The 992,426-nt window shown below is 36.9% G+C and overlaps 1 protein-coding gene and 3 pseudogenes across 3 annotated transcripts; 3 read left to right on the top strand and 1 right to left on the bottom strand.

Annotated features, from left to right (window-relative positions):
• Positions 1 to 33,959: 33,959 nt before the first annotated feature.
• Positions 33,960 to 536,213, top strand: TAFA2 (TAFA chemokine like family member 2). 3 transcript variants are annotated; one of them, XR_007717694.1, is made up of 6 exons: positions 33,960 to 34,272; positions 368,275 to 368,381; positions 491,133 to 491,285; positions 492,407 to 492,531; positions 523,594 to 523,840; positions 534,061 to 536,213. XR_007717694.1 is itself a non-coding variant. In XM_050748432.1 (5 exons), exons 2-5 carry the CDS (start codon positions 368,276 to 368,278, stop codon positions 534,070 to 534,072), a joined length of 396 nt encoding a protein of 131 aa, XP_050604389.1. In that variant the 5' UTR covers positions 33,960 to 34,272; position 368,275; the 3' UTR covers positions 534,073 to 536,213. The 3 variants fall into 3 exon arrangements, 2 of the variants coding, with proteins under 2 accessions (XP_050604389.1, XP_050604390.1); XM_050748432.1 differs by lacking the exon at positions 523,594 to 523,840; XM_050748433.1 differs by lacking the exons at positions 33,960 to 34,272; positions 523,594 to 523,840 and adding an exon at positions 262,478 to 262,662.
• On the top strand, positions 182,943 to 222,073 carry LOC126931623 (uncharacterized; annotated as a pseudogene).
• Positions 349,799 to 351,220, bottom strand: LOC126930860 (keratin, type II cytoskeletal 8-like; annotated as a pseudogene).
• A 442,589-nt stretch (positions 536,214 to 978,802) lies between the features above and the next one.
• LOC126931622 (piggyBac transposable element-derived protein 3-like) lies at positions 978,803 to 987,175 on the top strand (annotated as a pseudogene).
• Positions 987,176 to 992,426: the final 5,251 nt, after the last annotated feature.

Here is a 992,426-nt window from a genome sequence, read left to right as displayed (position 1 = left end):
TTGCAGTGAGCCAAGATGGCATGACTGCACTCCAGCCCGAGTGACAGAATGAGGCTCTATCTTAAAAAAAAAAAAAAAAGAAAAGAAAAAAAATAAATGCACAAAGTGCTGGGAGGACAAATAGTGGGGACTTGCAATTGGGTAAGGGAGTTAGAAAGGCATTTCTTGGAAGTTGTGGTTTGAAGTCAGATTTAAGGAAAACTAGGAGTTAACAACAGATAAAAAGAAGTGGGGTGGTGATTGGAGAAGAAATAAATCTATCCTTTATCCAGAGATGGGCCTGTGCTAGCCAGTGGCTAAGCCTTTCCTAGTATCATCCAAGGTTGGACAGTGGGTGGATAAGACATGTGGACTCAGCTGGGTGTGGTGGCTCATGCCTGTAATCTCAGCACTTTGGGAGGCTGAGGCAGGTGGATTACCTGAGGTCAGGAGTTCAAGACCAGCCTGGCCAACATGGTGAGACCACATCTCTACTAAAAATACAAAAATTAGCCAGGCATGATGGTAGGTGCCTGTAGTCCCAGCTACTCGGGAAGCTGAGATGGGAGAATTGCTTGAACCTGGGAGACAAAAGTTGCAGTGAGCTGAGATTGTGACATTGCACTCCAGCCTGGGTGACTGAGTGAGACTCCATCTCAAAACAAACAAACAAAGACATGTGAACTCTTTAGTAGATTTTGAATCCTGCTTCTGCCATTTCCTGGCTATAAGTTGTCTTGGGAAATTTACTTGTCACTCTTGCTTCTGATAGTAAAGGGGATGGTGAGATAGATTCGAGATGGACAGGTAAGGCTGAAAGTGTTTTCCTTGGCTGCAATGTGGAGATTAGATTAGAGCGAGGGTGTAAGGGAGAGAAAGGGACATATCAGTATTTCAGGTGAGAGTCAAGGTGGCTTTGGCCAGGGTGTGAGAGTAGAGGTAGGGAGAAGTAAGAAAGTAACAGTTAACTGGATTTTTGGTGGGTGAGGGAGAGGTCAAGGGTGACTTCCAGGTTTCTGGTTTGTGTTATAAGTAACACAGAAGAAGAATGATGAACTTCATTAATTTTCCACTTATTGTGATGTCTATCACACCTGCAAAAAATATTTTGTATATATCCAATTTAATAATAAATGCACTCACATTGGGAAGGTCAAAAAAAAGGAAAAAAGAAAAATAATACAAATACTTATTTACCCCTAAGATCAGGCCTGTAATCTTTGGGATGCCAAGGTGGAGGATAACTTGAGGCCAGGAGTTTGAGACCAGCAAGACCTTGTCTCTATAAAAAAATAAAATTAAAAGAAAAAGAAGGAAAAATAATTTACTAATACATTTAAAGTTTTGAGTTTCCCATCCTTCTCTGCAGAGGTAACCACTATACTGAATTTTGATTAATCTTGCCTTAGCTATTTATTGTTTTTACCACATAATGTATCTGATCTTAAATATAGTGATTGGTTTTGTTTGGTTTTGAACTTACATTTATTCTGTTTGTGATTCATTGAACTTTATCAATCTAAATGTTTATAATCTTAATAAAATTTGGAAAATTTTGTTTAAAAAACAAAAAAAGTAACAAAATGGCAGTAGTAAGTCTTTACCTATCAATAAAAACATTGAATGTAAATGGACTCAATTCTCCAATTAAAAGACAGTGACTGAATGGATAGAAATCAAAACCTAATTATATGCTGCCTACATGAAACTCACTTTACCAAAAAGACGTAGAAAGTGAAGAAATGGAAAAAGATATTTCACACAAATGGAAAACCAAAAAGAGTACAAGTAGCTATATTTATGTCACATAAAATAAACTTCAAGTTAAAGACTGTAAAAAGAGACAATGTCATTATATAATGATAAAGAGGCCAAGAGTATATAATAATCGTGAATATATATGCACCCAACATTGGAGCAAACAATACAAAACAAACATTATAGAATATATAAAGCAAACATATAAATATATAAAGCAAACATATAAAGTAAACATTAATAAATATAAAGGGAGAGATGGACTGCAATACAGTAATAGTAGGGGACTTCAACACCCAACTCTTAGTACTAGATCATCCAGACCAAAAAGAAATAAAGAAACATCAGAGTTAAACTACACTCTAGATCAAATGGACATAAATGACATTTACAGAAAATTTTGTCCAACTGTTGCAGAATACATATTTTTCTCATTGGCATATTAAACATTCTTGGCTGGGTGTGGTAGCTCATGCCTATAATCCTAGCACTTTGGGAGGCCAAGGAAGGAGGATCATTTGAGTCCAGGAGTTTAAGACCAGCCTGTGTAACATAGTGGTACCTCATCTCTATGAAAGATAAAAAATTAGGCAGACATAGTGGTATACATTGTGGTCTCTGTTAGTTGAGAGGCTGAGGCAAGAAGATCATGTGAGCCCTAGAGGTTGAAGTTGCATTAAGTCATGATTGTGTCATTGCACTCCCGCTTGGGTGACACAGTGAGACCCTGTATCAAAAATAAACAAACAAACAAAAACTAAAACCAAAACCAGAACCCAAAAACATTTTCTAGAATAGACCATATGTTAGGCCACAAAACAAGTCTCAACAAATTCAAAAAAGTCTAAATCATATCAAATATCTTTTCTGACCACAATGGAATAAAACTAGAAATTAATAACAAGAAGAACTTTGAAAACTATAGAAACCATGGAAATAAAACAATGTCCTCCTGAATGATCAATGGGTTGATGAAGAAATTAGAGAGAAAATTCAAAAATTTCTTGAAACAAATGAAAATGAAAACACAACACACCCAATTCTATGGGATCTAGCAAAAACAGTACTGAGGGAAGTTTCTAGCAATAAATACATCAAAAACATAGAAAGATTTCAGATAAACAACCTAATGATGCACCACAAGGACCAGAAGAAAAGCGAGAATATGTCAAACTAAAATTAGTAGAATGAAAGAAATAACAAAGATCAGAGTAGAAATAAATACAATTGAGACCAAGAAAAAGATCAATGAAAAAATTAGTTTTTTAAAAAAGATAAACAAAATCAACATAACCTTAGCTAGACTAAGAAAAAAAAGAAGACCCAAATAAATAAAATCAGAAATGAAAAGGGGAACATAACCACATAGCCAAATAAATGCAAAGGATCTTTAAAGACTATTATGAACACCTCTATGCCAACAGATGGAAAACCTGAAGGAATGGAAAAATTTCTGGACACATAAAACCTACTTACATTGAACCATGAAGAAATAGAAAACCAGAACTCACCAGTAATGAATAATGAAATCAAAGCAACAATTTAAAAGTCTCCCAACAACAACAGAAACCCAGGTGATGATGACTTCACTTCTAAATTCTACCAAACATTTAAAAAAGAACTAATACAATTTTACTTAAACTATTCCAAAAAATTGAAGAGGAAAGAATACTTCCAAATTAATTATACAAAGCTTGAATTACCTTGATTTTAAAACTAGACAAAGACACAATATAAAAAAGAAAATACAGGCAAGTGTCCCTGATGGACATAGATACAGAAATCCTGAACAAAATACTAGCAACCAAATACAATAACACATTAAAAAGAAAATCGATAATAATTAGGTGGAATTAATCCCAGGAATACAAAAATGGTTCAACATACGCAAATCAATAAAAATATACATTACATTAACAGAATCAAGAACAAAAACCATATGATCATTTCATTAGGTGATGAAAAAGTGTTTGACAATATTCAACATCGCTTTATGATAAAAACCCTCAACAAACTGATTATAAAAGAAACCTACCTCAAAACCATAAAGGTCACATATGACAAACCCACAGCTAGCATTATAGTAAATGGGGAAAAATTGAAAGCCATTCTTTAAGATCTAGAATAAGACAAACAGGCCTACTTTCACCTCTTTTATTCAACACAGTACTAGTACTGGAAGTCCTAAGGAGCAATTAGGCAAGAGAAAGAAATTAAAGGCATCCAAACGGGAAAGGAAGAAGTCAAATTATCCTTGTTTCTAGATGACATAATAGTATAATTAGAAAAACCTAGACACTACCAAGAATTGTTAGAACTGATAAATGAATTCAGTAAAGTTGCAGGATGCAAAAGCAACATATAAAAACGAGTAGAATTTATATATGCCAACAGCAAACTGAAAAAGAAATAAAAGAGAATAATTGCATTTATAATAGGTATAAAAATATATAATACATAGGAGTAAATGTAACCAGATAAGTGAATGTTCTCTACAAGGAAAATTGTTAAGACACTGATGAAAGAAGTTGATGAGGGCAATAAATATAGAAGATACTTCATGCTCATGAATTAGAAGAGTTAATATCATTACAATGTCATTGCTACCCAAAGCTTTCTACAGATTCAATGCAATTCCTATCAAAATACCAATGACATTCTTCACAGAAAAAATTCTAAAATTTGTATGGTAGCACAAATGATCCTAAATAACCAAAAAAATCCTGAGCTTAAAAATAAAGCAGGAGATATCATATTACCTGAGTTCAAAATATACTATAATCAGAGAGATGCAAATCAAAGCCACAGTGAGATACTATCTTATACTAGCCAGAATGGCTATTATCAAAAGGTCAAAAAATAACAGATGTTGGTGAGGTTGCAGAGAAAAGGGAATGCTTATACACTGTTGGTGGGAATGTAAATTAGTTCAGCCTCTGTGGAAAGGAGTTTGGAGATTTCTCAAAGAACTGGAAATTGAAATATCATTTGATCCAGCAATTCCATTACTAGGTATATACACAAAGGAAAATAAATCATTCTATCAAAAAGACACCTGCACTCATATATTTATCACAGCACTATTCACAACAGCAAAGACATGAAATCAACCCAAGCCAAAGCCAAATACTGCATGTTCTCACTTATAAGTGGGAGCTAAATATTCAGTACGCATGGACACAAAGATGGGAACAATAAACATGAAGAATTCCAAGCGTGGGGAGGGAGGAAAAGAGGGAAAGGGTTGAAAAACTACCTATCAGGTGCTAAGTTTACTACCTGGCCAATGATAACAAAATTAAAAATTAAAAAAATGATTTCAGAGGTAAGTGTGTGTGTATGTACACATGTGTATATATACATGTGTATGTGTATATACAAAATGAATACATACACTACAAAGCCAGAGTAACCAAAACAACATGGCACTCACATAAAAACATATACAAAGACCAATGGAACAGAAGAGAGAATCAAGAAATAAATCCACACATTTACAGCCAACTCATTTTTGGAAAAGGCACCAAGAACGTACATTGGGGAAATGGCAGTCTCCTCAATAAATGATGCTGAGAAAACTACAAACGATAAGCAGAATGAAGCTTGAGCCCTCTCACCATATACACAAATAACATCAAAATGAATTCAATACTTAAGTCTAGGATTGAGACTATGAGAATAAAACTTTGGGGAAACACTTCAGGACATTGGTCTGGGCAAAGACATTTTGGGTAAGACCTCAAAAGCACAGGCAACAAAAGCACAAATAGACAAATGTTATTATATCAAGCTAACAAACTTCTACACAGGAAACGAAATAATACACAAAGAGAAAAGACAACCTACAGAATGGGAGGAAATATTGCTCGGTATCTATCCAACAAGGGAGTAATAATCAGAATGCATAAGAAACTCAATAGCAAGAAAACACATAATTTACTTTAAAAAGGGCAAAAGATCTGCAGAGCTGTTTCTCAAAAGAAGACAAATGCCCATCTGCCAGAGAGTTTGCTGCCCCTACTTGTCCCATCAGTCAGACACTTTAGTGTAGTGCATATGTAACCGTACCCAGTGGGACCGCATACTTACCCTGACCAGGAAGTTCAGAGCAGCCTTTTTGGGGGATATGATTAACAATTTCTGTCTTCAAAGATGGATAAGGCTTAGCCAAGAAGAAATGTAAAGAGTTTCAGAGAGATTAGAGGGAAGAAATAATGTGATCTGAGAAAGAAACTACCAGAAATTCTACACTACCAGAACACAAAGTGCGAGGTATGGAATAATGAGAAATAAAGTGAGGATAAGGAAAGGGGAATGGATTATGAAGACCTTGTGTCATGATACATAGTCTAGGCTTCAGGCTGAAGGAAGTGGGGATTCACTGATGGATTTTAAGCAGGGTGTTCACATATTCAGATCTGGATTTCGGATAGACTACAAAGGCTTTGGTGACCTTGATGAGAGCTAGGCTATACACAGGAGGAGAAGTGGTTTAGCTGTTGCAACATGCCAGGCCAAAAAAGATTAGGGCCTGAACTAAAGCAGCAGTAGCAGGGTTACAGGGGACGAGCCAGATTTGAGAAATGTTTAGGAGGGAAAACTGGCACCATTTGATTGTGAGTGAAAAGTAAAGAAGAATAAATTGCTAAAGATGACTTCCATATTTTTGCCTTGGGTACTTGGTGAATAGTAGAGTCTTTAAGTGATTTTGGAAATATGAGAGGAAGAATGTGTTTGGAGGATGGAAAGTGGGGTAAACTCTCTCTTAGATATTCAAGGTTTGAAGGGCTTGAGTTACACACAGGTTTAAAAGCCTGAAGATAGGTATCAGTATTAAAGATTTGGAGGAGATTAACCTACTGATGGTAGTTAAGGCCCAGAGAATGGAACGAGATTGCTTAAGAAGAGTAATCAAGGCCCGGAGCCGTGGCTCACGTCTGTAATCCCAGCACTTTGGGAGGCCGAGGCGGGCGGATCACGAGGTCAGGAGATCCAGACCATCCTGACTAACACAGTGAAACCCTGTCCATACTAAAAATACAAAAACAAAATTAGCCGGGCGTGGTGGCGGGCTCCTGTAGTCCCAGCTACTCGGAAGGCTGAGGCGGAAGAATGACGTGAACCCGGTAGGCGGAGCTTGCCGTGAGCGACGATCGCACCACTGCACTCCAGCCTGGGCTACACAGAACAGAGCGAGACTCCTTCTCAAAAAAAAAAAAAAAAAAAAAAAAAAAAGTAATCAAGAGAAAGATACAGACCAAGACTGGAGTCCTAGAACACAACAGCATTTGAGCAAAGGTATTTACTGGAGAAAGTAGAGAGAGCACACCACTATGAACATCTTAGAAAGAGCCAACAAACTAAACTTCTTGAAGGTCATGGGTATAACCTGAGGGGCAAAACCTAAACACTTTGAGGATGGAGTGCCTGTTATGTGAGACCATCTGTAGATAATTTTCTAGACGTGGGAGTGCTGCATCAAAATGCACATAGTTTAGAAATTTTTGTAAATATTGCCAAATTGCCCTTCACAGATTTTAAACCCATTTATACACCAATCAGCAATGTATAAAAATGCCTGTTTCTCTATGCTTTTGCCAAGAATGTTATTAAACTTTCTGATCCTTGTCAAACTTACATGTAAAAGTTGATATTTCGGGGTATCTTTATACGTATTTATTTTCTTGTGAGAAAGTTTGTGTGTCTATTCATATGACTAAGAGCCACTTATATGTCCTTTTCTATAAAATGTCTCCTTTGATCTTTCTCTGTTTTCCATTTTTTCTCTTTAATATTGATTTGGAGGAACCTTCACTATATAAGGAAAATAAAGCATTTCTTTGTATGTTGCAATACCTTTCTCCAGTTTTTAACTTTGGTGGTTTTTTTCCATGTATTTAAAAAATTTAATTGTAGTAAAATTAATCAATGCTTTCTTTATTTTCTTTTTTTCTTTTTTTTTCTCTTTTATTATACTTTAAGCTCTAGGGCACATGTGCACAACGTGCAGGTTTCTTACATATGTATACATGTGCCATGTTGGTGTGCTGCATCCATTAACTCGTCATTTAGGTTAGGTATATTTCCTAATGCTATCCCTCCCCTCTCCCCCATCCCACAACAGGCCCCAGTGTGTGATGTTCCCCTTCCTGTGTCCAAGTGTTCTCACTGTTCAATTCTCTCTTATGAGTGAGAACATGTGGTGTTTGATTTTCTGTTCTTGCGACAGTTTGCTGAGAATGATGGTTTCCAGCTGCATCCATGTCCCTACAAAGGACATGAACTCATCGTTTTTATGGCTGCATAGTATTCCATGGTGTATATGTGCCACATTTTCTTAATCCAGTCTGTCATTGATCGACATTTGGGTTGGTTCCTATAAAGACACATGCACACGTATGTTTATTGTGGCACTATTCACAATAGCAAAGACTTGGAATCAATGCTTTCTTTTACGGCTTTTCAGTTTGGAAGCACACTTAGAAAGGCTTTTCTCACTTCAAGATTATAACAATTTTTCTCACATGATTTATTCTAGCTTCTTTATGATTTATTTACATTTGAGTCTGATCATTCTGGAATTTTTATTGTTATAAGGTGGAAAGTGTGTATCCAATTTCATTATTTCCTGGAGGGATAATTATTATCCCAACACCATTTACTAAAGTAGTCATTCTCTACTGACTTGAAGCAACTAAATTCTCATTATATTTGATCAATTTCTGATCATTTTTTCCAGCTATTTGTGTAATATTGTGCTAGCACCACATCGTCTTAATTAAGTAACTGATTAAACTAAGCCTGCCACAACCTCCACCAACGTTTTTTTTTTAAATTATTTTTTTTGAGACGGAGCCTCACTCTGTTGCCCAGGCTGGAGTGCAGTGGTGTGATCTCAGCTCACTGTAACCTCTGCCTCCTGGGTTCAAGCGATTCTCCTGCCTCTGCCTTCCGAGTAGCTGGGATTACAGGCGTGTGAACTAAGCCCCTTTATAATGCTCTTCTTTTTCAGAAATTTATTGACTATTACTTATTTTTTTAATTTTAATTTAAAAAATCTAAAATGTAAATAACATAAAATTTACTGTTTTATCAACGTTTAAGTATACAGTTCAGTGGCATTAAGTACACTCATTATTGTGCAATGACTGTTACCATCAATTCCTGTTACCAGGACTTTGTTCATCTTCCCAAACTGAAAGTCTGTACCCATTAAACAATAACTGCCCACCCCTCCCTTTCCCCAGCCTCTGGCAACCATTTTATTTTTGTGTGTCTATGAATTTTACTACTCCAGTGCTATGGTCTAAATGTTTGTGTCACCCCAGAACTCATATGTTAAGTTTTAATGCTCAATATGATGGTATTAGGGGGTGAGGCATTTGGGAGGTAAAATTACCTCCCAAAGGAGAGTGAAGCCCTCATGAATAAGATTAGTGCCCCCATAAAGAGACCTCAGAGAGCTCCCTGGCCCCTTCCATCATGTAAGGACACAGTGAGAAGACAGCCACCTATGAAGCAGAAAGTGGGCCCTCACCGGACTCAGAATTTACTGGCACCATGATCTTGGATTTCTCAGCCTCCAGAACTGTAAGAAATAAATTTCTATTATTGATAAGCCACCCAGATTATGGTATTTTGCTGTGGCAGCCTAAATACACTGAGACATCTAACATGGTACTTCTTATAGGTGAAATCATAGAAATGCTTACGCTTATGAAGCATTCGTATGGACTTCACATAACGACCTGAAGCCTCCTCCATGTTTTAGCATGTGTCAGAATTTCCTTCCTTTTTAAGGCTGAATAATATTCCATTGTGTGTGTGTGTGTGTGTGTGTGTATGTGTGTGTATGCACATAGAAAACACATTTGGTTTATTCATTCATCCATTGATGGATACCTGAGTTGCTTCCACTATTTGGCTATTGTGAATAATATGATTATAGGTGTAAAAATATCTATTCAAGTCCCTCCTTTCAATGATTTTGGATGTATACTCAGAAGTAGAATTGCTGGATCATATGGTAATTATATGTTTCTTTTATTTTTTTGAGGACCAAGTATACTAATTTCCAAAGCAATTGTACTATCTGAATGTTTCCTTTGCACTATGTTGATAGTGTTTTTTGATGCACAAAATTTAAAAACTTGATAAAGGCCAACTTAACTATTTTTTATTGTGTCATGTGCTTTTGGTGACATATCCAAGAAATCATTGCCAAATCAGATATCATGAAATGTTTCCCTTTTTTTCCACTACAAATTTTGTAGTTTCAGCCCTTACATTTAGGTCTTAATCTATTTTGAGTTGATTTTTGTATGTGGTGTGTAGTAAAGGTCCAACTGATTTTTTTTTGCATATTTATATCCAATTTTTTCGCACAATTTATTGAAAAGATTGTCCTATCTGAATGGAATGGTCTTGGCACTGTCGTCAAAAATCAGTTGATTTGGGAGGCCGAGGTGAGGGAATTGCTTAAGCCCAGAAGTTTTAGGCCAACCTAGACAACGTAGGGAGACCTCATCTCCACACACACAAAATATTAGCCAGCCATGGTGGCTTATGCTTGTGGTCTCAGCTACTTGAGCGGCTGAGGCGGGAGGCTCATTTGAGCCCAAGAAGTAGAGGCTTCAGTGAGCCACCAGCATGCCATTGCACCATTCCAGCCTGGGTGACAAAGTAAGACCCTGTCTCAGAATAAATCAGTTGATCATATATTACTCATTTTTTTATATATCAAACTTAGAATCAGCTTCCTAATTAAAAAGATTCCCCTCTCCTCCCCTTCCCTTCCTTCTTTCTGCTCTTCCTTTGTTCTTTTCTTTCTCTCTAAATAGACTATTTTTTTGAGCAGTTTTAGATTAATAGCAAGGTTGAGTGGAAAGTACAGAGAGATCCCATATGCCACTGCCTACACACACGCATAGTCTCCCCCACTATCAACACCTCCCACTAGAGTGGTACATTTGTTACAATCAATGAACTTACATTGATGCATCATCATCACTCAATGTCCATAGTTATTATTAGGATCCACCCTTGATGTTATATATTTTGTAGGTTTTGACAAATGTATAATGACATGCCTCCACTATTAATTTTGTAAGAAACTGCAACTGTTTTCCAAAATGGGTGCACTATTTAACAATACTACCAGCAGTGAGTGACAGTTCCTATTGCTTTATATCCTCACCAGGATTTGGTGATGTAACATTTTGGGTTTGACCATTCTTACAGGTGTGTAGTGGTATCTCATTATTGTTTTAGACATTTAAAAAAAATCTTTTATGTTTGTTCTTATATTTTATTTCTCATTTTATTAATTTGTAGTTTTTTTCCTTTTTAGTAAGTGGGTTTAATTTTGTAATTTCTTTTCAAAGTAATGATTAGTTTTTAAAATGATTTTTCCTTTGAGTTTATTGTTTCCATTTCTCTTATTTGACTTATACTTTGTTCTAGTTCTAACTTCATTAGGTTTTTTTTCGGTAGCTTGTGTCTGCCTCTAGTAAGGTTTTGCCTTTATTAAATAAAACAATTGCATCTGAGCAGTTGTTTTATTTTTGGTAACATTTCAATAATTTAGTTGTTTAAAAATGCTCCATAACTTTCTTCTAGATTTTTCCACTTCTCAAAATGTACTAGGCGTTTTCAGTTTTCATGTTATATTCTGTTTCATCTGCTGGTCACTGGGTTTAAAAATAATTCAGATCTACAGCTTAGCTTGTTGAGTCTTTTCTGCAAAAGAATGAGATTTTGTGTTGTATTTTAAAGGTAATATGTTAGAATCATTACTTTAACAATCTATTCAAAGAGGAACACTTGCAGATAGAGTTATAACTTAATAGAAGTAGGCACAGTTTTTATGTACTGGGTGAGTGATTTATATTAAAAGCATTTAGGTTATATAGTCAGTGATTTAATTGTAGATTTGGTGAGCAAATTCAACCCCATATGGCAAATAGTGCTTACAACTTTAAGTGAACAAAGCTTTCTTTAGAAAATAAGTTTCTTTTATAACAAACACCCAATTTCAAAGTTTCAAGTCAACAAGACTAGTAATTTTCTATTCAAATTAACTTCTGAATATTATTGAATAACTTCATCCTTGGTTTACAAAAATTCAGGTTTATGTGATTTGGACTAAGAGTAGATTTAATTTAAATTCTGGAGTTGCTGTGTGTAAATATTCTCTAACCTTCTCCTGTATCTGACAACACTTTGCATTCCCAAAAGCCCTTGTGTTAGCAACTTCTTTAAGTTTTCTATTAAAGACTAATAAAATTGTGACCTATGATTTCACTTACAGTTGTAACCGAAGCTAATTTTTTATCTCTACACTTTAAGTAATTTCACAGATGAATTTCTCTTAGTTTTGTCTTTGAATTTTTTTTATGTTAACCTAAGTTTTTTTTTTTCAGAGCTGGAGCATTTTTTGTTCACCAATTTGCAGAGATATATTCTTAATATGAGAAACTTTTAAGTTGTTTTATGTGTTTTCAAAAATGTTTTCCCACTAAATTTTCTTTTGCTATATTCTCCTTGATATATTATTCATTGTTGGTAATTAAAATGCTATTTTGTCCTCATCTTTTCTAATTTTGTGTAAATTACAGTTTTCTTATATTGTCATTTTAATACTGTCATCTCAAATCCAAAATGTCATAATGTCTAGCTACTTTGCAAGTATGATATTATTGAATCTCCTATGTAAATGTGTAACAGCCTGAAAAATGTCCTTCAGAATATCTTTGGTAAATAGAAGACTATTCCAATTTAAATGTCCTTTTGATATCTACTCTGATTATCATTGCTTTATTGACTTTGTGACTTGCAATGAGAAAGCAACAAAAAAAGAGAAAGAAAATAAATGGCTATGTATAATATTATATCCAAGAATATCTGAAACATCTATTTCATTCATAGATTTAAAGCTATAAAGATAGTAAAGATAGTAGTACCATATTATAAAATATAGAGCTGTGCTTGACATATTGTAAGTGCTAAATAAATATTTATTAAATGAGTGAATGAAATTCAGAATTTTCACAGGAGGCAAACACAGTATGGGTTGGGTTAAGATATTTAGCTTTTTCTTTGCTGAATAGCAAATTGTGGTAGTTCTCCAGGCTAACATTATCCCTCGCTTTGGTAACTAGGGACATGAGTCTACCCAACTGATCACATACTAGCATTTCAAGTAATAGGGGATGTGTTCATCAGACATGGGTAGGAGAGACTCTTTTCCTTTCCTTCCCGACCATTTCCTTTCTTCCACTCTTTTTCTTTATAAATTAAAATTCAGGCCAGGTGCAGTTGCTCATTCCTGTAATCCCAGCACTTTGGGAGGCTGAGGAAGGAGGATTGCTTGAGTTTAGGAGTTCAAGACCAGCCTGGACAACATAGTGAGACCTCGTCTCTACTACAAATTTAAAAAGTTAGCCCGGTGTGATGGTGCGTGCCTGTAGTCCCAGCTACTTGGGATACTGAAGTGGGAGGATCTATTGAGCCCAGGAGGCTGAGGCTGCAGTGAGCCATGATTGCATCACTGCAGTCCAGCCAGGGCAACAGAATGAGACCTGTCTCAAAAATAAAAATAATAAAAATAAATAAATAAATAAATAAATTCAACTCAGCATTAGTTTTGAAAAGTTAAACTTTTTTCCCCTAGCTCATTTTCACTTACTCAACTCAATAGCATTTTGGTATGTGCCCATCTCAGGTATGTTTGTTTGGGAAAAAAAGATTCTAAGATGCAAATGTGTCTGAAAAAATTTACTGAAGAATGTCCTTGGGATCAATATCTGTGGGAGAGCAGAGGAAGTAAGAATATTCATGGGAGAGCGGAGCTGTGATGCAGTCGTGATAATGGCTTCAGCCACCTCGAGAGAAGCTTTGGAACAGATGTGACCCTTCAGAGTTGGCCCACTTTGAAGGAAGGGTTGGGCCTTATAACTTTACATCTGGATCAGTCAATGAAAATGGGCTTCCCTCAGCAAAGGGGCTTGATCTTGGGCAAGAGGCTTTCTTCGGCTGACTTAGGCAGATCTGGGAGAACCTACCTCATAATGGATAGTTTTAGTCCACTAATCACTTGATCTTCTATAATTACACTCTTTATCTTTTCTCTCTGTCCACCAGGGCCCAATTGCACTCCGAGCTTTTATTTTTAAAAATGGTGTGTAACTCCTTATTTCAGATGGAGTGGCTTGATCCAGAATCCTAGAGATTTACATTGTAATTTTACTTTAGGGCCTTGCCATAAACTCCATATATTATCTTTTCTGATTACTGATGCTTTTCATACTGAAAGGTCTGCCAGATCATATGGCCCAAGCGCTCCCTGTACCCGCTGCAGGGCTCTCTCCTGCTTTGGACCCCACTCAAAGCTTGTAGCCTTTCATGCTATCTAGTGAGTGGATAAGAGCAGTATTTACTAATATATAATATGTTGAACATATTAGCCAAAGAGGAATACCAGAATACCAGGCATGGTGCTTCCCTTTTTGTGGAGGGATGTATAAGATGCAATAATTTGTTTAGTTTAGAGAGGATGTCATGGCTTGTACCAGATCACTGGACTCCCATATACTACCTACATGGCATTTCTCTGAGCCCTTATAGGGTTTAACTCCCACACTCTGGAATGCATATGCTATACCATAATGTATATGCTAAATTCTTGCTTGTCCAGGCCAATTAGCATGGTATCATCAATATAGTGAATCAATGCTATGTTTTGACAAATGATCATTTCAGGTATCTTTGAAATACATTATGTCAGAGGGCAAAATAATTAACCTAGCTCTGGGTAAGACTGTAAATATATACATCTATCTGTTTCAAGTGAATTCAGACCATTTCTGATCTTTCCAATAAGTTTGGAAAATAAAGTGTTTTTCAGATCAACAATAGTATACTGTATATTAGAGTTTGTGGTAATCTGCTCTAGCAAAGAAGCCACATCTGGCACAACACCTGTAATTGGGACTACTTTTCTGATCGGATTTGCCTTACTTTTCTGTCATTCTCCAAGATATGTCTGTTTTTTGTAGGGTCCTTGCTGGTCAATTGAAAGGGAATATGATGAAAATCAGCAACCAAATATTCTGTAGGTTTTCAAAAGTGTCATTAATCTCTGCCATCACTTCCCCAATACCCTCACTAACAAACAGGTGAAATACGGTTTGTTAAAATTTACTGTCTTGGGGAGGAGCAGTTCCAGAGTTTAAAATTAGCTTTCTCTACTATATGAGTCTTATTCCACAGTCCAAGGTACCAACATGGGGATTCTGCTAATTACCAAGCATGTCCACTATTGTTATTCAATTAGCAATGGCAGTAGTGACTACTGGGTAGGTGTGTGGACCCACAATTGGATAGTACTTGGCCAGACTGCATTTATTACTTTACCCCCATATGCTGGTTCTCTAACAGAGGAACTAATAATGATGCTTTAGTGTCAACTCAGACTCTGTGTCCAAAAGTCCTTGAAACATTTGGGTATTTTCTTAGTTGAGAAAATGGCTTTTGGTAATGTCCCCTTGGGGAAGGATTGAGGAAATTGTTACTTTATTCACTTGTGTCATGGTGATACAGGGTCTCTAGAAAAAACCCATCTTTTGATGGTCTTTACAAATAGCAGTTCTTGTAAAATTTTATTTGATGCTCATCACAACCATTATCATTAGAGTAGCTGCTGTTATATAGCAGCTCTCTGTCCACAAATAAGAAACCAAGATTCAGGGAGTTTAGGTCACACAAAAAGTAACTTGCAAGTGTCATATCTTTTTTTGTGTGTGTGTGTGAAACAAGTTGCTTCTCTTAAGCAAGAGAAACAAGTTCTTCCTCTTAAGCGAGAGAAACAAGTTCTTCCTCTTGGTTTTTTTTTTTTTTTTTTTTTGATAAACAAGTTGTTTCTCTTGCTTAAGAGAAACAAGTTCTTCCTCTTGTTTTTTTTTTTTTTCTTTGATAAACAAGTTGTTTCTCTTAAGCAAGGGAAACAAGTTCTTTCTTTTTTTCCAGGAGAGACTGTGGCTGCAGTAAATTTTCCCTGAGTAAAATTGTATTTATATAATTTTTTGTGTCTGAAAAGCAGAGTTGAATAGCAAGAGCTTGGTGAAAATGTCAGTACTTCCCTAGGCTATGAGATGTTCTGGAAAATTTGTTATTCTTGTATCCTATTACCTCGCCTTTTCCCATTTCAGGTTATTCCCACTGTTGGAGCCACTACTGAGAAGGGAAAACTCAAATGATTTAGAGATAAGACACACAGGGCTGCTTTTGGTGACTGCACATCTGCATTCAATTAGTAAACAATTTGTGAAAAATTGACTTACCAATAACCCAAAATGTGAACAAGTAGACATTGATTTTTGTTCTTCAATTCCAAAACCTGGAAGTATGAGTGTCTTGCAAAGTTTTCGTCTCTTGTGAGGATATACAGAGATAGCTTGTGCAAAAGTAATGATTTCACTTCTTAGTACTCTCTCTTATGTGAAAGTTGCACAACTTCCTTTTCTCTCTAGTCTGGCCCCTTTGAGTCAGTAGAGTGGGTCTCAGCACTGGTGCAGGGATGTAAGCAGAACTGGTTATCAAAATAAATGGAGCCTTTAAAGACACTCTGTCTAGAGTGGTATCCCTTCTTATCACTGCTTTGAGGCATATTATATTAGAAGGTGGGGCTAATGGGTGTGTGTGTTAGTTTGTGAGAGCTGCCTTAACAAAGTACCACAGACTGATGTCTTAAACAACAGAAATTCACTTTTTCACAGTTCTGGAGACTAGATTTCTCAGAGCAAGGTGTCAGCAGGTTCATTTTTTCCAAGGCCTTTTTATTTGGCTATCTTTCCATGGTATTGCTGTGTGTGTGTATGTCTGTCCAAGGGCACAAGGGTACCAGTCATATTAGATTAAGTCCCACCCTAAAGACCTCATTTTAACTTAATTACTTTAAAAAAGATCTTATCTCCAAATACAGTTACATTCTGAAATAGTAGGACTTAGGACATCAACATATAAATTTTTGGGGGTGTATTAATCTGTTTTCATGCTGCTGGTAAAGACATACCCGAGGCTGGGCGCAGTGGCTCAAGCCTGTAATCCCAGCACTTTGGGAGGCCGAGGCGGGCGGATCACGAGGTCAGGAGATCGAGACCATCCTGGCTAACACGGTGAAAGCCCGTCTCTACTAAAAAATACAAAAAACTAGCCGGGCGAGGTGGCGAGCACCTGTAGTCCCAGCTACTCGGGAGGCTGAGGCAGGAGAATGGCATGAACCCGGGAGGCGGAGCTTGCAGTGAGCTGAGATCCAGCCACTGCACTCCAGGCTGAGCAACAGAGCGAGACTCCGTCTCAAAAAAAAAAAAAAAGACATACCCGAGACTGGGAAGAAAAAGTGGTTTAATGGACTTACAGTTCCACATGGCTGGGGAGGCCTCATAATCATGGCAGAAGGAAGGAGGAGCAATTCAGGTCTTACATGGATGGTGGCAGGCAAAGAGAGAGCAAGCTTGCGCAGGGGAACTCCCATTTTGAAAACCATCAGATCTTGTGAGACTCATTCCCTATCATGAAAACAGTGCAGGAAAAAACTGTCCCTGTAATTCAATTACCTCCCACAACACATGGGAATTCAAGATGAGATTTGGGTGGGCATACAGACGAACCATGTTGGTGGTGGGGGCCATAAGTCAGCCTCTTATAAGGGGTATTATTTCTTACATTGGCAGTTAAATTCCTAAATAAACAATGGGCTAAATCAACCCTTCTTAACCTGGTACACCTTAATGGTTTGTGAAATTTTAGAAGTATATGCTTTCATTAGGTTCTTAGTTCCCCAAAAGGCTAAGAGTTCAAGCAGTGTTTACTTACTGGTAGTGATGCAAACTGGGAACTTGATTCAGTATCTCTGTTTAATAGTTTTTTGTTTGCTTGTACACAGGTATAGGAACCTAATTTCCATCTTAATCAGTTTCTATAGGATGGGGACATTCTGAGTTCAAAACAATATATAAAATCTTGAAAGATATCCTATTCACAAGCTGAGGCTACCTACTCTTGGAGTAAAGAAGAATAATTGAGTTTAATGAATTTCAGTGGATGATAAGTATTTATTATGTAGCTTGGATTGTAAATTCTGAAAGACAAGACCGTATATATTAACAAAGCACAGTACCAAACACAGGAGTACCTAATAGCAACTTATCTTTTTTTTTTTTTTTTTTTTTTTGAGACAGAGTCTCGCTCTGTCATCAGGCTGGAGTGCAGTGGCACGATCTCGGCTCACTGCAACCTCCACCTCCCGGGTTCAAGCGATTCTCCTGTCTCAGCCTCCTGAGCAGCGGGGACTACAGGCGTGTGCCACCACGCCCAGCTAATTTTTGTATTTTTAGTAGAGACGGGGTTTCACCATGTTGACCAGGATGGTCTCAATCTCTTGACCTCATGATCCACCCCCCTCAGCCTCCCAAAGTGCTGGGATTATAGGCGTGAGCCACTGTGCCTGGCCGAAACTTATACTTTTAATAATTATTTAGCAAATTGAATTTACCTAAATGGTTCAGGTAATTATCTTGAAAACTAGGCAGCTTATCCATAAACAGAGTACACCTAGGGATTTTGTTTTTACCTGCATTCTGAAGCATGGCTTTAACACTGTTCCATTCATCCTTCTAACTACTTCTCTGACTATGCCCCTTACCCAAGTAAGAAGAGAAGAACGGTGGTGGGGTATATTAGCAGCTGCCTGGTGTAAATCCAGAAGAAAAGACAGGCTTTTATAGTGGCTCCCGGATAAGAATTGATTCAGAGATGAGCCAAAATTTGCGGCCTCTATTTTATATAATTTCATAATTGCACTTTTTTTAGAACTAGCATATGAAGCAAAGACTTCAGATAGCAATCACATATTTAGGCTTATTTTCAGCCATCTTTAAGCACTCTAATATTAAAAGTTTTAATCTGTTAATAATTTTTACCTTAACATTTATATCTCTTGGATCCATGTGGTTAGGTGTATTTTTTGCTCTCTTTAATGCAATCATTAAGAAACCTGTTGTATCAGTACAGTTATAATTTATTTATTTCTCTTGAGAAATGGCTTACACCTTTGATAATTTAGAATGCCAAATGAATTAAAAAGAGGATTCTTCAAATGTTTCACTTTTATTAGTACCTTTTTTTTTCCAGAGCTATGAGAATCTCAACTATTGTAACAGAATTTCAAAGGAAAGCAATTCTATCTGCCAAGAAAAGAGGACACATATTTAGAGAATGGTTATTCAGCAGGCAGAGGAGGAGAGGGACTTTTCCTTCATGGATATCAGAGGACTTTGGTAGGCTCAGCTATCTATAACAGTTTGCAAACTCAAAAAGTGTGTAATGGTGGCAGAAAGGAGTTAGTCCTAGAGGGTATCCCTGGGGAGTATGAATCATGATCATGAAGAGATGAAAATGTGCTTATCCAAACCCCTTAAAGGGCAAAACCTGAAGAAGCAGGCTTATGTGTGAAATACGGGGCTCAATGAAACACCTCCTTATAGTTGGATTCTTGGAGAGGTTGTCGAATTTCCATAGCTGAATATGATTAAAATGACAGGAAGGTTTTGGGTCTGGGATATTTTGAATACAAACTTTTGGAAATAAAGGAAAGCTGAGTACTATTTGAAACTTCCTTTTCAATTCTGTTAGTTAATGGTGAATATGCACCACATTTCTTTCTACCTGCTTTTCCGTGATTTGCTGTATACCTTGAATCACAAAGGATAATTAAATTATGACCTTTAACAATATTTATGGCTTGACTACAGGTTTCATGCTGGTTGATAATTTGTTGTGATGTGGGTCATTAACAATAAAGTTACTATTCACAGAGTATTGACTTCTGAGAAGTATTTACTTTGAAATGTAAAGTAGAATAGTTACTGTAATTGTTTTTTTTACTGACTTACATTAATCATGCCTTTTTCAGGGAAGAGAAATAACTTTCAGGAAAGGAGTCAGGAATTTTGAATAACTCAAGTACATATATGAGAGTGCTTTCTATCCAGTGTATGGAACCTGATAAAAATGTTGAGAGCCACTGGTCTAATCTATATCTATAGTCTTATACATTCATGCTCTGTGCTTGGGCAGACACCCTAAAAAGATAGAATTTCACCATAGAGGTTGACGCAGGGAGCCCAAGCCCAACCCCGATTATGAAAGAAGACATATTAACAATAAAAATCCTTTTCTTATCATATGCAGAGTTCTATGGCCATTTTTCTTTCTTTCTTTCTTTCTTTTTTTTTTTTTTTGAAACGGAGTCTCGCTCTGTAGCCCAGGCTGGAGTGCAGTGGCGCAATCTCGGCTCACTGCAACCTCCACCTCCCGGGTTCAAGCAATTCTCCTGCCTCAGCCTCCTGAGTAGCTGGGATTACAGGCATGCGCCACCGCGCCCAGCTAATTTTTTGTATTTTTAGTAGGGATAGGGTTTCACCATGTTAGCCAAGATGGTCTCCATCTCCTGACCTTGTGATCTACCCGCCTCGGCCTCCCAAAGTGTTGGGATTACAGGCGTGAGCCACCGTGCCTGGCCTATTTTTCTACTTTTTCAATTTTAAATAAGCACATACTCTATACCCATCTCTGAAATTGACTCCTCTTTGTCATACATGTAATTGGATCAATGGGCTAATAACTTCTTTCTTTGGTGGTATTGTCATTTTTATTTTATTAGATTGTGCTCGCCAAGGGGCAAGTGCTATCTCTGTACAATTAGATGTGTAGTAAATCCACTTGGATGACAGTGTTCTAACATTAGTCCTGAAGAACTCTTGCTGATACTGCTCACTTGAATTTGTCATTACAACTTGGTAGAACTTGACTTCTATAGGTTTCCTTTCAGTTTTCCAGCTAGATATTTCTCTGAATAACACAATATTAGCAATTTCACTGGTTTTTTTTGGGGGGGAGGTGTCTCATTACCCTCTCTAATTAACTTCTACATTTAAAAAAAGTGTGAAAAGACAATATACCTTCTCTTAATTTTGGGTGCTTCCTCACATACGATTGTGTTCTATCTCATTTTCTCTATTCTTCTTCTTATTTTTTTACTCCTTTCGATTGTTTCTAGCATTTTGGAATTGGTACATCCTTTTCACTAATGCTACTAAAATCTTTTATTAAAAAATTTGGCTGCTCATTTTTCATGCACTTCTTTCTGTAGTGGGAATATCTTCAATATATACATGCTTTTTACCATTCAAAGACTCCGGAACCTCTGGCATGATTTATTTTTGTTGCTATAAAACCGACAGCATGTACTATGATGCTAGTCTGTAAAAATGTTAGCATCTGCCTGCAGTTGCTCAGTTTTGACGCTGGGTGGCCAAAGCGCATAGGGAATTTAAAGCTCTGCCTTAACTTTTCAAGCAACATTTTGATCATGTTGAATGATGGAAATAATCCTATATCATATTAAAAATGGGCAAAAATTTGTAAAGGAATCTATAGAGAGTTTGGATGGAGGAATTTCAGAGTTTAAACTTAAGCTTCTGGCAATAATTAAATCACAACAATATGTCAAATGAAAATACACTGAACTGGGAACTAGAAAATAAAAATTCTTGTTGATGCTCTTGAGTGAGAATAATCTCTTTGTAATTCTGGATTTTTTTTTTTTTTTTTTTTTTTTTTTTTAGACGGAGTCTCACCCTGTGACCCAGGCTGGAGAGCAGTGGCGCGATCTCGGCTCACTGCAAGCTCCGCCTCCCAGGTTCACACCATTCTCCTGCCTCAGCCTCCTGAGTAGCTGGGACTACAGGCGCCCATCACCACGCCCGGCTGATTTTTTGTATTTTTAGTAAAGACGGGGTTTCAACTGTGTTAGCCAGGATGGTCTCAATCTCCTGACCTCGTAATCACATAAAACATTAACCTTGAATGTAAATGGGCTAAATGCCCCAATTAAAAAACACCGAATAGCAAGCTGGGTAAAGAGTCAAGACGCATTGATGTGTTGTATTGAAGGGACTGATCTCACGGGCAAAGACACACATAGGCTCAAAATAAAGGGGTGGAGGAGAATTTACCAAGCAAATGGAAAGCCGAAAAAAGCAGGGGTTGCAGTCCTAGTTTCTAACAAAACAAACTTTAAACCAGCAGAGATTAAAAAAAAAAAAAAAAAAAAAAAAAAAAAGACAAAGAAGGGCATTACATAATGGTAAAGAGTTAAATTCAACAAGAAGAACCAACTATCCTAAATATATAGGCACCCAATACAGGAACACCTAGATTCATAAAACCAGTTCTTGGAGACTTACATAGAGACTTAGATGCTCACACAATAATAGTGGGAGACTTTAACACCCCACTGTCAATATTAGATGGATGATCGAGACAGAAAATTAACAAGGATATACAGGACTTGAACTCAGCTCTGGATCAGGTGGACCTGATAAATACCTACAGAACTGCCCACCCAAGAACAACAGAATATGCATTAGTTTTGGTGCCACATGTCAATTACCCTAAACTCAACCAATCACATAATTGGAAGTAAAACACTCCTCAGCAAATGCAAAAGAACCAAAATCCTAACAGTCTCTCAGACCACAGCACAATCAGATTAGAGTTCAAGATTTAAGAAACTCACTCAGAGTCACATAACTACATGTAACCCGGGAATGGTGGGTCATGCTTGTAATCCCAGCACTTTGGGAGATTGAGACGGGTGAATCACTTGAGGCCAGGAGTGCAAGACCAGCCTGGCCAACATGATGAAACCCTGTCTACTAAAAATACAAAAATTAGCTAGGCATGTTGGCATGTGCCTGTATTCCCAGCTACTCAGGAGGCTGAGGTATGAGAATTGCTTGAGTGAGGGGATGGAGATTGCAGTGAGCTGAGATCATACCACTGCATTTCAGCCTGGGTGACAGAGCAAGACTCTGTCTGGAAAAAAAAAAAAAAAAAAAGAAAAAGAAAACCACACAGCTACATGTAAGTTGAACAACTTGTTCCTGAATGACTCCTGGGTAAATAATGAAATTAAGGCAGAAATCAAGAAGTTCTTAGAAACCAATCAGAACAAAGAGACAAAGTACCAGGATCTCTGGGATGCAGTTAAAGCAGTATTAAGAGGGAAATTTATAACACTAAATGCCCACATCAAAAAGCTAGAAAGGGCTGGGCACAGTGGCTCATGCCTGGAATCCCAGCACTTTGGGAGGCCAAAGCAGGTGGATCACCTGAGGTCAGAAGTTCGAGACCAGCCTGTCCAACATGCTGAAACTCCACCTCTACTAAAAATGCAAAAATTAGCTGGGCATGGTGGTGGGTGCCCAGCTACTAGGGAGGCAGGAGAAACTCTTGAACTGGGAGGCAGAGGTTGCAGTGAGCCAAGATCATATCATTGCACTCCAGCCTGGGCCACAGAGTGAGACCCTGTCTCAAAAAGAAAAAGAAAAAAAACCTAGAAAGATCTCAAATCTAACACCACAATTAATAGAACTAGAAAACCAAGGGCAAGCAAACTCCAAAGCTAGCAGAAGACAAGAAATAACGAAGATTACAGTAGAATTAAAGTAGATAGAGATATGAAAAACCCTTAAAAATCAGCTAATTAAGGAGCTTGTTTTTTGAAAAAAAATTAATAAAATAGATAGACTGTTAGCTAAACTCATAAAGGAGAAAAGAGAGAAGAATCAAATAAACAAAAAAATCATAAAGGGAATATCATTGATCCCACAGAAATACAAACAGCCATCAGAGAATACTATAAACACATCTATGCAAATAAACCGGAAAATCTAGAAGAAGTAAATAAATTCCTGAACACATACAGCCTCTCAAGACTGAATCTGAAAGAAGTTGAATCCCTGAATAGACTAATAACAGGTTATGAAATTGAGGCAATAATAAATAGCCTGCCAACCAAAAAAAAGCCTAAGACCAGACAGATTTGCAGCTGAATTCAACCAGAGGTATGAAGAGGCACTGGTACCATTTCTTCTGAAACTATTCCAAACAATTGAAAAGGAGGGACCCTTTCCAACTCATCTTTTGAGGCCAGCATCATCCTGATACCAAAACCTTGTAGAGATACAACAACAATGACAAAAAACTTCAGGCCAATATCCCTGATGAACATTGATGCAAAAATCCTCAATAAATACAGGCAAATCAAATGCAGCAGCACATAAAAAAGCTTATCCACCATGATCAAGTCGGCTTCATCCCTGGGATGCAAGGCTGGTTCAATATATGCACATCAACAAACATAATTCATCACATAAACAGAATTAAAAACAATAACCACATGATTATCTCAATAGACATAGGAAAAGGCCTTTGCTAAAATTCAACATCCCTTCATGTTAAAAACTCTCAATAAACTAGGTATTGATGGAACATACCTCAAAATAAAAAGAACCTTTTATGACAAACTGACAGCCAATGTCATACTGAATGGGCAAAAGCTGGAAGCATTCCTTTTAACCAGCACAAGACAAGGATGCCCTCTCTTACCACTCCTATTCAACTTACTATTGGAAGTTCTGGCCAGGGAAGTCAGTCAAGAGAAAGAAATAAAGCGTATTCAAATAGGAAGAGAGGAAGTCAAACTGTCTCTGTTTGTAGAAGACATGATCCTATATTTAGAAAACCCCACCATCTCAGCCCAAAAGCTTCTTAAGCTGATATACAAATTCAGTGGTCTCAGGATACAAAATCAACATACAAAAATCACAAGCATTTCTATACACCAACAATAGACAAGCAGAGAGCCAAATCATGAATGAATTCCCATTACGATTGTTACAAAGAGAATAAAATACCTACGAATACAGCTAACAAGGGATGTGGAGGACCTCTTCAAGGAGAACTACAAACCACTGCTCAGGGAAATAAGAGAGAACACAAACAAATGAACAAACATTCCATGCTCATGGATAGGAAGAATCAATATTGTGAAAATGGCCATACTGCCCAAAGTAATTTATAGATTTAATGCTATTCCCATTAAACTACCATTGACATTCTTCACAGAATTAGAGAAAAGTACTTTAAAATTCATATGGAACCAAAAAAGAGCCCATATAGCCAAGACAATCTTATTAAAGAACAAAACTGGAGGTATCACACTACCTGACTTCAAACTATACAACAAAACTACAGTAACCAAAACAGCATGGAACTGATACAAAAACAGACACATAGGCCAATGGAACAGAATAGAGATCTCAGAAATAAGACTGCGTATCTACAACCATCTGATTTTCGACAAATCTGACAAAAACGAGCAATAGGGAAAGGATTCCGTGATGAATAAACTGTACTGAGAGAACTGGCTAGCCATATGCAGAAAATGAAACTGGACCCTTTCCTTACACCTTGTACAAAAATTAACTTATGATGGATTAAAGACTTAAATGTAAAGCCCAAAAATATAAAAACCCTAGAAGAAAATCTAGGCAATACCATTTAGTACATAGGCACTGGCAAAGGTTTCATGATGGAAACATCAAAAGCAATTGCAACAAAAGGAAAAACTGACAAATGGGATCTAATTAAACCAAAGAGCTTCTACACAGCAAAAGAAACTATCATCAGAGTGAGCAAACGATCTACAGAATGAGATAAAATTTTTGCAATCTATCAATCTGACAAAGTCTAATATCCAGAATCTACAAGGAACTTAAACAAATTTACAAGAAGAAAACAAATAACCCTATTAAAAAGTGGGCAAAGGACTTGAACAGAGACATTTCTTAAGAGAAGACATATATGCAACTAACAAGCATATGAAAAAAAGCTCAACATCACTGATCATTAGAGAAATGCAAATTAACACCACAATGAGATATCATCTCACACCAATCAGAATTGTGATTATTAAAAAGCAAGAAACAACAGATGCTATTGAGGCTGTGGAGAAACAGGAACACTTTTACACTGTTGATGGGAATGTAAATTAGTTCAACCATTGTGGAAGACAACGTGGTGATTCCTCAGAGACCTAGAACCAGAAATACCATTTGACCCAGCAATGCCAGTACTGGATATATACCCAAAGGAACATCAATCATTCTATTATAAAGACACATGCATGCATATGTTCATTGCAATACTATTTACAATAGCAAAGATATAGAATCAACACAAATTCCCACCAATGATAGACTGGATAAAGAAAATTGTATATATATCTACTGTGGAATACTATGCAGCCATAAAAAGGAAGGAGATCATGTCCTTTGCAGGGAAATGGATGGAGCCCGAAGCCATTATCCTCAGAAAACTGATGCAGGAACAGAACACCAAACACCACATGTTCTCACTTATAACTGGGAGCTAAACAATGTGAACACATGAACACAGAGAGGGAAACAACACACACTGGGGCCCGATGTGGTTCGTGGGGTGTGGGGAGGGAGACTATCAGGATAAATAGCTTATGCATGCTAGGTTTAATACCCAGGTAATGGGTTGGTAGGTGCGGCAAACCACAATAGTACATGTTTACCTATGTAACAAACCTAAATGTCTTGCACATGTATCCAGGCACTTAAAATAAAATAAAGTAAAATAAAATAAAAAGGCATATGGCCGACTTATCCCCAGTACTCCAGCTTACAGTCAGCCAATTGTCAGATAATGACTGAGGCAGTACACTGCCGGTTGATTTCGGACACATGAGTAAGCCCAACCGAGTCAAGAAGAATGAGACAAAAACAAATTGCCAATCCACAGAAATGTGAACTAAATAAATGTTTCTTCTTTAAGTCATTAAGTTTTGGGGTGGTTTGTTGTATTTGCCTACTGCATGTAGGACAGTTTTCCTGCCTCAGCTGTTTCTCACATCGCTTTGTGAAATGGTCTTGTTGACTTATCTCCATGGCATGTGTCTATTCGGTTGGCCTGTTTGGTTTCCTGAGTTTTGATCACAAAGTATTTATAGAGTATTTATTGTGTGTTAGGTACCATGCTAGGGGATGGGGATAGTATAAGTTAATAACATGCATGTAACCTTGGGTTGTGTGGAATGAATTCTGTGCTTCCTTCTGTTCACCTAATTGCATGAAAATATTCTGTAAATGTTTTTTAAAAACACTTAAAAGATAAATGAGAGATACATTATTGCCTAAGTTAGAAATAACTTGGTTAGCATCAAATAAAATAAGAGGAGACAAGTAGGGATGAATGGCTTGTAGGTAGCACTCCCACAAGCTATGAACTATGAACTAGGACTCATAAGTTTTAATTTAATTTTTATAATACTGTATCTTGCAGAACACTGAGGGGAGCCAGAGCTAATTTTTCTCCTTACTCTGTTTCTCCTACTAATCTCTTTTCTTTATTGTTACTAATGAACCCAGGTTCTCTGGCTAAAGTCTTTCCCATATCCAGATCCAAATGAGTTTGATCTTCCTGTGATACAGGAGATCACATGTTTTACTAGTGGGGTTGGAGGCAGAAAGAGAGGAGACTGGGAAAACAAAAACAAAAACAAAAACAAGCCAAACAAAAATCAATGACTGACTCTGACTCTAGATAGATCTGGTTTGAATCTCAGCTCCACAGGAAGATTGTCTCATTTTTTTTCCGTGTGTTAAATGGGTTTATATCATCTGCTTTATGAGATGTTGTGGGGATTTGAGGTAAGGAGTTAGGATATCATACAAAGCCTCTGGCAGAAAGCTTGAAGTGCTTCAAAGGCTCTCCACCACGGCTGATGGGAATACAAAATGGCACAGACACTTTAGAAAATACTTCTTGTTTTTAAGTTAAACATACCCTACCCTATGATCCAGTCATTTCATTTCTAAGTAGTAACCCAAGAGCAATGAAAACATAGATTCACCCAAAGCCTTCTTCACAAATGTTCATAGCAGTTTTATTTTTAATATCCCAAAACTAGAAGTAACCCAAATGTTCAGTAAGAAGTGAATGGTTACAGAAATTGTGGTATATCTACAATGTGAAATACTCCTTGGAAGTAAAAAAGAATGACCTATTGCTATTTACTATAACACGGATGATCTGAAAATAATTATGCCAATGGAAAGAAGCCTGACAAAAAAGAACACATAAAATATTATTCAATTTATATAAACTGTGGAAAATGCAAACTATAGTAATGGAAACTAGATCAGTGGATGCTAGAGACAGGACTGGGAGAAGATATGGATTATAAATGGGCATGAGGTAACTTTTAGCGAAATGGAAACATTTGGCATTTTGACTGGTAGTGGTTTCACAGATATGCCCATATGTCAAAACTCATCAAAATGTACCATTTAAATACATGCAGTTAATTGTATGTCAATTGTACTTCACTAAAGTAATTTTCTATAAAAGGCAAAAAAGAAAAAGCCTGACGTGTACCAAAGTGATATTTTAGCGAACAGAACACGGAAAACTATGACAGAGTTACAATCCAGTTAAGTTCAGAATTTAAATAAATTATTTTTTACTGCTTAGACTTGAGGAGGATGGCAATTTAAACAAATATGGCTATTCCTCAACTTGTGCCTCACTTTATTGCAGCAGTCCCCAACCTTTTTGGCACCAGGGACTGGTTTCATGGAGGACAATTGTTTTCAATGGACAGTTGGTGGGGGATGATTTTGGGATGAAACTATCCCACCTCAGATCATCAGGCATTAGATTCTCGTAAGGAGTGCACAACCTGGATCCCTTGCATGTGCGGTTTGCAATAGGGTTTGGGCTCCTATGAGAATCTAATGCCGCAGCTGATCTGACAGGAGATGGAGCTCAAGTGGTAATGCTCATTTGCCCACAGTTCACCCCTGCTGTGAGGTTGGGTTACTAACAGGGAGGGAACCAGTCCCTGGGGGTTAGAGACCCCTCCTTTACTGCACTTTGCAAGTACTGTTTTTATTTATTATTGTTTTATTTTATTTTTACAAATTTAAGGTTTGTGGTAACCCTGTGTTGAACAAGTCCCTCAGTGCCATTTTTTCAGCAGCACGTGCTCATTTCATGTCTCTGTGTTAGATTTTGGTAATTCTCACAGTATTTCAGACTTTTTCATTATTCTTGTATCTGTTATGGCGGTCTGTGATCACTGGTCTTTGATGTTACTATTATAATTGTCTTAAGATGCAATGAACTGTGCCCATGTAAGATGGCAAACTTAATTAATAAATGTTGGGTGGTTCTGATTGTTTCGCCAACTAACTGTTCCCCCAACTCTCTCTCTGTCCTGTGGTCTCCCTATTCCCTAACCTAATATTGAAATTAGGCCCATTAATAACCCTACAGTGGTCTGTAAGTGTTCAGATGAAAGGAAGAGTCTCATGTCTCTCACTTTAAATCAAAAGCTAGAAATGATTAAGCTTAGTGACGAAGGCATGTCAAAAGCTGAGAACTAGGCCTCTTGAGCCAAACTGATAGCCAACTTGTGAATGCAAAGGGAAAGTTCAAGAAGGAAATGAAAAGTGCTACTCCGGTGAACACACAAATGATAAGAAAGCAAAACAGTCTTACTGCTGACATAGAGAAAGCTTTGGTGGTCTATACAGAAGATCAAACAAGTCGCAACATTCCTTTTAGCCAGGGTCTAATCCAGAGCAAAGCCTTAACTCTCTTCAGTTCTATAAAGGCTGAGAGAAAGGTAAAAAATCTTCAGAAGAAAAATTTGAAACTAGCAGAGTTTGGTTCATGAGATTTAAAGAAAGAAGCTGTCTCCATAATATACGAGTACAAGGTGAAGCAGCAAGTCCTTAGGTAGAAGCTGCAGCAAGTTATCCAGAAGATCTAGCTAAGATCATTGATGAAGGTAGATTCACTAAACAACAGATTTTCAATGTAAATAAACATCCTTATATTGGAAGAGGATGACATCTGGGACTTTCCTTGCTAGAAAGAAGTCAGTGCCTGGCTTCAAAGCTTCAAAGGACAGGGTGACTCTCTTGTTACAGGATAATGCAGCTGGTGACTTTAACTTGGAACCAATGCTCATTTGCTATTCTGAAAATCATATGGCCCTTAAGAATTATAATAAATCTACTCTGCTTGTGTGTTATAAATGGAAAAAGAAAGCCTGATATCAGCACATTTGTTTACAGCATATTTTATTAAATATTTTAAGCCTACTGTTGAGAGCTACTGGCTCCACAAAAAGATTCCTTTCAAAATACTACTGCTTATTGACAATACGTTTGGTCATCCAACAGCTCTGATGAAGATGTCCAAGAAGGTAATGTTGTTTTCATGCATGCTAACACAACATCTGTTCTGCAGCCCACAGGTCAAGGAGTAATTTTGGCTCTCAAGTCTTCTTATTTAAGAAATGCATTTTGCTAGGCTACATCTGTCCTAGATAATGATTCCTCTGATGGATCTGGGCAAAGTAAATTGAAAAGCTTCTGGAAAGCATTCACCATTCTAGATGCCAGAAGAGTTGCTTCTGTGGATGAGCAAATAAAGTAGGTTTTTTGAGATGGAATCTACTCATGGTGAAGATGCTGTGAATATTGTTGAAATGACAACAAAGGATTTAGAATATTTCATAAACCAGACTGATAAAGCAGTGGCAGAGTTGAGAGGACTAACTCCAATTCTGAAAGTTCTATTGTGGATAAAGTGCTATCAAGCAGCATTGTATGGTACAGATAAATCTTTTGTGAAAGGAAGAGTCAATGGACACAGCAAACCTCATTATTGTCTTATTTTAAGAAATCGCCACAGCAATTCCAACCTTCAACAATCACTACCCTGATCCAAAAGCAGCCATCAGCACTGAAACAAGACTCTCCACCAGCAAAAAGATTAGGAATCGCTGAAGGCTCAGATGATTAAACACTTTTTTTTTTTTTTTTAAAAAGCATTAAACCATTTTCAAGGTAAGATATGTACATTTTTAAGACAAAATGCTATTGCATACCTAATAGACTGCAGTATGGTGTAAAGATAACTTTCACATGCGTTGAGAAACCAAAAAAATTGTGTGACTCACTTTATTGCAATATTTATGGAGGTTTGGAACCAACCTGCCACATTTTTGAGGCATGTCTGTAGAAGGTAGGAAGTATCAACAAAAAATTTCTGTTAAATTAGGAGAATATTTGCTATTTTGTTTCCTTTGAAGAGAATCCAAAAGATTTTGTTTTGTCTAGGGGATGCTGGAAATAGGAATATCTTGATCTAAAAATTATTGGGAATTATTTACAAAAAGCACAGAGGTTATTATAGAATTTCAGCATCATATGACATTGGATAAGAAATTTTGTGATATTTTGTAATTAATTTATATATCTGTTCTCTTTACTTTTTCATATGTTTGTGAAAACATAGTGGGTTTAATTAGAAAAATAAGGCTGAAAATGTCCAACACTTAAACAATACAAGTAAAGTTTTAACCATATGACAAAACTATAGATTCCTCTACAACCACAAAAAGTTAATGAATTAGAAGCTAGAAAGATTATAATGTATGCTTTATGTTTTTGTGTCTGTGCGTGTGTGTGTGTGAAAATAAAGCCAATGTTCTAAAGTGATTTTGTAAGTGACTTCTTTCTAGTACAGAGTTCAAGTTTCCAGTGTCATTCCTGCTTGAATTTCATCACTCTATTTAACACAGCAGACAGAAAATTACTGTAAGATTTGCAGTGAAATAGTGCCAGGTGTTTTAAAATGTAAACGTTGCTTTCCTGGATATAAGTTACTATGTAAGTGGAATGAAATATTTAATCAGATGGCATAAATCTTTTGAAAGAGACTATCTGAGAGTTCCTTGGAAACAAATGATTGCTGTATACTACCAGACGAAGTCAAATCTGCCATAGAACAATTAGTTACGGTAAAACTTGCTTTATTTAGTTTTGGCGCTTTGTTTTAAATGATTTCAACTAGTCTCAGTTATTTAAAAAATACATTCTTTTCTTTCTTTATGACTATGCTAGTTTAGATTATCAAGTTAAAATAGAACTGCTCCAAAAATTCAGAGTGAATGGAAGGGTGTTTAATAATAACTTTAACACATATTTCACAATTTTTGAACATACAGAAACATTTGAAAGCAAATCCCCAGCTCAAATAGTAAGTTCACAAACATCTAAATGTTAAGGTTACAGATGGGACCGAGCTTGACTCGGACTGATTTAACAAAACTTTATAAAATTGGTGGAGCTATTTTTTATAAAAATGACCATCTCAACATAATTAAATTACTTGATGCATTTTAGATACAAAATATGGTTGATTTACTAAGCATGTTACGATAAAATAGCTAAGTGAAGCATATATTCTATATTTCTTTGTATATATGGTAGGTAGTATTACTCCTATTTTATAGCTGGTGAAGAGAGCTGGTGATACCTAATTTGTCAATGGTTTCAGTGAATCACAGCTATATAAAAGCACAGACCTTTAGAACTGGAAGGAATTTAGCTATCTTGACCATTATCAGTCTAGTTGAAAAAGAGGTATGAAAACTGGCTCCAAAACCAGATTTTTGAGTTATCCTTCCTTGTAAAGGACTTGTAAGATTTCCTGGGTGAGCATTCCCTTTCTTTTTTCAGATTTTCTTTTTCTGAATTTATTCTTACTATTTATTCATTTTTGAATAGTCTTCTAATCACTAGATAAAGGTTTTGTTCATCTCCAAACATGATCAAAGTGAGACTGAGAAGACCCTTCATTTGAACTCATATGCACAGCGCTTAAACCAACACTCAATTTGACCAAACATATAAGGACACGACCTTCCAGCGTCATGAATATCACGACGTTCCTTTAACAAGGGCTTTGCTTAATAGGGCTGCAGTGAAAATCCTCCCTCTAAATTCTTGAGAAGTTTTAATTTGTAAAAATACAAATTCTCTGAAACCACATACTGTTTTCTTTTTTTTTACGGAGAGAAACTGGTCTGTTACATCTAGTAAAGCGTTCTAATCCGGATGACCCTCTAGAGGGAGACATAGTCCAGCTTTTATACCAGTTGCCTCCTCATCTTTTACTGTCTCCTTTCGTTCTTTTTCTGCAGGACCGTTGTTTGCTCTCAACGGCAGTTGCTGGGGCTAACAGAACCGGCTTTTGGGAGAGAGAGGCGAGGCAACGCCGCCTGGCCCTGCTATTCCATTTTACTGCTTAACTCAACCTGGAGTGTCAGAGCCTGTTCTCCTCCTGCATTCTCGCCGCACTATATGGGGGAGCCAAGTCACTCTGTACTCACTGGACAGCCAGGCTGGGTGGAAGAGGGTTCTAGAGTGGAGCAGGGGGCTCTGCCCTTTATGGCGACTTTCTAAAAGATTAACATCAGTGTCTTTTGACAGTACAGCATCTGGGTTGGGACGCGGAGAGGAGGCTTTGCTTGCTAAACGGCTTCTTTCTCCGCTGGTGATCTGGATTTGTTTCCTCGGCCCCCTCCCCCAAGCTCCTTTCTTTCTCCCCTCCCGCCTTTAGCGAAGTGACACAGGCGACACCTGCTCGCTTGTGTTCGATGTTGGAACTCGCACCTTCTCGGTGGTGACGGTGCCAGGGTACTGCTGCCAGGGGGACATCGGCGGGTTTCCCTTCCTTCCGGCCCACGATGCCTAGAAGGGCAGCGGGTGGGCTGCATGGAGCTCTGCCCACAGCACTTCGAGGCGGGATTGAGGGGCTGAAGCTGGCCAGGAGTTGCTGCTAAGTGGACTCGAGTGGAAGGCGCAGAGTCTCCGCGAGGGCACCAGCGGGGACCTATCTGCGAGCAGTGGGAACAGGGGCACCTGGACCGAGGGACGCGGGCGTCTGGCGGGGGGACATCGGCTGAGCTCAGAGCCTCTCCTCCTTCCTGTCCCGAGCCTCCCAGCAACTCCACCACGTTGGAGACCCGGTACCTGCGAGAGCCAGGGAACTCGAGAAGTGCGTGGCCGAGGCTGCTTTCCTGAAGGTGAATCTTTCCATCCAATTGCCTTTCCCCAGAGAACAAGAGGGAGGGCGGGAGAGAGGGAACGGAGGATGTGTGAGTGTGTGTGTGTGTGAGAGGGAGAGACGACGTGAGGCGAGAGGAAAAGTCTTTACTCGGCCTTAAAAGCAAACAAATCAGAGATGGAATAAGAGCGGTAATTGCTGCAAGACCGCCTTGATTCTTGCAGTCCAGAGAGCTGAGCGCACCGCGCGCATCCGGCGAGGACAGCAGGCGACCGCGGGCGCTGCCAAGGGCTTCGGGACTTTGGCTTTTCTTCAGTAAACACATCTTTTGATTACTTTGACATTGTGGAATAAAGAAGCGGGGAGAAGGATCAGGCTCACCTTCACCCGCTTTAGGGGGATTCCAGTTTGGATGTCAAGAGATTCCTGAACCCTCTTTGCCATCGGAGGAGGAAACACAGCCACACACGCGCGCGCACACTCGCACGCTCAGGGCCACACTCACACGCCGCCCTCCACGAGCACACAGCACCAGACTTCGGTTCCCTATGCCCCTGGATGGTGACGGCGGATTGGCATCTCGGAAGCGATGCGAGAGCGATAAGGCTGGCGCCTGCCCGCAAAAACTGCAGGAGCATCGCTAGGTGTTGCCGCCACCGGGAAGCCGGGCTGCAGGTAGGTGCGAGCCGCGCCTCGGGTCGCCGGCCAGTGCTGGGGACCGGAGCGGCAACTGTAGGACCGCGGACCCGGAAGCCCCCGTGTGCACACGTCTCACCTCCCCTTTCTCGGGGATCCGGGGCTGTAGGGAGATCGCCCGGGGAAGGCGAGAGGTGAGGGCAGATGCGGGTCCAGCGGCCGGCGTCTCTCCCTCGCGGGCGGTCAGGGTAGGGGCGGAGTAGAGGGGCGCAGAGAGGGGATCAGAGCATGAGAAAGAAGTCTCCATGAGCAATGCCCTCCCTCTCTGCCCCATTTCTCCTAATACAAACGACCAGGTTGAAGATTGAAGTGGGTTTTAATTCGATTCCTTACCCAGACCCATCCTGGCTGGTAACCATTTTGGACTCTTAATAAGGAGTTGGGGGTCGCGTTCCAGGGAAGATCAATGGGATGTGTCAGGTCATCTTTCTGAAATCCCTACTTTTTGTCCGCTTCTGATTAGTTAATTCTCAGGCCTGCTTGCAGAAGGTGGGTGTTTCAGTGAGACTGTTGATTTCTCCACCTCTAACTATTTTCATAAAGAATCAAACTGATAAATTCCAGAGCCTCATCTATGTAAGGTTTATTTAGATTTGGGATGGGGCGCTTTCTTACTGAATGAAAAAAAGCTTTTGTAAAGGCTACTACGAGAGAGCTTTAGTAAATGATCCTCTTAACGAACAGCTTTCAGAATAAGAATGGCTTCGGAAAACTAATGGTTTTTAATTTCTTTCCGGGTAGATGTCTCCCAGATTTTGCTACTAATACACGGGTTTTCTGCCGACTGCTTTGCCATCCCTTCCCCCTTCAATTCTAAAAGGCCAGGTGCCTACCAAGAAGTGTTTTCTTTAGGCTACTGATCTTCACTTATCAATGGGGGAACGTGTTATTTTCAGAAACTGGCTTTGCAAAGGAAAGTTTGAGATCCGTCGCCCTCTTTCTCTAAGAACTGCAGGTCGAGTTATCCTGTCTGAAAAGGAAGAAACATAGACGCTCGCAGAGCCTTCGGGTGGACGCGAGGCTTCTCTATTGAGTATTCCACGTCTTGACCGAGTGTTAAACAATTGCCTGAAGCGTTTGGAATCAAATGTGTAGTAATGTTACTACAGCGGCTAGTCTCTCTTCACCTTTGCTGCGTGAGTTTGGCTTATTATTAGAATAATAGAGAGAGAGGGAAAAAAATCCTCCTTTCGTGAGTGTGAAATCCCCTCTTGGATTTTACAAAATGATTCGTGGAGAAAAAAAAATCTTAAAAACCACACACAAAAAAGCAAACTCCTAAGCGACCTTTACTCTGAAGTGTCCCCAAAGTACTTGGTAGTGTAGGAGGATCCTTCACACAGGACAGGATGAATTTCAATTACTATTGACTGAATGATAATTGTCTGATTCTTGTCTTCTCAACTAGATTATTTTAAACATGAACATTCAGAGTTATCAATTAACACTCTCAAACTGCTTTATTAGGCATATAAGTTAAGACAAATGAGCAATTAATTTAAGATTTTTTGTGTAAAGTGCTAAACCAAAATAACTAGGAAAGGAGATTAAAAACACTTCTAAAGCTTTAAAAATCAGAGGATTAAGATTAATTGTACTTACCTCAGCCTTTCCATGTTTGCATTTGTACTCTCAGACTGACTAATCATTTGCATTATCACAATTGGCACCTAATATCCTATATTTCAAATAAAAGATCAGACATGTTTGTCTCTTTCCTTACTTTATTTTGTTCCGGATCTCATCCTGAGTCAATTGTTTGAGTTGACCTTTCTTTTTGGAATCTTAATTTTTAAAACCACCAGTAGCCACTTAAAGGCCATCAGTTACCACACTGAAGCTTATAAATATGTTCATTTTCCTAATTTTCAATAAAAAAGTTAGATTGTATTATTTATAGATAGCAAAAGTCCGTGAGGTCAATGTCACTGCCAACTGAATACTTAGGCACAGGGAATATTTTAAGAGGCAAATGGCTTTAGTGTGTTGTTTTATTCAGATCAGGCATTTTTTTTTTATGTTAAAATCTTGATTCTTTTCTTGCCTTTAAAAAATTTAGTACTTTAGGATGCCTGATTTCATATTTATGTAGAGTGCTATGATATGTGTCTCTTAAAGATGAACCCAGAATTTTTGACATTAAAGCAAATGCCTATATAATGCTACAGGTTCTGCTAGAGGGGAATTAAGGCTTCTAAGTATATGTGATATCTCATGAGAAAAATATTAGCTATTTTAACAATGACAAATTGGAGAATGAAGATTCATTGAGATGCCTATGGATTTATGTCAAAATAGATTACATATTGCTTAGAGATGGCAATATGGTATTTACTAACCACCAAGTTATAAAATGTGATGACATGGCTGTAAAAAGATCTGTTTTTAGATATGGCCAGTTTTCCTATATAAAAATTTATAAAATGATAAAATTTAGGGGGCGGTAGAAAAAATTTAAAAATTATTTTATATTTTATCAGAAAATGTTAGTAGCCCTGGATCCAGTGTCTTCAATACAGTATTTTGATGATCATTTTAAAATGTATTTTTGTGTTAAAATATGCATTTAAGATTGATTTATCACTAATTGCAAGTTATGGATTACCTTATACAGGAAGGGTAAGATGTGTATCTTCGGGATTTCTCAGTCATTTCTTATCTTGGCCTCTAAGAAAAGGTACGGTCAGATTGCACCCAAGTTCAGCAATCACTGCAAACTGATGAACATTTGCTGACGAACTCTCTAATGCATGTCCCAAACAAGGAATGTTCCAAAGTGTCATCAGTTATTTCTAATATATTTGAAAAGATGAAACAACCCGAGTGCAAACAGTTCAGTGCCCCTGCTTTTACTTCTGCAGTATTTTATTAGGGATGCCTCATTAAGTCACATTTTTCTGCAGCTGTTTTGTTCATTGAAGATTCAAGTAAAAATACGGAACTTTACTGTGCAATGCAGTTTTGTTTTCTTGGTGAAAAATCACAACTTGGGGTAAAATAATCATCCAAGCTGTCATCCCCTTTGATCTATGCCTGACATTTGCAAATGCAATTCATCAACCTGTTATTAGTAGGGCTTCATCAAAACAAGGAGAAGAATTGCATTAACACAGCCTGCTGCTAGATATGAAGGCCAAACCAGCTGCATCAACTTCATATCTGGCCACATGCTTGCACAAAATTTCACATGAAATAGCTTGCTTTTGGACCACTGATTTTATAATGCCATGTGATATGATGAATTTGCCATTTTGTTTGAAAATTCTTTGGTTAACTTTATTTGGAACTACTTTGAGCATATTGAACTACTTAATTATTCCGTTGAAAGAGAATAAATAATCTCACATTGAGTTACCATTAGTCTTTAGAAAGCAGTTTTACTTTAGGTTCAGAGCACAGTCTGAAACAGGAGATTGACAGGTGAGCCTAGCAAACAGAGACATAGAAGTTAGTTTCTGTTTTTTAATTGTTATTGGCCACTGACTTATTGGGTAATTTTTAGAAGGTCTGATTTTGTTCATTCAATGCAGTGATTCATTCAGTGCAGTGTCGTTGTCAATGAAATAAAACAAACAATTCTTGTCTTCTACTTAATCTTACAGAAATTTTAAGAGGATGTTAAACTTATTGGAATGTGAAAGTATTTAAATATATTTCTCTGTAGTATCTATCAATATAGTCTCTGTATCTATAAATATATGCACATGCATATGTACATACATACATATGCCTTAAATGACACCCATGTAAAATATTGGTTTTATGTAACAGGGTGATCAGAACAACTTTGTGGAATGTCTACCTTTTTAGGTGCATAGTTTTTCCACTATTTTCCATGATTTGACCTGCAGTACAACTATATCCATAGTATGACAAGGTCATTTATAACTTAGTTTTACTATTTGAGCCATTGTTAATGCATTCTATTTTTCTCATGGATTTTTCTTTTGGAGGTACTTTTATTTACTAGGCTACAAATGCAAAAAAAATCATTTTTACCCTCAATGTGGAGACACTTTGTGATGTTTTTATTGACACTACAACTGGGAATTTTGACACATTTTAAACTCTGAATGTTATCTGTGTGCTGTCTTTATTGAATATAAACCTCCATAGTCAATGCACAAACTATGTATTACATTGGAGTGTACTATTCTCATTTAAAATGGTATCTACAAAATTGCCAGAAATATATTGATATTATACTCCAAATTTATGTTAGCTTTCCAAAATCCACCTGTTTCTAGTGTGTATACCACATGGATATGTTGGATTTTATCCTGTGCTGTAATATTAGGCAAGCTAGTCAGTGGAAGACTTACGCAATTGATTGGTATTGCCATTGGAAAACATAAGGTTTCTAGTTTACTTGGAAATCAGATGAGAAGTAAATATTTAGGCTACAAGAAGAATACTCTATTTTGTTCAGTGGTTCATGCGGAGTGTGAGATGTATAACTAAGGAATCAGAGCTTGTGTGTTTATATTAGATAAAGTCCTTTTAATCACTTCCTTCAATCTCCTAAGTTACTTCATAGTAGCTGTAATTGTTTTATGATTTTCCCTGAATGGCTAGTTAGCAAAGTTACATCTCCCTTTCCTCAGCAATAGTACAAACATAGTCATTCAATTAAATTTATATTTATATTGCTTCTTTTATATGGTAGCTTTATGCAGTAGATTTTGGAAACTCTTTACAGAGAGATTCAATAATGTGATAATGTTGCATTCTAGCAATTACGGTGATAGGCTGAATTTAGTAATTTGACAAAATGAAGACAACCAGCTGAACAAGTCTCCTGTACTATGTAAAGCTAACTCTCTAGATGAAGCCTGGAAAGTTCAAAGTAGTTTTTGATGAATGCAAGGTTTGTTTCACTAAATATAAATAAATATATATATATTTGCTGCTATGAACTAGTCACTGTATAATTGCATGCATGTGAATGGGCAACTGTGTTGCCCTTTAAAGGTCATGCAAAGATTCTACACCTTTCCATTTTCAGTGTTAATTGCCTATGGCCTCCTGTAGCTGCACATGGAATTTTCTGTTGAGTTTAATAATACAGAAAAACACTTCGGCTTTCTTTGGGTGGATTATGCAGCTCCTTATAAACAAGTCTATGAAAATAAATTATAGTGGGTACTAGAACAGAAGATTTTTGTAAAGGTTCATTTGTGCTTTGGAATTAAAGTTTTCAAACCAGAATGTCCTGGGCTAGGAGGAGACAGATTCTTTCTGGTGCAAAAAACTGATCATTCAAAATTATTGTCTATATCTGAAAACTTTGCCATGGTTTTAAAAGGGTTATGTGGTTATAGGAATTTTAATAGCAAACTTCTACCTAGTGATAGAACAAAGAGACTTTGTTAAAATATATTCTTTGAGAGGGCAGGCCTTCCAGGACCCTATAAACAGTAGGGCATTATGTATTGATGGAATGAATTTGTAACTTCTCAGATCAGGCAAGAATTTAGAAATGACCCTTCATATTACTTGAGAAAAACAACATTTACACTTACATTTTTATCTTTATTAGCTTACAGACAGTTCTAACTTCACAGAGGCACTCTCCAGTACTATTTTATTTAAAGTAGGAAACCTGGTTACTGTTACCATTTCTTTCTTAGTTTGGTTTTACCTTGTTATAGTTGTATGGTAAATGGCATACTCAAATTTGTTGGTGCTAGAGTGTTTAGAAAATTTCTCAGAAATGGCTATCAGACAAGTCAGTAGCTGTGACCTGGTCTTGCTTGCTGTTTGGGTTCTCCAGCTTTGTTTGTATTTTCTTTGGAAAGCTGAGTAAAATTGAGTGAAATAGCTCTAACTTTAGTTCTTTTTTACAGTGTAGAAAGAGAAAGGAGGTAGACAATCCACATTTCAGTGAAGCAATTCAAAGGCCAAGGGGAGAATGAGAGGGCATTGAAATGGCATCCTCCACAAAACAGAGGCCCCATTTTGGAAAACTTTAAGGAAAAAATTTAACCTAATTTTTAAAAGTTTAGTTCTTGGACTAAACCTAATGACTGTTATATGACAGTTTTTTTTCCTGCTAAGATATGTATGTATTTAAACATTATTGCAAATCCCTATTAGATTGATAATTGGCATGCTTATAAATACACATTCAGAATTGGGTCAGAATTTATACTTTTCTAGTTGAAGATATATTTGCTCCTTCCATCATTTGTTGAGTGGTTAAAATTCATTAGCTTGCTATTCGGGTTAGCAGATAAATTTTGAAATTTACTATTATAAAACCAGTGTGGTACAGTGGCAAGAGTTATGGAGATGCTTTTGTAGCTCTAACGATAAATAACCATGTGTCCACAAAAACCACTTTATTTCTCTGTGCCTCAGTTTCTCAGCAACATATTTCTTCAGTGGAATTTTTAAGACAATAAAAAAGGTGTTTTTTTCAGCCAGGTGTGGTGGCTTATGCCTGTAATCCCAGTACTTTGAGAAGCTGAGGTGAGAGGATCACTTGAGTCTAGGAGTTCAAGACCATCTGGGCAACACGATAAAACCCTGCCTTTACCAAAAAAAAAAAAAAAAAAAAAAAAAAAAAAAAATTGCCAGGCGTGGGGTGTGTGTGGCTGTAGTCCCAGTTACTTGACAGGCTGAGAGGTGGGAGGATCACTTGAGCCTGGGAGGTCACAGCTGCATTAGGCTGTGATCACGCCATGCACTCCAGCCTGGGCGACAGAGTGAGACTGTGCCTCGAAAAAAAAAAGTATTATTTTTCCATGTGTTCAGACCCACTAAGTATCATGGCATGGAAGTGCGACAATATAGCGTGACATATTTAACCTTAAGGAGATTCCCTTTTAGTTAGGAAGTCAAGGAATATCTAGCAGATAGTTCCTGGCATTTAAATGCCGCATATATGTTTTCCAATAGATAAGTAATCTGTTATATGACAGTTGTTTCCTGCTAAGATACGTATACATTTAAGCATTATTGCAAACCCCTTTTAGACTGATAATTGGTGTGCTTATAAATATACATTCAGAATTGGGTCAAAATTTATACTTCTCTAGTTGAAGATATATTTGCTCCTTCCATCATTTGTTGAGTGGTTAAAATTCATTAGCTTGCTATTTGGGTTCTTCAGCTTTGTAAGATCGAGATGGAGATGATGATGATGATGATGATAATGATGATGATGATGATTACGGTGATGACTAAAGGCTATAGACCTTGGGACATAACACTGAATCAGATTTAATCTTATAATTTAGTAATGTTGCTTTATCTGCATGATGCTGCTTTGTTGCAAAACAAGTTGTGATAGGTCACGGGTCTCAGGTTTTTTAGGGTTACATGTCTTTTCTCTACTGATGGCTTTCATAGTCATTGAAATAAAATTAGTTCGATAGACTAAGCTAGCAAATAAATAATCTTCATATATTATATGATAATTAAACACATTCATTCAACATCTATGTATGAATTTTGAGAATTTATAATCCTTTGAAAAGTCTGTTCATTTATTCATTAAGTATTTGTTGGGAACTGTCATAATCAGTTTGAGCTGCTATGATAAAAATACCATAGATTGACCAGGTGCAGTGGCTCGCGCCTGTAATCCCAACATTTTGGGAGGCCGAAGTAGGTGGATCACTTGAGCCCAAAAGTTTGCGACCAGCCTGGGTAATATGATGAAACCTCATCTCTGCAAGAAAATACAAAAATCAGCCGGGCATGGTGGCAAGTGCCTATAGTCCCAGCTACTGGGGAGGCTGAGGTGGGAGGTTTGCTTGAGTCCAGGAGGTTGAGGCTGCAGTGGGCTGTGATGGTGCCACTGCACTCCAGCCTGACAGAGCAAAACCCTGTATCAAAACAACCACCACCACAACAAAAACAAAACCACAGACTGAGCGATAAACAACAAGCAGTAATTTCTCACAATTCTGGAGGCTGGGAAGTTCAAGATCAAGGCACCAGCAGATTTGTCTGGTGAAGGCCATCTTCCTGGCTTGTAGACACCCACCTTGTTACTAGATCCTCACATGGTGGTGGTAGGGTAAGGGGACAGGTATCATCTCTCTCATGTCTCTCCTTAGACAATAATCCTACTCATGAGGGCTCCATTGTCATGATCTAATTACTTCTCAAAGGTCCCACCTACAAATACCATCACATTGGAGATTTAGGCTTTAATATATGAATTTTGGGAAGACACAAACATTCAGTCCATAGAAAGCACTATGTAGGTGTTTGGGCTATCTTAGTATACAAAAATGGCAGACATCTACCCTCATGATATTTACCATTTTAGTACATTACTTGAACTTTTGAAATTAATCTGAAGGAATGGTTCAACAATGTATTGTGCTGTGTTTGTTTTTCTTAGTCATTCTTATTTATAACTGTGAAGTATAGGTCTGAAAAGAAATAATTAAAATAGTTAAATATTTGAGTTGAAATGGATTGTGAAGAAAAATATTGTAGTGTATATTTGAGGTGAGGTATGTAATGCAGTGGATTGATTCCAGCTTACAAGGTCTGTCCTCAAATGGAGGGTGACGCAAACGGTAGCTCTTTTTCCTGAATTTCACATATGGAGTGACTTTAGATCAGTGACACGATGCGCCCTACAGTCTCTCAATCCCAGCACTTTGGAATCACCTGAGGTTAGGAGTTTGAGACTAGCCTGGACAACATGGTGAAACCCCATCTGTACTAAAGAAATACAAACATTAGCCAGGTGTGATGGCAGGTGCCTGTAATCCCAGCTACTCGGGAGGCTGAGGCAGGAGAATTGCTTGAACCTGGGAGGTGGAGGTTACAGTGAGCCAAGATAGCACCACTGCATTCAGCCTGGCAACAGAGCAAGAATCTGTCAAATAAATAAATAAATAAAGGTTCACAAATTAAATGCCTATAGGGGTCATGTTGGAAATGTGAATGAATAAAGCAGCCCAAGTGGAAGATGACAAATAGCAATTGACACTCGGCCTCAGCCATGGTGTTGGGGATACTACAGGGAGTGGTGGAGATTATGGCTGACATCTAAGTGAGACAGCTGAGCCTTGGCTCCAACATGCTATTACCATGCTAGATCTAATATGGGTCTGGTGTGGCAGATTTTCTGATTTGCAGAAGAGAACTTGGATGTGCAGATTTTTAAATGTGAAAGTTCCAAAATTATATATGATGGCAATGAATTAAATTTGAAATACTATGTGGGGCAACAGACATATCTGCAGGCCATACACAAGCTAAGGACTATGAGTGTGTCATGGTTGACAGAGGAGTATGTGAGGAGAGCTAGTTATGGAGATGCGTATACTGGCCCCTCTGTCATCTCTAAGCACAATCCTCCAACTCCATTTGCATCTGGAATCAGGATAGTTGATAGTAGAGGGCTCATCTGGAGGTGATAATGATAATGATAATGATGAGTGGCTCAATTTGACCCCTGTAGTTTTATTTCTTCTTAATGACTCATTGTATAGCAGATGCTGAACTCATCTTGAAGTTGATGGTATCTTGGAGGCTTTAAGAGATGTACTGTAGATGCAGAAGTTTAAATTTATGCCAAATATTTGGAACAGGTGCTGTAGTCCTAGAATGAGAATGTCTTATTCCTTATATCAGTGCCTTTTAAATTTCTATGTGCGCACAAATTACCAGGGGAATTTTGCTAAAATGAAGGTTCTGGAAGAGGGCCTGAGATTCTGCATTTTTAACAAGCTTCCAGTTGAATACTGTTGGCCCATGGACTATAGTTTGACTTACATGGCTTTAGGAAGCATTTTTATCACTAAATTTTATTCCATACATTCAAAAGGGTGGGAAACCTTCAACTCTTAACCCTTTGACAGGTTTCTCCCTGTGGCGAGCAGCCCAAACCTGGCCACTGACTCCAAACATTTTTCTCATAGGCTCTTTCATCTGAGCACAGAATTTGTAAGTGTTTTGCTTAGTTTTTTAGCCTTCTATTTAGATAACATGTTTTTCCTTCAAAATGTAAATTAGAAATTGTTTTTCACATATTAATGCAAGTTTGGTTTACATTCTACAGTTAGAAGAGATGTTTATTTCATAACAAAGACATTATATTATATATCAATATATTCTAGTATACAAAGTCAATTTTAGTTCTCCAAATTATTTTTGGAATTTCAATAGTGACTTATTCCTTTCAGGGCTTAGATGTCAAAATTTTGGCCATAATCTCTAGATTTTTGTCCTACTTGAGTAGCTACTATGTGTAGCGGGGAGGATGGACTTGAAAAAAGACGAAGCTTTCCTTGTATATTTACTGGGCTTACAGTTTTAAAATGAATCTCTCTTCTTTTTTGTAATTTTTGCCCTGCTAATCTTAAATAACTTTCCATAAATGATTCCTTTAGGATTGAAGACATAATACTTTATGATTTAGGAAGTTTGAACTTCTTATCTTCATATATTAGTAGCATTTTCTCCCCCTAAGCCAGTTTTGCTAATGTCAGAAGGTGTCATAGCTAAGGTATGTGACTCTGTTCTACTGCTGTCTAGGACCGCATGTCACAAGCTCAGTTCACTGGGTACAATATCTTGTCATCAGTTTTATCAATGCTCTGGAAGTTCTTATGTTTCCTTATGCCAGTGTATTAATTATAAACTGAGATTAGATTTAGACATGTCAGTCTGAGGGAGTGAAGCAATTTGTTTTCTTTCTAGTTGTATGATTAATATAGTTTGTAATAGTCATGCTATTAAATCTTACTCAGTTTTTTCCTTCCAAGTGCTTTCAAGTTTCTACTATATAGAATAGCTTTGCTTATAGCTGAGGAATGGTATCAGTTCATTCTACTGAATCTGTTAGAATGTAAGCTCTGTGAGGCAGACCCATGTATATCTCATTTCTATTGATTCCCAGTGTTTAGCATAGTGTCTGGCATCTAATAGGTACTTAATAAACTTAATGGGAAGATGATCAGTTACAAATTGATAGAGTGTATTTTTTATATGTTTCTTCAATGCCCAAGGAAGCATTCTGTGAAGAAGTGTCATTTCTAATTTGTGTGTGTGTGTGTGTGTGTGTGTGTGTGTGTGCATGTATTTGAGAGAGAGACGGCAGGGGGTGGGGAGACACCAGTTATTCTGAACTACACCCGAATTAACAAATATATTCTAGGCAAAAGGTCAAGGACAAAAATAAAGTAAGCATACTGACTGAAATTCCCATTCTTTCCACAATTTATTGTAACCTGGAGACTTAGAGACTATATACACTTGTGATTCTACTGTTGTATAAATTAAATAATATTTGTCAATGTCAAATTTAAGTGTTGTTAATCACATATGGAATATGTTTTGACTATTCTTGTCAGTAACTTGACTCATTCATTAGGGAATTTAAAGCCATTTATTCTTATTTACATAATTACCATTTTTGTAATTTATCATGAACTGGGATTTGCTTTTTTTTTTTTTTTGTTAACTTCAGAAACACTATTGACCGTGATACCATTGTTCTTGGCTTCAACGATACTAAACGTTTTTTTGCTATTCTAATTCTAAATGCTATTTAGTGTAGAGAATATGTTCAGATATTTATTGATTTCATTTTCATCCTTCTGAGTTAAGTAAAGCTTCTAAATGCTTGCCACCATAGAAGATTCCTCAAAATTAAAACTCTTTGACTATATTTGATTATTAAAAAACCCATATGTTTAATAAAACTTGAAAAAGGTCAGTTTATTAAATCATAAAAAGTTGAATATTTTTTCTTTGCATGTATTTTAAAAGATTATAATGTAACTATATATATTAACATTGCTATACACTTAGAGACTTTCTCAAAATCCTTGAATATGATGTCTTTAGTCTTTGAAGTATATAATTTTTTTGGATTCTCTGATGATTCTCAAGAAAGGCTTTAAATGGAATGAACCTGATTTTTCCTTGTATAGTTCCCAAACACTCTGACTTTTATAATTAAGCTCTAAGCTCAGTCTAATTATTGAGCTATGGCTATGGTGGTACTTACTGAAAAAGATGTATCTATTCTTCTTCCCCAATGCAATCCCAAATATGAAATTAGTAAAAAATTCAGGTCCTGTAGAGTACTGAAAAAAATTCAAAATCAATACATGGAATTGAAATCAAGCTTACTGCACATTGGTGAATTTTACCTTGGGGCAGAGTCCATGTTAACACTATTAGGAAAACTGGGTGAATTATGATTTTCCTTGCTTACTGTCTTTTCCTAGCAGCTGATTACATCTAGTCTTTAAGGTGAACTTCAGGGTTTGTAGCTAATATTTTACTTTGCATTTTATGAAATCTGCATCAAGTTCACTGGGCAGATGGTATAGCAGACCGGAGTGAACTGAGAGAAAAAAGCAGACTGAATAACTCGCAGTCAGGAATTGAGAAGGTGGCAGGGTTAGCATTTTGTGGGATATAACGAGGAAGAATTATCAGGTAGGGAGCCAGATGGAGTAAAAGTTAAGGGAGAAAAGAAGGTCAAAAGGGAAGTTTGTTCTAGATTTCTCTCTAAAAAAAGAGGAAATCCTTGACCTTTGAGAAAAGTAAGAAGTTAGAAAAGAATAAATCCATTGAAATTCTTGGGGAACAAAGAGGTAAAATGGCAATGCACTGAAGTAAGACTGTAGAGGACAGAAAAATGCGTGGAGCCAAACAGAATATCCTGCCTCAGTCTTGTAAAACCTCTATTCAGGAATAAGAAATTTCTGTCAAGGTTGTTTATTAAACTAAAAGTAAAAAATAATGAGTTCCAGTTCTGACACTGCCACAAGTAGCTATCAGCCTTTAGAAAAAAATTACTGATCATTTTCGTCACCAGTTTTCTCTATGGCAAATGAGAGCGTTGGATTTAATGATTACTTAGATTCTTCCAAGTTCTATAAAGATTCCTCCAAGTTCTATAGAAGCATATAGTGCTTCTATTCTGTCACTTGAACACAACTTGTCACTGTCCTTTCTGTCAGCTTCCTCCCTAGAATGTGAAATTCTTGAGGTTGAGAAATGTGTCATAATTCTTCACCTTGTACCACCCAAATCTAACCTTTAATAAGGCATTTAATAAGTGTTTTATTAATTGTATAATTTAAAAATTCCAAATAATTTTTCTCTTTCATTTCCATAAGAAACAACAAAATACATTCCAGAATCATAAATAATAACTATACTTAAATAGTGCTTTTTGTTTACAAAGCACTTGTATGCAAGTGATTTCTTTTGATATTGTAAACCGGCTGTGAGTTAGAAATGAGTGTGATCCTCAATTTCAGGTAAGGAAACTCTGATAGAGAAAGGTAAAAATCATACAGATAGTGAATACCAGAGGCAGGTTTGAATTCAAAGACTATTTCTCCACAAGTCTCTCAGAACACTAACTACTCTTCTGTTCCAAAATATCTTTTCAAGGATGTTTAACAAGTGACTAGTCTTGGAAAAGTATCTCTGTCTCTGGATTACAGGGCAGATTTACTTACTGTCCAACATAATAAAAATAATCTCTCCCTTCAGGGAAAAAGGCAGATCTTCTTGTAGCCCATTATAAAAGATATGGGTTCCATAAGTGCTAGAGATGCCACATGCAGCATCTGCCTGGGATCCTTTATGTCATATCTGTGGGTCTTGGGGAGAAAGAGAATCGATTTAAACAAGATGTTCATGCTGCTTGCTGTATGATGAATACTAAACTCATCTGTCTGTAATCTGCAAGTCTTGTGTCTTTTGCCAGGATCTATGAAATACGGTAGACTTAACTTGTGAGTTTGCGAATAGGGTAAGCTCTCAGACCCTTCAGAGTTCTTGATAGTATCTCTGTCACACCAAAGTAAACTTTTGTTTCCTAATTTATGTCTGCTATAGTAGCTACTCTAAGAAAAATTATAACATAAACAGTGACCTTTTACACTCCTGACAGAATTTTAGTACTGCCCCACTGAGGTCTCTGTCTTTATTCATATTTTATTTTATTTTTTAGAGGCTCTGTCACTCAGGCTGGAGTGCAGCGGTACAATCAGAGCTGACTGCAGCCTCGACCTCTTGGGCTCAAGTGATCTTCCTGCCTCAGCCTTCCAAGAAGTTAGGACTACAGACTTGCACCACCATGCCTGGCTAATTTTTCAATTTTTTGTAGAGATGGGGTCTTGTTATGTTGCCCAGGCTGGTTTTGAACTCCTGACCTCAAGTGATCCTCTTGTCTCAGCCTTCCAAAGTGCTGTGATTACAGGTGTGAGCTGCCATGCCTATCTGTGGTCTCTTTTGAAGCTTACCCTCCTCTGATATTTAGAAAGATGCTTTGGTGAGAATATAGGGGATAGACTCCATGGAGGGGAGAGTAGAAAGCCAGTAACACCAGCTACAGAGCTATTCAGTCATTCTGGTGAGAACTGGCAAAAGTCTGAAGAAAAGAGGTGGAAGAAAGGAGGAAAAGAAGGAATAGTTTAGAGGTAGGAGATGAAACCAACCGGTCTTAGAGACTGAATATGTGGTAGTGGGAGAGAAAAGAGTCAGTAATGGGTCCTGGCTTAGGTGACTGCTGGGAGTTATAGAATGAGATCCCCAGAGCAACTGTAGCCCACCTAGATGAAGATAATTGGTTTAATTTTAAGCAATTTGAGTTTGAGTACCTTTGTGATACCCAACAGGAAATGTGAGTAATGGTAAATTTGGATTTGAAGTTCAGAACAGAATTACGGCTTAAAGATACGGGTTTGGAAGTCATTAGTGTACCGGTAGCAGCTGAAATCCTCTGAATGGTTGAGATCTCCCAGGAAGTGTCTTAACACCAAAGAGAGAGCTTTGGGGAACAATAATGTGTATAAAAGAACCTCAGCTTTTAAAAATGTCAGCAGAAAGTCACCTTTCTCTCTATTGTTATCTTCCTGAATTTTTGCCCAGCTTGTAGCAACTTGGCCTCATAGACCATGAAGTCCACTTTTCCAGAGGCATTCTGCTGCCTAGACAGCTGGCAGTGGCAGGAAGAAAGAGTCATGGATGAAAGTGAGGAGCATGTCCAGAGTTCTCTATTTCCATTTTGCTTTCTGTTACCACTTGAGTGTCATTGTGCACTGAGGTTGTACTGCTGCATAGTTGTCATGGACAGGAACACTCTGAGGGGATGAAGGTTTCCCCCCTGCGGTCTTTGCTTTCTATGGAGATCTGTAAACATTAAAAAAATTTAAAACCTGACCAACATGTCTGGCACTGTGCTAAGTACTTCACATGAGTGATCTTTTTAAACTCACACAGCAATTCCAGTGTAAGGGACTAGTGTCCTTCCTATTTTATAAGTAAGTGGCTTGATCAAGGCCACACAGCTTGTAGGAAGCAAACATGAGTCTTGAATCAGATGTTCTGCCTTCAGAGCTGAGTTTTTAAACATACAGTATTGCATCTCAATCGTACTCGTTAGAACATCCAATTCATTCTGCTTAACAGAATGCTGGTTAGAGAATTGTTTTGGTTCAAATTATTTGTATCTGGAAACACTAAGTAGGACCCCCTTTTTCAATTTTAGAATTGTTCAATTAAAATTATACCATAACATCCATAGCATTCTTTGAATATGTCTCAGATTTCCCATAAATGCATTTCTATGATTCTCCAATTTCATTTGATGAAAAGCCTTGTTATGTATTAAGATAAGGAACTAACATCTAAGAAAATTTGAAAAATTCATGTTATATACTCAAATATTTATTCATTTGAATTGAAAATAAAAAGCTCTAACTCTTAAACAAATGTGAGCCAAAGTGTGTCTTTTTCTGGAATTTAAACTCAGGCCAAAATGTACTATTACATTTACCTTCTGAAAACCTCTCCTGGACTCTTTGCTGTGTAAGAAATGGGTTTCTTGGGGGTAGGGTGGGAATAGTCTATGCAGCAGCTCTGGTGCAGAACTCAGTTGCATTTATAGAACATCAATATAAGACTAATTAGATGCTAAATGCTGGGTGAGTATTGAACAATGCAATCTTTTAATTTTCTGATTAATGACAAAGCCTTATGAAAACATTAGTTACATGGGAAGAATTCAGACAACCCCTTTCCGAGTAAATCTATTTTAAATTAATTTTATTTGTAACAAATGGCAGAATAAAACCAAAAATATATCTGTAAATAGATGTTTTCTAATAATATGAAAATGCAGGCAGCAGATATTTTATGGTAATATGGTGTAATATGATGTTATGGTAATAGTAGATTTCTATTCTTGAAGGTTGTGGATGTCTTTAATATGACAACATCAAAGAAGGAGCAGTGTATTATACCTATGTTGTATTTTCTTTTGAATGTCTTAGAAATATTGCTGAAAAAGGTGGGAACAGATTGAATTCTGTCTTTTTTTTTTTTTTTTTTTTTTTTGAGATGGAGTCTGGCTCTGTCGCCCAGGCTGGAGTGCAGTGGCCGGATCTCAGCTCACTGCAAGCTCCGCCTCCCGGGTTTACGCCATTCTCCTGCCTCAGCCTCCCGAGTAGCTGGGACTACAGGCGCCCGCCACCTCGCCCGGCTAGTTTTTTGTGTTTTTTAGTAGAGACGGGGTTTCACCATATTCGCCAGGATGGTCTCGATCTCCTGACCTCGTGATCCGCCCGTCTCGGCCTCCCAAAGTGCTGGGATTACAGGCTTGAGCCACCGCGCCCGGCCGAATTCTTTTTTTTTTTTTGAATAGATGAGAAGTATCATGCAAATTTTCTTCTAATTTATGTGTGTGTATATATATAATATGTTCTTTGTATACTTTCTTGGTCTGAATTAGAATTGTTTCTTATATAATGGAATAGTAGTTGTTGATAATTTGCCTTAATTATCAATAAGTATTGCTATAGATTGGGCTTTAAAATTATAACTAGCATTAACACTTTCTAGCTGAGGCTAAGAGAAAGGCCCCTTGTGAAAGAATAGATTCAGTGTCATAGAAAACAACAATGTAATTCAATTTGAAGAACTACTTTGTTAGAGATGATAGGGCAGTTGTATTTCAGATGATTGAAGATGTGGCAAAGTGAAAATATGGTATAAAAGGAGCTTATTATAGCTATACAATAGCTTCCAAAAAAAGAGAAATGCGAAGTTTGAAGAAATGATAATATAATCAGAACAATGACTAGGCATTTCAGGTATCTTCCTTTACAGAATATATTATAATATTTACATGTTTTTTATAGTCTTATATATTAAAATAGAAAAAGACCTTGGAGTGTGTAGATACAAAAGTTTCACTTTATAAATGTGGTCCCAAGGCCCAGAGAAGTAGCTAGGCTTATTGAAGAGAACGGAAATAGTGACAGACCTGGGTCTGGGACCCAGGTTTCCTAATTTTCCAATGAGATGTTCCCACTGCATGTAATCTTTGTCAGCTTTTCATAGAATCAACGTTCTGGAAGGAAGTTTGAGAGGACACCCAATCTATCTTGCTTTCTTACATTGACTTAAAAGTTACATAAACATTGATCCAATTAAGAAAAAAATCCACAGAGAAAGGAATGCTAAAATTTCATTCAATAATTAATTCTAAAATCTAAATCCCTGCCCGTCAATACACTCATTAATTCAATCATTGTATGTGGAGCATCTTCTAGGTTTCAGGCACTGTGCTTGCTGTGTGCTGTGGATACTTAGTTAAACAGGGAGCATCATTACTCTCTTGGAGTTTATAATCGAGAATGTATCTGTATATATTGACATATACACAAATAGATCTGCAAATTATGATAAGTGCTATATTAGAAAAGTTATCTTCAAATATTTGAAAACAGTATTGTATCAGTGGATAGTTATATAAGGAGAAATATTTGTATTCAAAATGAGGAAGATTTTGATAATATTTAAAGCTGTGTGAAGATTAAGGGTTTCATTAAGTGGTAAACTTTTAACACTGGGAGTGTTCATAAAAGTGTAACTGGACAGTTCTCAAGACAGGATTATTTTGAGGGCATTCAAATTTTAGATGGATGCTTTATTAAATTATTTTTCTTTGAACTGCCTTATAGGTAGATTAAATTCTTTAGTGGATTTTATTTATCCTTAATTTTATTTGATATCCCTCACATTTGATGTAGGTGACTACTCCCTTTCTTTCCAACACAATTTCCCTGCACTCCTAGGCTTATGAAACAGTATCTGTGGTTCTCTCCTTATTTCTGTGATAATTTCTTTAAAGCCTCCTTGCTGGCTCCTCTTCCTCAGCCTTCCCTTGAAATATTGGTGTTCCCCAGCACTCTGTTCTCGGTATGTCTCTCCTATCAACATTTCCTCCTCCTCCTCCTTCTCTTCCTCTCCTCCTCCTCCTCCTCTTCCTCCTCCTCCTTGCTCCTTCTTTTTTTTTTTTGAGATGGGGTCTCACTCTGTCACCCAGCTGGAGTACAGTGGTACAATCCCACCTCACTACAACTTCCACTTCCCAGGTTCAAGTGATTCTCCTGCCTCAGCCTCCCGAGTAGCTGGGACTACAGGTGTGCTGGCATCCCAAAGTGCTGGGATTACAGGCGTGAGCCACCACGCCTGGCCAACATTTTCTTATTGATCTCATCTATTCTCATCGCTTAACTACTGCATATGTGTTGACAATTTCCAAATCTAAGATTCCTAGTAAGACCTTTTTGGTCTGATTTTCTACCTATACACTATGTCTCTCCTCCTGGATATCTCAGATTAATCTCAAACTCAGCAATCTCAGATTGAACTCATTTTCTATTCTCTCTGAACTCTTCTCCGTTTTCCTGCACCAGTAAATACTACTGAAATCTGTTCAAAGACTAAGAATTGTTAAAGAAAATGATGAATTTCCAACACTAGAGGTTGTTGGATACTTAGCATTCTTTGGTTCTTATAGATCAGAAACTTGGGCACAGGTTTAAATGACACTTGTCTGGAAAATAATCCATGGCATGTGCGAGATACTTAATAAATGTTAAGTAAACGAATTGATGAGGTTTATGCTGGATACTGAGGCCACTTTCTTTTGTGCTGCTTCCTAGAAAGATGAAACCATTTGATGGGGAAAATTGTAGAATGACTTCTATGTACTTTCAGTTTAGAATGTCTTAAAGGGAAATTGACAAGGAAACCTTTTAAGGTTTTTTGCACTTTTTTTTTTTTTTTTTTTTTTTTTTGAGATAGAGTCTTGCTCTGTCACCCAGGCTGGAGTGCAGTGGTGTGATCTCGGTTTACCACAACCTCTGCCTCCTGGGTTCAAGTGATTCTCCTGCCTCAGCCTCCGAGTAGCTGGGCTTACAGGTGCGTACCATGCTCAGTTAATTTTTGTTGGTATTTTTAGTAGAGACAGGGTTTTACCATGTTGGCCAGGCTGGTCTGGAACTCCTGACCTCAGGTGATCCTCCCCCTTGGCCTCCCAAAGTGCTGGGATTACAGGCGTGAGCCACCACATCCAGCCTTTTACACTTTTTGGAAATCTTTTTTCCATGTATATAATAAGGACATGAGGCTAACATTTATTGTGTACCCTCCATTGGGCCATGCCTTGAGTTAGGAACCTTCATATATTTCATTTATTCCTCAGAATGACCCAAGCCTAAGGGATCAGTATCAATATCCTCATTTTATGGTTAGATAGTTGAGAGTCAAAGAAGCTAAACACCCAGCTGAAGGCCACTGAACTCATTAAGTGACTAAATTAGAATTGAACACAGGTTGTTTGAATTTAAAGGCAAAGTTTTGCTTCAGTCTTCATTTATTTTCTCTTGATATTTTCAATTTATCAAGGCTACTAGCATTTAAATTTTATCTTAGTATGTGAAAATATTTTGCATGTTCCTCTAGCTTTCAATGTGCAATTAGTATGTATTAGACACCTACTTTGTGTTTATATTGAGCATTTTACCTGTTAAAAAGAGGCAGAAGTCAGCCCCTACCTTGAAATACCTTTTGACATAGTTGGCTACAGGGTTACTGAGCATTTTATTCAGTCCATCATGAATGTCACGGAGAAACTGCTCTGAATAAAAAAGATTAGTGCCTGTGGTACTTCATTTCTTCTAATCAACTGTTGCAGTTACCTGCTCTTAGAAATTTTTTTGGCATATTGCTGACTAAATCATTCAAGTAACATCAAGAGAGACTTCCTTCTGTGTGGAGCTTTTGAGGCCCTCTTTTGGACACGTACACAACTTCGATGTACATCAAAGACACCTTATTGTAATGAAATTGCTTATTTGTTTGCTTTAGTCATTAGGTTATATTATCCTTGGGGCAGGGACTGTTCTTTGCACATTTCCTGGCACATTTTTGTCTCTTAATAAAGAGGAGGACGAAGGAAGGGAGGAAGGGAGGGAGAAAGGCATCCTTGTTTTCTATATCCTAAACCTATAATTTTGTCAAAGAAGAATATTAAATTTGTCTGAAATGTTTTCTTTTTAAAAAGAATCATTTTGTACTCATGATCTATACTGTTTTTCTTTTTGACACAGATTTTGTGATAATTTGCTTCGGTAGGTTTCTAGTTATACTAAAAATACATTTATGAGAAACAGTACAGAAACACTCTGACCATTCTCCTAATCCTCCATGAATTTTTAAAAGTGATATATGTGGGCTTGTGGCCAGTTTCTTAGTATTATAATAGATAAATATATTTATTCTTGCTTGATCGCAGAATTATCAGCATGCAATGCATCAAAAAGGAAGGAAATAAATTCTTTAAAGTACTCTGAAATTTTTGACTGTTGGTAGGGGGTATACATTTTCTAGATGATTTATTATTGTCTTAGTTTATTTAGACTGTTATAATAAAATAACATAAACTGGTAGCTTATAAACAATAGCAATTTATTTCTTGAAGCTGTGGAGGCTGGGAAGTTCAAGATCAAGGCACTGGCAGATCTGGTGTCTGGTGAGGGATGGTTCCTTGTAGAAGGCACCCCTTGCTGTGTCCTCATATGGTGAAAAGGGCAAGCAAGCTCCCTTAGGCTTCTTTTATAAGGACACTAATCCCATGTGCCCTCATGATCTAATCATATCCCAAAGGCTCCATCTCCTAACATGATTTTGAGGGCAAGGACCCCAACACATACATTTTGGAAGACACATTTAGACCATAGCAATTACCATAGGAAATGCCATATAGCAGAAGTTCTTGTTATTGTTGCAACTTTGCTCTAGTCACAGCTGGCATTTTCTTTAAATACTGTTAACATACAGGACCTAAGTTACAGGATCTGGAATTGTTCTGCAATTAAAATTTTAGTAGAGTGGAACACAAAAATGGTGCATAGAGGATTTGCTTATGTTCTTTCTTTTACCCTTTCACTTCAAATACTACAGGTTGTCCATATGAGTTACTTATTAGTTGAGAGGTGATAATGAAGAATAAAATATTAATAATAATAATAACAGGGATTATACTAAATAATAATAACAACAAGGGTATAATTGTGTCACATTTAAGGTGTCACATTAGGGTGTCACAATTATATTAAATGTCATGAGTCATAATAAAGTGAATAATATATTGATGCTAGATTGTAAACTACGTATTTGTCCTAAGCTATGGATCAATTAAGAAATGCTACAGGAGTGTAAGCATAAAATTAAGAGTAAACCTAGTTTTAAAAATTGTGACTACAAAATGTTCTTGGTTAGAGACATAATAATAAGCCAACGGACAAGGTAGTCTGCTACCTGATGAATCCCATATTGTAATGTGGACACGTGAACACAGAGTGTAGAATAATAGACACTGGAGACTAGAAAGGATGGAGGGTGGGAAGGAGGTGAGGGATTTGAGAGATGAGAAGTTACTTAATGGGTGCAATGTACATTATTCAGGTGATGGTTACAATAGAGGCACAGACTTTGCCACTCTGCATTATATCCATGTAACAAAACTGCATGTGTACCCCTTAAATTGATACAAATAGAAAAACCCCATATAGTATTTGAGGTTTATAGATCTAGATGGTCCCTCTTTAGTGAGTGAATCCTACAGAGAAGTAATAAACACACACATAACTCTGGCACAGTAAACAAGCAAACATGAAAATGGAAAAACATCAAAACAGAGTGATCTATCTCAAGATCCTGACTGACTTGATGTACAAGTTGGACAAGTTTCAAAACTGGTATTTCTTTCATGTCTTGGCAACATTTCAGAAGAAGGTGCACCTTGATGCTAGCCATATCAGCAGAAGATTTCTTTCCTCAAAGAGACCGCCTCAAGTCCTCACCCAATGTGATGCTAATGACCTAACATCAGGTTCACCTGACTTAAGCATATTTTTACTTATTATTGTTATTATTATAACACTGGACCTCAACATATAGTTTCCTTTGTTCCACATTTTAAAGAGGGATATCAATTATTTTACTCATCAAGGGTACTATTAAGTCTTGCCCTAGGGTCCTTGAGACTGCAGTTTTCACTTCTGGCTTCCATAAATCACTGGCACAACAAGATAAACAAGAGAACACTTATGTTGTTTGTAAATAACTTGGAAAGCAATATAATATATGAACTACCTTAGGATCTTAACTTGGGGCCGGGCGCGGTGGCTCAGGCCTGTAATCCCAGCACTTTGGGAGGCCGAGGTGGGCGGATCACGAAGTCAGGAGATCGAGACCATCCTGGCGAACACGGTGAAACCCCGTCTCTACTAAAAATACAAAAAAATTAGCCCGGCATGGTGGCAGGTGCCTGTAGTCCCAGCTTCCAGGGAGGCTGAGGCAGGAGAATGGCGCGAACCCGGGAGGCGGCCGAGCTTGCAGTGAGCGGAGATCGCGCCACTGCACTCCAGCCTGGGCGACAGAGCGAGACTCCGTCTCAAAAAAAAAAAAAAGATTCTTAACTTGGTTTTTTGATATGTGCTTGTATTGTAAGCTCATTTCTATTATATACCTTAGGCTCATTTGTATTACACAGCTACTATCCGTTTTGAGTAGAACAAATTAACACAAGCATTTATTAAAGAAGACCAGCTATTTATTTTAAAACATCTATTTCTTATGATGCTTTTCTAAGTCTAATGTATCACCTTTTCTAGGTGGCTTTACTAATTATAGTAACTAATGAACTAACTTATAGTAACTAATGAACTAGGTGACTAATAAACACTCACAAAATTTTTATTAAATACATATTTAAGGCACAGAAAACCCTGCAGAGCCAGGTAATACAGCGATTCATCAGTTTACAAGCGGCTGTGTGCCAGGTGTCTGTGGGGGTGCTTTTGAGAGGCATCTCAGGTGTATTGAAGATAACATAGAATTTTGAATCAGACAACTAGTATTGGAGTTCTAACTCCATTGCTTACTAGATGTGTGATATTGGCCAAATCACCTAACTTTTACAGGGCCAACATATGGCTAGATTGTTTCATTTAGAACTAGGCATAGTCCTCTACCCATCCATTATTTCGTAGAAGGTTCAAGGTATCTATCATTTATTTTGTAAATATTTCAGTATCTCTCTAAAAGATAATGACTCTTCCAGAAAATATTTCACCACAATGATGTCATCACACCTAAAAAGTTAACATTAATTCCCAAACATTATCAAATAGCTAGTCAGTGTTGAAATTTCCCCAAATTTTTCATATATACATATATGGGGTTTTAAAAATGTGTGTGTGTGTGTGTGTGTGTGTGTGTTAGAGACAGTGAGTGAGAGTGAGACAGAGAGAGAGCGTGAGTGCTTGTTTCAATTAGGGTCCAAAAGAGGTCCATACAGTCATTGGTTGATATGTCCGGTTTTTTTTGTTTGTTTGTTTGTTTTTTTGTTTTTTGTTTTTTTGAGATAGAGTCTCGCTCTGTTGCCCAGGGTGGAGTGCAGTGGCTGGATCTCAGCTCACTGCAAGCTCCACCTCCCGGGTTCAGGCCATTCTCCTGCCTCAGCCTCCCGAGTAGCTGGGACAACAGGTGCCCGCCATCACGCCTGCCTAATTTTTTTGTATTTTTAGTAGAGACGGAGTTTCACTGTGTTAGCCAGGATGGTCTCAACCTCCTGACCTCGTGATCCACCCGCCTTGGCCTCCCAAAGTGCTGGGATTACAGGCATGAGCCACCACGCCCGGCCCCCCCCCTTTCTTTTTTTTGACAAGGTCTTGCTCTGTTGTCCAGGCTGGAGTGCAGTGGTGTGATCACAACTCACTGCAGCCTCAACCTCCTGTGCTCAAGTGATCCTCCCACCTCAGCCTCCAGAGTACTTGGGACCACAGGTGCACACCTCCATGCTCAGCTAATTTTAAAATGTTCTATTTAGAGACTGGGTCTCACCATATTGCCCAGGCTGGTCTCAAACACCTGGGCTTAAGAGATCCTTCTGCCTCAGCCTCCCAAAGTTCTGGGATTGTAAGCATGAGTCACGACACCTGGCCTTACATAACTGTTGGCCTATATTTCCCTTTCATATCTTTTTTCTTTTTCTTTGCAGTTTATCAGAATAATTTAGGTTGTTTATTCGGTAGAATTTCTCAGTCTGGATTTTGCTGATTGAATCCTTGCCATGTTTTTAACCTGTTTATTTGTTCTCTGTTTTGGTTAATTGGTAGTTCAAATAAGAAGCTTGATCATATTCAATTTAGATTTTTTGGGGCAAGAATATTTCATAGGTGGTGGTGTATAGTTGTTTAGCTTTATTGATGCTAGTAGCCACTAATGCGCAGTGCCTAAATCTATTAATTAATGATGGGTTAAAAAGTCGTGATATAAGAATTCTATGATTCCTTTTTTATTTATTGGTGAGACTATTTCTATAGAGATAAATTTCTGCTTGTCTATCACCCAGAGGTACAGTACAGGAAAGGCAGGATGGACACACACTCAGGCACACACAGACACACACACGTGTTTATGTGTTTTTAAGTATTAGTAGAATCTTTGCATCTTTCAAAGATTGCTAATGGGTTTTTTAAAGAAAGTATGATTATGGATTTATAGAATTTAGCCATATTTCCTGTATTTCAGTCCATTGCAGGTATTATTTTCATTGATGCTCAAATTGCCCTATCTTTGGTCAGTAAGCATCTTTTCAAGTTGGGTTGTGAGTCTTTTTGAACAACCTGATTTTTAATGTGACACAATGGTTCAAGTGTATCTTATACTTTTCCTTCTCCAAATCTGTAATAAACGATTTTCCCAAGAAGCCATGGCTCCTTTTAGTAGAAATGACTGGAAATTTAGAACTACAATCTGGGAGCTAGGGATGCCTGTTGTTTTTAGGTTGAATGTTATTTCAAAGCCTTTCCAGTGTACAGTATTAGGATATGTGAACTTTTAAAGACAAAATGTATTATAAAATCATAATATTACCTCCAGTTCAAGTTTAGGGCCAAAAGGTTTTAACTTAATTTCTTTGATTTATGTCTGTATCTTCTTCCATGCTTGAAATCCTGGATATCAATGACACCAATACAATTGTTCATTTGTTTTATCCCACAATGTACATACAACAGTCCGGGATGGCAATACTAACACTACTACCAAAAATGATTATTAAAAGCATGTAACATTAGTTAACAGTTTCTCTCTGGTTATACTGCTGGCTTGTTACAGAGATTCATTGGTTCATGTTTCTTTTAGTTTTTAAAGTTGCTTTTTAAAATTTAATTTTTTATTATGTAAGGTATTTATGTTGAAAACAAGACATATTCAGAGAAGTTTAGCTCCCATCCCTGTCTTCTTCATCTTCCTTTCTTTCTTCCTCTATAAGTAACTTTAGAAATTTTGGTTTATAATTTAAGAAAAATATATACATAAATAGATATGTATATTCATGTCCAATACCTTAGATAAATGATAACATACTCCACACAACTTTTTCTCCATTGATTTTTTTTTCACTTAGTGTTTTCAGAGATCATTCCATTGTGGTGTATGTAAACATTGCTAAGTCATTTTTTTACAGCGGCATGGCACTTCATTTGTGGATGTAACATAGTTTATTTAGTCAGTCCTTATTGACATACATTTGGGTTTGTCAAAGAAAATAATAGTTGAAATTATTTGAATAGAGATTAAAGGTTTTATTTCACTGGCATATATCAGGGAGCACATGAAGACCAGATAATTCTTCAAGCTGTGTCACGATTGGGATTTTATGGTCAAGAAGAAGATGGGGGTATGTGTTCTTGTGGTATTGGTCATATTGCTCAACTTCCAACTATGTGGAACTTGTGACTGGAACAGGTGGAGATGGTTTTCATTCTTTATGCTCCTTGTTTGGGATCACCGGAACAATCCCCTTCTGGCAATTGCCAGAGTAGTTCTTTGAAGAGCTATTTTGCAATCCTTGCAGTTTGTCAAGCTTCAGGGGAGGTGGAGGTAGCAAACAAAGGGGAAAGGGAAAAAGAGATGAGAACAAAAGGGAAAGGAAGCAAAAGTTGAAGCAAGGGAAACTGGGGTTTGCTTTAATCCATTTGTAAATATTACCATTCCTTTACTGTTATTAAATAGTGCAACAAAAATGAGCTCTTGTATTTTTGGCAGTATTATTTTGTGATGGATTCCCGGAAGTGATGTTGTTGGATCAAAGGCTAAAACTACATGTAATTTTGCCAAATGTCTCTCCATAGGGGTTACTATTTCGTGTTAACACCAGCAGTGTATAAACTGCCGATTGTTCTACCAAATTGCCAAAAGAATATGTTGTCAAATTTTCAATTTATGCCAATCTTATAGGTAAGAACTCATGTTTCAGTATAGTTTAAATTTGCATTAGAGAGTCTTTTTAAAGAATAAGAAATACATAAAAGAAAAATAGATAAAATATAAGAAAAGATGAGAAAATTGAAGAACCACTCTTGTGGATGTGTTTCTTCACAGAGGGATTTAGCCAATAGCTTTCCTGGGGGAACATTCATGATACCAGTCTCTAGACAGCCTGAGGAGTCAGAATTCAGATCATTTTTGCAAATTCTGTAATGTTTGCCTCTGTGTATGTGTGTGTGTGTATGAGAGAGAGAGAGAGGGAGAGAGAGAGAGAGAGAAGAGAGAGAGAGACACTGTATTAAGACTGTATTAAGTTTAAACAACCATCAATTAAAAATAAAACTTATCCCAACTGGCAACATGTTAAATTCTATGTCACTAAGCTAGGTCCCCTAACTTGGGGAATTTGTAAGATTGTGAGGACTAAAGACAGAGCCATCGGTTAAGAAGCTCTTGGAGTAGTTCTGGCCTTGGTGGTGAGAAACTGAACTAATGTGATGTCAGTGGAAATGAGAAGGAAGAAAAAAGAAAGGATATGATGGAATTTGTGGCAGATTACTTATGAGGGGTGAAGAAACACATATCTCTATGGTTTCAAGACTGGAGGAATTATGGGACTGTTACACCATGAAAGTAACGATTTTGAGCTACTTTTGAGGGAAATGATGACTGATTCTGGACATGGTAATTTTGAGATAACATCACATCTAGGTAGTAACATTCAATAGGAAACTGGAAATTTGTGGCTAGATTTCATGAAAGACCAGGGCTCAAGATAAATGTTTTGAAGTTATCTTCATACAGAGATTATTTGGGAATATATGTGATCTCTCAAGGACAAGTACAGAGATTCAAGAGTGGAGCTTTGGAAATTCCATGCCTTGAGTACATGAGGAAGGAGGAAGAAAGTAAATACAGAGGGAAGTAAGTAGACAGAGAGGTAGAAATTGGGTTAGCGTGGTGTTGCTCAGGTTAAAGGGCAGTGTAGACAATGGTTGCTAAATGCAGCAGAGAGGTTAAAAGAAGAGAGGTCTGGGAGAAAGGCCATCAGATTCTGAAATTGCAAATTAATCAGAATAGCCACTGAGAAGGTTTGCTATCTGAAAATATGTGAAGTCTCGCCCTCTGTATATTTTATATGACAGACCAATTCAGTATAATTGAAAAAATGATTTTCCCCAAGGTATTGGGGACAGTATTAGAGTAGTTAAGGATCTTCCATTTCAGTTTCAGCTCTGCCACTAACAAGTCTTGTAGCCTTGGGAAAATCATTTAATTTCTCTGGGTTTCATCTGTAAATTGGACTGTTGAAGAGGATGTAGGCTACTGTTGCCACTATTGCACTACTAAATTAGGAACTATTATTCGTTTAGCCCTCTGTGCCAGGCCTTGTACTAATTATTTTACACCTATTCTTTCATTTATGTGATCCTCAGTGTCCTTTCTATTTAAAGTTTCATGGTCATTCTGGAAGCTAACAGAAGCACTAACAATTAGAAACTACTCTGAATTAACCAAGATTATGTCCGAAAATGTTTCCACTTTGGTTAATTGCTGGGTGGACTTTTAAAAATACGATAATTATCTTGTTTTGAAACTTCTGTTTTTAGGTTCACAGGTCCACGTACAGGTTTGTTACATGGGTAAACTCATGTCACGAGGGTTTGTTGTACAGATTATTTCGTCTATGTTAAATCTTGAGTGAATCATGTGTGTGTTAAGGCCTGGGCCCTAGCTAGATTTAAAACATGGAAATGCCCATGGGAAGTAGCACTTGTAATTGTAGGCATATTTCTTCTAAAAACTGATAATTTATTAAGAACCTAAATGAAATAATTCTTTAAAAACAACTCAGTGTCTCAGTAAGGCTGCCTGGCTTTTGTCTGCAAGTTCCAGCACTATGATGTCCAGAGTATAAAAATGGATCTTAAGTTCTTGAGGAACAAGATAGATGTTCTCATGTTCAAGAGAGAGAGTTGTTGAGAGGCTAAGTGAAACTTTGGCTGCCCTTCAAAAACCTCAAGTTTACCAAATCGCAGATCAATGGACTCAGCTATTACTAAAACTTCTAAGGAAGAGCCCTATGCAGAAGGATTCATAGCATAAACGCAGATGTTCTTTGAATCGTACTTGTGAAAACAAATCAAATACAAGATTTCTTGTTCCAGTCTCTTTGATTGCCTGAAACAAGACTATTCATAACATTTTCATTCTCTCTGTTTTCCAAAAATAAATTATATCTCAGCTATGATTATAGAAGTATCTGTTGAAGTGAAAATCCTTTTAATAAAGTCCTAAGAAAAAGTTAAAATGCAACTTTTTTTCTTACCTCTCCCATCTCCCAATCTCTGTGTGTTTAATGTACCCTTCAAAAGAAATACTACATGTTAATACAAATGGTTATTGCTGATGGCTATTTTTTTACTTTGTCCAGCTTTTTGAAGATTCTTTGCAGTTAGGATAAACCAATGAGGGATTTACATTAGTTTGAAGACAAACTGATATATTTGCCATATTTAAATAACAGCCTCTCTAAAAGCATCTCTCTTAGAATACAGATTTTACAAACGAAAGAGGACATTCTGTGGGCACTTACATTTCCGTGACTGCTCATTTGGTTTCAACAAATCATCTTTAAATAGGTAAGACACCTCCCTGAATATGAGAAGGAAGGTCAGAGAAAAACTAAAGCCACTTGCTTTAGCCACTGTGGGAGACAGCATAAGAAAAGTGAGAGCAATGGTTGTTTCTGACCCAAAAGTTAAGGACTTGAGGACAAAAAAATGGACCTTTTAAACAGCCACGCCATCTTAGTACAATACCCCAAACAGCTATTAGCTGTTATGGAGATAAAGCAGATAATTGCCGTCAGGTAAAAACAAAAACAAAAACCAAAACCCAGCTCCTAAGAGCAATGGAAACTTGTGATTCGTGTTTTCTTTCAGTGTTTGGAGATTTTGTCTGGAACTGAGGCTCATTTTTGCAGAATTGTAAAGGGAGCCTAGTACTGAACATACCTCATCATATTTCTGGGGCAAGATTCTTGTAAAGTCATATGTTACTCCTTTCAGAGACAAGCAGAGTTCTATTTTAGTAGTCAAGCAGAAAGTCTTTATCCTGGCATTCAGTTCTCTGTCTGTTGTCCTGACTTCCATTACTGGTTTTGTCTTCCAGCTCCTATGCACACTCAACATTTTAATATGATTAGACTACTCAGCATTTACAAAAATCATTTATTTTTCATCCTTTGTGCTTTGTTCATGCTGTGTCTTCTATTTGCAGTGCTGCCTTTTTTGATTTATGCCTTTGGATAAATCTCCCCCATTCTTCAGACCTTAAGTAGCATTTCTTCCATGAGCTCTGGAAGTTCTCAAGCAAAAGCTGACCACTTTTTTCTTCTTTTGGGGGAAAATTCCACATACAGGTATTCATATAGTAATACAGAGTTCTTTTAGTTGATCTAAATTTCTCTTTGTTGATCTAAATTCCTTTCAAATCATAAGATTTTATTATTCCATGACATCAGAAATCAATGAGGAATCCCAGTCAAATGGACAAGCAGACTAGCTGGGGCCAGAGAAAGCCTGCAGTGGACCAGACATTTCAGCGTCCAGAATTCACCTGCGATACTGGAGGAGAAATGTAATTAAAGACAAGAACTCCTTCATCCCAGAAAACCTCTTTACAAATGTAGAAGAGAAGGAAAACAGTTTTATTATTGAATAAACATTAAACCAGTAGGTGATGTGCATCACGGGTAATCTGCTAAGGGATTGCAAAGACAGAGGAAATCTCAGCCTTTTATATGGCTAAGCAGGTAAACCCCACTATATACACAGTTTCAAGATAAACAGGAACTAATTCTCCAGTAAGAGGACTTGACAGCAGCATTTGTTGCACATAGCTCATCCTAAGTGTACCTGGTAAGTAGAGCGACCATCAATGTTAGCTAAGAAGTTTTATGTAAAGGAAAAATAAATTTCTCACATCTTTATGATGAGAGATAGTTCTACAATGTAGAGCAAGATGCTTGCTGAAGCTGGACTCCTATCTTCCCAGAGAAACTGAGAGATAGAGCTCTATCGTCCCTAAAGTTTACATTTCCAAGAGATGGCTCCCAGGTCCTTGAGAAAGACATTCCTAAGTCTTAAAGCCAGTAAAAGTCTTATTTAGCATTTAAAAAGATTTACATATATTTCAAAGAGACAGAGAAAGAACTTAACACATTTCAGCAAGTCTTCACTTAATAGCATTTATAGGTTCTTAGAAACTGTGACTTAAGTGAAATGATGTATAACGAAATCAATTTCACCATAGGCTAATTGATTTAGACAAGAGTTAACTCCTCTGACATATTTCTGGTCACAAAAACATCATCAAACTTCTAAATAAAGACCCTAAATACTTCTAATATTAAACATTGAAATACATGTGTGCTATACAGACATTTAAGAAAGATTAATAAAAACACACAAGATAATTATTTACCCAATTTTAAAATAAAGAATAAAAGAGTGTTTACATTTGTCTTTTTTTTTACCCTTTTAGAAATTTGTATAAATGTATGGGGTACAAGTGCAATTTTGTTACAAGTGTAGATTGTGTAGTGGTCAAGTCAGGGCTTTCAGGGCATCCATCACCTGAATAACATACACTGCACCCACTAAGTCGTCTCTCAGCATCACTCCCTCCTGCCCTCTCACCACTCTGAGTCTCTGTCCTCTATCATTCCCTCTGTATGTCCATGTGTACGCATTGTTTAGCTCCCACTTATGAGTGAGAACATGTGATATTTGACTTTCTGTGTCTGGCTTGTTTCAGTCAAGATAATGATCTCTAGTTCCATCCATGTTGCTGAAAAGACATGACTTTGTTCTTTTTATGGCTGAATAGTATTCCATTATGTATAGACACCACATTTTCTTTATGCAGTTATCCACTGATGGACACTTAGGTTGATTCCATATTTTTGCGATTGTGAATATTGATGTGATAAACATGAGTGCAAGTATCTTTTTGACATATTGATTTCTTTTTCTTTGGTATTTACCTGAGTTTTGATGAATCAGTGAGTGATGGTGTTTGTAGTGGTGGTGAATTTAATCAAGAAATAGACGTTTGTAAAGTGAAAGTTGTAAGGAGTACCTCCTACCACCAGGTAGTTCCAAACCAAATAATAACAAATAGAGTAGGCTCACTGAGTACTTTTGTACTGTATCTTTAATTGTCATGCATTCATATGATTCTTGTAGACTTGACAGATTTTTATTTTACAATAATTTGCATTCAATCATTCATTTATTTTCCAGTTCACTTATTCCACTTTGGAGTCTTGGGTGGCTAGAGTCTCTCCCAGCAGCTCAGGGTGCAAGGGGGCACCAGCACTGGACTGGACACCAGACCATCGCAGGGCACACTCACACACACGCCCACCTACACTCACTTAGACTGGGACCATTTAGACATGACGATTTACCTAATGGGTATAGAATGTGGGAGGAAATCAGAGTACCTGGAGAAAACTCATGCAGACATGGGGAGAACATGTAAACTCTACACAGATAATGGCCCCCAATTGCAGGTGACCCTATTGAGGAAGTCAGAAGCATCTGTCATATGCTGAAGTTATGACATGACTTTGCATGACTTGGAGCCCTGGATGGCAGGCAAAACACAATTTTTAACTCCTTCACATTTAGCAACATTTATTTAATACTCACTGTGATGCAGGCACCCTGCTAAGGGTTAGGGGTGCAAAGACAAACGTGGAGGTCACAGTTTACTAGGAGAAACCAAGGAAGCAACTGGCCAAGGCCTTTAATAGAAATATGAACGAAATGATCTGAGAGCTCAAAGAAGCAAGTGAGTGATTACCTGAAGGATTCTGGAAAGCCTTCCTTAGGAGGTGACATTGGACCTTTGTAAAAATCTTGCCTATGAGCTGCCTTAATGCATACTCACAGACACATTGGCTTTTTATTGTACCTAATCATTTTTTGGGATTATGGATCTGTTATGGAGAGAAGAAAGCCCAACAGGGATATCTCTAGTGGGAGGAAAGGGCAGCTGCATGGCTGGGTTCCCAGGAGATTTGACAAAAAGAGCTTAAGATATTTTCTCAACACCCACTAGTTTGCCTCTTTGAGCTCTCTAAAACTATGGGACTGTATGCGAACTGGCACACAGATGATGTTCATTACTTATTTCTTGAACTGAATGACTTGAGTATGGATAAAGAGCTAGAGGAGAAGCTAAAATACATAGAGTAGCAGGGGCAGGATGCCCAAGAAGTGCAGAAACAGGCATACCATGGGGAGTCTAAAAACATCCAATACAGTCTTCTCCTACTATTTTATCTTATAATAATAATTATTATTATTTTATTTTTTCCATAAGTTATTGGGGTACAGGTGGTGTTTGGTTACATGAGTAAGTTCTTTAGTGGTGATTTGTGAGATTTTGGTGCACCCAACACCCGAACAGTATACACTGTGGTCTTTAATCCCTCATCCCCTCTCACTCTTATCCCCAAGTCCCCAGAGTCCATTGTGTCATTCTTTTTTTTTTTGAGACGGAGTCTCTCATTCTGTCGCCCAGGCTGGAGTGCAGTGGCGCGATCTTGGCTCACTGCAAGCTTCGGTTCACTGCAAGCTCCGCCTCCCGGGTTCACGCCATTCTCCTACCTCAGCCTCCTGAGTAGCTGCGAGTATAGGCGCCTGCCACCACGCCCGGCTAAGTTTTTTTTTTTTTGTATTTTTTAGTACAGACGTCGTTTCACCGTGTTAGCCAGGATGGTCTCGATCTGCTGACCTCGTGATACGCCCGCCTTGGTCTCACAGAGTGCTGGGATTACAGACCTGAGCCACTGCGCCTGGCCTATTGTGTCATTCTTATGCCTTTGCACTCCTCATAGTTTAGCTCCTTAACTCAGTCTAATCAAGACAAAATAGAAAAAAAATTTCCCTACTATTTTATCTTGATTGGACTAAGTTTAGTTTAAAAGCTGAGACTTGTTGGAAAATGCAAGCATTTATTTAGATTCTGCTGTAAAAATATTTATTGTGGCTTTCCATGAAAACAACTTGGATTTCTGACACTCAAAGGAACAGTCTGTTCCTTTTAGAATATTTCTTCCTGAGTTGTGATTCCTAAATGGGGGAAATGCGTCTTACAAGATACTTAAGAATTTTATGATACTCAGTAATTCACCATAGTCTACTCAGTTTATGGTGGCAGTTCTGCTGGTAATGATAGCACAAATATTTTTATTAATGGCCATTACATTGAATGTTAGTTTCTTCAGAATTATTAGAATCCTTTGGCTACTTACTTGTGTTTGTTTTATTCTCTCCTGCAGCCACCTTTTGGCAAGTGACTGACTATAGCTCTGCATGAGGCAATGCTTTAAGGAAACAACTTGAACATTAAAAACATGTCTTTTAGCCACATCTAACACATTTACCGAAACAGAAGAGTTCTTCAGTGCCATGCTAAATTATACCATGGGACAGGAAGAAATTATGTTTCCTCTGTAATGAGCCTTTCAACAGCCTGAACTCTAATGATTTTTTTAGAACTCTATATTTAATTAAAGATTTTGTTATCATACCCGCATAATCTGTAAAGTTACAACTTTTTCCTTCTAAACTGGAGTATTTCAAATAAAGATGAACATTTCCTTTTTCCTTGCTTCAAATGAGTTGAAGGTATTGAGTGCCTCTTCTGATGCCTTTTCCTTATCATTTGCGCTGTGTCTTTAGACTTGGTAAGCACATGAACTTTGTTTAAGTGATGGAGACAATTCAGGAGATTAACATTCTGTTTTGCTTTTAAGTAGATATCGTACCTTTCCCATCCTGTCTTGGAAACTAAAGAAGGGAGAATGGACATTTGCTTTTAAAAAAGAAACTTGTTCAAATTAAGATCAGTTACATTTTTACACCTGTTTCCCAATCACTGGGCTGGGTAGGAAGGAGCTTAGAACAGAACAGAGACCTAAGTTTACAATGCAGATTTAAGGTGATACAGCAATATAAGGGTCGTTAGTCTAAGAAAATGAACTCATGGGCTTGAGAGGACTCACTTTACACTGTTTCCATTGAGAATTGACAGCATCTGGAAAAATAGCTTCTTACATGCTAATACATTGTGAAGAACTCACCAGGAGAAGGCCTGGGCCAGCTGTTTAGCTGTTTTCTTGAGGTGTTTAGACTCTCTCCCTCTTAGACTAGTACCAAAAGATTATGTTTCAAGAAAATATTGTTTGAGGAAGAATTACATTTATGATCTGAGATACTGCCTACTATACACCTATATACAGCAGCTTATTCCTTTGCAAATATTCTCTTTTTACTTTGTCATATTTGAATATTAAATGGAAACAAACTTTGAATTACTGCAATTCAGCAAATAATTATTGAGATCTACTATGTGCCAGGCTCTATCTCTTTAGATTATACAAAGTACAGACTGTCGATTGTGGTTTAAAGAATGTATTTGGGATAAACCATGAATGTATTGACTTTTTTTCCAGAAGAGTTTATAGGGAATATGATTTAACCTATGACCATCAGAGTCACATAAGAATGAGACATGTCATATATGTGTTATTTATATATAAGACATATAGATATGTAAATTTTCACCTGATAAGTATTTTTGGTGCACTTTGTGATGAACCCAGTCCTATGTATTGGAGACAGAGCTCTAAACAAGACAGACAGCACCCCTGCTTTTGTGGAGGTTATATTCTAATCAGCAGGAAGACACATAAGAGACACAAATAAACCTAGTAAGGTATGACAGATAATGGTAAATTGTATGAAGAGATAAAAGCAGGGGGATGGAAGGTGACTCATTTAGGGAAGGAAGGGCTGGAGGATGTTAGCTACTTTAGTCAGGATGGTCACAGAGGTGAGGAGGTGACATTTGAGCCAGCCCTGGAATACCAAGGAGACAACCATGTGGAAAACTGAGGAGCGGACAGCAAGTGCAAAAGCCCTGAGCTGGGAATGACCTGGTGTGACTCAGTGAGGGAGAGGTGGAGCCAGGGAGAGCAGGCTGGACCGCAGAGGGATTCGTCAGCCATGGTGAGCTGTAGGTGAAGGTAAGGTGTTTTCAGATGCTTTCCAAACAATCTACTCCTTAAGATTCCTGACTACTCTGACACCGTGCATGTTCAAATTGCATTTTAATGTTCATGTATGCTTTGGTATTCAATAAAAATCAGATTACTGTGCCAACTTCTTTCTTCTTAGGGCACTGTAATTATATTGTCAAGGAGACAGAATATTTTCCTAGTTTCTTTCCTACATTGACTTTTTTAAATTAAAAAAAAAATCCTCTTCCTAAATCATTTTTTGATATATGAAAAAATTCTAGACTTCTTTAAAGAAAAAAATACAATAAGTCTATTATATATTGTTGGATATTGAAGATAATTTAAAAAATTGTACTTAACATTTTTTATTATTGTCCTTCATTTTTTGAAGAGCATTGTGTTTCAGGCATTTTAATTCACAAACTGCATAATTACAGTTTAATTTTATTACTTGCAAGTGAGGTCTAAGGGCATATATAACCAATTTTAGACAAAATTTAGTCAGCCAAGGCAAATAATGTACTTAAAGAAATAAAGCAAATAGTAAAAAAATCCCTATTATACTCTGCCTTAAATTATAGACCATACTGAATCACATTTTTAAAAAAATTTTTTCCCTTAAGTTATTGGGGTACAGGCGGTATTTGGTTACATAAGTTCTTTATTGGTAATTTGTGAGATTTTTGTGCACCCAACACCCAAGCAGTGTACACTGCACCATATTTGTAGTCTTTTAACCCTCGTCCCCCTCCTATTCTTCCCCCCAAGTCCCCAAAGTCCATCGTATCATTCTTATGCCTTTGCATCTTCGTAACTTAGCTCCCACATATCAGTGAGAACATATGATGTTTGGTTTTCCATTCCTAGTTATTTCACTCAGAACAGTAGTCTCTAATCTCATCCAGGTCACTGCAAATGCTGTTAATTCATTCCTTTTTGTGAATAAGTAGTATTTCATCATATATATGTATATATATCACATCATATATGATATATATATATATATCACAGTTTCTTTATCCTCTTGTTGATCGATAGGCATTTGGGTTGGTTCCACGATTTTGAAATTGTGAATTGTGCTGCTATAAATCTGCGTGTGCAAGTATCTTTTCCATATAATAATCTTTTTTTCCCTCTGGGTAGATACCTAATAGTGGGATTGCTGGATCAAATGGTAGTTCTACTTCTAGTTCTTTAAGGAATCTCCACACTGTTTTCCATAGTGGCTGTACTAGTTTACATTCCCACCAGCAGTGTGGAAGTGTTCACTGATCTCCGCATCCATGCCAACATCTACTGTTTTTTGATTTTTTGATTATGGCCATTCTTGCAGGAGTAAGGTGGTATTGCATTGTGTTTTGATTTTGATTTCCCTGATCATTAGTGATGTTGAGCATTTTTTCACATGTTTGTTGGCCATTTGTATATCTTCTTTTGAGAATTGTCTATTCATGTCCTTAGCCCACTTTTTGATGGGATTTTTTGTTTCTTTCTTACTGATTTGTTTGAGTTTGTTGTAGATTTTGGGTATTAGTCCTGTGTTGGATGTATAGACTGTGAAGATTTTCTCCCACTCTGTGGGTTGTCTGTTTACTCTACAGACTGTTCTTTTTGCCATGTAAAAGCTCTTCAGTTTAATTAAGTCCCAATTATTTATCTTTGTTTTTATTGCATTTGCTTTTGGGTTCTTGATCATGAAATCCTTGCCTTGATCATGAAATCCTAGGTCAATGTCTAGAAGGGTTTTTCCAATGTTATCTTCTAGGAATTTTATAGTTTCAGGTCTTAGTTTTAAATCCTTAATCCCTCCTGAGTTGATTTTTGTATAAGGTGAGAGATGAGGATCCAGTTTCATTCTCCTACATGTGGCTAGCCAGTTATCCCAGCACCATTTGTTGAAGAGGGTGTCCTTTCCCTACTTCATGTTTTTGTTTGCTTTGTCGAAGATCAGTTGGCTGTAAGTATTTGAGTTTATTTCTGGGTTCTCTATTCTGTTCCATTGGTCTATGTGCCTATTTTTATACCAGTACCATGCTGTTTTGGTGATATGGCCTTATAGTATAGTTTGAAGTCAGGTAGTGTGATGCCTCCAGGTTTGTTCATTTTGCTTAATCTTGCTTTTGCTATGTGGGCTCTCTTTTGGTTCCACATGAATTTTAGGATTGTTTTTTCTAATTCTGTGAAGAATGATGGTATTTTGATGGCAATTGCATTGAATTTGTAGATTGCTTTTGTCAGTTTGGCCATTTTCACAATATTGATTCTACCCATCCATGAGCATGGGATGTGCTTCTGTTTGTTTGTGTCATCTATGATTTCTTTCAGTAGTGTTTTGTAGTTTTACCCATAGAGGTCTTTCAACTCCTTGGTTAGGTATATTCCTAAGCATTATATATATATTTTTGCAGCTATTATAAAAGAGGTTGAGTTCTTGATTTGATTCTCCACTTGGTTGCTGTTGGTGTATAGAAGAGCTACTGATTTGTGTACATTAGTCTTGTATCTGGAAACTCTGCTGAATTCTTTGATCAGTTCTAGGAGCTTTCTGGGGGAGTCTTTAGAGTTTTCAAGGTAAGTAATCATATCATCAGCAGACAGGGACAGTTTGATGTCCTCTATACCGACTGGATGCCCTTCATTTCTTTCTCTTGTCTGATTGCTCTGGCTAGGACTTCCAGTACTATGTTGAACAGGAGTGGTGAGAGTGGGCATCTTTGTCTTGTTTCACCTGTCATAGGGAATGCTGTGAATCACATATGTTTTTAATTTTTATTGTCTAAAATATACAGGGAAAAGAAAGTCCTCCTGTTTGAGTCAGGGATGTGTAGGTTTTTGTGTGTGTATGTGTGTGACCTAACATATATTCGGTAATGTTTATACATTAGAAAAATTATAATATATGTTTTATTTAAAGGTCTTTTTCCATGATAGTGGCTGCACGTGAAAATAGTAGAACATTTAGTGCATTCAAAAAAAATTGACTTCCTTAACTTTATGTTTAACAAAACACTTTCAAATATATTATCTCTTGTAATTCTTAACACCAACTCTGTAAATATTGACACAGACACTATTAGTGGCCTATTCATTCCCATCCTTTTCTGTACTAACATAACCCTAATTTTAACTGGGCTAGAAATGTGTCTAGCTTTAAGAGCTACATTTTCTAACTTCCCCTGTTATCAGGGGTAGCATGTGACACAAATCTAGCCAATGAGCTCTTAGTGGAAGCCTGATTCCGATCTGGAAAGCTTTGTCTCTTCCGAAAAAGCTTCTCCCCTATTCTCCTGCTTCCCCTATCCTTCCTTCTTATATCACAGACACAACAGTTAGAGCTGTTATAGATTTCTTGGGACCAGAGAGAAAGATCAAGAGAACTGTAGTGACTATGACCTTGGCAGCCTTAAATCATTAAACCAACTCCAGCAACTCTTTACTCCTGTACTTCTTGTATGAAAACAAATAACCATCACATTTGTTTAACCGCATGCATTCCTTTAATAATAAAATATATTATTTAGCCAGGTGTGGTGGCAGGTGCCTGTAGGTTCAGCTACTCAGGAGGTTGAGGCAAAGGATAATTTGAGTCCAGGAGTTTGAGGCTCTAGTACATAACATAACATAACATAACATAACATAACATAACATAACATAACGTAACATGATTTTGTTACGTTCATGCCTGTGTATAGACACTGTGCTCACTCCAACCTGGGCGATATAATGAGACTTCCATCTCTAAATATATATGTGTAAAATTTATATCTTGTGTTAGAGTTTCAGTGATTTGACTAAGAGCACACAGCACCTAAGTGTCAGTCTTTGGGACTTAAAGATGTCTTTTTATTCTGCATCCTATACTCTTTTCCACTATACTACATTGCTTTATTTATAGCACACAATTGATGTTGCATTTTTTTTTTTTTTTTTGAGACAAGGTCTTACTGTGTCACCCGGCTGGAGTGCAGGGGTTCAATCATAGCTCGCTGTGGCCTCAAACTACTGGGGTTAAGCGGTTCTCCTGCCTCAGCCTCCAAAGTAGCTAGGAAGACAGTTATGCGTTATCACACCTGGCTAATTTTTATTTATTTATTTATTTTTTGTAGAAATGGGGTCTTACTCTATTGCCCAGACTGGTCTCAAACTCCTAGCATCAAGTGATCCTCCCACCATTGTCCCCCAAAGTGCTGGGATTACAGGTGTGAGCCATCACAGCTGACCATTGATATTGGCACTTTGATTGTATATTCCTGTTATTGTTCTTCTCAGAATCTTGTCTAATTAGATTGGAACATTTTCCAGAGCAAGGAATAATGTTCTACTTCTTGTATGTCTTATCATTTAATATAATAATGGGATGTGATAGTTCAAGTGTGACAAATACATGCATGGGTAGCAGATCAATCCATTTTTGTTGTAGTCACCACCTTACTTTCGACAGACACCACCAGCCACTCTCAAGCATCATAGCTGGACCTTCTGCTTTCAACTCGCAAATTTCTAATTTCAACTGTGGGAATTAGAGGTTGTATTCATTCATTAAAAAACTATCGAATGCCTTTTTTTATGCCAAAAGCTGGGTGAGGTGATGGTGCTGGCATTATTAATAGATCTTTCCATCATGGCAACTTAAAGTCTGGTAGTATATGCAGTTACAACACCCTTTCTCTGTTTGTCATGCTAGACATCAACGTATCACAATACTTTGGCGGCTTTTTGTCCTATAGCAAGGGCTCAACACATTCTTGGAGATTGGTTAAAATTAAAACATGAATATTTTCTAGAGAACTGGCTCTATTGTTGTAATATAATTTGGCACTTCAATGGCTTTTAAATATATGTCTTTTAGAGCCACAATTATGCTGGTGATTTGGGCAAAAGCAATTACCCATGCAAGTAGCTGCAGCTGTGTACAACTAGCCTAAAATTATTCACTGCCCCCACCAGAGCTCTATGCCTCACTTCTATGGGAGAGTGACCCTGAATTTTGGAATAGCACAACACAGATCTTGAAGCAGGAGATACATTTTCATGCGAAAGAGAACATTGTTAAAATATTCTTGTCTATCCTTCAAATCTAGACTAAACAATTTTGGATTACAAGTCTCCAGAGAACTTGGGACCCCTTTATGTCACAGGCAATCAATCTATGGATAAGTAAAATCTCTAAGGAGTGAATGATTCATCACATTTTCATGGTGTCATTTGGGTCTAGTGAATTTCTGAATTTTGGGAATGTCAGGGTGTCTTATCTTCCTGGGGGTTTTCTTATGCTTGTGCTGTTTTATCTGTGTAAGAAACTGACATCGGTTCACATTTCTTCCAGTGGTTTGCAGGAAATCATATTCATTTTAAATTCTTTCTCTACATTGTTCACTGTGCATACAAAACAGTATCTGAGAATGTGAATGTAATTAAAAAATGCTCTCTAATGAGTGTGGCAGGAAAAAGCTTCTAGAGATCATCTTTTTTTTCCCCCTCTAGATACAGTTGACTGCAGTGTAAGGATGCTTACACTTCCCAAAGCAATAGCATTTTGTTGTGTACTTTACATATAGGCCTGCCGTTCCAGAGGTATACACTAAATCAAAAATGTCCACTTTATTGAAAATATTTTGCACTATAGTTTTCCATTCTTTTCCCTATTCCTCCCTAGAACCATAAATATCTAAAGGCTAACATTATTTTGTTTCAGTAGTTCACTAGGTAGCCGTATGTGATAGCTAAATGAAACATAACTGAAGAATTTATTTCTTGAGTCTTCTTAGTGTTCTTAACCCCATAAATAGACTTCTTTAAATAATAGAGTCTATTCTAATGTATGGCTTAGAAGCCCTGTTGGACTAAAGCGTGATTAGAAATAGAGATTCCTATTTTATGCACAAGATACACAAGTCTGGGGAAGAAAGAAATTAGTTTACTAACACTTTTCTGGCAAGAACAGTGGAAAAATTACAGTTGAAATCAGAATAAATAGCAAAAGGATTTTTGTCTCTATGCCACTATATTTTGCATGACTAAATTGGCACTAAAGTCTCATCATGAAGTATCAAGTCTTTTCTCTATGACACTAAATAACTACACAAACATCAACTACGCAAATGAACCATATATATTGTCATTCTGGGCAATCTTCTGCATTGAAAGTAGAGAAGACCTTCCTTTTTATAGAGAACACATTTTAAGTTTCTCTGCAAGTGACAACATCTAGGAACACTAGCTTCCTCTGTGGAGAAACACTTTCAACTAAGGACTAACCTGCAAGAGAAATGCTTTGATGGACAGTGGGCAGTCACTGTGGGTGACTTTCAGCATGGGCTGCATTCTGTTTCTTAGAGGCACATCAGGAGGAGGCAAGCAAGACAGGTATTGATTAGCCAGGTTTGCTCCAGTTGTTGCGTTTGTAAAGGACAAAAAGAATACCTTTTCTGTCTAAAAGAAGATGATGGTGGTGATGTGAATGTGAAAAAAACTGAGAAATAATGTTAACAACTTATGTGGTTGATATGTAAGATCCCAAATAGCTAAAGAAATTGGTGTCTTAGAAGAAAGTACGTGTGGATTTGCTGTGACTCTCTTTTATTGACAAGGCCTTTGGCACTTGGATGTGCCTATTTCAGTCTAGGAATGGGTAACCAGCCCCATTCATTGATAAGTGCTTATAAGGGATGAAGCTTTTTTTATTTTTTGAGACAGGGTCTCACTCTGTTGCCCAGGCTGAAGTGTAGTGGTGCAATCTTGGCTCACTGCAACCTCCGTCTCCTGGGTTCAAGTGAGTCTCGTGCCTCAGTCTCCCAAGTGTCTGGGACTATAGGAACACACCACCATGCCTGGCGAAGTTTTTGTATTTTTTTGGTAGAGACGGGGCTTCATAATGTTGGCTAAGCTGATCTCGAACTCCTGACCTCAAGTGATCCAGCCACCTCGGCCTCCCAAAGTGCTGGGATTACAGGTGTGAGCCACCATGCCCAGCCAGGTTTACTACTGTTTTGTGACTTTATTTTGAGTACAACGTGTGTGATACTGACAGTAGTATTTTTGAGTACAGGATGAATGTCATGATTAGAATAGGCTTGTTAGAATATTAATCTGATGATTCTGTGTAGGATGGGTTGGAAGAGAGGCTCAGTATTTGAGATGATTTAGGAGGCTAAGAGAGAAGAATATAGTATTAGTTATCTACCTCTCTAGATGAACTTAAGTCAATGCCTTCTCTTTCTAGAATATGCTAATTTATTTTATTTACTTATATATAATACCATATCTGTTTTCAAAAATAGGTATGAGACAGACTACAAAGAAAGGTCCATATGCAGAAAGATCATGAAAATAAAATGAAAGAACAAGAGCTGTTCAACCAAGATTTCTTTTAGGGAAAGCACATTGTTTTAATAATCTTTGTGCCCTTGGTGCCTATCACAGTGCTTAGCACCTAAATACTCAATTCATGTTGGCTGAATTAGAGAAGACCTGGGTGGTAATTGGGTCAAAAAACACAGCATCTGAATATACCCCTACCCATCCCCTGCTGCTTAAACACTGAATTTAACTTTCAGTTTACTGGAGGCTAAAGGCAAACCTAAGGGATTACAGGTTTCTTGGAATCTCAAAAATAGGAAAGAGAAGAGTTTTCTATCCCTTTGCTTTAAGGAGAGTAATTGCGTGGATCTTTATAAAAGGGAGATGGATGATATCTTCAACAGCAATTTCACAAATAAGGCAGAAATGTTTGTCATACTGCAGTTCCTTGTATCAACCTCTGATAAAGGCCAAGGCATAATATTAAATTATAGTCTGTGAAAGCATTTTTGTGGCCAAGTGAGAGTTGGAGGAAAGTATTTAGTACAGCTGAATATTGAAGAATGAACCTTAAAAATGATGCTTGCATTTTGTCATAGTTATTAATATGCTGTTTTTTATGATAGTAATTTGTAAAATTAAGTTCAGCTTCTCCTTAAGGCAGATTTTATTCTCATTTGATAAGTCAAGAGTATATATATATATGTGTGTGTGTGTGTGTGTGTGTGTGTGTGTATATATATTTTCTATTTAAGGAAATTCATAAAGCAAATGTTTATTTTTTGGAAGCAAAACTGTATTTTCATACAAAATCTTAGTTAGAAACCTGATATATAAAGCATGTAAAATCACACCCTTTCGGTTGAGAATGTGAGAGAGAGAGCAAGGAGAGCCTCGCTTCTGAATTTCCCCCTCTGTGAAGGCTTCTATGATACCTCTGAGGAACCCTAGGCTCTGCAGGGCACAGGTTTTAAAACTCTTTTTAAGGGTTTTAGCATTGCCTGGATCTATGTCTTATCCTTTGTTCTACACCATTGAACAGGACCTGGATTTTAATTCTTGAGAGCCAATTCCTATCCATATTGATTCTTAGGTAATTACAAGAAAGAAACTTAAGGAATATTACTAGAGTTCATATCAAGAATACATAGTGGGTCCATGAATCTTTTTGTCTTGGAACTGAAAGCAACTGATACATTAATAAATGCTGTAAGTCTGTGCTAAGGCCTAGCTCTGGATCAGGCTGAGAGTGTGGTCCATTCCAGCTGAGGTGTACTGGTTAGGCAAGGCCTAGGAAAGAATTCCAGGTGAACTTAAGATTATAATGCTAGGTAATGGGATCAAAGAAAAACTTGAAAGGCAATTAGATTGGAATGTCTCAAGAATCCATGAATACCTCCGCAAGGGGAGACCTGCATATACATTAAGGCATAAGTATTATTTTTTAATTGGAGACAGGGTCATATTGGCATTAGAAGGACTGAATTCTAATTGAGTATATCAGTTATTCAGAAAAATCTCCTTAAGGTTACTCAAGATTGGTGAGACACAACCCTTGTCTCTACATGTCTTAGTGGTCATATTTTATTTATTTAATTAATTAATTTTAGATCTAGAGGGTACATGTGCAGGTATACGTGTATATTGAGTGATGCTAGGGTTTGAGAGTCTAATGATCCTGTTGCCCAGGTAGTGAACATAGTACCCAATAGGTATTTTTTCAACTCTTGCCCTCTTTCCTTCCTCCCCTCTTTTGGAATTTATTCCAAAAGCATTTATTGTTCCCAACTTTATGTCTGTGTGTACTGAATGTTTAGCTCCCACTTATAGTGAGAGCATGTGGTATTTGGTTTTCTGTTTCTGTATTAATTCGCTTAAGATTGTGGTCTCCAGCTCTATTCATGTTGCTACAAAAAACTTGATGTTACCCTTTTTATGGCTGCATAGTATTCCATGTTGTATATATGCCACATTTTCTTTATCCAACCCACCACTGATGGGCACCTGGTTTAATTCTATGTCTTTGCCATTGTGAAGTGCTGTTATATATTTATGAGTGCAAGTGTATTTTTAGTAGACTGATTTATTTTCCTTTGGGATTGCTAGATTGAATGGTAATTTTATTTTTAGTTTTTTGAGAAATCTCTAACTGGTTTCCACAAAGGCTTTAATAATTTGCATTCCCACCAACAGTGTATAAGTGTACACTTTTCTCTGCAAGCTCGCCAACATCTGTTATTTTTTTGACTTGTTAATAATAGCCATTCTGACTGGTGTTAGATGGTATCTTATTGTGATCTTGATTTGCGTTTCTCAACGATTAGTGATGTTGAACATTTTTTTTCATATGTTTGTTGATCACTTGTATGCCTTCTTTTGAGAAGTTTCTGCTCATGTCCTTTGCCCACTTCTTATCGAGGCTATTTTTTTCTTGTTGATGTTTTTAAGTTCGTTATTAATTCTGGATATTAGTCCCTTGTCAGATGCATAATTTGCAAATATTTTTTCACATTCTATAGGTTGTCTGTTTATTCCGTTGATAGCTTCTTTTGCTATGCAGAAGCTCTTTGGTTAAATTAGGTCCCAAGTGTCAATTTTTGTTTTTGTTGCATTTGCTTTTGACGACTTAGTCATATATATATTTTTATATATGTGTGTATATATATATAAAGATACTTTATATATATACTTTATATATATACACATATACATATATATACACGCATACATATATACACATATACATATATATGTATTTGGTTTTCTTCTGGAACTTTTATAGCTTGAGGACTTACATTTAACCTTTAATCCATCTTGAGTTAATATTTGTATATAGTGAGAGGTATGGATCTAGTTTCAATCTTCTGTGCCTGGTTAACCAGTTTTCCTGACACTTTATTGAATAGGGTATCCTTTCCTCGTGGTTCATTTTTGCTGACTTTGTCAAAGATCAGTTGGTTGTAGGTATGCACCTTTATTTCAGAGGTCTCTATTCTGTTCCACTGGTCTGTGTGTCTATTTTTATACCAGTTTTAGTGGTCATATTTTAATAAAGGACCCAAACTTTACCAAGAGGGAGTAACTCTCTTGGATCTCAGTCTCTATATAAACAAATAGTTTTAAAACTCCCATAAGAAGATTATCGGGTTACAGTGTATATTTTACATATCTTGAGATTTTTAATTTTTATCAGATATATTCCAGAGAACTCTCAGAGTCATGGAAAAGGAAGCTCTTTGCCTCTAAAAGCCCTGGATTGTGTTTCCATTTGTAACAGGATGTTGCACGGCACTTTTCATATTGCCTGGGATACAGGGACTAGACATCAAAGTTAGGGACAGAGAGGTTAAGTACCTCCGATTCTTAAGAGAGCCGTCGTAATAGGGAGCCATACACTCCATTCAGGGTTAAGAACCAGAAGCTTTCCTACCTCCAGTTATTTCCCAAGACCACTCCCTATTTCTAGCCGATTAAAAGAGAAGTGGCAGCCTAGGCAACATGATGAAACACTGTCTGTACAAAAAAAAAAAAAAAAAAAAAAAAACCACCACCACCAACAAAAAAACATTAGCTGGTTGTGGTGGCATGCCTGTAGTCCCAGCTACTTGAAAGGCTGAGGTAGGAGGATCACTTGAGCCTCAGAGGTTGAGGCTGCAGGGAGCCAAGATTGTGCTACTGAACTCCAGCCTGGGCAACAGAGCCAGATCCTATCAAAAAAAAAAAAAAAAACAAAAAAAGCAGAGGAGAGGAAGCTTTGAAGGCACAGCAACCTTAGGAGGGCAGTGGTACGGCATATAGATTGGAGAATTACGGTGCTTCCTCTTCTCAAGGTGAGATGAGGAGGCCTCCAAGAAACCTCTTCTCAGAAACTTGAGGGCTCTTTCATGAAGAAGAAACTGTTACTCCAGGATAGATGTTAGATTTGGCAAAGGACTGTGGTTATGCCAGCAGGGAAATGGAGAACTGGAGTGAAAGAGTAGGGCGAAGAGGAGGCAGAGTAATCAACATTCCCATCATTTGGCATGGCAAGGAAGGAAGCATGAATTTTTCATTGGTTATGTAGATACCAAAGAGTAATTGTGCTTAAGCTGCCTTCCCAGTATTCTACCTAAGGGGGTATCACCAACAGCAAAATGTTGTGGGGTGTACACGTGGAATAGGAGTTGAGAGCACACTAGCAAAGGTTAAGTCACAACTAAATTCCATTATGTCAAGCGAGGATGCCTTGCTGAATCAGCTAGAGAATTCATGTGCATACCTCACCAAGAGAGTAAGGAGTTGGATATTTCCTCCTGATTGGGCACCCGCAGCCAGCTAGTGGTAGATAGTAGTGCCATTCAAGTATTAATAAAAGACCCTTCTCTCTTTCTCCTGAATAGGCAGAGTCTCAGAACAGGGAGGAGAATGTCCCAGAGGGAGGCTACTGCTTTTCATTGCAAGGTGAAGGAGGAGGATGAGTTCATGAATATATTTTCTTCTACTTCTTTAGGTCCCTTATATCAGCGGTCCCCAACATTTTTGGCAACAGGCTCTGGTTTCGTGGAAGACAGTTTTTCCACGGACGGGGGTGCGGAGGATGGTTTTGGGATAAAACTGTTCTACCTCAGATCATCAGGCATTAGTTAGATTTTCATAAGGAGCATGCACAGTTCACAATAGGGTTCTGGCTCCTAGGAGAATGTGAGGCCACCACCGACTGGCAGGAGGCGGAGCTCAGGTGGTACTGCTCTCTGGACTACCCTCACCTCCTGTTGTGCGGCCTCTTTCCTAACAGTCTAGGGACAAGTACCAGTCTGTTGGCCTGGGGGATGGGGACCCTTGCAATCACAAACTTATCACAAACTAAGCAGTGATGGGGGAAGGACAAGCTTTGAATTTGATAGGAAACTGGAACATTAGATTGGACAAACTATTACTAACAAAAGCTGAATAAGAAGTTATGGTGTCTACCTAAGGTGTTAAATGACCATCACCTTTGATCATTGTTGAAATGATCATCACCTTTGATCAATGATCATCACCTTTGATCAATGATCATCACCTTTGATCCACTTAGGAGGCTTTGGAGAAAAGGGAAATCCATTTTATACATATACCTCACCAAGTACAAGCTTTGACATTAACTGGTTACAAGTAGTTGACGATTGATCAATATTGCTAGACTGGACATCAAGGCAAGTTCATTTGGTTGAGGCATAACTACCAGACCGATTTCTTATGAAATGGGAATATAAGGCTTTCTCAACCAGTCCATCCTGGGAGGGCAGTGGTTTAATAAAAAACTGCCAGCCTTGGGATGGTGGCATCCTATGGCATAGGGCATAGGTCGGGTTCTACTTAAGGGCCTGGGATATTGCTTTAAATGTATGCCAAATATTAAGGGTGGCTTCTTTTAGAGAATCTGAATGTTTGCATTTTAATGTTTTTATTAAGAAGGAAAAGAAAATAGAACAATTCCCCAAGAGGTAAATCAGCAGAGTTGCTCTGCGGCTGCTTCTGTATCCACAATTTGTGTACTACCACAATGGTGTCAGCTCTGTGCTGGTTCTTTAAAAAAGTTTTTTCCACAAATATACAACTAGATTTGGATCTTTCTGTTTTTGGTAGGGGGAGGGATAGAATCATTCCTTCATGGGGCTTAGGTGACCGTACCTCTTTTTTGAGCTCTCCTGAGACAGAAGTAACTGGCAGGAACGATATCCAGTCATGACTGCATGCCTCTATAGTGTTGGTTCCTGAGGCATGCCACATTCTGCTTTTCAATAGCGATATTCAACACTAAGCTAGCATCATTTTGGACAGAGATGTTCCTTACAGGAAGTTGCCTGACATCTCATTCTCTATACTGTATTGAAATATATCTTCTAGAGAAAGACACACAGATCTTACTTAAGAACAAGAGACAATAGTCACAATTTGCCAGTTTCATTTGTTTCCTGCAGCGAAGGAAAACTATCAACTCTGTGATCATCATATGAGAACCTTTTTTTAAAATTTAAAAAAATTTTTTTAAGACAGGGTCTTGCTCTGTCACCCAGGCTGGAGGGCAGTGGCATGATCTCAGCTCACTGCAGCCTCAACCTCCTTGGCTCAAGCGATCCTCCCACCTCAGCCTCCTGAGTAGCTGGGACCACAGGCACGTGCCACCATGCTTGGCTAATTTTTTTTGTGTGTGTATTTTTTTGTAGAGATAGGTTTTTGTTATTTTGCCCAGGCTGGTCTTGAACTCTTGAGCTCAAGCCATCCACCTGCCTTGGCATCCCAAAGTGCTGGAATTACAGACAGGAGTCACCTCCCCTGCCGAGTTTTAAGACTCTAAAGGATAATTTGACTGAGGTTTTATAGGAAAGATGCCATCAAGAGGAGATTTGGTTAATAAGGTTGTGGGCGGTGGGCAGAGGCTGCCATTAGAAGTGTCAGGGCTACTGCTGAAAGCTACTCAGGTTGTGGGCTGTAGTGGTCTAGACAGCTACCTTCACATAGGTCACATGAATGGCACATGCTGGAGTCAAGCTGTGTGGTGTCCCTAGGGATGTTACTCTGGACAGGTTTTACAGATGAAACAAAGTTCTTAGTTAGATAGTCCTTGGGCTGGTCAGATTCTTTGAAGATTTCAGCAGGGGAAAAAATTCCCTTTTAGAATTCGTTTTAAGACCTAAGCTCTGTATACTGATTACTTCTCTTTGTAGATCAGGCAGGGCCTTAATGATACCTGGTTCTTTCCCAAGTCAATTTGCAAATGCAATTAGGAGACTTTCTCCAATTGACTACTCATCTATGGGGGATTCTTCTGCTGAAGGGGGTTAGCATTTTTAGGGAGATAAAGAGGGCTGTTAGTCTTGCAAGGATTCTCATCTGGCCGTGGCTGGTACAAGAGGAGGCTGGGAGGTAACCCTGCATGTTGCAGCCATCTCTGTGTTGAAAAACCTTGTTAGGCACAATTTTAAACTTAGCCAGTGCTTAGGTTTCTTTAAAAACAAAGAAGTTTGGAAAGGCAGGTAAGGAGGGGTTGTGTAGCATAGTGATATCCATAGAACCCTGGATTTGAACTTTGGGTAAGCCCTTATTCACAGTATAGCTTTGCGTGCATTCCTTGACCTCTCTGTGCTTCACTTTTTCCTCTGGAAAATGAAAACAATGTAGTATTTATATAATAGCGTTCTCAGAAGGATTAAAGATGTTAATCTGCACCAGGTGGTTAAAACGTTGCCTGGCAAATAGTTACAGTCAGTAAATATTAAACATTAAAAAAATTATCTGTGACGCACTGCTTTGATAAAAGGTGGATTTTTTTAATTGGAGTTTTTCAAGAATCCACCAAGATTTAAAGAGGATTCTCATAATTTAATTAAAGACTGTTATATCCTCCTCCAGCAAATACCATGGGAAACTTTGCTTGAGATAAAGCTGAGGTGTTTAATAGAAAGATCTGACTTGGGTAGAACTTTTCTCCTACTTTCTCCTCTAACTGTGGTGTGGTTGCTCTGCGATATTGGCCAATATTGGGTAGTCATGCATGGAAGACACTATGAATTGTTGCTGTGGTATGTCTGTAGTTAGGCTCCAATTTTTTTCTGAAAACATTACGGTGCCATGATCTGAAACATGTTGTCATGGAGTGAAAGGAACATAGGCATTTGTAACTACTTACCACTATGTAATGACGATAACATAGCCACCATTTGCCACACACTGTCCAGTCAATTTTTTACAGTATTTATAGTTCTCATCCTATTCAATTCTTCTGACTTTCATTTATTCAGCAAATGTTCATTGAAGGCCTACTGTGGGCCAGGCAGGGCATTAGGGATGTGGGCACGACACCAGGCTCAGGTAGTTATTATTTTTCTCATTTTATATATGAGAGAACTGGCTCAGACAGGTTAAATAGCTTCCCTAAGATCACAGGCTTATAAGGTGGCAAGTTACTTAACCTTTCTGGGCCCCAGTTTCTTCACTTATAAGAAACGAACATAATCCTACTGGTAACTAGCACATATGAACATAGATGTGCCTCTCTGTTGGGTGGTGAGGAGATCATGTGAAGCCTGGCATTAGTGGGCACTCAGTGCGTGGTTGTTAATACTTACAGAAACAATGATAGCTTAGTGTGAGGGGCAGCTTCAATGCATTTCCGTAGGAAGATTTGCCTTGTGGTTTTCCCAAATGGCCGAGATCAGTGATGAGCATGGCTCTGGCTCTGTCAATTTTTCTTAGTTGACTGAATTTAGTGTTTACTGGGGCTTGCCTAGGAGTCTTCCTTAGGAATAAAGAAAGGCCCTGTGCAGAACTAACTATATAAAATAGTCATTCAGCTCCCCCTGTTTGGGGCGTGACTCTCGTCATAATTGTTTGGCTTGCATATCTCTTATTGTTTACAGTTTAGGAAAGTTTTAGAAAGCAGAAGTAATGATATAATAATATAAAGCTAAATCAAAAGATTACTCACTAAAAAAGACAAAACCATTGAACTGCAATGTATAGCAACATTTAAACACTGAAATAGCAGTCAAAATGTCAGGCAAAATTCTTTGTATGGCACAAATAGCAACTCTGAGGTTTATCCTCAAAGAAGGGAACAGAGACATAGAAGATGGCAGGTGAAGCTTCTGCAGGTTAAAGCTGCATGCACCTCTTTGGAGAGCCTGACCATCGGTGCTAGGAACTGGAACCTTCGAGGCAGGCAGAAACAACTGGAACCACTTTAGAGAAAAGCATACCTGTTCACTGCAGTAAGCCCCATTCTTGCAGTGCTATAGGTCAATTACACGATCAGCCTACACAGACAGAACACGCAGGCTCCAGGAACCCAGTCATTGTTCTCTCTGAACTTTCCTCCTCAGAGATGTTTAGGGGCTTTAAGCCCGCCTTCTCTGTGTAAAATGAATCACTTTGTTCATTGTTCAAGGTATTTCAGGCATCTATGATCCAAGTGGTGACCTTGGACAATTTACTTAACTTCTCTGAGACTATTTTTAAAACTATAAAATGAAGGTAAAGAAATCTACCTTAGAACAGAAGGTGGTTGTGAGGATGTAAAGGGACAACATATGTAAAGCACTCAGCGCAGCGCCTGCCCCTGAGAAGCTGATCACGATAAAATATGAACAGTGGGTCCTTCCCTGGTGTCTAGAGACCAGGGGCTCATCTGGTCTCTCTACCGTCAAAGCTGTTTTCATTTGACCCTATGTGCTAACTTTTTGATCTGAAGCAAGCAAGGCCTATAGTCTTTGATCAGCTAGTCTCTTACATTTCCCTGTTCCTATAGGACATAAAACCTACTTCTGACGGTCCTGGCAGCCCTGGGGAAGCTGGTTATAGTATGAACTGGGCACCACCCTAGGCTGGCTGAAAACTTGTGGTTAGAGTGTCTGCCTGAGAAATCAAGCAGACATTTGTTGCAGGTTGGATTGAGTGGAAGCAGACAGTGAGGCAGAGTTCTGCCTGTGAGACATTTATTAGGGATTAACCTTTGTGAAGGTGAAGAGGAGGAAGCAGATTGGGTGGAGGCAGAATTTGAACTGTGATGTGGGTCTGAAAAAGCCTTGATCCCTGACAGGGAGCTCTGAAGTGATTACTGTTCATCAGAGCTGCTCTGCATTGGTCAAACTGTCTAAGCCTTTCTACTCCTCCTGTCTTGCTTGGTTACCAGATATGGATAGCACTAGAAGGCCTTGACCTGCAGCAGAGCAGTTATCTGAAGCTGGTGGGAAGCTGAAGAAGCTGAGAGCTGATTTCTTGCAGACAGGAGAAGTTCTTCTTTGAATGTCTACCAAAACATTCTTTAAAGAAGAAAGCCATAATCCTTCTTGCCAGCACTCCCGCACAAAACCACTTATAACTGGCAGACATCAGTCTGGGGCAGCTGGGATAAAAATTTAATCCCACAACTAAATAATAGGAAACTGTTAAAATATTTACAGTAAAATCTGCCAAGTTCCCAGGACAAATCTCTTCATAAAACACATTTACCCAAGAGCACATCATGCTCTGGGGAAATAAAATACACATTGCCGCTTTGGTATTGTCTTTCTAAAGTCCTTATATTAAAAAATACAAATAAACAATAATAAATGACAATGTCCTTTCTCTCTGTCTTTCCTCTTGTGCTTAAAAGAAAGAGAAACCAATGTTTATTGAGTACCTACATGGTAGTTAAAAGATAATTGAATTGGGAGTTAGGAGACGTGATTTTTGTCTCGGCTAAGTCACTGTGTGACCTTGGGCAAGTCACTTCTTAAATCCAAACCACCGTTGTCTTGTCTGTATAGTGAGGAAATTGGTCTAGATCCCTTGCAGCTCTAATGTGTTATGCCTTTTGAATAATAAGAAAGCCTTTCCCCAAAGTGTTGGCTTTAGTCTTTTATTCTTTTTATCACATGCTGTGGTTCAAGTAATGCTTGTTACTAAGATGCATGCTACTGCTTACACAGCCTCCTAAATGGAGAAAGTGTTTCTCTGGGGACAGATATTGGCTAAAGTATCCTTTCTTCCATCCCAAACCAGGAGAAGAGGTATCAATTAATTCTTTGAATTGCTATGTTTGATTTTATATTAGATTAATGTATAAACTATAAGGTGGTAGGCATAATTCTCACATTCTATTATAAAATTTTGTATTTTGATTTTCCATTAAGAACAACCTGAGTTGACACTCTGGGGTGTAATGTTTCTTTTTATTTCACTTTGTCGATGACAATCCGTAAATGGGGAAAATGAATTCTACAAAATACTTAAGTATTTTATAACATTCAGTAATTCAGTAAGGCGTACTCATTTTGCACTGCTGGTGCCTTGTTTGTGACAGCACAAGTAATTATAATACCGACTATCTTGCTGACTATTAGTTTTTTCAGGAGTATTAAAACACATTTGCTTATTTGTCTTTATATTATTTCCCCCAAACACACCTTTTAACAGAGATTGACAAGACCTTTTCCTAGGTTGGTAAAGGTAACAGCTTTGGGAGGATTCTTCTCATCCTCTCCCCCATCCCCAAGCATTTAACCACATCTAACAATTTCATAAAACCATAGATGTCCTCATTTATATATCTAATTGCTCCACAGAAAAGGAAGGAAACTGTTTTTTTCACCCTATTTCTGATCTCTGGGTGGCATGAAATCTATTAATTCTCGTGGCACTCATTATTTAACTAAGGATAAAGTTGGCAAACTTGCTTAAAATGTAAAGCTCACACCTCTTCTGCAAAGGCTATTTTAAATTAAAATGAACGTTTCTGTTTCCATTGATTTAGATGTCTTAAGTGGTGCACTGGACTGAAAAGATGACATGCAGGAGCCCTTTGGTTGTACCAGGGGAGGCCCAACTTTGCTGGGGACTGCACACACACTCACAGGCTGCATTTAATTGACGTGCAATGGAGTGTTGAGAGGCAGCCCTTCTATTACAGCAGCTATACAAGTAGGCTCTAGAAGACTGCACAGTTCAACGTGTTCTGTTGGTCTGTCAATTAAGATTTGGAGTGCCAGTGACCATTTATTTACTTATTCATTCATCAAACATTAATTGTGCACATACTGTGTGCCTGGCATTGTTTCAGGAACTAAAACTACAGCAGTAAACTATCAGGCAACAGTTTCTGCTCTTATGAAACCTACATTCCACAGGAGGCAGGAAGGAGAACATAAGCATGTGAGTGCTATTAAAGGTATATCAAATGACAATACATGCCATGGAAAAAATAAAGAAGGGTAGGAGAATAAGGAATATTGGGGTATTAGTTGGTGAGCAATTTTATTTTATTTTATTTTTTAGAGACAGGGTCCCACTGTGTTGCCTAGGCTGCAGTCCAGTGGTATTTTCATAGCTCACTGTAACTTTGAACTCCTGGGCTCAAACCATCCTCCTGCCTCATCCTTTCAAGTAGCTTTGGATTACAGGCAGGTGCCACCACACCTGGACGATGTGCAATTTTAAATAGCATGATTGGGGAAGCCCTTTTAAAGGAGGCGGCATTTGAGGCAAAGACATAAGATTTAAGGGAGTTTGTGACAGAGATATGGGGGAAGAGCATTCCAGACAGAGGGGATAAGCAATACAAAATTGAAGAGTGCATCAAGCAGGCTAGTGAGGCTAGACAGGAGGGATTTTGAAGATCCAAGGTGCGGTCAGAGAGGCAGGTCTGAGACCTGATGAAATTGGACTTTGTAGGCCTTCATAAGGCATACAGTTTTTATTCTGAGCATGTTGGAGAGCCATTGCAGGATTTGAATAGACGAGCGATGCTGTGATCTAACTTTTGTTCTTAAAGAATCACTTTGGCTGCTATGTTGAGAATGGGCTGCATGAGGGCCAGGGAGGAAGCTGAAGGACTAGTGAGGAGGCCATTACAATAATCCAGGGGAGATGATGATGCTTTGTATCAGGTTGGTTGGAGTGGAGGTGGTGGGGAGGGTTGGGATTCTTTTGAGTGGATTAGGTATGTGCTCCATGAGAAAGGCCCTAAGCTCTAATGTGTTTTCCAAGAACAGTGGATGACCATGCCATAAACTTAGCCGTGAAGAAATAGAAGGTAAAGGAAAGAAGATGAGCTTTGGAATGAGATAATTCTGAGTTAGAACCTAAATTGCATCTTCAACCAGCAGTGTGACCTTGCTCAGGTTAGTTAACCTCTTGGAACCATTGTTTCTATTTATTCTTGAGTAAGAATAATAATAACTAGCTCCCAGGGTTCTTGTGAAGATTTAATGTGGTAATATGTATTAAAGCAGCTCATAGAGGGCTTAGCATACTTAAGTACTTCATAAATATTACTTTCCTTCAATTCTTCATTAACTTGTGTATGATCATTTACAATGTAAGTTTATTTGCCCATGAACTGTGAATATGTTCCCTTGACTCTTTAGAAAGAATCTGTGCAGAACATTTCCCTACATATCTGTCCTTGAGGTAGCAGGGGTAAGAAACAGGAGCTTTTCTGCTAAATAGCTGCGATTATATTGAAGACAAATTCCTACCAGTATAGTACTTTTTTCTCCCTGTAAGCTTCAGTGCCATGTTTAAGGTGAGGGTTCTCTCCAAAGTAGAGACTTCTGCTGGGGATGGGGGTGGAGGATGGAGGAAAGTTCTAAGGACGGACTTGAGAGCCTCAGGGAATCTCCTCAAATTTTATGAAAAATTTCGTGCGTATGCATATATTTTCCAGGAATAAGAAATGGTAGATTATGACATTTTTTTAAAGGGGTGCATGTCCCCCAAAACGTTACCAATCACTGTTCTATAAAGCTTTGCTTAACCAGTGACTGTACTCTAAATACCGCTCTCTGCATGCAACAGAAATTGTTGCCTACTCTTGCTGAGACTCTTAACAAATATTTCACCACACAACACTTTGTGGTTAGAAGATGTTATCCTGGTTTCTCATATTTCTCAGTTGTCAATATCTTCCGTCTTTGGTTCCCTCAACCATTGCTAATTATAAACTTCTCTGCATAAATAGTGTTTACAGAAAAAGCTTAGGATGTCTTTACACCCTATACTTAACTGCTATTGTGAATTACAGGGATAGCTTACTTTTTTTTTGTGCAGTGATTCCCCAAAACCTTGGGGGAAATTACATTCTGAAAAGTTTTGTCCTCTGTTATTTGTAGTTTTTGAATATTGGAATGAGATAGTTTCATAGAGGGAAAAAGCGGATCTCTTTTCCTCTGAAATTATTAGGGTTGACAGAAGAATCACAAAGAAGACAAAAATTGCCACGTGTGATTCTAGATTTGTATCTATTTAGCTCATCTGTATCTACATAGACATGAAATGATTCATAACAATTGTGGGTCACTGTATTAAAGAAAATAACTTTGAAGATTATTGCATCTTTTAATTGATTCTTGGATCAACTTAATCTAAATTGATGAAAGTAAATATACTTTTTTCCTAAGAAAATCTCTATAATTTAAAAACAAAAACATGTTCACCTGCTAACTAGGAATTGCACCCCAAATACTGCTGTGTGTGCAAGCCAATGAATTGATGAAGAAGTTGAAAGATTGCATGCAAAATAACTATCTAGGCAGTGATGAGTCAAATATTGTCTCATCAGCATTCATCATGATGCGTCTGGCATAAAAAAGAGCGTTCTTCTCCCGAGACACATGGAGAGCAGGGAAAAGTCAATCAGGGTGAAGAAGCCATGCATTTCTTTTATACATGTATAATTTCTCCTGAGATTTATGTTGTTTATCAGTTCACATCACAGAATAAGAAAATCCTCACTCTTTAACTGTCTACTGACCAGCCAAAAGATAAGCTTTCCTAATAACATTTTGCATAATATGATTTTTTAACTTTATTGCGCAATGCAAGCTTTGTTACTAACTTAATTGAGCTGATGATATTCATAAATTGAATAATTCAGTGATGGTAAATCAGTCTCCAAGTTTGCTTTCTAAAAAGATAGCCTATTTCCTTGTTTAATTTTGTTGTTTTACCGTGATATGTAAAATCTATTTTTTATCACCTGTTTTTTCCTAATGTTTAATTTTATTTTCAAATAACCCTTTATTTTATTTCCATAGTGAATTTTCTAAATCTTTTCAACCTTGTAATAGTAACACTCTGCGGGCTCTATAACCTTGTGATGAAGAGATTTTTTACTTGAGTAGTTGAGTTTTCAAATCATAAATCTGATGGCAATCTTGCGATGCCTGTCACTGGAGTTCTGAGCAATTTATTGATCTAGTCTTTTAGAACTGGCATTTTGCTTGATATCAAGTTAGAGGAGTCAGATTTTGTTAAGAATGTGGCTTTGCTTGAATAGACTTTGGACTTTGGGAATAGTCCAAAAGTCTCTCTTTTGCAATAAGCTGTTGTTGACAACTTCAGATTTAGGTACCAATCTTATCAAAAGAGGGAAGGGAATAGGTTTTATTGAGCACCTACCATGTGTTTCAGCTGTGACTAAGACACAGTCCTTGTCTCCATAGAGCTTACAGTTTACCATGGAAAAGAGGTAATTTAGTAATTATTACAGTACTTGTGATTAGTATTATGACATGAAATTATTTCAGTGAATAGTAAGGGGTTTTAACTTAGTATTTGGGGCCAGAGAAGGCCTTCTGGAAAAGAGCAATGCTAAACTAAGATCTGATAGAAGAGTAGAAATTAGACAGGTAAAGGAGATGAGATCAGGAAGAAAGTAGGTAATGTTACAGTGCTGGGATGAAGGAAGGCTTCAGGCAGGGGGAATGGAATGTGCAATAGCAGCTTGAGGAATTAAAATAAGGCCTATATAGCTAGAGAATATAGAGGTTGAGGAGTATGAAGTTAACTGGAGAAGTAGTAGGAACCATTCATGCGATATTAGGTATTGACAATTATATACTAGGTGTTGGTGATGGATTAACTAGATGGACATGCTGCCTGCCTTCATGGATTTTCCTTTCTAGTGAAAGACACACTAGATGAACAGGGAAACAAATCATAGCCACAAAGTGTAGATTGTGACAAGTGCTATTGATACCTCTCAGCCGTCTTACTCAGCTTGGGCTAGCAAACTACTGTAGACTGAGTGGCTTAAACAACCTTTCTTTCTTGCAGCTCTGGAGGCTGGAAGGTCCAAGTTCAAAGTGCTGGTGGATTCAGTATCTGCTGATGGCCATCTTCTTGGTTTTCAGATGGCTGTCTTCATGCTGTGTCCTCACATGGTGTGGAGAGAGAGAGGGAAAGAGAGAGGAAGAGAGCATGTGCAAATGCTCTGGTCTCTTTTTATAAGGGCATTAATCTCATTATGTGCTCCATGCTTAGAACCTCATTTAACCCTAATTCCCTCCCAAAGGCCCCACCTCTACTGCCATCATATTGAGTATTAGGGCTCCACAAATAATCAGTTTGTGTCAACGGTATTGTGATAGCAATCTGGAAAAGGCTGTAGGATTGTCAGGGATGACTTGGTGGCGGAAGCAACACTTTAAATTGAATCTTGAATGACCAGAAAAATCCAAGCATAAGAAGGGGAAGAGAAAGAGTGTCCTAAGCAGATGAAATACTCTTTGCAGAGGCCATGCCTCAGAAAAGAGAGTGAGGTGTTTGAGGCTCTTGCAAAGAGGTTAGTGTTGCTGGAGTGTAATAATCTAGGAGTAAAGTATCACGAGATGAAGTTGGAGAGGTGAGCAGGTAGAACTCTGCCTCCAGTTTTATAGGTAAGAAAACTGAGAAGCTATTTGCCTAGGGTTATCCCAGGTAGTAAATGGCGGTGCCATGAAGGTAGCCCAAGCCTATATGCTCCGTGATTATTTGTCCAAGCCTATGTTTGTTTGTTCATTCATTCAACTACCTAATATTTACTGGCACCCATATACCATGCTACAGTCCAAGGACACACAATTAAACCAGGTATTCAAGGTCCTTGCCTTCATGGGGCTCTATCTTGCTTGCTCTTTTCCCTGAGTCAAGTATCCTTGGAGGGCAAGGGGAAGATAAGAGAACTTTCATTTGTAAGCAGTGGAAAAACAAAACTCAACATGGCTTATGTATTAAATGCAATTGTTTGCTCACATAATGGAAATAAGGTTTCTGGGATGATTGAGGAAATCTCCCTCTCTATTTTTTTTCTACCCTTCTTTTAGTTCTTTCCTCTTGTTTGACTTAGTTTTGCCCAGTTTCAGACTTTGTATCTACAGTATCCAAAAGGAAAGAGGGTTCTAGAATTTTCATTATAAGTCCTGAGCTTTGTGCTGAGTTGGCCTTCAGGGAGCTGGGAAAATACACAGACATGCTTAGTCCTGGGTTCCATATTTATTACTGAAACAACCATTGTGGCAAGGATATTCCCAGTTATTTAGAATATCCAATGTGGAAAGTTATACCAGTTTTTCGGAGTGTGTCAACGGGGAGTTATACCAAAGTTTGGGAATGTGTATGCATGGAAAATTGTGGAAGACGCACATGGAACTTTGTGGGAAATGTCAGGTTGTGACAATGCTGGGGGTGCATGTGTGTCAAAATTGACATGTAGTGGATGGGGGTCAAGGATGCTATAGAGGTCTTACAATGTACAGGATGGGCCTGTACCACAAATAATTATTCCACATTCTGCATTCCCTTGGAATGAGCCTCTGGACAATATTGTATTAACAATACAATATTGGTGAAAAATTGTGTATAATTTTATATAATCTGAATCTAGACTTCTGCAAAATATATTTTGGGGGCACTATTGTAATATACACTGAATTTTCCAGAAATGTAGCTGTGGGATGTATTGTAATAATATTATACTTTGTTCAGAACTTTTGTGAGATTTGTTTGCTCATTTGAAAAATCATATCACAGATGGAATGGTGCTCTGGTATCTGAATTATCTGTGTAACATGCCTTATCACCTGTCTTTTAGGTGTCTCACTTCATGGTAATTCCGTATAAAGGTGCACGCGTCTGACTACAATATCGTGCCTGATGATTTACATATTAAATACATTTTAAAGTAAATTACTTTTGTTTATTTCTACTTTATGTTTTATTTTGAGCAATGTATTGATTTAAAAAATCATGTGTGGAGATAATCGTATTTTTGTTTTTTTTGAGGCGGAGTCTTGCTCTGTCGCCCAGGCTGGAGTGCAGTGGCCGGATCTCAGCTCACTGCAAGCTCCGCCTCCCGGGTTTACGCCATTCTCCTGCCTCAGCCTCCCGAGTAGCTGGGACTACAGGCGCCCGCCACCTCGCCAGGCTAGTTTTTTGTATTTTTTAGTAGAGACGGGGTTTCACCGTGTTAGCCAGGATGGTCTTGATCTCCTGACCCCATGATCGGCCGTCTTGGCCTCCCAAAGTGCTGGAATTACAGGCGTGAGCCACCGCGCCCGGCCGATAATCGTATTTAAAAAAAATTTTTACTTTAGTATAAGAGAGACCATTACAAAATATTTATTGTATAAATGGACTGTTGCGTTTAGTAGGGTTGAAAACACTGGTTTAGACACATCAGAGTCCATTCTTGGAGCTGGGGATAGGGTCGATACCTGTACTGCCTGGTTCCTGTAAGCCACAGGAGAGAGGAAACAGATACTGGGGAGATGCCCTCAGTGTCTCCTGGAAACTCATTTTTTTTTTCCTGCTAATTGTGGGTCTTTCTCAATATAGAAGTGATTAGAGTTTAATATTTTCATGTTAAATGCTTTCTGAGGGAAAATCCAGATTAAGGTAACTTTTGTGAATGCAGGCTCAAATTGTTTATTTTAAAAAGGAAGTTAATTTGGGGAGAAATGTGATATAAATTTTATTTCATGTTGAAAATTTTATCAATGTAGATTTTAAATTCTTTTTCTTTTTTTGGACTTAATTCAGTTTTGTGTAGGCGTCTCTCATTTGTTCATTGCTTTAACATATCATTTCCTATTTGCGTGTTGTGAACTAAATGCATGCTTTGAACATAAGGATTTTCAAACACAAAAGCTGACCTGGCCATGAAGCTGTGAATAGGAATGACAGAAATACTAAATTTCTAGTGAAACAGTCATCCTAGAAACGATGAAAGGATAGAAATGGAAGGCAGCAAATAAAACATGGGGAATGGTGGTTTGGCTTATTTAATAGGTTGAACAGTAATATAATAACTCAGGCTGAAGTTATACAAACATATCTGACTGCTTTAAAATAGAGGTTAAAAAAGAACGTTTCAAGTGAACACTTTATCTGTTTCTTTGAATTAATTTTTTTAAATGGTGCTTCTATTGCTTTGTTATAATGTATTTGGTGCAGTACACACAGGGCCACTCTTCGAAAGTGGCCCTGGAAATGGCTTAGGAAACCCATCTGGAATGTTCCAGGAGCACAATTGAGAATTGTGCACAATTGAGAATTTAAATTTTTCAAAGATAATTAGTGGGACGCTACTCAGGTAACATGCCCGAAGCTCTTTAATTCCAGGACCTTCTAAATGCTTTAACAAAATAATTGATCATACATAGCAACCCACCACCCCTGCACCCAGCCCTTAATAGGGAGGAGCTAACTATTTGCTGTTGGGTAAGCTTAAGTGCATAGAGAAATTGCAAATGTTACTTCTTTTTTCTTCCTGTGTGTGTGGATGCCACCCAGAGTCCCTACAATTTAAGGGGTTGTAGGTGATCTATTTATTTTATAATTACTTAGCAGAGGATGGGCTCTGACATTTTGCTTTTGTGCCCTCAATTTCTAGCTACTCCAGTGAACTGCCGTGTATGTTTTTACATTGCTTCGTATGTGCCATTCCCCATCCCCAACAAAAGCCAATGAGCTATAGAGCATTGTCCCTTTTCATTAGTGCAGTTTTCAGTTTTAACATGTTATTTTATGTCAGCTGGCTTTTTCCGTTCTGCATCAACATTGTAATCAGTAGCTAACATTTTGTTAAGCAATTTGTTGATGCTTATCACTTGTCAAGTTTTCAGTTTGCTAGCCACTGACATGATTTTCACTTTCTTGTTCAGAAAGGGATTTTCACAGTTTAATAAAATGTTACTCAACGTGCCATTTTCTCTCCTGTCTCTTCTCCCTTTCTTGACCCTTGTCCAAAAATAGGCATGTCCCTCTCAAACATATTGTGTTTGAAAATCAGAACACTTAAAACAGATCAAATATGGGTCAGTGAATTTCAAGTATCACTTAGAGAAGACCATTATGTGGAATATATAATACAGATCTATGTGTGGAAATACTGTCAACTGCTGTGAATGTCCCCAGCATGGTGCCTGCCACGTAGTAGGTACTCAGGAAATGTCCAGTGAAACAAAAAGAGGAACATATGTGAATAATCACTAAGTTTAAATAATAGGGAACTCTAATTTTCATTCATTTCCCTACTCCCCATACACCCTGGGGAGCGGGTTAGCCAGCAAAAAAGTCACAACTGCTCTTTCTTTATTTGCAATATTAATTTATATTAATACAATATATCCACTTATTACTTACCCCCTTGAATTATGTATTTCATTTTCATTACTTTAATTTTGAGCTAAAATATAAAGTTTTTCCTTCTCTGCAAAATTTTTTCCTTCATGTGAGTTTCTGCAACAGCAGGAGAAACTCTAAAGGCTTCCTGATAGCAGCTGAAAAGATGTGAATTACTTTGTTTATGGAGAGTAAAGGAAAATGCTAAGGGGGACATTATGTGCTAGGTTGCAACTATGGTTGTACAGTCCCTCAGGCCTCCAGTCACTTGGGAAGATGAAAGCAATTTACCAGAGGAACTCTCCCCTGTCTTATAATTTACTGTTAAAAATAGCTGCTAAAAGATAAGAAAGTTAAGTTCCTGAATAGAGCAAGTACTTTGGATTTATGTTTATCATTGTTTTAACTGGGAAGTGGGATTTATGGGTTAATCTAATATGCTGGGTAATGGAGTGCTACTAAAACATAACATGAAAACTTATTATTTATCCAGAAAGGTTGAGAAATGGTACATTTTAGAATTCTGGATCTTCAAGAGTTGCCACACGTTATAACGTGTACAGCAGTGATTCTCAACACAGATAGTTATTTTGCCCTATATGGGGACATTTAGTAATGCCTGGAGACATTTTTGACTGTCAGGGGGATGAAAGGAAGACGTGCTAGAAGCATTTCGTGGATAACGTCCAGGGATGCTGCTAAGTATCCTACTATGCACTAACGGTCCTCACAGCAAATAATTATCTGGTCCAAAATGTCAGTAGTTCTGAGTTTGAGAGACCCTACCCTGCACTTAGCATTTTTTAAAATTAAATTAGGATTTAGTAAAATTACAAGATGACAGTGAGCATTTTTGGTGATTTAGATAACAATTTAGCATCTTACAGGGCTTCAGTGTCTTTGTCAACACTCATTACCACTGTATCGGTGGACTGCAGAAATGTTGGTTTGTGGAGATTCCTGGTTGCCAGATGGATAGAGACGTTATGCTGTGGTATAGTTATCTGAAAAGGCTCAATTGATTCTTATGTCATAATAGTTATTTAAGTTAGAATTGTTACTTCTTATAGACAAAATTATTTACTTTTCACATTACAACAGAATGGAAATACAACTGGATCTTTCTTAAGGAGTTTTTAATCTCCTTTAAAATTAACAGACGGTGTGGTATTGAAAGAGTGCTTCTCTCAGCACTGCTGTTATTACAGTGTACTATGCTTTTACTTTTAGGTTATTTTTATTTTTAGGAGAACCTGAAAAAGAAGAAAAACATATTTTCTACCATTTAAAGTTTGCGTATACAATCCAAGAAAATGAAAAAGAAAAATACCCACTTCTGGGTAGAAAACCAAAGGAATCTGTTTATTTATTGGTCAGTGACTTACATATTTACCGAGGACTGTCTTATTCACATTCAGGCTAGAGCAGTAAATAAGATGGCACTTTTTATGATGTTGTTTACTGATCTATTTGAAAAATAATAAAAGTTTAAAGCATGAGACTGAAATTAATTTTATATGTCTGCAGTAACCTCTTTCACACATGGATTCAGATTTAATGCATGGTATTTACAACTATAGAGACTTACATAATAGAAACGGCCTGATATGTGGCCCTGATCTTATCCACTGAACTACTTTTTCAATTATGAAGTGATTAAGGAGCTTATCATCAGGAAGTGGGTTTATGCAATCAATGATTCCTTTTTTACTAAGCACATATTAAACACCTAATATGTGCCATGCTATTCGGGGAACAAGGGGCATAAACGTAAATTATGAATAGTCCTTGCCATCCTGCACAGCTGTGGGAAGAGATGTCAGGGACGGGGAAGGGAGAGCGGGGAGAGGGCAGTACTGAGAATGGTGAGTGGAACAGGAGTGGTGGGGAGATATACGTGGTAAAAGGCTAAATAAGCATGAGAACAATTTACACTTGTGCTGGCCTCTTGTTCTTTACCTGGGTTTGTTTTCAGCCCTTTCTGTTAGAAACTCTTAAGTCTCAGCTATGTTGAATAATTAGCCTTGGGAAAGGCAGGGTAAACACAAGCTTAATTTATGTTTGTTTCACAACCTCGGAGTTTCCAAGGAAATGAATTATCTGAGTATAAAACCAGTGCATTGATTTTGTCACAGTTAACAATAACAAGCGTGTGGCTTCTAGGGCCATTTCCCTGAATAGATTAACATTGAATAGACAATGAAAATTCTTGAACCTATATGATTTCTCAGTTTCTATTTCAAGCCATAATCCTAATTGGACTTAATCTTTTTTGTCCTAGAAGGCAGTGATAAAATTGACCTGAACAAACTGCTGAGATAGAAGAAAAAGACTTTTACTCAGGCACCTTAATTGCAACATGTCCAAAATAAAACACATTATTTTCCACCATATGCTTGCTTCTTATTCTCTATTCATTTTTTTCTTGCCTTGATTGTGCCTCCCATGAATTTCTTTCCCGATGGTCTTGATACCCTCAATTGTGTTCCCCACTGTGCTGTCAGAGTGAATTACAGACATACAAATGTGAAGAAAATAATAATATTAGCAGATAACATTTAATAGAGTACTTACTATGTATTTGGTATTTTTCTAAATTTTTCCATTTTTTACAGCAGTATATTAGAACTATCATTACCTTTATTTCACAGACAAGAAATCCAGACAAGAAAGACAAGGCACAAGAAGAAACTTGCTCTAGGTAACATACCTAATATGTGGCAGAGACACGTTTTAACCCCAGGCATTTTGATTTGGGATCACTGGCTCATAACTTGCTCAAGCCCTTCTGTTTAAGACCTTCATAGTCTCCTCAAAGCCTGCCATGAAGTTCAAAGTGCATCCATTCCCCATTAATGACTTTAATTCATTTCTGAAAAACGTATTGCTAAATGAAAAACTAAAGGTAAAAAATTTTATTAATTTTAATAAGAAAAATTATAATGGATTTTGTCACAACTTAAGATGAACCAGTTTTCACAGAAAAAAGATAGCAATTCAATACTGAAAATGAGTTTATATAAATCAACAATAATAGTGCAAAAATAAATAGATCCAATTTCTATATAAAATAAAGGTTTATTATACCTGCCAATGGAGAAAGGAAGGACTTAGGAGTGGGCAGGAAATGATGGAGGTGGGGTGCAATTGAATCATTCTTTGAAAGCTGCAATCTTCCTTCTGTCCCATTTCCTAAATCAATCCTTCAACAGCCTTTTGGGCTTCTGATAACCTCGAGCTCACACTTTACTTTGTAACTGATAGCATACCTTTAGGGCAAAATAAAGGCCTGACTTGAGACCACATGTAATAATACATAAACCCATGATGAAACTAGCACATGCATATATATATAATAGACTGATACTTTCTTTTCAACTCACTTAAAAAATGTATGGGTTCATCCAAATGTGATGTTTAATTCAAATGCGTCCTATAAGATATTCTGTGACTAGAATCTGTCTAGTCAAGTACATGGGTGACTGTGTTTCCCTGAAACTTTAATATTACTATATCATGTCTTATGTGTATTTCTTTAGTGGATCTTGGGGGAAAAATGTCTCTACTGAAAAAGAAAGATGTGTTCAAAAACTGGCATAACTTTTCAAAAGCTATAATGGTAAAATTGTTAGCTAAATGATTATTGTGAAGTAAGTTTATACCTGGGCTATAAAGTCCTCCAAAGTTCTGTCCCTCTATGGTTCTCTAGCTTCATCTCTTCCCTTTCTCATCTCATCTCTAACTTGTCAGCATTACTGCATCATTTATACTTATGCATTCGGACTACGCTGTTTCATACCTTCATCCTCTCAGCATGGAATATCTACTTTCCCCTTCTATGCACATAGAGGGGATTTGTGGCACAATGGAAGAATCTCAAACTTTGGAAACTCCGTTTTTTTCAAAAGGGATGCCAGCAAACCTGCTCAGATTTTACCCTGGAAAGATAAATATCTTTATTATCCCAGTGAGAAAACAAACCTTTCCTCTGCCCTAGAAAGAGACATTATTTCTTCCTTCCAAGGCAGTTTGACATACAAACATTCCTGAACAGCTAATCTGGAACAAAATATATGTTAATGCCTTTGCTCAGAAAGTGCAGAAATGGGAGCCACCCATGGAGAATTGTCTCCCAACAGCTGATGCACTTAGCACATTGTATTAAAATTATCCACTTAAGTGTCTGGTTGGTGAGCTCATTTAGGGCAGAAAGGGAATCTTTTTCATCTTTTCATCCCTACTATTCAGCATAATGCTTGTCAGCAAGTAGAGAATCAATGTATGTTTATAAAATAAATGAATAAATGAAGACCTTTAAAAAATGAAGAATATGGGGATCTGTATTTCAAATTATTTTATATAGAATAATCCATTAAACCACACTAAGCACAACAGGTTTTCAAATGCCAAGTGGCCCATAGACAACCAGTTGGTTTTCTGTGATCTGGATTCTAATACATGTGAAAAAAAATTATTATATGATGATAATATCAAATTCACTTATTGTATGCCAAACACTGAGTTAAACTCTTTATAAATAATGCCTCAATATATCCCAATAAGCAACCATATGAGTAGTACTATTATTATCTGCTAGTGGTAACAGAGACTCAGAAAGCTTAAAGGGAGACTCAAACAGAAAGTTTAAGTAACTTGTTCAGTCATATGGATGGTCAGTGGTGGAGATGGAATTTGAACCCAGGCAGTTTGAGGCTGAAGACTGTGTTTTAACCACTTAAGTTGTACACCTCCTCACAGGAAACAAAAGAAAACAAAAACATCTGTGGGAGTTATCTTAGGTTCTGTCAACACGTGCTCTGCCTCTCAAACCAAACTTGGAGAGACAGAACACAAATATGCCCTATTAACAGGTTCAATGAGTATTTGGGAAACGAAACTGAACCGTGCTTTAGTAAAGAAGTCTCTCTGAAAGGAAATTCTTCAGGATGGTAAGATGAATCAGTACCTTCGTCTGTGAATGTCGGAGTTGGGGACGCATGAAGATATGTTATTGCTAACCGTCAACTAAACTAGGGCAGAGCAGGGCCAGCTTCATGGGCATGTGATCTGTGTAGTCACACGGAACCTCATACTTAGCAGAGCTGTGCTTAGAAGAGTTTGCTTGGTTGGGCTCCTGCTTCATTTTCAATCAATCAGTCCCTGGATGTTTCTAAGGGTGAGGACTCCAGAGGGGAAGGGTGAATTCCCATCAATCATATTCCTGTAATGATGATTTAAAAAAAATAAAAAGGTATACAATTCTGCAGTGGAAATGAACGTCTGTTTTACAACTCAGGTGCTCATAGAAAGAATCCTTTTTGGCTTTTTCCTCGCCCTCTTTCTATGTACATGACAGTTCACTGTCACCCATCTTAAAAGAGCTATGCTTGGAAGAGTTTGCTTGGGTGGGTTCCTGCTCTGTTTTCACTGTTTTGAAATTCTTGGTACTTTTTTTGAACAAGGAGCCCTACATTTTCATTTTGCACTGCCTATCTCAAATTATGTAGCTAGTCATGAGCTGGAATCTTGACTGACCCTTTACCACAGTGCATTATTTGACAACAGAGAAAGGATATGAACTGGTTACACCAGTAACTAGAGGTTCTGCCGGTATCTGTACTGGAATTTCTATGCTGTGGAATATCCAATTCCCTGCGTATTTGATGATTCTACAGGATCATGCTGGGATTGATTTAAGATGTATTTATTGTAGAATACTAGTGTATCTTAAGGAAAATGGTATTACAGACAGTTATATATAATTTCCTGAGTTTTAAAGGTCTTAGATCTATTTTCATTCTTTATTTCTGGTCTGATGGCTTGTTTTAGGCCAATTTAACCATTCTCGTCTTATAATAAGCACCAAATCAATTCAATGAGAGATAACATTTCCTTTTAACAGCAATCAATATTTACTATTTCCCTTTTGATGTATAAGTTACATTTCTGTTATCCTTAGTAAATGTGGAATGCACTTTGTGATTCCATTTTCTTTTGTTTCTTGGTGTGTGTGACTGTGTAGGCTCAATATACTCTCTACTGCTGGGTTGGCTAATATATTTCAGTGATGTTATCAACAGTTTTGATTTGTATTCTTTTAGTAATACTTCTTAGCTACTTTTTTTTTTTTTTTTTAAAAACTTCCTCAGAAATCTTACTTAGAGACATTATATGACCTTTGGTCATACTCATCTGCATTTATTTCTGACAAATACATATGTAATCCAGATCTTATCTCTAGAAGCTGTTTTTTTCTGTACAGTTTTATATCATTATCTTTGCAGTCTTTGCGAATCTCTGATGAATTCTACCATTCTACTACAAATGGAAATAAGCAGGGGCAAAAATACTGATTCCCAGTGTCTTAAAAACCACTTGTCTTGAGTTATTGTTACTAATTTATCCAACTCCTAAATCTTTTCTGTTTCCAAATTGTTGCATCTTGTAGGCTATTCAGCTTAAATTCGAGTTTAAACAGGAGAATATTTTGTGACTAAGTTCTGTAACCTCCAACTCTACAGACTTGTCTGTTGTACTGCTGCAGACCCAGCAGAGGGAGCCCAAGTTCATGAACCAATCTCAGGAGCGATTTTGATGATTTAGGACTAGTTCTCCCTCAAAAGGTGGTGTGTGTGTGTGTGTGTGTGTGTGTGTGTGTGTGGTGGGGGAGATTTGAGATATGTGGGATAGGTAGGGTTGTGTGTTGTGGGAGGGTTCAGAATTTGTGTGTGTGTGTGGGGGAGAAAGAGTAGAATGAAGAAGTATAATGTGTTAACCATTTGAATTTTAATATATACTTCAAATGTGGGGGATATATTACATCTTCTGAAGAAAAATGATAGAAATGATGGGGAGAAGCATTTGATTTTCAGATCCTGAGAAGATACTTTAATGCTGAATGCATAAAACCACTTTTTTTTTTTTCTTACTTTTCCAGTTAGCCTGTTCTCCCTTTAAAAGTTTTCAGATTGAATTCTTATACATTTCCATTTCTTGTGATTTTTATATTTAGGGCAATTTCCCAGTGAAAACTTTTTTTTAATTCCCTTCTTCAGTCCATTACCTTACAGGCCCACACATTGTGTGTGCACTTACACCTGAGATAGAAACTCTTGGAGATTATTTAAGTTTAGGTGACTGTTTATTCAATAGATTAATCAATTAGTCCACCAACTATCCAAACAACCTTATTGAACTTTTAGTGCTATATGAGGTGTGGAGTGTGGGCATAGGGAGAGAGTATGCAGTTGAGAGAGGGAATAAAAGCTGTTTTCTGTCCTCAATAAACTTAAATGTGGCGGAGTAAATAAATGTGTTTGGGAAAATACAAAATGTTATGTATCTAAATGCTAAGCAGTAGTTCAAAATGTCCATAAAGTGAATATGAACTAGGTGTTCAGAGAAGAAATATGTAGATGCCTGTAGCTGGAAGAGCCTAGAAAAGCTTCAAGGGTGATAGGAGCTAGATGATGACTGTTTTTATGCATGTTGAGATGAGAGAAGAGAGTTTTCCGTGGTAGAAAAGCAAGCAACATAAGAAAGGCCATGGAAAAGAATGTATGGTTTATGATGGGGCTACAGGTCACAGTGTGGGATTATGCTGTTTATATGCTGCATATCCCTAGGCGGTGCAGTTCACACCAAGCCTGTGTGAGTGATGTTTCTCAATGTACCCAGTGCCCTAGAATGAATTCTGGACTGACTGGGGTTATATGGAACAGTGAGTGGTTCCTAGCCCTTTGTATGTTATCAGTCACTCATTGAGAGGAATCTATAAAGAGGCAGTTCAGTACGGTGGGTATATGTGGACTGTGTACTACATTGGAATCTTGGGTTCATCAGAAAATAGCTGTGTGTCCTAGCTACGTTACTAACCTCTTTATGCCTTATTTCCCCCTCATTTATAAAATGGCATGATAATGATAGTACCTACTATATGAAGTTGTAATGGCTAAATGAGATAAAAAATCAATGCTTAAAGGAGTACTTAGAGACAGAGTGTTAGCTGTTATTCTCAAAGAGCTGAAGTGTTGCTCTAATAGAAGGAAATATCCTACTTTTTCAAGTGTAGAAATATTCCATTAGGCTTTTCGTTATGAACATCCTGGGTTTCATCTAGATTACTTTGTCTTTTGCTCTTTGAAAATGATGGAGCAGATCGTATGCTGATCTCACAGGTGGATTCATTGAGGTAAATCAGATAGCATGGGCTTTAAAAAAAACTGATAAGTTCAGGAATACAAGTGCAGGGTTGTTACATAGGTAAACTTGTGTCATGGGGATTTGTTGTACAGGTTATTTCATCACCCAGGTATTAAACCTAGTACCGATTAGTTATTTCCTGATCCTCTCCGTCCTTCCACCCTTCACCCCCCAAAGGCCCCAGTGTGTGTTGTTCCCTTCTGTGTGTCCATGTATTCTCATCATTTAGCTTCCACTTCTAATTGAGAATGTGTGATAGTTGGTTTTCTGTTTCTGTGTTAATTTGCTAAGCTCCATCTATGTCCTTTCTTGTCTCAGTAAAATGCAAAGGTGACACTGATTTCAGGAAGAGTGATGTTCACCTGGGAACTCAATGGTCATGCTGGTGCTCGGAGCTTTCCCACATTTTCTGGTTGTTTTGAACCATGGACAGAATATAAACTCCATGAGGACAGGGGTTATGTAAATCTTGGTCACTGTCCTATCTCCTGAGCCTTACATTTGCTTTTACCCTCAAAAAAATGGGTCAGTGATTGAATGGAGGCATGATTTAGATAATTATCCCTGTCTTTTCCCACAAATTTGTTGGCTGTCCTATCCCTAGGATAGTTGAAACAGGTTATTACTACAGAATATCTTGAGAGATACCAAATTTAATATCTTTCCTAGTGGTTGAATAATTGCCATAAGATGAAAATCACTTATATTTAAGATCACGTTGTAGTTTAAAAATGCTCTGTCATACATCATGTAATTTCTGACAGCATGCGTGTGAATTCATTATTTCTCCTAGCTAAGATTTAGTCACTGAGTCTCAGTAAAGTTAAATCACTGGCTCAATGTTACACACAAATCATTGTGGACTTTGGACTTAATCTGAGGTCTCTGACTACAAGCGCAAATTTTTGTGGCACTATACTTTTTAAATATCTGACTTGAAAGCCTTATGATGATACTCAATCCCCTGGCAGCAATGAAGTCTTTCTAACTTCCTCATATTGGTGTATATATGTTTATGAGATTAGGTAGGGGTTATCATGCAAGACCCCAAGAGGCTCATAGTGAATGTGATACTGAGCAGAACATTGAGGTGAGGAGAGATTGAACTTACCTAGGGTAGTTCATAGAAATCATGATGCAGCCAGATCACCAGAGGTCGGGAGTTCGAGACCAGCCTGATCAACATGGAGAAGCCCCGTCACTACTAAAAATACAAAATTAGCCGGTCTGGTGGCACGCGTCTGTAATCCCAGCTATTTGGGAGGCTGAGGCAGGAGAACCGCTTGAACCTGGGAGGCAGAGGTTGCAGTGAGCCGAGATCGTGCCATTGCACTTCAGTCTGGGCAACAAGAGCAAAACTCTGTCTCAAAAAATAATAATAATAATAGTAATAAATAAAACAAAAAATAATAATGAAAAAAGAAACCATGATGCAGTCATTGGAATGGAAGGCCTAGATGGGATACTCCACTAGAGACTCTGGAGTAAAGGCAGGAGGAGTGCATAAAGAGACAGGACACGAAAGACTGGAAAATAGAGAGCCTAGAGTGGGCATTAGAGATTTTCATCCCTTCATGTGGAACTGGTCGCGCTGTTGGGACAGCTGGAAACCTAAAGCCAAGTAACTGAGTAGGCTGGAGTTGTGTTTGACTGTACATACCACACGAAGGAAGAGTTTGGAAAGACTATTCCTTAGTTTCTCTTCTTCTCTAGTTTTGGAGAAAAGTCTTCATCAAATATGTTAGTAATATTCATCATTTTCTATGCCAGTGTTTACAGTATAGTCTGAAGCATGTCTGAAAATGGATGTTGTTTAAAAATGTTACCGCTATTGACTGCTTCTATTTTAAATTTCCTACATAATGAAATTACTAAATGGAATCTTTAAAAAGAAATACAAATGCCTATTTAATGAGACCATTGAAATGTACAATGCCATATCCTCTTAGGTGCTTAGTAATTACAGACATAGTTGAAGTCAGTCAGCATTTGTGGGTATATCAGTTATGGAACAACATAGATGGGCCTACTTGAGATTTATTTATGGCTCCCTGATTATATTATGGAGCAAATTTTTGTTCCTTACAGTATCTAGCAGAGCACTTTCTCATAGTAGATGTTTAATAGCTGTTTGTTAAACGGTTTAGAAATTAAACACTTTTACTTTTTTTTTTTTTTTTTGAGACGGAGTTTCACTCTTGTTGCCCGGACTGGAGTGCAATGGTGCAATCTCGGCTCACCACAACCTCCATCTCCTGGGTACAAGCGATTCTCCTGCCTCAGCCTCCCGAGTAGCTAGGATTACAGACATGGACCACCACACCCGGCTGATTTTTTTTTTGTATTTTTAGTAGAGATTTTGTGACCTACTTATCTGTAAGGTAGAGGTTAACTCAGTTTCATTTAAAGCAGCATTCAAAAGAGCTAACACAAAAATGATGGCAAAACAAATTATGTCATAGTAGGAATGCAAAAATGAGAATAGAAGTGGATATGTGGAACATTGATTATGCTTGCCTTTCCCATATTGCTGTTACTTTTGTGTATGGTGTGTGTGTATATGTGTGTGTGTGAATTTGTGTGTGTTCCACTTAGTCAAAACAGATTTTTAAATATACCTTGTTGAGATGATTGGGAATGCTTAGGGGAAATCATCTTCTTGTTTCTCTTCTTTTTATAATCATCCTGATTGTATTTGATAGTATTAGTAACCTCAACTCCTAGTATGTAATTTTTTTTTCATTTAGGAAAACATTATATAACTAATAGAATTTTATGTGAGTAGTAAAATTTGGGAGTGTTTTTATTAAGAATAATGTAATAATAATTTCCAGTAACTAGAGATCAATGCCTGAAGAGTAAATAATTCATTAAATGTCTACGAAAATATGACACTAGATCCTTCCCTCACACTATATGAAAAAACAACTCCATATAGATTAAGGATTTAAGTATCAAAAGCAAATCTTTAAACACTTAATAGGCAATCCAGATGAATGGTTTTAGGCCTAGGATGTAGAAAGATATTTCTTAAATAAGGCATAAAACATGTTGACTATCAAAGAAAAGATATACATTTTTCTATATTAAAATTAAGAGCTTTAGTTCATTAAAGAGATCTCTTAAAGGGAGAAGTACTGTCACAAACTAGTTGACAATCTGCGTAACTGACAAAGGATTTGTGTTAAGAGCACAAAAAGTTATCTACAAATCAGTAAGAAAAGTAGCAAAAGTTATAAATAGACACAGAAGAGAAAACTCATGTGACTAACAAACATATGAAGAGATGTTTATTACACCTATCACATCCGTTAGTGATCATGAAAATACAAAGAAACATAATAATATAATGTCATTTTACACTCTTCTTTTGGAAGAAAATTTAAAAGCCTGATAGTGTCAATTATTGGAGAGGAAATAGGTCCACTGAATGTTCTTCTCTGATTGGAGGGCAAATTGGTACAATCATTTTAAAAAACATTAAACAACTTCGAAAAATTGAACATTCATATATCGTATGACTTCAAAATTATACTCCTAGATATCCAATAAAACTCATTTACATATACAACAAAAATATGTGTAAGGATGTTAACATCATTGCCACTTGGAATGGAATAGCCTGGAAACAATCTAAATAGACATCAGTAGGAGAGTGGATGAATAAATTGTGGTTTATTCACATTAAAATATGACACAGTAGTAAAATGAATGAAGTACAGCATTTACAAATATGAATAAATTTTAGCAATATAATACTGCACAAAAATAGCAAGTTCTAAAAAATTAATGATACCATTTTATAGAGTTAAAAACTAAAACATCCCTTTAAATACACATATGTGTAATTATTCTTTCTGTACAACAGCAAGGGAATAAAGGGAATGATGAGTATGGGATGAAATTTGGTTATTGTCTCAAAACTGAAGATTGAGAGGGATGTCATATAAGGTGACTGCATAGTTGAATGTGGGTTGTAATCAGAGCCCCAGTATTTGCTTCGGGAAAATTAGTGTGTACTTACTACGTTATTAAAAATGACCAAATAGATAAAAGTAGGTCATACAATTACCAATGCTGAGAGTATGTTATAAGCCACGGATTATTATTAATCCAATTCTGTGCACCTGAAGTACAAAGAGGAAAAAAAGATGAACTAGTTCCTAAAATAGATGAATATTAAGGAAATTCAGTTTTTAACTATATTTTAAGAGTTGGCATGGCATGCTCTATTTTGCTGCTATTTTTGTATTATTTATCAATGCATGTTTAGATAATATGTTATAAGAAAAACAGCTTTAAGAACTCATTCACAGGTTATCTGTGTCTATCACATAATAAAGGAAACATAGGACTCATTCTGTTACATTTTCTTGGTGCTCACTTAAATTACATTTTATCTATTTTCTAAAGAAAAAATTAAGACAATACTGAAACCAATTTTAATACAGAGAAGATACTTGGAACATTTGAAGTGTTGAGCATTTAAATAATCAGCCTAAACACATCTGTCTGAAATATGTGGGGTCCCAGGCTGAATACTGTGAGTCAATCTGTGGAATTTCAGATCTAAATATCTAATTTCCTAAAACATAGTTCCTAAAATGCACCACTTATTATTTTTTTATATTTAGAAAACAAAATTGGAAGCATTCTAGAATAGCAAAATTAAAACTATTATGAATTATTGCAAATATAATACAATGCCAATACAATGAGGGCATATGCAAGATCCAAACAAACACAAGAACTAACCAATAAAACGAGTAGGAATTTCAGCTGACAAAAGCAACTGGCAGTCTTTAGAATTTCTAAATACTATTTTGTAATGAATCCCAGATATTTATTCACATGTGTTTGTTAGGGTTGCCATAACAAAATACTATAGACTGAGTGATATTAAAGAACAGAAATTTATTTTCTCAAAGTTCCTGAAAGATGGAATTCCAAGATCAAGGAGTTGGCAGATCTGATTTCTCTTGAGGCCTCTGTCTTTGGCTTGCAGTTGGCATTTTCTCCCTGGATCCTCACCCAGTCTTTCCTCTGTGTATGCATCCCTGGTGTCTCCTCTTCTTTTAAGGATACTGGTCATGTTGGATTAGGGTCCTACCCCAACAGCCTCATTTTAACTTATTTAAATAATGGCCAAGTAGATAAAAGTGACCAAATAGATAACCTCATTTATCTCCAAATCAGGTTACATTTTGAGGAACCAGATGCTGGGACTTCAGCATCTGAGTTTAGGAGGAACACAGATCAGCCCAGAACAACCTCCATTTCTGTGACTGTGATTCCCATGATTTAACTCCATTGTTAGTGCCTGCTGTTTTCCGGGTTCCATTCTAGGTTCTGCTGGGACACAACAGTAAAGCTTGCAGTCTATACATCACAAATGTACATGAGAAAGCAGCAAGGACCCAAAATTAGAGGAAAAATTTACATTTGCAAATGTTATTATCCCTAAATCCCTGTCATTTTTTAGTGAGGACTAAAGGCTTCCTTCTTAATTGTTTGAAAAAATTAACCACTGTGAAATAAATAAATCCCTGCTGCTACATACTCCAGAGCCTACAAGATACTTTATGGAGGTGTGCACATGAGAGCAGCTTAAAGGCAATGGAACACCTGTAATTAGAAGCATCTGTCATTGTGATAATGATTGTGGGCTCATATTTAGAACCACTACGTTTTCTCTGTCCACAGGGTCTTACTCTGTTTTCTCCCTGGCTCTCACACAGGCTTTCCTCTGTGCATGCATGCCTCAGGTATGTCTCCTCCAATTCTAGCCACATGGGCTTTGTGCATCTCCGTGTAGGCTGTTGTGGAAGATAGCTAACTGTCTCATTTGAGATACTTCTCAGGTCCCTTCAAAGTGGAATTTGGGTAAGCCACACTCTATGAATTTGAAGTCAAAGAGTTCCAAGCAAACCCTCCAAATTTTGTGAAAATCTGGTGCCAGTTATTTTCATTTTTTTTTTCAGTAACAGACTAAAGAACTAATATTCAATTTTATTTAAAATGTTACTTTCCTAGATTAGTTAATGATTCCTTCTTCTCTCCATATGACTTTTTGTCATTCCCTTGACTGTCCTTTATCTGGGAGGCTAGACCACACGGAAGGATGCAGAGAACAACAGGGTCAAAAGATTTTACTGAAGTTGAGCCAGCTAGACATAATGGGGCTAATGTGGCTGGTCCTGAGGAACACTGTGTAATCACCTGCTTGGACCAGTGACCAAGGACAAGAAAGGAAGCTGGATGTCAGAGTGGATACCATTGCAGATAAATGGAGTTTGTGAATCAGATTCATTTTCTCCTCCCTGTGCAGTAAAATAAGCTCCCTCCATCTGGTACAAACCAGACACAACCGTGGGAAACAGGACTGTGGGAGGTGAGAGTGGGTGTGAGGGTTGGGAGGGGATACATCTTTAAATGTACTGAGATGACATTTTCATCACACAGTTATAAAAACATAAATATACAAAAAGTGGTATTTCTTGCCCACCTGAGCTTACAGACTACGATTTGGGCATGACACTCTATATTCCATGTATTTTAGTTTAGACGTGATGTGCACTGCTAACAAAGACTGAAAAAGATTGAGCTGCGGCATGGCTTGATCCAAGGCTAGAGGCTCATGAACTTTAAAAATCTTCCCATAGCTCTTGTCATAAATAGAAAAAAATCAGTGCAGTGTGAATTACTGGCCTCTTGCTGCAGCATGGAGTTGATCTGATATATGCACTTGGAAAGTGGGGGCTTGGGGAAGGAAACATAACACAATTTTGGTGCAAAGGGGTGGTAACTCTTCATTGTTTTCAGTTTGATAACTGACCTGTTCTGGTCAGGATGATCTTAGTAGTTTCTTTTCTAGGCTTAGAATTAAAATTAAAACAGAAAATAGACAAATTACGGGAAGAAATTACCCAAAGGAGCTCAATGTTTTGAGAAAATATGTAAAAATGAAGATATTGCATTGGTTTTAGAATTTAACGTTGGCATACATGACCAAAGTCACACTGCATGAGATCAGTCAATTTTTAATTAAATAAGCCCCTTGAATTAGAATATGGCCCGTGTAAGAGCTATGACAAAAATTACTAATAAAAATTGAGTTATTGGAAGAATCTTTGGGGACCCTTAGTGCTGTGAATTATACCACGAAAAGCAACCTGTACAGATATAGTAGTGAGACTTTGTATAAATGTGCCTGGTAATATTAAGGAATGGTTAAAAGTATGGACTTTGGATTCAGGAGCACTCTGATTCAAAGGCTGGCCCTATAGTTTACTAGCTTTGTGAACCTGGGCCATGTACTTTGCCTTTCTGTAAAATGGGAATATGGACACGCTCCACAGTATTGGGATATTAAATCTGTTTACATAATTAATATGCCTGGCAATGGTAATTGGAGTCTTTTAGCAACCTGACCAATGACATAAACATTGTTCTTAGTTACTTTAATAAAATATCATCAATTATTGAGACATTATAATTTTTGCATTTTTAAACAATTTAATTTTGTTACACATTAGAAATCACTGATATATGACAAAAGTTTTATGAGGGGACCTGGGCAAGATAGCCATATAGGAACAGCTCCAATCTGCAGCTCCCAGCGAGATCAATGCAGAAGGCAGATGATTTCTGCATGTCTAACTGAGGTGCCCAGCTCATCTCATTGGGACTGGTTAGACAGTGGATGCAGCCCACAGAGGGTGAGCCAAAGCAGGGTTGGGCATCACCTTACCTGGGAAGCACAAGGGGGTCGGGGAACTCCCTCCCCTAGCCAAAAGAAGCCATGAGGGCCTGTGTCTTGAGGAATGGTATATTCTGACCCAGATACTACGCTTTTCCCGTGGTCTTCACAACCTGCAGACCAGGAGATTCCCTTTGGTACCTACACTACCACGGCCCTGGGTTTCAAGCAAAAAATTGGGTGACCATTTGGTCAGACACTGAGCTGCCGCAGTTTTTTTTTTTTTCATACCCTAGTGGCACCTGGAATGCCAGCAAGACAAAATCATTCACTCCCCTGGAAAGGGGCATAAGCCAGGGAGCCAAATGTTCTAGCTCAGTGGATTCCACCCCATGGAGCCCCGCAAGCTAAGATCCACTGGTTTGAAATTCTTACCACCAGTAAAGCAGTCTGAAGTCGACCTGGGATGCTCAAGCTTGGTGAGGGGAGGGGCAGCCAGCATTACTGAGGCCTGAGGAGGTGGTTTTTCCCTCACATTGTAAACAAAGTTGCCAGGAAGTTTAAACTGGGGAGTGCCTATTGCAGCTCCACAAAGCTGTTGTAGCCAGACTGCCTCTTCATTTTCCTCCTCTCTGGGCAGGGCATCTCTGAAAGAAAGGCAGCAGTCCCAGTCAGGGGCTTATAGATAAGACTCCCATCTCCCTGGGACAGAGCACCTGGGGGAAGGGGCAGCTTCAGCAGACTTAAATGTATCTGCCTGCTGGCTCTGAAGAGAGCGTGAGATCTCCCAGCACAAAGATGAAGCTCTGCTACGGGACAGACTGCCTCCTCAAGTGGGTCCCTGACCCCCGTGCCTCCTGACTCGGGGGACACCTCCCAGCAGGAGTTGACAGGCAATTTACACAGGAGAGCTCTGACTGGCATCTGGCGGGTGCCTCTCTGGGATGAAGCTTCCAGAGGAAGGAACAGGCAGCAATCCTTGCTGTTTTGCAGCCTCTGCTGGTGATACTCAGGCAAATAGGGTCTGGAGTGGAACTCCAGCAAAATCCAGTAGACCTGCAGCTGAGCGGCCTGACCATTAGAAAGAAAACTAACAAACAGAAAGGAATAGCATCAACATCAACAAAAAGGACGTCCACACAAAAACCCCATACGAAGGTCACTGACATCAAAGAACGAAGGTAGATAAATTCATGAGGATGAGGAAAAACCAGCGCAAAAAGCCTGAAAATTCCAAAACCAGAATACCTCTTCTCTTTCAAAGGATCACAACTCCTTGCCAGCAAGGGAACAAAACTGGACCGAGAGTGAGTTTGACAAACTGACAGAGATAGGCTTCAGAAGATGGGTAATAACAAACTCCTCTGAGCTAAAGGAGCATGTTCTAACCCAATGCAAGGAAGCTAAGAACCTTGATAAAAGGTTAGAGAAACTGCTAACTAGAATAACTAGTTTAGAGAAGAACATAAATGACCTAGTGGAGCTGAAAAACACAGTATGAGAACTTTGTGAAGCATACACAAATATCAATAGCCAAATTGATCAAGTGGAAGAAAAGATATGAGACTGAAGATCAACTTAATGACATAAAGCATGAAGACGAGATTAGAGAAAAAGAATGAAAAAGGATGAAGAAAGCCTCCAAGAAATATGGGACTATGTGAAAAGACCAAACCTACGTTTGGTTGGTGTACCTGGAAGTGACTGGGAGAAGGGAACCAAGTTGGAAATTCTTCAGGATGTTATCCAGGAGAACTTCCTCAGCCTAGCAAGAAATGCCAACGTTCAAATTCAGAAATACAGAGAACACCACAAAGATACTCCTTGAGAAGAGCAACCCCAAGACATATAATCGTCAGATTCACCAAGGTCGAAATGAAGGAAAAAATGTTAAGGGCAGGTGAGAGAAAGGTCAGGTTACCCACAAAAGGAAGCCCATCAGACTAACAGCAGGTCTCTCTGCAGAAACTCTACAAGCCAGAAGAGAGTGGGGCCAATATTCAACATTCTTAAAGAAAATAGTTTTCAACCCAGAATTTCATATCTAGCCAAACTAAGCTTCATAAGTGAAGGAGAAATAAAATCCTTTACAGACAAGCAAATGCTGAGAGATTTGTCACCACCAGACCTGCCTTACAAGAGCTCCTGAAGGAAGCACTAAATATGGAAAGGAGAGACTGGTACCAGCCACTGCAAAAATGTACCAAATTGTAAAGACCATCGACACTATGAAGAAACTGCATCAACCAATGGGCAAAATAACCAGCTACCATCATAATGACAGGATCAAATTCACACATAACAATATTAGCCTTAAATGTAAATGAGCTAAATGCTCCAATTAAGAAACACATACTGGCAAATTGGATAAAGAGTCAAGACCCATCGGTGCTGTATTCAAGAGACCCTTCTCACGTGCGAAGACACACATATGCTCAAAATAAACGGATGGAGGAATATTTACGAAGCGAATGGAAAGCAAAAAAAAGCAGGGGTTGTAATCCTAGTCCCTGATAAAACAGACTTTAAATCAACAAAGATAAAAAAAGACAAAGAAGGGAATTACACAATGGTAAAGGGATCAATTCAACAAGAACAGCTAACTATCCTAAATATAAATGCACCCAATACAGTAGCACCCAGATTCATAAAGCAAGTTCTTAGAGACCCACAAAGAGACTTACACTACCACAAAATAATAGTGGGAGATTTTAATACCACACTGTCAATATTAGACAGATCAACAAGACAGAAAATTAACAAGGATATTCAGGATTTGAATTCAGCTCTGGACCTAGCAGACCTAATAGACATCTACAGAAATCTCCGCCCCAAATCAACAGAAAGAATTCTTCTTAGCACCACAACGTACTTATTCTAAAATTGACTACATATTTGGAAGTAAAACACTCGTCAGCAAATGCAAAGGAATGGAAATCATAGCAAACAATCTCTCAGACCACAGTGCAGTCAAATTAGAATTTAGGATTAAGAAACTCAGTCAAAACAGCACAACTACATGGAAACTGAACAACCTGGTCCTGAATGACTACTGGGTAAATAATGAATTTAAGGCAGAAATAAGGAAGTTCTTTGAAACCAATGAGAACAAAGGCACAATATACCAGAATCTCTGGGACACAACTAAAGCAGTGTTTAGAGGGAAATTTATGGCACTAAATGCCCACAGGAGAAAGTGGGAAAGATCTAAAATCAACACCCTAACATCACAATTGAAAGAACTAGAGAAGCAAGAGCAAACAAATACAAAAGCTAGCAGAAGACAATAAATAAGATCAGAGCAGAACTGAAGGAGAATACAGACACAAAAAACCCTTCAAAAAATCAATGAATCCAGGAGCTGAGTTTTTGAAAAGATTAACAAAATAGTAGACCACTAGCCAGACTAACAAAGAATAAAAGAGAGAAGAATCAAATAGACACAATAAAAGATGATAAAGGGGATATTACCACTGATCCCACAGCAATATAAACTACCACCAGAGAATACTATAAACACCTCTACGCAAATAAACTAGAAAATCTAGAAGAAATGGATAAATACCTGGACACATACACCCTCCCAAGACTAAACCAGGAAGAAGTTGAATCCCTGAATAGACCAACAACAAGTTCTGAAATTGAGGCAGTAATTAATAGCCTACCAACCAAAAAAAAAGCCCAGGACCAGATGGATTCACGGCTGAATTCTACCAGAGGTGCAAAGAGAAGCTGTTACCATTCCTTATGAAACTATTCCAAACAACAGAAAAAGAGGGACTCCTCCCTAACTCGTTTTATGAGGCCAGCATCATCCTGTTACCAAAACCTCGCAGAGACACAACAAAAAAACAAAATTCCAGGCCAATATCCCTGATGAACATGAATGTGAAAATCCTCAATAAAATACTTGCAAACTGAATCCAGCACCACATCAAAAAGCTTATCCAGCACTAACTTCACCTCTGGGATGCTAGGCTGGTTCAACACACACAAATCAATAAAGGGAATCCATCATATAAACAGAACCAATGACAAAAACCACACGATTATCTCAATAGATGCAGAAAAGGCCGTCGATAAATTTCCACACCCCTTCATGCTAAAAATTCTCGATAAACTATGTATAGATGGAACATATCTCAAAATAATAAGAGCTATTATGACTAATCCACAGCCAATATCATACGGAGTGGATAAAAGCTGGAAGCATTCCCTTTGAAAACTAAAACATGACAAGGAAGCCCTCTCTCACCACTCCTATTCAACATAGTATTGGAAATTCTGGCCAGGGCAATCAGGCAATAGAAAGAAAGAAAGGGTATTCAAATAGGAAGAGAGGAAGTCACATTGTCTCTGTTTGCAGATGACATGATTGTATATTTAGAAAACCCCATCATCTCAGCCCCAAATCTCCTTAAGCTGATAAGCAACTTCAGCAAAGTCTCAGGATACAAAATCAATATGCAAAAATCACAAGCATTCCCATACATCATTAACAGGCAAACACAGAACCAAATCATGAGTGGACTCCCATTCACAATTACTACAAAGAGAATAAAATACCTAGGAGTCCAACTTACAAGAGATGTGAAGGAGCTCTTCAAGGAGAACTACAAACCACCGCTCAAGGAAATAAGAGAGGACACAAACAAATGGGAAAACATTCCATGCTCATGGATAGGAAGAATCACTATTGTGAAAATGGCCATACTGCCCAAAGTAATTTACAGATTCAATGTTATCCCCATCAAACTACCAATGACTGTCTTCACAGAATTAGAAAAAACTACTTTAAATTTCATGTGGAACCAAAAAAGAGCCTATATCTCCAAGACAATCCTAAGCAAAAAGAACAAAGCTGGAGGCATCACACTACCTGACTTCAAACTATACTACAAGGTTACAGTAACCAAAAGAGCATGGTACTGGTACCAAAACAGATATATAGACCAATGGAACAGAACAGAGGCCTCAGAAATAATGCCACACATCTACAACAATCTGATCTTTGACGAAAACAAAAATGGGGAAAGGATTCCCTATTTAATAAATGGTGTTTGAAGAACTGGCTAGCCAAATGCAGAAAACTGAAACTGGACCCCTTCCTTACACCTTATATGAAAATTAACTCAAGATGAATTAAAGACTTAAACATAAAACCTAAAACCATAAAAATCCTAGAAGAAACCCTAGGCAATACCATTCAGGACATAGGCATGAACAAAGACTTCCTGACTAAAACTCCAAAAGCAATGGCAACAAAAGCCAAAATTGACAAATGGGATCTAATTAAACTAAAGAGCTTCTGCACAGCAAAAGAAGCTATTATCAAAATGAACCAGCAAGTACAGAATGGGAGAAAAATTTTGCAATCTCTCCATCTGACAAAGGGTTAATATCCAGAATCTACAAGGAACTTAAATAAATTTTGAAGAAAAAAACAACTCCTTCAAAAAGTGGGTGAAGGATATGAACAGACACTTCTCAAAAGAAGACATTTGTGTGGCCCACAAACATATGTAAAAAAAAACTCACCATCACTGGTCATTAGAGAAATGCAAATCAAAACAGCAGTGAGACACCATCTCATGCCAGTTAGAATTGTGGTCATTAAAAAGTCAGGAAACAACAGATACTGGAGAGGATGTGGAGAAATAGGAATGCTTTTACAATGTTGGTGGGAGTGTAAATTAGTTAAACCATTGTGGAAGACAGTGTGGCGATTCCTCAAGGATCTAGAACCGGAAATACCATTTGACCCAGCAATCCCCTTGTTGGGTATGTACCCAAAGGATTATAAATCATTCTACTATAAAGACACATGCACATGTATGTTTAACGCAACACTGTTCACAATAGCAAAGACTTGGGACGAACCCAAATGCTCATCAATGATAAACTGGATAAAGAAAATGTGGCACATACACACCGTGGAATTCTATGCAGCCAAAAAAGGGATGAGTTCATGTCCTTTACAGGGACATGGATGAAGCTAGAAACCATCATTCTCAGCAAACTAACACAGGAACAGAAAACCAAACATCGCATGTTCTCACTCATAAGTGGGAGTTGAACCGTGAGAACACATGGATATAGGGAGGGGAACATCACACACTGGGGCCTGTTGGGGGGTCGGGGACTAGGGGAGGGATAGCATTAGGAGAAATACCTAATGTAGATGACAGGTTGATGGGTGCAGCAAACCACCATGGCACATGTGTTTCTACATAAGAAACCTCCACGTTCTGCACATGTATCCCAGAAGTATATATATATATATATATATATATATATATATATATATATAAGTTTTTATATGGAAGTGTATTAAAAGTGTAGTAAAAAAGCCATGAAAAGGTAAGAAATGAAATAATAAATTCTTTAGACAATACTCTTTACAGCATATTAAGCAAAATAGGAAAAAGAGAAGATAATTTTTATGGCCTCTTGTAGATACTAATAATGGTATTAAAGTAACAAATACTACAGTAATTTGCACTTTATTTAGCAGTATTCTTATTTCAGTCATCCAGAAGATTTTAAACTAAAAGTAAATGGTAAGGTTTTATATGCTAAGTAAGGAAAGAGGAGGTTGTTATGAATTTGCCCTGAAAAATATATGAACACAGAAGAGTTAAGTCCAGCAATAGCATCCTAATTAAATAATTATTCTTCCGGATCTTCTATTTCAGTTTCCTTTCTGAATGCAAACCTTACTTAAGAAAATAATCTTAGCTCATTTTGGTAAGTCAGAATTCTGAAAAATACCTATGGAAAAGTTAAACTTTTGAGGTCCCTAGGCTAAAATTGACAAGACCAAAATTAAGGACATATGGCTTAAAAAATGTTTTTGAGTTCACTACTTTATTTTTATTTTGGGGATAGAATTTTGTTTATTTGGAAAAATAAAGTACAAGCCAAACTTAAGACTCTGGTAGAATTTATTTGCTCTTCCCTTTGGTAGTTTTTCCTTTTGTCTCTTCTGGCATTTTGAGGAAATGATGTATATAGTTCTTCCAGTAGCTTTATTAACTCTGATTGGCCTCCATTCTGATCCCTTTTTTAAAAAGTGTATGTGTGCGTGTGGGGGAGGGTGGGGAGGCGGGTGGGTGGAGAAATACCAGAGATATTTTACACTTTTGTCTGAAGTAGAGAATGACCTACATTTTTGTTGTACTTTTAATTTTTATTAATTACTTTCACTACTGGGAGGTAGATAGAGGTGAATCCTCACAATGTAAGAAAATGAAATCAAAACTCAAGGCGTGAGGAACATCAAGAAAGCAGAACCCTTCTCGTTCTGCTTTTGGAATTTTGTCTGGACCTATGTCAACAGGGGGAGCAGCAGAGAGGGTGATAGTAGAGGATGGGTGTCATTTCTTGGAAGACTCTGCTGAAATTAAAGAAAAAAAAAAGGTAGCAGTGATCCTTTGGAAAATGGAACGCTCTGTTGCAGTAAAATGAGCTCTTTTACCAGTCTCTCAATTGCTGCTGCTACTCCTGACAGTGAAGCTATTTTAACTTTTAATTTGCTGAAAGGCAAATAAGGCAGCTGTCTTCACAGTGGGATGCTAGGGGCGAGTGTTGGAGAAACAGCTTCTCTTTTCATGTAAATTAAAGGGGAATATACTAAAGAAAAGTTTACTGTTACTCTACAGATTCTCATCAAGCAGACCACAGTGTCATCTATAGCGATTTCCCTACGCTTTCTTTTAATTTGCCAAACACATCAGATTGGAGGACAGATTTTAGAACTGACAGAATTAAAATTCAAGTCAGGAATTCGTAGCATCCCTTCCCTTCTACCTCTCCCTTCATTTTCCCAGAAACCCCAAACTAGTGAACTTTTTGGATAATGTCTGAATTTGGGATTCTCCTTAGTGTTCACATTAAACCTTTATAGTTTTTTTTTTTTTTTAGATGGAATCTCACTCTGTCACGCAGGCTGGAGTGCAGTGGCATGATCGCAGCTCACTGCAACCTCCGCCTCCCAGGTTCAAGCGATTCTCCTGCCTCAGCTTCCCGAGTAGCTGGGATTACAGGTGCCCGCCACCACACCCGGCTAATTTTTTTTTTTTTTTCCAGCAGAGACGGGGTTTCACCGTGTTGGCCAGGCTGGTCTTGAACTCATGACCTCAGGTGATCCGCCAGCCTTGGCCTCCCAAAATGCTGGGATTACAGGCCTGAGCCACCGCACCCGGCCTATACTTTTCTTTATGACATTTCTTTTTACCGTAGCACTTTCCAAGATGAATTGAAACACAGTTAGCAAGAGCTAAGAATGCACCTGTTTTTCATTAAATAAGAACTCTGTTAGCAACTTGGTAGCGGTTGCATGTGATCTGCTAATGGCAGCAGACCCTGGATGATTCCTTTTGATGTTGCCCTCTAAAGAAAGGTCTCATCAGAAAGCATTACTCTCTGCATTATCCCCTTCTGACTTCTGGTGGTTTTGTTTTATTTGGCTATTGATTGGTATTACACATCCCTCTTAATGCTAACATTAGATGGTGCTTTATCAGAGCACTTAGTGGAGAATTACTGTATATAGGGAGAAAGTTCATTAAATAGTTTGAACTACGTATCTGGGATGCGTCATCAGCCAAATATATCAGCTAAATAAGTTCTAACATGAGCGCTGATTTGAAATTTTGGTAAATTGACTCATTTAACTCATCTCTGTTATACATTTTGTATTTTGTAGAGCAATATGCATTATTTAGATGAATGCAAAACTCCCCTTTGTACTCAATCTAATACATTTTTAATGGCTAATGATAGTATAGATAATCTCATACAGGGGAGCAAATCATTTCCCTTTGGTTATCATTATAAATTTACTTCTGAACAAATTAAAAATGAAATCATCGTCCCTGTTAGAAATAGGCAGGAAAACAAAGGCTTATTAAGAATTTGCTTTTTCCCCCTGGTGAAATACATTATCAATAATCATTGCAGTCTATAATGCATGTGTTTTGGCATGACATATTAATTTGTGCTGATTTAATGGTTTAGAAACCATTGTCATTTTGTTCTTTTTGTTTTTGATTTTCTCTTCTGGGGACTCGGAGCAGTCACATATCTTCTGTAAATGAGTTTGCATTATGGTAATCACACTAAACCTGTATGGTGTAAAGACAAATAAAAGTTGAAAATAAGAGGCTTAATTCTCCCTGTTGAAAATAAAAAAAAAAAAAAAGGTGAGACCTTTCCCCCTTCCTTTTCTTAGAGCATTTACTTTAGGAAACTTGTAATTATAAATACTCTCTCCTTTCTTTGAAATGTATATAAATCCTTTTGAAGACTAAATAGATTTTCTTGTCAGTTTACCCCCTCAAGGACTTGGCAGCCAATGTTTTGAAATGTAAACATCCAGGGAGATAGCAACTCAATCTCAGTTTCTGTGAGATGGTAGGAGCCAAACTTGAGCCTCAAAATCACCTTGGCATAAAGAGATGAGAAGTTTGCTGTCCCCTAGAGAAAGCCAGTTAGCTTACACCTATGGTCACCCCAATTACCAGGTAAATTTAGGATGAAGCGTGCATGACAAATTGTACCATCAAGTCCTCTTAGTTGAGGACTAGTTACTGCTTATCTTGAAAATATGTATGTAATGATTTGTATCTGTGTGACTGTATACAAGAGTGAGATTTCTTTCATTCTCTGGAATCTCTGAGCAGATTACCTGTGATGCACATTCCATTCTGGTTTAATGCTTATTCAATGGTAAAAAATGTTTTCTTTCTTGCTACTTTTATGGATAAGATTTCTGGGTTGGGAACAGATTTTGTTTTCAATTCTCCTTAACAAAAGGCATGGGCTAATATAAAAAGTAACACTTTGACCAGCTTGTAACTTTAGTTGTACTATGCCTTTCCTTCTTTAATCAGATGTGCAATTCAGAGCAAACCCTGGTGGCTAAAATCACTGAGGATTGATCAATATTATGTATAAAGAAAAAGACCATTACATTAGCTTTTTTTTGCTTCAGAAGAACAGCATTCCAAATTCAACTGTGAAAGCTATTGTGAAGATAGGATTAGCTAAATGGCACGTTTGTCACTTTTCCTTTTAATTATTACTCAATAAATTATCTCAAACAAGCTATATTTAGGCTAATTTTATTCTATTAAAATTATCTATTCATTTTAAATATCACTTGCTTTCAATTATATTGTTGTAGGATTCTGCAAAATGTTAAACTTGGCATTGCCAACTCAAAGGTGACTTGTGGTACAGGAATGATTTATGCCTGTGAAATTGCAGAAGTCTAAAAACAGGGCTTGATGTTACATTAATATGTACTGCGGTACACAGGCACAATAGGGTTAGAGGAGGATGGAGTTTCATCTCTAACTCTCAGTTGTGCTGCTTTTGTCTCTGAGTCTGAGGAATGCCTGAATAATTAGACATTGCTCATTTGTCATTTGTATCATTTCCTATCAGTAACATACCATCCTGCCCCTCCAGTTCCCAGGTTTTTATGAGGAAGCACGTAGTCTTTTTTTTTTTTTTTTTTTTTTTGAGACAGAGTTTCGTGCTTGTTGCCCAGGCTGGAGTTCAATGGTACAATCTCAGCTCACTGCAACCTCTGCCTCCCGGGTTCAAGCGGTTCTCCTGCCTCAGGCTCCCGAGTAGCTGGGATTACAGGCATGTACCACCGCACCTGGCTAATTTTATATTTTTAGTAGAGATGGGGTTTCTCCATGTTGCTCAGGCTGGTCTCAAACTTCCGACCTCAGGTGATCCGCCCGCCTCAGCCTCCCGAAGTGCTGGGATTACAGAGGTGAGCCGCAACGCCCGGCCAGAAGCATGTAGTCTTTAATAAGCCATTCTGCACAACTCTAGTTGCTGTTTGAAGATACCCTTCATATATTGGACTGGATAATAACAGACCATTGCTGCTAGGTTCTGATGGGGTAAGTGTGTGATTTTGACCTTAGGATGAGATTGGAAATGAAAACATCCAGCTAGACTTACAGCAAATATTACAGATTCGAAGGGGTCAGTGTTAGCAAAGTGAATGCCAGAAGTTCTGGGGAAGCAACATTTCTGAATGAACAGCAAACAGGATTTTGGTTAATGTTTCCTCTAGTGTGATGCTTCTGATTTCAGCTGTAATGAGTGTAAGATGACAGTGTTGAAAGATGCTTGTCTTCAACCTTTCTGAGTGTGAACTCTGATCAGATGAATGGAAGTCATGAAATTGAGTTCACACATCTATTGTCAGTGGGGCTAGAGGTTGCATGAGTACAAGGATATACTGTAGAAAGAGAAATGGAGGCTAGTACCACCCAGAATATATGTGGGAAACAAGTTTCTCTCCTCTGTGGAGAGACTGTAGTAGACTGCTGATAAGACAGATAAAAAGGCGATGAACCAACTGTGCTCAGGACAGCCCTAGAGTTTTCTTAAGTGAAGTCTATCAGTATTAAATGTGTTAGATATATGATTTGCCTAAATATGTGCTAGCTTATTTTTCCTATACCATAGTACATCTTAGTAATTGTCTCTTTCTATAAGCTGATGAAGAAATTGGGTCCAGAGTACATTATTGTATTATAATAAAGGAAGTGTTCAGATTTAGGAGGTAGCTCTGGAGTTCTCTATAAAGCCATGTAGTTTAGAACACTTCTGATACTGCTGTTGAGTAAGTAGTTCAGCTCATGGGGTTTACTGGAAAAGATCTCAGGAATCACCATCTCAGCAATCATTTTACATTCTGTAAAGATTTCTATGTTGCTGTGGTGGAACACGTTACCCTAGTCACCAGCTGTCAATTTAAATACACACTGGGGGGAGTACTCTAATTTTGAGAGAGTATTAACTTGATCTTAATAAATGTTTGTGTTTAATTTAATTGTGACCTTCAAGTTTACACTTTTCTGAAGAAAAATATCTCATGTTTTCACACATGAACTGTTGAAACCTCATGAGATTGCAGCTGATTTTTTAATGGACTCAAAAAAATATTTAAAAAATAGCAATAGTTTCTACCTGAACCCAGCCCATTCCACTTGAATGCAAGTAACAGTCTAGTGAATCTCTCCTGATTGCTTACTTTAAACTCAAAGAAAATATAATCAAGGGAGGACAAAGCACAAGTATAATGAAAGCAGGAAGAACTGCTTTCCCCTTATGCTCATGCAGTTAATTATATAGCAAGAAACAGCTTTCTCCCACCTGCTCTCCACCTCAGCTTCTTAACTAGGCAAACTCCTACTTGTCCTCCAAGACCCATTAGTACTGCCGCTTTTTTTTTCTATGACTCTTTCTCCAACCTCCTGTCTCACCCACAGGCACAGCTAATTGCTCTTTCACCATTTTGTCAGCACTACTATGTGTTTTAGGATTTATCTATTTTTATATCTTCCTCCTTTCTTTTCTCGTGGGTTCTTTGAGGACAGGGACTATTCCTTTTCATTTCAATGTGCCATTGGCTAATGCTACACTTAGTATTAGACTTAGAGTAGGTACTCAGTAAACATTTAGTAAAACTTGAAATAAATGAAAGGGCTCTCAGACAGACTCCAGAAATGGTCCATTCTTACTGTGCCAAAGTAGAAATTACTGTGTAGGGTGGTAATGGTACATGCCATCTGATGGATTGCTCTTATAGAAGCTGCACCAGAGGTTCTGTGGCTCATCAGCTGCAGAGCTGCCTTGGAATCTGCTTGAACTCTACAGTGTTTACCTTTCTGAATAAGAGTTATGTTTGGGCTTATGGAAGAACTAACAATCTGGGGAAATTTGGTTACCAAGTATTGCATGATGAGTGTGCATCTCCAGGTAAAAGCAAAATGTATAGAGTGTATATTTCCAGCTAAGTCCGAATTCATACTAGGCATGGTTATGGATCAGAGATGTATCAGTTCTTAGCACCTATAGGCTCATTTAGGAATTAGTTTGATAATTTGATGTCAGCCATGGCACTGTATTGGTCAAATCCATTAGTCAGGTATGTATTGGCTCTTAGGGATCTCAGGTGGGCGTGGGTTATTGGTTCCAGAACCTAGTCTATGGAGTTGTTCTTATATTTGAGGGGTCTCTTAGGATCCTTAGGACTCTTCTGGGTTCTGGTTTATTCTGGGGCACTCTTGAGAAACAGATAGTTGTTGTTGGGTAATCTCCTAGTAACCTAGGCCATTTCTGCAGTCTGAGTGCTTATGTATAGATATATCTGAAGTGTCTGCAAGAATGGGTATGTTTTAAAGTATCACAACTCAACATTATTCTGTAGGAAAATATAGGGTGCAGTATAACACAGTAATTAAGACCTCTTTTCCTGACATACCTCTACCACTTAAACTTTTAAGCCTCAGTTTCCTCAGTTTCTGTGCCGTGGGAATCCAATAGAACCTACCTTTATGCCACTGTGTAGGTTGGGCACTGTACATTTGCAAGGAGTACCACTCACCTTGTAGTCTATATAACTGGCACTCATAAGTTTTGAAGAGCACAACGTGCACACCACAATGGGCATAACTGTTTGCTTATGAGATTAGTGAGTCACTGCACACAGAGTGCCTAGTGCAGTGCTTGACATTCAAGAGGTACACATGTGATGATCTTTATTGTTATAGAAAGGTCTACATTGTTCTTTTAGGATGACTGGATGGGATGAGAGGTATGATATGGGCTCTAACAAGTAAGATTTTCCAGTGATCTAACAGGTAGGTAAGGGATTGCAAATATAATTTAGTCCATAAATCATTGCTGGAGTCTATATTTAGAAGTTAGCTAGTATAACAGAAATCCCAGACCAAACTGTTCAAGGGTATAAATACAGCCACTTTTCATGTATTTGGAAGCAATTTTCTATCTCCAATCTTCATTTCTGAAATTTCAGTCCTTTGGGATATACATGTTCCTAGGAGTAAGAAATAAACCAAGGAGGCCTCTGACATAGTGGTTTCAAAAGACTTTGGTAACATGGAATTGACTTTTTCGGTTCTTCCAGAATTTTAATGGCTCTCAATGAACATATAATACTTAAGCAACATGGTGTTCTTGTTTCCCACCCAGAGAAGACCGAAATAACAAACTTGAAGGGGCGTGTGTGTATGTGTGTGTGTGTGTGTATGTGTGTGTGTGTGTGTGTGTGTGTGTGTGTAGAGGGAATTGCTATTATGAAGAGGCAATGTTTGTGGAAGACATAATGACAGCAGGTGGAATAATCAAAAGCTTGACCTTGAGGGATAACAAGAAAAATAAAAAAATTCATATTGATAGTTATCTTTGAGACTTTGAGAAAATACATTCAGTATTTTCTACTTTAAAAGAATATTTACATCTACAATTTGTTCTCATTTTATAAGCATTTATTGAATAAAACATGATCTAAATGAAAAAATTTTTCTGACTCAGAGTTAGACTGTATTTGCATCCAGATCCATCTCTTAGGCTGAAGTGATGTGGGCAAGTTACTTATGCTCTGAGCTTTGGTTTACTGATCTGTAAAGTGAAGGGGATACTTCCCACCACGCATGGGTGCCACGGGGCTGGGATGACATCATATATGTGAAGTGCAGCCAGCAAGGGCCTGGCATATTGCTAGCTCTCAGTGTATTATTTGCCTCCTCATATACTTGGCAAAATTTATTTATCTAAAACGCCCCATTCTCAATGAGATTTTACTGCATTGCTATTTCTCCGACTGGAAGTTAAATTTATAATGCACATCCTATGCATAAATGGTCATTTGAACTCAGTAATTAGAAACTTTGAATGTTCTAGATATTGCCAAAAGCCTGCAGGTGTGAGTCTGTAGTTAAGTGCTAGGGTGGTCTGAGATTCTCAAAACTATTTGTTTTCTAGTTTTGTGAGGTTTCTGGAGCGTTATAACTCTCTATTTTGAAGAGGGAAAGATAAATTTTATTTATTGTCAGTGCTACTGAAGTTAAGAAGACTGATCACATTTTTGTGTTAAATGCACTTTTAATATAGTACAGAAAATGGTGCCGGGCTGGGAGACAATTCACTTTTTTTTTCATTTACTCTTACGTGCTTCTTGTCATTATTATATATCATATTGATTTGGAGGATGTTCTAGAGACTTACACTATTGATTAGGCAGAGTGTTTCTATACTTTGTGATTTACCAGTTTTTGCTCCTTATGTCATCATTACCACCAGAATGAAATTACAAGTCTCTTTCTGTCATGGCATTTTAAGTCTTTTATGACATGTACTGGATTAAATAATTTTATGTGAGCTACCTAATTCCCTTAAATTTATCTGAAATATGCCATCTACTTTGTAACCTCAAGTGGTCTTATGGTTTAGTAGATTGTTAAGCAAACATTTAAGGTGTAAATATAATTTAATAAGCTTCCCACAGGTGTCTAATTAGGCTTTAATTTCTGCTGCTGGAAGTAAATCTGGTAAAATATCTGTAGGTAGTCATAGTAATATCTCTGAAAGTGGTCAAATATGAATTCATATTTTTATTCAATTTCAATTTTAATATCTTTAAGTCTCTGATGGATTTCGATATCAGATCATTACACTGAAGAGATCATTCTTAAGTATGTGAGTGTTATTTTATAAGCCATCTCTTGCAAGAGGCATAGACTTCCAACTCAAGCTAGCTTAACAAAAAGAGAATTAATCAGCTCAAGTAGCTTGGAAGGATACTGGGGTAGATTGCAGAACTGGAGGAACAGAGGCAAGAATTAGAGCCTTAATTTAATGACGGCAGAGATCCGTCTGTCTCTGCGTGTTTTGTTGGTTTGTTTTTAACCTAAATGTCTATTTTTTTAATACTTTTGTCCTATTTTGGAAGGATTTTTCCACATGGCAGGGAACATAGCCACTGCAGCCCAAGCTTAGGAATTCCAGCGAAAACCTAGCTTTTTTCTCTTCATATCCATTTATCAGTGTCAGGGAAGATTCTGATTGGCCAGCCTTGGTCGTGTGCCCATGGAGATGATGAGAAAGCTTGCTAGCCATGGATAGGTAAACCTCAGCCACTCACTCTTGAATCCTGCCGAAACTCTGAGGAGTGTCACAGACCTTTGCAGAAAAGTCTTCAAGCACGAATGCATCTAAGTGTTTGCATACTCTTTCAGGGAGTTAATGGTCTTTCCTTAGTGTTTATAGATGTCAATTTAAGGACCCGGCTGATAAAATGTTAAGGCAACACCATTTATCACTGAAGTCAAATTTTGGCAGATGTGTTTTCACTTCCAAAATGGGAAATTCTTGCTGATAAGTATATATTAAAGTTACATATATAGTCACATAGAATCCATGGAACTATCTCTTTTTAATGTAGTGGAATGTAAAGACTTTAGTTTTCCAGGGTTGAACTTCACAAGCTTAAGACAACTTTAAACTTTCGTGACAAAGCAGCTTCTGAGAATCATGAACACAGCTGAGAAAAGCTGGAACTTTTCTCATGCTGATTGTTCGATTTACCACATGGAAGAAAAGAGAAAACTATTGAGGGATACCAGTGTCTCTAAGTCAAACTTTTCCATGAAAAATCAGAGTGGGTCCTAAGTGACTGGAGGAGACAGAAGAAACTCACTGAGAAGAGATGGAGTCCACGTGCATTACTGCAATGTCCCTGTAATTGACTTTCTAACTTCCACTCTTGCCTTCTTCTTAGCTCTTTCCTGTAGGACAGACAAGACAGCCATTTAAAATAGAATCAAGCAGATCATGTCAATACTGTTTACTGGCCAACCCTTGTGTTAAAAATAGTTAACATGACCTGCAAGCCATGATCTGGCTCCTACTTCTTTTGCTACTTCCTTGCATGCCAGTTTCACTCTTCCTGTTGACCAACCTATTTTCCATTTCCCACATGTGCCACGCTCTCATTGGTTTCAGGCCTTTGCCTGTGTTGCACCTTATGCCTTCAGTGTCTTCTCTTCACTCTTTCTCTGGCTTTCTCTTATTTATCTGTTAGGCCTTAGTTTAATTATTATCTCCTCAGAAATGCCTTCTGGAACCAGAGTCCAAATAAGCTCCTTTCTGTCCTTCCCCCTCATAGTATTATATTACTGCAAGTTCTAATGCTATATTTGTTTGTTTAACATCTGTCTACTCTGCATTTTAAGCTCCTTGCAATTAGAGGTCATGTCTTTTTGGTTCAGTTGGTGCCTAACACAGTGCTTGGGACATAATTCTTAATAAGTTCTTTTTGAATAATCAGTGAAGAAACAGAAGCAGAATTATGGAATTAGACACAGCTGCAACAGCTGACTACAGAGATTAGAAATAGCAAGGGGGTGATAAACAGGAGACATCCTGATGGGGAATCAAAGAGAGAGATACATATACAAAATGTCCATAGAACAGTATTGCAACTTGGGGTGTGGAGCTGTGTGATTTCAGGCATGTCCCCCATGAGGACATGCACAGGCATATGTACCTGCTGCTCAACAGCCCCTGAGAGAAATTGTGTGACATTCCAGAGGCCTGGCAATCAGTAGAGTTTGGCAGCTGGGGGAAGGGTTTGCAAACTGCATGAGAGTGACAAGCTAAGCCATTTGTGCCTATGTTTCAGCATGGGCTCCCCCACTAGATTTGGCTTCATTTGTGACACTGAATTATCATTATTTTTTAAAATTTTGGAAATTGCATTATATGCTTTGGAAGTTTTTTCATTAACATAGCTTTAAGGCAAAATGTGGTCATTTATCTTATTCTGGGAATACTTAGAAAAGGGGAGACTCAAATAGTAATTGGGATTTATAATCCTGGATACCCAATTTAGTAAAGCCGTTTTTAAGAAACCAGGCCTTGGTCTGGTTCATTTATTCCTCTGCTTTAAAAAAAACAAACATTCTGCATTTTCTTGTCTATGAATAGGATCTTGTTGTGACATCTTATGTGTCTTTGTATCTCAGATTTTTTTTTTACAGTTTCCTTTTGACTCAGATATAGTTAAAGCAGAGGTCCTTCACCTTTCCTGCTTTCTCTACAGTACTAATGTGACTTTAGTGTTTTTATTATCAGTGATGTGTGGATGCTTGGCTTTTGAAAGAGTACCTCACAATCTAAGCAACATCTCTGGCACCAAGACAGGAATCCCAGATCCATCAGGGGAGTTGGACTGTGCTTGAAGATTAAAGAGTCCAAACGCAGACAAGACCTCCAAATAAGAGAACCAGCAGTTACCCCTTTGCTTCCCTTGATAATGGCTTCCACGTCTTATTATGGGATGCTGGCTTTATGACAATGGGAAATGGTAATGTTAAAAGGGACTAGTAAAGATGTGCCAGTGTAGAGAGATGTTTTGCTAATACCAGTCTTTGTAAAAGTTTACTTTTTGAACCAGACCTGTAGTGTTCTTTTTCCTGAAGTTCTGCAAAACTGGCTCCTTCTCATCCTTTAGATTTCAGTTTCAATATTAAATGTCACAGAGGCTTTCTGAGGAAAGACAGTTCACAAAGACTGGTTCAAACCTGAGGATGGGCAAAGAGGATTCTTTACCTCTGAGCAATATTAGTTTTCCTTTGTAGGACTGAAGCCAGAAAATAAGCAATGCAAGCCTACACATGAGACTAACAATATAAGGTTGAATGCAGATTCCTGGAACCACCTGTTTTTCAGAGGCTGACCCAAAATTTAGTAAAATCAGGTGAGTGACCCTTTAGGTAACCAGGGCCTTTTGCTTTTTAACCATTTATAGGGTAGTATGGGAACTGGACATAACAACTCATGGAGTCTGCCTTAGTGAAGGAAATTTATTTGAGCTGTGTCACTCAGATATGGATACTAATTTCTTGTTATGCAATTTCTAAATGTTATTCATTGCTATGCCATCTGGCCCTACAGGGTTTCAGTGTATTGGGCCTGACCACGTTCTTTTAGACCTTCCCTAACCACCCACTTTATTCTCTACCACAATGTCATGTTTATTTTCCTCATGATAAGAATAACGCTCATAATTATATATTTTATTTGTTTAATTGTTAATTGACTGTCTATCCCTTAAGACGTTAACTCCAGCAGGGTGGCAATTATATCACTTCTCTCATTTGCAGCCTGAGTGCCTAGCATGGTGCCTGACCCTCAAAGACCTTGCATTTCCTACTCCTATCATAGCATTCCTATGATGCTCTTATAGTTGTATGTATCGTGTGGTAGGACAGTTTTCTAAGATTGTATAATAATAAGTAAGTGTCCTCCCAAGGACACTTTTACTGCATCACTCAGATTCCCTAGCAAGGACTTATCTAAGTGGCTTGGTGCCTGGGGTTAGATAAACAGGAATAATCATACAATTACAAATATTCTTAGCGTTTAAAAAACTGAACAATTTAGAAGAATTTGTTAATGGCTAATGCTTTACTGTTGTTTTTATCCTCGTTTCTGCATATCTTATTACCTTTGAAATATGTATTTTGCTAATATGTCTCGATAATTTGGCGAATATTCTCAGAATGTAGTGCTGTAGTTCAAAGAACAGCTCTGGATTGAATTACCTGTGTTCCTGTTCTGGCTCTAGCCCTTTTTTGCCCTATGTGATTTTTGGTAGTCTCTTCATTTCTCTGACTTCAGTTTTTTTTACATGTAAAATGAAGCTAATAATAGAATGTATCTTACAAGTTTCTTATAAAGATGGAATGAATGAATATGTTTAATGTGTTTAGAAGTATCTGAAGTAGAGTAAGTATTCAATGTTAGCCAAAATAAATAAACCAATATGTAAATTAAGGAATTTTGGGATAATATTAAGGTTTACATTTTTTCTGTTATATATCCATTTTAAATTTTAAAAGATAAACTGATTTCTTTCTAGAATTATTTCTTTTTATAAAAATTTTATTTTTATTTCAAATGTTTTGGGGTACAGGTGGCTTTTGGTTACATGCATAAGTTCTTCAGTGGTGATTTCTGAGAATTTATTGCACATGTCATCTGAGCAGTGTACAGTGTACCCAATGTGTAGTCTTTTATCCTTCAACCCCTCTTCCCAAGCTCCCCACCTGAGTCCCCAAAGTCCATGACATCATTCTTATGCCTTTTCATCCTCATAGCTTAGCTCCCACTTATAAGTGAGAACACACGATATTTGGTTTTCCATTCCGCAGTGAGGCTAAAATTATTTCTTAATAAAAAGCTAAGAGCTACCTTAGTCAATGGTACAGATATTTTTAAAGCTGAGAAGCAGAACCCTGAGAAGAATGGGGAACATTAGCTTCCAGTGTCTTAGATACCTAAGTTACAAAATATCCACCAAAAAGAAGTTTTAAAACAAAATTTTCTGAATTTAAAACCAAAGTGATTGATACCCTTCACAGTAGCCACCCTGGAGGCTGCATTCATTTTAACCTTGCTTCAATTGCTCAATACATACTTAAATCTCCTCCTCTTTGGGACTTGCCTTCAGAGCAGATTTACAATCTTTTACAAGGACATCTGCCTTTTTATTTTGTAGTTAAATCTCGTTTTGGATTCATGATGGTATTACTCAATTTTATCATTATCTGATTTGTTGGTCTTGACACTGAATAATTTTGTTTCGTCTTGTTTTTTGAAAGAATCCACCCTCGAAGTATGAACACATGGCCCTCTGAGGGCAATAAAGAGTGCGATGTAGGCTTTGGTGATGTTTTTGAAGATGGAGTTCCAAAAATGCTCTGAGCATATGACACCGACACTGGAATGTGGGCAGCTTTGCAAGGTTATCACTGTGAGGGGAACAATACCTGTTTGGATGTATAAATTCTAGTGGTTATTATTTTTATAGCTAAAATTTACAGACTTCCCCAGGGGGTCTTGCGGATTCTTTGTTTTTAAGATATGTAACCGGTTTGAAGTGAAAATTCATTTGAATGTGTGAATTCCATTTGTTAAAAAGTCACTTCTAGCAATGCCAATATACAATAGATTTTGTCAGTGCTGCACCTTGCTATTAAGCGTTTATCATTTTAATTACATATATTTGAAATCTTCATTTCCGTCATTAATATTACCTTGATAAACCCACAGAATGTACACAGAGTCACTTATAATAAAAGCTTGTAAATGGCTTTCCATCACAATGCATTCCTGAAAATGATTCTATATGTCAAATTAATATTTTCCTAAAAGAATAATATTGTTGCAACTTTGTGCTCCTAACCAATGACTCAAAAGCAAACAAATCAGAGATTCAGCAATAAAGCATTATAAAAGAAAATTTATAACAGCCAAGTTCTCTGTAATAGTCTAAAATAATAAAGTTATATACCAAATCCTATAAAAATCCATAAATAGACTGATGTATTGATTATAAAGAAGATATGAATGGACTATAAAGCAAATTTCATATAGCAAATAAAACCTTCACTGATATGTAAATTTGATTCTGACCATGATAATGCCAAGTATTCACTTAATTATATGGTTTAAAAATTATATGGGATTTGGGAGAAGGTAATTTGCAGGGCCCATATCTCTGAAACCATCTAGAGAAGTTTAAACATTATGCCCTTCTTTCATTGATAGAGCATTTCCTTTGCAGATGGATATGTTAAAAAAATCATACCATTAACCTCAGGGCCAGCTTCTAATCTACTATAGTAGGTGTTTTTTAATGAGGTTGATTTATTCATTCACTTATTCACAAAATACATATTGGACATATACCATGTTTCAAATCCTTTTCTAGACATTGGGGTTATTAGAAGTTGAGAGAAGAGCAGGAACCAGTAAAGGAGGCTGAGAAGGAGTAGAAAGGAAACCAGATGAGTTTGGTATTCTGGAAGTCAAATGAGGAAGATATTTCAAAGAATTTGGATTCTTCGTGTCAAGGAATATGAAGGCTAAGAACAGACTGTGGGATTTATCAAACTGGAGGGTAATTTGTGACCCTGATAGGAATGTTTTGGCAGGAGCAAAGCCCTGATTGGAGAGAATAAAAGCCTAGAAATCGGAAATAAGAATTTAAATAACTCCTTTAAGAAGGTTTGGTAGAAATAGTTGAAGAGAAATGGGATAATAGAAGATGAAGTTACAGGGGCAGTGGGGTGAATAAACTCATTTTTACTTAAGAGAAATTACAGCATATTTATGTGCTTATATAGTGGTTTAATAGGACACTCTGTTCCTGTAAGAGCAAGTGGAGAAGAGCTGGATCCCATGCTCCTGAGTAGGTGCATGGGGATGGAATCAAGTGCACAAATGGTGGGTTAATCTTAACTAGGAGCACAGACTGGCTATCTGTATTATCAAGAACAAAGATAGAATTTTGGACACTGATGCCAACAGGTTGGTAGATTTAACAGTGGGTACTAGTTATTCTTTTAAAAATAATTTTAAATGTTCAAATGGTTCAGTATTATTGCTCAGTGTCACACCAAAGAAGGACTAGCTGAAAAGAATATGTCACTCAACTTGATACTCTGTCGACAGCAATTAGAATGCTTTACACTTCTTTGGAAGCTTATTAAAAACACTTAATAGCAAATCTTCAAAAAGTGTTTCAAAATATCTTTCCTAGAGCAGATATGAGACAGTTATGAAACAGTATTGTGTGTGAGCTTGCACTTTACCTTGAGTTTGACAAGTCACTGAATGACTATCTTGGATCTGGGATCACCTAAGGGGTGTGGCAGTTAATTAGGACCTTCAAATGATTGCATTGGAGGTATGGGTAATGACAAAAATGGCAAATTGCTGTGTGAGACTGAAATCACTGGCTCGGAGTACCAACTGACCTGTCAGTTATGATGTTCTGGCTGCTACCACCTCAGCTTCATGGGTAATTTGGCTACCTTCCTCTTCTCCACCCACCTAGTGATAAGGAGATTGTAAAGGCATGGTATAAAAATGTAAGCGCTCTACCTAGAGATATGTTACATAATGAGTTCCGTGTATTTAAGTATAGACATTATCTTAAAGAGGGAAGCAAATGTTCATTTTTAATACTTAATATTAACAGTATTTAATACAGTAGATAACTATCTACTATATACAAAGCATGTGCCAAGCTTTGCAATGATGTTATTTAACATCATTAATTCCATCAAGTGGAATTCACTGCCTTGAATTAAAATAAGAAATGCAGAAATAAATGCTATAGTTGCTTAGAGAAAGAAAAAATCCACTGTGGACTGGAATGCCTGCAGACAACTTCTTAGATGAAAAGTTGGAAGTTGGACTGGGACTTCAAACACTTTTTTTGTCTTGGCACCTGAGATAAGAAAAGGAGGTACCTGTTTCTAGCAAAATGCTTGCTACATATGAAGCACTCAACAAATACCTGTTGATTAATTTTGATACATAATGTGTCTGGATATTCAAATCTTTTGTTCAAATTCTCTGAAAGTAGCAAAACAGTAGAAAATAGGCATAAGTATCTGCATAGATGAGGTAAAAACTCAGCTTTGCCAGCATCATTCTATCTTAATTATTGAAAATATAATTTTGGCCCAAACTGGTTATCCTTGGATTTATGAAGTGTTTTGACAGAAGTGGCAGATTTCTGGAAAGGACTGAACAACCAAGAAGAGATACTTTGATTCATTCTTTTTGCTCTGACAGAATATTTTCCATGGAAAATGAATGCTGTAATAGGGTTTATATATTCTTTAGAAAAAATATTTGTCATGTTCAGCAAGAACAAAAAGGGAATAATCACACGATTGTGGGAAAGTGCTAGAGAACAGATTAGTTCTTCAGTTGACCTTGAGGCTCTAGTGCTAAGATTGGTAGTGACTCTATTTCTGTCCCCAACGATTTCTTGATTGCCGAAGGAAAATGGCTTATTCACAGTCTTGGGGCACTCTTTCTCTTTCCAAATCAGCAGACTACTCAAAGTGATGCCAACTATTCTGTTTAGGAACATCACTATTCTTCATACAGTCAAAAATGCTCCTATTTTTCCAAAGTAGAAACATATTTTCTTTAATTTTACAGTATAATTTAGATATGTAGTACAGTTTGAAAGTTATCTATTAGATTATGGATGTGTAAATGACTGCCAAGAGATTTTGTTCAGAGTCAGATTTCCTATATAGCTCATCACTTATTTGTAGGAAAAGCTTTTCAATTCAGTCCATTAATTGAAATTCTTGAAGAAAGTCCCCAAGAGTTTAACTCTACTGGACTAGAGGCTGGACACTATTTTAAAATCATGTTGAAATTTTATTCACTGGAAAAGCCAAGATCTGAACATGAATTAAAACCAAGGGAGACTAATGTTGGGTAAAATGAGCAATCACTGCATTGACCTGGAGGTAGCTATGTGTGGCTCACAATATTCAGGCAGTCTTATGAGAATTGATAATATTTGGGTAGCACATAACACATAAAAGATAACATCTCAGTGTTATTCAGCTTAATTTAGAGTCCAGGATACAATAATGAGTGAGATTTGATGGATCTGTGGAAATAGTTATGATTAAAGAACTCTGTTAAGGGAATAAAGCAAATGACGGTGGCAAGATGAATGATATTTGCATAAGCAAAAGCGGAATCAAGTATGTTGGGGGCAGCTGTTGATCATGAAAACTTGAAGAAATAGTGGGCTTCACCTAGCCTTCTAATCCAATGACTCCTTAGCAATTACTTGTTTCAGCTCCGTAGTTTTAAAAAGATCATTCAGATGCTTCCGTGAATCATATGCATTTAAAAGACTGGAGCAGGTTACCATAAATATAGATTTGGCTGGCCTAAAAGGATTATCTCTGTATCTCTCTGTCTCCCCCATCCTTTCTCTCTCTCACTTGCTCCCTTTCTCTCGCTCTTTCTCTATGTTAGAGCTGAATTTGGACTTTAGTTAAGTCCTGGTGCTCTTCATATCCGAGGGCTATCAGCTGACAAAAACAATTACTGAAATTAAAAAAAAAATCAGCTTTGAGTCCCTGGGCACTACTAGAGTTCTTCTATTTAGGGTAATATTAGAAATCATAGTATGTAGATGGTCACAAAACCAAGGCTTAAAATAGCCTGAAAATTATGGGTAGCAGGTGAAATACCGTAATTCTCTTTGAAACATAACTAATCTTTCTGTTTTCTTTTTTACCCAGATCACATTCACTGATAGTCCCCAGTCAATTATCCATCACTTTAAAAATGTATATCAGTTCATTGTGTAATAAAAGGTATAAATTTTGACGAATTTGCCTTCCAATATTAATAAACATGGATAGTTCTAGTACTAACCTTTGGTGTTAATTTCGTTTAACAGTTATTTCAGGGGTGGCCTGAAGTTCTATTTTGGCCTTATGGATATCTGTTGAACTTCAGAATCATGAAAGCAAACTTCAGAGGATTTTTTTTCATTGCTGCTACTTCTTTGGATAAAGGAAGAAAGCAATAATGTATTATAAGAACTGTGTGTTCTTGTTTCAGCACACACACACACACACAGAGAGAGAAAGAAAAAATATGTAGCAGGTAGTTTTTCAGGCCACATCAGCCTGTGTTTTTTTCAGAATGCAAAATAATAATAAATTTGACAATCCTTGAGAGTTATCTCAGGAAATAACAGCTTCCAGATAGTCAAACATATTTCTTGGTTTTAGATGCTAGATATTCCTGTGCCACAATCCTCCTTCTAGGGAAGAATTCTCATATAGCCTTCTTCATTTCTGATGCTTTTTTCTAACTAATTTCCAGTGTCTTTTTTTTTTTATGTGGTCCAGGCCCTCTACAGGGCTATGTTTCCCTGAGAGTCTTCTTTTCTATCTCTTTGTGGCATAAAACCCTCCCAGGTCCAGGATCCAGGATAAAGCTCCTTCTACCACAGTCTTAGCAGACCAAAGACCCGGTTCCATGTTCTTTGTCTCTGAGCAGAAGGACCAGGGCAGCCTAACAGCTAGTCCTGTACGTGCTGCTCTTTCCTGGGAACTGCTGCTTTTCTCTTGTATTATTTGACCAGTTCCTTGAACTACCTTTTAGTTGGCTAATTCAATTTGCCTTATTTTTTTCTTCTTCTGAAGTTTTAGTACATACACATAGCTACCGAATTGGGATGGAAAGAGGAACGTGAGATTGTTAAGTGACTATGGACAAAAAGGACTCATGAATAAAACAAATGTGGAGTTCTGTTGTTTATCCTTCATTGACAATACTGTTAATAGTGCATCTTTGAAACATCAATACTACAAATTTGGCTCAAGCTGAGGAGTTACCCTTGATTCTTCTTTTTCCTTTGTTCATCATAGCTAGGGCGACCATATGATTTATTGTTCAAACTGGGATACTGTTGAGAATAAAAGAGATACTAACAACACAGGGCACTGGGACGACAGGCAGAAATCAGTTCTGCCCCAGGGAAACAGAGAATGTATGATTACCCTATTTATAATGAAAACAGCAAGATTTGTTCACTTTACCTTCAAGAAGTATGTTGAATGCATCAATTTGTCTCTGTCATGACTGCTATCATCTATTCCAAGCCACCACCATCCCTACTGTTAGAACAACTCCTAATGGATCTGTTTCAACTCTTGCCCTCCTATGATTCATTTCCTACACAGTGGCCAAAATAATCTTTTACAAACAAATTAGATCACTTAATCTCTTGCTCAAAAATCCTCCAAGGTTTTACATTGTCCTTAGAAGAAAATCTAGTCTCCTTCCCTGGTCCGCGACACCTTACCTGTCCCTTGTAGGTCATCCCTTATCTACATTCCCAGGATCCACTCTAGTGGGCCTTTTTTCTATTTCTTCAACTTGCAAAACCCATCCCTGCTTCAGGGACTTTGCATTTGCTCTACTCTCTGCTTCAAATGCTTGTCCCCCAAGTCTCACCTTTCTGATTCTTTCTTGTCAATCAGACCTCAGTCAAATGTCATTTCCACTGAGTATTCTCATTCTAATGTAGTTTTCAGGCTTCTTCCAGTCACTTCCAGTGATACAATGTTTCTTTGTAGCACTTCTTACTGCCTGAAATTATCTTTGTATACTTTGTTTTTACTGTAGTAATGTGTACATAATCTGAAATTTGCCATTGTAACCATATTAAGTGTACAGTTCAGTGGTATTAAGTACATTCGCATTGTTGTATAACCATCATGACCATCTATCTCCATGACTTTTTCATCTTCCCAGTCCCATAACTCTGTACTCACTCAGCACTAACTTCTCATGCCTCTCTTTCTCCCAGCCTCTGCTTTCTGTCTCTGTGAACAGACTTGACTACTCTAAGTACCTCTTATAAATGGAATCATACAGTATTTATCATTTTGTAACTGGCTTATTTCACTTAGCCTAAAATCCTCTAGGTTAATCCATACTGTAGCATGTGTCAGAATTGTTTCCTTTTGTATGTCTCAATATTATTCCATCTTATGCATATACCACATTTTATTTATCCATTTATCTGTCAGTGGACACTTAGGTAGATTTTACATTTTGGCTATTGTGAATAGTGTTGCTATGAATATAGGTATACAGATATCTCTTTGAGTCCTTGCTCTCAACTCTCTTGGGTATATAACCAGAAGTGAAATTGCTATATCACATAGTGATTCTACATTTAATACTGTTTTCCATAGTAGCAATACCATTTTGCATTCCCACCAGCAATGAGCAAGATTTCAATTTCTTTATATCCTCACTAACACTCATTCCCCACCCCCTACCCTTTTTTGGGTAATAGCCATCCTTTATATGTATGAAGTGGTATCTTATTGTGGTTTTGATTTGCATTTCTCTAATGATTAGTGATGTTGAGCATCTTTTTATATTCTTATCGCCCATTTGTATACATTCTTTGAAGAAATCTCTATTCAAGTCTTTTGTCCATTTTTAAATTGGATGGTTGGTTTGTTGTTATTCAGTTGTAGGAGTTCTTTATATATGCTGGATATTATTCCCTTATCAGGTATATGATTGGCAAATATTTTGTCTCATTTTATGGGTTGTCTTTTCACTCTGTTGATACTGTCATTTGGCATACAAAGTTTTTAACTTTGAGGAAATCCAAATTACCTATCTCTTTCTTCTGTTGCCTCTGCTTTGGATGTCATATCCAAACAATCTCGCCAAATCCAATGTCATAAAGCTTTTTCCTTGTTTTTTTTTGGCTTTTTTTTGTTTTGTTTTGTTTTTGTTTTTTTGAGACTGTGTTAGTCCATTCTCATACTGCTATGAAGAACCACCTGAGACTGGGTAATTTGTAAAAAAAAGAGTTTTAACTGGTGCATGGTTCTGCAGGCTGTATAGGCTTCTGCCTCTGGGGAGACCTCAGGAAACTTACAATCATTGCAGAAGGAGAAGGGAAAGCAAGCACCTACTTCACATGGTGGTAGGAGATAAAGAGAAAGAAAAAGTGAGCAGGGAAGTGCCACACTCTTTTAAACCATTGGATCTCATGAGAACTCACCCACTATCATGAGAACAGCATGAGAAAAATCTTCCCCCATGATCCAGTCAACTCCACCAGTTCCCTCCCTGTTACTGGAAATTACAATTCAAGATGAGTTTAGGATGGGGACACAGAAACAAACCATATCAGAGTCTTATAGTTTTAGCTCTTACATTTAGGCCTTTGATCCATTTTGATTTAATTTTTGTATTAGGTATATGGTACCTATTCTACTTTTTGATTTCTATAAGTCCAATGAAATATTTGCTCAGTGAGATCATGGATCATACCTGTCTTACACTACATTCCATCTCCAATCCTTAAATCAGGGTTGGCACGTAGCAAAATGTGGAATGAATGACTAAAAGAAGGCATTTAAATGGGATATTTAAGGCAAATACATGTTTACTTCTCAGAATCATAGAATCTTGTGCCAGCATGAGAATTAATTAATTAAATTTATATTGGTTATCTCTAGGGCAATTTTCTTCTGCTACTTTTGCTTCTTTTGTAAACATGTGGTCTACAAGTTATACTCCTAGAAGCGTTATTAATTAGATTTATCTCAATCTGCTAAGCTTGGGATAAAACATAACAAAACATAAATATAACATTTGAAACAGTTCTTTCATCTGAAGAAGAAATAAGGACAATGAGCTTCAGAGTAGATGCACTTTTCATTTTCTTTAAGTTTTATGTCAGATGTCTTTTCCCTGCGACTTTGGCTAGTTTCTATATTTAACCTGAAGAAATCCAGTCCTTTTTATGATTCTTAACATATGAAGCAACAAAGTAAAAATAATTGCTGGATGATGGGGATGCTACTGCGGCAGGATAATCAATTTCTCACTTTTCTAGGGAGGCTCGAGAATAGATGATGGAAGGCACTGGGTTGTCAACACTTGTTGATGGTTTAGCAGGAATAGTGTTCTTCAGGAAGATATCAAGTTTGGCTGCACAGTGTATTTTTTCTTTTCATTATGATCCAAAAATGCTGTTGTTTACCTCTGCATGGCTGACTGAGTGCTGCAGCTTGTTGATGCTGTCCAACATTGGGAGAAAGAGTATCCTACCACATACCGTTAGCCTGAAAAAAGATCAAAATTCAAAATCTGAAGTATAGTTCTACTGAATGCATATCACTCTCAAAACATTTTAGGGTTTAAAAATTGGAAGTCTCACTATTGTAAGTTCGGGACCTGTATTTGTCTGATAACTCTAGTACTTCTTTGTCCAGTCTTTACCTCTAAGCCTGAGTGTTTTTGATTGTCCAAGCATAAGTCCTGCTAATTAGAAAGGAAAAAATCAGCAGACGTGAATGAGCCCCTGGAGGAAATTTGCTTTTGAGTATTATTCTCTTTTTCTCTCCTTTTGGGGAGCAAAATTCCCTTTCTCATAGAAATGATTGCGGACTCACCTCCAAACACTGCTTTGGCAAACATTTTTGACTCTGCATTAGTAAATACACCAAGAGACCCGTCCCTCCTTCTTGTGAATAAATGACTTTGCATTGCTCTGCTCAGCGTCGTTTGTGATACCTCTCTACCTTTGTACTGTAAAATTAAAATTAGAGAAGAGCAAATGGAGAAATGCTAATGATTGTCATAATTGGGCTCCTCATTTAAACAGGTATTAGATAAGTTGTTCGGTATTTAAATATTAAGCATATAATTGGGAAGTGGTTTTGTGCTCTCAAAAAGCTTTCCTGTAAACTTGGATTTGAAAATTGTAGGAGGAAAAAGAATGTAAAATAGTGAGGGGGAAATGTTAGAAAAATGCAGTGCTATTGCCAGATGATTTTGTCTCTCTTTGCATACCTATTACAGATTTTGGTGAAAGGTTGACTTTTTTGAAAATGTACTGTGTACTCATACTTAAACCACAAACCTCTTGAATTTGGAGTTCAGTTTAAAAACACCCTGAGAATACTGATGTATCTTTTCTTGTATGTGTCTTTTGAAACACACACACTCTAGCACATACACAATGAGAATAAAGCATTCTCCAAATAACAGTCAGCAGTGTGAGAAGAATTCAAATTAGATGATAAAAAATAAAAAAGTTACATAAATGCTAAGACTACTAACACAATGTAATGTTGTAGATATGTTAATGATGAAGATAATCTATTAAGATTCCAATACACTAAAGATACTTCTACACTGGTTTCTCTGCTATTTAGCTTGCCATTGCTACACACACACACACACACACAAAATATTTAAAAAGTACAAGACGCATTTCTCTGTCTTATGTTAAAACTTTGGAAGATGAAACAAAGTTCTTAATGGCAGAATAAAATTTTATTTTAAATGATGTTCATGTCTTTGTAGTCAAATGTGGTTTGGGTTTGTAACTCTAAAAGTATTGTTTAGGCTCAAATAGATAAGAACCCACCCTTATATTGTTTTACTTTGATGGTGGAGAGGAGAGAGGTTTTACTGAAGGATAGAGGCATTTCCAAAGATAAAACCTGGTATATATGGCATATGCCCCAGAAAAATATTTACCTGAATTTTAACTAGGGAGTGTCGAGTAAGTATTTTTCTTCTTTTTGGAAACTCCTTTACTCTCTTCTGAGAAGACACTCTTCTAATAGCAGGTAGGTATAGAAAGAAGTTGTTGTCATTACCATTCAGAAACTTATAGAAACTCTAGTAGTGCATTTTCCACCCAAAGAAATGATTTGGATAAGATCATATTCAAATCAGTTCATACCAGATTCATATCAGATCAGATTGCTGCTTCAGTTCATAATCCTATTAATAAAACAAAAACAGCTCTTCAATCTGCAGTGCCTGGAATTTAGAAGATGCTCAGCAAATGTTTATTGGGTTACAGAGTCTACTGGTTAAAAGCCTGGATTCCAGAATGAGATACTGGGGATTTAGATCTTGGCTCTTACTGGCTGTGTGGACTTGGGCAAATTTCTATTTTTGCCTTAGTTTCCTCATCTGTAAAAGGAGGTTAATGATAGCACCTATTCTCAAAGGGATGTTGCAAGGATTAAATGGAAAAAAAATCACTGCAAAAAAAATCACTCTAGAGTATTACAGATTCATAGTATATGTCGTGTTACATGTTAAGTTTTCTTTTCTGTGAATGACTAAATGACATAAATTATTCTTAGAGGCTACATTTTAAATTTATATTGAATATTCTTCAGAATTCAATTGAAGTGTTCCACTGTGATCAGTTGGTGACTGGTTATTATTTCAATACATGATGTAATTACTGTCTCTTTTGCTTGACTTCATATCCTACATCAAAAGATTCTATGTGTTCAGATGTTCAGGTGCTCCCTGGAGACTTAGTCAGAAATCATGCTCCTTAGAAGAAATGTCTGAACTTGAGAAGCTTCATGAAAGCAGGGCTGTGGTCATGTGTGTCACATAGCCCCAGTGCCTCACTGCCTGGAACCATATCTGGCACTTAGCTCAATGTTGGTTGCATCAACAAACGTTGACTGTGCTATGCCCCTTGGAAAGCAAGATAAACAAGATGTGATATTTGTACACCTTAAAAAATGACTGCTTACTACTAAAGATGAAAGGAGCATTAGTGGAATAGGAAGTGCCTCAGGCCACATTGGAAAAAACCTAGAGGCAGAAATACCATTTGACCCAGCAATCTCATTACTGGTATATACCCAAAGGAATATAATTTATTCTATTATAAAGATACATGCACACATATGTTCACTGTAGCACTACTCACAATAGCAAAGACACAGAATCAACCTAAATGTCCATCAGTGATAGTCTGGATAAAGAAAATTATCCAGAATTTTCAAATACAAATACATCATAGAATACCAAGCAGCCATAAAAAGGAATGAGATCATGTCCTTTGCAGGGATATGGATGGAGTTGGAAGCCATTATCCTCAGCAAACTAATGCTGGAACAGAAAACCAAACACTGTATATTCTCACTTTTAAGTTGGAGCTGAATGATGAGAACACATGGACACACGGGGGTAACAACAGTACACTGGGGCCTGTCAGGTGTGGGGAGGACCGGAGGGAGAGCATCAGGAAGACTAGCTAATAGATGCTGGGCCTAATACCTAGGTGATGGGATGATCTGCGTAGCAAACCACCATGGCACATGTTTACCTATGTAATCAACCTGCACATCCTGCACATGTACTCCTGAACTTAAAATACAAGTTGAAGAGGTCGGGCGCGGTGGTTCACGCCTGTAATCACAGTGCTTTGGGAGGCCGAGGCAGGCGGATCATTTGAGGTCAGCAGTTCAAGACAAGCCTGGCCAAAAAAGTGAAACCCCGTCTCTGCTAAAAACACAAAAATTAGCCGGGTGTGGTGGCAGGCAAAAACAAAAACAAAAACAAAAAAAGTTGAAGAAAAAAAATTGGAATCTGCTCTTGGTTCTTTACCTAACTTGCTGTGGAAAAATTATTTATTCTTTCTTAGACTCAAGGTTTTTTCCACTTGTGAGATGAAAACAGTAATTCATGCTTTACCTATTTTATACAGTTTTTTAAAATAACAAAATTAATGTGACAATAATTATGAAAGTAACTTGAAAAATTAAAATGATTAAATAATAGCAAATATTTTCTTAAAATTCTGTAAATAGAAATAATATTTAGGGGAATTTTTTTTTTTTTTTTTTTTTTTTTTTTTTTTTTTTTTTTTTTTTGAGACTGAGTCTGGCTCTGTTGCCCAGGCTGGAGTGCAGTGGCGCGATCTCGGCTCACTGCAAGCTCTGCCTGGCAGGTTCACGCCATTCTCCTGCCTCAGTCTCTCAAGTAACTGGGACTACAGGCACCCGCCACTACGCCTGCCTAATTTTTTGTGTTTTTTCGTAGAGATGGGGCTTCACCGTGTCAGCCAGAATGGTCTCGATCTCCTGACCTTGTGATCCGCCCGCCTTGGCCTCCCAAAGTGGTGGGATTACAGGCGTGAGCCACCGCGCCTAGCCAGGGGAATGTTTTAATGAAGATCAAATAGACCATTTATCAAAGGCTTAGGAGGCTACTTTTTAATGAACTGGTTGTAGAGATTACTTTTCATGGACATTAACAGAAAGATAAGTTGAGACCATTTTTTTTTTCATTTCCGTCACCTTGTAAATTTTAGAATATAGATATGTTATTTATGACTGTATAGTCATACAAAGTGGCAATCATGGTTTTATAAATTATGAAACTGAAGACCAAAGAAATTCAGGGATTTAATAGATGCAAACTACATTATGTATAGGTTTTAGAATTTTGTAAAGTTCACATATGTGTCAAATCAGAGAAGCCATACCAGTAGCACACATTCATTCCTATGTCTATGATTCACTTTTACTTTTTTGTCTTTTCTTTCTATCCAGGGGATAATTCAATTTAGTGCATGATGGTAGAAAGAAACTATGACCAGCAGGAAGGGTAATGTGGTAGGCAGAATTTTAAAATGACCCCCAAGATTTTCACCCCCTGTACATACTTGTATAATCCTCTGCCTTCAAGAGTGGGCCAGAACTGTGAATAAAAGGGACTTTAAGACAAGAAAAGCATCCTTGGGAAGCCTGACTGAATCAGGTAAGCTTTTAAAAGAGACTGGGCTTTTCCTGGAGAAAGAGATTCTAAGTGAGTAGGATATGCATATCCCTTTGACATACAGGAGAATCTTTGTTGCTTGCTTTGAGCATGAGGGGGGCCCTATGGCCAGAATTATAGCTGGCCCCTCAGAGCTGAGCTGCCTCTGCTGACAGACAGTGATGAATTGGGGACCACAGTTCTACAACTGCAAGGAACTGAATTCTGCTACCATTACATGGTCTTGGAAGAGCACCTGAGCTACAGATGAGAATGCAGCCTGGCTGACCGCTTGATTTTAGCCTATAAGACCCAAGCAGAGAAACCAGTCTCTTTGTGCCTGAAATTCTGACCTGTAGAACTATGAACTAATAAGTTGGTATTGTTTTAAGCTGCCAAGTTTGTGGTAATTTGCCATGTGGCAGTAGAAAATTAATAAACAGAGAAGATATTGACTTTGCCATTAGTGTGCTGCTTAATGCCCTTTTTTTGGGTGAGAAGCTTTGTGTGATAAAAATGGATAGATTGGGTCAGATTAACCTGAATATCCTAGAATTACTTTGAGACGGGCATGTTGACTTTTGATCACAGATTTAGTAACAACACGCTGGTAAACCTTTTTTTTTTGTTGTTGAGATTGAGTCTCGTTCTGTTGCCCAGGCTGAAGTATAGTGGCACGATCTCAGCTCACTGCAACCTCCACCTCCCTGGTTCAAGCAGTTCCCCTGCCTCAGCCTCCCGAGTAACTGGGATTACAGGCACATGCCACCATGTCTGGCTAATTATTATTATTATTTTTTGTATTTTTAATAGAGACGGGGTTTCATCATGTTGGCCAGACTGGTCTCGAACCCCTGACCTCAGGCAATCCGCCCTCCTCAGCCTCCCAAAGTGCTGGGATTACAGGCATGAGCCACTGCGCCCGGCCGCTGTTAAACTTTTATCAAGCCACAGTGTTGTCTACAGTCCCACAGTCCTATCAGGAATATCAACTAATTTGTAATTAATTGATAAAATATATATTGGATAGGGAGCCATGTATGTGTGATCCAGTTGTAGCTGGGTGTGTGAGACCAACAATTTCCCTAGGCTTCTGTGTTCATGGGTAGACTTGTTTAGAGGAAAGTGTCTTGAAAGGGAGATGTTAGTGTGTGGTTCCTGAAGAGCTGAGGTTGGAGAGACGGGCAGTTGCAGATGATGACATGGCATCGTAAATTCAGTGTGACTTCACTGACAACACTTGAGTCCTTTAGAAAGAAAGCCTATAGTTGGAAGCTAAATAATTGTTTTTAAGAAAAATTTGTGAAGCATGTCCACAGGCTGAGCTACATGGATCTCCAGGGGACAAAATGAACCAGGGTGGAGCATTTTAGTGTTCTCTCTCTTCCTCCTGTGGCACATGGCATTGCTCTGGTGATATGAAGGCCATAGCTCATGATGGAGGTACCCAGAGTGTCACTGTAGTTCAGATAACTATTGGCTCTTGCATAAATACAAATTAACATCATGCCAAAAATAAATTTTTCTCAGGCAAGGTTTAATAGGCTTGCAGTTCGAGCAAGACAAGGGAGAAGCATAAGGGAAAGAGATCCCAGTGCCAGCTCCCCCAAAGGCTAAGCTCTTGTCATTTTGAGGAAGCTGAGGCAAAAAAAGGAGTCACATGTATGCAACGTAGAGGTGGGGAATTTTAAGCATCTGCACAGTCTGATAACACGCTTCTTTATGTGTCGTATGTCTCATTGGCCAGTTAAATCTATACCCCTGGGTGTGATTTTAGTATTATAATGAGATTATGAAGAGGAAAAAAGTCAGTGAAAGGTCAGTGCTGGAGTCCATCTTGACTTTAGCTGGCTGGATCTGATCTGATTCTTAGGGGGAACGCCAGACTCTTCCTTTTGTAACCTTGGAAGATGGTCAGTTTCTTATCAGGAATGCTACAGTCCCACTTTAGCAACCTTGGGAGACATTGTTCAAGGAGGTAGACGTTAGGCTCTGCCTTTTATGGTTAGGAATTCAGCTTGGCTGGGTAAGTTAGGCGGGGGCAGCTTTCTGCTACGTGACTTGGGTCAGCTTGTTAGGGGAGGAAAGAGGGTAGGGGAGGAAATATGCCCGGACATGTGAGGCCCATGGAGATTCTGAGCTCTGTGTCTCTTGTCTGCCAGGACCTATGCTGTCTCAAGAGGAACACTGACAAAGCCCTGAAGGAGAAGACTGAAACCACTCATTTAAAGGAGAATGTAGGAGGGCTAACACATTATTTGAAAGTGTGATAGGGAGTAGATATAGCAAATTAGGGACATGTTGATTTTGAGATTCCTATAATAATTTAGAAGTAGAGATGTTCAGTGTTTTTAGGTCCTTGTGGTATAGAAGTAGTATACAAATATGACTTGAGAGCTTAGAATGGGGTTTGTGTTGAAGATGTGGATTTTGGTAATCAACATATTGGTGCCAGTGCAATTCATGGATGTGGATGAGGTACTCCTGTGAGAGTACATGGGGTAATAAGAAAGGAGCTCTGGGGGCAGGCAGGCAATACTGGAAAATACTCGTCAGTCTTTAGAGAGTCCAGAAGAGAATTGGGACAAAGTGGTATACTGGCAGCCAAGGGTGAAAAGAGGTTTGATATCTTTATAAAATTTATTGCATGCTTTATAATACCTGCTGCACAGCCTTAGAGGGATTTAACAATCCAGTCATTAAAGGAAATTTCTTCTCAGAAATCGGCCACACTTGATGCTGATCCTCGTTCTGTCACCAACAATATTACTTTCCTTTTAGCAATTTAAAAAGGAGTAGCCAAGCATTTCCTCTTTTCTAATTAAACAATCATTACTTGCTAATTTAAGAAATAATTTTAATTTTTAATTTACTCTTATGTGAAAGATAGCTTATGCAATACTTTGAGCCAAAATATCAGTGAATATTTCTTTGTCAATTAATGGGAACAGAACACAGAATAAAAACATCCTCATTAAACCATGTTCATATGTTTTTCAGCTTCTGAAATCACTAGTGTCAAATTAATTGAAAGAAGTGTCTCTACACTGTTGGTTTTAAGGAGAGACCTAATCAAGTCAGCCAACAATAATTCTCTATGTTGGTAATTAATGACTTTAATAATTTATCTAGTGTTGAATAATTCCTTTTATGCTTAATGGATCCATAAATAATTATCTAGGATTAGAAGAATTTGCAATATTTTCATTTATATTAAACATATCAGAAAGTTAATCACCTAAACCTAGACTAATATAATGAGGAATCTAAAACTCATCGAGGCTTCATTTCTTTTAGACTTCCACTCATGAGCTCTTTTCTCCTTCTCTGAGGTTCCAGTTTTAGATTATTTTTTTCCCCAAAGTCTTTGATGCTGCTCTAAGCAGCTCTGCACATCTCCAGGGCCTTCAAAGAAGCTGCCTCATCTGAATATGAACCCATGAAGATATTTGTGTGATAAGAAATAAATTATATCTTTCTTTCTTGTGCTTTGTGTGCATAACAATAGAACTGTTGGGTAATTCTGTGGAAGAAAGTATTTAGGGGAAGCTATTGTTTTATTCCCTTCTGTTTGGGGGTAGGAGAAGTATTGTTTAAATACAACATGAGACAGGGTGAAGAATGCTCCTGGAAGGTTCTTGGCCACCATACACAGACTTATGTGTGGTGTCGAACCTTAGCAGAACAGGAATTTGGAAGAGTAGTGAGGAGAACATTAGATTTAATGGAGCAGATGAATTGAAAACCCTAAAGAAAACCTTAGGAAGCAGAAAAAATATAATTATCTCACAGTGACACTGTGCTGAAGTGTAGGGCAGAAAAGTGATTTTCAAAAAAGCTTTTGCACTGGAAATATTTATTTATTTATTTATTTATTTTAAATCAACTTCTATTTCTAATGCCTTAAATCTCACTGAGTTACTCTGTTAACAAAACTGAAGATAACCTGGAGGATTTTTCTCAAAAAAACTTCAAATAATTTTTTTTTCATATTTCTCCACATATGTCTGTTTGATCTTTCAGCATACTATAGATTATACCAGACATGCTCAAATATAAAGAAGTAGGAAAGACTGATCCTAGCTAACTTTTAATACAACACCACCAGGCAAAAATTCACCTCCCTTTTGAAATGTACAATTTAAATCAGTTTCATTTGCCAAGTCAAAGGTTAAAGATGTTATCACAAAGAGGAAGTATGAATTTAAAGAGTGTGGATTTTGGCTCAGTTCAGTCTATACCAACTGATAACTGAGTAATATTTGCCAAGTTACTTAACCACTCTGAATTTTAGTTTAGGGTCTGCAAAATAAAGAGCGTAAGGAAGACAAAGTAAGAATATTTTTGGAAAAGCTTTGTAAACAATAAAATTCAAATTCAAAACCATATAATTGAAGTTAGCTATCACTAGCAATATAATAATCAGAAAACAATAGTTTTATGTATAGCTCATGTGGAGATTCTTCGTGTTTTGGTCAGCAAATATTCTTAAATAACTTAGTGGATTAAGAAGTCTGCAAAAGTAAAAACAAAAACCCTTATTGGTAATTGACCATAAAACAATATATATGTATGTATATGTATATGTATATGTATATGTATATGTATATGTATATGTATATGTATGTGTATGTGCCTGTGTGATCTATTAGTTTGGGTAGGGTAAGCTGCTGAAATAAATGGACATGAAATGATTAAGTAATTGTCTCAAGTTTAATCTTTTTATCTGAGTGGCAGCTTTGCTCCTTATAGTTGTCTAGGAACAGGTCTGATATGGCCAGTCTAGCTGTGAGAAGAGGGAGAGAGCCTAATCTGGGTCCAGTGATTTCCATTCAAGCAAGAGAGGTGGAATTTGCACATATTGCCTCCTTCCATATTCCATTGTCAAGAGCTTGGACACGTGGCCATGCCTAGCTGCAAAAGAGCCTGGGGATGCCGTCTAGCTTAGCGTCTGTATCCTACCTACACATTAATTACTATCAGAAGAACAGCTGATTTTAGTGGATAGTATGTCCACCATGATGGACACTGCTTTTTCCTTATTTCCCTCTTAATGAAATACACAGTATATTAAATTATTTACATATTAAATAATATATAAATAGTGCCTGGCATATAGTAAGTACTCAAGTGATAGCTGTTATTATTATACAAATACTTCACTTCATAACAATGAAGAAGAATGTTGTGTTAGTGGTTCAGTGGTTGGCATCTGAAAATGTAATAACATTTATGTCCATATTTCATTTGTGATGAGTTTCTTGTAGTCGTTAAATCTTTAAAATTCAAGATCCTCAAGTGTGGTGGCTCATGCCTGTAATCCCAGCACTTTGGGAGGCTGAGACAGGCAGACCACTTGAGGTCAGGAGTTTGAAACCAGCCTAGGCAACGTGGCAAAACCCCATCTCTACTAAAAATACAAAAATTAGCTGGACGTGGTGGTGTGCACCTGTAGTCCCAGCTACTCAGGAGGCTGAGGCAGGAGAATTGCTTGAACCCAGGAAATGGAAGTTGCAGTGACCTGAGATCACACCACTACACTCCAGCCTGTGCAACACAGTGAGACTCTGTCTCAAAAAAAAGAAAAAGAAATTCATGTAGATAGAAGGATTTGGATGTGCTAGATGTGAATATTGCATTTATAAGCTGGCTTTTTGCTGCCTGTATGAAAACAAATTGATGATTGAAGAACATGGCTTCGAAAGCAAGAGAAAAAAGGCTTTCTTAATTTTATGGCATTTTATAGCTATGGATTCGTTAGCTATGAAAAAATGAAAATATATAACGTTTTCCTGCAAAAGTTCCAAAATTAATAAATTTATCACCACTTAATAATTTTAATAAATTATTAATTAGCTCATAAGACATGTCACTCTCCAAACAATTAAATTACATTAGAGATTAAAATTTGAGGGGTTTTTATAAAATGTTCCTTTTAAATGAACCCTTTAATTTCAAGATTAAGCAAAATTAAGTATTGAAATTTTTGCGATGCAAAAATAAAATACTTAATGATATTTGCTGGAAAAACTCTGTTCCTGTGCAATCATGCTGCTGGAATGCCGTGGTACCTGGTGATTTATATATTGTCTGAGCACAGAAATCTAAAATTAATCTTGACTTTGCCATACATTATCTTTCGTGTGTGTGTGTGTGTTTTAACTTTGGGAAGAGGAAGGATAATAACACACTTTAAACTTAAATGCCTGTGCTGCATAAGTTAATTATTGTACATTCAATGAGAAATAGTTAAGTTCCTATTTAATGCTATGCTAAGCAAGTCAATAAACTGGAAGCAAGTTTGTACTCACCACCCTTGAATTCAGCACCCATAGACTCAAGACATTTGTATTGTATACTATGGCATAGTCAAGATAGAAAGACACCTAATTTGCTTTAGCAGCATGCCATGTGTGAGGGCTATTTAATCTCATTGGAGACAATCTCTATTCTTGCCATTCTACAAAATGATTCATTTTCATCTGTATAGTCATGGCATAGGAAGACCTCAGTACCATCTGGGTCCGCTTGGTTCATGACCTGTCGTTTTATGATTGCAGATAACTAAAACTATTTTAAATATCTACCATATAATCAAAAATGTATCCAGCCTATAATAAAAATAAGGGGATACTAACATGAATTTTGAAGTTAAACAGACCTAAAGTCAAATTGTGGCTCTACCACTTACTAACTGTGCAATGCTATTCAAGTATTTCTGAACATGAAATTTCTGAACATGAGTTTTCTTATCTATAACATATAGATAAGATAATAACACCTACCTGTAGTATAACACCTACCTCAAAGGTGTTTTCTTTTCTATAATATATAGATAAGATAATAGCACCTATCTATAGTATAATAACACCTACCTCAAAGGCTTAATGCGAAGATGAAATGGAGGAATACAAGATAAGTAAAATGTGTAGTACACAGAAGGGAACAATACCAAAGTAGTAGTGAAATCTTCAGGTGAGCATTTAGGATATCCGTAGGATGTTTTTCAGATTCCAGTCTCTATTCTTTGTCTTACTCTGTCCCCTGATCTGTATTGCCTGCTTTTGTTTTCCATGATACTATACACTGGATATGGCACTTCCTGCCATCAGAAGCAGTATCTTGGATTAGTTTGTTTTAGCTCTTGCTCTGTCCTCTGTGCTGCTCAGTAGGAAGAGATTTTAAAGGTTTCACTGACTTTAGATGGGAACAAGAACATTTTTTTAGGTTGATGGGCTTCCCTTATCATTTAAGAGCTAACCAAACAGTTCTCATTGCAAAAGAATAAGTCGCCCTAGGATGAAAGTAAACTTTGTCCATTGATCAAGGTATCAGTTTTCTTTCTTTACTTTGCTCCATCTTATTTGGATCATTCGGTATTTTGATCTTTGGAATGGATTATTATTTATTTATTTTGAGACAAGGTCTCACTCCATCACCCAGGCTGAAGTGCAGTGGTGTGATCACAGCTTACTGCAGTTTCAACTTCCCAGGTTCAGATGATTCTCCTACCTCAGCCTCCCAAGTAGTTGGCTGGGACTACAGGTGCACATCACCACACCCTGCTAATTTTTTGTATTTTTTGCAGAGATGGGATTTTTCCATGTTGCCCAGGTTGGTCTTGAACTCCTGGGCTTAAGTGATCTGCTCCCTTCAGCCTCCCAAAGTACTGGGATTACAGGCATGAGACATCATGCCTGGCCTGGAATGGATTATTTTAACACAGAAGGTGCAAGATTGTTGCTCAAGGATGTTGATCCTCATGCGCATTTTACATTTTACTTTACCTGTCTTTCTCTGGATATGCAACTTTGTCTAAACCAGGATGCTTGAAGAAAAATGAGTGTGAAAAAATAGTACCTGAAATGTAATGTAAGAAGTTTAGTTGCCCTGTTTATGAATATGCTATTAAATTTTTATAAATATTAGTGCAGTGAAGTGTATTGCATAATAAAACATCAAGAACTAATGTTCTAGGCATCTCAAAAAGAACACAGCCAAAACACAACTGTATTACCCCTATCCTCACAAGTTTGCCTTTTCTAATCTTCTTCATTTCAGGATGACACTATCATCCACCCAGTTGTTCAAGCCAAGTATCTAGAAGTTAGCCTTATTCTCCACATTTATTCTATCAGCCAGGTATGATTAAACTAATATCCAAAAGCTATCGCTCAGGTCTATAACTCTCTTTAGAATCCTCCCATGGATTTCTATGTCCCAACAGTACATCCTCCATGGAGAAGTTGAAGTAATTTAAAAAATTTTTTATTTTGTAAAGACAGAGTCACACTATGTTGCCCAGGCTAGTGTCCAACTCCTGGCCTCAAATGATCCTCCTGTCTCGGTCCCCCAAAGTGCTTGGAGTAATGTTTAAAAGTGTGAATGAGAAAATGTTGCTCTCCTGCTTGAACTCCCTCAAAGCTTCCCATCTCGCCTAGAAGAAAAACCACTCCCCTTACTCAGGCTTACAAAGTCCTACATGATCATTCACCTGTCTCCTCTTTGGGCTTATTTTGTGATCCTTTTCTCACCCTCGCTCCCTGTGCTCTAGTCACATGCTGACCTTCCCTGGTCCTGGAGAGTTGTTCCTTCTTTTTTTTTTTTTAAAAAAAAATTTATTTATTTATTTATTTATTTATTTATTATTATTATTATTATACTTTAAGTTCTAGGGTACATGTGTATAACGTGCAGGTTTGTTACATATGTATACTTGTGCCATGTTGGTGTGCTGCACCCATCAACTCGTCAGCACCCATCAACTCGTCATTTACATCAGGTATAACTCCCAATACAATCCCTCCCCCCTCCTCCCTCCCCATGATAGGCCCCGGTGTGTGATGTTTCCCTTCCTGAGTCCAAGTGTTCTCATTGTTCAGTTCCCACCTATGAGTGAGAACATGCGGTGTTTGGTTTTCTGTTCTTGTGATAGTTTGCTAAGAATGATGGTTTCCAGCTGCATCCATGTCCCTACGAAGGACACAAACTCCTCCTTTTTGATGGCTGCATAGTATTCCATGGTGTATATGTGCCACATTTTCTTAATCCAGTCTGTCACTGATGGACATTTGGGTTGATTCCAAGTCTTTGCTATTGTGAATAGTGCCACAATAAACATACATGTGCATGTGTCTTTATAGCAGCATGATTTGTAATCCTTTGGGTATATATAGTAATGGGATGGCTGGGTCATATGGTACTTCTAGTTCTAGATCCTTGAGGAATCGCCATACTGTTTTCCATATGGTTGAACTAGTTTACAATCCCACCAACAGTGTAAAAGTGTTCCTATTTCTCCACATCCTCTCCAGCACCTGTTGTTTCCTGACTTTTTAATGATCGCCATTCTAACTGGTGTGCGATGGTATCTCATTGTGGTTTTGATTTGCATTTCTCTGATGGCCAGTGATGATGAGCATTTTTTCATGTGTCTGTTGGCTGTATGAATGTCTTCTTTTGAGAAATGTCTGTTCATATCCTTTGCCCACTTTTTGATGGGGTTGTTTGTTTTTTTCTTGTAAATTTGTTTGAGTTCTTTGTAGGTTCTGGATATTAGCCCTTTGTCAGATGAGTAGATTGCAAAAATTTTCTCCCATTCTGTAGGTTGCCTGTTCACTCTGATGGTAGTTTCTTTTGCTGTGCAGAAGCTCTTTAGTTTAATGAGATCCCATTTGTCAATTTTGGCTTTTGCTGCCGTTGCTTTTGGTGTTTTAGACATGAAGTCCTTGCCCATGCCTATGTCTTGAATGGTATTACCTAGGTTTTCTTCGAGGGTTTTTATGGTATTAGGTCTAACATTTAAGTCTCTAATCCATCTTGAATTACTTTTTGTATAAGGAGTAAGGAAAGGATCCAGTTTCAGCTTTCTACTTATGGCTAGCCAATTTTCCCAGCACCATTTATTAAATAGGGAATCCTTTCCCCATTTCTTGTTTCTCTCAGGTTTGTCAAAGATCAGATGGCTGTAGATGTGTGGTATTATTTCTGAGGACTCTGTTCTGTTCCATTGGTCTATATGTCTGTTTTGGTACCAGTACCATGCTATTTTGGCAAGCTTCAGTAACCGACTCGATCAACTGGAAGAAAGAGTTGTTCCTTCTTAGCATTCCGATTTCAGCCTAAATGCTACCTTTCTAGAGAGGCCTTTTCTATTGCTTTCCATCACATTATTGCGTTTAGTCTTTTTGTAGCACTTATACCCTCTGATCACTAGGCTCTCAGCTTCGTGAGAGGAACTCCACAGGTTCTCTTCATCACTGTATCCACAGTACTCAGAACTGTGTCTGTCTGCAAGAGGTTTAATACATATTTGTTGAAAGACTTCTTTTGCTTTTTATTTAAGTAGCATTCTTTGCAGTTTGCATCTTCAACAGGACTTAACTTCACATTAATAATGTAAGGGTATTAAATGATGGTGGGTTGTGCCAATTTATTTCATGCATTCAGATTTGATAATTCTATCTGAAATTTGGTGTAGCCGAAACATTCATGTTTTATAACCAAAAGCTGAACAATAAGAATATAATAAACCAGACACTATCCCCTGCAACGATGAACATGAAAAACAGAAAAGAGAAAAAATAAATAAGAGAGAGTGTAGTGACAGCTTATAATATACTAAAATGATATTCATGATTATTTAACCTTTACATAAGACATTCAGAGTCCAAGGCAGTTAGGAGGCTTTTCCGTGGAAAGCTGGGATGGTATTTTTTTTTGAAGTGCAAATGATTTCTGAATTTGTCATCAGATCACTCTTAACTCACTGGATAATTACAATTAATTTTTCTTTTACTCTAGGTGTAGCCGTAACTACAAGCAGAGGCAAAAGAATAGAGCTATGCCACTTCCTCCATCAGTAAGGGAGCACTCAATGTAAACTCCCCAGGCAAAGAACTGCTAACAAAAGTCTTTGTGTTTCAATTAAACCAAGGAAAGTGAAGTATCAGGTTGTTGACTATAATTGCTTTTATGGTTATTGCTCTTAGCTGGTATATTTTAATGCCATTTTTCACTATGTGTTTGGTGAGCTTTGTAGCATATTCTCTCTCACATATATACACACACAGACTTTTCTTGTCTGTATAGAATAAACAGTATTACTTGAGGTTTGGTTAAAAATGTTGCCAATTGTGTCAGTATTAGAAAGAGATTAAGATATCGCTGCAGTCCATTGCTATTATTACACCTCATTCAAGACATTTTTAAACCTCAAATTCCCCAATAATGTTCTAAAAATAAAGCAGCACAAGAAACAAATATCTTAAAGAGGAAACTGCTTTCTGTGTCTTTGGAATTTCCTCTAGTTCCTTGCTGAGAGCTGGTCTCAGACAGCTCTGGGAAGAATGAATGAATGAATGAATTAATATTACTCCCAAAACTAGCATGCAAGTATATAAATGTCTTCAGGAAATAAAGACACCTTGCAACATTATAAATTTTAGGAAGAACTTGACATATATACGTTGGCTATAACAAGCATTGTATTTAATCTAAATAAAAGTGTTCTTATTTTAAAATGGGTTAGCAAATCTTTGCAGTGTTAATGATGCATGCCATGATCATGCACATTGAAGTGAAGCAGTGTGCCTGGTTACTATTGTGTTGTTCTTGTCATGTGAAAGAACAAAAATTCAACCAACCAAAGGGGACAGTTGAGTCCTGAGTAACAATATATTATGTGTTTTCTTTTTTCAAGTATAAAAAATGAGCACTTGGATTCTATGTATGTAAGGAACTATGTGTTTTCTTGTTCTTATGAACTGCTCAACCCTTGTTAGCTAGTGTCATTATAAGGTTTAAGGCATTTCTTGTCTATTGTTCACGTACCATTGGGAGTTGTTCATGATATTAAAATCGAGTTTGACTGTACTCTTGGTGTACAAGGCATCTGAAAGTGGCTATCTATCCAGGAAGTAGCTTAATCCCTGGAAAGCTGTAGTTCAGCATGCTCTTGATTTTGGTAATGCATTATGTGGTGTGTATAGGGCAGAGGATTAGATGCCAGCCCTGTCCTCTTGGACTCATACTAAGAGCATCAGATTAGTGATTTCCAGAAAATAAACAAAACACACCTTTAAAGAAATCTCTGTTTTGATTCTTTCCTGCCCCTATGCCATTAGGGATTTGCTGTTAGGGTCACAGATAAACTAAAAAGGTTAATAGGCTGTCGTGGAGCAGTAAGAAAGGAGTCAGCCTGGAGAACAACAGACTAGTGCAGAGCCCAGAAGCCATTTAACGATGGCTTCCATAGATCACATAAATAAATCCTCTCTGTGGAAATTGCAACACAAAAATTGCTTTGCTTTTGTGATTCAGGTTTTCAAGCTGGCTTTCTTTGCTTCTAGAGAGGATATGCTTTATGATGTCCCCACACAGGAAACTTAAAAACATGGAGAAAATTTGTGACATTCAGATCTCATAGTTTAGGAGTCACATCTTTGTATTTGTGTTGGCAGTGATGTTGGTAACACTAATGCATTCAGTTAGTACGAATTCATAGTTTCTACTTCCAAATTATTGTCTATGATTATAAATATTTCTGATGAATGTAGTCATGTAGACTGTTCTTATTTCCTAGGGGTTCTTGACAACGGCCAGGTAGTACAAGACATCTGAATCCTTTATGTGAAGTCAGAAATAATTTTAGGCTTGGTAAAGAAGAAATCCTCTGAATTGGTTTTTTGAATTACATTTTGTAAATTTTGAATAATATTCTGTAAATTTTCCATTTTCATGTTCTAACAGAAAGTGAGCCCCTCTGATGATTCGATGGGCATGATAGACGGGCCCCTTGCTTAACTATTGTAAGACCTATTTCAATTAGATAATTGTTCTTTGGGTACCAGCAGAAAAAATAGCTTAACTTTTCCAATTTTTAGCATTTCAAAAGAGAGCAGAGGTGAGTTATAAAGAGAAAATGAATCTTATCTCATCTTGTTCTCTTAACACTCTATCCTCAAGACACCAATGTGGCCGATTTGCCTAGGTAACTGAGGGTGTGCCATAGGAACTGAACAGAGGTTCACAGAGAGTGAAAGTCACCTTATTTTGGTGTATTTGTAGTTTAAAATTTCTTGAAGATTAACTTTGTATAGCTAATTCTTGCCTTTCATATCTCTGAGAACATTCATCACAATGTTTCCTGTGTTTAAAAAAATAGAGATCTGTTCTGATTTGGGTTAGAGTGTATTTTCAAAGTGAGGAAGGTAAATAAGCCTTATTTTTTATTTTTATTTTTTGTAAAAGGAATTGTAGACCATTGACTATAGAATTGCATTATTGTGGAATTGTGGAATGCAGTTTGTGGATGTGAAGATCTGACCCTAAGAATTTTCCTTTTTTTAGAAGAATCTGGAAAAAAAAAACCCAAAAAGTAAAAACAAAAATTATTAAAAGGAAAGAAAAGGAAAGTAATAGACACATACTCAAATTGAAATAAATGCAGTAAACAAATAATACACAAATGCAAATCTAATTGTGAAGCCTGATGTTTTATTAGTTTTTTCAGTGATATCTGGATATTTAAAAGTCACCTGAATATTTCTTGAAAGTTCATTTTGATATTTGAAATTCTATCTGATACTTTACCATTAAAAATTCAAGCTACTATGCTACAGAACTATAGTAACTAAAATGGCATGGTACTGGCATAAAAACAGACATAGATCAGTGGAACAGAAAAGATAACCCGGAGATAAATCCATACATCTACAGTGAACTCATTTTTTGACAGAGGTGCCAAGAATATACATTGGAGAAAGAACCTTCTCTTCGATAAGTGGTGCTGGGGAAACTGGATATTCATATGCAGAAGAATGAAACTTACCTCTATCTCTCTTCATACACAAAAACCAAATAAAAGTGGATTAAAGACTTAAATCTAAGACCTTAAACATTGAAACTACTAAAAGAAAACATAGGACAAACTCTCCAGGACATGGGACTGGACAGACATTTCTTGAGTAATACCCCACAGGCACAGGCAACCAGAGCGAAAATGGACAAATGGGATCACATCAAGTTAAAAAGCTTCTGCACAAGAAAGGAAACAATCAACAAAGTGAAGATACAACCCAAAGAATGGGAGAAAATATTTGCAAACTACACCTCTGACAAGGGATTAATAACCAGAATACATAAAGAGCTCAAACAACTCTATAGGAAAAATAACCCAATTAAAAAGTGAGCAAAGGATTTGAATAGACATTTTTCAAAGGAAGACATACAAATGGCAAACAGGCATATGAAAAGGTGCTCAACATCATTGATGTTCAGATAAATGCTACAGATAAATCAAAACTACAATGTAATATTATCTCATCCCAGTTAAAATGGCTTTTATCCAAAAGACAGGCAAAAACAAATGCTGGTGAGGATGTGGAGAAAAGGGAACCCTCTACACTGTTGGAAGGAATGTAAATTAGTACAACCACTATAGAGAACAGTTTGGAGGTTCCTTAAGAAACTGAAAATAGAGCTAACATATAAGCCAGCAATCCCACTGTTGAATATATGTTCAAAGGAAAGGAAATCAGTACTTTGAAAATATATCTGCATTCCCATGTTTATTACAGCACTATTCAACATAGCCATGATTTGAAAGCAACCTGTGTTCATCAATAGATGAATGGATAAAGAAAATGTGATACACATACACAATGAAGTAGTATTCAGCCACAAAAAGAATGAGATCCATTATTTGCAACAACATGGATGGAACTGGAGGTCATTATATTAAGTGAAATAAGCCAGATACAGAAAAAAACAAACATTGCGTTTTCTGTCACTTATTTGTGGAAAGTAAAAATGAAAATAATTGAGTTCATTGAGTAGAAGGATGGTTACCAGAAGCTGGGAAGAGTAATGAGGGTGGTGGGAGGAAGTGGGGGAAGTGAGGATGGTTAATGGGTACAAAAAATTGCTAGAAAGAATGAATAAGACCTAGTGTTTGTTAACACAACAGAGTGGATGGTAAAAAATAATTTAATTGGACACTTAAAAGGACACTTAAAAATAACTAAAAGAGTATAACTGGATTGTTTGTAATACAAAGGATAAATGCTTGAGGTGATGGATACTCTATTTATCTGAATGTGATTATCATGCATTGCATGCTGGTATCAAAATATCTCATATATCCCATAAATATATATACCCTACAATGTACACACACACACACACACACACACACAGCTGTTTCAGCAACAGAAGTGTTATCCAGCCTTTTATTTGAATGGGGAATTCTGTTTTTTACTTTTCAGTTACTAATTCTCAGTTACTAATTCTTTCACTTTGAAAAAATTACTGTTCCTAATCACACAGAAACGCCAGGGTTTATCTACAGCTTTTCCTACATGCACTGGTGCTTTCCAGATTACACTGACATTAATACTTGTAACCAGCCTTTTTATAAAGTGGTATGGCTCTGGAGGCTGTTGGTGTGTTCTGCAACTGATATGTAAGAAAAAAACACTTTTCTTTTATTATTTTGTGGAGGATAAGGCTAAGTGCAGGTGTAAATATTACTTTTGAGTGAAATATCATATGTACAGAACTCAGAGTTTTCGTTCTACCCCTACTAATCACACACACACACACACACACACACACACACAGAATTTTTATCAGCATACACAGTGCTTCTTGGCCAAACCGTATGATTTTAAAAATTGACCACACTTGATGCTTTTTATGATACGAACACATGCTAAGAATAGATATAAAGAAGCTTATAATATAATGGGCTCTGGGCCTGTGCCCAGATACTATCACACATATTTTAGTTTCAATACTGATTTTGCAAGGCTAGGTATGATTTGGAGTTTCCAAGTGCACATTTTTTCAACATTGTTTCGGTATTTTCATTGGTAAGACAAGGCAGAAAAATGAGAGCCAAGAGGCTCTCTGTTATAATCAGTCATTGTTTATTCACGGAATCCTAGTCTGCAATAGGTTGCTGAATATTTGATTTTTGTAATTTGGAAATTCCTTTTCCTGTTTACTCCTCATATTAATATTGTTGATGTTTGGACTGCTGTTTTGTGCTCAGTTTTTTTCCTGGAAGTGAGGTGTATCACCTTAATGAGGTCTTTCTTAGTAAAACACGTAAGTTGTGTAATACATTCTGATTTCATGCAAAGCTTGTACTCATTATGAAAATAGCTTGCAGAAAATGCTTGTACTATGACTGGTTTTTGGAACTAAATTCCTTGGAGGAAAAACAAGGCTGCATGATTTTAATCTTGAGGGAGCATAGTGTTAAAATACAGCAACAACAGCTATCGAAAGTAATATTATAGGAAGCATTCAATAATATATGCACAATACTTCATATTGTCAGTCAAAATATTAAAATTAATATTGATGACTTAGAGAAATATAGACAACAGAAACTGAACCTCTAGTTTATAAAATGGTACAAATTCAATAGAAGACTTACTGTGAGGATTGTTAGTGGTATTCCTACAGTAATAGGTATCAGTAGTTCTGAGGATTATATGAAAACCATGCTCATTTGGAAGCTATTACTGACCACAATTTGTGACAGGTTTGCAGATGGATTAATACATAGAGAACCAAAGTGTACCTTAATGGCACTTATGAGGGAATGCAATTCAGTCATATAAATTACTTAAAAATTACATATGAAGAAAATGAAACATTTAATGATATTGAACAGAAACTTTTTTTTGTTTTGTTTTGTCCTCTTTATTTTTATTTTTATTATTAAAGTTCTGGGTTACATGTGCATAACATGCAGGTTTGTTACATATGTACACTCGTGCCATGTTGGTATGCTGCACCCATCAACTCGTCAGCACCCATCAACTCGTCATTTACATCAGGTATAACTCCCAATGCAATCCTTCCCCCCTTCCCCCTCCCCATAATAGGCCCCGGTGTGAGATGTTCCCCTTCCCGAGTCCAAGTGATCTCATTGTTCAGTTCCCACCTATGAGTGAGAACATGTGGCGTTTGGTTTTCTGTTCTTATGATAGTTTGCTGAGAATGATGGCTTCCAGCTGCATCCATGTCCCTACAAAGGACACAAACTCATCCTTTTTTATGGCTGCATAGTATTCCATGGTGTATATGTGCCACATTTTCTTAATCCAGTCTGTCACTGATGGACATTTGGGTTGATTCCAAGTCTTTGCTATTGTGAATAGTGCCGCAATGAACATACGTGTGCATGTGTCTTTATAGCAGCATGATTTATAATCCTTTGGGTATATATAGTAATGGGATGGCTGGGTCATATGGTACTTCTAGTTCTAGATCCTTGAGGAATCGCCATACTGTTTTCCATATGGTTGAACTAGTTTACAATCCCACCAACAGTGTAAAAGTGTTTCTATTTCTCCACATCCTCTCCAGCACCTGTTGTTTCCTGACTTTTTAATGATTGCCATTCTAACTGGTGTGAGATGGTATCTCATTGTGGTTTTGATTTGCATTTCTCTGATGGCCAGTGATGACGAGCATTTTTTCATGTGTCTGTTGGCTGTGTGAATGCCTTCTTTTGAGAAATGTCTGTTCATATCCTTTGCCCACTTTTTGATGGGGTTGTTTGTTTTTTTCTTGTAAATTTGTTTGAGTTCTTTGTAGATTCTGGATATCAGCCCTTTGTCAGATGAGTAGATTGCAAAAATTTTCTCCCATTCTGTAGGTTGCCTGTTCACTCTGATGGTAGTTTTTTTTGCTGAGCATTCCCTTTGAAAACTGGCACAGGACAGGGATGCCCTCTCTCACCACTCCTATTCAACATAGTGTTGGAAGTTCTGGCTAGGACAATCAGGCAAGAGAAAGAAATAAAGGGTATTCAAGTTAGGGAAAGAAGAAGTAAAATTGTCTCTGTTTGCAGATGACATGATTGTATATTTAGAAAACCCCATCATCTCAGCCCCAAATCTCCTTAAGCTGATAAGCAACTTCAGCAAAGTCTCAGGATACAAAATTAATGTACAATAATCACAAGCATTCTTATACACCAGCAACAGACAAACAGAGAGCCAAATCATGAATGAACTTCCATTCACAATTGCTTCAAAGAGAATAAAATACCTAGGAATCCAACTTACAAGGGATGTAAAGGACCTCTTCAAGGAGAACTACAAACCACTGCTCAGTGAAATAAAAGAGGACACAAACAAATGGAAGAACATACCATGCTCATGGATAGGAAGAATCAATATCATGAAAATGGCCATACTGCCCAAGGTAATTTATAGATTCAATGCCATCCCCATCAAGCTACCAATGAGTTTCTTCACAGAATTGGAAAAAACTGCTTTAAAGTTCATATGGAACCAAAAAAGAGCCCGCATCGCCAAGACAATCGTAAGTCAAAAGAACAAAGCTGGAGGCATCACGCTACCTGACTTCAAACTATACTACAAGGCTACAGTAACCCAAACAGCATGGTACTGGTACCAAAACAGAGATATAGACCAATGGAACAGAACAGAGTCCTCAGAAATAATACCACACATCTACAGCCATCTGATCTTTGACAAACCTGAGAGAAACAAGAAATGGGGAAAGGATTCCCTATTTAATAAATGGTGCTGGGAAAATTGGCTAGCCATAAGTAGAAAGCTGAAACTGGATCCTTTCCTTACTCCTTATACAAAAAGTAATTTAAGATGGATTAGAGACTTAAATGTTAGACCTAATACCATAAAAACCCTAGAAGAAAACCTAGGTAATACCATTCAAGACATAGGCATGGGCAAGGACTTCATGTCTGAAACACCAAAAACAATGTCAACAAAAGCCAAAATTGACAAATGGGATCTAATTAAACAGAAACATTTTTATTTGGATAACTGTCTTAAGATTTTGCATTCTTTCTGTTGAATCCACCAAGTGGTATGGTTCTGGAGCAAATCTGAAAACCAAAGTCCAACAGATTTGGGTGGCATATATTTTTTCTTTTATTCTCTTTTCATTGTTCTTGGCTCACAAGTTGCCTCTGGGTTTCCTTTTAATGTTATACTGGCAATACAGTAATATGAAAACATAGGTCAGTTGTTTATTGGCACAACTGTGTTTTTGTTTTTGTTTTTTTAGTTATTCGAAACCAAGTGGGTTTGTGGAATGGCAACTACAGGTTTTAAATAGACACAAACTTTTTTGTGTATATGTACAGTGATACAATATGGCAAAGTAGCTCTGTCTGTGTGTTCCAAAATTCCACAAAATATAAATATATTTGTCTTCATCATGTAAAAAATAATAGTGTTTACAATTGTTAGGTAAAGTTTTTAGTACGTTTAAAAAATGAACTAAGATTCAGATTTAAAATTCCAGCCCTGTCATTTGTTAGCTACTTGAACTTAAATCAGCTTAGAAAATACCCTCTAAGCCTCAGTTTTCTCATCTCTAAAATGATCATGACACATAAATTACACAGCTCTTGTAAACAATCGATTAATATATATTAAGCACCTACCATTGTCTAAGGAACAACGTAAGCGAACAACAAATAATAGCTCTCAATGTTTTTCTACGAGTTGCTTTCCTTTTCTTAATCTTAAATATTAGGATTATCCAATCTGTGTGTGTGTATGTGTGTGTGTGTGCGTGCGCGCGCGTGTGCGCATGTGCGCATGCGCATGTGTGTCCAGCCACCCTTTTATATCAAAAATCATTGGCTTTCTTTATATTTTGAATCATTTTTAGAAATATCTATATCATGAACAATGATGAAGCTTTGTTCTTAAAGGTTTTTGATTATAGGAAATTTGTGTGTTGTATGTCTCTATTTACCATAACTATTGATACATCAAACCACCTGGTGTTCATTTGGATAACAAAGAATTTTCTATGAGAAAGCATTCATTGTGCAAATAGAAAGACAGCAAAATATAATTTGGTTAACCATTAAGAGGAACACTTCAGTGTCTCTGTATCTGCCTTTCTATCAAAGGTGCCTTTTCTAAGGCTGCATACTAAATGGATTCCAGTGTTATAGAAAGTTCCCAGGGGTGTTGAATAAAGGTTAACCCCAACTATATATAGAATACGTATTTCTGTTTCTTCAGATAAACTTTAACAGACAAATGAATACGAATTTGATGGTAGGAAATGGCTCCTGGATTTATTCATAACTCTGAGTAGATACATATATAGCCCAATTATTATGGTTATTAGTTTAGATTAGCATCAGGAATTAGAGTACTATTTCATGTTAAGATTTTAAGGAAATATTTAATGTAAGAGATTATAACCAATTTTACCTTCTGCAGATAGTCAGGACAACATTCATGCTGAAAGACCAATGCAGAGCCAAGTCACTAGGGCTGTGTGTCAGGCAGAATAATGATCCCCCCAAATATGTCCATGTCCTAATATTCAGAACTTGTGAATATATTACCTTATATGACACAGGTCGTGATCAAGAGTAGGAGTATTGAGATGGGAGATCTTCCTAGATTATCCAGGTAGACCTTCTAATCATGAGTCCATCAAAGCAGTAAACCTTTCCCTGGTTGGGTCAGAGAGACAAGACAGAAAGAGAAGGAAGAAAAATGTGAAGCATGACAGGGACTCCATCCACTGTTGTTTGCTTTGAAGGCAGAAGAAACAGGCCATGAGCCAAGGAATGTGATGGCCGTTAAAAGCTGGGAAAGGCCTTTACCTTAGGGTAGGAGGAAAATGGGAACCTCCACTCTTCAACCATAAGGACCTTAATTTCGTCAACAATATAAATGAGCAAGAAATGGGTTCACCTCTAGAGCCTCCAGAAAGGAACGCAGCCTGCTGACAGCTTGATTTTAGTTTGTTGAGATAAACTAAACAATAGTTTATTGTACTTGAGAGACAGAAGATAATAAGTTTGTGTTGTTTTAAGTGACTAAGTTTGTGTTGATTTGTTATGGCAACAACAGGAAATGGATACAGGTGTGTTAACGTCTCCATACCATTCCAAGCAAGTCAAGACAAGGAGGTAGTGGGATTGGACCTTATGAGATATAACCTCAGAGTGGAAAGAGGCCAAGTTGGCTTGGCACCTGTACTGCTGACTCAGTGAGCAGTCCCCTACCACCACTGCAGCATCAGGAAGGAAGCCTTTCACTTCTTGTCAAGTCACAATGAAACCACATCTCCTATTCCAGTACTATTCTCAGTCTTACGCCCCATTAGTGTTCCCCTCCCAGATGCAAGAAGTGTGAGTTCCCCCAAGAGGATCCAGTGTATTGTTAACAGATTTAGCAAATATATTAAGACAGTAGGCTTGATCTTGAAAATGAGGGGTAACATTCAACTCTAAGTAAAGTGGCCAGTTAAGGGAGTGTTATGTTTTGCATCTCTTTTTTTTTTATTGAGAGAATCTTGCTCTGTCATACAGGCTGGAGTGCAGTGGTACCATCTCAGCTCACTGCAACCTCTGTCTCTCAGGCTCAAGTAATTCTCATGCCTCAGCCTCTGGAGTAGCTGGTTCTACAGGTGTGCACCATTGCACCTGGCTAATTTTTGTATTTTTAGTAGACATGGAGTTTTGCCATGTTGGCCAGGTTGGCATCTCTTTTCTTTTTCCTGAGCCTCCCCTGGGCCTCTTGGTGCTATGTCTTCCCCATTCTTACAATAAATAGCTCAGTACTCTTATGCTTACTAGAATGTAGGTTTCCAGTAGGCAAGGATTTTTGTCACCTTTATCCACTAATATGTCTTCAAAAGTTAAAAAATGGTCTGATCTGATACCTTGTAGATGTTCAATAAATACTGAATGAATGAATAAATGATGTTTTCTTAGTTTTCCTTAGGCATCGTATGGTTTAACTTACTCATGTGGTGCCTCTACTTTCCAAAATTAATTCTTGCACCTCATAAAATGAGTAACCTACTAGTGACAATCTCATTAAATTATGTTAGGAGATTATAATAAAAATGTAGCATATTTTTCTCCCTCACATCTTGTGACTCCTCTTTCATTACCCGAGGTAGCATATACGATCTTATGTCTCTTAATGATGGAGATATGTTCTGAAAAAATACGCTGTTAGGCGATTTTGTCATGAGACATCACAGAATGTAATTTCACAAACTGAGATAGTAAAGCCGATTACACACCGAGGCTACATGGTACAGTCTGTTGCTCCAAGGATACACACATGTACATCATGTTACCGTACTGAATGCTGTAGGCAATTGTAACATAATGGTAAGTACATGTGTATTTAAAATATTAAAACATGGAAAAGGTAGAGTTAAAATACTGTATAAAAGACAAAACATGGCACACCTGTACAGAGCACCTCACCATGAATGGAGATTGCAGGATTGGAAGTTGTTTTGGGTGAGTCAGTTAGTGAGTAATGAGTGAAGGTGAAGATTTAGGACATTATTATACACCACCGTATATTTTATAAACCCTGTACACTTAGGCTACACTAAATTTATTAAAAATATTTTTTCTCCAATAATAAATTAAGCCTAGCTTACTAAAACTTTTTTACTTCATAAACTTTTTTTTTTAAAAACTTTTGACTCTTTGGTAATAGCACTTCGCTTGCAATACAAATGCATTTTACAGCTATACAAAAATATTTTCTTTCCCTTTAAACATTTAAAATTTAAAATTTTTATGCATACATAGTAGGTATTTATGGGGTACATGTGATGTTCTTTATATTATTATTCGATAAGCTTTTTTCTATTTTTAAAGTTTTAAACAAATTTTTTACTTTTAAAGTTTTTGTTAAAAACCATGACACAAACATACACATTAGCCTAGGCCTACATGGAGTCAGGCTCATCAGTATCACTGTCTACAACCTCCATATCTTGTCCCACTGGAAGGTCTTCAGGGGCAGCAACACGCATGGAGCTACCATCTCCTATAATATCAATGTCTTCTTCTGGAATACCTCCTGAAGGACCTGCCTGAGGCTGTTCTACAGTTAAATTTTTTTTTAAGCAGAAGGAGTACACACTAAAACAGTGATAAATATGGTATAGTAGATACATAAACCAATAACATTGTCATTTATTATCATTATTAAGTATTATGCATTGTACATTGTTGTATGTGCTATGCTTTTATAAGACTGGCAACACAGTAAGTTTGTTTACACCAGCATCACTACAAACACATGAGTAATGCATTGATCTAGGACATTATAACAGTTATCACAAGGTGAAAAAATTTTCAGCTCCATTATAATTTTATGGGACCTCCATTGTTTATGTGGCCCATCGTTGACCAAAATGTCATTGTGTGATGCATGATTATGTTTATTATTTGCAACATTCATGGATCCATCTGCTTATAGAAGCTTGTATTTCTTGGCTGCTGAGGGCAGAGGACATGAGACAAAGTCTAAAGCTCACCCAAAGTGGGTCATTTTAGAGACCAAAGGGCTGTATCCCCAGTGAAGGAGTAAAATAGTAAAAATCCATTGTGCAAGAAAGCAAGCGAAGACTCCTGACCCCCAGAAACTGTGAAACTATAAATGTGTGTAGTTTTAAGTGACTAAGTTTGTAGTAATATTGTTCTGAAACAATGATAACTGATAACTAATACAGATCCTCAAAAACTTGGAATTATCAGACATAAAATTATAAAAATATTTTAATATAGTAGGAAGAAATAAAAGATCAAATTAAAATATAAATGAGGAACAAGTGACCTTGAAACTGAGTATATGGAATTGAAAAACGAAGAGGACATCTAATGAAAAATATAAAAATTGATATTAAAACTTAATGAACAGCCTGAACAATAGACATAACTGAAAATGGAATTTGTGGCCTATTAAGAAGCACTGAAAATTATTCAAGATGAACTTACTGTGACTCCTGCTGTTTACTCCGCCTGGAATACTTTGCTTCAGGTGGCCACATGGCTTGCTCCTTTATTTCTTTCAGATTTCTGCTCAAATAATACCTTATTCTGAAGCCCTTTCCTGACCATGTATTATAAAACAGCAACCCCCGCACTGCTAAACTTCTGCTATCTTGTACCACGCTTTGCTTTTCTTCACAGTATTTGTTACCTGGTGACATTCTATTTATTAACATAGTTGTTTGTTGCTTGTCTCCCCACTCCTACCCAATAGACTATTCTTCATGCTTAGTGCAGCAGCCCCAGGGCCTAAAATAATGCTTGTCCCATAGTAGCAGTTCAACAATGACTTTCATCTTTTTATTTTTATTTTTTAGAGACTAGGTATCCTTCTGTTGCCCAGGATGGAATGCAGTGGTGCAATCATAGGCTGCCAGAGCCTGAAATTCCTGGGCTCAAGGGATCTTCCCGCTTCAGCCTTCTGATAGCTGGGACTACAGGCTCATGCCAGAACACTCAGATATATTTTTAAAAATTTCTGTAGAGACAGGGTCTCACTGTGTTGCTTAGGCTGGTCTCAAACTCTTGGGCTCAAGTGATCCTGCCACCTTCGCTTCCCAAAATGACGAGTTTACAAGCGTGAGCTGCCATGCCCGGTTGAACAATTACTTCTTGAATGAAAGAATGCATGAAAGGGACACAGAAAAAAAAAAAAGACGTGAGAAAACATGAAAAGGAGGGCAGGATATGAAACACAGCACTGTCAGACATACTATAGCTGTACTAACTGCCTTGTCTCATTCAAGTGTAAAACCTCTGAGGGAAGAACTTAGACTGAATTATTCACTGCTGTGTCTGTAAATCAGTGCCCAGCACATAGTGAGCACTCTATAAATACGGCTAAATAAAACAATAAGTGAAAAGTGGCTGGGCGCGCTGGCTCATGCCTGTAATCCCAGAACTTTGGGAGGCCGAAGTGGGCAGATCATGAGGTCAAGAGTTCGAGACCAGCCTGACCAACATAGTGAAACCCCATCTCTACTAAAAATACAAAAATTAGCTGGGAGTAGTGGCCCGTGCCTATAATGGGAGGCACGGGGCAGGAGAATCGCTTGAACCTGGGAGGCGGAGGTTGCAGTGAGCCAAGATCGCACCACTGCATTCCAGCCTGGGCGAGAGGGCGAGACTCCGTCTCAAAAAAAAAAAAAAAAAAAAAAGTCTAATATCTATCTAATCAGAATCGTGGGAGGAGAGAGAGAATGAGGGAGAAGCAAATTTAGAAGAGTGGGAATTTCCAAAATTGATGAAATATTCTACTCCTTAGGTTAGGAAAACCCAAGAAATCCCAAGTGAACAAAAGGAAATCTCACTAAAGGCCCATCATCGTGGGAGTGAGATGATCTTATAATCAGCTCCACAGTAAAGACAGACTTCTTACAAAGGAATGACAGGCATAGTTGACTTCTCAATAGCAAGAATGGAAGCCAGGAGACAGTGGAATAATATCTTAAATTATTAAAAGAAAACAATTGTCTAGCTTCAATGTTATATTCAGCAAATCAGTTTTATTTATTTATTTATTTATTTGAATGAGAGCAAAATGAAGATATTTTCAGACAATTAAAGAGAGAGCTTGCCATTGGCTGATCCTTCATTAAAGGAAATTATAAATAATGATCTCAAAAGTGATTCCTTAAGTGAGATCTGAATGCCAGAGGGAATGGTGAGCGAAGAAAATCAGAAACCGGTGGTTACAGCTGAACTGATACCCACCACATGAACCAATAACAACAATGTCTAATTAGTGTGGTTAAAGTGACAGAACTTAAATATATGACAATCACATATAATTGAGTGTGAAGTATTAAGGAGTTAAAGTGGCCTAAATTCCTATGTTTTTTGAAAGGAAGGTAATGATACTGATTAATTTTAGACTTTACCTTCTTAAGTATGCATAGTAAAATTTCACAGAAAAGGAACTCAAGGAAAAGAGACAGAGTATATAATTTACAAACTGAGTAAATTGAATGACAAAGTAATTTAATAATTTGAAATAAAGCAAAAAATAAGAAAAACAAGCAGTATAGAAAATAAGAGAAAAATAGAAAGCACAACATAATATAGTAGGCATAAACCCTCATATGATCATAATTAAAAAGAAAACACAGGAGATGGATCATCAAAATCAAAATTTGGTTTCTTTAGAAGACTAACATAACATCTTGCAAGATGGATCAGAAGAAGAAGAGAAAAAAAACAAGCAAGAAAAAATACTAAGAATTAAAAGAAGGGACAAAACTGAGATATTAACAAGATCAGAAACATACGGTGAATAATTTCATGGTAATAAATTTGAGAACTTAAACAAAAGGGGAAATTTTTTGAAAATCACCTCCAACCAAAATTCAAGAAGAAATAGAAAACTTGAAACATTTTATGAGCATTGAAGAAATTAAATCAGTTAATAAAAATCTTCCCACAAATTAAACACTAGCCTCAGATGGTGTTATGGGTAAGTTCATCCCAACCTTCAAGGAACAAATAATTTCAGTATTCCACCAAAAACATTTCCAGGGAATAGCAATGAGAGGTACGTACACTCTTGACACCAAACTTAGAAAAGGACAGCGTAAGAGACCTAAATCTACAGGCCTTTCTCTCTCAAGAGCATAGATAGAAAAACTTTAAACAAAATACCAGCTAACTTTATCCAAACGACAGATTAGAAGCACCCGTGGGCCCCCATCTTTTTGTTTTTTTGTTGTTGTTGTTATGCTTGATGTAGGCAGCAACCATTTCTCCTCTTAGTGAATGCAGTGGTTGGTGTGTCTGAAGCGGTTTTTGATTTTCATTTTTGTGGTCAAAACGTAGGTTATCTCCCTGTTTTTGGGATATCTTTGAGGAAGGACTTGCTCATTCCTAGGTGTTAAGATTGAGTCAGAGCAGACCCAAGTGTCCAGGGGTTGCCTTAACTCTGCAAAATGCAGACACCAGAAGAGTGGGCATGTTGTGTGGGAAGTGGGGTTGGTGGGGGAGCCCATGGACCTCAGGCCTCCAGGTGCCTGCAAGTTCTAGAACAATTTCTTCCACCAATACACTATCACTGACTGGTTAGACCATGTGCAAACACTACTACTACTAATTTAAATTTAATTATTATTATATGCCACACTGGTGGTTGTCAAGATGAGTTGAAATTTTCTATGCTAAATATTGTGGTTAGTTGTTTTTATGTAACAATATTCCATTCATACTTTCAAAAATTAGAGGAAATATTGGTTACTATAATAGCATTTTGCTGAATTGAAGAAGGGAGTGTTTTAAATGTCTGGTGATGTAGCAAGCGATTGTGTGGGTTGCTTTGTCCTACTGAATTTCAAATATTCACCACCCCCTTCATAATAAAAGCATTATAGGAGATAGAGCAATAAAAAAAGAAAAGTATAATTTCCATTTTCCAAAAACATGAGTCATAATATCAGGAATGAATTTGGCCTTTAATGCAGAAAACAATTTTTCTATATTTGTTAGAACTTTAGATATTATGGGAATATATTGAAATCCTGATTTTGAGTGGGAAGTGAACTACACAGAAGTGAGAGTTAAGAATTTCACATTTTAGTTTTGTACTTACATTTATGTATGATAGCTCTCTATTGACTTTCAAAGGTTTTTGACAGTAACCTATAATAAGAAATGGATTTTAATTGTAATCCAACATACACACACACTCATGTAACTAAAAATATGCTTTATGAAAAGATACTTTTATTATAGATATGATGTGTTCTAGTATCTCTATTCTTTTGTATTTTTTTCTAGTCTGTCATTTTGGTAAAAAATTGCAAGTTGTGAACCCCCCCCCCCCCCCCCCCCCCCCCCCCCCCCCCCCCCCCCCCCCCCCCCCCCCCCCCCCCCCCCCCCCCCCCCCCCCCCCCCCCCCCCCCCCCCCCCCCCCCCCCCCCCCCCCCCCCCCCCCCCCCCCCCCCCCCCCCCCCCCCCCCCCCCCCCCCCCCCCCCCCCCCCCCCCCCCCCCCCCCCCCCCCCCCCCCCCCCCCCCCCCCCCCCCCCCCCCCCCCCCCCCCCCCCCCCCCCCCCCCCCCCCCCCCCCCCCCCCCCCCCCCCCCCCCCCCCCCCCCCCCCCCCCCCCCCCCCCCCCCCCCCCCCCCCCCCCCCCCCCCCCCCCCCCCCCCCCCCCCCCCCCCCCCCCCCCCCCCCCCCCCCCCCCCCCCCCCCCCCCCCCCCCCCCCCCCCCCCCCCCCCCCCCCCCCCCCCCCCCCCCCCCCCCCCCCCCCCCCCCCCCCCCCCCCCCCCCCCCCCCCCCCCCCCCCCCCCCCCCCCCCCCCCCCCCCCCCCCCCCCCCCCCCCCCCCCCCCCCCCCCCCCCCCCCCCCCCCCCCCCCCCCCCCCCCCCCCCCCCCCCCCCCCCCCCCCCCCCCCCCCCCCCCCCCCCCCCCCCCCCCCCCCCCCCCCCCCCCCCCCCCCCCCCCCCCCCCCCCCCCCCCCCCCCCCCCCCCCCCCCCCCCCCCCCCCCCCCCCCCCCCCCCCCCCCCCCCCCCCCCCCCCCCCCCCCCCCCCCCCCCCCCCCCCCCCCCCCCCCCCCCCCCCCCCCCCCCCCCCCCCCCCCCCCCCCCCCCCCCCCCCCCCCCCCCCCCCCCCCCCCCCCCCCCCCCCCCCCCCCCCCCCCCCCCCCCCCCCCCCCCCCCCCCCCCCCCCCCCCCCCCCCCCCCCCCCCCCCCCCCCCCCCCCCCCCCCCCCCCCCCCCCCCCCCCCCCCCCCCCCCCCCCCCCCCCCCCCCCCCCCCCCCCCCCCCCCCCCCCCCCCCCCCCCCCCCCCCCCCCCCCCCCCCCCCCCCCCCCCCCCCCCCCCCCCCCCCCCCCCCCCCCCCCCCCCCCCCCCCCCCCCCCCCCCCCCCCCCCCCCCCCCCCCCCCCCCCCCCCCCCCCCCCCCCCCCCCCCCCCCCCCCCCCCCCCCCCCCCCCCCCCCCCCCCCCCCCCCCCCCCCCCCCCCCCCCCCCCCCCCCCCCCCCCCCCCCCCCCCCCCCCCCCCCCCCCCCCCCCCCCCCCCCCCCCCCCCCCCCCCCCCCCCCCCCCCCCCCCCCCCCCCCCCCCCCCCCCCCCCCCCCCCCCCCCCCCCCCCCCCCCCCCCCCCCCCCCCCCCCCCCCCCCCCCCCCCCCCCCCCCCCCCCCCCCCCCCCCCCCCCCCCCCCCCCCCCCCCCCCCCCCCCCCCCCCCCCCCCCCCCCCCCCCCCCCCCCCCCCCCCCCCCCCCCCCCCCCCCCCCCCCCCCCCCCCCCCCCCCCCCCCCCCCCCCCCCCCCCCCCCCCCCCCCCCCCCCCCCCCCCCCCCCCCCCCCCCCCCCCCCCCCCCCCCCCCCCCCCCCCCCCCCCCCCCCCCCCCCCCCCCCCCCCCCCCCCCCCCCCCCCCCCCCCCCCCCCCCCCCCCCCCCCCCCCCCCCCCCCCCCCCCCCCCCCCCCCCCCCCCCCCCCCCCCCCCCCCCCCCCCCCCCCCCCCCCCCCCCCCCCCCCCCCCCCCCCCCCCCCCCCCCCCCCCCCCCCCCCCCCCCCCCCCCCCCCCCCCCCCCCCCCCCCCCCCCCCCCCCCCCCCCCCCCCCCCCCCCCCCCCCCCCCCCCCCCCCCCCCCCCCCCCCCCCCCCCCCCCCCCCCCCCCCCCCCCCCCCCCCCCCCCCCCCCCCCCCCCCCCCCCCCCCCCCCCCCCCCCCCCCCCCCCCCCCCCCCCCCCCCCCCCCCCCCCCCCCCCCCCCCCCCCCCCCCCCCCCCCCCCCCCCCCCCCCCCCCCCCCCCCCCCCCCCCCCCCCCCCCCCCCCCCCCCCCCCCCCCCCCCCCCCCCCCCCCCCCCCCCCCCCCCCCCCCCCCCCCCCCCCCCCCCCCCCCCCCCCCCCCCCCCCCCCCCCCCCCCCCCCCCCCCCCCCCCCCCCCCCCCCCCCCCCCCCCCCCCCCCCCCCCCCCCCCCCCCCCCCCCCCCCCCCCCCCCCCCCCCCCCCCCCCCCCCCCCCCCCCCCCCCCCCCCCCCCCCCCCCCCCCCCCCCCCCCCCCCCCCCCCCCCCCCCCCCCCCCCCCCCCCCCCCCCCCCCCCCCCCCCCCCCCCCCCCCCCCCCCCCCCCCCCCCCCCCCCCCCCCCCCCCCCCCCCCCCCCCCCCCCCCCCCCCCCCCCCCCCCCCCCCCCCCCCCCCCCCCCCCCCCCCCCCCCCCCCCCCCCCCCCCCACCCCCCCCCCCCCCCCCCCCCCCCCCCCCCCCCCCCCCCCCCCCCCCCCCCCCCCCCCCCCCCCCCCCCCCCCCCCCCCCCCCCCCCCCCCCCCCCCCCCCCCCCCCCCCCCCCCCCCCCCCCCCCCCCCCCCCCCCCCCCCCCCCCCCCCCCCCCCCCCCCCCCCCCCCCCCCCCCCCCCCCCCCCCCCCCCCCCCCCCCCCCCCCCCCCCCCCCCCCCCCCCCCCCCCCCCCCCCCCCCCCCCCCCCCCCCCCCCCCCCCCCCCCCCCCCCCCCCCCCCCCCCCCCCCCCCCCCCCCCCCCCCCCCCCCCCCCCCCCCCCCCCCCCCCCCCCCCCCCCCCCCCCCCCCCCCCCCCCCCCCCCCCCCCCCCCCCCCCCCCCCCCCCCCCCCCCCCCCCCCCCCCCCCCCCCCCCCCCCCCCCCCCCCCCCCCCCCCCCCCCCCCCCCCCCCCCCCCCCCCCCCCCCCCCCCCCCCCCCCCCCCCCCCCCCCCCCCCCCCCCCCCCCCCCCCCCCCCCCCCCCCCCCCCCCCCCCCCCCCCCCCCCCCCCCCCCCCCCCCCCCCCCCCCCCCCCCCCCCCCCCCCCCCCCCCCCCCCCCCCCCCCCCCCCCCCCCCCCCCCCCCCCCCCCCCCCCCCCCCCCCCCCCCCCCCCCCCCCCCCCCCCCCCCCCCCCCCCCCCCCCCCCCCCCCCCCCCCCCCCCCCCCCCCCCCCCCCCCCCCCCCCCCCCCCCCCCCCCCCCCCCCCCCCCCCCCCCCCCCCCCCCCCCCCCCCCCCCCCCCCCCCCCCCCCCCCCCCCCCCCCCCCCCCCCCCCCCCCCCCCCCCCCCCCCCCCCCCCCCCCCCCCCCCCCCCCCCCCCCCCCCCCCCCCCCCCCCCCCCCCCCCCCCCCCCCCCCCCCCCCCCCCCCCCCCCCCCCCCCCCCCCCCCCCCCCCCCCCCCCCCCCCCCCCCCCCCCCCCCCCCCCCCCCCCCCCCCCCCCCCCCCCCCCCCCCCCCCCCCCCCCCCCCCCCCCCCCCCCCCCCCCCCCCCCCCCCCCCCCCCCCCCCCCCCCCCCCCCCCCCCCCCCCCCCCCCCCCCCCCCCCCCCCCCCCCCCCCCCCCCCCCCCCCCCCCCCCCCCCCCCCCCCCCCCCCCCCCCCCCCCCCCCCCCCCCCCCCCCCCCCCCCCCCCCCCCCCCCCCCCCCCCCCCCCCCCCCCCCCCCCCCCCCCCCCCCCCCCCCCCCCCCCCCCCCCCCCCCCCCCCCCCCCCCCCCCCCCCCCCCCCCCCCCCCCCCCCCCCCCCCCCCCCCCCCCCCCCCCCCCCCCCCCCCCCCCCCCCCCCCCCCCCCCCCCCCCCCCCCCCCCCCCCCCCCCCCCCCCCCCCCCCCCCCCCCCCCCCCCCCCCCCCCCCCCCCCCCCCCCCCCCCCCCCCCCCCCCCCCCCCCCCCCCCCCCCCCCCCCCCCCCCCCCCCCCCCCCCCCCCCCCCCCCCCCCCCCCCCCCCCCCCCCCCCCCCCCCCCCCCCCCCCCCCCCCCCCCCCCCCCCCCCCCCCCCCCCCCCCCCCCCCCCCCCCCCCCCCCCCCCCCCCCCCCCCCCCCCCCCCCCCCCCCCCCCCCCCCCCCCCCCCCCCCCCCCCCCCCCCCCCCCCCCCCCCCCCCCCCCCCCCCCCCCCCCCCCCCCCCCCCCCCCCCCCCCCCCCCCCCCCCCCCCCCCCCCCCCCCCCCCCCCCCCCCCCCCCCCCCCCCCCCCCCCCCCCCCCCCCCCCCCCCCCCCCCCCCCCCCCCCCCCCCCCCCCCCCCCCCCCCCCCCCCCCCCCCCCCCCCCCCCCCCCCCCCCCCCCCCCCCCCCCCCCCCCCCCCCCCCCCCCCCCCCCCCCCCCCCCCCCCCCCCCCCCCCCCCCCCCCCCCCCCCCCCCCCCCCCCCCCCCCCCCCCCCCCCCCCCCCCCCCCCCCCCCCCCCCCCCCCCCCCCCCCCCCCCCCCCCCCCCCCCCCCCCCCCCCCCCCCCCCCCCCCCCCCCCCCCCCCCCCCCCCCCCCCCCCCCCCCCCCCCCCCCCCCCCCCCCCCCCCCCCCCCCCCCCCCCCCCCCCCCCCCCCCCCCCCCCCCCCCCCCCCCCCCCCCCCCCCCCCCCCCCCCCCCCCCCCCCCCCCCCCCCCCCCCCCCCCCCCCCCCCCCCCCCCCCCCCCCCCCCCCCCCCCCCCCCCCCCCCCCCCCCCCCCCCCCCCCCCCCCCCCCCCCCCCCCCCCCCCCCCCCCCCCCCCCCCCCCCCCCCCCCCCCCCCCCCCCCCCCCCCCCCCCCCCCCCCCCCCCCCCCCCCCCCCCCCCCCCCCCCCCCCCCCCCCCCCCCCCCCCCCCCCCCCCCCCCCCCCCCCCCCCCCCCCCCCCCCCCCCCCCCCCCCCCCCCCCCCCCCCCCCCCCCCCCCCCCCCCCCCCCCCCCCCCCCCCCCCCCCCCCCCCCCCCCCCCCCCCCCCCCCCCCCCCCCCCCCCCCCCCCCCCCCCCCCCCCCCCCCCCCCCCCCCCCCCCCCCCCCCCCCCCCCCCCCCCCCCCCCCCCCCCCCCCCCCCCCCCCCCCCCCCCCCCCCCCCCCCCCCCCCCCCCCCCCCCCCCCCCCCCCCCCCCCCCCCCCCCCCCCCCCCCCCCCCCCCCCCCCCCCCCCCCCCCCCCCCCCCCCCCCCCCCCCCCCCCCCCCCCCCCCCCCCCCCCCCCCCCCCCCCCCCCCCCCCCCCCCCCCCCCCCCCCCCCCCCCCCCCCCCCCCCCCCCCCCCCCCCCCCCCCCCCCCCCCCCCCCCCCCCCCCCCCCCCCCCCCCCCCCCCCCCCCCCCCCCCCCCCCCCCCCCCCCCCCCCCCCCCCCCCCCCCCCCCCCCCCCCCCCCCCCCCCCCCCCCCCCCCCCCCCCCCCCCCCCCCCCCCCCCCCCCCCCCCCCCCCCCCCCCCCCCCCCCCCCCCCCCCCCCCCCCCCCCCCCCCCCCCCCCCCCCCCCCCCCCCCCCCCCCCCCCCCCCCCCCCCCCCCCCCCCCCCCCCCCCCCCCCCCCCCCCCCCCCCCCCCCCCCCCCCCCCCCCCCCCCCCCCCCCCCCCCCCCCCCCCCCCCCCCCCCCCCCCCCCCCCCCCCCCCCCCCCCCCCCCCCCCCCCCCCCCCCCCCCCCCCCCCCCCCCCCCCCCCCCCCCCCCCCCCCCCCCCCCCCCCCCCCCCCCCCCCCCCCCCCCCCCCCCCCCCCCCCCCCCCCCCCCCCCCCCCCCCCCCCCCCCCCCCCCCCCCCCCCCCCCCCCCCCCCCCCCCCCCCCCCCCCCCCCCCCCCCCCCCCCCCCCCCCCCCCCCCCCCCCCCCCCCCCCCCCCCCCCCCCCCCCCCCCCCCCCCCCCCCCCCCCCCCCCCCCCCCCCCCCCCCCCCCCCCCCCCCCCCCCCCCCCCCCCCCCCCCCCCCCCCCCCCCCCCCCCCCCCCCCCCCCCCCCCCCCCCCCCCCCCCCCCCCCCCCCCCCCCCCCCCCCCCCCCCCCCCCCCCCCCCCCCCCCCCCCCCCCCCCCCCCCCCCCCCCCCCCCCCCCCCCCCCCCCCCCCCCCCCCCCCCCCCCCCCCCCCCCCCCCCCCCCCCCCCCCCCCCCCCCCCCCCCCCCCCCCCCCCCCCCCCCCCCCCCCCCCCCCCCCCCCCCCCCCCTATGTTGATTCTGGGGATTTATTAATAGGTTATAACCTGAACTTTGAAAAATGCCATCTAAAATATAACCAGATATCTAATATATCTTTAGTTGACTGTTGATTTTTATTATTAAAAATTATTTAGGTACAGTCATCTAAAATCATTTCTGTTTTTTTCAATCTTTCTAGTTTGTCATCGAAATGGTGGCACAATAGTAATTGTGACCTGCATAACACATAATCATGATTGATCAAAGTTTAATTCTGCTGCTGAAGGTCAAAATTAATACCAGTGGAGACAATGTAGAAATATTTATACTTATCCTTGTAATAAGTTGACTAAATGGTATGTGAAAATATCACATGGAGAGGTTCTTTTCTACTTCAGAGATTTATTTTTTATTATTCTGAAATATATGGGCTAAATATTGACTGCTATAGTTATCTTTGTTTGGGCTTTTATAACAAAATACAAATAACCGTGTGGTTTATAAAGGACAGAAATTTATTTCTCACAGTTCTGAAGGCTGAGAAGTCCAAGATCAAGGTGCTGGCAGGTTCAGTATATTGTGGGGGACTGCTTCCTGGAGTCTCACACGGTGGAAGTGGGGAGGGAGTTCTCTGAGGCCTCTTTTATAAGGGCATTGATACCATCCATGAGGACTCCACTCTCATGACTTAATCACCCCCAAAGGCCCCACCTCCTAATACTATCACATTGACCATTAGAATTTAACACATGAATTTTTGGAGAGATACAAACATTGTCTATAGCAATAGTGATCTAGAAAAACCTACTAAAGGTATGAGACTAATTTCTGTTCTTTAATCTTATTTAGAAGATAAATAAAATACTGTTTTAAAAATAAGATTCTGTGACGAAATCATAATGTTCACATACTTTAAATTGTGACACTGTTTTATAATTCTCTATCCCTGAAATCACCAATACATGCAAGTCCAGAAAACAATGCATTTTAAAATGCCATGAAATGTACCCAAGCGTTATATATTTAGAACACAGCTTTATAGAAGAGCATATTGTTTTATGTAAAGTAGCAGCTTTACCATTTCAAGTATCTGGAAGAGCTTTATGGAACAAAGCATTAAGTATGAACTGATCCATTTTTATTCAAAGTTTATGAGGTTCTAGAAGTACCATTATATTGCTTTTGCTTTAAAATGTAATTCACATTAAAATATACCTTCCCCTTCTTTTTAAAAATAAGTTACAGTTCACTAAAGCTTAAAGTATCATGTACTTTTTATCCATTTTCTTCAGGCTGAAGATATTGAGGTGAACTCTGAGATTGTGTATGATGTTAGACTTAGACTTCAGTGTCCTGGAACCTTAATTTTGAAATGTTGCTTTGCAGAAATACAATGGGCAAGTCTTTCCATTGCATCTAAGGCATTAACGGTGAAAAGGGCTGAAAAGACTAAGTAAAAACTTTTCAGCATCATGTCCATGTTTGAATTTGTACACACATAGACAGGCTTTCTGTATTTAAGTTACAGTTGCTAACCATAGAATCTGTTACTGTATATAATTTTTCTGATTTCTGATCTGCTTAATGCTGCTGACACAAAACATTGCTTTGGTATCTTGCCTGCAGCAGCATCCACTGTTAGTCACTGGAAGTACATAGCTGTATCATGTATGCTGAGTTGAGCTCTAGGGTGTTTCTCCTGTCTGAACTACTTGACCCCAATTCTCCTTTCTCTGTAGCTATAGCCTCTAGTCTTTGTTTGTCATTTCTGAGGACAAATTGTAGTAAATAAAATCACATTTAATGAAGAAAAATGAACATATTACTAATGGCTGACATTTATTCAACATTTTCTATGTATTAAGCTCTGTTTATAGTGGATTACAAATATTATCTCATGTAAGTGGCACTTCAAGCCTGTGAGATAGGTTCTAATACTATTTCCATTTCATGAAACTCAGAGCCAGGTTAAATAACTTGCCCAGACATTCAGCTGCTAAGCAATAGAACGAGGTTTGAAATAGGGAATTTCATTCCACTATGTTGTGCAGCTCCTCAAATTGTAAAGGCGTGAAAAGGGGTAGAGAGTCCTCCTCAACATTTTTCTGATGAATTGGGTTATTAAAACACATTTTGTTGGCATTCTAGAAGCTTTGTGTTATTTTTGGCTAAAATAAGTTTTTAGTAAACAATACATATTTCAAATAGAATTACATTAAATGGCTTAAGTTATAAAATTTTCAATTTATTAATGGTTGATTTTATTTCAAAGTTAATAAAACAGCATTTATTATATTCATATAACAATTTTACATACTCTCTTTGTTAGTTTCTGTATTTAGGGTCTTTTCATTTTTCATATGTATATAGGTACTGTTTCAAAGTCACAATGAAAGGAAATAAGACTGTTTTAAAAAACATACCAGAATATTAAATATATGTATTTAGAGCAGCATCTTATGCTAACCAAACAAGTAAAAATATACTACTGAGAAAATATTACTCTGGGTTGTAGTAATATACATGAAACTTGGAGAAAGGAAAATTATTACTTGGAGAAAATGTACTGATTGCTTTTTTATATACTTTTACAATTTTGGTTTGGATGACAATGAATTAAATTAACTCTCATTTTGGAAGTCTTTGTGGTACCATTAAAAATTGGCTTGCCTGTCCCAGGAAATTAAATTTTGAATCTTTGCAATATTTTGGCTGAATGCTCAATTCAGAAATTTCTGTGCAATAAAAATGACAACAACCCACTAACCTTTTCACCTTTTCTTCCCATCACCTTTTAGCCAGTGCTAGTTTAATTTAATTTATGAAAAGGTCAGAATTAACTGACTTCTCAGTAAAGGTTCAAATAAATAACTAACTAACTTTTAAAAAAATGACCTACTGATTTTTAAACTTGTACTCTTTATTTAGCAAACAATAAATATCAGTACTTGGATACAGTCTTCATTTGTGGCTAATATCTCCACAAATCTAAGAATCTCTCAGATTCTACTTTTGCATTTATGCTCTGGCTCAGACCCCAAAGTTCTAGAATAATTAGAATTTAGGTAGAGCAGCTTTCATCATTTTAATGGAATCAGTGGTATAAATTGCCAATACTGAGGACCTACTTGCTTCTTCTTGACGGCCAGGTGCTAGGAAAACAGAGCGAAGGTGAGCAAGCAGAGGATTGTTTCAAAATAAAATACTAATATATAGAAGCGTCTAATTACCAATTGCTTAGAGCACAAAGGATAAGGTAGTCTTCTCAGAAAGAGAAGAGGGTTGGCTGAGTGCAGTGCAGTGGCTCATGCTTGTAATTCCAGCACTTTGGGAGGCCAAGGCAGGCAGATCACCTGAGGTCCCAGGAGTTCGAGACCAGCCTGGGGAACATAGTGAGACTCCATCTGTACAACAAAAAAATTAGCTGGGCATGGTGGTGTGCACCTGTAGTCCTAGCTGCTTGGGAGGCTGAGGCTGGAGGATCACTTGAGCCTGAGGGATTGAGACTGCAGTGAGCTGTGATCATGCCACTGCATTCCAGCCCCTGGGAAACGGAGTAAGAGTCTCTCTCTCTCTCTCTCTCTCTCTCTCTCTCTCTCTCTCTCTCTCTCTCACACACACACACACACACACACACAAGGAGGAGAAGGTAAAATGAGAAGAGACATTGGTAGATGTCAGAGGTATCCATGAAAATGTTTGAGTCATCTCAATTTTTATAATTAAAGTTGGAGTGGAAAACTATGGCTATGGGTCACTTATAGCCTACTGCCTGCTTTTGCAATTAAAGTTTTATGGAAATATAGCATGTTTACTAGTTTATGTATTGTCTATGAGTGCTTTCATACTACAAAGGCAGAGTTAGTAGTTGCAACAGAGACCATCTGGACTACAAAGCATAAAATATTTACTATCTGGCCCTTTTTAGAAAACATTTGCTGACTCCTGGTGTAAATTATTTATAAACTTATTTGCAAGTTTCTTTAAGTTCAATGTACAATTTTCCTTACATGGATACTTCAATTCAATGTAATCCATTTACTTAGTGCCCCCAGTGAATCAGGCACTATGCATACCTGTCGCCTCTCTCCTCATGGACAGGTGACAGTTATGCATAGTGCCTGTCGCCTCTTTCCTCATGGACAGGTGACAGGTGTCCATAGTGCCTATTGCCTCTCTCCTCATGGACAGGTGACAGTTATGCATAGTGCCTGTCGCCTCTCTCCTCATGGACAGGTGACAGGTGTCCATAGTGCTTATCGCCTGTCTCCTCATGGACAGGTGACAGGTGTGCATAGTGCTTATCGCCTGTCTCCTCATGGACAGGTGACAGGTGTCCATAGTGCTTATCGCCTGTCTCCTCATGGACAGGTGACAGGTGTCCATAGTGCCTATCGCCTCTCTCCTCATGGACAGGTGACAGGTGTGCATAGTGCCTATCGCTTCTCTCCTCATGGACTGGTGACAGGTGTGTGTAGTTACTGTCGCCTCTCTCCTCATGGACAGGTGACAGGTGTCCATAGTGCCTATCGCCTCTCTCCTCATGGACAGGTGACCATTATGCATAGTGCCTATCGCCTTTCTCCTCATGGACAGGTGACAGGTGTGCATAGTTACTGTCGCCTCTCTCCTCATGGACAGGTGACAGGTGTGCATAGTTACTGTCGCCTCTCTCCTCATGGACAGGTGACAGGTGTGCATAGTTACTGTCGCCTCTCTCCTCATGGACAGGTGACAGGTGTGCATAGTTACTGTCGCCTCTCTCCTCATGGACAGGTGACAGGTGTCCATAGTGCCTATCGCCTCTCTCCTCATGGACAGGTGACAGGTGTCCATAGTGCCTATCGCCTCTCTCCTCATGGACTGGTGACAGGTGTGCATAGTGCCTATCGCCTCTCTCCTCATGGACTGGTGACAGGTGTGTGTAGTTACTGTCGCCTCTCTCTTCATGGACTGGTGACAGCTGTGCATAGTTCCTGTCACCTCTCTCCTCATGGACAGGTGACAGGTGTGCATAATGCCCATCGCCTCTCTCCTCATGGACAGGTGACAGTTGTGCATAATGCCCATCGCCTCTCTCCTCATGGACAGGTGACCATTATGCATAGTGCCTGTCACCTTTACTCCTCATGGACAGGTGACAGGTATGCATAGTTCCTGTTGCCTCTCTCCTCATGGACAGACGACAGGTGTGCCTAGTGCCTAACTCACTGTTGGCACTAAGTAAATGAATTATATTGAATTGAAGTATTTGTGTAATGAAAAATTGTACATTTTTGAATTTCTCCTGGAATCCCAATTCTTGCTGCTCCTATTCTTACTGGAAGCTTACCTAAAATGGTGTAGAAAAGCGGTTGCTTAAATGTCTGTTTCCCACACCTGACCTTGTATCCCCTCATAAGCAGGAAGTGTGTTTGATTCGTCTTTCTATTGTCAGTACCTACCATAGAGCATGGACTGTAGACTTGTGAAGCAAGGTTATTAGCTATAAGATTGGCATTCTTTATGAAAAACATGGGAATTTGTTTCTGGATCTGAATGAAGTCCTTTTGTATGAAGCAGGCAGGAGGAGGAGGAGTAAGGACCAATCTGTATGCCTCACTGGGTTGAAGATAGTCAAAGATTGCTGAATGGATGAATGGGAGAGTGGTAATTAGACTCCTAGCTGTCAGGAAGCACAGAGCTAAAATATTACTGCAACACCAAAAGCTGATTTAGCAAAAAAGAATTTTTTTTCCTCTGGTATAATTTAGCAACACTAAGGATGCTGTTAAGGTCTGTTACCTTGGAGAGAGTAAACTTTCAGAGTGGGAAATGTTGGCATTTTGGAAATCCTGGAGAACTCTTCAAGACTGAGTGACTGGAAGGGATTCAATTCTGCTTTTTTTTTTTTTTTTTTTTTTTTTTGAGACGGTGTCTCCCTGTTACCCAGATTGAAGTGCAGTGGCGCGATCTCAGCTCACTGCAAGCTCCGCCTCCCGGGTTCACGCCATTCTCCTGCCTCAGCCTCCCGAGTAGCTGGGACTACAGGCGCCCGCCACCACTCCTGGCTAATTTTTTTTTTTTTTTTTTTGTATTTTTTAGTAGAGACAGGGTTTCACCGTGTTAGCCAGGATGGTCTTGATCTCCTGACCTCGTGATCCACCTGCCTCAGCCTCCCAAAGTGCTGGGATTACAGGCGTGAGCCACCGCGCCCGGCTGTAATAAACTTTTAATTCTTTTTTATGTTTGACATCTTGGTGAGAGAGGCAATTACAATTTTCAGAATCTGTGACCCTTGGAAGGTCGGAGGGCATGGTCTCAGGCCTTTACTTTGCCCTTTAGTAGTGGTAACAATAAAAGCATCTCAAAATTCTCTTTTCAAAAGAATGGGCTATCTTGCAGGTACAGGGGGATAGATAACTTCGGGAATTTTACTCTACACCCAAATGAGCCAGCACAGGGCAATTGCTCTAGTCAACATTAGTCTGGATTTACGCTTGTGAATCTATACATTTTCATGTTTAGCTGAGTTATCATTTTGGATATTCAAGTGGCAGTTTGCAAATTTTTCAAAGCCACTTTCTTTTATAGACAATTGGTAGCAACACTTCCCTGCGGTACCATGTCAATTCTGCTGATGTGCTCAGGTCAGAGAGTCGGCCTTTGTTCTGCAATTCCTTGGTAAGATTCTTACATATTCTCTTGTTTCTAATATGTCTCTTAATGGACTTAATAATATATGTACATAATATAATACATTATATGTAAGTTGACTTCATATTGAAAACTCGGTTTTTGTAGCCTTCTGTTTTTCCTGTATATGTTGACTTTGTGGCAAGATTGTTTATGACATTTAAGATAATTTAAAACATCCCTTTATTGTCAATCTTTATGAAAAAAGGGCTTTTAATATTCTCCTGCTTCATCCTGAACTCAGTGTAGTTTGGATTCTTTGCTCATTATTCAACTGAAAATGTTTTAATTGCTCTCCCCAATATGTGCTTGTTTCTTTTACAACCTCATCCAAACTCATGGATTCATCTGCTTTCTTTCTGTTCCCACTGACGATAGTTGAATTCAGGTGCTAGGTACTTCTTGCCTGAGTAATTCCAATTGTCTGTTAATGTTTCTCTGTGAGTTTAGGTGTCTCCCTTCCAAGCCACAGTGCTGCCAGAATGCATCATCTCATATGAAAATAGGATCATGTTAGGCGATGTCTGGCTGTCCTGGTAGGATCATGGTGCCTCTTTGAGAAAATTCTCATTATTTCTTTATTCAATGTCCATTTAGAGGAGTGCTATGGAGGGTGGAGAGAGTGGAGGAGAGGTTCTGGGGCAGCTTGCCAGGACGTATAGCTCATTCGATAAATCCATACTCACCTCCCTAGAAGACATATTACCTTTGTGACTTTGACATATCCACTGGAGGTTGTACTTCAATTCACCTAATGAGACTTATCAAAGTATTCTTTCATATGTCTCCTCCTTAAGAGGACATTGTTTAATATAATTTTCTCCATCTTAGTATTTCTACTGATAGCTTCTTAGCAATATGAGCGGCTACATGGGTTGTCTGCCTCTTAATGTGGCTCTGTCTACAGACATTTTGTCTAAATTGTTTAATCTTTGGATGACATATTCCTCTCCTTTGGTCTGTCTGTGTCCAATATATATGCAGTACTAAGCTGAAATCCACACTGCTGGTCATGCTGTTGTTTGCTATGCAAAACTCAATTGTAATAGCAAAGTGTAGGCCTTGGGTTATGCAGAATCATTTGTTTCTCCATTTTATTAATCTATTAACAATTTTCACATTAAGCTTACTTATCATAAGGCTTATGTGTAATAATACAATGACACTAGCAGGGCAAAGTAGTAATGAATTTGATATAATAACATTATGATAAAAGGTTGAACAGTAAATAGAGTAAGTGCTGACAAATGAAGATTTGAAAATTGGGGAAATATAATCAGGAAAAAAATGAGCTGCTAAGTGAGGATTTTAATTTCCAGTATTCCATGAGTATTGATATGGTTAGGCTTTGTGTTCCCACTCAAATCTCATCTTGAATTAAAATCCCCAGGATCCCAATAATCCCCACATGTCAAAGGAGAGACCAGGTGGAGGTAATTGAATCATGGGGGCAGTTTTCTCCATGCTGTTCTAGTAGTAGTGAGTTCTCACGAGATCTGATAGTTTTATAGGAGGCTCTTCCCACTTTGCTTGGTACATCTCCTCCCTGATGCCTTGTGAGGAAGGTGCCTTGCTTCCTCTTCACCTTCCGCCATGATTGTAAGTTTCCTGAGGCCTCCCCAGCCATGCTGAACTGTAAGTCAATTAAACCTCCTTCCTTCATAAATCACTCAGTCTCGGGCATTTCTTTATAGTAGTGTGAAAACAGACTAATACAAATATTACTGTCTTGTGTCTGCTCTTACCAAAACTATTCAACTCAGATATCTGAAAGATTAATTCCGGATTAGAAGCAATCTCTAATCATTTTAGGATGATCACAAAAAATTATTTGAAAAGATTTGCTTCAGAGATCACTTTATCATAACACTTTTTTTTCCTTTAAAGCAGGAATTTATGTGGTTATGTTTTTTGTTTCTCTTGTGATATTTTGGAGACCTACGCATCTAGAACTTGTGAAGAGGTTCTATTTAGGAACTTTCAGCATGCATATTCTCCTTTTTAACCTCCATTTGGCTGCATTCTGGCATTTCAGGGAATCTGGAACTATATTATTCTTGAAGGCAGGTAGACTGAGGTAGGCACAAAATGTTATGCTTAATATTTAAAAAATCTCTCTTAGGTAGTAAAATGACAGTTCTTTTATATCTTTGGCTATGTATACCTCAAGGAAAGAAAATGATTTATTAATTACATGGTTAGGTTTTTGGTTTAATAGGTATTTTAAAAAATGCAAACTAACACTTTGGATAAATAAGTTTGAAAAGCTACATTGGAAATTAAATTAGTAAACCTTAACAGTACTCTGTGATCAAATAAACCTGGCATGTAACCAAATTTATTCTTCATTATTTCTGAGGTTGTTTCCTCTGTTCATCTAAATATTAGCAGAAGTAATAAATTTGTATTATATAGAGCTTTATCATTTGTAAAACAATATTACCTACACCATCTAATTGAATCATTATGATGATCCTGGGACATAAGTTGAGCTCATATATTAAGAGAAAACTGAGGTTTATAGAGGTTGTCACTTGCCAAATATCATACAGTTTATCAATGAGGGCCTAAACTCCAGGCTTTCTGTGACTTAACCTTCCTTTGTTTGCTCTTCCTTCCTCCCTTTCTACCTTATTTCTGTCTCACAGATCTTGCTATCAGTTAGGTGCTGAATAGACATCAAAATCTCTTGATGAGAGAATGTTCATTACTTATTAATACATCAGTACACTTGTTGATGCTTCAGTTCCTGACCTAATTATTATTATTACTATTTTACTTTCCTTGTTTTAAGATGATATTCGTTTTCCTATGCACATTTTCTATGGGTGTTAACTTAATGAATAAAAAATAAAGGTATACTTTAATCTGTACAACAAACCCCATGACACAGGTTTACCTATGTAACAACTTGCACATGTACCCTCCAACTTAAAATAAAAGATAAAAAATAATAATAAAAAATAAAGGTAGACTTTAAACTTTTGCAAATAATGTTTTAAAAGGTTTTACAAATAGTATGTTGAAATAGTAACACCCCCTAATGAACAGAGAAGTAATCTGTCAAATAACCATTAGACTAAGACAAATCCTTCCATCACATAGTGTTAGTTATTCATCTACGGACCCTGAACAATGTGTTTGCTGATTCAGTAAGGCATAGGGAGTTAGAAAGAAGTATGCCAAATAACTATTATAGCAACCATATTTACTGAAATCTGTAGAGTATTTTATATTCGTATAAATATTTATTAAGTGTGGTTTTATATTAGATATATTCTGTGTAGACAGCAAAAATCAGGGCATTTAAAGCTTCATTTAAAAATATTTTTATCGGTGACATAATAATACGCCCAAATCCAGAAGAAACATGTTTAAATGTTAACATCTGGTTTTTTTTTTCTTTAGCACTTGCAGTGATTTATAACTCATACTAAATTAGGTACTGCATATCTTTTTGTGTAGTCAGTTGAGATAGAAGATTGCAGAAGTTTTAGCTTTTATAGTGTCTTTTTTTCCTTTAATCTTTGTTTCTGATCAGTGAGCCAAGAGCTTCCTAATTGGATGGCAATAAATCAGTGCAAGAACTGACTTATCTTGACTCATTTTTCTAGCTCTGATATACAGCAAACACGGGAGCAGGTTGAATTTTGGGGTCAAATAGTATCAGAAACATACTTTAATCTTTTGGATCCAGTCCTAGTTTTTAAAGAGCAAATTATAGCATTATTGCTTTCTGAATCCATCGTTATGGCCATGGGCTACTTCGACCTTTGTATCGCTGTCTGTCTGGGGCCTCTTATTTCTCTAGGTAATTTTCCTCCTTTCCGATTTCACCATTCATTTTATTTTCTCTCAGAATTTCTTTTGGATCACAGTTCTCATTCTTAAGTTCTCCGTTAGCTCTCAGATCTCTTGCTCTGTTCTTTCTTACAGCAGGCAGTTTGTATTCTTTCCTGTCTTTTGTTGACACTCTGCATGCAATACTGGTTAGGGGAGCCTCCTTGCTGTTTGTTATATATATGTTGTGAATGATAAGGCTTCTCTCATACTGTTCTGGGTAGCCATTGTAATTTGATTGATTTTGGTAAGGAGAGAGGAAAAAAAAAAAACATTAGATTCTCTACATATAGCATTTCTCAATTTTTTAAAACAGGAACTTTTAAAATAGCTTCAGGTTAGTATCTGACACTTTAGCATTAGGCTACTGTTTTTTAATAGAAGACATAGCAAAAGTTCGTGGAGCATAATTTTGAATGCGTAACATCTTTAATCATAAATGTTTTTGTTGTTTGTGAATATTTTATTTTTGGCTTCAAATTTCAGAATCCACAGCACTTTGCTGTAACAGAAAGCAGCTTCATTTTACTGGTAACATCTCCCCCCACGGAGGTCACTATGTGCATTGTGTGATGAAATCTGAATTTTCATCTTATAAGTTATTCCTAGGAGAGCATGAAACTTAAAAAAAAAAATTCTTGGTCAGGTTCCAACCAAAAGCATATAGTATTTGATGAATAACTAATACAGATAATTAACAGATTAAGAGAATGTGTGAGCCCAGTCATGAACAGAGAACTTGGGAGGGAAGTTATCAGCATAAAAAAACGTTGGAAATGAACCGGGCAATTGGAGCATGAATGAAATCAATTTAATTTGTAGGGATTTATATTTCTTTGGAAGTACATTCTTATTTATTTCTCTGTATGACCTAGACTGTGTCTACATTAAGTAAAGAGTATCTGTGCCTCAGATGTCTGTCAGATAAGCTAGTTAGATTTCTCCCTAAAGAAAGCTATTGCTATATCTAATCGATGATTCAGTCTGTTCTTCCCTGCAAAGGGAATGTTGTCTCTGATATCCAGGGCCTTAAAATGTCAGGCACAGTGATTTTCCAAGGGCCCAAGGAACACAGATGGAGATGCTTCTCTGCCAAATTTTATGGGAAGCAGAAATCAGCCTGATCATCCTGAGTCTTATTCTGTTCTCACATGGTTTAGAAGCTTGCAGGAGATTGATTGATTGCCTTCTCTTTCCATTGTATCTGGGAGAGATTTTAAGTTCAGCCGTTCAACCAGCATTTGGATAGCAGTAGCTAAAAAGGCAGAAAGATAAAGATGGAGTCTAGTTCTCATGAACTTTTCCAAAACCGGTTGGCCTCCAAGTTGTTTGGTACGTGACTAAGTCTGCCTAGGACTGTTGATTTAACAGCAAGTAGGAAGCAAACCGTGGAGCCGGATAAAAAGAGAAGGAGCCTGAGTTGAAAATCACTTGCCATCCTCATGTTTATTAGTTCTGGTTCTCTTGGTCTGTGCCACGCTGACGCCTGTCTGGTGTAAGCCAGAACTCAGGTTACGCAGGTTTTCCTTACTTGTGGGAAACGTCCACACTTGGTCTTGTTTTATCCCCAGAATCTTGCCCTTTGCTCCCTTTTGATAGCCCCTTTTCCCAGACTCAGATTCTTAGCATCCTTGTGATCCCTTTCTTCTCACCGCTTTATTTGTAATTATAGACTTTTTGTTACTCTGAGTAGTATAACTATGATAGAAGTTTCAAATGTTAAAACACTTAGATTATTGCCGATTTTACTAGTATTAAGAACTTGAACTAAAAAGCTTTGGGCAATTCAAACAACAGGAAATACATGAGGAATAGAGGAGATTTTGGAATTGGAGTTTTCCTGGTATCTTAAAAAATACTTTTTTTTTTTAAACATCCACTGCCCAATAATACCTTAGGATCATACCGTTAGTGGGTTCTCAAATACCTCTCTGTCTGAAAGTATGCACTGCAAAGATGGAAAAAGGTTTGCAAACTGTGTAGAACACTTGCAAGCCTTGAGAGTAATTAATAGTTTTGTGAATTGAAGGGGATTATATTTGCTTTAGAGTGTTAGAACAAGTGCCACTTGTAACTTTTCTGTGCTTTCCCTTGTTTGTTTTATTTTTCCAAAGTAGTTATCATAATTGTTAATACAGCCTTCAATCTAATGCCAGCAAAGCTTTTACAAATCTCCATAAAATGCCCAAGCATGTAGTTTTAATCAATGTGTAGGGATTTATGGATTTGATATAGGATGAAACTGTCATGTATTATATGCAAGATATAATTCTTTCCTTTGAAGATCTTAGATTCCTTGCAAGATGCTTAATATATGATATATTCCAAAATTACTTGAAGCAAACAGAATACCAAGTAAAATTTAAAGATATATGTAATTAATACTTGAGATTCAGTTACCATAATAATTCTAATTAAATGAAAATATTATTCTTAAATACAGCAGGGTTTAATACATATATTAAAATATTGTTAATTAAAATGACATATTTTACATTTCTGTTTTAGGAATGAAAAATAACTACTTATAAATGTTACTTTTGTCCTTGTTATCTGTGGCTGACATCTCTATCCCCTTTTTTTGAAGATATAATTTTTATTTTATAAAACTATTGAGATCTTTAGAAATTATGAAATTCTGATGATGAGAACCCCACAGAAGGGGAGCAAAGACAAGGTGCTGACAGTCCTGCATTAGGGCAGATCTAAGAAGTGTTCACCATATAGGTTGTGTTCAAGATTGGCCTGGATGTAGCACAATTAACCTTGGCTGGATAGATTATGCTTAAAGGCTACTCCACTGGAATGAGACAGGCATTGAGATGATATGTGTGGTTCAATACAGTTAATGATATGGAGGGCACATTATAAAGATGTATAGTAACAGACAAAATATAGGCTCATCATGGAGTTATAAGTGTTTTGATAGGCAAGGTAAAGTATTATCATGCAAGTACTTAGGATTCCAGGTAGATATGTAGACTGGTAAGAGCAGAGAAACCATTCAACTAATAGTAAGATTTCAGCTACTAGAACCGAATTCAGGGTAAGGCTCTATTCCAGCAGGGACACTGGCCAGATGAAGGCAAGGTCTCAGTTTTTGAGACATACTTGCATTACGCATGTTACACACACACAAAAAGACTTGAATGCAGAACCTAGGACTAAATCTAGGTGGTCAGAATTGGGATGCAAGCACTTGAACTGGATTAGCAGCCAAGAAGACTTATGCTGATTCTGTCTGACCCTAATTTTGGCCTAGAACTGTTTACAATGTTCCTCCACGAGATCAGGATTGAGCTAGACACTGGGCAGAGTTGCATATTTAGGTGCTTTTTGTTGTAGGGATAAGAGAGCTTGGGAGTGGGTAGACTCCCCTTGAAGGGATGTCTTCTGCCTTGAGGATTCCCTTCAGATATGAAGGAGATGCCACAATGGATGCAGCCCTCTTAGAGACGTTCCATCCTGATTATTATTAAAAATACATTAATATACAGTATTAAGACCACATGGATAAATTAAATGCCTCTCGGAGATCCTTTGTAGCTCTGGGTTTCTGAAAATAAACATTTAATAATAAAAAGAATGTTACATCATTTGCTATTCAGTATTTTTGTATTTTAAGTAATATTGAAATCTTCTTTCATAATTTACATCTGAATGAAAATTTGCCTTAAAATGAAGTAGGATAATGTTTGAAAAAAATCTTCTAGGGTTGTGAGAAATCTTTATTAAAGCATAAAGCTTTATTTAATCTTGAGCATAGCATGAAAGCATGATGTTAATAAAAGCACTTAGATTCTATATTGTAATGTACTTACGATTTATGTCTTTATAATTTTTTACTCTTTATTGAGGAGAGGAATAACTAGGTATACATGCAATTCAGATAGTTACTTCAAATTCTGCCTTTAACTAGATGACCAGTTAAAGTTGTTCACCTGACCAGAAAAGCCATATTTGTGGGAAAATATTTTATTTCGTCAGCAATAAACTCTGATTACCTTTATGTGAATGGTTTCTTCAGCCACCTTATGCACAATGCCCTAGATAAGAGAAATGTCTTTTGACTATTTCTATAAAGTGACAAAGCTATAGTTTCATAAATCCACTTTCAGTACCTTCCTCACTTTAATAATTTTTTTTTTTCACGGAGTTCACCAGTCCATAAGGGGGCCAGTTATAGTGCCATGCAAAGAATATGAGTTTTGGAGGCAACAGATGTGACTTTGAAACTTTTTCTTTTTTTCAAAGCTCTCTGATCTTGAGCAATTTACATAACATTTCTGTTTTCTGACCTATGAAAGGTGGATAAGACACCTTCCTCAGAGGGTTGTAGATATTACATAAGAAAACAGTTAAATCAATAACATAATGCCTGCAGGCTTAATAATTTCACACAAAGATTAGTTTTTTCTCAACTTTAGTTTCTGATATGAACAATGTAGATACTGCCTACCTTATCAGATTGTTTTGAGGATAAATGATAAAAACGTTCTAAATAATAGGGTCTTGTTAGACATATAAGTGTTTATTATTAGTCCTTCTTGCTCACAGCTCAAGTACTCAAAAATATTTTGAGATTTCCTTATCACATGGCCTGTTGAAGTTGTTCGTTTGATCGGAAAGGTCATTTTAGAAAGACAATAATTGTGTAGGAAGTTTCTGTGAAATTTTTACATGTCTCTCTTTAAATTTAGTTTGACCTCTTCTCTCTTTGGTCCTATGGTATAGCACTTCTCTTCCTTTAAAGATGGCCTCTTAGTGTCCTTCGTAGGTACCTTGTTTTGTTCCTGTAAATATTATTTATTTATTTTTATTATTATACTTTAAGTTCTAGGGTACATGTGCATAATGTACAGGTTTGTTACATATGTATACTTGTGCCATGTTGGTGTGCTGCACCCATCAACTCGTCAGCACCCATCAACCAGTCATTTATATCAGGTATAACTCCCAATGCAATCCCTCCCCCCTCCCCCCCTCCCCTCCCCATAATAGGACCCGGTGTGTGATGTGTTCCTGTAAATATTAATGTTAGCCTTCTAGGGCTGCTGTCATGAAGTACCAGATGTGGGGTAACTGAAATAACAGAAATGCGTTGTCACACAGTTCTGGAGGCCAGAAGTTCAAAATCAAGGTGTTGCACAGCTATGCTCTCCCTGAAGGCTCTGAAGGAGAATGCTTCCTTGGCTCTTTTAGCTCTAGCAATACTTGAGGTTTCTGGGATTCTAGTTGCATGTCTTCTTCCCGTGTGTCTTCTGGTTTGCATGTGTCTGTCTTTATGTCCAAATTTCCTCTTTCTATGAGGAAATAAGTCATATTGGATTAGAGCTCATACTAATAATCTCATTTTACCTTGATCACCTCTGTCCATATTCTGTTTCCAAATAAGGTCAGATTCTGAGGTATTGGGATTTAGAACTTCAATATATTCTTTTTTGGGAGATGGGACAAAATTCCACCCATAACAATTGGTATTCCCAAAGGTTCTGAGCTCAGCCCCTTTTGGGTCCTCTCTTTCTCCCCAAGTAATCTTATCTAGTTGTTGACTTTAATAACAACTGTAGTGTAATGAAAAGAACATGGTGTTTGGAGTCAGACTGTCTTACGTTGGACCCTGGCTATTTCACTTTTTGGAGAGTTTAGCAATCTAAACATCATAGATGTTTATTTATGCAGGGCTCAGAGTGGTATAGTATATGTCAAATCCCCCAGTGTGTTCTCCCACAGCATTCTTAATTAAAATGCACATCTAGAAGCAAACCTGAGTTGTAAAAGGAATCAGAAAAATCGACCGGAGGAATGCCACTCAAAATGTGGTCCACAGATTTGCAGCATCTGCATCACCTAGGAAATTTTTGGATATGCAAAGGCTTGGGCCTCACCTCAAGCTACTGAATCAGAATCTCTGGGGGTAGTGCTCATGTGTCTGTTCTCCAGGTGAATCGTATGCATGCTGCAGGTTGAGAAGTACTGAATTTGATCGGGTATCTGCTTTGGTGACAATGGTGGAGCTTGTAAGTTGATTGTGCAAGTGTATATGCATCTCAGGATTGTTCATGCAACAGTTAGAAGAGCCATCTCTCTTCTTTACCCTGAGTTCTTAGCAGTATTCTCAGGCATATTTATGACAAAGGCAGCATTGATATTGAGGTGATGTAACATTAATTTCATCCAAGTTATCTTTAAAAGTCCTATTCTAAGCTCCATTTGGCAACTGATCTCTCTCAACATTGCTTAATGCTCTGCTCTCAACCATCAAGTTTCTGTTTTACAATTCTTGTCCAGAGCAAGTAAGAACCCAGTGAAAATTTTTTTTGAGGAAATATGTTACGCACATCAGCCTCTTATTATCCTCTCCAATGGGACAAGTGCAACATAAATTATAATGATTTATTAGGAATGAAGAACTTATTTTACTGCCCTTACTCAGTGGTTTTCATGGAGTGCTCCATGAATAGGAAAACATTTGTTATTTTTGGACAGATTCAGAATAAATAAAATAGGGAACTAGTGTAAGGTGCATAGAATTTACCACACCAAATGTTATATTTATGGAACTTGGATATTATTACAAACCAGTGGATGAATGCTTTTGTACTTGCACCTTGGTAATTCTGGGTCTGCATTTCTTATTTTGCATTTTCCCTGAAGTGACGTCTAAAATCCAGTGAGGGGGTCTAGAATTTTTTAGTGGGTCACTTGTTGCAAGGGCAGAAACTGTTACCCTGTTTTGGAAAATATGCAGACATCATCTGGGGCAGATGTTGCAAAGGAGCAAGGCAGTGATGAGCTGTCAGGTCAGCAAATGGGGAGTATGAGGGAGAAGGCTATGTGAGGAGTTTGGGGGTCATCTAATTTTTTTTTTCCTGAGAATTTTATGACTATCATGTATAACATGGCCTATTTTCATTTCTTTTAAAAACTAAGACTTAAAATGTACTCTTGGCTGAAAAAGTGGGTGAGAGGAACATGCATTTCTTTCCTGGGAACATTGTATTGTTGTACCTTTTTGCATAGCATTTTTAAGTAATTAAATGAAGTGAAAGTCTTGGTATTTTGTTTTTTCCCATCCTTTTTGTGTGTCTAGGGACTTTTTTAAAAAACATTTTATTGCATACAGTCGTCTCTTGGTATCTGTGGGGCACTGACTCCAGGACTCCCCTTGCTTACCAAAGTATGTGGATGCTTAAGTTCCTTATGTAAAACTGTGTATAATTTGCATGTAATCTATGCACATCCTCTTGTAAAATTTAAATGATCACTAGATTACTTATAATATCTAATACAACGTAAATGCTATGTACATAGTTGTTATATTTCATTGTTTTATGGTTTGTATTTTTTATTGTAATGCTTTTTTTTCTGAATATTTTCAGTCTGCAGTTGGTTGAGTTTGTGGATGCAGAGCCTGTAGACAAAGAGGGAAGATAATATATTTAAGGTTTACATGGTATCTTAATATACATATGGATAGTGAAATAGTTATTATAGTCAAGAAAATTAGCATATCATTCCACATAGTTACCTTTTTTGTGTTAAGAGGATCTAAAATAGATTCTTTTAGCAAAAATCTTGAATACAATACAATATTATTAACTATAATTCTCTGTTGTACATTAAATCTCAAGACTTGTTTACCCTATACATCTGCTACTTCGTGTGTTTTGACCTACATCTCCCCATTTCCTCTCCACCCTGCCGCTGGTAACCACAGTATTACTTTCTCTCTGTGTATTTGATTTTTATTTTTAGATTTCACATGCAAGTGAGATCATACAGTACAGAAGTCTTGTTACACACAAATGAAGTGATAAAACTGATTAAAGTAGATATTCATGTGGATATGGATGTTTTTACTTATTTTTCTAAAATTTATTGAGTACCTGCTATACAACTGGTTTGGGCATAAAGGTAACTAAGATTTGTTGTTTCCACCAAAGAGATTTTGATTTATTAGAGGAGACTGTTAAATCATCTGTTTGGGGGGTAAAATAATTTGTTGTGACTTATATTTATCTATCCCTGACCAATTAATAATTGTTGTATGCCATTACTCATTATTGCTGTAGTCTATAAAGTAGTTATTCTTAAGTTTTGGTGTGCATTGGAATTTGGTATGCAAGTTTTATTGGAGATTTCATTAAAAGTACAGATGGTCTGCCCCTATCTCCGATGAGTTTTATTCCGTAAGTCTGTAGTGGATCGTGGGCATAAGTATTTGTAAAGGGTAATGCAGGTAATTCTGATGCCTACCAAAGTTCAGGGACCTCTGCTGCATGTGATTAGAAGCAGGCATTCTATTTACTTGTGGCATGAGTGGATTAAGGATTGTATGATTTTTTTTTTTTTTAAATCAGGAATTTGCCTGAAATTTTGAGCCAGAACTCAAGTGAGAGCAATTGAATGACAGTGTTGGCTGTTAAAGACTTAACCCTGTTCATGGGTCAGAAGGATTCCTTTGGTATTATTCTTTCATTCTAGCATGCTTAAGGATATTGGATCTTGCTTCTTGGTTATTGGTTTGAATGAAACCCATCCTGCACAGATGGGCAATAGTTTTCAAGCACAGATGGAGAAGGAACAGTAAGTTCATGGGCAGAGCCCACACATGGGAACAAGTAAGAGAAAAAGATGAAGGCTGGAGGTAGAGGCACTAAGCAAAATAAACCTTTACCTGGTCATTATAGAAAATGTTCTTTTTTCATTATTTTAAATAAGCAGGTACATAGCAAATCTTTTGGGAGGTCATCCAGATTTACTTTATTTATTGCTATTAAATTACATAATAAATACCTTCCAAACACTCATTAAAATAAAAATAACAATGCAGCAGAATCGGGATAAAAAGAGACCTCAGTGAGAAATTACGTGTTTTTCCTAAAAAGCAGAAGGAACTGAGTTAACAAGGATGGAAACAGTTGACTGATTTTTCATTTTAGCCAATAAAGATCTCAAGTTAGTAGAGCCAGGAGACTTCTACTAAAAACAGAATTACTGCTTCTTGGTGGCATACAACTTCTCTTTCAGTATTTGATATCTGCTTTAGTTTTGCTATGTGATTTCCTAGTTTTGTGTTATGTCCTCAAAGGAGCATAATATATAATCATTGCTACATATTTGACATTTTAATAATTTTCATCTACAATTTATTCTCACCCTCTCCCTAATAAGCATATTAGAATTCTGACAATTAATCAGCAAAGGTTTTATTTAGTAATTGCTATGTAGAGTACTACTGCCAGACCGAATGGTGAACACAGATGCACAAGAAGCCCTGAAGTCTAACTTCAGATAAATGAATGGACAGTGGGGGAAGGACATAACTAGTGGCCCTGTTCCCACTTCCCTTGAGGTAATTCGGAACATTTTGGGAATGGCTGACCTACCAACCTGCTTTCTCTTCTGTAGGCTTAGAGAGCATTTATTTATCTGGCAACTGCAGCATTTTGCTCTTTTAATTAACCTCCTCTTGTCCTACCCAGATAGTTTTAAAAATCAATCACTTTCTTAAAATATTCAATGTTTTCTTATTGTTGGCAGAATAAAGGTCAAATTTATTAATACCATCTGTAAGACTCTATAGTAGTGGTTCTTAATCAGGTATGATTTTGTCCTTACGGGGACTTTTGGCAAAGCCTGGAGGCATGTTTGGTTCTCACGACTAGGTATGGGAAAGGGGTGCTATTGGCACCTAGTGGGTAGAGGTCAAGGATGCTGCTTAGCATGCTACAGTATTCAGGACAGGTCACCAAAACGAATCACTGACCCCTAGCATCAATAGCACTGGAGTTCAGAAACCTTGGCCTAGAGGATCTGGCCCTTGCCTGCTTCATCAGCCTTATCTTTGACTGTTTTCCCATTGCACTCTCTACTCCAGGCACACCAGCTTCCTTTCAGTTCTTTGAATAGCCTGTGTGTGTGGTTTTTTTTTTTTTTTTTTTTTTTTTTTTTTTCAATTTTTTTATTTTAGGGCTTTTGTATTTGTGGCTCTCCCTATATCAACCCTCTTCCCACTTCTTTCATTTGCTGAGTGGGAACTTCAGAACTCAGCAAATGGCACTCCTCAAAGCAGCCTTCCGTACTTCTTCCACTGGGTTAGATTGCTTTCCCCTTAGAGCACTGTGTATTCCTGCCCTTGGACATTATTAACAATTCTAACTAATTAATTCACTGTGTAACTGGTTGTTCATATCTTATCTTTCCCATTGGAATACAGTTTTCAGGAGGGCAGGGCCTATTCACTGTGGTTCCCTCATTGGCCAGCATAGTGCTTTGTGCTTGGTCATCACGCAATAAATATCTCTTCAATGAATGAGTCATCAAGTAAGATAATGTATATTACAGTGATTTACAAAGAATTAGACCCATCAACTATTTTTGACATGTAGAGGGGTGACCTCCCTCCTTTACATTGATAAGGCATTTCTTTGTAAACCAATATTTGGTATTAGTCATATATAGTTATATGCAGTAGTTGTAGGCCCAACAGTATATGTCATGGCTTTTTGGATGTGGTGATTTTGATACAACAATGTAATGTCAGTCTGTTTTCAAATCACCATCTCTTGCTCTCTCTTTCACCCTTTTCACCTCAATTACATGTAACTTTCAATTTCTACTGTAGTTTTGCATTGTTTGATTTTAAAAATTTAATGAGCATTGCTTCTATATTAAGAAAGATGACTAAAATTTGAAAATTATATTGATGCTGAACTGGGTTCTAAGGTTGTATCATTGAATTTCCCAAACTATAATTTTACAGGAGTTTAATAGTATTAATATAATATATACATATTATTGACTATGGAGAAATCTGTGAGAAATTAAATTGAAGATTAATGGTGTAATTTGGAGTTGAGAATAAGGGTTCATTTTGTGATCCAAACATCCTGCTTGACTCTCTGTCTAATATATACTCAGTCAAATATAGTTAGCATAATTAGGCAGCCAACACAAAGCAGAGGTGTTTGTCCTCTGGATTTTTCAAATAGAAAATAGACTGAATATCCTTATTAAATTGATGAATCTATTTATTACCCAAAACAAATTAGAATGAACATTACAACTAAAAAAAGTAATAGGAAAATTTAAATTACAGGACATTATGTATGAGTCCTTTTATAGAGAATGGCTGACTCATTGACCCTTTCCAAGGTAGGTAAAGTCTAATAAACATTTGACTCCTATTCATATGGTTTATCTGCCAGGTGGTACCTGACCTTCATCCTGTCCCTTAGAGTATGGGTTTGGCAAAGGGGGCTGGGCTCAAGGTGACAATATCTGCTGACATTGCTTGGTAATATAAAACACACGTGGTCTGTGTTTAGTTGTCCTGGAGTCAAAATGCATCAAATTGCTGCTCATCATGTCATGTACCCATTATATCCATTTATGTGTTAACTGGATGTGATGATCTCTAAATACATGCATTATTTCTTCCACTCTTTTTCCCCCAACCTCTTTCACTCTTGTGCATATTATTCAGTTAATGCTTTTTGAATAGATTAGGTTGAACCACATGAAATTGCTGATATTCAGCCATTTTTGACATATAAAAATTGCATTTTCATATGGTTCAGCTTAAAATAAATACAAACGTATTCACTTTTTTCATAAAAGAAATATTCTAATTAATAGTGAAACAAAGTTGAAATAGTTCTATGTGTACTTGGAGTAGGTACATAATGGTTCAAATAGATTTTTATAGGCTAACCAGAGAACATAGCTATAATTTAAGCCAGTGATTCTGTAGGGAAAGGCATCTCAGGCTAAAAACACTCATATATGAGTGTTTGGTATATAACATATTTACAGGTTGGTGACATACATCATGACACCTTGAAGAATTTTCTTCATATTGTGATAGAATAAATAACAGAAATTGATTTTCTAGTCATTTGATATTGTACTAGTAATTAGGGATGGATAGAGAATTAGGTGACAATGTCAGCGTTGTTGGAAACTCTGCTCTCTTCTTGAGGCATTAACTCTCACTGATGAACGAAAACCTTTGTCCAGGGAGCAGAGTCTTTGGGATCTGATCAAATGTGGGAAAAATGTACAGAATTACAAAAAGCAAACCTCCTTCCTAAGGGCTGATGTAGTCTGTATCAGTGGTCTGCATTGAATGAACGTCATTTTTAGTCATTATCTATTTCCTAATCTTAGGGTTTTGGGAATTCCTTAGTTCATGGACATTTGACCCTCAGGAATATATGTATGTTCATGAAAAAGCCCCATAATGTGAGTGGGCATATGGTGATGTTTCATAAGGTGACACAGGAAGGGTAGTATTTCTGCCAAAGGGTGATGTAACCCACAATAATTCCAGCCTTTGAAAAGCAAGAGTAACAGCTTGAGTGTCGTTCTGCTCCCTGGACAGGGTGGAATAACTTTCCAGGTGCCAGTCTGACATGGCTGTGTGAGTAGGCTGGCAGTTCACGTACGCGTTTCCTTGCAGGGCAGATCCTTAGCTGGGGGAGAGGAAGAGATTGCGGTTTGGATCATAAATTTTTATTTACTCTCGGAATTCTCTGAGGATGGAATAATAATAAGAAATCCATGAAAAAATGTGAATCATTGCTGAGGGGGGAGGATATTCTTAGGTGAGAATGCTGCTTCCTTTTCTGATTTTAGCTTTTTAAGATAAGTTGAAAAATATGGGAAGCTTCACATACTCTTCCGTTTCTGTTTGATTCATATAGAGTAAGAGAAGCTAACAACACTCTTGATGCTCATAAATATGAGTAGCTTTAAGCAGGTCTGCTGTTTTTGCCTTATTTAAAAAGGAGCCACAGATTTTTTTAAATTAATGCATCAAGAAGTCTTATATGAGGGTTGTTTCTGGAAAAAATACATTCCTATGGAACTTAAAGAAATCAGACAGATAATGACATGATTACCAACACTTTTCATGCCAGGGGTCTTGAAGCTGTAAACACTTCATATTCGTCTGGGTAGGAATAATACCAACATTATTATAGATACAATTATTAGTACAAACATGATGTTTTTTCTTCCTTATAACATTTCACATATATTTGATTTGCAAAACAGTCCTCAGAACTCTTGTCAGAGATATTGGCAAGGTTTGATTACGTCCTAATGTGCATGCCAGTCAATTACAAGATGTATTACCGGATTGCAGCAGAGAAATTTTGGTTTGAATGCAATTGAGAAAGGTGGTATTACTTAAATGAAGTCCTTTCCTGTACCCTCTCTCAGGTGTGTTTTTCCTCCTCATAGCTATATCCTCCTGTTTCATATTTTAAACATTATGTTATTGTTAAAATTGCCAACAGAGATGTTTGCAATTCATCATTCACCACTGATCTCTTGGACTTACATGTGCCATACTTTTCCAGGTTGGTATTGTGCCATCAATAACGGCTTTTCAAGTGCACTTTTCAGCCAAATTTTTAATGTTATTTAAGTTATAAACCATGTTTCCCCAGTCTGATAATAGAAGGCAAGCAGGGCCTTGTTAAAATCTTTGCTAATGTTAAGAAGAATTAACTTTTTATAATATTTCTCATAATATACTAGCTAAGTTTTCTTATCAGATAAGAAACTAAATTGGTCTGGAAAAGTCCTCCTGAAACTATTAGACCACTCTAAAACATAATTAAGACTAAAAATAAAGTAGGCCACCATAAATATTCAAATTATGCTTCAAATGTTACAACATATATATCAACAGAGGTGGCACCGTTCTGGAACATGGAGATCATAGGGTTTTTGTTGAAAGGGAGAAATTCACAGTGTAGTTGACTAACATACTTGTGATCCCCAAGTTCTCAAAGTGTATATGTATAGGTAAATGTGCATTCTTCATACTTTTCTGTGACTTTGTCTGCCTTCAAGAGCCTCCTTGGCCCTACACTCTAAAACAGACAACTCAGTTCTTACTGTATTAGTCAGGGTTCTCTAGAGGGACAGAACTAATAGGATATATGTGTGTGTGTGTGTGTGTATATATATATATGTATATATATGTGTGTGTGTATATATATAGGTGAGTTTATTAAGTGTTAACTCACACGATCACAGGGTCCCACAATAGGCTGTCTGCAGGCTGAGGAGCAAAGAGAGCCAGTCTGAGTCCCAAAACTGAAGAACTTGGAGTCTGATGTTCCAGGGTGGGAAGCGTCCAGCACGGGGGAGACATAGGCTGGGAGGCTAGGACAGTTTCTCTCTTCACATTTTTCTACCCGCTTTATATTCTGTCTGCACTAGCAGTTGGTTAGATGGTGACCACCCAGATTAAGGGTGGGTCTGCCTTTCCCAGCCCACTGACTCAAATGTTAATCTCCTTTGGGAACACCCTCACAGACATACCCAGGATCAATACTTTGCATCCTTCAATCCAATCAAATTAACACTCAGTATTAAACATCACACAGTCCATGACTCATTTACCATGGAGCTTTAAGTACAGTCTGGAGTCATCGTGGTCATTCCCTCTTTAATAAGTAAAAATGGAAATAATAATAGTACCTACCACATAAAGGTTGTAGTGAGGAGCTGATGTGCCCTGAGATTAAGGCCACACCTCCTCTATAATTTCTGCCTGCATCATTAAGGGTTAAGAGGAAGCTCCACAAACCCATTACTCCTACTTCTGAAACCTAAAGCCTTACCTTTACCATTTGCTTTGAATTTATTGGGACAAATTTCATTGTGTCCTTAACCTCAAGTCAGTAACAACAACAACAACAACAACAACAACAACAACAACAGCAACAACCCTCTGTTTCCCAAATCCCACCCCATCATGTTCCATTCTCTAATTATTTCAGCCTCTGTACATTCTCTCTATACTTTTTAGAGTCCATGGACCATTTTCGGCAAAATATTCTATAGTTTCAGATTTTTCTCGAAATATTCCTTTCACCTTCTTTCTGTGACAACTGGCTCTCCCTAAGGTTGCTGCTTTCACTGCAAGCCTGACAAGAGGTGGCTGTTTTTTCCTCTTATAACCATACTTCATACCACTAGGCTTGGGAGTAGAATAGATGTCTTCCTTGTTTGTCATTGTGGTTTTCAGATCATGTTCTTGCCTTTCTCTTAAACTCCCTTACACTACTTTTGTTTCTCTTGTCTATCCAACCCTTGGGTCCTCTCTCCTCTTTACCCAGCAATCTTCTCTTGTGGCTTATTCTGTTTCTCCCATATTAACATGATCTCAATTCAGGGCCACTTAAATATTACATAGACGATCCTTCCTACACACTCCCAGTTCCTGGGATTCCACTTCTCCATGATCTTATCTTCCAACCTCAGTTAATTGCTTCCTCACTCATACCCAGACGTTATCATTGCCAGTAATGGCAACCTCGCCTTCATCTCAGTTTCAGGCATTCTACTCTGACCACTATCTTCGGGTCCCCAAGGATGCCAGTGTGTCTTTGATCCTTTCTGAGCTTTTCCTCCTCAGCAGTGGCTGATAATAGGTTAGATTCTGTGCCTTTACGTTTCTAAAATACAGTTGGGTGACTTTGTGGAAGAGGTAGTTGTGATTATTCCTTATTTACATGAGGAGCCAGATGAGACCTCAATGGGAGGTAAATGTAGCTCTGAAAGCAGTGCTCTGTGTTAATTCTAAGATCATTTTTCTTTTAGACATTGCTGTGGTAATGTTGCTATTCTTATCTTGACTCTCTAGAAACTTCTCTAGAGTCCTGCATGGTGTGTGTGTGTGTGTGTGTGTGTGTGTGTGTGTGTGTGTGTGTCTGCGTGTGAGGGGGGGGGAGAGAGAGAGAGAGAGAGAGAGACAGACAGACAGAGACAGACATTTAATGTGGTTCTTCCACGTGGGCATGATCATGAGGGCTGGAGTCAACTCTCCTCACCTGGGTTCATTGTTATGCTAGGGAGACCCTGACCTGTGCTTAACTAATGAGGTGATGGTGATATAGAAGTACAGGGTGATTACACTTTCCTTTGCCTTTATAATCCAAGTAATCCATGTTTTGGCTTTTTAAAAAAATTAATTGTATATAATGTCATTATGGGATGTTCTGCCATATTTTCTGATACTTGGCCATCTTATCACATGAGTTTAAGTTCCTCAGGCATGGGACATGGAAACTATATACTGTGCTGTTTACTGGGGTTGGCAGTTCTGCAAGCAGACGACCTGCTAATTATTAGCTATGGGACCTTAGATGAGTTTGTTAACTTTTCAGAAACATAATTTTCTTATCAATAAAATGGTTCTGATAATACCTCCCTAACAAACATAATATTAGTGTTAAAAAGATAACATGTAGGTAAACCTGTGCACATCAGACACATACTAGGTCTTTCACAATTAATGGTTTTCTTCTCTCCATCAAGAAAAACCCTGCTTCCAGTAGGAGCTTCCCTTACAGATTTTAAATCCTAACTGAATGCTTTGAGATAGCTTGCATGATTTCATTTAGAATCAAAACAAAAGGATTATTTAAAACCAGTTAGTGAAAGTTAAAATGTCACCTAATTAATTTTTAATTAAAAAATTAAATACGGTGAGAACATTTTCCATTTTCAGTATTTAGCATATTATTCAGTTAAAAATCTCTTCAAAAATTTTCGAATGCATATCTATTAGTTACCTATTAAATCCATGTGTTTTAGCCTATACTTTAAAAAGTGAAAATAATGATGCTGTGGTAGCATACAGGTAATAAATGGCAGAGATTCCTATATTAGATGTGAAGGAGGGTTGAAGAGAAGCAAACAGGAACTGGGAGGTAGTTTGGACTATAGTTTGTCCTTTGGGGTGGTTGTACTGGCTGTTATGGCAGATGTCTCTTTTTCTGACTAATAAAGTTGATTTTACTCACATTTATTCTTGGCTTCTACCTCGCAACAGGTGGCCAGTCAGACTGCATTCGACTCTGCAACTGCTGGCTGTCAGAAGCTTTGAGAGCCTTCTGCTATGATTAAAGCAATGGTTTAGAGGAAACTTAGGAAAGTTATTCGAGTTTGTACAATTTATGTGAACTTACTTATAAGCTAAGACGGCTTCTGGTGACTCTCACAATTCTTTTCTTTTATGCTGTGTTGATATGTTTGACCATGCACAACTCTAGAATCAGCCATGTAGTAAGCATTCAATAGGTGAGAGCTGAGAATTATTTCATACATTTCTCTGCTTTGAGCCTTAGAGAAAAGAGTTCTTTCTCCAAGGCTTACTGGCTTCCCTCTCCTGCAGACAGAGAGAAGTGCAAAGGATAAAGATGAGAGGAGGAAGTGGGGACTCACTGTGAAGGAGCCAAGAACTGTCTTTCTGTCACGGGTGTAGCTAGTTCTTGATTCTAGGTACTAGTCTAGATAGACCAGGTCATTGATCCTAGCTCAGCTTACCACAAGAGAGGGCCAGACTAAATCCATAGAAAACAAGTTTTCACACTTGCCTTTGGATAGATTCTTTGAGAACTTGATATAGTACTAGGTTATTAGAGAGCTATTTTGAGAATTTTCTCTTATAACAAGAACACAAGAGACATTGTCTTCCTCTAACCATAATATGACCCCATGAAAATTGAACTCAACCAGTCTGACACTGGAGCCTACCTCTATAGCAGATGAGTTAGGAAGCCAAGACCTAGACTGGAGATTCAAAGTCCTTCAACATAGAAAACGAAGGCTGAATTGGATAACATGGGACCAGGGGATTAGCCGACTGCATCTTAGAAATCTGGAGCTAATCTTGTGGTTCCCTGAGGGATTTGGTAGAGCTGAAGTAGCAAAACATGGCAATTAAACTGGTGAATTTTACAGGCGGATACCAGGATAAAGTCTCTGCTTTACAATTTTCCACCCATGAAAAACTGGGCAAATTAATGAATCCCTGTGTACTTTAGTTTCTCATCTCTAAAAGGGAAATATAATCTACTGGCACTGAAGATTTAGAATAAAAAAATACACTTTGAACAGAGGCTGGCATATGGCAAAATGCCACATACGGGGTTCTGCTGAAGGAAGGGGGTACGACTTACTCTGTGTATAGTAGGACAACATTGATGTTCTGTGCAAGAAAAAAATCATTAGACTTTTGGGATTCTAATGTGAAGGGTGTTACACAAATATAAATATTATCAATCACAACATTAGCACACAAAAAACTAGGAATGGTTTTTGCTTTGTTTGTTGCAACAAATTTCACCTTCTTAGAAATTTTTAAATTTTATGATTTCTTTTAAGAATAATTTAATCTTCTTTAGTAGCTTTTCTTACCACAACTCCACTTTCCCATGATCAACACTCCAGTTTATTAATTTGTTTGATTGTGAATATTATGTTCTTAGTTCCTTTCCTTTTTCCAGGGCTATGCCAAAGGGCTCTATGCTGCACGTTAATTCTTTATCTTGCAATCACACAAGTGCAGTTCAAAATAGTAACTTCTATGCAAATCCTTGGTCCAGCCTAGAATGTTTTCATTTACATATTTTGAATTAGTTTGCTTTCAGTTCAATGACTTTGTCTGATTTTATACTTATAAATACGTGGCCAATGTTATTTAGCTAAATTTAAAAATTAGCAATAATTATTGTAGAAACAGTGCTTTTATATATGCCATTCTGTGAACCATAGGATAATCATTATTCAAAAAGAGAAGAGAATTCCCTGGGAAAAAAATACATCTTCGAACTATTGATTTTTAAAGGAAAGACCCTAAAATTATTATGGAATCAAATAAGTTAGACCTATAATTTCAAGCTGTGTTCTGATTTATCTCATGCTGTTTGATATTGCCACATAAATGATATCAGCATGGTCAAATGTTTAAATGCAAATTTATAATTCTAAATGTTTTCCTTTGTCGAAGTCATTTTGTTTAAGCTCCAAATCCCCAAAATATTTATCATAATTTTGAGTATTTTTAGAAATGGAAACCTTTGCTAAAAATAGAAGATTACAGAGAATAAACCAAATAATAGCATTATTCAGCAAATTCAAAACATAGACTGTCTCCGAGGCTCTGCAAACCAAAACAAAGCTGGACAGAATGAGCACTGTCTGCCAGCAGATAGAAGAATCAGAGCTGTTTGTGAGACAAACAAGGAAGTGTACATCATGAAAGGTCAAGTTGAGCTGGAGCTGGAAAGAGAATCAGACCAAGAAGCAGATCTTGTTCTAGTGACAAGGGATGTTTCCAGGCTTTGCCAAGAACCTGAAAGTTTAGAAGTTTGTATCTGCAAGAAGGAAGCAAATCCATCCTAGGTTTGCCCTGTTACATCTTGTGGGGAAGCCAGGCAGGACGCTTTAAGGACAAACCTCAAAGGAACTTATGTTTTTCTCTCTGTCTTCTTTATGTGACTTCTTTGACTGGATATCTATTCAGGTAAACCTCTGAAACAAGCGAGGAGTGGAAACCACACCAGTGGAACACCTTAGCAACCGTTCCAGTTCAACATTAGTGTATCAGAGGGTTAGAGAAAGACAATAAACTCATTTTAATTAATCCTTTTCATGGTTAATGTTTATGTTCATCTAAACAGGATGATGTGAAAGCTCTTCCAATTATATTTTTAGTAGGCTTCTTTTAACCCTTGGAATTTAAATTATTAATGATCCTCATTGATTGGGTTCCTGCACGTACTGAAATATATATGGTATAAAAAATGAACAGGGTTGATTGTTTGCCATGTTAATGTGTATTACCAGTTAATTTAGTCTTGACTACTTCTTTATTTTGGATTCCTCTGTAGTACATATGGTAGATGCTCAATATTTTTATTAAATATATTTTTTCCTTAGGTAAAAACTCTAGTATGCATTGTAATTAAGATGGAGCAAGCAATTTGCAAAAATCAGTGCTAGAATACAAAAAAATTGTTCTAATTTTTCTTATAAAACATCTTTTTCATTATTAGGTGCCTTTAAAATGCAAGGCTTATTCTCTACTAAGTGTTATACAAAGCAAGTTAAAACAGATTTTATTATTTTTACAATAGCAATTGTAAAACAATAGCCATCCAATGTTCTGGCTAAATTTTACCCACTCTGCTTAAATGTGAATGATAGATTTCATGCAGAAACTGTTTCATTTAAGTACAAACAGTCCATAATATTTTAAAAATCTATTTAATACTGAGAGAAGGCTGTCAAAGATTAGCTTTTTATTAGAAATCAGATTTTTTTCTCTTAAAAAGTGTTTCATTTATTTATTTGCTTACTTTTATTTTTATTTTTTTTTGAGACGGAGTCTTGCTCTGTCGCCCAGGCTGGGGTACAGTGGCCGGATCTCAGCTCACTGCAAGCTCCGCCTCCCGGGTTTACGCCATTCTCCTGCCTCAGCCTCCCGAGTAGCTGGGACTACAGGCGCCCGCCACCTCGCCTGGCTAGTTTTTTGTATTTTTTAGTAGAGACAGGGTTTCACTTATTTTTTGATTTTTAAAATTTCAACATTTATTTTTGATTTGGGGGTACACGTACAGTTTTGTTACCTGGGTAGATTGCATAATGCTGTTTGGGGTATGATTGATCCCATCACCCAGATCTTCTTGTTCTAGTGACAAGAGATGAGTACAAGATCAAACTACAAGATCAGTAGTTTGATTTCTCAAAGAACTTCAAGCAGAACTACCATTCAACCCAGCAATCCTATTTCTCTGTATATATCCAAAAGAAAATAAATAATTCCACCAAAAAGACGTATATACTCATATGTTCATCACAGCCCTATTCACAGTAGCAAAGACATGTTGCCTACCAATGGTGGATTGACTAAGGAAACTGTAGTACATATACACCATGGAATACTATTCAGCCATTAAAAAATGAAATCATGTCCTTTGCAGCAACATGGGTGCAGCTGTAGGCCAATATCCTAAGCAAATTAACACAGGAACAGAAAACCAAATAATGCATGTTTTCACTTATAAGTGGGAGCTAAAACCCAGAATAAAGAAGTAGTCAAGACTCTAAATTAACTGGTAATACACATTAACATGGCAAACAACCAACCCTGTTCATTTTTTATACCATATATATTTCAGCACATGCCAGAACCCAATCAATGAGGATCATTAATAATTTAAGTTCCAAGGGCAAAAAGAAGCCTACTAAAAATATAACTATTGGGTACTGAGCGTAGTACCCAATAGTTAGTTTTTCAACCCTTGTTTCCCTCTCTCCCTCCCTCCTCTAGTAGTACATAGTTTCTATTGTTGCCGTCTTTATGTCCATGAATACCCAATGTTTAGCTTCCACTTTAAGTGAAAACATGCATTATTTAGTTTTCTGTTCCTGTGTTAATTTGCTTAGAATATTGGCCTACAGCTGCACCCATGGCACCCATGTTGCTGCAAAGGACATGATTTCATTTTTTAATGGCTGCATAGTATTCCACGGTGTATATGTACTACAGTTTCCTTGGTCAATCCACCATTGATAGGCAACATGTCTTTGCTATTGTGAATAGTGCTGTGATGAACATATGAGTATATGTGTCTTTTTGGTGGAATGATTTATTTTCTTTTGGATGTATACAGAGAAATAGGATTGCTGGGTTGAATGGTAGTTCTGTTTTAAGTTCTTTGAGAAATCAAACTACTTTCCACAATGGCTGAATTAATTTACATACCCACCAGTAGGGTATGAGTGTTCCCTTAGTTCTCTGCAGCCTTGCCAGCATTCTTTTGCTTGACTTTCTAATAGTCATTCTGACTGGTGTGAGATGGTGTCTCACTGTGGTTTTGATTTACATTTCTCTGATGATTAGTGATGTTGAGCATTTTTCATATGTTTGTTGTTGCTTGAATGTCTTTTGAGAAGTGTCTGTCCATGTCTTTTGCTCATTTTTTTTAAATGGGGTTATTTGGTTTTTGCTAGTTCAATTGTTTGAGTTTCTTATAGATTCTGGATATTAGATCTTTGTTAGATGTATAGTTTGCATATATTTTCTCCCATTATGAAGGTTATTTACTCTGTTAATGGTTTCTTATACTGTGCAGAAGCTCTTTAGTTTAATTAGCACCGACTTGTCAATTTTTTTTTTTTTTTTGCTTCATTTGTTTTTGAAGACTTAGTCATAAATTCTTTCCCAAGGCCAATGTCCAAATCAGTGTTTTCGAAGTTTCATTCTAGGATTCTCAGTAGTTTGAGATCCAAAATGGTTTCTCATATGGGACATTAACTTTGTCTAGCTGCAATGCAAAACCAATCTGCAGAGATTGTGCTCTAACTAACCAACAGGCATTTTGGACATTATCACTAAATCATTTTAGAAGAAGGTATGCACAATGGGACCTATATCTCTATCCAGGCAACTATTCATCTAACTTTGCATGAGAGTTCATTTTTTATTAATATGCTACAGTCAGGTTACTTATGCTATGGATTTTGGGGAACTCTATTTCCAATAGCATATATCAAGAATGCACAGAAAATGAAAGAGAATGAATGCTGAGATCATGGAGCTGTTTACTGACTTTCCTGGTAGCGACAAAGATGATTATACCAGACTTTGTTGGGATGAGAGGGGAAAGGGATCTGTATGAAGTAGAAAATGTCTCCAAATGGGAAGCATGCAAGAGAAATAGGAACAAAGAGTGTTTTCAAGCAGTAACACCGATTCCAATATTGAAAAACTTGCAATTAAATCAGACACAAAAAGAATCTTTCAAAGTTATCTAAACTTTTGACGTTTCACAATCTTAACAAATGCCTGTTTAACTCTCCTATGTCTTCTAATAACATAACTGAGGATAAAGATAATGTGCAGAAGAAAAACATTTAATGAGAGAAAATTATATGTGGAAAGTTTTTTGGGAGATTTGTGTTTTTTTCTGTACCTAATTTTTCTCCTTCCATTTGGCAGCAGGTCCAGTTCAGACTGTAAAGAGTAGATGTAGTAGTGAAGCTATTCATCTCAGGTGAATTGAAAGAGTACAGAACTACAAAATGCCATCATTCTCTCTCTGTGTTGATTTCTGGTGAAGCTCAGAGGTATGTAGCTGCTGTTGGAAATTCAGAGGAAATTCCAGATACACTTCAGCATCTTTTTAGTTACAAAATCTTGATTTTAAGCTCATGGTTCATAAGTCTTTGTTTGACTTATGGCAAATTCTTTGTTTCATCTGATTTTATCTAATTTTCCAACAAAGTTATTCAGCCTGTAAAGCATAGTATATCCTCTATCCTAGAGATATATATATGATTATTAAATTCAGATCTGAACTCAAAAGAAAGGTTATCTAACACAAAAAATATTTAGATGTATAAAAAATTTCCTGCATCTTTTATAGCATAAATCAAGGCAAATGCCATATATCACAGAGGGAGGTCCCTCTCTTGTCCAAACATTTGCTGTTCACCCTCCCCTCACTAAGCCCCTTTCCCTCCACTTCCAACCTAGTTACTCCGGGTAACAATCCATTGTTATTTCATTCATTTTGCTATTGGAAAACAGGCCGAAATACCAATCCTTGGCTCTCTAGGAACTAGTGATTTCTGTCTTTCTTGACTTCATTTTCATCACTGATGCTCATTGATTCTCTTTGTCTCTCACTGTCTTTTTCTCTCTCTTACCAGAACATCAACTTGCAAGACTGCTTCGAAGGTAGATATTTTAATAAGAATTTCAAATATTAGATGTATCCAACAGTATAATCCTGGGCGGAGGGGGATAAACAATGACTATGGTTCAGGTCTGAGATTGGTGGTGTGGTTCCTCCCCTCATTCAGCCACAGGAACCCCTGGGAATGAGAACTACTTGCTGGTATACACTCATATCTTCCCAGCACAGTTACTGGCACATGACAGACACTCAGCCAGTAATTGGAGTGGATAAACGAGTGATTACATAACTACCTGTCTTGCTTGATGAAGGGAGCTAAAGTTTATGCTTCAACTGTTCAGTACATTTGCCTAAGAGCAGATAAGAATATGTGATTTGAGCACTATAAATGTTTTCATCCAGAAAAGGGTGAAATCTAATTACATTATTTTATGTACCCAGTTTGACAGGAGTTACTTGCTCAGATTATATGAGTGAGGATTGAACGAATTAATACACTGAAGCACTTAGCAAGTGCCTGGCACATGGTAACACTCAAAAAGTACTAGCTATTATTGTTGTTGTTATTATTTTGTTAAGAGAGAAAAAGTGAGTAAGAATGATTGCCTGATCGGAATGTTCATTAATTCTTCTTAGAGGAAATAATCCTGACATCCCAGTGTTGTGTTTGCTATGGAAGAAAATGGCATTAAGTATAATTATATAAATTTCTTCTAGGATCACCATTTTAGAATATAAAACTGATCATGTCATAAACCTTCTTGAAACCTATCAAAGGCTGGCCATTGCCTTCAGTATGGAATTGGAAGTCTTTAGCAGGACATGTAAGGCTCTTCATCACTTGGTCTCTAAATTTTATCTAATCCAGTTTTAGAAGCCTTTCCTTTACACTAACCAGGACAGAAATGTTTATCTTAGCCACTAGAACACAGAATATTCTTGGTGAGAAGGGCCGGTGGATTCGGGAACTCACTGCTGTAGTTCAGAAGACGTTTGGCTTTCCAGAGGGCAGTGTAGAGCTTTATGCTGACAAGGTGGCCACTAGGGGTCGTGACATTGCCCAGGCAGAGTCTCTGCGTTACAAGTTCCTAGGAGGGCTTGCTGTGAGGAGGGCCTGGCTATGGTGTGTTGCAGTTCATCATGGAGAGTGGGGCTAAAGGCTGCGAGGTGGTGGTGTCTGGGAAACTCCGAGGACAGAGGACTAAATCCATGAAGTTTGTGGGTGGCCTGATGATCCACAGCGGAGACCCTGTTAATTACTACATTGATACTGCCGTGCGCCATGTGTTGCTCAGATAGGGTGTGCTGGGCATCAAGGTGAAGATCAAGCTGTCCTGGGACCCAACTGGTAAGATTGGCCCTAAGAAGCCCCTGCCTGACCACATGAGCATCATGGAACCCAAAGATGAGATACTGCCCACCACCCCATCTCAGAACAGAAGGGTGGGAAGCCAGAGCCACCTGCCATGCCGCAGCCAGTCCCCACAGCATAACAGGGTCTCCTTGGCAGCTGTATTCTGGAGTCTCAATGTTGCTCTGTAAAGACCTTTAATAAAATATTGCAGAAAGACAGAAAAAAAAAAAAAAAGAATGATACAGTGGACTTTGGGGACTTGAGGGAAAGGGTGGGAGGGGGTGAGGGATAAAAGACTACAAATTGGGTACAGTATATACTGCTCGGATGATGGGTGCACCAAAATCTCACAAATCACCACTAAACAACTTACTCATGTAACCAAACACCATCTGTTCCCCCAAAACCTATGGAAATAATAAATAATAATAATAATAAAAATAAAACAAAAGAAGCCTTTCCTTATTCAGAGTCCTTTCCCACCATTTGGGCTATGTGTCCCAAGCATCTGTTAATCTAATATTATGAGATTATTTGTACCACAGTACTTATCATATTGAATTGTATTGATCTGCTTCTCGGTTCATCTCCATAATTAGACCTTTTGTTTTCCCAGTATCTAGCACAGAAATCAGCAACCTTTTCCTGTTTTAGTAAGTGTTTTAGGATTTGCAGGCCATACTGTCTCTATTGCAACTACTTATCTCTGCTACCATATCACAAAAGCAGGCATGGACAATATGCAAAGGAGTGAATATAACTGTGTTCAAATAAAACTTTATTTAGGGGCACTAAAATTTAAATTTTGTATAAACACATGTCATGAAATATTATTCTTACTTTGATTGTCTTTATTCATTTAAAAATGTAAAAACTATTTTCAGTTTGTGGGCCATATAAAACCAGGCTGCAGAAAAATTTTGGCGATTGTGATATTTGCCAATCCTGGCAGAGAAATGGTGCTCAATCAGTACATTTCAGTGAATGAGAAGTGAGTTAAGGGTTGTTTTCACGGTTGCCAATCCTGGCAGAGAAATGGTGCTCAATCAGTACATTTCAGTGAATGAGAAGTGAGTTAAGGGTTGTTTTCACGGAAATCATTTTCAAACACAAAGAAAATTTAAATAAGCAGCTCTTGCCTGTAGTATAAACTCCTTAGCATGAAATAGAATAGTCTTTACAGTTTGGTTTGTAGGTAGTTAATTTTCACCTTCACCCTTTTCATCTGACTCCCTGTCCATATCCCAGTGTTATCTGTGCTGCAATTCATTGACACAACTAATTGACATTCTCCGAAAACACCATGCCCATTTCTACGTTTGGGCTTTGTGTCTTACATTTTTCTTTACTTGGAATGTTCTTTCATTCTTTTTAAGTTTTCTTAGTGAGCTATTATTTGTCCCCTAATATTAAGCTTAAAACTACCTCCTTTGGAAATGTAGGTTCTCCTTTCTTCCAGGTAGAAATGAAAGGAAGGGGGCTGTAATGAGGGTATATTCCCTCTGTGTTTCTGTGGGTCTTTGGTATAATAATACTAGTATGGCACTTTTCATGTTGTATTTTAATTCTTGTCTTTCTTGTGTTTCTCTTTCTTACTATGTTCTGAAGTCATTTTTATATGTCTAGTGCCGGTATAGAACTTGGCATTTGTAGTCATTTAGTATCAAAAAAATGAAACATTTTCGGTTCAAGGTAAGTTCTCAATATCCTGTTGAGATGATTTGGAATCAGTTTAATCTACAATGATGAGATTGTCTTTCAATATTTATAGTGAGGTAGTCTGAACGTTGAGCATTAAAATGAATAAAACTAAAATTGAATACAAATATATTAAGAAATTGAAAATAATTAAATTGGAAACTTAAGAACCAGAAGCATCATTTGTGGTGTAAAACATGAATTTTTTAAAAAACTTAACTTTAAGCTTAGTTGAATGGACACTTCTAATGTATGAAATACTGTCTTTAAGCCTTTGCTTGATTTTGTGTGAATAAATGGTGATATCTCTTAATCATATACATGGATTGCTATTCTTTCCCGGAAGGATGAAAGAGAATGATAATACTGGGGATTTCACAATGAAATGTAATGGGTTTTGACTAATGATTGTTACTCCAGTATGTTAACTGCTTTTAAAACTATAGTTTGATGGAGTTTACCTGGAGGGATGGGAAACATTTTATAATGCACGCTAATTACAGTATCTATGTTATCAATTCTGTCAAACATTTTATAAATGCTCAGTACTTGTTTACTGCAGGGATGCGCAGTACCTTATATCATATCTTTCCCCATTTCCATGGGGAAATTCCCTGCATTCTCCCAAACTATAAGATCTTCAATTGAGATCAATGTTCTGGGAAGATTTCTCCATAAATATCTTGGGAAATCTCACTAGGAATTGAAAGCACATTGCCATGGGAGATGAATAAGAAGCTTTCCTATTATTGATCATTTATTTCCATTCATTCTGATAATTATAACAGACAGCAGTGGGCTTGAATGGCAGTTTAGGTTGTCGTTATAAACAGAATGCTTGAATATTGGCTGCTTGCTTTCTTTTATTGAAGGAATTTCATGCTGATGATTGAAAATCAGCAAGTGCTCAGTTGATACAAGTGTTTATAAAATATATATGCTATATTAATGTGAAAAACAAGAGGAACCATACTTTAATGAAATAACCTGGTATTTAACTTGTAGAAAGTTATATTTTTCAGGGAAAAAGTCATCTTGCAGTTATGGTTTAAAGCAGTGATGGAGAATATAACAAAATACACTCCAGAATAAAAATATTTCACCATGTGCCCAACTCTTAGGCCTTGGTTAGTTGAGTTAATTTTAAGATAGAATGTATTCTGTTATTAATTTCCTGGATTACTAACTCCTTAATGACCAAAATTGTGTCATATATTGGCGTGCATATTGCAGTAACTGGCGCAGTATCTTGTATATAGCAAGAATACATATACTTGCTGAATTAAATTGAATTTACAAATAGTTCAGACTATTTATAACAAAATACTGATATCTAAAATGCTTTCTTAGAGTAATTTTTCTAAATATGTGCATTTTATAGACATTTAATGAAATACTGGTATCAGTATTCTTATAATGAGAGTCTATAGTATCTTAAGCTATTTTCTTTACGCATTAGCTCATGTAACTTTCAAAACAATGATAAAAAGTTGGTATTAATCCTCCATCCCCTCAAGGAAACTGAGGCTCAGGGAAATTAAATAGCTTGAGTTTATGTATGAAACAATAATAGTATTTACTTTATAGGGTTTGTGAAGATTAGCTGGGATGGATTATGGACCAAACTTCGTGGTGTGTGGTAAGCCCTCAGTAATTTAGCTATGTATTATCATTAAGGTCATACAGCTAAAAAGTTATAGAGTTGGTATTAGATCACTGGTCTGTCTCACTCCAGAGCTCATGGTCTTTTCTTCATTGCATTCCAACTCCCCTGCCCTACATGTATGGCAGAAATAATTATTCTTCCTATTATGAGCTCCTGAAGGGCAAAGGATGAGACTTTTTCTTTTGTATCACTTACTGGTACCCTGTACACACAATAATAAATGTTGTTGACAGTTTGACTGGCTTGGCGGTGACACTGTTCTGGTTTTGCTATCCGTATGAATGATTGGTAGGATGGTCGATTATGAGAAGGGCCCAGAGGGGTGTTGTTGCAGTATGCCTTACATTTTATATTAGGAATGGAGGTTTTCTCCTCAGTCATATGCCACCTGCATCTTGATTTTAAATATGATTTCCCTGGCGCCTGTGGGAAGAAGGGTCTGAAGGCAGTTGGAGTGTTAAGACAGAGTTAACATTTTCCAGTTAGCTTTCCCAGTATTTCCCGACTTCATCCTTGAGTCATTTCTGGTAGTTTTGTCCCTAGGATTTTTGCAAAGTTAAGCTTTTTCACTTGAGGGGTAAAGATTTCTTTGTGTTTTGGAGGTGAGAGAATTAAAAAATAATCACCGAGTCTCACAGTCCTAGAGAGCTTTCCTGAAAGGGAATTTAAGTAAAAAATGAACTGTCGGCATCCTTGAGGTTTCTCACTGGTCACATAATGATACATTATTTGTCAAATGTGGTCGTCTTCCTTCACTTAAGTTCCTGCTGTTGGTAGTGTTTCTCCTTATTTGTGCACGTGGAACTCAAAAACAAACTCAGGACCCCGAGTTCTGTGCATATGCATGGTAAATGACTACTACATTGTTTGAAATATAACTGCCATGTGTGACACAGTTCTTTTTGTAGTTTTCTTTGTGGTGTTAAAATTTACACAATATAAAATTTACCATTGTAACTGTTTTAAAGTGTACAATTTGGTGGCATTACATCTATTAATGTTGTGCAACCATTACCACCATCCATCTCCAAAACTTTTTTCGTCTTCCCAAAATAGAATTCTATACCCATTAAATACAAATTCCCATTCTCCTATCCCTTCAACCCCTGGCAACCACCGTTCTACTTTCTGCATTTATGAATTGGACCACTCATGTCTCAGCTTTATGATTCCATGATTTACTTGTTTAAATTGAGGCCTGCCATCTTCTCTTTTTCCTTGCTGTGGTTATTATCTGATTACAAGATAGTTAATTGATGTCTCACTGCCGGATCTATGTGAGGATGTGAACTTAATGCAATTCTCTTGCAATAAATAGTGTACTTTGCTTCTCTATATAGTAACCTCTTAAATTTCATTATCACATCATGAGGGCAAGAACTATATCTACTCTGCTCACCACTATATCATCAGTGTCTGGTACATTGTTTGCACTTTGTAGAAAATCAATATATGTATTTATAGAATAAATAAATGCTGCTCATCTTTATCGTTAAAAAATCTACTTTAAAACCATTTACTGAGATTTCCTACTATGTAGGAGATCAGCTAATTGAGGAACTCTTTTTCTCTCCCCTGTGACTCTATCTCTAAAAATGAGTGTGGTGATATAAACCAAAGATTATGAGCCTATGCATCAAAATAATTTATTCCTTAATTTATTCATCAAATATTTATTGAGTACCTGTTACGTTTTAGATACTGGCTGTGCAATGGTTCACAAAATGGACATGATCCTCGGACTCAGCCCTTGTTTAGCAGAGAACGCAAGCTATAAAAAGTGAACAAACAAATGATATATCAGTTGTAAATTATAAGAAGGAAAAAGACGGAATGCTACCAGAAAGATCAAGGATGGAGCAGACAAGTTTAAATTGCAGCAAGTTGGAGACATGGTAACTTTTCATGTATGTGAATAGCTGTCTTCTTGTATAGGAGAGAAGAGGGCTCATTTGTAATACTAGAAGAGGTGCTAGGACAGACCTTTTTAGAAAACAGATTTTGGTTAATTATAGCAGAATTTGCTAATAGAGCTCTTCACGATGAAATGGATGGACTTTGTATTTTTAGGAGGTTGTCTGTCCTATCATTGAAGCTATTGGGCATAGCATTGTGGAGATGTGGCCCACCATTGGCAGGGTGGTTTCCAAATTTGGTTGATCATGAGAATTATCAATTTATGTGGAAAAGTCTAGCACAATACTTGATATTTAATAGTTCTGTTTAATAAATGATAGTGGAATCTGACTTTAAGTTGCTTTATGGCCTATTTATGGCAGCCAAGATGAAAAGTACTGACAACTGAACATGATTTTATTTTATTTTTAGTTTTTATTTTGTTGAGACAGAGTCTGGCCCTGTCACCCAGGCTGGAGTGCAGTGGCGCCATCTCTGCTCACCGCAGCCTCTGCCTTCCAGGTTTAAGCAATTCTCCTGCCTCAGCCTCCTGACTAACTGGAACTACAGGCATGCACCAATATGCCCAGCTAATTTTGTATTTTTTTTTGTAGAGATGGGGTTTAGCCATGTTGCCCAGGCTGATCTTGAATTTCTGGTCTCAAGTGATCCACCCACCTTGGCCTCCCAAAATGTGGGATTACAGGCATGAGCCACTGCGCCCAAATGAACATCATTTTGAATTGTTTTCAGCTCACAAACACAAAATAAATTACGCAGCAACACTGGTTAATATACTGTCTTGGTGCTGACAAGTTGATGGGTGCAGCACACCAACATGGCACAAATATACGTATGTAACAAACCTGCACGTTATGCACATGTACCCTAGAACTTAAAGTATAATAATAATAATAATAATAATAATAAATACTATCTTATTGGGTTGTAAATGTTGGTATCTTGCTGTCAAAGTTGGTCCACTAGTGTGTTAAATTTACCCTGTATTCTTGAGAATGTAGCTTTATAATCTTTGTATTTTATTGCCTGAATTATAAAATTAAGGTTTTTGCTGTCAGTAGGATGTTTTGATGTGTGTTTATATAGCCCAGTGGAATAATATATATTTTAAAGATTTTTGTTAAATGCATTGCACAGTAGTTCACTAAGATATCAGTCAACAGTCAGATATGAAGTATTTAAGAAGCATCTAGCATGGCCCTGGCACTATTCCTGCAAAGTGGGTCCAAGATAGTTCATTTCCCTTCTGCATATATTGGTGAGGCCTATTACGTAGACTTTGTAAGATAGAACCTGTTGCCATTATACCAATTGTTGTAAAAGTGAAATAGTATTTTGGCTTTTGATTGTGCTATATTTGAAGGTGAACTTAAATTATCGACTAACTTACAACTAATTTGTTATATTTACACAGTGAATCTCCCGTTGTCTAATATTAGATGGTCAAGATTTGAAGCCTGAGTAGTTGAGTGAATAAGATAAGTTATTAAACAGACCAAAAGGAAATTTCATATTATTGCAGTTCATTAAATGATTCTATACAACTTACAGTGCAGTTCATTACTCACACTGTGGTATTAGACTAGTAATAAGGTTGATTTTTCTAATGGAGTAACTCCAGCAGAGCTACCATGCTGTGTGATGATGATGTGTGTAGTATTTAATATCTGGGTGCAGTATTTGCCTGAAGGATTAGCTATTGGAATTTTAGACTCACTATTAACTTAAGTCTCAAATGGCACCCATTAGCAGTAGGAAGTCTTCTTTCCTTTTTCTTGTTGTATGTTTATGAACACACCTACTTTTATAATATGTTAACCAGGAAAATTGTGTTCGACTTGATCCCGCATTAGTTCAAACCTGTTACGTGCTATGATTAGAGATTTATGAGTGGGTAGTGGCAGGCATTGATTTCTATTGTGCTGCCCTTGCAGTAAATACCACAAATTTGTAAGCTACAAAGCTTAAATTTATCTCACTGATTTCCATGTAGTAAAATTCTATCTCATTTATAGTCTGATAGTCTAATCCTTCTTAAGCAGCCTATCCTGCTGAACTTACTGATTTACTATTCTTTTGTCCATAAACTGCAAATGTTCAATAATAATAGGCTAAATTCACGTGTTGGCATCTGTAGATAATCTAACTGTTCCCCTTGTAATCTTTGTGCTTTAAACATGGGACTATGAATTCCTCTTGGGCAAGAAATTAATTTCTAGCATTTTAATAAGGAGAATATGTAAGTATGCATTGAGGCTCTGAACTGGGCAAATTTCAGGGCAATTTTGTCTGCAGCGTGACTGTGCTTCCATAATTTTCTGCAAACTACATTTCCCTCCAGTATTTAGATTTAAGTGATTTTTTTAAGCCCTGCAATAATCAGGAATATAGAATTTTATTTTTTCTCTTCTGAGTGTGTTATTTGTGGAATATTTAGTACTATCATAGTACCAAAATACCGATTTTCTTTTTTATTGATAAGGTTAAATTTTGGGTACTGTGTTTTAGATTGGATTATTTCCCATTACGTTTTCAAATATTTGCTTCTGTAGAGTACTTTTAGGAATAAGACAAAGTCTGAGATGGAATAGTTTGGATACAGTTTTATTCCTGTAGAGACTTTTTTACTTTTGTGCTTTGAGAAAATTCAATACGAATGTAAGCAATGGAAGTTTGAAGGTGCTTATAAAAATAGGAAATGTCTCATCCTGACCGTACATACCTTTGTTCCTTCACAAAGCCTCTGTGGAGGTTAAAATAAATCAACAGTCTTTTTTTTTTTTTTTTTTGAAAAATGCTGAAATATGAGAAAGATGATGTACGTGTCTCCCATTGCCTTCAATAGGGCACATCACCTAAAGGCAAATAGAAGTGATAAAAATAAGAGTTTGTTACAGACAAAATGTTTTATTTTTTTGTATTTGCTTTATGAGAAGAACAGACTTATCAAAGTTTTAATAATGTGACAGTCAGATAATTAACATTTATTGATGTTTCTCAATGCACCAGTGTGTATGAGGTGAGTTGGAGTTCTTCTTATCACCACTAAATCACTTTTATTTAATCTCCACTGAAAGTGACCAAAAATATTAAGCCTTAGAAATTACAGATTTCTACAGATTCTAGCGGTAATGTTCAGCATGCGCTATGAAATGATTTAAGAACACTTGAAAATCAAGTACAAACAATTGTCAGTAGAGTGTAAGCACTATTAGGGAGCCATTCTCATAGAATCCCTGTTAGTGCTTATGATTTACTTAGCATTTGTGTGCTGAGAGGTCAGGCAAGTATTTTACAAATGTGAAGTCAGCTTTAGCTCTGTATTACAGATGAGGCAAACTGAGGTTTACAGAAGAGCTCAGTGCAGTTGCAGGGAATTTAACTCTGGTCTATTTTATACAAGCCACTGGCTACCTTATACTACAGTTTCAAATTAATGTTTTTATATAGGTATTTTGAATGTTGCAAAAGTAAACAAAAAACAAAAATGTAAAAGCTAACGGAGAATGGTGTGTTTCTTAGGCATATTTAATTATGTTATGAGACTACCTCAGCTGGCCAGTCTCCTTTATTCTTTTTTTGGCACTGGAGTAGCTATTTGGGGGCAGTTTTCAAAGAATGTTGAATTATTTAAACACACAGTACTTTGTCACTAAGGCATTCCTATCAGTGTCTGAAGACAGAAAGGGAAGATGAGTTTATTCTATATGGTTGGATAATTATTCTCATGGGAAAAAACATGGACTAGGAGCTAGTGGACCTCAGTTCATATCTAAGAACTGCTCATTTTTTGACTTTGTATGTGTCACAAATTTTCAGAATATTGGTTTCCTCATCTGCAAAACAAAGAATAGAATTATCTGATTACCTTCTGTGAGTAATAAATGGATGGAATGACGTAATGTGTCACTTTGGATGGCTTAGTCACTTGAAATAATATTAGACTTTCACATAATTATCTATTTTTTATATCTGATAAAGCCAAATGAGTGTTTCTGAATTGCTCATATCTAAATGCCTAGTGTCCTTTTGACTTTCTTTGAGAGCGTTTCATAGTGGTAATGTGAAACACAAATCAGAATCATCCATGTTATATCTTCTATCAGCTCTAAAGAGATTGGGATTATGTATAATATTCAAATTCCCAGCAGCTATTGGTTCCTGGTACATAGTAGACACTTAAGAAATGCTTTTTAAATGAATAAATGAATACATCTAAGAAAGTGGAGCTTTCTCAGCTGTTGCTTGATACCAATGTAAGAAGGATGAGTAAAAGAGAACATGATGATTTTATAAATAAGGGGACCTGCATCATCTTTTGGCCTTATGATGCCCCCCAAATTCACTTAATTGACTTTCAGATAATTTAAGCAATGTGTTTTGCAAAATGCTATGAAGACCTGAAATTATGTGTTTAATATGATTGTTCTATGTGTGACCAGATACTGAAGTTCTCATTGCTCTGCTTTTCTTCTGAAAAATGACTACATGGGCTAAAAGATTCTCCCTTGTGTTATGTTTGTACATTTGTAATAGGAGATTTTCACTGATAAACATGATTAAGTTACAAAAATTTACTAGTTAGAAAAGTTGGTCATCTGAGACGATCCAAATATGATTGCAACAACAGTCCTCTTTCTATCAATTTCTGTCATTTGATTTTTCTCTATTCGACCCAACAATTTTCTTTCAAAGGTCAGTTCTCTCATCATGTGCAATAAGGGGCCTAAAATGTTGGCAATAAAATGGATAGTGTCAGGCATTTGTCAAAACGCCAAATAACTGCAATCATCTTTCTTGTGTGTAATCCTGATGCATCTAGACAGACAGCAATGCCAGAAAGCCAGGTAGGAATATTTGGACATGTTATAAATTTCATTATTTTGCTTATTCCTTAGGGATTACAAGCATACCTAAAATGTGTTCTTCTCAAAGATGGGTGTTATAGTAGTAATATTTTAAATAGAACATCATATTTCTTTATGATAAATTTTAGGTATGTCATTTTTGAATTAGACTTAGAAGATGTTATGTTGTGTGATGATACTTTTAATAGAGTTTGGCAGTATCATAATAAAAAAATAGTAAGCACTAGCATATACTCACAGATTTAAATTTTGTTTTCTTCCTGTTACTGCTTTACCTTTTCAGTTCTTGAAAACATTATTCTATTATAATGTTAATTTTAGAAAGCATAGGAACTATGTGAAATATTTGATATTTAACCACTTAATCAACTCCAGTAATGTGATATTTTTATAGATTATTTATAGTTGCTGTATTTTATTTGTCTTAAAATACATGATCAAAAGGAAATGACAGTAACAAAGAAGAAAAAATATCTTACACGGTAGTGCAATGAATTATTTAAACATCCAATCAAACTTTTTTCATGGTGTTCCCAAATTCATTTAGTTGATTTGCGTATACTTTATTTCTTTGTAAAGAGTTATGAGGACCTTATGTTAGGTGAAATAAGCTAGACACAGAAAGAGACATACCACGTGATCTCACTCATATGTGGAATTTTAAAAGGCTGATGTCATAGAAGTAGAGAGTAGGATAGTGGTTATCAGAGACTGGGAAGGGTAGAGGAATGGGGAAATGTTGGCAAATGGGTACAAAATTCCAATTAGGAGGAATAAGTTCTGGTGTTCTTTTGGACAGTAGGGTTGACTATATTTAACGATAAAGTATTGTATATTTTAAAATAACTAGAAGAGAGAATTTTGAATGTTCTCACCACAAAGAAACAATAAATGTTTGAGGTGATGGATTTGCTAATTACCTTGATTTGATCATTATACAGTGTATACATGTATGTAAATATCACATTGTACCCCGTATTGTTATGTATCAATTTGAAAAAAAGTAAAACTTTAAAAAAAGTTGCAAGGACTTCTGAAAGTGTACGACTAGCAATCAAAAGAAAGAAGATGGGGTCTGTTTTTTCAAGATGATCTATCCTTATAAAATTACAGGATGGTGCCCTGGAAGTCGTTAGATCACTCTCCCATTCAAAGCAGAAATTATCTCCGTAGTGTTCCTGATAAGTTCATTTACTTATCCATTCATCAAGTATTTATGACCTACTATGAACTAGGTTCTCTTCCAGTTACTGTGAACAGAACAGTGAACCACATAAGTTAAATCTCCTCTTCACAAAGCTTGCTTCCTCCTGGGAAGATATGGATTATAAATTAAACAAAATCACTGTGATAATAACAAGTAATAAGTATTGTGAAGATCGGGGTAAAGGGATGTGGTGATTTCATATAGGGTAATAAAGGAAGGTCTTTTTGATGTTGGGACATTTATGCCGAGCCCTCAATGAGCTGTAAGAAGAGGCTGTGAGTCTGTGTGTGTAAAGAATGCTACAATCATAGGGGTCGGGTCAGCAAATGCAAAAGCCGCTGGGAGAGGATGTGCTCAGCATGCTCCAGGAATAGGAAGCGGTCAGTGGGGCTGGAGCAGAAGGAGCACGGGGGCCGGGAAGAATGGTAGAGAGGTGGCCAGGTGACAAATCACACAGGACGCATCTTCATCACCCTTCCCAGAGTTTCCTTCAAACATGCTTCACAGGCAAGATTCATTTCTTAACACCTTATAAAAAGAAATATATAGTCCATTTAGTCTTATGAGATAAGAAATATTAAAAGTTTATAGTTGTTAGTTTAAGTAACTTGCAGATGTCTGAAGCACACACTTGTAATGAACATTTGTGATGAGTTAGGGATCTGTCTCCCTTTTTGCCTTGCAAGGGGATATTAAAAGGGTTAATGGGGACTTATTGATGAATTGTGATAGAAAATGTTTTGGGGAGAAGATATAGTGGTCACTGAATTTGGTGACTTCCATTTGAATGACAATGTCAGTGCTTGCAATTGATATTTTGAAGTTGATAAACTATTGACAGTTTCCTCGGTAAAATATGGAAAACCAGTGGGTGGCTCCATCCATCTGAGGATGATTTCCTTTTCTCTTCCCAATTGTAGCCTCTCTTAGACATTAGTTAGTAGTAAAGCAAACATAAAATGCTGGAACAAGTATAAGTATTACTATTCAATGTCTTGTAAATCTATTTTCTCTCCAATTTTAAGTGAATATTATATATAATTATGTTACTATAGCATGATAGTTATTTTTAAATCAATCATTTGTAGGCTACTATATTTCGGATCTTCAGATACATCTGCTATCCACATGAAATTCATAGGATCACTTTGGTTTGAAGTATGACCGTTTTCCTCTTCTTACCAGCAGAGGGCACGCTTCACAACCCTGTTTGCCTTTGCCAACAAAAAGCAGTGATGAAATAGGAAGGTTTAAAGAGAAAAACAAACCAAACCCCCCCCCCAAAAAAAACCCAAAAAACCAAAAACGAAAAAACCAAAAAACACCGAAAAACTTTCAAATCTCATGTGCTTGGTTTACAAAACAAAAGTATCATCAAAATGGAAAGCAATTTAGGATCTAGTCAGCACTACCATCACCAGGCTAGGTTTTATACTCTTCAAATCATCTAAGAGAGACTGAAATAGTTTTAATAAATCGAGAGAAGAAAAAAATACAATAAAGCTGTGCTGTGAGTCTTCATAGTATAAAAATGAAAATGTTTGCTTATTTTGCTTAATAGAGCTTGATAGGAAAATGATGAATTGTACATTTTAATAAATAGATGATTTGAGGGTAGATTATCTAAGGCTTATTTTTGGATTTTGCAGTTCGTTCTTTCTTAGACATGTTTTTTCATTGGCAGGTATATGAATCAGAAAGGACATCGAACTTGAGTTGCATCACTTACTATTTGTGCAACTTAGGGCAAATGAACTGTCTACACCTCACTTTGCTTATCTGTAAAATACATACAGTATTTTTGTGGATTAATGGAAAGAAAGCAGGATGACAGAGAGGGAACCTGCTTTCTAGTTTATCCCTATAACCTTAGAGAAGACATTGATCCTCTCTGGTCCTAATTTTCCTGCTCTCAGAATGAGTAGTTTGAACTAGATTATCTATAATATATATGGTGTATAGTCCCTGAAAGCACTTTCATGCTAAAATTTCATATTAAAGTTGCTAGTAAGCTAGAAAATGCTATATGCATATAACTGAATTAAACATGCATTTCCTATATTTTTAAATTAAATTACATTCTATATGAATTTCCAGAAACATATCTGTATTCTGAAGTCACAAATAATCTATATTTAAGATCTCATTGGAAATGGAAGGAAGGAAGAAGCAAGGGTAAAGTGGAGACGACAGCAATAAAATTAGAACCTTCCTTCCATTCATTCATTTATTCATTTATATTGTATATGTGTGGTATATTGCATGATGTTTAGATACACACATACATAGTAAAGAAATGATTACTACAATCAAGCAAATAAACATTGCCATCACCTCACCTAGTTAGCTTTTTTTGGTGGTAACACCTAAATTCTACTCTTTTAGTAAATTTCTAGTATACAATACAATATTACTAACTATAGTCTTTATCTTACACATTAGCTTTCTATATTTAATCATCCTACATAACTGCAACTTTGAACTCTTTGACCTACGTCTCTCCATGTAATTTACCCCCCTCACCCCATCCCTGGTAACCACTGTTCTATTTGTTTTTACGTATTTGACTTTAAAAAAAAAATCCACAAATAAGTGAGATCATACATTATGTCGCTTTGTGTTTCTGGCTTATTTAATGTAGCATAATGTTCTCTGGGTTCATCCATGTTGTTGCAAATGATATAATTTTCTTCATTTTTAAGGCTTTCTACTATCTACTGTGTGTCTGTACCACATTTTCTTTACCCATTCACCCATCGATAGACACTTAGGTTGTTTTCATATCTCGACTATTACGAATAATGCTGCAGTGGATATGGGAGCACTGATATCTCTATGTGGTACTCATTTCATTTCCTTTAGGTATATATCCAACAGAGGAATTTCTGGGTCATACAGTAGTTGCCCATCCCGCTTATCTTAAAGACAATTTATACCCTATCACATTCCCCACCAAACTTGGAGACACTCATTTTTTTCCCTCTCTTTACTCATATCTGAGCAGAGACTAGAAGCTCATTCCTATTTTACAATACAGCTATTTTCAGTTCAAGTAACTTTTCTTCTTTTTAACACCTTTTTGCTTCATCTCTCTTCCAGCTGTTGCCTAGTAATATCAGAAACACCTTTCCAGCTCTCTCTTTATTTCATTTAAATGAGTTGAAAAGAATCTAACCATATCAGAGCAGTGCTGGTGATCCACTTGTAATAGGGATAAAGAAAGCCATACTCTGAAGTGAAAATAGACATAACAAAGACCTCATTTCTTAAAACTTTAGAAGAGGCTTGAAGTTTCCTGCAGAATTAGCATAAAAGTTTTCATCTTCTCACTTTCTTTAATTATGTATGGCTGCTCTTAAGTGTTGGTATTTAAGATAAAATAATACCTTTATAACTTATTTATTTTGTATTTTTGCTTAATTTATATCATAATGATTTTGGTAACTGCTATTCATTTATAATATATAATATTTCAGATAACTATAAACCAAAAGTGATTTTATAGATATACTGTGGATCTACAATTAAGAATGTTTTTTCTGTATGGGAAGCAAATGTAGAGATTAACTTTTAGACTGTAACATATGGGTCAATTAGAAACGTTCTCCTTTTTTTGCATGCTCTTCTTGTAGAAAAATTGGAAATGAGAAATGTGAAAGTCTTTACTCAAGTCTGGTTCTGCTTCTATTGAAATCCAGCAAGTCACACATAGAAATGTATTTATGTTTAAATTATGTAAACATGTTTATTGTACATCTGTATACTAGCCCTTGCTCTCATGGTACTTGGAATATATAAGAGAACAAGACAGATTAAGATCTTTGTGCCTCATGGAGTCTAAATCCTACTGATGGTAGACAAGGGAGAAGCAATGAACACAATAAATAAACAAATTGTGTAGTAGAGTATTTAAAAGCACAGTGGTAAAAAGAAAAATAGAGCAGGATATGAAGGATAGGAAGTCCTAGGCTGAGGTGGATGGGTTGCAGTTTTAAATTGTATTTAAGAGTAAGCCACATTCAGAAGCTGAGATTTAAGCAAAATTCAAAGGCAGAGGAGGAAGTCATGAGAGTATATCTAGGGTAAGAATATTCTAGGCAGTGGAAAGAGTCAGTGCAAAGGCTCTGAGGTAGAAGCATGTCTGGTGGGATAGAGGAACAGTGAGGGGCCCAGTGTAGCTTCCTGGACTGAGTTAGCAGATGAGAATAGGAGGGGAAATCAGACATAATGGGTGCAGTTCATGGCTGGCTTTGTAAGTCATTGCTTGGACTTTGGTTTTTCTCTGAGATGGAAGCCACATTATTGAATAGGTGAATGACAGGTCCATATTTACATTTAAAAGGATCCTTTTACTACCGTGTTGACAACAGGCTGTAGATGGAGAAAGACGGAAGCTGGGGAACCTGTTAGGAGACTAATGCAGTAATCCAGGTGAGAGATGATGACGGTGAGAGATGATGACGGTGAGAGATGATGGTGGTGAGAGATGATGGTGGTGAGAGATGATGGTGGTGAGAGATGATGGTGGTGAGAGATGATGGTGGTGAGAGATGATGGTGGTGAGAGATGATGGTGGTGAGAGATGATGGTGGTGAGAGATGATGGTGATGAGAGGGGAAAGGAGTCAAGGATGTATGCAAGAGAGTAATTCCAACGATTGGCAATAGAATTTAATCTGAGTAAGAAGGGTAGAGAGGATGTCAGATGGGTGAAGGACGTAAAAAATTAGTAGAATTAATGCTTTGCAAGAACTTGTGGGATTTAAGCATTTTTAGAGTGAATTGATGTACTGGAAGGAATAAGGTAGAAAGATAGAAAGATGCATGCCAGGAGATAGATGCATAAAATTTAGATTTTAAGAGGTTATAGGTAACAACAAAGTGAAGAATATGACTTGGGAATGAGAACCTAGAATAGGGAGTATGATATGACTATTGGAGGAGAGAAATTCAGGAAAGGGTCAGGGTGTTGGTAGGACTATCTATATGAATTGAAATAGCCAAAAATTAAGATAGGGGTTGTGTTTTAGAAAGTCATAGTAAACCAGGAGCTAAAATTGTCCGGCAATAATTGGAAATGACTCAGGTATCAGTAGACTACATCAACAATGAGGGTTTGCAAGTGATGTAATCTGATAAGATGAGATTCTAAGCTAGAAAATTTTATGGAAGAGAAGGGGAGAATAATCAGGAAGCTATCATGAGAAGCAAAGAGTGCACCTCACTTGTAGCTAGGCCCTTTGTGCAAAAGTGAGAGAAAGCCAATACTTGAGATGCAAAGGAGGCAGGGTGCTCAGGGAGGAGCCAAGATTTCAGTTAGAGAAAGAACACTGAGGTTACATGAGGTCTATTTGTAAGGAAAGGAGAAACTAAAAAAGGTCTTTTATGATTCAAGTGTGTGTCTTACAGAAATTTTCCCTTTTTATTATCCCAAATAAATAAATCTAGAACTATCTATGGAATAAATGTAATATACAGAGTACTATGTCCTAGGCTATATGAAAACGCAGTGAAACATAAGCCACTACAAGACCTAATTGCAGTGACCTTCCCCACCATATTATCACCAGTCTCTGAAGGGTTTTCTCATTGGTTGGACAAAGGGGACAAGTGATGTGGTTCCACAGAAGAGAGAGGCATTGGAGGGTTAGGGTCCTCCAGGTTGGGGATCAAACCATCTTGCTTTTGGTTTTTGGTAACACTGTTTTGTTCTTGTTATCATGGGATCTTTTGATTCCAAGTTTTATTTGTATTAAAACCTTTCTACAACATCATCACTTAACAGCAGCTAATTATAGCTTTCCATAATATCTTATTTTCATCTGTATGTTTACATAGTTTTTAATTAGCTGTAATTACACTTTTTTGATTTACTTTTGATATACAATGTGAATCATTATATATTAGGAGTCCCCAACCCCTGGGTCACAGATGAGTATCTGTCTGTGGCCTGTTAGGAGCTGGGCAACACAGCAGGGAGTGAGCAGCGGGAGGGCAAGCGAAGCTTCATCTGTATTTTCAGCCACCTCCCATTGCCTGCATTACCGCCTGAGCTCCACCGCCTGTCAGATCAGTGGCAGCATTAGATTCTCATAGGAGCACAAACCCTACTGTGATCTGTGCATGTGAGGGATCTAGGTTGTACACTCCTTATGAGAATCTAATGCCTGATGATCTGTCACTGTCTCCCATCACACCGAGATGGGACCATCTAATTGCAAGAAAGCAAGCTCAGGGCTCCCACTGATTCTACATTATGATGAGTTGTGTAATTAGTTCATTATATATTAATTACAATGTAATAATAATAGAAATAAAGTACACAATAAATGTAATGTGCTTGAGTCATCTGAAACAACTCTCCACTGCCTCAGTGCATGGAAAAATTGTGTTCCATGAAACCAGTCCCTGATGCCAAAAAGGTTGGGGACTTCTGCTATATATTGTGTTGTTGAATGGATAAAAGAGATCAGTTCAATACATTTATTTTAGAGATGAGAAGGAACAAAATATTTTAGCAACTTAAGTAACCTTGTAGCTAGTTGGAAGCAGCAATAGAACCTCAAAGAAGTTCCAGGGTTTTTGCTACAATGTTCTTTCCCCGCCTTTTGTTATTTCTATAGAATGTTTATAAATTACATTGATTCAATAGGCAGGGGGAAGAGAGCAGTGGAATGCAATGATATTGGTCCCGTGGCTTTTTACTTCTATAAATATTTTTATTGCTAGTACTCCAGAAGTTACTCTTATGTCCCTCTCCCACAGGCGATTACTCTTCTGCATCATATCACTATAGATCCATCCTACCTGCTTTTGACCTTTGCATGAATGGAATCTTAGAGTATAAACTTATTTGAACCTTATTTCTTTTGCTTAGCATGTTGGTGAGAGTGATATGAAAGGCAATACCTTATTTTCATTGCTGCATAGTATTCTATCATATGAATATACCACAATTCATTTATTATACCTTGGAAGAATATTTCTATTGTTCCAGTTTGAGGATATTCCACATAATACTGCTTTAAATACCTTTGTACATTTTCTGTGTGTGTGCACATATTTATGCATGTTTAAATACATAGATGCATCACTGTAGTATTGCTGTAGAATTGCCACATAAACACATACCAGTAGTGAAATTGTTAGGTCATAGGGTATGTATATGTACAGTTTTTGAAAATACTGTCAGACACTCTTCCAGTATTGGTGTAAAAATCTTGACTCCCTCCTGCAATGCATGAGAGGTCCACGTACTCCACATCCTTGCCAACATTTGGTATGGAATCCATGATACACCATGGCTGTATCAAGGTATTTGCCACCTACTATATGCTGGAAAGTATGGCAGGGAATTAAGAAAAACATATGATGTAGTTGCTTTCCTTGAGCTCCTCTTAATGTAGCTGGGATAATGTAAACCTCTGAAGAAACTAAAGGACTACACAGGCAATATGCGTTAGAATGCTAATATACAGGGTTAAACTAATAACAGCCACATTTATTAACTTTTTCCTGTGATTTAGTTTTAGTTTCTGTATTTGGTTTTCTTTTAAAAAAGTATAAGCAATGGAAAATGACATTGATCTTAATGGAAAAATAAATGAGTAGTTAATCCAAGCATCTGATTTATTTTGGTGTGTCTCTGAAAATCATATTAATTTTTCATTTGTTTGTATTATCTTTGGAAATGTATGAAAATTTCTGAGAAAGCTCCCCTATATCAACGAGTAGAGAGGAAAAGAACCTATATGAGCCAAGATGCTACCTCTTTCCCACAGTCTCATAGGTTTGGAACAGGCTTTATCCATTATTTCTGATAAATGTTATACAGCCTGTCTGTCTGCCTTTCTGGTGAGAGGAGTTCAATCATTATTAGACAGCTCTAATTGCAGGATTTAAAAAATATGATAATAATTTGTGCCAGACACTGTGCTAAATGCTGATATGCAATGCCTCCTTTAATTTTCTCAGCAATTCTGGGATATAGTACTAGTATTTGCTTCAGCACATGGATAGAGAAACAGGCACAGGTGGATTAAGTACTTGCTTGGGAGTTTCAAATTGTTCTCTACAGAAGTCTATTGATTAGCATGGAGCTGGGCACATGACAGGCTTTCAGTCACCAGTTGATTTGCCAATTCATCAACAATGAATGAACGAATGGCCTAATCTTCAATTTTAGGAAGCCATATCCACATATTTTCTCCATACTTCCCCTAGTTATATAATCTTATGCAAGACTTTAAAGCTCCCTGTCCTTTTGCTTTCTTATTTAGCAAATGTAGATATTAGTACCTGACAAACCTTCTTGGTTGGATTTGTGTGAGGTTAAGTTTGGATACTAGTGAATGAAAGCCATTGTTTATATCAAAGTCAGCTCATTGTATTCTTGTGCTGAGGCTATTGCATGAAGTGTATGGGTCATGAGGTCATTTCTGAAGAAGGGGCATGCTTTAGTTGAATGATATTTTGAATTTGTCATTCAGTTAGGTTGGGAACTACCCCCTAGAATTAAATAGAATGATTTCCTCTCATATTAAGATCATTTTATGGCCAGTAGATTTTTCAGTCTCAAATGAAATCTCTAGAATAAGTAGTAAGGAAGTCTTGTATTTGAAACTAGATCTCATTCATGCAGCTGAATAAAAACCCAGCTTCCTTGGCAGGATGCCCTATATTGTTACAGAGCAGGTTAGCACTCGACTGCTACTACTAGAAGAAAATCCTCAGGATATGAGCTGCTGCCTGCAATATGGGAGGTAAATCACAATTCTAGGTGAGATGTTTGGCAGGATCAGAAGATGTTGCTTATACCTTCCCTGCAGTTGGTAGAATTAGCTGATGAGGAGAGATGTGTATTCCCAGCCCCTCCCTTGTTCTTCTTCAATTACATCCTCCAGGTGTTGCTTCTATTTTTGCGTTTTCTTCTGAACCAAGCAACCGTCTGTAGAGTACATTACAAGGTGATATTTACAGTGGTTGAGAGTATGGAGCCAGACTTCATGGGTTTACATTCTGGCTTCCAGCTGTGAGACCTTGGTCAAGACATTTAACTCCTTGGAGCTTCAGTTTCCCCATCTGTAAAATGGGAAAAATAATAGTATACACTTAATTAAATGCTTTTATATATGCATATTGGTTAGAAATGTTGGCCTTTAATATCTGAAATTTTGGTTAAAGAGGGGAAAGATACTTACCTGTGGCATAAAAAAGTACTGTTTGCATTTTTACGTCTAGGTTCAATCTTCATGAGAGCACTATCTTTTCAAGATGAGGGTAAGGGGAGGAGTTAACATAAATGAACATGCAAAAGGTGTTTTTAAAAATAAAGTTTTCTGGAAATATTTTAAAAATATAATGCTATATTGCACTTATTTAAGAAATCTGTGAAGATGTAATCTTGTAGCTTCACTTGAAACCTGTTATTTCCCCTCATATTTATGTCCTGAATGACAGGAATGGGCAACTGCATTTTTAAAGGAAAATTTCCATTCTCCTTTTACTTGCTCTGACTTATTCCTCAAATTCTTTCCTTATATTTGTTCTCATCAAATTCCTTTTGATTTTTTAATCTTTAGAACAGTGTGTCTAGGATTTTCTTTTCCCTCCTGACTGCATAATTTACATCTGACCCGTGATTTCTTGCAGATTGGAACTGAGGGGGATCGATCTAAGTTATTTTCTTAAAATAGGTGCTTAGAAATTAGTCTCCACTTTTCTTTGTAAGTTGTAGGAATACTATGTCATATCTCAGAACAGTTGTATACTGTGTTGTTTTAAAAAACATTTAAAATTAACTTTGTTCAAATGTGAACAGCTTTTTGTCAAAATGTTTATTTGAAAAAAAAAATCCAAAAACCAGTGCTTAAGTGGAACTAATATGTCCCTCCGCTTTTTTTAAAAAGTGAAGTCATTGGAATGGTTTCTTCCTCCCTTCATCTTTCTCTACTGTCATATCTCTCCTGGGTCGCTGTTTCATGTTTCTCACTGATCTCCTTGGTTCCTCTCTTGTCCTCCCACCGTGAATTTGTCATATAACAGCTAGAATCATCTTACAGAAATGTAAATCCAATTTTGTCACCCCCGCTTTTCTTAACTCCCCAGATACTTCCTTTTACTTTTGGAATGAAATCTAACTTTTTTGTATCTCGGGCTGTAAGAGCCACTGGGCCTCTCTTTCCACTGTTGCCCCTGCTCATTTGACACTAGCTGTACTGCCTTCTTGCTCTTCCTTGACCATACCAAGCTCATTACTAACTGCAGCCTTTACCCTGCAGTTCTCTTTGCCTGGGATTATTTCCCCCAGATATTCTCATGAATCACTTTATTCAGATCCTTGCTCAAATATCACTTTTCTATAGACCCCTTCTCTGATCATAATCTGTTGCCATCACTCATTATTTTACCTTTTTTTTTTTTTTTTTTTTTTTTGAGACGCAGTCTCGCTCTGTCGCCCAGGCTGGAGTGCAGTGGCACGATCTCGGCTCACTGCAAGCTCCGCCTCTCGGGTTCACGCCATTCTCCTGCCTCAGCCTCCCGAGTAGCTGGGGCTACAGGTGCCCGCCACCGCGCCCGGCTAATTTTTTTTGTATTTTAGTAGAGACGGGGTTTCACCGTGTTAGCCAGGATGGTCTTGATCTCCTGACCTTGTGATCCTCCTGTCTCGGCCTCCCAAAGTGCTGGGATTACAGACGTGAGCCACCGCGCCCGGCCTATTTTACTTTTTTAAATTGCACTTACCACCACTTACACTTTAATATGTATCTACACACACACACACACACACCCACACCCCTACCTATATACACTTTAGTATATTTGTTTATTATTGTTTGTTTCTTCCTGCTGGAATACAACCTCCAGAGAGGGTGGATTTTATGTCCACTGCTATATTTCCAGAATCCAGAAGAGAGCCTGGCTAATAGTGGATGATCAATATTTAATAAAGGAATGGATGAATTGTTGAATGAAATAGCTTGGCAAATGTGCAGACTAAGTAGGATTTACGGTCATCTTATCTGACTGGCAGTATGCTATGCTTTGGATTCAGAAATTTTGGTTTTTCTTGGTAAGGTTATAAAAATAGAGAAACAGACTCTGGAAATTGCTGGAGACTTAGATCCCTCCCACCCCAAAGTGAAACTTGAGACAACGGCTTTCATACAAGTAGCTTATTTGGGGAAGTGATGCCAGGGTACATAAGTGGAGTGCTTGGAAGAGAGAAAGAGAAGAGTGAAAGCCTATTTGAGGTGCATTTTGATCTGCTTACAACTGTGGGCAGCTGTGACTCAGTCCCACTGATCAAACTTTGAGAATTGGTGTACAGTACATCGGAGAATTGTGCACCTGAGACACAGAAGACTGGGGTATTTATGCATCAGCTCCCATGTAGGCAAGAGTTGCAACATTTGTTAACTCCCACCTCCTCCAACTTTGCACACACATTGAAATGGCTGAGCGGTTCTGCAGTGTCCTATTTGGCTGAGTGGAAGCCCCTGGTAGAAAGCTGAGGTGAAGGACTGCACCTGCTCACAGCTTGTTACTGAAGCATTGGTTGGAGTAAAAAGGGTTGTGGGAGGATGGGAGATGGGTCACAGGAGGTTTCTGATACAGTGGTCTTCACTCTTTCCTCTTAATCATCTTAATCTGAATTAAATTGGTTCTTTAAACTCTTTAATGGCAGTGTGGAAGCATTTTTCTTTTTGATTAGCTCCAATACTTTGCATTGTATGTAGCAAGTGTTGAAAAAATACTTCTTTATTATTTGACTGCTTTATTAGCATTATCCTATAGTCATTTATTTTTTATAGTACCCTTAAGGACTATAAAAACAAATAAAATGTGTTATTAAATATTTCTTATCAATACAATGTCAAAAGAAATAAAAATAAACTAATGGATTAGTCAAATGTCTTTATGTTGGGGAGGAGGGGGACAGCGGGGACAGCATTATTGGGACATGATTTACATACCATACAATTCACCCCAAATGTACAATTGAATGATTTTTGTATATTTATAGAGTTGCTTATTTATTGATCACCACAATCAGTTTTAGAACATGTTTTATCAACCCCCAAAGAAACTTTATATTCTTTAGCAGTCACTGTCCATTTCTCTCATCCACCCTAAGTCCTAGCAACTGCTCATCTACTTTTCGTCTCTATTGATGTGCCTATTCTGAATATTTCATATAAATGGAATCACATACTATGTAATCAAATGTATCCTTAAATCTTGTACATAATTATCAATTCATTCAGCATGTGTTTCCTGAGTACCCCATGAACCAGGCACAATGTTAGCCATGGAAAGACACAACATTGAAAAAGGCTGACTTGGTCCCAGGCTGTATTCTAATAGAGAAGACAGATGAAACAAATAAAAAATAAAAACCCAAAACAAACAAAAATAATTACTGAGAGAAGTGCTGTGATAAAACACAGTATACAATTAGAGAAAATGGAGTGAAGAAGACATTTGAAATGAATTGTGAGATCAGGGGACTGCCTTGAGAATAGGAGGTTCCTGATCCAATCAGTTGGTGACCTATGAGCAAAAACTGAGATTTCCCAGAGAGGAAATTCTGTCTCAAGACTGCAGCATCAGTTCCTGCCTGAGCTTCTATCCTACTGACCATATCAGTTTCAGACTTGCCAGGCCCCACAATCAAATGAGCCAATTCCTTAAAATAAATCTCTTTGATTATTAAAAATAATCTCTAAGGAGGTGATGTTGATGACTTTGAAGGAACTAGCCATGTGGAGATGGGAGAAGTGCATTCTTTGAAGAGGGTGTAGGAAGCATAAAGGCTCTGATATGGGAAACAGGTTATTTGGGAAACTAAAGATAGATTATTGTGTCTGAAGAATAATGAGCTAAGGAGTGATAGTGGCTCAAGATGACTGAAGTCTCATAGGAGAAAGGGGGAGATTATGTGAAACCTTGGAGATCATTATAAGGAAGTTGGGTTTTATTCTGTGGATATGAGAAGCCTCTGAGAGTATGACACAGTAGACAGAAGTGGACTAATTTATGTTAATAGGATCGCTCTTGTTGAGTGGCTAATTGGAGAAATATGAGACAGGGAGACAAATTAGGGGGCAGTTGCAGTGAACTAGGCTAGTAAAAAGGATGGTCTAGAATGGAATTATGTCAGTGGAGATGCAGACAAGTGAACATGTCCAGGATGTATTTTAGAGCTTAGAGAGAAGACCTGGCCTGGGTTCAAACCCAAAATAAAAATTCAGAGTTCAGATAGCAGAGAAAGAACCAGAAAAGAGGCTAAGAAAAAGTATCCAGGCAAATAAGAAGAAAGCTGTGAATACACAGATATGGAAACGAAGGGAGATTGAGTGGACAACTGTGTCAAAAGCTACTAGAATATAACAAAAATGAGGAAGGGAGAGTCCATTAAACTTAGAAAGATGGAGGTCATTGGTGACTTTGACCAGAACAATTTTGAGGGAAAAATGGTTAGAAATATGATTAGAATGGACTGAATAATGGCATTAAAAAATGCAGGCACTTTGTGTAGAAACTCTTGAGAATTTAGCTGTGAGGAAGAACAGAGTAGGAACTGGAGGGGTGAATTAAATGACATCTTCCTCCCCACCTGAAGGTGGGATATTTTGGAGCATATTTGAATGTTGATGAGAATTACTTAGGAGAAGGTGAGAGACTAGAGTTTCAGGAGAGAGGTCTTGCGAGAAGTCTTGAAAGGGCAACAGAGGGAAGGAGGTATCCAGAACACGGCTGGAAACATTGATTGTTAATAAGATAGTGATATTTTCTCAGTGTGTCAAGAGAGAAGAAGGAAAAGCATGCTTGAACAGATGGGTTTGTCTGAATGAAGCTGTGACGGTGACAGAGCTCCACTTTGGTGGCTTCCCTTTTCTCAGTGGAGATATGGACTCTGAAGGATGGTGACAATGTTGATGTTAAAGTGAAGAGTGGAAAGGGTTGAATGGGTCAAGTGAACCTATCTGTGCAAGGGGACAAAGGATAGAGTAAATGTATCATGTGCAGATAATATCTAATTGTATTCCTTAAAAGCAGGCAAGAGTGTTAGTTACAAATTTGTGGACCATTAGTACGTAGAGAGCAGAATCTGGTTGTGAGAGGTTTTTAGTGTCAGGCTGAGAAGTCTAGATTTCAGCTATAGGTAGTAGTAGAGAGCTGTGCAGGGTGTTATGGGAGAGGGAGCACTATGAGGGAAGAAGTGCTTAAGGAACATGAATCTTTCATCTGGCTTTTGGAGGGGAACCGAGAGGCAGCACTTGAGGCAAATATACATCCCACGAACATGCACACTTTAGTCTCTGTTTTAGAAAATTAAAGATTATTTTCATGTCTGTACTTAACAATGACCATTTGTGAAGAGTCCGCAATTTACACCATGAGGAAAATTAGGGATTAGCATGAACAGAAAGGAAAATCCTGATCTATGAGAATTTCATTAGTCTGAGCAAATGGGCATCTACTCTTTGTGCTCTTATGGTCAATGACAGAAATTTCTGAATGGAAACACTAAAGTTTGTAGCTTTTGACATCTAGGTCAAAAGAACCTTGTGTTCTTTTACATATTTGTGTGTCTTCAAGGTAATACATCATTTAACCCTTGCTATGAACATTCTCAATCGCCACTAGATGAGACAGACATTTTAATGAAATAGGTTCTATAGTAAAGCCCCCAATTGTGTTTGGGCAGACCAACATACACATATACATTAGAAAATTATGGAAAAACGTGTACACTTGAGATTATTTTCATTCTTTATAAACTTTAAGAGCATTAGTTCTGACAATGGAGACATTGATAAAAATTGGAATGGCTTATATGAATGAGTGGGATGTCAATAAAGGAAATTAATGAGAAGCATTGATTTGTAGTTGACATCTGAGATTTAGAGTTAGAAGGAGGGCATTCTAGGCATGGTAAGAACATCAGTCCAGTTTAGGGAACAGTAGTGAGTGCAGAATGTTTACTGAGCAGAGAGGCTTAATGTAAAGAGGACAGTCTCTGGTTAAAAACTCAGTGTGGACACTTTCTAGCTGTGTGATTTTAGACATGAAATGTAATCTTCCTGGGCTTCATTTTACTCATCTACATAGTAATAATAATGCTTGTATTCAGAGTTTTCATGAAGGTTTGACATGGTGCAGGCATTGGGCATGACAGTCGATGTGTAGGAGCGATTATTTATGCACAATACAAACAGAGATTAATCATTCAGTCTATTTTTTCAATAAATATAGGAAATCACAAGGCATTTTTCTTGGTTTATGGGATATAGCAGTTTATTAAATACCAAAAATCTACTCTCATGGAGCTTGTCTTCTTGCATAGGGATGTTTTACAAGAAAAGGAAGAGTGGTATAGTTGGAGCAGAAAAAGGGGGTTGGAGGAGATGGTGAGTAGTGATGAATGAGGTTAGAGAGGAAGTAGCAGCCAGTTCAGTAGTGCCTTAGGTATATGGTGAAGATGTTGGGTTTGACTCTGAGTGAAGTGGGAAACCATTTAGACATTTTGAGGGGAGCAGTGACACAGTTTGACTTATATTAAAGGCTCACTCTGGCTGCTATGAAGGAACAAACTGTAGGGAAAGCAGGGCAGAAGCAGGGATATTCCTGCAATAAGTCCAAGTGAGAGGCAGAGGGTTAGGGAGTGGTGGAAGCTGTGAAAATTGGTTAGATGTATTTTCAACAAGGATCTTATAGACTTTACTCTAAGCCTATGGATTGAAGCCTATGGAGTGTGAAAGAAAGAGGGGAATCAGTAAAGATTCTTCTGAATGGAGTTTCCATTTGCTGAAATTAGGGAGATGGTGGTAGTAGCAGGTTTGGGAGGAATTATCAAACATTCTATAGGACATATTAGCTTTGAGGTCTTTATGGACTTCTAAATGGAACCAAACACTAGTAGCAGGTTATGTTTCTGGATTTCAGAAGGTAGGAATGACCTGAAAATACAAATTTGAGAGAAGGCTGCCCTTAGATAATTTTTAAGACTGTATGACTAGAGGAGATGAGCTAGGGGGTTTAGTAGAAAGAGACTAGAGGTGTGAGGATCAAGTCTTGAGTTATACCAGTATTTAGAGGGCAGGAAGATGAGAAAGAGCCAGGAAAGAAGACTAAAAGTGATATGGGAGAAGAATTGAAAACTGTTCTACAGGCCAACATGAAGGAACTGTTTCAAAAGCAGGAAGTCATCAGTAATGTCAAATTCTGCTGAATAGATGAGTACGAGGAGCCCTGAGAAATGACAGTTGGACTTGGCAATGTTAAAATCATTGGTGACCTTGACAGGAGCTGTTTTAGCGAGACTAGCAGGGAGTGAAACCCAATTAGAGTAAGTTCAAGAGAGAATAAAACAGGAAGTTCAGACAGCAAGCACAGAAACTCTTTTAAGGAGTTTTGCTGTGAAAGTGAACAAAAAATAAGGAAGATCAAAAAGTTTTTTTAAAAAGACGGGAGATTTAGTGTGTATTTACGCTAATGGAAAAGAACCAACAGAGGGATAAATTGACTTAACTGAAATGTAGCATTCATATTAGAAGTTGTGAGATATGTTTGGATAGTGTATGAAAATATAGTGATTTAAATGACTTTAGACAGTTTATGGTAGATAAAATGAAGCCTTTGTGGATTTCTGAATAAGGAATGACATAAAAACCTACATATGTGCTTATAGTAACATTCACTGAATTGATTTATGATTTAATAATTTTAAGCATCATTATTTCTAATAACCCCCTTAAGTGTAAAAGAAAAGTATCTGCATGTTAAATAGCTCATCTTTAGGTAGACTTACAATGCACTATATAACACTTACTTTATATGTGTTAGCTTATTTAATCTTCCCAACAATTCCAGAGAGTGAATACTATAATTGAGCACATTCTGATGGTGAGGAAACTGAGGCACAGATATTGAGCAACTTTTCCTAGGCAACAGCTATAAGTGGTAGAGCAAGTAATTAAACTCAGACAACCTGGTTCCAGAGTAGAGCATAAAGTACCTTTTTCTATTGCTTCTCTCAGTTTATTGTCTTCTAAATTGTAACTTACTTTTAGCCCTATGCACAGTTAATTTATGGGGATCTACAAAGGTCACTATTTTCCTCACCTAAATATTCTGCTTCTCCATTTCTATTCATTCTCCAAATTATATTTCATTTGTTATAGCTGACATGTCTTATAATACTTTTCTCACTGTGCATAATTTACATGTCATGTACCCACAAATTCCATTTATACACATATACACTCCTCCACGTGGTGATCAGATGCAGATTCAAGCAGTTGGAATGTTTTTGATAATAGTTGCTTCATAATTGCACAGTGCTTTTTTGCTTGCTAAGCGCTACCACATAAGTAATTTTGTTTAATTCTTATGACAACCCTGTGTGTTGGTCAGAATAGACATAAATATTGCCTTTTAACAAAAATTGGCACAGTGTTTAGCTCAGAGTAGACACTTCATAAATAGTCTAATAAAAGAATAAATTAACGAAAGGTCCATAGTTATAGTCACGGAGTTTGGAAGAACAGAACAGTCATAGAAAGCTGAGACTCCTGACTGCTAATCCAGGGCTTTTTTTTTTCATTATACTGCAGCTGTCTTGAGTTTTTTTCCTTATTTTTTAAATAAAATTCATTGGCTTCCAAGTACTAGCAGTTAAAATATAATCAAAGTGGTGAGATGGAATTCTTTCCTTGCTGTATCTCAAATTTAGAGCTGGTTTTCGATTGGGGAGTAGTGATGCCACAGGTAGCAGACATTTCTTTGGGTCAATATTCAATTAATGTCTCAGCAGATTGTTAATAGAGACTGAGTTGTAGGGAGTGCTGTTCTGGAGGTGAAATGGATGAAGAAAAGATGATTCTCCATTACTGAACTCATTAAAATACTGAGGGTGATTATTTACACATTTAAGATGTGTTAGTTCTGACTTGGGCAGGCTCCAGCATGGGTAATTGGTATCATTTCCTCCACGTATACCTCTCTCTATTTATTTTAGCAGGCTATAAGGGCAATATGCTTTCTGACATCCTATTTTGGAGCACTTCTACACATTTTCTTCAAATGATTGGACGCTTGCCAGATACACCTTTGAAACCCCATCTATTCCGGGAGTCGGGGAAGAAGTGGCAGCTTCTCATGTGCACCTTCTAAAACAAGCTGTGAGCTGGCCCTGGCTTCTCCCCTCTGAAGAGGGCAGTAACCATTCTTTCTGAATGGGGAAGGCAGTGGCAAGGATGGTGCTGAGAGGTTTGATAAGGAGTTAGAGAATGGGGAGCACATATATTATATTCCTTGTCAGCCAGGAGTGACTTCACATAGCCAAAACACTTAGAATGTGATGGGCATTTGTCAACGTTTTGCTGTTTTAGGGTTGGGGGAGTAAATGGGAGGACCAGCTTTTCAATATGTCTTAGGCATAAACCTTTTTTGGGGAACGAGGGATAACAGTTCATTTTTGTATAGGGTAGATGTTATTATTGTCCTTCTCTTCTATGGATCACTAGGCATTTTTCTACATCTTGGTGAGAGGACACATGAAACTCTGTTTTAGAATTCCATGCTGCTGCACAAAATTGGGATCACCACCTTCAGGACCCATTTACAGCTAACTCATCTTGGTCAGGAGCATCAAGATGTGGTGCTCCTTTAAATTTATCATGTAAAAGAGGTGTGATCAATACAGCACACTATTAACGCATATCTGCCTTAAAATGTTTTTCTGATCGAAGGCACTTACATCATGTACAATGTAAGAACAGCTGAAAATATATTTTCATTTTTGGGAAAACAAAATTGGTCTTGCTCACAAGAACTCCCGTAGTCTGTCTATATATGGAGGTTGGATTGTTTCCATGAAACAAAGATGAAAGTTGTGTCCCTAAGTGTCAAAAGATAATCTTTATTCTGCTTGTTTGACATCAGATAAAAACTTAGGCTCCCACATCCTGTAGCACTCATCACAGAGCCCAAGCTTGCACAGACAGCCTCCTGCTGAAGTATGTTTGCAATGATACTTGAGAGTACAAGAGACACGTCTCTATTGTTGGGCCAAGTTGCATCACTAAACCTTAGTTTTCTGGTAGAATGTGTTCGTGGAATGATAATTTAATTATATGTCCCTTTGATCAGAAGTCAAGCTAAAAAATAAAATATTTCTTAAGCAAAATTGTAGTGTACATAGTAGGTGCTTTCAATAAACAGTTGTTGAATAAATGAGTGATTGAAGACATTATGTGCTCTGTTTCTTAAGGTCTTCCAAAGGAAGTATCACTTGAAAATCTCCTCCAACATTTTATTACCAGCAGAGTTTGTCTTTCTATATGAATTCACATACTGGTTTTGATTTCATTGCTTCCTAAATGGCTTCTGATCCATTTTAGTTATTAACTATTTTATGTATTTTAATATTATATAATATTTTCTAGATTCCAAATCTTGGGGCATTTTACAATACATTTAATCTGTTTCACTGTCTACTGCTTGAAATGTTTTAAGTTCCGTTGGGAAGTGAAAAGGGCATATGTTACATGTGAAAAGGAAACCAACAATATAATAATTTCCCCTAAACACCTCCCTCACGAGAAAGGCATCCTCCCATTGACACCCATGAAGTAGGGTGCTAAGTTCTGTCTGGAGCTCAGATTGGGACATGATAGCATTCCTGTGATAACTCTCAAAGTGTGGGTATTGTCAGGAGAACCCTCCTCCTGGCTGTTATCCACTGTATCCACCAGCAGCACATAGTTGTCTTCTGTGGAAGAATATTAATTGAAGAATAATACATTGTGGTGATAATTTATAATCTTCAATTTATTTTATGTGATTTAAGCTTCCAAGAAATTTATTGATTTTAATTTGCTTCAACAAACATTTGCTGAGAGCTTGAATTTAAGTTGGGCAATTTACAAGAACAGTAGATTTTCTCCTGGAGCTTTTTGAGGACACTCTGTTATGGGGCAACATCCCGTAACATCCGTTCACTTCCTTCCACAAAAGAGGACTTTTGTTAAGATGTTACCTTATTGAATTTACCAATTCTGCCAATTTGCTTTAGGTGAAAGAGCAGCCTGAATAATTTAAGTGCTTTTAGACTAGCTTATTTTTGGCTTAGATATTATTTGTGTTCTCGGAAGTACAATTTTTAACCTGTCAACCATTGTTTAGGAAGGGTGCAGACTTTTCTGGACTCAAGGTAGTTTGGCATCTTGCAGGGAATAATATTTCGTTGGTAGTTTCTAACAAAGGCAATCATTAGTTTAAATAAGGCACAACACAAATTGTGCATGTTACTCTGGCTGTGGAATAATGGTACCCAGACCCAGAGAGAAGTACATTAACACCTTCGTTCAGTGATGAGTTGACCAGAACCATTTATTTCTTTGTCTTGAGACTTGATGGATTACTGGTTTGAAAAGCAGGCAGAGATGTATAGACATAGCACTCATTCTAACAGAAACCAGAGATACTTTTGTTCATCCCTTATTGCTTTTTAAATTCAGCTACATGTAAAGAGGATGCTGCAAGGAAGCACATTATGATTTATGAGTTGTGGAGTGTGCTGCACTAACAAGAATCTTAAGATTGTACTGCAAACTTGTTTTCTATAAATTTAGAAAAGAAAAAATAGGTATTTTCTGTCCGTACAACACTTGATGCTTAAAACTAGAGAACATTTTTTATTTTAGTGACCTTTTTATATTTGGAGGAGCGAATCAACTACATAAGATGAAAAGAAATAATTTATATGGTCTATTTAAAACAATTACCCAAGATGTGAGCCAGCTGAAGTCCATTTACTTGACCAAGAGAATAACTAGCAGATGGCAGCATCAGCACTGAAGAACGTGAGCCTTGGACATAGACGGTCTGCTTATCTTCTCCCCAGTTTGCTTCTGTCAAGGCCTATTTATATAATGCTATGTTCTTATGTAATTATTGCAAATTTGAATTATTTTAGTTTTCAAGCATATAAAACAAAATATGTACACACACACACACACACTCTTTTAAAATTCCATATAGTACCTTTTGTTGCAACTTGATGCAATTAATCCTGTTAGAAGGGCAGGGTGAGTTTGATTATTGAACAGTTTCAGTGATTTTTTTTTTTTTTTTTAACCAAGTCTCATGGCCAGTAAATGATAGACTTTTTCTTAGAACTTAGATTGTTTGGGCTGGATGTGGTGGCTTATGCCTGTAATCCCAGCACTTTGGGAGGCCAAGATGAGTGGATTACTTGAGGCCAGGAGTTTGAGACCAGCCTGGTCAACATAGCGAAATCCCATCTCTACTAAAAATATAAAAATTATTTGGGTGTGGTGGTGCATGCCTGTAATACTGGCACTTTGGGAGGCTGAGGCAGGCAGACCACTTGAGGTCAGGAGTTTGAGACCAGCCTGGCCAGCATGGCAAAACCCTGTCTCTACTAAAAATACAAAAATTAGCTGGGTGTGGTGGTGCATGCCTGTAATCCCAGCGACTCAGGAGGCTGAGGCAGGAGAATCGCTTGAACCTGGGAGGCAGAGGCTGCAGTGAGCCGAGATCATGCCATTGAACTCCAGCCTGGGTGAGTGAGTGAGTGAATGAGACCAAAAAAAAAAAAAAAAAAAGAACTTAGATTGTTTGTCTAGATTCTGTCACTCTTTCTACTTAGCAAATACACTGAACGTAATACAAACAATAGTGGGGCACAGAGTTACTTAGCATGTACTGTTTATTTCAAGGTCACCAAAGGAAGCTATTGTATACTATGAGCACCACGGTATCCAAGGGCGATGGTTGTGGACTGAGGCAGCTGTGGAGCCTGGTGAATATCTGAGTAGTCCAGAGCTATGATTACCAATGCATGCCCCATTAAAAAATGAAGCATAACCAGGTGACATGTAGATCTGTATTTCACATCTAAATATAGTAATCAGAAAATCATTTTACATAACATAACACGATTTCTTAATCTTCAAAAGAAAAAGCAATCTCATTTGGTTGTGCTGAAAATCATAATTCACTGGAAAAAATGTAATTTGATCCTTTGCCCTCATTCCAAAACAGGAGCAACAAAGAGAAAGAGAAAGATGTTATCAGCAAGTTAGAGAAATTGGGAGAACTTCTGAAGTACAGGGAGCTGCTGACTTATTTCTTTTATTTTTAAATGAATTTTTGTGCTTTCAATCTAATATGTTAATATCGAACAGGGGAGACTTGTGACTCACAAGTAAATATCAGAAACTTGAGAATTTGACTTCTCACTAGAGATAATTTCCACTGAGACTTGAAAAATTACTCCCTAATAACTATATAGCATTCCTGTAATGATTCAATATTATTACATAATAATAGACTGTATGTTATAAACCAATCTTTATTGCCTTTCTCTCCTGAAATGGTTAAGATGAGAAGACTCTGCTGTTTAATCGTTTGTCCTTTATGGCTCCCATGAGTGAAAGTATAAACAGGACAAAATATACTTCCAGTGAAGATTATTCACAACATATTTTTGTGTTCCTTTTTTCAAAAATCTTTAGGCCATATTAAGTAACTCAGAATAAGTCCAACGTTTCCTTTAATCTTGGTGTATGAGTCCCTAAGCTCTCAGTGCAGGAATTAGTTCTTTGGACTTCTCTTATGTCAGATATCATAGTCTGTCAATAGAAATGGAATGTGGCTTCTACAAAGTAAATTGTATTATCAGCTCAACTTCACATTCAAAGCAACTTTTACCCTCTCCCTCTCTCTCAATTAAATTCTAGGACAGTATTTAAAACTGTAGTTCCTTTCACTTTCTTCAAGTTTAGTCAAAGAGAGTCTGGTATACAATAAAAATAGGATGTTTATTTCTATTCGAAAGCATAGGAACAGAAGCTTTATTTTCTAACTTGTTTGCAAATAGAACACTATCACAATTCTAACAAGACTTGGTAGATATTACTTGCATTGTTGGGAAATAAGCATCATGACTTACTAAGGACAAGTTACATAACCACTGAAACATTTCCAGCTGTCCATTCTTGTACCCACTGTTAAACTGTACATGAGGGTATGTTCATGTGGAAATTTATGCACATTGATTACATTACTACTGTGATGATTTTTTAAAAAATCTAAATAATATCCCATGTACAAAAAACATAATGGAAAATGTTCTTTAGAATAATACAAGTCTTTAAAGAGTCCTCATGGCTACCTCTTCTTTTGCAGTTTCTAATCTGAATGGGTCTCTGGAAAAAGACTACAAAGGATTTCAAGATATGTGATGGAAAAAGGCAACTTACTCAGCCTTTGTAGTCCTCTGTTCACTAATGTGTTCCCTTAGCTGTTAATAAATAATCAAGCCCTATCTTTTGCACAGTGTTCAGCATGGCAGGGTGGAAAGAGCTACATGAATGAGAAGACCGGAGTTCTCCTGCACATTCTACAGCTTAATCATCTGTATCCCCACATGAATGTAAGCCCCATGGGGGCAGGGACTGGGCTCTCTTGTTATTGGATCTTCAGCGTCTATCACAATCTAAATTTTTTTGTTCTACAAATATTTGAATGCCTTCTTTGTGTTAGGCACTATTCTACATACTGCTCAATGAATACAATAACAAAATCCTTGCTTTTAGTGTGTTTACACTTTAGTGGGAAGATATACGTGGTGTTATGAAGGATAATATAGCAGTGTTAGAGGATACAGATTGTTGGTAAAATGAGTGCATGTTTATATCAATGTGTCAGGCACAGCATTACAGAGGGTGGTAGGAGAGGGCTATCTGTTACATTGATATTTGAGCAAGGCCAGGGATGAGGTGAGAGAATGAGCAATGTGATCTATGGTGATAGTTCAGGGAAGACCGACTAGCAGGAGACTCTGGGATGCTTGGTGTAGTCACAGAACAGTAATTATAATAAGTACAAAGGACAATGAGTAAACCTGAAGTCATAGAGGTGTTAGTATTAGGACTTGAGACCATTAGCTTTATCTGTCTAATAGTGGCTATTAAGCTCATTTTCAGCTCTGAGAAGGAAATTGTACCAACTTCTCTGATTCTTAAAGTGCTGGAGTTCCAGAATGATTTATAGAGCACTGATTAATAATCCCAGGGACTTTGGGAGGGCAAGGTGGGTGGATCACGAGTTCAAGAGATTGAGACCATCCTGGCCAACATAGTGAAACCCCATCTCTACTAAAAATACAAAAAACTAGCTGGGCGTGGTAGCACGTGCCTTTAGTCCCAGCTACTTGGGAGGCTGAGGCAGGAGAATTGCTAGAACCAGGGAGGCAGACGTTGCAGTGAGCTGAGATTGCACTACGGCACTCCAGCCTGGTGACAGATTGAGACTGTGTCCCAAAACAAAACAAAACAAACAAACAAACAAAATCCCAGGGACCTGGGACCTAGAATTCTACCCCTTCCTGGTTTATATTGTTTGGTGATAATAGCAGAAAATATTTCATTCTGAGAGTCACTGGTACTCTAAACGGTACTGCTGTTTTTGCCCAAGGATATGATTTTGAATCCTATGGGTATAAAATTGGAGAGTGGATTTATGGAGATGTGGGGTATTGTAAAGGAAAATAGGATGTTCCATAGAAAATATGTCATATTCCAGCACTGTATAGCTTTTTAGCTTCCAAATAGTCTATTTCATTGCTGAATCTTTTTAAGCCATAGCATGTTTTATTTCCTACTATGCCCAAATTACATAGCAGCTGTTGACCTTGTGCTTTCTGAAATAAGCCCTTTAAAAAATAAAACAAAAAACTAAATTTGAATAGAGTGTGGGTCCATGGGATGAAGAAGGAAATTAAAGAACTCTTAAATATATGAAAAGCATTTGGGTCAGAAGTTTTTAAAAAAAATAACTTTTTTTTTTTTTTTTTTTTTTTTTTTTTGCCTTCCCCTTGCTGGTAGGAATACAGTCATTCTGGAAGGCAATCTGGTAGCGCTTAGTGAAATGAAGTTAACATATGTTTCATGACTACTCATCTCAAGCATAGGTATACCCTACAGAAAATTCTCACAAAGGTAAATGAATATGTTTGAGGATGATCTTTCTCTCTTATCCATATATTTTGTTGTTGCTGGGAGTGGTACTTGAGAACTAAAGGATATATATATCTCAATACTGAGGGGACTGAAGAATTAAAATGTGAAAGATCCGTGTTTAACATGGGGCACCTAAAAGCAACAAGCTGGATATGAACAGAGCAACATGGATACACATTAAGAACCTGGATAGGTATTAGGAACATGGTATGAGTTAAAAAAATTAAAAAGAAACAGGATGCATCATCTAATACTACTTCTATAAATTACATTTATACATTTGTATGAACTTACTATTTTTATAAATATATGGGCATTTTATAATGCACATAACAAGCAAGTTAGAAAAGGGGGCCTGAGGGATGAGAGGACATTAGGAATAAATTGGAAATTAAACTAAAACAAAGGGGGGACTTTACAACGATTACAATTCATTATGAACAAAGGAATGTGGTTAACTCACCTCCTTGTACCTGGAGTTTCAAAAGACAAAAGAAAGTCATGCACAGATCTATTATTTAGAAATCAAATAACCTTTTTTGATTTCCTTATATTGTAATTCCAGGATACAATTTTTTTTCCTTCCTTCCTTCCTTCCGTCCGTCCGTCCGTCCTTCCTTCCTTCCTTCCTTCCCTCCCTCCCTCCCTTCACTCTCTTCCCTCTCTCCCTCCCTCCCTTCCCTCTCTTTCCTCTCTTCCCTCTCTTCCCTCCCTCCCTCCCTCACTTCCTTCGTTTCTCGCTTTCTCACTCTCTCACCCAGGCTGGAGTGCAATGTTGTGGCCTCGGCTCACTATAGCCTACACCTCTAGGGTTCCAGCAATTCTCCTGCCTCAGTCCCCCAGGTAGCTGGGATTATAAGCATGCACCACCACGCCCAGCTAATTTTTGTATTTTTAGTAGAGATGGGGTTTCACCATGTTGGCCAGGCTCATCTCGAACTCCTGACCTCAGGTGATCCAGCCACCTTGGCCTCCCAAAGTGTTAGGATTACAGACATGAGCCACTGCAGCTGGCCAGGGATACATTTCTTTTCTTATTCTTCTTTTTTAAAATTATACTTTAAGTTCTAGGGTACCTGTGCACAACGTGCAGGTTTGATACATAGGCATACATGTGCCATGTTGGTTTGCTGCACCCATCAACTCATCGTTTACATTAGGTATTTCTCCTAATGCTATCCCTCCCCCAGCCCCCCACCCCATGACAGGCTCTGGTGTGTGATGTTCCCCACCCTGTATCCAAGTGATTCAATTCCCACCTATGAGTGAGAACATTGTTCAATTCCCACCTATGAGTGAGAACATGCGGTCTTTGGTTTTCTGTCCTGTGATAATTTGCTGAGAATGATGGTTTCCAGCTTCGTCCATGTCACTGCAAAGGACATGAACTCATCCTTTTTATGGCTGCATAGTATTCCATGGTGTATATGTGCCACATTTTCTTAATCTGGTCTATCATTGATGGACATTTGTGTTGGTTCCAAGTCTTTGCTATTGTGAATAGTGCCACAATAAACATATGTGTGCATGTGTCTTTATACTAGCATGATTTATAATCCTTTGGGTATATACCAGTAATGGGATTGCTGGGTCATATGGTAATTCTAGTTCTAGATCCTTGAGGAATTGCCACATCTCTTCCACAATGGTTGAACTAATTTACACTCCCACCAACAGTGTAAAAGCGTTCCTATTTCTCCACATCCTCTCCAGCATCTGTTGTTTCCTGACTTTTAATGATTGCCATTCTAACTGGTGTGAGATGGTATCTCATTGTGGTTTTGATTTGCATTTCTCTGATGGCCAGTGATGAGCATTTTTTTCATGTGTCTCTTGGCTGCATAAATGTCTTCTTTTGAGAAGTGTCTGTTTATATCTTTTGCCCACTTTTTGATGGGATTGTTTTTACTTGTAAATTTGTTTGAGATCTTTGTAGATTCTAGATATTAGCTCTTTCTCAGATGGGTAGATGGCAAAAATTTTCTCCCATTCTGTAGGTTGCCTGTTCACTCTGATGGTAGGTTTTTTTTTTTTTTTTTTTTTTTTTTTTTTTTTTTTTTTTTTACCATGCAGAAGCTCTTTAGTTTAAGTAGATCCCATTTGTCTATTTTGGCTTTTGTTGCCATTGCTTTTGGTTTTAGTCATGAAGTCCTTGCCCATGCCTAGGTTTTCTTCTAGGGTTCTTATGGTTTTAGGTCTATCATTTAAGTCTTTAATCCATCTTGAATTAATTTTTGTATAAGGTACAAGGAAGGGATGCAGTTTTAGCTTTATACATATGGCTAGCCAGCTTTCCCAGCACCATTTATTAAATAGGGAATCCTTTCCCCATTTCTTGTTTTTGTCAAGTTTGTCAAAGACCAGATGATTTTAGATGTGTGGTGTTATTTCTGAGGCCTCTGTTCTGTTCCATTGTTCTATATCTCTGTTTTGGTACCAATAACATGCTGTTTTGGTTACTGTAGCCTTGTAGTGTAGTTTGAAGTCAGGTAGTGTGATGCCCCCAGCTTTGTTCTTTTTGGTTAGGATTGTCTTGGCAATGCAGGCTTCTTTTTGTTTCCACATGAACTTTAAAGCAGTTTTTTCCAATTCTGTGAAGAAAATCATTGGTAGCTTGATGGGGATGGCATTGAATCTATAAATTACCTTGGGCAGTATGGCCATTTTCACAATATTGATTCTTGCTATCCATGAGCATGGGATATTATTCCATTTGTTTGTGTCCTCTTTTGTTTCATTGAGCAGTGGTTTGTAGTTCTCCTTGAAGAGGTCCTTCACATCCCTTGTAAGTTGGATTCCTAGGTATTTTATTCTCTTTGAAGCAATTGTGAATGGGAGTTCACTCATGATTTGGCTCTCTGTTTGTTAATGGTGTATAGGAATGCTTGTGATTTTTGCACATTGGTTTCATACCCTGAGACTTTGTTGAAGTTGCTTGTCAGCTTAAGATTTTGGGCTGAGACGATGGGTTTTTCTAAATATACAATCATGTCATCTGCAAACAGGGACAATTTGACTTCTTCATTTCCTAATTGAATACCCTTTATTTCTTTCTCTTGCCTAATTGTCCTGGCCAGAACTTCCAATACTATGTTGTATAGGAGTGGTGAGAGAGAGCATCCTTGTCTTGTGCTGGTTTTCAAGGGGTATACTTCCAGTTTTTGCCTATTCAGTGTGATATTGGCTGTGGGTTAGTCATAAATAGCTCTTATTATTTTGAGATACGTTCCATCAATACCTAGTTTATTGAGAGTTTTTAGGATGAAGGGCTGTTGCATCTATTGAGATAATCATGTGGTTTTTGTCGTTGGTTCTGTTTATGTGATGGGTTTTGTTTATTGATTTGTGTATGTGGAACCAGGCTTGCATGGCAAGGGATACATTTCTATGGGGGCAAAGTATCTGGAGTTATTCTAAACAGTTCATAAACATAAAATATATTTTAAAGGTAATTTATGTAAAAGAAAATAATTTTCTGAATAAGCATTAGCAATAATGTTTCTAGTCAGTGTGACATTTAAAGTATATTTTAAAGTATACTTTTATGAGACACAGCGTTGGTAAAGCTTGCCTATGAGATATGGGGTGGGAGATGGGCAAAGAGGGTGATTAATTTTTCTTATTTATTTCCATGAAACTTCTTTTGTAGAGTCTTCCTTTCCAGTCTCGTTTGCCATATCTGCATCTTTCATTAACTGGTCTCTTTCTAGGCATCTTTACTGTGGTGATTGAGCTGCCATGGGGGAGGGGGTGGTGCCATGCTCCTACTTTGTGGCAGCAGTGTTGTTTCTCTTTAAGATTGGTTTTTCTTTTCTTATTTATTTCCTCTTATTTTCTCTGTTCCTTTCTTTTCTTAATTTCCTACTTACTCACCTTCCTTTTTCAAGTCTGATGATTCTTTGTCCAATTTAGGACATTTTCTAGGCAGTACTTCAGTGGATTGCTAGAATATACTTTACCTCACTCCTTTCTCACTCTTCCTATACCCTGGAAAAGGATGAACTTATGCTGCCAGCTTTAATTTCTGAAATGATGTTGCAGTAGATGAACTGCCATTTCACTAACCTTTTTCTATTTGTTCCATTTTTATTCATGTGATATAATATAAAACACATAGCCTTTGAGATGTGCTTCAGTGGCCTGATTTTAAAACCTTCATTGAAGATGTTTTTCCATACTTACCCAGTAAGGCAGTGATTCACTTTACCATTCCCCAATTCCACTGAGTTATTGGCTCCTCAAAGGATAATTACTATTTATCTAATTATGTGGAAAGTGCTATGCAGTGGCAGGGTAATTAGACAATGTAGTGCACAATCACAAAGTGACTCTAGTATTTGGGGGAGTTTGTTTGACCAGAATTTATTTTAATGGCTATTATTGGATAGCAAAAGAGAATAACATGACATTATCTGCAGAAAAATGGCAAATGTCATTTAGTTTCCCATTATAACCTATTATAGTTTAGCACTGAAGAAGCCATGCATATTATTCCGTGAAAATGAATTTCACACAGTTTCCTGGTTACTGGAGAACTAGGCTCTTGGGTTTTCTGATTGGGAGACAGTCACAAGTGTTAATTAAAGACAGATTGATCACTCCATGTATGTCTACTTTGAAAAACAATGCAAACGTAGGCAACATTGGCAAGAACTGGCCATCATAGCTACTGCTCAATTGGGACTTCAATTCTTACAGTTTCTTGAAGTATGGTACATGAGCTACTGGCATCACTGGTGGGACTTTGAGCCTGGGAGGGGCTTCTTGTCAAATGTCAATTTCTTGCCTCCTGCTTCTCCAGGGGTTCTAATTCAGTAGGTCTTTGTTGAGGCCCTGAAATCTGCATTTTATCCAGACAGACTCAAATGCTTTCAGGTGAATCCAAGTTATCTTCAATGCTGAGCACCACTGAGAACCAAGAGGAAATCCATTTCTAATGTGTGTGGGCATGTGTGGAGACTTTGGGGCTGTTTCTTCTTCATCCCCCATGGTACTTCTGTCTGATGTAGGTGTATGTCAATCTTCCTTTCTTTCTCATGTAGGAACTGTTCTTCTCTTTAAACTTTAAAATACATTTTCATTTTGAAAATTATTATTAGAATATTTGTTATAAAATATTATAACATTAATTTGTCATATTTTGAAATATAGGGTCTGAGATATATGGTGAAGTTTTATAAGAATATCAAATTCACCAAATTTATTTTAGAAGATATTTATATAGGATGTTAGGCCTTTTGGAAATTTCATTAAATTCTGCTTTTAAAGTAAGAATTGATTTTTTTGAGCAATTACTCAGGTGGATTTAGTGTTTTGTATACATTATCTCTTTTTAATCCACACAGTCTCCTATTGAGAGGGGCAATATTATTTTACATGGAAAAATGTGGCACAGAGAAGTTAAGTAACTTGCACAGAGTCATGTAGCTCATTAAATATTCATTGCTAAGCGAAACCTGGGCAATGCTACTTCTGAGCATCTTCATCATGGTCACTATTGTAGGAATGTTTTCATTATTTTTATAAAAGGAATTCTTAATCTAAAAGAAGGCAAAACCCTAATCTACTGAAATCAGTGGAATGATTTTCTTTCTTTCCTCTTTATTTCCTATTACCTCCCCTTCACAATCAAACGATATCTGAAAACTGATTAGAAGATGAGGGCACCACTGTGCTTGCATTGTGAGAGCCTGGCTGAAAGAAAGACTGATGTTCACAAAAGTGGCTGTTTTGCATTGATTTATCTTATGGTTGAGAAAGACAAAGTGAGAGAATGGTTTCATACTGTAGGAAGCTACAAAGACTTGTAGAATTAAACGAAAGCAAACAAGAGAAAGCTAGGCTTTTAAAAAGAGTAGCAATTTTACTTCGCTTGTCTACCAACTATAAGACATACAAATACAATTTTATTCTTTATAGAGACCAGGTATAGGGTTACAGAATGAATTTCACAAAAGAAGAGGTTTCAGTCAAATGGGCTTTCTGACAGTAGCACATTCATTGTCTGGATTTAGCAATGGAAGCCATGACATTCAGTGTATACTTGGCAAACAAGGTCAAATAGGAAAGTCAAACAATAAGGTATCTTTGTTTCATATTTTGCTGGAGCACTTTATAATATTTCTAGTGTGGATGTGAAAAGCATAGACTATCAGGAAAGGAGATAATTAATTTTAAAAGTGCTTATTTAATACTAGCAAATTGGAACCATTTTAAAATTTGGAGACAATATATTTTATCCAAAGATCTTGCTAAGAGGAAAATTGAAAGGCTGATCACATCTACCATTTAATGAGGCTTAGGTCGAAAAGCATACTTGAGTCTTTCATTTGGGATTAAAGTATATGTAGTTTGTAATGCAAATTCATATGAAATGCTGCAAAATGTTTTGTGCATTGAAAGGTTTTTAAATGACCCCATCTTCAAGGATCTAGAACTAGAAATACCATTTGACCCAGCTAGCCCATTACTGGGTATATACCCAAAGGATTATAAATCATGCTGCTATAAAGACACATGCACATGTATGTTTATTGCGGCACTATTCACAATAGCAAAGACTTGGAACCAACACAAATGTCCATCAATGATAGACTGGATTAAGAAAATGTGGCACATATACACCATGGAATACTATGCAGCCATAAAAAGGATGAGTTCATGTCCTTTGCAGTGACATGGACGAAGCTGGAAACCATCATTCTCAGCAAACTATCACAAGGACAGAAAACCAGACACTGCATGTTCTCACTCACAGGTGGGAATTGAACAATGAGAACACTTGGACACAGGGTAGGGAACATCACACACCGGGGCCTGTTGTGGGGTGCAGGGAGGGATAGCATTAGGAGATATACCTAATGTAAATGAGTTAACGGGTGCAGCACACCAACATGGCACAGGTATACATATGAAACAAACCTGCACGTTGTGCACATGTACCCCAGAACTTAAAGTATAATAAATGAAAAAGAAAATTTGGATTATAATAAACATTTGCTGATCGGATTCAAAGTAAATGCCTATTTAGATGATTTGTGTGTGTTTGCTTTTATTTGTTAGGAGAGTTCTTTATAAAATTGTATTTTATGATTTTTATTTTTCCAGTCATGTATGAATTGTGAAATCCAGAAATATCAAAATACATTGTTTAACAACTAATAATAGATACATTTAATGAAAGGAGAACAAAACCTTAGACTGCATTGGTGGCAGGTTCTATCATGTTGGTAGGAGTGTCTTATGACAACTAAGTATATTGCCTTTTGATTGGGTAATTAATGAGTCCAATAGAGGCTCAGTGAAGAAAATGAAAAGGCAAAACATATCATTTTTGATTTTTCATCTATTAGTGATTCTTTCCAGCTGATGAAGGAAGAAAAGTGATTTTGTTAAAGGTTTGCCTAAGATTTAGGTTAGTTACGCAATTATACCATTTAGTAAAGTGGATTCCCTTTATTTTTTCATTCCAGCTTTATTGAGGTATGATGGACAAATAAAAATTGTATGTATTTAAGGTGTACCATGTGATGTTTTGATATATGTATACGTTGTGAAATGATTACCACAATCAAGCTAATTAATGTATCAATCACCTCACCTAGGGTCCCTCCTCCTCTCTGCTTTTTTGTGGTTATGAGAACACTTGAGATCTACTCTGTTGCTAAATTTCAAGTGTATAATACATTATTATTAACTGTAGTCACCATGCTGTACATTAGGTTTCCAGAACTTATTTGTCTTTTAACTACAAGTTTGTACCCTTAACCAACAACCTCAAAGGGAGTAATCATCAATTGGGTCCCCGTTGATGTTTTGGGTAAGTTTACAATAGCTAGAATTGCACCTACCTCTGCATTAAAAGCTGTGGGGATAATTTAGAAATGTTAATTGCAGCATTATTCACAATAGCCAAGCTATGGAAACAACCTAAGTGTCTGTCAACAGATGAGTAAAGAAAGAAATTGGGATACACACACACACACACTCACACACACACACACACACACGTATTATTGAGCCTTAGAAAGGATATCCTGTTATTTGTGACAAAATGGGTGACCCTGAAAGACAGGTTACTGAAATAAGCCAGATACAGAACACAGAAAGTAAAATACTGCATGATTTCATGTATATATGGAATCTAAAAAAAGTAGAATACATACAGAGAGTAGAATGGTAGTTACCAGAGGTTGGGTGGAGGTGAGGGAAGAAGTGGAATGGAGAAAGGTAGGTCAAAGGGTACAAAGTTGCAGTTATATCTTATATCAGATGAGTATGTCTAGATATCAAATGTATAGCATGAAGACTACATATTAGTTAATAATATTGTATTGTATACTTGAAATTTGCTAAGAGTAGACTTAATGTGCTATTAACACAAAAAGTAACTATGTAAGATGATTATATGTTAATTAGCTGGACTGTAGCAATCATTTCACTATGTATATGTGTATGGAAACATCACTTTGTGCACCTTAGATATACACAGTGTAAAAAAAATCTGTTGGTTCATCTGGCTTCTACCCAGAGATTTCCAGTTGTAACAACTACTAAATCCTCCCAAAGTAATTGGCTAAATGGATGTTTCCCACTAGCTTTGTCATATACTGTCAATTGGCAGGGCATGCCTAGCTGATACTTCGATGAACTCACCCTAGGAGATTGAGATGTAAGAGGCTTTTTACCAGGCAGTCAATTAACAAAAGTTGAAAAAGACCTTATTCTTCCCCCTCCTTTGTGTAGCACACAGGTTTTTCTACCAAAGGAAACTGCATTGATTAATAATTTAAATAGTAGTATCCCTACGAGTCTATAATCACGTGTGCTGCGGAGACTGGATTACATTATGCCTTGAGCATTGTACAAAAGCTCAGCTGCTCCTGGTGGCACTGCTGCTGCAACAGTGTGAATTGCACTTTTAATTTGTCTTCCCATCTGACAGACATCTAATTATACTTTATAAAATCTGTTTTAAATGATACTTAAACCTTCCACTGAAATATATTTACATGAAAGTGAACATTTAATAAACACTTAAAAGTTATAGCATCAAATCATCTTAATTCAACCACCCCTTCTGTTGCATTTGAAACATAATATACACTTTATTCATGCTGAGCTAATTTTCAACAGGACCGAAGAATGGCCAGAAACTACTGATTAGAATTGGAATTAGGGATAAGAGATGACCTTTTCTTGCTTCAAAATTATTCCATCATTTAATCTACATACTTTGAGTATTTGGAAAACCTTTTCTATCAGTAAAATTCTTTCTCTTTAAATTTTCTTAAACTTATACATTCGGCAAAAGTGATGAATAGAACAGGAATATATTATATAGAGATTGAAAGATTCAATTATACCTCTCTAAATGACAACAGGTTATATTTCTTCTTTTTGTCTTGCTTAGGCTTGTTCTGTCTCTGTCCTAATTTTCAATATTGTAGTTAACACAATAGCTGGTCTGCTTAACATAATACACATACATAATACACACTTTACATAACATAATACACATTCTTGTTCCTTCTTTGTTTGGAGAGTTTTAATAAGAATTTTTATTGCATCAATGAAGTTATTTTTCCAGACATCTAATGGTTTTAATAAGTATTACAAACCATTTTCTGGCTTAAAGCACTGGTTCTCAAACTTGGCTGCATTTTGGAACTTTAAAGAACAACAGTGGTTGGCTCCCTTCTCACTTCCCCAAGGATTACAATTTGGGTGTAGCCAAGGTCTGGGGATTTTTAGAACTTCCCAGGCGGTTCTGATACGTAGCTAAGTCAGACCTGCTGCTCTCAAAGGCTAATCAGGTTTCCTTTAAGGAATCCTATCTTAACACAGTGGTTTCCAGCTTATATGGATGTTGGACTCACCTGGGGAGCTTCAAAAAAATAACAAGGTCTTTGCCTCACCCTAGGAGATTAAGATGTAATTGTTCTGGGTGATATCTTGGGATTTGAAATTCTTAAAAGATCCCACTTGATTCTACTAATAATGTGAAGACAAATTTGGGAACTACTGTGTTAATCTATAATTAAAAAATAATCTAAATAATATTTTCCAAGGAAATCAGAACTTACATATGTTTGCAACATGTATCCTTGGGGGATACGTACTTGATTAAAATATGATATGAAATGCTTTTTTCAGCAGGACTGTTCACATTGCATAAATGAGAGGATTAAGGGCACTTGGAGCTCTTATCTTACAACATTTGTACAGTGCACTTTTAATTTGCATTCACAGGTATACTCCTGGGTAGAAGAAATAGACCCAAATGACCTTTACTGAGAGTGCCTATAATCTATTTTTGACAGGTATATAAAAACATGCATTTACTTTAATGGGAGTTATGTGTTTGAAAAGGAAAAACATACTGTTCTTTTGTATAATTCACAGGAATATCTTTTTCTCGGGTGCTAATATAGTAAGTGTTCTATTTTTCTGGTACTAGCATTTGGATAGGGTATGTAGGTAGGTGGGAAAATCATTTCTGAAGTATGAGTTACTCAATTTAGATCACCAGTTTTTGTGGTGCAAAATGAGTGTTCTGCTTTCTAATCATCGGTTCGAACTATCCGTAATCCGCTTGACCCCAGTTTGATGTTACCTCTCACTTTTCCTGAGATATCTTTTGTATGCTTCTTTTCCCTTAGTGGATCATCCCATTGCCCCGTCTCTTTCCCCCAGATGACTTACTGTTGCCAATAATCATCATTTCCAATGGCCAGTTTGTCCATAGGTACAAGTTATTTGATCTTTTAAAAAAGTCATGCTACTTGTGGTTCTCTTTCCAGTATAGATTCTTCATTCTGCCCAGTTATTTACTCAGTCATTTCCCCATTTCTAGCCTTCTTAAGTTACCCAGTCCTAATTCCTCTATACCATGTATATCATCAGTCAGGGTTTGGCCAAGAAAACAGAACTCACTTTGTGAATTCCAGATGTGAAGATTTTAATGCAAGGGCTTAGGGCTCATACAACTTTGGAAAGGTCGAGAGAGTGAAGTTATCACCACTTGGTTGTATCTCCTAAGGAAACTAATTTGGGATCTTCCCTTCTCAACTTTTCCTTTTCTATAGGTAGTACTGATGCCTAGCCCGGCTACCTGGATCATTATTGAATATAACTTCTGTTTCTCTATTAAGTTCTCTTACCATAAGAGCAATAACAAGACTTTGTGTGGATTCAAGAGTATTGTATAATTTACCACTTTCTCTCTGCCTGTCTTATTTCTATTATTCAAGACCCAGATAGCATTTCCATTTTCTTTCCAAGAAGTCTTCCTTCGTCACCGTTTCTTGTGTGATTTTCAAATGAGCATTCTATATCCATTGTCTCTGTGTCTTTGATTTCCACTCACTTCTTATTCTTCCCTGCTTTCCATACCCTCCCAGCTTCCTTCCATTTCTTCTAAGTTCAATAATGATCTTTTGCTCTATCTCATAACTTTTTTCTCAGTCTTCATTGTTTAGAACTAATGAGTCATAAGACATTATGGATTACCCTCTCCTGTTTTAAATTCATGAAATACAGATAGTCCAGAAGAAGTATTCTTTAGCCTTCTAGGTTCTTTTTCTGTATAGAATTAATCTTTGAGGATCAGTTTTTTTTTTTCATTTCTTAAAATGCTTTTCAAATTTTTCTTTACCACTGTCTATGTGACCATTCTAGTCTAGGTGTCCATGATGATTCTTGCACTAGCTTTTAAACTGGTGACTCTTGTTTCTATAATTACTTCTCGGTGATTATTTCTTGGTCTTTAATGCATGTTTGTTAACTAGTCAATTATCTAAAAATGGTTCTTCTGTTATGTCATTTTCTGGCAGAAGAACATAGTTTATGTTATTACCAAACTCCTTTGACTGTTGTAAAAACCTTCCAAATTGGGGTTTGATGTGCCATTTAATTCTTAACATTATAACTTCTGAAGAAAAAAATTCTTTTGGCCAAAATGATTCATTTCTTATATCCCAGATGTGTTATCTCTGCTTTGTTTATTTAAATCTTATTTATCCTTTACAGCCAGTTTTATTCTTAACATATTTAACAATTATAACTTCCAACATGGTATTTTTTCTTTTGTGGCCATTATTTCTAACAAGTCCAATATTTGGGGAACCAAAAAAAATCAGATATGAATTTTACTAAGAAAATTAGATCTTTGTTAACAAATTTTACCCTGTGCAATTTTAGCCATTATCTGTTGTATTCTGATTTGATAATGTCTACCAGTAATCTCCATTATCAATTAGCTAATTATTTTTTTGATTTCTTAGTTATTTTTTATGCTTAGTGTCAGGAATAAATAACAAGAATATTTTATTCAATTTATATATTTTAAAGAATGAAGACATGAATTTGGTATACAACTGGGTCAAAGTGGCAGGGTAAAAATATTCTCAGAGTTGAAATGGCAGGGTCCAAACTTCTGCTTTGAGTCTAGGCCTCTTATACCATATTTCCTTTCTCATCCTTTCTCTGACTATGTAGCTTAATTTGCCTTTTGCTTTAGCCACATTAGATCTCTTGACATTCTCCAAAAATGTTGCAACTTTCTTTTTTGCATATCTCTGCCTTTATTCTTACAGTTTCCTCTGTGTGGAATATTCTTTTGTCGTCATCTTTGCCTTGTGAATTTGTACTCTTCTACAAGGCCGAGTTCAAATGTGTATTGAGTTCTATGATCCTTCAATCTTAGTGAATATCTCTTTCCTTTGTATTATTATATCATTATTTTCGTACTTTAAAAAATGTATTTATCACATGTGTCACACATGTTTTCTCTATTAGACTATAGTTCACTGGAGATCAGATATATGTTGTCATTTATTTTTTACTCAGTACTAGTAGGTCTTTCATTAGAGATATTTAATGGATGCGTACCTCTTATGCATTGCCCTCTTACACAATGAGGCAAATAAGATTTAGGTACTCAGACGAAGTCCTGTATTTTTATTTTTTCAGGCCCTATATTTTAAAAATAGTCTAATATTTTAAAATAGTTTAATGGTCAGAAGCTGAGTCAGGATTCTTTTTAGTTATTTAATATGTCTCCAGACTTAGCCTGTGTTCAAGTGTTGCTTTTTCGTCTTCTTTACAGAGTCTCACTAATGAATAATAGTCTTCAAGGATAGGAGAAAAAAACTTTAAAGTAGATTATTAAAACAATTTTTTAACCTTAAAATTAGCTAGAAAATGAATACATTTGTTTCTTAATCATAATAAATGTTTATTGTTCAGTCATAAAGCATTTATTGATTACTTATGGTGGCGTTATTGTGCTAGTAACATTAGAGTGCTCCAATGTCATAACAATATTTCTGACTTGAAGAACTTACAATGTATTTGAAAGGGAAAAATGGAACACTTGGTCAGTGTTTCCTGTGTGATAATCATTTATTTTGTATTTCATATACATTATTGCATTTAATAATCACAATCATTATTTTATTGGTGAAGAAGTGTGACTCAAAGTGATCAGCAAATGCCTTCAGCATAACCCAGCTTATGAGAGGCCGAGAAAGAATGTGAAATCAGTCCGTTTTACATGTTTGTAAAGCCAACACTCTGATTCTACCTTTATTAGAGACGATATCGTCTGTGGCAAAGTAAGAGTTCATAGAGTCATGAACTCTGGGACAACTTTCTACTTATCTTCTCTATTAGTTTCCTAATGTGATTGATTGGAATAATAATCCTCATATCAACTCAACTGAATAGCATTGTTTCAATGATTGACTAAGATCATGTGTGAAAAATGATTAGCACAGTGACTAGAACAGAGTAAGCTGTCAAGAAATGGAAACTATTGTTATTGTTATTACTTAATCATAATACCCCTGAAAATATAGACAAGCAAAGCAGACCTGAATGTGTTCAAACAAACACAACAAGCCCAAAATGCTGAATGTGGGGCTTGAAACAATGTTGCTGAGATTGAGGCTTATGTGTATGTCTCATGTTTTTGTATAATACTTTGAAATGATTAAGCATATTTAATGTGCATTCTTAAGTACAATGTAGGGACCTGAAGCCTGGGCTTATTATACTATAATTCATATGTAGAGTACTAGTGGAACTCCAAGAAAATGCTGTTCAGCTTTTCTCAGCTTGGAGAATGATTGAGAATACTGACAGGGTTTCAATGGAAGTGCTTATAGAGTGGTATGGAAGATACGCTATGTAGGTAAAATAGCATGACAAAAGGCCCAGAAATAGGAATAACCAGGTTGTATACAGAAAAAGAAAATAAGGTCAGACCAGCAGAAATGAAGTTTTTGAAATTTCATTTTCTAACTATCTCACCATTTCTACTGCCATCTAGAAGAGCATCTAATATCAGAAGGGATCAGGGAACATATTTTCAACCAGTTTTTAAATGATAGTAAAATGTGGTGATGTGTGTTAAATAATGAATACCCATTGAACCAACAAGAAGAACTCATTAGGAAAGGTTGACCACCATAACATTACCAGGCCTGGGCCAAGATTACAGAATGTGGGACTGCAAACCTGCTTATGTGCTTCCTCGCTTGTGTGTCTGTCCTATCTGGACTAACTCTAATCTTTATTGGAGCATGGATGATAATGGTGAATAGATCAACTTTATAATTTTTCCCCATTCATTTTATGCAAAAGCAGGAATTTCACAAATTTCAACTTATCAGTCTGTTTTCTTCTGATTTCCTGTATCAGTCCTCCTGCCACTATACTTGGTTGATTTTCAAATTCAGAACGGAAATATTTGGTATTCTAAAAATGGATGCTTCTTTGAACGTTATTTTGTATGGTTCAAGGAGTCAGTTCAACTTTCACTTCAATTTCCAGCACCTTGCATTATTATAGATTGAATGAACAGTGCCAGCCTGCCAGTGCATTTTGATATAATACACGTGTTATGTGGATGTGTTTTATTCAAATGGACAAATGGATAGGACAAACAATGGGAGTGTAACATGTTCTTTAGAATCAAATCATTTCACTAGATGCATGATGAATGGCTATGAGATTCTCTTTAACTTACCCATTACATTTATATTCTTGCATGTAAGGACTTTGACCTTGCTCTGCTGTAGAATCTCTATGGAACCAGGATGATTCCCAGCCTCTGTCATTTTTTGGGAGCAAGCCAAGTCTTTAGGTTCCTCTCTGCAACCCCACCGAGCCTAGCATAGTGCTTACATTTAGCAGGTGATTAATCAGTATCTCTTGGTTGAATTAATTTTTGCCTGGTTACAGAAAAGTACAAGTCAAAGAATACGCACATGGAAAAAGATGCACTCAAATGTCACCTCTGCGCTGAAGCCTGACCCACAAGCAAAGATCAGAACCCCCTGTGATACAGTCTCTCTGCATTTCTTACCTTTAATTTAGAGCAATTAAAAATTTGTTTGTAATATACATGTATTTTGCCCCAGGTCAACATGGATATTATTCTACACATCTACTGCTCTTATATAAACTTACTTAACACAATAGCGTATACACATAGAAAAAGATACACATAGAAAAGTGACCATTTCATTGACTGGCAAAACACAAGGAATTTCACAATTATTCATGAAATCTCCCACAGTGTTGTAAATGTGTCCATAGTTTGAAATACCTCAAAATAAGAAAGAAAGAAGAGAGAATTTGTATTAGCATAGCTGCAAGCGAGAGCAAAACACTCAATCTCCTTGAGATGGAATTACATCATGTAATGCACATCTGCTTTTTTCAGATGCTGCTGAGCTTAGCTCTTTTTCAATTTAATTGCATAAGTATTTATTGAACATTACTATTTGCCCAGCCACAGACTTGATGACATGGATGATTTAAAAGATGATTAATAACACCTCATACCCATGAGAATAAAAACAACAATAACAGAATATAATGAGTGTTGGTGAACGGTGTGGTTTGAATATGTCCTCTTCAAAATACAGATGTTTAAACTTAATGCTCAATGTGGTGATATTAAGAGATGGGGTCTTTAAGCCATGATTAGGCCATAAAGGCCCTCCCTGATGAATGGAATCAGAGCCCTTATAAAAGAAGTCCCCCGAAGCCTCAGCCCTCTTGCTTTTCCACCAGTGTTCCTTTCTCTGGGACGTGCAGCAGCAGGGTGCCATCTTCGAAGTGGAGAGCAGCCCTTACCAAACAACCAAACTTGCCAATGCCTTGATCTTAGACTTTTTAGCCTCCAGAACTGTGAGAAATAAATGTCTGTTCTTTATAAACTATCCAGTCTCAGCTATATTTTTTTATAGCAGCACAAAACGCCGAGGACAGTGAGGATAAGGAGACATTGGAACACTTGTACCCTGTAGATGGGAAAGTAAACGGTACAGCCACTGTGGAAAATAGTATGGCAGTTCCTCAAAAAATTGGAAGAAGGGTCTTGAAGACATATTTATACCTCCACATTCACAGCAATTTGTTTAAAATACCCTAAAGGTGGAAACAACTCAAATGTCCATCAATGGAATGCAGGGTTCAATTTTTTTTTCAGAAATTTCTAGGTACATTATAGATTTTTTTTAGCCTTTAACCCAAAGACAGATGTTTACTAAATGCAATTGAGTGTATTTCTGATTAGGAGATTCAGAGGCTGCACAATGCCATGCCATTCTCAGCTTCCCAGAGTTGGGACCACTGATTTGTTTGCAACCTCAGTCTTGTTCCTGGTTTACAAGTGTCATTTATGACTAGTCAAGTAGCAGTAATTATGTGATATTGTCAAAGTACTGTTGGAACTAGTCCACTCCTGCTAATTAGACTTCTTACTTGTTACTGCTGAAATTCAGTCCCCTCCCAGAGTCTAGTGTTTAAAATGAACTTGCTGGCTTGCTTTTTGATTGAGTCCTTGCTTGGTTCTTCACCTACCACATCACTTTTCTTTCAGGACAGGGACCCAATCTTGCCAGTTCCCATCTCCCAAGTGACTGCATATTTGCACAGATTCTTAAGTATGATATTTCCCCAAATATTTCGTGCTCTGCTAATCTCTTAGCCTATGAGGTTGCTATAACAAAATATCATGGCTGGGTAGCTTATAAACAGTAGAAGTTTATTTTTCACAGTCATGGAGGCTGAGAAGTCCAAGATTGAGACACTGGCAGGTTTGGTTGTCTGGTGAGCACTCACATTCTGGTTCATAGATGAGGCTTTTAGCTGTGTCCTCACATAGTGAAAAGGGCAAACAAGTTCCTCTGGGCCTTTTTTATAAGGGCACTAATCCCCTCCATGAGGACTCTACCCTTGTGATCTAATCACCTCTCAAAGGCCCCCCCTTTCTAATATCATTACCTTGGGGGTTAGGATATAAATTTCTAAGGACTCACAAACATACATTTCATAGAAGCTAACCTTTTGGAATTGGGGGATACATTGATAATTGACCTTTGAACGTCTATTCTAACTTCTTGATGGGATCCTAAAAAATATGTAAATCATGTGGTAACTGGTAAAGGAGGCATAGATTACTTTCCAATACAAACCAAATTGCAATGAATATCATGATAGCAGTGTGTAAATAAATAATTATTTAGTTACATTAAAAAAAGTTATTGGGGGATAGTGGGAAGAAATTAGAAAAGGCTTCACATAGCAAGTTCACATGTCTTTTGGACTGGGTCCTGAAGGATGAATAGAATTTTAACATGTGGAGAAAAGAGGTGGTAGAGGAAGAAAAATATGGCAGAAAGAACAAAATTAATAATACCTCACACTGTGCCCTATAGTCAGAGCTCTTTAAGTATTTATTTAATGAATGGATGGATGAATGAAGAAAAGTATGGGGTGAGGAAAAGGGAGGAATCAAAGATGATTTAATGTTGCCTGCTTGGCTGAGTATGTCGTAATGTCAAATTGAGGGAGCCTGCGGCAGGGGCAACTTGAGCAGGGTAGGGGAAGGGAGGGTCATTTGGCATATGGTGAATTTGAAGTGCTTGGAACATTAAGTATAGGTCAGAACATTCTGACAGCCTTACTCAGATAGCAGGTCATGGAGGGGAGATTTCTCACAGAGTAAAGACAGAAGAAGGGAGATAATTCAGGAGACTTTTATAAAAATCTAGGTTAAAACAATAGTCTAAATTAAGATATTGGGAATATATCATGAAGAAGGAGTGATATCATTTTCTAATAAAGAATTTCCTGTTCACTCTGATGATAGTTTCTTTTGCTGTGTAGAAACTCTTTAGTTTAATTGGATCCCCTTTGTCAATTTTGGCTTTTGCTGACATTTCTTTTTGTGTTTTAGTCGTGAAGTCTTTGCCCATGCCTATGTCCTGAATGGTATTGCCTAGGTTTTCTTCTAGGGGTTTTATGGTTGTAGGTCTTACGTTTAAGTCTTTAAACCATCTTGAGTTAATTTTTGTATAAGGTGTCAGGAAGGGGTCCAGTTTTAGTTTTCTGCATATGGCTAGCCAGTTTTCCCAACACCATTGATTAAATAGGGAATCCTTTCCCCATTGCTTTTTTTTTTTTTTTTTGTCAGGTTTGTCAAAGGTCAGATGGTTGTAGATGTGTGGCATTATTTCTGAAGCCTCTGTTCTGTTCCATTAATCTGGATCTCTGTTTTGGTACCAGTACCATGTTGTTTTGGTTACTGTAGCCTTGTAGTATAGTTTGGAGTCAGGTAGCATGATGCCTCCAGCTTTGCTCTTTTTGGTTAGGATTGTCTTGGCTATATGGGCTCTTTTTTGGTTCCATATGAAATTTAAAGTAGTTTTTTCTAATTATGTGAAGAAAGTCAATGGTAGCTTGATGGGGAGAGCATTGAATCTATAAATTACTTTGGGCAGTATGGCAACCTACAGAATGGGAGAAAACTTTTGCAATCCATCTGACAAAGGGCTAATATCCAGAATGTATGAAGAACTTAAACAAATTTACAAAAAAACCCCCAAACAACCCCATTAAAAAGTGGGTGAAGGATATGAACAGACACGTCTCAAAAGAAGACATTTATGCAGCCAACAAACATGAAAAAAAGTTCATCATCTCTGGCCATTAGAGAAATGCAAATCAAAATCACAATGAGATACCATCTAATGCTAGTTAGAATGGTGATCATTAAAAAGTCAGGAAACAACAGCTGCTGGAGAGGATGTGGCGAGATAGGAATGCTTTTCAACCATTGTGGAAGGCAGTGTGGCAATTCCTCCAGGATCTAGAACCAGAAATAACAGTTGACCCAGCAATCCTATTACTGGGTATATACTCAAAGGATTATAAATCATTCTACTATAAAGTACACATATGTTTACTGCAGCACTGTTCACAATAGCAAAGTCTTGGAACCAATCCAAATGCTCATCAATGATAGACTAGATAAAGAAAATGTGGCACACATACACCACAGAATACTATGCAGCCATAAGAAAGGATGAGTTCATGTCCTTTGCAGAGACGTGGATGAAGCTGGAAACCATCATTCTCGGCAAACTAAGACAGGAACAGAAAAGCAAACACTGCATGTTCTCACTCATAAGTGAGAGTTGGCCAATGAGAACACATCGACACAGGGAGGAGAATATCATACACTGGGGCCTGTTGGGCGGTGGGAGGCTAGGGGAGGGATAGCATTAGGAGAAATACCTAATGTAGATGATGGGTTGATAGGTGCAGCAAACCACCATGGCATGCGTATATCTATGTAACAAGTCTGTGCATTCTGCACATGTACCCCAGAACTTAAAGTATAATAATAAAAAAAAACTTAATACAGATGAGATCAGGAACATATGTATATAATTACATAAGTCATGCATGTTTTACATGAGCATAGAAAGAAATGTAAAAAGATCTGCACAAAATTGATGTTTCATATACTCTGTTTCTTGGCTTTGAAAAAATGATGTTCTCATTTTCAAATTTGAAAAGAAAACTTCAATAAAATGTGTATATGTTTTAAAAAAAGAATTTCCATGAGGATATAATCTAAAAACAATGAAACCTGAATATAGACTGCAGGTATTAATGACAAAAACTTAAGCGAAAACCAAATAAGCAACAAGAAACATCCATGATTCTGGTCCTCATCCACTATGATTCTATTTTTCAGAATTATAAGGTTGGTTATTTAGTTACATGCTTTTGAGCACCATGGAGAGTAGATAGAGTATAACTGGAAGGAAAAGATGATGAGAACCAGCCTTTAATGTATAAAATAAAAAGTATTTAAAGAAGACAACTTGTTTTACTTGAGTTCTGCTTTGAACTGAAGCTGAGAAGCTGACACTTAAATAAATTACTTTTCAGGGATTTAGGTTAAAATATGAGAATAAACAGGAATTCCTAGAAGTACTATATTAAATACAAGGCACATAATCTTTAACAATGAGCAATGAATGAATAAATAAATATGGTGTTTGGTTGGCCTTAATGTAAACCAATACACATAGTGAAAGTATTGTTGTAAATCAAGTATTTACTATAAGCGAAGTTCAAATTATTCAATTCTAGTGAAAGGAAAAACCAAGTTTTCTGATGATTAGAGGAAATAAGTACATGTTCTGAAATAAAAATGAAGTTAAATGCTATATCCTGTTTGTGGAGAAAGTATTAGATCTGCCTATCTCAAGTAGACAACAAGAAAGAACCAAATGAATTTTGGGAATCTTGCTAAACAAACCATTTGATGATATAGGAGATTGAAACAAATGTGGAAAGGATGTTATCCTCCAGAAAAACAAACAAACAAAATTTAATAAAGATGGGATCGGGAACATATGTATATAATTACATAAGTCATGCAGGTTTTACAAACAAACACAACAACCAATTACATGGAGAACTTGAAATATTATTGCCCTACTACCTAGAGAAGGAGTAAAAGGAACAGCTTCAGGACTGGAGTTATAGGATCTGTTGTGAATTCCTGTTTGGCTATTTGGTTTTTCTGTGACCTTGGATGAGGTACTTATCTTCTTTAAGGTATACCTTCTTAACCTTAGAATAAGGGGAGAAAGGTGCTGCCTTATAGACGTTAAATTTATATAAAAATACTATAGAATGTGAGGCATTATTTCAAGAAAGAAACTCCCAGATAACAAAAGTGAAGGTTTAACTCTAGAATACATTCTTGATTAGAAACCACATAATTTAAACTTCAAAAATGACCACTGTTATGGAATTTTAAGACTTGGGTATATAGTACCTATCCACGTAAAAATTATAGACTTAAGTTGATAGTTGATATAGTTTAGGTTTGTGTCCCCTCCCAAATCTCATGTCCAAATTGTAATCCCCATTGTTGAAGGAGGGGTTGGGTAGGGGGTGATTGGATCATGGGGGTGGATTTCCCCCTTGGTATTCTTCTGATAGTGAGTGAGTTCTCAGAGATCTGATGATTTACAAGTGTGTAGCACCTCCCCTCTTCTCTCTCTTTCCTCCTTCTCTGGCCATGTAAGATGTGCCTACTTTCCCTTCACCTTCTGCCATGACTGTATGTTTCCTGAGGCCTCACCAGCAAACTTACAATCCTGGCGGAAGGCGATGGGGAAGTAGGCACGTATTCATGTACAGCTTGCAGAACTGAGTCAATTAAGCCTCTTTTCTTTATAAATTACCCAGGCTCGGGTATTTCTTTATAGCAATGCAAGAACAGACTCCTACAATAGCAAATACAGCAAGAAAAAAAAGCTCTATTTTTTTTCTATTTTTCATCAGGTTGTATATGCTTAGGAGATGTTGTAAATGTTTAGTTTATGGCTGAAGCAAAGCAAGTTTGAGAATAGAAGTTTGTTTGTTTGTTTGTTTGTTTTTGGTGAAATAGGACAAAGTGGCCAAACTTTTAAAAAACAGACACAAGGATGATAAAAATGGTAACGTGATTTATTGAATCATACAATTGATTAAATAGCCAAACATGGACTTATAATTGAAGGATGCAATGTATGGTGATGTGGGTAACAGCAATGATTATATGGGATGGGAAACCAAAGGACTAAATTTTAGTTGAATAATCACTCTCTGAGTTACTCATAGTCTGTTTCTTCATTGAGAAATTAGGACAATGGCAAAGCATTTCTCACAGGATAATTTTGAAGACAAAATGAGTCAATATAAACTTAGTAAATAGTTAAACTCTGTGTAGCAAACATATTTAGCACGAAAAATATGTCCAGCAGTGTTAGATATTGGGCACACAATGATAATTAGACATAGTTTGTGTTTTTAAATAACATACAATGTAATGGGTTATTGTGATATCTTGATGCCATTTAATATAGATGTGTGCAGAGTGAACTTGGAGCACAGAAGGACCACTGAACCCAGTGATATTTTCTAGAGAAAGACTTTAAGATAAAAATCATAATATAAAACAGCATATAGATTTTAGTTATTAAGATTTACACCCATAAAATGGTGAATGACAAGAAATTATCAAGATATTTAAATATAAAGTTTAAAATGTGAAATCACAAATAAAAAATCTTAAAAATTAAACTTTAGCACACACACCAGCCATGTTATTCTTTGATAAAAATGTACTGCAAGCCAAGTCCGGTGGTATGCACCTATAGTCCAAGCTACTCAGGACACTGAGGTGGAAGGACTGCTTTGAGCCCAGGTGTTCAAGACTGTAGTATGCTATGATCACGTCTGTGAATAGCCACTGTGCTCCAGCCTGGGCAACACGGTGACACCCATCTCTAAAAAAAATTAAAAAGATCACCTGGACTCGGGAAGGGGAACATCACACACCGGGGCCTATCATGGGGAGGGGGGAGGGGGGATGTCCGGAGCTGCACGCCCGGGCCATAGCGAATAATAATTAACGATTAAAACGCCTGAGCTCTATTCATTTCCACCTTCTACCTCCTCCCTATCTTTGCCTTTTTTCCCCTGTACTAATACCTCGTTAAAGATGGCGCTCTTCCTGCTTCTTCTTCACTCACTTTTCCCGCGCCGGGGAAAATTGTTACTTAATAGCGCAAGCGCAACATGACCTCCGACTGGAGAAACCGAAACTAACCTGGCCACGCCTTCAGCAATGAGATCATTTCCGCCTTAGCCCAACCCCTTCCCTTCCAAGTGTATATAAGGCAGTGCATTACCGCCATTAAACGAGACTTGATCAGAGCACTGTCTTGTCTCCATTTCTCATGTCTCTTGTTCCCCAAATTCCCACCCCCTCCTCCAGGGCCTGCTCTGACTATCCCGCGGGCCGGGATAGGGGGAGGGGGGAGGGATTGCATTGGGAGTTATACCTGATGTAAATGATGAGTTGATGGGTGCTGACGAGTTGATGGGTGCAGCACAGCAACATGGCGCAAGTATACATAGGTAACAAACCTGCACGTTATGCACATGTACCCTAGAACTTAAAGTATAATTAAAAAAAAATTTATAACAAAAAAAAAGTGATGCAGTGGGACTTTTGATAAACTGCTAATATATGCAATCACTGCAAATGTTTAAAAGATAAAGAGATGTTTATTTCAGTCTGTAAAAAATGTGGAAACAGAAATAATATGTAAAATCAGCTAAATTAATCCACATATTTGATATCTCAGAGTAGATGTTCTCACCTCCCCCCTCCAAACAAAAGCATAATGGTTAATGTTAATATTCTGGACATACTTTATGGTCAATTCCAGTGACCATGTTGTTGCTCTGCATCTTTGCTCCTACTCAATAAAGCATATATCTAAGACATTAATAATTGAATAAAAAGAGCTAATAGAATTAATGAGAAAATTTGGTGAGTTGGCCAGATATGAACTACATAAACAAAGGAATCAATAGATTTTCTTTACTCTAGCAAGAAATGTCTACAAACAGTACCTTTATAATAGTGATAAAACTGTAAAATACTTAGAACTAAATTTAAAAAGAAGAGTAGCAGACCTGTACAAAGACCATATGACATCTAATTAAAATATTCAAACAAAATTTGAATAAAGGATTAGGCATAGCATGCTCTTGGGTGAGGGAGGCAATATTATGAAAATATCAACTTTCCCCAAATTAACATATATATTTAATGCCATTTTATTTAGAAAGCCAAGAAATTTTTTAATTGGATGAAGTTATCTGATATTTTACATGGAAAAAAATGTATGAGAACAGTCAATAAAAATGCAAGAAGGATGAATTACAAGGAGGCTTTTAAAAAATATCAGGGCATATAATAAAGCCCCTCTAATCAAGTCATTACAAGAAAAGATGATTAGTAGAAGAGAATATGAAATAAAGACTATGATAAATATAATGAATTCATATTGCTAAATATAGTGGCTGCAATTTATTCTGGAAAAGAATAAAAATGGACCCCATCTTATACCACGTTCAGAAATAAATTTCAGGCAGACTGAAATGTACAAAGAAAAATAAAAATGTGTAAATGACTCAAAAATATGGTGGTTAGAAAATCTCCTTATACTAATAATCCGTTATCTATACAGAAAAAATAATGGGTTTTACTTAATCACTTACCAATTGAAAACCTATGTATGAAAATCCATACCCAAAACAGAGTTGGTAAACACACAGAATATCTAGAAAACACATGTAATAGTGATGGTTAATGTCTATATAAACAAGAAAGTTGGCAAGCACAGGCAAAGAGAAAAATAGACAGATGTTATGAATATGTGACTCACAGAAGAGGAAATACAAATGACCAACAAACAAAGAGATACTTAAATATACATACAGGAAATGCAAATAAAAGTAAAAATGAGATATAACTTTATAAATACTAGAATAGCAGAAATTAAAGACTGGTAGCACAAATTATTGGTAGGAATACAGTGAAAAAGTTACTTATCTATTGTTGATATAAATGGATGCTTTCAAAAAGTCTCTAGAAAAATTTAGAAATGCTGTGTTGTAAATTTATACCATAGAATAAAAAAGCATATACGTATAAGAAAACATTTATTATGGCATTTTTGTTCTGTCAAAAATCAGAAAAGAAAGTATTCATCATTAGGGTATATCCATACTTTGGAATACTAGGCAGCTGTTAAAAAGCAAATGTTAGAGCAATACTGGATATCTTGGAGGGATTGTTATGAGGTATTATTGTGTGAGAAAAATGGAAGATTAATAATTTGGCTCAGTTTTAATAAAACAATGAAAATAAATTCTGTATACATATCTGTACACAATATTTCTGTTCACATTTAGGTCTTTGTATGAGTATAAGAGAAAATATGAGAGGAAACACACCAGGTTGCTAATGTAGGTTAACTGAGGAGTTGGGGTGAGATGCTATTGTAGATGGAGGTTGGAGGAGACAAGCAAAGAATAAGGGTTGTGTCAATGGCTCCACATTTTCATCAGTGTCCTAAGCTCTTTCTATTTGTTCATCATCTTTAGCATGTGGTTTTAATCCCAATGATCACCATAGGGATGCATTGTGTCCAGGAAAGGAATAAGGGAAAGAGGTAGTGCCTGCATCAGAAAGGTGAAAACTTTCTCCAACCTTTCCAGCAGACGTTCTCTTACATGTTTTTGTTCAAAACCATGCAATATGCCTCACTCACCTGCAAGGGAGATAAGGACTTTTAGCTGAGTACAGAGCGGCTGAGTACAGAGCGGCAGACTCTCTCCTTAACCAACTTTCATCAGGCTCCTCTGAACCTCTTCTCTAATGGGCCTTGACCTTGTCCCCAATCCTGTCTTTGGCCTGCTCAGTCCAATCTTAGCAAAAATTCCTGCTAAGTCAGTTCAGCGAGAATTCTCCCACTTTTGATACTTGATTAACCTTGATATCTGATCAAGTTCCTCATCCCCCACCTTTAATTTATGTCCTTGGCCTGACTTCAGAAAGAATCCCTTTACCATTGATGACTCCTCTTGGTGACTTTTCATAGACTGAACCCTTACTCTGAAACTGGGCTACAATCCCCAGCTGTCTTCGCTGTATTCAGAGTTGAGCCCAATCTCTGTCCTATATTGCAATAGTCATGAATAAAGTCTTCTCTACTGTTTTAACAAGTATCAGAAATAATACATCTCATTTACTTCCATGTTCAGGCATAGCATAGTTTTTCTTTGTCTATGGCTATTCTGGACAGAATTAGGGTTCTATTAGCTGAGAAGGAAAAAACGGATGGTTAACGGAGAAGTAACTGTGTCCGTGACACCGAAAATCTCCTTATTCTAAAAGCTAGTCATTGCCATTTGAGAAGCAAATGCTGACACAGGGCATAAATCCTTGTGAGCTCAGAACTTACATTTAACTGCCATCTCTGACAGCAATATACCTGGGAACTCAGTGAAACAAAGCTTGTAAAACTTTCTACCTACATATTTTGTAGGAGTATTGTGAAGTTTTAATTAGCCAATGGTTACAAAGTCATTCGAAGAAATTCACTGCAAGCAGATAGTACTTTGGTAGATAATGTGTGAGTAATTTTACAAAACTTGGATAACTGTCAAGTAATTAAAGGCAAATGCACTGTAGATGCAGTGATGTGAATTCTCTTAGTGTTCATCAGACGTTGACACACCCATTGAAGAAAGAGCAGATCTCATGCTGTTCTGAAATGGTTCTTGAAAAATTCTTATTCCTCTTTTAAAATCACTTTCACCATCTGCTGGTAAAAGAATTGAGAAGGCTGTCTGTGAACTTAGCAATTAAATGTGCTAATACAGTAGCAGGAGAAAATGATTGTCACACCTGTTTTTTTTTTTTTTTTGAACAAAACAAAATTCTGCTACCACCCTCAAACCAAAAAACACCATCTGTTTTTCTGTGAAAACAAAACTTCAGATTTTTAAAAGAAAAACAAACTCAACTACATTTTCAGATATTATTATGTGTAATGAAAATGTAGTCATTTTATAACTCTCTTAATTGTCAGGAAAATTAGGGTCTCTAGGCAAAGAATTATCGAATCAATATTATTGTTCATTTTCTCTCCTATTTTTTGATTTCAAGAAGATGGAGGAGGGGGAGGAACATGGAAGTAAATGAGATGTTTTATTTTACTTCATCAGTGAAATTCTTTATCCACCAACAAAATATAAGGATTATGTATTTTTCTCAAGATGTATTAGCATGTGAAAATCAGCATGTATAAAGCCAATAAAGGAATACATTGCTAAAGAATTCTTTACAAAGAATCCACTAAAATAGAATGCAATAAAATGGAGCTTTTTGACTCTGCTATAGGATACTTGAAAATGTTTAGCAAATATAGAACAAAAATGTTTTTTAAAAATGTAGCTAGTATGCATAAATTGGTGGGAAACTGGCATCTAGCTTTCTGATCACTGTTATTCATGTGTTATTGACTGTCACTTAAATCTCATGCTTTTATCTTACAGCGGAATTATAATTGAGCCTAAATTTTAAAATTTGTACATATGATTGAGATATTAAAGTTTTAAAATCACTAAGATTATATTATAACACTTGAGACATTATGAGAGCTTCCTGGCCTCCCAAAAATTGTTACAAATAAAATCACCCTATGTACTTAACTTGTGGTTGAGTCATATCTTTCACTGTTATGTTCATTGTGAAAACCATGTACATTAAATTAAGAAATTTGTGAGATTCATGGAGTTCTAGTTTTGCAGTGTTTTTTTGTTTTTTTAAAAAACATACCCCTCCTTGTGACTGGGGTTCTTACTCAGACTTAATTTTTAAAATTAATATACTTTTTTTTTTTTTTTTTTTTTTTTGATACAGAGTCTTGCTCTGTCACCAGGTTGGAGTGTAGTGGTGCGATCTTGGCTCACTACAACCTCCACCTCTGGGGTTCAAGTGATTTTCCTGTCAGCCTCCCGAGTAGCTGGGTCTACAGGTACACGCCATCATGCCTAGCTAATTTTCGTATTTTTAATAGAGACGGGGTTTCACTATGTTGGCCAGGATGGTCTCAATCTCTTGACCTCGTGATCCGCCCTCCTCAGCCTCCCAAAGTGCTGGGATTACAGGCATGAGCCACCGTGCCCGGCCTACAATGTTTTAATTAAATATTTTTTCTAGCACCTATTCTATGAAGGTAAACAGGATAACGTGGTGCTTTAGGTTTTCTTCTATATTGTATAGTTAACATTATATGTCGCCCAAAGTTATGTTAACACTTGCTCTAAATTAAGCAATAATAGCAGCTAGTAAGTTTTTAATCCAGATACTATTTTATTACTCTAACAATATGTAAAATTTAAGACTCAACATTTTTAGTAAAACTAATATTATTTCCAGATAATATAGTCTACCATATCAAGACTTTCAATATATTCTTTCTTGAGATGGTGATATATAAGAGTATTCAGGAAGGGTTATATTATCTTAGTACCTGGTAAGCTTCTGACAGTTATAAAATAAATGAAACTTCAGGTTAATAAATCTTTTCTGTGGTTTAATGATTTTGTGTAGGTCAATGAACCCTGAAATAGGGCTTCCTATGAGAAAAAGTTCCTGAAGTTGAAGTATCTGTGTTAATGTAATAGCTAGAGATTTTTTTGTCTGCTCTGGTTTCAAATACTGAGGTAGCTTAGTATCATTCACGTACATGAGTTTCTCTTTTTGCACCAAATTGAGATTGAATTTAACGTTGTAATAAGTAGCTCACAAAAATAAAATTAAGTATCTCTTGGACAAAGTTACATGAAGGATTCTGATTACCTGCTGTGCCCATCTTACCCACGGTAGTATATTGTCTTGTCAGCTCAAGTCCACCTCATCAATATATCTCTAAGCAATAATACAAAATTGCGTGTGTGTGTGTTTTGTGTTTTAATTAGTAACTACACAGATAAGAAAAATATTAAGAATAACCAAATCTATACTATGAATTAGATGACTCTTGTTTTTCGAGCAATTAACTTTAACTTATGTTTTTATATTACAAATTCCAAATGCTACATAATAGTGTTCTACCCTCCCCTGAAAATAAATTAGTGTTTTCCCTAAAAATCTTGAGTGGATTAAAAAACACTGTGCTTTTATTAGTTCCTATTACTAGCTCTGTAGTTGCCTTAAGGTCATACTTTAACTTCAGCATCTATTTCTAGAATTTTATTTCTATATAAATCCAAGTCAAATACTACATGTTCTTACTTGTAAGTGGGAGCTAAATAATCTGTACACACAGTTGTAGAGTGTGAAATGATAGACATTGGAGACTTGGAAGGGTGAGAGGTGGGGAGGAAGGTGGGGGATGAGAAATTACTTAATGGTTTCAATGCATGCTATTTGGGTGATGGCTACACTAAAAGTCCAGACTTCACCGCTATGCAATATATCCATGTAACAAAACTGCACTTGTACCTCTTTAATTTATACAAATAAGAAAAATAAAAAACAAATGTAAACATGAAAAAAATTCTAGGTAATGATAGAATTTCAAAGTATGTCCTTTCTTAATATGCTTTTCAAAAATGCCTGTGTAGTACGGTGAATACACCACACTATTAGTGAAATGTCCTATATCTGTGCCTGATCTTGTCACACTTAGCTCAGTTCTCTGTGTTAGTGTGACACGTGACATGTGGTGCTGGGTTTCTCCAACCATGTCCTGGTGTTTTGGTGGATGAGGTACTTTCAGATTGGGGAAGATGCTGAGGCAGACTCCTCTAATTGTACAAAAATCATAAAACTCTTTGTCATGTCCTATGTGTTACTATAAAGTGTCTTCTTTGCTGAGGCCACTGGTTAATAAGGATAAACATTTTTTTTTGTATAGGTTAAAATCCCACAAAACGTAGCAAATAAATGGTATTGCAAACTTTAAGAAATGTGAACTTCCCAGTGAGTGATTGACAGTAATTATCAGTCTCAAAGAAAAGCTGAATTATAGTGTGTTTTATTTTCATTTTTCCTACAATGTAACTTCACTGCAATTACCCCATTTTTTGAGTTACTCAATTATCTTCTTGACTTGGAAGCTGGTGTTTACTTCACCTATTTTGCAATGGATTAGTATCTTTTGTATTTAACTTTTTTGTTACAGAGACCTATAATCCAAACAAAATAACCACCTTAAAAACACAGACTAGGTGGATGATAGTACTACAAAATTATGTTTTTGGTTTTTTTTTAGGGCAGTGTCAGTTTTTTCTTTGGAAAGTGTATAGTGCTCTCCCATGGCAATAGGTTCTTAGAACACTGAACTGGCTCAATCACTATTTATTTATCTCTTCACTTCAAGAAGAACCTATTGCTTCATGGAGGAAATGATAAATATAAGGAGGAGATGCAATGAAGACATACTTTTATAGTCTTGCCTTGGATATTGTTTTCTGCCTTTTTATTGACTACTAAATTAAGTAGAAATCTAGCCAGACTTTGGTCTTGGTTCTCTGGGCTATTTTAACATAACATGCATTTTTATTTTTATAAAATATAAAAGAGGAGAAATGATCTAAAAAACTTCATCTTGGGTGCAAAAACAGGTGCTTGGTTCTTTATATGACCATATATATAATTATACACATAATCATGTATTTAATCTGGGAGAATGCCTGATTCTGAGACATGTAAATGATACCTCTTAAATTCTTATTTATATAATGCAATTTTCTGTAGCTTTAGTTATGCAATTTTGAAGGCAATAGAAAGAATCTTAAACATTAACCAATTGGAAAACTATGGTATAGATACATGAAGTTTATAAATAAAGAGATAAAGATGTTAGTTGCTTTTTTCTTTTCTGTTAATAGTAGAGTGCAAGTACTGTGTTTCTGAAAGTCTTTTTGTTTCTGATGGGCTTATCTGTGTTAGTTCTTGAAGTTTATCATGTTGATCTGAGCAAGAAAAAATATTTAATTACTGGAAATTGAGGAAAGAATAAGTTAACGAGTTAATATCAAAAGTTGACCACAAGAACAGGGAATAAAAATATAAAAACTCTGAAAGTGGCATGCAAAGTGAATTGAAGATGAAAAAGTTTGATATAAACCTTAGGTATTTAACATTTTACATTTTATTAATCCTTTTATCATTGAAAGTCTCATAGCTTCTTTATCATTACCTAATAGAGAAAAAATAATTAATGAAAACACTGAAATATTAATTGGTTGGACATTTTTACATCAGAGAGTCTGGGGTGTAAAATAGGCTGTGTAGATATCTGTCTTGGCTCCATCTGTCTACCTTCCTGTCAGTCATCACCTAAACAGATGACAGCATTTGCAGAGACCTGGGACTACATATGTGTGCACACACATAAAAAAAGAAGGGTGGGGAAATGTAGCAGTATAGATGAGAATTATTTTCTTTGGCAATTAGTTTTCCTCACCACTTAGCCATCAGTAACACTAGGAAGAAGTCAAGTTGCTACTCTGGGCTTGGCCATCTTTGGTAATTACATTGTTTAAAATGCTTCATGTGTTTTCTCAAGTGTATATTAGTTAATATTTATTTAGCTTTTTTTAAAAAAATTAGGTGAATATTGCTCCTTACAGACAGCTCAGACTAAAGCCATAAACATTAAGATCAATCAGTTTACAAAATAGGTGTGCCCAGTGATTAGTTTGGTAGGGGTACCAATGAAATTATGGCACATTGTTAGCTTTGTGTACTGGTTTCCTGGTTTATTTTGGAATTTGTAGTATATGCCTTAGTGTCATCAGGAGAAAGAAAAAATGATAAACTATGTTTCCTTCAAACACCATCTTTACTTTTCCTTTTTCTTCTATGCCCTTCATGTCCTTTCCTTCTATAGCTTTTGTTTTCCAGACAAAGTTGCCAAGGCTTTCCTGTGTGATTCTGACTTTTCCCTGTCTTTACCATGACATTAATTTTCATCTTACATCCAATTACTGTTGCCTAATTTGAGCCATGACATTTACGCATATAGGTGCACATTTATTACAGGCATGTATGTTACTCTTTGTTATTTTCAGGACTTGATTTTTGGGTAAGAAAACAGTTCATGTTGGTGAAGTTTCTTCTTTTTAAAACATCAGGCTTCTTTTATTGTACCCATTTTGTTTTACAAAATCTTTCCAAAACATATTTGCCTGTAAAAAGCACAGAATTTAATCTCTTCTTGGGAAGATCATTTGTGTAAGCATCACTCTTCCAGTGTTCCATGAAGCCATTGGGGAAAAATCTACGTGTGTGACTGCTTTATCCTGCATCACATATCCTCAGTTTGTATTGAAATTGGTGATTCTTCTGACTTTCTTTTTATTAGATCTCACTTCTCAGTTAGTCTTTTTCTGAGATCTTTTTTTTCATCCCTAGAACTATCAGCATCTAATTTGCAGCATTGGTCATTTAGGGCAAAAGAAGAGTCTACCTTTCCTATAAAGCATATGTGTGTCGTAAAGAAGGTTGATGGTAGAGAACTGGCTCGAAGCCTGCATCCATTTAATAGCTGTATGGCATTTATTTATTTTTCGCTTTTCGATCCCCATTGACTGGCCATCTGCTGTCTACTGGTTATTATAATAGGTGCTGCGTGTAGAACAGAGAAGAAACAGACTTGGACTTCATGGAGCTACCAAACTAGTATGAGAAGAACATCCAGAAAAAATAAAGTTATTATTTTAAAAACCAGAACAAATTATATAACTGATAAGGGTTTAATATCCAAAATACCCAGAGAATTCTTATAACTCAACAACAAAAAAATCAAATAACTCAATTAAAAAATGGGCAAAGAAACTGAATAGGCATTTATCTAAAAATGATATACAAATGGCCAATGAGCATATGAAAAAAATGCTTAACATCACTAATCATCATAGAAATGAAAATCAAAACCATGAGATATTACCTCATATGCATTAGAATGGCCACCATCAAAACAAACAAACAAAATAAATGTTGGCAAGAATGTGGAGAATTTCAAACACTTGTGCACTGTTGGTAGGGCTATAAAATGGTGCAGCAGCTGTGGAAAATAGTATGGAGGTTCCTTGAAAAATTAAAAATAGAACTACCATATTATCCAGCAATTTTGTTTCTGGGTATGGACCTAAAATGATGGAAAGCAGAGACTTGAAGAGATATTTGCACGCCCTTTTTCATAGCAATGTTACATAAAACAGCCAAGAAGTGAAAACAACCCAAATGTCCATTCATGGATGAATGGATAAATAAAATGTGGTATATATATGCAATGAAATATTATTCAGCCTTAAAAAGGAAGTAATTCCTGTCACATGTGACAACATGGATGAAAGTTGAGGACATTATGCTAAGTGAAATAAGCCAGTCATAATAAGACAAATGCTGTATGATTCCACTTATATGAAGTATCCAAAGTTGTTAAATTAATGGGACAGAAAGTAGAGGGTGATTACCATGGACTAGAGAAAGAGGGGAAAAGGTGTTGTTGATTACTAGGTATGGAGTTTCAATTTTGCAAGATGAAAAAGTTTTGAAGATCTATGTTACAACAATGCGAATGTACTTAACAACTGAATTGTACACTTAAAAATGGCTAAGATAGTAAATTTTATGTGTTTTCCTAGCATAAAAGTACATAAAACAAAACCAAAAACATATTATAAAAATAATTACCAGGAGTCTTAAGGTCTTTAGTGTTGTATTAGTCAGGGTTCTTTAGAAAAACAGAACCAGTGGGATACATATATATATATGATTTATTATAAGAAATGATTATGGAGGCTGAGACATCCCAAGGTATAGAAAGAATGTGTGACTTGTAAGGAGGCTTGATGGTAGAGAGCTAGTTGGATCAAAGCCTGTGTCTGCCTACTTGACCAGCTCTATGGCATTTATTTATTTCTTGCTTTTTAATCCCCATTGACTGGCTGTCTGTTATCTACTGGTCATTATAATAGGTGCTGGGTCTAGAGCAGCTCTCCTTCTGCAGTTGGCAGGCTGGAGACCTGGGAGAGTTGATGATGTGACTCCTGTCTAAGTCCAAAGGCCTGGAAACCAGGAGAGCCAATGGTATTAAGTTCATTCTGAAAGCCAGCAAACTTGAAACCCAAGAAGATCTGATGTTTCCATTGGAGTCTGAAAGCAGGAAAAGATTGATATTCCAGCTCGGACAGTCAGGCAGAATGTGTTCCCTCTTACTCATGGGAGGGTCAGCCTTTTCGTTCTATTCAGGCCTACAACTGATTGAATGAGACCCATCCACAGTAGGGAGGGCAATCTGCTTTACTGAGTCTGCGGATTCAGATGTTAATTTCATTCAAAAACACTCTCACAACCTACACCCAGAATAATGCCTTACCAGATATCTGGCCACCCCATGACCCTGTCAAGTTGACATGTAAAATTAACCATCACAAGTGCTAAGCAGTAAATGATGGTAAACAGATTGGGAGGACCTACTGAAATGCGAGATTTAGAGATGATATTTAAGGTAGATCAGGAGTGATGAGTAGTACTCAGCCATGGGGACAGACAATCACCTGACTTCTGCTTAGCTCACCCTATGGGTGTAATGGAGCATGGGCTCTAGAGCTAAGATGCTGAGGTGTCACTGTTGTTGTTATCACATAAAACATGTATATCATTTAAGGATTACAATGCAAACAACCAAATATCAACCACTCAAGTCAATAAATAGATCATTTACAATACTCTGGAAGCTCCCATGACTACAATACATTCTCTCTTCTTTAAGGGAAATCAGTATCCTGACATTTGTGTCATTTGCTTGCTTTTTTATATTTTTATAATCTATGTATATGTTGCTAAATGTACTTTGTTCTGCCAGTTTTGTGTGCTATATGCATGGAATCATTCTGAATATATTAGTCAATCTTTAAAGTGGCCTTCTATATCTCTAATTGTCTTATTTGCCTTATTTCCAAGGTCTCCTGGAGTGTCTCATTATTGCTCTCATATACTTCTATGAACAACATTTACCTCTAGTTGATTTCTCTTGGCTTACAGATTTGTAAATGTTTGTATTAGAATCCCTTTGCATTAAGGTCATGCTTACTTCAGATCTCAAATATTAGGGACTGCCTGAATTTTCATGTTGGCTTTGACACTTGTTACCTGTGTAATCTTGTGAAAGTTACTTAACCTCTTTGCTCTGAGGAATGGCAATAATAGTAGAACCCATGCTTGGAGTTTGTGAAGATGAAAGAAATTTAAAAAATCTTTAAAGTGCTTACCACAGTGCCTGGTAAATAACAGTGCTCAATAATTATTAAGTTATTATAACAGCAAAGAGAACAGCAAAGGTTCTCGTGTAGATTAAATGAAAGAAACTTTTCAGAGTGCCTGTAAGGCACACAGTAGGTACTCAGTCATTCTTAGTATTATTTATTTATTTTCCCCTTACTGTCAGATTATGTTGCTGCTTTCCAGATGTTTGTGGTTTCTATAAGTCTGATAGCTGGATAAATGGGAGTTTCTATAAGGTATGCTTGTATATATCCTTATGTATCTGTACTCCCATCTCACCTCTTTACTCTACAAGTCATTTTGAGGCTTACTGTTTCAGGATTTGTGCTTAGCTCTTAAGATCCAAAAGCAAATTGCACGCCCTTGCTTCGATATAGGAAAGTCTTGTAGGGTACACAGACATATGAAGCATGATGTATTACAGTTATCATTTATATATCGAGGAGATGAGAGCAACTTAATTTTCAGGGGCCAGAGAATTGACCTTCTTAGAGCATGTATTGTTGGAGCAGAACTTTGAAAGGATGGGTAGAAAATGGCCCAGTGAATCAGAGTGGGCTTTTCAACAAACTGACCAAATGAAAAGTGTATATGCTAATTTCCAAAGCGGAAACATCAGAGCACATTTTTCAGGTTTTGTGAGAAGCTTGAGATGAAAAGAATGACAAATTTCTTAATTTTGGCAAGATCTTGTTTTGCCTACCCTATTAATTCATTAGACCAGTACTTTCCAATAAAACTATAATGTGAGCCAATGTATAATTTTAAGTTTTCTAGTAGCTACATTAGACAATTAAAGAGTGCAGATTAATTTTAATGATAGATTTTATGTATCCAACATATTGAAAATACTATTTTACCATGTAGTGTATATAAAAATTATTAATAAGTTTTTGTTTTGGTAGTGTTTTCAAAATTTGGTGTGCTGTTTATGGTAATAACATACCTAGTTCAGAGTCTAGATTTTCATCACAAATATGTGATCTGTATTTAAATTTTATAAAATTACAGTTAGAAAATAGATTTACATACCCGCATTGTTTAAAACATATATAAAATTTTGAAATAACGGAATCAGATATGTTTTAAAATTAAAATTAATAATTAACTTTCTCATTCACACATGCTCTATTTCAAGTATTCAGTAGCCACATATAGCTAGTGGCTCCTATCTTGGATAATCTAATATTAAATTATTTTCCCCTTAAATAAATTACTACCATTTTCCTCAATGCATCCAAATGAAAAGCTCATAACCATAATATTCTAGTGGCATTCACGGTTCCCTTTGCCTAACTGCTTCTTCCTCCATTCTGGACAACTTACTTTCTCACCTCTTCAGAACTTTACTTGAGTGTCATCCCACAGAGGGGCCTTTTCTGACCAGCATGCCCATTGCTAGCATCACTTGCACCTCTGTGTAGATGAGAAAAGGATACCCGCTCTGGGGGTATCGCTCTGCAGTTCACAGCTGGACAAGCAGGCAGGCCTTGGGTTGACTGCCTCTAAAGATACCTGACACATATTGTAATCTATGTGATTGTTACCTCTAAAGCCAGGTGCTTGGAGAATTACCTGGAGTCAGATTTGTGCAGAGTAAGGCCTCTCCCTCTAGGCAGTTTTCAGCCCCCACTGTCTCCCCAACCTGGGCATCTTTGTGTGGTGCCAAAATGTGTAATGTCACGTTGAAGCCCTGATGGCCACTCCTCCTACCTCCCCACACACATTTCCTAATCCCTTTGCACTTTATTTTCTCCATACCACCATCTACCACCATCCAGGAGCTGAAAATGTGGGTCCCCTTGTTCACAAAGTATTAAGAATTTTCAGATGGCAACAGCAGGGCATCAAACCAAGCACAGGGTGTCTGGGCTTGGGACCTTATGCAATTACACAGGTTACATGTCTATGAAGCTGACACTCCCACTATCTGTTTTACTTATTCTGTTTATTGTCTATCTTCCCATACTATAAGGTAACCTCAGTGGGGCCTGGGGCTTTTCTATTCTGTTCTCTGTTATATTTTGCAGCAGCCAGAACAGATTATTTGTTGAATGAATGAATATAGTAAGCACCAGGCTATTGACTTTAAATACATTATCCACGAAGCCAATTTTACATATGAGGAAGCTGAGTAAGACAACACTGTTAAATCTATTGTCATGTTTCTGTGTAGGTGGGAGCAGGTAAGCTGTTCTATTATAAAGAAGACAAAACTAAGGCTCAGTGAAATTGAGTAACTGCTCCAAGAGTAGCGATTTCATTGCCAGGGTATTGCTCTTTTTATCCGGATCTTACTTTAGGCAATAACTTATTTTTGGTACTTGTGCTTTGAGTGGGTGAAGAGAAAAGTCATGTGAAGAGAGGCAGCCATCAAATGTATTGTGCTGTTTTCTTTCATTTGAAAATGCTGTTATGATAACATTACATATTTAATGTCTACCATAAATTATCTCATTTGCTCCACAAAATAAGCATATGGAGTAGACAGTGTACTTTTTCCTACTTTATAGATGTGGAATTTGAAACCCAAATCAGGTAAGATCATGCAACTAGTGAAGGGTAGAACTGCCAGAACTCAGGGTTCTTTTATTTTTTTATTTTTAATGTTGAATAACTGTATTAGAAAGTTTGACTAATTCCACACAGAGAAAAATGGATAGTATTTTTTGCCAATTAAACCAAAGATACACATTGTATTCAAATACCAGAGGAAAAAAATTGAATAGCAAGATTTTGGGCTGAATAATGTCATTAATTTCATAAGAGTAGAAATCCAACTAGTCATATTTTCTAGGCAGCTAAAATGACAATATAAATTAAGAGTAATATTGTAATCAACAAGTAACGTCTAGCCACACACAAATCTCATTAATGTCTTTTTAAATTTATTTATGGATTAAATGGTAAATTCAAATTACTTTCCAGATACCATTGAAAAACTTAAATGTGTCTGCTAGTCTTTGGCAGTTTAACTTCTAGTAGGGTGTGCCTGGAAGCACAATGCTCAGTAACATTAGGTATCCTTTTTTAAAAAAGAATTCAGTTGCTTTTGGGGGACAAGTTGTTTTTGATTACATGGATGAATTGTATAGTGGTGAAGTCTAAGATTTTGGAGCACCCACCACCCAAATAGTGTACATTGTACCCTATATGTAGTTTTTTTAATCCCTCACCCACCTCCCACCCTCCTCCTTCTGAGTCTCCCAAATCCACTGTACCACTCTGCATGCCTTTGCATACCAAAAGCCGAGCTCCCACTTGTAAGTGTAAGCATAAAGTATTTGGTTTTGCCTTCCTGAGTTACTTCACCTAGAATAATGGCCTTTAGCTCTATCCAAGTTGCTGCAAAAGACATTATTTCATTCTTTTTCATGGCTGAGTAGTATTTTATGATGTGTCTGTGTGTACATATATATGTAAACACACTTTCTTTATTCACTCATTGGTTAGTGGGCACTTAGGTTGGTTCCATATCTTTGCAATTGTGAATTGTGATGCAATAAACATATGCATGCAGGTGTCTTATTGATATAATGACTTCTTTTTCTTTGGATAGATACCCAGGAGTGGGATTGCTGGATCAAATATAGATTTACTTATAGTTCTTTAGAAATCTCTGATCTTCTCCCTCCTCTTATCCTCCACTCTCAAATAGGCCCTAGTGTCTGTTGTTTCCCTCTCTGTGTACCTGAGTGACAAAATAATCTGTAAACCAAACCCCCGTGACATGCAGTTTACCTGCATAACAAATCTGCATATGTACCCCAGAATCTAAAATAAAGGTTTTCAAAAAAGAAATCTCCATATTGTTTTCTAAGGTGATTTTACTAATTTACGTTCCCACCATCAATGTATAAGCTTTCTCTCTCTCTCTCTTTTTTTTTTTTTTTTTACCACATCTATTGTGGTACAAGTTGTTTTTGATTACATGGATGAATTGTATAGTGGTGAAGTCTTTTTGCCAACATCTATTGTTTTTTGTCTTTGTAATAATGGCCAGTTCTTACAGGGTAAGGTGGTATCTCACTGTGGTTTTTATTTGCATTTCCCTGATGATTAGTGATGTTGAGCATTTTTTCATATATTTGTTGGCCACTTGTATATTTTCTTTTGAGAGATTCTATTCATGCCATTTGCCCACTTTTTCATGGGATTATTTGTTTTTTTTTTCCTTGCTGATTTGTTTGAGTTCCTTGTAGATTCTGGATATCAATCTTTGTCAGAGGCATAGTTTGCTAATATTTTCTCCCATTTTGTGGGTTGTTTACTTTGATGATTATTTCTTTTGCTGTACAAAAGCTTTTTAGTTTAAGTCCCAATTATTTAGTTTAGTTTTTGTTACATTTGCTTTTGTGGTCTTAGTCATAAACTATTTGCTTAGACCAACGTCCAGAAGAATGTTTTCTAAGTTTTCTTTTAGAATATTTATGGTTTTGGGTCTTAGATTTAAGTCTTTGATCCATCTTCAGTTGATTTTTGTATAAGGTGAAAGATAGGGATCCGGGTTCGTTCTTCTACACGTGGCTATCCATTTTCCCAGCATCATTTATTAAATAGGATGTGTCCTTTTGCCGATTTATGTTTTTGTACACTTTGTCGAAGATCAGTTGTCTGTAGGTATTTGGCTTTATTTCTGGGTTCTTTATTCTGTTCCACTAGTCTATGTGTCCACTTTTACACCAGTGTTATACTGTTTTGGTAACTATAGCCTTGTAGTATAATTTCAAGTCAGGTAATGTGATGCCTCCAGATTTGTTCTTTAGCTTAGGATTGCTTTGGCTATTTGGGCTCTTTTTTAGTTCCATATGAATTTTAATATGCTTTCTCTAATTTTGTGAAAAATGATGTTGATATTTTGATAGGAGTTGCATTGGAATCTGTGGGTTGCTTTGAAAAGTGTGGTCATTTTCATGATATTTATTCTTCCAGTTCATGAACCTGGGATGCATTTCCATTTGTTCGTGTTATATGATTTCTTTCAGCAGTGTTTTTTAGTTCTCCCTGTAGAGATCTTTCACCTTCTTGTTTAAGTATATTACAAGGTATTTTATTTTTTATTTTTTGCAGCTATGGTAAAAAGGATTGAGTTCTTGACTTGCTTCTCAGCTTGGTTATTGTTGGTGATAGCAGTGCTACTGATTTGTGTACTTTGATTTGTAACCTGAGACATTGTTGAATTTGTTTATTAAATCTAGAGGTCATTTGGAGGAGTCTTTAGGGTGTCCTAGGTATATGGTTATATCATTGGTGAACAGTGATCGTTTGATTTCCTGTTTTCCAATTTGGATGCCCTTCATTTCTCTCTTGCATGGTTGCTCTGGCTAGGACTTCTAGTACTATGTTGAATAGAAGTGGTGAAAGCATCCTTGTCTTGTACCAGTTCTCAGGGGAAATACTTTCAACTTTTCTCTATTCCATGTATTGGCTGTGGGTTTTCGTGTATGGCTTTTATAATTTTCAGGTGTTTTCCATCTCTGTCTAGTTTGTTGAGGGTTTTTATTATAAAGGGATGCTGGATTTATTTATTGATTTTTATATATTTTTATGTGTTTTTGAGATGGCGTCTCATTCTGTCACCCAGGTTGGAGTGCAGTGGCATGATCTCGACTCATTGCAACCTTCACCCCTCGGGTTTAAGTGATTCTCCTGCTTCAGCCTCCCGAGTAGCTGGGACTACAAGTGTCCGCTACCACACCTGGCTAAGTTTTGTATTTTTAGTTACAGACAGTTTACCATGTTGGTGAGGCTGGTCTCAAACTCCTGACCTCAGGTGATACACCTACCTCAGTCTCCCAAAGTATTGGGATTACAGGCATTAGCCACCATGCCCGACCAATGGGTGCTGGATTTTATTGAATGCTTTTTCTGCATCTATTGAGATGATCATATGATTTTTGTTTTTAATTCTGTTTGTGTGATGTATTGCGTTTATTAACTTGCATATGTTAAGCCATCCCTGTATTCCTGAAATGAAACCCATTATGTCATGGTGCATTATCTTTTTTATGTGCTATTGGTTTAGGTTGGCTAGTATTTTGTTGGGGATTTTTACATCTATGTTTCTCATAGATATTGGACTGTGGTTTTCTTTTTTCATTATGTCCTTTCCTGGTTTTGGTATCAGGGTGATGCTGGCTTCATAGAATGACTTAAGGAGGATTCCCTCTTTATTAATCTTTTGGAATAGTTTCAGTAGGATTGATATCAGTTCTTTTTTGTATAGTTTCAGTAGGATTGATATCAGTTCTTTTTTGTATGTCTGGAAGAATTCAGCTGTTAATTGATCTGGTCCAGAGACTTTTTCGTTTGCTAAGTGGTCTTTTTTTTTTCTTTTTTTTACTGATTTAGTTTCAGAACTTAACTATTGGCCTGTTCAGGTTTTCACTTTCTTCCTGGTTCAATCTTGGGGGCTTGTGTGTTTCCAGAAATTTTTCTATTTCCTTTAGATTTTCTAATTTGTGTGTGTAGAGGTCAGAATTCAGATGTTTAAAATCTCTGTTTCTCTTTGTGTTTTGCTCAAAAGTTGATCTTTCAAAAAATGAGAAATGTTTACCATTTTTTCTATTCTATATAATAAACATACTGAAGAATTTCACATTTTTTTCTTAAAACTGTGATTCTTGTTAAGCTTGTATAAATCCCATAATGAAAGTAAGTATGTACTATTCCAAGAATTAGAGTTGATGATATGTTGTATGGACTTTGAAATTGCTGTGGTGTAGCACATCAAGTACTTGGTAAGATGTTAATAAGCGTATAGCTATATGAATTGTTTCCTTAGTTCAAGGATTAAATGGCAGTTTGGTCTAGTGGCTTTTGATGAATTACTGCACAGTAAAATTTTCTAAAGAACTATGATATAGACAGTGGCTTATGATGAATTTCTATCAATTGAGAAACAGATTGTATTTCTGGGAAAGGTAGCTTGAAATATTTATTATCATTTTGGTGCTTGGGTTTCTTGCCATTTACTATTGAATATTTATTTTTGGAAAATGTAGTCAGAACCAGACATTCTAAAAATAAAATATGCCATCACAGAATTAACATTCTTAGTGTAAGGATATATTAGTAAAGCCTAGCACTTTGCATATAGCACTTCACAGTTCTTTTTTTCATCCTGATTCAGTTGTTGGTACTGTACAGTCAATAATTAGCAATTTCATGTACTCACGCCAGGCTTGGTAAATGCTTATAAACTCAGTCAAGTGAACCTACTTTTTAATAAATCATATCTGATCTGAGATATATATGTGTTCTTCACTTTATACATTAAAAATATTTCTCAAAAAGTACTAACCGTGGAGTCATATATACTTTCAAGAAGTACAGAATATTGCAAAATCAATCAATTTTATATATTTACACTTTGGTCTATTTACTTATTCTTTTCCTGAGTTAGCCATTGGATTCACTATGTGATAAATGTAGAGCGAGACAGTGGGAAAGGTCCTCTCTAGGGAAACTCACTCTGCTCAGTGTTTGAAACTTAGCTTCTGAGATGCAAAAGAGCATCTCTTTCAAGTGTCATAGACAGCATGGAGAAACATCTGCAGAAGCTGAAGTCATTTTATCTTCTGCGTTTAAGCAGGGTTTTCCCAGGCAAACAATAATCTTGGTATGTGTTTGATGGTCCCAGAGTTTTTAAATATCAGAGTTCAGTTTAGTATAATAAAGATTTACAGGAAGGATCTTATCTTGATTTCAGTTGATATCTGGACTCAACATTAATTCATGATGAGTTAGTTGTTGGCTTTCCCCCAGTACTTAACTTTAATTAGTGTCATTACTGGTGGTGAGGATTAGGCTTTATTTCCCAGTTTTGAATTTCTGAGTTCTTCTGGAGTTTTGTGATCCTGGGTCACCGTTAGCCCAGCTCCTGGGGATTTTGTGGGCAGACTAGGGGTGCTAGTATTCTCTTCTTTCTGATAAGTATTACCTAAGGCCACAACCCTGGTTTCTGGTTAGGGAAGTTTTGGAAAACAGTGTTTATCTGACTGTCTTGTGCTGTGCAGCAACAGGATTCAGGATAGTGAGTTTGTATGGATTTACTTGGGTATCAAATATCTGTTTTTTTTTTTAGGTTTTGAGATATGTTGCATAAACTAGGAAAACAATTACACTTAAGATATACAATGAAAATGAGGCATCAGGCTGTGTGACTTTGGGGAAGTCACTTAACCTTTCTGAAATAAAATTCGATGCTAATTTATTTGTCAGAACGGCAACTCAAAGCAAGTGATGGAATTTCATCTACCTGTCCAGTTTTCTCCTTGCTGCTTTTACCACTTAACAGGGATACTTTTCTGTTAAATAACATCTATGTTGTGGAGTTTTAAAATGAGATTTAGAAATACTATGTCTATGTGCTTAGCACAATGCCTAGCTTATACAGCATTCAACAAAAGGTCAATATTGTTCTTACTGTATCGATTACTATTACAACAGCTGCTCCTTAGATAGATATATAAAGAGACAGGATCTATCTCTGTCGCCCAGGCTGGAGTGCAGTGGTGTGACAATGGCTCACTGCAGCCTCAAACTCCAGGGCTCAAAAGATCCTTAGTCTTCTGTCGGCCTCAGCCTCCCATTAACTGGGACTACAGGTATGCACCATCACTCCTGGCTAATTTTTGAATTTTTTTTGTAGAGATGGGGTCTTGCTGTAATTGCCCAGGCTGGTTTCAAACTCGTGGTCTCAAGCAGTCTTCCTGCCTTTGCCTCCCAAAGTGCTGGGATTACAGGTGTAAGAGACCGTACCCATCCAGGAAACATATCTGTTAGACCCTGGGTTAGAGTTCTGCACAAGTAACTTTATTACGTTATCTTATTTAATTCTCATGACAAGCAAATGAGGTAGGTGTTTCCTATCCATTACATAAAGGTGGTAACTATAGCTCATAGCTGTTAAATATGTTTTTAAAGAATCTTTAACAGATCGAACTAGGATTTGAGCTCAATCTGTTTGATCCCAAATTCTGTGTTCCTTCCTTGATACTATGAAGGTTCAGAAATAAATCTAGAAATGAGACAAATTCAGGTTTTCAGACAAAGTTTCCCTCCTGATTTAGTACAAGAACCTCCCTTACCCTGAACTCCATTGCTCTTTTTTCACTATGTAGATGTAGCTTGGGGGAAAACTGAATAATAGCCTCAGCTGGGTAAATTCAACTTTCTGTTAGCTTTCATGTTGCCTTTAACCCTGCTTGAATTTCTTAGTTCCTTAGTTCTAGGAGACAGCAGTCTGTGGCTGGATAAGCCTGCTAGGATCTAACACTTGACTTGCTGGCTCTATAATACAGCAGAGTCTACCACACAGGATAATTTCCAATGGACCTTCCTAACATATTAAGGAAAAATCTCTCTGCCAGGAAGAAGGCAGCTCTGGAAAGGTTAAGGGAGCTGTTTAGGTGCAGAAAGCCGGAGACTTGTTGAATAGCAAAGAAGTACTTTGGGGGCCTGTTCTGGGCCATTAAAAGAGTTATGGGGCCAGGCGCGGTGGCTCACGCCTGTAATCTCAGCACTTTGGGAGGCCAAGGAGGGTGGATCACGAGGTCAAGAGTTCAAGACCAGCCTGGCAACATGGTGGAACCTTGTCTTAACTAAAAATACAAAAATTAGCTGGGCGTGGTGGCAGGCACCTGTAATCCTACCTATGCAGGAGGCTGAGGCAGGAGAATCACTTGAAAGAGGAAGGTGGAGGTTGCCGTGAGCCAAGATCGTGCCACTGCACTGCAGCCTGGATGAAAGAGCAAAACTCTGCACAGAGTAATGGGTGTGGATGATATCATGCCTCTCCTTGCTGTTTCATCTTCCACTTTTCACTTTTCACCTCTCGAGTGATTTCTTTTCTCAGTCTTGGGAGGCATCTATTTATCACTGTCACTGAAGGGTTACTACTTTAAAGTTTCTTTGCAAAATCTGAACACAAGCAGAAAAGGAATGTGCCTCAGATCACCTTATCTTTTTGCCATCAGTGGTGCTAGTCAGCTGGAATCAATGGGCCGCATTTGTGGTGACATTTTGGAGACTATTCTCCAAACAGGAAAATCTAAAATCCAGTTTTCTCCCTTTAAAATACCATTTGGCTGCTTTTCATTTATGAATACTAGTAATATACATTATTTTAGTAATTGGAGGAGGAAATTAATTTTCTGGTACAAAATTTAATTTGAAATTATTCAATGATTTGTAATGTTATTTGATGTGGTTCAGGTGAAAAAGGTATGAGGCAAAGGGGGAAATTTATACTTAGGTATAAAATTTGTAAGTTATAAAAACATTGGTGAAGCAGAATCATCTTCAAATACATTTTTGTAGGCAGGCAAGAGCCTTGTATATAGAATTTTGATTATCTTTAGAAATGTCCTGGCACATAGCTGATGCAAAAATTGGTCTGCTGTATATTACTTTTTGTGGTCCAGAAGATTTCCCAAAGAAGATAATTCATCTGATAAAGTTGCTATATAAGCCCACAGCACATTTTAAAACAGAAGCCTTTGTAACATTACAAAATGGCAATGACCACCAGGGATGCATGGAGCTAGAGTTAAACTGTACCTTCCAAACTAGAGATTAAAGTAGCTTATTGCCCTTCAGTTTTTGAAACTACTGGGAGAAGCAGAACAGATACAAGTTTTTTTGCATTATATAGAGTTTCACAAAAGACCACAGGCAAGCTGCAATAAAAATTCCATGATAGGTGTGTGGTTTTCTCATTCACTGTTTCCGTAGAATATGCTTATTACAGAAAGACATTAAAAGGTATCCAATTTCACAGCAGCTGGCCAGTGCTAAGTGCTCACACAGCATAAGATCAGACACTGTGCCTTTTTTATCTATTTGAATTGGAATATTACAATATTTTCATCTGAAATTAAAGTATTTTCATGTATCATATGAACCAAGGTACCTGAGATTTCCAATCTAATATAAGCATACAGCATGAGGTTTCATTTTGGGGTGCTCATAGCAGAGATTAATTATGAGTGCTGAAAGATAACACATGAAATAGATTAGAGTTTCCAATAATCCTAAAATTGAAAAAAGCAGGTAATACACTTTAATCACAGAATACCTTATGAAAAACTATAATTATTTATGATTACAGTTCAACTGATGGTGGCATGAGAAGCAAGAACTTGAACAGTGCAATTTCTTTAGCTATTTTGGCATGTCATGTAAGGAAATAAATGGTCTCTCATCTGTCTGTCTAGTCATTTATTTTATGAAACCAACTATCACCAGGCTTCAATGGGAGACAACTTCTGACTGTATTTACAGAGATGTTGGCACCAAATTACTTCTGCCATGGATCCTCTTAGGATTTAACATCAAGGCTATCAAAGGAAGTACTGATCCCATGTGTACCATTGTGCCTCATGGCACCTGACAAATTGGATTACAGACATTGCTATTCATGGGAATTATTTATTCTCTTCCTCATGCACAGTGATATAAGAGGAAGCCAAAACATTCTGAAAATATGTTCCAAGGCCTTGAGGAACATGAATCTGGTATGGAAGTAAGTCTGTTGAGATATTCTATATCTCTGTTTTGGTACCAGTACCATGCTGTTTTGGTTACTGTAGCCTTGTAGTATAGTTTGAAGTCAGGTAGCATGATGCCTCCACCTTTGTTCTTTTGACTTATGATTGTTTTGGCATCATTGTGGTTTTCATTTGCATTTCTCTAAGGACCAGTGATGGTGAGCTTTTTATCATATGTTTTTTGGCCACCTAAATGTCTTCTTTTGAGAAGTGTCTGCTCGTATACTTTGAACAGTTTTTGATTTTTTTTTTCTTGTAAATTTTTTAAGTTCCTTGTAGATTCTGGATATCAGCCCCTTGTCAGATGGATAGATTGCAAAAGTTTTCTCCCATTCTGTAGGTTGCCTGTTCATTCTGATGATATTTTCTTTTGCTGTGCAGAAGCTCTTCAGTTTAATTAGATCCCATTCGTCAATTTTGGCTTTTGTTGCCATTGATTTTGATGTTTTAGTTATAAAGTCTTTGGCCATGCCCGTGTCCTGAAAGGTATTGCCTAGGTTTTCATCTAGGGTTTTTTATGGATTTAGGTTTTATATTTAAGTCTTTAATTCATCTTGAGTTAATTTTTGTGTAAGGTGTAAGGAAGGGGTCCAGTTTTAGTTTTGTGTGTATGGCTAGCCAGTTTTTCCAACACCATTTATTAAATAGGGAATCCTTTCCCCAATTCTTGTTTTTGTCAGGTTTGCCAAAGGTCAGATGGTTGTAGATGTGTGGTGTTACTTATGAGGACTCTGTTCTGTTCCACTGGTCTATATATCTGTTTTGGTACCAGTGCTCTGCTGTTTTGGGTCACTGTAGCCTTGTAGAATAGTTTGGAGTCAAGTGGCGTGATGCTTCCAGCTTTGTTCTTTTTGGTTAGGATTGTCTTGGCTATACGGACTCTTTTTTGATTGCATATGAAATTTAAAGCAGTTCTTCTAATTATGTGAAGGAAGTCAATGGTAGCTTGATGGGGATAACATTGAATCTGTAAATTACTTTGGGTAGTAGGGCCATTTCATGATATTGATTCTTCCTATCCATGAGCATGGAATGTTTTTCCATTTGTTTGTGTCCTTTCTTATTTCCTTGACCAGTAGTTCCTAGTTCTCCTTGAAGAGGTCCTTCACATCCCTTGTAAGTTATATTCCTAGGTATTTTATTCCATTAGTAACAATTGTGAATAGAAGTTCTCTCATGATTTGGCTCCCTGTTTGTCTGTTATTGGTATATAGAAATGCTTGTGATTTTTGCACTTTGATTTTGTGTCCTGAGACTTTGCTGAATTTGCTTATCAGCTTAAGGAGATTTTGGGCTGAGATGATGGGGTTTTCTAAATATACAATCATGTCATCTGCAAACAGACTATTTGACTTACTATCTTCCTATTTGAATACGCTTTATTTATTTCTCTTGCCTGATTGCCCTGCTCAGAATTTCCAATACTATGTTGAACAGAGGTGTTGGAAAGAGGGCATCCTTGTCTTGTGCCCGAGTTTTTTTTTTTTTTAAGACTGAGTCTTACTCTTTCGCCAGAGTGGAGTACAGTGGTGCAATCTTGGCTCACTGCAACCTCTGCCTCCCAGGTTCAAACAATTCTCCTGTCTCAGCCTCCCAAGTAGCTGGGACTACAGCTGTGTGCCAGCATGCCCAGCTATTTTTTATACTTTTTCAGTAGAGACAGGGTTTTACCCTATTGGCCAGGATGGTCTTGATCTCTTGACCTCATAATCCATCTGCCTCAGCCTCCCAAAGTGCTGGGATTACAGGTGTAAACCACTGCACCCGGCCTCTTGTGCCCATTTTTAAAGAGAATTCTTCCAGCTTTTGCTCATTCAGTATGATATTGGCTGTGGTTTTGTCATAAATAGCTCTTATTATTTTCAGATACGTTCCATCAATACCTAATTTATTGAGAGTTTTTAGCAGGAAGGGGTGTTGGATTTTATCAAAGATCTTTTCTGCATCTATTGATATAATCATGTGGTTTTTGTAATTGGTTCCGTTTATGTGATGGATTCCATTTATTGATTTGCATATGTTGGACCAGCCTTGCATTCCAGGGATGAAGCTGAGTTGATAATAGTGGATAAGCTTTTTGATGTGCTACTGGATTTGGTCTGCCAGTATTTTACTGAGGAATTTTTGTATTGATGTTCATCAGGGATACTGGCCTGAAATTTTCTTTTTTGTTGTTGTGTCTCTGCCAGGTTTTGGTATCAGGATGATCCTGGTCTCATAAAATGAGTTAGGGAGGAGTCCTTCTTTTTCTATTGTTTGGAATAGTTTCAGAAGGAATGGTATAAGCTCCTCTTTGTACCTCTGGTAGATTTTGGCTGTGAATCCATCTGGTCCTGGGCTTTTTTTGGTTGGTAGGTTATTAATTACTGCCTCAATTTCAGAACTTGTTATTGGTCTATTCAGGGTTTTGACTTCCTCCTGGTTTAGTTTTGGAAGGGTGTTTGTGACCAGGAATGTATCAATTTCTTCTAGATTTTCTAGTTTATTTGCGTAGAGGTGTTTATAGTATTCTCTGATGGTAGTTTTATTTCTGTGGGATCAGTGGTGGTATCCACTGTATCATTTTTTATTGTGTCTATTCGATTCTTCTCTCTTTTCTTCTTTATTTGTCTAGCTAGTGGTCTATCTATTTTGTTGATCTTTTCAAAAAAACTAGCTCCTGGATTCATTGATTTTTTGAAGGGTTTTTCGTGTCTCTATCTCCTTCAGTTCTGCTCTGATCTTAGTTATTTCTTGTCTTCTGCTACTTTTGAATTTGTTTGCTCTTCTTCTCTAGTTCTTTTAATTGTGATGTTAGGGTGTTAGTTTTTAGATCTTTCCTGCTTTCTTTTGTGGGCATTTGGTGTTATAAATTTCCCTCTAAACACTGCTTCAGCTGTGTCCCAGAGATTCTGGTGTTGATTTCAGATCTTCCCTGCTTTCTCCAGTGGGAACTTAGTGCTATAAATTTCCTTCTAAACACTGCTTTATGTGTGTTTCAGAGATTCTGGTATGTTGTGTCTTTGTTCTCATTGGTTTCAAAGAACTTATTTATTTCTGCCTTAATTTCATTATTTACCCAGTAGTCATTCAGGAGCAGGTTGTTCAGTTTCCATGTAGTTGTGCAGTTTTGAATGAGTTTTTAAATCCTGAGTTGTAATTTGATTACACTGTGATCTGAGAGACTGTTTGTTATGATTTCCATTATTTTACATTTGCTGAGGAGTGTTTTACTGCCAATCATGTGGTCAATTTTATAATAAGTGCTATATGGTGCTGAGAAGAATGTATATTCTGTTGATTTGGGGTGGAGAGTTCTGTAGATGTATATTTAATCTGCTTGGTCCAGAGCTGAGTTCAAGTCCTGAATATTCTTGTTAATTTCACGTCTCATTGGTCTGTCTAATATTGACAGTGGGGTGTTAAAGTCTCCCACTATTATTGTGTGGGAGTATAAGTGTCTTTGTATTTCTGTAAAAAGATGCTTTTTGAATCTGGGTGCTCCTGTATTGGGTGCTCCTGTATTGGGTGCATATATATTTAGGATAGTTACGTCTTCTTGTTGCATTGATCCCTTTACCATTAGATAATGCCCTTTGTCTTTTGTGACCTTTCTTAATTTAAAATCTGTTTCATCATAGACTAGGACTGCACCACCTGAGGTTTTTGCTTTCCATTTGTTTAGTAAATACTCCTCCATCCCGTTATTTTGAGCCTATATGTATCTTTGCATGTGAGATGGGTCTCCTGAATACAGCACACTGATGGATCTTGACTCTTTATTGAATTTGACAGTCTGTGTCTTTTAATTGGGACATTTAGCCTATTTACTTTTGAGATTAATATTGTTATGTGTGAATTTGATCCTGTCATTATGATGCTAGCTGGTTATTTTGCCTGTTAGTTGATGCAGTTTCTTAATAGTGTAGATGGTCTTTACATTTTGATATGTTTTTGCAGTGGCTGGTACTGGTTTTTCCTTTCCATATTTAGTGCTTCCTTCAGGAGCTCTGGTAAGGCAGGCCTGGTGGTGACAAAATCTCTCAGCATTTGCTTGCCTGTAAAGCATTTTATTTCTCCTTTGCTTATGAAGCTTAGTTTGGCTGGACATGAAATTGTGTGTTGAAAATTCTTTTCTTTAAGAATGTTGAATATTGGCCCCCACCCTCTTCTGGCTTGTAGGGTTTCTGCAGAGAGATCTGCTGTAGTCTGATGGGCTTCCCTTTGTGGGTAACCTGACCTTTCTCTCTGGCTCCCCTCAAATTTTTTCCTTCATTTCAACTTTGGAGAATCTGACAATTATGTGTCTTGGAGTTGCTCTCCTTAAGGAGTATCTTTGTGGTGTTCTCTGTATTTCCTGAATTTGAGTGTTGGCCTGTCTTGCTAGGTTGTGGGAATTCTCCTGGACAATATCTTGAAGTGTGCTTTTCAACTTGGTTCCATTCTCCCTGTCACTTTCAGGTACATCAATGAAACGTAGGTTTGGTCTTTTTGCATAGTCCCATATTTCTTGGAGGCTTTATTTGTTCCTTTTTTCCCCCTCTAATCTTGTCTTCGTGTTTTATTTCATTATGTTGCTCTTTAATCTCTGATATCCTTTATTCTGCTAGATCGATTTGGCTATTGATACTTGTGTATGCTTCGTGAAGTTCTTGTGCTGTGTTTTTGAGCTCCATCAGGTCATCTATGTTCTCTAAACTGCATATTCTAGTTAGCAGTTTCTGTAACCTTTTATCAAGGTTCTTAGCTTCCTTGTGTTGGGTTAGAACTTGCTCCTTTAGCTTGGAGGAGTTCGTTATTACCCACCTTCTGAAGCCTACTTCTGTCAATTCATCAAACTTATTCTCCATCCAGTTTTGTTCCCTTCCGGTGAAGAGTTGTGATCCTTTGGAGGAGAACAGGCATTCTGGGTTTTGGAATTCTCAGTCTTTTTATGCTGACTTTTCCTCATCTTTGTAGATTTATCTACCTTTGTTCTTTGATGTTGGTGACCTTTAGATGGGGTTTTTGTGTGGGCATCCTTTTTGTTGATGCTGATACTATTGCTTTTTGTTTGTTAGTTTTCCTTCTAACAGTCAGGCCCCTCAGCTGCAGGTCTGCTGGAGTTTGCTGAAGGTCCACTCCAGAGCCCGTTTGCCTGGGTATCACCAGCAGAGGCTGCAGAACAGCAAAGATTTCTGCCTGTTCCTTCCTCTGAAGGCTTCATCCCAGAGGGGGACCTGCCATATGCCAGCCAGGGCTCTCCTCTATGAGGTATTGGTTGACCCCTGCTGGGAGGTGTCTCCCCGTCAGGAAGCACAGGGGTCAGGGAACCACTTGAGGAGGCAGTCTGTTGCTTAGCAGAGCTTCATCTTTGTGCTGGGAGATCTACTGCTCTCTTTAGAGCTGGCAGGCAGGAATAGCTGCTGAAGCTGCACCTACAGCTGCCCCTTCCCCCAGGTGCTCTATCCCAGGGAGATGAGAGTTTTATCTATATGCCCCTGACTGGGGCTGCTGCCTTTCTTTCAGAGATGCCCTGCCCAGAGAGGAAGAATCTAAAGAAGCAGTGTGGCTACAGTGGCTTTGCTGTACGGTGGGTTTTGCACCCTGTTTGAACTTCCTGGTGACTTTGTTTACACTGTCAGGGGAAGATCCCCTACTCAAGCCTCAGGAATGATAGAAGCCCCTGTCCCCACCAAGCTCGAGCATCCAAGGTCGACTTCAGATTACTATGGAGGCAGTGAGAATTTCAAGCCAGTGGATCTTAGCTTGTTGGGCTCCGTGGGGGTGGGATCTGCTGAGCTAGACCACTCAGCTCCCTGGCTTCATCTCCCTTTCCAGGGGAGTGAATGGTTCTGTCTCTCTAGTGTTCCAGGTGCCACTGGGGTACGAAAATAAACTCCTGCAGCTAGCTCGGTGTCTGCCCAAACGGCCGCCCAGTTTTGTGCTTGAAACCCAGGGCCCTGGTGGTGTTGGCACCCTAGGGAATCTCCTGATCTGTGGGTTGCAAAGACCATGGGAAAAGTGTAGTTTCTGGTCCGGATAGTACCATCCCTCACAGCACAGTCCCTCACAGCTTCCCCTGGCTAGGGAAGGGGGTTCCCTGACCCTTTGTGCTTTTCGGGTGAGGTGACACCCCACCCTGCTCCTGCTCACCCTCCATGGGCTGCACCCACTTTCTAACCAGTCCTAATGAGAAGAACTCGGTACCTCCCTTGGAAATGCAGAAATCACCCACCTTCTGCGCTGGTCTCTGGGAGCTGCAGACCAGAACTGTTCCTATTCAGCCATCTTGCCCAGCATCAGATCCTATTTCCTTTCACCCCAAGGAGATAACTTCAGTGACTCTTCCTTTTCCTTTCATCTTCAGTTATTGACTTTTTAGTGGATCATTTTCAGCAGCATACAAACATGCATTGTTTCTTCAAGTTTTTTAAAGTTATTTTGACTGCACCTTCCAACCAGCTGCATTATTTTGTAGCACTTGCTCTCCTTCTGTTCTCCCACACAAAATCTAATCTGGTCTTTGTGGTACTTCTCTAAACTTGCTATTGTCAAGACAACTGAAATTTCTGCATAGCTAAATTGAACATTCAGTTCTTAGTCCTCATTTTGCTTGATCTATTAACAGCATTTGAAATAGTTAATCACATATTTCTTTTTGATAAATTTTCTTTATTTGGCTTGAAGGACACCACATTCTCAATTTTCCTACCACCTCATTTTTTTCTCATTGTCATTTACTGGTTCCTCCTCTTTTCCCTCACCTCTAAATGTTAGTGAGACCCTGGGTTCATTATTTATTGCGGTTATCTTTTCTGTATACATTGATGCATAGTCATACCGTGTAGTTATATGCTTTTAAATAACATCAATATGCAAATTAGTGTTTGTATTCAGATTATTTTCAATTCCTCATTTATGTATCCAGTTACTTTATTGAACAATTCTACTTGCAGAATTAATAGACAGCTCACACCTGATGTGTACAAAATGGAAATCTTGATCCCACTGCACAAAAAGACCCATGCCAAATCACATCCCACCACACCACACCACACCCCACCACACCACATGAAACAAAAAGTCTAATGTTTCAGCCATAGCCTTTTCCATTTCACATAGGGGCAATTCTATTCTTCCATTGCACAAACCCCCAAATTTTAAGGTCCTCCTTGAGTCTTCTATTTCTTAAAAACAGAATTCAATCTATCAGGGAATCTTCTTGCTCTATGTTCACCTTACATCTTGTAGCTGGCCACTTCTCACCACTTCCACTGCTACCACTCTGGCCTAAGCCAGTAATATCTCTTAGTCTCCTAAGTGGCTCACTTGCTCTCTTCTCTACCCCACAGAATATCTCAATATACCTTGCAGGGTGATTAATTAAAACCTAAGTCTTATCTTGTCATGCTTCTGCTTTAACACATCTGTGGTTCTCTTTGCCACTCAGAGTCAAAGCCAATTCTTCATAATGGCCGATCATTCCCATTATGTCTTGGCCTACCATGTTACTTCTGATGTTGGTTCCTACTGCTTTCCTCTTCTGTTCTGCTCCAGTTACACTGGCCTCTGAACCCACCAGTCACACTCTAAGTTCTTGGCATTTTCACTGGTTCATCCAGGGAGAATTTTTTCCCAAATATTCACTTGAGTACTCACTCATCTTTAAGTCTGAATGTCTTCCATACAGGTTTCTCTGACAACTCTCTACTTGTTCCTTTTTTTTTTCCCAGAGCATCTTAGCATTACCACATGATATTCTATATCATTTATTTATTATTATATAGATATTTTTATTATACTTTAAGGTCTAGAGTACATGTGCACAACATGCATGTTTGTTACATATGTATACATGTGCCATTTGGTGTGCTGTACCCATTAAGTCATCATTTACATTAGGTGCATCTCCTAGTGCTATCCCTCTCCCCTCCCCCCACCCCATAACAGGCCCCAGTGTGTGTTGTTCCCCTTCCTGTGTCCAAGTGATCTCATTGTTCAATTCCCACCTATGAGTGAGAACATGCAGTGTTTGGCTTTCTGTTCTTGCAACAGTTTGCTGAGCGTGATGGGTTCCAGCTGCATCCATGTCCCTACAAAGGACATGAACTCATCCTTTTTTATGGCTGCATAGTATTCCATGGTGTATATGTGCCACATTTTCTTAATTCAGTCTGTCATTGATAGACATTTGGGTTGGTTCCAAGTCTTTGCTATTGTGAGTAGTGCCACAATAAACATATGTGTGCATGTGTCTTTATAGTAGCATAATTTATAATCCTTTGGGTATATACCCAGTAATAGGATGGCTGGGTCAAATAGTATTTCTAGTTCTAGATCTTTGAGGAATTGCCACACTGTTTTCCACAATGGTTGAACTAGTTTACAGTCCCACCAACAGTGTAAAAGTCTTCCTATTTCACCACATCCTCTCTAGCACATGTTGTTTCCTATTTTTAATGATTGCCATTCTAACTGGTGTGAGATGGTATCTCATTGTGGTTTTGATTTGTGTTTCTCTGATGGTGAGTGATGATGAGCATTTTTTCATGTGTCTGTTGGCTGTATGAATGTTTTCTTTTGAGAAGTGTCTGTTCATATCCTTTGCCCACTTTTTGATGGGGTTGTTTGCTTTTTTCCTGTAAATTTGTTTGAGTTCTTTGTAGGTTCTGGATATTAGCCCTTTGTCAGATGAGTAGATTGCAAAAATTTTCTCCCATTCTGTAGGTTGCCTGTTCACTCTGATGGTAGTTTCTTTTGCTGTGCAGAAGCTCTTTAGTTTAATGAGATCCCATTTGTCAATTTTGGCTTTTGTTGCCATTGCTTTTGGTGTTTTAGACATGAAGTCCTTGCCCATGCCTATGTCCTGAATGGCATTACCTAGGTTTTCTTCTAAGGTTTTTATGGTTTTAGTTCTAACATTTAAGTCTCTAATCCATCTTGAATTAATTTTTGTATAAGGAGTAAGGAAAGGATCCAGTTTCAGCTTTCTACTTATGGCTAGCCAATTTTCTCAGCACCATTTATTAAATAGGGAAAACTTTCCCCATTTCTTGTTTTTCTCAGGTTTGTCAAAGATCAGATGGCTGTAGATGTGTGGTATTATTTCTGAGGGCTCTTTTCTGTTCCATTGGTCTATATCTCTGTTTTGGTACCAGTACCGTGCTGTTTTGGTTACTGTAGACTTGCAGTATAGTTTGAAGTCAGGTAGCATGATGCCTCCAGCTTTGTTCTTTCACCTGAGGATTGTCTTGGCAATGTGGGGTCTTTTTTGGTTCCATATGAACTTTCAGGCAGTTTTTTCCAATTTTGTGAAGAAAATCATTGGTAGCTTGATGGGGATGGCATTGAATCTATAAATTACCTTGGGCAGTATGGCCATTTTCACAATATTGATTCTTCCTATCCATGAACATGGTATGTCGTTCCATTTGTTTGTGTCTTCTTTTATTTCACTGAGCAGTGGTTTGTAGTTCTCCTTGAAGAGATCCTTTACATCCCTTGTAAGTTGGATTCCTAAGTATTTTATTCTCTTTGAAGCTATTGGGAATGGGAGTTTACTCATGATTTGGTTCTCTGTCTGTTATTGGTGTATAAGAATGCTTGTGATTTTTGCACATTGATTTTGTATCCTGAGACTTTGCTGAATTTGCTCATCAGCTTAAGGGGATTTGGGGCTGAGACAATGGGGTTTTCTAAATACACAATCATGTCATCTGCAAACAGGGATAATTTGACTTCTTCTTTTCCTAACGGAATACCCTTTATTTCTTTCTCTTGCCTGATTGCCCTGGCCAGAAATTCCAACACTATGTTGAATAGGAGTGGTGAGAGAGGACATCCTTGTCTTGTGCCAGTTTTTAAGGGGAATGCTTCCAGTTTTTGTCCTTCAATATGACATTAGCTGTGGGTTTGTCATAAATAGCTTTTATTATTTTGAGATACGTTCCATCAATACCTAATTTATTGAGAGTTTTTAGCATGAAGGGCTGTTGAATTTTGTTAAAGGTATTTCCTGCATCTCCTGAGATAATCATGTGGTTTTTGTCTTTGGTTCTGTTTATATGCTGAATTACATTTGTTGATTTGCATATGTTGAACCAGCTTTGCATCCCAGGTATGAAGCCCACTTGATAATGGGGGATAAGTTTTTTGATGTGCTGCTGGATTTGGTATGCCAGTATTTTATTGAGGATTTTTGCATCAATGTTCATCACAGATATAGGTCTAAAATTCTCTTTTTTTGTTGTGTTCTGCCAGGCTTTGGTATCAGGATGATGTTGGCCCCATAAAATGAGTTAGGGAGGATTCCCTATTTTTCTATCGATTGGAATAGTTTCAGAAGGAATGGTACCAGCTCCTCCTTGTACCTCTGGCAGAATTTGGCTGCAAATCCATCTGGTCCTGGACTTTTTTTGATTGGTAGGTTATCAATTATTGCCTCAATTTTACAGCCTGTTATTTATTCATCTATTCAGGGATTCAACTTCTTCCTGATTTAGTCTTGGGAGAGTGTATGTGTCCAGGAATTTATCCATTTCTTCTAGATTTTCTAGTTTATTTGCGTAGAGGTGTTTATAGTATTCTCTGATGGTGGTTTTTATTTCTGTGAGGTCGGTGGTGATATCGCCTTTATCATTTTTTTTTATTGCATCTGTTTGATTCTTCTTTCTTCTTCTTTATTAATCTTGCTAGCGGTCTATCAATTTTGTTGATCTTTTCAAGAAACCAGCTCCTGGATTCATTGATGTTTTGAAGGGTTTTTAGTGTCTCTGTCTCCTTCAGTTCCGCTCTGATCTTAGCTATTTCTTGCCTTCTGCTAGCTTTTGAATGTGCTCTTGCTTCTCTAGTTCTTTTAATTGTGATGTTAGGGTGCCAATTTTAGATCTTTCCTAATTTCTCTTGTGGGCATTTAGTTTTATAAATTTCCTTCTCCACACTGCTTTAAATGTGTCCCAGAGATTCTGGTATGTTGTATCTTTGTTCTCATTGGTTTCAAAGAACATCTTTATTTCTACCTTCATTTCGTTATGTACCCAGTAGTCATTCAGGAGAAGATTGTTCAGTTTCCATATAGTTTATCAGTTTTGATTTAGTTTCTCAGTCCTGAGTTCTAGCTTGATTGCACTGTGGTCTGAGAGACAGTTTGTTATAATTTCTGTTCTTGTACATTTGCTGAGGAGTGCTTTACTTCCAACTATGTGGTCAATTTTGGAATAAGTGTGATGTAGTGCTGAGAAGAACATATATTCTGTTGATTTGGGGGTGGAGTGTTCTGTAAATGTCTATTAAGTCCACTTCGTGGAGAGTTGAGTTCAATTCCTGGATATCCTTGTTAACTTTCTGTCTCGTTGATCTGTGAATGTTGACAGTGGGGTATTAAAGTCTCTCATTATTATTGTGTGAGAATCTAAGTCTCTTTGTAAGTCTCTAAGGACTTGCTTTATGAATCTGGGTGCTCCCTGTGTTGGGTGCATGTATATTTAGTATAGTTAGTTCTTCTTGTTGAATTGATCCCTTTACCATTAGGTAATGGCCTTCTTTGTCTCTTTTGATCTTTGTTGGTTTAAAGTCTGTTTTATCAGAGACTAGAATTTCAACCCCTACCTTTTTGTGTTTTCCATTTGCTTGGTAGATCTTCCTCCATTCCTTTATTTTGAGTCTATGTGTTTGTTTGCATGTGAGATCGGTCTCCTGAATACAGCAAACTGATGGGTCTTGACTCTTTATCCAACTTGCCAGTCTGTGTGTTTTAATTGGACCATTTAGCCCATTAACCCTTAAGGTCAATATTGTTTTTTTTTTAATTTTTTTTCTTTTATTATTATTATACTTTAAGCTCTAGGGTACATGTGCATAACGTGCAGGTTTGTTACATATGTATACTTGTGCCATGTTGGTGTGCTGCACCTATCAACTTGTCAGCACCCATCAACTCATCATTTACATCAGGTGTAACTCCCAATGCAATCCCTCCCCCACTCCCCTCCCCCGATAGGCCCCAGTGTGTGATGTTCCCCTTCCCGAGTCCAAGTGATCTCATTGTTCAGTTCCTACCTATGAGTGAGAACATGTGGTGTTTGGTTTTCTGTTCTTGCAATAGTTTGCTGAGAATGATGGTTTCCAGCTGCATCCATGTCTCGTCAAAGGACACAAACTCATCCTTTTTTATGGCTGCATAGTATTCCATGGTGTACGTGTGCCACATTTTCTTAATCCAGTCTGTCACTGATGGACATTTGGGTTTATTCCAAGTCTTTGCTATTGTGAATAGTGCTGCAATAAACATACGTGTGCATATGTCTTTATAGCAGCATGATTTATAATCCTTTGTGTATATACCCAGTAATGGGATGGCTTGGCCCTATGGTACTTCTAGTTCTATATCCTTGAGGAATTGCCATACTGTTTTCCATAATGATGGAACTAGTTTACAATCCCACCAACAGTGTAAAAGTGTTCCTATTTCTCCACATCCTCTCCAGCACCTGTTGTTTCCTGAGTTTTTAATGATTGCCATTCTAACTGGTGTGAGATGGTATCTCATTGTGGTTTTGATTTGCATTTCTCTGATGGCCAGTGATGATGAGCATTTTTTCATGTGTCTGTTGGCTGTATGAATGTCTTCTTTTGAGAAATGTCTGTTCATATCCTTTGCCCACTTTTTGATGGGGTCGTTTGCTTTTTTCTTGTAAATTTGTTTGAGTTCTTTGTAGGTTCTGGATATTAGCCCTTTGTCAGATGAGTAGATTGCAAAAATTTTCTCCCATTCTGTAGGTTGCCTGTTCACTCTGATGGTAGTTTCTTTTGCTGTGCAGAAGCTCTTTAGTTTAATTAGATCCCATTAGTCAATTTTGGGTTTTGTTGCCGTTGCTTTTGATGTTTTAGAAATGAAAACCTTGCCCATGCTTATGTCCTGAATGGTATTACCTAGGTTTTCTTCTAGGGTTTTTAATGGTATTAGGTCTAACATTTAAGTCTCTAATCCATTTTGAATTAATTTTCGTATAAGGAGTAAGGAAAGGATCCAGTTTCAGCTTTCTACTTATGGCTAGCCAATTTTCCCAGGTTAATATTGTTATGTGTGAACTTGATCCTGTCATTATGATGTTAGCTGGTTATTTACCTCTTTAGTTTATGCAGTTTCTTCCTACCATCGATGGTCTTTACATTTTGGCATGTTTTTGCAATGGCTGGTACCGGTTGTTCCTTTCCATGTTTAGTGCTTCCTTCAGGATCTCTTGTAGGGCAGGCCTGGTCATGACAAAATCTCTAAGCATTTGCTTGTCTGTAAAGGATTTTATTTCTCCTTCACTTATGGAACTTAGTTTGGCTGGATATGAAATTCTGGGTTGAAAATTCTTTTTAAGAATGTTGAATATTGGTCCCCAGTCTCTTCTGGGTTGTAGAGTTTCTGCTGAAAGATTTGCTGTTAGTCTGATGGGCTTTCCTTTGTGGGTAGCCCGACTTTTCTCTCTGGCTGCCCTTAACATTTTTTTCCTTCATTTCAACTTTGGTGAATCTGACAGTTATGTGTCTTGGAGTTGCTCTTCTCGAGGAGTATCTTTGTGGCATTCTTTGTATTTACTGAATTTGAATGTTGGCCTGCCTTGCTACGTTGGGGAAGTTCTCCTGGATAATATCCTGCAGAGTGTTTTCCAACTTGGTTCCATTCTCCCTCTCACTTTCAGGTACACCAATCAGATGTAGATTTGGTCTTTTCACATAATCCCATATTTCTTGGAGGCTTTCTTCATTTCTTTTTACTCTTTTTTCTCTAAACTTCTCTTCTTGCTTCATTTTATTCATTTGATCTTCAATCACCGATGCTCTTTCTTCTAGTTGTTCGAGTTGGTTACTGAAGCTTGTGCATTTGTCACATAGTTCTCATGTCATGATTTTCATCTCTATCGGGTCGTTTATGGACTTCTCTGCATTGGTTATTCTTGTTATCCATTTGTCAAATCTTTTTTCAAGGTTTTTAGTTTCTTTGCTCTGGGTTCGTAGTTCCTCCTTTAGCTCTAAGAAATTTGATTGACTGAAGGCTTATTCCCTCAACTTGTCAAAGTCATTCTCCATCCAGCTTTGTTCTGTTGCTGGCGAGGAGATGCGTTCCTTTGGAGGGGGAGAGGTGCTCTGAGTTTTTTAATTTTCAGCCTTTCTACACTGCTTTCCCCCCGTCTTTGTGGTTTTATCTACCTTTGGTCTTTAATGATGGTGACGTACAGATGAGGTTTTGGTGTAGATGTCTTTTCTGTTTGTTAGTTTTCCTTCTAACAGTCAGCGCCCTCAGAGGCAGGTCTGTTGGAGTTTGTTGGAGGTTCCCTCCAGACCCTGTTTGCCTGGGTATCAGCAGTGGTGGCTGCAGAAGAGAGAATATTGCTGAACAGCAAGTGTTGCTGTCTGAATGTTCCTCTGGAAGCTTCGTCTCTTAGTTGTACCTGGCCGTGTGAGGTGTGAGGTGTCAGTCTGCCCCTAGTGGGGGATGTCTCCCAGTTAGGCTACTTGGAGGTCAGGGACTCACTTGAGCAGGCAGTCTGTCCATTCTCAGATCTCAACCTCTGTCCTGGGAGAATCACCACTCTCTTCAGAGCCCTCAGACAGGGACGTTTACATCTGCAGAGGTTTCTGCTGCTTTTTGTTTAGCTATGCCCTGTCCCCAGAGGTGCAGTCTACAGAAGCAGGCAGGCCTCCTTGAGCTTTTGTGGACTCCACCCAGGTCTAGCTTCTGGGCCTCTTCATTTACCTACTTAAGCCTCAGCATTGTGGGCGCCCCTCCCCAGCCTCGCTGCTGCCTTGCAGTTAGATCTCAGACTGCTGTGCTAGCAATGAGGGAGGCCTCCAAGCCAGGCGCAGGGTATAATCTCCTGGTGGACTGTTTGCTAAGACCCTTGGAAAAGCACAGTATTAGGGTGGGAGTGACCTGATTTTCCAGGTGTTGTGTGTCATGGTTTCCCTTGGCTAGGAAAAGGAATTCCCTTCCCCCTTGAGCTTCCTGGGTGAGGTGATGCCTTGCCCTGCATTGGCTCTCGCTCATTGGGCTGCACCCACTGTCCTGCACTGACTGTCTGACATGACCCAGTGAGATGAACCTGATACCTCAGTTGGAAATGCAGAAATCACCTGTCTTCTGTGTTGCTCACACTGGGAGCTGGAGGCTAGAGCTGTTCCTATTCGGCATTCTTGGCGCTGGGATCAGGTTCCTTCTTATTATTATATTATTTGAAAATTGTTCCTCGTATATGGCATAGGGGAGGAATATTTTTTCCCCATTACCCTTGTAGGTTCTTTGGCTAGGGCTCTTGAAATTAAACTGACAAAAGGAAGATTAACAAGGAAAAAACAGAGTTTATGAACATGAACTGCACACATAGATGTGTGAGAAACAGTGAAGAGTTACTCAAATAACTGGCTAGAACTTGTGTTTACATATCATTGTAACAAGGAACAATACATTTGTAGAAAAGTGACAAGACAAAAGAAAAGAGTTTTAGGCTTTTAGAAGCAGCAAACTGTGGGAAGGTAAATATATGGGGCAAACTAATGGAAGATAAGGTTTATTTTAGTAAGGTTTGTTTGCTGATCCATTTGGTACCAACTTTCCATCTTTTTCACGGCCTTTAAACTTCCCTGGGAGAGGAGATTTGTGGCAGTCCTCATTTCTCAGAAGTTTCAAGTTTCTGCTTTTAGTGAGATAAAGGATGCTCCAAGAAGGCTTCTTTCTGCATCTGTTAATTCTCATTTGCCTCTTTATGCCAAAGTAGAATATTTTGGGGTGGCATAAGCTGATCTCTTACAATAGTACACTTATTTATGATTTATTTAATTGTCAATTGAAGAAATGAATATTCTTTCACAGTCGCTGTCTCATTTACCATCTAAGTTAGTGCTGATTTGTTACATCAGTTATATTTATATTGACACTATAAATATTTTATTTGCAGTGTTTGATGTTTCAAGTACTTCAAAAATTGCCATTATAGTCATTACTTTATTTTTAAAATTTGCATATAATAATTGCGTATTGGTAATGAGACTGAGAAATTTTAGCTTCACATCAAGAATGTGAAGTGAAAAATTTAAGATATTATACTGACGAGGCAAAAATGCATTTGCCTGAATTAGGCAACTGAATCAGAACTTACTGTTTTTGGTTGAGTGATTAACTATGATTCATTGCACCATTTTCTGCTTCCTTCTTACTCTTATTAGAAATTTAGCTTCAGTGATAAATGAGATAAATGTAGAAATTGACAATTATACAATTAAACTAAAAATACAATGATACAATATAATAGATGATGAAATAAAATATAAGTGTAAAATAAAAATATATAATACATAATAAAATATAAAAACAATAAAATACAATGATCAGGAAGGTTGTATTGATTATTGATATGAGTGTTTCACCCTAAGTTACCTTGGATCAGCTAGATAGGTAGTAGCTTACAGGGCTCTGGATATAGACGTGGAACTTAGGAGCCATGAACTTGAGTGTATGTATTTGACCATTAAATTGACTCATTTCCCAATCCTCATACCTTAAACTTCCACAAAATCACTGAAGCTTCCATCTGTGAAACAGATATTCAGAAAGACAATTTGAGGGGTTTTCTAGGCAAAAAGAGTAACATATGAGAGGGACTGAGCAAGAGAAATGACAGTGAGAATGCAGGGGGTAATGGCCAGGGGATGGGAAGTTAGAACTGGAAAGGGTTGGATATGAAAGACATAATGAACACTAAATTAGCAAGTCTTTTGGTTGATTCCTCTATGCTCTATTTCCAAAAGACATATGATGAGTTTTAAACAAAATCAGAAATAGGGGAAGGCCAAGAAGGAAAAGTTGTCATTAATGTAAATAATTCCTTGGGGGAAAGTTGAAATCAGTACATTGTAATAATGAAAAACAAAAATAATTGCTACAGTTACTTAACAGGCCACTGTTGGCAGTATGCTATATGCTTTACTTACACACATTTTCTTATTTAATCCTTGCAACAACCCAAAGAGATTGGAACTATGGTTCTCATCTCCATTTTACTAAAGAAGAAACATGGCTAGCACAGGCAAAGGCCAGGTATTAACTCAGGTCTTTCTGACTCCAGAGCTTTTAATTATGGTACCAGTATTTCCTAAAGAACCTCAGAATCACCTGTTGCCCTTGCTAAATATAAAGACTCCTGGGCTCTGTACCAGAAGCACTGAATTAGAATCTCCAAGGATGGAAGCCAATAGCATGCATTTTAAATAAGCATGATTCTTAATTTTGGAGGTTCCTCAAAAAAAAAAAAAAAAAAAAACAAAAACTAAAAATAGAGCTACCATATGATCCAGCAATCCCATTCCTAGGTATATACCCCAAATAAAGGCAGTCAATATATCAAAGAGACATCTGTACTGCCATGTTTATGGCAGCACTATTCAGAATAGCCACAATTTGGAAACAACCTAAGTGTCCATCAACAGATGAATGGATAAAGAAAATGTACACATACACAATGGAGTACCATTCAGTCATAAGAAATAATGAGATCCTGTCATTTGCAACAATGTAGATGGAACTGGAGGTCATTATGTTAAAAGAAATAAGCTAGGCGCAGAAAGACAAACTTCATATTTTCTCACTTATTTGTGGTATCTAAAAATTAAAACAATTGAACTCATGGAAATAGAAGAACGGTTACCTGAGGCTGGGAAAGGTAGTTGGGGTGTGGGGGTGGGGAAAAGGGGGATGGTTAGTGGGTACATAAAGTGGTTAAAAACAATAAATAAGACCTAGTATTTGTTAGGGGGGACTATAGTAAATGATAATTTAATTGCTCATTTTAAGGTAACTAAAAGAGTATGATTTGATTGTTTGAAATACAAAGAATAAATGCCTCAGGTGATGGATGTCCTGTTTACCTTGATGTTATTATTACATGTTACATGCCTGTATCAAAATATCTCACGTAACCCATGGACATATACATCCACGATGTACCCAGACAAATTAAAAATAAATAAGAAGCATGGTTCTTATGCCCAACATATGAACATGTAACTTGAGAATCCCTAGCTATCCACTACTGCCTCTTGGAACTTTATACATTCACAAGATTCACAGTGCTCCTGAATCAAGTCTCATTCTTTGTTTCCAGAACTTAATTACTGATTCTCTTTCATGAAGTTAAGCTCTGCCAGCCTGTTGTCCAAAGTACTTTTTTCACTATGTGGCTTCTTGGGCCATAAGATCCATGGCTGATGTGGGAGTTGTGTGACTTTGGTAAACCTTTATCCAGGTAACATACATTCTCATACTTTCTGCTTTCCTCCTAGTAGGAATAAGTGACCACCCTTCTTTAATAGGCAACATGAAAAAGTGCACTGCCCTGAAATAGGCAGCAACTCCTTCCCTTCAATATCCGCTTGCCAAGCTTCCTGATATGTCACTTGAGAGAGCACAGGCTCATTATTGGGTGGGCACAGGAGGGGAAGTTATGAAGGGTGCAGAGTTCAATCAAATAAATGAAAGAAATGTGTAACCAAAAGAGATCTAATCAATGGAATGTGTTGCCTTGTGAGGTGGTAAGTCTCTCATCAGTGATCACAATCAAGCAGAGCCTGGATGCATAGTTATTAGGAACACTACACAAAGAACCAGATATAACTGTGACCTTATTATTAAAGGGACCTAAATATTTAATTTCTGACAGGTAAAAATTATGGAAAATGATTTTGTGTATATCTTTCAAAATGCTATCTAGAGTTGGATCCATAGGGACCATTTTGTACGTTTTCTTACTATTTTATTATTTCGCAAATGCTTTCCTTCAAAAAACAAAAAAAATTTCCCTGCTCAACAACTTCAGATCTGTGCTGTCAAGGCAGTCCTGCCAGGCTCTCCTGACAGTTGCCCATCTTGATCTTGAACACTCATTTTCATTTCCCTCTCCTATCCTTGTATATTCAAATGGCAGGATTGGGGGCTGGGAGTTCTCACATGACTCACTCTCCTTGCCGTGTGTAAGTTCTTACTACTCCCAGTTGGGCATTTAGTTTAATTAGACATGAATGACAATGATGTGAGTGAACTTATCATAGTTAATGTAGCTATTAAGAATATATTTCCATGCAGCATCTGTACATAATTTGGATAAGGAAGCATAAAACCTGAAATATATCCTTCCTTAATTATTTTTCAAGAAAAAAATGGAGAGCATGTTAGATTAATTTGATATTTTCACTGTGATTCTATCAGATGGGAATAAGATATTTATCTTGAATCCTCACTCCACATTAACTGTGACTCATGGCTCAAGTATTTCTACTCAGAATTTTTTCTCTAAATAAAAGTGGGATGAAAGCAAAAGCCAAAGGTAGGTGAGTTACTAAGCCAAGAAATCAAACGGGAATAAGCAGAAGCATGGAATTGCAACGAAAAGGTGAAAAATGGTAATAGGCAATAGAGGGTCTGCAAATAAATTTTAAACAACTTCAAAGATTACTTAACAGTGATGTGTTAGTTTGGGGTAGTCAGATTAAGGATGGAGAGTAAAAACATTAACAGTAGAACAATAATGACCATTTATTAACCCTTTTCTATGTGTTGGTTCCTGTACCAAGTACTATACATGCTCTGTCACATTTAATCCTCACAGTCAACCTTCGAGGAGTGTTATGAAACCTTCTGATCTCTACTCTGTGGAAGTTTAGTTGAGGAAACATAGACTCAGAGGTTAAACTTGCAGAAAGTCAGCTGCAGTTTTAGAGCTGAGGTAGTCACACAGATCTATCAGACCCCAAGAATTATTTCTTAGCTCTTATTACATATATTATCTTCTTAATTATGTTTAGTCTTGGATCTCAAATTTCAAGAGGTATACAGACAACTGGAACCTGTTGAAGAAAAGAATGACCTCAATGACAAAGGGCTCCATGACATTTCTTGTGAAGAAAGACTGAAGATCCTAGGCTTGGCTTAGATCAGTCAGGGACAAAGTGACCTAGGTCCTCTAGTATTTGAAAATATCTTTTATAGATGGAAACTCTGGCTTGATTTACATGGTGTGATGGTTGATTTTATGTGTCACACTGAGCTAGTTGGTAAAACATTGTTTCTGGGTATGCCTGCAAGGCTGTTTCTGGAAGAGATTAGCATTGGGATCAGTAGACTGAGTAAAGCAGACCCATGCTCACCAATGTGGATGGCATCATCCAATCCATTGAGGACCCGGATAGAACAAAAACGTGGAGGAAGGGCAGATGTGCTCTCTCTTCTTTAGCTGGGACATCCATCTCCTCAGACATCAGAGCCACAGGCTCTCAGGCTTTCAGAGTCTGGGACTTAAAATTCCCCTCTCACAGTTCTCAGGCTTTGGCCTTGGACTGAGAGTTACACCATTGGCTCTCCTGCTTCTCAGGCCTTTGGACTCAGAGACTGAATTATGACACTGGTTCCTAGTTCTCCAGCTTTCAGATGACATATTGTGAGACCTCTTGGCCTCTATGACTGAGTAAGCCCAATACTCATAATAAATCTGCCTTTTAAAATATCTCTCTATTTTGCTTATTGGTTCAGTTTCTCTTGAGAACTTTGGCTAATACACATGACTCAGAACCAGGATCTACTGGGAAAAACAGTTTGTACCAATAAATTGGAGAAAGCATGTTCCTTGTCTTCAAAGGATTTCTGGAATATATGGGATGGCCACTTGGTGGGGACCTTGTAGAGAGGATTGGATGAATATATGGACTACATATCTTTATGGATCCTTCCAAACCTTAAACTCTATTAATCTAGGAAGGAGAATTGTAAAGAAAGTCGCAACTCATGTCTAGACTATGCCATACCACTTTCTTTCTTTTTTTAAATTTTTATTTCGAGATGGAGTCTTGCTCTGTTGCCCAGGCTGGAGTGCAGTGGCGCGATCTTGACTCACTGCAGCCTCCACCTCCTAGGTTCAAGAAATTCTCCTATCTCAGCCTCCTGGGTAGCTAGGATTACCAAGCCCAGCTAATTTTTGTATTTTTAGTAGATGGAATTGCACCATGTTGGCCAGGCTGGTCTCGAACTTCTGACCTCAGGTGATCTGCCTGCCTCAGCTTCCCAAAGAGCTGAGATTACAGGCAGGAGCCACTGTGCCCGGCCAACACATCATTCTCTTATACTACATATATAAAATAACTCTTTGGGTTTTTCTTAAGCCTATATTTCCAATTAGAAAGCAAACTATTTAGAGAATAAAAATCCTATCTGTCTAATTTTTTGTCAACGCCAGATCCCTTGCTTGGCACACAACACAGCTGAAATGAGTGTGAAATGAATGAATAAATAATATGTAATAATTTTAGGATACAATTTTGAGGACATAATGTCAGGTACTACCATCTAGCAATGAGAGTGACTTGTGAAAATCTCTTCTGAAGGAAGGTCTCCATGTCTAACATTTGCTGTTAGGTAGTTTTTGTTCAAAGATGGGCCAATAGAGACTTTAACTGGAATAACAGCAGTCATTTTCATTAGGTTTACAGTAATTCTTAGTTTAAAACATCCAGGCTTTCTACAGAATGCATTTCCAACCTTATAGGCATTCAGGGTGATTGCCTGAACTTCCATACCATTTGATTTCTAAGCAAGCCACAGTGGGTGCAGTGTGATGGGTGCAACCCATATTTTGGGTCTCCTTTTCCTGGTGTGAGGCTAGCTTTAGACCTAAGCAGAAATTCATGATTAGATCCTGAGAGAAGGATGTTTCATGACAAAATTACGACGTAAGTGAAGTCTGACTATGATGCTTTCCCAGTTGAAGTTTTAGCACTGTCCTCTCCTTATACTGACTGAAATTCTACCCACGAATCTTCATCCTTAGGGCATCACCTGTGAGTGTGGGGAGATAATATAGTGATTAGGGTGGATTTCCTGGTGTCCACAAATCTAGTTTAACTCCAGCAAAGTTAAGCACCCTGGGTTAGGTCAATTGGGGTGGTGTTGGTATGGCACTATAGCTGGGGTTTTCCTCTTTCAGCCCTGTGTTTATGTTACTTTATCACAAAACCATTTCCAAAAATTCATATTCAAATGATTGTTTCTTTTGTTACCTTTATTCTGAATATAGCTAAACTGTAACCCTTGAAACTCAAGCATTGTGATCTGTTGAAGGATTATGAATATATCACACCCAGTGTCTCCTGTCTTCTGACTGTCCTGGAATCTTCTTCAGGCTGGGAATATTGCCTTTGAGGCATATGTTCTTCTTGGACCAGGTTGTGGGTTTCCTGCATGAAGGACATTAGCTCTCATTATTGCTGACCCTGTTCATTTTCTCAGGAATTAAATTACCGAGAAAGCAAACTTGCATAACAAATATTAATTAGGAATGTTAGAGATACTCGGAAGTCAGGAGTCATGATCCCTATCCACTTGTTTCCTGTGATTCACACCCTCCTGGCTTCTAGCCTATAAAATAGAAAGGAACATGACCCATAGACTGAGGCCAGAATCATAGTCAGGCTGTCAAAGTGCCATTGTAAATAACACAACTTTGAGTAAATTTCTTCTCCAATATCAATTACAGTTTCCTTCTGTGTTATTAAAAGCTGTTGAATTTAAGTTACCTTCAGGAATTATTGTGTATGATAATCAACACATATCCATAAAATATTTTGACAAATGTTAGAGGCTTTATGTTATACATGTCAAGTGAAGATACAGATTCCTTGAGTCCTGTAGGAAGGGCACTATGTATAGTAATCAGGGCCATTTTATGCTCAATTTTCTTTCTAACACCTTCTGTCCCTGTGTATTCTTTTTTCTTAACACCTTCTTTCCCTATGTATTTATTTTCTGTTCTTTCTTAAGTTGCCTTTCATTTTAGTGAATTGAAAACCTATAGCATCAAAACTGAGGGGGAAGATTTTTCTTGGTTACCCCTTGGCAATTATTGCAGAGTATTTTTAAAAATTTCAAGTGTGATGTCTTTAGATAGATAAATAGGTAAATCATCTATTTACCACACTCATTACTACTCCTTATGGTTTTCACCAGACCTTCTTCTGTCATTTATATACCCGGTGTGGATTCCATACATTTTTAACTCTATGACCCAGACCTAGAGGGCTGCTGTTTTTCTGAGATAAGATGAAACTTACAAGCTCCTATACAAGCTAACAAAGATCAGAATTGAAACCCCTGGCTTGTAATGAGGTCTATTTTAATGTTTTGTGAATTTTCTTCAATTCACCTGTGTTTTATCATGGTGGTTCACAAAATCTTTTTGCAGAGGCAAACAATTTTTTAGCTTTACCAGGGGGAAGGGAAGAGGAGCGGGTTTCCACTCTTGGATGCTGACACGGTGGTAGCAGTGGTAAGCAAAGGGATTCCACTGAGAAAAGAGAAACAGGGAGCAATGTCTGGGCATTTGGTCGGCTTTCTTTTCTCCCATGAATATTGTTTTTCTACTACTAAAACTTTGGAGGTTCTCTCTCTCTCTCTCTCTCTCTCTCTCTCTCTCTATATATATATATATATATATATATATAAAATTACTTTTTTAAAATTTTTTATTTTTTTGAGACGGAGTCTCATTCTGTCTCCCAGGCTGGAGCACAGTGGTGTGATCCTGGCTCACTGCAAGCTCCGCCTCCCGGGTTCACTCCATTCTCCTGCCTCAGCCTCCTGAGTAGCTGGTAATACAGGTGCCTGCCACCATGCCCAGCTAATTTTTTGTATTTTTAGTAGAGACGGGGTTTCACTGTGTTAGCCAGGATGGTCTAGATCTCCTGACCTCGTGATCCACCCACCTCGGCCTCCCAAAGTGCTGGGATTACAGGCGTGAGCCACCACGCCCAGTGTGGAGGTTCTATATTTTTTAAAAAACGATTCATTGTGACTTAACTTCTATTCTAGAATAGTTCTGACTGATGAAAAATATAAGATGAGCCACATATATTTGTATTTTCTAATAGCCATGTTTTAAAAAATAAAATAGATGAAACTAATTTTCACAATATATTTTATTTCACTTGATATATCTCCAATATTGTAATTTCAATATGTTTCTCTAGTCAGAACTCAAGTGTCAATATCCACATATAGCTAAAGGTAACCATATTGAACAGCACAGAAACAGAATGAGAACTGTATGTATTTTTCTATATGTAAACTTCAGCATAAATAACATGTTATAGATAAATGAGCACTTTGAATCCCCACTCTGGCTCTTATTATAAGCTGGGTCACATCAAGAATGTTACTTAACCTTGCTGAACCTTAGAATTCTCATGCATAAAATAGGGAATTAATAAATACACTACGGAATTGTTCTGAAGTTTGAGTGACATAAAATATGTAAAGTGCTTAGCACACAGGCACTTGATAAATTGTTAACTATCAGTATCATTAGGTTCCACTGGGAGTTTGGGTAAAAATTTTACATTCTTCCTCAATAAGGGATGGGTGAGAACTGTTAGCTTAGGAAGATGAGGCATCAGCTTCAGTTTGGTGTTTGTTTGGTTCTTGTTCTTCTTCATCTTCTTCATTGTTGTTCTTGTTCTCTACATCTTTTTGTTTGTTTGTTTGTTTCTGTTTTACTTGTGTTTTGATTGCTCACTTCCTTCATCTGACCCTTGATTCTTGTTTCCTGGCTGTTATTGTGATGTTTCACCTTCTGAAGCTTCTGGTGTCTCTCATTCAGATTCTCTGTAATCAATCCCGATTTCACCCTCAATTCTATCTGTGACTCTCTGTCCAGACCTGATGCTTCCTTTCCGCTTCTCTGGTACCAAACCTGGTTTTGTTCTTGCCCTGCCCCAGACAGCAAACTAGGACAGAAAACTCTGTTCATTAAATGCGTGAGAAGTATGAATTTTTCTAAACATTTCAGGTGATCTTCAGTACCTGTACCTCATTCTGACAATGAATTCCTTACGGAATTTAGTTTTGTAGCCTGGCAAAACTAATTTAAAGTTTCGTGTGAGTTCAAAATGTCATAGTTTAACTTAGACGTGGAAAGAGTTAAACACAATTTAGCTTCATGTTCCATGGAAGTTGCTTGACATGGGAATAGTGAGTGTAAGATAAATGACAGGTTTGTTGACTGGAATTTTCAAAGGATTGGGCCAATCACAATTCTTATTTGTTTGAAATGTTGCCCAGACTCTGAAACTAGAGGGGTGAAGGGAAGGTAGGAGTACAGAGTAAAGAATCAGGGAACGGATCCTCTTGCTGCTGAGTGAGTGCTAATTATGGTAAATTGCTATTTTTTGGGAGTAAAATGTAAAATCTAAATCCCAAAATACTTTTCAATCTGATCTTAAATAATTGGCCTAGAAAGTGTAAGCTAAAGTGCATATGGCTATTTTCTTCTGAAAATTGTGAGGACAAAATACCAATTAACACAACCTTCGTGAACATCTGTACATGATGTAACTCTTCAGCCATGCAGGGAACGAGCAGGCAAATTACTTCTTATTTTTGCCAGTCCTAAAGACAAAGAAACAGTCAAACATCTGATCTTTGAAATGAATGCCTCCTAAAATAGAGTTGTCCAAATCATTGGCAGTGTTAGAGCTTTGAAGAAACACAGATGGTTCGGAGTTGCACAGGGTGAGTTTATCAGCAGTGATGGCAAAAGGGATACTAATTAGAATAGGACTGGCTATTTATTGCTCTGCTGCAAGGAGTTTTGACCTTTAAGTAGTCTCAAGACCCAGCACAATTCTTGCCACTTTCATAGTTATGCATGACCTGGGGCTAGCTCCTCCTTAGTTATTTTGACCAGCCTACAAATAACTAAGTTCTTATTCACTTAAGGTTTCTCATGGTTATGTTCTACTTACCAATTAAAATGGGAGCTCCTTGAAGGCAGGGGCTATTTTTATACCACTTTAACTCCAGCCCTGACCAGCAGGTGCTTGTTGATTATGTTTATCTTGGAGTCAACCTCTGGGGAGAGTGTTGCCCACTGAATTGAGAGGCTGGTAGAGAGTCACAGCTGTGCAGTCACCCAGCTTCTTCTATTATTGGTTATGCTCAGCTAGCTGAACTCTGTGGAAGTCAGGAGGGAGTCTCATTTCAGCAGTTTTTAGTTATTTCTTATAATTTTGTTATACTTTATAATTCACATTAACAACATACGAATTATGTTCTTAACATTGAAATTGTACGATCAATGCATAACATGGGAGAGCATCTCCTTCTACACTGTGGATTGTACCCCTAAAATCCATGAATTGTCTAGTTAGTTCATGCCTGTGTCCTGAGTGGCTGAAAGAGGGAGGTTAGATGGATTAGCATAACCTGCAGCCCCCAAAACACACACACACACACACACACACACACACACACACACACACACAGATGCATGCATGCACCATCTTACTACTCTCTTTTGGGGCCTTGTGTTTTGCATTGCATTGAAAGTTACATGTACAGTTGAATTTTTTGTGGTCAGGGATTTGTCTTAATGTATTTTTGTCCTTTCACATAGCTGCCTTTAATAATTATTAGTTAAATGAATGCCCCATCTGTGTACATTTAAAAGGTAGTATGCTATTTGTTCCTTTTAGTAGCCTAGAAAATTTTTCCTTAAGCAGATTCTTCTCAGGGAATATTCCAAACTTAGATCACTCTCTTTAAAACCCTACTCAAACCTTCCACTTTAATTTTTCACAGATTTATGGTGCCTCTTAATTTGTGGAAAAACCAGAGGCCTTTAGATGTGACCACTCTCAGTTCCCAGTTTGCCCATTCTAGAAACATTTAGTGAGTAGTTTCCTATCCCTTTAGGGCTCTTTACTACATCTGCCACTGCCAGTTAGTTCCTTCCCACATGACTATCCCTGCTGGCTGCCTTATCCATACACTGTCCTAGCACATCTCACGACTCAGTCTTTGGTAGGCATCTTTTCCTTTGGTTCTCCTTAAATACTGGCATCTCTACAGACATAGATTTTCTTTCACAGCTCTGCTAACACCACACTCTTTCCTGGCTGATAGCATCAGGATTCAGTCTTGACTTTTTCCCATAAGATGATAAGTTCTAAATGTGTATTTCCTAACCTAGATGTCTTCCCCTAGGTCTAGAACCTTATATGCAATGTCCTGCTCACCATCTTTGCCCCGAGAAGAGTCTGTACCTTATTTATCTTTGCACCCCTATGTACTATTAGGATGCTCTAAAATTTAATGGCTTTCCTCATACTTTTGTTACTCACTGCCATTTTCACACAAAATAATAGAACCTTGAAAATGCTGTGACTTCAAGGTCAAAGTGCTTGTTATAGTTTATGAATTTGTGACTGACTACTCATCCTGCGCAGGGCCCTGGATGCCTTTCTCTCTAGATTTTCTGATATATGAACATCCTTCACTGGGTCCATGGGATTACAAACTGTCATCTCTTGTAACAGTCTGACAGTGAAGTGCAGGCTCCTTCACGCAAAACTTTCTTCCTGAAATTGCACTATTGGATCACTCTAGGATTAAAAATTACACTTTAGGCCAGAGAATAAACTGACTTAGGGGAAAAGCTGATATCATTTTGGTTTAGGTTTGCTGAGAATACAACATTCTGATCACACAGTTAAATATTGGAATGGGAAAGACTGTGGGATATTATATAGTTCATCCGCTCATTCTTAGATACACGCAAACCATGTTTAATGTTGCTCCATAAAGAGGTTTGCCTCAATTTACTCTGAATAGGTTCATGTTATTTATTATTATATTTAGTGGACCATAATTTGGTATTATATTTTGGGTGTCTGGTTCTTGGCAGACTCAAAGTTCTGAGACATCTTACCACTGCATGTCACTAGGTTAGAAACTTTAAAAATCTATATTCTTTGTGTTTTTTGGAGCCTACCTGGAATCCATATCTTAGTGTATTAGTCTGTTCTCATGCTGCTAATAAAGACATACCCGAGAGATGGGGTAACTTATAAAGGAAAGCAGATTAATAGACTCACAGTTACACATGGCTGGGGAGGCCTCATAATCATGGCGGAAGGTGAAGGAGGAGCAAAGCCATATCTTACATGGCAACAGGCAAGACAGTGTGTACAGGGGAGCTCCCTTTTATAAAACCATAAGATTTTATGGCACTTATTCACCATCATGAGAAAAGCACTGGGAAGATCTGTCCCCATCATTCAATTACCTCCCACTAGGTCCCTCCCATGACACATGAGAATTATGAAAGCTATAATTCAAGATGAGATTTGGGTGGGGACACAAACCATATCATTTCACCCTGGCCCCTTCCAAATCTAATTTCCTCACATTTCAAAACCAATTATGCCTTCCCAACAGTCCCCCAAAGTCTCAATTCATTCCAGCATTAGCTGAAAAGTCCACAGTCCAAAGTCTCATCTGAGACAAAGCAAGTCCTTTCTGCCTATGAGCCCGTAAAATCAAAAGCCAAGTTAGTTACTTCCCAGATACAGTGGGGTACAGGCTTTGGGTAAATACACTCATTCCAAATAGCAGACATGGCCAAAACAAAGGGCCTATAGGCCCCATGCAAGTCCAAAATTCAATAGGGCAGTCATTAAACCTTAAAGTTCCAAAATGATCTCCTTTGAGTCCATGTCTCACATCCAGGGCACACTAATGCAAAAGGTGGGCTCCCATAGCCTTGGGCAGCTCCACCCTTGTGGCTTTTCAGGGTACAGCCCCCACTCCTGCCTGCCTCCGTGGGTGTTGAGTGTCTGCAGCTTTTCCAGGTGAATACTACAACTGTTGGTGGATCTACCATTATGGGATCTGGAAGATGGTGGCTCTCTTCTCACAGATCCATAAGGCAGTGTCTCAGTGGGCACTCTGGGTGAGGGTTCTAATGCCACATTTCTCTTCTACACTGCTCTAGCTGAGGTTCTTTGTGAGGGCCTTGCCCCCGCAGCAAACTTCTGCCTGGCCAGGCATTTCGATACATCTTCTGAAATCTAGGAAGAGGTTCCCAAACCTCATTCTTGACTTCTGTGCACCCACAGACCCAACACCATGTGTAAGCTGCCAAGGCTTGGGACTTGCACCCTCTGAAGCAATGACCTGAGCTGTACATTGACCCCATTTAGCCATGGCTGAAGCTGAAGCAGCTGGGATGCAGGACACCATGTCCTGAGGCTGCACAGAGCAGTGGTGCCCTGGGCCCAGCCCACAAAATTATCTTTTTCTTCCAGGTCTTCAGTCCTGTGATGGGAGAGCCTGTGCAGAATGTCTCTGACATGTCCCAGAGACATTTTGCCCATTATCTTGGTGATTAACACTCGGCTCTTCAAAGCTTATCCAAATTTGTGCAGCCAGCTAGAATTTCTCCACAGAAAATGGGGTTTTCTTTCCTATCACATCATCAGGCTGTAAATTTTCCAAACTTCTATGCTCTGCTTCCCGTTTAAATATAAGTGCCAATTCCAAACCATATCTTTGTGAATACATAAAACAGAATGCTTTTAACGCACCCAAGTCACATCTTGAATGCTTTGATGATTAGAAATTTCCTCTACTAGATATCCTAATCATCTCTCTGCAGTTGAAAGTTTCATAGATCTCTAGGGCAGGGGCAAAATTCTGCCAGTCTCTTTGCTAAAGCATAGCAAGCATGACCTTAACTCCAGTTCCCAACAATTTCCTCATCTCCATCTGATGTCACCTCAGCCTAGACTGCATTGTCTATATTGCTGTCAGCATTTTGGTCAAAACCATTCAACCAGTTTCCAGGAAGTTCCAAACTTTCCCATATCTTCCTGACTTCTGGGCCCTTCAAACTGTTCCAACCTCTGCCTGTTGCCCAGTTCCAAAGTCACTTCCACATTTTTGGGTATCTTTACAGTAGCACCCCACTACCCAATACCTATTTACAGTATTAGTCTGTTCTCATGCTGTTTATAAAGACATACCCAAGACTGAGTAATTTATAAAGGAAAGGAGGTTTAAAGGACTCACAGTTTCACCTGGCTAGAGAGGCCTCACAATCATGTCAGAAGGCAAAGGAGGAGCAAAGTCACATCTTACATGGCAGCAGGCAAGAGAGCATATGCAGAGGAACTGCCCTTTATAAAACCATCAGATCTCGTGAGACTTATTCACTATCATGAGAATTGCACAGGAAAAATCCACCCCCATGATTCAGTTACCTCCCACTGGGTCCCTCCCATGACATATGGGGATTATGGGAGCTACAATTCAACATGAGATTTGGGTGGGGACACAGCCAAACCATATCACTTTGTAATAGAGTTTATGACATCATCCTCGTAACTTACCAAGTGTGATATTCTGCAATGTGGTGGACTACATGTGGCTCTTTTGTATTTGCAAATGAAGATTCAATATTTGGAACAGGCATACTTTTTCTTGACAACCCATTAAGGACCAATTTCATGTCTCTGAAGTTACTCTGAATTAGTATACTCTCTTTGTTAAAAGAGAGATTAAAGTAGTAAAGATGTATGTTAACAACATGATTACTGAGTTCAGACTTTCTCCATGTATACTCAGATGAACCGTTAAAGTATTGAAAAGCAGAGAGCTCTAGGGCCTGTGTGTGAGTGTGTCTGTGTGCCTGGTGGCAATCAAGAGTTGTCAAAGGCATTTTGTTAAGAGACTTAATAAAATGAGTATTTGCCTTTTCAATAATTTTCAGTTATTTTCCCCTGTGTATGAAAAAGAAATTCTGCATTATGCTTTGCTTTCATATGTGAGGAGGACAAGAGCTTTCCCTTGATTGAAATCTCATTTCAAACTAATTGGATATGAGGATATTTTTTCTGGTGACCCCCACTGTCTTTGATATATGTAACAATAATCTATCTGGTGATATTGAGATTATCTGGTTGTGCAAATTGTATACATTTATTTAGCACTTTGTAGTTTACATAAAATATTAAACCTAATCCTCAATGCTAATGAAATAATATCAAGACCATTTTAACTTCTGAGGGGGTAAACTAATGATTTATTTTATTTAATTTGGATCCTCATTGTTATTTATAACTCTCTAAATTAGAATCTTGATGTTAGGGTAATAGTAACATTGGGTTATTAAACTATAGTTTCAAAAGAACTGACAATTTATTTTTCTTTCTTTTGTGGTATTTATGTTATTTCAAATAATTAGCACAATTAGAGGGCTGGGTAATGGCCTAGACTTTTGAACAGTAATCTCTTATGCTGTGAGAAGATAAGAAACTATCTTCTTAAGATAGTCATAAAATAGCTTTTTTACAACATAGGAGTATAATGTACTGCTGAATTTGGCATAGTAATTCTCTACAAAATAGAATAATACTGTTTGGTCATATTCCTAGACATAACCAATTAATTATTATAAAGTAGAGATCCAGAAATTAAAAGGAACAAAACCTTTTGAATGTCCAGTAGGTACTGAAGATACACTTTCCTCCGACTGCTTTTTAGTATCTATTTTTTAATGGCAACCTGTTGAAGATACTATGTTTAAAAACATCTTCATTGGTAAAATTAACACAGTAGATATTTGTAACTTTTTTTGAATCAAAGAGTTGACGACAATGAAACATTTATTAACTAAACCTCAAGGCACACTGAAAATTTGCAAATAAACTGTTTTTTAGTGTCATTCATTTTATGCCCAAATTGATAATAAGAGTGTGATTTTTTTTTCCCAGTGGGATTGAATGAGGGAAAGGGAATGAGTCTAAATTTTTGTCTCTTATGTATACTGTAAGTTGCTAGGGGGAATCCCATATAGACCATTAGTTGAGTATTATAAAAACAGGTTATTTACTGAGTCTTCTTTTTGCTGAGTATGTTGCCTTCTCTTTTACTTGGTTGATCATCAATGGGATTAGTAGTAGTTTTCCCATTTTATCTAGGAGAAAACTAAAGCTATAAACTATTTGAAATCAAAGACCAAATCTTACTTTATTTTTAGAGCCCTAGCACCTACCACATCACCTGGGAGAATGGTTGCTCCGAGAATATTTCATGAAGGAAACATGTAATATACTCGAGTACAAACTAGTAAAAGGCAGAGCCGCATTTTTGAATTTACATCTAAAATCTTTACCTTCTCACTTTTCTACTCTGCCTCTTAAATACATGAATTTTGGGGGAGTTTGTACCACTAGGGAAAAACTATAGTGTTTTTTGATCCAAATATCCAGGTTCCATACTGGAGATTGTTTATATTCAACCTGGTCTGGTGGCTGCACAGTCTGAGGACCCATTGCGTGTGTTATATTTTTTAGAGCACCACCACTAGCTGCTGGTGTGTATTGACTCTAATACACATATTTTATGTTTATCAAATTAGTAATGTAGTTGATACAGAAGGATCCTTTGAAGTTTCTACTTTTAACTTCTATAATATTGTGTCAGTTTCTTAGTGTCTGAAAAGAATAACTTTGAAGATACAGAAATCCTCAGTAATTTCAGATGATAGATCTTGAGAAGAATAGCAGGACTTGCCAAAACCCAGGCATTTTTCTCAAACTACTTAGACTATTACTATTCCATTGTCAGGAAAGGCAGATAACTTAATGAGTGTAAATTACTATTGACTTTGTAAAGCAGAGGCTTTTGCTCTCGAGTTTCTCTCAGAAGGAAAAATGAAAGTGAACTTTTTGACTTTGTGAGTACAATTGCATTTTTGACTCATATATAATAGTTGACATACAAAAAAAACTGTAGAATTTTTAAATGACTACTTCTTAAAATTAAAGAATAGCACACAAATCAAGCAATTTATCCAAGATTTTAAAATTTGACATGAAAATAAAAAAAAATGGCTTGGCCTTGTTTTTTGGTGGTGATTTGGTATTAAGCAGAGGGGCTTTAAAAATTTATTTATCTAATAAATATTTCTTGAGCCAGTCAGTGTTCTAGATTCAGTACATTGGGAACACAGTGGTGAAGAAGACAGAAAAGATTTCTCTTATGGAACTTAGATACTGGAGTCAGAAAATATACCAAATTATTTATAAATAAATTATTGATAGCAATGTTCATTTTGGTAAAAATGAATTGAGTGCCGAGAAGGATAGGTAGTCAAATGGGAGAGGCAGAATGAGGCCAGATGCCTAATAGTCTATTAGGTTATGGTAAGGAGGTTGGGATTTTATTGTAAATCATAGTACATTGGTACTACACTGTAATTTTTCAAGTGGGGCAGTGGTGAGATCTACACATGAAGAAGAAAATGGTGGCTTTGTATGTTATTAGTAGAAAGAATTGTGAAGAGTAGAAGCAGAGAGATCAGATAGGAGTTCATTGTTGAAGTGAAGGTCAGCGTTGGGCAAGAATAGACGTGTAAAAAAGTGGATGGATTTAATGAATATTTAAAATGTTGGGATTACAGGGTGAAAATGGGAATGAGGGAAAGGGAGAAATCACAGGTGTCATACATTTTTGGCTAGGTTGGACGGTGGTGCAATGAAGAATGGGAGACGGATCGTGGATAGGGTAGACAGATGAAAATACATCACTCTACTCAGGATATGTTAGGTTTGAGATGCCTATCAGCTACCTAACTGGTGTTGCCAAATTCTCAATTGAATGTGCAGGGTTGGCACAGATAGGATATCAAGGCTGAAGAAAAAATTTGTGAATGAACAGTGAAGAGGTTGTATTAAAGCCATGAGATCATCTGGGTTGAAATTGTAAACAGAGGTGAAGGCTCAATAACAGGGCCTGAGGTGCTGCAATAACCATCAGAGGTCAGCTGGAAGAGCAAATGCCAGCAAAACACTCTGACAGTGAGAGGCCAGTAAGGCAATAGGAGAGCCAAGATTGTGAGAGTGTTCAATGCTTCACTCCCAGAAGAGAGGAAAGTGTTAAAAAATAAGGGTATGCTCAACTGTGTTTATGTTACAGAGAGACCAAGAAGAGGAGGACAGCAAAGTTAACTCTAGCACAGGAGATAGTTTCTATGATATTTTAAAATCTGAGCATTGATTGTATGCCATCTACAGCCTTGAACTGAATGGAAATATAGAAAGAAGTCACGTATGGACATCTTATTTTAAAGGTAGTGACAGTTGGTCATCTTTTAGATGTAGAGCTGTTACAGAGATAATATATATTTCCTGGGTTTTATAGTTTGGCTAGAATTCTTCAACTACATCATTTTGTAGACAGCTTCTGTTTAACAGGTTACCAAGAGGCTGGATTCCTATAGTACCATACCAGAAAGATACAGGTTTTTTTTTTGTTTTTGTTTTTTGTTTGTTTGTTTGTTTTTTTAACATTCCTGCACCATGATTACATCAATAGATTTTAATAAAATATCAATAGATTTTAATAAAAACTGGCAGAGGTTCAGAGCTGGAAGCTCTGAGGTTGGAGTCCCTACACAGGGTCCCCACTGGGGCACTGCCTAATGGAGCTGTGAGAAGAGGGCCACTGTCCTCCAGACCCCAGAATTGTAGATCCACTGACAACCCACACAATGCATCTAGAAAAGATGCAGACACTCAACACCAGCTGTGAAAGCAGTTGGGTGGTTGTGGTGGTGGTGGTGGGGCTGTACCCTGCAAAGCCACAGGGTCAGAACTGCCTAAGGCTGTGGGAGCCTACCTCTTTCATCAGTGTGACTTGGATGTGAGACATGGAGTCAAAGGAGATTGTTTTGGAGCTTTAAGATGTAATGATTGTCCTGCTGGATTTTGGACTTGCACGGGGCCTGTAGTCCCTTGCTTTTGGGCAATTTCTCCCATTTGGAATGAGAGTATTTATACAATGCCTGTACCCACATCGTATCTTGGAAGTAACTAACTTGCTTTTGATTTTACAGGCTCCTAGGAGGAAGGGACTTGCCTTACCTCAGATGAGACTTTTGACTTGGAGTTTTGGGTTAATGCTGAAATGAGTTAAGACTCTGGGAAACTGTTGGGAAGGCGTGATTGGTTTTGAAATTAAAAATTATGTGAGACTTGGGAGGGGCCAGGGGCAGTATGATAAGGTTTGGCTCTGTGTCCCTACCCAAATTTCATCTCAAATTGTAATCCCCATATTCCCCATGTGTCAAGGGAGGGACCAGGTGGGAGGTGATTGGATCATGGGGACAGTTTACCCTATGCTGTTGTTGTGATAGTGAGTGAGTTCTCATGAGATCTGATGATTTTATAAGTGTTGGACAGTTCCTCCTTCACACTCATTCCTCTCTCTCTCTCATCTGCTGCTGTGTAAGACATGCCTGCTTCCCCTTCTGCTATGATAGTAAGTTTCCTGAGGCTTCCCGAACCATGTTGCACTGTGAGTCAATTAAACCTCTTTTCTTTATAGATTACTCAGTCTTGGGCAGTTCTTTATAGCAGTGTGAAAATGGACGAATGTATCATGTTTGCGGAACCTACAGTTATGTCCCGTATAATGTTGAGTGAAAAAAGCAAGTTTCAGGAAATTGCACATAGTATAATGTCATATTTATGAAGCTCAAACCAAACAAATTGAAATAATACATTAGTTAAGGATGTACAGTCAGCATCATTTTGTCTCAAGGACTTGCACATCCACTCTACATGGGTCCTAAAATGAATCCCCTGCAGATAGCAAGGGGTTTGTCTTTCAAGACCAATGGTAATGTTGTTATTAAATTGGCGATGGGTTTGGTAGGTAGTGGTTCATATTTATCTTATTATTTTATTTTCTAAATATACCTATGTTACCTATTTTATCTGTATAAAATAATATGGAAAAGTAATACTGCATGAAATCAGTAATTTTTGAGATCATCTGGACCCTCAGTAGAGATAAGATACTATCTAGGTTATCATGTTATCAGATAACATTTATATCCCCCATTTGCTATTTGTATCACGGATAGCTTGATGGCAGGCAAAAGAAAGAAAACATCATAGATAATACAAACAGTTACATCTTTCTTTAAAACTTTAGGTTCCAGGGTCTCTTAGAAATCAGAATATATATTTAGCATTTTGGTTGACAATGTGACATGTTGTTCAGTGCCTGCTGAGCCCTCTTCTTTTTTCCTTTATTCAATTTTAGAAGTGTTGGCAAGGTAAGAATAAAGAAAATCAAATAAATCATCTGCCAAAAGGCTCACATGTAAGGTATAGGCAAATAGTGCAGAACTACTGATTAAAACAAGCAGATTGAAATCCTTATAACCTAAACCTCTCTAAGCACAGAGAATGGCAAGGGAAGAGCTTCAAGCACTTGAAGTGGCCTAGTAATATCAGGAACAATGATGTGAACATGAATCCAAGTGCTTGCCAAGTGCTGTGTATTTAACTGAAGAGATAATTGTGTGCAAGTCTATGGAATCCCTGGATAGATGAAAAGTTTGGAGTTTGGTGGATTATTAAATATTTCATAATGTTTTTTACATTCATGAAAGTGTAATATAATTAGATCTTGGCTTAGTTTGTGCTTTTGACTGCCATTGTTAATTTTTTTCATTCCAGAATTTTATTAACTCTCAACCCCAGAGTCATTACTTTTCTTGTGAACCTCATACTTATCTTTGGCTAAGTTTAAGGCTTTAAATAAAATAAAGAAATGAAACAAAAATAAAGAACTGTCTTTCCATTGCCTCATCGATGAGCATATATTTTAGGTACCATCCTGCTGACCCACCACACATTAATAGTTGTATTCCTTTTCTTCCCTCCCTTTATGTCCTTTCCTCCTCCCTTCTCTCTCATTTCTCTCTCTCATTCTCCTCTGTCTTCTCTCTCACTAATTGCTGTGTGGATTTGTAGTTTCATGAAATCCTTATTTACAGGGCAATCTGTTTTTGGGGAGTGCTAACTTCTGTATATAACCAAATATTTGAAGAGTTTATATAATCTGTTCTCTGACACATATGGTTAGGATACTAGATTACTGGTTGTGTTTTACTTCTTACTAGGGTACCTAGGCATGGATGCCTTCATTTTTTCATTAACTCATTCATGCAATAAACACATATATTGGGTACCTACTATCTAGCTGTGCAGCATGGACTCCTGTGATACAAAGATGAGAATGACATATTTCCAGCCTCTAAAACGTTCACTCTCTGAAGAGATTGCCCCAGTTTATGATTTATAGGTGTGAATTGCCAAACATCTGAACTGTTAAGGTCGTCTAAAGTAAGCATGGACGTTATTCTTGGGAACATGGGCGTTTGTGAACTGTTCTCTCCAACTGTTTACCACACTGTATTTGTGTTTGCTTTGGAAACTTTGAGTAAATCTCAGGTATCAGTCTTTAAATCTAGCCATAAGAGCCTGGAGTATCATTGAGTTAATACTTGTGAGGACTGTCTCACCTTTTTGGTGTGTGAGTGGGTAGATTACTGTATGCTTTAACAGATGGTGAAAAGATGTAGAATAAATAGGTTTTTCTTTAAGAAAAACTATGGAATTGAGACATTTGTCACCTACTTGTAGTTTTCGGAAGGACAGCAGATTGTTTAAAATCTTGACTATGTCTCATTTTTCTCAACTGATATAAAACATATATTTATGATTATATTTTTATTGCCTGACTAAATTTCCTAGCTTACTCTCCTCATAGTCCTTCTGGACATCCATGCATCTATCTGTGCTTCTATCCATGCATGTTTATTGGCTGACTGCTAGGTACCACACCCTGAAAGTACATAATGCCCTTGGCTTATGTAAAAATAGAATGGAACTTCAATTTTGCTGTGTGTTCCTTGGGTTCATATAGGGAAACTAAGATAAATACTATTCAAAAACAGTGAAGGTAGAAAATATAAATGGTAGTAAACATGCTGAGAAAGAGGCCTGTTTAGCCTGGATAGTGTAAATCGATACATAACCACATGATAGTTTAACAATCAGGAGTTTTTCTGCATCCATATTTTATCAGTTCTAAAAGCAGTATCAGTTTGACTTCAAATGCAGGATATGGCTAAGAGACAAATTCCTTTAAATATTCAAAAGAATTTAAGATTGCTTTAGCTGTGAGCCTTGAGTTGAAAATTACAAGAACCATGTGGGCAATAATTACCCTTTAATAAACCAGGGAATTCTGTTTACCAGAATATCACTCTTCTGTTAACAAGAACATTAAGTATTATGGGATAATTGCGTTCATGTACAAATATCACCAGGACTTCAGGTAAGTGACAGATGACTGCATGATACTGAGAGAAATGTTTTAAGGATATTATATCTATTTTAAAAAAATTGTCTTTACTGTTTGTCTTTGTGCTCCCCAAAGGCAGCACTGTCTCTTTGCTGCTGAACTGCATTTATAACTGTATTAGTGAATACCTGATTTATATTTTGGAGTAGATCCAATGCAAATATCCACATTAATGCAACACATGCAAAAGTCAAGAGGTCCAAAGGTTGGTTCCCACAGCAACTGACCTTTGTTTCTCTGGAGTTTGGCAGTATTTACTTTCACTTTGTATTAGCAAAACTTTTATATTTAATGATGTACGTTATGGCACAGTTATGAGAAATGTTATTTAGGAATGTCTAATTTGTATTTAGAAAAACCTCAACTTTTGAGGTGTTGTAACTATTTTATACTTCCCATATTCATGAAAAATAAAGGGAACTAGGAACGTAAAAGAGAACGTGAATAATTTGTTCCTAAATGATTATCTAACAATCATTCATTTAGCTATCAAAATGTCTTGAAACAACTAATTTTGAATATGTCTATATTTGTTTATGTATGTATGTAATAGCGGGGTAATTTTGCACAAACTAAAACATAGAAAAAATATTTGATTATAAGTGGAATATTTTTATGTACGTGTAGTTTTGGAGTTGTTTATTAAATTTGAAACCAACAGACACCACACTCATATTCACTATGTTCTTTCTGTTAAAATGGAAGAGTTGTCTCCACTGCTATTCAAAGCGAACCCATCCATCATGGTCTGGATCTTATTCCTTCTCATGAACTTTCGTCTTGCCATTCTTGCCTCTCACTCCTGAATCTTCCACTTCTCCCTCTCTACCAGATCATTCCCATTACACACACACATTGTCCTGTATCTCCCCAGCCCTAGGTGTTCCCATAGCTGCTACCCAGTTTTTGTTCTCCCTTTCATAGCAAAGCTTATTGGAAGAGGTTTGTATATTCATTGTATTCACTTCTTTATCTCTTTATCTCACTCTAGAGGGTCTTCTGTTCCTCCCACTTTCCTCCCACTTCACTGTAGTTGCTGTTTTCAAGGTCACCAAGGCTTGCTTGCATGCTGCCAAGTGTAATGGTTACTTGTTTAAGCTCATCCTATTCAACCTCTAAGCCGTAGTCAAAACTTTGAACTCAGTTGAGCATTTCCTTCTTGGGATACCTTCTTTCTGTTAGTCTCTGTGAAACCATATTCTTCTGACTGGCACCTCCTTCTCAGTCTCGTCTGCTACCTCTTTTTTCCTCTGTTCCACCTTTAAAGTTAGGAGTGTTTTAGACCTTGGGTCTTCTCTATTTATAATCTCACTCAGAGTTATGATTGCCTAGATTGTTGGGAAACAAACATATAGCATTCTAAGTCAAATTTGAATTTCAGATTTTGTAACTGCAAACATGTTCATATTTTATATATATACACATTTATTTATTTACTTATTCATTCTATAAGCTATCAGGACATACTTTATTATTTATCAAGATAGAGTCTCACTCTGTCACCTAGGCTGGAGTGCAATGGCACAATCTCGTCTCACTGCAACCTCTGCTGCTTGGGTTCAAGCGATTCTCATGCCTCAACCTCCCAAGTAGCTGGGACTACAGGTGCATGCCACCATGCCTGGCTAATACTTTTGTATTTTTAGTAGAGATGGGGTTTTGCCATGTGGGCCAGGCTGGTCTCAAACTCCTGACCTCAAGTGGTATGTCAACCTCAGCCTCCCAAAGTGCTGGGATTACAGGCATGAGCCACCATGCCCGGCCAGGATATACTTTAGTATAGGTATGTCCTATGCAATGTTTTGGACATACTTATATTAAATAATTGTTCATTGCTTTGGAAATTCAAATTTGACTGGATGTCTTATATTTTAGCTGGCACCCCTGCCCTGAGTGAACTCATTCACATACATGGTGTTAAATACAATCTGTGTGCTCTAGAAGGTACTTCTCCCTAAGCTTCGGGTTTGTGTTCCCAACTTCTTATGTAACATCTTGGACATCTGTCTTCTCAAACTTAATATGTCCCAAAGACAATTAACTCATTTCCACTTTTTCTCCCTCGTAGTAATGACACCAATATTCTTCTAGTTTTTTAAACCAAATATCTTGACTATGTCCTAGGTTCCTGTCCTCTTTGCTACCCTCTCATCAAATCTCTGACCAAGTTCTAAGGTCTGTATATCCAAAGTATATCACACGTATGTCTACTTTTCTTCATCTCTACTGATAGCTTTGTAGGTCAGGCCATCATCATAACTTGCTTGGACTGTGGCCCGAGCATCCTAGATGTTCCCCCTACTTCTACTACATTTACCCCCTACAACTCTATGCAGCAGCACATTTTAATGTGTTCTTTAAAAAACATAGATCATTTCAATTGCCTGGTTGTTTCAAAGCCCTCTCCACTTTCACTTTCCAGTGGCTTCCTACTGCACTTTCTTTCCCAGTTCTTTCTCATGGCCAACAGGCTTCTGTGGACTGACTCCTGCCAGGATCACTCTACTGACTCATACATACTGCCCCTCCCACACTGCCTTCTCTCTATTTCACTATTTGTATTCCTTTATTTTGCCCATAATATGCTTATATGCTCCCCTACCTTCCTCCTCCTTCTCCTCCTCCTACTCCACCTTCTTTTTCTTTCCTTTTTTTCTTTTTCTTTTTTTTTTTTTTTTTGTTTGGAGTTTTTCTCTTGTTGCCCAGGCTGGAGTGCAATGGCATGATCTCAGCTCATTGCAACCTCCACCTCCTGGGTTCAAGCGATTCTCCTGCCTCAGCCTCCTGAGTAGCTGGGATTACAGGCATGTGCCTCCACGCCCAGCTAATTTTTTGTATTTTTAATAGAGGCGGGATTTCTCCATGTTGGTCAGGCTGGTCTTGAACTCCTGACTTCAAAGGATCCGCCCACCTCAGCCTCCCAAATTGTTGGGATTACAGGCATGAGCCACTGCGCCCAGCCCTTCTTTTTCTTCTGATTTTGATTCTTCTTTTGATTCTGCTGCTTCTGCTTTTGTTTCTTCTGCTCCTGCTGCTGCTGCTTCTGCTGCTTCTGCTTCTCCTGCTTCTGCTGCTTCTTTTCTTCTTCCTCACAGCTGGTTTATTTGGCTAAATCTTTCTCACCCTCAATCTAATGTTTTAGACCCCCCAAGCACTGATCAATACTTAAAATTGTCACATTGGTTTATTTAGGTATTCATTTATTTTCTACTTTCTGGAACATAAATTCCATGACAGAGGGACTATGTTACTTCTGTTAATTACTTTATTTACAGCTCTAGAAATAGAGCACAGTAGGTACTCAATACATATTTCTTGACATTCGAATTAGTGATTTTCTAAAACAGATCTGTGCTACTATATAGCAAGAAAATTCCAGGATATAACCCCTTTTTGGATCAGAAAATAGATACAAAATGAAAATATTTCCACTGCTTTTTTCCTCCCACTGGCACTTATGCTATAATGTTGAGGGGAATACATTGGTGAAAAAACAGCAATCAGCACCAAGGAAAACACTGAAAATGGTTTCATCTGCTGGAGGGAGTTGACTCTGTCCCTGGGGAGAAGTCTGGCATATTATAGCCAGTCAGGATCCTGCAATGGATTGTCTTTCAAAGTCAAAATTTAACCTGTCAAGAGGTAGAGAAAATGATTTGTAGCCTAAAGAGATGGCAGATTAATATTTCTGAAAAACTGTGCACTAAACCCCCTATGGCTACTTATTTGTTCTACTATTAAGACCTGCCTCCCTCTGGTATAGGAAATGCTTTACACAAAACAGCACATTTGCTTTTTATATAGACGTTTCCCTTGCCCCAAGACGGGGTTTCCCAGTGAGGTGTAACATTCATTAGCCCCTTTGGACAATCCAGCCTGCTGAAACAGACCTGTGTCTTTATCTCACAGCTGCATTCAGAGTCAGAATGCACTGGGTGACTGGGGGAAGCTGTGATGTATGAAGCAGAAAGAAGATTGATTTTTCACAAGGTACCTTGTACCTGGAGTAATGAGAGTGGCAAATTACTTGTTCACTGAGCAGACATGACAGGAATGTCGTAGAGTAAATTTATATTTATGCAAACACAGTGGGGTCACACGAGTGGGAATCCACAAAGTGACCTTATCTCTGGAAGATATCTCTTTAAATCGCCAGTTCGCACTGGGAAGCCCACACTCAGCAAAGGCAGCAAAGGCTGCCTAAAACCCAAATCTTCTAATGAATAATGTAATGCTCATGGTACAGTAAGAAATAGGATAAATTGTGGTGCCATTTTAAAATGAGAGTCTTCAACTCACAGGCTATTTTTGGTGTTCATCTTGGATTTTGTGGCAGTGGAACATAAAATATCTACTTTAATAGAGTAAAAGAAATGGAGTGATTTATCCTAGTCATTGTGGGCCTTTAGAACCTCTCATTTGGTAATAGAAAAAGTCAGTGGTTGATGGGGAAGTGGATAATTTTTCTATGTGTAGGCAGTCCAATGCATAGAGAACACACGAGTGTCTCAGAATATTTGGGGCAGACAAAACAATTTAAAAAGCCTCTAAATGACAGAAGGATATGGCAGTAGTATTCGGCAAAAAACATTTCAACATTCCCAACGTAACGGCTGACACAATTCACTTTCAAAAGCACTGCTGATGCTTTTAGCTGTAAACTATTAAAAGAATATTAAAATAATAATTTTGTTCTATTAATGAACTTAAAAGTTTGCTGATTTTAGCAAGTAGTCTTGGATTTAGAACAATTCTTTCCTGCTTGACATCCATTTGTTGATTATTCATCACTCATTTTTTGAGAACCCAGTTTGTGTCTGGAACTATGTTAAATGCAAGGTAGAGAGCCAAGAAACCAGCCAGCTTCTGAGGGAGGTCATTCCTAGTAAGCCAGATTGTAAGGTAAAATACATCTAGAGAAAATAAACCCTGTTAAATCTAGTGGTGCAGACTGAGCCATGGGGAACAAGGAAGAACACATTTTAAGAGAGGTGTTATTTGCCCATGTTTGCCCTTTCGATCTTCTCCTTCAGAATCTTGACCGCAGTACTCAATAGGGTCAGCTTAGTCTAGATATCCATAAAAAACAATGGTGACACTCTTTAACTTGCTACCTTATGAGACAACAGAAAGTGTATAATGCTTTATGTGTGTCATGGACCTTCCTAAGTGCATCATGTGTGTTAGCTAAATCAATAATCGTGTTACTTCTATTGGGTAGAGTCCAGCATTATGTCCACTCTGTAGATGGGAGATGAATGAAGGGGGAGTTGTGGTAACTTTCCTAAGGTCACTCAGATAGTTAGCAATCAAGGCCAGCCCATTGCTGCTGGAAACACAGTCTCCAACCACCCCAGGGGAGTTTAGCCTCCAATGGAGAGGGGTAGGGTTAGAAAAGCTTTTGTTGAAAATAACTGAGTCAACCTTTTGGAATAAGAAATGGGCTCTGAAATTCACCATGAAATAAACTAATATATGTTTATAATAGACCAGAACTCAGGTATTCATTTCTGGGACCTATTCACTAACAATCTGGCAATGACCACATGCAGTCTACTCTGAAATTCTCTTCCTTTAGATTGTTTTGATCCTCCTTTGTGTTCACAACTTTTGGCCTCCTACCTGTATGTGTTGGATTGTTGCATCCTTGCTTGAGGACACTAATTTTTATTCAAAAAGTATTTTTATCTACTTGATCTTTTAAGTGCACCCTCTCACTGAATTTTTCAGAGTACATGCTTTAAAAGCTTTGCAAAATGTGAGTTGTTATCCTTGGAAACTTGTTATCCTTGTTTTGCCCACTTTCTCTGTAGGAGAATGTGGCTATGATTGCTTCCTTCTGGTTTGAGTGTTTTGTGGGTTTTTTTTTTTTTTTGCCATGTGGTATGTTCTTTAAGGTACAGTTAAGATTTGAATTTACTTTCAGTGGGATGGGTCCTCAGTATTACTGGAGCTAATGAGCTTCTCCCTTTGCCAGAAACATGGATCCTCCAGGCTCTAATCACTTAGGGACATTCTGGTTTCATCATAGCATCTTCATGACCATTGTGTAGGCTACACTCATAATAGAAATTAGCTCATACTTGTGTTTTCTGTATGTCAGGCATTATTCTAAGTGCTTTATCTGTCTTAACTAATTTTGTAATAAGGCTAACCCTACTAGGTAGGAAGCATTATTTTCTACATTTAACAGATAAAAAACATCCATGTAGGTAATAAGCTGTCAAGGTAGACCTAGTACTCCAGACTTCCCTGCCAAACAGTTACTGATGTATTGGAATCAAATTCAGCTTGTCCTGGGGAAAGACAGATAAGTCTTCTTGAAAGAATTAATAGTGAATTTCAATATGGGACTGATTTCCCTACTTGGTCTTCTCTGTGACTCTTATTATTTTTTAGATATGTCAGCCCACCGAGTTAATATACATCTACTAGTTGAGCATTTATTATGAGCAGGTCCTGCTGTAAGCACTTTATATGTTTTAACACATTTCATCCTCAAAGCCCTTTGAAAAAGCATTATGATTTTCCTCATTTCATAGTTGAATAAATTGAGGCACTTGTTAATTTTGCCCAATGGCCCAAAGTTGGTAAATGTCAAAGCTGGGTTTGAGTCCAGGAAGTTGGATTCCCAAGTTTCCCATTATTCAGTACTATCATTACATCATCAATTATAAGTTGGTTATAATTATAGCTGAATTATGCCAATAGCCCACCAATTCATGAACCATACTATCCTTAAGATGTATTGTTAGCTCTTACAGGAGCTAACAATATAAGACAACAAAAGTCAAAAACCAATCCTTTTGTTAATGTACATCTCTTTCAATTAGACTATAAGCCCTTAGAGATCAACTCCAGCAAGTGGACACAGATGTGGACCACTGGGACCCACACGAGGACTTGTCACTGTGAGGGCCCAGTGCTGGAATCAGGCCTAACTTGTGTTCTGAGGATCCATTCTGGTAGGCAAAGCATGGTGTTTAGGGATAAGGCAAAAGCAATATAGCCCACAGCATTCTTATGGAGGGCAGGAGGGATACAAGTGGGAAATCAGTGTGAATAAACATTGTCCAGAGGTAGCAAAGAGCAGGACTAAGTTTCAGGAACAGCATTCCATGGGGGAGTGGCGGTGGGGGCGGCAGGGGGGTGGTGTAGCAAGAACAAAGTGAGATCTTTTACGGGTACCCAAGAAAAGGAGTCAGGTCTGGGAAAATGGTAGAAGCTCAATTTTTAGAACTGGTGCAACACATTAGAGCCAGACTGACAAATGTGATATAACTCCCATGGTAATGGGTCAGGTGTCCTTAAAGTTTTTATTCTGAATTCTAGGTTTGCATCTAATGACAAGAGGGAGGTCTGAGCCTAAAAGAGGAGAAGACAACCTCTGGCTTTGGTAAAAATGCTTTCTTTTGTACAAAGGGAGGCCTTACCCAAAGCATAGCCTGTTAACCAATTATTTGACATAACTATGGGGGTTATTTCTAGAGTTGAGTGCGTGCCATTGACTGTACACTCTATTTTCCTTTCTGATTAGTTCTTGTGATGGAGTGAAGATAGTACCCTTAGACATGCTGTCTAATGTGCACAGGAATAAAAAATCTGAAAGGAGAAGAGAATCATTTTTCTCCTATTCCATCTTTCTTGGAGGATCTATCATAGTATTCTCTTTAATCAGAAAGTGGAATGAAGTCTGTTCAGACATGATGGAATACCCACACTCACGTCACTGGCGTGAATGGAGGAAAAGAGCTATGCTATGCTTTTAAGTTCTAATAGCAGAGAACTTCAAATTATTTCTGTTTATCATTGGGGACCATTATGCAGTTTTCCAGCAGACCGTTGCCTTCTGAATTATATTTTAATGCAGTCATCAGTTTTCATTCTTCACACCTTCACACAGAAAGAGTTAGTCCAGAATCAGGCAAACAGCAAAGGTGAACTGAGGTGGAGGACACGTGCTCCCCAGATGGCCCACAAATTGGATAGTATCCCAAAGTAGATTAAAACTTAATTGTATTATCATCTACATTTGATGTTTGTACAGTATGGTGTCAGCAGATGGTGTCAAGGGTTCTGTGAACTTGATTATTTTTATACAATTCTCAGTATGGAAGGTGTAGGACTATGTTAGATAAATGAAAAAGGAACGAAGCTGCTGTGCACCCTGGCACTATGTCATTCTTCTCCCTTTGTGCAAAAGAGCAACTATTGTGAATGCCAAGATCTCTTTCTCTATTCTTTATCTGACACATAGCATGCCCACTAGTATTGATGTAGGATGATATGCTAGAAGGAACAAGAGATTTGTAATCAGAGGACCTGGATATGGGTCTTAAAGTTGTCCCTTTTGGGTGTGTTCTGACTGGGCAAGTCACTTCACCCCTCTAAGCCTCAGTTTTCTTATTTTTATAATATGGGTAAAAACATCTTATTCACCATATTGAATTATGACTGTGAAAATATTTCTTCCATTTGAAAGAGGTTTGTAAAAATAAGAAACTATAAATTTAGATGCTTCCTACAGTAGAAACAAAGAAGTTTATTTAGCAAGTATTGTCTTACTTCAGTTCAGAAATTTGGCTGAATTTTAGTAATGGAATGGAGTGAAAAACTCATAAAAGAAGGCAGGGTTCCACATTTGAAATGCTTTTGTTTTTCTTTTTTATTTAGCTTAGATATTAATTATCTTTTAACTTCTTTTTTCTTTTTCTGTCCTTCAAATTATTCTTCATTCTCTTATTATAACCCTCTTCATCATAGTACAAACATATTGTATAGTAGTTTTAAGTCACTGCATATTAGTAGCAGAGAGAACACATTTTTGTCATGCTTTCTTTTGTATTTATATGGAATACCATAGTCATTCATAAATGGTATAGTGAAGTCTTTCTGAAACAAGTTATAAACTCTGTACTTTATTGATACAAATCTTTCCATTTAGCATCTCAAGTTTTTAAGATAGCTTGATTAAAGATAAATTCTGGGAAATGCAATGCATCTAATTTTGAGAGAGGCATTCATCAGTGTCCTACTAAAAGAAAGCGACTACAAATGTTTGAAACTGAAATCTTCAGAGTTTTCTTTTCCATTTATGTTAACTGGAAATGGTAGTGGTGTCATATGAGCTACTATCAAATATATTACCCAAAGAGCTTGTTGACTGGCTTTCTTTGGAGGCGTTTGATCATCAAATGATGAAAAGTGTTTGTATAGATTTTACATGTTTAGGCTGATGTCTTTTGCAGTCCCCCAGTACCTCGCTGATACCTACTACATTAAGGGAAAACACTTCTATGTGGCTGTCAGCATCCTAAATATTCTGGGTCAGCTCCATCGTTTTAAGTTTACCTCTTATTCCTCCACTTAATTCACTTTAGCGTGGAGCCAAATGAGATTACTTGCCATTCATACTCTTTGTATGTTCCACATTCCATGTCTTTCCCCAGTGTGCTCTTTTGGCTTACCATTGCTTTCTTCATATCTCTGTATATTAAAATCTTACCAATATGTTAAGGTTTAGTTCAACTATTTCCTACTTCAGATCAAGGTTCAGCATTTATTGAGGACATACTTAGTATAAGAAATAGAGAATAGAGTACTTCGCATATGTTATCTAATGCAACCACCAAAACTGTGGAGTAACTGGTGTTCAGAAAAATCTGTTCATTCAATCGTGAGTTTTTCCAACTCAAGGATTTGAGAAGGTCAGAATATTGGTAGTTTTCTGTTTTTTTTTTTTTTATTTCATAGATAGAAAGACTGAGTTAAAGTAATTTGCTTCATTTCATAGAACCAGATTTACATCATTAGACTCAAACTTGGAGTTTTGACTGCTGGCCTAGTGCTTTGCCTTATTGGTCAAAATTTCATGAGGGCACCTTTTTATTCCTTAAATTTGGTATCTCTTTCTAAGCAACTCTAATCCCTTCTTCAATATTCATACATCATTCTCTTACTTACATGAGCTCACAAATCTTTTATTCTTCTATTACAAGTCCTTTGAAGGAAGCAAGAAACTGGAGCTTGCTGACCTATCCCTTACAGGGTCCACTGTGGGGCCTTGCATAAAATAAGAACTTAGTAATAGCTATTTTGGATGAATATATCGTATTTCCACAAATCAAACTTTGAGTGAGCAGCTGCATTTTCCTTATGTTTGCATGCTAGCAAGTGTGTCTGTGGTGACTAATAATTACTATATTTCAATGACACATGTATAGTAAATAATGCCTTTACTCTGTGGTTTCAGGCTAAGTGCCTTTTTGAATTTAATTAAGATAATGCCATTATATTCTTTTCTTTATGAAAATTAATGAAAAACAATACATTATCACAAACTCGTAATCTACTTATTAGCTGAAAGATGATTTTTTTTTGTTTACTATGTTATCATGAAGCCCCAAATTAAAAATTTACAGCTGTAATCAGATTATGGGCTCCATGTGTGCAGGAAACGACCTTGTCATTTTCACAGCTATATTGCCAGTGTTTAAAGTAACAGTAGATGTTTAATAATATTTGTTAAATGATCAGTTAGGTTGTCATTTCATTGGAGGATGAACCTTTGGGGGTAGATATTTTTAAGATTAAAACTTGAGAGATACTTTTATATAGGTTATTTCTTTTAATCATTGCAACAACCTTGTGAGGTAGTTAAGGCAAGCCATATTACCTTTATTGTACAAAATGATCAACTGAGGCTCAGAGGAATTAAATGATTCTAGAAATCATCTACCTAAACAGGTGACCAAGTCTTGAATCCAAGTATTCTTACTCCAAATCCTGCATTCTTTCTGTGTTACCATGTAGTAAGTAGAAGATATAAATATAGCATAGAGTATTTGCAAGGAAATAAAGTGAGGCAGTTTTTAAGGTGTTTTCTGGAAAGTTATATGTAATAAATTGGAGTGAATTTGACATTTGAAAGACGATACCAAAAAAGAAGCAATGGTACTGATCTTGGTGAAAGACTCTGAATTTGAGCCAGTTCTGAATTGTCTTTTAAGCCTTACACTAAGAGAAAAACTAAGCACAGCCATTTTATTCTCCTTTTACTCCCTTTGCCTCCATTTCTCAGCTTATCTGAACCATAAGCTATTTAAGGCTTCAGAATTTTACCAAAGTCTTCTAAATATCCTTTTGTCCTCTTCCCACCCGCCCCCCTGACAATCAACTGGAAAAAAAAACAGCTGACTTATTTGGTATTTTTTACCTTGTGCTTTATTGTTTTCTTCCAGTGTTTTTCTCCCGACGCCAAAGTGCAGATGCTGTGATTGCTACTTCTAGCTCAAGACATCTGTTTTTCAGTAGGTCCTTTTCTTTCTTTCATTCCCAATTATAATCTTTTATGTGCCACTGCTAAAGTATAGAGTAGAAACATCAGATCCTGTCCTTACAAGAATAAATACTCTGTTTTTAGCCTCTGTTTTAGCTTCTGGATTCTCCCATGGAAGGCGAACTTAGTTTTTAAGTTGGATTGGTACATTAAACATCTTCAAATCTAAGGACTTGAAAGCACTCTTATGAGCACAGTTATTTCATATAATGGCACTCATTTGAAGTCCATAAGTCTAGGCAAAATTTTCAATGTGGGTAAATAAGAAGTACAGGGAAGATAACCGAGATTTTTTTTTTTTTTTGTCTTCATATGCTCTCTTCTTGCTTTTTTTTTTTTTTTTTTTTTTTTCTGATTCAAGTCAGAGTTGACACAGTCCATGAGTAGAAAGTGGTACCTACTCAGAAATAAGATAGCTTAGAACTGAAGCCACGCCCTGGTTGCCCACAGGCTGTATTTGACATGCAGAATGTTCTTTAAAATGAGATTAATTGATAACATTTAAAAATGATGAATTTCAGATATGATTCTGGATTTCTGGCTCCTGAAGGAAAATGGGAGGGTGGGGGTGGTATGAGGCTCTCCTTCCCATGTGTCTTCAATTGGCTGAAGCTGAAAGTGTCCTGGAGGTGAACTGGACAGTGAGATGATTGAGCCCTTACTTCACTGACTGGCCTGTATGGCTCCTACTGGACCCATCATATATTTGTAGTCAATTTTTTCTGTACAGTCATAAGCCACATACAATGTTTTGGCCACTGATGAACTGTACATACAGTGGTGGTCCCATAAGATTTAATATGCTATTTTTACTGTACCTTTTCTATGTAATTAGATATGCTCAGATACACAAATACCATTGTGTTACAGTTGCCTACAAGTTTGTGGCCTAGGAGCAATAGATTATCCCACACAGCCTAGGTGTGTAGCAGGTTACACAAACCGTATGGGTTTGTGTCAGTGCACTCTATGAGGTTCACATGTTAAAATTGCCCAGTGATGCATTTCTCAGAAAGTATCCTGATTATTGAGAAATGGATAACTGTATATACAATATTATATTGTCAAATAATCAGCTAAATTTATTTCTAGCCATGTATAATTCCTCTCTTGTTTAGCATTTAAAGGCATCTTTTTTCATAGGCCGAGAAAAAAAAATTAGTAGGAATTATTTTAACATATTCTATTTTGTATTATGGAAATAAGACATTAGAATCGTTTTCATTATCAAACTTTTTTTTTTTTTTTATTTTTGACAGTTGGCAGAGCTCGCTGAGGGTTTATGTTGGGAAAAAAGTGAATTGTTTTGTAGCTGGAGGTATGGGGAAGGGGGGGTCCCCCTGGCAGTAAACTCCCCCCGCAGGTGGGCTGAGGGCTAGCGCTGAGCCTCACGTGGGTCTCTTGTTGCCTGTGCTCTCCTGCACAGCAACCTCTCTCACTGGCTCTGGGGCAGCTGCAGTGGGGGTAGGGTGGGAGGGGCTACCGTGGCCGTTCACTCCGGCAGGACTTCAGAGGATTCAGACACTAGCTTCTCATCGCGGTTCTCGATCTTCACAACCACAGCCCTGGTGGAGCTGGTGCCGCTGAAGTAGCTGGAGCCCCCTACAGAGCCAAAGCTGGAGCTCCGGCATAGCTAAGGAGAGGGCTTGTGAGGCCCCCATAGGCCGAGCTGAGCCCTCCTGCGTAGTCACTGGTGGTCTTCGAGTAGATACTCATGTTCTGCATCCTAGACTCTAGCCAGCTCTCTTCGCCCTCCAGCAGCTTCTTGTAGGTGGCAATCTTGATATCCAGGGTCAGCTTGACATTCATCAGCTCCTGGTATACACGCAGCTGCTACGCCATGGCCTGCTTCGCCCGCTGCAGGGTGGCCTCCAGCTCGGACAGCTTGGTGTTGGCATCCTTATGGCCAGCTCCCCGAGCTGCTCAACATCTGTGATGGCGGCTTCCAGGGAAGCCCTCTGGCCTTTGAGGCCCTCGGAGCCAGCTGACGTTCTGGTTCATCTCGGAGATCTCAGTGTTTGTACGCGGCAGGTTATCCCTGTGCGTCCCGGCCAGCGTCTGCAGCTCCTCATACTTGATCTCAGCCTCAGTCCATTTGCAGTTGGCGATCTCCTCCTACTGGGCCTTGACCTCAGCGATGATGTTGTCCATGTCCAGGGAGCGGCTGCTGTCCACAGACAGCACCATAAACGTGTCGGAGATCAGGGAAGGAAGCTCCCTGATCTCCTCTTCATACAGCTGCCTGAGGAAGTTGATCTCACCAGTCAGCCCTTCCAGGCAAGACTCCAGCTCTACCTTGTTCATGTAAACTTCATCGCATCCTTCTCTATGAGGACAAATTCATTCTCCATCTCTGTATGCTTATTGATCTCATCATGGTACTTGTTCCTTAAGTCCGCCACCAGCTCCTGTGTGTTGCCAAGCTCCACCTCCAGCCACAGCTTCTCCTGGCCCAGTCTCCAGCTGCAGCCTCAGCTTGTTGAAGTAGCTCTGGAACATTGTCCATGTTGCTCTGAGCCAACTTCTGCTGCTGCAGGAGGCTCCGCTTGACCTCCAGTATCTTGTTTTGCTGCTCTAGGAACCGTACCTTGTTGATGAAGGAGGCAAACTTGTTTTGAAGGTCTTGATCTGCTTCTCCTCCTGGGTGTGCAGGGCCTGGCTTGGATGTTGGGGTCCACCTCCAGGTTAAGGGGGCTCAGCAGGCTCTGGTTGACCATGACAGCAGTGATCCCTCCCATACTGCTGGCCCCACCAAAGCCTCTGCCCAGGCCACCCTGGAAGCTGCTGCTGCCCACTTGGGAAAAGCTTGAGTAGGTGATGGGGGCACCAGGCCACTCATGTAGGAGTGGCTGCTGAAGGCCCAGGGGTCAGAGGTGGACACCTTATGGGACTTCTAGGTCACATTGATGGACATAGTGGAGGCAGGAGTGGAAGTAGGTGGGCCCCAAACAGGCGGAGATTTGAGAAGGAGTGGAGAAGCTGCTGCTTCTTCATTATCAGACTCTTAATGAAAAGAACTTTGGACCTGAAGCTGGAAGAACTTTTTAAACATTTTTTTTGAGACAGGGTCTTGCTATGTTGCCCAGGCTGGAGTGCAGTGGTGCCATCACATTTCCCTGCAGACTCCAACTTCTGTCTCAAGTGATCCTCATGCTTCAGCCTCCCAAAGCATTGAGCCACAGCATGAACCACTGTGCCTGGTGGATAACTGGTTTTGAGTTCTGGCTGTGCTACTTACTAACTTTGACTTTGAACAAGTCACTTACCTTCTCTCAGCCTGCTCCCTCATCTCTGCAAGAGGGATGATTCCATCTGCCAGCCTCATGATCATGTGAACCAACGATGATCACAGATGTAAAAGTTCTTAGTATACCATATGGCATTATGCAAAAGTAAGATACTTTGTGGGGAAATAGAGCTATAGTGTATGGTTTGTCAAGGAGCTTAGCTTCTATTTACAGATACAAGACTTACATGTAATATAAACAACAATTGAAAGTATTCTACTGCCTACAAGAGGTAGAGACATTAAATGTTATTGGACATAAGAAAATGCATATGATCATGCAGAGTAACCAAACTCAAAATTAAAAGGACATATGTAGTGTTTCTTCCATCTATTTATTTATTCAACACATATTTATTCTGCACACACTCTGTGATAAGAAACATCATAAATGCTGGAAGTAAAGTAGTGAAATAGAAGGCATAGGTTTGTGCTCTTATAGTCAATTGTATTCTACTAGGGGGAGAGAGAGACAATAAACAAGTAAGCAAATAGGTTAATACTATTTCAAATACTGTTCAGTGCCACGAAGAAAATAAATGTAGGTTATATGGTAGAGCCAATGAGCAGAACTGTTCCCGTTATGACTCTTGCCATTTTATGTGTTTTTCTTCATTTTTATTGTTGTAAAATAGACATAACATAAAGTTTACCATTGTAGCCATTTTTTGTACAATTCAGCCGCATTAAGTACGTTCACAATGTTGTATATTACTGCTATGTATTCCAGAACTCTTTTAAAAATCATCCTGTACAAAAACTCTATATTCATTAAATAGTAACTCTCCATTTCCCCCTCCCTTCAGCTCCTAGTAATCTCTATTCTACTTTCTGTCACAATGAATTTGACTATTCTAGGTACCTTTCATGTACGTAGAATCACACAGTATTTGTACTTTTGTGTCTGGCTTATTTCACTTAACGTGTTTCCAAGTTCATCTATGTTGTAATTTCTTTTTAAGGCTGAATAATATTCCATTGTGTGTGTATATATATGTATATGTGTGTGTGTGTATATATATATCTATATCACAATTTGTTTATCCATTCACCCTATTACCTAATTTAGTATGATTTTGTAATAAGTCTAATTTGTAGACTACTATACAGTTTACAAAGTACTCTCATGTCCATTGTACATTACAAGAAGAGTGTTAACTCAGGGATTACTGGTTAAATTGTTGCTAAACTGTAGCGATATCTGGCACTTGTTTTGTGTAGTATTCTACCTGATGTGTCCTGAATCCTTGTTCCTAGCAATTGAAGTAATGGGATATAAATCGAGAAGAAATTAGGTCGGTAGGTTTTCAGCCAATTTGAAATGACGATGGCTGTAGTTTGGACTAGTTCTTCATATCCCTGTAATATAGGGCTTTCCTCAGGGTGTTCTTTGGAGAATTTTTTGAAACTAGACCCAGGTAATAGGCTTCCACCACCACCTTGGGGCATAATTTCACAATAGAATACATCTTACCATTGGGAAAATTTCTCAAGATTGCACACTTAACCACTTGACTGCTGCTTTGCCATATGATTGCATACTGTAGGAAAATACCTGCATCATGACTGAGGAAGCCAAATTCATCCATAAGGAAAATGTTAGGAGTGGAACAAAGCAGTTGATGGCAAATAGAAGTTAGAGTAGTGTATATTATGTGATTGATTTTATTCATGAAAGGAAAGAGTAAAGAAGTGAGATTCTAAAAGGCACTGAAATCTTATTGCAAAAAGAACAAGTCAGAAAGCGATATGTTATAGAGGCTTACTGTCGACTGAGGTTTGTAGCACAGAGTGGTTGCTTCTTTGATTCCTAATCAGTTGAGTTCTCAGTTGCTTAAGCTGTTAGCTGAAAGCTGAGGATGGTACTTTGTTATATTAAAATCTGATAATGTTCTACCTTTCCCTCAAAGACAGCTCATTGAAATATATGAAGTAATGTACAACTATCAAACACATATAAGGAGTGTGAATAGAATGTGGTGATAAAAGTGTGTGGGTCCTAGCATCACTGTCTCTTCCATTGTGCTTTGTGACGTTGCTGTGCTCGGGGATTTAATGCTAGTGCACATAATTGTCCAAAAATGTTGCTTCAACTATTATTCTCAGAGAGCAGTGTGAATTCAAGTGAACTTGATTAAACATTCTATTCTTGGACTCTTTCCTTTTGGTTTCTTTTGAGAACACAGAATAGCATTCTTTTTGACACGTAACTGCTATCATTTTTTTTTTAACGCTTTGTTTTTATAATTTTTGATGGTATGGTTGAAATATGTTGATGTTGGTGCTTTAGAAGGGATGGTTATATGAGCAGAGGCCTTCAGATATGAAACTTTAGCTCTTCAGTTCACTTACCTTTGAGAACAATCTGTGTTGAGGGGGAGTTTCCATGTTGCAATGGTTTGCTGGTAAAGCTGTTTTTCTCTCTGAATGTGTGCTGTTAACTAGCTAGTGCTTGCTGGCATATTGACCATACTGGATGGTTAAATGCATAAAATGGAGAGTCCTTCATATATGTAGGTGTTACCATGGTGAGAATAAATGTTCTTGGACCACAAACTTTATGCTAACAAAGAACTCTTAAAGATGGTTGTCGTTGTTCTCACTCATTCTTTCACTCGTTTGCCAGCATGCAGGAGAAAGAGCTGAGGTGATGTGGATTTCTTCCGTGCCTCATTTCCCAAGAGAACAGGTACACCAGAACAAAAGGAGTAAAAGTCTTAACTAGTCCCAATGATAATAGAGTGAAGAAATATTCAGAACTGGTTCCATTACCATAGCTTATTTGCATTGATAAAAGTCTTATTATTTGCATTATAAAAGTCTTATTAAAAAAGAAAGAAAATATTTTATTATGAATATTATATACAGAACTTAGATGCGATGTGCAGAGTTATCTCTTTTTACCATATATAATCACAAAATTAAATATAAGGCTAGTGATTTAGCCATCCATAAGAGGCTACATATAATTGGAAGTTTTCTTTCTTATTCCATATAATGGTGCTCCACCTAACATTTGTGAAATGTAGTCATCTCCAGATCATGCAGGAGTGGAAGCTTTGTGGGTTGTTTACAGATCTACAAATCATCTGCTTGTCTCCTACCACTTGCTTTAATTCATGTTGTGACATAGTGTCATTGTATTAAGAGGGTAGGAGAAGGTAATCCAAATTTTTCTAATTGTTAGTACTTTTGTCTGAAGTTTTTGTAGAAGAGGGCAAATATAAAACAAGGTTTTGTGTTGTCTAGATTCAGTTATCCAGCCCTCTCCTTTACAAACATCATCATGATTTTGTGGACACATGCATTTCATATTAAATTGCAAAAATTAGATTTATTTTCAATTTAGTAGCTTTAATACATTTTACATTTTAGCTTGATTAGACTCAAATTTTTGATGGCTTGTTTTTTGATATATGCATATCTTGTTACAGTGGTTCAGTATGAAATCTCACTTTTGGTCATACTATATAATCGCACCGTATTTTCCTTAATTTTTTTCTTTGGGAAAAACAGATTTGGACCCTGGAGGAGATAGATAATAATATAAAACAATAAGCAATTGATAAGGAGAGGAGTACTGAATACAAAACAGAAATGCGGAGAAAGAATGTAGTTTAGGATTATGACTGAAATGGAAAGAGATATGAAATTTAAATATGATGGATGCACCTTCCTCAAACTATCTACAGCCACTGAGAGGAGTAAAATGCCTCAACAGGGCGTGTGAGAATGAAAGACATACAGTTAGCTTTATCTCTTTTGTGCTCATTCTTTACAACATATGTAGTAATATTTATACATTCATTACATACATACATTACAATATTATATGTAATATTATTTATACGTTCTCTGTGTGTGCATTGAGACTCGATGTTAAGTAAAGATGACATATTTATTTGACTATTATTTGTTGGAATCCAGGATCACGTTTGGTTTTTCTGACTTATAAGCCCATGCTCTGGGAGAAGGACCTTTGAAGAAACAGTAACACCTCTGATTTTTCACATCTTTAAGTTCAAACTCTCCCATGATTTCTTGTTTATTCTAATGACATTTCTGTTTGAAAAAAATAGACGACATTCCCATTTTATAGATAGAAAGGAGGGCAAGTGATTCACTTGTAATAATAGATGCAAGGTGATGTAGCTTAGCCTTGATCATTTCAGGTGTCTTTCTAGGGCTCTGAAGAATCTTAAATGATTGCTTTATCTTTGCCTTACAGCATTGTTTTCTGTTTTGGATGTTAGAGCTTGGCGCCTTGGAATATTGTGTTTCTAGAGAAATCATTTAAATGATAATACATTTCTCTTCTATATCATTTCAATCTGTGGGTGGTAAAGGTATTTGCACAAATCCAACAATTTGGCTATACACGGCTAGGCATAAAGCAATAGTGCTCCTGAGTTTTTGTACCCACCAAAATTGCAGTATTGTGGGTAAATGAATGAAAGTATAAAATCTGGGTGAAGGAAGCAGATACTTGTGGTTCTTAAATGAGGCTTGTGTTTGCTGCCAGGAAATCCTTAGAAACCAATGCAGCTTTCTTAGCTAAATCTCCAGGGTTGACTTCTTTAGTGAATAGAATTAAGAGCTGGATTCATTACAAAACACGGATATATCAAACGTAATGAACATTTTAAAACAAGTGTTTCAATTCAGACAAAGTTTAGAAACTGATTTAGGTTCCAAAGTCTGTGTTTTGAAGTTGTTTAAGAAAATATGACCTAATTCGGCAAATCATATGACTAGCTTGTGAAAATATAACTCCATAAACTTTTGATAATAATTTACAATATAGAAAATGTAAATACTAGTTCTTCAATAGGAATGTTCTGACTCACATAATGTGCCTAGTGAATGTGGCTTAAAATACCATCATGTGGTGATACTTGATATATGATGTGAAGTGAAAAGAAAAACTGCAGTAATTGAAATGATTAAAATCAACCACCTTGGTTTCTGGATGATTTAACACACAACATACATGATTACATGTATGAGTTAATCTCCTAATTTGTTACTATATACCCTTTATATATACAACTTACATATGAGTCTCTTGTGCTTTAATATTTAATCTCTGTCAATATCGATGGCACCATCCACCTAAAGACAATTGCTATTTCAGTAACTACTTGAATATTCTATATACAGGCAGAGTATTATACAATTCTACTCAGGTTAGACATGATTTTGGATAAAAACAGCAATGTAGTCAAACTTGTAGCTCTCGATGTCCTATTTAGTAGAATATTAGTATTAATCTGTTTGTAAGAACAAAGAAGGGTTTAGTTTTGAAGGATACATTTCATTTCTATAAAAATAAGGAAACTAAAGGAATAATAGCAATAATAAATTATACCTGTAGAATGCTTTACATTGACAAAACTGTCACGTATTTTTTGACTTCATTTGAAAATTAAGTTTCATAATCTACGCTCACTTTGGTATCTTTAACTACTCCCTTTCTTTTGGCTCTGTTATCTTGTTTAAATCTCTCTAGCCACCACTCCATCTTTACTTCCCTTCTCTGTGTGTTTCTTGAAAGAGTAATCTAGTCTTTGTTTCCATTTCCTCATCTCCCACTCATTCTTCTCACTTCTTCTATCACTCCACCAATATGTACCGTTCTTCACATCTCCATTTCTAGTTGTTGAATATAAGGAAAGTATGTTTTTTAAATTAAAAGAAGTAATAAAACTTCTCTATTAAAAAAGTCATCTCTTTTGTTCTGATTATAAAATATACCTATTTCTTCATTCTACATCTCTTGATGTTCCATGATCCAGGTGATGTTCTATGTGCTAGAGCAGTGACTTGTAGGCAGGATCTTTGCTCTCATGCAAATTACGTTTTAATGGGAAAAGGGAGAAAATAGACACTTATAGAATTGTATAAAGTAGTGAATAGAATAATTTTAGATTAGAATAAATAGAGAAAATGCTGTAGGCTATTTGGGGAGAGAGAGAGAGAGAGAGAGAGAGAGAGAGAAACTGCAGGGTGGGTCTCTCTGAACTCTGGAGGGCAGGATGGTCATAATAACCTCTGTGGAGGTGATTATGAAAAGCAGACCACTACAGAGACAGGTAAGAGAACCTTCATGGCAGAATTAACATTTAGTGTAAGGTCTAGAATCAGCTTAGTAGGGGGGATAGTGGGAGGGCCAGTGTGCCTGAAGCATAGGGAACCTGGGGTAGAGGGATGTGAAATGAAGTCAGAGTGGTTGAGAGGGAAGATGATGTTGTTTCTTTTTTCTCCAGTAAGAGATATATATTTTATTCTCATTTCAATGAGTAGGTAAATTCCGGGATTTTAAGCAAGGCATAGGGCCAGTGGGGTAATGTCATTTGATTTATATTTTATAATGATCATTCTGGTTCCTATGAGGAGAAAGGGTGCGTGACTAATCTACTGAGCATTCTGCCCTAAGGGTGAATTTTGTTTCGAGATTTGTCTGTTAAGGTCCATGCCATTGTAACTAGTTAACACTAGGTTTGTCCGATATTTAGATTAATGCAAAGAATTTTCCTAAAAAGACAAAAAATATATTCCCTTATGTGATCTCTGTTTCCACAGAAGTGTCTTAGGCTCAAGGAGAGGCCAGGTGGTTGGATTCTAACCTCCACTTCTATCTTTTTAATACATCTCCTTTATACTATCTCCTTTATTCCTCCCTTTTTTCCTTCCAGGTTTTTGTTTATATACCAGTTAAACTTACTTTCTGTTTTCATGGGGAAATGATTTTTCTCACAGCATAACAGTTTTTATTTCTTGCTTTTTAACAATTAAATGATTTTTTTTTTGAGATGGGGTCTTGCTCTGTTGCCCAGGCTGGAGTGCAATGGCAAGATCTAGGCTCACTGCAAGCTCCGCCTCCTAGGTTCAGACCATTCTCTTGCCTCAGTCTCCCGAGTAGCTGGCACTGCAGGCACCTGCCACCATGCCTGGCTAAGTTTTTGCATTTTTATTGGAGATGGGGTTTCACCGTGCTAGCCAGGATGGTCTCGATCTCCTGACCTTGTGATCTGCCTGCCTCAGCGTCCTGAAGTGCTGGGATTACAGGCGTGAGCCACTGCACCCGGCCAGTTAAATGTACTTTTAACATTAGTGGGATGAGAAGCGTTTCAAATAATCCAAAAGTCTAAACTTCAGTGTACATAAGTGAAATATGTAACAGAAGAGAAGAGTGGGAGAAAGTCCAGGAGATTTAATTGTCAGTCCTCCACTTTGACAACTTCTCACTTCAACATCCTTCACTGCCAAGGTTACCATTTCTCAATTTCCTCGTTTCCCTTGTGCTCCTTGCAAGCTGCTGCTGCTGCCAGGGAGGGATTTCAAGGTTTCCTCTTCTATGTGTATTTTTCTTCAGTTTCCAGTTTCTTTTCACTGTTTTTGCTGTTGCAAAATTCACTTAAAATTTGCCATTTTCACAAATGAATGTGACAGTTCTAAACGGTGTTGGAGCCCAGGACCACATTCAGTATTTCTGTAGTGGTAAATTTTATACTGAGACCTGGTTGTTAGCAAATAGAGAAAGAAGGCAATGTCCCTTCTTTTGTGCTGTCATGCAAGGTAAAGAAGAAATGTACATTCAGCTTTTTTCCTTTAGGTGTTTTTCTCTGGTATTGTACCTTTGTCAGAAATCCTTGATCACTCTATTGTGCTTCACTTTGTTCAAACTTGATTGTTATTTAAAAATCAGAATAAAACACATTCAAGATTGGGTTTCATTTTTCTCTTTTCCTCCTCAGTTTGCTCTGTCTTGCTGCACACTGCCCCCTCATTCTTTTTCACTTCCTGTTTGTCATCTAGAGAGCTGGCACATACTTCATTCCTCCTCATTGTTAACCACCATGCAACATATTTGGCTGTAAGGCACCACCAACATTCAATAAGTACTTATTTAGCAGCTATTAACCTGGACTTTGGATGAGCCCTACAGATTCACAAATGTATGGGACACAGTTGCTGTCTTTAGGAATCTTATATGAGAATAATGGTTGAATATAAGTAGGTGGATTATAATATGCTATGGCAAGTGACTGTTGTGCAGAAAGAAGGGAACTCAGCATGGTCTTGGATAAATCCTATAGGAGGAATTCTAACCTGCCCCATGACTAGTGAGTAGAAGTTACCCATTTTGAAGAGTGGGTGGGAATGGAGGGAATAGCTAACATATTTCAAGTGGCATGGGGGTTAAGATTTAGCTGGAAGTCATTGGAGAAATTTTCTAGGGTTAAAAATAGACTATGAGTGTGTGTGGAGAGAAAGATGGGACAAAATGGCATAAAATGAGATTAGAGACATAAAGAAAGAATCAAAGCTTAAAAAGAATTCTGCTGCAGGATTTTTATACTCTACTAAGAATGATGGTCTTCTGTTCTGAGCAGAGAAGGGAATCATGCTAAGATTTTAAGCAAGTATGTTTCACGCTCATAGAGACATATTTGGCTATAGCATAGAGAATGCGTTACATTCAGTCAACAATATTTATCAGGCACTTACTAAATACTGCAAATATAATTGTGAAAAAGACAGACATAGGAGGGCAATTTGGTGGCAAATGTCCAGTTAGGATGCTGCGGCCAGTGAGAAAGTTTGGTGGTCTGAATTGCGGTGTTGCAGTAGTAATACATATACGAATATACATTTAAGAGATATTCTGGAGATAGTATTGACAGAACACAGTAATTAACTGGACAGGAGTGAGGGTGTTATGAAAAGGAGAAAATACCAGTCCTTACAGCCTTCCAAATGTTGACATGCATTCTCCTTTCTTTCCTTACTTTGACAGGCTGTGACTTTGTGGGTGTTTCTGTTTCCATATGTCTAGTTATCAGTTTGACCAGCTGTCAGTTCTGTCATACCATTGGGTGGGTGCACAATGGTATGGAAAAATGATGGGTCATTGCCCTTGTAGCAGAGGCCATGTGCTAAGGAGAAGCTATTATCAAGAATTATGCTAAGCAGCTCTTCCTGTCAGATGAGTTTTGCTGTTCATTCTGTTATGTGATATACAGTACAATAAGGTTGCAGGGATTAGACGCAGAGGGGAGTCAGGACAGTTGAAAAAATGTAGAAAAAAAGAGAAGATTCTTAAAACAAATAGCAAGAGTGCTGAGAGAGGAAACAAAGGCAATAGAATGGAAGATTTAAAAAGACATTTGGTTTACTAAGTTCCAAACCAGGTGATTGTTATAGCTCAATATTTCTCTGAGAGGCTTCCCGGGGACACTAGTGTGCTCTGTTACACTGTGGAGGAGGTTCCTGGAAAATGTTTCTAAAAAGGCATATTTGGCAATATGCCTCTTGTTAAAAACATCTAGTTAAATTGGTTGAACTCAGAATGTTACAAATGTATTTCCCCCCTTTATTTTTCACTAATACTTTAATAACAATCTGTGGAACTGGTGCCTCACAGAATGAATTTAGGAAAACGCTAGTCTGACTGAGTAATGATTATAGTAATGGTTAGCATTTATTGAGCATTTATTATTTGCTATGCATAGTGTTAAACATTTTACACAGACTATCTCATTTAATCTTCATACCAACAACACTGTTAGGTAGATATTATTATCTTCATCTTACTGACAATGAGAATAATCTGAATTATTAAGTAATTTGTTCAAAGTCACATAGTCAGCAGGAAGCCTAGTTTTAAACCCAAACAGTCTGATTTAAAAGCTCAAATACCTATCTTCTTGTGCATTATCGTTGCCATGTCATGAGGCTAAGGTCCACGGAGAGTTTACAGCTGTTGGTGCTACTGAAACTCCCTTCAATCATCTCATGAATGGACTGGCCTCCCAAACACTCAAGGATCAAACATACACATATGACTCATTATTCTCTAATATCATAGCCATCGAATCCGTAGTACGTGCTTGTCAGTGGGCCAAGAATTTCACATACATTATCCCATGCTACAGTAGAAGAAACTGAAGCAGGAGATCCAGAAATTTGCAGGAGAAATTGAAGCAGGAGATCCAAAAAAAGTAAAGTTGGGTAAAGGCCACATCATTAGAAGCCATTCAAGTTTGGACTCAAACCCCGGCATTCTGACTTAGAAGTTCATGTTTTTATTCTTACAATATTGCTATCTAAACATTTGAACTAATCCCTACAACCTCCCCAAGCTAAGAAATGTTAGCATATATCTATATTAAAATACATAATATATAATTTATTTTTTCATGCATTTAGTCATCCATGAAAAAATGTCAAGGACTCCTCTTTGAAACTATATAGCCGCCCGTTCTACCTTTGAGTCACATTTTTGGAGATAGAATGTTTTGGAGGTAAAAATGTACAAAAAAGGGTAACCTAGACTGTACAAGAGGAAAAGGAATCAGGCTACATCAGGAAGTGACCCCCGGAAATTGCTTTAAAAGCAGGGCATGCAAGTATCTACAGGTCAAGCACAGTAGAGTTCAGTATAGGTTCTGAATCGGAAAGGCACAGGGTGACAGGCATATATTTAATCTCCCTCATAAATAAATGGAGATGGACTTGATTTCATATCAGTTTTGCTTATCACTTGGTGATTTATTATTATTATTATTATACTCTAAGTTCTAGGGTACAAGTGCACAACGTGCAGGTTTGTCACATATGTATACATGTGCCATGTTGGTGTGCTGCACCCATTAACTCGTCATTTACATTAGGTATATCTCCTAGTGCTATCCCTCCCCCATCCCCCCTCCCCACAATAGGCCCCCGTGTGTGATGTTCACCTTCCTGTGTCCAGGTGATCTCATTGTTCAATTCCCACCTATGAGTGAGGACATGCGGTGTTTGGTTTTCTGTTCTTGCAATAGTTTGCTGAGAATGATGGTTTCCAGCTGCATCCATGTCCCTACAAAGGACACAAACTCATCCTTTTTTATGGCTGCATAGTATTCCATGGTGTATATGTGCCACATTTTCTTAATCCAGTCTGTCACTGATGGACATTTGGGTTGACTCCAAGTCTTTCCTATTGTGAACAGTGCTGCAATAAACATTTGTGTGCATGTGTCTTTATAGAAGCATGATTTATAATCCTTTGGGTATGTCTCCAGTAATAGGATGGCTGGGTCAAATGGTATTTCTAGTTCTAGATCCTTGAGGAATCGCCACACTGTTTTCCACAATGGTGGAACTAGTTTACAGTCCCACCAACAGTGTAAAAGTGTTCCTATTTCTCCACATCCTCTCCAGCACATGTTGTTTCCTGATTTTTTTAATGATTGCCATTCTAACTGGTGTGAGATGGTATCTCATTGTGGTTTTGATTTGCATTTCTCTGATGGTGAGTGATGATGAGTATTTTTTCATGTGTCTGTTGGCTGCATAAATGTCTTCTTTTGAGAAGTGTCTGTTCATATCCTTTGCTCACTTTTTGATGGGGTCGTTTGCTTTTTTCTTGTAAATTTGTTTGAGTTCTTTGTTGGTTCTGGATATTAGCCCTTTGTCAGATGAGTAGATTGCAAAAATTTTCTCCCATTCTGTAGGTTGCCTGTTTACTCTGATGGTAGTTTCTTTTGCTGTGCAGAAGCTCTTTAGTTTAATTGGACCCCATTTGTCAATTTTGGGTTTTGTTGCCATTGCTTTTGGTGTTTTAGACATGAAGTCCTTGCCCGTGCCTATGTCCTGAATGGTATTACCTAGGTTTTCTTCTAGGATTTTTGTGGTTTTAGGTCTAACATTTAAATCTCTAATCCATCTTGAATTAATTTTCGTATAAGGAGTAAGGAAAGGATCCAGTTTCAGCTTTCTACTTATGGCTAGCCAATTTTCCCAGCACCATTTATTATATGGGGAAAACTTTCCCCATTTCTTGTTTCTCTCAGGTTTATCAAAGATCAGATGGCTGTAGATGTGTGGCATTATTTCTGAGGGCTCTGTTCTGTTCCATTGGTCTATATCTCTGTTTTGGTACCAGTACCGTGCTGTTTTGGTTACTGTAGCCTTGCAGTGTAGTTTGAAGTCAGGTAGCATGATGCCTCCAGCTTTGTTCTTTTGGCTTAGGATTGTCTTGGCAATGTGGGGTCTTTTTTGGTTCCATATGAACTTTAAAGCAGTTTTTTCCAATTCTGGGAAAGAAATCATTGGTAGCTTAATAGGGATGACATTGAATCTATAAATTACTTCGGGGAGTATGGCCATTTTCACAGTATTGATTCTCCCTATCCATGAGCATGGTATGTTCTTCCATTTGTTTGTGTCCTGTTTTATTTCACTGAGGAGTGGTTTGTAGTTCTCCTTGAAGAGGTCCTTTACATCCCTTGTAAGCTGGATTCCTAGGTATTTTATTCTCTTTGAAAGTATTGCAAATGGGAGTTCATTCATGATTTGGCTCTCTGTTTGTCTGTTACTGGTGTATAAGAATGCTTATGATTTTTTGCACATTGATTTTGTATCCTGAGACTTTGCTGAAGTTCATTATCAGCTTAAGGAGATTTTGGACTGAGACAATGGGGTTTTCTAAATATACAATCATGTCATCTGCAAACAGGGACAATTTGACTTCTTCTTTTCCTAACTGAATACCCTTGATTTCTTTCTCTTGCCTGATTGCCCTAGCCAGAACTTCCAACACTATGTTGAATAGGAGTGGTGAGAGAGGGCATCCCTGTCTTGTGCCAGTTTTCAAAGGGAATGCTTCCAGTTTTTGCCCATTCAGTATGATATTGGCTGTGGGTTTGTCAGAAATAGCTCTTATTATTTTGAGATACGTTCCATCAATACCGAATTTATTGAGAGTTTTTAGCATGAAAGGCTGTTGAATTTTTTCAAAGACATTTTCTGCATCTATTGAGATAATCATGTGGTTCTTGTCTTTGGTTCTGTTTATATGCTGGATTACATTTATTGATTTGCATATGTTGAACCAGCCTTGCCTCCCAGGGATGAAGCCCACTTGATCATGGTGGATAAGTTTTTGATATGCTGCTGCATTCGGTTTGCCAGTATTTTATTGAGAGTTTTTGCATCGATGTTCATCAGGGATATTGGGCTAAAATTCTCTTTTTGTTGTGTCTCTGCCAGGTTTTGGTATCAGGATGATGTTGGCCTCATAAAATGAGTTAGGGAGGATTCCCTCTTTTTTTTATTGATTGGAATAGTTTCAGAAGGAATGGTACCAGCTCCTCCTTGTATCTCTGGTAGAATTCGGCTGTGAATCCATCTTGTCCTGGACTTTTTTGGTTGGTAGGCTATTAATTCTTGCCTCAATTTCTGAGCCTGCTATTGGTCTTTTCAGGGATTCAACTTCTTCCTGGTTTAGTCTTGGGAGAGTGTAAGTGTCCAGGAAATTATCCATTTCTTCTAGGTTTTCTAGTTTATTTGAATAGAGGTATTTATAGTATTATCTGATGGTAGTTTGTATTTCTGTGGGATTGGTGTTGATATACCCTTTATCATTTTTTATTGCATCTATTTGATTCTTCTCTCTTTTCTTCTTTCTTAGTCTTGTTAGCAGTCTATCATTTTTGTTGATCTTTTCCAAAAACCAGCTCCTGGATCCATTAATTTTTTGGAGGGATTTTGTGTCTCTCCTTCAGTTCTTCTCTGATCTTAGTTATTCCTTGCCTTCTGCTAGCTTTTGAATGTGTTTGCTCTTGCTTCTCTAGTTCTTTTAATTGTGAAATTAGGGTGTCAATTTTAGATCTTTCCTGCTTTGCCTTGCGGGCATTTAGTGTTATAAATTTCCTGCTACACACTGCTTTAAATGTGTCCCAGAGATTCTGGTATGTTGTATCTTTGTTCCCATTGGTTTCAAAGAACATCTTTATTTCTGCCTTCATTTTGTTATGTACCCAGTAGTCATTCAGGAGCAGGTTGTTCAGCCTCCATGTAGTTGAGCAGTTTTGATTGAATCTCTTAGTCCTGAGTTCTAGTTTAATTTCACTGTGGTCTGAGAGACAGTTTGTTATAATTTCTGTTCTTGTACATTTGCTCAGGAGTGCTTTACTTCCAACTATGTGGTCAATTTTGGGATAAGTGCGATGTGGTGCTGAGAAGAACGTATATTCTGTTTATTTAGAGTAGAGAGTTCTGTAGATGTCTATTAGGTTCACTTGGTGCAGAGTTGAGTTCAATCCTGGATATCCTTGTTAACTTTCTGTGTCATTGATCTGTGTAATGTTGACAGCAGGGTGTTAAAGTCTCCCATTATTATTGTATGGGAGGCTAAGTCTCTTTGTAAGTCTCTAAGGACTTGCTTGATGAATCTGGGTGCTCCTGTATTGGGTGCATATATATTTAGGATAGTTAGCTCTTCCTGATGAATTGATCCCTTTACCATTATGTAATGCCCTTCTTTGTCTCTTTTGATCTTTGATGGTTTAAAGTCTGTTTTATCAGAGACTAGGATTGCAACCCCTGCTTTTTTTTGTTCTCCATTTGCTTGGTAGATCTTCCTCCATCCCTTTATTTTGAGCCTATGTGTGTCTAGGCATGTGAGATGGGTCTTCTGAATACAGCAAACTGATGGGTCTTGACTCTTTATCCAATATGCCATGTGTGTCTTTTAAATGGACCATTTAGTCCATTAACATCTAAGGTTAAGATTGTTATGTGTGAACTTGATCCTGTCATTATGATATTAGCTGGTTATTTTGCTCATTAGTTGATGCAGTTTCTTCCTAGCATCGATGGTCTTTACATTTTGGCATGTTTTTGCAATGGCTGGTACTGGTTGTTCCTTTCCATGTTTAGTCCTTCCTTCAGGGTCTCTTGTAGGGCATGCCTGGTGGTGACAAAATCTCTAAGCATTTGCTTGTCTGTAAAGGATTTTTATTTCTCCTTCACTTATGAAACTTAGTTTGGCTGGATATGAAATTCTGGGTTGAAAATTCTTTTCTTTAAGAATGTTGAATTTTGGCCCATGTTCTCTTCTGGCTTGTAGAGTTTCTGCTGAGAGATCTGTTGTTAGTTTGATGGACTTCCCTTTGTGGGTAACCCAACCTTTCTCTCTGGCTGCCCTTAACATATTTTCCTCATCTCAACTTTGGTGAATCTGACAATTATGTGTTTTGGAGTTGCCCTTCTCGAGGAGTATCTTTGTGGTGTTCTCTATATTTCCTGAATTTGAATATGGCCTGCCTGACTAGGTTGGGGAAGTTCTCCTAGATGATATCCTGCAGATTGTTTTCCAACTTGGTTACATTTTCCCCATCACTTTCAGGCACACCAGTCAGACATAGATTTGGTCTTTTCACATAATCCCATATTTCTTGGCGGCTTTGTTCATTTCTTTTTACTCTTTTTTCTCTACACTCTCTTCTCGCTTCATTTCATTCATTTGATCTTCAATCACCGATACTCTTTCTTCCAGTTGATCGAGTTGGTTACTGAAACTTGTGCATTTGTCATGTAGTTCTCGTGTTATGGTTTTCATGTCTATCAGTTCTTTTATGGTCTTCTTTGCATTGATTATTCTAGTTCTCCATTCAGCCATTCTTTTTTCAAGGTTTTTAGTTTCTTTGCGCGGGTACGTAGTTCCTCCTTTAGCTTGAGTAGTTTGATCAACTGAAGCTTTCTTCTCTCAACTTGTCAAAGTCATTGCCCGTCCAGCTTTGTTCTGTTGCTTCAGCTCTTGCTAGTCGGACAGCACCCACTCACCAGCACCGACTGTCCGACATGCCCCACTGAGATGAACCCAGTACCTCAGTTGAAAATGCAGAAATCACCCATCTTCTGTGTTTGCTCAGGCTGGGAGCTGGAGGTTGGAGCTGTTCCTATTTGGCCATCTTGGGCGCCCTCCCCCCATCCTTTAGTTATTAATGCAAGAATTTTAGAATTAGACAATTCTGGGATTATATTTTTATTGTCATTAAATGTGGTCCGGGCAAATTTCCAAATTTCCTCATCTACAAAATGGCGATGGACATACCTACAGGCCAAATTTATTCTTCAGAACTAATGAAAGAATGTTGTAGAAAGTGAGTTCTGAACTTTTATTATAGGCAGCTATTATTTTGTTATAACATTTTTTCTTTTCTTTAGTTTTATGAGTTCAACATGAAAATGTTGATTTGGTGTTTTTCATTCTACTTTTTCATTTTTCTCCTACCTCTGGGAATGCACATCAAGGTGGAATCCAACAATATTGTGTCGCCTGTATTGGAGTTGTGTACATTAGGAGCATCATGTTACTTTGCAGTAAGAAATGTATATAACCAGATGATTTTAAAAAAGCACATTAGGAATAATAGATTTGAAGTGAGCATATTCTGTGCAGGAATTCATCTAAGCAGTTATAGCTAAACTGTTACACTGTCCATTTGACTTGACAATTCTTAGGAAAAAAGTAAAATAATAAGGCATTTATTTAAAGATTTTCCAAATGACTGTGCCTTGGATTTTGTTAATAAATTAAATCTATGTTTATATGGAGAGAAATGTGATAATATTTCCAAACTGATTTAGGCTATGGTTAAGTGGATGAAGACTGACTGAGGCAGGACTTTGCTCATCTCTTGCATCATATCAAGGTACTTTGGAAAACCTTTATTTTCTCTAATCATCATTTATATACAGTGAACAGCATTTTAAATACAAGAAATACAGTTTTCAGGAGTTGAAGGGGTTAAAGTATAGTGGAAGTCTTTAAATGTAGCACAATTATTATGGAAAAGCTATGAATTTACATCCTTATGATTTTTGTTATTATTTTTTATTTGTAGGATGAGTAAGAGATACTTACAGAAAGCAACAAAAGGAAAACTGCTAATAATAATATTTATTGTAACCTTGTGGGGAAAAGTCGTATCCAGTGCAAACCATCATAAAGGTAAGCTTTTCAGTTTTTTTTCTCTACTGTTTGTGGATGATGACTACCCTTAACACAGGCTGTTATGTTTTGCCTCCACTGGTCTGTTAAATTTTACTAGGTATAGATTCTCCCCCTGGCAGTTTTCTTTAAGTAATAATGCAGAGTTATCTCTAAGATGGCTTTGATTGGGAAAGATGATATTTTCAGAATTAATGCCATTTCTGCAAATAGTGTTCAAAGAATATGGAAATATAACTATACCTTTCCTTCCCTTTTTAGATAGTGATATTAAAAAATTGAGTTGGCATATAATAAAGTTTCAGATTGCACTCATCCTGGTAAAGAAAGTATCTGTAATGATATGTATCTTAATAATACGTCTATATGTAAATTTTCTTTCAATGCTTTTTGTGGGTCATGTTTCTTTATGTCAGAGGACCACTTTGACCACCCTTTGGACACTGCCCCTGGTATGATATTCAGCAGACTCAATTCTGCCACTGAACAGAGTGAGAATATTTGCTCTATACATATGTGTTAAGCTTGACCGCTCACAATTACATTCTTTCTGCCCTCTTTCTTGGCTATGAGACTCAGTATAATGAATAACTACTTTTTCCATGAGGCTATTTCTGAACTGTCCCTATCATAATCAAGTATTCATAACCTGAGAAATCAATGTAGATTTTTCTGTAAAATATGATTTTATAATTTAATTCTCTGCCCACTATAAAGTCTAGAGACTAACAACTTAGTTTCTCATTCTATTTTTGGGTGAAGGGGGAATTAAGACTGCTTTGAATTCTGTAACACTTAAATTAGTTACACATGTCCATTTAATTAGCATTACATGGAACATTAACACCAGGGAGAGAAAAGACGTGGTGTGTGGGACTGACGCTTACAAGACTAATCTCTTCCCCCACTATTTAAAATCAAAAAGGGACATCTTGCAAAATAAAATTTTATGAAGAGTTTTTTCATATTTCATTATCCTGTTTTCTACCCACAATATGTTTTCATGTGTGTGAATATATATTCATATATTTTTTATTCTCCTTTTCTTTAATACAGCACACTGATCCACAGATAAGACTTTAAATTCTCTTTAATAATTTTTATCAGTGTAAAATTATGAAGATGTTGAAGATGACATTCCCTGTGGTCTCAAATTGGCAACAACAAACCAGACCAAAGAACGAAGCAGTATTAAATACTCATCTTTTAAAAGAGCTGCCATCCAATAGGGCCAAGCCCTGCCTTGGACTTAACAAGAAAACACACCCCATCCTCATTATTCTGATGGTCACCTTAGTGCCCCTTCCCAGTTTTTGAAAGAAGAACTGGGAGGAGTGGGGGATCATAGGAATTGTGGGCATCAGGCTAGCACAGCAAGTGTTCATGATAAAGATACTTCCTCATGTCCAAAGCCAAATGATGGGGTATCTTAAAGAATCACTCATAAAGACTGCTCACAGTGTATATTGCATGCTATTGTCAAAGCTACTTTAAGACATTTAAATTGTGTTATGTTCTATGCTCTCTGAAACTAAGAGCTTTTTTTCTTGCCAAGAAACTAGTCCTTGAACATAAGAAATTACACATCGTGTCAGAAAACTTAAATTGTCAAACCTGGTACATTACAGAGGATAGCGTTTTCTGTTTTGCTTTTCCCTTTCCACACTGCCACTGATACTTTGGATGAAGATTTTATGAAAGTTTTCTCCCATCCTCCATCTTTCTTTCTTTTGTTCTTTTTTCTTTCTTTTCTTTATATTTTCTGTACAAAATATCCTTTTTGTTTTGAGCTATTTTACATATAAAATAATAAGTGTTGTGTATATGTAAGTTGTAGACCATGCTCATAAAATGATTACTCATGCGCTCACCATCCAAGAAAGGCTGGGCTGCTATCTCCCTACGTGCAAAGCCCAGACTTTGGAGACTCCTTTGGGGTATCTGACCTGTGGAAGGATACAGTTACATTCTAAATGGTTAAGTAAGAACCTAGGATCCTTTCCACCTCATTTCAAAGGAGCAGAAGATTTTTCTCTCCTTTCAGGAGTGGGAGGGGAATGGCTGTCTCTCTCCTGTACATAAATGAAAATAATCCATTGTTTGCTGTCAGTCATCTATGGAATGTTCGGCTATCAATGTAGGACATTTGGCTTGGCTTTCATCATGGTTAAGGCTTAGGGCGAGGCAGGCCAGTTCACTTTCTATTTATTGTGAGTTAATTAGTAAGAAATCAGTTTCTGATCCAGAACACCTTGGTGAGCATTCAAGATAAAAGTAATAAAGATGAATATTAGAAACTCGACAGACTAAAGAGCATTACAGATGCCAACTCATTTAATCTCATAACCATCTATGTGGTAGATACTATTTTTAAAACTATTTTTAGAGATCAGAAACTATGGCAAAGACAAGTTAAGTAATTTGTCCCAAGTTGCCCAGTTAGGAGCTATTGGAGGCAGGGTTCAAATCTAGGCAGTCTTGCTCCATATAACCATGAAATATATGTACTAGTGAATTTCTTTTTACTTACACAATTTGGGATTTATTCAATTTCCAGAGTATCTAAATTGGTGTCTCTCATGAACTCTGAAAAATTATAGGCACCATCTCCTGAAATGTAGTTTCTCCACCCACCACTGTCTCTACTAAACTAGAATGCTGGCTAGGTATTAGGTATATGTCAGATTTTTCACTCTTTTCTTTATGTATTTCAACCTTTATTTTATATGTATATTTTACCTTCAAGTCTCTGTGCTTTATTCTGGGCTATTTATTCACAAATTTATTCTACCACACTAATTCTATATTCCCTTGGGTCTAATCTACTCTTTAATTCACACATTAAATTTTAATTTTATTTATTATATTGTACCAAAATTTTGTCTTTTTTCTTGCTAATCTGCAAGCTTTTGATAGCTTTTTGTTTTCACTCATGTTTTCAGGTTTCTCTTTTTATGTATCACTACATATACAGTAATAGAAATATATGGTGTATATATATAAATAGAAATATATACCATATATGTCTATATATTACTAGCTGATGATCCTATTTTATGCAATTTTGTGTTTTCCTCCTAGTGACTTTCACTCATGGTAATTTATTTATTTTAGGACTTCTGAGTTTTAAGAAAAATTTTGTGAGCTAATGCTCATCAGAATTGTATTTGTAAGAATCTTAAAGGCCTGTCATTATAATGTATTATTTCAGAGGCAATTTGCATATGACATGAGTCTTAGGCAGGGTTTTTTGGAAGCAGAGCCAAGTCAGGAATTCTTGTTTACGTGATTTATTGAAAGAGTGCTCTCAGGAGAATGAGAGCAAGTGAAGCAGGCTAGAGCGGGAGGTAAAAACTAAGCACAAATAGAGTCTCAGCTGGAGAATCGCCCAGTCTGCTCCTATGGGGAATCTCTGAGACATGAATTGTTCCACAGAGATGGTCCCTCCTTGAGGCGGGTTAGATGGCCTCGTCTACCCTTGTGTCCATGGGCCATTAGCTACTGGCCTGTTCCCCATGGTAAGGAGTAGCCTCTCTGGGGAAGTGGCTCATCTTTAGGAGAAAGTAAGTCTCTAAAGAAGGGGACACTTGTGAACTGTGATCAGAGAACATTCACAGCAAGTGGAGGAAAGGTGCACAGCCCTAAAAGATTTTGGTAGTGTATCAGCAGCTACATTCCAGTGCAGTCTACTCACAGCCCTCAGATCCACCTGCTTCTCACTGAAAGTCACTCCATCCAGGCAAAGCTTATTCAAGATTTTGGTTGGTCACAATTTTCAAGAAGACTTACTAGAAGAGGAATAGTAAGAGTCCCGCTAATGCAGTTGGTGCTCATGGCCTGTCCACCCTACGCCCAGCCATTCTAGATTTTCCTCTCTGTTTGCTAGCACTTCTACTCATGTAGGAGGCTTTCCTAGTGTTCTAAGAGTTCTGAGCCCTGGGTTACCATTCTCTTGCTGCTGTACTTATACATTGGTAGTTGTAACTGGGCACGGGAATGCCACAAGATGCCCCAGTGCATCATCTGAGTACCTAATATATTCCTTTCTGCCTCTAGTGCACAGCAGCTGTCGTCTTCCTCATGGTCATCAGGGACCTTTACATTTACCCCGTCAATATTAAACTCCTTTTCTCTCTCTCTCTGGTCTATCAGTATAAGGAGCACAGACTGATTGGTGATCAGGCAACAGCTGTAGCTTTGTGTTTAGTGGCACTATTACTGTTTCCACTGGTAAACTTATCTGCTTTCTGGAAACAAGTTCTCCTAGACCCCTATAATAGTATATTGGTCATTTCAGTTGGATATTTCTCATGGAAAAGTTGTTTTTTACTTAATGATTTTTGAGTACCTACATTAAGGCCTGAGAATATAGCAGGTACAGAAAAGAGACAAAAATCTTTGTCTTCATGGGATATTTATTCTAGAAGTGGAAAAACAGGTAATAAGAAAAATAAATAAAATGGGATGTTTTATGATATACATGCTCTGGAAAATATATGAAGGAAGAAAGCATATAGGATGTATTCAGGAAGGAATATAATTTTAAATAGGCCTTTGGGTAAGATCTAAAGTTTCCAGTGGAGTCAGCTAGTGGGAGTATTCAGGGAAAGGATGCTCCAGGCAAAGCAGCAATAGGTATGAATGCTTTCAATCATGCCCATAGACAATTAGAAATAGCAAGGAGGATGGCGTGCATAGAATATTTAAGGGAGAGAGTGGTAGATAGGTCATTATGGAGCAAGTAAATGTAGAATATGAAAGAACCAAATAAATAAATACCTCTACCAAAATACAAATACAATAATATCCTGCTCTCAAGAGCCACCAATGGACAATTTTATTACTCCGTTTTCTGAACATGACATAGGAACACTATAGACATCCAGAACATTTGAATTTGAAAAAATGGGTATCTAAAAATCAGAAATTGTTGTCATCTTCTTAATAAAACCTTCTGTGCTTTGAGAACTAACAGTTCCTTACATACAAACAGATAAGTTTACTGCTCAAACTGCCACAGAAAGATTCTGCCTCGAATTCTTACAATTATATTGAGCTGGGCATTTCGGAAGGGATTAAGTCAGAGTATTGTGACAGCCAGTCAGAAAGAATGAGCAGTGTTTTCCCCTTGGAAGCAATTACATTAGGTGCAGCTTCTGATATTGGGGATCAGAGAGCAAACATTTTAGTTTAAGACTCCAAGTTCCCAACAGAAAAATATAGTCATTAATCTTAGAAGGCTAATATGTTTTCTTGTCTTTTCTTTCCTTACCCATCACATCTAAACTAAATCTCCGGAGAATGAGTCATCATTGGGTTTGGGGGTTGGAAAAGAATTTTTATTTTGTTTGAAAGAGATACACACAGGTGAGTTATATCCAGGAACAAAAAGGAGCCTAAAAAAGTTAGTTTGATTAGCCAAGGTTGAATATATATTATCCTCATTGTAATACAAGCTAATTACAGGTATGAGTGAGAACTTTTGATTGAATGGATCTTTCTCAAAGAAAAACAAGCATTTTAAAATTTTATTTTACTTGTAATTGATATGTGATAATTGTACTTATTTACAGAGTACAGTGTGATGTTTCATTACGTGTATACAGTATGGTGATAACCAAATTTTAAAATAAAGATGTTTTTCAGTTCAAAGCCTGAGAGACACAGCCATAAATTTTTTTTGGTGGATCTTCATTTGTTTGTTGATTCATTTGATAGTTTATTCATTTATCCAACCAACTATCCATGAAATATATGGTGAGTGTCTGTTAAGTGTTGGGCTTTAAGCCAAACTCTGGAGATACAAAAGTGAGCAGGCTGGGCACAATGGCTTATTCCTATAATCCCAGCACTTTGGGAAGCAGAGATGAAAGGATCGCTTGAAGCCAGGAGTTTGAGACCAGCCTGGGCAACAAAGTGAGAACCCATTTCTAAGAAAAATGATTAAAAAAATTATCCAGGTGTGGTGGCCTGTGCCTGTAGTCCCAGCTACTTGGGAGGCTGAGGTGGGAGCATTGCTTTCAAGATTGCATTGAGCTAGGATCATGCCATTGCACTCCAGCCTGAGTGGCAGAACCAGACCCTGTCTCTTCAAAAAAAAAAAAAAAAAAAAAAAAAAACAGGCGAGACCACACACGGTGACCCATGCCTGTAATCCCAGCACTTAGGGAGGCGGAACCCGGTGGATCACTTGAGGTCAGGATTTCGAGACCAGCCTGGCCAACATGGCGAAACCGCATCTCTACTAAAAAATACAAAAATTAGCCAGGTGTGGTGGCATGTGCCGCTAATCCCAGTTACTCCAGAGGCTGAGGTGGGAGAATCGCTTGAACCCAGGAGGCGGAGGTTGCAGTGAGACAAGATTGCACCACTGCACTCCAGCCTGAGCGATGGAGGGAGACTCTGTCAAAGAAAACGAAACAGAAGTGAGCAAAACAGACATGACTCGTGTCCTAGTGATGCAGTATATTGAAGGAGAAAAACATTAATCAGATAATAACACAAATAGTTAATTACAAATGGTATTAAAGTTCTGTGAAGATAAAATTTCAGGATAAGAGTATATAAACGGTAAAATGGATAGGGTACAGTTTCAGGGAAGACTTTTCTAGGGAGGAGACATTGGAGCTGAGATCTGAATGAAGACAGAGGAAGGGTTAGACATCCAGGCAAGAGCAGCAGCCTATGCCAAGCTACTGAGACATGAAGGAAAGAATTCACTGGAGCTGAAATAAGACTGCTGTGACTGGAGAGCAGAGAGCAAAGAGGATAGTGATGCACAGTTAGCCTGGGGAGGTGGCTGGGATAGATCCTTTGGGGGAAATATTCAGAATGCTGATTTTCTTACAGTTTAAATTGTTTGATCCAGTTTAGCCTAGGATATTAGTAGGATCTCTTAGGCTGGCTTACAGCTATTAGGATGTACACCAAAGTTTAAGAGCACTGATTTATAATTCATGGTGTTTTTCTTGTTGATAAAAACAATTGGATTAATGTCCTAAGAGAAAGAAAAATAGCTAGAACATAAACTGACTGTATTCTAGACTTATGACACATTTTTATTATGTATTTTATTGAATTTTCAAAGTAATATATATTTATTTGAGAAACTTTGGAAAGAAAGAAAAATACCAAGAAGATAAATCAAGTTACTCATAATTTTTCCATGCAGAAATTATTAAACAACATTTGGACTTCTTTTCATCTGGTTTAATTCATAAACGTGTTATACATACTGGAGAGCATGGTGTTCATTATTTTATGTATTCATACATTTATTGACAAAGACTAATTGTAAGAGATTATGTTGCCCTGTTAGTGATTCTGTTTTAAACCATGCAGGCAGAGTTGCTAGTTTCTAAGAGTTATGCTTTCATAATCTGATTCTTTTCTCCTCTTTTTTATGCTAAAATATTCCATGTTTATATAATAGTAAATAAAACACCTGCATATTATGAAAAATAAATATAAAGCAAATTACTGTGCAATTATCAGCCAGGACAATAAATAGAATGCTGTCAGCCCCTTGGAGTCGCTGAATACAACCCCTCCTCCCACAGAGGTATCCCTTTCCCAACTTCTTGTTTTTGAACAACAGAATATTGCTTTGTCTGAGCGGGGCATGGTGGCTCACGCCTGTAATCTCAGCACTTTGGGAGGCTGAGGCAGGCAGATCACGAGTTCAGGAGTTTGAGACCAGCCTGGCCAATATGGCGAAACCCTGTCTCTACTAAAAATACAAAAAATTAGCTGGGCATGGTGGCGCATGCCTATGGTCCCAGCTACTCCGGTGGTTGAGGCAGAAGAATCACTTGAACCCAGGAGGCGGAAGTTGCAGTGAGCCGAGATCACGCCACTGCACTCCAGCCTGGGTGACAGAGCGAGACTCTGTCTCAAAAACAAAAACAAAAACAAAAACAGAATATTGCTTTGTCTGGTGATATGGTTTGGCTCTGTGTCCCCACTCAAACATTACCTTGAATTGGGTGGGGATAATCCCCACGTGTCAATGGTGGGAGCAGATGGAATTAATTGGATCATGGGGTGGTTTCCCGCATGCTTTTCTGGTGGTAATGAGTGAATCTCACGAGATCTGATGGTGTTATAAGCGTCTGGAATTTCTCCTGCTGTCACTCACTCCGTCCTGATGCCCTGTGATGAAGGTGCATTGCTTCTCCTTTGCCTTGGGCCATGATTGTAAGTTTCCTGAGGCCTTCCTAGCCATGCTTAACTGTGAGTCAATTAAATCTCTTACTTTTATAAATTACCCAGTCTTGGGCAGTTCTTTATAGCAGTGTGAAAATGTACTAATATATCTGGTTTTCAATGTTGTAAAAATGTAATTCTACTACAGGCATTTACAAAATGTGATTTGCTTCTTACTGTCAATGTTTTTCTCTTGGGATTCATCCGTGTTGTGATACAGGATTTCATTGTATTAATATACTGAAATGTATTTATCTCTTTTACTGTTGACGTATGTTTGGGTCGCTCTGGTTGTTGGTTGTTATTTACAATGCTGCTGTGGACGTTACTATACGTTTGTTTTGGTTCACACTTACAACATTCCTCCAGGATATAATTTTAGAAGTAGAATTTCATGGATCATATGATAAACACGTATTCAATTTTACAGCTTTTTCCCCCCACTTAGCAGTAAATAATGAGTATTTACATGTGTCTAAAAATATCCATAAACATATATTGTATTGGGGCATGGAAAAAATATAAATGCACCCTAAATTTCTTAACAAAATTCCCATTTTTAGATTTCTTGGAGACTTTTTGTTAATACTAATATAAAAACCTTTGTGTAATAATTTTTGTTCACACGTAATAATTTTTTCAATATTTAGTACAAATGAGAATTTTGGATGTCAAAAAGAATGAAATGATTAGGTGTGTATCATTCAACATCTAGTCAGGAAAATTGCCATCATGGTAGGGCAGTTTGAAACAGGAAATTGGCGACAAACGTGTTGAATGGGCTGGAAAGGAAATAAGGAAGCGTGATAGTATCACCAGACACTTGTAGCTTCAGAAAGCTGTTCCTGCCCCTACAGGTGGAAGAGCAAGGAGCAACACAGTGTTACATAGGACTCGTGACTGTGCACACTGCAGGGTCTGCCAAAGCCCTGCTGTGATTTAGGAATCACTTCCATGGCCACTGAGCAGGAAGCCAGGAGCCAGTTCTTTCACGATACTACAAGAACTGCCTGAGAGGCTGACTGCTCCCAACGCTGCTAGACTCTCTGCTAATGCTGTTAAAGCCTATGGGCATTCATAGTACCCTACGTCACCACTTCTGAAGCCAAAGCAGGAAAAAAATAGATGGCTTCTTCCTTCCCTGGGTGTTTCTTATGAAAGTGCTATCTTCCAAGAAGCAGACTCCAAGAAAGAATTCAACACACCAGAAATTTATGGGTAGAAACACCTTTGAAGTATAAAGAGAGGAGGTGCAGGAGAAGGAGGGGGTGAACCTTCAGACTATGAGGGTCTGACTCCCATGAAAGAAGAGACGGAAGGAAGGAGGATTGAGTAGGAAGAGCCTAGAACTTCAGCATAGCTTTGAAAAAGTCTTGGTCAGGCCAATTGGGAATCCCTGAGAAAAGGTTGCCATTAGAATCTAACCAGAAGCCAGCTGGCAAAGCAGCCTGGGAAATATTATCTAAGCTTCCAGCTGCCTTCAATACAGAGAAGGATATAGAAAGGTAAATGTTTTAGAAGAAAATGACAAATATTTGCCACAAGAATATTTCTACATATTGTCTAATTACTTTTTATTTCCTTGTAGAAGTATATAAAGCTTCCCCTCTTACCACTCTGAAAATACTGGCTGGCTACTAATTTAAAAAAATTAAATTGAATATCTTTATTATATGAAAAGGTCTAGACATAGTCTCTTATTTATATATATATATATTTTAATTTATTTATTATTATTATACTTTAAGTTGTAGGGTACATGTGCATAACGTGCAGGTTTGTTACATATGTATACTTGTGCCATGTTGCTGTGCTGCACCCATCAACTCGTCATTTACATCAGGTATAACTCCCAATGCAATCCTTCCCCCCTCCCCCCTCTCCCCCCATGATAGGCCCCGGTGTGTGATGTTCCCCTTCCTGAGTCCGAGTGATCTCATTGTTCAGTTCCCACCTATGAGTGAGAACATGCGGTGTTTGGTTTTCTGTTCTTGTGATAGTTTGCTAAGAATGATGGATTCCAGCTGCATCCAAGTCCCTACAAAGGACTCAAACTCATCCTTTTTTATGGCTGCATAGTATTCCATGGTGTATATGTGCCACATTTTCTTAATCCAATCTGTCACTGATGGACATTTGGGTTGATTCCAAGTCTTTGCTATTGTGAATAGTGCTGCAATAAACATACGTGTGCATGTGTCTTTATAGCAGCATAATTTATAATCCTTTGGGTATATACCCAGTAATGGGATGGCTGGTCATATGGTACATCTAGTTCTAGATCCTTGAGGAATCGCCATACTGTTTTCCATAATGGTTGAACTAGTTTACAATCCCACCAACCGTGTAAAAGTGTTCCTATTTCTCCACATCCTCTCCAGCACCTGTTGTTTCCTGACTTTTTAATGATTGCCATTCTAACTGGTGTGAGATGGTATCTCATTGTGGTTTTGATTTGCATTTCTCTGATGGCCAGTGATGATGAGCATTTTTTCATGTGTCTGTTGGCTGTATGAATGTCTTCTTTTGAGAAATGTCTGTTCATATCCTTTGCCCACTTTTTGATGGGGTTGTTTGTTTTTTTCTTGTAAATTTGTTTGAGTTCTTTGTAGGTTCTGGATATTAGCTCTTTGTCAGATGAGTAGATTGCAAAAATGTTCTCCCATTCTGTAGGTTGCCTGTTCACTCTGATGGTAGTTTCTTTTGCTGTGCAGAAGCTCTTTAGTTTAATGAGATCCCATTTGTCAATTTTGGCTTTCGCTGCCGTTGCTTTTGGTGTTTTAGACATGAAGTCTTTGCCCATGCCTATGTCCTGAATGGTACTACCTAGGTTTTCCTCTAGGATTTTTATGGTATTAGGTCTAACATTTAAGTCTCTAATCCATCTTGAATTAATTTTCGTATAAGGAGTAAGGAAAGGATCCAGTTTCAGCTTTCTACTTATGGCTAGCCAATTTTCCCAGCACCATTTATTAAATAGGGAGTCCTTTCCCCATTTCTTGTTTCTCTCAGGTTTGTCAAAGATCAAATGGCTGTAGATGTGTGGTATTATTTCTGAGGACTCTGTTCTGTTCCATTGGTCTATATCTCTGTTTTGGTACCAGTACCATGCTGTTTTGGTTACTGTAGCCTTGTAGTATAGTTTGAAGTCAGGTAGCGTGATGCCTCCAGCTTTGTTCTTTTGACTTAGGATTGTCTTGGAGATGCGGGCTCTTTTTTGGTTCCATATGAACTTTAAAGCAGTTTTTTCCAATTCTGTGAAGAAACTCATTGGTAGCTTGATGGGGATGGCATTGAATCTATAAATTACCTTGGGCAGTATGGCCATTTTCACGATATTGATTCTTCCTATCCATGAGCATGGTATGTTCTTCCATTTGTTTGTGTCCTCTTTTATTTCACTGAGCAGTGGTTTGTAGTTCTCCTTGAAGAGGTCCTTTACATCCCTTGTAAGTTGGATTCCTAGGTATTTTATTCTCTTTGAAGCAATTGTGAATGGAAGTTCATTCCTGATTTGGCTCTCTGTTTGTCTGTTACTGGTGTATAAGAATGCTTGTGATTTTTGCACATTAATTTTGTATCCTGAGACTTTGCTGAAGTTGCTTATCAGCTTAAGGAGATTTTGGGCTGAGACAATGGGGTTTTCTAAATATACAATCATGTCATCTGCAAACAGGGACAATTTGACTTCTTCTTTTCCTAACTGAATACCCTTGATTTCTTTCTCTTGCCTGATTGCCCTAGCCAGAACTTCCAACACTATGTTGAATAGGAGTGGTGAGAGAGGGCATCCCTGTCTTGTGCCAGTTTTCAAAGGGAATTTTTCCAGTTTTTGCCCATTCAGTATGATATTGGCTGTGGGTTTGTCATAAATAGCTCTTATTATTTTGAGGTACGTTCCATCAATACCGAATTTATTGAGTGTTTTTAGCATGAAGGGCTGTTGAATTTTGTCAAAAGCCTTTTCTGCATCAATTGAGATAATCATGTGGTTCTTGTCTTTGGTTCTGTTTATATGCTGGATTATGTTTATTGATTTGCGAATGTTGAACCAGCCTTGCATCCCAGGGATGAAGCCCACTTGATCATGGTGGATAAGCTTTTTGATGTGTTGCTGAATCCGGTTTGCCAGTATTTTATTGAGGATTTTTGCATCGATGTTCATCAGGGATATTGGTCTAAAATTCTCTTTTTTTGTTGTGTCTCTGCCAGGCTTTGGTATCAGGATGATGTTGGCCTCATAAAATGAGTTAGGGAGGATTCCCTCTTTTTCTATTGGTTGGAATAGTCTCAGAAGGAATGGTACCAACTCCTCCTTGTACCTGTGGTAGAATTCAGCTGTGAATCCATCTGGTCCTGGACTTTTTTTGGTTGGTAGGCTATTAATTGTTGCCTCAATTTCAGAGCCTACTATTGGTCTATTCAGAGATTCAACTTCTTCCTGGTTTAGTCTTGGAAGAGTGTAAGTGTCCAGGAAATTATCCATTTCTTCTAGATTTTCCAGTTTATTTGCGTAGAGGTGTTTATAGTATTCTCTGATGGTAGTTTGTATTTCTGTGGGGTCGGTGGTGATATCCCCTTTATCATTTTTAATTGCGTCGATTTGATTCTTCTCTCTTTTCTTCTTTATTAGTCTGGCTAGTGGTCTGTCAATTTTGTTGATCTTTTCAAAAAACCACCTCCTGGATTCATTGATTTTTTGGAGGGTTTTTTGTGTCTCTATCTCCTTCAGTTCTGCTCTGATCTTAGTTATTTCTTGCCTTCTGCTAGCTTTCGAATGTGTTTGCTCTTGCTTCTCTAGTTCTTTTAATTGCGATGTTAGAGTGTCAATTTTACATCTTTCCTGCTTTCTCTTGTGGGCATTTAGTGCTATAAATTTCCCTCTACACACTGCTTTAAATGTGTCCCAGAGATTCTGGTATGTTGTATCTTTGTTCTCATTGGTTTCAAAGAACATCTTTATTTCTGCCTTCATTTCGTTATGTACCCAGTAGTCATTCAGGAGCAGGTTGTTCAGTTTCCATGTAGTTGAGCGGTTTTGATTGAGTTTCTTAGTCCTGAGTTCTAGTTTGATTGCACTGTGGTCTGAGAGACAGTTTGTTATAATTTCTGTTCTTGTACATTTGCTGAGGAGTGCTTTACTTCCAATTACGTGGTCAATTTTGGAGTAAGTATGATGTGGTGCTGAGAAGAATGTATATTCTGTTGATTTGGGGTGGAGAGTTCTATAGAGTCTATTAGGTCTGCTTGCTGCAGAGATGAGTTCAATTCCTGGATATCCTTGTTAACTTTCTGTCTCGTTGATCTGTCTAATGTTGACAGTGGAGTGTTGAAGTCTCCCATTATTATTTTATGGGAGTCTAAGTCTCTTTGTAAGTCTCTAAGGAATGGCTTGATGAATCTGGGTGCTCCTGTATTGGGTGCATATATATTTAGGATAGTTAGCTCTTCCTGTTGAATTGATCCCTTTACCATTATGTAATGGCCTTCTTTGTCTCTTTTGATCTTTGATGGTTTAAAGTCTGTTTTATCAGAGACTAGTATTGCAACCCCCACTTTTTTTTGTTCTCCATTTGCTTGGTAAATCTTCCTCCATCCCTTTATTTTGAGCCTATGTATGTCTCTGCGTGTGAGATGGGTCTCCTGAATACAGCAGACTGATGGGTCTTGACTCTTTATCCAGTTTGCCAGTCTGTGTCTTTTAATTGGAGCATTTAGTCCATTTACATTTAAGGTTAATATTGTTATGTGTGAACTTGATCCTGCCATTATGATATTAACTGGTTATTTTGCTCGTTAGTTGATGCAGTTTCTTCCTAGCCTCAATGGTCTTTACATTTTGGCATATTTTTGCAATGGCTGGTACCGGTTGTTCCTTTCCATGTTTAGTGCTTCCTTCAAGGTCTCTTGTAAAGCAGGCCTGGTGGTGACAAAATCTCTAAGCATTTGCTTATCTGTAAAGGATTTTATTTCTCCTTCACTTATGAAACTTAGTTTGGCTGGATATGAAATTCTGGGTTGAAAATTCTTTTCTTTAAGAATGTTGAATATTGGCCCCCACTCTCTTCTGGCTTGTAGAGTTTCTGCTGAGAGATCTGCTGTTAGTCTGATGGGCTTCCCTTTGTGGGTAACATGACCTTTCTCTCTGGCTGCCCTTAAGATTTTTTCCTTCATTTCAACTTTGGTGAATCTGGCAATTATGTGTCTTGGAGTTGCTCTTCTCGAGGAGTATCTTTGTGGCGTTCTCTGTATTTCCTGGATTTGAATGTTGGCCTGCCCTACTAGGTTGGGGAAGTTCTCCTGGATGATATCCTGAAGAGTGTTTTCCAACTTGGTTCCATTTTCCCCCTCACTTTCAGGCACCCCAATCAGACGTAGATTTGGTCTTTTTACATAATCCCATACTTCATGCAGGCTTTGTTCATTTCTTTTTCTTCTTTTTTTTTCTTTTGGTTTCTCTTCTCGCTTCATTTCATTCATTTGATCCTCAATCGCTGATACTCTTTCTTCCAGTTGATCGAGTCGGTTACTGAAGCTTGTGCATTTGTCACGTATTTCTCGTGTCATGGTTTTCATCTCTTTCATTTCGTTTAGGACCTTCTCTGCATTAATTACTCTAGCCATCAATTCTTCCACTTTTTTTTCAAGATTTTTAGTTTCTTTGCGCTGGGTACGTAATTCCTCCTTTAGCTCTGAGAAATTTGATGGACTGAAGCCTTCTTCTCTCATCTCGTCAAAGTCATTCTCCATCCAGCTTTGATCCGTTGCTGGCGATGAGCTACGCTCCTTTGCCGGGGGAGATGCGCTCTTATTTTTTGAATTTCCAGCTTTTCTGCCCTGCTTTTTCCCCATCTTTGTGGTTTTATCTGCCTCTGGTCTTTGATGATGGTGATGTACTGATGGGGTTTTGGTGTAGGTGTCCTTCCTGTTTGATAGTTTTCCTTCTAACAGTCAGGACCCTCAGCTGTAGGTCTGTTGGAGATTGCTTGAGGTCCACTCCAGACCCTGTTTGCCTGGGTATCAGCAGCAGAGGCTGCAGAAGATAGAATATTTCTAAACAGCGAGTGTACCTGTCTGATTCTTGCTTTGGAAGCTTCCTCTCAGGGGTGTACTCCTCCCTGTGAGTTGTGGGGTGTCAGACTGTCCCTAGTGGGGGATGTCTCCCAGTTAGTCTACTCAGGGGTCAGGGACCCACTTGAGCAGGGAGTCTGTCCCTTCTCAGATCTCAACCTCCGTGTTAGGAGATCCACTGCTCTCTTCAAAGCTGTCAGACAGAGTCGTTTGCGTCTGCAGAGGTGTCTGCTGCGTTTGTTTAGTTTACTGTGCCCTGTCCCCAGAGGTGGAGTCTACAGAGACAGGCAGGTTTCCTTGAGCTGCTGTGAGCTCCACCCAGTTCGAGCTTCCCAGCAGCTTTGTTTACCTACTTAAGCCTCAGCAATGGCGGGCGCCCCTCCCCCAGCCTCGCTGCTGCCTTGCCGGTAGATCACAGACTGCTGTGCTAGCAATGAGGGAGGCTCCGTGGGTGTGGGACCCTCCCGACCAGGTGTGGGATATGATCTCCTGGTGTGCCTGTTAGCTTAAAGCGCAGTATTGGGGTGGGAGTTACCCAATTTTCCAGGTGTTGTGTGTCTCAGTTCCCCTGGCTAGGAAAAGGGACTCCCTTCCCCCTTGCGCTTCCCAGGTGAGGCAATGCCTCGCCCTGCTTCAGCTCTCGCTGGTCGGGCTGCAGCAGCTGACCATCACCGATCGTCCGGCACTCCCCAGTGAGATGAACCCAGTACCTCAGTTGAAAATGCAGAAATCACTGGTCTTCTGTGTCGCTCGCGCTGGGAGTTGGAGACTGGAGCTGCTCCTATTCGGCCATCTTGCTCCGCCCCCTCTTATTTATATTTTAATTTATATTTTTGAATACTAATAAATGGATAAAGTTAATTTTGAACTATTTTCATTTCTATTATTTGGATAATTTATCAATTTCTTTGCCAACTCAAGTTTCTATTATTAGTTTGAGACTCTTATATAACTCTTAAAGCTTGATTGCACTTGTATATTTTCAGTTATATAATTTTCAAATATAATGTTTAAAGTAATGTTTTTGTATTTTAGAATATACAGTATCATAAACTTTTGTTGGAGAAAATTGAAAAATACATAAAAATATAAAGTAAAAACTTTCAAATGCCTGTAATTCCACTACACATACACCATTATTAACTCTCAAATACTGTTCATATTAAGATTATACTGTATTTATAGATTTGTATCTTAGTTTCTCACTTTTTGTGAGCGTTTCTTTACATTTCCTCTGAAAATTATTTAACCATACCATATTATTAAGTGTTTGAGCTGTTCCCTTTCGTTTTTAGTAAAAATAATGCTGCAATAAACTTCATATGTATAACTGTTTTTCCCCATATCTGTTTATTTACTTAGGCTAGATTTGTAGTACAGGAATTACTAGGTCAAATGACTCAAATTCGAAAATGTTACTGTTTTGACAATGACACTTTTAATTATAAAAATGATTTGTACTCATATTAGGATATTTAGAAAGCATAAAAGAGCACTAACAAAAATGATCTAGACTACATTCATAGAATGTTTATTTATTAACATGTATACATGTTAAAATGTATGCATTTTGATATATGTTATCAAATTGTAAACCTCTCAATTTATGTTCTCATCAGCAGAGAATGAATGCCTGTATTTGTAAGCCCTTATCAACACTGAGGTTTATTGTTCTATTTAATCTTTGCCAATTTCATCCTCTTTTAAGTTGTGATTTTTAATTACTAAAGGTGATAAGTAAAACTTTTATTGGTTTGTTGACCATTAATATTTTTTAATCACCTTTTCATATATTTTATTCATTGTATTAGTAGATGCTGTTTTTATTATGGCCTTATAAGAGCTCTTTATAAATAAGTAAGTCAGTAGTTTAAATTTTACATTCAGTCTATTAGCATATAGTATATTAGCACAGTTTCAGAGACCCAGACAATTTGAATTTTAATCCAAGTTTATCTCTTTACTAGCTGTAGGTAATTTTTTTTTTGAGGAGAGGAGGATGGTAATATTGATACTTTTAAGATAGTGTCTTTACCTTTGAATTTAAAAAACATGCATATCTATCTATCAATAGATAGATCAATATTAAACTGCATATAACCCATATCTAGATAGATACCTAGATAGATACGGGTTTTGTGTCTTTGTGTCTTTTAACATTGAGTGAAACCTTTCAAACTTAGGTTTCCACTTTCTAATAAAATCTTAATTTTATTTTGTCTTTGATGCTTTTATCTTTTTGGTATTATTTCTTCCCAGGAACATTTAGTATCTAAGTTGGATCATTATTTTCTGTTCTCTGTATCTAGCAATCTCTTTCTCAGTTTTGACAGTGCTTTTTCATGCTTCCTTTCTCATATATTGACTCTCTCCTCAATGATTAGCCATTTCTGTAATTTGATTCTAACCTTTATTTCTACTAATGTGATTTTTTAAATAATTCTGAGGCATCCAGTAGAGTGCACAATACAGAAATTTAAAAATATATATTTAATTATACTTCAAGACTCTTTTGCCTATAGTAATAATAAAGAAAAAATAGATAAATGATAATATACTATTAGATGAAATATAAATATACATGTTAAATAAAGAACATATTTTAAATGCATTTCATAGAAAGCTAACTATCTCCTTTCTCTCACTCCTGTTGTTCTGGATCAAAATTTGAATTCAGCTTCCTTAATAGTTTAAGATTCTTCTGGAGAGGTTAATAGATAATCCCATGTATGAAACAGGGTGGCTACAGTCATGACATGTAAAAGTAGTAGCCTAGTTCAAGTTGTAGATGTCCCACAGGAACGTGGCTATGGAGAATAAAATACTTGGTGTTTTATATTTCTAAACTCATTAAGACATACTTCCAGCTCTTAAGAGTAGGTGAATGCAACATACTTTTCTATGACTGAAGTGAGTGTTCTCAGCAAAGCCAGGCAGAATACCTTACAGGAAAATAGAAGGAGAGAAAGCAAAAATGTCATCAGCTTATAGCCAAGACAAACTGAGACAAGAATCTGAGCCAGATTCACCTAAGCATCTCTTTTAGGCTAAAAAGACAGTACATGACGGCAGGCATTTTTTAAAGAACAGCCCTCAATGTGTCTGCCCTGTGAGTCACTGCTGTGGTCAGGACTGGTTTTCCTCTGTGTCTGGTGTGCATACTTCATCCTGGGATCTCTCTTCACTGTCATCCTGACAATTACCTTTTCCCATCTCTTACATATGATGATACATTTCCGAGGTCTCATATATCTTCATTGTTTTTTAGTTTACTGTTTCATTTTGGTGAAACATATTGTTTAGTTGTTTCTTGAGGAAAAACATAAATAAAAAATTTATTTTTTAAAACCTTGCTTGTCTAAATATATCTTTATTATACCCTCATATTTAAATGATAGTTTGGCTGGGTATAGAATTCTTTGGAGGGAATAATTACCTGTAGTATATTGAAGATATTTCTCCATTATTTTCTCACTGTAATGTTGCTGCTATAAAAGTGTAAGATGATTCTTATAATCTTTATCCTTTGAATGTGACCTTTTTCCCTCTTCCCTGTCTCTTCTGCTTGAGTCTGTTCTGTAATTTTAAAATGATGTATATCTTGGTGAAGATCCATTATGAATTTCTGAGCTGTGCATTTTTGAACCCTTTTATCTGGCAATTCATATCCTCCAGTTGTGAAAATATTTATTGAATTGTTTGAGGATTTTCCCCCTCTCCATTTCTGGATGTCCTATTGTTAGGCTGTTTGATCTCCTAAACTTTTCTTCTAGTAGTGCTGTTTCCTCTCCTGCCTTCATCTATATCTTTTTGCTATAATTTTTTGGTGGGAGATTTCTTTATTGACCAAACCTGTGTGAAATTTTGTATCTTCTTGTTGTACTTTTAATTTCTAAGTGCTCTTTATTTTTGTTTTTTGAATATTCTCATGTCATCCATGTTAAATTATTTTTTATTGCATAGTCTCTCCTAAGATTTTGTGCTGACTTTACTATTTTAGCTTCCGTCTTCTATACTAGAAGCTTTCCTCAAATAATTGATAATTCCAAACTGACTACTCTGAAATCTCTTGTAAAAATTGAGACTCAATGTAGAATGATGCAGTAGGACTCTCGTTGGAGAACCACTAGTGTTAATACGTTTAGGTTTTCTCTTTTGGACTGTTCAGATTCTTTACGTAACAAGCTTACTTCTTGGCTTAAGTTGTTGGAGAGCAGAGAGGTGAAACCAGTTAGGGTGGGAGTATGTTAGAAATTCAGCATTCTGTAGCTTATTCAGTTCTCTTGTTTTCTGTATGGTACCTACATACCCTCTACTCTGTCTTGTGTTTCCCAGTTCAGAGGATAACTCTGTGTCTCTTAAAAAACAAAACAGAAAAACCCTCCAATCAAACAAAAAACTTCCAACCTGCTACCAGATTGGTGGAAGGGCAGTCACACACTGATGTGGAATGATGGAGAGTAACTAGAGATGTAATTGCCTCTCAGACAGCTTTCAGAATGCTCCCACTTATAGCCCTCACTCCTTCCAGGATGGACGTGATGCTTCCAGTTTCCCCATCCTTTTGACAATTCTGTGTCTAGAGATTCTGCTTTCTTCAGTCCAGTAAGTTAGTTCCAAGGTTTTGTTGCCATTTCCTCCTACTTAAATCCATTTTTTAATCCACCATCATAAATTAAAACACTAATAGTGTTTTTAATTTAGCTGTTTCTAAATTTTTTTTATACTTTTCCTTATCTTATCACTCTCTGTCTTATTTCCACATATCTCTTTTCCAACTTCATATTTTTACTTCACACTCTGTTGTAGCTCATTCCTAAACATTGAATTGACCAGGTCCATGTTTCCTGAACTCTGAAAGTACAAAGCATATAGGCTTTGTAAACTTTTTTTTGACTCGTCGTATTTTTAATTATTTCCAGATTTCTTAATATATGATTGACAAATAAAAATTGCATATATTTAGGGCATACAATGTAATGTTTTGATATATGTATACATTATGAAATGATTACTACAATCAAGCTGATTAACATATTTATTACCTCACATGGTTACCATTTTTGTGTATGGAAAGCACACTTGAGAGCTAGCTACTCTCTTAACAAATTTCAAGTATACAATACATTATTAACTATAGTTGCTATCCTGTATGTTAGATCTGCAGTACTTATTCTTCCTACAGCTAAAGGTTTGTACCCTTTGACCAGTATTTCTTTTTTCTCACACTCCTGTAGTATACTTTTAAGCAATGTTATGCTATTGCTTTTAGAATACTGTATCTTCCTCTCATTTAACAATCTCTCTCTACAAGCCTTCATTTTGATTTTTCTTCCTATTTTTCTCATCCTTTTCTATTATTTGTCCCAAACTGGATGGATGGGACTTGAATTTTCCCTCCCCATGTATATCCTGTTGGAATCCTGCTCTCAGAATATAAATTGTACATTCTAAAGCTGTAGCTAGTTTCACTAGGAAACTACTACTCTGATTGATTTCTTCTTAGTATTTATGGGAGTTGCTTTGACAGGCACGAAACATGTGCATTTAATTTTGGACTTGGTAGAGCTTTCTTTCCAGGTACTCAGGACATTCCTACCCCTGGATCTTGCTGCTGTGAAGTCAAAGAATAATGGCATTATCCTTCTGGCTTTCTGTTTGGCCTCTCAGAGCAGCTGCTATCTAATTTCAAAGATTCAGAAAGCATTCTCAGCCACATGTTTTCCTACCCACAGCTCATTGGCTCTGTTCCCTGTTGTGCAAGCCAGTCTTTGGAATCACCTCTGACACCTTTCTTGCCATCCAGTCAATTGTGAAATCCAGTTCCTTTTAATTCCTAGTTATCACTCACATTTGACCATCATCCTTCATCTCTGTGGCCTTTCTTTATTTTCTCTGACCGTTGCAACTTTTTTTTTTTTTTTTTTTTTTTTGAGACGAAGTTTCGCTCTTGTTGTCCAGGCTGCAGTGCAATGGCGCGATCTCGGCTCACCGCAACCTCCGCTCCCAGGTTCAAGCGATTCTCCTGCCTCAGCCTCCTGAGGAGCTGGGATTACAGACACCTGCCACCACAACTGGCTAGGTTTGTATTTTTAGTGGAGACGGGGGTTTCTCCATGTTGGTCTGGCTGGTCTCGAACTCCCGACCTCAGGTGATCTGCCCGCCTCGGCCTACCAAAGTGCTGGGACTACAGGTGTGAACCACTGCGCCCGGCGCAACTCTTTTCCTATCCAAAATGTCCTGACTCTTATCCATTGTCCACACAGGTGCTAAAGTGAACTTTTAAAAATAAACGTTTGATAATTTTATTTCTCTACTTAGAATTCTCCCTTTTGTTTTTGTTTTTGTTTTTGAGATGGAGTCTCGCTCTGTCACCCAGGCTGGAGTACATTGGCACAATCTCGGCTCACTGCAAGCTCCGCCTCCCGGGTTCACGCCATTCTCCTGCCTCGGCCTCCGGAGTAGCTACAGGCACCCGGCACCATGCCTGGCTATTTTTTTGTATTTTTAGAAGAGACGGGTTTCACTGTGTTAGCCAGGATGGTCTCGATCTCCAGACCTCGTGATCTGCCTGCCTCGGCCTCCCAAAGTGCTAGGATTGCAGGTGTAAGCCACTGAGCCCGGCCAGAACTCTTAAATTTAAAACTTGTCACATGGGTGACAAAGCCCTGCATGATTTGAGCCTGTTCCCTCCTTTGGACACCTTCTTCTTTACTCAGAATGATCCAGAGCTGCTTTTTCTTTTGCAATTTATTGAAGGCACTATGCCCCTTTATGCCACATTTCCCTCTGTGTGCTTTTTGCATTTTATTGCTTTATTTGTCTAACTAACTTCAGGCCATTATTCATGATTATTATTTCCCCTAGAAATCCCTCATTATCCTTCTAGGTTAGTTTCTCTGTTACATGGTACCATGGCACCTTGCACTCTTTACATTTCTTATCACAATTGTAACTAATTAAATATTTGTATAATTATTTGTTAATGCTTATTTTTCTCACTTAACTGTAAGTTCTCTGAGGTTAGATTCATGTCTTTCATTTTTCAACATCTCCTGTTCCTAACAGTATCTGGAATAAATATAATTATGATATGGTGTTTTCCTTTAAATATGCTGAAGTGAAGATTTCATATTTTAAAATGTTGAATAGAAGTTACAGAATAATTTAAGAAATCAATCATGATAGCAGATATCCTTGTTTTTTCTGTTTTAAGTTGATAGTGTTGCTGTTCCAGCTTAAGAATAATGTTGACTTTTATTTTTGGAGAGGGGGATGGAGTCTCGCTCTGTTGCCCAGGCTGGAGTGAAGTTGTGCCATCTCAGCTCCCTGCAAGCTCTGCCTGCTGGGTTCACACCATTCTCCTGCCTCAGCCTCCCGAGTAGCTGGGACTACAGGCGCCCGCCACCACGCCTGGCTAATTTTTTGTATTTTTTAAGTAGAGACAGTGTTTCACCATGTTACCAGGATGGTTTCGATCTCCTGACCTCGTGATCAGCCGGCCTTGGCCTCCCAAAGTGCTGGGATTACAGGCGTGAGCCATTGCGCCCGGCCTAATGTTGACTTTTTAAAAGTCTCTACCATTATATTTAAGAAATCTCTTCTCTGTATATTTTTATTTAAAGGTTTAGATTTTCTTTTTAGTTTATAATATATTTGGGGGTAAAGTATTGCATACTTTAAAATTTGGTCTATGAAATGAATAATCTTTCACTGTAATTCCTCTCTCATGTTTGTTTATACTAGATGATTCAAAAATTTTTTAAAATAAAATCTCAAAGCAGAATCAGTCTACCATGAGGAGAATACATCTTACTATTTCAGAAAATAAAAGATTTCCTGGTGTTGGTGGGTTTATAGTCACGGAATGAAGTTATACCATTATTACATAGTTGTATGCCTTATAAAAGAGCTGAAAACAATAAAGCATTTATTCTTTTTTGATCATGCACAATTCATATATGAAAAGTATTTGTTTCCAGGTATTTAGTGGATACTGTACAGATAACTACCATTCCATAATATAATATATAATGGATAATAATATATTAGATAATATATTTAGATAAGATAATATATTTAACATATTGCAATGACTGATCATCCCCTTAGAGGAAGTAAAAAAATTATTGAATTATTTAAGTTAGAGTAGTTTGCTAATACATACTTAGAGAAGTGCTTGTCAATCTTTTTTTTTTTTTTTTTTCATTTTTTGCCCTCTAAGCAGCTTCTTTAGACTTTGTTTTCCTAACTGATCCCTCTCCCTTAAAATTTTAATACCACAGGTATACTATATATTGGTTTATGTGCTGTGTGTATATCTGTGATTTATACAGAGTAAGATTTTTTTCACCTTTTATGAACCAATTCTCACCCTTTTGGGGGATGATATCACCCCTGTTGAAAATGCATGACGTAGAGTTAGTTCTTGTTATTATGACAGTGATTTCATAGTACATTTTTTTGCCATTAATGATAATTTATAAAAGTCCTAATAGCATATAGATTTAACAGATCTTAAGGACTTGGAGGAACTAATATAATTATTAGATCAACAATTTGTGTTTTGAAGAATTCACATAGCAAAATATTTGAGGGAAAAGTTATTTTGTATATCTTAAAATTTCTTTTATCCATATGTTTTTCACAAGCATCATGTAAAAAAGAAAGATGATGACCATCTAAAGAACCTAAATGTTTTTTCAGTCACACTAGGCTTCTAGTCTTGGCTCTGTGAATGCCTTCCTTATCAAGTCACTAAAACATACTGTTTGACAATTCTCATGATAATATGACCACTGGAAAATAATTTAAATATCTCCTATAGTTTCTAGTTTTTCACATTTAGTTTCTTTTCTATATCACTATTATCTCGAGTACCTGTGTAATAGAAAGTTATGTACTTAGTAATTTAAGTCTAGCCATGATATTTGGATATTATGAAAATAAATAAGCAGGACACTAGGCTGGGAATTAAATTTACCAAGCAAAATGAGTGCTTAGATGATCGCTCATAATGAACATGTCTACTTTCCTAAATAAATAGTTTGTAAGTTCATTGTGAGTACAGAAGACTGCATTTGTAGAGTAAACAGATTCAAAGACTGGAAGAAAATTTGAAGTCGGAAGTGTTTAGGGTTTGAGCTGAATGCACTTGGGTGAAACATATTACCTCTGAACATTGTAGTTTATCTGTAAAATAGGAATAATAGGTGCTCTTTTTTTCTGCACTGGATTGGTATAAAGACCTAAAATGATAATGCATGTGAAAATTCTTTGAAAGCACCTATCATGGCTGTGCACAGTGACTCGTGTCTGTCATCCCAGCACTCTGAGAGGCAGAGGCGGGTGGATCACCTGAGGTCAGGAGTTTGTGACCAGCCTGGCCAACATGGTGAAACTCCGTCTCTACTAAAAAATACAAAAAATTAGCCAGGTGTCTTGGCGGGCGCCTGTAATCCCAGCTACTCGGGAGGCTGAGGCAGGGGAATCACTTGAACCCTCTAGGTGGAGGTTGCAGTGAGCCGAGATTGTGCCACTGCACTCCAGCCTGGGTGACAGAGCAAGACTCCATTAAAAAAACAAAATGAAACAAAAAAGCAAAAAAGTACCTACCATAAATCGTAAGAAATTATCGTTTCTGCTATATACAAATTTTTAATTTTACTGATAATACTATTATAAATATTGAAACTTTTTTTTTTTTGGCTGGCCATGTTTTATTTGTCCTTTTTCTTCAAATAAGATAACCAAAGAGACAGACAGTATTCAATAAAATAGATGAACCATATTCTAAGAGATTGTGATGCCACACCCTACGTTTAACCTAATTTTATTCATGATTGCCTTGGGATGGGGAATAGATCATTCAGTAAAAACATATAGTAAAAGCAAAATGTCTTATGTACAACTTTTAAACTACGATAATGATGTGCCTTAATTACTAACATTTGTTTTTTATTTTTAAATAAGCACAATTAAGACTTTTAGCATTTTATAATAAGGTAATTCTTAATTAATCTTTCTTTGTAGATAGATCAAGTACTTCCAAAATACAAATTCCTATACACAGTGAACATATTATTTAAAATGAACACTTAATGAAACTTTTAAAGATATTTCTTGGGAAATAAAATTAAAGTGTGAGTCATATTGGGGCCTTGTTTTGCTCTTTTGAAATGTGATATCATACATATAATAACCAGCTCCTAATTCTTTGCCCATACATGCAATTCATCTGTGTTTGCAAATGTGTATCTGTAGGAGTATTTTGAGGAATCTCAGTGTCACCTGTTAATAGAAAAAAATTAAGTTATTTTATAGTGTGTTTTCAAGTTATAACTAGCTCACTGGAAGGTTAATATTGAGAAAATCAATCAATTGAATTAATTGTTCCTGATTTGAAACAAATTGGATTGGAGTTATATAGAGAAATGAAAATCAACTGTAGATAAAACTGACAAACCCACTAATAGAGAATTCAGGAAGAAAACATGTTGGCATGCCATTTTAATAAGTTATTGGGTTATTTGTATAGTACTTATAGCCTATGTATTATTTTCTAACTCTGCAAATGTCATATCTCAAAACAGATGTTACTTAAATAAAAACACCTTTACTGTTGGTCTTTTTTCCTGACAAAGACATGCAGCTCTAACACTGTTATGAAACACTGTGGCAAACACTGCTCATGCTCTGCAGACTTTTGGGTCAAAGACAGGTAATGCACTATGCTTTAAATTTTTTTTTCCTTTACTAAAATTTTTGTTAGACACACTTTTGTAAGAAAGTTCATTTTAATTGAGGAAAATTCACTCCTTTTAGGTCAATCATGTTGACATACAAATAATTATATCAATGTAATTCTCTTATGCATTTTTCATGTAATGGGTTTCTCAAAGTAATGTATACATATCCAACATTGAGGACAGTTAAATTTCAGATGTAATATCAAATTCTTATGGGGTTCTTTTCTTCCAAACATTTTGTTTCCCAGTAATGTATTTATCATTCATTCATTCAACAAATACGTATTGAGCATTTATTTGTACCAGATACTACTTAAGTACCAAGAGGCTATCAAAACGAATAGATTATTATGCTCTCAAGGAACTCCTCAATTAAGAAAAACCACTTTAGTTTAATAAAATTGTGAACCCAATGAGTATTTAATAAATTCTTACCCATTCACAGAGAGGGACAAAACGTGTGCACGTATATAATCACAACAGCAGAAAAGATAATACAGAAAAGTCCTTCTTAATGTTGAACAAAAGTAAAATTACTAGGAAGTGCATAAATATGTGTCAGCCTGAGTGGGTCGATGAAAGTAAGAGATGGTTGCTGTGTAGCAGATAAGTAAAAGACTTGTGTGGGAAGGAAAGTAGTTAGAAGGCAGCTAAGAGAAGAATGAGAAATCTGTGTGGGAAGTAAGGAGGAAAGGAAGACTGTAAGTTATGATCACAAAGTCACTTGTTTGATGAAATAGTCCTGGGAGATGAACTCAAGTTTTCACTTTCTTTGGAGGAATAGCATGGGTTTTGAAACTGCAGACCTTTTACCACACTAATGTCACAGTAATTGCAATTGCTTTGTATTTTTTGGTAGAGGAAATTAAATACCTCTACCAAAATCTAACTATTATTTTCACAGCTATCATTGGGTAGACAGTTGTTTGTGGATGCAATTAGAGTTTTAATTTAATCACGAATCAAGTTTTTATTTTAACTGAAATAATGTTTAAGTTATATAAGCAAAGACAATAGTTCTAATCAAGTTAACTTTTATATTATGGAAGCATTTAAAAATGGTAAAGGTTTTCATACTTGAATCTATCTCGGGATTGTGGTCTTATTTTATCAGAGTAGAAGTTTCCTAAATAAATCATAAACTTTTCCCTTTTCCTAAATAAGTCATAAACAAGAAATTGTCTTGTTAGTGAGAATGCTATATCACTTTGGTAGAAGTACTAGAATGATTATCCCTCATCTTACGCAGATATTTTTGCATTCTAAATCTAATCATTTAGAAAATCCTGTTGACTATTTGCTCAGAAAAAAAAAATAGCCCAACATCTTAATACCTGGAAAAAAGCGTGCTGAGGAATATGGGCTGTTCAGTCACAACAACAATATTTTTGATGCATTAATAAGTATAGAAAAAAGTCTATCCATCTGGTATACCAGACATACAGTGATGGCACCTATGAAGATGCTCTAGGATATTGCTATTGATCAATTCTAGAATCCCCATTTTGCAAGATCAACTTTTGTTGCTCTTTAGCTAAAGTTTCATATTTCAAAATGGGTCTGGATTCCCAATCTTGGCTCAAAATATAGTATTTTTATTTCAAAACATAGACCAATAGGACTTTCAATACCATTGTGCAAAGCTGAATATAAGCTTATTTTATAAAATGAATTCTGTGACTAAACACAACTATTCCCTTGTATTGTTAGTGAAGGAATTATGGTCTTATAAAATGGGATTAGGAAACTATTTTTATATTCTATCAGTAGGAATATTTTGGACTCTTTCCATATAGTATGTTTGGACACTTTATATTCTTGTAGAACCTTATTTTGTGGATCATTTATATGAGTCCTAGTAACAAAACGCTTTAGACTTTGGAGTTATCAAATAATTGCTTATGCCTCTAGACACATTGGGGAACATTAAAATATGTGGCTGTAAATTCAAATGCTGAGATAGTCTGTTTGGAAAACGAATAATAACCCCAGAAGAATACTAAACTACCATGCATACCTCTAGGGGGTTAAAAAAAATGTCTCAAATCTGAACTTCTCTCAAAGACCTAATGCCATCTCTTCATAGGGGAAGTTTCTGTGTTAAAGATCTTGTTCTTGTTAAGAAACCAAAGTTTGATCCTGAAGCCATACTAGTCCATGATGCAATGTTTCAACGTAACTGTGTCACTTGTCCTGGTGCCAGAAGACTTGGCTTGGTGTGTTGGAGACCAGAACTTGGGGGTGACCAACAACTTGAGTATATTTGGAGTGTCTGTATGCTTCTCCTTTTTTTTAAGAGACTGTGTCTCTGATTGAGTAAATTAAAACAAGGGAAACTCATTAAAACTATTAAGAATAATTTAAAGTTCAATATTCTCGTTGGATGGCCTGTGTCATAATAAAGAAAAGCCTATATTTTTGCCAGTACTGCAACTGCTATGGGCATGATTAGTCTAGAGCCTTCTCAAGCACCAGAGATTTATAACGCCAACTCAACTAATTGCCTTGGAAACTTCTTGGAGTTTTTCATTTGACTTTATTATCTTTATAAAATACCTTTGTTGTTCGTTCTCTGCTACTTTTTTTCCCAGGAACCCACAGTTACCAGTTCAAGCATACCATTTCATCACGTTAAATCTCTTGTGACCTAGGCATCACTCTGTAGCTGGTCCTGAACTCCACATGATGGTAAATTTCTTTGAATTTTGGATAGTTAATTTGCATTATATTCATATATATGTATATACACACAGTGTCTGTATACTTTAAGTTCTGTGATACTGCCAGATGAGTGTTTTCAAGAGAGACAACAATATACCATCTATGGATGAGAAAATAGCTAGTGATCCCTCACAAACAAAGATGATTTTCTACAAACTAATAATGAATCCTCACATGGCTGATAATTGTTCATGAGCCATGCATCTTAGCCTATTTATTGCTTCTCCTATAACTGTGCTGTGATATTTTATTGAAGCACAGTGACTTCCTATTTTAGCAGAACACAATTGTTATTTCTGTTTACTTTCATTTCAAATTAGATCATAATGGAAATCTTTGAGTGTAATGAGCTTTAAAACCTAATTCCTATAACAATGATCCATTTTAGCCTAAATAACGAAGACTTTAATCTTGGCAATATTAATTTCTGTATCTCAAATAAATAATAATCATTTGAAAATATGTAGAAAAGGTTTTCTTTTGTACTGTTGCAATAATAATAAAACAAACTTTTTCTTCTATTTTGACAAATGACTCCATATACATGATTCAGTTCTGAGTATGGAAATATTGGATTTATACTTGAACAGATTTCAGTCTTGCTGACAGTACCTGGAAATGGTTTTCAGAAAGCCTCTTAGAAATATAGCACTCTTATTCAAAGTGGAGATATTTGCCACTTAATGTCGAAGTCTTAAGCTCAAGGCTGAAATATGTCTTTATTGGCTAAAATGTTGAACTAGTTTAACGTGGAATTCTCATTGGGTCTCATTTGTCTGTTCCAGGGCAGAAATTATTAAATGAATAATGCAAAAGTGCAAGTTTATAAAACCATCATCTTTTAAAATACCACCTGCCTCAGTAATCTACATTTGTACACAAATTATTAACATTTTTATAATTACCTCTTATAAGCCAGGTGTGCATAATTTTCATAATACTGTACATTTTCTCTTTCCAAGTAATCATATTGACTCAGTTTCAGGACTGAACAAACACTTGGAAGCTATGTACTCTAACGCCTAATAAATGCATGACTCCCCTTTACAATGCTCCTGACCAGGCTTCAGCTGAATGTGTTAACACAGCTTGCTACTTCACAAGTTCACCTACCTTTTTTGAGAGATCAAATTGTTTGAACTTGTTGGAAAGTTCTGTTTCATATCTTTATATATTTGTAAATTGTTTACATACTTATGTGTGTATATATGAATCTACTTCCAAACTTGAAGGTAACATCTGGCACATAATTTCAATCAATTGAAAATGGAGAGCAAGGCTTATATGGCTATTTCTTCTATGTAATGGACCTTTAAATATTTGCAGACTCTCATCTTCTCTTCTTTTAGATGTCTTTTTTCAAGGATTCACATCCCCAACTCTTTCAATTAATCATCAAAAACAGACTTTTCCCTTTATGACCCTTTGAAAACTTACTCTGTGCATTACAGATTACTATCCTAAGTATGGACTATCCAAAGCAGAGTAAAATGGTAAATAGCGTTCCGAATTTTTCCTGTTGTTTTTTCTGTGGTTGTTTGATCAGCCTCATTTTCTGTTTCCCTTAAATGCAGTTTTTTCCAATATCTGGAGTCCCACTGCTTCCCTAGCAGTACACCAACTTTGTTTTAAGAACAGAGTGTGGCAGAGCCATTCAGCAAACTCGGAAATAATTTCTTTATCTGGCTCAGGGGTCTCAGATTTCTTGTTTTATACAGAAAGGACCATCTGAAATAACCTTTCATGATCGCCCTCTTTTTCCCCATATGCTTTTAGGGAGGTAAATTTGTTCTAAAGTTTGTCTCAATCCTCCTGCCTAAAGGCCTACTGAATATTTTCTGAGACCCAAGGTAGCTATTCCCTTATTCTCTCTCTCCACATGGTGATTCATCTCAGCTTCCCCCGCTGCATGTCAGGTTTCTTCTTCCCTGTGTGGGCCAGCTTTGTGTCTCCATGAGAATGCCCACCCATCTTCTCTTAAGTATATACAGTGATCTGTTGCAGTCATACACTAAATCTGAGATGTGAATTTCAATATTATGTGAAGATTTCTCAGAGGATTTAATTGCCCTACTAAATAACTGTGGTTTAATTTTACATGTGACATGTACAGAGAATTTCAAAGAGAAAGATGTCTACTTAATGTTAAATAGCTCTTAGTTTTGTCCCAGTGTTTCAGTCTGTGGTTACTCTTTTGTATTTTTCATTTTTTATCAAATTAAAATGTCATCAGATATTTAGGGCTTTTCATAACTTTGAGATTTTTAAAAGAGTAAGTATCATTGGATTTGTTCTAATCTAGAATGTATGCTTTTGTTTTATTTCTAGGAAGTATTTTAATGAGTTCGTTGGACTTTGACATGAGAATCTTTTAAATGGGATCATCATAAAAACTCACAAACTTGAATAAACTCAGGTTGTTAATTTTGCTTCTTATTCTCCATACAGATTTAGGCAATCCATTGTTTGGAATTTGAAAATGTCAGACATTTCAGAGGATTTGTACCTGACATTTTCAAGGACAACAGAGTTCAACTTGAAAAAAAAAAAAATCGAAAACATGCTGATCTGAACTAGCATCTGCCTTTAGAATAAGGGCACTTAGTTGCACTTGATATTAGCCATTTGACCTTCCTAATCTAAAGGGCAAGTTCTGTCATGTGGGGGAAGCTGTTTAATTGAGCAAACTTTACCATATTTTTGTTTTCTTCTTTCCTCTCCTATTTTTTCCCTGTGTGCATAATAAACCTATTTATGTGGCTGAGAAGACTCATGATCTAGTGTTAAATGTGGCTATTCTCTATACCTCTTTGAATCTTGAGCAAAAAAAGAAAAAAAAAAAAGTCCTTATGGAGACAGTGCCATTAGAATCCCCTTTTATTTTTCTTGCATAGTAATATTTATCTGACACTGACTAGTCTTTAAGTGGAGTGGAAAGGAATTCAAATCATGATGGTTTGTCTGGGCTCTATTTGACCTTCCATCTTTCTCCATCTTCTTTCTTGACCAATTTGAATACACCATTTATCAGACAGTTGACTTTTTAACTTTGTTTTATGGACACATTATAAGTGTACATATTTATGTGATACAATGTGATGTTTTGATACACTATGTAAAAATCAAATCAGGGTTTTCAGGATATTCATCACCTCATACATTTGTCTTTGTTGTGATGAGAACATTAAAAATTCCCTCTCCTAGCTATTTTGAAATATATAATATGATGCAATTCCTATCAAAATACCAATGATATTCTTCACAGAAATTAAAAAAAAATCCTGAAATTTGTATGAAAACGCAAAAGTCTCAAAATATTCCAAGAAATTCCAAGCAAAAAGAACAAACCTGGAGGCATTGCACTATCTGATTTCAAAATATACTGTAAAGCTATAGTAACCAAAACAGTATGGTATTGGCATAAAAACAGATATGTAGACCAATAGAACAGAATAGAGATCCCAGGAATTAATGCACACATTTACAGCCTATTGATTTTTAACAGAAGTGTCAAGAACACAATAGAGAAAGGCCAGTCTCTTCAATAAATGGTACTTGGTTAACTTTGTATCCTTCAATTTTTTTTGAATTGGCCTTATGTGAAATGTACTGGTTTGAGACAGGTTATTCCCAAATACCTTTTTTTTTTGAGGTAGGGGTGAGGAGAAGTCCCATTTTCATTGTTATTCAAGTTTTGAACAAAGGGAGAAAGACATTGACATAATATAATACAGCTGTCTTGCCAGGGTCTGTGCTCATTGTGATTGCACATTGTCAATGGTGTATATAGTGCTCATGGATCTCATTTATACTGAGATTCACCTACTGGTACAAACAGACTATTGCCCGGCCTCTTGCTAGTATTGCCTCCTGCTTCAGCAGGAAACATGGATGAACATAGTGTCCTGTGTGAAGTAAAGACTCCATGTTTTTGATGAATTCATTTGAATAGGCTTTGTGCCAGTATTAGGTTTCTTTTATAACTGGGATCTTGACTCTTTTATGTTGATGGTTGACCTTGCTTTACCTTGATTTCAGGTACTGCTATAATTTTTGGCATCTAACTGTTGGTCTTGACCTTACTTAAATGCTAAATTTCCCTTGTGACCCTGTTATTAGTCTCCCAAATATTTACCTGTCTACCACCATCCTCATTTTCCCACTGTGCAAAAGAGAAATTGAATTCAACCCCTCTAGAAAAGCAGCAGACCATTGTTTTCCTTTGCTCCTTTAATAGGCTGGTCATGAAAACAATAAACTCTTGATTTAACTGGAGGTGTTTAATATCCAGAGAGTGAAAGGGCTATATCTGAGATTTTGGGGCTGGCTCATTTATTCTATCATCTCTCAAGCAGTTCCCTGGTTGAGATTATATTCCTAGAATCTGTGTGGCATATTGTCTACTCTCTGGTTAAAGAGTATATCATTGAAAATTAACACATATATAAAATTAAAAGAAGGTTTGTCAAGAAACAATGGGCTGGACACGGTGGCTCACGCCTGTAATCCCAGCACTCTGGGAGGTTGAGGTGGGCGGATCACGAGGTCAGGAGGTCGAGACCACCCTGGCTAACACGGTGAAACCCCGTCTCTACTAAAAATACAAAAAATTAGCTGGGCGTGGTGGCGGGCGCCTGTAGTCCCAGCTACTCGGGAGGCTTGAGGCAGGAGAATGGCGTGAACCCAGGAGGTGGAGCTTGCAGTGAGCCGAGATTGCGCCACTGCACTCCAGTCTGGGTGACAGAGCGAGACTCCGTACCCCCGCCCCCAAACAAAAACAAAAACAAAAAAGAAACAATGGAGGTGGATGTTTAATATATAAGCAGCCTTATAACAAAAGTGAGTTTAAGAAGTTTTAGAATATACTAGTTTGCTTCCTTGTGTCAGTCAAACTGACTGGTTGTGAAACATGTCAAATAACATTATCACTGATTTATCACACTGTCGATATAAATATCTGGGCACAGTGAAATACAGAACTGAGGCACGTCAGGCACATAATATAAAAATAGACTTGAAGCATATTAAGTCAGAATTAACCTAAAAATGCCACTGCTTCCCACTTCATAATACGCCAAGTCACAACTCTGTCCTCTATTAACTTGACTCCTGAAGCACTGGAATAAGTTTTGAGTAACTGCCCCTCTAAAGACAGCAAGGACTTACTGCTCCAACAGTATCTCTAGCCTTGCTCTTTTCTGGGTTCTCTGCTCCAGACATCCTGAGAGCCTGAGCTCCATGAACATTCCATACACTCTCGTGACTCCAGATGTTTGCATATGAGGCTCCTTCTGTCTGAAATCTTTTCCTCATGTCTATGTCAACTTTGCCTAGCTAATTTTTTCTCAGTATTCTTATATTGACTCTGATCCTTCTCTTACACCTTATTTTTTAATTTAAACTTTTATGTAAGATTCAGGGGGTACATGTAGAGATTTTTTTACATGGGTATATTGCATGATGCTGAGGTTTGGGCTTCTAATGATCCCTTTGCCCAAGTAGTGAACACAGTACCTGATAGCTAGTTTTAAACTCTTTCCTTTTTCCCTCCAATGTTACTGTTCTTTGTGTCTGTGTGTACCAAATGTTTAGCTCCCATTTGTAAGTGAGAACATGCCATGTTTGGTTTTCTGTTTCTGCATTAATATGCCTAGAACAATGACTTCTAGTTGCATTCATGTTCCTGCAAAGGACCTGATTTCATTCTTTTTAGGATGCATAGTATTCCATGGTGTATACGTAGCACATTTTCTTTATCTAATCCACTGTTGATGGGCACCTAGATTGATTCCATGTCTTTGCTATCATGAGTAGTGTTATGATAAACATGCAAGGGCATGTGTGTTTTTTCAGTAGAACAATATATTATCCTTTGAGTATATGCCCAGCAATGGAATTGCTGGATCCATATGGTAGTTCTATTTTTAGTTCTTTGAGAAATCTCAAATTGCTTTCTTCCTTCTTACATAGCAACTAAGACATTTCTCCACTAGAGAGTGTTCCTAATAGCCTGAGACTGGGTTGGATATTCCTTCTTTGTCTGCCCACTGAAAAACAGGCTCATCCTCATCTTTGCATCTCAGCGCTTAGAGCATTACTCTGTTTACATCTTTCTTGCCCATCTTCCTCACCAGACTGTAAGTTCCTGGAGAACAAAACATTGTCCTGCTTTAGTGTCCCAGAGGCATAGTCAAGTTTTAACACCTGGGAGAGCACGTCTGAGGAAATACTCCACCCTTTGCTCACTTTCTATTCGTGTCTAGTAGTCCTACATTATTTTTTTCCCCCTAAGGCAGAGTTTCTCAGCCTTGACACTATTGATATTTGGGGCCAGATAACTTTTTGTTGAAGGGAAATTTTGGTAGCATCCCTGGTTTCAACCAATTAGATGCCAGCAGCCCCCTACCCTATTTGTGAAAAACAAAAATTATTTGAAAATTATTGAAAAATATGCCTTTTAATAATGTTTTCTGGAAAGTCAAGTGCTTATTCTTTCTTCTGCTGCCCCTCCCTCCACTCCACTTCTGTAGGACCTGGCATACAATAAGTGCTCAAAAATATTTGCCAAACTATTAATAAATGCCGGGAAAGAGCACATTTTTCAATCACTGAGTTGCCTTTGTTTGTTTGTTTGCTTCTCTTTGTGCTTCAGTAGGATGAATGTGAAAATCGCTCCTAGGCTAAATCCCAAATCCCATACTTGCGCAAAAGGCCCCACATGATCCGAGCTCTCCCTGCCTGACTACTCTCATCTTGGATGATTTTTCTTTCCATCCCGAAGGATTCTTTCAGTGTCTTCTGTCTGCTTTGAGTTTTGACATATGTTGTCTTCTCTGTCTGGAATGTGATTCTTCCCTTTTGCCTGCTTATGGAATTAGCATGCTTTGGGTTGAGAGTTACAGAAACTCATATTCAATTAGCTTTGGAAAAAGGGAGATTTATTGGAAGCAAACTCCAGTATCTCACATAACTGTATTAAGGGCAGGACTGATCCAGGCCTTGGGGGCAACTGGAACAAGAACTGAAATGCTGCCTAGATTCCCTTTCTGTCTATGCCTTTATCTCCATGCCTCTCTGATATCAATTTTATTTTCTCATCCTGCAACTTCCTTTCTCACATTCAGAGAACAGAGCCATAAGAATGTGCAGAGTCTACTTCCTACATTGACTGTTCTACCACCAGAGAGGCATTGATTCTCATTTCTTAGATTTAGTTCCCTAAAATGTCTCACCTTGGATCAAATGCCCATGCCCACGTTAATCAGCTCTGTCCAGGAGCTGAGCTCACATAAAACAGATGTGGCAGCATAGGATTTTCAATGAGTTCTGTGAGCCACACAGCCAACTCAAATGTCTTTTCTATTGGCTAATTATTTCCCATCCTTCAGTGCTCAGCTCTAATATAATTTTCTTAAAGAACCCTAATTACAAGCTTTTGTAGCACTTTGCACTTATTCATAATGTTTATTAAAATTATAATCATTTTTCATTGGTAACATTTGTTTGCCATCTCTCCCCCCGTACTCCCACCCCACCCTCCACTAGAATGTAAGTTTCGGAATGCAGCAGCTATATTTCTCTTGTTCTGTGTGATTTTCAGCATTGAACACCAAGTCTCAGTAAGAGTGGATATCTGATTAGTATTTGTTGAAGAAGGCCTGAATGTATGGACCCAGTCACAAAATTTCAAACAACAGTTCAGATATTTAAGTGATATATTTGAGATGAAGTTCAAAGATTCAAATTTATTTAAGGGAATATTAATAGATTTTATATAATACACATGCTGTCTACACCAAGGGCATGTCTCTCATATTTAAATACTGCCAATAAGACAGTTATATATTAGAAATGCTTTTTACCTGTAGATTTATAGCTTATGATGTCACTAAAGAACAACATTCATTTTTATTCTTGTAAGGAGAGATGTTAAAGAGTAGAGAAGGAATCGCATATGGAAATAACAAGTGTGCACCACGTAAATTTGCTTTTTACAAACTTGGAGAAAGAGCATAAAAGAAAATAAAAACAAATGAATGTGGCTTTCTTATAGAATCTTTGATTCTATTGCCATCAATAAATTGCAATCCCCATCAAATTTGTTGGTTGTTATATCATTCACAAGACTTAGACAAGTTTAGGAAAGAAAGGTGTGGAGTAGTGGATCTGATTATATAAAAATAAAAATTAAAAAGTTTCTGAAGTTTTAATGTGAAAATTAAAAAAAAAACTTTCTAAATTTTAATGTAAACATTAAAAATTTTGGTCTGTTAAAAAACATTATAAATAAAACTAAATCACGGGGAGGGGGGAGGGGGGGGAGGGATTGCATTGGGAGTTATACTTGATGTAAATGACGAGTTGATGGGTGCAGCACGCCAGCATGGCACAGGTATACATATGTAACAAACCTGCATGTTATCCACATGTACCCTAGAACTTAAAGTATAATAAAAAACAAAAAATTTGATTAAAAAATAAATAAAAAATAAAATTAAAATGGTAGAAATAGACTTCAAAAATATTTATGACAGATAATAAAATAATAGCCTTCATATGTTAAAAATCTTTTTCAAATCAATAAGAAAAAAGGTCAGCAGGGAATTCACAAAGAAATACAAATTCTCAATAAACATGTAAACATTGGTTCAATTTCACTGTTAATTTCCTAAAAGTATATTATAACAATGATATGTATATATATGTGTGTGTATATATATATCTCAAATTGGCAACAATTCTAAATACTAAGTGCTAACTATTTTATGGCAAAAAGAGATATATAATGCTTTCAAATAAGCTTTTTAGAACTGCTTTCAAAGAAGCAGTTTGGAACTATTTTATAAGAGCTTTGATTTTGTTAAGGAATAATTCATTCAGCATCATTGAGACCAGCAGTGATTAGTTAGTCCAACAGGTGGCCTTAAGGAGGAAATTATAAAATTTAAAACCCACACAAAATATATGAATTCGCCTAACTCTTATGGAAGGCTAAGGCCTTTTGTCTGAGATGGGCCCTTTGAATAGAGTTTATAATGTATCCTTTAAATTTCCAAGTTGGGATTCAAGAATCTAACACGCTTGCGGAATAATCTGAATGCAGATTCTTTACACTCACCGTTTTAAAAATCTTTCATATTTTTCACTCACATCTAACTCTTCAGAAATCTGTTTTTAGTTACTTGTCTTTGTTGACTTTTACTCAAGCATTTCACATTCAAATAGCATCAATTTTTATATAGTTAATTATGGGATCACAGTAACATGTGCAACTGATATAAATAGGTTTGTGGGCACATGAAACTTTTTCTTGGTAGCTACACAATTTAACCAGTAGGAGCAAGTAGTTAACCAACCAAGAGTATGTGGTGTTGGCGGAATCCGTTAGTCTAAGGCTAGGACTGGAGGACATTAGATATTCCAGAATTGTATAAATGTAAGTTGATTAAGGGAACTTTTACTGTATTTACCATTATTTCCATACTTAAGATGGTAAGTGCAATTGCATAATTACTATATTCTCTGCTGAACTGAAGGCTCCTTAAGTATGAGTGCTGTCTCTTATCCATGGCTGTCTTTCCAGAGTTTAAAATAGGGCCTAACACAAAATAGGTATGAAACAAGTATTTATTGAATGAAGGAAGGAGCAAAATGTTTGAGCCATTTTATTCAGTAATATTTTACTTCTAGAAATCTACATGGGGAAAAATTCAACCTATGTATATCCAAGATCTATGTTTAAGGATATTTATTCAAAGTTCTTTATTACAGCTTAAAAATAGCAATACGATTGTTCATTGAAGCAAAAATAGCAATTGATTTGTAATAGTAAAACTCATTTCAACAATACAAAAAATTAATCATGGTCGTGTGTGGAAAAGTATTATAAAGTCATTAAAAACCCTAGTTTTCCCAAATGTTAAAATTATCTTTTTCAAACTACCTATTGGGTACTACTATGTTCACTATCTGAGTGATGGTATCAGTGGAAACCCAAACCTCAGCATCAGTTAATATACTCATATAGCAACCCTGCATATGAACCCCTTGAATCTAAAATTAAAAAATAAGCCAGGCCTCCCCAAATATCTTTTTCAAAGAACATAGAAAGTGCTCAAAATTTGGTATTGATTTTTGTAAGTACAGTAAAAATTATCTATAGTATTACCCCAAATTTTAAAGTGAATATAATTATTTGTATCTACATATATCAAAGGCTGGAAAGAATAGCATTACTCTTAGCAGTAATCCTCTGGGTTGTGTGTGATTTCTATTTTCTTGTCTCCAAATTTTATGTATTATTTTATAGTCAGAAGAAGAAAAGAAAGTTTAAAATTGAACTGTTTTTTTTCCCTCAGGCAATGAGTGGAAATGGATTAGCATTTAGTTAGAAGAGCAGAAAGCAGTCAAGACAGAGCAGCTGAGACAACAAAAGCAATTCTGGAGTATCATAGTCACAGAGGAAGAAAAATTAAGAAAATGACAGAAAAAAGATCATGTTCCAAGAATTAAGTTTGAAGTGACAAGAACCATGAAAGATATAAATTATATGATGTAAGGGAAAGAATAATTGGTGTGGCTTCAATAAGTTATGCAATATTATCAATTTTATTGAATAAGAAATGATATTAAAGAGAAATGGTTGTCATTTAATCTAGAAAAATAAGAATCCAGTCAAATAATAAAATCAACTGTAGATAGGATTCTAGCTAGATATGTCTTACAGTTTTTTTCCCACTTATTTTTATCTGCTAGGTTGTCACTGTTTGAAGTTATCTAATTAGGATAGTCCCCCATGAGTTGACATCTTTCCCAGGAAGGGACCTGGGAAAGCATTTGTTGACCTCTTAGCAAAACATTGTACACAGCTTCATACACTAGGTCAGCACTCTGCTGTATGGAGACTTATAACCTGCAGGTGTTCTCTATTGGAAATGGAGCTGCAGACTGGCCTGAAGGAACTGTCAGGATGCCAGATTTCCCTCGGTAGAAGCCAAAGTCACTGGGTCAGGCTAAGGTCAACATTGTGAATCAGTGGAGTTATTCATAGCTGAAATAAGAGCTGATATGCAGGTAAGGAATCCAACAGCAAGGGGCAACAGCAGTCAGCCCAATGCTATTGATCTTTCTGACTTCCTGCTCATGCTGCCAGATTTTTATTTCTCCTGAGTGGGAAGAAGTAGGAGATCCCTTTAAGCTGAATGCATGTCCACAGCTGGGCCCAAGAGCAAAACAGTAGAGATTGGGGCAGAAGCTATGTCTGAACTTTGTTGATTCATGGTGCTTGTGAGGATTAAGTGACCTAGTATATATAAAAGCATTTAGATAAGTCCCTGGTATATGGAATAAACACAATGTAAGCAATAGTTGTTACTACTGTGGTCATGGATCTTGAAGGAAAAGTAGAATTTTGATGGGATCAGGAGGTATAGTGATTTATATCCTTTGTTTAGAGACAAACCCTGACTTGAACCATGCAGGAAATTTACTAATAATAGATCATCTCCAGGCTCTATACCAGCTCTTGGAGTTGGGCTTGATTGTGTGTGTTTTAAAACTCCCTAAATTATTCTGATGCAGTCAGGTTTGAGATCATTGAAGCTGGGGCTGTAGATGGAGTACAACAGCATAATGAAATGAAGAGAATGAGAACGTTTATGGCATCTTTGAATAGGGAATCACCTTTGTTTATCTGGGTGGGTAAGAGAGTTCTTATAGACAACAAAAGCAATTACTGAGGATTATAGTCACAGAGGAAGAAAAATTAAGAAAATGACAGAAAAACGATCATGTTCCAAGAATTAAACTTGAACCAACTAGAACCGTGATAGAAGTTACATGATTTAAGTTAAAGAATAATTAGTGTGGCTTCAATAAGTTATGTGGTATTATCAATTTTATTGAATAGGGAATGATAACAAAGAGAGATAGCTGTCATTTAATTAAGAAAAAATAAGAATCCAGTCAAATGATAAAATCAACTGAGAGAACAACAACTGAGAGTTCTTACACCATAGATGGAGATAAGTTCATAAAGGTAGTTTGGGGGTTATTCTATAAAGGATCTTGGGGCTTTGTTAGTTGATGCTACTGACTAGGCCATAGAAATTCGTTGAAGATTGAGCAGGGACAAAGAGTGATATGTTTGGACTCGAGAATCAGGAATATAAATTTGAATGTTTCTAGGGGAAGGAGGTGGGGAAAATAATGATGCTTTGACTCACTTTAAATTCATGGTTCTGGTTCATGACCTGTTATTTCCATTCATATTTCTTTGGCCATATCTAGTGAAATGGTTTTTACCAAACTGAGAAGTTTATTTCTTATGGCCTAAAAGGAGAGGAGAACTGGAGAATAATATGTATACATATATAAATGTATACATATATATTTATATGTATATATATTTATTTATAAATTATATATTTATATAGTCCTATATTTATATTTATATATTTATATATTTATATATTTATATATTATATAATGTCTCCCACATCATTTTGCTCAGAAAAAAATTAAAAGCCTTAATGATAGCCAAAGGACGATATGAACTCTACACCTAGCTGCATCTCCTATTATCCTGTTTCCTCACTCTACTCCAGCCATCTCTGCTTCCTTTCTGTTTTAGGGTACTCTGTCACATACCTTTTCCTGCAGTGATCTCTCTACATATGTAGAACTAGATCCTTTAGGTCTCTGATCAAATATACCTTATCAAAGATGTCTTCTACCTTATATAAAATAATACCTAATAGTACCTTTCTATCATCAGTTTATATCCCTTTCACCCTGCTTTGTATTCTTCATGGCGCCTGTTTCTACTTGGCCTATTAAATTACCATATGCTTATTTGTTTATATTTTTGTCTGTTCTTACTAGACCGTATCTACCATTAGAGGAAGAATGCTGTATGTTTGGTGAGCAGCTATATATCTATCCAGTCCCTAGAACAATGACACATTGTAGATGCTCAACAATGTATTGAGTGAATTGATGAATAAGTCAAGTGATAATTTAAATCCAAATAGTAGATGAGCTGGTCAAGAGAGAATGGCAGGGAAGAGTAGCTGAGGAAATGATCTCTACAAACGCCTTCTTTTAAGAGTTTGCTAGAGGAAATGAGGAATCCAATAAGGATTTTTACTTTAAAAAGATTGAGATACAAAGAGAATCATCAGTGCTATGTCATGAATGTAATGGTTAGGCAGAGTTTTAAAGAGTGCTTGCAAGGTTGAAGAGGATGAAACATGAGTCAGGGACAGTGGATATGGTCAGCAATAGGGCTATTAATGTTCTGGTGTAACATTCCTGCGTTACAAACCACCTTAAGGTTAGCGGCAAAAGCACAACCATTTTATTATGTTAATGAATTATTTCTATCAGGAATTTGGACAAAGCCTAGTGGGGGTGGCTTTTTTGGGGTCTCAGCTGGGAACACTTTATTGGCTTGGAGTGACCTGAATGACTGGCTGGAATCATTTGTAGATTGTTCACATGTCTAGTGCCTGGTCTGACATAACTTGAAGTCTGGGTTCAGTTGGGATTATTGACCAGGGTATCTACAAGTGACTTCCTTCTGGCTTGGGTTTGCCACAACGTGGTGGCAGTGTTGTTTCTTAGAGAAAGTGTCCAGCGCGAACATCTGGCGGGTGAGCTTTCCAAGGCAAGCAGGGAAAAGTTGCATGGCCTTTCCCGATTTAGTCTAGGAAATCATACAGTGCCATTCTGTGGCTTTATGGTGTTGGGTACGAGTGAGTTACTAAGGGCAGCACTGATCTAAAAAAGGGTAACTGGGCTTAAGGGGAGGAAAATTGGTGTCTGTCTCTTGATTGAGTGGCAAGATCACATTGCAGAAGAGCAAGCGGGAAGGAAGATTTCATTGCTGCCATCTTTGAAATTACAAGTTGCCACAATTTGTAAATTTTGATTAAAATATTTGTATATTTTTCTTCAAGAAATTTGATGACAAAAGAAAGAAAATAGATGGAATGAATTAGATTTAGAATGGAATATTTCAGACTCCTCATTTCCAAATAGAAAACTGAAGTAGTTAACCAAAGAGGCACAAAATTTGGGGAAAAGCCAGTCTTTCAGAAAAAGAGTATTTTTAATGCTTCACAGTTTCTGTTGTTTCATTACAAAAAGCTGAAATTCCATAGGAGTGAGGTGATCTAGAACCCACCGTGCTTAGGGTAAAGAAGAAAATCGGTGGATTCAGGGCCCTTTGTCTCTGCTTCAACCAAAGCAGCTTTGATTTGATCAGTTTTACATATTGGGGTTGGATATAGGATTTTATTTTAAGAAAGAATTTGACTACTCAAAAAGTTGAAAATCATAGAGTAAGTGTTCTCAGAGTTTCCATCTCTTTCCAACTTTCTGTGTTTCTATTATTTTAATTTCCTGTATGATCCATAAACTGTTAATGAGAGCAATTTCAAAGATTGAAGGTGTAGGCACCAGGGAAGAAGAAACTGAAAATTACTAATTTTTGCAAATCTTTACATACCAAGCACTGAGCTAAGGTCCTTATATATGTGATCCAGTTAAATCCTTACACTACTGCAAAGTACGTGTTACTATCCATGACCTACAGAAACTGAAGGCTCAAATAATTTAAATCACTTATCTAGGGTGACTCACTAATTCAAAACTAAATTGTTAGTCTGCAAAGACAATGTTCTGACAAAATGGAGTTCAAGAACTTTTAAAAGTAAAATGTAGAAAAATATGTATTTATTGGAATTGGCATGAATAAAATGCTTGTTTAGTTGTAAAAACTCTGATATATTTGGTAAAGTTTCACTAAATACATATTTGATCCGCTGTTAAAAAAGATATTCAGCTGAAACCCAGGCCAAAGTGAAATATCTTCATCGTAGAATTAAATTCTGAGGTATGAGAATGGATCTAAAATTTGATAAAATTTTTAGTTAATATTAAATTGTATTATTATAATGTCAAATACTCATTTTATTTTATTTTATTGGTATAAATTTAAGGGGCAAGAAGCCCACAAGTCTGGGCTTTTAGTGCAACCATCACTTGAATAGTATAAGTTGTACTCATATTAAGTAATTTCTCATCTCCCATTCCCCCATCTCATTCCGATTTTTCTGAGTCTCCCATGACTATTTCCCTCTCTATGCTTTTAGCTCCCACTTATAAGTCAGAACATGTGGTATGGTGTTTCTGTGTGAGTTGTTTCACTTAAGATAATGGCCTCCAATTCTATCCTTATTGCTGCAAAAGACATGATTTTATTCTTTTTATGGCAGACTAGTATTCCATTGTGTGTGTATTACACATATATGTATATATGTATGTATAGGTGTTTCTATATGATATAAAAGATATGGAATTAATCTGTGTTGATCAATGGATGACTAGATATATAAAATGTTATATATACATATATAATATATACATATACATACCATATACATATATATAACATTTATCCAATCATTCATTGGATCCATTGGATCATAACATTTATCCAATAATTGAATCATCCATTGATAGATACAGGTGGATTCCATATCTTTGCTATTGTGAATAGTGCTGTGATAAATATACCAGTACAAGTATTTTTTTATACCAAGTTTAAATTGTTGACATTATAGCATAGGAATGATAACTTCTCTGCATTCTTATTGTCTACAATATTCCTGAAGACATGTTATTGCATTATTTGTGATACAAAATAATTGCTTACTGTCCACTAAATTGATGGAGGAGCGAGATATTTTGAGGTAGGACATTTTTCTCTTAAGGCTTCTTTTTGTACTTTGTGTTCTTTATATTTAGGCTAAAGATGATTTGAAATAAAGGTTTTTACATCTTATCAATGCTTATAAAGTAAATAATCCTACATATTATTATGACATTACTTCTATTATTCTCTCTTAATTACTATTTATATTTTATAAATATTTTTGGCTCAAAAGATAGATATTTTTAAAATTTATCTAGCTAATATGTTTTCCTTGATATTTATTAAATTTGTGTGCTTTCATATTTAACTTTTTGGCTGTTTTAAATCATTTTCTGGTGTGAAATTAACACCTTTCACTATTAAATAAAAATTACTGTGGCATTTTACTCTTAGAAAAGTAAATTTGCACTAGTGAAAAATAATTGTTCAATATATAAAGTATATAAGATTTTCTCCAAGTTACATATTCACATATTAACAATCAATGCAAGTGATTTGCTGTTTTTATTTTACTTTTGTTCATATTTTGGTAAGAAATGATGGTAATCTGTCCGTTACATGATCATTAATCATATACAAGTTCAATAATGCCTGATATGGCATAGAAATAGGATTTTAAGTGTTTGAACTTCTCAAGGCCATGACTAAAACTCAAATGTAAAAGCATGTTTAGGCTTAATAACAAGGTTGGAGCCAAACTTCAGTGCAGCACTATAAAATATCTACCTTCTTATATTCTAATAACTGTCCAACAGACAGCTCAGGAACCAAATGTGTCCTGAGACTTTTGTAGTTTTAAATATAATTACTTAATGCCCCCAAATATCTTACTAATGTGACATTTAAATAAATTTGATTTGAAATTATAATTGGGAAAATAAACTAGAACATTATTAATTTATTCAAGAATATATTGGTATTCAGATCATACTGTCTGTGTGGAGTCATCAGATGGCTATTCAAAAGTTTACATATTGCTCAGAGCTCAGTGGAATTACTACTAATTCTCTAAAGTTTTAAAATTTAATGCTGAAAGCTACTGTTGACGAGGTCCAAGAGATTTGATTAAAATCAATTTGATTAGTTAAATTTATTGAATGCAGCTTAAAAAAATTCTTGAACTATATATTTGGTGACTTCATGAAAAGATAGTAAATAATCTGATTGAAAGCAACTTGGTAACAAACGTATTGGTCAAGATAACAATTTGATTAAAAAATTGGCCAAAAATAATGTAAGTACCTATTTTTCAAATATTGGTAATCTTGGTAAAGCCATTTTTCATTTTGTAGTCCATCAGTTACTAATGCCAAGTGTACTGTGTACGCTTAGAAAGTTGACCCTACTATACATTCTACCATTTTCGTAGGTTCACCTTATTTTTAAAATTCAAATAGACCACACTTTATTACCATGACTAATGAGTGTTTAATGTGGCCTACACACATGTGCATTTATGACCATGTATTGAGGCAACAATTATTGGTCAGGAAATTGAATCTGAAGAAAGACTAAATGGGCATTTTAATTATAGAATTCTTTTGTTTTATGATTCTTGAATTTGTAACAAAACAGCAAGTAACAAAATGGTCATTTTGGTCATCAGAAAATAAATGACTTTATTTCAGTGATATTTGCTGTGTTATCAGATTATTGAGTTAAACAAAAATTTACTCAATTTCCTCCTTCCTCTCTCACATGTAGAATACATGATACACTAAAAAGGATTGATCAAATGCTGTTGAAGGGAAATTGAAATGTTAGGTAGGCTGAGTACATGGGTTGTTTAAAATGAGATCATTGAACTTTCAGTTGCCATTATTAACCTGGTAAATAAAACTTAATGCATTGTGGCAAATGTTACTGAGGTCTAAAACCTTCTCACATTTAATAGAAATAATTAATATTCATCTTAATTAATGTCTTTAATTTTAAAAGTGAGAAGTAGATGAAATGGATCATCTTTTGAAGTAGTGACTTTTCTGTTATTGGAACGCATTCAAGCAAGGATTAAAGAGCCATTTTTTGAACACATGGAGGATTTATGCACTATCTAGAAATTCAAACTTCCCCAAAGAATGTTCTACAGAACAGTAGTTACAAAGTGTGTTAATCTATATTGTTTTAAAAATGTTTCTATGGTCTATTGATAGGAAAATAATATGTTAAGTATTTCCCTCTATTTTAGGACTATTCGTATTTTTATATGCTAATATGCATTGTGACCTTTCAAGAAGAGAACAAATTTTAGCTGTTTTCTAAACATATTTTACTTTATTGCTATTTATTTATATCTCCTTTATTCATGACTACTGATGACTACTGCTTATTCAGTTAAATACGCATCAGGGAACACCAGACTAAACGCTACAAAAAACCCTTTTCTGGCTCTGAGATTATTTGAGTATAATCATCTTTTCAAAGTAGAACTTAAAATTTGAAAGGAAGATAAAATTAAAATGATATCTAGGAACAAGTAATGGTAGAGAACCTCCTATTTCCTCAGTAATATACACTAGCTTTCTGGAATCACGTTGCTATAAGTTCAGCAACATGTCTTAAGATCCAAAGTAATACTTCTTTAAACAAGACAGAAGGTTATTGCTTTCTCATAAAATTGTAGAATGATACTAGTGTTCTGCTGCAAGAATTCAAGTATAAAGAATTCTCTCATGTTGCTCAAGCCCCCTAGTGTGATCTCCTCATCTCCATCATCCCAGTTGGCAAAAAAGCAGGGGAAGGAGAGGGTAAACTGCTTCCTTTTAAGGGCACAACCCACATGAGACTTCTATTGGAATCACTTTGACCAAAACTGAATCATGTATCTACCTGCAATTGCAAAGGAATGGGCTTGGCATATTGTAAGTGGTTATATGCCCAGCTAAAGATTAGTAAGTTCTATTATTATAGAAGGAGGGCATGCATATTAGAGAACAACCTGCAGTCTTTGCTGTATAGATCGTTTTGTCAGTGCAGTTTTTTTCTGATGTTTGCAATAAAATATTGCCTCTAGAAATTAAAGCAGTATTTCTTTACTGATCTTCGTCATTGTCTTACATATATATCATAAAACCCAAGAATATCTAGCAAAGTACAAAATGTTAATAATAGCTCTAAATGAGAGAAAGTGTGAGAGAGAGACAGAGTTCAGAGAGTATGAATAAATGAGAGGAACACATGCTGGACCACGCATAATGCATCTTGCTGTGAGTCAAATCTGAGGGTTACGCTTTGCATTTAAGGTGAGATACTCTGGTCACTGGGAAATTAGTATCTATTGAGCCAAAAAGCCCATATGACACATTGGCATTCAAATATTCATAAATTATTTGCTTTGTGGTGGTGTTAACACTATATTTTTAAATGACGTAGATTCTAAGCTGATAACTGTTTCCCAACTTTCTTTTATTTCAACGCTTTGTGTCATTCTGTATTTCTCAGATTTGTATTAAGCAATCACTTTGCCAGCTATTTTACATCAATTTTCTCGCATACAGAATTTCAAATTTACAAATACACACACACACACACACACACACACTCTCACTCACACACATACACAGATTAACTAATTAGAAGTTTTGAACATCCTCTCTGCATAGAACTTTGTTAAATGCTCTAGAGAATTTTTTTTAAAGGGTAGTACTGCCAGGTTGTGTGCTACACGTACTCTGAAAATGGAAACTTCAGAAAACAAGAAAATTTTCTGAAACAAAATGCAAATTATAGGACTAGTGGGCATGGTGTTATGTGCTTGTCTGCAGCTCACACTCATCGTCAGAAATAACTTACTCTTCATAACTGAAAACATAGGTGTTATAATCCTGCGTCTAGTTGTCATTGCTTCAACTCAGGGTACTGTGTTAAGAAATGGAAAGCATATCAGAAAATAGCTCAAATAATATATATAAAATAACTTTCGAGTTTTTTGAACTTTCATCGGTTGTTTCATTCATCACAGTTTTGGATATGTTCCATTTTTACAGATCCAATGATTTAAATAGGGATAGGAGGTCTTTTTTATTCCACTAATTTTCCCTAAGAGAAAAGAGATGTGCTATATTCAAAGGGGCATGTGTGCCAAAAATAGTGAAATTATATTTAAAATTTTTGCTTTATCTTTTTCTATGGTGTCTTTCAAAAAACATTTCTTTTCATATTTGAAAATACTTAGACTAGAGCTCCTCTTTAGACTTGTAGTAAGACAGTGCTGCACCCTGAAAAGCATTAGGAACATCCATCTCCCTTTAATTTTTCTTATGTTGGCATTCAAGATCCTTGTTGCTTTGTCATTTGACTCGATTTTTTCTACTAACCCACTTTTTTACCCAAAACTGAAAGTGCAGTTTTAGTGGTTTCTTCATTGCCAATTATTCTTGATCTTATTCTCCTTACCTTTCTCCCCCTCGAATATCCTGTGTCACTAGCCCTTTAAATTCAATGTGTATCAAACCCAGCTATTTTCTCCCGACAAACAGATACTGCCTCTTAACCCTCCTAATGTTGTTAATGATGATTCTATTCCCTTTTATCCAGGTTTTAAACTTCAAAGTCATTTCTGTTTCTCTCTATCAACTGTCTCACACAATCAGTTGCTGTGCTTATTCTAGGGTCCACATCCACAGTGTCTTTGTTTTCTGTTTGGATCCTCCTTTCCATTCCAGCCTAGTTCAGACCTTCATTATTTTTTAATTGACTCTATGTCCTGTGCTTTTGTTTTTTCCAATAAACCATGATGGTTTTCAAGCCCAAATCACTTGTTCTCTGAATATGCCCATCATTCTTACCTTTAAGTTTCTCCAATAAAATATTCTCCTCCATATATCTGGTTATTGAGATATTACCCATCTATAAGAGTCCATTTTATTCCCATGATAATTTATCTGAAATCACTTAATAAAAATGTTATAGATGGGCTCATATAGGCAATTTCTCTTTGATACATTGCATTTATTTTCCTCGTTCTGAAACTGTGATCCTTTAAGACACACAGTATTACAAACAATTTAAACTCTTGTGTTGACAACACATTCACAAAACTTAGTGTGACAAAGTTATAATTTTTCCTGAGGCAGTAACCATGTCTTATTTATCTCTGAATCCCCCAGAGCATTTTTTGCAGTTTTTATGAAACAGGAGTACATCAAATATATAGTGAATAAATAAATGAATTTAAGACTTTTTACTATAAATATTGGTAAACCCTAGATGCAAGGAATGGCCAAAAAACCAACCAGTTTCTTTTAGCATAAATTCTTCATTCATTATCTAAGGTGTGCTTTATAGACAATAAAACATTATGACTTTTTTGGAAATAAAATAGATATATCTACAGTTGTTTTGCTAGAGGAGATAAAATGGGTCAGTATGCTTTTTACTACCTAAGTGTATGGAACTAATGAACACTGTATACAAAATGTGGGAATGAAGAGACCAACGTTGCCTTCACAGCTATACTAGTTATCTATTGCCATATAACAACTTACCACAATTTTGGCAGCTTAAACAACACACATTTATTATCTCATGGTTTCTGTGGGTCAGGAGTACAGGCACGGCATTGCTGGATTCAATGCTCCGGGGTCTTGCCAGTCTGCAGATCACGTGTTGGCTGGGTCTACAGTCTCATCAGAGGCTCAACTGGGTAATAATTTGTTTCTAAGTTCATTCATGTTATTGGCAGAATTTATTTCCTTGAAGTGGTAGGACTGATATTTCTCTCAGCTCCTGGAGGTTACTATCAGTTCCTGTAGTGTCCATTGCCACTTGCTTCATCACAGTTTGCTTTGTCACAGCTGACAAGAGAGAATCTAAAGCTAGTTTATTAGCAAGACAGTATTATATAACATAGCATGAATTGTGAGGTGACATCCTGTCACTTTTGCTGTTTTCTACTGACTATTATCAAATCACAGGTCTCACACTCACACTCAAAAAGAGGGCATTCTATAAGAATATAAATAAACACCAAATGTTAGGTATCTTAGGGGCTAATCTAAAGTCTTCCCACAATGACTTTTGGTATGTGGTTCCTATTTGTTCATGCCTGAGTCTTATCTCAGATCCTGTTGTAAGTATTATTCTATGGGAACTCTCCTCCCATTTTCCTTAAACATTCATGTCTGAATTCTCACTGATAGGATACAGACATCAAAGAACATAGTGGGTTTGGAGGGGGAAGGGAGGCTACATTTATTTGCTGGTTGTATCAAGGTCTGAAACTACAGTAGAGTTCATACAAAGATTCCTAATGAGGAATTACACCAATGCAGAATGCTATGAGCAGGACAGAACCTGGCCTGCTAGGTGGTACAACTACTTATTTTTTACTGATTTGCAAACAGAAATGCCAAGACGGAGTAACTTGCCCAGGATTGAAGGTGTATTTGTGGCCTACCTGGAGACCCTGAACTCTTAGCAAAGTTAGTGGGTGCCTGTAATTTATTCAGCTAAATATACTATACTGACATTGGCCTTGATCCAAAGGAGCAGGTTTTGGAATGTTTTTATACAACATTTAAAATTGGTATCACAGAGTAAACATTAGGGCTGGGTGCGGTGGCTCATGTTTGTAATTCCAGCTTTTTTGGGAAGCCAAGGTTGGAGGATTGCCTGAGGCCGGGAGTTTCAGGCTGCAGTGAGCTATGATCATGCCACTGCACTCCAGCCTGGACAACAGAGTGAGACCCTATTTCAAACAAAAGAAAACAGAAACAGAGTATATTATAAAGATATTATACTTATTTTGGTATAGGAAGAATAAAATTAAAATATTCTTTCGAAAATTTTCTAAATGAGGTTTTTTAATGCATATGCTTGCCATTATTTATAGAGAATAAAAAATAACCAAAAAAGTATTTGCTATGTTTGATAAAACTCTATAGAGAACACATATAGAATGAATGAGCAGTCAAAATGATCAATCATGAAGATATGAAACATTTTTGAAAATAAACCTTGGCTAAAGGCTTGACTCTTTTTTCTTTCCTGTTGAGGTCTACTTCTTAAAGAATAAACTAGTATTTCTTTCAACATGAATCATTCATTCATTTACTTATTTACATATTGATACATGTGATATTATGTATGTACTATATATTAGACAGTATGCTGGCACTAAAAATACAAAAGTCAAGGCTTAGTTTTAAGTATTTCCTAGTCTCTGGGAAGCAGGAAGCATAAACAAAACCATCATATTATGTTCTAGGAGTATGGTTATATGAACTAACTCTGGAACAAATCCATGGGAAAAATAGTTCCTGTGTCTGAAGAGATGGGGACACCTTCAGAGGAAGTGACATTTAACACAAGGAAGATGCACAGTGAATGAATAGTTTTCTCTACTTACTGGTTTCTTAGTTTTGTAGCAATTTTACTTTCTATGCATTTTGATACTTCACAGTTGCATTTCTATTCTGATAGAATATTTAGGTGATTTTGAACTTTTAGTAGATTGGAATAGGAGCAGGAATGAAAGCAACATCATTTGTTTCCTTTACTACTTGATACTGCTCCAAATTTTATGCTATTTAAAATGTCATAGAAAATGGACATATGCATTGATAAGTGTCAAAATAGATGATTTATCTTGAACCTGCAGTGCTCAAGTTACAAGATTTAGGGGATGAGAGAACTACTTCTCAATATTTTGAATGCATGTTCTTTCATCTTCAGTGAAGAGAAAAATGAGTATTTTTTTAACCTATAGTAGCCACAGATCAAATTATTACATAAATTAATTTTATCTTTTAATGTAAATGAACCCATCAAAATCAAGGAGAAAAATAGCATTTGCAAAATATATTCAAAAAGAGACTTTTCATGATGCCTATCATAACATTTCTTGCATTTCTGGCTTTGTATTATAATTGGTTTTCTGTCTTAGCTCATATTTAAATTACTTTATTCAATACTTAAACTGTAATTATCTAAAAAGTGGGGCTAATAATTTCAGTTTACACTAGAAGTAGATTGGAAAACTCAAAGGTGATAATGCCTAGGGAAATGACTTATAAACTAAAAACTCTACAGGAATAAAAGGCATTTAAAATTTGGCAAAGTGACTTAAGCACTCTCATTTCTTAAGTTTTTGAGACAAGTTTTGAGGCACAGCAGAAATTAAAAAAAAATTTCTCTAAACTTAAATTCCATAAAGTCAATTATACATTGTTGCAATTAATGTTCTCTTGAAGAGGTGCTGGATAGAGGATAAATATGTTTTTATTAGAGTTCTTACTTGCAAATTCATGTTAATATGAGTCATAGTCCAAATGATGCAGAGGCAGTTTCCTAGGACAGCTCTGAAATAGCTCTTGTTTCTAAGGGTCTCTCTGTCTCTTTACCACTTCCTCCCTCTCTTCCTTCCTTGCTTATTTTCTTTTTCTCTTTTTTCCTTGCAATCCAGTTTATTAAAAGATAAAACTCAGTAGGCTATCTAAAGATGAAAACTCCTACTTAGGTTCTGGAAGATAACTTTTATTTAATTGTAGATGTGTCTTGGTTTTCTAACCTCTTCCTAGATTAGCTGTGCAAAGGAACCAATAAAAATGTGAGAATTTTCAAATTATTAACCTATATTACAAATACTTAATCATCATTATGAAGTATTTTACCTTTTAACTAGAACAAGTAAGTTATGTACAGCAATTAGTGTAGGTGGTAATAAGATGTTTCAGCACCCTCCAAATAATTGTGTGTGTGTGTGTGTGTGTGTGTGTGTGTGTGAACCCCTGTCAAATGAAGTGTCAACACTATAGGTAGGTAGTTTTCAGAAAAGAGAAAAAAGGAGCTAATTATTGAATGAATGCCTAATGTGTGCAAACAAGAAAGAAAGCTTCCACTCCCACCAACAATTAGGGAAGGTACAGACATCCTCTCAAAGTTTGGTGAATAAATACATCTGTCCATTGATTGTGGATACACCTGTCCAATGTAATCAAATATTTTCAAAACAAAGAACAAGAATCTCGATACACTTATTTCTTTGTTAAAACAATTGTATGGAACATTAGTGTTAGAATTGCAGTTTATCTACTCATACTTCTTCATTTAGCATATGAAATCCTGAGAGGTCAGGTGAGTTTTACAGTATTCCAGCTGGGGAAAAACACTTGTACTGAAATTCGTTTCCTGTTTCCAGTAGAGTTCTTTTCACTTTGTTTTTTCATTTATTTTTCCAGTCGTCAAATACTCAATGAGTGCCTTGGTAAGGCTGAAACAAAAGGTAGTATAATTAAGATTGAATTATCTTTCTTTTCTTTGATTTCTTTTTTTCCTCTTTCTTCCTTTTTTCCTTCCTTTCTTTCTCCTCCTCTTCTTCTTTTTATATGCCTTACTCTGACAGATATTATTCTGAATATTGGGATTTCCTAAAAAGAGAGTGAGGTAGGTAGATAGTTACATACATACCACACTATTACTGCTTATTAGAGTTAAGTAAAAATAAGAGAGGAAATGAATGTAGACATGATAGTTAACATCAGCTTATATTTACCACATTATTTTGGATATGTTGAGACAGATTTAGGGTTGGAACACAATATAATATTAATTATTGTTTTCCCGTTATTTCAACTACCTCTCCCTTCCATCCCCACACCTCATTTTATAAACTTTTCTTGTTAATGTAAAGGAAATAGATTCACCATTACTACATCACCATTGATCTACAATGTGATGAAATCTTTGATGTACTGAAGAGCATTGGTAACCGTTGGGTTGGGAGAAACTTATGTAAATACAGTTTTCTTTAAGAATTCACAATGACTATAAAGACTTGTGGAAACATTTTAAAAACTGTTTCTGGATAGGGTAGAGTGGCTCCTTTCAAGATCAGCTAAACTTTTAACAACATTTAGAGACTAAAATTCTGTTATTATTCTACAAACTTATCCATGGAGTTTGAAAAGAAAAATCACAATGACTTTGGAACTTAAAACTTTTGAGGGGAGAGTTTTTCTCCCCAGATGTTGGTAAATTTGTGAAATTTAATAAAATTACATGGGAACGGGCACTGAAAAATGCCTTCCAAGACATTTGTCAGATTCTCAGTATCAATTCATGAGATGGAAACAAGAAGTTGTTTCTGTAGTCATTATGTAATAGATAGTAAACATGTGTTTTTGGCAAATGAAGAGTTAGCAAATTAGGCATCTGGATGAAGTGGAATTTTTTATCCTTAAGTGCATAATTCACCCTTGAACATCTGCCAGACGAAAAAAGAGCAAAGATAACATAGAATCTGAGGAAAAATATAAGCTGATAAACAGGGAATGATAATGCAGTATCTAACAAGTTTTGAATTCACATCCTAGCCTGTTTTCCACAATTAATACTATCTCTGTAATTATCCAGAGATATTTAGATTTGCATAAGAGGTATTCTAAGGATATGGAATTCAGCTGATTATAAGAGATTACATTTGCTTATCTTCACATTTTATCATTGGAAAGATTTTTTTAAAGTGAGAAATTCAATGCATGCTATGAACTGTTTTGGATATGATTGCAGGAATTAAAAATATATTCTTTGAAGTAATGCTCTTTCTGGGTAATCACGATTTTTATAGTACATTTAGAAGTAAGTATCAGGTTTTGAAAACGTTTAACTTCATCAATTCATTAATGCTATCTTCTCTGTTTCTCTCTAAGTCAAATTATTATTTCTTAGTGCTCTACACAAACCTACTCCATCCTATTGTTCCAATAGACAATTGGAACTAGACAAGTAAATATAAACATCAACAATAGGTCATATATGCTATTGGCTGGATGGGGACTAGGTTAGGAAGTCATGATCAGGTCTATAGGTAATATGCAACAATGGGAGAAGCAGGTATTTGAATCGCCTTACAGCCTCTTACAAAATTGTACATTCAAGTTTTACTCTCTGAGTCTCAGTCTTTTCATTGGTAGCCATAAGCATAATAGCATTATTGTAGGGAATTAAATGAGATACTGGTTATGGGCATTTCAATAAAATAAAAGTTGACATACAACAGTATTATAGCTTCCTTGCCACTCAGTCTCTCCCACTATACAAGCATTTTGAATAGAGTCTTTGGATATTAAAGTTAGAATGGAGCTTATTAAGACTATCATGTGTTCCTTTGGGTTTTGTGAGTTGGAAATATCTCAGGGACCCCAATAAGGAAGAGTGATGCTGTATCATGTGGGAGAGCTCCAGAGTTCCATTCCCACCTGCCTTAGAGTGGTGCTCCATCGGAGGGCTTTGCTCTATACATGGGTATACAATAGCACTTGAAGAAAGGATCCTAGTGTGTGTGTGTGTGTGTATTTTTTTGTTTTTTTTTTGAGACAGGGTCTCGGTCTGTCACTTAGGCTACAGGGAATTTCAGTATTTAACAAAAGTTTAAAATCCACTAATTGCGGTCCATTTCATCCCAGTTTTACTGATAAGAAGATTGAGGACCTGAGAAGTTATGTTACTTATCTCAAGCAAATAATTATTGTGGCACATTTACCTATTCAGTGTAGGTTTAAAAATATATAAGCACTGAACTGAACAATTTTTATAGAATGGGGTTTGACAGATTCTATTTGATAAAGAAAAAAACAGATGTGACAGTATAGAACAGACAGAATGAGTTGAAGATTTAATGAAGAGTAAGAAGGATAAAGAGAAAGTTGAGCCTTTAGAAAAATGATACAGGTTGATCGACTGAAAATCCCAATGGAGGGAGATGTGGATTCTATTCTCCCAGTGAGGATGGCAGACATCCTGCTGCCGAATTATGAGGAGGAATGATACAGCTGATGCTGGACACCGGGGAGAGTCTGCTTTGGCTAGTTGACAGCCTTGAGTGTTGCTGGAGGATGATGGAAGCAAGGAGTCAAGGTAACTGAATAGCAGAGGCTCCCTAGAGCCATCCCTGTGATTTAAGTTTCTGAGAATGAGGTTTGGAGAACTTGGGGGAAAAAATGCCTGAAGGAAGGTAGAGGTTGGTTGAGGAGACCACTGAATTGTGTCAATATGTCATTTTGAAGTAACTGATTTATGTTTATTTTGGCCATTTTTATATATCACTGTTATTGCTTTTTGCTAAAATTCACTCATTGTGGCCTTTTTATGGCTGCTCTGTGCAGCACTAATCTGCATCAGAACTGGAAAGAGTTATGGCATCTGTCTTTAAGACCCAGGGCATACCTAGTTGCCACTTAACACAAAAAGAACCTCTTTAAAGCACTAACTTTAAGATAACCTTTGGAGTAGAAAAAATAAAAAGCTCTCTCTTGGGAGAAAAAATTCTTGTCTAGGAACTGATCATTGCATGTTTAAGATTTCCAGTAAGTCAAAGCCATATAATATAAGTTTCTTATCATATAGTCTGTATCTCAATGACATATTTTGACACTTAAATATTATCCTAATAATAATTAGGATGTATTATTTTAATATGTATTAGTTTCACTAGAATAATAATATCTACAATTATTATTCTTTTTGCTTTGTGACAGACTAGGCCTTGTCACATGAAGGTAAGTTAGGAAAATATGTTTATTTTTATTTACAGATTAGGAAATAAATACATAGAAGTTAAGTTACTTATGAAGATTCCCCATCTGATTATACACAAGGGTAGGTTTAACAATCTTGTCTTCTTAATATAAGCCTACTTTCCATTCACTATATCAGGATGTCCTCATGTAGCATATAAGACAGCAGTACATGTCATGCTGCTTCATGTATTGACATCTCAATTACTGTGCTTATGTATAATCTCTTCAAATAGACTGTGGGCTATGGAAGTAGCAACAAAATTCTTTTATTTCTTTTGGTCTTCCAACCTGGTATTCAGTAAATATTGATTTACTCACAACTTTTCAAAGGCATACTATTACAATATATATAATAATCTGGTTGTCTTAGTGCCAGACCCTGTGCATACAAAAAAAATTAGGCAATATCTTTGTCCTACAAGTTTTCAGTCAGATACGAGAAGGACAATAAATTCAACAATAAGTATGGCTGCCTCCTTGTCATTCAAGTCTCAGCTTAAGTACCTCCTCAATAAAGATTTCTCTGACTCCCAATCTAAGGATGCTTCTTTACCCTAAACTCTAATACATCTTGTCAATTTCTGAGAAAGAACTTTTCCCAATGCTCTACTTAAACTAGCCCTAGGAATGCTTAAATACTGTTGGTGGGAGTGTAAAGTAGTTCAACCATTGTTGAAAGCAGTATGGTGATGCCTCAAAGAGCTGAAAGCAGAACTACCATTTGACCCAGCAATTCCATTACAGGGTATATACTGAGGGGAATATAAATCATTCTGCAATAAAAACACATGCATGCAAATGTTCATTGCAGCAGTATTCAAAACAACAAAGACATGGAATCAACCTAAATGCCCATCAATGACAGCAAGATAAAGAAAATGTGGAACATATACACCATGGAGTACTATGCAGCCATAAAAAAGAAAAAGATCATGTCTTTGGCAGGAACATGGATGAAGCTGGAGGTTATTACCCTTAGCAAACTAGCACAGGAACAGAAAACCAAATACTGCATGTTCCCACTTACAAGTGGGAGCTAACGACGAGAACTCATGAATACAAAGAAGAGAGCAACAGACACTGGGGTCTACTTGATGGTGGAGGGTGAGAGGAGGGAGAGGAACAGGATAAAACGACCATTGGGAACTAGGTTTTATACCTTAGTATAAAATAATCTGTACAACAAACCCCCATGACGTGAGTTTACCTATTTATCAGACGTTCACATGCACCCTCAAACCTAAAAGTTTAAAAATAAAATTAATAAAATGGCTCTGAGGCCCACACCATCTTTTTTTATTTTCCCGATAATGCTTCTCCCTTCCTATATTTTTATTTATCCCCTTGGTTTATTATCTATCTCCTTCCACTAGAATAGAAGCTCCATGAGAACAGGGACAATTTTGTCTTGTTCACCATTGTATGCCCAGCTTTTAGAAAAGCAGATGCACAATAAACATTTAGTGCATAGAGAAAAAATTTTATCTAACCTCTGGCTGTAAATGCCATCTAACTACTGATGACTCTCAAATTCTGTCTCTCAAATTCATAGCTCCAACTCTTACTTTTGTATTGAGCCCCCAATAAATAGATTCAATTGCCTACTTTTATTTCCTTTTGAATGTCTAATAGGCATCGGAAACTTAACACTTTCAAAACATAATTCTTGATTTTCTTTTTTCCTCCCATGCCAAACTTGTTTGCTCTACAATCTACCCAGTTTAATAAATGTTTTCATTATCTACCTACATGTTCAAGTTAAAATTTATAAATCCAATTCAATGCCTATCCTATCATATCTTCCTAGAAAATATATAGCAGGTATATGTCCACCTCTCTACTATTTCTGCTACGACTACACTACTCCATGAAATACTAACATATTTCATCTGAATTACTTAATGCAAAACTCTTATGTATTTTCTGTTGCTGCTGTAACAAATTACCACACACTAGGTGACTTAGAACAACACAAATTAATTACCTTACAATTCTGAAGGTCAGAGATTCAAAATGAGTTGGGCTACAATCAAGATGTTAGCAGGGCTTTGTTCCTTCCAGAGGTTCTAGGGAAAAATCTATTTATTTGTCCTTTTTAGCTTTTAGAAGCCACTGACATTACTTGGCTTGTGGCTTCACCCTTCATCTTCAAAGCTTACAGCATAGCATCTTTCAATCTCTTTCTCTGCTTCCACTGTCATATTGCCTTTTCGGACTCTGACCCTCCTATTTTGCCCTTATAAGGGTCCTTGTGATTACATTGGACCCACTGAGATAATCCAGAATAATCTTCCATCTCAAGAACCTATGTTGAAAAATATCTGCAAAGTCCCTTTTGGCATGTGAGGTAACATATTCACAGGTCCTTGGAATCACATTGAGGAAATCTTTGCAGGTGAGGGGTACTACTCTGTGTACCCCACCTTCTAAATGTGTTTCTTTCTCCTACTCTTGCCCTTTTCTAAACTGTTCTTCCTCAAGCAGCCCATATAACCTTTTAAAAACCTGGATCAGATCTTGACCAGGTTGAGAGAGAGTTTAACCACACTGTTTTCTGGTTAAGATCCTTCATTGTCTTCCCATTTAACTTAGAATAAATCTGAACTCCTTAGGTGGTTCACAAGGCCCTGGATCATGGGGCTCCTGCTACCTCCACAGCTTTGTCTTGCCCCATTCTCTAGCTTGCTCACTACAGCACTCTAGTTAGGTTTCTTCACATTGATTAATATGCCAATACCTTCCCTCACCTTGAGGCCTCGCACTTTTTACTCCCTCTGGCACGAATACTCTTCTTCAAATTTCTCAACTGGCTGCCTCTTTCCCTATTTCTCTTGGTGAAGCTCTTTTGCTTTCTACTGCAAAAGAGATATTATTACTGCATTTATTTCCCTTATTGAAACAGTCACAATCTGCAATTATTCTGCTTATTGTTTGCATATAGTATGTGCCTCTTCTTGAATGTAAACTTCTGTAGGGCAGATTGCTTAACTGTTAGTATACTGATGTGCTCCAATATTTAGCATAAGGCCTGGATTTGTTGGTGTATTGTAAATGAATGTCTTAATAATAATAAAAGTAACCCCTATTGAGAGCGTATCATATGCTTTATGTGATTTAATTTGTCTAAACTTCACAACAGTAAGAGATAGGTACACTTCTTACCCCTACCTTGTAGATGAAAAGACTGAGACACCAAAAAGTAAAATAATTTTCTCAGAGTCACAGCTAGTAAGTAAAACCAGAATTTAACTCACGAAGTATGACCGTAGAGTCCATATTTTTAATTTCTATATTACATTAGTAGTTTCAGCCAGTAAAGTTGGTGTTGGTGGAAATAAACACAAAGAATATATAGTTTTAGCTTGGAGGAGGAATGTTAAAAATGCAAATCAATAATTAAAATACTGGTACAAATTGCAGGCTAATATTTACCATACTCTTGTTATTGGGAAAATCTTTTAGAGTGGAAAAATCCTGAAAGAGAGAATTGGTAGATTTGGTTATCTGAATATTGAGAGATTTTGTATGACAGAAACGCCAAAAATTAATTTAGAGGCAAATGGGAAACTAAGATATGTTTTGCAGTATATATGACAGAAAAAAGTTAATATTCTTACTATATAGATTGTCTTCAAAAAATAAGTAAGAAAAAGATACATAATTTTATAAGCAGCAAATACATGAGTAGGCAATTCACTAGGAAGACATACTATGAAAAGTATGGAAACAGCTCAACTTACTAGTAATAATCAAAGGAGTGCAAATTAAAGCAATGAGATTATTTTTGAACATGAAATTGTCAAAGTTTAAAAATGGGCTATTTATCATATAATGATAGTAAATATAAGTACAATCTAATTTTCTAGTAATTGAGCATTTTTAGATATATAATGATCTAGCCAATTGATGGAATGCTACAGAACCATTATGATGATACAGTTTAAACAGTGGGTTACACAACATTAAGTATTGTTTGAAACTATTTTTGCAAAGCATTTTTTTTGTTTATATTTTCAAGGGAAAATTAGGGAAGGAGATAATAGCAAATGAGAGGATATTTTTTATTTTATATTCACCTGTATTTTCTGAACTGTCTTCAGTAAACATTTATTGAAAGGAAAGGTTGGCTGGGCGTGGTGTCTCATGCCTGTAATCCCAGCACTTTAAGAGGCCGAGGTGGATGGATCACCTGAGGTCAGGAGTTTGAGACCAGCCTGACCAACATGGTGAAACCCTGTCCCTACTAAAAATATAAAAATTATATGGGTGTGGTGGCGGGCATCTGTAATCCCAGCTACTCATGAGGCTGAGGTAGGAGAATCATTGAACCTGGGAGTCAGAGGTGGTAGTGAGCTGAGATTGTGCCACTGCACTCCAGCCTGGGTTACGGAGTGAGACTCTGTGTCCAAAAAAAAAAAAAAAAAAAAAAAAACAAAAGAATGGGAAAAAACATAATTTTATTGTTCGTGTTTGGGGGATGTTGTGTTTGGTGGTCTTGAGTTGTCCTCGGTCACTAGCTTCCTCAGGAGTGAGTTCTCCTGTTTAGTCCAATTCATGTCAAAGATGAATCTCAGACACCATCTGACCCTGAAGCAGTTTATTCTGGGAGAACTTTTACAAGGCAGATGTTGGGAGCAGGCCAATGGCATGCGCCAGATACAATCAGGACATCAGATGGCCATCTGACTGGGAAGGTCTTGACTTGGAGACACCATTCCTAGAGTTCAAGGGATCCTTCCCACTTTCTTATTCTATCTTCAGTCCAGGTCAGTTACGAGGAGTTTTGTTATTCTTGTAAGAGTAAGCTTTGTTTTAAGGTTTCTAGGAATTGCATCTGTGCTGAGGTTGTCTTGTCTCCTGGAAATTCCCAGGCCAGGTTACATCATGTTGCTAAGTGTCACATAGTTTCGGCCCCATGAGATTTTTGAGTAGGCCTTCTCACTCTCATTAATCACATAGCCATGATACATCTCTTACAGTATACCACATAGGAGAAAGAGGATGGGGCTTTTCAGTCTCATTATAAACCAGTTCAATCTATACTTGATAATTAGATATATCTACCTAGTGTATAACTCTGCTAATGGCTTCTGTTATCTGCTTCATAAAGTCAAAACTTTAGCTTGATATTCAAGATCCACACTCAACTGATCCCAAATTGTCTTTCTACCTCTTTGTTAATCAATTTTCTGTTCTTGATTATAGATATTTGTGTGTCCACTTGAAAGGGCTTTTGATTGCTTCTCCCCATTGAGTTGCCTGCCATTCAGGCAGGGCCAATATTAATTGTAATTTTCTGCAAAAAGTATGCTCTGATTCCCTGCTAAAAGTGACCCTTTTCACCTAAAGTCTCACAATATTCTGCAATATTATAGGACATTTACTATATACAGATGTATATTATAGTTATTTTTGTATATGGCTCATGTTCCCCACTAGATTTTAATATGCTTGTGTCATTCATAGTCCATGTCCTTTACATATTTCTATTTCCCACAGTCCTTGAATGTCATCATGCCCTGCAAATAAAAACTTCCTAATTTAATGAACAATGAACTTATAAGTTTGCCATTTTCTTGCTGGTTTCTTAATAGTCTCTTTAATTCACTAATCACACAATAATCTTCCAATATATGGAGTATTTTAAATCCCTTCTCTGCCAACTAATACTATATAATCTTGGGCAAGTAACTTAATATCTCTGTGCTTTATATTCTTCAACTGTAGGGCTTTTCTGAATTAAATGTGATAATACAGGAAGAATTGAACATTGTAAGCACTCAATAAATGTTAGCCAAATTATAAAAATAATGTTCATATGCATTATTACTACTAATAACTAATATTTGTGTGCTATTCTGTTAACATTGCCATTTTAAAACTTCCCTTTTTAAGGAATGCTTGTTTTTATTTAGATGTAAGTTATATAACATAATATAGTTTTTATTTACTGTGTAGTGATTTGTCTACGTGTATTAACTAAGATTACTCTAGCTTCTGTAAAAAATAAATAATCAATTCTCAATAGGGTAACCCAATATAAACAGTTTATTCCCACCGACTTAGCAGTGGCAGGAATGGTTGTAGGTTGGTCTCAGTTCCACCTGATCTTCAAAAACACAGATTGACTGAACTCTTTTTTCTTCCACACATGATTTACAAGGTCACCTTGGGCAAGTACTTCCAACTGCCAAAATGGGAGGAAGAAAGAGATCACTGAGGATCGTACAGCAGATTCTTATGACCCAAGCCTGGAAGTGAAACACTTCATTTTACCTTTATTCCACTGGCCAGAAATTAATCACATGACCCCACCAAGACACAAGGGAAGCTGGGAAATGTAGTCTCTATCTGGGCAGCTGCTTTCTAGCAACAATTCTGAAACATGGAAAAGACTGTAAATCTTTGTGAGATAGCTAGCTATTTCTGCCACATTATTTAAACTTTATTAATGCTTAGATGTTATTACAGCAGTCACTTTTAAGTAACAGAAATCATTGTGTAAGACAGTAAGTCTGATCTGCCCTCAATTGCCAGCACTGCTTTTCCTCATTATGTCTTATTTATTTAAGGCTACATTTAATCTCTTTAAGTGTACTTAATAAGTGGAAATATCTGTATTTAAAAACACAAGAGTCATGATTTAAAGTTACAGATATTCCTAAAAAAGAAAAAAAAACCCCAAAGTAATGGCTAAGCCTCCTTCAAAACAATTTTTCCCCCATTAGAGAAAGGGTAGAACTCATTTTAGAAAGTTGGGTTTAAGTTTGATATATCAAAAATCACAGAGGCAGAATTTCTTAAAATGTTGGGCATGGTTTATTTTGAAGAAAAATGTTATGGTATGCATTTATCAATATTTTGGGAAACTGTAAATTATACCAGAATAGTAACAGGAAATTTGTATTTGTTTTTACACAAGGGAAGTCTTCATTCAGATGGCAAAGATCATGAGAGAAGGAAATGTGGTTCCCAAAAGGACTTTTACAACTCCTATGATTCCCTGGCAGATGTGGAGGGGTGGTCAGCTATGTCTTCAGAAAACATTGTGGGATTAGGAAGTCGCCTAATTAGAATTTAGAATTCACCACCTGGAAATGTTGGCACATTGATGGTCTCAAACACATCACTGTGCGTGGAGGTCTTGAGGTTCCCCTTTCTATGGCAGAGGTGGCTGTAAAGGTGAGAAGGGCTTGATTCTTCATATTGAAGACAAGAGGGTGAAGTAGGTTCACAAGGAAACTGCACAATAAGTTTTTCTATACTTAACCATAAGTAAAAATTGGTTTTCCCTTATAATAAAAAAAACTAAGACATAAAGTTAGGAAGAAAACCCAGTAGTATTGTTAGTCAAAATGTAGGGGTAATGCTTTTTTTTTTTTTTTAAATTAAAAGTGCTCTAAATAATGATTCTTTAGAATCATGGATTAGTTAATAATCAGTGCCTGTTCCATTCTTTCAGTAAAGAGCTATATATGGCATATTTTTATTATGACAAATGCCCTAAGACTTGGTGAACTACTTCTGAACCACATCTGGTGGAAAGAACAATCTCAGCAGGAAGGTAACTTAGTGAAAAAGAAATTTTAAAAACTCAATAATAACTAACATTTTTTGATACTCACTATTTGTAAAACAGTTTAAGTACTTATTTTCCCAATTAAACTTATAAGATAAGTACTGTTTTAATGTCATTCTAAATATAAGGAAGATGCTTTATTACTATTTTAAATATGAGAAAACTGAGCCTCATAATGGCTCAGTAATTTTGCCTGAGGTTAGCTAATCTGTAAGTATTAAGGCTTTGATATGATACAGGAAGCCTGACTTTAGAGATTGCACATTGAAACCTATGCTTTCTGCTCATTTATAGGTATAGTTTTATGCACACACGTGCACACACATACACACACACTTTCAAGCTATGTGCTTTCACATACTTCAAACTTGGGTGTTAGTTCTAGACTTAGAAATGGTGGTTATGGACAATAGATGAGTCACATTAGCTTAGATGTTATTACAGCAGTCACCTTTAAGTAATAGTTGTCATAGATAGTACATTTAGTAATATAATTTAGTTAATTCATTTTTGCCTGCATTTAATAAACATTTACTGATTCCATATGTGCCGTAGGCACTGTGCAAAGATATAAGGCTACTGTGACAACATTGATCTCATTAATTCCAGTCTTTCCCTTCTGTAACCCGTCTTATATGACTACTCTCAGATCAAGTCCTTCAATGTTATTTTCATCCTGAAAAGCTAAGCTTTTCTGTCTAAACTTAAAGGCTTTTAAAAACATAGACCCAGCCTCAACTTCCTGCTAAACTATATGAGTTTTTTCTCATTTCTACCCCCATTTTCCTCACACCTTGTTTTGCTCATCAGTTTATCTAAATCCTAATCATCTTTTAAGGCTGGTTTTCCCATGGAGTTACTACAGGTATTTTCTATGAGGTGGGGGATGTACCACATACACACATGTACAATTATGTACTGTATTAGTCCGTTTTCATGCTGCTGATAAAGACATACCCGAGACTGGGAAAATTACAAAGAAAAGAGGTTTATTGGAGTTACAGTTCCACGTGGCTGCAGAGGCCTCATAATAATGGCAGAAGGTGAAAGGCATGTCTCACAGGGTGGCAGACAAGAGAAGGGAGCTTGTGCAGGGAAACTCACCCTTATAATATCATCAGTTCTCATGAGACTCATTCACTGTCACAAGAACAGCATGGGAAAGACCTGCCCCCATGATTCAATTACCTTTCACTGGTCCCTCCCATGTGTGGGAATTCCAGATGAGATTTCAGTGGGGACACAGACAAACCATATCATTCTGCCCCTGGCCCCTTCCAAGTCTCACATCCTTTTTACACTTTCAAAACCAGTCTTGCCTTCCCAATAGTCCTCTAAAGTCTTAACTAATTTCAGCATTAACTCGCATATCCATAGTCCAAGGTCTCATCTGACACAAGGCAAGTCCCTTCTGCCTATGAGCCTGTAAAATCAAAAGCAAGTTAGTTACTCCCTAGATACAATGGGGATGCAGGCATTGGGTAAATACAGCCATTCCAAATGTGAGAAATTGGCCAAAACAAAGGGGCTACAGACCCCATGCAAGTTCAAAATCCAGTGGGGTGGTCAAATATTAAAGCTCCAAAATGATCTCCTTTGACTCCATGTCTCACATCCAGGTCACGCCCATGCAAGAGGTGGGTCCCCATGGTCTTGGGCAGTTCCACCCCTGTGGCTTTGCAGGGTACAGCCTCCCTCCTGGCTTCTTTCATGGGCTAGTATTGAGTGTCTGTAACTTTTCCAGGCACACGGTGCAAGTTGTCAGTGGATCTACCATTCTGGGGTCTGGAGGATGGTGGCCCTTGTCTCACAGCTCCACTAGGTGGTGCCCCAGTAGGGACTCTGTGTGGGGGTTCTGACCTAATGTTTCCCTCCCACACTGCCCTAGCAGAGGTTCTCCTAAGAGCCCCGGCCCTGCAGCAAACTTTTGCCTGGACATCCAGGCATTTCCATACATCTGAAATCTAGGCAGAGGTTCCCAAACTTCAATTCTTGACTTCTGTGCATTCTCAGGCTCAACAACACATGGAAGTTGCCAAGGCTTGAGGCTTGTACCCTCTGAAACCATGTCCTGAGCTCTACATTGGCCCCTCTCAGCCATGACTGGAGCAGCCGGGACATAGTACACCAAGTCCCTAGGCTGCACACAGCATGAGGAACCTGGGCCTGGCCCACAAAACCACTTTTTCCTCCTAGACCTCCTGTCCTGTGTTGGGAGGTCCTGCCGTGAAGACGTCTGACATACCCTGGAGATATTTTCCCCATTGTTTTGGGGATTAACATTTGGCTCCTTGTTACTTATGGAAATTTCTGCAGTTGGCTTGAATTTCTCCTCAGAAAATGGGATTTTCTTTTCTATCACATTATCAGGCTAAAAATTTTGAAAACTTTTATGCTCTGCTTCCCTTATAAAACTGAATGCCTTTAACAGCACCCAAGTCACCTCTTGAATGCTTTGCTGTTCAGCATTTTCTTCCACCAGTTACCCTAAATCATCTCTGTCAAGTTCAATGTTCCACAAATCTCTAGGGCAGGGGCAAAATGCCACCAGTCCCTTTGCTAAAACATAACAAGCATCACCTTTGCTCCAGTTCCCAACAAGTTTCTCATCTCCATCTGAGACCACCTCAGCGTGGACTTAATTATCCATATCACTCTCAGCATTTTGGTCAAAGCCATTCAACAAGTCTCTAGGAAGTTCCAAACTTTCCCACATTTTCCTGTCTTCTTCTGAGCCCTCCAAACTGTTGCAGCCCCTGCTGTTATGCAGTTCCAAAGTCACTTCCACATTTTTGGGTATCTGTTCAGCAGTGCCCCACTCTACTGGTATCAATTTATGGTATTAGTCTATTTTCACACTGCTGATAAAGACATACCCAAGACTGGGACATTTACAAAAGAAAGAGGTTTATTGGACTTACAGTTCCATGTGGTTGGAGAGCCCTCACAATCATGGAAGAAGGTGAAAGGCACATATTACATGGAGGCAGACAAGAGAAGAGAACTTGTGCAGGGAAACTCCCCCTTAAAATACCATCAGATCTTGTGAGACTCTTTCATTATCATGAGAACAGTATGGGAAAGACCTGCCCCCATGATTCAGTTACCTTTCACTGGGTATCTCCCACAACACGTGGGAATTCAAGATGAGATTTCAGTGGGGACACAGCCAAACCATATCATATACCATTTTTCTAACTGGTATACATTTATATAAGAGTATAAAATACAAAAGTAAAAATCATACATGTCCCCTGCAAAGACACAACACAATGTGGGGAAGACTAGTTCTTTATCCTCTCCATCCCTCACATTCAAGTAACAAATCTTAACAGTTTGTTATTACCTTCCATCATTTTCTCTCTGTGTTTTGATTGTAGGGACTAAGCTGAGATATGTTTGTAGTTAGTGCTATATGTTTCTGAGTCACATAATAAACAATTTAATATATTAGTTTAATTTATTAATTTTGTCAAGATGAAACCATCAGAAATTTAGGGTGAAATCTTACCATCTCAGCTCAGAACTCTAGTAATAGAATATCATCATATTAAGATGTATTAGTGAGTTCCATTTATTGATATCTCTATATTTTTAGAAGTTACAATTAAATAAGTTGCCATTTCCACATTAACCTACTAAATATAGGTCCTATTTCTGCAAGTATATATTCATTCTAGAAATTCAAAAGAGGATAGTTTAGGGCATCTTGAGGAACATACCCTGCACAAAGGAATTACTTAACACAGTCATGGTGTTACTATGATCATATCTGCCACTATATCAAATATTAATTAGCGTTACCAGAGTTTAACATTTGGGCAATGGACAATGAATCTTTTGAAAACATTTACTTGGCAAAAAATCAAAATGTACTTTAAGTGCATTTTTGTTTACAACAAGAAATAATAAATATGTTTTTGTAAGATAGTATGGCATGATGTTAATATTTATTGAAATTCGGGGTTTTGAATTTAAAAAATTGGATCATGAATGAGGTAATGTACAGAATCTCACTGGTATGTGGCACAGGTCTTAGTTGCTGTAAGGTACCAGTTTGTAGAAGTGCCAACTGCTAATATATTTTGAAAAATAACAATTTAGGGAGTAAATATTGTGGCCATGTATTAGAAAGCATTTCTTCAGATGTCATTTATTTTAAACATAATTATTAAATAATCCTAAAAAATCTGATCATAATATATGCTATATTTATTACTTGTAAATACAAGACACATACCCTTTTCTAGACAGATTAAATAGAATTGTTAACTTTGGGCTAGGAATACTGTTAACATTCATGCTATATACTAATTATGTTTTTAGGTTTGTTGCTTATTATAAATATGTATAGTAAAGCTTGCTTTGATGTTTTAGAATATGTTTGATCATTTTTATGTAGAAATATAAATACTATAGAAATGGTATAGGTGACTTTCTAAATACCATTGGAATTCTGAAATTTTCTGATTTTGGGTCATGATTCTCTGGAGTATGAGCTGTGTTTAGTAATTACCTACCTTCTATGTGCCTTTCCTCATTTGAAAAGTAGTAATAATAAGAGGCATAACTGTAAAGGGTTAATGTCAGGCTTAAATGAGATAATGGATATGAAGTGCTTAAAATAATGGGAGCTAGAAAGTGCTTCAAAGGTGTTAGAATTTATTCCAGGTAATAATTCCACAGAGTACTGTAGAAACTTGTTTCATAGAAACTTAACTGGACTCAACAATCTTGATAAACTGTATACACGTCACCCAGAATCATTGTAATACAAAATGAAGTTCCTGACTCAATTGTCTGCTTTGAATTTTACCTAATCCATTTCCTGGGTGCATTATTAGCACATACTTGTCTGTCAGTAGGAGCTAGTTGAAGTACTCTTATTTTGTCTTTCTCTTGAAGATGATCAAGGAGAGAGTGCTTGCTGAGCTAATTCAAGTCTCCTTGAATTTGAATTGCTGAGAAAGCAGCATAAACTAGAATGTCTTCGTTTATGGCAAGTTCTTGACATATATGTTTATAATGAGTGACATATATTTAAAGATAGACGTAATAATATTAACAGTAATAGTGAAATGGACACTAATGTCAATTGCTTGTTAAATTTTGAAGACTTATAAAAGAGAAATGTGAGTCATAAAGTTCTTAATTTAAAGTATAGGAAGGCATTATATTATTGTCTTGACTTGAATGAGAACCATGAACTGATACTCCAGGTCTCACAAGAATCTAAATTGTCTGTTGAAGATAAGAATTTTGACTAGGAATCTTTGAACAAATGCCCTGAATTAAGTACTATTTCTCTCCTCAGTTTGCTGAGTAATAATAATGGGATTAATAATACTTTTCTTGTAGGCTTACTATGAATGTTAAAGGCATTAATATATATATAAGATGAGTAAACACACTCGGCACATATGAAGTGATATATAAATTAGAGCTATTGTTATTTTTAAATTCTGAAATATGTAATATATTTTTGTTATTTCAGTGGTGTATAATAGCAAAGTTCTCAAGAACTCATTTAACTAGCCACAGAAGTTATTATGCTTCTGATTTTAGAAAATAATAAAAATATTAATTTAAATAAATAAATGAACTATAGTTATCTAATAGCACATTGAATACAATTTTAGAGAAAAAATTATATTTATGTTCAAGTATTATGTCAGCATAAATCCCCCCTATATGCTTAAGGGGGATTTAGACTATTTTTTAATCCATAAGATGTACAATTATTGTTGTAGTATATTGCTCTTAATCATAGAAACTTCTTGTTTAGTGTATATAGAAGGAATAGAACATCAGTGCTTAAAGCTGAGAACAAAGGTGATTGCAGAGTCTGGATAAAATCTGTCTACCCTAAATGAAACCAGACGTTGTTTTGTGTAACTAGAGAGTTAATTTTATAACATTGCCATCAATGATTTCTCTTTTACATTTTCTATTCTGTTGCATGGTACACTTAGAATTCCAAGGCAGCTTTTCCCTAGTCAGAGAGTTTGAACTAATAGTACTTTGGCTTTCGAGCAGAAACAGGAGGCATGCTCACTAGTAAGTATTGCCGGTCATTGAATATATCTTTTATTTTTATAAATTTGTCTTATTTATCTTTTGTATTCCTTGGATGAAGTATTGGTCAGATCTATGCTCCACAGGAACAAAATATTAAACACTTATTTTGTTTATGCTATTCATTCTTTAAAAACAAAACAGTTTTTTTTCCATTGTCCAGAAACTGTTATTAAGAGACAGCTAGGAATTTTAAGTTATATTGCTTGCAGTATTGAACAATACACCCATGGAGCTCTCTGATACTAAAAATAACCAACCCAGTGAATTCCTCTGAGGATTCCTTTTTTTCTAAGTATTTTTTCTTTTTGTTACCATATAATAATTGCACATATTTATGGAATACAGAGTGATATTTCAGTACATATATACAATGTGTAATGATCAAATAAAAGTAATTATTATATTCATTTCCTCAAATATTTATCCTATCTTTCTGTGGGGAGCATTCAAAAATCCTCTCTTCTAGCTATTTGAAAATGTACAGTAGCTTATTGTTAACTAAAGTCACCCTACCATTTTGTTGATCTAGCTGTAGTAATTTTGTATCTGTTAACTAACCTCTTCCTATCATCACTTCCCCTCTACCCTTCCCAGTCTTTGATAACCACAGATAACTCTCCACTTCTATGCCCTCAACAGTTTTTGCTCCCGCATATGAGTGAGAACATGCAGTATTTATCCTTCTGTGCCTGACTTACTTCACTTAACATGTCTTCCAGGCTCATCCATGTGCCTGTGAATGACAGAATTTCATTCTTTGTGTGGCTGTATAATATTCCATTGCATATATGGACCACATTTTCTTTATCCATTCACCCATTGATGGACATTTATGTTGATTCTATATCTTGACTTTTGTGCATAGTGCTGCAATAAACATGGAGGTGCATATATCTCTTTGATATATTGATTTTCTTTCCTTTGGATGAATACCCAAGAGAGGGACTGCTGGATCATATGGTAGCTCTATTTTCAGTTTCTTGGGGAACCTTCATACTGTTTTTAATAGTGGCTATACTTTTTACATTCCCACCAGTGATGTGTAAGAGTTCCCTTTATCTACATTGTCCCCAGCAATTCGTTTTTGTTTTCTTGATAATACCCATTATAACCAGGGTGACACGAAATCTCACTGTGGTTTTGACTTGCATTTCCCTGATGATTAGTGATATTGAGCTTTTAAAAATATACTTGTTGGCTATTTGTATGTCTTCTTTTGAGAAAGATCCATTCAGATCCCTTGCCCATTTTTAAGTTGGTTTATTTGTTTTTTGTTGTTGTAGAGTTGTTTGAGGTCCTTGCATATTCTGGATATTAGGACCTTGTTGGATGAAAAGTTTGCAAATATTTTCTCCCAATCTGTAGGTTATCTCATCGTTCTATTGATTGTTTCTTTTGCTGTGTAGAAGCATTTTAGTTTGATATAGTACCATTTGTCTATTTTTGCTTATGTTGCCTGTGGTTTTGAAGTCTTACCCATAAAATCTTTGGCTCAACCAATGTCCTTAAGCATTACCCTGATGCTTTCTTCTAGTAGTTTTAAAGCTTCATGGCTTACATTTAAGCCTTTAATCCATACTGAGTAGTTTTTTGTATGTGGTGAGAGATAGGGATTTGGTTTCATTTTTCTGCATATAAGACACTTAATTTTCTCAGATCCATTTATTGAAGAGAGTGTTCTTTCTCCATTTATGTTCTTGGTGCTTTTGTCAAAAATAAACTAGCTGTAAATATGTGAATTATTTCTGGGTTCTCTGTTCAATTGGTCTTTGTGTCTGTTTTTATACCAGTACGATGCTGTTTTGGTTACTATATAGCTTTACAGTATATTTTGAAGTCAGATAATGTGATGCCTTCAGCTTGGTTCTTTTTGCTCAGGACTGTTTTAGATACTTGGTCTCTTTTGTGGTTCCATACAAATTTTAGAATAATTTTCTTTTATTTCTACAAATAATGACATTAATATTTTGATAAGGATTTCATTGAATCTGTAGATTGCTATGGGTAGTATTGACATTTTAACAATATTAATTCTTCCAATCCACGAACATGAGATATCTTTCTATTTATTTGTGTCATCTTCCATTTCTTTTATAGTTTTTTGTAGTGTTCATTGCAGAGATCTTCCACCTCCTTGGTTAAATTTATTCCTAGGTAGTTTTTTGTAGCTATTGTAAAATGAGATTGCTCTTAGACATTCTTTACAATTGACATGTAATACAGTGATCTTTGAAGTGTTTGCAGTATCTTACTCCAGAAGAACGATAAATGGCATCTCATTATCTTTTATGTCTTTGCCCCATGTGGAGACTATTTATCAAAAATGTCATAAATAAATATTCTCTTGAAGGTCAGCAAAGAACTTTTCTCCATATAGGTCCTCCTTAGCTTTCTGAAGCATTTGACATAGTTGTCTACCTTCTATGTTCTCCTTAGCTTTCTGAAACATTTGACATAGTTGTCTACCTTCTATCTTCTCCTTAGCTTTCTGAAGCATTTGACATAGTTGCCTACCTATCTCCTTCTACAAGGTATCTCCCATTTATTTCTGTACCTGGTATTATCCTGCTTCTCTTCTATCTAAACATTACTTTTTTTTGTTGCTCTTGCTCCTTTTTTGGCTAAAATTCTGAGCTCTATTATTGCTAATGACCTCCATACTTTTGAAACATCATAGATTTCACTGTTGTGGCAAATCACTTCCTGATTCTTTTCACAGGCTAATTTCCTGAGAATTTGCCCGATATTTTCAGGTGTTGCTCCCTCAATATCGGGCTTTTAACACTAATTCAGTTGTTCAAATAAAGTTCTTTCTTATTTTTCTGATTTCCATTATTGAATCAAGTTTTCTTACCTGCAGTTTCCCCTTAATAAATATAAATTGCATCCAGCTGTCAAATTTATTTTCTGAAAGCAAGGTCCTAAATATAAATTCTTTCTTCGGGAACTTTTAAACTTGAAAACAGAGTTCTCAGCCAAGAATATTACCAACTTCATAAGGTTGTGGTGAAGATTAAAAGTGGTATTGTACATAAAAGTGATTAACATTATATCTGGCACATAGATAGTGGATATATTATTCATTATTATGACTATATTATCTCTTGATCACTAAGTTTATTACTTCAAATATTTTTGTCTTTTAAGTGTTATTTCAATTAATTATATAATATCTTGTTAGTTATTAGTCATATAAAATGTCCATTATTCATTTACCATTCCAAATGACAGTGTTTGTGGACAATGTGATTTACTTGATTTTATGCAAAGGAATGGGAAGATTAATACTCTCCCAGAAGGAGAAAGAACTTGACCAGAACACCAATGACTTCTATGTTTTCCCAAATTCCACCACTTGGATAATGAATTTACCTTCTGGATCCTTAGTTTGTCACTATTATATTATATTATATTATATTATATTTTGAGATGGAGTCTAGCTCTATCGCCCAGGCTGGAGTACAGTGGCATGATCTCGGCTCACTGCAATCTCCGCCGACGGGTTCATGCCATTCTGCCTCAGCCTCCTGAGTAGCGGGGACTGCAGGCACCTGCCACCACGCCTGGCTAATTTTTTGTATTTTTAGTACAGACGGGGTTTCACCGTGTTAACCAGCATGGTCTCAATTTCCTGACTTCGTGATCCGCCTGCCTTGGCCTGCTAAAGTGCTGGGGTTACAGGCATGAGCCACTGTGCCCGCCCAGTTTGTCACCTTTAAATGGATATATGAATGTATTTTATGATTGCTTATAGGGTTATGGTGAGACTTGGATAGTAGTCTTATCTTAAGAGGGGATTTGTTCTTTGCCCTTTTGGAAGGGCTCTAACCTTCATCTTAGCACTCTCCCCCTCATCATATTTATCAAACATGATCTCAGGATAGAATCAAGATGCTTAAGAACAAAGTCTAAATGGTTAATAACACTTATAGTGTGACTTCTTCTCAAAAGTGGAAAAAATACACTGCTAAGAAGTGACCTATAAACAGCACATGATTATTTTTGTGAGAAGAAAAAGAGAACCAAACATATGCTATGAGTAATATAAACAGACTCTGTGATACTGTTCTTCATCCACATGGTATTATTATCTGTCCTATGCGTTTAAAAGTAAAAACTACATTTTAATCACAAAAGTTGATAATAAAGCATATATGCATATTTGATACTAGTCATGAGAAGCCCAGTAGAGCTGAGGATAAAGGAAGCTATATTTTCTATCTGCTTCTGTTTCTTTGCTAAATGCTATTCTAAGATGTACTGCTTCTTGCTGAGTTCAAACTACTGGCACTTGGCCCAGTGAAGGAAAAATGGAGAATTAAAATTGTTGGCATTCAGTGTTTCCTCTGAAAGATTATATAATCAATTATCTCAGATAACATTCTATAGAATATTTTAAATATCTCCTGTAGCTTAGTAGATTTCTTTATCACTGGTCTTTAATATGTTTCTACAAGATGTTTGACAATGTAATATGTAAGTATGAGCGAACTTTGCATTTTGATAGTTGTACTGTTGTACTCTCATTACTTGTCCAGCTTCACCTCTCCTTCGCTTCACACATGTTTTTGTTGTCTTATTTCTTAGAAACATTATGCATTAAAAATGAACCACAGAAACCAACAAAAAGTACAATGGGGGTTGCCAGGGACTGGAGGAAGAGGGAAATGGGGAGTTATTGTTTAGCAGGTATGGAGTTTTAGTTAGGGAAAATGAAGCAGTACTGGAGATGGATGGTGATGATGGCTGTACAACAGTGTGAATGCATGTAATGCCACTGAAGTGTAACACTAAAAATGGTAAATTTTATGTATAACTTACGTGTATACCTATGTAACAAACCTGAATGTTCTGCACATGTATTCCAGAACTTAAAATATAATAAATGAAAAATAAATAAAATAAAGTCCAGGTGGCCCTGGAATCAGCAGAGCCTCACAAAAAAAGACCAAATTGTTAAGAGAAATGATTTTGTAATTATAGGTCATGATGCATTAGCTGATCATGAAGGCAATTTAATAGGTCATGATCAGCATGTAAACAAAAAAAAAAGAAAGAATGAGACATAATAAAACATATGGATGCATTGTTCATAATATGAATGGTACTAAAACTTCTGTTTCATTATAATTGAGCCAATCAGCATCTATATGGTGGTTATATAGTTGTATGTGGCTGATGCCTTGTTCTTTTTGGTTAATGCCCTATTCTAATAGATTCATGCCCATTACACAGTGGTTATTAAATATTTTGAAAATCATTTCTGTATGTGTAGACACTGTATGCGATGTAAAATGTATTTCTTACTGTGTTTGAAATTTTAAAAATTTAAAGACAAAAATTTCATACAGGAGAAAATCTAACATAGACTGACAGCAAACTCTTGCATGACAAATCCAAGGAATCAGTGTCTAGCTTGTGCCTACAGTTTTAACTGCAGCATTAGCAACAAAGTTCTGTCTGTCCCCATGGCCATGGAAAGGGTCTTGCCTTTGTGGGAGATAAGATCGACAATTCAGAGAAAGGTGTTCTCACCAGTACCGAAGCACTGACTGAATAAAATGAGTCTGTAAACCCAGGAGGCTGAAGTCAGATGGCTGAAAATTGGCCAGGTCTTAGAGTTTCTACATGGAGGACTCCATCTGTGGCTTTATATATATTTTTTTCAGACTTTTGTGCCCAGCTGATCTAGGCCAATTTGCTGTATAATTCTTCTAAACCTTTTCCTCACTCAGCAGCTATAAATCCATCCAACTGTCCATTGCAGCTCATGGGCAGTATCCCGGGACTGTTTGGGGCTTAGTTTCACTGGGTCGTTAGTGCAAAGCTCCCTAGAGAATGCTTACATTTTACTTTTTCTGGATTTTTTTTTTTTTTCTCCAAAGGAGCAAAAGTCTTCCTTCACAGATGGCTGTTGCTGGTAGCTGGCAGTGAGCTGATGGATTATTTTATTTTTTTTTTTTTCTTTTGGCACTGTGAGGTAGAGCATGCCCGGCATTGTTACTGTGGTAAACTATTCATTAGCCTCACTTTTGAAGGCTGCTAGGGATGCTATTGGTGTGTGATGCTATGTAAATTCCGTTAACCATTCTACAACCAGTTGGACTAAATAGGTTAATTGCTTGGTGAAATCAGCTCTTCCAATGTAGCTAGTCTGACATCTGTGTAGTAAACACTTACCAAGATTTACTTTTGTGAATTTGCAACTGTTCTCTCTGTAACTAATAGTCTGATTGAGAGAGTTTTGTAACAGCTGTTTGAGAGAGGCATAATGAGGTATGACCTCTTCACCTGTACTTCTTGCTAGTTGTTAGATGTTTTTCAGCATTTATATTTATGTTAAACTATACAGTCAGTAAATTTCAGGTTAACCATGACTCCATGCCATTTCTTATAATCTAGGAATGAAACGATGCTTCTCAAAGTTGATCAGCACTAAATTTAAGATATATTGAAGGAAGGCGCTATTTTCTCATCTGTTAATCACAAAGACAAATAACTGGACTTAAAACTGCTAAACACTCATGACTTTTCAAATCAAAGCACAATTTTAATAGTAATTTTCAAATTTCATTTCTGCTTTATTTTTCTCCATATAAGAAATTTTTTTCTTAGATCATGAGAATTAATGTTATAACTTTTTCTCCTTGTTTTCTTCTTTTTCAAAAATTTATCCTCCCTACTCTTCCCAATCACTCTAGTTCCCAATTCACAGGCAACCATTGATGTGTTATTATACATCGATCAGTTATTATAGATTAGGTTGCATTTTTCTTTTTTTTTTTTTTTTTTTTTTTTTTTTTTTTTTTTTTTTTTTTTTGAGACGGAGTCTCGCTCTGTCGCCCAGGCTGGAGTGCAGTGGCCGGATCTCAGCTCACTGCAAGCTCCGCCTCCCGGGTTCACGCCATTCTCCTGCCTCAGCCTCCCGAGTAGCTGGGACTACAGATGCCCGCCACTGTGCCCGGCTAGATTTTTTGTATTTTTCAGTAGAGACGGGATTTCACCGTGTTAGCCAGGATGGTCTCGATCTCCTGACCTCGTGATCCACCCGTCTCGGCCTCCCAAAGTGCTGGGATTACAGGCTTGAGCCACCGCGCCCGGCAGGTTGCATTTTTCAAAAGAATTTTATGCAAATGGAAAAATACAATGTATACTCTTTAAATCTGTCTTGCTTCACTTAGAATAATTGAGAAGCATCCATGTTGTTGCTAATATAAATAGTTCATTTTCATTTCTCAGTAGTATTATATCATATAGTTATGCCAAAATTTGTTTATTTACCTGTGGTTGACCATTTGGGTTATTTCCAGTTTTGAGTTAATATGTGTATGCGCTTGTATATCAATCTGTCTATCATCTATCTAGCAATCATCTATCTAATCTGGCATAAACATGAGTCTTTGTCTAGAAATATGTTTTCATTTCTTTTGAGAAAATTGCTATGAGGAGAATGACTGTGTCATATGGTAGGTTTATGCTTAGTGCTTTAAGACACTGCCAAACAGCTTTTCAAAGTGGTTGTTCTATTTCATATTCTCACTAGCAGAGTATGAGACTTCTAGTTCTTCTTTTTCCTTCATAGTATCACTGTCACTAACACTTGGTGTAGTGTTTTTAATTTTGACATTTCTAATAGGTATGTTGAAAGTCAATTGTCCATATATGTGTAGATCTATTTATGAATTCCTTATTTGTTCCACTTATATATTTATCTGTCTTCATGTCAGTACTGTAAGTCTTAATTATTCTAGCTCTATAATAAATCTTGTTATTTTATTTTTCAAAGTTTTTTTGGGCATTTTATGTCCTTTGCATTTCTGTAGGAATTTTGGTGGCTGCTTATAAAATTCTACATTGTTGCTGGGCTTTTGGTGTCAGTTAGGATTACAGTGGACCTAAAGATAAGTACATAGTGAATTGAAATCTTAATATTAAGTGTTCTAACCCTTGAACAAAATATATCTGTTCATTGATTTAGATCTCCTTAATTTCTTTTATCAATGTTTTATAATTTTCAGTGTGAAGATCTTACACATCTTTTCTCAGGTTTAATCCTAAAGTATTTCATATTTCTTGATGCTACTATAAATTATACATTTTTAACATTTCAATTTGTAAACATTGCTTTCTCATATATAGATATACAAATGACTTTTATATTAATAGTAAAATCACTTAATTCTAATATCTTCTTGTAGATTGCTTATGGTTTTCTACATAGGTGATCATGCTGTCTGCAAATATTTCTTCCTTTCCAATCTGGATACTTTTAATTTCTTTATCTTGCCTGATTCAACAATTAGAACTACCAGTAAAATATTGAATACAGGTGGTGAGAGTGGACATCTTTGTCTTGTTCCTGATTTTAGAAAAAAAAAGTTCAGTCTCTCAGGATTATGTATGATAGTTGTAGATTTTCCATAGATATGCTTCATCAAGTTTAGGAAGTTGTCTTCTATACCTAGTTTGCTGAGAGTTTATTTTTTAAAGTCATGGATAGACATTATATTTTGTCAAAAGTTTGTGCCGAATTTATTCAGCTCATTACATATGCTTTTCAGTTATTACTTTGGTTATTTTTCAAATATTAAACTAGTAAACCACAACCTGGTCACTCTGTGTTATCATTTTTATGTATTGTTGGATTTGTTTTGCTAATAAAACTTCTCATGTCTATGTTTATGTGGGATATTTTCCCATAGTTTCTTTTCTTACAATGTGTTTTGTTTTTATTATCAGGATAATGCTAGCTTCACAGACTGAGTTGAGAAATAGTCAGCGCTCTTCAGTTTTTTTAAAGGGTTTTGATAGAACTGGTATAATTTCTTCCTTAAATGCTTGGTAGAATTAACAAATAAAGCCACCTGGGCCTAGAGTTCTCATAGTGGGAAAGTTGTTAACTAAAAATGCAAATTGTTTGATAGATATGAGCTATTTGAGTTATCCAGTTCTTCTTGAGTGAGGTTTAGTAGTTTATGTTTTTAAAAGAATTTACCAATTTTACCTAAATTGCTCAAATTATTGGCACAACATTTTTAATTTTTATTTTTTCCCTGTTATTATCTATAAAATCTGTAGTGCTGTCACTTTTAAAATTTTTCTTATGGAGATTTTTTTTCTTCTAACACTTGTTCTTGATCACTTTGAGTAGAGGTTTATGAATTTTATTGAATTTTTCAAAGAATCATGTTTTGGTTTTATTGATTTTCTCTATTGTTTTTCTATTTTGTAGTTCACTGACTTTAACTCTAAACTTTATTATTGCCTCTTTTTCCTTATTTTAGGTATAATTTTCCCTTTTTTATAGTTTCCTAAGATGAAAGCTGAGGTCATTTTTTTGAGATCTTTATTCTTTTATAATATAGATACTTTGTGCTATAAGGTGCCTACCATCCCTCAAATTTTGATTAGTTTTATTTTTCTTTTCATTTAAAAATTTAGTTAAAAACAAGTTTTAATTTCCCTTTTTTATAATGTATTTCACTCATGAGTCTTTTAGAACTGGCCCAGAATATAGTATACTTTGGTAAATGTTCTATGAACTAAACAAATGTATATTTGACTGGTAATTTTCTCTGAATTTCAATTCGGTCAAGCTTGTTGATAATGTGCAAATTTTCTATATTCCTACTATTTTTTTTCTACTTTTAAAGCCAATTATGGAAAGATAGAGGTGTTTAATCTCTGAATATAATAGTGATTTTATCTTTCATTGTAGTTCTGTTTTTTTTTCCTCTTAAAGTTCTGTTATTATGCATAATGCTTAAGACTTATTCTCGCTTCATGAGCTGACCACTTTGTCCCCACTAGTATTTTAAATTTTCATCTCTGTTAATATTATTTGCACTGAAATAAACATTGTATGAAAATAATATACTCACATCAGTTTTCTATGTTTAGTGTTTGTATGGTATGTTTTTTTCTATCATTTTAACCTGTTTGTGTCTTCATATTTATAGTTCATTTCTGTTAAAAAATTTTAATGACACAAAATAATTGTACCTATGGGGCACAATGATATGTTTCAATGTATATATACATTGTGTAATGATCAAATCATGGTAATTAGCATATCTGTCACCTCAAACATTTATCATCTCTTTGGTGGCCACATTCAAAATTATCTTTTCTAGCTATTTTGAGATATACAGTACCTTACTGTTAACTATAGTCAATCTACTGTGCAATAAAACACTAGGGCTTATTCTTCCTTTCTAATTGTAACTTTGTGTCCTTTGACTTACCTCTCTCCATCTCATCCTTTTCCCTATCCTTTCCAGTCTAGAGTAATCATGGTTCACTATTCACTACTTCTGTAAGGTCAACTTCTTAAGGTTCCATATATGAGTGAGATTATGTGGTGTTTTTCCTTCTGTATCTAACTTGTTTCACTTAACACAGTTGTCTTCAGTATTATCCATGTTGTTGCAAATGAAAAAAAATTATTTTTATCTGGCCAAGCAGTATTTCATTGTTTTTATGTATACTATATTTTCTTTATTTATCCATTACTGGATACTTAGGTTGATTTCATATCTTGGATATTGTGCATAGTGCTGCAGTAAGCATTGTGGTGCAGAAATCTCTTCAACATACTAATTTCATTTTCTATGGATGTGTACCCAGTAGTTGGATTACTGGATCATATAGTAGTTCTATTCTTAATTTTTTGAGGAACCTCCAAAATGTTTTCCACAATGACTATACTAATTTACATACCCACAAACAGTATATGTTTTCCCTTTTCTCCACATTCTTACCAACATTTCTTATCTTTTGTCTTTTTGATAACAGCCATTTAACTGAAGTGAGTTGATATCTCAACATGGTTTTAATTTTCATTTTCCTGTTGATTAGTGATGCTGAGCATTTTTCATGTACCTTTTGGTCATTTGTATGTTTTAATTTTTTAAAGAAATGTCTATTCATGTCTTTTGCCCATTTTTATTGGATTATTTTTGTTGTTATTGGGTTGAGTGTCTTATATATTCTAGATATTTACCCTTTGTCAGATGTATAGTCGCAAGTGTTTTCTCCCTTTCTGTACAGTTTCTCTTCACTCTTTTGATTGTTTCTATTGCTGTGCTGAAGCTTTTTAGTTTGATGTAATCCCATTTCTTTATTTTTGCTTTTGTTGCCTGTGCTTTTTAGGTCTTATAAAAAAATTCTTGCCCAGTCCGATGTCAAAAAGCATTTTCTCTATGTTTTCTTCTAGCAATTTTATAGTTTCAGATCTTATATTTAAGTCTTTAATCCATTTTCAGTTGAGTTTTGTATATGCCAAAAGATACACATCCAGTTTCATTCTCCTACAACTGGGTATACAAATTACCCAGCACCATCTATTGAGGAGACAGTCTTTTCCCTAATAGTTGTTCTTGGGATTGTTGTTGAAAATCAGTGCTGATGTGTGTATTCATTTCTGGGCTTGCTCTTCTGTTCTATTGGTCTATGTGTCTGTTTTCATGTCAGTACCATCCTGTTTTGGCTACTGTAGTGTTGTTGTATATTTTGAAGTCAGGTAATATGATGCCTCTAGGTTCCCCCCCACTGCCCTTAGTATTGGTGTGGCTATTCAGGGTCTTTTGTGGTTTTATTCAAATTTTAGTATTTTTTTCTTATTTCTGTAAATAACACCATTAGTATTTTATATAGAGATTGCACTAAATCTATAGATTGCTTTGGGTAGTATGAGCATTTTAGAAATATTAATTCTTCCAATTCATGAACAAGAAATGTCTATCAGAGTATTCGTGTACTCCTCAGTTGCTTTCATCAGCATTTTATAGTTTTCAGTGTAGAGATCTTTCACCTCCTTGGTTAAATTTACTCCTAGATATCTTGCCTTTGGTAGTTATTGTAAATGTGATTGTTTTCTTCATTTTTTTTTTTTCCGGATAATTCACTGCTAATGCATAAAAATACTACTGATTTTTAGCTGTTAAGTTTGTATGCTGCTGTTTTACTAAATTTGTTTATTAGTTCTAAGAGTTTTTCTGATGTAGTCTTTAGGATTTTCTAGAGTTTTAAGACTATCCTCTGCAAACAGAAACACTTTGACTTTCTCCTTTTTGATTTGGGTAACTTTTATTGATTTCTCTTGCCTCATTACTCTGGTTAGGACTTCCAGTACGGTTGAATAGAGTTGTTTAAATGGGCATACTTGTCTTGTTCCAGATGTTAAAGGAAAAGTGTTCAGATTTTCCCCATTTTCCCCATTTAGTATGATGTTAGCTGTGGGTTTGCCATATATGGCTTTTATTGTGTTGCAGTAGTAACTTTGTTGTCCCCAATTTTTGGGCACTTTTTGTTTTTTTTTTTTAATCATGAAGGGGTGTTGAATTTTGTCAAATACTTTTCCTATACCTATGGAAATTGCAATATTGTGTCATCCTCCTTTCTGTTAATTTGAGGTACCACATTTACTGGATTTTTGTATGTTAAACAATTCTTGATTCACTGGAATGAATCATATTTGGTCATGGTCAATGATCTTTATCATGTGCTATTGAATTCAGTTTGCTAGTATCTTGTTGAGAATTTTTTGCATCTATATTCACTCAGGGATAGTGGCCTGTAGTTTTCCTTTTTGTTGCATCCTTGTATAGTTTTGATATCAGGGCAATACTGGCCTTGCAGAATGGGTTTGGAAATATTCCCTCTTCTTTCATTTTTGGAATAGTTTAAGACGAGTTGGTATTGCTTCCTTAAATGTTTGGTAGAATTTAGCAGTGAAACCACCAAGTCTTTGGCTTTCTTTTTTAATGCTATTATATCCCTGTAATCGATGCTATAATTATTTTTATTTTTTTATTATACTTTAAGTTCTGGGATACATGTGCAGAACGTGCAGGTTTGTTACATATGTATACATGTGCCAGGGTGGTTTGCTGCACCCATCAACCCATCAAGTACATTAGGTATTTCTCCTAATGCTATCCCTCCCCTAGCCCCCAACCTCCTGACAGGCCCCAGTGTGTGATGTTCCCCTCCCTGTGTTCATGTGTTCTCATTGTTCAACTCTCACTTATGAGTGAGAACATGTGGTTTTTGGTTTTCTGTTTATGTGTTAATTTGACAAAAACAAGCAATGGGGAAAGGATTCCGTATTTAATAAGTGGTGTTGGGAAAAATGGCTAGCCATGTGCAGAAAACTGAAACTGGATCCCTTCATTATGCCTTAAACAAAAATAACTCAAGAAGAATTAAAGACTTAAATGTAAGACTTAAAAACATAAAAACCCTAGAAGAAAACCTAGGCAATACCATTCAGGACATAGGCATGGGCAAAGACTTCATGACTAAAACACCAAAGCAATGGCAACAAAAGTCAAAATTGACAAATGGGATCTAACTAAAGAGCTTCTGTACAGGAAAAGAAACTATCATCAGATTGAATAGGCAACCTACAGATTGGGAGAAAATTTTTGCAATCTCTCCATCTGACAAAGGGCTAATATTCAGAATCTACAAAGAACTTAAATAAGTTTACAAGAAAAAAACAACCCGATCAAAATGTGGGCGAAGATAGACACTTCTCAAAAGAAGACATTTATGTGGCCAGTAAACATATGGCTTTTTTTTTAATAGAAAAAAACTTTTAGTACTAATAGATTCAGTTATTTTACTTGTTATTGGTTTGTTCAGATTTTATATTTTTTCTTGTTTCAATCTTGATAGTTTTGTGTGTCCAGGAATGTATTCGTTTCTTCTAGGTTATTAGTTTGTTGGCATGTAATTGTTCATAATAGTCTCTTATGATCCTTTGTATTTCTGTTGTGTCAGTTTTATCATTTTCCATCTCTGAATTAATTTTACTCTTCTGTTTTTCTTAGTCTAGATAAAGATTTATCAAAATTTTGTTTATCTTTTTAAAAACCCAATTCTTTATTCCACTCATGTTTCGTATGTTTTTTCTAGGCTCTATATCATTTGGTTTTGCTCTAATCTTTATTATTTCCTTTTCTAGTTTTATACTATTGTGGTCAGAAAAGATACTTGATATCATCTCTGTCTTCTTAAATTTGTTAAGATTTATTTTGTGGCCTAACATATGATATATTCTAGAGAATGTGCCATTTACAATTGAGAAAAATGTGTGTTCTGCAGCTGTTGAATGAAATGTTCTGTAAGTGTCTATTAGGTTCATTTGATCTTGAATTCAGTTTAAATTCAGTGTTTCTTTGTTGATTTTTTTGGTCTGCATAATCCATTCATTGCTGAAAATGGAGTGTTGACATAACCTATTATTATTGTATTGCTGTCTATCTCTCCATTTAGATTTAATGATATATCCTCTCTATATTTGGGTGGTCCAGCATTGGATGCATATGTATTTACAATTGTTATATTCTCTTGCTGAATAGATATTTCTATCATTATATAATGACTCTTTTTGTCTCTTTTTATAGTTTTTGACTTGAAGTTTATTTTATTTGCTGCAACTATAGTTACTCCTGCTTGCTTTTGAGTTCATTTGCATTATCTTTTTCCATACCTTCACTCTCAGTCTTTTTGCATTCTTATATGTGAAGTGAGTCTTTAATAAGCAGCACACAGTTGAGTCTTGTTATTTCATCCATTTGGCCACTCTATATCTTTTAATTGGATAATTTAACTGTTTAGATTCAAGTTATTTTTGCTAGGTAAGAACTTACTCCAGAAATTTTGTTAATTATTTTCTGGTGGTTTGTAGCTCCTATATTCTTTTATTCCTCTCTTGTCATTTGCCTTTGTAGTTTGGTGATTTTCTGTTATGCTAAGCTTTGATTCTTTCCTTTTCTCTTGTGCGTCTGTTGATATGTTTATTTTTGTGGTTACCATGTAACTAAGATTTAAAAATTGTGGTTATAACAGACTATTTTAAGCTTATAACAGTGTAACTTTGGTCACATAAAAGTACTCTAGACTTTTGTTCTCCTCTTCACAATTTATATTTTTGTTGCTTTAATTTACATCCATATATATTTTGTGTTCCTTAACAACTAATTGTAGCTGCAATTATTTTTAACCACTTTGATAGTTAACCATTATGCTAGTGGTGTGAAAGATTTACATAGCACTTTTAGAGTGTGGAGTATTCTGTATTTGAATATAAATTTGCCTCTACGAGTGAGTTTTATGCTTTCACATGTTTTTATGATAGTAATTATTGTTCTTGGCTTTGAGTTGCAGCATTTCCTTAAGCATTTCTTGTAAGATCAGTCTGGTGGTGAAGAAGACCAGTTTTTCTGGTCGTGTAAGGGCGTTATTCTCTTTCATTTCTGAAGGATCGCTTTGCTGAGTATAATATTCTTGGCTGACAGGGTTTTTTTTTCTTTCTGTACTTTAAATGTGTAATCCCATTCTTTCCCGACCTGCAAGGTTTATAGTTGATTTCTTAAAGAGTAAACAGTTGGGTTGTGATGTTTCATCTAGTCTTTTCATCTCTTTTAATGGCAGTATTTAGACTTTCATTTAATGTGATTACTTACGTGGTTAAGTTTAAATCACTAATCTTGCAATTTGTTGTCTATTAGTCCCATTTGTTCTTTATTCCTTTCCCCTCTTTTTTCTGATTTCTTTTGGATTAATTGAGTAAGTTTTATAATTTCATTGTATCATCTTATTTGGCTTGTTGGCTATAACTTTTTTTTATTATAGTGGATGATTGAGTATATACTGTACATCTGCAACTTTCAAGTAAATAATTACCTTCTGGTGATATTATACTCTTTCATGTATAGTATTAAAACCTTATAATAGTGTACTTCCTTTTCTCCAATAAATTGGAGAATACAATACATTGATCTTATCTAGTATATTGTTTCATTACATACATTGTAGTTTTCATCCCTAGGTGTTCAACTTGGGTTGTTTTTATATTTTTTATTTTTCTGTTTAACATGTTCAATTTTTCTTTCCTAACACCTTTTACATTCTTGGGCTATGGGCACAATAGCTGATTTAATTTCTTTGTTTACTAAATCTAATGTGTGTGAATTCTGGATCAATTTCAATTTATTTATTTTTTCTTGATTTTAGGACTTTTTTGTGCCTCTGTGCATGGCTGGTAATTTTTGAGTGGATGACAGACTTCGTAGATTTTATCTTTTTTGAGTGCTTGGTATTTTTGAATTTTAAATGTTGTCAAACTTTGTTCTGGGACACAGTTAGGTTAGTTGGAAACAGTTTTAGTTTTTCTAAGTCTTGCTTTTCAGGTAGGTAAGGCAGGACCATAGCAGAATTCAGTCAAGAACTAATTATCCCCTACTACTGAGGTAAGACCTTTCTGTGTACAGTACAATTCCTTATGCACGGTAAGGTTTCCTAGTCTGGCTTTTGAAACTAGACACTTTTCCAAGTCCCATGTGATCTGTGGTTTCTGTTTCTTTTAATCCTTGTGGATGTTTCTTTCCCTTTGATTGGATAGTTTCCACATAAGCAAATGCTGATTAGTACTCTGCTGAATACTCATGATCTCTCTCTATGCAGCTTCTCCTCTCGAGTAATCTCTGTGAACTCTAGCTGATTTTGTCTCCCAAGACTCACAGCTGTATCTCCTCAACTCAGAGTCAGCTAGGCTCCATATGGTTCCCCCTCCCAATTTTTTTTTTAAGTTTCATACTTTGTTTGTGAATCTCAAATGGGCTTAAACTCTACCTAGATTGGGAATTACAGTCATGAATCACTTAACAATGAAGATACATTTTGAGAAATGTATCATTAGCTGATTTTGTCATGTGAACATCATAGAACGTGCTTATGGTCATATATATAAGACATTAATTTTTTTGCCTGTCTCAGATTCAACATGTAGGAGTCAATAAGTAATATGTTTGTTCACATATTGAAGTGCAGAGAGATACTCCAAATTCTTCCAGAAAGTTCAAGGCAGGATAGGTATTTGCAGAGTTCATAAAGGCATAAGAAGTACACCTTCAATATTTACAGTTATTATTGCATTGCCAGCAAGTAGAAATAGTCTGGCCATTGCTTCCATGGAAAAACTACCCTCCAGTACAATGTGATATCATGTTCAATTGCTGTGATTCCTTATGAGTCAGAAAACAAAGTGACCCTTAGATTAAGATATGGAATCAACTTAGGTGTCTAACAATGGATGAATGAATAAAGAAAATGTCACACACACACACACACACACACACACACACACACACAAAAGAATACTATTCAGTCATAAAAAAATAAACTTCTGTCATTTGTGGCAACATGTGTGGAACTGGAGGACATTAAGTTATGTGATATCAGCCAGGGACAGAAAGTTAAACACTGAATGTTGTTACTCATGTGGAAGGTAAAAAAAAGTTGATCTCATAGAAGTAAAATGTAGAATAGAGAATACTAGAGTCTGGGAAGGGCACAAGGGGAGGAAGGAATAGGGAGAGATTTGTTAAAGGATACACAATTATAGATAGATAGGAGGAATAAATTCTAATGTTCTGTAACACTGAAGGATGACTACAGTTAACAATAATATACTATATAGTTTCAAATAGCTAGAAGGAGGATATTGAATGTTCCCAACACTCAAAAGAGATAAATGTCCAGGATGATGGATACACTAATAACTCTGATCTGACCACAGTACATTGTACGTATGGAAACATCACTATGTGTTCCATAAATATATACAATTATTATATGTCAATTAAAAAAGAAAAGAAAATGAAGAGGAAGAGAGAGAGAAAAGGAAATAATTAAAAATTAGAGAATTTAAAAAGACTAAATATGTAAAACTTCCCTTTAATGTAAATTTGAAATAAACTTTTTTTTTGAAAAATGGGAGGGAGATATCATAAGATACATCAAAACTCCTACTTAGTTTAATGAGAATGAGTGACAAATTTCTAACTTTGTTGTTTTTAAATAAAAAGTCTTGAACCCTCCAAAATTCTCTCTAAAATATTTTATTATCTTTTACTGGACTGTGAGAAATTTTCTTCCCAAATTCTCTTTCTGAAACTGTGGATCAGTACCATTAAAAGAGAATGAAGAAACCCAACCCTTTGAACTGGAAGCAGAAGAGGACTGTGCTCACTTCTGATCTGAGCCACTCTGAGGACCAGAGATGGGTTATGCCTCACACCTTCTTGAGGGGTCATCTTTTACATCACCTCTCTTCATGTGGTTGTCAGTACTGTGCTCCCAGATACTGAACCATGCTTCTAACAATAAAACAACTTCTCAGACCCTACTCAGTCACCCTAACTTCAAATAATTTAAAGTGGGAGGCAGTCTCCTGGGTCTCTCACTCAACCGTCTCTCCTTATTTAGCTCCCTATCTTTTTGTAAAGAGAGGTCTTATTTCTAACTACCGGAATAATTAGATTATGTCCTCTCTTCCTCCACTATTTCCCCTCCATTTTCCAGAGATGGCTTCAGTCTCACAGGAGAAAACATAGCTCCCCAAACCTGGGGGACCAAATATAGGTTATGCTATTTTCATAAAGTAGCCATGCTGTTTTTATGCCTCCGATTTCTATTTAATCTTCCACTTATATATCATCTGATGTTGATTGTGCTGAGTTTATTAAGTAAAAATGTATCAATGTATTTATCTTTTCTGACTAAATAAACTATTAGTAAAAGCCTTGAAATGGAAGGTTAAGCTTCATAAATATTTGAAGGACACGCTGCTTTTCCTTCTTAGTAGAATTAAATTTTCTCAACGAATATCAACATAGGGCACCGACTTCTATAGTTTGCAGTAGAGTTGTTGACTTTTTCTTAGGATGTAAGAATCTCAATGAGTTAAATTTAAAATAATTTTAAATACTAACTGCCTGTTGCCTCAACTGTTTAAAGTGCAGGTTTTCTTGCTCACTTTGCTTTTCTGAAGTACTTTTCTATTAATAAAGTAAGTAACATTGTGTCTGGGATAAGAAATAAGAATACTTTGCTAGCTTCCTATCTGCCATATCTGTAGTGTTCATTAATTTCAATTCGATAAACACGTGTTGAACACCTACTCTGTGCCAAATTCAAGAAATTCCTGTCCTAGTAGAGGAAGCCAATTCTTACAATACAGTTTGATAACTGCCTAAGTACATGAGTGGCAAGGAAGAGAAATTGTCATAAGCTCTTAATTTTATTAACAGAAATAAAGTTGATTCTGTCATGTATAATTAGACATGTGAAGTCAAAGTCTATTCATATGAAGTTTTCTTAACCAAAACAAGGAAGCATTATTCAACAATTCTATGTAAAATAAATACTAATTTTTATAGTCCTTGCAATATTCCTTTATAGCTTTGTTTTTTTCTATTTCTGATTGATCTTCTGTGGGCTCCAAGCACTTAAAACTTCCTTGCCTGGGGCTGTCCATCAGGTAGTTAATTATCTGTTAGCAGTATTTTATGTAGCTAGTTTTCAAACAACGTATTGACCCTTTGATGTAAAAGTGTGTTGAAAACTAAATATGTAAAGTATGTTAGCATAATTTTCCAAGAATAAATGTTTTCCTCAAGCTTTAAGATTAAATTTTGGAACCTTCTGGAAAAAAATGATAAATGTCAGTTGTGCTCTTTATGATTAGGAAATTAATGTGCTTTTTGGAATTTTCCTAGGGGAAACAGCTTTAAAGTCTTTACTAAATATTTTAACAAAACAGAAAATAATTATATCTGCTTTACCTTAGCTTATAAATACTGCATTACCTATAATGTCAACTTTAGTTAAAACTTCTCCTAAATAGTGCCTGAATTAGAAAGGAACTTGAAACCTGGTAAACTAACAAAAGGTTTGAAAAAATCCCTGTAAATTTATTTTTTGAGGCCTACGATTTAACCTTTGTCAATGAAAAGAGTCAAACTCTGTAAAATATTTGAAGAGATTTATTCTGAAACAATTATGAGTGAACAATGGCTCATGACATGGCCCTTAAGATCCTGAGAACATAAGTCCACAGTGGACAGGATGCAGCTTGGTTTTGTATAACATGTGTAAAAAACGTTTTGGGGAGACAAAAGACATCAATCAATACATGTAAGATGAACTTTGGTTCAGTCCAGAAAGGAGGCACAACTGGAAGTCATAGGCAGATTCAAAGATTTTCTGATTGGCATTGGTTGAAATAATTAAAGAAAGGGATGCCTGGGTTACAATAAGGGGTCGTGGGACCAAGATTTTATCACGTAGGAAGCCTCCAAGTAGCAGGTTTCAGAGAGAATAGATTGTAAATGTTTCTTATGAAACATAGTCTCTATCAGTAATTCCAAAGAGAGGTGGGTATAATGAGCCATGTTTGGCTCCCCCCTTCTTATCATGGCCTGAACTCATTTTTGAGGTTAATTTTGGAATGCTCAGCTGTGAGGAGGGGCCCATTTAGATGGTTGGGGGACATTAGAATTTCGTTTATACTTTATACCTTTGAGATCAAATAGTTTCATGGTAATATATACATCTTTAGTAGCCATGTATTCCACCATTCCTCCTAATCCCACATCCCACTGTTTTCTAATGGAGACTCTGAGATCAGAAGTCACAAGAAAAAAATTCAAACATGTAAAAGAGTTTTGTGAATTTTACGCATTGGTGAATGACATGAAATCTCATACATTTCAATTTTTACTTTTTCTCGCTTGTAAACATCCCTAAACAAAAGTAAAAATTACTGCTTTTTTGATTCTTAACTGTAATTGTTGTTATTTTGACTTATTTTGTTGGTTATGTGTTATTTAGTAAAATCTCTTGATTTTTTAGTACCAGTTTATAATTGCATTATAATCTTTTTTCTATAAGATTCATTAAAAACTTTAAGACATATTTTTATTGTGTATTTCTAACATTCTTATCACTGTGGGCTTTGTTTTTCATGAGGGATTGTTAGTCTTTTGCTTTGCCTGAGGCCATGGTACACACACATACACACACAAACACACGTGCACACACTAATTTTATGCATATTATAGAAAGGAAAATGGAATGCATATTATAGAAAGCAAAATGGAAAAGCAATGTCAGATTTCAAGTATGGTGATATGCTAAAGTCTAAGCTGCTTTACAAGAAGTAAAACGTGTTAAATAAAACAAACCTTGAACATCTTCATTAATCAAGCCAAGTATGCTTCCTGTGTTTGCAGCTGCATGTCAAACGTACCTCAGATTGAACTTCTTTTTATCTTAGCCCAGTTGGAGGTAGATGAGGCAGAATTTAGGCAAAGTGGTAAATCCTGTGAAATTCATCTATACCCTCATTCGCCTGCCTTTTATCCTCCTCCACCTTCCCCCTCCTGGCCCTTCTATCCTTCTCAGGCTTCCTGCTCCCCAATCCAAATAGGAAGGGATCTTATAATGACTCATTTATACCTACTGATTGACTGATTATGCCGTCACTGAGATGCCTTCACACTGAAGCTTTACCTCAACCAGCCTTTTATCTCTGATTGTGGGAGAGGCTTTTTCCTTTTTAGAAAAACTTTATTTCCTCTGCAAGCTAGTGAGAGATTGTTTTTGGATAGTTAGATGGGAGGAAGCTCTAGGAGCTTCTGAAATTACAGTTGTGTGACTCAAGCAAATTTGATTTAGACTTTATGATGTTTTGAGCTGTCCAAGCGGTTGATCTACAACCAGTCCCTATAAAGAAAAATTGCACTGGACACTTGCTAAAAATGGCAAGGAAGACTTTATTTAAGACTGTTGCAATATAAGTGAAGACTATTGCTACAGGGGAGAGAGACTGAACTCAACTCTAGTGACATAAAGAAGAGGAGAATTTTTAAACACCGGAAGGAGCAAGTGAGAAGCACTGAAGGACTTTAGCAGGGAGATGGTGAATGTGATTGGGCCATCTGTATTTGCTAATCAGTGTTTATAAAACTTAGGCTCCTACCCTCCTACAGAGAAAGAAACAGGGCCCTGTCTTTCTTGATGATTAAATTTCAAAAGGATGGCTTCAGGGCCCTTGAGAAAGATATGCATGACTTGTAAAACTGGCAAGAGACTGGGAGAAGATTTATATTAATATGAAGGGGCAAATAAGAATTTACAAGTTTTCTAAAGTGAATGCTCTAAGAAAGGAGATGTCAGTGGTTTAGAGTCAGAAAAACTCTGTACAAAGTTAAGCCAGGCAGAGGGGAATGTTAAGGTCTTCTTGGTCACCTGCCTTCCACACTTCTCTTCTTTCTATTTGTACCTCCATGCTCTCTACTCTGCTAAAGAACCTTAAGGTTTCTGGTTCTTACTGATTTGATTGAAGTTGACTTGGTGTCCTTGCACCATTAGTTTCTTCCACATATGATATGTGTCCTGTCGTAGCACATGTACGCCTGTTGGCATTTATCCTGCTTCACTACCTGTGTGCTCTCGCTTCTGATTTTATTCTGCTTCCTGCGCTCTCTCCCATATGTCATGTGGCTTGGAATCACATATATTATCTTCTGGGATATTTGACATCGTTTTCATTTGCATTTAATGATTTTCATGTTTACTATTATAGCTCTTGTTATCTGATGTCCTCAAACACACCTCTAAGCCCAATATGACTTACACTTCTGGTTAGAAAATTTTGCCTAAAATCACTATGGCATCTGGCTGCAGTCTCTTCATTAATAGAGATATTATTTTGGGGATTAATATTTATAGTCATAAAAAGGGAAAAGAGCAGATCCAGTTAAAAGACACTATAGATTCAGCAATTTTGTTTCCTGAGAGTGAGGGCAAGTGGCCACCTGCAGCATACCTGGGCAACTCTCAAGCCCTGCCCAGCATATACTATTGCAGCTTTTCAGAGAAAGAGAATGTCACCGATTATTCATAGTAGAAAATCTTTATTCCCACATAGGAAAATCTGTTCCCTACCAATTGATTTTAGCCTTTTCTATGATTTATTCCCACTAGGAGAGTTCATAGAACATAATAATTTATAGCAGCGCATTTTCAAAAACCTGGGTATTTGGCCTAGAATAAGATCATAGTTAGCAAAGGTAGGCTTTAGCAGAACACTTCAGGGTGAGCAGAGGCTGTGGTGATTGTATAATATGTTACAGTTTGGACTCAGGTAGCTCCAGTTAACACCTGTTTTTCCAGAATAATTATTAATAGCATGCCCTTTTTCTCTCAAATTGGTTTTGATGTGGATGATCAATTGTAGGGTCACTTTAGCTTTGCCACTCTAAGTTCTGATTCTTTCTGAGGGGTTTCTACCAGTGCATAGTGCAGGTATACCTCCTCATTCTAATTAGCTTTCAGAGGTGCAATTATTGGATTAAACTCTCTTTGGATTTTCTGTCTCTCTCACACACACATATCACTACCTCTAAAGAAAAAATGTAGTTCTCAGACTATCTTTTAAGCATAATTTAAGAAGAAAAACATTTCTTTAAATACAACATAATATGCAAAAATACATGCCCACAGTGAACACAGAGCTTTACATTATGATGATAAATGTGGCTTGTTTTCCAGCGGGGCTCATTGCCTTATGTTTTCAGAAACAGAGATTTAGTGGTGACTTTTTATTTACAGAAAGATTGACCAAAGCTTTGAAAACATAACTTGTTTTTACTTTGCCTTTTCAACAGGGCACATTTTAAGCAAGGCATCCTTTCCCACTAGTCTCTGTAAGCAAAGGGTAACTGGTAAAGTAATTCATTTTTCTTTCTTGTTCTAGAGCACATTCCCAGAAGCAGATGGGGGCTACATGGTGACGGAGGGCAGGTATTTTCAAGTTAAAAGTGAACACTGGTATTCACATTTACCAAAAGAAGAAATCAAAGTTTACAGGAATTACATAATTTATTCAAGAGCACAGCTAATAAGTGAGAGAGCTGGAGCTCTCACCAGGTCGACATATCTCCATAGCCTGTTTCCTGAATCAGTCTCCTGTATAGCTCTGTCATGATTTGTTCAGTGTTTGTCTTTTCCCTGAGGGCAGGACATTCGTCTTTCCTTTGTGTAGCCTACCATGGGCATCTAATCAATAGTAAATGAGTGATGAGTAAAGTCATGCATGAGAGGGAGAGGGAATGAGAATGAGAGCTAGGGTGAGAGGGAGGTGTGGTATGGAATCTGAAAGGCAGCATCATGACTGGCGGCAAGCCTTTGTCAGCAGTAGATGTTCACAGGGAGTCACTAGAACTCTCACTGAGTCCCAGGTGAGAAGCCAGATGGATATAATGAAGTAATAAGCTCAAGAGTTGGGGGGGTGGGTGGTAGCAGAACAGTTTGAAAGTTTTTCATAGCAGATTCGTCGCGCCTGAAGCTCGAGAGATAGTGCAGGACAGTAGTCAAGGAATGAGCTTTGAATCCAGTTAATCCTTAGGGTGAGCTCTTGCAACAATCCCCAAAAGTAAACAGGGAACCACTTTACATTCAGGATCTCATTTCATCCTTAGAACACTTTTGCGAAGTAGATACTGCTATTCTCTTTTTATGACTGAGTCACCTGAGACTTTGTAGTGAAATAACTTGAGCAAGGTCATGCACAATAGGAAAGACTTCCTGTTCTGGTCTATCTGACTCTAAAGAATGAGCTCCCAGTTATCCCTTTTCCTCAGGAGGTATTTATGAGAACGCTGCTACTACCAAGGTAAGAAGTTACCACCAACCTCACCCTTTCTCTGTCATGGGGTCATTGATGACACTACTTCCTCCCTCTTCACAGGGGTTAAAAGTTATTTCTATCAAGAGCAAACATTTACAGAGTACTTACTGAACCCAGATACAGTGGCAGGCGCTTTATATGTATTAATTAAATTCTTACAACAAGGTTATGAGATATTGTTCTCTGATTTTTCTCATTTTACAAATGAGAAAATTAAGGCATCGAGAGGTTAAGTAACCTTGGCAAAGGTTACCCAGCAAGTAAGTGGTAGAGCTAAAATTTGAGTGCAAGTAGTCTGACTCCAGCATCTATGTTCTCAATTACCATGCCCCTATTTATATGTTCTATTGACTCTTAGATTAAAAAAAGGTAACTTGCTGAGGACTAGATCCATAAGCTAATTTTACTTAAAACCATTGACATCTATTGTACCTATTATCCTGAAGATTGCTCTCACAAGGATAATTGGAGTCTCCCTGAATTTGTAATAATGATAAAATAACAATAGCCAGTAATCACTGAGTACTGTCAACATGCCAGAAACTGTGTTAAGAGCTTTCCCTACCTTATCTTGTTTAATCCTCCCAATAATACTGCAAAGCAGGATTATTATTCTTGATTTGCAGATGAGGAAACTGAAGCTTACATGTAAGTACCTTGCTCAAAGCCACACAGCTGGTATCTGTCTGATTTCCTGTTGTAACCACTAGTTGCTCTGCTGCTTCCCCCCAGAAGACTGCCTTAGTCTTTGATTCATTAATTGGTTTTGCTGGATGTTGGCCATTTTACCTGGCCCAGGAGGGCATGTTACTCTGTATGTTCACTTTCAGGAGAAAAAGGCAAATTACCAAAAGAACAAACGAACACCAGGGATCTCTTCAAGAAAATTAATTCCTGGAATACCACTTGCACAGTATTCACTTACTAACTACATTTCATACTATGTCTTATGTTTTTTCCCCTGCATAAAGCTACACTTCCAACACACTCCAGGACCGAATGCTTATAATTATGGCCCAGATTAACACTGAGAAGTTACAGAATATTTAAGAGATATTACTTATTCTTTGGAAAAATTTATATTAGAGATATTTCAATGTAGGGTTTTAGATAGTATACATACTATGGTTAAATATATCCACATGTAAACAAAACAGAAATATATAAATATCTTTCTTTATGTTTGTTAAAAATGAATATAGAAATATAGAAATATAGAACCAGAAGGGAGCTTAGATATCATCTAGTTTAGATCAGAAAACTAAATGAGGCCACTTTCGCTGATATGACTTGACTCGCTTTCAGGCATCTCACAAAAATTAGATTAAGCATCATTATGAATTCTTTCCTAATCCCCATTCTCATGCCTGTCTGTCACTGAGGAGACCTGACCCCTCCTTCTTTCTTTATCTTAGTATAGTCTGTGGCTATGACTATTTTCATCATGGCTTCTTAATCACTTTATGTTCGTTGATTTTTATGCAGCCCAGAGGTCTTTTTTTTTTTTTTTAACACCTATTATGCATGAATTCATAGGAAGGGTTTCAGCAGCTCAGGCTTTCCGTTGGTTCTCACAAAGTGTGTTTCTGCAGATGGAGCAGGATGATGCTTCAACTGTACCTAGGTACCTTTCTTTCTCTTTGGTTTCCTTCTTTTTCTAGTCATTTTCCTTCACATGTTTCAGGAAGCTATTTCAGCTCTTAAGTTGCTTAATATTCTCAATACACACATTAATTCTTTTGGCAAGAATCTTGCCCTTAAATTGTCTGTTTACAATAATGCCAACAGCATGCTAGGTAACATTGTAGACTCTTCCAGTTTTGCCATAGTAGCATTAGTGGGGCATTTCTTTTTGAACAGTACCCATTCCCTTATGTCTACAATGTCACCTTTCTTATAGATTCGCATGCACATGGTCAAAGGAACAACTCCATATTTTCTAAAAGGCCTAGGAAACATATATCAGGTGTCTCTCCTCTTTCCATTGATGTTTGTCATTTTGGCATATTACTGGAATATGGAAGTTCCTGCCAAAGGGAGACTTCATTTTTTTTAAGAGTAGTTTTAGTCTCACAACAAAACTGAAAGGAAGGTACAAAGATTTTCTGCTTACTTCCACATTCACAAATCATCACACCAATTTAATAGCTTACATTAGGATTAGCTGTTGGTTTTATACATTCTATGGATTTAGGCAAATGTACAATGATATGTATCTGCTATTATAGTGTTGCATAGACTATTTTCACTGCCCTAAAAATCCTTTGTTCTGCTTATTCATCCCTCCCCTTCCCCTACCCCCTGACAATCACTGATCTTCATAGTTTCTCCTTTTCCAGAAAAGCATATGGTTGGAATCACACAATATGTAACCTTTTCAGATTGGGCTTCTTTCACTTAGTAACATACATTTAAGTTTTCTCCATGTCCTTTCATGGCTTGATAGCTCATTTATTTAGCTTGAATAGTACTGCAATAAACATACGTGTTCATGTGTCTTTATAGCAGCATGATTTATAATCCTTTGGGTATATACCCAGTAATGGGATGGCTGGGTCAAATGATATTTCTAGTTCTAGATCCTTGAGGAATCACCACACCGTCTTCCACAATGGTTGAACTAGTTTACAGTCCCACAAACAGTGTAAAAGTGTTTCTATTTCTCCACATCCTCTCCAGCACCTGTTGTTTCCTGACTTTTTAATGATTGCCATTCTAACTGGTGTGAGATGGTATCTCATTGTGGTTTTGATTTTCATTTCTCTGATTTAAGTTGTGTTCTTATTGTTGAATTTTAAGAGTTCTTTGTATATTTTTGATAACAATCCTTTTTCAGATATATCTTTTACAAAATTTTCACCCAGTCTATGGTTATCATTTGATTCTCTTAATAATGTATTTATTTTCAAAGAACAATTTTAATTTAATTTAATTTATTTAATTTTTTTTTATTTCAATAGGTTTATGCAGAACAGAAGGTGTTTGGTTACATGGATAGGATCTTTAGTGGTGATTTCGGTGCATCCATCACCTGAGGAGTGTACACTGTACCCAATATATAATCATTTATCCCTTATCACCCTCCCACTCTTCCCCCAAATCCCCAAAGTCCATTTTATCATTCTTATGCCCTTGTGTTCTCATAACTTAGCTTCCACTTATAAGTGAGAACATACAATATTGGGTTTTCCATTCCTGAGTTACTTCACTTTAAATAATAGTCTCCAATTCCATCCAGATTGCTGTGAATGTCATCATTTCATTCATTTTTATGGCTGAGTAGTATTCCATGGTATATATATTTTCTTTATCCATTTATTGATTGATGGGCATTTGTGCTGTTTCCATATTTTTGCAACTAAAAATTGTGCTGCTATAAACATGCACGTGCATGTATCTTTTTTGTATAATGACTTCTTTTCATCTGGATAGATACCAGGAGTGGGATTGCTAGATCAAATGGTAGATCTCATTTTAATTCTTTAAGGAATCTCCACACTGTTTTCTATAGTGGTTATACTAGTTCACATTTCCACTAGCAGTGTAACAGTGGTCACTTTTCACCACATTCAGGCCAACATATATTACTTTTTGATTTTTGGATTATGTTCATTCTACTATGGTTTTGATTTGCATTTTCCTGATAATTAGTGATATTGAGTATTTTTTCATATTTTTATTGGTCATTTGTATATCTTGTTTTGTGAATTGTCTATTCATGCCCCAGCCCACTTTTTGATGGGATTGTTTGTTTCTTGCTGATTTGTTTGAGTTCCTTGTAGACTCTGGATATTAGTTCTTTGTGAGATGCATAGTTTGTGAGTATTTTCTCCCACTCTGTGGGTTGTCTGTCAGCTCTGCAGATTATTACATTTGCTGTACAGAAGCTTTTTAGTTTAATTAAGTCCCATCCATTTATCTTTCTTTTGTTGCATTTGATTTTGGGTTCTTGGTCATGAACACTTTGCCTAAGCCAATGTCTAGAAGGGTTTTTCCAATGTTTTCTTCTAGAATTTTTATGGTTTCAGGTCTTAGATTTAAGTCTTTGACCCATCTTGAGTTGATTTTTGTGTAAGGTGAGAGATGAGGATCCAGTTTCATTCTACATGTGGCTTGCCAATTATCCCAGCACCATTTGTTGAAAAGGGTGTCCTCTTTTCACTTTATGTTTTCATCTGCTTTGTCAAAGATCACTTGGCTCTAAGTATTTGGGTTTATTTCTGGGTTGTCTACTATGTTCCATTGGTCTATGTGCCTATTTTTAGACCAGTACCATTATGTTTTGGTGACTATAGCCTTATAGTATAGTTTGAAGTTGGGTAATGTGATGGCTCCAGATTTGTTCCTTTTGCTTAGTCTTGCTTTGGCTGTGTGGGTCCTTTTTTGGTTCTACATGAATTTTAGGATTGTTTTTTCTAGTTCTGTGAAGAATGCTGGTGGTATTTTGATGGGAATTGCATTGAATTTGTGAATTGCTTTTGGCAATATGATTAGTTTTACAATATTGATTCTACGCATTCATGAGCATGGGATGTGTTCTCATTTGTTTATATCATTTATGATTTCTTTCAGCAGTGTTTCATAGCTTTCCTCATAGAGGTCTTTCACATCCTTGGTTAGGTATATTCCTAAGCATTTTATTTTTTCTTCAGCTATCATAAAAGTAGTTGAGTTCTTGATTTGATGCTCAGCTTGGTCACTGTTGGTGTATAGCAGTGCTACTGATTTGTGTACATTAATTCTGTACCCTGAAACTTTATTGAATTTATTTATCAGTTATAGGAGCTTTCTGGGTGAGTCTTTAGGATTTTCTAGGTATACCATTATATCAGCAGCAAACAGAGACAGTTTGACTTCCTTTTTACCTATTTGAATCCCCTTTATTCTTTTCTCTTGTCTGATTGATTTGGCTATGACTTCTAGTATTATGTTGAATAGAAGTGGTGAAAATGCGCATCCTTGTCTTGTTCCGGTCTCAGGGGGAGTGCTTTCAACTTTTCCCCCATTCAGTATAATATTGACTATGGGTTTGTCATAGATGGCTTTTATTACCTTAATGTATGTCCCTCCTATGCTGATTTTGCTGAGGGTTTTAATCATAAAGTTATGCTAGATTTTGTCAAATGCTTTTTCTGAGTCTATCGAGATGATTATGTTATTTTTGTTTTTAATTATCTTTATGTGGTGTAACACATTTATTGACTTGCATATATTAAACCATCCCTGCATCCCTGGTATGAAACCCACTTGATCATGGTAGATTATGTTTTTGATACGCTATTGGATTCAATTAGATTTTTGCATCTGTGTTCATCAAGGACACTGGTCTGTAGTTTTCTTTTTTAGTTATGTCCTTTCCCGGTTTTGGCTTTAGGGTGATACTGGCTTCCGGGGATGATTTAGGGAGAATTGTCTCTTTTTCTATGCTTGGAATAGTGTTAATAGGATTGGTACTAGTTCTTTGAATGTCTGATAGAATTCAACTGTGAATTTATCTGATCCTGGACTTGTTTTTTCTTGGCAATTTTTAAAATTACCATTTCAATATAACTGCTTGTTATTGCTCTGTTTAGACTTTCTATTTCTTTCTGGTTTAATCTAGAGGGTTGTATATTTTCAGAAATTTATCCATCTCCTCTAGATTTTCTAGTATGTGAACATGAAGGTGTTCATAGTATCCTTAAATGATCTTTTGTATTTCTGCGGTATCAGCTGTAATTTCTCTCTTTTTGTTTCTAATTGAGCTTATTTGGATCTTCTCCCTTCTTTTCCTGTTTAATCTTGTTAATAATCTATCAATTTTGTTTATCTTTTCAAAGAAACATATTTTTGTTTCATTTATCTGTTATATTTTTTTTGTTTCAATTTCATTTAGTTCTGGTCTAACCTTTGTTAATTTTTTTTCTTCTGTTGGGTTTGGTTTTGGTTTGTTCTTTTTTCTCTAGTTCCTTGAGGTGTGACCTTAGATTGCTTATTTGTGCTCTTTCAGACTTTTTGATGTAGGCATTCAATGCTACAAACTTTTTTATAGAACTGCTTGTGCTGTATCCCAGAGGTTTTGCTAGGTTGTGTCACTATTATTGTTCAGTTGTAATAATTTTTAAAATTTCCATTTTGGTTTCATTGTTGACTCAACAATCATTCAGGGCAAATTATTTAATTTCCATGTATTTGCATAATTTCGAGGGTTTTGTTGGAGGTGATTTCCAGTTTTATTTCACTGTGTTCAGAGACAGTACTTGATATAATTCCGATTTTCTTAAGTTTATTGAGACTGGTTTTGTGGACTATCGTATTGTCTGTGTTGGATAGTGTTTCGTGTGCTGATAAACAATGTATATTCTGCAGTTGTTGGGTAGAGTGTTCTGTAAATATCTGTGAAGTCCATTTGTTCTAGGGTATAGTTTAAGTCCATTGTTTCTTTCTTTCTTTTTTTTTTTAAGTCCATTATTTCTTTGTTGACTTTCTGTCTTGATGAACTGTCTAGTGCTGTCAGTGGAGTATTGAAGTCCCCCACTATTATCATGCTTATGCCTAGTAGTAATTGTTTTATAATTTTGGGATCTCCAGTGTTAGGTGCATATATATTTAGGATTATGATAGTTTCCTATTGGACTAGTCTTTTTTGTCATTATATGATGTGCTTCTTTGTCTTTTTAAACAGTTGTTGATTTAGAGTTGGTTTTGTCTGACATAAGAGTAATGACTCCTGTTCACTTTTGGTGTCCATTTGCGCGGAATATCTTTTTCCACTCCTTTACCTTAAGTTTATGTGTGTCCTTATGTGTTAGGTGAGCCTCTTGATGACAACAGATACTTGATTGGTGAATTTTTATCCATTCTGCCATTCTGTATCCTTTAAGTGGAACATTTAGGCCATTAATATTCAACATTAGTATTGAAAAGTGAGGTATTCTTCTATTCATTGTACTAGTTATTGCCTTGATACCTTGGGTTTCTTTTTTCCATTTTGTTATTGTTTTGTAGGTCCTGTGAAATTTATGCTTTAAGGAGGTTCTATTTTGGTGTATTTTGAGGATACATTTGAAGATTTCTAATTTATTTTAGCAGTTCTTGTAATGTTGACTTGGTAGTGGCAAATTCTCTTAGCATTTGTTTGTCTGAAAAAGACGATACTTTTTTTCATTTATGAAGCTTAGTTTCACTGTATACAAAATTCTTGGCTGATTAGTTCTGTTGTTTAAGGAGGCTAAAGATAGAACCCCAATCCCTTCTAGCTTGTATAGCTTCTGTTGAGAAATCTGCTGTTAATCTGATAGGTTTTCCTTTATAGGTTACCTGATGCTTTTCCCTCACAACTCTTATGATTCTTTCCTTTGTCTTGGCTTTGGATAACCTGATGACTATGTGACTAGGTGATGATCTTTTTGCAGTGAATTTCCCAGGTGTACTTTGAGCTTCTTGTATTTGGATGTCTAGATCTCTAACAAGGCCAGGGAAGTTTTCTTGTATTATTTTCTCAAATATGTTTTCCAAACTTTGAAATTTATTTTCTTCCTTGGGTACACCAATTATTCTTAAGTTTGATTAACATAATTCCAAACTTCTTGGAGGTCTTATTAATTTTTTTATTCTTTTTTTCTTTGTTTTTGTCTGATTAGGTTGATTTGAAAACCTTGTCTTTGAGCTCTGAAATTCTTTCTTCTACTACTTCAATTCTGTTGCTGAGACTTTCCAGGGTATTTTGCATTTTCTCTAATTGTGTCCTTCCTTTCGAGAAGTTGTGATTGTTTTTTGTTTATGCTATCTATTTCTCTGGAGGTTTTCTTGTTCATATTCTGTATAATTTTTTTGATTTTTTAAAGTTGATACTCACCTTTCTGTGGTGCCTCCTTGAGTAGCTTAATAATTGAGCTTTTGACTTCTTTTTCTGGCAATCCAGATGTTTCATCTTGGTTTGAATTCATTGTTGGTGAGCTACTGTGATCTTTTGGGGGTGCTAATGAACCTTGTTTTGTCATATTTTCAGAATTGTTTTCCTGATTTCTTCTCATTTGGATGGACTGTCAGATGGCAGATCTGGGGCTAAAGGGCTGCTGATCAGATTTTTTGGTCCCATGTGGTGCTCCCTTGATATGCTGCTCTCCCCCTTCTCCTAGGGATGGGGCTTCCTGAGAGTCGAACTGCAGTGATTGTTATTTCTCTTCCTGGTCTAGCCACCCAGTGGAGCTACTGGGCTCCGGGCAGGTACTGGGGGGTGTCTTCAAAGAGTCCTGTGATGTGATCTGTCTTCAGGTCTCTCATCTCTGAACATCAGCACCTGCTGTAGTGGAAGTAGCAGGGGAGTAAAGTGGACTCTGTGAGTGTCCTTGGTTGTAGTTTTTTTTTTACTGCAATGGTTTTGTGTTGGTTGGCCTCCAGCCAAGAGGTGGTGGCTTTCTTTTTTTTTTTTTTTTTGAGACGGAGTCTTGCTCTGTCACCCAGGCTGGAGTGCAGTGGCCGGATCTCAGCTCACTGCAAGCTCCGCCTCCCGGGTTTACGCCATTCTCCTGCCTCAGCCTCCCGAGTAGCTGGGACTACAGGCGCCCGCCACCTTGCCCGGCTATTTTTTTGTATTTTTTAGTAGAGACGGGGTTTCACCGTGTTAGCCGGGATCGTCTCTCGATCTCCTGACTTCGTGATCCGCCCGTCTCGGCCTCCCAAAGTGCTGGGATTACAGGCTTGAGCCACCGCGCCCGACCGGTGGTGGCTTTCAAGAGAGCATCAGCTGTGGTAGTGTAGGGAGGATACAGGCTTGCACTAGTGTTGCCTGGATAAGTATTCAGATTTCTCAGGTGGTAAGAAGAGCTTTGGAGCTCCCCGGTAATTCCGTCCACTGTCTTTGGCTACCGGGGTGGGTAGAGAAAGACCATCAGGTGGAGGTAGGGTTCGGTATGTTTGAGCTCAGACCCTCCTATGGTGTGTCTTACTGCAACTGCTGTGGGGGATAGGGGGATAGTTCTCAGGCTGATGGAGTTATGTTCCCAGGGGAATTATGGCTGCCTCTGCTGCTTCATACCAGGGAAGGAGGGAAGTGGAGGAAAGCTGGCAGTGACCAGCCTCAGCCAGCTTCCATGCAGCCTGAAGAACAATTTCACTCCCACCATGCCCCACCAACAGCAGAGTTCATTTCAAGGCAGCCAGTGAGCAGGGGTAAGAAGGTGCCCCAGGATACAAGCCTTCCTACTGAGAAAGCAAGCAGGGTTTTCAGGTTTCACATCTCCCCATCTGCTGCAGTTTCTCTGCTTATATGTGCACTCCCTGTTTGCCCCCTCCCCCAGATTCTGTCTAGGAAACTTCATGTTCAGTCAAAATTGTTACAAAGTTCAGCTGGAAGTTTCCTTCTCCTTGTGGTCTTTCCCCAATTCCGCTGCAGACCTCCCCAAGGACCTCTGTGAGACAAAATCAGGAATGCCTTCCCTGGGGACGGAGAGTGCCCACAGCCCTCTTCTAGCGCTTCCTCTACTCTTATATTTCACTTTGCTCTCTAAATTCACCTCAGCTCCAGGTAAGGTCAAATCCTTCTCCCGTGATCTGGACCTTCAGATTCACCAGTGAGGATGTTTGTTTGGAGGTGGACCCTCCCCGCCACACTTTGGTTACTCACAGTTTTTTGGCCGTCTCATGAAACCTGCAGCGGCAAGCCACTTTCTTCAGAGGGTCTGTGGATTCTCTCAGCTTTCCTGGAATGTCCCTGCGGTAGTTCTTGGAGCAAAAGTTCACAGTGTGAGTCCACAAGCTGCTCTGTCCATCCGAGTGGGAGCTGCCTAGTCCTACCTACTCTTCACCATTTTTTTAATTGACAGTGTCTTTTGCAGAGCAGAAATTTTCAATTTTACTATTAATGAAGTTCAGCTTATCTATTCTTTCTTTCATGGACAATTTATTTTAGTTTTTGTGTGCCTGGTTCTCTCCCTCTACTGCTTTTTAGATTTTTTAAAAGTAGAGATGGTTTGGATTTCCAGGAGATAGCACAATGCCTGTTGAGAGAATCTTCAATGTGTGAATGACTAGGCAGTGATCTCATGGTTAGTAGTGAAATACAAATGAAAGCACAGGTTTCTTGACTTGCTGACAAGTGATTCTCCTAATACATTTTACTGCTTCTCTATTTTAATTTGAATTTCACATCATAAGTGAATTTTAAAGTCATTTTTAAGAGGACATTTTCAGAAGATGTCAACAAAAACAAAAAGCTTAGTTGAGATGACAGTGTAAAATTGCTAGTGAATGGGTAGGTAGTTCAGAATATAAGTTTTCAAGGAGTTATTAGCATTTTTTTCTAAAAACTAAAAAAGGCTTCATCCTAGTGCTCTTTAATAATTTGACTAAGGATTTATATCCTTTTAATCTAGAGTGACACTCAGAACCTGGATGTTCCTTACTGAAATTGCTGAAGTGTAGAGAAAAGATAACCTAAATTTGCTTTTCATGTCAATCACTGGGAACAAAGAAAACCTTCCATGTGTGAGAAAAGATTTTGTTGGATTGTAGTTGGAAGGCAAAGATTTTGTTCATTCTTAAATAATACTGATTTCCTCTGTTTGTAGGGCTCTTGCTGGCTTCAAAGAATATCACATATGTGAAAAAAAACCTCTTAGCATACAGAAGGGTATGGAATTATACATCTGCAAAATTAGATACAGGAAACAGTAAAAGTTCATCCTCACAGGGAATAGTCACTTCTTAACATTAACTGACTTAATTCCTCTCTTCATCTAAATTTTTTTAGATATCACACTGGACAACACATTTTTGGAGTTGGAAAAAAATCTGGAGAATCTTCTAATTTTATAGTTGAGGAAACTAAAGTCCAAATAAGTGAAGTGCTTTCTGAAATAGTATTCCTGACCAGTTAGGACCAAAATCAAGATATCCTGGGTCAGAGTCCAATGCCACATTGCTTCTCTGATGAGCAGGCTTTCCTTGATTATGCTGGAAGTTTCTTCTATAGTATAACAATATAAACATGCTTTTAGCTGATGTCACTTTTTTCTTTACTATGATATTAAATGCCATACCATCATATATGACCAACTTTATCCCACAGATGATAAATTGGGACTTAGTGGGATTAACTGATTTGTCAAAGATGAAACCACCAGTTTGTGTCAGTGCAAGTTCTAGAAGCCAGAGCATCTGGCCTCCCCATCCAAGGTTTAGCTCTCCTAAAACCGTACTTGGCTCTCCATTAGGAAAAATGTTAAGCGCACATACACACATATTCACAAAGAGACAATGTCAAATGTTTTTACAATTTCCAATAAGTTTATCTAAGCCTGGGCTGGAAAAAAAATGTTAAATTTACAGTTTTTATTTCTTTCTTTTGAGAACCCTTGTAGTAAACCTTTTATTTATTCATTCTTCAATTATTTTAATTTTCTATTATGGCTCTCAAACTGTGCCTCAAGCTGGGTATTCATAGATTAAAAGTCATGGATTTGGTCCTCAAAATGAAGTAGGGAAAACAGATATAAAAAGTAAATATTAAAGACTATTACAGGTGTTACAGAGATAAGTAAGAAATTGTTAATCAGAGCAGGGAATGGTTCAGTCTGCCTAACAGGTTAATTAACAGCTTCATAGAGTAGAGGATGCTCTAAATCTTAAAAGATTAAAAGAGGGCAAGGATTCAAGAAACAAGGAGATGGACTGGGCAAAGACAAAGAGATGTGAAGGTATGCTTTGTATAAGACCCTGATAGTAGTTTATGTGATTTCAGTGTAGGATGCAACACGTGCACAGGAAAGTGAGGCTGGAGAAGACAGATGTAGGCTGATGGAAGGATGCTTTTGCAATGCCTGGAGTTTGAATTATTGTATAAAAAATGAAGAGCCACAAATGATTCTATATTGCACAATTACTTTTAGAAGGATCTTCCATGGTAGTATGTGTGTGTTTTTGTGTGTATAGGGAAGTAAGCTAGAAGTAGGGAAAGAAGTCACGGGCTCTTGTGGTTTTGCAAGAAAGAAATGTTAAGGATGCCTAAGCTACATCAGTAGAAGTGAAGTTGTAGGGAAGAGAGGAAAATCAAAAGGGTATACAAAAGGCAGATTTACAGGGATTTGGTGATCAAAGAAATGAGGGGTGGAGGAGGTAATGGAAGTGACATTGAACTAACTAGAAATTAAGAGAAGTGAGTTCTAGTTAGCTATCTTCTCTCTAGCTCTGTGATGTAGAATTAGGATCATGTTTTCTCATCACCAGTTCCCTTTTTACAAAATGGTAAATTTGGACTTTATTTTTCAGTCTCAAAAATAAAAACTATGATTCTCTCTTAGATATCTGTGTTACATAAATATATTCAAGGGTCTGATTTAGATGTTATTACTCTCCATAATAATTATAGCGAACACTAAGTTTAACCGTCTTTATGAAGGTTAGCTCAATTAACCCTCATTACAGCACTTAATGGTAGGTAATATCATAATTCCTATTTTACCTGTGAGTAGCTGATGCTTAGAAAGATAAAATAATTTTCTCAAATTATATATTTCTGTTCTCTGCTCTTTCTACTTCCTATGTCATTTCCCTTATGAAGCACTTGAGCTGCACCCAACTCCTTCCTAGGTCCATTACTGGGAATATCATTACATATTAGTTAAGTTAAGGCTTACTACTATAACAGGTATACATCAAAATCATTGGCTTAACCTAGCCTATGATTACATTAGGCTTAACAAAGCCTAAACTTATTTCTTGCTTATGTGAAATCCAGTTGGTAGTAGGAGGTGGGTCCTTTCTCTACATGGTCATTCAGAGACTCAGGTTTATGGTAGCTCTGTCATCTTCTGCACATGCTTTCCAAAGTCACTCCTGGCAGTAACCTCTACCTGAAAGGAGAAGAGAGAGAGTGGATGGTGGAGTGGGAGGTTTTTATAAGCCTGGACTTGAAAAAGCATAACTTACTTCTGCCCACATTCTTTGTGTCACTGCCTATACCTAACTGCAAGGAAGACTGGAAAACAGCCTAGCTGTGAAGTCAGGAGGAAAGGAAAAGGTTTGATGCATAGGAAAGCACTTGCTTCTAAAGCTGGGACTGGCACCTAGACCATCTGACTTCAGAATCCTCAGCTAATCTACTGCCCTATATTACTATTTGAACTTGATCTCTCTCGTGGAATTGACCATTATCAAGCTGTTTTGTATGCAAAGAAATGTGGGTTCCAATTGACTTTATAGTGAATATTATACTGTGCAGTTAAGACTTGTAACCTCATACAGATAAGAAATATATCTAAACTACAAATGTCATAAACTCCTTAGTTTCCTACTAAGTTTAGGGACTAAATGAAGTTAATTTGTTTTAGTTTGAAGGAATTAAAAAATCTGTAATATTTAGATTTTCATTTTCTGAAAGTTTTAAAAGATTGTCTTCATTTTAATGAAATATGATCATTTCACAAATTCATTAAACTTTTGGATTGGGAAAACCTCTAAGTCAAAGTAACTCCAAAACTAGTCTGATTTCTTCATTTTGCAGATAAGGAAAGAGATCCAGAGACCTAAATGCCTTACTCCAAGTCACACTCTTCAGGGACGAATAACTACACACGAGAGCCCCAATCTTCAATCTGTCTTTTCAACACTCTTTCTCCCCATTGTGTCATTCCCTCAGAAAGCACTTGGTCTGCACTACACTCCTTCCTAGGAATGCTTATAGGAATATTATTAATCATAAAAGAACAATGTGATTCCTATAATGCTTGGGAATTGGGGATATTCTATTTCTTTATAGTTTTGTATAATTTAAGATTAATCAGAAAATTTTCTTTTCAAATGTTGCCATTAAAAAAATCTATTATCTATCTATCTATCTATCTATCTATCTATCTATCTATCTATCAATCATCTAATCTAAAATGGACCATTTCTCCTTTATTGTAATTGTAAATGGACTTAGGGTCATCATTTGAAGTATCAGTTTTTAGTATGAGGTAAATGTAGGAAGTGTGACTGTTAGATTATGTTATCCTACTTAGAAGGTAGGAATTTGTCTTTTTCCTCTTAAAAATGAAAGTGGAGAATACTTCTGGCTGATAATGAGCTTTTGTTAATGATAACTTTAATTTAAACAAAGAAATCATTTAGTCAGCACAGTTTTGGACCAAGGAACAGAGTCATCATCAAGTTACCTCAGGTAGAAAAAGGGGACCAGTTGAAACCTACTCTGGAAAATGTTTTCGGGAATTCACAAAAAAAAAAAAATTCAGGAAAATCTGCAGAAGGGCATACACCAAGGCAGCTCATGGACCACCTACTCTCTTCTCTCTGACCTCTCTTTGCTGCTGTGCTTGGTTCCCTTTCCTGATTGCTTCCTCCGAGTGCTACCCCTCTTCACCGTGAGGCATGCACGAAGCTTTCCATGGGTTACTTGACTCCAGATACCAGATATACTTTTGACTCGTGTCAATTTCCATCTGTCTATTCTGCAGCTTTTACTTTAAATTTCTGAAGAGATGGATTTGAGTGGTCCAGTACCTCTTTTCCAGAACAAGCCGTACACGCAGAAGTTGCTGGACAGTTTATAAATGGACCACTTACTCCTTTAGATTCACCTTTCTTAACATCAACTGTCATTTAAAATGTGGGTGGGAAGATACTCATGATTGAGGTGAGGGGCAAATAATCTAAGCATTATCCCATGAGTTAATCTTCCTTTGTTTTGTTGCTTTCTCTTAAAGGAGACTGGGGGACATTCTCTGGTTGAGAATTTGCTTTTGTTAATGGAGACCGTACTGTTAAATTGAAATTTTATGGTTATTATCCTTTCCTTAGTGGCAATCTTTTTCCACCCGAAAATTTCATTTTCTTTTTTACATATAAAAGTGGAACAGTTTTAAAAAACAGAATTTGTAAACATGTCATAGGCACTTGGTTGTTTCCTCCCTGATCGTCCTGACTTCATAAATTATGAGAACTTTTGAAATTTCATTGAGCTATTTAAATTACTATTTCTTCTAATTAGATTGCTTCAGCATGAAAGTCTAAAAAATATGAGCTATTTTCCCATCCTAATGAATTAAAGTGAGAAATTAGCTGTCTCAGAAAGTTTTTGTTTCAGCACATTTTTTTCAATTCATAGTGATTTACAGCAACCTAAATCCACTAACTAGCTTGCATTTCAGTTGCCTATTGGTGCATGTAGGTGATGCTTTATTTCTGCTTAGAAGGTATAATATAGATTCTCCAGGGAGCTAGTCAGGCTGGGTAAACTATTAAATAGGAGTATATAGAGACAAGCAAAATTTCAGAATCAATGAGACAAATCAGAATGCAAATAAGAACTGAAATCTAGTGGAGAGGAAACCAAGTAGGAACAAATTCACAACTTGATGCTAAATTTGCCAGCTTTTGTAGATTTGGTGTCAGATTGATTTTTTTACAGGCATCTTATATCAACATGACTATATATATATATGCGTGTGTGTGTGTGTGTGTGTGTGTATATATATATAATTAGAATGTCTATAGAATGTAGATAACTTCCCCTAACAGCCACTTCTTTGCAGCTTATATGCATATTGCATTACTTTGATATTCATTAATTACACTAATAGTAAAAATAAAGATAATTAACATTTAAATAATATATAATTTCAAAGCAGCTTCGCACACATTATCTCATTTGGTCTTCATAAAGACTCTAGAGAGCCATTTTAGAGGTGAACAAACCAATTCTTTGGAAAATGAATAAATTTGCTTTAGAGTTTACTCAAGTGTAGTATAGGTCAAGCTAGGTTATCAAGCACTATGTGTAAGGACAGTGATATACTTACTGCATTCCTCCACATAATCTGGAATTGGAGTCTGGTGCATGTGTTTAGAACTTCAGGAAGGCATGGAAAGGTCTTTCTTGCATAGACGGGTCTGTTCTCACACTGCTAGAAAGAAATACCTCAGACTGGATAATTTATAAAGAAAAGAGGTTTAATTGGCTCACGGTTCTATAGGATGTACAGCAAGCATGATGCTGGCCACGTGCTAGGCTTCTGGGGAGGCTATAGGAAACTTACAATCAATCATGGTAGAAGGCAAAGGGGGAGTGAGACATCTCACATGCTCAGAGCAGGAGGAAGAGAGAGCAAGAGGGGAGGCGCTACACACTTCTAAATAGCCAGATCTCTTTCACAAGAACAGGACTGGGGGATGGTGCTAAACCATTAGGAACTGCTCCATGATCCAGTCACCTCCCACCAGGCCCCATCTTCAGCATTGGGGATTACATTTCAGCATGAGATTTGAGTGGGGACACAGATCTAAACCATATCAGGCATTATAAGATAATGGTCAAGATCATGATTTCTGGAAGTAAATTATCTGGATTCTTATCCCTAATTTTGTTTCTTACCTTGGGCAACTAATGTTTGTGTGTCTCTTAACATTTCTGTGTCCCTTGTAAATTGGGGGTAACTATAGTTTTCTTGTTAGTGGTTATTGCATTGATAAAATGAAACAGTGCTCATCACACAATAAATATTCAGTCAATGTCAGCAATTACCATTATTTCATAAATGGTTTATGGAGTATATAAATTATTTCCACATATAGAATGTAATATACATAAGTTTGTGCTCATATTAAGCTATGGCCAGCAACTACTATTTAAGGTGAATAATTTGTATAAATATTATTCTACTGTGAATGCATATTTCATACCCATGTATTTATGGTTGGCTCACAAGTGGTCAATCAACTGTGACCATATTATGTATATATAATGCAATGAATATTATTATATATAATTTAGAAAAATCTATGCCTATATAAATCAAATGTCATTTAATTTGATTTTCTTTTCTATGAATAAGTTTGTTTCACTACATAAAAATAGCAGCTTGAAGCAAAGGTTTTGGTAAAATGCCTATGGGACTTTGTTCCAAAATATACCAGTCATAATAGCTTCAGAAAATATTTAGAAATCTGAGATATGATTTAAGAGGCAGTATCTTAAGGCCGTGTTTCTGGGGCACCCTAGAGCCAAAGGTCCTATTGTTGAAATGAAACATAAGGGCCATAACCTTGGAAGACAGCACTTAGAGCTGGGTAAGACTTTGTATCCCCATTTCACGAGAATTTAATGAAATCTATATGTCTTTGCTGTCATTTCACAAAAAAGTAGGAGGAAATACTTTGTGTTTATGCATCACATCCACGGAGGAAAAATATCAGATTTTTTGTGTGTGTGTGACTTGGGAATTGTGACATGAAGAAAATTGTTTGTTTGTTCTTTTTCATTTAAATCTTCTCCAGGGGGTCTTACATCATTTTAATATGATGCTAACTGATCTTCTGTGAAGCCTATTTTGTTAATTTGGAAAGCACTAATATTCGATTAGGTTAGTTTATCACAAGCTCTGTCTGAATCTGTGTAGAGAATTCTAGTAACTGCTTGAATTTCCTACCATCTCATTAACCTTTTAAAGAAAAACCACAGGAATTAGTTTTATCTTCTTAAATTGCTTGTTTACCATTTGTTAAACACATACCACATACTGAGCAGTTTACATGAAAAATTAGTCTTTGTCTACAAGAAGTTGGTTGTCATAGCAAGACTTTAAGATATACAGCAGACACATAAGAAAACTAAACTTATGCATGCATATTTCATGTTCAAATCCTGCTAGGCTAATTTGCCTCTTTGAAGTATCTCACCTCACTTGACATATTTACTGGCATATATATATGTATATATTTATATATTTATTTATTTATTTATTTGATATTTTTCCTACCAATGCCTTCAAAGTTTTTGAGCACAAGATTATCTATCTATCTTCTGTTTTATTTATATATTTAGCTATCTGTATCTATCACCTATTCTATTTTTAAAAGGTTACCTCTCTTCTCTTCCCCACAAAAAGTTTTACACCTTCAGTTTTAATAAAAAGGACAAAGGCTGAGAGAGGTTTTTACAAAGTTCGTTTCTCACCAGGAAAGTCAACCCGCATGCTTGTACATTTTATTCATAGGCAGTGAAAAAAAAAAAAAAAAGCACAAGGCAGGAAAGCCCTGCATCTATCAGGCTACCATTTGTCCCTTCCTAGTCAACTTTACTATTAATCTCCTAACATCTAGCATCATGCTCTCTGAAGGAGGGCATACCTCTCTTTCCCTTCTCTCCATTGTGCACTGTGATCATCATTTCACCTCCTTTCTCTTCCAAGAAGAAAGAGTCACATTTTCTTCACCACAGCTCTGGCATGCCAAACTTAACCATGTCATTATCCCATTGTAGAATAATTTCTCAGAACCCCTCACATTATATAAATATTTAAATATTTTCTTTTTCATTTTGACTCTGCATTGGCTCAAATAAGCTAGGATGATTCGGGCTTTGAGATATCATGCTTCACTGACTTATTCTCCAACTAATGCATTTGGAAAGTGTACCCTCCTGAACAATCTGAGAAGCAGTGAAAGTACTACCTTGTAGTTATAGTAGGCTGAGTTGGTCGCAGTAACAAACAACATCCTAATTTTAGAGGCTTGTAACAACATGGCTTTGTTTCTCACTCGTATGCCCATCATGATCTGTGGTGAGTCTGTTCCATGTCTCTTCAGTTAGGGATTCAGATTGCCGTGGCCTCCACTATCAAGAACATAATTGATTGCTCTGGCTGGTGGGGAGAAACATGCTGAATTACACAGTAGCTCTTAGAGCTTCCGTGTAGAATTGATATTAGTAGTTTCTCCTTATAAGTGGCCCATGTTACTTTACGTTTCATTTCATTGGACAAAGCAAGTCATGCCCTTACATCTAAATTAAATGGAGTGAACAAGTACAGTACAACCTTTGTCCAGAAGGGAGAGAACCAGACATACTTGGTCAACAGGACTAATGACTGCCACAGTTACTTTGTCCTCTTATTTATTTAGTCAGGCAAAGTAGAAACAAATTTTGATTATGCATGGAAATGGAAAACAGATGAGTTTTCACTTCTTTCTTTTTCAACATACAATAAAATCTCCTTGAAATAAAGAAGGAAACTAGCCTTGGTGCCAGAAAGGTGCCTCTTTTCTCAGAGGAGAGGTCAGGGGAAACTTACCATGTGCTCCTGGCTGTTATAGGACTGTGGAAGAGAACAGAACCCCAGCCACCATAACGTTCTCCCAGAAGCTATCTCAGCTTAGTGATCTGCCTACTAATGTCACTATCTGAAGAAGCCCTTATCATCTTTCCCTGGCTTCCATTCAGAGATTTCGAGGAGTAATCTCATCATGACTCACATCCCTGTCTCCCTAAATCACTCTCAAAGTCCAAGCATCCCCAGAAATCTATCATCACAGAGATGTTTATCTCTACTCTGCTCTGCAATCTCATTCCATCTTCCATTCTGCTGTGTTCTCTGCAATTTACAGTGTGCATCGGCTAACTCCCTGTTGGGTATTCCTACCACTCTTTCCTGGTAAATTCACTTTTCCTCTTTCTTAGGTATCTATTTCAGACCCTCTTTTTTTTCTTCTCCAAGGGCTGTCATATTTCATAGGAAAAGTAGATGAAATCAGATAAGAAACTACCTTATCCTCTCACCGCCGAATCCACTCACATCCACCTGACTCTGTACCTACATATCCCACTTTCCTCTTGTTAAAATGGATTGTGTCCTCACACAAATCTAATGCCAACCCCCCAGGTGCCCTGGATCACAATTTACTTTTCTTTCTTAAGAAAATTCTTGTTAATGATCTATTTTCTCCCTTGTGTTGTCATTTTCCCTCTCTACTAGATCACTCCATCAAAAAAGCATGCTTTTAAAGCATCCATTTAAAAAAATTCCCTTGACCCCATGCTTCATTCCAGTTCTTGCTTCATTTCCTTTCTCCCTTCCCAGAAAAACTCCTTGAAAGACTTTTTATAACTATAACAACCTTAAATTTCCTTCTCTGCTAAACTTACTTCAATAATGTTTTTATTTTTTTTTTCATGCCACTAACATGATTTTTAACAACATCAAATGTTAACAGCAGTATAAACAACTAACACTTACAGAAGTGCCTGCTACAGGGAGGCAGTGTCCTAAACACTTGATACATGATTCATTTAATCCTCAGTTAATTCTATGAAGATTGTGCTATTAATATCCCTCTTTTAGACATGAAAAAAACTCAGCTGCCCATGCATAATAGATAACACACCAAGATCAAATAGTTATTAGGAGGAACTTAGATTTTAACTTGGTACTCGGATTTTGGAGTCTATACTCTTGGACACTACACTGTATTACTTTTTAAATGGACAATTATTTCTCTTCTTTCAATTGGACCTTTCAACAGCATTTTACAGAGCTGATCAATGTCTCCTTTTTGAAGCCTTTTATTCTTTTGTCTTCTATTTCTTCATTCCTTCACAGACACATTTCTTTATCCTTTTACCTTTTGTGCAGCTCCTTATCAGTTTTCTTGCTGTCTCCCCATTTCAGACCTAGATTTTAGACTGACTGTTCTTTTTTCTTCTTTTTCTGGTTGGTAGAAACCTTTTCCAGTAATCTTGTTCAGTCCATGGCTTTACATACCATCTGTAGGCTTAGATCACTTAAGACTATCTCTGTAGCCCAAATATCTCCCCTAAGCTTTATTTTATAAATGTTGTTGCTTGATTTACATCTCTGCATTGGTATCTTTTAAGGTTAACATGGCCCCAACAGAAGTACAGATATACTAACCTCATCCATCTTCCGACAAATTTCTCTTTCCTAGGCCTTCTCTATCTATCAGAACCATCAACTTATCATTGCTCAGTCCAAGCTTAGGGGTAATTTTTGATTCTTCTTTCCCTCATGCCCCACATTCTACCCACTGGTAAATCAAATCAACTCTACATTGAAATATATCCAAGCTGCTACTTCTCCCCGTCTCTGCTGTTGTTATCTAGTCTAAGTCTCATCCTTGATCACAGAGACTCCTACACCTCTTCATAACTGGTCTCCACTCTTGCTTTCTTCATCCCAATCTCTAAAGAGCAGCATGAGTAAACTTCCAATAGATAGATGAGGTAATACTATTTCTACCCAAAGATTTCCCATGCAGGAAGAATAAAATCCAATCTCCTTACTCTCGCATACCAGCCCTTCCATGAGTTGCTTATGTTTCTGATACATTTCCCTCAAACTTTCAATTGTTTAGCCACACTCCAGCCACCCTGGCCATCATTGCTGCCCTGGGGACATACCACGCTTCCCTGTACTTCATGGCCTTGTTATTTGCTGCTCTTATATTTGTTCTTCCTTTCTTATATCTTCATATTAGAGACTTCCTTCTCATTATTCAGCTCATGATTTGGATTATCTCCTCAAAGAGAGATGTTTCCTGTGACACTTGAAAAAATATGCATTCCCATCCTACAAAATTACTGTGAATCACATTACTCTACTCTACTCTACTCTACTCTACTCTACTCTACTGTATTTTCTTCAAGGAGCTTCAAAATCTAACATTGCCTTAATTATTGCCATGGGTGCTTTTTATTTGTTTTCTCCTCAGAAACATAAGCTCGTTGAGGGCAGGAACAGATTGTGTCCCTTATTCATTGCTGTGTTTCCAGTACTCAAGACCACGGTTGATGTATGGTATTCACTTACTTAAAATGTGACCTAATAAAGAAATGTAGAGAAAGCAGAATATTAACTTGTATAATGTAATATAAAACATTCAGCAAATTAAAACAAACTGACTCATTCTTAGCTAAGAAAATATTCCCCCAGAGTATGAGAGGATAGGCACAGAAGTCTGCCTCTTATTTTTTAGCTTTCATAGAGCTAGATTTGTGTTTGAATCAAACACAGAAAACATCCCAATTTGTTTCTATAGTGGCAGAAATGGTATCTGCCTCTTGAAGGTCCTATTGAGGATTATATGTCTAAACTGTATGTTACACTTGAGTTTCTTGGTCTCACATAGAAGGATAAGAGGTAGGCAATATGTGTGATTTGCTCTCTCTCAGAAAAATCTGAGCAAGCTCCATATAAACGTTAAAGTAGCTTTACCAATTTTGTGAAGAAAGTCATTGGTAGCTTGATGGGGATGGCATTGAATCTATAAATTACCTTGGGCAGTATGGCCATTTTCACAATATTGATTCTTCCTATCCATGAGCATGGAATGTTCTTCCATTTGTTTGTGTCCTCTTTTATTTCATTGAGCAGTGGTTTGTAGTTCTCCTTGAAGAGATCCTTCACATCCCTTGTAAGTTGGATTCCTAGGTATTTTATTCTCTTTGAAGCAATTGTGAATGGGAGTTCACTCATGATTTGACTCTCTGTTTGTCTGTTATTGGTGTATAAGAATGCTCATGATTTTTGCACATTGATTTTCTATCCTGAGACTTTGCTGAAGTTGCTTATCAGCTTAAGGAGACTTTGGGCTCAGACGATGGGGTTTTCTAAATATACAATCGTGTCATCTGCAAACAGGGACAATTTGACTTCCTCTTTTCCTAATTGAATACCCTTTATTTCTTTCTCCTGCCTGATTGCCCTGGCCAGACCTTCCAACACTATGTTGAATAGGCGTGGTGAGAGAAGGCACCCCTGTCTTGTGCCAGTTTTTAAAGAGAATGCTTCCAGTTTTTGCCCATTCAGTATGATATTGGCTGTGGGTTTGTCATAAATAGCTCTTATTATTTTCAGATATGTTCCATCAATACCGAATTTATTGAGAGTTTTTAGCATTAAGGGCTGTTGACTTTTGTCAAAGACATTTTCTGCATTTATTGAGGTAATCATGTGGTTTTTGTCTTTGGTTCTGTTTATATGCTGGATAACGTTTATTGATTTGCATATGTTGAACTAGCCTTGCATCCCAGGGATGAAGCCCACTTGATCACGGTGGATAAGCTTTTTGATGTGCTGCTGGATTTGGTTTGCCAGTATTTTATTGAGGATTTTTGCATCGATGTTCATCAGGGATATTGGTCTAAAATTCTCTTTTTTGGTTGTGACTCTGCCAGGCTTTGGTAACAGGATGATGTTGGCCTCATAAAATGAGTTAGGGAGGATTCCCTCTTTTTCTATTGATTGGAATAGTTTCAGAAGCAATGGTACCAGCTCCTCCTTGTACCTCTGGTAGAATTCGGTTGTGAATCCGTCTGGTCCTGGACTTTTTATGGTTTGTAGGCTGTTAATTATTGCCTCAGTTTTACAGCCTGTTACTCATTGGTTTATTCAGGGATTCAACTTCTTCCTGGTTTAGTCTTGGGAGGGTATATGTGTCCAGGAATTTATCCATTTCTTCTAGATATCATTTTTTATTGCATCTATTTGATTCTTCTCTCTCTTCTTTTTTATTAGTCTTGCTAATGGTCTATCAATTTTGTTGATCTTTTCAAAAAACCAGCTCCTGGATTCATTGATTGTTTTGAAGGATTTTTTGTATCTCTATTTCCTTCTGTTCTGCTCTGATCTTAGTTATTTCTTGCATTCTGCTAACTTTTGGATGTGTTTGCTCTTGCTTCTCTAGTTCTTTTAATTATGATGTTAGGGTGTCAATTTTAGATCTGTCCTGCTTTCTCTTGTGGGCATTTAGTGTTATAAATTTCCCTCTACACACTGCTTTAAATGTGTCCTAGAGATTCTGGTATGTTGTATCTTTGTTCTCATTGGTTTCAAAGAACATCTTTATTTCTGCCTTCATTTCGTTATGTACCCAGTAGTCATTCAGGAGCAGGTTGTTCAGTTTCCATGTAGTTGAGCAATTCTGAGTGAGTTTCTTAATCCTGAGTTCTAGTTTGATTGCACTGTGGTCTGAGAGACAGTTTGTTATAATTTCTGTTCTTGTACATTTGCTGAGGAGTGCTTTACTTCCAACTATGTGGTCAATTTTGGGATAAGTGAGATATGGTGCTGAGAAGAATGTATATTCTGTTGATTTGCGGTAGGGAGTTCTGTAGATGTCTATTAGGTCTGCTTGGTGCAGAGCTGAGTTCAATTCCTGGATATCCTTGCTAGCTTTCTGTCTTGTTGTTCTGTCTAACGTTAACAGTGGGGTTTTAAAGTCTCCTATTATTATTGTGTGGGAGTCTAAGTCTCTTTGTAGGTCTCTAAAGACTTGCTTTATGAATCTGGGTGCTCCAGTATTGGGTGCATATATATTTAGGATAGTTAGCTCTTCTTGTTGAATTGATCCCTTTACCATTATGTAATGGTCTTGTTTGTCTCTTTTGATCTTTGTTGGTTTAAAGTCTGTTTTATCAGAGACTAGGATTGCAACCCCGGCCTTTTTTTGTTTTCCATTTGCTTGGTAGATCTTCCTCCATCCCTTTATTTTGAGCCTATGTGTGTCTCTGTACGTGAGATGGGTCTCTGCATGTGAGAATACAGCACACTGATGGGTCTTGACTCTTTATCCAACTTGCCTGTCTGTGTCTTTTAATTGGACCATTTAGCCCTTTTCCATTTAAGGATAATATTGTTATGTGTGAATTTGATCCTGTCATTATGATGTTAGCTGGTTATTTTGCTCATTAGTTGATGCAGTTTCTTCCTAGCATTGATGGTCTTTACAATTTGGCATGTTTTTGCCATGGCTGGTACCGGTTGTTCCTTTCCATGTTTAGTGTTTCCTTCAGGATCTCTTGTAGGGCATGCCTGGTGGTGACAAAATCTCTCATTTTATTGTCTGTAAAGGATTTTATTTCTCCTTCACTTATGAAACCTAGTTTGGCTGGATATGAAATTCGGGGTTCAAAATTCTTTTCTTTAAAAATGTTGAATATTGGCCCCCACTGTCTTCTGGCTTGTAGAGTTTCTCCCGAGAGATCTGCTGTTGGTCTGATGGATTTCCTTTTCTGGGTAACCTGACCTTTCTCTCTGGCTGCCCTTAACATTTTTTCCTTCATTTCAACCTTGGTGAATCTGACAATTATGTGTCTTGGAGTTGCTCTTCTCAAGGAGTATCTTTGTGGCATTCTATCATTGCCAAGACAATCCTAAGTCAGAAGAACAAAGCTGGAGGCATAACATTACCTGACTTCAAACTATACTACAAGGCTGTAGTAACCAAAACAGCATTGTACTGGTACCAAAACAGAGATATAGACCAATGGAACAGAACAGAGCCCTCAGAAATAATATCACACATCTACAGCCATCTGATCTTTGACAAACCTGACAAAAACAAGTAATAGGGAAAGGATTCCCTATTTAATAAACAGTGCTGGGAAAACTGGCTAGCCATATTTAGAAAGCTGAAAGTGGATCACTTCCTTACACCTTATACAAAAACTAATTCAAGATGGATTAAAGATTTAAATGTTAGATCTAAAACCACAAAAACCCTAGAAGAAAACCTAGGCAATACCATTCAGGACATAGGCATGGTCAAGGACTTCATGCCTAAACACCAAAAGCAATGGCAACAAAAGCCAAAATTGACAAATGGGATCTAATTAAACTAAAGAGCTTCTGCACAGCAAAAGAAACTACGATCAGAGTGAACAGGCAACCTAGAGAATGGGAGAAAACTTTTGTAATCTTCTCATCTGACAAAGGGCTAATATCCAGAGTCTACAAAGAACTCAAACAAATTTACAAGAAAAAAACAAGCAACCCCATCAAAAAGTGGGCAAAGGATATGAACAGACACTTCTCAAAAGAAGACATTTATGCAGCCAACAGACACATGAAAAAATGCTCATCATCACTGGCCATCAGAAAAATGTAAATGATACCATCTCACACCGGTTAGAATGGCGATCATTAAAAAGGCAGGAAACAACAGGTGCTGGAGAAGATGTGGAGAAATTAGGAATACTTTTACACTGTTGGGACTGTAAACTAGTTCAACCATTGTGCAAGACAGTGTGGCGATTCCTCAAGGATCTAGAACTAGAAATACCATTTGACCCAGCCATCCCATTACAGGGTATATACCCAAAGGATTTTAACTCATGCTGCTGTAAAGACACACGCACACGTATGTTTATTGAGGCACTATTCACAATAGCAAAGACTTGGAACCAACCCAAATGTCCATCAATGATAGGCTGAATTAAGAAAATGTGGCACATATACACCTTGGAATACTATGTAGCCATAAAAAAGGATGAGTTCATGTCCTTTGTAGGGACATGGATGAAGCGGGAAACCATCATTCTGAGCAAACTGTCGCAAGGACAAAAAACCAAATACCGCATGTTCTGACTCGTAGGTGGGAATTGAACAATGATAACACTTGGACACAGGAAGTGGAACATCACACACCAGGGCCTGTTGTGGGGTGGGGGGAGGGATAGCATTGGGAGATATACCTAATGTAAATGAGTTAATGGGTGCAGCACACCAACACGGCACGTGTCCATATGTAATAAACCTGCACATTGTGCACATGTACCCTAGAACTTAAAGTATAATAAAAAAAATCATGCATATAAAAAAAGAACAATTTGGAGAGTATAGTTTGTATTATCACCAAAAAAAAAAAAAAAAAAAAAAAAAAAAAATCTGAGCAAGCTACTTAGCCTGTTACTGCACATTGATTTCACTCATCTTCAATGGGAAGATTAATATAAATGCATGATGTTCTGATCTCATTTGCAATGGGTCTCCATATGTTTATGCCATGAAACAGCTTAAGATCTCCTGCTTTTCCATTGTAATTTCTGTTTTTATAAGAGTTACACTTTTAAAATTACTGAAAGCATAATCTTTTAACAAATGTTTGATTTTAAGCTATTTTTAATTTTAGCAGGCAAAAGTTTTGTTTTATCCTTTCACAGTTGGATTACTATTTGAAGAAGAAATGCTGAAAAAAAAATAATGAAGACAAACTAGAATCTTATCATAATATAGTGAGTGAGGTCCAAAATTTTCATTAACCCAACACACTCAGTGGCCTTGTTCAAGGTTGACAAAATGAGTACGGAAGCCTGACAGCTTATTGGGCTGGGTTTGCAGGCCATTGGCTGCCAGATATGAATTATCCAAGTTCATGGTACCATTTGGTGGCAGTTGCCCACTCAGGTGAAATTGAAAGGAATGACTCTGGGTTCTGGGACTGGCTGGATCTTCCAGAAAGATGGTGGCAATTTCAAGAATACTGCAGTTGTTCATTTTTAGGGAAATTGAGCAGAAGAATACTGAGGATGTGGATGTCCATCGTCTGCCTCTACTTCCTGCCTAGTCCTCATACTGTCCCCTAGAATAACACAAGCTTTATCAGCAATCACCCACTTTGAGAATGGGGCTGGCTTCAGTCCCATTGCAGGGTACCTCGGCCAGAGGTTTATTTTACTTTAACACATTCAACAAAAAGGCTTTAAAAAGTCATATGCAAATAAATATGTTTTTGATGACGGCACATATTGCCTCTATATCAGACTTTTAACAGCTTATTCTAATCTAGTCACTAATTGTTCGTGCTTTACCAAGCATTCACTGACAGAAATGTTCCTACCACATTTAGAAAAGAAATCAGATCTGCATTATGGAGTTAGCATCATTGTATTTCTCGTTTCATGCATGGTGGACGCCTTATAGAGCTATATTTAATGTACTGCTAATTAAAAAGAAGGGTGGGGGGAAGTGTCCAAAGCTTTCTCAATGTTGTCTTATCTTTTGCTTTTGTTTGTGCAGCTCACCATGTTAAAACGGGAACTTGTGAGGTGGTGGCACTCCACAGATGCTGTAATAAGAACAAGATAGAAGAACGGTCACAAACAGTCAAGTGCTCCTGCTTCCCCGGGCAGGTGGCAGGCACCACGCGAGCTGCTCCATCATGTGTGGATGGTGCGACTTCTTTCATTCCTTATTGTGACAGCACAGCCAAGGATGGCTTAGAACTGGAACCCCACTATAACGCTCTCAATGGGGGATCAGTCCTGGGTGAACATACTACAAATAGCATAATAAGTTGAAAATGGAATATTTGGGTGGCATTTTGAAATCTAAAATCCTGTGGAAGAAGGTCTAAAATATTATGCAGTTCTGTTACAAAAGGCATTATAATGAGGTTCCATTAAATTTATGTGCATCTGATATTGATACCATGAAATGTTGATTTCTTGGTGGATGGTGGGAGGTTGAGTATGTGTAAATTAATTGGAAAAGGAACGATGAAAATGGATGAATTAATATTATGGGTTCTTAAACCCATGGATGTTCTTAAGAATTAAAAAAAATAGCAACATGTATATGAACAAATATTTAGTTGTGGATAGAATTCACACAAAATATCAACTTTTATGATGATGCAATAACATATTAGTTTTTTTCCTTGAGAGTTCACCGAATTATAGTAGAACATAAATCTTTATATGCTTTTATTTAATTGATGTTACCATAAATAGTAATTTGTTAAGTGCTCATATTACTATAATATATTGCTTGTGATGAGGTTATAGCACACAGTTAAAAAAATCATGATAACTGTGATAAACACCCTCCTAATAATCATCTTATTCATGGGAATATTATATTGATTATAAAATGTTGACTCTAAACTGGTCACAGGTCCATTTTCTTATATGTTAATATAAATTGATGCATATACACATTTGCATAGTTTATTTTCACTATGTTAGCTTTCATGAAGTCTATTTTCACATGAAAAATGCTGTCATATTGTATCTATAATTAACTATACTGCATTCTACACTTAAAATTTTTTTAAGTGGATAGATCTCATGTTAAGTGTTCCCATTACAATAACATAAAAAATTTTTAAATTATTTTAGTTAGAAAATCTTGAAAGGTTTTGTGTTTTTGAACAAAAAGAGAGGCATACCTCAAATACCAGTATTCCCACTGGTAGGAAAAATCGGTGGCTTTTGTTTCTCTTTAAAGATGCACAAGAGAAATAACAGCCCCAAGAAGAAAACATTGAGTCAAAGTTTTTTTCTCTCTTATAGCTTCAATAGTGGAACAGAAATGGTGGTGCCATATGCAGCCATGTCTAGAGGGAGAAGAATGTAAAGTTCTTCCAGATCGGAAAGGATGGAGCTGTTCCTCTGGGAATAAAGTCAAAACAACTAGGGTAAGTGGACAGCCAGCTTGGGAAAACAGAAGGTCTCTGAATTAATAGAGAACAGAGCATGTGCAGTAACCAGTTTAAGTGACAACTGTAGAATGGAAGAGTATAGCTCTGCAAAGTATGTTTTCCCTATTTTTTTCTTAGTTCATTTTTTTCATAAAACATTTTTATTTCACTCAGAACAACATCTTCCATAGATTACCATCAACCGTCATATTATCTGATCAATAAACACTGTCTGTGCCTTCATAAAATACTGAGGGTAATGTGAACCTCCTTTCCCTGCTGAGGATGCATGTTAAATTCTGGGAAGGTGACCCCAATCCTTTATTTTTCTAATGTATAGTAATCTAAATAAATTCTGAAAACATTATTTTTTGTATTACTTTTAATAGTTTTTAACTGAGATTCTTTTAGTTTTATGAAAGTAATTATTTTGATCTCCCTGATTTCTGAATCGTTAAATAGTTTTCTAACGGTTAAGGTTTACAATTATTGTAATGGGCTACTAGGAAGAATTTCAGATTCTCAAGATCGATACAGAAAGAATATTCTTAAGACACTGATATATTTCAGCTTCGTAATTACTGACTTCTGGGTGATGGTAGAGAACTGAAAAATAGCTTTGTTCTTTGATTTCCTAACTCACCACACGGGTATTCCAGACTGGCAAAATATAAATTTGTTTCATTATAGAATTAGTAAAGGAAGGTTTTGTTTTGTTTTGCTTTTAGGAAAAGCATACTAAAAATTCAAGTTGAATATTTGAAGAATAGAACAGAAAAATGGTATAAATTGATGTTTTATAAAAAGTAACATAAAAGTAGAGACTGGCTAATTTATAATAGTATTTGATAGAGCAGACTTTTAAACCTTGTCTGGACATCTGGGCTTATTTTATAATCTCATCTAGATATGTAGTTTAGTCTGCCAAATAATATATTTAATACATTGACTGATCAGACATACACAGAAGTGACTAAGTTTCAAATGGCATGAATAAAAACATATTTCATGAAATTATTCTTGATTCTAACCTGTTAGCTAAGGGTCACACGTTTCCAAAACCCATCGGATGCATGATCAATTAGTTAGGATAATTATATTATTCAGTGAGCTAGCACGTAATATAATCCGTATTAATTTGTTAAAAACATTCTGGCAATGTAAATTTTCCTTATAAGCTATTTATACCATGAAAATATTTTCCCTAGCACTATTAATTCTCAGTCCAAAAACAGGACTTAAGGAAATTCATTAACGTTTTGAGATTCTGAAGCGAATTTTTAAAATTATGAGCTCTTGACAACCAAATTCTTTGTTTTTATTACTTCAGTGAACAAGGGGAAGCTATTATTTATTGTATGCTTAAAACATATGCCATACACTGAACAAAATGCTTTACATGAATTAGCTCACTTAGTCTTTCTAATAGCCCAGTGAAGAAGATAATATTATTATCTCATTTTACAGATGAGTAAGAAAAATTTCCAAAGGTTGGGTAACTTCCCAAGACGTATAGCTAATTAATTAGGAAGCCAGGTTTCAAAATACATAGTTCCATCCCAAAACCCAATCTTTTAACCTGTACTTTGTACTAATAATTTAACTTATTCTTAAGCAATAGTGATAAAAGTATCCTATAGTTCTTTTCTTATGAGGTCGACCTTTAAAAATATCTCTAACTTTCTGGATCATTGAAATGAAAAGGTCAAGACCATGCAGTCTAAATTCTTATAGAAAAAAAAAATTTGGGGCTGGGCGCGGTGGCTCACGCCTGTAATCCCAGCACTTTGGGAGGCTGAGGCGGGCGGATCACGAGGTCAAGAGATCAAGACCATCCTGGCTAACACAGTGAAACCCTGTCTCTACTAAAAATGCAAAAAAAAAAAAAAAAAAAAAAAAAGAGCCGGGTGTGGCAGCAGGCGCCTGTAGTCCCAGCTACTTGGGAGGCTGAGGCAGGAGAATGGCGTGAATCTGGGAGGCAGAGCTTGCAGTGAGCCGAGATCGTGCCACTGCACTCCAGCCTGGGCAACTGAGCGAGACTCCGTCTCAAAAAAAAAAAAAAAAAAAAAAGAAAAAAAATTGGAAGTGCTGTTTCACTCCCTTTTGGCCTGTTGACCATATTCTCAATGACTCAAATTTAAAATGGAGTGCCTGCTTCACAAATTCTTCCAAATGCAATGAAACAAGGTGAATGAGAGACTGAGAACTCATGAGTAGGGAAAATCACATCTATATCCTATAATTTGTTTTAGTTGTAAGACATTATCCTCTATATAGAGGATTGCACTTTCTATTTTTCTTTCATCTCTTTTGCCCCAAAGAATAGCTGGTAATGGAGGACCTTATTTAAGACATTATAGAGGGTATTCATGCAATAGTAGGTGTTTAGATTTAGTTTCTTTTAAGATCCCTTCCATTTCTAAGAGTCTGTGACTCCAATTTTGAAAAGAAAAATCATCACATGTAAGAGGAGAGAGAAAGACTTGAAAGAAAAAGCTTCTTGAGTACAACCAAAGTAAATTCTTATCCTTTTTTTCCTTCACAAGAAAAATGTTACTTGTGAAAATGGAACTACTTAGACATTTTCAACCAAAGGAACACTATGGCATTCCAAATAGAAAGGCAAAAATGGGCAATTAAGTTTGGCCCACAAAACAGTTTGGACAAATTTCCCTGATGCTACAAATGAAGCAAAAAATGTTCAAGGTCATCAGGCTATTACTGCTTGGCCATCTCCACTGAAATAGTACAAAAAGTGTAGGAGATAAGAAAAATTCTTAAAATAGCTCTAGGCATGTGTTACTTTGCCCACAGTGGAAGTCTTGGATAGAGGCAGATAGCAGAAGTGTTTCCACCATGCATAAATAGCACTATTTTTTAAAACAAATTTGAGTCATTATTTTAATCATTGATATTACTGTCCATACGCCTGTTTTCAATAAAGTAGTTGTGATCACCATGAGCCAAAAATCCATTGAACTCCTGATTTGGCAGGTCCCAGCCACAACTGGAAAGGCCAGAAGTTATGTAGGAATAGGTTACAAAGTAACTGAAGAGCTGTCTTAGCCAAAAGCTATTTGCTTTGCTTACGCAAGCTATGTTGGTCTTATGGGATTATCACTGCAAGCAAAATGGCTTGAGAAATAATTAAAATTTGCAATAATGTACATTCTCCCTTATAATGGCCCACAGCCAATCTGGAGTGCTTGGGTAAGCCTGTTAAATAAATAGCAGTCAGCCAGAAACAGTAATAAGGCTTGCATGGCCACAGCAAAGATGAGTGGCACCTTCCCGAATTGACTACAAATCAGGGTCTGAGTGATTTTTCCACTTAAGACTAATTTTGAGCCTACATTTTGCTTGCTACAAATGTGAATTACAGTCTTCTTCTGTTTTTGTATTGGACTCTGGAAGCTTTTTGGTTCTGACCCATGTCCTATTGGTGCTAACAGGGGGAAAAGGTAAAGAATAGGGAGTCGTTTTTGGAACTTGAGTGTTTTGTTGCATACCTGTTCTTCACATACCCAAGCATTTAATTTGGAAAGAGTGGAAGATGCAACAGTTGTTTCCCAAACCCCATCTCTCATTCTAAAGGTGGAAAACTTATGACTTTCTGTGACATCTATAACCATCACTTTTATTACTTTTAAGATCTCCTAAGTTAAACAGACGGAAAGGAAAAGTCATACAAGCCTTTTGATTTCAAACTCACTTTCAAATATAAATAATAAAGAACTTTTCAAAGGGTCATTAATAAAATAATCATCTTTCCAGTGTGAAAGAGTGCATAATTATATGCTAATTATACAACACAAAAGTAACAGGGGGGAAAGGTGCTGCAGAGCTTGTAAAATATAAGAAAAGATAATCTTTAATATGGTTGAAATCATCAGAAAAAAACAGACTGTGATTATTTTTTTTTGTGTGTGTGGGTGTTTTGATATTCTTTCTTTGTGGAAAGTCTAAAGGAAATAATATTCTGTTTTTAGGATTTACAGTCCTTGCCTAATGGTATGGACACCAAGCTACAAAATACAGTAGTCACTGTAGTTTTCAATGTTGATTCTTACCTAAGGATCAGGTTAGAGAAACTTGGTCTCTTACCTAACTTCATATTACATAAAACTTTACATTGTTTTTAGAAAGATTGCCTTTATGAATCAGATATCCCAGGTCTATTGACTTTTCTTATACCTAAGAAGAAATTTTCTGGCTAATTTTTAACTAATTGAAATCTTTCACTTTATGCACTTATTTAAAGTGGCTTAAGCAGATAAGATCTCTGTAATTTTTTAATGTTTCTTCAAATATAAATTGATTTTAAATGTATGCATTATGATATTTTATTGTATAATGCAATGAAAATCAAAATATATTAAGAATTTTCTATGCCACGCATTCTATACTAATAGTACTCATATTACAATCAAAACAACAAAAGCAAATATAGAAGCATTTGCTTAGCTCTTACTGTGTTCTGGGCACTCTGCTGAGTACATTGCAGGTATTATCTTACTCAATTTAGCCAACCATAGTAGATATTAAAGAGAATGTAGAGATGCATGGCTTGATTCCAGCCCACAAGGAGTATGCCATTGAATGGAGGAATGAGTATGTACAGTTGCATTATTCTTTTCTTTTTTCTCCTTTTTTTTGAGACAGTCTTACTCTGTTGCTCAGGCTGGAGTGCAGTGGCACAGTCTTAGCTCACTGCAACCTCTTGGGTTCAAGCGATTCTCATGCCTTAGCCTCCCAAGTAGATAGGATTACTGGCATCCCCACCACACCCAGTTTTTTTTTTTTTTTTTTTTTTTTTTTTTTTTTTTTTTTTTTTTTTTTTTTTTGTATTTTTAGTAGCGACGGGGTTTTGCTAGGCTGGTCAGGCTGGTCTCTAACTCCTGGCCTCAAGTGATCCGCCCACCTCAGACTCCCAAAGTGCTGAGATTACAGGTGTGAGCCACCACACCCAGCCACGTTATTCTTTCCTTTACCTGTATGCAGTCTATTGACAACAAACATTGGAATCAATGGTAAATATAAGTTAAGAGTAATATTGTAACAATAATAGAATAGCATAAGAATGAGGATGTTGTGCTAGATTCAATTTCAAGTTTCTCTAACCAAGGTTTATTCTTGGGTTCCATGTGACAAGAAAATTTCTAACTTCCTTTCCAGGTACATTTAAATGACAGTAATAACTGAAAATCTCAGAAGATAGATAAGTATTAGGCTTTTAATCCTTTCACTGTAAGGGAGGAAAAGAAGTAGCATCTTGTGATGTTTTCCTGATTAAAGCATCAGGTTTTACTCTTCCACATGCTACTGGATTTCATACCAAAGCTCAGTGACTCTGCTCTGCTGGTGGATCTAAACAGTGTCCAGGGGTGCTAGTTCAGACCCACGGAAAATGATGTACACAGCAAGAGAAAAAAAGTTCATTTCCTTACCTTAAGGTGGTGCAATTTGTGTAAATTCTTCAATCGTAATGCTCTCTCTTGCCTTGCAAGTTTAAGTACAGGTTTAGAATAGTGTGGTTCTTTCTTGATCAGCTCTTTCATAACAGACACATCCCCATTCGTTTGTCTTCATCTCACTTCCAGTCAGGCCCTAAATTACCTTCTGGTCCACAGCACAGACTGTAATGACCTTTAGGGTTTTTCTAATTATTTTAATGGACCTCACAGTAAGAAATACATCTTACATAGTGATCTACCACACACAAAACATGCATACACACACTCATACATGCTACATTAAAATTAAAGTTGCATTGTAATGTTTTGATTTTATTTTCTTCCGTCCCTCCCTCCTTTCCTCTTTTCCTTCCTTCCCATGATCTCAACCTCATAAATTGCTTTTATCACCTGCTTATGTGTTGCCACCTGTAATTGAAAAACACTGCTTTAGGAAGTGGCATTTGACTGTTTCATGTGTCTAATTCACAGAACTGATAGCCACTGCTAACTTGAAGAGAAACAAACTACTGAATGAAGAGCTTTCAAAACAACTTACCTTTCACATTTTAATTTTAAATATTTTTATGCAACATTTTTGGGCTAAAAATTTCAAAAGACTTTGTGAGATACAGATTTTGTGGGAAAGAATATGTATGCTATATTCAAAAAGTCTTTATTGCCTCCTATTGTCAGATTCTATTCTAAATTCTGGTCAGAGCACTGAAAACAAAACAAAACAAACTGGATGAGAATCCCTGCCTTCATCAGGCCTGTATTCTAATAGGGTATATTCATTTTTTTATTGCTGCCATAGCAAATTACCACAAATTTAGTGACTTAATACACTATCCAGTAATTATCTTTAGGTCAGATGTCCGGGCACAGTGTAGCTCAGGTGGATCTCTGCTCTGGGTTTCATAAGACTGAAATTAAGGGATGTGTTTCACCTTTTCACAGCAAGGCTTTGTTTCTTTCCAGAGGCTTTGGGGAGAATCCACTTTCAAGCTCATTCAGTTAATTGTTAGAATTCCTTTCTTTGCAAATGTAGGACTGAGGTGACTGTTTCCTTGTGTATTAGTTCATTCTCACACTGCTATGAAGAAATACCAGAGGCTGGGTAATTTATAAAGGAGGAGGTTTAATTGACTCATAGTTCCACATTGCTGGGGAGGCCTCAGGAAACTTACAATCATGGCATAAGGCAAAGGAAAAGCAGGTACCTTCTTCACAGGGCGGCAAGATGGAGTGAGTGCAAGCAAGGAAAATGTCAGATGCTTGTTAAACCATCAGATCTCATGAGACTCACTCACTATCATAAGAACAGCATGGGGGAAACTACCCTCATGATCCAATTACCTCAACCTGGCCCCACCCTTGACAAGTGGGGATTATGGGGATTACAATTCAAGGTGAGATTTTGGGTGGGGACACAAACCACATTTCCAAGGTAGCCATCATCAGGAGGACCTCTGGCCTTCTTCAGGATGCCTGTCATTCTAATCATATTTCCTCCTTCACCTCAAACTAGCAATGGCATGTTGAGTCTGTCTCATGCTCTGAAGCTCTTTGACTTCCCCTTCCCCCATCTGTCGCCTTTCTTCCTCTTCCACTGCATTTCTCTGGTGGGCTCTTTTGGCTTTCTCTGCCTTTTGGGGGCTCAGATGATTACATTGGGTCCACCTAAATAGTCCAGGGTAGTCTCCCTCCTTTAACATCAGCTGATTAGCAACCATAATTACATCTGCAGAATCTCTTTATAGCAGTGCTTAGATTAGTGTTTGTTTGAATAATCAAGGGATGAAAATCTTGGGAGTATATATTCGGAATTCTGCATACCACATGGGAGGATACAAAAAAAAAAAAAAAAAACCCCAAATAAGTAAATATATAGTATGTTGGATGTTGATAGATGCCATGGGAAGAAAATTAAGCAGGGAAGGGAAGTTGGGATTGTTGCTGAGCGAGGGAGTTTGCATTGTTGATTGAAGGCTTTGGAGGTGAGGGGATGAGCTACATGGCTAAATGGAGGACAAGCTATCCAGGCAGAGGGAAGAAGTAAAAGTATCTGAGATGAGAGCTTTGCTGGGCAAATCATATTAAAGGGGTAGAAATGATGCTTGTGGCTGGAGTGGAGTGAACTAGGGCAATTGGTAGAATTATGGTTAGAAAGGCAACATGAGTAATATCACAACTGACTTAAACTTTTGTCCTAAACAAATAGAATGAGGGATTTGCCATTATGTGAAATGGAGAGAACTGTGGGAAGAGCATGTTTTATGTTTTACATTAATATCCACTAAATTTCGGTCATTTAACTTAATGAAAAACTAAATATGGTATAACACCTTAAATTTGATATTTCTTAAGAAGAGTAGGTACACTTTTTTTCTATAGTAATGAGAAATTCAGAAATTGAATAAGTGATATTTATATTAAATAATCTTTAAACTTTCAAATGATATGGAGATGTGAAAACACTTAAGGAAGCATGTAGTCACTATAATAATGTTAAGTTTTAAAGAGATTTGGACAGAAATGGATTAATATATTAAGGTAATCTTTTTCTTTAATGAGATATTCAGTTCAAGGTAGATAGGACACTAAACTAGGTGTTCATGAAGTAGCATTAGTAAAAGTAACATTTTTAGGCTAGGTGCAGTGACTCATGCCTGTCTTTACAGCACTTTGGGAAGATTGCTTGAGGCCAGGAGTTAAAGACCAACATGGGCGACATAGTGAGACCCAGTCTATATAAAAAAATAATTAGGCAGATGTGGTGGAATTCACTTGTACCACCAGCTACTTGGAGGGCTGAGGCAGGAGAATTGCTTAAGCCCAGGAGGTTGAGGCTGCAGTAAGCCATGATCGTGCCACTGAACTCTAGCCTAGACAATAGAATGAGACTGTCTCAAAAAAAAGTAGTATTTTAAACCTGATATTTTAAATTTAAGAACTGATTACTTAATTAAATATAATTTAATAGGGCCAAGAGTGTCTACCTTGGTATTTGCTTAAAGAGTTATTGAAAAATAATGTAAAAAATATATCATCAGGCTCTATTTCCAAAACTTGGTCTGTATTTTTGTAATTAAAATGAGAAATGGGGGATATATGAGTGCTTTTAAGTTCCTCTAAGATGTAGATGCTTCTGCAATATTTGAACCAGGTGTTTATCTGTAGATGTTACTCTGAATATTGTGCTTATAATCTTACAGTTAATTGTGAATGTTCACACATTGTAATAGGACCAGTTTGAACACCATAGAATTTCATTTGTGACTGCAAGGTACATCGTTAGGTGACTGCTTCTGTTTTGTGAACTAAGTGGTGAAAGCAATATTTCTGTCTCTTACTTGAGGGCTGATAAATAAAATTCTGTCAGGACTTTATATCTAATGTTTAAGACCTTGATATTTGTTTAAAGGTAAGCATTCCTGGGAGAGGCAACACTTTTACCTGGCTTTGGTTGCTAAAATGCCTTAATAAAAGAAAAATGGCACCTCATAGGACTTGGGGAATAGAAAGGTATCCTCAAGGAGCCATACTTAGTGGTGCTTTTTCATCTATTGTGAGTGGCAAACCTCCTATTAAAAAATATGGATAATCTTTCCTATGTATATTCTCCCATGGTTCTTTCCCTCCTCTGTCCATCACACGTTTTCTGTGGAATTTAAGTCTCTTAATCAATGACTTCAGATCCAATTTTATTTTCTTACTCTGGAGAGTGGGGTGAAGATGCAGCTGAGAAATAACACATAATTTTCCCACAAGTGCAGGATTTCTAGCTCCCTGCCGGCTGTTCAGGACTTGTCAATTCACCTGTGAGTAGTGGAGAGTTGTTTGTGAAGTGCACCTAATATAAAGGCTGGCATTGAGCTTTACTTTAGAGTGATCAAACCTCATCTGGATGTGCTCAAGAAAGTCCTGGATACCAGCTTTTAATGGGGTAGAAGAAAAGAGGCAAATGTAAAGGATTTTGTGGAGATTTACCTCAGGGAATTAAAGCACTAGGAGCAATATGCTTTAAACCATTTGACGAGATAGCATGTGAAAGAAAAAAATGTAGATTTGTTCTGTGTGACTACAAGGAATACAACTAAGGTTATAGTAATAACTTCCTAAGTGTCAACTCTAGATGACATTGAATGGGCTGCCTTAAGAAACGGTAAATTCCTTATTTTAGGATGGCATATATTTGTGACTTTTAAGGGATGAAGAGAAATTTGCAGAGTTGTCTAGATCAGTCTACTGAAACAAAAAACAGCCTATATGAAGGCGTGACGGAGTAGAAGATCACGTCTTATTCATGGAATTGAAACCATTTCATGGGGTAACAATGTGTGTGAGGGGAAGTATGTAATGAGGAATCCCTGTGAGGGGAATCATGGCAGACTGAGTTTGTATCATGATGGGCTTTTAAATACCATGTTAAAAGATTTGGATTTTATTGTCTGTGCAGTGGTGAATCATTGAAGAACCTTAAGTAGGAGAGGAGAAGCATCTGATTTATACTTCAAAATGTCTATCTGGCTGCAATGGGTCAATAGAATTGAGGGAGGTATGAGGTAAATGGGCCTGAAGTAAGATAGGGAGGTGATGGTAGTGTGGGTGCAGAGGGCAGGGAATTGATAAGGCTTGGTAATTAATTGAATATGAAAAGTGAATGAAAGGAAAATTACAGACTCACATGTTTCTTACATATTTCTGGCTTGACTTATTTTTGTAACAATAATTGCTAAGGAGACTATGAGGTAGAGATATCTGGAGGATAATTTGATATATAGGCCTTGAGGTCAAGATAGAAATCTGGAAATTATTATTCCCTAGGTGGTATTGAAATAATTAATCGAGAAAGCTCTCTCAAAAGAAATGCATAGAAAAAGAAGAGCATCAAAGACATTTTAACAACTAATGTGGAAGAAAGTGCCTTTAAGGAACAAGAAGTGTGGAAAGAGATATAGACAGAAAACCAAGGAAGACCAGAGTCTGGGAGAATGCAGAAGTAGAGTTCCGGGGATCCAGGGCTTTCAATTGATATGAGGATATGGAACTTATAGACAGGTTATATGGCTTTAAGTCTCTTTCTGAATATGGGATTTGCAAGAAATACCGAGTTCTTGTCCATTAGATGAACATTACTTGTTTTATTATAATCCTAAAACTTGCCTGCTAGTTGGATGATGTCATTGGTAACACATTGCAAACACTGCAGAATATACATCCATTTAAAACAGAACGCACTGTTTAAAGTACTTTAAAAATAAGAACAAATATGGGCCGGACACAGTGGCTCATGCCTGTAATCTCAGCACTTTGGGAGGCAGAAGCAGATGTATCTCTTGAGGCCAGATGTTCGAGACCAGCCAGACCTACACAGTGAAACCCAATCTCTACTAAAAATACAAAAATTAGCCAGGTGTGGTGGCACACACATGAAGTCCCAGCCTCAGGAGGCTGAGACATGAGAATTGCTTGAACCCAGAAGGTGGAGGCTGCAGTGAGCTGAGATTGCACCACAGCACTCCAACCTGGCTGACAGAGTGAGACTCTGTCTAAAAGAATAAATTTGAATCTCCTTGGCAGAATTAACAAACTCTGTTTAAAGGAAGCTTGTCCATTCATTCACTCACTCTGTGAAGATAAATTGAATGTATACTATGTGGGTATGTGCCAGACATTGTGCTAGATTTTGGGGATTCAGTTTTTTTTTTTTTAAATTATGACTCTTTGCTGTCCAAGAGTTCACAAGTTCACAGTCAATTGGACAGAAAGTCAGTAAATTATTGTCATGTACAGAAGTGGTAGGACAGAAGTTTGTATAAGTGCCACGAAAGCACATTGGCAGTTTAATATTGCATGACCCATAACTCTTCTAACACTCAAGAATACCAGATTGTGATGCCATTCAAGGGCAATTTACCTATAATTTGTCTCCTTAGTATATAGCAACTAAACACAATCTGGCAGAATCTAAATATTGTGTTCCATGATGTCAAGATTGAACTGAGTTTTTTTTCCTGCCTTTATATCTGTATGATACTATCATAATAGAACAAAAATCCAATAAAATGCTTTCTCAACTAGACTGTCTTCATATACATATATATATGTGTGTGTCTATGTGTGTAAATGTATACATATACACACACATGCAAGAGAGAGATGGAGGCACATACACACACACACACACACACACACACACACTCTGAGCGGAGAGAGAGGAGAGACGGGGAAGGGAGATAATTTGCATATAAAAAGCTGGGGCTACAGTAATAACTCTAATTAAATTGAAAATAATTTAAGATTCCCACAAGCAAATAAGAATATTGGAACCTTATACCATTGTACATATTTTTAATGTTTTAAGCTTATATAACACTTTAAAAATTTTGAAGTAATGTATATTAGTTATAGCAAAATCAGCCATTCAGTTGAAATGTGATCTAAGATATAAAACTCAAATTGCCAAATTAAAACCAAAAAAATACATATAGCTTATACTAAGCCATAGAATTCCATTTATTATAATGTTTAATATTGAACTTGTTTAACATGAGTTATTTAGCTGTTAAATATATGCTTTGCTCTCATGTTTCAGTATTATGGCATTTTTTTTTCCTGTTAAGTAGCAATGTTGGCTTCCCATCATTTATAGTAGGATTAGCCTAAAGTCAATAAAGGATTCTTTTGTTGAGATTCTGTTTACCATTGGCTATTTCACCTTTATCTTTTATTGCTTATTCTCTTCTGGTGACAAACTTTTTTTTTTACATCTAAAAAGTTTGCTTGTTTGTATAAATTTAAGGGCTACAAGTGAGTTTTATTACATGGGTATTTTGAATAATGAAGTCTGGGCTTTTAATGTAACCATTTTCTGAATAATGTACATTGTACCTATTAAGCCACTTTTCATCCTTCACTCCCCTCCCACCTTCCCATCCTTCTGAGTCTCCAGTGTCTATTTTTTAATTTGTTTTAGACTTGTTTTTTCAGACTTTAAGTTCTGGGATACATGTGCAGAACGTGCAGGTTTGTACACAAGTATACACGTGCCATGGTGGTTTGCTGTACACATTAACCCATCATCTACATTAGGTATTTCTCCTAATGCTCTCCCACCCCTTGCCCCCCAACTCTGACAGGCCCTGGTGTGTGATATTCCCCCCCAGCCCCTGTGTCCATGTGTTCTCATTGTTCAACTCCCACTTGTGAGTGAGAACATGCGGTGTTTTTGTTTTCTGTTCCTGTGTTTGCTGAGAATGATGGGACAAACATATTTTACACTTACATTGCATTTTCTGTTCTCTTCTTGGTCCTGTTAAAAGAAAACCGGTGAGGCAGGGAGAAGGATGATACAGAGAGAGAGAGAGAGAGAGAGAAAGAGAAACTGGGTAATATCAGGTAGTATAAATTTATTTTCAAAGAATGCTTGCAAATTGAATGCAATCTGTGCTTTGTGACTTTAAAATACTCTATATTTGCAAAGGCTGAGTAATTGTGAGGAGAGTTGATTTGGTCAGCCTGTTTCTAGGATTCATATACTGAGATACATTTATTCTATCTTGAAAGAAATCAAATTGAATATTCTCAGACACATTGGCTGACAGTCAGGATAATCTAAACAAGTATCATAATTGGAAATCTCAACCCCTAACTTCAATTACAACATATGATCGATTTATGAGATTACTGAAGGCAAATGTCTGGCCAGACAGTCCAACTATTGTTTGAGATTAAATTTCACAAATGTAATCAACTTGTTGAGAGCACTCTTGCATATATAATATAGTTGTGAACCATCTGCCTCCAGATTATAGCTTTGAGGATTTCTTAGATGGGTTTTAAGTGAATTCTCTTATGAGTAAAGTTCATGATAAAAGCTGTTAATGGTAAATTAAAAATAATTCACGTTGTACCTACATAATGGTCTAAAGAGATCCTATTCAGTAAAACTGTTTCACATCACTATGTGATACTGAAGGCAAAGATAAATATTCATAACATGAAACAGAATTGTTGGTATAAGTTGACTAAAAATGTCTATAGATCATAATAGAATTATTTTCAGTAGTACTGGTGATGTCTCACTAAGGTTTAGCCTTTCTGAGGTTATTGAAATTAGTGACAGATGGAGACATTGTCAAGGTGTATCAGGTAATTTTTGATTCTCCATTTCACCCACCATGACCATTTGAGGTAACTGTGCTATGTTAAGTCTACCCAACTTGTCGAGGCCTTATAAACCAAATATCATCCTCCCATTTCTTATGCACTGTGGTTTTCTCAGTCTAGTCCCTACAGATGTGCAACAAATCTATCTCATAATTGGTGCTTAGGTAATATGCTTGGCTCTTCCAGAGCACTGCTGGTAAAATTTGCTAAGAGGCAGCTGGGATATTATTGTTGCTGTGCCAGCTACCTCTTTATAGGTTTCACAGAAGAAATGGTCACAGCAAGACAGTGTCTTTTTCAAACTCCACTAGAAAGAAGTTCAAGAATTATTGTAGTTATTGCTCAGTCATCAAATGATTTTGTTTATTCACCCGGAATGAAGTATTCAGGAAATCAGAAAGCCAAGTATGATGGTTAATTTTATATATCAACTTGGCCGGGCCACAGTGTCCAGATATTTGATCAAACATTATTCTATATGTTTCTGTGAGGCCATTTCTGGATGAGATATATGTTTAAGTTGGCATACTTTGAGTGAAGCAGAATACTCTCAATAATGTGGATGGGCCTCAATTATTCAAGGCCTGGGAAGAACAAAGGGATGGCCTCCCTTGAACAAGAGGGAATTCTCCAGCAGACCTCTTTTGGTTGATAACTATAACTCCTTCCTGAATCTTCAGGCTGCTGGCCTTCTCCCAGCACATTTTGGACTCACTAAGCCTCCACTATTGCATGAGCAAATTTCTTACCATGAATCAATCTCCTCTCTTTCTCTTCTCTCTCTCTCTCTCTCTCTCGCACACACACACAAAATACATTATATATGTGTATTATATATATTATATAATATATGTGTGTGTATATATGTAGTGTACACATATAGTCTCTCTATATGTGTGTGTGTGTGTGTGCATATGACTACATATATTTATCCAGTCACAGGCTTTATGCTGAACGAAAATGCCCAGATTACATATTTTCTTGACTTCTGTATAATGGAAGTTTTTTAAAAGACAGCTTTTAGTGTAGTATCTTAGTCTGTTTGTGCTGCTGTAACAAAACACCACAAAGTGGATAATTTATAAAGAAGAGAAATTTATTTCTCTCAGTTCTAGAGTATGGGAAGTCAAAGGTCATGGTGATGGCAGGTTATTGTCTGGTGAGGGCTGCTGTGTGCTTCCACCATGGTCCCTTTGGAGGGGAGGAACACTGTGTCATCACATGGCAGAAGGTGGAAGGGCAAGGGAGCAAAATGTGGTATGAAGCCTCTTTATAAGGTACTTAATCCTGTTTATGTGGGAGGAGCCCTGATGACCTGATCGCTCCTTAAAGGCCCCACCTCTTAATGCTATCACATTGGCAACACCTGAATTTTAGAGGGGACACATCTAAACCACAGCAAGCAGTTTTAGGTTAAAAGCAAAACAGATAGTACGTCATAATTTCCCATATGACCCCTACCTCCACACATGCACAATCTCTCTGTTATCAATACTCCCACTAGAGTAGTTCATTTGTTACAAAATTGACCATTATTATCATCCAAAGTCAATAGTTTACATTAGGGTTCACTCTTGGTTTTGTACATTCCATGGGTTTAGACAAATGTATATGTCTAACAAATGTATATATGTAAATATAACATGTACATTCTATGGGTTTAGACAAGTGTATATGTCTACAAATGTATATATGTTAATATATATAACATGTACATTCTATGGGTTTAGACAAGTGTATATGTCTACAAATGTATACATGTTAATATATATAACATGTATCCACTATTATAGTATCATACAGACTATTTTCACTGCCCTAAAAATCATCTGTGCTCTACTTCTTTCTCTCTCCCTTCTAACCCCTGGCAACCACTGATCTTTTTACTTCTCTAGAGTTTTGCCTTTTTTGATATTAAATAGTTGCAATCATGCTGTATGTAGCCTTTTCAGATCGATCTTTTTCCCCTTGTATTTACATCTCCTCTGTGTCTTTTCATGGCTTGATAGCTCACATATTTTTAGCTTGAATAATATTTTATCACCTGGATCTACCACAGTTTATCCATTCATTTACTGAAATTACATGTTGGTGGCTTCCACGTTTTGACAATTATGAATAAAAATCCATATACAGATTATTGTGAAGACATACATTTTCAATTCCTTTGCATAAATGCCAAGGAGCATGATTGCTGAATGTATGCAAGAGTATGTTTAATTTTTCAGAAACTGCCAAACTGCCTTCCAGAGGGGCTGTACCGTTTCGCATTCCCACCAGCAATAAATGAGAGTTCCTGTTGCTCCACGTCCTTGTCAGCATTAGTATTAGTATTCTGGGCTCTGGCCATTCTAATAGATGTGTACAGTGGAAGTTTTGATATATTTTTGGACCTACCTCTTCAGGCTACATATCTCTTATTGTATCTATGAGATACCAAATTGGTTTGGGAAGGGCAGTCTTTGAGAAGATATATAAGACAAGCAGGTCATTTAAAACATTGCCATCCTAAATTATCTAAGCCTAACGGAATGCATATTTATGAGAAAAAAATGTTACTACACCAAAGGAAAAATCTCATTTTTCTCATACCACATAACAGAGCTAAGAATTGTAGTTATAAAGGCATTCTGAAGCTCCATGCCTAGCTATTTGCCTAATGTGTAAGCAAAGAAGTCTTATTCCTTGAGAGTGGAGTAATATTCTATGTCGATTTACGAGGACTCTTGCATGAAAAAAACAGTCCTTCTAAATTACTCCAGAATGGCTCTAAGAATTCTATTGGCTTTGCTTTACTCATTCACAATGGATACAGTGCCAGGAGCTACTATCATCTATCGATATATCTATCTATGTATCTATGTATGTGTGTGTGTGTGTGTGTGTGTGTGTGTGTGTGTGTGTGTGTCTATCCATCCATCCATCTACCTCAGTGAGAAATGGCTAGTATGATCTGCTGAGAATGCCTTCAAAGATGGCATAATGATCAAGAAGCCAGTCTCTGGAATCGTATTACTTGAGTTCATATCCCAACTGCAATGTATTAGCTGGTGGTCTTGGGAAAGTTACTTTACATCAGTACTCCTCAGTTTCCACATCTGGGAGATGATGACAATAATATGTCTGCCACATAGATTTCTCACATGGATTAAATTAGTTAATATATGTAACACACTTAAAACAGTTTCTGGCCAAGTATAAGTGCTATATGTGCTTGTTAAGTAAAACACATAAATCAAGCAAGTTGTTAATAGGCTAATAAAATGGACCAATTTTCTCATAACTCAAATATTAACATTATTATTCCATAGCAGTCAGTCTTGTTAAAGAAACACTAATGTGGAAATAACTCAAAACTTCCTTTACTATCTCTATTCATACTTAAACTAGGGCTTTGAAGAGAAAGTGCAGATTCACTGGAGGTTGGTCTGTTTCTTTTAGAATAGCCACAACATTTCATCCTAGAAAGAAACCATAGAACTGTACTAAATGGATTTCAGTGCTTGAGAACAGTGTCCACCTGGCCTCAGACATGGGGCTATTCCAGTTATTTACCATAGGTGGGACAGGTGGGGACTGTTGGACTACACAATTGTAAAGGTGCTCTTCCCAGGATATGCTGAAGAGCAGAAATGTTTTTCCTCATTTATAGCCATCAGACATTGGGTTTTCAGCAACATCTCTTGTGGACTTATCAGGGCTACCAAGTGAAGGAGGCAATTCTTTTTCTGACAATCACAATTATTGACATGTATTCAACTAGTATTTCTATGTCCACTGGTATAATTCAAAGATAGCCTCATACGCATGCACAAATCTTTTATGGTTAAAAATGCTTTGCTAACTGGAGAGGGAGGAGTGTTAGTCTGGATCTGTGAGCTAGGTTTTTGGGTTTTTGTGGTTTTTTTTTTTTTTTTTTTTTTTTTTTTTTCATTTTCGTTTTAAGTTTTTGTAGTTGTTTGCCTGTAGCAATTTTGGATGAGATTAGCCTGGAGTGGTTGTTGCATCAGGAAAGGCTTGTTTATTGAATGCTGAGTCACCCTTGCCATTTTGCTATTACTGATGTAACATTAATGTTCTTAACTAAATCACAAAACACCAAGTAGAAACTGATGCAGAAAGTGTTTATAGATATTCAGCAATTAGTAGAGACCAATAATTCCTATTAATGGAATAACCAATAAAACCTAAGTGATTTTTGAAACTCAGTACATTTTAACCACAATATGTTGAAATATGGAAGTTTTTGCTCTTAGGAGATGTTATGTACACAGTATACATTCTTTATAATTTATCCTGACTCCAGTATAATCTCAAAAATAGAGCAAGCTTTGTTCTGTTCTTTGTAGAGAAAATGCATAGCTTTGTGAAGGATAATCATAGTATCAAAGAGCTAGAAATACATTCATGCTTACTGCCTTATTTATTAAATAATCAGATTTCATATTTTGTAGCAGGAATAGAATAATGATAATTTTAAACAAATAAATTTATTTTAAAAATACTGATTTCAAAATACATTTTGAAAATGTTTAAAAGTTGCTGTTTATTATATTCTTGCTGGAGGCATAATTGCACTTAACCTTCATAGCAGTGTAATAAGATATGGATTGTCTTCATTTATAGGTAAGGAAACTAAGTTTTTTTAGTGAAATAACAGGGCCACACAATTAATAAATATCTAAGTGAGTATAATCCCAAGACTAGATGATGTTCTTAACCCCATGTTTTTAACCACTATGTTGTATGTATTACCCATCTGATTCTCTGAAAATCTATATTCATCATTGTTTTCATCATCATTATTACTATTAGATAAACATTCAGTATGTGTAGGACATATTCCATTTAAGCCAACTTTTAATTATTCATGGTAAAGAAATGAAAAAAAAGTTAGGAGAAATTGAAAAATATATGCAATTTTCATGTTTCAATTTTAGGCAAAATTAGAAAATTATATATATAATATACAATAATTATATATATAATAATTATATATAAAAATATATAATAATTATTATAAATAGAATGTTTCTTTAAAATATAATAGAAAAAAACTTTAAGAATCTAGTTGGTAAACTGAAGAGAATACTAGGTAATATAAAATCCCAATATTAGAGTGTTTTAAAATAGACCTAGATTTTTGTAAGAAGCCTATTTGACCTCCTTGTTATAACAACCCTTTTATCTCAAAGGTAATAGTGTGTACCATCACTTTAATGTGATTCTCAGAGTTCAGGACCCTAGACTACAATACTAACTGATGATATTATAGTCAGTCTTTCACATTACTGTCTCTATGTCTCATCTTTATGATGGGAAAGTTGAAGAAATTAGTGCAATGCTATATCTAGAAACCCCTCTTCAATGCCAGACTTTAACATTTATTAGCAACCTGATGTGATTTAGTGGATTTCAGAAATGTCTTATGCTTCAAGGAATGCTCTTTTTTGCCTATCACAATGGCTGAAATTCTTGCATTAGAGAGTCGTTCATTCACAGCCTGAAGACTTTACATCTAGAAGTTATTTATTAAAATTTAGATTTCCATTATAAGAATAATTACTCTATGTGGGCGATGATATAATTTATTGTCCATAGTAGGACGTATTTCCAGGATAAACCCAACAGGAAGTCAGGACAACAGGGGTAAATCAGAGCTATCCGAAGCAAAATGGAAAATGTAATCGTTCCAGTTGTAAGCAACTATTAGCTAATGTCCATTTTAAGTATTGGATGAAAACAAGTTTAGAAAGAAGACTCAATCTGAGCATGATTGTAATGCAGAAGTACTATGCAGGTGGAAGAATACCAGTAATAAATTTCAATTATTAATTTTATGGGTGACTCATCAGTACCAAATTCATCAGTAAAATTGAACCCACATAACTTGACTTTCAGTTTTGCTAACAGATCAGGTGATATCGTTAAGTTTCTCCTCCCCTCATTCCATAAAAGAAAACTGAAGAACTTAACAAAATATAAGATGATATGTTTGGAGGCATTGGAAAGCCAACAAGAAAGCAAAGAGTTACTTGTTGAGAATTTAGGAAAGGATGAAGATTAACAGAGATTAGTCTGCTCTTGTAAATCACTTAACCCATGGAGGCAATTATCAACATTAGAGAAGTGACTCAGTGGATGAAAGTACATTGACGACCTTGCAGAACCCAGGAGACTGCCATAGTAGGCCAGGGATTGCTGAGAAGGGGAGCCCTGGTGAATCTCTCTTATTTCTTATTGTGAACCCAAAGTGCTACACCCCAGGAGGAAGAGGGAATTAAAAGTAGAACAGCCCTCACAGGGCTCAGTCTGAATCACTTTAATACCTGAAATTAGATTGAGGTGAGCAGATATTTTTAAGCTATGCTTGGCAAAAGCAAATGTAATTCTTCTCTGGAAAGATTGTAGCCCCAGTCTCACAATCACTCCACAAATAATTTTGCAAATACATTCAGCATACAATGAAAAATAACCAGGCAAACATGAAGACAAGGCAATGTAAACAAAAACAAACAAAATAATATACAATAGTGAATTATTAAACTGTAGAACTGCTGCACGAAGACAAACATTAAAAAATTTGTAAAAGAATGTTTAACTTCCAAGTCAACTAAAAAAAATGGACTAATAAAAAATACAAAAGAAGGCAAAAGAGGAGAGAAAATAAATCTAGAACAGGTGGAATAAATAGAAATTACTCAATAATGGTAGCTGTAACTCAGATATATGAGTGATTATATCAAATGCTAATGGGATAAATAATTAAAAAGCAAATAAATAAATGTTTAGAATGATGAATATGCTAATCACCCTGAGTTGATCTTTATGTAATGTATATATGCATTGAAACATCACACTGTATCACATAAATATGTACAATTATTATGTATCCATTATGAATAAAATAAACTTTTTAAGAAAGGCAAATACAAAGATTGTCAATCTGGATCAAAAGATCAAAACACGAGTATATGCTGTTTAACAGATGTACATCCAAACTATAAGAATTAAGAAAAATGGAATATAAGACAATAATGGGAAAGATACACTATGCAAATATCAATACCAAAGAATTTGCAGCAAATACTATTGCTAAAGAAGGATATTTTCTAATTATAAAAGGCCTAATTCCTCAGGAGGAAACGACATGACTTTCTGCTTGTATTAGTGCCTGCCTACCACTTCTATTTTCGTAAGAATTAGTTAACTCTAATTAAGTTCTCATTAAAACTTATTAAGTTCTCACTACAGCCAAGCACAACTCCAAGAACTTTATACATACTAGCTCATTTAATTCTTACAACCACCCCATAAGAAAGACTTGATTATTGCCATCCTTTTACAGTTGAGGAGATTGAGGCATAACGACGTTGTCAACTCCTAAAAATAGTGAGTATATTGGTAGTTGGCAGAGGGAAAGAGGGGGTGATGAAGGGGAAAATAATGTAAAGGTAGTCATTACCACTGACACTTACAAATGGTAAAGATGGTAAATTCTTTACGTATATTTTTACCTCAATAAAAAAAATAAATAAAAAGAGGTTGCCCAAGTTACATTGTGAGTAAGCAGTGGAGCTGAGATCAAATCCAGGCTATATAGCCTATAAGTCATGAAAATAAATATTTGAGTAGGAAGAGCCTAACTGATCCAAATAATTTTTGGCTTTGTCTCTGCTGCACATTTCAAATCAGTTTGCCATAATTGCGATAGGGCCTAATATATTCCTTTCTCCGTGCTTCAAATATTAGTTTAGATTTTTATCTATATCTTTCAGAACTCCCAAAAGCCAAGATATGGCATGTTTTCTCATGACTGAACTCGATTTCTCTTGGATTTCATTAACCCAAGAACTGCTGAATAGATTAAGTATATAAGAGATGGGTTATACCATCAAAGACTTCCTCATGGATAGATTTCTTGTTCTAGATTGGTTTTCTATACTAAGGAATATCTCAATATAGCTAAAATTTAAATGAATATAAACCATGCATTCAGGAATTTTCTCCCATCAGTCAGCTGAAAACATTTAGCAGAAAAATCTTCTGTTGCTTAACGCATACACACACACACACACACTCACACCCACACGATCACTAGCTCACTCCACCTTGTCCCTCCCCAAAACATTGCAAACCATCGCCATGTGAACCTCCTTGTCTCTCCCCAAAGCATTGCAAACCATCACCATCTGAATGGAAGGAACAGAACACTGGCCTCCAGGACTTATAAATGGAAGTCTACATGGTCTCTCATGCCCATCCAACCTCTATCTAGTTTCAATTTCCAAGCATGAGGCTTTCTAAGGGAGGAAGTTACAAAGTCATGTGTGTTACTGGAAACTTCATTGCATTTCTTTTTAGTGTGACTCTATGAGAGCAAGGACCATGTCTGCTTTTGCCTATAGTTTAGCCTTAGTAAGTAATGTGGTAGCACAGTAAGATTCATTGAATAATGCATTGAGTTATTCATCGAATAAACAAGGAAGTAAACAGACAAATGAACAAACCTGTGATCTCATCTCCTACTACTTTCTTCCTTGCTTATTTCACTGACACCACACCACCCTTTTGTACTTTTCTCATCTCAGGTATTTTGCAGATGCTGTTACCTCTGCCTAAAATGCTCTTTTCCCAGCTAGCAACTTGATTGGCTCTCTTATCTCCACATGCTCTTACTGAAACCTCACTTTCTCAGCAAGTCTTCCTCATCTACATCAACTAAAATTGTACATCCCTGTCTCAAAAATCCCTCTCTTTCTCTTGACTTAATTCTTCTCTTGGCAGGGCCTAAAATTCATTAAAATTTTATGTATTATGTCTGTTGTTTGCCTGCCTCTGTAGATAGTCAGTTCCACAGAGGAGTGATTTTTGTCTTTTTCTTCACACCTAGAACAGTGCCTCCCACTTAGTACGTGCTCAATAAATATTAGCTAAATGAAGGAATAGAAGAACCTAGAACACATAACCTGTTTCACTGGTTTTGAAGCCCAGAACTAAGAATCCCTTCCCCAGACTATCTCTTCCTGCTTCCCTGCATCTTTGGGAAGTTTCACTTAATTTTTCTGAGGTTCAGTGTCCTCAACTATAAACTGGGGATATTGGTAATTAGTAACAAAGACTAATAATAGTAATGGCAGTAAATCATAAATGGGGACTGTCTCACAGAATAGTTCTGGGGGTTTTACAAAAGAATATGGAAATTTACTAAGTTGTCTATTGATGCCAACAATTATGATCTGAAAGGTGGAAGTAAAAGAATAATGAGCAGGGTTTCAGGATTCCTCGAGTAACAGAATGAGCAGCAGTTTTAACTGAAACCCAATTTTTTGGTCCTAGTCTAAGCCAAAAAATTTGTAGCACTTCTGCTAAGCAAAAATTAACTACTGGAAAATGGAAGATAGGAGGTAGGGCTAACTTGCAGCTCCCACTTAGACAGACAGAACAGCGTGTGGAGACTAACATTGTAAACTTTTGCTTCAAGAACCACCACAGGGACATACCAGAAAAACTAAAAGAATTCACAACACGTCGCTTGTTGCCGTAAACTTCACAAGACAGACAAAAAACTCAGTATCCAAGTTTGGAGGGGTAAAGTCCATCTTCTTTACTGGGGAAACTGAAAAACCAGATGTTGGGAGAAGGATTTAACCTCACCTCGATCTCAAACAAATTTAGAGAACAGAGCAAGGTATGAAAGTAGAAGAAGTAGTGGGAAGAACACTGTAGGTACTGCCTTTCCCCAGGGAAGCCATTTCTGACTTTATCTCACAGGGGTCCTTGGGGAAGGCAGTCAGTAGAATTGGGGAAGGGCCACAAGGAGAAGGAGACTTCCAGTTGAACTTTATAATAATTTCGACCGAGTGCAAATTTTCCTGGGCAGAATCCTGTGGTAGGAGTGCAAGTGGGAAGTGTAGATATGAGCACAGAAGCCACAACAGACAGGGAGGGGCAAAGCCTGAAATCCCTGCCTGCTTTCTCAGAGGGAAGACTGGTAGCCTGGGGCAAGATCTCAGCCCTGCACACTGAAGGCCTGGATATAAATTTGGCTCTGTTGACTATTGGGGGAGCATGGTGGGAATGAGACTGGCCTGTTGACTGTGAAGGTGTTGGGTGATGCTTGTCACTGCCAGCTCTCTTCACTTAACCTGGTGACCTGTATGGAGCAGCAGAGGCAGCCATAATCCCCCTGTAACATAAATCCATTGGCCTGAGGACCACACCCCCATACCATACAGTGGCTGCAGCCAGCCCTGCCCATGGAGAGTCTGAGATCAGACACACCTAACCCTGCACCCACCTGATGGTCTTTCTCTACCTACCCTGGTAGGCAAAGATAAAAGACATAAACTTATAGGAGCTCTACTGCCCCACCCATTGCCCGAGAAACCCACTACTTATTCAGGTGGCCTGAGGGCAAGCTTCTGTCTCCCCTGTACTACTGCAGCTGATATTCTCTTGAAACCACCACCTCCTTGCTGGAGGCCAACTAACTCAAGATATTATACCAACTTAGAACAACCCTGCTCTGAGGAAGGAAAATACACCAGCTAATTCCACTGCCTATAATATCCTGACTAACCAGAGGTCATAAGTCTGTCCATGTGACAGCTTTACTGCTAGCATAATCAGTGTTCAGAAAAATCAGTGCACTAAAGAAAACTGCAGTAAAGGACCCCATAGAATTTAATTCACTTCCTTGCTACATCCACCACAGCAGGTGCTGGTATCCATGACTGGGAGACCTGAAGACAGATCACATCACAGGACTCTTTGCAGACACTATCCAGTACCAGTCCAGAGCCCAGTAGCTCTGCTGGATGGCTAGATCCAGAAGAGCAATAATGGTCACTGCAGTCTTTCTCTCAGGAAGTCCCATCCCTAGGAGAAGGGGGACAGTACCATATCAAGGGATCACCCCATGGGATAAAAAATTGAAACAGCAGCCCTTGAGTCCCAGATCTTTCCTCTGACATAGTCTACCCAAATGAGAAGAAATAAGAAAAAATAATTCTGGTAATATGACAAAATAAGGTTCCATAACACCCTCAAAATATCACACCATCTCAACAGCAATGGATCCAAATCAAGAAGAAATCTCTGAATTGCCAGAAAAAGAATTTAGAAGGTCAATTTTTAAGCTAATCTAGGAGACACCAGAGAAAGGTGAAAACAAACTTAAAGAAATTTAAAAAATAATACAGAATATGAATGAAAAATCACCAGAGAAATAGATATCATAAATAAAAAACAATCACAACTTTTGGAAATGAAATACACACTTAGAGAAAGGCAAAATACACTGGAAAGTGTCAACAATAGAACAAATAGAAGAAAGAAATTCAGGGCTCGAAGACAAGGCTTTCAAATTAACTCAATCTGACAAAGAAAGAAAAAAATTTTAAAAATTAATAGAGCCTCCAAGAAGTTTGAGATTATGTTAAATGACCAAACCTAAGAATAATTGGTATTCCCAAAGAAGAAATCTAAAACTTTGGAAAACTTACTTGAAAAAATAATTGAGGAAAATTTTCATGTTCTTGCTAGAGCTCTAGATATCCAAATACAAGAACCTCAAAAAACAAGTGGGAAATTCATTGCAAAAAGATTATTGCCTAGTCACATAGTCATCAGGTTATCTAAAATCAAAATGAAAGAAAGAATCCTAAGATCTGTGAAGCAAAAGTATCAGGTAACTTATCAGATTAACAGCAGATTTTTCAGCAGAAACTATACACACTAGAAGGGATTAGGGTGCGGTTTTTAGCCTCCTTAAACAAAAAAAAAATCAGCCAAGAATTTTGTATCTTCCATTTTCCAGTAGTTATACCTAACCAAGGAGGTGAAAGTCCTCTACAAGGAAAACTACAAAACACTGCTGAAAGAAATCATAGACGACGCTAACAAATAGAAACTCATCTCATGCTCATGGATGAGTAGAATCAATATTGTGAAAATAAGCATACTGCCGAAAGCAATCTACAAATTCAATGCACTTCCCATCTAAATACCACCATCATTCTTCATGTAACTAGAAGAAAAAAATCCTAAAATTCATATGGAACCAAGAATGAGCCCACCGATTAGAGATAAAACATATAGAAAAAAGTTATTCTACTCTTAAAATATTCAATGCATATATATCAAATTAAAAAAAAAAGAGTCCCTGAAAACATTTCTGTTTTTGAACAATGTAAAGAAAATGGATGATTAGAAATGTGTAAATGATGTATTTCTCCACGTGCAACTTGCTTTTTCTAAAAAAAAAAAAAAAAACTCTTCTGAGATTTTTGTGCACCCATCACCCAAAGAGTGTACACTATACCCAATGTGTAGTCTTTTATACCTCACCCCTCTCCAGCCCTTCTCACCGAGTCCCCAAAGTTTATTGTATCATTCTTATGCCTTTGTGTCTGCATAGCTTAGTTTTCACTGAAAAGTGAGAACATACGATGTTTGGTTTTCCATTCCTGAGATACTTCACTTAGAATAATGGCCTCCAACTTCATCCAGGTTACTTGCTTTGCCAAAGCAGGACTAAGCAAAAGGAACAAATTTGGAGGCATCACATTTTCTGACTTCAAACTATACTTCAAGGCTATAGTCACCAAAACAGCATGGTACTGGTATAAAAATAGGCATGAAGACCAATGGAACAGAATACAGAACCCAGAAATAAAGTAAAATATTTACAGTGAAATGATCTTTGACAAAACAAACAAAAGCATAAAGTGGGGAAAGGACAACCTATTCAACAAATGGTGCTGGGATAATTGTCAAGTCACACATAGAAGAATGAAACTGGATCCTCATATCTCACCTTATACAAAAATCAACCCAAGATGGATCAAAGGCTTAAATATAAGACCTGAAACCATAAAAATTCTACAAGACAACCTCAGAAAAACTCTTATAGACACTGGCTTATGCAAAGAGTTCACAACAAAGAACCCAAAAGCAAATGTGGCAAAAATGAAGATAAATAGATGGGACTTAATTAAACTAAAAAGCTTCTACACAGCAAAAGTAATAATCAGCAGAGTAAACAGACAACTCAGAGTGGAAGACAATACTTGCAAACTATGCATCCAACAAAAAACTAATATCCAGAATCTACAAAGGAACTCAAATCGGCAAGAAACAATCCCATCAAAAAGTGGGCTATGGACATGAACAGATAAAATATATATTTTATATATATATATGTATATATTTACAAATATATATATATACACACACACACACACAAATGGCCAACAAACATTAAAAAATGCTCAACTTCACTAATTATCAGGAAAATGCAAATCAAAACCTCAATGGAATGGCCATAATTTAAAAGATCAAAAAATAATAGACATTGGTATGGATGTGTTGAAAATGGAACACTTACACTGCTGGGGGGAATGTAAACTAGTACAACTACTGTGCAAAACAGTGTGGAGATTTCCTAAAGAACTAAAAGTAAATGTACCATTTGATCTAGCAATCTCACTACTATGTATCTACCCAGAGGATAAGAAGTCATTATATGAAAAAGACACTTGCCCATGCATGTTTATAGCAGCACAATTTGCAATTGCAAAAATATGGAACCAGCCCAAATGCCCATCAATCAATGAATGGATAAAGAAAATGGAATGGAATGCTACTCAGCCATAAAAAGAAATGAAATAATGCATTTCACAGCGACCTGGATGGAGGCCATTATTCTATGTGAAGTAACTCAGGAATGGAAAACCAAACATTGTATGTTCTCATTTATAAGTGAAAGCTAAGCTGTGCAGACACAAAGGCATAAGAATGATACAATAAGGTTTGGGGACTCAGGGAGAAGGACTGGAGAGGAGTGAGGTATAAAAGACTACACATTGGGTGTAGTGTACACTCTTTGGGTGATGAGTGTACAAAAATCTCAGAAATCACCACTAAAGCACTTATCCACATAACCAAAAACCACGTGTTCCCCCAAAAGTATTGAAATTAGAGAGAAAGAAAAGAAAGAGAAAGAAAGAGAAAACAAAATAAAAAATATGTAAAATGTGTCTTCCCTTTGTTCATGCAGTTCCACATTCAGAAACTATTATGAGGGGGAAACCCTGAAGCAAAGTATCAACAATAAAAAATAAAAATCATATCCACTTACACCAAAAAATTAGCTTCTATTTGGCTTTAAAAATACCAGTCTCCAGATTTGATAGGGGAAAAAAAAAGCAGGAGAGAGGTCAGGCATCCTGAACTGTAATATATAGAGTACATAATTCTGTTTGTGTGTGTGCACATCAGTGATTGCATGCATAATATTATTTGGGGGCAATGGTGAACCAATCATTGTGCTATTTGTTTACTGTGTTCCATTATAGGAAATTTGATGCTATTTCATTTGCACCACCATATCTGATGTCAAGTGAGCATGTAATTCCTTGGTGTAGGGTAATTGTCTCATGAAATATTTCGGGAGAAAAATTTCCTGACAGTGTTAAGCAGCTGTATAGAAATTACTCAGGAGATAGGTATATTTTTTTTTTAATGGGATAGCTTCTAACTGAAATATTAACTGTAATGAATATGCCAGCATCAACCTTGATGCATTCATTTGGACATTTTCCACATCCCAAGTGATTAGTCTAATACCAATTAGAGCATCACAGATTGCTATTATCTTCTTGCATTATTATTTTCATGAATTAATTTTGTTTTTAAAATCAGACCTTTTCCAAATGAGAATAAATTTAAATATCTGAGGTGAAAATGTGAAGCTGAATGTCAGGACCCATGCATATCTATAATTTCAAATTCTGAAACTGCAGAATTATAGGGATAATCCTAGAAAAATTAAAAATTGAGGAACTGACCCTTTGGGTCACCTAATCACCCCCCTTACTATTTACAGAGAATCCAAATATTGATTCTAGCTTTTCTTCTTCTGAAATTACTTATCACCTTTTTCCTTCTATTAATTCATTCATGTGTTCATTTATTTATTCATCTCTCCATGCATCCATTGTTTCAATCTTTCATTTAATAAATATTAAGCATCATGTATGTGCCTGATATGCTGCTTAGCACTGAGGAAACAAAATGTATGCTAATATTATTTTTCTCCAATACCTCATATTTTAGTGAGAGAAACAGATTAATAATCATAATGTGATGAGATATGTCTTATAATAGAACTATGACAAAGAGCTGATTGGATAAATCATGAAGTGGCTACATTTCTTCTGGGGTTTGAAACAAGTATATTTTAGGCAAAGCTAAAACAAACACAAAGATAAGGGGACATGAATGGGCACATCAAGTCCTAGGATTAAATAGACGTGACTAGAGTAGAGCAGGCATGTTTTGTGGAGGCATTGGGAAGAAGGGGAGATGAAGCTGTGCATTTGGGGCCTAATCATGAAGGATCTTATATATCATAAATAAGTTTATGTTTCTTCCTGTAATAGGAGAGTATTGTAGATTTTTCTTTTCAGAATGATAGTGGCAAAGAGGAGGAGGAACATCAAGGAACAAGACAACTCAGGGCATTATTGCAATTATACACACCAAGTGGAATAAAGAGTGTAGCAGTGGGACCGAGAGTAGGAAATAGATTAGAAAGATGATTAGAAACTGATTAGAGATAAGACATATAGGAAAAAGTTATTCTACTCTTAAAGTATTAAATGGGTATATATGAAATTTTAAAAAGTCCCTGAAAACATTTCTATGTTTTTGAACAACATAAAGAAAATGGAGGATTGGAAGTGTGTAGATGATGTATTTCTCCAAATGCGACTTGCTTTTTCTTAAAAACAAAAACAAAAACAAAAAAAACTGAAACTCTTCTAAATTTTCTCAGTCTTTATGATTTATCTTCAGCTGCATGTGTCCACCGCAAGTCATAACACTGACCCACTTCACAACTGCGTTGGCTTTGATATATCTAAATAAAGGCCTCTAGATTCGACTCTGTGGCCAGAATACAAAAGTTCCACTCTTCCTCAAATCATCATTTAAATCTTACATTTTCTGGTTTAGGAGGGAGAGGCCAGGATTAGCAGGGATAAGAAAACAGGGGTCTGTTCTAATTGCTCAATAACACAAATATTTTCAAAATTGGAAAATATATTTTTCTACTAATTACATGATTAGTCTTTTTTGTTGCTATTAGTTTTAACTATTCCAACCTCTCAAATTTATGTAGAAAGTGCTTTACTTTACTTTTAACTTATACAACCAAAACCCCTCTATTGTCAGAGTCTAAATTACTATTAATAGCCAATTTGCATATGATTTATTATTTATTGTTATACTTTTCTGTCAACTACTGAATTATTCAAATATTTGAAATTCAAATAGTATGTTTTGATATCGCTGGAGTACTTTGGAAAAGAGAGTATAAATAAAACTACTTTTTTTTTTTTTTTTGAGATAGAGTCTCACTCTTGTCACCCAGGCTGGAGTGCAACGGCGTGATCTCAGCTCACTGCAACCTCCGCCTCCCAGGTTCAAGCGATTCTTCTGCCCCAGCCTCCAGAGTAGCTGGGATTACAGGCAACTGACACCACACCCAGCTAATTTTTTTTTATTTTTAGTAGAGATGGGGTTGGTCAGACTGGTTTCGAACTCCTGACCTCAGGTGATCCACCCGCCTTGGCCTCCCAAAGTGTTGGGATTACAGGCATGAGCCACCACACCTGGCCAATAACACTTTTAAACATCTATCTCTATCTATAAAATGTCATAAGTTACAACTGAAAAATGTCATGAATCTCATTCTGTCTGTTAATGAGGATTACATAATTAATAATGATTAGAGAGCAACAAAGTTGACTTGAAAAATGAATGCCACCCAAGGGTGACTAGACCTATATGTTGGTTAAATGGCTTGGTTCCATTTATCACCCTTAAAGTGTGTATGGTTTAAATTCCTGCCTCAGCAAATTACAAATTACTCTAGACATGGATGATAAGGCAAGGCTGTGAATGGTTAAGATCACAAATATTTTATCTTTGAATTATAATTGATTATTACTACCTAATATTGTTTCTACAATTGTTTTATACTTTTATACTTAAATGACTATCTCTTGATTTCTGTGTACTTTCTTCCTTGCTTTTAATGAACTTTTTTCTTAGGTTTGTGCAGAATGCTCCCCAAATATTCACAAGAAATGCTTACTGTCCTTTTTTTTAAAATTTCTTGTAAAAACTTTATTTTAGTCCCATTTAAAGGTGTGTCTCTTTGAAATTAAAAAATGATGTACTAAGATTATATAATCTTCTAAGAGAGATACAAACCTATCCCCATTGTGAGCTTTTTTGGAGGTAAAGGACATTATTGTCTTGTTGTCCCTTTATGCTTGTTGTAATGTCCCCTTTCTCCCAGGTTTGCTTTCTGTAATAATCTGTTAAACAGTGGAGTGCCTGACATGTGTTTGTTCCTTAGGCAAACGTGTAAAACTCTTCAAGTTCGAATGGAGAAGTAGAAAGAGAAGGTTTCTGCTGTGCCTGATGACAATTTTTGATTTCTCCACACTCAAAACAGTTTTGGCTCCATGTTGGAGCACTAGTTGTGGCGAATCCTAGTGTTGGTCGGATTCTAAGGAAGGGACAGAAGTTTCATTGAGAAGTAAAGATTCAAAACAACTCCAGAAATGAGCTCCCGTCTTGGTTTACTGCTCACAAAGCAGCAGGTGTGTACATGGTGCTAACAGGATTAACTATGACCTACTCTTTCTTGTGGTTACCATTAGCATTTAAGTGCCCCTGATTTCAGAGGGAGATAATGAACTTGGTACAGCTTTAGGGAGTCAGAGGGCAAAGACTGCCTCAGTGGTCAGTAAAGAAAGGCATTGGATTATTGTTATTAAAAAGTAGAGAGAGGCATCATTCTTTAAACTGATGTGAAGCTCATACACTGAACAAATAATTGGCCACAAAGAGCCTTTATGTATGTCACCTACAATGGCTCTGCAGTATTGTTTTCCCCAAAATAGGAAATGGATACTACAAAAATCTGGGTGTATTCTTGGACTTCTGTTAGTGTTCAAAGCACTATTATTTGGAAATAAGCATGAAAAGTACTGAGCCATCAGACTTTCACTTAATCTCCATAAACCAATTAAGGCTGCATTCTTACCTAATGGTCCATTCTTTATATATTTAAATTGCCCCATAATTGAATATTATTTCATACCTGCATCTAAGCATTACAAATAATTAGATTGAAGGATTTATATTTTGGTAAACTTTGGAAATTCAAGGTTACTAAACTATGATGGTTGTTATCAGAAAAGTCCAGAAAGAATTACATCTAGGAAACCGAAAAAAAGAAAAAAAAAAGCAAAAGCACCCAACAGGTTAAACATCACCATCTATGTTGCCCTACCCTTCAGAAAATTGATTTTAGTTTGAAATTTATAGAAGGGAATTTTTTAATACAAGATTTACCACATGTAGAATGATTGTCTCTTAATTTTATGGAAGAGGATAGGAATGGAGAGGAGAGAATGCTCCATCTCCATGTGCTGCTTCTGACATATTCTCAAAAACTGCTGATACTACTTTTGTCTTTCCACAAGTTACGTCAAGTCCTTTTAAGTGACAGCAACATATTCTTAATTCAGACAGGTGTGTAACTGTCCGAAGGGTTCTTCCTGCCTGCTGCACAAACAAAATCAATTCATAGAGACCATGGCATTGCAATAAAACATTTAATTGATGAGAGGCCAGCCACGTCACACAGGAGATGAAGTTATTACTCAAATCAAACTCCGTGATAATCTAGGGGCTAGGGTTTTTCAAAGATAGTTTGGGGGAAGGGGTGAGAGTGGCTAGGGAATGGTTGCTTGCTGCTGTTGGTTGGGGATGCAGTCATACAGGTGTGGGAAATGGTACTCCTCTAGGCTGAATTGCTTCTGGGTGTGGCCACAGGAGCAGTTGGTGGGTCCATTGGTGTCAGGCATGCAAAAACCCTGAAAAGATATCTCAAAAGACCCCATTAGGTTCTACAACAGTGATGTTATCTAACGGAGAAATTGGAGAATTTGTATCCATTGTGACCTCCAGAACAATGGCTGGCAATTGTTTATGTCTATGCCTTAGCAGAATTCAGGCTCCTCTATCCTCCTAGTCTGGTGATCTTTCCTTAGCTTTACAAAGGTGATTGAGTTTTGGTGAAAGCCTATTATTACTTAAACTATAAACTGAATGTCTTCCAAAGGTAGCTTGGCTTAAACCCAGAAATAATTAAGATCAGGTTGGATACCAAAGGCAAGATAGGGTTTAGCTAGATTAGATCTCCTCAACTGCCATAATTTTCTCCCTGATACAGTTTTTGCAAAGGTGGTTTCAGTATCTCAAGGAAAGGTTGTCCCTAAGAGCCATTTGTATTTGTAACACAAACCAACAAAGAAGTTAAGAGAAAATGCTCTCTACGCTACTAAAAGGAATTTCTTCCAAGTTTCAGCTCTTCTTCACCCCTAACTCCAACTATCTTAAACTCATTTTTTAAAGTACAATTTTTAAAGCTTCTGTAGTAAGACTGGAATTCTTGAGGAGAATGATTCTTGACCAGATTGAAACTTATCAAGTAAAGCTTTCTGGCAGAAAGTGGATAAAAACTATCAATTCAAATTACTCTTTTACAAATGAGAGGCTAGTCTAAAAAAATGAACTTAATATCAAATTTAGCAGGTAAAGTACCTTTGAATTGAGTTCAGAATCTCAACTGTCTGTAAAATGTATGAACTATGCTGGCATATAGAATTAATATCTTTAAAAGTCTGCTCAGATTTCCTTGAGGCATTTAAAATAATTGTTTTTCTGACTTAAGGATTTTTTGGGTGTCTCCAAGAGATTTCTCCTTATTCCATATGTTGTTGACTTTCACCATTATCTTAATTTTGTGTGTGTTGATTCTGCACCTGAAACAAACACAGTGTGTGTGTGTTGGGGTACCAAGGGAAGGGGAAGCAAAGTCTTGTCCTAACAAATGTTTTGTAAAGTTTCAAAGGAATTTATTAGTTACTTAAAAATCAGGAAATGCTTTGTTTTGCTAGCGTTGAATGTCATCCAGAGAGAAACGGCTGATCTGCTTCTGAGTGAATGAATGCGCATAAATGGCAACGCAAACAGTCATCTACTTCCGTGAGTCACGTAGAAGAGTTCATGGCAGGCACACTGTACAGCTTTCAAAGTTCCAAGAAACAGCGTAGGTCCATCTGTTCAAAAGATTCATTTCCAGTCGAGATCTTCATTTACACAGCATAGGAAGCTGAAAGCCATTGACAGATGTTGTGTATGTGGTAGGAGCTCACTAGTTCTGCATTCTAATATAATGATTAGGCCTTTTAGAAAATGAAGTCTTCAAAGTGATTATACCACTGAAGAATTTAGGTGATCAGAACAAAGTTTTATTCCATTTAGAAGTAGTGTTTCTTAAGAAAGGTCATAGTAGTTGGAGGCAAGAAGTGAGTTAGAACCTCACTGACTCTAACCAATATGCTTGGTAGATAAAAACTCGAGTTTCAGAGATTTTTTAAAGTGACTTATCCAAAGTTCTACAACTAGCATATAGTAACGCTGGTATAAAACCTTGGTCTCCTGACTAGCAGAATAAGGCTGTCCCCTTCAGGCATATCTGGTATTCTATTTCTTTCCGGAAATCTAGAAAGATTATATGTCAAGTCTGAAAAATCTTTTCTTTTTTTGCTTCCTACACTGATACTCACACTGATTTATACCAAAATATAATCAGTTAGCTACAGTAATGCTGTTGTTTCAGATTACGCTTTCCACTCATCCAAGGCTGTTAAATTTTTCAAGAATTTATAAAATAGATAACTGAGAATAGTTCAAGGTCCTTTAGTGGAAATGTTGATCTTAGCTGAAGTATTAAACATATCTCAAAGTGTTAAAATAAATGTTCAGGCCAATCTAGTGAAAGCAGTTCTTTGGGGGTAAAACTAAGCTGTGGTATGAAAATACAATGGTTTTCACGTTTCTAGGGGTCACTTCCATCATGAAAGTAAAATATAGGCTTAATTTTCACATAAATGAGTAGATTTATAAAAGTGATTCATATGTCACTGTCTTATAGTGCCTTACCTTACCTGAAAGCTGTCTGGTCAGCTTGCTCATGCATGAATATCCTAGACCAATAGGTGTCTTTCATTTCGTAATACCTCATTGCATGAAGTACTTTAAGATATGACAAGTGCATTCACATATAGTTACAACCAATGTAATGGCAGCTTTTCTCAAGCTTAAATGAGAAAGCCTGCTACTGCAGAGTAATGATGTTTTAATTGCACATTTAGTACACAAAAAGTGAAGCAAGAGCTTATTTCATGTACTTGTGAGAGCTACATTAAAAAAATACATTTGCAGCGAAGCAGCGATTATATTCCAAGAAAGGAGGAGTTCATCAAATCCGCACTTAGGATGATGAAGGTATTCTATTCTCCCTTTTACCTTTATCTAATAAGTTAAATGTATTGTAAAGTTAGTTTGAAATCATGAAATTGTGCCTATTTGTGATGTTATTAAGCAGCCATCTTAAAAGGATTGACCATGCACTGCATTTAATCCTGCCTCCTCTTAGAAGTATTACCGCATTTCCTTGTCTTTCAGTTGTTGAACTAAAGAGTGCTCATAAGTCCAAAAATAAATGTTTATGTAATAACATGGATATTTTAGTGAAATTTTAACTCTTTTTAAAATGAAATTGACTGCAACGTTCATAATGCATTTTCACTTCTACTGTTCATAATGCATTTTCACTTCTATTATATAAATATTGTTTAATAGTTCCTCATAACAAGATTTTAATGAACATATTGGAGAAGACAATTTTTTAAATTAAGCTAATATCATATAAGATTTATATTGATGCTGTGGAGGTTTGACAGTGATTTCACAAATACATTGTAGACTGGCAAATGGAACAACTGAGATTTTTAAAAATCTGGGATATGGGGTAGAACTCAAAGAAAAATAATATCAGAGGAACCATCAATAAAGAATAGGGAAATTTGCAAATCTGCATTTTCTTTTGGCATAGTAATATCCCATTTATTTTTTAAGCATAGATAAAATGCAGTGCCAACTTCCTAAATATGTATCCTTTATGCAAAGTCTGATGGCACCTTGTTTATTAGAAAGACAAAGAGTTAGAAAAAAATGGAATTATGTTATCAGAGAAGACTAGTAACATATGTGCAGAAACAATCAGAGGCAAAACCTGGGAATTTAATACATTTGGATGCCTAAAAATTTACACATATCTGAATAATAATAGTTCATACTTCTTTAGCACTCTTTAGGTTCCTCGAACTGTTCTAAGCATGTAACCTATTAACTCGTTTACTTCTCAGCTCATACAGTCCTATGATGCAGATGCTAATAGTATTTCTGTTTTACCTGGTAAATCATTAGCAGAACTGAGCATTGAAAACAGGCAGCCTACCTTCAGGGAACATCAAAGTGGTGCTTCATTTTTTTCTTAATTTTTATTTTTACAGGTTATTTATTTATTTTTTTTTTCCCCCAAACAGTCTCACTGTGTCATCCAGGCTGAAGTGAATCAGAGAGATCATAGCTCACTACAGGCATGACCTCCTGGGCTCGGGCAATCCTCCCTGTAGCCTCCTGAGTAGCTGAGACTAGAGGTGTGCACTATCATGACTAGCTAATTTTTATTATTATTATTTTTTTTGTAGAGTCTGGGGGGTCTTGCCATATTACCCAGCCTGGTCTCAAAATCCTGGCCTCAAGCAATCCAACTGCCTCAGCCTTTTAAAGCAGTGGGATTGGCCGGGTGCGGTGGTTCATGTCTGTAATCCCAGCACTTTGGGAGGCCGACGGGGGCGGATCACGAGGTCAGGAGACTGAGACCACCCTGGTTAAGACGGTGAAACCCTGTCTCTACTAAAAAAAAATACAAAAATATTAGCCGGGCGTTGTGGTGGGTGCCTATAGTCCCCAGCTACTTGGGAGGCTGAGGCAGGAGAATGGCATGAACCCAGGAGGCGGAGCTTGCAGTGAGCCGAGATCGCGCCCCTGCACTCCAGCCTGGTCGACAGAGCGAGACTCCGTCTCAAATACATACATACATACATACATACATACATACATACAGCAAGCACTGGGATTACAGGCCTGATCCACCACGCCTGGCCAGTGCTTCATTTTTAATATCTGACTTTTATTATTAACAAAACAAGATCAAGAAAAGAAATAATTGCAAGATGATTCACTGTAAGCAACAGAAAATTAAGTCAATATATTTTAGAGAAACAAGAAATAATACCTCCCTCCAATAGGTATCTTATGTATCACCTTTTGTATCTTGTTTGAAAGTTTCTACTTCTACCATCTACTAATATTGAAAAGGCATTTACTGGGGCAAGCACTTTGTCTGGATTATCTGATTTAATCACAATAGCATATTACACACAGGGAGGCCAAGGGTCAGCGAGTTTAAATAATTTATTCAACCCCATAGTGTTAGTGATAAGGCAAGGATTTGAACCTGGGCAGTCTGCCGAACAAAGCCTGAGCTATTTGTAATTATGCCTCTGACCATAATATATTATCTCCTGTGGATAACCTAGTCAGCAGGACTTGAACAGGGGGAAGAAGGAATTTTAGATTTCAATATAATGATTGTAAGAATTTTAAGAATTTTGTAAAAGGACAGAATAGATTCTTGAATTTCCTTCCAACTTTGTAATTTACTTTAACTTGAAGATTGGCAGAGGAAATTTCACAATACTCAAACAATAAAATGGAAACAGTATAAATAATTGAGTTCACCTAATTTCAAATTTCACTTAAATCATATACGTTATTAACCAGGTTTTATTTTCTCAATTTAAATTGTTGAACAGACTTAAAGACATGATTTTAGCATGAGTTGTTTAGAAATCTAATCAGGGCCCTATAATTGTTTTGTTGGCCCGTGATAAGTGGGTGCCCTGAATCTTAAATAATTACTACTTTTTGCTTAATGTTACCAGATTAGCATCTTCATCCTGGTTGACCGCTACTAGGGTAGCTTCCTGCTTGTGACAGAAAAGCTATTATTATAATTTCTGCATTTTATATGTGTCCAGCAGCCCAGTAGTTTCACTTACCAAACTGGCTGGTACGCGGCACACACAAATAAGATTTGCGTAAAAAAGAACAGCTGTGTAAAATATTGCCTTTGGAAAGGCAAATTTACTGAGATAGTGATTATAGCTCATGAAGCTCAAGGCATAACCATAACAATCGTAGGGCCATTTCTCTCCCTCATGCAGTATTTTATATCTATTGCCCTCAGAACAAGAAGATAGTGTGCAATCATGGTAGCAAATGCTATTTCCCATCCTGTAAAACTGATTTTATTGCAACCTCCTGCTTTTAGTTACTGAAAACATGCCAAAAATCTTCCTTAGAAGGTAAAACTTAGAGCTTGGCCTCTTCCAAAAAATACGGTTTGAATGAAAGAATGTTATTTAAGTTCTAAAAATATGGCAATGCTTAATTTGGTATATTAACGATTACTTTTACTTTATAAAATGTTGGATTGTATAAATATTGCTTAAGCAAATCTTGCATATCAAGATGTTCCAGTTTAGAGTCTATAAAAGGTAAAATGACGTTTAAAATATGTTTCCCCCACTAGCAAGCCAGAATTTAAACTCGGGTCACTCAGATTTATTTAAAATAAGCATACAAATTATAAAAGGTTGATATTTTTGTTTAATTTTAGGTAACAATTTTATTTGCAAATAGTATTTGGACCTTGCATAGTAAGCTTTTTTACTTGGTGATCATGTACCTATATTTAGAATCATTTTCCTATACATTTTTAAACCTACGGTTTTCCCATCTTGTTTAGTGGAAACCTTGAGATTGTCAGGGAGGGTGCTGGTAGATATTTATGCATGTTCATCTTTATTTTGTGTTGAAAAGGATGAGTCATTAGTTAGGCTTTAATTCCTTCAATGTAGTTCTCTAAACCTGCATGAATGTCTGTTAGTGTTTAAAGAAAAACTTTAGCCAAATTAAATTGAGCAAAGAACAATTTGTGAATCAGGCAGTCTCCCAAGAGTAGGCTCAGAGACTCCGGCACAGACACGTGGTAGAAGATTCATAGACAGAAAAAGGAAAGTAACATACAGAAAACAGAAGTGAGGTATAGAAACAGCCAGATTGGTTACAGCTCAGCATCTGCCTTATTTGAACACAGTTTGAGCAGTTTGGCTACCTTTGATTGGCCAAAACTTGGTGATTGGCATAAGAGTAGGCTACAGTGTGTTTATACCTCTATTTAGGTTACAGTTTATGATGTACAGAGATAGCTTTAGGTCAAACTTAAAATAAGTAAGGAGGAAGCTTTAGGCTGAACTTTATTTAACAGTGTGATTCTTTCATTCTACTTTCAGTGGCTCTTTTGTTAAAGATTTATACATTCAAAAGCAAAAAAAAAAAAAAAAAATTCCTCCTAAAATCCAGACCTTTTATTTTTATAGTTGTTCAGTGTTGACAAAACTAGGTGTTAAATAACATTATAATACTTGATCTTCATGGCAGTACTGCCATTCTGGCCTAAATACAGAGCTCTTGATGCCGAACCACCATGTGTCCTCTTATCAAAATCAAATAATTAAAAAAAAATCAAGTATTAGATTGTACACTTTCATCTAATATTAGAAATGATTTATATCATATTATTCATCTCATAATATTTGCTAGGATATTTTTAAAATTAGTAATCCAGGAATATTGTGTAAAAGTTAGGTGTGAGAATAGGTTGCTTTAATTATGCTGTGATCCATGTGTATTTAGACAATTACTTCTTTTAGTCATGTTTAAATTTTGTTTCTCTGGCAATTATGTTAGCTGATAGAAAGATATCATCATAAAAATGTATGTTTATGATGTTTTTGAGGATATGGGTAACCTCCTTATTTATATGTGTTTATATGTTTATATGTGTGTATATATATATTTTTCTCTACAAAAATGGAGAAAGATTTGTTTTAGTTTCATAAGCCTTTTGTACTATACTTTTAATTTAGATATTTATTTTCAAAATTATATGAGTAAAGTTTTAATATATAAATAGTTGAGAGGAACATTTCTCTACTTTATATAAACCAGTAGAGTCAAATATTTATTTAGCTTGAAATGAAGATATAGGAATGCATCTATTACACTCACTAATAGATTACTTAGAACCTGAGCTTGAAGTGGATCAAGAGGACATGTGTCTTGCTATCATGGAGTCATGGCACCATGTTCATCCAGTTCATTTCCGCCATGTTTCTCCATTTGGCTACACGGAGCCGCAGCAGAGGCTAAACCATTGATTCTCTCTCAATTTCCTCTCTCCGTCTTTTACACACACACATATATCTTCCTCTCTCGTTTCTTGTCTTTGCAGCATTAGTTTTGAAAATATGGTCCACGTTCATACTCAATTTGGAAGTCCTTCACAGAAATTGTATATGATGACTCCTGAATGGCAGGCAGATTGATAATTGATAATTGATAATGAGAACACTGCTACGCCTGAGATATCTCCTGCTCCCAGAGTCTCAGAGATTCAGTAGGCTCTTCATGTGTTTCCAACCCTCCATCCTCGGTTCAACTTCTTCCATGGTTGGGGAGTAAGATACTTCAGATACATAGGCAAAGAACTCCTTCCTCGGCAGTGCTAGCAGACCACTGAGACAGAAATAAGATGACTGCCTCCATACATGAAAACACACTTTTGCCTTCTGTGGCATCTCCCTTTGGTAATGTAATTTGAGACTAGCCATAGCAAAGTCTAGAACTAGCTTATTATTTTGTTTAATGTATTCATTTTTTTTTATAATTGATCAGAAAACAGTGAAACCAAAGACTTTTGTAATGTTTTTCAAAGGACAAGTAACAATGTCACTTAATAGAATAAAATCAAGGTTTCAACAATAATTTTTTAAAATCGCTTTTTGTTTTAGCCATTCCTAGAAAAGACCTGTTAGGTAACTCTCTAAATACCCTGCCTGATATGAGAGTAGAATTAGAAATTTATTGACACAGCAGAAATCTCTTGATTTCTCCTCTCCCTCTCTCCTTCTCCCTCTCTCTGTGTGTTTTCCTCTGTATCTATGCATATATAGATATGTATGTATATATGTATCAGTTATTCTATCTGTTTATTCTTTTCTCCTGTATACAAATGGTCTTTGGACTTTGGTAGGTGTGAAGTTAGTATGAATGTTTCTGAGTGATACTTAAAATAGCATTAATAGTATGTTCTTATCAATTTTATGAAAAATTTGGGGCACCTTTAACATTTGGTACAACATTTTTCTATTCCTTATTGTTTCTCTCCCCACATATTTTTGTCCCCCATAAACAGATTTTTTTTTCAAAATATAATTGACTCAAATAAGCCCTCAATTTTTAAACTATTTCAAAAATGAACTTTATGGAGCCAATCCCCAAGGGCTTTTTGAGAATACGATGTGGCTATTTTGCTGGGAACAGAGGTCTTTCTTCACTGAGGCCTAGTATGATGTGTTTATGATATTTAGGCTATGGCCACCAAGCCTATGCAACAAAACAAGGATTCCAGAATCACTCTCTGGGTCTAAGAGGGATATTGTTATCACCAGTTGGGATAATTCTAGCCACAGTTGTATTCATTTGGATAATTGTGCAAGTGACTCTAAAAATATTGTGAGATGATAATGAGAAAAAAAGTATATTTTTATATAGTGGAAATACCTGCATCTGGTAGTCCTTTAAAATTAAGCAATGTATTTGAATAGCAAACACCAGCATTTTGAGTTACCAATTAATTTTTAATTGTGTTTAGTTTTAAGATTACTGTTATGTTATGAAATGTTGACTGTATTTTCTTCTTCCTTTGTAGGTAACCCATTAACCCAGGAGAAATCAAGTGATCCTCAAGGCTGATGACATTGAACATACGCATAGAAACTTAACTCCTGGGGTGATCTTGAAGATTTTTATACCACTTGAAAGAGGCGCTCAAGAGTCTATTTCCAAGGGATTTCATGGCCTCTTCTTGAAATCAAGACTTTTTAAAAGTCAGACATGAACTTCTATGTCATGAAGATTTCAGCAGATTTGAACTGTGTTCCACTTGTAAATTGTTAAAAGAATTTGAAGTCGCTGTCTGCGGAGCTGGTGAAGAGTTGTTTTTTCAGGGTGATGTCAGAGACAGTCACCTTTTGAGTTATTGGCTCCAGATGTGACTACTTTTCTTGTTTCTGCAAGCTGTATCCCAAGTGCACTGTCCTTCTGTCCTGGATGTGTTCATTTGCTAGTGGGACTACACATGGCTTTAATGACATTTCCTTTGAGAACTTTTCCTCTGGCATGGTGTAGACTGAGACAATTTTATTTATATCCTAACCTTGGAGCTCGGAAAGCCTACATGTTTTAACATCTTAAAGTTGCTTTTGTTAAAGGAATGGAAATATATATCCATTGGTAATAACATTGGCAAGTAATAGTTATCTGAATAAATCAATCATATAAGGATGTATAGACAAGCTGACATATTTCCCTAAGGCTAACAACACCCTCCTGAAGCTCTTTGTCAAATATGTAGTACTTAGAACTGGATTACCATTTTCATTATATAATACTTTGTACCTCTAGAGCACTCTCCCTTTCTGTTTTTTTTTTTTTTTAAGTGAACTTTTCTTTAATTTTTTATGTTTACTTATTCCCTTCACAGAAATCAGCAGTGAGCAGTCAAATTACTGGGTAGCCTTCAGTTCCAACAAAATTGACAGGGATGCATGTGAGTTTCTGATTTCTTAGCTTGAGCATTATTCACTTAGATTTCTTCTAGTATTTTTTTTTAAAAACTGTCCTATCTCATTTTAAAAGACTTTCTTTTGCTTGATCCCAATGACTGTTTGAATGCTTATATATTTGTTCAATCTGTTGATAGAAGAAATTGTTCCTTTTCCTCAGTCTCAAATTAATAAATATTTGCTTACAGTTTTCCTATTCAAACAATTTGTTAGGCCAATATTTTGTGACATTTTTGTAGCCATTTTAACATTTATGGTTTTGGTTCTACAGGAAAGTCATAAATATTTAAAGGCCTTAAACATGTATGTACTTTTTTTTTCCTAAGTTATAGAATGTATAATTTTATACTACATTTGTTTTATTTCTTTTGTGATATGAAGGGAGAGAAGAAAGAAAATTGTGTAGCCATTCTATAACAATATTGTGTAAACCTATAGTTTGAAGGAATGCAAAGAGAGGGATTTCTGTGTTTTACTCATTTTAGACTACTCAGAAGATGCTTCATAAATTGTCCTTTTAGAATTTCCATCATGGAAGGTGGTATGGAAGAAGGTATGGAAATATCTTGTATTCTAAAAACTCACTGGTATGGTCAGTTAGACATACGTTGGTTTCCAAGATGGAGGCCCATATATCCTGGGGAACTTTGGTCTATTAGTTTGTGACAATATTCAAAGACCAATACACTACTCAGACACTTTCCTAGGAAGAGCAACTAAAAATGTAAAATTGGTTAAAAATAAAATCTGAAAAGTATACATCTCCCACTGAACTAAAATCCACTGTCTCATAAGTTCATGGAATGAAATGACTTTCTGCCTCCATTTTAATCATGCATAAAATGAATTAGATGGCTTTGAGTGGATTTTCACAATGGCTCAAGACTATATAAAATTATATATATAAAAAAACGGTTGTCCTGGAATTTCTGCATCAATTAGAATATCATTAATTTCTTTGTAACCAAGTGAAAAGCTATACTTTTTGGAAATTATGAATTTGTCCTAGGTTTGTTTGAGATTTGAGATTATAGATCATGCTTCTCATTTTTAAACTATGTTCTTTAAATCAACACTGGAAACTCTGTATTATATACAAGTGTAATACATGCATATAATAGAAAAAAATATGTGGAATTTCAAATATACTAACTAGATTATCCCCAGTAGATTAATGTTGTGACTATTCAGAAAAGGTGAATAAAATTGGGATATAAAATGAACTGTCTTTCATAAATTACATTTATAGATCTGTTTTCTGTGTTTTATTTTAAAAGCATTTCAGTTATTATCCAGGGAAAACTCTGAATTCCTGGGGAAGATGACATAAGTTCTTCAATCTTTTTTTTAATAAAGATCCATGGCGAATCTTGCCATTTACACAAGGTTCCAATATACGAATGCTTCTTTGCTAGGATACAATTGAAATAGATATGCTTAACACTTGTGCTACTTGCCCATTTTAACTGTGAGTACAACTGGCATAATTTGCTAGCAATATGTAAAATGTATTTTATGAAAATTGTTAAAGATAATGACCTAATTATCTTTCAAAATATGTATTAAGATATTAAAATCACAAATATGACTATAATTTAACCTTTAAAAAACTTTTTAAACTTTTTATTTTTAAGTAGATTAAGACTCACAGGAAGCTACAAGAAAGAGCACAGAGGGTTTCTTTGAAAACTTTCCCCATCTTACCCAGTGACAACATTTGACAAAATCATATAACATCGTCAAAACCAGGAAATTGACATTGATTAATACTATTAACTCAATACAGACCTAATTCAGATCTCACCAGTTGTCACATGAGAGTGTGTGTGTGTGTGTGTGTGTGATCCTTATCTTGGTATCCATCCGTTGTAATATCCTGGAACATGGATGAGATTACAGTGTGAGAGTATGGTCCAATGAGTGACTGATTTGTGGTAATTCTTTTGAAGTCCTCTATTTTCGGAATAATATCCTATAGCTTTATTTTACTTTATTTTTTATATACTCTTGTTGCCTTAACACAATACAAACTTCCAGTTTTAACATCAGCGTGTACTATAAGTGATTTCAAATATGCTATTGTTATTAATGGGTAGGAGGATATCTGAGAATTTGCATCTATGATTAAAATAAAGAGAAATTTTAATTTTCTTATTTCCCTCAACAATACTTGCACTATTTACAACCAATGCTATATTATTCAACTGTGACTTTCGATAATAATTGCTAATAGCATAGTAATTAATAGAGTGATTGAGACTTGATCTTTTCAAAGTTTTTATCATTTTCTCCATTCATAGATAATGCATCCATATGAAAGGGCAATATATGCAAAGAAACAAAGAAATCAAATTGATTTGTTCATTATCCAGCCCTTTCTCACTTTGACTCACTAATGTGATGGGCAGAATTAGGATGATACCAGACACAATGCTTAGAGAAAGTGAAAAGTTGGGAGAGGCATATACTGAGTATCTTCTGTCCCTGCTACCCAAATAGAGCTCTCATGGTAGAAGGTTACTGTTTCTATCAAAGTAAGGGTCTTTCTTTTTTCCTTCCTACCTTTCCTTCCCTCCTTCCCTCCTTCCCTCACTCCCTCCCTTCCTTTCTGTCCTTGTTTTGTATATATAATGCTTTGGGAAGAAAACATTGAAATAAATATATTTAGATTTCTTGCAGATTTCTTTCTCATTGCTTTGATATGCACTGTGTGAGTTTGGGAAAAGTAGTACAATTATATGACAATTAACTGACAATTATTGAATTCCTACTAGGCACAAGCATGTTTATCTAGATTGAATTTTGGGGTTAACTGAAGCTTAGTCTTAAAAATGGTCTTTCAAATTATTTCAAAATATATTTTCTCCATGCCCTCTGTTTTTATGGCACTATGCTAACCAATGGGAAAGTGGGTATATAGAAGATTTATGAGAATTTTGTATTTATTTTGATTTTTTGTATTTGTTTTTCTCCAATATATTGCAAGTTGCTAAATGGTCTGCACTATACATTAAGCATTTTCCTGGATGAGCTTATTTGTTATGCAAAGCAATTAAATTTTATTCTAGAAGTTATGTGAACATGGCAGGGCAATGCATGTTCCGTAAAGCTGTGTTTTACAGATTTTAGCAAAAATGTGTTTGAAAATCTCAAAGAAGAGAGGTTGTGGGCATGCAAAGAAATTAGAAAGGATTAAAATAATCTAGGAGAGAGCTGTTGAGAGTCTGAGTTTGGACTATATGACTGACGAAAATGTGAAACATGACTCTCAATCCTGGTTGCAATTTCAATTACTTGAGAAGTCTTAAAAAATGTCTATGCCCAACTAACTCTCTGAGATTCTCTAAATTGGTCTGGGATTAGGGTCTGTGTGTAGGTATTTCTAAAATAGTTCCCTGGGTGATTCTAGCATGCATCCAGAATTAAGAGCCTCTAATGCAGGTTTTTGCCAAGGTTGAAATGAGATAGGTGAAATGATTGGTGAATGAAATGAAGATGAGGAAGAAAACTACAGGAGGTCCTGAGCCTACTAAAATGGAATAATAGAAATTAAGCTAAACATGAGAGAAAAACTTGGAACTAAAGCAGGGTGAGAGGCAGGTGGCGAAAACAATGAGTTCATTTTTTAAGTCTATTGAGTTTAAAGTGCCAATGAAACATTTAGACAGATCATGTTAGATAAGAACTGAACAGGTTTTATTGGATTTTTAATTAGAGATTATTGTTGGCCTTGGAAAGAGCAGTTTCAATAGAATGCTTGTAGAATTGAGATTCAGTGGGTTGGGGAGTGAATGGGAAATTTGCAAGTGGAACTAGCACATATAGACTTCTTTTTCAATGGGAAGTGAAAAAGAAAAGTAAGGTAGTGGCTATACCAATGAAGCAGAATTTAAAAAGAATGTAACTTTCTTAATATGAGAGAAATAACAGTATGTGTGTCTATTCTGCAAAAGAGGAGGCAGGGAAAAACAGATAAAAAGTGTAGGAGTAAAATACAGTAATCCATGAAGGAAGGGTATCCATATTTAGATGGAAAGCAATACGTAATATATGCAGAATAAGGAAGAAGTTCCATAGGAAATCTTACGGGGTTAGAACAGGGAAGAAGCACTTTGAGTTAGGCCTTTGGTGACCTTCAACAGAGCAGTGTTCATAGTATGATAGCTCATGAGTCAAAGAGCAATCATCAGAGTAATGATTAGCACATAGGTGATTAAGTTTGTGCCTGAGCTACTGAGCTTTAGTTAAGTTGTAGCTCCAAGATCATAAACAGATAAATGAAAAAAAATTAAGTTCAGCATACTTATTTATTTGTAAAATGGAAATGCTTTCATTGTCTACCTTATAGGATTGTTGTGAAGATTCAATGAGTTAATATATTCAAGGAGCTTAGCGCAGAATCTAATGGTAACTATTTATTAAATGGTGGTTCTTTCATTGCAAAAGATATGACAGTTCTGTTTGCTCTTCCATTGCATAAAAATCATGTTGATGGAAAATAATATATTCATATCATATATGACATAAAAGGGTTTGGGGCCAGCTGGTACATGTGCTAAATAAGAGAGAAAGGTGTGCAGGTGTTATATTTAAATCACCTATTTTTGAGAATTTTGTAGCTGAAAGGAAAGCAAACGAGTAATCTTAGTGGCAGACTAAGTGAAAATATTTTTCTGGCAGGAGAGGCCAGAAGAGTTTATTGGCCAAGGGCAAACAGTCAGTGGAGAAAGAGAAATTGATTTAAAAAGGGGATAGATCAACATCCTGGAGGAAGAAGAAATAGATGATGATGGGAATATTAAATGGAAGTGTTAGTGTGAGAAGGAATATATACTTCTGTTCAATGAGATAAATGAACAAGGATGAGAGAAACTAGAGAGAAATTCAAAAGTGGGGCCAAGGGAAATAATGCTTAAGGGCCTGTGGGCTGAGAGAATGACATACACAGGTCTTCAGAAGATAAGATTTATCTGTTGAGCTTAGAAGGGATAGACCTGGGTTTTCTGCTCTTCCCAATGAGAGCAGAAAATATCAGAAACAAACTTTGGTAATTCTAGATATTGAGAGCTCAAAAGATAGTAAAGGCACAATATAGAGCATTTAATGGGTAGAGATGTGTCACTGTCCATCAGTGTTGCAATCTGGACAGAGTAAGGGTGAAAATGAATAGCTGGCATCATCTTTGTAAGAAGATAGGCAAGATTTAAAAAATGGCTAGCCTCTTTTGAGTACTTAACTCTGTCACAAGTTCTTTCTATGTATTTTACATATATTATTTAATTTACTCTTACTCGAGACAGGCAGTATTTTTATTACCATTATGTAATAAGAAAATTGGGGCATAGAAAGGATAGGTAGTTTCCCTAGTGTCACATATAGTCAGTAGCAGAGCCAGGATTTTCACATCTATAGTGGTAAAAGGTAGAGAGTTAGTATACATGCTATAGCATGCTATAGTATACTATATAGGGTTTAGCATGACTCAGAGGGCAAGTAAAATAGATTAATGTTTATGAATCTAGGGAGGGGTAAAGAGACTAGAAATAGTTTTGAAAGTGGAGAGCAGTTTTAATAGGGAAGAGTAATAAGGGAGAAAGATACATTAATTCATTAACAAATATTTTTGTGTTTCTACTCTGCACCAAAAACTGTTTTAGATGCTGTGAATAAAATATAAGTGGTAAGGTTTACCTTTCTTTCAAATGATAACACTTCTGGCAGGGGTAATAAACTGAATTTTTAGCAACTTAGCTTAAGAATCTTCAGAAAAATTCCATGAAGCACTGGAACTGCATGGCAGCACTGGAGAGAGAATTGGCTGAAAGTGAAATGGAGAGATTGTGAAGAATAGGGAGGAATATGCTCCAAAAAGAAGCTTACTGTTTTGATAAGGGTAGATCATATTAATAATTAGGAACCTCAGTATTGCCTGAGTATTTTTCAGAAGAAAGATGCCAATTGGTTTGTATTCTAAGAGTTTATGTTTGATTTTCATTTGGAAGTACAATTTTCTATCTTTGTGTTTACTCATAATGGATCACGGAAGATTTGTTAAGGTGGTATAGCAGTTACCTACTGCTAAGAAACATGCCTCCCCAAAACATGATGGCATAAAACAATAAGCATCTATGATTGCTCCCCAGTTTGTGGGTCAGCTAGGAGGGTCTGCTAGTCTTGGCTGGACTCACTCCTGTATGTATTCGAATCTGTGGTTGTGCAGGCAGTTCTGCTGAGTTTGTCTAGATTTTCTCAAATGTATTGAGAGTATCTGGCCGAAAACTGGTCTAGGATGGTCTTAGCTGGAACAACTTGGGTGAGAACCAAGTGGCGTCTGATCCTCCAGCAAGCTAGTATGGCATGTTCTCATAGCAAAAGCAGGGTTCTGACAAAATGAATACCAGGAGGTTCAGGTTCAGAACTGGCACACCATTACTTTGGCCACATTCTATCTTTTAAAGCAGGGCCAGCTTATATTCCTGAAGTGGAGAGACTCCACTTCTTAATGGAAGTTGCTGCAAAGTCACACTGCAAGCTTAGATATTGAAAAAGATGAAGAATTGGATTTTTTTTTCCAATTACTTACCAGTAGTGATTTTATGTTAGTTTCATTCCCTTTAAATACATAATTTGCTTTTTTATCTGAAAAATGTTCTCAGGCCTAATGTGATTTTTATATACATCAATTTAAAATTCTTTCGTGGCTCCCCATTGTCCTTATATGAAACCTATACTCTGTATCAAACGTAAATGGCATTCCATTATCTTGCCCCTGTCCACTTCTTCCTATACATTGTGCCTGTGCTACTAACCCATCACACCTAAGTCCTTTTATATCGTTCTTTAAATGCACTGTTCTCCTACAAACCTCTCATTTGTCTCTGAGGTTGGACTTTATCCCTTCTTCCCCTGGCCTTTCTCTATTCATATAATTAAATTTAAATTATCAAAATCTCTTGAGTAATTAATATTTTCATCATAACATTAAGTGAATGAACATTGAGATGTTATTACAAGATTACTGTTGGTGAGATTGTTTTGAAGGAAAGTTTTCCCAAAGCCGAACTCCCCAAAGGGACTTAAATCAGGGTTCAACAAAGAGTAAGTGGTATTAAATATTTAATCTCAATATATATTCATATATGTGTGTGTGTGTGTGTGTGTGTGTGTATGAGAGACCGACATTTAATAGTTTGAATTGAAAATATTTTACATAGATTTAAAGTTGCCAATGAGGTGATTATCTGGAATCCATTTCCAAATCCTCTTTTTTTGGTGAAATGATTTGAGACAGAGAAAAATATGCCATGGCTTTCTTTCACAGTGCCTGCCTCTGCCAAGTCTCTCCTGACGCCCATAGACAGACTTAGCTGCCACACTCCTGTTGCTTTCCTTTGTAATTGCTTATTTGTTAGATGTCTTTCTAACTTCTGCAAGCGTAATCTCTTCCTCTCAGTTATCTTGTTGTGTAATAGTGCCTGGAATGCAGCAAGCAACCAAGACATTGCTTATTAGAGGAATCATTGCAGGATTTAATATACACTACATAGACACACTTGGTAGTACCTGAGTTTGCTGATTGACTAACTTATCCTTACTCAGAGATGCTGAATAGCAGCTGTTAGAGAAGAGTCTGGCAAATGGAGCATGATGGTGATTGTGATTTGCTGTGCAAATGTCGCGTTAATCTTTTTGTTTTCTGGCTGATAGTTAAATCTCTTGTACTGTACATCAAAAGTGTCACAGCTAAACAATCTGAGGGATTAAATGACTCCTCATAATTTCTGCGTTGTTAAATGGAAGAAGGATATTATCTAATCACTGTTGTCAGTGTATGTTGGTGAACTGTTATGGAAAACATTTTCTTTTCTACTTTGAAAGCATTAGGAAACACACTCAAATTACATTTTAAAATGTTTTCTTCTGGAGTACACAAACAATCTATTTCAGTGCTATTTCACTGTCAGTCATTTCAAGTATTTTACTATAAATGCCCCCAGCAGTGGTCACCTTTTATATTCAATGCTTTTGTGTGTGTGTGAATTGCTTCTGTGATAACTCTTACAAAATTAATTTTTTAAATTATTTTCTGTTTTGTCGTGACAGCTACATATGTATGTTGTCATTATGTCTAAACACTAATAGATGCTTAAAGATTTTGTTGGCTTAATTATTTCTGATAGCATTTCTAATGACACTATGTGAAACTCATTTAACCCTCTACATTTTACCTCTGGCTAAACATTAGGCCCCCTTTTCTTGTCTCGTGATTCCCATTAAGTTTTCAAAAGCTAAAAAGGCCCATTTTCTATTTTAAATGACTCATTATTGGAACTAGTTTCAAAGAGAACTGTGTGGCAGTTAAGAAACGAAAGGTATGAGATATCTCTTTCCATCTCTTACAGGTTTACTCAGAAAGAATACTTGAAAATAGATTACATATAATTACTTCACAAGGAGCTTTTAAAAAAATCCAATGACAAGATTTCTAATTTAAGTAAAAAAAATGGGAAAAAGTAAGCTCCAGTCTCACTTAAATCCATTGTGCTATTTTGCAGAATATCAAGTCCATCTTGGGAGTTTAACTGTGGGAGGACTTTGTAATAGCACTGTCTCCCTATAACAGGATTCCACAGATAGCATTATGATGAGTCTCCTGTATGTGTTCATTTAATTTCAGGGGTTGCTGCACTAAACAATAAACCAAATTTGAGAGCCTGAATCCGGATGTATCTTGTCAGTTTCTTTCCCAGTCAGTTCAATCAAATGTCATTCTATTCAATTTCATATACACAGGGTGAATTTCAAGTAAGAGAAAATTTAACCTGAGTGACAGATTTTCTCTAAAAGTTACTTTTGTTTGATTTCCTCTTTTTTTCCTTTCTTTACTGTGAAACCACACAATGAAATGGAAATCAGGATGTCAATTCTGTTGCTGCTGCTGCTTCCTGCTTCTGACTTAGGCATTTGGATGAGTAAAAGTAGTTGCTTCATATATTGCTCATGTGGATGTGCAGGATGTGCCCTATACAAAAACCCAGAAAGCACTGTTTACGGAGGCCATTATGTGCATGACACTAACTAGAGTTGTATGGTGCCCAACTTGCATGACTGTAAACAGAAGACCTCTGAGCTTCCTCATTTTGAAAGAGGTATTTGCTTCCTGCTTTCTTTCAAAGGAATGCAGAGAATGAGAATGACAGAAGTTTTGACTCGTGATTTAGGCACTATCTGAAGGCACTTTAGGAGATGTGAGCCCTGAACTGATACATTGTGACTCTAGGCACACAAATTACTTAAATTCTTTGGGCCTTAGTTTTCTGATCTGTGAATTATAAATAATAATATCTGTTCTATCGATATAGGATTTTTGCTCCTTAGTTCAGCTAAATCTGGGTTCTTGTCTCACAATGAGGAAAAAATAGGCACATGGACACACTGAAAGGTAAGGAGGGCAGAATTTATAAGCAAAAGGAAAGCTCCCAACAAAGAGAGGGGTGCTGCATGTAAGTTTTCACCTCACAAATTGAATACCAGGCTACTACACATAAGTTGAAGAGGCCAGGCTCCTCCCCTGCATAAGGAATGATGGTGGCTCCACCTCATTCTTCCAGTGGGCATGTGAGCCGTTAGTCTGAATCACTGCACATTGACTGATTTCCCTTACTGCACATGTGTTAAGGGATGGAATTTTTCACTGTGGGCATATTTAGGCAAGCCCCTGTTCACAATGACATCAGTGGATTGGAGGTTCTCCGGGGACCCTTCCCTATTTGTTTAGGCATTTGGCTATCTCCTACCTCTATCATTCCCTCCTCTAAAGAAGTACATTTAACTACCATTAGAATAAAGATAAGGAAAAGGAGGAGGACTGATCCTGACCACTTGCTACTGACAAGGGACACTGTTTTGAGAAAATGGCAGTCAGATATCCATCAGAGGCCTATCTAAGGATCCCTGGTAAAAAAAAAAAGGGGCCATCATTTGTAGCTGTGGTTACATGACCATTTGGAGTTCGATGGCCTGAAGGCAAGAAGAGACAAACTAAATTATTAGAAGACATGGATCAAAACTAATCAAGGAGCGGGTAAGGACAGCTAAAAAATCTGGAGGATGCCTACACGACCAGATAACTGGTGGCTATAGTTATGCCTACTAAGATTTCGGTGCATGGAGCTTGACTTTGGCTAGTTCCCTTGGTCCTATTTTCCCAAACAAATAAACCTCTGGATTATGGGCACCCTATTTATTCCTATCACCTGGGAGGATTTGCAAGATAATTGCCCAGAACTAGAATATTGATTCAGATTTTTATATTACCCATCCCTTTTGGTTTCTTCTGAGCTGCAGATGGAGATAGCTAGTTGGTTCATGGGAATAAGCAGGGTTAGTATAAAATGTAGGTGAAAAACTTAAAAACAACTAATGAGTCTAGAATTTAATGACAAATGTATGACAAGTTTTGAAACATAATTTCTCTCTCTAGTCCTCGTTTTTGTTAAAAACAAATCATAATAGGACTGCGTTGTTTGCAAAATAAACTTTATTCTTATACTTGGCCTGATTATTTGCATGAAGTGCATCAAGAATAATTATTTTTATATAGGCTTTTAAAATTCACTTTGATAAAACTGTTCCACAAGGAATCTCATGTAGGACTTTTTAAAGCCAAGCCCAACCATGGGTTTGTACCCTCAAATACTATGAGTTGGGCGAATTCCTCTCTTTTTGAAGTTCCAAGAACGTGGGATTCCTGGTCCTGTTAGAAAGTGGCATTCTTTATTCATCACAGGTTAGAAACTCTGCACAGGTACTGTGTAGACAAGGTATGAGGTCCGTTTTCCCAAAGGGCTTTTATCAGCTCTGCAAGTCGAAATTGATTCCTTAAAATGAAGCATACCCTTCCAGTCAAAGCCTTGGTAAAGCAACCAGTTTCTCCAATTGCATCCTGTTGAAAAAGAAAATAGACTCTTATTACACTTATACAAATAATCATATTGCTATAAGTGAAGAATACTCAAAGATAGTCTACAGATTCTAGAAGAATCAGGCAGAGAGACAAACTTGCTCCAAATTTTGTTCACAGAGTTTACTTTACTCAATTATTAAAGACTGTAAGTAGCTCAACATAAAAATTTCCTTCACTCCAAAAAACAAAACGAGGATCAGCAATGTTTTAAGCAAAAGTTAAAAAAAGATTACTTCAGTTGTTTATTAATTCCATCCATTTCATTATTATTCTGCTTGATATTCAGGAACATTTCAGCTCTTCATGAGTCCTCTACGTTTTTTTCTTTATTCCAAAGCCACAATCTCCAAAGTTATCAGAAAGCTGCACTTGAGAGCACCTGTCAAAGTTCTATAGATGATTATAAACCATCTTTTGAAGAGAATTAAAACAAGACAACAATTATCTGCGAATAACAAAATGTCCAGGGTAGTTACAGTTAGAAACACAATTGACAAAGAAATTTGGTTATGTGGTTTACAACAACTTAACAACCTTAATTATGATTGATAGCATATATTCAGACATGAGAGTTTTAGAAATCCCATATAATTTTGAAACATAACATTATTCACTAAAATGTAATCTGAAGAAGATTAAAAATGATTTTGGCAATCCCATGTACCTAAACATCTCAGATAATCCTGTTTACTTCTCTTCTGGATGCTCTAGGGGCCCTCTATAGCATTCAAAAGCTAGGGCTCAGGAAAGACAAACTTGAAACTGAAGTTTGATTTTTGGAAGCCCGTTAAATATGTCTGAGGTATAAAACACTTGATATTATGAAATATAATTCCAGATTACCATGTTATTTATTTTGCCAAAATGATGACTCAGAAATTTTAAAACAAGGCCAAAAACCTTTACTCATTATGAGGGAAGACAGCTTTTCCAACAATTTGTCTCCTGTCTTCTTTTTGTTTTCCTTGGCAGTCTATCTGCCAGGCAAGTGAAATATTTTCATTATCCTTTACTATTACATGAAAATCTTGTACAATGGAGAGAAAGTCAAATTTCACCCTTGCATTAGTTTATTATTAATGTCAACTCCAACTTTTTTATGAAACCTTATAGAAAATTCTATTTAATCTTAACCCATTTGACCATGAGATGATATTCTTATAAACCTTTTCTAACCCTTTATAAATTTTTGTGAAAGAGCAGATCAGTTCTCTAAGAAAAACCAGCTGTGCTTTTATTCCAATGTTCAGTTCACAGAAAAATAATATCCTTTTTAACTTTAGCCAATGTCCACACAGAATTTCTTTTTACAAGATTAAATTTTTAGAAACCTTCCACAACTTGTTTAAACTTTTTGTTTTATCTTACATAATTCAAAACAAACTTTTAACCCTAGGCAAAAATTTACATTTCCATGCCTTTATATAATCTTTTACTAAAAAACACATTTTAATTTTCTTACACACCTGGCATGTAAATCTATTTTCAGTGGTCTGAATTACATGTTATAATAGTACCTCATAAAAATTTTTAATTTTAATGTAAAATCTAGTAAGTTGTTTTAATTATACACTATGCATTAGTAAAGTTTGACTCCTACAACCATAGTTAAGGGTGTGGTTAATTCCATATGTCCTCAAGCCTTACCAAGTTGTAAGGTAGGCAAGTCAAACAGTTTTCAAAGACCAAAGAAGCAGTTTACAATCTTAAAACATTTAGCAAACCTAGTATCTAACTTGCATAATTTAGACTACCTATTTACATTTTAATGACATCTGTGTTTTACCAACAATCTTTAAGACTTTTTATTTCTCAAAGATTAAAGTCACATGAACTGAAAGGCATTACAGCTTTTACTTTTCCTTCAAAAAAATATTTTTCTTTAAGCCAGTTAATTAGAACTCATTTTTTATAGACATCACACACAACACATATATAACTACACAAATAGAAGAAGATCCAGTAGTTATAATATTTTTAGTTTGCCAGTCTTCTAATTAGTTTATTGGCCTCTGGGTGTTGCCCTTTAAGAGCAGGGCTAGGAAAACATGTAGTTTCTAGGGCCTAATAAACAGGTATAGCTGGAAGATAAAAACAGATTTTGAGAGGGACTTATTCACCTCTAACTCCTGGAGTTCAATAAGGAAAATAGATGTTTCTCCCAAAATGGAATCTGTGGTACCTTTTCTGTTTTTCCCAAGGAGTGTCAGGCCATCAGAAATTACTTTAGGGCCTCTCATGGGTGCATTAAGAGTGGCAAGACAAGGTGGAGAAAAGTAATTCAGTTGACTGAGAAAAAAAAAAAAAAAAAAACCACTTTTCCAGCAAAACAAAGTCCAAGAAGAGAATAAACATAAAGATCTTTAAAATATACCTATAATTTGGATATCCACTTTTAATTAAGCTGAGCACTCTTTTACAAAATCCCTTTAAATCCCTTATTACCTGACTTTAGCCATCCCAAGTGGCCAATATTTTTGGCTTTTGAGCTTCATCAAAAGCAACCTCAACAAATGACACCAACAAGCCTCAATTAAGACATGCAATGCACACCAGATTGGCTACAGCTTAAGACCAACCAGTTTAAGGTTTGGGAAGTTAACTTTTCTCAGTGTGAAGAATGCATCCAAGGGGAGTGTCCTGTAATACAGGGACACAATTACCCATCTGTAAAGAGAGGACAGAGGAGGAAAAAGGAAAAAAGAAGGTGTTTGTTTTCAAAGAAGTCCCAGATTTCAGGATGCATTTGAAAGGGGTAAAGACTGAAGATTAATGGCCCCTCATCTAGAAAGAGGGGAGCAAGGTGTCCCTGGTTTCTTTCTCTTCCTAGAAAATACCACAGTTTATGAGGGAAAGAAGGAAAAAACCCTCTTTTCTTCTTCTGTCCTTATATCCCCAGGTCCCAGAGATCTTGACAGGGTGCCACCCACGGGTGCCAATGCAGCTTTCACCCGTGCTAACGGGGCCTGGTGGGTAGGATTATCCATTCTGACTCATGCATTGACTTTGTCCCTGCTGTCAGTAGCCTTTGAGTTCCCTGCACTTCATTTAAGCCATGGTTACTAACATGACCTCTATCCATGAAACAGGAGGCTTGGCTTAATTGGCAAGAATTCGTCATGCTCACCTGCACTGTGCCTTTTAACCTTCATTGTCATCTGCCTCTGGATCCCTCAGATCCAGTTTTCTTTCCTAGGGCTTTGACCCAAATCTTGGAATTGAGTTTGGGAATAAAGAACTGCCCCAGGGGGTGCATGGACTCAAGTCCCAGGTGTCCCTCACCAGACTGGCTGTTGACTCCTTATCAATAAGCCAAGTGCTAAGGTGAAGCTGTGGGATTGGGTCCTTCTCAAATAAGGAAGAGAAAAATGGTGTCCTGTGAATTGGGGTACTGGTCTAAATAAGACACTTTTCAAGAGAAATTCTCTAGCATAAAAGTTAACTCCTGACAGGGTGGAGAAATAAAAACAATGTAAGTGCTGGTAGAGAAGATGCCTGGGGGAAAAAACCTCTTATTCCTATGCAAATGGATTTTTCCAACAGGGAGAGAAACTTTTAATTGCTATCCAACGAAATTGGATGCCTCAGCTGGGGGATAGTGAATGAGAAGACTCCGTGAATGCATGGTGGGGAACATGGGCCAGCTGGCTGCATGGAGCCCATCCCAAGGCCATCCTGGGGCCTGGACAGTGGCTGGGGCTCAGTCCTGCCCTGTGTGGCCATTGGGTGCCACATGCACATTTGGCAGACATGGCTATGTTCCCCTGTTGGGAAGGAGGGTGGGGCAGGGAGCTGCCATTCACCCATCTGTCATGTGAGCATGCCTGTGGCCATTGTCTCACAACCAAGGAAAACTAGGTACAAGGACACATTGAAAGGTGAAGAAGGCAGGATTTATTAAGTGAAAGAAAGCTCTCAACAAAGAGAGGGGTCCTGCATGTAGGTTTCCACCTCACAAATTGAATACCAGGCCACCATACACAGGTTGAAGAGGCCAGGCTCCTCCCCTGCATAGGGAGTGAATTCCCAGTGGCTCCACCCCATTCTTTCAGTGCATATGTGGGTCCTTAGTCTGAGCCACTCCACACTGATTTATTTTCCTTACTGCACATATGTTAAGGGATGGAATTTTGCACCATAGGCATGTTTAGGCTAGTCCCCTGTACATAATGACCTGGGTGGGTCAGAGGTTCTCTGGGGACCCTTCCCTATTTGCCTAAGCATTTGGTTGTCTCCTGCTTCATCACTATCGACCACCAAGGACCATTATAAAGATTAAGTGAAAGATTGGTTGGTTTCTGCAAAGTTATAATGCTAGACAAATGTGTTCTAACATTATTACCATTATTACAATGTGACAGAGAAGATACATGGCTGTTGATACTCTTTGTGAAATCTACAACACATTTTCTATCAGTGAGAGAGAATTATTAAGCTCTAACATTACATTATTAATTAAAACAAGGTCACACTATACTGTGGCTCTTACAAGTTTTTAATATTATAATTATGGACACATTTTCTTTTAAACATTCATAGATATGAGTAAATAGTATATGTCTATGACACTTTTATGCTATTCTAATCATTGAATAGATTATATTTGATCTTTCATTCCCAATTATAAATGAAACTGGCTTTCTTCAAAAGTCCAGCTCTAAGTCAGTTAACAGTCTTATTTTAATTAAATATTTATTTCACAAGCATTTATTTGGAGGTGTAATGTATGGTTTTAAATTGTCTACAAATTTTAACTCATTTAATCCTCATAGAACTTCACGAAGTAGGTACTCTTATTGTCTGCATTTTACTGATGGGGAAATTGAGGCAATCAGCAGTTAAGCAGTTTGCATAGGTCACACAGCTAGTAAGTGATGAAGGAAGATTCAAATCCCTAACATCTGGCTAGAGTCTTTCTCATGAGTAGTAACGTCATATCAATCATGGAGTTTCCTACAGCCCTGTATAGGAAAATGCTGTAAATCCTGTGAGCAATATGCAATGATGCCTGTTATTTCCTAGGTCAATTGATTTGAGTGCTGTACAAATAAGGCCAAGGTTAAAGGCCAGATTCTTAGGAAGAACTTTATATGTAGATCAATGCAGTTTATTTATCTAGATCATGTCTCCTATGGACTAGAAAAAAAATAAAAGAAGAAATGAGCAACATCCAACACAACAAGTGGATAATCATGTGCTCCCTAATGCTGACTGGAAGTCATCTATGCATATTTGCACAATGATGATAACACACAGGATGCTTTCACAAGCCCAGGTTCTTTCACATCTAGCTCATTATTCCTAAATAAATGTTCCCACCTACTATTATTAGTAGATGAAATCTTCATAGAATTTGAACAGACTACCATATGGAGGTTTACATGTCTTTTGTTTAAAGTATGTGGCTTAGCCTTGCACTGTAGATGTGTTAACACCATGGTCAAAGAAATTCTATTTCTCAGAATTATTGTGTAACCCAGACATAGATACACCAACTCTTTGTATCATGATCCAACCCTAATTATTCTTTCAATCTTTGGAAATGGGACCTACCTTTATTATCCCCGATCTACATTAACCATGATTCCTCAATGATTATCATTCAAGTGCTAATTATCATTTGGTGCTGTCATCTATGAGTTCTTTCATTAATTCTGAGAGATAATTTATGTGAAATGGAGATATAAATTCATTAAATAGTCTCCTTTCTTATACATATGCATCTGATAACTAATTTTTTCTCTGAATTATACTTCTTTTGTAAAGAGGTAATACTTTTTGAGCGAGCAGATAGAAGTAAAACAGAAATTTTAAAAGGGTATTGTATTTTAAGACACACCTACTATAATACCAGACACTTAATTTATTTAATTTCATTTTATACTTTCTAAATTCATATGGAAATATGCATAATCATTGTGAATTTACAGGGAAAATTGATTCAGGCATGTAAGTAACTATCTCAGGGCTACAAAACGTATACAAAAAAAGCTGAATGTCAAATCTAAGGCTTCTCAAACTCCAAAGTATGTGTACAGTACTTTCTATTATGTTTTGTAATTTTCCTTCAACCACCTAACAGCATAGTTTTACAGCATCTAGCCCAAACAGAGGGATTTTGGTTTGCTTTTAAAAGAAAGTAAAGAGATTAGTTTTACTAGCATTTTGCATGTCTCAGTTTATGACTCTCAGTTAATATTTAAACAAGCCTATACTCTACAAATCTACATTTAAAATTCTATGGTCTTTTGTACATTTTTTGCAATAGTTGGTGCTCATTATAGAGCTCTCTGTGTAGTCACATCAATATGTTTAAGTAAACTTTTCTTCAGTTTCAATTGCTTAGTCATTCTTGAACCAACTTTCTGTTAGTCTATAGGAATCCACCGGTATCTTTGACTAAGGATTCCCAGAAATAAGCCTTGATCCACTCCAAAACAGAATTGAATCTTTTGCTATATCCAGAACTAATCCACTCAGGATTTTTTTGGAATGGAGAAAATGTGAGAGTTTACTAGAATTTTGAGGGTTGCTTTCACTTAGAATCCTAGTTATTGAGGTAAAAGAAACTTATAGTGTTTGGCCAGTGGTAATTTGTTTCAATATATTTTGCTTATTTCATGGAGGCTATCCTTGAAAGACAAACTATTATTGATGACAAGCTGAGGCCTTTTATTTCCCTGGATTCTTTTATTATAGGTGCAATGAGGCACAAGGTTCTAACCTGAGTTCTGTTATCATTTCAGTTAGCTCCTTAATAATATTTTAAATAGTAAATGTATGCAGTAAAATATATTAACATGTTCTAATCACAGATTCATATCAAGTATAAACAATTAAAGTTAGATTTGCAGTTAACTTGTTCACTTTTAGGAAATCTATACATATATAAATATTTCTTGATCCAAAATAATAATTGCAGATTTTCTCTTCTCTATTTAGACTTCCTCTCTAAGTAATGTCATCCATGCTGATGACTCCCCAAATGTGTATCTTCAGCCTGATCTTACCCTTGAATGCCAGTCACATTACTCCAGCAACCTACTTGACATCTCCACTCAGATGTCTAACAGAATATGGACAAAACAGAACTTTTGATTCTGTCTCAACCTCCAAGCCTTCTTTCAGTTTCCACTAATTTTGTAAATATAATCACCATATGCTCAGGTTTTCATGTTAAAAACTCAGAATCATCATTGATTCTGTTCTTCTTTTCTTACATGCACATCGAATTCATCAGCAAGTATTATTAACTCTATAGCTCCAAATACTCTGCATTTAGTTTTCCCTCTTTCCTCTCCTATCACCTCAGTCCTATTCACCATAATCTCTTACCTATAAAAATGAAAAAGTTTCTTAACTAATCAGCCTATTCCTATTCCTACACTCTATTCTCCACACAGTAGCCAGAATGGATTTTTCAAAATATAAATCAACCTTTCAACAAATGGTCTTGGGGCATTTGAATATTCATACGCAAAACAGACAAACAGAAAATCTTAACCTAAACTTTCCACTTATACAAAAGCTAACTCAAAACAGATTAGGGACCTAAATGTAAGATGTAAACCTATAAAGATTTTAGAAAACTATGGAAGAAAATATTTGGGATATAAATGCAGGCACATACTTTTTTGGCTTGAGACTAAAACATGATTCATAAAAGGAAAAAATGCTAACTTGGACCTCATCAAAATTAAAAACTTTTTCTTTGTGAAAAACTATATGAAAAGGTTGAAAAGACAGGCCACAGACTTGGAGAAAATATTTTTGAACCACGTGTCCAATAAAGAACTAATGTCTAGAATATATAAAGAACTCTCAAAAATCAACAGTTAAAAACCAAGCAATTCAAGTAGAAAATGGACAGAAGACACGTGAATAAATATTTCACTGAGTAGAATATAAATATGGTAAATAAGTGGATGAAAACGTGTTCAAAATCATTAGCCACTAGGGAAATGCAAATCAAAAAACAGTGAGATATTACTACACAACAATTAATATAGCCAAAATGAAAAGTAGTTGCCTAATTTACATTCCCACCAACAGTGTAACCATGTTTCTATTTCTCCGCAAGCTTACCAGCGTTTGTTATTTCTTGACTTCTTAATAATCACCATTCTGCATGGGGTGAAATGTATCTCATTGTAATTTTGATTTGCATTTCTCTAATGATCAGTGATGTTGAGCTTTTTTTCATATGTTTGTTGGCTGCATGAATGTCTTCTTTTGAGAGGTGTCTGTTCATGTCCTTTGCCCACTTTTTAGTGTTTTTTTTCCTTATAAATTTGCTTAAGTTCCTCGCAGAGTCTGAATATTAGACTTTGGTCAGATGGATAGATTGCAAAAGTTTTCTCCCATTCTGTGGGTTGTCTGTTCATTCTGATGATAGCTTCTTTTGCTGTGGATAAGCTCTTTAGTTTAATTAGATCCCATTTGTCAATTTTCACTTTCATTGCAATTGCTTTTGGAGATTTCATCATAAAATCTTTGCCCTTACCTATGTCCTGAATACTTGAATGGTATTGCCTAGATTTTTTTTAGGGTTTTTATAGTTTTGGATTTTACATTAAAGTCTTTAATTCATCTTGAGTTAATTTTTGTGTGAAGTGTAAGGAAAAGATCCAGTTTCACTTTTCGGCATAGGACTAGCCAGTTCTCCCAGCACCATTTATTAAACAGGTAATCCTTTCCCCATTTTTTTGGTCAGGTTTGTCGAAGATCAGATGATTGTAGGTGTGCTGTATCATTTCTGAGTTCTGTATTCTGTTCCATTTTTCCATGTGTCTATTTTTGTAAAAATACCATGTTGTTTTGGTTACTGTAGCCTAGTAATGTAGTTTAAAGTCAGGTAGTATGATGCCTCCAGCTTTGTTCTTTTTGCTTAAGATTGTCTTGGCTCTACAGGCTGCTTTTTGGTTCCACATGAATTTTAAAATAGTTTCTTCTAATTCTGTGAAGAATGTCAATGGTACTTTACTGGGAATAGCACTGAATCTATAAATTACTTTGGGCAGTATGGTCATTTTCATGGTATTGATACTTCCTCTCCATGAGCATGGACTGTTTTTCCATTTGTTTGTGTCCTCTCTTATTTCCTTGAGCAGTGGTTTGTAGTTCTCCTTGAAGAGGTCCTTTACTTCCTTTTTTAGCTGTATTCTTAGGTATTTTATTCTTTTTGTAGCAATTGTGAATGGGAGTTCATTCATTGTGGAAGACAATGTAATGGTTCCTCAAAGGTTTAGAACTGAATATACCATTTTACCTAGCAGTCCCATTATTAGGTACATACCCAAAGGAATATAAATCATTCTATTATAAAGATATGTGCATGTTCATTGCAGCAATATTCATAGTAGCACAGACATGGAATCAACTCAAATTCAGTCATTAATGGTAGACTGGATTAAAAAAATCTACATAGACACCATGGAATACTATGTAGCCATAAAAAGGAACAATATCATATCCTTTGCAGGGACATGGATGAAGCGGGAAGCCATTATACTCAGCAAACTAATGCAGGAACAGAAAAACAAACACCTCATGTTCTCACTTGTAAGAGGAAGATGAATAATGAGAACACATGGACACATGGAGGGGAACAACACACACTGAGGCTGATTGCAGGAGGGTGTGGGTGTGGGAGAGCATCAGGAAAAATAGCTAATGCATTCTGGGTTTAATACCTAGGTGATAGGTTGATAGGTGCAGCAAACCACCATGGCACATGTTTACCTATGTAACAAACCTGCACATCCTACACATGTACCCCAGAACTTAAAATAAAAAAAAAAATACAGAAAAGTAGTGGCAATAACAAATGAAGACTGTATCAATTCTATTACTGTCATAAATGCCTTAAGTCCAAACTGGGGACTGGAATGTAGTCAAATAAGTAAATGTATATACTAGTAGACAGCACTAAACAAATGTATGGTGGAAGGAATTATTGAGTTGTTCTGTCTAGGAGTGTCCTCAATATATTTGTGAACGGGTACATTGATGAATGGATACATGTCTATAGGTGGAATACAGAATAAATTGCAGTTGCACAATCATTACATTAAGGATCGAAGGATAAAGGGGATGGAGAGTCACATCTCACTATATTACATCTCTCTACTACCTTGTCTCAAAAGTGTTAGTGTGTCCTTCATTGAATGGAGAAGAAGCAGAACTCTGGATTGGGAACCGTCTTATTGAAAAAAGCTTATCTGGCAAAACCTCACAAGAATTCAGAGGAGCACACAACACTCAGAAACATAAGAGGGTTTCATAAATGATGGAAAGCTAAATGCACTAGACGCAAAAGTCCTAATGACTCCTTTCATAGACTTGTGGAATTAAGCTTAGGGGCAGAGGAATATTCACTGTAGAATGAACAATAGAGTGTATGTATCAAATTCTGACAGAAAAATTTCCTTGTTTATCATTATCACTGTCAACTCAAAGCCTGACATTTGTGCGAGATAACTCAGTCGAAGTTACAGTCAGGGATGATGATTTTTCTAGCCTCGGCTGCCAGGTATTCCTGCTGTTTTGCCTAGAAATCATGGCAAAGGGACTAGAAAACAATGTTTCCATATGCTGCAGTTGCTTGAATTATTCCTCAGATTCTCTTGTCATTTTTCATATGTAGGAACTCATTAGACACCTAGCGGAAGAACATATGGAGGGGAACAATGATGCTATTGGTAGAAAATGCTATATAATAGACACAGTATTTATATTCTAAAAGTTCTTGCTGTAAACAGCTTACTAGAAACACCAAAGTCTCCTTTTCCATGCATTAGGGAGTGACATAATTATCACTATTTTAGACACAAACACAACATACTCTCTATTGAAACAATATATTTACTTGACTCCTGGACAGAAGGGTTGTCTTCCCTGATGATTTTTTTTTTCCAGTAATGAGAGTTTAGTTAGTGAGTTTCATAATTCAGAAATCATAATTCTGCAGAAGAGAGGATGCTGCTGAATTTCCTGTAGCTATGACCTCCCTCAGTGGAAGAACACTTGCTTTAAAAAGACAAGTGTCTGGCTTAGCGGTTTAGAGCTTGGAACCTACAATCAGAAAGACCTGGGTTCCAGTTCAGATCCACTGCTTGGTACAAGTTATTAATGGTCTCTAAGTACGAATTTCTTCATCTTTAAAATGAGGCCAATAGTATCGAATTCAACAGTTGTGAGAATTTAGCAAAATAATTAAAGTCAGGTGGGTTCTGGCAGGTAAGTTGTTATCATCCTCATTATTGGGCAGTTTCATAACCAATACGTTTATTTTAAAAGTACTTTTATTCTACTAGGCTAAAAGGTAAAAAAAGGGGACATTCAGATAATGGAAACTTTTATTTCTTCACCACTAGTTTTGAGTTCTATTATTTAAAGTCCTTGGCTTTTTTTCTGTCACCAATGTTAATGGAAAGTTTTCTGTAAGAACAATAAATTCATTTGAGATATGATGACAGGGAAAGAATCCAGATTCAAAAACCAAGCATTCGTGTAATTTTTTTTTTTTTTTTAAAGATAGAGTGTTACTCTGTTGCCAGACTGGAGTACAGTGGCATGATCCCAGCTCACTGCAACCTCCACCTCCTGGGTTCAAATAACTCTCCTGCCTCAGCCTCCTGAGTAGCTGAGACTACAGGCATGTGCCACCACTCCCAGCTAATTTTTGTATTTTTACTAGAGACGGGTTTAACCATGTTGGCCAGGCTGGTCTCGAACTCTTGACCTCGTGATTCGCCTGCCTCAGCCTCCTAAAGTGGTAGGATTACAGGTGCCCAGCCAACTTTTTATAATATTTAATAGATCTTCAAATACCAAAATTGCAAGGGCAAAGTGTACCTTGAACTCACACTGGGCTTCTTCTAGAGTACCAGCAGACTGGATAATAAGTTTTCTTCTCTTTTTTTAGAATCTGTCTTCAAGAAGCTGAGAAAAGCAGAAACCTGGGAATCAATGGATTCAGTGTTGTAAATGTAAGTCTGGATAAGAAAGGATGTGAAAAATAATTTTTTGTGATTGTATGCTTCGATCAGTTCATCCGGGCATTTACCACCTTTCCATTTTTGTAAAGCTTTGTAGGGATAAGCCATAAGCAATTATGCCAGAAGACAAAGCTCACTTTGTTTCCTTTCCTGTGGAACAGGTTGAAAGGATAATTGCTTCTAGTGTCTTACCATGTAGATGAGTCTTGATAATATGAGGAAATCAGATTTTTCTATCTGTCAATCTAGTCTATGGAAAAATATGAACACTACAATAGACCTAAACATTAACCTGGAGTTTTAAATCAATCCAATAGTAAACTGATAATCGTGATATTTATTATGTAGAGACAAGGCAATCAAAAGTGATACAGGGGCTACTTCATCAGGGACCGTAAGTCCAGAGAAAGAACATCATCTAAAGAAAGATAGTTGAACAGTCATCAATGGCTTTATTTACACAAGTCAAGTAAAACAGAGAATTTAATTAATTATTCAAATAGTTGAAGCTAAGAAGAAGCTTATTGTATCTTTTGCTTTTCTGGTATAAATTGGCTTGATAGAGACAATGAAATAATTGTGTAGAATATGAGAAACTGCACATTGCTTGGCTGACAATAAAGGAATTTATAATTTGGTAATATTGAGGTCAAACAATGCTGAAGGCTGATTTTTATGTTAAATAACTTTTTTCTATAAAAGAGTGGTTGTACTTAAAATTTATAGCATTGCTTATGGAACCAAAAAAGATAGTACAGAGGGGAAAATGTCAGGATATCCATTGGCTCTATTATAGTATAGCAGCTTATAGCCGTTTTATGGATTTATTGTAATAGTTTTAAAAGGTCATTGAAATATGAAGACAATTGTCAGGCTTGGCTCTTTAAGAATTTGCTTTCAGCAAAGTTATCAATGCTTATGTTGATGGAACTTCCAGGATCAACCTTAGGCTGATGGTTAGATCCATATTAATCCAATATTTTTACTCTTTTACTCTGATCTGGTTTGGGATAAAACCCCAGTTCAGTCTGGGACTGGCCCTGCCAGTATCCTGCTCAGCCATATAGCCCCTCCACAAGGCACCATGAGGCCCAGGAAACAATATACCTCGTTTTCCAAAAGAAATTCTGGTTTCATTTTTGTTATGTCATTTCCTGGCTTTGTTATCAGGGTGATAATGGCTTCATAGTCAGTTGGAGAGGACTCTCTCTTATCTCTTGGAGTGGTTTTAGTTTAATTGATAGCAATTCTTCTTTGAATATCTGGTGGGATTTAGGTGTGAATACATCTGGCCATGGGCTTTTGTTTTTCTTGGCCATTTTTTTACTACTTATTTTATCTCACTGTTTGTTATTGACGTTTTCAGGATTTCTGTGTCTTCCTGATTCAAGCAAAGGGGCTTTCCAGAAATGTATCAATTTCTTCTATATTTCCTAGTTTGTGTGTATAGAGGTGTTCACAGTAGTCTCGAATGATCTTTTGTATTTCTGTGGTGTCAGTTGTAATGTCACCATTTTCATTTCTATTTAAGTTTATTTGAATCTTCCCTCTTCTTTAGTTTAATCTATTAATAGGTAGCATTCTATTAGTTTCGTTTATATTTTCAAAGAACCAACTTTTGTTGCATTGATCTTTTATATTTTTTTACTTCTCTTTCATTTCATTCTACTCTGATCTTTGTTATTTCTTTTTTTCTGCTAGCTTTGGGTTTTGTTTGTCCTTGTTTCTCTAGTTCTTTGAGGTGTGATGTTCCTTGATTTGTGATCTTTAAGACTTTTTGATGTAGGCATTTAGTGCTATAATCTTTCGTTTTAGTGCTGCTTTTGCTGTATCTCAGAGGTTTTCATTATTTGTGTCACAATTATCATTCATTTTGAATAATTTTTAAATTTCTATCTTTATTTTAATGTTAAAAGTCATTCAGGAGCAGACTGTTTAACTTCCATATATTTGTAAAGTTTTGGGGGTTCATTTCAGAGTTTATTTCTAGTTTCATTCCACAGTACTCTAAGAAGATACTTGATGTGATTTTGATTTTTAAAAATTCATTGGGACTTGTCTTGTGGCATATCATATAATCTATCTTTGAGAATGTTCCATGTGTTAATGAGAAGAATGCATATTCTGCAGTTCTTGAGTAGAATGCTCTGTAATTATCTGTTAGGTCCATGTATTCTACAGTGAAGCTTAAGTCCAGTGTTTTTTAGTTTATTGACTTTCTACCTTGATGATCTGTCTAGTGCTTTCTGAGCAATGTTGAAGTCCCACATTATTATTGTGTTGCTACATATCACTTTTCATAGGTTAAGTAGCAACTGTTTTATGAATCTGGGAGCTCCAGGGATAGCTGCAAATATATTTAGAATTATAATATCTTCTTGTTGGATAGATCCTTTTATCATTACATAACGACCTTCTTTGTCATTGTTTCTGCTGTCACTTTAAAGTCTGTGTTATCAGATATAGAATAGCTACTCCTGCTCACTTTTTGGTTCCATTTGCATAAAATATATTTTTCCACCCTTTTGCCTTGAGTCTAAAAGAATCCTTATGTGTTAGGTGAGTCTCTTGAAGACAGCAAATACTTAGTTTGTGATTTTTTTAAATTCATTTTGCTAAAGACTTAAATATATGACCTGAATACATAAAAATTCTAAAAGAAAAACTTTTCTGGACATTGACTTAGGCAAATAATTTATGACTAAGATCCCAAATGCAAATGCAACAAAAACAAAACTAAATAAATGGGACTTGATTAAACTAAAAAGCTTCTGTAAGTAAAAGAAATAATTACCAGAGTAAACGGACAACCCACAGAATGGGGAAAAATATTTGCAAAGTATTTATGCAATGAAGGACTAATATTCAGAATCCAGAAGGAACTCAAACGAATCAGCAAGAAAAAAGCAAATAATTCCATTAAAAAGTGGGCAGATGACATGATGAGTCATTTCTCAAAAGATCTACAAATGGCCAAAAATCATGAAAAAGTGCTCAATATCACTAATCATCAGGGAAATGCAAATTAAAACCTCAACGAGATACCGTCTTACCCCAGCCAGATTGGTCAGTATCAGAAATTCAAAAGTAATAGGTGTCGGTGTGGATGTGGTGAAAAGAAAACACTTATACATCGCTGGTGGGAATGTAAATTCACACAACTTCTATGGAAAACAGTATGGAGATTTCTCAAAGCACTAAAAGTAGATCTACAAATTTAATCCAGCAATCCTACTATTGGATATCTACCCAAAAGAGAAAAAGTCATTCTATCAAAAAGACACTTGCACATATATGCTTATCAAAGCACAATTCACAATTGCAAAGATATGGAACTAACCTAAGTGTCCATTAACTGACAAGTGGTTAAGAAAATGTGGTATATATGCACTATCCTATGCAGCCACAAAAATAATGAAATTATGTCTTTTGCAGGAACTTGGATGGAGCTAAAGGCCATTATTCTAAGTGAAATAACTCAGAAATAGAAACCCAAATACCATATGTTCTCATTTTTAAGTGGGAGTTAAGCTATGGGTATGCAAAGGCATATAGAGGGGTATAATGGACACTGGAGAGTCAAAAGGGGCAGACTTGGAAGGGGTGAGGAATAATATTGGGTATGATGTACACTGTTCAGGTGAAGGATGCACCAAATTCTGTGGCCTAATCACTATACAATTCATCCATGTAGCCAAAAACCACTTGTAACCTAACAGCTAATGAAATTGCAAAAAAAGAAATCCTCATTTCAAAAAAGTTCTCTTATATTTTCTTCATAAGTATGCTTGTATGTGTCACACTATGCTGCATTATTTTTAATTTGGTAAATAAAATCGCCACTGATATATACCGGTAAATAAATATTTAAACTTCAGAAACCACAAATATATATAAATAGAACACAGACACATTTAAAAATTTCATCTCTTGATGTTCCATCAGGTGGTTCTGGATTTTTCAGTGCTATGGCAAGAGGCTTATGACATTAATTTTGTTTTTATTGTGTTTTATGTGAAGGAAAAGAGTAGTAAGTCTAAATGGCAAGATGTTAAAAAAAATTCCTATTAACCAAACATGTGAGGATCTGTGAATGTGTGTGTTTCTAAAATTAGAGAGAAACTATAAGCATCCTATGCATAGGCAATAAACGATTGGGAAGAACTGTTTTGGACAGGGATTCCTAGCTGAAAGATCAGGTGTTACTGGAAATTCCAATGAGAGGTGAGCAGTGCTGTGTAAGTCTGTTTTCATGCTGCTAATAAAGATGTACCCGAGACTGGGTAATTTATAAAGGAAAGAGGTTTAATGGACTCACATTTCCACATGGTTTGGGAGGCCTCATGATCATGGTGGAAGGCAAAAGAGAAGCAAAGACATGTCTTACATGCCGGCAGACAAGCGGGCTTGTGCAGGGGAACTGCCGTTTATGAAACCATTGGCTTTCCTGAGACTTATTCACTATCCTGAGAACAGCACAGGAATGAACCACCCCCATGATTCAATTACTTCCCATTGGGTCCCTCCCACTACATGTAGGAATTATGGGAGCTACAATTCAAGAAGAGATTTGGGTGGGGACACAGCCAAATCATATCAATTCCCCTCTGTGTCACCTGTCACAAAGATGCCTTAGCGTGTATCTAGAGTCCATGCGTGGGCTCTTATTTTTTTTTTTATTTCCTACTTACCTGGCACCTGAATTTACTAAAAGGGTCTCTATTGCATCCATCAAAACAAGTTACTCTGTTACTATTCCATGAAGCAACTCTGTGTGCCTATTGTGGTGTCACAAGGCATATTCCTAAGCACTTCACCTCAGCACCTTTTTTCATATTTCTTTCACTTCCAGAAAAATTGTATACAACTAAATAGCTCTTGAACTTCAACTTTGAGGAACGCCGAAGTTAAATTTAATTCTAAAGCAATAATCACCACATCATTGAAAGTATGATGCGAAATGTTAATGCATCAAAGCAGGAACACATTACATTTCATTAACTTTAGGAAAAATCTGTTTGATAGGCAATAAACATTAAGACTGAGAGTTCTAATTTTTTACAAAAAGCGCTCTAATTTTCTTTATTGGGTCATGCAGTATTTCTCACATGGGATTTAAATGTCAATAACATTGAGGTGGCAGTTTAATTTCTGTTCAAATCATTAAAATGAAGTCTTTGTCCCAGGTAAAAATTATAAAATATTCTGTATTTTCATGACTCAAGGTGATCTAAAAATTAGCTTCATTTTATATAAAGTGAAGTGCTGTCATTTCCTGGAGTGGGCAAAAAATAATAAGGACAATGTTTAAAAATGCAATAGTTATGCCAAATTGCATTTTAATAAAATTATGTGTTTAATTCAGGAAAAAAAATCCTGCCCCAGTAATCTGTATATTATAGTGGCATCATTATTTTCTAAGTTTCTTGGCCTTTATTTATTTTTATCTAATGTGCATTTTGGATAGCACAACTTCAAATATACCACATTGCCTAATTAAATGGTTTTCTAATACCTATTATGAGATATTAAACAGTAACAACAACAAAGCAAAACCTAAACCCTTAAGAATTCCTAGAATTTATACTAAGGGTCAAGAGCAAACACTTCACCTATTTTTTTTTTTTTTATTTTAGCCACATTCTTTTGTAAAAGTGACATCAATAATCCGCATAATGTGGAGAAACTATGATTTCTTTTTTCATTATTTTCAGAAATATGTATGTTTTATTGCAATAGACAGAGTATTAAAATCTCCAAGAAGAGTTTCTTTGATTTGTCTCAAAGCTGGAATATTATTTTAATATATTTTGTTTGGTGAATATATATAACCTCATTCAACTAATTCACAGTCAAAGATCTGGTGCCTTAAGCTGCTTTTCCCAGTTACAGGACTGTCAAGGTGACTTCTCTTTCTGTTTCAATTGCTCAGCTTTGCCATCGTTTAACTATTACAGTGATGGAAGGCTTGCACTACACTTATTTATGTAGGGTGACATTTCAGGAGAGAGAAACCTCCCCCACTGAGTGTGAAAGGAAATGTTAAGTTAATGGATACAAAAAAGATACCATAAAATAATGAAATGAACAGATTACATTTTGAAAGAAGATTTGGAAATCACGAAATGTCAATTATTCCTAATAAGTGGTGAATCATTACCAGTGACTGTTCTGTGCCTAGCTTGCTTTCCGCCATTTTGTCTGAGGCACTAGATAGAGACTCTAGTTTTTACTTTGTAAACTGGTGACGTTTTGCCTCATGCCCTTGAAAATAAGCAAGTAATGGAGCCTTTTAGATCTGTGTTTGCATGGCGTTTAACTTGAAATACAATAGAGCTAGAGATGACATTTGGAATGGGCTAATATATTTTGTTAAATGGCACTTTCAATAAGCTCTATAAGCTTCATTACCAGTTTCCCAGGCATAGGGAGTCTCGGATGTTTTGGCCATCAGTCACCGCTGAAACATATAGGAAAACATAATCTTGAAATGCTTTGGAAGTGTACATATTTACTATCAATTTAAATACTAATGAAAGACATTCAGATTGTAGACCTGTGAAGAGACTGCAGCAATATTTTACAGTGATTTATAATAATGGCCAAGATTGTTCTTAAACCCAGGGTCAATCAGAGTGTAAACAACAGTAAATAACTGTCAAATGCTTTTTGGCTGCTTACCATGTGCCAGGTACTGTGCTAAGTGCTTTCTGCATGTCCTCTCATTTAATCCTCAAATCATACCATAAAATATGCACAATATCCCTTTTACGGCTGAGAAAACTGAGCCCTAAACGTTTTAACAACTTGGCTGGATTCAAAACTAGCAAGTAGTGGGTACACACTGGCCTGTCTGCAAAGCCTGTATGTTTAACCAGAATATAAGGTGTTTGCTATGCTCTTTTCCTTACTGTGTTCTACTTAACATAAGAAATACTGATATACAAATAAAACTGTGCTAGAAGACATTTATTTTTATAGGTGTAAAGGAGCAGTTTCTTGCCAGTGAAATGAACTTAAAATCCTAAGAAATACTGATAGAAGTGTCTTTTAAAATGGTGCAGTCCTGTTTCTATGCAGCATTCCAAAGATGCTGCCACTGCTTGCAGGTCAGAAGAGGCAGAGTCATTCTATTTTTTTTTTTTTTTTTTTTTTTTTTTAGAATAACCTATTCTCCTTATTTGTATGTTACTGAGATCAATGCGATGGGAAACTAAAAGAGTAGTACTTGGATTCTTATGACTTTCAAATGATCTAGTTCAAAAGATTCATGTTAAATATGCTCTTTGAACTCTGCTTTTGGATATATTGCCATAAAATTAATAGTATATTCCGTCTTTTCCCAAATCAGGAAATCCTGACAGTTGTCATGAAACCTTCTGCCATGTTTCCAATATTTTATTAGTAGGGAAATGATGAAAATGAATGGATCAGACGGACAAAAGCAGTTGAGAGTATGGTCTGTAAGTATATGTTCATGAAAAAACATCGGTTACCAGTCTTTGCACAAACTAGATCAAATGAATTACACAGTATTTATAAAACTATTAATAAATGACAATCATCCCTCCAAACATTCTCCAACCATCTATTTCTCTCAAACCAAAAATAAAATGTAGTTTTATTTATATGTAGCCCTCCTATTAAATTCAATTATGCTATCTATATACCAAATTCTGTTCTCTACTTCTTCCAGTGGAATGTTAGCATAAATGAAAAGTCCTTTGGACTGAGCTTTAACACAGTATTTTTCATGCCCTCTTTCTCTTTTTCACTGGTATTCCTGGCTGGAAACTCACTTGTGCAATGTACAAGTGAGTAGAGCTGTTATTCTAGCCTGAACCTTAGATAGCGTGAAGGAATGGAGCCTGCACACCAGTCTTTTAAGAAGTAAACTTCTATCTTATTTGAAACATTGCTTTCTGGATATCTTTGCAATAGCAATTTGGTATGCCTTCCTAATTTGAAAATTAGAGCCATATTTAATTTAGATTACATATGTTAAATGCCTCTATCCTCATTTTTGCATGTACAATATGGAGTTTGGTTGTTTTTTTAATCCTGCTTTCTGTTGCAAACAAGCCTGGTAACCACACTGATGTGATCATTTACTTGTGTCAGCCTTGTTATCCAAGGTACTGATAATTTTATGCTGTCTGTCTATAATTGTCTATACAATTCAGATATTAAAGATGTGGAGTTTTTGTCAGCTATATTTATATAGCACTAGCCTATATTTTCCTGTTTGCTACTGCACAGATTCATGTGATCCTTGAATCAAAGTAGCTTCATTTTCTTCAAATGTTCATTTAGTCTCCTGCAGTGAAATGCCACTTGTCATTTCTCGCTAGGTTTTGGTGGGATTGACATGTGAAGATAATAGGATCTTGTATTATTGGCTACTCTGGCATGGAGGTGTAGTGAGCCAATAACTTCGACTGAGTCTTATGAAAAATGCTATCCTCCCATTACTCATACTTCATATTGTTTTTACTTTTTGCTGCACTATTATATTTTCTAATTATTAGGTTTATGGTACATATTTGATTTTAGATATTTTGGTTCTCTTTTTCCTTTAAATCTTTTCCAAAAGATGTAATTTATCCATACCCAACAAAAAATAAACCTATATGACACAAATTAATAAGGTTTTGCATATTTTTATTTAGTGTGTAATTATTTTGCCAAAATAATGATGAAATCAGAATAGTTTTTGTAACGTTTCTGATCATAAATGTAGAAAAATTAAAATAAAGTTTATAATATCCAAATTAGTACAGCCTTTTGTTTATTTTAAGATGCAGTAATTTTCTTTACACCTTTCCAATTTCATGTCCTTTAAAATTAGAAAGAAAAAAATCCACTGAACATCATGCAATTAGAAGTGCCATTAGGCAAAGGCTCAATGGATTGGCTGGAGACATCTGGGAGCTTGAAATGACTCTCTACAAGTTGATCAAGAACGTAGCACCTGAATGAACGGAGGAGCAGGAGAAAAGGTGGTGACGGTAAGCAAGGAGGTGAGTCAATGCTTTAAGAATGTCAGGCTATTCAATATGAAAATCATGACTTTGAGGCATCAGCTGAAAGAGGGCAAGGGGAGCAGGATGGTCTCAGAAGAGAGGAAAATAAACTCATGGAGATCAGTATTCAGTTTGAGGGATGTTCACTTCCTCTGCAGGAAGGTTGTTTGGGACAATTCTGGTGTACTAAGCCCTATTCAACTAGCTCACAGACACTTTGCAGGAAAAGTAGGGCAACTGAAAAAACGACACTTCTTTATACATGTACCACTGAGTGGACGTTTTAATTTAGTATAATTCTAAGTACAACTCTAGAGTGCCATTAGTTTTATTTGTTAGTTTGTTTTTATTCCAGATAATCTCCAGAGTTCCTGCAGCTTGGATTATGGAGACAAAAAGTTTAGATATACCAGTCAGTCAACTCAGTATCAGACAAGGCCATGTTTACATTTTCCTCCCGGTCTCATTGCTCTAAGCCCCCACCTATTACATAGTAAAAAAAAAAATCACCCTTTTCCTTGGTTTATTCCTCCGATTTTTTATGCAAACCTTAAAGATACTCATCAACCTAGGAGTGTGCTCATCAACCTAGGAATGTGCTTTTCACCTGGAGGTCTGTGACCCATTTGGGATAAAACTCTCCGACATCTTAGTGGCCAGAGGCAGTGCTGCCGCAATCAAGGGAATTCACTTGCCTGAGGAGTCACTGTGTCTGTGGGGAAGACAGGGCTCTGATGCTAGAAGAAAAACCAGAAGTCTGTGGCTTCTGCTGCAAGTTACATGCCCAGGTTTAGTGAGGTAAAAAAGAGGATGATCCTGATTTCATTCAGCCAAGGGATGTACTGCCACACCCCTTGGGGCCAACAGTGGTGTTACATCCCTTAGGGGTTTTGCCCTTGGTGTTTCCACAAAATTTGCAGATGGTGTCCGGGAGACTAGACCAGCATGGATTCCACTGTCAGTGCAAGTCCTGTTGGAGTCTAATTGTATCCTCCAAACACACTTTGGTCTTGGAATTGCAGCTACATCCCAGGCTATTTTACGGTGTTCCCTCTCAGGAGCACTGGTGTTTATTTTGAAGTTAAGTTTCAATGGGATTGTTGTAGTGCATCAGAAACATTTTTATGTTACTACACCTCAGAGAATGTCCTTTTATATCACAAACCTGTTCAACTTCCCAGGAAGTATATATGAGTACTTGCAAATGGGAACTTTCAAAGATGAGGATTACTCAACTCCATGTATGATCATCCAAGATCCTAATTTACATTTTCCAGAGATGGATGTTGAGAATGTTTAAAAAAATAGCATTTTGGCCCAGAAAATAAATGGGAAATTATAATGTTCTGTTATTCTAAATAACTTAGGAATTTGAGAGAGAATACACAAAAATGGGCTTAATAAAACCTGGCAATTTGGGCTTCTTTTTCTGGTAATAGCCATCCTATCTGTGTCATCAATAGGCATATATGAAATGCCCTTTGAGTTGGACATTGTGCTGAGTGCAATGTAGAGTGAGATAAGGATCCACCTAAAGCATTCAAAACTTTGCTAAAAAAATATTTCCAGGGATAACATTTGCTGAAATCTATATTTCTTATCTTCCCTCTTCTTATCTTTATATTTCATTCCATAGTCTTGTTATTACTTAAAGTGTTAATTTTTAATCTCCTTAGAGACTTTTCTATGACTTTGCTGGGACTAGGTATAGAACAACTAAAAAGGAACACATTAAATTCAGCCATTAATTAAGAGTGCTATAGGACACAATTTAGAATTATGGGCAGTTTACAATCTTGTGTGTGAATTAGCACTACCATACTGTATTTCAAAAAGTTACAGACAAAGTTAAGTTGTTATTCCCAGGGAAATCTAGATATGTGTACTTAAGATGAAAAAAAGGAGAAGATAGAGTTTATGCTTTCAAAGAAAAAATAAGGTAACTGAAGGCAAATATCAATGACATTTGAAACGAGATTGAGAAGACTGCGGCTATAATTTCTATGGCTCATGCAATGGCAGTTTTGAAATAATGCATTCAAAACTTTGCTAAATGAGATTGCTCATTTCCATATTGAATAGACAAAAGATAATATCTGGTATAAAATGAGATGTAGCCCATTTTACCAAGACCTCTTGGAAAGTAGCCTGTCTCACTGTTCACTACTCCTTCAGGATGGCAGTGTCATTATAGAGAGATTTCTAGTAGCCAAAATGTTGTTCTTTCCTTTGTAGAGTGTTAGGGATTATAAAACGTTAGAATTGCATACTGTTCATCGGGGAATCTTTGAGGAAGAAATACCAAATATTTAGAATAGTGGAGGCTTTTTTCCTCTCAATAGTTTTAAAAAATGAGAATGTATATATAGTGTCTATAGTTAACTTGAATAAATTAGTGAGCTGGGAAGTAACATATATGAAAACATGAGCTCCTTTGAAAAAAAATGACTTTCACATCAAAGAAACTAAGCAAAATATTTTGGCCAATAATATATTATTCATAGGTTTTATAAAAAATAAAATGACGAAAACCCTTTGTGTTCAAACTAGAGCTAACTTAACTGAATTGTGTTATTTGTGAGTAAAATTTATCACTGGTGTTTGATTCTACCTGTGTCTTCTTTCTCTGAGGTCTAATGCTCTCGCTCATGCCATCAATTACCCACATCTGCCCTTCCAAAATAGTATTTTATGCTCTATTTATCCTTTTAATTTTGCCTTCCTCCTTCAACCTTCCATTCAAGTCTACTCTTAGTTATCAGAGTGGAATAGAGTGGAGATAAATTTGTTACATATCTATGCCTACACTATGGTATGACTGACATGTAGCTTTAAATGTTCTTCAGAAGTATTTGTATAACCTACAAAAATAATCTCTAGTATGGAAAAAGACATCATCTTAGAGCATTTGAACTGCTATAACCTTTGCCTTCAACTGGGTAATTCACAAACAACATAAATTTATTGGTCATAGTTCTGAAGGCTGGAAAGTCCAAGATCACAGTGCCAGCAGATTTGGTGTCTAGTGAGGACTCTCTGCTTCCTAGACAGCATCTTGTTGTTGTGTCCTCCAAGGGTGAAATGGGGTGATATGGTTTGGCTATATCCCCACTGAAATCTCTTCTTGAATTGCAGTTCCTATAATCCCTATGTGTCTGGGAGAGAGCTGGTTGGAGATAATTGAATCATGGGGGCAATTTCCCCAATGCTATTCGTGTGATGGTGAGTAAGTTCTCATGAGATCTTATTCTTATATAAGGGGTGAGATCTCATGCTTATATAAAGGCCTTCACCCTTTGCTTTGTTCTCACACTTCTCCTTCCTGCCGTCATGTGAAAAAGGACATGTTTGCTCCCCCTTCCACCATGATTGTAAGTTTCCTGAGGCCTTCTCAGCCATGCATAACTGTCAGTCAATTAAATCACTTTCCTTTATAAATTATCCATTGATCAGTTCTTTAAAGCAGCGTGATATGGTTTGGCTGTGTCCCCACCTAAATCTCATCTTGAATTGTTGTTCCTATAAACCACCCCATATCATGGGAGAGAACCAGTGGGAGGTAATTGAGTCATGGGAGTGGTGACTCTCATGCTGTTCTCATGATAATGAGTGAGTTCTCACAAGATCTGATGGTTTTATAAGGGACTTCACTCCTCCTTTGCTTGGCACTTCTCCTTCCTGCTACCATGGGTAGAAGGATGTGTTTGAATCCCCCTTCTGCTATGATTATGAGTTTCCTGAGGCCTCCCCAGCCATGCTGAACTGTGAATCCATTAAACCTCTTTCCTTTATACATTACCCAGTCTCAGGTATGTCTTTATTAGTAGCATTAGAACAGACTAATGCAGTAAATTGGTAATGCAGATAGTGGTGTGCTGCTATAAAGATATTAAAAAATGTGGAAGTGACTTTGGAATGGGGTAATAGGCAGAGGTTAAAACAGTTTGGAGGGGTCAGAAGAAGACAAGAAAATGTGGGAAAGTTTGAACTTCTTAGAAACTTAGGGCACTCAGAAGACAGAAATACGTGGAAAAATTTGGAATTTCCTAGAGACTTGTTGAATGGCTTTTACCAAAATGCTGATAGAGATATGGACAATGAAATTGAGGCTGAGGTGTTCTCAGACGGGGATACAGAACTTGTTTGGAACTGGAGTAAAGGTCACTCTTGCTATGCAAAGAGACTGGCAACATTTTGCCCTTGCCCCAGAGATCTGTGGGAGTTTGAACTTGAGAGAGATGATTTAGGGTATCTGGCAGAAGAAATTCCAAATGGCAAAGCATTCAAGAGGAAGCAGACCATAAAAATTTGGAAAATTTGCAGCCTGACTATGTAAAAAATAAATAAATAAAAACCTATTTTCTGGGGAGCAATTCAAGTTGGCTGCAGAAATTTGCATAGGTAATGAGGAACTGAATGTGAATTACCAAAACAATGGGGAAAATGTCTTGAGGGCATGTCAGAGACCTTCACAACATCCCCTCTCATCAGAGGCTCAGAGGCCTAGGAGGGAAAAATGGTTTTGTGGGCTGGGCCCAGTACTCCCCTGCTCTGTGCAGCCTCAAAACATGGAGCCCTGACTTCCATCTGCTCCAGCTCTAGCTGTGGCTAAAGGGGTCAAGGTACAGCTCAGGCCATTGCATCAGAGGGTGCAAGCCTTAAACCTTGGAGGCTTACATGTGGTGTTGGGCCTGTGGGTGTACAAAAGTCATTAACTGATGTTGAGGAACCTCTGCCTAGATTTCAGAGGATGTATGGAAACACCTGGATGTCCAGGCAGAAGTCTGCTGCAGGGATGGAGCCCTCATGGAGAACCTCTGCTAGGGCAGTGTGGAAGGGAAAGGTGGGATTGGAGCCCCCACAGAGTCCCCACTGGGGCACTGCCTAGTGGAACTGTGAGAAGAGGCCCACTGTCCTCCAGGTCCCAGAATGGTATATCCACCAACAGTTTGCACCATGTGCCTGAAAAAGCCACAGACACTCAACAACAGCCATGAAAGCAGCCAGGGGGGAGGGGGGCTGTACCCTGCAAAGCCACAGAAGCAGAGCTGCCCAAGGCCATAAGAGTCCACCTCTTTCATCAGCGTGACCTGAATGTAAGAAATGGAGTCAAAGGAGATCATTTTGGAACTTTATGGTTTAATGACTGTCCTATTGGATTTCGGATTTGCATGGGGGCTGTAGCCCCTTGGTTTTGGTCAGTTTCTCCCATTTGTAATGGGTGTATTTACCCAATTTACCCTTTGTATCTAGGAAGTAACTAACTTGCTTTTGATTTTACAGGCTCATAGGTTGAAGGCACTTGCCTTGTCTCAGATAAGACTTTGAACTTGTACTTTTGAGTTAATTTGGGGGACTGTTGGAAAGGCATGATTGTGTTTTAAAATGGGAGTACATGAGATTTAGGAGTTGCCAAGGGTTGAATGATATGGTTTGGCTGTGTCCCCACCCAAATCTCATCTTGAATTTTAGTTCTTATAATCCCCACATGTCATAGGAGGGACCAGGTGGGGATAGTTGAATCATGGGGGAAGTTACCCTCATGCTATTCTCATGATAGTGAATGAGTTCTCATGAAATCTGGTGGTTTTATAAAGGGCTCTCTCACCCTTAACTTGGCACTTCTCCTTCCTGCCACCATGTAAAGAAGGACGTGTTTGCTTCCGCTTCAGCCATGATTATAAGTTTCCTGAGGCTTCCCCAGCCATGCTGAACTGTGAGTCAATTAAATCTCCTTCCTTATTAATTATCCAGTCTCAGGTATGTCTTTATTAGTCCATGAGAACAGACTAATACATAGCATGAGAATGGACTAATACAGCGGGTCAGCAAAGGAGCAAACAAGCCTCTCCAGGACTTCTTTATAATGGCACTAATTTTACTCACAGGACTCTGCCCTTGTGATCTTGAAGGAAATAATAATATTTTATTCCAAAATACACTACTTTGACATATTTCAAAATGGCTGTTCAGAGGGCATGCAAACAGCAGTAACCTTGCTAAACTGCCTTTTGAGGGGGAGATTTGCATCTGTAGAGAATCTGCATTGATGCAGCCAGTCTTTCTCTGAAAGCCTCCCTCATCTGGATCAAGGGAAGTTTAACTGAGAGTCTGACACCTTTAAAAGTCTGAAGGAAACATTTAACATCTAGTTTCTCTCAGGGCTGCTACCTGTGAGACTTCATTCACCTATCAAAACAACTTTTGCCAGCCAGACACACAAGACCACCTTTGCTAGTCAGGCCTCCTCTTCTTCTCTTTTTATAACCTTCTTTGTCACTATAACCTGTTTTGCAAGATCCAAGTCCCTATTCTTTCTGTAATCTCAAGATGGTATATGAGCTTCTGAACCTCAAGTGGCGAGGGTGTGGGGTGAGGAAAGTGAGTTAATCATTCTATGATTCTTTCTCATGTGCATGTTAATAAATGTGTATGCCATGTTACCCATTCATTTCCTTTTGTGAATTGACTTTTCAGCAAACCTTCAGAGGGCTAAGTGGAAGCTTCCCTTCACCCCTACAGTTTTGGCACTGTGAACAGGATCTCATCAGAGCTGCTCTACTTTTCAGGAGGCCACAGTGAAAGAAACCCAGGACCTGACAAGCCAACAGAAGGGTAAGAATTTTTACCAGCCAGGCTCCTGGTCTCTCTTTCTGTGGAATTTGGCTGAGCTGACAGTAAAAACCCACTATTTGTCTCTTTTTTTTTTTTCTCTGCAAAGTTTTGATTAATAGGAGAAAAAAATTTGTGTGAGTAGTCTTGGGTATAGCAATGATGGTGTACTTTATGATATAAATATTCATGTTGTTTGATTCCTATCCTACCCAAAACAGACTGTGATGGTTAATATTGAGTGTCAATTTGATTGGATTGAAGGATGAAAAGGATTCTTCCTGAGCGTATCTGTGAGGGTATTGCCAAAAGAGATTAACATTTGAGTCACTGAACTGGGAAATGAGGAACCACCCTCAATCTGGATGGGCACAATCTAATCAGCTGCCAGTGCAGCTAGAATAAGAGCAGGCAAAGATATTTAGAGAGACTAGACTGGCTTAGTCTTTTGGCCTACATCTTTCTCCCATGCTGGATGCTTCCTGCCCTCAAAAATTGAACTCCAAATTCTTCAGCTTTTTGGCTCCTGAACCTTCAACCACAGACTGAAGACTGCACTGTCAGCTTCCCTACTTTTGAGATTTTGGGACTCAGACTGTATTCCTTGCTACTGATCTTGCCGAGGACGTATTGTGGGTCCTCAGCTTGTGATTGTATGAGTCAATGCTCCTTAATAAACTCCCCTTTATATATACATCTATCCTATTAGTTCTGTCACTCTAGAGAACCTTGACTAATACGCAATATTTTCCTTTGTTTTTCTGTGTTGTTCTGTCATAAAAAGGGGTATTATAGGGTAGAACACTGGCCTAAAACCACTATAATCCTATTGTTCGAGATGGCCTTGCAGACCAGTCAGTTTTGCCATTCTAATCAGAATGGTGTATAACATTTGCTGTGGATCCCCAAAATAAAAACTGGATGAGTTTCCCCTCTTGTCTTGTTTTAGGTCCATGAGGGCTTGACTTGTGACACAGTGGGAGCACTCTGGGGAGAGGGGAATGATTTTTGGGTCACATCTGGTGGCCAATCTGAAAAGATTAGGAATCCAAGACACATAAGATTCTATGCGACACAGTCTTTGTTCTGAATGTTTAAAGCTCTCAGGGGAGCTTGTCTTAAGACATTCTATTCCCATGAACTTGTGTCATCTCAACCCTTGTAACCTTGTTAGTCCAGGAAATGTTTAATCCCAGGAGGGCCTAGTTGGTGGCATGGATTGACAGATCTATGATTAGCAGCTCCCACAAACTCGTGGGTAACCAGAGGTCTTACACACATAAACACCATCCTTAACCATCAGTGGCAACAAGAGAGCTTTGCTATCTTAACCTATTCTTTGAAGCAAAAGTTCTGGAGAGAGATCTTTGGGATTGCTTCTCCTATGCCTTCTCCAAAAAACATCACTTTAATCTTATTCTAAACCTATGAAATTACACCCTGGGCATTCCATGAAGTTGCTACTGGGTTGAGTCACCATTGGAATAAGTACACTATTGGAAATTCTAATCATTAGTGGATCATTTACATTAGACAGACTACTAAATTTAAAAAAAGTTTTTAGAGATCTCTCATTCTAAAAAATTGTTTCATTTATTGGTATTTATGGAGACATCAAATTAATGGAAAAACATATAGTGTCATGATATAAAATCTTTCGACTAAATTAAAATGCTAAAATCTACCTGACCTAAAACAAAGTTAAAATTCTTTATATGCTCAAACTGCCTGCTTTAGACCCCACACAGAACTGACAATGAAGGCTGCTCTACCTTGTAATCTAGTAGATAAAATTCTATTCCATCATTATGGCCTGGATTCAAATCCCAGGTAAAGAGCCAGACCCCTTTCATTTAATATTTTGTGACTTTTGCCTTTTGGGGGCACCCATTTGTTGTTGGGAAGAGGAACATTGGTAAAAATAATAAAGTTCAAAAGCCAGTAATATCAGGGATATCAGCTATTTATCCTGGCTAAAAGCTGATACTTAGAGATTTTTAAAAAGGTTTTTTTTAAAGTGCTCCATTGTCAGAAGTCATAGTAATTAGAAGCTGATATTCAAGGTCTTTCTGTTTTTCCCTTTTGAATCTGTTTTTGAATTTTTTTTCAGTTGTCTGAACCCCTTTTTAAGATTATGTAATTTGTCCCTCTGATTTTGTTTTTTAATTTTTCTCCCGTTTATTTCTACTCCTTGCCTCTCCTTCCTCTTTGCCATCTTTGATACCACATGAGGAAATCTAGAAGAGACTTCTAGAAACCCTGAAATACCTTGAAGAAAATAGAGAAAAGCACCACACACACTGATTCTGGAGTCATCTCTCTTCTTCCTAGTGGATCCTGAAGATCCACTTTCCTCTGGTTTACAGCTTTACTCTCTTTTGCATTGAATCACCTGATCTCTTAGGCTTTGGGGAGTACCAGGAGTTACTTTGTAGTACAAAAGAAAACCTTGTATGTGCAATGGCTGGTGGGTTATTGGCTATAGTTTTAGAGGTGGCTAACGGTGGTTACAATAAATAGTTATTACTGAAAGGGAATATGCGTTTCTTGGCACCTTAGATAAGAAATGAATGCGTTGAACACTTGAAATATATGAGAGTGTTCACCACCGAGGAATAAAACTCCCATGGGCAATGAGCTAATCATAGTGGGTTGACTGGCATTGGGTCATGTACCAACTTTGTAGAGGATCTCTTTGTAGTGAGGTATACTGTGGGAACATTGCACAGCCTAATCTCATGTACGGTGTTTTCCTCTTTGTGGGGACCTAGAATCCAATGTAAAAATAAGATCTTTAATTTATGTGAATCTGGGTATTCTACCTTCCAGTTGTGCCTGCTTTTTCTATATTAAATATTAGACCCTAGAAACTACAAATGCTTGCTTGACCGTATTCAGTAATGGACTCTGCTTTGAGCTCATGTATGCAGTTAGAAAACAGACTAAATTAAAAATCATCTATCTAACTAGATTGCTCTCCAAAATATGACTTTCTGGTATTCAGCTGGTTATTTTGAAAAGGTTTTAAAATTTTCTGTAGACTCATTTGTCTGTTTTTGTGTAAAATCCTGCGATTAATTTCTATGAGTTTATGTTACCTTGGTATCCATTTTTAATCTACCTCTAACAAATCCAAACTCTTTCTTAAAAAATTTTTATTTTTTTCTGTGCCTTGAGATATAAATTTGCTGCTATTTTTTCCTCTAAACCTTGGTGAGTGCTTGAACCATATGGGACAGATAAACTTTAACCTTTTCTATTTACAAACTCAAAATCTAAATCCAACTGTCATTTTAAATGAGTAAGTTTTGCCTGCCTCCTGGATAAAATTTTAAAATAAAATTTATAAGTTTTTTTGTGTTTCTCTGCATTTTTATGTATACATGTGCATACATATCATACACATCTGTTTGTATATTATCTACATATCAAATAAACTTGTAAGTATATGAGTACTCATAAATTAAGTAAATAATCTCAAATTCTTTTAAAGTTCATGTGACTTTAGTAATCTTTGGTATATAAAGCCAGTTTTTAAATTACTGGTAAAATATAATACAAATGTTTTCAAAATTTAATTTAGAGACTTTTGCCTGGATATATTTGTTTGATGGGTTTAGAATGTTTCTGATGAATATTTTAAGGTTCTAAAACCATTGCTTCAGTGATATTTTTGCCTGGATATATTTGTTTGATGAGTTTAGAATGTTTCTGATATTTTAAGGTCTAAAACCATCGCGTCAGTGATACTTTTGATACTGACTTACTTTGTAAGCTTATGTCTTGGTTTTGAGCTTTTAGATTCTGAGATCTAGACAAGCGGCCATAGTGAGTGTTGGGAATAGCCACCCAAAGTTCTTCCTGGCCCAGCTGTGCCTCTTGGCAATGCTAGTAAGGGTTAATTCCTCCAGACATTGTCTTCACAACTCTGTTTTTTGTCCTGAGCTCTGCATCTGTTACATAATTAAAACTGCTTATTTCCTAAGTTTTCCACCAAAATTAAGGGTTACTAAGAGTTAACATTGTAATTAATATATGCAATTAAAACTACTAGATATGAGAAACAATTCAATATGAAAAATTTATAAGAAAGGTGGAATATGTGTTAATAAGGAAGATTATTTTTAAAAGGCATCAAATGTGGCTTTTGTTAAAGGAAAAATAATTTTGTCTTATTTAGAAGTTATTTAAAGACGTTTTAAATTAAAAAAATTCTAAAAAATTGTTAAAACTAAATGGATATTAAAAAGTTTATATTTGCCCATTTTTGTATTTCTATAAAGACATACCACGGGCAGGCCAAGATGGTCGATTAGAGGCAGCTGAGGTCCACAGTTCTAACAGAGAAGAACAAAAGCAGCGAGTTAATTCTACACCTTCAACTGAGGTACCGAGGTTCTCACAATGGGACTGACTAGGTGATCGGCATGACCCTTGAACAGTGAGAAAAAGCAGGGTGGGGTGATGGCCCACCCAGGAGGCGCATGGAGCCAGAGGAGCCACTGCTCCCTGCCAAAGGAGGCAGTGAGCGATTGTGTGACCCTACCCAGGAAACCACACTTTTCCTACAGATCATTGAAACCTGCAGATCAGGATTCCCTTGTGAGCCCACACTACCAGAGCCTTGGGTCTGAAGCGGAGAGCTATGCAGACTCTCAGCAGCCACTCGGGCAAGCATGGAGACTCAGGAATTTTTGCATACTCCAGCTCTGGTAACTTCAGTGAAGGAGGAAATCTGTCCATTCCCCTAGGAAGGGGGCTGAAGCCACAGAGGCAAGTAGTGTCATTCAGCAAGCCCCATTCCTGTGGCAGCTCACAAGTTAATACCTCCTGACTCTGAATTCCAGCAATCCAAGGCCAGCAGGCTGGAGACTGTGTGGGACAACCAAGTTCCTAGGGAGGGTTTGGGGAGGGGTATCCACAATCTCTGTGACTGAAGTCAGCTGTTTTGGCCTGCCAGCTCCAGGGAGTCTGTGCAGTCCAGACAGAGAGAAATTCCCCACAGTGCAGCACAGCTATTGTTACAGATTGTGGTCAGACTGATTCTTTAAGTGAGACCCCAATCCATCCTTCCTCACTGGGCCAGGCCACCCTGCATGAGTTTTGGCATCTTGAGCCAGGGTTTTATGAAACTCTGATCTCCCTGGAATGGAGGTTTGGGGGGAAGGGCGGCTGTGGTCTCTGCAGTTCAGCTGACTTAGTTTTTTCTGCCTGCTGTCTCTGAAAAGTCTGGGCAATCTAGAACAGGGTGTTCTTCCCAGAACAGTGCACCTGCTCTGGCAAGGGGCAGCAAGACTGCTTTTTTAAGTGGTCCCTGATCCTATACCTCCTGACTGGGTAAGACCTCACAGCAGGGGTCTCCAGACACTTCCTGCAGGAGTATTCAGGCTGGCATCAGGTCAGTGCTCCTCTGAGACAGACCTCCCAGGGAAGGAGCAGGAAGGTCATCTTTGCTGTTTTGCAGCCTTCATTGATGACACCTCCAGATGTGAGAGGGATTCAGGTAATAGAGTCTGGAATGGGCCCCCAGAAAAATGCAGCAGCCTTAGGGAACAGGGGACTAATTTTTAAAGGAAGAATAAACAAACAGAAAGCAACAACAACAACATCGACATAAAACACCCCACAAAAACCCCATTCAAAGGTCAGTAACCTCCAAGATTCAAAGGTAGATAAGTCTACACAGATGAGAAAGAAAAAACACAAAAGCACTGAAAACTCAAAAAGCCAGAATGCCTCTTCTCCAAATGCTCACACCTCTCCAGCAAGGGCACAGAACTGGGCTGAGGCTGAGACGGCTGAATTGACAGAAGTAGGCTTCAGAAGGTGGTTAATAATGAACTTTGCTGAGCTAACGGAGCATGTTCTAATTGAATGCAAAGAAGCTAAGGATAATGATAAAACATTATGGGAGCTGATAACCAGAATAGCCAGTTTAGAGAGGAACATAAATGACCTGATGGAACTGAAAACACAACATGGGAACTTCACAATGCAATTATAAGTATCAATAGTGAAATAGGCCAAATGGAGGATAGAATCTCAGAGCATAAAGATTATCTTTCTGAAATAAGACAGGCAGAAAAGCTTAGAGAAAAAAGAATGGAAAGGAATGAAAAAAAGCTTCAAGAAATATGAGATTACGTAAAAAGACTGAACCTACGACTGATTGGGGTATCTGAAAGAGATGGGGAGAATGGAACCAAGTTGGAAAACATACTTTTGAATATCATCCAGGGGAATTCCCCCAATATAGCAAGGCAAGCCAACATTCAAATTCAGGAAATCCAGAGAACCCCAGTAAGATATTCCATGAGAAGATCAACCTCAAGATATATAACCATCAGAGTATCCAAGGTCAAAATGAAAGACAAAATCTTAAGGGAAGCAAAAGAGAAAGTCCAGGTAACCTACAAAGGGAAGCAGACCTTTCAGTAGAAACCTTACAAGCCAAAGGAGATTGGAGGCCAATATTCAACATTCTTAAAGAAAGAATTTCCAACCCAGAATTTCATATCCAGCCAAACTAAGTTTCATAAGTAAAGGAGAAATAATATTGTTTTCAGATAAACAATTACTGAAGAAACTCATCACCACCAGGCCTGCCTTGCAAGAGTTTTTTAAGGAAGCACTATGGAAAGGAAAGACCATTACCAGCACTACAAACACACACTGGAGTACACAGACCAGTGACACTATGAAGCAAATACATAAACAAGTGTGAAAAATAACCAGTTAGCATCATGATGACAGGATCAAATTCATGCATAACAATATTAACCTTAAATGTAAATGGGCTAAATGCCCCAATTAAAAGACACAACATGTCTTGCTGGATTAAAAGTTAAGGCCCATTGGTGTGCTGTATTCAAGAGACCCAGCTCACATGCAATAATACATATAGACTCAAAATAAAGGGATGGAGGAAAATTTACCAAGCAAATGGAAAACAGAAAAGAGCAGATGTTGCAATCCTCATGTCTGACAAAACGTATTTTAAACCAGAAGAGATAAAAAAAGACAAAGAAGGGCATTACATAATGGTAAAGGGTTCAATTCAACAAGAAGAACTAACTATCCTGAATATGTATGCACCCAATGCAGGAGCATGTAGATTCATAAAGCAAGTTCCTAGAGACTTACAAAGAGACTTAGACTCCCAAACAATAATAGTAGGAGACTTTAACACCCCACTGTTAATATTAGACAGATCATTGAGATAAGAAAATTAACAAAGATATTCAGGACCTGAACTCAGCTCTGGATCAAGTGGACCTGACAGATATCTACAGAGCTCTTCACCCCGAAACAATGGAATATACATTCTCATCACATCACACTTACTCTAAAATTGATCACATAATTAGAAGAAAAACACACCTCAGCAAAGATAAAAGAACTTAAATTACAACAAACAGTCTCTCAGACCATAGCACAATCAAATTAGAGCTCAAGATTAAGAAACTCACTCAAAACCACACAACTACATGGAAATTGAACAACGTGCTACTGAATAACTACTGGATAAATAGTAAAATTAAGGCAGAAATCAAGAAGTTCTTTGAAACTAATGAGAACAAAGAAGCAATGTATCAGAATCTCTGGGATGCAGCTACAGCAGTGTTAAGAGGGAAATTTATAGCACGAAATGCCCCACATCAAAAAGCTAGAAAGGCATCAAATTGACAACCTAACACCACAACTAAAAGAACTAGAGAACCAAGAGCATACAAATCCCAAAGCTAGCAGAAGACAAGAAATAACCAAGATCAGAGCAGAACTTAAGGAGATAGAGACACAAAAAAACCTGCAAAAAATCAATGAATCCAGGAGCTAGTGTTTAAAAAAAATAATATAATGGATATACTGCTAGCTACACTAGTAAAGAAGAAATGAGAGAAGAATCAAATAAACACACCAGAAATAATAAGGAGGGTATTGCCACTGACCCAACAGAAATACAAACAACCATCAGAGAATACTATAAACACCTCTATGCACATGAACTAGAAAATCTAGAAAAGAATGAACAAATTCCTGGACACATATACCCTCCCAAGACTGGACCAGGAATAAGTTGAATCCCTGAATAAACCAATAGTGAGTTTTGAAATTAAAGTAGTAATAAATAGCCTACCAACCAAAAAAGCCCAGGACCAGATGAATTTACAGCTGAATTCTATCAGAGATACAAAGAGGAGCTGGTACAATTACTTCTGAAACACTGCCAAAAAATTTAAAGGAAAGGCTCCTCCCCAACTCATTTTATGAGGCCAACATCATCCTGATACCAAAACCTGATAGAGATACAACAAAAGGAACACTTCAGGCCAATATCCCTGATGAATATTATTGCAAAAATCCTCATTAAATGCTGGCAAACCAAATCCAGCAGCACATCAAAAAGCTTATTCACCATGATCAAGTTGGCTTCATCCCCAGAATGCAAGACTGGTTCAACATATGCAAATCAATAAATGAAATTCATTGCAAAAACAGAACTAAAGACAAAAGCCACATTATTATCTCAATAGACACAGAAAAGGCCATCAATAAACTCAACATCTTTTCAGGTTAAAAAGTCTCCATAAACTAGGTTTTTTTTTTTTTTTTTTTTTTTTTTTTTTTTTTTTGAGATAGAGTCTTGCTCTGTCACCCAGGCTGGAGTGCAGTGGTGTGATCTTGGCTCACTGTCACCTCTGCCTCCCAGGTTCAAGTGATTTTCCTGCCTCAGCCTCCCAAGTAGCTGTGATTAAAGGCACCCACTGCCACACCCAGCTGATTTTTGTATTTTTAGTAGAGACAGAGTTTCACCATGTTGGCCAGGCTGGTCTTGAACTTTTGGCCTCAAGTGATCCACCTGCCTTGGCATCCCAAAGTGCTGAGATTACAGGCATGAGCCACTGCACCCAGCCAATAAACTAGGTATTGATGGAATGTACCTCAAAATAATAAGAGCCATTTAGGATGAACATAGAGCCAATATCATGCTGAATGGGCAAAAGCTGGAACATTCTCCTTGGAAACTGGCATAAGACAAGGATGCCCTCTCTCACCACTCCTATTCAAGGTAGTATTGGAAATTCTCACCAGGGACATCAGGCAAGAGAAAAAAAAATAAAGCAAATTCAAATAGGAAGAGAGAAAGACAAATTATCTTTGTTTGCAGATGACATGAACCTATATCTAGAAAACTCCATCATCTCAGTGCAAAAACTTCTTAAGATGATAAGCAATTTTGACAATGTATCAGGATACAAATCAATATGCAAAAAATCGCTAGCATTTCTATATGCCAGCAACAAATAAGCAGAGAGTGAAATCATGAATGAACTCCCATTAACAATTGCTACAAAGAGACTAGGAATACAGCTAACGAGGCAAATGAAGGACCTCTTCAAGGAGAACTACAAACCACTGATCAAGGAAATCAGAGAGGACAAAAGCAAATGTAAAAGCATTCCATGTTAATAGATAGGAAGAATAAGTATCATTAAAATAGCCATACTACCCAAAGCAATTTATAGATTTAATGCTATCATCATTAAACTACCACTGACATTCTTCACAAAATTAGAATAAACTGCTTTAAAATTCATACGGAACCAAAAAAAAAGAGCCCATATAGCCAAGACAAATCCTAAGCAAAAGGAACAAAGCAGGAGAGATCATGCTACCTGACTTCAAACTATACTACAAGGCTACTATAACCAAAACAGCATGGTGTTAGTACAAAAACAGACACACAGACCTATGAAACGGAATAGAGAACTCAGTAATAATACAGCATGCATATATATGACGTTCAACAAACTTGACAAAAACAAGCAATGATAAAAGTATTCCCTATTGAATAAATGGTACTGAGAGGACTGGCTAGCCATATGCAGAAAATTGAAATTGGACTCCTTCTTTACACCTTGTGCAAAAATTGACTCAAGATGGATTAAAGACTTTAATGTAAAACCACATACTTTAAAAACTCTAGAAGAAAATCTAGGCAATACCATTCAGGACAAAGATTTAATGACAAAAGTGCCAAAAGCAATGTCAACAATCGCAAAAATTGACAAATGGGATCTAATTAAACTAAAGAGCTTCTGCCCAACAAAAGAAGCTATTATGAGAACGAACAGACTACCCACAGAATAGAAGAAAATTCTTGCAATCTATCCATCTGACAAAGGTCTAATTTCTAGTCTATGATAATCCTAAACAAATTTATAAGAAAAAATAAACAACTCTATTAAAAAGTGGACAAAGGACATGAGCAGACACTTCTTAAAAGAGGACATTCATTTGGCCAACAAACATGAAAGAAAAAAAAAGCTGAAAAAAAAAGGTGAATATCATTAGAGAAATGCAAATCAAAGCCACAATGAGATACCATCTTATGCCAGTCAGAATGGCAATTATTAGAAAATCAAGAAACAACAGAAATTGGTGAAGTTTTGGAGAAAAAGGAATGCTTTTATGCTGTTGGTGGAAGTGTAAATTAATTGAACCATTGTGGAAGACAGTGTGGGGATTGCTCAAAGATCTGGAAGAAGAAATATCATTTGACCCAGCATTTCCATTACTGCAATGCTTTATATAAATGCTTTATATATGTATATAAATTCCTTTATATACATACAGGAATATAAATCATTCTATTTAAAGATATAATAAATGAATGCATATGTTCATTGCCGCACTATTCACAATAGCAAAGACATGGAATCAACGAAAATGCCCATCAACAATAGACTAGATAAAGAAAATGTGATACATATACATCATGGAATACTATGCAGCCATAGAAAGCAACAAAATCATGTCCTTTGCAGGGACATGGGTGGAGCTGGAAACCATTATCCTCAGCAAACTAATGCATAAACAGAAAATCAAACACTACATGTTCTCACTTTTAAGTGGGAGCTGAATGATGAGGACACTTGGCAGGGAAAAACACACACTGGGGCCTTTTGGGGTAGGGTCCGGGCAGGGAGAGCATAAGGAAGAATAGTTAATTGTTGCTGGCCTTAATATCTAGGTGATGAGTTGATCTGTGCAGCAAACCACCATTTACCTATGTCATAAACCTGTACATCCTACACATGTACACCAGAACTTAAAGAAACATGTTGAAGTAAAAAATAACTCAGACTGGGTAATTTATAAAATAAAGAAATTTAACTGGCTCACTGTTTTGCAGGTCATACAGGAAGTGTGGCAGCATTTGCTTCTGGGGAGGCCTTGGGAAATTTTTACTTATGGCAGAAGTCAATGCAGGAACAAGCGTCTTACATGGCAGGGGCAGGATCAAGAGCGAATAGGGAAGTGTTACACACTTTAAACAACCAGATCTTGTGAGAACTCACTCACTATATAATACCAAGGGGGATAATGCTAAATCATTCATGAAAACTCTGCCCCATGATCCAGTCATCTCCCACCAGGCCCCATCTCCAACACGGGATTACAATTGAACATGAGATGTGGGTGGGGACACAGATCCAAACTATATCAAAGTTGGTGAAAAAAGAGAATGGAAAAAATGCAAGAGGTTATAAAAGGTCTATAGAAATATTATCTTGTGTGGTCAAAGCTGATTAGATTAGATAGACTTGTTTATAATGTTTCCTTATAATTAGCTTTAACAATAAAAATGCACTGATATAAAAGGTAAAATTTGATAATTTTTTTGAACAAGATTTTCATGTAGTATTAATGAGAGATAGTAAAATATTTTTATTTATATTTTTAGTAAATTGCAAAATAAATATAATAAATAAATAAAGAGGGGAGAAAGGAGATACAGAATCAGTATACTTTATGCTGTCTTTTTTAGGACTTCTGATTGTTTGGGAAACTAAGTCTCCTCTCTATCAGATTTCACTTCTTGACATCTTTGAATTATCACTTTGAATAAAGAGATGACTATTACTTTAGAATAGCTATGATTCTAATTTGATCAAGTGTTTAAAATTTTTCATATTTTAATATCAAGTATTGTAAAAGTTGCTGTCTCATAACTTCCTAAATTTAAATTTCACATTCCAAAAATAATCCTTAGAAGTTCAAAGGAGACATACTAGGCTTATTTGGTATGTTAAAATCATGTGGGAAGCATTGTGAAATAAGAAATTATGTTTAACTTTCTTTGAGTTATATTTGTATAAATGTGTTATTAATGTGTGTTTCAAAATTATATGAAATTCCTAAAATTCTGATATGTTTTGGTACATGTTGTCAGTAATTATTATAATTATTATGGTGTATGGTATATGCCACAAAAATAACCCAATTTTTTTGTCAATTGTGTCTTTAACCATAGCTATTCTAAATATTTTGTCATCCATGGGCAATTATTGTTTTACTTTAATTCTTCCTAAAAGGCAATTTATATGAACTACTGTCAAAAATGTGCTTTCTCTTCAAGGAAATTCATAAAGGGACCCTGACAAGTACACTTAAATACAGATTTCTGATAACTTCAGAGATCATACCATTGGACTAGGTAAAAAAACTTTGAGGACTAATTAAAATGCTGATGCATTCATGAGGTTAATTAACCCAACATAAAGCAGAATGAAGTTAATTATATAGTAGTGAACTGACAGACAACTAAAATAATTTTTATTACTTTTTTGTTTGAAACATTGCTGACTCTTTTTGTTTTGTTTTCAGAGTCAAGAAAAATTTTTTGAGCTATTTGTAACTTACAATAATTGATTAAAGTATACTTTTTGTGAGCAAAATTGAAAGATTTCCCTTTCTCTCTACTTGATTTCTTCAGAATTTGGAAACTATTTGTGAATGCTCTTGATTTATGATGATATAGTTATTTGCATCAATTCAATAAGAATCTGTTTTCTTTTGTGACAGGATAAAATTTGAGACACTAGTTATTTCACCAAGACTTTGGCTGGACTAGCATATTTTCAGGTATGACTAGGCTGCTTTGAGGACTTGAACTTGACTTTATAGAGCCTATTAAAAGCCCCCAAGAAAGACTGGCATGGTACTTTGTCTATATGGTTCTCTTACAAGGCTCCTGACCTTGAAGTAAGTAAAGGAAGTCACTTTTTGACAGGTTTAGAAACCTCAGGATATTTTGGGGACCTTGAGAAGAGAGGAGTGCATCCAATTTGTACAGATACTGCAGGCACAATCCAATGGCAAATCCTTGGCTTGACTTCCTAGCCTTCAGAGTCCCTATAAAGTCTAATCTGAAATTCGTTATAAAAATTACCAGTGAAGCCAACTTAAAAAGAGCCTGTGTGGCCAATCATTACTCTTGCTGTACTTTATGCCAATAATAAGCCTAATTATATAATAAGACCAAAACTCATTTTAAAAATAAAAATGGTCCTATTATGATTAATCTTTGTTAAAAATTGGAGACTAGAGAGAAAAAATTATGTTTCATTAGGAAACTGTGGCACAGCTGTTATTAGATTCTAGCCCTGCTCATTGTTTTTGGCTTTTTATTATTTGCATACAATTTGGACTGTATCCTGAATTCCTTTCCAGCTAAAAGTCTCCAAACTAATATTTTCAAAATTTTCTCCCATTTTTCATAGTTGGAATCACTAGACATTAAAACTGTGCTTTTCTTGAAGTCCTGCTAACTGAAACTAGACAACTTGATATAAATGTTGGGGGAAATCACCACAGCAACTTATATGTAAACAGCTTTTGTGCCAGCTGATGTGAAGACTACTCAGAAAGATTGCTTGAATATCTGATTCAAACTCTAATCTAGGAAAATTTGTCAGATTGCTACTGCAATCTAAAGATGCTCCAGAGATTCAAAAAAACTACTCTATAGATTACTCCAGACATTAACCTCTGTTTTTCTTCTATTTCCATAGAAATGTCTCTCATGGCACTTCTTATAGTTTTCTGTGAGACTGTGAGACTTCAATTACATAACAAGTCCCCTTTTGCCAGCCAGGCCTCCTTTTCCTGTTCCCATAACCTGTTTTGGGGCAATCCAAGTCCTTATTTTTTTCTGTAAAGTGCCTCTATGGCTAAGAACATAAACTGTTGATATGGTTTGGGTATTTGTGGCCTCCAGATCTCGTACTGAAATGTGATTCCTAATGTTGGAGATGGGGCTTGGTGGGAAGTGTTTGTATCATGGGATGGATTCCTCATGATTGGCTTGGTGCCTTCACAGTTCTATTTGTCTGTTTCATATATAGAGGCCTAACTCATCTGCAGTGTCACCTTCTGGAATGGAACACAGCTGTTTAACTGACCTTCTCCATATTCAGGACTGAGACTGATTCAAGAAGATACGAGATGATATATTTAAATTTGTTCTTTTCTGCTTATCCAAATTTGTCTTTTCCTTCCTTTGCCTATCTCTTATCTAACAATCTCTAACCCAAATCTCTTCAAAGACATTAACTTGGCTTTTAATATGTAAAGATTTAGTTCAAAACGGAGAGTGAAGGAAATATTTTTCCCCAAAATATACTACTGTAACATGTTTTGAGATGGCTGTTCAGAGGGCATGTAACAGAAGTAGCTGAGCTGTCTTTCATTGTGGAGACTTGCATCTGTAGAGAAAATTTGCATTGGTGCAGCCAGGTTTTCTCTGAGACCTTCCCTTTCTAGATCTAAGGAAGAAAAACCAAGAGTCTGACACCTTTAAAGGTCTGAAAGAAACATTTATTATACTATCTGTTCTTTCTGAGGGCTGCTACCTGTGAGACTTAATTTACAGAATAAGACCCTCTTTGCCAGCCAGGTCTCCTCTTCTCCCGTTACCACAATCTTTTTCGCACAATCCAAGTCCCCATTCTGTAACCTCTAGATGGTGTATAAGCTTTTGAACCCTACTTGGGGATTCGAGTAATCACTTTAAGATTCTCCTTTACATGCATGTTTATAAATTTGTATTACTTTTCACCAGCTAATCTCCTTTTGTGTGTTGATTTTTGAGCAAACATTCAGAGAGTGAAGGGGAAGATCTTCCTTGGCCCCTACAACCTAATTACCTCCCAAGGCCCTTAATACCAAAACATTGAGGATTAGATTTTAATACATGAGTTTTGGAGAATAGAAACATTCAGATCATAGCAGACATCTACAGTAGACCTGTAAGAGATATTTTAGGAATATTTATGTACTTTCGCTCACAGATTGACTCTGCAAAGGATATGAAGGAATGGTGTGACCCATGTTTGTAATATGTATTTTTTAGTTTACAAAGATTTTTTTTTTTTTTTTTTTTTTTTTTTTTTTTTTTTTTTTTTTTTTGCTATGCAGGGCCTTGGTCTTCAAATGAGCTTTCAATTAAATATTGTTAGATCCATTTTATCGATGATGACCCTAAGAACAGCGAGGTGAATAGATTTATTTATAGTCAGCAGGGGCTGGATTTAAATCCAGGTATTTAAGTTTCAGAGTTTATGTTCTTTCCCCTATGACTAAGAACATAAGCTGTTGATGCAGTTTGGATATTGGTCCCCTCCAAATCTCCTATTGAAATGTGATCCCCAGTGTTGGTGGTGAGGCCTAGGAGGAGGTGTTTGGGTCATGGGGACAGATTCCTAATGATTGACTTGATGCCTTCTCCATGGTATTGAGTGAGTTCTCACTGTTAGTTCGCATGAGAGCTGGTCGCTGGAAGGAGCCTGGCATGTCCTCCCATCCTCCCCTGTCTCTCGCTCCCTCTGTCATCATGGGACATGCCTGTTCCCCTTCCACCTTTCACCATGAGTTAAAGCTTCCTGAGGCCTCATCAGAAGCTGAGCAGATGCTGGTGCCGTGTTTGTACAGAATGAAGAACCATGAGCCAAATAAATCTCTTTTTTTAAATAAATTACCCAGCCTCAGGTATTCCTTTACAGCAATGCAGATACAGCTGTCTTAATACCACTCCTGCTACTATTGCCACTATTTGTATTAAAACAATAAGAAAAATGTTGACAACTCTGACTATTTTTATTACCAGTGCCTGGCATGTTTCTGACACTTTCCTAAATGTTTTGCATAGATTCGTTCATCTGACACTCACAAAAACTCCAATTGTTTAGTGAGAGCACTGACGGCAGAGGGCAATCTATTTGCACATGGTCATGCAGCTAATAAGTGGGAGAACCGGAACTTTAATATGACAATAAGGCCTGGTGCAGTGGCTCATGCCTGTAATCCCAGCACTTTGGGAGGCCGAGGCGCGTGGGTCATCTGAGGTCAGGAGTTTGAGACCAGCCTAGCCAACATGGTGAAACCCCGTCTCTACTAAAAACACAAAAATTAAGCCGGGCATGGTGGCACATGCCTGTAATCCCAGTTACTCAGGAGGTTGAGGCAGGAGGATTGCTTGAACCCAGGAAGCAGAGGTTGCAGTAAGCCGAGATCACGCCACTGCACTCCAGCTTGGGTGACAGTGAGACTCCAACTCCAAAAAAAAAAAAAAAAAAAAAAAAAATTACACACACACACACACACACACATATATATATAGAGAGAGAGAGAGAGCGAGAGAGAGAGACAATAAGGTGTCTTCCCACACCTACGTACAGCCTTCCTAACCATCGTCTCTGGCCCTGCTCTGTCAACCCTCAATTTCTTATCCCTTAACCCCCAATTTAAAGCACTCTGTTACATATTTTCAATGGATCAAAGACTCAGTTGTGTCTGGCAAAATCAAACAAAATAATACAAAAATAATATAATACTATAACACCAAATAAAATCATAGAAAATAATAATATCAAAAAACAAAATAATACCAAATATGCTAATGCCTTGGACCAGCCTCCTTGAGATTGTCTTATTCTTTCCCTAACATATTTTTGAGCTACATTATATTTGGATTACAGTTGTTAAAGGTATCTGTTGATTTATGCTAACTTGACTTTTCCAGGCAATACAAGACAAATAGGAAAGAGCTTAGTCTTTATTTTACCATCAAAGTTCAATCACTATCTGAACATTTCCATTGTTAAGCTAACTCTTGAATAAGCTCCAAACACTGGGACTCTACAGGACTTTGCACTGAATTGTATAAGAATGTATAATTAGTAACCGTAAATGCAACTGGGGTTTGCAAGAGACACATCCAGATATATTTTTGTAAAATTGTTCAGTTAGAACTTTCCAGCTGGTCTGTTTCTCTGCTATAATTATGCTCAAAATGTAGGCATTCATATATGCTCAGGAGTGCTTGCACATGAGCTGAGTGTAATTACAGGTAATACAAAGAAAGCAATGGTGGAGTATTGTGGCTATTTTGGCATTTTGTTATTGTTATTAGAAGTTGTATTTGAGTCCCAGATTAGCAAGTTATTGACCATATAAACTATAAACTTTGAAAAATGACTTAAATCTGAAATCCCCTTCTATATATCTCTAAAGCAGGAGACATTGTTTCTGTGGAAATAAAATGTTTTAAATTACATAAAGCATTTTTGAAAAATAATGATAAAATAGAATTTAAATATATTAGATAATTTTTTTCTCATCAGGTCTCAAGATGCCAAATAGTGTCTCCCATGCCAATACTATTCTCATAACAAATGCTGCTAATTAATTATAGCAGCATTTTCAGAGTGTGTGTGTGTGTTTATACACTCATTTATTTATTTAGATTTTTCTATTTATAATTATATTTATATCAGAGTTCTTCTCAACACATCTTCCCAGCTGGTCACTATCAGTTGTCCGGAGATACATGCTAGATAAAACTTATTTCCTCATCCTGGGCCTAATTTAGTAAATAGTATTTGTATTCAGAGAAATTATGATTTATTCATTGGGTCAGCAAACATTATTAAGTCAAGAAAGGTACTTAATGCTGATGACAGAAATATAAATGGAGTACGCTTCTGATCCTCTGAGATCTCCCAGTCTGGTATGAGAGCTGGTAAAAGAGTCGGTCATGATTATAAAAGGGTAATTAGAATTACAGTGGAGGATGCAGAGGAGGAAATGATTACTTAACCCCTTGAGATTAAAAATTTGATTAAAACTGCTCTCTGAGCAGGGTATGGCATTTTCTAGGGCCATATAAGCATCTTTCCTGATAGGTGGATGGTAATGGTGAGAGTGTCCAATACCATGAGGTTATGTATACTAAGAATGAGAAAGCCATATCTTTAAATTCTGTTTTCTTGAGACCTACTTTTACTAGGAATTGGATTATGTAAAGGAAAAATTGCTGAAGAAATTCAAAGCAATCACAACTGAGACAGAAAGTTATCTTACTCCTTTGCAAGTGTTTGTTCCAGTCATTTCTCTTTCTCTCTCTCTCTCTCTTTTTGAGATGGGGTTGCCCTCTGTCACCCAGGCTGGAGTGCAGTGGTGCCATCTCTGCTCACTGCAGTCTTAACCTCCAGGGTTCAAGTGATCCTTCTGCCTCAGTTCCCCAAGTAGCTGGAACTACAGGCACACACCACCATACCCAGCTAAGTTTTGTATTTTTTGTAGAGACTGGTTTTCACCATGTTGCCCAGACTGGTCTTGAACTCCTGGGCTCAAGCGATCTGTTCACCTCAGCCTCCCAAAGTGCTAGGATTACAGGCATGAGGGTCACCAAACCTGGCCTCCAGTTATTTCTTTAACTTTTGTATTCTGTAAACAACATTCACAATCCCTTGTGAGGAGGCTATTTTTAAAAACCAAAAACTCATTCACATAATCTGCTAAGTACAAGTATAGTAGGGGAGACAACGGAGCAAAAGGTTTTAATTGAGACAGTTTTGTAATATCTGGAGTTTATATTGTGCTAAATAGTGAATTTTGAGTTTTCATTCAGGCTCTTCAGGGGATGGGGCTCTTTTATAAAGAGGGAAGATAAAGTAGAGAAGTATAAGAAACAGTCCAAGCAATCTATTGGTTGGTGTCATGGAATGGAAACATCATCCTTGACACAAGGGCAAGTCTTGCACACCAGTAGCTATTCTACTAATTTGCCAGTTTTGTGTATCAACTTCTCTGCTTCTATCATGATCTACTCTCTTGTTGCCACTGTATCAATTCAATCTTTCCCTCGCCTTTTCTAGTCATCGCGTCTCCTTTCCTAAGTTTTTAAAGCAAAATTCAGCAATGTTCTTTCATTTTCAAAATTCCACTTCTCTAGTTGTAAATTATATTTGAGCCATTCATTTTCCAATCTCTATATATGTGATTTAGACTATATATACTTCCTGCTTTTCTGTAATTGTGAGATTCCATAGCTAATTATTTGTGTTTGTCTTCGAGAAAGCATTCACTCTACATTCATCTCCCATATGCTTGACTTTTTTTTAAGCAAAGGGAGTTAGTTATATATTCACCAACTTCATGTTTCAGAGCTGTAAATCCCAGAACGTAACCTTGAAAAGGAATTTTCAAACTTACAGAGCCACATCTAGCAAGAATAAAAGAAGAGAAATTTTTATGGGATTCCTCACAGTATTGCATTTATGCAATGGCAAACACATAGAAAACAGTATTTTCTTCCAAGCGGATCTACAATATAAGTAAGATGCAGGCACTGATTATGCTAATAGCAAATTAACTAAGATAAATTGAGTTGAGATTATTATTTAGTTAACCATGTCCTTTGATTTCTTTAACTCTCTGAACTCTCTGTGTTTTTTTTTTTTTTTTTTTTTTTTTTTTTTTTTTTTTTGAGACAGAGTCTTGTTCTGTCGCCCAGGCTGGGGTGCAGTGGCCGGATCTCAGCTCACTGCAAGCTCCGCCTCCCGGGTTTAGACCATTCTCCTGCCTCAGCCTCCCGAATAGCTGGGACTACAGGCGCCCGCCACCTCGCCCGGCTAGTTTTTTGTATTTTTTAGTAGAGACGGGGTTTCACCATGTTAGCCAGGATGGTCTCGATCTCCTGACCTCGTGATCCGCCCGTCTCGGCCTCCCAAAGTGCTGGGATTACAGGCTTGAGCCACCGCGCCCGGCCAACTCTCTGTGTTCTTTCTTTTACCATCTTAGTCCTTTAGGGAGAACCCTACATAATAATCTATTATTGGAAAAACTATGGAACATGTGCACAATGAAGAAATGTTTGATAATGAAAAGGTGTTAGGATGGTGAGCAGAGAGAATATTGAAATAGAGATTAAAAATCAAACCAAACCGAAGTACCAACTAACTAAACAAAACTACCACAGGGAAAAAGCTAAATTGCTAAAGCAAATTGAAATTGATGATTTCAGGTGATTATAGATTCTTGTGAGCCCAGTTACTCTTTTTAACAAAGGATCCGAGAAATAAGTTCATGAAATACATAAAAGTTCGCTTGTTTGTTTGTTTATTTATTTATTTAGAAACAAGATCTTACTGTGTCACCCAGGTTGGAATGCAGTGGTGCGATCTCAGCTCACTGCAACCTCTGCCTCCTGTGCTAAAGTGATCTTCCCACCTCAGTCTCCTGAATAAATGGGACTAAAGGTTCAAGCCACCACGCCCGGCTAATTTTTGCATTTTTTGTAGAGATGGGGTTTCTGCCATGTTGTCCAGACTGGTCTCCAACTCCTGAGCTCAAGCGATCTGCCTGCCTTGGTCTTGACCTCCCAAAGTGTTGATATTACAGGCGTGACCCACTGCGCCTGTCCTAAAAGTTCATTTTCATCTGTAAGACCTCAGCTTTTATCATTTATTTATTTATTTATTTTTCAAGACCGGGATTTGCTCTGTTACTCAGGCTGGAGAGCAGTGGTGTGATTTAGCCTCAATCTTCCTGAGCTCAGGTGATCCTCCCACCTCAGCCTCCTGAGTAGCTAGACCTACAGAAATGTGCCACTACGGTCAGCTATGATTTTTTTAGATTTTCGTAGAGACAGGATCTCACTATGTTGCCCAGGCTGTGACCTCAGATTTTTACCAGCGTATTGTAAAATATCTAGCTCTGTTTTAAAACTAATTTGTGGTTGAGGCCTAAGACTGGGCAAAGTTTGTCAGTTATTAATTTCAGTATCTATTAGATGGTAGAAAATCCTAGATACTGAGGATTCAACTATGAATTATACAATCCCTTTGATGTCAGTGTGTTTGTGAGAGAGAGAGAATTCAAATCAATAAATAATTATGTTGGCTAATTTCTGTAACCCAGCATAAGGCATTGAAGAAATGAGAATTCTCCACTGTGGTCCTCACATGTCTTTGCATCCCTCCTCCCTCCCACAGCCGTTCTTCTCCGCCATCTTTTGCAGAAGATCTTAGTTCCTAACTGTGTAACAATCCTTCCTTCCTTCTCTCTCAATAAAATCCAAATTTTCCAGTGGCAGCAAATTGCCTAATGCCTGCTAATACACAAGAAAAATTCCTTCTTTTTGAGAGAACCATTTTTTGACCAACTGTTGTTAGAAAAATGTAAGTAAAAACAAAAAGAAATTATTCTCCCAACCCAGAAAACTTCTCCACAAATGTAGCAGAAAATGAAAACAGTTTTATTATTGAATAAATATTAAACAGAGATATGATATTGCAGGCAATCCGCTAAGAGCTTGCAAAGACAGAAAGAAATCTCACCATTTTGTGTAGCTAGGCAGTAACAAATCATTACATTCATGTTCTCAAGATAAACAATAACTAGTACTCAAGCAAAAATGCTGATGGCACCATTTATTATACATAGTTCATCCTAAATTCATTGTGTAATTAGGATGACCATCTATATTAGAAACTTGATTTTATATAAAAGAAAAACGTACATCTTTACAACAGGAGGTAGCTTTGCAACTTGGAGCCAGGCCCTGGCTAAAGTTAGGCTCCTAACCTCCCACAGAGACTGAGAGGCAAGGGTGCTATCTTCCTTGGTGTTTACACTTCAAAGATATGGAGCCTAGGTCTTGAGAAAGACATCCCTGGATCACAAAGCTGGCAAGATGCTTTTTTAGCTTCCGGAAAAATTTACATACATTTCAAAAAGAAAAAAAAAAAACCAGAAAAAGAACTTTTATAAGCTTTCTAAAGTAAATGCTCCAAGAAAAAGAGTGACAGAATGCTCTTCCTTTATTTTCAACAGAAGAATTAAACCTCTTATTTCAAATTTGTTTTTGTCCTTACACTGTTCTTAAAATTATCTGATAATGATGCAACCTCCCTTGCTAAAATTCAATAAAAATTATCCCCCTTATTTCCCTCTTCTTTTATTTTCAACAGAATAATTAAGCCTCTTATTTCAAATTTGTTTTGTCCTTACACTATTCTTAAAATTATCTGAAAATGATGCAACCTCTCTTGCTAAAATCCAATAAAAATTATCCCCCTTATTTCCCAAATTAGAACAATCATTGAGAGCCTTCTCCTGCTAAGCATTTTCAAACAGTCTTATGTTAATGGTGCTATAATTGATTTTCTTCTATAGTAGCTATCAGATGGAGTCACACTGTCCTCAAAGTACAGCTTAAATTGACTTAACTTATTTTCCATAGATTGTGGCCAGTGCCTAGCACCATATTCTTGGAAAGTTAAGGAGTTTCTACCTTCTCATGGTTTCACCTTACTCTAAGCTCCCACTTCCACAATTAGCTTAGTTTAGAGATCCTCTTATATCATCCTCAGTGTCCTTAATATAAATCTAGACATCACGGAGGTTGAATTCTGTTCCTTGATGCAGGGTATTTACTCCGTGTCTGGAATATGAGAAGGTTTGTATTTTATTAATAAAACCAGCTTAATATTAATCTTAAAATCATTCCATTCCTAAATTCCTCTGTGTTAGTCAAAACTCAAACTAAAACCCTCTACTATACTGCCTTCTGCCTTCCTCTCTGCTTTCTCTCTTTCTTACCAGGAATTCCTCTTCTTTGTTGTTGTAGAGCAATCTGATGATCTCTTTTGTTGTCTTGAAGCCTGCCAATGCATTCCCTACAGGCTTACCTTTTCTCCCTGGCTTAAATACATGCTTCCTAATAAAGACAATTTTCTCTAAAAGAATTCTAATGCCAGCTTTTAAATTAATACAGCTATATTTATTTATTTAAAAAGGTAGTGATATAATCCAACAAGATGAAAAACCAATTAACTGAAGAAATAGGGTTATTAGGAAAAAAAAGTTTAGGCTGAAATGTGTAAGTTTACTGTACAAAATGCACATTCTAAGGTCCTTTATGTTTCTTGGAGCAGGATCAAACATTCCTGTTCTTTTGAAATTTTTTGTGCTCTGAGAAAGAGGTCTGAACAAGGTAGCATAAGACTGAGCAGTAGACTAGGACCATAGGAGCAAATAAGGCAGGGATGCAGATGACTCTCATTGTGGGGGAAAAATGAGCTTTTCAGATGTAGGAACCTGGGAAAGGCATTTCTAGGCAAAGACATGAATTAACAGTAGTCATGGTTTGTAGATTCAAGAAGCATCAGACAGATATGAATGAATCTAAAGGCATAATGAGGAGTGAGAGACAAGAAATAAGCTTAGGTCTAATTATAAAGGGCCTTGGATGCCTAACAAAGGGTTTAGTATTTATCTGGAAGTTGGAGGGGTAAGGAAGGGAGTTGGAATTGTTAAACACTTTTTAAACGGAAGAGAGACCTAAACAGATTTACATTTGAAAAAGCTTTCTGTTAATAGTCCACAAATTATGAGTCATAATTTAAAAGCCATTTTCAAATTTTTTTTCTCAATTCATAAACATAGTTCTCTACTTAGAAGAAACTGGGAGAAGGAATTTGTGTGTTCGTGTGTGTGTGTGTGTGTGTGTGTGTGTGTGTAGCTGTAGGCAGGAGTTGCAGTTAGAAACATGGTTTATAGTTTAAAATTTACTTTTGGGTTAGAGCTAAATTTTGTTAGCTACCAAAAAAAGGTCGATCACAAAGATTTTTTTCAGCTTAATTTCTATGTAAAAAAGAAGTGTGGGTACAAATATCAGATTTTTTTTTGAAAGAGTGGGTACCTGAGCTTATAATATTTGAATTGTTGGGGCTAGGTTTTGGACAATTCATTCACAGGTGACAGGCTGCTGATTTTCTGGAATTCCATAAGCATGTGACTTCTCTTACCAGGAGACTCAATTATTAAATTACTAAATATTGTTAACACAGCAGCTTAAAGCTTCTAGTTATTAAAAAACTACTAAACATATTCTAATATGAGATATCATATTTGAAAATTGTACCATCTCTCGCAATCACAATTCAACAAAAATTCATCAATAGGCTAGAATATTTAATATATTCTGGTTAATCTTTTCAGCATCTTTGATGAAGTGAATTGATAGGATCTTATTCATGATAATAGAAAATACTACAAGAAGATGTTAACAATTATCACATTCAAGTAAGAAATAGAATGCATGTGATTATTTGATCTGTTCACATTTCATATAAATTCTAGATGAGCTAGAGAAAAAGATTAGCCAAGAGGAAACTGAAATTATTTAATTCAAAAAGGTTTAAAACTTATTTATAATGGTGTGATGGGGACTGGGAAGTGTTATTTGAAGAAAGCAAAAGCCAATGGGGGAGAAATAAGCTGAAAAGTGACTGAAGCACAGAAAGAAATTTACTCATATTGACATGTTATTATGTCTGAGATTCATATTTCTGTTTCCTGACACATTACACTAAATTTGAGCTAATATATCATCACAAATATTGTTTTTGTTTGCTAAAGTGAATTATAATAGCAGGCAAAGAGGGATTAATGGTGCACTAGAAAAGAACATGATTATATCATAATTCATTTTTTCTTACTGATTTCTGTTGATGAAGAGAGCAAACATATTGAATGAAACATCCTTGCCATTTGTGCTCTCTTAGGAGGCAACTTTTTTTTAAATCCATCCCCAGTAGTATTTTGAATAGTGTTTGAATTAATAGTCCTATAATGTTTAAAAGATTAGTAAACATCAAAATATGTTTGTATAACTAGGGCATCTGATGTGGGTGATATTCATTTTCAGTTTGGTTATAAAATTTTACATATAACATGCTCTTATTGATATAATATTAATAGTTTTGTCTACCACATTTTAGTGAACAATGGAGAAAACTGAGAAGTCTCAGAAAGCCTACATGTGAGACTAACTAGATCATCTCAATCAGTGTCTACAATGCACCAGTGTGGGATACAGGTGTTCCAAATTATTGATCCTTGCAGCTCTTGTGACCAGTGAAGGTTTGGAATAGGTAAATCTCCAGGATGATGAGCAAATAACACCTTTCTTTGCCCAAAGTGACTGAGGAAATATGATCACTGTCTATGTGTGTCACCTTGTTCCAATGTTTGAGAGACACTGGAGAAACACTTATGGTGCACATGAGGAAAGCTCAGGTAAGAATGGCTTTTTTAGTAAAGTTAATGAAAAGAATTGGAAAGATCTGGGTTTGAGCCTCTGCTTACTTAATTTATGGAACCTCAGTTTTCTCATAGGCATACTGGTGTACACAATTTTATTTACTTCAAAGTTCGTTTGGAGGATAAGAACGTGTCAAAGATATTTTATAAAACTGTATCAAGCTGCACACATGTGAATACATCCAGCCTGATCCTCTCTGTGTTGAGTCACACCTGAGAGCAATAGAGCAGTTGTACGAGTTGTCACCAATGGCTTGGAGGAATGAAATGCTGTCATATGCATATCTGTTATTAGAGTTAAAATGATACCATGGAAAGTAAAATGAAACACCTTTTGCAGTGAAACAGACTTGGATTTAATCGTGGCTCTGTGAGCTATCAGGCAAGGTATCAGAAGTTTGATCTGTTATAGTATTTTCTGAACACTGGAAAATTCAGTTAATTAAAATATGCTGGCTGAGTGCAATGGCTCACGACTGTAATCCTAGCACTTTGGGAGGCCGAGGTGGGTGGATCACCTGAGGTCAGGAGTTTGAGACTAGCCTGGCCAACATGGTGAAACCTCGTCTCTACTAAAAATACAAAAATCAGCCAGGTGTGGTGGCAGGTGCCTGTCATCCCAGCTACTTGGGAGGCTGAGGCAGGAGAATTGTTTGAACCCGGGAGGCGGAGGTTGCAGTGAGCTGAGATTGTGCCTCTTCACTCCAGCCTGGGCAAAACAGCGAGACTGTCAAAAAAACAAAAACAAAAACAAAACAAAACAAAACAAAAAAAAGCTAATATACTTTTAGGGTTATTTGTAATATTTTAAATTTATCTATCTATCCACCCTTCCCATACAATGCCTTTATGTGTAACATGGGGGTAATAATACTTACATGACAGAGTTGTTTTGATAATAAAAATTAGAAATAATATATGTTAAGTACTTAGTATTTTGACTTGCATAATATAAGTACCCGTGTCACCTATGTTTTTCTTCTTTTTTAATCTGGTCATTGTTGGCCATGGTTTTTCAACCCCAACACATTGATATCTGGGGATGAATAATTATTTGTTGTAGAGGGCTGTCCTGCTCATTGTAGCATGTAAAATGTTTCCTGTGATACAAAATTGCCTTCTGTTGAAACTACAGTTCTAGGCTTCCCCAGGACAAGAAACCATTACAAAATAGTTAACAGCCACTTTGTACCAGCCTTAAGGGATTGCAAGTGATCAAGGTCTCAAAAGAGGATCCAAAGTATTTGTTCCAAAAAGATGCTATCCCTTCTATTCCAGAAAAAGGGAAAGAGCCCATGGTGCAAAGAAGCAGGACTTTTAATTGTTTTCCCTATTACCCCAAAAGCTACCCCTGAGATCATTGCAAGATGGAATCCTTATACTTTACCTACCTCTATCAGTGCTTCTCTTTAAGGGAGGGAGTAATCAGGGATACTTGAACTCTCTATGCTGGCTGCTGTGCAACTAATATTGACCTGTATTATTATTGTTGCAATCTTATAATTATCATCTTAGTTACATTGTATAAATTGAATTAATGTTTTCATTGATTAATTTATCTGAAATTAACTGCATTAGGAATACCATTTGAATGAAACTGGGGATAAATTACAATCACCATAGATCAGATTGAGCAGAAGTCAGAGATAACATTGTGACATATTTCGCCATTTTGAAATAGAGTAGGCCTATCTCCTATGAAGTGGGTTCAGTTCTTCTTGCTATATGCTTCTAGTTTTGTGATGCAGATTATGTAGCATCAAGAAAATTGGCAATCAATCCCTTGTGATTCAGTTTTGGTATCTAAAGCAGAATCAGAAACATCCTTTCTCTAGGACCCATTTGTACATTCTACATGCTTTGGGGCCCTCATCTACTAGGAAGAGTTGAAGATGGTGCACATTAGGATATGGCATTCTGCTAGATATAATTTTTTGTTAATTATATTAACAAATTATATATATTTATATATAAATATTTATATACATAAATATATATAATTCCAGCAGTATAGATGGAAGTGGAGGATGAAACATGTGTGTGTGTGTACATGCCTGAAAGCATGGTCTTTCATATAATTAGCCTACATAAGAAAGAAATGCATGCCGTGCTGTACTGAAACAGTTTATTTCTGTTTCTGATAGAGAATCAAGGAGTGAGGGCAGAGATATGCCTTTGTTCCACAAAGGTGAACCAGATTAATTCCTATGGATCCATGTAAATGGATTATTCATTGCTTTCTGTATCTGTTTACACTAAGCAGACAAGTAGTCTTTTTATAAAAGCCTAATACACAGTGAGTGAATGAAAGGTAATATTTATTCTCTTTTTACTGATATTCCTAAGCCAAGTTACTATTTCTTTATTGAAAATAAACAACAAAAACAATTAAATCAACATGAAGTTGTGGGAAGAAAATTGCCACACAAAATGGAATATTACAATGAAGACTCCAAGGAACTACTTAGATCTGAAAATTATGATAGAAATCATAATTAAGAAAACAACTGTTTGATAAGTATTCCATAAATAGGTGTTGGATGAATGAATGGTTGGTTAGGATGTACAGATATTTGGCTTCTAAAAACATGACCAGAAAATCTTAAGAAAAATTATCTGAAATTAAAATGTAACAGAATAATTTCTGCTTTTGATAGAATATAGTAGGTAATGGGAGGTCAGTAGTTTCACTGCAAAAACTGGAAAAGACTGGACAAGTAATATGGAATAAAACCTTATGTTTTAAAAGATATTAGTAATCTGTAGAAGTAACAAGAACTAGGTGGGTTAAAATTCCTAAGAAGAGTCCTTATTTTCAACAATTATTTATTTTCCCTTGTGGGCATTGTCCTATGTTAGATTTAGGATAAGGAGCAGGCTGGGTATAGACAGAAGATCTCTTCTGGGTGAAGAGAAAACAACAAAGATTTCAGTGGTTGCCCAGGACCTGTGGGACATTGGAAACACAAGGAGCCTAAAATGCACGGTTAGATTTTTTCATGAGAAATTTGCTAAATGTTGACCTGAATAAGAGGTTCAAGAAGTAGGTTAACTGGGAGGTGGAGGTTGCAATGAGCCGAGATCTTGCCATTGTACTCCAGCCTGGGCAACAGGAGCGAAACTCCATCTCAAAAAATAAATAAATAAAAATAAATAAATAATTTTAAAAATAAAAAAATGTGGGTTAAAGGATACTAAAGAGAAAAATAAAATCTCTTTCAATTTTTTTGGTGTTTCAGAAATACGAAACAAAGACCTGATAGGAGAAAAAGACCTATTTTAACTCATGGCTGGTGTTTTCTTCAAAATAGTTTAATTTAGAAGCCAGGGATGGAGGATAAAAAGCTAAACTGAAGAGCTCTAAAATCATAACTGAATCTTCCTCAGTTCTTTAAGGCTGAAAAGATGAAGACTCACTAGACTGTAAATCAGGAAGTATAGAAAGGCCATACAGAAAATATACCCTTATACTATCTACCTAACAGAGGAAAGGACAGGACAATATACCCTTACACTATCTACCTAACACAGGAATCACCTCTAATGAAGCATATTATTTCCTGGGACTTCTATAGTTCGTTTATAAACAAGTATAACATGATATAAAAATTTATTAGACATGAAAAGAGGCAAGACAATTTTAAAAACAAAAGAGTTTGTTAAACAAAAGATGGGTTGATAGAAAATATCAAAAATACAGCACAAACAAACTAGAAGAATAAAACACAAACCAAATAGAAATATTAGAGATAAGCTTGAAAAATCTAAAATATATATAATTGTAGTTGCAGAAAAAGAGAAATAAGTAGAAACAGTATTTGAAAGGTAATAGATGAAAAGTTTCTAAAACCAGTAGAAAATACCAATCAACAAATTCAAAATACTTAACAAATCCCAAGTAGGATAAATAAATTTTAAAAACTCATGTAGCATATCATAGTAAAACTTGTTAAAACTAAAGATAAAGAAGAAATGGTCTAGTTAGCCACAGGAAAAAAGATACATTACCTCAAGGGGGTATCAATAAGATTGATAATTTATTTCTCTGGAGAGAATAAAAACCATAAAACAATACAATGACAAACTTAAAATGCTGGAAACAAACAAACTACAAGAATCATAAGCTGGAATTTTGTGCTTATTGAAAATATCTTTCAAAATAAAATTGTAACAGAATTATTTCAAGCAAAAAGTAGAAACATTCTTTTAGGCCACCCTGCAATTAAAGAAATACTAAAGAGAATTTTGGTAGAAGAATATTGGATGCAAAAATTCAAGAAGGAATATAAAACTCAAGAAAAAAATCTAGATACATATAAGAGAATACTGAATTAAAAAAAGCGTAGTGACGTTTACAGTTTAAATTATGTGTACAACTAAGTGCATGACAAAAATCTCACAAAAGATGAGTGGAGTTAAGTGGAGTTAAAGATTATAAGATTCTACTATTATTTGATCCAACAATTCCATTACTGGTTTTACTCAAATGGAAAAAAAAAAGCACATCAGAAAGATACCTGCACTCATATGTTTATCACAGCACTATTCACAATAGCAAAAATATGGAATCAACTTAAGTGTCCATCAATGGAGAACTTGGTAATAAAAATTTGATATAGATAGATAGATACCATGAAACACTACTCAGCCATTAAAAATAATGAAATCATGTCTTTTGCAGCAACATGGGTGGTACTGGAGGCCATTTCCTAAGTTATCTCCTAAGTGAAATAACTTCAGAAACAGAAAGTCAAATACTGCAGGTTCTCATTTATAAGTGGAAACTAAACAGTGGGTATGCATGGACACACAGGAATAATGAACAATGGAGACTACAAAGGGTGGGTGGGTGGGGGGTAGTAGGGGTTGAAAAATTACGTATGGGTACAATGTTCTCTATTCAGGCCATCAGTACATTAAAACTCCAGACTTCACCTCTTCCCACAACATATGCAAATAAGAAACCTACACTTGTACTCTGCAAATGTGTAAAAATAAAAAAAAAGAAACAAAAAGGATTATAGGATTTGAATAATATAGAGAAAATAATAAATAAATTTGTATTTTACTGTAATACATGAACATATATTTGTTTGAACACATATGAACTTTTTTGTGTGATAGCACATGTTAGTAAAAATGTTTAAAACAAGTAAAAAGAACTATATGTTATATGTCTGCAGAGAGAAGTGGAAAACATCTAAATATTTTTACCAAAAAAATGAAATTTGAAACTGATGAAACCTCAGGAGCTAACTACAAATTTACAGGAACTACAGGGCATAAACGAACTTGTTCAACTGTGCATGAATATACAATCAGCAAAATCCAGACTATAAAAGCTTTTTGGAATAAGGAGCATGATGATATCAATAAACAAACAAGATTAAAAGAGATGAAGAGAGAACCTATAGATGAAAATAAACAATGACATATCAATGAGTTGCAAGGAATAGATTTCATTTGGATGCATATATCAAACAAATGAAGTATAAAAGAAAAAGATAACAATGACAGGATATTTATGGTGTTAGGTACGATTATGAAGTTTCAGGTATAAAATAATATTGTGGTTATGTTTCAAAAAGACTGCTTATAATTCATAATTATATCTGAAATATTTATAAAGGAATGATAAAATGTCTGGGTTACTTCAGAATAATCTGGATTGTAACTCAGTACATATGGGTATTGTAAATAATATTGGCCATGACTTAATTTTTTAAAAACCTATGTTAAGGGCACAGCATGGTTCATTATACTATGTTACCATCATCTGTATATTATGAATTTTTTTTACATTTTTACTTGTTTTCTATGACTTCTATAACAAATATCACAATCTTTGTGGTTTAGAAGAACATACATATATTATAGCTCTGTAGGTGAAAAGCCTGACGAATTTTCCTGGCCTAAAAATCAAGGTATCGGTAGGGTTGCTTTCATTGCTGGAGGTTGTGGGGGGAATTTTCTAGCTATCTTTTCCAGCTTTTAAAGGCTGCCTGCATTTTTTGGCTCATGGCTCCCTTCCTCCATCTTCAAATACAACAACAACAAGTTAAGTAAGTCTCAGATTGCATTACTCTGACCTTTTCTTCTACCTTTCTCTTCTACTTTTAAGGACTCCTGTGAGTCCTTAACTGGGCTCACCAAGAGGATCTAGGACACTCTTCCTATTTTAAAGTCAGCAGATTAGTGACCTTAATTCCACATATAGGCTTAATTCCCCTTTGCTATGTAGCATACTATATTCAGATATTCTAGGCATTAGGACATTGACATCTTTGAGGGGCTACTATTCTGCCTACCTCAATATTCAATTGTTTAAAATTACATAGTAAAATAAAAACTGGAAAGAGATATGTATAATGATTAAAACTGATATATTAAGAACTTTTACAACTCAATAAGGACAAATTATATGATCTAATTGGAACTGGTCAAATGAGAAGCAAGATATAGAAGAGACACCGAATAGCTAAAACAAACAAACAAACAAAAAAAACCCAAAACAAATAAACAAAAAAGACCCTAAGAAAACAAGGTTAATTTCATTTGTGACTAAATATAATTAAAGGCTCAGTTGGATATATTTCTCACGTATAAAATGACAACATTTAAATATTATTCCAAAATGATGTACCATTAGGGTGTAGAGAAACAGTACTTCTTGCTCATTGTCAGTGATAATCTACATAGAAATTTTACTACATAGAGCACATTTGACAATGCTTAGTAAAGTTTAAAATACTCAGACATTGTTGTCACCAGTAGAGGGTCGTGACTGCAAGTTGTCTAGGTTCTTGGCATCTTGAACAAAGAATTGGACAAAACGCCCAGCAAGGCAAAGAAAGAATAAAGCAACAAAAGAATGAAAGCAGGGATTTACTGAACACAAAAGTACACTCCACAGTATGGGAACAGACCAAGCAGTGGCTCAAGGGCCTGGATACAGAATCTTCTTGGGTCCAAATACCCCCTAGAAGTTTCCCATTGGCTACATCATGCTCACCTCATGTAAATAAAGTGGTAGCCTGCAATCAGTCTGATTGGTTGCAGAAAGCAGTCAACCAGAACCTGAAGTGAAGTTACAAAGGTCACATTCTTCTGCAAACATATGATTGGTTGCTAAAAGCAACCAATCAGAGGCTAGGGTGAAGTTACAAAGTTATGCTTCTATGCAAACAAAGACTCAGCCTGCAATCAGTCTGATTTGTTGCAGACATCCAATTTCCCATCTGCTACACAGAAAAGGTGGAGGGTTTGCAAAGGGTGTATCCTCTGCTTCTTTTGTTACTTAGGTGTGGAAAGTTAGGGTTTTCCTTTCAATTTAGTTCTAGGAAGTCAGCATGAAACAGTCTTAGGTTCCCTGTCTCCAGATCCTCATTGTGATTATCCATGCATAAGGGTCTAAGTTAAAAAACATTACTTTATAATGAATCCAGGCATTGACCATCTATAGCTGCTGACATCCTAAAAAGAGAGACAATGAGGCATTTTGTGATGCTTAACAGAACACAAAACCATGGAAGAAATATAATAGTGTAGTCAAAAAGAATTTTAAACAAAATTATATCAAGTTTCTAGATCCAAATGTCAATTTATAGGAGATGCCAAGGACAGAGAAGTATGCTAAACTAGTCCACTAGGATGCAATCAACAAAGTACAAAAGGAGAAAATTCTACAGGTCTGGAGACTAAGTTACTTTAACAAAATGTTATAAAGAAAGATAAATTTGACTTATGGTAATAATATCCAACAACTCTTCTCACATGAACTCTTCTGCAGATAACAATTATAAAGTCTGACAAAATAGAAAAAAAAATATGAAGTCATCATAACGTGAACCAAAAGAGGCAGATATTGGAGGGAGCTTGACTTGAAAGAAGGAAATATTATTCGGTAAAGTTTCTACTATTTAAAAAGTTTTATCCCCAGGACAGACTCCAATCAGCATCATGCAGGGCTGATGAAACTCAAATAAACAACTTCAGTATTACTGGATGGAAGAACCAGAAGACAAAGTTCAAGGCACCTACAGAAGTTAGAAAGTGAAAGGGGAAAGTTCAGAAAAGAGAGAGTCAGACAGGGGTACACCAAGATCTTCTCTGTAACTTCTTTCCTTACCTGTAGCTGATCCTAGAACTATATGCATGGGGGCAGACTCTATCCCAATAACTCAACTGAGACTAAAATATCTAACGTGGTACTTCAGAGTTTGAGATTTGAATTCATCCAAGATAATGCCTCCTAAAATCTTTATTAATATTTTTCAGAAGAAATGAATCTATTGTTTCAGTAATGTATCATTCACAATGCTAATAATAAATCCAAAATTCATATGTATATACTAATAAATATTAGTATATTTCTATTATGAACAGAACATATATTCTATTATGAACAGAAAGTGCAGTCAATAGAGACTGTAAGGTGAATTAGATGGTGAAATTAGCACACATACATTTTTAAAGCAGCTGTTATAACTGCTCGATAGCAAAGTAAAATATGCTTGTAATATGAGAGAATATAGAAAAGCAATCACTGAAAAAGAAGAAAAAAATAACTTAGTGAAATAGATAAGTGAAAATGATCAAACCTGAATAACAGAAATAAAAAATCTTGAAATAAAAATTGACTGGGGCTGAGAGACCTGTGGAACAATATCTACATGTGTAATTGCACGTGTATATAACTGAGCTTCAGAGAGACAGAAAACATGTAAATAGATAGAAAAAAATGTTTGATGAAATAATGGCACAAATCTTCTGACTCTCACCACTGCTATTGTACATTTTTCCAGAGGTCCTGACCAACACAATAAAGCAAGAAAAGTAAACAAAAGAATGAAGAAACATTAGAATGAAGAAATAAAGTGTTCTCTTTAAAGATGTCATGATTTTTTATCTAGAATATACTAATCTTTCACAAAGCTACTAGAATAAGTCAATTTAGCAAGTTCAGTATAAAGATCAATTGTATTTTTAGATACTAGCCACAAAAGTTTGGAAAATGAAATAGAAAAATAATTATCTCACAATAGCAGTAACAAAGTACTTAGAAATAAATTTCAGTGCAAATAAATTTTTATGCAGGGCATCCACGCTGAGAACTATAAAATATTTGTGGGATACATTTTAAAAGTCATAAATACATGGAGAATAAATGTTGTTCATGAATTGGAAGACAATATTGTTAAGGTGTCACTTCTCCCAAATCAATCTTTTGATTCATCAAAATGTATAGTAATTAACAGCGTGTGATGTTGGCCTAGGGATCAATAAACAGATCAAAAGAAGGAGAGTAAAAAAAAAAAAAAAAAAGAAAAATAGATTCACACATTTGTGATGTTTTGATTTCAGCAAAGGTGTCAAAGCATGTAATGTTGAAAGGAAAGTCTTTTCAACATATACTGAAAAAGATGGGATATCTACTGGAAAAATATCGACCTTGACTCTTGCCTTACAAAATACACAAATATTGACTCAAACTGGACTGTACACCTAAACTGAAAAGCTAAAAATATATAGCTGGTAGAATAAAACAGGGGAGAATATCTTTGTATTTGGGCAGTAGGTTTCTGAAGATAGTAAAGCCATAATTATAAATAAAAGTAATAAATCAGTCTTTTTCAAAGTTAGAAAATCCCACTCATCCACAGACATTTAAAAACTGAATAGGAAAATCAAAGAATGGGAGAAAATATTCTCAAAAGATATAGCTGACAAGGGGGCTAATGTTATTCATTCATATATACAGCCTAATAATAAAAAAATCCAATAAAAGTGAGCTAAAGACTTGAGTAGGCAGTGCATAAAATAAGATATATGGGTGAGATGAAAGTGCTCAATATCATTGTCCTCAGAAAAAAATGTAAAGTACGTATCTGCTAGAATGACTTAAAAAGACTTACAATCATTTACCTTGGCAAGGATGTGGAGTAAACTGACTCCCATATATTGTTGGTTGGGCTGTAAAATAGTAAAACCACTTCGCAAAAGATCTTTCAGTTTCTTAGGGAACTACACATAGACCCATCCTATTATCCAATAATCTCACTCCAAAATGTTTACCTAAGAGAATGATAACATATGTCCACAAAAGACTTCTACAGTAATGTTCTTAGCATTAATAATAATAAAAAAAATAGCCCTAAACTGGAAATAGCCTAGATGTCCCTCAGTAGGAGCCTGGATAAGCAAACTATGTTATATTCATACAATGAAATACTACTCAACAATAAAAAGAGAAAGTTCTATTTTATGCAACAATAAGCAGAGCCCCCACAATTTTATTGAATGAAAAGGGTCAGACTTAAGAGTGCACACTCGCTGATACTTACATGAATTGGGGACAGAAGCAGGGACTGACTTGAAAGGGGGAACCTGTGAACTTTGTGGGCTTATGGTAACATCCCATTTCTTGGTTAGGACTTTGGTTTCACAGGTTCATGCATTTGTCGAAACTCAGCAAATAACAAATATGCATTTATGATTTCTGCATGTCATGTCGTTACATATAAACAATACACCAGAGAAAACTAAAAAGAAATGTTAAGCTCTAGTGAAAGCTTGGCTTCTGGTGAGGCATTCTGGTGTTTACTTGGAAACTTATCAGAAAAAGGTAAGATGGATGGTGGGTTAACAGAGAAATGAATAATTGGAGAGATATGTGATAAAATATAAAATGTTAATTGTAGATATAGGTCCTGGGAATTGAGTGTGTTTACTGTATACTTCTTAGATGTTCATAATCAAATGTTGAGGGAAAACAAACAAACAAACAAAAAAAACAGTAGTAAGTGGGAAGAAATGAATAGAGGGTAATCAGGTAGGTTTATAACACTTAGGTGAGCAATTGAGATGCAGGCTTAGTACAACTGCGGATCTGATAGAGACGCAGAAAGACCAGTAAGAAGTTAAAACACATTATTAATGAAAAATAGAAAATAACTTTCTCTGAATATAATTTTAGAGCCCCCTTCATACAATTTAGACAAAGGTACTTTATCTGGGCTGATGAATTAGGAAAAACGTTCTCCTATAAATGACAGAATAAGACCAAGTTTCAGCTCTCAGTGGCTTCAGCTTCTCTCAGGGGACACTGTTTGGCAAATGGAGTGTAGGCTAAAATTTAGTCCCAATAGCACTACTGTGTGCAATTCTGTGCAGAGGAGACTTGAGACATCCTTAAAATACAGAAGAGAAAGTGAAATAAATTACAAAGCTGTGAAAAAATATGATACTGATACATGGCTTAGAAAGTCAATATAAAATAAATTGAGAAAATAAGAAAATAAAACAAATTAAATACACAGAAATCAGTGATAAAAAATAGAAGAAATATTTCCAGAACTAACAAAAAGATTTGAGCCTTTGCAAAGATTAATATAATTTACCATGTTCCAGAGGAAATTAAATAAAACAGACATTCTGAAAAAAATTTGACATGTTAGAAAGGAATAATCTAAGCACTAGTCAGGAAAAACAATGCTAATAAAAAGCAATCATTCTGGGGTCAGATGTTTCCTCTACAACAGTTTATGTTTGAAAATAAGGGAGCAATATATACACATTTTTCAAGAGATGAAATAGCAATATAAACTTGTGGATGCAGTTAAGTTGGCATCAACAGAAATATATTGACAATTATTATAGGACACATGGAATGCATCACTCAAGGACCTTTTTTACACATGTTTTATAAGAAGAGTGAGAAAAAAATGAAGGCCTTAGGAAATGAAAATAATAGTTAAGAGAGCCTGTAATCCCAGCTATGAGGGAGGCTGAGAGGCTGAGGCAGGAGAATCACTTGAACCTGGGAGGTGAAGGTTGCAGTGAGCCAAGATCGCTCCACTGAACTCCAGTCTGGGCAACAGAGCAAGACTCTGTCTCAAAAAAAAAAAAAAGGTATGAGAGTAGAAATTTGTTCGAGTTTTTGTATTTTACTTCTACAACCCAGTATGATGTGACAAATAATGTAACCTTGAGAATTACTGTGGCTTAAAAGGATAAACAAATGAATGACTGGCTTTGAACAACAAAACCAATGATCTAAATTATTGCTATTAATTTCTTAATAAAATTTTTGCAATGTACAAATTATCTCTAAAAGTGACGAGAGACTACTAAAAATAACTGAGTGGCAAATTTCATAACTGAGTAGAAAATGTCATATTAAAACTGAGTAGCAAATTCCATATTATATTAACAAAGACTGGCAGTGAATATGCGAATACTGGCATGAGACTCCTCAAAATTTACGAAGAGAGGAAAGCTTGAGGGACTATGCTTTATAAAAATTATAACTTTGAAATTCATTATTTAAGTCAGGTATCAAACACACAAATTTTTCTTATGTATCAAGCACATTTATGTTTGAGATAGAAGATTTAGGAGAACATGATTCCTGCTTTCAAGGAGTTTATAGTCTAGAGCAACATTGTAAAGAATAGTCATATGTGACTGTGGAACATTTGTGATGTGCTCTAAGGATAAGATCTACACTGGATTTCAAAGACATAATACAAAAGTAACTAAAAAATTTTTATTGATAATGTTTCTATTGTTTACATGTTGAAATTGAGGACTAAGCTCTGATTTTTAAAATCTTGCCCAAATTCCTATCTAAGGGGTCTAGGGAGTCTAGCCCTACAAACCATAAATTCTCATCAGATGGGTTTTATATAACCCTATATATTTTGACTTACTTTCCAGCCTTACTCTGATATAACTTTACAAGACAGGAAGAAAATAAAAATATTTTACCCCAAAACATGTTTCTTTGCCATATCTTGAAATGGCCCTGCAAAGCTGTCCTTTTTGGGGAAAAATTTGTATGTGGGGAAAAATTTGTATCTGTAAAGAATCTCTATTAACATGGCTAGATCATTTTCTTCCAGGCTCTCTCAATACTAAAGAGATTAACTAAAAGTCTAGCACCCTTTTTGTTTGTTTGTTTTTGAGATGGAGTCTCGCTCTGTCACCCAGGATGGAGTGCAGTGGCGCAGTTTCCTCTCACTGCAACCTCTGCCTCCCGAGTTTAAGGGATTATCCTGCTTCAGCTTCCTGAGTAGCTGGGATTACACCACACCTGGCTAATTTTTGTATATTTAGTAGAGACGCAGTTTCTCCATGTTGGTCAGACTGGTCTCAAACTCCTGACCTTGTGATCCACCTACCTCGGCCTCCCAAAGTGCTGGGATTACACGTGGGAGCCACCGCACCTGTCAAGTCTAGCACCTTTTAAATATCTGGATGAGAAACATTTGTCATCTATTGTCTCTAAGGTGAGCCACTATAAGACTTCAAAGGAACCTTGGTCTCCACAATCTTTCAATCTTTTATTTTAACCTGAGCATTTCCTTTCTGTGGATCTTAGGTCTTTAGACAAGCTCAACCAATTGTCAAGAAGAAAATGTTTAAATTTACCTATAGCCTGGAAGCTCTCACTTTGAGTTGTCCTGCCTTTCTGGACCAACCCAATGTATTTCTTATATGTATTTGATTGATGTCTCATGCCTCCCTAAAATGTGTAAAACCAAGCTGCACCCCGACCGCCTTGGGCAAATGTTCTCAGAACCTCCTGAGGGCTGTGTCATGGGCCATGGTCACTCATATATGGCTCAGAATAAATCTCTTAAAATATTTTGTGGAGCTTGACACTTTTCGTTGACAAAATGATAATGTTTTAGATATATTGGGTTATACTATTAAGTTAATTTTAGCTGTTTCTTTTTATTTTTTAAGGTGATTAGAAAATTTAAAATTACATGTGTCTTGTATTATATTTCTATGAGAAAATGCTGGTCTATAACACTTCTGAAACTACTGTTGTGGGTGTACTGCTATAAGGACGATAGTTTATGTGTGAGTAAAAGACTTTTTCAGATTAAATAATTTGGTTAGCCATTATACAAGTTATTTCTTTAATATGTTCAATAACATTGTAATTTTTTCAAGAAGTATCTAAAAGATAGACTCCACCAATTCCTTTCTTTCCTGCATGAGAATGCTGTTCTTCCCAACAAGAGTTGATGATTATTTTCCCTCCACTTGAATATGGGCTGGCCTTCATAACTTTTCTGACCAATTGAACACATGAGAAGCCATTTTATGGGACTTCTGAGGCTAGATAAAAAGTCTTACAGCTTCTGCTTATGGTTCTCGAAACACTTTGGGATAGTCTCTTTTAAAATCCAGCCCACCATGTTGTCAGAAGCAAACTTCACATGTTAATCCCAGCTCAGTCTTAGCCATCAGCTAGCACCAGCTACCAGAGGTGAGAGACAGTCATCTTACACACAAATTGAGTTTGAATGACTGGAACACTTGTCACCTGACTGAAACTAATAGAGACCCTGAGTTGAGCCCAGTCAACTTGGAGAACAGTGAGAGAAAATGCTAATTTCTTGTAAGCCATTAACATTTGGAGAGGTTTGTTATATTTCTAGCTTTTCTGATCCTTAGGACTGTGTATTACGATCCCCTAAGCTAATGTTTACCAGAATGTAGTTTATGATACAGTACTATAGAGAACTATAACATTTTGCATTTTTCTTTGAAGTAATCACTCATAGAATCAAACATACAATATATACTTAAAAAATATAGATCAAAGAAGAGAAAATAAAGATCATACAATAAAACACAGAAACCTAAAACAAACAGCAGTCAAATTAAAAATGAAATTACTGAAATGTCTTTGTAACATTTCAGTTACAATAAAATTGAGTAAAGTAAAATTTATAAAATAGACTTTCTATAAATGTAACTATTTTTTAATTAGAATGATAAAATATAAAATCATGGGCAAATATACATTAAGTAAAAGCCACTAAAACCAAAGCAGGGTATTCATACTAAGAGAAGACAAAAAAGTGTTTAAGGAAAAAAAAAATCACTAAAACATAACAAAGGAAATCTTTTCATATTCCTAGAAGTTAAATTCTACATGAAATTATAATAGCCAGAAAATTTATGTGAATCAAAATATGGAGTAAATTTTAGGAATTCAAGGAGAAATGGGCAGAAAATTATAGTTGGGACAGTTAATGTCACTACCACTCTTTATTATAAGAAGTTGTCAAAAATTAAATGAGGACATGTCAGTTTTGAGTAATAAAATTAATGAAGTTGGATCGGTAGAAATATATTAAGCTCTGTACCCAGAAGCAGAAAATATATGTTCTTTTAAAATGTCCTTGCGTGGTTTACAAAATATGTTTGCTATACTAGGCAAAACTAAAATCATTTTTGTTCCACAAAGAAGAAATTGAAGAGGTTATATTTTCAGTTTAGAATAGAGTTAGTAGATAAAAATAATAACTGTGACAATATCTACCACACTGTAAATTAACAACAGTAAAATAAAGGCCCCTCTGTGAAAAGCACAATACTTGTATAGAGAATTAATGTGTCAGCATCAAACAGTAGAAAATAGCAAATGAAAAGTACTACATATAAACGAAATTGTGAAATATTATCAAAGCTGGTCTTATAGGTAAATTTATAGCCCTAAATATCTTCATAATTAAAAGAAAGTTATGAAAAAAAAGGTAGAATAGATATAATAAGTGAAAGGATTAAATATGCTGTAAAAATAGAAATGCTAATTAAAGTTTTCTTTAACAAGTGTCTACTTTCTGATAAAATATCTCAACAAAAACACACAGAATATTTGAAATGAGAACTGTTGCATATAGAAAGATTTGTTATATGTTTTCATTTTGAAACATTTTAAAATTGATACATAATAAAAGTATACATTTTGAGGGTACATGTGAAAAAATTTTAAAAACCAGTCATATAATTTGTAAAGATCAAATCACTATGATTGGGCTATCAATCACCTTAAGTATTTTTGTTTTCTTATTTTTCAATGATAAAATAATACTATCTACAGCTCTATGTTAAAATATTAAAATATTGTAGCAAATTAATTTTATATAAACATACACATAACCAAATCAACATAATTGTGTTTCAGTTTATATTTTAAATAAAACATGAGGAAATGGGATATAAATTTATATATGAAAATTTTCAGCCGGGCACGGTGGCTCAAGCCTGTAATCCCAGCACTTTGGGAGGCCAAGACGGGCAGATCACGAGGTCAGGAGATGGAGACCATCCTGGCTAACACGGTGAAACCCCGTCTTTACTAAAAAATACAAAAAACTAGCCTAGCGATGTGGCGGGCGCCTGTACTCCCAGCTACTCGGGAGACTGAGGCAGGAAAATGGCGTAAACCCGGTAGGCGGAGCTTGCAGTGAGCTGAGATCCGGCCACTGCACTCCAGCCTGGGTGGCAGAGCGAGACTCCGTCTCAAAAAAAAAAAAAAAAAAAAAAAAAGAAAATTTTCATTCGTCACTTTTTATATAGTAAAATCCTGAAAATAATCTAAACATTTGAACAGTTTGGAAAGCTTTTGACTATAAAAACAGAAAACCTGTCTACCAGTTTATTAAATGGTAAGTACATTTATTGTTTATTTGATAATGGTATCAGGCTTAGTCTTGCATGCAACAATATGATTGAGTTTCCAGGCTCATTTTGTGTTTCTGCTCTTACATCCTTAGTATATTAGCACTTTTGAATTTTTGCAAATTTATAGAGTACGTGAGGTTTTGTTTTACATTTAAATGATGTGTAGTGATCAAGTTCAGGTATTTAGTACATTTCTCAAAAATATGGTCATCTTACTCTGCTATCAAACTTTGAATTTAATCTTTTTTTTTTTTGAAGAGGGAATCTTGCTCTGTCACCCAGACTGAAGTGCTGTGATCTCAGCTCACTGCAACCTCCAACTCCTGGGTTCAAGCGATCCTCTTGCCTCAGCCTCCCAAGTAGCTGGGATTACAAGCATGTGCCACCATGCCCAGCTAATTTTTGTATTTTTAGTAGACAGGGTTTCACCATGTTGGGCAAGCTGACCTTGAACTCCTGACCTCAAGTGATCTGCCCAACTCAGCCTCCCAAAGTGCTAGGATTACAGGCGTGAGGCCCCACAGCTGGCCACAGATACTCTATGTTTGTATCCATTAACACTCTTCTCTTCATCCTCCCATGCCTCTTAATCACCCTTCCCAGGCTGTTATCTATTTTTCCATTCTCTACCTCCCTGTGTTCAAATTTTATAGCTCTTTCACTTATGTGATAACATGCAATAGTTTTTTTTGTGTGCCTATCTTATTTCATTTAGGATAATGACTTCCAGTTCCATCCATGTTGCTGCAAATGAGATGATTTCTTTCTTTTGTATAGAAGAAAATATCCTATTTTTTTTTTGTGTGTGTGTGTATATATATATATATCACATTTTCTTTATCCATTTATCTGTTGATGGATATTTAGGTTGATTCTGTATCTTTGATATTGTGAAGTGCTATAATAGTGAAGTGCTGTGAAGTGCTATAAGTGCATGTAAAGGTAGTTATCTTTTGGATGTGTTAATTTCTTTTCCTTTGGGTAGATACTCAGTAGTGGGATTGCTGGATTGAATGGTAATTTTATTTATAGTTTTTTGAGAAATCTCCATACTGTTTTCCATAGTGCCTATACCAGTTTGCATTCCCAACAGTGTATGAGTTTTCGTTTTTCTGCATTTTTGCCACCATCTATTATAATTTGTCTTTTAGATAATAGCCATTTTGACTGGTTAAGATAATATATCTTACTGCGATTTTGATTTGCATTTCTCTGATGATGAGTGATGCTGAACATATTTTCATATAGCTGTTAGTCATTTGTATGTCTTCTTTTAAGAAATCCTACTTATGTCTTTGGCTCACTGTTAATTAGGATTATTTGTTTTCTTCCTCTTGAGTTGATTGAGTTCCTTGTTTATTCTGGGTATTAGTTCCCTGTTGGAGGAATAGCTTGCAAATATTTTCCCCCATTCAACAGGTTGTCTCTTTACTCTGTTATGTGTGTGTGTGTGGGTGTACAAAAGCTTTTTACTTTAATGAAGTCCCATTTGTTCATATTTGATATTGTTCCCTGTGCTTTTGGTGTCTTAGTCATAAATTCTTTGCCTAGATCAATGTCCAGGAGAGTTTTCCTTAGGTGTTCTTCTAGTATTTTTGCAGTTTTGGATAGTATATTTAAGTCTTTAATCCATTTTGAGTTGATTTTTGTATATGACAAGAGATAGGGATCCAGTTTTATTCTTCTGCATGTGGCTATCCAATTTTTCCAATACCATTTATTAAAGAGGATGTCCTTTCTCCAATGTAAGTTCTTACTGGATTTTTTGAAGACTAGTTGTCTGAAAATATGTGGCTTTATTGCTGAGCTCTCCATTCTGTTTCATTGGTCTATGTTTCTATTTTTATACCAATACTATGTTGTTTTGGTTACTGTTGCCTTGTAATATATTTTGAAGTCAGGTACTTTATGCCTCCAGCTTTATTCTTTTTGTTTAAGATTGTGTTTTTTCATTTGAACTCCTGCCGGGTCTGTCCCACAGACCCTGGCTGACCCATAAAATGAGTACTCAGACACAGGTATGCAGTGTAAGAGCAGCTAGGTGACTGCCTGGCTCTAGTGGCCAGAGAGCAGCCCTGAGAAGCTGGAGCTGCTTGCTTTTATTCAGTGCAGGCACAATGCGGAAAACCTGGAGCCAACACAACCTGCAGGTAATGAACATTTATTGCTCCCCTTTTAGGGGATGTCACACGTGTGGATGATCAAAGGTCAGTTCCTGGTCAACATAATTAAACAGGCCTGTTTAAGATAAATTCCCCTACACTCCCTTGTACCTACTCCTTGCCCTCTGCCTTGGTTTATACAGCAACTGTCTTCAGCTATTCTCCCCCAGGTTTCTGCAGAACCTTCCGACCTTTCAGAAGGTTTGTGTCTTTTCCCTAATGGTTTTCCCTACCACTCTGACCAACAGGTTCCTTTTTGGTTCCATATGAAATTTAGGATTGTGTTTTCTATTACTGTAAAGAATGATGTTGGTATTCTTAAATTGCTTTGGCCAATATGACCATTTTAGTGATATTAATTCTTTCTAATCTGTGAGCCTAATTTGTTTGTTATCTTCAATAACAAGATAAATTGTTATCTTCAATTTCTTTCACCAGAATTTTGTAGGTTTTTTGGTAGAGATCTTTCATCTCCTTGGTTACATTGATTATTTGGTATTTTACTTTTTTTGTAGCTATTGTAAGTAGGATTACCTTCTTGACTTCCTTCTCAGCTAGATCATTATTTGTTTACAGAAATGCTACTGGGTTCTGTACATTGATTTTATATCCTGCAACTGTACCGAATTCATCAAATCTGAGAGATTTTTGATGGAGTCTTTAGGTTTTTCTAGATACAAAATAATCAGCAAAAAAGACAACTAGACTTCCTCATTTGCAATTTGAATGCCTTTTATTTCTCTCTTTGCTTAATTGCTCTGGCTAGGACTTCCAATACTATGTTGAATAGAAGTGGTGAGAGTGAACATCTTCTTTTTTCCAGTTCTTAGAGGAAGCACTGTAAAGATTTCCCCAATCAGTATGATGTTAGTTATGGGTTTGTCATATATGGCCTTTGTTATTTTGAGGTATGTTCCTTCTATGCCTAATATATTGCATGTTTTTTCTATCATAATTGAATGTTAAATTTTATCAAATGCTTTTTCTGCATCTATTGAGATGATCATATAGTTTTTGTTTTTCATTATGTTGATACAATATATCACTTTTTTTGATTTGTGTATGTTGAACCATCCTTGCATCCCTGCTATAAATCCCACTTGATCATGGTATGTTATCTTTTTGATGTGCTGTTGAATTCAGTGTTTGAGTGTTTTGTTGAGGGGATTTTTGCATCTATGTTCATCAGGGATATTGGCCTATAGTTGTCTTTTTTGTTGTGTCCTTGTCTGGTTTTGGCATCAGGGTGATGTTAGTCTCATAGAAAGAGTTAGGGGGAATTCTCTTCTCTTTCATTTTTTTGAAATAGTTTCACATGGATTGGCATTATTTCTTCTTCATGTTTGGTAGATAGCTATGAATCCATCAAGTCTTGGGCTTTTCTTTCTTGAGAACTTTCTTTATTACTAATTCGATTTTACTCACACTATTGTTCTATTCTGATTTTCTATTTCTTCCTGAGTGAGTCATGGTCGCTCTTATGTTCCCAGAAATTTATCCATTTCTTCTAGGTTTTCTAGTTTGTCAGCATATAGTTGTTTATAATAGTCTCGAATGATTGCTTGTGTTTCTGTGGTGTCAGTTGTAATGTCTCCTTTTTCATTTTTAATTTTATTTGGGTCTTCTACCTTCTTGGTTAATCTAGCTAGCAGTTAATCACTTTCATTTACCATTTGTGTTGTTTTTAAAAATTCTCTGTTTCATTTAGTTCTGCTCTGATTTTATTATTTCTTCTGTTAATTTTGGATGTGGCTTTGGCTTGCTTTTCTAGTTCTTTGAAGTACATTCTTAGATTATTAATTTGTAATCTTTCTGCTTTTTTGATGTAGGCATTTATCACTATATACTTGTCTTTTGTGTACTGCTTTTGCTGTATCTAAGAGTTCTAGTATGTTGTATATCCATTTCATTTGTTAAAAAAACATTTTTTATTTCCATCTTAATTACTTCATTGATCCAATGACCATTCAGGAGCATGTTGCTTAATTTCAACTATGTGTATAGTTTCCAGAGTCCCTCTTGGTGTTAATTTCTAGTTTTATTCCACTGTGGTCTGAGGAAATACTTGATGTGATTTTGACTTTTGGAAATTTATTGAGACTTGTTTAATGGCCTAACATAAAGTATATCTTGGAGAATGTTCCATGAGCTGATGAAAAGAGAATGTATATTCTACAGTTGTTGAATAGAATTTTCTGTAAATGTATGTTAGGTCCATTTGCTCTAAAGTCCAGTTTAAGTTCATTTTCTTTTGTTGATTTTCTGTCTAGAAGATCTCTCTGATGTTGATAGTGGACTGCTGAAGTCACTCACTATTACTGTATTGCAGTCTAGCTTTCTTTTTAGATCTAGTAATATTTACTTTTTGAATCTAGGTGCACCAGTGTTGGGTGAATATATATTTAGAAATATTATATCCTCTTGCTGAAATGATTCTTTTATCATTATATAATGACCATATTGTCTTTTTTAAATACTGTTTTTGACTTTAAGTCTGTTTTATCTGATATGAGTGTAGCCATTCCTGCTTACTTTTGGTTTCCATTTGCATGGACTGTCTTTTCCTATCCCTTTAACTTTACCTTTCAGTCTATATATGTCTTTTCTGTCATGGTGAGTTTCTTTTAAGTGGCTTATAACTTATTATTTTTAAAATCTATGCAACCATTCTTTATATTTTAAATGGAGACTTTAGTTCATTTGCATTCAAGGTTATTATTGATATATGAGACTTGTCCCTGTCATATTGTTAATTGTTTTCTGGTTGTTTTATATATTCATATGTATATGCATATATGTATTTATTTTCTCTTATTGTTTTTCATAGTTTAGTGGAATTCTGTAATGGGACCATTGAAGTCTTTTCTTCCTTTGTGTGATTGTTTTACCAGTGAGTTTTATACTTTTTTGTGTGTTTTATAATGGTGAATGTCATCCTTTTGCTTCAGGTTTAGGCTTCCCTTGAGCATTATTGTAGCATCAGTCTAGTGGTAACAGATTCCCTCAGCATTTGCTTGTCTAAGAAACGCTTAATTTATTCTTCATTTATGAAGGTTGATTTTGCTGGTTGTAGTATGCTTGGATAATAGGTTTTATTCTTTCAGCACTTTGAATATATAATTCCGTTCTCCTCTGGCCTGTAAGGTTTCTGCTGAGAATTCCACAGTTAGTTTGATGGGTTTTCCTGTATAGGTGACTGGGTAGATTTCTCTTGCAAAAGGATTTACTTTTTGTCTTTGACTTTAGACAGTCTGATTATAATGTGTTTTTTTTGTATCTTATATACCTGGGGTTCATTGAGCCCCCTCTGTCTAAGTATGTAAATCTCTCACTAGCTGTGGAAAGCTTTCATTTATTATTTTGTTAAATAGATTTTCTAATCATTTTATTTTATCTTCACACTTGGGGATACCAGTAATTCATATATTTGGTTCCTTAGTGTTGTCTTAAATTTATGAATGCTTTGCTCATTCTTTTTTATTTTTTATTGATTTTCATATTAATGGTTTATTTCAAAAGGCCTGTTTTTAAGTTCTGAGATTTTTTATTCTGCTTGATCTAGTCTATTATGGAAGCTTTCAAATGTATCCTTGAAGTATCTCCTTCAATGAATACTTCAGTTCCAAAATTTCTATTTGGTTCTTTTAAAAAATGTCTACCTCTTTGGTAACTTTCTTATTCCTATCCTGAATTGTTTGTCTGATTTACTTGTATTGCTTTTCAGAATTTTCTCGCATTTCGCTGAGCTTCTTTAAAATCAGTATTTTAAATTATTTATCTGGGATTATAAAAATTTCTTTTTGATTAAGATCTATTGCTGGAACATTATTGTGTTCCTTTGAAAGTGTCGTATTTCCTTGTTTCATGTTTCCTATGCCCTTACGTTGATATCTGTGCATCTGGTGTAACAATTGCTTCTTTCTGTTTTTGCATTTACTTTCATAGGGGAGGACTTTGTCCTAAAGCTAAATCTATGGTGTTGTATGGGGAGGACACTTTGGTTTTGATTCTGGGTGTACACAGTAGTGTAGCCTCTGTATGATTTATTCGGCTGTAAACACCATTCATGGTACCTGATTTCCATGGTGGTTTAGGGTATGGTTATTAGTAGAGGCTGTGGTGAAGTCGTGCTGGGGACTAGGATGCCAGGTGGGTTAGTTTTCAGGCCCCATTGTTGGCAGTGTTGTGTTCAAAATGCTTATTTTTGTGTTCCAGAGTAGTGTATGCTGGCACCTGTGCCTCCAGATGACTTGCTTGGATGCTGGTAGTTAGTAGTGACCTGAGTGGACAGGCAGAGTTTCAGCCTCCTTGTCAGTCAGTGTGCCATGGGCAAAGAGCGTAGAAATGACAGGAGGTTTCTCAGGGCCCCGAGTGGTGTGTTGATGTTGGAAGTGGCTGCAATGGGCTGAATGGGCCAGTCTTCAAGCCCACAGGTGTCACTCAGCAGGTATCACCAGCTGAGGTGGTAGTTGTCAGGAGCTTTTGCCCAACATCAGGTCCCTGGGAGAAGTGCTTAGGTGCCCAAGGTGGTGGATTGTGTTGGGCAATCCCCAGGACCCTGGGGCTATGTGCTATTTTGTAGAAGTGGGCAGCCACGCTGGGCTGGGCAGGCTTATGCTCAGGCCCCCTAATGGTGAGAGTAGGTACAAAACATGCAGCACAGAGGCAGATTAATCCTCAGGCTCTAAGCAGAGTGCTTGAATGAGGAGCTTAGCAGCTGTGCTGAAACCCCACCACTGGAGAGGTCAGGGTCTCCCTCAGTGGTCACTGCCTTGACTAGAGGGGAAGGAACACATGCCTCTTCATGCCCTAGTCCTGGTGGAGCTTATTCCTCACCCTGGCTGCAGGATCTCACACCCAGGTTGCAACCAAGTCCCAGTGGCAAATCATGGTCTGCTTGCCTCACTACCTCAAATCTTGGCAGTGTAATGCTCACTTCCTACCCCTGGGTGCAAGAGTGCTCCTCACTCTCTCCCCTGTCCTAGGAGTGACATCCTACCTTTTTTTTCTTTTTCTCTTTCTTTTTTTAAATTTTTTTTTTTTTTTTTTTTTTTTTTTTTTTTTTTTTTTTTTTTTTTTTTTTGAGATGGAGTCTCGCACTGTCACTGGGGCTAGAGTACAATAGTACAATCTCAGCTCACTGCAACCTCCACTTCCTGGGTTCAAGTGATTATGCTGCCTCAGCCTCCCAAGTAGCTGAGATTAGAGGCCCCGCCACCATGCCCAGCTAATTTTTTGTGTTTTTAGTAGAGACGAGGTTTCACTATGTTGGCCAGGCTGATGTTGAACTCTTGACCTCATGATCCGCCCACCTTGGCCTCCCAAAGTGCTGGGATTACAGGCATGAGCCACCGCACCCCGCCTGACAGCCTGAATTTCTACGATGCCTCATTCCTGGTGCTGCTGGGTTGCCAGAGGCTAGATTTGAAAATGGCACCTTGCTCTAGCTGCTTAGGTCTCAAATAAGGTATGGGACCCAGTGTGACTTCTTTCCTGGCCCAGCTCTGTCCCACGGTCTCCTAGTAGCTTTCTGTGTTACTTTCAGTGATTAGAAGGGATGACCTATTCTTCCATGGCTATCAGAAGTCTCTTACCCATTCCCATGTTGGAAAGTCATTCCTGGCTCCCAGCTGATTCCATCCAGGTAAGCTGTCTCTCCTCCTTCTTCCCTATTTTTGGTGTCCCCTGTCACTTCTCTGTTGAATTTCACTGTTCTGTTATGGATAATGACTGACTATAAATTACTTTGGTTCTCTTAAGTGGAGGAGGCAGGCATAAAATGCTTCTAGTCAACCATCATGAACACCTCTCATATGCTGATATTTTATCTTCACTCTTGTTACTACATAGCTGCAAAATGGCTGCCCTACTGGAGACGTCACTTTTATGTTCAGGGATATAGGAGAAATGGGAGGCAGATGCATCTCTCCATCTTTATTTGCCTAGTTATGCTTTTTTTGGAAGTATTTATTTTTACAGTTTCATTGTGGTATGATTGAAAAGTAAGAAATTATATATATTTGAGATGTACAATGTTATTTTGATATACATATAGATTGTAAAATGATTACCACAATCTAGCTAACATATACATCACCTCACCTAGTTATCTCTTTTTCTGTGGTAAGAATACTGGAAGATCTACTTTCTGGGAAAATGTAAAGTATATAATACACCATTATTAACTATATTCAACATGCTATACATTAGGTCTTCAGAACTTATTTATCTTATAAGTATAAGTTTTTACCCTTTGACCAACATCTCCTATTTTCTTCCACTCCTCGGGCCTGGCAACCACCATTATACTCTCTGTTACTATGAGTTAATATATATATTTTTTGAGATGCCACACATAAGACAGCTCATACAGTATTTGTCTTTCTGTGTCTGGCTTATTTCACTTACCATAATGTTCTCCAATTTCATCCAACTTGGCACAAGTGTCAAGATTTCCTTTTTGTTTAAGGCTGAATAATATTCCATATATATATATGAATGAAATGTTTATATATATAATACACGCATACATTGCTAAATTATATGGTAGCTCTATTTTTCAGTTTTTGAGAAACCTTTTTTTTGATGAAAACATAAGAACTATTTTTAATGAGAAGATAAGGTGTTAGATGACAATTACTAGGGAATGGGGTGCATAAGGTATTTAATGTATAATTGTCTTTTGAAGGGAACAGCATAGAGAAACTAAATAATTTACACATTGGTTAAGTATGTTAATAATTTAATGGAGTACTCTGCTAGATGCTTTCTAATTTCAATTTTTAATTTTTTTTCTATTCTGCTATGTGTTTGAATCAGAAGAAGGGCAATGTCATCTTGACAACTTAGATATTATAAGTTACAGATCCTCCAGTATCTTTCTATTTTTTTTATGATTATACTTTAAGTTATACGGTACATGTGCACAACGTGCAGGTTTGTTACATAAGTATACATGTGCCATGTTGGTGTGCTGCACCCATTAACTCGTCATTTACATTAGGTATATCTCCTAATGCTATCCCTCCCCCTCCCCTACAATAGGACCCAGTGTGTGATGTTCCCCTTCCTGTGTCCAAGTGATCTCATTGTTCAATTCCCACATATGAGTGAGAACATGAGGTATTTGGTTTTCTGTTCTTGTGATAGTTTGCTGAGAATGATGGTTTCCAGCTGCATCCATGTCCCTACAAAGGACACAAACTCATCCTTTTTTATGGCTGCATAGTATTCCACGGTGTATATGTGCCACATTTTCTTAATCCAGTCTGTCACTGATGGACATTTGGGTTGATTCCAAGTCTTTGCTATTGTGAATAGTGCCGCAATAAGCATATGTGTGCATGTGTCTTTATAGTAGCATGACTTATAATCCTTTGGGTATATCCCCAGTAATGGGATGGCTGGGTCAAATGGTATTTCTAGTTCTAGATCCTTGAGGAATTGCCACACTGTTTTCCACAATGGTTGAACTAGTTTACCTTCATACAGCTGTCTGTAGTGGCTGTACCAATTTACATTCCAACCAACTGCACAAGAGTTTCCTTTTCTCTATGTCCTTGACAATACTTGTGATCTTTTGACTTTGATGATAGCCATTTATGCAGGTGTGGGGTGATATCTCATTGTGTTCTGATTTGCATTTCCCTAATGATTAGTGGTGTTGAATAGCTCTTCATATACTTTTTGGTCATTTGTATATGCTTTTTGGGAAAATGTCTATTCAGGTCCTTTGCCCACTTAGTAATTGGGTTATTTGTTTTTTTACTATTGAATTGTCTGTGTTCCATGTATGTTTTGGATACTAACTTCTTATAGGATTCAGTATTTTCTCTTAGTTCCAAGACTGTCTTTTCATTCTGTTGATTGTTTTCTTTTCTGTGCAGAGGTTTTTAGCTTGATACAGTCTCACTTGTTTATTTTTTGCTTTTTTGGCCTGTGCTTTTGCAAATCCAAAAAATTATTACTCAGATCAATGTCTTGGAGTTGTTTTCCTGGGTTTTCTTCGATTAGTTTTATAATTTATGTTTTTACATTTAAAATTTCTATCCATTTCATGTTGATTTTTGTATGTGGTATAAAATAAAGATTCCATTTTATTTTTGTAAATGTGAATATATAGTTTTGTGGCACTATTTATTGAATAAATCTCCTTTCCTTTCATTTTATATTCTTGGCAACATTTTTGCAAATCAGTTGGCCATATATGCTTGGGTTTATCTCTGGCTCTGTGTTCTGTTCCATTGTTCTATGTGTCTGTTTTTATGCTAGCACCATACTGTTTTCATTACTACAGCTTTGTAATATAATTTGAAATCAGGACGTGTATACTTCTAGCTTTGTTCTTGCTCAAGACTGCTTTAGCTCTTTGAGGTCTTTTATGGGTCCATAAGAATATAGGATCGTTTCTAGTTCTGCAAAAAATGTCACTTGAATTTTGATTAGAATTACATTGAATCTGTAGATCGCTTTGGATAGTTTGGACATTTTCACAATCCTAATTCTTTCTTGAACACAAGATAGCTTTTCATTTATTCATGTCATCTTTAAATACTCTCATCAATAACACATTACAATGTTCATACATCATTATCAAGTGGGATTTATCTCTGAGATGCAAAGATTCAACGTACACAAATCAATAAATGTGATATACCTTATTAAAATATTTAATAATAAAATTATATAATCAATACATGCAGAAAAAGCATTTAACAATATTTAACATCCTTTCATGATAAATACTCTCAACAAATTGGGTATAGAAGTAATGTGCCACAATATAATAAAGGTCATATAATACAAACCCACATTAACATCATATTCTATATTAAAAAGCTGAAAGCTTTTCCTCTAAGATTGGGGACCAGTCAAGAGTGCTCACTCTCACCATTTGTATTTAACATAGTCCTGGAAATCCTAGCTGAAACAATTACACAAGAAAAAGAAAAAAAAAAAAGCAGCAAAATTGAAAATGAAGAAATAAAATTATTTCTGTTTTGCAGATGGCATGATTTTATACATAGAAAACCCTAAAGATGCCACCCAATAACTATTAAAATTAATATACAGGCTGAGTGCACTGGCTCAAGCCTGTAATCCTAGCACTTTGGGAGGCCGAGACGGGCGGATCGTGAGGTCAGGAGATCGAGACCATCCTGGCTAACACGGTGAAACACCGTCTCTACTAAAAAATACAAAAAAAACTAGCCGGGCGAGGTGGCGGGCACCTGTAGTCCCAGCTACTCGGGAGGCTGAGGCAGGAGAATGGCGTAAACCCGGGAGGCGGAGCTTGCAGTGAGCCGAGATCCGGCCACTGCACTCCAGCCTGGGCGACAGAGCGAGACTCTGTCTAAAAAAAAAAAAAAAAAAAAAAATTAATATACAAATTCAGTAAAATTTAAGAATTCAAAATGAACATATAAAAGTCAGTGGCACTTCTATACACTGATAAGAAACTATCTGAAAAATTTTTTAAAAAACAGTCTCATTTAGAATAGCATCAACAAGAATAAAATACTTCAAAATAAATTTAACCAAGATGATGAAAGATCTGTTCACTGAAAAGTATAACTCCCACGTAGTTTTTTTTAATTACATATTTTATTGGTAAAAATTTAGATATAATTGTTGAGTACAATTTTCTGTAATAGGGTTTTCTTTTTTGTAAGTTTTATTTTAAGTTTAGGGGTACCTGTGCAGTTTGGACACATAAAGGGGAACAGCACACACTGGTGCCTATCAGAGTGTGGAGGATGGAAGAAGGGAGAGGATCAGGAAAAATAACTAGTGGGTACTAGGATTCATACCTGAATGATGAAATAATCTGTACAACAAAACCCTATGACTCAAGTTTACCATGTAACATACCATCTATTCTTTTTATAAGGAGAGCAAATGCTTTTGAATTAATTCTAGTGAAAGATCATTTTCTCTTATAATGAGAGATTGGTTCTTTGCTGACCCTAGCTATAAGGACCGTGGAAAATGAAGTGAATAGTTTTGTCCAGCTTTTAGTATGAGGTGTAGGCAAAAGAGAAGGAGATTGGGAATGACCATTTGGGTAGCCATCAAAAGTGTGAGCTACAGTGTTCCACATTACAAATATATATATTATAAGGTAATCATTAGAATTATTGCTCTGAAGAGATTTTAGTTATACAATAAGTAATGATATATTAATCAAAAATACAGACTCTAAAAAGTAAAATATTTTATTAGCCATAATATAATATATAATACACAGATGAACACATTTATGAATTCATATAACACAGGAGAAACATGTTCTAAAATATTAGCTATGGTTCTATCCAAGTGGTGACATGATGGCCAGGTACATTGTTTCTTTTTTCCTTTTTTTTTTTTTTTTGAGATGGAGTTTCACTCTTGTTGCCCAGGATGAGGTGCAATGGTGCGATTTCAGCTCACTGCAACCTTTGTCTGCCTCCCGGGGTGAAGCGATTCTCCTGCCTCAGCCTCCAGAGTAGCTCAGATTACAGGCACCGGCCACCATGCCTGGCTAATTTTTTGTATTTTTAGTACAGACGAAGTTTCACCATGTTGGCCAGGCTGGTCTTGAACTCCTAACCTCGGGTGATCTGCCTACCTCAGCCTCCCAAAGTGCTGGGATTACAGGCATGAGCCACCACGCCCGACCACATTTTTTCTTTTATGTCCTATGAGTTTCTCATATTTGAAAAAATAATCATGTGTGATATTTAAAATTACAATTTCTTTTTTTAGAAAATGCACATTAATGAATTATAATTCGAATGACATTTGCTTTTTGCTTTGCATATGATTCATGATACTCAGGAAATCATGGCCACATTTGGACTTCTTTGGTATAAAATAATTTTAGAGAAGCATCAAAGGTGAAGGTCCACCCACAGCAGCTGGGTGAATGTTCTTGCCCGGTGTAATGACATTTGCTTTGAATGTGTTTGTGTTGTGCTGCCTACTTAAGAAATTGAAATGCTGAGCTGCCACTTTGGTGATCTTGGCTTTAAAAAGAGGACTGTAAACATAGAGAAATTGTATGGGGAGAAGGAAAACTAAACAAACAAAAGCACCCTCATCACCCGGTGGAGTGATCTGAATCCAGAATATGGAAAGGAGGTGCTGGTGAGGACCTCTTCTCTATTATTGCCGCTCCCCTGTCCCTAAACGCTAAATACGATAGTTCTTTGTAGTAAGAGTTAACCCGAAACTGAAATTCACTACTACTTTTATACGGATTTCCTTAGTGTTTTTTTTTTTCTTTTCTTTTTTTTATGGAGTTGCTTATGATGAGTTTATGTACCCATATATTCACCACATTGTGACTCAGATTTGGGTTTCATATTAACTCCATAAATTTATGTAGTCAGATTCGCACAGCAGTTCAATAGTCTGAGGTCTGGCTTTTCTGCATTTTTGAACTTTTGTTCATTTGAATGCAAAGAGTTATTTCAGCTCGAGGGATAGATAACGTGTGGGTGGCAAGATGCTGCCTCAGGAGAAATCAAATTGAATTCCTTCTTAGGATCAACTGAAGGTTCTATTTATCACCTCCCAAAAGATAACCTTGAAGTTTGAGGGTAAAGGGAAGAAATTTTTTTGCAGGGGCATATACACAGACTTACATATGAACTATGGGGATAGGACTTAGGATTATGAATAGCTTGAAGACTTATTCTCACTTTATCATTCACCTAGTCCGTGCAGCTGATCTTGTAACAGTGCTGCCTTCCAGAGTCAAGGTAAACTCCTAAGAGGATTTCATCTCCAACCTTACAGTTTATACATATATAGACACACACACACACACACACACACACACACACACACACACACACACACGCATCTGGGGAATACTGTCTTTCTTCTTTTACTCCTTGTTTACTTAGGAAATTTAATTTTGTTTCTTTATTAGTTATGTTTTTCTTGCCATAAATACTTGAAATGTCTGATATATTAATGTGTTATGATTATTGTTACTCTTCTTCTCTCCTCTGGTATTTCTCAATGTGTTTCAGTTTTGACTATTATCCCACCTTCCCTTTTAAATGAAATGGATCATTCTACTCATTGAACAATACGGAATACTATAATAACGTTAAATGCTTAATATAAGCATTGTTTTGGATTTTAGTATTTATGGGAAGTCATGTAGATAAGTTAAATTTTGATTTGAAAGTCAGAGTATCTGACTTTTAGTATTAATGTATCTTTATGAAATAAATTAACTAAGTTGATGCTATTATTTATTCCTATTTCAAAATGTTTATAAAAGTTAAAAAAAAACCTAAATAATCATATTAGTTTTTGAACCTTAGTGAAGTTGACTGTTTTTTAGTTGCCAATTAAATTTGAGGAATATACAGGCCTTATTTTATTTTGTTTGCATTTTATAAGCTGATAATAGTAAAAGCTGTAAAGGGCATAAGAAATGAAAGCATTTTCTTATATGATAAAGCTATCACCTAAACAACTTATAATCATACAGGCTAACAAAAACATCATAAATACTTTCAATTACACCAGGAGATTGTGTGTGTGTGTGTGTGTGTGTGTGCGCGCGCGCGTGCGTGCGCACGTCTGTGTGCATAATGTTAAAATGAATATGCAAGCACACACACGTGTGTGTGTGTTTTTAAAACATTCAACAGTAATATACACATAGCGCCTCATCACAGAGCCCTAAAATAAAGATCTAAGTCAAAAGTTTTCTTTATAAAAATGTATATTTTCTGGGGAATTTGTGAATAAACAGTTTATGATCTCCGAGACCAAGTTTTAATTATACATTTGGAAAGATTTGATGTCAATGTAGAAATAAATAGGCCAGTACCAACGATTTCTTGAAAACTATACCCAGTAGTTTTAAAATTTGTTATTTAAAAAATTTCTTGTAATATTTTGATGTTTCATATAGTATCTAGAGTAAGGAAGTCCTGTCATTGAAATAACTGTGATTTTCAAGATTCTACCATCTGTCTCCTGCACACCCACTCACCTTATTATTGATTTCCCAAAGATTTTACTTCTCTCATTGTTTTCTAGAGAGTAAGTGATGAATATACTCTCACAGTCACTTCTCTTGAAATAAGGGCAAGCATATAAACTTGCCCTGGTGTTTTTTTCCATTGTGAGTAGGTGGGTATACCCAGAAATAATTTCCATGAGTTAGAAATGTGATTGAGATGTTGGCAACAGTATAAGAAGAAAGGAGATTTGAGTCAGAACTGAAAACAACAGGTTTAATGAAGATATTTCTGCTAGGATTGATCGAAGCCTTTTCACAATCAGTCTGACACATTTCCATGATTCTTATATGAATAGTAAAAGTAAGATATTAGGGCAGCCGTTTCTCTTGCCAGTAGAAATAGTACCCTAGCATCCTGGTCACAGAACTATTTGTAGAAATAACTTAACAAATGTTCATTGAGGGACTGCTATGTGCCAGGCATGGTGCTTGACAATGAAAATCATGGTAATTAGAATATAGTTCCTGTGCTAAAAAATGTACACACTTGCCAGGAAAAAGACAGGTAAATACATGATAACATACACAGTATTTGTTATGACCCATGTGACATAGAATGTGAGTATTTTAAATATTATACCACTTAGCTACTTCAAACCAGTACTGATGTTAAGCAGAAATGTGCTTTCTTCTCAGATAACCATCATGAGAGTGCAATTCTTGGAAAAAAAGAAACAGAATATGCCTTCCATATGAATCCCTCTCAACAGGTTTGATTAGACATGAAGCTCCTCTGGGGCAGGGGATGAGCCTTCTTTATTCACAACTAGAGCCAAGCCCAGTGCCTTGCACAAATAGATGCTTAATAAATGTTTTTTGAATAGTAATTTATATGAATAAAAGTTTGAGGACTCATTCCCAATGTAAGAAACTTCTCTTTTACCTCTCACAATATTTTATAGTGACTCTATTTCTGGGTCAGCAATTCTGTGACAGTGGTGAATGTAAGAATAGATAACTTTTGTGAGAAGATGGAATAAGAGAGTTACTTATCCTTGACAGAATACATGTTAACTTGTATAGACTTCCTACCATAATAGAGATGGGTGTTAATAAAGCTGTAAAGCATGTCTTAAACTCTAAGCATTGAGATAGGGCCCAGAAGAAAAATATCTGCCATACAAAGTAAAAGCCACCTGAGAGGCCAGGTGCCCCAGAGAACAGAGGAGGTGGGCGCATCTCTCCATGGGTAGATGGAGGGGATAGAAACGTATGGTAGTCCCCCTTATTCCTGGTTTTGCTTTCTGCAGTTTCACTTACCCACAGTCAACCATGATTCAAAATATTACATGGAAAGTTCCAAAAATAAAGCATTTATAATTTTAAAGTACACGTCATCTTAAATAGCCTGATGAAATCTCACATCATCTTACTCTGTCCTGCCCAGGATGTGATTCATCCTTTTGCTAGTATATCCATACTGTCTATGCTACCTGTCTTGTAGTCACGTAGTATCTTCCTCATCATCAGTATGACTGTTGCACTATCACAGTGCTTATGTTCGAGTAACTTTATTTTACTTAAGAGTGGGCCTAAAGTGCAAAAGTAGTGGGCATGCCAAAAGAGAAAACATAAAGTTCTTCCTTTAAGTAAGAAAATGAAAGTTGCCAATTTAATAAGGAAAAAATTATATGCTGTGGTTAGTAAGACCTGTGGTAAGAACAAATATTCTGTCCATGAAATTGTGAAGAAAAAGAAATTTATGCTAGTTTTGTGTCTCACATAAGACTGCAAAAGGTATGATCATAGTGCATGATAAGTGCTTAGTTAGAATGGAAAGGCACTAAATTTGTAGGTGGAAGACGTGAAAGAAACGTCTGATTGATGGCAATTGGATTTGGTACTATCTGTGGCTTCAGGCATTCACTGAGAGTCTTGGAATGTATCCCCATGGATAAGGAGTGGGGAGTTGCTACTGTACATGGTGGGGTATCTGAGAGCTGAGATATGTTTCCAGCCACCACCTTCTATGTTATGACCATGCCTATCTAAGTGGACAGTTTTCTTGTGAGCTACTGTGTGACAGAGCAGTTTCCCAGGCCACTTTCCAAACTGGAATTTGATTTTGAGGATCTATTTTGTTCCCTACCTGTTGACACAGTCAGAGATGCTCTAGTCCAGTCTTATCACGACTAAAAAGGATTGTTTTCCTTCACTGATGCAAAGTGAGCCTCTTTGAGAAGTTGTATGCTTTTTTATTTCCTGTTTTCTATCTCTTTTATGTCATAGCAATAACGATAGGAAGATAAGAAACACATAAATCATCTTTGTTCTTGGATTATAACTAGAGTTAGGGTAAACGGTTTGCTATTAAGGAAAATAGTAATGGAAAATTAATTAAGTCTTTGAAATTCAGCCCATGACATAAATGAATAAAATTCCTAGCAGATGAGTGACAAAGCACAGAACACAACTCAAAAAGGCACTGAGCAGAAATATAACACCTTGTCCATTTCTGGGTCTAAATAATACCGTGTGCTATTAAGATAATACTAGCTGTGGGGTGACATCAGCAACATGGTGATAGGAGACTCTTGATTATTCATTTTCCTACAGACAACACTGAATGTATATCTACACACATATCAGTCTTTCCAAGAGAAAACCGGAATCCTACCACAGGATGACTACCAAAGATTCCTACCACTGGATGACTGAGAAAATATCCACATAAAAATGAGTAGGAGACACAGAGATACATTGTGTACTAAGCTTACCCTGAGCACAGAACCTTACACTGGGAAGGAAATCCCAACTCCCAAATTCTTCGTGAGAGGTGAGTAGTATTTATCACACATAAAGCACCCAACTTTTACAGTACCTGCTGTACAGCATGGCTTTTAAATCACCTTGTTTGAGAGGCAGCAGGAAGAGGGCATTGGAGGATTTCTTTGAAGCACTAATAACAAACTGGAGTTTTAACCTCGCGAGCACTTCTAGCAGCTGTAATCCCTAGAATCAGCCTAGCTTCCAACTTCCCCTTTGGAAAGGGTCTGCTGAATACTTTTCTGGAAGCTTCCTCTTATTCTAGCCTCTATCAAGTCATTATCTGGGAGCCTATGTAGAAAATAAAGAATAAACTTCTGGAGCCTAAGTGGGAGAAGTGACACTTCCTGTGCCTTCTTCTCCAGCTTGCTCCAGTGATAATTTTAGCCTGCAATTTATTTGCGGAAAGAGGTTACAGGTCTCTGCCAGCAAGTACTGGAGGGATGACACTCCCTGAGCCATCTTTCTCTGTTGCTGTAGAGATAAAATCCTGAAATTTCTTATTGGAAGGAGACTGGGGAACTGCTCCATGCTTGAAAGAGAAAGTGGGTACTCTCTGTACCTTCTTCCCTGGCTGGCTTCAGTTATAACTCCAGATCAGAAATCTCTCACTGCAAGGAGGTTATGAAACTTCCATTGCCCATACAGGGGAGTGAGCACTCCCTGTTACTTCTTCCAAGGATTCTCCAGCAGTAAATCCAAATCTGCAAGCTCTCCTTGCAGGTAGTTTCTGCATGCCTTGGGTGCATCAAGTTTTATAGCAATTGACCCAAAGGACTGGCTCTTAAATTACCTAGCTCTAGAAGTTGACAGTGCTCTGCACTCCTAAGTCTCTTAGATCACAGAGAACAAAAAGGTGATTTTTAAACTCGTAAACATGCAGCATCTATTTCTCCAGGTTCTAAGTAATCAGTCTAAAAAAAGGCATGAGCATCTGCTGCAGATTTTCTCCTTGGCATAGGACAGAACAAGTGAGAGATAAACTCTGGCTCTCAGCTTCTCCACAAGGAAAGAAGGAACTGGGACACATAACTAACACACCAACTTCTTCAGCTGCATCTCAAGGGTCTGGCTTCTGTCCTACTTCGCTCTCAAGGTAATAGCACAACTTGACACTTTCTAATCTCTTAGGGGTCACAAAAAAACAAAGACAATAAGTTGGATGAGCACAAATAATTTAGTCACCTGGAATCTCTGGCTGGGCTGATTAGGGAGGAAAATCTTATTTACAACACCAGTCTAACAAAGTGAAGTGTCTTATCTAATGAACAGAAACCAACAAAGAGAGCCACAGAAAATAAAGACAGGAATAAATATATTTCAAATAAAGGAACAAGATAAATTTCCAGAAGCCAACATGAATGAAATAGACACATGTAATTCAAAAGAACAGCCATATAGGGGTTCACTGAGGTAAGAAGAGCAATACATGAGCAAACTGAGAATTTCAACAAAAAGAGAATATTAAAAAGGACCAAAAAGAAATGATGAAGCTGAAGAACATAATAACAGAACTCAAAAATTTAATAAAGATGTTCAACAGCAGACTAAATCACGCAGAAGACAAAACTGCCAACAGTATACTATCCCTAACAATCCTGTCTTTCAAAAATGAAGGAACGATAAAAACTTCTTCAGACACACAACAGCTGAGGAAATTTATCACCACTAGATCTAACTTAAAAGAAATGCTAAAGTGAGTCTTTAAAGCTGAAGGAAAGTGTAACTAAGTAGCAATATAAAAATACACGAAAATATAAAGTTTACTGGTAAAAGTAAATATATAATAAAAGTTAGAAAATTAATACTGTGACCAGGGGCAGTGGCTTAATGCCTGTAATCTCATCACTTTGGGAGGCTGAGGCAAGTGGATCACCTGAAGTCAGGAGTTCGAGACCAGCCTGACCAACATGGTGAAACCCCATCTCTACTAAAAATAAAAAAAAAATTAGCTGGACATACAGTGGCTGCCTGTAATTCCAGCTACTCAGGAGGCTGAGGGGGGAGAATCACTTGAACCCAGGAGGCGGAGGTTGCAGTGAGCCGAGATCACACCATTGCACTCCAGCCTGGGTGACAGAGTGAGACTCTGTCTCAAAAAACAAAGAAACAAAAAACAAACAAACAAAAAACTAATATTGTAATGAAGGTGAGAAAATCAATTATATCTCTGGTATAGAGACAAAACTACCAAAAACAACCATAGCTACAACAATTTGTCAAGGGATTAAAACTATAAAAGATGTAAAATGTCACATCAGAAACATCATTTGGGGAGGGGAATAAATGTGTAGAGTTTGTGCAAGTGATAAAAATTAACTTATCCATTTAAAATAGCCTGTTATAACTATAAGATGTTTTATGTAAGCCTCATGGCAACCATAAAGACCATTCATAGATACACAAAAGATAAAAAGAAAGGATTCAAAGCATACTACGATAGAAAATTATCAAACCACAAAGTAAGAGAGCTAGAGAGAAAGAGAATGAGGGATCTACCAAGTAGTCAGAAAACAATGTAAAAAATGGCAGTAATATTCCTTACCTAACTTCCCTTCTTTGTTAATTGAAGAATTCACTTACATTCAGTTGAATGAATTCGATTTCTTTCAAGTGAATTAAATTCTTTAATTATAAACATTGAGTGGCCGAATGGATTGAAAAATAAGACCTAACTCTATGTTGCCTATAAGAGATTCACTTCATCTTTAGAAATACAAAGAAACTGGAAGTGAAGGAATGGACAAAATTATTCTACACAAATGAAAACCAAAAGAGAGTGGGGGTAGCTATACTTATAGCAGACATAATAGACTCTAACTAAAAAACAGTTAAAAGAAACAAATAAAGTCATTATATAATGATAAAGGGGTCAATTCATCAAGAAAATGTAGCAATTTTAAATACATATGTACCTCACATTGGAGTAATTAAATATATAAAGGAAATATTAGTAGATCTAAAGTGAGAGAGAGACTACAGTACTATAATATCAGGAGGCTTCAGTACCTCACATTCAACACTGAACAGCTCATCTAGACAGAAAATCAATTAGAAAACATAGCTCTTGAACTATGCTTTAGATCAAATAGACCTACAAAATATTTACAGACCTTTCCATCTAACAGCAACAGGATACACGTTCTTCTCAAGAGCACACAAAACATTCTCCACAAAACTAGTCTTAACTAATTTAAGGAGCTTGAAATAATGTTGATTATCTTTTCTGACTGCAATAACATGGAACTAGAAATAAATAGCAGAAGAAATTCTGATAAACACACAAATTTGTGGGAATTAAACAATGTGCTTCTGAACAACCAATTGGTCAAAGAAGAAGTTAAAGTAAAAATGTAAAAACATCTTGACACAAACAAAAATAAAAACATAACATGCCAAAACTTATGGGATGCAGCAAAAAGAGTTCTGAGAGGGAAGTTATAGCAATAAATGCTTACATTAAAAAGAAGAAAAATCTCAAACATACACCTAATGTTATTCCTTAAGTAACTAGAAAAAAAAAAAAATAAAGTAAGCCCAAACTTAGCAGAAAAAGGGAAATGACAGAGATAAGAGTAGAAATAGGTAAAACAGAGACTAGAAAAACGGTACAAAAGATCTAAACAAAAAATTGCTTTTTAAAAAGATAAATGTGATAAACCATTTGCTAGACTAACACAGAAAAGAACAGAGGAGACTCAAACAAAATCATAAATGAAAGAGGAGACATTATAATGGCAAACACAGAAATACAAAAGATCATAGAAAACTACTATGAGCAATTGTAAACCAAAAAATTGGACACCGTAGAAAAAAATCAAATTCCTGGAAACATAAAATATTCCATGACTGAATCAGGATGAAATAGAAAATCTGAACAGATCAGTAATGACTAAGGGGATTGGACCAGTAATAAGAATTAAGTATCCCATGAAAGAAAACCCAAAACCTAATTCTTCATTGCTGAATTCTACAAAATATTTAAATAACTAATACCAATCCTTCTCAAACTCTTCCAAAAAACTGAAGAGGAAAGAATACTTTCAAACTCATTGTATGAGGCCCACATTACACTGAAACCAAAGCCAGAAGAGACAAAGACACTATAAGAAAAGAAAACTTCAGACCAATATCTAATGAACATAGATGCAATAATTCTCAACAAAATACTAGCAAACCAAATTAATCAAAATATTAAAAAGGTCATTTGCCATAATCAAATGGAATTTAACTCGGAGACATTAGGATGGTTCAACATACATAAATTAATCAATGTGATACACCATATAAAAATGCACAAAAATCACATGATCATCTCAATAGATACAGAAGGGCATTTGACAATATTCAACATTAATTTATAATAAAAACTCAAGAAAATAAGAATAGAAGGAATGTAGTTTGTGTTAATCCATTTTTCATTGCTATAAAGTAATACCTGAGATCAGGTAATTTATACAGAAAAGAGATTTATTGTTGCTTATGATTCTGCAAACTGTACAGAAGCATGGTGCTGGCACCTGCTTCTGGTGAGGCCTCAGGAAACTTACAATCATGGTGAAAGAAGAAGGATAGGTATGTCACATGGCAAGAGGGACTGAGCAAGAAGAGAGAGAGGAAAGATACCAGGCTCTTTTAAACAACTAGCTCTCATATGAACTAAGAGGGAGAACTCACTCATCAACAAGGGGGTGTCATCAAGTTATTCATGACCAAATCCATCCCCATGACCAAAACAACTTCCACTAGGCCCCACCTCCATCATTTGTGATCACATTTCAACATGAAAATTGGAAGGAACAATCCTCTGAAACATATTATACCTCAACACAATAAAGTCCATGCATGACAAGCCCAGAGGTAACATCATGCTCAATGGCAAAGATGCTCTAATATCAGCAACAAGGCAAGGATGCCTACTTTTGCGACTTCTATTTAATATAGTACTGGAATTCCTAACCTGAGCAATTAGGCAAAAAAAAAGAAACAAAAAACCTCTAATTAGGAACGAGAGAATTGTTTTCTAATTGTTTCCTCTGTTTGTTAACAACACAATTTTATATATAGAAAACCCCAAAGCCTCTTCAAAAAACCAACCAAACTGTTACAAATGACAAATCCAATAAAGTTGTAGGTTACAGCATCAACATACAAACATCAGTAGTATTTCTTCTTCCTATTTTTTTGTTTAGAGTCTCACTCTGTTGCCCAGGCTGGGGTACAGTGGCACAATCTCAGCTCACTGAAAACTCTGGTTGCTGAGTTCAAGTGATTCTTGTGCCTCAGCCTCCAGAGTAGCTGGGACTACAGGCGTGCATCACCATGCCCAGCTAATTTTTTTTTTTTTTTTTTGTATTTTTAGTAGAGATGGAGTTTCGTCATATTGGCCAAGCTTTTCTTGAACTGTTGCCCTCAACTGATCTGCCCACCTTGGCCTCCCAAAGTGCTGAGATTATAGGCATTAGCCACCACAGCCAGCTGAAAATCAGTAGTATTTCTGTACACTAATGATGAACTATTCAAAAGAGAAAATAAAGAAATAATTCCATATATGAGAGCATCAAGAAAGGAGTAAATATAACCAAGGGGGTGATGATTTGCACACTGAAAAATACAAAGCGTTGATGAAAGATTTGAAGAATCACAAATAAATGGAAAGATATCCTGTTTTCATGGATTGGAATAATTAATATTCTTAAAATGTTTGTACTATCCAATGTGATTTACAGATTCAATAAAATCCCTACTAAAATTCTAATTGGATAGAACAAGAAAAGACATTGAATAGCCAAAGCAATCTTGAGGAAAAGAAGGAAGCTGGAGGTATCACACTTCCTGATTTCTAAATATATTATAAAGCTATTATAACCAAAACAGTATAGTATTGGCATAAAGACAAACATGTCAACTAATGGAACAGGCTAGAAAGCTCCGATGTAAACCCAAGTACTTACAATCAAATGATTTTCCACCAAGATGCCAATAAAACACAATGGGAGAAGGACTGTGTCTTCAATAAATGGTGTTATGGAAATTGGGTATCCACACGCAGAAGAATGAACTTGGGCTTTTACCTTACATCACATACAAGAATCAACTCAAAATTGACTGCAGACTTAAACATAAGACCCAAAACTATGAAAATCATAAAGGAATACTTAGTGGAAAAACTTCATTTTGTTGGTCTAGACAATGATTTATTGGATTAGACTCTAAAAGCATGCACAACAAAAGTAAAAATAGACAAATGGGATAGCATCAAACTAAAATACTTCTGTATAGTAAAGAAAGCAATGAACATAGTGGAGAGACAACCTTCAGATTGGGAAAAATATTTGCAAACCATACATCCAATAAGGGGGAAACATAAAAAATATAAAATATTCAAACAACTCAACTGAAAAAAATAACCTATTTAAAGAATTGGGCAAACGACTTGTGTAGATATTTCTCAAAAGAATACCTAAAAATGGCCATTAGATATATGAAAAAATGCTAAACATCACTAATCATCAGGGAAATGCAAGGTAAAATCACAATGAGGTATCTCTTCACACTTGGTAGAATGGTTATTATGAAAAAGATGAATGGTAACAAGTATTGGTGAGGAGGTGGAGAAAAGGGAACTCTGGTGCACTGTTGGTAAGACTGTAAGTTAGTACAGCTATTTTGGAAAATAGTATGAAACCTCTTCAAAAACAAAAATAAAATTACTATAAGACCCAGCATTCCTACTTCTGAGTATATATTCAAAGGATCTGAAATCAAAATATGGAAGAGATGTCTGCACTCCCATGTTCATTTCAGCTTTCTCACAATGACCATGATATAGACACAAGCTAAGTTTCTATCAATGGATTAATGAATAAAGAAAATGTGGTATATATATACAATTGAATGCCATACAGCCTTAAAATAGAAGGGAATTCATCTTTTGTGGCAATATAGATAGACCCTCAGGATATTATGCTAAGTGAAATAAGCCAGGCACAGAAAGACAAATGGTGTATGATCTTATTTACATATGGGATCAAAAAGACAATCTCAGTTTCAGTTAGGTTGGAGGTGTAAGTCTTAGTAATTTATTGCACTGCATGGTGACCAGGGCTAATAATAATGTATTGCCTATTTCAAAATTACTTAAAGGATATATTATTTTTTAAAGAGATGGGATATTGCTACGATGCCCAGGCTGAAGTGCAGTGGCTATTCACAGGCATAATCTTAATGGTCTGCAGCCTCAAACCCCTGGCCTCAAGTGATCCTGTCATGCTAGCCTCCCAAGTAGCTGGGATTACAGGTGTGCCACCTTGCCTGGCAAGAATAGATATTTTAATGTTCCCCCCACACACAGAAATGATAAGTTGGTAAGTGATGGATATGTTAATTATCTAGATTTAACCTTTCTGCAAGGTATATATAGATAAACATATCACATTATACCCCATGAATATACATTATTACTTGTCAATTACAAATAAATAATGTATCCCAAAAGTCTGATATTGGCCAAATGTAATGTATATACCAAATATATTTGTATGTATATCTACATCCTAATCTATCTCTATACATATATAGAGTGTATATCTCTCTGTATATATCCATTCCAACAAGTTGTCTCCTCCTGTTATGTTATTTGTCTTCTATTATGACCCTCTATTCTTATCTGTGTATTTACAAATGTGACTACAGCTCCTGTTGAGAGAGGGCAAGTATTTTTTTCATTGATGGAAATGGTGGGATATGCCTTCTGAATAAGAGTTCTGGAGATGGTGGCCTCAAGCAAAAGAAGTCTTTAGCCAAGGACAAGGGAAGTCAGGTTGAAGAGATGGCTGTTTGTTGCTCAGGGAAGAAAAGACTCTAGTAGCATAGAGACCTTAAGATTTTTTTGTAATGGAACTTCCAAAGGCCATACATGGTGCAGAGAGCTGGGTTTCAGGTGGATTTGGACCTCCTGTGTGCTCCCAGGAGGCCCTGGCTACTGATTAAATAGTGCCCGCTCCTCTCAAAAGCAAGTTAAGAGGCAAAATATCCACAATGGAGCTTGGAGGGTCTGATTGCCCGCATGCTGTCCCATGGGATTTGGAGCATAGGCTAGAGTCCAGGTTGAGGTTCAGAGGTTTTTCTCTGCAATGACATCCCCACTCAAAGGGAAGGACCTTGGGGAGCTAGCAAGAGGTTAACATTGCTCTCCAACCCCCAGTCCCTGAGAACTGGGGATCAAAAGTCTTCGAGATCAAGTCACAAAAGTAGTAGGCTGCTTCTGATTTGGGAGGCGTCCATCCCCAGGTGCCATCTAGCTACCTCTTTCAGAGTGGGGAAGAAATCATGGGTACAAGAAGTGGCCATTTTCCCTCTGGATTCAAAATCAGGACTTAGCTCCTGGCCAACTATTGTGTATTTATTCTTTAATGGAATTTTCCACAGTTAGTGCCTGGCCTCCAACAAAGTCCTTGTAACCTCCATGGAGTCCCTCCACCGACATACGTGCTGTGTTGGCTGGCTACCCTCAGAGAAGTCCCAATTAAAATCCAAGGTGGGAGAGCAACCTGCTAACTGGGTAGGATCCTAGCATTCCACAGAACATTGTTTTCATTTTAACTCATAATGCTTCCTTTAGTTTAAGCCAGCAGCTATTCTGATACTTAATTGCAAACATGCAGCATCCCACCCCTCCCGCAACCTCCCCCCCAACCCCCGCCGCCCCACGCACACAATGTTTTAATCTGTTTGAGCACATTTAGTCCCAGGATTCTATGGCTTGAATTTTAGTTTATTTCCCCCTTTGAATCTCATGTTGAAATTTGATTGCCAGTGGAGCCATGCTGGGATGTGGGGCCTAGTGGGAGATGTTTATGCCATGGGGGCATATCCCTGATGAACAGACTAATGCTGTCTTGCAGGAGCAAGTTCTCACTCTTGCAGCACTGGAATATTTACTGTGAGGGCAACTTGTTTTAAAGCCAAGTTGCCTCCATGTTTGGTCTCTCTTTGCATATGCCCACTTGCCTTTCTGCTTCTGTGCCATGTTGTGACATAACACATGACCCTCACCAAGAGCAAAGCAGAAGCTGGTGTCATGCTCTTAGATTTTTCATCACCAGAGTCATGAACCAAGTTAATATATTGTCTTCATAAATTACCCAACCTTGGCTATTCTGTTACAACCCTAAATGGACTAAGACTCAGCGGTAATCAATCGCACCCCAATTCAGTTTGACTAGTTTTTATTGTCCTCACTGTAGTTCATGGAACTTGGGTTTCTCAGATGTCTGTGGCAAAGTACACATCATGTTATTTTAAAACGTTTTCTGGAGCCTTATAGCTAATTGGAATGATTTGCAGGTGGTGGTTTTTATTTAATCATTGCTAAAAGCACAGATGCCACATCTATAACCCAAGTAGGAGTTTGCTATGTCTTTTTTCTATTTTAAAACACAGTGAGTCTTCAGGTTTCTTTCTTTGTTTCATTTTCTTCACTTTTGGAGAAAGAAATTTCTGGCTGGGGCACAGTGGCTTGTGCCTGTAATCCCAACACTTTGGGAGGCCAAGGCAGAAGGATTGCCTGAGCCTAGGAGTTTAAGGCTGGCCTGGGCAACATGGTGAGACCCTGTCTGTACAAAAATGAAATGAAATGAAATGAAATAGCCTAGAGTGGTGGTGCATGCCTGTGATGCCAGCTAGTTGAGAGGCTAAGGTGGGGAATTTCTTGAGCCCAGAAGTAAGAATCTGCTGTGAGCTATGATCATGACACTGTACTCCAGTTTGGGTGACAGAACAGGATCCTGTCTCAAAATAAAAAAAAAAAAAAAGAGAAATTTCAGTGTTTCAATGAAGTAGAACTTCCATTTTTTCTTTATATATTCTATTCATCCTCTTCTTCTCTCTAACCCCATCTTTTTAAGCAGCACAGTCCTTTTCTGAGTTCATGCATTTGTTGACTTAACTTTGTCATGGCATTCAAGAACAGGTGAGCCTAACCAATTATAGTCTACAAGTTTTTTTCCTTCGCAGCATAAAAGTGAATATCCCATTCTCTGCATTTTGTCATCTGATATAGCCTTGCTATATTTTGTAGTTGCATTAGATTGGTTGCCTTATGTATAAGATGCAGTGCTATTTGGAATCATCTATGATTTGACCCTGATAACAATTTACCAATATAATTTGCTCTATCATGTCATTCCACTGACATAAAACAATTGATCTGATGACGAAGTAAAAAGTGTTCCATGAAAAGCAGAGAAAAGTATGCAAACTACACATATGGGGAGAGGCATTCTGTCTTTTTAATAATGTGGTCGTCCATAATAATGAAGAAACAAGAGGGCTGGAATATAACAGAGACAAAAATATTTGGATATGTCAAAACTAGGGAATCTGGAATAAAAGCTATATTTGGAAAAATATTATGCGAGATGTAATATTATCTGGTAGCACCTGTAGTTGCCTTAAAATTTAACTTTTGATGGCTTCTTTAATTCCATCAATGTCTTGAATATTTAAGAAGGGATAAGCTGGAAAGGTATTTAAGAGATAAGTGGGAAATGCTGGTCTTGGTAAGTCCTGGGCTTCTGGGAGCTGCTCAAGTGGTCAGCAGTCTCTGTGGAATCCAGGTGACTCTTCCGACTGGATTTGACCAGCACTTCACATGGCTGTCTCTCAAAAGAATCGCTGTGAAAGAGGATTGTTTTGAACCTGAGAAAAACCACTACCCTAGGATAACTACCAGAGAACAACTGGCCAAAGATATTGGCATTCCAGAGTCTAAAATACAGATTAAGTTTCAAAAGCAAAGAACATATCACCTCAGAAAGAGTTGACTGGGGTCTGGATGCTCTTCAGGAGAAGAACAACTCTGGTGATAGCAGCTGCCTCAGCCTTGGACTTGAGAACATTGCCAAGAAGCCAAACAAAAGCAAACACCTATCAGTAAGTCACAAACCAGTATCTTTCAAACCTTTAAGAATAATTGATTTCCTCAAATTGCTACTACAGAAGAATTGGACTACAGAGGAATTTCAGAATCCAGAATTCAGATATGGTTTCAGAATCAAAAAGCTAGGCATGCAGGGAAGAGCAAGAGTAGGCCCATGAATTCCTTGGTAAAACACCCAAGTTGAAGGCCCCACTTGACTTGACTGTCCAGGTGGACCAAGCAACTTGTACATTACCCCAAGCAGCTCTCATCACTTTCTTCCCTCCAATTCTTTTGGCAGCGACCAACCAGTCATTTGTACCAGCTCTTCCTCCACTCCACAGGTCCTTTGGTTGTTGGCATTCCTCTGTGGGCTGTGTAAGCCAGGTATCAAGCCTGGTAATGATGATCCAGCCAACCCAGGCTGTGCAAGGAGGAGAGATTTCTCACCTTCTTCTGATACTTCTGAGTTGTATGTTAACAGTATCAAATTCTAAGAGGAAGACTTTCACATATTTAGACTCCTTTCTAAGCCCCATACCAAGGAAAATTCCAGGTAAAAAGAACAGTGAGCACTCTAGCCTGGCAGTACTGCCCTTTAAGGACTCTGCTCAGCCACAACATGATAATTCTTAGCAATAATTTCACGGTCTTAGGTTAGCAAGACATATTAAACATTATGGAGTGGTAGAGTGAGCAGCCATAATAGGGTTTCATGATCAAATGGGAACATCAGGAAGAGCCACTTTCAGCAGCCAGCACATGTTGACACACATATGGCAGCAGCAGGCACTATCGACTGAGGAACAATCTTACTTGCTTGAGTAACCACACCAGCACTCTACAGAAACATGAAGTCTTTTAGATCAATACTTGTTAACCAGAGTTTCAGGAAAATGTATAATCTTTTCTGAATTGGGATACATAGGAGGAAGATCTTCTAACACCTTGAGTTGGCCCTCAGCAAAGAATTTCAGGCTCTGTCTGTCATGCTGCAAAGCTCACTCAGGCATCAGATTTAGGGGGAGGAAAGCATGATTCTCACCTCCTAAATCCAGGCCTCTTTCCTTAGATGCAGAATCAGTGTGATACAAAGGAGAATGAGCAATAAACACATTGTATTTGGGAGCAAGACTAATGCAAGATTATGCAGCAACCATTTGGAAACCCAAAGGCAACATTTTGACTTGGTCCTGTGGACAGCACTTATCTTCTGACCTCACTTCATGACCTAAATGATTGCTTCAAAGCTTCATACTGCCCTGGAGGCACCATGAGCACTGGGCCAAGGAAGCCGCCTTCAAATTCTGATGAACCAAAGCATTTTCATGACGAGCATGACATCCTCCCTGCAATTATCACTTCCTGAGCAGTCTGGACAATACACAAGCTGGAACTGAACCAAGGTGAGAAGAATAGGTCTAAGAGAGACACATTCACAGTTCTTTCCTTTCTGGAAAGTTTGGAAGTGCAACCTAATGGCAGATCAATGTGTAGAAAATTAAGGGATGCTGTATTGCCTTGTTGTGTGAGTTCATGACACGATGTTTTTAATCCTAACTCTGAGAATTGGAAATGGTAACTGGAAGTTACTTCACATCAGTCTATCAGTGATTGATTACACAAGCTTATATTCATTATACTGAGTAGCCTTAATGTATGATTTTCATTTTGATGATGTAAACCTAGAGAATATGACAGAGAAAGTTAGCAAAGAAACTCTGAAATCAATGAATGTGTATGAATGTTAATCTTCCCACATTGGAGCATTTTGTATATATTTACATGCATATCTATATATAAAGCTGCCCTTGGTATTGTAAATAAAGTATATTTCAAGTTTAAGAACATACTTACTGTTAAAATAGATATACCTCCAAATTTCAGTGGATTATTCTACAAGTTTACTTTTCTATCTCATGATGCCCAAGCAAATGTTCCAGATGGGCAGGTAGCTCTCCTCTAACAATGATGTAGAAACCTAGGCTCTTTTTCCTTGTGACTCCATCATATTTAGCCCATAGATCATAAGGTGGTCCTTAGGATTATATTTCTTCCAGGAAGTTAAGGGGAGCATGGATAAGAAGGTTTTTATAGGTGTGGCTACTACTTGCATTCCACTGGAAATATAAGCAAGTAGAAAGACAACATGGGTTTGGTGAATAGGCAACTTGTCTCTGCCCCAGATTAGGTATTTATGATTAAAATTCAGTAATTTTCAAAGAGAACTTTGAGGATAAGGACCCTGTGATTAAAAAAAAAGAACATCTGTGAACAGAGTTTCAGAAGGTGAGAACTGTGTGGGATCCACAGAAGAAGACCAGTGTTTACTTTGATGGCAACAACAAAAAAGCAGGTATTCCAGCTGGATTGGAGCCATATTACACTAAAGGCTTTCACCACTCCTTAATGAGGATTAGCAGGATTACTCTCATAGCCTGGCTGCATGTAGAGCTTTAAAAAAAATAATGATTTTACATAATTATACTATGTTTTATGTATATAATATATACAATTACATACATGTGTACATATATATTACAAATATTATATATAAAAGAATTCTCATTCCATAGAATGGATTGTCACCCTTAACTAAGTATTTTGCTGTCCTCAAAAGGTTTACAGCTAAACCATCTTTTTAGTTGGTCAGGTATTCTCTTAGGTTGATATTTAGATAGGTAGGACCATCTAGACAATTTTATTTAACATTGCAGTGCCCAGAATGGGAAGATTTGGGTAAGAAGCCCTTCTATAATCATGTATTTTTCAAGCTTCCACAGAGGCAGGAATAATTTACTCTGCCAAAAAAACAAAAGGGAAGGTGGCAGGCAACAAATTGGGCCAGAGCTTGAGCACAGAAAAGAAGTTTGCATTTATCATGTGAACGAAGATGGAATAGGTAGGTGAGTAGGAATCAATATCGGGGCTGGAAACCAAGTGGGAGGTGGAAGAACATATGAAACACTATGGAGCTGTGAGACTGCATCCCAGCAAGTTCATGGAGGAAGCTGCAAAAAGTATATGTTATAGGGTACTACACATTTGTTTAATTTCCTTAGACAGTTTCCCATTTGGGTCTTATATCTGTGTCTATTGATTAGGTAAATATCCCTGTCATAAATGACTTGGGCAGACCCAGCCACAATGCATACTAGAACCTTGGCAACAAGAGCCAATGAGAAGCTGAGGCATTGCATTAGAAGCAAGAAGTAGTCCAGATTTGACAGGTGAATAATAGACTTGGCTATAGGTTTTATTCCTATACACGATGTTGCAAGAAATTCATTGTAGAGTTGTTAGAAGGACTAGGCTTGAATCAGGCAGATAAAAGTAATTGAAGGCCAACATGGAATGTATTAGATGCTCAGTAAGTATTTGCTGAAGGACATAATGACTGACTCTGATGAATAAATAATAGTAAGAGGAAGCCAGCTGACATAATATACTTGAAGTAAATTTACAGCCAGCCGAGGCCAGGATATGTATAAACTTATGTCCAAGGGAAAGGATCTAACATAACCTAAATTTACAGTCAAAATGCTAGAGTTCAGAGCATGAAGGCTAAGCAAAGAAACTGAAGCAAAAACCCAGCTACTGCACAAGGAAGAGAGGTAAGGTTAGATTCTAATTTATTAGGTTTTCACGTTACTGAGGCTTACATTAGACACTGGATCTTCAAAGAAAAGTGAATCTCTTCCTTGTTAAAATTCCAATTGTTCTGGCCAGAATTAATTCAGGAAACAGATATAAACGATTTTGGAGTTAACACATCTCGTTAATAGCATCTGGAAAGAATTATGAACCTGTATTTTAATTTGTAGACTGTAAACACTTTGTGAACACATGCAGAATCCTTGATTGTCTATTTTGCATTTCATAACTTTTACAATAATGCTAGATATCCAATAAATAATTCACTTAGATTTTCTAAATAAAAAGTTGATCCCATCTATGTAATTGAGACTTTTTAACAGACTGTAATATCAGAAAGACAGAATTCCAAGATTAAAAAATGGTAGGCCTAATATGGTCTGTACTTCCTGAGAATATGATCACTTAAGACAACGATTTTTTTTTTTTTCCATCCAGAAAGTTGAGGTCTGGATCAAATTATCTGGATAATAAGGTACCTAGTTCATCCAAAATCTGTGTGATTCCAGTACTGGAATTTGGTTAGATCTCAAATTTCAGGTTTTGGCCATTGTTTCCAACTTTATATCCAACGTAAGGGATTACATTGCTTTTCCTTTTCCATCTATTACTTGTGCCACCATCCATTTTCCTTGTCTCTCGGTTTTATTCATCTGTAGGCTTTGTCCATTGTATACCTAACTGTTCATCAAGTTTTAGACAATATTACACTAGAATGTCTCTGGGTCTTTTCCTTGTCCTGCATTCTGTGTACCATTGTTCTAGTCAGGCTTCAATCACTTCCTGACTAGATTCCTATAGCTATCTCCTAGCTCAGTCTCCATGGATCTGGTCTCTCAATCACCATCGCCTGCTGATTACTTCTTGGTTATGCATCTTAACGCCACTTTTATAAAGTCATTTCACGTATTAAAGATATATACATGCACTCCACTTTCTACTTCATCAAATCCAAACTACTGTGACTTTGAGAACTTTCAGTATGACCCTACCCTTGCCATCCTTTGTCATTCCCTTCTATACTTGAACCTACATCTTCCATATATTGAAAAACATCTTGTGTTTGTGTATCATCTTAGAGTCTGAGGAAGCTTCAGAAATCTTATTCTTCTCACAACAATTAAATAAAGTAAGCATAATTATGTCTATTTTTCTGTACATGTATCCCAGAAGTTAAAGTAAAAAAAAAAAAAAAAATGTCTATTTTACAGAGACCTCAAAAGGCAATGCAATTTTATCAAGGTCACACAAACTAGCAAATAGCAGAGCTCATTAATCTATACCACAATATAGCATCTAAGATTTGCCTTTCATAGATTATGCTTCTTATTTATTCTTTAAAATTTTACCTCTTTTTCTATGCAGATATATAAAGCTATTTTAGCCCACATTCATACTTTTGGTAAATTAGTATCTATTTTATGTATTTTAATTTTAAGGTCAGAATGTTTTATAAGCAGGAAGTCTCTCTTGTTTTTTTGAAAATTATTGATCTGTCTTTTATAGTATTGAACCATATGCTCTTGCCAGTAATTTTGGTTAGGTTTTACTGAGTCAAGCACCTACAGTGTGCATGGCTGCATGATGAACTCAACAACTGATGAAAATGTGGTTCCTACCCTGGAAGAAACTGTAGCCTATTGTGGGTAAGGCAAATAAAATAATTATATAAATAATTGTAAATTATAGAGAGCAAGAAAGGCTCTAAAACAGAAATATAATTCAAGTGTTATAGGTATTCTAAAGGGGAAGAGATTATAACAGAGGCATTAACAAAGCCTTCATGGTTGAAGTTGCATTAGAAATGGTCTTTGAAAAACAATTAGCAAGATAAAGTTAGCTGGTAGATTTGAAATTTAAATACATGCAAACATAAAATATTAAACACATAATAAAATTTAGAAATGAAGAATTCAAGTCATTTGAAAAGAAAATGGAAACGTTTAGTGTTCAATTACAGGTAAGCACTGACAGCATAATAAAGTGTCAGTGAGGGATGATCTGTTCACATCTATAATCCTAGCACTTTGGGAGCCTGAGGCGGGTGGATTGCCTGAGCTCAGGAGTTTGAGGCCAGCCTGGGCAAACATGGTGAAACTCCATCTCTATTAAAATACAAAAAATTAGCTGGCTGTGGTGGCATGCACCTGTAGTCCCAGCTACTTGGGAGGCTGAGGCAGGAGAATCACTTGAACCTGTGAGGCGGAGGTTGCAGTAAGCTGATATTGCATCACTGCACTCCAGCCTGGGCACACACACATACATACGCATGCGCGCACACACACACACACACACACACACACACACACACACACACAGAGTGATGGTCCCCTCAGACCATAATGGAGCTGAAAAATTTTTATCCACCTAATGATGTCTTGATTGTGACCCTGTGTAAGCCTGGGCTAACAGGTGTGTTTTCGTCTTAGTTTATATATACATACACACACACACACACACACACACTTAAGTTCTGGGGTACATGTGCAGAATGTGCAGGTTTGTTGCGTAGGTATATACGTGCCATGGTGGTTTGCTGCACCCAGCAACCCGTTATCTCCATTAGGTATTTCTCCTAATGCTATCCCTCCCCTAGCCCCCCACCCCCCTATAGGCCTCGGTGTTCTCCTCCCTGTGTTCCCCTCCCTGTGTGCCCTCCCTGTGTCCATATGTTCTCATTGTTCAACTCCCCACTTATGAGTGAGAACATGCGGTGTTTGGTTTTCTGTTCCTGTGTATGTTTGCTGAGAATGATGGTTTCCAGCTTCATCCATGTCCCTGCAAAGGACATGAACTCATCATTTTTTTATGGCTGCATAGTATTCTATGGTGTATATATGCCACATTTTCTTTATCCAGTCTGTCTTTGATGGGCATTTGGGTTCGTTCCAAGCCCTTGCTATTGTGAAGAGTGCCACAATAAATATACATGTGCATGAATCTTCGTAGTAGAATGATTTATAACCCTTTGGGTATATACCCAGTAATTGGATTGCTGGGTCAAATGGTATTTCTAGTTCTAGATCCTTGAGGAATTGCCACACTGTCTTCCACAATGGTTGAACTAATTTACACTGCCACCAACAGTGTAAAAGTGTTATTTCTCCACATTCTCTCCAGCATCTGTTGTTTCTTGACTTTTTAATGATCGTCATTCTAACCAGCTTGAGATGGTATTTCAATGTGGCTTTGATTTGCATTTTTCTAATGACCAGTGATAATGAGCTTTTTTTCATATGCTTGTTGGCTGCCTAAATGTCTTATTTGGAGAAGTGTCTGTTCATATCTTTGTCCACTTTTTGATGGAATTGTTTGTTTTTTCATAAAACAGTTTTAAAAGTAAAAAAGCAAGAAAATAGAAAATTTTATAAATATAAAAAAGCTTATAGAATAAGAATATAAAGAAAAAATATTTCTATACATCTGTACAATGTTTCTATTTTAAGTTAAGTGTTATTACAAAAGAGTCAAAAAGCTTAAAAATTTAAAGTTTATAAAGTATAAAAGTTACAGTAAGCTAAGGTTAATTAATTATTGAAGAAAAAATTTCTTAAAATAAATTTTGTGTAGCTGAACTGTACAGTGTTTATAAAGTCGACAGTAGTGTAGAATAATGGCTTAGGACTTCACATTGTCACACCACTTACTCACTGACTCACCAGAGCAATTTCCAGTCCTGAAAGCTCCATTCATGGTAAGTGCCCTATATAGGTGTACCATTTTTTAAGTCTTTTGTTTACAACACCTTTTCCACATTTAGATATGTTTGGATACACAAATACTTATCATTGTGTTACAGTTGCCTACAGTCTACAGTATTTTATACACTTGCTATTGAACCCTCACATTTAGTTTTGTGTACCTGAGGTGCAGTAAGCCAAACACTGACAAATCAGTGCTTAAAAGAAGAGAATTGTTTATTTGATTTGGTCAAAGTGAGAGGGCAGGAGAGATAGTTCTTCAAATCTGACCTGCCATTGAACATAACTGAGGGCTTTTACAAGTAAGGTAGGTTTCATGCGCATCCATGCGAAGAGACCACCAAACAGGCTTTGTGTGAGCAATAAAGCTATCTAATCACCTAGGTGCGGGTGGGCTGAGTCCGAAAAGAGAGTCAGCAAAGGAAGATAGGGGTGGGGCTGTTTTTATAGGATTTGGGTAGGTAGTGGAAAATGACAGTCAAAGGGGGTTGTTCTCTGGCTGGCAGGGGTGGGGGTCACAAGGTGCTCAGTGGGGGAGCTTTTGAGCCAGGATGAGCCAGGAGGAGGAGTTTCACAAGGTAATGTCATCAGTTAAGGCAGGAACCAGCCATTTTCACTTTTTTGTCATTCTTCAGTTACTTCCGGCCATCTGGATGTTTACGTGCAGGCTTGGGCCCAGAGGCCTGACATTCCTGTCTTCTTATATTAATAAGAAAAATAAAACAAAATAGTGGGAAAGTGTTGGGGTGGTTAAAATTTTTTGGGGTGGTATGGAGAGCCAGTGGGTTATGTTTCTCAGGACTGCGTTCAGCAGGATTAGGGGTGGCATGGGAACCCAGAGTGGGAGAGATTAAGCTGAAGGAAGATTTTGTGGTAAAAGGCGATAGTGTGGGGTTGTTAAAAGGAGCATTTGTCATATAGAATGATTGGTGATGGCCTGGATGCAGTTTTGTATGAATTGAGAAACTAAACAGAAGACACAGGGTCTGAATAAGAGAAGGAGAAAAACAGGTATTAAAGGACTGAGAATTGGGAGGACCCAGGACATCCAAATAGAGAGTGCCCAAGGGAGTTCAGCATAATAACTAGCTTGGTTGATGAGTTTTTAGGCTCTATCTAAGTTTTTGGGGTGCAGTTCAAGTTCGGCTGGTGTCTGGAAGGAGACTGGGGCCTAATTAAAAGGAGTGTCCATACAGGAGCTCAAATGGGCTGTAACCTGTAGCATCCTGGGGACAGGTCCAAAGTCTGAGAAGGGCAAGTGGTAAAAATGTTGTCCAGTCCTTTTTAAGTTGGAGGCCGAGCTTGGTGAGATGTGTTTTCAAAAGACCATTAGTCTGTTTTACCTTTCCTGAAGATTGAGGATGGTAAGGGGTATGAAGTTCCACTGAATACCAAGAGCCTGAGAAACTGCTTGGTTGATTCGACTAGTAAAGGCCAGTCCATTTGCGGACTGTATAGAGGTGGGAAGGTCAAACTGAGGAATTATATCTGACAGAAAGGAGGAAATGACATGGTGGCCTTCTCAGATCCTGTGGGAAAGGCCTCTACCCATCCAGTGAAAGTCTACCCAGACCAAGAGGTATTTTAGTTTCCTGACTCAGGGCATGTGAGTAAAGTCAATTTGCCAGTCCTGGGCATGGGCAAATCCCCAAGCTTGATGTGTAGGGAAGGGAGGGGGCCTGAACAATCCCTGAGCAATAGTAGAATAGCAGATGGAACACTGAGAAATGATTTCCTTGAGGATAGATTTCCACGATGGAAAGGAAATGAGAGGTTCTAAGAGATGGGCTAGCAGCTTGTAACCTACATGGAAGAGGTTATAAAATGATGACAGAATAGAATGGGCCTTTGAGGCTGGAAGAAGATATTTTCCTCAGTCTAAGAACCATTTGCCTTGTGTGGCAAGAGATTGATAGGTGAAGTTTCAGTGGGGAGTAGGTGGGAGTGACTGAGGAGAAGGAGAAAAACTGGCCGTGAGGGACAGAAGTTGGAATGCTAGCTGCTTCTTTAGCTACCTTATCAGCATAAGCGTTGTCTAGAGCAATGGGATCTGACGCCTTTTGGTGGACCTTGCAGTGAATGACTCCAGCTTCCTTTGGAAGTAAAGCGGCTTGAGAAGCATTTTTATTAAAGAGGCATTAATGATGGAGACCCTTGCATAGTGAGGAAACTCTTTCTGCCATATAACAGCATGGTGGTGCAGGATATGGAAGGCGTATTTAAAGTCAATATAAATATTGACGCATAGTCCCTTTGCAAGAGTGAGAGCCTGAGTTAAGGCAATGAGTTTGGCTTGCTGAAAGGTAGTGGAGGGGGGCAGAGTGGTAGCCTAAATGATAGATGTGGAAGATACTATAGCATAGCCTGCCTTTGCTGGTGAGTAGTGATTAGGTCTGGTGGAGCTGCCATCAATAAATGAAATGTGATCAGTGTGAGGAACAGGAAAGAAGGAAATATGGGGAAATGGGGTGAATGTCAGGTGGATCAGAGACATACGGTCTTGGGGGTCAGGTGTGGTATCCAGAATAATGTGGAAGGCCAGATTGAAGTCCAGGCCAAGAACAATGGTAATTGTGGGAGACTCAACAAAGAGTGAGTATAGCTGAAGGAGCCAGGGAACAGAAAGTATATGTGTCAGGTGTGAGGAAGAAAATAGATTTTGGAAGTTATGAGAGCTGTAGAGAGTGAGTTGAGCATAGTTTGTGATTTTGAGGGCTTCTAAAAGTGTTAGGACAGCGGCAGCCACTGCACAGAGACATGATGGCCAGCCTAAAACAGTAAGGTCAAGTCGTTTGGACAAAAAGGTTACAGGGAACAGTCCTGGTCCTTGTGTAAGAATTCCAACTGCACAGCCCTGCACTTTAGCTATGTGTAATGAAAAGGGTTGGAATGAGTCAGGGACAGCTAGTGTGGGAGCAGTCTCTAAAACTGTCTTCTAGGAATGGAAAGAGGAGTGGGGAAAGGATTTAGGATCTATGGGGTCAACTGGGTTTCCTTTTGTGAGTTTACATAATGATTTTTGTTAGTATGGCAAAACCAGGTCTCCAAAGATGAAAGTATACAACCATGCCTAGGAAGGAAACGAGTTGTTTCGTAGAAGGTGTTGGGGTTTGAGAGATCAGTTGGACATGATTGGCAGGGAGAGCACATGTGTTTTTACGAAGAATTATGCTGAGGTCGGTAACGGATGCAGAAGAAATTTGAGCTTTGGAGAGGGATACCCGATATCCTTTGGAGAATAAATGTTGAAGGAGCAGGAGGGTGTCTTGTTGGGAAGATTCAAAGGAGGGGCTACAAAGTAGAAGATCATCAATATATTGAATAAGGTGAGAAGTGGAGGGGTGGAAAGAAAGTAAATAATGAGAAAGAGCTTGGTTGAAGTAATGAGGGCTGTCCTTGAAGCCTTGCGGCAGCATGGGCCAGGTAAATTGCTGGGACTGATGGGTGTCAGGGTCAGTCTAGGTAAAAGCAAAGAGAGGCTGGGATGAGGGGTGCAGGGGAATAGTGAAAAATGCATCTTTAAGATCAAGAATGGAATAGTGAGTTGTGGAGGAAGGTATTGAGGACAAGAGTGTACGGGTTGGGCACTACAGGGTGGTTAGGCAGAACAATTTGGTTGATAAGGTGCAGATCCTGAAGTAACCTGTAAGACTTGTCCAGTTTTTGGTCAGGTAAAAAGGGGGAATTTTAAGGAGAGTTTATAGGTTTTAGAAGTCCATGCTGTAGCAGGAGAGTGATAACAGGCTTTAATCCTTTTAAAGCATGCTGTGGGATGGGGTGTTGGCATTGAGTGGGGTAAGGGTGATTAGGTTTTAATGGGATAGTAATGGGCAGGTGATTGGTTGCCAGGGAGGGAGTAGAGGTGTCCCACACTTGTGGGTTAAGGTGGGGGGATACGAGAGGAAGACCCAAAGGAGGCTTTGGTTTGGGAAGAAGGGTGGCAATGAGATGTGGCTGTAGTCCAGGAATAGTCAGGGAAGCAGATAATTTGGTTAAAATGTCTCAGTCTAATAAGGGAACAGGGCAGGTGGGGATAACTAAAAAAGAGTGCATAAAAGAGTGTTGTCCAACTTGGCACCAGAGTGGGGGAGTTTTAAGGGGTTTTGAAGCTTGACCATCAATGCCCATAACAGTTATGGGGGCAAGGGAAACTGGCCCTTGAAAAGAAGGTAATATGGAGTGGGTAGCCCCCGTATCGATTAAGCAGGGGATGGACTTACCCTCCCCTGTGACAGTTACCTGAAGCTCAGAGTCCATGATGGCCCAGGGGTCTTCCAAGGTGAACAGGCAGGATCAGTCTTCAGCTGTTCAGCCAAGCAGATCTGGGGAGTCAGTGAGAGAGCTTTGGGCTAGAGCTTTAGGGGCTCTAGGAGTGGCTGCTCGGTGAGCTGGGCAGCCTGATTTCCAGTGGGTCCCTGCACAGATGGGACACGGCTTGGGAGGAATCCTGGGCCGTGGGCATTGCTTGGCACAGTGGCCAGATTTCTGGCACTTTAAGCAAGATCCTGATGAAGGAAGTCTTGTAGGAATGTTTGACTGCTGCGGCTTAGGTGTGTGCAGCTTAGGCATTTTGAAGTTCTTGTGTGCTGGAGGTGTGGCTGAGTTTCGTCTCATAGCAGAGGCAAGTAATGGTAACTCAGAAATGTGTTGCTGTCTGGCTGCCTCCTCTCTATTATTGTACACCTTGAAGGCGAGGTTGATTAATTCCTTTTGTCGGGTTTGAGGGCCGGATTCTAATTTTTGAAGTTTTTTTCTAATGTCAGGAGCTGACTGGGTGATAAAATGCATATTTAGAATGAGACAGCCTTCTGACCCTTCAGGGTCTAGGGCTGTAAAGTGTCTCAGGGTTGCTGCCAAATGAGCCATGAACTGGGCTGGGTTTTCGTCTTTACCTTGGGTAGTTTCTTTAAGCTTGTCATAATTAACAGCTTTGTAAGCTGCCTTTTTAAGCCCTTCAATTAGGTAGGAAATCATGTAATCTCTCCTAGCTATACCTGGGGAATTTTCCTGATAGTTCCATTGGGGATCCTCTCGGGGAACTGCTCTAATGCCTTCCTGGAGGTCTGGCTCATGGAGCCGCAGTTGTCAGCGTGAGATTGGGCCAGAGAAAAAACTTTCCTGTTCATCTGGGGAGAGGGTAGAAGTTAGGGTGACATTTAAGTCACTCCATATTAAATTGTAGGACAGAGTTAGATATTGCAATTCCTGTATATATTTAGTGGGGTCTGATGAGAAAGAGCCTAAACACTAACTGATCTGAGAGAGATCTGATAGAGAAAGAGGCACAGGTACCCTGACTATGCCTTCAGCTCCAGCCACCTTTCTAAGAGGAAATTGTTGGGCAGGTGGAGGAGAGCTAGTCACGGAACTAAACCGTAAGCCGGACCGGGTGTGAGGAAGGGAGGTGATAGAAGGATTATAGGGTGGAGGAGCGGAGGCTGAGGAAGAGTTGGCACCTGGCTCAGCCTGGAGAGGAGCAGCCTGGGGAGGAGGGGAGAGGTCAGATGGGTCTGTAGAAAAGGAAGATTGGAAAGACTCAGCGATGCTTGGGGTTGGGACACAAGGGACAAGCGGGAGAGAAAGAAGGAGGATTTGGGAGGAATCACATTGGGAACAGAGACTAGGGAGGGAATGAAGTGTGAAAAATGCCTAGATGTAAGGCACCTCAGACCATTTGCCCATTTTTCGACAAAAATTATCTAGGTCTTGTAGGAGGGAGAAATCGAAAGTGCCATTTTCTGGCCATTTAGAGTCATTATCAAGTTTGTATTGGGGCCAAGTGGAGTTGCAGAAGAGAATAAGGCTTTTAGGTTTTAGGTCAGGTGTGAGTTGAAGAGGTTTTAAGTTTTTGAGAACACAGGATAAGGGAGAAGAGGGAGGAATGGAGGGTGGAAGGCTGCCCATAGTGAAGGAGGCAAGCCCAGAGAAAAGAGAGGGCAGAGACCTGGAGACAAGGGGTAGGGGGGGTGCTTGCCCACCAGGAAAGTGGAGAAGCAGTGAGAGGTGCTTGTCCTCCAGGAAAGTGGAAAAGAGGTAGAGACACGGAGAGAAGGGGTAGGGGGGTGCTTGCCCCCCAGAAAAGTGGTGCTTGCCGCTAAGGGTGAAGGATCAAGGCAGTTGTCCCCGTGGTGATCAGACACCTCTGAAAGGTGGGTGAATAATCAAGCAGGTGTCCCTGCAGTGATTAAACACCAAGGGAAGACTGTCCTCCCAAGTCTGTGACCAGCGCTAGAGTTTTGGGTTCACGGATAAAATGCGTCTCTTCTGTCTCTACCAGAAAAGGAAAGAAATTGAAATTAAGAGAAGGGAGAGATTGAAGGACGGCACCAAGATTGAAAGGCGAAAGAGGTTGAGGGATAGTGAAAGAGGTTGGAGAAGAGAGTAAAAAGAGGTCACTTACCCGATTTAAAATCGGTGAGATGTTCCTTGGGCTGCTTGGTCTGAGGACCCGAGGTCGTAGGTGGATCTTTCTCGCGGAGCAAAAAGCAGGAGGACAGGGGATTGATCTCCCAAGGGAGGTACCCCAATCCGAGTCATGGCACCAAATGTCACACGCGTCTGTGTGAAGAGACCACCAAACAGGCTTTGTGTGAACAATAAAGCTTTTTAATCACCTGGGTGCAGGCAGGCTGAGTCTGAAAACAGAGTCAGTGAAGGGAGATAGGGGTGGGGCCATTTTATAGGATTTGGGTTTTATAGGATTTATAGATAGTGGAAAATTACGGTCAAAGGGAGTTATTCTCTGCTGGCAGGGGTGGGTGTCACGAGGTGTTTGGTGGGGGGGCTTTTGAGCCAGGATGAGCCAGGAGAAGGAATTTTACAAAGTAATGTCATCAGTTAAGGCAGGAACCAGCCATTTTCACTTCTTTTGTCATTCTTCAGTTATTTCAGGCCATCTGGATGTATACGTGCAGGCTTGGGCCCAGAGGTCTGAAAGTAGGTGTCTGGGAGGTCGGTTCACCCAATGATCAAAGCTATTTGAGTCCCTCAGCCTAATCAAACTTTAGGGGCCATCAAGAAGTTCTGTATGACCTAAGAATCATTGTTCTTTAAAAGAAAAACAAGTTGATTAATCTTGTGGCCAGACCCTGGGGATGAGGATAACAAATTCATCAATTACTAGGGACTATTCTCTACCAAAACGACAAGTAAACATGTATGGAGGCAGGAAAAGACAAGAGAAAAAGAAAATAAGTAAAACCAACATCGTATGATCTTTATAATAAAGGCTCAGTTGCACAATATCGTTCTGTACAGGTTTGCAGCCTAAGAGAAATAGGCTCTACCATATAGCCTAGATGTATAGTACATCATGTCATCTACGTTTGTGTAAATGAATTGTGTAATCTTTACACAATGATGAAATCACGTAATGGTGCATTTCTCAAAATGTCTTCCTGTCATGAAGCCACACATGACTCTAATTAATTCACCTATTCTTTCACTTATTTATTAAAATAGCATTTATTAAAACAATAAATATGATCCTTACCTACAAGGAACTCAGAATCAGTAGATGAAAAAATTCATCCAAAGAAATAACAACAGGCCGGGCGCAGTGGCTCAAGCCTGTAATCCCAGCACTTTGAGAGGCTGAGATGGGCGGATCACGAGGTCAGGAGATTGAGACCATCCTGGCTAACACGGTGAAACCCCATCTCTACTAAAAAATACAAAAAACTAGCCAGGTGAGGTGGCAGGCGCCTGTAGTCCCAGCTACTCGAGAGGCTGAGGCAGGAGAATGGCGTGAACCTGGGAGGCGGAGCTTGCAGTGAGCTGAGATCCGGCCACTGCACTCCAGCCTGGGCGACAGAGCGAGACTCCATCTCAAAAATAAATAAATAAATAAATAAATAAATAAATAAATAAATAAATAAAAAATAACTACAATACATTGAAGAAAAGACTGGCAAAGCAGTGTGGACAAAGCATTATAGGAGCACTGTGGTGAAAGCCACTATCTCTGTGTTCCAATCACTTAAAACTAACTCTATGGTGAAAACTAGATGGAATTGGTCATGTAGCCATATTGGTTCATTTGCATTTCCACTCTCTTTATTGGCAGCTTAAGTTAATTTATTCTGAACAAGTTGAGTTCTCTAGGCAGACAGTTTGATGTATTGCATTTCATTATTTGCTAACATCGCATGTTCTCTCTCAAAGTGGGGCAGGAATTGAGTTCCATAGCTTGGCTGAGCTGTTATCTTAGGCTTGTTAACTTCTCAAATGTAGCCCATGAACATTTATGTTCATGTGAGAGAGGTTATGAAAATATTTGTAAGTGAATTAAATCAGTGGAGGTTTTCTCTGAAACAGGAATTTACTAAAAAGTCTTCCATGAAAACCACTGTTTGTAAAATCTGACTGATTTTATTTGAGAGCATAAGCAGTGGGTATAATAAAATAATTTAATTACTGAACAATTTTGTCATCTTGTGTTAATTTGACTGGAATAATGGCATTCAAATTAAGCTCTGTGTTCTGGCAAGTATGCAATATGTGTTTTACATAAATATATAGTAAATTCAGTAAGAGAGTCTACTAAATTCTTTTTGGTTCTACTGTTAACTGACTATTTTCTTATTGAGTATATAAACAATTTTAGACATATTTATTTCCTATCTGTAAACAGTTTATTAAATGGTTGAGACTAATGCAAACACCTTTCATCCCAACTTACCCCCCGCCCCAAATAATCATATGCACTCACAAGGACCACTAGGAGTAGAAAAATCCTGTTTTATAGTTAGTAACTGTGTTAGCAATCATTGTTCTCTGAGGATTTCTGCAGTCACACCATCCTTGATGCTATTTTGCCAGGTGACAGCAACTTGTTCTTTTGTGTGTTGTTAGGAGTAGATATGGGCTAGAACAAGTTATGTTAATGTGGAACTGTGCCTTGACACAAGTTTCATGGTTCAACAGTTGGCCTTGTAATGCTTCTCATTTAGCCAGCCAACAGTACCGACAAGGCTTTGAAATGACCCAAGAGAGGAATGGGAAGATTAAAGCAATATCTAAAAGGAAACTTTAGAAATACCACCAAAATATTAATTATCCTTTGTGGAAGCAACTCTCTGAGATGTTTTCTCCCTACATTCTACCTCGTGGTATTGTGGAGGGAGTGCATCAAGATCATTACAGAACAAGGGCTTAGACTTTGGTTTCCACACTGCTGGCTTGTTAAAAGAAAGGGCTTTAGCTTGTGTTCTTTCACAGTGTTTAATGAGCTGATATGTCCACAACTGGTGGAGAGAAAGGTACAAAATGTACTTGTAAAGTTATATTAGCAAGTTATTAGCCATTTGAGATAAGTGTAAGGAGCACATTGAGGTAAGATCAATGGGATGACATAGATAGTGCACGGCTTTTATATAAAAAGCAATTCTAAAACATAATAGCTAATAAAATATCTATTACTATTGTAAAATACACTAATAGGTTCATTCTAAGAAGTAGTAAGTAGGTGATAATTAGGAAATTGGTGATTCAAATGGTATTGAGAACCCCAGCAATCTTCCCAGCCTACTCTGTAGGATGCCTGTGTTACATGTGCTTGGTGATAGATTTCAAATAAAAATATATTTCAGAGGAAATTTAAATCAACTTTGTTTTTTTTTTATATGTATTCCATACAGTATAATTTCAGAACCTCTAGTCCAGTGGCCAGCAAAGCAGTCTATTAGTAACAGACAGATAAGGACAGTATATAAGACAGGGCACACATGTGTGCACGCACGTGTGTGTGTGTGTCTATGTGGAGGGCTGACTGTGGGCCCTCATATAGGGTACGTGTGTCGGGGTTAAAGGGAAGGAGCGTCTTTGCAGCAGCATGTTGTCTCTCACATCTCATACTGCTTGTTTTTAGATTGTTTTTGTATCTGGTTCCTTTGAAAACACTGCAGGAGACTTCTCAGTTTGCCTCATGGCTTGGCAAGCCTAGTATAGTGTCAGAATTCTAGGAACATAATTTTAACCTCACAACTTCTCAACAGGTTCTACCTTTTTATTTCTCTCATCTTCTACCCTGTGGAGTAAAGCTCTGGCTAAAAAAGAAGAAAGAAAAGAAAGGAAGCAAAAAACAAAATAAAAGGAAAGCCTAAAGTGAAAATCATGATAAAATGATACATTGTACTAACCTAAAGCACTTGAGGGTTTGATAAATACAAATATTAAATTAAAAACATTTGCTAACTGAAAATTAAAAATGCTCCTTTAAGCACTTTCTCCCCTGACTTCTTTCCTTTCCTTTCTGATGTCTCCGATCTGTCAATTTTTTCTCTAGTCTCTGTCCCTGGAATATATCATGTATTACCACAGCCAAAGATCTGAAGATTAAGGAAACTCTCCTTAGTACTGTTTCATAAACCTCCTGTTGGAGTTACTGTCACTCACATCTCACCACTCTTATCTACCATAGTGATGATTAAATATATTTCTGAATAGGATGACTATTTTTTTTCAGAGACAATTGGAAACATTGTAAATATAAATAATATTTGTGCATATGCTTCTTTGTATAATTTAATCAATATGGCAACTATGGGATGTATCTATGACACCATTTTTCATAGGAGAAAGCAGACTAAGAAAGCGTAGGTAACTTGCTACGGTCAGCTAGCAGTAAGCAGCAGAGTTAGGGTTTCAACTTGTTTTATTTAACTTCCTGATTCAATGAATTAGCTTTGTGATTTTAGAGACGTTACTTTACTGCTCATTGCCTTGTTTCCTCACACACACACGCGCGCGCGCGCACACACACACACACACAGTTGGTGATAACATAAATTTCTTAGCTATAGTGAACATGTCAGAGGTATGTGAACAAGCGCAACTCCACTTTAAATAGCAGCTGGGTAAAATGAGGCTGAAGCCGACTGGGCTGCATTCACAGATGGTTAAGGCATTCTAAGTCACAGGATAAGATAGGAGGTCACCACAAAATACAGGTCATGAAGACCATGCTGATAAAACAGTTTACACTAAAGGAGACGGCCAAAATCCACCAAAACCAAAATGGTGAAGAGACTGTCCTCTGGTCATCCTCACTGCTACACTCCCACCAAAGCCATGGCAGTTTACAAATGCCATGGCAATGTCAGGAAGTTACCCTATCAGGTCTAATAAAAGGAGGCATGCACCATCCACCTCTTGTTTAGCATATTGTCAAGAAATAACTATAAAAATGGGCAACCAGTAGCCCTCGGGGCTGCTCTGTCTATGGAGTAGCCATTCTTTTATTCCTTTACTTTCTTAATAAACTTGCTTTCAGAACTTTGTACTGCGGATTTGCCGTGGATTCTTTCTTGTGCAAGATCCAAGAGCCCTCTCTTGGGGTCTGGATCGGGACCCCTTTCCTGTAACAAACACGATGCTGAATTGCCATTATTACTAGTCTGGCTCCAGAGCTTGCTGTAAGCCAAGGCTTCTCAAACTTTAGTGAGCATTGGAATCACCTGGGATCCTTATTACACCGCACGTCAGCTCTGGTAGGTCTAGATGGCACTTGACATTCTGCATCCTGAAAGCTCCTAGGTGATGCCAGTGCTGCTGGTCTACAGGCTGCCTACCACTTTGTCTCACGTTCCAGGAGAGTTCCATTTGAATTATTCGTAGAAAAATAATGGAGGCCAAAATCTCATTTCTCTCTGGGGTGAATAATTTGACCATGCTATTTTAGCAGTATATTTGGTTGAGATATCAGGTTTTTGAAGTTGTATTTTCTGTGTCTCCTATTGTGTTTCCACCTTTCTCCCTTTGAAGAATGTAGCCTGATCATTTACTTTCCATGCCTCATGGGCTCTTTTGGGAAAGGAGGAAGAACAATGTTGTTCATATTAGAATGAAAGAGACCTTATTCTATCACCTCTGAAAGCCTCGGCTCATTCAAAATATTTAGGTCCTAAGTGTCTTTTAGGGAGCGAAGAGAAAAATTGTCACTTAAGAAAGGGAGCTGGCAAGAGAGAGATAGGGGAAGAAAAAGAAGGAGGAGGAAAAGGAAGAAAGAAGGAGAAAAAGGAAGAAGAAAAGAAAGAGCAAGATGGTATCTCAGTCTGGGAGAGGGTAGAGTTTGATGACTGCCCGAATAAAGGGGTCTTGTGCCCCATTCCCTGGCAGAGGTGAAGCAAATGGCAGAACCTACAAAGGCACCTGTCAAGGAAGGATCAGACACAGCAGGATTCTAAGTGTAAATCCCTTTTTCTTTTCTTTGTGTAGGAGCAGCAATGTGTTAAAGAAATAAATCACATTAGACAGAAAGGGCAAAAAGAAGTTGACTGTATTCTGACAACTATTGCCAGCAACAGGGGAATGAGCACACCAAGACTGAGTATGCAGCTATGCTGGAATGAAGGGCCAGAGAGATTTTAAGAACCATGATGGTGGTGGTGGTGGATCTTAGGCCACCTGTGTTTTCTAGTTGGCCTTACCCACAGGAGGTAGTTTTACATCTTGGAGCAAGACAACTACAAAAGTTAGCAACCTACTCTCCTAGACCTACTGGGAGATGGGAGCACTGTCTTCTTTGATGATTACATTTCAAAAAGATGGCGCGCTGGTTTTTGAGAGAAACCTTCTTGGGTTTTAAAATTTGTTTGGAAGCTTTTAAACAAATTTACAACTCAAAGGGGTAGAGAAAGAATTGGTAAGATTTCTGAGGTAAATACTTTAAGAAAAGGGAGGTCAGGGGCCTAGAATCAGAAAGAAGCCTGTCTTCAGTTTCATCAAACTGAGAGAATGTTAAAGACCTCTTGCTCAAAGGTTGTTGTATTTGATGAGATCCCTTTATTTCCTGTCTGAAAAGTTTTAACTAAGGCTTCATCACCTCTTTTCTCCCTCGAAGTCCTGATATCTTTAAATGTTTCATCATATATGACCTAATTCACCAGATCCAATGCACTCACCAAATATTTTCTTGGCATTGTTCTAGACTGTTTGAAGGATTCTAAGAAGTATGCGTTGAAGTTTCCATGAAGACAAATATGCCTGCCAAGGGACTTTTCCTTTAAGAAAGCAAGGCTGTATATATTTGAGTGTCAAGCACTGTGGGACAGCAGGCCAGAGAAGAAGGTGTTAGTGAGCTTCCTGAAGGAGGCAGCAGTAGAGTTTGATCTTCTCCTAGGACCGTCTCAGTGCCCACGCCTCTTCTGCAGTCTTTCTTATTTTTTTTAAACCACTTTATTACATAACTGAAAATTACCTCACTCTAACTGGGCCACACCACTGACTTCCAGAATTCCTTTTCTTTTCATTGCTTAACCTCTTTGTTCTGATTTCTCATCATCTTATTTTAAAAAGAGAAAATAATAACTCCTGAAAGAGAAAATAATAACTCCTTTGGCTGCCTTTTTAAAAATGAGTCTCTTTGCTTTCCTCTAGGTTGTTTAAGATAAATTTTCTCCAAATAGAACAATATTGTGAATACAAAGCAAAGGTCTGCTCTAGGATAAGGAAGGAGAAAACTCAATATATTATGCTTAAATTGCTTTATTTAAAATAATGTCTTTTACCTGAAGATTTCAAATTATTTATAAAGTTCCATGAACACCGCAAAGGAAAGTACATAGTCCATACACATAAAATGATCCAGTAGCAATAATAATAATAATAGCTGCTTTGCATTTTTGGCTATATTTGGAGCTAATAAAGCAGGTTTTCTCAAATATTAGATAATATGTAGATTCAGATCTTAAAGCTCTAATTAACGGCTCTTTCTATTGCAAGGATTTATAGGGATTTCCAGGAGGCAGGAGTTCATGGCCAGCAGGGCCTATGCCCCCTTTTCTTAAATTCTGCTCAGATATTTAACCATCATCTCCTTAGCAATCCTTCCAATACCATGTTAATTAAAGCAAAACTTTTCAAAGGCAGAAATAATGTCTTGCTAGATATGGTATCATTAGAATTAATTTGTTAATGTAACTAACATTTATTTAACTCCTACTTAGTTCTAGGCAATTTTGGGTGCCATACTCAATGTGAAGAGGGCTAAGACAATAAAATAGCATCAGTGCTAAAAGAAGCACAAACCAGTCACTTATAAACGGAGCCCTGTATGGCAGAGGGGCCAGTTAGAAATGGCCAGGGGACTAGTCTGAGGAAAGCGGATAATACAATGATTTGAAAATGTATTGTCTGCACTGCAGGGTGGAATTACTTAGTGGTATCTGAGATAACTTGCATTTCAAAATGTTTTATTGTGTGGCAAATGCAAAATATCCCAGTAAGGTCAGCTAGGTTTAAATGTACTTGAGGGTGAAACTCAGCTTGCTGATAAGGAGAATGATTTAGAATAAATATTAATGGAAAAGCTTAGACTACAACTTTGTAGAATGGGTATAACTCACAACGCATAGGATTTTCCTAAGCTTGCAGTGCTTCAGGATTTGATTTTGTGTTCTTCAGTGGCATAGTGGTTTGCCTGCTAGTTCTGTAGAGTTTGTCCAATTGCACTGCCATGCATCTTATGATATTCTGAGCTAATCCTAGACATGAATGGAAGGCAAGTAGGTTTGGTTTTAGCCCTACTGCTCCCCAGAATTTTGGACACTCTTTTGTTTTCTTTTCAGGTGTAAGGGTAAGATCTCTTATTCCTATAGCTGTTGTTTTTTCCTATAGTATACTGATAAAAGATCAAACCCTATACTTAATGAAGTTATTTCTATTAAAATGGTGGGAGAGATGTTAGAAAGCAAACTCTGATAAGCTGTAATATTGGGAATTGGATCAGGGGCTGACGTGCAAAGAATGATTTTACCATGTTTTCTTTTAGGACCAATTCTGGTGCTATTTTATAGCTATAAAAACTGCTGTTTGATGTTAATATAATCAATACCTGTGACTTACAAACTGTTATGCAACCAAACCCCAGCAATCAAAGCCATATATTATATGAGAAGGGATACCCTTTCTTCCCATTTTCCCATTAGATTGAAAATAGAAAATGAGAAATACTAAAAGCCATGGAGAGATAATGGCTCTGAGCTGGAGAATTTTAAATAGGCTTCCAATTTGTCAAAGCTGACTTTAACCATCCCTAATAGATAGGCAGCTTTGTGACCCAGAATGAAGAGGAAATGCTCTGTCGTAAGTATTCACTAAAAAAAATTGTGCCCTGAAAGGCTTTTTTTTTTTTCTTTAAAAATTTAAAACTTCTGAGTAATAAATTGCTCTGGAAAGACACATTAGTAGCATCTAACAGCATGCTGGCCCTTTGTCCACCCCATGGAAGATCATTATCTTCTAGGACTGCCATCACTTTCCATGTGATCAAGACATTAGATTGTGGCACCTTCTTTTTCAGGGTCGATAGTAAGACAGGAATATGCAGACCTACTGTGCTTACTTGTCTGCGGGCTTCAAGTGACTGACATATTAGTACACCATTAAAGCAATTCTCCAGGGAAGCGTAATATCATGATAATATAATGACGATTCAATGTAAAGTCTGCCAGTGATGTGAGGATATTTCCTAGTCTGTGCCAACAGAACTATTCAATTATAAAGTCAGGTGATTGCACTTTAAACAAACTTTAATTTCAATCAAATACAATTGCTACATTTAAAGTATCATTTGAGACTTTTGTCTTTACGTTTCACTTAACCTCTTGCTTTCTTGCTTTTACTTTCTATTTTTGTACTGAATAAGAGCATCTCTAACATTTTCTTAGATTCTCTCTCATTTTCTCCATTCCCACCAAATCTCTCTCTCTCTCTCTCTCTCTCTCTCTCTTTTTTTGGCTTTTTATTCGTTTTTATTTGAGACAGAGTCTTGCTATGTTGTCCCAACTGGACTGGAACTACTGGGCTCAAGCTATCCTCCTGCTTCAGACTCCTAAGTAGCTGAAACTACAGGTGCCTACAGAAGAAAGCCACCTACCACTGTAGGCACCTGACTATTCCTCTCTGAATTGTCCCCAGTTTAGTAAATGGCATGACCACTTACCCAGTTGCCTAGATGCCACACTTTGGCGTCATCATAAACTCTGTTTATTTTCTGACTTTATGCTCTATTTCCATTAGCAGATTCTGTCAGTGCTTTTCCAAAATACATTCCAAATTTAGTCACTTTTGACGACCTTCTTTACCCTCATTTATCCAAGGCAAATCTCTTACTTAGATTATTCCTAATGGCCCTTTAACAACTTCTCCAGTTTCTATCATCATGCCCTTCAGTTTTTCCCAACACAAAAGTGAGATCCTTTTAAAACATATGTCAGATCTTGTTATTCTTCTGCTCAAAACCTCCAGCTGGTTTTCACTGTATTTAGAATAAAATTCAAAGGCTTTACTAATTTGTCCTATATGATTACTACTCTGTCTTCTCATTCCACTTCTGTTTGCTCACAGGCCCAATGTTCTCTTTAATATTTCTCAAACATATCAGGTTCCCACCTTGGGGCATTTACATTCACTGTTCCTTCTGCCTGGAAGCTCTCTCTTTCCCTCCCACAACAAGATTCTCATACGGCTCATTCCCAATTTCCTTCAGGTCCTTCTTCAAATGTCACCTCCTCAGACATCCTTACCCCGCTATCTAAAATATCCATGCCACCTCCCACCCCCTTCACCCCTTCCTGTACCTGTTCCACCTTTTCTCATGGCACACATATCCACCTGTCATTGTATTATATAATAATTTGTTCTCTTCTTATCTGTCTCTCTCACTTTAATGCAAAGTAGAGAAATTTTCTTTTTGGTTCCCATCTTACTACTGAGACCTTGAAGTAGTGCCTGGCACATAGATACTCAAAGAAAAAGTATTAAACAAATGAATAAGTATTACTTTTCTACAATTCTTTTATGTTTTTAGAATTGATCTTTCTTGATTAAATGATAAATTACATCTTTCAGAATTCCTCCTTCAAAATCAAATTTACCAAAAGAAAAAGCATGATACCTGCTTGAAATGTACATGGAATGAAATGCTACATTCAAAACGTCCAAAAACAAAACTAAAAAAATGATTTTAAAGTCTAACACAACCCAATTAGGTTAAATGAAATTTCATACATGCATATATGGTTTGAATAAGTTCATTGAGCAGCTACATATGTTTATAGTTTCACTCAGATAACACACTAGATTGTATCTAAAATTCAATTTTTCATTTAATTTAAAAATATTAATTTCAGGCCACGTGTGGTGGCTCACGCCTGTGATCCCAGCACTTTCGGAGGCTGAGGTGAGTGGATCACAAGGTCAGGAGATAGAGACCATCCTGGCCAACATGGTGAAACCCCATCTCTCCTAAAATGCAAAAATTAGCTGGGCATGGTGGCGTGTGACTGTAGTCCCAGCTGCTTGGGAGGCTGAGCCAGGAGAATCACTTGAATCTGGGGGCGGAGGTTGCAGTGAGCCAAGATCATGCTACTGCACTCTGCCTGGGTGACAGAGTGAGACTCTGTCTCAAAAAAGAAACAACAACAACAACAAAAACACATTCATTTCAGTATCTTAGCCACTCCTTTTCACTTCCTCTTCACCACTCCAGAATCTTACTTCACAGCCTCCAAATATTTTCCACTTCGATCAAGTTCATTTGTTTGCCATTTCTCTTGGGGGCTTGCTAATTTGAGCTTTTGATTGTACTCCGTTTTGAATTCAGAATTCAATGTTCTCTCCTTTATATTCAACCAGTTTGAAGTTTGATAATGGCCAATACAGTATCAGTCTTGGTTACCACTATATTCCCAGTGACTACAGTTGTCTCGACACAGAGGAGGTGCTCACTGAAGGAGTTAGCACAATGGCTTTTACTAATATATTTATCTGTTGTGGATTGTTTCTTTCCTCTGTCTGTTACCTCTCTACGGGAAATATTTAAGGTATCATTCTTTCTGAAGCTACATAGAAGAAGCTATAAGAAACTGCATAAGAAAACGATCCATATATCTCTTATACAAGAAAGTGGCCTTAAAAACAAATGCAATGTTAATCTCCTGTGCCATTCCAATAATGATGAGATAGCTTAGTTACAACTGACACAAATCTTGTAAGTATTAATGCTAATAGACAATTTCAAAATAAATTGAACATGTTGAGAAGGGACCAATTCGATTTTTTTTCTCTTATGAAGAGGACACAACTTTTATTCATTTACTGACATTTCCTAACAGGGTAAAAATAAATACCAAAAAAATGTAGGAACCTATCAAACTCATTCTGTTGAAAACAAAATTGATAAACTTTTTTTTTCAATCATTTAAAAACAAAAAAATACATTTTCAAGATAACTAAATTTAATTCTATTTTCATAAATATCATATTATTACCAGAGAGAATAAAAGTGTGAGTTGTAGTGTTTATCTAATATTTCATGAGTATACAGCAGTCTTAATTAGTGAGAACTTTTTCAAATAGATACAAATTGATCTGTTTTAGCACGTTTCTGTCAGATGTAATCAGGTGTTAACAAATGCCCATGAGATCTGTGGAGGAAGGAAAAAGGAGAAAACTTTATTTTCTGAGTGACAATTAGTAGATTGGGGAAATGAAGCTTCTGAGGAAATCGAAAACACATGCTTTGTAGAAAGGAAAAATACATGGGCATTTAAGCCTTCAATGGTCTGTCTCCATACCTAGCCATGCGTATGCATCAGATTTGGGAACGTCTGTGAATATCTATAAAAAAAAGTTAAGTGCATGTGCAGTGAGTTAACATCTATCTAACATACATCCCATGTTCACTTTCTGACAGGGTTTTAACGTTAAAATTAGATGGACTTCGGCTTTTTATGTCAAAAGGTGAGCTGTAGGGCACAAATACATTTTGTGTGCAGTCTCTGTAAGCTGGCTGTAACTGGCTCAGGGTCTGTAGCTGCTTATCAGGAGGGATGTTTGTAAGGTTGGTCACCTATCCAGTGGGCATGGCTGGCAGGACCCCAAGATGGGAATCTACCAATTAGGTGGCATAAGGCCGTCCACTGGAGCCCGCTGGGCAATGTTTCCCTGGAACAGGTTTCTGCCTCACTGCAGGAAGAAAACCTTATGGCAATGAACACATCTTCTAGTAATTAACAACGTAGGAGGATGTGGTCAAACACTTTTCCCTATTATGACCACTTAATTTTCTTTCCAGGGTCTCATCTTAGCCACAGAGTTCACCTCGTCTGTCAGCCAGGGGTACAATGTGAATATAGAATGAAGAGATTCAGTATTTTAAAAATCCCACTTTTGTTTTGCTGCCTATTTTTATTCATTTTTTGAGAACTCCTTAGAAAAGAAAAATTTTAAACTATTTTAGAAAAAAATGTTTTAATTGTCTTTGTCTGTTTGTGCTCCTATGGCAAAATACTTGAGACTGGGTAAGTTATGATTAATAGAAACTTATTTCTCACAGTTTTGAAGGCTAGGAAGTCCAGGGTCAAGACACCAGCGAGTTCAGTGTCTGGGGAGGGCGTCTCTCTCTGCTTCAAGATGGTGTCATGTTGTCATATACTCACATGGAGGATGTGGAAGGGCAAAAGACACAGAAATCTCTTTCACACTTCTTTTGTAAGGTCATTAATCCCATTCATGAGGGAAGATTCCTGATGACCTAACCATCTCCCCAAAACATCCACATCTTAATACTGTTGCATTGGGGATTAAGTTTCAACATGAATTTTGGAGGGGGAGCAAACATTCAAACAATGGCCATAGCTATCTTTAAAATTTGTTGTACCTTTTCTAGTGGGAATGAGGAATAAATTTGAGCTGATTAAGTTTGAGCTTTAGCTTTCTTTTCCTAAGACATAACAGGTTTTAGGTAAAATCATTTTATTTCAGTAGTCTTGATAAAGAATACATAAGGAGAAATGGAGCCAGAAACTACCCACAATACTTCAGGTGCAGGACACCATGGGATGCATTTGTATCAAGATTTCAAGCCCAGTAATTTAGAACAGGTGGCAAGAATGTTGCTAGAAGTCATTTCTTCACCAAGGCAGTTAGCAATAGCTGTATATAGACATGACTACAAACTGCATTCATAAATACCACTAAATCCAAGCAAAATCTAAGTGTATCACCATCTCATTTTTCTTTGTGCCAGATTCAAATATACCCATGGCTACTTCAATGATACTTGACGGGTGAAGCATTGTAAAAGAGAAAAAGTCCTCAAAAAAGTCCTCTAAATTCAATTGCAGTTAAATTTTTTTTTTTTTTTTTTTTTTTTTTTTTTTTTTTTTTTTTTTTTTTTGCAAATTATACCAAAGCAGAAGACCAGAAGAACATTGCCAGAGTCTCTCTTAGGGGCTTGAAACCAGCCTCTTCAGATGAGGAGCTCTGAAGCTTAAGTTTTGCTGGCTTCCAAAAATACCCAGCTCCAAAGGAAATGTGTAACAACAACAACAACAACAACAAATGGTTTTAACTATAACACATAAGAGACCAGGCTAGGGGGCACTTCAAAAAAATAATGTGTGAGGTCCTATTCTGAGCAGCTTCAGCTTCCAACCTCAGTGAATAAAGTAGAGGAGGTTTTTCTCTGTGTATTTTGTAAATGTGATGAAGATAGAGATGTTCTGATACTGCCCAAAGTCCAAGGTCCCCACCTCCTCTGTCCCCATTTATATTTGAAATTATTTGCAAAGGGATTATTTGCAAATACAAATAGATCTCAACACTCCTATGTTAGTCTAATTCATGTGAAACACATTATTTACTATCTTTCCAAACAGGCCAGTTAATACACACAGAGAATGAGAAAGAGCATGTTATTGCTGTTAAAGACCCCACAGTAGAAAAAATTATAATGGCACTAAAGAAAGTATTTAAGAATTCATTAAGATGTAATCAAGTTCTTGCAAACTCATCTGTTATTTGCAATTATAATATAGTTACTGTAACTTGCCTGTTACTGTGAAACAAATCACTTTTATGTTAGCTTTTTTTTTTTTTTTTTGGCTGAATTTTGCTTGTTGATAATGTGTTGAAATCACCCAGCTGTTTCTACTCCTTTTAGCAGAAACTTAAATCCTCTTATTTTGTTATATGTATGAATACCTGTCCTTAAATGTAAGCAGTGCTTATAACTGTGTCCTGTGCCAGTCCCATATTACAATATTTACCACTGGAACTAGACTATGGCTTATGAGTACCTCTCAAAACAAATTATAGAAGTAAACAAAAAAGAAATAGCACAGTTGGGGGATGATCTTTGGGAAACCCATTGTGGTCACTATCTTCTCAAAGCTTCAAGGTACAGATACTTTCAGTTCCAACCTGAGAACACTTGCATAGGTCTCAGTGTGACAGCTATTATGCCTTCTTGTTATATTTAAAGTCAGGGCTAATTAATTTAACGTTTGTCTTTATACTTCTTGCATTTTTGCTTGTGTTGCATGATTTACCATTTTCTTGCCTCTACGCTGACACTGTTTTCTCAGAAAAGGACACGTTAAAAAAAATAGTTTCTGGTACACTTTTTAGAATCCAGCACAGTATTGAAAACAGTAGGTGATAACGATAACAATAATAATTAGCTAAATGAATAAATGAGTGGGAAGTGTAAGACAAAGTGTGTCATATTTAGTAGCCCATGAGAAAGATAATTGTTTTAGGACTTTGATTAGTATCTTTTTTCTATCAGTCTTGTTTTTTTCCTCTGGCGAATAAGGTAAATATACTAATACAACTTTCAGACTTGTTTTATTTGTATAGGGGATCATTCAAGGCCCGATCTCACACTTGTAGCTCATGAGGCTTAAGATTAAGAACTACCTGTTGGGTATTATGTCACTATTTGGCTGATGGGTTCAACTGAAGCCCAAACCTCAGCATGACACAAAATATCCATGTAACAAACCTGCACATGTACCCACTGAATCTGTAAATATATATATACATTTATATGGTAATGAATAAAAAAATTCTGTCACCAGATAAATGTTTTTTTCTTTTTCTTTTTTTTTTCTTCCCAAGATGTAGTCTTGCTCTTTTTGACTAGGCTGGAGTGCAGTGGTGCAATCTGCAACCTCTGCTTCCCGGATTCAAGCAATTCTCCTGCTTCAGCCTCTGGAGTAGCTGGGATTACAGGTGCCCGCCACCACACCTGACTAATTTTTGTATTTTTAGTAGAGATGAGGTTTCACCATGTTGGTCAGGCTGGTCTTGAACTCCTGACCTCGTGATCTGCCCTTCTTGGCCTCCCAAAGTGCTGGGATTATAGGCGTGAGTCACCACACCCGACCCAGATATATATTTTCTAGGGTTAGCTCCATAGCGCAAATATTCTAGGCCTCTGTTCTTGTTTTCTGGGTTTGCCAACGAAAGCTTAAAAAAAAGAGTTGGTAGAATAATGTCTCATTCCAGTTGCAGGGAAAGAATGAGCTAAACTTTGATTGATTTGAAAGTGTACATTTTATGTCCAGGAACAGATTTGCTTTTTCTTCTTTTCATTCACTTATTCATTTATTCATTCAACAGAAAGGTAGTGAGGCCCTATTACATGTATACACTAGGGTAGGCTCTTGTCACCAAAGTGAACGTGATACATCTCTGCTTAAAATGTTTGCTGTCTTTTAAGAAAAAAAAATCATAATAAGCAGATGATTATAGCTTAAACTTTATAATATACATTCTTTGGATTGAGCTTCTAAGGGAAAGAGTTCTGGATTTAGAGAGAGAAAAAACTAGATTTGGAAACTGGTGGCAGTGATTAAGTGCTATGTAAACTTTCTGATCTCCTGTGTTCTGACTGATTAACTTTCTAGAATGGCGTGAAAATTAAATGAGGTTAAGTTTGTAAATCACTAGGCATATAGAAGATGAGTAACAATTTTAGCCTTGCTGAGCCCCTCTTTTTCACCCCTTCCTGGGTCTAGCTGGGAGAGAGAATGGAGGAAGAGGTTTAGAAAAGATAAGGAAAGGAAAGGAAAAAAAATGTGGCTCTCCTTGGAAACACACACTACACTTATCAATATTATCTGCATTTTTTATGCAGTTAATGGCCATTTAAAGTTAAAATTTCCATGGATCTGCAGACAAATTTTTGAGCATTCAAGAGTTCTATTGAGTATTGTTATATTACACTGCCTACATTTACATTTGTATTTAAGATGGTATTTGCCCCAGATAAAAGCCAAATACATTGTAAAAGAAGTTATTAATGTAGCCCAGAGAATATCAATGAGAGAATTGTGTGATTATGAGACATAAAATAGTATAGGCTCACCAACCACGAAGTACCTGTGCTGAAATTATACCACATATAAATGTTATAATCAATGGTATCATACTAAATCTCTCTGTGTATGTCAATTTATAATATTTCATTAGCAAGAACTGTGGTAGTAAATATGAAATGAATAATTCTTATTTTCCCAATTCCAGTAATTATTGAATTAAACTCAGTTTAATGTTAATTTGAGTAAGAGAGTTTTCAGAGTTATCAAGTGACTATTAAAATTGGCATTTTAGAGTACGTCTGATGAACTTGATTCATAAAGGGTGCTTGTCTGAGTTTTCTGTATTAGTGGACAAAAAATTTGAGTTATTAATGTGTTCTTAGCAATCATATTCGTGTAAATATCTATTTTATGAATCAATACTATTAAGTTAAAACAGACTTGAGGCTTTATCTTTTAATCATAAATCTCTAACTTTGGCAATTTAATTCTAGCAACACAACTTCCTCCTTTGCAGTAAATAAAATTATAGCTTTATTGGTTTTATAGGAATTTTTAGTGATATTTCAGTTTATTTCTGTTTTAGAGTAGTTGAGATCTATAAACAAAAGGATTTACAGCTGAATATATGTTTGTATCAATTTTAAGTAACTTTACAAAAAATTAATTTATCACCAATAATTAAGATATTTTGTTCTTTGAAAGCAGTTTGTATATTACTTTACATTTTAGAAACATTGGCAAAGATCAATAAAAATCAATAGCTAAGAGAATATAATAACCTCCTTACTTTATAAAAATAGGAGGGAGGCATTTGCAGTGACGTGAATTTGCTAAGGCTACCTACATTACTTTATTTGAAGATCTCCAAAAAAAACAGCAAGTGTCACTTAGACTATCATGGAAGAGGCGGCAGAATTAAAAATTCTGGCTGAACCTGCAAATGTATGGAATAAGAAACACAAGGATTAACTTCTTAGCATAGGAATCCAGTACTTTTAAAGATAAACCCTAGAAGCTTGGCTTAATCAAATGTCACTTTGACAACAGCAGTGATAATCTGGTTGCCCAGATGTCTTACCAAGCTTCATCTGTAAGAGGAAAAGATAGAGAGGATCAATGAAATGAAGTGTGAAAAGGGGAAATTACCTCTTTCTTTTTAATTCCTGAGCACCTTCACTTTTATTAATACATTCTTTTTGGAGAATAGGGGCTGTGGGAATTTGAACACTGTCAGTCAAGATGATCAATATCTGTGTCTCAGATATATGATGCTTTAGATTTTTTTTTAAGCTCGGACTTATCATAAAACCACTAGCAAGTGACCAAGAGATATTGACAGTAAATTAAAAACTGTCTTTATTTAGTACAAGGAAGACAATTGTTTTAAAATCATGTGCTTTAACTCACCTGTGGTATTACAGAGATTAATGTCATGTTACAGCTGCTTTTGTATCCAAAAGGAATGTTTCTATTTAGACAACTGGGGGCAGCAGTATTTTGTGTGTGCGTGTGTGTGTGTGAGATTAAAACTGATTAATAGAATATGAAAGTTAGATATTACTCATTAGGGGAGCAAACTCAATTATATTTTTCAGGCTTTTAGTTATAGGTAAAATGTCCATTTACATTATTAAGTTATTAAGCAATTAACCAGATGTGACCATTTGTGATATAATCAAGTGCTAATTTCTCTACTGATGTATTTCTTTTAGTTAGCCAATAGAAAACATTGCGTATTCTGCATAGATATAGCTATTTTAATTATTTCTTAAGGTGCCTTGTAAAAGTCATTATTTGAAAGTTTAACTACTTAAATTCCTTTTTTCCTTTATTCAGTTACAGAAATATTGAATAATTATTTTAAGTTTAAATTTTTCAAAATTTCTCTCTTTGAAGAGGGTGAATGTTTTTTGCTATGACATTTTGGACCCTTAGCTGTCTTTCAGTACCAAGTCTTCCTTTACTTCTCCAGATTCAGCTATTTGATATTTATTTATCATCTACCTGTGCCAGGTGTGGTTATAGGCTTTGGAGATACAGGAGTGCATAAGAAGATAAAGGTTCCCCTAGCTATGGATTTACATTTCAGTAGGGTTTGACACGAAAAATAAAAAGACAACAGAAATGATCAATAAAATATCAGGCACTGAGTGGAGTCTTAAAGAAAATAACAGTGGTTCCTATAAGAGTAATGGGGGAAGGGCTTACTTTAGGCAGGATGATCAGGTGACATTTGAGATGAGTCTCTTTGTAAGAAGGAGCCAAGCATACAGAAATCTCCCCTGAAGACAGGACCTTTTCTCTTGCTGGCAAAGAGCAGAGCTGCAGGCCAAGTTCTCTGTGTGTCCATCGATCACAAAGTGAGGGATGAGCGCAAGGGGCTAATCCATATGTGTGGCCAGTTCCTCTCCCAACTCACTGATCCAGCAATTAAATACCTCTCTGGGGAGGATTTAAAAATGGAACAAAAACGTAAGAGTATTTAGCAAAGAATCCTTTGTGAAACCAGAGAAGTCAGGCAGAAATGTTCTCCTCCCCTCAAACAATTAGTGTGAATTTTATTCTGAGGGCAATGGAAAGTCATCACAAGAGTTTAGCCAAGAGAGTAACATAATTTGCATTGTGAAGGATCATTTGGGCTACCATCGAAGAAGGATGAAAAGTGGTAGCAGGAAGACTGGGTAGGAAGCTGTTGGAATGAGCCAGATGAAAGATGTGGTGGTCAGGCCAGGGTGGTTGTGGTGGGGGTAGTGAGAAGTGACTGAATGCTATTGTGATCCCAAAAGTGTCTGGGTCAGGACTCAGCCAATTCAGAAACTTTATTTTGTCAAGGTTAAGGATGAGCCTGTGGCACAGCCTTAGGAAGTTGTAACGACATGTACCCAAGGAGGTTGGGGTACAGCTTGCTTTTATATATTTTAGGGACACATAGTACATCAATCAATACACGTAAGATTTACAGTGGTTCGATCTGGAAGGGCAGGACAACTCAAAGATGCAGGGCTTCCAGGTCGTATATAAATTTAATATTTTTCTGATTGGCAATTGGTTGAAAGAGTTATGATTGATAGGAAGGAACGTATGGGTTACAATAAGTTATTACAGAGACAAAGGGTGTATCATGCAGAGGAAGCCTCCAAGTAGCAGGCCTCTGAGAGAATAGATTATAAATGCTTCTTATCATACCTAAGGTCTGGGTTGATGTTAATGCTGATTGGATTTTCCTGAATTTCAAAAGAGAGGAGGTTTTAATGAGGAATGTTGGACCCCTCCTTCCATCATGACCTGAACTAGGTTTTTCAGTTTAACTTTGGAGTACCCTTGGCTGAGAGGGGAGGTCTATTCAGATAGTTAGGGGGCCCTAGAATTTAATTTGGGTTTACATTATGATTAGCCAAAATAAATAAATAAATAAAAAGACGAAAGAAATGTTAACCGTTTTACTAGTGTTATGAACTTTCTCAAATAGAAATGACTCAGTTCTGAGCCCCTGAAATGTAAACCTTAAAATATATTCTGTTTTTTTCGAAGTTGTCTGCAGTAGGGTAGAGATGGAGAGAAGTGGACAGACTTAAGTTTTTGTTTTAGAAGATGAACTGAAAGCATTTACTAACCGATGTGTTGCGTGGTGAGGGATGAAGAGTGTCAATGGCTCCACACACACTTTTTGAACCAGTCACACTCTGAACTATTGATCGTCTCATTTTATGCTGTGCCTTTTCATGTTTCTAGGCTTGTGCTTGTGGCTCCCGTTCCTGTTCCCAAGATTCACTACTCTCTAACTCTGCCTAGTTGATACCTACTGACGCTTCAAGTTGTAATTCAAATGTCACTCACTAAAACCTCCCCAATCTAAATTACATACTCCTCTTTGATCTAAAGACTCTGTGCTTGTACTCCTCTGAACTCAATTACCATACTGAATTACAATTGTTGATTTACATGGCAGATTCCCCTAAGAGTCTAGTGTGCCACAGTGAGCAGAGTGTGCCTTTCAGCTCTGTACCACCATTTTCTTCCATTTTACCTGGAATATGGTATAAAATTAAGACATGTTTGTTGTGAGACTTAATAAACTAATTTCTTGTTGCCTTCCTCCAATCCAGAAGGCTCATGTTTTTGTTGTGGTTGTGGTTGCAGTGGTAGCACTAGTTAGAAAATTGCCCCCCTCACTACTCTTTTTAGTTGTGTACGTGTTAGTGAACATGGCTACATTTGTAGCCATGTAATAATAAATTACATAATTGAATGTTTGCCTATGTCAAAGCAAAAATTGCAGTAGATAAAGTTAAATAGACAAGGAAGGCTTTATTCAAGATTATTACAAAAGGGCAGAGAGGCTGGAATTCACGCTGAATTCAACTCCACTGAAACAAATGGTAGGAGAGTTCTTAATTGCTGAGATAGAAAGATTCTTAGGCCACTGTTTTTGCTAGTTGGCCTTACTCAAAAGAAAAGTAATCTTTCTCCTGTCTTCATGGCAGGAGATAGTTTTACAACTTGAAGCAAGGCACCCACAGAAATTAGGCACTTATCCTCCTACAGAGATTGGAAAATGAGAGTACTATCTTCTTTGATGATTACATTTCAAAGAAATGGCACCAAGATCCATGAGAAAGACATCCCTAAGGTTTAAAACTGGTAAGAGGCTTAAAAAATATATACTCAAAGTGGGAGAGAAAGAATCTATAATTGAAAGTTTTCTAAGGTAGATGCTTTAAGAAAAGGGAGGTCAGGGGCTAGAGTCAAGAAATCTGCCTGAAGTTTTAGTCAAACAAGTTTAGTCAGGAGAAATATTCAGGCCATACCAGTCATCTATCCAGTTGAAGATTGCATTTACTTTGTTATGCTATGAGAACACAAACATTGCCAGATTACCACTTTAAGATGTAATTGCTAGTTACACAGGCTTTATATCTATGTATCAGATATCAGGAGACACAATGGTCTTTCACTCTTTCAGTAGATGTAACAGATTTCTAGGTGCCAGCAAAAGCGGTTTGATGATGGCTTCACTATGAAATGAGCAGCTAGTCTGAATTACAATTCTCAAAACTGTGTGTTCTTGGTAGGTTTGTTTACAGTGTTTTTAAAACCAAGGTGGTAATAAATTAATTGAGACAAGATAGTCTTTGTGACTGCTGGGAACAGTGACAAATTCTATTTGAATTTTATTCATTTCAAGATGACCAGGAAAAAGATAACCACTGGGTTCAAAAATTTTATTTCTTCTGTTGATAAGGCCTTTGGTGAAGATTTTGTTTAAACGAGGTTTCAGGCTCAGTCTCACTAAATTTTCAACAAGGGAGATCTCCAGAAATTCAGAGCACAACTTCTGTGATGTTAAGAAATAGATTTATTATCTATTATGGTGCGGTACCCCTCCTTTTTATTTTTATCGAGTTTGCAAAACAGAGTGTATGTTTGTTGCAAGTGTAAAAAATGTGGCATATGAAAGAATATCTGATGATGAATTCCCTTATGTCTCATTCTCATATTTATCTGTTGGAGACTCAGCACTCATTCTAAAAACATTTTCGTCTCATTAACAAAACACTTCTGTCTCATCATTTTGATATTGGAGGGCCAGATTGTGTGACCATTGGGTGGTCAAGGACTGCAGCACCCAGGCTGTCAGTCACCATCTCTCATCTCATTTCACAAGAAAGAGTGTGTTTGAATGACAGATTCAGATTAGATCCTAGGTCTTCTAGTGAATTTTGAAAAACTCTTTCTGATTTGACTACACAGGTGGTCTAGAAGAGAAACCAGAGAGCCCCCAAAGACCAAAGATTCAAAGATTGGTACAAGGAGAAAAATTAAAAAAAAAAAAAAAAAAAAAAAAAAACCCTTGCACTTCTTTGGCTAGACCTGTGTGCTTTTCAGCATTTATCTTCCCCTAATAAAGAGAGGAAATTGGTATTTTTTAAAATGTTAACGAAGTTGTCGTTGAAGGGAGAAATGCCTAAACGCTGGCTGGAAGTTATCCACTGTAGCCGTGTTATATAAAGTGTGGTCTTTGTATCTGTAACACTGTTGTTACCTGGGAGTTCATTTATTAGAAATGTTGAGTCTTGGGCCTCACCCCAGGCCCAAGTTCTGATTTCGTAAAAACAGAACTCCAGGACACTTATATTGCATTAAAGTTTGAGAAGCACTGCACTATGGAATAAATTTCTTTGCTTGTTAGCAATATAAAACATGTAGTACTTAAAATAACAGCAAAATAATAGTGCATTAGGATTTCCCTTAGCTTTGAGCAACACAAAAGCTGGCAAGCAGATGTTTAAACAAACATGAGGTTGTGAAAATCAGTGAAGACCACTCAAATGAGAACAAAAAGAAGCTATTTATTGTGAGCTTTCTAAGTAAGGGAGTCAGGCACCATCTTTTGCTTTTGGCAGAGATTCAAAGACAATTAGAAAAGTTGGAAAGCAAGGTAGTGGAAAAATATAAGGTTTTTTCCTTATTGCTCTGATTGTAGGTTGTTGGCATGGGAAAGATGGAGGTGGCAGAATTAGATTTAGGGCATTTTATGTGATTGGTTTGGGGAGAAAAATTGGCTTTCTCTGTTTGGTTCTAAATTAGAAATAGAAGAGGGAGCCAAAAAAGGGAAGTTGTCCATCACCCTTGACAAAGCCCTGATAATTCTAGGCCAATTGCTGCAGCTTGTGGTTTGGCTATTAGGACTTTGAATGTAGATCAGAGTTCTGTTTCCATATATGATTTGACTATTGTCTGTATATTCAGTCTTTCAAGGTCAATGTTGCTCATATAAGAAGAAACCCAGTGTGGACATTCAGGGATGCATAGCCATACAAGGAGAGCCTTTCCATTCCCTTGGCCTACCATTCTTAAGCATGTGGCTTTGGATCTCATGGGGGCAGAAAATGGCTGCTGCACTTCTAGGCGTCATAACTGAATTCTGAATAATGAAATTCAGCCAAGGGTGAAGAAGTAAACATACCAATTAAGCCCTCTCCTCCCAAGGATTTGTCTTTTGATATGGGGAGGAAAACCCTTGCAGGGATTTCTGCACCCTTCTCATTAGCCAGAACTTGGTTACCTGTTACCATTTCTGGCTACTAGAAAGCTTGGAATTTTAGTATTCTGCACCTAGGGAGTACTTTCGTCAAGGTAAGAAAGAAAAATATGATTTGTGTATTTGTGCCATCTATGGTATTTTCCACACAGGTATATAGATCCTTTTAAAAGAAACATATACTTTAACTAAATATGCAAGAGTGCAGCAAATAGTCTGCAATTATAAAATGAAATAAGTCTGTTATGACCCAGCCTTCATAATACCTAAAATTATAACCATGTTACTCATAGAACTGACAAGTGTCTTTCTGTTCACATATAATTGTTTCAAGTCTGAATTATGTGCCATGACACATAGCAAGCAATACACATGTTCTACATTTAGACATTTGTATATTTAGTCCATATTCCCAAAATTACTCCATCAGATATCAACTATAATTATTCCATTTTACAGAGGAGGGACCTGGGGATAGTTATGCATTTTGTCTCAAGATACAATGGGAAGTAGCTGAGTCTGAATTTAAACCCAGCTGGTCTGGTTCCAGAGCTTGTGCTCTTAATCACCTGCTATGAGGCCTTTCATTAAATATACAATTGCATAAATGAGAAATTCAATTTGATTGGGCATAGTGGCTCACACCTGTAATCCCAGCACTTTGGGAGGCAGAGGTGGGCAGATTACTTGAGCCCAGGAGTTTGAGACCAGCCTGGACAACATGTGAAATGCCATCTCTACCATAAATAAAAAAATTAGCTGCATATGGTGATGCTGCTGTGCTTCTAACTACTCAGGAGGCTGAAGTGAGAGGATTACTTGAGCTGGGAAGTTTGAGGCTGCAGTGAGTCATGATATTGTACCACTGCGCTCTCTAGCCTGGACAACAGAGTAACAGCTTGTCTCAAAATGAATGAAAGAAAGAAGGAAGGAAGGAAAGAAGGAAGGAAGGAAAGAGAGAGAAAGAGAAAAAGAAGAAAGAAAGAGAAAGGAAAGAAAAGGAAAGAAAGAAAGGGAAGGAAGGAAGGAAGGAAAGAAATTTAATGGAAATAAATAAGTGCTATGACAGAAATGTACAAAAAGCCATAAAAGTATATGATAGAACTATAATTTGTGGTAAATTCAGGAAAGCTTCTCTCAGAAGCTATGTTTAGCTAACAATTGAAGAATGATTTGGAACAAGGTAGGTAAATAATTGGAAGAGGGTTTTTTTTAAAGATAGAGAGAAAAATGTCATTAAAAGCCAAGAGAATGAAAGTACTGGGCATGAAAAGACATGTGTATGACCAGTGCGAGGGCTGCCCAATAGGCTGCATAGAATGTGAAATGTACAGCTTCAGTGCACCATCTTGTTAGTGCAGGATAGGACACACTCTGTGACCTTGGCTTGAGCACAAAGCTTGATAAGGGTATGATGTGGGCTAGTGTTTTATGGATTTTACATTTAAATCTCATCACACAGGGAAATCACAGAGAAGTTTGAAACACTGTAGTGATGTATTTATGTTTTAAAAATTATACTAGCTGATGTGTGGAGAATTGTTTAGAGATGGGCAAGGACTGGTAAAATGGATGAATTAGTAGCGTACTGCAGTGGTCCAGGTGAGCTATAATTATAAGTTGGCTTAGGAAGGGAGAAATGAAGCACATAAAGTAGGTAACATTGAGAAATATTCAGGAGGTAATTTTGAAACAAACAAACAAAAAGATTTCTTTGGCTTTCTTCCAGCTACTGTTTCATTTCTTTCTCCTTGTGTATAGTAAAACTCCCCCAAAACACTCTCTATATTTACTGTCTCTACCTTCTTACCTTTCATTCTCACTTGGGTTTACTCAAATAGGCTCTTGTTCATACTATTCTGGTTCAAACAGCACTTTTGAGTCATTACTAACTTTATCTGTCCAATTACATACTCAGGCTTTAGTCTTCCCCCGATTGCACGCCTCAGGAGCATTGGGTTCAGCTGATCACTCCTTCTTTCTTAAAACTCTTTTCTTGTATTTTTCTGGATGTTGGTTTATCTGCTGTGACAGAGCCCCAGCATAACTATGACTTTAAGACAACATAATCTAATTTTTTTGGTTACATACCAATTAAAACTGGCATGATCGCTGCAAAATCACCTAGAATAGACACCTTCAATTTTCTTGCTTCCTAGATTGTTACCCTTAACTTATCTGCACATCCAATGTGCTCACCTTAAGTCCACATTCTAGTCAAAGAGAAACTCTTTTCTTTTAAAGGTATAACGCAGAATATCCACATAGTCTACAGTATCTGATAGATCAAAATATAAATACATAGCTCTCTTCTGTATAAGTTTTCTAGGGCTGCCATAGTCACCACAAACTGGGTGGCTTAAAACAACAGAATTTGGCCGGGCGCGGTGGCTCAAGCCTGTAATCCCAGCACTTTGGGAGGCCGAGGCGGGTGGATCACGAGGTCAGGAGATCGAGACCATCCTGGCTAACACGGTGAAACCCCGTCTCTACTAAAAATACAAAAAACTAGCCGGGCGTGGTGGCGGGCGCCTGTAGTCCCAGCTACTTGGGAGGCTGAGGCGGGAGAATGGCGTGAACCCGGGAGGCGGAGCTTGCAGTGAGCCGAGATCGCGCCACTGCACTCCAGCCTGGGAGACACAGCGAGACTCCGTCTCAAAAAAAAAAAAAAAAAAAAAAAAAAACAGAATTTTATTCTCTCACAGTTATGGGGGTTAGAAGTCAGAAATCAAGGTGTCAGCAGGGCCATGCTCCCACTGTAGGCTCTAGGGAAGAATTCTTCTTCTTCCAACTTATGTGGCTCCAGGCCTTCCATTGCTCATGGTGGAATAACCCCAATCTCTGCCTCTATCTTTACATGGCATTCTTTTCTATGCATATTTTTGTGTTTCTCTGAGCTCTCTGCTCTTATAAGGAGAACAGTCATTGGACTTAGGCCTTATCCCCTCAATTCAGAATGACTTCATCTTGAGATGCTTAATTATATTTGCCAAGATGCTCTTTCAACTAAGGTCACATTCAAGTGGACATAAATTTGAGGGCACACTATTCAACTCACTGCACACCCTTGTTAGGGAAGATAAAAAATATGGCATTTATTCTGAGCAGCCAGGGTCTTAGGGAAAATTGAGAGTTTTATTTTTCTGGGAAACAAAACTAAACTTGTCTGGAGAGAATAAGCTTTTTCCTTCACTATACTAGCTTGATTTTATTTTCACCTCACCGGCTTTTCCTTTTCAGTCTTCTCTATTGGTTTTTGTTTCGTTTCTCAAACTCTAAATGTTGAAGAGCCTTAGACCTCAGTTCTTGAATTTCTCCCCTCTAACTATACTCATTCATTAGGTGATCTAGGCATGCTTTTCAGCATGTTACTTTTTCACTCAAAATATATCTGAAATTATTTCACCTTTTTATGCCCTAATCTTTTCTGTTGTTTCCTAGTGTTCTATTTCATAAACTTCTCAAATTTGCATTTTCTTAATCAACTCTAATTAATGGACATTTCGATTGTTTTCAACTTTTCTTATTAAAAGTGTAGTTGGAGTTTGTGTAGGAATAACCATAGACTAAATTCTTAGCAGGAGAATTGCTGGGTCAAAGTGTCTGTGGATTTTTCATGTTGGCAATTAACAAATGGGCTCTCCATATGTGTTGTGACAATTTAGACTTTAGTAAAAACACATGGGAACACCTGTATCTTTACATCATTTTAATATACTTTTATCATTATTATATGTATTATTATACATTGATAACATTTGTACATTGATATGTCTTTGATCTGTGTCCATTGGATAGGAGAAATAAGTGATGTTGAATATACTACATTTGAGTGATTTTCATTTCTCTGTAATGAGAGCTGTTTGTTTTTCTCATTTTCTACTGGAGTTTTAGTTTTTTTCTTACTGATATACAGGAGTTATTTTTTTCTTTAGGGCAATTAGCCATTATCTATAATATGTGTAATAAGTATTTCTTTCTAATTTTTTAACTTCATAATTTTGCAATGCATACTTTTAAAACATTTTATCTATTCTTATTTTGAAAATTGGTAATTAAAACAGAAGAATTAAACATTTTTCTTGACTTGTCAGTAGAAATCTTGGCAGAATAACAAATAGACCTAGTTGATAGAAGACAGGAGGGAGGGAAGGAAGGAAGAGGAAGGAAGAAATGAAGAAGAAAGAAAAGAAAGAAGAAAGGAATAAAGAAAGAAAAAAGTTCATATTTACCACCTATCAAGTGTTCTTCCCAAAATATCTAACCTGATTCTAATGAAGACTTTAAACAAAACTGACAATTTACAGAAAATATAATGGAGAGAGGGTCAAGTGTTATTAGACCATGAGCATATAATCGGATAAGCCTGGAAAACAATCTAAGAAATTCTAGAGGACAACTTGACCTTATTCCCCTTTCAAAAAAAAATAGCATCATTAAAAAACAAGTATGAAGTGTTTTAGATTAAAAGATGATTTAAGAGACATAATGATCAAAACTGTAATCTTTCATTAGATGTAGTTCCAATTTTTTAAAAAAGTCTCCAGATATTTAGAGCTCACTGACAAAAGCATATATAAGCAAATTCAAAATTCTGTTATGCTCAAATTGTTCCCTAACATATTAATTGTATTGAAACAAATTCACATTTTCAGAACAAGCATTATAACAGAGCTAATTATATCCATGAATTATCCATAATGCTTTGACTTAATGATCATTTAGATGGCTCGAGTATTGGATGAGTGGTCTGGAGGAGAAGTAAAGTGCTACAGGTGTACTGAGATATTAACAGAGAGAGAGAGAGGGTTTGTGATAGACCAAGATCCCTGTGGATTATTGTGTCAGCAGAAATTAGTTACTTCTATATAACAATGCGTATCTTAGTAAGCATAGACCATTTCTGGTAATGACAGCCTTCAACTCAAACAAATGTGGTGGGAGAAAAACAGCTTTCCTAAGAGAGAGCACACCAAGTCGGTGGCATATTTAGCTAGATCTAGTCTGAGATTCAGTTAGGTCAAAGAATCACCAAGACCACTTTCTCTTACCAAGCTGGAGAGTTATATCATTTACATATTAACTACTATATGTTCAAACTGCCACTTCCTCTGAACCTAATCTTAAGCTTTGAAATATAATGGATACCTAAACCTCATTTATAGCCCCCAAATTATCCTACCCCAATGCTTACAAACAATTTAGGAACTTTCCGTATAGCCTTGGGTTTTCCAACCCACAGGACTGACTGTGGTCTTTTTCAGGATAAAATACTTTATCCAAAGACATGCTTCACTTTGTTTTACTTGTGGTTGGCCCTAGAACAGGGGTTTAGAAAATGTGTTTGCGTTATTGGGTTTAAAAATGTGTTGATTCGGAGTCCAGGATTTGGACAACATATAGTGTTTAGGAAGCTCAGAGATTCCTAAGCTGAAGTAAGAAAAATTAAAAGGTTTGGGGAGGAGAGATGCAAACAGTTTTGATTGAATATGGAATAGTGAGAGTGAGACAAATTTAGAACAGAAGAAAAATTACTGATGCACATGTGCTTCATAGGACATAATAGCATATTCAGAAAAAAATAACACTACATTGTAGAACAGCTGTGGCATTTAGGCCAGTTCATGATATGCTTTTCTTAGCTTGTCAGGCCTTTGTATTTGTTTGTAATATAAAAGGATTAAAATATGTTATCAGGCTGCTTACCCCAATAAAGTTCACAAAATTCTCCCGGTTTCCCCCTTTTGTTTTTTTCTTATCATTTCCCTCCTTCCTTCTGTAATGTTTCTTTTATTCCTCATCCTCATATCACTTTATTCTTTTTTTCTTTAGTTTTTGATGAAATTGAAAAACATAAAAATTTCATATATGCTTTAGAACCACATCGTAAGGAGAAACAATACCTCCATCAGTGAATTTAAACAATTGTCATATAGTAAAGAAACCATTTCCCTTTTGAGAAACAGACTGCACTTATTCTATTAAAATGTCATTGGATTTTGTATTTTAGTGTATTCGAATGCTTAACAGGAATTCAAAATGTGGGTCTTCGACCACTTGTGTATTAGATTTCTGCTGTGGCTGTAACAAATTACCACAAATCTTAGTGGCATAAAACAACACAAACTTATTACCTAAATAATTCTGTGGGTTAGAAGTCCAACATAGGTCTCACTGGGCTAAAATCAATGTGTCAGCAAGGCTGTATTCCTTTCTTGGGGCTCTAGGGAAAAATCTGTTTCCTTGCTTTTTCCAGCTTCTACAGGCCACTGAAATTCCTTGTTTTATAGGCTCCTTCATCCATCTCCAAAGCCAGCAAGGTTGTATATCTCTGACCATTCTTCTGTAGTAATGCCTCCCTCTGAGCTGCCCTGGACAAAGTTTCCTACTTTTAAAGATTCATGTGGTTCCATTGGACTCATTTGTATAATCCAAGATACTCTTCTGTATCTCAAGATCCTTTACCATAATTACATCTGGAAAATTACTTTTTCTATGTAAGTTCCCATGTTCACAGGTTCCAGAAATTAGGACATGGACTTTTTAGGGAAGCGGAGGAGTCATTTTTCTGCCTGCCACAACCTCTATAAGAGTCATATAGGTTTCTTGTAATTTAAAAAAAAAAGATTTCTACATTATTTTTGCTACATTTACAAGATGGAACTCTAGGAATTTGTGTGAATTTGTACTTTTAAGAGTTTCTCTAACAATAGCAAAGACACGGAATTGACCTAAATTCCCAACAATGACAGATTGGATAAAGAAAATGTGGTATATATATATACCATGGAATACTACGTAGTCATAAAAAAGAACAAGATCATATCTTTTGTGGAAACATGAATGGAGCTGGAGTCTATTATCCTTAGCAAACTAATGTAGGAACAGAAAACCAAATAACACCTGTTTTCACTTATAAGTAGGAGCTAAATGATGAGAACTCATGAACACAAGGAAGGGAACAGCAGACACTGGGGCCTAATTGAGGGTGGAGGGTGGGAGGAAGATAAGCAGAAAACAAATTTTGGGTACTGGGTTTAATACCTGGGTGATGAATAATTTGTACAATAACCCTTCGTGACATGAATTTACCTATGTAAAAGCTGTCACACATACCCCTGAACATAAAATAAAGTTTAAAAAAGAGCTTCCCAGACATTTTTTATGCAGACTAAAATTTGAACCACCCTAATCAGCATCACACCTACACATATTCTTCCCTTTACTCTCTTTCCTTCACTTCTTTATAAGAAATAAATTTGAAAAACTCAATATACCCCTTTCTGATCCTTTTCCTCATTTTATGTACTATTCTTTCTTTCTGACCAAGTCTAAATTGAGTAGCTTTGGGAACATTGAACAAATGGTTCCCAAGGAACCTGCTTACTGGTGGGCTAGGTGGTCATGAAACCGTGTCTCAGTTATTTCCAGTTCCTGAGCATAACTGTGATATCTTTAAATGAATTCTACAATTTTTCCAGCTTTTTAGTTTAGGATAAAAATGTACCATGTTTAAATGAAATAACATCTACCAGATGCTTTAGCACAGTTTTCAAGCAGTCTACATTGTTTTAAATGCAGAATTTTACAGACATTGAGCACTTTCATACTCTTTGGCTATTTAATTTAAAGTCTGGAATTCACCCAGTAGACCATAGTGGCTATAAAGTGAATTGACTAAATGGTAAGTAACTCACAATATGGAATGAAAAGTAATCCCTGTGCTTTAATGGCTGGACAGAGTGTGGCATATTAAGGACTGAATTTCTTTAGTAAATTGGAATGTCTTATAGTAATAGGTGCCATTTAAGTCATTATTGTCACTTTTAATTAATGTAGTTATTATTAATTAAAAGCTTAATATTATTAATGACATGTGAACACATTAGTGTTCCTAAATTAGTGTCTACTAAAAGTTTGAAAGATAGTTGTATTTTTGGTGAACTTGTAACCTGAAGTTTTCAATGATGTTAAATTTACAATCTCCTTTTAGACTTAGAAGATCAAATTTAATTGTAGTATTAAAATAAAAATAGAATCCTGATACACACTATATAGTTTTGTAATATTTAATAAGATAAAAAGAAGAAAACCATGGCACAGTGGAATAATAGAGCAAATAACTATTGGAACAAATACAAGAATCGCTCACCAAGGCTGCTCCTATTTTTGGATGAAATAGGTGATGCTTAGTAGCATCATTTGAACTGCTGAGGAGGAGTGTCTCCTAAAACTCTTCTTTTCATTGAGGTATGTACTTAATAATACTTTATTTAATGAAACATTTATTTCATTTCTAGGCTAAATTTTGAACTCTCAATGAGATTTCCTCTGAAAATGCAGACGTTCTTTGGTGAGGTATCACATTGAGATTAACACTGAATAGTTTATTTAGCTAATTTCCTCCAGGTTAGGAAAGCCTGGGAGGAAACATATAATTATTACAAGAATGAGAGGGATACAGAAAAGTGTAGGTAAGAATATTCCTAAAACCTGCTTCATAGCCCAGAACAAGATTATGTACACAGGCTAGAAGTCCAATGGGAGGTACCATCTCTCAATTCTACCCTTTGCCAAAGTAATGGCCATTTCCTAAATATTTGCTGGTAATAACAGTTTCTCTTAGAAACAATAAACTTTTCAGCCTCCTTTCTATCTTTATCTGGCCTTGTGACTATGCTCTTTGATGCAAGAGAACATGATATGTGCAAATTCTGGATTGTGTCCTCAAAAACAGACAAGTCTTTGCATGCAGAAATGTTAGAGCTGGATCAGTCATTTTGGCTCCAGGATAGACTCCTCCTTTTAAGAATGAGAAAGCAAAAGACAGAGGGAGCCTGTGTTTCTGATGGTCATGGATGTACACCACTAGCTCTGAACTGCCTCATTTCCATGGAATGAGAGCTAATCTTTTTTCTCAATTAAGCCAGTATTGTTTTGAATTTTCTGACGCCATTAGCTAAGCTGAATGCTAACTAGAACAGAAATCGTAATGGCTAATAATTCCTTTCACTGCTGATTTAGGACCAAACGGTATTTGAAAGAGGAATCAGTAGCAGGTGAATGAGTCAGCAGTGGGTAAGCATACCAAATGGAAACAAATAATATTTCATTTGTCTTACTTGTTTTTCATTTCCTAGACACTCATTATACTGGCATCTCCCTTCTATTTTCTTCTGATTCATTGACTCTTACAAACATTATATACCTGTTACATTTAGGCATTCATTTGCTTATTCAACATTTCTTGAAGATCTACTGGATTTCCCAGCACTGGGTGATATGAAAGGTATACAGGTTTCACAATGAGACATAAATGCTCTTCAGGTAGCCTTTGATTTCTTCAAAATATAGGGCTGACATTGATCTTAGAAATCAAGAGGTCCCATACCTTAATTACACATGTGAGGAAACTGAGACTCAAAGACACTCTATGTTGCACAGCTAGTTAGTGGCAGAATGGTGAACTGAAGTCGGAGGCTCTCACATTTGTGATCAGTGCTTTTTGTATTTTTTTATTTCAGAGTTTCCATGGAAAGGGGGCTTCATCAAATTTTGAGGTGACATTTAATTTTGTAATTTAATTAAGGATAAAAGATTGTGTTCTAAAATTTTGCCTTTAGCCAAATACATTTGAGAACTTCACACAACTGCTCCAGAAATTATATACTGCTTCCTAATAATAGCAAATGTGCATGCAGTGGCGGCAACTTTGGAACTCTGGATTTCAATTTGATTTTGAGAAATATTGAAATACTTTCCTATCCAACTAGTAGTAATTTTAGTTGTAGTTGTGCAGTGGTACAGAAGACATAATTGTATCAGTGTAGATTGGTTAGGAATTGAGTAGTTGCTAAACTGAAACTTAGTTCCAAATTTTCCTGCCCATAGAGACTGTAGAGCCAAGGAGAATTTTTCAAAGTGGTAGAAATACCCTCGATTAATTGGGAGGTTTGAGTATAGAAAACAGAGCAGAAGCAACTATTTTTCATATCCTAGGGTTGTGATATCCCTGTCCACCTTCCTTCAGCAGTGAAGTTTTAATGAATTGCTATAAAGGGTGAGGTGGTTTGAATCTCAGGAAAGATAAAATCATTGGGCTCCAAAAAACGAAAACAGATGGCATGCCTTAACAAAGTTTTTGCTTCATATTTCAGTTGTTCAAAAATATCTTCTGCAAAGCTGATGTCTATTTTGTAAAGGGCATTTACACAGTGAGGAAGGAGCTAAATGAGTTGGGAAAAGCAGGTTAGACTGCTTAAGGCATTTTATTTTTATTACAACAGAAAAAAATTTTAATTAGTTATTTACAGTGTTTCAGGCTTGGAACTGTTTGTGTGCCAGAACACACCCCTCCTTCCTTAGTAAATATGGGCAGATTTCTATCCTGTTTTGCTATTTTGAATGCTATTTTAAACATTTAATTAAATTCTAGATTTCTATCATATTTTTAGAGTGGTGAGCTTTATTCACAACGTTCAGTATAGTTTATAGTCTACTAAATGTCTATAGCTGGTCCGAAAGCATTTATAAGCATCTCTTCATTTTGTACAGTGTTCTGTGCTATGTCTGAGAATAAAGGTGAAGAGACAGGTTTCATGACCTCAGGAAGATCCCTTACGGGAGCCCCATAAGGAAGATATGGATTACTGGAGGAGAAAGGGTAAGGAGCTAACTCTTTCTGATGTAACAGAAAAGCCTTTATACAAGAGCCCCTACCTGAGGCAAGAGCTGAAGGATGAGTAAAAGTTTACAGGGTAAATAAGGTGGGATTGGGGATAGCCCCCTAGGCAGAGGAAAAAGCAAGGATAAAGTCATGGAATGTGAGCAGGCACATGGCATATTAAGTTATGTTGAATATTTTAGGATGATTTGAGGACTGAATATTGTGTTAGAAAATAAGCCAGATATGTTGCCAAGTGAAAGACTTCCATTCTTCCTAGAAATGATTTCACGCCTTTACCATGCTCCTCGGTCTCCTGGGCTTTCACACCATGCTGCACCACCTCTCAACTTGCAGCTCATAATCTTGCTTCACGTTGCAATGAGGGAATAGACATCATCAAAAGGACGCTTCTTCATCTTCCATCACCAAATTAATAAATATGCCTCAACCCATATCCATTATTTCCTTTTAGGACAGCGATTCAGCAGAGAAAATACCTGTAGTCATTCCTCCTCTGTTTTGGATCCCATTCCCTTTATCTTCTCATGAAATTTGTCTTCTGAGATTTCTTTCTTTGATGCTTCTACAACTCTGTATCTGATGTTTCTATCAGATAACAAATGTGCTCTAGTATTTCCCATCTTAAAAACAGACAAATAAAATACAACACCCAACAAATAAAAACATTTTTTGACCCCACATCCTGCTTGAGTTTTTCTGATAAAAGCAGTACATATGCATCAAATGTTCCAAGTGTGCTCCTAAGATTCCTAACTTCCCTGGACCATGAGTCTGGTTCTGGTCCATGGATTGTGGATGAAAGCAATGTGTAACACTAACAGTGTGCGTCACTCTTCCATAAATCCTTTTGCAGTCCTGGTGAACATACAGGGCACCTGTTCCAGATGGCAGAACCACAGGATGGGGTTGGGGAGGGTCATCATTAAACACTGCATGAACAAAACAAACATTAACTGTGTAAAGCCCTTGGGTTTGTCTGTAGAGGCAGTTTGCTTAAATCATCCTGATTAATAGAGTTACCACTTTCCTCCTCTGCCCTTTTCCACAACCAAGATTTGTAGAGTTTTTGTACAGACATTTTCATCTTCTTTGCATGCTCCCTCCGTTTCACTGGTCTCTTGCTAAGGTTTAACAATGGCTGCCATAATACTAAAAGAAATTGAAAGTTTTAAAATGTATGTTACAAGACTTAGTAGAATATAACATTGTTGACCACACCTCTTCAGAATAGTCTCTTTTCTTGCCTTCAAATGTTCTTCCTATTCCTCTGGCTCTTTCTCTTTGTCTCCCTTGGTGACTTCTGCTCCTCTTCCCAATTTCCCAGTAACAGAGTTGTGAAGAGTTGGCCTAAGATGCTTTTAAATTCCTATTCTGTAATCTTTTGCTTGGTTAGTTCACTACAGCTTATAATGCAATTTCTGCGGTGAGAACTCCCAGATTTCTTCAACTCAGACAAATGTTCTGACTTCTCACTCCTATAGCCAGATATTTGCCATTTTTGCCAGCATTTCCTACAGGCATCTCCAACTTGATATGAACCAAAAAACTAATGACATACCTTAGTTTCCATCTCCAAGATTGTTATTTTTATCTTTCTGTTTAACATAATTCTATCACTATTGACCCAATTTTTGACTTTTGGAATGTCAGACTTACTCTTGACAAGTTTCTGTCAACCTACACCTCCAGATGATTAAGCGTTCATGATCTGTTCAATTCAAATAAATTTAAAATCTACTCCACTTCTTCTGTTTCTGCCCAAACCCTGAAATGTTATGGTCTTTGGACTGCTTTTTCTGCTCTCAGCCTCATCTCCTGATTCATTTTTTATTCAGCAGCTAGACCAATCTTTTAAAGTATCTAAGAGATTTAGACCTATTTGAGGAAATGTTGCAAATACAAATACTGTTAATAAGAAGGATCATTTTAAATAAACCAATACAATGTGAAGGAAATATATAGAGAGCAACTATACAACTAAGATGATCAGAAAAATCACTTTAAGTCTTTAGGCATAAACATTTATTTAAAGCCTCATCACTATGCTATATTCTCAATAAAGAGGCAAGAAATTATTGTTTTTGCATAGACTATTGCTTTTTTATGCAAGTGGCATAAATTACATAGTATGTCATTCAGCCAACAATTTTCCATCTATAATACACAAATTTCAAGAATAAAAAGATCAATTGATTTGATGATGGTACACCTATTTTTGCATGCTCCAGATATTGTATTGTTCAATGCAATTGGTGAATGACACGTTATTCAACATGCTATCTTACAGCATTGAGTACAAATTTCCACATAAATAACTTAATAGTCACTATTAGTATTGAACCCAACAAAAACAAGAGTTTATACATATCCTAGATCATAATTCAACTGGTTTCGGTAGAGTTTAACTTTTTAGCAATATATCTAAACAGCAGTTTTCAACATTTGAAGGTCAGTGTTCTCCAAACCTATTCCCCAGAAAAGTGAGCATACTTACAAACACATATTCTTAAGATTTTTGTTGCAATTAAAAAAAATTACCATAGTTGTAATAGTTAATTTTATACAGTGGGTAGTTTTTTTTTGTTGTTGTTGTTGTTGTTGGTTTTTTTTTTTTTTTTTTTTTTTTTTTTTTTGAGACGGAGTCTCACTCTGTTGCCCAGGCTGGAGTGCAGTGGTGCAATCTCAGTTCACCACAACCTCTGCCTCCCGGGGGCAAGCAATTCTCTTGCCTCAGTCTCCCAAGTAGCTGGGATTACAGGTGCCTGCCACCACGCCTGGCTAATATTTTTTGTATTTTTAGTAGTGACAGGGCTTCACTATATTGGTGAGGCTGGTCTCAAACTCCTGACCTCAGGTAATCCAACCACCTCAGCCTCCCAAAGCACTGGGATTACAGGCATGAACCATCATGCCCTGCCTGCAGTGAGTAGTTTTTAAAAGGGGAGGTGTGTGTGTGTGTGTGTGTGTGTGTGTGTGTGTGTGTGGTATCTTTGACTATTTAATGAACATGTACCACGCTGTTTACTAGAATGACATCTGTGAATCTCATTTTTACTTATCTCTTAAGAAATGTTATTTTCAGTGGTTTAAAGAACTTAAATCTCTTGCACAAGAGCAGAAAAAGAGAACTCCAAAATGTAGAAATCCAGATGCTTCTTCAAAGAAAGAAGACATTAATACAGGTTGCTTATGTGAATATTTGTTTTTCTAGTCTTGAAACCCAGGCACAAATACTGTGGTGTCTTTTTGGTAGTGCAAGAACGGATCTTTAAAATATAATAAAGGATAAAATATAAAAGCTGCACTGAGAAAGTCTATCAAATTTTAGGGTCACAAAGCTGTCATCACATCTCCCTTCCCCTGGCCAGATTATATTTGTTGTTTTAGTTTTAGGAATACAAATGCTGTAACAGACTTTCTCACTGTGAATGTCTTGGACTGATTAAAGTTGTGAGTAACTTACAATTACTGTCAAATATTTTAGTTTACTGGAACTTTTTCTTTTAAAAAAAAGCTTGATTTTGAATTTTTCTACATTGTTTTCCCTAAAATCCCTACCTCTACAATGGTTCTGAGATAGAATTGTGAGGTAATGGAGCAGATATAAATTAAATTCATCCACCATGACTAAGAGACAGCTGGGTGGTAGTGATAGAAGCACTGAACTTGTTGCCAGAATACCTAGATATATTATGGCTTTGTCATTTATAATCAACGAGAGCATATTTTTTTCTACACTCTCTGAGATTCTGGATTTTTAAAATATGTAAAATAGAAAGAATACTATCTACTGCATTGGATTGTTGGGAGGATAAAATGTCTAATTTTTGGTAAAATATTTAGCACAGTATCTTTTGTACTCAGTGGGTTTTCAAAATACATTTATGAAATCTGGAATGAAACTCACATAATTGATAGTAATAACCATTAAAATTTGCACTTAGGGGTTAGAAAGCACCTTAAATAATTTTTACCAATCCACTTAATTCTCAGGAAATAAAAACCAGGTGAATCGACCTGCCTAGAATTACACAGCTAATGGCAGTTCTGTGGCTAAAACTCTGGTTTCCCAAAGCAACCCTGTGGACTTTTCACCAGTTGACTCTACTGCAAGAAAAGTGACATGGGTCACTGTGTATGACCAAATATCACATGTCACAGAACCAACTTCTGTTAAGAGAAGTAGAACATTTAGCAATTATATAGCTGTGGCGTATGGAGAATTGGGTTCAAATAGGGCTCCTCTGTTTGCTAACAATGATTTCTGGCAAGTCACAGTTTTCCTCTGAGCAATGGTCTCCATAATACCCCTTTTGGATAATTGTTACTTCAATTAGATTAGAAAAAAATTAGTGAATAAACTTAGCACAGTGTTTTAAACATAGAGTATTCAGTAAATATTTGAAATTTGGATCCATTTTGTGAATTAATTTAATGTATCCTGCCAACCTAGCTAATTTAGATTACAAAACAAAGTATACCTCAGATGATCTTTTCCCTAAATTGTCTAAACATCCTTTTGACTCTCTGGTTCTTGAGACTTCTGGAAGCTTAGCCATAATGAATTAGGATAGTTAACTTTCTTCACATTTCTGTAACAAAAATTGAATGGCAGTGCCAAGTAATTGACACAAGTTTCCCTACATAATCTCTTACTTGTGATTATGGAACTTTACAGAATTCATTTCACCCTAGTTACTCATTCCACTGCCAGCCACAGAAGGCTAAGAGTTGTTTTATTGTCGTGTTTTTACTATTATTTTTTTCCCCTGACCTTAGCCATAAGATAGGCAGATCTGCTTGTCTGTCTTATTTTAAGGCCAAAGTGACCTACAAAAGGGGATTGCTTTTAATTGGATCTATTTATATTCTCTTTCATTTCTGCTAGGGCACTGACCCATGCCAGGAGCTCTTCTGCTCAGTGGCCTGCCCCAAATTGATACAGTACTTGACCTGTTACAGTTCATTTCTTGAGCCTTAGTCCTGATAGAGTCTATTTTCATAACCCTTAGAACCCTGACATGACTGGGATGACAGTCTTTTTCTTTAACAATTGTCTTCCCCCAAACTAGCTTTCAATATGACTACTTCGCTATTAGCAATATATTTTTTGCAAGCTATAAAATGCAGATAGGGGACGGTAGAGTATTTCCTTACGGAGTTTCTTTAAATTCAGGCTGTCGTTTCACCCTTAAACTTGTGCAGTGGTGAGTGACACCAGCTGGAGATTTTCTTTTCTTCCTCAATTGTTAGGTGTTATACTTGTATCCTCCCCTGCTCCATGGTCCATGATAACTTTGCCATTAACAGAAAGATTAATAGAAATGCAGTGAAATCATAAGACTCAGTTTACATCATAGTCAACATGAATTTAAGAATGCCTGCTGCTTTAAAAGTAGATTTTGATGCTTTGAATCAGAACATGATGGATCTGTATGCCTTGGAAAGATGTCCAGCACATCTTGATATATTGTTAAATAAAAAAGAAACGGTAGAAGAACATTATTGGCATAAATGCATATTTGAAATGTATATGGATGTGTATAAATATAGATGAAAATATTTTCATGACATACAATTAAGAACAATATTCCATTTCTATTTTACGTATTTCAGAATAGTTTGAATATTTGCTATAACTTAGCATTTTAATAACTTTTAAAAATTAGAATAAAATGAGTTTTAAACATCAGGAATAACAAGAAACAAGAAAGTTTGAGCAGATGTATACTGTTCAAAGAGAACGCTTTGCTTTTTTGAGTGACACTGTGGAGAAGAATAAAGGTTATGTTGACATTTCTTATTAGAGCTTCTTAATACTTACATTTAATTTTTAAATTAAGTTTACCTATTATAAGCCCCCTCATCTTTCTACTATATAAAATAATCATTTTGAAGATATTTATGCAATTAAAAATATTTAAGCTTGTTTAATTGGGTATATTAAAAGGTGGATTTTTAATTCTCTTCCAACATTAAAAATTTATCTACATATACAAGAGGAATAGTGATAGTGAAATATACAAGTTAATATAATGGCTAAATATACAACATAGAAAGTTACATAAAATAGTCTTCTCTTCTCTGATGGTTCATGATATATTTGATTTAGTTCCACAATGTAGTATTGTTGCTTTGTTTTCTGCCCAAAATATGTTAAACATGATCACTTTATCTTTTCTTTAGGATAGGTGTGAGTGAAAACTTTCTGCAAGTTAGGGCCTGTAAAAGAAAATGTTTGCACTGGATACTTGTTAAAAATGACAAGACAGATATTATTTGAATACTGCAGTAAGGGAGAGAGACTTCAGTTTAGAAATGAACTCAACTCCAAACACAGTAAGGACAGCTGATTATTTATAACCAGTAAGCAGAATAAGGGGATCAGTAGATGAAATTTCAAACACGAACTTGATTAGATGTTAAGGTTAGGGAGATTTTTGCTAAATGGACTTAGCAGGATTCATGCTAATGCTGGGCTAGGTAGCCAAAAATTGAGGCCATGTCCAGAAGAGGGCTCAAAGGAGCCTGACTAAAGTTTGGTCAAGGAGGAAGTCTTGTCAGATCTCATAATGATACATATCAGGACATGATCTATTTTTTTTTAAATTTATTTATTATTATTATACTTTAAGTTCTAGGGTACATGTGCATAACGTGCAGGTTTGTTACATATGTATACTTGTGCCATGTTGGTGTGCTGCACCCATCAACTCGTCAGCACCCATCAACTCGTCATTTACATCAGGTATAACTCCCAATGCAATCCCTCCCCCCTCCCCCCTCCCCATGATATAGGCCCCGGTGTGTGATGTTCCCCTTCCCAAGTCCAAGTGATCTCATTGTTCAGTTCCCACCTATGAGTGAGAACATGCGGTGTTTGGTTTTCTGTTCTTGTGATAGTTTGCTAAGAATGATGGATTCCAGCTGCATCCATGTCCCTACAAAGGACACAAACTCATCCTTTTTTATGGCTGCATAGTATTCCATGGTGTATATGTGCCACATTTTCTTAATCCAAAGGACATGATCTATTATGACTGATCTACAAACAGGTTTCCTTAGTAAGAGGTGCACCGAGGTAAGCGGAAGAGATCCAATGTTTCCTAAAGAAGATTTCTAGAGTTCCCTGCACAGTATCTTTCTATATCACTGTACATGCTTATGGGAGTAAAATGACATATGAGGTTGCTTGACACACAAGCAAAGGGCAAAACATTGATGTATTGAAGTGCCCTAAGCAAGGTCATCATTACTTATGTGCATTAGAACATGCTTTGGGGTTTTGACTCTGCAGTCTAATTGCCTGGACCTCTAAATATCTCAGTTCTAACTCCTTCTTGCTTTGTGACCTTGGGCAAGGTTCTTACTCTTTCTAGGTTTCTATGGCTGAAACTGCCTTCTCAAAAATTATAGCTGAAGAAATTGTGACAGTGAAAGAGAGCTGATCTAATCAACTCCTTCTTGCTTCTAACCTCCAAACTGTCGTTGCTCATTACTGGACATAGGGCAAACTAACTTTGGGAGGCACTTAGTTTATAGTTTAACCTTCAAACAAAGATGATAACAACCCCTTTCCAAAACAGACCCCCATCTTGCCTAGGTACTAGACTGTTTTTCCATACTAATACATTAGCCACAAAATTAGAAATTATGGCTTAGGACTTACTCTCGTAAAATCTGAGATTAGTGCTTGAGATATTTTGCACATCTTGTGTTCCAATGCACCAGCTGACACCACCCAGATCCATAAACTGGCTCATCTGGTCTTGTGGTCCTCATTCGGGAACTGAGAGTGCAAGAGGAGAGCTTCAACTCCCTATGATTTCATCTCTTCCCCAACCAGTCAGCAGAAAGTACCCATTGCATGGCCATCCCTTCTCCCAGACTGCCTTTGAAAAACCCCTAACCTACCAGTCTGAGGGAAGATTGATTTGAGTAATAACTCTGATATGGTTTCGCTCTGTGTCCTCACCCAAATCTCAGGTTGAATTGTTACCCCAGTGTTGAAGGAGGGGCGTGGTGGGAGGTGATTGGACCATGACGGCGGATTTCCCCCTGGCTGTTCTCATGATGTCAGTGAGTTCTCACTAGATCTGGTTGTTTAAAAGTATGTAGAACCTCCCCCTTCTCTCTCGGCCTCCTGCTCCAGCCACGTAGGACGTGCCTCCTTCCTCATCACCTTCTGCCATGATTGTAAGTTTCCTGAGGTCTCCCCAGACATGCTTCCTGTATAGCTTGTGGAACTGTGAGTCAATTAAATCTCTTTTCTTTATAAATTACTCAGTCTCAGGTAGTTCTTTATAGCAGTGTGAGAATGGACTAATACAAACTCTGTGTGGTGTAGCCAGCCTTGCATCAACTAAACTCTTTCTTCACTGCAATGCCATGGTAAGTATCACATTATTATGAAGGTTAAATGAGTTTAACTATGTAAAGCATCTATGGCCATAGTAAATTATTGTGAGAATAAGATATATTTACATATACAGGTGCTTTTAATATAATCTTGCCCATAATAATTGTTCAAAAAGTGTTTTGTTTTTGAGTTTGTAACGTTATTTTTTTTTCCCTAGGCATCTTTTAAGAATCTATTTGGCCTTCTCTAAACCCCTTTTTAGAAACATCTCTATTTTCTTTAACAAGTCTGAGATTATTCCATTTACTATTGCAGAAATAGCTCTTATTTCTCCTGTAGTTGGGAGCATCTAACACATTTTTACAGTGGTTAAAGTATTTTTTCTTTAGCAAAGGATTTGGGAGAACTAAGATAGCTTTTTAATAGTGGGTATATTGGGTTCTCATAATACATTTATTTGATAATTTCATTTTACTATTTATATATGTAAATTAGATCATATCATTCTAATGCTTTAAACACTCTGATGTATCTTATTGTATTTAAAATTAAACTCTTTTCCATAGTCTATAATGTTCTGTAGTATATGAGTTTTATCAATTTGGCACATTAAACCCTTTGCATTAAACACCTGTCACGCTAGGACATTTATTTTTTTTTGTAAGTCATTAAATTTGCAAATGTCTCTTGGCCTTAGAGCCTTTGCATGAGCTGTTCCCTCTTCCCAGAATACTTTTTCTCCCATTCTTTGTATGGAAGTCTCCTTCTTATCATTTTTATTTACATTAAAATATTACCTCCTCCAAGAGAATGACCCTAACCACCCTCCATCATCTCTTCATCAGTCCCTCCTTTGGTTCTTACATAAGACTTATAATTTAAAATTCTTTTTATTAGTATAATTGTTTTTCTTGGTATCCATCAATAGAATGTAATTTGCATGGTTCAAATTACACATTTGCAAATGATCATTGATGAACTTTCTCATTTTATGTCTTACTATTTTTGTCAGTACAATGTTTTAGTTTCCTCTTGCAAATGAACTGTATAAACCTTAATATTGATGGGAAAGTTATCATTAAATTAATTTTTAAAACCCATGGAAATTGTTTTTATTGGATCAACAAATTCCCTGGCTTATGAACTCATTAAAAATCTATGCTGTGATCAAGAAGCGAAACAAACTGCTTAAAAAATTACAATGAATCTGCCTATTTTCATCTTCTAGTTTGAGATAAAAGAGGGGAAGATGTTAAATCAAAGTAAACAGAATGGTTACTTTGCTTTCAGTTTCAATAAGTAAATGTATTATCACAGTTAGGGAGTTTTACTGATATATACCTTTCTCTCATGTTTTTTCATTATTTCAAAAACCGTCCTTTTTCCTTTTCGCAAACTTCCTTACATCTCTCTCATCTGTTTTAAATAAATAAACGAAGTAATTTGTTTTTGCACAATGAACTGCATTTTTCAATATCTTATACTTCATTCATGTATATTTGGATTCCTTTAGAAATTTTATTTGGCCCTGATTATAATGGTCACAATGGAAAACAAATTATCTATTTTCATAGTGTCATATATATTATGCTTGCTTAAAATTTCAGAAATAATTTTGCAAATATTTTCTGAGCATCTATTATGGCCAGAACACCATGCTGGGTACAGGATACATGTTGCTGTATTAAAGATATTCAAATTACCAACAAATTCAAACTAGTATTCTTTTAACTTAAAGTCACACATCAGCACTTCCATACTATGTATAACGTCTATGGAATTTTTCAGGTGTTCCAGGTATAACTTGTTTTGCTTCTGCCTAGTCACTGAACATGATGAGGAGATACAAGAGCTATTGCTATGACTTTTCTGTAACGTAGCGGTTATCAGTATTTTCACCCACTCAGCCTTCCTTTTACTGATACAATATAACTCAGTGTTATTATTACTTTTAGTTCATGTAGTTTGGTTGAGACTGATGCTGCCTCCTAGAATGGGCCCATTATTCAGGCCTGGCCAAAAGGAGGTGGATAATGCAAAGACTCAGTTTTAAGGTTTAAAGCAGACATCTGAGCAAGCCAGGGAGTCAATGTCAATCTGTGAAGTTTGCTAGAACTGAACTGGAAAATGAGTGCCCTCTTGCTATGCTGGTAGAATGTAAGGAGGAGTTGCTGTCAAGAAGGAAGCCAGAACAGAGGCAAGTATACCTTACAGTTCCCCCAACTTTATTGCTAGCAGCTGTGTTTGGAATCAAGCTTGAAGAAAGATTTTCCCTGAACTTCACTTATTTGAGCCAATTTAAACTGTTTTAAATTTAATCCAGTTAAAAAATAATCTTAAATCATAACTGCCTAGAAAAATATACATAGCGACCATTGAATTTATTGTGAGACTATTATCATCTCTGGAGGAAAACAAACAAATTGGGAAAATGCTCAGTGAAGATACAACTAGTTCTTATTTTGACAGCTTGTAAGAACCGAGTGGGTCAAGAAGATGGAGAGGGAGCTGACAAGGAAATAGCTGGAGTATATAGCCTTGGAAGTCCTAGAGAACATCATAATTGCAGTTCCTCATTTCTGCAGAGGTATAGAATCAGAAAGAGAGCGTCACATTGACAATTAGAAGGCAAAACTTGCATGAAGCATAACTGTTATTCCACTTCTAATTGTTAATAAAGAGACATCTTAACAGATGCATAATAATGTCCAGTGGGCTAGTTCTACTGAAGAGGAACCAGACTTGTTCTATATGTCTCAGATAGGACCACTGGGATCAATGAGTTTTAACCACCGAAAAGAGACTTCAGCTCCAGATGATGAAGAATTTTTTTTTTTTTTTTTTTTTTTTTTTTTTTTTTTTTTTTTTTTTTTTTTTTGAGAAGGAGTCTGGCTCTGTCGCCCAGGCTGGAGTGCAGTGGCCGGATCTCAGCTCACTGCAAGCTCCGCCTCCCGGGTTCCCACCATTCTCCTGCCTCAGCGTCCCGAGTAACTGGGACTACAGGCGCCCGCCACCTCGCCCGGCTAGTTTTTTTTTTTTTTTTTTTTGTATTTTAGTAGAGACGGGGTTTCACCGTGTTAGCCAGGATGGTCTTGATCTCCTGACCTCGTGATCCGCCCGTCTCGGCCTCCCAAAGTGCTGGGATTACAGGCTTGAGCCACTGCGCCCGGCCGATGAAGAATTTTTAAACAAGTTTTCTGAAGCGTACATGGACTGTTTTGAGAAGTGGGTATCTCATCACCAGAGCTTTTCACTTATACACCAGATAACCAACAGGTGTGAATGTCAACAGGCAACTTAAGTCCATAAAGGTAGGCTGGACATGAATGTCTTTCCTGTCCTGTGCAATCCTGAAATGTGGAGGTTCAATAAACATGGTAACCCAGCCTGCTTTGGCAGTTATTCTACCTAGGTCATTTAAAGACTTCATTCTTTCAGGAAGGAGACATCTAACTAAATATATTTTGTATCTCTATTAATTATTATGAAAATATGCTAACATAGACCTCTAAGAAATATTATCATAATATAATTTTTAAAAAATATTGAAATGACTAGTATTTTTACTGAATTTATTTTTCAGTCAAACAAAGTGAAAAGCAACCCTTAAAATCTCTTGCTGGGTTTCAAAAGGGAGCGAGAATTTGGCAACTTTCCAACTATTTTGGTCAATAGAAACTGCCAAACTGTAAGATCTAAGTAGTTAAGTGATTTGGATTTTTAGATCAATACAATTACTTATGTAATTAGCAAATCCTCATACTTTATCATGTGGATCATTGTTTTTCAATTGCTATGAAGTTTTTTTTTAATGCGTGAAAGTATTTTATAATTAAAATTCTATTCTTAGTTATTAAAAGTAGTAAGGATATGCTCTTTTAGGTGTATAATATTTGACTTAAATACATCCTTATTCTTTGTGGAGAGAACACCAGGAGGCAGTATGACATTGCAGTTCAGAGAATAGGCTTGGGAGTGAGCGAGCCTTGGGTTCTAGTCTTTGAAGAATTGCTTTATAGGTAAGTGACCCTGGACAGGTTATTAATTTTCTTCAGCCTCAGTTTCTTCATCTGTGAAATAGAGATAATATGCTTACCGCATCTATCTAAAATCCAGTTTTTAATCTCAATTCATATTAACTCTTTAGATATCTTAGTTTTATGCCTTTTATTTTTTCTCTTACCTGTTGTTTTCTTTAAAAGTCCTGCTCATTTTTTGGGGAGATTAACCTAAAGATTTCCTGACCCTGAATAACACCTCTTGATCCCTGTCATATTTATCATACCATCTCTTCAATTGCTCCTTTCCAGTAATTATTTTAGTTGTAATTTTGTTTCTTCTTATGTTTTTATGATTTTAATTTCTCTTTTCCTTGTCTACCTTAAACCTTTTCAAAATGTTATTTTCTCACATCATGCCTGGAACAAGTGCTCAATGAATATTTGCAAAAGAATAAATAAAGGACTTTTGATAAAAATTCAGTGAGCTAATGAATTAGCTCAATGAATTAGAAACACTTAGAAAACAGTTTCAGAATTGTAAGAAACTGCTATTAACAGAAGCTTTATTCCTTTCTCTCCTTCACTCACCAGAATCTTATCATAGCAACCTTCAAAATATAAATAGTAACAGTTAGAAATTCATTTCAATAGATATCTAGGAAAATTCCTTCATAGAACTTAACCAAACTACAACATAGATCTACTTAATTTTCCTGCCTCTCTTTGCCACTGGACTGTAAACTCTTTGAAGACACGGGCTATGTCTATTTTGTTTCTTGCTGTACTCCCAGTTCATCTTATAGTGCCATATTATGACATTTGTGATTTATCCTAAGGACAATGAAATTCCCAAAGTTTTTCAAGCAGGGCAGTGACAGTATCAGATTTGATAACTTAGAAAATCATTCTAGCTGCTGGATGGAGGCTAGATTAATGTGGGAACAGAGTGTATGTGGACAGAGCAGCTGAAAAGCTATGATAGTTTTCCATGAAGGAAATCAAGATGGCTCAGACTAGGGTAGATGGAAAAAGACATCCACACACATAGATGAATTCAGGGTATATTATGGAGGTAGAATCAACAGAGGTTGGTGATTGATTAGGTGATGGTGGATAAACAGGGAGATAAATCTGTATTATTATCATTATTATTAAAAATTATTAGTATTTATATTTATTTACATTATTGATAGCATATATAGGTTGGGAAGAAAGGGGTTATCAAGGTAAAATGATAAAATACTTCTCCCTAGAGATATCAGAAATGTGAATAGAATCAGCAGATGGCTTGTAAGTTAGAACATTGGCAATTTTTGAAACAACTTTATTGAAGTATAATTGATACACATAAAAAAACCTGCACATGCTTAATGTAATCAATTTAATGACTTTGGACATATGCATACACCCATAATATGATCACCACAATCCAGGTATTAAGCATTCCATTCCCTCTAAAAGTTTTCTTATGTCTTTTTTATTTTTTGCTTTTATGTAGTAAATCACTCAACATGCGATCTACCTCTTAATAGATTTTGAAGTGTGCAATACCATATTATTAGCAACATAAGCACTATCTTGCACAGCAGATCTCTAGAACTTTTCTTGCATAACTGAAACTTTATACTTGTTGAGCAACAATGCTCCATTTCCCTCTTTCCCTAGATTGTGGCAATTATCTAGATTTTTAGCAATTGTTATCTAATATGGGTGAGTAGAAAAAAACTTAAAACTGAGAGAACAGGACATACCTTAAGAGCAAAGTTAACACTTTGTTGTCTGTGGAACAGGGAAAGGATTGTGGAATTGGTCAGTAAATAGTTGTTTCTAATCCAAATTACTGGCAGGTCTCTCTCTTTCATTCATTTTGTATGGATAATTGAGACTGAGGACAGATCAGGGCCTCGTACAGGCAAAATGACTGACATGCCCAGAGTGAGAAAATATGAGGCCACTGACATTCCAGAGACAAACAGCACATGTACAAAGAAAATATAACTGGGAACAAAGGAAAGGGTAAAGAAAACAAGTAGCCAAGTCTTGCATGATTGTGAGCCCAATTCATTGGGCAAGTGGTCTTAGTAAAATGATATGAACAAGATATGAAGAAATGCAAGAGCAATGCAATTTGAGTTCAGTGTAGGAGAAGTTGGGAGAGGGCGGGTATGAAGCTCCTGTTCTATGACAGGTGGTGGGCTAGGTGTTTACTTATGCTGTCATGTTTGGTTCTTGTTATAACCCTATTAGCTGAGTTTCATTTCTATTTCCATTTCCCAGAGAAAGAAACACACTTGGGCTAGTTTTCGTCACTTGCTTATGTTCACACATTAGTCAGTGCCAGTGGCTGGACTAGTTCCCAGGTTTGTCTAATTCCAAGGTTTTTAAAAATTTTAAACATTATGCCACAGTTCTCAACTCAAAATCCTTCTGGGGCCAGGAAGGTTATATAAATGAGCAAAACTGGCTGGGGTGTGAGGCCTTGGGGGGCGGAAGGCACTTTGTAGCCAGAGAGCGTATCCTTCATTTAAAGGGGGCAGTGGCTTTCTCTCCGGGAAGATACTACCACATGGGGATGTGGGCTCAGTGTTGTCAGATCTTCCAACTTCATAAGACAAACTGAGAATTTGTGTTTTTATGTGAAATCTCTTAATTTGTAGATGCTGCTAATTAATTCAGTATTTCAGAAAGCTTTTGACTGATTTAAAAAAAAAAAAAAACCCAAACTGCTTTGCAGGCTGAATCCAGCCTGGTGACTACTGTGTGATGATCTCTTGATCTCTTTGTTACACCTACTGCTCGGGGCTCACTTGGCAGTTGGCACATTAAAACCCTGTGACACAGTGGCTGGAGAGTTTGTAAATACATCGGCAGTCGGAAGACTCTAGTCACACAAAACAGGTAAAAAATGGAAAAGCAAGAACAAGACAAACAATACTCTGCTCCCATCACTTGAGGGATTTTAGTTAGGACTGGATGAATGCAGGAAGTCCATCTACACTGCTGGTGTGTGGAGTTAGCTCACAATAGCTCGCAAGAGCCAAATGTTAAATGCTGAAGAATTTTGTCAGCCATTGTTAAACCATTGGTAGCTTGACATCAGTGATGGTGGAAGAATCTATACCACAGAAATCTGCAAACACTGAAAATTAGAGCTTTTCTTACCCAGAATGTCAGCACATCACTCCCTGTAACTGTAACTTATACAAATGTTTGTTTATTAAGTAAATCCATTTCAAATTTGTTTGTAATATCATTTGGTTAACCCCTAGTAATCTATCTGTCTCTAAAGTACCAGTGTAATAAATCTGTTCAGGACTTGATGTTTAGCTGAGTTCAGCTTATCATTTCATTTCCATTGGTGGGCCTATGCTGATGACTCCATGACTGAAATTCTAGAAGCAACTATAACAAAACTGTATCCAGAAGAGGGAATTATTCATTCCATTATTAGTTCTGAATGATATTAGCTAATACTTAGCACTTCTACTTGCCAAGGTATTATTCTGAGATTTACAAAGCTCAAACTTGTAATTTTCACAACAGACCTATGAAGTAGATGTTTTAATGTTATCATCATTTTAATGATAAGGAAATTCAAGTACAGAGAAGGTCATGCAAATAGTAAGTAGTACTGGTGGTAATTGAATCGGGTACTCTCACTTTGCAGTATGTCAACGTGTATACTACATGGCTAAAAAAAGAATGGCCTTGAAGCTACTATTTTTAATTGAATCAGCCTGTACACTGGTTTGTCAACAAGATAGTAGAAGAAATAATAAGGGTTAAGTAACACACATAATTCCTGGATCATAGTGGGTTATTACTGTAAAATAATCTTTCCTGTCTCCTACTGAAGGCTAAACATATTGCACAGAATTGTCACATTACACCTTCACAGACCTGATATATCTTAATAAGAAATGCAAATGAGGCAAATTATTCAACTTTACATATTAGCAAACATTCAGGTATTGGAAAGCAATAAGAAAATTGAATTTAATTCTTAGTTAAATGAAATATTTTCCTATAAATGTATAAATGGTTTGAAAGACCCAACTCCACACTCTTAAATAACTTTTTTCCTGAGCTCTCCACTTTCTTTTCAAAACATGCTACCATGTCCCCAAAAGTAAATTATGTAAGTTATTTTGCTGCACAAATTAGTATAGTATGCCATATGGGATCAGGTATCATAAGCCTTAATATATTTTTATGCTGTTATTGAGGCAGTTATGTGTTAGACATTAAGATTAGAAAACATATTCAATTGTTTCAGAAATTCTGAGAAGTAGTTTCATTTACGTGTGCATGAGTATTGCAAACATTTACTCATAAGCTTTTCTGTCACATTTCAATAGATTTTTAATTTTCCAATGTCCTTGAATATAAACTTCTTTTATCTTGGCCGTATAAAAATTGCTATAAATTTATAGTGTTGGCATTGTTTTAGAACTCATCAAAATTATTTTGGGCCTTAGGAAAGAAAAAATTATTTCCCTAATTTGTCCAGAAGCCAAAGGCCTAATTTTATTTCTTTTTAATTCTTTAATCTTATACTAAATAAGATATGAGGAATTTTATTTCAATATATTTATAATCAAGGTTCCCAGATTTACCCATTTTTAGGGAATTAATCAGTTCCTTCAGGAGATGTTATGGATACAATGTAAATATCAATATTTATTGAATGCTATGAAAGGAAAACATCAGGTTGTTCAACAGTTTTCAGGAGGCTTGGAAGATAAGACGGGCAAAATAATTGAAAAGCAATGTAGGAGACGATTTACAAATCCTGAATGTGGTAGAGAATGTAAATCAAAGAGTTGTAGAGATAAGACAGGGCTGACTTCAGGTCAGGCAGTAGGCATGGCCATGGCTCCAGTCCTTGAGTGAAAAGATGTGTCAGGACCAGATTTATTGGGAAGACTGTAAGAAGGAAGTGAGATTTCAACTGGATCTTGAAGATGGGTAGGGAGGGGCTGGATGTGCAGAGAAGAGGAGGAAGGGCTCTCTAGATTGCAAAAACCAAGGTACCATGTTAAAGATTGGCCTTTAATGTATGCAGGTCAATGGTAAGTCTGGCTGGCTGGAAAGAACTCTTACTGGGTGAAGGATACATAAGGCTCTACCACTTGGACAGACCAGGCAAGCTATGTTTTCTTTTCCCAGATATGAATTTTACCGGAATTATAATCACATACTGTCTTAGCAGAATTATTTATTGGTTCTTAAAGTTGTATTCTTGGCCGGGCATGGTGGCTCACACCTGTAATCCCAGCACTTTGGGAGGCTGAATCGGATAGATCACTTGAGGCCAGTAGTTCAAGACCAGCCTGGCCAACACAGTGAAATCCTGTCTCTACTAAAAATACAAAAAATTAGCTGGGCATGATGGCACATACCTGTAATCCCAGCTACTCGGGAGGCTGAGACATGAAAATCTCTTGAACCCATGTAGTGGAGGGTTCAGTGAGTTGAGATCATGCCAATGCATTCCAGCCTGGGCAACAGAGTGAGACTGTCAAAAAAAAAAAAAAAGCTTAATTTTTAAATTTCATTATTTTATTTTTTTATTGCTTATGAAGAAAAATTAATGTTGGATTATTAAATAAAGGCAAAAACCAGAGCTACAATCTAATGATCGATTCATTTAGACACATATTAAGCGTCTTTTATGTCCCAAGAATCCTTCTATGCACTTGAGACACAAAACAAAGCAAACGGTATTGCTTGTCTTCAAAGAGTTTACAATCAGTAAAAAATGAGATAGGTAAATAATAGGAATAACTTTGACACATGTATTATGGGTTTTGTACAAAGGATCTTGGGAGTACGGAGGGAGAAGAGACTTATTTTGAACAGGATAGACAGGAATGTCTTCAAAAAGTAGCTGATATTTGATCTTGACAAAAATTGTTGCCCAGAGAGAGAAGAAAGTGCCAAAGAATATGTGTAAGGCAGAAAGACTGTTTGTTGTTAGGAGCACACTGTTGAGCCTGGATGGGGCAGGGGGTGCAAAACTCTGCATAGCTCTTGTCTCTTTGTGTGTGTGTGTGCGTAAGTGTGTTACAAACATTTGTGTTGGACTAACTGCAGAGGAGTGGTTGTAGAGAGAAAGGCCTGTGCTGTCATATGATAACACACTTGACCCTGAAGGATAGGGTTAGGAGAGAGCTGAGCTCATTGTTGGAAGTGAATTGGAGATTGGATACTTCTGTTACATGTCTCCAATCATAAAAGCAATTTATTTGTCTCATATTGAAAAGTGATACTGTCAGTCGTGTTATTTCCTTCATTGATCTTAAGATCGACTTTATGCTTTTCAGTTACAAGCACCATAAACTCTCCTGTGACCTTGTGCTCTAGTCGCATGCAAACCTACTTGGCTGCAGTCTGGATATTATTGACAATACATAATGCATTGCTAAGTCATTGAAAATCTGCCACAAGGCTTCATTCCAAAGAAATGTATTACATTGCTCTATAGATGACTTTTCATTGCTCAGACCCCATTAGAAGACTTGAGCTGCCCTATTCTTCCCCCGTACCCAGAGGGGAAGTGGTTCTCAGAACATATGGAGCACCTTTATGGGCCTTTGGAGAAAGCAAATAAATACGCAAAATTTCTGCTATAGACCATCAATGCTATGTAGAAACTCAAGGCTATGCCACATGTGACACTGACCTGTTCATTCACTTGTTTATTTTTTTTAAATAAGCATTTATCAAAAGTCCACTGTGCCAGGTTCTTTGCTCAGTATTAGGAAACCAAAGTCAAATAGACCACAATGCCTGCCCTCAGGGCCTTGGTGTCAAATAGGAAAATACATAATATAGTGAGATATTTGCCATAATGGAGCTGCACAAAAGGCTCATGATCCCAGGAATCCTTCTCTGTACTATGATAGAAGTGGGAGCACTTAACTAAGTTGACCTTGGAGAATCGGGGAAGACTTCCACAAGGAAGTGATATTTGAGTTGATGTAACAGTCAGCTGGGTTTGGGGAACTGGGGCTGGGATTGGGACTGGGAGGAATTGCAGATATCAGATCATGAAGGTCCTTATATGGTCCAGAGATTAAATTTTACATTTAAGACAACCATAACCTAGAAGGATTTAAATAGCGAATAGAGTCTCCTTGGAATATTGGAAAAAGCATTCTAGAAACAGCATAGAGTCTAGGATAGATAGATTGGAGCGTTCAGACTGCAGTAATCTAGGCAGGACTGACAGAGTCCTAAAAATGCCAGTACAAGTGGTCAGGAAAAGGGAGAGGGGTAAGCCAATAGAAGTGAAAAATAATTAAGTGTTAAAATTAACATGACTTGACTAATTAGTAATGAAGAACAGCAAAGGGGGAAAAAGTTTTTAGATACTTATGTAACACTGAACTGATTCCCATTGGCCATAAATGTTGAGGCTTTTTTTCCCAACTCTTATTTTAGATTGAGAGGGTCCATCCGCAGGTTTGTTACCTAGGAATATTTTGTGATAGTGAGGTTCGGGGCACAAGTCCCATTACTCAGACAGTGAATATCGCACCCAATAGGTAGCTTTTGGCACTTGACCCCCACCTCCTTTCCTTCCCCCTCTGGGAGTCCTCCGTGTCTACTGTTCTCATATTTATATCCATGTGTATCCAATATGAGCTCCCACTTATGTGAAAACATGAGGTATTTGGTTTTCTGTTCCTGAATTAATTCACTTAGGACAATGGCTTCCAGCTGCATTCACATTGCTGCAAAGAATGTGATTTAATTCTTATTTTTAAGTCTGTCTGTCTTTTGGTCAGTTATTTGAAAGCTCTGAAGATAAACAGTTGTGTAAACCAGTAAGAAGGTGAAAGATGAAACCATAGGATGTAACAGAGATAAATGAGGTGGTGTTTTACAATGAGGAAGATGAGACAATCAAAAATAAAAACCTGGGGAATGCTAACTTTTAAAAGGTAGTATTCCATAGTGTATATGTGCCGCGTTTTCTTTATACAATCCACTGTTGATGGGTGCCTAGGTTTAGTCAATGTCTTTGCTTGAATGGTCAGACAATTCATGTACCCATTCTTAATTGGTACATTAGGATGAAATGTTTTTGCTTGGCTCCTCTGTCTCTCCTCACCTGTTTAGGGATGTAACTTTGGCAGTAGTGAAAAGTCATGTTTAGTTGTTGAGTGGAGAGAGAGGGAAAGAAAAGGGAGAGCAAAGGGATTTTTCTAGTGCTGAGGCTTCTATGGTTGGTAAAGTCATTTACTGGGAAATAACAAGTTAAATGTTAGTATAGGGAAGATGGGAATGATGAATAATTAGATTTGGAGTGAGGTTAATTTAAGTTACGAGACGCAGCCCACTGGCTGTCTTTGGGCCAGTTATTTGGAAGCTCAGAAGACGAACAGACGTGTCACCAGTAAGAAGATGAAAGATGAAGCCATAGGATGTTGGAGAGAGAAATGTAGTCGTGTTTTACTATGATGAAGATGAGTGATATGATTTAGCTGTGTCCCCACCCAAAGCTCTCACACCTTGAATTGTAATAACCCCCACATGTCAAGGGCAGGGCCAGGTGGAGATAATTTAATCATGGGGGCAGTTTCCCCCATACTGTTCTCATGGTAGTGAATAAGTCTCATGAGAGCTGAGGGTTTCATAAATGGGAGTTCCCTTGCACAAGCTCTCTTTCCTGCTGCCATATAAGATGTGACTTTGCTCCTCATTTGCCTTCTGCCATGATTGTGAGGACTCCCCTGCCATGTGGAACTGTGAGTCAATTAAACCTCTTTTATAAATATATACGTTACCCAGTTTGGTGTATGCCTGTTTCCCGTTTGTTTGTTTGTTTGTTTTATTATTATTATTATTATACTTTAAGTTCTAGGGTACATGTGCACAATGTGCAGGTTTGTTACATATGTATACTTGTGCCATGTTGGTGTGCTGTACCCATCAACACGTCAGCACCCATCAATCTATTTCTCCCTTTTAGAATGGGTGTCTTTACCCAATGCCTGTACCCCCATTGTATCTAAGAAGTAACTAACTTTTGATTTTACGGGATCATAGGCAGAAGGGATTTGCCTTGCCTCAGATGAGACTTTGGACTGTGGATTTTGAGTTAATGCTGAAATAAGTTAATACTGTGGGGGACTGTTGAGAAGGCATGATTGGTTTTGAAATGTGAGGACGTGAGATTTTGGAGGGGCCAGGGGTGGACTGATACAGTTTGTCTGTATCCCCACCCAAATCTCACCTTGAATTGTAATAATCCCTACAGTTCAAGGGAGGGTTCAGGTGGAGATAATAGAATCACAGGGGTGGTTTTCCCCATACTGTTCTCATGGTAGTGAATAAGTCTCATGAGATCTGATGGTTTTATAAAGGGGAGTTCCCCTGCACAGGCTCTTTTGCCTGTTGCCGTGTAGGATGTGACTTTGCTCCTCATTTGCCTTCCACCATGATTGTGCGGCCTCCCCACCCATGTGGAACTGTAAGTCAATTAAACCTTTTTCCCTTATAAATTACCCAGTTTGGGTATGTCTTTATTAGCAGCATGAGAACAGACTAATGCAATGAGACAATCAAATATAAAAGCCTGGAGAATGCTACTTTTAAAAAGTAGAGTAGAAAAATAGGAAGTTGTGGTTAAAGAATGGTACAGAAAAAGAGATATGGACCTGTTTAGAGAGTGAGGAAGATTACAAATACAGTAACTCATGATTTCTGACTTTGAGAAAGGTATATTTTAGAAAGCCTATCATAATTGGCAATGGTTAAGAAAAATAATAGTCTCCAGAATTGTGCAAATAGAGCATATTCTTTAAAAATAAGCATATACCTACTTTGTTTATTATAGTCTCTGTAAAAGCCTCTTTAGATATAAGTGGGAGAAAACCTGGCTCAAATTGGTTTATGGAAATAAAAAGATTTACTAGCTCACATTAGCAAAAGTGTTCAGAATTAGTCCAAACTAAAGGTACTATTTTAGGTTAATTTTTCCTAGAGTAAGATCTAGAAGCATACCTAGAAATAGACAAAGATTTGAGTACAATTTCTTTCTTTCCCATCCTCTGAAGCACCATTATTGGAAACGGAAATAAGGTAGGCAAGAGGAAAAGGCCAGTATAGGATGCATATATGAGCATGTTATCATTGTGAGCAACCTAGACTCTGGGTCCTCTGGAACACAGTTTCAACTATGCCTAAGAGTTTTTCTAAGAGGTAAAGAAGTTAGGTTATTGATGTCCAATCTATTCTATCATTGGTTAAAGGGCTGCTCATAGGCATACTGACTCTCTGGCACTTCTGCTTGCCACAAGTACAGGCTTAACATACTTTTATGGACAGAGAAAACCTGCATACAAAATCAGTTGTTTGCAGTTGGCAGCTGTAAGCATCCACGGAGATATTGATTGCAAAAGACATATGGGCATGGGGGAGCATTAACACCCTACCTACGGTCCACTCTTGTACTACTTACTTTTCCCCACATTGTCATATATAAATATATTTTTTATATATATATATATATATATATATATATATATGATATCAGAAGGTAAGTAAAACTAGTAGCAGTCATCCAGTCAAAGCAATATTCCCAAGTGTGAATAGACTGTCTCCAAATTCAAAAGGCCTACCAAATATGAAGATATGAAGCCTCTTTATTTTATATATATTTTTTTAACTTTATTTTTTGAGATGGAGTCTCATTCTGTGACCCAGGCTAGAGTGCAGTGGCATGATCTCGGCTCACTGCAACCTCCACCTCCCGGGTTCAAGGGATTCTCCTGCATCAGCCTCCCAAGCAGCTAGGACTACAGGTACGGGCCACCATGCCCAACAATTTTTGATATGGGGTTTCATCATATTGGTCAGGGTGGTCTTGAACTCCTGACCCTGTGATCCACCTGCCTTGGACTCCCAAAGTGCTGGGATTACAGGTGTGAGCCACTGCACTTGGCTATTTTTTATTTTTTTAATTAGATACTGTGTCTCTTTCTGTTGTCCATGCTAGAGTGCAGTGGTGTGATCATAGCTCACTGCAGCCTTAAACTCTTGGGCTTAAGCCATCCTCCTGCCTAGTCTCCTGAATAGCTAGAACCACAGGGCTGCTCCATCACACTGGACTGAGCCTCTTTCTTAATGGTAGAAAGTAGGAGGCACAGGGTTCAACAACTTGTTTTTTAACTTGAGTAAGGGTGGTGCCAGTGTGGTCTAGAACTCTGTACTCTAAAAACTTCACTGATGCATCAGGACTCTTAATCTTTGCAGGGTTTGTTACCTACTCTGTGTTTTTCCTGTGTCTTACAAGAGCATCCAGACTATTTGCTATTTTCTATCCAGGAGTCTTACTAACTTGATGCGATTACTAAACAACCAGTGTGTTGACTTTTGGAATATCATATCATCTATGTCTAAGATGATCAACCTCTCTTTGAACTATATCGTGACAGAGTGGGAAGTTAACATAGCCCCAAAGTAAGACTATGAATGTATATGTTCCAAGTGAATGAGATCTTTTGAGGTTTGAAAAGACTTCAACTGCCAGATGTAGTTTTTCAGGGTTGTAGTGAATTATGGGATATGATGGGGACCACAAACTACACTTTCATCATTTAAGTTTTTGAGATTGAGCTGAGATTTATTGCTTCTGAATCACATTTAAGTTTTTGGGATTGAACTGGGATTTGGTATTGCTTCTGAATCACACCTTCTTGGGGCTTCCATTTGGACTTTACTGCCATAATTGCTCTGAATCCATAGGTCCAGAACCTGGTGATGGTTCTACCGGGTAGAAAAATATCTGTCTTTTCTCAAGATCACATAGTAAGTGGATGGACAGTGAGCTCCACCTACTGTGAGACAGACTTGGTCCAGGACTTCATCAAACATCTGGACTTCATACATTCCCACTTTAAATAAAGTCTATAATGGTATTTTGGCATTTATAACAGCTACTACCAATTATATAACAACTTTCAAAAGATTTAGGTATTCATCTGTCCTCTGTGGCAGATACTCTAAGTGGTTTTTGGTCACTTTGGGGAAAAAAAATAGGGGGAATCACTATTGTATATACTTTCTATGAAATTGCAGGGCCCTTCAAGAAAACTGGCCTGCTCTTCAATTGAATGTTTTTGTGTTTAAGAACTAGCTCAAATCCCTTTCCTTCTCTGTTAAGTTTCTGACTGTAGCATAGGAGGCTTGCCAAGGCTATGAATTCAGCTTTTTCTGTAGTGCCATCTTTACAATCAAATTTTGAGTCTGATTTTCAGCACAGTCTTCCATCCAACTGCAGGAAAGAAGATCTTTTTTGAGAGTTGGCTCTTTCTTTCTTTATTCAGGGAACTTTTGGCTAATAAGACCAGCCTACCAACTCCAAAGTTATTGTAATTACTAATACTCTCATGTCTTTCAAAGGCTAGAATATTGCATAATCATGCCCATTGCCATCCATTTTATTTCATCCCAATCTGTCACAGGTAAGGTTCTTAATAATCTTCATCTTATGAGAAGAATTTTACTGCACAAATCAGCAGTGGAGGCCTTGTTGTCAGTTGACTAGTAAGTGATCTGATTCTAAAATTTTACCTTGAGGGTCTGCTTCCTAGGGCTACTTAGGCACCAACTGTCTTAGATTGGGTTCTCCCGGAAGCAAACTCCAAAACAAAGTTTAGCATACCCATGTACTTTATCTTGGAGAGGATCTCAAGAAGCACTGGTAAAGGAATAGGAAAGTAAAGGAAGAAAAGAAAATAGCCAAGTAAAGGTATGTTGACAGTTTGCTACTGTGGGTAACTGAGGCTCAGTCGACCTTCGAAAGCTGGAAGATCATCTCAGAGTTTTCCTACCTGAGGAGCAATAAAGCAGGGGTATTTATCCTTCAATTCCAATAATTCATTTATCCCTGTACATAGCTTCCAGGTATTCTGGCCTCCTCTGTGCTCAGCCTGAGCATACTCCTGCACTCAGAGACAGACTTCAGGTAGAGACTTGTAGGTACTGATAGTAGGAAGTTGTGGGTGTGCATGGAAACCATAGGTGTTGAGAAGCTATGGGCAAGGTAACAACATCTGCCACATGTGCTTTTATTTCAAGACGTAAACAATAGCACAGGAAAACATATTTCATTCTACTTTCTCTGGAATGATCTCTTGTTGTATTTTATTTTATTTTATTTTATTTTATTTTATTTTATTTTATTTTATTTTTTTTTGAGATGGAGTCTCGCTCTGTCGCCCAGGCTAGAGTGCAGTGGCCGGATCTCAGCTCACTGCAAGCTCCGCCTCCCGGGTTCACACCTTTCTCCTGCCTCAGCCTCCCGAGTAGCTGGGACTACAGGCGCCTGCCACCACCCCCTCCTGGCTATTTTTTATTTTTATTTTTAGTAGAGATGTAGTTTCACCGTGTTAGCCAGGATGGTCTCCATCTCCTGACCTTGTGATCCGCCCGCCTCTGCCTCCCAAAGTGCTGGGATTACAGGTGTGAGCCGCCATGCCTGGCCTGGAATGGTTTCTTTTCAAGGCTCTTACATGGAGGCCACTCGTAGATTTAGGCTTAGAGTTTTAGCATTTTCATTAAGCAGGAGAGTAACCTTTTGCCTGAGAGCTTAAAACTGGTTCTCTAAGTCCCATTTCCTGTCTCTGAAACATCATATGTGAACACATGGGTTGAAAGTGACCTAGGCTGTTTGATTTAGTTTAGGCTAAATATATGCTCTATCCTTGTAGCCCAGGGAAGGTATTCACTACACTTTGGGTGCACAAGGTGAGAATGGGGCAAGGTTGGTTGCGACAAAGCAAAGTTTCCACAGAAGAGTAGATAGGAATCAGGTACCAAAAACAATTGTCTACTACACCTTGTTTAATAATCTTGTTTAATCTCTTAACAAAACTTTCAGAGTCTATTTGCTTTTTTCTGGGCTCACTGAGGTAAAGTTGTTAGTTAGCTACTTATGTCTCAGCTGCTTCAAAATTTCTCTTCTATGCTGCATTTGAGATGCCCTATTACTACTAATTATGTCACTTATCTTGGTATAGACCATTTTTCAGTAAAAATGTTTTCTATTATCAGTGAAGAGTAACATACTTAACATGGATTAGGTGAACAGATGAACTAGTCAGAGCAAGAGGCCATGGTTTGAAACATCTGGGTAATTGAAAGGAAATTAACATTTATCAAGCACCTGCTATGTTTCAGACTGTCTGCCAAAAACTTTACATATACCATCTCTTTAATCTTCAAAACAACCATGTGAGGGAAATGCACTGATAGCCATTGCATGAGATGAGAAAATGAAGATTCACGGTGGCTGAGTAACTTTGCAAAGTTCCTTTAGGAGTACAAGACAGAGCTTGAAGTCTGATTCTAATGCTGTGGGCTCCCTACGCTGGGCATGTTGTGATATGGACAGAGGTTGGCAGTTGTCTGACACATCCCATGAAGCATAAATATGGTAGGCGTGTGATGACTAATAACATTTCATTTTGCATGGAGTGGTTTGTCTTTAGAGGAAACCCTAATATGACCATGTTCATGGGAATGAACGCAAAAACTTCAAAATTAAGAAGAAGCAAATTTCGGGTTATTTTTTGGCTGCTAGAAGAATGTATGTTTAGTGTTCTCCAGTCCCATGTTAGGAAGGAAGCTCGATATTTCCTTTTAAGAAAAGAAGTTATAAACTTTTCCTCCCAAATAGCTTCTGATGATTTAACAAATGCCTTCCCCAAATACTCTTAGCAAGTATGCATTCATGCACCTTGAAGCATGTAATGCATGTTCTCTGATAACAATACCTGAATCATTATTTGCATCACTGGCCTCCATGCTACTTTGGAAGATAATGTAGGAGGATATGGAACATATTTTTACAGTTCTGCTGCATCTTTCATAGTTTCAGTGCACATTTGATGAAAAAATTGTTAGCTCTTATGTTGCCTTTGGGGTTATTTATTTATTTATTGTTCATTTTTACTGTTACAATTTTTATTCCCTCTTTATCTTTTCACCTACAATATTTTTGGGTGAGATCACTGAGAGAGGACATCAGAAGAACTGGGTTCTCAATCTGTTTAATGCAAATAGCAATAACATTAAAACAATAGTGACAAAAAAATGACAAAAATAAAAATGCCATGTATTTTTAAGCTCTACTATGTACAACATGTTTTCACTTTTAATTGAACAAATATTTATTAAGTACTCATTATGTAACAAGTATCCAAACAGGCTTCTCTCCACTGGGGAGATGGCAGGGGAAAAAAAGCAAGATAAAAATCAAAATGGTGTGTGTGTGTGATGTGTGTGATATGTGTGATGTGTGTGTGTGTTAGGAAAGGGGTGAGAAGACACACAATAAACAAAATAGGTAAAACATGGAGTATATCAGATAGTGAAAGAATTATGGAGGAAAATAAAACAGGCAGGAGCTTGGGGAGCCATGGAGGGTTACAATTTAAAACTGGGCAGCTAAGCAAGCCACAGAAGTGATGCCGGAGCAGAGATCTGAAAGAAGCAAATACCTGGGGGAGGGGCTGTCCGGGTACAGAGAACAGTGCAAGGGCCTTGAAGTAGCTGCATACTTGGTGTACTCTGTGATCAGCAAGGAGGCCACTGCGGTAGGGGGAGATAAGTGAGGGGAAAACAGTTTCAGACATCGTAAGAGATGTAATAAAGACCAGATTAAATAGAGCTTTAGAGGACACTGTCAGGACTTTGGTTTTTACTCTGAATGCGATGGGGAGTCATTGAAGAATTTGATCTGCAGAATGACATCTATATTTTAAAAGTGTCACTTGAACTATATGTGAAAATGAAGAAGAAGCTGTAGGGGAACCAAGTAGGAGCCTATTGGAAGAATCTAGATGAGAGATATTCATGGCTTGGCCAGGTGTGATGTGGAGAAAGTGAAAAGCATAATTTTCTGCTGAACATTTTATAGAGAGTACCTGACTTAAGTAGCTTTATGAATTTTCTGAAATAATTTCACTAGTCTGAGTGTCAGTTTTATCATCTCTAAGATGGGAACGTAAAGTGGTTCTGTTTCTGAATATCTGCTGAAGGATGTACACTGACAGCTCCAAAGAGAAGCTCTGTAATCAAGTTGTACCCGCTGACCAAACGGGGATGTGGTGGGTTAGAAGTCTTGGGAAAAAGACAAGTTTTTTTGGAAAAAGTCAGAGCTAATAGGTGGAGATCTGTAACAGTCTGTGGTCCCTTGTGAAACTGAACTCCCATGCCAAATAAAAGAGAAACAGTTTCGAAAATCGATTCCAAAATGAAGCATAGGAAATGAAAACTATCGGGCTGGGCCTGATGGCTCATGCTGTAGTCTCAGCATTTTGGGGACTGAAGTGAAAGAATTGCTTGAGGTCAGGAGTCTAACACCAACCTGGGCAACATAGTGGGACCTCATCTCTACAAAATAAGATAAAAATTAAAAAATTAGGCCAGGCATGGTGGCTCACACCTGTAATCCCAGCAGTTTGAGAGGCCAAGGTGGGCAGATCACCTGAGGTCAGGAGTTCGAGACCAGCCTGGCCAACATGGAGAAACCCCCGTCTCTACTAAAAATATTAAAACGAGCTGGTTGTGGTGGTACATGCCTGTATCCCAGCTACTCAGGAGGCTGAGGCAGGAGAATCACTTGAACCCAGGAGATGGAGATTACAGTGAGCTGAGATAGCACCACAGCACTCCAGCCAGGGTGACACTGCAAGACTCTGTCTCAAAAAGAAAAAAAAAAATAGCCAGGTATGGTGATGTGCACCTGTAGTTCTAGCTGGGAGGCTGAGGTGGGAGGATCACTTGAGACCAGGAGTTGAAGGCAGTGGCTGTACCCCTGCACTCCAGCCTGGGCAACACGGTAAAATGTTGTCTCAAAAGAAAAAAAAAAGAAAAAAAAGAATTATCAGAATGACAGAATTGCTAAAATTTGTAATCTGATTGGTAGTCCTGAAGAAGCGTTTTTCACCCCTTTGGGATCACAGCTACAGGAAAAGAAAACAAAAGGCTCAATACATATATCCCTAGAATGAGACTACTTGCAGAAGAAGTGGAAGTCGGTTGTTGGAACAAATCAGTATAGTTTATTCTGCAATAACAATGGTAGAGTAATGTTGGCACCAGGTACCCATGTTTTTTCTGAAAATTTTGTACTACTTCACTGGTGAGGAAAATTAAGAATCCCTACAAGGACAGAAACAGTTTCTGGGATATCATGGAGTTCTCAATCTCTACTGAACTTCCACTCCATCTTCATCCTTCATACAGGAATAGGGGCTTTCAATCATGAGTTGGGGGAATCTAGCTGGTGGGCTCTCCTATGGAATAAAGGATATATACCAAATTAGACCCTGCCTGTACTCCTAGATATCTGTAACTTGAGAAGATTGATAATACTGAATGAGTGGTTTAAAAATACAAACATTTTATACATGGATAGCATGATAATTAAATATATCATCAGGACCAACATCAGGAAAAATTGTGAAGACACAGGAAGACCAGTGTCCTGCCCTTCATCCTGCCTCCTTGTGATGTGCCATCATTTGACCTCCCTGCTGCCCAGAACCCTCACTAAATGCCTCTACATTAGCATAATCACAGCTGTGCTGAATCTCTTAGTCTTTCAACATATATCTTGTCTAGTATCTATTTTGAAGTATTGGTCCTTACCAGATCTTAGCACAAGCAAATCCTGTGCTATTTCCTTTACACACTCCTGCTTTTCTGTTTTGTTTTTTGTTTTTTTTTTAATGATATGGTTGTGGTATATTACCTTTTATTTTGTTACTTACATATTCAGCTTGAAATGAATATAAGAAAGCTACAAGGAGATGTTAAAGAGTTAGTTGAATACATGGGTCAGTAGTTCCCAGGCTTAGTCTGAACTGGAGAAGTACATCTAAGAGTCATGAGAGAATGGATGGTGAATAGAACCACAGGAGTGAAATGAATCACAAAGAAAGTAGCCTTGAAAGAGAAATGTGCCTCATAGAGATCCTGGGGAAGCCCATCATTTAAAGTTCAGGTAGAGGAAACTCAGTTGGCAGAGGAGACTGAACGGCATAGCTTTGGATGTAGTAGACAAGTTAGGATAAAGAAATGTGACAGGAGGCAAAGACTGAAAATATAATAAGAAGTCACAGTATGCCCATCTAGCCAATACTGGTAAGAGGTCAACTGAAGAGTGTGAATAGGGTTTAATGGCATTGAAGTCTTAGAAGACATTATTTGTGTACTTTTCATGGAACTGGTATAGGGGTAGAAGCTAGCTGAGAGAGATGTGAGGATTGAGGGGCTGGTAATGAAATGGAGACGTAGGGTATAAATTCTTGAAGTTTATTCGTGAAGGGGAGGATGCTGACAGAACAATAGCTAAGGGGAAATGTGTCATTAGAAGAGGTGCAAATTTAGGAGCATATGTAAATACTGACAAAGTTTTTGAGGGAAGGTAAATTTTTCATCCATGCTTAACTCAACTTCTAACAGAAAACCAGATAAGAATAAAGGATTAAGAAAGGTATACTTTCACAATGGTAATCATGAGAATACAATTTTGGAAGCAGACAGAGAAATGGTAAGCAATTTATGGAGCACATACATTTAGAAACTAGGTTATTGCAGAGGGAAATACCAATATGGTTGAAATTGTAGTACCCCAAAATGACTCAAGATCATCGGTAGAGCTTCATATTTTAGAGACACCACATACCATGAAAAATAAACCGCAGACATAAGAAGAAAAGGAGAGGGATTTTGAAGATCTGTGCGTGGAGCACCTGGCGTTGCTGACCCACTGCTCCGGTCAGCACAGGCAAGTGAACTACCCTCCCACACAGCAATCCAGTAGACTTTTCAATCTGAAGAAATTAGGCCACCTGACACAATAGGAGGGGTGTGTGTGTGTGTGTGTGTGTGTGTGTGTTGTGAAGTACAGGACTAAAAACGGGAACTGAGGGTTTCCATACGAACAGTGGGCATCCCAGCAGGTATTCTCCACCCTGCTTCTAAAAGAGAGAAGCCAGGAACAGTGTCCTGGAGGGCATTCAGAAGTGGAACATTAATTTGCTAGGGCAGCCATAACAAAGTAACACAAATCGAGTGGCTTAAACAAAAGAAATTCATTGTCTCACAGTTGTGGAGGCTAGATTTTGAGATCAAGAAATTGAGATCAAGAAATCAAAGTGGCTGGGCTCACACCTGTGATCCCAGCACTTTGGGAGGCCAAGGTGGGAGGACTACTTGAGCTCAGGAGTTTGAGACCAACCTGAGCAACATGGCAAAACCCCGTCTCTACAAAAAAAAAAAAAAAAAAAAAAAAAAAAAAAATAGCCAGGTCTGGTTGCGTGAGTGCCTGTGGTCACGGTTACTCAGGAGGCTGAGGTGGGAGGATTGCTTGAGCCCAGAAGGTTGAGCCTGCAGTGATCCATGTTCCCACCACTGGACTTCAACCTGGGCAACAGAGAGAGAGACTCTGTCTAAAAATAAAAATATATATGTCATATATATGTCATTAGGGTTGGTTCCTCCTGAGGGCAGTGGGGGCGGGGGGGGCTGATCTATGCCTTCCCCAGCTTCTGGTGGCCTGCCTGCAATCTTTGGTATTTTTGGCTTGTAGAAGCATCATCCTGGTCTCTGCCATATTTTTCATAAGGTGTTCTCCTTGTGTCTAGTCATATTGGACTAGGGACCCACCCTACTCTGTTAGGAACTTGTGACAGCTGCAATAACTCTATTTCCAAATCAGTTCACATCCCGTGGTACTGGGGGTTAGGACTTCCACATATGAATGTTGGCAGGAAATACAATTCAATCCATAATTAGGAGTTAAATAAACTCTGATGTCCAATGGAGTCCTTAAACAGAAAGTTCAGATCACCCTTTACTGGAAAAGCTCTTTCTGCAAACACAGATCTTTCCACTGGCTTTTCAGTGCTTTCAGGATGAACTCACTGCCAAAGAGAAAATAAAACACTTTAGGAATCTTAGTCATGAAAGACAGATCAAAACAAATGAAGAGATGAAAGGATCATGGATGATACAGAAGTAATAAAGAAAACAAATCTTCAAAATATTATAATTAATGCCTTTTGAGAGAAAAGAGATGTTTTTATGAGCCTTAAACAACAACAAAAAAGTGACACCAATAAAGAGATATCAGTATGAGGAAATATCTGTTACTTGTTAAAAATATAATAGCAACCCCCAAATTAGAATGTTAGAGTTTAGACACAGAAGACAGAGGGTATAATACCTAGAGTAAGATTTTGGAGATGGAGGAGAAATGGAAATTTGGAGATAGGTAAGAAGATTGTTCTAATTGGGGGATGGAGGAGAGGAGGAAATGATGGGGCACACACCTTGCATATGGATAGATTTGTTGATGGGATATTGAGAGAATTCCTATAAAATGGTGTAAAATGGTGTTTATATGTTTTTATGTGAGGCAGGATGAAATTAGAGCAGATTCTTTAGAGTCGGACTGCCTGAATTTGAATCCTGGCTCTGCCTTTTACTAGTTGGTACTTCTTCTTCTTCTTTTTTTTGAGACGAAGTTTCACTCTTGTCGCCCAGGCTGGAGTGCAATGGTGACATCTTGGCTCACTGCAACCTCCACCTCATGAGTTCAAGCTATTCTGCCTTAGCCTCCTGAGTAGCTGAGATTACAGGCACCTGCCACCATGCCCAGCTAATTTTTTTGTGTCTTTAGTAGAGATGGGGTTTTGCCACGTTGGCCAGGCTGATCTTGAACTCCTGACCTCAGGTGATCTGCCCGTCTTGGCCTCCCAAAGTGCTAGGATTACAGGTGTGAGCCACCACGTCTAGCCAGATGCTGCTACTTCTTTTGTGCCTCAGTTTATTTATCTGTAAGATGTAATTAATAATGGTACTTAGCTCATATAGTAAATGGGTCATTGTAGGCAAAACAGTTGGAAAAGTGCCTAACATGGAAGCTCTATAAAATGTAAACTATTGTTAATATTAATGTTATTATTATATAAAAATAATGCCAAGACTGAGGGAGTTGAAGGAATATGATACAATGTTTGGTCAAAGAGGTTTGTGATAGTTATCGTGAAGTGAGAGACTTCAAATTGATAGGAGAAATACAGCAGGAAAAGGTCAGTGACCATGAATTTCTAGGAGATATTTCTCTCCCAGTGCTTCCCTTTCCAAGTGTAGGTGTGGAAGAGGCATGGTAACTGGATTAATCCAAATTGTTGCTATGGTTGTTTCTGATGATGATTGGTTTTCAGATGCTCCTAGAGCAGGTCAAAGTGGCAAGGATGTTAAGTGTATTGACAAGTGGAGGGTGTAAAGGATAAGATTATAAATTAAGGAGGAGGTAAATGAATACACATGGCATGCTTTTGGATAGGGAGAAGGTTGAGGTGACAATAAACTAGAGAATTAGTTGAGCCTGAACAATAGATAGTGATATTAGTTGAAAAGCTAAGTTGGAAAAATTTAAGTGTGTGGTCAGAAAAGGGATGTTGGCTTTAGTGATGTTGGAGGTAGAGCTATTTGGGATGCTTCCAAGGATTATGCCACTAAAGAAGAGTGTCAGAGAGGTACCTGGAGATGAATAATTATCTTAGTTAAAACTCTCCAAGTAGCTCAAGCAAAACAACAAAGAAAATGTATCAGAGATATACATACATACATATACATACACACACACATATATATATATATGCTTTTTTTTTTTTTTTTTTGGAACCAACCCAAGGGCAGTCTGGCACTAAGCCATCATACTATAAAAGTAAATGTAGAACCATAATAATTCAAGTGATATTCTGTATTTTTCTTGCTTCTGCTTCTGTGTCTATATATCTGCTTCATATTCTTTCTCAGCACTGGATTTCACTACTTGGCATACACAGAAACAAAAGAGGCCACTTCACAGCTCTGGAGTTTAAAGATTTCTCAGTTCAATTGACCAGCTCAGTTCTAAACCTTGGGAGACAGAATGTGACTGGTATGGCTTGGGTCTAATCAACTGTCCAAGGAATGTTACATACTGTTAACATGATTTCCAGGGGTGATATTCCTGCACACCAAAGTCAGTTCTCAGAGAAAGAGGATGAAGATACATATAGGGAACATCTGTAGAGATGTCTGTTGGAGGACTTCAGGGAACTGAGACACCAGGATATTGGATGGGATATTCAATTTAATGCAGAATCATAGCAGCTTTTAAGGAGAGAGAGACTGTGAGCCAGATACCCAATTTATCATGAAGAGAGTGGCTCTGTCAAGGATAGTACTAGGGAGGTTAATATAACATGGCCCCATGCAGTCACTCAATCACTAATTTTTTTGTTATTTTCTTTTTTAGAGATGGGGGTCTTGCTATGTTGCCCAGGCTTGAGGGCAGTGTCTAGTCACTGGTGCAATCACAGCACACTACATCTTGATACTCAATGAATCCTGTCACCTCAAACTCTGACTAGCTGGGATTATAGGCATGTGCCACCGTGCCCTGTGAGCATTCATTATTTTTAAATCAGTAAATATTTATTCAGTCTCTAATAAGGCACAAATATGATGAAAACGATTGAAGACAGAAAACTAATATTGCAACTGGTGAAGACTGAGAGTTATGGGAGCAGTAATTTCTGTTCTGCAATTTACTAGATATGTGGCATTGAGCAAATTTTTTGAGATTGCTTTCCCTTTTGACAAATAGAAAAAATAATTCCTATCTCTGATTTTTAAGAATTAGATGCTACATTAGAGGTACTTACCTTTGAGCAGATATAGAAAGAGCTCCTAAAATGGCAAGATGCTAATAAATCAATGAGCCAAACTGCTGAAGGGTGACAAACTAGGGAAGGAACAGTGAAAAGTTACTCCAGGGCTGTGCACAGCAGATCTTTGGGGCATGGAGGTGAGACAGACTTGGGGTAGGAGGGGTCTGGGAAAACTTCCAGCAGATGCTATGCCTGAGTTAATTTGTGAAGGATGTCCTGAAGTTAGCCTCATAAACAGAAATAAAGTACATTCTAAAGTCCAGAGGTATGAAACCATATGCCTCCGTAATGGAACTCTAGACACAGAACTCTAAGTGGTAGAGTATGATGATGGAACAGACATATTTGTTTATGGTGAAGGGGCAGGAGAGGAGGCTGGGGGTTACAGATTGTTGGTAGCTTTTGGTTTAAACTGGTGTTTAATGTTATGAAAAGTTAAAACAATGTGGGGGCCTTTGACTTAGAAACAGCTGTAGCCCAGTTATTATACATGGGACCAAAACGATGAGAAGGAACTAGGGAAGGCAGGCATAAAACGACTTGGCTTTGTTACCATATCTGGCACACACAGTCAGGATGGGCTAGATAGCAAAATGCTTGCTGCTGAACCTCGAGAGTTGGGCTTGTGAAAGCTCAAACTTTTAGACATAGGACAAACATTTTCTTAGGGCTGGTGGCGAAATACACTCACAGTGTGCATCAGTGGGCTCTAAAATCCTAGTGGTGGTCGGAGACCACTTAGACCTGTGATATGCAGAAATGAATTGTAACATGTACCTTCCACCTGCAACTATTCCTTTCAAAAACGGAGGGTGTGTCCAGAGCTTCCGGGTGGAAGCACCTTGCAGACAAGACTTCCTCAGCAATAGGGAGCTGTATATGTCTATGGTGTCAGTTGTCTCCATAAGGAATCAGCCCTGAACTATAAAAGCAGAGAGCCGGGAGCAGAGTTTCTACTACTCCATGAATTCTTGTTGGATGAATATTGTATTTCATTTTAAAAAATTCAGGAATATTTCAAGGGGAAATAAGTGAAAAACTTTCCAGAAGCGTCTTCTCTCCTGTATCAAAAGGGTTTCTCCATGAGTAAAATTTGAAAACAATAAAGACTTTATTATGGAAGCAGGAAGACAGGTGAATCTTATTGTAAGTAATAAACATGACTGGGGAAAGATGCACAGAAATATACTTTAGCACAGAGTACACTACGTAAGAACTAATTATTTACAGGAAACCTTAGTGGATTCCTTCACTGATACTTTTCTTAAGCCATTCCACATATAAGTGAGATAATACAGTATATTACATTATACTCCATAAATATATTAATATATATTATTTGTCAATAAAATTTGAAAAGTAAAAAATAATAGAAATAAACCATTCCTTAACTTATTTGTCTTTTTAGCTTGAGGCAACATTTTGCAGCCACAAAAACTGTAGATATGATAAAATAGATTGTGTATTAAAAGCTTTGAGATGTATAGATTGATGGTTTTCTGTCTCCTCTTTTCTATGGTCCTGCTTTCCCCCTGTACCTCTGAAATTTGGTCGTGACTCAGAATCAGGTCTATCGTTTGTGTTCTTTACTGATTGCACTCAGGTCACAGCATAAAGCTTCACAGAAAAGAAAGTTTCATTTTCTGATTGTCTGGGGGCACTTGGAACTTAATCTTTAAAGTACTGATTACTAGTCCCTTGATTTCTATCTGAGGCCCTAAAAAGACCTAAATATAGAGAAATGTTTGGAGTTGTTGCTGGTTTTTTTTTTTAGCCTTTGAACGTTTACTCAAATTTGAAAGTGATGATTAGTAGTTTTGAAACTTTAAAGTGATGATTAGTAGTTTTCAAACTACTTATCTTTGAAGTCCTAAATTCTTATTTACAAAGCCCAGTTTAGTTTTGCTCCCAAAGGACTGTGACTTGGAGGAAATATTTTCTCATTATTTTATATGCCAAAGCTATTTTAAAGGAAGGGGCTTAAAGTTATTCTTTCCTTTTTTTTTTTTTTTTTTTTTTTTTGGTTCATTTTTGATTCATGCTGCATAGTCACATCTTCCTCCTCCCCTTTTCTCCCATTTATGGCCTGTGGCTCCCCCCAAATCATATCTGGAACAAGATTATTACATCAAGTGATCTCCTCTTATGAGGTTTTCTTGTCAGCGGCTTCAGTGGAAGTCGGGCGTGCAGAGTTGTGATTTACCACCACTCAACACTGAGCGATTTAATGTATTCACACATTTTGAAGAGCAAGATGAATGAAAAAATGCCTGGGAATGAGAATGGTCGGTTCACTCACTAACCACTGCTGGAGTGGGAAGTTGGCTGCTGAGATAAATGAATGGAGCTTGTTTAGTGAGATGAACAGTTTTTAGAATTCAGGTAGGATGTCATTGTACTTGTTGCTGGGTTTGAATACTGTATAAAATGCCTTATCTTGTACAGAAAGGATTGACTCATCATTCTTAATATGAGCTCTGTGTATAGAATTGAACAAAGAAAATGTTAAGTGAGGAGGGAATGAGAAAAACTGTATGAGACAGCAAATCAGGGTTAAAAAAAAAAAACTAGGACATGGGTAATTTGGATAGAAAAAATACATCCTCATTCTCAAATATTTGATTTATTTATTTTTTCTGGAAGTTTACTTATTGCATTTAAAGAAGAGATAATCTTTTCTTAATCAAAAATTTTTGGTCATAGGACAATCACCTATGGTTTTGTCTTAAACCTGAAGTGACTTCATAGAACATAGTCTCCAATGTCAGTGACATTTAGCTCTCTAAGGAAAATTCGATACCTGGCCCTAGATAATGAACTTTCCTGTTGAAATTTCCTTTCCTGTTGAGGTTCTGGATCACTCTGGAAACATTTAGTCCTTTTTTTTTTTAATAGTGTATTTTGAACCCAACTTGAATGCCTTTTTTTTTTTTTTTTTTTTTTTTTTTTGTAGTGGTTCCAGGATTGCCCCCTTTGTGTTCTAAAATAATTGCCTCAGTTTTCTTATAAGACACTCAACACGTAGTCAGTTTATGTATCAACTGCATCAGTCACTGGGGGTGCTTTGGGATGTATATTTCTGAGTAGTGCTCTAGACCTATAACTTATTACTGAGAAGTGGAGCCTAGGAACCTGCATTATTACAAGCAGCTTAGGTGATTTTGTTTTGATTTGTTTTGCTTTGTTTTGTGGCAGGGTCTCGTTCTGTCATCAGGCTGGATCATGGCTCACTGTAGACTTGAGCTTCCGGGCTCTAGCGATCTTCCTGCCTTAGCCTCCCGAGTAGCTGGAACTACAGGTGCGTGCACTACACCCAGCTAATTTTTAAGATTTTTGTAGAGACGAGGTTTTGCTATTTTGTCCAGGCTGGTCTCAAAGTCATGGGCTCAAGCAATTCTCCAGTCTGGGCTTCCCAAAGTGCTGAGATTACAGGTGTGAATTACCATGGCCAGTCCCAGGGGATTTTTGTGTACACTAAAGTCTCAAATCATTTATAAAAAGATGAAGAAAAAAAGCACACACTTATGAGCATCATACTAATTCTTATCACTTTTCCATGTGCTTTTTGAATATTGCTTATTTCATCCTCATATCTTGTTATACATCAGTGATTATTATTATTTTGCAAGTGACAATGTGGTTCAGCACTTTCTCTCAAGATCATGAAACCAGGAAATGCATTAGATGAAAAATCAGGTTTATATAGTTTAACTTCAAAGTCTGTGTTCTTTGTCTTATGGCACATTGATCTCTTCAACCTTGAGGGTGAGCTGTGCTCCTGAATGTTTCCCAAGCTGCACTGCCATCTAGGTCTCTGTGGTGAAGATAAAGAGACACTCATCTTGGCCTTATCTATTCGGAAATCGCAGCATCTTCTTTAGCGGCATTGCCTGGTGTCTCTTCTAGCTCATTCTTGAGGAGTTCAAACTAAAAACACACTCAGGATGATTCTACAATAGTGATTCATACGTATGTTGCTCTGCCAATCCATCCGTGTGATTGCTTAGTGCCATTACAGCAAATAGTGCAACACTACATTGACCTGTTGACTCCCAATGTGTTTCAGTTCATAAGATTTGATTCTTAAGCTTAAGGTCTCAGATGGTTAAGCCCTATGATGACCAGTGTTACACTCTCAATTCAATCTGGTTTACAGACTCAGGCAACGTGTCTTGACAAGATGGTTTTTATTCACATAGTGCACTCATACGTAGTTATAGTTGACTGAATTCTGGCTTTTAAACATTGAACCTCTTGATCAGAACACAATCCTTTATGAAAATATTTGGGAAATTAGACTTGAATTGTATTATTTTAGCTTATAGTGTTGTGTTGAGGACAGTATCACTCTGAACTTTAGTAAGAAGGTGGAAGGATTGAGAGAAGCAAACATTAGGCTGCTGAATTGTAAAGTTCATTAAGTGTATCAACTAAGTTATGTTGCCAGTTATGTACCTCATACCCATTCTTTGAATCCCTTTCTGCTTCTCTATGTCTTTCCCTTATTGATGTTGCTGAATCCTAGGAGTCACCAAAAACTAGATTTAAAAAAAAGATTCTAACTTCCGAACACTGATTAAACCTACCCTCTCCTCTCTAGCCCCTCAGTCTTAGTGCAGACTGTCATAAATTTTTTGGATACTCTTGTCATAGCCTTTGAACTGGTTTTACTTTGAGATTGCCAATTTCAATTTATCATACATCTTTGTCCAATGAAACCTTTGCCTTCTTCTGCTTAAAACTTTAATAATTTCCACTGCCTATACACCACCTTCCTTTCCTTTTACCACCATTGTCTTTAACTACTGTTACAGTCTCCTAACTGGTGAATATCAACTCTGCCTCATCCCAGAGCTTTTGTCATACTGAATCTAGTGTGATATTTTGAAATCGGATCATGTCAATGTCTGCTTAACACTTAGAAGTGCTCATACAATCAACCCAACCCTTCTTAGTTTAGCCTCGGGTCCAACATGGTCCGGCAGCTGCCCCAGTATCCACATTTATCTCATGGAATGTAGCTTTTTGCTTTTCAACAACACTAGCCTTCTTTCAATGTCTTCCCCACCATGCTCTGTCACATCACATGGCCTTTGCACATACTATCTCCGTTGTCTGAAAATATTTTCTGTTCCTACTAATCAAATTAACTCTTAGTCCTCCTGAAAATCTCTTATTATCACTAGCTGATCAAGAATTCCTGTCTGTGAGATTGTCCTGGGCTTATAGCCTCTGACTGGCAGTTGAATCTTTGCAACGCTCTCACAGTAGCAGTCAGTCATGTGTTCGTAGTCTCATGAACACAGAACTTCCCTGAAACTTCTGGATTTTGAGTTAGCCCTAAGATTCTGGGCTTGGCCAAGAAGCTTGCATTGAGTGTCCCATTTATAACTGCCTCTTTAGGTCCTGAGGATACTCATTTTGATCTCATTTACTCTCATTAATTTTTGAGAAACGCCATGGATACATATAATATGTAAACTTGTGAATTGATTCTATAACTATACAATTATATATATAATTACATTTGTGTGAAACAGTGATTATATCTGCATATATATTGAATAATTGTGAAATAGCGAATACACACACATGCAGTATTCTATTCCAGCGAGGCTAAGGAGTCTTCCCTCTGTGCCAGTAAAACAGACATCTTAAAAGAAAATACAGTAATTCTTTACTGATACCCATTCTTCTCCTGCTGCTGCTGCTGCTTCTAATTACCCATATGTGCCAAGGACCATGTTAAATAATTCACATACATTGTTTTGATAACAACACTCTGATTACCCCTGCTTTACAGATGACATTGGGCATAGAAAGGGTTAAATAACTCACCTAAGGTCACATGTCTGTTAGCTTGCAGGCCCAGATAGAAGTCCAGGTTATTTAACTCAAGAGGCATTTATTTTATTTTATTTATTTATTTGTTTTATTTATTTATTTATTTTTGGCAATCACTTTTGGGAACTTAGAGGGACCTAATTAAAGTGAAGACTGTCTGCAAAGCAAAAGAAATTATCAGCAGAGTAAACAGACAACACATAGAATGGAAAAAAATATTTGCAAACTATGAATCCAACAAAGGTCTAATATCTAGAGTCTATATGCAACTTTAAAAATTCAAAGCAAACACAAATAACCCCATTAAAAAGTGGCCAAAAGACATGAATGAACACTTCTCAATAGAAGATATACAAGTGGCCAAAAAAAATATGAAGAAATGCTCAACATCACTAATCATCAGAGAAATGCAAATCAAAACCACAATGAGATACCATTATTAAAAAGTTGGAAAACAACAGATGCTGGCAAGGTCACAGAGACAAGGGAATGCTCATACACTGTTGATGGGAATGTAAATTAGTTCAGCCACTGTGGAAAGCAGTTTGAAGATATCTTGAAGACCTTAAAACAGAACATCATTTGACTCAGCAATGCCATTACTGGGTATATATTCCAAGAAAATAAATAATTCTACCAAAAATATATCATGTTTACTGAAGCGCTATTCACAATAGCAAAGACATGGAATCAACAGAGGTACCTATCAATGGTGGGCTGAATGAAGAAAATGTGGTGCACATACACCACGGAATACTATGCAACCATCAAACATAATGAAATCATGTCCTTTGAAGCAACATGGATGGAACTGGAGGCCATTATCCTAAGCCAGTTAATTCAGGAACAGAAAACCAAATATGTTGTCACCTATAAGTGGCAGCTAAACATTGGGTACTAATGGACATAAAGAATAGTAGAATAGGTACTGAGGATTACTAGAAGGGGAGGATCAGAGATGGAGAAGGATTGAAAACCTAACTATTGGGTACTACGCTCACTACCTGGGGGATGGAATCAATCATACCCCAAACCTCGGCATCATATAATATACTCACGTAATAAACCTGCACGTGTAACTGCTGAATCTAAAATAATAGTTGAGATTTATCTATATATCGAAAATCCCACTTCTTTAACCACCAGGCTCTTCAAAGTGTGGTGTCTGGACTAGCAACAACAGCAGCAACTGGGAGTTTGTTAGCAATGTTGTCTCAGTTTTACTCCCAGTGTCTTGAAATGGAATCTCAAAATTCACAAGATCCCAATGTAATTCAAATGCACTTAAAAGTCTGAGAAGTACTGCAATACACTATGTACATTTTTAATTGTATAGGAAGGTCAACTTTCTATTTTCACTTTCATCTCCAAAATATATTGTCTCGCATTGATAGTACCTATTTGTTTCTTTTCATTCGTATTTATAAAATGTAGGGAAAATAGACCTATTATGTACTCTTTGGGCAATTTGAAGTTTATATTTTTAGTTATTTTTTCTATCAATTTAAATGTCTGAGAGATCATTATTCAATGTACCTGAAATCACTTAATCTGTGAACACATAACATCCTAGGTTATAAATATTTGTGGTGTGCTTTGGCAGTGAGAATATGAGGAAATCAATGACTAAATTGTTTTTCAACTAAAGTGTTTTATATAAAAACAAGACAAAGCTACAAGAATCTTCATATTTGCCTGAAGTTATTTTTTAACTGAAATAAAACGTTATTTTTGTTCAGTGTTATATTTGGGTCTGAAAGGCATTTTAATAAAGAAAAATTAAATAGGAGGCTAAAGGCATAGAATTGCTGAGTACAAGGGGTACAGGAAGCACTGGGATGCTCCAGGAAACTGATAATATCTTCAAGCAAAGAAATATTTGCTTGGCAGCTTGGCATGAGCATGGCATTAAAAGGAAAGGGCATTCTTTATAGTTTGAAGTGCTTTCTGGATAGTCAAACTTGACTTTATCCCTTTGGAGTTTAGGTTGTATCATCAAGGGCCTCTATTTGCTTTTATTTGTGTTTGCACTTGTCCTAAACTAGGTGCCTCTACAATGGCAACAATTCACTCAGAGCCTAAATGTGGATAATGTGTGCTGTGGTTTTAGGCTATGACCAATCTTAAGGCATAGGAAGATTGAGAAGGGATTGAATTTTTCCATGTACTTCTGTGTCACCTTAGGCTATTCAGTTAAATTCTCTGAACCTCTTTTTCCACATAGAAAAATAGGAATAACAATGACTATCTTACAACGTTGTCATGAGGATGGAATGAGGATATACATGAAGAGCTTAGCACAATGTCTGTCATATAGTTAGTATGGGAAAGACATCTCTAATCCAAAAATCCAGAATCCAAATGCTGCAAAACCTGAAACTCTTTGAGAGCTGACATGATGCCACAAGTGGAAAATTCCAAACTTGACCTCATGTCACAGTCACAGCACAAACTTTTTTTCTTGCACAAAATTATTAAGAACATTATATAAAAATATCTTCAGGCTACATGTAAGTATATATGAAACACAAATGAATTTTATGTTTAGAACGGGATCCTATCTCCAAAATGTCTCATTATGTATATGCAAGTATTCCAAATTAGAAAAAAATTAAAAATCTGAAGCATACTGGTACCAGGTGTTTGGAATATGGTACACTCAACCTGTACTCCAACATCAAATTACTTTACCACAAGAAATTTGTCTCCTATTTTACTAGCCACGACTGGAAAAAGTTTTAATATAGTTCACTACACACTTACATACATATACATCCATACCATACGGTATATATACATATACGTGTGTGTGTGTATATCTGTATACATACTGAAAACCTACAGGTGTGGTTTATTGCACCAGAGACCTCTCACTGTGGTACAACTCTCTTTGTAAGAGAACTGTGTTCTCTACAGACTCTTTCTTCTGGAGAGGAGGCAGAATGAGTCCATACAAAAGGATGGATTTTCAGGTGGATGGAGCAGCTCCTTAATTTGGAAACTCATAAAGTTATGGACAGTGTAATTCTTGGCAAGTGAAAGGAAAGTATTAATTCTTTCACTGTTTTATCAAGGAGACAGAGGTGTTCTTTGAAAATGTTGCTTGGTGGCATAAAAGTCTGAATTAGAAACATTAGAAAATTCACCCCCCTCTGATAGTAGCAGCATCAGTATCAGAAAATAAGGGTGAGAAAAGTAGGCAGAGAGTACAAGAAAGTAATTTCTAGAAATGGGGGTCTAAGTGAATGTGAACTCAGTATTTGCTGAGCCATAAACCCACACAGGCAGGGCTGTAGTTTACATCACAGTGGCTAGCGACTTGGAGGGCAGTTTCCTTGTACACAAATGACAGGATTAAGGATTCCTCTGGGAAAAGAAATCCTGCACTGAATGATTACACATTTCCCTAAACCATACGATTCAGGACTTTGTGAATTTAAGGTTTAACAAGACAAATTTTATTTATTTTTATTAATTTATTTTTTTTGAGATGGAGTTTCACTCTTGTTGCCCAGCTGGAGTGCAATGGCGTGATCTCGGCTCACCACAACCTTCGACTCCCAGGCTCAAGCAATTCTCCTGCCTCAGACTCCCAACAAATGTTTTTGCATACAATTTCTGTTCACTCCCACTATATCTTCCTCCTGAAGGCCATATGACAAAACTGAGTTAAGTTAGGGAAGGCTTTGACTTGTATCTTGTGTTGATTGCTGTACCCACCAACCACATCTCTGCCTACCCTCTCGTCAGACATGACTTAGCCACACACTTCCGCTTTTGAGTAATTCAAGTTGTCCTACTCTCTACCTGCTTCGAGAAAAGAAAATGGGAAGAATCTAAAAACTTCCAAACATCTCACTGATAGACCAGTGATACTTTAATGTAAATTAGTTTACCAGTGTTAACTTACACATCTTTTGTAAAGTTTAAGCCTTTAGTCTTTGGTTGTGGGCTAAAATGTCTTCAAAAGCAAGGTTTACGAAGCAGACATTTTTTTTTTTTTCCAGAATTTAGATAGGGTGTCCTAAATGATATGGAATATTCTATGTTGGAATAACATGGCCAATGAACTTCTTAATCCACCCAAGTGACTCCTTCCTCTCAGGAAGCCAGGATGAATTTACCTGGCCTTGGGGCTCTGTACAGGATGACGCTGTACCGTGCAGGGGTACTGCAAGGCTGGGTTCTTCTCCCTGCTTTGCTTCCCCATGTTTTGCCTCTTCCCTTGACTGCCTCTCTCCTTCTTTCTTTCTCTTAGCATTTCTTTTATTTGCCATTGTTTGAAATCAAGTTTATATTTCATTTTAAATATTTGATACGCTTTTAGCTCACTTTAACATGATGCTCCCTTATTTGTGAAATATCACAAAGTGTGCTGTATATTGAAAAGCTGTATTTCTTACTATTACTATGTGTGGGAAACTATGCACTTTACATGTCTTTCTCTGTTTAACTCAAAGTTTCATTTATCCAATTTTAGTTGAGGAAACTGAAGTACGCTTAGGTTAACAAACTCACTAGGCAAATGGGATCCAACAATAAAAAGGCAAGTTTACCTTGCTTCTAGCCTTGATTAACAATTTAATGGGATAAACAGGGAACTTAACAAGAATCTTCAATGTAGCACAATCAGGTCTTTACTAGAGAATCACCTACAAAAAAGTAGCGTCTATCTAAGACTTGGGAGAGACTGAGCAGATGCTTTTCTGAGTATGTATCGTCTAAGCTGGAATCTGGAATCAATAGTAGTTAGCCAGCAAGGGCAAAGAGTAGGTTAGGATGGAGGTCACAGAGAGTATTGCTTTGTAGGAAGCGCAAGAAGTTCAATATGGCTGGTGTATAAGCTTCAAGGGCAAAACAATTACGAAGGATCCTATGGGCCATTGAAAAGCTGCATTATATACCAAGGATAATAAAGAAGCATTGCAAAGCTTTAACCATAGAAAATGCTGTGATTAAATTTGTCTTCTTGAAGGATCAATCTGATGGTAGAGGAAGAAGATTAGAGATAGGTCTAGTTAGGAGGTTGTTTTAGGAATCCAGGTGAGAGAGGATGGTGGCTGAACTTCATTAATATTAATGGTGGAGAGAAATGGAGAGATTGAAGATACTTTTGTTGTTGTTTGTTTGTTTAGGTAGAAATACAGGACTAGAGTTCTAATGTAAGGGACAATGTGGTCTGGTTGTTAAGTGTGTGTTCTGGGGACTGATTATTCAGGGTCAAAATCTACCTCCACCATTTGTCTTCCATGTGGCTTTGACGGAGTTATTTATTATATGCATACATTTCCTTACCTGTAAAACACTGTGTAGCAAAGGTTACCTAAGCTAACCCATATAAAGCACTTAGAAGAGTGCCTAAAAACAGCAAGCCCTTAAAACACATCAGCTATAACTTTTTCTACCACTATCTAGTTCCTGACATAGAAAGCTCATTCATTCAGCAAGCTTGTATTCAGTGCCTACTATGCCCCATTGGTTCATTCACTCTTTGGGCTTCAATTTTCTCATCTGCAGAATGATTGCCTTGGAGAAGTTCTCTGGGTTGCTTCCAACTGAAATTTGGTTGGACTAATATTCATTAGCATTGGGACTACCATGCTGATTAAGTTGCAGTTAAGGGAAAAGTGACTCATTTCACTAACCAGGCCTCTGTGTGTCTTTTGTCGATCCTTTTGTATAGTGGGAAACAGGGAGCAGGAACATAATTGATTGCACTGCTCTGAGTGACTCCCTGTTAAACTGCAGAGCAGGAGGATTTACTCCAGAGCATTTAATGACTTAGCAAGAATGTGCCACAAGGATAACAGAGTTTACCCGGGCTAATGTTAAGTTTACTTTCCAATATGTTGTTAAGGTACTTTAAGCAAAGTCATGTAGGAGAAGGATGGAAAGTGAGAAACATAACCAGTCACTGCACTGGGGTTCAGAGCCTCACAGGAGAAATCAAAGGCAGGTCTCCCACTGCTGGGGATCATTAGTGCAGGCAGACAGGTAGGGCTGGAAAATTTTAAGAGTTAAAGGTGTTTAAATGGAGTCCCTGCTGAGTGGAGTAATGCCAGCCACAGCTGCCTCTTGCTCTCTAGAGGTTGAGAAAAGGATGATTAAAGAGTAAAACATTTACGACAAGGAATATAATTTTAGCTCTCATTTGTTGAGCACCTACTCTGTCCCATATTTTAGTGCTTCACGTTTTGGTTTATTTACAGCCTTTTTATCAACCCTGCAAGGTAAAAGTATGATACCTAATTTTCAGGTGAGTAATCCATAGTTCACGGAATTTATGTAATTTACCAACCCCACAAAGCTAGTTTGTGGTGGAACCTAGGATTAATGCTCAAGATGATCCACATTCAATGAACTCAGTGATTCCACTACTGTGTACTTTGTTTGAATCAATTATTTTAATTAACTATGTTATTTTTACTGAAAATGAGAGTGAGGCATGATTATTTTAGGAAAAAACAAAAAAATTGAAAAACATATCACTGATATTCCAACACTTTGACTTAACTACTAATATTTTCAGGCACTTCTTTTGTAAACCAAAAAGTATCTGAGACAGGTCTTAATCAATGTAGAGGTTTATTTTGCCAAGGTTGAAGACTATAGCTAATGACGCAGCCTCAGGAAGTGCTGAGAATATGTGCCCAAGGTGGTTGGGTTACAGTTTAGTTTTATACATTTTAGGGAGACGGAAGTTACAGGCAAAGACATAAAATCAATACATGTAAGATATACATTGGTTCAGCTTGGAAGGGTTGAACATCTCAAAATGGGGGCTTCTAGTTCATAGGTGGATTCAAAGATTTCCTTACTGGCAATTGGTTGAAAGAATTAAGCTCTGCTTGAAAATTTGAAGTCAGCTTGAGTTAAGGTAAGGGTGGCAGAGGATTGTGGAAACCAAGATTCTTGTCATGTAGATGAAGCCTTCCAGGTAGCCGGCCTCAGAAATAATAGATGTGAATGTCTCTTATGGCAGCAGTCCCCAACCATTTTGTCATCAGGGACCAGTTTCATAGAAGACAATTTTTCCACGTACAATGTGGGGATGGTTTTGGGATGAAACTGTTCCACCTCAGATCATCAGGAATTAGAGTCTCATAAGGAGTGTGCAACCTAGATCCCTTGCATGTGCAGTTCACAGTAGGATTCGTGCTCCCATGAGAATCTAATGCCATCGCTGATCAGACAGGAGGTGGAACTCAGGTGGTAATGCTTACTTGCCTGCTGCTCACCCCGCTGTGCGGCCCAGTTCCTAACTGGCCACAGACCAGTCCCTGGGGGTTGGGGACCCCTACATTATAGGACCTTAAAAGGTATCATACTCTCTGGAAAAGACCAAGTAAGGGAAGGAGATTTTCTAAAGAATGTAAATGTCCCCCACAAGAGACACCTTTGGAAGGCAATTTCAAAATATGTCAAATATATATTGGAGGGTAAAATACTTTGAAATCCCCCGGGGACCGCTATCTGTAATGTAATGTTTTGCCAGTCATGTTGGAACTTAGTGTCTTATTGCTACAAAGAGTCTGCTTTGTCAGTCTTAAGATCTCTGTTTTCATGTTAATGCTTGTCAGCAATGCCTGAACTCCAAAGGAAGGAGGGTATAATGAGGCATGTCTGACCCCTTCCTTCCTGTCATGGCCTGAACCAGTCTTTCAGGATTGTTTTTGGGATTCCCTTGGCTGAGAGGGGAGTCCATTCTGTTGGTTGGGGGGCTTAGAATTGTATTTTTGGTTTATACTTTCTAGGTCATATTCTCTCTTTCCAACATACACTTCCCACATATGCACTTTTTAAAGAGAATTATATATGGGAGAGAAAATAAGTAATGAGGTGAGAATGAAGTAGAAAATGAATACAAATGCATGCTGTTTCACTTTTTTATGATCACAATGACCAAAATACACAAACTAGTTCAAAGGGCTCTCATTACATACATCCTGGAGCAATCTATTAAGAAAAAAGAAAAGATTATACTTAAAATTTGGAGTTTGAATTTCAACTTCTGTGTATGTGAGGGAGGTAAGCGAGAGAAGAGATGAGACACAGGAGGTGAGATAGTAATGGATTCCTGGGGAAGAATTAGAGCAGCTCAGCCAGAAGTGAGCTGTTACCTCTGCTCAAGATAATTTTTTTCCTAACTGATTTCTATTTATATTTTTTACAAAGCTATAAATCATATTATGTTTATTACACATAAATATTAAATATTTGTTAATATTTGATATGATTATTTGTTAAAACTTAATATTAAATATTTTAAATATTTAATATGATTAAATATATTTAATATGATTAAATATTTTAAATATTTAATCTAAATATTAACTCATATTACATTTACAAGTTTGTGTTTTTCAATGGACCTTATAACATACTCATTACCCATGGTTACATAAATTTTCATAAATCCAATTTTTAATAGATGCATAATAGTCCAGGTAGAGCTATAACAAATAATTTTGGAACCAGTTTGGGTCTAGAAAAATAAAATAATCGTATGAATAAACTGTATTTTTCAAAGTCATGTTTCTTTTGGTAGTGTAAACCGAAAAGTATCTTGACAGGTCCATGACACAGCCTCAGGAGGTCCTGACATATGTCCAAGGTGGTCGAGCTACAACTTTATTTTATACATTTTAGGAAGTCATAAGACCTCAATCAATCTATGTAAGATGTACGTTGGTTTTGTCCAGAAAGACAGGAGAACTGGATGCAGGGGTTTTCTGATTGGCAATTGGTTATTATCTGAAGACCTGGAATCAACAGAAAGGAATGTGTAGGTTCTGGAGACAAAGGTTTTATCATGCAGATAAAGCTGTCAGGTAGCAGGCTGCAGAGAGAATAGACTGTAAGTGTTATTTATCAGACTTAAAGAGTCTGTTCTATCAGTCTTAAGATCTGTGTTGATGTTAATCATAATGAAGCATGTTCAGCTCCCACTTCTCATCACGGGCAGGACTAGTTTTTCAGGTTAACTTTGGAATACCCTTGGCAAAGAGGAGGTACATTCAGATGGTTGGGGGACTTAGAATTTTATTTTTGGCTTACAGTAGATATTTAAGTTATCTTCAGTTTTTCCTCATTATAAATAATGTGAATATGTTCATGTATTAAAAAAATGCCATTGGTATGATGGTTCAGTTAGACAAGCAACTCAGACATTGAATCTGATCTCCAAAACCCACCAGTTACAGTATCCTGGATAACCCTCCAACTTCTCTCTGAAAAATTCTTTAAAAATGAGAGTGACAATATCTGTTATTTTCCTTCTAACACTTCCTTTGTAACCATGTGATAAATAGAGGACCTAACCAAATGGATGGCTAATAAATAGCAGTTTTTATTGCAGTATTTTTTGTTTTTAGTATTTTAGACTGATTTTAAGAATAGATTTTATAAAATAAAATTACTGGGCATAATTTCAATTAAGACTCTTGATATATGTTACCAGGCCCCTTTCCAAAAATCTTTGTCAATTTACTTCCATTAATAAAATATAATAACATTTTAATTAATATTTATTAATTAATTTAAAAATTATTAATTAAAATATTAAATATTTTATTAATAATTACAAAATATTTAGTAAAAGTGGTATCTCATTTTAATTAGCATTTTTTCATATTGATGTTAAACATTTCAAACGTTCATTAGCTATTTCAGCTTTCATTTTATAAACTTTGTTTTTGTGAAGAGCCTTACTAATTTTAAAATGGTAATTATCACATTTGTTGCAGACATTTTTGTCTGCATTACATATTATTTTTGTTTGCTTTATATACTATATATACGTAATTCTTTATGTAAAGCTACTTTTAAATGTTATGTTTTTGACTTCGTCCATTATGATTAAAGTCAGAAATTCTCTCTTATAAAGAGGATAAGTATATCTATTTTCTGCCATATTTTTCTCTAGTTATACCCTGAATTACTTTTTATTATTTAATATTTATTATGATTATTTGAGACGGAATCTTGCTTTGTCACCCAGGGTGGAATGCAGTGGTGCAATCTCAGCTCGCTGCAATCTCTACCTCCTGGGCTCAAGCAATTCTTGTGCCTCTGCCTCCCAAGTAGCTGGGATTACAGGTGCACACCACCAGCCTGGGCTAATCATTTGCATTTTTAGTAGAGACATGCTTTTGCCATGTTGCCCAGTCTGATCTCAAACTCCTGAGCCCTGGTGATCCACATGCCTTGGCCTTCCAAGTGTTGGAATTACAGGCGTGAGTCACAGCACCCAGCCTGAAATACTCTTTTTTAAATGAGGGATTAGAAAAGATCAGAATGATTTGTATGGGAGATACTTTTCTTAACAGAAGTACGCTTCAAAGCTATCTTTTTTGCTTCAAACATTGGAGAATATGATAGTCTGAAATACAATAGTCTGAAATACAATAGGGTACCTGGCAGGAATCTGAGTCAAGAGCGACTGGTAAGGTGTGGATAATAATGACAGGGAAGTGCTGATGATGGGGAAAATTGCAGCTATCTGAAGAACCCAGGAGAAGACAGAACAAGCAGGCTTGCTGTAACCAGGGCAGAATACCATCTCCCCACTTTCAGCGATGTCCCTGGAATGTAACCAGGGCATCACTGTCACCCCTTGGGGAATTGGTAAATCTAAGATTGTACTTAAAGAAAATGTAGTCCTGGGAAACAGCACAAGAAGTACATAAGGATTGATAGAGAAGAGAGAAAGGGAATATTTTGCAAAGGAAGGCAGACTGATAAAAAAAAAGGCAACTTGTTTTCTTGATTAGACACTAAAACATGTCTTTGTCTCTTCAATGCTAATGTAGAGGCCAAAAATAGGCAGAAGTTAGGATGAATGGCAATAGAATGTTAACAGGGCTTTAAGCAAAAATCTCCATTTATTAAAATCAAGGATTTATAAGGACCACCATGGTCAGCATTGCTTCGGGGATTATTTTTATCAGCAACAAACATAATCAGTTCATATTAGGCAGTTGGGCTTCAGGATCAGGTAAACAAGAAATATGGATTAAAAATGTAACTTAGTTGCTGGTGAAAATGTAAAATGATGTAGCCACTTTGGAAAACTGTATGGTGATTCCTCAAATAATTGAACAGAATTATCATATGATTAAGCATTTCACTTCTAGATATATGCCCCAAAAAAGTGAAAAGAGGTAATCAACCAGATATTTGAATGCCAATGTGCATAGCAGCATTTTTCACAATAGACAAAAGGTGGAAGCAACCAGTTGTTCATCGATGATGAATTAATCGACAAAATGTAATATGTACCTACCATGTAATATTATTCAATCTTAAAAAGAAAGGAAATTCTGGCACACCATACGCCATGAATGAACCATGAGGACATTTTGCTGAATAAAATAATCCAGTCACCAAAGGACAAAATTGTATCATTCCAATAATATAAGGTAACTAGTCAAATTCATAGAGTCAGGGAGCAGAGTGGTGGTTGCCAGGGGCTGCATGGAGTAAAAAATGGGGGAGTTGGTGTTTACACAGAGCTTGAATTTGGGAAGAGGAAAAAGTTCTCAAAATGGATGGTGGTGACGGTTACATAACAATGTGAACGTATTTAATGCCACAGAACTGTACATTTTAAAAATGGCTAGCCGTTTGCAGTGGCTCATGCCTGTAATCCCAGAACTTTGGGAGGCTGAGATGGGCGGACCACCTGAGGTCAGGAGTTCGAGACCAGCCTGGCCAACATGGTGAAACCCCATCTCTACTTAAAATATGAAAATTAGCTGGGCGTGGTGGCAGATGCCTGTAATCCCAGCTACTTGAGAGGCTGAGGCAGGAGAATTGCTTGAATCCGGGAGGTGGAGGTTGCAGTGAGCCGAGATCTCGCCATTGCACTCCAGCCTGGGGGACAAGAGAGAGACTTCGTCTGGAAAAAAAAAAAAATGGCTGAAATGGTAAATTTATGTTATATTTATTATCCTGCACTAAAAAAAAATAGTTTATATCGATTATAAATTTAGAATCTTCACTGTAACAATGTGTGTCCTACATACGCTGAAAATAATTGCTTAGTAAAGTAACACCAACAGCTAAATTAATTATGTAAAATGTATTATTGGTTTTATAGTTTGGTTAGTATGTAATTTATAATTTTATTTAGGTTTTATACATTTAGAATTTATATATGAAGTTTATAACTAGTTATAGGTTCATATTTTAACATTAAAAATATAGGATGGCATTGTAAAATAAAGATTGGAAACTCAGGGATTGGTTAAACCGGAATCACTATTATTTCTGTACGTATACTAGTTGATAATATATGTATCTTTGCTAACAACTTACTGTTTTGTTAAGTTATATGTAGCTCATCAGTTTTGATGTTTGGGGATATTTAATTATGTCCTTTGTCTCCAAATTATACCCAGGAGTTTAGTTGAAATGCCTGATATTTGGGATATAATAGTTCTCTGATTATGGTATGTTTGCCAGGGAAGGTACTACCCTTAACTGTATCAGCCAGCTCCCCATTGATGCTGACCAGACACTAGTTACCCTAATGGTTCCTCATCAAAAATGGCCCCACTTGCTGTGAACCCATCTTGTGAAATGTTCCCTGCATAGTGCTTATGACTGATTTGGCTACAGCAAATTGGTTGTTACAAAAGTCTCCTGGAGGTTGCACCTAGAATTCTGATTGAGGTAAAGTATATTTGCCCCCCTAATTCTTTTCATTCTAGCAATCTAACCACAAAGTATAAAAAGGTAAACTTATCCAAGTGTGTGGGTCGCTGTGAGAACCAAAATCTATTGGGAAAACCCTGCTGCTAGCCAATCAGAAGTGATTGAGGCAGTTATTTAGAAGTAGTTTTTAGATAACGTTTGTTGAAAATGAAAATGTTGAAAATGTTGCACTTTTCTTTAATGGCTTTAGTTTTGCTGATGACATTGAGTAACCCCTGCAGTACAGGAATTACTCCAAGATACAGTAAAAGAATGTAAGTCTACACACTTATTTGCCACTGATTTCGAATCAAGATTTTGTAGGTGACAACTTTATACGCAATAGGAAAACTAAGTGTTGGCTATCACATAGTAGATAACATTAATTCAAATGTGTGCTGTTCTTCACCTTAATAATTACTAATTTTATCTAGGTTCAAGTCAACCTGTGTTTTGGGAGAGTTTAGCTTTTATGCTATAATCAATAGCTATAACCATTTAGTTTCAAAACCAAATAGATATTGACCCTCTACTTTTCAAGGATTAGATTATAAAATCAGGTTTCTCACAAATCCATTTAGGTGATGAGTAAGTTTAACACTGCTGATTCAAGATAAAAAGAAATTTAAATCCTTAATATGTCTCTGTGTATCTAAAGTCAAATGTACATTTGATTCTAATTACTTCTTTATCTGTATATAACTAGTTTTCTGTATTTTGTTTCTTCAGCACAGTGTGTGTTTTAAAATATTGTGCAGAAGGTCATAGATTAAACAATATATATACTATATATAGAGATTATACAATATATATACTATATATATATTCCAATTTTTTTAAATTTAATAATATGAAGTATCTTAAGAGTATTTTTCTATTCCTGTCCACTTTAGTAGTATGGCCGTGTTAGTGGTATCTCATAGCTGAAGGCATAGAAAACCCTCATCAGATACATATTACTCCATCGTGCAGTAGGAAAACAGCAATTTGTTTCCTCGGAGCTGAATTCTCCCAGCTATGGGCTGAGTATTGTTTATTTTAAATACTTGACTTTACCAATGTTTATGAAAATGACTACTGTTATGAAGTCTTGAGTGTGTTATCTACTGACAGAAGAGGGATAAGGAAATAGGAAAGTTTTCAGTTAGATGAATCACACTTCAGAAATAGAGAAGTGGATTCACACCTTGTTACCTACCATAACCTTAACTTTATTCAACTGAAAAAATCCAGAATGATAAGTGATCCATTTGTAATTTAATGTATTCCTTCCCTCTCTCTCTCTGTTCATCTTTCCTTCCTTCTCTCCTTTCTTGTTCTCTTTTATTCTTTCTAATAGAGAAGATTTATTTTAAAAAAAACTATATTGTTGCATTGACAAAGACACTAGTATCTGTATTAACACTACACGTTGCACAAATTGGAACCCTTGACAGTTCATAGAAGGTAACCTGAAACAGCAGAATGGAATTGAATGCAAAGCATCTGCTTGGCTCTTAAAGAATATGAACTTCTGCCACTATATATCAGCAAGACCTTCATAATGTCACCTACTCTTTCTGAGACCCAATTTTATAATCTATAAAATACTAATATTTGTCAGTGTTAATAGAAGCACTTATAAGAATTTCAAAAGTTATAGGAAATGCAGCTATTTAATAAATATTTATGTTCAGGGTAGTTTGAATACATTAGCTCATTTAAATTTTACAACATTCCATTTAAGTTTCTGGAAAGGAGTAAAACAGAGGTTTTCTAAAATCTCATCTCTAATATGATATATTCTTAGGGTTGCTAGATAGAATACAGAAAGCCTAATTTAATTTTAACTTTAAATAAACAAATGTGGCTCATATACACCATCGAATACTATGCAGCCATAAAAGAGGATGAGTTCATGTCCTTTGTAGGAACATGAATGAAGCTGGAAACCATCATTATCAGCAAACTAACATAGGAACGGAAAACCAAACACTGCATGTTCTCACTCATAAATGGGACTTAAACAATGAGAACACATGGACACGGGCAGGGGAACATCACACACCGGGGCCTGTTGGGGGTGGGGGACTAGGGGAGGGAATTAGGTATTTCTCCTAGCGTTAAGAGAAATACCTAATGTAGATGATGGGTTGATGGGTGCAGCGAACCACCATGGCACATGAATACCTATGTAACAAACCTGCACGTTCTGCACATGTATCCCAGAACTTAAAGTATAATAATAAAAAAAGTAGGAAAAAAGAGAAATAACATCAAACAGAAAATTTAAAAATTAATAAACAATTAATATTGCATATGATATACTAAAAAATGTACTAAAATATATTCATTGTTTATCTGAAACTAAAATGTAACTGGATGTCCTGTATTTTTATGTGCTGAATCTGGCAACCCCATATATGGTGATTAAACATTTTATAGACAATCTGGATTGGAAGAAGGACATTTAGTCTCAAACACTAACTTCAACTTATTAAGTTGGGATTGAGGTTAGAAATCTCATGATGAGAGACAAGTTGCTAGAGAATATGAGGACATTGCCAAGAGGGAATGGGATAGGGAAAAGGGCAGAGGCACCATTCTAAAGCTCTTAAATTCTAAATCATCACCAGTATTTTGAGGTGATTTTTTTTCCCTTTTTTTTTGTTTTTAAAATTTTTGTTGTTACATAGTAGGTGTATATATTTATAGGGTACACAAGATGGTTTTGATACAGACATGCAATGTGAAATAAGCACAGCATGGAGAATGGGGTATCCATCCCCTCAAGCATTTATCTTTTTTTCCCCCCTGTTTTGCAGTTGAGGAAAACAAGAAAAATAATTTGTTCATGTGGCTAATGAGTAGAAAATCAAAAAACAAAACTTTGGAATTGAATTCAGGTCTCTCTTTGACTCTTAAACCTGAGGGTTTTTTTTTGTTTTGTTTTTGTTTTTGAGACAGAATCTCGCCCTGTCACCCAGGTTGGAGTGCAATGGCGCAATCTTGGCTCACTGTAACCTCCGCCTCTGGGGTTCAACCAATTCTCGTGCTTCAGCATCCCGAGTATCTGGGATTACAGGCACCCACCATTATGCCCAGCTAATTTTTGTAGTTTTAGTAGAAAGGGGGTTTCACCATTTGGCCAAGCCAGCCTCGAACTCCTGACCTCAGGTGATCCACCCACCTCGGCCTCCCAAAGTGCTGGGATTACAGGCGTGAGCCATCGCAGTTGGCCTATTTTTTAAAATTGCCATAAAATTTTTCATCTTTTAAAGATAGATGGAGAAGAAGGGTGATTCCTCCTTCTCTGATAGAAGAAGGATAAAGATGATTGAAGATGTTGGGGAAACTTGAGATGAAGTTGCAGCAAGATGAGGTAGCTCATATCAGAAGAACTATAATTAAATTATAAAGTAGTATCATTACAGAAAGTGAAAATGGTAGGGCTGGGATTCAGAACTTAGGGAAAATAGAATATTTAGAAATAGCACTGTGGATGCTATGTAGAAGTCAATTGAGATATTTCATGATCAATTGGTTTCGAGAAACAACTAGTTGGAAGGCAATTATTAACTTTCCAGTCAGGGTGAATAGCGATTTATGATTCTGTTAGGGTGCTATAAAGCTCTGAAGAGGAGTAGTTTGGGACTAAGAAGGGGAGAAGTAAGATGGATTTTAGACAGCAATGAGGATATCTAGGTGGAGATGTCAAGCAGGCAGTTTGGAATTATATAGGAAAGAGCAGAATTAGAGAAAGATAGCTATAAAGGGATTAAAAAAATAGTGGAATAATAAAGTGACTATGTATTGAAAGTATACTATATGTAGATATTTTCTCTACCTTGTCTGTGATTCTTCAACAACCCTATAATGTGGGTGTTACGGTTATTTGGGGAATGCCATCATGCTAAAATATCTGACCAATGTCATACAATTACTGATTGTTAGAGACAAGATTGAAATGTGGGTGCCTATGTATATGGAGGAGGAACAGATGATACAATAGAGGAAAAGAAGTTTGTATTTAAAGGATCAATAGAAGAAGAAACCCAGAAAATAAATAAAAAGTAGGAGAATTAAGAGAGACCGGTAACTCAAAGATGTAGAGGAGAGATTTTCAAGAAAAAATTGATCGGTGAAGTCTACTGATGTGTCTGTGCATGCATATATAAAAAATGAGAAGTAGCTACATGACTTCTCCACTAAGAAGTCCTTTGATGGCCTCTTCTGGATCAGTTTCAGAGGTCTGGGGTTAGAAGTCATGTTACACAAATTGTAAATTAAAAGTGGGGAGGGTGATGTGCTAAGTTTAGATTTTTCTTTCAAGATAACAGACAAGTGTGTGTTGGTTGGGGTGCTGGAACAGGCATGAGTCTGTTACTTTAAGAAGAAGCAGGATTACACTGGCCAGTCTGTGTATTAGTTTGCTATTCTGTTTTAAGCTTCGTGGCTTAAAACCAGACAAATCTATTATACTAGAGTTCTGGAGAACACGAGCCCAAAATGGGTTTCTCTAGGCTAAAATTAAGGTGCCAGCAGGCACTGTTTTTCCTAGAGGTTCAGAGAGAATTGGTTTTCTTGCCTTTTCTAGTTTCTGCAGACTGTCTGTCTTTCTTAGCTCATGGTCCCTTGTTCCATCTTCAAAGCCAGAAGCATAGCTTCTTTAAATGTCTGAGTCTGATCCTCCTCCCTCCTTTATTTTATAAGGATGCTGTGATTATATGGGATGTACCCAGGAAATCCAATATAACTTCCCATTTCAAGATCCTTAACATAATTACACCTGCAAAGCCCTTTCCCTTTTACCATAAAAGGTAGCATGTTCACTAGTTTCAGGAAGTAGGATGTGCACACCTTTGAGGGTTATTATTCAGTCTGTGATGCCTGACTTGCATGTTTGATAATGACTCTTCTGGGAAAAGCTTTGTTTTTTTTTTTTTGTTTTTGTTTTTGTTTTTTCCTGGAAATAACTCTTCAGTCCATTTATGTGAGCACTAAGGGAACTGCTATATTCTTATACAAATTTACTCTCCTGATTACAGTTAATTGATATATGTTGGGCATCCAATCCAGGTCCAGGCTGCTGTCAATCTCTTGGAACCTCAAGAGAAAGTTCACTGAATATAAATCTTGAGGGTTACTGGAAGCCATATATCTATATATCATGGCATGATCTTGGCTCACTACAACCTCTACCTTGCTCAAGCGATCTTTCCACCTCAGTCTCCTGAGTAGCTGGGACCAAAGGTGCATACCACCATGCCCAGCTAATATTTTGTATTTTTGGTAGAGACAGGGTTTCGCCATGTTGCCCAGGATGGTCTCGAACTCCTGAGCTCAAGAGCTCTCGAACGCCAGCCTCGGCCTCCCAAATTGCTAGGATTACAGGTGTAAGCCACTGTGTCTGGCCTCCAGAAGCCATATATATATATATATGCGCTGTGCACAGTTTTTAAGTTCATAATGAGAGAAGAATGAAACTGATGCATAAAAGAAGCAGGAATGAGACATGAGTCCTACAGATGTTTGAGTTCTTGCTCCTCTGGTTTCTGAGGCCAGCCTGCATTTTTGCCCTCCTAGTGATTCAGTTGTTCAACTATTTCATGGTATATCAAGGTTTACATTCAATTACTTTTTGTTTAAATTAAGAGACAAGGTCTCACTATGCTGCCTAAGCTAAACCCAGACTCCTGCTCAAGCGACCATCCTGCCTCAGGCCCCTGAGTAGCTGGGACCTGTGTGACCAACTCATATCTCCTTTTTTGTTTGATCAATTTTGAGCTGGGTTTCTTCGTAACCAAAATCATCCTCATCAATTCAAGACTGGAATATGAAAGATCTATTAGAATGGGAGGGCATGCTTGTAAGATGATGATTAGGAGCTACTGTGGGCAAAAAGAATCTTTTCTAGTCATATTGATCAGGTGTCTGTGTTGATTATCTCAAACCACATTTCTGATTTCCTTTTACTAACAGTGAAAATAAGAGACTTTGTCGTTGGACCCCATCCTTATGTTTCTTAGAACTTCCCTTCTGTTCTTCTAAATACAAACTGGGCAAAATTTCCTTCAATGCTTCACAGAAGGTCAGTTTTTCATTTTGTCAGTAAAATTTGATGGTATATGTCATATAGTGCATCAATTAGCTTTCCGTCTTTTATAATCTAATTATGAATTTACATCATCTCTTCTTTCCCCAGGATATCTTTATTATAGGTGTCCTTTCCCAAAGATTTCTTCTGAAAGATTTCTGAAGCTCAGAGATTTTATAGTTTCTATTATAAGAAATAACAGAGTTTCTCTATCCTGACTGAAAAGGAATTACATTCTTTAAGAAGTATTTACAAAGTTATATATTTAATTATTTACCTTTATGTAATGACATCCCAGATGGTCAAGGCTCCCACAGTGTTTGTTAAACACAGTGAAATATACTAGGAATGATCAGATAGCCCTACGTTTTCAGTAAATGCTTTTGTGGATATATCAGTTAATGGCAGAATTTTATTAAACATTTGTCCCCCTTCCCCACATCATTTATTTGTAGAAAGAGAAAGATACTGGACTTTCCAGGATTCCTGGCTCTGGTCAGTTCTACGCATTTTAAAATTCTCATCACATTTGCTCATTTAGTCATTTAAAAAAATGTTTGCTAAGAATATACTATGGGCTGAGGATGTTGTGATGAGTAATCTATGGTTCCTCTTGCTGTGGAATCTGTGGTTGAGTTGGACAGCCAAACAAGAAAATGAGTGCTAGAGAGAGGTAGATACAGGTCCCCTCCAAGATGTGAAAACATTAGAACATTTTAGAAACAAGGAAATCATGGGTTTGTTATTACCATACCGAGGGTCAGTGATTGAAGAGAGTCCTGGAAAAGCAGATACAATGCAAAATTTCATCTGATCTTTGTGGAGAGTCAACATTCCAATGGTTATATGTGCGAGGACCAGGAAAGATCACTTCCATGGACTTAGAACCCTAGGGTCCTTCTGGTTCTTAGATACATGCTCCGTGTTTTTTACTTCATCTGATTTTGTTATCAGGAGTGATTAGTGTGGGGACTTAATACAGACAAGCTGGAGCAAGTTGTATGACCAATTTTCGACTGACAACAGGGTAAGCTGTATAGGGAAATATTACATGCAAGATTTTAGGAAATTTACTAAATCTTTCTGTTCCAATTCTCCTCTCTTGTGAGATAATTAGATGCATCTGTTTTTATCCAGGGACATTACAGCTTCAAGAGGACCTATATTTAGATTTTGGCAGTGTTTCCTACAGTGTCATCTGCGCAAAACCCATCTCAAAAGTTGGGCCTTAAAAAAAGAAGGTTGTGAAATTGCACATGAAATAAGTATTTGTCTCCTTCTCCCATTGCATTTCATGTTGGAGAATTGCAAGACGTAGTGTAAAAAAAAAAAAAAAAAAATTGTTTGGAATCACCTAGTGTTTCCCAAATTTATTTCAACATTTTGAATAACACTTATCAAAATTATGAGGAATTGGCTTTCCATAGATCTCAATTTGGAGTCTCTCCAGCAAGGAAAGAGCAAACATAAATTGAATACCTATTATGTAGCAGTTCTCTGTATGAAGTTGGAAACACTAAAATGAAAGTAGTGACTCCTGTCCTCATTAGATTTACAATTTACCAGGAGAAAATCGGCATGATAAATTACAAAAACACATTTTAAATAATAATTGTGCTTAAACTCCAGTGCGATGAGCTTTCTCTTACTATACATGTGTGGAAACATAGATGTGTAGGAATCATTGTATGTATGTATTTATATACAATGTGATTTAATCCTCATGGTATCATTAGGAGGTGGATATTATAATACCTCTCTACTGCTCATCAGGAGATATTCTTAGACTCAACTAAACATTCAGACTTCTAAGACTATCATAGGTCACATTTGATACTAAAATCCTTTGAAGACTATGTATAATAGGGACACAAAATGCTAGCAGGGAAGCATCATACATTTTTCTTCTCTGGGAGTCCATGCAGCAATCCAGCAGACAGTGCAGAGATTAGGAAATGAGACATCAAGAAGATGCAAAATAGCCTGATTTTGAAGCCTCATGTTCTACAGATGTCAACAGCTCTTGTAGCAACTCCACAACCATAGTTTTTGGAAGGCTGATGCTAGTTATAAGAGCCTTTGCATTTATGAAAGTCTTTACCTATGGTATCATAAAATATTTATTGTACATTTCTAATTCCTACCTGTCCAGATGCAATTTACCATGCAAAAGTCATTTGGCTAGAGTTAACCAATGGCTAAATTTTCATTCTGTAGGGAAAACAGTTTTATAGACCCTTTCCTACTTGTAGTGGTTGAGTAACTTGGCTAAGGTCACAGTTCTAGGAATTAGGGAGCAAGGAGCTATCAAGGTTGGAACCAGGTCTGTCTAATCCTGAAAGTCAATCTCTTTCTACTCATATAACATCTTTCACTAGAGAAGTACTTCTCTGAGAGGCAGCAAGAGATAAAATAACAGAGAAACAGTAGACGTGGAAAATACTAGGGATAATTTCTTCTCTGAAACAGGAGGGAAGGAGGAGAAGAAAGATTAATTTTTAGATAATTAAGAATTGACAATGTTATTTTCAAGATTTATGAGTTTTACAGTGGCAGGCATCAAAACATCCTAGGATCAGTTATATTGACGAGCAGAATAATCTTTCAATATAATACATTAATGTCTAATTAACTTTAGTGAAAGTTAGTTTCCCAAACAGAGGAATAAGTGACATTAATTTAAAATTAGAAAGTATCAACTGCTTATATAAACAATAGTTGAACAGTTTCAATTGTCTAGTTTGTTTCCTATGTGAACGAATGCCACAATTCCTTCACTTTACCAGTTGTAAATATTTAGTAATAACCTGCCGCACAATACGCATTCTTTAGAAAGTCCAATACGATTCACAAGGTCCCTGGACAAAGTAAAATATTTAAACTCAATAAATTCATTTGGTTTAGAGCCAAGGGGAAAATAAGTATATGACAATAAAATTTTGTTTTTAAAAATGGTTATATTAGCAGTCATCTTGAGGTAGTATTGTGGAGTCTGCTCGTTTAGGAAAGTAAGAATCATTTTGACAAATTTAGTACTTTTCTGGGCACTGAGATGGAACACGCTCCACGCGTACTTATTACATTTGTCAGTGATTGCGCAAAGTGCTCATACTTTTTTCTGTATATTGTTATCTCAGTGGAGTTTCAATTGAGGAATTAAATGTATGTAGTGGTTTAATGGGAAACAGAGGTGTTTAAAAATGCTGAAATGTGTGTATTCGAAAGTGGCTTGGTTTAAAATGAAACTGCAGTATTTTTCAAAACGGGATTCTTACTCTATTAAAATGCAAATAAACAATGTCTTTTTTCCTCCTTTATTTCTGCCTTTTCCCCATACATTCTAGTCTAGTTATAAAATAACTTTCAAATTATGTTAGGTCTTGTCGTTGTTGAGACTTTGTGTGTGTGTGTGTGTGTGTGTATCCTGAAATTAATAAATTTTGAAAATATCTTTTATTTGTAGGAGACTGGTCAAATAAAGTTCAAAACTGAATTTTTAAAATTACAAATAAATAGAGGAAATCCCTGGAAGAAATATAAACTACTGATGAAGGGGACATAAGCAAAGCCTCCAAAATCTAAAACAGTGACTTTCTCTGAGAACTGACAGCACTCACTCTACTGGATTGGAAGTTTAGGTGATTTCTTTGTATATTTTACTGTTTCTCAACTCACCAAAATTAAGTAAAGAAATTGAAACCACTCTTTACTGATTGTATAACAGCATATATGTAAGCAACTAAATTTAATTTCCATTCCTACACTAATTTTTTTTAACTCAAGATATCCTGTTTGTATCTATATAGCCCAGTTTAGTTAATTGCAGGCATTTTATTCTTGTTTCCAGATGGCTTGAAGCACTGAACTAGGTGTTAGAAAACTGCACTTGAGGATGTGTAATTTCTGAGTCTAGGTTTCACTCTACTTTTCTCTATCACGCCCGCTGCTGTGTTGAGTGCTAAGTTGCTGAAGGAATATACCCCCTGCTGTCAGTTGTGACTCCTCTGATTGATTCCTTGTGAGCCTCCAACTCATGTCAACATCTTCACATTGCTCTTCCATCATACTTCAATATCTTTGCTAACAGTTCTTAAAACCATGATTTATTGAAACTGTTTCCAAAAATGTGTTAGGTGAAACTTCCAAAATATAACCTCCCAAATGGTGCCATAACTATTGCCAGAAGGAATCAGAAGTAGATGAGTCCAGAACAGGGTGCAAAAATTTCCTGGACTCATGTATTGGTGCAAATGGCATCCACCTCAGAGGGGTGTCTTGGAGTCTCTTGTCTCCTTATTCCTCTCTCTCTTTCTCTGTGTTTCTCTTTCAATTTTTCTACCACCATGCTCTGCTTCCAAGGATTCAGACAGCATTCTTTAAGATATAGGCAAGGTTCTTCTGTTTCTCTGTGATATTACAGCAGAAGAGGCAATAGATTATTCCTCTTCTTTTGAAAAGGTGTTTATTTTTAATTGTGTAGGTACATAATAGGTGTATATATTAATGGGGTACATGACATTTTGATACAGGCATACAGTGTATAATAATGACATCATGGCAAATGTGGTATCTCATTTTGGTTCTTACAATATCTGAGTGTGATGGAAAAATTTAGATCCTTCATACTTTCCAGAGGGAAATAACCATAAAACAACAACAACAAAAAATCCTTATTATGCTGCTTTTTACTGCCTCTTTTAGTTACCCTTTTATTCATTGTAAAGCAAGCCAAAGCTCCTTCTTTCCTATTTGTCTCACCAAAGCGTCATTCCTAAAAAGGAGTAGGGGATTGAAAACCCTGGCCTGACATATGCAAAAACCTTAAAAAATTTTTCTAGTGCTTTTTATTGTTACTTATTTATTTCATAACTTTCATTTTAAGTTCAGGGGAATGAATACAGGTTTATTACATAGGTAAACTTGTGTCATGAGGGTTTGTTGTACAGATTATTTCATCACCCAGGTATTAAGCCTAGTATCCATTAGTTATCTTTGCTGCTTCTCTCCCTCCTCCCACCCTTCACCCTCTGAAAGGCCCCAGTGTGTATTGTTCCTCTGTATGTGTTCATGTATTATCATCATTTAGCTCCCACTTATAAGTGAGAACAGTATTTGGTTTCCTGTTCCTGTGTTAGTTTGCTAAGAATAACGATCTCCAGCTCCATCCATGTCCCTGCAGAGGATGTGATCTTGCTCTTTTTTTATGGCTGCGTAGTATTCCATGGTGTGTATGTATCACATATTCTTTATGCAGTCTGTCATTGATGAGCATTTAGGTTGATTCCATGTCTTTGCTATTGTGAATAGTGTTGCAATGAATATATGCATGCATGTATCTTTATAATAGTATGATTTACATTTGTTTGGGTGTGTACCCAGTAATGGGATTGCTGGGTCAAATGATATTTTTGTCTTTAGGTCTCTGAGGAATCACCACAGTGTCTTCCACAGTAATTGACCTAATTCACACTCCCATCAACAGTGTATAAGTGTTCCCTTTTTTTTCTACAACATTGCCAGCATCTGTTATTTCTTGACTTTTTAATAGTAGCCAATCTGACTGGTGTTAGGTGGTATCTCATTATGGTTTTGATTTGCATTTCTCTAATGATCAGTGATGTTGAGCTTTTCTTTTATAAGATTGTTGGCTGTGGTGGCGCCTGTATTCCCAGCTACTCGGGAGGCTGAGGCAGGAGAATGGCGTGAACCCGGGAGGCGGAGCTTGCAGTGAGTTGAGATCCGGCCAATGCACTCCAGCCCGGGCGACAGAGCGAGACTCCGTCTCAAAAAAAAAAAAAAAAAAAAAAAAAGATTGTTGGCTGGATGTATGTCTTCTTTTGAAAAGTGTCTGTTCATGTCTTTTGCCCACTTTTTAATGGGGTTTGTGTTTTTCTTGTAAATTTGTTTAAGTTCCTTATAGATGCCAAATATTATATTTTTGTCAGATGCACAGTTTGCAAAAGCTTTCTCCCATACTTCAGGTTGTTTGTTTACTCTATTAGTTTCTTTTGCTGTGCAGAAGCTCTTTAATTAAGTTCTATTTGTCAATTTTTGGTATTGTTGCCCTTGCTTTTGATGTCTTTCTTATAAAATCTTTGCCTATGCCTATGTCCTAAATGGTATTGCCTAGGCTGTATTCCAGGGTTTTTATAGTTTTGGACTTTATGTTTAAGTTGTTAATCAATATTGAGTTAATTTTTCTATATTGTGTAAGGAAGGGGTGCAGGTTCAATCTTCTGCCTATGGCTAGCCAGTTATACCAAAACCATTTATTGATTAGGGAATCCTTTTCCCATTGCTTGTTTTTGTCTGGTTTGTTGAAGATCAGATAGTTGTAGGTGTGTAGCCATATTTCTATGTTCTCGATTCTGTTCCATTGGTCTATGTATCTGTTTTTGTACCAGTACCATGCTGTTTTGGTTACTCTACTCTCACAGTATAGTTTGAAGTCAGGTAGCATGTTGCCTCCAGCTTTGTTCTCTTTGATTAGGGTTGCCTTGGCTATTCAAGCTCTTTTTTGGTTTTGTATGAATTTTAAAATAGTTTTTTCCTAGTTCTGTGAAAAATGTCAATGGTAGTTTAATGGAAATATAATTGAATCTATGAATTGCTTTGAGTAGTATGGCCATTTTAATGATACTCATTTTTCCTATCCACGAACATGGAATGTTTTTCCATTTGTTTGTGTCGTCTCTGATTTCTTTGAGCAGTGGTTCATAGATCTTTTTGTAGGGATCTTTCTCTTTGCTTTTAGCTGTATTACTAGGTATTTAATACTTTTTTTGGCAATTGTGAATGGGGATTTGTTTGGGATTTGGCTTTTGGCTTGACTGTTGTTGTTATGTAGGAATGCTAGCAATTTTTGCACATTGACTTTGTATCTTGAGACTTTGTTGAAGATGCTTATCAGTTTTTGAAGCCTTTGGGCTAGAAGATGGGGTTTTCTAGATATAAGATTGTGTCATCTGCAAACAAAGGTAGTTTGACTTCCTCTCTCACTATTTGAATTCCTTTTATTTCTTTCTCTTGCCTGATTGCCCTGGCCAGAACTTCCAGTACTATATTTAATAGTAGTTGTGAGAGAGCACATTTTTGTCTTGTGCAAGTTTTCAAGGGGAATGCTTCCAGCTTTTGCCCATTCAGTATGATGCTGGCTGTGGTTCTGTCATATATGGCTCTTATTATTTCGAGGTATGTTCCTTCAATACCTAGTTTATTGAGAGTTTTTAACATGAAGGGATGTTGAATTTGATTGAAAGTCTTTTTGTATCTATTAAGTCAATCATGTGGTTGTTGCCTTTAGTTCTGATTATGTGATGAATCACATTTATTGATTTGCATGTGTTGAACCAAACTTTCATTCCAGGGATAAAGCCTACTTGATCTTTGTGGATAAGTTATTGATGTGCTGCTAGAGTCAGTTTGCCAGTGTTTTGTTTTAGATTTTTGCACTGATGTTCCTTAAGGATATTGGCCTGAAATTTTCTTTTTTGTGGTATCTCTGCAAGGCTTTTGTATCACCATGATACTTGCCTCATAGAATGAGTTAGAAAATAGTTTCTTCTTTTCAATTTTTTGGAATAGTTTCAGTAGAAATAGTACCAGCTCTTCTTTCTACATCTTGTAGAATTCAACTGTGAACCCATCTGGTCTTGGGCTTTTTTGTTTGTTTGTTTTGGGTTGTAGGCTATTTATTACTGCCTCAATTTCAGAACTCATTATTGGTCTGTTTGGGGATTGAATTTCTTCCTGGTTCCCTCTTGGGAGGGTGTGTGTGTCCAGGAATTTATCCATTTATTCTAGGTTTTGTAGGTTATGTGCATAGAGGTGTTTATAATATTCTCTGATGGTTGTTTGCATTTATGTGGGGTCAGTGGTGATATCCTCCTTAGTTGCTGATTGTGTTTATTTGAATCTTCTCTCTTGTCTTCTGTTAGCTTTGGGATTTGCTTGCCCTTGGTTCTCTAGTTCTTTAAGGTGTGATGCTAGTTTGTTAACTTGAGATCTTTGTAACTTTTTGATGTGGACATTTAGTGCTATATATTTCCCACTTAACAATGCCTTAGCTGTGTCCCAGAGATTCTGATATGTTGTATATTTGTTCTCATTAGTTTCAAAGAATGTCTTGATTTCTGCCTAAAGTCATTATTTACCCAAAAGTCATTCAGGGGCAGGTTATTCATTTCTATGGAATCATATGGTTTTGAATGAATTTCTTAGTCTTGGTTTCAAATTTGATTGCACTGTGGTTTGATAGACTGTTATGTTATGATTTCAGTTATTCTGCATTTGCTGAGGAGTGTTTTACTTCTGATTATATGATTGATTTTAGAGTAAGTGGGTGGCAATAAAAGAAAGTATATTCTGTTGTTTTGGGGTGCAGGGTTCTGTAGATATCTCTCAGATCCATTTGGTCCAGTGCTGAGTTCAGGTCCTGAATATCTTTGTTAATTTTCTGCCTCAGTGATTCATCTAATATTTTCAGTGGAGTGTTAAAGTCTCCCATGATTATTGTGTGGGATTCTAAAACTCTTTGAAAGTCTCTAGGAACTTACTTTATGAATCTGGTTGCTCCTGTGTTGGGTGCATATATATATATATAGGATCATTAGCTCTTCTTGTTGAATTAAATATTTTATCATTATGTAATGCCCTTTCTTGTCTTTTCTGATCTTTTTTGGTTTAAAGACTGTTTTGTCAGAAACTAAGATTGCAACCCCTCCTTTTTTCTGTTTTCCATTTGCTTGGTAGATTTTTCTATATCCCTTTATTTTAAGCCTATGTGTGTCATTGCATGTGAGATGGGTCTCTTGAAGATAGCATAGCAATGGGTCTTGTTTCCTTATCCAGCTTGCCACTCTGTGTCTTTTTATTGGGACATTTAGGTCATTTACATTTAACGTCAGTATTGATATGTATGGATTTGATCCTGTCATCATGATGTTAGCAGATTATTTTGCAGATTTGTTTATGTGATTGCTTTATAGTGTCACTAGTCTGTGTACTTTGGTGTGTTTTTGTAGTGGCTGCTAATGCTGTTATTCTCTCTCTCTCTCTTTCTCTCTTCTGTCTCTCTCTCTTGTTCCCTCTCTCTCTTTCTCTCTCTCTCTCTCTCTCTCTTTCTCCCTTTCTTCTTTTCTTCCTTTATGAAGGATTCTCACTCTGTTGCCCAGGCTGGAGTGCAGTGGTATGATTGCAGCTCACTGCAACCTCCACCTTTTTGGTTCAAGTGATTCCTCTGCCTCAGTCTCCCAAGTAGCTGGGATTACAGGCATCTGTTACCACACCCAACTAATTTTTGTATTTTTAGTAGAGATAAGGTTTCACCATGGTTAGTCAGGCTGGTCTCAAACTCCTGACCTCAAGTGATCTGCCTGCCTCGGCCTCCCAAAGTGCTGGGATTATAGGTATGAGCCACTGCACCTGGCTGCTAATGTTCTTTCATTTCCACATTTAGTGCTTTCTTCAGGAGCTCTTATAAAGCAGGACTGGTGGTAATGAATTCCCTCAGCATTTGCTTGTCTGAAAAGGATTTTATTTCTTCACTTATGAAGCTTAGTTTGGCTAGATATAAAATTCTGGCTTGGAATTTCTTTTATTGAAGAATATTGAATATTTTACCCCAATCTCCTCTGGCTTGTAGGATTTCTGCTAAGAGGTTTATGGTTAGTCTGATGGGCTTCCCTTTGTAGGTGACTTGGCCTTTCTCTCTAGCTGTCCTAACTTTTTTTTTCTTTGATTTTGACATTGGAGAATCTGATTATATGCCTTGGAGATGATCTTCTCGTGGAATATCTGACTGGGGTTCTCTGAATTTCTGGAATTTGAAGTTGACCTGTCTAGCTAGGTTGGGGAAGTTCTCATGGATGATATCCTGAAATATGTTTTTCAAATTAGTTCTATTCTCTCCATTTCTTTCAGGTACACCAATCAGTTGTAGATTCAGTCTCTTTACATAATCCCGTATTTTTAAATTTTTAATTCCTTTTCATTCATTTTTTCCTCTATTCTTGTCTATCTGGCTTGTTTCAGAAAGACCGTCTTCATGCCCTGAGAGTCTTTCTTTCACTTGGTCTATTTTGCTATTCATACTTGTGATTGCATTATGAAATTCTTGTATTGTGTTTTTCAACTCTATCAGGTTGGTTCCATTCTTCTGTATACTGGCACTCTTCAGTAGGGCTGCTGCCGTTTGTTGGGGGTCCACTCCAGTCCCTAGTCATCTCAGATTTTCCAGTACCTGGAGGTATCACGTGTGAAGGCTGTGAAACAGCAAATATGATAGCCTACCCCTTCATCTGGGAGTGCCATCCCAGGGAGGTAGGGACCTGTTGTTGACCTGAATGCACCTGTGGGAAGTGGTTGAAGACCCTGGTTTGGAGGTCTCACTCAGTCAGGAGAAATGGAATTAGGGACCCTCTTAAAGAAGATGTCTGGACATCCTTTTGTCAAGCAACCATGTTTGCTGGGGTACTACTTCTGTTCCCGGTTGCCTTGGGCTCTTGAAAGGCTGGAGGCTGGAATGACTAAGTTTTCCAAAGAGCAAAGATGGCAGCCTACCTCTCTCTTTGGGCGCTCCATCCCAGGAAATTTCCAAATCTCTGTTGGCTAGAGAACACTGGTGGGGATGGCTGGAGGCCCTGGTTGGGAGGTCATGCTCAGTGATGAGAAATGGATCAAGGACCTGCTTAAAGAAGCAGTCTGGCCACATTTTGGGAGAGGAGCTGTGCTGTGGTGGCGAATCCCTTCAGCCCTTGGTTGGTTTGGACTCTCCAAAGCCCACAGGCTGGAACAGCTGAGTCATCCAAACAGCAAAGATGGCAGCCTATTCCTTCCCCCAGGAACTTTGTCCCAGGTAAGAACAACACTGTTTCTAGTGGCTGGCTGGAATTTTAAGCCAGTAAGTCTTATCCTGTGATATGCCATGGAAGTAGGGCCTGCAGACCATCGCTGTTTGGCCCCCCAGATTTAACCTCTTTCCTAGGGATGTGTACAAAGGTCTAACCTCCTGCTATGCTGGAGTTGCAGTTACTTTTGCTGGGAAGCCTGGAGCCGGAGTTTGTAATGCTTCTGGGTCTCCACACATGCCTGAGTGGCTGCTCTGCTTGAGACTCCACATTGCGCTGTGTGTCAGACTGAAGGCCCTGGTGGAGTGGGTTCATGAGGGGATCTCCTGACCGAAGGGTTGCAAAGGTCTCTGGGAGAACCGTGGTTTCCCCAGGTCACACATTCACTCACGGCTTCCCTGGGTGAGGAGGTTTCCTTGGCTCCGGGTCAGTCCTGGATGGGCCATTGTTTTGCTTTGCTTTTCTCTGTTCTCCATGGGTTGAGTTGTTTTTATGATTAGTCCCAATGCATGTATCTGGATGTTTCAACTGAAGGTCTTATGTTTACTCGCCCCCTTTCATTTCTCTCCATAAAAGCCACATCGTTGCTGTTTCTAGTCAGCCATCCCAACGTTAAAATCATCCATTTTATCTGTCATCTCTTACTGATGTAACAAATTACCCAAGAGTTTATAGCACAAAACAACTACTGTTTTCTTATGCTCATGGGTTCTGTGAGTCAGAAATTCAGAAAGCTGATAGAAAGGATAGTTTGTATCTACCCTACAATGTTTGGGCAACAACTGGGAAGACCCAGATTCTGCAGTGACTTGAATGACCGAAGGCTGGATTTATCTGGAGGCTTCTTCACTAACATGTCTGAATGATTCTCCTGGTGGTTTGGGCTTCTTCATAGCATGGAGGATTCAAGATATGCAGACGTGGAGCTCAAGACTCCAAGTGCTTCAATAAAGCAATACAAAATCTGCATGATTTTATGCAAACTTTCCTCAAAAGTCAAATAGTATTACATCCACTGTACTCTTTTGGTTGAAGCCGTCACAACCCCACCCAGATTCACGGAGAAGTGACATAGAACTCATCTCTTGATAGACAGAGTGTTAAAAAAAATTCATAGCCATATTTTAAAGCCACTACTCTCTCCTTTCAAAGAGCGTATTTATTTTTGTTGGTTTGCTCTTTTTCTCTTCCTAGCAACCAGGCAAAGTATAGACATGTGGAGAAATACCTCCACTAAATTCTGTTCGGAATTGTCTATTTCTTCAACATTCATTTCATTTTCTTTAGTCTAACTTTGAGTATCTTTAATGTATTGCACTCTAAATTTCCAGTGATAGCAAAGGGGAAGACATCATTAAGCAGCTTGGGGAAATTTTTTTTCTGAAAAGTTGATTGTTTGATTGTCTTTTCCAATATTTCAGTCACAATCTCTCTTCTAAGGACCAGACAGACATGGCTAAATTGACAAGACCTCATCATTTAGGTCTTGCTTTAGCACCTTTGACTCTTTTAAATGGGAACCTCATAGAGTTTATCTTAATAAAATGTAAAAAATAAATGCAAAATTACTTTGTAAACTGTAACAGATATTGCAAACTTAAATTATTGTGAATATTTACATGTTTTTGCATACTCCATTCCTGATATTTACTTTGTGAAGACATGGCTTATCTCAGTTGTGGGAAAAACTCTTTGTCCACTGAACAATAATTGATGTTGTACTTATTGTGACTAATGTTGATTTATTTCACAGTAATTTGGTGACTACAAAGAGGAGGAAAATTTGACAAATATTGTTTCATTTTCTTTTATTGTTCATGCTAAGTTTTGGACTAATTAGAAAAAAGGACAAAATATATACTTATAAATTTTGGAAATGTATTTATATATGTATATCATTATGTTGATAAAGTATAAATTATATTTAGTAAAGCAGCAAGAGGAAATTTTTATTAGAACACAACACATAATTATTATGAATCAAAGAATATTACCAACATATGACTAATATTTTCAAACTTAGAATGCATGTACTGACAAGAAAATATAATATTTAACACTGGAATTGAGCTGGAAAATGTGAGTTGTATCATCCACATAACTATGCAGAAGCATCACATAATTGTTTAAATATATCTTCAAGAAAATTCAGGCTAAGCTAAATTTAATGTGCAGCTATATTGATTTGGAGCACAGCTATGATTAATAGTAATACTCAGTTATATTCACTAGCTTCCTTATGAGAGTTCAAAATTATTTCAGCACAATCCTATTCATTTTCATTATCTCGGGAGGTAAGTGTCAAGAATGACTGCACTTGACTATGAAAAGTCTACATCTAGAGATGTGTTATAATATATTTTGTAAACATAGGTGAAAAAATCGGAGCAAAAACATATGCCAAGTTGTTTTGTTTTTTTCAATTCAAATCTAGAATCTTGCACTTTCCTTTAAAATACTGGTCTAGCAAATATTTTTAGTTCCCTGTTATATCATTCCAAGGAGAATACTATAGCTTTACTCTAGGATGTTCTCTAGGACTATGCAGGATCTTGTTTGTGAGCAGAAATAATGCAACTATTAATTTTGTTTTTTCTGCCATCAATAAACAGAATGCATTACTGTATTTTTATGTTCCCATCTATTAAAAATATCGATAAAAATTAAGTAGGATATAATAGAATTATTGAATATATTATCTCTTGAATTTAATGGTTTTAACTCGATTTATCTTTGACAACTGACCTGATTGCCAACTGGATTGATTGTTAAGTTGACCATTCACCTTGTGCTGGGTCGGAGTCCATTTATTTTGTCGTATATAGATATGGAGTAAGAAAGATTAGCATTTATTTCATAAGGTTTTTGATTTCTTGCATAGGCTCAAATTGGCATTAGGAAAAGTTTTCTGTGGGTCAAGAAAAAGAAGAAAATGCCTAAAGCACTCTACTGTAAGTAGGATAATTTTCCCTGTATTCCTTTCATTTCCAAAATTTGTGCATTGCAGAACCAGATACACTTAATGTGGTATTCTCATGAGGGCAGAAGTGTGATCATTGGAGACTTAGTCACCACTTTATGTGTTGTGTCCCAGAGGAAAACAAAGAGGGAAGTTGTTGCATATAAAGTAAGCCATTTCTTGAATTAGGATTTGTAATTATTTTTGCATACACCTGAGGAGAGACTATGTGTGGATTTTTTTTCACTTCCATGTACTAGGAATTGAATTGAATTGAAAGTGTGTGTGTGTTTGCACATGTGTGTGTGTGTATGTGTGTGTGTAAGTTGCCTTTATGTGAAGAATACAATACCTAGTAAATAGGAATAGAGAATAAATTCAATATGAAAACCAGCATTTTTCTAAGATTTAAAAAATCATTTTACAATTTTATATGTCATAAAGATTGTCTGACGTACAAGAGTTTGATAGAAACAGGTTATACAAAGCATTTTACATATCCACTAAGATAAACTATATTTTTAAATTATTATCAAAATTAGTATTATATTGATTAAAAACATAATTATGCATACATTTGTCTATTTTTCAATCATAATTTTTTGCCTGAATTAATTGACTAATTCCGGTTGATGTGTTTTAATTATATTTATCCCCAACCCTTTAGTACCTGCTTCTATTGTAAGATTAATCCCATTTAAGATGCTAAAATAAACTGAGAGTTTTACAAATTAATTTTTTTTTATAAGTACGTATTACTGTAATGGTAATAGTGGTATGTGATTCTGATATGTCCATGGAAAAAAGAAACAAGATGTGAAAAGAGTAATATGAAAATATGAATCAGTTGTAAGAAAAGGTGTTTATTAAGCAGCCACCCTGAGGACCTAGAACAAGGATATTTGATAAATTGTCACCATCTTTTTTTATATCTTTAATCAATACTCTATTAACTAGTGCTACTTTTTATATATTAAATTTAAGTCAATCAACTTTATTTTACATTTCATTTTCACCCTCGCTAGCCAGAAAATAATGCTGTTTACTTTGTATAGATGAAGTTTTTTATGTACAGTCCACATAAAATCCTCATTAATTATAAAATTCAATTTATATTATAAAAACTTATTAAATAATAAATAGAATAATTGAGTCTTTTCAATTTTCCCTTTCAATTCAGCAGGATGGGCCAAAGAGCCCAGAGCACTGTGCTCTGCATTTTTCATTTGTGTCAAGTAATAGCCTCTACAGAAGAGCTTTAGAGCCTGCTTTCCATTAACATTCTCCACCATTTCAATCTTAATCAGAGAGTGCATATTTGAATAGGCACAGCATGTGACGTATGCTCTTATCATTCAGCTAGACAACAAGGGCATGTTCCCGTCTTACAGCTTGTATGTAATTTAAGAAAGAAAATAATGGGAAATCAATGATTTAAGTTTCTGATCTTTTATAATAAACATTGTTGGCTATCTAAGATGATTTAAATTCATTTTTCCATAATGATGACATAATCTTAAGATTCCAAACTTCTCTTCAAATCAAGGCCTAATGTACAGGTCAGAAGTGTAAGTTGTCTTGAATAGTGGAGACACACGCTTTTTGTAGAATTGGTAAATTTATACAGGCAGTCTCACCAGATCAACTATTTTACTCAAAAAAAATTTATACATAGCATATATATTTGCCTTAATAGTTTAATTAAAATAAATTAAAATTATAATGAGCAATCAGTATCCAATTTTAATGTGTGTCAATCAATATGAATTTTAGGAATAAAGATAGATTGTTTCACACATCAAATTTTTTTCAGCAGAGCTACCCCAAATTGGAATGCCTAATGGAACATCATGGGGCCATGTACATTTAAGAACTGAATATGGGTTTTTTTATTTAGTAAGAGAAATTTTAATTGTTCTGTTAAGTCCAGAGAAATTTGCAGAGCAAGTATGTTGTAACAAATATTGATGGCTGGGCACAGTGACTCAGGCCTGTAATCCCAGCACTTTGGGAGGTCGAGACAGGAGAATCTCTTAAAGTCAGGAGTTCAACACCAGCCTGAGCAACAATGTGATACCCCATGTCCACAAAAACTAAATTATAATAAAATAATTAACTGTGCATAGTGGCATGCAGCTGTAGTCTTAGCTATTTGGGAGACTGAGGTGGGAGTATCCCTTGAGTCCAGAAGTTTGAGGTTGCAGTGAGCTGTGATCAGGCCACTGTATGCCAGCCTGGATGACAGGGCAAGACCCTGTCTCAAAAATCCAACCAACAAACAAAAAATGATCTATTGATAATTCTAGAATCTAACCTTACAGAAAAGAATAACTCGGGAGGCTGAGGCAGGAGAATGGCGTAAACCCAGGAGGCGGAGCTTGCAGTGAGCTGAGATCCGGCCACTGAACTCCAGCCTGGGTGACAGAGCAAGACTCCATCTCAAAAAAAAAAAAAAAAAAAAAAAAAAAGAATAAAAATAGGCAGGAGGGGAAATATTTCACTCATTAGCATTCCTGATAGGCTTAAATCCTTCATTGCATTCCTTTGATATTAACACTGTTTGAGACATTGGGATCTGCCATCCCATATCATAGACAGAGTTTCAACAGAGGTTAAGCTCAGTTGACTCAGTGTTGAGATGTTCTGTTCCAGAAGCTGTCATACCTTGTATGTTTAGTAAGTCTGATGGTCTGATACCCAAGTGTTTACAGATTTCCACTAGATCTTTGCTGTAGTAGAGATTATGCTTCCACTGTGGTACGCAATGAAGTAAGGTTTTAGTAATGTTTTACATGGTTTAAAACCCCGTAGTGTGATAATCAAGAAGAGAGGAAATAAAATGTCTTTCTTCTCAAATATGTATTTTTTAAAAAATTAACAATAGAATAAATGAACAGTTAAACTTGCTGAATTAATTAACATTGCTGAAACCATATTTTACAAAGAAATACATCTACTCTTTAGTTAACGCCTTTATTTTCCCCAAAATGGGATGTGAGGCAAAAAAAAAAAAAGAAAAAAAAAAAGAGACATTTCTTGAAGTGACCGTTATCATAATGAACATTTTGTATAAAAGCAGAGCGTTGCTTGTAGCAAATACAAGCCTGACAGCAAGCCTTCTCTCCATATGATATGTGACAAAAACGGATGCTCTGGCCGCTGCTCTTTCCAACTTTCTCATGCTCTTCTGCTGAGATTTTCCAAATCATTTCCAAAGATGATGCTTCTCTGTGTTCTATTAGATCACCCTTCTTAAAAATCATTTTGGGGGCTCCGTTACATGAATGATGGCAAAAATATTTTGATAAAAAGCGCCTCATAAATGTCAACCTCATTTAAGTTTACACACTTGAATACAAGTGAAGAAGGCAATGCTTGGTGGTGGATGCTATAACTTGCACTACTGGGAATTTTTCTGCATTGGGAAAACTGCAGGATAAGCAGAGGGATAAACATTGTGCTATAGATTCAGAGCTTAAGATTTTGTTTCTACTTTCTTATTGAGAAATTTTAAGTGGGTACAGTTATTCAGAAGTACTATTCCCAAAATATCAATGCTTGTTAAGAAAAGCAAATTTATAGAGCTCAATGTCTATTTATAAGTAGACTTTGTTCTCCCTAATAATTGCTTTTTTATTGTCTTAAATAGTCATTTCAGCTCTAGTTAAAGACGGTAAATTTAACACTCACATTTACTGTTAGTTTCTGTAAAATCCCATTTTAAAAATAGCAAAGGCATTTATAACAAGATGTAAAAGCACATCTGTTAAAAACATTGGAAAGTGGAAAGTTGTGGTCAAGTGGTTACTAACCTAACAGATCAGAGAATATGGTTCTCAAGCCAGTGATAGGGAAAGCTGATACATTATCTAAATTAGAAAATTTATTTAAGAGGCAAAGTTAGACACCAAAATTCAATCTAATTTAACTAATTCCCACCAGACTGAACAGTATGGAGTTTATTCACCAAAAAACTTAAAGCAGAGTGGTAGATGGAAATACCACATAGAAAACGTTAAGTATAATTTTACACCAAAGATTGAAATCCTTAGCCATCTTACCTGAAGATAGATGTGCAGTCTTCAGGCAGGTAATCTGACAAACTCAAGATATGAAGGTATTGACAGCCAGGCTTCCCCAACGCAAAGGCCTATAGTGAAGCCTTCAAATAGTAAGACCCTTGCCATACAGTTTCTGGTCATCTTATCAGCGCTCTAGATCAGAGCATACAGTTGCAGATCGCAAGACATTTAAATAAATGATCTTTGAATGGCATATTCTAAAACTGACAAGTACAATAACAAATGATAAACTTCTCTTTTAGCACAATACGTATAGGGTTTACCTTATCCCACACATTGTTTTAAGTACTTTACATGTGTTAGTCATTTAATATTCAGAACAACCCTATCATTTGTAGTATTTATACATAATGGAATTGAGACACTGAAAGGTTAATTTTCACAAGGTCACGTAACTAATGAGTAGTGGAGTCAGGACTTGAATGCAAATGCTTAGTTACTGGACTCTATGTCAATAACTGTATTACATTGCCTTTCAGTTTAGAGTAAATCAGGAATTTTAAGTGTGAAGAACATATTTAAAATATTACTATTTTCAGAGGGATAATAAAAGATACCATATTCATAAAATAAGAAAAAATATTCTATAAAAGGATTCACATTAAAAAGAAATAATTAAATTAAAATTAAATAATTTCAACTTAGAAATTAAAAATATTATGGAAATCAAAAACTCAAAAAGGGGTAGGAGAGGAAGAATGAGGAAATCTTCAGAAAATGAGGCAAAGATAAAAAATATGAACATCAAGAAAGAAAAGATTAAAAAATCAAAGAACCAGTCCAGAACGTCCAACATCAGAATAGTAGGAGTACCAGAAGAGAGAAAATAGTAAGCAGAGAATAGAAAATCAAAGAAATAATTTTAAAAAAATAAGTAGAAATGAACATCAGTTCCAAGATTGAAATTTCCCCGACCAAATAAACAGCACATTGTATGAAAGTGGAACCACTGGGATGCTCATGGTTGTAAAATTTGTGAACAGAACGAACAAAATTTCAACACTCAGAATGGCATTAGCTAGCTCAGTAGCCACATTGGAAATTAGAAACGGAGCAATGGTTTGATAATTCTGATAAAAAAATAATTCTTATCTAGAATTTCTATTTATAACCAGGGGACTATATGACATGCAAAATACAGAACTCCAATGCAGAAGAGGACAAAAAAAGTGCCCAAAATATCAGTGAGAGAAGTTCCTAAGAAAATTCAATCAGGCTTAGAGGACAACCATTCAAATGTGAGTCAAGTTGTTCCGGAAGATATTTCTTTTAAAAATGAAAGTAAAGCAGTAACTGATTGTTTCAGAGTATCGAGGAGAAGTTTACACATTTTGGCAAGACTAAAGGGGTTAAATCAGTGGTAAGTACTTAGAAAGCTAAGCAAATTAGACCAAAAATAGGAAAAACAAAATATTGTACAGGAAAGCAAAAGTAATCATGGAAGAGAACACAGTTTAGCTGTGACTATCATGAATATAGTAAAGTAAAACTCACAGAAAATTTATCTTAACTAAATTCAGAGGTTGGGGGTTGGCAAATGTGTGTGTGAGGGGTGACTGGAGGACATTATTTACTCACGTTGTGCCTAAAACTGGAAGTAAAATTTTAAAATCTCACTATGAGCAATTATTTAGAGATAAGGAGGTTAAATATAAAAAGATCTAGCTAAAAATAAGTCCTCTGGTAAGAGAAAATGAGGACAAAAAGAGTACTCTTTTTAAAGATCATCCTTGTAGAATTTTTTGACTTTTTAATTTACAGGTATACTTGTACCAAAAAAAGCTAAATTAATTTTTAAAATTTTACTCATGTTGTTATGCCTAAAAGGTGAGACACGTTTGAACATTTTTATCATTGGTGCATAAGAATAAGAAACCCCTAGGCATATCTACAGTTCAGTGACTTGTTTATTTTTCTCAGAATTAATGTAGTTATTCCTTGCAATTTATTGTCAAAATCCTTCTCAGTCTATAGAGGTGTCTCTGGAGCTTTAGTTCAGTGCAGTATCGGAAGTTTTTGCAGTTCCTTGTAGCTGGGCTCATAAGTACTTTAGCTCAGAGAACAACTTGTGACTCTGTTCATTGACTTTCGGATGCTCTAATAATTTCACACATGTTTCAGCTCATAACAGGTTGGGTTTTCCTTCAATTGGGAATCTCACAAAGGTGAAGTGACATTTTCTAGTTTTCTCCAAGATTTTCCCCTCTGTTATAGGAACATTTAACAGGGTTTAGCATGCACTAAAATTTGAATTATTTCCTTAGCAGAAAAACACAAAATTTTCTTATGACAGTGCTGAGAATGACAAGAGATTTACCTTTCCAGAAATCTGTGAAAAAAAAGTAGATTCTTTTCTCTGTAAATCTTAAGAGCAATTAATATTGTTAAAATGTTAGAAAAAGATTGTTCATAATTCCAGTATCCTAACATGATATTTACTTTTATAACTTAACTGCTAATCTTTTTGAACATTGCATGCTATATAATTGCGTAGTAAAATTTTCTTCATTTATTTTTATTTTTTCCATTAACCTTATGCCATCAACTTTTATTTTTCTACATAGTATTCAAAATTATAATGTTAATGTCTACACATTTCTTTTACAGTCTATTCTATACGTTACTCAAATAAGGTAGTATATATGTGTGTTTTAAATTTATTTATTTTTATTTCAATAGCTTTTGAGGTACAAGTGGATTTTGGTTACATGAATGAATTTCATAGTGGTGAATTCTGAGATTTTAGTGCACTCCTCACCCAAGTAGTGTATGTTGTGTCCAATATGTAGTGTTTAAATCCAACACTGTCTCCCATACCACTGTTCTGAGTCTCCAAACTCCATTATATCACTCCTGTATGTGTACTAATAACTTAGAACACACGGTGTTTGTTTTTCCATTCTTGAGTTACTTCACTTAGAATAATGGCCTCCGGCTCCATCAAAGTTTCTGCAAAAGACATTATTTCATTCCTTTTTATGGCTGAGTAGCATTCTGTGGTGTATATATATGACATTTTCTTCATCTGCTCAATGGTCGATGGGCACTTAGGTTGGTTTCATATCTTTGCCATTGTGAATTGGGATGCAATAAACATGTGTGTACATGTTCTTTTCATATATTGACTTCTTTTAATTTGGGTGGATACGCAGTAGTGGGATTGCTAGATCGAATGGAAGATCTGCTTTTAGTTCTTTAAGGAATCTCCATACTGTTTTCATAGAGGTTGTGATAATTTATATTCCCACCAGCAGTGTATAAGTGTTCTCTTCTCACCACATCCATGCCAATATCTATTGTTTCTTGACTTTTTAATAATTGCCTTCCTTGCAGGAGTAAGGTGGTATCTCATTGTGGTTTTAATTTTCTTTTCCTTGAAGATTAGTGAGGCTGAGCATTTATTTTGTATGTTTTGTGGCTATTTGTATATCTTTTGAGAAATGTCTATTCACGTCATTTGCCCACCTTTTGAAGTGATTTTTGCTTTTTCTTGCTGATTTGTTTGAGTTTCTTGTAGATTCTGGATATTAGTTCTTTTTGGGTGCATAGTTTGCAAGTATTTTCTCTCATTCTGTGGGTTGTATGTTTACTTTGATGTTCTTTTGCTGTGCAGAAGCTTTTTTAAATTAAGAAGGTCCCATTTATTTATTTTTTGCTTTGTTGCATTTGCTTGTGGGGTTTTAGTCATGCATTTGTTGTCTAGGCCAATGACCAGAAGAGTTTTTCCAAGGCTATCTTCTAGAATTCTCATGGTTTCAGGGTCTTAGATTTAAGTCTTTGATCCATCTTGCGTTGATTTTTGTATAAGATGAGATAGGGACCTGTTTCATTCTTCTACATGTGACTAGCCAGTTTTCCCAGCGCCACTTATTAAATAGGGTGTTCTTTTCCCAGTTTATGTTTTTGCATGCTTTATTGAAGATCAATTGGTTGTAAGTATTTGGCTTTATTTCTGGGTTCTGTATGCTATTCCATTGGTCTATGTACCTACTCTTATACCAGTACCATACTGTTTTGGTAACTATATTCTTTAGCGTAACTTGAGGTCCAGTAATATAAGGTCTTCAGATTTCTTCTTTCTGTTTAGGATTTCTTGGGTGATTTTAGCTCTTTTTTGATTCCATATGAATATTAGGATTGTATTTTCTAATTTTGTGAAAATTAGAAAATGTTGGTATTTGATGGGAATTGCTTTGAATCTGTAGATATTTTGGATAGTATGGTCATTTTCACACTATTATTTCTTCCAATCTGTGAACATGGGCTATGTTTCCATTTGCCTGTGTCATCTACGGTTTCCTTCAGCAGTATTTTGTAGTACCCTTGTAGAGAACATTTACTTCCTTGGTTAAGTTTACTCCTAAGTACTTTATTTTTATTTATATCTTTTGCAGCTGTTGTAAAATGGATTGAATTCTTGATGTGATGTTCACCTTCATTGTTTTTGGTGTATGGGAGTGTTATTGATTTGTGTACATTGATTTTTGTAACCTGAGACTTTACTGAATATATTTACAAATCCAGGAGTCTTTTGGAGGAGTCTTTAGGGCTTTCTAGGTATACAATCATATCATTGGCAGACAGTGATAGTTTAACTTACTCTCTTCCAATTTGGTTGCCCATTATTTTTCTTTCTCTTGCCTGATTGTTGTGGTTAAAACTTCCAGTACTATGTAGAATAGAAGTAGTGAAAGTGGGCATTCTTGCCTTGTTCTAATTATCAGGGGGAATGCTTTCAACTTTTCCCCATTCAGTATGATGTTGTCTGTGAGTTTGTCATCGATGGCTTTTATTAATTTGAGATAAGTGCCTTCTATGCCTAGTTTCTGAAGAGGTTTCATTGTAAAGGGATACTGGATTTTACTGAATGCTTTTTCTGCATCTGTTGAGATGATCATATGATTTTTGTTTTTCATTCTGTTTGTATGATGTATCACATTTATTGATTTGTGTATGATGAACCATCCTCACATCCCTGGGATAAAACTCACTTAATCATGGTGTGTTATCTTTTTGATGTGTTGTTGGATTCAATTAGCTAGCATTTCATTAACAATTTTTGTATCTGTGTTAATCAGGTATATTGGGCTGTAGTTTTCTATTTTTTGTTAATGTCCTTTCCTGGTTTTACTATTAGGTGATACTGGCTTCATAGAATGATTCATGGAGAATTCTCTTTTTCTCAATCTTTAGGAATAGTTTCAGTAGGATTCATACCAGTTCATCTTTGAATGTTGTGACGGTTAATATCGAGTGTCCACTTGATTGGATTGAAGGATGCAAAGTATTGTTCCTGGGTACGTTCCTGGGTATGTTGCCAAAGAGACTTACATTTGAGTCATTGGACTGGGAAAGGCAGACCCACCCTCAATCCAGATGGGCACAATCTAATCAGCTGCCACCATGGCCAGAATAAAAGCAGGCAGAAGAACGTAGAAAGACTAGACTGGCTAAGTATTCTGGCCTCCATCTTTCTCCCATGCTGGATACTTCCTGCCCTCGAACTTCAGGCTCCAAGTTCTTTAGATTTTGGACTCAGACCTACAGCAGTGATTAGTCAGTGGCTTTTAGGCCTTCACCCATAGACTGAAGGCTGCACTATCAGCTTCCCTACCTTTGAGGTTTTGGGACTCAGAATGGGTTCCTGGCTCCTCAGCTTGCAGACAGCCTATTGTGGGACTTCACCTTGTGATTGTGTGAGTCAATTCTCCTAATAAACTCACAAATACATCTATCCTATTAATTCTGTCCCTCTAGAGAACCCTGACTAATACAAATGTCCAGTAGAATTCAGCTGTGAATCCATCTGGCCCTAAGCTTTTTTGTTGTTTTTGGCAACTTTTTTATTACTGATTTAATCTTGTTGCTTGTTATTGGTATGTTCAGCATTTCTATTTCTTCCTGATTGAATCTTGGAGAATTATATGTTTCCAGAAATGTATCCATTTCCTCTAGGTTTTCTAGTTTGTGTGCATAGGTGTTAATGGTAGTCTAAAACGATCATTTGTATTTATGGTGTCAGTTGTAATGTCTCCAGTTTTACTTCTAATTGAGCTTATTTGAAACTTTTCTCTCTTTTCTTGGTTAATCTAGCTAATGGTCTATTAATTTTTTTTTATCTTTTCAAAGAATCAGATTTTTGTTTCATTAATCTTTTGTATTTCCTTTGTTTCTATTTCATTTGGTTCTATTCTGGTCTTTGTTATTTCTTTTCTTCTTCTACCTTTGGGTTCAGTTTGTTCTTGTTTCTCTAGTTCCTAGAGGTGTGACTTAGGTTGTTAATTTGTGTTCTTTCAGACTTTTTGATGTAGGCATTTAGTACTATAAACTTTCATCTTAGCACTGTTTTTGCTGTATCCCAGAGGTTTTAATAATTGTGCCACTATTATCCATTTCAAAGAATTTTAAAATTTCCATTGTTGATTCAAAAATCATTCAGGAGCAGACTGTTTAATTTTCATGTATCCTTATAGTTTTGGAGGGTTCTTTTATAGTTGATTTCTACTTTTATTCCACTGGGTTTGAGAAGAGACATGATATGATTTTGATTTTTAAAAAAAATTATTGGGTATTATTTGGTGGCATATCATATGGTCCATCTGGAGAACATTCCATACGCTGATGAGAAGAATGTATATGCTACAGTTCTTACGTAGAAAGTTCTGTAAATATCTGTTAGGTCCATTTTTTCAATAGTGCAGTTTAAATCCATTGTTTCTATGTTGACTTTCTGTCTCAATGACCTGTCTAGTGCTGTCAGTGGAATATCGAAGTCCCCTATGTGTTGCTATCTCATTTCTTAAGTCAAGTAGCAATTGTTTTATGAATCTGGGATCTCTAGTGTTAGGTGCATATAAATTTAGGATTGTAATATATTCTTTTTGGATTGATCCTTTTATCGTTATATAATGACATTATTTGTCTTTTTTTTTTTTTTTACAGTTATTAGAGACTGTTTTATCTGATATAAGAATAGCTACTCCTGTCCACTTTTGGTTTCCATTTGTGTGGAATATCTTTTTTTACCTCTTTACTTTCAGTTTATATGAATCCTCATGTGTGAGGTGGGTCTCTTGAAGACAGCAGATATTTGTTTTATGATTTTTAAATTCATTTTGCCAATCTGTATCTTTTTAGTGGGGGCATTTAGGCCATTTACATTCAATGTTAACATTGAGATGTGAGGTACTGTTCCATGAATCATGTTAATTGTCACCTAGATACTTTGCTTTTCTGTTGCTTTTGTGTTATAAAACAAATAGTTTGTGTTGTTTTGTGTGTTTTTGTGTTATAAAACAAATAGTTTTATAGGCCGTGTGAGTTTTATACTTTTAAAAGTTTCAATTTTGGTGCACATATCAAGCTTTTGTTTCAAGGTTTAGAACTCCTTTAACATTCAGAACTCCCAAATGCATTTATTGTAGGGATGGTCTAGTAGTAACAAATTCCCTAAGTATTTATTTGTCTGAAAATAACTGTTTCATCTTCATTTATGAATCTTAGTTTTGCTGGATACAAAATTCTTGACTGAGTTCTTCTGCTTAAGGAGGCTAAATATAGGACCCCAATCTGGCTTGTAAGGTTTCTGCTGAGAAGTCTGCTGTTAGTGTGATAGGTTTTCCTTTATAGGGTACCTGATGCGTTTGTCTCATTTCTCTTAGAGATTTTTTCCTTCGTGTTGACTTTAGATAGCCTGATGACTCGATGCTTTGGTGATGACCTTTTTGCAGTCTATCTTCCAGAAATATAAGAAGTTCTTTGAGCTTCTTATATTTGGATATCTAAATCTCTAGCAAGGCCTGAGAAGTTTTCTTCAATCATTCCCTCAATTAAATTTTCCAAATTTTTGCTTTCTCTTTTTCCTTAGGAATATCATTTATTCTTATGTTTGGCCATTTTACATATCTCATATTTTTTGGAGACTTTGCTCATTTCTTTTGATTCTTTTTTCTTAATTTTTGTCTGATTGAGTTAATTCAAAAGCATTTTCTTTGGACTCTGAAATTATTTCTTCTATTTGTTCTACTCTATTGTTGAAACTTTCCACTACATTTTGTAATTCCCTAATTGTGCCTTTCATTTCCAGAAGTTCTGAGTGGTTTTTATTTAAGACATCTATCTCTTGACAAAATTTTTCACTGATACCCTGAATTGTTTTGCAATTTCTTTATGTTGGTTTTCACCTTTCTCTGGTATCTCTTTGAGTAGCTTAATAATCAACCTTTGAATTCTTTATCTGATATTTTAAAGATTTCATCTTGGCTTGGATCCATTGCTGGAGGGTTAGTGTGATCTTTGAGGGTGTTACAGAACCCTGTTTTATCATATTACCGGAATTACTTTTCTGATTCCTTGTATTTCAGGTAGATTACTTATTCTACTTATTCTTGAATTTAGTTTTTATTTGATTTTTTAAAGTTTCTTTTTCCGCCTTAAGCATGTGGTTTTAATGTTTCTTTGGCACAATGTTTGTCCTGTCAGTAGAGAGTACTGGAGAAACAGTGTAGGAGGAAGGGTCTTCTTTTCCTCTTCTGGTTTCCCTCTTGGTAATAATGGCATGGCTGTCTGATTCACAGCTGCCAGGTTTCTCTAATTATGATGTGTGGGGCACATACTCCAGACTTTCACTGGCACCTAGGCTAGCTGTTTTCTGCCCTCCAGTCCCAGTGGCAGCACCTCAGCAGTCTTCTCTGCCATCCAGTGAATCACAGCCCCATCTCCATCAGAGTTGAGATCTCAGCCTGGTGCAGTGAGGCTTCTACAGATGTCTTTCTTCCTTGTGATGTCTCCCTGAAGCTAGAGTTAGTGGTTCTAACTCTAGTGGTCCCTTCCTCTTTTGCTATCCCTGTGTTCTTTAGAGTTCTCTGAACCTCTAATTAGTTAAGGTCCTGCTCCGACTTAACAATATTTCATGTTAAAGTTGCTTCTTTAAATGTTTCTGTCTCCTTACTGGACCCTGACTGATAAATATGTTACTTCATTTTTCTTTCATTCTTTTCTGAAATATGTATGAAATGTGCTTGAGGACAAGTAGGACTATATAGTTCACATTTTCTGTCAGAGAAGTAAGAAATTAAAATACACACACACACACACACAGCTCAGCTCACAAACACAATGTAGCTAAAGTATAAGTACCAATTATAAGCTCAGCTAAAGGTTATTTCAACTTTGTATGTCTCCATTTGTCTACTTGTAGGTAAAAAAATGACAATTTTATAGCACTATTTTGAAAATTAAATGGAAAAATGCATGTAAAACCCTTGGTGCAGTTTCTTATTACATGCTCAGTAAACTTTAGTTCTTGTTGTTCTTATGATTAGTATTAATAGTCATAAGTACCTCAAGAATGCTTTCAATTAAGAACTTTAGAGTCATCAATTCATTCTTGTCCCATTTTCTTTCTTCCTTCATTCCTAGAAAATGAAGTGTGTTAGGAATAGTTTTGACAAATTATAAGCGGTTTTCACATTCTTCTTCTTCTCTCTCCTTTGCCCTCTTAATTTATTTACCATGAAATCATATTGCCATTTGCTAAGGAAGTTTTCATGATTGCTTTCAGTGACCATAAAACTCATCTACTTCTCTGGCAATAGATTCCTTGACTAGTATACAAGACCACTGGAAGAATTTGCTCCTAAATTTAACGTCTCAGTTTTTCATGAGCTTCTTTATGTGCCAGGTCTTGGACATTTAAAGGCACTATCCCTGTTGCTGTTAGAGTGAAGGGGAGCATCGTATTTTGCTGGTGCCCACCTTAATTTCCTTGTTTGCATCATACTTCCTCTATTAGCTAGTGAATGGCTTCCACAGATCTTCAGGGATCACAGCTGAGATAAGAAATTTACACACTGTGATTTCAAATTATTTTCACTTTTCTATGAAGTGTTTTTTCCCTTTTTCCCTGTTGTGATATGACTGTGAATTTAAATGCCATTAATTCTTTGATACATAGACCATGCCCTAAAAATTTATGATTAAAAAATATATATGTGTGTATGTATGTTTATATATATATATATATTTGTGTGTATACACACACATGTATATGTATCTTTATAGTAATACATGGCAACAGTTTTCCTCTTTACCATCTTGATGGGATATCAACCCCAGATTATTTTATCAAAGAAATATATATAAAAAAAAGTTGAATTGATTGAATCTTTTTGAGCTTTAAGGTGCCACAAATATATCAGAGAAAATGCCTTTGAAATATGATAGCTTACCAAGGTGGTTAATTAATTAGCTGTGGTACTTCAAGGAGAGGAATGGTCGACAAAGATTTGTAGAAACCTGCCTATTCAATGGAAACAATCAGCGGTAACCAGATGTGATGTCTGGAAGAACTTTGAAGTAGTACTGCCAAATCTACCCACATTTTGTTTTATTGACATCTTTTCCTATTGCACAGTTAGTGCTTCCTTGTTTATTTCCTTTCTATTTTTATAATTTATTTTAGGTTTGTTCATTTTATGCCTTCCTTATTTTTCATTGAGAATTGTGTATCTTGTCATAGTGGTTTTACTCCTTTTATGCTGCATTTTACATTTAAGCGCTATCCTGTGTGCAATATAAAAGAGTGTGTCTCAAGTGGAGATAAATTCATTATTAATAATACACAGAGAAAATACATATTTAGGATGGTTTTATAAACGTGAGAGGATCAATTTTCCTTTAGATATCAGCATCATAGTCCCAGACCTATGAATGTTAAACCAGTTTGCCATTTAATAAACAGAAAAGGCATAAGTATTTCAAAATACTTGAACTATTTAAAATTTAAAATTGAAATAACTTACCAAAATTAAATGACCTGGCTCATTTGTGAAGGGACTTTTATTCTTTTTTTCTCATTTTCTTTACCTCTGTTCTCCTGTCTTTCTCTGTTCTTCCAATTCCTATACCCTTGTCTTACTTTGTTTCCATATGCGTGAATAATATATGAAAAAATGACTGTAAAAGTCATTAATTGATGTCTAGGTGGATATTGCCATAAAGCTGATATTTCCTTTGTATGAATAGGAAATAACTGGTATTATTACCAGTTATTAGTAAAAAAAAAAATATTGTAACTACATTGTCTTCCATTCTTTCTTTTAGCTGAGTCCTAGCTTTAATATTAGCTTTGTAGAATGACATTAGAGAGGGATAGAGTAAAAATAACCAAGGTCTATTCACATATTAGGGCTAATGCACAGATAATCTGTACATGGGGGTACATGTCTGTCCTTATTCTAAACTTCAATAATATTTTGGTTATATACCTTTGGAGATTTGATTGTTTATTGCATAATTCACCCTGATTTTAAATATTGCTTTTTCATTAGTTTTTACCTTGTTTATTATTTTCTTATTTGGTTCCTTTGCCTCATTGTTCCATGTTTTGGGCTCTTGTCTCCTTTTCCCTTTTTCACATAAACATATACACACTTTCTTGCATTTCTCTCCTCTTGTTTTTATTCTCTTTCCCCTTGGGGTTTTTCAGTGGATAGGTATGCATCATGGTCCTGTAATATTTAACTGCAAATTTAAGCATGTCTGTCTCTGAGGTATGAGCCAAAAAACAGAAATCTTGACAGACTTTTTCATAAGGGATTGCTCTCAATGTAGTATTTCCATATCAGATCTTTTTTAATTAAAAGAATCAATAGCTTCTGATTTTGGTGTGGCAAGTGAAGATGTAGTGATGGGAATTCTGCTTTTAATCAGATCTCCCTCATCTCTGCTTTAAATGATAGACATTCTTTGTTTGAGTTCAAGGTTATTTTCTCTTTGACTGAAATAATTGTGAGACTACTTTGCCTTTCCTAATGTTTCTGGGATAGATTTAAAGAAAAAAGAGAAGAGTAAGAAAAGAATAGAAAAGGCTACACTTGGTTTCCTTTTGGGAGAAAATGTGATATATAGGGTGATAAAACTATAGGGTTAATTTTCATAATACATAGAAAATTATACATCTTCTGAAAACAAGAGGAATAAAGCTATTTTGTCCCCCTTTCTGTATACTTACATTTAATTTACTTCTTTTTGATTTAGATCAGAAAAACATGACTGTCATTCATTCCACCCCTCCTTTTCTGAAGACAAGTGTTATCAGCTATCATATTTCCAGTTCCTGAAAGTCTTTAAGAGTTCAACATAGGATGTAGGTTCAAGGACTTTTATAAGGCATCCTGACAAAAGAATGTAGTCTGGACAAATGCAATTAGACCAATGTTAACAAAAATACTCCTAATTTCTGTGCTTGCTTTTTTACTAACACTTGCAAACTTTGTTCTCTTTTTGTTCCTATTTGGGTATCATGTTAGTCCTTCATCAGACATGCTGCTATATTTAAATCTGATCTCAATGGGGACAGGCAAATCCTAGACGTCAGCATACCAGCTCTATTAACTATGCTATCTGAGATATATCAGACCCTGTTTTTTTCTTTTCTATTCCAGTGTGGGCTCAGAAAATAGTGAGATATCCTAATCAAAGACCTGGTATAAAACGGGATGGAATATGTTGTCCAATACAGATAAAAAATTCCCTTTTTTATGAACCTATGAGAAATGTGGTTTATATAGGACTGTTTGGCTGTCCAAAGATGATACATTTTTAATAATGTGGTTCTTAGTAAGAAATCACCCTGTTTTTTATTATGGCATTTGATTTTATTTATTAAATATTTAATAAGTTTCTAGTAAATGCCATGCACTGTGCAAAATGATACATACACAGTGGTGAACCAAACAGGTAACATTTTGCTTTTCCTTTTTGTGAGTTCTCTTCCTTCTAAACTAATCAATGTTAGTTGGAGAATTACTGGATGGATAGAGCTTTGTTCTTTATAGCATTGGCCACAATTGTAGTTAAATAATTCATTGTTTAATTAGTAGTTTTACATCTCTCTTTCCTAGTAATATGTTGTTTATGTAGATAAGTCAACATCAATCTTTATTTCTACTGAATTCTCACTTTTTAGCTCATTGCTTTGCAGACAGTAGAATTCAAAAATCCATGTTGAATAAATGGATAGATGAATTACTCAGCCCATAATGAATAAGGCTTAAACTTGCTGTCAGCATAAAATTTGCTAAAACAAATGCTTCTATCTATCTATCTACTATACAGAAATGATACTTGAATTTTCTGAATAACCATATCTAGTCAGGATCAGCTTTTATCTGATGACCAACCAGTAAAATCTTAACCAATTCTCCATCATTAAAATTGCTTAATTAAGTTCCAAAGATAGCACTGAAAGTAGGTTATTTTGCTTTCAGCCCAGCAGGCCTTATCACACACAACACAGATTCAACAGATGTACCTCCTGGGAAGGGTACAATTCCCAGCCCAGGGGAAAGGAAAGGTTTACAGTCCTCACCATATCATTCAAGGTGCCACATTTTCTGAAGGCAGAGAAGGTGTTAAATCTTGTTTTCAGTCTCTGCGGAGTCCCAAAAACTGACCTTTTCTTGTCTGATCAGAGAGGTCAGACATTTTATTAGCACCATGGTAGAATAATGGTAGATAACAGTCTTCCATTATTAGTACTGTGGTGGAATAATAGTACCCCAAAGACATCCAATAGTACCCCAAAGAATAATAGTACCCCAAAGACCCCTGTCAACATGTTAGGTCAGGGTTCCCCAACCCCCAGGCTATGGACCAGTACCAGGCTGTGACCTGTTAGGAACCAGACTGCACAGCAGGAGGAGAGTGATGGGTGAGCAAACATTACTGTGTGAGCACCACCCCTGTCAAATCAGCAGTAGCATTAGATTCTCATAGGAGCGTGAACCCTGTTGTGAACCGCACATGGGAGAGATCTAGGTTGCTCACTTCTTATGAGAATCGAATACATGATGATCTGAGGTGGTACCATTTCATCCTAAAACCATACTCCCCTACCCCCACATCAGTCTGTGGAAACATTGTCTTCCATGAAACCAGTCCCTGGTGCCAGAAAGGCTGGGGACTGCCGTGTAAGGTTACATGGCTAAGGAGAATTAAGGGAAAACATGTTATTAAGGTTGACCTTGAAATAGGGAGACTATCTTGGATTATCCAAGTAGGATCAGTGTAATCACCTGGGTTCTTATTAGTGGAAGAGGGAGACATAAGACAGAGAACACAGAGATGTATTAGTCCATTTTCACGCTGCTGATACAGACATACCTGATACTGGGTAATTTATAAAGAAAAAGAGGTTTGATGGACTCCCAGTTCCAAGTGGCTGCAGAGGATTCACAATCATGGCAGAAGGTGAAAGGCACTTCTTACATGGTGGCAAATGAAAGAAAATGAGAACCAAGAGAAATGGGAACTGCCTTATAAAAACATCAGCTCTCCTGAGACTTATTTATTACCACAAGAACAGTATGGGAGAAACCACTGCCATGATTCAATTATCTTCCATTGGGTCCCTTGCATAACTCATGGGATTTATGGGAGCTATAATTTAAGATGAGATTTTGGTGGGGACATAGCTAACTATATCATTCTGCCTCTGGCCTCTTAAAAATCTCATGTCCTCACATTTCAAAACCAATCATGCCTTCCTACTGTCCCCCAAAGCCTTAACTCATTTCAGCATTAACTCAAAAGTCCACAGTCCAGTCTCATTTGAGACAAGGAAAGTCCCTTCCACCTATGAGCCTGTAAAATCAAAAGCAAATTAGTTACTTCCTAGATACAATGAGGGTACAGGTATTCAGTAAATATAGCCATACCAAATGGGAGAAACTGACCAAAACAAAGGGTCTATCGGCCCCATGCAAGTTTGAAATCCAGCAGGGCAGTCAAATCTTAAAGTTCCAAGATGATCTCCTTTGACTCCACGTGTCACACTCAGGTCACACTGATGCAAGAGGTGGGTTCCCATGGTCTTGGGCAGCTCTGCCCCTGTGGCTTTGCGGGATACAGCCCCGCTCCTGGCTGCTTTCACAGGCTGGAGTTGAGTGTCTGTGGCTTTTCCAGACACACATTACAAGCTGTCGGTGGATCAACCATTCTGGGGTGTCTGGAGCATGGTGGCCCTCTTCTCACAGCTCCACTAGGCTGTGCACCACTGGGGACTCTGTGTGCACTTTCAGTCGTAATTGTTTCCATATCTAACTCCATGAGAAGACTGTGAGCTACTTGCGAGAAGGCAGTATGCCTTCTTTATTATTATTTCCCCAACACCTAGCATAGTGCCTGGCACAAGATAGGCACTATTCAATCACAGTTTGATGAATGATGGCAAAATGCATAGTATTGACAATATGGTACTGGTACTTCAGAGAGTGGGAAGATTGATATCGGTTAGAATGCTCACAGAAAGCCTCATGAAAAAGAACCTGAGGAGACTCTTGAAATAAGTGGGACAGCACAGCAATTACAGAATCTATATAAACAGAGGAAAGGAGGCAGGATGGGCTTGGCTAATTGCAGGGAAAACAAAAAGGATAAAGTATAATGAGAATAGAGAGTTCATGTTGAGAATATAAGGTTTGCTACAGAGAGAGAAAATGTATTGAATATTATTGATACCACATGAATTACTTAGTATTTCTTCTGCCAAAAAGGCAATTTTGCTTGCCTTTTCTGACCCTTTTGAAGTCTGGGCTTTTTACTTTTCTGCAAGGTCTGCATATTAAATATTTTAGTACGTTTGCAAATTATAAGTATATTCATTCTTTTTCAACTTGTTTTATCTGGAAGAAAATATTCCCTATTGAAATTTAGCTTTGTTATTAACTTGGGCCATATCCATTGAGTCTTTTTTAGGTTAATTCTTGAAAAATTGGGTAAAAATATAATACTGTTTTGACATCTTTAAATACTTTAACGGTTTAAAGATGATCAAATGGAGGAAATTATAAACTAAAGATGTTTTGAGATTCATATAATAGCAGTTATGACTTTTGGTATGCTAAGAATCTGTAGATAGAGCTGTATTCATTCTGTGGATAGGTGTTTTGTTAACAAATACTGAGCTCTGACTTTTTTAACATTTGCCATTATTATGTATCCAGTAGGAATACTTTTTAAAAACCACTTCCAGGCTTAAATGTCTGAACCCCCCACACTCGCTCACACTGAAGTATCTGCCTGGAATCTTTATTATTGGCCCCTCTTCCACATGCTAATTTTTATCCCTCCTTTGTTTCTCCTATTAGACATCACTTCCTCTCAGAAGCCTGCCCTGAAACACCACACTCCCCATCTTACCAGAAACTGGAACAAACAACAAACCCATTGTGCACCCTGGGCTTGTGACTAAAGCAGCAATGATCACACCCTGTGTTTTACTTGCTTGCTTACTTGTAGGTATAGTGTACTAGTATTTATTATTATGTACTCAAAATGTAATACATTGTCTAGAACATTCAAAGCATTCAAAACTATTATTGAATGAATGTTTAAATGAATGTTGAGTAAATTTTGCTATACTGCAAAAAAAAAAAGAAAGAAAATTCAACATAATTTATTGGTTTGTGATCTAGCATAAATCATACCATACTTGTTTCTTTAATGTTAAATATTTTTATGTTATAGATATTTATCTCAGAAGTTATCTCAAATATAAACAAATACATTAAAATATTTTTATATGTAACACTATAACTCAAGATATACATGCAGAAATATACTATATTTTATCTAGAAATTTCCTGAGAGAGTTAAGAAATATTGTGATTGACTTCAGTTGCATGTTCTTTTGTCTCTTATGTTGAAATATTATTATGAGGTACATTAGATAAAGAATAAGAACAAAGAACAAAGAAGTTAGACTAAAGTATCATTTATTTATACATTTTAGGGATATGAAATGCCTTTTAGATCAAGAACCATCTATTTATAGCCACTGAAATGTTTTTAGTAATTTTCTGAATTATTGGGGCTCAGACTTAAATAGTGTAGTTTTGTTCAACTAAGGCTGAATCAGATAGCTTGTTATATAGCTTCATAACCCATCCTCAAAAAGTGTGCAGGAATGATAAGAAAATAAAAACTTTTCTAAAGTTCTGAAAGAATGCTTGAATAAATAAAATGCATATCTGGAGGAGAAATAACTATTAAATGTATAAAATATTGATTTTATCTAAATAAAATTATAATGTAAATGTAATTTGAATCGTATATCTGCCAGAAATTTTTTGGAATTTTGCAAAATGATACTTGAGTTTCTATGAAAATTCACATGTCATAATATCTAAGAAAATTATGATGAAGTTTAATAAGGATAGAGTTTTTCAGTTACATGATAGATTATTGTATAAAGCTACAGAAGTTAATGCAGTGTGGTAGCAATACAGAATGTGGTCAATCAATATAAAAGAACAGAAACCCAGAAATAGATGCCAGTATATATGAGGATTTCATAGATGATACAGATAACATTTCAAACTGCGGGTGAAAAGATGGGGCATTCAATAAATGGTTTTCAGACAACTAACTCATCTTTGGAAAACTAAATTAAGATTTGATTACAACCTCACTTCTTACACAAAAATAAATACCAGATAGAAAAGAGCTGTGTTTATTTTTATTAAATGTCTATATTGAAGTTTTTACTTTATTAAATTCTTTTCCCAAATTGCAAATGAAACCTTTGTCTGTAATTATCAGTTTTAATAACCTGATATATGCACTATTTTACTCATGCTTATGTAAATATACACAAACATATAAACCCATCTAAATGATGTTATTGCTGTAATTGTTTTATTAAAATTAGATCATTCAGAGCACGTTATTTTGTAAACTCCTTTTCCTATGAGCAATATATCCTGCGTATTCTTTCATCTGAATGCCTATTTATTAAATCCATACTTTAAAATAACTTTAATATTCCATGGAGTGAAAGCACCACCATTTATTCAATCATTTACCTACTATTGTCTCTTTAGATTGTTTTCTTTATTAATTTTTTCTATGAGTAATGCTGCAATATATATACATGTCTACGTGTGTGTGTGTGTGTGTGTGTGTGTGTGTGTGTCTGTGTCTGTGTGTATGTGTGTATGCATTCTTACATACTAATCTTTTATTTCTATTGGGAAACCAATTTACAATTTGATTGTTAATAAATTAGGATTTACATGTTTCCATATTCTTGCTAACACTGGATGTTGCATCTTAAAATTTTTGCCAATCTGCTTAATTAAAAGTTGTACCTTATTATTCATTTTATTTGCATTTCCCAGGCTATTAATGAGTTGGGAAATCTATTCACAGATTAATTGGCTATTTGAATTCTAACAAAGAAGTTAGAATAAAGCATCACTTATTTTTAAATTATAGAATGCATTTTGGATTAAGAGCCATCTGACTATTTCTGGCCACTGAAGTGTGTTTAGTAAGTTTCCTGAATTAATAGCATTCAAATTTAACTAGTGTATTTCCTAAAGTTTGTTATACTTCTGTGAAATTCTCATTCATATCATTTGATGACTTTACATTTTTTCTTTTATTTCCCTCAATTTATAGACATTGGTTGATGTTAAAATTATTGACTCTGTATCTGTCCCATATTTTGCTAGTAGTTTTCCTAACCAATCATGTCTTTGAACTTTGTTTGTAATATATTTTACCATACCCTGTTGTATGTAGTCAATATGTCTTTTTTTTCCTACACATTTTGAATGTATTAACTTAGTAGGAGGCTTTTCTTCATTTCAAATTTATACTAATCATCTCCTAAATTTCCTTATAGTGTAGAAACACTCACTGAAACGAATAATTGCCTGAACATCTGAGTTCCTCACTCATCAATTAATAAGAGCCCTACAAACCAACTAGTCAATTAAATTCTGCCACACAGGCTGCTGGAGTGCAGTGGCACGATCATAGCTCACTGTGGCTTTGAACTCCTGGGCTCAATTGATCCTCCTCCCTTAGCTCCCAAGTAAACGGGGTTACAGGCATGAGCCACTACACCCAGCATCAAGTTTTTTGTCTTAATTTGATTTTAATATATTAGTATATTGTAACATGCTTTTATTAATGATATTATGTATTTGAACAAAATAATTTATGGTGAAATTTCATAACAATTCCTAAAAATTAAATAGCATATTACTCTTTAAGCTTATTAGATATATTTTCAGTTATTTCAAACACTCTACTGTTTTATTAATTGCTAAATTCCCCAAATTCCAAATTCTAATGCACAAATATCTATAATTAATTTATAAGGTGATAAAGAGGTGCAAAAAAATTACAAAAAGCTTGTGAGACATTTAAGACACCAAGCTTTTAATTCCTGACACCAACTGCTCTCTGTGTGCATATATGGATATATAAATTCTTTAATTTTATACATGGATATTTATTTAAAAATAGTTTCTCTGAAGATCTGCCATTCAGGACTTTCACAGGATTCACTTAAAATTGAGAGCAGCACTGTTATAGCTTTTCTGATCTAGGCCACAGCTGTTCATTCAGCTCCAGTTTGGCACTCTTTCTATACTTTTCATGTTGTGCTTCTCTTGGTTCTTGAAACATTATCTGCTTTAAACTGACATATTTCATTTTCAGCATAAAGTACTTAATAAATAGCTTCTACTCCACTTCTTAAGACTATGGAGAATATTATTTTCTGCATCATTAAAAAAATTAGCATGGCTGAAGATGTTCAGCTCTTACTGATAGGTGGTTAACATAGCAGGGAATTAGTGGCAGTAGGGTCTGTTTATATGGATAAGATATTCACTTTGGGTTTGCTGAGGCAGAGACTGGCATATCAGGAAATGACAATGGACTGAGAACTAGAAGTTTAGAACTGAGTAGGCAATGCTGAGTATATTCAGTGAGGTTCAGAGTCATAAGAGAGGGATCAACCAGCATCAGAACATCCACATAAATGTTATAAAACCATCACATTTTTAAATCCCCCAAACACTGGAAAACCTTGTAAGATAATAATATGTGCATAAAGTCAGAGTAGAAATCCAGTCTAATTAGCAGAATGCTAAACACAAACTCAAACAAATAATATAATAGCAACAATCTTGTGATCCAGAGAAACACTATGATAGCAAAGGTTATAAATATGTCCACCAAGCAGGATAAAAGGCAAAGATTTAGAATAATATTTGCCCAAAGGTAGATAAATTCTCTTCTATGTTTACAGGGGTTGGAGGGTGGGAAGTAGGGGAGCAAGAGTGAAATGACCTTGTTTAATGGTAATCAACCTATTTGCTTCAACTTAGGAGGTAGAGGTAGTAATGAGTATTTTACATTATTCCTGGTGGAGCAGAATCTAGTTTATAAATGTGGCCTACCCAGAACCAGAGGTAAGGAGGCACCAATATTTCAGTGGTGGGGAAAATAAATAGTTGCAGAACAGCTAGCTGTTAATCTATAAATTATGACAATAATTTCTTATAAAGTTTTTCTACCCACAGTAAAAATTCATCCAATGGGTTCTGTTTTAATGAAAACATATTTTCAGAGAATATATGATTTAAAGATAATGTGGTAAAATTGACATTCATTATTTACCTTCCTGAACATTACTCAAAAGCAACAAGAAATATCCAACACAGAAGAAATCTATTTTCATGAAACTAGGAGACAGCTGAAACCACAAAATACAAAATAGAAGGGTTAACAAACCCTGGGAGGACTGAGCGGGGAGGCAAGTGGAAGGATGGAAGAAAGGATACCACCTCTGCAGGGCTCCAGAAGACCTGGTGTGTGGTCCTGGAAGCTAGGGGTACTCCCCGAGGGAGGGGCAAAACCTACTGTGGTTACAACAGCACAAGCAGGATGCTACCTTAACCCAGTTAAACTTCTAAAAGTACATGAGAAGGGACTTCCTGAAAACTCACACAGCCATATCTGTGGGATTCTCTCTCTCTCTCTGGGAACAGCAGGGAAGGCTTGGCTCTGTAATCGAGGCTACATGAACACACACACAAATTGTGGGTCATGAGGAAAATACTAGCCAGCCAGAAACATAACCTTAGCCCATCTTCAAATATTTATTTGGAGCCTCTTACGTGCTTTGTATTTACAGGGAGAACCCCAAATGGATTTTGCAATAATCTTATAGACTCAGTCATAATTGTGAGCAAGTCAAATGCCAAAACATCTAAAATTATTAATTATTCTTTAATATAGTGTTTTTCAAAATATAGACACAGATAAGGGTAATGATTGCATTATATTTAGGGGAAAGTCAATGTGTGTGCAATATTATTGATGATGGCCTTTATCATAATAAAGAAAATTTTCTGTTTGTGTGTGTGTGTATGTGGACACAGAGACACATTTTTTATAACACCTATAATTTTAAAATTCAGATAAATGATTCCTTACAGAGTATCTGTTATTTATGGAAGAGAAATATAAATTGAATGAAAAAAAGAGAAAGTCTTCCTTTTGTAGCTCAAGTCTCAATGATCATGTCTCCATTCATCCATAAATATACCCTAAGTGCCTATTCTCCACATCTTTGAAGACATAGAAGAAAAAAAAAAATACTGTCCTTGGCTTCAAGGAGCTCACTACTTGAAAAATTAAAGTGCTTGCATACACGCGCATTATTAATAAGCACAATGCTTAAATATCAATATAAGATCTCTTACACAAGGATATAAGAACACTTGTCGAAGAATCAAGATCTCATATCTTTAACACAGTGCTCTTCATTCCAGGCAACTTAGTCTCCTAATTCTCCTAAATAATGCTATTTAAGTAAAGGGATTTAGAACTCCCATATTTCATTGAGGCTAAGATGTCTATTTGTTATAAGAGGCACCACAATGTGAGAAATGCTAAAATGTAAAAAATGCATTTTTAAAATACAGCAGGAAGGCTCTTGGGTACCTGAGGAATTCCCCAATGTTGGCATAGTGCCCAGTTCTAGTGGGTTTTCTGGGCATTTTTTGACTGAATCTGATCATCTGCTTTCTAATTTGATCCTATCCACACTTAACCACCCTCCCTTCAGATGTACCAAGTCTTATTATAAACATTTTACATGAGTCACTCAGCTTGTGGTCAGACTAGAAAACTGAATAAAACCTATGATTTTCTTGATACAGTGCTTAAATAGAGGACAGATTAAAAAAAATTATCGTACATAGTTTCTCCCTTAATTAAACATGTACATTTGCTGAGTATCTTTAAGAAACTGAACAAGAAAACAGCCAAACCATTGTTTCCTAACTAAAATTTTGATAGTCTATGAAGTTTCTGTGACTTCTTATTGTCTTGAAGTATCACATAATTTAAACGCCTTTTGTCAAGTATGAGTTTCAGGGAGATACAAATTTTATTTATCACTAGGAACTAATGCAAAAGGAAAAAAACTATATGACTTATTTTTAAAATGTCAAAGGAGAAAAAACTAGTTGTAAAACATTTTGTACATTTATTTAAAACTCCTAATAGAAAAATTTCCATTTATTTTTCTTGAAGCTCAAATTGTTCAATAGCACTACTTATTTACTTTGACATTCTGGTAATACGTCCCTGAAATGGCTTAAAACTCTAGATAATGAATAATGCATTGTAGTCAAGTTGCTTTCCATAACTATATGGAGCTCATTACTATGAAAATAGTTAACTATTTTTTTAAATGTTATGGCTTGAACTTTGATACTGAAAAGAGTTTCTCCATGTGATTATTCATAGAGTTGTATTTCTATCCCGAATCTAAAGTGGCTAGTTTCTAACAAAGAGAGGGGTCAACCAGCATCGGAACATGGTTTCTAATGGTTTGCTTGAGTACACCATAAGAACCACAGAATTGTGATTGAATTCAATTATCACTTGTTTCCTTTCACTTCGTGGTGAGTGTGTGAGTGTTTCAACAATAATGCCAATTGTTAGTACTAATATGCCTTTAGTGTATGATGTTTGGGTATTTATATTTTAACTAAAATTCTGTAGCATGACTAAACAGGACAAGTAAGAAAAACAAATACATTCTTAAGATAAAAAAAAACAAAAAAATTATATTAGTGGTGCTTTTATTTAAATATTTGTAACAAATAAGTAAGGTCAATTGCTATAATAGTGCCTTGAGAAGAATCAACTTCTTATAGCTTCTACTGATTGCTCTGTCACATAAAGTATTAAAGATAAATAAATTTAAGCAACCTGATCATCACTCTTGGTAACTGAAAAAGTTACAAAGGCAAAGTTCTTTAGAAGACGCTGATGTATGAGAAGTGATACACATGATAAATCATATTTCCGCAGCATATACCATCAGTTTTGACCCAAATAGTCCTGAGAATTAATTTGGAAGGGTAGAACTTAATATCCTATTGCTAGAAAAATGGATCAAGAGGAGTTCTCATTATAATAAGGCCAAGTATACAGCATTATTTTTTAGACTAAACCCAGAACACTTACCTTAATTATTTAAATACATATTCTGTCACAATGGATAGAGTCTAAGCAATAATATCTGAATATCTGATTCCTTGAATCTTGTTTTGAAATTTATTGTCATGTCAGAGTCCTAAGAAATAAACAGAAGGTAATTTTAATGCCAGTGAACCCCAAAATTGGGCTCAGCCCAGGAGGGTTCTTGGTTTCATGCAGGAAAGAATTCAAGAGTGAGCCAATAGAGTAAAATGAAGTGAAATAAGTTTATTAGAGCAACAGAGTACAGAAAAATGGCCACTCCATAGACAGAGGAGGGCTAACCCATAGGCAGTATGGCACTCATGTATTGCTGGCTAGCTATATTTATAGCTACTCCTTAATTATATGCTAAATAAGGGGTGGGTTATTTACAAATTTTTAGAAACGAGGTGAGGAGTTCCCAAACTGACTGAAGGCACCTGCTCTTTTAAACCATATAAGGTAACTTCTAGGCATTGCCATAGCATTTGTAAAGCGTCATGGTGCTGAGGGGAGTGTCTTTCAGCATGCTAATACACTATAATTAGCATATAATGAGCCGTGATGGCAACTAGAAGTTGCTCTTGTCACTATCATGGTTTTAGCTGGTTTTGGCCAAGTTTCTTAACTACATCCTGTTTTGATCAAATCCTGTTTCGTTTTTTGGTTTTCTGTTTCTGAGACAGTCTCGCTCTGTCACCCAGGCTGGAGTGCAGTGGTGTAATCTCAGCTCACTGCAGCCTCTGCCTCCTGGGTTCAAGCAGTTCTTTGCCTCAGCCTCCTGAGTAGCTGAGATTTACAGGTGCCTACCACCATGCCTGGCTAATTTTTTATATTTTTAACAGAGACGGGGTTCCACAATCTTGGCCAGGCTGGTCTTGAACTCCTGACCTTGTGATCCACCCACTTGGCCTCCCAAAGTACTGGGATTACAGGCAAGAGCCACTACGCCCGGCCCCAAATCCTGTTTTATCAGCAGGGTTGTGACTGGTGCTTGGGAAAAAAAAGTCCTGCTGATCTCTTACCTCAAGTTGAGGGAATTCAGGAGGCGAAATATGGTTCATATTTGTTTTCTGCTTCCACATTTAGAAGCAAATGAGAGGCCGGGCATGATGGTTCACATCTGTAATCCCAGCATTTTGGGAGGCCGAGGCGGGAGGATCACCTGAGGTCAGGAGTTCAAGACCAGCCTGGTCAGCATAGTTAAATCTCGTCTAAAAATACAAAAATTAGCCAGTTGTGGTGACACACGCCTGTAGTCTCAGCTACTCATTTGAACCCAGGAGGCAGAGGAGGAACTGAGATTGTCCCACTACACTCCAGCCTGGTCGACAGAACAAGACTCCATCTCAAAAAAAAAAAAAAAAAAAAAAAAAAAAAGCAAATGAAAGCCATGTGCAGCAGGCAGAGAGATGGACATCAAAATGTCACTTTTATAACTGATATGTTAAACTTGGCTCCATCTTCAAAATGCATCCAAAATCCATCTGCTTCTCACTACCTCTTCTGTGACCACTGCAGTCCAACCCAGCAGTATTTCTTGCTTGTGTTATTGCTAATAGACTCCTAACTGGTTTCTCTGCTTTTCTTTCCCGACCTTGCTGAACATAACAGTCAGAGTAAGGCTTTTACAGTGTCAGTGGCTTCCTTTCTTGTTTAGCATAGAAGTACAACATCATTATAATGCCCTGTCACCTTTCTACTCCTTACTTATTCACTCTGTTCCAGCCATCCCGGCCTCGGAGTTTCTGGTCCATGCCTGAAGCATGCTTCTGCTTTGGATATTTGCTACCAAAGAAGAAGCTTTTTGGGTATTCCATTTGCTGGAATGGAATACCCTTGCCTGGTTATGCATATGACTGATCTCTCTCTCTCACCTCTTGGATTCTTACACAACTGTCACCTTCTCAGTAAGACCTTCCTCGTTATTCTATATAACATTGCAGCCCTGCTTGCTACTATTTCCTTGCCTTATCTTCTCCATAGCATTTACCACTATTTAACCTTGCTCTCTATTTTGCTAATTTATTTTGCTCATTGTATGTTTCATACTTGACTGAGATTTTTTGAAGGCAGAGAGAGTTTTGTCTGTTCTGTTTAATGTTGTATCTCCAGAGTTCAGAACAGTGCCTGCCACACAGGAGCTGTTCAATAAGGATAGATTCTTAATGTGAATCTATAAAAGTTCTATGAAATCAAAGGTGGTATGTGGGAAGAATGAGATGGAAGCTGCAGAATAATTGGGTGTTCTAACCTGATATGTTAGAATAATGACTACCAGCTCCCCAAGTTCATTCAGCAAAATTCTTGAACTTAAAAGGTCCTCCGATCTCAGCTTCCCAAAGTGCTGGAATTACAGGCTCAGGCATGGTGTGTGGCCCAACAAAATGTTCAATGCCATATGATGCATTTTGTAGTCAGCCAAATTTTCCAAATCCACATCTCACTAGCTAATGCTTCACTGTGCAACTCACTTTTTAAAATGTCACTTGGCTACTGCTTCCATTTATTTTCTAAGGGAAATAATGCCTTCTAATATGAATTGAGCATTTACCATGTAATGTTTTAATCGTTTGAGTATATTATTTCATTTAACATTATATCACACACTTTTACAATTAAGGGAAGAGACTGGAAGAGCATAAGTAACTATCCCAAACAACGTGACTAGGATTTGACCCACATCATCTTTCCTTAGAGCCATGGCTCATAACAATGCTTTTATTCTGCCTTCTAATAGAAGCCATTTGGCGTGAACTCCAAAGTGTCCCTCTGCAATCTTTCCTGTCTTTCTTTCCTACCTTCTTAACTGAAAAGTTGTTACTTCTTCTATCTCAGGCTAATAATCTCATTCATATTTTAGAAGCCCACTCCTCTAATTATGTCTTATATTATCTTGAATCATTAACCTCTTCCTGTACACTGAATCCTTTTAAGCAAAATACAGATCTTAGTGCCTCCCCTCTAAAAATAAAATAAGACAAAAGAAAACAAAAGTAGACAGCTTTTGATTCATCCTGCAGCTGTGAATTCTGCTTCTCCCTGTGGTTACAGATCCTATTCTCTACTTCCTTTGGTATCAAGTCTGAACTCCAGGTATAGTTCGTAGCTGAACTATATATCTTCACTTGCCACTGGCATTTCCACATCAATTCACTCTCATGTAGTCCAGCTTATTTTGTGCCAAACATTCTGCTGAAATTATTCACACTTCTTAAGTATAAATGAATGTTCTTTGAGATATATTTTCTGCATCATTTGGTGCTGGAATCTCCCCTTTTCAAACTCTTATCATCCCTTATATCCTGTGATCTCAATGTCTTCTAATATACTTTCTTCTGTTTGACAGTTTGTTCTCCAGACGACTATTCCACTACTTACTCTATTCACATAAGGGTGACCAGGGTTCAGTGCTCAGCTTGCAACTGCTCTCATTCCATCTCTACTCTCTTTGGCATTCTCTTTGCTACCCCCGTAGTTCAAATTTTATGACTCCTATTTATGACTTCCAATTTTATGACTCATATTTATGTCTCCAATATCCCTCACTCAGACCTCTCCCCTCAGGTCCACATCTATATTTCTCATTGCCTATTGGACATCATAAACTAGATGGTGACAGCCATCTCAAGATCAACATGTCCAAAAATAAACACATGCTCAATCCTGTCATCCTTCCGCCAGTTAAAAATATCCACTCTTCTTCTGTTTGTCCTGTCTCCAACAATGTCTACTTTTCCCAGTCACTTGAATAACTCAGAAATATGATTCCCTAGGCCTCTTCCTTTAATTCACCACCCATAGTAAGTTGATCCCAAAGCACAATCCTACCTCTCAAATATTTCTTTATTCTATTACCTACTCTTCAGGCTTATTGGCAATGTGTAATTAAAGCACGGGTTATTTCTTGATTGGATTATTGTAACACCAAGCTCTCCTTACTGATTGGCTTAATGTTATTCGAGTCTCTTCCCAATCCATTTATCCTTCATTCAGATGTCACAGTAAATTTTCCAGAAATAACCTCTGCTCTTTTATACTGGCTCTTGTTATCCATCATGTCTAGGATAAAGTTCAAATTATCTTGTTGACAACTGTGTGAGACCTTGATTCTTGTCTTCCTAGTTTAAAAGAATTTTAACAAGAGACACACAGCAAAGGAGACGCAGCATAGAGTAATTTATTGTAAAGGAGAAAGAATACTTGAAAATTAAGTGCAGAATAGACAGTACACCCTGAGAGAGAGAGAAGGAGTTCAGGGTGAGCTACCCGTAAGAATGAAACAGCAAAAGACTGGCACTAGGGAGACTCACATTATGGGAGTCTTACATGATAGAGATGTTACTAGCAAGCATGTTCTGGGTGATCCTCTGAGTGCACGTGCACAGTAGCTGTACATGCTTGTTCGTACATCACATGTCTCATTAGCTCATCAATGTCCACCCAAATGTGTGTCTTTTACTGTTATAATGAGCAAAGCATAACTTTGAGGATGGGGGATATCAACATGCTCAATGCTCTCTACAGGGGAAATTCTCTACTGATGATAACTTTGCTTGAATGAGCTCAATTACAATATGAAGACTGAGGCTTACTGTGTTGATTGTGTGGTCATGACCGTTGCTGCATCCTGAGAATATGGTCACTTCCTTGACTACCTATCCTGCCTTACTCAAATTGCCCATATAAACTCTAATTGCCCAGTTTAGTAGATCTCTTCCCTACCACTTTCCTGGCTTCATGTTTTACCCCTTCCCTAGTTTCACCCAATGCACATAGCAGACTCCACATAAGAGCATGTGTGCACACACAAAAACACATTTCATATGCCAGCCATACTGAAATAAAATATAATTATCTGATGCATCAGATTCTGTTTCTATGCTGCATATATTGTACCTTATGGTCACCATAATATTTCTATTAGGACTGTTCCAAATTCTAAACATATAAATAAGTGTGCACAATTCAAAGATAGAAATATGCTATTATAAGTTTCTGGGCTGCTATACCACTCTGCTGTTTGTCCTAGAAAGAAGAAGCATTCCTATTTTTGATAGCCTGATTTTCAATCCAACTTGATGTTGAGATGTGGCTCACAAATGATAATGATGTAGTATTGTCTCTATAACCCCCTTGCTTTCTGATAGTCTTAACAGGTAGTTTTTCTTCCTCTGCCTTAGACTGTCAACTAATTTTGCAATAGAACTGCAATTCCAGACTTTTCTGCTATCATAAACTCTGTCAGTAATTACATTTACCACCCCATTCTTACTTATCAGTAGTAACTGAATTTACCACTCCATTCTTTCTTATCAGCAATAGGAGGAGAAAAAAATGACTTATTATTGAGTAAGTGAAGCAAGAACATTTTGAGTGACTGTTCTCCACTTCTGTAGAAACCATGTTGCTAATTCAAATAGAAGATACCAGGATCAAAAATAGTAGACAACTCAAGTATTACTTCACAGCAAATTCACCAACTTTTGATTTATCTTTCTTGTCTAAGGTCCAGAAGGACCAGAGATGAGACCTTAAATAGTTTGTAGCACTGTCAAGGACAAAGCAAAGACCCAACTGTCTGCTATGCTCCCCAAACTGGAGAGAGCATTTTTTTTCTTCTTTTTTTTAAATTTGTGATCTTCTTTTTCAACAAGTGTCTTATTAAATGAAACAAAGCTCTTACAGACAGTAAGAGTTGTGTTTGCTTCTACCAAATTCAAGAAATGGACCGTTTCACTCACATGATGGTTAGAGTTTATGCTAAACCAAATACAGATTCCCTGCCATGGGTCATAGGCAGACACACCCTTGCTCTCCAGATCTACTTGGGTAGGCTCCTTTCCTTAAAAGCTCAGGTTCCATATAGTCACTGCTTCTAGAGATCCTCCTCTGACTCTTATCTGAATTAGAAGACATCTTTCTGTGATCCCATTGTACCTATCATAACATTTAATATATGGTACCATAACTTAACTTTCTACTCTACTAGGACATGAAGAAAGGAATGGGTTGTGTTCAACTCTGGGCTCCCAGAGTCAAGCATTGTACCTGGAACACAGTATATAATTGTTAATAGATTGAAATATAGAGAATAAAGCAAGGAAGTGGAGGATAAAAAGAGGGAAGAGTGGGGATAGAAACAAAAGGAGGGAAAAGGGAAGTTAGGAAAATGGGTTTAATTACTTATCGGTACTGGACATCTCACACGTAAGCTTCCAGCCCATGCTGACAGGTAAATTCATTCCGAACCTGACCTCTTGGTGTTACAATGTTGAACATTACTCCACAGAGGAAGGGGGAGCTGTTATCTTTGCCCTCCAGTGGAGTATTATTTGAACAATTGGTGCTAGTGATGACTTACGTTTCCAAGACAGTACAATGAATTAATAATCTTAGTTTTAAAAAAGTCTTTAAATATTACATGACATATCATAACTCTACCAAAGCAACTGTTATGGTCAATTAGGTGAATAATTATTACTTTAAAAAGTCATTAAATGGTTTTAATGATGGACACTAATAGCTCCTTTGGAGCAGTAAGTTGGATCAATAATTCATATTTTAAAAACAGTCTAAATACATATTTTTACATTAGATTTTTAGAGATTTCTCAGTCAATATCTTCTGAAGAAATAGATTTAGATAGTTAGCAGTAGCAATTTTGTGAGTAATTCAATATACTTCTATGCCAATCAAATACACCATTATAATTAAAATTAAACAACTGTCTCCCGCTAAGCCTCTCTGATTGATTATGAAATAACTGTGTAGAAATGGAAGAAGTAGAAATTTCTATTACGTTTAAATTTTTTTTAAATTTAAATATATTTAAACAATTATAATAATTTATCACATTACTCATTTTTTTTAGTCAATTATTTCTTGAAAGAAATTTTAGAACATCTAAGGTGAAAAACTAATCACTAAATAAAGAAAATTTTATACTTATTTAATAGAAGCTTCCAAATATGCTTTAAGTTATATAATATTTCATGTAGAAATTTAAGATATGCTTTTTGTAAATAAGAGATTGAGTCAAATTAGAGGCAAGTAATTTGGACAATTTCCATTTTATACAGCTGCATAATCCCTTTGCCTTCTTACGTAATTTCCATTGTTTATATATTTTATTAGTGGTGGTTGTTATTCCCACATTTCTATGGATAATGGTCTTTTTAGATTCAGCAGGCACTTATTGATTGTTTACTATGTGAATAACAGTATACAAATCTTTTTTCTTTTCTTCAAGCATTATTTACTTAGCCATCCCAGTAACTCAAAATGTTTAATAGTATTAGTTTTTAAAATTTCTCAGTAAAGAAATTTTGGCTCAGAGAACTTTTAAATGACTTACTACACTCAGAAAGTGATAACAGAATTTGAATTTAGTCTTCTGAGCCTATGTTGAGTGTTTTCTCACTGGTCCAGAGCTACTCATATTTACCATTTCAATATGACAGAAACTTTGACAAAACACTGGGAATTACTGCCAAACAGATAAAAGACTCCAGATTTGGTTTTACCCCAAATTCCCTCCTCTTCATTTGAACAATGGAAATAGTATGTAGGAGACCAGAATGCCCCTTTAGCTTAAGAATTATTTTAAGCTAAAGGCAATTGAGAAGGAGCAGATATAAGAAGTGCTCTCTGCCCTCCTTCTATTTGCTTAAAAGCAGGACATAAACTCACAGAGGCAAAGTGTCCCTTCTCCCCTCTCTATCAGGAAAGGCAAAAGTTGATCATAGGAGGTAACTATAGGCCATTGTCAGCCTGAAGACCACACCAGAAAAATCTACATAAAAACTGCACTGCCGGGCGCGGTGGCTCAAGCCTGTAATCCCAGCACTTTGGGAGGCCGAGACGGGCGGATCACGAGGTCAGGAGATCGAGACCATCCTGGCTAACACAGTGAAACCCCGTCTCTACTAAAAATACAAAAACTTAGCCGGGCGAGGTGGCAGGCGCCTGTAGTCCCAGCTACTCGGGAGGCTGAGGCAGGAGAATGGCGTGAACCCGGGAGGCGGAGCTTGCAGTGAGCTGAGATCCGGCCACTGCACTCCAGCCTGGGCGACAGAGCGAGACTCCGTCTCAAAAAAAAAAAAAACAAAACAAACAAACAAAAAAACTGCACTAAGTTTATGTTATCTACCATTTATTTGCCTTCTCACAATTGGGTGCCCCGCAGACTCAAAGTTCTTTTTCTTTGCCCTGTCAGTTCTCTAAAAATTTACTGTTCTTTTTGTTGAATATGCCACATAAGCCTGAATTCAAAGCCACCTCTTTGAAAATTATTCATTCCCTGGGAATCTCTCATGTTATATGAAATGAACATGTTAATAAGCTTCTGTTTGTTTTTCTCCTGTTAATCTGTCCTTGTTACAGGAGTCCTTCCCAGCTAAGAACTCAGAGGGTAGAGAGAAAATTATCTTTCCTCCCCTACTAGTTGAAAAGGTAGACATTACTGAAGATTTTTCAGACGTCTGCACTTCACATCTTAACACAGACCATTGTAAAGCTCCTGTTTATTTGCTTTTTCAAATGTCCAACCCTAGTTTTGCTTTTTAATACCTTTCTCTTTCCTTGTATTTGCCATTCTTGCCTTAATCTGAGCATGCTCCCTTTGTCTCTCTCACTCTCCTTTCCTTCTCCTCTCCCCTTCTCTCTTTCTCCTTTTTACCCTTTTTGTTTTTGCTGAGGTATGTAGTCTTTCTCCTTTGATTTTTGCCCCTTCTTCCTACTTTTCTCTTCTACTGTTCAGCTCTCATTCTCTTTTGGAGGAGTTTATAATTTCTCATTTCTTCTTACGTAATGAACACAGTTTTTTTCTGTTATTTTCAAATGTCACCAGTCACATTAATCAAGGTCATTAAAGACATTGAAAGGGACCCTCCATTGGAAAGAATACTTAAGAAAGCAGTTTAGTGGCCCTCTCCTATTACCGAAAGTAATCCTGAGTGGCTTAGTACTAAGTAAATGGAAAGAGAGAGAGACAGACAAAGAGAGAACAAGAGAGAGATAGATGGGGAGAAGAGAGGGAGAGGGAGAGAGAGAGAGATTTTCCCAAGAGGGATATTGCTGAAAGAAATTCTTTCATTTTTGTTATGTAATGTTGATGAAGGTATGAAGAAATGTTAACGGCAATGCAAAATGTTATAATATTTCCTGATGTAAATGTTTGTACAGGTATTTAAGACTTTAAAAATTATATTTCCTTTACCCTGAAATTTCATTTCATTGCTATACTTTAAGAAGATGATTAGACAGATCACACAAGTGCATTATCTAGGAAATCCATTAGAGCAGTATTTACAGGTGAAATTGGAAATAGCTTAATTATCAGTAGACAACTAATTAAATAAATTATAGTATAGCCTAATCAAATATGCTGCATTATTAAAGTAAAAAGTAGATTTATAGTTTTTCAATATATGTTTCATGACTTTTTTGTTTTTTTAAAGAAATTATGTTTCAAAAGAGTAACTATAGCACAGTTCATTTTCTTTTTGATAAAATGTGTTTGTGTTTGTATATGTGTATGTACTATGCTTAGAATACATAGAAAAAGCCTAAAAGAAAGGTTAACTGGAGTTATCTTGGTAATGATATTATATATACACTCTATTTTCTTTTTTATGTGTCTCTCAATTTTATAAATATATGTAAAACGATTTTATGTGATTCTTTATAATCAGCAGAAAGGCATAAGTGCTAAAATACCATTAAAATTAATTAGCAGCAAAGTATAAACCTAAGAGACCTTTTTAAAAGCAAACAAGTGAAAGAAGGTTTACTCTACACAGAGATAACACATCCATGTGTTAGATTGAATTCCCTAATGCCAAAGCCTGAGATAATAACTTACTTGCCTGTAGTTTATTTGCAAAGTGATACCAGGGAGTGTGTGTGAGGGACAGGGGGACTGAATAGAAAAGGAGAGACAACACAAGGATGCTTTATTGAGTTGTGTACCATGATGTGTAACTGGTGCTCAATCTCTTTGCACCTTCTGCAGAGCCATAGAAAGTATGTCTTAGAACTGTCTGCTGTGAGAATAAAAAGAAGAGGAATCATTCATCTGTCCCAAATTCTATAGTCAAGAGAGGCTCTGCAGGCACTGACCCTTTTTACGCTTATGGACTGTATGAGTGCTGGTGAGATGACCCTGAGTATTCCATGTTAGGACATCAGAGAAGACCTGGAATATGTCTGGAGTACAACCCTGAGGCCAAGCATTGAAACCTACACAAAACTGGTCAAATCACTGTTTTTCAGTAAGAGGTGAACCTGATAGGACCTGAAGTGTGCTTGTGTTCTTTACTAAATCCTGAATATCATGGAGCCCCCTTTATCTTGGTGGCTAACCATACACTCTGTGAGGACTTACAAGAAGTTTACTGGAAGAATAGATCCCATTGCTGCAGTTGATTCATAAGTGGTGAATAATATAATTCATCTTTCTTCTCCATTAGTCATTTTAGATTTTCCTCTCCAATGACTGACACATTGTGTGCTTTAAGTATTTGCTTAGTGGGATAACCCCAAGGAAATGTTTTGTGGAATACTGCACCAATATATCAGGCATTCTCTGAGTTCTGATGCTGCTGGCAGAAGAACCATGGGTAGGGAAAGTAAATACATATCCATAGTAGGTGTCTGTTTTGATAAATATATATCAGTGTCTCCTCCAGGGTTGAAGCCGTTCATGTAGTAGACTTGGCTCTCAAGAGGTTGACTAGTCTCCTTGAGAAATAATAGCATGTTGATGGTTCGTTGCTAACCTTTGCAGCAGGAAATGTGGGCTTTAATTAGTGACATCGGTTAGATCAGCTTGATGAGAAGGAACCAATGCTGCTGATCTCATGCAAGCCTCCTTCTCTGCCACCAATGCCATTCATGGGCCCATTGCACCAGCATTAGAGTGACTGAAGAAAGAGGATGGCTGAATCATTCTGCCTACAGGATTTTGCAGTGCCTCCTCTGTGTTGCTTGCTCTGGGGGTATTGACTTGACATACAAAGATCCTTACACTTTGGGCCTTGCTCTTATATCTTACTACATGCCTTTTCCCCAGATTTCTTTATTTTAGATCTTCCAATTTTGTTCTTTTAGGTCTTTTAGCTACCAGTCAATGCTTTTGCTACTATCCAGGCCACTTCTTTGCAACAAATTCAGTAATCAACTGAGGTTCTCACAGCTCTGCCCACTACAGGGACTTCTCTTCACCATTGTCTTTTAGGTCCACTTCGGATGGGGTTCTAGTATGGCAGAACTACATTTATAGCAATGACTACATATTGTGCTGATCCATCTGGGAATGAGGCTAACATTGGTTTTTGAAAAATTAATTAACTAATTATTTTTTTATCCTCTATTAGATGGATATAGGAAATCCCCCATAAGACCAAATGACTGAGTTTAAAAAAAGTGTCACGGTGTCAGGGATGGGTAATATGGATTCCAGGAGTGGAAATATGGATTACTTGTTCATGTGATTGATTTGTAATTTCTAAAGTTCTTGGGCTCAATTCTAAGGGTATTATATCTACTGTACAATGAATTGTTGCCTGGCCTACCTGTTGTGGTGACTTGGTGTGATATGGTATGATAATATCCAGCTCCTGTTGTTTTTTGCTGATCACATAATCGCTTGTTGTCTAGTTACCAGTTTTTTTTTTTTTTTTTTTTAGAGATTGATATCATAACAGAAACTGTTTAAACTGTTTTTTAAACAGTGAGTGATTCTCTGGGAGAAAAGGAATGACCTTTCTCCAAAATCCTAGGAGTATGTCATGAAATTTTTCTATTCATTCTTGTCAGAAACTCCACAACGTCCTCATCTACTGTGACTCCCATTCGACTATCAAATCTGCGGGCCATATTGCCCAAATAGCAGGGCAGCAGGCAGCACAGACTGAACCTGCTGAAAAGCCTTCTTATTCTCTAGGCCCCATTCAAAATTGGCAGGCCTCTAGGTCACCAAAGTGTGGTGTGTAGTGACTCCAAAATTCAAGGAGACTACCAAGTGCTTTTATCTTAAAGGCAGTTTGTATAAACTGCCATATTTTGTCTTTTTCCTTGGAGAAAATATCTTCATATGCTTCACATTATTGAAGCTCTGAGTATATCACCAATATGGTAATACCTATATATAGATATATGGTGTATAGGTATTATATAGATATAAATAATATATGTGTCTGCATACACACACACATACCCTTGCATATATTTGAGATTTATCTCTTACTTATTGACATACATATATTTTATTAACATGCCTAGAGTGATTCCATATCCACTCACCATATCCCTGTTAACATAATGTCATCCATTTGCAAACAGCATGATATTCAGTGTAATATCAAGACAATTAAGGAATATATTGTGACAGAGCAAGAGAATGAATATGATCATGGGACAAAACAGTAAATATGCTTTCCTATGCAGTTACGAACTGTATTTGATCCTTGTATTTATAAAGATTTAGAAGAGTATATTTACCAGATCGATTGTTGCATACCTGTTACAAAATGCCTCATTGTTCTGTTCCAGTGAAGTTTTCTCATTTGGCATGGTAGCTGTGACTGGGGCTACTACTGAGAAAAACTCACGGAGCTCAATATCATCTGCCATTATGTATTTCATTTTTTGGGGACCCTGAGAGTCTATGATTGAAGCTATGATGGGCATCACCACCCCTGAATCTTTTACAGCTTTGATGGTGACATTAATCCCCAGAGTTCCTTTGGGAGATACTATTGCTTCTGAATTACTATCTTAATGGGTGAAGGGAGTTTCAGAGACTTCCTAACAGGGGCTTCATACTGTTTTCAGGTCAGAGTTGCTGCATTAACATTTACAATGGAACAATAAAATATTGAGAAGCACCCAAGTGGATCACTTTTATTCTCATATTTCTTCCTGCCTCTACTGTATAAAAACAGTACTATGTACTCTTAGTAATTAGGGTAAACTGCCCCTTCTAAAGAAGCTAATTCCTCTTCTTTCATGTTGATTTCTGTATGCAACGAGTACAAAGTGTCTTTGTAGCCACTATGACTTAATGAGACCCTTTCTGTGTCCTTTGGTAAGATTGTACCCACTATGGAAACCAGGCTTTCCAACCTTACATAGCCCAGAGCTGTAGGAATGGTAAGCCTGGAGTCCTTTAATGGATCATTCAGGATAAGAACCAATCCTAATTCTATACCTTTGTTCCTGGACCCATGGTTTCTTCTTATTGAGGGAATGATGTTGAAAATAGGTATAGTAGTCACCTCTCCCATTGCTATAAAGAAATTCCTGAGACTGATTAGTTTATTTAAAAAAAAATAGAGAGGTTTAATTGGCTCACATTTCTTCAGTCTGTGCAGGGGGCATAATGCTGGCATCTGCTCAGTTTCTAGGGAGGTCTCAGGCAACTTAACATCATGGGAGAAGGCGAAGGGGATGCAGGCCCATCTTACATGGTTGGAGCAAGAAGTGGGGGTAGATGCTACACACTTTTAAACAACCATATCTTATGAGAACACTATGATGATAACATCACCAAAGGGGGAAATCCACCCCCATGATCCAATCATCTCCTACCAGGCCCCACTTTCAACACTGGTGATTACAATTCAACATGAGATTTGTGCAGCACACAAATCCAAACTATATCAATGGGTCTCTGATTTAATGTATATTCCATATACTGAAGAAGAGCATTCATGATTTCAGAATGTACCTCTGAACTAGCTGTGGATTTGGAAAGGCATTCCAGTGCTCTTATGAGGGCAGCTTTTTGTGGATGATATGGTATGTGACATAATCACTTGTTACTATTAATGAAATCTAGGAAAGGAGCCTGGGGAGAGGAGAGCAGCATGTGGATGAGAAGAGTACATGCTGGGGAGAAAAAAATAGAAATGAACTTCATTAACATTAGGATGATTTTGTTAGATTTATCTGTCTTTAATTGTAGCCACCTTTTTAATGCATTATGTGTTGTTTGTGTAACTGAGGCTGATATGGAGATATAATAAAATTGATATGCAAATTTTTGAAAAAGTTCAAATCTCAATCAAATTTTTTATCCAGGAAGAATTTTTAAAATATAATGTAACAACTGAAGAGAGATGAATGAGGCTTCCAGGCAGGACCTAATTAATTCATAAACTAAGCCCTGAGTAGCCAAGAGTGGCTTGCATTTCCACTTTATTCAGATGGTCATATAATCAGTGTGAGAATGTCAGAGTTTTCAGAAAGTTTGAGGTGATTGGTCTTGACAATGACTTCCAGAGTTCCCACATTGTAAATATGATCAGGTAAGTGAAGTGACAGTTTTCACTGAGTTTGGAGAGAGTCTTTCCATCATTTAGCTCTGCCTTGGGATGTCATAATTCTCATATCATTTAGGTCACACCGCTTCACAGAAATTCAGTTAATTAATTGTGATTGGTTGGGATTTGAGCATTCACTAGAATTTGCATTTTTTTTTTTTTTTTTTGGCATCTAGAAGACAGTATCTGTAATAACAAAGGAGTATCTTGGGCTTTGTAAATGGAGAAGAAATATCTCAGGAGGGCCAGAATTCCAACCCCATGTTCACCTATACTGGTTCTACATTTATATCCTTTACCAAATAAACTTCCTAGTAGAAGTACTATTAGAGATTTTTATATAGTGTGTTTGATAGAAAATAGTTCTCAGTGAATATGTTAGCAAATATTTCTCTGAGACAAGCACACATGCATCAGTGGTCCCCTAAGACAGGTGGACAGATTCAGAAGTTGTTATGCCATTCCCTCATTGTATGTGCAGCTTACAGAAGTTTGGCACACCCACTGAAAAAAATATATAAATGGCCTGACCTCATGTTTAATGGGTATAGCTTCACATTGTGCACAGTATAGGAATTGCATTGAGCCAGATCACAGACAACTGAGGCAGTTTCTTTCTGATGGCTGGTATCATATAGAAGCATGTTGCTTCACGGGGTCTCTAAGCATAGGGGATCTGTCCTTTCTCCTTTCCCCTGCTTGTTTGGTCTCTTAGAGTTTGTAACATTAGTGGGAAGCTGAATTCCATGGTTACCCAAATTATAGTACATATGAGAAAGCTTCTTTGAATGTACTTTACATTTTGTGAAGGAATATTCTGTAAATATCCAAGATTCTATTTGCAGTATATTCAAGCACTCATTATTTTTCCAGTTTGTTCACATACCGCATAGAGCCAAGCAACATGAAAGAATAGTGAGCATAAACAATCTATATGTTTTACAATACTTTATGTACATGTTTATGTTAGACCTTCTCTATAAATAAGATAGAGTACAGTACTTTGGGCCATTATAGATTCCATTATCCCCTCAAATACTGAGCAAGGAAATAATTCTCTTTTATCAAATGGGCCAGTTGTAAAACAAATGGTGTCAGGAGTTTCATTTGTTCCAATGTGCTTGATGAGTAATAAGGAGGTGTTAAATTGAGTTTAATGGAAAGATTACTAGGAAGGTTGTCTCTTTATTGTGACCTGCAGGTTGTTTGCTTTCAGTCCTCTGGTTCTGGCAGAGTTGTGGTAAAGGTCTATATTTCTGCATAGCTAGCTATTTAGACTTAAGTAGTGTCAGAGGCTTCTAGAAAGCATTTCTCTTCAGGCATTCAATACTTCAAATAAACAGCATTTGCATCAAAAATTTATAACAAAAATATTAGGGAAAAAAGCAGATGTTTTTTCTTTAAACATTATTTGATTCAGTTTTTTTTTTTTTTTTTTTTTTTTTTTAAGAGCATGAAACTCTTCTACTACTTTAAGGATACTTCTCCAAATATTCTGGATGGGTGAAAAGATGGTTTTTTTTTTAAAAAAGAGTTTTATGTTTAACTGCACATACGTTTTATTACAATGAAAGTGAATTAGTTTGTTACAAACCAGTTTTATAGAAGTAACTTTGGTGGTTGAGAAATAACTTATTAGTGTTATTAAATTTACTCCTTAATAATGTATTGATATTTCTAATGGAAGTACTCAATATATACTAAGTTTTAGCTTTAAAGTATCCAAGAAATATTAACCATGAACAGATCATAGCCACTGTTGTTTTTGGAAGGCTACTGATGTTCTTGCATTTTAATTTACTAGAAACTGATCTTGAAAGAGAAATAAGTTATTAGATATCGTTCATTTTGTAACAAACATCAAAATTAGTCATGATCTTGACCAATTCACAATAACAGAGTAATCAGTTCTTCAAAAAGAGAACTCCAAACTATTAACAGTTTGATGTGAACAGTATTTAAAATTGGGAATGTGCTAGTTATCAACTTTTTTGCCTTTCAGCTCTAAATTTACTTTTTGTTGCCCTGCTTGTGATATTTCTTCCTTGCCTGTTACTTCAGTGTTAGGTTTTGCAGTAGAAGATGCAGGAAGGATGCTGCAGGAGGGAGGGATTCCTCTTCCCTTTGTGCTGTGCTCCTCGTCCTACTGGCTCCTGTGGTGCAGATGGGTATGCAAAGGACCCGGTGGAAACAGCATCTCTGAGGCAGTTTCACTGCAAGTACCTTGGGGCGGTATCTGGTTGTCTCACTAGCATCCCACTTAGGCATCATTTCTGTGAGTTTCTTAGCACCCCACCCCCCAACCCAAGGTGACTTCCAGGCGAGCATTTCATAGGTGCCCCACACAGCATTCTGATGGGTTCAGCAGCATCTTCTCATTCCATTCCCCTCCCACCCCACCCCCAGCAGCTTCCAGTGAGTTCCCTTGGAGTCCAACCAACTTTCTAGTGAGTTCAATAATAGCACTCTGCCATGGGCAGCTTCTCAGGGAATTTCACTGACACGATCATATAGTTCCCCACCCACCAGCCTCAGCTCACCGACAGTGGACTAGCTCTGGCGCAGGACAGTGCAGTGAGTACCCCTTACCTCCAGTGTGCTTCACCCTCACCTTGTCCAACAAAGTCTACACCGCAGCCTTGGGAAGGGGTCCCTTTCCAAGTTTGTGATGTTTTTCCCTTAGTACTTTCTTCAGCTCTAGCATATTCTTTAGAATTTTCTTTCATCTCCTGGAGTAGCTAATGTCCTATCAATAGTTTACATTTATTCATATTAATGCCTCTGTGTTTATGTTACTCTATAGCTTCTGTCTCCTGTGTGGACCCTGACTAATATGGGGATTGAATAGAATGTGGTGGTAATTACAGTAGTTTACCAAAAGCTTCATTTAATCATTTACTAGAAGAAATCTGTAATTTCTTCATGTAAAGGCACTATTTAAAAACATGACTACTTTTTAAAATGCTTTTGAAAACTAGGGGGAGCTAGATACATTTAAAGTAATAAATTTGTTTATTTTATTTTGGTTGAAATCTTATTTTCACATTTAGTTTTCTTATTTTCATACTGTTCATTATTATATATTCCTGTTTTTACTTTTCTAATGTTTAATGTAAATCTTGTTTATATTCTATGATTACTTTGTATATTTGTGTTTTGCTTGCCTTAAAACACAATACAATATTCTCAAATTAATGTTTTTGTTTTCCCTTCTAGGAGGACATTGTTCCATTTCCAAAAGTACATTCTTGGTATTTTGATAAACTATTCCCAAATATATATATATATATGTATATTTTGAAAATGCAAGCTTTTCTATGTAAATATATGAAAAATAATTCCTAATTTGCAGTCAATTGTCTACTTAATTTTAAAATTATTCTGACATAATATAAGCAACTCATTTCTTAACTCATTAGAGTGAGACTTTGTTTGCAATGTTCAAAGATCTACACTGATTCTAAATGATAAAGAATAAAGGGGCTAAAATAGTCTCCCTGGTGGAAAAAAAAAATTAGTTCCAAACATACATGGCAATATGTAGACAAAATAATTAGATTTATTTTTTCCATTTTGTTTAGTTTTTATCCTTTCACTGCTGTGTTTTGGTTTCAAATCTATCTAAATTTGCTGAGTAAAATGTGGTGATAATAGTAAGCTACCTCTGCACACAAATAAAGCTGCAGATATGAAGCTTGTCCACATCATAGCAGTCGGGGAATCTTTGTACCTTCGGTGTCTCATCTTCCTTTTCAAACCTACGTGCTAATATTATGGGCTACCTCTTTACTATCTTGTTTTAGCATCTTAAGCCTGATTTTGTCTTCTCAGCCCAGCCTCAACTTGAAATTTGTTTTCAACTATTTGATTGCTTTTTGATCACAAGGTCATCTCAGAAACTTTCTTGCACACTCTACAACCTGCAGTCTAGACCTGATGCTACCCCTCTATCTGGCACTTGATGTTAGAGTTACACTTGTAAAAGAAGAGGCTATTGGTCAAGAGTTTATTTCCTGCAATACTTAAAATTAAGGACCTTGGCTGGGCACGGTGTCTCATGCTTGTAATCCCAGCACTTTGGGAGGCTGAGGCAGGTGGCTCACCTGAGGTCAGGAATTTGAAATCAGCCTGGCCAACACAGCAAAAACCCATCTCTACTAAAAATACAAAATTTAGCTGGGCGTGATGGCACGTGCCTGTAATCCCAGCTACTCTGGAAGCTGAGGCAGGAGAATAACTTGAACCCAGGCGGCAGAGATCGAAGTGAGCCAAGATCGCACCATTGCACTCCAGCCTGGGCAACAAGAGTAAAACTCCATCTCAGCAGGGGTAAAAAAAAAAAAAAAAAAAAAAAAAAAAAAAAAAAAAAAAAAAAGAAATAAGGATCCTAAACCATAGTAATCCAATAAATCTCTTGACACTCGGAAAAACTATTAAATTATCCAACTGTGAGTCTTTCTGAACAAGCCCCAAAGCATGTTTTAAATGCTTCGGTCATGTACACATTATGTCTTCCTCACCCCAAACACATACTCGCAGACAGACACTCATATAACACACATCCACACACACACTCACAGACATGAGCTGCTAATGTAAATGACTAGAATCATAAGTCTGCCCTGCTCTTTGCTTAGGAGAACAGATTTTTGAAGCCAGGAAAGTGGCCATAATTTTTGACCCATGAAGATATTGAAGAGATGCCTCAGCAAAAGGCAAAGAATAGGGGTGAATTGTTCTCCTTCAGTGGTTCCCATTCATTGCCAGGCTTTAAGATCATCTTCGGAACTTTAAAAATTAATATCTTGGCCCAACTCCAGACCAATTATTTTAGATTTTCTGGTGGTGGGCCTGGATATTAGCAGTGTTTTACTTAAAAACTTTCCAGGTAGTCCTGATTTGCAACCAGAGGTGAGGGCAACTCTCAATTCTTCTGTAATTTTAACTCCATGGCCTCCAATTTTAACCTGAGCTAGACTTGCAGTGGCAGCAACCATACTAGACTTTCCTTGCTGACCACCGTTTAGCTAATTTTGCCACGGTATTCTTGCTTGCTAACAATTGGTCCACTAATATTTGTTGAGATCTGCTCTCTCAATAAATATTTCTTGAGACTATTTTGGGTTCTGAAAATAAAGAGGTGATGGAAACACAGTCCCTGCCTTGTTGAATAGCAGGAGAAAGAAGATGATTAAAAACAATAACAAATATCTATATCATATGTCAAGTGTTAATAAAACATGCTATAATGGAAAATCAAGCAAGGTAAAGCACTAGAGAGTGCTGGAGAGCAGAGATTGTTAAACTATGTTAGATATAATGTCCTGGAAGGTGCCTTTTTAAGATGATATTCCACAGGAATATCAAAAAAGTGAATGAATCATGTTGAGATTTTGGGAAATATGCTTTTAGGCAAAGATAAATAACAAATTTAAACTCTCTGAGGACAGAAGCTATTTTTAAGCAGTGCTCAGTGAAAAAAAATGTTTAAGTGGTATGTCTAATAAATATGTAGGTGGTCTTTGTAGAAAATCTTGCAAATTGCATTTTCCTTTTTAAAAATCAACTTTGTGGAGATATAGTTAGCATTTATAAAATGAATGCATGTTATGTGCGTAGTTTGAAGTTTGGAAAATGTATATATCCATTTAATTATTTCCAAAATCAAGATACAGAAAGTTCCCTTGAGCTCCTTTGCCCTCACACTCTCCACTCTATAGACTACCAATGATCTAAATTCTATACTATAGACTCATTTTGTCTACTTTAGAGCTTCATTGAAAGGGGATCATACTGTTTTTTTTTTTTTTTTTTAATTTATTTATTATTATTATACTTTAAGTTGTAGGGTACATGTGCATAACGTGCAGGTTTGTTACATATGTATACTTGTGCCATGTTGCTGTGCTGCACCCATCAACTCGTCATTTACATCAGGTATAACTCCCAATGCAATCCCTCCCCCCTCCCCCCTCCCCATGATAGGCCCCGGTGTGTGATGTTCCCCTTCCTGAGTCCGAGTGATCTCATTGTTCAGTTCCCACCTATGAGTGAGAACATGCGGTGTTTGGTTTTCTGTTCTTGTGATAGTTTGCTAAGAATGATGGATTCCAGCTGCATCCAAGTCCCTACAAAGGACTCAAACTCATCCTTTTTTATGGCTGCATAGTATTCCATGGTGTATATGTGCCACATTTTCTTAATCCAATCTGTCACTGATGGACATTTGGGTTGATTCCAAGTCTTTGCTATTGTGAATAGTGCTGCAATAAACATACGTGTGCATGTGTCTTTATAGCAGCATAATTTATAATCCTTTGGGTATATACCCAGTAATGGGATGGCTGGGTCATATGGTACATCTAGTTCTAGATCCTTGAGGAATCGCCATACTGTTTTCCATAATGGTTGAACTAGTTTACAATCCCACCAACAGTGTAAAAGTGTTCCTATTTCTCCACATCCTCTCCAGCACCTGTTGTTTCCTGACTTTTTAATGATTGCCATTCTAACTGGTGTGAGATGGTATCTCATTGTGGTTTTGATTTGCATTTCTCTGATGGCCAGTGATGATGAGCATTTTTTCATGTGTCTGTTGGCTGTATGAATGTCTTCTTTTGAGAAATGTCTGTTCATGTCCTTTGCCCACTTTTTGATGGGGTTGTTTGTTTTTTTCTTGTAAATTTGTTTGAGTTCTTTGTAGGTTCTGGATATTAGCCCTTTGTCTTGAGACGGAGTCTCGCTTTGTCGCCCAGGTTGGAGTGCCCTGGCCTGATCTCGGCTCGCTGCAAGCTCCGCCTCCCGGGTTCACGCCATTCTCCTGCCTCAGCCTCCCAGTAGCTGGGACTACAGGCGCCCGCCACCACGCCCGGCTGATTTTTTTTTGTATTTTTAGTAGAGACGGGGTTTCACCGTGTTAGCCAGGATGGTCTCGATCTCCTGACCTCGTGATCTGCCAGCCTCAGCCTCCCAAACTGCTGGGATTACAGGCGTGAGCCACCGCGCCTGGCCAAAAGGGGATCATACTGTTATGGAAAGAATTGTATCCCCCCTCCACCAGATTCATATGTTGAAATCCTTATACCCAGTGTGACTGCATGCAGTGAAAGGGTCTTTAAGGAGATAATTAAGGTTAAATGAAATCCTAAGTTGGGGCCCTAAGCCAATATGACTGGTATCCTTATAAGAAGAAAGAGAGACACCAGGAATATATGTACACAGAAAAGGACCTGTGAGGACACAGCAATAAGGTGGCCACCTGCAAGCCAGAGAGAGGCTTCAAGAGAAACCAAACTTACTGACATCTTGATCTTGGACTTGTAGCCTCCACAACTGTGAGAAAATAAATTTCTACTGTTTAAGCCACTCAGTTGGCGATTTTGTTATGGCAGCCCAAGCAGGCTATGACATGTATCATATGCATGCGTTTGGGGGTCTTGTTTCTTTAAGCATATTCAATTTGAAATTTATCCTTGTTAATGCATGTATAAGTATTTTTTTCTTTATTGCGGAATAGGATTACATTGCATAAGTATATCACAAATTGTTCACATGTGGATAGACGTTTGAGATCTTTTTAGGGATATTATAAATAAAATGGCTATGAACACTTTCATACAATTTGTTTTTATACATAAATTTTTCTTTATTTCAGATTAATACCTAGGGGTGGAATTGCTGGTTTACATGGTAAATGTAAATGTACCTTGATAAATAATTGACAAGCTTCCTTGCAAAATATTTGTATTAAATTACATTTCCACTAGCAGGGCATGAGTGTTCCAGTTGCTTCCCATCTTCATCAATAATTGGTGTTGTCAGCTTTTAGTCATTGTAACAAGTTGGAAGTAGTATATCATTGCGAACATTTCTAGACTTCCAGAATGCTTTGGGGCCTTAAATTTAGATTGGTGGCAGAAAAAGTTACTCATAAGTGCCATAGTGCTATAGTGGCCTCATTTACACTATCTTTTTATTGCTTTAAGAATAAAATTATTTCTGATTGTAATTGTTAAAACAGTAGAGTGTCTCCATAATGAGAATTAGTAACAGTCAAAGCATTTTTGAGTGTTCAAGAACAGGTGAAGTCACATTTAGGCTCTGCTACTTACTGGTTGTTAAGTTATAAGCAAGTCACTTAATGTTTCTGGGATTCATTGTTCCAGATCTGCAAAATAAATTTAATAAATAGTTACCTCAAAGATTTGTTGTTAGAATTACTTATAACATATATGGGTCATAGTTACTGAACAGTTTTTTTGTGTCAGGCATTTAAAATACATTATTATGCAAAACATTTAAAATACATTATTCTATTCTCTAAACAACTCTTTGGAGTATGGTACGTGATTATTTTTGTCTTCAGATGGTGTATTAGGGTTCTCCAGAGAAGCAGAACCAATAGAGCATGTGTATGTATGTATCGTGTATGTGTGCGTGTGTATATAGCATGTGTGTGTGTCTATATATATATCATATATATACATATATATCGTATATATCTCATATATATGAGAGAGAGGGATTTTAAGGAATTGGCTCATGTCACTTGCAAGGCTGGCAAGTCTGAAATGTTCAGGGCAGGCTAGTAGGCTGGAAACCCAGGAAGGAGTTGCAGTCTCTGATGCAATGGTAGCCTTCTTTCTCAGGAGACCTCATTCTTTTTCTCTTAGGCTGATAAATTATTGGCTGATAAATGATTGGATGAGGCCCACCCACATTATGGAAGGTAATCTGTTTTACTGGAAGTCTACTGGTTTAAATGTTAATCACAACAAAAAAAATACCTCCACAGAAACATGCAGACTGGTATTTGACCAAACATCTGGTTACCATAACCAAGTTGACACATAAAATTAACTACCATAGATGGTAAAACTGATTCACTAGAAAGTAGCCTGTTAAAAGTCGTTTAAGGTGTAAGTGGTAGAAGAGGTTAGAGTTGAAAACAGACAATCTGATTCTATACCTTGGGTACTTAACCATTACATTTATTGTTTTAACATCTGGCACAATCATTTTACTTTGGTAGGAAACTGCCTTTGTTGAGAAAAGTGAGGTCTAGAGAGCCTGAGTGGAAGGTTGAGAAACAAAATCTACAAAAAAAAACAAAAACAAAAACAAAAAAAAAATCATCATGCAAAATAATTAGGAGATAACTATTTTTATTCTTTCACAGAGATAGAAGGGAAAGAATCAGATGAGAGAAGAAAAGACCGGGAGCATGGAGTGATTAAATCAGGACATTTTTTGGACTACACGGGAAAAGGTCAACACAATTCCACTGAACAAGATGGCTGAAAGGCATGTTGTAAGCCATGATGCCTACTGTCCCAGCTGAATGTGATTGCATTGCCCACACCCACATGCACATATCCACACTTACTTTGTGCCATGTAGCACACTGAGGGCTCGCTAAGATTCAGAGAAAAGTGTCTTTATTAATAATAGATTACATGACTTTTGTTGCTGGCCAAGATGGAGGACAGTGATCAGATTTACCCTTCCACCTGAAACAAAATTGGGAAAAATAGATGAAACAGCCTTTGTATATTGGCAATCTCCCTGGGTCGAGACTGAGCTGAGAGCCCAGGAAGGCCAAGGCAGTTAGAATTCACACGGGTGAATACAGTGTTTTAGGTAGAGAGGGAGGGAAAGATACAAAACATCTTCACTTCACAGATCTTCTAAGGTCTTCCTAGACTCCTAATTGCAGCTCTGATTAGCCTTGTATGTGAGGATATTACACAAGACCAGAGACAGAACCACCTGAAAGGAGGGAGGGAACAATAGCTGTATCTCCCATAAGGCCAGGAATGGTTTGTGTTAACACTAGCAAGAGTATAAAATGTTGAAATTCAAGGTGAATCATATAGAGTACTCACAATGGTATTGCCTGTATAGTGGAGTAAAAGTAACACTAGATCAAAGGCTTTTCTAGTTTAAGAAAAGTTAAAAAAAGGACAAGCCTGGAAAGGATGAAACTGTTTCTACATAACATGGCTGTGTCCTAGGAAATACCTTAAGAATATTTATAGTAATACAAAAATTCCAGATTCAAGATATGCAAATTCAATCAAATATTACCAGGCATGAAAAGAAGCAGGAAAACGCAACCCATCATGAGAAGAAAAAATCAATCGTTGAAAAAGACTCAGAAGTGACACTGATTATAATGTTGATAAATACAGAAATTAACACAATTTAATATTCCATATAGTCAAGAAGTTGGAGGAAAGATTTACTATATTAACGAAGATATAACAGAAACCAATATCAAACTTCTAGAGGTGAAAACTGTATCTGAAATTTAAAAATGCACGAGCAGTGATTAGCAGCAATTAGACTTCGAAGAATAAAAGATTAGTAAATTTAGAGATACAGCAACGGAAACTATCCAAAATGAAATAAAGATTGAAAACAAGAGAAAAACTCTATGTTGCAGATACGATTTTGTGTACTTTACATATATTACTTTATTTAATATTCACAAATTCTAAGATACTATTATTATCGTAATTTTACACATGAACAAACTGAAGCACAAAGAAATTCATAAATTCATTAACAAAGTCACGCATTAAATGCCTGAGCCTGTGTCATATTGCAGTCAGTTGGTCCAGAGTTCTGTAATCTTATATCCTACTAAAAATGGAATCAAAGCAAGGGAAGCATTAATCTTAAAACAGAAATTGTAGCTCTGAACACTGCATTTAAATTCTAAAGCTACTGAGTGATTTATAAACTCAGTGTAAGATGATATTGTGGTTTTGGTATGAGTTTTATCTGAACTGTGCTATCGGTGGGTTCCTAAGTATTATATTCCCATTTACAAATTCTCTTTGTACAACTGTGGAGTACTAATTCTTTTGTACACTCATAGCATTTTTTTTTTTAAATATGATTTTCATTGATTCTTATCCATATCAGACTTGTTTATCCTTTTCTTTTTAAAACTAAATTATTAAAAAGAATACTTATGTAAGAAATAAAATAACAATAACAAAAGCAATAGATAACACTTAAATACTCATGTCTAACCACCATTCCATTGAATATCCTTCACTTTGGAAGGCCAAGGCATGTATTGGGCAATATGGATTATTGCCACTATAACTGTGTACGTGCATGAGTTTTTTCAGGGTATATGCCTAAAGCAGAATTGCTGGGCATATGTATGTGAATTTTCAACTTTCTTCACAGGCAGTACAAATTGTTTTTCAAGGTTGTTTTCTCTATTTAGACTTCCCCAGGGCGGTCTGTATTGATGCACAACTCCACAAAACTTCATATTTTTTTTTTCCTTTCAGATTTTCCCCCTTTTGGGTGTGAAATGGTGTCTTATTGTTTTTTTTTTTTTTTTTTTTTTTTCTTTTTTTTTTTTGCAATTGCCTCCTCTCACCTTTGTATCTCCAGATCCTGGAAGAGTTACTTCAAGATTCTGTTGGCAACACTGGGTAATTTATTCATTGAATGGGTAAATAAAGTTCAGGATTTAGTACTGGTTGATTAAAAGAATGATGCTATTAATAGAAATAAAGAAAAAGAGAAATTTGGGAGAAATCTGATGGGATTGTTTCTGTGTAGGGCAGGGAACTCTTAAAAAAGCTGAAATAGACTGAATACCTATTTTGTCCCTTAAAACACGTAATGGCCGAGTCAATATTAAAAATTCATATATCACCATGATCTCTTTGTATTATTGGCTCCCAAAATTCAGTCCAGTATGTAAGGATAATTCTATTTGCAGCATCTTATTTTCTTAAAACTAATTATTCTCTTCATAGCAGACAAAGAAAGAAAATCATCTTGTCTTGATTTAATATTTTAAAAGTTGGCAAGAAGTATATGCAAGTTGTGTGTATGTGTGTGTGTGTCTTTTAGCCATCACTAATATTAAGTTCATTGAATTTTTTTTTATGATTAAGACTGCATGCTGAGCTAAATGAGTCAATTGTAAAAAACCTGTCCTGATGATGAATCACCCATTGTTTTTAAAAGAAGATGTAAGCAGTGCTAATGCATACTTGAATGTAAGAACTATTTCACTATTAAAAATGTAAGTGCCCTTAGAAGTAGAGAAAAACATTAAGACAAAAAAAGCTGAAGCCATAGTAAACTGACCTAGTCTTATGGCTTACAAAGCAAAACACAGTTTTAGGATTACCAGTGGATTAATAAATGCCTGTGTAACGGAAAGTTTTAATTCAAGGAATATATTTAACCTGGCTATGCAATGAGCTCTATGTTTAATGAATAATTGTGCAGAACCTCACTTTAATTTGGTTATGCCTGCCTGGGCACTCCAGCATTTCAGCATATCATTAGATTGTCATTTCCACACACTTACAACTATTTTCTTTTGAAGAAAATAATGGTATAAGAGTACTTTGATGCTGTCCTTTTTAATGCTGGGGAAAAAATTTCAAACATATTGTGTTTGTTTTGGGATAATCTTTATGCAAAATCACAATCCTTTCAATATCTAGGTAAGAACTATCATTCTACATAGAGTGAAGTTCATGACTGGTACAAAAAGTGATTGGTATTTATTTCACTTAAAGATGTAGTAAATTTGAGAAATAAAAATCAGTGTTACAAGATCCTGAAATACCTATATGTGTTCATTTGTGTATTAGCAGAGTTATCTTATTAGATTCATTAGTATTGGCAAAGTGAATCTGCTCTTCAGAGGATAAGCCATAACATTGGCAAATTTCAATAGAAAGAGTAAGTGGGTAAAGGGAAAACTAGCAGCATTCGTATTTTCATTCATTTATTCACCTGTTTTCTCATCAGTTTTTAATCTCTAATGAATTTACTGAGTTTGTGTTATATGTGAATTTCCATGGTAGTTGTTGTTATGGATTGAATTGTATCCCTGCAAATTTATTTGTTGAAATTCTAACCCCCAGCACCTCAGAATGTGACCGGATTCAGAAACAGGGTCCTTGTAGATATAAGAAGTGAAATTAAGGTCAGATCTTACTGAGGTAGTGGGTTCTCTGAATCCGATATAATTGGTGTCTTGAATTAGGGACCCACTTTATATGATTGGTGTCTCTATGAAAAGGGAAAATTTGGACATTTGGACATAAACCCACACACAGGGAGAATGCCCATGTGCATATTGCTGCCAGAAATTTAGGAAGTACTGGAGACTAAGAGACAGGTCTGGAAATTATCCTTCCTTGGCACCTTCAGAAGTAACATGGCATGGGCCTCCTGATACCTTGATTTTAAATTTCTTTTCTTTTCCTTTCTTTTTTCTTTCTTTTTTTTTTTTTTTTCTGAGACGGAGTCTTGCCTTGTTGCCCAGACTGGAGAGCAGTGGTATAACCTCAGCTCAATGTAATCTCTGTCTCCCGGGTTCAAGAGATTCTCCTACCTCAGCTCTCCTAGTAGTTGGGATTATAGATGTCCGCCACCAGGCCCAGTTAAGTTTTGTATATTTAGTAAAGATGGGATTTCACCATATTGGCCAGGCTGGTCTCGAACTCCTGACCTCAAGTGACCTGCCTGCCTCAGCCTTCCAAAGTGCTGGGATTACAGGAGTGAGCCACCACACCCTGCCGATTTTAAATATTTGATCTCCAGAACTATGAGACAATAAATTTTTATTGTTTCAAGTGACTCAATTTATGGTGCTTTGTTATGTAGCCCTAGCAAACTAACACAGGTGGGGGTTGCATTACAATGGGCTCTTCATGTCTTTTAGGGAGCTACAAATGCACAGTATAATTAACATAAATAATTAGCATGAAGCAAGAGCTTAAGAGAATGGTGCAGAAGAGGTCCTATGGAATTTCAGAGGAAGAAATGCACACAAAGTTACTTTTACCTCCAGAGACACAAGATAGACAGGCAGGGTGATACTGGCAGTATAATTGTTTTGGTATAGGGAATAGTTTTGCTTCTTTTTAAAAAGTAACTTGCTTTTATTTTCTAGATTTTTGTTTCATCTTTATTTTTTAGAGCCAAATTTGTGGTCTATCTACACCGTGTTCATTGGCCTTTATGATGTTTATTTTTGTACTTCCCAACTTTTTAAATGTTCCCACCCTGTCATTTGGTCCATTTTTTCTCAACAGCTTCAAATTTGTGTTACCTTGATGATTTTTATGTGTCCTTAAATGCCACCCTTAAGTTCACCCCAAAATAGGTGGTCAGATTTGGAAACATACATGAAAACCAGGAATGAAATGAAAGTGGAGTGGGATAAAGGTGGATACAAAAAGTTGCAGAACAGGATGGGCAAGACGCGTGTGCTGCTACCACAGGGGAACTTGACACCTGGCTTGCAGGGGAACCATGAAGTGTTCAGGTAAAGGACAGCAAAAGTGTAGCACTGAGATCACATTTCTCTTTTCATGTTCATGACAGGTGACTAATCATATTTTCTCTCTTAGCTCACTGGAAGCTTTAGAATTCTTTTTGAACGTAGAAATACAGTCAACCAGTGCCAACACACACAAGATGAAACTTCATTTTCATCTATGCTGAAATGAAAGAAGGAAGGGCAGAATATGGAGTATTTATAGGGTTAGGTAAGGAAAAACCAGTTCACCTGATAAATTCTGGCAGTTAATTTACAGGGAAAAATGTAAACTGAAGAATTAGTATTATACAAGTACATTTTTCAATCTTTTGATGTAAAACTAAGACATTTTTCTTTTTCACTGATTGAAATTCAGCATCGTCCTTTTGACATAAGCCCCACCCTTAAAGCAACACCTAAGATCCCCACTTTGAAGATATTTAAAATAGAACAAGGCCTTAAATATACGTAGAAAACATACTGAGTGAATAATTCTGCATATTTATGACTCTTCAGTCTTTGAAAGTTGACATCCAATAGCAATGTCTTTAAATGAAAATCCCATTTATCAAATTTTTCTATAGTATTTAAATCAGTTTTAATAGGAACACCATCTTTTTTCTTTCACACTTGTATTATATTGATTTCCATAATAATAAATTACTTTATGTAATGAGATTGAAAAGTCCAACTGGTAGAAACAGGTTGGGAACTGATGTTATTGATTTACTTGTAAAAAGCCAAAGTAAATAAGAACGGTAGCAAATAGTCTACCCGCTGTGAGATTTCAGTATTTTCTGGACAACAGGCTTTACAGATAAAATGAAAGATATTGGTTAATCTGAAAAGTTTAATTGATAACAATTTATTTAAATATTTTCTACCAGCATTTTAAAAGGTCAGAGTTGTAAGGGAAAAGGAAATTGATGAGCAGAAGTGTAGAACAAAATCTATAGTCAATTCAAAAGTATAAATTAAGTGCATACTGTGTTCTACACATTGAAGTTACATAAGGGCATAAGGGAAGGAAGTACACAAAATCTGTATTCTTAAGGAGCTTATATTTGTAATAAATATATAATTAATCAAAAGAAACTAGAACAAGAATAGAGAAAATAAGTGTTATTTTAGGTAAGGTTGTTTATGAGGACCTCTCTGATCAGATGAGATTTACTCTGAGTAGAGACATGTACAAAGTGATGGGGAATCCATGAGACTATCTGGAGCACCCTCTTTCCAGGAAGAGATAAGAATTACTTGGCATAATCAAGGACAAATAAAAAGACCATTGAGTGGAGGAAAAGTAATCAAAGTTGAGGAGGGACAGAAGATAGAAGTAATGATTTCAGAGATTAGAAATGAGGGTAGAGGATGAAAATCATGTGAGGTCTTATAGGAAGATGGGGATTCCTTGGAGGAATTTTTAGCAGAGCAGCAAAATAATCCATTTCTACTTAAAAGACCTGGGAATAAAAGCTAACAACAATACAATCTGTATTTAGAAACTAGGCTCTATTAAGCCCAGATAATACCAGTTTTGTCTTTATTTAGCTCATAGTCATCTTTAAACCTCTTTACCTCTTTTCTAGAATTCTTTAAACCTGCTTTAATTCTGGTGAATCCTGTGTCACTATGTGGCTTGTGGCTTTCTCAAACCCCTAGTTGTTGAGAACATCAATCTAAAATGAATTCCTGACTTATCCCTATCTTATGTTGCCCAAATTCATTCAGTCGCTAAGTCCTGTTTTTTGTTTGTTTGTTTGTTTGTTTGTTTTTAATGTTCATTTCCACTGTTTCCATCAAAGCACATAAGTTGACCCTTCTGGACTGCAAGCTCCGTAAAGGCAACTGTGCTTCCCTTGTGTTCCTAGAATTTGTTAATGTCTGGCATGGAACAGTGTTTAGTAAAACGGGAACAAATGAAATAGTTGTCCCTTACATACTAAATCACCAGGATTATTTTTTTTTTTTTTTTTTTTTTTTTTTTTTTTTTTTTTTTAGTAGAGACGGCGTTTCACTGTGTTAGCCAGGATGGTCTCGATCTCCTGACCTCGTGATCCGCCCGCCTCGGCCTCCCAAAGTGCTGGGATTACAGGCGTGAGCCACCGCGCCCGGCCGATCACCAGGATTATTAATAATCTTTTATCCGTTCTATGACTGAGGACATCCATGATACTGCTGGGTAGCCGCAATTTATGAGAAGATCAGAATTCATGTAGCTCTATTCAATATAAAATTGGATCCTGAATGCAAGATTAGAATAGATTGAATGAAGTAATAAAAGTATGATAATAATTATGCAATGAATTTTCCTCCTCCTCATGAGGACACCGGAAAAGAAAGGGAAAAGGTAGTCTATTTATTTAGTGCTTTCTAAAATGGAACCTTCCAGTGGTCTTTCTCTACATGGTATTTAAAATCGCTGCTTGGTAAATCCCCCTTCCTACCACTTTCAATATCTTTTCTCCGATTTGCTTTGTTTCATTGTATTTACCACCATATGACATAAATATAGTTATATGTGGTGCATATATGTGCCTATGTGTACATGTGTATGTGTGCATGTATCTCCATGCCATCACTAGGAACTCCACTGGTGGTGCAAATCTGTATTTATTTTGATTTCTGAAGTATCTCTAAAATCAGAATGATTCCTGGAATACAGGGGTTGTTCAATTAATATTTGTTGAATAAATTAGTGCCTCTCAGTGATCTGCGATTCTGTTTGGTTATTATATTCTAAACAGTTCTAAATGTTTTTCTAATAGTCATTTTATTCATTTACATGGAATTTCTAATATGCCCTGGACTCTAACTTACACCATTTCTGTTTCTCTTAAGTACTTCTTTTTTTAAAAAAAAAAAAAAAAAAAAAAAGAGAGAGAGAAGGAAAGAAAAAGATTGAGTTTCGTTCTTGTCGCCCAGGCTGGAGTGCAGTGGTGCAATCTTGGCTCACTGCAGCCTCCGCCTCCCAGGTTCAACCTATTCTCCTGCCTCTGCCTCCTGAGTAACTGGGATTACAGGCACATGCCACCACACCTGACTAATTTTTGTATTTTTAGTAGAGATGGAGTTTTACCATGTTGGCCAGGCTGGTCTCGAACTCCTGACCTCAGGTGATCCACCCGCCTCAGCCTCTCAAAGTGCTGGGATTACAGGCGTGAGCCACGGTGCCCAACCTCTCTTATGTACTTCTTAACCCTGTTATTCTTCTTTTTTTCTTGATCAGCCCTCTCTACAGATCCCAGGATAGAGGTGGATCTTAGTGCTTTATGTTGGATTTTGTTTCATGATTGATCTCTAACTGTTGATGATAGGTCAGGGTGAGCAAGGTATTACTGCCTTCACATCCTTGTGTGTTTTCTGGTTTCTGACTAGCTCCCTTCTCCTAGGCTTAATCCTGTTCATTCATGATGAGCACACTGATGCTGGGTGCTTTGTGCACCAGGTGACTGGTGAGGGCTAAATCCTGATAGATACAGATTCTATGGTGCCTTTTTTAAGGCATTCCAGTTGCACTTGTATGTTCAGGCTCAAATCCAATGATGTGTATAACTCACTGGATTTGTTGTGTGGTCTACACTGTAAGGCTAAAAAGGGTTTGTAGGGGTCCATTATATGATATTCACTGGGATATGTTATGATGTAAATTGTGGACATGCCTGTTTGTGGAAGGTGAAAATCTGTTACTTAGGCAGAAGCAGATGAGGAGAGTTACTAGGGAGATACTGCTAGAATGAATGGACTCTTTAGGCTCGTATACTTTTGTTGGACCAGATCTGTATTATTTTATCATATCTTAAAAGCATTATTAATTAGTCATTCCATCTTAAAGTGATCTCTTCTTTGTCTAAGCAGTATATTACTGATTGAGCTCTTCTAATATTTGTTATTAAAGCTCTCATGGAATTACATCTTGCCTCTTCAATTGTAAATTTTTTAGGAGGTGAGTGTACCTCCAGCAACACAGTACATTGCCTTTTATAGTGATCAATAAATAAATTGGCTCAGTACTCTTCTGGGACAATAGTGACTAGAGTGAACATGTTGGGGAGTGGTTGGGGAGCATCTAAAAAGGATCTCAAAGATTGAAGACTGAAACTGAACACTACTACAGCTGTTTATTGTCATATTCATATATATTCTACTTGCCTGCTCAGAAAGGCTATTCAGGACATGTCACAAGATCACTTAGAAACCAGTTCAGGACTGGTTGGGAGATAAAATGACTTAATCATTTTAAAGAGGCAGAGTTTGATGAGTTCAGTGGTTTCTTTAAGCACAATTTATTTTATGATTTTTTTTAACTCTGCAAGCAGAAAATGATAAAAGCAGCAAAGTTCCATTTTATTGCCATGCCTCTCATCATTTCAGCAAAAATCTAGGCCAAATCTAAATTTAGGATAATATGTAAGTGATTCTAACTTGTCCCACAGTAAATCTGTGACCTCTATGTCAGCCAGGCTAAGAAATATGGAACACAGGATGTTCCATTGGAAATGAAAGAAGACTTGTCTCATTGAAAGGTTGCAAAGAGGCATTCTGTTGAGTGCACAGGTTTTTAAATGAGAGTTTACCACACATCCTTCTTGCTTTTTTATCCTCTCATTGATTTCCTTTTTAATACCAGAAACGCTTTCAAACTTCTGCCAGAAAATGAGTTTCTCTAAAGAACCACAAAGCTCCTTTGAGTAGTACATATAAGGCATTCAACCAAGATGGTATCAGTGGCCACAGAAGCATCTTTTTAATTGGATATAGGTGCATTTGCTCTTTAACATTCTCACCCAGATGTAATGTTTCCATGCTTCTAAGTAACCTTTTTAAGATTTAAAATAACACTAGATGAGACTTCATTGCAAAGTGAGCTATTGCCTTACAGGATACTTGAATTTTTAACCTAAAAAATAAGTGCAAATTGGCATACAAGCGTGATAGGTCCCACTTTAACAAAAACCTTGATTTGTCCTCTCTCCTGGAGCAACATTACCCCACATCCTTGGGTAATAGCTTCTATCACTGTCCTGTTGCTGTTTTCTCTATACTCTTTTCTTTAGGGACCTCTTTTACTTCCAAAGCTTTGATTCTGCATCTGTACATATGGCTTCAAAACCTTCATCAACGTCAGCTTCCTTCAGTGTTCCAGACACATAGCTCTATTTGCCTAGTGGACATTTCTTATAATAAACCTACTCATTACTTCAATTTGAAATGTCAAGAACCAACATAAATGTTATCTTTACCAGTCTTTTACTCTCTTCTTAATTTCCTAAGTATTATTGATAATAATATTGAGGTGTGCTGTGGATAACGATGGTGACAATGAGAGAGAAGGTATACTGGAGTTAGTACAATGGAATCAATCTGGAGTGCAGTGCACAATGGAAGTTCTAAGAGATGTTCAACTTGGATATCGATCTGTGTAAGGAACACATCCATTCTCTTCATTTGACCAGGCAGTTAATAATATGCTTCCCTAATGGCATCACTTCTATTTGCCTCTCCTTTTATCTGCTCCCACATGTCGTTTGTGGTTTCAATCATCACTTCTTTTATCTTCTAAAAGATGACATTTTCAGTAAGGAAGGTCAGCAACTTATCAGATAATGTTTTTAGCTGAATAAAACTTCTGATAAGGGTCTAAAGAATTGAAATTCTCCATTACTCCTATGAAATGCTTCAGAACCAGAATTCACTATCCTCTGGATGCGTTTTTTACTCTACATAAAACTATATCCAGCATTTCTTCATGGAACTAGACTTTTCAATAGAGAATATTCTTCTAAAGATGTATTCCAATTCTATCCCTTCAAGATCAATAAAGGAAAACGAAGTATGTTCACCATATTTTATTATGGTTTCAAATTCAAATCATAATAACCAATTTTCTGAATTTGAAGGTACCTGTTGGTATCCACAAGATGTAGTGGCAAAACCATGGTTGTTGTACTCAGCAGGCCTAGCTTAAAAATCCAGAAATTTCTCCACCAGAAATCCTGGGTTTACTACTTACTTGCAGAATTAACTCAGACAAGTCATTTAAACCTCTGAATCAAATACTGTTAAATTTTTTGTAATGAAGGTAATAATACCTGTCTTGTATGTTCATTTTAAAGATTAGAGGTAATTTCTATAAAGTTGCAAAAAAATAAGTAAGTGTAGCTAAGATTTTTGGGGGGCCATTTATATTATTTCCAACTGAGCATAGATATGTGCCAGGAACTATGCTAGACAATGGATAGAATAGACCAAAATTCCCCTCTTAAAAGAGCTCCAAGTCTAAATAGAGAGATAAGTAAAACGAACATTTACCAAAAAAATGATGAGTACTTTAATTGAGATATCTGCAGGGTTACTCTGCCCATTTACAATGAAAGACTTCCCAGGGCTATTTGAGTCTTTTCTTCCTTCTGATAATTCAGACCTTCTATCAAAGTCCTTATTTCCAGGCTTAATGAGATACTTTCCATCCTTTACCATTATCCTTCTCTTCCGAGTTCTTAAGTAATAGCTGAGAAATATTAATTTTGTTTTGTTTTTTAAAATTAGTTTTACGACTCATACAGAGACAAGGCCTAAGAATGAAGATCACCCATCATCCAACAAACCGTTGGAAGCTATGTTCAAACTGAAAGAATCACCTGAGGTATTATTTTTCAAAGCATTTCTATTGAGATATAATTTACATGCAATAAGCTGTACAGTTAATGTATACAATTTGATAATTAAAAATGTTTGTAACTACAAATCCCTTATAACAATCATTATAATAAACATATTCATCATCTTATATGTTTACTTCTGCCATTTCATAATCCATCCCACCTGCTCCTCCCCACCTGCTTTTATCCCCGGGCAATCACTTATCTGCTATCATTTATAGATTAATTTGTATTTTGTAGAATTCTTTAATGGGATTAATAGTGTGTGCTTTTTTGATCTGGCTTTTTTACTCAGCATGATTACTTTGAGATTCGTCGTTGATCATACATCAACACATGTACTTTCATGTGTTATAATTTACTTCTTTTAATTAATAATATTACATTATAACACAGTTTGATTATTCCTTTTCCAGTTTTTGGTGATTATAAATAAAATTGCTATATATGTTTGTGTATATAGGTTTGTATGAACATAAGCTTTTATTCCTTCTGAATAGATACCTAGGTAGGACTGCAATAAGTCAATAATTAACAATTTCATGTTTATTTTTTTAGATGCTGATAAACTATTTTCAAAAGTGCTTGAATCATTTTACATTTCCACCAGTAGTGTAGAAGTGCTCCAGTCATTCCATATCCTCACGGTCACTTGATATGGTCAGTCTTTAATTTTAGCTATTCTAATGGGTATGCAGTGGTATCTTACGTGGTTTTAAATTTATTGAACATCTTTTCAAATGATCATATGTCATGTGTTTCTTTAAAGTGTCTTTTAAAATCTTTTTTACTTTTCTTTTTTGGTTGTACGCTTTTTAAAATTATTGTGTTTCAAATACTCTTTCTGTGTTCTGGGTACAAGTTCTTTATCAGACATGTGACTTACAACTTTTTTATCTGAACCTGTAGCTTGGATGTGTGCTTTTAGAAAAGGAAACATTCTTAATTTTGAATAAGTTCAATTTGCCATTCTTTTTCTTTAAAGATCATGCCTTTGATGTTGTATGTGAGAGACTGTTGCCTAACCTAAGGTCACAAATATTTTCTCTTGTATTTTTTAGAAGTTTTTTACCTTTAAAATTTACCTTTAGGTCTGTAGTCCATTTTGATTTAATTTTTGTGTGTGATGTGCAATATAATAGGCAGAATTCCTAATGCTGTGTTCTAGCCACTATGTACTACAATAGGATGAACAAAACTGACAAAAATGAGAAATTGGAGAGGTAAGAAAAATATATAGTAATCATGACAGAAAAAATTACAGTTTGCTTGATTGATTACTTAAGTGTTGAATTCAATGAATTAAGTTCTTAAATTCAGCTTGAGTAAGGCATACCAGAGACAAGTATAAAGAAACAAATTAGTGATTTTAGTATTCTTTAAAAAATAGTAATAAACCATTTTATCTAATAGAAGTGTTTTCAACATTATTCTATTTAGAGTTAATCTTCATGAACTTTAAAATTTAATTCATCGCTCATCGATTCAACAGTGTTTACTCTAGCATGTCATATTTTTTTCTTCAAACTCTGTACATTGAAATATATGGACTGATATTATTCTCTTTTAAGTCAGAAATTCCTAATCATCTAGGTTGAAATCTTACTCCATTGTGGAGACTTCTGTTATCACAGAAGTCATTCTTCTCTAGGCAGAGTGTGTTGGTACTTCTCTCTAAAACCTTGGATACCTGCATTGCATCCCTGGATGTACCTAAGTGGTTAACTTCCCTACACAACAGTTAATTATGACCACTCTCCAAGAAAAGAGGTCATATCTTGAGTTCCACTCTTTCAAAGAGGATGACAAACCAAAGCTCACTAAAGGAAGAAGAACAAGGATAGTGAAATTAAAAAATCTCAGTTTACAAATAATTTAACGGGCTGAGGGCCTTTGTAGAAGGCGGGTAGTGGTTAGGTTACATCGATGACTTTATATATGGAAATGGGGTCAGATTGCATAGATTCAGAGACTAGTATCAAGAGTATTAGATAATATATGAAATTTTCAGGTCACTATGACGAGGAGCTTGCTTTTTAATAGTTAAAGTTGCCTGGAAGTAGAAAGATCTATTTTAAGAGCCTATTCCTGTTAGCAGTTTGTTCAAAATATATTCTGTAACTACTTGGCAAGAATGTTACAAATGAAATCAAAACATTTGGCGAGTCTAGATGAAAGTCCATCTATAAAAATCCGTGATTATTTAAATTTGGAAACCTGAACTCTTTATTCACACATTGTCCAAGACGTATTTTTTTAATTTTTTTTTTTTTTTACAAATGTCTCTGCTTTCCTTTCCTTTCTCTCCCCTTCCCTTCCCTCCACTCTCCTCCTTTTCTTTTTCCTTCCCTCCCCTTCCCTTACTTTCCTATTATTTTCTCTCTCATTGCCATTACCAGGCCCTAAAGGAAACAGAATTCTAACAATGCAGTTTAGTTCTTAATTGACATTGTTACATCCAATTCATATATTTTATAATTTATTATTTACACTAGAGAGATATCTTGAAGACTGCTATCTCAACCTAATATCTGCTCAAAACCTTTCAATGACATGGTTGAAAACTGCAAGTTACTGAGTATGTACTAATGAGCTTGCACCATGTACCATCTCATTCTTCTCATTTCATCTTCTTAATGATCTTATGAGGTTAACTAGGAAGTGGTAAAAATGGGAATCAACCCTGATCTGATTCAAAAATCAAATCGTTAAACAAGACACTTTACATTCTCTCCAAACACTTTATTCTGGCTCTCAGAAATTTAATTTTGTTCAAACTGTTTGTCCACCCTTGTATTCGCCATTGCTCACTGTTCTATATAAATTTATTTCAGATGAATCAATCTATTCACTGCTCCCCAAATATTTCTCATATATTCTTTGTATACTAGGGCAACTTTCTTAGCTTTTTTGAAATTTAGGGTTTTTTTTTTGTTTTTTGTTTTTTTCCCAGTAAAATGAGTAAAATAATACTGTGTACTGCATAGGGCTATTGTGAGGATTAAATGAAAAAACTTGTATAAAGTCCTTATAAAGTCTAAGAATATATTAAGGTTTCAGTAAACATTAATTATCATTCTTATGATCGTTGATCTTATACACGCCCACAGGTTCAAATTGGGATTGTGTAAATATATTTTAGAACTATGTAACTGAAAACATGCCATGCAAATTCACATTGGAATTTAGGGGAGGTATTCAAGAATATACTGTAACCCCCCCCCCACACTGTCAGGGGGATGCCTAAATGCAGATTCACTGAGTTATCACTAGACTTTTTTGCATAGGTACCTTCTAAGAAAATTTTTTAGTGGCATTTATTAAAATTAGTTTACATTTAAATATCACCCTATTGTGTTTATTGATTAATGTAATATTACCTAAACTTGCAGTAGATTTACCATGTTATGCATTGGATTTTAACTAAAAACTTAGTTTCAGGATAATTTAGCATGTTTGCCCATTTAGTTTTAAGGTATATAAAATAAAATTGGTGAGTCATAATATTACAAAAGTAAATGATAAAACTATCTGGAAAAAGGAGGAAAAGGTTTAATAAACACATTCTTAAATATGTGTTTAAATAAAGGATATAAAAAAGTTACCTTCTTTATTTTAAAAACTATTTTATTTAAAAAAAAAATAGCCTTTGGGGTAATAGAGGAAAATAGTAACTTTTAGTAGAAGCTTTATGTTCTTGGACTTTTAAATTTCTGTATTTTCTCTATTATGAAGCTTAAAACATGAAACATTAACTTACAAATAGCAGGAAACATAAAGATATATCAAGTAGTTACAAAATGCAATGGAGCAAGATGTTGAGATAAAATTGGCTGGAGATTGAAGTCAGAAAGATCAAAAGCAGAAAGATTCAGGCCTTAGAAAGTGCAATCAGAAGACTGTCAAATTTCACTGATATCTGAATGCAGCTTGTAGATTGATGGATGCTGCTAATAATATATCAATGGAAATGTCTATGGCAATGCTGTATATGTTTTTATCACTGTGAGAGAGGATGTCTGTAAAGATTGATATGAATATTTTACAGTCTCCCCTCATTGTTCATAAGAGCTTTTTATCATCAATTACAGATCCTATGCTTTATTTCTTTTGTGACTTTTACTTGAAAATGGTATATGTGTATGATTCACCTGTTCTTTTTCACTCTATTTTTGATGCCTTATTGTTTCAGGTTGTGTTATAGGTAGTGTGTAAGTGTGTATACACATGAACATATGTTCACATACATGTTTGACACACATATATGTATGTATATGTGTTCTTTTCCTGTTCTTACTGGAGTCATCTGCAAGTTTTTGTCTTCATCCAGTGACTGAAGAGCCTTTGGTCAGATATCTGCAAATATACATTATTAGCAAAAACAGATTATTAGGTCACTTATATGCTGCATGGTAGAAAAGTACATCTATAATACTATGTATTATACAATATTGATAGAGTTTAGATATTTGTCCCTGCCCAAGTCTCATGTTAAATTGTAATCCCCAGTGCTGGAGATAGAGCTTGGTGGGAAGTATTTGGGTCATGAAGGGGGATCCCTCATGAATGGTGCTGTCTTCATGATAGTGAGTTCTTGTGAGACCTGGTCATTTAAAAGTTTGTGACACTGCCTGTCCCATTCTTGCTCTCTTTCCTGCTCTTGCTTTCACTATATGACACACCTGTTCCCTCTTCCCCTCCGCCATGATTGTAAGCTCCCCGAGGCTTCACTAGAAGCTGAACAGATGTCAACACCATGCTTCCTATAAAGCCTGTAAACTGTGAGCCAATTGAACCTCTTTTCTTCATAAATTACCCAGTCTCAGGTATTTCTTCATAGCAATGCAAGAGAGGCCTGACACAAATAACAAAAATACAATATGCTTACCTGAACACTTAACTGGAAAGGAAAATAATAAAACATTGTCTTTCTTTCAAGTTCCTTTTTTTATAAAGTCAGACTCATAACGTTTTGTGAATTGGAGAAAATCTTTATTTAAAGAAATAGCTGATATTGTTAAAATGTTTCAGCAATCTGAGTATATAAGCATGGGATTTCATGAATTTATAAATCTACCTTTGGTGGACAGACTCCACTCTAAGAAACATTTATCATGTTAAGCTATTTCCATTTGGGCTGACAGTAAAATCTTCCTAAGAGAACTGTTTGGATGAATTCAATGAGCTATTTTTTCATTCTTTATAGCTAAGTGATGTGCACATGACACAACATATTTTAGATAAAAAATGTTCTTGAGTTTGATGAATGAAAATATAGTAAATAGATTTCTATTCAACCTGATTTCCTAATAAAACAGTATATTTTCCTCCTTCTTAGAATGAGCTGTGTAGTTCTGTTGCAACTGTAATTTTCATGTATATAAATATATATACATATAAATATATATATACACACACACATACACACACACACACACACACATATATATATATATATATATAAGATTTTACTGTCAGCCCAAATGGAAATAGCTTAACATGATAAATGTTTCTTAGAGTGGAGTCTGTCCACCAAAGGTAGATTTATAAATTCATGAAATCCCATGCTTATATACTCAGATTGCTGAAACATTTTAACATATACATATATATGTGTGTGTATGTGTATATATATATATAATTCAGGAAAATATAGTTTGTTTAAAACAAATCCTGGTTAAAAGAATAGATAAATATTGTGGCATAGTCAATAAATTAGCTTATACATTATATAAAAAGTTAAAAATATGAAGGATTAATTACATTTTAAAATAATTCAAATTTGTTCAATTAATCTGCAAAGTTTTAATTAATTCTCTAGTGGATTGAGTAAGGCACGATAGAAAATTCTGAAGACGTACTTCAAATGAAATTAAAATTAGTTTAATCAAACATTAGTTTATACCACCAAATAACTGGTTTAATTTCAGTTTTACCAAACTAAATAAAAAGCATTAAATATAAAAAAAGAAGAATATAGTAAAACTGTTCTACATGATGAAATAATGCATGAATTACAGGAATTGAACCAAATTTCAAAGTCAAGCTCCTCAATAAAAAATGCTGAATAGTCTGAAACAAAATAATTTGAAAAATTTGAGGGATATTAATTCATTTTTAACCACAAACGTCTGGTCTAGACTGTTTATACTATGGTTACTAAGCTGCAACCTGCTCATTGACTGAGACATAAAAGAAATAGGAAGTTTCAAAATAAAATATTAGTCATATTTATAAGGCAGTAATGCCATGTCAAATCTTTACCTGCTCAAAGTAAGCACAGGAAGTAAAATTTAACAAACCATTAATTCCTGTGTGGATATATCATTTTCCTTTTAATAAAATCACAATTTTTGTAGTTCAGTTTTGCTGGTGACATATTTACTCAGCTTTTGCTTTTTCAGAAAAAAAAATATTATTTTGTCTTAATTTGTGAAAGATATTTTTGCCAGGTAAAAATTCTAGGTTGACAATTATTTTTTTTCTTTTAGCACATAGATAATATTTTTCCAAAGTTTTTGGCTGGCCTGGTTCCTCATAGGATGTTTGTGATCATTATTGTAGTTGTTCCATGGAACACAATGTAACTTCTTCCCTGACTCCTTTGCAAATTTTCTCTTTACCACTGGTTTTCAGTAATTTGGGTATGACATGCTTTACTGTGTCGTTGGTTGTGTTTTGTGGATCCATAGATTTATAGTTTTCATCAAATAAAGAAATTTTTAGCATATCTCTCTCTATATTTTTTTCTGAATCCCTTCCTATTTCCCAATTATGAGACCATGTGGGTTAGAATATTTTATATTTTCATGTAGGTCACTAATACTTTTTAAATTTTTTCAGCCATTTTACTCTCTAGGATTCATTTTGGATAGTTTCTATTGCTACATCTTCAAGTTCACTGATCTTTTTCTTCAGTAGCAAATCTGCTGGTAACACTTTGTAGCAAAACATTAATTTCAGATAATGAAATTTCTCATCTCTAAAATTTCTGTTTTGTTAAATTTTTATTTTTGTTTTTCTTTTTATTGTATCCATATTTTTCTTATAAATTCATGTATTTGCAACAAAGATTTTAAAGTTCTTGTCTGTAAATTCCATCATCTCTTCCACTTCATTTCCGGTTCAATTTCTGTATACTATACGTCCTATGATAGGTCATATTTTTTCAGCTTCTTCACATATCTTGTCAGTTTTTTTACTGGATTCTGAGTACTATCAATTTTATGTTAAGCACCAGATGTTGTCATTCCTAAAGATTGTTGGACTTTATTTTCTTATTTTCTTTTTTGTTCTCAGACGTTAAGTTACTTGAAGATAAAATTAATTATTTTAAGGCTCATTGTAAAGCTTTGTTAGGACAGGTTTAGAGTAACCATTTTCTCAGAGTAGCCTCTAGGGCACACGCACCCCCAGAAAATATTTTTATGTGATCCCTGTTTATATGAGAAAATTGATTCAAATATGTGTTACAAAATTCATGGACTCAGGTTAAATGTAGTATTTATGAATGAATATTTGAATAGAGGTGATAGAAGAAGGCCCCCACATATTTCATTTTTATAATCAGGGCAGGTAAAGATCCTTCATGTGTACAGGGACCATCACTTTCATTTCAGGTCCAAGAACCATTTCTTCACTTTCATTATTTTCTACTGTGCCACTCCTGATCATATCCTCCCTCCCATCATGAGTAAAAGGTAATGCTGGTGTTATGCATAATATCACAGCTCTTTGGAATCTGCTTATACTGAAGTAATATAAATCTATTTGCCTCTCCAGTTTTCTTACAATATTTATTTAATACAAAATTATTTAATATATGCCAAATTATAAATCATGAGTCGTTTCGTCATTTGATGTGTCACCTATGAATCTAATTTTCCAGCACTTTCTTAAGAGTTTTTACTCTTCTTTATTAATGATGACTAAAAATTTAAGTCTTATCCAGAGTATGCAGAAAAATGCAAAAAACAATTTATTTTCTGGTTATGTTAACTTTAACATTCAGAATTTTATAGCATAAAGGTAGAACAGCACCACTTTTAATTATTTCTTCTTCTAAACTCTTTAGGTTGAAATCACTGGATTCCTAAAACGTAATCTTTTTCAGTGTTGAGAGCACTCTTGACTTTTATTTATTGCCACTAGTGGTTGAAGGATGGTTGGAAGGGCTGTGGATAGAGTGATAATAGGAAAGCAATGTGCTCAATGATTGACTGTTCTTTGTTGGTACAACATAAGGCCAACCCAGCAAAACACATCACCATATAGATTGAAAGCAAGAGAGGACATTGATCACAGAGTCCATTGGTGTTTCAGAGCAATGGTGTGAGAACTCCTGGAAGACATGAGCATGGCCACTCCTCAAGTGGCTGCCTGACACATGATCCTATGGAAGTGTTGAAGTGACGACCTTGGGTGTCTGAGGTGATGGTAGAATGAATAGGAAGGGTAAAAGGTTTCCACACTCACTACCCTCAGACATGGAAGACTACAGGAGGTGGCACATTGTCAAAAGAACTAAAGCAACAGCCTATATGAGTTTCTCAAACTCTAGTTTAGAGGTGGAGTTTCATCACCCTAGAGACTATTGAATTCATCCTTTATCCAACATGTATGAGAGACACAATAAATCAGTTTGTATGTAACATATTGGACACATAATCTCACATAAAATTGTGAAATATACTATGCCAGTTATCAAAAATAATAAGCTAGCCAAGTGTCCTACATAGGAACATGCAGCCTTTAGACAATTCTACAAAAATGAGTCCCAGAAATCTTTGAGACATCTAGTGGACACCCTGCATGGGAAAGTTCTGAGAGCCCTGAAGGAAAAAATGGGGACTGGGGCCCACGTAAATTGTGATCAGGGCCCAAGGACACTTCACTCATATGTCACTGTCAGGCTCAGATGTTTCCAGGCAATGGAAGGAGACTTCCCTTGAGTAGGCAAAATGTGGAGGTCTCCTGAGGCATCGGTCAGGGTCAGGGCTGCACTGCCCATGCATATCTAAAGATAGCATTGTATTTCCTCTAGTACAGGGTTTCTAACCTCGGCACTATTGATATTTTTAGCGGAATAATTTTTTGCTGAGGAGACTGACTTGTGTTTTGCAGAATAGTTAATAGCATCCCTGGACTCTATACTCAGTAGATGCTAATAATACCCCTCCTCTCACCCTCCAAATGTGGAGATGAAAATGTCTCCAGACATCACCAGAAGTCTTTGGGGAAAGTAAAACCATCCCTGGCTGGACTGAGAATCACCGTTTCACTGTTTGTTTAGTCCTTCTAGTAATGTATGACCCTTCCACTGTTTCTACTTAATCCTCTGGGTATTAAAAGAGTTCTCTCCTTTTTACTATCCAGATTTTACTGTCTTCCAGCTTTATATGAGCTCTGGAAATTGCTTTTCTTAATGTTCCCTGGAACATTTTTTCAGTTAACCTTGCAAAGTTTCTGCCTATACATTTGTGACTTAATATTTAGCAGCAGATTTAAGGAAGGTCCTGTACAGATTTCTTGAGCTCTTTCCTCCTGTAGTTTTCTTTTCTCTGTTCATTGATCTTGCAAATTTTACCACCATCCCTCTCCAAATGCTCATCTCTGTCTCTTCCTTTTTGCCACAATTCCAAGAATGTCTTATGATATATCTTCCTGTGATGGTCCAGAAGGGATCTCTTGGCAGAAAATCAGGACAAATGAAGGACACGTATCACTCTCTCCTAGGTCACAGTAAGACCCTGCCTGCTGATTGACACTTGAAAATAGTTGTTCTATATGTTTTGTTAAGTATTCTAGTTGTTATGTCAGAAAGGTAAGTCTAGCTCCAGTTACTTTATAATAGCTGAAAGAGGAAGGACCACTTCCCACTACCTTCTTAGCAAGATAAAACTCTGGACCAAGTTATAAATCTTTTCGTTCTGTACTTTCTCACTTCCCATTCCCACTTCAAGTCACTCTAATCCTCTAATCTGTTTTTCACTTTTTTTTTTTTTTTTTGAGACGGAGTCTCGCTCTGTCATCCAGGCTGGGGTGCAGTGGCACAATCTCGGCTCACTGCAACCTCTGCCTCCTGGGTTCAAGCAATTCTCTGCCTCAGCCTCCTGAGTAACTGGGATTACAGGCACCCGCCACCATGCCCAGCTAATTTTTTTTGTATATTTTTAGTAGAGACAGGGTTTCATCATCTTAGCCAGGCTGGTTGTTTTTCACTTTCATCACTCTACTGAATGGTTTTGTCTAACTATATGGAACGGTGGCTGTATCTCTAACATCACATGGCATTTGTTTTCACTTTTTAAGTTATCTGACCTCTGAGCATGGTCAGCCTTTCTTTTTTTTCTTTTCTTTTTTCTTTCTTTTTTTTTTTAATTACCATCTCCCGCCTTGGGAAAAAAAACAGAAACATAAACACAATTGAAAAACAATCAAATTTTGCTTTCCTTTATTTTTATGACACCTAGCATCCTGGATTTCCTACTTCTTTACTGACCACATCTTTGCACTTTTACTCTTTCTTTCCAGCTATTAGAAATCCCACAGCTTGGACCTAGGCCCTTCTACTGCTTCTACTGAGCTCTATACTTCTACAATCATTTGGTAACTTGATAATTCCACTAAGAAATCCCAAAGGAACACCAAATATGATCTCAAAGACAAACTACTTGAGCCTACTGGCTCTGAAACATAATTTCTTCCTGAGTTCTTTATCCATCTATCTGTGCCAAAAAAGATACCATTGACAACTTCCTTACCTTTGCTCCTATGCCATTCATCACTAAGTCCTGTCAGTCAACTGAACCTCCTAAATATCTTATAAAGCTACCAACTCCTCCCCTTTCTTACCCTTGATTAAATCAACTTCATATTTTCAAGTCTATTGTAACACTTTACTAAGTGATCTTTCTTTATTTGTGCTGGTTACTATATAAACTCTTCTCTACCTTGCAGCCAGAGTAATCTCAAAATGCATTCTAGTGGGTTGGGTGTTACCCAATAGCATTTAGAATAAAATTGAAAATCTTTAATATGTTTTACAGAAAACTGCTGGTTTTCCCTGCCTATTTCTGTAACCTAATCATACTTATCTTTTTTCAGTACCTTGAGTCAGGTACTTAAATATATCCCTTTCTTTCTTACATTCCCATGTACTTGTATAAAAGGCTCCTCTTTTTAGAACATATCACAGCTTGTCACAGTCCTCCTCCACCAACAAGCATACACAAATGCATTTATTGCTTTCTCATTTGCAGATCTTAGGTCAGGTGCTATTTCATAAAATAATGTTTTCCCTGACCAGGTCAATTTCTTTTATTTTAGGCTCTTATTGAAACTTTATATATCCTATCTCTCCATTTTTGATCATTTACTTTGTATTTGTCTCTGCAACTATACAATGAACTCTGTGACACCAGCATCTCTATCCTATTTTAGATAGATTTCTGGTATAGTGCTTTGAACATGGTACATACTTAATTTGTTGGATGGATGGATGGATGGATGGACTGATGGATGGATCGATGGGAGGATGAATGATGGAATTATCTTAACTGGCAAACATGAAATTCAGAACTATACAAATGTGCAGAATTACCTAGACATTTATTTAAAAGAAGTAACTCTTGTACTTAAGACATATATTTAAAATTAACTTCAGTGTATTCTATAGAAGAAATTGGTTCCAATTTCCTCTGCACATTATTTGTGTGCTTCTGATCCATAATTTGATCTGACATGACCCAAGGCCCTCAATTCCTCAGCCTCATCTAACTTACTTTTTTTTTTTTTTTTTTTTTTTTTTGAGATGGAGTCTCGCTCTATCCCCCAGGCTGGAGTGCAGTGGCGCGATCTCCGGCTCACTGCAAGCTCTGCCTTCCGGGTTCACGCCATTCTCCTGCCTCAGCCTCCTGAGTAGCTGGGACTACGGGCGCCCGCCACCGCGCCCGGCTAATTTTTTTTTTTTTTTTTTTTTTTTTTTGTATTTTTAGTAGAGACGGGGTTTCACTGTGGTCTCGATCTCCTGACCTCATGATCCGCGCGCCTCGGCCTCCCAAAGTGCTGGGATTACAGGCGTGAGCCACCGCGCTGGGTTCTAACTTACTTTTAAAGAGCCAACTCTTATTTTTCCTTTGGCTGCTTCTACTTCTTTACTGCTGCTGACCCAGTTTTCTGCCTGATTTTGTTCCTGTGCTATTCTGCCTCTCTTAGTCTACAACTTTGTCCTTCCTTCTTTTGTTTCTATAACTAGCAATGGTTAAGCACTTTCATGATTAATTTTTTAATAAATGTATAATAAATTATAAATCTTTAAAGTCACGTTGTGACAGAATTTCCAGCATTTTTGCTGTATGAAGACCTAGTCTTAGTGCTCATGCTATTGTTCCTTTCTCTATCCTCCATTCCCTGGCAAGTAAATCCAGCTAGAATTCATAAAATCATTACAATATGTTTATTTTAATATGTCCTTACTAGTATTCAAATAGCACTATTATTTATGTCATGTCACTCTTGTTTGTATTCTCTGTGACAACTCTTGCAAGCTTATTCTATATGATTAAACTGCATACATACTTTAATCTCAATTTTTTCAATCTTTTATTGTAGGAGATAGAATCACCTCTATTCCACTATTAACCCCCTTTACCCTCAGAAAAGATTAAATTGATCTTATTTTTATCCCTGTTTTCAAATAATTTCTCTGGTTTTCTAGTTTCTCAATCTTATTTTCTCTCTCTGCCTGCCTGCCTGCCTGCCTGCCTTCCTTCCTTCCTTCCTTCCTTCCTTCCTTCCTTCCTTCCTTCCTTCCTTCCTTCCTTCCTTCCTTCCTTCCTTCCTTCCCTCCCTCCCTCCTTTCTCTCTTTCCCTTCCCTCCCTCCCTCCCTCCCTCCCTCCCTCCCTCCCTCCCTCCCTCCCTCCCTTCCTTCCTTCCTTCCTTCCTTCCTTCCTTCCTTCCTTCCTTCCTTTCCTTCCTTCCTTCCTTCCTTCCTTCCTTCCTTCCTTCCTTCCTTCCTTCTTTGTCTATCTTTCTTTCTCTCGCTCTGTCACCCAGGCTGGAATCTGGAGTGCAGTGGCATGGTCTCTGCTCAATGCAAACTCCGCTTCCCAGGTTCAAGTGATTTTCCTGCCTCAACCACCTGAGTAGCTGGGATTACAGGTGCCTGCCACCATACACACACGTGGCTAATTGCTGTGTTTTTAGTAGAGATCAGGTTTCACCATGTTGGCCAGGCTGGTCTCTAACTACTGACCTTAAGTGATCCACCTACCTCGGCCTCCCAAAGTAATGAGATTACAGGCATGAGCCACCGTGCTCGGCCTCAATCTTAATTTTCACCAGAGAATAGGCTTCATCCCTCCCAAGGCTTACCACTCTCCAGTTAAAATGTGGAACCTAACCTTTTCCTTGTCTGTTATGAATCTTTGTTGTTCATGGCATTCCATCTTACTTACCTCATATGTATGTGTCATAGGTGTGTTTGTATGTGGCGAATGAACTTAACTTAAATTGAAGCCAATTTAATCCCACAGAATGAGGTCCAGCTGCTTGTTCTTGTGGTCCAATAAGAAGATGGAGACTGGGAAGGAAGGACAGTTTATTTCTGCAACTGATTATAAGGAGAAGGTCAGAGTAACTCACCAGACAAACTCAAAGTTACAAGTTGTGTTTTTCAGTGCTTACATACATTCTAAGCTCTATGCCTACATGTGGGAGTGCACCTACTAGCGGAGTGCTTCATTCAATATATATCTAATTTTTAGGGTCTAGGGTCTGGAAAGCTTTCTCTATAGTCCTGGAAAGTTTGTTAATCTTAAGTGGGCCCTAGAATGAGGTGTATGTGTCAGATGCTATTATATTATTTGATCAGACTGTAGTATCTGAAAAAACCCAGGCGGGGTCTTAATGAGTTTGTTTTCACATTCCAGCCTTGGTACTCAGGCACCAGTTTCTCTAGTTTTTTAATGTTTAACTTATGCATTCATTAGAATTATAGTAAAGGGTTAGTGGAAACTGACTGTTCTGGTTGCTAATGGAAAACTGGTCTGCCACAATAGTAGAAATCAAAGTCATGCAAAGCACAGGATTATCCAGATATTTGTGTGTATATTTATGTACTTCTTTTTTAGACATGGGGTCTTGCTATGTTGACCAGAATGGTCTCAAACTTATGAGCTCAAGTGATCCTCTTGCCTTGGCCTCCCATAATCCTTGGATTACAAGTATGAATCATTGTGCCCTGCCTATTTATGTATATTTAATGTTATTATTTCATTGCCACTTACTGCAATATTAAGCTATTGTTATCTGACTTTTACTTTCACATCCTACTAAAATTGCCCTTAAGAGTTCCCCCAAAATTCCAGGTTGTCGTATTCTTTTCTCAGGTTTCACTCTTCTGAAATTCCCTCTGGCATTTGATAGTGATAGTCAGCCTGTCCTTTACGAAAATATCTATCCTTTGTTTTTGTGAATCTGTAATCACTTAATAATATGGTTTGACTGTATCCCCACCCAACTCTCATCTTGAATTGTAGCTCCCATAATCCCCATGTGTGATGGGAGAAACCCAGTGGGAGGTAATTGAATCATGGAGCAGTTGCCCACATGCTATTCTTGTGATAGTAAGCTTTCATGAGATCTGAAGGTTTTATAATGGGCTTCCTCTTTCACTAGGCTCTCATTCTTCTCCCTGCCACCATGTGAAGAAGGACATGTTTGCTTCCCCTTCCACCATGATTGTAAGTTTCCTGAGGCCTCTCCAGCCCTACAGAACTGTGAGTCAATTAAACCTCTTGTTTTTTACCCACATTTGGCGGTTCTTTATTGCAGTGTGAGAATGGACTAATAAGTAAATTGGTACTGGTAGAGTAGGGTGCTGCTATAAAAATACTCAAAAATATGGAAGCAACTTTGGAACTGTGTGACAGGCAAAGGTTGGAACAGTTTGGAGGGCTTAGAAGAAGACTGAAAAATGTGGGGAAGTTTGGAACTTTCTAGAGACCTGGAGGGCTAGGAAGATAGGAAGATGTGGGAAAGTTTGGAACTTCCTAGAGACTTGTTGAACGGCTTTGACCAAAATGCTGATAATGATATGGACAATGAAGTCCAGGCTGAGGTGGTCTTAGATGGAGATGAGGAACTTGTTAGGAACTGGAGTAACAGTCACTTTTGCTCTACAAAGAGGCTGGAGGCATTTTGCCCTTGCCCTTGAGATCTGTAGAAATTTGAACTTGGGAGAGATGATTTAGAGTTTCTGGTGGAAGAAATTTCTAAGCAACAAAATGTTCAAGAGGAATCAGAGCATAAAAATTTAAAAATTGCACAGCATGATGATGCAATAGAAAAGAAAACTCTATTTTCTGGAGAGAAATTCAAGCTGACTGCAAAAATTTTCGTAAGTAATGAGGATCCAAACGTTAATCACCAAGGCAATGGAGAAAATGTCTCCAGGGCATATCAGAGTTCTTCATGGCAGCCCCCCAACCCGTCCCCCATCACAGGCCTGGAGGCCTAGGAGAGAAAAATGGTTTCTTGGGCTGGGCCCCAGGGCCCACGACCTGAATGTGAGACATGGAGCCTATGGGGATTATTTTGGAGCTTTAAGATTTAATTACTGCCTCATTGGATTTCAGTAGGCATGGGGCCTGTAGCCCCTTTGTTTTGGCCAATTTCTTTCATTTGAAATGTGTGTATTTACCCAATTCCTGTACCACCATTCCCCATTGTTTCTAGGAAGTAACTAACTTGCCTTTGATTTTACAGACTCATAGGTAGAAGGGACTTGCCTTGTCCCAGATGAAACTTTGGACTGTGGACTTTTGGGTTAATGCTGGAATAAACTAAGACTTTGGAGGACTATTGGAAAGGTACAATTGTGCTTTGAAATGTGAAGACACAAGATTTTGGAGGGTCTGATGGCAGAATTATATGGTTTGGCTATGTCCTCACCCTAGTCTCATCTTGAATTGTAGTTCCCGTAATCCTCATGTGTGGTGGGAGGAACCTGGTGGAAAGTAATTGAATCATGGGGGCAGTTTCCCCCATGCCATTCTCATGATAGTAAGTTCTCATGAGATCTGATGGTTTTATAAGGTGCTTTCCCCTACAGTAGGTTCTCCTTGTTCTCCTTCCTGCTGCCAAGTGAAGAAGGATGTATTTTCTTCCCCCTTTCGTCATGATTGTAAGTTTCCTGAGGCCTTTAATTGTGAGTCAATTAAGACTCTTTCCTTTATAATTTACCCAGTCTCAGGCACTTCTTTATAGCAGTGTGAGAACAAACTAATACACCTGACGTTGCCCTTCTTTCTTTACACCAAATATCATTCCTCTCTATTGGCTCTCATTCCCATTTTCTCCCCACCAAACTGAGCATTCTTCATAAGTAAGTAATATTATTTGGATATTTGTCCCCCAAAAATCTCATGTTGAACTGTAATGCCCAAAACTTGAGGTGGGGCCTGGCAGGAAATATTCAGGTTTGGGGGACAGATCTCTCATGGCTTAGTGCTGTCCTTGCAACAGTGTGTAAGTGCTTGTGAGATCTGGTTGTTTAAAAATGTGTGGCACCTCCCCATTACCTTTCTCTTCTGCTCCTGCTATGGCCCTGTGATTGACAGTTCTCCCTCTGACTCTACCATGACTGTAAGATTCCTGAGGCCTCATTAGAAGCCAAGCAGCTGCCTGGCACTGTGCTTCCTCTACAGCCCATGGAACCGTGAGCCAATTAAACCTCTTTTCTTTTTAAATTACCCAGTCTCAGCTATTTCTTTATAGCAATGCAAGAGCTGTCTAACATAGTGAGGATTTCTTCTATTTTTTTTTCTCTTAATGTTGGCATCTTTAACTCATCCATTTGGATCAGTTTTTGAGAGCTTTTAAGAATCTTATATTACTCCCGTATCTTCCTTTTCTAACTGTAACATATATTTGAATGTGTTGTTCAAGCCTCAAACACATTGTATCTAAAATTTAAATATCTTACAATTCCAAGTCCTGCCACTTCTGAACTATTTTATTTCTGAAAGGACTGAATTACTTTTTAAGGCGTTAGAATTGAATATTTGGGGATGTCTTCAACTTCTCCTTTCTCCCTTACAGGCAACCAATGAGTCCTGGTAATTATAGGTTTGCAATTTCCTCTATATATGCCACTCACATTCCCATTTACACTGTTTAAAACAGTTTTCATTATTTCTTATATACATGGATACTCTGTAAACAAGCAGCTCTGCAATTGATTCTCTTTATTTCATTCTTTTCTCATTTTAATCCATCCTAGATTGCAAATCAGATAAATCTTTCTAAAATGTACCTTTAATATGCCAGCTCCACTGCTTAGGAAAAAAAAAAATTCGTTAATGATTTTTCCTTGCCAATGAAGAAAATACAGACAGTCTTCAGCCTGGTTAATAAAGCACCAAGCTAATGTTCTTTTGTTATTTACCATCATCCCATTATACCTGCCTTTTGCTTCCAATTACACTTCTCCCAGGTCTATGGACACACTGTGCCTCATATGCCATCCTCATCAATCTTAGACTTTAAAGTCTATCTTAAGAAGTGTCAGTAAATCCATTTTATCACAGAACTGTAAAACCTGCATAACAAAATTAATAACTTCCCCCTTTGCTATTCTAGGCCCTTTCTCTGTAGAAGGACTTGTAATACTGTATTGAGTTATTGTATAATTATCTGTTTTCCCAATTACACTGTAAAGCTTTGAAGGCTGAAACTAATATTTACTCAGCTTTGTATTTCAATTACTATCCAGCTCAATGGCTATTACAAAGAAGGCATTTAAATAAATATTTTAAAAATGAATTTAGTTAGTTAGAATTGGGTTAGTTAGTATTTCAGTTTACTGAAGTCTAGTCTTTTGTGCCTAGTATAAATCTTACAAATGGATTAGCTAAAAACTGAAAGATATTTTTTGCTGGTATACACCTAAAGAAGATATTGCTAAAAGATTTGATGAGTCTTATACCTATCAATTCTTCTTAAAATGAAAATGTTAATTATTATAGCTAATATGTGTAAAGCCCTTACTGTTCTTAGTGCTTTAAGCATATTAATTCATTTAATTCTAACAATAACCTGATGAGTAAAGCATTATTGTCATCATCCATTAGAAACCTGAGATATGAAGACATTTTGAGACTTATCCATTGCTATGATTTGAGTGTATGCGTTCCTACAAAATTCATGTGTTAGAACTAATGCTCAAGATGATGATATTAAGAGGTGGGGCCCTTGGGAGGTGCTTAAGCCATGGGGAATCTGTCCTCATGGATTCAAGCCTTATAACAGGGGTTGAGGGAGAGAAGTGGTTTTTTTTTACTATTCATTGCCCTTCTGCCATGTGAGGACCCAGCATTTGACCCTTTGTCATGTGAAGACATAGCAACTAGGTGCCATCTTGGAAGCAGAATGAATCCCCTTACCACACTGTGATTCTACTGGTGCCTTGATCTTGGATTGTCTTTCCTTTAGAACTGTGATAAATAAACTTGTATTATTTATAAGTTATCCGGTTTGTGATATTTTGTTATAGTAGCAAGAACAGACTGAGACATCCATAGTCACAGGGTTAAGTAAGTAATGAATTTAGAATTCAAACTAGGATTTAAATTTATATGACTTCTCTCAAAATATCAATTGCCTAGAATGAATATTTTTCATTTGTAAGATAGGTCCACGGACAAAATTATTTTCTTACCATTGAAATCTTGCCATTAGATTGAGTAATGCCTAAAAATAGTTGGCCAGAGCATTTGTGTCAATGGCTTCAGTGGACTAACGGCCTCTCTTCCTTGTATTCTTGTGTGCTAATTAATTTATAAAATTAATGCCACATGAACTAACATATTTTAAAAGTACCAGTTATATAACAAACACAGTATTCTTTTCTTATACTTTGGTAACTTGATACTGGTTATTCAATGTCTTTAGTATAATATGTACTTTTTCTTTTAATATTTTAGCTTATTCACATAAAGATTAATTTACAAACATTCATGTTGTTTGCTTTAAATCCTCTTGACTATTTGAGATACACACTTATTTATTGTACATTCTATTGTTGATTACCTATTCTCCATTACGATATTCTTTTCCTTGACTCACTTGCAAACTAATAAGACAGTAAAATCAGGATTGATATAAAACCAGTAGCAGCATCTGTTTCACTTTAATAATATATTTAAGTATAAAGCAAAAATGAATATCTACGTACTATATGAACTTAACTCGTTAAAAACACTCATAATGAAATGTTGCACACTTCTGATCTTATGTGACTCCATGAAGACTAATAGTTTCTGATTAATGACTATAAGAACAATTTTCTAATGGGAGCTTGGTATCATCTTGAAGCACCTGGCTCTACTTTTATGGATAATCGTAGAATCTCTGCTGTACATGGTTTATGACCTTATTCTCACATTTCAAGAGATAGAATGCTGGCACTTAAAATACTATATTTTGATTCTTCACATTTGTGATATTCTCTTTTGTAATCCTAAACTAAGCATGACGTTCTGATATGTGTTTCCAAGTTCTAGCTCTTCATGTTGAACATCCAGGTAATAGGCATATATTATAGACAGGTCTTGTACATTTCCGTGGTAACTGAGATCAATGTGAAATCATACGTCTTATATGCCCTCCCAAAAAAAGACATGTCCGTATCTTAATCCCTGAAACTTATGAAAAGTAGCTTTTTTTTTTTTGGTAAAAGGGTCTTTGCAAACTTAAGTTAAGCATCTCCAGATCAGGAGATCATCCTGGATTATCCAACAGGGCCCTAAATACTATGGTAAATGTCCTTATGAGAGAGGCTGAAGGAAATCTGAAACAAAAAGAATAAGGAAAGACACAGAGAAGAGGAGGTGGCAATGGATCATGGAGGCAAAACCTGGAGAGATATGGCTGCAAGATAAGGAATGCAGAGAGCCACCAGGAGTTGGAGGAGGTCAAACAACACATGGAGACTCCAGAGAGAGTGCAGCCCTGTGAACAGCTTGACTGTGAACATCTGGCCTCAAGAATTATGAGAGGATGAATTTGTATGGTTTAAGCTACCAAGATTGTGATAATTTGTGATGGAAACCACAGGAAACTAATATAACAAAGATTGTCTGTATCTTTAATTATGGTATGCCATCTTTTACTCTTTCAATCTAGGCCTCTATGTGATGTCCACATACTGTTTCATATAATATAGAATTTGTAATACTTATTTAAATATTCTCAGTCTATGTGGAAGAAATTCCATAATTCACTAAAATAGATATTTTGATATTGAGAAGATCCTTTAAAATTTCTTTTCAGGCAGGCATTATACATTTTGTTTGCTAGTTTCCCTGTTTAGGTGGAAGATAGAGGGAGAACTAGCCTAATATGTGATTTCTAAATCATGTCTCATTGCCAGCTTCTTGCCTCTAGGCTGAATGTTCCCAATTACCTTAAGCTTTTCTAATTGGCAATATTTTAAAATATTTATTTGTTATTTTGCTGTTTTGATCAATTGATTGGCTCTTTTCAGAAATCATTCTGAAATTCATATTCATAGAATGTCAAGCATTTCAGAATCCACTCTAAGTACTAACTTTGGTATGCCCTCCGCTAATCTTAGTTTTTGGTAGTATACAAATATACTATACCTCATCTAAAATATATTGATCACTGGTCATGTGGATTGACCACATTTGCTTCTCTTCTACTTTTCCCAATGCTTGCTACAATATAACTACGAAAAAGATGACAACCAAAGACAAAAATGGGAGAGATATCTGTTGACAAAAGACTTTATACACTTTTGTACAAATAAATGTAGCTAGCGGGAGGAGGAAGATACAGAATAAAGTGTACTCACATTGATGTGAATAGGAAGAAAGTTTATTAGACTCACCAAATCCCAGAGATGTTCCTGTCACAAAGATGCTGCTTAAAACAGAGAACAGGGGCAAGTTAAATGATTGAACATGGGGGTTGTTGAAAGTCCATATTTGGAGGAGCTTATGTTTTTCTCTTCTATTGCTCTGCTCACAGAAAAATAGCACCTAAATGTCTACATCCCTTCTTTAATTAAAAATAAAGGAGGGTCTCAAATAGAGATGCCAAGTAAGGACTGAAGGAAGAATTTGCGGTGGAGAGATAAAAATAGAGAATAAAGTGGTAGTTTAATACCCGAGAGTTAACTTCTAAGACCCACACTGTCAATTCCCAAACAAAATGCTAGCAGCCCGCTCTCTACCCTTTACAGAGTTTCTGAGCAAACAGAAATCTGAAGAATTCCCCCAGATAAACAGCACACATTTTTTGCCAGTCATTTTTGATATAAACCTTCCTTCCTTCTCCAGAATTTCCAATCAGTTTTTACTGTTTCTTTATTACATACAATTGTTGAGCCAATGATTATGAGACACATTTGAAAAAATCCTTGAACATGAGCAATGGAGATAACAAAGCAAACAAACAGAAAAATGTAAAACTAAAAGAAACGCTACTTTATAGGACAAAAGAAAATTTCCATCCTTGCTAACTCAAAACATTTAAGAAAATCCAATTCTCATATATCTCAGAGTATATGAGAAAATTGTATACATTGAAAATAATACAATGCTATTTAAAATAACAAGAGTGAGTTACTGAAAGTTCAAAAATATAATGGTTAATTTTTTAAAATCCATCAAAAAGTTTGATAAAAAATAAAAGAAATCTCTCAGAAAATAGAACAGAAAGGCAGTAACAGCAAGTAGGAGAGGAAACTTTAAAAAAAAAAAACTAAGAAAGTTGCAATTAAATGTGAGTCAATATTAAAAGAATGGAACAGAGAAAAATAAATGAAGGTAATTGGCACAATACTATAGAAATTTCCCCAGAATTGAAGTATATCAGTCACATGAATGAATGGACCCACTGAGAGGTCAGTGAAATCAACTAAATACACTCATCTTAAACACATTATGTGAAGTTTCTAATGTCTAGTAAAAAATGAAGATAGCTAAAACTTTCTGGGGCGAGGATGGGGCCCCAGGCAGGAAGAGAGAGAAGCAGCATTGGACTATCCTTTCAAAAGCAACCTTGGGTGCTGCAAACAGACGAATAATCATTTGACATTCTTACTGAAAGATATTTGCAATAAAGAATTCAATGCACAGGCCAGGCATCATGGCTCATTCTTGTAATCCCAGTAATTTGGGAGGTTGAGGTGGGTGGATTACTTGAGGCCAGGAGTTGGAGACCAGCCTGGTCAACATGGTAAAACAGTTTCTATAAAAAATATGAATGGCTGGGCCTGGTGGCACACACCTGTAATCCCAACTACACAGGAGGTTGAGGTGTGAGGATTGCTTGAGCCTGGTAGGTCAAGGCTGCAGTGAGCTGTGATCGCATAATTGAACTCCAGCCTAGGGGGTGACAGAATGAGACCTAGTCTCAAAAAGAAAAGAAAAGACATTTTAAGATATTAAGATCTTATGAATTTACTTCCAGTATACATTTTCTTAGCTACAGAAAGAAGTGTTCCCATCAAATGAATGAGTACTCTACAGGTACAACTAAAACAATAGGTAACATTCATTGTGTACTAGGTGTTGTTCCAAAAGTCTTACGTTTACTAAATCTTGTAATCCTTAGAAAAGTCTTATAAAGTAGGTACTATTAGTCTCATTTACAAGTAAAAAAAAAAAAAAACTGAGACACAAAGGAGTTAAGTACCTTTTAAAGGTTATACTCAGATATTAAGTGGCCGGGCTAGAAATGGAGTCTGAGCAGCCTGGTTCTAGAGTTCATGCTCCTCGCTACTGTCAGTTCCTCCTGTGAGCCACAGTGACTGCTCTCGATTCCTCCAGAGAGTTACATAGAGGGAGGGTGAAAAAAAAAACAGAAACCCCAGGATAACAACTCTTCATTAGGCCTAGGGATAATAGATTATGACTCCACAAGGAAGAGAACAGAGATTTGTCTTCAAATACACCCAGTATTTTGCTTTTCAGCGAAAATGATAGATGATTAAATGCAGAAGACACAATCACTGGAAGCATAGAAATCTTTGAAGCTATGATAAAGCAAAATATGGAAAAAATAGGAAATGGAAATTCTGGGATAAAAATCTGCATAAAAGATCCAGGCATAGATCATTATTTTGCTCTTAATTATGTAAAGGCTAAAATATCACTTCTTCACTTCACAGAGAAAAACTGAGAATCAAATGTATCAAATACTGCATTCAAAGTTACAACAAATACAGAGTGATATAGTGACAAGGGAAACAAGGCAGTCTTCCTCCAACGTCTGAACTTTTACAACTATAATAGCAAATGACTCATATTCCAAGAATAGTAGAGAATATTTTCCTTATGAGTGTATAGACTTCCATTTTTCATTCTAGAAAGCAAAAATGTGTTTGCTGACTGGGTGGTGAGTCCTACATGGCAAATCCAGAGTTTCCTGTTCTTCTAGAAGGTCTTGTGTCCTACCCAAAAGGGGATAGGAAATATCATAAGAAACACCAAATCTTCCAACCCCTAACCATTCTTTTGATACGTGATGGTTCAACACTAACAACCAAAAACTGAAGAATTTGAGGATGAAAGTAGTGTTTTCATCTTCTTCTAGTTGAAGTTCAGAACTTTCAACAGAAGTCTGCTCACAAGGTAAAGAACTGGCTGTAAATAGTTAAAAAATTAGAAAACTAATGTTTAAGGTACAGTTACTATGATTAAAAGACTTTTTACTTATTCTTATCTACTAACTTTTGTGGTAACATTATCATCTTCATTTTACATGATAATCTGCAAATTCTCAAAGTGTAAATGATTTGCTAAAAATAAATGGTAAAATTTGACCTTAGGCCTTTAAGTTTGAAGCTGATGTTCTGAACCACTGCTCTTTTTATGCCAAGAGCTTTCACTTTATTAGACTGCAGTGAAAACTAATTTTGGTAATTTATTGCTAGAACATAAAAGAATGTCCAATAATAGTATGGTTGAAAATGAAGACTAGAAAGCCAAATTATCAGCTTCTGCATGCTTTTATTCTTTGAAATAGTGCGCTATTTATTTTTATCTCAGAAGAATGGTATCTATAACCCACAGAAAATTAGACAATCAAATGTAAGCATCTCTGTTCCACTTATGCAACAGAAATACAATGTGGCAAGTATGGCTAAACCAAGGAATCCTCCTCCCATAGCAGGAAAACTATTAGGAGTGTTCATATAGGTTAGGGGAACATAGTAAGTCTCATGGGTAGAAAACAAGAGCTGCATTTGGATTTCATGGTTTGTGAAAAATGATGGGAAAATGTCTATGTAACTATCAGTGGGACTACAGCTCATTTAAATTTTCCCACCTAGGGAATGTGAAGAAGCAGACTAGCTCAATGTTCAACATCTGGGCCAAACCATGACTAGCTCTATGAGTGGAGGAGCAAGATAGAGAAAACCACAGAACTGCTAGACAACGATGGGAGAGTGCTGGGGAGAAAACCAAACCAATAAGTTTTCACCCCAAATCAGTCTATAACATTAGATTCTGATATTTATCAAGAAAACTAATGCCAAGAATAATCACCAACATCAAACTTCAGGAGATGGATTTATTCCAGATAAATGAAAAATAAAATAGAGTAATCTAGAATTGACTTAAAAAATAAGTCTGTCCACAAGGGTTCGAGAAATAAAGAAAAAATGACATCCACAAAATTCATATTATGAAATGAGAAAATTTTGGAAATAGAATAAGAAGAGATGATGAAGAAACAATTACAATTTCTAGAGTTGAAAATTTCTTCAAAGAAAGGGACAAAATTTGAGTGCATAGAAGACACAGTTTACATCTGTCTTCATTGCAGTGAAAAAAGGAATTCCCATATTTTTGTATGTTTTGGTTCATTAGCATTATAAATAGCATGAGGGAAGGCATTATGTTAATAAACCAAAATAAGAAGGAACAATAAGTACCTTAATTCATGCAGAATAAAGATAACTAAAATTTCAAATCATGACTTTTTACATCTTTTCAGGTTTTTATTAAATGAAAAGTAGTTTAAAGACAGAATAGTGGTACATGTGACTTTTTATAGTTATCTGACTGAGTGCCTAAACCCTAGCAAGAGTGTAAGCATATTTCCTGGAACACTTGAAATTGTTGATTTAATCTATCCCTGAATCAAGTGTTTTTTTCTATTTGCAATGTAAACATTGTAATTATAATACAAATTATATGATACAACCATGTAGCAGTAAACAAAGAACTAATTTAAGTTCTTTCTACACTTATCATTTGTTGATTAATTAGTTTCTTTATGAGACACCAAGTAACTCTTATAAATACAAATCTCCTGAGGATATGAAGGTTAATTTTAAAGTGATTACAAATATTGGAGTAACATTATAATTAATAGTTACATTTGTAATGCAGAAGCCTCCTCAAATACCAATAAATAACCTCTCTAAATTAGTACTGATAGTAGGCATCCTTTAGGATGCCTTTGCATGATTCCTTTCAGTCATTCAGTTGAGTTTTGGCATGAAACAGAATCAAATATTAAAACCGTAATTATTCTGAAACCATGTCTTTTGTGGATGTGTGTGTGTGTGTGTGAATGCACACATATGAGACAGCAACATACACACACACACATTGTGTCTGTGCATGCTGCTAACTCAGACTCTCAGTCTGAGCCTAAACTATGCAAACTGCTGAGACTGGAAATATTTTAGAATAATTCATTAAGTCATGGTGAAGAAGTCTACTTGTATGAGGGACACAGGAGCCTGAGCCTCAGAAGAGAGAATTTTACCTACAGGCTGAGAGGTTACCTTTTCACAAAACATGAATGAATGAATGAATCTGAGAAAACCTAGGTATTTATCATTCAACTACGTTTCTGACTTCACCTTAAATGGATTTATAGATACATATTTGGAAGAAAAGGGTCTGTTCTGTTAAAACTGGAGTTTTTTTTGTCTTCCACTAAAATTTCTGAAATGCCTTGCCATTCTAAAGTAACACTGACTGTAATTCATTTTATTGTTTCAGTTCTTAATTTGTAGTAATTGTTAAACCTATTACATGGTATCTTTTACTCTAATAACAGGTAAATTACTGGAGTTTGGTACTGATTTAGATCTTGTGTAGAAATTAACTGTTTTAAGATATTTTAACAATCATCTAACTTTACATATCAATATACTTTATTGAGTGATAACAAGAAATAATTCAACAATTATAATCAGAAACTTGGCATAATCCACTGCCTATTTTATCAGTACCATAGCCCATATTGTTTGTAATTAATAGAGGCAATGTTTATATTGATTGCTGGACTTTCAAGTTGTTATTCTAGGGCTACTTATCTTTTAAGTTTTATTAATGTGTAAATTGTTAATCAGAAAGGAAACAAAAATTGTTTATAGGCATATGATTTAATTAAATATCTACTGAGATGTCCGACTGGTATGTCAAACCTAGTAAGTCCAAGCTACATTTATGATTATCTCCATTAAAATTCCTTCTGAAATTTTTCCTCATTTTAGTTGTTAGTAACTCCATCCTTCTACATTTCCAAGTCAAAAACCTGAGATAGAGTTCTTTCTTTATTTCAATTTATAAATCTATCTTCATATATTATTACATCGTAAGCATTTTTGAGTCTAACATCTAATGTGTCATCTAATTCTTTCAGCTCTAACTTAAAAATATATTCCAGAATCCAAGCACTTCTCACCACTTCCATGACTACACCCCTTGATCAAGCTGTCATTACTTTCACTTAGATTGTAGCAAAAACCTAATAATACTCCCTTTGCCCTTCTCCTATCTGCACTCAATCTAGCATCTACAGTGACATTTTCAAATGTATGTCGATTTCTTCTTTGTTCAAAATTCTCACATCTTCAAGTGTATTTATGAGTGAAAGTCCTTCACTTTGACCGAAAAGGCCCTACAAGATCTTGCCCTTCATTGCTTCTTTGAACTCATCTCCACTTCTCTCTCCTTTTCCCTCATCTGCTCCAAACACACTAGTCTTCTTATCATTTTATGTAAAAACCTGCACATTGTGCACATGTACCCTAGAACTTAAAGTATAATTAAAAAAAGAATTATTACATTCTAACTGAAAAAAAAAAAATTAAAACCACCCAAGCAAGGTCCTGTCTAAAAGTTAATGTTTTCAAATGACCACTTTATTTAAAATTGCATCCTGTCCCTCTTTCAAACCAATTATTCATATTTACTTTCTGAGCTTTATCATTTCCTCCTTGGCACTTATATTAGATATATTATACATTTTATTGTCTGGGTTCCCTCTCTTTCCTAAAAACATACAATCAAGGAAGGCAGGACATTTTGTTTCTTTTATTTCTAGTAGAGATTGCCTAGCACTCAGTAAATGTTCAAAAATGTTTTTGAATAAAAAACAGTGTCTTACATATTTTCTTGAACTTATTTTCTTAAGTAAATAAATGATGTTTACATTGAATAAATGAAAACTATCAAATGAATGGTACAAGTGAACACAGCAATGGTCCTGTTTATTAGATTTAAAAATCAATGAACTATAGTTATTTTTATCATAGTATATATTTTAATTTTTTTCAATTCTGTATACCTAGTCACCTTATTGATGTTATCTGTAGAATCTAGAAAATATTAAGCTTTAATAAAATAAATTTTAATATATGATATTAGCTACACTTATTTTAATTTACAGAATACAAATTTTTGATCTCTCTGAATTTTTCATTTAATTATTTCCCTCTTAGTAAAACTACTTTTATAAGTAAAGACAAAGTAGCTAGCTTTTTTATTATTTCCCCACAAAAGAGTATATTTTTTTTTTGTTTAATCAATATGTGAAGATGTCTATGACAGCATGTCATGTATTTGAATATGGTAAGGTATTTCATGATACATTCTCCTCCTACCACCACCACCATAATTTGGAAGAAGAAAATTATGCCATTACCATCTCAAGTATTGAGGATGAATAGGCAGTATTCTGCTCTGCAAATCCCAGTCATCTTGACCTCTGAACTCCAAACTTTGTCTCCTCAACTCAGGGATATCATGGGGTTCTGTTTGGGCTCTCCCTCCTGATTTCCAGAAAATTAAGTGATGTAATTATAGCCTTTACTTTGATTGTTTCCCTTTTCTCAGGGACCATGATGATGCACTGCTGTTGTTCAATACCAGAAAACTGTTGTTCCTTACAGATCTTCTTATTATTCATGATGAGAGGCTAAATTGGGTCCCTGTTACACTTTCTTGGCTGGGGATGGAAGTTGTTGATCATTAAGTTAATAAAGTGCAGGTGGCTGTCATTTAAATATAAGCACACTAGATCTGTGACAAAATGAAAGCTGGATTTATAAGAAATCCAAGGGCTAATAAGATAAGTTTAGCACCAGAAAAATACAATTTTTTTTTCAAAGTGACAGGTTCAGAAATTGTGTATAGGTTTTCTGAGCATCCATGTTTGTGCCCTTCTTATTGTCTTACACATCTCTTGGTTTCCCTGTCTTTTCTCTTTTTTATAGTAGGAATAAATGTTAGGCTATGCCATACATGAAGTTAAGATTGAACACCACTTTGATACTGTCTATGTAATGTGAAAGTAACTTGCCTTTTCTTGGTTTCACCTTTCTTATAGGTACAATGTAGTACTACTTTTCTCTTTCTCTTTTATTCTTAGATTGGGCAAAGTTGTCCATTTCTGGAAATATTGGAACTTTAGTGTTTCTTCCAAACAAAGTGACCAGAGAAAGCAATTCTTGCATTAGGAAAAAATATTCTTATATGTTTTAGGCAATCCAAACTTTTATTTCAAAGTATCCTCTTAATTCTTTTTGCTCACCTATAAAGCAATTTCAGCTTGTCAGAATCCTATGTGGTTCTGCTGGTCTTTGTAAGGGAAAGGATTATCTAGTGATTGCCTGGCTTTAGAATCCCATCACAAGAAAGCAGACAGTCAGCAGGCATGTCCATAGCTTCAGAATGCTGATAACTTCAATATTTAATTTTGTTCATAAAAATACTGTGTTTCCTGTGTTTGGTGTCATAATTTTGCTAATGCCACAACTCTCATCTTAGACATTTTGTGAGTTTGTTTTCAGAAGAGAGAATGATTAAAGGAAGAATGAAAATGTTTTGTTTTATGAGAATAGAGTTATACTTTCTCTTGCTACTTACAGGACAGTTGGAAGTAGTGATTATCTTCATTATGTGACATAACGGCTCAGAAGTTAAACTAATCTTAAGTGCAAGCGGGCATGAGACAGTTTAACACAAAGTCTGATGAGGCTGAAAGTGAAAATATCAAAGCTACTGTCTGATGGATATTAAATAAATAATTCTCTGTAAGAAAAGGGTACTTTCATTGTAGTTCTCAGCCTCTCAGTTGTTTTCTTTTATTTACAATACAGGGAATTCTAAAAAAAACTCCACTGGCTACAATATCTCAGAGAAGTAGGTTTGAGCATAGCATGTCCACTCTAGAGGAGATCAAAACTTTAATATTTCAATATTTTCCGGTCTTGGTTGTTTGTTTGCTAATGTGTGTATCTTTGCTTTGGAGGTTACTTAGAGCACATATCACTAAACCACATAAATCATATTAACATACTCTATAATTTAATGCCTAAAAATTGAACCATTATGAGTAGCTAGCTTATATGTAAAAAGGAGGCCAAATTCATATTAAAAGCTACAATGTGTTATAACTTCTAAAACTTGGGTTTTGGAATTACTCATGTGACTTCTCCCTCAACCCCCAAGCAAATGCTGAGAGATTTTGTCACCAACAGGCCTGCCCTACAAAAGCTCCTGAAGGAAGCACTAAACATGTAAATGAACAACTGGTACCAGCTGCTGCAAAAACATGCCAAATTGTAAAGACCATCAATGCTAGGAAGAAAGTGCATCAGCTAACGAGCAAAATAACCAGCTAACATCATAATGACAGGATCAAATTCATACATAGCAATATTAACCTTAAATGTAAATGGGCTAAATGCTCCAATTAAAAGATACAGACTGGCAAATTGGATAAAGAGTCAAGACCCATCAGTGTGCTTCATTCAGGAGACCCATCTCACATGCAGAGATACACATAGGCTCAAAATAAAGGGATGGAGGAAGATCTACCAACCAAACGGAAAACAAAAAAATCTAGTTGGTTTTTTTTTTTTTTAAAGACAGAGTCTCACTCTGTCACTCAGGCTGGAGTGCAGTAGTATGATCTCGCTCACTGCAACTTCTGCCTCGTGGGTTCACGCAATTCTCCTGCCTCAGCCTCCCAAGTAGTAGCTGGGACTACAGGTGCATGCTGCCATGCCCAGCTAATTTTTTGTATTTTAGTAGAGATAGAGTTTCACTGTGTTGCCCAGGCTGGTCGCAAACTCCTGAGATCAGGTGATCTGCCCAGCTTGGCCTCCCAAAGTACTGGGATTACAGGTGTGAGCCACCGCACCCAGCCAAGTTGGTAGTTTCTATCGTGATCTGGAAAGTGGACATGCATTACATGACTATGCAATATCCCTGAAAGCAATCAGGCTGTTTGAAACCAGATAGGATCTTAAATTCAGTGCTGTAAGTGGTTGCATCAGATGCCAAACTCTGATGGGATGTGTCTATGAGACGTCTCTGTTCTCTCATACATAAAATAAATGGAAGCTACTGAAATATTAAATACCATTTGATTTTGAATTGAGAACGTGGATCAACAAGAGGCTAGGTGACTATTCTTATTTCAAATATCACTGTCAGAGATAGACAGCATATCTCTGTTCTGAGCTCTATACAAGAGAGAAAATTAAATAAGGTGTCTTATTTGATAAATTGAAATTCGGCAACTTCTGAAAAAAAAAACTTTGAATCTCCTAAGTAACATAATCAAAGCTCATGTGGTAAATAAGAAGTATAAGCGAGAGAGATGAAGGAGTGGAGCCAAGGGAAAGCCTTGACATGAGGCCCAGAGAGATGTGATGCAAGTTGATGAAAAGAGCAGGGACACAGATCCATGGAGACTGTAGCTTAGGGTGTCTCATCCTCAGCACAGGTGACATTTGGGGCTCCATAATTCTTAGTTGTAGGGTGCTATTCTGTGCATTGAGTATGCTGGCCTCTACCCACCAGATACCAATGGAATCTTCTATGCCATGTTATGGCAACTATAAATATCTCCAGACATTGCCAAATGTTTCTGGTGGGGAGGGGGTGCAAAATCACCATGACTGTGAGTTGTATAATGTAATAAAGTATATAGAAATCAATGTTGTGGAAAAATGACTTTTGAATAATTTACTTCATGATTAGTTACTTTTGGACATGTTAATTTATTCCTTCACCAAACAAATATTTGTTGAATGCCTTTATGTGCTAGAAACTGTTCTAGGTGGTTAGGACTCATCAGTCAATGAAATAGACCACTGTTTCTGTTTTCACTGCACTTGATTTCTAGTGTGAGGAGGCAAGAAATAAATAACGAACATGATAATTAAATATATCTTATACTATATTATAAATTGAGGCCAGGCACGGAGGCTTATGCCTGTAATCCCAGCACTTTGGGAGGCTGAGGTGGGAGGATCGCTTGAGCCCATGAGTTTGAGACCAGTTTGGGAAACATTGTGTGACTCCATCTCTGAAAAAAAAAAAAAAAAAAAAAAGACAAATTGGCCTGGCATGGCTTCTTGAGCCTGTAGTCCCAGCTACTCAGGAGGCTGACGTGGGGGAATCACTTGAGTCCAGGAAGTCAAGGTTGCAGTGAGCTGTGAGTGTGTCACTGCCCTCCATTCTGGGTGACAGAATGAAATCCTCTATATCTCTCAAAAATAAAAATAAATAAATTGAGGTTCTAAGGAAAAATAGGGTAAGGAGTAAGAAGGATTAGGAGTACTGAACTGACAGGGGAGGGAGTTTGTAGTTTTAAATATGGAGACAATTGGACTATAAGACTATAGCACTACAATTTAAAACCTGGTGGAAAGAGCATACTCTGTGTCCTTCAAAGAGCTAATAGAGTGGATGGCACATAGTAGGGACTTAATATACTTACATTTTCATGAAGCAAATATTTATTGAATAACAGGTAATTATCCAGCCACTAAGCTAAATGCTAAGGACACAGTGATGAACAAAATAGACATATTCTCTGTCCTCATGGTATTTCCAGTTATGACAAAGTTGTATGGTTAAATAGTTAAAAAATCAGATCTTGCATAACTCCGTAAGGGAAAAGCACATGGAGTTATGAGACACAAATTGACTGGGCCTGACCTAGTCTATGAGTGTATGTATAAGTAAAGGCTTCCACAACAAAGTGCCATTTAAGTTGAATTAGTTTTGCAAAGTAGAAAGTGATGCATATGAAAACTGTACCAGAGAGAACAGCATATACAAATAATAAGTTGTAGCTATAGCTTATAGAATATAAAGGATATCACAGAATACTATAAAGAATGATTAAACACCAGCTATAGTGTGCAGAACATGTTATAAATTTACTACTTTTTATTAAGAGCAATAAAATCGGAATGAAAGGTTTTAAGAGGGGATGAGGAGAAAATGATGTGATTAGATTTACCTATTGAGAAGATAACTTAGCTGCAGGGAAAGAACTAGCTTGTGGGAGAAAAGGTGAGATGAAATATGAGCCAAAGAGGCTATTGAGGCAGCATAAAGAACAAAGACTATTTGGATTAGTGAGTTAGCAGTCATGCTGGAGAGAAATAGATGGATTCTTGAGATGTGTGGAAGGCAAAATTGATATAACTTGATGATAAGCTGAATGTGAGACCAAGTAGAAAAACTGCTCATTAAACACAAACAACTCGTATTTTAGCGATTTCATGTGAAAGAACCGAATTTGGAAAAGTGTGTAAGTTGAGTTTTAGACCTATTGATTTTAAAGTGTTTTTGAGACATCTAAAATAAATGTTTGGAAACTCTTATTGTCAATTGTCAATATCTTAGCCCATTTTGTGCTGCTATAGCAGTATACCTGAAACTGAGTATTTCTGGATACAGGGAAGTCTAAGGTCAGGGCACCACTAGGTTCAATGTCTGGTGAGGTCATTCTCTTTTTCCAAGATGTTGATTTGCATGCTGTGTCCTCCAGAATCAAGGAACCCTTGATCCTCATGTGGCAGAAGATGGATGGACAAAGAAACAACTAGGGTTGAAGTTACCCTTTCATAATGGCATTAATCTCACCCACAAGGGCAGGGTCATTATGGCTCCAGCACCCCGCAAAGGTCCCATCCTCCAGTACTGCCATGTTGGTAATCACATTTCAACACAGATTTTGGAGGGGACAAACCTTAAAACCATAGCAGTTACCTTTTTAAATATAGAACTCAAAGACATGATACAGCTTGAAGATACTTATTTCTGAAATCCACTTCAAAAATTGACTGATAAAATATGTGACAAAAAAGTAATTAATATTCCTTCCAATATTCTCATTTAAGGGAAGTAAAATAGTCCTTGTAAGAGAATGGCCAAAGGACACATCTCACTTCACTGGGGAAAATGTTTGTCTAAGTCACAAACCAGTCCCCCCAGGTCTGTGGCAGTGTCATTGCTAACAGCTTTAGACTCACACATGTGGTCCGTAGTAGGAGCCAAACAGCTGCAGTCTGAGCTCAAAGCCAGTTTTTGTTGTTGGCACACCTGATTGTGAGGGTGGAACAAGTCTTTTTCTCTTCCAGTCACAAATAAGTGAATAAACAACCTTGATCATATTTTTAATACTAATTGAAAACCAAATGTTTTCGTTTTTACCGTTTTACCATTAGAACTTTGAATAATACTTATTCCATGAGGGCCAAGGTTGCACTGTAGGTAGATTAGACATACCACACTGTTTCAGTGTTTTTATTTTTTATGCCATTGTTAAATATCTATTTAGTCCTATTTTTTGATTGTTGGAATTTGATCAGCTTCCCAAAACTAAGGGAAATCATGCCAGAACTAATAGGAAAATGTTTGGCATGTGAAGAAGCTAAGGCAGAAAAGCATTCTAAAGAGTTCCCCGGAGTGACTGGGAGGAGAATGTTACGAAGATACACTTGTAATTACCTGTCTCTAAAGAAAGAATAGCCGTAACAACACAAACTCACTTTTATGACTTATAAAATTATACCTTTAAAGACGTAATGACAACCCCATAATGATGTGAATGGGCAAGATCCAAGTTTGAAATAATATGTCAAAGCCTAAAATGCCAGGAGACACTAGGACATCCATCATTTCAAGTGAAGTGTGGGAGTCAAAGAAACAAATTGTTACATCACTGACACTTTGACTTACTCCACACCTGTCTACATATGCAATAACTTCATTGTTTATGTTTTGGAAAAAATACACTCATTCTTTTGGAGTTTACTCAACATGCCTTTACTAAATGTACAATTGCAATCTAACTTAGCCACTTTGTAATTACAAAAGATATTCAACAGTGTACCAAAAAGAATATTGTTTCATGTCAGGGATACTTTATATTTTATGCTTAATATTTTCCTACAAAATTTGAAATTTTACTTAATAATAGATTAGTAGTTTACAATTAAGAAAACTTCTGTGTATATGGTCTATTTTTCCTTGAAGACTTTATTTTTTTTTTGCTATAAAATACCTTTTTCCTAATTATTTTATGAATTTAAACCAATTCCCAATGAATATTATGTGGACCTTACAGATTTGATTCTGACATTCCTCTAGATGCAAAGATGGTGAAAAATAAAAACAACAAGGAGAATCTCATCCTGTCACAAACCAGCTATAATATAAACAGTTAATTTTTCTGTTAAATCTCTACTTAATTCTACCTCACCCTGTCTTTCCACAAATAATTTTGGAAATATTTGACAAATGGTGTGAGCATAGGAAAATGGAGTAGGTCAGTGTTATGAAAGAGATGTTAAGAATGATTTAAGTATAATTAGGGAATTATATGAGATACTGACATTCAAAAATTGCTGGAAAAATAATGGACTATTCTAAAATAAATAATGTTGAATAATTGACTATTTGAACAAAAGTGGAATTCTACCTCAAAGCAGAATACATTAAAATTTGATTAAATATCTACCTTTAAACAATATCAAAAAGGAGAAAATTGTCTCTGGAAGTACAGAACACAAAACTGATAATGTGTTTAACTTTGCAGGGTGTGGGTCGAGCGTGTTAGGAAACTTAATTGTCACTTTATAGCTTTTTTCATACTTTAAATTATTTATCATTGTTTGTATTGCCTAAACCAATAAAATCAAACCCAGACTCAACAATGATACTTTGAGGAATGAATTTTATTAAATAAGAAATTTAGAAATAAGAAATGAGACAAATATTAACACGAACCTATGAAAGTACTGGAAAACATTTTGACTGGAGGAAAGGACAGGACTTTCTAAGCATGTCATTAATCTCAGTGGTGATAAAATCATAGGCAGATTTAACTTAATAAAAAAATAAAACTCTTCAGTTGAAAATCATTCACTAGCAAAACGAAAAGAAAATCAACCAATTGGGAGAAGATTTTTGTAACAAGTAGAGCCAGGTGCTGTGGCTCATGTCTGTAATCCCAACACTTTGGGAGGCGAGGCTGGCAGATTGCTTGAGACCTGGAGTTTGAGACCAGCCTGGGCAACATAGCAAGACCCCATCTCTACAATAAATGGAAACAACACACAAATAGCCAGCAGTGGTGGCATGCACTTGTAGTCCTAGTTACTCGGGAAGCTGAAGCAGGAGGATTTTTTGAACCCGGGAAACAGAGGTTGCAGTGACCTATCATCCCACCACTGCATGCACTCTAGCCTTGGGGACAGAACAAGACTCTGTCTCAAAAAAAAAAAAAAAAAATGTTCCATTTTACTATCTATGAGGGTACACTGAAAAGTCTAAGGAATTGCTCAATACCCAGGCTGTGGGAAGTTCAGTTAACCAGGACCTCTCCTCACACCCAGCATCAGGAGTTTGTGGCATTCTTTCTGGAATGTTGATAACAATGGAAATTTTTCTTAACTGCTTCTGGGCTTGTTTCTTCATTCACATTTCTCCTATGAGAAAGAATGTGATTGGCTCACCTTCAAATTGCATGTCTCCCTCTATTGTTGCTGACCATGAGAACTTTTTATGATGATCCATTACGGTAGCTACTAGCCACACATGGATATTTGGCTCTTGAAATAGGACAAGTATAACTGAGAAGCTGAATTTTAAATTTTATGAAACTTTATGAATTTCAATTTAAATAGCCACACGTGAATAGTTGCGCTATTCACTATTCTAGTGATAGTGATATTCACCACTAATAGTGCAACTCTAGGCTATGGGCAAAAAAGTAGTGCCACAGAGTTTTGCAGCATAGATAAGGTTGCTCAGGAAATTCTAAAAAAGAGAAATTTCTGTGAGTTGGGTTTACAATATACACTTACTTGTACTCACATGGGGAGATAAAAATAATAATAATTACCACTTATCACTGGCTGATATTCTCTTCCAAACACTGGAATAAATGTTTTATGTGGATTAATTTAATAAATCCACAAAACACCTTAGAGGTAGAAACTCTTATAAGGATTCTTATTATAAAACTGAGCCTTTGAGAACTTGAGTAATTTACTGAGCTACTAAGGTAACATAGCTACTAAGATTTGAAGTTATTTCAACCCAGGCAGTCTAAATGTAGAACATGGCTCTCAAACTGAAGTTGCTGTTCAGTTTGCTTGCTGCAGTCTTTACTTCAAGGTTCCCCCACACTCTACGCTTCTGAGCATTTCTCAGATAACCTTAGCTGTCTATTCATATTTGAAAGCAAGATTATGGAATAGCTGATTGGAACATCAATTCTTTCTTCCTTTGGATTATCTGTTCCCGTGTCTTGGGTCTTTCTTTTTTCTTTCTTTAGTCTTTCATTTTAGGAGCATATCTTTAAGAAACATGCTGAAAAATGTTGAAAATATCATAGTAATAAAAATCGACATCTCAAGAGTGAGTATGAAGTGTAAATTTATACTACCCACTTGTAAATGTATCTTTAAGGAGAAACTGATATTACAATGCTCTGGAACATTCTCAGTGCTAATAAAAGTACATAAAAAAATGAATGAATGTGAGACTAAATCCTTTATAATAAAATGCAAAAATATTACATCTGGTTAAACACAGAAATAAGAGTGCTTTATTATCCTTGTTGCAAGCTTATTCTGTAAAATATTTAATCATAAGAAAGAATTATAATATATTTTTTTAAAAGCAAGAAACCAAGAAAAATTAAAAGTTAACATGTTTAGCATGTAACTCCAGCAATTTAAAGGAAACAAAGGTAATCTTAAAAAAGTAAAAATGTATAAATTATTTTAAAAACTGGAAGAAATAAACAATACAGAAAAAAACAATAGATGGCATCAGTAATTTAAAAAAATTGTTTAGAGGCCGGGCGCGATGGCTCACGCCTGTAATCCCAGCACTTTGGGAGGCCAAGGCGGGCGGATCACGAGGTTAGGAGATCGAGACCATCCTTGCTAACATGGTGAAACCCCGTCTCTACTAAAAATGCAAAAAATTAGCCGGGCGTGGCGGCGGGCGCCTGTAGTCCCAGCTACTGGGGAGGCTGAGGCAGGACAATGGTGTGAACCCGGGAGGCGGAGCTTGCAGTGAGCTGAGATCCGGGCGACTGAGCGAGACTCCGTCTCAAAAAACAAACAAACAAACAAACAAAAACAAAAAATTGTTTAGAGACTACAATACAGAAAAATTCTGGGAACGTCTATCAGGAGAAAAATAGGTAAGGCATAATTAAGCAATACTTATATTGAAGAAGACAAAATTTTGACATGATAAATTTGTAAAAACATAATGAGGTGCTTTAAATGATTTTGAACCAATGCGTTTTAAATCTTAGACAGAATGGATATTTTTAAAAAGATGTATGTATTTAAGAACAGGAAATGGTCAGCTTTAATAGGTCTAAATTCTTTGAAGAAAAGAAATGAGAAATCTGCCCACAAAAAAAGCACAAGACTAGATGCTGTTATAGGCAAGTTTACCAAACCTTTGAGAAACAGACACTTAAGTTCTAATTACTTGAATAATTAATATATGAAGTTCCTTTGGTTCATATTTGCATACTGTATCTTTTCCTAGCCTAGTCATTTCAAACATTCTATGTCCTTATAATTAGGCATATCTCTTAAAAGTAGCATGAAATATATGCTATTATATATCTGTTATAAACAAATGGTTCCCAATAATGGACAGAAAACTTTACTTCATCCACAACTAAAGTTAAAATTTCATACTAAATCCACAAAAGAAATTCACAAGGCTAGTGGCCCAGTGGAGCAGGAGTGGAATGGGCCATGTTAAAGTAGTAAGAGAAACGTTTATATAATTCATGGGGTGACAATGGAGATCAGATTATGTAAGTCCTCTAGGCTATTATAGGAAAATTGGATTTTTGTTAAATTTCTCAGTTTTTCTCTTATCCTCCTCTTCATTCATTCCTTGTTTGTTATGTTTTTATTCCTTGTTTTGTGGATTCACTTTGTGGCTCTTTTATCTAATATATCGGGAGAATTATCCAATTTGTTCATTTTTAAACAGTCTCATTCTCTGTTATATAATATAACGCAGTGGTGTCTCTAAGATATTTTCAGAGACTGAATATTTTAATAGCCATGACTAGACTATATGTAAAAACAGAACCCAGACCCACAATCTGCAGCAACCAGCTCAGGCAGCCCAATCATAACCTCTGTAGCAAATTGTCTGGGAAGTGAAACCACAACCTTCATAGCAATTGACCAAACATAGCAGGAGTTGATTAAATAACTTTCATATTCCTTGTGTTTTTCCTAATTTTGTTTTACCTTCAACTTAAGATGAACCAAGCGAAGCCAAATATGGATTCCACCTCCAGCTTCTCCATGTCACGGCTTCTAATCAGGACATACCTGAAGTCTTCTTTTTTTCCACTATAACTTTTTTTCACTATTTGTCTGCCTTTGAGTCTCTACCAAATGCAAGTGATAGTGACTGATTCCTTTGCAAGTCCAGATAAGTCACCTTTTCTTGTCTTATTTGGGTGGTCTTCATTTATTTTCACAGATGTATTACTAATTTTCAATTAGTTATTTATTCCTTTCTTAAGCCCAAAAGTTATTTTATATTATTTGGTTTTCATACATAGTGATTTTTTAAATTATTCCTTAAAAATGAATATGCAATTTAATATTATAATATTGAAATGTTGAATCTTCTTTCCTCCATTTATTTTTGAAGCTTCCTTCTTGGGGCTTAGAATGTGTTGTTTCATAAATATTCTATGTGTGCTTGAAAAGAAGGTGCATTCTCTATGGGGTATAGAGTTCTATGAATATTTAAGAACTGGAACTTAGCATTTGTATTGTATATATTAGGAATTGGCAACTTTTTCTTTAAAAAGCCAGATAGTAACTTTTTAAAAACAGTTTTATTGAGATATAAATCACATACAGTACAATTCACTTAAATTTTACAACTCAATGGTTTTTAGCATATTCACAGACTTTTACATCCATCACCACAATCAATTTTAGAATACTTTTACTACTCTCAAAAGAAAGCTTGTGACCATTTTTGGCTACATGGGTCAAATGGCCTCGGTGGAACCTACTCTACTCTATCATTGTAGTGCTAAAGCACTACGTATAGACAATGTGTCCCAGTAAAGATTTATTTATACAAATACGTGATAGGCAGGATTTGGTCCACAGTCCATAGTTTGCCAAACTCTGATTTAAAGGTATTAACATCTCTCTATCATACCAGCTTTTCCTTGATATATTTTGAAGCTGAATTTTTAGATACCTAGGCTACTATGGTAGTGGTATCTTTCTACCCTACTTTTCGTTTTATTAGCATATAATTTCTTTCTTTGATTTATGAATTTTTTTGGCTTTTTTTTTATTTCAGATAATAAGATTGTTAGGCTGATGTCATTTTAATTCATTTTTGCCTATTCTTTTTTAAATCCCTTTATCTTCAGTCCCACTATTGCTTTTTATATGTGTGCCACTTGACAGCAATATATACCTCAATATTATTTTATTTTTCATTCTGTCTGAGAGCATCTGGATTTTAATAAGTGAGTCTTGAAAAGTTTTCAATTACTATACTTCTCTGTGTTATTGTTTCTCTCTATTTCTGTTTTCCATTGAATAGATGAAATTTTATTCTGTCAGCTTACGTATTCTTTATTTTTATGATAATTGACCTTAATTTAAAAAATTCTTATTGAATACTGTTACGTGTCTTTTCCCACAATCTCTGGATTTGTTTCCCTTATTATCTGAGGACTTCATCCAACATGTCTTCCTGGTAGAGCTTCATGAGATCAATCATCTCAGGAATGCATGGAAATATTTTTATTATGCCATGTTTTCAAATAATAATTTAGCTAGACATAAAGTTATAAGCTCAAAGTTATTTTTCTTCTATTCTTTAAAAATTTTATTATCATTTTGTTTCCAATATGCTCTCGAGAAACATGATGTCAAACATTGTAATTACTTGTCTTTTCCAGTGTATCTTTTAAAAATTTATTAGAATTAATAACAGCTTCACTTTTAATATGCTGCTTTTTATCTAGTAATAATTTCCCCACATCTTTTTGCCAGAGATGTAATCCTCTCAATATAAAAAAAATCAGATGATCCAACACATCAATTTTTTCTCTTTAACAGATTCTTACTGGAATCCTACATCCTTCTTTTCTTATCGGAACTGGTTGATCACTAAGCCTCGTGCACAATTCTTATCTTTGTGCTTCTCCTTACCTTTATGCTGGCAATTTCCTTAGCCTCACAGCTGTGTTGGATTTCTACATCCTAGATGTTATGTCTTTTTCCTTTTATTCATTTATTTTGGTTAACACATTATCCTCATAATAGAGGGTTTTTTTTCCCCTGAGAAAGGAGAGTGCAATATAAAATTAGTGTATACATCTTCATCTATATATAGTATATGTATGTATGTGTGTATGTGTAAGTAAATATAAAATTGTGACTTCATACTGATACTTCCAATACATGTCTATACCACAGGGTACATTCTAGCCCTTTGTATTTATGACTGCTTTCTACAAAGGAAAGAAGAAATGAAAAGAGAGATAATGTATTTTTTCTGACAACTGTAGGTATGACTACAATTTACAGATTGGTTCTTGTTTGTTATACTTTATGCCAAGCATTTTTTTCTTTTTTTTTCTTCTCTTTACGCATTCTAACTTTTTTCAAGTATTTTAAGCATGCATGTGTCCATGTTCTGCAGCATCATATCTTCTCTTTACTCATACCAACACATGTTTTAATAATCTTCTGCATTCATCTCATGGTATGTTTGCTTTCTCTTTGTCTTTATTTTACCGTTTTTAACTTGTTCCTTTTGATCTAATTTTTATTGAAACTATCTTCTATATTCTGTTTATGAATTTGTTATTCCTTTTGACCCAAACACATGATTCCTAAAATGTTCTTTACTTCCTGCTGTTAATAGTTTGGGTATTCCCTTATTCTTCTGAGTTTTCAGAGTAATGATTCTTTCCCTTGTGCTTCAATTTATTTTAGTAGTCTTGTCACTTTTTTCCTAGTTATATATTCTGAAATAAGGGATATTATCTACATGTGGTAAATGTATAGGTGAGTAGAGCCTGTGAAACACTTTTGCCATTCCTAACTGTCCATTTGAGCAAATGCAGATTCATTTGTTCAAATCAAAATTTGGAGAACAGTATCTCACTCCATTTCTAATGTCTTTCAATTATTTGTCACATGTGGATTAAAATTAAATCTTCTATGACTTTTAGAATTTTTTACTATGACAGAATTATATATAGTCTGTAGTTCTTTGAAATACTATGATGTAATCTATGCACCCATAATCATGTCTGAGTGATATTCCTGAATCTTTACTGAGTTGTAGAAATGTATTAGTCTGCTATAAATTCCAGGAAGAATTGCACTGCCACATGATCTTCTCTTCCCAAAACCACATTACATTTCTGGAGTTGCAATGTTCAAATGGATATAGAAATAACAGAGGTGAGAGGTTGTAGGACCCAATGATAAGTCAGAAAATTGTTTACAGTTCAGCCAAGCAGGGTCTCATGGTTTTATTTATTCCACATTTTTAATATTCTAAATATATGAAAAATTATTTATTTTGTTAATGACATGATTATAGAGAACTATCTAAAGATTATGAAAATCATTTTTACAAAATATTTCTCTACTTATTAAATTTGTATATGTTGTGCTGTACATTACCTTGCAAAACTTATATTAATTTTTGCACCTATTTAGTTAAAAGGTGACCTTTTTAGAATTCAGAGAATATTTGTCAAATTTGGGAAAGATGGATCCCAACATCTATTTATATAATATTTTGAATTCTTCATCTGCTTTAGTTAACAAATAAAACTGTAATTTGTAATTGTTATTACTATGTTGTTTTTCGATATAATAAATATTTTTATTATATAATTCATACCAAATTTAATTTAGCTTCATGCTAACAAGGGAGATAGAGTTATTTAACTGCCCTCTTTGGATTGGCAGCAAATGGATCTGGAGCAGACAGAAAGAGAACTGGTTATCTGGTGATGCGTGTTGATGAACTAAAGGGATGTACATATTAATTAGTGAGATAGCATGGAATGTCACTGACTGACTATAGAAATTACACCCAAAGTGACTATAGCAACAGTGTCCATTTGGTTCCTGGGAAATATGATCAGGGCAGAGTAGGATGCAAGAAAGATGTAGATTAGGGAAGAAGGTGAATAGAGCTTTTTGTGTGTTGCCAGTGCTGTGCTGCATATGACTGGGCTGGATCCATTTAAATCTTGGCATAGGGAAGACACTATGGAATTGCTAAGGACGTATCTTTAATAAACATAAACATAAAGTAATTAGCTGACCGTCTTACAATACACAACAGCCAGAAAACTGCTTTAATTGTCAGAAGTTAGGCATGACTTCTCATCGGTAGGTTTCAAGAGTGCTTTAAGAAATGCAGCTCAATCTGTTTAGGACTCTAAACTGAGAAAGAACGGTCTTATCTAAAGTTCATACAGTTGAAAAGGTTTAGTTGAGGGTAAATTTTGTTTCAGAGGGCAAATTTGGCCATAGGGGAAACTCTCATATGGTCAGGGAGTAAGTCAAGTCCCATGGCTTATTTGGCTCAGGTACTTATTGCACTTTAAATCTTAAATAGCCAAATCTCTGAACACCTGCTGTATATTTAATGAGACCCTAATGATACTGAACATCTTTAAAGTCAGACTTTTAAAAATTAATATACTGAAATGAAGATCGGTTTTTCTTCAGATATTGGATTTTTTTTTTCTTTTAAGACTTTTAATTATCCTTTGGAGAATCAATACTTTGAATTTTTGAAAATGTTTTAAATGTAACTGTATTAATTTTGATTTTTATATATTTTAACTAAATAGCCCTATTATAGTAAACACTATATTAGTAGAGTTTGTACAAATATAATTAGCAAGTAGAGATTTTGATGGATTGCAATGACCTCGCACATATATTTTACACACATTCATCTGTATAAAAGTTAAACCATTTTTTTATTTTAAAATATCCCACAGAAATGTTGCGATGTAGATGATTTTTGATAGATGCTTAGGAAATTATTTTAATAATGGTGGATAGCATAGTGTGGAAAGAGATATGAAATATGTTTGCAAAGCAATGAAATAAATAAATAAAGTTTATTGTTTTGTTTGTATGGCTTTCGTTGCAACCAAATTCTTTGCATAAGGGTTAGGTACTGCGTAACTTTCCTCTAGATCATTAGTTGTGAACAGCCATTTTGCTGGATGACTATTTAATTTCAGTTAATAAAATATGTAGGAATTGTTTACATATTAGGACTTTCTAACAAATTAACGTATTTGTTTGGCAATTAGGTTTATATGAAAAATTACATAAGCCGCAAGTTTAATTCTGTCCAAAAACTTTCACCTTTTGATTCTCACCATAGTTATTAATTAGCTAAATTGGCTAATTATTAATGTAATTTTTTCATTTTGTTTTATTTTCCTGGCTCACACTCTGGGAGAGATCTGAGTAACTAGATAAATGTGTACAATATAGAAATAAAAAAGATGTGGTATTGAACACATGATTAAAACTGATAACAGTAAACTAAGTTTCATATGATATGCAGACATAGATCAGCAAGTGGGTTAAATGAAATCAGAATTTTAATATATGGAGTTATATTTAGGGAATGCAATTTGGATAATGACATATCTGATGCTATTAATAAAGATGACTATCATATTGTGAAAAACCTTGCAACCACTAAATATGGCATGTTGTTTAAAAATAAAATCTCATTTTAAATTTAATTTCACTGAACATAACCAAAACTATGATATAGTGGAGAGATGCTAAAAAACATTCCAAATTGCTGTTACGGGATCTTTGGGGTACTGCTTTACTGGCTGAAAACCCCTGTGGCCGGTAGCACTTTCGCCTGAGTTTTGCTCAGGTTCACTGGGTTCATTCCACCCACTTGGCATGGCAGGCTGTACTCAGCTCATGCTACCAGCCTGGGTCCCGTGCCTGCCAAAGGAGAGTAAGGCATGCAATGGCAAGGGGTGTGTGAGTGAGCATAGAGTCCAGCCACTGTGCAGCCAGACACGAGCAGGTGCACCACAAACAGCTTCCAGAGCTGACACCAGGAAACACAGTGGTGCCTACAAGCTTGAAGATGCCAGGAACTGTAGGGCCCCAAAGAGGGAGTCACAGCCCTGGCTTGGGGAGCTTCCAGGTCTGGCATCCCTGAAGGGACACAGCTCTTCTCTCCTTCTCTTTGCCCACAAGGAACATGTCTCAGTCCTGTGTGTGTTACAGCTCTTTTAGCCTCGCCATTTGATAGGTCCCAAGTTCTAGCCCTGTGATCCAGGAAGAATGAGGTACACAGACAAGTAGAGGTTGAGCAAGATGAAGAAGAGCTTTATTGAGCAATAGAACAGCTCAGAGGTAAACACCACTGTGCCGGCTGCAGCGGGGAGTCGTGACTGTGGGGGTAGGAGCGGCTGCAGGAGGAGCAGTGAGGAGGACAGGGGGACCCCAGTGCCCCACATCCCCTGCTCTTCACATCCCTGAGGGAGCCAACTGCACTGCCTGCCCTCACCCTCATGTAGCCAGATGGGACCTGCCCCAGACCTGGAGTGTCCATAGCTCTGGACCACCGGCCCATGCCACTACTCTCACCCGCTGCTACTGCGAGGAGGGTGTGGGAAGGAAGCAGATAATCCCTGGAGCCTGCTGCCCTGGGGGCCACCACAATGGGGCTAGGGCGAGTTGCCTGCCTGTGGGGGAGCAGTGTGGTTGGGCAGAGGAGGTCCCTTAGACAGAGCTGAGCCAGGGCAGTGCCACACTTGCACACAGAAAGCGGGTGCTGGGCCCGGGGTGCTGAGCTGGGGCTGTGCTTTGGGGACCTGGCACAGGAAGTGGGAGAGTACTCACTTTGGGGACTTGGCCAGCAATGTGGTCACCATGCCCACCCCACTGAGGGCACCGGGTTCCTGCATCTCAGGAGGAAGCCCCGCATAGGGTCACCTGGGGCCATGTCCTCAGGGTGTGACTCACATCAGGGTGACTGCTGGATCTAACATTCCATACGGCTGGGCCAGGGCCTGTGATCTGTTCCTGGAGGCACCCCATAGTTAGAGTCACAAGCTGGGTGGGTGGGACCCCCATCTTCCCAGGTGCAGTATTCGGGCATCTCTGCATTCTGCACCCTTGTGGACCTGGGAAGCCCCGTCCTGCCCCTGCAGGTTTGGGAGTGTTTGCTCCTGCTTCCTGGCCTCTTCCCATTCCCAGTGCCCTCTCTCATCTTGGAACAGGGTTGGGGCCAAGCCCAGACACTGTCACAACCAAGCTGAGTGTGCACATACTCAGGGCAGCACTAACGCTTGAGCCCCCTGCCACTCAGCCCCCTCCAGATTTTGGGCACTGACAAGCATGGAGGGGAACCTGAGAGAGTGCTGAGGGCAGCTCAGCACTGGCCTGCAGATGCCCCTTGGCGTGAGCAGCCTGGGCACTATGGATGGCAGCAGGAGGCTGACAAGCTCCTGGGCAGAAGGGGGTAGGTCCCTGGTGTGGCCCCACCTTCAGGGCCCACCTTCAGTAGGGACTTGTGGTGCCTTTTCCAGGCCCACCCATGGCCGCCTATGAACCAATCAGCATGCACTTCCTCCCTTCTGAGGCCCATAAAAGCCCTAGTCTCAGTCAGAGCAGAGCAGAAGACAGAGAGATGATGGGATGACCAGCAGTGGAGAGGAGCTACCCTATCTGTTGAGAGCTGTAGAGATGACAGGACGACCTGCCTGCAGAGAGAAGTCACTCATTCTGTGCACTCCTCTCTGCTGAAAGCTACAGACTATGGGACAGCTAGCTGCGGAGACTGGCTACCCTCTCTGATAGATGCTCAACACTCATCAGGACACCTGGCTATGGAGAGGAGCTGCTCACTAAAGGTCTTCTCTGAGCTGTTCTATTACTCAGTAAAGCTCCTCTTTGTCTTGCTGACCCTCCAGTGTCTGCGTACCTCATTCTTCCTGGTTTCAGGACAAGAACTCTGGACTCACTGAATGGCAAGGCTAAAAATGCTGTAATACAGTCATGGATGAAACATGCCCCCTGCTTGCCACATTGTGGGTGAAGAGAAGGAGAGAAGACATGTAGCACTTTAGGGAGCCCACATCTGGTAGCTCCTTGAGCCAGATGGATGCAGTGGCCATGCCACTGCCAAGGTTTTAGAAGCAAGGTTTTCTGTTCCCACTTCCCTACCTGGGTCCTCAAAGCATGGTCACAGCTCTGCACCCCAGGTTGGCCCCCAAGCTCCATATACAAGTGCAGCACCACCCGGGGCCCAGCTTCACCTTGGGGCCGCTCTCTGTCCGCTCCTCCGTGCCCATCCGCATTGTCTGTCCCCACAGTGGCGGATGACCCGGATGGGCACCATCGTGGTGGGCCCTAGGGTGGAGGGCTCTGGGGGGCTCCCAGGGGTAGGCTCTGGGGACTGTCCACCTTCTCCTCCAGCCCTCCTCCAGTGGCGATGGGCGAGAGCAGTGACACAGGGCCAGGATCTGGAGACACAGAGGTGCCAGACCTGGTTGCAGGTCCCACCTGCTGTACCAGGGTGGGGGTGGTGCAGACCGCTGCCTAAGGAACATGGGGGCACAGGTGATGGGGTCGCAGGGGTCCCAGTGCTGCCACTGCTGCTCCCACAGGTGGTCCTGCCACCACCAGGCAGAGCTTTCCCCTACATCTGGTGTGATGGCAGTGGCCACTCCCGACCTCCTGCCACTGGCATATTATTTAAACAAAATTATGTAAACAAAAACTTTGTAAAACCCCGGTGATCAAATTCTCTGAAACATTTACATACTTGTTTTTGTTGTTGTTGTTGATTATTTGTTGAGACAGGGTCTCACTCTGTTGCCCAGACCTAAGTGCAGTGGCAAAATCATGGCTCAGTGACCTTGAACACCTGGGCTAAAGGGATCCTCCCACCTTAGCCTCCTGAGTAGCTAGGACCACAGGCACACAGCATCACACCTGGCTAATTTTTATTTATTGTATTTTTTGTAGAGATGAGGTCTCTACGTTGCCCAGGCTAGTCTTAAACTTCTATCCTCAAGCAATCCCTCTGCCTTGGGCTCCCAAAGCACTGGGATTACAGACATGAGCCTGTATGTGCTACAGCTCATATGTGCTACTGCTCCTGGACACATTTGTGTTTTTCTCTTCTAAAAATATGCCCCTATGGAGGTAATCCTTTCTTGTTGGGACCTCCCATTTTCCCTCTCAAATAACTGTCAACATTTTTGGTCCCAAATCTTTTATACTTGCGTCTTCTCTTTTCATTTTCTTTGATTCAGTTTCCCTTGGCCACTCCTGAGGGTGGAATGCTTTTCTTTATCTATTGCGGATGTCATTACTTTCCCACAATCCACCCTTTATATACAATTCTTAGGTGGTTCTCGCTTCTCTTTTTAAGGGTTAAAATTCATAGCAGTATAGAGAAAATTCCTATTTGCAAGCATTGTTTTATTATGAATGGACTTTGGTTGAATAAAACTAAAAGTATAATGAAATATATTTAAGATATAATTGAAGTATATTGCCCTTTTTATCCATAGATTCTGATTCAAAAGGTCAAGGGTAGAAATCTGTATTTTTAGTAAATATCTCAGTTACTTTGATTGCAGAGAAGCAAGCAAATGGCAAATTCAAAGTTATAGGGACAAAAATACTAAAGACAGACGAGAATTTACAGAAACAAACAGATTTATAAATCTTCTATACCTTCTAAAGTAATCACATATCTATAGTAGAGATACTATTTATATTCATAAAGTTAAATTATACTTGATATATTCAATTTACTAAAAAAATTATGTGTTATAGCTAAGATTTTAATGTTAAAAATAGTATTTGGAAAAAATAACCTTCAGCAGCTAAAAATTTCTTCACCCCAAACCATGCATTTGGTTATGCAGGACAAAGTAGTAATTTTGATTAGATTCTTCCGGGCATTTTGCTATGAACTACAGAGCTCATGTGATACAAAGAATATCATTAATTAGGAACTTTAGCCAATCAAAGATGGACTTATGTAATATTACAGATTCTATTGCGATTGAAAAATAATGGTCTTTTTAGTACTTCCTGGCTATTGATTTTAACTATAATGCACTCACTGGTAGTCAAGAATAAAAATGTATTTCACCAAACATATTTAGTAGTTAGCTGGAAAATATGTTCGCGGTGTAACCATTCTAAACTTAAATATCAGATTTTAAAGAAAGAAAATAAGATTCATGACTAAAGTTTTTGGGAAATATAGATAAATATCAAGACATTTACAACATTTATTTCTCTTCTGTTTCTTATCCTGTTTTAGGAGCAGCAATACAATATAATTTAAGGGTGGTGGAGAGTTTAAATAGACTTTCACTTACAAGCTTGGAGTTTGCTGCAGTATCAGCAGGTGTGTGGCTAGCCTCTGTGGTGAGGACACATGAGGGTTGTTTTTAGCTTTGGATTGTGCCCTCCTAAAATAAATTGCATCTACTGGAGTTCTTGGTGTTGTTATTGTTGATGATGGTTATAGAAAAATGGCAAAATGTAACAAGTCGTTTAAAGCTAGAGTAGACTATTTTGGATCATAGGCTTATTATAATTGAAATAAAAGGGTAATAAATATTAAAATATTTACCCTTATAGTCCATAACTGTTGTTTTATTAGTGATGATAGATAAACTAGCTCAACTCTGTATAATTGCATATCATCTGTTGGTTTAGACCAGGGTACCAAATTAATTGCCTGGGTTTTATCACATCTTTACTGGTGACCACTTCTTTGAAAATATGATTATAACAATGCAAAACTGTTACATGCATTAAGAAAACTAAAAATCTAGGCTCTTACAATGATGTAGCATTATCATTAGTATAAACAGAGAGAGCCTGTTTATTTATGGTCAGAAATGCAGACATTTTTATCTACTCTGTGTTCTAGCAGACTTTTTATTGGAAATTGTAACAAGCATGAAAGAATTGGATTTGGATGGCAATTAATTTTCATTTTCTAAACTACCCTCTGAAGGAAGTTCTAAATAAACAAAAGAAAAGACAATAAATAAGAACAAGAACAGTGACAAAAAAAGAGAATCAAGGGGCCTAGCTCATTTACAAAATATACATTGTGGTAGACCTGCGGTAATAGAGTATTGAAGATTTTACATTTCAAACAAGGTGAAGAAGGAAACATTTTTCAGGTTAGAACAAACATATACAAGAAAAGGAATCTAAAAACTGAAGAAATATAAGAGCTTGGTTATTGTGGGAGGAGGTTTATTTAACAAGGGTCTATAGTAGAGAATATAAATCTATAAATGAAAATTTATATTAGTATTATATATGGTAATATTTAACATAATTTATATATGTAACATCTTTAGATATTTTAAGCATAAGAAAATTTGAAAGTACAGAAAAAGCAAAATTAGACTTGTCTTTAGCTTCATGGAACTGCAAATACTGGAGATAACTTTGGGAAATGCTAGATATTACATGGTTGATACAGAAATAATCAGTGACAAGAGAATGGTTGTTTTTATTTAAAAAAATAAATACAATCATGTAAGTCTCCTCCATGATATACCTCTGACATTGATCTGAATGCCTTAATGTGGCACAAAATACCCTTTTTGGTTTGGTATATGCTATAAGCTTCACAAGTTCAAAGATCTCATGTTTTTTTAACCCATTGTAGCAGGAGAGAAAAAATATATTTACATGTTAAAAATCACCTGTGGAGATTTAACAAACCTTCCAATGCTCTATCTCTGTTCCACCAATAAAGTAAGACTCTCTGGGAGTGGGATCAAAGCATAGACAGATATTTTCTTCCTTTTCATTATAAGATGAAACATAGATCCGAAAAACTCACCACAAATGTGTAAGTTACATGCCTTTGTACCCACCACACAGGCCAAAATATAGAATATTGTCAGTCTCATCTTAAAAACTCCTCCATATGCTCCATCCCAATCATATCCCTTTTGATCCCTCAAAAGTGACTACTATTTGACTCACACACTAATCAGCTTTGCATTTCTTACAGTTTTGTCAATCAAGAGAATATCTGGGACACTGTAATTTAGTGTTGCCCATTTAAAAAGCATTGTTATTTATTTTTCTCTTTTAACAATGTATCTATTGAAGAACCTGAGATACTGGAAGTTGAAATATGGGGATATGCTAATTCAATAATATCTTTGTATCCATTATTTAGTTATCTTATAGTAAAGTTACTATAGGAATGGCAAGATAAAGCCTTGATTTCTTTTTTATTTTACCAGTTTTCAAGATAGTGAATTGTTTCCCTAAAATCTTCCACCATCCTTAAATTATGATGCCTCCTCTTCATCTCTTGCCATGTCTACAAATTGTATTGTATTGCGATCCTTTTAGTATTTGCTATATATGTTGTTACCAACACTTCTTATGAATGTGTAACTTCCAGAAACTAAAGATGAAGAAAAACAAATTATTCTTCTGTATATTTTAGCTGTGTAAACCTTTCTTTTTATGTGGTCCATGTTCTAGCCTGCTGACTTTCTTTTATTGGAGAAAACTGCTTGTAGTATATAAATGATAAGGTTTGGCTTGGTAAAAGGTAGAGAATAAAAAAAAAGCCTTTTTGCTTGGTTATTAAATGCTTCATCATTTGTATCCTCTTTGTGGGCACTAAATACTACTGATGATAATGGCAAACATGGTATGGGTTGAGAGTCTGATGACATGTGGTCAATCCATTTAAGTTCCCAAGAAAGAGATGGTAGGCCTGTAACAGTCCCCCAGGGAAACATAATATTACATTAACACATAGAACCAGGAGACAAGGAAAGAAAATGCCACCTGAGCTCCCACTCTTTGGAAGCTAACAGCAATTTCAGAAACTTATGCTATGCTGTGGTTTTGTGGAATTGCCACACTAAGTAACATGAAGAAAAGCCCTGAGGATCTCTTTGTAAGACTGATATCATCAGTTTGTTTGCCAGGAGACATTCTCTAATGAATCTAAGTGGGCCCAAAACAGACAAAACGGATACGAGACTCCAAATTTCTGAATGGAAGAGCCCTACTGGGGATGGGTAGCTTGGTTCTGGGTCTCCCTTGCACATGGGGATGTCATTGTGTTTATTTTGGGCAGTGTATTACTTTAATGTTTACAAAAAAATGGTAAGAGGTTTACATCACATCATTATCTAATTATTTATAATATTAAAGTGATGTATACTCATTAAAATAAATTTAGCATAGAAAGGTACATTTTAAAAACTAAAAGTTCCCCAAATCTATCTTCTTTCAGCACCCCAATTCAATTTTATTCATATAATCACTGCTAATATTTTAATGCATATCCTTGCAGAGATTTAAATATACATAAAGGATACATATTAATATATAACATTAACATAAACTTTAAAAACATATTGTTGTCAGTAAGTTGATGGGTTTTTTTTTTAGTTGAAATCATACCAAAGATAACTTTTCATATCAGTATATATCTGCATACCCGCTTTGGTATTTCTTAACAGCTGCCATTATTTCATTGTGTGGATATAGTAGCATACGTGTAACCAGAAACCTTTCCTTTGGATTTAGGTAATTTTCAGATTTTTTACTTATCCAATTCTGTCTTAAACTTCCTTATGTATGTCTCTTTGTACACGTATGATAGTACATCTGACAGATAGGTGTTGCCAAATTGCCCTCCAATTTACACTTTTGGCCACAGTATACGGACCACCTATTTATTGGTCTTTACAACTCTGTTAGATTGAGTTGAAATGTGTCACCAATTCTTGTTTGATTTCCTTTTTTTTTTAGCAAGATAGACCATTTTTTCTTGTTTATATTGTTTTTAGAGCAATGCAGAATAGTGGTTAAATGTTCGGGATTTGGAGCCAGACTGTCTAAATCTCAACTTCAGCATTTAATAGCAGTGTGACCACATCCAAGAAACTTCTCTGCACCTCACTTTCTTCCTGCATAAAATGGGATGATAGTGATATTATCTACAACTTGCTTTTGTGAGGATTAAACAGGTTAATATTTGTAAATCATTTTTATAGTTCCCAAGACACAATAAAGACATTATAAATATTTACCATTATAAAATTTTTTCATAAGGGAACTACATAATTATGTTCTTTGTCCATTATTTTCTGTTCATTTATTTGTCTTTTTATTGATTGCAATTGCAAGAGCTTGTTTGAGATTAAGAACACTAACCTTCTCTCTTCCCTGCATCTTCAAAATTTTAATTTTCTTAAGCAAGAACTATATCTCTTTGGATACTCAATAACAAACATATTTAAGCACTTTATCAAAATTTCCATTTATCTAATCATTTAAAATTTATTGAAACAAAAGCTTATTTATTTTCTATATGTTGGGATAACACTGAGAATACAGAAGTGAAAAAGAAAACAGATGATCTTTGCTCTTCTGAAGTTATACTCCAGCAATAGATGGAAGTTGCCATTTTGATACAGTGCAGCAAATGAACATGATTTATGGTGGATGGGGGTAAAAAGAGCCTTTTATGATGCCAGTGAAAATCAAGGTATGAATGGCATTCCAGCAAGAAGGTTGAGTGTTTTTAGAGGCATGAAAGTATTCTCTGATGAATGACAATAGAAGACTATCATATTGGCCTTCTGGAATAAAGGCTCCATTCAGAGTTATTATTTTATTCAATTTCCTATGGGCACAGATTATCTGAAGCCCAAAAACACTGGCACTATTATTTGAGAAGATATGGTTAGAGGAACTAAAATTCCTTTAGGAAAAAGGGGGAGTATGTAGTAACTTCCATGAGAAGTTGAGAAGTTGAAATCACAAAGAATCTGTGGAACCTCTACCTGTCCCTTTTTTTTTTTTTTTTTTTTTCTGGTGTGGCATTGACAGGATGTCTGTATAAAGATTTACGTTTTCTTACCTTTGGGGAGCAATAATTTACTTACTATTTTTCATAGCCTATAATCTCATATCATATCTTGTCATAATTTCCAAGAGTTTAGCTTTTGAAATAGAAAAATAACATGTCAAAATTGATGCATCTGATTTATTTAATTCAATAAAACACTTAAAATTTTGTACTATGTTAGCTATGTCAGAATTTAAATAAACTCTTTGTTTCTCAATCTTGAAAAGTTTTCCTTAGGCTTATTTGACACACACATAAATATTGTCTCCATAAACAGGAAATCCTCAACATGAGGTCAAAAATATATCAATTTTTACCTATTATTATTTGAAAACTGTCTAATGTAAATATTTGGCTGTGGGAACTAAATATTTTTCATCTTATACAGCAAGGCCCTATTTTAATTCTGAATGATCCAGGATTAAAATATTTTCATATTAGATCTGAGTACACTTGGAAAGATAATAAATCATTGTTAGTCAGTGTGTACACCACGCATTTTCATTCACAAAACAAAGTACCAAATACCACACAAACACAGAGCTTTAAAAAATAAGTATATACATACATGTGTGTATACAAACACATATGAATTTCTATACTGTTTCATTCGGATTATTCTTTTGTTGTTGAGAATGTTGTCTTAGTCTTGAAATAGTAAATTCACTTCAGATTTGCTAAATCTCAAAAAAAAAAACTGCTGTAAAATTATTGCCCTTCCCTTCCCTCCCCTCCCTTCCCCTCCCCTCCCCCTCACTTCCCCTCCCATCCCTTCCCCTCTTTTCCCCTTCCTTCCCCTCCCCTCCCCTCCCTTCCCCTCCCTTCCCCTCCCTTCCCCTCCCCTCCCCTCCCTTCCCTTCCTTGTCTCACTCTGTTGCCTAGCATGGAGTGCAGTGGAGTGATCTCAGTTCACTTCAATTTCCACTTCTCAAGTCGGGTTGAAGTGATTTGTGTGCCTCATCCTCCCAAGTAGCTGGGACTACAGGTGTGCATCACCCTCCTGACTAATTTTTTGTATTTTTAGTGGAGACAGGCTTTTGCCATGTTGGCCAGGCTGGTCTTGAACCCCTGGACTCAAGTGATCTGCCTTCGTCAGCCTCCCAAACTGTTGGGATAACAGGCATAAGCCACTGCACCGGGCCAAATAATTTCATTTTAGAACAATTCAGGAAGTAACATGTATTTATATGTCTTCAAAAATATATTATTATTAAAGTTTCCAATTAGTTGGAAAGAGTATGCTTTCTTACTGTCATACTCTCCAAAATTAACTTTTAAAGAATGTCCTTTACTTCTTATGTACTAAGGAATAGGAAAAAACAACTCCCCATAAATTTGGCACAGAAACCTGTAAGTATATGGTTATGCTCCAATGGACAGCTTCAGCGCTCTTGATTTTGTTAGCCCTGTCATGAATTTGCTTGTTTTAATTTTAATTTTAATTTTAATTTTACACAGAATGGTTATTCGATACCTCAGTAATTGTCAAATTCTTTTTGTAGACCTCTATACCTATATCCCCTATATCAGCATTCCCAATTATTAGGGATACAGTGAGTTTTGTTGTGTTTAGTTTTATTCTGTCTTTCAGTACCATTGTGTATCAGTTACTTTGACAATGTGTGTTTTCTTTCTGTACACTTAACCTGGAAAATCCAGAGGAAACAAAACTTCCCAGCTGTTGCCAATTCTATCCTCTGGTAGTTATAAAAGTAATAATAAAAGTCACTACAAGTTACCAAACAACAAGATTGTGGACGTATTGACACTTCATATGGTGTGGCTTATCAAATTATTTATTTCCTCCTTATGAAATCATTTTAGAAAGAAACCATATACTACATGGTAGAATTTTGCTTATATAATTAATTTTCAGGCTTCTTTTTTGCAAGACCATTTGTCTCAGATTATTACCAGGTTCTATACATTGTTTTTCCTCTTTAAAAATGTATTTATTTGGCTGGATATGGTGGCTCAGGCCTGTAATTCCAGCACTTTGGGAGGGCGAGGTGGGCAGATCACTTGACCTCAGGAATTCGAGACCAGCCTGGGAAACATGGTGAGACCCCCATCTCTACTAAAAATACAAAAAATAGCCAAGTGTGATGGCCAGTGCCTGTGGTCCCAGCTACTCGGGAGGCTGAGGTGGGAGGATCACTGGAGCCCCAGGGGCAGAAGTTGCAGTGAGCCAAGATCAGGCCAGTGCACTCCAGCCTGGGTGACAGAGCAAGACTCTCTCAAAAACCAAACAAAACAAAACAAAACAAAACAAAAACTTATTTTTTTAAAAAGTAAAGAAGGGTAGCAATTAAGCTATTAATAATTAAAAATTAGAAAAAGGGGAAAATAACACATTTTAAAGAAATAAAACAACTTTGTTGATATTGTACAGTAATAGTACATAATTTAATATTGGTTCTTCTTTTGAGATTGATTTCAAATCTCAAACTAAATCTAGTTCACATTATGTACCCAGTGACCAGCACAGTGCCTGACATTGAATTGTGTTCTAATAGTATATACTAAGGGAATAAAATGAATTCTGTTGGATGATTATAAGGGTATTTATTTTTCCGACCCCATTTTGGTGCTGCAGAGAATATTTCGTATAAGAAGGCTGTACAGGAAGACTTTAAAAAATCTTTATTATGCTATCCTGCTCATTCGTTCATTCAACAAAAATTTATTGGGCAGAAACTGTGCAGGCAAACTCAATTAAAATATCAAAAAATGTAATTTAAGGGGGCAGTTGCCTAGATTATTTTAAAATTTATATGGAAATGAAATTAGCAACAATAATTAAGACAGTTTTAAAGTAGCAAAGTCTACCTGGAGAAGCAACATTCCTAGAAAGACTTATTATAAAGGTGTAATGATTAATAGATCACATTTTCTTTCTTTTCTTTCTAGAGATGGGGTTTCTGTATTTTGTCCAGGTGGGTCCCAAACTCCTGGCCTCAAACAATTTTCCCACCTCAGCCTCCCAGAATGTTAGGATTACAGGCATGAGCCAGTGCACTCAGCTGAGATCCTGTTTTTTACCACAGAGACACAAACAGATTAATAAAGCAGAATAGAGACACAAAAACATACGCATACTTACGTGAGTACTTGATTTATGACAAAGGTAGCAGTCCTGAGGAGTGGAGAAATGGGGATCTTTTCAGTAAATAACACTGAATCACTTGGCTATTCGTACAAGAACAAGAGATAATCTTGGCCCTCCATCATATAAAAATATCAATTCCATATGAATTATAAAATATAAAATAACACACCTTTTAGAAGAAACTCTAAGGATATTATTATGTCCTTGTGGATGGTAAAAGTAGATAAAATTATTGTGGTATATTCATACAAAGAGATATTCAACAGTAATGCAAAAGAATAGACTACCGCTATATGCAATAATATGGTTAAGTCTCAGAGGCATATTGTTGAGAAACAGAAGCCAGGCACAAAGATAATACGTTTTATAATTCTATTTATATGAAGACCAAGCAAAGACAAAACTTATGTATGATGAAATGAGTCAGATTAGTAGTTACCTTTAGGTGCTAGTGACTTGGGGGGGGCTTGTGGGGGAATTTTTGTTGGTAATAGACTATTTCTTAATCTGGAGGATGTCCCAAGGCAATTCTCTTTGTTAAAATTTCCCAAGCAGTGCCAAGGAGTGTAGACTTATGCTTTATGTACTCTTTCTTGATGTCGGTTACTAAAACCACAAAATCACTTGAAGGTCCTTTCTTAATTTTCATCCTTCTTTCCTTGAGTATGAAATTATATTTGTTCGCATCAGGAAATCTGTTAAAGAAAAGCTCTTCAGTCTTCAGGCATGTATGTCAGAGTATGCCTGCTGTGTGACCTTGAGCTCACAGGAGCTCTAGGCAATGTATTCCAACCAGTGTGAGAAATATGCATTTTTATTCATAAAGTAGTACAGTGACTGGTCCTAAAGAAAAATTTACAATTCTTTCCATATACTTTTTCTTTTCAAGCTATGTTAAGTGTTTCTACTTATAATCCTGAGAGCCTTTTTAAATTTTCTTTTGGGTCATGCAGCACTACCTTGCCAGGCAAGTAATAAATTAGTTTTTTTTTTTTTTTTTTTTTTTTTTTTTTTTTTACTTTTTTTCCCAGCTCTAGTGGTCTTAGTATTTTGACTAGGTGGTTCATACATTTAGGTCCCAAAGACTTGTTGTTGTTGTTAATCAGAAATTCTCCTCAAAACACTGTTAGTCACTTTTGCAATGTACCCAGAACTTTTGTAGTAGGAACTGACTTCATACACTTAAGATTGATATGTTTATTTAATGAGGTTGTTTTGTTAAGGCACAGTTTGGGGGAAATAAACTTCTTATCAAAGGGTTTTATAATTAGAGAGTGTCCACTGGAACCTATTTACAAACTTAGAATAGTTTTAATATTGTTATCCATGCTACTAATATTTGATATAAGATGCTTAGTGTGTACTAACTAAAAGTGCAAACCTTACCACTTATGCCACTACACAATTGCTATACAGAATTTAACATTTTCCTAAATATGAACACCTTTTGCTTGTTACATCAGGGCCACTAAAATACAACACACACATACACACACACACACACACACATGCCATACAATGATTGTGATTACCTTGCTACTCAAAAAAGATACTAGATATTAATTAACTTAAGAATCTTGTTAATATAATATTCATAAATAATAAAAATATACCTAATTTTAAAGATGTTTTCTCCAATTTAGATTTAAATGGCATGCCAACTTGCTGCTAATGAAATGTGTGAAAGAAGTCTGTACTAACATGTTATTTGATGTTAAGCAAAAGTAACAAAAGGTAAAAAGGAAAAAAGTCAATAGATTATTTGTTTAGTTATCAAAAACAAAAACCTATTAGATAATTTGCATTGTTACAAAACCTATTGATTATTCTTAAAAATCCATTGACTTGATTACCGATATTGGCAGTACCTGATAGCCAACAGCTATTGGCTTTAGTTCATGGCAATTGCAAAGAGATGAAACTTTAATCACAATGATTTCTTTTCACTGGATTCAGTTAAAGAGATATAAATCATTTTTAAGTATGCTATTTTCATTGTAGCATCATGTAACTAAGACAACTCTTATTACTGTATAAGGAAAATCGCCTAATTTTACCATTATAAAATAATGGCACTTATCAGTGAGAATATTTTTTGGGTTAAACAATAGCATATAAATTAATTTAACATTATAACATTTCAAGAAAAATCCAAAGCCAAATGAATATAGAAATAGGATGTTGTTGCAAGATGTAGAGGCATTTAATTTAGAGAATACGTGGTTTTCACTTTTAAAAATAGAGATTTTTTAAAAGACTAGCAGGCAGCTAGTGTGATCCTAGGATTATACTAATGCTTAGTAAATTGTTTTTATTATCAATTTTTTAGTGCATTCATGCAGAATTTAGTCTTCAACATTATCTCTAGTAGCAAAGATTGCACACTGCAAATGCTTCTTTTATGTAAACAAATGCTTTAGGCAAAATATTTCTACAAAGTTAAGGGCTCCTTCAGTAACTTCACATAAATATTACTCATTGACCTTTATGGTAGTGCCTATATCACAATTGTAAGATACCCGACCTCTCCTAAATCAAATAGCGATAATTGGCTGTGAACCACTAAGATTCCTAAGGCATTTATTGGAAAAGCCTTGCTTGTGCTTTGTTCTGTAGTTAACATTCCAAATAATTCAGCTATCCTATAATAAATGTTCTTCATACTTTCTAAAGGCTATTTATGTAAATTCTCAGCACATTTCACAATAAAAAATGATAAGCATATTTACTGTGGTCCATGCCTGTAAAATAGATTAGCCCTATTTTCCTTTATTATTTTTCTTATTTTATATTTTGGCAAAAAGAGTATGATCTAATTTTTTTTTTAAGACAAGGTATTGCTTTGTCACTCAGGCAGTGCAGTGACATGATCATAGCTCACTCTAACCTCAAACTCTTGGGCTCAAGTGATCCTCCCACCTCGGCCTTCCAAAGCACTGGGATTACAGGCATAAGTCACCACACCCACCCCTATTTTCTTTATAACAGAAGCAAAAACTCCTTAATGAAGTTCTATGAATCTTCCAAGGTTGAGCAACAATTGGCTGACTGGCCAAGACCAAACATTCAAGCTGAAAAACTTACAAGCAATTACACATTGTAAGTCTTTCTAAGTCATTTTACCAATGCCAAAATGAGAGTTGTTCTTGTCCTGAAAACTGGAAAGAAATCTTAATGATATTCTGTGTGGTCAAAAGCAAGGAAGGGGGAAAAATTAAAAACTGAAAGAGTCAAGGACAATTGACCTCAAAATTCTACACACAGGAACTATTATATATTTTTGATTTTAATTACTAACCCATATATACATTTGTCTCTCATATTGCCTTAAATATTGTCATATCACTACACACCTACGAGAATGGCCAAAATGTGTAACACTGACAACACCAAATGCTGGTGACAATTGTGGAACAACAGGGACTCTTGCTCATTGGCAGTAATGCAAAACGGAGTGGCCACTTTGGAAGACACTTTGGCAGTTTCTCATAAAACTAATAATTCTTACCATAAAATTCAACAGCTCTGTTTCTTGATATTTACCCAAAGGAGTTGAAAACTTATGTTCACACAAAAACCTGCACATAGCTTTTTATAGCAGCTTTATTCCTAATTGCCAAAACCTGGAAGCAACCAAGATATCCTGGAGTATGTGACTGGACACATAAACTGTAGGACATCCAGACAACGTCATATTATTTGGGGTTAAAAAGGTGTGAGCCACCAAACTAGGAAAAGTCAAGGGAGAAGTTTAAATGCATATTACCAAGTGAGAGAAGTCAAACTGAAAATGTGAGATACCATATGATTCCAATTAGATGACATTTTGAAAAAGGCCAAACTGTGAAGACAATAAAAGATCAGTGGTTGCTAGGGCTTAGGGGGAGGGAAGGATTAAATAGTGAGGCATAGGAGATTTTTAGGACAGTGAAATGACTCTGTATGATAACCATAATGGTGGATACATATCATTATACATTTGTGCAAACTTATAAAATATATGACACCAAGAATGAATCCTAATGTAAATATGGCCTTTGGGTGATAATGATGTGTCAATGTAGGCTCATCAGTTTTAACCATGTACCACTCTGATGAGAGATGTTGATAGACAGTATATGTTTCTGTGGGACAGAGGGTATATGAGAAATCTCTTCCTCTTAATTTTGCTGAGAACCTAAAACTTCTCTCAAAATATAAAGTCATTAAAAATTAAAATTAATTGTCACCTTGTTATTCATTTGAAAGAATTCAATAATTAAGAAATTACTTATGTTAAGAGATTTTCCTATAAGAATATAAATATATCTTATAGGCCATGATAATATTAATCATGTACACTTTAGTATGAATTACTCTAATCAGATGACTTTCCTCCTAAAACTGGTATCAGGTCCACTATATTTTGTTAATGTGGCCATTTGGGAAAGAGAGATTTTACACTATTCCAGAAATGGGGAAATAAATAGAGAAAAAATAAAATAAGACCCACACGTGCAAGCATATACACAGAAAAATTTATATTTCTTTTCATCTTTATTGCTCTTTTAGTATCACATCATTCTCTACTCCTAGCACTAAGAACTGTGTTTACAACACTTATTTCTATAATTAATTTATATTTTGAGTTAAATAGGTATGGGCAGTCAGAATTCCTGCAAAATATTTCAGTAGCTATGACTTTGTTTTTATGAAAGAATATTTTATAAGATTACTTAGATTATCCATTTTAAAGAGTGGGGTACCAATAGTGTCAAGAATGTAAGTATTTTGTTCAAAACTGATTTTGGAGGAACATATACATATAATAACCAAAAAAATAAAGACATGAAAATTATTTTTGTTGAGTGATACTGAATATGTTTACCTAATGATTTTACCTCTGTCTACTTTCAATGAAAATTTCATGTGCTTTAAAAAATTTTTGGTGATTATATTTAAAGTATAAATTTGTTTAAAATTCCTAATGGGTTTGTGGTATAAATTAATAATGTTTACTGATGCTTAATTCTTCTCTATTTGTTAAGAGGATTACAATTTCCCACACCATAAAGTTATTTATTTTCAGTATGTGGAAAGTTGCATTGCAACATATGTGGAAGTGTTGCATTAAAAAAGAGCAAAGGAAGTATCCAAAATTTCCAGAATTTATTAGTCCACCTTCTTAAATAACAAAATATTGTATTTATAAAAATAGGTAGGCCAGGCACGGTGGCTCCCGCCTGTAATCCCAGCACTTTGGGAGGCCGAGGCGGACGGATTACCTGAGGTCAGGAGTTCGAGACCAGTCTGGCCAACACGGTGAAACCCCGTCTCTATTAAAAATACAAAAATCAGCTGGGCGTGGTGGCAGGCCCCTGTAATCCCAGCTACTCGGGAGGCTGAGACAGGAGAATCGCTTGAACCAGGAAGGCGGAGGTTGCCGTGTGCTGGATCGTGCCATTGCACTCCGGCCTGGGGGACAAGAGCAAGACTTCGTCTCAAAAAAAAAAAAAAAAAAAAAAAAAAAAAAAAAAAAAAAGTAACAGCTCTGTGCTGTAAGTCTAATATTTTAACAAATAAAATTTATTTTAAATCCAATGTTATAAGTTACATATATTCATTTTCTTAAAATTCTGAGAATTTTATATTTAATCAGCTTCCGCATCATTTATTTACATTGAAGTATCAAAAAATATAGTCACAGTGAAACAATAGTATTAAGGGACTTTTTCATATAAACGAGAAAGAAACCCGGGCTTATACATAAACGAACTAGATGACCATCAATTTACATATAATCTAAAACGGAAATAACACTTACCTCACATACTTGTTGGGAGGATAAAATAAGATAATGTATGAGTAATGTCTTGTAAATTGTGAAGCATTATACAAATCTAAAGTCTTCTTTTCACCGTTAATTTACAACTATTTTAAGTAGGAATCAGAATTATGTTAAGAAAAATGAAAATGAAGCAACATGGTTAATAACAACATGATTAGTTTAGCTATGATCAAACTATTGTATTTTAGATATAACACTTTTAATTCTACCTGTTTAAATTATGTAAAAATTTAGAAAATTACTTGATGTGATAAACATGTAAAGACATCTATCATCACTTTAGATATTTTCAGCCTTTATCAGCAGACTTTTCCTTATATATAGTTGTTCTGGATATAATAGCGGACTTCTGCTTGGTTGTGTAGTTACTGAAGACAGCACTGGTTTCCTATTACCATCCAAAAAGATCAGCACTTCTCGAACTGAGGCTTTGTTTCTTTTGCTGTTAATTGTGTTGCTGATCAAACTGTTCATGTTAGGTTGAATATAGATAAATCACGGCTTTGGTAATAAGCATATATTTTAACATTTTCACACTATGAATAAAATAACCTAGGGCACATCACAATACACAATTTTATTCCAGTATCTAAAACATGCTTTTTTTGTTCTGAATGTATTTTTGGTATATCTCATATTCCCTTTTTCTCACTCCCCCTCCTATTTCTTTCTACTCTGTGGGTCAAATGAGCAGAGCAAACTTTTTCTGCATAAAAAGTTACTTCAATACTGCGTCATGCACAGCAGCGTGGACAACATTAATTATCATAAGAGCATGAGATTCTGCTGCTAAAAAAATTCCCTGATTCCAGCTATCATTCGGGAGATAAAAATGTCTCACCAGCTATTTAATTTGTTTGCGAATCTTAAAATCCTTAGAAACCTTATGCAGTGAAAATTATTTAGGTTACCAGGAACTTCTCCATAAATAAATGGCTTCATGACCAGCATACTGCATGAAAAAAATGAAAAAGAATTTTATGATGTTTAGCTGTGTGAATTGTATATTTTGTATCATTTTGTCTCAAGATTTTTTTTTACATTGCCAAATATTTTTGTAGCATATTTAAAATAATAACTGGAATTTTTATGTTATTGCTATAAATATATGAATGTGATTTTTAATATATCTGGATGTAATTTAGGCTAAATGCATGTATTTATTTACTCAATAAATAAAATTTATTTTTGATGCTTCCAATGGATTACATTGAATAGTAAACTCAAACCAACACTGGTAATGTGTTCTGGTGTCACTATGCCTTGTAAGAAAACATAATATTTAGGGCAATCATTGCCTTTAATATCAAGTCATCCAGTTGATTGGATGATACCAACAGGAGTGTAAAAATCAGTATCAGAAAGTTGGAATAAACTCTTTTATCAAACAATTATCTTCTTCAATATAACAAAGTATGTAATTGATTTGATTAAGAAAATATTTTTAAACATTTCCTGAATAGATGACCATTCCTACTTTGCCAATTTTCTATACTTCTTATTCATTATTACTATCATTATTGATATTATAAATCGATTCTAATTCATTTGGTCTAACGTATGTCACAGAAACTTTTTTTTTTAACAAGTCCTTCAAATGAGTGATTATCAGCAAGGTTTGGAGCCTGCAAGTTTAGAAATTGAGATTAACATGTCATTTCACGTTGTATTTCTGTTTGCTAGAATATTTTATTTTGGATAGAATCCATACTTGTGTTTATATAATAACAATACCTGAAAGTTATTTATATTCTGATCTTCTAAGAATGTGATACACACACACACACACACACACACACACACACACGAAACTACTTAGTCTTGAAGATAGAACTAGAATTTAAGGGAAAAAAATCAAAGTACCCATGTTTTCTATTATCATGGAAGTCCTATTTCTTCCCATTCTACTTTCGATTCAGGAGTTCTGTGATATGCATGATTGCCTGGCAAGCACACGATTTCTACATATCTGACAAGTTTTCTGTAAACTCTTTTCTTCCTTATATTGCCCTTACCCCATCATCAGAGCTTCATAAGAACATTAAAAGTACCTTAAAATAGAAGTAATGATATTTTATTTGAAAGATGATTTGGTTAATCATAAATGCCTGTAGTTACTCAAAGATTTGCACTTTGGCCAATGCAAGTTTGAGGGCTTATGCTTAGAGATGCTGAGATGAACAGATAAAAGCACAAAAGAAATAAAGTTACTACAAGTCTCAAAGCATAATATAAAATGTTGAATTAAAAAATTGGGCTTCCACAATGTCTCAATATGTCAGTAGTTTCTGTATTTTAATATGATAATTTACTAAAATATATTAAAATACAAATTCAATTTCTCAGTCATGCTAACCAAATTTCCGTGCCCAATAGCTTCATGTGACTACTAGCTACCACTCTGGACAACACAGATACAGACCATTTCCATCAACACAAAATTCTATTTGACAGTGCTGGTTGAACCAAACCAATCCTGCAGGATTGAAAACTGCTAAGATCTGTACTAGACAAACTGCCTTTGGTAATGATATTTAGTTGAATTAGAAAGTTGAATGAAATTTCGATGAATATTAATAACAGTTTGAAATCTAAATTGAATAGGTTTAAAAAATGATGATTCTAATATGAATACTACTATTAATAATATTATCATCCTTTAAAGCATTTCTGAATTTTTTTTTTCAGATTTTTACTACAGGTCTGATTTGTTTAATTCCTCTAAAAATAGTTGTATGTAATGATATTTTTCAATGTTCTATAATATAATCTAGTACTGATAGACTGTTGACTTGTTTCCAGGTTGAGGCTATCACAAATAATGCATGTTTAGACTTCTTTTGGTTACCATATGCACACATTTCTGGTGGATGTATACCAAGGTATTTCTAGTGCACATCAAGCTTATCTCTCCCTTTTCATTTGTATTTGCCATTTCCTCTGTTTTGAACATTCTTCCTCTAGATATTTTAATGACTGGGTCTTTTATTATTATTATTAAGGTCTTAGTTCAAAACAATTCCAGTGATGTGGTTTGGCTCTGTGTATCCACATACATCTCATGTAGAATTGTAATCCCCAGGTATTGAAGGTGGGGCCTGGTGAAAGATGATCAGATCATTGAGGTGGTTTCTAATGGTTTAGCACCATCCTCTTAGTGCTATCTTGTGATAGATTTCTCAGGAAATCTCATTGTTTAAGAGTATGTAGCACTACCCCTTTTGCTCTACTTCTCTCTTCTGCTGCCATATGACGAAGGTGCTTGCTTTCCTTTTGCCTTCCAGCATTATTGTAAGTTTCCTGAGGCCTCCCAGTCATGCTCCCTGTTAAGCCTGCAGAACTGTCAGTCAAATTTCTTTTCTTCATGAATTATCTAGTCTCAGGTAGTTCTTTATAGCAGTGTGAGAACAAACTAATACAGAAAATTGGTACTGTGAGTAGGATACTGCTATAAAGATAACTGAAAATGTGGAAGTGACTTTGGAACGGGGTAATGGGCAGAGGTTAGAAAAGTTTGGAGGGTACAGAAGCAGACAGGGAGATGTAGGAAAGTTTGGAACTTTCTGGAGGACTTTTGAATGATTTTGACCAAAATGCTGACAGTGATATAGACAACGAAGTCCAGGGTGAGGAGGTCTCAGATGGAGATGAGGAAGTTATAGGGAACTGGAGTGAAGGTCACTCTTGCTATGCATTAACAAAGAGACTGGTGACATTGTGCCCCTGCTCTAGAGATCTGTAGAACTTTGAACTTGATAGAGGCAATTTAGGGTATCTGGTGGAAAAAATTTCTAAGCAGCAAAGCATTCAAGATATGGCCTAGCTGCTTCTAGAAGCCTATGCTTATTTGCATAAACAAAAAGAACACATATTTGAAAGAGAAGCAGAGCAAAATTTTGAAAAATTTGCAGCCTGACCATGTGATAGAAAAGAAAAAACTCATTTTCTGGGGAGGAATTCAAAGCTGCAGGAATTTGTATAAATAAATAGGAGCCAAATGTTAATTACCAAGTGGATGTGGAAAATGACGGAAGGGATTTCAGAGACATTTGTGGCAGCCCCTCCCATCACAGGCCTGGAGGCCTAGGAAGGAAAAGTAGCTTCATGGGCCAGGCCTAGGGCCCCGCTGCTCTGTGCAACCTCAAGACACGGCACTCTGTCCCAGCTGTTTCAGCTCTATCTGTGGCTAAAAGGGGTTAAGGTACAGTTTGGGCCATTGCTTTAGAAGATGCAAGCCCCATGCCTTGGAGGTTTCTACATGGTGTTGGGTCTGTGAGCGCACAGAAGGCAAGAGTTTGGGAGCCTCCACCTAGATTTTAAAGGCTGTATGGAAACCTAAATGTCCAGGCAGAAGTCTGCTGCAGGAGCAGAGACCTAATGGAAAACCTCTACTAGGGCAGTGCAGAGGACAAATGTGGGATTGGAGACCCCACACAGAGCCCCTACTGGGGCATTGCCTAGTGGAGCTGTGAGAAGAGGGCCACCATCCTCCAGACCCCAGAACGGTAGATCCACCAACAGCTCAAACCATGCCCTTGGAAAAGCCATAGGCACTCAATTCCAGTCCAGGAAAGCCAATTTCTCCCTTTTGGAATGGGAACATTTACCCAATGCCTGTCCCCCATTGTACCTTGGAAGTAATTAACTTGCTTTTGATTTTATAGGCTTATAGGCAGAAAGGACTTTCCTTATCTTAGAAGAGACTTTGCACTTGGACTTTTGGGTTAATGCTGGAATGAGTTTAGACTTTGGAGGACTGTTAGGAAGGGATGATTATGTTTTGAAATATGAAAAGGACATGAGGTTTAGGAGGGGCAAGGGGTGAAATAGTATGCTTTGGCTCTGTGTCCCCACCCAAATCTCATGTGGAATTGTAATCCCCATGTGTTGAAGGTGGGACCTGGTGGGGGGTGATTTCTAATAGTTTAGCACCACCCCCTAGTACTGTCTTGCAATAGAGTTCTCATGAAATCTGGTTGTTTAAAAGTGTGTAGCACCTTTCCCTTTGCGCTCTTTCTCTCTCTCCTGCTGCCATGTGAAGAAGGTGATTGCTTCCCCTTTGCCTTCCACTGTGATTGTAAGTTTCCTGAGGCCTCCCATTTATGCTTCCTGTTAAGCCTGCAGAACTGTGATTCAAATAAACCTCTTTTGTTTATAAATTACCCCCAGTCTCAGGTAGTCCTTTACAGCAGTGTGAGAACAGACTAATGCATCCAGTAAGATTTTTTTTCTCAACCAGCAATTAAATTAATTGCACATACACGTTCCTCCATTCTGGTTATAACAACCATTTTCTTTATAGCACTTATCATTATGTAAAAGTACATTGTTTGATTATTTACAATGTCTCTCTCACCACATTGGAATGTAAGCTCTGTGAGAACTTTTGTGTGTGTTTTATTCATGACTGCTAGATTTTCTAATAAAATGTAAATGTCTGTTAGTTGAATAAATGAAAGAAGTCATTCTCTACACAAAAAGAAGCGTTCTCATTTTAAATCTAACTTAAATCATGCCAATATTCTGCTCCCAACTCTCCAGTTATACATAGAGCATGGTACACATTCCTTAGCAAAAACTGGAAGGAACAATTACTATAGCCCTTGACACTTTTTTTGTCATATGTGATACCATCCTGTTCCTTGCTCCTTCAGGCTTCTCTGATATTCATTTCTGAAACACATCAAACCTTTTCTGTTGCAGAGTCTTTGCAAAATCTGCTTCTTATACTGGCAAAGATTTTTCCCTCACTCCTGACTTCTCTTCTTTTGGGCCACAGATTAAATGCTATACTTTCAGACAGATGTTTTCTGACTATTACATATATTCTTTATATTTTTATTCTCTATATGTTTACTTTGTGGCAATTATCATAGCTTGTCATTATTTTGTCCACATATATTTTTCTGTCTCCCCTTTTCAATAATAATCTCTGTGAGGACAGAATATGAAATCTTGAGCAAACATGGAAACTTGAGCAAAGCCAGTGAATGAAAGAAAGTGTTGGGTCATAGAAAAGCACGTTAGTTGACACTAGACTCCGATTTGACTCAATGATGTGTGCATAACACAAGATAGAAATTTTATTTATTTTGTTTGATTGGTGTAGTTTAAATCCTACTCACATTGGATGTCAAGCACATATGGGCCATTAAACGTGGTGGTGGGGGCAACAGAAAGAAAATTCAAAAGGGCACCTCTAGAGATAGATGAGAGACTAAAACTATAGAGCTTAGGCTTGAGTAACTCTGCCAGCAAGTGACCACCAAAACCAATTTGTGCACAAAAGTGAGTACTTTAGCAACTCTCCAGAAACTGGTAAGTACACTTTAAAAGCCTCTATTATTGTAGTCAAGTGAGAAAGGATTGAGAGGTTGGCGACTAACCATAAAAAAATATTAAACTATATGGGAAATAAAAAACATTCAATTTGCTAAAATGTACATACCTATTTTGTGCAAGAATACTTGATTGTGCGTATCTAGAGGATTCCTGATAGAATTCAGTGTATGCGGCTGAGGTGTTTTTTTTTTTTTTTTTTTTTTTTTTTTTTTGAGACGGAATCTCGCTCTGTCGCCCCAGGCTGGAGTGCAGTGGCCGGGTCTCAGCTCACTGCAAGCTCCACCTCCCAGGTTCATGCCATTCTCCTGCCTCGGCCTCCCAAGTAGCTGGGACTACAGGCGCCCACCACCTCGCCTGGCTAGTTTTTTGTATTTTTTTTTAATTAGAGACGGGGTTTCACCGTGTTAGCCAGAATGGTCTCGATCTCCTGACCTCGTGATCCACCCATCTCGGCCTCCCAAAGTGGTGGGAATACAGGCTTGAGCCACCACGCCCGGCCTATGTGCTGAGTTCTAAAGGATTTGTAACTGCTCTTTATTTGGTGTTAGAACACTTCCCTAAACCTGTGGTATTGCTTAGCATATACAAAGAGTTTAAGCTTTTCTTTTTGATGTCACATAAATGAAAGCCCCCAAATAACCCTCTCACCACTTCTGCTGGTAATGTAAAAATAATTATTCAGGAGAACTTGCTGCATCCAACACATAGGTTAATTTTTTTTCTAACACTACAAATTTTCAGACAGAAATTTCAGGACAGAATAATTTAAAGGTAGTACCTAAAATTTGCTGCTCTCAGGACTCTACGTTCTGAGATAGGCTTATAAGACACCTGGTTAAAAAGGTGAATGTCATAAAAGATGAAAATATAACTTACAAAGCAATAATATCTTAAATTCTCCTGATTTTTTTTGAGAAATAATGGGTGCCAGAGACAGTGGAATGATGTCTTGAAAGTGATTCATGAAATTACAAACAAAAATGGCAATTGTCAGTCCAGAATTCAATATACATTGAAAATATCCTGGAAGAATAGAAACGAAATAAAGGTGTTCCAGGAAAGGGAACTAATAGAATATGTTGCTAATAGACCTGCATTACAAGAAATAGTAAAGGAAGTTATTTAGACTGAAGGGAAATGAGATCAGATGAAAGTTGGACCTCAAGGAAGAAATAAACATCATTAGAAATGATAAATAAGTTAAAATAGTTAAATTAATGTTTAATGAAACAGTTAAATATTAGTTTAAAAAGTTAAAATGGATAAAAAATAAATATCCCACTGAATTTCTTGAAAATTCATATTAATGTTCAAAGTAACATATTGAGGAGTTTATAGTATATGTAGATATAACACGATAAGTATAGCATAAAGGATTAAAAGATATATATCATATCTTGAATATATATGATTGCAAGATTTCTATAAATTATGTGAAGTGTTGCAGTATTAACTCTAAACAAATTGCAAAAATTTAAGGATGTATTGTACTGTATACATTAATAGAACAACCGCTTAAAAGAAAGCAAAGAAGTATAGCTGAAGAGCTAATAGATAAATTAAATTGAATTTACAATATATATTTATTTAATCAAAAAGGCAGGAAAGGAGAATTGGACAAAAAAATCTAGGAGCAACAAATAGAAAACAAATAGGATAATGGTATGACTACATCCAAGGACTAGTCACTCAAAAGGTAGAGATCATTGAATGAAAAAAAAAAAAAAAAAAAAAAAAAGACTCAACCATACACTATCTATAAGAAAAAAAGAGAAATACTCTAAATACAGTGACAGAACTAGGTCAAAAGTAAATGTATATAAAAGGAATTTAAATAGAGGATATATGGATATGCACTATAAAATTCTCTCAATTGTTCTTTACATTTGAAGTTTTTCATAATAAAATATTGAAAGAAAATGAGGAGTTTGGTCTATTTAAGTGATTTTTAAACTTTTCAATTGTGAGATCTTTCATTAATAAAATCTTTATCAGAATTTTGACATATAAACATTTAAAGTGTACCTGTTTTGGTAAAAGATGAGAGGTAGTTAAGAAGACTTTCTGCTCCTTTATTACTTCTTCCCATGTGCTGACCCCGAAGACATCTATGGCACATCCTAAGGCTTCGCAAAATGTCATTTGCAAACAATTTTAGTGAGTATTGTTCTTTTAGTGTTCTTTTAGTTGTTCATAATTTTCAAAATACTCTTTTATATTTTTACTTATCTAGGGAAGACCTTTGAAAACTGAGACTTTATATTTCTTCTTTAAGGATCTCTGGGAATGTAAATTTATTCATTCTCAGTGCAAATAAAACTGCTTAGTGTATATATACATTGTGCATTTTTCATGGAATTGGAGGAAAACTTGAAATCTGAAATAGTAACATATTGCCCTCAGAGGGTTTTCTTAGACACATATAACATGACCCTAACTGTGTACCTCTCTTTGGGGACGGTAGTCCTGTGAAGTAAAGAACAAAATCAGAGAGTCTTTGCAGTACAAGTTTTTTGTTGTTGTTTTTGTTTTTTTTTTTTAAATAAAGAAATATTTCAGTGTCATAAGTATTGTGTGATTTAGGTTTTTTAAGTAAATCTTTGTCAGGGAATATTGTACACAACTGAATGCATACAGGAAGGCTAACAAATTCCATACCTTAGTCTCTTATATACACTGTTTCCCAATAAGAAAATAGTTTCATATTTCTGTTATTGTGATTGTCCTGTTTATGCCCTTGACAGAAAGAATTCAAGATGCCATAAAAACTTTGAGTTAACTTTGACTTGCATATAATCATAAAAATTAGGTGACATCTTTCTTGTTGGAAGTTTGTTTATCTTTGAGTTGTTCATAGCTTGTAATAACAATTGTAAAAATTAATCTTATGATTCTCAGAATTACCTTCAAATTTAAAATGTAGAACCATATTGTATGTGGTATTTTGCACAGCCATTCATTTCTATACTTATAGAATCCCTTATCATTAAAGCTCTCACTGTGTAAAAATTTTGTTTGTCATCCAGGTCTTCCTTATTCGTGGTATATAATTTTTTGCAAATTGTTGTCTCTCACATTTTCTTAAAATACTGATTACAGTCTGTATCAATTTGCTTGTTTTTCTTAAGCCTCCTGATTTCTGCCTATGTTTTTGTCCCATGATCACCATTGCTAATATTTCCTTCATTTCTCCTGTTTGGTTTCTCTCTGACTGTTTAACTCCCACAGTTTCCTTCTACTTACAAATTTAATCTGTATGTAAGTATACATATGCATTGGCAGTTGTATTTCTTTTATCTCTGGTTAAAAGTTATTCTTTCATTTCTGTTCATCTCCCTCAAAAGCCAATTTGTAAATGCTGTTACATGAAAACACAGAATAAAATATACTCCCACTTGTATCACGTTTACTAATGCTCTTTTTTGGCTAAAGTAGATAGAATCATAGAATGTTGAGTTTGAAGCCCATTTAGATATTATCTTGTTCTCCTCGCTTATATTCTAAAACTGCAATTGAAAGACGGGACAGTGAGTCAACTTGCTTAAGACGATAGAATTCACGTTTCCACTGTCCTAGATTCCAGAAGCAGCAGGACCAAATGCATTTCATCTAAACTATAATAACTGGAATGTGAATGAATAAAAGGGCATCTAGTACAGCTGGGAGACTGTGTGGTTCTATAATTGATTCAGTGGGTGAACTAGGGTACATAGTTCACTTCTGATATCATAGTCAACTTCTGATATTAACAATGGTAAGAAAATAAAATATCTAAAAAGTTCATATCTACCTCACCAAAGATAATAAATATTAAATAAGGCAGTGAATGTGAAAATTCTTCACATGTAAGTTTTCTATAATTTAGACATTAATGGCATTAATGGAAAACAAATACCTTCTGAATAATTATAATTTTGTTCTTTTTACATTATTATAATAGCTAAACCTAAAATAATACTTAAATTAATTTGACTGCAGGTACATGGAAATAGCTGGATTATTAGTTTTCTGTTATGAAGCAGAAAGAACATGTATTCGAGAGCTAGAAATTACATTGAATTTTGGGAATAAGAAATTTAGGTGTGTGTGTGTCATGTTATTTATTACATAGTTAGATCATGAGGACTATCGTATCTATGATATATAAATATATATATATACACCCAATATATACAACATGTGTCCATGGCTGAATAGTCCTGCAGTATGTATCTGCACCAAGGTCATGCTAGACCACAGTTACAAAGTCAAGTTATCTTGAGCCAGTTGTGCAGAGATACGACAGTCTCAGAAACCATTGTTGATTTTGAAAATATGCCTAGAAAATTACAGGAGTGAATCCGAAAGGGCAGATACAGGGTGATAAGCAGAAGATAGGGATGTAGACCAGAGGCTATTGCAGCTGAGAAGATTCATCTCAAAAATGGGTTATCTCAAATAATGGAACCTCTTCTGTGAGAATTAAGAACAAATCAAGCATGGATTACCTAAGACTTGAGGAGACAGACTGATAACTGTATCGGCAGAGTCATGACCCCAGAACTAAGCTAGAAAGAATACTGCTTACCCTGGAAAACATTGACTACTGGGAGATGTGGAAGCATCTTTTTTTCTGCTTTGTTTGTAGTAAACACAAAAATTTATTAGTAAGGAACATCCTGCAAGTAATGTAAAAACTCAGGCTAACTTGAGGAAACACAGGAAGCAGAAAGGGGCCAATGGGGCTTTTCCAGTCCTAGAAGAGCCTAGATACCAGGGTTCATTTTCAAACATGAATAGAGATATGGGCAGAAGTAGCGTATAGAGATTTCCACCAGGTTCCAGCCAATGAAGACTTTAGTTTAGGTAAAGATATTGGCTCACATATCATTACTGAAACTCCACAAAGCTCTTTTAACAGAGGGTTATATGATTATATGGTTCTTATACAGAAAGAAAATCTCTTCTTTACCAAACCCTAGCCAGGCTCCTTTGAACCTGATTCTCAACTAGACCTCAACCTTGGCCAATTAAGACTGAAATAAAAGACTACTATAGGTTTTCTTTAAAGCTTTACTGGGCCGGAGATCGAGACCATCCTGGCTAACACCGTGAAACCCCGTCTCTACTAAAAATACAAAAAACTAGCCGGCGAGGTGGCGGGCCTGTAGTCCCAGCTACTCCGGAGGCTGAGGCAGGAGAATGGCATAAACCCGGGAGGCGGAGCTTGCAGTGAGCTGAGATCCGGCCACTGCACTCCAGCCCGGGCTACAGAGCAAGACTCCGTCTCAAAAAAAAAAAAAAAAAAAAAAAAAAAAAAAAAAAAAAAAGCTTTACTGAGGTATAATTGATACACAAAATTGCACATGTTTAGCTGGGCATGGTGGCACATGCCTGTAATCCCAACTACTCAGGAGGCTGAGGCAGGAGCATCGCTTGAACCCAGGAGGCAGAGGTTGCAGTGAGCCAAGATCGTGCCACTGCACTCCACCCTGGGTGACAGAGTGAGACTCTGTCTCAAAATAAAACAAACAAAAATGCACGTTTAATGTATACATTTTGGTGAATTTGAACATATGTATACACTTACGATACCATCACCCCAATCAAGTTACTAAATATATCCATTACTTTCAAAAATTTTCTTTTATTTTTTGTTTAAATTTTGTTTGGTAGTAAGAACACAACGTGAGATCTTTTTTCTTAATGTATTTTAAAATGTACAATATTGTATTTTTAACTCTAGATACCGTGTTGTAATGCAGATTTCTAGAACTTTTTTCATCTTGCATAATTAAAACTTTATATCCATTGAGCAAACCATTCTCCTTTTCCTTCGTCCCCCGGTGCTTGGCAACCATCATTCTATTCTCTGCTTCTATGAGTTTTAACTACTTTAGATACTTTATATGAGTGGAATCATGCAGTATTTGTTCATCTGTGACTGGCTTATTTCACTTAACCTAATGTTCTGTAGGCTCATATACATTGGGGTAAATGGTAGGAGTTGCATATGTCACATTTTCTTTATCAATTCGTCTTTCAATAGGCATTTGTCTCTGTATCTTGTCTATTGTGAATAATGCTGCAGTGACCATGGGAGTGCAGACAGTTCTTCAACATATTGATTTAAATTTTTTTTGATATATACAGGGGGTAGGATTGTTGAATCATATGATATCTCTATTTATAAATTTTTTAGGAACTTCCATACTGCAGAGGTTTTATTGTGGCTGTACCATTCTGCATCCCCACCAATAGTGTGTAAGGATTCTAATATCTACATGTTCACCAATATTTACCCTGTTTTTTTGATGACGATGACTGATATGGTTATACTGTGCCCCCACCCAAATCTTAACTTTAATTGTATCTGCCAGAATTCCCACGTGTTATGGGAGGGACCTAGTGGGAGGCAATTGAATCATGGGGCCAGTCTTTCCTGTGCTATTCTCATGATAGTGAGTAAGTCTCATGAGATCTGATGGGCTTATCAGGAGTTTCCACTTTTGCTTCCTCCTCATTTTATCTTGCTGCCACCATGTAAGAAGTGCCTTTCACCTCACACCATGATCCTGAAGCCTTCCCAGCTGTGTGGGAATGTAAGTCCAATGAAACCTCTTTTACTTCCCAGTCTCAGGTATGTCTTTATCAGCAACATGAAAACAAACTAATACAGTAAACTGGTCTCAGTAGAGTGGGGTTGGGTGTTGCTGAAAAGATACCTGAAAATGTGGAAGCAACTTTGGAACTGGGTAACAGGCAGAGGTTGGAACAGTTTGGTAGGGCTCAGAAGAAGAAAGGAAAATGTGGAAATATTTGGAACTTCCTAGGGACTTGTTGAATGGCTTTGCCCAAAATGCTGATAGCGATATGGACAATAAAATCCAGGCTGAGGTGGTCTCAAATGGAAATGAGGAACTTGTTGGGAACTGGAGCAAAAGTGACTCTTGTTATGTTTTAGCAAACAGACTGGCAGTATTTTGCCCTTGCCCTAGAGATTTGTGGAACTTTGAACTTGAGAAAGATTATTTGGGGTATCTGGCAGAAGAAATTTCTGAGCAGCAAAGCATTCAAGATCTGATTTGGGTGCTATTAAAGGCATTCAGTTTTATATGAGAAGCAGAATATAAAAGTTTGGAAAACTTGCAGCCTGACTATGCAATAGGAAACAAAAACCCATTTTCTGGGAGAGAAATTCAAGCCAGCTGCAGAAATTTGGATAAGTAGCAAGGGGGCTAATGTTAATACCCAAGAACATAGGAAAAATATCTTTAGGCCACATCGGATACCTTCATGGCAGCCCCTCCTATCAAAGTCCCAGAGGCCCAGGAGGAAAAAAATAGTTTTGTTGGCCGGGTCCAGGGTCCCTGTGCTGTGTGCAGCCTAGTGTCTTGGTACCCTGTGTCCCAGCTGTTCCAGCCTTGCTGAAAGGGGCCAATGTACAGCTCAGGCTGTGCCTTCAGAGGGTGTAAGCCCCAAGCCTTGGCAGCTTCCACGTGGTATTGAGCCTGTGGGTGCACAAAAATCAAAAATTGAGGTTTGGGAACCTCCACCTAGATTTCAGAAGATGTATGGAAATGCCTGGATGCCCAGGCAAAAGTTTGCTGTAGGGTGCGGGGCCCTCAGGGAGAACCTCCGCTAGGGCGATGCAGAAGGAAAATGTGGGGTTGGAGCCGCCACACGGAGTCCCTACAGGGGCATCACCTAGTGGAGCTGTGAGAAGAGGGCTACCATCCTCCAGACCCCAGAATGATAGATCCACCAACAGCTTGCACCATGCACCTGAAAAAGCCACAGACACTCAATGCCAGACTGTGAAAGCAGCCGGGAGGGAGGCTTTACCCTGCAAAGCCACAGGGGCAGAGCTGCCCAAGACCATGGAAACCCACCTCTTGCAACAGTGTGATCGGATATGAGACATGGAGTCAAAGGAGATCATTTTGGACCTTTAAGATTTTACTGCCCTGCTGGATTTCAGATTTGCATGGGGCCTGTAGCCCCTTTGTTTTGGCTAATTTCTCCATTTGGAATGGCTATATTTACCCAATGTCTGTACCCCCATTGTATCTAGGAAATAACTAACGTGCTTTTGATTTTACAGGCTCATAGGTGGAAGGGACTTGTTTTGTCTCAGATAAGACTTTGGTCTATGGACTTTCCGGTTAATGCTAAAATGAGTTAAGACTCTGGGGGACTGTTGGAAAGGCATGATTGGTTTTGAACTGTGAGGACATGAGATTTGGAGGTGGGGAGCAGGGGCAGAATGATGTAGTTAGACTGTGCCCCCACCCAAATTTCAACTTGGATTGTGTCTCCCAGAATTCCCACGTGTTGTGGGAGGTTCCCAGTGGGAGATAATTGAATCATGAGGGCTGCTCTTTCCCATGCTATTCTCGTGATAGTGAATAAGTCTAACAAGATCTGATGGGTTTATCCGGGGTTTCTGCTTTAGCTTACTCCTCATTTTCTCCTGCCAGCACCACGTAGAAGTACCTTGTGCCTCCCGCCATGATCCTGAGGCCTCCCCAGCCATGTGGAACTCTAAGTGCAATTAAATCTCTTTTACTTCCCAGTCTCGGATATGTCTTTATCAGCAGTGTGAAAACTAATGAATACACTGATGATAGTCATTCTAAAAGATATAAGGTAATATCTCACTTTGGTTACGGTTTGAATTTCCCTAATGATTAGCAATGTTGAGCATGCTTTCATAAACCTTGTGGCCATTTGTATGTCTTCTTTGGAGAAATGTTTATTTATGTCTTTTCTCTTGTTTAAGTCAGGATATTTGTTTTCTGCTATTGAGTTGTAGAAGATTCTTACATATGTTGAATATTAACCCTGTATCAGATAAATGATTTGCAAATATTTTCTCTCATTTTATAGGTAGTCTTTTCACTCTGTTGGTTATTATTTTTTTCCTGTACAGAGCTTTTTATTGTGATGTAGTTTCACTTGTCTATTTTTTTAATTTTGTTGCCTATGATTTTGGGACAAATCCAATATATTATTGCTAAGACCAATGTCAAAAATGTTTCCCCCTATGTTTTCTTCAAGGAGTTTTAGTTTCAGGTCTTAAGTTGTCTTGAGTTTAAGTCTTTAATCCATTTGGAATTGATTTTTGTGTGTGGTGTAAGATAAGAGTCCAATTTCACTCTTTTGCATGTGGCTATCCAGTTTTCCCAACACCATTTGTTGAAGAGATCTTCCTGTCCTTGTTATGTGTTCTTGACACACTTCTTGAAGATCAGTTGACTGTATGTGCTTTTGTTTATTTCTGGGCTCTCCTTTTTCTGTTTCCTATGTGTCTATTTTTATGTCAGTACCATGTATGACAAGCACACAGCTAACATCATATTCAATGGTGAAAAACTGAAAGCTTTTCCACTAAGATCTGGGACAGGATATGGGTGACTACTTCACTACATCTGTTTAACATAGAACTTAAAGTCTTAGCCAGGGAAATTAAGCAAGACAAAGAAATAAAAAGCATCCAAATATGAGAGAAGAAAATGTAAAATTACATATGCTGAATTTATTTGTTAGTTCTAACAGTTTTTCTGTATAGTTTTTAGAGGTTTGTTTATATATGCACATGATCACATTATCTGCAAAGTTGCGGGATTAAAAACCAACATACAAAAATTAGTTGTGTTTCTTTGTGCTGTCAAGAAACTATCTGAAAAGAAAATTAAGAAAACAATCCCACTTATAATAGCATCAAGAACAATAAAATATTTAGGTATAAACTTGACCAAGGAGGTGGAAGACTTGAACTGTGAGAACGATAAAATAATGATGAAGGAAATTAAAGCAAACACAAATAAATGAAATGACATCCTGTATTTTTGACAAAATAAATTACTGTTTGCTTCAGCCAGCAGCTGAAGATAGCGCCCCTTTCTCCCAGTTTCTGTGGGAGGAGAAGAACCTAACTTCTGATGGGTTTTGCGTGACTCTTCACTTCCCTCCTGCTTTTTGTAATTTGTCACTTCCCTGACTCTACTGAACCTTGATTCAGCCTCCCTAGCCTGTGCTGCTAATCTCTCATTTCACCTTTTAAAAATTGGCCACCTCTGTACAAATAGAAATTCAGTTTATTTCATGCTGAACTTTTTGTTTTCCCTTTTGCAGTAGTATATTACTGATTAAATCTGACCTTACAACTTTAACTAGAGTCTGGCTTGGTTTGTCTTTGACAATAGTAACCTGTTCCCCATTTAGAATGGTTATACAAGTAAGGGGTCCCTACTAGCAATTAGTAACACAGTATTGTAATGTTCATATGAATGATTTTCCATTCTGAAAAAACTAATTTACAGCAGATATCTAGGTCTAGCAGATAACTGGGACATACTCATTTGTGGGCAGGTATAAAGTCCCACATATGAATATGTCCTTTGGCATAAGCCCAAATAGTCACCACTGTTAGAACTGCGGTGGGCTACTATTTTAACATTTTAATAATGGATTTATATTTTCAGTCTTTCATTTGATGTGTAACACTTGGCACTGAGTCAATGGTCTTTTTTTTTTTTTAAAGAGAAAATATTTACCATAGGGTAGATAAAGAACAAAGAAATTTTGAAAAATACTTAAATTAGAGCAGACAAAGTTATCCTAAAGCCTTAGCATAAATTGCATACAATGAATAACACATCCAATGAAATGGTACTATGATGAAAAAGAGAGTTTTCTTGTTCTAAGATAACATCAACCGGAAAAAAGGTGGGAAATGAATAGAAAAAGAAGAGCAGCAGAGCACCCTCATATTCTTTACCCTTTTTGCTAGGCTCATCCCAATTAGATGGTGATAAGAATGCTTGCATTTTGGGTGACTGCAGTATAGTAGAGGAAATCTATGTCTGGCTTCCTGGAGTGCAGTCAAGAGATTGTAATATAATAGAGAAACTTTGTATCCAACAGGCAGCAAATGGCAGAGTAGCAGTAATTGAGTGAAAAGTTCAAGGAAATGGCTCTGCAGGATGCATCATTGTTCAGGTACCAGAACAATCATATACCTATAAAACCCCAATTTCAGTATGAAAGTGGTTGAGAGAAGACTGCTGTACCTCTGTCTCATTATGGAAGTGGTTAAGAGAGAACTGTTGTACTTTATGGAGGAGGCTCTGGTCGGTATAAGGAAAAATCAGAATGCAAATCCTTGAACATGTCAAGGCTTGGATCATTTCGTTGTATGCAAGAAGGGTTCAGTGCCAATGCTTATATCATAATGGCCAAACACAAACCAAAAGGAGGAAAATTATACATCATCATATCACAAAGTAAGAGATGCCCCTCACCCCAATTTGCACTCCACACTCAGCTCATGCCTGGATGTATGTAAGACTCCTTGGAACTTAAGTGCATTCCAAGAGAAAAGGCAGCTTTCTGAATATGCTGAGATTAAATTCATAATTGACTTCCTTTGAATATAATTAAAATATTGAATGACTACTAATTTCACTGAGTTTGCCTAAAAATAAATATATTAACTTTTCCCTATCATAATGGGTCATTGATATCTAGAAATTCAGCCGAGTTATAGAAAAACAACTTCATTGCCTACCTAATGTTTTTCAACCAAAGTGCCTGGAAAACTTACAAGGAACAATTAGAACAATAATTTGGTTGAAATATCAAATGATACAAACATTTGGAAAACAGTTTGGCAGTTTTTTGAAAATGTGAAGTATGCATTTATCATGTAACACAGCCATTTCACACCTAGCCATTTATCCAAAATGAATAAAAACATGTGTCTACACAAAGATTTTATTTTTAAATTGATCATTATAATTGTATATATTTATGTTGTACAATATAATATTTTGATATATGTATACATTGTAAAATGGCTAAAGTAAGCTAATTAACATATCACCTCACATACTTATTTGTTTTTTTGGTGAGAACTTTTAACATTCATTTGCTTAGTAATTTTCAAGTATGTAATACATTGCTATTAATTATAGTCACCATATTGTATAATGGATCTCTTGAACTTACTCCTTCTGTCTAACTGAAATTTTGTATGTTTTGGCTAACATCTTACCAAGCCCCTCTTTCCCTGCAGCCCCTGGTATGCATCATTCTACTCTCTACTTCTATGAGTTCATCTTTTCTTAGATTTTACATATGGCAGTATTTGTCTCTCTATGCCTGGCTTATTTTACTGAACGTGATGCCTTCCAAGTTCATCCATGTTTTGGCAAATGACAGAATTTCCTTCTATTTTTAAGGCTGAATAGTATTCCACTGTGTTTATGCCACATTTTATTTATCCATTCATTCCTTAACGGACAGTTAGGTTGAGAAATGCCTATTCGAGTCATTTGCTCACTTTTAATTTTCGTTATTTGTTTTCTTTTTACTTGATTTGAGTTCTTTATATCCACAAACAGACTTTTAAGCAAATATTGATAAAAGCATTATTCATAGCCCAAACTGGAAACAATCTAAATATCCATAAACAGCTGAATGGATAAACATATTGTGATATATTCATACAATACAATAATATGCATCAATAAAATAAATTATTGAATTAGATGCAACTACAGAGCCGAGTCTTAACATAATTACAGTGAGTTAAAAAGGTAGGACAAAAAATACAGTATATAGGGCCAGGCGTGGTGGCTCACACCTGTAATCTCAGTACTTTGGGAGGCCGAGGCGGGTGGATCACCTGAGGTCAGGAGTTCGAGACCAGCCTAGCCAACATGGTGAAACCATGTCTCTACTAAAAAATACAAAAATTAGATGATCCTGGGGGCACGCACCTGTAGTTCCAGCTAGGAACTTCCAGGAGGTTGAGGCAGGAGAATCACTTGACCTCAGGAGGCGGAGGATGCAGTGAGCCGAGATCACACCACTGCACTCCAATCTCGGCAACAGAATGAGACTCCATCTCAAAAAAAATGACGAATAAAAAAATACATAGTATACAATTATATTTTTAAAATTCTAAAAACTGCAAACTAATTTATAGTGACAGAAAACATGTATAAGGACAGGGAGTGTGGTACAAGGAGGGGTGAGAGGCAGAGGGAAAGAGATACTTTGGGGAATGACAAATTTGATAATTGTATTAACTATAGTTATGATTTCAAGTTGGTGTACATATGTAAAACCTAATGACTTTAAATGTACATAGTTTACTATATATCAATTTTATGTCAATAAATCTATCAAAATACTGAGACAAAAGAAAAAGCAGAAGTGAAATAAACACTTATACACAATTTTACGAAAGGCATTACAAATTATTTTAAGTAGCTCAAAATTAATCTTTGAAGTAGTGGTGGGGCCATTTATTTGAGAAAGCTGTTTTGGATGTTTACGTAAGAAATGACGTCGACTTCTACTAGGGTAATGACAGTAAAAATGGACTAAAAGGAACAGGTTTGAGATGTTGTCTATGCAATATTTTCTTATCTTTATTTTTCATAATATATCTCCTAAAATGACATGGCCTTCACTTCCTAAGACACAGACATTTGTAAGATTACATCATATATTTTAATTGTTATGAAATGGCAGTTAAGTGTCATATTTCTGGTAGGTAACTGATATAAAAATTGTCTTGGCATCCTCTGAATTATTTATTTTGCTATCTTTGACATGCATCTTTGACATAATATTCATTATTAATATCTCTTTATGTCAACATCAATATTGATTTAGGCTTACTCTAGAGGACTACTATGTGTATGAATGACTTTTCTCAGTTATGATATTTTTATGATAATGCTCAGTGACATCCATTACAATAAATTCTACCTCATGAGGTATGAATCAGGAAATTTCACTATTCAGAACTTATCACTATATTTTACTATATGGTTATTTATATGTGTATATGTATACATGTATGAATATATAATTTCTATGACACAAGAATTAGCTGTAGTGTTAGTCCTAAATACTTATGTGCATCAGTATTTGCAAGAAGCTATACATTTTTAAATATTAGAACTATCTCATTCTATAACATTATGCAACATTAAACTCTGATAAGAATGCTCAGTAGATGCATTATTCTCTAACTGTTCTTGTACTAACACATTGGGGAGATGTCAAGCTGTTATAGACACAAGTCTTATCAGAAAAGAATATGTCAAACATGTCTGTATATGAGAAAGCACTGTAAGGTGACAAACTATCACATAATACAAGTCACAAAACTTGTAACTTTTGAAATTATGAGTAAATGTAAACTTTCCATTGTCATTGTCTGGAGACATTGGGATTAGTATTTCCTTGAACTTCCATTTTCAAATGAACTTACCAGGATTATTAGATTCATCCTGGTCTTCATCTCTAACATTGATTACTGCACAACCTAGCCTATTTTTTTAGTGTCTTCTAGTTTCTATTCTCCTTATTGAAATCACATAATTTTTCTAAAGTACAAACGAAACTGTATCCTTCCTATGTAAATATTCTCATTTTTTCCCTATTTTCTCAGAAGAAAAGTAAAATTCCACCTGGACTCTTCTGTCTACACAGTCTCCTTACCTAATTTTTGACATTCCACCCTCCTCTCCACATTTTCACAATTCATGGTAGATGCCATAGTTGTGTTTTCATATGTCTAAGTGCTTCATGCTATCTCTTCCATCCCTACTCCTTCATCAAGGATGCATGTGAAGTGTCCTGCTTACTAGCTATCAGTTCCTTGAAAAGGGAACCGTGTTTCAATAATCTATTTCTCAAACAACTTACAACAGAGCTACAGTTTAACCCAGCAATCTCATTACTAGCTATATACCCAAAGGAATATAAGTCATTCTACCAAAAAGACATATGCACTCATATGTTCATCACAGCACTATTCACAATAGCAAAGATAGGGAATCAACATACGTGCCTATCAATCGTAGGCTGTATACAGAAAATATGGTACATATACACCATGAACTACCACGTAGCCTTAATAAAAGAACAAAATCATCTCCTTTGAAGCAACACAGAAGCAACTGAAGGCCATTATCCTAAGAATTAATGATGAAACAGAAAACCAAGTATCACCTCTTCTCACTTATAAGTGGCAGCTAAACATTGAGCACACATAGACGAAAACATGGGAATAATAGACATTTCAGGCTACTAGATTCGGGGCTGGTAAGTGAATGAATTACTTATTGGGTACAATATTTATTACATGGGTGGTGGAATCTGTACCTCAAACCACAGCATTGCACAATATACCCATGTAACATATCTGCACAGGTACCTTCTGTATCAAATAAAATTTGAAATTAAAGAAATACATGACATATATTATCTGTTCTAAATTCTCTCTTTTCACAGTTGTTTGTTTATGGCTTCTCATTATTTTTATAACTGATGCTTTTCTTAGGTTCTATTTAATCTGAGACTATTTTTGCTATACCAGTTTTTTTTTTTTACTCATATTTTTTGCCTTGTGTAGATTTTTATCATCTCATTATTTTCCATTTTTCAATGTAGTTTTCTGTGTTCCTTTGTTTTTTATATATATATATTATATATATATATATATTTGTTTCTGTTTTCTTCTTTGGCTTATTTGTTTGTTATATTGGTTTTCAAATTTAATTTGAAGATTTTATAAATGAGTTTAATGCATTTATATTTTTTACTAATAAATTTTAATGTATTCCTTTAATCATAGTTTGTGTTTGCTGCTTACCATTTATTTTGCTTCCTTCTTCTTTTCCTATATTTTGATAATTTTTAAAAAGTTTCATATATTCTTTGTTTTATACTGTGATAGAGTAGAATACTGTGAAACAATATACTCTAGTTAAATGTTTTTTTACATTTAAAATTTATGATAATCTGAAGTCTGAATTTATTCAGTGTCTTTATTCTTTTCCTGACAAATGTAGACCTTGACCAAACTATTCAGTTAAAATTTTACTTGTTATCATCAGTTATTGAGTTAAGTTTATGTTCTACAAATCATGCATTTTATTTTTCAATAGCAGAAGTTAACTAAATTTCCCAGAATAGCTTATATATTATTTATTCCTCTGGGTTTAATATTCGTCTTCGTAAAATTTATTCTTTTAAAATTTTTTTGTTTAATTTTTTTTTGTTTTATTTTTGAGGGTCCATCATAGGTATATATATTTATGGGGGGTACATGAGATATTTTGATACAGATGTACAATGTGAAATAAGTACATCATGGAGAATAGGGTATCCATCCCCTCAAGCATTTATTGTTTGTATTATAAACAATTCAATTGCACTCTTTTAATTATTTTAAAATGTACAATTAAATTATTGACTGTAGTTACCCTGTTGTGCTATCAAATAGCAGATCTTATTCATTCTTTCTATTTTTTTAATCCATTAACCATCCCCACCCCCCACAATGGCACCCCCACTACCTTCCCAACCTCTTGTAACCACTCTTCTAATCTTTATGTCCATGAGTCTAAATATTTTGATTTTTAGATCCCACAAATAAATGAGAACATGTGATGTTTGTCTTTCTGTGCCTGGCTTATTTCACTTAACATCATGATCTCCAGTTTCACATTCTTATGAATTTTTGGATTCCATTGAGGGTGTGATGATAGTAAAGCCTCTATTTTTATTTTCTTTTTTTACTGCCAACTTTCTTATGCCCTTATTTTTAAATGATCATTGTTAATAGTTCATGATTTTTATTTTAAGAACAGAGTGGATATCAACAGGTGAACATGCAAATATCTTTTTAAATTTTATTTTTTAAATTCACTAATAATAATTGTACATATTCATGGAGTACATAGCACATAGCAATGCTTCAATACTTATAATGTATAGTGATCAGATCAAGGTAGTTAGCTTATCCATCATCTCAAACACTTATCATTTCTTTGTTTTGGGGACATTCAATATCCGTCCTCTAGCTATTTGAAACTACATATTATTATTAACTATAGTTACCCTACAGTGCTATAGAAAACTTGAACTTATTGCCATCTAGCTGTAGTTTTGTATTCTTCAACAAGTCCCTCTAGTCATTAATTTTATATTTGTTGATCTTTGCCTCATCTGTTCCGTGACATCCTTATGAATGTGCAGGGGAGAAAAAATGTGTTATGAATAGAAATAATCTAAAAATAATATTTCAAGTACTTTTTTTGTCAAAGATATCAGGTAATGAAAATTTTTCATTGAGATAATATTTAATCAAAATAAAAAGAAGGAAACCATGCTTTTTGTGTTCTCCTTTTGAAATACATCTTCCTTTTCCTATTTCCTTTTGTTTCACAAAAATATTTATCTCAGGTTTAAAAAGGAACTTTTAAAAAACATAGTTTTAGGTAATATACTGATAGATAAAGAAGAGTAAATATTTTTAAAAATTAAAACTTCAGTCATGTGTTAAAAGTGGGGAAAAAAGAAATTCTACACTTATGGGAATCATAAATTAAATTCGATTGATAATATTGATTGTTCCAATGAAGATCTTGTGTTAATGTGATATAAAACAGTTTTAAGCAGAAAACGATTGAAATGCTAGGAATTGCTCTTAAGAAATAAAATAGAGTTGAGTCACATTAAAATGGTTTCAATTGGGGCATTCCTTTGGTAATTTTAAATTGCCTTTGTTGCTGACAAGATCAGATGGGCTAGTCTGACCAGTTCTTTTTGTTCTGTCACTTGTTAATGGAATCAAGCGTCAGGGTTAGAGTAACATTAAATGGTTCTTATCTCAGCTTTCTACTTAATGATACTTTTTAAAAGCCTAATGCAGAAAATATGATTAGATTTTGTGTAGGTCCTATAAGAAACAAAATTATATTTCTATTGCTTAGACAGAGAACAAAAGGGAAGCTGAAACATATTTAGATTGATAGATGTGTACTATATTTGATTTGATCAAACTATTTAAATTTTATACCAATAGCAGTTAAAGTTTATTTGCTGTTTACTAGATAATTTTATTTATCAAAGAAGAACCAGAAAACCTATGCCTAAAATTCTTTCCTCTGGATTTTACTTTCTTTTCTCTCAAATGCTCTAACCTCAGGTAGAATCTTGTAAGCAACTTATCATTTGACAAATAATATAGTGTAGTTTATAAACTGACTAATCTATTATATGAATATGTCAGTTTCTTCATTTTGAATAAGAAATCAGGAAGTTTGGGAGCATTGTGTGGTATGTTAAAAAGATTCTGGAAGCTCAGAGATATGAAATATATTGGCCAAAGTTAAAAAGGCAGTCTTCACCAGAGCCAGGACATAAATCCATATCTTTCTGATTCTGCATGTTTAACGTCTATACTTCATGGTTTTATAAGCATTTTATGTGTATATGGTGGTCTCTTCCTCCATACTGAAACATTTCTTTGACGTGAGGACTGGGTTTTATTAACCTATACTCCTCTTTTTATGGACATAAGGTGCATGTAGCACAGTGCTTACACATACAAGGTACTTTTGTCGTTTTCACCTACATTTGTGTCTTTACTGACAACAACCATAAACAACAGCAGAACGTATTGCTGAGAAAACTAGAGGAACAGAGCAACATGACAGAATAGAAGTAGAAACACCAAATTTTAACAACTATCTACACACAGAGAAGCACTGTCACGAGAACTAAAAACCAGGTGAGCAATCAGTACCTGGTTTTAACTTCACATCATTAAAAGAGGAATTGAAGAGGGCAGGAGAGACAATATTGCATCACTGGTTCCACCCCTCCTCCAGCCCCTGGCAGTGGCCATAAGATGCAGAGAAAGAGTCCGTGTACTTGCGGGTGGGAGAGTGCAGTGACTGAGGAACTTTACATTGAACTCAGTGCTGCTGTGTCACAGTGGAGAGCAAAGCTGTGCTGGGCTCGGCCAGCACACACACAGAGGGAGCATTTGGACCAGACCTAGCCAGAGAGAAATTGCCTGTCCCAGTGGTCAGAACTTGAGTTTCTCAGCAAATCTCATCATCTTGGGCCAAAATGCTCTGAGGTCCTGGATAAATCTGAAAGACAGTCTAGGACATAAGGACTGAAATTCCTCAGTAACTCCTAATGCTGAGCTGGGCTTACATTCAGTGTACTAGTGTGGCACATGACCTAGGGAGACACAAACTGGGGCAGCTAAGTGAGTGCTTGCACCCCTCCATCTCCAGCCTCAGGCAGTGCAGCTCCCAGCAATGAAAGTGACTTATTCCTTCTGCTTAAGGAAAGGACAGTGAAGATGAAAAATGATTTTGTCTTGCACCTTGGACACCAGCTCAGCCACACTAAGACAAGGCACTGGGGCAGGGTCATGAGGCCCCCATTCCAGGCCCGAGCTCCCAGGTGACACGTTTTAGATATACCCTGGGCCAGAAGGGAACCTGCTGCCTTGAAGGGAAGGACCCAATTCTGCAAGGATTCATCTGCTGACAGAAGAGTCCCTAGGCCTGGAATAACCAGTGGGGATACACAGGTAGTATGCCACGGACCTTGAACTTTGACATGTACTGGCTTCAGGTGTGAACCAGCACATTCCCAGCTGTGGTGACTACAATGAAAGACACCTTCTGCTTGAGGAAAGCAGAGGGAAAAGTAAAAGGGATTTTGTCTTGCACCTTAGGTACCAGCTCGGCCATTGTGAGGTAGAGCACAAACCAGGCTCCAGAGGTCCCTGAGTCCAGGCCTAGGCTTTTTGATAGTATTTGTGGACCCAGAGGTGAGCCCACTACCATAAAGGGTGAGTCCCAGGCCTGGTAGCATTCAGCACAAGCTAATTGAAGAGCCCTTGAGCTCTAAGTGAACAGTGGGGACCTGACAGAACCCCCAGGGACCAGAGGTGGTTGTGGCTCTTCTGCTATGGAAAGGGGAGACAAGAACAGGAGGACTTTGAATTGTGGTTTGATTTCAGGTTAGCCACAGTGGAATAGAACATCAGGTAAATTTACAAGGTTTTTGACTCCAATCCCTGACTCCCAGGCAATATCTGTGGACCTGCCTGAGGCCTGGGAGAACTCACTGCCCTGTACGGAAGGACAAACACTTGGCTGGCTTCACCATCTGCTGATTGTAGAGCCCTAGAAACTTGAGTGAACCTAGATGGTGGCCAAGTAGTGGTTACAGAAGTTCTGATATCACTGAAATTCAAAGGATTATTAGTAGTTACTATGAGCAACTATATGCCAATAAACTGGAAAATCTAAAGGAAATGTACAAATTCATAGACACACACAACCTACCAAGTTTAAACTATGAAGAAATCAACAACCTGAATAGACCAATAACAAGTACTGAGATCAAAACTGCAATAAAAAATTTCCCAGTAAAGAAAAGCCTGGGACCCGATGGCTTCACTGCTGAATTCTTCCAACCATTTAAAAAAGAACTTATATCAATCCTACTCAAAGTATTCTGAAAAATAGAGTAGGAGGGAATACTTCCAAACTCATTCTATGGGACTAATATTACCCTGATACCAAAACCAAAGATGCATCAAAAAAAAAAAAAAAAAGAAAAGAAAAGAAAAAAGAAAAATACAGGCCAATATCTCTGATAAATATTGATACAAAAATTCTCAACAAAAAATAGCTAACAAAATTCAACAATGCATTAAAAAGATCATTCATCATGACCAAATGGGATTTATCCCAGTGATTCAGGGATGGTAAAATATATGCAGCTCAGTCAAGGTGATATATCATATTGACAGAATAAAGGACAAAAAACCTATGATCATTTCAATTGACATTGCAAAAGCATTTGATAAAATTTAACATCACTTCATGAAGAAAAAACTTTAAAAACTAAATATAGAAGGAACATACTTCCCGAGTCCAAGTGATCTCATTGTTCAGTTCCCACCTATGAGTGAGAACATGAGGTGTTTGGTTTTCTGTTCTTGTGATAGTTTGCTAAGAATGATGGTTTCCAGCTGCATCCATGTCCCTACAAAGGACACAAACTCATCCTTTTTTATGGCTGCATAGTATTCCATGGTGTATATGTGCCACATTTTCTTAATCCAGTCTCACACCGGGGCCTATCATGGGGAGGGGGGAGGGGGGAGGGATTGCATTGGGAGTTATACCTGATGTAAATGACGAGTTGATGGGTGCTGACAAGTTGATGGGTGCAGCACACCAACATGGCACAAGTATACATATGTAACAAACCTGCACGTTATGCACATGTACCCTAGAACTTAATAATAATAAAAAATAAATAAATTTTTAAAAAAAGAAGGAACATACTTCAACATAATAAAAGCCATGTATGACAGACCCACAGTTAGTATCCTGAATGAGGAACACCTGAAAGCCTTTTCTGTAAGATCTGGAACATGACAAGGGTGCCCACTTTTACACTGTTACTTGACAAACCCTGGCTAGAGCAATCAGACAAGAGAAATAAACAAAGGGCATCCAAATTGGGAAGGAAGATGTTACATTATCTTTCTTTGCAGGTGACATGATCTTGTATTTGAAAAAACCAAAAGACACCACCAAAAGACTATAAAAATAGATAAACAAATTCAGTTAAGTTGCAGGATACAAAATCAACATACAAAAATCAATTAATATTTCCATATGCCAACAGTGAGTAGTCTGAAAAAGAAATAAAAATGTAATTCCATTTACAATACCCACAAACAAAATTAAATACCTAGGAATTAACCAAAGAAGTGAAAGATCTCTACAGTTAAAATTACAAAACACTGATGAAAGAGATTGACGAAGACACAAAAAATGGAAAGATATTCCATGTTCATAGATTAGAAGAATCAAATTGTTAAAAATGCACATATCACCCAATTACAGAGTCAATGCAATCCCTATCAAAATACTAATTACATTCTTCACAAAAATTATAAAAACCATATTAAAATGTATATAGAGCAACAAAAGACCCAGAATAGCCAAAGCTACCCTGAGCAAAAAGATCAAAACTGAGGGAATCACATTACCTGACTTCAAATCACACAGCAGAACTATGGGATGTTTGTCTTTCTGTTCCTGGCTTATTTCAGTTAACATAATGACCTCCAGTTCTATCCATGTTATTGCAAATGACAGGAGCTTATTCTTTTTAATGGCTAAATAGTACTCCACTGTGTGTATGTACCACATTTTCTTCATTAATCTTTTGGTAGATGCTTAGGTTGCCACCAAATCATGACTATTATGAACAGTGCTGCAACAAACATGAAAGTGCAGATATCTCTTCCATATACTGATTTTCTTCATTTTGATGTATATCCAGCAGTGGGATTGTTGCCTTATATGGTAATTCTATTCCGAGTTTTGGGGAAAACCTCAAAACTCTTCTCCATAGTGGTTGTACCCATTTATATTCCCACAAACAGTGTATGAGCGTTCCTTTTTCTTCACATCCTTGCCAGAATTTGTTATTGCCTGTCTTTTGGCTATAAGCCACGTTCTCAGTTATTTGCTGCATCTAAAAATCAAAACAATTGAACTTATGTAGATAGAGAATAGAAGGATGTTTCCTAGAGCTTGAAAGGGTAGTGAGGGGTGAAGAGGAGATGGAGATTGTTAATGGGTACAAAAAAAAAAAAGAATAAACCAAGTATTTGATAGCAAAATAGGGTGACTATAGTCAATTATAATTTAATTGTACATTTTAAAATAACTAGAAGAGTAAATTGAATTGTTTGTAACACAAAGGATAAATGCTTGAAGGGGTGGATACTCATTTTTCACAATGTGATTATTACATATTGCATGCCTATATCAAAATATCTTATGTACCCTATCAGTATATCTACCTACTATATACCCACATAAATTAAAAATATTTTAAAAAACTTATGCTAACTATACTGGTAAGACGAAACATCCTAGAGTTGAAATTATTGCAATTACAGTGGTGTAAAGAAGAAAATTTTTGTTTTCTGAATACATCTCATTGAATAGTCTACTCTTCATTACTTTTCTATTGCCAACTTGTTTCTCCATTTGAACAAAACTGATATGTAGATATGAGTTAAGTTTAAATAGTAACTATTTTATTTTTATTTTTAAATTCTGTGACAAGATATCAAGCAATAAATAATGAGTATAATTCAAATTTATACACTACATTATAATTTATAAAGTACATTGAAATACATATCTGTTTGCATCTCAAATTCTACAGTGCTTACAGGGCTATTAATTTTATTCTCATTTTTCAAATATATAAATCAAGTTTATATATATATATATATATAAAACTTATCAAAGATTACATGACTGGAGAACAGCAGGTCTTAGATGAGATCTTTTGGTTTGCATGTCAGAATTCTTTTAATATCTTTAACTCTTCAGAGGAAAGAAATGGTAATGATTTTTTGACATGATATTAATATTGAATATTATATTGGAAATATTATGAGTTGCCTGAGGTGAAGGCATATACATTTTTATTTAAATATTTTATTGTCGCTTCTTAATAGAAACTCAGCTCAGGTGAGTTAACTTTGTATCCTGGTAAAGGCTAAATTCCAATCTTGAAGTAGCCTTTTAAATTAAATTTAATTTAAAATTAAATTTTGGATAATAATTATGAGAAAATATGGTGGGTTGGAGATCTTTTGGGAATAGTTCACTTTCATCTGAAATGAGATGTACAAGATGGGACACTATCTTTAGAATGAGGTTATATACAGATATCGTGCTTGGAGCCCCTGCATCTTATGATGATAAAGAGCATCTTGAGTATTCAAAATGAAACTTAGGTCTTTGAGAGTGTTTTAAAGGTTTCAAATCAATCAATCGTATACCAACCTTAACTCAGATATTGTATTATGTGAGATAAGAAACAGCCCTTACTGTTTAAAAAAGTTTGTGTCATAGTTTCTTTCTAAAGATACCTGAACTGATTATATCAGTTGTTTATTGAAACAAAAATGAAAAACCATGAGTCCCAATTCACGGTTTCTAAAAATAACTTTTGATCTATTTTAAAAAGATGTACATATGTTCTCTAATATAAATTAAGGTTTAGGCCGGGCGCGGTGGCTCAAGCCTGTAATCCCAGCACTTTGGGAGGCCGAGGCGGGCGGATCACAAGGTCAGGAGATCGAGACCACAGTGAAACCCCGTCTCTACTAAAAATACAAAAAATTAGCCGGGCGCGGTGGCGGGCGCCTGTAGTCCCAGCTACTCAGGAGGCTGAGGCAGGAGAATGGCGGGAACCCGGGAGGCGGAGCTTGCAGTGAGCCGAGATCGCGCCACTGCACTCTAGCCTGGGCAACAGCGTGGGACTCCGTCTCAAAAAAAAAAAAAAAAAAAAAAAAAGATGCTAATTATCTTAAAATAAACTTAGCAATTGTTTATTGTAAATGTTTGAGGTACAATAGGAGAAATTTCAAAGATAACTCGGAACTGTGGTAAGAGATAAGAGATGGTATGCATGTCTAAATATGCGATATGAAGTAAAAACAATTATAGCAATTATGATGCTAGAAAAATGTGGAATGGCTCTCATCTGAGGCATTTCTTACATACAATGCCTGTGGCCATCACTATGGTATTTCTTTCAGATCTCCCAGTCTTGTTTTTCTGAAGAAGGTAAACAAATCACAGATTCTGCCTATGAGGATTACAGTATTACAGGAATACAAAGCACATGCACCTACAAACACATACAGGTAGGTAAATACATTTTGTAGTAAAAGTATAAATAAAGATAGATATTATTTAATATTTGGAGATGGAAGAAGCACATTCATTTGAAAAGAGAGGGTGTGCTAAAGTACAAAAGTAGAAGCATGAGGTGTATATAAAAGCCACCAAATAATCTGCTTAATTGGAACATGAAGATGTTGAAGCAGAGGTGTTTGAATGAGGGTTTAAGAATAGTTCACAGCTACAATGTGAAAGGCTTTTGGAAAACTTCCATCTTACATTTATGTTCTTTTTCTTGTTTTCACATTTACTTTAGTATCATAAATATTTGCCACTCCATTGGTAACACTTAAGCATAAATACCAGGCAATCCGCTTGCTACAGGACTGCAAGGACAAAAGCAAACTTCACCTTTCTATATAGACAAGAAGATATAACCCGTTATGTGTGTTTTCAAGATAAACAATAACTAGTTCTCAGGAAAGAGGACATGATAGTACCATTAGTCACACACAGTTTATTTTTAACTTATCTGGTAATTGGGGTGACCATCTGTGTTAGTTAATTGGCTTGATCCAGAGGAGAAACAAACTTCTCATGTCTTTATGATAGGAGGTAGTTTTACAACTTGGAGCAAGGTGCCCACTGAAGTTAGGCTCTGCTCTTTCATGGAAACTGGGAGAAATGCTCTCTTCCATGTATACATTTCAAAGACATGGCTCCCATATTCTGGAGACATACACTCTTGGGTCATCTAGCTGACAAAAGGCATATTCAGTCTTCAAAAGGATTTATGTACAACAAAAAGATATAAGAAAGTACTCAGAATTACAAGTTTTCCAAAGTAATGCTCTGCCAAGAGAAAGTGAAAAAAATATCTTCTCCCTTTTTCACCAAGGAGAATTAAGCCTCTTGTTTTCAATTTATATTTATCCTTAGAGTGTTTATTTATTCATTCATTTATTTATGTGTTCTAATGAATAAAAATAATTTTAAATAAAAATGTTAAAAAGTTCAATAAAAATATTAAAAAATTAAAATATATATATTTGCATGTCTCAACTATAAGGCATTCTTCCCAATACAGATAATAAATTGTGAATTTGTTTTACATAAAGTTAGGAGAGTGGCAATGATTAAAATAAAAACAAAGGCCTTAACCTAATATTGGCACTTTTGACAATGATTATTATGGTCTTCAGTTTGCATTTGAATTACTCGATCATGTTCAACTAAAAGAATATATGAAGCTGACATGACATGAGGTCTTTGTTCCTTTTAATGTAAAAATTTTAAAAAAGAAAAATAAAGAATACAAAGACACCAGATAACAGTGATTTGTGATATTGGAACTATGCACCGTTAGAAAGAAATTAAAAGCTAAATGAACAAAGAATAATTTATCAAGCTCAAAAGTAGCAATTTCTGTAGCTCTATGAAGCGAAGCTAGCAGTGACATGCAGAACATGACTATCTAGTTAACATTACATCAGCAGGTGCATTTCTTTAACTATGCAATTACATTTTGCTGAACATACTAAACCTTACTACTGAGATGCCTCGATATATATTAAATTATCTTGAAATCTATTACCATATTGTATTTACTGTGCCATTGTTGAATGTATTTCAAAACTACAAAATTAAATTTCATAAAATAAAACATATTTTCTCAGCATAAAATTCAACATAATATCTATAAAGCAGTGGAGTCCAAGATATATTGCAAGCATTTATAATATTTATCTATATCATATGTGCCTTAAGTACTGAACAGTTACTATCTGTTGCTAGCTTGTTAAAAATATATTTACCACTAACATCAAAATATGTAGCAATAGGAAAGTCTTTCAAAATATTTCTTTAAAAACTTATGCATTGGTACAGGGCCAAAAACATATCAAAAAGAGTTTGGAAATGCAAAAGCCGTTTCATGCCAGAAATTAATCAAAACTTAATTCTCTGACAGACAGAACAATGTATATTTAGTTCATTGTACCATCCCCATCACCAAGCACAGTGCCGTGAACTAAGACTTTCAATACCCATTATTAAATAAATTAAAAATAAAACAAAAAGTGTGGAATTGATAATTATATCAATAAGATATTTAGTCTTTTATTAAAGAAAAGCTAAAAATAATTATAAAAAATACTTATTATAAGATTAAGCTTATTTCCTACAATAAAATAGACTAAAATAAAATGTGAGAATAAGAAAAAAGTTACATGAAAGCAATGTTAATTCTTAATCTAAGATTTCAAATCATGTTTTGTGTATATAAACAATTATATTGTTTTTCAATATAAATTCTTCAATGGTAGTCTAATATTTTAATTTTTTATTACCAATAGAATTATTTCTCAATGGAAAATGATGACATTGGATTTTGAGTTAAAGAGATAGATGACAATATCAGAAATTATTAGATCAAGAGTTGTGCCTCAAATGTTTGAACTCTTAAAAGTTCAGTGGAGGTGTTTCAGTGAATTTGTGAAATCTGGGAAATTGTATGCAATATTTTGAATTTATACATATAAATTATATATATACAATACATTATATATATAATTTATATGTCTGTGCATGTGTGTGTATATATACACACATACATGTACATATATACATACATGTAGATATCTACACACACATCTACTTTTAGGGGTTTAAATATTCTATGATTTCTAAAAGTTTAAGAACTATTATCAGTCCTACGGTCTTCACAGTCTAATCCCTGGACTAGCAGCATTAGCATACCTAAAAATATCTTAGAAAATGTGGCTTCTTAGGGCCCACTCAAGACCTAGTGAATTAAAAACTCTTCAGGTGAGGCCCAGCAATATGTGTCTTAATAAGCCTTCCAGGTTACTCTGAGGAATGCTAATGTCTGAGAACCACGATTCTCTAGCCCAGCAGTTCATAACTCTAGATTCAAATTTCAATTTGAATTAAAACAGAAATACCAAATCCCAGAACAGATGTTAAATCAATGAAATCATAATCCAGACAGGAAAGGAAGGTGAGGCCCAAACATTTCTATCTTTTTAAAGCTCCCCACTGGCTTTAATTTGCAGTGACTGTTGGGAACTACTGGTCTTGTTTAATATCATTTTTATTGTAACAGCTAACATTTCTTACCCTACTATGAAATATCAGAATGATTTAAACAACACTCCTACCCATCCACCCAACATTATCAGTCTTAGATTAACACAATAAATATTTGAATATCCAAATATCTACAAGTTATAAATTACCTTGCAAAATGTTGAAAATTACTTTTCTTTCTTGACAAACATCTTCATGTCAATACCAAAATATATGCTAACCTATTGTTTTCAAGTTTTACTAATATTAAATTGAGCACCTACTTTCTGCCAAGAGCCTGCAAACACTATCACAATTTCTGCTTATAACAATACAAAAGAGGTGGCGTTTAGTTTTTTTGAAAAAAATTAGTCGTTACATTTTGTTTTCTCCTAGGACTCTGATTGTGATGAGATGAGCTGTTGTGAATGTCTCTCACATTCCCTGGAAGCATTTAACTCATTGTCTTGGCTATTAACATTCAGATCCTTGTTACTTGTGGAAATTTCTGCAATAGGCTTGAATTCCTTCCCAGAAAATGGGGTTTCCTTTTCTACCACATAAACAGGCTGCAGATTTTATAAACCTTTATACTCTGCTTCCCTTTTAAAAATAAGTTCAATTTCAAACTATTTCTTTGTGAGCATATGTAACTGGTTTCAGAATAAGCTGGGTTATCTCTTGGATGCTTTGCTGCTTAGAAATTTCTTCCACCAGATACTCAAAATAATCCCTGATAATCTCAATGTTCTGCAGATCTCTAGTGCAGGGGCAAAATGCCACCAGTCTCTTTACTAAAGCATGGAATGAGTGACCTTTACTTCAGTTCTCAATAAGTTCCTCATCTCGATCTGAGACCACCTCAGCCCGGACTTCATTGTTCATATCACTATCAGCATTTTGGACACAACCATTCAACTAGTGTCTAAAAAGTTCCAAACTTTCCCAAATCTTCCTGTCTCCTTCTGAGCCCTCTGAACTGTTCCAACTCTTGCCTGTTACTCAGTTCCAAAGTATCTTTCACATTTTCAGGTTATCTACCCCTCTATCTCAGTACCAATTTTCTGTATTAGTCCAGTCTCATATTGCTATAAGATTACTAACTGAGACTGGGTAATTTATGAGAAAAGAGGTGGTTTAATTGACTCACAGTTCTGTGTGGCTGGGAGGCCTCAGGAAACTTACAATCATGGCAGAAGGCAAAGGGAAAGCAAGGCACGTTTTACATGGTGGAAGGAGAGAGAAAATGAGCAGGGAAAATGCCAGACATTTATCAAACAACCAGATATTGTGAGAACTCCCTCAAATCACAAGAACAGGATGAGGGAAACTGCCCCTATAATTGAATCACCACACAGCAGATTCTTCCCTTGACACATGGCTATTACAATTCGAGATGGGGTTTGGATGGTGACACATAGTCAAACCATATCAATAACAACAACAACAACAACAACAATAATAATAATAGCTAACATTTATTGAAGACTTATTATTTTGTGAGTGCCTGATTAAGTTTTGATTTAATATTCATTATATTATTATGTAATAATCATAATGTGTTTATTACCTCCATTTTACATATGAGGACACAGGCATAGAAAGTCGAGTGATTTGCTCAAGGTCACATCACTAGTTTTCTTGGAACCAAAACTTGAATCCAGGCAATCTAAACTTTGAACCTGAGAAGAAATTATCTGAAGATTTGTTACTATAGGAGATAAGAGTGCTTTTTTAAAAAAACGAAACAGCACCAAGCTGCCAGTGTATTTATGTCACCTCCTTTTACCTATAGCCTTCTCCAGGTGATAGAAATGTCACAAAACATTTGGACCCCACAGGTATGTTTGGCTCTTTATTACAATGGTTTTTGACCTCTGATGTTGTCTTCTCTTTTGCAATTCAGGACTTTTCTTAGAATAACAAGTTATATACATGGCTGCTCACAAGACAGTTGCAGTCGAATGTACTTCTGCCATTTTGGCCTAGTTCTCTCTTGATGTTAGAATAGGCCATTATAGCCCATCATTAGTGTTGAATGAAGCATTTATTGAAATTGTATACTATTTTAATGTCAGCAAAGTCAAATATTGGATGTTTCAGGTACTTGGATGAATGGGATATTTTAATTATCTTTTGTGCCATATCAAAGGCAGTAATTATGAGCTTTCAATTTCTGTATGGTGTTTTTAAGTGTTATTATTTTCTAGTAACACCTTTTAAAAGAAGTTTCTCTTTTTTGAGTAAAAATTCAATTAGGCTTTAAATATATCCACTATAAAGTATTGATCTGAAATAATTTTATTTGTCATCTGATATGTGTTGATGCCTGTGGGGTGTGAGATAGAGACAAATGGTGTGGAATCTCTGCTCTCAGGGCTCATGGCCTGAATAGCTGGAGATTGACACATGGGGTGGTAAAAAAAAAAAAAAAAAAACAATGCCAGAAGTCAGGCCATATTGTTTATGAAAATGTATAGTTCAGCCCCCTTTCACAGATGTGTATTTAGTTTTGGCATCCATTTATTTCCCTTCTCATTCATAATTATTTGGATGAGACTTTCATAGATTTATCTTTTATTTTTAAATTTTCTCTTGTAAAAATTTGACTTTCTAATAGATTTTCCTTGGTTAAAAATAGTTTTTTCCCTCATTCCCCAATTCTACCAGGTACACATTGGCTTCTGGTAAAATCTTTATGTGGGCAGGTAATAAGGTGAGTAAAAAAAGAAAAGACACAGGAACAAACCATTTTTTTCAGCATCACCAGCTGCAAGTTTCTATATCTCAGTTTCCGCATCTATAAGAGACTTTATTCGCTTTCCAGAGTTGTTTTCTCTATCTCTTGCAACTTGTTTTTGTTTTAATATCTATTTTGTCTGATTTTAGTATGGCCATTCCTTTTTTCTTTTAGCTACTAATTACAGGGAATATCATCTTTTTTCATCTTTTCATATTCAAGTTATGAGTTTAGATTTAATGTGTCTTGTAGACAGCATATAGTTGGATTATGTCCTCTTTTGAGAATCTATTCTGCCAATCTCTGCTTTTAGTTTAAGAATGTAATTCATTCATATTTAGTGTAATTACTGATAAGAGGAACTTCTGTCATCTATTTGTTTTCTATATGTTTTGTAGCTTCAGCCTGTCCTCCAAATCCTGCATTACTGTCTTCTTCTGTACTTGTTAGATTTTTGGAGAGAGGCACTTTAGTTCCCTTCTTATTTCCTTTTGTGTATATTTTGTGCTTCTCTTTGTGGTTACTATAGGGATCACATTTAAAATAATAAAGTTATAACACCATAATTTGAATTTATAATGGCTTAACACATAAAAACCTCTGCTCCCATACAACCCTATGCCCCACTTCTTTTAGTTATTAATGTCACAAAATTACATCTTGATACATTGTGTGTACAAATGTATAGACTCATAATTATTTTAATGCATTAGTCTTTAAATTATGTAGAAGACAAAAAGTGTAGTTACATACTAAAGTTACAATTGAACTTTTTTTTTTTTTTTTTTTTTTTGAGATGGAGTCTCACTCTGTCACCCAGGTTGGAGTGCAATGGCATGGTCTCGGCTCACTGCAACCTCCACCTCCTGGGTTCAAGAGATTCTCCCACCTCAGCCTACTGAGTAGCTGAGACTACAGGTGAGTGCCACCACACACAGCTTTGTGTTTTTGGTAGAGATGGGGTTTCACAATGTTGGCCAGGCTGGTCTAGAACTCCTGACTTCGTGATCCACCCACCTTGGCCTCCCAAAATGCTGGGATTACAGGTGTGACCTACTGCACCCAGCAAATTGAACTAGTTTTTATAATTTTCCAAGTGTTTATCTTTACCAGGGATCTTTATTTCTTCACACAGTTTCAAATTCCCGTCCAGTGTCCTTTCATTTTTCCCTTATAAACTTCCTTTAGCATTTCTCACAAAGTAGGTCTAGTGGTAACGAATTCCCTCACCTTTTCTTTTCTCTTTCCCTTCCCTTCCCTTCCCTTCCCTTCCCTTCTTCCCTTCCCTTCTTCCCTTCCCTTCTTCCCTTCCCTTCTTCCCTTCCCCTTCCTTTCCCCTTCCCCTTCCCCTTTCCCTTCTCCTTCCCCTCCCTTCCCTTTTTCCTTTCCTTCCCTTCCCTTCCCTTTTTCCTTTCCTTTCCTTTTATCTTTTTTGAGACAGAGTCTTGTTCTGTCACCCAGGCTGAGATGCAGTGGAGAGATCTCGGCTCACTGCAGCCTCCTGGGTTCAAGCAATTCTCGTGCCTCAGCCTCCTGAGTAGCTGAGATTATGGGTGTGCACCACCACAGCTGGCTAATTTTTTGTATTTTTAGTAGAAACGAGGTTTTGCTACATTGTCCAGGCTGGTCACGAACTCCTGAGCTCAGGCAATCTGCCTGCCTCAGCCTCCCAAAGTGCTAGAATTATGGGTGTGAGTCACCACGCCTGGTTTCCCTCACATTTTCTTTGTCTTGAAATATCTTAATTTCTCCTTTAATTTTGAAGAATAATATTGCTGGATGTAGAATTATTGGTTGAAAGGTTTTTTATTTTTGGTTTTTCCCCTTCAGCACTTTGAGTGTAACAATCCACTGTCTTCTACCTTTCAAGGTTTCTGATGAAAAATCTTCTCATAGTCATATTGAAAATCTCTTGCATATGACAATTTGTGTCTTTCTTTCTGCTTTCAATATTCTCTCTTTGTTTTGGGGTTCCAACAGATTCATTTTAATGTGCTGTCATGTAGGTCTCTTTGCATTATCCTGCTTGGAGTTCTTTGAGCTTCTTAAATACTTATATTCATGCCTTTAATCAAATTTGAGAAGTTTCCAGTCAATGTTTTTCAAACAATCTGCTTTATCTCTTCTCTTTCTGAGACCCCCACAGTATATACATTGGTCAGTTTGACAGTGTTCCATAGGTTCTTTAGGCTCTATTCTCTTTTCTCCATTTTTTTTTTCTGCTTCCCAGACTGACTAATTTCAAATGTTATATCTTCAAGTAACTAATTCATTTATCTGTCTGTTAAGGTCTGTTTTTAAATCTTCCAAGTAAAATTTTAATTTTAGTTAGTGTACTTTTCAGCTCCACAATTTCCTTTTGGTTCCTTTTTTATTATTTTCCCTTTATTGGTATTTCCACTTTGCTTAGACATTATTTTCTTGACATTACCTGTGACTTATTTGATATCTTCAAATATCTTTAAGATACTTGTTTTAAAGCCTTTGTCTACTAAGTCCATTTGGTCTTTCTCAGAGACAGTTTCTGTAAGTTTATTTATTTTTCTTTTGAATGTGTCATACTTTAGGTTTTTTTGTGCACCCTGTGTATGTATGCATTTTGCTGAAAACTAGATATTTTAATTTTATAACACACTAACTCTAGTGATCTAATTCTCGGTCTTCCTCAGGTTTTTTAAATAATGGTCTTGTTTGTCATTTTTTAATTTAGAAAATTGTTGCAGGATGTTTCTCTGCCATGAATCAGTCTATAATGTAACTTAATGTCTTCTTACGTCTTTGTGAGTCTGTGCCATTCCCTAGACACACATGGTGACTTTTCAAATTCTTTAGTATATATAGTTGTTTTGATTGTTTTTATTATTAAATTTCTGGCTTTCAAAAGAGGAAGAAGAGAAAAATGAAAGAAGACAAATGATTCTGCTCCTTTAAATTCCTAGAAAGACACCACCCACAGGAGGAGAAGCTTACAATAATGATTGCCCACATTCATGTGGATATTTTGGCAATCAAAATCAGTAATCAGAATGCTGGTTGTTGATATTTCGAAGATGGGGTCTCTGTTGCCCACTCTGACTCCCACAAACTGAATGCAAAATGCTCCAAGAATGACAGAATGCATGCTATGTGACCAAGTGGTGAACGATAGACAGATGTTTCCATGCTAAGGATAAATTAATTATAACTTCTCCTAAAAGTTGCAAGCTTTCTATATAGACTGAAAAGAGTTCAAATGTGGTTACATCAGAGAGATTACACAAGTGCAATTTTTGGCTAGATGAGGAGACAGATTTCTCAGGCTTTTTACTCCACCAAAGATGGTGCTTCCTTCTAGCTCTGCCTAACCTATGACTTTAATATAACTTAAAGCTCAAAAAATGTCAGAGTGCAGGTGTTCTGAAAATAAGATGCTTAAATAAATATTAATGATATATACAATTCACAAGTTCTCAAGCATTTTGTATATTTTTATTATATATTATATATTTTTAATTTATATTCATATATTTTATATATATATATATATATATATATATATATAGCATTTTTGTACTCTTGTGTTTGTGATAAAGGGCCTTCTGAAGTCCAAACCCTATGTCTAACTATATTACTTCTCTTAAACTCATTCTCTCATTTGTTTTCTGTATAACCTTTCTTTGTGGCATTCACTTTTTAAAAATATTTATATTTATATATAAAATGTTTATATATATTTTATATATTTTTATTTATATATACTTTATATATTTTGTGTTTATTTTAAAGATTACTATGTTATCATCAGAATTTTCACATGTCACGTTATACTCAATCATAATAAAAAGTAAAATGTAATATTCAAAGTAATGCTCATAGTATATTTTTAATAAAAGTGTAAAATAAAGTGAATGTAAATGATGTAAAGTATCCTTAGCTGCCTTGTGCAACTTTTGCAAATGTACTTGCTCATAAATATTTCTGCATCCAGGCAAAGCAACATGAAGAGAACCAAGAAAAGGTCAATGGGTGCAGTAAACCACCAGGGCACATATATACCTACATAACAAAACTGTACGTTCTGCACATGGAACCCAGAACTTAAACTAAAATAAATAATAATCATAACAATAATAAATAAATAAAAATAAATGTCCTCAAGAAAAGAAAATAAATGCCTAATTCAATTAGGAAATATTTAGTTTTATTGTAAGTATCTATTGCATTCAAGCAATCTGAAAGCCAATTATTGCGTTTTTTATTTTACTTAAGCTCTTTTACTGCTTTAATTCTCCCTGTACTCTTATGCCAGAGTGCTTTCTCCATCTCAGCAATGATACAGCCTACAAACCTTCACAGACCAGAGAAGCAGGTGCCTTTCCTTTCCTAGGCACAGGGCTAAAGGGGAATGATTCCATGATGGCTAAAGACTGTCAGGAAAGTGGATATTTTGGTTTCTGGGTTGCTTCATGCCAAGATTGATGCCAGAGTCCAAAGAGCAGAGGCATTAGCATTTTATACTCTTGTGTTTGTGATAAAGGGCCTCTGAAGTCCAAACTCTATGTCTAACAATATTAGTTCTCTTCAACTCATTCTCTCATTTGTTTTCTGTACAACCATTCTTTGTGGCATTCGCTTTAAAAAATATTTTAATTGTATAAATGAAAAAGAGAACCATATATCACATTTTGTGTGGGTAGCAGAGACGTTGTGCATGGTATATCACACAAAAAGTGATATATGGCTATTCTCGTTATCTTGGCACAATTATTATTAGTGATGTTGGTTCACTTACAAAAATGTCTTGGTTGGTTGGTTGGTTAGTACAATACACTATACTGACTGCACAGATGAGTAAACCAAGGTACACAGGAATTGAGTCATTCAATCACATCAGCTGTATGTCCGTATTTGAACCCAGATAGTCGATTAGCTCTATTGTATATTCTGCTTCTCTCAGGTAAAACCTGAGCAACAAGTATCTATACATGGAATCTATGAATAGAGAATATCTAGCTTAATATCTTATCACTTTATACACGGTAAATAAAACAAGTTTTACAGTTTGATAACCTATCAAATATATTTTATAAGAGTTGAATAAATTATCTGAGCTATTGCAATAACTATACATTGAACATTTATATTTCTCAAGGGGTTACAGATCCTTTGCTATAAATTATAGTGTTTGGTATTATCATTATATACAATAAATCTTCCCATTCAAATATATTAAAATTTCATAGCCTTAATGAGAATAGATTTTTAACCAACAGTTGTTAGAGATACATTAGATGTGGTGGCACATGACTTCTGAGGGTGGTCATGGGTTCTTGACTCCTGATAAATCCATTTAGAACCCAATGATGATATTTCTTGAATATACTACTCTACTGCTGCAAGCTCTTTTTATTTCTTTGTCACCATTCTCTTCTATGCATCGAAATAAAGTCTAAATAGGTAACGAGTTAACTTGTAATTATGATTTTTAAGTGACAGAGAAAAGAGTCCTTGTTAAGTTTTGTCACTCTTTTTGCAAAAAAAGTGATTTCGTGGATGCAGTAGTAAAAATAGGCAGATTATGTAGTAATAACAATTAAACCTCCAAATCTCAGTGGTTAAATAAACACAATTTTATTTCTCCCTCATGCCTTCATGACTTCCACTGTAGGAAAATCCATGTCCCCTTCAACCTGTGATTTTGAGGTTCAACATCCCAAACTCTTCCAAAGCTGCCACCTAAACATATAAATTGAAGGTTCTCAAGAAGGGAATGAGAGTCTTGCTGGAAACACACTTGCTCTGATAGCCTCAGTCTAGGAGTGACATACCATGGTCGTTTATATTCCATTAGGCAGAAGTAATCTCATGACCTCTATCCAATTTTAAAGGAGACTGGGAAATACACAGAAATCATATGAACAAAAAACATGAACAGTTGATGAGTAAGTACTACTTTTAGATCATGTGAGGCTGAGACTTTTCATTTCTAAGGGTAAACATATGTTGGAGCAATCCAAAGAAAATCTTACACTAAATAAAGTAATGATTGTATGTGAAGTTAAAAATTATTGTAGCTATTTTGATACAATAAGGGGAGGTGCTTTGGGCAGCCAAAGAACTTAGTTATAGTGGGCAAGACAACCACTATATTGACCCAAGGACTAAGCTGACATTAAAAAAAACAGGTAAGACAGGCAATGCAAAAACAATCTCTGAGACTTTTATGGCAGGTGCTGAATCAGGCCTCTCTTGAAGGTTGAAAGTACCATATTTCTGTTCTTAGTTATCTGGATAAATAAATTCACTTAAAATTGTTTGTTTTCTATCAATTGCCACCAAAATAAATTCTACTTACATATAATTTTAAATAAAATATAACAAAATTCACATAAACATCAAGGAATTTGTGAAAAAATGAGAAAAATCTGGATACCATAAAACATACTATTCAAATCCTCCATATAAATGCACCATGGATCCTGTCTCTTTCAAAACTCTCAGTCTTTTAAATCATTACTCTGTCTTTCTTATTCTATGTCACACCCAATGTTACAGCCTTAGAGTGGCTTCAAAATGCATGGTTTCCTCTGTGTAATTTCTATGTGCCCTTTGAGTTATAGAATGTGTACAAAAGAAATTGACTTAACATTTTTTGCCACATGCTAGGCACCATGCCAAGTGCTTCATGTAAGTTACTTAGTATTCAGATGTAGTGTTTTGGACATGTAATGTTTAGTTGCTCAGGACAGTAGTATACACCATCTTCTGAGAGTTAATATTTTATATCATGAGTCAATCAGAAGGAGTTATTTCACATAAACCCCTTTGTTCGGGCCACTGAGATTGAGTAGGGAAAGGGGATGCAAGAAATATGACCTAAGTGGAACCAGTTGGAGTTTTTGCAGAGATTATTAAACCTGAGATCAGATAAGGATGTTCTCTTTATTTCCCTGGTTCCTGACATTGTGGAGTGTATCAGGGGGAAACCAGCACCCAATAATTCAACGTTATTTCATGTAGGTTCTTTTCTATTTTCCTAAGTGTCGGCTGGTCTGAGAAATAAAGGGAAAGAGTACAAAAGAACGAAATTATAAATTTTACACTGTTGGTGGGACTAGTTCAACCATTGTGGAAAATAGTGTGGCAATTCCTCAAGGATCTAGAGCTAGAAATACCATTTGACCCGGCCATCCCATTACTGTGTATATACCCAAAGGATTAGAAATCATGCTGCTATAAAGACACATGTACATGTATGTTTATTGCAGCACTATTCACAATAGCAAAGACTTGGAATCAACCCAAATGTCCATCAGTGACAGACTGGATTAAGAAAATGTGGCACATATACACTGTGGAATACTATGCAGCCATAAAAAAGGATGAGTTCATGTCCTTTGTAGGGACATGGATGCAGCTGGAAACCATCATTCTCAGCAAACTATCGCAAGAACAGAACACCAAACACCGCATGTTGTCACTCATAGGTGGGAATTGAACAATGAGATCACTTGGACACAGGAAGGGGAACATCACACACCAGGGCCTATTATGGGGAGGGGGAAGGAGGGAGGGATAGTATTAGGAGATATACCTAATGTAAATGATGAGTTAATGGGTGCAGCACACCAACATGGCACATGTATACATATGTAACAAAGCTGCACGTTATGCACATGTATCCTAGAACTTAAAGTATAATAATAAAATAAAATAATTAAAAATATATATAAGAGTAAAGAAATATAAATAAAGAATAAAGGAAATTGAAGTAAATGGTATATAAGCTTGAAAAAAAGAAAAAAAAAAGAAATTATAAAGCTGGGTGTCTGGGGGAGACATCACATGTTGGCAGGTTCTGTGATGCCCCACAAGCTGCAAAACCAGTAAGTTTTTATTAGTGATTTTCAAAGGGGATGGAGTGCATGAATAGGGTGTGGGTCACAGAGATCACATGCTTCACAAGGTAATAAAATATTACCAGGCAAATGGAGGCACAGCGAGATCACAGAACCAGGGTGAAATTAAAATTGCTAATGAAGTTTTGGGCACACATTGTCATTGATAACGTCTTACCAGGAGACAGGGTTTGAGAACAGACAACTGATCTGACTAAAAATGTACTAGGCGGGAATTTCCTCATCTTAATGGGCCTGGAAGCACTGCGGGAGACCAGGGTTTATTTCATCCCTTATCTGCAACCATAAAAGACATTCCTAGAGTGGCCATTTTAGAGATCTCCCCCCAGGAACATGTTCTCTTTCTCAGGGCTGTTCCTTGCTGAGAGAAAGAATTCAGCGATATTTCTCCTATTTGCTTTTGAAAGAAGAGAAATATTGCTCTGTTCAGCCCTGCTCTCAGGCAGCCAGACTTAATGGTTATCACCCTGATGTTCCCTGAACATCGCTGTTATCTTGTTCTGTTTTCAAGGTGCTCAGATTTCACATTGTTTAAACAATTTGTGCAGTTAACACAATCATCACAGGGTCCTGAGGCAACATACATCCTCAGCTTACAAAGATGATGGGATTAAGGGATTAAAGACAAGACAGGCACAGGAAATCACAAGAGTATTGATTGGGGAAGTGATAAATGTCCGTGAAATCTTCACAATTTATGTTCAGAGATTGCAGCAAAGACAGGCATAAGAAATTATAAAAGTATTAATTTGTCAAACTAATAAATGTCTATGAAATTTTCACAATTTAAGTTCTTCTGCCATGGCTTCAGCTGGTCCCTCTGTTAGGGGTCCCTGAATTCCCACAACAGGAGTGTAGTGAAGGACCTGCTTTTGTAGAAGAAGCAAATGTTCAGTAACAGGGAATCAAACAGACACCTAAAACAGTAAAGATAGGGACTGTAAGACTTGCATCTTTGAGTTTCCTTCTGTGAGCCTTCCAATTAATTCCTCTCTTGGCCTAATCTTTTTCCAGGGAGGTTGTTATTTTTGCCACCAAACCAAACCAAACAAAATGAAACAAAACAAAAAAACTAAATAGTAAAGATTCATAGATTCTATCATTATTAATCTTTAATTTTTTTATTATTATACTTTAAGTTCTGAGATACACATGCAGAATGTTCAGGTTTGTTACATGGGTATACTTGTGCCATGGTAGTTTGCTACACCCATCAGCCTGTCATCTACATTAGGTATTTCTCCTAATGTTATCCTTCCCCTAGCTGCCCATCCCCCGACAGACCCCAGTGTGTGATGTTCCCCTCCCATTGCCCATATGTTCTCATTGTTCAACTCCCACTTATGAGTGAATACATGCAATGTGTATTCTCTCTGTGCCCATGTATTTTCATTGTTCAGCTCCCACTTATGAATGAGAACATGCTGTGTTTGGTTTTCTGTTCCTGTGTTAGTTTGCCGAGAATGATGGTTTCCAACTTCATCCATGTCCCTGCAAAGGACACAAACTCATCCTTTGTTATGGCTGCATAGTGTTCCATGGTGTATATGTGCCACATTTTCTTTCTCCAGTCTATCATTGATGGGCATTTGGGTTGGATCCAAGTCTTTGCTATTGTGAATAGTGTCAAAATAAACGTACGTGTGTTTGTGTCTTTAGTAGAATGATTTATAATCCTTTGTATATACACAGTAATGAGATTGCTGGGTAAAATGGTACTCTAGTTCTAGATCCTTGTGGAATAGCCACACTGTCTTCCACAATGGTGTAACTAATTTACACTCCCATCAACAGTGTAAAAGCATTACTATTTCTCCACATCCTCTCCAGCATCTGTTGTTTGCTGACTTTTTAATGTTCACCATTCTAACTGGCATGAGATGTTATCTCATTGTGGTTTTGATTCACATTTCTCTAATACCAGTGATGATGAGCTCTTTTTCATGTTTCTTGGCCACATAAATGTCTTCTTTTGAAAAGTGTCTTTTCATATTCTTTGCCCACTTTTTGATGGGGTTGTTTGTTTTTTTCTTGTAAATATGTTTAAGTTCCCTGTAGATGTGGATATTAGCCCTTTGTCAAATGGGTAGGTTGCAAATTTTTTTTTCTGTGCAGAAGCTCTTTAGTTTAATTAGATCCCACTTGTCAATTTTGACTTTTATTGCTTTTGCTTTTAGTGTTTTAGTCATGAAGTCTTTGTCCATGCCTATGTCCTAAATGGTATTGCCTAGGTTGTTTTCTAGAGTTTTTTTGGTTTTAGGTCTTACATTTAAATCTTTAATCCATATTGAGTTAATTTTTGCATAAGGTATAAGGAAGGGGTCCAGTTTCAGTTTTCTGCATATTGTTGGCCAGTTTTCCCAACACCTTTTATTACATAGGGAATCCTTTCCCCATTGCTTGCTTCTGTCAGGTTTGTCAAAGATCAGATGGTTGTAGATGTGTGATGTTATTTCTGAGGCCTCTGTTCTGTTCCATTGGTCTATATATTTATTTTTATACCAGTAATAATGCTGTTTCTGTTACTGCTATTTTGTAGTATACTTTGAAATCATGGAGGTAACGTGATGCCTCCAGCTTTGTTCTTTTTGCTTAGGATTGTCTTGGCTATATGGGCTCTTTTTTGGTTCCATATTAAATTTAAAGTATTTTTTTCTAATTCTGTGAAGAAAGTCAATGGTAGCGTGATGGGAATAGCACTGAATCTATAAGTTACTTTGGGCAGTATGGCCATTTTCACGATATTGATTCTTCCTATCCATGAGCATGGAATGTTTTTCCATTTGTTTGTGTCCTCTCTTACTTCCTTGAGCAGTGGTTTGTAGTTCTACTTAAAGAGGTCCTTCACATCCCTTGTAAATTATATTCCTAGGTATTTTATTCTCTTTTTAGCATTTATGAATGTGAGTTTGCTTATGATTGGGCTCTCTGTTTGTCTATTATTGGTGTATAGGAATGCTTGATTTTTACACATTGATTTTGTATCCTGAGACTTTGCTGAAGTTGCTTATCAGCTTAATGAGTTTTTGGGCTGAGATGATGGGGTGTTCTAAATATACAATCATGTCATCTTCAAACAGAGATAATTTGACTTTCTCTCTTCCAATTTTAATAATTTTATTTCTTTCTCTTGTCTGATTTTCCTGGCCAGAACTTCCAATACTATGTTGAATAAGAGTGGTTAGAGAGGGCATCCTTGTCTTGTGCTGGTTTTCAAAGGGAATGCTTCCAGCTTTTGCCCATTCAGTATGATATTGACTGTGGGTGTGTCATAATAGCTCTTATTATCATTATTTTACCATTTATATTTTATAGTAACAAGTAGCAAAACCAGTACTTAAATTAAAACACAGGCAAGGCAAATTATAAAAACTGTTTATAACTATATTGATACACCACCTTGTTATTTTGAAGAAAACACCTAATACTTTATTTTTGAAAAAAATATTAAAATATTTAATCCTGAAATAAGGGTTTAATTGCTTTTAAATGAGCATATATGGAGAAGTCTTTTTCTTACTACATTTCACTACCATGTAACTGAGGCAGCCAAGCAACTATTTATGAAGAGAAGTCAAACCAAGAGAAAAAAATCTATCAGAAGTGCAATGGAAACATTTACTATTACAAAGCAGTGCTTTCCTGAAGATTTTGATAACAGCAGAATAGTGAACATGTTTCTCTCTCCTCTGAGAATTTACAAAACGTTTAAAGTCAACAGATGGCATCTTGATGTGCATGTTAGATGGGACTTCGTTTGGAAAAAATGGGTAATTTTCTCTTGGAAATTGTGGGGCCACAGTGAAAATTCAACATGGAGTTTTAAATGTATGTAACTGTAGAATTCAATTCAGTTTTCAGATTTCAACAATAAAGAAAGATGTATTTTTAAGTTGGTGAAGGTCATGACACTAAATTAATAATTTTAACATTACATAATTATTTGATAATATAAAGCAGGTACTATATAGAAATCAATTAAAATTTAATAATTACTAACACTGATTGAGCACTTACTGAATACCAGGCAATTTCTAAGCCTATATTACTCATGTGATTTCTACAAAAATTCCATGGCATAGTTGCTATTATGGTTCCTTTTCTACAGATGAAAACACTGATACAATGAGAGTATAGAAAATTGCTAAAAAGTGATAAAGTTGAGATGGAGTCGAGAGAGTATAGTTCCAGAGCCTTTGCTCTTAGTCACTATGCTTACTACATAAAATTATATAAGAAATCAAGTTTTAATTCCAGTTTAAATCACGATAGTTTTTCATGACCATGACCATGTTGATGTAAATGCTGGGTGCCAATTATTCAAATAAGTCATTACTAGAATATGAACCAGTAGAAAACTATACCTAATTTTATATTCCAAAAGTCAATATAAAAGTACCCTGTTTCTCAAACTCTTTCATCTGTCTGACAATCTTATTAATTTAATACATCAAGGGATTGAATAAATGGCAAGATGTGTAACTAAAGAAATTTTTAATACCGAGGAAACCATTACCCAACTCTCAACAGAGTTTGCTCTTCATATTCATTCAGGACTTTGAGATCATTAAAATCACATAATGCCTTCATTTCATAAGAATTCCAAAAATTTTAGTAATTTTTATTGAATATATTTAAGGCAGTATTTACTAAAGCTAACTTGGAGTGTAATAACTATGTAAAAGAAATCTTAGACATATGCTTTAGAGTTTCACACCATCACCATTCTCTAAAGAAATAAAATTGCCTTTGCTGTGCTCTTTTTCTTTCCCCTGAGTTCATAACTGGCTGTGTTTTTAAGTCATGCCATTTTATTTATAGTTTCAATAGTTGTTTCTGACTTCTGCTGTCATTTTTACAGTAGGTTTTTGCCCCATTTCTGTCTGTCTGTCTGTCTCTCTCTCTCTCTTAAACCAGTAATAATGTTTGAGAGAATTATTCAATAATTTTCCCTATTGAGAGGAAATCCTGAAAGAAAATGTTCATGCTGTACTAAAGAGTATTCTCTATAAAATCAACCTTGTTGGATTTTAGCACCATGGAACATGAGACCATCATATTAAAGTAGTTACAAGCAAACACACACACACACACACACACACACACACACACACACACACACACACACAGATATAGTTAGATATACCTACCTATATCAAGATAAAAATCCATAACACCTGAGTGATTTTTAAATTTACACGTTATTTTTCACTGCATTATTATTAAATGGTATTGCTAAATCTTTGAAAATTGAGTTTGTTTATTCAATTCTTCTTTCAGCTTTTGTTGGCTTTTTGAGCAGTTATAGATCCCCTGGAGGGTTCATCAAGAATGTCTTAACACAGGTAATGGATTTTACAGGGGTAGACAATAGCTGGGAAATGAAAAATATCAGTAAAATACCCCTTTAGAATTATACTTTTCTTCGAGATACGATCATTTTCTTCAAACACAGTGATAGTATGGTTTTAGGAAATTTAGGCATAGTTACTTAGCTATGAATGTAACAAAATTGAAATGTCTTATATTACACTTGAGGTAATTTATATTACAGTGTTATCTTGGTGGATGCCATACATTTTTCTTTCCACCTTTTATTTTAAGTTCAGGGGTACATGTGAAGGATGTGCAGATTTATTACATAGATAAATGTGTGCCATTGTGGTTTGCTGCCAGATCATCCCATCACCCAGGTATTAAGCCCAGCTTCCACTAGCTATTCTTCCTTATCCTCTCCCTCCTCCCACTCCTTGACCTCTGACAGACCCCAGTGTGTGTTGTTACCCCCATGTGTCCATGTGTTCTCATCATTTAGCTCTCACTTATAAGTGAGAACAGTTGATATTTGGTTTTCTGTTCCTGACTTAGTTTGCTAAGGGTAACATGAATGTCATACCTTTGAATTATCCTAATTATAGTGATTTTATTATCTTTGTTAATGTGTCTCTTTGATTCAGATCAAAATGTAGATCAAGAGATCTTGTTTTTGGGCAGAATAAGTAGAGATTGTTAACAAATCCTATATTAATTTCTTTATGCAGTGAATTTACTTGTCCTAAGCACCTATGAGCCAGACATAGTGCTAAGCATTTTTTTAGGAATTAGCAAAACTGCTCCTCAGTAAATTTATGAGGTAGTTACTATTATGCCCATTTTCCATATTAGAAAATTGAACCTCACATCTTATAGCTGATTAGTGAAGTTGACTTTTGAGCAATATAGGAGTTAGTAGCACTGATCCCTATGTAGTCAAAAATACACTTACAACTTTTGACCTCCCCAAAACTTTACTAATAGCCTATTGTTGACAGGAAGACTTAGCAGTAACATAAACAGCTGATTTATTACATATAGTTTTTATGTTATATGTATTATATACTGTATTTTTTTACCAACAGGTGAACTACAGAAAATTAAATGTTAAGAAAATCAAAACAAGGAGAAAATCTATTAACTATTCATTAAGTGGAAGTGTATATTTTAAAGGTCTTCATCCTGATCACCTTTACACTGAGTAGGCTGAGGAGGAGGAGAAAAAGGAAGAGCTGTTCTTGCTGTTTCAGGGATGAGAGAGGTAGAAGAAAATCTGCATGTAACTGGACCCACACAGTTCAAACCTGTGTTGTTTAAAGGTCAACTGTAAAAGTGCATGTACTGCTTATTTGTGTTGTTTGACTCCACAGGCTAAGCTCTTTTTACCCTCTACAAGTTCAATTATATTTGCCTATTTTTATCATGCTGCTATTTTTTTTCTTGGATATTTTTGATTGCCTACTCTGTATCTTCTTTATCATCTTAATTTCTTTTCATGGGCTTGTTCTTTCTCTCCCTGCTTTTTCACTAAAAGTATTTGATTGAATTTTTTTCTCTTTTTTCTTTCTTGAGTTCTTTATTTTTCTCCCTCTTCCTTCTTTTCTATATATTTAACCAATCCATAGATTCAAATTTTTCTCTTTCCCATGGGAAATGACTTTCTCATTTTCTTACTTCAGTAGTTTAATAACATTCCTTAACACATCATTCCTTTCCTGTTTGTTTATATGTTAAAATAAGTTATTCTAGAATAAATAAGTATATAATATGATTTTGACTATGTAAGAAAAATATCTGAATATATCTACGAAAGTAATGGAACATGAAACCTAAATGCATAATTATTGAGGGTATCTATAGACATGAGTTCTCTAGACCCTTTAATTTGGGGCAAATGATGTTTTTTGAATCCAAGGGAGAATTTTAAGCTGTAAATGACTATGAAAGGATATTCCTGATAAAAGGAATGGTGGTACTCCCCTGGTCAACTTAACCTTTGAAACATCAGATTTCTCTATTTGCTCCCTATCACTCAGCTACAGTTGTATTATTCTATCAATCTAGCATTCTATCAGCTCTGTAGCTCAGTGAGTCTCGGAACGCCTGTACACCCACTTGTCAAATGATATGAAAATGTGTTGGGAACTTTGTTTTTCACATGACTAAAGGTTCAACTGCCATTTAATAAGCAAGGACCAGGATGACAGACGTCCGGCAAGACATGTTATACTTATTTCTAGCTCATATTTCAAATAGATATTCAGAGAAAGTGTTGATATTTTTAACATTTACAATTAAATTTTTAGTTTTTCACAGTTATCACTATTTTAATCATAGTGTATTTTTGAAAGTAAAGCATAAATGTTAAGTAAATATTTGATAAAGAATTATACTGATAAAGCAGGTAAAGGTCCATATTTCAAAAATTTGAGCAAAATGTTGAAAATAAGAATACAATAAATCACTGGAATGCTCCCTATAAAAAGTAATAGCATTATTATGTCTTACAGAAAGTACAAATTCTTTAGAAGTGTTATAATTCACACATTATTGGAAAAAAGTTATCTTGCTAGGGTTATTAGAATTGGTCCAGTATGATCGTTGAAATAAATCAAATGAAACAGTGAAATATAGTAACAATCATTAAATGTTTTTCAGGTTTTATTAACACAATTAAGTGGAACTCCTCAATAAGTTATTTTATAAAGAGTACAGTGAAAACGGAGAAGAGTTTAAATATCTTATTCCATGGAAGAAAACGTTTTGCAAGGAAAATTGGTTAAAAAGAGTTTGTTTGCTATTGAATATTTTGTGACACATTTAAAATTAATGAAATTTAAATCTTGAGATTGAAATATTGCACAATATGTCATATCCTTTAGATAAGCATATATTTTTTTAATTATTGTTATTTTTTTGAGACAATCTCGCTCTCTCATCCAGGCTGTAGAGCAGTGCTGGGATCTCAGCTCACTGCAAACTCTGCCTCCCAGGTTCCAGCGATTTTCCTGCCTCAGCCTCCCGAGTATCTGGGTTTACAGTCGTGCACCACCACGCCCAGCTAAATTTTGTATTTTTAGTAGAGACGGCGTTTCCCCATGTTGACCAGGCTGGTCTGAAGCTTCTGACTTCATGTGATCTGCCCTCCTCAACCTCCCAAAGTGCTAGGATTACAGGCATGAGCCACCAGCCCAGCCTATTTTAAAAGCTTAATGATGTACTTAAGCTGCAAAAAAGAGATAAATCTCATTAAAATACAGAGAATTATGGGATTTATAAACAAATTTACCCAGTTATAAAAAGCACTTTCTTGCTGAGAATGTTATTTTCCACCATTTAAAGAGTTAGATAATAGGCTTAACATGTATTTCCAATGACTTAAAAAAAAATTGCTACAAATTGGATCTTATCAAAAAGCTGTGAGGTATAATTCCACATATTTTTATATTTAGTGATATATATAAACTGACAACGCAGGAGTGTATGATTTCTACATTTGACATGAACATGGAACATACCTGTCAACATTTCTATAAAGAGTAAGCTGGAAAAAAAGAGAGAAAAAGCTCTATGTCAAAATAAAATCTAATCAAATTACCAAAAGTTTCAGGTTCAATTAAACTTTATTTCCAACTTATTTTATATCACTAAAGAAAATATAATAATCAATAATGCTTGTTAAAACATGAGGAGGAAGACTTTATTTAAGACTGTTGAGACAGATGTGGGAACCAGAACAGGATTTTGCAATGGAAAACAGAGGTTGAGCTCAAGTCCAAAGACAACATGGGCAAGTAGGAATTTATAGTTAAGGAACATGGTGGGGATTAGATGTTAGAAAATTACTAAGAGGAAGCATCAGAAGTAAGGGGGATTCTGGCTAAACTGACCTAACAGGATTCTTGCTGAAGACAGGCCAGTTTGATAACACATCACCTGAGAGATGGTGAAGGATGAGGAACTTGATCAGGTATCAAGGGTGATGGAATAACAAGAGTGGGGGTTCTTGCTAAACTAATTCAGCAGAGTCCTTTGCTAAAATAGAATTTTACAAGGAAGTATGATATGCACGTAGGAGAAGGTTGAGAAGCCTGACTAAATTTTGGTGAAGCAGAAAATCTTTGTCAATATTCAATGGTTTGTATCATGTGCAACTGCATACAGCAGGTTCTCAAATAAAGTTATTTCATTAATGCTGATGACAATAAAACATCGATTCTCAGCTGGGGCTACTCTCTGTGTAGAGTTTGTACAATTCTCACATCTGCTTGGAATTTTTCTTGCTAGTCTGTTTCCCTCCCACATTTCAGACGTGTGTACATTAGGTTAACTAGTATGATTATATTGTCACAGTCTGAGTGAGTATGTAGAGGAGTGTGTGAGCGCACTCTGTGATGGAATGGTGTCCCGTCCAGGTCTGGTTCCTGCCTTGCATACTGAGCTGAGATAGGCTCTGGACACCCAAGACACTAAACTGGAATAAATGGTAAGTAATTATCTTACCTGTTTTTATTAATGTTTCTTTAATGTATATATAGATCACATTTTCTCAGTGTTTAATATTAGAAGTGTTTTGTGTCTTTATTTAGAAGCTTAGTGATGTTTTTGTGACCAAAAATATGCCATAGGAACTTAACTCTTGTTTCTATAAATTAGGCTGCAGTAAAATTGGTTTCATTTTATGTCATTTCTCTTAAAGGCACAGTTTCCAAGAACCTAGCAGCAACATTGAGTGGAGATTTACTGTAGATAGTTGAAAATGATTTAAGTGCATCCCTACAGGTACTACTAATGTAACAATAATGCAAATGGTTATTAATAGAGATTTGAGACTCAATTTTAACAGATTCAGAAACAAATATAAATCAGTTATCAGGGATATACATGAAATTGAAAGTTGTCACTAAATTTCATTAAGAAAAGTTGTCACTAAAATAGTCCATAATACCAAATTACATATTTTTAAAATGTTGATTAAAAGATGTTATTACAATTCTATGTTGAAACTGCTTAAAATATTTTATACTAGTGATATTCTAAATATTTTCAAAAATTGAAATTAAATAATGCATGTAATGAAAATTACTTTTTGAAACTATTTTGAAGTTTCCTGAGATTATCCTCACTTCTACAGAAATACTTCTCTCTAGACACTGGCACTAAATATTTGTATTTTTAAATAAATTCATTCTGTGTTTTACTTATTGAAGATTATAATATCTAAAGTCTAAATACTAGAGACCGAATGCATGGTTTGATTTCATTGTAGGCAATATGATTGATAAAAGACTTTCTAAGCTTCGTTTTTATTTCTTCGTATGTTGTAACACAAGAAATTATTTTGTTACCGCACAGAAGACAGCACATATGTGAAAATATTCTACTTTTTTATTTTCTCCTCTTGAACAGCTCAATTGACATTGGTATGTTTTCCTTTGATAATTTAAGTGTATTTCTCCTTTTCTTTTGCCTACAAATATGTATGTTGTTGCATTACTTACCACTAATGTTTATTCTACTATCTATCCTTGTTAGTTTCATTGTCTTGTACTTATTTTAAGGGCAGGCTAATGATCTTAATTCACTTATAGCCAAACTTGTTAAATATAAGTAGGTGAAATGTCACACTGATGCATCATATCTTCTAGTAGTTATGTTCAAATATTTACACATTGGAATACATATGATTTTATTATAAATATTCCTATCTTCTCATTATTAGATTTGGGGTTTATATTGACTTTTTGAAGTTACATGTGTATGTTGGTTATATACCCAATGGGTTTAATTTTAGGTAGTAATGTAACCGAGTATCCTAACCTTGATACATACTTTAACACTTTTTTTTTTCCTTTCCTTCCTAATCTCAGTACATAGAAGATTGTTTATTCTCTCCCTTTCCCACTAGGCACATCGTGCACAGCACATGCTTATCTAAGCTTACTTAGAAATTCCAGGGGCCAATTTTGTAACAAATCAGGCAGATAACCCCAGCTCAGAATTCTCCCACTCAAGGGGAGTAAGGAACAGTTAGCCCATCACTCCCTACCAGGCTGAAGTCAGGGTGGTACAAATTGGACCTCTGGACAGGTGATTACTCGAGATGATCAATTAAACAAAGCATGTACACTGCACCAAGTTTTTCACTACCCCACATATTTCCTCCACTTTTTTCCTTCCTAATCCCCTTCACTCAGCATAGAAGGTTGGTATGGTCTTTTGAAGGCATGAGCCTGGGCATTCCCCAACTGCTAGCATTTGATTAAGAAAACTATTTTTCTTTCAGTACACTTTGCTTCTTGTGTTTGCAATCTCTGAGTTGCAAGGAGGTGGGTTTGAGCTGGTTACAGTAAAGGGGACATTACAAAATATTTGTTTTACAGAGAGGGCACCTCTGCTATGACTGAGAAGCGCTGATCCATTACTTCTCTATCTCAGTCTTCTCCTCAGCCTTAGAGTCTAGCCATAATCTGTCTGCATAAGGCCCACCTTATGTTAAACCACTATGTGTTTAAACTCTTCCCTTTGGAACTAATGTTGGAAAAGTGGGCCTCCTGATAAGTACTGTCTCGGTCTGCCTTGTTTTATGGGTAAAAAACACCTCACTCAAAGTGTCTATAAGGGTTAGAAGTCAGAGGAAACTTATAGTGTGTACTTAAAGGTACCTAAGAAAATCTGTTAAGTGCAGGATACCTCAAGAAGGAAAATATCACAAAACTATTTAAAATGTAACCATTTCTCTTATTCACTTTTTAGCATCAGGCATCTCATAATATTGGGGTTATAAGTGATTATATAAAAGGCACTGCCTATAGCCTATGGGTTAAGAGAAACTGGACATTTAATTCCAGTCACTCAGTTGACATCCTCTCTTTAGGTGGAAGAAGTGAAGCTGAATTTTTCCTGTTCTCATTTATTTTTATTCTACTAGAACAAGTTTTCTTGAGATCGCAATACTACTTAACTTCTATTTGAAAATAATGATAATAGGATTGGGACACTTGGGAGACTACAAGAGTCTCTGATCCCACTTGATTAATGTTCCACCCACCTTTTAGTTTCAGTATGTCTTACAGTAAATGAGAAAAGAAGTGATTTTCACATGTGCTAATTGGTAGTACAGAAGAGGTAGAGAGGTAATGTTCTTTCTTCCTCACAGTCACACTCAGTTCTGTGAAATGTTTTTTAGATCATCTTCTATGCCAAGGGGCTTTGTGTTGCTCCTTTTTGTCCTTCGTGACCCTCAAATAAAATAGAAACTTTATATGTTCATGACTTTCTTTTCATGTGGAGCTCAAAGGGATGTGGGGTCATGCTACCAATATATTTTTAAGCTTCACACAATTACACACCACCCCAGTAAAGTATAGAGCAGCAGGACAGTATTTATAACCTGTCCCAATGAAAGCCACTGTCTTAGGCAGATCCACAGGAAAACAAGCCTTATGCAGTGTGTATAAAGAATATGAAGGGATCAGGCACGGTAGCTCACACCTGTAATCCCAGCACTTTGGGAGACCGAGGTGGGCGGATCACCTGAGGTCAGGAGTTTGAAACCAGTCTGGCAAACATGGTGAAACCCCGTCTCTACTAAATATACAAAAATTAGTCAGGCGTGGTGGCAGGCATCTATAATCCCAGCTACTTGGGAGGCTGAGGCAGGGGAATTGCTTAAACCCTGGAGGCAGAGGCTGCAGTGAGCTGAGATCGTGCCACTGCACCCCAATCTGGGTGACAGAGCAACACTCCATCTCAAAAATAAATAAATAAATAAATAAATAAATAAATAAATAAATAAAACAAAAAAAAGAATATGAAGGGACAACATATGGCTAACATATTTAAACATCGTTTTACTGCACCTTTGAATATCACTTCTTCCAACCTGGTTTTCTGCTCCTAAGTTAAGTTGTGTGATTTCTCTTCAGGTTGCTGAAGTGGAAATTATTTCTCTATTTTTCTGCCTCCTATTATTTCTGAAATAAAATTATCCAGCATTATTTAAAATTGAGGAGGGGTGGTTATTAATTTTAACTACAAATATCCAAGGATACGTCTTCATAATATTTTGCCACTTTCTTCCACTCAGTCATGCCATTTAACTTGTTATGAAGTAAATATGATCACATATTATGCCACAGATTTGACAAGAAACTTTTAGTTTTCAAACTATCGTTCCTTGTTCTTTATTTTATTTCAATAAACTTCAATTATTTTTATTTTAAAAAATGAAATAAAAAACAAAAAATGAATCTTAACTTGTGAACTGACACATTTGAATGTAAAGAATATTTAAATTAAGAGGCTTGAATATTTATTTCTGGAAACATTAAATTATTTATCCAGGATATTAGAGAAACTGTGGTCTAGAGCAAGATAAATAATATATACTATACTCTCTACTCTCCCATTGATCAGATGTGTTTTCTCAGCTCAGCTGTTACATTAACCTTGTACCTTTCACAGGCACAGTATCTGTCAAGACCATAAGTGTGGATATCATTAAATCTTGTGCAAAGCGCAATCCCATTGTGGTACACTAGATGATTTTCTCAGTCTCTGAAGCTTGGAGCTTATATTGGAATCCTCTATGAAATTACAGTTTTCTCTCTAACATCTAAGATGACATTGGATTTTTTAATGACTATCTCTGCTGACTTGTGCTTTTGGATCAATGTCAGCTGTGACTTGATTAATTATGTGTATGAATCATCTGGTGAGGGGACTTGTTTTACATTTCCCCTCAGCACTTGTGCATATTCCTCACAATTAGTCATTGTAATTCAAAGGCCTTATATCACAAGGTCAGCAGAAAGGCTACAGAATTTGTGAGATAAAATAAAGCAGGGTACATACATGACACTACAGACTTGCAGCCTAGGTTGTTCTCAAACAATTTTACTATGTCACCAGAATAAATTATTGAGAATATTAAACCTCACTTAGAAATCACTCTTTTAACAGAAGTATGCTATTTGATTATAAGATAGACCTGGGTTCTATTATGTGATTGCATTAGCAGACATAGCAATTCATGATTGTCAGTGTTATGTGAATTGAAAATTAAATGTAGTGTTTGGACAATTTCCTTTTTTAAAAAATTTTAATTTATTTTAAGTTCCGGGGTCCATGTGCAGGATGTGTGGGTTTATTACATAGGAAAATGTATGCCATGGTGGTTTGCTGCAACCATCAACCTGTCGCCTAAGTATTAAGCCCAATATGCATTAGCTGCATTTCATGCCTCTACCCCTGACAGGCCCCAGTGTGTGTTGTTTCCCTCCCTGTGTCCATGTGTTCTCATTGTTCAGTTCCTACTTAGAAGTCAGAACATGTGGTGTTTGGCTTTCTGTTCCCATGTTAGTTTGCTGAGGATAATGGCTTCCACCTCCATCCATGTCCCTGCAAAGGACATGATCTCATTCTTTTGTATACTGCATAGTATTCCATGATATATATGAACCACATATTCTTTGTTCAGTCTATCATTGATGGACATTTGTGTTAATTCCATGTCTTTGCTATTGTGAATAATGCTGCAATAAACACTTGTGTACATGTATCTTTATAGCAGGACAATTTATATTCCTACAGATATATACCCAGTAATGGGATTGCTGGGTCAAATGGTATTTCTGGTTCTAGGTCTTTGAGGAATCACCACGGTGTCTTCCACAATGGTTGAATTAATTTAAATTCCCTCCAACAGTGTAAAAACATTTCTATCTCTCTGTTGTTTCTTGATATTGGTCAATTTTTGTTTTTGTTGAAATTGTCTTGCTGCAATTGCTGTTGCTGCCTTCATCATGAAATCTTTGCCCATGCATATGTCCTAAACGGTATTGCCTAGATTTTTTTCTAGGTTTTTATAGCTTTGGGTTTTATATTTAAGCCTTAATTCTTCTTCAGTTATTTTTTGTACAAGGTTTAAAAAATGGGTCCAGTTTCAGTTTTCTGCATATGGCTAGAAAGTTCTTCCAGCGTCATTTAAAATTGTAGTAGTCTGTTTTCATGCTGCTGATAAAGACATACCTGAGACTGGGCAATTTACAAAAGAAAGAGGTTTAATTGAGCTTACAGTTCCACATGGCTGGGGAGATGTCACAATCATGGTGACAGGCAAGGAGAAACAAGTCACATCTTACATGGTTGGCAGCAGCCAAAAAGAGAGCTTGTGCAGGGAGGCTCCTGTTTTTAAAACCATCAGATCTCTTGAGACGCATTTACTATCAAAAGAACAGCACAGGAAAGACCTATCCCCATGATTCAATCATCTCCCACCAGTTCTCTCCCACAACATGTGGGAGTTATGGGAGATACAAGATGAGATCTGGGTGGAGACACAGAACCAAACTATATGATTCCACCCCTGGCCCCTACAAAATCTCGTATCTTCACACTTCAAAACCAGTCATGCCTTCCCAACAGTCCTTGAAAGTCTCAACTCATTTCAGCATTAACTCAAAAGTCCACATTCCAAAGCCTTATCTGAGACAAGACAAGTCCCTTCTGCCTATGAGCCTATAAAATCAAAAGCAAGCTAGTTACTTCCTAGATACAATGAGGGTACAGGCATTGGATTAAATACAGCCATTCCAAATGGGAGAAATTGTCCAAAATGAAGGGGCTACAGGTATTAGGCCAGTCCAAAATCCAGCAGGGCAGTAAAATCTTAAAGCTCTGACATTATCTACTTTGACTCCGTGTTTCACATCCATGTAACGCTGATGCAAGAGGTGGGTTTCCATGGTCTTGGGCAGCTCTGCGTCTGTGACTTTGCAGGGTACAGCCTCCCTCCCGGCTGCCTCCATGGGCTGGCACTGAGTGTCTGCAGCTTTTCCAGGTGCACGGTGAAAACTGTTGGTGGAGCTCTCATTCTGGGGTCTGGAGGATGGTGACCCTCTTCTCACAGCTTCACTAGGTAGTGCCCCAGTAGGGATTCTGTGTGGAGGCTCCAACCCCACTTTCCCCTTCTGCCCTGCCCTAGCAGAGGTTCTCCATGAGGGCCCCACCTCTGCAGCAAACTTTTGCCTCGGCATCCAGGCATTTCCATACATCTTCTGAAATCTAGTCAGAGGTTCCCAAACCCCATTCTTGATTTCTGTGCACTGGCAGGCACAATACCACTTGGAAGCTGCCAATGCTTGCAGTTTGCACCCTCCGAAGCCATGGCTCGAGCTCTATGTTGGTCCCTTTCAGCCATGACTGGAGTGACTGAGATGCAGGGCACCAAGTCCCTAGGCTGCACACAGCACAGGGACCCTGGACCCAGCCCACTAAACCACTTTTTTCTCCTCAGCCTCTGGGCCTGTGTTAGGAGGCCCTGTGGTGAAGACGTCTGACATTCCTTGGAGACATGTTTCTCCCATTTTCTTAGGGATTAACATTTGCCTCCTTGTTACTTATGCAAATTTCTGCAGCTGGCTTGGATTTCTCCTCAGTCAGCAAATTTTTCTTTTCTCTCACATTGTCAGGCTGCAAACTTTCTGAACTTTTATGATCTTCTTCCCTTATAAAACTGATTTCGTTTAACAGCACCCGAATCACCTTTTGAATGCTTTGCTGCTTCTTAGAAATTTCTTCTGGCAGATACCCTAAACCATCTCTCTCAAGTACAAAGTTCCACAAATCTCTAGGACAGGGGAAAAATGCCACCAGTCTCTGCTAAAACATAACAAGAGTCACATTTGCTCCAGTTCCCAATAAGTTCCTCGTTTCCATCTGAGACCACCTCAGCCTGGACCTTATTGTCCATATTGCTATCAGCATTTTGGTCAAAGCCATTCAACAAGTCTGTAGAAAGTTCCAAACTTTCCCACCTTTTCCTGTCTTCTTCTGAGCCCTCCAAACTGTTCTAACCTCTGCCTGTTACCCAGTTCCAAAGTCAATTCAACATTTTTGTGTATCTTTTCATGAGAATCCCACTCCTGGTACCAATTTACTGTACTAGTCTGTTTTTATGCTGCTGGGGGACTAATAGTCCCTATTAGTCTGTTTTTATGCTGCTGATAAAGATATACCTGAGACTGGGCAATTTAGAAAAGAAAGAGATTTAATTGGGCTTACAGTTCCACATGGCTTGGGAGACCTCATAATCATGGTGGAAGGCAAGGAGGAGCAAGTCACATCTTAGATGGATGGCAGTAGGCAAATAAGAGATTGTGCAGGGAGACTCCTGTTGTTAAAACCAGCGGGTCTTGTAAGACCCATTAACTATCAAAGAGAATAGCATGGGAAAGTCCTGCCCCCATGATTCAATCATCTCCCACCAGGTCCCTCCCACAACACGTGAGAATTATGGGAGATACAAGAAGAAATTTTGTTGGAGACACAGAGCCAAACCATATCAGGAATCCTTTCTTTATTGCTTGTTTTTTGTCAGGTTTGTCAAGTATCAGATGGTTGCAAATATGTAGTCTTCTTTCTGACTTCTCTATTCTGTTTCATTGGTCTATGTTTCTGTTTTTCTACCAGTACCATGCTGTTTTGGTCACTGTAGCCTTATAGTATAGTTGGAAATTGGGTAGCATGATGCTGCCAGCTTCATTCTTTTGGCTTTTTGGTTATATAAGCTCTTTTTTGGTACCATATGAATTAAAGTTGTTTTTTTTCTAATTCTGTGAAGGATGTCAATAGTAGTTAAATGGAAATAGCATTGAATCTATAATTTCCTTTGGCCATTTTCATGATAATAACTCTTCCCATCCATGAGCATGGAATGTTTTATCATTGTTATGTCTTCTTTGATTTCTTTGAGAAGTGGTTTGTAGTTCTCCTTGATGAGGTCCTTCACTTACCTTGTTAGCTGTATTTCTAGGTATTTTATTATCTTAGTAGCAGTTGTGAATAGGATTTCATTCATGGTTTGGCTCTCTGCTTGTCTATTGTTGCTGGTATGGAACTCCCTGTGACTTTTTGTGCATTAATTTTGTATCCTGAGATGTTTCTGTAGTTGCTTCTCAGCTTAAAAAGCTTTTGGACTGAGACTATGGGGTTTTCTAGATATAGGATCATGTCATCTGCAAAGACATTTTTACTTTCTCGTTTCCTATTTGAATACCCTTTATTTGTTTCTCTTGCCTGATTGCCCTGGACAGAACTGTTTTGAATAGGAGTAGTGAGAGATGGCATCCTTGTCTTGTGCCGGTTTTCAAGGGGAATGCTTCCAGCTTTTACCCACTCACTGTCATATTGACTGTGGGTTTGTCATATATAGCTCTTATTATTTTGAATTATGTTCCTTCAGTACCTAGTTTATTGAGAATTTTTAACATGAAGGTATGCTTAATTTTATTGAAGACCTTTTTGCATCTATTGAGATCATTGTGTGGTTTTTGATTTCAGTTCTGTTTATGTGATGAATTATGCTTATTGATTATTATGTGTGTGTGTTGAACCTGCCTTGTAACACAGGGATGAAGCTGACTTGATTGTGTTGGATAAGCTTTTTGATACACTACTGTATTCAGTTTGCTAGTTTTTTACTGGGGATTTTTGCATCAATGTTCATCAGGGATAGTGGCCTGAAGTTTTCTTTTGTAATATCTCTGCCAGGTTTTCATATCAGGATAACTCTGGCCTCATAAAATGAGTTACAGAGGAGTCCCTCCTTTTCAATGGTTTGTAATAGTTTCAGAAAAAATGATATCAACTCCTCTTTGTATCTGTGGTAGAATTCAGCTATAAATCCATATGGTCCTGGACTTTTTTTTTGGTTGGTAGGCTTTTTATTACGGCCTCAATTTCAGAATTCATTATCGGTCTATAGGGGTTCAGTTTCCTCCTAGTCCAGTCTTGGGAGTATATATGTGTTCAGGACTTTATCCATTTCTTCTAGATTTTCTAGTGTATGTGTGTAGAGGTGTTTATAGTATTCTCTGATGGTTGTTTGTATTTCTGTGCAGTCAGTGGTGATATTCTGTTTTTTATTTTTTATAGTGTCTTATTTGATTCTTCTCTCTTTTCCTATTTATTAGTCTAGCTAGCAGTCTATATATTTTATTATTTTTTTCCAGAAAACAGCTCCTGGATTCACTGATTTTTTGGAAGGTTTTTGGGTCTATATCTCTTTCAGTTCTACTCTGGTCTTGGTTATGTCATGTCTTCTGCTAACTTTGGCGTTTGTTTGCTCTTGATTCTCTCATTCTTTTAGCTGTGATATTAGAATGTCAATTTGAGGACTTTGTACCCGCCCTCTTTTTTTTGAGATGGAGTCTCACTCTGTCACCAAGGCTGGAGTACAGTGGCGTGATCTCAGCTCACTGCAAACTCTCTCTCCCAGGTTCAAATGATTCTCTTGCCTCAGCCTCCCAAGTAGCTGGGACTACAGGCATGCGCCATCACACTTGGCTAATTTTTTGGTATTTTTAGTAGAGACAAGGTTTTACCATGTTGGTCAGGCTGGTCTAAAACTCCTGACCATAAATGATCCACCCGTCTCAGTCTCCCAAAGTGCTAGGATTATTTGTATGAGCCACCGTGCCCAGCCCTTTCTAGCTTTTTGGTAAGAACACTTAATGTTATAAATTACACTCTTAACACTGCTTTAGCTGCAGTACATACAATTTCTATAGAAATGATAGTTGGTTTGGAATTTTAAAATATCCATGACCCAGAGAATATTATTCAGAACACATAACCATGTTTTCCTTTAATATTTGGATTTTAAATGTGATGTACACTTATTTATTCATAAATAGATAATTCAATGTTTTACACTAAATACAAGGAAACATTATGGGAAACTAAGGGTTTTCTTTAAATGATTGTCCTATTGTGAGAATAGTAAGCCAAAGCCAATGAAAATAAAACACACATGGACACACACTATTTCTGTATCTCTACCTCCCAGTATTCTTTTTTATAACTTGGAACCAGATTTCAAACAATAAACATCCTTATATAAAGGGATATCACCATTTAAAGTTTGAAGCTTAGCCTATTTACAAAATAAGAAATGTTTATGCTGAAACTTCTAAAAATATGAGACAAGCGTAAATAACTTGTCAACCATAATATCTCATGAAAATATATCCACCACCACCATGTCAACATCTTTATTCCCAGACAATTTTCTATTTAAGTTTATGCATATAAACATTGTTTTCAGAAATAGAATTATATTTTACAAACTGATCAAAGCTACAGTTTTCCAAATATATTGTAAGTACATTTTAAATTCTCATAAACATACTACAATGAACCTTCTTGTAGTTGCATCTATTATTATCACTTTATAATGCATCACCAAAATAGAATGGCTTAAATGGGGAAATTTGTCTTTCAGAAAGATTGTGCCAGTGAATAATGGACTTATATCTGTGCCGTACATAGGAAATGTCTCGTATGTGCATGTGTGTGTGTCTGCATGTAGGCATGCGTATCTGTGTGTGTGTGTGTGCATTTGCTGCTATATACACTTATATTTGCCAATTTCAAAGAAAAAAAATATATACCTTTGTGTTTTTCTGCACGTTTCCTTGATTAAACTTTTACTTTTGGAATTTTCTATTTTTTAATATCCTTGTTAGTCATTTGTAGTTATTTTATGTTTGTCTATTACATCTCTTCTGGATTTTTTTTGAGGGACTACCCACATTTTGAAACTGGCTAGTAGGAGCACTTTATATGTAAAGGGCGTCAGCCCTTCACCTCTTGTATACTAATTATTGGCATATCATCTTTATGTTTGGCTTTTTACACTTGTTTAACTTAGATATAAAATTTTAAAATATTATGTAAACATAGTCCTTTTAAAATTTATAAATTCTTTTCCACATACATTCTGGAAGACTATCTCACACATAAGAGAAAGTGAATGTTCAGATGTTTGGAATTTAAAAACATTTGCTCTTTTTGTGTTTAGAGAGACTTGTAGAATAGAGGGCATTGTGAGTTTATGGTTTGAATTCTTTCCATTGTCCCCAGATGTATACCTTTGATAAAGATTGACTTAATTAAAATATATTTTACATTTAGTTCTTAATTTATGTGTGTAATTTAATGTGTTACATATTGTTCTTTCTCCTAGCAATCAACAATGTTATGGAATAATTTATTTCTTCCCTACTGATTTTTAAAGACAATTTTTGTCACATATATTGGCTCTATTTTGAACACTTGCTAATATTTAAATTTATATTGCCATATGGATTTGATTGCCAAATCTGTATAATTTTACAATTATTTTGTAATGCATGTTCCTTCTCAAATTTTTTATATAAGTAGGTGATAAATCAACATATAATGTAAACACTAAATTGGAAAAAATAAAGGCAGAATAATTCATGTGATATTTCAAAATATATAATTGTTAGGCAGTTTGTGTTGTAAATTGACATAACTGGTCCAAGGAGAAGTTCGTAAAAATGTTAATACAGTACAACATGTAGCTATAACCATTTAAATTAATTTAATGACTGAACATTTATCAATGTCCTGAATTGCTGAGGAGTCATGGAATTCATTGGTTGAGAAGTCATTCTCTTGTATGTTTTATTATTCTTATTTTCTATCCTGGATCTCTGTTGAGCTAGATAATCCAATGATTTTACAAAATAAAGCAACAGGAACAAAAAAAAAATGTAAAAACTTTTGACTATTCAAATTTGTATATTCTTGTCTTGAAAATGAATCTAGTACCAAATAATTCTGTGAATGTGTTAGACTAATCTGAAAATTGAATTTTATTGGGTATTTTAGTTTTCACAAGAAAAAAAGTAACTATGTGTGATGATAGATATGTTAATTTGTTTCACTGTAGTGTATGTTTCTCAGAACATTATTTTGTAAGCCTCAGATATAAACAATAATATTTATTAAGATATAAAACTTTTAAGTATAAAAAAGAAATAATGTCAAAGGCATGAACAGAAACAAATAATATCCCACATTGATATTGATCATAATGACATCAAAATGAAATATGTATGCAGGTTGGCAAAGTCCTAAGGTAAATTTGGCATAATATAAGCAAAGTTTAATGATCATTAACTTTTTCCCTGTAAAGATGCCTACATTTTTAAAATAATACCAACAAAAAACTGATTAAAGAAATAATAGTCCTTACACTTTATATTATGGTACAATCTTTCCCTGTACCATATTTTCTGGGCAATGTCTAATTTGAAATATGCTCACCAGCATTCTCTTCTAATTATTAAATAAACTTAGATATTACAATATATCTGCTTACAGATTTGTTCTCTACTATTGCCGTATTTGTCAAGTGGCACAAATACTTTCTCCAAGACCATGTCTTCATTGTGTATGTAGAAATTGTGGACATCAAAGACAAATGTTGAGAACTCCTTCTTCCAAATAAGAAGTCATGTGTGATTTAATGCAGCATTTGAAAGTCATGCAGAGTAGAAGACAACTTGATGTGTCATTGTTTTCAATAAGGTTGATGTGATAAGAACTAATGGGGTTTCAAAACTATAATTTAAGTCATTATCCAAGCTAGGTTAAAAGTAACACATGGAAATTACAGTTAAAGTGTGAGCTAAAGTAATTCCATGAATAAGTGGAAATTTTCCATTAATATTAACTAGTTATGAGTTTTATGAGTTATATATTTACTTTGGTTTGGACTTCACTAATTTTCACTATATATCTATAATAATTTGCATTTCATTAATGGTTTAGAAATGTTGATGGTGCTTAAGTCTAGTGAGCCCTAACTTGAGGGGCTACAGCTGGCATGTTTGATTGGATGTCAATCTTGTAGTCCTAGTAATGACTATATAAAGTTTAATTATTATGTGTTTGTTCTTAGAACAGAAATGGAGAGTTGAATGCTATGATACTGAGGCCTAAAACAGCTGTGGGTTTTACATGTTAAATGTCTAACCAGTTAAACCTAAAGTGTAATACCTAAGGTATACACTTTCTATAAATGTACCTTTTTAATTTATTTGATACCTCTCTTTAAGGGCAAAATACAATTTAGAGGGCCACTTTAAGTGAGGTTTTATTGTGATAGGAACACAGAGCTATTAATTTATGGACATGTGGAAATAACCTCATAATAATGGGTCACTTTTTTCCTTTGAATTTATCCTAGATATGAAATTTCCAGGTATTCTAATTCAAAGCAATTCCTCTTGCACTATGTATCAGAGCACTTAAAATGCCATTGCTCTAAAAACTGATAATGGAAAGAATAGTGGCAAAAGCATTTTGGGTTAAGATATAGGGAATGTGAGAACAAAGAGTCACTTTTTGGGAGTTAAATAGAACAAGAACAAAGAGCCTAATCTAAGATCTAAAATGTCATTTGTATAGAAATTACATGGTATTAATGGGTGTGAGTTTAAACACTTTCAAGTCCAAATCAATATACTATTTTTCACTTTCATACTTTCATTTTAATCTGTCAGGAGTTACTGACCAAGCAGAATTGTAAACCACAACAGTTTCATGATTGACAAGTATTATATCAGAGGAAAAGGTGTGCTGTCCTGTTTTTCAGTTGATTTTTAGCTTTCTGAGCATAAACAGAGGAGGGGCAAATATTCTGTGATTGTCTGTGTGAGTGCAGCTCACCATGAAATTTTATAATTTCATGATAGATTATTTATGTGCAGAAACAAGAAAGTGTTGCACACACAAAAATTATATACATAAATTTAGTTTCATAAGAGGGAGTCATATTGGGACATAACATTGAGACATATTCTTTCTTATGGATTCAAATCGTCAAGAAAACCTTTAGACTACTTTATTTTTTTACTTGAGTCTCTGTCCTGAGCTATATTAGTACCTAACACCGTTTCCTATTTCTGCCATCTATTTATACAATCAATGCCATGCTTTAATTCTTCCACACTGGTGGATGATAAAATGCAAAGAAAAATTATGATATGAAACAGTTACGATATTGATAAACATACAGTGAATACACTGACAGTAGATTCATAAGTCCATTTTGTTCCATGATATGTATATATTTAGCTGATTTGTGAGTTTGATAGAGTAGTAAAATATTTTAATTTTCTGACTTTGGAATGGTGCTAAAATAATTTGAAAGGTACTATAACTAAAATTTACCAGATTATAATTTTCTTAAAAAGAGCAGTAGGTAAAACAAACTGAACAAAAAAAGGGAAATCAAAACTTGGAAAAAGAAAAAGAGAAATCAAACACTAATACAAACTACAATAATTGCATATATAACGCATTTTAGCAGAAAGATAAAGACAATAGAATTGATTAAGTTAATGTTAGCATTAGAATTAGGAAAAGAAGACTTTTTTGAGAAAAATATGTAGGGCATTATAGAATATTTTGGCTAAAATATTCATTTTCTAAATAATGAGTTGCAGTTATTTAAAAATATTTGTTATTTTCTTTCTGGATTTTTTGATGTATAAGATATAAAATAAGAAATCACTGCTTAGAACTTTTTCAAAAACTTGATATGATAAAAATTAAGATTACTGGAGATGAAATAGTAGGATTTGTTTTTATTTTCTAATAAAAGGCAAGACCATCTGGCAAAAATTGGTTATATTTAGGTGTATATTGATGATAATTTTCCTTGGGATAAATAGATTCATTTTGATTCTCACACACAACGAGGTCAAATGATAGATATGGTGGAGGGAAGCTTACTAGATATATAAATAATATCTTACAGGTATCATTTTTGACTACATTAAGCCCTTTTGAACAACTGGGCTCTGAAACCATATTTGGTAAATAAATATTTGGGGATACATAAGATCTGTTTTGGGCAAGCCATGATTACTTCCCCAAATGATTTATGTGTGTTTAATCTATAACTTTCATTTAGAAAATTGCTTCAGGACTCAAATCAACAGCCCTTGCTGTATCTTATCTGGACATCTCCCTACAACTCCTTTCAATAATTTTTTCCTTAACAATTTTATTGAGATATAATTTACATACCATAAAATTCACACATTGAAAATATAAAATTCATTTTTTTTTGCTTGTTCAGAGCATTGCACAAGCATCACCATAATGTAATTTACATTTCCATCTGCCTAAGTAAACCCTGTATTCATTAGTGGTTATTCCTTATGTCCCTCCAATATCCATCCAACAGGTCACCACTCAGCTCATGTCTGTAAATATGCCTATTCTGAATATGTTATATAAATAGAATCATAAAAACATGTGGAGTTTTTTGAGTGTGATTGGTTTCTTTCACTTAGCGTAATTTTTTCAAGTTTTACCCAGGTTGTAGCATGTTTTGGAACTCCATTTCTTTTTATTGCAAAATTACATTTAACGGTATGTATACCCAACCTTTTGTTTACCCATTAATTGATTGATGGACATTGGGTTGTTTCTACTTTGGGGATACTATAAATAAGGCTGCTGTAAATATTCGTGTACAAGTTTTGTGTGGATGTTTTCATTTCTCTTGGGTGTATACTTAGGTTTGGAATTGATTGGTCATGTGGTAATTCTATATTTAACATTTTGAGGACTTGCCAATCCATTTTCAAAAATGAATTCACTATTTATAGTCCCATCAGCAATATATGAGAGTTCCAATTTCTCTACTTCCTTACCAAAACTTTTATTGTCTCCCTATTTGATTGTAGCCATTTTAGTGGTTATGAAATGGTACCTTCTTGTGGCTTTGAGTGCCTTTTCCTATGACTTACAATACTGAACATCTTTTCATATGCTTATTGGCCATTTGCATACCTTCACTGGAAAAATTTCCATTCAAATATTTTGCTGTTGAAAAATGTGTTATTTCTCTTCTTATTTTAGAATTGTCAGAGTTATTTGTATACTCTGGATGCAAGTGTCTTATCAGATACAAAATATGCAAATTTTTTATCCCATCTGTGCATTGTCTTTTCACTTTTGTGATGGCACTATTCACAGTACAAAAGTTTTAATTTTGATGATATCCAATTTATCTATAATTTTCTTTTATGTCTTGTGCTTTCGATGTCGTATCTAAGAAAGTACCTCAAGGTCATGAAGATTTGCTCCTATAGCTTTTCCAATAGTTTTATACTTCCAGTTCTTAAATTTATATCTTTGATTTATTTTTGCATTAATTTATGTAACTGTTGTTAACTCAAGGTCTAACTTCATTTTTTTTTTTTTTCATTTTTCTGAGACAGAGTCTCACTCTGTCATCCAGGCTGGAGTGCAGTGACACAATCTCTGCTCCCTGCAACCTCAGCCTCCCAGGTTCAAGCCATCCTCCAGCGTCAGGCTCTTTAGTAGTTGGAGCTACAGGCATGTGCCACCATGCTTGGCTAATTTTTATATTTTAGTAGAGATGAGGTTTCACCATGTTGGCCAAGCTGGTCTCAAACTCCTGACCTCAGGTGATCTGCCCACCTCAGTCTCCCAAAATGCTGGGATTACAGGCATGAGCCACCATGCCCAACCAACTTTAATATATAACAAAATATTTAGTTGTTCCAGGACCATTTGTTGAAATGACTGTTCTTTCACTATTCAATTGTTTCAGCTCTCTTGTTGAAAATAATTGAACTTAAATGTAAGGGTAAATGTTTGAAATGTCAATTGTATTCCATTGATCTATATGTATAACCATATGAGAATACTGCACAATATTGACTAGTGTAGCTGCATATAATAGTACCCCTTTACCCATGGGGAATATGTTCAAAGACCCCCAGTGGATGCCTGAAACCATGTATATATCCTCACCAGAATCACCCTTAAGACTCTATTCATGGCAATCTAGGCCTTCTCTATCCTGCTCTCTTACCTTCTGCCAATTACCCAGTTACAAAGCTGCTTCCACATTTTTAGGTATTTGTTCTAGCAACATCTCATTTCTCTGGTTCTAATTTTCTGTCTTAGTCTGTTTCATGCTGCTATAAAATAATATCACTGCTACTTGGGCCATAGGACCCAGAAGATCTAAGAGTACTTGAGGTGTCAATGGCAGATAGGGATGTTGCTTGGAGCCTTTGGCAGACTCCCATATGTGAATCACAGAGGAGGCCTCTAGGATTTTGGACAAGGCCCTGTCATCTTCTGCAGATAACTACTCTCCTTTTGAGACACAGCTCTTGACCTGTTACTGGGCTTTGGTGGAGACTGAACATTTGACTGTAGGTGATCAAGTCACCATGCAACCTGAACTGCCTATCATGAACTGGGTGCTTTCTGACACATCTAGTCATAAAGTGGGTCGTGCACAGCAGCATTCCATCATCAAATGGAAGTGGTATATATGTGATTCCATCATCAAATGGAAGTGGTATATATGTGATTGGGCTCAAGCAGCTCCTGAAGGCATAAGTCACATGAGGAAGTGGCTCAAACGCCCATGGTCTCCACTCCTGCCACTCTGCCTTCTCTCCCCAGCCTGCATTGATGGCCTCATGGGGAGTTCCAAGTGATCAACTGACAGAGGAAGTGAAGACTAGGGCCTGGTTCACAGATGATTCTGCATGATATGCAGGCACTACCCAAAGTGGACAGCTGCAGCACTACAGCCCCTTTCCAGGACATCCCTGAAGGACAGTGGTGAAGAGAATCTTTCCCAGTGGGAGTAACTTCAAGCACTGCACTTTGTTGTACACTTTGCATGGAAGAGAAATGGCCAGATGTGTGATTATATACTGATTCATGGACTGTAGCCAATGATTTGGCTGGATGGTCAAGGACTTGGAAGAAGAATAATTGGAAAATTGGTAACGAAGAAATTTGGGGAAGAGGTATGTGGATGCACCTCTCTGAGTGGTCAAAAACTGTGAAGATATTTGTATCCCATGTGAGTGCTCACCAAAGCGTAACCTCAGTGGAGGAGGATTTTGACAATCAAGTGGATAGGATGACCCATTCTGTGGACATCACTCAGTCACTTTTTCCAGTCACCCTGTCATCACCCCATGGGCCCATGAACAAAGTGGCCATTGTGGTGGGGGTGGAAGTTACACATGGACTCAGCAACATGAACTTCCACTCACCAAGGCTGACCTGGCTATGGCCACTGCTGAGTGCCCAATTTGCCAGCAGCAGAGACCAACACTGAGCCCTTAATATGGCACCATTCCTCGGGGTGATCAGCCAGCTACCTGGTGGCAGGTTGGTTATATTGGACCTCTTTCATCATGGAAAGGGCAGAGCTTTGTCTTCACTGGAATAGACGCTTATTCCAGACATAGGTTTGTCTATACTCCACACAATGCTTCTGCCAAGAGTGCCATCTATAGACTCATGCAATGCCTTATCCACAGTGATGGTATTCCACACAGCATTGCCTCTCACCAAGGCACTCACTTTGCTGCTAAAGTAATGTGTCAGTGGGCTTGTGCTACTGGAATTCACTGGTCTTACCATGTTCCTCATCATCCTGAAGCAGCTGGATTGATAGAACAGTGAAATGGCCTTTTGAAGTCACAATTACAAGGCCAACTAGGTGACAATACTTTGCAAGGCTGGGGCAAAGTTCTCCAAGATGTCTATGTATGCTCTGAATCAGCATCCAATATATGGTGCTGTTTCTCCCAAAGCCAGGATCCACAGGTCCAGTAATCAAGGGGTAGAAGTGGAAGTGGCACCACTCACCTTCACCCCTAATGATCCACTAGAAAAAATTTTGTTTTCTGTTCGCTTGATATTACATTCTGCTGGCCTAGATATCTTAGTTCTAGAGATACTGCCACCAGGAGGCACACCAACAATCTTATTAAACTGGAAATTAAGACTGACAACTGTACACTTTGGGGCTCTTCCTACCTTTAAGTCAACAGGCTAAGAAGGGAGTTACAGTGTTGGCTCAGGTGACTGACTCAGACTATCAAGATTAAACCACTCTATTCCTCCACAATGGAGGGAAAAGAAAAAAAAGAGTGTGCGTGGAACACAGGAGATCCATAAGTGTGTCTCTTAGAATTACCATGCCCTGTGATTAAGGTCAATGAGAAGCTACAACAGCCCAATCCAGGAAGGACTACAAATGACCCAGACTCTTCAGGAATGAAGGTTTGGGTCACTCCATCCGGATAAAAACCACAACCTGCTGAGGTGCTTGCTGGAGGCAACGGGAATACCAAATGGGTAGTAGAAGAAGGTAGTTATCAATACCAGCTACAAACACGTGACCAGCTGCAGAAATGAGAACTATAGTTGTCATGAATATTTCCTCTTCCTTTTGTTTAACACATCTTTGTGAATGTACACAGTTCTACCAATAAAATATCTTCATTTTATTTCCTTTTTCCTCTATCATGTGACATAAGACTTACTGACTTCATATCAGCATTTAAGCATTGTTAATTTTATAAAATAGCATTTGGGTTGGAGGTTGATGTATATTTTTAGTTGTACGAAAAATAGTTGTATTATGTTAAGTGTATCATGACCTTATTATTGTCTTTATTTGAAGATTATGTGTAATCTCAGAAGATGTGTATGGGTTCACATTGACAAGGGATGGAATTGTGATGGTTAATACTGAGTATCAACTTGATTGGATTGAAAGATGCAACATATTGATCCTAGGTGTGTCTGTGATGGTGTTGCCAAAGGAGATTAACATTTGAGTCAGTGGTCTTCAAAAGGCAGATCCACCCTTAATCTGGAAGGGCACCATCTAATCAGCAAGGCTAGAATATAAAGCAGGCAGAAAGATGTGAAGACTAGACTGGCCTGCCCTCCCAGCCTACATCTTTCTCCCATGCTGGATGCCTCCTACCCTCGAATGCTGGACTCCAAGTTCTTCAGTTTTGGGACTCAGGCTGGCTTTTCTGGCTCCTTAGCTTGCTGACAGCCTATTGTAGGACCTTGTGAATATGTGAGTTAATACTTAATAAACTCTACTATATATATATATCTCCTATTACTTCTGTCCTTGTAGAGAACCCTGACTAATATAAATTATATCAGTAAGCAATTTTGAAAAAATAAACAGCCAAGTAGTTTGTCCTAATGCCCAAGGCCTTTTGATGGACTATTTTATGACAGAATAGCTGGCCTTGAAGCTGACTTCTCTTTCCCACTACTTGGAAGAGATCTCATTCTAAGAAAAAGCTACTATTCACTTACTCAGTTATTCAATATTTATTATTATCACTATGCTCCAGACACTCTGCTAGTTATTGCATACATATAAAAGTTAATAAAACAAAAATAAATTCTGTTCTCCAAGGGCCTATAGGCTCATGTGTAAAGCAAATCAAGTTGATGATAATCGTGCTATGATATAAATTTGTGGTCATATGCTGGATCTATAGAATATGTTAAGTCATTTGAACTTTATTATAAATACAATAGAAATACATTACCTTGATGGAGTTTATTCAGTGGGGCATAAAGACATTTTCATTATCAAAAGATCCCTCAGGCTGCTTGCTACCTGGAGAATGGATTAGAATATGGCAAAATGGAACCAATGAACAAGGAGGAAATTATATTAATCAAGCTGAGAGATGACAGTGTGGCTTGATTTGAGAAAATGCCAGTCAAAATAATGAGAAATAGAAGCCTTAATGCAGTACAGTTGACCCTTGAACAATGCAGAGATTAAAGGTGCTAACTCCCTGCACAGTTGAAAATCTATGTATAATTTTTTACTCTCCCAAAAGTTAACTAATAGTCTACTGTTGACCAGAAGCCTACTGGTAACATAAATAGTCAAATAACATTTATTTTGTATGTTATACATAGTATATACTGTATTCTTAAAGTAAGCTAGATAAAAGAAAATATTATTTAAAAATCATAAGAAAAATACAACATATTTACTATTCATTAAGTGGAAGTGAATCATTATAAACATTTTCATCCTCATTGTTTTCATGTTAAGTAGGCTGTGGAGGAGAAGGAAGAGGAGGGGTTGGTCTTGCTGTCTCAGGGTGGCAGAGGTGTAAGAGATGGAGGTAGAAGGTGGGGCAGGCACACGGTGTGATTTTACAAATCATACATCACAATGTGTGTCTGACTTTTATATGTCTGACTTTCTTGCTTTTTTATTTCTCTAAAATTGTTTCCATGTGGTAATAATGCTTTTCCCACTTTTTGCCTTCTTTTCAGTGCTCATATCATGGAAGGGTCCCAGTCATAAAAGAAATCAAAAACAGTCAAATAATTGGAACCCTTCTGCCGGACTGTCTAATGTCAATTTGTTTTCTGGCACTGTTTCTTCTACATCTTCTTCTCGTCATCTGGCACTAGTTCAGAAGCACTCATTATCAAATTGTCTTCTGTTAATTCCCCTGGCATGGTGTTTAAGAGCTCTTGAATTACTCCAGTATTCACATCTTGAAACCCTTCACCCACCTCTACTGCTTATTTATTTATTTATTTATTTAGGTCATATCCACAATCTCTCTCTCTCTTTTTTTCTTGCCATATCCACAATCTCTTTCCTTGATTAGTGTTGTTGTTAATTCTGTGAAGTCAAGCACAACATTTGGACACAGTTTTCTCCAGCAGAAATTTACTGTTTCAAACTTGATGGCTTTGACGGATTTTTCTATAACAATGATGGAATCTTCCATGGTTTAGTCCTTCCAGATTTTCATGATGTTCTCTCTACTGGGGTTCCCTTTCATTGAATTTCCAGTTCTTCTCTTAGAATACCTTAATGATTCCATGACCCTCTTCATCTGGAGGCTGAGTTACAGACATTGTGTTTGGGGACAAGTAGACTACTCTGATGCCTTGCTGTTGAACTCATGGGGTTCAGATTGGCCAGAGGCATTGTCCAAAATTGAAAGAACTTTTAAAAGTAGTCTCTTACTGGCAAGATACTTTTTGATTTCAGGGACAAAGCATCAATAGGACCAATCAAGGAAAAGGGTTGTTTTCTCATTGTTCAGACCTTCTTGTTGTATTAGGAAAAGACTGGTAGGTGGTACTTATCATTTTCTTTCAAGGTTTACAGGTTAGCAGTTTTATGGATAAGGGCAGTCCTGATCATAAATCTAATTGCATTTTCACAAAACAGTAGGGCTAGCCTGTCCCTTCCTGCCTTAAATAATGGTGCCCATTTATCCTCTTTACTAATACATGTTCTTTACGGCATTTTTTCCCCTCAGAATAGGGTGCTTTCCTCTTCATTGCAAAAAAGGAAAAAAAGAAAAAGAAAAAACCCCAGGGAAAAAACCTGTTTAGGCAGATATCCTTTCTCCTCAATAATTTTCTGAATGGTGTCTGGAAACATCTGCTGCCTTTTGATTAGTAAAAGCTATTTATTCTATTATCATGGCATTTTTTAAGTCAAACCTCTTTCTAAAATTATCAAACCATCCCTTGCTGACATTAAATTCTCCAGCTTTAGATCCTTCACCTGCCTTTTGCTTTAAGTTGTCAGTTCACTTTTTTTCCAAGTCACATTAAAACCTACAGGTATGTCTTTATAGCACTCCTGAGCCCACATGAAAGCTGTATTTTCAATATGAGATAAAATTTATTTGGCACTAAGCGTAACGTTTTTATGCCTACTGGCATCACTACAGTGATGGCTTCAATTTTTTTTTTCTTTTCTTATAATAGTCCTTACACTGAGTAAATTACAGATAAACTGAATGAATGCATTTATTCATTTATCTTGAAATGGTGGACAATTGCTGCAGAAGGCTTTAATCTATAGTATATCAAGCCATTTATTCAACAAAAAATGTAGCATTATGACTTTCTTCTGCTGCTTATGAGCACTTCCAGCAGTTTTGCATTAAACATAATGAAAAATACTCAAGAACCACAAGATATTCCTTTATACTTTGAAACACAATTTACTGGACAGGCAAAGTGCTCACGAGGAGATGATTAACATCACAACACATTTTAAGAACATGTAACACTCAAGTTCACTGTAATAGCAACAGGAAAAGGCTATAAAATTATTATAGTAGTACAGTATGTACTATAATTAACTATATATACTGTGATTTACTACTGCATCTTTATATTTGTTTACAGTTCTCTGGACTGTGAATGGTTTCATGTAGTTTCTGTGTTTATGTGGATAAGTTTTGATAAATTTTAATTTTATAATAGATTTTTGCATATTTTATGGTAGCAAATGATAAAATAGACTAGTGTCTACAGGTATTTTCTGCATTACTAAAATACCTAACTTTTCCTTAATTTTTTCTATATTCATAAGCTGCATGATTCATCTGTGAGTTTTTTCATATTGTTGCAAATATCCACAGAAACTAACATAATTATTGAAAAAACTATATGTGTAAGTGGCCCTGTGCAGTTCAAACTCATGTTGTCCAAGGGTCAATTTTATATTTAAAGTAGATTAATGAGTAGTTAGTGATAGGGTAAATGTGGAAGGAGTGCTGGAATTGACAAAAGATGTCTTCCAGGTTTCTGATTTATGTACCTGGATAGAATGTGGAGATGTTAATGAAAAAACAAAAAAAAAGGTTGGTGGAGAAACAGGGTATGTGGGGAAGATAATACTATGTCAAAATGAGATGTCTAAGTCCTGAGACAAAAAAAAAAAAAAAAAAAAAAAAAAAAGTTGTATATGAAGTCTTAAGCTCAGAAAAAAGTTGGAGTTGAATACAAAATTTTCAGATTACAGTCATATAGATAGTATTTAAAGCCATGAGAATAAATGAGACCATCCAGTGAGATGCTAAATCAAGAGGGTTCATTATCCATTTCTGCTTTTTAGAAAACAGAGCAATCTGAGATCTTCAGTTTAACAAAACACTAATACTTTAATACTGCATGATGCTGTAAACAGAAGGGTTAAAGGAGATAATTCAAACATTTTTCCTTAGGCAGCATTCATTTATTCTGTTTTCAGATTTGCTTGGTATTTATTTATTTATTTTTAATTTTTTTTTTATTATTATTATATTTTAGTTCTAGGGTACATGTGCACAACGTGCAGGTTTGTTACATATGTATACATGTGCCATGTTGGTGTGCTGCACCCATTAACTCATCATTTACATTAGGTATATCTCCTAATGCTATCCCTCTGCCACCCCCCACCCCACAATAGGCCCCGATGTGTGATGTTCCTCTTCCTGTGTCCAAGTGATCTCATTGTTCAATTCCCACCTATGAGTGAGAACATGTAGTGTTTGGTTTTCTGTTCTTGTGATAGTTTGCTGAGAATGATGGTTTCCAGCTGCATCCATGTCCCTACAAAAGACACGAACTCAACCTTTTTTATGGCTGCATAGTATTCCATGGTGTATATGTGCCGCATTTTCTTAATCCAGTCTGTCACTGATGGACATTTGGGTTGATTCCAAGTCTTAGCTATTGTGAATAGTGCTGCAATAAACATACATGTACATGTGTCTTTATAGCAGCGTGATTTATAATCCTTTGGGTATATCCCCAGTAATGGAATGGCAGGGTCAATTGGTATTTCTAGTTCTAGATCCTTGAGGAATCACCACACTGTTTTCCACAATGGTTGAACTAGTTTACAGTCCCACCAAAAGTGTAAAAGTGTTCCTATTTCTCCACATCCTCTCCAGCACCTGTTGTTTCCTGATGTTTTTAATGATTGCCATTCTAACTGGTGTGAGATGATATCTTATTGTGGTTTTGGTTTGCATTTCTCTGATGGCCAGTGATGATGAGCATTTTTTCATGTGTCTGTTGGCTGTATGAATGTCTTCTTTTGAGAAGTATCTGTTCATATCCTTTGCCCACTTTTTGATGGGGTTTGTTTTTTTTCTTGTAAATTTGATTGAGTTCTATATAGGTTCTGGATATTAGCCCTTTGTCAGATGAGTAAATTGCAAAAATTTTCTCCCATTCTGTAGGTTACCTGTTCACTCTGATGGTAGTTTCTTTTGCTGTGCAGATGCTCTTTAGTTTAGTTAGATCCCATTTGTCAATTTTGGCTTTTGCTGCCGTTGCTTTTGGTGTTTTGGATATGAAGTCCTTGCCCATGCATATGTCCTGAATAGTATTACCTAGTTTTTCTTCTAGAGTTGTTATGGTTTTGGGTCTAACATTTAAGTCTCTAATCCATCTTTAATTAATTTTCATATAAGGAGTAAGGAAAGGATCCAGTTTCAGCTTTCTACTTATGGCTAGCCAATTTTCCCACACCATTTATTAAATAGGGAATCCTTTCCCCATTTCTTGTTTTTGTCAAGTTTGTCAAAGATGAGATGGCTGTAGATGTGTGGTATTATTTCTGAAGACTCTGTTCTGTTCCATTGGTCTATATCTCTGCTTTGGTACCAGTACCATGCTGTTTTGGTTACTGTAACCTTGTAGTATAGTTTGAAGTCAGATAGCGTGATGCCTCCAGCTTTGTTCTTTTTGCTTAGGATTGTCTTGGCAATGTGAGGTCTTTTTTGGTTCCATATGAACTTTAAAGCAGTTTTTTCCAATTCTGTGAAGAAAGTCATTGGTAGCTTAATGGGGATGGCATTGAATCTATAAACTACCTTGGGCAGTATGGCCATTTTCACAATATTGATTCTTCCTATCCATGAGCATGGCATGTTCTTCCATTTGTTTGTGTCCTCTTTTATTTCACTGAGCAGTGGTTTGTAGTTCTCCTTGAAGAGGTCCTTTACATCCTTGGTAAGTTGGATTCCTAGGTATTTTATTCTCTTTGAAGCTATTGTGAATGGGGGTTCATTCATGATTTGCCTCTCTGTTTGTTTGTTACTGATGTATAAGAATGTTTGTGATTTTTGCACATTGATTTTGTATCCTGAGACTTTGCTGAAGTTGCTATAAGCTTAAGGAGATTTTGGACTGAGACAATGGGGTTTTCTAAATATACAATCATGTCATCTGCAAACAGGGAAAATTTGACTTCTTCTTTTCCTAACTGAATACCCTTGATTTCTTTCTCTTGCCTGATTGCCCTAGCCAGAACTTCCAATGCTATGTTGAATAGGAGTGGTAGGAGAGGGCATCCCTGTCTTGTGCCACTTTTCAAAGGTAATGCTTCCAGTTTTTGCCCATTCTGTATGATATTGGCTGTGGGGTATTTAATTTATTTCATTTATTTGATTGCTTCAGGACTAATAGAAATATTTTACAGTATCCTAGTATAATATTTCTACTAATTTTCCTGGTACTTCCAAATTTTTTTTAATAAATATTTTGAGGTTATATTCTCTAGCCCAAAAGTAGTCATACTATTTTGTCCTTCCTCCTTTCTAATGGCAATTTCTGTATTCGTACCCCAAATTTTTACCTCCTCTTTACGTTTATTCGGGGATTTCCATCAAATGTTTCTGCTTTTGTTTTGCTTCAACTTTCTCTCTATCCCTCAGCATTCAAAGATGTTTTAGATTTCCTTGTCCTCAAAAAATAAAGTTAAAAATAAACTTATTCCACGGATCCCCCATCTTATTCCTGCTACTGCATAAGCTCTCTTTTCCTTTACAGCCATAATACTCCACTCTAACACTCCTTTCTCTTTTGCACTTACCCCTTTACTAAATTGTGTGTGCAGTGTCACCTCTAATATTATTGTTGCAAAATCCAGTAGACACTTATCTTTCTTGACATCTCTGAAACAATTCATATCTCTTCATTTATCCACTTCCTCGCTCTCAATTCTGTTAATATACTAATGACTGTAGACTCTGTTTTTCCTGTTCAACCTCTTGTGAGCTTCAATTCCATGTATTTAGAAAAAATGCACAATTTTTCCATTTGATTGAATATTTTAATTAAAAATTGAATGGGACATCATTAGAGCCCTGAATTTACAATGTCATCTTGCTTGAAAGATAACATCAGGAAGAAACATCAAAATTTATAATATGCAGATAACATTAGACAGACACTGGTGTTGGTTTTTTTTTTTTTTTAATTTGTATTATAGATGCTATATAAAATTGGTTTATTAATGAGGATGAGGATAACTTGAGTAACAGGTTTGAAATAATACATGCTTGGGAGGTAGCTTTGTGTTATTTTAGCAACTAATGTTCATTTCATTATGCTATCTTGAAAGAGACATTTATGTAAAATTAAATTTTACTTTGATTAATGGTTTGAAAGTAACTGGTTATTGTTGTGCTTCCTGGTTAATTGCATATTATTTGATAATGTCATCAGAGAATTGTGAAATTTGGTAGCTGCTCCCTGCAGAGTGATTGCTAGATTCTTGTTTCCAGCCTTTGAAAAGTATATCATGCAGAATGCGTGATCATTTTTCTTTTATTTTACTTATGAGTTTTAATTCTGTGCTGTAAACTTAAAAGTTGTGTGTCTATTTCAAAGCAAATTGAAAATATTAAAAGAAATACAGGAATTCATCTCTCACTATTTGAATAGGGACTTTATTTTCCTCCTGATATCATGAATCTTTGATGTAAAATGTACAAATAATTGTATTTCTTCTAAATGTTTCATAACTCTTTGTTTTCGATAGCTTATATTTTGACTACCCTCTAGTTTCCTGTGGTTTACTTCTCACATTTCTAATTTGTAATGCATGCACAAATTAAACCTCAACATCCTTATATTTTTAATCATGTTAATATTACTATTTTCATATTCCAACAGTGGTTTTATTAATATTGTATATAATTTTTAAAATTCAAACAGAACAACTCTAGATAATATACAGAGGACCAGGTTATCTGCATATTATCACATTCACTACATTAAAACCATACATATTGCCAAAAATGATATCTCCAATAAAATCATATTTGGGAGCAGCACAGTTTAAAGTAAAAGTTTGTTACATTTTGTATCTGTTAAAACTACTTCTTAAGGAGGAAACATTTTAATAAATAACTATAGTCCGTTCCCATACTATGGAGCAAAATATTTGATTAGAGAGATCTAGATACTGGTATTAAATTAAACATCTTATAGGAAGTTTTAATGCAAAGTATTTTTGAGACATGCAAAGCTTGACTTAAACAACAGAAAACTTACATATAAAACTCAAGGTTTAGGTCACAGTGATCACTTAATAAATGATAGATGTTGGCCGGGCGCGGTGGCTCACGCCTGTAATCCCAGCACTTTGGGAGGCAGAGGCGGGTGGATCATGAGGTCAGGAGATTGAGACCATCCTGGCTAACAGGGTGAAACCCCGTCTTTACTAAAAAATACAAAAAATTAGCCGGGCGTGGTGACGGGCACCTGTAGTCCCAACTACTCAGAAGGCTGAGGCAGGAGAATGGCATGAACTCAGGAGGCAGAGGTTGCAGTGAGCCGAGATTGTACCACTGCACTCCAGCCTGGGCGACACAGCCAGACTGTGTCTCAAAAAGTAAATAAATAAATAAATAAATAAATAAATAAATAAATATATAAATAAATAATGATAGGTGTTATTCTTATTGATATAGCCATCATCATCATCATCACATCATCATTTTAACTTGTCATTTACAAATATGAAAACTTAACTATGCCAAGACATAATCTGTGAATTTATAATATAAATCAGAATTGTATATGGACTTATTTATATGTATGAAAATAATAGCATGTTGCAAAAAATCCAGAATAAATAGATTCATTAGGTCCATTAGGTATATACATTGTTTAGGTGTCTTTTGATTATATTCTATGCATATAATTTAAGATCCTATGACATCACAATTTTATTTCTCTTTTGAGTAGTTTCAAATCTTATCTGTATTAATTGTAGTCGAAAATATCAAAGTTGTACATTGTTTTTTTTGATTGGTGAATGTAATGGCACATATTGTATTTCATTATTGTCACATCAGACTTAGATTTCATTTATAGGTGGAACACATATTAAAACATTCATATTTGAGAATGTGAAGCCAAGAAATACATAATAATTAAAAAATAAATAAATTACTACTTAGGGAATGCTCTTACATATGGGAAGAAAACAGTTCTTTCCCTCCTTTATATATCATTTACATAAATGACAAGAAAGATTCAATTAGCACACCTACACTGTGTAGACATTAAAAATCCAGGGAAAGAATGGTGTCACAGTAGCCTCTAACAAGAATAGCGCTTTTATTCAAGGAATGAATGTTTATTCGTTTACTAGCATAATGATGAAATATTCAAAACAAGTGACCTGACAAGCCCACCTCAATTGTTGAATATTGTGTTTTTCAGGAAATGTATCAGTGTCCTCTGGCTTTATCAGTTATTGTTAGGGCATCAAAATTAAACACTTTATTTCAAGTACAAAGACTTAAATTAAAACCAGCATGATACTCATAAATCACTGTAAAATCTCCCTTATTTGAAATTAAAGGCTGACTAGTAGTACAAGTAGCTTCAAAATTAAAGCATTTTTAATTTAGATTTTTACTAAAAATTAGTACAATTAAATATAAGTATTTAATATATATTTTGACATTTCCACCTCTACCCCAACCCCCAACTACCCTTCCCAGCTTCTAGTAACCATCTTTCTACCTTCTATGTCCATGGGTTCGATTGTTTTGATTTCTAGAAAACACAAATAATTAAGAACATGTAACATTTGTCTTTATGTGTTTGGCTTATTTCACTTAACATAATGGTCTCTCTCTCTCCATATATACATACATATATAATATATGTCACATATTTTACATATACAATATATATTATATACATATATTTAAAATAATAAACAATATAGAGTCCATTCCATACACACACACACGTACATACATATGTGTATATATGTGTTTTTTGTGTGTATTTATGGAACGGAATTTTATATATTTGTATATGTAAATTTCCATTGCACTTTATTATCAGCAAATATTTGTGTTCACACAGATGTGTTCACACACGCCACCTACAAACAGACACGCTGCATGAAATTAAATGTAGATTAGATGTTAAAAAAGGAAAATCACTAAACTTGAAGACATGGCCATAAAGGTTTTCAAAATAAATCACAGAGAGTGAAAAGACAGATAAATGGGTCATTAGTAATCTGTGAGACAGTGGCCTGTTAAAACAATATCAAACATTCTAACATACATGTATTGGAGTCTCAAAAAGGGAGAGTGTTGTGGAGAAGCAAAAAGTCTGAAATTTCTAAAAATCGAAATGAGAACCAAGGAAATAAACATAAGTAAACTAAGCCAAAGTATATGTAGCAGTCATGGAGGTATGCAGCTCAGATCTCCTACATGAGAATTTGGTGGCAGTGCCGGGTAGGCCTATAGTTGGCTGGTAGCCTCCAGCCTCTAAACCCCCATGTTGCTTTCAGCCAATGGTGGAACATGACTGGAGTTCCAGTGCCTATCTGTTTCTGACTCAGGTGGAACTATTCCACTGAAAAACCTTTCCTCAAGAACTCTGTGTTTACCTGATCAACAGTTTCTCAGAACTGTGCTGCAGTGTTTAGGCTCCTTCCACACAATTTATTCCCACAATTTATTCAGTAAATAATACTGATTCTAGTAAAACTCTTCCCAAGATAGAAGGGCAATTTCCTAAATATATCCTAGGAGTCCAGCATTACCTAGCAATAAATCATAGACATATATGAGAAAAATATATAATCTAAAATCCTTGAAGCATAAGCACAAAGATTTCTAAGAAAATTTTAGAAATACATAAAAGCTAATATATCATGACCAAGTGAGGTATATCACAGAAAGCAAAGTTACCCTAACATTGAAAATCAATGTAAGTTCCTACATTAACAAAAAAATATATATATTTCCAGAGACAAGGAAAAAGCATTTGATTATCAGAGAACTACAACTAACACAGCATAACAAAACCAAATTGTGGAATCCAGAGATTAAGAGAAAATATTTAAATTATCTGCAGAAAAAAAGATTCGTGGTAAAATCTCTCAGTATACTAGGAATAGATCTGCTTAATTTGCCAAGAGCATTGGCAAAGTCTACAGATAAACTTGTGGTGAAAGTCTGGACGCTTTCCTCCTAAAAGAAGAAATAAGACAAGGCTGTCTTTATCAACTATTTCTATTAAACATTGTACTGTAAGAGCTAGATAATACAAGAAAGTAATAAGAATAAATATATGTGTACACACTAGAATGGAAAAATTTAAAAAAATTTTGATCGGCCGGGCGCGGTGGCTCACGCCTGTAATCCCTGCACTTTGGGTGGCCGAGGCGGGCGGATCACGAGGTCAGTAGATCGAGACCATCCTGGCTAACACGGTGAAACCCCGTCTCTACTAAAATACAAAAAAAATTAGCCGGGCGCGGTGGCGGGCGCCTGTAGTCCCAGCTACTCCGGAGGCTGAGGCAGGAGAATGGCGCGAACCCGGGAGGCGGAGCTTGCAGTGAGCCGAGATGGTGCCACTGCACTCCAGCTTGGGCGACAGAGTGAAGACTCCGCCTAAAAAAAAAAAAAAAAAAAAAAAAAAAAAATTTGATGACAAATTATCTATATAGAAAATATTAAAGAGTTTACAAAAAAGATTCAAGAACTAATAAATTAGTTTAGCCAAGTTGTAGGAGACAAGGTAAAAAAAAGAAAAAAAAAAAAACCTAACTGCACTTCCCATACTAGCAGTACAAAATCAGAAATTGGAATTTAATAAACTATAGTATTAATAGTAGTATAAAATATGAAATACTTAGGGATAAATATAACAAAATATATATACTTATATAATTAAAACTGTAAAAATATTGCTGAGAGATATGATAGCTAAGTGGATAGATACACCACATTTATGAAGACGACTAAATTAAATTAACTAATTAATTGCATTTAATTTATAGACCAATCTTGGGAATTTAAAGGCAATTTTAAAAGCAAATTCCTAATTGCGGGAATTTAAGGGCCAAATTGGAGGGCTGACAAAACCTGGCTTTAAGATTTACTAAAAAATCTGCTATAGAGGAGAGGGCAGAGCAAGACAGTGGAATAGAAACCTCCATGGATACTTCCCCCAGCAAGGACACCAATTCGACAACTATCTACAGAGAAAAATCAAAAAATGCCTTCATAAGACCCAAAAATCAGGTGAGCACTCATAGTACCTGGTTTGAACTTCATATTGCTGAAAGAGGCACTAAAGAGATTAAAAAGAAAAGTTCTGAATCACTGATGCCACCCACCCACCTCCATCCCTGGTGGTGTGGTGCCCAGAGCATCTCTGGGTGCTGGGGGAAGGAAAACACAGCTATTGTGAGGCAATGAACTCAGCGCTGTCCTGTTAGAGCAGAAAGGAAAACCAGACCAATTCAGCTGATGCCGGCTCACAGATGGAAGGATCATTTAAACCAGCCCGAGAGAGAAGGGAATTGATGATCCCAGAAGTCCAAACTTGAATGCATGCAAACCTTGCCACGGATGGCTACAGCACTCTGTGTCTCCAAGTAAACATGAAAGACAGTCTAAGGCATAAGGACTACAACTCCTGGTGCTGAACTAGTCTCAGAGACAGTGGACTAGGGGTGCACACAACACACTGAGACACCAGCTGGGGCAGCCAAGTGCTGGCATCAGCCCTTTCATAACCCCAGGCTGCATAGTTTGCTAAAAAAAAAAAAAATTAATAATAAGACCCCTTGCTTCCACTTGAAGGGAGCGGGGGAAAGACTGGGGAGGACTTTGTATTTTATCTTGGATACCAGCTCAGCCACAGCAGGATAGGGCACCAGTCAGAGTCATAAGGCCTCCATTCCAGCTCTAGCTTCCAGACAAGATTTCTAGACACACCCTGGGTCAGAAGGGAACCTGCTTCCTTGAAGGAAAAGATTCAATTCTGGCAGCATGTATCACTTGCTAACTAAAGAGCTCTTGAATCCTGAATAACCAGCAGTGACACCCAGGTACTACACTGAGGGCGTTGGGTGAGCCTCTGAGACTTGATGGCTTCAGCTACTAGCACAGCCACAGACAGGTAGAGTACTAATCAAGGTCCTCGGAGCCCCAATTCCAGGACTTAACTCTTGGTTGGCATTTCTGAACCTACCCGCGGCAGGAGGGAAGCCTTGAAGGGTGAGTCCCAAGTTAGGCAGCATTCATGGCAAGCTGACTTAAGAGACCTTGGGTCTTAAGGGAACATCAGATGTAGTCTGGCAGTACTCCTTGTGGCCAGGGTTGGTGGTGGGTACTAAGTGAGGTTCTTCTGCCTTTGGAAAGAGGAGAAAAGAGTAGGAAGGATCTTGTGGTTTGAGTGCCAGCTCAGCTGCAGCACAATAGAATACCAGGTAGACTCCTAAGGTTTTTGACTGTGATCCCTGACTCCCAGGCAGCACTTTTGAACCCACCAGGGACTTGGGAGACCTCAATAGCCTGAAGAGAAGGACATATGCCTTCAGGTCTTATCCAGCACAGTCATAGTGATGGTGACTACAGGAAGGGTTTAAGTCACTCCATCCCCAACTTTAGGTGGCTTAGAATAGAGAGAGAGAGAGAGAAAGAGAGAGAGAGACTCTGTGTGTTTGGAGAAAGTAGAGAAAGAGAATAAGAGTCTCTGCCTGATAATCCAGATAATTTTCTGGGGTCCTGTCCAAGACTATCAAGGCAGTACTTCTACAAGTCTGCAAGAACCACAGTGCAACTGGGCTTGGGGTGTCCCCTAAAGCAGATACAGCTTAGATCACATCCAAGTTTTTCTAAATACCTGGAAAGCCTTCCCACTGGCTACAAATATGCTCAGACAGTGAAGACTACAATAAATACCTAACCCTTCATTGACCCAGCACTGAAGAACATCTATTAGCATCAACATCATACTGGAAAACTTAACCTCACTACATAAACTAAATAAGGCACCAAGAACTAATCAGGGAAAAACAGAGATATATGACCTTTATGGCTGATAATTCAAAATAGTAGTATTGAGGAAACTCAAAGAAATTCAAGTTAACAGAGAGAATAATTCTATTAGATAAGTAATTCTATTAGATAAATTTAACAAAGAGATTGAAATAATTAAAAAGAATTAAGCAGAAATTCTGGAGCTGAAAAATGCAATTGGCATTATGAAGAATGCTTCAAAGTCCTTTAGTAGTAGAATAGATCAAGCAAAAGAAAGAATTAGTGAGATTCATGCAAGGCTATTTGAAAGTAAGCAGTCAGAGAAGACAAAAGGAAAACAAAACAAAACAAAACAAAAAAACAATGAAGCATGCCTAGAGGATCTAGGAAATAGCCTCAAAAGGGCAACTCTAAGTGTTATTAGCCTTGAAAAGGAGGTAGAGGAAGATGGGTAGAAAGTTTATCCAAAGGGATAATAACAGAAAAATTTCCAAACCTAGAAAAAGATATCAATATCCAAGTACAAGAAAACTTTAGAACACCAAACAGACCAGCACAAAAAAAAGACTACCTCAAAGCATTTAATAATCAAATTCCCAGAAATCAATGATAAAGAAAGGATCATAAAAGCAGCAAGAGAAAAGAAACAAATAACATAAAATGGGGTTGCAATATGTCTAGAAGCAAACTTTACAGTGGAAACCTTACAGTCCAGGAGAGAGTGACATGATTATATTTAAAGTGCTGAAAACATTTTTACCTTAGAATAATATATCTAGTGAAAATACCCTTCAAACATAAATGAGAAATAAGGACTTACCAAAACAAACAAAAGTTGAGGGATTTCATCAACACCAGACCCATCCTACAAGTAATGCTAATGGTAGTACTTCAATCAGAAAGAAGAAAAATACATTAATGGGCAATGAATAATCACCTGAGTGTACAAAACTCACTGGTAATAACAAGTACTGTTGTGGGAAGTCAGGGACCCCGAATGGAGGGACCAGCTGAAGCCACGACAGAAGAACATAAATTGTGAAGACTTCATGGACATTTATTAGTTCCCCAAATTAATACTTTTATAATTTCTTATGCCTGTATTTACTGCAATCTCTGAACATAAATTGTAAAGATTTCATGGACACTTATCACTTCCCCAGTCAATACCCTTGGGATTTCCTATGCCTTTCTTTACTTTAATCTCTTAATCCCATCATCTTCTTCGTAAACTGAGGAGGATGAATGTTGCCTCAGGACTCTGTGATTGTGTTAACTGCACAAATTGTTTGTAGAGCATGTGTGTTTGAACAATACGAAATCTGGGTATCTTGAAAAAAGAACAGGATAACAGCAATGTTCAGGAAACAAAAGAGATAAGACTTTTGGCCACTGGTGAGCCAGACGGAACAGAGCCATATTTCTCCTCTTTCAAAAGCAAATAGGAGAAATATCACTGAATTATTTTTCTCAGCAAGGAACATCCCTGAGAAAGAGAATGCACCCTGAAGGTAGGCTTATAGACAGCCCCTTTAAGGCGTGCTTTTATGGTCAAAGCCAAAGGGATGAAACAAGCCCTGGTCTCCTGTAGCGCTCCCAGGCTTATTAGGAAGAGGACAATTCCCGCCTATAAATTTTGGTCAGACAGGTTGTCTGCTCTCAAACCCTGTTTCCTAATAAGATGTTATCAACGACAATGCATGCCTGAAACTTCATTAGCAGTTTTAATTTTGCCTCACCCGGTGGTCCTGTGATCTCGCCCTGCCTCCGTTTGCCTTGTGATATTTTATTACCTTGTGAAGTATGTGATCTCTGTGACCCACACCCTATTGGTGCACTTCCTCCCCTTTTGAAAATCGCTAATAAAATCTTGCTGGTTTAATGGCTCGGGGAACATCACGGATCCTGCTGACATGTGATGTCTCCCCCGGACACCCAGCTTTAAATTTCTCTCTCTTGTGCTCTTTCCTTTTATTTCTCAAACCAGCCGAGACACTTAGGAAATAGAAAAGAACTCAAGTAAGCATCAGGAGCAGGTTCTCCCGATAAAGTACACAGGAAAGCAGAATATTATAAGACTGTAACTGTCGTGTGTAAACTCTTGTTCTAAGTATAAAGAATAAACAATGAACCCATCAAAAATAATAGCTACAATGTTAAAGACATAGTCAATGCAATATGATATAAATAGAAACAATAAAAGTTAAAAAACACAGGATGAAATTAAAGTGTAGAGCTTTTATTAGTTTCCTTTTTACTTGTTTGTTTATGCAATAGTGCTTAGTTGTTATCGAGTTAAAAAGAATGGGTTATGAGATGGTGTCTACAAGCCTCCTGGTAACCTCAAACCAAAAAAACATGTAATGAGTATACAAAAAATAAAAACAAGAAATTAAATCATATTACCAAAGTCACCCTCACTAGAGGAAGAGAGGAAGGAAAGAAACAAGGAGTAGAAGACCACGAAACAACCAGAAAACAGACAACAAAATGGCAGGAGTAGTTCCTTACTTATCAAAAATAACATTAAGTGTAAATTGACTAAACTGTCCAATTAAAAGACATAGACTGGCTGAATGCATGCGAAAACAAGTTCTATTGATCTGTTTTCTACAAGAAACACACTTCACCTATAAAGACGCACATGGACTGAAAATAAAGGAATGGAAAAAGGTATTCCATGCCAATGGAAACCAAAAAAAGAGCAGGAGTCACAATACTTGCATCAAACAAAACAGATTTCAAGGCAAAAACTGCAAGAAGACATAAAGAAGATGACTATGCAATGATAAAAGGGTCAATTCAGCCAGATGATATAACAATTTTAAATATATATTCATCTAACACTGGAGTACCCAGATATATAAATAAATATTATTAATGCTAAAGAGAGAGATACATCCCAATACAATAAAAGCTGGAGACTTCAACACCCTACATTTAGCATTGGGCAGATCATTCAGACAGAAAACAAACAAAGAAACATCAGACTTAATATGCACTATAGATTTAATAGATCTAATAGATATTTACAGAACATTTTATGCAAGAGTCAAGGAATACATATTCTTTTCTTCAGCACATGAATCGTTCTCAAGGATAGACCATATGTTAGGCCAAAAAGTCTTAAAACATTAAAAAATTGAAATAATATCAATCATCTTCTCTGACTACAAAGAATAAAAGTAGAAATTTATAACAAGAGAAATTTTAGAAACAATAAAATATATGGGAATCAAAAGATATGCTCTTGAATAATCAGTGGGTCAAGAAAGAAATTTTAAAAAGTTGAAAAATTTCTTGAAACAAACATTAATAGTATAAACACAACACATCAAAACCTATGAGATACAGCAAAAGCAGCACAAAGAAGGGAGTTTATAACTGTAGGTATAAACTTACAGCTTAAACATAAAATAAAAGCAAAGACTTCAAATAAGCAATCTGATGATGCATCTTAAAGAATTAGAAAAGCAATAGCAAATGAAACCCAAAATTAGTGGAAGAAAAGAAATAGTAAAGATCAGAGAAGAAATAAATAAAATTGAAATAAAGAAAATGATATAAAAGATCAATGAAACAAAAAGCTTGTTTTGAAAACTTAAAATTGACAAAGTTTAGCCAGACAAAAAAATAGATGAGTTCCAACTAAATAAAATCAGAAATGAAAAAAAATGAGACATTACAACTGATACTGTAGAAATTCAAAGGATTATTAGTGGCTACTATGAGCAACCATCTTCCAATAAATTCTAAAAATTAGAAAAAAATGAACTCCTAGATACATGCAACCTACCAAGATTGAACCAAGAAGAAATTAAAAACCTCAGCAGAACAAAAACAAGTAATTAGGTTGAAGCTACAATAGTCTTCCAGTAATGGAAAGCCTGGGACCTGGTAGCTTCACTGTTGAATTCTACCAAACATTTAAAGATTAACTAACACTAATCTTACTCCAACTATGCCAAAAAGAGAGGAGAGGAGAATACTTCCAAACTAATTTTACGGGGCCAGTATTACCCTGATACAAAAACCAGACAAAGACACATTTAAAACAAAATTTAAAAAGAACACTACAGGCCAATATCTCTGATAAATATTGATGCAAAAAATTCTCAACAAAATACTAGCAAACAAAATTCAGCAGTACATTAGAAAGATAATTTATCATGACCAAATGGGATTTATTCCTGTGGTGCAAGAATAGCTCCATACACTCAAATCCATATGCATAATGCATCGCATCAACAGAATAAAGGATAAAACCATATGGTTATTTCAACTGATGATGAAAATTATTTGGTAAAATTCAACACCCATATATTAAAAAAAAACACTCAAAAAACTGTGTATAAAAGGAACACATAGCTCAACATCATAAGAGCCATACATGACAGACCCCTACCTGGTATCATAATAAATGGGGGAGAACTGAAAGCCTTTTATCTAAGATCTGGAACATAGCAGGGATACCCTGCCAGCACTGTTATTGAACATATTATTGGAACGCCTAACTAGACCAATAAGACAAGAGAAAGAAAAAAAGGTATCTAAATTGGAAAGGAAGAAGTTAAACTATCCTTGTTTGCAGATGACATGATCTTATACTTGGGGAAACCTAAAGACTCCACCAAAACACTATTAGAATTGATCAACAAATCAGTAACATTTCAGAATACAAAATTCAGAAGCATTTCTATACGGCAACAGTGAACAATGTGAAAAATAAATTTAAAAAGTAGTGTCACATACAATAGCCACACATAAAATTAATTACCTACAAATTAACCAAAGAAGTGAAAGATCTAAATGAAAACTATGAAACACTAATGAAAAAAATTGAAGAGGACACCAAAAAAAGAAAAAAACTGTTCCATGTTCATGGATTGTTAAGATGTCCATACTACCCAAGCAATCTATAGATTCAAGGCAATCCCTACCAAAACACCAATGACATTCTTCCCAGAAAAAATAAAAAAAAAAAAAAACTATTCTAAAATTTATATGGAATCACAAAGGACTCAGAATAGCCAAAGCTATCCTAAGTAAAAAGAACAAAATTGAGGAATCACATTACCTGACTTCAAATTATACAACAGAGCTATAGTAACCAAAAAAAGCATGGTACTGGCATAAAAACGGAGATATAGACCAATGGAACAGAATAGAGAACCCAGAAACAAATCCACAGACCTACAGTGTGATGGTTAATACTGAGTGTCAACTTGATTGGATTGAGGGATACCAAGTGTTAATCCTGGGTGCGTCTGTGTGGGTGTTGTCAAAAGACATTAACATTTGAGTCAGTGATCTGGTGAAGACAGATCCACCCTTAATCTGGTGGAAACAATCTAATCAGCTCCCAGCAAATATAAAGCAGGCAGAAAAACATGAAAAGGAGAGATTGGCCTAGCCTCCCCGTCTTCATCTTTCTCCAGTGCTGGGTGCTTCCTGCCCTCAGACATTGGATTCCAAGTTCTTCAGTTTTGCAAGGTGGACTGGCTCTCCTTGCTGCTCAGCTTGCAGACTGCTTCTTGTGGAACCTTGTGATCATGTAAGTTAATACTTTAAAAACTCATATATATTTATGTATGTATATATGTGTGTATATATGTGTGTGTGTATATATACACATATGTATACACATATAGCTTATATATATATTATATATATATAAAATATGTATGTATCCTATTAGTTCTGTTCCTCTAAGAGAACCCTGACTAATGGAGTGAACTCATTTTTGATAAAGGTGCCAAGAACATACACTGAGGAAAAGACAGTCTCTTCAATAAATGTTGCTGAGATAACTGGATATCCATATGCAGAAGAATGAAACTAGACCCCTGTCTCTAGCCATATACCAAAATCAAATCAAAATAGGTAAACATTTATGCCTAGTGTTCCATTATTTGGACACTAAGCATATGGCAGTGATTTATATCCTACTGCTCAAGATCATAGCCAAAGTCTGATTTTTCACATATGTCTGCCTCCTGAGGGTACATGTTATCACATGGTACACAGAGTTAGTCACTGCTGAAGATACTGGCATGCTGAGAGCTTGACAAAAAGTGATGTGAGTTTTCAGAAACATTTTTGAGGAAGTATCCAAAGACAGGTACATATAACTTTACTGCATTACTTCTTATACTAGTAATTTTTTCATCACTTCTCTACTAGTTATGCTATTATGCTGTAAAAAGAAAATACCAAAATTATTATTGTTGCATTAGTTATGGGTTTGACATTTTGCATCTTCCATTTTTGGAACACTAGGCAAAATGACTACCCCTGGGACTAATAATACCTTTTTCTCCATTTTAGTCCGAAGGTGCCTCAAACTCTAAGTTTACATGAAATAACTGACCTTTTAGAGACAGATGACATCATAGAAGCAAGTGCTAAAGTGATACAACCACCTGAAAGGGCTACAGCACCTGTTTCTGATGAGGACTCAGGAGATGAAGGTGGAATAATAAATAATCTGCCAGGTTCTTCGTTGTGCGCAACTGTGTATCTTATTCAAGATGGCTCTGATGCTAAATCTGACTCAGATGTTCCCTCTTTCCTGACGAAGTTCCATCAACGTCTACTGTGCAGCAACCTCCACCATCGAGGAGGAGGAAAGTGACAAAAATTGTTTGCAAATGGCAAAAGGCTGATCTAACTGCGCAAACCCTAGCAGGTAGAGTTACAGAACCTCCAAAAGATTTTTTTTTCTTTTTTTTTTTTTTTACCAAAATGAGAACTCCCACAGAAGTTCTTGAACTTTTTCTTGATGAAAAGGTCTTTGAACCCATTGTCAAGCTCTCCAACTTATATGCTGGAAGTAAGAGTGTACATCTTGGCTTGACTAGCCCCGAATTCAAATGTTTTATGGGATTTATTTTTCTGAGTGCCTATGTCTCAGTTCCTAGAAGGTGTATGTTCTGTAAACAAAGAACAGATGTGCATAATGTACTGGTGAGTGCTGCCATGAGACGTGATCACTTTGAAACTGTATTTTCTAATTTGCATGTTGCTGACAATGTAAATTTGGATCTAATGGACAAGTTTTCCAAGTTACAACCTCTCATAAGCAAACTCAATGAGAGATATATGAAATTTGTTCCAACTGGATCATATTTCAGCTTTGAAGAATTCATGGTTCCTTATTTTGGTTGTCATGGGTGTGAACAGTTTATTGGGGGAAAGCCCATTTGGTTTGGCTATAAGTTTTGGTGTGGTGTCACATGTCTGGGCTACATTTGCTTGTTTTAGTCATCTCAAGGTAAAAATCAAATACTAAATATGAAGAATATGGTGTTAGTGCATCACTCACCCTTCAATTTAGAGAGGCACTTACAGAGGCAAGTCCTGAATAATACCGTTTTATATTCGATAACTTTATCACCAGTATTGCAGCATCAATTGCGTCAATTCAGTTTAACAGAACAGTTATACATATATCTATGCCAAGACTAGTAATTCTCTAAGTATTTCCATAAAGGGAATAAAAGAAAAATTCTTACAAAGAACTGCACTTCAATAATTATAGCAGCTTTATAACAAATTAAAACTGGCAACCAATATACAAGTGGATAGATGATGTCAATCAACAGTGAATGTCAATTAACATGTAATTTTCTAAACAAATACAGGGATGCCCATACAAAGGATAATACTGAAGAACAAACTACTAATGCAGCTACAACATAGATGAATCTCTGAAGCAGTATAAATGAAAGAAGCCAGGCACAGTCGTCTATGGACTGTGTGATTCTATTTATATGGAATTCTTTTTTTTTCTTTCTTTAAGCTTTTTTCTATTTTTATTTTTATTTTATTTTAGGTTGGGATACAGGTGCAGGTTTGTTATATAGGTAAGCTCATGTCACAGGGGTTTGTTGTACAGATTATTTCACCACACATGTACTAAGCCTAGTAGCAAATAGTTATTTTTTATGATCTCCTCCTTCTCCCAATTTCCATCCCCAAGTAGGCCCCAGTGTCTATTGTTCCCCTCTATGTGTCTAATATGTTCTCATCATTTAGCTCCCACTTATAAGTGAGAATATGGGGTATTTGGTTTTCTGTTTCTGTGTTTATTTGCTAAGGATGATTCTATTTATATGGAATTCTAGAGGAGGCAAAGCTATAGTGACCAATTTCAGATTGACAGTTGCTAAACCAGATTAGGGGAAAATAATTTTATAAGAGGCATGATACATTTTTTATGACTGATGGAAATGTTCTATATCTTGATTGTGAATTGTTTCCTTAAACTTGGTGAATTTAAATGCGTGTAAATTATGCCTCCAAATGGTGATTAAAAAGAAATGAAACAAAATGTATTTTCTGGTTCATACATAGTAGGTGGTGAAAATATAAAAATTAGTAGTAAGAAGGAAGTAGTTGTAGTAGTAAGTAGAAAGAAGTTGAATCTCCGAATAGAACAATAGCAGGCTCTGAAATTGAGGCAATAATTAATAGCCTACCAACCAAAAAAGTCCAGGACCAGATGGATTCACAGCCGAATTCCCAAATTCTACCAGGGGTACAAGGAAGAGCTGGTACCATTCCTTCTGAAACTATTCCAATTAATAGAAAAAGAGGGAATCCTCCCTAACTCATTTTATGAGGCCACCATCATCCTGATACCAAAGCCTGGCAGAGACACAACAAAAAGAGAGAATTTTAGACCAGTATCCCTGATGAACATCGATGCAAAAATCCTCAATAAAATACTGGCAAACCGAATCCAGCAGCACATCGAAAAGCTTATCCACCATGATCAAGTGGGCTTCATCCCTGGGATGCAAGGCTGGTTCAACATACACAAATCAATAAACATAATCCAGCATATAAACAGAACCAAAGACAAAAACCACATGATTATCTCAATAGATGCAGAAAAGGCCTTTGACAAAATTCAACAGCCCTTCATGCTAAAAACTCTCAATAAATTCGGTATTGATGGAATGTATCTCAAAATAATAAGGGCTATTTATGACAAACCCACAGCCAATATCATACTGAATGGGCGAAAACTGGAAGTAGTCCCCTTAAAAACTGGCACAAGACAGGGATGCCCTCTCTCACCACTCCTATTCAACATAGTGTTGGAAGTTCTGGCCAGGGCAATCAGGCAAGAGAAAGAAATAAAGTTTATTCAGCTAGGAAAAGAAGAAGTTAAATTGTCCCCGTTTACAGATGACATGACTGTATATTTAGAAAACCCCATCGTCTCAGCCCAAAATCTCTTCAAGCTGGCAAGCAACTTCAGCAAAGTCTCAGGATACAAAATCAATGTGCAAAAATCACAAACATTCTTATATACCACTAACAGACAAACAGAGAGCCAAATCATGAATGAACTCCCATTCACAATTGCTTCAAAGAGAATAAAATACCTAGGAATCCAACTTACAAGGGATGGGAAGGACCTCTTCAAGAACTACAAACCACTGCTCAGTGAAATAAAAGAGGACACAAACAAATGGAAGAACATACCATGCTCATGGATAGGAAGAATCAATATCATGAAAATGGCCATACTGCTCAAGGTAATTTATAGATTCAATGCCATCCCCATTAAGCTACCAATGATTTTCTTCACAGAATTGGAAAAAACTACTTTAAAGTTCATGTGGAACCAAAAAAAGACCTCACATTGCCAAGACAATCCTAAGTCAAAAGAACAAAGCTGGAGGCATCACGCTACCTGACTTCAAACTATACTACAAGGCTACGTAACCAAAACAGCATGGTACTGGTACCAAACAGAGATATAAACCAATGGAACAGAACAGAGTCTTCAGAAATAATACCACACATCTACAGCCATCTCATCTTTGACAAACCTGAGAGAAACAAGAAATGGGGAAAGGATTCCCTATTTAATAAATGGTGCTGGGAAAACTGGCTAGCCATAAGTAGAAAGCTGAAACTGGATCCCTTCCTTACTCCTTATACAAAAATTAATTCAAGATGGATTAGAGACTTAAATGTTAGACCTAAAACCATAAAAATCCTAGAAGAAAACCTAGGCAATACCATTCAGGACTTAGGCATGGGCAAGGACTTCATGTCTGAAACACCAAAAGCAATGGCAACAAAAGCCAAAATCGACAAATGGGATCTAATTAAACTAAAGAGCTTCTGCACAGCAAAAGAAACTACCATCAGAGTGAACAGGCAACCTGTGGAATGGGAGAAAATTTTTGCAATTTACTCATCTGACAAAGGGCTAATATCTGGAACCTACAAAGAACTCAAACAAATTTACAAGGAAAAAACAACCCCATCAAAAAGTTGGCAAAGGATATGAACAGACACTTCTCAAAAGAAGACATTTATGCAGCCAACAGACACCTGAAAAAATGCTCATCATCACTTGCCATCAGAGAAATGCAAATCAAAACCACAATGAGATACCATCTCACACCAGTTAGAATGGCGACCATTAAAAAGTCAGGAAACAACAGGTGCTGGAGAGGATGTGGAGAAACAGGAACACTTTTACACTTTTGGTGGGACTGTAAACTAGTTCAATCATTGTGGAAGACAGTGTGGCGATTCCTCAAGGATCTAGAACTAGAAATACCATTTGACCCAGCCATCCCATTACTGGGTATATACCCAAAGGATTATAAATCATGATGCTATAAAGACACATGCACACGTATGTTTATCGTGGCACTATTCACAATAGGAAAGACTTGGAACCAACCCAAATGTCCATCAATGACAGTCTGGATTAAGAAAATGTGGCACATATATACCATGGAATACTATGCAGCCATAAAAAAGGATGAGTTTATGTCCTTTGTAAGGACATGGATGCAGCTGGAAACCATCATTCTCAGCAAACTATCGCAAGAACAGAAAACCAAACGCCACAGGTTCTCACTCATAGGTGGGAATTGAACAATGAGATTACTTGGACACAGAAGGGCTGCATCACACACTGGGGCCTGTTGTGGGGTGGAGGGAGGAGGGAGGGATAGCATTAGGAGATATACCTAATGTAAATGACGAGTTAATGGGTACAGCACACCAACATGGCACATGTATACATATGTAACAAACCTGCAGGTTGTGACATGTACCCTAGAACTTAAAGTATAATAATAAAAAAAAATGTAGTATTAGTTGTTTCTTGTAAGTACTAATTACATTGAAGGTGCCTAACAATAAAGAGATAATAAAGTCTACATTTAATTGTTATATTTTTATAAATATATGTAATTATATCCATAAATATATTTGCAATAAGTGAAAATAAAATAAATATTTTGAAAATTTATTTTGCTCTTGATAAAATGTTGACTATACTGATGATAGATGATTTTATTGTAAAAAAAAATGTCACATTGAAATACTATCTCATCATATATTGCTATTTTTTTTTTTTTTTTTTTTTTTTTTTTTTTTTTTTTTTTTTTTGAGACAGGGTCTCGCACTGTCACCCTGGCTGGAGTGCAGTGGCAGGATCTTGGCTCACTGCAAACTCCGCACCCGGTTCACGCCATTCTCCTGCCTCAGCCTCCCAAGTGGCTGGGACTATAGGAGCCAGCCACCATGCCCAGCTAATTTTTTGTATTATTAGTAGAGGCGGGGTTTCACCATGTTAGTCAGGATGGTCCGGATCTCCTGACCTCGTGATCCACCTGCCTCAGCGTCCCAAAGTGCTGGGATTACAGGAGTGAGCCACGACACCCAGTCATATGTTGGTATTTTCTAATGAAGTTATTTACAATCGTGGTCATTATTACATTATATGTAATCAGAGCTATATATTTAACAATTATTGATATACTAAAATAAAATTATAATAAGATAAAAATCTTACTTGCATTATACTTTGTACTATGTGTCACTTAGTTGTTTCATTCTATACCATTAACTTGATACATAGAGAAAAGACGTACAAATAAAATTGAAGGAAAAATATGTCTACATCATACGTGTGTGTGTGCTTGTTTGTGCATACCAGAGAGATAACGAAGAGTTAAGTTATGACTCTTTTAAGAGTTAATAGCGAATTCATCATCTGGAGTGGTATTTCTAAACATTATCCAGGGTCCAGGAACCAATTTCACTAAAATCATTTGAGGTACTAGAGAAAGAAATACACCTTAGCCAACCTTCTGCATTGCACCATTGATCTATTGAATCATTGTCTCTTTGAGTAAAGCAAAATATTTTTTAAAAGGAAATTATAATGTCCACTAAAGTTTTATAATCCTTAATTTATCTTGATATATTGTTTTATTTTCTATGTACCTTCTTATTTTCATGTAACTTTCTATTTATTTTGGCTTTCAATAATTGTTCTGTAGTTTTCATAGGTTTTCACATGTACTATCTAATATTATCTATATAACGAGATAAATAGTAATTTCTTAGCTCTCTTTTATTGCCAGAAAACATAACAACATAAATTTTATTCATGATATTTTCCGGTTGAGTAGATCTTTAAAGCCTGTTGAAAGAAATTGATTCCTGTTAACAGATTCTGAAGAAAGCACAAGTTGTGTTTCCTTACTTCCACTCCAATATCAAAAATGATAGAAAATGTTACTTGAGGTTGTATTATTCGGAAATAGCTAGATATAACCTGGGGGTTAATTTTTCTTGTATCATTTATTTTTATAATTCTCCAAATTGATATAGAACCATAATTGTTTTGGTTCCAAAAAACAAATATTTCAGATTAGCCCCCTAAATGGAAGCTTTTGACAT

This window comes from Macaca thibetana, chromosome 11 (assembly GCF_024542745.1).
Source record: "Macaca thibetana thibetana isolate TM-01 chromosome 11, ASM2454274v1, whole genome shotgun sequence".
In the NCBI taxonomy this organism is placed as follows: Eukaryota; Metazoa; Chordata; class Mammalia; order Primates; family Cercopithecidae; genus Macaca; species Macaca thibetana.
This window is presented reverse-complemented; position numbering and strand designations above follow the sequence as displayed.

What these genes read in the sequence shown, in the direction of transcription:
- TAFA2 (XM_050748432.1), top strand. Translation starts at nt 368,276, where the DNA reads ATGAGTAAGAGATACTTACAGAAAGCAACAAAAGGAAAACTGCTAATA. An exon ending in CAGTGCAAACCATCATAAAG is followed by an intron (nt 368,382 to 491,132) that starts GTAAGCTTTTCA and finishes TTGTTTGTGCAG; the next exon opens with CTCACCATGTTAAAACGGGA. An exon ending in TGCTCCATCATGTGTGGATG is followed by an intron (nt 491,286 to 492,406) that starts GTGCGACTTCTT and finishes TCTCTCTTATAG; the next exon opens with CTTCAATAGTGGAACAGAAA.